This window comes from Cyanistes caeruleus, chromosome 5, assembly GCF_971803275.1.
Source record: "Cyanistes caeruleus chromosome 5, bCyaCae1.hap1.1, whole genome shotgun sequence".
Taxonomy (NCBI): domain Eukaryota; kingdom Metazoa; phylum Chordata; class Aves; order Passeriformes; family Paridae; genus Cyanistes; species Cyanistes caeruleus.
The window spans coordinates 42,820,362-43,973,794 of NC_141705.1; the positions used below are offsets into that span (position 1 = coordinate 42,820,362).

Consider the following 1,153,433-nt stretch of genomic DNA (forward strand, 5'->3'; position numbering starts at 1 on the left):
GTTGCCAAAGCAGTAAAGTCAGTAAGAAACCCTCATCCCCAAAGGTACCAGAGGAAGTCTTGGTGCATGAGCTGCTATGGACCATAAATTACCCGAGGCTACTTGACAAGTAGGTCAGCCACATCAAAGTGATTCTAACAGGCAAAAAACACCTGTTAGCTCATGTGGTCAATGCTCCTTCATACAAACAATCCTGTTGAGTAGTCATTGTCACCTCTACTGTATGGCAGTTACGGGCTCTTGAACACAGATGTGCCAAGGAGCTTCTTGCACCTGTTAAGTGGTACAGAACGGTCACAGAAGGATCCAAACGTTTAGCAAAACAAAAAAAAAGACTCACTTGAGAGATATCTCCTACAAAGAACTAAAAAGCTTGTCTCTGCTGTTCCACAGCACAAAATCCAAGAGCAATCCAACCATCCACGCTAAGGTACATCAGTAGTTTGGTTTGGCAGCAGCAGGAAGCTTTGCTGCACAGCACTCCCTTCCTGGGGCAAAAGGCAGGCCTGGTAAGGAGCACTCCAACGCTGAAGTCAGCTCAGTGCCACCTACTTCCCTTACGCCTTTACCAGTCAGCAGCTGTACTCAGTGTTCAATATTGGACATATTAGGAATAAAGTCCTTCCAAACATATAAAAGGAAACATCTCCATCGCAATTTTAAGCATAATGACATTTTCCTGTGTGCCAGGCATCCCATATATTTTCCTTAGGCAACGGATAGCTTGCTACTCGATGAGAGGAAAATCTTCCACCCGCTATCTTCCCAAGAACTCAGCTGTCTTCACAGACATGAGATGACAATAGCCAGGGGTATATCTGACATCCTTGGATTTTAACATGTGCTGAACTGCTAGGAAACTTTTTAATTGGAAAGGTCACAGGAGACAGATTTCTGGGCACATCTCCAGCTAAATGCCACCTTTTCAGCAATGCTCTCTCATCAGATGTTACATGAATGGCAGACAGACACTTTTCAGTGTCTTGCAGCAGGCCACCAGCCTCCTAAAGGTAAAGCTTAAATCCTCCAGAGCCATAGAGCAGAAATGCCATCTTGCAATACACAGCTGTGGAAGGTGAACATAAATCTCTAATGTCCATTTCTCTTGCTGTAGCCATACACTGATCAGAACTAGAAATCAGAAGCTGATACAAAGTGAGATGCTTCAGAAATTTCACCAAACACAAAATGAGGCGCTCATAATCTGTTACTATTTTGGCTGGCTGCGCTTTTAACCTGAAATTGAAAAATGTGCATAAACCCAAAAATGCTGGTTTTAACAGTAAATTGAATTCATTCTCTTATCCCAGATAAACATCCTAAATCTTGGTGAACAGTGGTGTGAAGGGATGGGTGCTCTTTGATCCTTCTTCTATGCAGATAGACTCTCGACTAGATCAGCTTTCTCAGTGTCAAATCCCAATATATTTTCTGGAACAGATTCAGCTCTGTTGAACTAGTATTTTCCAACAACAAATATAATTTTTTCACTAAGCTTACAAGCAGTTCTAGCAACACAATAAAAAATTACCTGAAACCAGACCTTAGCCTTTCTACTCACCTCCTTACTGTCACACCGTCTTCTATTAATGGATTATGCCTCTTTTCTATTTCATTGGTGAGATGAGAGAAAGATTCATCCTACTCCATATTGTTGCCTGTTATTCCCACTCAACACGTTGAAACAAATCCCTGGAGCTTCTAGATCTTAGTACTTACTACTCCCAGTTAAGCAAAGGAAGAGTTAAATCCAGTCTCAAGATTCTGTAATAATTATTCCCTATAAACTCTGTCCATTCTGTCTCAGAGAAGAAACCAAGAGATTTCCTATCTATAGAGTACAAGAATAAAAACTGCAACATATATTTTTAGTATTTTATTAACCTTAACAAATACAGCAAATTAAAGGGTGGTCACCTGTTTGGAGAAGATTCACATTTTAATGGCAGCTATGAATATTTAACAAACTATGTACAACTGTGACAGCCATCAACTAAACACTAGTCAATGTAATCCAAATCTTCTGGGATTCCAAAACCTTTATCTATTCTGCTCTCTTCAAATCCAAACTTACGCTTGGCCCAGGACTTTATTGAAAAGATGTTATCTGTAAACAGAAGGAAAAACATCCATTTTGAGTATTTCATGAGGAAAGCATGAATTATAGTCTTGGCTACAACAAAATCCTTCCATTTGCAACATCTCTTGTGTGCATGAAAAGGGTACATAGTGGGGAACATTATTACTAAGAAGATTTAGAAAACACAAGGCTTTTGTTAATAACATCCAAAAAAGAGGAAATAATTTACTTAGCACTGAATAAAAATATGTTATCTTTATCTTGCTCCTCTTTTGCAAGGAGACTGAAAGCTACAATTACAGTGTTAGCCTGCTATAGTGATGAGGTAAGTGTGAATATGCATAGTAAGTATTTTATAGGTCCTTTTTCAACTAGACACCTACTATTTGACTGTCTACAGCTATAAAAACTGGATTTAAATTAACTGTAAGGTCCTTTCTAGTCCTGAGTGTTTGTTCAGACACTGTATTTTTTGAGTTTTTTAAAAAAGACATTCAAGAAGCTTTATTTTAGTCAACACTTCTCTTTTAGCATCACATTACTTTAACATATACACTTTGTTCAACTTAACATAATTTTTCACTGCAGCATTTACTGAAACTCATTACCTCATTTTTAACACCCATAAATTGCAGTATTCCTTAAGAGAGGAAGTGTTCCTTGTCTCTGCACAGCTTAGAGATATTTTTCTTTTCTTTAACCGTCACACATTTGGTTTTAAAACTGTCTCTTCAAAAGAAAAATATGCAGCAGCATATAACCAAATTGTCTCATTAAATAGCAAAGTACTTTCTACAGGCTGAGGCACGGTTCCTTTACTTCACTCAAGGCCTTGAGAACAGCCTGTCATCAACAGCAGAAAGCCCCGACAACTCCCAGAAGTTGTTTTTTAAATACATAATTTTATTTCCCAATATGCAGTAAACAACCCAGATATAAACTAATAGTCCAAAGACTAAGACAATGATATCCTGCTGCACTTGGCACAACCAATGACAGCAAGCAGTCCATCAGTAGGAGACCTCTTCTAAACAAAAAATTATAAACAATATAAATAATTTTAAAAAAAACCCATAAGGACATATAAATTGCTTGCTTTGAAAAATGGGAATGAATACAGCAAAGCTAAACAACAGCAGAAAATTGAGTTAAACTTCCATATGAATATCATCGTAGTAACATTACTTAAAACTATGCATCATTTTACTGTACCATTTTACTATTATCATTTTACCACAAAACATTCTAGTCTTTAGAAAGAAATGAACATTCAGAATAGACTTAAACTCTCTGAATACCTGGGCATCACCATTTCCAGTCTCTATTGCTTTCCTGATCTTAAGAGATTTTGACTCATCCAAGGAAACAAGTTGCAAGATTTAACACAGTGTACAAGACAGCACCAGAAGGACAAATCTGTTATGGCATATGAAGTACATTCAGTAACTAAATTGAGAAGATGTATTCTTTTTGTTGAATCATAGTAGTTTTAAAAGTAAAATAAATTTCTCTATGTTTTTATAAATGAGAACTATCCTATGTCAAGTCCTAATCAAATTTAAAGCTCTTAGCACTGAGTAGGTCTTTTACTGAAACTGCTCTAGTGTGAAGCTGTATCACTGCAATACACACCAGTCCATCTGTTGGCTGCCTCCTTGGCCACTTGGTTTGTTTGGCCTGAAACAGAGAAAAACACCAGCAATAAAAGCATACATCACAGTAAAATCATCACATAGTTTCAAGGCACAGAGACTTTATTTTTATTGATGTAATTTTTACAAGAACCAGTCAACGTAAGGAAGTTATTCTACTGCTTCCAAACACTTGTTTTATACTTTTAAGGTTCCAGCAAGCACAAAGCTAGGTTAAAGAAAAAGAGGAGCAAAGAGCATAAAAGATACCATATATATATATATATAACCATAATTTTTGAAGTGTATTTTAAAATAAAATAACCCCATTTTGGCTTGCCTAGGGGCTTAATTGTTTTCACCAAGATTGGAACTAGATACATGGCCTGAAGATACCAGAGGCAACAGAAATGGAAAATATTTCATAATCCTCTCTATGCATAAGTAAACCATCACATGGGTATGCATGACTCTATATAGATAAGGAAAATGACAATTTTCCTATCACATCAATCCAAAAGTTTATCATAAAGCTCTGGAATGTCTCCCAGGCTTTGAGAACCTCCTCAATGAAATTAAGACAAAATAATGTTTCTAGCAATTAAACTTGACTTGTGTCCCTTAACACCATTCCAGAACTGAACACATAATAGTAAATTACCATTACTACAAACAGGTTTTGTATAGTTTCCATTTGACAATACAATCAAGGAGAATTCCTCTTAGATCACCTTGCTCCCATTAAAGTAAGAATGGAATAGAATCAAGCAGGTCAGGTTGTAACGTGGGAATTTATCAGAATCATTCTGGTTCTCACGCCTACACGTAACTCAGTTATTCCCAGTCAGTCTTGTTAGCACTTGCATGATAATACTCATTTGAATGGTCAGCATGAAACTTGTCTCCAGGGTACTGAAATGTGAATACATGATCAGGTATCCATTGCTACCCATATTACAGTTTAAGTAAAATTAAATTATGCTGAAAAATCATCTGCTAGCACACAGGAAGGGAAGTACTCATTATTCCAACCTTAATACTCCTGTAACTGATATAAAAAACATTTACATTGGAGCAATATCAAAACCAATATAGTTTCTAAAACTGGCCTACAATTACAAAGGTTGAGCATAGCACGAAGAAAAGCAAAAAAGATGAGCAAAAAACTGAGTGGGACAGAAAATGGCATTTTTGCTTGCTTGCAAGTATCAGAAATTCAAGTTGTTTCTAGCCTGAGAGAGGTATCTCTTATTTCCTTTGCTAAGTGCTTGCTGCCATCCCCACTTGTTCAGTTCCACAACTGGCAGCACTGACAACATACTTGCAGCTAATGGCACTTGGAACAGTACCTAACCTAACCATACTTAAAGCAAGTCTACAGAGTAAGAGCTTCTGCTCATCAAGGCTTTAAATGTGTGACCTACAATACTTCCCTCACATTTTTCTAAAATTGTACCGTAAAACTTGACAGCTCTATTTGACTCCAGGTAATGAAATTTGAAATGAAGTAGGGGAAAGTGGGATGGCATTAAACTCCACAGATCCAGAGCTGTGAGGTGAAAGCATCCTGGTGATGGGTGAGCCAGCCTATTCCACAGCACCTGTGAGGTCTCAGCAGAAAGCTCAGCTTTGCTGGAAGCAGCTGACCTGCTCAACAGTGGCAGCATAGTGCACTGACATCCTGCAAACACTGCCCGTGTGTGTCAAAATATACACGTGTTCATGTGTTCTGAAAATGTGACTTCACACTTCTGTCAAAGAAATGGCTGAGGTGATGACAGACATAGGCTGGACAAGTCAGAATGGCAGTCACTGCCTATAACCGAGCTGTGGCTAGAAATGAAAACATGGTAGTGAGAGCAGGAAGGCAGACAGACAGACATACTCCCCAGTGTCTCATGGCTACACATGAACATTTAGCTATCTGAAGGCAAGATTTAAGTCCCTTGGGATCAGTCCTAAGTCTTGCCTATGACTCCACTGCATGACCTTGTGTTTCTCTGCTGCAGCCAATGCCATGCCTCTAAGAGGAATGAGACAGGCTTTGATAGTTATGGACTTGCATCTCCTGAAGACACCATCAGCATCATTCCAGAGATTTCCATCACAAGAACTGACAGAAATGAAGAAAGCTGCACCTTCACTGTTTTCTGGAACTCTTTTATAGCTGTTTGTTGGGACTTTCATTGGTTGCATCATCTGTATATATACATGCACAGAGGATAAGGGAAAGCAGGAGTAGTAAAGCAGAAACCCTCCCAGACACACCTACTTTATGTATAGGTGTAACTAACTCAGTCATGCTACTTCTGACTGCCTGTTCTCTAGCTCCAAGGGATCACACAGCCAGGTTGGTTTTCAGACTGCACTGAAAAAGAAAGCTCAAGATCTAAAGACAGCAAGAACATGGGAACTCAGAAATACACACACCAAAGCAGAATCAGGACACAAACTGTGTGAAGCTGTAAAAAGGAGAAACTGAAACACAGCACTAAGGGCAATTGGAAAATTGGCAAAGCCATCACAACCATGAAGTCCCAAACTTGTCTGGAGTTCTTGTGATGCTCCTGCTCACCACAGCTGCTCGAAGTGAACTTGATTTTTGGCAGCTACTAAATAGTGCTCCAACACTGAATCTTCACAAGACAATAAAAGGCCAAATATGCAGTAGAGGTGACAACGTTTTTCAGATGTTCTCATTATCATTAGGCTCTAGTTACAGTCTGTATCTATACATCTGCATATAGGCTGACAATATATGTAATTGCTGTCTGGAAGCTGCAAAACAATACATTTGTTCTGGACTTTACATATTTATTTCACCTATTTGTGTGGCAATGCATCAATAGACTTTCCCACTCCCATGTCTGCAGGATACAAGTAATTTATTTGGCTGAGGCACATACCTGTATCCTCTGCTGACTAATTTCAGGCACATTTGGCATTTTCTAAGAAAGAAAATGGAAGCTTGCATTTTGTCTCCAAAAGCAACCACTGTATGTACAGCAATGCATGGCCCAGGAGCAGCAAGATTTGAAGTGCTGGTCTGTTACATCAGCAAGACACAGCTGGAAATATGCCCAAAACAGTGAAAGGCTACAGGACAGAGTTATTTTGACCAGTCCTCAAGAAAGCTTTTTTTCCCCCCTCAACCCCAAGGATCTCTGGAGAACTGCAGAGAACTCAAAAAGTCCAGATTCTGGGAGCTGAACCATTATCCTAAGTATCTGTGATTGTCCTTATCAGAGGGACAACCCTCTCTAACCCCACAGAGGAAAGCAAAGGTATAGAAAGGAAGGTCCATATGTGGTAAATGTCTAAAAAGAAAACAAAGGTGGGTTGGAAACAGGCTTTTCAATGCAGGTAAGTGCATTGACCTGCAATCAATGCAGTTACCAGTGACCTGCAGATATTTTGGAGCAGGCCAGGAGACAGAGGTGACAAAAGGGCATGTGGACAGCTGTCAGAGGTGCACTAAGAAGCTTCTAAAGCAAATGGACAGCACCTAGTCAGAAATCAAGGCCAGCAGCACAGGACATCAGCACAGCAGTGTTTCTAACAAATCTCAAAAGGCATTATACGTTGACTCAAATCATTGTAAGGCCACAATGTTTCTGATCTGATTCAGGAAGCTCCAATATTCATCCTCAGCATACTGCAGAACTACAGCCTCCTCTTTCCTTCTGCCCCCGGATTCTCTCACTTCTTTCACTGGGAGTGGGAGATGGTTGGAATTATAGAGTCCCATATGCATTCTAAAATTGAATGTCCAAAAGCTGTAGAAGTTTCAAATACTTCCACAGGGCAAAAAACAGTTGTGATAGCAACAACCACCACCATCTCCTCACAAACACTTTCCAAATGTACTTTAGGTTCTTCCTAAATACCTTTTTAAGTCTCATACATATCATTAAGGGAACACTAAGAATACAGTCATGGAACAGTACTCAAATTCAGACTGTAAAGGCAACATATTATAGTTCCAGTAGCTATAGTAAAAGAAACAAAATAACAACAAACCAATGGCCAGAACCACTCACAACCACAAGAGCTGGTAGAAATGGATAAAGAGCTGTAGCTTTTTTTGATCTCCTAGATTCTACTCTGCTATTTTCTGGATAACTTTAAGGACTTCCAAGAACCTCTACTTCCCTAGAGTAACAAAAGTTAATTGTATTTATAAAGCTTACACACTCTGGTGCCAGTTTTGACCTACCACAACTAATGCCATAAGAAAATTGTGTGGACTTCCTCACTTAAAAGGCACATGACTGCAGAGGGAATTATCACCTTACCAAGGAGAGAGTCACCCACCAGTCTGTAGGGTGTTAGATACATGCAAAATACAACTGCAGTCTTCAGCATGTGGGCGAGGGAGTAATTTTACAGCATGGATTGCAACTCCTCTGCATGAAATGCAGGGAACAGCTGCAACTACTCTCAGGGACCTGGGAGGATTATTAGCCCAAAGAGTCCCAATCTCTCTCATGAAATTGGTCAGGGTAAATTAAGTGCATTAAGTGGATTTGAATTCCTGTAATACATATGCATTCACTTAGATTGAATTCAAAGATGAAAAATGGCAACTACCTCAGGAATTGTACATGCACTTGAACCTCCCATGACTCTTATTATCCACTGCCTTCTGCAGAGAGTTATCCCTTTTCCTGCACGTAGCTTGCCCTTACTTTCCAGAAACATTACCTTGCCATCATCACAGTGACAGATTTGTTTTCCTACTTCTCCTGGGGCAGCATCACTATAATATCCTGTGATGTAGTTTCCAAAATTTTTCCCCAGTAGTGGAAAAATTTAATGCAAATAAAGATCCCATCTTTAAGGATCCCATCTTTAAAGGCCAGGGTAGAAGGTGAGCATAGAAATTATATACCTGTCATCCACGGAAAGCAGAAAAGGTTATTTATTGCCTAGTAATTCCTACCCACATGTCCATTCACAAACTGACACCACAGACTCTGATCAAGAGCCTGTGGCTTACCATTGGAGACTATTTATGGCAATGATGTGATGAAGCGGCTTCTTAAGGTCCATATTTGAGTATCCTTGAGAGGAAGTAATCCCCAATGCTGTCAACAGGCTGAATGTGGCAAGAAGAGCTTTACAAGAACATTTTGTAATCCTGTATTAGGCAGATTCCTCCACACTTTTGGAAATCTTTATCCTCCCCCATGCTTCCCAAAGAGGCGTTTCCTCTTATAAACAGAATAAAGAGCTGCCATGTAGAAAAGTGATAGCACATCAGAATTTTGTCAACTCCTTTGAATTCAAAATAACACATCACTCTTCCCCCATACTCCAGTATCCCACATAACACTTCTCATATTAATCAACAGGTCACAATGCTTCGGAATTCATGACTAAATTCAAGTCAATGTGTAAATATGATTTCTCATTTAAAAGGCATCATAAACTCAACACAACTTTTTATACTAACTTATTTTAGACTCTGAATAAAGTTTCAGCACTTCAAGAAAAAGCACTGACAATTATGAATGCTACCTACTGATCTACAAGTATTTTGAAAAGCATAGAACACAACATCATAAAGCTATTTGTGATAGAAAAATACTCAAGAATACTGATATATGAATTAGATGAGTATTTCTGCTGAAATACCTGTGTATATATGCTTGAAAATGAACCTGAGCAAACAGACAGCACAGTACCAGTCTTGTACACCTGGTCAGATGTGGCAGTGCACACTAAAGCTACTAAGAAGCTGATCCACATTGCTGAGAATATGCTTTTAAAGGGTCTGTGATCTCTGTCAGTGTGTCTGAAAAAAGTGTCAAGACTCATCTGCAAAAAAACTCCCTCTGTCCCATATGAAAAGGTCACACTGTCAAATTTTATCTGTAAATACACAGGGTGTCCTTGAAAAATGTCCAACAGAATTTGTCAGAATTGCTACCAAAAAATTCCTCTTTGCAAGACATGCTCCCGCATTTAAGTTTACTATATTCATGTACCTACAGAAAAAGACCATTTACGTTTCAAGTGTTGTACCTGAAAACCTATGCTGAAATCCTAGTTGCATAACTAAAATAGATCCATTTTCATCCAAAGAACAGAGGGAAGAAAAGATCTTGCAAAAAAGAAACAAGCACACCGACTGGATTCAGGGCTTCCTGACAGCACTCTTGTTTTTCTTGCACTGGACAACTCCTCCTTCCCCACTTCATTCACTAATAAACTCCACAACTTCAGCACAGCTAAAGGAACTTACACACTTGTGAATTGCTTAACTGTACTTTGCAAGGCGGCCCATCCCAGGGCATCATGGTTTTTGGTCAGATATGGACTGCAATCTGCTGTCACCTCACGTGTCGCAGATGTTGCACAGAAGAGTCTGGAAAGCATCACAAGAGGTTTTCTGGTCTCTAACCACAACTCAAAGCATGTTCAACTTTACCTATGCCATTTCTGAGGTATTTGTTGCCTGTTTTTAAGGTTTCCAATTTTCTGGCCCTACAATTTAAGGCTATTACTTTTTGCCATCTTCTCCACAAACCTGAGTAAAAGGCTATTCCTTTTTTTTTCCTTGAGGAGATACAGATGTGTAAAACCCACCAGGAACCATCTTTTGAGCCCTATTTTTGTAAACTGTTTCTGTCTCTTAGAATGTGATTGTTCAATGTCCTTTTGCTCTACTCTGAGCACTTAGTTACATGAATATACAAATGTTCTGAAATAAATTAGGTATATCCAGGTAGGATATCCAACACTGACACTGAGCTACAGCTGAAGCCATGCCAAAGCCTTTAGTGACACACTTTCTGCCTTGAACAGAAAGATTATTTCATACATCTCATTGTGGGTTATACTACCACCCTTGTATCTTAGAAAGGGGGTTTATCTTGGCACAACAAAAATTCTTATATTCAACTTGTAAACTACTGTAACTCTGACATCTTTTTTCAAATCCCACCCCCTTAACCAACTGCCTCAGAGCCCTTGTGTAGCACAATACCTTGACTACAGGTAACACACACTTGCCACTACTGAATGCTATCCAGTGTTTATTAGACTATCTTTGCAATGTCATGATTGTTTTGAAATCCCACTTTGTCCATGAAGTCTCTCCTAATATCATCATCTGCAAATAGAACAAAAGAACATCTTCTATTGTATTATCCAGCTCATTAATATAAACACTGAGAAGATGCACATACATGACACACCGTATTACAGAGCTTCATCAATTCCACCTCCCTTTCTGATACTGAATTGCTCACAAATTGTAAAGTAGTTTGAGATTCACACTACTGCTGTTTCATCAGCATCGTATTTCCCTATTTTCCTTTAATTGTATCATTTCCTTTAATGGTATCTTTGGTCAAAACACCAAAGACAAACTTCACCCAATCTATAAAGATCTCTTACAGTGGCAGAGAGAAAACCTCTGTATTGTCCTAGATGTTTCCAAATTGGTTTTCTGTTCTGAATTTTTTTCTGATATTCTGCTCTTTCCAGTAAAACTAGCTCATATGACGTTAAAGTGAGAAGGGAAGAAAAACCATTGGAAATACTGTCAAATGTGCCAAAGTTAGTCTTGCACTTACATAACCTGCCCTGCCAAAACTTCAGGGAAATAACACAGAAGAAGCTATCTATATTAGGAATATGCAGTCATAATCCAGATAAGCCCATAATGAAAACATAACATACCATCCCATAAAACATGGAAGGTACCTTAACATAAAAGATAAGCAATACATTTCTTTAAGCAAGGCCAGGGAAGACCTCAGTTTGACAGTCCTGCATGTCAGCACTGAAGACAATGAATGAAAATCCAGAATGCCTTTCTTGACCAATTTTGCATGTGGAAGTCATGAAAAGATATCGACTTGCACATTTGTTCAAATATCACCCTAACTTTATCAAAATGGTCTGATTGGGTGCTATCATACCCAACTAACCTATCAGGTCTAACACTGGAAGTCAGAAGCAAAATATTTACTCCACAAAAGCCTTTGTTTCATATATAAATGGATCTATAGATTAGTTCAATTTGATGCTTTTATCAGGGCTTTAAAACATGGTCAAATGGATTGCTACCAACTCACTCCTAAATCAGAGAGTGTCATAAATGTAGTCATAAGTAGCCATTTTCCACATTATAAATTTTATCAAGTGTCTACCATTCCTAAGCAGCTCAACAGCTTTTACCATAAAGATTTATTGTCTCAGACAATAAAGCTATTCCTACACACCTCACCTATGAGTCTCTCACTTTACTTATTTTTTTCTGTCATTCCAATATAAAGAACAAAAACTTATCTTGTGAGCATTCTCACTTGACTTCAAGAAAAAGTAACCTGTCAGAGTGGCAAATTCATTTAAGCAGGGTGCTTGTTATATATACTATCTAAAGATATGGTCCTCCAACTGCCTCCTTCCTGAGTGTCCAAGAAAAGCCACACTGACAAAACATAGCTTTTTGCTTAACTAGCTAAAATGAAGCTTCATTTTAAAGCAAGTTGGCTTAAATTGACACTCCCTAAGAATAGTCTGGCTAGAATGTATTTGAGGTATAAAAACACAAGCATGCATGAGTCTAAATATTTAGCACAATTTTTCATTGCAAAGTAACCTCTTATCTGAAGACCAAATTGGGAGACAGAGAAACTCTCTGAAATGCAGAGAATAAGGGCCTTTTACTGAAAGCCAAATGACCCTTCTGGACTTAAACTTTCAGGCTTCAGCCAAAAGATCCACATTTCACTTTAAGCTTTGTGCTTTAGGTATGTATGCACAGACACTTCTTAGGCTGCCCAGTTTGTCCTGGTGGCCCTTCATTCATTTTTCTTCAAGGCTGTTATATTTTCCTTTCCTTCCAAGTGCCAAAAGCTGCTTACCTATTTATGTAGTCCTATTGCTCTCTCATTAATTTTTTTTTCAAATCCATTTTCTAACAGTTCAGTTCATTGCAAAGTTCATGAAAATGCCCATATGAAAACTTGTCACCTATTCCAAGTTGGTCAGAAGATCCCTGTTTGCTCTTCAGGGACACTACCACATAACAGACAATTCTGTGAGGTACATGACAAATGAACACATGTATGAAGCCCTGCGAAGAAGGCAATGAAAGACTACATCAGATTTTCTGGATGGAAAGAGATTTCGAAGACCTCAGGAGAGCCTGTTACAAGACATGGGCACCTACATCAGCTCCTAACTTGAGCTCACAGCTTGCTTTTATCACTGGTGAACTTCAGCACTGGAACAAAGGGCCAAGGTGAGAACTCTTTAACTTGCTTTTATCAGGGAAGGTTGTTAAATCACAGCTCCTGGTAATCAGAGCAAGATTCTGCTTAGCAATTCTTTCCTTTGTCAAAGGATCAGCCTTTTCAATAAGTGAAATGCAAACAAGCCTCCTTTGATTTTCAATTAAAAAAAAAATATATAGAAGGGCTGAAGATAAAAGAGCAGATACTCTGCTTAAACTGGCAATTCCATCCAGTTTCCTAGGATTACCAAAGGAGCTTGGATCAGTAATCCAAGTACACATTTGTAACACCATTCATTAAGTACCCCTTTCCTTTTCTCAACTTTACTTAAGAGCTAAAATTTTACCATTACTGTAGGAAACTGTGTTTATATATGCTTATATACAAGTACATTTATTACTCCTCATTCTTTCTAGAAAGAAAACTTTCAGTTTTCTTAAGTTTGATTATCCTTTAATGTAGTTTTTGAACAGGTAATTTAATTTGTCAACCTTCCAAATGAATGACAAGCCATTCCAAGAACAGTATAGGGAGCAGGGGAAACAAAACGAAATTCCTAGTTTGATGCAATTAGTTGAGAACCAGTAAACGCATCCTTTCATTACTGGTGCACATCTATATATATTCTGGTACTGCATGATGAAGGAGGAAAAAAGACATGGGTGTGTGAGATGTGTAGATTTGTTTTGATTAGAAGCAGATAGCCTGCAAATTACATACATGACCATCCATTGTCTATTTCCTGTCATATCCTCATCCTCTGGAGATGAATATATTAAATATACAATACTCTGTATGATGAGACTAATTAAAAAAAGGAGTTCTTGCTTTTAAAACTATTATTTTTCTATGTACATTTAAGCAAGTGTTTGATTCGCTCCAAAGAAAGCCTAGTTTAATCCACTAAGACTAACATGAGTGTGAGTGAAGACACAAGTCAAACATCAGCAGAATGACTGATTTCCAGCCTTTCCAGACCTTTGCTAATGGCATTGCTGCATAAACTGCAAAAAGCACAGCTAGTCTCTCAGATGCCAGATGCATATTTCATGGTCAGTAGCTGGGAAATATCCTCCTAATTGCAAACTGAACATGCTGCATCTAAAGATGATTAAAAAACATTTTCTCTATAAGCTTCATCTGTACACTATTCATCTTGGTGGCACCTAGACCAAGCTTAAAATTATTTGTAGAGTTCCACTTTTCCAAGTAGAAACATAAAATTTTAAAAAATAGATACTTAATAGTTCATTAGCTGATATTGCTGACAAGGCTTTTTAGTTAAAACCATCTTTCTGATACAATTTCTGAACAACAATTCATCTTTAAACAACAATCCATTAAACTCTTGTAAATTATTGGCATTCTGATGCATTTTGAGTAAAACCAATGCAACTCATTTTAAAGTCTCTCCATCAGCTAGGATCCAATCTTCATTTCATTTCTTCACTACTGTTTCTCTTCTTGAAACAGGAACAATTCCCAGCATTAAGAAAGACTCCCCCAAATAATCTAACACTTGGTACTAAAGTTTTTGTAACATGAAGTACATCTGCATATGTAACGTATTTTCAAATTGATTTCAACGTAAGAGAATAGCTGGGTGTATCAACAAAAAAACACCCCAAAAAACCAACCCCCAAATTATGTGCTCCAAAAAATCCAGTAGGTAAATCAACATTAACTTTTCAGCATTCACCCTTCAGATATTAAGATGAATGAAAAAACTGAACAATACAGAACTACTTCCTCATGTCTCTATACCCTGACAATTCCTCACAACAATTTGTCAAGCTGAAATTTTCATTGTTTAGAAATATGAGAATAAGAAATTTTTTAAGGACTGAAAAGGAAAAAGAAGACGTTTTCAAGTACAAATTACATGTAACATGATGTTTTTATGGTATTCAGTAAAGTCTGGATGTTTTACCAAAATTTATTTTCACACAATCATATGTTAGTTTTAGAAAATCTAACCCTGAACTGGACTGGCAGTGATGCCTCTGAGATCACACATTCAGAGAGTTAAAAAAATAACTATGTGGATATTTGTAGTTTGAAATTGTATCCATTTGAACCACTTGCCTTTCTTGTTACAGGATAGAAACAGAGAGAGCTAAAGTAAAAAGGTTGACACCAAAATTGCTACATGTGTTGTATCTGGTAGTTTGCTAATTTTTGAGAAAACAGTTTGCCTAGACATGTTTAGGTCACTGGCTTAAATGTAAAAGCCTAAGACATAATAGTTAACCAGACATTCTGAAAACTTGCTAAATAAAAAAGGAATGCTGACAGGCAAGATCCCAGGCTCCATAAATATTAGCAATCATACCACACAGAAGTCACTGCAGTCAGTATGTAACTATTTATGAGAGCTCCCCTATCCAAAGGCATACAGTAACAAAGCATAGCTATTGTGAACAAAAAAAGCAAAGGCCCAATAATGTTTTAATAAAGCATAAACCAACATTCCTCTTATTGCAGCGAAAGAACAAGAAGTTTGAAATTCTAGAAATGTTTATTTTACAGTAAGCACTGAAAGTGTTTAGCTGTTTCCAATTACAAGCTGACCAGCAATTCAGAATAAAGACCCTACCGTTTATACACTTATGCTGCCAGGCAAACTTTTCTAGAAAATTAATTATGAGAAAAAATTTATTGGCTCCCTAACACCTCTCTCTTGTGGGCAGAAATAATTAAACATATGTAGCAGGTTACTCTTGATATAAAGTGGAGCTTTTTCTGTTGACCTTATGAAAATCTACATAAATTACAAATTATTGTAAGCTTGCATTCTCCATGTCTTTGTTATCTGCTATAAACTTTAGAGCATCTAGCAGCAGCAAGTCTCCAACTCTGTATACATGCTGCTATGTCACATAAGAGACAAATCTCTTGATGATGGCTGCTCTCCCATACATATTCCAGCCCACATAAGACACACCTCAAAGGTGAGAAACAATGATCCTGTCCTGCACCATCTGAAGCAGGATCATAAATTTAACAGAAAAGTATAAAATCCCACTGTTTGTTTGGATTTTTTTACTTCAAATGAATCTGATCAGTTTTTGCTGCCTTTGTGAATTAATTTATTAATCAATCCTAACTCACAGAAGGTGTCAAACAACATTACCAAGTGGCAAAGACAAGCTTCTGAACTGCAGAGGTCGTTAGAAAAAAATCCACATATTTTGCTGTTCTAGATATATTTTTACAATACTATTCCTGTAAAATGGAATTATCTGGATATATCCACAAGATCAGACTACTACGTAGCTTCCTCTAGTGGTCAGTCCCTAAATCTTGTTGCTTCTGCTATTTACTCTAGTTACTTGTTACACACGAATTCTGTGTTCAAACACTGTAAATTTGAGAAGGCATTAAAATTTATACTGCAATGTACTTCTAACACAAAATCCAAGGAAAGTAAGCCAAAACACAGAGCAAAACATTTGTTAGGGACACTAGAAGGACAAACAGTGAAGTCAGCAAAACCCAGAGTTATTAGTTTTACCATTTGCCCCCTTGTGAATATGCATTATAATATATTTAGTTACATGGTCAAGCTTGACTTTCCCACCATGAGATTCAGGAAGCAAAGACAGATGTTCAGTTTTTAGCTGAGTCTTCAGATATTTGCTATGAATCATTCAAACTTTTGTTTTGACCCTGAAAATGATATATGCGTGTGTGCGCACATGCACATTTTAATGAGGCTTGCTGCTGTGCAATTGGTTTGCTTCTGCAAGACTCCACTGAGGGAGAGGGCAACTAAAAAAGACACAGCAAAGTGTTCACATTTAAAGGCCACTGAAAACAGACAATAATTTGCTACAGCCCTAAAATACCACAAGAAGAATCAAGGCAGGCCTCTGTGATATGGGATGAGAAATTAACAGGATGAAATTTTATGCTGAGCATCAGGAAGATTTCTTTACAAGCTGAAGTCATTAAGGATAAAGAGGGAAAACCCAAAGGTAGAAAGTGACAACTGCCCGTTACAAAATATATTTTACTGAGAAATTCATCTGTTAGAAAGAATCCAATTACACAACATAACAGCCATCTCTGACTCTAAAATAAGGTAGTCAGAAATCTGCTCAGGTGATTTAACTGAAAATAATCCCGAGGGTTATGTTATCTAAATTGTACAGAAGTAGAAAATCGTATCCCCTACATGCAGTTTGAAAATCTGTGAATGCATAACTTTTATTAAAAGTTTTTTTTCTGTGAAACAGCAGCAGTAACTTAAATGTCTAGCTAAATGCATTCCATTGCCTGAGATTCTTTGTTGCCTTCTTACTTTTGCCTTTGCACTTTTCTGCACTCTGGAACCAAAAGAAATGCCCCTCAGCCTTTTTTTTCCCCACCCCCATTCCAATCTCTTCCATAAAGCCCGTCAACTTCCATTCAGTTTTGACAAGAATATTAATTCCCCAAAACTGACATCACCATTTATTCACATACACTGCCAGCAACAATGCCAGTGCAGCAATGCCTGACAAAACATACAATGAAACAAAAACTTTTAAAATTGAGTTCAAGGATGAATTAATTTTGAAACATTACTGCATATTCCACTGGGAAGCCTACAGGTAGTTCAACAGTGCTAACCTCACAAGTCCCTTAAATGCTCCATCACAGAAATTCACATGGAGCGTCCACACGTTTGGACAAAAAACCCCAAACCCATAACATACAGACAAAAGACAAGGGCATGACTGAAGCAACTAAGTATTACATTTCCTTCCCTTTCTCTCTTTCTTTCCAGGATACTAGTCTCCATGTTGCCAGCTCATGCAGCTTGCCCTAGCACCGCAGCTGTGATTTGCTCCCTCGTGCCATATTTAGGAAAGTGTTCACCATGACTGTTTCAAAAGAGAGGCTCTCAAACCATTCTGTACAATGCTGACTGTAAGGGAACCTCAGCAGTTAAAATACCTGACACTACACATCCCTCTGCTGTTGATATCTGCCTAACCTCATTCATTTTTACAGCTGGAATCAGCTGGAATGTGTCTTCTCCTCAGGAGAGCAGGCAGCGAGGGATTTACAGCACAGTAACTAACCTCAGGTTTCAAGTTTGCTTATTCCCTGGCATACCATTACATCCTTTGGGAAAGATAACACAGCTGACAAAAAATGTCACAGCCTCTCAAAGTAAATAATATCTGTCCAAATTTGGTGAGTGCTGCCAACTCTGTTTATGTTCCTGGCTTTCTCTCAGAACAGCTCTAAAGCTGTGGATTTTGTTAGTAAAATAAGGAAGGAGAAAGATTTAGCCACATCTCTTTTCAGAAGAAGTTCTGTGCCTGTTTCTCGTCACTCTGTAACAGCATTTTGGCATTTTACAGCAACCTGAATATGCAGTGGTGCTTGGGTAGCAATGTAAGAGCCTAATAAATAAAACATTAAAGCTGCAGTAGAGAAAATTCAATAAAATTTCATGCATGCTTTTCATTTTTCATGCTAAGGATCAGAATATTAAGTGCATTTCAGTGCCAAATTCTGTATTAGTCACTCATCATTCCTTGTATTCCATTAGAGTTTAGAAACTCCAACCAAAACCCAGCATGACAGTACCCAGTCAAGAGTGTGATAGGTGTGATAACCTACTTTCATGTAAGTGACAATTAAGTGTCTGTAATGAAATGTTTATGTTTTAAACAGGCAAGATGAAGGAAGTAGAAAGATACCCATCTTAGCAGCATGGAACTGAAGGTAAACAGGAGCCAGAGACTCCTCTTCCTACACACATTCTAGGGCACAGCACAAGTTATAGAATTAATATGGTTCTGGAAAGGATGATCCTGATGCTAATTCTGAAGCATCAGAGTATTTTAATTATAGGATTGCTTCTTAACTGCTCAGGTGGTGGCAGAGTAAATATCAATAAACCTTCTCACATATAATAGAGCAGAACATGAAAAGAAATGGTCAGTGTACTTGTTTGTATTGCTCAGCTCTAAAAAGGAAAGCAGCTATTCTCTAACTACCCTCTGAATACCAGATTTTAAGCTAAAGAAGTGCACACCTTTTCAGGCAAAAGATCACTTTAAACAATACACAACTTACGCATCTCTTCAACCACATCTGGATCACATTCCCTGTATTTGTCTATTTCTGTCTTTAGCTGCTCTTTCTTCTGCCGAAGGGCAGCAAGTTCCTTCAGCAGAGCTGCACGTTCCGCCTGAGGATTCAAAGGATGTTGGGAGATACAAAAAAACCCCAAACATTAAAAATAGTAATTATCACACAAAGATTTTTAAAAAATAAAAACATTTAAGCTAAAAAAGTAGTGAAAGCAGCTGCTTTCACTACTACTTTCTGTTTATGAACCACTTAAGCATTTCATTTTATTACACAGAAGTCTCAGTGACACTAAATGATACTGAATACCAACTGTAAGGAAAAAAAATTAAGGCCAAAATGGATCAACAAAAGAACAATTTTCTACAACCTTTGAACCGTGGCTTAACAAACTCCAAAGAGATCTCTTAATTATTGGGCTTAAAGGTTAAGCAGTATTTAGGAGTGCTAGTCTTGTAATTAAAGATGGCATTACAGAAAAACTACCATCCACCCTTCCACAAATTGAGATGCTGTGTATGAACACCCTCTGAATTTATTTGTCTTCTTTCTTTTTCCACACCATTTAAGAGCAATGGTCTCAAAAATAAATTCAGATATTTATGATATGGTAGTCTTTGCTGGGATTGTACATAATATTGACCTCAAAGATGCTATCGATCAGTAAGAATTTGCAGACACTGATTTTACATGAGCTCAGCTCATGTGCCAGCTCAGCACATACTTCTAATTCAGTCTGCAGTTACAGACAAACACGGGAACTGGCTGATATTCAAATAACTCAAGCTAGGGTAGCCTAGAAGAGCCAGACTGCATGAGTTTGTAAGCCATCAAGATTTTACCCATGGCAATCTGTGTGGTAACCCAGCAGTCTGAGGTGTTTGTGGATTTTGGGGTTTTGTTAAGGTTGTTGGGTGTTTTGCCTCCCCAAACTTCTATATTCCTAGTGCTTTTGCCAACAGTTTGGATTTGGCATGTTCTGAAAATGCAGAATGGAAATCTAAAGTTTCCAGATGCTGAGGTATGGAGGTGAGATGCTTGGAGAGCTACACTGCAATCTGGACTTCTTAGGACTTTTTTCTGATGTATAATAAGGAACCAAAATATTGGATATATCAGCCAGAACAGGATTTCCAGACCAATAGCTTTCTGTAGGGCAGGCCACACGCTGCAGAAGCCCAAGGATGAAACAGTTTGTTTGGAAACACAATCAGCACAACTACATGAGAAACCTGCCTGTGATTCCTGATGACAGTTCATTGCAAATGAGTGATTTTAAGACCATTCTATTAAAGATTCAGATACTGCCAAAGCACAGGTTTTAATTGAATTTGTGGAACTACAACTTTAACAGAGTTTGATGGTAAGGTTCACTCTATTCTTTACTAGATAAATGAAACATACATAGGGAAAACTTAGTGTTTCAACAAAACAGTTTGGATTCAAAGATTTGGCACTTTCCTACAAAATTCACTTCTTCCTGAAAGCTTCTGGCTGTCCCTGTTTAATTGGAGGTTTAAGTCACTTTAGACTGAGCATCTCAATGCAAGTCAGCAACTTAGAATACCATATGAAGTGTTTCTAACTAGTATGTTGGTTATGACAAACATGAAGTCTAGATATTTTTTTGCAGTGTTAACAGCTTCAGCATGCGAGAAGCACCGAGCTTACATGGTGGCTCAGAACGGTAATTTAGTAATCTACATTACAAATAACCAAACCAACATCTAAGTGTAGTTACCAGATTTGGCAGTTCAGCAACAATTGGCAACTTTGGTACACACCTCTGGGTAGTTAAAGTTTTAAGATATTTTTAAATCTGAAAATACCTGAAATACTACATTAGTATTTACAAGAAGTACATACTTGTAGCAATATTTCCTTGTAGGATTACCTCCCCCCCAAAAGCAACTTACAGTATCTTCACGTCCAATTTTTGATTTCTCAATGCTTTTTTGTAAAGCCTCTTTTTTCTGACTGCTTTCAGCAAACTGATAAAGAAAACAAAGAACAAAATCATACTTTTTCAGTAACATCAAAAATAGCTATAAAATGTGCATATATAATAATGTATTTAAATTAAAAAGTGGATCTACCTTTTAAAATACATGTATTTTTAAAAAAAATTAAATTTTTAAAATACAGGCATAATTTATGTAATAAGGACAAAAGTGTACAAATATAAATCTGAGGCACTGAATCATAAAGAAGAATTACAGGAAGCAAATTTAAGTCTAAGAAACTTTCATTCCAGTGGCACATAATATTGTTATAGATATGTTCAGCCAGGGACTAAAATCCTATTTCATACCATAATCTGGCATCTCTCTGTAAAGGACCCTGTAACATGGAGGTTTTGGATTTGATGACTTCCTTTGGTCTTTTTCCAGCTGTCCCTATTCAATGGCAGCAGTGACAAAAGCTCTGGCAGGTCCACCTGCTCAGCTGCGGATACCGGTGTTCCCAAAGTCTGGTACACCACTGGCATGGCCCCAATCCCTTTTACATGCTGATGAACAGAAGTCTCTGTTCAAAGGCATGTAAAGCTGTGGCCCCCTTTCACTGTGTGCCCCTTGCACTGCTAGACCTCACAGATATCCCTGCCTTCAGGCCTGAGGCAGAGGAATCTCACAGGGCTGGTGTGAATAATCCTTCCATTTTTCTGTTACATCAGGAGAAATAACTTGCCGAGAGAGACCTCTCTCCATTAACCTGCCACCCCATCTTGAACCAGGCCTTTCCAGTTCAGCTGGCAGTTTTCCAGGGATACTTTGGAAACTCTTAAGCTGAACAGGAGTATGACTCAATCCTCAGGGACACCATACTCAGCATCAGAGAAAGCACCTTAAAATATTAAATCAGATGAATGAGAATGAAAAAAAAATCTAATAAAATACAGTTTGAAAACCAGTTACTGCATTGAAACCAACACAAAAGGGAAAAAAAATAAAAGAAACAATTTAGAAAGTTTAAAAATGCTCTGAGCACCAATCAGTATATCACACTAATTGTGAAAATAACAGCTGTCAAAGCTCAGGTTTTACTCTGCCCTACCCCAAAATCCCCCACATGAATCCTCCACTTCTACATTCCCTTTTTCACTGAGGATCCCACTGAGTGCAAAAGCATTCCCAGATATTTCTTGAAACCCTCAGCCTTGATAATTTAACCATATGGTTTATATAGTGCAGCTGATATAAATGCCTTCACACAACACAAACTGAACTCCTTTGGAGCTATAATCACTTCTCAATTTCAATCTAACATTTAGTCGATATTTTCAGAATATTAAATGTAAATGTATGATAAATACCAGGCAGAGCTTACTGCCCAGTCTTGAAGATCAGTCATAACACTATAAAGAAACTCCATACTGGTAATCCATAAAGATTAGGACACATCCCAACTGCAGCTCACTGGGTTTAGTGGTTCCCTTCACAGATTGATTTTTCAAAATAATTACTTTGTGTTCATGCATGTGTGAGCATGCATACAGACAAGAAAGTCCTTTCTAAAAGAATGTTTTAGTTTTCTTCAATTTATATAGGAATTACACCAACGGCAAGATATAATTAGAGGAAAAATATGTTCATCCATTTACTTGCTACTCTCAGTGCGAGTAACCACAGAGGCACTGTAGGTTTCACTAGGTGGTTTAAAGTGCACCAACATCTTCATTTTAGTGGATAGTAAAAGCCTCCTTCCAGGCTTTTCACAAAACACTTAAAAGAGTAAGTATGTTAGTCCCCACATGATGTCATACTAAACAGAGGTATACAGTTCAGAAGAGGGTAAGTACTTAGGTGCAGTTTGCAGTTCATGAAATCCAAGGAAGACAAAGCCCAGAGCACACCATTTGGCATCTCTGAACACGGGATTTTTCTGGAATAAAATCCACAGAGGAGGTAGAGAAGCCAAGGAGCTTACGCTGCAAGTGCAAAGAAGCCAATGTTCTCTGCAAGAGAGGTCATAAAGGTGTTACTTTCTCAGGTTTTTTTTTCATACGCATTAAGTTTTTAAGGAAAGCTTCTGCTTTCTCTAAAACAGCTGTACAGAAGGAGCTGTCAAGGTAGTGTAAATCATAAAAGCTGGTTTCCATCTTGGAAGTACCCAAGAAGGCCTCTTATAATTTTCTTGATCCTCTATATTCCACAGCATTTAATAATGCAAGAGACACTAATGACAAACTGGGGGAGATAAAGGAATTTCTTAGATTCTGTCCCACACAACATGCAAGGTTGCCATGCCATGAGGTTAGAAGATCTTCCTTTGTCTAAAAGCAATGATTTTTACATAATCTTATTTAAGATATTGTTTTCTCACACATTTAAATTGCTTGGGTATTTTTTGATTTTTAAATTATTCTTTAATCATTATTTCATGTAACAAAAAAAATTACGAAATAAAATGACACCTCAACTCTTCGTGTATTATTTCAAAGTCATGGTGGTTATCCTCTATGACAACAAATAAAAGATGAGGATAAGGAAAGGAATAGCAGGAGGCAAGATACTGAAAAACCCTAACAGAAGACAAGGATTCAAAGGGTAAAGAACAATGGCCAGGGTTTGTATAAAGAATCTATGACTATGGGAGAAGCAGAAAGGCTTGGACAGAGAGGTGGGAACACAGCTGAAAATAACTATAATGAAAGAAGGAAAGGCAGTCAACAAGGATAAAGAAGTCGGAGGAAGATGGGTACACATAATACAATATTTAATTGAAAGGAAAGTGCAAATGGCAAATAACAGGTTATAGAGCATTAAAAGAAAAAAAACAAAATTTGCACACATTGTGTAGGTATGATAGCACAGGACCACATCTGGACAAATACAGTGATTTACTTTCCCACTCACCAGCTGTAGAAAAGCCTGATTGCAAAGAAGCACAGTAGCAGATGGAGTATTTCAATCCCTCGAACAACCTTGGGGACATTTTTCAGGGGGACTGGCAAACAATTTCTCAAGGAACATTAACCACTCTCAGAGAAATCGAACTCCTGCCAACAACAGAGAGACTAGTCCAGAGATAAAGATACTGTGTCCCCTCTATGTTTCTTGAGAGAGATGTCTGGGCTGACACAGGAACAACCTTCTGCCATAAGTGTAACAGACCAGGTGTGGAGAAGAATAGAGATTCTGCTCCACTACAAAGTTTTGTGTCTCTAATCTGACTTCTCTGAATCAGCACATGATTAAGCAAGATGAAAGAAAGCAGTAAAAACATCATCTAGAGGAAAGAAGAAGAGGAGACTAATTAATTCAAAATTAAGAAGTTAAAAATGCTCTCCACAAGAGCATTTTCATGTTTTCAAAACACAGTGGGAGCCTGCAAGAAGACAGTTTAATGAAGAAAGTAACCAGCATGTATAAAACAGGAGAGCTGGTGAACAATTTCTTTAGTTTTACAGACCAGTGTGATAAATTAAATGGCCACTAGTTTTAGACATTAATTCAATCCGAAGTCCCCTAAAGGGATGATTTTTCCTAAAAGGCATCACAATGTTTAGCTATAGATGTGTGCAGTAGTTTGGGTGTGCAAAGTGCTATGTGCTGAAGATAACCACCAGTTCTATCATGGAACCTGGGGTCTGGTTTGTATCAAAGAACACAGATGAAACTTACACACATAATTTATAATCTAGCACAAATGCATTAATACCAGTGCTCCACTTCAGCAAGCCACTATTGTACATAGTGTACACAGAGGAATGTTTAACCCCCAATGAACAAGCACCAGGTTTCAGTTCCACTCCTTCTCAAAACCTGCTTGATAGACTTCTATTCTAGAATAAAAAACTGCTTTTGTTTTTGTTGGTCTTATGCCATCTGATTACTTGTTTTTAACCACTCTAACCACCAGTATCCCACCAAACATGTAGCTTGCCTCAGCAGCATATTAAAATATCTACAAACCTAGTATAAGCCATGCAAACCCAGCCCCTGAGTATGTTCACTGGGCAAGAATCAAACCAAGGTCTCACATGCTAACCACCAAGAGTGCTCACAGCTGTTAGCCCACTATCATTATGGTCTGAAAGAGAAACATCATCCGTTCGGTTTTCTTTCAGCCAAACAACCAAAAATGGTATTAAAAACTACTGCTCTTGTGAACGCCACTCACTGTGGCACTACAGAAGAATTAAAGACACATTTTTAAATTATTTCTAACTTCCAAGTTATTTGCTTTGGGTTTGAAGCTCACTGTGCCTTGTTTCAGGCTGAAGGCAAGGCTAGTTTGCTTTCGGCTTAAACAAAAGCAGTTCAAGAGGTTTAGCATAACATTAAGCAGGAGATAGTTGTATCTCTTTTCTATGTGAAAACTAACTCACTACTGAAAAACTTAAGTGGAATTAACAGAAGGCATGGAGAGAAAGTACTTCAAAGCACTCCTCTAGATTTTAAAGAAAGTTAACAAAAAATTGAAGCTAAAACCAGACTAATAATATATAGAGAGGAAAAATGGAAGGATCAACAGCCGAAGAACAATCTGAAAATGTTGAAAACAGACCTTTGTGTTAAAAGAAAGGCACAGGACATTACTAAAAGAAATCACTTAACAATTACTGTTGACTAAAACTTGCAGGAAGAAAAATCCCAAAGGGCAGCACACTGAAATGCAGAATTGCTTTCTAAAGTGCTACACTAAGCAAACATACAGCTACTCCTTTTACATACACAGTCACAAATCCATGCTTCCAAGGGTTTCCAAATACACACAAGAAAACTTTGCAGCCAGCTAATTATGGTCACAGCAGTGTGGAGAGCCCTCCTGTGACCTGCAGTACTGTGGCTTCTGCTCTGATCTCAAGATGTCACATATCACCCATGAAATGCCATTTCTCCATATAACGCACCCAGTGAACTGAACCACAGTAGGAGAAGCCACGAGGTCTGCTGGGATGGATCCATCAGTCAGGGATGTCTGCAGAAACAGCAAACATGCACTCGCTACATAAATACAATTAAGATCTACTTTTTTAATCTTTTAACAGTTATGAAAGGAAGAGAAAGCAGCATGCAAGGTCCTAGCCTGAGTCACTCTGAGTCATTTCAGCAGTACGAAGTAGGAATTTGTATTTGGTGGGACTTAGAAGGAGCAACTAGGAGACTACAATAGTTCAGGAAATACAGGTAAGAAACAAGAGTAGAGATCAAAGCAAGATAGGGCCCACCGTATTTCTGTATTCTTAAGAACTTTTTTTTTTTACGTACTGCAGTATAGGTATCTTGGAAAAATGTTCAGTTCAAGAACTCTCTTCCCTCTATGCATGATATAAACTATACCACAAAATGATTTTTAATGCAATCTTTGAAAGAGTCAGTTCAAAAACTTGGGAGAGGATAGGGAATAAGCTTGATTTTCTGGAGGAAAAGGATTACAGAATTGGTCAGGTTGGAAGGGACCACAGTGGATCACCTGGTCCAACCTCCCTGCTCAAGCAGGGTTGTCCTAGAGCACATTGCACAGCATTGTGTCCCATGTTCTTGAATATCTCCGGTGGAGGAGACTCCACAACCCCTCTGGACAACCTGTGCTGCTGCTTGGTCCCCTGTACAGTGACCTTCTTCCTCATTTCAGGTAGAACTTCCTGTGCATCAGTTTCTGCCCACCACCTATTGTCCTGTTGCTTTGTACCACCACAAAGAGCCCTTATCCATCCTCTTGATAGCCACCCTTCAGATATTTATACACATTAAGGAGGTCCCCTCTCAGTCACCTCTTCTTGAGGCTGAACAAGCCTGGCTCCCACAGCCTTTCCTCGTAAGAGAGATTTTTCAGACCCATGACCAACTTAGTAGCTCTTCACTGGACCCCTCCAGGAGCTCCATGTCTCTCTTGTCCTGTGGAACCCAGAACTTCAAATATGGCCTCACCAGGACTGAGTAGAGGAGCAGGACCACTGCTCTTTCTAATGCACCCCCAGGATACCACTGGCCTTCTTGGCCACCAGAGCACACTGCTGGCTCAGGGACAGCTGGTTGTCCACCAAGTTCTCTGGGTCTTTCTCTGCTGAGTTGCTTTTCAGCAGGTTGGCCCCTAGCCTGTGCTGGTGCATGGTGTTTTTCCTCCCTGAGTGCAGAACCCTCCTGCATTTGTCCTTGCTGAATTTCAGAAGGTGACCAGATGTGATTTTAGATGGGACTTGGCCTTTCATGTCTCATTTCTACTTCTCCTGACCACCTCCCAATATTCACTCCAAGTGTCCTGGCCTTGCTTCTGTCTCCTGGGAACTTTTTGCTTTTACTTGAGTAATGACAGCAGTTCTTTATTCATCTACGGCAGTTCCTTGTGCCTTTGGCCCAACTTCTTTCTCATTGGAATGTATCATTCTTAACCCTGAAAGAAGTGAGCCTTGATCATCAACCAACTCTCCTTGACCCCTCTTCCCTGCAAAGCCTGCTTTCCCATGAATTCCCGTGGGATTCTTCCAAGAACACCCCTAAAGAGGCTAAATTTAGTTCACCTAAAGTCCATGGCCATCATCTTGCTTGTTGTCCTGCTACCTCTTCATCCAACACTAAACACCAACACAATCTTGTGGTCACTACAGCCAAGGCTGCCCCCAACTTTCACATCCCCAACTAGACTTCCTTGTTGGTTAGTATGAGGTCAATCAGCACACCATTCCTTGTGGGATCCTTTATGACCTGTAGCAGGAAGTTATTGTCAATGTTTTCCAGGAACCTCCTAGATTGCTTGCATATTGCTGTACAGCTTCTCCAGCAGATGTTAGGGTACTTAAAAAATCCCTCCCAAGAACCAAGGCCTGTGACTTTGAGACTTTCTTCTAGTTGCCTGGGAAGGCCTCATCCCCCCACCCATCTTGATCAGGCAGCCTGTAGCACATACCCACAATAGTGTCACTCTATTCTTCCCTTTCATCCTGACCCATAAGCTCTAGACTCCCTCATCATGCTCATCAAGGCAGAGCTGGACACATTCCCTTCCCCCCTGAACACATTATATTTGCTATTTAGAATTAAAGGATGGCACGCTGATTATTTTAAGTAAATAACACTTGCCCCAAAATGTCATATTACTAATCCTGCCGATGTGCAAGTTCTGTCTTTTTAAAAAGGTACCAAGGAGATAACAAGTGTGAATTTTTTAGTTTAGCACTGTAATATGTCAGTGATTAAAAAAAAGTATCAGTCACTCATGCTAAGGAAGTGAAGGTTTTTTTCAGGGGACTAAATTGAAAAAAATATGACTTTCCATACAACAGTTTGACAAAGCACTACAAAGACTCTCAAAAACTAGTAATTCTTAAGTTAGATCTCTGCACTCATAAGCAGTATTTCCATTATTTTGCTAGAGTATCCATGTGGGAAATACTGATTTACTTGCCCCTCCCAAAAACACAATTCATTTTGCATTTCAAGATTAAATTTAGGTCTATAATCTTGATTTATTTAACATGCTAACAGATGAGAGTAAGATGTAATATCATACAGTAAATTAGGCATGGCTCTGTTCTCAAGCCACGCTGAATATGAGAGGAGTCTTTAGTTTTTTTGGCAAATGAAATAAAATGCGGGGTGTTCAGAAGAAACAAATGAGAAATCCCCCCTCCACAGGAACTCTCACCCATCCATGTACAAACCTGATGCTGTTACCTGCAATTATTTAAAAAATATTACTATACAGCAAACCCCTTTACATTAAAAGTATTTTAATTCAATTATTTTCCATCTTTTTAGATTTGCCAGAATAGTTAAGTTAATTTAGAGAAAATGTCTTGCCAAGAGCTTTTGTTTTTGATTCACTCGTTTGCAACACCATTTGATAAGTAGTGGTTACGCAACAAAAAATAACCGCTCGAGGCCAAGCTCCTTCAAACACAAAAGGTGAAAGAAACAGTTGTGCAGGCTCAATGAAAGAACTAAATTTCTGTGGCTGCTTTCAGAGCTGACGTAATTGGCACGACCTGAGGGACAGATGGCTGTCTACTCAAATACAAATATCAAGTATGCCCCAATCAACCTAAGAAAACCCCCAAACCAACAAAAAAACAGCTGAAACACCTCATTCAACACTGTTTCACAAATGCAAGCAATCTAATAAGGAAAGCTGAAAGAACTTCAAAAGACATTCACATGACTGACAGAACTACAGAAAATTTTCATACCTGAACATGAAGGCTATGCTTGCTACTGCATATTAGGGTATTTAATAAACCTACAAAGTCCAAGGTGATAGTTAACAGGTCTGTTCAAGGCAGGAAGAACACAGAAAGGTATTTTCCCTTGGAAAGAAAGGGAGATAATGAAGAGAAGCTTTAATTTTTCCCTAAAGGGTTTTTAAAGATTGCTATCCTAAGCAGCTGGACCATACACTGACAATGCCTTCAGGGACTAAGTAGAGACAGGCACAAGTTAAAACACAATATTCATCCAGCATTCCCCAAGCTCATGTTCTGTTTAAAGACCTTAAAAACCAAGTAAAACTTTATTGCACAGACTTTCAAAAATGCCCAAATTCTACACTGAGATGTTATCAGGAAAATAAAAAATCCTTAGTAAAATACATCTTTCAAACCTCAGAGTTTTGACAGCAGTTTTACATCCTCCCTCTTTATGCCAATTTTGTCATTTTTAAGTAATGCTTAGACAGATCAAGTCATCTCCAATTCCTCATACAAAGAAGAGTCTTTCATGGAACTACCATGTGTTCAAAAATAATGAGCTGTTTGGCTGTGACAAAAAAGACCTTTTCCTCTAAAGCCTCCCTGCATCAAAATAACTTAACACATTTTGGTTTTATACTCTGGGTTTTTTTGTTGGTTTTTTTGTTTTTATAAATTTTATTCCTTTCAGAAGAGGAAAATTGTGAGACTTCTATAATTGCTTGCTAGTAGTTCATATCTGCATACATACTAATTTTCTAAAATGAAATATGCTATATTAACTGAATTACAATATTTTAAGGTGAAAGTCAAAGTTCAAATTAAATAGGACTACAACTCACTGTCTCCATCAAATCCAGTTTTGAATGTAGTACTGGCTGCCTATCACCAGGCTGGGAGCTCCTGGCCTTACAGTACAGGACAACTTCCAGACAGCACAGAACATTTAAACCTCTTAAGTTTCCTGGGATGCTGGTTTTCTGCTGATCTGCTATTCCTACCTGCCATGTGACCATGGGGCACAGGGAGATGTGCAGGGCTCTGTCTCTGCCAGACCTGACTGAGCTACTACAGTGAAAGCCCTGTTTCTACTTCCAGCTTCTTTTCATTTCAGATTAACAATTTCACTGCAATGCCAGAAATGGGAGCCAGCAGCCAGAATGCAAACCTCTTCAAAAAGGTAAACCGTGTGATATTACCTAAAAACTTCAGTGTCACAGACAACCCTGTTTGAAAAACCTAGTGATTTTCCTGCATTATATCAGAATGAATATCAATATATTCTTTTTAGTATAGTAGGAATCTTCCTTCAAATCTACATTAAACTCTTTAGAGTTATTACAGAGACGTTTTGTAAAAAAATTGCTCTTAAATCATGCAAATTTTTCCTTATGCTCATCAAGAAGGAATTAAAGAAAAACCTACACTTCACAGTTGCCATCGAGGCAGTTACAAGTTAACAGCAAGTAAAAGAAAAAGCATGAAATTCAACTAATGAACACCAAATTACGAAGTTGCTTAAATCCAACAGAAGCCTCTAGAGCACTGTATTTTTAGAAATCTGCCATGACAGCAGTAACTAAGCATACTCTCCAGGGCTTTGTAGCATGCCATAAAACATAATTCCAGAAGGCTCTAGTAAGTTGCAGCATTAGAAGAGTCTTCTCTGATGGACATTTTAGGACTTAGTAAATTCAGAATCATTTTAAGATATCACCATTTTTCAAGTGCAAGATGCAGAGATAAAAATTGTGGACTATTCTAAAAAAAATTTATTAGTGTTTTCCAGGAGACTAACAGAGGGAATGAGCCTTACAAGGTCAACAAACAAACAGGGATAGGTATAATCAACACATCCACAATGTTTAAATTGTGAAAATTCTCAGCCTCTTGCCCTTATTGCTACAGCTCCCCCTGGATGGTTCGAAGTGAGTTAGTCATACCATACCAGCTCTGCAGCACTCCATTTCTTCATGAGTCTAGTCCCTCAGTTCAAATAAAATGTACAGGTCAGTGAAAGCCAGAAGGCTGAAGACAGGAGGGGTCACTAATTGTCTCTGTTGGGAGAGTAATTACTACACAAGAGAAAAAAATAAGTGAGCCAGCAGGGAGTGGAATCACCCAGCTCACTGGGGCTATAGACTAGCAAAATGGTCAGGGCAACCCAAGGAAGAATAACTAACTAAGTGGAAAGCTAAATGACATGTCCTCTAATAAGAGGGGAAAAAATAAGGCCCAGCATGCTTATGGGAAGACTGCTCTAACAGCTTAGTCAACACACTGGGATACTGCCTACGTATTACAGAATAATAAAATGGTAAGGGTTGGAAGGGATCTTAATGACCATCAAGTATCAACTCCCTCTGCCATGGGCAGGGACACATCCCACTAGACCACATTGCTCAAGGCCTTATAATGGGCATTAAGACCTCTTTAGCAATCAAAATTTTATTTTTCCTTGAAATGAACAATTTATTACATTTTCTGCAACCTAATAAAATTAACTGCAAGCATACTGAATTAATGAATGAGAAAAATGTCAAATTAAGTAATTCCTAACACAAGTCACTCACATTAGCTGCAAACATTCTGACATACTTCTCTGGTTTAGAGGCCAACTGTTTAACCATGCTATCTACTCCCTAAAATTAATAAAATATACATGAAAAAGATGGTGCCAAGCTTTCTAAATGCATTATAGCAAAGCTTAAGATCATGATAAACCTTAAGACATTTTATGCCTGCAAGTCCTTTCTATTCGATAAATAGACAAAGAATTTTTAAAAACACACTTAATACAGCTTTTTCAATGGATCATCATGTGAAAATATTACACCCCAAACACAAACTGTTCTATCAAAAGCATTAAGCCATGGATTCCAAAGGCGTTTAACATGTACCTCTAGGAATAGCTCATCATTACTGAGGCAAAAAAACCCAAAACAGTGACACCCTGCATTCAGAACCATCAGAGGCTGAAAACTGCAACAGAGATCTGATGTGTGTGAAGAGCTCTGCTAAGAGCTGATACTGTACCATCTGCTGAGAACATTTCTACAAAGCAATGCCAAAAGCTTACTCCACAGAACTAGGTCCCACAGGCTCTCCCTGCTGAGGCAAAACTCCATCCGGGGCACAAAACTTGTCCAGCTCCAAGCACCGTCAGTTCTGCTGCCCCTCACTGCACATCTGTCATCTCCAGGGATTTGTACCTCAGTTCAGGATTGGTTACTTTCAGCTAACCACTGCTGAGCACTTGTACTTAACTGCAGTTCATAGTCAACCTCCAAAGGGTGTGGAAATACCCCAAGAATTGAGTGAGTCAATGGATGAAGGAGGAGGCTGCTCAGACTGGAAGAATGGGGACAGCAGTAGTTTCCCGAGCTTCAGTCAGCGATCTCAAATAGATTTATTGAGCAATTTCCCAGTCACAGTATTTAAGGAGGCAAAATATATCTGAAAGGACAGAAATAAGCCAAGCTGCATCTTGAAAGAACTTGCTGATGGTTAAAACTTTTTTTTTTTTGTGTGCATTCTAAACAAAGAAAGTTCTCTTATTTTACTTATATTGTCAAGTATCTTCAGAAGGACTCAAGCCAGATTACTCACAATATGAATATTTTTTCCATTCAATTTTTCCATTTCCATTTTCAAACAATGTGCATTCCTAACATAAGCATTTCCTAATACAGCATTCCCTTCATTGCTTTTTTACAAAAAACAAATTCTTCCACTTTTCATATTTCAGTGCTCATTAGTACAGACAATTCAATACATATGAAGTCACTTGATTTCAACAAGTTTTTTCCTGGTCTAGGGCAGCTGTTGGGGCTTTTCTCTTTGTTTTTTATTTTAACTAGCTAGCAAATGTGAGCCAGGATGTACCCAGTCCAAATTCTCCCCTTGGTTCAATATACAAGTCATAGGAAGTGAAAATCCCTCATTTTATCGACCCTGGGGCAGGGATTTAAGAAATGAAACATCAACTATCTTTTCTATCTTAACTAACACTGGCCCAATGCAATCCTTAGTGGGAGAAAAAAATTGCCAGAAACTCTCAAGTCTCTTGGTCATGAGTATGTTGAAGCAAGCACAGGGAACAGCACAAAATGTGCATCCGTATCCTGCCCTAAAAAGATTATGTTAAATCTTCATTGCAGTGCAAGGTGACACCATTTTGCTCTCAGTTGGAACAGCAGCTTTAGTAGTTTTGGCTGTTAAAATTTCCCTTGCAAAAGCCTCAGGACATAAAAGATTAACCCACAAGAATGCAACACCATGAGAAATGAGACAAATAACACAGTGAAATGAACACCACCACACTGAGGAATGGAAAGGAAACTAACTGATTGTTTTCCCAAGCCACTGGACTATAGTGCTCATAGTACTGTCATTAGTTACACTAACAACCACAACATCTTTGAAGTGCTTAGTACTTCAGCATAGATGCCAGAGTTTTGCCCAAGACAAATGAAAAAATGAAAGAAAATCTAACCTGAATCTATTTATAGTAAGGCTATATCAGAAAGATTTCTCTTTTCTTCACTCACAAATGTAATGCCAACAATAAACATCTTGTTTTGTCAAACTATAATTGAGCATAGGTAATTCCAGGCTTCTGAATCCAACAGCCAGAAAAATTATTGATAAAGAAGATCATCACATCATTTCACCTTTTCTTAGGGAAGGAAGACGATCCCCTCAGTAAAGCTTCTAAAGTTCCCTTGACAGATGAGGTTGCATTAAAGATTTCTCCATTTATAAACATTGATAAAACATTATTTCTCAGTCCACACCCTTGCTCTTGTTTCACCATCTCATACCTGTACACAATCTAACCAAATGCAACTTCCACATGCAACCAAATCAAATGTGTATATAAACTCATCTCACCAAAATGCAGCTTCCAACATATTTCACTTTTTCGGTGGTCCTCTTCACAGATGTGCAAGTATAACCAAGAGGTGAAGAATAAGCACCTGACAGAAGGCATAAACATGCCACTGCAAAACAAATCAATACAAAACCCAAAGGGACTTAGCAACTCTCACTCTGTGAGTTTGGAGGAAATAGTTCCAGCAGATGCTACACAAAGTAAAGACATTTGCTATCTTTGCTTTTCAGAAAAACAGGAAGAGGCCCAAGCAGTAACTTGGGGTTAGAGGGCATCACCAAGATCCTAATTAGATCAGCACAGGATCTGCCATATTATATAAGTCAGAGATTAGTGCCCCTCTTCAAACATCTGCCTCCACAAAAGCAAGCCAAAAGATGGGGTCATGCAGGGAAGCTGTCAAAGGAAACTTTAGCATTGATTTTAATTGTGATATCTCTGCACATTGATGATACAATAAATCCTTCCTAGAAAAAGTCTACGGTATATAGAACCCCGATGAAGTGCAGCTTTTAACATCCAGACAAAACTGCCATGATCTTCATTATGAATACCAAGTCAGACTTCTTTGCTTCTGGATCTCCAGGATGGGGTGTGGCTTAATAATCACTAAAAATTCTGAAACAAAAAATTGCTTCAAGAACAGCTCCTAAAACAGCCTCCCACAATCACAAGCTCTGTAAAATGCAGAATGCTATGAGCAACCTGGTGTAACATTCTGAAGTACCAACATATGCAGGCAAAAAGGCTCTGTAGCAGGCCCAACTCATCAAACTTAAGCCTCAGTGCTGTGCATTTGTAGGGGAATTTGCATCATTAAGAAGCCTGTTCTGTTCCTCCACATTATTTTCAAATGACAGTTCAGCATTTGAGATTATTCCTTTCGCTTGACTATTTAGCCATGCCCTCAGGAAACAAAGGTAATGCCTCCTGGTAAAAAGCCTTAATTTGAAGCATGAACTGAACTGCCAGATTTTTAAACATGCTTTAAGTAAGGCAGCCTGATTCTGGCTTTTAACTGCTGAACAAAGAGACCGACTCATGTAGTTAACAATCAATCTGGACAAGACACAGAGAGAAAACAGATCTCTCAGCATGTCACAAGCTCTAGATGGGAATGATCAAAGACAAGCAACATGCAACAGAAGTGGTACAATAGCTGACTCTTTTCCTCTGCTTTGTATGTTCTGACAAGATGTTTTATGATAGTCAGTGACTAGATTTAGAAGCCCTTAAGAAAATCTGTATGTGTGCACATCAAGAAGAGTATAAACACCAAAAGAGCTAATTTGAACTCACAGACAGAACCTGTTATCATCTTGTAAAGATGTTCAGAGAGCTTTCCATTGAAAATGCCACCTTTCCACTGTGCCAACTGAGAACTTATTTTCAGATACTGAAAATGCTTTTCCCTGAAATGCTGAAACATTTCCAGTCTCATCACAAAAGCAAAGTAATGAAGAGAAGTAGTTTTAAAGACTCACAGCATCATCTAAAGAGAGCTCTCTGCCCATATGTCAGGGGCAGGGCTTGGCTTTCAAATAAGGTTCTGGTAATAAAACTATTTCTGGAACAGTTTTATATTGCAGAATTGTTCATATCAGAATATTTTTACATAGAAATAACATCACAAATCAGTAACAAAATGTCCATTACACTTTCACAATAATAGATGTGTTTGTGTAAGTAAAAGTACATTTAAAGCCATTCAGCATATTTTTGTAGGCAATTCCTGGATACTTACCATGGAGCACATTAGGCAAATTCTGCAAGACATTCCAAGGAAGGATATTCATCAGGATATGCCAGAGACCTGCTTGACTAATTATGTTCAAAATTCATGATGGGACTAGGCCCAAGGGTAAGGACAGCAAATACCAATGCCTTCTTTCAGCTACTTGGGTGTAACAGGGAGCATGAGCAACAATGAAGAGGATCCAAGAGCAAATCATTTGCATTCGATGAAACAGGGGCACCAGAGAGTTTGGTGAACAAAGCAGAAGTTTTGGAACATATTTATTCAGTTTCTCAGTTGGCAATTTATGTACTGGTGGAGTAAGTAGCCTTGTCTAAAACTTATGTGAATGTACTAATAAGTTGAGTAATTTTACTAGGAAGCTCAGTTCCAAGTCTGTGCAGAGTTAAATTAACCTGTTTCAGACAAATGAAACTCCACTGGAGTAAGAGCCAGTGCATTGTTACTACTGGTCTATAAAAATTCATTTAAGTCCAGTTATGCCAGGTTAAGTCCATGCTTGAAAAGAGTACAACCATAGTGAGCTAAATCAAACTCCTTTTTCAATTCAAGATAGGGAAAAAAAAACATTTTTCTTTTAATTATTTTGATGTAACTGTATAAAGAAATAGCTGAAGCTGACAACACTGTACATAAGACAGTAATGCCTGAGATTAATTTAGAGCTATGCCTGAAGAAAATAATGGCTGTAAAATGTTCAGATGCTACCACTAAATCTGCATTAATTAAAATGATTCTTTGATGAAAGAACATAATGCTGAATAATCATGGGAAGAATTGGCAGTGCTCTAGTACAATCACACCACAGGGTCTCATAAAGCTCATTTGTTCATCTTGTTATCATGTACTCCTATTGCAAATAAACTGATGAATAGATGCTTTCCCACTCCCATCAGAAACAGAAATAAAGACAGTTCCCAAAAAGTAGGAAATAATCAGCTCAATAGAACAGCAATGTTGCAACAAAAGATGCCCTGTTCTTCTGAAGAAAAGCCTCTCCTCCCCCTGTCCTCTGCCCTGGTGAGGCCTCCTCAGGAGTGCTCTGCCCTTCTGTGGGCTCCCCGTTCAAGAAAGACAAGCAGCTACTGGAAAGGGTCCAGCAGAGGGCTATGGAGATGAGGAGGGGACTGGAGTATCTCTCTAATGAGGAAAGGCTCAGGGAGCTGGACCAGTGCAGCCTGAAGAAGAGATGACTTCACAGAAGACAGGGGACCTCATCAGTATAAATACCTCAAGGGCAGGTGTCCAGAGGATGGACCCAGACTCCGTACAGTGAGGCCCAGCAAAAAGACAAGGGACAACTGGCACTAAGTTCTATATAAATAAGAGGAAAACTTCTTTCCTTTGAGGGTGACAGAGCACTGGAACAGGCTGCTCAGGGTTCATCGACTCTCCTTCTCTGGAGATACTCCAGATCCACCTGGATGTGATCATATGCAACATGAACCTGTTTTACCTGGGAATTGGACTAGATCTCCAGAAGTCCCTTCCAACCCCAACCATTCCTTGATTCTGCAATTCATGACCAATTTGCTCTTTTCTCCTGCTAAAAGTGCAGTAAGGGATTACAGAAGTGCTCACAAATTAAGCCACCAATGAAAACTGAAATTGATGAAAACACAATGGCCTAAGTAGAAACCATTCCCTTGTTTACTCAGGTTATGCATTTTGGCTGTCATCACTTTTAGGTTATTACCACATGATGGTCTACATCATACAAAAGACACAAAAACATGCTGCCTTTGAGTCCTTAAATGATGTTTTGCATCATGACAAACATGCTTTCAGCAGCAAGTAGACAAAAAGTTTCCTCAAGCTCCAACAAGAACCTCCAAAGTTTTCCTGATGTAACAGCAAGATAATGACAATGCCTTACCATGAATGACACAGAATTCCTATAGTAAAATCTATGTGTGTGGACATATTTGTACACATGAGAGATATAAACAAGAATGACAAGGGGGTATATAAGAAAAAGCAAACCCATTTAGATAAACAATTAATAATTGTTAAATTACTAATAAACAAATAAACAATATTTTTCATACAACAGATTACCTGAGACTCTAACTCCTCCAATTTACGCTTCCTGGCATGAAGAGCTTTACTTGGAAAAGCCCAGAAATAATTGGAAGTTCCAATTCTATCAGTGTCCACCATGCCATCATCAACAAGGCTTTGCAGAATCTCTTTCACTGACATCGAGGCTAATAAAAGCAAAAATGTAAAATCAGAAGCACATAGCATCTGGACTATGGAGAATTTTGAATACCACAAGCCACCAACAACAATCATCTGTGTTTTCCTCCAGCGTCAGCTAGCTGGAAGATTTCACAAGGACCCACACACCCAAAGCTTTACTTGAAGGGTTGAATCTCTCTGAAACCAGCAATTTGCTCCTAAACACTGCTATTCTGCACATCTGCTACCAGATGTTTGCAAAACACTGCTCATGAGTATTGCACAAAATACATGCATGTTACACTACAATACCATAACACACCCATGGGAGGTACCTGAGAAGTTGTCTTGTGATCTTAATTCTAACTTGGAGTAAGTTTCTTGATTGGGAGTGTAATTACATTTCACTTTGTAATGCTTAACGAAGTATTGCATTGCAGCAGAGGCACTAAAGCCATCTGCCTACAGACTCGGGAAGGACAGATTCTGATTTTGATTATATTCACTTCCAATACAAAACATCATTTACACTCAAAATCATCACCATTTCTGAACACAACGGAACATTTCCTTTCAAACCTGTGGTATAATTCACCATTTTAAAAAAATGCTCCCTGTTCAACAAAGTTAAGTAGTTATGTTATCCTCAGGTGTTGCAGATATAAAAACTTTTGAGCTCAGTTACGGGTTTTGGTACCTGATGTCCAATTTCAAGCCTACAGGGGGTCCCCTATCTTTTGGAAGCTATAGGCTGGATGCCAGGATGGGAGCAGGTTAGTAATTTTTTTCTTTTCAGAGTAACTGGGACTTGGGTTTTGTGGCTAAATGCCTTCATATGCAGAGACAGGATGAATTTGGACTATTGAAAGGTGTTAAAGGCTTTAGAAACTCCAAACTCCAATCTACTGCAAATTACAACTATACATATGCATTGACAAACCAATCAAGATAGCACCACACCTCTTCAGAAGCCCAGAACGCCTCTGTTAGCTGCTGACACAACTGAAAATCTCTACTTTGTGATACTCACATCTGCAGTTCTCTAGCAAATTAATTTCTTTAGTTCATTTACTCTTGCAGTGCCACCAAGACATGCTAGAGAAGGACAGTGGTAACTACATAAACATTATGCTTTGCCTCCCTTTTGTCAATGAGCATAGAATGAAAACAACATACAAAACAATCCAAGAGCATAGAAAAATCTTCTAATCCTAAACCAATGGATCTCATCAGGAAGGCCTTTATAGAAAAGACAAACCCCTTTCATTTATAACTGTCCAGCCATTTTTGGAGGGGAAAAGTTCAAGAGCACACTGCCCATGTATATCTGGACTAGCATTTTAAACATTTGTGATATTACAGGCAGCTATTTAATACCTGAGTGCAAACAATGATTTCATACACTGAAAGTCACTGCAAGTCAGGCAGCTCAGAGCCTAAGCAAGCCCCCATCCCATGCCACTTTTAACACTTGAGCCCTGCCACTGACCAGTCTCCCATTCTAGCTATATTTTCAGTTATTAAAATCACAAACCGAAGATTGTAGCCAGGAATATTTACACTGTTGACCTGTCCCAGAAATGATTACTTGCTCAAGAGAAATAACTTTTATAAACACTTACTAATCCCTTTTTCTTTTGGAGCAATCTTCTCTAGGTCCTTCAACTGGAAGACGTCTTTCTGTGCAAAACATGAAACATGAAAACTTCAATTCCAAATGACAGCATCATCTAAGCCTGAATGCTCTTTACACTAAATCAGTGCCAACAAAAGCAAGTAGGAAATGCATTCTGTGTTTTGGTTTTGCTAGGGAAATAGCCTGCATCTCCCTCAAGAGAACTGGAACATTCAGATTATAAAATAATAAGAAAAACACTATTATTGTAGCGAGCCCTGCTCTTTCCTTTGGTGATCTGAAGTCGTATTTCATCTCAAGTTATATAGCCCTATAAAGCCCTTAAAGACCAGGTTAGACTGTCAGCACAGATGCACCACATTGCTCAAGTACTCAAGTGTCACAGTATTTCTTCTAAAAATTAAAACATGGTGTATTACATGTGCCACCAATAGAACTGTAGCTCAGCTTTTGGACCTCCAGGTTTCTCTTCTCCAAGGGCCCTTTCCAACTCTGCTCTCATATTTTCTGAAGCTCAGATTTCTTCCTCCTCCCATAAAATGCAGTGAGATACTTCCTAATTTCCTGGTGTCCCCTCTTATGGTAACAGACTCAAAATGAGAATATGTGCATGGGTAGCACATGAAGAAGTGCACCACCTGTGCATCATCACTCCCTGGCTCCACCTGGGGATAAGCCACCTGATCAGAAGTTAAACGAATGAAGTTTTGCCCCTGTAATTTACGCCCTGATGTCACAGGGCATCAGTGAAATGCATGCCATATAGAGTTCAGCTACATCTCCACTCAAGCTCCTTTTAGGACCTGTTTTCCCACCAATGTAAATGCAGGACAATTACAAGTTACTTACTGTTTCAAAAAATATCTCCATCATGCGGGCCCTCTTCTCTTCAAAACTCAGACCCTTTTTCTTAGACTAGAACATGGAAAAAAAAGAAAAAAACAAACAAAGACATTCAGCTTTCTGAATAATTAGCATCTGCTCAGAATTCAAATCTATTTACCTGTAAGTTAATAAAAAATAACTTTAAAATACCTTACCACTAAGCCCAGATTTAAGATAAACTCCATCTTTGCAAATAATCTCTGCACTATGCTCATCTATTAAATGGAGGGACCTACCTGTAAGTTTGGAGCCAGCCATTCATACAACCCAACCCCCACTCCAGCCTCAATGCTCCTTGACACATACCAATGTCAAAATATGCATTTATACCAAACTCATAAATATTTAATAACACTTAAAAAGATAAGGAATACCTTCTGTATGGCTTTGTTGGGTTTTTTTTAAGAATTGCTTTCTGTGTTGTGATATACAGACAGTAGTGTGAGTTGTAGGGCATTCAGGTTTTTTTAAGGCAATAAAGAGCATTTTGAGGTATGTCTTTCTTCAAAAGTCCTAACCAACTTGGTAATTTCAAGGTCACATTTTAAAAACTGTGCTGCTTTTATTTCTTTTCTCTCTGGTTGTGTGACCAAGCATTAAATAACTTAGGTTGAACTACAAGCAAAAGGCAGAAATGGCTATTCACGAACAGCTACCAACAATATAAAACTGAGAAACAGTCTCCTCTGGTCACTTTCAGAGACGCAATTTTGATATGCTTCTTATAAAATTGGGATATAAAATATTTCACGGTGAATTGGAGTTTTATTAATAGCATTTAGCATAATCCTCAACAACCCAAAAGCAGCAGCCACAATGTGAATCTGAAGTGTTTCCCCTTGCCCCACTCCCTGATTCACACACCGTGTGTATCTACAAAAAAGGGAAAGAGGGATAGAAAGGGCCAAATAGAATGCTGGCAAAAAAAGGTCTCGTAAAAAAAAAATCAAACCAAAAAAAAGCCCCCATATTGTTGCCCATAAGTAAGTGGAAATGAGTAGTCTAATAACAAGATGGTTGAGAAAGATATGGCTATGTTTCCACATTTCCAACCAAAAGAAGTCAATAACATTTTTACTCTTTAATAGCTGCTTCCTTCTTAAAAAAGGACATGATCAGGCAGCACACAACACTTAAAACATACACCAGGAGCAAAATGGCCAGACTGATTTAATTTTAAAAAACAAATGTAAAAGCTAGCTTATACAGCCGCAGTAATACAGAGACAGAAACAGAAGCAATTCAACATTATATTTACTGAAAAGCACCATTATTATTCTTTTAGGTCCCCTCTCTCCTCTTTTAGCCAGGGATACCCTAGGTCAGCACGGCTGTCTCCTGCGAGGTCAGTACATGGCAGGACTTGAATCTGGAACTGCTAAGAACACTCAAGTAGGAGCATGAACAGAAAGCAGACGGATTTAGTTTTCACCTCCTGCCTTCTCCAAGAGCCCTGACACCGACAGCAGCAGCAGGAACAAAACGCGTAGGCGCACGAGGAGGAATGGAAGTCTATCTGGAAGCATGTGCTTGTAGCTACGCCCCTCGGGCGCCAGATTTCACACCGCCAATCCAGCAGAGCCAAACAACGGAGCCAAGAGCGCTCTCGATGAAGGTTATTGACTTTCACGTTAATTTCTCCCTCCTACCTCACTGGCAGGCGTTCCCCACACAAATATTAACCACACCACGAGCATCCATTTCGCTGCCGCTACCGCAGGCAGACAGAAGAACGAGGTGGTGAGAGCACACCTGCCCGCTCCCACCTCCGCCCAGCCTGGCACGCCGAGCCTCCCCTGTCTCAGGGGCAAGCAGCGGGCACCGTGCGCACCTCGACCCACAGCCACGGGGCTATGGCTACTCCTCCAGCTGCCGGCTCATTTACATCGCTCTTCAACAACCCAGAGGCACAGCCCAAGCCGTGCTGACGCTGCACCCCCAGAATCGGCACCGTGAGGCCTCCCCGGAGCGGGAGCCCCGCTCCCCTCAGAGCCACCGGGGCGGAGGGACAGCGAGGCGCGAGCGGCCGCCACCCGCCATCACTGCGTCCGCGGCTCCCCCTGCAGCCCCGCAACCTTTGCGGGCGCCCGGGAAGGAAAGCGGGAGGAGGCGGAAAGCGGACGGCCCCGCTTACCATGTCGCGGGCGGCCGGCACAGTTTGATTCCGGCGCCGCCGGGCGGGAAGAGGCCGGCGGGAAGGAGACCGCGTGCGCAGCGCCGCCTGCCGCCCGCCACACGGCCCTCACGGCCCTCACCGCCCCCCCCTGCTCCGCCCTCACCACCCGGCACTCACGGCCCGGCCCCCGGCTCTCCCCGCCCGCCCTGGCCCGACCCGGGCCTCACCGCCCTCACGGCACCGGCGGGAGTCGGGCGACCGCTGAAGGCACGGCAGTTTCGACCACCGCGAACGTGCGCGTGGTTTCTGTTTGTTTTTTTTTTTTTTTTTTTATTTGTTCGTTTGTTTTGGTTAGGGTTTTTTCGTTGTTGGTTTTTTGTGAGTTTCTTACCAGCCGGGTGGTGCTGTAGAATTAAACTGAGGGCACAAAAAGCGCACGTTAAGCGTGGTCTAACACGACAAGCATTGTACGACTGGTCTGTCAAAGGAGCCCCGGGACGAGGAAAAATAAAGTCCTCGCTGCCCGTGGAAGGGCCTAGTCACATCTGGTGTTACTTGAAACTGTTGTATTTTGTGATGACTGTTCTAGCAACTTTAATTACTGACAGCTTGTTTTAATTATTATTTGTATTGTATATCACTTTCCTTCAGCTGCAGCTGCAGCAAGTTCTGGGAAATAGCTTTGCAACAGCACTGGCATCATATCTGCCATACTAAATTAAGAGTTTAAATTCAAAAGAAAACGTGCAAGCTGAGATGTTCAGGCAGTTCCTGTGAAGATTTTCAATGCCTTTTGCAAGGTGACCCCTTCCCTGAAACTTGTGGCTCTTTTTCGTGCAGCCCATGAGCCCATTCCTCATTGTGCACACAAGTGTATTACTAAAAATGAAATGAAAATTAGAAAATACATTTTTAATTCAAAGCTTTTTGTTCTTTCTCATGTGCATCACATTTTCAACTTGCTAAATCAGGATGAAATCTGTTGGTGCACCCCCTCATCTGCTGTTGTGGGCTCATATTTTGTCTCCCTGCCTTCCATTTCCTTTGGCCAGCCCTCAAAGCAATTACGGCCCCACGCTCTCTGTGGTAGTTCTTTTCCTCCTGTCACCCTCACCACTGCAGTCCAAGGGTCTGGGCTCCCTCCTGCTCCTTCACAACCTGAAACAAAAGCAAACTCCACCGTTCTTTTTACTTCTACCAAGCAAATGGTTGCTGCAACATTTGCAAAGTCCCCATTGCAGTGTAGGTTTTCTCTGAGCGAGTGTAGGTTTTTTCTCTGAGTGACATGTGAGTGGCAGAGTGGGGTGTCAGAGCTGAATGTGCCACCTGCAATAGAGGAAGAGGAGAGGGAGGAAGGGTTTTCAGTGGAACACTCCCTCTGAAATGGGCTTGGGGCACATACCTTGTGTTTTCTCATGAGGTACTCATGAGGCAGTAGTGCTCCCGTCTACCCATTACTCGTGAAAGTAGACTGGCAGCTGACACCCAGGTGTCACCCCCAGACAAAGCCAGAACACGGCTGGAGCACACACCTGGAACCACAGCTGGAAGGCATTCCTTGTTTCAGAGGCTGAACTTGATCACAGCAACCCAGACAGCCCATCCACCTCCGAAACATTAGGCCATGCTCTTAAGCGATGGTGGGGCAGGTGGCTCAGCAAGTTTTCTCTGCCCATGGCCCCTGTGGCCATGTGGGAACAGCCACGCTCAGCTACCCCAAGTGCACTGGAAGCCCTGAAGCCTTTTCACAGTGTCAGGAAAATCCACAAACACCAGAGGTTTATGTCCAAAAAGGAAGCAGAGGACTCCTGCAACTTTATTCAACTTTATTCTCCCTTTGCAGAGCCCACTGGAGCCCATGCCCATGAGGTTTTCCTCTCTCAAGGTTTCAGAGGGCACAGCCTCCTTTTATCCTCAACTTCCAGCCTCATGTTGCCTCTTCCTTTCCCCACTGGCTGAGGTAATAGGAAGATACAGCCTCCCCAGACTGCCTACCGCATATTCCCCTCCTGAACATACTGTTTTACCCCAAGGTTCAGAAGCTCTGCTCTGTAATAGGAGGTTTCCTAACACTGGGAGATGTTTTGAAAGCACCAGCGTTTTGCAGCACCCAAACAAAATTAATTAGTTGAAAGACCATGGGGTGCAAGAGGTCCCAAACAAAAGGGTAACACATGGTGTATCTCATGCTTTGTCATTTGAGGAGTGGTTTTCCATTACTGCAGGAAGTGTAATGGATGACTTCTAAAATACATAACAGCCCAGCATTTTTAATGGGCTTCAGAATGTCTAAACATGGTATTTCACCGAACTGCTAGTCTTATGCTACGGTTCTAAAAACAAGACAATGGATGGAAATACAGTGGGAGATTCATAACGGTCTTTCTGTTAGAATACTGTTCTCATTTTCTTGTGATTTTCTTAATTTTTAATAATCTGGGTTACATTTTCTTTTCTAGGAGTCTGACTGAGATTTTTAAGTACTGGTCAAAATAGTTTTCCACTGTCCCTGAGTTAGAGAAAATACAGTGCTTTGTCAGTGTAATTATGCTCGGATGAGATGAAATTTGCGCTCTCCTTAATTTTGCTCTTACAATTGACTGTAGCTGAATTACAATCAGAAATTCTGTTTTGAAAGGACAACAAAGCGACAATGGCAGAAAGCTTAGCCAGTAAAGAATGAAAATTGTCCTAGTTTAATTTTGTTCCTTTCATACATATCTGCCACAGCACAGTCTTAATTACATGAGCTATTTTTTCAGATGGGAAGGGTTCAAGTCAAATATGTCAGGAATATTAATCCACAAACACCAGAGATTTATGTCCAAAAAGGAGACAGAGGAGTCCTTCAGCTTTATTCAAATAAAGGGAGAGGCCACGGTGCATTTCCCCTGGGGTCTCTCAGATTTTTAGGGGATGCAGCCTCTTTTTTATTCTGATTTCCTGTCCACATTTCCCTCTCTCTTTCCCCATTGGCTAAGGTACTTGAAAGGTTCAGACTTCCTGAAATGCCTAATACCTAAGACCCCTTCTAATGTATAACCACCCCCCCCCCATTTTTCTTTTTCTTTGTGTCTCTGTTCTTTTTCTCTAAATCTAGAGATTTAGCAAAGTCTTGAGTTACTAACAGTCTGTGTCAATTAGTGGAATTCCTATGGAATTTATGGTTTCCCCCATTGCTTTTTTCACCTCACCTTATCTGGCCTCATTACCATCAGACCCACAGTTTGTTTGTGAAGATACGTTCTTCCCATTCCTTTCAAATAGCAGATCAGTTTATTTCTAGAATAATAGAGCAAGCCCTTTGGGTGCTGTGGCTACCTCCCACAGCACCTGTATGACTGACAGCAGTAGAGATTAAGCATGGAGGGCTTGGAGATGCTCACCTATGGGAGGTGATACCAACTTCTCTGGGATCCAAGAGTGTGCCATGGGCTGTGGCCACACATCAGGAAACAATATGATCCATGAGTATCCCATACAGGCCAGTCTCAGCAGCATCTGCTGCCTCATGTCATCCTTGAATGAGCTTTTGGACTGTAAGCAGATGTTCTCCCTACAAGCATTTAACCCTTGAGTGAAAAACCCTTGGTGATAAATGCTAGCTGGCTCTCCCCCAGAAGTTAGCTGCTAGCTGCTTCCACAGCTTTGCTAGGGAGAGCAAAGTGAGCATTATGGTTATCTTTGAGGTGAGTACCTTAAACACTAGGATTTTGGTCATGTGGCATTTCTCTGAAGGAACAAGGAATTCATATCCCTAGCTCAGAGCAAATCTGAGGGCAGCAGCCTTCAACTGCATGTAGCAATGAACAGCAAGTGCTGGGTATCTCCTCCACCAGCACAGCTGGGGCCTGCCTAGGGAGAACATCTGTCCACAGAAATGACATTGAGTGTTCCACTCCACTGAGATAGTTCAGTCTGGTCCAAATTAGGGAGCATTCACATGAACTGTCAGCAAAACTGTGGGGATAGTTAACTGCAGAGCAACACAGCTGGATGTGAGAGAGAATGTCAGCCTAAGGAACCAGGAAACATTTTTGAACATGCAATGGCATGTTAAGGGGTGCCACTCTAAAGAGAGAGAGCCTGGCTCTCTCCACTTTGGGTGGCTGCCCAAAGTACCTGCTCCTTTGGCCCTTTCTCCCTGACATCGTTTCTCATTGGTGGGACTGGGTTATCTAGTCCTATTTACAGAGCTCCTTAAAGATTCTGCTTCCTTATTTAGGTATTTAAAAAAGTACCACAAATGGAAGTCATCCATTTACTACAGGTTTTTTCTGGTAAACAGCTGTGTTCCCCAGTATTGGTGTTTGGCCTGTCTGATTTTGCTCAGTGGTGAAGGGCCTCTGCTCTAGTAATCCAGGGGACAGAAAACATTTCTAGCCTACCAATAAGATTGGGAATGTGACAAGTGTCACCTACTAAGCCCAGTGATTCAAGGATATTCTGTGCTATTGCTTCTGTTCTTCATGATCTTTCTTTACATAGGAAAGAAGAAGTGCTCTGCAACTCTGAATGTCAAAACAACACTGACCTGCTTCAAGATGTGACGTTCTTTTAGCTGGCAGACAAATAAAGCCTTTTGTAAATATCTGAACTTCAGGGCAGATAGACAAGTACGTTCAGCACCAAGAGTCTATTTGCTGAACTTGTATTCATCTGTAGATTGACAGAAAACCAAAACTGATCCATTATGTTGTACTGAGTTGGTCTGCAGGAGAAAAATGAGGCCTCAAAACATGACTTCTGACACTCACTGTGACTTGCAAGATAGAATAAAACACACTCCTCTAGAGGGTTTTGGGGGAAAGATCCACAAAAAAAGGACACCTGCTCAGTATTTCAGCTGTCTCATTTCTGACTGTCCTGCCACTGAACAAACACTCATCACTGGGGGTTTCACTGACCCTGCTGGTCCCCTCCACTGAGGCTGCATCCAAGGCAAATGATGCATCTGAAGAGTCTGTCTTTCTTAGTGAGGAAGTTCCCAGTCACACTGAGTTCTCAAATGATTCAGATTTGCAGAGTTGACCAGTGACCAAGAAGACATAGGTACTATGTGAAATTGAAGTTAATACAAGCTGGAAATTTGTTCGTACAGGAACAGAGTCAGACTGATCTCCTAAGGCAAATTTCCTGTTTTCCACAGTAATTTAATTTTAGTTTAATTTAGTTTTCTGCAACAGACCCTTGAAAGATTATAGCACACCTCAACTAAAAGGTACAAGCAGAAAAGCTTACAGTTCTTAATCTTACTGCCATCAATGAAAATCTTAATTTTGATTCCTGGACTGAAGAAGAAGGAAGCTCCAACTCTGCACCTTCTTCCCAAGAACAACTCAAGTCCCTCTTTCCTCTGTGTCTACATAAAAGTTTAACACCCATTAAAATATCACAGTTTCCTTGGCTTGTGACCTGTGGTGTCAAGGAAAAAATTGGAAAAAATTACCTGTCTTCCTGCATTATGTGGTTACTTTTAGGGACAGTGAGTATAAGACATATGAAAAATAAATCCTCAACCATGAAAATAACAGAGGAAACAAGCTTTATTTTTATTATTTGAAATTTTTGTGCGTGGTAAAGGTACACATTTGACTCCGGTTTTCCTACATTTTCAAGACAGAGTAATTTTTTTTTTTTGTCAGCTAAAGCGTTATGAATACCATGGCACACAGGAAGCTAAAACTACCGCACACACGCACGCACACACACACACGCACACACACACAAGCACTTTGATGTGCATCTTTCATCCTTGACCTTAAGGAGAAAAAAATCTGTATTTAGCCTCATCGGGATTTTAAAAAAACCAAAACAACAAAAACATCATCATTGACAACAAAAAAACAAGTGAGAATAATATTTCATTATGAGTGCTGAGAGAGTGCAAGGCTTACACTTACACAAAACATATATTGACTTACAAAGATGGAATGTACAAAAACTTTTAAAAAAACATGAGAAAAAGAACTGGAAACACTCTAGAACTGGAAAGCTGCAGCATATCAACTGATAGAGATTTCTATCGGGGCTGCTGCCATACACAACACAACTTAGGGAACATGTCATAAAGCCAAAGGAAAAGTGACAGGGTTAAGGCTGTGTTGCTCACAAACATCAACTGAAGTGCTGTACATTCGTCAGAAATAAAACCACCTTCCTAATGAAGGTTAGGAACCTTCTCACTCCATAGCACAAATACCTTTTGTACACTTTCCACAAACAGGTCAAATAATCACTGCTCACAGTTCTTGAAGAAAAGTTTGACTTTACATCATGATTTCATAACAAGCTGTCTCCCACAACTGAAAGTCATTTCTTTATAACAAACACAACATATTGGGCACTTATAGTTCTCATTATGGCAACACTAGATCCTTATTATAAAAAATATTAACATAAAAGCCCTCTAGCTTTTACAGAACAGATGAGCATTTACTAGTAAATAACACTCCATCTTCATGAGGCAAATGCTTGCCTAAACCATTTTCCTTTTATTTTTCAATTCATTGTTGCTGGTTTAGCCTATGTAAAACTCTCCTGTTGTTTATATTGGATTTATCTGAACAGATCTTTTTTTCCTATTCACAAGAAAATGAAAATACAGTTGGCTGGTTTGTCCTAAAATGCTCCATATGACACAAGATCTAATAACCTTTTGAGATTACTTTTGAGTTGAAGATTAGTTAAATGAAGCACATACTTTCACCATTCATGCTGTGCTGCTAGTCAATTAGCATTCCAGGGAAGTCAAGGGGACATTTGGTTATACCTGAAATCTGGCAGCAGCATGCCTATAAAGCCTTTAATAAATGCTAACAACTCAGCAAATCATGTAGTGCAATTCTGACCTTCCCTTAATTGGATGAGAAAAAAAGTCTGCCAGCTTTTAAATGCAGAATTTCTGCTTTGGTTGCTCTTTGTAAGGTTTATAAGCCAAGCATTTTAGAAAAGTTGGCTTCTGAAGCACACCGTAAAAGCACTGTGTTTCTCAGTTTCCCAGTGCCAGGCAGATAAGGTCAGACCTTGGAAGGGAATGCCCTATGCCACTAAACTTGAAATTGAAGTTGACAGCATTTGCTATCAGAAGTAACTTCAAATTAGTGAAACTCTTTAGGTGCTGCTCTGCTGATAATGTCTGAAAATCCAAAAGAGTACTCAATTTTACGAAAAAGTCCACAAAGCCCCAATAGCTTTGAGCTGGGTTTTGAGGGGGGTTATGTGCAGAATTCACTATTTCATCAGGATGCACTGGGTTCACAAGGGTTATCTAAAATCCTGGTAAACAGTGCTGGACCAAAGGGCTGAAAAGCTTCTGAAGGAAAGTGTACACATGAAATAGCACAGTCTTAAGTATCTTTTTTGATATATGGGTTAGGATCTGATTTTCATGCTTCTCCAAGTTCCTGACAACAGAGGATTTGGCAAAGTTTTCTGAGGGGTAAACGTGCAAGCTTAGTAAAATCGTGTTCTAAAAATCCATATCAGGAATTAAATATGATTAACTGATAGCCACAGCACATTTTTTTAAAAAAATTATCTCAATCTGTGCAACCCCTTCTCTTTATCATTAAATACAGTTCAAATGCCTTTTCTTCACTGATGTGCCATTTATGGATCTTCCAGTGTCAGAAAGTGTTATAAGGACACTTAGAATGAAATTTGATCTACAGCTTTGTTAAATTTTGATAGGACAGTTTATTTGTAATGACTGAGATACCATCTTCAGAATTTTAGGACAAACTCAGTTCAAGCAGAGGGTAGTTTGTTCTCTTAGTAATAACAAACTTGGGTTCTAGTATTCATAAATGTTACCACCAGTTTCTTAGCTTCATTATACAGTCCTTAAATTTCATGCATGAAATATTTATTCCAACGAACTAAGGAAACTTATATTTGCACGAGAAATTGTAAATTGGTTCTATGTGCAAAAAATAAAGGAAAGAAGAGGAAATATCTTTAGGAAACAGTAATTAAAAACCAGACAAACCCCTCATTTAAGAACCTTGGGGTCTGCACTTTTACAAGTCAAATGCAACTTTACAAAAAAACCATTAGTCTTCCTCAAATCCATGGAAACAACCACCTTAACATTTTAGAAATAAGACAAATACTTATAACAATAAATTTTATCAAAGATTTCTTTCCATTTTGCAAACATGCTTAAAATACTCCCTTGTTCCTCACCCAACGCCCTTTTGTTTCAAGGCCCTAAAAATGAGAAAAGAAAGACAGCACTTCCCAGGCTCTTGTAGGCATTGGCAGCAAGCTCACAGCTCCTCACACAACACTTAAAAGGGAGCACCACTCGATCTATATCAGGCTACAGTAGCAATTCAACCTTTGACCACTGGATATAGAAATAAGAATAAAGCCAATGCTACTTTAGAAAGGACAAGTTTGTACTTAAAAAACCCCCAATAAACCAAACATTAAAAACAGAACCATGCCTGTAAGTATTTCCAGTTAAATTAATACTTCAACAAAGAACACAGTAGAGAGATCTGGCAGAGGAAGAAAGGTAATTTTTCGGACTACTGCCATTGTCAAATGTCATACATACGTTCCAGTTTGCTGAAATAACCCACATTTACTTTTTTATTATTTTTATGTCAATCAGTCATACATACATACATACATACATACAAACAAATTGGAACAAATCTCACAGTCCTTGTTTTGTCCTCTAACAAAATTCCCTTTGATGAAGGACTTCAGGAATTGGTTCAAATTCATTTTTATTTGTAACATATTTTTTCTCACATAAAAACAAATAGCTTTGGTAACCCTTGGCTTTCCTATACAACCTCTGTTTACCACAGTTCCTTTGGTTGTATAATGTAGGTCCTCCACAGGGGTACTTCTCTGGCTTTCTGTCCTGTGTGAAGCTGCATTTTATTTTATAGGTTAATACAATGAGTTGCCGTAAGGAAACATGGCAATGAACACGTACGAAAGAGTGGCACACATGAGGTTAATTGACTTGACATTGTAATAACCCTGATCCTAATGAACTAGTTTGGTGTCAAAAGGTCTGTGGTTATACAGAAATTCCGCTCCCACTAATGTATCGCTACAATTAAGTTTTTCCAGCGCTCTAGAAATGTCAGGTCTCTGCAAAGTCCTTCCTGCACATTGAGCAAAAGGAAGAGTGGAAAACGGCCGCACGAAACAATCCTTCATTAACTCCACACGAGTAGGGAATTTGCATTGATTCTCATAGTGCTAAACACTGAGCTGTGTTAGGTCTGACGGTTAGAGCTAGACGGATTTTGTGAGACTTAACCTTATACTAAAAGGACCTACTTGTTATACACAGTAAGACTGAAGAATGTTAAAAGTGTAATACCTACCATGATAATGAGATCTAGAAGATTCCCAGGATCACCTCCGGGTTGAATAACGTGTAAGAATGATACTTCTTTAAATTTGGAAGCTCTGAGCAGGAGCTATCCTTAGCAGTCATCAAAAAGCTTTGGGGATTTTTCCCAAACTTTTCCCATTTTTGCCTTATTAATTAATTCCAGTTTCATAGGTTGCAGTTTGTGTTTAATTTCACATTGTCTTTACGAATTCAGTTACAGAGGGGTTTTTTTTATTAACACTTACAACAAAAAGTTCAGTGAGAAACATAAGAGGTGCAAGTCCTATGTAAACAAGGTAAGTTTGGAAATTATCACACGAAGTCCGTGAGAGACCCCTTTGTTACTAAAAACGAACACAAAGTAGGAGATATCCTGCACTGGATCTCTAGGACGAGTCCTTTCTTAAGGGTGGGTGATTATCCAGCTCCAGAGCTCGTTGCTACTGTAAGTATCGGTAGACTTTGAAGCAGTGATTTCCAGAGTCTGCGACTACAACGTGGCCGTCTGAAGTAAGAGCCAGACCTTGGGGACCATAAAGTGGGTCAGCAGAGGTGTTAATGTAGGATAAAAATGATCCACTTCCATCAAAAACCTTTGAGGGTGAGAAAGCACAGAATAAATGTTACGAATAAAAAAGGAAAGTGGTTCTCATTTCTGAAATAGCTGACATACACTAGACTAAACAAGGGCAAAATCTGATCTGCTATCTCATAATATGCAAGTTTATATATACAAATGTATGTTCTTATTAAAAAGAAATAATTATAGCTGCCAGGATCTTTGGCAAGAATTAACACACAATGAAAATAATAATAATAATAATAATAATAATAATAATAATAATAATAATAATAATAATAATAATAAAATAGCAATAATCTTGGCTGTTCCTTGTTCTAAAAATAGTCAATACAATAAATCAAACTTAATTGGGAACTCAACCAACACCTTGTTTTCCTAACAAATATTACTGTTGTGCCTAGCCTGATTCTTAGGTTCCCACACAGAGAAAACCAAGAATTTGTTTACCCTGTTGTTTCCTGAGAACAACTCATAAGCTCCCTCAGTTTTATATTCAGTGGAAATAATACATACACTCATTTATTAGGTATTCTTTGGCAAACAAGACCTTATGATTAGCACTTAAAAGATAAAAAGAGTGCAACTCTCATAACTTGAAAGCAGAATTATTTCTCAACATTTAAAAAAGATGATAAAAATCTGCTGCATTCACCTCAGGTCATTTGCTTTTTCATATTTTCCACTATGTCTCTTATCTTCTGTTATGGTGATTATAAATGACTATCATCTCAGCAATGCTTGCAAGTCTCATAAGTCATCAAGTAACTTTTGAGAAACTACTTGGCAGCAAAATCCTTGGTCACAGTGGCCATCAGAGCTGCCAGCAGCTCTGTAAAGCTATCTGACACCACCTGGTCTGAAAGTTGACAATGAGGCATATAAGGGATGGTGTGAGAAACCATATCACTTCTAATGCTGATGGTGTTTCTTGGGCAGTCTGAAGGCCAGAGGTACCAACCTATTAGTTTTTTTAATAAAGAACCTTTGAAATACAGAAATTTCTACCTGTATTCGGCTGTTTCCCCAATCTGCTACGATAATATTTCCATTAGAATCTACTGCTACTCCAGTTGGTGCATTAAATTGCCCATTTCCTTCTCCATTTGATCCAAACTTCAGCATGAATTCTCCCTCCTGGTTAAATACCTGTGTGGGTTAAAACAGCAACCTAAATATGGCATGGTATCAAATATTAGTAATCTAGTACTACCAGTTCACCTGCTAATTAAAGGGGGAATTGAAGAGTTCCCAGGAACACACAGCCCCAAGACACACACACCCACACCCCTACACCATGGGAGAAAAGGTCCCCATCTTTCCCTTCACTCCATTACACCATACAGTGTTTCCCTTCTCACTTAATATCTGATTCATCTCAGACATGGAGGCAAAGGGCCCCAGAGCCCTTCTGCAGCTTGTGCATCTTGAACTGAAAAGAGCTGAATTCAGATACAGCACTGGGTTCTTTGTTTCTGTGGAACTAAAACACAATGGAGCAGATGCTCTCTTCTCTACTTCCATAATCTAACACACATAGCAAATCATGGCATGCTGCTCTCTGTAGACAGTTCAGCAACTGAATTCTCTGTGATGATAACAGGTTTAGACAGCAGAAAGATGGAGCTGATCAATGACTATTCTGTCAGTGACCTGGATGCACCAATGGGACCAAACTAGATACAAAATGTGTCATTTTTTACCACAGCCACCTCTAAAATATTTTGGTCCATCTTGCATCCAGGCCCAGCTACAGCACAAGGTCCAACAGTGTTCTTAGAGACTGACTGTGGCTTGCACAAGAAAATGCAAAGACCTGACAAGTGCCAAGTGCACACAGAAGTGCTGATAAGGTGGAGGATGTCAGGAAATTATTGTGTTCTCAAACACCCACAGTGAACAGAGGAAAAACATTTGGGCGAGGAAATTAATGAAGTACCAAGTTAATGCCTCAGATGATTAAAGAAAAGAATTTTTAAAAAAAGCCAACTAATAAAAAACCAGACAAAGATATATTGCTCTCTCCCTGTGCTGAAGTGACCAAATGAGAGAGAAGCATACATTGTGCAGGATTTTCCATAAAAGATGCCTGAGGGAAGGAACATCCTTGAAGGTTAGTGGCAGTGGGAGAAAAATGTTGCTGAGTGAGCTTGTTTAATTCGAGACACTGGTGGCAGGAAGCGGCTTTGGGACTCATAAGAGTGAAATTAATTTATTTAGTTATTTATAAACTAATTTATTATTTAAAAGAAGATGTACTCTCTGCTTGCTCTCAGATTATAAACTCTCCAGAGTGTCAACAGTTAGATGTACCAATTTAGAGAACACTACAGAAGTAAGAATCTTTTCCGGTTACTACTAAATTGTAACAAGTAACATTTGTATCCCATTGAGTCACACCAGACACAGATGGGACACTCTGTTCTCATTAGAAATGTAGTAATTATAAATCCTCCAGGATGCCACACTTCTTACATTTCTTCACTTGCTTTTTTTTTTCATTTCAGTTTGCCCCTTGCTGTTCAGCTGCTCCAGGCAATCCTGTTACCAGGCAAACCTTGCTTGTGGAGAGGTACTTTATGGAGTCATAGGCCTCCTGCTGCTTTAGGGCTCCTGCAGCAGTCTTGGTTTCTGTGCTGTAATCCAAGCCACCAGCTGCTATTTCCTCACAAATTCCAAAAGGACGGGCAAGCAAGGTTGCTATTCCAAACCTAGGTGATTCAGCACTGCTTAGGACACAAAGGTGTCTATGCTCAGGCAGCAACTTCCTATTTCAAGTGAATATATAAAACTTAATTTTTCAGTCAAAAACAGTGAAGAACTAGACTGAAGGTTCATCTTTGTGTTCCATCAAAATAGGCATTAGATGAAAAGCCAGGGTATTTATTTTGTTGGGGTGTGGGACTGACACATATGTCCTGAGAATCCAGGTAGAACAGCATCCTGTCTCTGTGCTCCTGCTGCTGCCTCCTGCCGAGGGAGGGAACAAGAGCACGTGGCTCAGCAAGTGCACAAAAGGGAATGCCTGAGAACAAACACACACAGGTGAGGCATTTCTGAAGTGGCCTGTATTGCCTTCACAGACATTTGCCAACACGTCTCAGCATGTCCCCTTGGTTTGTATTGGGACAAACAAATAAACTTCCTATCATGCCATGACTTTAACAGGCTGTGAATCAGGACTTCCCATGGGTGTAAGGACTAGTGGCCAGTTCTGCCCAGTGCAGGAAGCACTGAATGAAAACCAATAGTTACATGGGTTTTAAGAGAATCAAGTTGTAAAATGGATCCAATAATCTTAAAGCTTATAGGTATGGAATGTAAATGTATCTTTACTTTGTTATAATTTTACAACTAGGAATGTGGAAAGCTTTTACTGGGAAATTCAAGAGCCAGACTTTTAAAACCTTGTTTTGAAAGAAGACAGAACACAGGGTCAATAACAGGTTTGGCAGATGGCTACTAAAAATAAGTAAAGTTGAAATGATTTATTTCAGGTACAACTTATGTTTAAGCAATTGAGTTAGAGAACATTATAGTGACACCAAAGGCAATAGACCTTATCTTCACTAAGCAATGCACTGCATGCAAAGTTCTCTGAAAGTCCTTATAGCAGAACTCATACATATGGAGTGTTATCTCTTTGGTTTTAACAACATGCTATTTTCCCCAAGAAAGTATCATAATAAAATTTAAATGGCAACTTTCCAAGTTGCCATTAATTGACAGTACCTTGACAGAATGGTTATGAAAATCTGTAATGATAATTTCATTGTTGCTGTTTACAGCTGCAAAATGAGGACCTGCAATGTAGAAAAAAGAAGAAGAAAAAAAATAGTAATATCATTAAAATAAAAAGTATGGTTAAATTAAAAAAAAAAATAAATTAGCTTGCCAGCATATTATGTTTGGCTTCTGAGCAATAGCAGTCCAAGTGGAAATACCAATTCAAGTTAAGAGTAATTTTACTTCATGGGTTTTTTTTTTAAAAAGCTCAGCATGCTTTTTGTAAACAAAAATAATTTCCTTTTCAACCAGTTGTCAGCTATTCTTACCAATAACCATTGTTGATTTCTCCTTCTCCTGTATACATATGACTATGCAGAGATTTATGGGCTTATTAACAAGACAAAACATGTAGTGCTTAAGCATAAAGTTGTGTATACACTGAAAATTGTTATAAAAAATGTCCCTGTAAATTCTTAATTGAAATATTTTATGCTCTGTGTGCTCACATCTTACAAGCATTTGAGCTAACAAGTTTTCAGATAAATACAAAAGTTACTTAGAAGACCACTGTTAGGGAAGAAAGGGCATTTTTTGCTTTACATTGTGTATTGAAATATATGTGCAAATTTGAGTAAAAAGCAAATGTTAGCTTGAAAACATGCAAGTACCCAAATTAAAACACTTGGTGATATTTTGAGTTATTAAACACAACAGAACTCAGTTTCAGTTTTCACAGTATATCAGGGTAAACTACAAAAAAGTGGAAAATTTTACAATGAAAACATTCAAGTATTGACAATTTACCTGTTTTCTGTAGCCTATCAGCAAGAGAGGTGATATATTTTTCAAATGCTGTTAGGAAGTATTTGCCTACTTATTTTCTGGAGGTGTTTTTGCAAATTTTCAAATGAAAAGAAATTGAGATACCCAGAAAATTTAGCTGTGTTAGAGCCCAAGCTCTCATAAATTAGATATATATATTATGCCATAAGACATTGCGAGAGATCTCAGGATACAAATACATTGATGCTATTCCTCTCTTTCACTGTGAACCAGTCAAAGCATCACACCATTGAAACTGCATACTGAAAATGGCCAAACACCTGCAAAATGAACTGCATACCTAATTTGGCATCTTAGTTTCAAATTTTGAAAGAACAGCTATTCATTTAAAATATATTAGAGCAGTTGTTCTGTGTTTTAAACTTAACTGCACGCTATACTTGAAAGATGGCATGTGCAAGCAGTCAGTTGAGTATAAAGGGCCATTTCCCCAAACTTACACTGGCTGTTCCATAACCCTGCCCTCCTGATCTCAATCTTAACGCTTTACACTCATTTTCTAAGAGATACCACTTAGGGCATTGGGTTTTGTGTATCTGATGAGCGGAAACACAAAGCACAGCAGCAGAGTTGATTGTGGTGAGCAGCTTAGTGTGGCAATTACAAAGCACTTACAAAACGCCTGTTAAGATCATTCTTTCTTGGGTCACTGATCTGAAATGCTTCCAGGCATGGGGAGGTGGATGAAACAATCTGGTTACAGTTACATTTGCAGAACAGATGTTGCAGTCTGCCCGACCAATCAAGCAAATAGGAGCTGTATGTCTAGCAGAACCTCTCCCCCAGAAGGATAAAGGAGTAGGATACAGCATCTGCAACATGCTCAAACATCATGCAAATGTGAGCAGAAGAGGCAAGAAGAGGGGATTTACATATTACCATCAAGTGTACCTGCAAACTGCTTGTCACCATTTCCTCGGCTCCCGAACCTGGTGACTATTTTCCCATTTGGCTGGAAGATGAAGACACAGCATGCTTTATTGTCCACTACAATGATGTGTCCATTACGATCCACCGAAACACCTTTAGGGCCCATGAGCTTTCCAGACCCAATTTTGGCCTAAAAGGGAAAACACAAAACAGGAAAATACGTTGGCATGATAGAAATTAGTTAGTACAGTTTAAAGATTGTATTATGGGCACAAAGTAGAACGGAGAGGCATTTTTTTCATCAGAAGTTGGAAGTGATAGTTTTTAATCAGCTCTTACCATGTACTTCATAACTTTTTCTTCAGATGAAAATAAAGTCTGCTTTCTGTATGTCTTTTCTAGACTGAAAAACTGCCACCTCAGCAACTGAGTCCAAATACACAGCTCAGAAGAAATACAGTCATCAGATTTGTATGGCTTGATAAACCTGTCAGAAATGTCTGTGTATCCAACAATAGGGTACCAGCAGGACAGGGAGACAAGCAGAAAGGACTTTTGTCTCCTATTGCATGCTGCTCCTGAGTCCAACAACCACCTTGATGGACAGGAGACATCTTTATCACCACCTGTATCAAAGAAGGCAGAATCCTTGGAGCATCAGGGCTGGGTGGGATGTAGGCTATGACGTCTTTTGTTGCCTTTCTTGGGTTAGTAAGACACTAGCACCTTCTGAGTGCCCTCAGAATGAATTTGAGCAGAGCTGAAACTCAGACTAACAGATTCCACACGAGATTGCTTCACTTGCTGCTTAGACACATGAAGTGTCAGCTGAAAACTGCAAAGGGGAGAAGGATCATGTTGCCAAACAGCAAATGAAGCAATCTTTGAAACACTAAACAAATCAAAGCTTGTTCCTGTCTTAGGTAAATAAAATTATTTCCATCATTTTAAATAGGCCTTGTGACTACCAAAACCATCTGCTGGCATAATCAGCAACAGGAGGGGAATTGTATACAGTATTTCACCGGAAAAATGCTCCGTGGAGAGAAGATGGATCTCACAGCAGTAAATTATTTGGAAAGGCTAGATAGTTATCAAATCAAAAGATGTCAGAAGCATGCTTTAGAAGGTTTAAAAAGAAGGGGTTCTAAAAAGAGGATCTAAGCAACAGAGCAAGCAGAAATTGAGACCAAGCCTTCAAAGAATCCATGAGTTACCTGGGCATAAACCCAGGAAGACTCTAGGATCACCTCACAATCCATTGCACATTTTCCACCATTCAGCTCTTTTTTAGACTGAGATTCTAGAAACTGTTTTAATCTATATAAAATCAGTTGAGTTTTGACCTTTCAGTTAAAATAGGTTGTAAATACCCAATTGTTTACAATGGAATGGAGCAACTTGCATCCTGCTTTTAGCCATTTTTTAAAAATTGATGGACAGATTTGAAAACAAATATTCAGGCTGGTTTCAAAAGTCTGTGCTGGACAGATAATCCACCAAAGAGGCTGTGTTGAAATTATGGATTGCAGAACTTTCAGATCCTGTAGTAATTTGTGAGAGACACATCCTACAAACTGAGGTTCATATCTTGGTGAAGAACACACTTTTCTGTTTGCATTGGAGTTCAAATGAATATATATACAATATATATGAATAATATATATATGAATATATATACAATATGCATACTAAGATATTAATCTTATTTATGAAACAAGGCTATCTTTCACCTCACTGCCTTTGAAGAGTGAGACAGATCACCCCCTAGAGCAAGCAACACTGAGAATCATAGAATCCTTTTGGCTGGAAAAGACCTCTAGGATTGAGTCCAAGCATTAGCCTAACACTGTTGTGTTTACCATTAAACCCTGTTCCCAACTACCACATCTACTTCTGACTTCTCTGCCCCTCTCCCCTCCCTCCTGCAACTGGTGAGTAGCAGTGAGACAGATTACAAGGCATTAAGAAAACTGATCGCCCAACTCATTTTTCTCATGTCCTTGATGTTTTCAAAGCAAACAGAAGTCTCCTACCCTTAGTAAGTCCCATGATCCAATTTCATAGTACATTCTCCTAGACAGGTAAAAAATAGGAATGATCCTAAAATAAACCACCTGGGTTCACTGAGGATGGCTGCTACTAAGCCACTACACAACTTTTTTCAGTCTCCAGTAAAGAAAATTCCAAGGAGTAAATCTTGCGGCTTCAAGACTATGCTTAACCAACATGCAATGATCTTGTGTCACTTTTATGTTCATGTACATATACTGTTATAAATTGCAAAATATTTAGGCAAAATCTACCTAATTGAATCATGCTAAAATGTCCCCAGGAAAAAAAAACTATTAAAAATTATTTTATGTTCACCAGGGGAAAGATATCAACAGACCTATGAAATGTATTCAGTTTGCATAACAACAAAGCAGCAAAACCATAAATCAAATGCAAATCTGTAGATGTATTTCCTTTGGGGTGACTAAATCATATTCCCCTCTCCTTTGGGATGCCCACGTGGTTGTCTGCCTCAGAATTGCACCACCTCTTTACCATCTTTCCAGGATTCCTATGGAAAATGACTCAGACTCATGAGTACAGTGTATTCCTGCCCATACAAACACATATGGAAAAATATAACAAATAAATCACATACTACATTAATGGGCACTCAGTGCTGAGAAGGGTAATAAAAATAACTATTCTTGGACCAGGTTTAAAATGTAATTTGCAAGCAGCAATAAAGTATGCCCAGCAAGAGTTTTTGCAATGCTTTTTTACGAAAAATCTGTTCCCAGTTAAGATCAAAATATGCTGATGACACATTACTGGATCTGGCCGAACATATTCTTTGTATATTTTTATTTCAGAAAGTTGCTTAGAATTATAGGTTTGATTATTTAGAACAGAACATTATGAAACCCAGTCACTCCTGTTAAGTGTATGAATGGAAGTATTTTCAGGCCTTTTTTTCCATTAGAAATGAATACAGTATAATGAATCATGTGAACCCTTAATACAAATAATGTGTTTAATTGAATTCAGTCAGTGACATTATGTCCCTTATTTTATAGGCTCTTAGGAATTTAGACTGGTTTTCAAACGTGTTTATAAAGTCACCCTACCAGGTTGGAAAATATTCTACTGTGGGATATTCCTAAAGGTTTAAAAAAAAAAAGAGCTAGCCTACATAAAAATTTATGAAGACTTTTCCACTGTACAAGTGTTAGGGCTAAGTTAAACTTTACCAATCTTGTTGCTGTCTGAAAGGCTCAAGATTTTCAGGGATTAGTTACAAACTTTCAACAAGCCATTTTTTCCTGTTTTTAGAATTTCTCTAATAAGGAGATACAGCTTTGTCACAGATTGCAATATCACTCAATAAGTGGATTTATCATTCATGTGACTGTTAAAATTCAACTGTGACCATTTAACCACACTACCTATTCTTGTCAGAACATACAACCAGCTTCAGACAGCTCTTTCCTTAATTGTACTAGTGAGACAAGGAAGAAATCTGACATATAAAATGTTTCCTTTAATCTTTTCCCATTTATCTACACTTGATCTTGGCTTGCAGAGCCCTGTTTTGTTGATAACAAGCTTGTCATCTTATATACAGCTCTTCAAGACTAGAAAGAAAGCAATTCTCTTCTTGGAGGAACAGGAATAATTTTCTTGGCTCTGTTGTCCAGTTCTTTCACTAGGTTTGAACACCACAGTGGTGAGGAGCTGGTACAGCTGCTTCACCCTGCCCTCTTTCCTAAGCCTAATGTTGTATCTGCTGCAACTGATTTTTTAGCACTTTCAGAGCACGTGACAGAGGAAGTCAGCACTGTCTTTTACAGATGAAGAAAATAAAGCACTTGGAAGTGAAATGGAAGATCACTAGTCACACATGAGATCTGTGGCATAGTCAGGAACAGAAGCCCCAGATCCTAAGACCCAATCTGAGTCTTTACCATTTCTAGGATAATACAGCCTTTCATGTGAAGAAGCTCATGTTTTGGTGCAACTTTAGATTAGAGTTTGTCCACCTCCGCATTTATGTAAGTTCTACAGCCTTGAGAAAACAGAGCTCTTCCTTTGTTGCTGCCAGAACTGAGGAAGGTGACACTTTTCTGCCTAGCACTGGAGGTTGCCAAGGGGTGTCAGTCCAGTGATGTAATCAGGGAGATGCCTGGGCCTCGCTCCAGGGAAATTTGCCTTATGGCTCACATGATTATTAAAATTCCACTAAGCGAGAGTGAGTGTAAGTAAATACAGAAGGAGGGGGACAGCATCAAAAATAGTTAGATTAACCTCAAAACAGCCCCCTGATATTGCTGAGTTAACAACTAGCAGGCCACCTGCATCAGCAGTCTTACACAATGACTTGCAGGCACAGTCCTTTGAAGGCAAATGCCATTATCCCTTTCTCTCTCTCTGTTATTTTAGGAAATGCTGCCCAATTTAATCTGACAAGGCCCCTGTAAGAATTACCACTGCCAACACGCAAGAAATTACAAGGCTTTGCCCAGATTCCCATAGGCTAGATCTGTTATATCTATGTTCTTCCAATATATTTTATTTAACCCCATCATAGAATAACATCCTGAGCTGGAAGGGACCCACAAGGATTATCAAGTCCAACTCCTGGTCCCACACCATCATGCCCAATACAAGCCCCATCCCTTCATGGCATTGACTGTCCCCTATATCACAGCCTCACCCTTGGTGGACATGACCTCCCAACACTGTGTGTGTCCCCTCCCCAGTTCCCCCAGGCCCTGTGCTCATTCCAACCTGCATCCTTCCTCTCCAGCACAGCTCTCCAGCTACCCTGTGCAGTACAGGATCCCCTGAACCAGTGCTGTGCCAATACAGGACCCCCTACTCCCATGACAGCTCCTCAGTGTGTCCCAGTGCCCATCCATGTCTCCATCCCAGTGCTCCCCACTGCCTCACTCCTGCTCTCCCTATGCACATGCTCTGCTACCTGCCCTCTACCCTGCACTAACATGCTTATGCCTACCCTCTGGATAAAAAAATACTTCTACAAACATTTATTTTTCCTCTCATAAATATGGCTTATTGCATTCAATCTAAAAATAGTATCTTATACCATTGATGTTTCATCTCTCATTTCATCAGTCTAGTCACAAGAACTATGAAGTCTAATGCATTAATTTGTATTAACCACACAAACACTGCCTCCATCCCCTTTGCATTTATTTTACAATCCAACAAAAACATTGACTGAAAACAAATCTAGGCTTCACATCAGAGGAACTACATTAATAATTAATTATTTCCAGTATCTGTCTCCCTGCTGGTAGCACTTAAGGTCTCCAGAGCTTTTTCCTCCAGAGCTCACACCATCCAAAATGCTGGATTTACAGCATATCTTAAGAAGGCAGGAAAACAAGCCCTCCATGCTCTGTGTCCAGATCAAGCCAGTTCACATTAAAGATGTTAATAATTATTTAAAATACACTTAGGATACTCAGAATATTTGGATTCTTAACAAAATTACGTATTTCTTTGGGTTTGTTCTGGTGTTTTCATTTCATTTAAGGACTTCAGCCAAAACTAAGGTTTTCCTGTGTAGCTGTATGCTTTCAAAATTACTTGACAAATAAAATCACATTCTCTCTGCAAATGCAAATCATTTGTATTTTTTTAACACTTGCATTACATTTTAGTATTGTTTTATTTTAGCTTGAAGTCTATACATGATCTGGATACCTTTAAAAGCATACACACCTGTTTCTCAGATGGAGGTCACCGAGGACTACGCAAGCACAACTGCCTATTTGCATCTGTCACTTTGCAAAGACTGTTCAGAGAAAGGCCATTTCTTGCTGCAGAACCTGAGCTTTTTGTTCATTAGACTGCCAGAAAATTAGCCAAACAGGCCATATCTGTGCAATGCAGCACTCCAGAATTAAGTAACTATGGTAGAAACTTCCCTGCATGTCCATTATCCCAGTGACCAATGAGTACTGCTAATCTCTGCCAGAGGTGGCTCTCTCTAGTGTGCATCACCAGACTTGGCATCATGCATTCAGAGAACAGCACCAAATGGAGGAAACCTTGAATTCTCTCTGGAACTTCACCTGAACCCAAGCAAAATAAATACTGCAGGTTGGAAATCATCAATGCAGTTTAGTAGCTGCTGTCTTATTTTACTCCCATTAAAGGGATCAGAGATGTTATGAAAATATGAGGCATGCTTTCCTTAGAATTTCTGGTTTCTGAAACCTACAATATCATTACTGTCTTTCAATTTTTTTACACACCACCTAGAACACTCCTGTCTATGCTGTAGCACTGAAACAACACCCTGGTTTACCTTTCCTTGCTTTATTACCAACAGGATCATACATAAATTATACAATTTATTTGCTGAGAAGTATGAACTAAAAGGGGAAGTCATCGTCATCATTCTTTTTCTCCTCCATATGTCACTGAAGGGATTCATGTACTCCTTGTAAGATTTTGTGTTTTTCTTTGTGCATACATATATCTGCACACACCCTTCTGTACAATCAGAGTAATAATGATGTGAAGGTTGTTGAGCTAGTCCAGCTAGCCTTGCTGGCACTTGCTATCCTCACCATAAGTTACAGAAAGGCATCTAAGTCCCCAGTGTGGAACATGTTGTCTCTGCTTGGCGTAACATTAGCATTACTGCCGTGATCTCCTCCTATTAATTATACCATGTGGCTGGGTCAGGGGTTTCCACGTCACAACAATGGAATTTAGACTAAGCTACAGCCAAACTATGTAGTTTCTTGAAAAACAATGTCACTTTGCATTCCTTTGTAAGACAGAGAAAGCTCAGGAGAGTTCATGTGGTAAGTCATACCTTAAATTTTCCATCTGATGAGAATATGCTAACCCATTTGTTATCATAGTCTGCAATAATGATGTCACCACTGGGATGCACAGCCACTCCTGTTGGCCGCTGAAGCTGGCCAGGAGACCTTCCTCGTATGCCAAAACGGCTTTTGAACTGACCATCATTGGAAAATATCTGTAATAGAAAACAGGAATTTTAAAATTATGTCCACATATAACCATCACCTATTTCTTGGAGCATAGATTTTAGCAAGACACTAATGAACTAAGGAGCACTATAGTCAGGAAGAGAGCTGGGAATGTGAACCACTTTTACACAGTCCATATTTGAAAGTGATATACCTAATTTAAGAAGACCCCAATTAAAAAAAACCATAAAATTCTTATTGTGTTGTTTCTTAAGTGATCTTAAAGTACTTCACAAACATTAATGAATTAGCTTCATTAAATCTCTCTCAGCAGGGAGGGAATGGTATTGTTCCCTTACTAGAAATGAGGAAACTGAGGCACTGACTCAGCCACAGTCAAACACTAAGTCTGTAGAAAATATAGGAATATGTCCACTGAGTGTGTCCTCAAGCCAGGTAACTAGACACTGAAGCTCCTCTGAAGAGGCTGCAAATTATGAAGTATGAGGGTGCTGATGAATATTTGATTCTTTCTCTCTTGAAAAGGCCTGGAAACGAGTTCTCATGGCATGTGGCTTGCTGGTTCTCAAGAAAAAACCACAAAAACAAGCCACACGCTGCTGCTGTGTTCATTGCTACCACATGGGCAGCCTGGAGAGTGATGAAAAATTGTTAATGGTAAAAAGGATACATGGAAAGCAAAAGAAAAAATACAGCTTGATTTTCACACAGGTTACAGAAGCCAAGAAATTATGGGTGTCAAGGTGCTACCGCAGAAAAGATTTGATTATGGTATCAGAAAGAAAAGCCAGTTAAATAGAGTAAAAGCCACTTGAAAATGACATCTATGTGCTTATTTTTCTATTTGTACTTCCTGAAAAATTATATTTGTGGCACCTTGCTCTACATTTACATTAAACATGAGAGTGATAAAATTTACCATTTAAAATTATATTTACAAAAAAGCATTTTTCCAGATTATTGCACAACTTATATTTTTCATCCATTGCCAAACATCAGAAAGAGTGGAAGTAAACTCTGATTATATACTAGATATAGTATAGATCTTAAAAAAAGATAGTTGCAGGTCAAGAAGATGGAAAGTTAATGGATCATAACTTGAGCTTCCCTTGTATATTCTATGTCTGCCTGAATTGTACAAAATGTGTCTTTCTGAGATGACAAAAAAGACAGAGGTGTGGGCAAGGAGAAAAACACTGAAAGTGGCATACTCTCATACCTGCACACACTGGTTGTTACTGTCTGCTATTAATATTTTTCCATTTGTAGATGCAGCTACACCTTGAAGATTTGTAAATTCCCCTTTGTTTCTTCCTTTGGTGCCTAAAATTGAACACAAAGCACATAAGAAATCAGGTTAGACAAGACTAATCAGTTAGGACCCAAATGCCAACACATGCAATTATTACATTTCTGATCAAAGGATTTCTATTTTGAAGAGTTCTTCTCACTGCTACAACTTCAAAGAACCCTCTCAGTAACAGATACACAATTCCACTGACGAGAAGGAATTGTTTAGGGGACTGTTCTCACTCTTCAGCATGTGTGTCACCCAAGCCCCCATCAACGTTAATTGCCTCTTTGGCCTTCCTAAATCAGTGTTCACAAACTGCCTCTTGCATGAGGGAAGTAGTAAAAGCTTTTTAAATAAGCAGTGGACTTTTTTAAACTGCAGATTTTTATTCTACTGAAAGGGCAATTAATGGGACAGTACATGGGAACATACAGAGAGAGGCTAAGATAAGAACTTGGACAGATGACGCGGTTTTAGCTAAGTCTCCTCAGTGAAATCACAAAGCTGGGATAAAACATATCACTTTGGATGGGGCCATTTCAAGACAGGGGAAGTTTCCTTTTCCTTCTTATATAGTCTGCAGTCACAGGCTTCAAAAACTCCCTTAGGAGGGAAATTCAGATGAAGATCTAGCTTTGAACAAATGGGACTTGTGGGCCAATGAAGACCAACACCTGAATGCTTCTGGAGAGACCTCGGGCTGTTCTAATAAAGCAGTGTCCACACACACACAAGTCTCATTTTAATCCAGGATAAAGGCACTTGTGAGTTACACAGAACTGTAACTCTTTTTTTACTCAGTGGCTTAAGGTGATAAGGACTTGCAAAATGTCAATTTTTCACGGAAGTTCATTAAGTTTAGATTGTTTATTACTTAGATGTTTGTTCTGAAACATTCCATTCTGTGTCACAGAACAAACTGTCTTTCAAAGATCAGCCCCAAAGTGTCTGGTCCAAATTACACCTGGAACACAGAAACAGGATCCAAATTCCTGATTTGTTTATAAAGGAGGCCCAGGGGTCTTCAGAAATTACTCCAATTATGATCTTGGACTCCAAGGTTATTCATAATAAAGGAAGGAATTCTGAAATAAAACAAAAAAAGCCCACCAAACAACCAGCAACTCTATAAGCTGCTCTTTCCAAGACATGGATGCAGCACTGTTTTTCCTGGTGAAATATTTTTACAAGCATTCACTGGCTGTGTATCTGGCATTAATTGGTTCCGATTTATGGTTTTAACTGAAAAACTTGTATTTCATTTTAGTCAGTCCAAAATACCCTGGAGCTCAGTGATTAAAACTATTCTGACTGTGATGCCTAATATAAGACATATATATCAGCTCTAATTTGTATTTAGCTTTCATCAGGGATGTGCATGCTCGTAATAAACCTTCTTTCTTCTGTGGTGATGGCTGTGGGATGCATATTTCCTGTCACTGGCTAACAAGTAACATTTAATTTCTCTGCACTCAGTGCTGCAAGAATGTCCCTTTGTTTCAAGACTTATTTTCCTCAACTCCGTCTGCTTCATCCTCTAAACAAGGCAAATGCTTCTCAGTTTTTGTACTGCAAGGGAAAAGTACACATTCAGGAAATAGTGAGTTACATACCAATTACATTACCCATACTTGAGCCATTTCTGTTTATTCTTTTAATAAGCAGTGCCTGAGGGATGCATGCAGCAATTTTTTTCCACCATATGCTAATGATAAGTTTCCTTTTTGCTTCTTAGCCAAAGAGAGTGGATGAAAAGAGAGAAACATTCCTTTTAATACTGAGAGTAAAGGGAAAACATTTGTTAGAAAAGAGGAGGCATAAGCTAGAGCATCTGGAACTAACTAGCACGAACTTTATGGAATGTATGCTCTTTAGCTTTAGAAAAATGTTCTTGAAAGTCAAGGAATTTTGTTTCTAAAGATAAGAGAGACCTATATAAAAAGTTACTCAGAGTGTTCATCAGTGGAACCTTGTAAATATACATCAAAGAAAAACTGAAGAGATTACCCAGGAATGTCACAGTCATGTTTCACAGTAAGTTTAAGAAATAGCAATTTATTAGCACAGTGTGTAGATGAAATTCAGCTCCGTGCAATGTCCTTGTATTTAGCACTTTGCAGCTATTAAACCTATCACCTAGCTCCTAATTTGCATTCAGGCCCTTATACAGCCCCCTCTGCAATGGCAGAAATTCCTCTGCAGAAGATAGCTTACTTCCTAACGTACGCTCAAGAGGAAATCTGATAACTTTGAACTTTCCATTTTGAATAATTCACTACACCAGTGAAGATCTGAAGCCAAGCGCAGGCACTTCAGATGATGAGAGGAAAGCCTGCAGGAAAGCATGTCAGCCTCTGGAAAAGCAGGCTTTTGCTACTGACTCTGCAATACCAAAGGATGATAGCTCCCCTCTGTAAGTAGAAATTTCTTCCTTATGAACATACCTGCCTAAGAGAGAGTCTTCAGCAAAATTTTACTGCAAGACACTACCCCTCTGAATCAAGGCATTTCATCTTTTGTCTTCTCTCCATCATGGGCAGTCACCCATCTCTCCTTAGCCTAGGGAGGCACCAACATTTCAATTGCACAAGGCTGGAACCAGTAGGAGCTTCATTCCACTGTTTCCCAAGCATCCTGGTTAACAGATGAAAGCCTGCATCTTTTGTGCCCATCATTGCCCTGCTTTATCTCCCTGCTGTTCTGAGCTACTGCAGGGCACAAAGGAGGAAAAGACAGAGATATTTTACTGCAAGCTTCTGGGGACTGGGAGAAAACAGGAGAGATTTCAGAAGAAGACTGAACAGAGTTATTGAAAAGCAGATCTATGGCCCGTGGAATATATCTTTTTATACAATTTTTGTATGCAGATAATGATCAGATTTGTTTCAGCCCTATCTAATCCCTTCTGGTATTACTGAGCATAGCCTGCACAAACCAATTAATTTAGCTTTCAACAAACAAAGTGTGCATTTTCTGCTCAAGATGATTCTAGCACACATAAAATGCTTCATAATTTCAATCTTTTACTCTTGAGCAATAGATGTAATACTGAGTCTCACCAAAAAGAAGAAAAAAATAATCTAAAAGCCCATTAACAATGACAAGAGATGTTAAAAGTAACATCATATAACTGTAATAAGAATATGTTCTTTAAATCCTGGGAATCTGAACAAATTTGTATAATGTATATTTTTGATGCTCGTAGTAAGAGAAGGAGTGTTTTTTGCTTTCCAAGTTTTACTAATATGACTAACCTGCTTGCTAACCTAGATTCCCTAGCTCCCTAAAACACAAAATAAAAACATGTCAGTGCCTCCAGCAGGAAGGGAATAGATTCAGAGAGACAAAATCAAACTGCAGAAATACTACAGATTATTGGGAAGACTTAAGAGGTTTTGAGTGGCCATAACCTGTTGTGTAGGTGTCATTTCTTTCCTGCCTACAGCACTTCAAGTAATTCTTCTTGGACTCTTTCCTTTGTGGTACAGAAAAAAAAAAAAAAATAGGTAAAACTAAACAGCATGGGAAGGTCTACATACATATTGCATAGACAGGCACCAAGAAGTTTTCTTGTTTCCCATCATCCTTTTTTTTTCCCTCAGAGTGCCAAAGGATATTTAGTCAAATCTTGCACATTACGAGGCCGTGATGCCCCCTCTTATAATAGATGCAGCTGAAACACAAAAGTCTCTGTAGTAAAACTGCACTGAATTGTTAACCCTATGTTCTTACAGTCTTTCTAATACAAGTTCTCACATGACCTTAAGTTCTAAAATCAGTCAGTCTGTTGATTGAAGGCACACTGTAACCTTTAAAGAGGAATGAATAATTCAGTAGGAACTGTGGCAGATATGCCCACACATTGTTGGTAGTGAAAATGGAGTGATTTGTGTTAATTCGCTTTACACAGTATCTGCCCCTAAAAGTTTGGCCAAGACAACCTCCAAGTCCTGCTCGTGCAGCAGTGCCCCTGTCACCACAGACAGGTATGCACACACCAGGGGTAAGTGTAAATCAGAAGTTCTTTACTGCCACAGCAGCCAAACTTCAAATAACAACAGTCAAATCCAGGTCAGGTCTCTGTCGTCAGCACATCAGAACTACGCTGGGGACTTTGCCAGCAATGTGATATCAAGAGTTCTTCCCTCCCTGTCCAATACAGGTATGACTGCAATGCAATGTAGGCCTGGCAAAATGTCACACTGACCATCACAACCCCGTAGAGTTCACAGTAAGCATCAGAGGGATTTGAGCTAATAAACTGGAAAAGGAAATTCTATTTTCCCATTGCTAGGCATTCCTATTTCTACAGTAGGGAGGCTGGACCAGATGACCCAGTGTGGTCCCTTCCAACCTTATTTCTTTTGTGATTCTGTGAAACACCTGATCAAGAATCCCTTTGCTCCCTCTAAGCCTGCTTTTTAAGCTGCACTAAAGCTATCATTACACAGTCCTTGTTTGTGAGTTTTTATGTGGATAAATTCACAGTAAGGCTCCTATTTGCTTTCAGCATTGATAGCAGAGCAGAAGATGACATTCACACTTAGTAAGAAGGCTGACAGAAGTTTTGTTAAAGGCAATTTTTTTTTACACATTAATGTACCGGCTAAACTTAGATGCTCAGTTCCATGACTGAACAGACAACTAAACAGTCTGAGGAAAAGGAAAATTGAACTTTCTAGCAGAGGGCAAACTCTCCATCTGGCTGTATCTGATGCCAATTCCAAATATAAATAAATGAAGAGAAAAAAATCAGTTGAAGTTGGAAATAGCACCACTACTGCTAAATGGTGTCAAAGAACCCAGCCACAAAAAGTGCCAGAAGGGAAAAAATACCAATGCACACAGCACAGCATGGCAGAGCTGGATCACAAGATGGGGTCCTGGACAGAGCAGGACCTGCTCCTGATGACAGCCACATCTCTTAACCCTTCTTTGAAGGGCATGGAAGAGATTTACCAGGGAAGGTGGAAGTGGCTGACACTGTGAACACCCCTCACCTCTGCTCAGCATGGATGTAAGGCACAAAAGCAGGGTAATGAAAGAAAGACTTTCCTCTCACTTTAGTGCTTCCTACCAGTTGTAGAGGTAGCAAAACCTTTGGACAACATTATTTTCTAGAAATCATAAGAACATTCTTGTTGGCATTTATGTAGACTAAGGACATGCTACACAGATCTGCATGGACACACATGTAGAGATTACACCTGTACAAAAAAATAAAAATAAATTGAGAATATAAATTATTTTAGAGAGAAAAAGAGGGTGCTGAAAACACTCTGCTCTAAAAATGAATTACATGAATGTATGAAAGTGCAGTCAATAATTTGACCTTGCAATGTCTGAAGAGAACCACATGCCATTTTAAAAGCCACAAAAAACACAGAATTGGCAGAAGACACAGTGCACACATCCCCATGAACAAAATGCACTAATGGTGTATTAATGCTATCTCTTGTTAATACTAGCAGGAAAACAATCCCCTGCTAGCAGCTGATCAATTTACTTGTGCATAAAAGCCCATACATCAGCATATATACAATAGCACACTCCATAGAGGAGTATGACAGTGTGATTCTCCAGCACAGCTGTACGAGCTTCTGGCAGGCCAAATAGAAGATTTATCTTGCTCAGTTTAAAATACAGATCAAGATTTGGCCAGGGCCATTGGAGAAATTCAACAATGGGTTCAAAACAGAGATACACAATTGTGTTGGAGAACAGTGATAAGCTTTGTATTACCTCATCAACAAATGAACCAAACCTTAACTTTTTAAAGTGAGCTGAAACTGGAAGTAAATGAACTCCATGAATGCAATCCTTGTGAAAATGTCAGAAGTTTTACCTGTCTCAATAATTTTGCATTTTTTTGAGAAGTGTAAAATCCTAGAGCATTACAGCTGTGACCTTTCAGAAAATGCACACATAAGCCCACAGGAACATCTCTACGTACTCATGTGAAATGAGTGCCTAAAAACTGAACACAGAATATGACTCTCAGCTCTATAAAATAGTGATTCATATATCCCAAATGTGGACACTCCAAGAGATTTCATGGAGCAAAAGCTCTGAGACATGCATACCTCCTGTTCTAATGAAATACATCTTCCTGTTTTGAGTGGTGAAGAAGGGGAGAAGATAGAACTCAAAGCATAGTCGCATCACAGCAGAGTAAAGATGGTTGCATCACCACCTTTTAAAAATAAAGATGGTTGCATTACAACAGAACTAAAAGGCTCTGCACTTCTGGGAAAACATTTAAGACTTCTAAAGTTTATTGTGTGTTGTAGAAAGTAGTTTAAAAAAAAAACAAAACAAAACAAAAAAAATTCTAAAAAACAACACCGCTACAAACAAAAGCCAAACCATACCACTGTTTGGTATTCAAGCCAGAAACTATTCACTAGATGGAAGGGATACAGAAGCAGAAATTTCAAGCTGAAATTACTTTAAGTCGTACCAAAATCTTTGTAATATGAATATTAATTTTTTTTAAAAAATCACAGATCAAATATATCCATTTCTCAACTGAAGTCCCAATCAAATATTTACTGTGAACTGTTAAACTGTTAAAGTGTGTACTTCCAAAATGTACACATAAACAGAAGTCAAGAGGCCTAACGGTATTATCAGGTTGTTTGATTTACAGCTTTAGCTTTACAATAACTAAACTTTTTCATTCAGTTTCCCTGAACTATTTTTAATTATGTCAACAGGCAGCCAGGTCACCTACCTATTCTGAAGATCAAATCATCTTCAATGGGATTCTCTTTTCTTTTGCCAGTGCTGTACATGCTCGCAGGTCTTTTTACAGCTTTCTGCTTCACATGACCACTGCCTGGAGATTTAACACGTCTCTTAACCCCTTCAGTGGTAGGAGACACGTCTGCTGACCTGACCACTTTAAGTTTGAACGGGCTGCCCTTGATATGTTGATCGTAAAGTCTCAGCGACAAAGTGAAGTCCCCTTCTTTCTGAACAGTATACAAAAATTCGTAAGTGCCGTTTTTGTTGTCAAGTATTTCTCCATCCGCTACACTGCCATCAGGCGTGCTCAGTTCAGCAGTGAGGTAAGCATTCCCGGATTTACAGAGCTCCCCATCTTTGTCCTTGGTCGTGATAGTAACGGACATGGGCTGCCCGATCACTGTCTGCCTCAGTCCCTCACCGGTGGCAACTGTTTCAGAGGCAACAGCGTTGGTGGTTAAAATAGTCCCCAGGTTGTGAATGGACTTCTTCAGGCCTTCTGTCTCCACTATAAAGTCCAACTGATCGTTCTCACGGGGCTGCAGCGGGAAGTCCCGCTCGGCCAGTTCGTTCAGCTTGTCACTCATCTGCTTCTTCACCAGCAGCACTTCAGTTTCAGTGCCATGGTTGAGGGCCTGGGCTGTAAAGTTGCTGCAGCTTTTAATGCTTTCCTGTCCTTCTAGTAAGGTATCCAGCTGTGCCTGGAGGACCTGTGTGCATTACCAAACACCAGATTAGCATCATGTTACAAGACCTATCCCAGGAAAATGTGGCATCTAAAGGTCCTTCTAAGAAACACATTTATAGTATCTTATCTTTGAGTTTAATTTAAACCTTCATTTTATAAGGAGCACACTGCCAACCTGTATTTGGAATACAATGTTGCAACACAAGAAATTACCCTGGTCTTGGGATTCAAGACTTTACAGACCCACTGTCACACTAGATTGAACTATTGCCACACCTGTCTTGACTTGTTTGGTTTTGGGTGTTTTGTTTCGGGGTTTTTTTGTTTTGTTTTGGGGTTTTGTTGTTGTTGTTTTGTTTTGGGGGTTTTTTTTGAGCAAAAACTCAGCAACAAAAGTAAAAGTTTGAACCCTGTCCCATCTAACTCTCAGCAGTCACAGTTAATGAGACAGTTCCTGGAACTGAGTTGTGTTCACAGATACAAAGATATTTTGGAGTCATGAGATCCATTAATAAGAGAAGCTATAATAAACTTCTTACTACTGTTTCTTCAGAGCCAAGAGAATCTGTGGGTTACTCCTCTATGGATATGGACAAGAAGACCTCAAGACCTGAATGCACACGCATCCTGAGGAAAAGTGCGATTCTTGAATGAAGTAAATGAAGAAAGGAAAAATCTCCCTAGCAGAAGGTAAATTGATTCCCCAGTTTCAGCAGATAGGAAAGCAAAATATACAGAATGGATTGTGGATAGTGGAAAGAGTTGGATTGAGTAGCCAGAAATTTTGGTGAGCAGAAAGTAGCCACTCCATATTTAAGACTATGAAAGAGCTTCTATTATAGGGTCAGTTCTGACCCTCAGTCTAAAATTCTTAAAACAGTATTAACCTCAAAATTGCTAGGTGTGGGCTGGGAACAGGGCTAAATTTGTGGGATTTTTTAAAACCAATTTTGCAATGAATTGGAAAAAGGCTTCCTGAATTATAACAACCTAGCAGAGACATTTATGATAGTTATGAAAACATTGCAGCTTCCCCCCCCAGTCTCCACTGATAAAATCCCCAAACAAAGGTACCAGTCACACACTTGGTATGTTTTTCCTATACAGAAGAGCTACGGCACAGACATGACTGTGGATAAGAGAAGTTATTTTGTTGACCATCACTGTAAAGTAAGTATTTTTGAAACGTTTCAATTGATGTAAAGTAAACTTAGAGCCTGAATGTATTTGTTGCTATGAAATACTCTTCCCTTGCTATGTAATGTAAAGGCATTTTTTTCTGAATTTTCCAAAGCTTTAAGCTTTTCATCCACTGAAGAAAATCCAAGCTCATGCATTACTGATATGGGAAAGTGATAACAACACAAAATCTTCTGCAATTAAAACAGAATGAACAAATTTCAAAACTAAACAGAAATTTCAAGTCATCTACTTTTCTAGGGACACAGAAACTTCTCAACATGCAATACAAGGCATTTCTAATCTGTCTGGTCTTTATTCAAAGACATAAGTAGTTAAAGAGAGAGCACAGCCAATAAGGTCCCAGAGAGACAAAACTCCATATGCTTCAGATAACAGGCCACTAACTAAAAGAAAGGCAATTTGCAGCTATGTTTTAAAATCAATACTTTCTTAAGACAGTTTTCTTTCATTACAAAAATTGAAAATATTAAATCCTAACATAAATAATATTTAAAATGCATGTAGAGTATTTTACATCTTACACTCTTTCAGTCCAGACAACAAACTGAACTGCAAACTTTTTCCTAGTAAAGTGAAGCCCTTTAATTTTTTCATTTTTTAAAAGCATACGATCAGAATGATTGTATTTTGCAGGACTACCCGGCATTCAAAAGTAAAATCAAATTTCAGTTGGGGTTTTTTTATACAAACAGCGTAGATGCCTCTTTTACTGCTTACGTATAACTTCATAAAAATTTGATTCTCTAATGCTCACAGTTATTAAATTATTTTAAATCTCTTTAAACAACAATAAGATAATTTAAAATCATATTCTATTTTGTACACTTTGCAGACTTCAGTATTTGTGGACTTTGTACACATACAGAATATATTTGCTCAATATGGAAGTAAGTGTGACATCTTGAATACATTGTGACATCGTGAATACATTAAGATGAACCTGGGATCTAAGCCGACATTATTGAAGCTCAAACTTCTGTAAGCTGCTGCTTAGCTCTGGAGATGACTAAATTCTGTGCCCCCATGGTTTTGGGCTCCCTGTGTTCCTGAAAGCATGTATCTTGTGCATGTTAGAATTCCTCCATTTCCACAGGCTCAGCAGTTCAGCACCTTTCTAATGATGTTTTCAAGCCTATTCTACATTCAAGAATGCAGCATTTCTCCACTTCAGACATCTGGAGATGCTCAAGCTGCTCAGTAATGGCACTCTTGAAACTCCAGTTATTGATGCTATTTTCTTTTAAAGGCAACTTTCAGGGAGAAATCTTTCTTTATAAAGCAGAGAACTGATGCCCAGAAAAGTAAGGACTAAATTCCTTCATTTTCCTGATTCAGACCTAATAATCCTCAGCAAAATCTCTACCCACCAGGCTACAGTATTTTCTTTGTAAATGCACAGGTTTCTGTTTTCTTCCTCTGAAGCTTGGTCTACAGTACAGGGGGAAAACCTGCAGAATCAATCATCCAGATAGGAAGTGCAAGAGTGAATACAGCTCTGCAGTCTGTTACTCTCCTCACTCCCCTAAGAAAGCGAGATGTCCCTCTAATCTTTTTGTATTCCAACAGGTGACATCTAACATGAAATATGTCACCAAGCACTGGAAAGCAAAACAGTGCTTTGATGCTAAACAGACAGCCTTAGTTCTTCAGGATACATTGTTTGGCCTGTATCTTCATGCTCATAAGGCTGGGCACCCACAAGTGAGGCTCTGCAGCAAACTGTTTCAGGAAAAAGTTCTCTGGATCTCAGACACAACTTGTCAAACTGGCGTCCTGCATAGTTTGTAAAAACTGGCTGATTAAATTAACAGCTTTTCATTGAAACAAAACATGCATCTTACTTTGTGTTTAAGGCCATAATTCACTTCCAGTTCCATGAGCAGCACGCTCTTTCGCACATTTAAAGTCTTCTGGAGTTCATCAAAAGTGGAATGAATGTCATCTACGATGCTAGCCTTTTGGTTGGTTAACTGGTGTATGATTTCAGATATAAAATGAAGTGCTGAGTCAATCTCTGGAAGCCTGAGGGAGGAAATAAATTACAAAGATTGCTGTTTCAAAAGTCATTAAACATTGGCCCTTGCTCTGGTATCTTTTGATTAAACCCTCTCGTCAGCAGGCTGTCTTTAAATTTGATCATTTCCCAGAAGTAAGTTCATTCTTTTTATAACCACCCAGTGGGTCTGGTCTGATAAAATAAGGTTAAGCCACAGTCCTCCCTTGTGCAAATCCATTAGACTTTAGGCATTATCAACAATGAGGCCTTGGATCCTCTGTCCTTTATGCTGTATATCTACTTAAGAAGATATACCTAGATTTATCCCACTTTTTCTCTTTTTTTAAGCCATCTTGCCACTTAACACCCAGCATTATTTATTTAGCTATCATTAAATTCATGACTGACCAGTAGTTTCCTCCTTAGCATTTTATATCCCTTCTTTGGATGACACTCTCATTTCTAATGGCCTCTGTTTTGTGAAAGACACATAGGAATCTTTTGCTCTTTTTGCTAACCCCTCAGTACATTCCACGCAATGGATTTTTTGTTCTTATGCTAGCCTCACTATCCCCATTTCCTAGGAAAATACTCATGGTATTATTTAAACATTAAAACATCTACCCCAGTCAGCACAGGAAGCCAGTGACAAAACTGAAAATGGAAAATAGTCAGTGGAGTCTCCATACCTTTTGTTGACAGCATCCAGTTGGACTTGGAGGGAAGCCTTGTGTTGCTCCACCACATCCTTGAGTGGTACCGTGGGATGCTCTGCGTGTTCTCCCTCTGTGCACTCCCGGCACATGGCTGTCTCACAGGACTGGCAGTAAAACTCCATCACCTGGAAAAGTGCACAACTCTACACTCAAACGTGGCAGCAGTAACGTAACTCAAAGCACATCTTACTGAGTCTTGAACTCGTTTATTAGCCAAGCTCTGAGACAAAGCTTCTGCTTTCTTATGCACCAATAATTTACTGCCTAAAAGATGGTTGTTATTCTTACATATTTTTTTCTATCATAAAGTGTCAGAACAGTAGCCTGTGTACAATGCTGGACTTCACTGCTGGTCCTAACATCATCTTCATAATGTGTAATAGTAAGTTTTGGTGTCTATCTTATGTACCCTGTGAAACAACTCAGAAAACCAGGCATTCAACTACCCTCACTAACTTGATCCTAAGCCTTCCCATAGGGTCTGCTAAAGAAAGTGTAAACTTAGGCTGTTTTTCATAACAGGACCACTCTTGAAACACAAACTCAATGGATATCATCAAACAGCAAGTTTATTTGCTAGAAAAAATGAACTAAATGAACCAACATGCTGCAGGGGTAAATCTCCATATCCCATTACTAATCCCTTAAAACCATTAAAACCTCATATCTGAGACTGTAATAGGAGTGCTGATCTACACTTGAAAGAGGAGATTGTTTCAACCTGTTAAGTACCCAACAAGATGCTCTTTAGAGATAAAAATAGATCTTTACATGTAATAGATACCTCAAATTCTGAATATATTCATGAAGAGAAAGAAACAGAGAAGTGCTGTGCCCAAAATCATATGTTAGTCAAAATAATGCACATATATGTAAATTTGGCATGAGACTTTCTTTTACAGCTAGGAAGTCCTTGGGCACAAAGCATTTTAGGCTTATTAAGAAGGATATAAGGAAGTTCGTAGTAAATGCTTCAAAGCAAGACACTGGCAGCTCTTTTGCATTCAGAGCATAGCATCAGAATATTGAATAATTCAGCTGATGCTTCTGGCACTCAGACATCTTGCATCAACAAAGATGGTTGTGCTGGAGTTGCTGGTTGATGAGGTGGTTGTGTAGAACCAGTTGTTTTCAGGTGAGCAGAGGGATTTGGAACAGCACCATGCAAAATAGCTGTCTGCTCCAAGGCATTTTGAGAATTAAGGAGGGGGAAACAAGAACCATGATTTGCACGTGGCTGTTAGCATTAATAGGATTTTTCTCTGATAAACTCCTTTCCATCTTATTCCCATTCTCGCCTCTTATCTCACTTCACAAGATAGAGGATTCACATGAAGCAAGGGTTTAGTAATTTGTCATCCACTCGCGTAAGCTGAGAAAATTTAAAAGTTGATCCAAATAACCTGTATAACATCAAATAGATCAGCAGCAGGGGGAAAAAAATGTAGACCTTCTAAACAAGTCAACCTTCATGAGCACTACTCCAGTCACTGTGAATTTAGCAGTCTCATTGTAGCAGATCCTCCAAGGCCTGATAGTTACTTTGGTAGGCACTGTGATGTGATGCATTCTTACAGTGCATAGAGGAAATCAGTTAAACAGAGTTTAGGATTTAAGTTCTTTTCAAAGCTTCAAATGTTTGCAATCAGAAGCAGCCAAAAGAAAGAATATTTTATTAGGAAACTCTGAAATCTTCTTATATGGCCAAAAAAAAAGTTTCTTTTGCATGAATGTCCAAAATCCATCTTTCTGCCTCTTAATTTAATGCTTAGGTTCAATATATTTCAAAAAGCTCTTTATTTATTCAGTATTTTCATCTTAAGATACAGTGATTAGAATAATTTAGTATTTATGTTTTCTACTGACCACCCCATAATAAACATCATTATATTTGCAGCCACATATATAAGAAAGGAAGCATCTGATTTGCATAAAGGTTGTTCAGCCTGAACAACTTTCTTCTTGTTTATTCAAGCATCAGGGAAACACAGAAGCTCAAATGATAATAGTAAACAGATCACAAAGATCTAATGTGTATGTCTATATAGAAATAGTTGTCCTTGCCTGAAATTCAAAATATTTGAGAGAAGCAGCTTTCATTTCCCACTATAATTTTTGTGTAGTGCATAGAAGAAGGAGAAGGAAAACCTAATAATAATAATACAATTCAGGCTTCAACTGTCTATATAGGCTGATTTCATAAGATTTTTTTTTTAGCATCTCTTAATCAGGCAAGACTAATTTCTAACTGCAGACAGACAAGTATTACTGGCTTTTTATCTCTCTCCTCCATGCTCAACATGGGCATCACATTTTGTGACACTCCCAGAAAATTTTTCACTATGACAGGTTTGCGTTACAAAATATCTCAGAAAATGACATTTTCCTCTCCTTTCCAAATTCAAGAGAGCTTTTGGGCAGGAAATACTGTAGCATCCAGCACTGGCTTCAGCTGTATTTCCACCAAATTCAATGAGAAATTCCCATCAGATGTAATGAAATGTGAATTAATATCCACTGGTTCTGGAATCCCATCCACTAATTCCCATCTTAAACCAGACCAGCATATTTCACCACAATGATGTAACTAGAAACCCATGTGCATCTTCACCGCTACAATTCAACTGAATTTACAGAAACTTTTAAAATTGCATAATCAAGGATGCAAGTACTTCTGAACTAGGTTTCACAAAGCCAAGACACACGAATTCCAGCCCTTCAAAGTTCAGGTCTTGAGGAAAAAGCTCTCACCAATGAAGCTCCTCTTTAAGGAAGCTCCTCTTCCCTAAAATCACATTTGAATAATCAAAAATCACATTGAAAATCCTCTACTTTCTATTTGTTTGAATTAAAAGAGCAGAAGAAGAATGAGTCATCTCTTTGCCGCCCACCTTCCTCATATCACACACACATGCTTAATTCCTCTGTCCCAGGGCTAGTGTGCACCTTAGTTTTGTATGCTTTGGCTTTCAGAGGAATGTAAGTTTGAATTACCTGAGGGCACCTCTGAGATACCTGATAAAATTTAGCATGTGGGTTTTTCTCCCTCCCTAGTCACAGCTTTTGCCTTACCCACAGATTACACTTTAATGGGATACATGAGTAAGTCACATGGTGGGAAATACAGAGGTGAGGAAAAAAACAAGGGTTTAAAAGGTAAGATATGAAGTCACTTCAACAGAATATCAAGGATAAGTGAATTTTTATTTTTCTAAGAGAAGCATACAGGCAGTAAGCAACGTCTCCACAAGTTCAGGAAGTGTTTTTGTAAGCAAGATCTTATGCCTGTCAAATTGCCAAGCTATGCTATGATCTTTTGAGAAAAAGCTAGTCAGAGATAAGGCATTCTCTCTTACTAAAAGTGTTTAATTTAATACTGTGTATCCTCTGTTATTACACTCTAAAGGCAGAAAATACATTGCCCCACCTTCTACATTGTAAAAACATGGAACCTCCACTCTGAACTGGTTTTCAGTTCAAATTCAAACAAAACCCAAGTATAGACATTTCAGAGGCTACACCACTCATTAGATACAGTGGAGTTAGAATTTAGCAATTAGAAATAGCCTTCCCTGCCCTGGCTTCTGTACTTGCCTCTAAATGATTGTGGATGAATGTTTCCAATCCAGAATGCTTTTATACACAAGAGCTGCAGATGTTTCATAGCTGAGAATAAAGCCAATCTTATTTTAATATATAGGTGGGAGATAAGAATCTTCTAGTAGATTCAAAAGTTCCATATGTTCCCTATTACCCTGATTTAACAAGAACATACACTTGTTCTCACTTTTTTATAGTTCAGGCACAGGTAACCATCTTTTGTATTAAGATACTACAAGTTAAGTTTCATTCTTCGTAAGAACATACAGAACAAAGATACCACAGCAGAGGACTGGGAGGATGTGCACAGAAGGAATAAAGTAAACATACACATATGAAAAACATGAGTGATGGGAATAGGAGACCAGCTGGGGAGTGAAAGTATCTAATCTACATGGCCTGAGGAAGGCTATGTTGCAAGCAGACAAACAAGCAAATGAGAAAGTATCTCTGCATCTTTCTATCTCATGCAAGTTTCTATCTCATTTTAATCACAGAGTTTTAAGTCCAGGATGGCTGAAATGATTGAAAAAACTTGTTTAAACAGAAACTTATTTCCAAGCTAATATGAAGAAAAACTGATCATATTTGAAAGAAATATATTTGATGCAAATAGTAAAAATACAATGGGTCTGACCCTGCCCCAAGCAGTATGTAAAAATTAATTAATGTATTTAATGCAGAATGATTGCTGGTTCTGACATTCTCCTCCAGCTGCCAGCTCAATCCTTTTTCACTTCTTGAAGACCTCAGTAAAGTTACTAGCAGCCAGGCACTTAGAATAATAGAATACCCTGAGCTGGAAGGGACCTACAAGGATCATCAAAGTCCAACTCCTGGCCCTGCCAAGGACCACCCCGTGAGTCACACCATGTGCCTAAAAACATTGTGCAAATGCTTCTTGAACTCTGGCAGGTTTGGTGCTGTGACCACTTCCTTGGTAAGCACATTCCAGGGAAGATATTCCGGATGAAGATTTTTTAGCTATTTTCTAGTATCTAACTTACTTGCCACACAGTGCTCTTGTGTCCTGAACCTGTGAAGCCAGCATAATCCCACTTCCTCAGTGAGGCCTAAGGTGCCCAGCACCTTGTCCTTGACCCAGCTGTCCAGCCTCAAGCAGTTCTCCCCAAGTCTTACCTCAGTTCCTCCCATCACAAGGACTAATGTGTGCACTTAGCTTTTAATTTCTTAACTTCACAAAGCTTTAAATTGGAGTCATCCTCAGGCTATCCCCAACCCTCCCAGATATTTACTGAAGCGAGAGGATGTTCCCATCACACACCACTCAGAGTCCTAAATGGCATGCTATGTTTCAAGGCAATCCAAGTAAGTTTAGAGGATTTACAAATGCACCTTTCCTTATAAAGGAGTTCTCAGAGAGGTATAAGGTGGCATATTCTTGATTGTAGACAAGCCAGGTTTTTTTAAACATACCCAAAGAATAATCAGCTGATAATTTAAAACACAAAATAAATAATACCTTAATTTTGACATTTTTCTGCATTTCGCAATCAAATAGCTCCTATCAGAATGGCTGTCAGAAAACAACTGTGATTCATTTTAAAGACAGCAAATAAAATGCAAACAAAAAATAGGAATGCATTAATCAGTAACCACTACACACACACAGGTACAGTACACATTAAAAAAAGCTACACCAGTTATTCATTAATCAGTGTGCAACATCAGTTCTACAAGTCCACCTAACTCCAACAGAGAAGGAACTGAGCTTTTCCTCTATTACAGTAATCACTACCTATCAGGTGAATTACTCCCATACAACCAAAGTACCTGCACTAAGTATCAAATAACACCGAGTCCCCAGAAAGTTGTCTTAAACTACTGATACATGTTTCTTGGCTTGCACAGAAACACAACATTCAGTTTACAACACAGCATTGCTGAGTTTTGTGGTCTCTATTTACATGTTTGCAATAGCTTAGCTACAAGTCAGGAGCTCATATGCCTATTGGGAAGCTGCACAGGTTAACACTGAAAATTGTGAAGTAAGCAGAGTTAGAGCTGTTCTCGCAGTAATCTGTGAATGTTAGCTCATTAACAACAATATTAACAGTTGGGAGTACTTGCCAATGAATATACTGATATTATTTGAGGACGTGTGTTGGGACATGCTAGGTAAAAAGAGTAGGTGGAGGGAAAAACAAAGCAACCTTCAAGAACTGATATGAGAGATCTACAAAACACTGCAGATAAACAGCAGCTCTCTGTTTCTAGCCTATAATGATCCAAAGCATCCTAAGTTAAAACTCACTTTTATTTGGCTGTGCATTAATATGTTCACATATCTTTTGGTACTGCCCCAGTGCAGTACTAGGTCATTTAAACTCCTAAGGTCCTTGTCACATATTGCCTGACAAACACACACATACCCACAGCAATAGTTGATGCTACAAGCACAAGGGCTAAGGAAACCCAACCCAAAGAAGTAAAGGCACAAGGTTTGGTGAGAATTATTGCAGGACAATAATTCTGACCAAATGTGCCAAAAGACAGCATCATCCCAGATGACTGGTAAGATAAAATAATATCCTGACTACTTCACTACGAGCATTTGAGTTAATTTGAAGAATCACTTGTCTTTTGCTGATGTATTATAAAATCAAAGAAATAGAGTGATTCCACTTGCCCTGCTTTCTCTTTAGGAAAAGACATCCACGAAACCCAGACAAGTCAGCACATATCAATCAATACCTGTACATAGCACAGGAGGCCGTCTCACTTACATTTCCATCATGATTGGGGCAGGAGAGCGGTTTGCCTGCAGCAACAGCAGTGACAGTCTCCAAGATGGAGGACTCCTCAATGCTGTTGTCCGGCGTTCGCTGCAGGACATCCATCAGGTTGGTAATAAAGAAGTTGTTCTGGAGTGCAGAAACCCCCTTCTCTGGCAGAATGGAGGTCTGGCGGCACACAGGGCAAGAAAGGGTTAAGCTATGGGCTGGAATGTAATTCTGTAAACACCTATGGGGAAGGAAGGTGGAAGGAGAAAGAAAGGAAAAGCATCATCAAAGAAGGAAAAAAACCCATTCATCAGTTAAAGAGCTAGTTTGAAATAGTGCTATCCCTACTTATAAAAGGAAAAGTACATCAAACAGACTTCTGAGCTAAAGTCGTTATGGTAATATTTTTTTCTTTTAAACCTTTTTTTTACTCTGCCACCGGAAAAAAAAAAAAAGGTTCAATAAGCAGACTTCATTAAAAGAGTTATAAACTTCACTAAAAAGTTATCTTTTTTTTCAGATATTCATGCAGTTGATCATGCTTTCAGACCCCTACTGCATCCTTCTCACAGGACAGTAAAAATTTTAAACTATCAGATAAAGTCTGACTGACATGAAGTTGCATCAAGTATTTGAGCCTGTGCCTTTAACTGACTAACCAGTGCTTGACCTTTGTCTTTCCAACAGAATCATCTTTAATAACTTGTGTTTGTGGGTTTAGTCTTCAGAGGTAAAACATGGTCTCAATAAAACCAAAGGAAATTTTTTCATTTATTTCAATTTGGAAAGTTATTTGGCAGATAGCCAAAGTCAACAGAGCTTTCTTTACAACACAGAGAACTACCTGCTAGGTTATCACATTTTATGTTAAAGGGAGTTTTGGAGGAAAATTTTGTTTGTGTTTGATTGAGGGGGAGGGGGCAGTGTTGGGGTTTATACAAAAAAATTAATTTCACAGAGAATATATCTGACACAAAAGTTCAGCAATCAACAATACACACAATATGCAGCAGGCTGACCTAGGTGAGACTTAATTCCACTTTTGGCCCTGAAATTGAAGTTAACACCTGGCTGGGCATGCAACTTACAGTTGCATGCAATATACCACATTCAGTATGGTCCTGTAAGCAGAAGAAGCTTTGCAGAACGCAGTTCTTAAGGGGAGCAGTGCTACACCAAATTCCTCATGGGATGCCAGCTGAGAAAGTGTGACCTCACACAACTCTACAGCTCTTATCCTTTTCCAAGGGTTTTGGTTGCACCACTCTTGATCTTCCCCTGGCAGCCCTCTTCCTGACCCCTCAGTAAGGGCTCCATGAAAGGGGAGCTTAGGCTTTGCACATCAGCACTACACTGGAAGAGTTCTTCCAGCCTCTCTCCATAACCAGATCAGCCGAAGAGGATTACAGGGTAACCTTAGGTTTTACACATGAGCAGAAGTCAGGAAACTTAACACACCATGGTGAAAATCTCACCTCACTGACTCCAGTAAGAGTTTCAGTGCTGCCTTTTTCAATGCTGGGATTTCCTATTCTCCCACAAAAGACCAGTTCATCTGACACAGACAGAAATCCATAGTTTTTCTTTCACCCTGTGCCAAGTTAGAGATTCACACCACAATTCTTGCTAAGAGGTGGAAATCTCCTAAATTAAATAAGTGTTCACACCACATACCATTTATAAAAATTCTCCTGCCATTCAATATACAACCCAGAGTTGCATCCCATCATCAGATTAAGCTCTAACCACTAATTCTTCAGCTCACTTTTCTGCAGGTGCTGTATTTTCTCCACAATTTGATAGAAAATGCAACATTAAGGTATCATTATGCATATTCAGTTCATTCAGCCGAATACAGTAAAAGGCAGGTTGCTGGTTTATCATATTTCTTTGCAGAGTTTTCCCACTTCAGTCAACCAAAATGCAGAATAACAAAGACGTTTAATCTCAGGTTATTAATAATGTATATATCATGTCTAACCCTTTAACATTAAAGGATGGGATAATTACTTACTGGCTTAGTAAATCAACTAAGAATTTTTTCATTGTTTCTAATTATATAATAATCAAAATAAATTTGAGACAATTAATTTGAGGTCCAAACTCTGGCTATCATCACCTTTCACACTGTAGTAACCGTATTCATTAGTTTAATTGGATTTACTTTTTGTTTACTCTCGCATAAAGGGAATATATTCCAAATATGCCACTGCTGTCTCTTCCTTCCTGCCTGCCACAAATGTGTTTTTCTACATCCCTGCCTTCCCAGCCTTGCCAGACTTTATCATGCCCTAACATAACATACACAAGTAAAGGGAAAAGTCCCTGTCCACCAAAGGATGCCTTGTCCTGTGCTTGCAGCACGACACAAATGCTAGGTTAGCAGCATGAGGAAAGGACTTACCTCTCACAGAAAGTGTGCAGGCAGGGAAGCACTTTGGGGTTCTTGTAACGGTCCAGGCATATGCTGCAAATCAGAAACTGCTTGTCAATCTGACGGACCACAGGACTTGGGATGTTGGAGCCTTCACTGGCCATCCTAGACCACTGACATATGGGTCCTGTTCCCTTCTACCCTGCACGCTGCTGGAGCGGGGTGGGGAAAAGAAGAAAAGAAGAAAAATGGCTTATAAACTCCATGAAATAACAAAATCATTGACTAATCCACTCATGTTTTATCCTTATGCAGGAATTCATATTTCCATATAAAACCAAAACAAGAAAGAATTAAACTGCTAAAATGGTTTATCACTGATGAGAGCCAGGGAAACAGTCAGCAACATCTACAACACTTCTGTCTGAGCATTCTGGAAAGGCATGCTGCCTCTGGACTGAAAGAGTTACAGGGCTGTCTGGTTTTAAAGAAAACCCATGATAAAAACGTTCTCGCGCCAATAGGTTCAGCCAGTGCTAACAAACATCGGATTTCTTACATCTACAGTACCGCTGGCAAAATGCTCAAACTGGAACTGCACCAGCCAGTCAAATGGCTGCATCACAGACAGAGTTTGAAAATGGTTCATCTAACAATTTTTTTCCCCCTTTTTGGTGCCAGTATTGCCAAAAATAGGGTACATTTTGACTCCAGGAAGCCCCCAAGAAGAAAGCTCTAGAACCAGCCAGCCCCTGGGAAGGGAATGCTTAAATTCTGCATCACTAATAGGGATGAGGTAGGCAAAATGAAAATCCTCATGATAAAAAAAAACAAAGCAAAGAAGAGACAACTGATAGCCACTGAGAATCAGCAACGGTAGGGTGAAGGATACATGAAGCGCATCCAAATAATAAATGCAATTAAAATGTCGTTCTAGGCAGAACTAGTAGTAAGAATCGTGTTTCTAGGATTGAGGATTCTTCACAATCTGGCATATAAAGCATGAAATAAAAGGCTAAGAAAAAAGTCTACTAACTGTTAGAATTAAAATCGCAGGTTAAAGAGATGGCAGCAGGCTTGGAACGCCTCCTGTCCTGGAACAAGGCACAGGAGAGAAAAACGTAGGTTCTTTTCAGCTGGAGATACAGATTATAGCCAACAGAATAAAATGTGAAAAGAGAAGACAGAAGGAAAAGGAAGGAAGCAACCACAGAAAGAAGTAAACTGCCTGCTAAAATAATTTCGGAAAACCTGGCAAGCAGAGTCCCTGGCAGGGTGGCCCAGCAGGAACGCCTCTCCATCAGCATTTCTAGCAGGCTGAAGTGCCAGGAGGCGCAGGCGCGACTGTCGCAGCACTGAATTCTGCCAGACCTCCCACACCCACAGCAGAACCACGAGCTGCCAGCCCAGCTGGGCTTCTTCTCTGCAGGTACACTCCTGAGGGGTCTAACTTCTTCCTAAACAATTTCTACCCCTTTTTAGTTACCCATTTCAGACAATTTGAGGTCTAGCTTGAGGGCGGTTCAGGCTTTCCAAGACAGAAACAACAAGCCTTCTGCTGATCATGCTTAAAGGTCACTCAATTCCATAATTATTTGTGTGACCTGTGTAGCATTTTATTGTCAGTGTTACATTAGGTCTTCTTCCTGTGCTTCAATGAATGGCACACTAGTCTGTCAGAGTTGAACCCATGCTGCTCTCCCTGAGCTGTGCACTTAGCCATACCGGTATGTTTTACTTACTACACTGAGCAAGGGGCTGTTTCTAGGATAATGACAGTGATTATGGACCGTAAGTCAGCTGTGCTGGCTTCCCTGATAACAGGTTCCTGGGGCATCGCCTCTGTGTTAGCAAACAGAGCAGCATAAAGTTATTCACAGTTCAAATACCCAACGGCAGTAACTGACATTTAATTAGATGAAAAACGCTTATGGCAGACCCTTTTGTTTCCTTTTGTCCTAAGGAAGGGGAAACTGCAATGATAAAAAGTGCTCTAATACTCATGTATTATGTATCATGTTTGTTCATGACCCAAAAATGCATGATTTCAGGATTGATGATATTTGTATGTCTTTTTAATATTTTTAAAGATTAAAAAAAAATTTCTTTCCACATCATAAGATAAAATGTATTACATCAACTCAAATTATTTTTTCCTATTTAAATGCCATAAATCACCCAGATTAAACCTTAGGAGATCAATTAGCAAACCATGTTACTTTTAAAAAGCCTGAGTTAAAGGTGGCTTTACAAAAAATGGAACCAAAATATCTGGCTTTTACAAAACAGAGTAGAAAGACAATCAAAAACCCATTAACATATTCATACATTTGGCAGCATAACATGCAGAACATCAGTGACATGTTTCAAAAGGAAAATTCATTTTACCACTTACACAGCTGTGTTTGCCTCCCACTCTCCCTCCCCAAATTTTGGGGCAGGGACCCAAACAGATCAGGGAAGATAATCAGAAGCAGGAAGATTTCTTATCAAAAGCATGGTTTCCAAATTGGACACACAAACATGTGTAATTTTTTTGTTATAAACTGTTACTTTTTTTGTTATACTGGAAAAAGCTGCACTTAAGATATGAAAGAACAGGTCTCCAGTGAATGCTGCCTGTCATTTAACAGAAAAAAGTTCTCTAGCAACCAGGTATTTTCTGTATTTCATTTTTCCCTTATCAAGTAAAGCTACAGCAGCAAATAGTGCTTACAAAAGAAAATCTGCTGCTGTCTGAAAAAATAAATATTGATTTAACCTGTTTCTCATCTTAGTTTTTCACATTCCCCCAATGTCATTGCAAAATCAAGTCATTCCTAGCATTTCATCACAAATCTCATGCCAGCCACTTTATTTTTCAAATGCTCACGCTTTAAGCTTTGTCAATGAAAGAAACCATTAATGATTCAGAAATAAGTGCTTTTAATATTCTGTGTTTTGTCTGAAATGCAGCAGGCCATGACTGTCATTTATCCCCTATGCTCACATAAATCAGATTTAATAATGCACCTGGAAATAGAATTTGAACTGTACGTTTCAAGTTTTGGTCACTACCTGGTACAACAACTTCTTACACAAAAGGTCCCTTTAAAAAAACCTTTTAAGTATGGGATTTGCAGGATTCTGCAGACTCTCTAAGGCAACTCCACCTTTGATGTAATCTCGATGAATGCGATGAAACTATGAGAAGGATGATTTTTCCCATTTACTCAATGAAAGAAACTGTACAATCAATGACTACTTGAAGAAAACCTGGAGATTTTAGACAATGTTTTTTAATTTCACCACACTGTATTTTTTCTGATTTACTAGAATGATTGCAGCAACATAAGTTTTTAATGTATTAGCAGTGGGAGAATTTGCAAAGTAATGGAACTTTTACAAGAAAAATGTTCTTTTTTTTTTTTTTTAGTAGCCTCTTCTGATCTCAAAACCTGCCAGAGCGCTTTTCAAAGGTTCATTTTGTCTCACAATCAAAATAGAGCATCTGAAGCATGAGCTTTGAAAACAGGGCTATCACTTCTCCATATAGTTACACTTGGTAATTCAGACATGCAAAGCTAAAGGACTAGGAACCATTGCACCAAACAAGACATAAACCCCCACCCATTTATCCATAACATACACACTCAAAACCAAATTCAGGTTCGCTAAACCAAGTGCAGTAAAGGGTTCTGAAATGTACTCCCTTTGTCGTCCTTTTGAGGCTCAAGAATCTCTATTTTCGCAGCCACCCCAGAAACAGCAGTAGTCTTTTTCCTCCTGCTTGTAGGTACGATTTTAATTTAAAATATACTAGACAGCAGAGAGGAGAAAACAATGGCTCTCTAAGCTAGTGGAAAGCTTTGCCCCGCTATGCATGCATGCCTTCAGGAAAGCCAGGGTGCGGCCCCACCCATATGAAAGGAACTTCCTATAGCACTGGAAAAGGGGGGAAAGAAAAAAAAAAATCACATTAGGTATAGCAAATAACAGTTCCAGAAGAGTTGTTACAGGTAGACAGAGACATGTAATAGAAAAATGCACCCTTTCTACAGGTATCGTCAAACGAGCTCTGGAACTCCTGAAAATTCTCTATTAGTTTCCCAGCCGAGAAAAGACATTGGGGAATCAAGTAACTGTTCACTTCATAGGCTTTTATTCCTAAAAGAGTAGAATTCCGTGTTACTGATACACTGCTGTCTCTGAAATCCACCCAGCCAGAGCTGCAACTAGCCTGAAAGTACAGCCTGAGGAGAACAAATTGCTTGCAGCTTATTCATCCTCCTCTTATCAATGGTATTCACAACCTAGAGGGTCTATTCATGTACTATGAATGAATAGGTTTCCAATGGCAACCTTTCCAAAGGAACAGTTAGGCCTCCAGAGCCATAAGAAAGGGTGGGGAACCTCAATAATGTTGCTTCAAGGACTGGGAGAGTTGAGGCTTAAAAGTCCGTAAACAGATACATCACCTGTCCACAGTCTGTAGGAATAAAGAACAAATTCAAGCCATTTCTAGCAGCAGCCCCCAGATCAGCCAACACAGAACACACTGAGCAAATCAGAACCGCCACACAGTCCACTTGTGTAAAAGGCTTGATAAGCTAAATTTGCATTCCTTTCTCTCCCACTCTTGCAATCAGCTTACTGCCTTGTTTAAAACACAGCAACCCTCTTCATTCTTACAGCATGCAGAAATGTAATGAACGATCAGGGGCCAAAACAGGAGCAACCCAGCAGCAGTCACCAGGAATAACACTGAGCAAACTTGAGCATTTCAGACCTACCCATCTTTGTAGAAAAATAGCTTAATCAGTGCAGTGCTGAGGATAAAATCCTTGCAGGGACGGAGCTGCAGTTCCGCAGTAATCCAAACGAACAAACCATCATCTGTTAATATTTCAAGCCTCACTCATGAAACTATTAAGGAAACCCTATCACAGCACAATCATTATTAGAGGCACAAGAGATTTTGTGCTCTAAGGAATGACACTCCATTCCATGAGGAGGACAGGTGGAAAGAAAAATGGAAGAATAAGAGGAGGCCCAGTGAAATCGTCATGAATTTTTTTTTTTTTCTCCCTGGGTCATTTACAAGTGGGAGACCCCCTCAGGATTCAAACCAATCAATCTTTATTTAGCACATCCTTTTCTCACTCAGCCTGTGTAGAAAGACTGCAGCAAATGGTGCAAGGGATTGTGGGATGGGGATGCAGCAGAGAGCTGCAACCAGATTCGCTGGGTTATTTTTTTTTCCTCCCTACTCAGCAATCAGCTGTTCCGAGGCTCCGCGCAGGGCCATTGAATTTGGTCACCAGAATGTTATTACAGGATTAGCAGGCGGAGACAGCTACCACTGTGCATCTGGCATGTCAATGCAGCTAAGAAATACATATGCAAATATTACTCACAAATCGGAAAAAGGATTTAACTCCCAAGGAGAGAGTAAATATTACGTAACATCCATTACCAGGACAGCTGCCAGAGATAAAACGAAAGCACTTTCGTTTAAAAAGAAGATAAAGTTTAACATTTAATGATTCCACTCGGATTTTTCTGGGATTCTGGGTATTTCTTGGAACGTAATTCTTCCCTGCTCCAACTTTCAGAAGCAACAAAAGACCCCACAAACGCTCTTTGTTCTCTCTCCAGATGTTTAAAGCAGAAGCAAAGAGCCTCTCTGGAAAACTGTGCTACTGACACACAAACCAGCAGCAGCTTCCTCTACTACAGAGCCATATATCTGACCGGACTCAGTCTCAAGTCAAATATTCAAGGCAGCAATCAGCAAACTCATATTAAAGGAATTTGAGAATCAAGGCTAACAGACTGTTCAACTTTTCCATAAACATTAATGCAAAGGTGAATTATCATAGTTGATCCAATTTTTCTTTTTAAATTCACAAATCAACTCTGATTTTACTAGGCTGTTACCAAAGAAATTTTAAAAAAAATATTGGTGCCTGCTATTTTTCAGCTATGCAAAGAAGATTTTTAAAAAGATGCTTGTGAATACACAGACACCACTGAAGTAAAGCAACATAGAATTAGCTTTGTCTTCCAGTATAACAGCTGGTGGGTTTTGCAGACAAGGTAGTATTTGCATCTCTAAATACAGTGTATCTTTTCTTTTGAAAAAAACAAATCGTATGCAAGTATTTCAGCTGAGGCTAACAAAGCTTCCCACAAATAAAAGAACATAAAGCTCCATTTGCATAAAGAAGAAAACGTGTGGAGCTTAAATACTCTCTTTACTACCCTGACTTAATTAGGACAGATATAGCTATTTTAGAAGTGTAAAATGTTGTCGTAAGCTCTTTAAGCATGGTTTCCAGAATATAATATTCATTTCATTACTGAATTGATGAGTAACATAGTATTATTAATAATTTAGTGTTACTGTAGAAATGTAATCTAAATTCCTGTTAAAAATACAAATTCTGCACACATCCTTTACTTTCCACTTGGTGATCATTTAGCCACATCATTTTATGCATCAGGCAGATCTAGCCTGGTTTCCCTGGACAATGCCCACAGGGTGAAGGCATGTTGTAATCCAGTTTATAACCTGAAATGAAACATCAGGCAGCGTGTGTGCATGTATTAGAGTTTGGGGTGCCTGTGCCAAAATACTGCCCCTCTAACTCCCTTAATGTGTGCTGAACACAATCAAAGAGAGAGCACGAGATATGTTTCATTTTAGCCCCAATGTTCAGGAGCAGCAGGCATCTGTACAGCAAGATTCACAGTTTAAAAGAAGGCCAGAGATTTCAGGCATGTTTTTGGAGAGGTGAGTTTTTTATCTTTGGTTCAGGGAATTTTTTGGTTTTCTATTTAAACTGTCTGGGGAATCCCTATTCAAAGAACAAACAACAGATTTCACTCCCACAAGAAGATCCAAGGCCTTTTGTTTCTGCCAGTGGAACAGGGACACTTAAAACAAAAATCAAGTGAGAAAATTCACAAGTGGCACCCCCAGAATGAAGTGGAAGACTGTCGGACAGAAGCATGCAGACATCAGTTAGTTGCTTGCTTTCCCTTGCTCATTTCAAACACTGTATTTACATACAGTAAAACAGAATGACCAGTATCACTCAAATTACAATTTCCATGTACGGTCAGTAGCAAGGACTACATACCCTTCAGAACTGATCCCATAACATACCTCATGGCCAAAGGAGACTGCTGGAGCCACAGCTGCAGCTACTCTCATAGGGCTGAGAAATACACCTCCAAACAAGAGATTCCTTCAAAATGATGTTATCTTACAATTAACTCTGAGAAGTTGCCTGCTAACAATGAGCTGATACTCCACAAATTATCCTGCTTCTTCAACAAAACAAAAACTTGCTCCTGTGGCAAGAAAAAATGAGACAAAAGGCACAGCATTTCCCTGAGATTTTTCTTGTTACATGTTGGTATGTGGGTTTGTTCTCCTTAGCGAAGAGGAAGAGGATTGAATCTTGCACTTTACCCCCACAGCAGTTACAACCAGACTCTTTCAAATAGGTTTATTGTATGTGTATGTCTTTTGTGCTGGGAGATGGGGGTGGGGGTGGTCATTATATGCTTTGTTTTGTTTGTTTTTCTGTTTTTATTTTAAAAAGAATAGGCTCTTTTCCTCAGAAAATTGCTGCATTTCATTGTTGCTGTTGACTTATCTGTGTCACTGCTGAGTACTGAAGAAAGCTCCAGAGAAGAAAATACATAGTACATGCCATCATCATATTGCCATGGAAGAGTGATCTAAGCTTCTGATGTCATTCCCTGTAAATGTCCTGGGATTTGAATAACTTACTCTTCTCCCCGTTCCAAACACAACCTGAATTCATGTTCTTATGGAGGCCATAAATATTTAGCTACCAAAAAAACCTCACAGTTAGCTTAGAGGTCATAGGTAGATAACTGATATCTTCCCTAATATTAGATAAGTCATCCAAACACTCCAAGTTAAGATTAATGGTCTGCACTAAAGCCTATACTATAAACTGACTGAATGGAGAGTAGTCTAGCTCACCCTTCTGCACAAAAGCAATTTTAAGGTCAGCAGAAAAAAAAATAAAAATTGGGTTAGTTCAAACTAAATGACCAGCTAATACAGTCCTGGCAATTAAGGCTGACACAAAAGTAAGAGATGTGAGAGACCAGAAATCAATTACCCAAAGCCAACATGCTGGAAATGAGGATTAGTTTAGGAACACAACTATAGAATACCATGGGCTGTTACAGCCATCACCCAGCTCCACACATCCCTAATTTGAACCTGGTGACAGGAGAGCAAGTGAAGTGAAACAACCAAGCTTTGTCATTGTGGAGCCATGCCCACACCAGGAATCAAGGTCCTTATGAGTCCTCATGAGCCAGTGGCCTTTACCTTTCCCCACTTTGGCTGTGCACCCATGCAGACCCAGCAGCTTCCAGAGAGTAAGTACAATTTCCAGCCCTCACTCCACATCCTCCAATAGTCCAGGCTGTAGCTCACATCATCTGAGAAGAGCAACAGCTTCCTCCCATTTGGGTTTGTAGCCAGAGGGCATTTACCCCAAAAGGAGCTCTGCTAGGTTCTGGTTCCTTCCCACCAGGCACAGCCGTGAGCCATGGTTACTCCCTCATTTTATGATCCAGCAGAGCAAATGCTTTTTCCCAAAGTTTGTGACCCAATACAAGGGATTTGTCATAGCCTGGGAGGCAAACACCTTGAAAGGTCTGCCTAGGATGTAATGCTGGGTTGCTGGAAACTTTCCCAGCAGCCCAGCACCCATCCTCCTATGACTTTGCCACCATCTTCTATTTCCTTCTGCCTATGCCTGGTTTAGCTTGCCAAGGTTGCAGCTTTTTCAGCACGACTGCAGCATGGCTGGGACAGCCTGGCCTCCCTGCTCAGCCAGCCTGAGCCTTGCTGGCAGGACTGCACTTCCTGTCTCTCTCCACCACTGAAGTTGCAAGTCAGGCAGCACCAGACACAAACTGCTTTTCTCCCCTCCCTGTTATTCCTTCTCTCCCCGCTATTGGGTATCTGCCATTGAGGTGGCACTGCAGTCAACAGAAACAAGCTCAGTATTATGGCATTCTTTCTGCACAGCAATGGGCTCACCTTCAGTATCAGATGTGTGTCAGATGCAGGTATCATTAATTAGATTTTTTTAAAAAAGGTTTCAGATGCTGAAGGCACAGGAATAACAGGAATAGAAGCCACTGCTACAAATTAAAGCCTTGCTTAATAGTGTTACATGTTTAATGATTCATTCTTTTTTCTTCCTCCTTTCTCCAGCGTGTAATCAAAGCTTACAAAAGGGTGAGCCCCTGAAACATGGGTGGACCTCTTAAAACATCAACATACTAATGCTTTATACTCCAGTTTGTACAGGGAAGGTTATGACTGGCATCTAACACCCACATTTATTCTCTTTTCATCCCCAGGACTTGTGCCTCTGCAGTACCCCCTCTCTATTCCCTTCTGGAGGTGAATAGTCCTACTTCTATCCCCAGAGACTCCATCTCCCAGATGTCCTGTGCTTGGATGGAGAAGAGACCTGCTGGTGGCTTCACTGCACACACCAAGGGGCAAGTCTAGCAGGTTAGAGCTTGAATGATCACATAGCCATCACCAACTGAGAGGCTATTTGTCCGTCTGAGGTTTTCAGGACCTCATTTTGAGTCAGGGCCTTGCACAAGAAATTCCAAAACAGCTGGAACACACTAAATTTACTGCACATGCGAGGACAACGCATGAATGGGCATCCGTGAATCCTCAACCAACTACCCCAAATTCTCAAAAATGAAATTTCAAAGAGAAGGGGTAGGATATTAATGAAAAGGACACACCAAGGGAAATAACAGGTTAAAAGTATCAGGTTAAATTACAGCATCAGAACTGTAATTTAGGGCCCTTTCCATATTTTATAAAATATCATATTCTCAGGTGAGCTCCTAAAAAAATCTGCAGTGAGGTATGTTGAAGTAATTATTTCAGGCACTAGATGTTATTCAGCCATAAGTAAAAGAATTTTAAATTGTATATTTGCCATCCAAAGCAACGAGTCAGACATCTCCACTGCAAAAAACCTACCCTGCTGACTTATCACCCTTACAGTTGCACATTTTTGACTCTCCAGGTCTACCTATTTTGTGAACACTGACAGATCTCTGTTCAGCCTTCATAGGTACACAGGCTCAAGTAAAACCAAGCTGAAGTGACAAATAATTAAAACTGCATATCAAAACATTGCTGCTTCCATAAACATCTGCTGTGAAATGCTACTTGAAATAAAAGTACTCCATGAAGATTCCATACTAATTACTGTTAACACTCCCAGGAGCAGGAAAATGGGCAATAGAGCAAAAAGAAGGAGGCTGATCAGGAATCCATTTGGAAAAAGGTCCCTTGTCTTTCCTATGTACTTTTAGATATAAGATATGCTGAAAAATGCTCTAGGCATTTTCTTCAGAGTTGCTGAGCAACAGAGAAAAAAAAAAATGCAAGCAGAAAATGCTCAATGCTTTTGGTACTGAACTGTGTGGTGAAAACTGTAGAGACCATACCCTCCACTCACTCCTGAGACTGGATCTGCCCCACTGCATACCCACTGAGGCTCTTCCTTTAGGAGAGGTAACAGACACCATGCGCTGGAGTTTAGTCACATTCTCTGATGACCACCAAAAAGTTCCTCTATTGTTTCCATTTAATACAGTAGGATTTTGGTGAACTAGCATGGAGTTCAAATCAGCAAGAGAGAAGGCAGCATTCAGCAATCACTACACGCCACGTAACTTCTTCACAAAATTAACTTAAGAGAGTGCCAACCCTTTGGAATGTTTTTCTTGCAGCCTTCAAAACTCCCACTTCCCATCAAATATAACATATGAAACACAAATTAGGAGGTAAAGAAACCCAAACCACCTTAGGTGTCTCACAGCAAGAAACAGGAGTTAAAAGAGTATTTTAAAAAGCAAAAATGGAGGTAGAAAGGAATTACCATCTTCTTATCACAAAAACACATATTGGGATAAGGACTAAGAAGGAGGGAGAAAGCAGAGCCCCTCTCCAGCATGTGAGTAGCCTGAAATCAGGTGCACATCATCTGTAACACTTAGATTGTTTAAAATACAAAATATTGGTTGCTGCACCTCCGTATTTACCTTAGCTGTTGAACAGTACCCACCTCATTTTCTTGTCCACAGCCCAGCAGCGATGTTAACTTTTGTATCTGCCAAGGCTTCCTCTGAACCAAAATATCTTTCAAAAACACAGCAATATGTCTTAACATGTATATTGTCCTTGGGTTCAGAGAAAACCTTGCTCAAGCGTTAAGTGGAAGGCAGAAGTTTACCCAGGCAGGCTCTCTATGTTGGCAAAAGTGCAACGCTGAACTTTCACAGCAAGTAGGTAAACACATAGCTGTGTGCAGCAGGTCGTCTGGCAGCACCAGCAGTAGTGAGAAACAATGTCAGGACAACCTTGGCAAAAGGAGCGCTGTGGGTTTAACAATGGTTGTGGGCACAGGAGCTGAACAGAGCACACAGCCATAGCAAAAAGCCCTCTACAGCTCTTGGTGGGAGCTTAAAGTGCTCAGAGCTCAAGCATGCCAGCTGTGACACTGTGTCCTCCACCTCCACACTCACAGGGACACTCTATTTGACTTCCCAGCAGTCAGCTCCAGCAGTTCAGAACTTGGAAACACAGAGTGGCTGAACTTCACCCAGTAAACATGTCCTTCCAGTCCTCAGCAAGGACACTCATTTGCTGATTGCATGCCAGCACTCCTATTTAAAGAACTGTTGTTATTGGAAGTATCTGAAACCTTTCTACAGCAGGGATTAAGTGCTCCCTGTACCTTGTACCCTGCCTGCAGAAATGCATCAATTCCCAGCAGGTGCTTCCAGCAGAGTTTTACCACAGTCACAGTAACATGCTTTACCTGCTTGCAAACCCCATCAAATCCCTGCGTGGGCAGATCTCCAGATAGTCCTACGAAGTTCTGCTCAGCCCAGGTTCTACTCAAACCTCCTCCCTGAGGTACAAGGTTTTGTGTACCTTCCTCTCCAAAAACAAATCTCCTAAGATTCCTCTTAGACATCTCTTGCAGGTTCAGGCCAGATGCCCAAGGGTTCTTATGGGGCATTGCCAGCCTGCTTATAAGCAAATGCTCAGCTCTGATGTAGGTTAGAATTCTGCAAAAATTACATTCTCAGGAGACCTTGTATATACACTCCTGCATGAATATCAGTCTTTTCAACTGGCAGCACAACTTAGGATGCAACAGCTAATGAAAGAAGAGTAAGGCAGAACCACTCATCTGAACAATTTTAAGACTCTCCCAAGCTGAACTGATTCATTTCTACATGAAAACACATCAATTTTACTTTACAGGAAAAGCAGTACATTCTTGTAAAAAAATGAAAAGCAAATTACAGGACAGAACAGGAAACTGTAATAACTATGTGAATGCATCTGTCTGTTTAAACAACAAAAAAAAAAAAAAGCACTTGGAAAAAAAAACAACCTGGTATCAGGACAAATAACACAACATTGTCTTAAATAAACCACATTATCATTTGGAAGTGATAGCACCTGGAGATCTCTTTCAAGTACCAGAATCCTGCTCTGATAGGCACCTGCTACACAGCACACAAGTTCCTGTGCAAACATAGGTAGCCAGTATCTTAAGGCCAACACAGTTACTGTTGCTATTTAACTGTATCTATGACACTAAGTACTTCCAACACTACAAAATAAGTTTTCATACTCAGCCATCAATTTAGATAAGAAAATCAATTAATATTTTCTTTGTAAAGAAAGAGGTGCAAGACAGTGGCTTATACAGCATGGAACTCTTGCAGTCAGGAATAACAGCAGCTCTTAGCATCCTCCTTCCTTTGCAAACTCTATGAGTGGATATAAGAACTGCCTGAGATTTAAGAAATTATCTTTGTGATGACTGTGACAAAATGCACCATTTTGTTACTGAAACAGATTATACATCATAAGAGATAAAACCCATGAGAGGTGCATGCAAAGTAACCAGATGTAAGCACTGATGTTACAAGTAACTGAGAAATCCTAATGAAAAACAAGTTACAACCAGGGTATGGAGACATCCCTACCTCAGGTACTGAACTTCTCTAACTCAGATTCCAAAGTGAGTGGCACTTAGGATGCATTTCATATAACTTACATTATTTTGGAAGGTTGATGAAACAGTAGTCATTAGGTTTCTGGCAGGCAGAGTCTGCTGTCCTCTTGAGTTACATTTTATTCACAATGTATTGTTTCATCACTATTTCTGTCTATTGCTTTCTACTATTCCTTTTTACTGGCCACAGAGGAGAAGCCTCTTTGCGGATACCAGTAATGTGCTGGATAATTCTTCACCCTGTGAGCTGTGAAACCCATTGTCCAGGATGCTACAGTTGCTAATATTTTACAGACATTCCAGGAGAGTGGGACAAATTCAGGGTGAATAAATGGATTAACAACACCAGCACTATCAGGAGCAGAACTGGAAGCACAAATCACTGGATATAGAAGATCATTCTGAAGAGTACCATGATATCTCTGATCCATTCTTGTGCTCTTCTGCTGGCTTCTACTGTCAGCAACCATCCAAATTATAAGGCTAGGCTAGATTTGCTTTTGATTTGACCCAGACAAACCTTCAAATTACTCAGAGCAGACTTCACAGGAGCCACTCCCTCTTGGCATAGTTAATGGCCATGAATGGCTCTCCAGGGCTGCTTTTACCACTTTGCAAAGCTAGGTCACTTAGGGATGTCAGGTGAAATGAATCCCTCAGACATCTGCCTTATTACTCCACTGTTGCATGAGGAACACCACTCAGGGTCACAGAGCACCTTTAGCAGGTACACCCATTTCAAGTCACACAAACAAGACTCCCAACGATGGTGAATGACCAATCATCACCCCAAGCAGACAACCCTTTTATCATGAATACAGTAATAACCTAGCACTTCTTTTCCTTCTTCCTCTTACCATTTCAAATTCACTTCATCCTTAAGGGAAAAAAAAAAAAAAGAGACTTTCAGTGATATTTCTTTTTCCTGGTTTCTCTGCATAGGTACTCTGTATTATTAATGTATTAAGCAATTCATAGACCTTGGGGAAATTATGCCTTGATCACTGTCCAGGTTCTTCTCATTTAAAAGCTGCCCACCTTCATCATCAGAGGTCCCTTCAGATGGCACACACCTTCAGAGCAAGCCTTCTGCAGGTGCACATCCCAGAGGTGAAACAATGATGGCTGTTCAGAGGATAAAGGCCACCATTAAGGAACACAGATAAAAACCCATCCCAAAAGTTACATATGGGAAGAAATCTTCCTGCTTTTACAATTAATTGTATTCAAGACTGTGTAATATGTCAGCTTCTAATAAGACAAACAAAAATTTTAAACTGTGCCAATAGAAGAAATGGAACTACTCTTTTTTTCTTTTTTTCCAAATCCACCTTAATACACACAAACATTTTTGCATGATCTAATCTAGTCTGGTTTTTTAATAAGTTTTATACGATGGAATAGAAAATCTAATTAGAATGAGGGAGCTAAAGGATGAGGGGATTCTCTGACTCCACAGAACCTGTGCAATTCTTCTAGAACAATCCTCCAATACTTAATGTCTTCTTTTTCTGTGTAATAAAGGGTTGCATTTATCTCCACTGAGAGATTTTAAGTAAAGGATTATTTTTGTAAATGAATGAAAAATTATTTGTCTTTAGTTAGGAACTAAGTATCTCAGAACATGTTTGTATTTTACAATCAAAATTTATTTCCAGCTGTTTTAGATGCAAGACAAGAAGTTATCACTGCTTATTTGATAAATAGAATGAAATCTTCATGGTTCAATACTTAATTTTATCCTTCTTTTGTTTTCTGAGCTGAGGTGCATGAAATCCAGTTTTTCCCAGAACTAATCAGAGCAGACTAAGAATTAAGTAATAAGAGAAGAACCAGTTCTTTGAAGAGCATCCAGTAAAACTTAAAAGCACTTTGGAAAGACCACATATTAACACATATCGTAGTATTGTGTCAGAGTAACACTCAGGATGAAAAAAAAACCTCAGACACTATGAAATTATCTGTATCTCTACCTGACATTTTGGCCCTAGGTTTCCTAACTTCAGTACAGTGCAATTACTTGAATTCTAGATATCAAATTAAATCTGCTTTCAAGATTAAAAAAAAAACCCTAAAAAAAACAACCCAGAAACAAAACAAACCAGCACCTGCAGAAGTTTATCTTGTGGGAGGAGTTAATCCCTGAAGGTTTACATTAACACTTCCACCAATAGAGGGATTACAGGAGAGAAAGTTGTAGAAGGGAATTTCATGAATTCTGTTTCCTCATTGGGAAAAGAACAGAAAAAGCAAAACCATATAAAAAAACTGTGTGAATGTGGAGAAACATGGCAGCTTTTCCTCTTCAGGAGTTTAAGTATGTTGTAAATGGCTTGTTCCTCAGTCCTGCACTTTCATTCCTGGGGGTCATTTTAGTTCCTGAGGAATTTTTAAGTAGAGGGATTTACAGTATTTGAAACTTACAGCTGTTCTCAGAAGAACCAGTGGGCCCTGAAGACATCATGGAAACTGCTGACACCTGTGCTTTTGGAAGTCCCATTTCTCACAGAATATACAAGTTCTCTAATAGTACAGATCATGGGCCAAATATGGCTGGGGCTAAATATGGGACACATACTGTCTCTCCAAGGACCACTACAGAGCTTAACACATTCAGAGGCACACAAAACCCACAATTGTTGGGATCTTTTCAAGAATATTTCAAAGTACAGCAAAATCTTTTTGAGTGCAATTTTGTTTTTTTCTGTAAGTTTTTCAAGCATATTTGCTGAAGATTCTGTCACTACTTTGGAGGGCTTTTGTCCTGCTAAAGGTGCAGAAGCATTTTACACTTTGATGTTTTCGTACTATTCAGAGTCATGTAGGTCAAAATAATTTGGATACTGTTCTTCCCTTGCTAAATCAACTCCTGAGCACTTCACAAAGCACACTGGTAGATATTACACACCTTCAAGCTCACAAATAACTAGGATCTGATGAATTTTGATGTAGAAGGAGGCAGTATAAATACTTCCATGGAATAAAATTTTTTTAAGCCATCAGTCCAGGCATGACAAATTTCCAAATTACACGTTCGCTGAAGGAGTATCCTCAAAACTAGCATTCAAAACCCATTTTAAAAACACAAAACCCAAAAAACTGATTCTCTCTGTCACTCTTTGTTTCCAGGACGACAAGAAAAAAAATCAAGAACAGAAGCTCATGGCAGCACAAAACAAATAGCTTTCCATGACAAAAGAACAGAAAGTCACCCATAAATAAACTGATCATACACATGTTTAGGCAGACTAATAACACTAAGACAAATAAATCCATACTGGATTAGGAGCAAGCAAATTGCTGAACATTCATCTCAAGCATTTAAAATCTGATCAAAAGTAATTGTATCTACTTCAATCCTTGTCTCTTTCACAAAGAGCATCCACCTTAGCATAAGGACTGAAGATCACCATCCACCTAATTAACCACTCCTACAAGTCATCCAAAACTGATAATATTCAGATGGTTTTAAAGTGAGACAGAGTGAAGAATACTTTTACACATGAGCAAAAATACTGATCACAAAAAGCAGAGTTGTTTGGAATTGTTCCAGGGGAACATTAAGTATATACGTTATTACAGTATATTTTCAAGTAATTCCTCTCCTCCTAGTGGCAGGGCATATTCTTAAGTTCCTACCACCTAGATTTAATATTAACAATAAACCATTACGGCCATCTCAGCATGAGTTTCTTTTGACGCTTGTGTTAGCAGGGTCAATATGTAATGTAAGAAGGGCCAGAATACATGCTGCTAACATTTTTCACGTGTCTATGATTAGCCTCTTCTTAATTTAGCTGTGCCTCTTTTAACCCTAGTGCAACTAGACAGTGGCCAGATGGATAGGGCCAGCCAACATCTACCTGGTCAGCACCACAAGAACTCTATTTCATTTGCATTTCCAATTTCAGTTCTTCCTTTTGAATGGGATTTGCCTCTGAGTTTTTGCCCTAAAGTCCAGCTAGCAAATAGGAAGGCTGCTTGGTTGCCAACAGACTTCTCAGCGAACTAGATCCTTGGCTGTCCCCACACAGAACATTAGTGACATGTTATGTCCTTTGTTTCACTATATGGTATTCCAGTTATAAACTGTTATTTCTGATCAATCTAAAGTACTGACTTCCAGCTAAATTCACCTTTCAAAACAAGTAATGCCCAATCCAAATATAACCAGCCACACCAATTATTAGAAGGAGTGACATGCAATATGTCTACAGATTGTGGACAGAAAATGTTTAGACAGTCTGTGGTAGAAAACAAAGGCAAATGCCTTTAATGTCACAATTTATACAAGAAATATTTATCTATTTAAACCACAGAAATAAAACATGTTTTTTATAGAAATAAAACGATTCAGAAAGTTTGACATGAAATGCCATTTTAATTTCTCCAAAGGTCAGCCTGAGTTTTGTTCAGTGGAAGGCAATGTTTATTTCAGTTGATCAAAAACAAAAAGGAAGAAAAAGAGATCTTGTGCACAAAACAAGAATACTTCCAAATTTCACTTGTTAAGTGTTTGCAACCAAGCAGCTCTTTCCTTTACAGGTATGTTAATACAAATCTTACAGCACAGCAAGGGACTGCCTGCAATCCATTCATGTCACATTACAAATAGAAGAGCAAGTCCAATTCTAAGAGAAGGAGCATGTCTTGAAAAGTAACTTATCAAAAATGGAGGTATAAAGAGGTGAAGTCAATTTATGTGACTGCTAAGCCCTGTTCTTTTCTGTTTAGTATTTTAAAAACATCTAAATAGTCATTATTTCATTTCCAATATTGATTTCTTTCAACAAATATTGATTTTTCTCTTCATCTAGTTTTTTTTTAACAGCTCATGCCATGCATTTCACATGGTTAGCTCTCCCCACCTTTGTTTTTCACCAGGAAACATTACAGAAAACACAACCACAACCTGCCATCTCTGGCAATAGCATATAATTATTGATAATTATAATTTTGGTTGAAGGTGTCAGCCAAGTGTAGCATTTGCAACTGTAGATTGCAATCTGCCAGTCACTGAATTTCTTCAATAACTGAAAAAGGCAAGTTCATTTATGTTACCCTGCAAAATATGGATGGGCAGAATTCCACAAGAAAATTTTTAGGGCTTTGGAATTAGTGGCATTTTATAATACAGAATACTGCATTGTCCATAAAGCAACTAATTAAAGTGTTATTCCCTTATACAATGTCATTGTATTAAGGAACATTCTTTATAAACTGAACTTATTATTTGCAGTAATATATGCTTGCTGCTGTGCATAAAAAAAATTGTTCAAACTGGCTACACTTGTATCCTCAGACACATTTAATTCTGATGAGACAAGATGCTTGCCAGCAGATCAAATCTAACGCTTTTACATGTGGCTCAAGGATTTATCATAACCTACTATGCATTGTGCCTTTGTTTTTATAAAAATAGTTCATGTGTCTAGACACAGTATTACATGTTTCTGCAAAAGTATGTATGTTTAATACTTTATGCAGATGACTGAATTTCAGCTTCAGTATAGTAATGTACAGCACTTTGTTCTCTGGATTAGAACACCCAGTACCTTTTCAGTTAATTTAATTCCTCAGTTTTCCTCAAAGGAATCAGGAGCATTTTGTGTTTACATAAGCTGTCCAAATTCTAGTTTTGTTATGAATTAATGAAATTCCATTATCAGGCAAAGACAGGCCCAGAATTGCTTTCATGATAGCTTCAAGCACCAATTATCTGGGATTTTCCAGTAAACAACCTGAACTTCAAGCTAAAACCAGGATTACCAGAGAAAGAATAGTATCATGGGCTAGGGAAATCCCCCAGCAGAATTGTCATCTTTGTCCAGATAGGGTCTAACGTTCCAAACATTGTGCATGCTGCTGGACATAGCAGAATTCAGACCATGGACACTGCTCATTTCAAATCTAGCCTCAAACGCAAGACTTCATCAAAAATCGATGCCGTGAAAAAGACGAACTTTTAAGACATACATACCCCCACTACTCCCCCAAAGTCTTAAATGGATATGTACTTCTAATTTTTATTCTGTGTCTAGAAGGATACATTTACTCTCTTCCTTTACAATTTACATAAATAAATCGAAAGATCTTTTCCAGTTGACTAAAATAATTGTTTCCATGATTTTAATCATTCCTTCTTCCCAGAAACCCTATAATCAAATCTAGAATTGGTTTTGTCATAAAACCCAGTTCATGTTTCCTTCTGGCCCTCAAGCAGCATGTGTTAGAGATGCTCCTTGAACTAAAGTTCTGTTTAGCCTTCTCCCTGAAGAAAGATGTAATTATTCAGGGCCTATCAAAGCCATTTCTCATGAAAAGGATGAATCTCAAGAACTGAAATGAACCCTCCATGAAGAAAACACAAACCTGTTCTTTATAACCAAATTGTGGGCATTGCAGGTCCAGATCAGACATGGGAGTGTCTTCACCACTCAGTTCAGTTTGTCAAATGCTTCACTGAGAAGTTTGAGGACACCTTCAGTTTTATTGTAAGCAGTTCTGGATGAGGGCCAAAACTTAGAAGCCTTATTTCATTTTGTCAGCAGCTAACAGATTGATTCCTCCCCCAAACTCTCTGGAAACAGGGAACAACATCCTCTTTCTGCTGCCTTTGTTTGTAAGCAGGTTGATACAGTCCCTAGAATAGTACAGTATCCTAGTAAGACTAGGTACAGTAGCTTTCTGGTACTTTCTCTCTAAAAGCACTCCATGCTTTAGATATCATCCAGAAAATTATGGGACTAACTTGAAAATAAACAAATTTATACAGATTTGAACAAAACAAACCTTTTAATATGCTTTTCAAGCCCTACAGTTTATATTCCCAAGTTTATTAAAAATATTCACATTGTCTAGAAGCTCTCATTAGTATTGTTAGTCAATGTAATTTGTTTTCACACAAGCAGCAATGTGGAATTTTGAGGAAAAAAACTTATGATTATTAGATAATAGTTGGCCACACACTATTATCTAGATAATTAATCCCTTGCCCACAAAAAGAAAAAATCCAAGGCTAGAACAGAAAGCAACATTTCTTAAGCCACATCCTTATCTAAGAAATATTTATTTAGTCACTGTACTTTCACAACAATTTTCTCACTTGTCCCCCTGTAAATGAACATCTATGTCACTGCTTTGGCCTGAGGAATGTTTGAGTTCAGGTTGATTTTCTTGGTCTATTTCTTGTTTTATTCTTAGTATATTACCTGGTATATTATTTATAATTATACCCCTTGTTTTTACCTAAACCTATCAATCTGCCTGACAGTCTGCCTAGACTGCATTTTGAAAATGGCAAAATTAACTAGAAGGAGAGTAATCAACCTACCTCAGTAAACTATGGAGAGCTAGGAAGGTAATGGCTCAAGTTACACTTCACAAAAGCACAACAGAATATGTTAACTTTAATGCCAACTTTCAGCTTCAAAAAATGAACCACTGTAAAATGTAAACTCTCTTTCCTAATTAGACCATGGTATTGTCCTCTCAGATTTACAGAGTCATTATTTTGCTTTGAATAAACATCACGATTTCTTTCCTAGGCAAACTCCTTGGTTCTGTTTCAATTATTTCCTTTAAATATTAAAGAGCAGGAAACATTTGTTTTCCCTTGTCACATCCTGTCTTCTTTACATAGCATCACACAGTCCCCTTTGAAACGCCTGCATGCACAGTTCAATCAAAACATTTGCTATTGTCTTTTGCCAGCTACAAACAAATTTCTGCACAAACACTGAAAAGGTTTAAAGGTTTCGACAGCCATCTAAAGCCGAGCTAACACGACTGTCAAAGAAAGGCGGTGTCAAACTGCTCGGCTTCCCCGCTACCACCCTGACTTTAAAAAGAAAAAGAACGACAAAGCAATTTACTCATTCACACAGCAGAGCTCCTGGCAAAAGCTCGCTGGCTGTAAAACCACTGCTCTCACAAAATACTCGAAAGCAGAAAAAGCACACAAACATTTAGAGATGAGTGCGAAAGGGTAACTTACATTATTTAGAAAGACAGTGGGAAAGGTCTGCTGCAGTTCCTTCGTTATTTTACACTGCTGTCGGCAGACAACCAAAAAAGTTCACCTAAAGAAATCCCTCCTTTTAATTCTCTCTCCCAGTCCACTTACTCTGGAGTCTCTCAGCTTGAAGAGATCCGACAGTCAAAAGTTTATCCCCTTGTATTTCCGAATGATATGGCCGACTTTGCTTGGACACATACCAATGATGCAGTAAAAATAGACAAAAGTGGGGGGGAGGGAAGAAGCAATCTAGCTTGAGCCTGAATCTTCTTAACTCGATGTTTTCTGTAAAAGCTGCTCTAATGTCAGAGGATCCCGTTCCTACCCTAACTTGCAAAGCACTCGGTCATCCATCTGGTTTTCATAAACTGCAAATTACAGGCAAACCAGGGAACGTACACGGTCCAGTTTTAGCAGAGCTCCCCAAGCATCAGCCTTACAAGTAACCTGAGGTACAAAGGCTTGGAAAATAAGCAGCTGGCCCCATTGCCGGGATGGTCTCCCGGCTGCAGATGCCTGACTGCTCCCCCAGGCAGCGCCCAGCAGCCCAGAGCACCACCCAGGGCTCAGGAAAGCCGCAGCCGGGTCCCCACACTCCCCGCTGGGGAGCACACCGACCTTGCAGCCCTCCCTCGCTCCCAGCACAAACAGCCTCCCTGGAAAGGGACGGGAAAATCCAGTGCATCACATCAAATCGTTCAACAGTTTAGCAAGCCATCTAGAATAACCTGGTTTTTATAAACAAGGAAGTGAATGCTGATCCACTTACATCCTCTAAATGCTTCCAGGTGGGAAGCAAATCTAATGTGTTGGTAAGTTTTGTTTTGTTGGGTTTTTTTTCTACTAAGGAAACTCAAAGCCAGTGGACTGCTGCTGAATAGGGAACTTCTAGGATGGCTCAAGCCATTCATTACCAGAATGAACATTTTACCAAAAGTAGCAGAAGCAAAGTTTAGATATGCACCCCATGAAAGTCCATGACTCAAAGCCCCCAAATCTCCTTCAGCCCCTATTTTCATCTACTTAAAGGTCTAGTGCCCTGATTATTTTCAAGTACCTAAGGCTTAAAGACTCACCTATATTTTTGGATACCTCATGGCTTTTGTGTCAGGACTGAAGCAGATTCTCCCAATATAAAATCAAGAAAAAAAAATTATGGTGGATAAAAAAATGTTTCCCCATTGCTTAAAATTAAAGTTGTTGTTATCTGTATGTTCTTTAAAATAACAAAACAACAAGTTTTACTTAGTTGTTAGTTTTAGCAGAGGACTTTTTCAAGCTTTTCTACTGGGAATAATCTTACTCTGCTTGAACAATCAGACTCTCTGAACAAGGCAGCTTTCACTAAAGCATCGGTGAATCAGTACAGTGAGTCATTAACAAAATAAAAACACCATTGTAAACGTTCTGCCTAAAAGTCCTGGGCCTTGTCACTTGCTCAGTTTTTCATCTTGGCACAATCAGGATTGTGCTGATTGTCTACTCATTTGTACCTGGATCCAGGGCTAAAACAACAGGACTGTTAAAGCCAAAAGCAGATGAATGATTAAAAAAATCCCAACAAACAAACAAGCAAATGACAGCAACAAAAAAACAACACCAAACCCCAAAAACAATGCTCTACTGAATAGAAGTAGAAGCAAAGAAGGAAATTATGAATTAATTTTTAGTGTTTATTTTTGCCTGTGCTGTCACAATTCCTTCCAGCAGTTGTATAACCCATTCAATAATTTCAGTCACACCAGGTAGAGATCCCAAAGGTATTATATTCCTTCAGCTTTTGTGAAAAAACAGCAGCTGTCCAGGTGAGTGAAATACAACCCAATGATCCAATGTAAAAGGCTACACATGAACTCAGCTGTATTATTACACACCAGGGCACCCCACACAAACAAGAAGTCTATGAAAACAGATTCCATGTGCCCTACAGCTCAGCTGCTGCTGAAGTTGGACAACTTTGCCTACATTTTAGTATTTTTCCTCTCTTCTGTTAAGGTAGAAAGCAGCAAAACATGCAAAATACACAGATGTCAGCTGAAGCAAAAAATAGTACGTTTTGAAACAGCAATAATAAGGGATTGGTAACAGTTGAGTTATTCTCCCACTTAGTAAACAAGTGAGGTGAACTGACTACCTCATGTTGTAATGAATTATTTTCCATGATACCAAAGAATCTGATCCTTGTAGAGCAGACTTACAGTTTGGGAACAGAAATTATCTCATGGGCCACAGCAGAGTAGTCCTTGTGTGTAATTTGCTGGGCATGCAGGTCTCTCCCCATGGTACAAGGACAATGAGTGTTATCTTTGGAATAAGAATGATTTTCTTAGCGAGACACATTAATAAAGAGAAGAGTAAGTGGAAATAGCCACTTTCAGTTTGTGATGCTTTTGCTGACTGTGTTTTCCCCCAAAGGAGCAAATGCATTAATTCACACTGATGTCTCAGGTGGTCTTCAATGCATCTGTTCTCTCAAAAAAACCAGTCCATTTACATCAAAGGTAAAAACTTCAAGAAAACCTCAAGAAAATTCAAGATTCAAAAAAAGTAGATCAACTTTAAATAACTTTTCATTTTCCAGGCTCTGGGGATCATTCTTACTCACTAACTTTACCTCTTTTTGTTTTTGTATTTTTCATTTCCTCTTTTTCTCATCCCTATGAGATACCAGTATCCTACTGTCCATACATAGCTCCTGTCTCCAGGCAGACCAGCTGTGTGTCCCCTCACTGATGCCTGGATCTAAGGCATCATTTGATGCTCACATTCTGACACTTTGTCTCTGTGAATTTTGGGGCAGTCAAGCACCATATTCCTACTGAGCACAGGGATCTTGGATTTCTTGAGAAATGGAGATAGAAGATATTCTTCACTTTGATGGTGAGAAAATTTACTCTAGAAAGCTTCATATAGGAAAGACTGCAACAAAGAACAGATCAGATAGAAAAAAAAACAACTTTCTAGGAGCAATTTTCTTCTCAGAAACATGGTTGCTTCCATTTAGGATATTTTCAAATGCCAGCTACATAACTACCCTATTATTTTCCATATAAATTTTTCACCAAGATTAACTATGTTAGCACTATTAGTAGGACAAGAGTGGAGTAGAATGCAGCTTAGATACTGATTATGCAGATTATATATCTTTATATGTAGATGCTTGAAAGGTTTTTTCAAATGCCACTGTATGTTCCTTAAAGCAAGGGAAAAGTGTCCCTCCTCAGTCAGTGATGGACAGGTTGTGATGCACAGGAGGTGGCAGAATATGTATCTCTAGAGATGTCTGAACTCTGCTCCCATCTAGTCTAGTGTGGTTGTGTTGGGAGCACTGCATTGCAAAGGTATAGTTGAAAGCAATCTGTTTTTCAACCAGTTTTTTTGCAGCTTAAATACTGAGAAAGTGCCCAGTGAAAGGTTTGGTGGAGGATTCACCTGCCATTTAATTTGAGTCCATGAAATTATCTAAATGATAGAAGCTCAGGATGGTAGATTAACAGGCCTGGATCTCACCACAGGTATACATTCACCTTTGGTTTTAACACTAGACCACTTGGTGTAGGACTTTAAATATGTTTATGAAGTTTTCTAGTTTGCCATCTAGAACTCAAGTTTTAGATGAGTCTTCTGATGCAAACAAGCTGGCAGGCTTTGTACTGACTGAAAAACCACAGGTGTGATAAACTGAGACAAAACTACCCCTGGAGGAGTTCAAGGTGAAGCTTCAGTTCACTTAATGAAATAAAATAATGTAGATTTTGGCAATGACAATAACTCATTTTTAAAAGACAAATTAGCTGTGACATTATGAATCATTTTATCATCAGCATTTTAAAGCCAACATATGGAACAGCTGCCTTGAGTCTGGGTTCAAATGCTAAACATGCAATCAGTAGGTCTGGCCTCACATATTTTATCATAGCACTTCAGTTTGGTGCCCAGTGACCTGAGTTCAGCAAAAGTCTGTCCCCCTCCAGAAAGGCACATAATTATTAGCTGATCTTCTAAAGAGATATCATGTGATAATCCTTTGCTGCCTGATCCAACTCTCAGATGAGAATGGGGCTGTGTCAGTGCTTTTGGTTGTTTTTTCATGATGTATGTATTTTGCTTTATAATGTATCACTTCTCTTTCACAGAAAGAAAAAATGCAGCTCAGACAAAACCACAATGCATTACAACTTTGATGTCATCATTGGAGAAAGCCCCACAGCTGCTTCTCTTTTCACTGCTGCATGCCGTCACTCCTGGCTGTCCCCAGGAAAAAAAAAATAAATAGAATAAAGAAAAAAAAAAAATAGAAAAAGAGAATAAACATAACGAAACCACTTTTCCCATCAGGTTTCACTTACATCTGTGACTGCAGGGATCTGAGCTTGCCTGGGGCACGTGAGCTCATTCTGAGCACACTGGTGACAGAGACTTACACAGCCTTCTCGCTTCTAAGTGAGATGAAATGATGATTCCTTTTTCCTACCCACATGTCTGCAAAACAGTTAATGGCTGGATACTTCATATTCTTTAAGTAACAAGTCAGCAAACACTATGCAATGCACATGCCCCAGTGGTTTTCATCAGGGAATGTCAAATATTAGAAGAACATAATTTCAAAAGACAAACATTAGACTGTTTTCAAAGGCCCCTGTTCCCCTCTGAGTGCACCCTCACACTTCTTACCTGACACTGGGGAACTTGTTGGACTCCCAGTGAACAGATAGAGTTCATTGCCCGACAGAAAACTGCCCTGTGAAAAAAATGTATCTATTTTATGCTACCAGAGAGAGGTGAATTAGCTCACAGGTGTCCACTGAGTGCTGCAGACATTATGGACTGGAGCAGGGGAAGAAAGACAACTGCTACCAAATGCTCAAGCTTCTTATAGAAATGTACTGTGTAACAGCAGGTAAGCCCCACACTTCTCCTGGCTGTAATACTACTTCAAGGTCTTCAGTCACACTTTTGTGGCAACTACATCCCTTAAATACAGGCATACATTCAGTCTGTGCCAGGCTCACGCTCCTGCTCTGCACTGCTCTGAATCATAGTTTGCTACTCTGAGAAATTAACCAACAGCCCTGACTCCTGTAAAATAGTACTCTCAGTATTAGTTTTTCACAAACTTCCATTCATGTACGCTTCCTTTCAAAAGCAAGTATCCAGGAAACACTGATGTACGACATTTTCATATGTCTGCATTCATGAAAAGTTCTGAACCAAAAGTAATGTGTCCAAATCCCTCTTTTTGTTTGAAAACATCATTCATCCAAGAATCAGAAATGTTACCATGTGACTGGTAACACAAAGAAATGAGCACATGAAGAATCACAGCAAACAGTTCAAAAGCAGCTCTGGGCCTGAGGTTGGTTCACAAGATATTTGTTGAACACTGGACACTTTGTTTGCCAAGAAAAATAGAAAGAGCTACATTTTCTAAGAAAAAAATAAAAATACCATGCTTATATATTTCTTGGCTTTGTTTTTTCTCTGACCTTGCCTGGAGCTATCCCCCTTTATTACAGCACACAAAAAACTAGTACGTGCCTGGTTTACCCTGGACCTGTCCTACTTTCCTGCCACCAAGTGCAATAAAGAGGAGAAAGAAAGTATGTTGAGACCTTTGCACTGAAGAACTTGAGACTCCAGGGGAGAACAAAGAGCCCCCTGTCTCTCAGACTGCAAACACTGGACTGCAGTGAGGAAGACAAAATAAGAAGAGAATACAGCAAGGAGGCAAGAGCTCTGGGAAAGCTCTTAAGGGCTGAGAGGCAGGGAGAACAAACATCTTAAGTGGCACAGAACACAGAGGTTCAGGAGGATGGGACATAGGAGGCCAGGGAAAAAAGGTGCCTCTAGGATAGGAAAAGAGTTGCGGCAGAAATACGAAGAGGCTGTGAACTTTGTGAGTGAGGCAAGGGGCATGGATGACAGGGAAAAGCTACATGCTCTCCCTACATAGGCATGAGCTGGACACTTGGACTAAGGATGAGGGGCCCGAGACACTACAAACCAGAATCAAAGGCTGACAGGCTTGAGAAGCTGAGCAGAACTTTCAGGCAAGTAGGAAACAAGGCTTTCTCTACTGAAACTATCCTTACCTGCATACCTGCATGGGTATAAAAGATGCTGTCCCTGCTCCATCCTCATGAACATCTCTTCCCAATCTTGCATCCCCTCTTTTGCAGCCAGAGCCGCATTAGCCCTGGCTCACATTTTCCCATCCGTTTATTGGAATGTGACAGTGTAACATTTTTCTGTTGACAGTATGATCCAAGGAAATGTTTTGATGTAGCTCTGGATCCCAAAGTGTATATGAGTATAGATTTCAAAGTGATAGAGAAGAGTGGGTATCAGGAGAAAATTACAGGGAGACATTTCATACAGAGAAAAGGACACATTTCTTTAGACCAATGGTCTCATGAAAGCAATGTCTGAAAAGTGCTGAAAGTTCAGCCACTGCAATGCTGGAGTTGATATTAACCTCATCAAATACTTATCAACTTGCTCTTACACATTCGAAAACTAATTGAAAAGAAGGCCAAAGGCATCATGCTAAAATTAAACATCCCAGTCAGAAGCAGAAATTAAACCACACATATGGGAAAAGATAATAATTCTCACAGTCCCATTTCAGTCCTTAAGTAACCAGCCTCTTTATTGCCTTCAGCAACAGTTTTGCCAGTGTAAGACCTGCAGAATTGCATGCCAGGATATTAGTATTAGAAATATTAACTTTTGACAGTACATTAGGTGATTACATTAGAGAGCATTAGGTAAAGTGTCAGCTGAAGATGCTGCATTAGAATAAAGATACCAAGAAGAAAACAAACCACAGTATGATTTCATTTTGTGATAGAAACTGCAACACACTCCTTGAATGTTAACGGATACAATACTTCTCAGTTTCACATGCTGTGAACGAGCAGTGATAAGAGGAAAAGGCTGATGACAGCCGTGATAATTTTTTTAGACAGCAGCAAAGAAGAACACAGAAAGCTACCCTCTTAATTAGGGACATTTTATGCTACAAGCTAAAATTTCTTATTTCTTAAACCTTTGGGCAACTACACAGGCAAAAAGATGGAAACGGAAATATTTAAAAGCATCTTCATGGATGAAGAAACCATGGCATCTATAATATTTCTTGCCCACTTGAGCACATGCTGGGATACAATTTGCTTTCTGAGCCAGAGATGAGCTAGAGAGAGAAATAAGCCATCTGGAGGCTACAATTAATATACCAGTTCCTGTCTGTACTCTAAGAGAAGGTAGTTTGCACAACTGTGCCTTTTACACACTATTAAAGCAAAGCAGCACTGCAGAGAGCCTGTTCTGTAAGCCACTAATTCCAGTAAGAAGGAAGTTTAGGGCTTGCCAATGGAGTCCAAGGAGACATCTTCCCAGCATGAGAGCAGTGCATAGCCAGTGCAAGTGCTGGGATGCCACTGAAGATTGTTTCTTTCGGCGCTGCTGGCTAGCACAGAGGGCAGCTATGTCAGACAGGAGGGAGATGAGTCAAAGGAACCAGTGGAAACTGGTAGATACTGATGATTTGAAAGCAGCATAGACCTGAAGACAACTTAGCCTCTGCCAGTCACTCTCTGTCACAGGCAAGGAAGGTAGGAAGTAATCCCTTTTTTCTGTCTTGACCCAAGTTTTCTATTTTATTTCAGGCAGACCACCCTACAGAACAAGACCTGTGGCAAACACCTGGTTGAGAGACTGCCTATATTCTCCAGGGGTGAATTTTGCACTTATAACCTGACTAGCAATCCTTTTCTTTCCTCAGATTCTTTCCTTTTCTTTACTTCTCCAGGTAACACCATCAAAATAAAATGCACACATTAGAGGAAGACCTTCTGCTCTTAATGTACAAGTGAGATCTGGATAATACAGCTTTGCTGCTTTTTTAATAGAAAAGGTTGCACGCTTAGCATTTTTCATTTTTTAGAACCAAACAGAACGTTCCACTTTAGTGGCAACAACATCCCTTACCTAACATCTAATACCTAGGAAAAGGGATCTGGGAAGGAAAAAACAAACAAACAAAAAGTGAAAGATTTTAAAACCTTCCATAGGCATGGGTGAAAACTGAGGATATCAATCAGAGGGTCCACATTTAAGAGAGAGGACAACTTACTCAAGGAGGCTGAGGAGGCAAATCTCAGCCTTTATCCCTATGGAGACCTGACTTCTGACAGTGAGTGATTTTACAAGGAAATCTATCCAAACCTGACAGAAGGCAGCCATTGCATCTTTTAGACCCTCAGACTTTTTGCTGTTACCTGACAGTTCAGTTTCCTGGTCAGACTCAAACAGCTGATTGGGAGGGAGACATGCAATATTTCACTCACAGGCTCTCCTTTATCATAACCTTAATTGATGTGTGTAAAGCATATAGGACATATCAGCAGAGCAGCTGCTAATAACAAAGCATGAAGTACCCTTAAAGCCTTCTTCTTTCACTAAAAATTCAAATGCCCAGTGTCATTAATTAGAGCTCCAATAACTCAAAATTCTTAGTTATCTACAGAGCTGTTCCTTCCCAAGATATTGATGCATTTTGGGAGCTGGTCTGACATCCCCAAAGACAATGTAAAGGAAATATAGTGGATCTAATAATCTGGTAACCATGAGTATATTTAGGAAATATTGGTAAAAGGTCAGGGTTTCCATCAACCCCAAATAATAACTTTTATTAAGTTCTGAAAAACTGAACAATAGCTATATTACAAGTGTGCCTGCAGACTAAATACTCAGCCACAGGAAAGTGCTGGCAAATGGACCTACAGAACTAGAGGAAGAAAATTAGCCACAGTAAGCAGTTCTATTTCCAGCTTCCTTGCAGATTTTATCTCCTTCTTTTGCAGATAGAGCATGATACGCTTCTCTGCTTCCCAGGCCATCTGAAAGCTTTGTTAATGAGTATTAGTAAATAACTTTGTTTTCACAAACTGCCTACCAGCTCAGAATCAAAAAAGTGCAATTATAGCTTATTCAGTTCAGAGCACTTCTTTTATGAAGGATGTTGATTCAGCGCCTTGTTTTAGCAAGCCCTGTAAATACATCTTCAAAATTATCTCTCTGGGAGGGAAAAAAAAAATCAATTTTAATTTTCTGCCTGTTTACCCTGATGCAAATCAAACAGGCACAGTCTGTCCCTTCAGAGCCAGCCATGTTGTGCTGAGCTCGTGATGTGCAAGGGATTTTTTTCTTTAGTCAAGAGACAGACAATGTGTTGAGCATATTGATTACTCCTAACTATCTACTGTGAGGGCAACAGCAACAATTCCTAGGTGTATGGTGTATCTCATGGCTTTCATTTAAGTACTGAGATCCTGCTTTCTTATTTCACAGACAAAAACCATCTTTACTAATCAAGGCTTAGTATCTATCTGCTGCTTAGTGCAACTGACTGAAACACTCTGGCTTGTATTCACAGCCTGGCACAGAAGCAGCTTATTGCAGTAATTAGCTTTAATTCATACACTACCACACATGCACTGCACTGCTGCAGAGAAAGCTCAGACTCAGAGCTGAACAACCATCAGCATCAAGACCTACTTAAAATGTACTAAGTACAACAGCTGCCTGTAATTTGATTGGTGTTATTAGAAAGTTTCTGTCTAGCTGTCTGTTAGCCACTGCTTTCAAAATATAATATTGCTTGACTGGCCCTCTACAATCCACAACTCACTGAATGATGCAGTCAACATCCCATAGGTAAGTAGGATTGTTGAGCCAAAAGTTTACAGGCTGCAACCAGGGCTGTCTGTAGAAGCCATGCACAGCCCTTAAACACAAGCAGCACAGCAGAGACAAAGGCACAACCCCCAGAGTATTCCCCTATTGCGTACATCCACAGGGAGCAAGCAAAAGAAGCTGAAAGGAACATGGCATCAGACCTTGCTTTGGATTTGCTTTTAATTTTTTTTTGGCATGAGTCAAGGCTAATGAAGATCTGATTGCAACTTACTTCCCTGTGATTTTAAATAGAGGAATAATGAACACACTTATTTACAGTGACAGCCATCTTTCGCCCCCTCAGGTATCTTGGACTCACAGCCTGAGCCTCAGTTACCACATGAAATCTACACCCAGACCTGCCCAAACTTGAGCAGCAGACTAGTTCTGAGATTCTGCATGGTGGCCAGCTCTGACAGTGACATTAGGACTTTCTTTACTGATGTAAATGGTAAAAGAGAAAGTCGAAAAAGTCCATCAGTATATGCAGTGCAGGTGTAAGTTGAATAATACTATCCAAACAGTCAATATTTGTTTTCAAATTCTGAAAATTAGAAAGGGCATACTAAAGATACAAGAAGTCATGCTCATGCCATCTCTACAGTCTTTTGCTCTGTGGAGCTGTGAATAGTTCCTAATAACAATTCCCAGTCAACAAAGAGGACTGAAATCTCTGACCACGACTTTTTACTGCTAGGTATCTATCTTCAAACATTACAGCACCTACCAGCATTTGGGGAGCATTCATTTTATACCATCTCATTTCCAGCCATTTCACACTTTTCCAAACCACACTACTCATGACCTTGCAAAAATTGCTGCTGTTTAAAATGAGACTGGATAATCAAATACTGTAAAATGCATCTAAAAAAAAGACTAGATGCAGATTAAATGAAGAGTATGTATGTATGTATGTATGTATGTATATATATATAAACCCCAACTTAATAAGTTTAAATGGATTGTGTCCTTATTAACTTCTTCCCTTTGCTTTCCAGGAAGGTCTCATTTGACATTGAAATCGTGCGATCCTTGCAGCCATGGCACAGCATACAAAGTAGCTGCTCTTTTTACTTCAGACAGAGGAAAATGCTTTAATACTGCCTCTGTGAATGACAGCACCTACCTGCCTTGCTAAAACATGCTCTCAGTCTTAGGAGAAAAGCCACAACAAGACAGAAGGCTACTTACTAGTGTTCCATAGAGTCCAGGCGGGAGAATGAGAGGCTGAAATCCCCCGTGCCTCTGATGAGAAGATTTAGCTCCCTGCAGCATTCAGACAGTTGGTCCCATTTCGGCCATCGGGCGGCTGAGTTAAAGGGTGGCCGTGCACAAACATAAACAGCTTGTCAGCACAAGCCAAAGAGGCGGGCCTGCCCTGCCAGCCACAATGCGAGCCAATGATTAGCTCCTTCTTCGCATTCTGGGTGTTCAAGATATTGTGTTTCATTCTTAGGCAGGGGAACAAGAGGGACTGATTGGGAAGGGCTCGGGCTTGACGGTTTACTACTAGGCATTAAGGTGGAAGGAAAAACAAAAATCAATAGATCATTTCAGGAAAAGCACGTATTTGCTGTGTATTCACACAAACACTTACAGGGAGCCTGCAGGCATCTCCAATGCACTGTTTCTTTTAGGTCAGTCGAACATACAAGCAAACAAAAGACCTCTAAATTAAGTTTAGTTCATATTCACTTTAGAGAAATTTCACTTGCCAAGTCTCTAATTTTAATTCTCTCCATCCTTTTTCTTATTCTCATCCTTCCTAACATGCTTTATCTGCTTTATTTGCTGACAGTGGCATTTTTCACTTCTCTGTCCCAAATGTCTTACCCTGACCTTCTTGACCTGACCCCTCAACCTTTATTGATCCTCCTATGATTGCTTCTCTTCGCCTTCATCTTAAACTGCTTGCTCTTTGGGTCCCGATCTCCTGGAAAGAGCAGAGTCACAATAGAGGCACCTTAGAGTAAGGTTCTGTGAGACAACCAAGTTGGATATAGCAAGTTACTGCTGTCAAACGTGGAGGTGTTAAAGTCTCCCTTCTCTTCAGCACCACGCTGAGCTCTCCTTGTCTGTCCCCCCACCATTCAAGGAAAGGTAATGCAGCACAGAAGCAAATGCTTCTCCGTCAGTTTACTGATCTTAACACAGACACAAAAGAGTTATTGCATGGAGTGAATACTCCCTGAAATATAAGCTCCTTCTGATCTTGCCTCAGTCATCTATGTTCCCACCTGTCTGCCCAAGTTCCTCTCTCCTTTGTTGTTTGAATTGAATTGTTCCTAGTTAATTGAATACTCTGCTTACAGCTGCTGATCTCATTTCATCCCAGCTCTGTCCTACTTTCTTATGCCTCTAGTTTGGCTGTGAGGCCTGTCTGCCACCAAAATCTGTCTCATCAAGTGTTTTATAATAACTCCCTGCATAAATATCATGCTTTGTGCTTCAAGCCTCAGGCTCTTTGAGCTCTTTTTTGCTTTGGAAATAACTAAATTTCTCCTTAAAAACCATGCCATCTTTCTGGATTTCACTGTTTTTTCTCTGACCTTTCTGATTAATTCTCTCAGCATCTACTCCTCCCTCTCTTGCACTCCCAAAGGCACCCTACTTCTTGTTATATTCTACCCAGCTTTTACTATTTGCTTGTGTGGGATCCTGTACCATTTTATGTCAGTGATTTACAAGCATCCATTTGTGTTTTTCAGCTTTCTGCTTTTCTCCAGTCCTATATTTCACCCTGTGTTTTAGGCATATTGTATTAAATGCTCTGACAGCTCCTAATTTTAAGATCGTTTTCTGGGGTCAAATTAAAGCAATCCAATCACATTACATTCCCCGTAGTCTTGGCACAAGTCGTTTCTCTCCCCTCTGCTCTGATAAAGGAGCTGAACTCCGTGCAGAAGCAGATGCTGGAGTTGGCACCTCGTTCAGGCGTACCGCAGCTCTCCGGCTTGTGCTGACAGGCTGCTCGAGAGTTCTGGCACAAAGCGCTGCACCGCAATGTGCTCCCTTCACGTTTGCAAGTTTTTCTTCACAGTGAGACGTACTAGGCACGTTCTTCAATGACATCTCAGATTCTGATGCAATTGCACAGCTCCATCAGCTGACACCCAGGTACATAACATACACTGCCTTTACTTTTGCCCAGATTTCTTACTCAGTCTGTGCTACTCACACCAAAACCAGTATTTTAGCAGAGCTCTCTTCTAGTATTTTTAATATGTAAATCTCTGCCAAGGTCCACTGTGTGATCACAGTATATGATTACTTTAATTATTTTGATTACTGAGCCTGGACCTTATTTCCAATGCACCTGCATTGTTTACTACAAAAAATTCAGGAGGTAATCTTTTGTTGCATACCACAGCCACATTGCATGCACCTCCATGAAAGCCATGCTTCCATATCCTGAGCTTCAAGGCCTTTTCAGAGTTTCTCCTTTCTTACTGATTCACTCCCACAGCTCTCTTCATCACAAGGCCTGGCTTTTCAGCTTTCTCTCTTCCTCACAAAGCTCTCTTTTCTTACCTTGTATTCTATGCAGAGAATGCCCTGCTTCATCAAATCAAATTACCTATTTTTCTTTCTTTTCTAAGCTACATGCCACAAAATATAGAAAATACGTATCAGAATGAGAGTAGGAAAAGCAGTGAATAGGCGAAAAGTCACAACAGAAAAAGAGATGTTTCATCAATGTATATAAAATATATGTGCTACAAATCTTCTGCCATCAACTATATATTGCATGTTATGCACCTTACACTGTTAGATTTTTTTATGGAACAGGATAGGCATGGAAAGTCCTTGATGGATATGGATCAAGTGCCTAAACACTGTACATGAGATTGTGAAAAGATTGCTATGAAAAGACTGTTTGTAGATGCACAAGAGAAAGCAAGCTAGCTATTGCATCTCTGATTCCCATGGAAATTTATTTAAGATGCTAATTCAGTGTAGCCACAAATAAAGAAACAAAAGAGACAGCAAGAATGAGCTGATTTAGTAGACTTTGTTGAAAAGGCGCACTTCAGACAAAGTCACCCTGGGTACAACTCCTGTGACTTCAATCACAGCATTATGCCAAGGATGAAGCTTCCTCTTTGTCCTTAAGCCTTGTACGACGCAGGAAAATTGTTACCAGCACTGCCAACTATACCAACCCAGGCACCAGCTAAGTGTGATGGCCAAACTAATCTAAAAATTTACTTTTATCAAAAAGGTTGTCATCCCTCTCTTTACCACCATTCCCAGCTGCACAGGCCTGCTGCTCTCTCACAGGTGTTGCAGGAACAGTGTGCAAGCTCACAGACCAAATTTGTCTTGCTGGATATGTCTTTCAGACAGGTTAATGATCTGACACAATATCCCTGCCATGTTAAGCACCCAAAGCACTAGTGGAGGGAAACAGTAAGCACATGTGGCTGAAGATAGAGAGGGAAAAAGGTGGAGACCAGAATCACCTTGTTTTTTCATGTGCAAAATGTGGCTGTCATCCGCCAAGAAGCTACCATCTATTATGGGGTGAAACTTAAAACCATGATCCCCAAACCCATGCCATTCTTAAACACAAGATTCCAAAAGCTGATGAGTCCCTTACAGCTCAGCATATTCTATGATCCTGTAATATGATTCAGCAGAACTTTTCCCACTCCCTCAGCTGCAGGCTCCATGGGTGACATTTTGACTCTGTCCCTTTCATATTACCATACATGCATCTGGCTTCTACTATTTATTATTTGCTTTCCAAAACTGTTTTTTTTTTACCATTTTGTGGCCTCAGCCCACCCTCACTCTGCCCTTTCTTCTCAAAACAAGCTCAACTGGATGCTATTTTGCCTGTTCTTTGTATCTCCCTTTGGGGCCAACAAGGAACCTCAGGTCCCCTGAGGCTCAGGCTGACCAGTTTGTATCTACATTCCTGCTGGGAGGAGACCGCCCTGGTTCTCTGGTACAAGCCACAGATGCTGCAGAATGGAGCAGAGTGAGATTTTTGTCATGTTTTACTGGCCTGCTTTCAGTTATAAAGGGGGTTACAAGTTATTCCCAGAAAACACACAAGCTCAATCAATGGAAGATTTCAGACAGTGACAAAAGTGAAACTGTGTAGCTGAAATATCTAATTTTCCTGTTAAAAAGGAAAACAAATGGCAGAAATGGGAAGGGGGAGAGATCATGTGCAGATGCACCACTCTAACATATGAAACTGCAATCAGTGGGAACTTGGGCTTAGTCCCAGCTCAGACCATGTGCATTTTGAACTTTGAGCTCTTGGACCACTTCCTAATTAGAGAGCAAGCGACACACTGTGGAACTATTTAACCCTTTGGTGATGCCTGCTGAGGTGTAGCAAATGCCAGGAGAGACTCTGGGGAGGTGTCTAACCCCTGGAGGCCACACAGACTATAGACCTGTCCCTATGCTCCAAATGGCTTAAGTGAAACAACAGCTGTCAGCACCTCTTTTCATGGCTCCCTACACAAAAAGGTCAGGCTTACAACTACTTCTTCCTGTGCTGCTGAATGATAGCTGGAATCTCTTCCTACTGTGCCAGCTTTCCATCCAGAATTTGCCTGTCTTCAAGACAGAAGAGTTCCTTCAAACTCATCAGTAATGCTACACCAAGGATCAGATCAAACAGATACCCACCGCAACTTAATAGTGTAAATAACACCACACTGAACCAAGAGACCTGCTTCTCTGCTTCACAGGAGTGGAAAAGCATCAGAGTGTTATCAAATTGTAACTGTAACTAAAAATATAATTATGGCATTAGGAGCTGTGTGGAAAGAAACAAGGGTTATACAGCTGATGTACATCAACAGCCTTCATGACAATCACTGGTTAGATCTGCACTAGTGATTTCATTTTTTATATCCCTTTGTAAAGTGGTAATATTATGTCTTACCTATTTCACAGAAGTTCTGTGTGGATACATTCATAGTTCTTTGAAGCTCTCACTGAAGACGTTTCAGACATACAAACTTTTTATTTTCACTATTGACTTTAAGAAGTGTATCCTTTGAAAGCAAATAAATAGGATAACTACTTTGGCAAGATGTGGTTTTTTTTCATTTCCTGCCTCCTCAAAGGTCACTCATTCCAAACACAACATAGATACACTAATAAAAGGAGATACACCTCCAAAAACATATGCTCTGTTGGTAAAGATTAACTTTGGCACTGTAGAGCCCAGTAAACCTACAAGTTTAAAGTCAATCTAAGCAAGTTTTCTCCCTAGGTTCTTTGTGTCCCATTTCCTGGTGAGAGATGTTTCACAGTCCGCAATTGCCACAGAGTTCATAGAAGGCCTTTCAAGTACAAACTACTCTTTTCACATGCCCTTCATTCCCCATTCAGTTGTGTTCTACCTTATTTGCAGACCAATGGTCTCAGTTCTCTTCTCATCTGGAATTTGATAGTCAGAGTTTTTAAGCCTTAAGGTTTTTCTAGATGGAACTATGACAGCAAGGTAGTAAGAAGTATCAAAGCTACCACCCCTGAAATATCTGTCTAATCTATGTGCCGTTAAAGCAAGAGAAAACTCAATCAAGAAGAAAAGCAAATTAGCCTGTCTTGGGCACCATGCTGTCCTAACTGGCTTCCATATCCAGGCTTGCTATGAGCTTCCTTAAGCCTTGCTATACTACACTACAGGCATTTCTCAGTTCAATTCTGTGAGTTAATCTAGACACAACATTTAAATTCTACTGTTGTTGTCGGTTGATTCATGCACTTCTAGAAGGATTTTACAAATAGTACTGAAGCACTTATCTATATTAGGTTTAGAGTCCAAAAAATTGTTTCAGAAGGACAAATGCTTTGGCTTTGGAGCGGACCTACATTCAGAGTGCTGACAAAGAGAGCCAAAAAAGAGCCACAGACCCAGCAGCACACACAACCATCGTAATTTCAAATTACATTACTTGTCTCCAAGGAATGCTTTCCTATATAATAATGTAAACATTTCCAGTGGTATCTTTGGAACTGAGAAATTCCTTATTAGGTATGGCCTTTGCAATATGTGCTTTGTCACAAGGAAAAAGATATCGCCTCTCCAGTTTCTCTCACTTTTCTGTGGGCTGTGTTCTTGCTCACTCAGAACAACTCAAGGGAAATATCCAAAAGAACTCTTTTGTGCAGACATTGCTGTTATACAACAATCAGACAGCATTAATTAGAAGACTGCCTTCAAGATAGCTGTGGTTCCTGCTCCCATAAGAAACCCTATTCATCATGAACTCAGCAGTAAATATTCCACTTGTTTCCTTGGCACACAACCAAATTCCTGCATCCACTAGAGCAAAGGATGCTCAGAGACCAAGAGGGATTTGCCCATCACAGGAAAAATGCTCAGATTAGCGATGCAGTGACCTTGGTTCAAAGGAAGCACTTTAATGCATGCCTTTCTGTCAAGCATATGAGAACTCCTGCTGATTTCACTGTCACATCAATGAGGTCAGCCATGGATTTATCCAGGAACTAAAAGGAATTAACTCCCTTCATACATACACACCCCTGAATAATGGCCAGAGTGGTCTGTGCCCAATGGTGCAGATGTGACTTGTCCCTCCCCTCTCTCAGTGTGGATCAGGAGTTTACCTCTCCTTGAATAAGATTATTGATGCATTTTATGCCTTCTTGCAGAATAGGAGTGAGTGGGATACCAAAAAAATGCTATACCCAACTTACGTCTACATCCCCTTTCTACCCAGCAAGTCTAGACAAAGTGTGCCAGTTACCATGTGGAAACACCTAAATAATTAAACTGCTTGAAACTGCTGAGGCACAACAAAGGTCAGAATCATTCATTTGGACAAAGAAATCAAAAGAGATGGTGGTGTGTCCTGTATAAGCCTGCATGCAAACACAACAGTCCAAATTTTTGGTATACTCATATAACAGGTTAGTAAGAGGAATTTGAATGAATTCCAGGTGCTCTCAAGTTAAGTTCCTTGTGACTACCTATCCCCCCCAAAAAACAGGGACATGTTAGTAGTCAAGCAAAGCTCTGCTATATGGTATATATAAATATATAAAGATATTCTGAGCAGCAGGAGAGGAAAAGAAGACTGTAACATTAAAGATATTACAAACCTCAGCCATGCAGAAGAACTCAAAATATTAAAGTCCTCTTGATCCAAGTAGCAAAAAGGCTAAACCTGTCATGTAATCCAAACCAAACCACATCTATGTCTGTATTAATTATGCCATGCCATTTTACAGCAGCCTAAGGAAGCAGAACTGGGAGTCAAAATAATCCTAGGATAACTCTTCAGTCAATCACACATATAAGAACCTGGGTAAGAACGGCAAATAGACAACATGAGCAGACTGAGCATACAAAGGTTCTAATTAAAGGCAGAAACAACAACAAAGGAATCCGTAGACAAATGGCTCACTTCAGAGTGGCAGGACCTACCACATAATTTCTGTATGGTCTACAAAATTCAAGCAAACCTACAAAACTAATGCATACTGAAAGTTCTGGTCAATATCTGCTCACTAATTTGAAAAGAAATAGAATCAATGGGATGCCAAAACTCTTCAGAAATACATACTTTCTTGTGAGTTCTACACATATTAAAAACAAGTTCTCCATAAGAAAGTATTTATATGAGATTGTATGTTTATATAGCAAATTATAAATTACAGGGTGAAATCTATACAAGAACGTACTTGTAATTAGTATGAAAGTATAAAGGACATATCATCTAATTATATATTCAATGTGAGCATAAAATCAACCAAAATAGAATTTTTTTTAATTGAGAACAAAAAATTCTAGATACGTTTCTTGCAAATGTTAACTGGGGAGAAGAAACTTAAAGTCTTTTGAAATATTACTTAGCCAGCAGAGAAGCTTGGAGATATTGTATATTGTAGCTCAAGCGAATAAATAAAACTATATATGCAAAAGCAATGCCAGTGCTACACAAATTAGTAAGGGTTTCCTGAAGATATGTAGCATGAAAGAAAATTATAAACTCTATAACCTGCATCCAGGATCACTATGGTATTTTTATAGTAATATGGAATCAGTTCCATATGAGTCTGGAGGTTTTTTTTCATATTTAACAGAGCTTTTTATGAAAAAAAGCACCACTTCTTCCAGCACTCATTCTTCTTATTGCTATACTCTGCCTCATTCCTTAAGCAAGGATCCCCTGATTCTGTTAAAACAGCCAGAGCTGCCCAACTGCAACCCAGTGCTCTGCCAGGGCCTTTGTGCTGACCCAGGCGACAACATGGATTAAATTATAGCTCACACATTGTGATTCGATTTTGCATGCAAGGAATAAAATTTGTGTGTACCAGTACCCAGGGTCTGGATGAACAGCAGTCCTTGAAACTTGGTGTGCATTCACTTGTGCTTTTTTGCATGCTTGTCAAGGTCAGCAATGTGGCACATTTTAAAGAGGCTTCTTGCATTGAAAGGATTGTTGTTTGCTCTTGGTTCCTTTCTGACTCAAGCTCAAGCTGAGAGAGACCTCACAGAAGGAGGCAATGATTATTGCAACGTAATTGCTAAAATTCAGCAATTGCTCAGACAGTTATTGCAGTTAATTTAAAGCTGTATTTCTTGGTCATTTTAAGGTCAGGTGAAAGACAGCAAAAACTACAAGCCAGCCAGAAAGGAAACTTTTCTTCAATTCATCCCACTGGCATCCATAGATATGATACCGAAAACCAAACAAATGCAAACCCCTTGATATTCCAGAGGATTCAAGAGCAGTGGGGTTCACAATACAGAATAACAGGACACATGTGTTTTGAAAGTAAATATTCTACAGAGTCAAAAATCTGTTTAACTTGTGAATGAGGGAAAAAGTTAAACTTTCTCAGTAGCATTTCAAAAAATGAAACTGAAAAAGGTCCATTCTTTTTCCTTTCACTTCCTTTCTCATCGACAGTAATTTCAGACTCTACAGCAAGTTCCACTGTCACTTTTTAGAAGGGGAAGAACCCACAGAGATATTTAATACCAACCTCAACAGAATAAATTACCATTAGGGGTGTTTTTCTAAGAAATCTTGTTACAGCTATACTTAGGAACCTCCCTGCTCCACAGAGGTACTGAATGCCATGATGTTTGCCCAAAGCAGAATTTTGTTGTCAATTGTGCATTTTAATACTATAATCTATAAGCATGGTAATTTTATATTTCTCCATTAAGTGACCCTATTTCAGCTGTTAAGAGATTGACAGCCTTTGCTGGTTAGCATGAAATTTTTCATGCTAGATGCTTGCCCCATTAAAAAAAAAAACAACTCAGCCAAAATAATAGAGTTGTTTCTGGGAAGAGGATTATGAAAAATCAGATTGCTTTGCATAACAAAAATTCAGGTGTCCTTATTTGAGAGCTATGAAAATCCTCAGCTTTTCAGTAGGAGCCTGGATACTAAACAATAGGGAGAGGTTTTCATCCAGACAATGACTTTTTTAACATCACATGAATATGTACATTAACCTCACTGTGACCCAATATATACTCGCTCGGGAGATGATTTTTTTTTTTTTTGTGATGTAGGCAGCCTGGTTTTTGTCCTTTCCTAGTGTTTGTGTAGCATCCTTTAAATACAAGCCTTGCAACAGAGGAAGATATTAAACCACACACATCCTATCCAATCCAAGATGAAATCCATCCATCAATGATGGATTATAGATTCAATGAAAGATGATAGATTAAATTCACAAGGCACTGAAGGAAACTCTGGTATGAGGATAAGTATTCCCATGGGCAGCTCTCTCTGAAGACATACTGTTTTACAAAAACTCCCCAGTATGACTTATTCCTGGTTTTATTACATGCTGTACTATTTCCTCTCTGATCCTTCCTAATTACATCTATGTTAGCCAGCTCAAGACCTCACTGTGCTCAAGGAGCATGCTTTGCAGGTGAGCAATATTGGAAGGTCTTGGTCCAGATAAAGCCAGTGGAATCTATTCAGTGAATGATGTCAAGTGAACAGAACAAAGAGACTGCCCTGTCACTGTATTCCTCCAAGCTGGCTCTTAGTGGGATCATATTTTGGCTATTGCAAATAAAATGGCCAGCAATTGTTAGCAGCAACAATTTAGCCATTCATTGTGCCTTTTGGAGAATGATGGATGGAGTTTCTTGTACCATCCTCACCCCAGCTGCACTCTTTGTCAATTCCTCCTTCACGGAAGTTGTGCGATTTGAGCATCTGTTCTGAATCAGTAGATAAACAAAGTGCTGTGGACTATAGAATGTACACATATCCACTGACAAATAGTCCTGTGAAGAGACAGCGACCCACTGACCTAGAGAATTGCACTGCCAGTGTGATAGGCAGCCCTATACCTACTTTTAATTCCCATACCTGATAAAAGTGATCAGTAGTCATTCTATTAACACCTTTACTTAGATGGTTCACCAGAAGCACAGATGACAGACATAGTGATGTTGTACCACTTGTTGCTCTGACAACACTCAAACTCTCCTCAGTGACAAACAGAGGGAAAGAATATTTACAGGAAAATGCTTTCCAGATGATAGGGTGAGAGTAGTGTGGGGTCTCTGATGCTCAAGGATCTAAGCTATTTTTTCCCAGCTCCATAAATCATAACATCAGCTCTGGTTTCTCCTAGGGTTAGCTGGCTGACGATCAAGGAACATTAAAAAGAAAAAAACTCTTTCTGTTCTCCATAGCAGTTGCACTCAGATGTGTCTATCTGCCTTCACATCTTCAATAATAAAGCAAAGAAAAACCTTTCAGAAAACATTTTAAGGACAGAACCATTTTTAAAAAGCATTACCATAAGCCAATGGTGAGGTCTTTTGTTGCCCCAAAAGGACAAACTCATACTTCTCAAGAAATAGAAGTGTTTTACATGGTGGTCCGCCCCCTACCTATACTACTCTCTGACGCTGAACAAGCTATGAACATTTATGGAAAAGAGGGAATAAACTGCAATTATTACTTCAGTGCATGAACAATCAAGGTCAGAACCAAAGCATATAATCACGTCTCCTGATAATTACAGTGAAAATAATGACTTATTTTCTCATCAATAATTATTGATTCCTAGAAGACCTCAGATGCCATAGCATGTTATTCATTATAAGCATTATACAATGGCATCTGTGCTGCAATCGTCACTATGTTAACTGTTAACATGTTTTTAAAAACAAAAGAAAAGCTGAACATATTCTCCATTTCTCATTTTAAAGCATACATTAATAATTTTATAGATAAAAAGAGTACTTTGGCCATTCCACCTAGTAGTGACCTTGATAGTTGGAAGCCCATTTGTGGTAAAATTTTGCCATGGGAATATGCAATATGAGTTGCATTCACTTTTAGGATGGCTATGTCTTGGCCCAAGGTTAGTAAGTATATTGTCCTGGGAACTCCAAACGTATTAAAGTATTTTGGGTATTAGTTATCTAATTCCTGAATCAATTTTCAGTCTCATTGCTTTACTTTTACATAATAATTACCCTGACTTTTACAGAGCAATTATTACTAACTAATTTAAAATCTGAGGGCCACACATACTGTAACAAAGTTATGGCAGCCTGTGGATTTCAGGTATGTCTGTAGGACAACACTTAGAATGTCTCTTTCAAAAACCTAGCCATGACATCCAGAAGGATCTGCTTTGCATTCTGCTGAAATAACTTTGTTTCAGTCAACCTATTTCCAAATAGGAACAAAAGCTGGTTCATTATTAGGTATTCAACAGAGGTGGCCTAATATCAGTCTGCAAACTCTGATTTCTTAAAAAGGGCCCTTGTGTGAGATAATTCCCACTAAATTGAAGAGTGGGGGGGAAAGAGAATAGAAAAGGTATTAACTTTTTTTTTGACTGCTCCTCTAGATTGGTAAAGAAGACTCAAAAGTACTGAAGCCTTTAAATTAAAACAAACCATGTTTCTAAAAGACAAACAAGCTGTAGTGATTTGGTTATTTCTGATTTACTCTCTTTAAAATTAGGTCATTATATTTAGGAATGCTTTGAAATAATGATGGGACAGGATTTCTGAGTGTTCTTAACAGTAATCCATACCATTCCTGGGGATAAACTGTTTTGTCTTTGACCTTCTAGCTTATCCCTTTGGGAATTACATTATTGTCTCATAATAAAAGAGGCACCCATCTTAATATTCCTGACCTAATGAGTTCTGTAAAATCCTTTCAAAGTACTAGCTAACCAGATTGATATACTACTGTTTTATCCATCCAGATCAAGCTGGATTTATGATTAATTGCATGCTTGCAAATAATCTTTCATACTTTTATTCATCATTCCCTGTATGAAAAGAAACCATGTCTGTTGAGGAGTACAACTGCCCTTCATGTTTGTTAGCTCGCATTTGTGTAGACCCTTTCAACAGCTTTATGGAAGGGACAACAGTGACACTGTCAGAATAAATTTAAATTTCATTTTTAATATGTCACTAAAGTGATACAAGTTGAAGTGTCAATGCAGAAAGCAACATCATAAATAAATAGTTTTAAAGTTAAATTTAAAAATCCTAGGAAATTCAAGGTACAATATCTTTTCAACTGTGATTTGGCTCTCTGGGATCCTTCAGATTTTTTATTCCTGTATATACAACTAGGTTTATCACCTCAAAATAAAAATGACTCTTAGAAATCATAGTAGTTTGTGTGATATACATTTCCAGAAAGAATAAATATGTCTATTGGTTCAGATATGTTGATTACATTGCGTTGTTAAATTATAGCTTGTATTCACACACTGCAGCCTTGCTTTGTGAAAGATGGTCTGAAGAGTGCACAAACTGAACACATGAAATACCTTAAGCATGGAATAGTGTGTTATAACGTGGCTTTGTGAACTAGAGAGTTGTCCTGACTGATTTCAGATGGCAGTTTAGTCCTAGTTTATGAGTATAAAAACTACTGTGCACCTTACACCACATCATTCAAACAAAAGGTAGCAGAAAAGGTGATGTTAACAGATGTGCAACTCCTCCTGAAATTTACTTGTAAGACAGGTAAGCAGCAGAATGATGGGAAAAATTGGTCTTATAGAAAATGAGATGAAGGTTTTCATCTGTGAGACTCTCATCTCACCCATATGGTGATCCACACCGTACACTCCAAATCACAGTACATCATCCATGAGTCAATTAGTGTGTGATGGTCATGTGTCATGCTGCTGCTATTTCATGTCAATAATCAACATTGAAATTTAGATTCTGTAAGTAATCAAAAGTAAACATACTTCATTAAACTTAATAATGAATATTATTACCTTAGTAATTAAGTTTATCATTCATCTTATTAACTTAGTAATTGGCAATAGTGTCTTAACAATTTTAAGGGAAATCTTTGTTGGTGGTCCAGAAATATTTTGTCACTATAGTCACGTTTTGGTCAGTTGAGTTAATTTCAATTACTATACTTCATTAACTTAGTACCTAAACACTAACAGCCTAAGGGAGATGCTTGAAGTGAACCAGTAAGCCTTAAAATAAGGACACAGTAAGTGTATGTCATTCCCTAATTTTATTTATATGCAGTTTCAAGCCCATGTCTAAGCAAAGTCTGGTGTCCTTAAGACCAATTCATATAACACAGTACTGACATCAGTGTTCTGAATTCAGATAAAGAGCCAAACAATAAAGGTAATGAGTGCAAAAAAGGTTTTGATTTACTTGTAATAGAGCTGGTAAGCACACTGGGGACAAGGATTACCTTCTGTTTCTGTACAATACCTAGCTCAGTAACAAAAAAAGATACTCCTAGATGCTACAGAAATAGCAGAGACTAATAATAATATAAATGCAGAATAAAATAATAATGCCACCGGTGCGAGTCAGAATTTCATATGAGGTATACTGACGGATGTTTAATGAACTGCACTGAATCAATCTGACACTGCACAGTTCTTAGGGAACAACCAAGTCCTGTATAATTTGATTTAAAGGAAATTACTGCTGCTGTAGTTATTTTTCTCAGATTTTTTTCTTCAAGCAAAGCTCACAGAAAACAGCAGCATCCCTATTTATTTTTTTTTCTTTAACATTATCAGATGATTAAAAAGATTTGGCCTACATGTGGTTTGTCATTTGAAAATTAAAATCCAAAACTCAGCCTTAGGTATCTGAGCTGTGTTAAGTTACATTAATTGATGCCTTAGTTAACTTTTTATTCCTCAACTGGATGAGCATAATGTTGTTCTTCCAAACAGTTTTTTACATCCTAGTAATTCTTAAATAACAGAAATGTTTGTGTGAAAGCAGATAAAAATTTGAAGCCAAGGGAAAGGAGAAATAAAGGTAAGGATGAGGCATTAATTACTAAAATATGTTTATGGGAATTTGTCCTTACCTAGTTCATTTGCCTCAGAATTCTTCTTGTAGGGAGTTAGGAGAAAAAAGGAGTGATCACAGAATACTAAATGGAAATAAAAGACCAACATGGATATGTAACCTTTCCTATAACTACAGTATAGAGAAGGTGATCATGGAATGCAGTGTTCCCCGTTTTAAAGAGCAGAGCAGACAGGAAACACTTCCTCTACAAGCAGAAGGGAAGAACACTTAAAAAAAAGCAGAAAGCTTCTTGCTTGTAGTAAGAGAAAAAACTTGGAGTGACACAGAACTCCTACCTTGAAAGGGGAGGAAAAAAAGGAAAGAAATACTGGAGAAAAAAACTATTTTCCTTTTCAGCATCTTGGTAAGTAAAGATGGATTTGGCACTATTAACTCTAAATATTTAATGCTTTGCAGGGGTTATCCATGTTGGCAGCTCACCCTGTGCTTTGCAAGGAGAATATTGAAAATTCTCTTGAACTGTGGCCAGCAAACCGGCTGGACAAGACTGGTCAGGTGCCATTACTGGTGTACCCCTTCCTACTCTCCAAGAGAGGTCAACCACAAGGTGAACAGGTTTGCTCCCTGATCAGCCATGCACGCTGCCTGGCTTTCCTACAGGCCAAGTAGTTTCACACCTCCCAGAAATATTTATGCAGCAGGGCTGAAACCAAGGAGGCAGCCTATCAGTGTCACTGATCTGTTACCAGGGGTAAAGGTATCTGAGAATCTGACACACACCAGTGAGCACGGGAATGCTTACACCTCAGTGCCTTCAGAGAAAGTTACAATGCATCGATGCATGTAATAGCTAATGAGATTTCAGCTCAGAGCTGCAGCACTGAGAATTGCAGGGGATTTTTAGTTCTCAGTGAGCATATGCCTAAAAAGTCAGTGCACATGCTGTCAGAATTTTAACATCCTGTGCACATCCATGAACTTTGCTTAAGCTTCATCAGGATCCATTTACATCCTGGGTAAGAAATCTGGGAAGAAAACTGATATATGACGTAAAGAGCAAAATTAAAGGCCAAAATCTTCTTTTTGGGATATCTGTCAGGATGATGCCTGAGCAGATTTTAAATAAGACGCCCCTGAAATTTTCCATCCGTGTCCCAAATCTTCCCAGAAGAACTTCTGAAATTATTCAGGACACATAGGAATAATTTGTCTGTCTTTCAGAGATTTAGGCAGGGGCTTTCAATGCATAATCCAAACAAGCAGTGGATTAACTATTGTCAGCTGAAAGCCTGCCAGATGACTACCCTTGCCCATGCACATGGCATTTGATATCTACCATTTTAATATTTTGACATTTTGGTGAGTGACATTGTCCTGAAAGGTCACCATTTGTCTCAGCAGCCGGCTGGCTGCCGTTCAGGCTTGGGAAGCTTAGCTCCGCAGCTGTCATCAAAAATGACCATTTTCATAGCTAAGTTTCAGGGAAGGTATGAATTTATGTTTATAAGGGGAAAAATGAGAAAGGAGGAAGGAAAGGGAAGCTTCAAAATCAGCTTTTACTTGCTACAGTGAAGACAGGCATTTATGCATATACATCTGTAGATGAGGCTGAAGTATTTCAAAAGCAGCTTATAAACACAACAGAATCATCAAATACCTGTGTTATAGCGCATTATCAAGGGGGTTATACCATGAATACGTTTAGTCCTCTACTGCAGCAAACAACACACATGCTCTCCCTCTTCACTTAATGGCAGTCACCTGTTAACTGTGAAAATTACATTTTCACATGGCTCATGAAAAGCTGACAGTACCAATGGTCCCCAAGAAATAACAAAACCTTCAAATAAAGCAAGAAATGTGACATAGCAACAGAAACAAACTGGCTACAGCCTGCATTTCTTGTGCAGTTATCTGACATTTATAGTTCGTACTGAACACAGGCTGTTTTCAAGAAGCAGATTTCATTCACAGCACAGTAAGAATTCATTAGCCATAAACTCAAAAGGAAAATGGCAATACAGAAGCTTTAAATTAGAAAGTAGAATAAAAACCAATGTATTGCTTCTTCAGTGCTATGAGACCAAAGATACACTGACAAGTATCAATTTTCTTCCTTACAGTACCACCACAACACTGAGAAACCTTCAGCTGCATTACTTCCCAACCACCTTACTATCCTGTCTTGATGCCACTGTAGTAGATAAAGATCCTTTCATGTACAGAGAGAGATGGGTGAAAAACATGCATTGCTCACCGTGCTATGTTCATTGTTCTTATCAGGTCAGATGCAGACTTACTGGTGCCCCTTATGATGACTATTTGTTTGCACTTCTGATAATAAGGTACTGTCGAGTTTCTTAATGAGAAGTCCGGGTCTGCATTTATGGATTTTTAAAAAAAAGGCTCCAGGTGAAAAATACCATGGAAAATTTTTCTTCTATGTGCTCTCAAACAATCTTTTACTGCTGAAGTATCCTTCTTGCTGTATATCTAATATTATCTAATCTAAGCAGAAAAACATCTCTCTGTCAGTCCGTCCCGCATTTGTTGTATTTTTTCCCCTCACAGGCAAAATGGCAAGCAGACATCCCCAGAATCAACAAATAAAACTGCAAACTATTTGTTCTGGAAAGCTTTCATACATCCCTTTCCCTCAGCAGCTCTTTCACTGAAAGCCAGAACAATACTGCAGAGAAGCTTTCCCTGTCAGGATGTTTTCAGCTTTCATCTCTGCTTTTTCAAGCAGAAGACTAAGGTAGAAACCTTAATTAGCAATCTGAAAGCACCACACAGGCAAGGAATACTTACATTTGCAACTGTATTTGTGATATTTGCGCACTGATCCAGCGACTGGTGATTACAAAGAAGAGAAAGAGCTTTTTAGGCTGCCTTTCAAGTCTTGCAGCAGTGAAATGAAGGCTGCTATCTGAAAGCTACTCATTTTCTATATGCTGTGCTCTACTTGCTTCCCATGTGCATACAACACAGCTGCCAGATTTAATAACCATGTCAGCCTGCTTTCCCCAGAAAGCAGCAGAGAGATGACAGGATGAACTAGCCAGCACGTTAATCTGTAGTTATGGCTGCAGTAAGCCTTGAATGAATGTCACAGTTTTGTTGCCCTTGAAAAAAAATAATAAATGAAACAAATCAACTCTGTTCATGAAAAAGTAAGTTAAAAAGGATTTCAGAAATGTTAATCCATACTTGTTTCAGTGATATTAATGTACATTAAAGACATTGCGCCTTTTTTTCTCCCACTCAGTTAACAAATCCTAGGACTTGAGGTGTTTTTTTTTTCCTTTCAAAATACATTTTTCCTAGCGGTGTATGTTTGCACCCCAAAAGAACAAAACCATTAACTGACAAATTAGTTGAGCTTCCCTTCTGTCCTGTTTCTCTCTAGAAGGAAGTATTTCCATACCTGTTTGTCTTTGCTGACTTCTTTCAGGCAAAAAAAAAAAAAAAAAAAGTTATTAAAAAAGAGGGGAAATTCTCTTTTACCATTTAAATTCTCCCACGCACAGTGGTTCCTAGAGCACTGGACTTTAGTGTCTGCTGTGGTCAGTTCACTGCCAAGGTGGAGCATCGCCGTACCTCCAGCTGAAAAACCAGTTCCACGCAAGGGAAGGGTGCCCAGACTTTACATGACAAGAGAAGGTGCCACTCATGCAGTCAAAAACAACAAACTAAAAACAAACCCAGAAACGCTCGGTTGAATCTGCAACAGTGCAGGGATGCCGCAGAGGTCATATGACATCTGTGCGCGTCTTTTTCTCTCACTCATTTATATTCCTTTCACTTCCCTTGGAGGCACCTTCTCAGCAGGGAGTGGTTTCTGTGGAAACTACGGACAGTCAGTTTTCCCCTTGGAGAAACTGTTACTATGGTAACCTTACATAATGTATATGGCCTAGATTCTTTTTAAAAATAATCTAACCCTGAAATCCTCATTATAAAATTAGAGCTGATTTGTCTGGGGGGCAGGAAATACAGTTATTTAAAAATTGCATTAGAAATGTAAGATAAAAAAAATCCAAATGATGTTACAAATTAAATGAGAGTATAGGGGGCATGTCATTGCATCAGTCACAAAGACAAAATAATTTGTAAATGCCAGTAAACAAGGTCTATTATTTACCACTTGTGGGAAGCAAGGAGGAAGGGAAGTATATACTTGACATCATGGCTCACTGCAGCAATCAATATTGCATCTTGCAGAGTCGAAATTTTCTCTGTATGTTTATTCTTCCGGCAACCAGGACCTTATTTAATGATGTAAGCCCAAATACTGCTTACATCTACCCCATTCAAAACTGAAATATCAGCTTCAAAGTCACCTTACACTGTGAAATCAAGCTACGTCAAAACTTGAGGAAGTGCCTGAAAGGAGCTGTGTGAGTCAGTGAGGCACAGCGTGCAGTAGAGCAGAAATAGAGAAGGCACACTGCTGTTTATATGACTTTCAGCACAGAGACATGCAGCCCTGGTGGGGAGGGCAGGGCAGGTCTGTCAGATGGCATCAGGGACAGGGGGATGTTAGGGCCCCAGCAATGGGGCTGGGCAAGGTGAGCCTTCTAAGTCAGCAGCTGAAAACCTGCCTGGTTGGGCATGACATGAAGTAGCAGAGACATCACAGATGTTTTGTGGCCCTGGTGAAACAGGTAGGCAGATGTCTCTCATCCCTCCCCAGTCTGCAGCCACCCTTGCAGATAACCCTTATCCTGGTTATACAAATCAAAAGTCAAGTGATTAAAAAGGCAAAGCTACCTGTTTAACTCAACACAAAAGTGATGATTTCAGTTTGAACAATAATGTTGGGGAAACTTAGCTAAAATCCTACATCTGAGATATTTGTATTGTGACTCAGTGGATTGATATCTCTCCTAACCTGTCAACCTAGCAACGCTTATTAGCATGAATTACATTAATATAACCATGGAAGACTGACTTTTCTTCTCTCCTCCTATTCAGAAGATGAACAAGAGAGAGAACCTGGTCTACAGAACATTTCCCCAAAACTTAAGCAAGGTCCTCCTACATTCTGCAGTGCAAAGGGGGCTCTCTAGGTGGGACAAAGCAGGCATGAAGCATTGCTTCAAAGCCCACAGCATTTATCTATTTTACTTGTGTGGTGGACATACTTTTACAAAAAGAGATGCATGCTGCCTGAAGGTGAAGTGTTGTTTGGTATGTGGGTTCTCCGAACAGGTGTTCAAGACCAGGGTTTCACAAAATACTTGCTGGTGCCACAAGGATTTGGACATATTCTAATATGAAATCCCTCAAAGAGATGTCACTGAAATGGGCAGAAGTCCCTAGATTTTTTAATTAAAGAAGAACACTTCTCCATAAATTGCATTGAATACCCAAACTGACCTATAAAGGAGATTTACTCTGACAATCACACAGAGCAGTATTTTATCAGAGGCAGTGCACACAAACACACCTTTGTGTCTGTGAAACTCAAGGGTTGTATGAAGATCTGAAAGCATTAAACATTCTCTTTTACACAGAAAAATTAAGGAGATTTGAAGCATGGTGCTAACTTCAATTGGGTTTGAGGAAGTTCAGCATCAGCAGGATACAGTCTAAAACTTACATGACTGAAAATTGTATGATTTATCAAGTATCATATTCCTAGACAAACATTACACAGGAGTCAGGCCTCTTTGGCACTTGACTTTTAAACCCCAGGGCTCTCATGTTCTATCTACAGGACATACAACCACAAAGCATCATAATCAATCTTCTCTTTTTTAAAATTAAAAAAAAAAAAAAAAAAAAATTTTCAACAAAATGTCTACATCCATTTTTGAATTAATCTTATATACAAAAGAATAATTAGACAATGTCTAGTGGAACATCAATTTAGTGGCCCTAGGAAAGTCAATATATTAAAAAAGAAAAGCAATAAAATGAAAAGATTCCTTAAGCAGATTAGAACGAGCTAAGCTGTCACTTAAAGTTATGTAGTTCTGACATCTTGCTATGTAAAACCTTGAACTTCAAAGAGTACATTGCACAAAGACAGTAACAAGGACAAATTGAGAAGTGAATATTACAACAAGGTAAAGCAATGAACCTAATAGCTTATTTTTTAAAAAGCAGAAACATCTGACATAGAACAAAAAGGCTCAACTGCTTCTCATAGCTGTGCCAAGTCTCCCAACACAGAAAAGCAAAGCACAGCAAAAGCCAACATGGTTACATGACTTCTGGACTGAGCTAAGTAACATCCAGCCAGCTCAGTGTGGAAGCAGCATGAACTTGGATCCCTCTCCTTTACCCATGTAGATAGTCTGTGTGCATCCAACTCGTGGACACTTGTGGCTTCCTCAGGCAAAGGTCAGGATATTTGGGCACACAGCTTAAAAGTGGCTATTTCACTAGTGCCAGTGTGCTTCGAGTAAGTTAACGTACAGCACTTACACTTCTTACCTCAAACTGATTATGCTGTAAGGGACCTGGCGGAAATGCTGCTGAGAAGGCAGTTAGACTAACAAAAGAAAGATCTGCATCCATAGCAGGACTCAGGCGCACAAAGATGCAGCTGTAACCTGTGAACTTGCAGTTAGTTTCCTTCCAGCAGGGAGTTAGCTCACTCTAGGAGTCCAAGCTTCTCCTGACATCTCAAGATCTGCAAAAATGGCCTCTCAGTGAATAGATTCAGAAAAAAAGATATTATTGAGCTGTTATGATCTGCACATTGTTTGGCACACCTCATGGAACATGATAGCAACCCTACACTCCACCATACAGCTGAGAAAGGCAGACTTTCAATGGTTATTTAAAATGTCTTTCACCCATTCCATTAGTATTTATTATGTTTTCCACATTTTTTCCCATGCCATTACATCAGGTCTATGAAAAAATATATTAAATCTTAACAACACAATGTTACATACGACTTTGGTCAGAGATAGAAGTGTCAATAGAAACTATTTGTACAATATTACATCACTTATTCCAAAGGAAATCTCTTGTCATGCTACCTCAGTTAATTCCATGCCAGGCTTTTACAGACAGGTTACTTATATTTCTAGGGCACTGACTGCTCATCAGATTTGCATTGCTTTTGATACTGCCATCTCTCTTCTCTCATGGTCCTATTATAGTGAAAAAGTCCAGCTTCCCATCTATTTGAATTGACACGCCTTGGATGACAAAAAGAAATCTTAGCAGTAAATAAAGGAAGAGACAGATTCACAATGAGGCACAGGCAGGGGTGTCAGCTCCTAACCACAAGGTGCCTTGCAGTCTGCAGATCCTCCTGCCAAGATTTCTGTGCTTAAGCAATCCACAGGAATGACACCCACAAAGCCAGCACATTAGCACAGAGCTAACTTAGCTACTGTGAATGGTAAGATCTTAAATTCTCTCCATGAACTTGGTATCCTCATCTGGACTGCAGGAAAATGCCCATCTCCAACTGGGATTCATACATACTCATTCTCTTAAGTTCCCTTTCTTAAAAAAGCTGACTGGGAAAGAAATGAGAGCCAATTTACAGTACTCAAGAGATGATAGATTTGGGCTCAAATCTCCTAGCAGACAGATAAAAGCTTAACCAACATTCCCTTATTTAATTGTATCTTTTTAGATTATTGTAATTTTGCAATCCTCCGGAAGCTTCTCTCTTGCTATTAGCAAATAGCAAAGGGAATGCAGGAGGCAACAGAGACCACTGTGTAGCCTCTAGTCAGGCTGTTGTTTAAGGCACTAACCTTGAAAGTCCAATCTCTGCCTCAGTAATTGGCTGCTCATTAGGCGTAGAATCAGGTTTCTGTGCTCCCGATGGCAGGAGCTGTTTTGCTGGGGTTCAACAGGTGCTTTCTGAGCTCTGTCAGACTAACTGCTTCAGAGAGGACAGGCACAGTGTCTTCTGTGCCTAAGTATCAGGGAGATGCCCAGCTTCTCAGCCCTTGCTGCTGCTTAGCATCTCCAGACACCTGGGTTACGTGGCAGGCTTTGAAGGCTGACATTCCTGCCTGAAGGTTAAGGTGGCCATTAGGTATTTAAGGTCATGTCTACAAATGTGGGTGCTGGGCCACCTGAGCTGGCAGGGATCTGCATACTGACTCATAAAACAGAAATGCCAGGGAGTTCAGCACACAAACACACAATCTGACTCTGTGCATGGCCACTAACAAGCTTTTGTGCTGTGCAGAAGCCTGCACTCCATTTTTACTTTCCAGATTGAGGGTTCCTGAACTCTAGTCTACCCCAGAGAGTAGGCAGGCCCTACATCTGGCCTCAGTCCCTGCATGGATCTTGCCTGAGTTCAGCCAAGGAATAGTCATTATGGGGATTAAAACAACTGATTTCATCTACAACACACAGGAAACAGATCAAAGGTGGATTTCTGCCTGGGTTTCTCATGGATTTCAATTTTAGTTAACACTTACAACTGCAGGCCTGCCTATTTCTTTCCTTGTTTTAGAAGCAGAAATCATTGCCAAGGCTCTGGCAGCCAGGCCAGAAAACAGTGACAAATAGTGTAAGCTGATCTGGCAGGCTTCATTAAGGGCAGATTAAACATTGACAGTCCCCAAGGTTTTTGTGATATGATTGCATGACATGGCCAATGAACTAGTCACTCCCTAGGGTGAGAAGCAGAGATGATGTTCAACTGCCTGGAGAGTGGAACACAGACTATTCTGTGAAATTACATGTTACAACAGTGTAAGATACAAAGCACCGTCTCTGAATAAGGTACTTCACCTCAAATAAACCTTGTGACTAGCTAAATAAAAGCCTGTCTATTGCAAAGATGGCAGTGCAATGTAGAAAAAGAATCAACAGACATACAAAAGGCCAACATGGGAATTTAACAGTCTGTCCCAGTCAGGATACCTTGCCTTTTTTTCCTATGCAATGTCCATAGCTCTCATAATTTAAGATTTTTTTTTTCAAGAAATATTTGAGAATGGTCCCTCATTTACTGGATCAAACATTATTATATCAGAATATCAAGAAGTCTCTGAGTTGTCTGTGCTTAAGGCAAGGTTGTCTTGAATCTAAAATAGTCACCTCCTAGTTCTACTATCTTCTAGTAACCTGATGATTTTTCTTGCTCTACCAGGATGGTGGGTTTGGAAGTTTCTAATGACAAAGATTGCATGACTGCATTTCCCTTTTCCATCCGTAATATTCCAAACACCTTCAGATTTTCTTTTATATCACCAGACCAAATAAATTGGTCCTACCTGAAAAGTTACATGAAGATAAGGATACCCATAAGAGTCAAATTTATCACTGAGCATCTGAAATTGAAGAGTTTTAGCAGTACAGAAATCACAGAATCATAAAGTCTGGAAAAGGTCTCCAACATCTGAAGTCCAACCTTTGACCATATAACACCATGCCTGCTAAACCACAGCACTAAGTCTACCTGTTTCTTGAATATTTCTAGAGACAGTGACTCCACCACTTCCCTGGGGAGCCTGTTCCAATTCCTCAATACTTTCAGCGAAGAATTTTTTTCTAATACCCAACCAAACGTCTCATGGCAAATCTTGAGTCTGTTTCCTCTTTTTCTGTCATGGGTTGCCTGAGAGAAGAGACCAGCCCCGACCTCGCTACAGTCTCCTTTCAGGCAGTTGAATAGAGTGATAAGATTCCCCCCTAAGTCTCATTTTCTCCAGGCTAAACATCCCCAGCTCCCCCTCACAGGACTTGTGCTCCAGACCTTTCATCAACCTCATTGCCCTTCTCTAGACATGCTCCAGCACCTCAATGTCCTTCCTGTAGTGAGGGGCCAAAACTCAACATGGGATTTGAGGTGAGGCCTCACTAGTGTCGAGTACAGGAGGACTGCCCTGGTTCAGCTGGCCACACTATCGCTGACACAGGATGTCACTGAACTTCTTAGCCATCTGGGAACACATCTGATGGTGGACCAGCATCTCCAGGTCATTCACCATCAGGCAGCTTTCCAGCCACTCTGCCCATAATCTGTAGCACTGCCTCGGGTTGCTGTGACCAAAGTGCAGACCGAGCAGTTTGCCTTACTGAAACTCTGTTGGCCTCGACAACCACAACCTCAGTTGTGGCTCACAACCTCAGGATCACGTCCAGAGAAGACGCAGGTTTCTGGGGACCAGCATGGAACACCAATGAGATGGGCTTCCATTCATGAAACCATTTATTCAGCATGGGAACAAACTCAGATTCAGAACAGAGAGCCCCGAACAGAGGCACAGCAGGGGTTTTTGAGGGACAGAACTCTTGAGGGTCTCCACCTTTGAGGGTGGAGTTCAGGGTCAGGGGCCACTAGAAACACAACAAGGGAGAACCCCCCAGGGACTCAAACCCAGTCAGAACTCCTGGGCCGCCCTTCACAAGGGGTTTGGGGTGGAGTAACTTCATCCAGGGCTCACATATCCATCCCCCAGTACAGGGGGTCAAAATTCACACACATGGCCTACAGCCTTGCCTCTCCTTTAACAATGCTTATCTGAAACTAACTCTTTGCCTCCCTGAGGCACTTCACAACATCGACCCATCGAAAAGAAAGGTAATAATCTCATCTGTGCCTCACTACTTTATCCAGAAAGGCAGGAAATTCAGATACATAATCACTAGCATTGTAATCAAAAAGTCAAAACAATTCTGCAAGCTCCCACAGAACAGAGGTTTTCTAATTCAGGCAGAAAATTACATGAATTTCCATGTTTCTCTGCTAAGATCTGGATTGCATCTACTGACAAAATTTTCAAAGAGAGAAAAAGTGCTGCTGAATGTGTCTCACGGCCAGAGAACACCACAACTGAGAGGCATAGCATAGCTTCTTAGCTGTCTCATGGATTTAAGACACATGGAAGAGCCTGTTTCTTAGCGCTGCAGGTTCTGCCTTTAACAACCATTAGTGATTTCAACCACATCTGGACAAGTTTTAATGTCATTAGATCTAGCAAAATCCTCTTGAACACAGTACATGCAGTGTCCTGTTTGAAGTGGTCTATCCTGCCTTTATTATTAAATAAAATGGTTTGGTTTGCTTACAGTTACTGCAGGATATAGTAAGAGACAGCAGGTGAAACTGAGGTGCTGGTATACACAGGGGAAGGTGGACCTGTAAAAGGGAAGCCAAACTTAGTTTGTTTGGAAAACAAATGAACAGCTGGTGGCACAATTTAGTCCTTGCCTTGTCCACCGTGCCCATTCTCCCTGCATTTTAGTACGTTGATACCATCACCATGACCAGCATTCACAACTTCTCCACTTATCCCTTCCATACCAGAGAGCCCAAAAAAGAGCAAGAAATAATTACCTTTAGGTCTCCTGCTTCATCAACTCTGCATGGAGACTGTTGTCACTTGCTCTGACACCATTTGTGCCCTAGAAATTCTAAACTGAAATGGATGTCTCCAGACTCCAGGGACATCCAGAGGGAGCTTCCTACAGCACTGCTTACTTGGAATGTCTTTATAATTGTTAAATACAAGGAAACAAAACACACAAACCAAAACTATCTATCAAGACAATTATATTCCAACGTGACTGACACATTCAGCTAGTTAGACTTTTTTATACCTTTACCTCAAATTTAGAATTAATTGAGCAACGTTTTGGGCATGTAGGGGTTCCAAGGGTAATGGAAATGATAAAAGCACTCATTCAAAACACTCATCAGCAATCTTTTCCAGCAGTCCAGTCCAAATCAGCTATTTCAGTGGATTACTTATAATTTAGGAACCACAGACTATGCCATGCCTAAAAAAATAAATTCCTAGAGATAACTAGAATGTTTCAGAAACCACTGTAAATTAAGACAAAGATCTTTGCAAGAGGGAGGAAAGAGTTGCAAGGATGGATGTTAGCAGTATCTTTTTGTCTCTTTTGTCTCTTTCTGGTTTCACAGAAGTCATTCTCCATGCACAGAGTTCCTTGATTTCTAGAGGTGAATGGGCTCTAGCTTGGTGGGAAGGAACCAAAAATATCAGTCTGCTTCTACAGTAATTTTCTAGAGATAGTACAGAGACTTAAGACAATTATTTAGACACATCTCAGATAACCCCAGTGCCTGAAACTAAAATTTCAACTCTTAAAAGTCACAAACTTCTTACTGTTCCCAGGCTGAGCTTGAACTCAGGGAACAGAAAACAAACCCTTTATTTAGCAGCATAATGCTCTCATATCCACTCCAGAGACAGGATTCTGACTTGATCTGCAAGTTTTTTCTGCAATAGCTCTCATTGTATTTTTCACTCTGAAGCCAGAGTACTGAAAAATACCATTACTTGTTTTGCCTTCTCCAAATACAGTCCTGCTGCAGTGGATGACATCCATAAGGGAGCCCTCAGCAGAAAAATGTGATGATGTGTGGCTTTCAATGGTACCTTTCTTTCAATGGTTCCTGAAAGCAAGAAAATTTGAAAAACTCCTGTACTCACTGCTTTCGTTTGGTTACTTCTATGTTGAGCCTGGAGGCTCTTCACTGACCCCATCCAGTGCCTAATACTGGTGTGTGAGCTAAACCTGTTAGGACCAAGCACAGTTTTTACAGGCACTGGCAGAACTGGAATTCCTGAAACAGAGAGTACACACCTAAAAGCAGAGCGCTTGTATTTATATTTGAGGACTTGTCTCAAATTATTAGCCTTACTTGTAAGCAGATTCACAGTACCATTTCAGTATATATGGAAATACTCACCCTACTACTCAAGGATATAAATTTTCCATTACAACCTTTGGATGTGTGTGCAGACATGTTTCTGCTTCCTCAGCTCAGATGTAGCACCATATGCATCTAAATATCTGTGTACAATATTAGATTATTACTGATTCTAGTTTGCTGAAGATCATGTATCCTTTGCATAAAATTGTTTTCCCAGATTCTGCTACAATCAGCAGTTTGCCCAAGAAAACGACTGATCTAACAGGATTAATTATAGACAAAATGAGATTGAAATCCCGTTGCTGATTTGTGGAAAAAAAAAAAGAAAAAAGTTTATTTTATTCAGCATAAGCATCTTATTTGCTCTGTATTCCTAGAAAATAAAATGTGCTTGGAAGAGCACACATTTGTCAGAGAACAGCCTGTCTTAAATCTCTGCTTTAAGTAGTTAGTGGCAACTTCTCTCCTTTTTAAATGAAGGAAACCCTAGTACCAATTTTCCACAGAAGCACCATTTTCTTGCTATGAACTATCTGCACCTCAGTATAAAATTCTTTGAGATTAACGTTCAACTAATCAATAGTTAGGTCTAATTAAACTTGCTACTTTAATTACATAAGTTGTTGCTTTTAGAGACTTTATGAAAACATCAGAGATGATGAGGACACTTTCATTTCCTGCTTTTAACACCCTAAACCTTTCAATAATCTCTTCAGAACAGATGTCCATTCTTGCACCAGGTGGCTCGATGGCTATGCTAGAGTCAATTAAACCTGGCCATCTTGGCCACATTCAGGATTACTGACCATCAGAGAAGGTCATGGTCACAACCAACGCCTGACAAACAACTGGCTGCTGGGACCTCATCTACAGAGCCCCACCTTTCTTTCTTGCCCTATCCCTTCCTGAAGTGCAAACAAAGGATGCGTAGCTATTACTCTACACTGCTGAGCCACTTGGAATAGAAATTGTACTACCATCTTTTGACTGTAAGGAGAACTACACCTTTAGGAAGCCTCCCTTCTGTACTAAGACCCTGGAGGATGTAATCTTTAATTCAGTGAATGAAACATACAGATCCCTTTAAATGTGGACACAAGATGTAGTGTGTGAGAAAAGTCCTTTACAAAAAGCAATCTGGTTTGAACGTATTCTTAAGAAGGCCCATAATTTGGGGCAATCCTTGTCTACCCAAGAAAAACCACTTAAACAGTCTTAAATGTGTCAGCTCTGGTGCATCTATGCCTATTTCACACGTCCTAGCAAACTGTTTGGAAGCAGCCCCATTATGACAGCTCCATATTCCCTTTGGCACTTCCAGCCTGTGACTACAGTGGTGCTCAGTTCTTGGCAGATCAGTATAGATTGAGGCTGGTATTAAATACAGACTCTTTGATTATCATTGAGCAGTTTATATCTACATCAATTCAGAACTGACAGACAGTAGCGCTTATGGAAACGTACAGTTACCTATACAAAATTATTACAGTTCCCAGGGAGGTTTCATACAGAATCAGTTAACTATTCTTTTTGAAAGTCTTAGAATTAAGGATTCTTACATTTCTATGCCTAGAAAAAGTTCTTCTTAAACAAATCAGAAACACTTTGGAGATACTCATAAAAAATCTTCAGAGGCTGGTTATCCTATCATACACAAAACTGGGATATTTTTAAACAAAATTAAAAGAAAATATTGATGTTTTTGGGCAGATGCATTTCATGTATTTATAAAATGCAAATGTATTTATAGAAGGTAAATTCCAAAGCACTGCAAATAAGCAAAGAAGCAAACATATTTAAAATCCAAAGCAACATGTTAAAAGGTACACTCTCCTTTTGACATCAAGAACAGTTTGGGGAGTGGAGTGTTTAAAAACATTCCTCTGCATAGCAACAATGGTTCTGCTGGATATTTGACAACAGAAACATTGGTTTAATACCCTGTGATCTAGCAACAGCATTTTTGCCAGTCCCTGAAAATAAACCACTGGCATTTTGGGTGTGCATTATGGCATGTGTGGTTTAGAAGTGCTTAACCATTTTATAAATTCAGGGAAAATCTTGGTTTCAGTGAGGTCAACAGGATATTTGCTAAAGGTTTCCGTGGAGTTGGACTTCCACATATAATATTTAAGAAAAGGGGCTATGGTCTGAAGAAGAGCAAAGGAGAAAGTAAGAAAGTAGGGTTTTCCCCTTTCAAACAAAAAGGTCACAATAAGCATTAATGGGTAAAATCCAAGTTTTTGGTGAGATTTTTTTTTCCCTTATCAATTATGCCATGATGTACACAGTTTATAAGCAACTCTCAATCGATTTATCTATGTAAAACATAAACAAATAAATTGGAGAGCAGTACATATATGTACATAGGCTAAAAAGTCAAGATACATGTTTTTAATTTACTTCTCTCACTAGCATAATTCCACTAATATTCAATCCTTTGTGAGTAGCTGGAATTACATATGGTAATAAAGAACAGAGTAGAGGTACTAATACATGTGAGAACAAAAAGAGGTCTTTGAAACATTACTGAGCTTTAAAAAAATTGTGGTGAGGGGTCTTCACAGTGACATTTCATTCTAATCTTTGATCTAGAGCCTCTGTAACAGATCATATACTATAGTACTAGAGTACCTATGTTTCTCCCTCACACTGGAAAACCAGGGCACAGACTTAGTGTTTATTCCTGCTGGCTGGAGGGAATGTATCACTGATAAATAATTCAACAAAATCACCTTTTATCCTAAACCACCTTGTATATTTTCTACTCCTCAGCAGCAATAAAAGCACTCCTTCCCTTCCCCATGACTCCCTTAAATTATGTAGAATCTACTTTTATCTTGGGTATTTATAAATAGAGCATGAAAAATAGTTTTTCTGTAACTAGTAACAATGTTTCTTAAGTTGTACACAGAGTCTAAAAAGTTGATCACTATAGTAAATCCTTTCCATCTGCTGGTTCAGAAAATAACTTGTCACTGGATCTCTTGAGGCCTGGGAACCCTTGATCTCAAATAGATTGTCACACCAAAGGTGCTGTTTATTGACATGATGAGCCTCAAGAATTGGAAATGTACCTAACTTTTGATCTCTTACATGCCTGTACCTGGTAGTACTGTTGGTATAAGGATATGGCTTTGTGAAAAGCTACATACTGAGGTTTGTGCATCATCAGTCAGATGATAGAATGCTTATCTCACAATGGGATAATGATTCATTTACAGTCCAGTGAAGGAACCAGCCTGTATTCATCTGGAAAGGAGAATACTATCTAGCTAACATCTGAAATGCATCAGCATTTCTACAGTAAGATGAAATGTTACATGTCCTGTATGAGAATATTGAAATTGACCCTTAAGAAAGTGATGAATTACAGGAAAACGTTCAGGAAAAGAGGCAGAATGCTTGAATCTGAGCAGAATTCCAAGAAAAGTTTGGCCACTTACCACATGCATGTAACCCATAAATATAGGGGTTTTTTCAGTGACATTTAAATCCAAAGAAGTGGGCTTTGTCCAAGAACTAGATCCCAGCCATAAAGCACCAAAGAATTCTGACTGCATACTAGCTGAAGATGAGCTTTAGTAAAGATGGATATCAAGATCTGCTTTTATTTATTTTGGCTTACTTATACACCTACTAACCTTGCTGTCTATGTTTGGCTTATGTAAATATATTATCCTTTGATTTATCTTAAGAGGGATTTAGGTTAACTGGCAATAAATACAACGTTCTCCTCTGATGGGGGTCTGATTATCATTAAGACATGGGTATTGGAACTATTTTCAAGGTGCCCAGTCTCCACTACTATTAATCATACAGAGTCAAGAAAAAGTTACGAAGACTTCCTTTTTCTAAGCTGTTCTGCCTACTGGGAAGCTGGCAATCCCATATTAGTGTGGAGAAAATGTCATCCCCACTGATTAGCACTGGCTGGAGATGATATCCCAGCATGCAAGAGACCTGTAGGGAGAAGGCCAGGACCACGAATCAACCTCGTCAGTGATTCATGACAAATGAGTCCATCTGGGCCAGGCAGCACTGAGCAAGAACCTGATGTGTACATGCATATTTCTAAACTGCATCAGGAATGTCTGGCACATCCCCAGAGACTGAATGTTCCTGTTCCTTGCTGAACAATGGCAAGAGATACTTCTCCCTCTGAAAGAGTAGCTATCAATCCTAACTTCAATGTATGACAAGACTGCAAAGCAGGCAACAATTTCCCATGCATCACCTCTTTAAGGGCATTATTAACTTGCTTATCATCACTGTTCTTTCCTAAGATTTTTCAATACAGTACAAGCATCCATACAAATGGGAAAACAAAGTTGTGTAAGGTTATGTGTTGTAGGGTTCATGAGCTGCAGCTATATACTCCGTATCATGTTTGATTAGAGAGATCTTTTCTAACAATTTTGGACTTTACAGTACTCAGCAGAAATATTTGTGGTGGCATTCAAAAGTGCTCAAAATGAGGATTCCTTCCTATTTCTCTAGGAACTCTGCATTAGACCCCTGTTGAAAAGACCAATACAAGCAAAATAAAAACAATTTGCATAGAAAACCGATCCACAAAATAACAGTGTTCGCTGCATGGACAGCAATATTTCATTATTTTTCATTTTCACAGAAACAATTTTTACATGCTCAATTACTGGCTACAAGTGAATTCTAAGATTTCTCTACATGCCACAGCTTGAAACAGATGATCTACATTTGATCCTAAATGCTCAGCAGGTCTGTGTTCTGATATGCCTTTGTCTCTTGTCCCATTTTTCTTTAAAAACTCAGACTTCTTTTTGAAATGTGCCCACCTTATGTATATGTTTTCAAGCTTCTATTCTATACCAAAAATACCTGGAAAACAAGATGACAGACAGCATAAGAAAAGAAAGCTACAGTTATTTTAAAAAGCCAAGGGTGGCAGCATATTCTGGAAAATGCCAAAGGGTTTGTGGAATAAATTCCATTTGGCAAGTTTAGAGAGAAAATAATCCAGCTGCTTTCAAGCACCAAATGCACCACTAAAAAGTCTCTAAAATTCCCGAAACATCTTGAATCAACAAAACATACCATCCTCCTACACAAAACAAAAACAGCAGCAACAAAAGAACCTCAAAACATTCCTTTTTATATGGACTTCAATGCTAGCTGAAGTATGTCTGTTCCAGGCAATCTGTCAAAGAATACACTTATATGCAACAAAGGGCATAGGGTTGAGGGATTTTATGATGCTTCAGGCTATTACAAAGCTAGGCAAAAAGATGAAAGAAGTCATGCTGATGAGGGACCTGGGATAAGAAATCAGGCTGAGCCATATGATGATTGTTATTCTTTGCAAAAGCGCCTCTATCCAGCTGATTACAGTCTTGCAGTGACTGTATCATTGAACAGGAGTTACTGGGTTAGTGTTCACTGAAGTCAGTCATGACCTTCTACTGCATTTAAAAGGTCTTTGAATCAGATGCTAAAAGAACAGACACCATCTATTTATGCATCCTCTTCCAAATTTAGGTGCAACCCGTTCAACTCTTTCATGACATGCAGGGCACATAGAGCACACTTCTAGTAAAACTGGAACTTGGAATTACCTAAAAGAAGGGACTATCTCCTTCATTGTAATAGGAGAAATCATCCAGAGGACTTTGCAGAAATGGCAAGAATACTATCCTTTGAATTCTAAAGAGAATCTGTATTTTTAGGCTGTTGTTCCTTTTAATTGTTCCTTCAACAGAATATCTGCTGGCACAGGTTCCCATTTCTGCTTCTTACATACACAGCCCCATGGCAGAGGTTTATGCCCTGCACAATACAGAAACTCATGGGACTGCACTCCAAAACATGTCTGCAAAAAGGGTTGGTCCTAGTGAAATGTGAACATATTTTATTTCATTTTTAAATCTAATATTTCAAAGAAGGTTTGAAGTCAGCCACACCAGTACAAGCGAAGATAAGGTAGTTTCCAGTAAAAATAAGACAAGTAAGCCACTGGAAACTACTGACAGAATACTATCCAAGGACAACAGTCCAAAATGCTAGCATAGTGTCCGTATGGAAGGAGTCCTCCTCGTAGGTAAGTAGTCAAAGGTAAGAAGAAAAATGAATAAACATTCTACTGAAAGGTGCTTTCATCTCTCCTTATCTCCTGATAATTCTACAGTATCAGTTGTGAGAAGCTTTGAAACTCACATTTCAAGCTGGTAATTTCCAGCTAGTCTTTAAAAAGATAAGTATCAAATCTAAGCAAAAGCAGTTCAGTAACTCTGCAGTACAAAAAATAAACACAAACTTTTCATTTCTAAACACATACACAAAGAACATTAGACTTGTGCTGAAGTGACTGGAGATAGAAGGCACATATTTGGCAGGCAACATGACTAAATAAGAATAAATGGCTCCACATTTTCCAATTAAAATGGGATTTACTTCGACTGATCTGCAGCAAACTACTTTTTTTATCCTTTTTCAAGTGTTTTCCCTCAGCTCAAAAGGAAGCAGCTAGAGAAAATCATGCTGTGCTTGTGAACAATTAACTTAGCCAAGCAATGAAACATTCAAAGAAGAAACAGAACAGCCTTGTCTGGGATATGCAGATTTTTGTTCCATGCTTACACAGGGCTGAACACCCAGTATGGTAAAAGCACCATAGCTTCCAATATCTGTGTATTTGTTATATCTTATTAATATGTCACCTCCACAATCTCTATAAAAAACCTGAGTGAATTACAAAAAACAAAAATTATAGAAAGTTCAATTTGGTAATGAATTTTGGCACTGGGGTTTCAGTACTCAAATTGATGTCTATGAGTGCCTATGGATAAAGTTGTTCATAATTAGGCAGAGAACCATCCCACTATAGAGGGTCTGTGTAATTTTTTACACATTATCTCAGCCCTATGATTTCACACATCTGGAGAGCTCCAGCATGCTCTATTGGACACTTCATTTTACACCTCGCTGAAAGTGTCTTTTTCCAGTACGCTACTTGGCCTTTAATTTACCAGCAGTTGCATTGTCAGGAATAGAGCAAACAAGAAACATCTTACTTTTCATGTCCAGAGAAGGGCAATGGAGCTGGGGAAGGGTTTAGAGAATAAGTCCTATTAGGAGTGGCTGAGAGAGCTGAGGTTGTTTATTCTGGGGAAAAGGAGGCTCAAGGATGATCTGACTGCTCACTACCTGACTGCCTGGAAGGAGGTTGTAATGAAGTGGGGGTCAGTACCAGTTTGAATTGACAGGATTTATTTTCCTGCATTAGGATAAGATACTCTAAGAAGGTTACTTTAAAAATTTAAAACACCACTTAACATATTCATGAAGGAATAAACTGGAGTTTTACCCTTTTTACTTTAAACAACATCGTTGTATTCCAAGTCTTGTTCTGAAAAGATCTTTTCACAAAAGTTTATGCTAAGACATTTGAGGTACCTGAAAATAAATCTTTTGGTCTTAACAAAAACTTAGCTGAAAAAGCAACTCCTCCTCTAAAGAAATGTAATTCTTCAGCTAGAACTAGGAAGCTATTTCCAAAACCTTTCTTTTTATGGCCTTCACTGCACTGGAGAATAAGATTATCATCTAACTGTAACCTTGTTCCTGCCAACAAAAATTAGACAGCCCAGATTACGAGTTCCATTTAAAATGAATGAAGGCTTTCAGGAGCTCAGGTTTCTCTCAGTAGCCAGCCCTGCTAAAATGGCATGTTTGATTCTGGCACGTAGCTTCCTAGCAGTAACCAGGACAAAGCTGCGTCAGCAGGTGGAAAAGCAGAAGCCAGTACATAGAACATTAAATATTCTTCATTATTAATTAACACATTTCTGTAAGTGTTGACATTGTTTTCACATCTATGAGGTCCAGTCCTGACATATTTGCACTACAGTCATGCACCTGACTGCCATGATGCACACATGAAAGAAGAGCAATAACAAAAGTAGAGGTTTCAGCTCTAACATTACTCAGGCACATGCAGAACAGTCTTGTGCAGCTTCAACCACCGTACAACAATACCTACATTCAGCCTGCCTCAAGTTGTCTGGGGTATCCTTCCTCTATGTTGCAGGCATACCCATATTGAGGAAAATACAAATCTCTGGGTGTCAGGCTCTCTGGATCATTCACCATACCATCCAGTAGAGGTAATGAAAACATGAGACCTTTGCAGAAAAATCATTTTTAAAATGACAGCAAACTTCTCAGTGATTTTGCTTCCCAGGAAAATAAAATAGAAGTATTTTAGTATAATATCCAATCAACCAACTTTCAATAGAATAACACTTGAAATTAACTCTAAATCTATGTCAGTTCTATTCTATTTGAAAATCTACATTTTTCTTCTTCCAAGGAATTCCATTTCCCTTGTTTCCAGAACTTGTCCTTTGCCTCAAGCTAGTCAAAATACCCAATTCTTTATAGTTTTGCATTCTTCTCCTCTAAGCACATTATTCTGTCAGCTCAGCAAGACCTTTTTCATTATATATCCTCTTTTTTTTCTTTCTTTTTCCTCCCAAGCCCTCTCACTTCTGTGCTCATATTTACTAGATATAAGCATATTTTAAATCTCCCCACTATTACTTTCCCAGGGTTTCTTTAATCCCACCTATCCCATTTCATAAAGAATACACCCAGATTGCTTACTTCTCATCTCCATGCAGTCGTCAATTTGTTCCATCTCTTTTTTTCTTTCAGTCTTTTTCCTCCTCAGCCTTAGAACACCTTCCTCTGTTCCTAATACTGTCAAACTGATCAATTATTTCTTGTGTCCACAGACTGTGGACAGCTTGGAAGTACTCGTTTCTTCAAAGTTATCATCCATTCAGGACGTGGGGTAATTGCAACCCAAATTTAAGCTAAGAATTGCTGTCTCACAGCTGTTTGAGACCAAGAAGATGCCACTGTGGATACAACCTGCTATTAGAAGGCTTAAGAAATCAGGGATTACAACATTTCATCAATGTTAACCCTGTACTGATCTTTAGAACAACTGCAGTAAAAAATTTCCATTCTGATTGACAAAACTTGAGACATTACAAATCTCATTTGTTTCAAAAGCCTAACCTCAGTCCTGTGAGGAGTCATTGGCTATGGCAGTATGACAGCAGTCATATCTAGACTCATTTTTAAACAGGTGAAGGAGCAGCAGGTGTAAAATCCAATGGGACTCACTTGGCAGGACAAAATCGAGAGGTCGGTATTCATAAGGAGAAAAACTGCAAAATCATCATCTTCAGATAAAGCTTGCTTAAATATTCATAGAATGTAAGGTATCCATTGGTCCCACAAAATTTCAACAATTAGAAAGCACCATAGGTAAATTTGAACTACTAACCCTAATGACAGGCATACATACACTTGCCTCTACCTATGTTTATCCAATCAAACCAGCACAAAAGCACACATTAGATGGAAAATTAACTCAAGAGCATGAAAGAATGTTTACAAACTCTGACTCTGACTTCCCAGAACAGGACAGGTGCAGAGGGCAGAATCACCATTAGGTGAAAGCTACTGGTCTCAGCTTGGCTGGGCAGGAAAGGAAAAAGAGATGCTATCAAGCAAAGACAGAGCAACACATCAGACAACAGCATCCAGTAGAAGAGGCAGCTTTTAAAAGACAGTTTAGGATCTGCCTGCAGTCTTAACACTTGATCTTAATGAGCTGGACTGAACTTGTTCCAGCAGAGCTGTGCTTAAAGCTGTTTTTCTGGACAGAGGACTGCTGTCCTGGTCTAATTGAAATAATTCCACATTCCCTGGACTCCTGTAATTAACTTGGGTTTGGGGTTTTGCTGCAAAGACCGCTATTAAAAAGCAAGCTGCTTAGTGGTAGCAGCACTGTTTGTATTACAACAGCACCTCTAAAACCTAGTCATGGCTCATGATTCCAGTGTCTTGAGGCTGTACTAACAAGGAAGAAAAATAATGGAGTACACACCACAAGATGGAAGCACTGCATCTTTCTTCAGCTTGAAAATATGGCTCAGCACTTCAAATTTGTCTCTTTGTGGACACATGATTTCCTGTTGCTCACTGAACACAAGCCTGGGAAGCAACCCACAATGCTGAAATATTACTCGTCATCTATCCAAATATGAAGCCACCTTCCTCAAGGTAGGATCTGCTGCAGGGAGAGCAGGTGACTACTGTAGGTACTCACATGGTTCCCATCAGAGCAGCACTGAGGCAGTTGACTGTTCCTCATGTACTCATCATTACAGCGCCTCCTCTGTAAAGAGGTAGCCTAGGTCCTGAGAGACCATATTGACAAAGCACCTTACCCAAGGTGACTAAAAAAAACCAAAAACAAAGCAAGACCTGAATTTAAATTTTCCTAGTGGCCACAGAGGTTAGAGTCAACTTTTCTGTGAACGACTTTTCCTTACATCACGTTAGGCTTGCATACTATATTAAGTTCAGATGAAAATATTTACACAGCACATCTAATTTCTTTCTTTTTAAAAAGAAAAGTGTAAGGTAGTGGTATGCTACCAAAAGGCCCTGAACACTATAGGGTTTCATAGCTTTAAAGGACTGGAAATTATTTTAAGAACTCTCTCTTTTCTTAATCATGTTTCATCTAAAACGGTCACATCATTTCACAAGTAGCTGCTGTATAGTTGTATTTGTACTTGTGCTGCATTTCCTCCACATTTTTTACACAGCAAACAAAATTTCACTACCTCATTTGAGGAGATGCTGAAACCCAAAGAGACCAAATAAAACTTCACATAGTAAATGAGTAAGTGTTCCGAGTCTACAAGAAAGCAACCCAGCATTTGAGAAACGCCACGTGAGCCCTCTGGCTCCTGCATCATGTTTTGTGCTTGGCATGACAACAGTGGGATCCACATGCATGGTCTGCTGAGCTGGAACTCCAATAATCATGGACAGGGAGCAAGTCTGTCAGTGAACACATCATGAAGCAGAGCTTTTAGCAGCCAGGAAAACACTGTTTGAAAAGCAGAGAGAGAAGAAGTGGTTTGAAGGCCAGCAAAATATTCCATGCATAATGATGAGCCCATAATCTGAATTTTCAATGCAGTCTTCTCAACTCAATGAGTTGAGACTGCCCACAGAAGACTAAGTATTAGGTGAGGGTGGAGGACTAAATGATAGCAAGCTGGCCCATTTAAGCCATCATTTAAGGAAGTTCTTGATGTGAATTAAAGTTTGCTTTCAGTCTAGGTGCCTCCCAGATTTTGCTTTTCACATTATTGCTCTCCCTATGCATAGAAAAAAATTAGTTGAGCTGACTGGAAAAGCCTCCTCTTACTTTTTGATTCAATGCTAAAACATTCAACTGCTTTCTTGTCCAGTTGCATTGGTCTTTGCTTTCTCACATTAACCCCCACCCATACTTCCTTGTCCACCATTTCTTTTTGCAGTTTCTAGAAAAGAAACACTATAAACTAAAATTTTTGGTGAATCGAGGAAACAACAGTTCTGAATGAAACAGTCTAACACCTTAAGAATCAGACACAGTGAGCCCTGATCTGAATGCTATCCCATTCCTTTATCATTCACCCCAGAACATAACTATGCTGATCATATCAGAAAGTACAGTGCTGCAAACATACTGTGGCTGCATATTTACTGTGAGGCAACTTGAAGAAGTTACTTGCACAATCATGCATCTTTGGGTTCAAGGTAGAGTTTAAGTGCTGCTTACGCCCTTCAGTTCATATCCTGTTATCTTTGTCTGTATACTAAGAAGATTTTAAATCTCCAGACCATCCTTCATGTCTAGTAACAGGTTATCAAAAAAAATGTACAAGGCTATAAGAAAAATATTTTATAGATATATTAAAATCCTCCATGCAGTAAAACATAATGAAAGTGTAAGAATATTCATTACTAGATAAAATATTTTATTATCTATATATTTCAGGTTTCAAACCCCAAACACATCAAAAACAACTGCTCCTTAAAAATGAAGCACATGATAATTTAAGTGTAATCTTACTTTTTAAATTTTTTTTTGCACATAAAATACTCCAGTGCTTTTGTAAATAAACCCCAGTGATAATGAAACAAATACCATGAAAATAAACACAAAGTAGCTTATGAGGCAAAATAAGGAGTCACTGCTGAGTTAAGCCATTTCATTGGTGAGCATTTCAAAACAAACAAAAAAAGTGCTGTACTATTTTATATGTCCAACATGCAATTTTAACTCTCCTGTTAAACTGCAGACAAGGAGAGGTCACAGACCATGAATTCTCTCATCAATTTATGACCTGTCTCCAGTGCTATTTCTCTGCTCTCAGACCAAGAGGAACAGGCAGGTTTAGAGACCACACTCAGCTGCAGACAAGAGGTAAATAAGCTTAATTAACCAGAAGGAAAGAGTTTAAGTACCTACCTTGCCCTCATTTTCTTTGTTCCAGCTCCTCTGCAGTCTTCAGCCTTGCACAACTCTCCCATTCCGTGTGACCCCACAACAGATTCTTGAGTGATTCATTGTGGCAAACTTCCTTCTGTTCAGACTGGCTGAGGTGGAAAAAATAGAAAGTGGAGGCACTGACAGGAGAAACTACATTCTTCTTAAGAAACAGTTGGTTAAGGCTGTCTGTTCTTCCACCATGACAGAGAGCTAGTTTAGTGACTATTGACTTTGGCTGTAGGTCACTAGGGTGCTAATGCCAGGCAAGGCAAAAGGAATCTTGTCCCTTGATAGGATTTAAAGGTAATCTTCAGGAGAAAGAGTGAGAACAGCTAGAAGCATTTGGGAGTGTGATTGCTAATCCAGTAATAATGCATGATTGATTTATTAACTGCTTCACTTGCAGAAACAAATGAAAATGATTCTGCCAACAATCTGTCATTCTTTGGTGGAGACCACAGCGTCTGAATCCCTTTCTCAGAGCAAAACTGTGGCAAATGCTAAGCCTGTGTATTTCAAAATGAGGGATTAATTTCATCTTAATGCATAATCCTATATGCTCACAAAGGAGAGAGTGCTGCAGAGAACTTTTTAAAATCATGCAGAAATATGTCTATTGTGTTATATACATTTATAGACAAAGAGAAAAAAATATTTCTTCATGCATTTTTTTTCTCTTGTTAATCACATCATCAGTAACTAAAGTAGGTCACATGTACAAAGTTAGCCATTACTGCTTCCCCTACTTCTTCCCCTCTACCACCAAATCCTAGTTCCATGTGTGACATTGCCACAAAAGCAGCCAAACTGCATGTTGCAGGTTACACATTGTAGGTTACTCTTCAACAGGACTATGGAGCCCTGGAGAACACTGGAGCCTCTTACACAAGAAAACATTTGTTTCAAAAAGCTTACAATCCATCCAGTCCCCCCACTGAAAGAGCTGCATTAGCAGCTCAGACAAAAATCATTCATTCACAGCATTCTGTAAACTCCCAACCTATAGGCACCTATTTGCATGTAGCAATGATACATGCAGGGAGAAGACTTGCTGATTTGTACAGTAGCCCAAGTACAAGCATTAGAGTAGAAATTTTCACCCTGAAGGGCCAGGTGTGTAATGTTCAGCTGTCATGTACCCAGATTCTTTACCACAAATAGCATTCAGCCTTTTAAGTTAAATTCACATTATTCCCTGTTATGACTTTAAGGGAGCAGTGCTTCTGAAATAAAATTATGTCTTCATGCCAGGAGAACTTCTCTATTTGAATTGTCAGTTTAATTGTTAATTACTTTATGTAACAGATACCTCATAAAACAATATGTCAATATGTAGGTCTTGGCTCAAACAATCTGCCTTCAGTATTACAAAATAAGTGAGACTTGTTAACTGTCAATAAACAAAATAAATAAGAGACTAAGAAAGAGTGAAGGGTAGAACACAGCCTATAAGAAAACCCTAAATTTCTCTAGGCCCTTACCCAGATCGATACAGCTAGAGGTCTTTGCCTGTATGAATTCTGCAGCAGCTAAAAAACATTGCTGAGCCTTCTACCACATGTTTAACTCTTCAACTCTTCCCTTCAAATATAATAGAACATGTTATTAACACCTAAATACAGCCCACTGCTCTTCACAGAGCAAACCCCCTCCATTCAGTAGTACATTTCCTGGATAATGTGAACAAAGTTGGCTTGAAAGTAGGTAGAGTAGCTGACCTCAGGCCATCAGCTGCACAAGATATGCAGCCAGTGTGACATTATACAAAATCAAAACAGAAACATTGCCTGCAAGCAATCTAAAAAAGCTAAAGATTAAGATCCCCCCAAAACTAGGTCACACTTTTTCTTTTAAATTAATGTCCTAGGGAAGACTTGAGTATGAAGCTGCAAACTGTGTGCAAGAAGAAAAATATTTGCATACGGGTGCTTTCTCAGCAAGTGCTCTGGCTTGCGCTGTAGGCAGTTTCACTGCTGATGTAAGAGTCCTGCTAACTCTGCACCTCTCCTTGCTTTGGCTTGTACTGTGTAATATCATATTGCGCTTCATCTTCACAATTAATCTCAATGATTTTTCAGACAGATTTGGACCTGTCCTCTGATAATTTATGAATCCTGAGAGCTGATCTGGGTGTCAGAACATCTACACAATTCATGTGTTTTCTTACCTTGGTTAATTAGTGACCTTAAAAAGCAGTGTAGAAATACAAAATTGTCTAAAGATGGCCATGTGTCATTAAAAACTGCGATAATGACATAACATCATGAAGTTTTCCCTCCACTTCACAAGCTTGATTTTGTCTAAGGAAGGGAAAGGACTGCAAATAAATAGCCATAGGATATCTTAGCAAGGGAGGTACAAGAGCAGGGCACATTTCAGGTGGAACAAAGATTTCAAGTCAGTGAAGCAGTTCAGCCTGTCACAGTCTAATGATAGGAACCTCACAGGGTAACAGGTTAAGTCAAGTTGAGAAATTATCCAAATAATCTGGTTTCCCACAAAGTATATTACCCCCAAACCCAATTACAATCCCACTGTATTTTCTCTTGTACAACATTATTTGTCAAGAATTAAAGTGATTTAGTAGGTATGCAACTCCTTTGTAGAAATTGACTGAAGTCAAAATTTGATTAAATTTTAAATAAAGACTTGCTTACTTTTCTTCTCTGGTACAGATAATATCTTTTTCCTTACTTAGCTGGTACATGTATTCAGCACCAGACTAATTTAAAACACTGAGTCTGTATCAACTGTGTCTCACTCCAATACTCTAAAAATACTACACTCTTCTTCCCTTTTTTTCCCCCCATGCTTATAGAAAGTAAAATAGCCCTTTATGGTATTACCTTTTACTTGAAGTCTCCACACAAATTGTTCCTTCAAGGTCTTTAATGACTTCAGAGGAGAAAAATCATAAATATCCCTTAGCTCTAGTGCCTGATGTTTGACATTTCATGCTGACTATTCGTCTAGGTCAGTACCAGAGTCCCTGGCAGTGCCACCAATCTCAAACACATAGACACAAAACATTAAATTAACCAACATAAACACTGTAATATCTCAACATCAAAATATTTAAATGTTCTGTTCCAGGACTCTGTTATACATGTACGTGGTGTGTTGTGTACATGGTGACTTTATCTATCTGTATCAGTCTTGTCATAGACTTGGACATGTTATTTCTTAAAAAAAAAAAAAAAAAAAAATCACATAGGAAAAAATAGTCTAGTCCTTTGCACTGAGTACTGTACCACCCAAGAACTGCAGGTGGGTAATTTGCAGTTCATGAAGGATTACACTGACAGGAAGAGAAATTGAAAAGGTTGTCTCTCATGGACCTGTCACATTCTTCCTTACAGAAAACACTGCATCTTCAGGGTTGGACAGTCTTCACATATAAATCTTAACAGCTCTGTAAACATCTGCACTACGGCTCATCAATTACCCTTCCTTGCCTTCTGTCACCAGCAAAGTTTGGGAAGACCTTGTTTCTCTCACTGGAGAGTGACTTTTTCTGGAATAAAAGTCTGTCATCTCTTCGTTCCTCATCTAGAAAAAGAATGAAAGAAACATGGCTAACTGTTAATCTAATTAATTGCCTTACCAGAGACTTTTCTTCCTCCATTTCTAATGCACTTTGCTGAATTTCACTAGCTCCCTGAAGTCTTTAACATTTCTTTTTGCTCAGTGCTTTGAAGCTGTAGCACAATGCAAGACAGAGCAGAGATACTGATGACACCTCAGTATGAACTGATTCCACAACCAGCCATCCAAGGATGCCTTTTTGAAGCAGCTGGGTATACATTATGTCCTAGGGACAAACCTTACTTTTTTTTCCAAAGGGTAGCTTTGAGTCTGATTGTCACCTCAAGACTGTCCACGTAAATGAGAAATTAATTCCTTTAGCACTGAAGAACAACTGAATTGGAGGCTGGGTTTAGTGAGATTCACACAAATTACTCATCACCCTCTCAGGCAGGGCCCTTTTTATCCTGATTCTGTACAGCAGGTAAGCAGCTAGCTCACATCACTCTGACTTGCATCAGGGGTTTCTAGGCATAAGAAAAAAGGTGGGGGAAGAAGAGAGAAGCAGAATTATGCACAGAGAACCCTATCTGCTAGTCAGGAAGCAAAGACAAATCAAACTAAAAAGATCCATGACCCAGAGGAGGTTCTCACATTACCATTCACAAAATGCTGCAGCTTTGATCTCTAATCCATGTTCTCTTATTCCTCCTCCTCCTCTTTTTACATTTATGAGCAATTGTTATTCCTTATCTTACTTGGAGCTAGAACTGTGAGTCTGGGGAGACCGGACCTTTGCAAAGTGCTTTATCCTTTTGTAGCAGCATTAAAAAGACAGATTTCCATAACTGCATTTTTCTGTGGGAGCAGGATTCCTTTCCTGATGTAGCAGGTAGTGCTAGCTCTCTATCATTATGGAGCACTTGGAGACTCTGGACTGGAAACAATTGCAGAGTATCAGTACATACATTTTAAAACCTAAGACAGCCTCTTCCCTCTTCTCCTATTTTAATGTAACTGATAGTTTCCCAGGCTCTTCAAGGATAACTCAAAACCCCTAATCAGTGCTTTTTGGTCTAAAGTCCCCAAAACAAAACAAAACAAAAAACCCCAAAACAACAAACAAACAGACAAACAACCCCTTAACCAATCAACCAAGTGGAAAAACAACCACCTCATACCTGCAACTGAAATGTCATACAAAAATTAACCCCTTTTTCTTTAGGACTTATACTGTCAAATCCTGCTTAATGAGGCAACCCAGGCAAGCCCTAAGAATTAGTGAGTTTGACCCGTGGCATTTTATTTTCTGCAACAAACCAGCTAAAGGTCACGCTTACAAAGATGTGCCTATTTCCTCTGTAATATGGGTGCACAAACAAGCATGGGAGAGAACGGGAAAATGTCAAGAGAAGAAAATTTTTGAGAGTCAAGACAAAATTCAGGAAAAATAATTTATAGTGAGGAGAGATTTTTTCTGAAGAGGGGTTAAACAAGGTCTCATTTCAAATAAGAAGTTGTAAGATATTTGATTTGCCTGCTGATTCCTTACTGTTGTGACTTTGAAAGCAAGACGAAGGGTATACAATGAAAGAAGGCAATGTTTCCTCTCCTATTACATAGAAGCTATTCATGGAAGGACAGAAAGTGAGCTCAAATCTATGCTTCACTGTTCATAGCATTTGCTGACTGGCAGAGATACAGAGTGAAAAGGTTCAGGGTATGACATCCACTGGCAAGGAGGAAGCTCATCATCTGCCTCCCTTGCAGCTGCTGATACTCAGCCAACACACTCCTGCTCTGATGTCAGTGGCCTAAATGAGGGCCATACTCTGATAGCTTAATCTCAGGAAATCTCTGCTGAATTATTAGTGAGGCTCTGACTCCCACAGCAACTGCACACTGTGCACACTCAAGCAGAGGAGATTCACCAGCTTCCGATTCAGGCAGGGAAGAGTCTGCAGCTATTAAACTCTGCTGCAAACTTACTTTCAAGACTTATCTGCTTACATCTGTTCATCACTACCATGAACCCTCACTCAACAGAAGAATATTTTCCAGTCCCTCAAGAGATTAGAGCTGGGCTATGTCAGTAATAATTGCTAAGTGAACAAAATGCCATCTTGGTACTGAATAAAAATACTCAGAATAAATGAAAATACTGTAACAGCATTTCATCTTCCCCTTTGCTGTCTGGAAAGCTAAAATCTCTTCAGCTTTCAGAGTCTCTTGTGAATATAATAATTTTATATATAACTGGAAGACTTGTTCATGACTCATTTGTCTGTATTACCAAGAGGATTTTTTAGTCCAAAAGCCAGACATCCATTATGCGGGCTGCTAAATGATTTACACTGATTGAGCACGCACGGTATGCAGCTCTTGCAAATTTTATATGCTGGGTGTATGGAGAATGAATGCTTGCTGATTATGCTCCAAATAGCAATGAACCCAATTACCTAAGCCACTAACTCCCAGCAAGGAAGCCAGAAATGCAGCTATTGCTTCAGTACCTTAAAGTAGTATTTACTGTTTGGATCTTAACTACTGTAATTTGAAGTAAATGGGAGATTCACATTAATGAAGAACACACCCGTTAGCTCAAAATCACCTCTTTTAATGACCACTGTTAATTCCTTATGCTCTAGAATTTGTGTTCCAGACTAAGGCTTTAACCCACACTTGGGAAAGTAGACAAGAATCCAGCTACTCTGGGAATCTGAGTGACTTCCCAGGCGTAGCCACCAAGATAAGAAGGCTCAAAAAAGGGTAATATTCAGAAAGAAACATAAGAAGACACTTCTTAATCATCTTGTGGTGAAAACATGACTTCCATCATCCAGACAGCCGAAATGAACTCTGGTATTAGGAACGGGTACTAATTACTGCAGAAGAATCATCCAAAAAAATAAAATCTTGGCTGAAAATAATATGTGGAGGTCAGCTAGTCAAAACATTTTTCACACAGGGGTAAGTGGTAGATTTAGAGATCCTGGGTCTTGTCCACTTGAGGTTCAATGAGGATTGGTCACATCTCTGGCTCTGTTTCCAGTGCTCTGCCACCCCCACGGGAATGACTTTTTTTCCATGTCATAATGGAACATTCCTTGTGGCAACATTTCAAAGTTGCCTATTAACCCTTCATTGCGCATAGGCAATGAAGCGGCGGGCATGGGGTATGGGTGCAAGACCAAAGGGACATCACCACCAGAGTAAACAGCTGCAGTTCTACAGATCGGGAGCAGCTACAAATTTAGCCAGGAGCTTCACTTAATAGCTCATATTGCATTTCAGAGCTCTGACACATATGCAATTGACTGATGTCACCACATCCAACATGCTGCTGAGTCTGTGCTTCAGGGAAGGACTTAAAGCTAGGACTGGAATAACAGGAAAATCAGGGGAGGATGTGGAACAAGCTTATTCTTTTAAGTTCACTAAGCACCTGTCATACAAAACACTTCTCTTTTTGATGAGCACAAAAGTCACATATTGTATCACAGAATTACATGAAAAAGCTAAAAATTACCAATATGACTGAAATCAGACCTCCTTCCTCTTGTTCAACAACCACATGATGAAGACCAATGGCTAAGTGACCTTCCATTTCAATCAATAATGAAACTGATGTCCGTAGTCAGTAAGATTTTGGCTCCTGTTCCAAACTTCTAGGTATACCCACAAGTACAGTCACCCCTACAAACCACCCCCCAAAAAACCCTCTCTAATTAACTCTCTATTTTGCATGTGTGAATCTTTGATCTTCCAAAACTCTCAAATTATTTTTATAGATATAAATGGATAGGGCTAAGCCATACTGTGAAATCTAAGATGGCTGCCTGCACCTATCTGTAGGGTTTGGTAATGGCAAACTGTGCTCACCACTGCAACAGAAGTTTCCCAGTTAGCAAGAGGTACAGCTCCAATTGCAGAGAATCCGGCAAAGCAGAACAAAATTAATTATGAAACTCCTGTTTACAAATGCGACTTGAGGATTCAATTCATATCCCTTTCTACTGGAAAAAAAGATAAGATTCTTTGTAGGATCATTCTGGAGATGAATTTATCTGCCCATTCTCTTTCCTGCCCTACATCTACTACTTTGTGCAGTGGCTAAAGGGAGGATATGAACAGATGGCTGTTTGCTCTGATAACTGTGTCTGTTCCTAGTCAGATTAATTGGTTACAACCCAGTTAAAGATTAGAGTCTGGTGAAATGATACACAGTCCCTCAGTTACTCTTCACTGTCCATATGAAGAAAATAAAATACACCAGTAAGAATGAAAGTGGAATTTCAGTACCTGCTAGGGATTATGTAAGGCACATTGCCATAGAAAGAGTACAGTATTTACCCTTCCAGACTACAGTTTTAAAGAGTATAAAATTTACAGGAACATGAAGGTCAAATAGAGGTTTAAAGACACAAGATGTTCTTGTGGATTAACAAATCAGAACAGTATCAGTGTCATGATTACTTTTCATTTATCCAGGCCTTTGGCATCAAGCTGCTCATGAGACTTAGGGGCTGCAGCAGTATCTAATTTCATACCTCTTCTGATTACCCCGAGAAGAGATTCCCCTTCAAACAACTGGGAATATGCCAGGAGACTGAAGCATTGTACTGATACTCACTTTAGAGGAGATTGGGTTGACATCAGTAATTATAACCCTCAGTGCATGGCAAGATAATAGCAAAACCCATGCAATGCAATCAATAAAGAATGAAAGGATGAGAACATAAGTAGGGCTGGCTTGTCCGATTATACAGAAAATAGACACCGGCTCACAAACCTGATTGCATGCTCTGAGACTGCGGGATTGATTACCAGTTATTATCATGGAAGTGCAACAACTTCCGTAGAGCGCTTGACATAGAGCTGCAGGGTACTGCACTTTAAAAGGTAGCTCTTACCCTGCAACAATGAAAGCAGAAAACATGCACACAAAAATAGCTGACTTGGCAAACTCACAAAGATACTGAGGAAACATTATCAGCTAAGCAAATTTCTAGTGAGGTTCTGCAGGATTTCATTCTGGGTACACAGCCCATAAAAAAATATTTTTCCTCCTCCTTCTATGAAATAAAACCATACCTAGCACTCATGTTTGTACATTTGATGCAAACACATGTGTGTTTAACATCCTGAGACTGACAAAGAGTAAAATAAACTTTATAATGAGTAAATTCAGTTCAGTAATACATAGCACTCAAGCACACGCAATACAATAAATGTTAGACTAGCAAGCACAAGGCTTGCAGGACAACAGCATATTCTAGAAAGCAAAGAACTTGAAAAGAATTAAGACAAGATTAAGACACTACAGACACATCTGAAGAAGAAAAATGAGTGTGCAGCATAGTCCCTGTTTTTGCACTGTGCTGCAGGGGAAGGCAGCAGTGGAAGAAGAGCTTGTTTTTCAGATCTTTGATTAAGAACTTGGGAGGAGGTATAAAAGCACCACAAAGAAAAGGTGAGAGCCCAAGAAAATACTTTGTAAGAGAGGCCTGTGGAGCTCCAGCTGTTTGGGCTATCAAAAGGAAGACTAAAGAGATGAATCAGTTACAGTATATAAATCCTTCAAAAGGAGAAAATTAGATTAGAGAGATCTTTAACGCAGTAAAGAAAAACACACGCACACACCAGAAAAACTCTGTAGTTCAAGCCAAGACAACTAATTTGTGAAATCAGACAAAGGTGTAATCTACAAGGTGATTAACCAAAGAAGCAAGGCAACCAGGGAAAGATTTTTCATCTTTGCTTGGTGTTTCCAAATCAAGACTGGATCTCTTCATGGAGAACAGAAGCTTTAGTCTGACTCTTCAGACTAAGGGGAAAAAAATAAATTGAAATTCTGCCAAAAGCACCAGTTCTCAGCCTGTGGTGCTCACATATAGTTTACTTCAGAAGTTGCATGGTCATAGTGCTGGGATCCAAGTCTTGTATCACCAAGAGGCCGCTAAGATTCATCCTCTCCCACCCGCAAGTCTCAAGTTTCTTTGCTTTCCTTTACTCCACGTACTTTTAAGCAGGTTGGTGAGCAGGCATGACCATTTTTTAACGCAAGTCATGAAAGACTAAGTTTCGTTTCTAAGCAGATACCTAAACCCCCAGGGAAATGCACATCGCTCACGCGATGAATAAAGTCTGTAACACAGACTTTAAACGCCTCTCAACCCCAGCCTCATTTCTCTCTGCTACACTGCCTGTGCCATGCCCTGCGTGTGCCTCGGGCTCCCTTCCTCACGTGAAGCCCGGGAATTTACAGGGATTCACACGGCACGGCCGCCGGCCGCCTGGGAACGGGCCCCGGCCGCGCGCCCGCCGCGAAGCCTCTGGCGCCACCCAGCGGCAGCCTGGGCCGGCCGGGCCCTGAGGGGCGAACTCCAGGCCTCCACCCCTGTGCCCTCATAAAACAACGTTTTCTACGTAGCACCCCCCCCAAAGAGCGGCGACATCCCGTTTGGGGGCGTTTATACCCCAGGAGCAAAGCCCCAGAGCCGCCTGGGGCCAGCTGGGATGGAGCTCGGCTGCAGCACGCTGCCGCACCCCCTTGAGTAATTAACCCTTGGCCAGGCACTCCTCTCCCCTTAACGAGCACGAGAAAAAAAAACTCCCGAGTGTTCTCTGAAGAGCTCCGCCAATGCCATCTGCTAGCAGGAAGCCATGGTCGCCTCTGCTGGTTTTTTGTGGCCTCTACGGCCACAAAAATCCTCTAGGTTTTTTTTTTTTTTCCTCTACGCCGAGGCTGCAGCCGCCCATCAGGGCTGGCCAGGGCAGCCGTGGAGGCACAAGCTGCAGGGTTTACATGTCGCTGAACATAAAGCAGCCAAAACGAGCTTTCTCAGCTTTCCCTTCTGTCAGAAATTCATTTGGGGAAATTTCATGTGCTCATTCTGAGCAAAAATTCGTGGGGGGGAAATGTTTTCCTTTTAGTTCTAGCACTCAACCCAACTTAGATAAAAAAGTCTAAGGCAGCCCCTCCTCTGCCCCCAGCTGTGAGAGCTAGGCCTGCAAATTAGATATATAACTTTTAAAAATGCAATATTTTTCTAAGAATTGCTGCCAAAACTTAGTGGTAGGACCACACTGAAGTGAGCACAACAAAAAGATGCAGTAATGTCTTCAGATGTCCTTGGATGCATTGCCTCTTTCAACTACTTAAGTGATATAATGAGTTAAATGAAAGCATGCGTGGGTTTTTTTGTATTACGGAGCTGCTGCTTACAGTAGGTGAACTCAGTGTTTAATGTAATGTGTCAACCTCTTGACTCCCAACATCTGAAAGAACTAAGCTATAAATTCTAATAATGACTAACCTGCAGACTTCAGACTTGATCTGAATTGGCTCCTATTTTCTGTCTTTTCCACCCAAAAACCACACCCCTTGCTCAGTCTCTTCCGGGAGTATCCTAAGTCCCTGTGCTGCTTCCTCACCTGCAGCACCAACAAGCCAAACCCTGCCTTCCTCCTCTCTCTCTACTTCTGTATACTTCCATCATCTCATGGTATAATACCACTTTGGCATAAATTTGTTTATGTCTTGTTTTTATATCAATGAACCGATCATTTTTCTCAGGGAAGACACCATCTCAGTGTTTCACAGTTACTTTGTCTTGTACATCCTGTAATTTTTATTACAGGGGTTTTTTGGTTACTTGTAAAGTGATCTGATAATCTAATTGCATCATTTTCCTCAGGCCTTTGCAAAGCCTTTGGCTTTTTAGAATCCTTTATAAATCCTGAAAATAGCATTTATCTTAGCATTTCTGTTTAATACCTGCCTTTTGCACTCTACAAGCATCTTCCTTCTGGAGAGGGAAATGCACTCATATGCTCCAGAGCAGCCTGGCCTCATCCATGTGACGGGACAACACCTGCTGTAGTATCTAAGGAGCATTTTTTGAAAAGTTATTTTTCTATTGGCTTACGGTGTCAATGACCCAACAACAACTGGCAAAGGAGCTGTTTATCAGGTCTCTCCCTTGCAAATTGCTGTTAATGGGCACACATACCTTGTACCCACATGAAACCTTGCTTGGTGGGCTGTGTGGGTGGACCTGAGCCTGCATTCCTGCAAATACTTGAGGGCACAACTTAGTCGCATCCTTACAGTTAATGCTGTATTAAGACACATTTGAGAAAAGTGTACATTTCAGTTTTACACCCCTTAAAATGTATTGCCCATCTTGTCATCTCTTGTTTGTTTGATTGCCACTTCAGTGTTGCAGACTGATAAAAGATCTGCTGGATACTCTCTCAATACACATTAGGCAAGAGCAAGTCATAAATTAAGTCATGGAAACCATATTGGTAGGATGTCTCTGGAGGCAGGACAAAATATCATATGTCCTACATCCATAAGAGAAGGGCTCAAATAGTAGTTTTTTTATTTTGATTACTTTAGGGAAAACAAAGATAGGTTTGGGTTTCATACATGTCTGACTCTCAGAATTGCCAAGCGTGTAATAATACCCCCACCATGCAGAGGAAGCTGAGATTCCTACATATTTGCAAGCCCATGTGCAAGAGTAGCAGCACTACATTCCAGCGTTGTACTTGTTATTCCTAGTGCTGGTTTAGAGATGGAGATTGGAACCTTGATTACACTTGATAAATGATTGACAGTGCCATTCTAACATCAAAATCCTCCATCTGCATGCTTTTAAGGAATGAAGAGCCAGAGCCTGTCAGCTGGATTAGCCATGTGTCAACTCTGCAGTGCACTACCACAGAGCCATCGTTAATCTGAAAACTTGATCTCAAGCCAAAGGGAACAATTGTATAACCTAGATATCTGAAAGGAGAATAGTACAAAAACAAGAAAGAACAATCATCCTTACTTACACATGTGTACATTTTACTACAACTATTAGGCAATCAAGACTGTCATATAATTGGCTTTTTTAAATTACAGAAATGATGGAAGGGTTGCAGTAATTAAAAAGTGCAGGCAACACGTTGAAAGGTGATAAATTATGTGAAGGCAAAGTGAAGATGAAACAAAATCTTTATAAGCATTTATTTATTTGCTTCTCCACGATTTAGATAATTTGTATATCTGCTGTTTGTCTGTTCCTGGCTGCCATTATCAAGCCAGTATGAAATTGGTCAGAGGGCCAGAGAGCTGTCACAAGAACTTGAGTTACCAGAGTGGAAGATTACTTTAAAAATTGGTGTCAAGTCCCAGAAAAGCCGCAGGAATGAAGCTCTTCACCAAGATAGATTGCATGGGCAAGTTCTGTAGCACATGCCTGAATTGTCATGAACATCCAAAGCAAACTTTGGAAAACTGACAACAGAAGATAAAGGTCCACTAGCATTATTCCTCCCACATGGTTAAAGGAGACAAACGTGCAATTAATTCAGTTTATTTATTAGGACAGTGCCTAGGGCCCCTCAAGGTGGGGCCTTATTATGTCAGGCACATAAAAGCAGAACAAGCCTCTGCCCCAGAAAGACTTATACAAGTATATCTCCTTGTACAAGGCAGGAGAGAGGAGGATAAAATATAAGCTGAATTAAATAGCTGTCAGAGGGATGTTAAGATAATACTCAAAAGCACACTGAAAATTATTCTAGGAAGAAAGTGTCTACCTAGGTAGTTTGAAAGGCCAGCCTTTCCATGCTGCCCTAAAGCCATCCTCCAGAGATCTGCTACAGAGTTTGTAGCCGCCGTCAAATCCCACAGGAAGGTCTTCAGTCCATAATAAATTCTTAGGACCCACCTGATCCTCAGGGCTGATTTCCCACAGAATTATTCTTGTGAAGCTAATGGTCCCTGTGTTTCAAGGGTCCTGGCATCAAGTCTCCAAACCTACATGCAGTTAAATACTTGACATCTGAACATACACTCTTGTACCAATTGACTCCTGAGGAATTATTTGCAACATATAGTTTCCAACCAGTTTATCTGTATTTGCAGCTTCCTTGGACTTTCTTTTCTTTTTTTTGTTTCTTTCTTTTTTGTTTGTTTTATTTCTTTTTTCTTGCCCCCCAGAGATGCCACAGGTTGCACAGACTTCTAGCACTTCACGTGCACATTTCTGAATTTACTTTGGATTCGTGGGACTGCTTCTTACTGGCATGGGCAAATTCTTTATCTTAAGTACTGTTAGCAATAATATTTGCTATTATTCTGTTCATTCACAGTTTCAAAGCACTGAACAAATTAACTACCTGAGCTGCTACAAAAGCTCTTCTACCACCATTTCAGATTTCACAAGCCTATACATTTGTTCTGTGGCCCAGCTGTCAAGACACTGCAGTGCACGTACAGCAGTAGCTGGTAGCTGAGAAATGTCAGACTTGACAGTTCAGCACATGTGTATGCATACACAACCCTGTAAGTTAGATGTGTGAGTTATCCAGCTGAGGTCACAAACAGTGGACACCATAACTGGGGTGGGGGGCAGTTATATATGGTATATAAACAGTGATTTCAATAAGAATAATATTTGGTTTGGGTTAAGGGACAAGAAGAAAAGGACCAAGCAAAAGACTAGTTGAGAGGGTGTTGCATACAATTTTAACTGTATTAGCCTGTTCAGATCTGGAGGTAAAGAGGCTGTCAGGCCTTCTTGCCAACCTTGACATTAACAGGAAGCACGGAAGCCAACCGATTGCATGCTGGCCTCGAACTCGTAAAGCCTGTGGCCTGCAAGCTGCTGCCTGAACGACATGAGGCACTTCCCAGTACTTCTCTCCTTTCCCATCTGTTGTTACTCTTTTAGATCCTGAGCTCATACACAGAGAAGCTGTTTTCTTATTCCATCTATGAACGACAGAGCCCTGAGCTCAATTGGGCCTCTAGGCACCAGGTTAATATATATAATAATAGCATGGTACAAAAAAACAAAGGCATAACAGTTTCATGACGGAACGCATCTCAGATGAGTTAATGTGTGCAAAGCACTTTGAAGTTGAAAGGTTCTGCAGCGTGTAAAAGCTGAGCATTGCTTTCATATGGATTTGTTGATCTTGAGGATTCAGGAAGCCGCTGCAAATGTGCCTCTACTCAGCAGAGTGTGAATCCCAGCTATTCACTCTGATCTCCAAATGGAGTACTATGTCCAAGAAATTCCTATTTGAGGGTGTCATTAAGAAAACCCATGTCATTATAAGCAAATATCTTTAGTTTTCACACCTCTCTATATTAAAAACAAGCATCCCTGGGGAAAAATGCAAATAGGCTTTTCATAATCCTGCTGATTTTGGCATTACCCCTTCTCCATTGCTTTGAGTCACTCTCACTTTCTGGTTCTCCTACATTAAGTTGCCATGGGAAATACAAAAAGAAAAAGTGTTACAACCTGCCAACTGATTGACATGAGTCTTATTCATTCTGGCTCCTGAAGCTGAATTGACTTTCCAAGGTTCTCTGAAGCCTAGCTGATCCCTGGCCAGGAATAAATGGCATTTTGTGACTCCATCCAGGCTTGCTTGGCCAAGCTCTTTCTGGGGCTGAAACTGAGACCCAGCCCAAACGTTCCCCAACAGATTCAAGACCCACACTGCTACTTTGGATCATGCTTGCTGTAGTTGCTGTCATACCTCACCACTCCTTTAGAATATTATATACTACATTTCAGGGAGCAGTTTTGCTCAGGATTGAGGACCTGTGTCATAAAGTGACACACAAGCACACCCAGTGGTGGTCCCAGAGCTCATCTTCTGACTGAGTCAGGGTGCAGTAACTGAGCAAAACATCCCCTAAAGAAAGCAGAAGAGTGATAGGAAAACAGAGCAGCTTTCAGCCTAATTTTGGTGGTTCTGCATAATTTCAACTCTTCTGCCCCTATTGTGTATGTATTACAACAGCGATTCACAGTGATATTCACGCTTATGCATGCATCTACCCGAAGGGAGAAGAGCTGTAATTAAACACACCTGATGGACACTCACCGTCCCCACGGGCCCCCGCCGTCCTCCCGAAGCCGGTGCCACTAGATGGAGCTGAGTAACAAAATTCCTCCCAGGCCATGTTGCACGGCTGCAGCAGCAGCTGCATTGCCTAAATCGCAAGTTGCAACTTGTTTCTTGCTTACTGGGCACTAATGTTGTTTCCCTGGACAGTTGATACAGGGACAAGCTGTGGCGAATTGTCATTAAGAGATTGCAAAACCATATTCCCCAACCAAGCTGATTCACCCTTAGTGGAGGATGATGTCAGTCTGGGTAGATTTGGCAGCCAAAAATGAGTTTGGGAAATGAAAGGAGGGGCTTCTGCACGGTCCACAGTTTACGGGCTGGAAAAGCCATCTCTGTCATAGCTTATTTTGGTTAAGTAGGAAACAAGGAGTTTGGCAGTCTCTGCCAGCTTAGTGAAAACCCTTCTGCTCATCAACAGCCTCCCGAGAGCCTGGAAGACTGCAGGAAAGCATCTCTGCTTTCCCTGTGGTTCCCTTTCCAGCCTTTCAGATGATTCAGTGGCAGAAAACGGGACACAAAACTGCCTGTCGTCCTTGGGGAGGGATTCTGCAGGAAAAGCAATTGTAAAATAAATGCCTATCCTCAAGGTCTGGACGGAGCAAAAAAATCAGGGAACAATCAAAATGCAGGCACACCAGGTAGCAAAGCACCTGTCACGCCCATCCTGCATGGGGAGTGGTGCTGAGAGGCTGAGAACTGGCTCAGTGGAAACACACCGCCCTGGGACAGCCCACTTAAAAGAAGTGACACTACCAGGTCTTGTTTACACAGGGGATTGGCTGTGCTCTGTCTCCATCTCTTTGGAGGCAAACAGGCTTAAGTCTGCCCTGCTCTCTACAGAGGAAGGGTTATCCCACTGTAAAGATGTTAAAACCATCCCGTTTATTTTGTAAAGTACTTTACTTATAAACACTACCAAAACTAAACAAGCGTGGTGGTGGGAAATCTGCTTAGTAATTTTTAAAAGATGTTATAAACAGAGGAGATAAATGAATATGGAAACAAAAGGAGGGAAAGGTTAAATATATATATATATATATAGACATAGATATATTAGCAAATCAGGTAATTGCAACATCTAAAATAAATTTAGGATACAGATTGCCAGGCTAAATTTTCCTTTTTTCTGTTAACAAATATAGTAGTATGTAGTGAGCTAGGAGCGGAATTCAAACACAACCACAGCTCGTAACATTAAACATTATTTAGGTTATGTGTTAAAATGGAAATAGGGATAACCTAAATCTGCATTACAGCGGGCCCAATATAAACCAGAGAAACCAATGTGTAAACAGAACCACATCTTAGAACTTTGCAATGCACTTATACAAATTACAAGGTCATATGAGAAAAAAAAGTATTAGCAAACCATGGGATGAATCTGCAAATATAGTGTTTCTGTCCAAGTCTAACTGTATTATCCAATATAAGCCTATTTTTGTATTTACCTAATCAAGTGCATCTCTCTGCCAAGATAGAATATAAAATCCCTTATTTTCATTATTCCACATGTGCCACATTGTGATAACTTCAGTTTAAGATTACTCTAAAATGAATGCTTTCTGCATCCCAGCTCTTTAAGTGGCAAATGTCTGCAGGCAGACACCACTGAGATGTTTTAACCATATATTATGCAGATCAGGTTGTACAGCAGTAGGTTTCTCTAATGGTAGCCAAGCGGCTAAGCAATCGGAAGACCACTTCTTTCAAGCCAACAATACTAAGGTGCTTTGCAGTCAAGGTGTGTTAAAGCCTGCAGGAAAGGGTGTGGCACAAAAGTGTGTCGGTGGCCAAGGTGTTCTGAGGAACGTGGGGTGAGTCACCAGTGTCACATTGCTTGGTTGCCTGTGACAGGTGACATTTGGTAGCTGCATTATTACTAAACAGGAGTATGAGTGAGCCTTGCTATATGCAGGCACTGAAGTGTGATGTGACCGCCTGATGCTTTACAGAAAGACTCAGAGGACACAGGACTAAAGCTCTAGCATCATAGCCTTATAGAAAAAATGGGCCCTCTGTGCCTGGGGAGCAGCTGTGAGGAGATCACTAAATTTGAAGAGTCTAGCCATATATTACCCCACTGTAATGAACAGAAATAGCTTTTTAATAATTTCTAACCTAATTTGATATTTAATTTCAGAAAGCAAATCAGTATGCTGTAGTTGATATTTGATGTTGGGAAGCTGTAAAATAAAACTTTTTTTTTCCTACCTTTTTGGGGTTTAGGCAAACTTAGATGGCATCCTCCTGCAAGGGTAATTCATCCTTTTGACTTCAGCTGTGCTACCTGACAGGGAAATGGGAGCTGTGGTGTGTCACTGTCACATTAAAGCCTCCTTGGCTGTACAGAGGTGCTCCGTTTCGCAGGTCCCACATTGCACCATTCCCTGTGCTACCAAGGAAGCTTGCCTCCAGACCTGCCAAGGCTCGTCAGCCACCCAACACGCTCACACACCAGCCTCCGGTCAGGACTTCCAGTTCTGTTGCGGTGCCTTTTGGAGAGGGAAAACTCAGGTACCTTTGTGCAAGCCTAGCCCATCACACCTGTGGTGCTGGGGGAGCTGGACACAGATGGGCCTGAGTCTCATGCCCCCTGGCTGGACAGCCCTGGTGAATCTGCAAGAGCAGGCAGGTTGCAGGGCTAAGCATGCCCAAGCCTGCCCCAAGCACAGACATGGCCTGAGAGGGTTTGCAAGATTTGCCTCTGCCCTGTAAGAAATACGTGGTCACCTTGCACTTTTGGGGGTCCTCTCTGGCTCCTGCACTCCCCTGTTTTATGGGGCCTTGGAGCAGCCAGCACATGGAACCTCACTGCCCAAAGCCCTGTTCAGCTGTGGCTTATGGGTTCATACGGAGAGGATCCTCCTTCATCTTCACAGGCACAAGGGGATGGAGGCAGCATGGCAGAGGCAGAGCCGTGTGAGTGTCCTGTCAGAGGATCCCCAGCTCCTGGCCCCTCAAACCTAGTGTTTTCTTCTGCACATTCAGGCTGCAGAGGTGACAAAGAGCACTTCCAGCCACTGCCAGCCTGCTTGCTTTCCAGTACCATGGTACAGTAGGACCCTGTGCCTACTGACATAAATCCAAGCTGAATATAGCCTCAGGCTTCAAGTCACATTAATCCTACAAGTTCATACAGTGTGGTGCAGCCAAGGACCCCATGCAAGAAATGGAAGAAGAAAGAGAGAGAGAAATTAAAAGGGACCAGGGGGCATTGGCACCTGTGCTAGGGATGTGGCAGAGACCCGTTGGAGGGTTTCTGACAGCAAATTTCAGATCAACTTTCATTTCAAAGGCAATCCTGTCTATGACCTTCAGAGCCTTACCCTGAGACACCTACAACAAAAAATAATGAATTAGTCTTGCTTTTCAGGGATCTTGCATCCCTGATAGAAAATGAAAGAGGAGTCACAGCATGCAGGGAGGACAGGTGCAAGGGAACTTCGTGTCTCTGTTTCCACCCAGAGCCCCTCACAGCACAGCACAGCTGCATACAGGGCTTACTGATAGAGTAAACTGAATGGAAAGTACTTTTTTCTCTGAAAGGCAGTGGTTTGTGCTGGGAGCAGAATAGAGAGGGCTTCTTTCAGCTGGGGGAAGACTGTTAACACCACCAAATCCCTGTCATATGGCCATAGTTCACAGCAACTTCCAGTTAGTTACAGAATTGGGCAAATGGCTTTTCCTTGCTAATGAGCAGGCTGAACTTGCCCACTAGGTGATATGAGGAAAAAAATCACCTAATAAATCCCTTGTCCTCTGACAGGTTTGCACTGGTCCAAACTGACGCCTGGGCACAGGTAGCATCTCTTGAGTCCAGCCACTAATAGGGATAACCAGGGCACAGTGACCCTGTAACTACTGCCTATACACAGGCAGATGGGACAGGGAGATGTAAAAGCAGCCTCTGCCCCATGGTAGTAACTGGCCAAAACTGTGAACCCAGCCAGGTACAGGGGTAGCTCTGCTGCCAGTGCCAGACTGCTGCTATGCCAGTCCTCTTGGATACCAGGGTTCAGCTGGGAAAAGCACTGCTTCCTGGCTGGGAGACAGGAAAATTTGGATAAAAACTGCTGGCATATGAGAAGATTCACCAGGATTAAATGGCAAAGCTTTGCTTTGACTCTGCTACTGAGCTTACAGGTGACACAGAGGAGAGTTGAACAATCTGAGACAGAATTACTTATTAGGTCTGTCAGAAATTACAGGTTTTGTCCCAGTTTTTGTCTGCCAAACTCCAAAATCAATTCTTCAGCCAGGAAACATCCAGCCAGTAAAGATGTGAGGTTTCTTTTCCTCTGCCTGTATATTACCATTGACACTGTTTACACAGTTTAGCACAAAACATGGTGTTGTTTTTTCCTCCCTGCCTCTTCTACTCTGCTTTATAATCCCCACAACCAATTCCTGCATTTACCAAGGAGTTGCACATCCTCCTAGGAAAGACAAGAGATTGGTTTTAAGTACAGCATCTGTTAGTTATTGTTTACAGTGAAAGCTTTGACCTGAGACCAATGCAATGAATCTGAGTGTTGGAGGACATTGCATTAACATCAATCTCTGTCATTTCCTCATGTTCATCTGCTGTATATGCAGGCTTCAGGCCACAAGCTCCAGTGAAGCCTTCAGAGACGGACGGCAAAGGGAGACATGAAAGACACACGCACACCCAGTTATGCCAAGCTGCTAAAATGAAAGTTATTAGAGCAGTGTGAGATGCCCTGCAGGTAGCAGGATGGTATCTTTTTCCTAGGACCCTTTTTCTGGGTAACAATGAAAGGACAACAACTGTCAGGAGGCTTCTTGCTGCCCTGCCTTTACTTTGCTTTGCCAAAATAAAGCTGGTGCCTCTCAACAGCAGAAATACTCATGCCTACAAATGGCTTGTCTGGCCTGTCACAAGGTATCTGCTGTGGTCACATCCAAAGACCCCAAATCAAGATTGGAGTGAGGCTGTGGTAGATGCTGTAAAGCAAAACACTGGTGCAGGAAGTCCCACACCCTGCTATAGTTTCCATGCTGGTGTGGAACAAGACAGGGATACCAACAACTGTCTGCAGGTATGATCATGGCTAATGGCAACTCAATCAGCCCAGAAAGCATGTTCTAGGAACAATTTGATCCTTCAAAATCATTCCTAAAGGAAACCAAACAAACCCTTGTACAAATAAAGCCAGTTAGCTTTAAAGCTATCCCAGCCAGCTTTCGACATCTCTCATAGGCTGACACAGACTGTCACAGCCTTCGTGACAGATTAGCCCCATTCTGTGTGGTCAGGGTGGCACAGACTGCTCGGAGCAGCCAGGATGGCTGTGAGAACAGGGCAGGTGACACTGCAGAGCTGCCCCATCCTCTGCCACAGAGCACATGCCTTCTGGTACCTCACAGAGGGCTCCTTTCACCTTCAGTAACTCTGCCCTGCCAAAAATTGGGTGGAGGGAGCCTAACCCCACACAGCTGCAAGGCAGTTACAATGGGAATGCAAATTAAAGCCACCCATTTATGTAAACTACCTCAAAGTACTGAATACAAAAGCAGATCCATAGAAACAGAATTGCAATACCAGTTTCAAGCAGGATCCACTGGAGCACAAGATGAATTATATACATATAGGATTTCAAAGGAGATCATTAGGACAGGCTGAGTTCTGCCCACATCTTAATGACCTGAATAGATCAGCCTCCCCTTCCTCACTACCTTGTGCTATCTGGCTGAGGATTGACACTGCAGAGATTTTCACATTTGCTTCAGGCCTTAAAGCAGAGCTGCAGCCTTGGGGAGAGGGCAGAGGGCAATGGTGTCTTGCTGCATCCCAAGGAGCTCCCACCACCCTGATGGGTGTGGCTTGTTTGTAGAGACAAACCCTGGGACCAGTCTCAAAGTAGGAAACAGGCAAAGTGAAAGGAGAGAGAGGCTAGCTGAATGCACTTGGGGTGGGCAAGCAAGAAAAAGGGGCAGTAGTGTATAAAATTAACCTTTCTCTGGTGTTTCTCAGGCATCAGTAGACGAAAGTGAGAGAAAAGAGAATAAACAAAGGAAAGAAACAATGAAGGAAGAAGTATGATATTAACTGGATGGAGAGTTTAAACCAAAAAGAAAAAAAATAAAACCTCCAAGGAATGCCTGGAGGGCATAGAAGATGCCTCTGCACCTTGCAGGTCCTTCCTTGCAACAGCTTCTCCCAGTTCTGTGAAAGAAGTGCCTGCTGTCCAGTGGGGGTAAGGCTGAACACAGCTCCTCACAGCCTGTGCAGGGTTTCCCTGCAGGGCGCACTGCCCATCCCTGTGCCGAGCAGCTCTGCCCTTCCTGAGCGCAGGTAAATAATCCCACGCGCGCACGCCTTGGGGCGAGTACATTTTTCCTGGGTGAATACAGTTTTTCCAAGTGATTAAGATAGGATAACCAGGAGTAAGAGCTCGCAAATTTCCATGGAAGGCCAGGAATGCCGTGCCACAGGTAAGTACTGCTGTCACCTCTGTTGTTTTGCAAGACCAGTTTCCAAAGGTAATTTTTGGTTTGTGATAAACAGCTTTGGAGTCACTCCAGATTTATTCTCTGTAGATCACATCCACTGACTGTCCCCTTGACAGGGTGGTTGGTGTCCTTATTCACCCCAAGCCTGTAGCCCCTGAGGGAGCCCTCCTGCAACTACAGCAAACACCCCATAAAGCTTCCTGTGTCCTGTATGCAGCACAGAAGGTCTGGATGGCTGCATACAAGAGCCCAGCCCAAAACTATGCCTCCTTGCAAAGCAGCAGAGACCTTTGGTTAGGGAAGACCTAGGGCCAGTGTTAGCATCACTTAACCTAAGCAGGCAGGATCAGATGAGGCAAGCTGACACAATCTGTATTTTACCTCTCTCTATGCCAAAAAAAAAGTGCAGCTGTTTGGGTTCCCATGGCATTTATTTTATACCCTTTTATCCTGAGCTCCGTGTTCTTTCATGTAATAAACAAATCACAAGTCTTGTTTTACATATCTTCGCACATTAAATCTCCTTCCAATTCTTCTTATGTTTGTCTGAAAAGTGCCTAGCAAACTGCTGCATTAAACAAAAATTAAGTCAAGGTTGGGGCTCCTGTACCCAGAGCCCTGAGGTTTTATAGAGCTCTCTTTGTGAAGCTTCTATTTCTGTCTGATTAAGCCATCTAATTCTCAGAGGTTAGGCTATCTAAACTGACTGGGTACTGAAGCATTCAAAATGTAAATGCACTGAGCTTTCGCAGTCTGCAGACTACTCCTCTCTCTCCGTCTGTATATATGTGGGAGCTGTTTCCTTGCAATTTCTTGATGTTACACCTGAATCTAGCAGCATCTCACATGCCACAGTTAACCAGAGTGTGCTGGAGTGAAGGACAGGGTGTCCAGGTGTATGGAAGCGAAGCTAAACGTGGAGCTACAGTAGCTAAATTGACCCTGTTTCCTCTCTGTGTCCTGCTACCCTCACAGCATCTTCTGTGTCAGTACCCACACTGCTGGCTTGTCCTTGGTCAAGAAACACTGCTGCTAGCATGAAAGTCAGGGAGGAGGACAAAGGCAAAGACACAGCTCCCACAGTAATGCACTTCAGACAAGTGAAAGCTGCCAAGTTCCCCTCCCTCCCTCCCAGTACCTCACTGTGATATTCAGAAGTCCTTTGATTTTTACATTTGAGAAAAATCCTTACAGAGGGAGTATTTCCAGTCTGGCATGGTGTGCCCTGGGAAAAGAAGACACACTAGAGCTGTTCTGCAGCTCTGGCCCATAAGGGTTATCGGGGAAGAGTGCAGTGAGCCTGATACAACCTTGCAAATCCCAGCACTAGGCAGCCCAGGGACTTCCCAGGCCACAGGCAGCATCTGCAGCAGCAGCTCCATAGCCTGCTTTCCCATTAATTTGCCTAATTGCTTTTTGAACCAATGTATAGTTTCAGCACCTGAAGCATCCTATGGCAATGAGTTCCACCAATTAATTATGGCTGGGTGAAAAAAAGACTTCCTTCTCTATGCCTTAAAAAAATATCTGCCTGATGATTTCATTTAACATCCTTTGGCTCTTGCCTTACGAGAAACTCCAGCCATTCCTCCTGCTGTTTGTCACGTTGCAGACCTGTTGCAGCCCTGAGTCCTCCTTTTTTTAGGCTAAATCTGACTGATTTGGTCTATTTTCATACAGATAGCATTGTGCATTTCTGATCATTCCTGTCATACGTCTCTCTGCCTTTTCCCATTCAAGTACAGCCTGATTTTCAAGAGTGCCACACACCCACAATCCCAAGGTTGCTCAGTAGGAGCTGAAGGCATTGTGCCCTGCATCCTTTAAAAAATCCTATTTGCTGCTGTGAGTTGTGCTACAAAACTGACTGAAGCCCTCTCAGCAGATGTCCTGGAGGCATTCAGCACTAACCCTGTGTTCTGAATGTGTAGAGGGGCGGTAGCACCATGCCTGGCTCCCTGGGCTTCTGCAGAGATCAGCTCCAAAGTGCCAGCCAGGCCAGCTCTGTCATTTGCTTCTTGGTGCCTCTGTCACTAAGCCCACAAACAGGAGGTGACTGCCACAACATTTGTATTTGAGATCACAGGGACAATGGAGGTAATATGTTCATTGAGCAATTGTGTTACCTCAATGAAACATTTATAGGTGCTTGCAATAGAAATATTGCAGATAGGATGAAGAAATGACCTCAGACAGGATCAAATATGCAAAGCTAACTGTAGCTGTGGACTTCTCCCACAAGATAAACAAGTGGCTAAGGCCTCGAGGCAGATAGCAGGAAGGGGAATCCCGGCATGCTATTCTTGTGCCAGGTATTTTTTTGCAGGGTTTTAGTAGGAACTGTGTCTGGGAGTCCCAGGATGGCCTCGCCCCTGCCTGCCAGCAGGAACCTTGCCTGAGGACAATGCTGCTGGACCCCCACTTCCCCAGAGCCCTTCACCCCAAGCCCTGCACAACACAGGTGGAGCAGGCTTGTGCCTACCTTGTGTCAGCAGTTCTTTGGAAGCTGGACAGGACACAAATATAGGCACAGGTTTTGAAAGGAGAAGGGGAATGTTTACAATGTCACTTGAGATGACTTCCTCTTGCTCCTGAAATGCAGAGGTGATTCCAGTGTTCCATCCCCTTCAAGAAAACCACAGGGGAGAAAGACAATGTGGAGCAGAGAACAAGCTACGATTCAAAGCAGTATGCACACTTCTCTGCATCCCTTGGGGTAACAACCTACCAACCACTTCTGCAGGCACTACAACTCCCAGGGGGCTGCAGTGGGCCAGCTCAGAGATTATCTTTGCCGTCTCTTGGTATTTTACTAGCTCAGTGAACAATCCAGGTTTTTTTTAAGTACTCTGTTTTCCTTAAACAGTGTTGCTATTCCCTTCAAAACATAACTCTGTTTATCCAAAACAAGCAAGGGCAGGTATCACACCCTGCCAAATGGCAACCGTGTTGCTGCTGGGTGGCGCTTGACAGCACTGAGCTACAGGTGACAACTCCTTTTTCCACTCAGTGAAACAGGCAAGGATATGCCCATAACAAACCACCACTTATCTGTTGAGACAGAGATTTTTTTTCCTCTGGTTGCCAGCATGGATTGCAGTCTGAATCTTCCTTTTCTTTGTCAAAAAGCATTCACAGACATTTCCACCATTCCTTCTCTAAAGCTATTCTGCAAAAGATGAGTGAAACAATTAAATTGTTGGCTTAGCAGGAGTGAGACAGCTCTACTTTTAAACAGGGAATTTTGATTGCACCCTGTTACTTCATCTCTTTAGAATATTCACTAGACAAAGTAATTTTCCTGTCTCTGAACAATACTAAGCTGTCAGACGCCTTTTATCTGAGCAAAAGGTAGTGCAGCATCTTCTCCCCACACTAGGGCTTTTTTTGAGAATAATAAAAAAAAAAAGGAAAAAGAACACCCCCACTTCTCCAGTGGTCACTTTGAGGCAAGAAAAAAAACTCTGTCTGATCATGTAAAGCCCCTGCACCCAGGAATCCCTCCTAGCAGGATCATCACCCCAGGAAAGCCAGCCCCACCTGCGAGCATAATATCAGGAGGCTCATTTAGCAGCTAAAATAACCCACCCTGCAAACATTCTTCTATTTAGTGTTAAACAGCAGTGGGGCTGAAATTCAGCCTCAAGCAGGATAGGGGGATGTGGAGGGTGAGGGATTGGGGCAGGGCAAAAAGAGATTGCCCAGACCCCTCCCTTGCAGCCAGCACAGACACTGCCCATGTTGTTTAGTTAATTGGGGAAACAATATCCTCTTTCAGGGGCTGCAGGTGGCTTGGGGCATTGCAGAAAAGGGACATTATGGCTTTCTGTGATAGTGTGGTTGAAAGGTTTGGAGCCCATGTACAAAAAAGTCTTTGCTAAGGATATTGCTGCTGCATCAAGTATCAATGAAAGCTGCATCTCTGCTGTTATGAATCCAATCACCACAGCAAATGAATAGGAAGCATTAAGAGTAGCAAAATAGTATTTCAAGCTGTAATGAACAGCACTCAATTCATCAGTGAATAGCAGGCTTGGGTCAGTGAAAGAATAGCTCTGATTGAAAGAAATATGGAAGAGCTTTGAGCAGTCTGCAGGAACAGATATGTGAAAGAAGTAACCAAAACTACAGGCACATCTGAGGTCTTGTGTGCAGCCAGCTCCGAGCCAGGCAGTCGGGCTGGGCGTAGGGTCTGCAGCTCCCCACGTGAACCAGTTTACAGGGCCTTTAACATCACCACTCCCTTGTCTTTGGAAATAAGCTTCTCTAAAGAAGAAAAACAACCTGTATGTGCAACAGCAATTTAGCCCTGCAGTTTACCTCCAAATGTCATGGTCAATCTTTCAGAAGCCAAACTGGCATGAAAAACATGAAAGCATTATCAGCATTTTTACAGTTAGGCAAAGTAAGGACATGTAGTAAATCCAGAAGCAGAACTTGGATATCCCAGTTTCCCATCCCTAATCCTGACTGGGTTGCTCCACCAGCCCATGCTCATTTCTAGGATGCTGCAGTGATGAGGGCTGCAAAACCCAAAAGCAAGCCCTGCTTTTTCTCCACCTCCGCAGCAGGACATCCCAGCCTCAGGCTGGTATCAGTGAGTGCCAGGGACCCCTTGTAGGACTGGACACCTGCTTGCCAGCAGCCTCAGCCCAACTAGCCCCCTTGCCAGGGCTCAGCAGGGCCTGCACTGTCTTCCTAGGTGACTGGGATGCACCTGATGCTAATTAGACCCTGCTAATGACACCCTGCCCCATACCTACTGCAAACTAAAGGGAGACCACGTAGTTGGCAGGGAATTAACAGGGATTTGGGCTCTTGGTCCAATGGCTGCTGGACTGTGAACTGCTGGGATGCCATGGGGCTGAACTAATGCCAGGGCACGTCCCTCCAGTTTTGCACTGCTTTGGTGTGCACACCAGGCTTTTACGCAGAAAATGCTCTGGCTGACCTCTCTGTGGCAGATGCTGTCTTCAAAGAGTGGTGACACAGGCAGGGCAAGACAGCTGATAAGGTTTGATGGCTCTTTATTTAGGGGAAATCCTCCTAGTGATTGCCCAGGGCAAATAAGACTCAGAGGCTTGAATTCCCAGAGGAGGCATTGATGCACCAGATCAAAGCCTGCTCTCCAGCTGTCACCACGGAGGCATCACCTCCAGCCATAACAGGAGGTTATAAAAACAAGGTCTCTCCCTGACACATCCCAGACTGCTCAAAGAAACCGGCTCCAAAGAGAGAAAGGTGAGAGAGCAAGTGCACTGTGGACTTTGGGTGCAGGGGCAGGCTCCCAGAAACTCTGTGAGGTGGGGGTTCCAGCCCCAGGGATGCACCAGAGCCCCGTGGGAGCTGGGGCAGGGCAGCACATGTTGCTCGGTTCTGCATATTTCTTGCCTTAACTGCTGTAGGCAGGGATGGATCTCTTTGCTTTCATTGGTACACTCTCACACAAGGGAACTTAAATCCAGAGCACTGTGAGACTCGAGTTCTCAGAAGCTCCCAGAGATAGTTTTGAAACCCATGGGGGCATGGGGTCCTGCTGCTGGCAGGATGATTTCTCTCAGGCAGAGGCTTTCCAAAAAGTGTTGCCACTGCTGACACCTCATGAGGAGCCTGACTGCAAGTGGGCACAGGCTACATCAGCCTTATACTTGTTATAACTGACACAGGATTGTCTTGCAGGGCACTGTGTGTTCTCATGACGGTGGCTGCCTCTTGGGGATGGGCTGCCGGCACAGATCATGCCAAGCCACTGTCAGGAACAGCTGGCAGCCCTGTGGAAAACTTGCCTAGTGCAGAAAAGGCCAAAGAGTTGTGTTAGTTGACATTGCTTTAATAATTTATATCCCATTTTGTAGCTGTTGAAGTTGCAACTCCTTCAAGGTACTTCAGCATGAAAGACAGCAAGGTCCCTGCCTTGGAGACCTTACAGTCTAGTACAGACAGGTAGACACAACAAGTAGAAACATTAAACTTTAGGTAGGGAGTGGGGACAGGCTGAGGGAGTATGTACAGAAATTATCTTTGGCACATCAAAGAGCTGGAAGAAGTCCATCAGAGGAACCTTTAGGCTATTTATGTATTTCAAGTAGCAAGATAAAATCATGAATAATTAGTTCCTGCAACATCTTTGCAGAACCAGGACTGAAGCAAGGCTCACAGAGACACTTCCCTGCAAATGTATGGCCTTTGGAAGGGGAAAACACTGAATCCTCCCCAGATTTATTTTACATTGTTGTTTTAACCAGTAACAAGAAAAGAACAGGCAGCAAAAGCACACCAGCATCCTTCCTTCCAGGTGTTGCTCCCTGTCTGTGGCTATCTGATCATGTTGTTTATTAGCCCAGCAATACCTTTCTTTTTTCCTTTCTTTTCACCACAAACTGCATTTTCTGAACTTCCAAGCTACCTACCTCCCCAAAACACCCTATCTTGAAGCCAAAGTTCCCACTCTTTAATCCTGCCCTCCCTCACCATACCCAACCCATGCTGTGTTCACTGAATCATTGCTGAAAGTAGGAAGTTACACATCTAAGACTGGAACAGCTAGACCCACCTTCAACAGAGCTCGCTTTCACCTCAGCTCCTGCAGCTGGACAGTCAACACAGGGGGCATCCCACCAGTGCCTGCCTGCACAGCTTCTTTGGACAGGGCAAAGGACTCAGATCCTTCCCTTACAGGCTATAAAAATTCCAAAATATTGCCGAAACCAGGTTTTCCTGGCTGGAACACAAAGGCAGAGAACCTACCCGTACTACACTGTCAAGCAGTGGGAGACTTGGGCCTCCAAGCACCAGAGACAGCTCAGGCGCAGACCAGGAGGTGTTTCTAGATTTATTCTCATTCCTATGGGCTCCCTCGAGCAGACACAGGACATGAGCTCCTTCCATTCTGATGCAAAAGTATATCACCCAGAAAGCTACAAACATATGTAGCAGCACTGTAGCTGTTCCACTGCCAAATAGATCCAGCCAAGACATTTGATCAAATCAGAGAGGAAACCTGTGGGTCTAGAGCTGGAGACCCTTTTTACCATGCTGATGCAGGTCTGCCAGTCAAAGCCCCATAGCCCTCTCCCCACCAGCCCCAGCACCTATGCAAAGAGCTGAGTGATAAAAAAGTGTTAACTTTTTTTTTTTTTACAAGTGTTAAAAATAAATAAGTGTTAAAAATAAAAGCGTTTTTAAAAAGTGTTAACCAACTGAAAAATAACCTGATGAAAAGCATTATTTCTCAGACAGATAAATCCAGTTCGCCCCATAACAGCTCCTGTAAGCGACTTGTCAGGTTCCATTCTTAATCAGCCCCTGAGCAATTGAGTTAGGTCTCCTACTTACAAGTAATTGCCACTGTTTGGGTTTTTTTTCTCCTGCTGTTTGTTTTCTCTTTCCCACTTTATTGGTCGCCATCTCAGTTGTGGTTGCCATGAGTCTAGGAGCTTGGTGGCATTAAGGTATTTTTGGCTGGAGAAGGCTCTTCCCAGATAACTCTGCTTCCTCACAACCTGATCTCAAGGTGTACAGAGATGTAGGCAGAGCCATGCAACCCACAGGATCTAGCCACAACAAGGCTGGGGTGGTGAAGGGGCAGACAGGGCATTTGCCTTTGCATGGCTGGGGGCACAAAGAGCTACTGAGAGGCTGCCTCTGCCATAGCTGCCTGATAAACTCTGAGATAACTGTCAAGTTTCTTTCCCCCTCCTTTTTCCACTTGTGCTCCCTTCAGTCAGGACTGCTAGAGACCTGCTCTCCTGAATCATCTGGATGGGACCTCCCTGTCCTTGCAGCTGTCCTGACACTGTGGTACCACCCACCAGTTACACAAGCTGGGATACCCTTCCCTCACCTACAGGAAACAACCTCTTGTTTCCCTTCTGTTTTGACGACTTATGGAACTACTGTGGCAAAGCAGAGGCAGCAACACTTCCTCCTCAGGCATATGGATAACAGAGACAGCAGCAGCGATAAGGCACAGCCTCCTCAGCCCCTGCGAGCAGCTGCTGCTATCTACAGAGGGGATCCAGATTACCAGACACAAAGTACTCCACAGTATATCTCACAAGGAGTTACAAAAGGCTTTTAAGTTACCAAATGTTCTCTCTCCCACTTACTTGGCAGTGGACACTATAAATTCATGGTACACTGTAGACTGCTGCTCTCTGAGGATGGGGTCATCTGCTTGCCCTGCTGGGCACTGAGCCCAGTGCTTTATGCACAGGCTGCCCCATCCCTTCCAGGCTCCTCTGCTAATTATAAAAAGAATTTAAGAGCACCATATAAGTGAGAGGAATCACCAGTCTCTTAAAGGCAAAGTAAACAATCAGAGAGTGAAAAAAGTTTGTAAGTGGGTTGGTCGAGAGAAAAGGATGTTTATTGCACAAATAAAGTGAGTGGGAGCAAGACTTTCCAGCCTGACTGGTGAAGAGATCTGTAAATCAAGACTGGAGCTCCTAGCCACGTATATGAATCAATTAAAGCATTCAATGAATCATTTATTTTCAACATAGGCAATCAGAAACAATGGTTTGATGTTCAATTGATTTCTCATTTGTCTTGCTCCCCTGAGTAATGATGAACAACTCACTACTTACATGGTGCATGCCTCAACCCGACTGCTCCCGGAGAAGCTTCTTCTTCAAGGAACCACACTGGGCACCTGCTCCTACCTGCTGACATTTCGTACCTCTCGGTCACTACCTGCTGATACCTTTGACTCCACTTGTCTCACTCATCTCATGCTCTTCCCACCATGTTCCTCCTTCTTTCTCTCTTAAAAAAAAAATAAATAGCAAAGCTTTGTTTCCAACATGCAACAGCAGAGCCAGATTCTTCACTAGGAAGCATCAGGATTCTACTTCTCAAAAGCTCAGAATATCAAAAACTGACAGAAAAGCAGCACAGGTCTGTGATGTAAAACAGAAAGGAGGAAGTCTTGAGTGTATTTCCTATTACGCACATTTCCTTCATCCGAAGTGCTTTTAGATAAAGTAGTTTGTGTAGACCTCTGCCTCGTATTTTGATGCCACATGGCACATTTGACCAGTTAGACCCAGGCGCATCCCAAAAGGAAGCCCTCAGTTCACACGCTGGGCTGTGCTGCATCATCCAGCAGTGAGGAGTCCTGCAGTCACACAGTTCACTTTAGGGTGTGCCAGTCACACGGCCCCAGATGACCATCCTGAAACAAGACATCTTGGCTGCGGCTGTTGACAATTCCTAGTGGATACAAGGCACCTCTGGGACTGGGCCAAAAGGAACACAGGCATAATCCTATTATGACAAATAAACTGATAAAAGACAGGGAAGAAAAAAAATATTGGGGCACACCGAGTTTTCTCACCCGTGAAAACAAGGTGCCCGCATCCAGCTTGCAGAGCTGAGCATGAGCACTGATTTGGGGGTTCTGGGAATAAGTTTCCTGGAGGCCCAATGCACCCACCATTCTCACCAACTTGCTCCTTTGTGGGGAGGCTGGAAGGCAGGGATGGGAACTACACTGTCTTCTGCACTGGCGGGACTGTGGCCTCAGCTTGGTCACTGCTGAATATCAGGGGTATACAAAGTGTGCTTCACCTCTGTCTGCCTACAGTCACCCTGGAGCATCCCAAAGGATCTTCTCCTTGGCATGAGGCTCTGGGGCTCCTTTTCCCCCCAGAAAACCAGGCAACTGACCAAGAGATCTTGCTTCTTTCCCCAGCCCTGTGTAGCTCTTCAAAAATCATTTTTTGCCATATTTGTGCATAGAGCAGGCCTGAGAGAGCTGCAGGATCATAAACAACTTGTTTCCTCTGCTCAGAAGATTTCCAAACACTTTGGCTTTTCAGCCACTTCAGTGAAGAACATCTCAACTCCCCTCTTCCATTTATAGCCACAATGAAAAGATTTTAGTTCCTTTGCCCACCTTCTCATCTCTAAAGCTTTCAGAGAGCAGGGACCACCTCGGGGAACCAGCTGCCAGTGTCACGCTTCCAGCCCCCACAGGAGTGAGATGTGGAAAGCAGCAACCACCTCGCACCTCTTCTGCACACACACTGTGACTTTTTAACGAAAAATATCAGCATTTTCAAGATTACCCAACATTCTTGCAGGGAAAGCTGTTGAGACACCTCTCCCAAAGTGTGAGCCTTGTGTCATTTGCTGCACTTGGGCAGCACCACGTACACTGTGGTTATGACTCAAAAGAGCGAGCATGGCAGCTAAGGAAAGTCCTTTCAAAAGGCTCCAGATTCGCCTCCATGGAGAGGGCACGTTCAGAGTTCACCAAGCCTGAATTTGATGTTAGCTGCCTGATGTCATCACAATTGCAGCTCACTTCCTTAAAACGCTGCAAGCCAGAACAGAGCTGGTATTCACAGAGGCCGTGCAAATTGTGACCTTGGTGCTCTGGCTCTGGCTTGAGCCATGCTCAGATGCACCCTTCCCCAGCAAAGTATCTCTCCTGGGAAAGGTAAAGAGCCTTTTACCTGATAACTGAACAGAAGGGGAAAACATAGCAGGCCAATTTTCACAAGTATTTCAGCTGTGGTGCTTGGTACCATTGGACCAACCTGCTGCTGAGAACCACCACATTTATCCTCAGCTGAGATTTTCACAAGGTTTTTCTATGACACATGACAACATCAGGCCTGGGGAAGGGAAAACTAATGGATGTGAGCTGGGTAGTGCTGTCTGATGGTCAACAGTGAGGGAGTCCCTTCTGGAATCATTTTCTTCAGTCCTCTCAGTGCTCACCCCAATGATTTCATTATCTAACCCATGCCATTGCATGTGGTTAGCCAACAACACACACCTAACAGAGTCAAGGAATGGAAAGCAGCTGCCAAAATATTACTTTGGGGATTGTCAGCACTACCCAATTAGCACCAGCATGTGGGGATGCCTTGCCCAGGAAGAGGGATGATGGCCAACACTCACAGTTCAAGGACTGAATATGTGCAGGAGGTTCAGCCCTGCTGACTGCTCCTTGCTGCAGCCCACTGGCTTCCCACACATGTTTTGGAGCCAGCAGCTGTGGCACCTTATAACCCCAGGGATCTCTGGGAATAAATTTCCTCCACTTTCTCCTGAGATCTGAACTCCAGATGACAGCAATAGAGGCAAGAAGCAGCTTTGAGCTGCCTCATTGTCATAGATGCAAATTCCAACTTCATCAAATCCACCCCACCAACCTTTCTTAACCAAAAAAAAAGAGTTGATTTTAAGTTTTTGTGAAGTTATCAGCCTTTTACAATTTCAAGATGATTTTTAAAAGCTTACCAATTTTCTGTATTGGTTTTGATTTTAGAAGTCCATGCATTTAAAATAATGAGCACTTTTCATAGCATTTAAAGATTTGTCTTACAAGAAGGAGCAAAGGGTTATTATTTTTTATATTTGAAATCAGAAAAGACCACTTGATGCCTGCTCAGAAATTGGCAATTTCTTAGAAATAACTACAAATCCAATTGAAATGGAAAACTGCTACCAATTAATTTTTTAGAATAGGTAAAAGCACTTTATTTCAGCTAGAGAAAAACTCGAGCAAACCCCTCAGCTGAGTTTGGCAAGTGAGTTTGAACCAGTATGGCAGTAACTCAGCTCCATGGGCTGGACACAGCGTGCAAAGATCACATCATCAGACTTCATGTTGTGATCACTCAGAATAGGCAATACCACTTGGAGAACCAAAAAAGGAGACAAAAACAGTCAATGCAAAGAGAATCGCTTAAAGCTAAGTCCTTTGTAGACCCTGTGCCATCATTCCTTCTTGCCTTACAAGTCTTGTTATGAAAGTCATCTCAAATTAATTCTTTGTATATTGCAGTACCTTCCTTCCTTCCTTCCCTGAGAGAAGGATCTTTGCCCTGTTTGGTCCTGTAACACTGAGTCACATGCCCGATTAGGTCACCTGAAAGCTCTTTGCTGGGATGCCATGTTCCTGGCTCCAGGAGCAGAGTTCCACGTGACTTTAACCTTATTCCACTCAGCAGGCAATGAGATCATCCTTCTGGTGGCCCAGGAATTGTTGCAAGTCCTCTCAGGCTGCAGTGATTCATGGGGAGGCTGCTGGAGGTGGCTTTGGTGGAGCATGGCACCCGTGACTCACCGCAGTGCTGGATAAACACCAGCACTGGCAGAGCGCCGGCTGCAGCAGGGCTGGTCCCCAACAGCAGTTGCAGAGTCCTTCATCCCTCCGCCCTGCTCCAGCTCCAGAGGGTGCAACTCCTTTGGTTGCCATAGCACGGGACTCTGCAATAACATCAATAAAGGAGAACGACCTGAGATGAGGCCACCTGTTTTATAGTCACCTTGAGGCACTGCAGCAAACGTGTTGTGCTCAACTGAGAGATGTTTCACTTCCATAGCACAGGGGACAGGAGTGATCAGGGAGCAGCACAGCTCAGGCCTGCTCAAAAAAAAAAGTAAAGAGATTGGGGGGGTAAAAGGAAAATAAAAGAAGAGTCCTCTCTTCTTAAATGCACTCTTAAAATAGAGAAAATTGTCAATGGTCAAAAAATGGTGAATTGAGAAGCAAGTGGCATAGCTGCCAGATAATCCTGTAGGATAGTTCAAGGTTTCTCATCAGCTGTAGTGGAAGGAGGGAAGGAAACCCAGGAGAAGAGGGGACAGAGTCAGAGATCCTCTTTTAAAGGATGTCAGTAAATGAGTCATTAGATGTTATCACTGTCTTCTTAATTATGGAATGCTCAACACAGTCCCAAGGGGAAGAGTGAGAGGTTTACTGAAAAATACAAATTCCTCACTTAGGGACACAAGGATTAGACCAAAGAGCTGCAGGCCAGCTGCAGAAGACAACAGAGGGGGAAGTCAGAGGGTTTATCAGCATCCACATTGCCCCATCAGGGAGAAAGGAACAGCAAGTACAACAGGTCTGGCCAAAGACAGCCCTGGTGATTTCCAGAAGCATGAGGAATCTAATTGGCAGATAGTGGATGCCTTAAATAACCTTTTAAACACAACTATCACGTATTTCTGAAACAAGTCCCTTTTGTTAGACATATTTTTAATGTAACAGAGACTGAACTTGGGTTACCTAGAGTGGTTTTGGGAAACCACTGCAGGAAACACAGATCCAACCTCCTAGAGCTTCCACTTAATTTTGCTGTCAAACTTTGCTGAACAGGTTTCTAAATTCCTCCTGTGGGTCTTCCTGAGGCCAGCAGGCAGGCAGCACCCTGCCAGCCAGAGCTGCTATCCCATGGCAGCCTCTGACAGCATGGAGCTCAGGGAGGAGCAGCCTGAGGCCAAGAGCCAGTGCCTTTGAGTAGCAACAATGCCCCCAGTTCCAAAAGGCACCACAGCCTGCTGGGAACAAGGTTCCCCCATCCCAGCTTGGCAGCAGGAGCACATTGGGACTCCATCTCCCAAGTGTTTCCACACCCTGCACTGTCCATGGAGCATGGGCTGGCCCTAGGGCCACTGTGGACCCTCCGTGGGGGAAATCACAACTCCTTTCAAGAAAAGGCTTAATCAAGCAGAAATGTGATAATAAGAGCTCGCCAGTTTGGCACAAAACATTGTAACAGATCCAGTTACCAGCAATTAGACACTCCACCCCGATTAATTTGTGCTAGAAATTCTATGACAGTTTTAAACAGAGAGCGTGATTCAAACTATATGTTCAAGCTATTTACCAAAGGTTGGGGTGATTTCTCTGTCATTTAAAATGTTGTATATTAAGCCTGGACATTTTATTCAGAGATATTTGCAGTACTTTAAATGAGACTTATTCAGAGAAGTACTTTCATTAAACAAGAGTTTAAACTCGATCATACAATGGACCTCTGTGATTAGTCATGGACCCCACTGCCAATTCATGCTAAATTTTCAAGCTACACATTCTTGCAAATCTGTGCTTTATGGCCTTTTTTAATATTTAATATGGTTGCCTCTACAATTACAAAATATCTCCTGCTGTATTTCCATATGCCCCTTTCCCACGGCTTGCTTATGCCACATGTCACATTATTTCAGATACAGCCTTTGTGCAGGGCTGGGGACACAACCTCTAGGACCTCACAGCCACAGGGCTGTGCCTAGTGACCTTGCTCCTCTGCTTGTTGCACAGATGAGAAACAGACCAAGATTTCGGGGATATTCCTCACAATTGTTCAAAGAGCTTTCTTTGCTAACACCGCACCCACAGCTGCTGTGCCATATCTTCAGTTGGCAGTTCATCTGTAAATTGTCTTGCAGGGTCTGATTTGGTGGTTGTATTGTTTAGTAGATTCAAGTAGTCAGTGAAAATTTGCTACATTCCTAGTGCAAGGTACACACAGATCAGGGGCTAAGATTTGGCTTGTGCAATTCATATTCTCTGTACTGCCATCTCCTTTGCTGCCTTACTCAATATGACATTCTTCAGAGCATGAATTCTGATATGGGACCATCTCCACTGGAGTATGAACCAGTCTCATATTTTGCAGAGGCTACTAAAATCACCATCAGGAGCTGCTAGATGATCCAGCCCATGCTCCATCCAGTTGAGTTTCGAGTCTGGCAACAGATTGCATCAAATCCCTCACGGTAACTCAGAGGCAGTTCTTCACAGCAGTGAAAAAATATTTCCTAGATTTCTAGGCTTCCTGGTTACCTGCTGTTTTGCACACTCCATAAGAGTATTTGTACTACTTGGGATGACCACGGCAACTCTACTGTAAGTGTGAGGGTGCTGGTTTCATTCATAAAGCTGCACTGTAAGAAAGAACAAGCATCAGAAGTACCATGTTTGTCAGGAGACTTTCTGCTTAACAGTGTACGCATAAAGAGGCATCCCATCCTGCAGGACACAAGTTAGTCGTTGGGAACACTTTAACTTACTATTCTATTTGGTCCTTAATTTCTTTAAGAAGAGGGTAAGCAAACCTATGCTAGGAAAGGTTGAGCTGTTGAGCTCACAAGGGTTGTTCCTCAGTTTCCCACAGATTGATTTTGGCACTGCACATCTGTCCACATTCATTTGTGCTCAGGTTAACAGTGCTGGACTAATCCTCAGCCTGGCTAGTGATCATCTCTCACCACTCCTCTTTCTTCATCCAAACCACAAGTGCCCACTGTTCCCACAAGCCTTTGCAGTTTTCAGTGTTCATTTTTTACCTCTAATGTCCCTTTTTTACCTCTGGTGTCCCTTAAACCACAAACTTCTTTGTTTCTTGCATTCAGTTGGTTGCCTGCTGCTTGTGAATTTTGTCTCACATTTCTTGCCAAGATCCTGTCTTTACTTGCTTTACTGACTTCACATCACCATCAGCCACCTCAGACAGGCTAGCATTAAAAATTGCAATATATTCCCAGCTTTCAAGCCACAGCCTACAGAAGACCAGCATTTTCCTTAGGGTTTTCCCATCTTCAGAATCATTCAGTAGTGAAATCATACCCCTCCCTCTTATAACTACTTTGTGCTAAGAACAACACCCTATGGCCCTCAGCAAAGCGACTTATGTGTGAAGTTAGCTCTTCTTGGAGCAGGAGCTGGGCTGAGTGACCTCTACAGATGCCTTCTCAGCTCAGTTATTCAATTGCTTAGGCTATAACCTCCTGGGAGGAAAGACTGTCTTAAACAGGATTCTGTTCTTTTTGGAAAGAACACACGTGAGCACCAAGTACTCGCAGCAATAAGTAGTGCTTATGGTATGAATATACTATTATGTTCCAAGTGCTCTCCCTTTCACATAATGATTAGCTACTTTCAGCAGAAGGAAAACTGAGTATATGTTCTTCAAGAGCTATCTTTGGGCTTTCATGTGCTCCTATAAAAAGGTTGTTGTCCTTACCCTATCAGAGAAACTCAAAATATCCTGGAGCCTTAGTCCATACCATGAAAAGCTACGTGCAAATTTAAGAAACAGTAATACAATTATTTTGCTCTGATGCACAGGGAAGCAGCACCAAACTGACAGCACAAAAGTATTTGCTTTTGGTACCAAAACTATGGGTGGAGTTAGAAATCACTTCACCAAATGGCTTTTGAAGCTGTCGTCGACAGTCTTTCATTAGGGCTTTTTAGACACCGCAAAGCTAAATTAGTCACACCTTTATTTGAACAGGCTTTCCTCACCCACCTCTGCAAAATCACCCCATGTGCTCAGATTCTCAGCTCCCTCATAAGCTGCTCGGCCTAGGGGGTGAGCGACATTCCCACAGAAAAGACGCAAAGATGCACTTCTCAGTACCAGCCTCCCCCAGCGACTCCCTTGCAGTAACAAGGCAAAGCTGCAAAATACAGACATGCAAGCCTTAAAAGCCTGAGTTCATTTGGTTCCTCTATTCCTACACCTAAATGGAAGCTGGCAGCAAAAAGTCTCAGTTTGCAGATTTTGCAGACAGACGTTTGGGAAGGACTCACATTGGCAGAAAGAAGAAAGCGATGGAGCAAAACAGCCACTGGAATCAAGAAACGGAGAGAAAGCAGGATGAAGCAAATGGAAGAGTACAGAAAGCCTGCCACGTGAAAATAAGATTAAGAGAGAGATGAATTATTAATGGATGATGGACAATTTAAGAGGAAGATGGAAGATTATATAGAGGAAACAGGAGTGGGAGGAAGCAGTCATGGGATGTATAGGGGCAAATACAGCTGTAAAAGGGTGGGGAAAAATCAAAACCACATTTACACCCATTTTTCTTCCTAACAGCAGGGATTAAAGATTTGCATAGGGAATACATCTGAATCAGTTTAAAATGCTGCGTGAGAAACACCAGAAACGAAAACATGAAGTTAGCAACGTGTCCTATTTTCAGACCCAGAACTCAAGCGACTCCAGCATTTCTCAGGCAATTGCTTTCTGCAGTGATTCAGTGGGATCAGGCACAGGGGAGTTCTGGTTTCTCCTGGAGACTGTGGTTTAAACCTAGAGTTGCCAGAAACAGCAGACAGGAAGGGACCTGTATGGGTTTTGAACTCTTGTCTCCACTTGTGCCCATTTGTTGTCACTTTCTTCCTTATGCGCTTTTCCCTACGAAGCACACCAGTTACTGGGCTTCAGTAATTCCTAGCACCAATTGAGCACATATCCACCTTACATATATATTTAGTTCCTTCCCACAACTTGTGTTAACCCACCTGAAAGATGGAAAATCAGACTCTTTTGAGGAAACTATCAAAAGTGCACATAGAGGGTCAATTAATCTGTTTCCCCAAACCTACAGAAAAGGACCACGAGGAGCAAGCACCAGGGAAGTGAAGGTGATAATAGCTTTGTATTCCTCGGCTCTGCTTTACTGCTCTCTCTTGAAGGTCACCTTTTTACTTCTAATGACAAAGAAATGGAAGAATAAAGGGAAATAAAATGAATCGCAAACAATTATTTATCAGTGGAATTAAATATTTTCTAGCCGGCTCCTCTTGGGTGCCCAAATGAACACTGTCTGGGTTCAGTTGCTAGGATTTGTTTCCAGAGAGGAGGAAACAATCACTGGGATGTCACTCTAGAGCTAAAAAGAGCTCTTGCTTTTATGCTTTTTTTGCTGCTGGATCACTGCAGCCACTGAAAGTACCTGCTGGCCCAGTGCACAGAGAGTTATCTGAAGCTAACTGCTCCGTCTATGAGTGAAAGTCCTATTGTTTAAAAAAGACAGGAACCAAAGTAGGTAGAGTTTATATCTTTGCTCCACTTGACCCACAAGGAAGCATCAAAGTTGCTTGCTTTTTTTCCCCTCCTCTTCCCAACAAGTAAGGATAGAACAGGACAAACAAGGAGCTATTGTTCAGACCTGATCAAAAACAGAAGAGGCACATCTCTGTTCAAAGGGAGTCTGTCTGCTTCAGATGGTGTGAACGGTCTCAGAAACTCATGTAACTCTCTCCCCTCCATGCACACAAGGCCACCCTTGCTGAGCCTTTGCTCAGCCACTGCCAACCTCACCCTAAACACCACCACTACAACCTGCTCATATTTCATTGTGCTTCAATGCTGAAAGTTAGGACATCAGCAGCTACAGATGGAGAAGTTTTGTTTTCTTTTTTTTTAAATCAGAGCAAGCTGCCTATCCTGCAACCTCAGCCTTCAGGCTGAAAAGACATGGAAACCAATTATATGGCAAGGAACAACCACTGGCTTGAAACAATTTTCTCTGAGTGGAAGTATTTGATGCTGGTGGTGCCGATCACACACCTTGCAGCAAGTACCTTCACGTGTCCTTTGCCTCAGTGCCACTTTCTTTTAGACATGCACAGGTAAGTGCAAGCTAGTCAGCTGCCAGTTGTAACAGCATACGAGATTTCCAGAATGCATCTTTCAACCAGGAGAACACGACAGAGCTTTTAACATCAGCTTACAAGTAATAAAAAAGTAACGTATTTTTGGCTATTTAGATAGTGACGTGGCTAAAACAAACTCCCTTGTTTCCAGCAGCTGTTAACAATACCTGTAGGGAGCTGTTCCCAAGGCAGTTATCTCTGGCACTGGCAGCAGGAGGATGTAAACAGCATGTATCAAGTTAATGGAAAACACTGTGCAGCCAAATCTGAAAGGAGCAGTGTTCAGCTGGGCCTCTCTAACAGGGATTGTGCTCTCCCACGCAGCAGCAGACAAGCCTTGCCAGGGGATGGGCAGCCGGGGCTCTGGGCAGTGCTGGCAGAGCAGCACAGCCGAGCCGGAGGCAGCAAGCCCAGGAGGATGTGCAGTGCCAGCCCTGGGCTGGGGGCTCAGGGTCAGCGCCCAGGGAACACCTCCAGCACGGAGCTGGCTCAGGAGGGGTTAGGCAGGAGCCAGCGTGTGGCTGTCTGCATCCGTCCACACAGACGGACCCTAAGATTAGAAAGATTCTGACAGGTTATTTTGAATGACATAGTCCAGGCTTGTACACTGTGGGAGGTGTGATGGGAACTCTTTATGTCTTTCTTGATAATTTAATGAGCTGTTGTAATGAGGGATCCACTGAGCCCCTCATTTGTATGCAGTTCCCACATGAGATGTGAATATTAAATTCCTCCAAGTATGAATCAGCACCTCTTACTCCCACAGCTCTATCTATCAATCTTCACCAGCTCCACAGCTCCAGATTCCCCTCACGGTTGGTCCCCTGGGGTCCCCCACTTCACTGCCACCTCAGCAGCGACCAGAGGAGATTGATGCATCCCCTGGTCACAGTCAGAAGCATCAGCCACTCAGAACAAAGCAGGAGACATGGACTCAGGGTCCTTTCTTGAAAGCCAACTGCAACCAGGGGAGTGCCATGCCCTGCTAGCCTTCGGGAAAATTGTATGACATGGGAAATTTAACCTACAGGGCATTGCTGTCTCTGACACCTGGCAGTTTAAATAATGAATTGGTAATTATAAACCCTTTTGACATAAAAATGGAGTTTAAAAAACCAAACTTTTGAGACACACCTTTTGATGGTGAAGGGCTTTCCCACGTAGATTCCACCAGCAGCTGTCACTCAGCAGTGGCAGACAGCAGGTGCTTGCCACTCCAAACAGGGAGAGACACTCACCAAACTAGAAAAGTCAGGGGCTAAACAAGTTTGCAAAAAGCAGCAATTCCAGTCCAGAAATCATTTCCATAGCAGAGGAGGAAGTGTTCCCTGAGGACAAGGAGGCTGGCTGGATTTTGCTTTTTTCCTGCTGAATAGATGTTCTTTTGTATGCAATAAAGAAGGAAAAATAATGGGATAATGGGACAAAACTGAAAAAATCACAATTGCAGTGCAAAAGTCACCACCTGCTCCTGCAAAACAGGCTGTTCTGTATTTCCATAGTCCTGGGAGTTGTAGACCAGAATTTCTCAATAAAGTGTGCTAAGCTCAAAGGCATGAAGATAGCGACAGATCCAGACTTGCCAGTGCCATGAACATTTGTCTTGGCCACAACATACAGTGTGTACACAAAGTGCTGCATCTACCATCTAATGCCTTCCATTTATACCCAAACCAGTGCAGAAAGTCCCAACCCTGAAATGTTCAGAAACTGAAGTTCAACATCACGTCTCAATGTAAGAACAAACCCAGGATTCCAAACACCACGATTTCTGCTGCAGAGTCCTTCCCACAGTCACCCACCCAAGCTCAGTTGCTTGAGATCCCCAGGACCAAAGCCAAGAGTGCAGCAGGAAGGAGAAAGTACAAACCTCACACCCAGTAAATGGGAACTTTATTAAACTACCGAGTTACTCCGAAATGTATAAATGTTCCATTAAATACAGTCAGTTTTCTTTTACATGGATTTATAGAAATTTATTTACATGTCCCAAACACATTTAAATTATTTTTCAAGCTTGCTACCAATAAAATTCGTTGGTTTCTTAAAAAAAAAAAACAGGAAAAAAGTCAATCATCTGCTCTTGCAGATGCGCATACATCCACACAGATACAAATAAGAAGGGAGATGTTTTTGTATCTAACCCACAATGGAGGCAGTATCCAAAAAGCTTATCCAAAAAGCAAAATATTTGCCCTTGCATAAAAGTGGGCTCTATAAATTCTCCCTGTGGGACAGACTCAAACAAGAGGCCCTGTGCAATACTTCATGGTGTTTGGGTACAATGTCTGCATCAAGATTGGCTGGTATGTGGGAGGAGCTAAAGGCCCCTTGCCAGATTCAAACCTCAAAGTTAGCTGTCCCTGATGCCAGCCCGTGAGAAGCATGTGAGCTCATTCTCACTGAATTACGCTCTCCCAGCACAGAGGGATGCAGACAAACAGAGAGCAGACAAACAGATCTAGCACTAGTACGTCACTGTCACTTGTCCAAGGAGATTTCCCTTTTGGTTTTTATTTTACTCTTAAATGAGGCTTCATTCATAAGTGAATAAAAGGCAATTCTTTAAATAAAATACTCAGGAGAACAGCGCTTTCCCCACCTAAATACATTTCTTTTGGGAAGATGCACAGCATGCTGAATGAATTTTCTCTCATTCTCTTTACCTTAATCTGACAGAAGTTAAAATTTGTATCTGTGGGAAAAAAAGGGGTGTTTTTACTTTGCAAAAAGCTTATCAAATGCTAGGTTGAATTCCTTTAGAGTCTTTAAACATTAAAAACCACATTTGAAGCAACCAAAGAACTCTACAAAAACATTGTCATGCGTAAGCTCTGTGTTTCATGCTAAATATTCTTGTTGACAAGGAGGAGGAGTGGAGGAGGAGGAGGAGGCAGGGAAACTAATGGCTCAATCAGAGCCATTGCAACATTCAAGTAGTTTGGTAGTATACAAACCAGTGGAAACATGGAATGGTAAGAAAGTGCTCGGCACTACATTGCAGCCTTCAAGAGCTGAACTGCAAACATCCTGATACGTATCATAAATATATGGCACTTCTGTATGACCAAAAGCTGGCAAGTTTGCTTGTGATCAAAGCAAGTCAGGAGTAGTTGTCATGCCAATGGTCCTTCCAACAGGCACAGCCTCCAGCTGTGCTATCCAATGCAGCACCAGCCATATCCACTTGTGCATGCAAGACAATGCTGCCACATTCTTGGAGAATGAGCTTCCTGCCCAGCAGAAAGCCTTCCTCAGACACACATACACATTCATAAAACATGCTATAAATTCTTCAGGGAGGTTAAAGACAGCCACAAACAGCAAACGTCTTGTTTTACAATTTTTTGGTCAGCAGTTCCCAGTCTGTCCAATTGCCAGCAATGGACTTTGCAACAGGAAAGAAGAGCTCCCTAATCCAAGGAATTGAAAACAATGGAAAGCACAATCACCTAAGTTCATTTCAGTACTGTTCCACAGGATTCATTTTGACATCAAATAAGAAACCAACAAGCACAAAGGCTTGAGTCCTAGGAAGAATCTTATGTACACAAAAAAACTGGCCTTAATCCATGTTTTCTGTCACAAAATGTTTCATCTCGTAGTTAAAACTTCTTAAAACTTTTTGGCGTTTAGTAACATTTTTTATCACAAATGTGAAGATTTGCTGTTCTGCTTCCATTCCATCACAGTAGCTTTAAATACATTCAAATTCATAAAAAAAGGATTTAGACCAGAATACAGCTACTTGCCCTTTTCCAACAGTGTGCCATACTTCAATAAGCACATGATGCCATGTATTGGCAAGGTTACTGTTTTAAGGAATTTCACTACACAGATATCCAGTGCTTGGACAAGTGTTCACATTCCAAGGTTAAAAAACCCCCTCTCCCTTATTTCAACAATGGCTTCAGTATTTTACCAATTGTGGTTCGGTTTGCATCCTTCAGTTTAAGAGATGCCTTTTCCACTGTTCCCTGTTCCTTTGGTGCAGGCTCTGCTTTCGTGCTGACAGCTTCTCCCTGCAGGATGCTTCTCCCAACCACTCTGGCACTACTTGCTCTCTTTAAGGTACTCATGCTGTTCTCCTTTGGATTTGGATCATCAGAGGTCGCTGCTGGCTTCACTTTAGGCAGCCTCTGGGACACAGACCTTGTGATGGGTGGAGGTCTGGATGAGCTGGATAGATCCACTTTTGCACGCTTTGAAGAAGAGGCCACTGTATTCCTTGCAAAGTTTGGGACAGCAGGTGGTGCTTTAGGAATACTGACTGTGGCAACCCTGGTTTCATCTGCAGGGGTCTGGGGTTTTACAGTGGAGCGACACATCTTTGTTTCATCTGTCTTTGATTTGACACTACTCCTAATGGGTTTAGAGCTTGGCTTCTTGAGAGCGACTCTGTCCCTCTCAAAATGAGCACTGCTTGAGGTGACAGTGCCCCTTCGTAACTTTGGCTCTTCTACTGACATGCTGTGCCTGTAGGGACTCCTTGGCAGCGTGTCTGTTGTGCCTCGGACAGAGCTGCGATGCGACGGCCGACTTTCCACCGTGCTGCTCTCACGAAGGGCTGGCTTGGCTTCTGGCTTTTTCACGGTGCTGGGTGCCCTGTTTGACCGAGAAATAGGCACCACTTTCCTCATACTTTCGTTCTCAGAGGCATTCAATGTTCTGACAGGTCTGGAAGGAGCCGTGTGGCTAGGGCGAGTGCCACTGGATTTTGTGGAACTTGGAAATCGATCCTTTAGAGAGTTTGTCTTTGGTCCTACTAGATCTTTATTTTTTATGGGTTTTTCTTTAGGAAGGGTGTGCTTGCTGTCAGCATCATCCTTATCATTGGGAGAAGTGTGAAGAGACGGGTCCTTCTCAGAGGTGGAATTCAGGTTTGAGAAGAAAGATCTAGCCTTGTGTTGAGCTTCACTGCCAGAAGAGCATGCTTTGCCAGCCTCACTTCCTATTTCGTTGCCTGCTGATTTAAAATCATTTCCCTCTTCAGAGTCCAATGTCAAAGAACAATCAGTGGTGGTATCTGACATGTAGCACACTGGCCCATCTTCCCTACTTCCTGAAACACTTGTATCCATAGACATAGGGCTGCTGCTGCTGGGCTCTAAAGCTTCATTCTTGCAACCCACCGCCTTGGCTTGATGGTCGTGGGCATCTCTGGAACTTCTGCAAGCTGGAGGCAGCTCATCATCGGCAGTGCTCAGGGAATGAAAACTTAGATCATCTAGAGTCTCCAGGTCTGTCCCACCAGCATCTTCTAAATATATTAAAGGTGCATCTTCTGCAGGCTTTGCTCCTTGGATATCAAACTTACGTAACCCTTTAACAAGTTCACGCTCCTCAATTGCAAGGGCCAGAGCATTTATATCTGTGGACTCCTCGCAGGACACGTTGGAAGTGTGCAAGTTGTAGTTGGTGTTCCTCTGTGAGTAATGGGCACCAGGACCGGCTGAGCCGCTGAGGCGACTGGGCTGAGCTGGAGGCACCTGCACGGGGCCACCGCTTTTCACTTCCATTTCAGACTGCTGCTGCAAGTGCAAGGTATTTAAGTTGAGATCTCTTGTTTCTTTGGATTCCGTCCAGGCTACGTTTGGTCTTGCTTGTCGGGTGTTTGCACGGGGAAGACTGTTAAACTTGTTTGGATCCTCGTCTTTTGAGACTTCCAGGAAACTCTGCAACTCCCTGTCCGCAGTCACCCCCAAAGAAAGTCGAGAGCGTCTGGAATTTGTATTTCTGTACAAAGGGCTTTGAGGCCTCTGCTGCAAGAAGGGAAGAAATTCTCCAAGTCCGTTTTTAGCCAACATCTCGACATCATTTTCACTGCTGCTCCGCCCAAAGCTCCCAAGCTCTCCAGCTGCCCAGGATCGACGCTTCTCCTCCAGCTCCTTTCGCCTCTGCAGACTATGAAGTTCCTGGATCTCTCGTTCCCTATTCTCCTGAAGGAGGAAAATAACAAATACATGTCTCAGAGAACAGTGTCCTATGCGTAACAACAAGCCACACTCCTTTCTCCCTTTATTTCTTCCCATCAAAATTATCTCCTACTGCTGTCACCCTCTCCCAGCCTCCAATACATACACATACATGGAATCACCGTGGCAGCCACAGCCTGCAGCCATTAACCCTACGGAGAGCAGCTCCCTGCGTAACTAATGGCATGACACATCCATCCGGTCAACGTATTCAAAAAAAATGCACCAGACCTTGCAAGGACCAACAAATTGACCCATCAAACCCAAGCAGAAGTCACATCTTAGAACCACAGAACACGCTGAGTTGGAAGGGACCCACAGGGATCACTGAATTCAACCCCTGACCCTGCACAGAACCATCCCCAAGAGTCACACCATGTGCCTGACAGCATAGTCCAAATGATTCCTGAGCTCTGTCAGGCTTGGTGCCTCTTCCCTGGGGAGCCTGTTCCAGAGCCCAAGAGTTCCAGATGTAAGATGGAGAGCATCAGGTCCTCACAAAGTTTAAAGGTGGCAGTCTTATCAGGTGACTAAAACATCACACTCATATTTTAAGACAAACTTGTCTGACCAGCACAAAGCCAATGTGGTTTTTCCTACCTACCTTACTACAAGTGCAATTGCTCCTCAGCAAGTCCAATTTCTATACAGTGATACCTTCCTCTAACATTACAGACTGAAAACTTTGCAAAAAGGCATTGCTTAATTGCACATGAAAGTAAATACAAAAGCTAACACAATGCCTCACAACACTTAGACATCAACTGACACCACTCAAGCACCATCAATCAATGTCTTACTCCAATTTTGGATCTCATAATCACTGTTGGTTTCAAAAACTGGCAACTGTAGTACTGAGATTGCCCAGGGTAGGATGGAGATTTTGGCAGCTAAGCTGAGGGACTTTTGTTCAGGAAGCCATAGAAGAGGTAGTTTGAATTTGAAAGACAACACAGTAAACACCTTTTTACTAAAATAATTAGCAGTGATTTACTGTGAATATCAGCATTTTAGCTGTTACCTCTAGGCTTCAGATTTAATCTAACTACACCTTTGGTTGAACTTTCTGGGTTCCTTTCTGAAATGAAGAACTTGGCCTGCTGCAGCCAGTACAGCTGTAGCAAAAGAAGGAAGAGGCTAGTCTTAACAGAGGATTTCAAAAACGACATTATTTTCCATCATGTTGCTAAACCTGGTCTAATCAATGACACACTGTTTTAAAAATAAAAAAAAATCACACCTTTATTTGTCTAAAGCTCTGTGTAGTTTAATCTTCCCATTGTTTTGACAACAGAAGAGCTGCACCACTAGAAAAAGTCACCTGAAAGCTTTCAGTAAACAAAAGCCTAATGCTTTGTGATTAATGGATTAATCTACACCTCTTAAAGCAGATTTGAGACTACACTGGGCTCTGAAAGACAAGATGCATTAGAGACCTAAGATACCTGAACATCTAAGAAAGGAAAAATTAAAAACATGCATTTCAGTAAATGTCTGGCAGTAAATGTCTTGAAAGCTTTCTTTCAAAGGTATGGAATTACAGAATGAATTCTTGCCAAATGCTAAAGCTGAACTTTAAATATACCATTGTGAAGAGAAATGGTTAAAAATAGTTGCAGATATTAATACCATATTCCATATTAGAAAAAGAGTATTTAAACCTCACCCAGAACATGTTTTAGGAGATTTTACTCAGATGAAAAATCTATTTCAAGCATATAGTTAGACATGTCAAAAAACTGCAAAAAAATGTTTAAGTATTTGAAATAAGTGTAACATGGCCATTGTGGTACACGCCATCTTCTTCGACTGTTGGATGTGCTGTCTACACACCACATTCTTTTGTCAGAACTGCCATTTTTATTCTAAATTGTTCTGCTAATTTTGTAGGAACAACAGTCAATCCACAGTTAGCAAGCAAATCTCAAAATTTGCAAGCAAGAGTCCAATTTGTCATTTTTTAGACATTTGTCATTCTTTTTAACTGCTTACTACAGAGGACCCCAAAAGTCTTAGCTATCCAACAACCACTTGTAATATGTGACTATGAATGAAATCCTCAATCCCCAATATTTGAACATATATGAATGAAGTCACCTCTTGCTAAACAGCTGACTGCAACAGCTATCACCACTTGATTCTATACATTTGTGCAATCTTCACCCTCACGTGTTGTCTTGGGTGGTAAATGTTAGGTAAACTAATGGTACAACAGTCACATTAGCTGAACATCCTGTCAGCTCACCCCAAATTGAGACTGGTCTTTCTGAACGAAAGCTTTTATCCAAAGAGCTGACAAGTGCAGATTGCAAAAGAGCACTGATCCAACTAATTCATGCTCTTTATAAAGACCTAAGAAATAACTGTAACAATAGACAGACTTTGCTGAACCAAAACTGTAACCAACTCCAATAGTGTTCCTCCATCTTAGCACATTTCCTGAATTATACAGGACAAATTCAGGGTACTTGGTGAGTGAATGTTCACACTGGGGATAAAGTATCTTGCGGCCGTAGGCCTGTTTCACTTCTTAAGTTCTCACCCACAAAAATCCTTTGAAAGGACAAAGTAGAATACACAGCCCTTACTTAACTTGCTAAAGTGCCTCCAGCCATGTAAAGGAGGGCAGTGGAGAGCCCAAGCTAGTGTGGATTCAGGCAGGCACATCCAAGGAATGGCGTGCCACACCTCAAGGCCTTTCCAACGATCCAACAGTACCAGGCCAAAACCTGAACAGCAAGCCATAGTCAGGAAGTCTGTGCAATCTGTCTCACAGCTCAGCTTAGCAGTCACCAGCCTGCTCACCGGAAGAAAAGGGAGGTGCCCACTTGCCAATGAACAATTGGCCTGCGGGCCAATGAACAACCCTGATGCATCATCCCACCTGAAACAGAAGATGCAGAGCAGCAGGGCTGCTCACAATGGCCATTTCCCACCTGGCTTCTGGCAAGGAATGCTTACAGGAGCACAGTTTTCTGCAGCCATTTGAGCAAACAGATCAAATACTACAAGATACGAAATGCTCCTTCCCTTAAGTAGGAAAACCGACTTAATTCACGTGAGCCAATATCCACTTCAAAAGTGTGAGAACCTCTTTAAGTGCTCTTACCTTAACAGCCGTGTTGAATCTTATGCAGAAGTCCCTAAATATCTGGAAACATTCATCCAACTTCATAGTTTCTTTGTCTTCACAGAAAAAGTCAATGAGAGCATTTCCCTCCTTTTGCAATTCTCGTTTCTGGTGTTCAAGCTCCTTTAGATGCCTTACAGCAAACTGTAGCAAAAACCATACACACATGAACCAGACAGAAATTAAAGTCACAATAGGTCATGTATATATTAGGAACTTATGAAATTCATGTTCCAACCTATAAGTTCTTACAGAGCCCAGGAAATTAACATTTTGAAGGAGAACTCATACTAACAAAAGGAAACATACCATTTTAGCAAACTGAGTAAAGGAGGTCAGGAAAAATGGATCAATCAAAATGTACATTCTAGCAAGTAGGATGGAAACCAGGAAAAAACTCAAAAGCCCTTGAACAAACTTACAGCTTTAATTTTTTGACGAGTAAAATCAAAGACCACTAGAACACTGACAGACCTCTTGGGAGCTCCTTAAAAGCTCCTCATTCCTTGTTTTTCCATTTCCCCTTCAACAAGCATAAAGGATTAATTCCTTCTCCCCACTTTTCCAAAAGCACATGTGAACTGAGTCAAGGATATACATCACAAAATCGATTCCTTCCAAAGGTGACCCTAGACCACAATAAAAAAACATTTTCATGCTTGAAAGATAAGGAACCACTGAATATACATATATTTTAAGACATCCAGAAAATATTCCCATAAAGCAGCACTTTGAATCATAAGTGTAGAGCAATACAGACAGGATGGGAGTAGTTTAGTGGAAAAAGATTCAGGAGGAAGAGGATAAGGCTGTGATTAAACATTGAGCAGCAGAACTGCTTAAAACACTTTGATCAGGTGCCCTGTCTCCTCTATTTGCATCACCAGCTATCCACTTCTATTCTTGCACAACCCCACATCTGACACCACCTGTAGCTCAAAGTAACCTGAGAAGAAAAGTTAATTTTTCAGACAAATCTCTAACTTGTAGTCACCTAAATATTTTTCATAATGTAGCATTGGGGTGGTAAAATGCAGCTGGAGGCACTGGTGACCACTTAATCCAAACCTGCTTTCAGGAATTACATGGAAATTATACCATTAGGATAGGAACAAATATGACTTGCTAGTCTTAAGAAAAAAAAGAAAACAGAAGGGAAAAAAAGCCCCCCATAAAACCTGGACTGAAGATAAACTGGACAACTGATGAAAGCATACATCAAAATAGTTCCTCCCACATATTTCAGGAATTTATTCACAAGGGTGAAATAATCAAAGCTGACTTTAAGATCAGCTTGGTTATCACCTGTAATTTAGAAACAAAATCCGGAAGTGTTTATGTAAGGCATGCATTTTTAAAATTATTTTTTTCCCAACATTTCTTTTGGAATGTGGCCTAAACAAGGTTGTAGAGTTACATAAAACCACCTACTAAATTTTTAAAAATCCCAAACATGTTAAAACATAACATTAAAGAGTCTGGGTGCAATGGATAAAAGCCAACAATTCAGAGTGAATGAGGACAGGTATTTCTATCTTAACCTGCCCCTTTCTTCATCAGCTTTTCATCTCCTGAAAAACTACAGGGACTATTAACTACATTTGCAAGTTGAAGATCAGGGCAGGTTAAGTTCCAGATCAACACCTGCCTTCTTACTTTTAATAATTACCTGTAGTGTGAAACAGAAAAAAAATAATTTAATTGAAGTGTTTCTCGAGGTATCATCGCATACTTAGAAAATACCAAGAACTCTGCTTCCAGTGTAAGTGCTATATACATCCAGGCCTGTAAAGTCACTGCACTACTTAATAAAATTTTAGAAAAAAGAGAACCCACACAGATAAAATGGTATGGCTCTGAATAAAAGACTGTGTTAGGGGTAAATTAGTAGAGGAAAGAGTCCCTTAACCTTCCACCTTCTAACAATCAGTCATCCAGCAATCAAGATTCATATGCACAGCACACCCTCAGCTAAAACTGACTTGCTCCAGAATAACATAACATGCAGACATTATATTTTGGGCAGCTGCAAAGTACAAAACCAGAGACCACTCCAAATTGTCTTATATTTTAACTACTGATCTTCATCAGCAACTTCGCACGCACTAAACATGCTTGCCTAACAAGCCTTGGGCAATGTACACTCAACTCCCTCCCTGTAAAAACACAGCCCTTCCAACACTCTTACTTGACAAACAGCATGAGGCTGGAACACCTTTGTACCACTGACAGGCTAGGCCTATTGAAACAGTGCTTCTGTTTATTAACAGGTCTGCACAAATGACAGACATTCAGCTGAGGAATGCTGCTGCATTCGGGCGACAGCAACACATTAACACGGATATGCTACAAACCTGGAGAAAGTTTTCCATCTGGTGAAAGAGTTTTGGGTCTCGTCGGATGCTGTCCTTAACAGATCTTGTCTTGACAGACAGTGAGTGGAGCTCTGCTTCTACACTATCAATGGATAACCTAAAAATAGCACATATGGAGAATCTTTATCAAAGGGGAAGGAGTGGCCCACAGATTAGCCACAACATGCTGCAAAAGTGGATGCTTTACATGAGGTGCAAACGGGCTATCAAACAAGACCTGCCTGTTCTGGATATCTTTCCAGAGTAGACACTGAAAATTAGGAGAGAGATAAGCACATTTCTTCTTATTTGCAACCTGAAAAGATTCCCATGGGGTGTGGTTTCATGATTAACTCGAGTCAGTCCTACCCACCAAACCTTAGAAAGGTTAATGCTGCCCTGCCTCTGTGCAGGTGTTCCTCTTCTCTCCTGGTGCCTTAGAACTCATTTTTGAGATGGCCAGCCATCACATCTATGAACTGAAAATTAACCTAGGAAAAGGAAAAAGCCAATTTGTTCCAGATGGATCCTTTGCTTGGTCCAACTGACTACATGACTGAGTGCAGGAGCTACCAAAAAAGGGGGCCACAAGAGACCATCATCTAGGACTACCGATTTTGGCAGTACCATCTGGCATCATGAAACTGCATGTTTCACTCTTCTAAGCAGTCACAGCAATGCAACACACACAGTGTCAACCATGCAGTTGCAATATTTCATCCTTCTAAATATCAGCAGTGAAGCTGCTGCTGTGAAAAGGAACTCAGAAACTGAAGATCACAGGGAAGACCTCTGATCTGGTGTAAACTAAGTGTTCTCCTGGGAGACCCACATTCCATACAACAGGAGTTCCCATCTAAATGTCCCAGTCACTTTGAGGGTAAGTGCTTCTCAACCTATGGCATTTCCTTCACAAGAGAACTAAGCTTTGCCTAGGAATTGAAGCACTACAGTTTGCCAAATGATAAGAACTAACAACTGTACATATGCTCCTCCTAAGGTTGTTCCACCAGCAGCATGGCTTGCAAACACTAAAGCTGAACAACTTGTGGCAGCCTGATTGAAATGCACATGGCAGCAGGTGGTGACACATGTATAAGTTGGTCAGTACACACACAAATGAAGATAATTTGTGCTGGTTTTTCTCTGCATACTTCATCTGCAAGGTTTAGTTCTCTGTTTTGGGAAACACGGTGGTTTTGCAGCTAAGAAAAACAGTAGAAAATACAGGCTATATTTTTCTGCCTGTGAAGGAGGAAGAGGATGGCCTACAAGTAAAGAAGGCAAGACAATAAAAAATAAAGAACATAATGGTAGTTGTTTTAACATGCTCTAATTGGGTGGATTTATGCGCAACATGTACATGACAGTTCTCTCTAAAGCCCTTCCTCATGCCCAATGGTGAGGTACATATTTAATTTTGTTTCATTTTCATGTACAGAGAGCACTCCCTGAATAGACTTCAGCATTGAGTTACAACAGATTTTCAGCATTAACAAATGTGATCAAAGAACAAAGTGGTTAGAAAACCAAATTTGGGATTCTGCCTGTTCCTCTCCTGTTTGCCAGGGGGCTTGGATGCTGAAGAAAACTACATTCCCCAGCAGGCCACATGGCAAACTGCCAAAAAGGTGTGTGGGTTGGATGGCAGAGAGCCACACAGGTGGTCCCTCAAAAATTTTCTGATTAACTCCATGGCCACTCCTTTCCTCAGAAGATTTCAAACTTTTGCAGACATTACTTAACCCTCCATCAGATCTAAGAAACTGGATCCATTTTGCAGCTGGGAAAATAATGTAAATAGATTGCCCTAAGCTCAAGAGTAAGGAAGTAGCAAAACTGGGAACAGAACTTCAGTTCTGCTTGCTTCCACGTTTCAGATTTAGATCACACTGTCTCAACAAAAGTACGTGCAGTTATTGAGATACGAATCAGGTTCAGTTTAAAATTATGACGCTTAAGACTTGAAGCTGAAAAAATACAGAGCCACAAAACCTTCAGATTTTCCACCCAAGACAGCAAATGAAACCTCAAGAAGCATCTAAGCGAAGCCAGGGCCAGCACCTGGTACCAGATTTGTAAAAGTACTGTAGCTTGCTCAGAGACTAATGAAAATTGGTTTAAGGAAAAACAGTAACATTCTTTCAGTTCAATCCCTTAAGAGTAATGAACAGGCACAGGTATTTGACAGAAATAGAATTACTAAAAACCTATGGAGATCATGTAATAAAAAAACCTCATACCTGAAGGCACATTGCAGGCATACTTCTGCTAGTAAATGGAAATGAGGACCTCAAAGCTACAGTAAATATTTGTAAAGATCTGTTTTTGTGCCAAGATTTTCCTGACTAAGCCTCATTGCTTCACAAATGAGAAAATTCCAATTCCAGTCTAACCATAAGTTTTCAATTTTCTTTTAACTCACCTGGCGGCATCATGAACACTCCTAATTTTTTCTGAAAAGTTGAGAAGAGCAGCATCTTTCTTTTGGGCTTCCTGAAACAAACAGAACAAAACCAAAACACACACAATCCATTAACATTCCACCACCATGCCAAAATCCCTAAGTCTGGCAGTTCTAAAGCTTCTGTGAGGGTACTTAAAGGTTTCTCTCCTGCACTGTTTTTCTTCCCATTCAATCCTAACACAACTGAGTGGAGGACACCCCTTAAAGGAAGGCAGGGATCAGAACTGGAGATAAACAACAGCTTCCATTTTGCAGTGTAAAATAATAGCTGCTTCTGCCAGTGAACACAAGCCAGGTGTATTAATAAGGAATGTCAGGGAAAGAACAATTTACTGATGCCATTGTTTGAGCAGATACGATGCTTCCCACACAAACATCAGTTTATACCCAATTGTTTGCTGGCTGGAAATCTGTTAAACTAGTTTGTACAGATAACCAAAGTCATATAGATGCATTTAAATTCTCTACCTTCTAATATCAAAAGGTTTGAAAGGAAGGAAAAATAGCTTGAAAACGTCTGCAACAGCTTTAAAAGACACACATCAGTCATCAAGGGAGGAAAAAAAGCTATCAAGAAGGCTGCTCAAAAGATTAAACGGGAAGATTGAGAGAATTTTTATCAAAATAAACCACTTCCATAGTGTAAGAATTTAGGACAACAGGAGAAAATCAATGATGAGGAAGTTTGATGAAGGAATTTTTCTACATGATATAAAAACTTAAGTTTTCCATAGGGTTCTGGATAAGATGACCAGGGAGAGGTAATTTTTGGTGAATTTTGAAGCAGGAGAAGAAAGGCGAAGATTAGATTAAAGCTGTGAGAAAGCTGCCTTTTTTTGGAGGCACATGGCCCCTTTTATGGTCTATCAATGAACGGACCTATATTTGTAGAAGTTGCTTATATCAGCAAAATAGATTTTCTATACCAGAGCAACAAAATGCAGCAGACTCATCCCAGGTTTGTTTGCTTTTGTGTCCGCCAGCTTGAGCAGTGACGACAGTTTAAATCCAACAGCATTGCCAGCATAACCTCCCTAAAAAGAAACAATTTGCAAAAGAGCAAATGAGAAGCTGAGGCATGACATCAGAGCACTGCAATACTAACAAGGAAGTACGGTCCATCAGCCATCTCTCCCTCTGGGATGTCACTTACCGCATTCATAATATTCCCAGCCTGAAGGACCAAGTGCAATATGGAATGCAGTTCCTCACAAGTCATTAACTCTGTAAGGAACAAGAAAACTGCTGTCTAACAATTGTTTGTTTAGAAATATAGTCAGTTACCAAGCTCCTCTTCATTTGGAGCTTTTTTTTTTTTAAATTTGACAAGAAACTACAATAAACTGAAGAGGTCGTGGGAAAGATAATGGTACTATATAATTGCAATTCACAAGCACAACTGACAAACCTCAAGTGTATGTTCAGACTTTAACTTAGCAAGTGTGGTATTTCCAAGGCAACCTCCAGCAGCTAAGGAAACATTTGGGGCCTAATCCTGCAGTGTGCTAAGTGTCTCATGCAAGTGGTTAAGTATCCTCACCACCTACTAATTATTCCAGTGTGAGGTAAGTGTTCTGCACCCTGCAGGATCCATTTGCCATCTGCCAGGATTGGGCTTTTGAACAATTACTCTTTTTTTAGGAGACTTGGCCATAAGGCCTGAAAAGATAAGAGGCAATGTTTAAATTTTCCTTGCTTATCCCACTCCCACTATGAATCATCATTTTATTTCTGTACGATCACCAACTCAGAGCAACATTTATTTTACTTGTCATATCAAAGATGATTTAGCACAAAGTTATATTCAGTGTGACAAAGAGTCAAATGGAATAAAATGGCATTTTGAAGTTTTCCCATCACACAAGCCTGGTTCGCACATATGTTCATTTCTTTGCAAAATGCACAGTAGTGTTCTATCTCAATTCATACACATTTTCACTCAGCCACATAAGAGCAAAAGAAAAACTTATGTGCAAAAATAATATATGTGGACCAGAGGGATTTCCTTAGAAATAAGATGTGGAAATTCAAAACTGCAGAGTTAATAAATGTGGCGCAGCAAACCAAGTGACTCCAAATTTGCAAGTACCCATACGGCAAGAAAATCACCATGAATTAATGTGAGGTACTATAAGCAACACTAATGAACAAAATAAAAGGTGGAATCCTTTTGATTGCAGTGTAAATACTTCAAAACACTATTTTTCTTCCAACTCCACATTCTATAATTTACCCTGCATTCGGCTCCTCAACACAATACAGTAATCAATCATTTTGGAAGCCCATAGCCCTTGTACATTCGTATTTCAATACTGGCAGCCTGAAAACATATAATGTTTGATCTAACATGCTATAGGTGAGGAAGCAAGTAGGAAGAAAAAGGAGCAAATAAACAAGAGAATAGCAAATTTCACAAGGTCAAGAGGAGGAGACTAAACTAAAGAAGACTAAAGACTTCACACAGTAAGAGCCTGCTCTGCGTCACTGTGACATACACTCATCTGCAGGCTAGATGAGGATCCACCAGGCTGTTTAGACCATCCTAACCCTTAGTGATTATCAGCATTAGAACTGAAGTAGATATTCTCTCAGTTTAATTACAGGAAAGAAACCTAGGAGACAGCAACAGAAAAGGAGACATAATTCCTAAACAACTTCAGGCTATCAACAAACCCTGAAGTGAAAAGACCAAATGATGAACAGCACATGACAAAGTGGACTGAACACAGGGAAGGCCCAGTCAGTCATTTGCATGGCTGGCCTGATGCAGGAGTTGGAGACCAAAGTGTCTCCTCTCTGGAGGGAATGAATTCACAGGTTTTTTTACATATGTCTGGGGTGAAGGACACGAAGGACATTAAGGCGTGGCTGCTTTTATACATAAAATATTCCCTCACATACGGCTGTTGCTCAAAACACAAAGAACAATTATTTGAAAGAGATCCTAATAGAAGGCTAAACTCAGACCTAATTCTAAGGTACTGCACACTTTCCTGAGTCAAGGACAAGTTCAATCCTCACTGGTGGGAAAAGGCTTTTTTTCCTTTTGCTTTCACTTGAAAGGCCTGTTCTAATCACCAGCGCTCCTAGTTGAATATTTTACTTACTGCACCTTTTTATACCACTAGAAGCAGTCTAAGCAGTGATCTAGTAGCCTGTCAAAAACTTCCAACATGAAATAGGAATTTCATATTGAGGAATAGGACCAAGAGGCACTCGAGATACTGTAAAGCATTAATGTTTAACTGAAACCAGGAAGTCAACTATTTTCCTGCAGAGTAGAAGGCAGTACATTATCTTACAAATAAGCAGCTGTAGCAGTTCAAAACTTGTGAAATGTAAAGAACTAAACAGGTATGTAGAGAAACAGAAAAGAAAAAGAGAAAGCAAAGGAATAACAACAGTATTCTCTACAATAAACATTTTAACCTATCAATACTGCCACCTCAAAAGGAAATGGCCTAGAGAAATTTAGAAAATACAGTCATTTTTTTCTATGGATCTCTGAAAGAAGGAGCAGAAAGGTGTAACAACCACATTCCATCAGAGGGAGAGCAGTGCAGGAATGAGCAAACTGTACTCAAAAGCTGACATCCTAATTTAGTCATGGACACCTTTGCTTCTGTCAGTTTAGAATACATTACTTAGAGGCTTTGAACATGAATTTTATGCTAGTGTTTCCAAAGTCTGCAGATTTTTGATTTTGGAAGCAAAGATCCACCAGGCACACCCTGATGGCATTTGTCAGCGGGGAGTTAGCTTCCTTTTAATAGCTAAGGTACCTGAAATTCAAGCTCTGGTCTTCGTAATGCAGACTAATTAACATGCTAACAAAAACAAGAGTATTAGGCATGTCCCAACATATTTAATTACCTTTTGTTGCCCGTCTTATAATTTTCATGTCATCCTGTAGAGAAGCACAGGAGGGTGAGAACTCCCTCTCCAACACCATGGCTTCAATCCTAAGAGCATAGCTGGAGTACACAAACAGGTTTAGAACTGACAGCCAAAAAAGAATACTTATTATAAACAGAACAAACCAACTATCTCCTTACTTTGGCACCTGGATTAGTAAATACATGAAGAAATCAGCTTGAGACAGTTTTGATACATCTCCATCAAAGGCTTTTAATTTCTTTACCTAGAAAAGAGAAAAAAAAACACTAGCAAAGAATTTTATCAAAGATCAAGATTAACTTGACTTTGGAAGGCAACACCTTGAAAAGCAATAAATTTAAATGAAGGCATTGGAAAGTCCACCCAGTGACTGAATAGCTTCAGTCCCAATGTCCCAAGATGCTGTAATTTGCACACACCCCAACCACAAAAAATAATTTTAAAAAGAATGCCACTCTTCTCCGAAAAAACTAGCTACACTGAAATTCAGCAGCAGAAACCATGATGCCACCATTCTGATTGGTGATTCTTACTTCTGACCAATGATTGTTTTCATCACTACGTTTAGGATACTGATGATGATCTGAAAAACGACCCTCAACTCTTCAACAACTGTAAGGTACACCTGGGCATAGTTTCTGTGTCCAAAATATCCAGCATAGGGACTGCCTAGATCTTGTTGACACAACACAACTGAACTTTAGTTATGGGGTTTTTTCAAGATGCTTGAACCATTTACCCTAAAATGCTCCTAAAGGGTAAACTTCATGATCTTGAGTTTATACCTTTTTCACCCATATGAAATATTTTAAAGCTAGATGCAATCTTGCATTTTAAGTAATTTGTTGTCAGTACTCTCAGTACTCTGAGGACACAATTTACATGCCAAGGAAATACCACTGCATTAATTTTTTCGATCTTCCTTCCCAGCTCCACCAAAATCCATATATTTGCATGATCTGAAAGCCACTGATCCACCCACATACTTACTATTTGTTTATACAGAAGAACTGAAAAATACATGCACATATGTTTAAGCGTAACTGGATTTTCTTCCACATCTTCCAACACAACAACTGAGTCCAAAAGCAGAGCTCACTCTCAGTTACCCTATTTCTTCCTTCGACCAACAAGTTCACACCCAGCAGCAGTTGCATGTTTCCACTGATTTATACACTAGCTCATCATCCTTTGTGTGACATCACACTTCAAGCCCATTCACAACCACATTTACACAGATGGTCTTCAGTTTTAGAAAGCTTATTAAGCTATTGGACAGAGGCCACTGCACCAGGGCAGCAATAGTTGCCTCACCACCATGATTTAGCAAGATATCCACAGGGTTTTTTTAAAGAATCAACCTACAAATTAATCACTTCAGTTATTTTTCTGCTTTGACAGTAAAAAAAGCAACTGACCTGTAGCAATAGACAAGTAATATGCTATGCCAAATCAGGATTCTTTTAACAGCTTTTTTTTCTGCTTTATTCCCATTTTTTTTCACACCATAAAATATAGAAATGTTGAGAACACATTAAGAAAGAGAAAAACAAGTTAAACATAGAATGGAAAATAATTCCTTTTTGAATTAAAAAATGCATCAACAAACAAATGAACAGGAAGAAACCTAACAAAAACTTATGATCAAAAAAGAGACCTCTAATCAGAGAGCAATTTTTACTCAGGCTATCTAGCTTCATTTCCTAACACTGCCATCACCCCTCCCCTCCCATTTAACTCAAGACACTCAGACAAAAGCTTCTTCTAAAGATAAACAGCATATCCATTTTTTTTAGGCCTGAGAAAACTCCTAATTTACTGAGTAATTCAAGAAGTCTGCCAACAAAAAAACAGGAAAGACCAGACTTAACATTCCTGATAAATCTAAGGTGTTAAATGAGCAAGAAACAAACCCAAAATAAACACTTTTTCTACACCATTAAGTGGGGAGTGAGAGATAGTATACTATCTCAGTCTTTAAAGGTGTTCTTTAACCTGGCTTCCCAAAAATAGTGGTCTGCAAGCTAAAAAGCAAAAGCCAGCAAATTCTCCAACCTCATTTTAGTATCTTGCAAATATCAGAGTTTGACTGAAAAGGACACAGGCATTCAGATATGGGAGAGAGGGAGGAAAGAAAGAAAAGCAGCCCACCAATAAAACCCACGCCACCTCACCAAAATCAGATCATATAAGCCACAGGTTAATTATAGGAAGATGCAATTTGAAGACTTTAATACACAAAAAGTGAACAACCAGATCCTGAGACACAGAAATATTTACTTATTCATGCTACAAGTACTATATTTAAATATACTTTCAACAGTAAGTAGCAATCAATGTTTTCCATGTGGAATTTCAGTTTTACATGCACTGGGTGAAATCCTCCTTCTATCCCACTAGGAAAAATGCCTGGAGTCATACAATTGAGTACAAAATCCCAGAATTAATTCAGAGGAGCAACATTCCTAAACATGCACAACAGAAGACATTGACAAGGCTGCCTTCTGATGGGTAGGATGGGGTATGAATATCACTATGCAAAAGGCTTTTGGCAATAGTCAACCCAGAAGAAAGTCTGTGTAATCAGACTTGAAACAAAGATGTGCCCACCACCTGATTCCACTTTTCCCACCTTAGCCCCCACTGTCTGCTCCTTAGATATCCCAAACTACCTTTGTAAGAAGCATCAAGGCAGCTCATCCCCAAGAAGCCCAGAACCCAAGGATGGTGGAGAACAGCAACCCATTCCACAAACACACAAAACAGGAACACGACAGAGTTGTAAGGTCCTTTTCACCTGGAATTCAGCAAACACAGTCTGCTTCTCCATACATGTCTTAAGTTTTTCACGCAGAAAACTAAATTGTCTGTTACCTTGGCCTTAGAACTGTAAATAGTTTGGAAAATGACTAAGGTAAAGACAGGACAGCAATTATTCTGTGCTCCCCTTTTTTGTTAAAAAATTCATAATTTAAAAATAATTCTCAGCATGAGGGAAAAAAAAGATGTTACTTGACTTTATCAACACTACCAATAAACTAAAAAAACTTCTGAACCCCAAAGTTAAAAAATTACTGGAACATATTTTGGATGCCTGTCATTAACCATTCCAAGCAAGACTATTCAAAATCCCATGGGACTGCCTCTACTCTCTGCTGCCATGTTGTCCAAGTATTCTGGAAGAAAACTGACATTCTCTGATGGCTCCCAGAAATGGGGGTCAAATTCAAATACCAATTGCATCCAGGAGCTGCAAAGAAACCATGGGGATTGACAACAATGTTCACTATTAATCATGTTAACAGATACAGTAGATAGTAGAACACAAGAGAGCTGAAAATGTGGCTTATTATAAAATCATAATGAATAACCCTACCAGTTCTGGCCTTGACTCCTCTCTTGAAGCACAAAACTTTTCCACAAGAGTAGGCAGCCACATACCAAGATATGGCAATGTAATGTGTATATTCAAGAGAGCTTAATTACATTGTATGCTCAGTTCTATATTACTCAAATTGGGTGCTGAGCAACTAATTTAATTTTTCATTACATTTGTATATGGAATATGCATTTGCACTGTCCATGCATGCCCATGCACACTAAATCTGATTTCAGATACACAAGGTTCTCACATACGTAATTTGCTTAATTTTAAGAACAGTTATGAAACATAGAAAGCATGATCTTTGATTTGACTTGTGAACAATTGCAGTAGAGATGCCCATTGCAAGTATGCCATTATACCTGGCAGACATGAAAGCTACTGTATTCAAGTTCTTAGTAATTTTTAAGCTATCAGTAGCACTTCTAGTAGGATTTTATTTCATGGCATAAAACAGGTACCTTGCTGGATCTTGTAGCTATGCAGGATCTTTGAAGAAGAGGAACAAACATTTTCTCTGTGGGTTTGGTTTTTCTACTATTATTATTATTTAATATCTCCATACAACTGCAAATATTCAAGAAACTAACAAAAATGAGAGTTAAAAAATGCCAATGCCCCAAAAAGCATCACAGTGGAATCCAGCTACAAGGGCATGTGGGAGAGCAGCAGATGTATGTGGCAGTGAGGCAGGATGGGGCACAATCCAGGGCAGCGGCAAACCACTATCAGCAAATGATAAAAAGAAAGGGAGAAAAACCTGCAGGTAATCATAAAAGGGTAAAAAAGGAAAAGGAGATGAAAGCTCTGAAGGATGGTCAGCCCTATAAAGCACTGGCTGAGGAAAGGAGGGGGCATTTAACTAGAGACATGGTTTGAAAAGGGTAGAGATGACAGAAACAGTTCCAATAAAGCAGGTGACAGACGAGTTTGAAATCAGAGTACAAGAGCAAAGGACAGGCTTGAGACACTATAAAGGAAGTTAAGACATTGTGTTGATAACCTGGGCGTGCATGTGTGTGGGTGAGCTGATCACCAGTATGATATGCTCTCTTCTGTATGTATTTAAAGTACAAATTCTGGCTATTCTAGCTCGTTAAACACTGGACTCTCTCAACTTTTACCAGTCTGGGCCTGTTGAAGAGTGCAGTAATATGCACATAAAAGCAGCTAAAAGCTTCTTCTCTGCTCTCATCAGGATGCCAGTAAATAAAAGCTGTCAGGCATTTCAACAGGGTATCATTCAGAAACAAGCCAGTATCTTTTCAGAAGTGATACAGCAGAGAAGACAACTGCTTCAGTCAAGGTTCCCTGGAAAACAAACAAACTGAAAAAAGGGATGAAGGAGAGCAGATTCCAAATAGGTGTTTCTTTCTCCTTACAAAACTGCTAAGCACAGTATGGTACAAAGAGCAGGGCTTCTAAGAAGGGTTAAACAAAATCAGTGATCTTATCCTACTTGTTGATGTGTTGAGAATTTTTACAAATCTGCTTGGCCTTTTTTCTGACCACTCTATAGTGGCCAGGCCACACATCCACAGATAGTCCTGAGCAAAATGTTGAGCAGAGCCTTGCAGCAAGCTCCATCGTGGCCAGCTTCAGGTATTTGTCAAGTTTTTCAAATTAAGCATTTGAAAATACCCAAACATTTTAAGTTGTAGGAAAGACTTCATAGGAGTGCCAGTATTTCAATAATAGTCTTATTCAGTTTGAGAAACAACATTCAGTAAGGTATTTGCCATTTACACGCAAAAATCTCCACAGCTTTGATAGCTGTTGGGATTTTTCATAGAAAATTGCTAGAAAATTAGTAGTAATGACACCTATTTCTGCATGAAAATAGAGTTGCCACATTACAATATGGCAAATAGAATAATTTTAAATACAACAGAGGTTAGATGTATCTTAGCCTAAGTTCCTAGCCTCCATTGTCAAAAAGCTGGATTATCATCAAGTGCCTGAGATACTATGAACTGAAATGATCTAAAATATGTCACAAATGTCAAACAAGCACAATCAGGTAATGTGACTGGATATCACAACACTTCTAGAGAAGATACAATTGGAGTACAAACCTGGTGCTTATTCACACCAGGTAAACCGTACTAAAACTTTTTAGTAAAAAAGAAGACACAAAATAGACCAGAGCTGCCTTTTCTACAGCTATGACCAGAAATGGCACTCCTCTCCCTCCTTTCACTTCAACATACTAAGGATTTGTGGTAAAATAAAAAAGAAAGAACAGAAGACATCTCAAAGCAGTTACTTTCACAGTTAGAGAAGGCACTTGGCCCGCATTCCAACTTGCAAGCAACCTGTGCATAAAGGCAAATGTGTCTGTAAACACCTGAGCTGCTGCAAAGAGCATACAAAGAGGAACTGCAGAAGCCCACCCATGGTTACACCAAGACAGTCTGCCCTGGTAACTGAATAGCTACTAACCTTTCAGGACCTGAGTGCTTAAGTCTTGGCTCAGAGTAATTCTCAACTCTTACAACAACAAAGCAGGTCTTTAGGAGAACAGGAAGTATTGAAAGGGCAATCCCAGGGAATCCTTGCTGAGGATGGGTGCAACATTGTGCAAGGACAGGCCAATGTGATGACAGCTTGCCAAAGTTATCTCATGTGATATGACAGAAATGAAGGAGCATTAAACAGAAGAGGGAACAGCAGAGTAACACCACTTCATCTGGTATTTCTAATGGTTCTGGATTGTTTGCATGTGGGGCTGTAAGTTTCTGATGCCTTTCCCTCAGCAAATGGTGAGTCACTATTCTAGGAGACAGGTATTCAGACTAGCAGGCTGACAATAAACTAAGAACCAGTAAGGCAACATAGGAGGAGAACAATGAACATACATTTATGCGAAAATGGTGAAAAAGAAAAAAAAAAAGCTCTGAGGCTTCTAAAAAGAACGAAGTTTTTAACTGCCTACTCTAAAATTTTAGGAGCTGCTGTAGTAAATTTTAGGAGCCACTGGACCCACGTATTCTTTGACCCCACCAAGTATGATGACATGAAGGCATGGAAACATTTTTCCATACCAGCAGAAGCATCAGTTCCTTACATTCAGGATTTTCTCCCTGTCTTGCCACCATCACCCAGCTCTCAAGGGGAAAAATCCAAAAATGTTAAACAATTATGAGAAGAATAACAAAGAGAAAAGGAGTATTTCCTTTTTCTGATGCATGAAATTAATTCAACACAGACTAACACCTGCACAGTGGAAAGTAGCCTCTCTCCAGCCTTCCCTTGGGAACAGCAATAAATCTCATGTCTGATTTCCCTCATTTTCTAATTCTCTTCTGCATCATAGAATATCTTCTATTAATTTCTCAAGTGACTCTTTAAAATCACTTCTTAAGTTCTCTGGCCCTACTATCCTGATGGACAGGCCTGTCTATCTACGCTCTAGCTGAGCATTGCAGACAAAATTGATAAAATTCAACAGCTTACACTGCAATTGTAGCTCAATGACAACACATAGTTACATCACATAGACTACACTATGACACTTGTCATAAAATAACAGCCAAGACCTAAGACAGAAAGAGTAAAAGAATAAAAAGTACTTTTCTTTCTGTCTAATTTTCTGACTATACACAGAGTTAACTAGAACTCACTCTCTTTCTAGTTACTATTCCACTGTTCTCCTCTGTCTGACTTTCAGAGGAAGGAGATAAATTCTGTTTATATAATGGAACATGTACTAAAATGCAAACAAAGAGGGAAGACGGAATGGTTTTCAGGTCCCAGAACTACTGTCACCTATTTTTTTTATGAATTACTTTTCAACTTGTTGGCATCCCCCAACTCTAAGAGATATATTAATCAAGCATACTAATGTAACACAATTTTTACAAGATTCTCTGCGAAGGCAGCCCAATTTAGAGTCATAAATTTGACAGCAAAAGACTGTAACATGTTCTACTGATGACTGGATCCAAGATTTGCAGCTGCACAGAGGAAACAAAGTGCTTTGACAGTATGACCTTGAAGTGGTAAAGTATGTGAGTTGAGGCTGATCTGTATGTGGACCTTAGCTTAGCAATTTCCCAAGTTTTAGACACTCACTTTGATGTGAAGCACTCAAGCAATTCTAATGCTAATTTTGTCAGGTTTGAGGTTTACATTTCTCTCACGTACATACAAATGGGTCAGTGCCAATAGTGAGCAGGCAAGGAACTCTACATCATTAAGCAGGGCTCCCAGGTCAGTTGATGAAGCTTCACATCTCTAATCATGTGAATAGACTTGAAGTTTGGGACTAGGAGGTGGGAAAGCCGCACTTGGGTGTTGGTCACATGGTGATCACAGGAACATTGAGAAGGTATTGCTGGTGATTCTCTGCCTTCTAACACGTCTCCTTTGAGCACTAAGCCACGTTAACAAATTCCATGGGTGCTGCACATTGGAGCTTCCTTTCTGCCCTACTGAAACCAGGCCCAGGAACAGACCCAGACAAACCAAGCAGGCAGTGAACCAGAAGGCAAAACGGCAGTAGCACAGGGCTACCAATATTCAACTCAGAGGCACAGCAATGGGAAAGCATGAGGCAGCTGCTGAAGTGAAATTTGTTTGCTTAGAATATACTTTGATTCTGAATTTTCTAACCTCCCTAGAGCAATTATCTGCACAAAGAAAGGTTCCAGGCCATGCTGTTTATGGGACAAAAGGGACATCATAAAAACAAAAGAGGTCTTATCAACTCCTTAAAAGCAGGTGAAATTACTTGATGTGAAAGGAATGACTACACTGTGACCTCAATACCACAAGTCAAATGAAAATTTGCACTCAGTGCTTGCCTGTTCCCTGGCCTCAGGAAGGCACTGAGATTCCTCTTTTACAGAGCTTCATGTTGGAATCCCAGTCAGCAGAACTCTACAAAAAGTAAGTTCCACATAAAACCATTATTTACCTCCTCTGCTTCCGGTAATAATTTAAGAAATTCATGGAGCAGTTCAGAACCATAGGGCTGACTTCTTCCATGATAAATATCTTCAATGATGGATTCGGCAGACCTTGAAAAAACAATTGAGCACACATATTTCTAAGACTTGCAGGGCGAACAATTACACAGAAAAAACCATGCCAGGGCTACTCAACAGAGTTACAAAGAGGTTGTATCAGTGGATACAGCAGCGTCCACAGCAGCACCGCTCTGACACCGCTTCCAGTGATGCCTTTACTGAAGGGCACCGTTATCAGTGAATACAGACAGCAATGAAACAGCTAGCTCTTGAAAAAGTTGCTCACATTGCCCCTTCCTAATTGTTTATAACTAGAGGAAGCCAGTGAAAGGCAGCTCACAGGCTGGTACCTGAGGTACCTTTTTACATGAGGTAAAAAGGCTTCCCTTAACTACACCTGAAAACTCATTTCAACTGGTTAACATCAGCAAACTCTAAATGTTTATTGCTAGGCCATGAACGCACTCAAAACTAAACAGATTAGAAAACAAATTATGTCAAATTACTTTTAAGAAAGTAAAAAAACTGCATAAAACTGCAAACTCCTCAAGGAATGGAGCACAATGTATATATTTTATGAGAACTACAAAGAATTCTTACTTTTTGAATTGTTTGAGAAATATCCCAATGTTCATACTTCGTTTTGCATCCAAAATGGAAACCTGAGAGAGAAAGCAAGAGAGATTAATCTAACAACACCTAAAAATGCAGCATATAATGCAGATATCACTTCTTAAATTGCTACAGATAACTGTTTGCACCAAATCCCAGGCCAAATAAATATAGAGACTTCTTATCAACAAAGCTCATATACTACAGAACTAGTTTTTACCAGGGAAATATATAGCACACTCACATCACCTTCCTCCAAGTGAAGCAAAAATTTCCATAGCAACATATAATGAAGGAAGGAATCAATATTTCTATTTCATTACAAAATAAAAACAAAACAAAAACATTCTTCTTGCTTATTTCATTACCCTGCATCTGCAAAAGGTTACTTAACAGGTATTATAACACTGTATTGCATTTGAAGGCCTCAAGGTTAGTGAACACCACACTTCAAAACCCATGTAAATTCAGAGGTTTTGTGACAACTGTGAGGATGTGATTTCTAAGCAGAGGTCAGGTGCATCACTGATTTAATTCATGCCAACTAACAGCCACACTGATTCAGAGGAAGATAAGTAAGTTGATCTTGAATCAAATCCTGAAACACATAAGCTCAAATCTGTTTGCTTACCTTGAAGCAAACAGAAATCCATAATAAAATAACAGTCTCTCCCAGCTTTGTACTTCAAAGTTGGTTTGCTGTATCATCTTATATGTACAATTCTGAAACTAAGCAGAGGGGGAAGGAAAAAAACAGTCCACAATATTTTGCCCGAATTTTGTAAAAAATTTAAAACCAAAGTGTCTCTTTTATACTACTTTTTCTTCCTGTAACAGCATACAAGTTAAAACCTGAGAGGTTTGCCCTGTGTTAGCAAATTGTGTCCTTAAGGTTAAAATTTCACCACAGCTATTTTGGTGATAACAGCTACAAAAGTCATGAGATTTACAAGGACAAGAGAATTGTTTCACCTTAACAGTTCCACCTGACTGCTACAATAAAAGAGCTCAATACACATAGATGTTCAAGACTACTGTTGGACTCGCATGCTGTTTGTGGTTTTGACAACTGGAAAGGCGTTTTGACCTTTGTGACAGTGCTCAGATTAGAAGCAGATACATAAATGCAACATTGGCATTATCACGAAATTGAATTAGCCTACAGTCAGCTGGTGACAGTGAAAATATAGGGATGATTAATGGGCTATCCTCAACATACACCCAGGAGACAGCCTCTTCGTCTGCTGGAAATAGTGAGTCATATTGAAAAGTTTTCTGAAATTCTGGAATTTCCTCTCTTCTAAAAAACAGTGAAGACTAGAAAACACAGGAAATATCAGCATATTAGTCTTAATTAGATGATTGGTAGCCCAAAGCCCTTCAGTTTTAGCATATGCAGAGATAAGGGGACAGACTGTGGTTTATTCTCCTGTTATCTTAAGAGTTGAGAGGCCCCCAACAGATCATTAAGGAAAAGCCCCTTAACGCAGGACAGGTTCACCTATCTCTCCCCCTGCAGTATCTAATCTTTTTCAAATGTTTTACTGCAAGGACCTCTCACTGACCTCTCTAACTGTAGCTCCAGTCTCCAGTTGCTCCAGTCACCCCTAATTCTCAAATTTCTCTGTACTAGTTTCAGCCTATAAGCTTTACCATCATTTGGCTTTTGGTTTGTTTGGGTTTTTAAGGCATATTCAGAGTTAATTGTGTGTACATTTTTTAAATCACAGTCGGTAACTGTTACAAGGAGACTGATCATCAGCTGAGTAAACCTTTGTTTTCCATGGCACAACTCAGATTTCCAGTACAACTTCAAACAAATTACATATTTTATTATTTTTTTTAATATCTTCCCTTGAAGAAAAACAACAAATGGGAACATATACAGCTGCATTTGTCTTATCAGCACAACAAAAAAATGTCACAGCTGCTCTTAAGTACCAGGATTTTACATACACTTCTTGCTCTGCATATGACTGTATCCTATTTTTTCTCTGATTTCTTGATTAACCACAGAATCAGAACAAGTCTCACTTTTTGGTCACTCTTTTTTTGGTGTCTATTCAAGCTTATCAAAAGTGTTTGAAACTGCTGTCATCACATAACTACCTTCACTGAGTTTCCAGATGGGAGCACAAGGAGGAGAAAAGAGGAACCTGGCAGATACTCCATAAATACAAGTTCCTACTCCTTGCACACTAATACACTACCTCCCATCTCACATTCAGTTGCATATTAGATTCATAACCTCAGCCTGAACATCTGTTCACACTGTCTGCTCTTCTCCACCGAGATTTCATTTGATTTTGCTCATGCAGAGCACTCTCTGCTGCTGCTTTTCACCCTTTGAACATTACCACAGCTTTTTCTAAATTCTGCTCAGTCTGCTCCTGTCTTCTGTTCACACACACTGTCAACACTGCTGCCGGCACAGCACGTTTCAGGTCTCTGCTTGCCACCCAAAGAGGGTTTGAAGTGCTGTCCACCAGTAATACCCCTGGAGTTCCGTAACTCGAAAGTTACACTGGACTGTAACTGAGAATAGGGAACCTATTCCTAGTCCCACTGGGATTCTCTGTAGCAAAAAAAAAAATCCCTCTCATATGGTTTCTTATGATTTACTTTAGATTAAATCAGGAGAGTTTTCTCAATTCTCATCCTTTACTCTCTGAAACTGGAAATACTACGAATCTCTCAGATACTTTCCACCATCTCTACACCTGCACTTTTCAAGCCCATGCAAAACATCACAGGTCACACATACTTGCAACCTCTGCTTTATAAACAGTGCAGTCTCTAAGCCAAGGACAGCAATTAATTCATGAATCCACTTTCCATCACCAGAGTATTCAACCCAGCATATTTCCAAAATCTGCAGCAGGCACACAGTAACAGATCACACAGTAACAGGCCTCAGTTTGACAGATGTTAATCCACCACAGAAATATTCAGTTTCAAGGTACTATGGGATGGGGAAAATTAGCCTGAGTACCATGGTGAAGTTGTGTTGATGGTAAGATGATATCTACTCCTGAACCCCAACACAGATTTGCAATCAATACAAAAAGATTCACAGAAGTGTTCTGGGAGACACAAAAAGACCCACATCAAAACTGACTTTGTAGTGACTGGAGGAGCAATGCAACAGGAGCTTCTTGCCATGAAATCATCAACGAGGAAGAGAAACACAACAAAGCAGATTTAAAACAGATTAGTAAAACAAAACATTGTAGGTTTTCTTTGCCTAAGAACAATGGGGTTTCACATGGTGGGATACAGTTTACAAATTATAGAAGCATGGAACAAGCCTGGTGGCTCAGACTTGGTGCTGAAGGTTAGGAAGGATATAAATAACTTCCTGTTCCAACTTCCACTTCACATTACAACACACACTAACCATCACTCCATGCCTGGAGTCACGGTGCAGCAGAGCAAACCTAGCAGCTTACTAAAGGGCTGTCCCCACTCCGTGTCATCCTCCCATGTCATGTTCCTAGCATGCTCTTTCCCTTAGGCAGGCACTGGTACTCATCTCATCTGGTTCTTGCTGTTAGTTCTTCTCTGGATTAACAGGTTGATTCAGCTCTCAAGAAGGTGGAATGAGCGTCAGAGCCAGCATGGGATAAAGAGAGGGTATGTCTAGGAGTGGGGGCAAGAGACATCCTGTTCACTCCTTCCACCTTCCTTCTCTCTCCTCCTCTCACTGTCCCCTTGAACAGGTTTTGGAATTCACTGCATCCTTCTGCAAAGTCATCAAAACTCACTAGAAGAGCAGAAACTATTCCAGTAGGAAACAAATGAAGAACCCCACAGCACTCTGCTGAGCTGCTTCCTTCAAGATGTTTACAGAGGGTGCAATACGTGTACTGCATTATCCAGATTCTGTCAGGTGGGGTGAGGTGAGACAGGAGCAGAGGCACAGTTTGAAGGAGAAAGCAAGACCAGTTCCTTTGGCTGACAAGAAGGTGTTCTGACCACTCCACTGCCAGGCTAACTATAGCCTGGGTGAGTGCCTGCTGTGCCACACTGGGACACCCCTGAAGGATGGGGAAAGTAAATTGGCATGTAAACTTAACCTTGCACCCCCTATTTTTCAGAGCCTCAAATTACATGGAACCATAGGGCAAATGAAGCCTTTAGTCAAGGAAACATGTTAATTAATCTCCTAAGGGCTTGGTGAGGGATTGTTTACAAAAAGGAAAGCATTTGCTGTAGGAGTTTGACTCAAGCCTCAAAAGGGACTTCTGTTATAATGATGATGTTACATCTAAACATATAAATCACTGTATAAATCACTGTCAAATGAGGAATTAAAAGGACATGCAGTGTTGTAAGCTCCTACATGTGTAGAACTTTTAGCAAAACTGCTCATGATTTCATAATCAACAGTGATCTCCGACAAAGGTATGAAACCCCAAATCTCCTCCACAATCTCAGGGCAGTGGCCTCAACTCTGGCTGAAGAGTAACTCTCCACCACTTCCACCAAAGCTACACCATTGCACCAAGAGGGACCCCATAGGGACAGTAGGGCACTCTCTGGCCATGCACTTCTGTACAGCACTTCAGACACACGCTGCTTTTTTCAGGTTTGGATCTCAGTAAAAGTTGAGTTTATGCACTTGAAGTTGTCTTGAAAATTCATTGCCTATATACTATGCCAACTAAGCTAATTCCACTACGTAAACTTCAAAGAACATTTTTGATTGCTAGACCATAAAGCACTGTCTAAAATCAGCTCTGTTTTACACAGAAGGAACAGAGCTACTGAAACACAAAATGTTTTGCCCACCTGCCCCTGGCTGGCCACCAACACGGCCACACACAGAACTAGAGCTCCCTCAGCCCCACGCTGACACGCTCTCCACAAGGTCACACTGATTCTGCACCCCCAGCTCCTGTCAGCCTCCGTAGGTTTTACCAGAGTGAGCTAAGGATAACCACCCACATTGAAACAATGGATGGCAGCCAGCAGAGTCACAACCAAGGCCTCTGCTCCCACCTCCAGCCCCTTGCTGAACCATGCCTACAGCAGGGTGAAGCACGTGAGCTGCTGCGCGTCTGTGCTTCCGCACTTCCAATAACACACGGCTCCTCAGGATTATCTCCTTCCCTCCTTGCTAAGCAGATAGGACTGCAAAGTCCATTAACACATAAGAAATTGCTCACCACTGACACACTGCTGCAGCATGCTTGACAAAGCTTAGCGAGTGAGCGGGACATTTTGTCACTTAAGTGGCATCACTCGGAAGCAAGTCCTGTTGCCTCAGCACCTGCCACGTGCAAAGTCACCATGAACCAGGGAGCACAGGCAGCAAGCAGTGCAAATGCACTGAACCACCATATCGGCTCCAGACAGATGCACAAAACCCACAACTTTCAGCAAGGAAGGGTTTTGTTTCCAAGGCATTGTATCCTGGAGAACCCCTGGTTTTGCAGGCCTCTGATTTTAATCTCTAGCACTGTATGAGTTCTGGAGCACACTGGGATTTTCTCTGACCTAGCTATTGCACACTATGGGCCACATTCAGTTTCCAAAACTTACTGTAATATTTACTAGAACTAGATTTTTATTACACAGCAGTCCTGAAAGGGGGAGCTTCTGAGGAAATGCAGGAGGCCAGAGCTCTGTACACCTGTACTCTGCACAGGAAGTCCACTCACTGCACTCCTGATTCAAAGATGAACATAGCCTGAAAACAGCGCAGAGGTTAATGACTACCTCTGATGATGGCCCCAATTACTACTTCCCAATATCAGGGCTTCAGAGCCTACAATACACATCTCTTTTTCAGCCTTGAATTTCAATATGTACAACATGCATGCTATCAGTGCATTGGCTTCTCATCTTGTCGCTTCTGATCTTATTTTGACATCTCCTGAATCCTGCAAGATATCAGCAACTTCGTGTCCTTATTTTCTCACTAAAAATTGATGTGTTGTTACGTCTCTTAACCCCATGCCCTCTGTATTTTGTTTACAAGCTAACACATATGTAGACACACTAGTGATTAAATCTGCATTTCAGCCCTCCAATTACTTCAGAGAAAGATCACTTGAGACAATTCAATTCAGGCTTCACAAAGAGGCTGTCTATAAATGAGGATTTAAGAACTAGAAAAGCTACTTATCAGTTCCCTGGAGAGCGTCTGAACCTGAGAGCACTCGGTACAAAACACTCCTCACCACCACAACAGAAATCAGTGGCAATCTTGGGACCTTCTTGGAAGGTTATCTTCACATCCAGAAAAAACAGGGAAGGTGAAGTAAAGTTTTTCTTATCATGTTTATGAAAACTTTAAAATTACCAAATAACAAATACTCTTAATCACTATATTATGTTCTATATCCTTGCTGCCCTACTGGCACTTCCCTTCTTGATAGGGACTCTAGGATACTGTGGGCATGTACAGCATTAACCCCTGCAAACAGGGGGTCTCTTCTCTCCTGCCTGGTACATGTTTGCATGTACAACATCTTGTTTGCATCACACACATAGAGGAAGAGTTGAAGAGACAACACAATTGTGTTCCACACTGGAAACTCATGGGCTATCTAACATGAGTAAATCCAGATGCTTTCAGCTCCCTCCACTTATTCATATTTATTTTAACAGGTGATCAAATCACAGCACTTAGCAAGTTAAAATAATAAAACACAGTTAGCTCTTTGAAAAACAAATATGTGCCACTAAGAACAAAGAGTTTATGTTTCCCATCATTCCCCTCTCCTTTGAATCAAGACAAATTTGCCGTAAGGATGAAACATGACAGAGAAAGAGAAAAAGGCGAGGCAGAATTCACATCAACTCCTACAGCATTATGTAAAAAGAGAGGTTTTTACTTTAATTCTTACCTCCTCTTTAGTCTCTTTAAACGAAGACTTTAAAGATCGGTTTCGGGAGTCCTGAGGTTTGGCTTCTTCCTGCTGCCCAAAAAGTTCCTCAATTGTCTTCGTATCAATTTGATACTGTGGTCTTGCAGCAATTGTCCAGATATTGTTCTTACCACGGACTTGTTCTTCGGGGATAGTTTTCCAGAAAAAGCTCCGCATTCGTTTTTTTTTGCCGTGGCTGTCGTGGCCATTTACCAGCTGGGGAGGCAGGGGTATGTTGGGGCCAGGCAGTGGAGGAGGGGGTGGTGGTGGGGGCGGCATTCCCGGGGGGAGCGGAGGGGCTGGGGGAGCCCCTGTGAGGGGACATGGCGCAGGGGGTGGTGATGCTGCAGGCTGAGAAAGGTGAGGCTCTGTCGTCGTATCCTCGCTCATTAATCCCGTTGCAACTGGAATAGCCCCATTTTCCTTATCATTGACCAAGGAGAGACAATTCATAACATGCATTTTACAGCCTCCCCGAAGGGGAGAGTGTTACTTCCTTGGATGGGTTTGAAACATTGAACAGTCAGCGCGGCAGCCGCTGGGATCACGCTGGGATCAAACCCTATCTGCCAGCAGCGGCAGCACGAGAGGGGACTGTACCATCTCCACAACCTGTGACAAAGGACAACAGGGACACTCAGATCACAGACATCAGACATCGTCCCTCACACTGAAAAGACACCAGCGCTAAGGTACAACAACTATTAAGTTTTCAATCCAGAAGGGAAATTCAGTGAATCAAAAGTCTTTCACAGGGCAATTGTTTAACATTTATCCACACCACTCAACATTTCAAACAGCTTTAAGTGCTTAGATTTCAAGAACATATATAAAAACAAGAATACTCTAAATCACCCAAAGTAGATATCAAAACTACCTATTAATCTCCGTTCAGTGCAATTTTGTAAGAGAATATATTTATCTCAAATTATTAAAACAAATATTATTCCACTGCTAATTTCAGATATGCTTTTAAAGCTGACCGCAGACAGTACTAACTATGGTACTGGATTAACTGCACCAAACAGACCCTTTTTGAATCCTCTAAACTCATGGTTCAAATCCAAACTGCATTATAATAGCTAAAAATTTGCTGATGATTTAAGAGTCTAGCCTAGTGTGCTACTTTTTTTGCCTTTGTCTTATCTCACACAATTGTCAATAAGGGCAAAAAGAGTGTGCAGTCCCTAAAGTCTCTGCGTTCACTGAGCATGAACTTCAAAGTATTACTGGTCTGGCTGCACTATCTCCCAAAACACACTCAGAAAAAATGACCACAGTTTGATTAAGCTGTCCTTCATAATTTACTTCAGCATCTAGGTTCACAGTGCCAGCTCAACAACAGAGAGAGAGAAAAGACAGTGAAGCTGGCAGGAACAGGACCCTACACATCTTAAGCATTGCACATATGCAAAGCTTTAAATACTTTGAGAAGTTTTTATCTCTAAATTATCTCATAAAACAACAGGAATCACAATGGGTTTTAGCACTTTTCTTATACTGTCACCTTCTAAATAAAAATGCTGTTATTAGCAGCAAACCTTCAGGTAAGAGCATGACTTCCACAAACCCCACACTTTTGATAAGCCAAATCTATTGAAACAGATTTAATTCATAAGTCTCAGAGAAAACAAATTAAAGTGTTTCAAATACATACCAATGAGGAATCTCATGATTTTATGGAAATTTGGAAGCTATCTCAAAAAAAAAAGATTTGGGAATTTATAAGAAAAAATTTTAAAAATTCAAAGATGCCACACAGTACAAACTTAGATAGGAGACAGCCCCTGAGCAAAACTCCATCTCAGGAAAATGCAACATAAAAAGCTCAAGTCATGCACTGGCACAAGAACAACATCAAATCAGAAATTTGGCACTGACTTAGTGGTATGCCTCCTCAGCAGGTTTCACATGGGGCTTATAGCAACCCAGATCAATTTGACATTGTATATGAGTGATGAAAAAAGGTCACTATTTTTGCCAGAGATCCATCACTAGACTGTACATGAACAAACAGACCCAAGTCACAGAAACAAGCCTCAGGGCAAATTCTCTCTTTGTTTGCAAGGACTCAGCCACTCATAGCTTCCCTGAAATCAATGGAAAACAACACAAAATCATCCACTGTACCTTTTCTTCTCAAAACCTTGCTCAGGTAGCAATGAACTCCCCTCTCCTGCTTCAGATTTTCTAATCTCACACCTTACGTTATCCGGGTGTTTACAGGAATAGAGAACATACATAAAAACCTGTATGAGACTTAAATCACTGGCATGATGGAAAATATTTTAATGGCATGGTAAAAAGGAGAGAAGCTACAAAGAAAGTGGATCAGGATAGAGTGTTTCAAATTTAAGTCAGCATTAATACCCAGCTGCTATTACAGGGCTCTGTATGTTCACGCCTCTCCTCCCAAATTCATGATCATAGAAGCAGAGAGGCATAAAAAAGCAGGTGCAAGGTGGTGGAAAGAGATTAACCACTCAAAGCAATTAAGTGTTGCATTAATTTAAAGAAATACTCAACTAGGAAAAACACTTTTCCTCCCTACTACTTATTTAAAAATGAAAAATGTATTAGCTAGTTTTTCCACCATCACAAAGCAGTATTCAACATTATTATTTTCTAACTTGGGTTCCCACACATTCACAAAAAATAAAAAGAAAAAAAAAAAAGAGACACAGACAGACTGACCGACCATACCCCAGGCAACATTCAAGAACCTAATTTTGAGACTTTCAATAAATCCATATGCTTTTGGAAAAACAGGATCAAATCCTAATGGAACAGAGTTGTAGGAGATGAATCATCAGAGTCCCAGCACTAACACACAGGAGAGGAAAACGACTGATCTCAGACCCGAGCACTTCTGAGCTAGACAAGGGACACTCCTAGTGAAAGGAGTGGAGAAGGCACGGGGAAGAAAACATCCCAACCTAGATGTAAAGATAGATAGAACAGGAAAAACTGTTTTCAATCCAATGAGCCCCGTGCTGCTCTAGATGAGGTAACAGCCAGAACCAGGAAAGGGGAGGAATCAGCATTTGGAAGGAAGGCACGAAAGGAAAGGCACAGCATAAAGGCTGGCATTCAGCTTTGTTTTCTGACAGGTAAGCAAGATCCAGGTGACAGAGGTCACCTGCTTGTAAGAGGATGGCGGTCTCGAGTTACCAAGTACCAGGAGACTGGTCAAAATTCCCTTCTCATGCTGCCTGTCTGGAGGAGCGGCTCAGAGCTGTTCCCAGCGGAGGCTCCCACCACTACCGTGGGTGGGAGAGGAGAGAAGCTGGCAGCCAGGACAGGTTCTGGGCTGCTCGCTGCTATCAGCAGGTGCCTCTGAGCAGGAAGTACAGCAAGAGGAGGTGGGGAACAACGCAGCCGTTCCAACTGCGAGCTACAGATTACCAAGAGACGCTGCGACTGGGATGCATAATAGAAGCCAAGCAAAATGTTAACTCCTAAGGAGCCTTTCCACACTTTTCAAAGGATTAAAGGGGGGAAAAAAAAAAAATGGACCAAAGAACAAACGTTTAAGATGTTGCAATTATACCTCATTGTTGCATGTTTGTTATCCAAAACAGCCGGAGAAGCACCAAAGCTCTAAAGTAACATCTTTACTGCACGTTTTAATTGTGTCCATATTTGGCATAAAAGAAATATTTTATTTCTTTGTCTCATTCATTGTTTTAGCCAAGCTAATCTAACTTGGAAACGTAATTTAATATTAGAGGGTGGGGACAACTTTCTCCCCAGGTAAGAGAAACATTCTAAAGTAATTTGTTTCTTGCAAAAAAGGCAGTTGCCACTGAGACGGACACAGATTGTGTTTGCATACACAAATGAACAGGTGAAGTGCACGACGCACCGAAGGGCATTTCATAATTCATACTGAAAGACATGACTCCCTTTAACTCACACCTTATGCACTCCCCTGCCCACGTTTCTGTATCAGGCACCCGCCAAGTTCTCATGAGAATAACGCCGAGCCCAACCACAGCATTTGGGTGCCTGTGTCTCAACAACAACCCTACAAAGAGGCAAAGGGATCAACTAGTTGCTGACTGCAGACAGAGAGGCTGCAAACGCCGATAACCAGCCCCGGATCCTGCCAAAACCTGCGGGTTACAAAGAACACGCAGCTCACGCTACCCAGCCACTTGGCACTTCCCCGCTGAGCGCATCCCATGAAAGCCCTGCAGGGCCAGCGCCGGGCCAGGCAGCGACTGGCGGGCTCTGCCCGGGGGCTCCAGCCGCCTCTTTTCCGTGCGGGCTCCCAGGTGCGGCTCTGGCCCCGCCGCAGGGAAAGGGAGCAGCCCTCAGCCCCACCACCGTGTCCTCCGCCCGGAGCAGGTGCCTGGCTCAGGTGCCCTGTGGGGGCCCTGCAGCCGGGACCGCCCGAGACCCTTACTCCGTAATTCCCTTCCACCGACACGGCAGGCCACGGGGCACCGCGGAGGGCGCTGGTGGCTCGGCGGCAGCCGGGGTAACACCGCGCCCGCTGCCCTGCGGCTCCCGCCGGACCCCGGAGCCCCGAGACGCGCCCGGCCCGGCGGGAGCGGCCCGGCCCCGCTGTCCCCCGCAGGAGGCGGCGGGGACAGCGCCCGCCCCGCCGGAGAAAGCCGGGGAGCCCGGGACAGCGCCCGCCCCGCCGTGCGAGCGGAGCGGAGCGGAGCGGCGGCAGCGGCTCTCCGGCCGTGGCAGGGGCCGGGCGGGCCCGGGGTCCCGCGACGGGGGGAGCCCGTCTCCCCGGGAGCGCTCTCTCCTCCCGCGCCTCGGGAAGGCGGCGAAGGATCCACGCAGGCGGGCGGCGACCCCCCTGCACCGCCCGGCCGCGCCCCCGGCAGCTCGGAGCCGCCGCCCGGCCCGGGGCTCCCCGCGCCCCCCGCTCACCTCGGCGCCGCGGGAGCACGCGGCACAGCCGGCACAGCCCGCTCCGCCGCCGCTTCCTCCCATCGCGCCCGGCCCGGCCGCGCCGCCGGAGCGCGGGGCGGGGCAGCGCAGGCGCGGCCGGGCGGGGCCGCTGCAGGTGACCGCGGCCGCCCCGGGAGCGGCCCGGGAGAGGGGCAGCGAGCGGGGCTCGGTCCCCCGTGCCCGGCCGGTGCCGCCGAAATGCCCGAGCCGGAGGAGAGCGAGCCGCGACCCAGCGCCGGAGCCGCCGCCGCGGAGAACGGAGATGCGCAGTGGCGCCTCCGGGGGCACTGGGTCTAAGCCAGCTCCGGCCGAGCTGATCCATCCATCCATCCACCCATCCATCACTGCCCGCACCCTGTCACTGCACTCACAGCAACTATTTCTATAGAAACAGGACAGCGGCGCTACCGGCGGCGCGCCCGGCTGGAAGCACCGGGCTCCTCTCCACGAATGAAGCCTTTCGCCCTCTGCCCACGCTCCCGAGCAAGCGCATCCCTCGGTCCGCCCGCATCCCTCGGTCCGCCCGCATCCCTCAGCCGGGCGCTCCCCGCCGGCTCAGCCCCGCAAGCTCGGGGGAAGCAGGCGAGGCGGGCCCCTTGTGACTCCAAAGCGGACGGTGTGAGAGAAGTGCAGACGAATTTAAGATGTGATCGCAGCCCTGGGTTACAGCGCTCCAGGCAGCAGCGCATGTGACTTGTGGATACCCCAAAGCCAACGTACCATCCACTGATAAGACAGCAAACAAATAGTGCTAAAAAAATTAATCAAGATATATTAAAATATTTTATTAAGAAAATATTTTATCAAGAGATTGAATCCTGTTTCTAAAATAAAACCATTTTCCTAGGAAGAGTAAAGGTGAAGAACCTCACTCAAGTCAATGAACAGCTGGCCCACACACTACTTTTTGCAGAAGGCAAATTCCAAAGGCAGAAACAGAAACTCTTCCTTTCCTGAAAAAGGAGGGAGGGACAAAGAAGAAACATCTCTTCCAGTCTCACTTAAGAAGCCACCAGAGCTTCTGAGCTGAGCACAGGAGAGAGAAAATAACACCTTGGCACAAAACCAGGAAGGCAGGGGCAGGAGGACGAAATCATGTCTTACCTGAGTTGTGTAGTGCCTCACCTGTGCTATTTACTCTGCTCAGGTGTTGGAAAGCAGGAACCAGAGGGAGAGTAGGAGATCTGTGGTCTCCTCTGGCCCCAGGCCTGGAGCCCAGACCCACGGTCACTGAGGTTACGCCATTCCTACTCACAGTTCCGCAGGCAGACATCTGACCTACTGGTCTGGCAAAACAGCCTGCTTGAGTCACCTCAATTAAAAAAAGTAATATTAGAACAAAAGGAAAATTTAAGGAATATAATGCCAGAACCCAGTCATTTAAGCTGAAAATTCACTGAGTGAATAGAGTTCAGCTGCAGTAAAAGGCAATTCCCATCACAGCACACATCTCTGCTTGGCAGGGTTAGCAGCAGCTGGAGAGGACACGCTCAGCTTTGAGCCAGCGTGGACATTCCTCGAGAGTGTCAGGTCAGCCCTGAGGTCATTGGCGAGGAAGCGCTTTGCTGCTTGGACTGTAACTGCTTGTGCTGGAGCCAAAGGGACTTGTTTTCATTGCTGCCAGTCATGAGCACAAATGTTCGCTCAAAAAGACGGAAAGAGCAAGCCAAACAAGAGACTTGCATAATGGCATTGTATTGAAAAAGTCAGAACCCAAACAGAGCAGCAGAGGACCTAGGAGCCAGTCCGGATGTGAAGTTAAACTCTTCACTTTTCCTCACCCTGTGGGTTTGTTCTCCCAAACTTTTCCAAAACATGTTAGCAAACTAATTTTAAGCTTTTAGCTGATTTTTTTCACCTAAACCTGTAACACTCAACTGACAAATATTTTGCCCACATGGCTAAAATGAATCTGAGTTATAAACAACTGAAAACAGGTCTTTACAGTAGGAAGTATTAGGCAACTTTAATAATAGGTAGATCAAGCAGCCCCACCTATAATAAACAACAAATGTACCTCCCTAGAACAGATAGCATTTAGATGAGTTGGTATAGTACAAAACTAAATAATACTGTTCATTTTTTAAGATTTCTAATTAATGAAATGCTCAAGACAGTCTTCAGGATGACTTCTTTTAAGGCTTTTTTTTTTTTCCTTATGAGAAGTAAAAAGCCATCTTGTCTTTTGTAAACTCTGCTATTCTTCAGAGCACAGAGCTTCCAGTTCTTTAGGTGGAACACAAATCTAATGACTGAACAGATCTAATGGAAATAAAGCAAGTTATACCACCTGAAAAAAGGTGGTGTATCTTCATTATTCTTCATTACAACCCCTCAATTCTACAGGGTTTGGACAAAGGGAGGAAAAAAGTTAATTGTGACACTCCTGTCACATTAAAACCAAGTTATATTTGGGTTCAAAATTAAGCACTCTATTAGTTAAGCTCTCAAAACAAAACCCCACAATTAATTACAGCCATCACATAAAATTAGCATGATGCATATGCATATGTAAGAAAAGCAAATCAAATCTGAACAGGCAACACCAGTTTTTAGCACTATTTAGCTCTTAAGTGCTTGAATTTACAGCCCTTGGTATTCTTTAAAAGGCATCGAGATGTACAATTGTTTAATTAGCACAGTAAGACAAACTATTTTTTAAGTACTGCTGATAGCTGAACTGCTCCCAGCTGAACCAATGGATTTATGCTGCCATAAACAGCAAGAACAGGGAAAACCTGAACTAAAAAGTCGTTTCAGATTTATTCTGTTCTGTATCTGATCTCTGCACTTAATTAAGAAATGTTATCACACAACCTGTGGGACCCATCTCAGTCCTACCAAGCCATGTTACACAGGAACTCTGCAAAGCTTCTCCTGGTCTCTCTTTCTGCTCCTCCTGCAATATCAAATACTCCCTTTCTTCCAGTAGCTATTCTCTTGAAAACAGATTCTCATCAGGAGATGACACTGAGTGTATTTGCTCAGAAAACAAAGTTCTGTTCACCTACAGCCATTATAAAAACTTGAATGCTCACTTTATGCTGGGAACAAGTACTTTACAGAAATACACTACCAAGAGCAGACAGCACAGAATTGTTGCTGCTCCTGCTCCTTTCTTACACTTTTTCTTTTTTCAGAAAGGCAGCTGAAGTGTAAAAGGCAGTGCTTCTGTGCCAGCACTCTCAGCCGCAGGAAACAAAGGATTTGCAAACCAGAGACTGAGCTTTTCTGTCCAAGGCCACTGCACTGCAAGGTTCATACTCTGCTGCCCTGTGCCTCTGAGTGGGGACCCTGAAGAAAACAGCAACACAACATTTTCCTTTTCCACTGCTTCTCCATCAGTTTATGTCCTTCTTCTCCAAGGCAAGCACAAGCCATCCTACCTGCTACTCCTACACTACAGGGTAAGCTGCTCCTTTCACTCACTTCAAACTATTGCCACAGTGACAAAAACATGTGAACACTCCCCATCTTCCTGGCCTTTTGCTTTCCACACAAGACTTGTAGAAATGATGAGGAAGGATGTTGGTCAAAACAGGTGTAGAGAGGTGAACAAGAGCATTGTCACAGACACAGAACTGTTTTCTATGTATCCCTAGCTTTAACAACAAAGCAACTGGAAAGAACATAAAGACGTCAAAAAGTGACTAACAAGGCCAAATAGTAAGAAGTGAGAGAAATATAAACCAAGCAGCAGTGAATTCCTCTGTCTAATAAAGATCTTCCAATAATAAAAAATACACCTTTCCATTTGACACTGAGCAACGAGTAGTTTGGTAATTTTAGGGTGGGCGTTACCACAAAATATTCTAAGATTCATGACTAATAAATAAATAAAATAAAAACTAACTAACTAACTAACCAACTAAATAAAAACTTTTGTGACTAGTACAACCCTTACACCAAGCATGCAACATAGAAAAAGTAACCAGACTAAAAAAGACCCCAAACCTAAAGATAATTGTAGATGAGGAATTCTAAATAATTGCAATACTTTACACTTGTAACACCACAACAAGGAACAAGAGCAGATAAGCAAAACATAAAAAGCAAATATGCTCCCCATTCAGTTCAAAACAGAGTTAAAGTGAACATTTAGCTTTCCTTTTACATTACTTTGATCATTTTTGAAAGGACAGACAGACTAGAGATAAGGTTTCTGGGAAAACCAGTTGACTGAAGATTGAAAAAAGGCTGTTATTTTAATGATGTTGGTGTGTTACTATACTCTGCTTGTGTAGATCTCTTTCCAAATAAAAATACAAATACATTTTGTAACTAGAAAGGTTCTTTGTAAGGGGCTTGTCAAAGCATGAAGGCCAAAGAGCATTTTTAGAGAAAAAAAGCTGTAGAATTCAGATGAACAAAACAACAGGAGCAACAAATTTCAAACAAGCCAGGAGTATGGATAACTTATCACTGAAAATCAAAACAGCATCCCAAGTCTCTGGTACAGCAGCTGGAACAGCATATCTGAAAATGTTAGTATTTCTTTGAATTCTTCTAAGAAACCTCACACAACACTGTAAGCAATAATGTAACAATTTGTTAACAGAGATGAAATCTTTCACAGACAAGTCTCTACTAGGTGGGTATGGCCTCCTCTACAAACAACAAAAACACCCCATCCTGACAACTGTTCACTTAGATACAGGTCACATTACAACCTCAAGATATTTATAATGCTTTTTTTGTGAGAATCAGAATGCCTGACAACCATAATTACTTCCCATTGGAAATGCTGAAGTGTCTTTTCTATTACAATCTCTTGATACAAATTTCTAAATTTGGTTAGATCTAAAAAGCTAATTTTAAATATAAGTAAGAGCTTGAATTATTTCATAAGCACAGGTATTTGAGCAGTGACAAAGAAAGTTACAGTACTACAGCAGGCTACTATCAGTTTAATAACCTACTGATCACCTGCATAGAGAACCCTCCTCACTGAGGCTACCCATTAGAACAATTGCTTTGCTGAGCAAAATGACAGTAATTTTTCCTTCCCCCTGGTATTAAACAATACAAAGACAGGTTTTAGCAAGTAATCTCTTTGGTCCCACCTTTTCTTCAAGCAATTTTAAGCCATTGCAAAAGTTTGAGGGTTACACAATGCCACATTGGTCAGTCTTTCTTAAGGCAACTGCAGATTCAAGTTCACTCTAACCATTTCTGACAGTTGAGTTCCTTCTGAGCAGCAGCAATCCTAGGCAGGAGACACGTGAATCTGAGGGAGAAACCAAGAGCACATGTTCCTCATGCACCCTTTTCCTACCGTGTTCTGAAAGCCGATACTTCAGTTGTGGTCGGTGGGTTTGCATTTTTCACCCCTGCAATAATGCATTTCCCAGCTCAACTTTCCCTGCACTGTCATACCACACGTGTGCCAGGATTCAGTGGAAGCCAATGGCTTCGTAAGAATTGTAAATGAAATTTTATTTCCTTTAAAAGTTCAAGTTGAAACTCACATTTACTGAAAGATTTGCTTCACTGTGGATTTACTTTCCAGTTGAACTTGCCCACTGTTAAAACAGCATCACTATTAGCACTGCTGTATGAGATATTCTTGGGCAGGGGTGACAACTCACAAAACCAGGACTAAGCTTTCACTGCAGAAACTCCCTTCTACTTTTAACCATCATGAGTCAAGAAAGTTTGACTGCAAACACGTTTAATATGAATACAAAATTCACATAGGATATACATTCTAGGGAACGTAACTGAGCTATTACAAGAGATTCTGACAGAACAAAAACATAAAGAAGGCTCTGTCAGGCCAAGAATTTAATGAGGAATGATTAAAAAGTTTGATTTACTGTTACATTACAGTTGTGTTAAGTACTGAAAACTTTAAGAATGTCAGCTGAGAAGTGTTTGAACGTACAGTACATAAATCATACAATCCACACCATTGTAAATAACATATCTGAAGTATTTCATTTTACTTAACATAACATAAAGCAACATAACATGTGCAAATGAGGACTCCAATATATTGAATTTAAAATGTCTGTGATAAAACTGACATATAATTTTACATTTAAGGACTACAGAAATGATGAAGAAATTAAAAATGTGTCCTCCATTTTACTCCCATTACTGAAGTATGCTTTTCAATTAAACAGAAAAAACATACTGGCTTCATTTCCTCTCACCTGTCCATGAAATTTAACTAAAGTTTTAATTTGCTCTAAGTGTACAATGACACAGCATTTACACAGTCATCTTCCCCTTGTTGGGAACTGACAAACTATTACATGAAAGGGTTCTTAGATTATGTACACTGGTGGAAAATATTATCTTATAAAAAGGCACATACCTGTGATTTAAGGCTAGTACGGCATTTGTTTCATAGAGAAAGAAACATTTTAAATGAAATCAGTACATTTAATGGTTGGCCTCACTCAGCAAACCACTTGGTGCAAAGCAAAAATGTGTGCTCAGAAGCCTCAGACTGACAGTGATTCTTGCTTTAGTGTTTTTGTTTGGTTTTTTTAACCCTTTGATGGAAAGGTACATTTTAGAAAAAGGCATTTGCTGCAATTCCACTTGTCAATGAGCCATCTGCTACTCTTGCCTTAAATGTGGGTATCACATATAGGCCTTATATTATTCATCTGCAAAATATTATTTTAACTTTCTCCTTTTTAAAAGTCATATGAAAATTATTAAAGATGTTTTCTATATTCATCTATAAAATACCAGATGTTGGTACAAATCATGTAAACCTCCATTTGGAAATATTTTGACTAGCCACCAAAATACCAGAAATCACAAGCATCATTTGTCAGTGCAAATCTATAATAGTTTTGTTTCCCCTCCCTCCTTCCCTCCCCTATCCCAGTTACAGAAATAACCGCCAACCTTTACATACAAAAGGAGTGCTCCATATTTGAAATTACAGAAATTATGTTTGGTTACCTTAAGGTCGCCCACTTTCCTATCAAATTCAGTTTTACAGTATTATAAAAGGGGAAAAAAAATAAAGCTGTCCATTCAAGAATCACTACAACAGTCCTTCAACCTCAACCCTTAATTATTCTTAGATTTAAAGAATTTTAGGTTAACATTGGGTCCTCTTCTATGATCTGATTACTGTTCTTCAAGCCAGGACGGGGCATCTGCTCCAGGAGTTTTCAATTTGATGTGGAACTGTTTAAGTGTCTGTTCAAGCTGCTTTTGATTGCCAGCAAAGTACGCCGCAATGGCATTGTGGAACAGAACAAGCTGATTGTGCAATACCTTCACCTGCAGGCAAGGAGAGAGACATAAGATGAGGAGGCTGATGTTAACATCATCACAGGTCAGTTATAACGAAATAGGTGTATTTGAAATTCTCAGACTTCCTATAGATTTATTTAATAAAAGCTTAAAAATACAGATATGAAATGCAAATATGAATTTCTTCAACATTAAAGTGATTCAGAGTTTTCATAAAGTGTGTTTAACAGTCAATACCAACTCAGCATGCACAGAGCAAACATAATTCAGTAAACAGCATAATGTTATCAAATATCAAACACTTGGTTACAAGTACTTGATGCCTTGAAATTAGATGCCAAACCTCTAAGATACGTGCCTGCAGGCCACATGGACCTCCCTGAAATAGTACATGGCAAGGGCATTATCTGAGCGTGCAGTTCATGCCTTTGCCCCCCTTCCCAGCTCACGGACGCCTAAATCAAATTAAACTGATGTTCTTCTCCCAACAATATTTCTTGCCCATCTCCTGTAACACAAGCTTATTTACAACACTTTGTCAATATCTCAACTCCAACTTTTGTGCAAAGTCAAAGTAGTCATGACATACACCTGTCACAGCAGCAACCAAAACCCGGGGAGAAGAGCACAAGGGCACCTGGAGGGCACCACAGTTTTTCTCTTCCAGCCTGGTCTATGATAACGAGCTACAGCCTCACTGATGAAGCCAAAGTTAAGCAAATGTTACATTTCCATCCTAACACACCAGGAGACCTGAAGCTGTGAATGGACAGCAGTGTCGCTGTAGGACATGCAATGACTCACACAGACATGGCTCCTGTATGACAGGGAAAAAACTGGTTTTATTCTTCAGTATTTATAGATTCTTGGCAATGACCAGGGATTGGATAGTTAGGTTACCACCTTTCCAATCACACTGGTCGTGAGAGACATCCATCAAAAGACGTGTATCAGAAAGAATGTATACATATCTATGTTTACAGTCACTGTCCTGGGAAAGTTCTTAGAAATTATGTAAACAAGATCGAAAGTCTGAGTTTTCAGAGTGACACAGCAGTATGCTGAAAGGCATCTGTCCAGTTTCTCCTGCAGCCAAACCCTTTTCTTTTCATTCCTGAGCGTATTCTCAGCCCAGCACCACCTTACTCTTGTGTCAGACCCCAAATCCCCACAGTAGTGGTGGCCCTGTACCTGTTTCCAGCCTACAAGGTTGAGCCCAGCAGCAGCAGCCAACATAGACGGGAACAGAGGAATAATGTGACTGAGTGAGCCCCAAGGGAAGGTGAGGGAGGTAAAAGATTAAGCTTTCTCTACTCAAATTTTACATCACTGTCCCATCTCTCAGCACAATCCACAAGGGACGGTCTACTTCTGTCATGCTGGGAATCAAAACTGTCCTTGGGCCAGGTCTGGCCTATGCCCATCAATACCTGTTTTAACAGGTTATTTCTTATTGCCTACTGTGCTTCTCTGAAATGCATGCAACTCAATACAGAAATTCTTATCATCTTCATTTGATGAAAGATCTCTAATTTACCCTCCACCATTAGATTTGACATGCTATGACACCCGAAGAGTGCAACATGTATTAAGAAATGTAATAAATATATTTTTAAAATTCCTTGAGAAAAAAGAGCTGAGCATTGTGTGTGCGTGTATCCCTGCAGGAATATATAAAAGCTCTGCACCAAGTTAAAATTCCTGATTACATATATACATACAAATTATTTATTTATTATTTTTTAAACTGAATAGCAGGCTCAATTCAAAAATTAGCAGATAACCTGTTCTTTGCTGGCCCAAAAGTTCATCTAAATTACTCTGACAATCTGAAAACAGGAATTCCTATGTTTTCTCCCTATGTTTCCCCTAATAATTCAGGTTAATTTATGCAAATACATGCCGAAGAATAGCCTTTTTGTCTCATTAACAGTGTAAAATGATACTTTATTCCACCAAAAGGCTCTTCAAGAAAATATATGAGAGGTGTGAAAGGAATTCCCATCATACCTTGAGATGAAATTTTTGTTCCACTCACAAAAGAATTTACAAAATTTATCACATACAGACATTTTAACATCTAGGATTTAGCTAACTACACTTGTTCAAACAGAGTTCAAATGAGTCACAAAAGATGGCCTCTTCTTCAGTTTATGTGGGCAGACAGGTATATAAACATATGGATTTTTCATCTATAAAAATGTTAATTACCAAAATATTACACTTTACAAGTGGAAAATGTCATAACAACATTAAGGGTTTGCTTTTAAAAGTTTAGATAGAAATCACAGTGCTTTTCTTGAGCAGATTCTTTCATCACTGACATGCAAGACTTCATGCAATCCAAGCCAGGAATTCTACAGAGAAATACATTCACTGTTATAGCATATTATTAAAATGCTACAAGAGTTTTAGGAACTCAAATAAAACAGGGGTAATGAACCTCCTATCCCAGCTCAAGTTCATCATTCTGAGACTATATTTGGCACTTTGTTAGGGTAGCTTTGAACAGAAACCTGTGAACTGCCCCAAAATCTGATAATTTTAAAAATTCAGTCAGGCTTAGGCTCAAGGATGTGCATGCACACACACACACACAGAGGCAGGAACTGACAGTGTAGAGGCAGATAATTTGGACTGAAAAAATACGGTTTGTTTTGGAGGGTTTTTTTTGAACTACTAAAGCTACCTCACTGTATGAGGTTCTATCCCCTGGATCATTGTGGTATAAATTTTGTGATTGCTATCAAACTGGTTGCAGAGGTTCAAACTGTTACAGCTTCTACTCTCCTCCTTCAGAAGCTAATTGCTAAGTGAATCCCCAAAGTGACGGTGGGATCTTCTTTTCCACAGCTTCATTCAAGAAACTTAAGATAAAGTTTTTCTAGAAAAACACCACTTAAACTGACACTGTACAAACAAGTTCTAGTATGAAGCAGCAGCCAGCAAAGCAAAAAGCTGTAACACCTCAAAACACCCAGTGTCCACAGGAAAGCCACCTGCAACCACTGCTAAAGACTGGACACCAACTATTCATTTCAAACCAAGTTCAAATTTACCCACTTTTCCCATGAAAGAATCTCACTCCAGCTTGGGGAATGGGGAAGTACCTCGCCCACTCCCATATCCAGTCACTGATTCCAACTTCCACACTGTATTTCACCTTAGCCCTCTGTTGGCAAAACAGTCATGCAGATACGTAGTCAGTTGGATCAGAGAACAATCTAGATTAAAATTAAGCAGACAGCAACAGATCTACTTTAACCTGGATCAGTTCCCCAATCTGATTCTCTACACAGCTGCAAAAACACTTTCAAACACTAGAGAGAAGGCAATAGGGGGGAAAGGGGAGGATGAAGGGATCACATTTTTTTGGCAGCAAAGCCTTGAAACAATTGTCAGATTACAGCAGTAAAGGCCAACTCTTGGTCACCAAGCTGTAGCACCAATTCCAGAAAAGGAGTGTTTGAAGATTTGCCTCAATCTAAGAATACTAATGGTATGCTGCTAAAATACAGGTTCCAATGTATGACTAACATAGCTGTCAAAAAGACATTGTGCTTTACAGTTGAACAACAGTTAAAATCTTTGTTCCTATTTAATTAACTACATATTACATAACTACCTATTTGTTCCTAATTATAAGCAGAGTGAGCACTCTGATACAATTGGCAAACATATCTCAAAACAAAACTGAACTTTGTGGATGAAAACATAAAGATGAAAACCAGACACAACCTACACAGGAGACTTAAGTGTCATAAAGGGAAGATAATATAGGTTGGATTTGACTTTCCATATGGATGGTCTTAGCATTTCAGTTCTTTCTAAATAATGTCGTCTTTCCCCACCTCCCTCTGAACACTGCATTTTCTGTGGCACAGTATGGGTGTATTTCTTTATACCCTCCTCATTCAACCTGTTTCAGCCATCTCAATGACCAAAAATACAGCATTTCTTCCAGTCTTTCTATGAGTTTGTACCTCCTCATACCCATCACAATCCTTTCTCCTAGCTATCTTAATTTGAAGGTACTTAGTCTAAACAGTTTCATCATCTGGGTCTCCACTGCACTGCAGACTGTTTTCATTTGTAGATGCAAGCATTTAAGAATCAAACTCCTGAAGAACAACTCAAAGAAGTGCAGTCAATTTCCTTCTCTACATAGAATGGTATTTGACATTTCTCAAGTGCATCCAAGAGTAACAGGGTTTTTTCCTCAAAAGGACAAAACCTTCTAAAACTGTTTTCAGAAATGACAGAAATCTTTGAGCTAAGAATGGGCCATCATCCTTATTTGAAAAAAAATTAACTATTTGTAAGATGCAGATTTTGAATGCAATAATGCTTATAGTCATTAGCAAATGCTAGCAACTTCTGCCAGCTGGGGATAGCAACAATAAAACTTTCTATCAGCATTAAGAAAAATGTGTTCTAACTTCAAGATCAAATGCTGTAATAAAAGTCAATAGAAATCTTGTGTATCTTGGTTTTACAGACAGAAAGTTGCAATTCCAGCTTTACTGTAAATGCAGCTCTCTGAGCCTTTGAGGACTTTTAATTGAAATACTAACATATGAACCGAGGAGAACAGGCACAAAGAGACTGAATCATGTGATGCCTTTTCCCAATATACGAAAACCTAGATAGGGCCATCTAGATTATGGGTTCTTTGGTGACATTTGCAGCAACACAGACCAACTGGAGCCCACCAGCCAGTTAAACTGGCTTCAGAGGTTCTTTGCAGCACCATTTACTAGGAACACACTGCTGATAGCTGAACTGCTCCCAGCTGAACCAATGGATTTATGCTGCCATAAACAGCAAGAACAGGGAAAACCTGAACTAAAAAGTCGTTTCAGATTTATTCTGTTCTGTATCTGATCTCTGCACTTAATTAAGAAATGTTATCACACAACCTGTGAGACCCATCTCAGTCCTACCAAGCCATGTTACACAGGAACTCTGCAAAGCTTCTCTCCAAAGGTCTCTCTTTCTGCTCCTCCTGCAATATCAAATACTCCCTTTCTTCCAGTAGCTATTCTCTTGAAAACAGATTCTCATCAGGAGATGACACTGAGTGTATTTGCTCAGAAAACAAAGTTCTGTTCACCTACAGCCATTATAAAAACTTGAATGCTCACTTTATGCTGGGAACAAGTACTTTACAGAAATACACTACCAAGAGCAGACAGCACAGAATTGTTGCTGCTCCTGCTCCTTTCTTACACTTTTTCTTTTTTCAGAAAGGCAGCTGAAGTGTAAAAGGCAAAAGCTTCTATGCCAGCACTCTCAGCCGCAGGAAACAAAGGATTTGCAAACCAGAGACTGAGCTTTTCTGTCCAAGGCCACTGCACTGCAAGGTTCATACTCTGCTGCCCTGTGCCTCTGAGTGGGGACCCTGAAGAAAACAGCAACACAACATTTTCCTTTTCCACTGCTTCTCCATCAGTTTATGTCCTTCTTCTCCAAGGCAAGCACAAGCCATCCTACCTGCTACTCCTACACTACAGGGTAAGCTGCTCCTTTCACTCACTTCAAACTATTGCCATGATGACAAAATGTCATCTTACACAATAAACAGAAAAAAATAAAGCTTACCTCAGAAAAGCTCTCAGCAGATAATTATATTTAAGCCAGTATTTAAGTGTAAAGGAAGTCCTTTCTATAGCTCATTTGGGGACAAAATTACACACACCCTTTAGTAAATATTTTTACATCACTAGTGTCAAAACTGAGAAATGTCAACCACTGATAAAAAGGCTTAAGCACGTAGATTCCCTACTGTATTAATCTAAAAGGCAGGAAGGAAAAAACAATCTCTTTCAGAAACAATTTGTAGGCTGTGACTGCTAACAGGATGCCTGGTCTAATTCAAGACTGTCACTAAGAAGACAACTTCTTCAGTGTTCCCTAAACTATCTAATTTAGTTTGAAAAAATTACGGAGACATGTTTTGCATAAGATGGAAATAAAATGCTTTTGCTCTGATGCCTTCCCATACATATAAACATAAACTGATAAGTGTGTTATATAGATAATGGAAACCATGAGGAAGCAGGGTAAGTCCTATTTTAAACTAATTTGAGTTTAAGCACCAGAATTTTTGTACAGATATGAGCTGGAAGGATTAAACCATTTTAAGAGAGGTACTTTGCAGTGGTAGTACAAAGAGAAGAAAACAAAGGGGAGAGTAGGAAGATCAGCATACCTGTTTTCAACCTAGCATTGTTTTTAAAACCCAGTTCTCAGCAGCATTTTCTAATTTAAGAATCAGTATCAACATTTAGATTAAATGTCAGCTTCTTCAAGAAAATTGACTTCAATATGTTTTTTATCATCCTTCTATTGTCCAATTTTTCCAGCAAGAACCAGAAATAAAGTCAGGCCAATGCCAGTTTTTTAGTCACCTGATGTTCTGGTCCATCATAAAGCCAATTTTTGATGGCTGTGTGATTCCAGATCAGGAAGTCCTAATGCAGATGTGTGTATAAAGGAACAGTGCTCAGGAGTTATGTTTTAAGTATATATTGTTTTGGAAACCAAAAAGTTTGCTTATTTTCTTGATCTTTTTCTTATTATCTGTTGATGGTTCATGTTTCTTCCGTGACCCCCATCTTTATTCTAAGAAGCCAGTGCAACTGAATATGTGATAATGTATTCAAGAATACAAAATAATAATCCATTTTAATTGGTTTAGCTTGCCCCCATGATTTTTCCATTAAATTTTCCTCCTTCCCTGCAAGAAGCATGGTTTGCTATTGTCATCTGGGGCCAGTCATGTATTCTTTGACAGGCTGCTGTTACCAGTGTTTAAATTTTTAAAATACATTAATCAACCCATGCTGAAAATGTTAATCCACTGATAATGTTAACCCTGGATAAACTGACAACTATCACCTATGTAAGTTTTAATCACCTTTTCTTTCCTCTGAAAACATGGGAAATACAGCCACACATGACTATAACCAACTCATTTACCATGAGTATGAACAAAAATCAGACCTTGAAAGACCATAATTTTCACATCTAATTAGAGACAATTTGAACAGACTTATTTATTAAAGAAAGGACAGTTTAAAAGTTTTGTATGGCAGTTTTATTTTTGTCTGGTAGAATAAGAAGGGTAAGAATCCCATCATTAAGAGGTTATAGATGAAATGGTAGGGTTGAAATAAACACATAAAAAAAACCCCACCCTTCAAACCAACAGTTCAAGAGTCCTGTTTTAAATTAAGAAACTATAAGGGCATTAATTACAGAAAGTAGTACTTCTCATCTCAAATTCTTAAAGAAGGCTTAATTTTGAAGAAACCTCTTCATAGTTCTGTAGCTTTCTTTGTGTATAACCTCTGTGACAATGTTGCCAAATGTATGTATTACTCTGAATATTAAATCAGGAACTATGTGACTCATTTAACCATTAAATGTGGTAAACTGGAAAAGTAGTACTTTTGCAAACTTGAAACCTCCTGTAACAACAAGAAACTTGCTGCCACATTATTTGTCATTTGTAGCTGGAGCAGTTTGAATTGTAAAGCTGTGTGTTCCAAAAGCGTGTCCTCCAGTGATACAGCACGAACTCAGAAAATTCAGCTTATTTTCCTCACTTGTTCTACTTTTAGATGAATACATATTTCAAGACGTAACAACTTGAAATATGTCTAGAAAGCAGTAACTTCTAGAACAAATCTCCTAAACATAACATGAGCTGTAGCTTACCTTATTTTCTTCCAAAAATTTCAATTTGATAGACACGTCATTACGCATTTTGTCGTATTTCTCTTTATGCACTTGAAACAGTTGCTGTGATTGTTCAATCTTTGGCAGAGTGTTTGCATCACGAGGGCCAAGATTCAGCTCTTCCAGGTCTGTTCGATAAGCATCGTATTCAATCCTGATAAGAAAGAGGAGAATGGAAAAAAGAGCCATCTAAGGGCAGTGCCTCAAAATTGACTTCACATATACAACAGAAAATGAACAGAACAGTTAAGTACAGAAAAAAACCTGGGCAAGTTTTTTTCTCCCTCCTTCTATTTATCAAGCAAACCCACACTGAAGCACATTGTATAAATCTGCCTCAACAAGCACCCTCCCTTTTCTGCTCCTGTGTCGGCCAACATGCTCACAGCCTTGTTTTGTACAGGCTTCAGTAGTCAGAGCTTTTCCCGGGACATCTCAACCTACTAACCCAGAAAAAGTATCAAGTATTTTTCAGGTCATTCTTCTGCTGTTGAATCAGTTCACTGGAGAGTTTGTGCTGAGAGTAAGAGGCACACCATGAGCATGACACCCCCTTTAATCTGATGTTTGAGCAACAGGTCACTTACGCCAAACTCTGGCCTAAAGCATTTTCAGCATGCTCCAGGCCTCTCCATATGTGTTAGCTGGACAGTTTCACAGCCCTTCCACAAATACTTTTCTGAGAACTTGTCTGTCCTATGGGAAAACAGACTGCAAAAAGTTGGTGCAGCCTTGCCCAAAGCATCACTCCTCCTTCCCTACTTTTTTGTAGTTGTCAAATAATGGAACCTAGCATATCCAATTTTAATGGGAAAACCCACACTATTTCTGGCCTTTTAAACATGCTTTCTTACAGACATTTCTTAAACTGGAAACAAATCAGGATTAAAAACTGGTAATAATACACAATTTTCAGTTGATGTAACTGCTTAAATGAAAGATACAGCTTTTTCAGAGGTAAAAAGAGTAATATTCACAGGGCTCTTCCTGATTTTCATTGCTGCTATGACTGATGATTTATATGTAATTTATGGCTTAATTACAAAAAGGAAACTGTTAAACTAATAGAGACCTGATAGAAGAGTTGAACAGATGAATGTTAAAGTGCAACTGGGGACAGAAAAAGAGAGGCACAGAAATAAATGCAGCCTACTTTCACTGTGCAAAATTATGAACTGCCATGTCAGTGAAGGAACTTGATATAATTTATTTGACTTATTAAAATGGCAAAATATTTGATTCCTTTAGAGAACAGAAAGGGAAAGCAGTGAAGGTGTTTCAGGAGGGAAGAACCATATATTGAAAATGACTGACAAGAACAATAGTAGCAGATATATTTTGCATAAATTTTCAAGCTGATACCTGTAAAATGTATGAACCAATTATTTTTTTCAAAAAAACATGTGTCAAAAATAAGCAATACCTTATCTACACATTAATTCTGCCTTCCATGCCTTAAAAAGTTTACCTAAATATCAGAAGAATGACTTACTATTTTGTTTAAAAGTAACCATTAGAACACAACAATTAGAGAGGAGGGGGAAAGAAATTCAAAACTCAAGCTGTTTGCAATTTCTGACCTAAAAAATCCCAAATATCACAAAAAAATTTATGCATCAACTACATCCTTTGTCAAATTAAAAGTAACGCACTTAATTCTGGTAAGTGAATGCAAGTCAGAATGTAGCAACTCATGAGAAAAAGCTGCAAGTCCCTGGCAGGAAAAGAGAACCCAGCTTTAGACTACTCCACACCTGGCTTCTCCAGGGTAGGAAAGCTATTATTCACTCACTAAGAAATTTCTGTTTTATCTTCCCCTTTTTGACCAAGCCTGCAACTTCTGCATAAAAACTGAAGTGTAAATTGCAGGCATTGCTCATCAACAGAGGCACAAGACTAAATGTCTTTCAGTCAAAGAGATTATTTTACCTATTGCAATGCAGCTGGATAAAAGTGTTAATCTCCCACTGTCACGCTACTTAGAAAGCCACCTTAATCTAGCACGTGGGAAAAACCAGCTATAATTACTCCTACAGCTAACAAGTAAAATTCAGTCTACAAGGGAACATGTACAAAACATTTGAAGATCTGTGCAATCACAGTTAAACAGAAACCCTCATTAGATGAGAGCTGTGTTACAAGGTTTTTATCTGTTAGTCACTCAAGTACAAGGCCTAAGCTGATACAGAGTCTGCACCCTGAGGATTAATTCACAAGGAAAAGAGCTAGACACAGGATAGCTACCTGGCACTTTCGTACTGTTTCACAGTCAGCAAGGTATCCTCAATTGTTTTATTCACCAATGTATTCACACTGGCAATAAAAAAGTTAATAGCCCCGAGAAGTGTTTCTCCATTTTTAGCAAGAAGTTTCTGTGTATCTGCATTGTAGCCAAACTCCTCCTATAAACAAAGAACAGAGAAAACAAAGCTGTAGATCAATTAAAATCATAGCATTCATCAACAACTATATAAAAATATGCAACCACAGATGTGGCAGATCTTTCACTTGTTTGGGTATGATTATGATTAAATCAATATGATTTCAATACAATAATTAGTTCACAGTTCTTACAAAATCTCTCCAATATCAGTAAAACGTAGTTTACAATTTTGTTACCACACATGATGTAAAACCCTATTTTATAATGTGATTTTTCTGCACTCTGATATCTTGAATGATAATTAAAAGTAAATGGTAATGCAATTTTCACATTGTCATTCAGCAGGGTTTTAATGCAGCATCTCACATGGTTGTCTAGGTAATGCTTTAATACGAACAGAGACACGGCTACATTAAATACAGTAATGTAACTAAATTCACAAGGGCACACAGCATTAATTAGCTGTTAAGTTTTATTCTTACATTCTGGAAAGAAGAGCTGCAAAAAACCCCAACATCTATCACAGTTTAATAGGCTGTAAATAATTGAAGAGCAGAGCATGATAATGAACAGCAAATAAAATTTTTCATGCAGCTCATCCATAAATTTCAAAGGGACAAGGGCAAAATTATTTCCAAGGCATTCTAGTCACATTTAGATACATGTTTGTCCATGTCTCTCTGTTAACAGCAGTGTAAGCTGACCAAGATTGCAAAGATTTTCCTAATGCATGGATGCCAAATGAATCCAATTATTATATCTATGTCATCCATATGGCATCTCTGTATTCTACAGATGGGAGTTCTCACAAAAAAGTACAATCCCTAGTTGTAATGACTGTAAAACACTCTAGGTTCATATTTGGAACTTTGGTCTTTTTAGGCTTGCACGCTGCCAACAACTGACTCAGAAGTGCTGTATTCTCCCAGTTTCCTTTCATGTGCCCAGAAAATGAACACCAGAGCCAAATGATATTTCATGTTAACAAGTTCATGACAGTAAGGGTAATGGGCAATGGTAAGAGAAGAATCCTCTAGAAAAGAAGGTGCAGTGGAAGTGAGCAATTGAAGGAGAAGGAAAAAGAAAAAGAACTTAGGGCAAGTTGTCATGAGCTAAGCCCTGTAAACACTGCTAAAGATCTGTCATCTTTGCTTTGTACAGCTGCTTAGGCAGCAAAAGCAGTTGGCTAAATTGCTACAGATTTTGCTGGAAAAAAAAATCCCAACAACAAATCAAGTATTTTTCAGCTGGCTTTGCACTAACATTGCCAACTACACAGCTAACACAAGTGCTAGCACAGAGAAGAAATAGCAGCATGCTGGCAGAGACAACAGCAGTAGGACTGCCCCTTGCAGCAGCTTAGTCCCATCTATTTTTCCTCCTGCATGTGCAAGACTGCAATTAGTTTTCCAGCTGGTCCTCTCACTCAGATCATCCCAGACCCAAATGAGCAACACTACCAGTTCAAAGGGGGAGTAAGAAGGATGGGACTGCAGTGGCCTGCAGTACTAAGGAATATGCTAACCAACAATCGTCTCCTTCCAATGGCTCATAGTTTCATACAAATGTTTCAGTTTTGTCCATGACCTCTGCAGATACCTCTTAAGAAACACACAGGAAATCCTTTCTTCAGCAGGAGTTTACACTCAGTTCATACTCTGTGCTCAGGTCAATTAAAATTTGGATTAATCTGCCTATATAATTAGAGGCACATGAGCCTGGAACCAGCAGTTATCTTTGTATCCAAAAGAGAAACAGCAACCCGTTCACATGAAGTAACACCTCACCAGATACCACATTAAAATTTTGTTATCATGTATAAAAGAAGAAGTATTACCTTGAGACTTGGGGAGCTTTTTAATTTTATTTAAGCTTATACACTGTTATCATATTAAACATTAAAGACTAACTGCTCAGAAATTTTATTTTTAGTCCTGCACAAATTTTAGAGTAAAAAATCTAAAAATCCAAAAGTAGGCCAGGCTACAGATTACACAGAGGGAAAACACAAAGAGGAAAGAGACAAACACCAGGCAAGCCTCCAAGAAGCAAAGGTTAGATAACTTTTATTACAGCAGCAGAAACTTTTATTTGATTTTCATCAACAACCCCATTCAAGAATCTACACAAGAGATGAATGACGGAAACAAATTCCAAGACCAATAGAAGACGTTGAAAGAACCTGGAAGATCAGTATTCCCATTAGAAGTTACAAGCTAATCATGGGAAAAACCCCAAGATTTATTAAATGAGCATGATGCCAGATTCCATCCAAGTTTTGGAAGAAACATCCAGCTTCAGCACATACTTCATAACAATTACTAAGTTGTGCCACAAACCACATGCCTGTATTTGTGTCAAGAATAAACTGATTATTAAAAGCTTCTTTTAGCAGATCATTTAATTTCTTAGCTGCTAGAAGTGCTCTATGTTCACAGACTTTCATCTGTCAGACTAATATTAAAAATTCCTCCACATTAGTGTAGGAGTTTCACATTTTTTCAGCTAGCTATCATTTAAGGTTCATCTGTGAAAGCATGAACTCCACCTACTCCCTTAAAACTCAATGGGAAAAGACAATTATGAAAAGACAGATGTTTTTAAAATCACAAAGATAATTTGAGCTGTTTCAGCAGCTATGTTTCAGGACATTATTAAACCATTTAATATTGGTTTTCCGAAGGATCCAATTTTATAACTTTGCAAATGCAGAACAAGCAATGTAGAAGCAAGCCCGCTACTATACTCTGTAAGCAACATCCACCTTGTCTCTCTTTACAGCAAACAGCTTTACTACTGGCAACAGAAAGTGCCAGTGTTACATAAACTTCTAAACCATTGAATCATAACAACCCAGATATCTCAAGATTGCCTCTCTTGCTCAGCAACTCCAGACAATGTAAGAATACAGATTAGTCTTATTAGTAGGAAAATTCTGATTAAAAAAGGACTTTGAGATCAAATCTCAATGCTTAAATATGCTACAGAAAAATAATTTACTCACATTCAATGCGCACAAATGAAGTAATGTGCCCTAATCTACTTATTCCCAGGCACATTCCCCAAAGACATCTTGTAATTGAAGTGACGTAACACTCTGGAACACTTTGACGACATTTCATTAGGTGTAAAATTAATATTAAAATGCCTCTTCTCTACAAAGCAAAATTGTCAGTTCTTCATCAACTAGAAACTAACATTTAAGAAACAATAAAGACCTACAGTAATTTCAATAATTTCCTATAGTTTTAAATTCATCACATAAGGTGTCAACACGAAGAGCATGTAATGTGTTGTTAACGACAATGTTTATAAAGGTGGCTGCTAACTAGCAGATACCCTGCACGAGTCAGTTAGGCTTATCTTCATCTCTGCCAGAGTATTTTTTTAACATTATAAAAGTCTTACATGAAGTTCCAATGATTTCAAACTCAGGTCAGCAAATGCATCTCCAAGTTGCCTTTGGGTATGTACCATCTGGAAGAGCTGCGTGGACAGTGTCTGTGCCAGTCTCAAGATATTTTCATATTTTTTTTTGTTATCTCTCAATATATCTATCTGAGCTTCCAGTTCCAGGTCTACTGTTCTTGAGCCACGACCCAGTTTTTCAGAGATGATCTGACGTGTACACTGCAGAAAAAAAAATTAAATTATAAAGATTCAAGTATATTCAAGACAACACAGCATACACCCATTTTCAGCTTCAAGGGACATATAATTACACACAATTCTTTCACAACCACCCCTCCCAATATAAGTTTGCACAACAAACTGAAAAAACAACACAGTCTTCAGAAGTTTATCAGGACTCAGCAAGAACAGTTGGACAAGTCTCAACTCCTACTAAGATGAATATTCAAGTTAGCAAATCAAGAGCATAACTAATTGTTTCTCAAGTAAAAGAACACTTATCTCTTTATAGGTTTGGTGAATCTCATTAAGTTAAAAGAAGCATTTTAGCACATTGCATTCAAGTCAGTTAATAGGAGCATTACTATTCTGCATAAAAATGTCTAATTAGTAATCTTTTGGGCTTTGTCTACCAATCATCCAATTCCAGAGCATACATGTTACATTTTCCAAAAATGTTCTTTTTGAGGTTTTTTTAGGGGGGAAGTAAGAAGGTGATGGTTTCCAGCAAGATTTTTAAAGCTGACTAGGAAACTGGGAACTCCTACTGAGAAATATGCAAAAGAATTATAATGCATTTATTATTTACACGATCTTTAAAATGGAGATGATTGACTCAGAAAGACTATTTCTTTCTGTCATAAGTCAAATTCTTAGTAGGTTGGCAGTTCATTAACACACTGAGCAGGCAACGTGCTCTTACGTGGCTGTAGACACTCTCACCCAGCCTATGGCTGTGACAGAGCAGGCTGCTACCACATTCCACTGATCTGTGACACCTTCTCTGCCAGAGATTCGAGCCCAGCTTGGCAGTGAGCCTCACAAAATGCACAGTGGGGATTCCCTTGACTGAGACATAGGAGAAGCCATTTGCCCAGCAGATGTGCAGCAAAGCTATACAGTTTCTCTACGGAGAGAAGTATTATTTACTGCTGTAGTAAGTTACTTGAAGTTAATCTGTGGTCCCAAAGCGTGAGCAGATAACCAACTTAGACATATGAAAAATTACTGCTAGAAACAAAAGTTGTAAGGAAATTAAGTTAGTAGCCAAGGCCACAACTATTCTGAAAGGACTTAACTTAAGCACAAAGCTGCCATTTTAATTTTTTTTTTGTGAAACAATGCCCAAGCTTATCTTATAACATACACTACAGCCCTGGATTTCCCAGGGTTTCCCAATTCAAGGACTTTAGTTTAATACCATCTTTACTTGTGTACAAAGCACATTCAACCAGCTAGAACTTCCATGTCCTTTATTAATGTAATAGATGAACACAGGAGAGACTCAAGAATGATCAAGGAGATCAAGTTGGTCATGACCCATTAGGTTTATAGAAGATACAGACTATTTGGGCTACTTTGTTAGATTCAAGTAATTCACAAGAAAAAGCACAGCTCATCTAGGTGACGTTTGTCTGTCAAGCATCAGAAACTCGGGAGAGCATAACAAATCATAACATAGAATACAACTTTACTACCAAAGACTCCAAGAGAAATTGAAAAATGCAGCTTAGCTCTGAGTGTGCTCAGAGCATAAATAAACCTTTCATTAGGAAGTATGGACTTGATGGTCAAATTTTGGCTATTTTCCAAAAGAGCTGATGCACACACACAAAAACCCCCATGGAACTCCAAGAGAAAAATCTGAATCATAGAAAACAAATTTTTTGAAAGCAAGGATAAATTACAAATGAAGGAATTATTTTCAGCCAAGGAGTATTTGCATCATAAGTCACAGCAAAACACCTAAAAAACCCCAGCAGTGACAAGTGAGGAAAAACCAGTAATTGGTTACACAGCATACTTTGTTAACTCATATATAGCAAAAGATAAAGAAAATGGCCAAATCTATTTTGATTTACTCCAGTTCTAAGTGGACTAGTACAAGCACACAAGTCGCTCTATATTCTCACTAGCAAAGAAAATTCCATGCATTAATTCCATTGTTCTTTGTTCTAAGAGTATCTATGAAGGAAGCTATCTAAAGGAAGCTATGAAAAAGACCATGCAACTCAAAAAGAAATCATACAACGCAAAGCTTAAGAAAAACTCAGAGAAAAAAAAGGTTTCCTTACATTGCATATGCCAAAGATTAACAGAGGCACTGCTGAACATGTCTCAGAAATAAATATTCTACTAGTAGCCTAGTGTTAGAGAGGTTTGTAAAACAAGTTTGTCTTTTTTGTTCCCCTCAAAGTTTAAGAAGCTGTATGAAAAACAAAAATATAAGCTTGTTAAAATTGCTGAAAGTCAAGAAGAGTCTTGACTTTCTTGAGCCTAAATGCTTTTCCTAGACTGAAAATCTCTTTCTCATCCAAAGGGGAAGGCATAGACAGAAGAAAGAACAGAAAAAGATCTTGTCACTAGACTATGGAAAGAAGGGCTATTTCCCTTCACACTAACTCATGTTTACTAGGGAGCATGCAACTGGAAAATGTCAAGGGCGATGGTAGTTGTAAAGGCATTTACAGATGGGAATGACTTCCGAACATACCCAAAAATTTAGATTTCTCAACCCTGATATGGACACCATGGTATAGGAACTATTCATGTCAGATTCCTAGAGAACTTCCTAACAGCAAATTTCACCACTACCACCCCTTGTATATTAATGTCCGGTACATTGATACCAGAAATTTTCAATTCAGTGGGATTCAAGTGCTGACATTTACTCCTGCCCTTTATTTCTGCATCTTCAAATTAGCTACTATGAGATAAGGAGGACACTTCTTCCCATGATCTTCCTGGTGGGAATCAAAACAAGCCAATAGTTCCACAAATTTAAATACTGTCTTTAACCATGTTAAATACACTTTTTGTATGAAGCCTACAACACAAATGTATGGCATCTCCAAGTACAGAGGCACAACACTCCATCAACTCAAAATGAACTTGTAATTTCTCTGAATGATCTTATACCTTAAAAAAAGAGTGTACATCCAATCAATATGGAACTCTAGAAAGATCGAAACTGACACATCTCCTTAGGCATGTTTTCTGAAAATGTTAGTCTTTCTTTGCTGTGTCATTACTGGTATAATTCTGGATTTCAGCAAGGGGGAGGCTTAAGTCATAAAAAATCTAAAAATCTGGACTTTGCAGACAGTACAGTCATCTTCTAAACAAAGATCCAAGACCCCTTTTTCCAACATATTTCACTAGTCCTCTGGCTGTTGGTTCTTGTCAGTGAGTTTGAGACACTTTGAGTTTTTGTGGGTTTGTTTTCTAAATCAATGTACCAAAAATACAGAATAAAGTCAAGTCCTGTCCTATTTAGTTGTGGTATATTTGATCCCAAGGATCAATGTTTTAAAGAGACAAGAGGATTTTAAAGAACAGCTTCAGATGAATAGCATGTATTCTGATTGGACCACAGCCTACTCCAAAGTAGCTGACAGACAGAATCACAGAATGGGTCAGGCTGGAAAGGACCACAGTGGGTCCTCTGGTTCAACATCTCTGCTTAAGTCAGTCCATCCTAGAGCACATGGCACAGGATTGTGTCTGGAGGGCTCTTGAGTTATCTCTGACGGAGACTCCACAAGCTCTCTGGGCACCCCATTACAGTGCGTGGTCACCTGCACAGTAAAGTTCTTCCACATGTTCAGGTAGAAGTTCCTGTGCATCAGGTTCTGCCCACTGCATCTTGTCCTGTTGCTTGGCACCACTGGGAAGAACCTGGATCCATCCTCTTGACACCCTCCCCTCAGATACTTTACAGGCATTCATGAGGTATCCTCTCAGTCCTCCCTTCTCAATGCTGAACAGGCCCAGCTCCCTCAACCCTTCCTCACATGAAAGCTGCTCCAGTCCCTTCACCATCTTTGCTGCCCTCCACTGGACCTGCTCCAGGAGCTTTTTGTCTCTCATGTCCTGAGGAGCCCAGGACTGAACACAGCACTACAGATGTGCCTCACCAAGGCTGAGTAGAGGGGCAGGATCATCTCCTTCAATCTGCTGGCAATGCTCTTCTAAGCCACCCCAGCATACCACTGGACTGAACTTCTGCAGTTGCTACAATATTTAGATGACAAGAAAAGTAGCAAATCTAAAAGCTATTTAATTAGACATAAAAAATAAAAAAGAAACTTCTGATTCTAATAGAAAGAGAGCATAAGCATCTACTAGGTGTAGAATGTCATCATCCCTGCTTCTCATCCTCACTGAGGAGGACGTTCTTATCTGAACTTAAAGAACACAGGAGGGATTCGGACTTTCCACAGATTGTTAATTTCTTCATGGTTTGATGCAGACCTCACTGATGCACCTGTTCACAGCTCTGTCATTTAAGCTGTAGACATAACAAGAAGCTATTTTTCAAAAGTGGTCTTTGTTTAAAATTTTTGACAGGAATGCATTCCCTGACAATTGTTCCTTACCTTATAGCTTTTTAATGAGAAACACTTCTAGCAAACTGGTGTGCTTTAAACACCTTTCCATTATTCTTATGTTATTCTTTTAATTTCATAAAATCTCAACTGGTCAGGAAGCAGAAGCATATAAAATACACACAAATTGAAGTAACTATTACAACACTAATAAAAAACAATCAGCCAAGAGAAAACAAAGCCATCAGAATAGCAATTAACTAGTTTTCAACTTACAGATGTCTCTGATTTGTTCACATAAACTAAAATCTTATTGTATCAGCAGTCAACTCAAAAAGAACAAAAAGATTTAATCCCAAGCTTTAGTGTTGAAATCTCTACATTCGGAATGACGAAGGAAACATTAGAAATGGAACATTCTTTACCCTGCTAAATCAGTAATACCTATTAAAGATTTCCCACATTATACCAGGGATTTAACAAGGAATGCTTGGAAGAAAACTAAGCCTTTCCTATACATTTTTGCTTGTGCTCACTGCAACAACAGCTTACTTTCATACAGCTCTATTCCTGTCTAGTAGCAAACTCACTTATAGAATACGTACATGCACACACACACATATGCCTGCATACCTTGTAAGTGTTTAGGCTCCACTTCCTCACCAATTCCAGTTTCTCCATTGCTGGATTCTTTACTTCATCTGCTAACACAACAGGTCCACTCTTCTGCTGAGTTCTGCCCCCTGTGTCAGACACAAAGCAAATCTTCAAGGCCTTGGGTCTGGGCTTTTTGTTTGTTAACTTGTTTTAAGGGATTAGTAGCAGGTATGGAAGATTTGTGCAATTGCACATCCAAAAGCAGAGCAAGGTGATAGTAAAAACTTAAGATGAATAAGCAGTTTTTTAAAATCAGTTCCAGAAAGAAAGACTTACTTCAAAACTGATACAAAATGTATATATATATCGCTATTTAATGAAGTAATAGTCTGAATTAAGCATACTGAAAGCTTAAAACAGCTTTTGAGACATGTTTATTACTTAATCTATGTTTAAAAACTCCAACAGTTGAACACACTTTTGCATTTAGTCAATCTAAAAGTCTGTTTACAACCTGAAGACCACTGAACAACCATTACTGGCATACTGTTGTCATGAATTACAAAGGTTTTTAATCTTTTCCTATGAAAATAATTCTTTCCATAATATGTGTTCAGCCAATATTTAATTTATTTATTTCAGTTTTATTAGCTCATTGTATTAGGAACAATTAATTCTACAAACCATGAGTATAAAACCAGCAAAGAAGAGATTTAAAGCAACAAATTAAAATACCTAGGGCAAATCACCACACACAAACTGCCATTACTCAGCATTTTCAAGCTAGTATGGATATCATGTGGATTCCATGTTTCAATTTTGCAAAATTCCTAGTGTCCTCCTAAATATTAAAAACTGCTACGCATCATCACTTTTTAAGCAACATTTTACTTATTAATGTCCATATTAATTGTAACTACTCCTGACTTTGATCCCTACTGCTACTTATGGCCACCTTAGTCTTTCCAAGTTATTTATGCCAGTAAGAGTTTGGAAAAAAGTCTGTACAGATACCTCAAAGATACTCCTTTAGCATCAAGTTCTACTGTGCTCTTTACATCTTCAATATGCTATGCAAACATTAAGTGATTAACCCTCTCAATACCCTTATGAGGTAACTGAGTAAAGTTTTCTCCTTTTATGCAGGAGGAAGCAGACTAAGATGTTACGTAATTTGCCCACAGGCACAAAATGAGTCAAAGTGGCAAAGCTGAGTTCAGGTGTTGTGAATTCCTAATGGCTGCCCCCATAGTCTATTGGAATATGTGATCATTTGGGGGAGAAAGTCAGTTTTAACCTAAATAAAAGATTTTTGTCAGTCCTATTTAACCTACTGTTTGTTATTATTAATATTAGCTATAATTTTTATTTTATGGAGTGAAAGCAGCTTAAAGAGGAAAGCAGAGGTTAATTTGTAAACTATTGAAGTCAGAAGTGAGAGCCACCAAAATCCCACAGAAATTTTATTTCCAATTAATAGTACATCAAATAATTAGAAACATGGAAGGGTTAGTACGGTGTCAGCAGAGACAAGGGAGTTATCCAGTCAGTGCTTTGATACCTGTGGGAATAATTAAATCACAACCTTGTCCAGCCAGTCTGCTAGCTGCTGCACTGCTAGGAGATATAACAGATGATTTGGGTGATGCTGAGGAACCTGAAAAAGGGACATTTAACCATGAAAATCCATCATCTTCCCTTAGAAGTGAATGTGCACTCTGACAGAGAAATGTTTTCAAAACAAAGGAACATTTGCTTCAGCAGCTATAGAAGTGTTCACAGAAAAGTTGTTGGAATTTCTGATGGAAATGCTTTTCAAGAGGTGCATCTCTCCATGTGAACTACTACAAATTTCCTTGATTTAATCTTTTTCTCTATGTCACAATGACATTTTTTTTTTTTTCTGTAAGAACAATCAAAATGCAACTGAAAGGTGAAGTACAGACCATAAACAGAAAATTCCATGGAAGATTATTATATAATGAACCACAGCTGAAACACTCTTTTTCAGGTCTAAGTAGAACTCACTCCACACTCTCACTGAATGGCACTTAAAGCACTAAGGGGTGAAGTAAGCCCTGGAATTTCTGCCAATTTCAGATACACTTTATTGACATCAGCTCTTAAGTCTGTGTAAACATGCAGCAATAAGTTATCCTGAAGATCATACAAGTCATTAGCTGTGAAAGGGTGTAAACTCATTCCCAATAGAAAGATTTTACAGCACTCGCTTTTTCTCTTAAAAAAACAAACAAAAAAACCAAAACAAAAACCCCCAAACCAAAACAAAAGCAACCAACTTTAAATGACCTGCACTGTGTGTGTTCTCTGAGCTGTTTTAGGATTATGCTCATTATGCTTTTCAGAGCTTTGCCTTTGCTTTATATCTTTCATAACAGATAAATCTGAAGTGGCTTCCTTATGGAATTTTCAGGATTTAAAAAACAGTTAAGTTAGCTTTTCCTCTGTAATGATGAACGACCACTGTACTGGGGGGTGGGGAACTTTAACTGCTTTTGCTGAGAAATTCCAATATACCTCAGGGCTAACAGTGTGCTAAGGGGAAAGAAAATCAAACCTGAACTTTGCAGTTTCAACAAAATTTAGTTATCAGTAACACCAAAAACATCACTCAAAGTAATTGGATCGAGAATCAGCTTTAAAACATTCCACAGAGCACTACTAACATGAGATAAATAAATGAAATTATTTGGATCCAACTGCACAGAAGAGATGAGACAAAGACAGCTCACTTGCTGTGTCTTTCTGTAGATATACATTGCATAAGAGCTGCAACTGAATTCATCCAGGCATAAAAGTTTGACTGCAAGATCCTGCCTGAATCATTTCAGCAAGCGAGCCAAGACAAGCAGTTAAAAAAATCCTTATCATTTGACAGAGTATTAACACAGCCTTATGCATGTTTCATCATTCAACATCCCCCAAATCCTAAAAGCCCTTCCCCTCCAATACTGTCTACTTTGCATTCAAAGATGAAGCCCTTATAAGGCCACTCAAACAGAAGACAGAATTTTGAGAAATAGGGCAATCACTCAACTTTTGTCAATGGTTTCATAGGAGGCTCTAGCTTTTACCACTTCTCTCTCCCTGATTTTGTCAGAACATCAGGAAAAATCCAAAGAAAATATCCTTGGAGAAAATCTTTGATACTCAAAGTGTTCAAAGCTCATAATTTGTGTACAGAAATTTCCACAGAACATTTGCATTTCAAACACATTAGTGCAGCTTGAAACATCTTCAGACACTTTTCCCTTACAGGCTAATACACTTAACAGTTGCAACTGTTATCCTGGTAATAGAATACAAAAAGGCAGGAATGGTGAGCAGTTTGCCATCTGCTCCAGTTTTTAGCTAGATATTTTGCTATTTTCAAAGGCAAAAAGAAACACAGCATTCACTTTGTAATATATGTAAAGTACAACATGTAAATCAACTGTTTTCATAAACAAAGAATTTTACCAAACAGGAAATTAAGCAACATGTAAATTAAATTTATGACTACAAAGAGACTTATTTTCACAGCTGCACATCTGAGATAATTTAAAATCTTTCAAATTCAGAAACTGTCAAAGGTATGTAATTAATTAAACACCATTTGCCCATACAATATCATGGTATTCTATTGCTTTTAGATAGGAAATAGTGACATTATTGGCTTGTCTATCACTTTGCATTTCTCATTGTTTAATATCACTTAGATTCTCTAAGTTATACATTAATACCACAAGAAGAACCCCACTTTCTTATCTACTCTCAATAAGTGAAGTGTGTGTAACAAATAAATAATTCTCCAGTTACATTTCAAATCGGAAAAATAACTTGCAAAATCTGAAGAAAACTTCAAAACAATGTACTAGGAAAATTCTTCAGCCTGACACCAGTTCAAGGTGCTCAAGGCCTTCCATTCCTGTAAGTGCAGACCAACTTAACACTAAGTAGTTTCCTCCAGTCCCTTGATAGATATTACAAGTGAAGCATATATTCTCTATTTTAACAACCCAGCTACAAGTGAAGACAAACTGGTTGTCACTAATGCAAATCTCAAATGTGTATGTTTATCCAAACTTCTCAAAGCAACTACAGAACATTGTACTTCTGACCATGTAAGAATATGCCTAAAGATTTTAAATTGAGAAACACAAAAAAAACCCACTTACCTTTACTTGGAAACTGTCCTGCCTCAACAACTCCCTCTTTGGCACCATCAAAGCCATGAGATGTTATTTTGGTTTCAGAAAGTCCAAGTCCAACTGGTAATGAACATTTCAAGTCCTGGAAAATATATGAATAAAAATGGAAAGTTAAAGCATAAAAAGCAATTTAAGTGACTCTAAAGTATTATAATGCAGTTTCAGTAGCTCTCAGACAAGCAATTTTGCCTTTAGTCTGGACAGTCCTTGCTGGTGTCACAGCTTTCTACTGGTATGCACAAATAAAACATAAATGAATGAGAAACACTGTAAGTATAGCCCGAGTATTTATTCTAGATTTTTCTGTTATATTGATGACCAAGTAGAATGCCATGTCTTAGAGAAGCAGTTAATAAAAATGTGGCCAGAAGTATCATGTTATGTGGTCTGAAGCTGGTCCAAGCAACCATGTCAGTTTAATAAGGTTTCCAGTTAAAAATTGGATATAAGATTATCAAGCAGAAAACACCTTACAAACCAAAAAACTGTCATAATGTTGAAAATTACAAAAAAAACACTAAGCAAGGAATAGCCGTAAAATTGATAGCATCCTTATTTCTTACAAATAGCACATGAAATCTTTTTTACTATTTGACAAGGAAGGGACATCCAGAAAGGCATCACTTAAACAGCTTCCTTCAGAGCACCTATTCTGCATCATAAGTGCTTGGACCACAAAGCTTTTGTTTGCTTTTGAAACTCCTTCATTTAAAATTGTCTGAGATCACCTTGTTTAACTTTTGAGGGCTAGATCAACTATTTCAAATCAGCTCTCAAGTAACCAAAGTCTTCACTGAAACCCAGCACAGGCCTAAGAAAGACTCACACACCACAGCTCACATACCATCCTACTGCCCATTTTTGCTGTCTTGCCTACCTCTACAAAAAGCTCCCCACAGGTTTCCTGGACTATACTGCCAGTGATCTAATTGAAGTTTAAGCCTCTGGTGTTACGGAAGTATACATACTACTTTTAAACAGTTTGGGTTTTAAAGCAATTTAAAACCATTAATTCATAGAAGTGAAAAAATACTATGAAAGCAAGTAAAATGCAGTTGCAAGAAATAAAAGCATCACAAAATCAAACAACTGTCAGTGTCTGAAGTCAGGTACTATTTTGCATCCCCACTCTGCTTCCATACAGAAGTAGAAAAGTGGAAGAGCTACAGAAGATCACTAGAGAAAAGCTACACATAGCTTTAAGATGCCAGTGTCTAGACACATTTAGTAACTGTTTATGATCCATGCAATGCTTCTAATTACAAAGAAAACACAACCTTTAAAATCTAATCCATGTTTGACCTATACGTGTAGTCACTCAATCCACAAACCAGAAGCAAGGCAGCGCATAAGAACGATACTAACACTGCCTGAAGGCTCAGATTGCCAGGAAGTAGTTTTGGATCCCATCCCCCCAGATTTATTTAGATGTCTTCACTTTAGGACAAACCCCTGGGAAGAAGAAAAAATTAAGAACTACAAACATATGAATTCCAGCAAATTAATTTTTCCATGTGAATTCCAAAAATCTCGCTGACATAAAAAACCCAACATGTTTCTGCAAAGAGTAACCATTTCCTACAGCCAAACTTTCACTTATGTGAACAGGCTATTTGTAACATATCATGCCATATTTGTGTACATGAAGCATTGTGCAAAAAAAACCATATATATAAAAAATAAATATTAAAAAAAAATAATAAACAGCATGGAAAAGCACACAGTAGTCACATGCAGAACCTGATCTCCCAAATCAAGCATATCAGAACTTTGGATACATACTGTTTTCAGTCTTCACAACTGATTTAACATTGGTGCTTCCATTTAAGTACTTGCAGTTGGTGGCATGCTGGAAAACCTTTGCTTCAACTTAGTTTAGCTAATAGACTAGTTTAACTCGAAATGTAGCAAGTCACTAGAAGCTGAAAAAGCAGAGAGACTTGAAAAAGGATAACCAGATTGCAGAGAAGATGCACTGATTTCACAAAAAGGACATGGCATGGATTATTTTTTTCCTGAAGGCACCCTGGCATGTTGTGTAGTTTTCAGAAATATCTAAGCCTGTAGCCAAACAAATGTAGTCACTAACCTGCTTAAGCACTTTCACAATAGGAATCTAAGCAACGATTTGTATTTTAAGGTTAAAATGCAGAACATCTGCTTTGCTAAGTCAGAAGTTAAACACAAGCTGAACAAACTATAGAATTAAATAAACCAAAACACTATGATTCATCCATCTCTTAAACAAAAACTTGGTATTTGGAATTTGAAAATTTTCAAGATCTACAATTTTGCATATATACATATGTATATCTATATATCTATATATCTCAGAGTTTTTTACATAAATATATATGCATATGTATATGTATACAAACACATATTTGTTCAAAGAGATCTACTTTTTTCCCCACTGTCAAAAAGGCAAAGTTCAATTTAAAGAAAGGCAAAGTTCAATTCAAAACTTTTTGAATTTTAAAAACTAGGGTTTTTAAACCCTAGTTCAAGTACATCTTTATGAAGAATGATATTCTTGCATATGAATTTAAAAGAAAACCATTTGTTGATTGCAGAATTGACAAAAAGTCAGTGATTATCAAAACAATATCTTTTTCTTGTTTACAAACATGCAAGTTACTGTGCAGAGGAGACACACTGCTAAAAGTTTTAATGTCATTCTTGCAACTAATTGTGCTTACTTTTTTTTTCTTAACACTAGTGTAGATAAACAAAAAAGCTAGCAAAAGATCTGTAATCATACTGACAAAACAGTTTATCCCTTCAATAACTTACAAAGAGAGATAACTTAGAAACACTGCACAAAATGTCACTCTTAAGGGAAGGTATGAGTGTACTTAATGTTTGAGTGGTAAGAAAGCAATATAAATAGCTTTTGTTTTTGTTCCCACTAAATGTAAGTTTGGCTCTTACAACATAGGAAGTGAGGACAGATTCCCCTTCTACAATATGATTATTATATTTTGAGAATGTATTGTTCTTCTAGCTAAGTTTAAGATTCCCGCCCCCTCTTCTTGGTAAAAGGTAAATTCAAGTCTTTAGAATTGATCAAAATTTATTGATATACGGCAAGCCCACAAATCTATTGAGGGGTCACCATCACCAAAAAACAAATAGAAAAATGCTTCATTACTAATTTTCATTTGTATGAGGCTGAAACCATATTTATGCAATTACTACCTAGCAGAAGTATTTTAATTTTGTAAGTTCATTGAGACCCAGAGCTAGAGGTATAAAAACCCACAACTCAGAAGATTCCCAAGTTAAAAGGTTGCATTACCTACCTCATTCTCAAACATTTAGCAAGAAGCAAAAGCATGAAATATAGTTAAACAGAATAAGTGCACCAGCTTAATTAGGTCTAGTCAAGACAGTTCATATTTATATGTCATAGAACATTTAAGCCACTTTAACCATTTGTTAAAATCCCATTTTAATGACTTCAAATGACTATGCTAAACTAAACGTATTTTAGTCAGGTTAGCCTTATTTACACAAGTCTATAATACAGTTCATCTGATGAACCAGTACGAATTTTTGACATAGCAATCCTGTTGAGACAGTAGACACAGCAAAGAAGTTGTTCAGAATGCACATCCATGAAGGAATGTTGGCTGAATTACAAGACTATTTCCAAAATGGTACTTCCCAATCATGCTATCCATAATAATCTAAAATGAAGAGGGGAAAGACCAGAACTGGACTGTTTCTCCAACAGCAGAAACCAACCCAGCCAAAACTTAATTTGTAGAAACTTCCTTAACTAAGGAGCAACTAAAGAAACAACACTGTATTAATTTCTTAGTTATACTACTGCATTAGTAATGCATCACTAAGCATAAACCTCTGTTTAGTACCGAAAGGAGGTTTGACAGGTACAGTTTTACTTGCCTTTAATACCTTGAATTAAGGTATTCTTAAAACCTCACACCAATGGCTAGTTCAACAGTGGAGCAACAAATATCAGATATCATATGCTTCTTTTTAATGGTGGATGACATTTTAAATAAAACTACTCAAGTTGACTTCAGAAAAAAATTTACAACATATCTGGTTGTAAAGTTCACAGCTTACAGCGTGATTATAAGTCCTATGGAACAAAAGGTTATGTAGATAGACATAACATCTATCCAGTAAGATACATGGGCTCTGAACTTTAACCTCTTATCAAAATCATGTGCAAGTAGAGCTCCTCAAACATATTCAGCATTTTCTTCTTCTCTTTGCCCCATTACATCACTCAGTTCCTATTCTCCATGAATTAAGCCAATAGATCCTCACATCAGTGTAAATTCAACATAAATAAATGGGAGAAGACCTGAAGGCTTTAATATTTGATGAAGTGGCAAATAACAGACTAACACGTTTCTTCTATTCTCCAATACACTGCTCTTCAATCAGAAGACCCCTTCTACTATATCTCTTTTGATTTACCTGAAGTCATACTACAATCCAATTTTAGTTTCCTTCCCACTCTCATTAACACACAGATTTTTGGTTTTTCAGACTTTATGAAGAACATTTGACTTTTTTATCTCCTCAAATCAGTTTTCTAGAACTGACACAGTTCTCAAGATATATTTTAAATCAGTTCTCCATTAATTAAACTATAATTACCCAAAGTGAAAATCTAACTATGTCAGTCAACATAGCAAAACCTAAGAGATGAACTCAGATGTTTCAAGCAGAATGTGAGTGACAAGGCTGGCATTTTTTTTCAGAAGGCAAGAAATAAAAGAGAATTGACCTTATCTATTTGTGCAGTCTGGCAATAAAATTACAGAACAAGAGAGTGAACACATGCACTCAGATTCATCAGGTCCCAGACCTTATTTCATAATTCAAGTAAGACAAATTGAAGAATCACAAGAAAATTCATTGTCTTTTTGCATCCTAAAGTTTATTACTGGTTTTATATGCATGCTTAACTATGGTTTTGTGCCCATAAATGTACAGTAAGAACCATGAGAAGAGGCAGTATCAAAAATTAAATGGAACAAATTCAGGCTCAAACTGCTAAGAATATCATAAAGATTTTGTGCAATACTTTATGCATAACAAACTGCTTACAGCTACTTCAATTTACAGGCAGATCAAACTTCTTTCTGAAAAATTTGGTTTATTCCTATGCAGCTCTCACACTATCTGGCATGTTCTTGCATATAGGAATAATAGCAATAATATACTTCCCTCACTCTTTCCTATTGTCCCAGCTCCCAATCCCCCCACTCACATTAAAAAAACACTATGTTAATCACATCATTACAATGGCATGGTAGGAAAACTGGGCTCTGGAAGTCAGGGATAGGTGAAGTAAAACCAGACAGACTTTTTTGTAGGTTGGGCTTTCTTATACAAAGTAATAAGTAAAACTTTTGATTAGGAAATGCTGAAGTCTTCTGTCACAAATACCCAAACATTAGAGAACAGTTCCATACATCAATTCCTTAAAGCTCAAGTGAGATCCAACAGAGCCTGGGGAGTTAAAAAGCACTATGTTAAACTTTTTTATACTGAAAGAATGTTAGATATTTGATGCAATGATGACTGAAGCTACAGCTTTTTTTCAGTAAAAGAGTTTCCATCCATCATATGGGCAGGACAAAACTTGTTTGAATTCCATGGGCATGTCTTATTAGAGAATCAGAAGGTAGCAGCATATTTCTATTTGAGATTTTACAGTTAGGAAAACACTTAAGTTATCTTTTAAATATGCATTATACCAATCAGATGCATCAATTAGTGCTATGTCACATTCCCACAAAAATGGAACTAACATGCCTCCTTCTGAAATTACATTATGACAATCTATGCTATCTGATGTTCTGTAAAACTAATGGCATCTTTCTTTAAAGAAGGTGCAACTCTACTTGTCATTTCCAGGTAAATACATTTGCTCTGCACTACCTCACAAAATGAAATACTTCTCATGCTTGAATGCATACTAACACTGCATTTGGTGAAACATAAATGCGCATTTTCATGCCTGAGCACCTTATGGATAAGGTCTGATGGAAGTGCTAAACAGAACACAACTATAGAGGAAAGTGCAGTTTTGTAATTAAGGAATTCTGAAGAAAAGGTTGTACAAATACCTCTTTACTCAAAAATACAGAATCAAAGCAGCTGAAGTCTTGGTGGCAAAGTACTTACAGAAGCCCAAAAATACAGAACAAGTAGTATTTTATTCTTTACATCTGAATTGTATTTCAGCTAGATGAATATTTCCCTGATCATAAAAATAAGGAAGCAGGAAATTAAAATAACCCTGTTCCCCTGCTTCCCAAGAAGGTGCAATCAAAATCAGCATATTGGAGTGTTTTAAACTTTGCTGTGGTCACATACTCTTACTGAGAACTGTGGTAAACAGTACAAATTACAGTGGCAATAGTTTCTTGCCCCTTTCTTAAGTGACCTCATAAAAAAAGTACTTGGCTTGTCATTTCCATAAGTTGTATGAAAAAAGACCCCAGAAATTTTGTGGTGCAATGCATATTGCTTTAGGTTAAAGCAAAAAATTACCTGGCAAGGAAAAAAAGAGAAAGCATGGCATTAAGCATTAGAAATAACAAACATGAAGCAAGATGAATAGAAGCTAAATATTAGAATTTGAGACTAACAGATTAGTAAACAGACCTAGATGTTAATTCCAAGAAGTTTATTTTCTTTGTTTTGTTTATAAGAAACCTTGATTATCACATATTCTGACTTCAGGTCACACATGCAGGTGTGAACTTGTACAAGACAGTTCAAAAAAATAACTGAAGTGCACTTCTTCATTGATCTCAGAATAAGCACTGCGAAAATAATTACAGCAAGTTCAAATATGCTTGCAGAGTTCAGGTTTTTCTGCAATTTGACCAAAGATTTAACCCATTTTTGTTGAAGTAGGTTTAAAATACAGTTGACTCCAAGCCAGCAAACCGATTAGCATGCAGGAAAAAATCTACACCAACTTCCACACATGGCCACAGACAAAAACCACCTTAAAATTCCAGCTTTACATTTTGCTTGAGCAAGGGCCCTAATGCAGTCACCAAGAGTGCAAGTTCCATTTGCTGTACATAAGTGTTGCATGCACTGCACTGCAGAAGCAGTCACTATGTAAGGAAAAAGTAAACTTAGATAGCAGTGAAGTCACAGCAGCAGCAAGGTCATCAAGCTTCAAATTACTAAGTCTGTTTCCCTACTTTGAGGTGAACCCAAATTCCTTATCACTTCAAGATGCATTTCCCAAGCTTGTCTCCCCACATATACATCTGTTTAGAAATGTAGTTTTAACTTTATTTCATTAAACATTCTATTAATTTTTACATTATGCCACTGGTAGATCTTAGTTGACCAACAAATCTTACGAAGGTTCCCCCCTCTAATCAGCATTTTAGTAAAACAGAATCAAATGTTTAAGTTCTGCTGAGTATTTCTTTTAAGAATAATTCTGTACTACAAGTCAGTATGAAACTGCTAAAACTTTAGAGCTTTCCTTCAAATCTAACCCTCAGCAGGTATCAATAAACGTGGACAATTAACTATTTCCAAGCGAAAATCCAAATAAAAGCAGCCCGACCCCAAACTGCAGCCGCTGTGCCCCAGCGCCCTCTGCTGGACACCCGGGCACCAGCAGAACCGAGCGGTGCGGGAAGAACTCGGCTTTTGCCACGCCGAAAAAGCGAAAATAAATACGAAAATAATTTTTTTTTTACAAAAAACAGATCATTGCAGTACGCAACCACACTGTGTTATGTCAACTCTGACAATAATCTATGAGCTTCAAAGCAGTTTTTTCAGTAAGCCCCCCAGAAAATTATGTCAAGTGAGGTCTGCTATGCATCAAATTGTAACTTCAGCATTTCTGATAATGGTACCATGGCAGAAAGAAATTTCTGACCCTGTTAAAGCTGTGTTCATGAGAATCTTCCAGCTGTCCATTGCTAGTCACAGGAATTTCTGCCGCTGAATTTTTGGGAGATTCTTGAGCCATTGCACTTTCCTGTAAAAAGAAACAGGTTAGTGTTTGTCTTACATTTCCAATAAGTAATCCATATGAAAATATTTGATGTACAAGTTTCATAACAGTTTATTTTATTTCAAAGTCCAACTGGAAATATTCTGATATACTCAGTCTTTATATGTTTATTTAATCACATAATTGAATGACAGTAATACTCTAGCACAGCTCAGTCAGAAGTAATTTAAAGTTTCCAGATCTAGGAGAAAAAGAAAACTAAAACTTAACCCATTGGTATTGGGGGAGTAAGATACAAATGAGACATGGGCTTAGACGAATGTTTTACATGCACACTTGAGCCTCAGAGAAGTTCCTGTATCTCAAATTATAATGAGCTTGGCTAAAAAAATTGCATTATCTATTCATAAACAACAAATACTAGAGAAGAGCAGTATGTTTAATCATGTGTTACAAGAAAAGCAATGATTCCAAACTTTAATAGCTCAACCTCTTATTTTACCATAATATAGTGCCACCTTCTGACCAAACTGTTGGTGTGCAACTCTTATGAAGACAACAGCAGCAAACCTGAAGTGAAATGCAGAAGTGCCCAAAGAACTCAAAAGTACCAAGAGAATTCAGGATTCAAAGTTAGTTTCAAATGCAGCTGCATCATGAACAGTAGCAGCAGCTGTGAAACCAAGGCTTTCAAGTATGGCCTAAAGAGAAGAGACATTCCCAGAAGAACTGTACATCGTTTACAAGCACCTGAAGAGAGAATAGTAGCTTAATACCCCAAAATTAAGAGGAAGTGAAAATTTCATCCCTTTCAAAAAGCTATTCCTAACTCTGCAAGGCAGCTTCATCAGTCATCTAAAGTGTAAACAGTAGAAAAATCAACACACAACCAAGGCAGTGTTTGTTCACTTACATAAAAGTTGTCTGAAGTCCTCAAACCAGCCCGTGCACTTGTGCTAGACTGGCAAGACAATGTGTACCATCAACAGGTACTTGAGAATAGGTACCCTTCTTCCCTTAGAGCTCTCAAATCATCAAACTGAATCAGCTCTTTTCACTCCAAGGGTCAAGAAGAGGCCCAGCTGAGATCATCAGAAGCTGAAGTACCATCAGCTTCTCCAACCACACGTGAAGCTTTACAGAGTATCAATATAACACAAAGATTTTATTGATACTTACTGAGCATCACTTGCATCACTCTTACCTGGAACATCTTCTGTCATACCCTATTGCTAATATTTCTTCCACATTCACATGTCACCAGTTCATTAACATTTGTGAGCCTGATTTCCTTTATTAGTTTTGAGGCCTCTGAAGACTTTTTCAAACTAGTCACTGTCTGTGGGCTCCAATAAATGTGCTTCTACTTAAGCACCCCAAAAGGTCTATGCTTATTTTATGAGTACTTTTGAAACGGTAATTTGTTTCATTTCACAGAATATAGAATACCTCAAGTTGTAAGGGATCATCAAATCCAACTCCCTGCTCCTCACAGAGAGTTGCTACACAACATCCATAGACTAAATGTCCTAGTTACCTGCCACATTACATTTTGATTTGGGAAATCTGCCCAAAAGCTCAAGTTTCTTATGCTTGCTCTGAATCTCACATGTGCTTAAGCTCTAAGACTGCTAGGAACTACACTTCTACTTGATATGGTCAAGTGAGGTATTTTTCAAAATGCTTGGCCTGTCACAGCTACTTGCACAATACAGAAGCATTAGCACAGGTCATGTTCTGTTCACAGCTGTTTTTGTTCTTCTTTCTGCAAATTATCAGAGAACACAGTGCAAAGGGGAAGTCCCCTACTGTCAAGGGGCACTTTGCTAGTGATCACAAACTAAACTGCATCTCTAATTAAAGGAAAAACATATACTTGACTTAGGTGCTTTTCAACAAGAATCTCAAATAATTTTGCAAATATTGACATTGATATATTTTTATGCTTTTATTCAGAGATATACATCCTCAATGCATATGCACACATCTCTAATAATTATAGAATTTATATATATACTTTTAATATACTAGTAAACAATTCATCAGCTTCTCTGGACAACTAGAAGCAATTCACCTATTTTTTTGGCATTCCTACTTGAATGAGACCTATGTATCTAGTTCAGAGAAAGCAAAAAATTACTTGCTAATGTCAGTTCCATGCTATGTTTGAACTACAACAATTTCCCATTGCTGAAAAGGGGACATTTCACCACTCTACTTTTTCAGTCTCTATTGTGAACCACACAGTAGCCCACCTCCCCAACACTCACCTGACTACAGTCACCACACACAACTCACTAGCCTGGCAATAGACCTTTTCACAAGGTAGACTTTCTAGCTTCAGTGAGCTGAATCAGTTTGCAATGAGATCAGACAAGCATCAAAGCCATGAAATGAGCAGCTGAAAAGGGGAAGTGGGAAAAACTGCTAATTTAACTCAGACATAACAAGAAACAACCATCTCCATTTCAGTCAACAGTTTAAGCTTGCACTGCTGTCAAGAACCAGTCCTTGCCCTTTTCCCCTAACTCTTCCGCCCAGCAGCTTTCACCATCTCTTCACCTCCTTCCTGAGCCAGAACAATGTATTTGTACAGCAAACACAATTCTGGAAATGCTGCAGATTAAAAGAAAGTGACCTGTGCTCAAAAAGAGGATGGGTAATTTTCCCACTCCCATCAATTCCCCAAAGCAGGCACACCTCCAACACTTGCACCTATGAAACAGAGCAGGTAGCAATGCAGCAAAGAAACAACTGAGAATGAAGGGCTGCCCCCAGCATCAGCTTACTTCAGCAGTGCACTAACTCAAAATACTTACTCTGACTGTAGGCTACTGCCAAATCCAGCAGCCATTTCTCTTTACCTCTGGATGTGTGCTCCTGTAACTTCACACAATCATGGGAAGGTTATTTATCTAAGAGAAAACTAAAGCACCAAACCACAGCGGCACTTCTGTTGAAGCAGGGAGTATGATTGCTGCATCGTCTCTTTGGCAAGTATAGCCCACAGCTGACTTTAAGTATACAAAAAACTGACTCCTCAGAAGAAAATTTATCATATGTATAAACAACCTAATGTAATTCTAAATAAGTTCCTAAAATTGTATTGATGTATTAGGCATGAAAGACATAAGCACTGTAGAAAACACTGCCTTTCAGATGCATGTTTTATTTTGAAAAAACAGACTCATCCTTCAGTAACAATCAGTATGTTCTTTGCACATCTGTGTTTACAAATATCAGATTTGGAAATATGCTAAATAGAATCATTGTTCTGTTTTTAGTGAAAGTTTAAAAACAATTCACTGTCAATGGAAGTCCAATAGTGATCAAGTCAGCATTACCTTTTTTCATTTTTACTCTACAAGAGTCAGGAAAACATTGACTCTAACTTTCTGAAAGAGCATCCCAAACACACCTGATTAGCTAAGTAATATTTGGAACCTTAGGAATTTGTTCATAATTCAGATATGTCATAGAGAAGGTGCAAGCTTTACCTGCTCTCAGGGAAAAAAAGATTCACTCCTTCAGGAGTATACAGAATACCTTGTTATAGTGAGGTTACACAAAGATTGATGCCTTTTAGATACCAACCTTTTCTTCCTGCAATATTCACACATTTCAGATTCTACCATGACTAAATCTATTCAACTCACAAAACAAATACTGCAGCACAGCAACAAGCTACTGGCTGAAGTAATCCTTTGCTATGAATTAACTGGACTGTTCTTAATGGTGTCTCAAAACCAACCCCACCCATTCAAGATGCTGAGCATGAACTTGTACCCCCACATTAACAGCACTGTGCTATGCATAGCAGAATTTTTGGGAATCTGAAACTTGTTAGGATTGGTTGATTTTACATTAAAGTAACTATCACCCAATCACCTCAGAGCCAGACTGGACCTCTTCTGCAGACGGATGAGACTCATCAAGTGTTGTGGATTCACTGTTGTGCTCTGACATACCTGAAAACCAAATAGGTTTGGCATGCATTAATTGAAGTGAAAGGGGCTGGATGTTGCACCTCACAGAAACCAAAGCAGGCTTTCAGAAAACATTTCTTTTATAAGTTCTGCTAAATCAAAACAAAACCTCCTTCTTTTGATGGTGACCAGGTCTTTAGCTCTCCAAAAATCTAAGAGATTAGGAATACTGTCTAGTGTAAACTTCCACTGCCAAAGCAACCTTTCCCCACAGACAACTAAGCTTGCAACATAAAACCCTGGAAGTCAAACAAGGTTCTTCAGCTGATATATGCACTGCCACCTGCAACAATACACTGACTGTATCCTACCATTGCAAAGATCACCATTTTGTTAAGACATGATTTATCCAAACATTGCAAGATTATATTGATGCTAAGCCACTGAAACTTTTTAAGCTGTTAAATCTGTTGTGTTTACTAGAAACAGAATCCCCCTCATTTTGGCCTCCAAAAGATCTCAGCTACAGAGGCAAAGAAAGTTAATGCTGAGCACATGCACCAGAAATCAGCTATGTGAATATAGTCATCATGAAAGATGAAATAGATACACAATTTTAGCTTAAGTAAGGAAAAGCATCTAAATTTGATTCCAAGTAGCTGGTAACTGCAGGTGACACCACAATTCACTCAGCTGTTTGAAAGGAGGAGACAACCAATCATTAAAAATTAATCAATCTGCCAGTATTGTATATAATCACACATGACTTCAGTTCATTAAATCTTGCACCATTTCATACATGTTCAGACATATACCAGATTAGGAAAAATTATCAAGATATTATTATTTGTATTTATATTGTATTTCAAATTCCTGAGCTATAAAACATTCTAATTAAAGCAAATAATTAATAAGGTAAGCAGCTCACATAACAAGGGAAATAAAATAAGGGTACAAAGGCTGAGAAACTGACTCACCTTGATCACCTAGATCATATTACACTGGATAACCTATTACTTTATTTTGGAAAACTAAATACGTAAAGTAAGAGATTTTCTCCAGGAAAACAGTTCATTCAGGGCTATCACTGAATGGAGGTGGATTTATCTAGGATTGATATAAAATTCCTTTTGAAGTAATTAGGAAATAAGTTTAACATCCTTATGCAGCTTTCTTCATTTTTCATATTTCTTTGGGACACGTAAGTCCGTACAGAAGAGATGCTATCTGCCCACATGGTCCTGTCCAAACTCTGCTTGTGGCTGAAAACAACCTCCGTGCTTAACAGCTTATTTCTGACTAGCTAAAACAATTACATTATAGAGGAGGAGAATAAGTGTGATTTCCTTGCTCGAAAAGGAAACAAAAAGCTATATTCATCTTGTAGTAGAGCCTTCACTAAGACAATCTGTTCTTCAGTTCTACCACACCAGAGCTTCCAGACTTACATTTGTATATCACATACAAGCCTATGTACCGTGGTAACACTGTTCTAAACTATTAAATGCTACAGGCAAAAACATTTTTAACAGATTTAAGAACCCAGGGGCAAGAACCATCTCACAAATCCATGTAGAAAACACTACATAAAGGCAAATAATTTTTTAAAAGGCAAATGAATTCACCATTTGTGTTACAACACCCCTCCATGATCAATTTTTTGTAGTGTTCTTTTCCTACAAGTAGTGCTAACAGTTTCAACACAGCTCCACAGGATCACAATGATCAAGTTTAAAACATGAGAAGGAGGAAAAAATGTAGATTAAATGTGGCTTTCATAAAAAGTTCAACTGCACATTCAAATTTAACTACAGAATTTCCTGATTACCGCTTCTACAGAAAAGAAAAGGAATGTAATCATCAAACACTGGATGCAAGGATGAAAACTTTCTACACCTCCACCAAGATTCAGAAATGAAGACACTCCTGTGAAATTGTGGTAATCAAGACATTTACATACACATATCATTTAAGGTTCCACTACAGAAATGCATACAGACTTTTGCATCTCTGTAGTTCTTGCAGAGGCCAGACAATGTTCTTTGTAAGAGGTTGCTAATCCCCAGTACAGGATGGATTGTGCTATCCAGGGCTTAGTTTGTCTCTTCACTAAAGCAGCCACAACTTCAGAACACATCAGGTGACTGGTGTCCCAGGACATTTGCTACCACCTGCTGCAACAGAACAACTCAAAAACATGCTTGATCCATATTCTGACAAGAACTGAAACCCTGTCCATATCACTCCTGTTCTTCTGGGTTCTCTTCTAGCCCACTATACCAGTTGTGCAAATCCACACAAATACTGCATCACAGTAGGACAGAAGGCACAGACTAGACTAAGAATCATTCCCACCATGGTGAAGCTACCTTAAATGCATATTGAATTACAGCCTCAGTAATTTTAAGCTTTGCTCACCATAAATAAAACCACATGATTTTGAGTCCTGAGGATTTATATATCACTTCTTCAACTGGAAAAGTAAAAAGCAAATCAACTTACAAACAACATAGTAAGCTTCCTCTAGGATGAAGACATATAGAGATATTTAACCATTTATAATTAATGGTTTTAAGAGCATACTTATGTACTTTTCATAAAAAAGGCAAATTCATATTTGCTTATTCATGAAACTATGAAGTAAATGTCATCAACAATAAATTAACTTTTATTAAGAAGTATATTCCTCACATATTTACATCACATAAGTAAATGATTTATGGTCTCAGAAAGAAGAACCAAGGGATTCTCAACAATCGGATCTGCTTTTCTAAGCAAGATGCACTGGTTCCTTCAATTACTTTTCTCCTAAATTAATTGCCAACAAGGCAACAGCAAGATATCTTCTGTCTAAAATGAAGTTTATTACACACTTTTATTGCTGTCTTACTGCATAAAGAATGAAAATTTTTGTAATATTGCACAAAATCCAAGTGCTGGTGGAAAAATGATAATTTTATGGATGTCTTCTTAATTTCAATTTATAACTAAGAACACTTTCACTAATTCTTGTCAAGATAGAGATCAACCACTTTTTAAAAAAGATTGTAAAAATCTGTATTAAACACTTCCTGCTGCAATCACACCATAGCTTCCTCTTAATGCTCTTGAATTCCCTGGCTGCTCCACTTGCAAGATCTAATTATGCTTGGGAGTTAGAAAACATGATGGAGACAAAGACTGGAGAACAGGGCTGCTGCTGACTTTCACACTTCCCATGCTACATCAACCCAGCCCTGACCACTTTAATGCTCTGCTCATCTCCAGATTAACTAAACCATGGGCTCCCATTATATTTTAAACTTCTACCAAATCAGAAAAAAACAGCTGATCAAGCTACTGCCTCAGCTTCCAATGTTTTCAATCTAACACTCCTCTGTGCTTCTTATTCCTGATACTTTAACTATGTGTGTACCTACATACGTAAACATACACACGATTCCGAAAGTTTTGGAGTTGCACTGATCAAATAACATCCTTCTCCAGCCCTGCAAAAAGAACCCTTCTGTTATCTTCTCTAGAGAATCAACTCTTAGGTAACAGAGCCACCGAGTGCAAAGCGATAACTCCTTGCTACCTTTTCCACCAAGCATAAAAAGCACACGAGAGAAACTGAAACTACATCCTGGGATGGATGTTCAGAATGATCCCCTCCAAAGGCTTTCATGCAAGATGAAAGGCTATTAGGGGGGTTCGATTAAAAATAACCTATTAGAGAGGTACTATAAGAAATACTGGAAGATCTGTTTAGTTCGGAGACAGTACCACATGCAACACCTGCCTGTCACACAACACCAAAGCGTTTCCACGCTTTAAGAACACTAAGCAAAACACAAATTGGCACACTTAAAACAGTAATTGCCAGGGTGTGGAATAACTCCCAGGGGCACAGAATTTACAAAGCATCTACAGTTTTCTTCCTCCACCAACACACAGCTTCCCTTTCTCTCTCCTGGAACCCGCCCGCCCCCGAGCTCGGGCGATGCCCACCCTGTCCGGCCGCCCAGCACCCCCGGAACGGGGCGTACGAGCCGGGCCGACCCCGACCCGCTGGGCAGCGCCGGTGCCGCGGCGGAGCCCGGGGCAGGGCGGTCGCTCCCGCGGGGTGACACGTCGGACGGGACGGAGCGGGAGGCGCGGCCCGGCCCTCCCCGAACCCGGGCCCAGCGCCTGCCCCGGCCCGGCCCGGCCCGGCCCGTCCCTCACCTGCCGGCGGCGCCGCTGCGGCCCCGGGGGCGTCGTGCTGCGGGGGACGGGAGGGCAGGACGGAGGGTGGGAAGGGGGGACGGAGGAGGCCGGGCGGGGAAGCGCCGGCGGCCCCTCTCAAGCTTTATTTTCTTCCTTCTCCGGCAGCGGCAGGAGCCGGAAGCGCCGGGCCGGAAAGGGGATGACGGCGGCGGCCTCTCTAGGCCGTCATGTCTATGGTAGCAGCCATGGCAACCACCGCGGCACCGCCCGGGAGGCCGCTCCGGCCCCGAGTGCCGTGCCTGGAGATCGGGCCGCCGGCTGGGAGAGCAGCAGGAGCGGCAGAGACGGAGCCTGGCCGGCTGTGGGCGCGGGTGAGCGCGCCTGGGAGACGCTGCTCGGTGCCATGGCAGAGGCTCTGCCCGAGCCCACGGTGAGGAAGAAAAAAAGCATATCCATCGAGGAGAAAATCGACATCATAAGCGCCGTGGAAAGCGGCAAGAAGAAGGCGGACGTTGCAGCCCAGTACGGCATCAAGAGGAACTCCCTGTCTTCGATTATGAAGAATAAGGAAAAAGTTTTGGAAGCCTTTGAAACTTTACGGTTTGATCCTAAAAGGAAAAGACTGAGGACTGCTTTTTATGCCGACCTGGAGGAGGCATTGATGAAGTGGTACAGAATTGCACAGTGCTTGAATATGCCGGTCAATGGCCCTATGTTGCGCCTGAAGGCGAATGATTTTGCCCAGAAACTTGGACACAGTGATTTTAAATGCAGCAATGGTTGGCTCGATCGTTTCAAGTCGAGGTATGGTTTAGTTTTCAAAGCTCAGCCTGTAGAAGCAGCTGCTACTCCTACAGTCGGTGCTCCAACTCCTTGGTGCCAGAATGTGCTTCCTTATTATTTAAATGATTATCGGCCAAAAAATGTGTTTTACATACAGGAGACTGTGTTGTTGTATCAGATGTTACCACATAACACGTTTGCATTTAAAGGGAAAACTTGTTCTGTGGGTAAACAAAGCAAAGAGAGCATCACTGTAGCGGTGGGTACAAATATGGATGGCTCTGAGAAACTCCCACTCCTCATTATAGGAAAAAGTCCATGCTCTTTCAAAGATGTGAAATTGCTGCCAGTGGATTATGAAGCAAATGACAGGGCGTGCATGACTTCAGGAATCTTTGAACAGTGGATGCATAAACTTGATAACAGATTTCAAGCACAGCAGCGCCGTGTGGTTATTCTTGTTGATTCTCTCCCAGCTCACACAGAAGTAAAGAACCTGAAGTCTGTCAAATTAGTGTTCTTTCCTCCAGACTCCTCTTCATATATAGCTGTGAAAGAAAGGATTATCAGAAGTCTGAAGGTTAAATACAGGCACTGTCTTATCAAGAGATTTGTTGACTGTGTAGAAAGTAATAAAGAGTTTATGCTAACCCTTCATGATGCAATTGAGATGCTGTACCTGTGCTGGAGGGAAGTAATACCAGAGACTATTGTAAAAAGTTACAATGGAGCAACTTTCAAATTAGAAACTGAGACAAATGATAATAACAATGAGGTTGAAAGTGATTTTGATTTGATTGCACATGCAAGGGCAGCTGGAGTAGAGTTTCCAGAAGGTTTGTCTTTGGATAAATATGCAGCTCTAGATAATGGCTTGGAAACTTATGAAGTGCCCACAAATAATGAAAGGATGTGTGCCAAAGAAAGTGCATCAGAAAAAGCTGAGACAGTTGTTGGTGATGAAGTTAAGGATGAAGGCAGTCGACTTCAGGGAGCTGAACAGCTTTTACCGTCCAAAAATGAGGCTTTGAGTGCTTTAGATACCCTTCGAAAGTTTCTCAGAAGTCAAGAGACAGATGATTCTCTCTACGATTCCTTATCTGACTTGGAGAATTTTATTCAACATGTAGTATGCGAATAAATATTTTAGCAAAGTGGGAAAGCATGTAATTGAAAAAAAAATAAATTCTATAATCAAAGATAGGAAGTTTAATAACAAGCATTGCTTAATGCTTGCTTAAATGTTCTCTGGTGTGTTTTGCTCAGGTGCCTAGATGAACATAACAAAACTATGAAAAAGGGCTATGAACTGAAATTTTCCACAAAATCAGGAGCAAATAACAAATATTTGAGGTAGAGAAAGGGAGTAAGCTGAACCTTTAAAATACTAACTGTAGTAAGTACAGTGGAGGCAAAAGAAATTCTTTGAGCGGTTTTGGTGCGCTCAGGATAAACTGTTGACCACCTGGAATTCTTTCTTCAAGAAGAAACTAGCACTTTTATGCATCAATAATTTCACTGGCATTTTGGGGGTTTTCACGGTGGAGTAGTAAATATTTATGACCTTGGTGCTTTTGATACATAAACACAAAATTGAATAACACAGAAAATACTTGCTTAAATTCTGAGAAGGCATTTTAAAAAGAAATATTTTTTTCCCTTCATCAAGAATTCTGCCTATCATTTACTTTTGCAGTGGGTGATGAACAGCAGAAAGTTAGCACAGCTTTGAATGTGTTTTTTTGTTTTCTTAAAACCGCTCATATGTGGATACACTTGAATGGCATAATAATTTATCCAAGAGTCAAAAGACAAACAAACCTTTACTTGGTCTTTGAAGAGGTCAAAAAAGGAAGGTCAATCTCTCCTTTTCAGCCTTTTTGGTGCATAGTTTGATGTAGGTCTTCCTGTGCACCTCCATGTATTTCTACAGTAAATTCAGAAAAAACCCCAACAGTATCTGCAGTAAAAACCTCACTGAGCTCTTGTTTAATTTTCAATTCTTGGAGGCTTTGCTGTAGGATTCAATGCACTAATGTGATTTATCACTACAAGCCCTATTAACAAGGGTGCTGTTTGCATGATTTCAGTGTGAAGTTCTGTAAGTCGTGGTACATTTGCATGTCTTTGAGTATGCATTTCAAACAATGTAATCATATCAGAGCCAAAACCCTTAGTGTATCTGACCTTCTGGCTTTTTTCAGAACCTGTTTTAAATCTATTCCATATCTATAAATTAATTTTTTTTTCAGAAGTTGGAGATATTTATTTTTCTAATTTAGATGAAGAAGCAAATATTATATGGACGCCCTTTCAGAAGCCTGTAATAAAAAATCTATTGTGCTGTCTGTAATTAAACCATGAGAAAAAAATTTCATGCATTTGTGAATCTTCAGTTTTAAATAAATAGTTTGGCTACAGCTTTGTTCATTTTTTTTCTGGTATAGGACAGTTTATCCATTTGTGAAATCATTTAAGAAAATGTATCAGATTGTTGAAAGACAGTGAAAATATTAGAGTTGGTGAGAAAAATCTTTTGGCTGTATGAACATTTTACTAGAACCCCTTCCAAAAAAAACCCCACAAACGTCTGGTTTCTTGTTATGAGATATATTATGTGAATTCCATCCAAAGGATATTCTGATTAAATAAGAAATTTCTATTGAAATCCCAATAAATAAAGTCCTACATGGAGATTTATGGATTCCTTGAAAAAAGTACTCCTCTGAATTATCTCTTCAAGGTATTTATTATTTTAAAATACAGATGCAAAATCTTTTAAATTAGCAATCTGTGTCACATTCTGCTTGCTTAAATACTTTAGAACAAGCTTATGAAAAGTACTTTCTATTCTGACTAAGTTTCTTTGAATTTCATCTAAATCCCACAGACATCTGTAGATAATTTCCTTATAGTAATCTTTTGATTTCAAATATATTTCTTTGCAACAACTTTTCCTGCTAAAGGCAAGTTTAAGGAAAATTTTCTCTTATCCATATAGTAAATGTGTAATTTGTTATGATTTGACTCCATGTGGCCCTCACTGGCCTGGTTTCCAGATAAAGAAACTCTGTTTCCTCCTGAGAGAATTCAGAGTGTGAAAGTGTTGGATCTGAATTAGAAAGACTCACATATGTAAGCAGCAAATCTTGGTTTAACAAGGGTTCACTATGCAAGAAGTGTAACTTTTGCAAGAAGAGGCTTAGAAAATCAGGAGATGGGAAATAACATCGTTAGCTGGAAAGGAAGGAAATGAATTGCTGAGTGTTGTCATACTCCCTCATGAAAACAACAGGAAGGATTTACTAATTTGGCCTAGACTTTGAAGGTGAGTTGTGGAACTTGCTTTGAAAAACATAAAGCCCGTCAAAATCCTGTATCTTTAGAGAATATAGGACTTTTTCCTAGAGTCCTAGCTCATTCTGAGAAACCAAGCTAAAATGCACACACTGAAACTGGTTCTGAAAGTCAGACACTTTAAATTCTAACACTATAGCTTTCAAAATTATTTAGGAGCCCAAATATTTCTCCTCTCTTGGATTTTGGTCACATTTATAGTGAGTGAAAATGAAATCCGTTCTGGAGGTGTTGGTGTTTCAGGTGTTTGTCACAGGCAGATGCAGACTCCCAGATCTGAAAAGCTAACAGTGGAAAAGGAAGCAATGTGCTGTGTAAATGTTTGTCAGTTTAGCCTGTGCACACAGTTTGAGCTGGAGATTTCTTTACATTGTCTGGGTAAACTACCAGTACAATGGCCTTTTACATCTTGGTGGGGTATCTTTTGGAGGGAGAGGAAGAATATAGTTTGCATCATATTTAAAATTAATCTTTTCTACAAAAGGCAGGTAACTAAAGCTGTTGTTTGCTTTAATACTTTAATATTAGTATGGACAACAATGTGCTTTTTCTCTGTATCTTTTCTACTTCATGCTATGTTAGATAGTGACTATGTTCTTCTTCAGTGTCAAGTCAGTGAGGTTGCTTTCAGTAACCCAAAAGTGACTTCTAGAAGTGGGAACTGAAAATATGAAGTTTTAAAAACATAACTGATGTCTAGACAAGGCCAAAATAGACAAAAATATTTTGAAAGTATGTTTGCTATAATAAAAAACATCCTCAGATTAATTCTTGAGATAAGTAGTAAGTAAAATAAGTATGCTCTTCAAAAAGACATAGGTTTTTGAAACCTGTAAGAAGTATTACACTGTGATTTTTTGTGTATGTGTGTGTGTGTTACTGTGTGTGCAGTTCTGGGTACCTTTCAGGTCTATAAAACAAAATCTTCTTTTAAAATTGTTACTGAAAGTAAGATTTCTCACCCTTAATGGTAAAAGGAAATAACAATTTTTTGCACCCTTAGGCAAAAATGGAAGAGAGGAGGCAGTCAGACATTTATAGGAGAGTTTGTATATCCAAGATTTGTGACGTTTTGATGGCTAAGCAATCAAGGGAGCAAATGGGTTGATGGTTTCACATTATTATACAAATCTTGAGAATAATACGCTCAAACACACAGGGTCTTTAGTGATTTTAAATTTGATGTGTGGTATTTTTGTAAACTTAAATTATAACATTAGAATATTAGTAAAATACCTTCAAGTTTTTTTGGGGGACTGTGTTTATTGAAATGGTAGAGTAATATTTGCCTACTCAAGACTTAACTGAAATGTATGGTGACTGGGCAACCATAGAATGTAATGACAGTGTTTCATCTTATTATATTCCTTTAATATCAATAAAAGCTGGTGCTTCCTATTTTTGGGAGGCATTTGTTAAATGAAGGGTTTGCAAAGTTCTCATTGGGAACTGAATGCTGCTGTGGCCAGAGTTTTTATATTTATGCAAGGAAGTTGGTATTTGTATCTAGATGTTTTAATATGTCTGTTTTGGGGGACCCCTCCTTGAAAATCAGAACCAAGCCTAGTCAATTAACAAGCAAACAAACCTAACTGAAATTTTTGGAGTGGGATGAGTGACAGTGTGCTTCTGTCAATGCATTCATTAACAACAGAAAAAAAATATTTTCAGCAGATGAAAATATAACAACTTGATGTCTGACAGCCTGATTTTACATGCAACCTTTATGTTAAAGCTGTGTGGTATAGACATGCGATTCCTTTTTCCTGATACAGCTGCACTGTGGTATAACCACATCACTGGTTTATAGAAACAGGAATTCAGGTGTAGCTCATTTCCCTTCTTGGTAGCACAGTTACTCTGAGCTGAATTTTCTTCTTTCAAATGTAGCTGTTTAACTGCATGGGTCTAGTTAAAACCATACTACACCTGAGTTAAAGCAGAGTGGAGAAGCCAGTAGTGTCTTGCCAACTTATTCATAGCTGTGTCGTCTCTGTTCTTCAAGCAGAATTGAAAAGTGCAAACTGCAAATTAGTGTGATCAGTAAAGTGAATAAATAGCACACTGAATTACCAAATCTGTTGAGTGAGAAAGTGCCATATTTGTGACAATTTTTAAAATGGCTTTCTGTCTTTTACAATATTCCAGCTGAAAGTCACATTCTTCCTATGCTTTCATGTCATGCTACCTCTGCCACAACATTCCAGCCTTGTGCATGAGTAGCACCAAGGGGAACAAGTCACTCCCATCAACAGGTAGCTGCAATCCTTGTGAGTTGTCATCCTGCCCACAGGTAATGGCTGAGTCACCGGGGAGGTGAGTTCCAGGGTTGGATTGCATCCTCCCCTTCCACACTTGTGTTGCTCTGCATGCTGTGCCAGCGCTTGGCTGTAATCACCAAGGCAGTGACTCATCTGTCTGAGAAAGTTGTGGTCCGATGGAATGGTGCAACCTCACCCCAAATGCCAAAAGATGGTTTATTGTTTGAAGACTGATGTGAAGACTGATGCACCCAGGATTGTAGAGGATGGCATTAAGATGTCTCAGCTCTCCTGGTCCCTGCTCAGTAGCAAAGCTGAAAGAGAAGATCTTGCTCTGGAGAAGTTCTTACAAAACACTCGCTATTCAAGAATTACTTAGACATGTGGTAACTAGTTGAATTTCTCATCTGAAGGCTCCCACATCTCTTGAGAGATGTGCTGTGGGGCTGCCTCTGTATCATGCATACGAGGATACAACCTAATGAAAGCACTGCTTTTCTTCTAGCAGCATTGGTGCCTCCTATTTCTGACCTGTGTAAATGATGCAATATGATACTTTGCTATTCAAAATTCCACCTGCATTTTCATCCATCGCCCTTATCATTTTATATTTATTGATATCCTGACAAGTCTCATGTTCATATTAGGATTGTTGGCCCAACCTTCTGGCAAGCTGCTTTCCTCCTTACTCTCCCTATTTCTAATATTATCTTTTGCAGGTCATATTTTTGAATTGTCTCATGTATCAGCCAGTATCACCCTCTGGGTACACATCCTCGTGATCATAGGCCCTAATTTCTCCATTGCTGTATTTAGTGGCTTTCCCAAATCCTTGCTTCATTTAGCTGAAAACACTTCATACGCCATTATTTCTTTTTGTTTTTTGCTTTTGTAGAGGAGGGTGAGCAGTGCTTTTTTCCATCAATCCCCCTGGATGTCCAAGAGAACCGGTAACAAAACACATAATCTGTCTCTCTTTCCAGGTGTCTCCCCTTTCTGTCAGTGGTCCCTTCTGACCTGTTCTTTTGAAATTCTCAATCTGACATTTAGTATCTTTGTTTAAATTTGCTCCTATTACTCTTTCAGCTCTTACCCCTACCTGCCTGTGTAGAATCCTTGCTGCATTTCACTTTTACATTTCCATTTCTAAATATCATATCCTTACCCTTAGCTCTTTGGCTCTTTCTTCCCTCCTCTTTTACTGGCCTCATCTAAGATTTAAACTTCATTTCAAACTCCCTTGTCCTCCTTTCTATGATTTCATGACCAGTTCTCTCCTCCAAAAACAAATACTTAACTTTTTCTGGGGACAATCAGCTTTTTTACTTTCTCTCTTACTTGGCATGTCTCCATGATATTCTTCCATCAAAGATTATATAATGATTAAAAGTATATTATCTTCCCTAAATTTACCTCTTTGCATTTTATTTTTTCTTATCCTTTATTCTTAGCCATTTTAAGTCTTGCCTTTTTTTTAACTTTTCTTTTGCACACTTGATCACCAGCATGAATTTTCTTCTCTTTTTTTTTTTAACCTTGTTAAAAATAAACCCACAAACAAAACCTGCACACAGAAGGAGTTTGGAACTGTTTGTTGACATAGTGTTACAATATTGCATTAAAAAGTCCGATTAAAAATGCCAGCTCAAGCATTAGCTAATATCTATCAAAGTTTGAACCTACATCTTTTGTTGTTTATTTTTGCTCTTTGCTATTTCAATAGCTGTTTGTGAGACTTCAGATATTTGTGCCGTGTTCTGCTTTGTAGCGAGCCCATATGGCCTGAGATCATAGAGAAAGGCAAGTAGAACATAAAAAAGGAGGAGTTAAAAGGCAGGGTCCTGGTCTGTTGAGATTCCCCTGCAGGAAATCAAGGAGAATTTGTAAGTCAGGTTAAGCAGAACTTTTTATTAAAAATCAACATTGAGAGTCCTCTGTAAGTCCATTTCCATACATAATTTAGCTCACAGAAATTATTATGAGAGGTAACACCACAAGTTCTCTGAATTCTGGATAGCAAGAAATGGCCACCCACAATTCACCTCCACCTCAAAACTGACACAAGTTTGGGTTTGAATTTTCTTCCCCAGAGCTAAGGACACACGATCTGTGTAAACTGTCTGTCACTGACCTGCCCAGGGCTCATCAATGTTCAGTAAGCAAATAGACATTTGCCTAGAGACAAGGCAAGGCTGAAACAGCATTTCTGTGTAAGAAGAGTTTCTGCAAAGTCTAGACGTTTCAGTACGAGTCAGATGAGCTTGAAAATTGACATGGCTTTTTGTTAACCAAGAGACACTTGGTAATATGAACTTGGGATCTGAATTAGAGATTCTTATTATGTGCTGTTACCAACAACTGCTAAACTATTTTTGAAAAGCTGGCACAGTGGATATCAGTTTTACAGCTCTGAGAAAAAGTGGCTCTGACTGTTACATGTATGCTCAACACATAGCAAAGGCAAACAATTCCATTTTTAATTACAATTCAAATTCTAATAGAGACAAACCCTTAATTCCCCGTGAGAGCTGAGGGTGACCAGATTTGGTGCATTAAACAGTGAGAATCTGCAGAGAAGCATGAGCAGATGTGGCAAATGCTATAGACATGCAACAGCAGGACAGAAATACAAGTACAGACAAACAGAGCTACAGGCTCTTGGCTCTGCTTGTTGAGTGAATACAAACAGCCTTCCAATGCCCCATCAGGAGGCTTCCCCTAAATGTCCTATTACCAACCCAATCCTTTCAAAAAGCAACAGAAATTCTCTTAGGAACACAAAGAAATTTAGAGTTTCATAATTTCTTGCCAAGTTGGCAATGTTGTTCTTCATACCCTTTTATCATGTAGAAGTTGGCAACAGAAATCCAAACTAATGTGTAATAAAACTTGTAGTTTTTTGTGTCCCATTCTCACCTGGCCCTCACTCATCTCATGTAGATTTAGGTGCCCTAAAATATACAACACCTTCAGAGCTTTGTCAAAGTCCAATCTGGTGCCAACAACTTGCCTGCCAGAGCTAACAGAAGAGCGTTTGGCAAACAATGCTTGAGTGGCTAGAAGTCATCTTGCAATTTCATCTTAAGTATTCATGGTTAAATAGCTTTAGTAAAATTACTTGATCATTCCCTAGTGATATCTACACCATTATTTATACCCAGCCGTAATGCACATGTGCAACTCCAAACCTGCATTCCTTGTGAAATGGCTGCATCTGCAGTGATGATCTGTTGAGGACTAATACTGGGATGGCAGACAGTATCCTGGACAATGAGATTATATGAAATTTACATTAATGTAAGCTTCCTAAGGAATTCTTTGGAATGGGGATTAGGTAGTTTAGTGAATTTAAAACTTCCTTCAGATTTCTTTATCCTCTCACCTCATCTCAAAAGGGGAGAGCCCAGTAGCTTGCACTGGTGCAGCCTCACAAAGGGGATAATTTTGAACAGTGTTCTTTGGGGGGAGCTCTGCAAGTGTTCAGAAGGATATTGACCTGCAAGGATTAGGAAGAAATTTTGCAATGTGTGGAAAACAGCCCACAGAATCCAGCCAGAGGGAGGCTTAACTGCTGCTCTGCCTCCCAAGTGGGCTGAGCCAGCCTCTTATTAGGATGCTGACTCCTCAGGCAAGGCACATATTTGTGAGATTACATCCTCCAAAAGCAGTAATGCAGGTACTGGTTTGCTTTTAATTATTCATCCTTCTCTGTTCTTCTTGTCTGCCGTTCCAGTTCCTCAGAGATTAAAAATTCCCTGTCAGCTGCCTGCCTGACCCGATCTATCCCCCAGTTTGGAAACCTGGGATGGTTCTGTGCAATCCACCCTCCTGATTTACAGGCTTTAAATACAGCACCTATATTTGGCAGGCTTTTTTTTGTTTTGTTTTGTTTTGTTTTTGTTTGTTTTGTTGAGTATCAGATACTTGGATTCTCTAAAAGCATTTCCAGCTCTAATGGGAAAAGAATGAGTTGTGAATCTCAAATGAACTCCACGTTTCTCTCTGTGTGGAGATAAAATTATAAGAATTTGAACCGTGCTGCGATCTGCCCTTATTTACATTCAAGAAGGGTGTAGACTCAGATTAGGTGTGGATTGACCTTTGCAGACATGGTAGAAGACATAAAACTTCACAATTAAGTGCTCAGAACCAAAATGGATTAAGAGAGGAATTATATGTTCACTTTTAGGAAGCTTCTGTTTCCTATAGGATCATATCTACAATTCTTTCCATCAGGGGTTTCATTAGCAGCCATTAGTTAGGACTGACCTCTTTCATTCTTGCTGCATCTGCCTGTGACTGGCTGAATTCCAGTTCTCACAGAATTTTAGTATTGCTTGCCTCATACTTAGGATACACCTAAGTATAAAACCTGTACTTCTGACAGAAGATCAAGCCTCAGGATGTAGGCAAGGTAGCAGCCTGTCAGAACCATGATCTCACTTCAGACCACACTTGGTGCACCTACATTTTGGCACAGGGGTGTGACAGCTGCATAGAAAGGGAGCCACAGGAGTTAAGGGGTATCAGTCTCTGTACTGCTATTAGGATGTGTAATTGGGCTGCTAGTATACATACTGAAGTGTATTTCACTGTCACAGCACTCTACAGTGACCAAAAAAATATTTAATTGAAGGTGTGCCATTCTGTACTGCCATCACAGATACTGGTCAAAACACGGATCCACCTGAAAATGTTCTGCAGTACATCCAACCCAGCACTTAGAAAAGGATTTCTCCCTATTCCAGACTCAATTAGAAGGCAAAATTTATGATACATATTTTTTCAGGTAGTCTTGCAGCACTGCAGTCAGCTATACTGAACTGAAAGTTAGATTTAAACATGGGGTGTTGAGAAGCAATGCTTTCTGCCACAAATGCCCTCAGCATATCCCTCCCTGGGTTGTGACTGATGGCATTTTGGATGCATATCACCAAAAAATACTATCACCTGTATGAAGACCTGGTGAGTGATTAAATACACCCTGTGTCGAGACGGGGTTTTCGGAGAAATAAGAATTCATTAAATAAGGCAAGACACTACTCACATTTCCATCTGAAAATGAGGGTGAAGATACATAGTTTTCCATGGTTTCTGATATTAGATTCTAGACAAAAAAGTAAAATTTCTGAAACAGGTTCCTTGGCACTGCAAAGGCTGTTGAAAACTTTTGAGTCAGCAATATGTGTGTTTAGTACAATCACCCTGAAAAAAGGCATGTATCACATATTAGCATCTGTGATGGTCAAACCAGTATTAACAATGTAGTGCCATACAGAAAGTGCTTTAACTGAATATTTTTTTTAAAAATATAAGTGTTCCAATAATATGTTTTCTAATAATCAGCTATTGCTTCAGTCCTAGTTTTCATTTGCATAGAGGAGCAGGCAAAGTGCCTTCAGGACCACTAACAATTTTGACTCAGGGGCCTGAAGTTAAAAAAGCACATGCTCAAAACACATGCTGGGAGGCTTCCAAACAGCCTTAATTTAGCCTCTCGCTTGCATACACATTAAAAATACAGTCCCTCTGCAGACTACCACACTTTTTTTCTTTAATATCTGTCTGGTTTAAAGCTGGATGCTGTTTCTTTAATTCTACAAGGACTATTTATATGCTTAAATATGTCCTCAAAATCTGCAGAGCTGGACTATGACAGGACTGGAGGCTGCTTCCATGATTTTAAATGTTGGTTCATAGCTCTACACTAGAACTGAATACTTGGGTTAGGTCCTTTAAAGGTATTTAAATGACAAACTATGGAAAATAAATTTTCCAAATCACCTAGGAACAAAATTTGCCCCAGACCAGATATCCATACTCTTAAATGTAGTTAGTGGTTATTTGCATTTTTTGGTATCTGAGAAGCTTTAAAAAAACTTTTCTTTAATGTTTCTTTAGAGTCTGGACTCTATATAAACTATTTGTGAAGTAAAGTTCAGTAATTACAGTGAAAATATGCAAAGGAAAATGTTGAGAACATTTAATTCAAGAATAGAAAAAGGGACCTAGGTGGGAGGATCAAATGAGAGCTGCCACAGCCTAAAAAAGTATCAAGCAACATTTAAGCAGCATTATTTTAGGACATCAAAGATTATCTTCAGATGCTTTAGGTGTGGCTGGAAAAATCTCAGTACTCACATTACAGTTTGGATGTGCTGGTGTGTTTTTTTATGGTCTAGTATTCCTGAAGGAATGTGCTTTTGAGATTTTATTCTCTTCTTATGAATTGTTTACAGCTGAGAAAATACCTTTGGACATCCAACTGAAGCACCCTAGAAATGAAAGTAAGGAGGATTTTAAAAAAATCTAGTTTACTTTTCCTCAAGTACCTTGCCTCTCTACTTTTCATTTTACTAAATTCTGCAGTGATTGCACCAGAGACAGACTTCTGTTTGGTTTTCAGTCCTTTACTTCATCAATCTCACTTCTTATTACCCGTTTAAGAGAAACATTTCAATTTCTACAGAGCACTATGGGTTTTTTCAAGCCAGATCTTAAGCTATCACTGACTTGTGACAACCACTGAGTGGGCACCTCCATGTAAGACACGCAGCACTGATGTTTCATGTAAAGATAATTCACCTGCTGACACCTTTTGTCCCCATTTAAGTTGCTGACCATGCATCTATCAAGTGAGCTGGCACATGAGAGCCTGTGACCAGACAGGGCTCTGATCATTGCTTGGGACATCCAGGATATGTTTCTTCTCTCACTTCCAGGATTAGCCACCTAGCCAGTAGATTTCCATTCTCCAAAGTTTTTTTCAAAATTGCACAGATACTCCTTTTAGCATTACAGTTGTACTGTCTGCCACGTGTCTGTCTGTGCTGGGAGGTCTGCTGCTCTCCTATGCCTGCACAGCCATTTCTGTACAAAACAGCTTTATTCCCGGTACCAGAGACTCAGGAGTCAGCTCCTGCTCTGAACAGGCTTTTGAACACGTTTGCATCCCTCTGCAAGGCATCTCAAGCAAATTAATTCTTCCTAGCTTATTACATGGCTCATCTTTTGGGGTCCACTTCTGGTCAGATGTGTTCCTCACTCTCCTGACTGAGAGTGGAAGGGGACCCTCTCCTGATAACAGAGTTGCCGTGCCCAATGACCCATTTGTTCCTTTAACTAGGACTTGGATTATTTACATCAGCTGTATAGTTAATACAAGTTTGAGATACTGCAACCCCGCAGAAAATTTATATTTCCATTTATATAATTTCAGTTTCTAATTCCAGCTTAAACCCTAATACAACATGTGCATAATTATCTTCAAAGAATGAGACAAACTTTCAAAACCTTTAACTAATAAATCCCTGTGCTGTTCCACAAAAAAGTGAAGCCCTGATTTACTCATAAATAAAAGGTCAGGAAGGTGACCCAAGCCTTTCTATAAACTGATGGGTTTTATTTCAGTTTTATTCCAGCACTGGCCTCGGAAGAACAAAATATAAAAGATTAATAAATCGTAGATTTCTCTCACAGTAGACCTAGTTACAATGAATAAAAGTGCCTGAAAATTTGATTCTCAGAATTGCATTGCTCAGGCCTTGACTGCTGCTGTGAGATGCTCGTGGCTTCATCTCTCATGAGGGTGCTCTGCACTGTCTTGAAAATAAGTGGGGCACAGCATCCTGACCCAAGCCCCTGGATTTTCCATGTTAAAACAGACAGTTTTGGGGGCAGAAAAGGGTACAACCACTGGTGGAGCCCAGGAGCACTCTGAAGTTGCAAAGTTAGGATGAAGCACTAATTTAGTTACCAAAAGGAATGTGCAGCTGATAGCATTGAGGTAAAGTGCAGGCTTTAAAAAAAACCAAAAAAAACTAAAATTGTACTTGGGGTGTTCACCCCTTTATCCAGCCTGCATTGAGACAAACATTGGGACCTTATGGAGTCCCACCTATATTCTAAGGATAGGAGTCTAGGAAGGTTGTTGTGTGAAGGATTTTATGGGTGAATCCCCACTAGGCTGGAGGAAAGCTCTGCTGCGGACTAAATACATAAGCTAGTAATTGTGTCTCTCTTGAGGTCAAATAACAAGATGACTTTGCTGACCAGACATTGTCCTTTTGGAAGTGCAGCTTCAGCTGTGGATTTTGCCTGAGGGAAAGCTGAGCTTCCAGGAGGACACATCTTTCAAAACACAGTCAGTACTACAATGGAATGGAGGCATCATCTATTGTAGGAATTGACACAAGTCACAGATAACTTAGGAATCTTTTGGCATGTGCAAAATGTATAATCCGTGTACTGCTTCCCCACAAATGAGTAGAAATGAAATGTCCAGCTACCCTTCAATCTAAATCTGCCAGTGCTCTCGGTGCACCCTGAGGCCTCTTCCATTTCAGAGATTTTTTGATCTTAGAAATCTCTATTTGGACACATTTTTCATTTTGTTAAAGGAAACTTAGGTGCAAACATATGAATATTTTCAAGTTTAGTTTTGCATTTTATTTCTGGTCCTATTGAAGCATATAAAATATTGTCATCATGAAACAGCTTGTGTTATGCATGTGGAACGAAAAAAAAAGGAAAAGACAATAAAAGACAATTACAAGTCCAGTTAAGCAAAGAGATTCTTAAAACTGACAGATACTTGTTTTTATGCTTTTATTGTCATTCTCATTTTAGCTATATTACATTGTCCCACTTAGGGATAATATGTCATTGTTCTAATTTTTGTTCTAATTTATACAGGTGGCATTGGTTTCAGAAAGATCTAAAACTTTTCCTGAAGCACCTTTCTGGCTGAAATAAAATGTAGCTTGTCTTTTCATATAATCTAGATTTGAATTTGTTGGAAAGAGAGCTTTGTCATCTGCAGCTCAGTCAGGCATTGCTGTGCAGCTGTGGATGAGGTTCCAGATCCCCATGAGATTTCTGCACAAGGACGGATTTTAGCCTTGATTCTGCAAATCTTACTTAGCTCAGCAGCCCGCAGAAGTGCCATTGCTGCTGACACTCTGGCTGACTCAAGAAGATCCCTGTGGGCTTTGCGCAAACTCTTTTGCTTTGATGTTTTTGGCTTTTTTAAAATGCTGCAGTGAATTGCAGTACACTGCTATTTTCTGCTATTTTTTCCCAACTTGTGGGAAAAATTTATCCGTCCTTTCTCAACATATGTCAGAGACAGAAACAAGTCATTAAGGGGCAGACAAAACTTGGCTGGCTCTAGCCCCTGCCTGCACTTCAGAGCAGGTGGATTAGGTGCTGAAGACTGCAGCAGACAAGCTGCACTGGCAGGTTTGTAATAAAAGCCCTGTAACTAACCATCAGCTTGCCACATCACTTGAAAAAGTTTAGCTGTTGTTGTTCTCACAGGAAAAAGAAACAAGAAGAGCATCAGCCAAGCGGCTGCAGCATTGCAATGCATTTCTGTTTTTCTAAAAATGTCGCTCTGATGACATCCTGTAATCTCTGTGATGCAAATCCTTCTCTATTAGGGAACAACATTAGCAAACAGCCTAGCTTTGTGGTCAGAAATGCCCTTTATACTCTAAAAAACAATGAAATAGTAACATTGAACATGCACAAATGTTTCCAGATGGGTAACATACATGGTAAGCACCCCAAAAATTTCGTGGTTTTACCTGTAAAAAGACACTTATTTTTGCTAAGGTGCATTGTGGATCCTAGTAAACGCACTAGGGCCTATGAAATTATCAGATACCCTCTACCCCTCTTATAAAATCATCCATGACTGAAACTACATGGGTTTCCAAATGCACAAGTTTGTTTAGCAGTGAAGTTGTCACTACAGCTTTTGGTTTCTGTATTTCAGCTATGAAGAGAGACACATGAGGGAGAAGACAACAACCAACAAAGGTACCAACCTTGCTTCCCAGGCAGGCTAAAGGAAGCCTGCTGGGAGTGCTTCAGGGAAGCACGATCCCAGTGCTGCTTGGGATAACTTGGGATAACCAAGATAACTGCCCTTGCTTGAAAGTTGGATTTGTCAGCATCCAAAAAATACCTCATTCCTCCTTCTCTACAATTTAAAAAAAATATTAGAATAGTCAAATGTGTGCCAAACTGCCATCGTATTCCACTGAAATCTTAATTAAAAGGTACTGTGGCCAAAAGTCACATTTCCTGTACTTTTATTTGCCTTAGAAATCATACTTGTGTACACAGCAGTAGATGGCTATCTTGCTTCCAAGGGGCAGTGATGAGTTGTCAGCCAAACATTTGTCAATAATAGTTGATGGGAACTTGAGGGAAATGCTACAACTTATGTAGAAACACTGAAAGGGAAAAGAAAACGTATATAGTTCTTTACATTCAAAATATGGTGTAAAAATGCAGTGAAAATACAAAACATACATGAATTTTTTCCTGTTTTCCCTTCCAGTTTCTCTGTCTAGGTTTATGTTTTTGTAATGGATGAGTGAGCTGGGCTGGGTATCCGGAATGGGGCAAGACTGGAAATATGCAGGGCAGCATAAATCAGAAGAACCTGTTTGCAGCCCATGTGTTAAACAGTAAGACTTTGCCTACTGTTGACTAAAGTTCAAGGAAAGCTGAGGATGGACAATAGTGACAGCCTTGAGATCTGAGACTCTGCTCCTGAAAACACAGACAGGCTTTGCCTGTGCTGGCCACCAGCCCATTATTAGTTTTCCTATTGCCAGACTAGAGAAAATCACCTTTGAGCACAGATGGGTAGCCTCAGCTTCTGGACTTCCATCATTCAAAAAGTCTGTGTCAATTAGACACTATTACTAATCCTTGGAGTTTCTGTCATTTTTTAATAGAAAAATCTTAAAAGTATTGGCAAATCTCACCTCTGACATTTCTGTCTGATAAGTGTTATTGTGTATAAATATGACATCATATTAAAGAATATCTCCTAGAAATATTTGATTAGTTGGTCAGCGTACTGCTTCCAAAACTCAGAGCTCCTCTTTAGCTACTTGTAGGTGCAAGTGTTGCAACTTTGCTTTTTCTCCCCACTATTTTATGAAGTTCATAAACATACATTGCCAATACTAAGAAACCAGTTCAGATTTTTAGTTAATTATATCATTCAAGTGGCTTAAATCTATCAACAAGCTAGTCATTAATGAATCACTGACCTATTTCTCAGCTACTCAAGCTAAATAACCTATAACTGATGACCTATAAAAGCAACAGTGTGTTAACAAAAATTATTAGCTGGAGAAGCAATTGATCACTTCCCACCAGTCTGAACAGAAAGATTCACCAGCTTTGACAAATTCCAGAACTCAACACATTCTGAGCAGAAATCAGATTTTGACAGACTGATGTCTAGGGGAAGTACTATAAAGCTCCTACACAGTCACCAGTCAACCCTCCTTCCTTAGATTACTACTGGAAAATTTTATACAAGTATTTAAAATGGCTCTAACCTGGGATGCTACAGAGTAAAATCTGGAGTGCAGATGCTCCTCAACTCAGAGAGATTAATTTTAGACCTAGCACTTATTTCTACAGTAGAACAACCCAAGTATACGGTCCAACCACTCTCCCAGCTTGGGTACATACATGGTTTAGATCCAGATCCAAATCCTGGGCCCTGGATAGGTCCATCCTATACAGCAAGAAGATTGAAAATGTGATTGAAAATGTTTGGTTTAATTTTTAAGTTCTCCATTGCTTTTACCCAAAAGGAAATCCGTGGAAGCCCCTGGCCAGCTCTTATATGTTTCTGAGTGAAACAGTGATGGAGTGCTGGGAACAGAGGACAGGGCAGCATTTGAGGTGGGGAGCAAGAGCCAAGGTCTGTATACCCAGACAAAGGCTGCCAAGGGGGAGCAAAAATAAAAGAGTCAGGGAGGGAGGTAGGATTACCTTCCCCTTGCCACCTCAATCAGCTGTGGCACTGTGGGCCCCCATGCCAGGCCCTGCATCCTGGTGGGGATTGAAACCTTCTGTTCCCTGTCATCTGCAGCCATCATCAAACTGGTGTCCCAGCACTTTCTTGCTAAGCCACCTGCTCAAAACTAAAAAGGATGTGTTTTTCTGCTTTTTCCTCTTCCTCTGCATGAACCAGCCCAGAATACTCAGTTATAGGCTCCTAAGAGAGCCAGCCATTCAACCCATTTGCAGAAGACAGCCCTCTTAGGGGGTGCCTTTTGGGACTGTGCATGCGGTCTCCCACTCCGATTACAGCTTTTTTTCACACCCCAATTACAGCTTTAAAACCAAGGCAGGAGGGGAGGCACTATTGAAATTTTCTTGCTTAACCACCCTGAAAAGTGGCATAAAACCTTCCTGCTAACATACATATATGACGTTTTGTGGCTGAATTGTGTTTGTGCGATCTGTGATTTGTGTGATTTGTGTGTGGATGAAGATAGGAGGTAGTAAAGTCAGGACTGAAAGGAGAGGAAGAGACACCTACAGCATAAGGGTGCTTCAGCCAAGTGTGTGCCTGAGGAGCAACTTCTGCTTTTTTTTCCCTTCTTCTTTCTTTTGCAATCATTGCTCGCTTGACAGGCCCAGACGGAATTACATCACTTCCTAAAAACCCATCAAAGAGAGTCCATCTCCTGCAGAAATGCAGCTCAGATGCTCGCCGGCAGGAAGCAGGAAATGTAGATGTCGGGGTGCAGCGGGGAGGCTGCGGGAGCGCCCCGGGCTGGCAGCGCAGGCGGGGCAGCATGCGGAGCGCCGGGCTGACGGCGCTGCTCTCCGGGCTGGCGCTGGCCGCAGCATCTGCCGGCAGCGGTGAGTAAGGGAGCGCCTCTGGCTGCCCGGCTGGGACCGCGGGTCTCGCCCGCAGCAATGGGACCGAATTTGGAGGGCAACACCCTCCAAACTGAGCGCTGGGAGGAGATCTGTGGGGACTTGCTCTCTGCTGCTTTTTGCTGCGTTTACCCTCTCTGTTTTCAGACGACTCTTTTTTTCAAAGCTTTGACTTTTTTTCCCCTTAGACCTATCCCCGAACAGCGGCAAACAAATCCTACGATTCCTACATTTCCTAAATTGCAGGTGTGTAGGGAACCGGAGCTTCCACGTTGACCCATCAGGCATTTTGCTTCTAATTTTAGTTGCTTTCTGAACCTTTTGAAACCCCGCACCACAAAGTTATTTAACTTTGTTTAATAACAAAGTTAAAGGCAAAGCACTGCTTCCATTCAAAAGGTGACTGGCGATTTCCGCAGTCCCGGTGCACTGAAACTGGTTTAACAAAGGAACAGCCGGTTCCGGAGACAAAATGTTTTGAACTCTCAGCTGCAGAACAAAGTGGCTGGCACCGTGGACTGAGGTTCTGACCCTTGGAAGAGAAGACCCATGAGCGGAAAAGCAGCTTGTGGCAAAATGCTGGGGCGGTGGGGTGTCATTGCAGAGACTCGCCTGTTGGCAGGGGTCATTGGTTCCACTGGCATTTTGGCAGCCAGCGATTGAGCATGACAGGCAGCTCTCGTAGTGAGCTGCATTTCTTCAGGAATGCACCTACCAGCTGCCGAGGCAGCGCTTGTGAGCCTTTCGGTGTCAAACAAGTCCCTGCCGAAGTGCCCTGGTAGGACTAGAAGTGTTTGCTGCCTCTGTGCTGCTGCAGCGAGCGGGAGCTCTGCAGAAGGCAGGGAGAGAGGATGGTCACTCTCAGACATCACTGGACTTCTCTTCATGTCCTAAAATGCACTGCTGGAACCGGGGGTTTGCTGTGAGTGCTTTTTCCCTGAAGAACAGTACTATAAGCAGGGTGTAGAGCTGGGCTGCAGGCTCCTGGCGTGCTGCTGCTGAGCCGCTTGCACTGAACTTGCTTAACTGTACGAGCGAGCTAAGTGAGGTATAAAATGTTTTGGGTTTGGCTGTGTTACTACAGCCCTGCTGCACTGCAGCCACGTCAGGAAAATATGCTGCAAGCATTGAGTGTAGCTCAGAATCCAAGTGGTCAGAGGAACAAAAGTCCTGCCATGGGCAGAGCAAAACAGAGATCCCAGGGAAATGGAGGAGTACAGTGAAGGCAATGAGGGCAATGCAGAGTGATCAGGCTCCTGCTTCTCTAGCTCTTGTGCAGGGTACTGAGAACTATTATTTCATCACCACCTCTCCATGGGGAGGGGCTGCCTTAGCCCGGGGCTCCTCAGCTCATGACTGGGTGCCCCCCTTCCCTTCTCTGCAATGGGCACTGGGGGCTGCAGAAGCGCCAGGCAGATGTCACACACCAGGTGTGCCGCACTCCCCACGCTCCCCACTTCCTACCACTAGGTCCACCTTTAAATTCTGGTTTGGAATGGTTCCTCTTTGAGAGTGAGTCAGTCCTGCCGGAGCCCTCCCCAAGCCCTGTGAGCTCTGACTCTATGGAGCCAATCCACAGGGGAAGGGGAGGAGAGCACCCACCTTTGCTACCCACACAAAGGCGATTTTTGCCTGTGGAACCAGCCCCAAAATGCACCTGGGGACTAACTCTGACTGCAAGGGTTGGATGGGGAAGTTGTGAACTTGAGCCTTGGGGGGGAAATTAAACTGGTGGGGGGAAAGTTTATGTAGGGCTCACGTTCCCCACAGGCACTGGTGGGTCAGGAACCCCTCCACTGAGAGCAGCCTCCCAGGGAGATTCTTTGCTCTCACCCTTCCTTGCTCACAGATCAACAGGGCAGGAACTTTAAGGGATATTTTTTTACCTTTTGCCAGACAGAGCCTTCACCTTTTAAGTTGTCTGCTGTCTAGAGAACATTTACAAAATAGGCAAACAGAGTATGATTAAATCTTATAGCACAGACAGATTGAAGTCTTTATAAGTCCTGTTCCCATACCATGCCAGAGCCTCGTAAAAGCCTAGCCTTGCCATTTGGATTATGATTTATGGATGTTTTTCTCCCTGTGATGCTACAATTACTCTAATCCAGTAGCTCTGAGAGCATTCCTGAAGTCTCAGCTCTGAGTGCTGGCCTTCTCCCAGCTACACACTGAGGGGCTGTTTGGATTTGCAGCAGTTCCCTTCCACTTTAATGCAGTCAGGAAGCCCTACAGGTAATAGTGTAGGGCATCATCTCTGCTGCAGGGGATGGTACTCACTGCTCAGCCTTGCAGCAGCCCTGGAGACCTACCTAGGTGTGTGTGCTGACCCTAGTAACAAGCATTAAGACCCTTACTACTCTGACCCTTGAGTCATTTCCCAGGCTAGCCCATCTCCCACTGCGTTCGGTGAAACGCGTTGGAAATTGCAGCATAAATGGTCTGACATGGGGAGCAAGAAAATGTATGAGGGAGAGGAACATTGAAACATGTAAGATGACCAAGTGGAAGAGCTGAAGTGGTTGCAGGTAGTGCTTTATTTTGTCTGTGTCTTTGTGCTATTGTTTTGAATTGTCATTCAAAGAAGCACTGTTATCAAGGATCCAGATGTTCAGCAGCTTGTACCACGAGCACAGGTAGTGGCTCTCTCCTTGGCAGACAAGTGTCTTTTAGGTTGTCTTCCCTGCAAAGCCGAGGTCTCTAAGACAGCAATAGTTTTGACCTGTTCCTCCCCACAGTAATGAACTGAGAATGGGTTTGAACCTATAACAATCACCTCTTAAAATCATCTAGCAAAGTAGCAGCGTAAGAAATGAGGATTTGCTACATTTTCCCTTTCCAAAGTGCAGCACCCTAACATGTAGATCCTTTCTACTGAACATATCAACTTCTCCTCCCTATTTACTACCATTCCTCCATTCTAGCCACACACACAAACATTCACTGTTTTATTCAGGTGCTTCAGGGACACTTCAGAAAAACTCTCATTTACATCAGCAAGACTGTATACTAATTTTCAGTCACTGACACCAGTCTCTTTTCCCTCCAGAGATTTTATGATAGCTTGAAAGCCTCCAGAGCTTTTGAATCTTTAATTTCAGAGTCCTCCTGAGGGCAAGGAGCAGAGATTTGCATCACAGGGAGGTCGCACTGGTATCACAGATGCAGAGCTAGAAGGCCGCCCGATTAAGTAGAAGCAACTAAATCCATAAATTGGTCTGGAAAGCCTTTAGTACTGGGGGTGAGCAATGAGACTACAGGTTTATTCTACAGTTTCATTCTAAGATGTGTGACTGAATTTGCAACACCACCTGTTAATGCAGTACTTCAGCTGGATAGAAATAAAGTGAGGAAAAGCAGTTTCCATCTTGTATAAATGAGCTTAAACAGTTGTTTCCTCTTTCAGGTTATACCTAGATAACGCTTTCTAAGCACCTCCTTTTAATAGGATCTTGTCTACAGATTAGCCACCCTGAAATGCTTGTGCTCCCTCATCAGAAGAGTGTATGCTCCCAACAGCTAGCCTGCAGGCTTTTAAGGATTCTTCTTCCAGCCAGACTGACAGGCAAGGCCTGCCACAACAGGCAGCCGGGCAAGCCCTGGCCACGGCAAGGAGCAGCCCTTCTTACAGCAACCTGAAATGTGGAGAGAGGAGCAGTGCAGGGATGAGCCAAGCAATGCACGAGAGGATCATACAGACCCTGTGGAGTGGTATGACTACACCCTGTGTGTATTGATTCCAGCTTTATAGCCTTTTCTTGTTCTGTCACTTTCTTGTAAGCCGTCCTTTCACTGCATTTTTATAGCTTATGAGAAAGTTTGGAGAAATAGAAATTTTCTTTTCAAACTAGCAAGCCTGGCTATCCCACTGACATAGCTCTTGCTTTTTTTCTTTCTCATTGCTTTTTCTTCTGTCAGTAGACACTATAGTGTAGTTGGATTTTTGTTTATTAATAATGGGATGGGGATGTAGGTAGGTACTTTTGGAGCTTTTTATTCACTATTGGTTTTATTGGCTACATGAGACATGAAAGATGTTGAAAGCTTCTCTTATTACAACAATAGTTAAATTGAATTAGAACTTCCTGACTTCCAGCTTCTTAGCTTCCAGTTCCAGCTATGCCCACCTTCCCATCAGGGTGGGATGCAGCTGCATGTCAGCCCCTCTCCCTTCTTCTCTTGAAAGCATGGAAAGTGGCAATACGGGCTGGGCTGAAGCTGTGGTGTGGCGTGTTCCCATCCACTTCCCTTAACACAGGAGGAAATCACCAGCATTCATGTTCCAGGTGGTCCAGGCAAAGGTGAAGCCCATGTGGTTGTTGAATGAGCATTTGCTCCTTGGACAAGAGGTGCAGAGGGATGAGTATGGATGTTGGAATGTAGCCAACAGCATGAGGCTGAGCTCAACAAGAGAAAGGTCTGCAAAGTCAAGGAGATAGCTATATGGTCACGTGTGACTTGCTCTTTGTTATACTCCACTGACCTTGCTTTTCCATCCTGAATGTCATGCTGCATTGCTGTATGATTCCCATTTGCAGGGAGCTAGTAGATGTCTGCAAGATGAAACCCCAGCACAGTGACAAGACAGTTCATGGTACGAATTATCACTGCATATCTGACTTAGAGAAATATTTGACCAGTATTTCACAAAATCTCCAACTTTCAGATGTTATTCTGCCCTGCTCCAAACCTTGTAAAGCCCAGCTTTCATTCACCCCACCAAACAGCCATCAGGGCCAGCTGCAACACAGCCCACTTCCTATTTTGAGCACTTTAATTGAAACACTATGAAAAATAGCATCTATCTTGAGGTCAGCCATGTATGTCTCATGTGGCATGGGTGGGCGGCTGCGGCAGGCGCTGCAGCTGCACCCGGAGGCCTGAGCCCAACTCTCCCTGTCGGACTGGAGGCACAAATCCTTCCCTGACGTGAGCCACTGGGCCAGCCCAGGTGCAGGTTGTGCTTTCCTACTGTGTAAAAAGGGTGATGTGTGGGTGGCCTGAGAGTGAGAGCAACTGCTGGGTGACATGTGAGGCATCCCTTGAGGCTGAGCTCTGTTCCTCGGAGGTGACAGGGGAGCGGGATGTGTAGAGGCAGCAAGTAAAATGCAGGAAATAAGAGCAATATCCTTGCAAGAACATTGTGCAATTGGCTGCCCTTCTGCTGAAAGATGTATTTAATTCACTCAGAGAAAAGATCTCTGTAAGAGGAAATGGTGTTCCCAGAGAGATGCTGTTTTGTCCCTGGAATTATGCAAAGTGAAAAAAATCCGTGGCAGCAAGGTCACTCCGTGTGATTTGCCATTTTCTTTGCCTAGAGACTAGAAAAGGTAATTCTGTTTCACAGAGACAAATGGTTTGAAGTCTGCTTCATTGTTCAAAACCAGGCAAAGTGGCAGAGATACTGGAAAAATCTCTCTCGGAAATCAAGCACAGCATACTCTGCAGCTGAAAGTTTATCACTGCAGTTAATGAGGTGTGACTGTTTGCTTTGCTTTAAAGCCACACCATGCCTTAGACATTTGAAAAATCTATTTTAGCTCTATGAATAAATGAAAAGTAAGGTATTTTCTCCACACCCTTTTCCTATTTTAAGCAACAGGCTTGTCCCTCTCAATATATCAAATGTGGCAGGCAATGGGTTTCAAGGGCAATGGCTAGAGGAGGAATATGAAGCAAGGTCACCAAAGAGGTTCAGGGAGGCTGCAGTGGGCCATCAGCTCTGCCTGTGGCACAGTCCATCATGCCACAGTCTGCAGCACAGACATCTCTCGTGCTGCCTCGCCGCTCTGCACAACAGCAATTGAAATGGAGTGGCTGCAGGCACTGGGAGCTAAAAACTACCTTGGAAAAGAAAAGTCAAATGGCCAAACTAATAACGGAGAGGAGCTCTCCCTCCTGTCCTCTGCAGTAAGAGTAAGGGCAGCCAGCAGATCGAGGGAAGGGGTGGAGCAGCACACACCTAAAGGGGTCGTTACCTGCAAGGGAGGCAGAGGTTGTGTTTTGCTTTTGACTGAAATACTAAATACAGAAGAGACAGACTGTTGATACAAAGTGATTTGCCACAGAAGAGGTAGCATCTTCATTGCCCTGTTGTGGTGCAGGAGTCTGGTGACCTTCACAGTATTACATTAAGTATTCAAATTCTTTCCTAGCTTTTAGGAAAGGATGAAACAATCAGATGCCTGTGTGATATATGCAGCATAAAAATCTAGATAAAACACTGCTGTCACACTCAAGTAATTTTATTCATCTGAAATTGGGTTTCCTTGAACAAAGTCTCATGAAATACTCATCTCCTCTTTGAGACAAATCTGGTGGGAGAGGAGATGCTGCAGAGTGGATTAAGCATGAGATAGCGCTCTAATCTCAGTTTTTCTCTCTCACTTGGCATCCCTGGGAAGGACAGCATCCCTGTCCTTCTGATTTCGCATTTATAAAATGGAGATGATAACTGCTCATCTCTCAGGGCCATTATGAAGATTAATGTGTTTACGAAAGCATTTAAAATGCTAAGTACTTTTGGTTCCAGTCCTGTGAGATTGGAAATGCCAGCACTAAGGTGCTGAAAACCTTAAGCTCTTGCTAACTCTAGTGGAAACTCTGGCTGCCCAGCACTTTACAAGAACAAGGAGAAACATGTAATTGCAAAAGTCGAGAAATCCCATCCTGCTTTATTGCATGAAATGAGATGTGCACCATTCCAGCATTGTATCTGAAAGGGCAGATAACACAAAAAAAAAGCCCATCATTTAATTTCATGTTGTAATTTATCTAAAGACTGATTCTTGCTCCTCTGGCTACAATAGGATTTTTGGCATCAGTATAGAATACAGTATCAGCCCAGAATTTGCTGTACTTCTTTAAAGCTTTTAAACTCTGTGACAGTCAATAGACTCTAACCTAAACGCACAAAAAGCACCTGTTTCACTATTACTGACACAGCCAATTTTAGCCACTTCTCTTGCACAATGCATGATAAATGAAACCAGAACTGAGATCAAAGTTCAAAACCCCCAGTCTTAGCACTTATGGGGAATGTCCAGCACTGATGCTTTGCTATACACTCCTTCAGCCAGCCTGAAGAATCAGTCAGAAGAACAATTAATTGTATGCAGCATGCTCCCCGTGTCACTACCACCTCTTCTAGTCCATGCAGAAGTGAAAGTCAGCAGCTTTTGCATCCTTCAGACTTTTTTTAACCAATTCTGTTTTTCACAGTGAGATAAATTTGACAAATTTGTGAAAGGCACAGAAACAGGGAGATGAGTGAGCCAAAGGAACTGGTGAACCAGGGATAATGGTCTACCTGAAGGCAGTACCTAACTCCTTGGGTAGGGGGGGTGGTGGGGGGAACATATGGGCCAAGACTGAAAAGCAAAACAGGCTGGTGTGGTTTGCTGAGAAGCAGAATAATTTTGCATGTGAGCAAGACCGGATGCCAACCTGCAGGAAAAGAAGTCTGTTTGTGCAAGGCAGCTGTGTGCAGACAGATGACACATGCTGACATGTCCCAGTAAATGTCAGCTGAAGAACATGGTCATGACTGGTAACATTATGTGACAAAGTTGAGATCTACTTTTACATCCAAAGCCCATGACTTCCAATCTCTGTGTGTATGGGGCATCTGCTGTTGTTTTTTTTAGACATCAAATGGGAAGTAAATACTACAGCTGTACACTTTGACTCACTGATAATGCTAATGAAACCCTTAAAATGTTGTCTTCATATATTTGACAGACCCTGGATTTGATGGATCAGGAGATGGATCGGTGATATTACCCGCTTTTACAGCAACACATCTTCCTGCTACGGGTCCTTCGACTGTGGATGAGCCAGTACTTGTAACTGAAAGCACCACTGAAAGCAGCTTTGAAACACAGAGTTCTCCAAGTACTGAACTGAATGCTGTGAATGATGAGGACAGCCTAGATGCAGCAGAACAGTCTATATTGATATATGTTGTCCCTGTGGCGCTGCTGGTCCTGATGATTCTGTTGATCACATTTTTTATAATGCATCATAAAAGGAAAAAGTCCAAGCAAGGTAAATTTGTCTTCTTGTGAATCAAAAGGCTGTTTCTAGGATGTGTTCAGCATTAACAGAACATTATTTTGAGGCATGGGATGCCACACTTAGGATGCCCTTCTCTGCTTGTAGTTGCATGTTTGACAAGTAAGAGAGGGATCCTCCCCAGCCAGCAGTACCTGGTCACACACCTCTCCTTGGGCAGGAGCTACTTCTGCCCCTTGGCACATCCTGCTCATGCTGCCACACCCATGGAAGCCCTGGCACCAATCTCTGGCTCCTGGAAATGCTGAGAATGCTCAGGGATGCAGCCGTGGCTGCAAATGCATGTTCTGTCTTTATGCTCAACAACTTTAGGCAAGGTGAAGTTAATGCTTCTACTGCCCAGAGTGCCCACAAGGTAAAGCTTGGAGCTTCACTGAAATAAGCACAAGAAAAATAATTTTAAGGAACAGTTTTAAGGAATCCAGATTCCATAGGGTGGAGGCTGTTATGAAGACATCACAGCAAATGAGCTAGGTCAGACTGCCTGGGTACTGCAGTAGGGTGAGCAATGCTTCAGGAAGGTGCTGTGATCTGTTAACAAAGGAATTGGTAACTTGGAGTGTCAAGCCACAGGAGAGCAAACTGAGGTGTCATATTAAAACCACATAGTTGGTAAGTGAAATTCTGAGATGGTCGTGCCAGAGTCTTTACATGGTCAGAGTGCAGCTGTCAGCTCATCAGCCTGCAGACAGTGCAACACATTCAACAGATTTTAAACCAAGTTTTCAGGGCACTTTTAGGTTGCATTTGCCTGATCACTGGGTTTCCCTCTAACAAACTATGAATTTGCAACCAGGCACCCAGTTGCCTGCCTGTTTCTGGATGATTGAAATGCAGGTATACTCTTCAGAGGGTTAGAAAATTTGGTGCCTTTTAGAACACAATCCTAGGACCTCATTCCCTGTGCCAGCCTGGGATTTTGAGCATCTTCAAGGCTGGGGCAGATGGCTCTGTGGTTCTGGGGTGGCTCTGCAGTCTGGGAGTGTGCTGGAACAACCGGGACGTATCACCCACTGCCAACAATGAATTGAAAATTAGGTGATTTAAGACAGGTTTTTCAGTCACTTGATTCCTGGAGGTGAAGATATTTACCAGGATTATGTCTGTGACACCATTCCCCCCCCGCATTTTTACTTTGTCTTGGTAGATTGGATCCCTTTTGACATCTGGCTAGTTCAGCTTCATTTGCCTGAGTGAGATCTAATCTGCAATGCAGTCCAACTGCCCCCCGTCCTTCTCCCCATGAGTGGCTCCCAGAGTCTCCAGACAGAGCTGAATTACCCGAGTGTAATCTGTAGCAAAATGTCCCAGTGCTTCCAGTAAACAATTTTTATGCATAAGTGGCTCCTTTTCAGGATACCATTTCCCTCAGCACATCTGTTTAGCTGAAGGAAGTGTGCATCTGCCCTGTCCTGCCCACTGCAACACCAACACTGGGCTTCCTCCCAGCATGGCTGAGCTAATAATGAGATGCTTTTTGGTTTGAAGTAATGGGTTCCTCTGAAAATTGCAAACAGGAGAAAATGTTTTGTCTTTCATCTGTAATTTAGTTTTTATGCCTTTTGAAAATGCAATCTGTTTTACTTGGCCTTATTCAAGGCTTGCATGCTGTCTGGACCCTGTGAATAAAATGGGTAAATATGCAGAAATATGAACACCAACTTTCTTCTTTTTCAGATGAGCTGGGAAGCGAAAATGTAAAAAGGTAAACTTTATGAATATCATTCTTTTAAAAAAAGGGTTTTTTACTCTAACCTTTGTCTCCTTTGTTGCCTCTTTTAATTCAGCTGTACACTAAACACCATTGCTTTCTGCCATCAATTGAACCAGCAATCTGAACGTGTGGATAAAGTGTGTCTTCAGGTTGTGGCTGAAGTGTAAGACTAGAGCAGGAGAACAAGAGTTAGTGGTGACTGAGGCAAGGGCTGCCCCACAGACACCCACAGCCCTTGCTGAGCCTGCTCTTAGGCACCTCCTGCTGTACAAGAGGTACAAGGTGCCCCATGAGCAAAGGGGATCAGTTCCCAGGCTCATCACAGGCTTTTGCTATTCAGAATAAGCTCTGTGTCTTGCTCCCCTGTTTTTCAAGTTTATCTTCTTACTCAGAGGAGAGGCACAAAGGCTTGCCTGGCTGCCACAGAACAATGCCTTAGATGCTTGCAAAACAAGACAGAAGCTGTGTGGCTCTTATCAGAGTCATAATTTTTATTATTTTATTTTACCTCCATCTTGCTAATCAATGCTGAAAGTTCATGAATTGGCTCTACAAGTAAAAAAAAACAATTTTTTTTTGCTAAAAATAGACTTTCTACCATATGACTGCAGGAATGATAAGCAAAAGGAAGCTAAGCAAAGGCATTTAAATAAATGCAGCTCTCATGACCTTTCCTTTTGAAGTCACTGCAAATGTCAGTCACAGCTACGATGAAACTTTAGGCCTTCACCTTTTAACACTGGAACAGTGGTACTTCTGTCACAGGTTCCAGGAGGGCAGAGACAAACTATCCTATTTATTTTTTTAGTTTTCTATTTACAACAGGGAGAGTTGTCAAGAATCTGCAGTGATCCTATGCCCTGGCATGTCTCTGGCTGCACAGTCTGAGTCCCTCTGCGTGTTATGTCTCAGCTGGCCCTACCTCTGCCCGGGACTGGCATCTCGGTGCCACTCCCTTGTTTCTGTTTGTGGCCCCTTGGTTCACACCCATTGGGCTGATCTCTCTTCAGATTACTGGGCTAGGATGGCTTTCCAGAGTTAATACATGTGTCTGGATTTATAGCAGAGTCATACAAAATCACTACATTGTAAGTTGTTTGAATAAAGCATTTTGTGTAATGCTTTTTTTTTCCCCCCCTCTCTTCTCTCAAGTCCTATTTTTGAAGAAGACACACCTTCTGTTATGGAGATAGAAATGGAGGAGCTTGATAAATGGATGAACAGCATGAACAAAAATGGTACACGGTAACCCCTCTGGTCCATCCTCCTTCTCTTGCCTGCTGACGTAGATCCCATGCATAGGAAGGTGTTTTGTATGTGTATCACTGCTTTTCCTACAACATTTTTAGTTGTGCTCTTGACTCCTTCCTACTAAAATAACTGAACAAATGTCAGAGGTAGATTTTTTTCAGAGGAGTATTTTAGTTTGTGTGGGAGTTTATTTTTAATATGTGATAGAATCTCATAAATGTTTTCAGTTTCCAGTAGACATTTCTATTAAACACACTTATAGCTGTGAATGCTATTTATATTTTTAAATACACATTTTAATGCTATTTACTAGCTTCTCTGAAGCATCTAGTCCTTTCAGTCTCCAGAATTTCTACACTTTTGAGCTCTACATTGAGGTATTGTAGAAGAAACAGCCATTTGCTCATAGTTGAGACCACCATTTATTTAAAATTGCCACCAGGAACCTATGAATACACCCTTCCCCTCCCTTGTATAGCTATCAGCTCATGGAGCAATTAGAACATGCAGTAACTACCAGCAGCAGCATCTTCAGCTGCTTTCTCAGTTACTTATAAGTACCTTGCATTTTTCCCTCCATTTTTCTCCCAGGTGAATTCCCAGTCAAATCCCTCTTGGGGGTCTGCATTGTCCTTCCAGGGTGTCCTCAAAAAATGCAGGTCTTTGGTAAGCCATGAGTTAACCAAGGCCTAATTTTGAACCATGAGCAACTTTCCACTGGCTAGGAAATGCTGAAACACTGATTTTTTTTTTCTCATTCCTGGTCCCTTGCCTTCTATCCAAAAGGCTCATTTGCCTGACCTACTGGGCATGCTTTATTTTTCAGGACATAAAGCTCTTTGGAGCATTTCTTTGCTTTAGCACAGTGCTCCACATGATGGGGTTTTGACCTTCTCGGTCTGTAAGCTCTTGTAGAAAACATGTGCTAAGTGGCAGTAGTGAAAGAGAGGAACTAAGTGTACTACGTGGGAAAAAAAGTGGTGTAAAATATATTTTTAAAATTTTGTGGAGAGAAGGGAGCAAATATTTTACACACTTTCTTTTGTGTGTGTGTGTGTGGAGACAGTCCTCAAAAGCAGCTCATCTGTATAGCTGTACATAAAGAACTGACATATATATAATAAATAAATGGTGGCAACACCTATCAAAGGGAAAGATGTGTAAGATTTATGCTATGGGGACCATGCAGATAAAAGGGTGCAGAAATTCACCTGCAGATCTGTATTCTAGAGTGATTGCTTGATAAAAGTTGATGTGCTTTTGAAATAAATGTAGAACAACTGCCAAGAGTAACTGAAGTCTTGTTTCTTACCTTTTCCAGGTGACTGTGAATGTTTGCCTACTGTAAGAGAAGAAGAAAAAGAATCAATTGCCAACCCAAGGTACTTTAATTCATTATATCATTTGAAGAAATACAGTCAATATATTTCTTCAAATAATACAAAATATTAAATATATAATACTATATAATATACTATATAATATATATAGCAACATATGTAATACATACTAAATATATAATACTATAAAATACTATATAATACTAAATCTGGATTTTTTTATGTAATTATAGAATTATTCTTTGGTCCATTTAAGTTTTAAAATTTTTACATATAGAAACTTTGACTTCAACTTAAAGGCTTGACACCCTTATTTCTGAAAAGGTCTCTTCCTGTAAACTGCACTGCTAAATAATCTTACAGTTGTAAAATGGTGCAAGACAGACAACCAGATGGCACAGATGGAGTTTCACTCACTGATCAGACTTTAATCACAGTTTCCCAAGGTGTTAATACAAGCATTCAGTATAGCTTCCCTGGCACTCTTCACCAAAGGCACCCAGCTCCCCTCTGCCACCTGGTGCCTATAGGTTCCTGGGGAACACTGCCAGAGGTTTTGGCTGGAGCTGTGACCTGACAGACAGGGACTGGTCTGACTCCAAGAAAAAAATGAGAATGAGAGGCACGAAGGATCTTCCCGGTGCCCCCTTGCAGCACTCCCCCAGAGCTGGCACTAGTTGATAGTCCAAGCGGAGATCCCAGTGGGATGCAAAACCGCAATCCTGACAGCTTGTAAGCTTAAAATCTTTCTGCTTGGTTTCCTCAGGATTTTGGCCAGAACTCCTAAACCCCTCGCAATTTTCCCTAATTAAAAATTCTGGTTCTTGTTTCCAGCTGGAAACAAGAGGCTGCACATTGCCCTTGCCTGCACCCTTGTGTTGCAGCTGCATTTTGAGGAGTGGGCAAAGCAGCTTCTCTGTGCCAGGTTATGATAAACAAGACGTCCTGTGTGCCAAGAAATCCCTGGTGCAGTGGAAGCAGTGATGCAGTCAGGCAAGGCCAGGAGCAGGGAGAGGACCTAGGTCCTCTGCTTCCCATGGCATTGGATAATTCCACTGAACATGCCTCTCTGGCAGAATTGTACCTCTATTGTAGACTGTCATAATATTCCAATCCTCTTTTCTGAATTTCCTTGCTTAGGAGTGAAATAGGGATGTTAAATCACCACTGCTGCAGAGGTTTCAGCTCAGTTGCTCCAAAGCTGCAGTTTCAGAGGAACCTTTGGACGAGGCTTGTCCACTACAGCCACTCGTACATAAAAGGTTTCTTTTTACACCTCTTGCAAGTGAAATCATTGTTGTTGTTTTTGTTCAGTTTTGTTTTAAAAAAAAAGGCTTAGATGCTATGTTCCAGATGCAAGCAAGCACATTAATTTTACCCTTAGCAACTGGAAAAGATCCTGGATTTGTTAGCCATCTGTGTCTTCCCTTCCTGCTGCTAAATGATAACTCAGAGGGGGGAAAATTGTTAAGGAGAGGCAGCTGCACAGCAGTACTCTCAAAGCAGATTTGCTGAGCATACCACTCCCTATACCAGGGAGTATAGGACAAAGGATGCTTCAGCCATAAGTTAACAACAGCAGAAGTTATACTGTAAAAGGCTTTTTAAGCACAACACCACCCTCAGCATCAAGTTTACTTTCCAAATCTTTAACAATTCATCTTAAGGAAAAAAAAAAAAATCATCATGGCCTACCAGCTTGAGCTGTCGTTTTACCATCCTTGCTAAAGGAATGTTTTTGTACTGGATTTGCATTAACCTCATCAGAAGAAGGAGGTTTTGCTCCTCGCTATCAAAAGGCATCTTTGGGCTACACCCTACCTCAAGCTCCCCATCTGTAAAACAGAACTGTTTCATAGCACTAAAGTGAGGCTTAAGCCTTACAAAAAAAACCCCTCTTCCAATAAGTACACTTCAGTCAGAGCAAAGGCATGCACATTATTTAAGCAGATTTTCTTGTAAATGGTATCTTAGAATCAGACTAGATTAGAAAAAGTTATGCCCCTAAATTGTAGAAAGGCAAACAAATGCAAGTAAAAATAGGAGATTTATCTCTAAAACATTCAGAGTTGCTTAGACAAGGGATATTAGTTGAACACAAAGTGCAGGAATATTAGATTCAATTTAAGATTCTGAAAGACTGCTTTGTTTGGACAAAATTCTTCTAAAATTAGGGCAATTTATTTTTTAGATTTTATCAGTATTTTAGTATGGAAACATCTCGAGGCCACACTGAACAGAGGTGGTGCTTTCTTGCTTCACAAAGATGCTGAGGGAGACTTCATCATGACAAAAAAGTTTTGAACTATGAATGATTCTGATATAATTTTGAAAACATACAAGACAAAACATTTCAATAAAGACACTTTGAAATTTTCAGAATGAAGGTTGTCCCAAAACTACTCTTTGGAGTAAGTGAATTTTTAATATAAATTTTTTTGAAAGTTTGAAGAACAGAACTATGTGGCAGTAAAATATTTCTGTGTTGAATGTTTTCCTTACCCCAAGGCTACTTCCTCAAATTTAATTTCACACGAAATTTTGAAATATGCTTCATTTCAATGTGGAAAAATATTTGAAGTGGTGGAATTTCTGAGTAATCAGACAAAAAATTGCTTCCTGTTTATTTGCAATTGAACCTTATCAGTCCAAGATCTGCTTTTCCCAACCAAATTCTTAGACAAATAAATAATGTCAGAAAGAGACCTATGTACACATAAATAGATGTGTTCAGCAGCTCTTTCGAGCAGGGAAAGTGAAAGACTAAAATAAAAAAACAAAGCCATTATTATGGCAAAATTTGTACTCATGGGCATCAAGGCTGCACATTTATGCACAGGAGGCAAGATATGGCAACCTGGGATCCCTGATAGGTGGAGGTCACCCACCCTGGCCTTGTAGGCTGTTACAAACCTATAGGTTATAGTATATATTATATTATGCTATTATATTACAGTATGCTATTATTATATACTTATGATATATAGTATAAGTTACAAACCTGTGTGTATACACATTTTTAACATTTATGTTAAATTTTCAAAATTTGTGTATTTGAATTAAAACCTCCTGCCTTAACCTCTTGCCTTTGAAACCTACTGCTGGAATCCTGGTTGTGCCTGAGCACAAAATTGAAAAACCCCCTCAGCTGCCCTGGGCCAGGGCTCCCATCCTGTGCATGCAGGAAGGAGCAGGCAGTGTGTGCAGGGCCAGCAGGCAAGGGCTGATGATCTGTGGAGCACAAGGGGGTAGAGACCAATCTCTGCTCCAAGGACCTTTACTGACCCAGAAAAATAAGTGCAGCCTGTCCCCTTCACAGCATGGGCCATTGTAGGGGGTGGAGTACAAGCAATCCCCCTATGCTTTATCACCTGGGAGGTTTGGTTTGTCTTGGGTGCAGCTGGGCACCCTCCTAGTCCTTCTGTCTGAAAAAGGATGACTCCTTCTTATGGAGAAGTGTTTTGGGTGGATGGTAAGTCAGTGGATGGTAAGAAGTACTGCATTCCCAAAACGGGTCTCAATTTGGCAAGAGACTTAAGAAAACCTGTAAAATATTAAGGTTATGAATGGCTCTTTAAGATTCAGAGGTGATTTAAAACCCTGCTGTTATCCCTGCTGACTGAATTCAAATCAGCTGATAGAAGATGTCACATTTTTTAACATTGGCATGAGCCAAACATTATTAAGACAGTGCTAGGGAGCGAGCCACTTGGGCAGAAACCAGTGGGACAAAGAGAAAATGCACCTGTTATGAGGTCAGACATAAACCAAAAATTCCAAAGTTATCCTCAGCTGCGGAGAGAGAGCCAGGAGCAGGAGAAAGGCTGTGCTGGGCAGACATGAACCATCAGGAATCAGAGCAGCCCTCACTGCCAGTGTCAGTTCATCCATTGCACGGGTGACAGATTTATTTTCTGGTAACCCATTCTCATGAACTCTACAGATACTCTTGCATGTTATTTCCTGCTGAGACAACTAACCCAACAGTGTGACACTGGTGTTTTTTTCTTTTCCATCTCTACACAGTGATGGTGAATCATGAAGTCCTCAGGACAACAAAGAACTGACTAAAGGGATGCAGCACACAAGCTCATCATCCCCCAGATACTGGAAGAACTGGATTTAAATATAATTCATCTCAAAAGGCCAGAGAAGCAAATGCATTTCTTGTGTCCTGCTTTATATGGTCTTCAGAAAGGAAACATCACCAAAGGAAAAGAAGAAAAGAAAAAGGAGAAAAAAAAAAAGACAAAAAGCAAAGTACTGCAGCAAGATTAAGGACTGATTAAAATTATTTTTGCAATGAGTTTCACCACAAATCAAGACAAACCTCTTTTTCACCCCTGCTAAAAGTTCTCAAAGTAGTCCATGTTTCTGTTCTAATTCTGCAGTTGTGTATTGTGCTGCACTTAAAACAAATTCTGTTCTGGGTTTGGTGGGTTTCTTTGTTTTGGTTTGGTTTGGTGGGTATTTGTTTCAGTGTCCATAATTCTGGACCACCCTGGTTTGATGGAGATGAAGCTCGTGCCTATGCAAAATTTGTTTCTCAATTTGCTTTTTTCTCAACAGTGCACTGATTTGCACAGGCCTGCTGTTGGGGAGTACCAGGCTAGGACTGACAGACCAGCTCTGAGGACAGACAGCAGCTGAAAAGCCTCTCAAAGGAATAGCCAGAAGTGACTGCAGCCCAGCGAGGGCACAGACTCTGCACAGTGCTTTTGGTTTTCAGATTAAAGGCACTGTAGTAGTGAAAAGTATTATTTTGAGAATGCCTTTCAGTTCCCCAGATGAGCACCCTGGGCTAGCTCTCCCCATGTTACTCTTCTCCCTGCCCAGGGCTGCTCTCCAACCTCCTACTTCAGGAATATTCAACTTAAAAACATTGCTTTTTTAAAAAAATGAGTGAGGTTGAAAAATTAAGCAATTCAGTACTCACATTAAATGCAGATTTAGATAAGTATGTGTTATGCATAACTACTTGGTCAAGGTTTTCAATTATAGGAGGTTTTCTGCTGCTTCTGTTTTTAAATACTGAGCCTGCAATATCTAAAGGATATGGACTTCTGAGTGTGCCTGGTCACCTTTAGTTGAAAAAAAATCAGACTCCTGGGATACCTCAGGGTGGAAATATGAATGTTTTGACTGTGTCCACTGATTTTAGATACCATGTCTCCTAGGGATTAGTACCTTAAATATGTAACACACATAAAAGTGGATCCTTTTCTGGGCAAAGCTTCTTGTACCTTATTTAAAATAGCAGATTCCTATCCTACCGTATCTTATATCCTACCTATCCTCATATTCTATTTAAATAGAATATGTAATGCCTTCCCACTCAGTACATGTTTAATATGATCAGTTTTGCTTTGCCTGCAAATAATTCACTAATAAGTTACCATGCATAGCTTGATTAAAAAGAGAAAGCAAATGCCCCAAGCCTCTGTGATGGCATCTAAGTATCGCTGACAGAGGATGGTTCAGCTTTGTGAATAATTCAAGACATGTCAAAATACAGAAGGAAAAAAATGTTTAGAGCTAACCATATTAATTCATTACTGAATTTGACTTGATTTGTGATTTCCTCAAAGAATAAAAGATTTCTTCACTGTTCCAAAACAATTTATTGCAAATATCGGATTTAGTAAGTGAGTGATGGTAAATAAATTTTCCCTGTTTGGATGATTTTTAACTTTGAAAGAAGTGTTTTGAGTTCATCTTTCACAACTTCTTTTTTAAACATTTCCACTATTTCCTAACAGTAAAGCCATCATGTAGAATATTGGTTTAAAAGAATGCAGTCGCAAGGGGAAGAAAAAGTGGAAGACTGAAATTTAGAAAATTTTGAAATATTGGAGTAGGTATTTTCCAGTAGCAGTTTTGCTAGCTACTTCTTTCTAACAGACAAAGATGTTTTGCTCAGGTTTCCTACAATTTGTAAAGCAGTAACCTGAAGATGCCCAAAACAGAGATACTGAGGTTTTTTTTTTCTAATGGTACAATATAAAAAGCTGTATTTTAAGACCATTACCAGCTGTGTGGTTGGAGTGCAGTCAGTGGGACCCAGCAGTTCAGGGCACCAGTGTCCAGCAGTGACTCTCACCACATCATGCTCCAGTCCACACAGCTCCCTGTCCAACAGCTGCTGCCTTCTCCTTGGAGAGAGTTGAAGCACAGCTGGACATGGAGGCCTTGCCTTTCATATTTCATTTTCTTTTGCTTTTGAAAATTAACCAGCTCCCGAGGGTGACATTGTATGGCTTAACTCAGTTCTGGCACACTGATGATCCATCACCCTGTCTGAGCCACACATTGATAATAGTGCAATGCACTAACTCAGTTTGCTGTGGCATTTGAAAAGAGCCTGTGTTGTGCATGCTGATGGTTTGGGGTTAATGTTAATTCAGGAAGGTACTTCTGCCAGATAAAAGGCTGCACGGTTCCAAATAAGTTTCTCAGAGATTAGGTTTAATCTATATATTTTGTCAAGTTTACCTTGAGAGAATGTATTTTCTATAAACTTATGTCATTAAGCATTAATTCTTATTCCAGTGTTCATGATTGATCAATCTCTATATAAAGCTTTAAAATCCATTTTTTCCAGAACTAATGCCTAGGTTAGAGGTTTATAATTATTCATGTCACTTACCCTCTCTAAATTCTGGCATGCTAGAAAATTTCTTTGCCTCTTCAGGAAGTTTTCTCAGAACTTCTCTCTCAGGAATTTTTTTTTTATTTTGTATTTAAAAATACAAAACAATGCTTTGGGCACATCCTTGGCCAATTCTGACAGAAATTTTCTCTATCTACTGATTTTTAAAAGTGCAAACTTAATATATGTTGCGTTACTACTGAAAAAATGTACCATTCCATCTAATCTCACCAAATATCATCAGGTCCTGTCCTCCTTGTGTGAAACAGACCAAGGGTCAAGTAATTTGCATTTCAGTATAGTTATGGATATTTCTAAAAGATTCCCTCCCTCCCTACTAGACAAATACAATTTTTATTATTCCTCTTTTCCCTGAACATATATACATTATTGTTATTCTTCCCCTAGCCCTAAACTATGGAGGGGTTCGCTCATTTATCTGATTCCTCAGCCCAGCTCTGCACTGCTCCGTTTCAGCCCGCTGGTCTCTCTCTTTGATCATAACTTTCACACTGAGGGCTGCATTGGCCATGGCCACTGCCCAGAGCCTCACTCACAGCCAAGCCTTTTTGTGCACACCGAGTTCAGGGATGCAGCTTCACCACCACAGGCACTGCTTTGGCCCCTCTCCTCCCTCACCCCATTTGGTATTTCCCTCTTCTGCTTGTCCGCATGGCCCTTGCTCTCCTGTTTTACACTTTTCATCAGTTCCTGGTCATTTCCTTTCTCAGAGTTTTGCCTCAGTATTTTAATTTTGTGGGTGGATTGAATTACAGGGGATTTAGACCATTTTATGCCTGCATTACTACAGCCAAAACATGATAATATTTCAGTTCATGAGTATTAACTGTACACCTTCTGTTGGTGCACCTTCATTTTCCCTAAATCATTCACACAGTCAGGTCCTCTAACCCACAAAATAAAAAGGAGAACAACCAGATAAGCAGATAAGATAGCAGCAAACTCTAAAAAATATTTTATCACTATGCCCTACAGAGTATTTAAGCCTCTGTGGTAATATCCTCATCGTTAGCCTGATCTAAGCAAACCCACTCCACCATCACCTTGCAACATCTACGAGTACTTACTCATAGATGTTATCAGTTATCAGTTGATAACTCAAGTTATCATCCCTCAGTAGAAAATGAAAAAAAGCATGGCAACGGGAAGTGTCTCCCACTGCATATTGTTCTAAAATGTTTCACAAACCTGATGATCCCTAAGGAACTGCTACCTCTTCTTCCGTTTTCTTCAATAATTTCAGTAGTTATCCAGCACTTCAAGACAACTTGACATCTAATTTACAGCATGAGGCCTTCTTGTCCTGCAGAAAAGCTACAGATCCAAAGGATGATTTATTAGAGAAATACATAGGTAATAAGAAGGGTATTTAAGAACCAACACCTCTTCTAGATATGCTAAAGATCAGTATCTTAACAAAATAGAAATAACTCCTCCATAAAGCTACAAACATAAGGTTGCTTATGCACTTGTAAAGCGCATAACCCTAACATTAACCTCAGCAAAAAGGAAGATTCTTTTAGTTTCTAGATAACATAAGTTATAGGTTCATAGATAACTCTTGCTCTGAGATTAAAAAATAACTTTTTTGTAATGCTAAACTCATTGGGGGACCCTAAATTGAGCTTTTGTTACCTTTCTGATGTGAGACTGCTGTATATTCAACTGTTTTATCAAATAGCTGTTCCAAATTATTTTGTAATGTAAATATTTGAAAGACACAATATTACTTAGTTGTATATAGGAGTTTGAAATTTTAAACAACTTGTTCTAATAAAGTTTTTAGTGTCTACAGGTTCTGTTTTTTCCATAGTCCTGCTAATCCACTCAAGTCTATGGATGCTAATTGTTGTGAACTGATGTCACGATTACTCAGGCCTGAGAAGGTGTGCACAGTTGTGTATGGTACATAGATATCTTACTCTCATCAGCTCTCTAAAATTCAGGCAAAGCAAAAAAAAAAAAAAAAAAAAAAGAGCTGCTGCTTTATATTTCATTATATTTTTGTTGGGATATTTCAGATTGTTTATATCAATAGATCAATTCTGGCTCCAGGGAAAGTAGTGAATTTCTTTCATGATTTTTTCCTTGGGTGACTGTTGTCATATTTCTTTAATGATCAATCATTTCTCAGGTTATTTCAGTTAAAACACTAAAATGGGAGTCTCCAAGTTGATAGACCTGATAAAGTAATTTTCAGTAGATTTAAGAGAAAAGAAAGGAAAAAAAAAAAAGATGAAAAAGAGAGATGTATTTCCAACTAGAACTTTAGAAAAGATTCATAAAGTAAAGCATTACTTTCATCTGGTTTTGCAACAGACAATTCAATTAGAGAGGCGTAAAATGGCCTGGGAGTATCCAGAAAGCTTGAGACAGTGTGTATTCTATTTAATGCTCTTAATGTTCTTAAACAACCTCAGTATGAGAGCACCATAGCAATGACCAGGCAGAAGCAATGACCAGGCAGAAGCTAGTCACCTCCTTCTGTTTCTCTCTGTTTCCTAGACAGCACATCAGCAAGACACTTGTCTAAGGTGCAGACCTAGAAATCTGCATTTTGGGGCAATGCTTGTCTAGTTCTCAAGGGAGGTGCAAAAGAGGACTCGACTATGATGTCCCAGAAAGTGTTGTGACACCCTGGGGAGCGACACAACCACTCTCCTGTCCCTGGGCACTCGCTCTTGTCGCACTGTGCCCCTCCTGGTAGCATCATGCTGACCCACAGCCCACGGGCTCCTCAAATGTGCGCTAAAAGAAGGCTGGAAGGGGTCTTGGGAGAGCTGGCTTGGCAGGGGGTTTGGGGGGTGAGCAAAGGACACATCCTGCGCCAGCATTATCAGCAACATGCCTGGTAACACATCCCAAGCTCTTACTCTTTGTTTTTGCCTTAAGAATAGTTAAAGTTGTACTTTCTGTGAATATCAGTGACAAGAAAATAGCAGCAGTGTGGTCTGACACCACAGCAAAGGGCAGCACCGGCTGCAGACTCCCATTCCCTTCCAATGAGGTTGCTCCAGGTCTGGTTTTGTACTGGGGATCAGTTCTCTGGCCACATTTTGGGTAGGATCTCACAATTCCAGTAAACCATTATAAGCTGGTGAATTTTGCACCAAAGCGGCGTATTTCCAGACAGTGGCCAGAATCTCGCCCAGCTCTCAGAAAAGGAGCAATTGTGGGTGCCCGGCTCTCAGTAAAGGAGCATTTTTGGTTTGCTGGGGTCTGTCCCGGGCGTGGCCCGGCTCAGGGCACCCCCTTTGCTGTGCCTCCGTGCATGCAGCGCCGCAGCGAGGCGCCGCAGTGAGTGTCCCCCGCAGGAGGCAGCCCCGAGCTGCAGCGCAGAAATGCAGCTCCTGCACCGGAGCGTGACTCGTGTGACCCACAGAAGGAGCCCGCCGCTGGGGCAGCTCGCAGCCCAGTGAAAATCACAGTTTTCAATGAAAAAGAGAAACACGGTTTGTATTTTGATCGTTTTTCTCAAGCAGCACTTCAGTACAGATTGCAAGGCTGGGCCTGATTCTTTAACTGCAGCATCTACTTCCCCAAAATATTAACTGAAATAATTCCTAATAAGATTTTATAGCAAAATAGGGACACAGTTTAATAAAGATCAAATAGATACAAACCTTTTGCTGCCTGGCATAAATACAAGCATTTTCTTTGGGGAAAAGAAACACTTCTTATCCACTAGGCTGTAGGATGTTCGTATAGGAAGTTAAAGCCGAAGCAATCACAGAGCAACTTCCAGGAGCAGGTTTATATAAGAAGCCTTGTTTCTCTCAGTCACTATACAGCCAGACCTATCAAAGAGGTCCATCTTTACCCAGAGGGAAAACAGGACTCATGGAATACTGAAGTGGAAATCCTTCTGAAGGTGGCTCATCCAGGGTTTGGATGACAATGCTACAGGGGTACGATAGCAATGGTATAGGTGCAATGAGCTTCACTGCCTGGGGAACTGTGAGCAGAGTATGCAGAGAAAAGAGGTAATGAAGGAGAAATTATTAAGTGGATGTATAATAAGGAGTTTATAACCCTAGAGGAGAAACAAGGATTTGTACAGCCATGCATTTGTTGGATTCATGGAAGAGATTTATTTTTAGAAAACACACGAACAATGAAAGGCCTCTTTGTTGCAATTAAAATACTAAGGTTAACTGTACTGCTAACACTTAATTTAACCATAGATAATTCTTTACAGTGTTCAGTCTTGTTAACAGCTTTGTAGGAAAACTCGAAAATATAAGAGCAGAGCTTGTCCACTCATAAAAGACCATAGTCTAAAAAGGCCAGATCCTTGTGTTACCTCACTTGAGCCAAATCACTGAACTGAAAGCGCAAACCAGAAGGAGGCATGAATCGAAGTATTATCCTTGTGCATTCCAGGAGCACAGGAAGAGCTGAGGTCTGGGGGAGGACTCCTAGGTCCAGGCAGGCAGCACACTAAACTAGCTCCTCTCTGTTTTATTTATTTACACACAGAGTGCATCTATTCTGTGAACACAAGATTAGTCACAGGATCCTCAAGTTATTACTGTTTATGGATATACATTTTACCATAAAATGCTACCAGCCCCAAAATCCTCCCTCAGTTTTTGATGAGGAGTTATTTGTCTATTAATAATTAGGTTTAATGCTCCCATATACTAGACTTCAGAACTTGTTTACACCACTTCATGCCAAAGCTTCAAATGCATTAAAGGGGAAGTTCATTATTTTTGATTTATAATTATCTATGACAAGACAGATCTTAGACAAGAGCAGAAGAGAGCGGGAAATTATCTACTCATCCTCTGTTTATGCAGCTACTACAAAGAGGCATGTGATGGCTTTGGCCTCAATCCAGCTACCATACATCTCTATAGGACTCTTTCTATGACTATCATACAAGAATCATAAAGACCTTTTTTATCTTCTACGAACTCAGGTGTAGACAAGCCATTGCCCTCAATCTACAAAAATCCCAAGATGGTGCCTCATGGCCAATGAGCTACCAAGTGACAGAACAAGACATTTTGTTGATATATGGCATTATTGTTCTCCTGAAAATAAATTTTCCTGTAGCCTCGGTGCTTCATTTTCCTCCCATCCCCATATCAGTAACTATCAACTGGGAAAGTCAACTACACTAGTGCAGCTCTGGGAAACCGAAGCCAAAAAAACCCAAAAACCCAGACCAAAAAAAACCAATCAAAAATAACCAAATCAACCAAAACTTGCTTAAAAACAAGTGACACTTGACAATTCAGCTATGCCAGCTCTGGAGCCAATTTGTTCCCTGATGCAACCCCAAGCAGGGGTGCCCCAGCAGCAGCCATCTCGCCCCTTCCTCATGCCCAGGCAGGCTGGTACAAGGGTTCACCAGCCCAGGGGGCTTTGGCAAGTGCCTCCACACCCCAGTCAGTCCCAGACCCCCTCAAGCTCCAACCCTGCAGCTCTGTGGCAAATATGACTTGACAAGCAAGCCTTGGCACAGTCCCTGCCCGGCTCACTGCATCCCATCTCTGCCTGCCCCCATTCATTAAACCTCACAAAGGCATGGAGCAGTGAGGAGTTTGGCCCCACAGGAGACACACTGGTCAGACATCTCCACTTTTATTATTAGGGTCTTTCCCACATTACATTGGAGTGCTGATTCAAAGCAGTTTGTAATTTTATAGTCTTTAGCTCTTTGCCCTACCCAGTATCTATATGGTTCCCCCCCCCCTCAGTCTATTAAAAATTCCATGTACAGAAGCCTAATGATTTCTTCCTCTCTTCTAGAAATCCCTTTTAGAGTTTTGACCTCATCCACACACATAAGAATTTTATTCCCAGTAGCTGCTAGTCTCATTACCCTTGTCTTACTTTGGACCACAAATTTATGGTTTTGTTTGCCGTTTCCTTGCATGCAATTCTGTGCCTTATTTATTTTCCTGATGTTTCTCAGCCTGCTGTCTTAACACAGTCCTTGATCCTAGAGAGACATGGCCTGCATCTTTTTGCTTCAAAAAAATCTCTTCCCCTAGTGATTTTCCAGCAATAAACCTCTAACCTCTTCCAGAGTAATATGAAAATTCACATATATTGTTTTTACTTTCAGTCTGCATGTTCTTGCATTTGTGCATATAAAATATTTTACACTTGAATATAAAGCTGAAATTAAAAATAATAAAACAAATTAATTGCTTGCATCCTCCCATCTATTCTAAACCACATTTATAGAATTTTTTCCATTACTACGTGAGCATCTCACTCCCTGGCTCCTAACCCTGCTGCCTTATAAATATAACAAAGCTTTCCTCCTGGCATAATTTGCTGCTCTGTTTTTCTTCCCCTTTCACCTCACTCTGCAACCAGATTATCCATAGGGAGTGGCACAGGGCTGCAGCAGGGAGGTTTGGCTGTCTCTTCTGGCAGCAGGGGATAATTGAGAGCAGGATGGAGTCTGTGCCAGGTTATACTGGGGCTGGGTTTTCCTTCTCCTAGGTCTGAACTGGGAAGAAACAGAAAAATGTCTTAAAGCCCTGTCACTCCACCCATACAAAGGATACTGAAATCACTACCCAGTTGTGAATTTAATTTGTCATTTTTTCTAAGACAAAGGCAATTGAGGCATTATACCACCCCCTTCCCCTAGGCAGGGTCACCTCCCATAGATCACCACAGGGTGGTGATTTTCCAGCTGCATCCTTTTCCTCCTGGGCAGCCAGGTTGGGTGGTCAGAGTTTCCAGAGTAGGGCTGCACACCTCCTCTCACCCAGCCCAACAGCTTCAGCACCTCATCTGTCAGTGCTGGGAGTTACTGACAGGATTCAGCCTGAGCAGAGCAACTAAGAGTGTCAGAGAGAACATTTCAAATTTGCAGCACCAGCAGAAGGACAGAGCCACAGGATGCCTATAAGAAGATGGGGGAGAAGATTTTTGTATACAGATTGCACAAGCACAGTTAGGCCTGTATTCATTATTAGTTTTAAGATAAAGCAAACAGGGTTGTTACTCTTTTCCAGTTAAATCTACACATTTTCTATTCCAAGATGGTGCCTAAACCAACGTGCTTTAAAAAGTGGCAAATGTGTCCACCTGTACTGTTGAAAGCAGTTGGCAGTTAACCCAAGGGAAATTCTGGGATGGGGATAGGTGGGAAGACAAGGCTGGCTGAGTTCACATCCAAGAGGCAGTGTGAAAGAAAGACCCTGGTGTAACAGCCCAGGAGAAGAGGGAGAGGAAAAGCAAGAGCCAAAGAATCCAACTGCTGTCTCAATAAATTCTTATTCCATAAAAAGGCACCAAAATTAGATGACATCTACACATCATGATAGCTTCCTTTATATACAGGCATGTCGTTTCTAGTGACTGATAGAAAGTAAGCAGAGCAGTTGCTAATTTTATTGTGAAAAAAACCAGAACAACACAGTGATTTCAAGTTGTTCAGTCTGAAAGTGACTAACGCAGAAAGAGAAAAGGGCTTCTGATTACAGCACCTGCAAAAAGCTCTTCAGGCTCCTCACCCCTGTAAATGTTCTTTCAGCATTGAATCTGCCTAGAGCTCTAGAGTGCCTTGATTGGATGCCATTAGAAGATATTTCCAGACAGATGCCTTAAACAAAGCATGCAATTCTCCAAATACAAATGTGCCTTAGTGAAGAACATTTATATATGAAAAAACAGTTCTATTTTTCATATATTGCCTTGTCATGTGAAACATTCCAGTTGAAATTGTAACATTTTATATGTCTCAACACTGGAAGATTTTCACCATAGAGCATTATATACTGAATCTATAGTCAATATTGAAATATGCAATGGATGAAAGCTGGAGCTAGACTAATGCAAAGCAGAAATAAGAAACATTCTGGATAAAAAGAAATAAGTAACCTACAGGATACATTTTTTATTCTAAAACTTCTGAAGAAACTTCACTCTCCCTCCATGACCTAGGAACTCAGAATTACCATCAGCTGGCAAAAGTAGGGACATTTGTTTGCTGAGACATTGTTAGAAGACTTAGTAACATCCCTAAAATCCTGCAGTTATTAAGATGCCTCTTGTGCACCATCTTCTATGCACTTGGAAAAACTGTTTTTCAAAGACATGGGTATGACCAGAGGATGTCAGCACAGATGAAAGTCCAAGATCTGGAAGTTATAGGCCAGACTCGTTCCCTGACCTCCACTCACCTTTATACTATCTAGAAGTCAGAAAATTAAGAGTATTTGAATTTCAAGCCAGGGCTTCTTTAAAATTAGTATTTTTGAGACTTAGGATCCCTCAGCACATATCACACTGCATTAAAGATCACAGTGAGCCTCTTTGCTGAGGCACCCCCCATCACCAACCTCCACCCAGCCCCCTGATGGGTCTTCCTAGAGCACATCCCACCCTAGAGCTTCTTCTCAAACTCACAGCAAGATCCCACTGCACTTTCTACATTCCTGTTACAAGTGCTGTAAAAAGATTTTATCCACTTCCTAGCTGTGCAAAGGTAACTTTCATCTTTACTTCTCTGGCTAGAGACACCTGTCAAAACATGAACCTAAACATTTCTAGAGTTTTCTGTCTTCAGCCTCCTTCCTGTGTAGGCAAGAGAACTGCCCAAATTTGAACCCATAGCCTGCTGCTTGCCAACATGCCTAACTGAACCATCACATTGCTGTTAGGTGTTCCAGCTGTGCTATTCATTTATTGCCACTGGGTTACTTTACCAGAAAAACACACAAAGTTCAGTTTGGAGTGTCTTTCATGTTTGGGGATGGGGGGAGGTTTGTTTTCTTTTTTTACATAAGTGAAATATTTCTTCCACTTACTTTTTAACCTTCAGCAGTTCTGGGTTTTTTTGCTAGCCTGCTACGTGTGGTTGCTCCTTAGTTACCATGACACCCACTAATGTGCAGAAGGTTAGAGCCCAAGAACAGAAAACAGCTGAGTCACATGAGAAGATGGACAAGTTGTCAAGCAGATAACTCTGAAAAGCACACAGAGGCTCCTTGGCTGACGTAAATCAGTGTAGCACCATTGAAGTCAGAGTTATAAATCTCTCCCCCGACTTGGTAAATACCTTCAGGGATCAGAGCTGCACCTGCAATTCTGTTGATGTAGTTGAGCTTTTAGGAACTACAGCTACAGATCTCTGAAATAAGCACAAACACAGGTGTAAGTACATAATTCAGCATTTATCAGAAGATATTCAGTTACTTTCCTGGAAGTATAACAAAAAAAAAGTGTATGGAATATGAACACTGAAAGAAAAGCAGAGGTGAAACTAAATCTCAGATCCAAAGGACATGGAACAGACTTGAATTTCATGGCACAAGCTTCCCTCATCTCCAGCCAGAGACTCAGCCCTGAATATCAAGTGCTTAAAATCCAAGTGACCAATAGGAGTTTCACGTTTTCCTTCTTGTGGGAACATTAAAGTTAAGAAATGTATGGTCTTGCAGCTTCTCCATTAGAAGATCAGGATATATCCAGCCTGGAAGGCTTGGTGGCAGCTGTGGGATGGGTAAGTTGATGGTGACACTGCATGACATATTGGATTGCCTTTTTATTTAAATGGGTAAAGTCCTAGCCCTAGTAAGGTCAATGTGACTTCTGCCAACAGCTTGGGAAACTCTGTGTTGTTTGCTTTAACAACCTTCTAAAGAACCAAATGAAGCTTTTGGGTATGAAACACAACCTGCCCCACACTAGGTTTGACTACAGGCTGGGTTTGGCAAGCTCCTGCTTCCGTGGTCACTGGTTCTCAGGTGGGCTCGGCGCACCAGCCCCCAGCATCACCACATCAGAGAAGAAAAAGGAGCAGTTAGCTGACTGAGCTCCAAAACAAACCTCCTAAGAAAGGGTTATTTCTGATCTGGTTTTTATTAAGGCTGTACAAAATGCTGCTATCGCAGTGAGGGTGGGGACAGGGCTGTGCAGCAGGAGGTGAGAGGGGCCCCCAGGGCTGGCAAGCTCCAAAACAGCAACACAACACTCAGTGCCCTGTCCTCTGCGATGGCACGGGGGAAAGCCCAGCCTGTGTTTCTGCTGCCAAGTCAGGGGGCAAAACTAATATAGACAGGACCTTTTATAAAGAGGTCCCTAACAGAGTCTGAGATCTCAAAGCATTTTTTACTACTCTATCCTTGAGTGAAAAGCCAAACCCCTGAAACTGATTTTGCCTATTTAAATTGTCTAGCCTAGCTGATCAGACAGTGAAGTGATAGGGTTTTTTTATTGGTATCAGCATCCAGAAAGCCATGCCTGTCTAGCAGCAGTTACTAGGGATCATCATGCTTTGTGTACAGCATCATTAACACACCAAATCAGAGGCTGAAGGAAAGGCTCCTGCTGCAGCCTGGGCTCCCAAAGGAAAGCAGCGATGCTGTCTGCTGAGCCTTAGCATGCTGCTTTTCCTCTACAGCCTTGTATGTGTGAGTTTGTGTTTTTTTCTACTCCTGTCCACTGCAAACTCTACTGCTAAAGAGTGCACAGACGTGCTGCAAGCAGTGTCAGGAACTAGCAGGAACTTTTCCTGAGCTGTAGCAAGTGTTTTCAGTTCTGTATCACTGAGACACACTCCCAGGAGAACTGATGAGCACAACACCGAACAGCACTTCCAAAGTTTGAGAACTGTCTATGTTGAGGCACTCAGCACAATTAATATTCATGCAACTGGCTGAGTATTATAACTCCAGGCCTTTTTTCCCCTACAAATAACAAGGCTCTTGAAGTTTCTTGCTGATTTAGAAGTATTATTGTGTGACAGTAGCCTTCTGAGCATCAGTGAAGATGTCAATTGAAAAGATGTTCTGGCTGAGGAATTTTTGTTGTTTTCTAGTAGTGTTTCTGCTAAAGGGTAATTCTACAAAATAACATGGGTAGGTTCATTGCTTTGCTTAATAGAAACAGTGAAGAACCTGAACTGAGCAGAGCTACAGAAGAGATATTATGTTATCTTGCCTTTGTTCAAGCTTATGACGTGGTTCAAACCCATTATACTTGCCAAGCGACAATAAATATTTGACCTGTGAATGCTAGAAGGGAATTAATCCTTATTTCCTCCCCTCAGATTACATAAATCTGAATGACAAGCTATTTAATCTGGGTAATAGTTAACAGTCTCTGATTGCAGCTGTTAATATTACCCAAAGGACTATCAGCTACTAGTCAAGAGAGCCGTGGTAACACCTTGCTAATGAGATCCATATTTGAGGATACTCAGACTAATAGTTTGATTCCCATAAACACATTTCAAAAATAAAAAATAATTGGCATTTATAGTAACAGGGTTAGTAAGAGGGTCCAACTGTATAAGAATCCTTTACATTTTTGGAGACTTATCTGGACTGCCTCTGAACATCATGGCATTGCCTTTGGCTTTCCCTCTCAGGCATCTGAGACTACTTTTTACTTCTGATAAGAAATTGCTTTCAGTCTGGTTTCTATAATTAAAACTTTAAAAGCATTTTACATTGCATAATATAGCCTTCACAGAACCATCACCTCTGAAAGTGCTACTGACCTTCAGAATAACTCGCGCAAAGCACTAGGGAATAAAAAATATGGTTTTGCATTTTCTCTCTCTCATTTTTTTGTTTTGTCTTGTTTTGGATTTTTTGGTTGGTTTTTTTTTTTTTAATTTTTTTTATTTCAAAACTCTTTCCCAGTCATATTTGGAGATCTCTAGTTTTTCCGTTTTGGAAAGAGGCTTTATACTGTACTGCTAATTGTATATGTGAGATAGATGGAACATAATAATCCAAAGAGATCACTCATCACAGCAATTGTCAGGGCAGTAACACCTTCTCTCTTCAGGGTTTCCTTTTTCAGGGGAAAAAGACAGTATTCAACACAAATTTATGGTATCATTTTTTCTCTCCCTCGAACCAATGTCATCCCTAGGAGCCTGTTTAGCTCTCTACACTACTCTCTTCTGGAAAATTTTGTGTCACCTGCCCACAGCAGAGCTATGTTTTGTAGAACAAACCCACAGCTGTCTGTTTGGTTCCGTGGGTAATGTCTGTCGGTTGTGCCTTTGAAATGAAAGTTTGGGAATTCTCACTGTGAAGTTCGGCTCTTGGATGCAGATACTTTCAAACTTTAGCGTTCCTTACGTGCTTAATGTTTCTATTTCCTGATGTGTTTGGTTGCCGTTTAATTTAATGTGATATGGTTTTACCTGATGAGAAAAAGCATTTTTCAGGTAAAAGAGGATGCCTGAGAGTGTAGCACTGGGCTTTAACCCTGCCGTGCAGAATCCACTCTTTATTATAAAATTTAATCACTTTCTGTTAAATTGTTCCAAATTCGTTGAAAAAAAATCCCAAAGAGCACCGAGCTAGTATGAAATGTCAGACCTTTCTATCTTTCCATTTTCCTTATGGCCCTAGCTGAAACTAAATACAAAAAGGTAGCAGGATGACTGGATAGCTAAAACTATCATTAGTTCTAGTTAGCCAGCAGGCGCAGGGCGGGGTTCTCCTCCTGCGAGTGGCGGGCTGATTAAAAGGGGCTCCAGGGAGCGTGGCGACCCAGAGCGGGCAAACAGGGCCATGGTGCAGCAAGCTGCTGCTGGCAGAGTTGCAGGTTTCCTCCTGCTAGTGAGGTCTTTTGTTTGTTGTTTCTGTTGAATGGTTGGTTTTTGGGTTTTTTTAGTTAGTAATGGTTTTTACATGATCAAAAACTTCAGTTAGTAGAAGTGTATGTAGCCAAGTAGTACCCTCCAAAAAGGATCTGTCTGTCCAGACCCAGTGCTGTGCAATGTGTTTGAGCTTATCAGTGGCACCAGGGACATTGCAGAAGAAGCCTGCCTGCAGTGTGAACCACCTTTTGCTGGTGGCTGAGCTTAGGGAGGAGGTTGAAAGACCAAGGAGTATTAGGGAAAGCAAAAGGGAAATAGATTGGTGGAGTTCCACCCTTCCATCCTTGAGGGAGGCCCACCAGGAGCCAGAGGACTCCTGTGCCTCCCACTGTCAGGCAATAGGAGGACACCTGGTGGATGAAGGGGAGTGGAAATGCATCCTTACTCAGGGAGGGAATAAAAATTCCTCCTGACCCCCATCACCTAGCCAGGTGCCACTTCAGAACAGGTATGAGGCCTTGGATTTAGAGGGTGAGCCAGATGACATAAAAGAAAATTATCTACCCAGTGGGCCTCCCAATTACGCTTCATCTGTAGAATGGATCACCACCTCTCACATTAAAAAGGCAAAGAAGGGTAGCTGTAGTGGGTGACTCCCTCCTGAGGGGAACAGAGGGCCCCGTATGTTGACAGGACCCATCCCACAGAGAGGTCTGTGCCTCCCTGGGACCTGGGTACGGGGTATTACTGAGAGACTGCCTGGGCTGATTCAGCCTTCTGATTATTATCCACTGCTCCAGGCTGGCAGTGATGAGATTGAAAAGAGGAGTGTCAGGACAATTAGAAGGGATTTCAGGGCACTGGGTCAAGTGTTTCATAGGGCAGGAGAACAGGTAGTGTTCTGCTCAGCCTCTTTGGTGGCAGAGAAAAACATTGAAAGGAATAGGAGAGCCCACATTATCAACAAGTGGCTCAAGAGCTGGTGTCATCAGCAGAATTTTGGGTTCTTTGATCATGGGGCAAATTTTATGGTACCTGGCCTGCTGGAACTGGATGGCTCCATCTCTCTGTTAAGGGCAGAAGGATTTTAGCTTATGAACTGGTGGAACTCACTGAGAGGACTTTAAACTAGGTTCAAGAGGGAATGGGAAGACTGGGTTCTCTGGAAGCAGGCCCAAGGGTGATAAACTCGAGTTGGGGGTGAAATCAGTAGCCCAGCTGAGGTGCATGTACACCAATGCATGCAGCATGGGTAACAAATGAGAGGAGCTGGAAGCCAAGGTGCACCACCAAAGCTATGATGTAGTCACCATCACGGAAATGTGGTGGGATGACTCACATAGCTGGAGCGCTGCACTGGCTGGCTACAAGCTCTTCAGAAGCGACAGGAAAGGGAAAGGGTGGCCCTTTATATTAGGGATGCCTTTGATGTCATGGGTATTGAAACTAATGACGATGAAGTTGAATGCCTATGGGTAAGAATTCAGGGTAAGGCCAACAAGGCTGACATCCTACTGGGAGTCTGTTATCATCCACCCAACCAGGAAGAAGTGGTGGACAACTTATCCTATAAGCAGCTGGAGAATATTTCAGGATCACCAGCCCTTGTTCTTGTAGGCGACTTCAACATACCAGACATCTGCTGGGAACTTAATACAGCAGAAAAGAGGCAGTCTAGGAAGTTTTTAGAGTGCGTGGAGGACAACTTTTTGTTGCAGCTGATGGGTGAATCCACCAAGGATTAGATGTTAATATATGTTATATGTTAGATCTGTTGTTTACAAATAGAGATGGGCTGGTGGGAGATGTGGCGCTTGGAGGCTGCTTGGGGCATAGTGATCGTGAAATTACAGAGTAATCAATATTTGGTGATATCAGGAGGAACATCAATAAGACTTTTACACTACACTTCTGAGAGAACAGACTTTGGCTTATTTAGGAGACTTATTCAGAGAGTTCCTTGGGAAGCAGCCTTTAAAAACAAAGGAGTCCAAGAAAGGTGGGCGTGCTTCAAGACAGATCTTGAGGGCACAGGAACAGACTGTCCCTGTGTGCCAAAAGATGAGTCAGCGAGGCAAACGTCCAGCCTGGATGGGCAACGAGGTTTCGAAGGAACTTAGGAATAAAAAGAGGGCATATCATCTTTGGAAGGAGGATCAGGTCTTTCAGGAAGTATTTAAGGGTGTTGCTAGGGCATGTAGGAAAAAAATTAGGGAGGCCAAAGCTCAGTTCGAACTTAATTTGGCAACTTTTGTAAAGGATAATAAAAAATGTTTTTACAAATATATTAATGGTAAAAGGAAGGTGAAGACCAACCTTTGTTCCTTTTTGGATGCAGGAGGTAACTTGTAACTGCAGATGAGGAGAAGGCAAAGGTGCTTAGTCTTTAGTCGGAAAACAGCTTGTCCTCAAGTCAAGTGTCCTCCTGGGTTGTTGGTAGATGGTGTCAGGGAGCAGAATGGTCCCCCTGTTATCCAGGAGGAGGCGGTCAGAGAACTGCTGAGCTTGGATGTTCATAAATCTATGGACTCAGATGGTATCCATCCCAGGATGATGAAGGAGTTGGCAGATGAGCTTGCAAAGGTGCTCTCCATCATTTATCAACAGTCCTGGCTCACTGAGGGAGGTTCTAGATGACTGGAAGCTGGCCAATGTGGCCATTCACAAAAAGGGTGGGAAGGAGGATCCTGGTAATTATAGGCCAGTCAGCCTGACCTCAGTACCTGGTAAGGTAATGGAACAGTTTATACTGAGTGTCATCACACAGCACACACAGGATGGCCGGGGTTATCAGACCCAGCCAGCATGGCTTTAGGAGGGACAGGTCTTGTTTGACCAACCTGGTCTCTTTTTATGACCTGGAGACTGGCCTGGTGGCTGCAGGAAGGGCTGTGGATGTTGTCTATTTGGACTTCAGCAAGGCCTTTTGATGGCAGAGGTACAACTGACACCAAAGAAGGTTCCAAGTATCAGCACTTTATTGTTTTTCTGTACAACCTTTTATAGCCTTCATTTGATACCCTTACATGCACCACACCTCGCTCTGCCCTTTTGTGATTGGTTAATATACATCAGCATTCCATGTTTCTATGCCTTCAATACTGTTTGCCAGTCCTACACAGTTGTAGCCCATTAGGGATGAGGCTTGGCCACAGCACCATTCCCAATCACCACAAACTGTGTGCCCACAGCCTTTGACACTGTCTCCCACATCACACTCCTGGAAAATCTGGCAGCCCTCAGCTTGGACAGGAGCACTCTTTGCTGGGTTAAGAACTGGCTGGATAGCCAGGCCCAGAGAGTGGTTGTGAACAGTGCTGCATCCAGCTGGCAGCCAGTCACCAGTGGTGCTCCTCAGGAGCCTGTTCTTTTCAATATATTTATTGGCGACATGGATGCGAGTACTGAGTCTTTAATTAGTAAATTTGCAGACTACACTAAGCTGGGAGCGTGTGTTGATCTGTTGGAAGGTAGGAGGGCTATGCAAAGAGATCTGGAACAACTGGATGGATGGGCAGAGTCCAGTGGGATTAAGTTTATTAAGTCCAAGTGCCAAGTCCCGCATTTTGGTCACAATAACCCCCTGCAGCATTATAGTCTAGGAACAGTGTGGCTGGACAGTGCCCAGGCAGAAAAGGACCTGGGGGTGGTCATGACAGCTGGCTGAACATGAGCCAGCAGTGTGCAAAAAGTCCAACAGCATCCTGGCCTGGATCAGGAATAGTGTGGCCAGCAGAAGCAGGGAGGTCATTCTCCCCCTGTACTGGGGACTGATGAGGACACACCTGGAGTGCTGTGTCCAGTTCTGGGCCCTCAGTTCAGGAAGGATATTGTGACACTTGAGCACATCCAGAGGAGGCAACCAGGCTGGTGAGGGGCTTGGAACACAAGCCCTGTGAGGAATGGCTGAGGGAGCTGGGGTTGTTTAGCCTGGAGAAAAGGATACTCAGAGGTGACCTTAGCACTCTCTACAACTCCCTGAAAGGTGGGTGCAGGCAGGTGGGGCTTGGTCTCTTTCACCAGGCAGCAACCGACAGAACAAGAGGACACAGTCTCAAGCTGCACAAAGGGAAATATAGGTTGGATATTAGGAAAAAGTTTTTTTACAGTAAGGGTGATAAAGTACTAGAATGGTTTGTCTGGGGAGGTGGTGGAGTCACCATCCCTGGATGTGTTTAAGGAAAGACTGGATGTGGCACTTGGTGCCATGGTTTAGTTGTGGTGTTAGGGCTGGGTTGAACTCGATGATCTTGGAGGTCTCTTCCAACCTAGTAATTCTGTGTGATTCTGTGTGTAATTATTTTGGAATACACCATGAAGTGAGGAAGATTATTCCTTTTTCATACAGACTGCCAAATTTGTATAGCCTTCTGATTCTGTTGTACAATTCTGTATAACAGCTACATCTTGATTTTTCTAGTACACAGCCAAGTACTTTGAAAGTTGCTTTTATGCTTTTTCTCCCTTTCTGTATTTATATGTGTAATTAAAATATCATTATTCAAATATAAGTAGTTAAAGTCAGTTTATTTAGGAGCAACACAACTACAGAAACTGACTGTATTTTCTGCAGCCACAGGAAGAGTTTAATTTACCTGGATATAGGAGAAACAAGAATGAACTCCCAAGGAAAAGAAAACAATACAGGAAACATGTTAGTATCTGGAGAGCATAAAAAGTACTGAAAATAAAGTTCTAGTCCTATATCAATTTGCCAGTGTTTTTAGTTGTGAAATGTAATATCAGGAAAGACTCAAAGCCTAGAATGTGATGAGGTACTGTTGCCACTCTGGGGCAGTACTAATAGCGTAATTCAGATAAATTGAGAGATATCTGTCTCAGGTAGGATTTGGGGAAGTTCCTTTAACCCCATTACACTGACATTATTAGTTTGGGGGACCAGGTGGCAGTGGGCTTAAACATCAGTGTCCCATTTTACAGACACATAACCACAATCAAAAGTACAAATGGCTCCAAAAACTTTAGTTGATGAGACTTTATTATCACCTGTTACAGTTAGTAAGTATTCACAGATTTAGCTGAATATGTCCAGTGATTTAGCCAAATATGAGTCCAATGTCTTTTTATCCCTAAGACTGTCTTTTTTCTACTTGTGCAAACCGTTTTGCAGAAACTACTTTCCTGAAAAATTGTTATATGAACTGCAGCATTGGTGGGGAGGGGGGAGTTATTGATGGCCAAAGGAAGGTGGCTGAACAAAAAAATTATACTGAAGGGCAGGACAGTGCCAGATAGTATTTGAAATAAATGTGAAATATAGGTATTCAGATTTATGTCAAGAAATTATTCTTAAATTTTGTAGAACTACCTCTGAAGACACAAACAAGAATTTAATTAAAGTCCTGGGGAAAAAAAAGGGCTTTGCTATGGTGTGGGGACATTCAGCACTAAGATCAATCCGTAGCAGAAAACAGTGATGTTACCACCAGATTTTCACAGTGTTTTCCTATGAACTGTTGTTAAATGGAATTATAAATAGTTTAAATATTGCAGCTGTGACTCAGTTATTTTCAATACCGGGGAATACCTTATTAGGATTTGCTCCCACCAAACCTTCTTTGCTTACCATGACAGTCAGGCTACCATGGCTAAATATAGATTGTAGAAGAAAGTTGCTAACACTTTCAACTTCAAGCACACTTAGACAAATACTATAAATAGACTGATGTTTTGTAAACTAGTACTTGCCAGAGGCACAGACTACATGCTTTCCTGTGTGAATTTTTAACTTGTCTTGCCTTTATGAGACAATTAGCAAGTCTTAGATATCTGAGCTCTCTTTTTATTACAATGAATTTCAAGTCCAATAGCAGCAAGAGACTGACAAAGCTTGTGAGGAAGGCAAGGCTTAATGGGCAGGCAAGCTGCCCAATAGTTTTGCCAATACACTGATCTGCACTACCCTTGCTGTGTCTGCCCTGATTTCACCAGGGTACAATTAATTCTAGCTCTTGTGCTGGCTTAGTCACAGTGTAATCACCGCCTTGATGGACCTGACAAACTGTGTTTTGGTGTGGATTTGGAGAACATTCAGAAATTGGTTCACTTGAGTGCATTATCATGGGTGTTAGTAATGGACTGAAATACCTGCCTGTAAGGTTTTTAAGACTGGAGATCTGAGCCTGCACTCTTGCACAGTTCAGATATAACTGGGGTTCACTTCCAAACAGTTCACCAAACCCCATGTTTTTGCTTAAAATCATGTCCTTTAAAAGTACAATTTTGCATTCAGTGCAAAAAGAAAAACATCACCAGCACTCCTGCATTAAAAGAAAATTAATCTATCAGTATGTGGAACACCTAGGCCAGAGCTGTTTTAAGTCTAGTTGTATTTGCTTTAAGCTACAGCCAGACATACAAAGGTAATTTACTGTATCACTGAAACTAGTAAATTTGTATAGATGGTCTTTTGCCAGTGTTCTCACTGATTGTACTGTTTCTCTTTTATATGTTACTTCTACTAAAACCATTACACTGCCTATAACAGAATGAGCAGAAATGGAGCAATAGAATAAGGGAAGAAAAAGCCCAAAGGTCTTGCATTGTATCATGCCTGTAAGTATCAAAAATGAGGCCTTTTTCCTGAGTCAGGGTAAGAATTCACAAATTCTCTCTGATATGATAGTATTGCCATGGAACTTACATGTCCATAGCAAGGGATGGTGTTGTTACCAAGACCTAGGGGTTGAGATTGAAATTTCCTGTTGATGAGATCATCTGTGCTATCAACTGAGCTGATGCTGCCACAGCATTGTCCTTTATCTTTACATGTAGTCAGATCCAGGGACTGCTGTAGTTATGTCTGGCTAAACTGCCATCAATATTTGTTGCAGAAAATTTACTCTCTTTGTCTCCCAAATGAGAATGAGGCTTGGGAAACAGGGTCCAGTTCTTTGACTGCATCCATGAAAATTTGCCTTCTCTATTTAGAAATTTTGTCTCTTTTCCAGGCTTTTTATCTACAGCTGAGAAGTGTTAGACCTTTACACCTCTTGAAAATGACATCTTGTATAGCTCTTTTTTCTCTTTATCTGTTCATTTTATTGAAGAAAATATTTACATTATAACTCCGCTTGAGCTCAGTATGTCCATGATGACCTGCTCTCTACAGGAATTAAGATGAAAGATAATTTTCATTCTAGTTTTCTTGTTATTACTTCTGTTGTATCCTCTCTGTTTTGTTTGAATGCAATAGGTTCTATCTACAACCTTGATTTTATTGTCTAAGTCTGGTGAAATGTGCTTGCACAGAACTTTACAGTACTCAGTAATGCCATGGGAGAAATGTGAATTATGCCTTACCAGTGACTCTAAAAACATTCTTGAAAAGAACAGCAAGAAAAGAGAGACAAATCAAATGCCTGTCTGCTGGGAAGGAGGCGGTTTCAATTCCATCATGCAGGGTACTTAAAATGACCTTCCCAAGGTCAGCCAGGACAGCGGTTTCATTTGTAGCGAATTAAAGGTAGAACTAACCGTGTCTTTGCTCAGAAGATTGCCTATAAAAGAGAGGAGCTCTTTGCTTCTTTACCTCAAGTCTGTCATAGCTTTACTTGAAACAGAGAGAGAGGATGTTTCATACCGTTTAGGAAGTGGCAGCAGGCAGTCTGAATTGGTAGATTTAGCTTTGAGTAAGGTTTTGACAGCCCCTGTGTAGCCTAAGCACTGCAGCTCAAAGGGTGGGGCTTGAGCCAGATGAATCAATCTGTATTTCACTAACAACAAAAAGTGTGGCTCTACTCCCTTGTGGTTTGCCTATCTTGCCCCTTTTGCTACCTTTTGTCTGCTCCTGAGATTTTTTGCTCACCCAGCAGAACAAGCTGTGATTATGACAGCTGCTAATCCAGTGTCCTCCTCCTACACCAGCAGTGCAACAGCACAGCTTCCCTACACCTCTGGTCTGTGTTTGGCAGGGAGAAATGAAAACATGCTTAAGCACTATGCTGCTAAAGCCAGGACTTTGTATCCAGTGTAACTCCCTCCTCACGGGAGTCCTGCTAAAGGGTCTGTCTGCCTCAGAAACCTTCCCCAGTCTAGGACCCGCACATGTGCATGCCACTGATGACCCCATTACATGGGATGCATGCCTCTGCCATCCCAAACCCTGACACATGCAGCCTCAGGTATGGGCAGGTTAGAGAAGCTGGAGCATCTGCCCGAGGCAGAGCTCAGTTTCCATCCTCATTCCTGCAGGCAGTGGGATGCACAGCACTGCCAGCCATTAGGATATATCTACCTGTAAACAACTGGGGAAAATAATTTCTAAAAACTAAGGATTTAAATTTAAACTGCATTAGTCAAAATGGACTAAACCTTGTACAGAAGACTTCCTTCAGCATTACCGTAACTTGGGTCCATGTTTTCCTACACAAAGAAATCCTTTATTCCTCCCTTTATCTGCAAACAGCTTACAAAATTTATCCTAGGTGCCTGATAAAAGCAGAAATATGGGCAAATTAAGTAGATTTTTAAAATGGTGGTTTAGTATTTGAATGCTCTCCTTCCATTTGATTATTTCCCCTTATTTTTTATGGCATTTTAAAGATGACATAGTATGATCCAGGGTCAGCTTTCCTCTATAATAACAATTCTATAGCAGATTTGTTACACATGCATGTGCCCTCTCTCTCCTGGCTAACTCTCATTTTCAAATCATCATCTAATTTTCTATGCCTTTTAGCATGGAATCTTTTCAGTTACCAAGGTTGTTGATAGATTGCAGTCTTGCCATTAAGCTTAATACCAACCCCTGGTACGAGTGGTAGTCCATCAAGATTAAAAACACCACGGGAAGAAAATGCATCCAGACAGACAGCAAGTATCCCTTCAGCCCCTAGGCAGAGTGCTTAAAAGCCCCAGTGTTTCTCTTCCTCTGTCACGATTTCATGCACAGTAATAACCTCTGGCAAGGTTTTTGCATTCTCACTGGATTGTATGTTGAAAACAATACAGTTCCACTTAAAATTGTTCTGTGTGTTATTTTTAAAATCACTTTTATTGAAACTGTCTGTGTGGTGGCATTCAAGTCTGGCATATGACAGTGTGATTAGTTCTGCCAATGCATTGATCTGCAGTACAATTCCTATTTTTATCCCTACTGTTTGAAGTATAGTCAGTCATGACCACATTTCCATTAAAGACTACACGCTGAACCATTTTAATCTGTGACTAATAAAATAATCGTAACATTTTCATTTAATCCTCAGCCAGTCTGAGCACTATCATTAGTACTGGCAGAGCAGCGATTTTCTGTTTCTTGAGTGATGCATCTGCCATTGTCAGTGATCTACAGTGATTAGACAGCCAACTTTTTCCTTCACTCCTAAGTAATGTGTACTCAGTATTAGTGTCCCAGTTATGTCTGACCTACGTGCAAATTTATTATTCAATTGGCAGAGAGAGAACACTACAATTAACAAAAAGACAGTGGAATAAGCAATAGATCCAAGAAATGGGAATCAGTAACCCCTTGACATGGATAGAGTCTGAGGAGAGACTTGTGTTCTCTTAGCCCATGGGACAGAGATCCATGCTGCAGATATTAAAGTTTTAGCATTGCTCTTTCCTTTGTAGAGGGCAAAAAAAGCATGTGCTTTTATAAACTTGTGGGGAAGAAAACTTGCCAAAATGAAAACATTATTAATGCAAATTTAATTCCTGCTTGCTCCAGGAATAAAAAGTTCAATTACCTGATTATATATTTACCTATACACTTACTGCAGGACTGCTTTGTCATTCTGTGGAAGAGGTGAGTGATGTTCTGTGGGGAAGCAGGGCTCACTAGTGAAGGAGGCTTCTGTCTGCAAAAGCACCCCTTGCCAATTTGTTACAATAAGCATAAGCTAGGCAGGAATGGATGTGTGGAAGTTCAGCTGGTGAGGAAGGTGCCTGCAGCTCTCAAGAGTGAGAGTGCTTCTCTGCTGCATTGTCCCAGTGGGGACACGTGAGAGGTTTGGAGAATCGGATGAGCTCAGACATCTGTTTTTAATACAGGGGAAAAGAAAAATCAGTTAAACAAGGGTTACAGCAAAGGGTAAAGAAACACCAAGAGAAGATGATGGAGAATAAGAGGCAGAATTAAAACAGTTCAGCAGACGAGAAAAAAGCTAGCAGGCAACTGGAAGGCTTTTAGTGCAGTCAGACATCCCATGGCCTGATGCTGGCATGAAGTCTGGGCAGAGCAGCCAATGTCTGCTTGGGCATATCCTGACATGGCAAAGATCAGCCATGATCTTTGGAAAAGGAAGGAAATGCCAGACCTAAGGCACACGAGTAACCTTAATTTTGCTCTTGTTGTGTATGTTTTATGATGGCAACAGAGTCAAACATTGCTGCTTTTTTTTTTTTTTTTTTTTCCTGAGGCCTAAGCTCTTCTCTGTGGCCAGGCTGAGTGCCATTTCAGCCATCCCACACACTTAACGATGGATAACTTTCAGTTTTTACCTTGTTTGTTGAACAGCACTATACAGTCACCATCACAAACCAAAGGAGGCCTAGCGGAGCTCTCGTGTGATAGCCACAACTCTGCAATAAACTGGAACACAAGTCCTGTGATGAGTGGCTGAGTGGTTGTTTAGTTTGGACCAAAGAAGGCTTGTGGTGACCACATCACTCAAAAACCGTATGAAAGGAGGGGGTATCCAGGTGAGGGTGAGTCTCTTCTCCCAGGCAAGCAGCAACAGGGCAAGAGGACAGTCTTAAGTTGCACCAGGAGACATTTAGGTTGGACATTTAGGTAGCAGGAATTTCTTCACAGAAAGGGTAGTTTGGATGGGGATGCCCAGGGAGATCCCTGGAGGTGTTTAAAGAACCACAGGATGTGGCACTCAGTGCTATGGTCTAGTTGACCACGGTGGTGTTTCGTCATCGGCTGGACTCGATGAACCCAGGGGTCTTTTTCCAACCGAATTGATTCCGTGATTCTGTTAGACGCTCTTGTAAATAACCTCGGTTTAGCCTTAGGAGTGCAAGGACAGGGAAGCCATCACTCCCACTACTGGGTTAGCGGCACCTAGTGCTGCTAGGGCCAGGTGAGCCCCGGTTTCTGGAAGCACCGAGGGTGACCAGCACTTCCCACCGTCGGCTCCCGGACGCACGGAGCGGCCGCCGCCGTTCCCGAGGCGGGAAAAGGCGGGGCGGGCGCGGGGCCGCCCCCTTGTCCCGGGCTGAACCGCGCGGCCGCGGCGGGACCTGCGCGGCTCCACCTCGCCCGCCCTCGGCATCATCGCTCCGCGCCAGCACCGGGGCGGGGCGGGCCCCGTTGCCGGGTTACCGCTGTCATCCGCCCGCGCCGCCGCCGCGCTCGCTCCCTCTCCCGCCCGCCCTCCCCGCCCCCTCCCGGCGCCGCAGGAAGCGAGCGGATCCCGGGGCGCTGCTGCCGCCGCTCCCCCCACCGCGCCCGGCGTCCCCGGCCCGGCCCTGCCCCGCCGCCCAGCGCCCCGCGCCGCCGCTCCCCCCACATGCCGCAGAGCGGAGCGGCCGCGGCGCCGAGCCCCGCCGCCCGGCTGCCCCGCCGCGCCGCCCAGCTGGGGCCCTGACGGCCCCCCCGCCGCTGGAGCCGGGGCCCGGCGGCGCCCGCAGTGCATGAGAGGGAGAGCGGGGCGGGGGCCGCGGCCCGAGCCACTCGCCTCCCGGCCGGTGGCGGTGCGGGGACCGGCCCGGGGGGCGCCGAGGGGCGGCGAGGCGGTGGCTCCATGTGAGAGGACGCGGCGGCGCACCTGATCCGCCGCCGGGACAGCCGCAGCCGGGGCGGGGGGGGGATTCCTCGAGGGCCACCGGTCCGCAGCCCGCCCGGGGCGGGGGGTGGGCTGGACCCGCCTGCCCCTTTGCAACCACCCAGCCCCCGGCGGCAGCCCCGGGGCGGGGGGGGCAGCGGACCCCCTCCCGCCGGGGCAGGGGGGCTCCGCCTCGCCGCCCGCATCGCCCCGCCGGCGGGAAGGCGCGCGCGCCGCCAGCGGAGGGAGAGCCCAGCGGAGCCCGTCCCGAAAAGTGAGTGCGAGCGGGAGGAGCCGCCTCGGGAAGGGGCTGGGTGCCCCGGGGCTGCCGGCGGTGCGGGCGGGGGGCCGGGGCGGGGGGCGCGGCGCCGGCCGCCGCCGTTTCCCATGCGGCTCACGTTGCCGGCCGCGCACGGTCTGCTGCCCCGCGGTCCACGCGCCGCTCCCGCCCGCCGCCGAGACGGGGCCGGGGGGCCGGGGTGCTCCGCCGCGGCCCCCGGGGAGGGCCGAGGTCTCCTCCGCAAGTTCTGCCGCCCGCTTTGTGCCGGGAGCGGCGGCCCCCGCGAACAAAGGCGGCGGGCGGAGGGTTCGGAGCCCTCCGTCCCGTCCCCGCCCGGGGAGCCGAGCGGAACTGCCGCGGCGGAAAGTTGTGCAAGGCTGGGAGCGGAGCGCACGGCCGCGGTGCCCTGAGCCCCGAGGGTTTCAAACATCCACCACCCCGCTCCCCCGTTTTCCTTCTTTTCTCTGTAAGCTGAGTGGCTCCTATCAGACCCCGCGGCTGCCTCCTGCCCGCTCATTTACGTAACACTTAGGTGGAAAAAGCAGGTCTTGTCTCGGAAAAACATTATTGAGGAGTTGCTTATTTTCCATGTGAAGTATTTTGAATGTGTCTTAAAAGCCAGGAGTTGTCTCTTCCTGTTTTTTGGAGTAGTTGCTGCTTTGCGAGGCACGAGAGTGCTCTTGCCCTTTACTCCGGACCTTACTCCGGGGCTGGGGAAAGAAGGGTCTCGTTTGGGAACGGGACTGTGTTTGCTTGGGTTCTGTTCTGCTTTGCTTTTCAGCATTTCCGCCCCCGTGCATAATTTCCTGCTGGGCAAAAACTGTATCAAAACTTGAAGTGTTTTAATAGAGTATCTTAACTTTCTCTTTACTGAAGAAAACAGCACCTCAGTGCTTTGTCGGGGAAGAAACAATTGTGTCTGCTAGTGTTAAATTGTACTATTCGGGTGTTAAAATTTATACAGCAATTTGTAACATATGAGGAGGATGTACTGAAAAATGAAGAGAGTAGGTTGAATGTCGTTTATTTGATGAGACAGTGTTCAGACAGAGATCCAGAAATTACAACTCCCGAGTGGAAACTGTTGTCTGCATGAGCCCTCTCCACATCTTCCTGGAAGGAGTCTAGAAAGACTTTGAAGGGGAAGGTTGTAGGTTTTGTCAGGCTTTTCATTAAAAGAAGAGTGTACAGCTTGTGAACATCCTGTGGGCCAGTTGCTAGGCGCCTGCTCTCCTGCGCTTTCTTTACCAGATGCAATTGAAAGCAGAGGAAAACAAAGCGTAGCAGAAATGTACACAGTTGCTGAAGCTCTGGAATACATGGGTGTGAACAGAAGGCCCTACTCCAGCATTCCAGCTACGCATGCTTGCTCTGTGCTTCAGTTTGTGCTACACTTTTGAGAGCCCTTACTGCCTGTTTCCCAGCTGTATACTTGTCCATTCCACTGAGGAGATAGCCTCTGAAAGCTCAGGGGAAGACCTAGACATTGACTGGAATTTTAAGGTAGGCAGGGAACCTGATCTTTCACAGTTTCATTTTGAGACCCAGTTTGCTGAAGATAAAAAGATTAATTTTCTTTAGTTTGAAGTATCTCCATACCTTAAGCTTTCTGTCATTGCTGCTGGTTTAAAAAGGGCTGTAAAGAAGTTGAACTCGACATTTGTTTCACTCCTAGTTTTTCTCGATCACAGAACTCAGTACCTAGGGAAGGAAGTTACGTTCTCTTCAAGCCACAGTATTAAGGAGATGGTCAATTCTATGCTGTATTTAATATCTACAGGAGCAAAATGACACTATGTCCTTTTTTCATGTGGTGATTACACTTGCTTTAAGGCACTTCCTAGCCCCAAACTTAAATCTGCCCTTTCTCCATCATCATCCAATTTTTAACAGCAGCCTGTTTCTGTCTCTTAATGGTAATTATGCATTCTTCTTGGTGTTTCAGGTTCATAAATATCTCAAAAAGATATATCACTTCATGGTTTTAATTTTTTTTTTCAAGGTTTAGATTTTTCCTCCTACTGCAGCTTATATCTAATCAGTGTAGGTCCTTTGTTCAAGCTGAATAATTTACTAATACAACAGTGTCTCTTTGGAAACATAAATTTTTATCAGAAGATATGTGATTTGCATTTGCATTAACTGTTAGAAAAGCTTTTACAACAAATAACTTTCTAGTTTAGGGAGAGAAATCCTTTTTGTCTTTAGACTTAGACTGACAAATTAACTTTACTTCCCCTTATTATGTACGGACGTAAGCAAAAGTTTTGTTCATTACTTCAGTGGAATTTGTTGTCTCTGAACCAGTAAAAGAAAGGAACGGCGTTAATGGTTTAGGTCAGGCAATGTTATTAAAGAGAGAGGAATGCTACTCTTCTGTCTCTTTAAAATAAACAGAATTTTTAAAATTTGGATAGTATTCAATGAACATGCTTGATCTTCTGAATCTTTCTGTGAAGAGCACATGCAATGTCTATATGTACATTACACTTGAAATAAAAGTAGCATAAAGACCTTATCTGCAGAGCTGCTTCAGCCTTGTCATATATGGACTGTGTGTCTCAGGCAATTCTAGAAAGACACGATAAACATTGTGTGTAATTACTCATGAAAATGCTCTTCCACGACAAAGTATTGTGCTTTACTGAATTTGTGGAAAGCCATGGATGGTTCAGTACTGAAATGCTCCATGTATTCACTGGATAGACTGTTTGCAGGGATCACTGCTGTGGATAGTAGTATAGTCTTTCGTGACAGCAAAGGCTACAAAGATTTACATATTTGTCTGATGAAGACCTAGACCCATGTAAGATTGGAAACTGACTTATTGTCAGCAAACATCTTGGTCCTGCTTTGTGGTGGTACATGGTTATTACACAGGATCTTCTGGCTAAATCAAACAAGGACAGTCTAGCCCAGTCTCCTCCATCTCTCAGTGGTCATCAGAGGATGCCTGTGAAAGAATGCAGGCAGCACTAGATGCTTACAGGTCCCTGTTCCAGAACACCCTTCTGGTTGCTATCAATGTGTACTTGAGGGCTGTGTCATTTCTGTGCATTTGGCAGCCCTTAGTGGCTTCCTCTTGGGTGAACATGTTTGGTGGCTTTGAGGGAGGAATGGGCAAGTCCTTCTTTTGAAGTGACTGGTTTTGAATAAACGTGTTGTCAGGCATATTGGGTACCTTCTTGTTCCTATGTTAGGAGAGAGGAAGAATACTAATTCCCTGTCCATTCCTTATCTGTCACAGTTTTGTGTTTAGTATAAAATGAAAGGTGGTTTTCCATCTTTCACTTTGTAAAGATTATTGGTGAAATAATAAAGTAATCAATTTTTGACTCCCTTCTCTGTTCAGCCAAAATCAAGCAATAAATATAACAGCTTGATTAGACTCTTACTTAAATGTTAAACTATACATTTGCTTTTCTTCTTTGAGAGCTTTGCACATGCAAGATGTTTTTTGGTTGTAATAATATGAGGACATTGTGGCTCACTTGTGAGGGGACATTTCTTGGGCAGGAAGAGGGGAATGGGGGTAATTAAACTGTTGCAATGTTGTGAATCCTGCCTGGGTCTTTGCACCAGTGGTTTTGGTTAGCTACTCCAGCATTTGTCCTGTATCAATGCATACACTGCAGTCATGTATTTTCAAATGGATGCTTGCTAGGATTTTTGTCAGTAGTGTGGACATAATTTATGTCTGTAAGGTCAAGTACTTCAAAAGTAAAGAACGTCAGAGTAAAAGGAATTACTGTACTCAGTTTTGTTCATGCTCACTATGGCAAAAAATACTTGTTCATCTCCTCAAGACTGCTCGTTTTTGCTAAATAGACAAATCTGTGTAATTCAGTAGCTCTTCTCTATTTTGTTTTCTCAATGTTCTCTGAAACAATTGCAGTTATTTTTACAAGGGTGAAACAATGCATTTTTTTCTATAATATCATGCCTAATCTACCAGCAGACATCTTTTCCCATTTGCTGGGACAATTGAAGATGTTACCATCAGCTAGGGGATACAACACCCACAGCTGGTTAAGAGGTTGTGTGAAATATTGTCCAAAACTAGCTTGTTTAGTTCACATAAGCTTTGCCTGAGTCTTGAGCTGAGACAGTTGGCTCTGCTTTGTGCTGGAGGATGAAGTGTTGGTGGGTGCTGTTTTGGTGGCACACTTCTGATGTGATGGTTTCAGCAGCTGTGTGCTTGCAGGTAGCTGCTAACAGCAAGATTTGCTCTCAAACAGCTCTTTTTTCCCAATACAAATCCCTTCAACATGATTGGTGGTGGCTGTTGCATTATGAACTAGTAGAATTTGTCTAGTTTTCTGACCAAACACAAATACGGCCATAAAATAGAGAAGTGTGGCATGTTTTAATTAAGATATAAAACAAACAAAGAAAAAAACCCAACCAAACAAAAAGGTATGTGCTGTTTTCAGTTTTGGCTGTAATTTAGAGTTATACCAGTATGATACATTTTGCAATGCTATTTACCTCATCTTATATTGAAAAAAAAACAAAAACAGCTTCCCTTTAATAGTTTCATAAAAGTTGAGTGATACTTGGATTTTTGTAACCCAAATACATTGTCATGAAACTGATTAGCATATTGATGTACCTTAGATGTTTTGTGGGCAGGGGTCATTGGGATGTGGAGAGGAAAGGAATGGGTTTATTGAAATTGCTTGGTCAGTGTGCTTTCTAAGCAGCTCCATCATAGGATAAGCCTGTTACGGGTAGGGCCTGGCTAAGCTGGCCTAGCTGAGTCTAGTTTATCTTGTGACCTGAGACTGGGGGGCTGCTTACAGCCGAGGGACAGCTCTGAGGTAGTTAGGGTTAAGTAATGCTTCCTGTTGAAAGGTTGACTATTCAAAATGTGAATGTTTTGCAATGCTTTTTTGCTTGAAAACCTTTCAGTGATGCGGATGGCGTGACCTGCCTGATACTTCTCTGGAGGAGCAGCACTGGGAAGTCTGAATTCTTCAGCATGGGCAGGCTGAGATGAGGTGTGCTCAAGAGGGCAGGGCAGACTGCTAAACACTTTCTAAGCACAAGTTCTGCCTGCTTACCTAGGCAGGAGGGCTGCCCTAGGGTGGAGCTGAGAGGCATGTGTGTGCTGTGGTGAGACCTGACCTTGTGAGGCTGGAGCTGTGCTGAGTGGGAGGTTAGAGGAGGGTTGCAATAGAGTTGCAATAATTTCCCATTAAGCTCTCCATAAACTTCAATCAATGAGTGTTGCCACTTCAGTATCCTAGGTTATAATAATAAATTAAATCTTTCCCCTTCCAATTCTCCCTCTTTACACATGGGCCTCTTTCTGAAAATAAAATATCTGAACTGATTCTGGGATAATCGTTGTACTTGTTCATATGTTCAGTGATTCTCCTGTTCCTCAGTTTCTTGGTCCAATGTCAGAGCTTGTTGTTCTCCCTCTTCAGCACTTCATCCTTAAGAAATGTTGCTCTGGATGGCTTGGAATGTGGGAGGTGACCTTTACAAGATACAGGTTTCCAGAGACTTCCCCTGTGTGTTTCCTTGGTGGATTTATCAAGGAACTTAAGGGTGGTGGTGGAGACTCGCTTGCACATGAAGTTTTGGTGGGTCCTTTTGATAGATTGAGGTATTCCTTAATTTGGTCATGCAGAGTCAGAGTTTTTCAGCTGTGGCTTTGTGTTCTTGTAGGCTGTGGCAACTGCTGTGTATTTCAGGACAGGAGCTGCAAACCCTGGGTGTGTGTTGTTGACAGTATCTACTTAAACTCTGCCCTCTTTGACCGTCATAATGTCCTTACTGCACACATTAGCTCTGTGTTTTCACAGATGCTGGTGGATACTTTTGGAGCATGTGCTTTTCAGGATAAAGTCTACCATGTTTTCTTAAAGGTAAAACTTTACATTTAGATCTGCTGCAGCATGCAGGACCTGCCTATGCTTATAGGGAGTTTGTCTGCTGTATTGCAAAATTGCGTGTGGAAAGGTTATTACTGTCTTTATGTAAAATATGTGATGTGCTTTATAGGATAGAATGTGTGTCCATATATATCTGCAGGAATGATAATAGTCACAGGGAATTCAGAACTGAACAGGCTACTTCAGGACAAGCTACTTGTCTTACTAAATGACTAACAAGACCAAAGCATCATAAGCCAATGGAGAAGAAAAGGTTTCAAGCTTTTCCCCAAGTTCCCTTTTTAGGAGGGTAAGCTGCTCAGTGTGATCCCTGGCAAGTGCAAGCCTTTTCAGCATTGTGGCATACTTCATGCTTGAGAAGTTGCTCACTAGCTATTGCAGTAGCTGCAAAATCTAGCATTTCTTTGCTAGACCTGACAGTAGTGGGTACATTGCTTTTGTTGACTTCTTCATTGCCTAATAAGGCTTTAGAATATACTGGAGAGTATTTTCTTTAGTGTTCAAGGCTGTAACCATTAAATAATGATAACCAAAACTACAGCTATGGATTCAGACCTCTGAGGAAGTGTTACTCATCTTTTGTGGCAAGTGTGACCCCACACAGCTTGGCGTAGTGCTGAATCTCTGTTGAAAACAGGATGTCTTCACCTTTGTTTCACCATTGTCTATGTCTTTGCTAAGCTGTGTTACTTGTGGCCCTGAGCTTGGTCCAGTAAACCTGCAGTTTGTCAGGAATGTCTACTTCTCCTGCTGTTTATATCTTGTCATTTTGGTTTAATTCATGCAATGATACTCTGAGCAAGAGATGATCTGGCACAACAGAAAAGGGCCCTGAAACTGTGATCCTGGAGATACCCTTGTCTAAGTTATTTTTAACGTTTGTTTCTGAGTTCTGCTGTGGCAGTTTCATCTGCTGTTGCCAGAGCTGATGAGTATGTCTGCAGATCTGTGGCGTTTCTCTGAGTGGGTGGATCACTGCAATGACAGGTAACTCTTTTTTTCTTTACTACAGAGTACATAGTGACAGTTGCTGTGGTTTTCAGTGGTTTTATCTTTTACTTTTATTTTCTTTTCTTTCCTTTTTTTCTTTTTCTTTTTTTCTTTTTTTTTTTTTTTTGCCAGGAAACTTTTGACACTGTTCCTTTCTCCACATGCCTAAATAGCAGTCCCTATTTGATCTTTCAGCAAGAATGAGTTTGAAGTAATTGATTTGTCCGGGGCACTGTGTTTGAGGATTGCTTTTCTCCCAACTTGCTATTTGCTGCAAGAGTTGAGGGGGAGTGAGACAGTGGTCAAACCTGCTGTGCTTCCCCCACCTGGTCCATATTTAAACTTGTCTGTGTAGCCAAGATAGGGCACACACAACCCTTATGACAAGCCTCTGGTGGAAGGGGGCAGTTATATCCCTCTGCTTTCATGGTGTGTTTGCTGTGTTATCTGTGGCAGCAGGTGGATTCTGACCATGCTGTTGGTGGTCTGGGTAGGAGCTAGACCTGGTCACTGCTTGACTCCCAGCTTGCTGGACTTTCTGCTGCCCTGCACTTGCTCCACTCTACCAACTGTGTGATACACGGCCCTGAATAGCCACTTGATGTTCATGGAACATGTCAGGAGTAGCATGCAGGCTTTGGTAGCCCCTTAGTAAGACAGTCGTAATGCTAACTGTGTTCTGATGTTATGTGTCTTCAGGGGAGTGATTATATGTGTGAAAGAGGTCCTACTAATAATACCTTTGGTGGGCTCTAATACACAGGTAGCTGAACTTTACATTTTGAAATATTTTAATATAGAAGTGTTCATGTTAATACCCCAATAATCTCCATAATGGCTTGTTCTTAAGGTTGTCCAGATGTTTAACCTAAATTTGAAAGTTTTACATAGCTGAGTGCACTACAGCTAGAGCAGTTCTTACACATGGCTTGCTGTAGCAAAACAACTTTGACATACGCAGTTACATTTATTTTGTTTCCAGGACATCCTGTATTTTCGTCTCATCTTCAAGGACAGGCTGAATAGGGCTTTGAAAAACCTGGTATAGGGAGAGATATCCCTGCCCATAGCAAAAGGGTTGGAGTTACGTGACCTTTAAGGTCCCTTCCAACCCAAACCATTCTCTGATTCTATGATCTCAGGTTGTGTATTGTATTCCCAGTTTTATAGCTTATTGCCATGGTGAATCTTATTGTTATTTTGTGCTTTGAACACTGTTAGGCTTGACTATTTTGGAATCAAATAATTCCCGATTACTACAGAAAAGAAGTGGGCAGATATGAAATAATTGAGGATCAAACTTCAGCTCTGCCATTAGTGACATTTGGCCTGGTGGGAGCAGTAGGTAACACTCAGAGTGACTCAGGAGCACAGGCAGGAGTTTTGTTTGAAGAGTAGAGGTGGGTGGTGTCCCCTGTCATGGGGGGGGTGTGTGGCTGTCTAGTGAGGGGAGCTGCATGCTGTGGTTGCTGCCTGCCTATGTAGGGGGTACATACAGTCATCTCTCTCAGCTTGTGGTTGTTTACACGGGCTGTGGGAACCTTTCAAAAGGGTGCTGGGAATGACTGGAAAAACAAAAGCTTGTTTAGTGGCACAAAAGAAATGTTAACGTTTTTGGTCCTTCTCATTTCTATTGTTTGTTTACACTGCAGTGTGGTGGGAACAAAATTGATTGCGTAGGTTAGGCACAACCTAGCAAAGATTAAAAGGAGAAACTTATCATTAAACGTTTTACCCTTCCTTCATAAAATAATTTCAAGCATCACAAAAGTTGAAATGTTATATTCACTTGTCCTTTATGGGGTTGTCATTTCATATTTTATTTGACCTGCTTAGTTGCTACTGAAAGGAATGGCTCCCAACAGCTTCTCCTACCCATATCTCTTCCTGTACTAGCTATTGGCTTAATCTAATTTTTTGTCAATATTGTGCTATTGGTTTTCTATCATTTTAGTTCCCTGAATTTAAGTGAGAAGGGAACTAAAAAGCAAATTGAGTTGGCTCAGTGTGACTCGGAATGTGCGTTAAAGCTGGCACAGGGGATGCACAGCTGGCAGTGAATCCTTTGGGCACTGACTGGCCATTAGATCAGCTTAACTGTGCCCTGAAACCTCATGGTTGGGGTTTGACGATCTGCTGAGACAATGTGGAGTATGTGCTATAGCCAAAAGAGCTGATCTTGTTCCCTCTGTCCCTTTGCTTTTGAAGTTGTGCTGTCCACTTCTGAAATCCAGCTACTTGTGGGTCAACATGAGTGCTACTCTTGCCTGACTTCTTAGCCTTTTCAGGAAGGAGAGAGTGGTATTCACCCTTTTAACAGAAAGACAAATTTAAGTAATCTGAAAGTGTTTACGATCCTTATACTAAACTACAGAAGTATTGTTATATGTATCATGCTGTAAACTATATGCATATAAACCACCTTCAGCTACTACTGCCAATTCAGCCTTTAAAATAGAGCATGTGCTTGATCTTCAAAGGTTTTCCCCTCAAGTTCTCTTCATATCACAGTCATAAGTGTGCCAATCTGGACAAACTAATCCTTTTATTCACTAGAGCTACATTTAACACAGTGATCAAAGCTGCAGTGTACAGAAATATTAGTAGTCAAATCTGTAAAACACAAGGGAAACAAATTGTTCTGTGAGCAACAGAGCTAACAAAACCTAGTTTCCTGTGGATTTGTATCCTCTGTCTGCTGCTGTTTCCCATCATTGCAGTAACAGTCCTGATTACTGTCCTCTTATCTCCTGTGACCTCCCTTATCACAGTATGTCAGATCCTGCAGCCTGACTATTACACCACTATCCATATAACCTACCTGCACGCTGGAGTAGAGGCTGCATGTGCTGTGATGGTTGCAGAGCTCTGCTTGGTGGCTGCTGCCAAAGGGAGGAAAAATAAATTACAGTCAAGAATTCTATTGATTGTGGAGCTGAGAGTTTAACTTTTGTTCTATTCTCTCTGCCTATCAGTTGCCATCTCCAGAAAAGCAGTAGGATTTCATTATAAGGTGTGTGTATCTTTCTTTTCAGAATCACTTTCCACAAAGATGTATTGTGGCACTGAAAAGTTTCATGTTTAAAGCTTCAAGTAGTTCAGTTCTTTATGTTATTTGTGATGCTTTAACCCCAGTTTAGTTGAATATATTATTTTTGTTGTAAAAATCCAGTTAAACTCAAAAGTTCTTAGTGGTTTTTTTCTATACCTTTTTCTTTATATTTTTCTGCGTCTGTCAGTTACAATCAACATACCCAAACTTTCTGATGGTTTTTGGCTTCCCTTTTAAGATGCCTGTTACTAAATTTCACCTTTTTATTTTTAATTTAATTACATTTTGAACCATTTTTTATGCCTGCCTTATGGTATATATTCACATATATTTATAGGCATATATTATTATATGTGTATATATATACACACACATATATATATAGGCATGTATTTTCAAAGTGCCTATTTAAAATGCTGTATTGAATTTGTAATGTACGAATTATAATATTATTTGAAATACTTAATGCACATCCTCGTTTTTTCTTTTACTGAGTATTATTCTTCTGTGGACTATCAGGAGACAACATGTTTCTTTCTGAACTTGTTGTTGAGATCCAGGGAGTTGGTGAGTAAAATATTCACCTGGACACACAATATCTTGTTGATTGTTTTCTTTGTCATGTACTTCTCATTTTATCTAACTTGGTTAGACTACATGAAATTCTTAAGGTTCCTTCTCTTATCTTAACCTTAATAGCTTTTATGTGAATGAGTTTTGCCACTTTTTGCTTTCTGGACCATAAGGGAATATGTGTTGCAGTTCTAGTGCAGAACTGTGGCATTCTGATGTTAACCCTTTTCTGCAAATTAACAGACCACTTACTGCTTTTTCCTTTGATGCTTTACTGCTGGCATCTAAAAACAAATGTTTTCCCCTAATGCCAATATTAATTTTACTTAATGGGCTCTTGAGACTTGGAGGGAGGCTTTTTGAAAGCCTTTCTTGCAGCAATTTCTCCCTGGTTCACTGTTGTTATTATAAAATTCTACTAGCCTAAAAAAACATGGTTTCCTTTCCAGAAACCATGCTGTGTAAATTCTCTGGTATCAACCTGCGTATATTTTACAATTGTATTCTCCAAACAATTGTTTCAGCTAGCTTGCTATGCATAAATGGCTTATTTGTTTGTAACACATTAAATCATATTTACTGGCTCTTTCAAATGTAGGTAAGTATTGTGTTTTCTCATGTGGTAATACTAGGTATGTTTAGTAGGAGGGTAATGTAATTTTTTTATTATTTATAAATATTTTTTCTCTTGTTCCTGTGGAATCACTCAGTTCTGATTTCTGCTAATAAAATGAGAAAATGCAAAAGTACCATGTTTTCTCCATAGTATTGATGGTTTAAGTTTGTTAGCTCTGTTCTACTCCCCCAAACTGTGTAGTAGAGTGGTGGCAGCTGAGAAACTTGTGTGCTCAAGGAGTCTTTCTTACACTTTGAATGCAGTGTCTAGGAGATCTTCAATTCAGATGGCAGAAACACTGTGAGATGTGCAGTGGAAAACAGGTTGATACAACCTGCAAATAAACCCAAAGTGAGTCATTTAGCTTTTCTCTGGAAAAAAATGGCAGTTTAGTAGTAGAACCATTCTGTTGCCCAGTAAATGCTTGCACAGACACATTGTCTAGGAGGCAAAGCCATGAAACTGTTGTAGCTGTTTTAGTGGAGAATAATTAGTAATGTTATTCCAGTAGAGATCTAACTTTGTAACTAATATTTTGAATGAAAGGTCAAGCTTATTAAAACATTTGAGTGTAATATCTTTTATCAAGATGGCAGTTTCGGGAGAGGTGTCCAAAAGTTAAAATACTTCTTTTCTATTTTAATTGAAATGTTCTGTTTTAAATTGTGTTTAATAAATAGTTTGAAATGTATTCTAGAAGAATTGGCCCACTGGATCATACTGGCATGTGCTCTTCCTAGCCTAGTATTCTGTGTCTGATAGCCATAAGAGAGAAAACCTTCTCCAGGAACCAAGAAGGTCCCTAATTCTTCACATGACCCATCTCAAAAAATTGTGTAAGTGGATGCATGGGGAACATTGAGAACAAGATAAATTTTAGATGCTTTTCATTTTATGCTTGCTCTCCAGTTATGGAATCTCTGAGCCAGAGGTTGTTTCTGTTTGTTCAGAAATCCTTGAATTATTTCTCTTCTGAGAACTTGTACAATTTCTTCTTGAGCCCTTGTAAATTTTTCATCTCCATTGCATCTTTTTGCAGCAAATCCCACAGATCTGCTGGCTGTTGCCTGAGGAGTTCACTCATATTTTGAAGGTGGTTTCTCCTTGCTTCATTAGCTGCTGCCTTGTGTTTCTGTTGCAGGGGGCAATGAGCAACCACTATTCTTTGCCTTTCATGGCACTTGCCTCTGGCATAGTCCCTTGAAATGGGAATCTCTGTTTCTAAAGAGACCATTTTTTCAGATCCCAGTTCTTCTATATTAAGCACTTTTTGCTGTAAGAGCTCACCTGTAAGACAACAGATGTTCCTTCACTACGTGATTTTTCTTGTAGAAATGTAGAGGTGCTGTTTGGGTACCAGTGCTTACTGATGTTTCATGACTGAAATCAAATGTATGATTGGCAACTGCATCTGAAGTGGAGGCTGTACTGGGGGCATGTCTGCTGAAGAATTGCTTGACCCTGTGAAAATGATGAGTACTCAAGTAAGGATGAAGAATTCTCATTTGTGTCTCCAGGAAATGGCAATTCCTATATAGTTGTTCATGTGGTCATCTTTTAATGTGGTTAGAACATCAGATTAGCAACTCTGAAGTTTTATTCTATTGATGAATCATGAAAAAATTATGAATCAAGAAAAAAAATAAAGAAACACTAGGATCTATCTGAAATGATAAATAGCAAGTTTCCCATGTTAGCATTACAACTGTTGCAGCCAGGCAGAGCAAACAAAAATTCAGCTGTTGTAATTGAAATTTTTTTTTTGGTCCGTGATGTTAAGAGTGCATTGTGAACTTCAATTTTATTAGCATCCCATGTGAGTACTTTTGTGAAGAAAAGTAAATTTAGTCCTTATTGGTTCTCTGTCTGCCTTTAAAGCCTTTATTTAACTGGGTGATTTGTTGATCTACACAAATAGATTGTGTTTAGAAATAAGAATCTTTAAGAATAGACTATAGAGTCTATTTCTCCAACATTCCTATAAATGTATCCATTTAAAGTCTGTATTATTTATAGAAATATATAGAAGGTACATCCAGGTACATCTTGAGGTACATCTGCAAGGTACATCTTGAGTGTTAAGGTGTTAAAGGCATTTGTTTAAAATACTAGTTATTTTTTAAGTTATCTAAATTATTCATATAATCATCATAGGCTGTTAAAATTTTGTTGCAGATTTTTTTTTTTAGTGTTAAATTGATTGCTATCGTGGAGGAGAAATCTAAAGATACTTGTGAAGGATTTTAACTAATGGTTAATTTTCTGTTGCCATTAGTGCTGGGCTATCATATTAGCTCTTCTGGAATACAGGTGAAGATAAATGAAATCTAGGTCTCATCCCACAGTCACTGGAGTATACACTTAGATTTGGCCATAAGGATACCTGTAGAAAGCTATGCACTTGCCTCATGTTTGCTGCATCAGTAGCTACAAATGTAAATTTGTCAAACTTCTTAGTCATGTACTTTTGTTGCCTCAGAAAAGAACTAATTGTCCGTTTTCCATTGATAAAAAAATCATTAGTCTAAGCTTCTGTTTATTTACTTGTAAGAGCAAGAAGTTAATCTCTGAAGAGTGGGACTTTTCAAGTCTGCTTAAGTCATTTAGGAGCATAAATTCCACTGCCTTTGTACTGTGAGAGGAGTAGAATTGAACTGAAGGAGAGGATTAATTTTGGAAGCTAAGTAAACTGAAAAGTGCAGTTGATCACAAATATCAGAGTGTATTGTGTTCTTGATTGATTCTTGTATGAATCTTCTCAGCCTAAATGAATATTAGACTGTAGAATTGTTGGAAGACCTGATCAGATATGGGCAGGGAGAATTAACGGTGTGACTTCAGGACTTAAATAGGGAAATGTTATGTCTAAATTATTTTTAATTGCTGTTTGAAAGCCGAGTGTATTCTCTCCCAAAGAGAATGCAAGAAAAGCATTGTGTAACTCTTTAGAATCCGTGTCTTTGCAATAGTTATTGTCCTGCTGTTTTCTTTGCTAGCACATGCCAGTGGTGCAATAGTAGGCAAAAGGCTCCGAAGTCCAAAAAAGCTTTAAGTGAAAACCTTAAAAGATGGTCAAAATTTTATAATTAAATAAAATGATCTGTCTCTTTTTGCTATCTTGAATTTTAATGGTCATTTGTTTGCCTCTCGACTACTCACTGGTTAACTATTTGTTTGGCAGGAACTAGGAAGTCTGCAAAACTTGTTGTATGACTCGTTTCAGCTATCAGCTGTTTTTCTGTGCCTTATCAGGCTGCTTGACAACTGTTTAATTGAAAAGTTTCACATGCTATTGAAGTGTTATTGTTAGAATAAGCTCTTAATTCCAGAAGGAGGATATAATCTCATGGTTTGATAGTGAGAGTCACAGTGTAGAGGGAGGGATGCTATCTCTGTCCTAGATAGCAGACTTGTTTATTTTATAAATAAAGATTATTTTTTTCTGAATAGCGAAGGATAGAACTTGGGCTGATTGTACATATCTCTGAGTAGGGACAAATATTTTACTGTCATTCAGTTACAAGAACTTTCACTGAGAATTCAAATGCCATATCCAGTGTAACAAATGGGAATCTTGTTCTGGAGAAGTTGCAGTAATAAGTATGAAACTTGCTTTTTTTTGCTTGGGTTGTTGTGCATATAAAAAAATCCAGTAGCTGCAGTGTGCTTGACGATAAGGTGCAGATGAGAAATGGCAGCAAAAGAATGACTTCAGATTTCTTCTAGAAAAGGGGTGTTTCACTGTTAAATGCAGGTAAGAGTACATATACTTTTCCCCCTCATGTACTGTTTTGCTTTATTTTCTGTGTTAACACATTATGCAGTCTCAATACTTGTATATTGCTGCAAGTAAAATAGTCTTTTGCAGGTTCTAAACATAGAAGTTTAGAGGAAATACCTGCCTGGCCTTTTTTGTCTAGCTGATTGTAATTTGATGGAAAATGGCTTTTTTTTGTTTCCTTTTTTGGTGGCCCAGTCTCTAATCACATAAAAATGGAGCTACCTGTTGATGAAGCAAGTCTAGAAATTGTGAGTAAGGGAGAAGACTTCATTTTAATGCTTTCAAGGATTGCTGGTATTGTGCAGCTAAAGTCAAGGTAAAAATACTGATGTTGTTCAGAGGAAGTTTGTGGTCATTTTCATGTTAGTGCTGGTTATTGAGAATAGTTACAAACTCCCTCCAGACAGCAGCACTGAGTGCTGTGGGCTCAGGTTCAGACTTTGTTTCAGTTTAATTGAAAGCCCACAAGTGCTAACAGCATTTTTGATCTTTGCTCACTACAGTTCTTCTCATTTTTTTTGTCAAATCCAAATGAATCTTTGGGTCTAAACTGAGTGTGCCCATTGAGTGATTTTTGTTCTTGTATATAGTTGTGGTGGTCACTAGTACAGGTTGTCAGTGTTGCATAGGAAGCTTTACATAATGCATTAATGTGATGAATTTAAGCTCTTATCAGGGGGATCTCTTAACCAAAAGCCCTAAACATTTCTGATGATGAATAGGCAGGAAACTTTGTGTCACACCTGCTGTGTTTTGAAAAGTCAACACAAAGTTATTTTTCTATCAGTTTAAGGAAGTGGAGAAGTTAACAGATTTTAGAACTTTTGAGTTGGTGATTTTTAAGAAAGCATAGTTAAATGCATTCTATGAGGTTTCTGATGTTTCATAGACTAACAAAAGGTTGCTTTATTAGTAGCTTTAATGAACAAATCGCTTTATTGGCTTAGACATACTGGTTGCTTTGTCGGTCTAAACAGCTATGGGTTCTTGTTTCAATTCACCATTGTGCTGGAGTAGAGAAGTGATAGCCATTGACCTTCTGTTAAAGCACAATAAAAAGTTTTTTGTGAAGAAGGAAAGTGTGCAGGGAAAAGAGCAGTGCAGTGCTCTGTCTTGAGTTCAGCAACGTAGAAGTCAGGAGACCATGTACCTCCGCTGCTTTTCTTACTAGGTGGCTCAGTGTAGGGAACCACCTGAAATAAGAAAAGGCAGGACTGATTTTCTGAAGGCTGTTTTTCATGGAACCTGTGTGTAAAGAAAGAAGGTATTTATGTCATAGCTGTAAGGAAACATATTAAGCAGGCATTCATTCACTTCTGAATGGAAAGTGTATTAGTCTTCAAAAAATTTCTGGTTTTACTATTGATTGTCTGACTTGTTTATTGTTTTATTAAGTGAATAATGCACATAACTTAGCCATAGCCTGTGGCTGAATTAAGTGACTTTATATTATTTCTTGAATTACTTCCTAAGAATTAAAATGAGCAAATAGCTTTTTTTTTTCTCCTCCTGGCTGTATGCTTAATTCACAGAAGAAACATTTTAGATGCTGTAGACTTTTGTTAATGATAATAATCAGCTGTCAAAGTTGATATCTGTGTAATGAAAGGTTGCTATATCAGGTGGGATGACATTGCCATCATTTTTGTAGTTTACCAGGTTGCTTTAAAAACTTTTCATATTGTTTGTTAAAAATGAGCATCCTCCTGTAAATGGAATAATAGTGTTGCACTAGAAGTGGGGGATTCAGATAGATTTGCCAAATGCATTTACATTATATAACACATGAAGTTATAATCATGATTAAAAGGATTAGGGACTTTCTAATGAAAGCACTGTATGAAACCAATTTATCATTCTCTGTAAATACATTTTTATTAGGGATGGGGCAGTACAGTGCAGCATGGATGTTCTGTAGCTGGCTGGTTTCTAGTTTGCAGATTTGTACGTGTTGTTTGGTGGGAGCAGCTGCTGGAATATACATTTTAGTTACACTCTTGACTTTTGTTGTAGGTATCGTGTTGTATGTTTGGTGGTTATGGTGTTGGATCTAGTTTATAGTGGTAACTATTTCTAATACAAATAAAATCTTTGAATTACTTTTATTCTCATGGAGCAGTTTTGTACCCTAATATGTCCCTAATTCCTCAGGAAAAACAAGTTTTCCCTGCAACAATTTGGGGAAAGCTATGAGAAGCAGAGAAACTGCCCATGCATAAGTTTATCTAGATTCCATTTTTGAGATGGTTGTTACTATAAACTTGTTTCTGAGATGAGAAATGAGATTGTGTGAGCTTGTGTGTAAGAGCATGTCGAGGAGAGGCAGCCACACTGAGTGTTCAGACTGCGTTGCTGATCCTGGTCAGAGGGGACCTGGGTTGCCATCATGCTCTGGTTAACAGCTATAGCTCATCAGTCCTATTTAAAGGAAGTACCTTTGGACTTTCTTTAGTTTTCTTCTGAATCCTATAGCATCAAAATGTCATTAATGTAAAATTTGCATGGAAAAAACTTAGAGCAGAAAAATGCACATTTTTTCCTATGAGTAGCTGGCTAGGATATTTGATTGACAGTTTCCTCTTGGCTGTCTCTTCTGGCTACTGCCTTCCCTGCTTTCCCTCTTTCTCTCTGGTCTTTCAGCATGTGCTTGAGGTTTGTTTTGCTCCCTAGCGCAGTCCTGGTGCTATCTCTCTATCTCCTTTTGGCTGCAGTTTTTTTCCTCTACCCCTTTGCTTGTCCAGTTCTGCCCTCCCACCCTTGTTTTACATTTTAATGTTGTTGAAGTAGCTTTGTACCGCCTCAAAATACTCGGTTTTCCTTTGTGAGCTTAAAAATTAGTTGAGTCAGCCCTGATTTTTAAGGGAGTTTGCCCCTTCAGAGGTCATGTTAGCACCCCTTTCTGACAGCTACTCAAATATGTTCCTCAGCAATTCCGTACTTGCCGATGGGTCTGTATCTCAGTTTCCCAATGTGCAAATTTTAAGGGTGCTTATGTCCTCAGTAGTGTTTAGAATCAGTTAAGATATCCAAGGATTTGGACAGTACAGCAGTAACTATAAATGTCACTGTAGGAATAGTCAGCATGGCGGCAGTTGACTAAACACAATTCATATTTGTAAGTATCTTTTTGTCTAAAGTATCCTTATGAGTGATGGAATTGAAGTTGGAATTGTTGTGGAGCGTCAAATAATATGTTTTAACCCTTTGTACTACTTTGTTGAAACTTGTTTTTTAAATGCCCATTGCTGGGGAACTGGTTTTGAGGCTGTGTTGATGTTATGACTGCGCACCCGTCTGTAACTAGAGTATGTGATAGCAAGTGATGCCAGCTGTATGTGTAAAAGAAAACTGGCAATTCTGGTGCAGTTTTCATTGGAAAGATAGCTTAAGTAAAGGTAAAGCAATAAAACAAATTGAAGAGTTTTAGCTGTCTAGAACTGTGCTGCAGTTAACTTTTTCATTATACATTTCTTCATCAATATCAGCTTCCTAAACATCCATCTCAATATCGACTGGCAGCCCACAGACTGCATATATTGAAGAAAGAAGATACAACAAACATCTGTTTGTTTTAAACCCAGCAGCCATCTGTGACATACAATTAAATGTGTACTGTATAGCCCTTAGATATCACTGCATCTGCAGTAAGGAGAGTGCATTTGATGTTCATCTTTGAAAGCATATACCTCAGAACACTATTCCTCAAGAGAAACAGTAAAATTTTTGACTATCAAGTATGAATTGGCTATAATACAGCAAGAAAAATCCCTATAGCAGCTTAATACTGTGGCTTGGAGTCTATATAGAAAATTATTGAACATTACCAGCTATAGAGGGAAATGGGATGTGGAAGAAATTTCAACACTTTTCCTTAATCCACTACCATGATCAGACCCAAACTTTTTTTAGGTGAATTTGCATCAAATAAGTACCAGAGCTTGCAGAGCAAAGAATGCAAAGATTGCCAATGAATCTTCACCTTCCTATGGTAAATATTTGTTCTTCTCCCCAGTAAAATCAACAGATTCTGTGGGTCTTTCATAGTCACACACCAGAATGAAATATATTCAATATTGGTCACCAAATGTTGTTATGGGAGTAAAGAGAGGAAAAACAAATAACTGCTAAGCACCCAAATGAACACACATATAGAAATGAGAAAAGACCTAACCACTCTATTCTTTCAGGCAAGCAAGGTCTCAAGAGAAGATGGGTAGTTGGAGTTTAACCAAGGTGGGCCTAAAGGAACATTCAGAAGACAAGTCTGTGTTTTTAAGTATGGGTTTATGTAGACTACCGTGGCCTCAAGAAAGGGGTTTTATGAAATTGCATTAATTTTCCCACTCCTTTAAATCTTCAGTATATCACATGTAAATTGTAATTGTCTGTTCTTCCCTTCTTAAATGACAAATGCTTTTTAACTTTGGCTATTTTCCTAGAAAAATCTCCATTTCACAAGTTTGCAGCTTCTTCACATTAATTAGCATAGCCCAGATGAAATCAGAACTCATATTCCCAACTTGAAGTTGTTCTAAAGGCTATTCTCTGTCCTTTCAGAATCTGGAGGTTTTCTGTGCCTAGTCTGTTCAGCTATATCAGTTTGAGTAATAGAAGAAACTTTATAGGTGAGAGCCTTTAACACTTCACTGGACCAAAACTGTTGTCTTAGAAAACTCAATTTCACTTAATTTGAGCAAAACATTAACCTGGCCTTAAAATGTTCAGTTTCCCCAGTTTAGGTTCTAGTTCAGCCTTGAGTGAGACTCTGGCTCATTTGGTTTTCATAGGGCTTTTGCCTTGCTAATCAGAAGTTATTTTTAACTCATGTAGCTGCCATTTTCATCAGTCTTTTGGAGGTGGAAATGCAGACAGAGCAGTGGTGTGATAGCTGGAAGAACTGGGGTTTCTATTCCTAGCTACTGCCACTGACTTTGTCTGAAATGCTTTTATTCAAGAGCATACTATTCCATTTTATGCATCATACTCTATAAAATGAGAGTACACATCTGTCAAATATTTTGAGATCTTTGGGTAAAAGCTGTTCTGAGTGTTTGCTTCAGGGAAGCACAGTTTGTGATGTCAATATAATAGTACAGCTTTATTTCTTTGTGGAAAAGAAGCAGCATCTGTAGTTCACCATTCTGCATTGAAAGGGCAGCCTGTAATTTATGTAATAATATTCGATTAATATATTCAATATACATATAACTATTAATTGTTTAATGGGAGCAGTGGTTTAAAATGATTTGCTAGTAGATTTACTGGACATTAGATGCTGTAAGAAAATAAGAAGTTATATTAGTAAAGTGTTTGCAGGACTGTTTTAGGAGGTGCTAGATGTTGTTCAAAATATACTTAATAAAACAAATATTGTTCTCACGTAATGAATGCAATATCCAAGACAGACCCAGAAGTTCCAAGTGAGATGTTACTCTGCTTAGTGGTACACATCTTATGTTTTCTCACTCATGGAAACAGCTTACTGCTATAGTTGCTGCATTAATCCATAATCCAATAAAGTGGATTTATTTGAGGGGTTGAAGGCAGAGAGAAGAAAAGAAATGTCTCTGTAGTGCCCTATAGTGCAACAGTTAAGCTAAAAATAAGATGGAGCTCTTGAATGGCTCTGTTTGCCTTTCTTAGTCTTTGACACATACACATTAAAGCTTCATGGTACTCTGTAAAAACTTTACCAAAATGCTTGATTTTCTGAGAGGAGATTTAGGACCTTCCTCTCTTCTTTTGAATATGGGATGTGCCTTATCTGTATCTGTAAGATGGCCCATTCATGCTTTATCTTAAAATGTTTCTCAATTCAAAATGAATTTCACAAAACAGCCAAGAAGATATTCTAATTTTTTAATGCTTGAAAATTTCTCATGCTAGAATTATCATTTAATGAACTAGTGCTTTACTCCAATTTCCAGTGTACAGTTTAGATAAGAATAATGATACTGAGCTCTTAAAAGATACAAAAACCTGGAAATCATTTGGTACTCAGATACACGTATCTTCCTGTGGGTCAAAATAATTGGAATAAAGTTTTGAAGTTTTGAACAGGATTAAGAGTGTGTGTGTGATGTAGAGGGCTAAATTTTGGTTTTGGCACCTGCCATCATGTGATGCAATCAAAGCCTTGAGCTTTCTACAAGATACTCCAGCCTGTGGGCTGCAAAGAGAAGCCAGCAGACAGCACCAGTGTAACCCACAAAACATTGGCTGCCTGGGACTGGAAATGTGCAAAAAACTGTCAGGAGTGTCCAGGAGATCTTGAAGCAAGTTGAGGAGATGTGGAAAAATGGCTCTAGCAAGTTTTTCTCGGCGGAGTCCATGTTGTAGGCAGTAGCAAAGGGCAGGGGCAGCCTGGCACATCCCCTGGCTCGGATGGAGCAGCAGCAGCCAGTGGGCTGATCAGTACCCTGGTCTCCAGCTCCTCATTCCTCTTAGCTGTTCTAAAAATAGTACCTGTTACAGATGCTCCTGTTACCACTGCATGAAGGAACGGGATCCTTCTGCTCTGTGTGGGTAGAATTACAGTCCCTGAACGTGAGCAGAAGCAGAGCTGCAGGTCTTGGTGGACGCTGGTGTCTGGAGCACCTGAACCTGCTTCTGGTGCTCGTCAGCTGGTTGATGAATTGTTTCTTCAGAGTTTGGAGCTCTTTGAAAACTGTCATGCTAAATTAAACAGCAGGCAGCAGGAGGGTCTAGCATGCAGTATGCCATTAGACAGGATTAGCTTTTTTCCTTTATTTCAGTTTTGGGAACTGGTATAAAGCACGTCCAGATTTTTGGAAGGAAATATTAATCAGATTGTAAAAATAGAATTCTTTTAGCAAAGAAATCTTAGCAAAAAAGTATTTTTTTTAAACAAGATTGGTCAATTTCGAGTCAGTTTCATTTTTTACCCGTTTTATGCTTTGCTGTTGAAGTGGTGCTTACTGGAGGAGAGTACTGTATCCCATTTAAGTTTTAATTCTTTTCTGTTTGTTCATTCTAACTGCTGCTATTTTATAAAGTCAGGCAGAATGTTTTGTTAGCAAACAAATGGGAAGTAAAAAGCAAGCAGCCCTTCCTTTCTTAATAAATGCTTCCATTATTCTTTCTCAGTAGTTAGAATGTTATGTCATGGGCCAAACTTGAGTTGATAACTAAGCTAGAAATGATAATAAAGTCTTGATTGTGGGAAATGGATAAAGTTACGGATAAAATTCTTATTTTAAAAGGCGCCTGGTATCTTCAGAGTTGCCTTTTGTTAGTTTAGACTTACTGGCTTTGCTAACACTTAGAGTAATTAATTTTTTTCCTTATTTTTTGTGAGATTGGAGTTAAACTGATAATACCTGAACTTGAACTATTGTTAATTGTTGGCATGGACTATAAAGAATTGAGTTTTAACCAGTTAAAATAGGATGTAATAAATACAATATTTATTTTCCTGTTTAAATACTAATATCATGAAAATATTTAGATGGCCAGAGAACTGAAAGATCTTGGAGGATGGGTTAACAATACTGGATATAAATCTGAATGCAGACACAGATTTATCTGTTAATCTGAATATCTCCATTTACTAGAGTATGATACAAAATGCTGGGTGTCTGTATGCAAGTTACTGAGAACCTGAGACATGTTCTTCACGAGAGTAGTTTCAAGATTGTCTCAAGAACTGTCTGTTTGTCCCGCACCTTGTGGCAATAAATTCTTAAAATAATGAAGACCTGAATCAGCTGAGTTTATATATGTGAGAAATATATATATATATTTTTTTTTTTTTTTGAAAAAAAAAAATTAAAAAATTCATATGTTTATATGAATGGACCAACTGCTTCCAAGGAGTCCACTGGATTCTGGGTGTACAATAGAATGACAGGTGTGCTGTAGACCAGAGTGCTTATTTTATTTGTCTCTCTCACATTTTTTTCACCTGACATGTCTGTATGAATATAGAAAAAAATGTTAAATGCCTTTGGTAAAAACCCTTATCCAAGACCATGCCGAGGAATTTCTTGATATTTATATACTTCAGTGATATTATAGTTGCTAGAAAGTGAAAGTCATTCTGGCCAAATTTATTCTGGCTGCTGGTACAAGGCAAATAAACAGAATCTCTAATTCTCCATACCTGGTCCTAAAATTAGATTGTTCAAAGAATTTGAAAGACCTTAGGGGACTGTTAGGATTTGCTTTGACACACCGCTCTTTAATCTTATGCAAACTAAACCAAGCAGAAAATAAAATTGCAAACCCTCCTTAGTATCAGGGACTGATTGGTTGTTCTTCAGCTGTTTCAATAGAACACTTGGCACCTTACCTCTTTTGGCATTGCAGATTCCCATTGCTGTAAATTTAGCAGCCTTTCTGCATATATTTACATCTGTGTTGTTCTGTGAGTTTTCTTTTTAAATCCTGATCTGAAAAGAGGCATGGAGAGTATTGCCTTAGAACAATAATGGTGGATAAGTTTGTCTAACTTTATGTTAATTTAATAGCTTGTAAGCCATTAAAGGACTGATGTACAAGGTCAGTAATAAACATTTCCCTATGCAGTAGTTTTTCTTTAGTCTGAGAGAAGATAAGGTTGATTATCTCTACCAGGACAGGTGAGCTTGTGTCTCTGAAGTCATCCTTGAAAAAAATGCCTCGCTGTTTTTGTTTACTCTCTCTTCCAATTACAAACCAGAATTATTGTGTGAGTAGCTTGATTCATGGTGTTGGAACCATTTGGGATTATCATGAATTACTCATGGGAGCTGTTGCATCCTGAAAAGTTGGGTATTCCAATGTCTATGGAAAACTTAAAGAAAAATGAAAATCCTCTACAAACAAGACATTATTGGGGGTAGTTTCAGACATGTTCTAGGAGAATGAGCCCTTGATGGGACTGAAAAATCAGTATTAAATACTTCATTAATGGCCTAGTAATGTTTTGTATTTCTTGATTGGTGTCAGTTTGTATAAAATCTCTTCTTCCTTCTCTCTCAGATGAAAAAGGCACCTCAGGGGTGCTGTTGAAGCTTTCTGAAAGAAAACTGGGAGAATACATGAATTAATGTGTAGGCTGTTTTGTTGCTTAATGTTTCCACCAAAGCTATCCTAATTGCATCCGCATTGTAAGCCTACACAGGCATTCATAGATCTGTTAAATCATCACTTAATTCATTGCCTTACCACTTTATAATTGTCTGTGTAGACAGATGAAAATGCACAAATAACTTTTAATCTTTCACAGTGACCATAGATTAAATTCTTGCACCTTTCTAAACCTGAATTTTTTCTCACTGTAGCTTTGTATGTATGCTATGGCACCTGTTTGGTTTCTTCATGTTACTGCTAAATTGCTAAAATAATTTCCTCCTTGTCCAGAAGTTGCTGACTTTTGTTCAGTTTTGTTTAGTAGAATTGAATTTATATAACCATGAAGATTAAATTCAGATTGCACTGAAAATGTCCTCTAAGTTTTGATTTGAAAGTTTAAGGGCTGCACAGATAGAAGTAATATTGCAGTATATAAAATCAGAAAAGAGCATATCAACATTCCTACTCTATTCTCTGTTACCAGCTCTGATAATTATCTGCTTTGATCCAAAATTTCACTCATCACACACGAGCTATATACTAGTCTCGTTTCCTCCTTCACTACAAAAAGGAAGAGGCAGTACCAATAACTCAAGGATTTAGCTCTGAATCCAAGGCCGTCTTGACAGCCTAAAAGCAGTTTGTTCACTTCCTCTTTTGATGTGCCACTGTACTGTTGAGAAAATAATTTTGGCATACCATGAAGATTTTGAAGATCTCAGAAATAAGAAGCTGAGAGTTTATGTCTATGGCGGGGTGGTAAGGGTACCCTTTTGTTTTGTCTACAAAGGGTTGCACTCAAAAATGAAGGTGTTGGTCAGAGTTGTTAGCAAGATTTTTAGCTTACTTCAGTCCTGATAGGCAAACTTTTTATTGCCAAATTTTCTATGTCAACTGTGATGTTATTAATAGAGGAGTATACGCTAGAGGGGCTCCACTTCTTACATCTACCTTAAGCTTTGCAGTAGTCACCTGTAGTATATTGGTTTTGGATATGGAAAATAAAGCACACTTTAAATAATGATATTGATATTATTAATGATAATGATATTAATGATTATTAATGATAATGATATTATCATTATAAATAATGATATTGTCTTCTGGCATATGCCCATAGTGAAGTAAGTCGATAAGAAGGGAAAAACCCACTTTATCTTTTGTTGCTATTTAGGAAATCTGTGTTCTGAAGGGACTCGCTCTGTTTTGCCTCTTCAGCTTGGAACAGCATTATTTATGTTTACAGAGAATTGTGATTAAAATACAGTTAAAATGAGTTGATTTTCTGTTTAAGGAAGCCAAAATGGGTATGAAGTCTGCAGCATTTCCTCCTTTATCTCCACTAGAGAGCACTATCAGCTGTGCTGCTAAAGCCTCTCCTGTATTTAGTGAGATGATGATTGGGATGTGGCAGTCTGTCCTGAATAAAATGTCACTAGAAATTGTATTAACTTCCTGTTATCTTACCACATGTGCTCATTAAGAGAAATTAGGGGCAGAAGGGACTTTGGACTTCTTCAAGACAAAAATCCAGACCAGCATCTCTCAGACTCATAGAATCACTAAGGTTGGAAAAGACCTCCAAGATCCAGTCCAACCATTAATTCAGGACTGCCTTATTCACCACTAAACCGTGTCCCCAAGTGCCACATCCACCTTTTGAACATTTCCACACATGCCACTGCTTCCCTATTCCACCACCCACCTATTCCAATGCCTGACCACCCTTTCAGGGAAGAAATTTATCCTAATATCCTATCTAAACCTCCCCTGTTGCAACTTGAGGCCAATTTCTCTTGTCCTAATTCTTGTTACTTGGCAGAAGAGTCTGACGCCCACTTTGCTACAACCTCCTTTCAGGTACTTGTAGAAAGCAGTGAATTCCCTACTGAGCCTCCTTTTCCCTGGTTAAACACTCCCAGTTCCTTCAGCTGCTTCTCAGAGGACTTGTGTTCCGGGCTCTTCCCCCGCTCCGTTGCCCTTCTCTGGACACACTCCAGCACCTCAATGTCCTTCTTGTAGTGAGGGGCCCAGAACTGAACACAGGAATCAAGATGAGGCCTCACCTGTGCTGAATAGAGGTGGCAGTCACTGCCCTGCTCCTGCTGGCCACACCATTGCTGACACAGGCCAGGATGCCACTGGCCTTCTTGGCCACCTGGGCACTGCTGGCTCCTGTTCAGCTGCTGTTGACCAGCACCCCCAGGTCCTTTTCTGCTGGACAGCTTTTCAGCCACTCTTACCCCAGCCTGTAGTGCTGCTTTGGACTGTTGTGATCCAAAGGAGTGTTTCAATCTCTTTTTAAGCTGCCAGTGAAGGAAAGTCCATGCTTTTCATAGCCAGTTTCTTCTGTCACTTTGTGATCTATAGACTTACCCTACATTTTTGTCCCCTTCTTCTCAGCATCACTTTTCTTTAAACTCTGTTCCATTTTTAGCTCTCTATTTGCTGTAGACAGGACAAGTAGTAATTAGTTTTTTTCCTCCATACACACATGCTTTTTGCTTTTAAAAGAGTGGTGTTTTCCTTTCCTCACTTTTGTTATTGTGTCAAGAAGTCAGAGTGGCTCTGTAGCATTGCCAGGGGTGATGGATGTGAGCATCCAGTGCTGAGACAGCTGCATCTAAAGCCATTACCAGTGGCAGTTAATGGCTCTGCTGGGTGATACAATGCCCTGAGGGTAACTTACATCTTGCCAAAGAGGGACCATGATGCCGGGAGGACCATGCATAGCTGAGGCCTGTCCTTATCCATCCTGTAGGGATTGGGAACACTCCTGCTGCCAAGGCTGAGGGGGTAAAAGCAGCAGGGGACAGGCGTCTGTGCCCTCTGGGTGTGCTGTGAAGGGAGTCTTGCTGAACCTTGCCAGTTTTCCTATGCTGTGCTAGATGCAGTCACCAAAAAACAAAACAAACAAAGAAAAGGAAGGAAAGCACTGCTTCTAACTAAGCTCCATTTTTTTCAGTCTTTTGTTGTAAGCTGCCATTCCAGGGGTCTGGCCACTGTTGTTCCCTATATTCACAGATAGTGTGGTGAATACTGAAGTGTTTCTGTTGGCTGATTTGTGAAGGTGTGGTCAAAGGGAGAAACATCAATAGGATTTTAAATTTACTTTTTAGTTTGCTATACTTCTATTGTTGAAAGCAGCATTATGGAGAAACTGATTTTCACACTTGTAGATTCAGGGAAGCTGGTTCCTTTTTTATACTTGGATTACTTGTTTCTCTACACTAGTTCAGACAGTGTAGCTTCAGACAAGACTGTGGACTAACCTAGAGAAGATCACAAATGATGGACTGTTTTAATGTGTGGAAGTCTGACCTCTGTTTTGTAGAACACAGAATTACTTCTCTGTGCTTGTTCAGTCGGTGTGGTGTATTGTAACAAGCAGCCTCTGCCTTGCTGGCAGAACCTGGTTTGCAGGAATGGTAACTCCTGGCAGGTTCTCAGTCTTGAGTGGAGGGCAAGGATTTAAAATCGTGTATGGCTACAGCTCCTCCCAGTGGCAGGTCCTTCTCTGCTTCTGCTTGCTGGTGCAGCAGTCCTGACAATCACCACCCCACAGCATTTTTGCAGAGGTGGGAAGGGGTCTTTTTGTGTCTGACCAGTGGGATATATAATAAGGAACAGGCTGAGTATTTATAGCAGCCTTCTGGACAGAAAAGCTGCCAGAAACATAGGTGTGGTCCCCCATGCAGCATCGCTTCATGCTGTCTCACTCAATAAAGGTTTTAGAAACGGTGTGTCTCCACAAAGGACAGAACTGCTGCTGTTGTTTTACACATGAAATCACCTTCATTCTTCCTGCAGAAAAACATGAGATTCATATTCTGTGCACATAGTTAAACTCTCATCATCTGGCATCATGATTGCTGCAGTGTCCTTTTATCAGGCCTTTATAAATGCAGTTTTGCTCTTGCTGTATCAGTCTCAGACTACTGCTGCATGCTGAATTTTATTCTTGTACAACAAGCCATTTCAAAAGTGTTTAGGAAATGCTTCCAGGAGGTAGTGGAGGAGATAGCATGACTGTTGGCACAAATTGTGTTTGGCTCTATGCCAGACCATACTGAAATATTTTCTGTGCTGTTTTTGTATATATAAAACCTCTGTGTGTTCACACAATGTGAATATATAACACTTTATTGTTAAAAACTGGACAGGATTTTCAAAAATCAGTTACTAGACTTCTTTCCATTTCTAATTGCACAGGCATTTACATTTATTGAATTCTGTTCTGCTTACAGTATTCTATTTCTCTTACATCCTTAATTGGTAAGCTTTTATATACATCAACAGATTTGCACTGCAAAGTGCAGACTTTCCACAAGGTCCTTGGAGGTTATCAAGACTTGACTGGCCAAAACCCTGAGCAACTTGATCTGAATTCAGTATTGAACCATCATTTAAACAGAAGGTTGGATTAGAGACCCCCTGAGAATCCCTTAAGTCTAAACTAGTCTAATATTTTTTTCTTTTTCTGAGAAGATTGAAAACCTGGCTCTCTGGTCAGTAGTAGGGGCCAGAGCTTCAGTGCTAAAGGACTAACACAATGCAGTCAAAGAACAGCAGATCAGCTGCTATTGAACTCCTATCAGTATAACTGAGCACCAAACAATACCCTGTGTTTCCTTGTCTCTCTGCTTTGGGTGAAGTGCTGGGTTGTGCTTAAGTTCACTTGCACAGCTGCAGAAGGAAAAGCCTTCTAGCCCTGAGTGTGTACCTAGTGGCCTCATCTCTGCATGGTTGCCTGTCTTCACTTCCATTGCCTCCAAAAAACACTGCTTATACTTTTTATGAATTCTTATGGCTTTTCCCTCCTTTGGCAACCAACTGTAAGTCGTTAAAATATTGAGTACAGTTCATTTGGTAAGATTTAAAAAAGATCTCTGTCTTCTGTTTTAAAAGCAAGTGGTGACTTTTCTATAAGAACTTCAAGATTGAAATTTTTGCTGATTAGATGGTATTGACTACTGTCATTGGAAATTTTGATTATTAGAAGATGGAACAGAAGAACACTGGGGAGACAGAGTAGACTGTCTAAAAAATTATGAATTATTTCTGCAATGATTTTTTTACAGGCAAAAATCAAACAACTTTCTATATGGTGGTATATGTAGGTTAATGTATAGCTCTACAGTGTGGTAGAGTTGACACATCACCACCATCACATCCCCCTGCCCCCCCAGTCCTTTCAGTTTCATGGAGTCATAAGGCGATTTTTTTTCATGGTGCCATAAGACGATTTAGATTAGAAGGGACTTTGGAGGTCATCTAGTCCAGACTCCCACTCAAAGCAGTACCAGCCTAGATAGTTGCTCAGTGTTGCTATCCAGGATATGATTTTATTATCTCCAATGACAGGTATTCCATAGCTTCTCTAGAAAGCCTGCTTCAATATTTGGCTGTGGTGTAAGATTTTTTTTTTCAGAACACATAGTCAGAATTTCTGTTCTTGAAACTTGAATTTGCAGCCTTTGTCCTATCACTGTCTGTCTCCAAGAAGAGTCTGCCAGAGGCTCTCTGCAGGGTAGATTGTCAGTTATGCAGAGAAAAAATATCTTTGTTACTTTTCTATGACAGTAAAAGCCCCATAACACATGAAGGTACCTGAAAATATTTCTAGGCTATTCATTTTAAGACATGAAAATTAATACGTTGGACCTAGAAGCTTATAAGTTTGAGCACTGGTACAGTATAAGCAGTTCTGTCTGGTATAAATTAGTGTAGGAAGATGCTTGTCTTCACAGGAGTTGTAGCTTTCACAAGGAAACTTATTTGGAATTTTTGGTATCTGGAGAGGTTTGTCTTCAGTGAAGCCAAGGGTGGAGTAGGGTATAATTATAGGTAAATACTCTTTGTTCTCTCCATGGTTAAAACTAGTCTTTTATATTTTAGAATCTATGCAAGTTCTTATTTGGTCTGTGCTACCTAATACGAAGCAGGTTGAACTCCAAGACTCTGAATTTTGTTCCCACAGGAGATCCAAGCTGTGGAAGGGAGCACAGACACCTCCCATCCTTTACTTCAACTGGCAGCCAGCGGTGACCAGACTGGCAAAGCTCTTAGCTGCCTTCCTGGAAGACACCGGAATCATTAGCCTTTGGAAGTTAATGAATGAGTTTTTAAAAGGGAGCTGCTCTTGATGGGTTTGGCCAAGGGTCACACTCACTTTGGGAATACCATCCCCTCCTGGCAGCCTCCATGCTTTCATCTGTCCATCAAGACTGATCCTTGTTTGGACCTTTTGTGTGCTTATGTTATTTGGTTTGTGAATTGTGTTCATTGTTAACTTTGTCAGCAATAATACTTTGCAGTAAAAGGAAGGTAGCTTAAAACAATGCTTTAATTATTTCCAAAAGAGTTTTCATAAAAATCAATTCTTGATGTTTTGACATGTTTAATTAAAAAGGTTCAAAGGTGAAGTTGCCCAGCAAGTTGCCAGTTATCTCTGGTTTTATCTTGAGAAGTAGCTTTCTTCTACAAACTTAAAAACTTAATACCCGGATTTTTTCTTCACTCAGTATTCTTTGTGAAAAAGAAACAGCTTTTTGGTTTTGGTTTTTTTTTTTTTTTAAATAGAATCTTCTGGGACAGTTAGTTTTTTTGTTGATGATTAAGTAGTTGTAGTAAGTGCTGATTAATCAGTGTTGTGGTTGGTTTTTTTTTCTTTTAGTTTTTTTCTGCATCCTCTTTGAAACTCCATTTAAAAAAGTATTTTATCTTTTTGTATAATGTTTTCTATTGTTTAGATCTTGAGCTAGATGCATTCTGAGTAATTAAATTAAACTGTGCTTTCACTAAACTATTATACACAGAAAGATCTGAGTGTTTTTTAGCAAATTAATTAGATACCAATTGCAAATTGAATTTAGAATTCCTTTCTTTAACTTAACTCTTCAAACAACACAAATTAGTAACTTCATGTACTTTTTTCCTTTTTTTTCTTTGCAAATGCACAAGTACATATCCAGGGGGGTTCTTCATCCATATTACTCCACTTTGTTCCAGAGCTGAACATCATGCAAAATACTCTTCAGCTGTCAAAGTCTTTTTGGAAAAGAACACTACAGCTAGTGATTGAAAATGATAGCCAGCCCTTTGTTTTTAATGCTCGTGAAGAAAGTGCTGCTGCTTGTAGTCTTTTTTCCTTAAATGGCCTTTGGGGGTGTGACTTGCCTCCAGTGAGGTAAAGCTGAAGAGCATCTGTAATTCCCCTGACACAAAACAACCTGGCTGTTTTGATGGTGGCCACTGCTGTCTGCTTGCAGGAATGACATAAAGAGAACTTTTCCAGGATAGTTCAAGGACTAAGCTCAGCCTAAGTCTGCTGGAGTGGTCTTGACTGAGTGAGAGGTAATGATACAACAGAACACCTCTTCTGTGCTGGGGACTGAGCTGCTTATGAAGCAGTTCCTCAGCTGTTGCAACTTACAGCCAGGCATTTTCAAGGTAAACAAGCACCAATTTAGTTTGGGTCAGAAAGCTACTTTTATAATTCAGTTTCAGTTGCACAAAATTATGAATAATTAATAGCATACTTGCAGTTGTCTCTTTAACTGAAGTTGTGAAGTATATGCTGATTTGCCTGCTACTGGAAGATGATGAAATATTTAGCTGAATATAAACTTCAATAGAAAATTATTCTTATGGGAAAAATTTAAGGGAAATGCTTCCTTAAATTTGTGTGAACTTTTGAACCTTAGGAAATGCTAAAATAAAAATAAAAATTTGCAATTAAAAAGCGTGAGGAGGATGGTTTGGCTTAGTTATGGGCATCATTTATACCTAGATGTGATTATACAATGTTTTCTGCTCCTCAGTGTTACAATATTTTGGCTAATGGGTTCAATATGTGACTGATTTACATTGCACACAAATTGCAAACTTTGCATTAAAAATTTGTGTAGAAAAACTAGTGGCTAGTAATATAAACTCAGTGGCAAGCTGAGAAAATATACATTTCAGGTTCCATGGAAAGTGCCAAAAAAAACTTCAGCTTATCTAACGTGTTCCATAGATTCTGCTACTTAGCTAGGGAGGCTAATATTCAGTGTCTTTGATCACAGAATCCTGGAATAGTTTACGTTGGAAGGGGCCTTAAAATTATCTAGTTTTGACTCCCCCCAGCTATGGGCAGGAAACCTTCCACTATGCCAGATTGCTCAAAGCCTCATCCAGCCTCAGCTTCACCACTTCCTGGAATGGGGCATCTGCAGCTTCTCTGGGTGGCCTGTCCCAGTGCCTCACAACACTTACAGTAAATAATTTTTCCTAATATCTAATCTTAATGTATTCTTCTTCAGTTTGGAGCTATTCTTCCTTGTCTTATCTTTACATGCCCTCATAAAAAAGTCCCTTTTTTATTTCCAGCTTTCTTGTAGGCCCCCTTTAGGTGCTGAAAGGATGCAATAATGCCTCCTCAGAGTCCTCATTTTTTCCAGGCTGAGCAACTTGATCTCTCTCAGCATGTCCTGATAGGAGAGGTGCTTCAGCCCTCTGATCATCTTTCTGGATCTCCACTAACCCTGTTCTAATAGGTCCATAATTCTGTTAACTTGGGGACTCCAGAGCTGCATGCAGCACTCCAGGTGATTCTCACATGGGCAGAGATGCAGAATCCCTTCCCTTGCCCTGCAGCCCACGCTGCTTGTGATGCAGCCTAGGATCCAGTCGGTTTTCTGGGCTGCCAGGTGCACATTGGTGAGTCATGCTGAGCTTCTTCTCAACCAATACCCCCAAGTCTTTCTTCTCAGGGCTGCTCTTAATCTATTCTCTGCCCAGCCTGTATTGGTGCTCGGGGTTGCCTTCACCCAGGTGCTGCACCTTGCGCTTGGCATTTGTTGAACTTTGAGGTTTGGATGGCCCCCACCTCTCAAGCCTGTCCAGATCCCTCTGGAGTGGCAATGTGTTGACCACACCACACAGGTTGGTGTTGTCAGTGAACTTGCTGAGGGAGCACTCAGTCCCGCTGTCCAGGTCAGCAACAAAGCTGTGAAACAGTGCTGGTCCCTGAAGTAGACCACTGATCAGTGGTCTACACTTAGATGTTGAGCTGTTCACTACATCTCTTTGAGTACAACCATCCAGAAAATTCCTTACCCACTGAACAGTCCACCTGTCAAATCAATGTTTCTCCAGTCTTGAGACAAGGATATTGTGCCTTGCACCTGTCCCTGCCCTCCCTTTAGTCCTGACCCACATAAGTTCTTGATTAACTCCTCATCCATCCACAGGCAGGCCTCCATGCACTCCAGTTGGCTGCTAACATGGAGGGTATACATAACAAGGACCCCTCCTTGTCCTTCCTAAAGAGCCTGTATCCTTCCATTCCAACACTCCAGTCATAGGAGCCATCCCACCACATCTGCATGGTGCCAGTAAGATCACAGCTAACTCTTTTTGTTTATTCCCCATGCCTGCGTTTGCACAGAGGCGTTTCACTTGGGCCCACGATGAAGCCAACTTCCTGGCTGAAGTGGCTGGAACTGCCTTGCGGTGCCCTTCAGGTGCCCTCTGACCTGTGGTCCTGCTCCAGGCTCTGGGCTTCTTTTGCTGGCACTTACATCAAACTGGTATGAGTGGGATAAATTGAAATTCCTCACCCCCAGCATGTTTAAAGCCCTCTTCCCTGGCTTGGTGAGGCTGTGACTCAAGACAGTTCCCCTTCTCTGACAGATGGACCACATCAGTCCCTGGTAGAACCAGGTTTCTCAAAGCAAGTCCCACGGTCCAGGTAGCTGAGTCCTGGTGGTGGTACCAGTCCTGCAACCATTTTGTGATTTTCCAGGTTCAACTGGCCCTTTCAACTCCATTTGAGTGGGAGGATTGATTATAAAAAATCTACCTGTGCTGCAGAGCTCCTTACTGTCACTCTTTGTAAGGCTCTGTAATCCTTCATACTCCTCACATGCTCCCGGTTGTATCACTGGTGTCCGTGTGAAACAACATCAGCAGATAATGGTATTTGTGTGTTTTGACAAAATCATTCCTAGCTAATGAAATATGGAAGTTATACTTTTGTAAAACTGAAACACTGAAGATACCTCAATTAGAAGGCTCCAAGGCATATCATTTAAAAAGTTCCAAGAAACCATGTGAGAGAACTTTTCCTGGTATCTTGTTAATTTCTGTTTTAGTCACTGAGAAATGCAATATTTGTGCCCAGATTGTATCTAATTTTTCTCATGCCAGTTTGAAAGTTTACTGCCTAAGAGTTTTGGGATTACTTGAAATTTTTCTGTTGTGGAATGCATGAGACAGGGTGTACTAGCCATCCTGAGGAATGGGTGCAACAAATCATAACAGCATTGCTGCTGTGATGGGATAGAAAAAGGAGAGTAAAACCAGGCTTGTGCAGTGAGGGGCAGGAGAGGAAAGAAGAGTAATATCCCTTATAAGACCAGCTAACAAAAAGGGAGGGAGTGGAATTTTCTAGTGTATGAATTCTTAGGTGTAAATGTAAAATGGTAAATTGGTTACACTGATTAATTAAATAAAGCATTTAATTTACTTGAAGTTGATTTAGTTAGGTTGTGGCAAACAAAACCAGCACAAGCAAACTGTGACTTCATCATGACTGTATCCTTAAGCACTCTATTTACAGTGCTACAACAAATGAAATGAAATGAGGTTTGGTTTCAGTGGTGACTACAGAAATTAATGACAATTGACTTTTTTTATATCCTAGAAGGTCTTGGTGTCATTGTCACCTTTTCACCCACTGCCAGCTAACTAAAAGAGGAAAAAAGTGAATCCCCAAACAATGAAAAATAAACCAGCAATAAAACATCAGCTGGTCTAACAAGATCCAGTACTATGCTGTAGGTTTTATGTCCTTCAGTATCACGTTTAAGAAACTGAACTGGGAATGGGTTGCCTGGGATGCACTGATACAAAATATATCCCAGCAAAGTGTCTTGATCTTGCTTTAGGGAGAAAGTAGTTCCTGAGGTTTGAAAACCAACCAATTAGTCACGTATTCTAAAGATGACTTGTAAATTGGATGTCCTGGGACCAAAGATTTTCAGAACTGTAGAGAAATTGAATACTTTGGCTTAAATATAAGAATACAAACTGTTTAAAGGCATGTAATCAGATGTGAATTTTGCAAGATTTCTGCTTTCAGTTAATTTTAAGTTATTAAACCTTTCATGACTTTGTATGGCTTACTTCATCTGCTCTAGCTGCTTATTGCTAAGTGGTTGCAGGAATGCCTATATGTAAAACAGGGCTCCCAATATGTGCACAGGGAACCTCACTAAATTTCACATCTTGATATTAATTAAATTTTGTTAACATACAAGAAAATAAAGAGCCTTAAAGCCAAAGAACCGGTAGGAATTTAGAAGTAAAACCTGATTTTGGTAGTGTGGAATGAAGTCTGTTTAGGATGTTACATTGATGATTGATTGTTCTGTATCACTAGTGTGCTTGTTCTCACTTAGTTCTCTTCTTTCTCCTGTGATGGTGGGTCCATTTGCTGCTCTAATGCAATGGCAGCTGTGGACAATTAAATGCCTGGAGTGCTTTACGTGGCACATCAGATCACATCCAGCTCAAGCTTCCTCTGAGCAGGGTTTGGAATGCTTATTGCTGTGACTTCACAGTTTTTGAGTTTTCTTTTCCCTGGCAAGCTGTCTGCAGCATGTCAAACCCCTTAACAACTATTTCTATACTTTGGTCACAGGAAAAGGAAGAAAAGCTGCAGCTAGTGTTAGCTGTCTTTTTCTTGTCCTGTCTTCAAGAATTGTATCCTGACTTTTCTATCTGCTCTTTAATAATATATTGAGTAAATAACTTAGTCTTTAACTTCCTTAATTTACCCAAGTGCCCTAAGCATAGTAAACATTAGTCCAGTTTTATTGACAAGGAAGTGAGGAACAGAGCAACAAGTTATTTTATCAGTGTGGAATCCATCGATGGATTTGGTTGTTCTTGATTTCCTGTGGTAAACCTGCTGTCTCAAACAACAATATCCCCAACCTCCTCCCCTGCCTGTATTCTACCCTCCCTGTCACCATTCCCCTGTGTTTTGTGTGATGAAGTCATGTGCACCATAGCACACTCATCTAATTTTCTTATTTTTCTCTAACTAAAGGAACAATTATACCTCTATTTATATATATATATATTATAAATTAATTATCAATTATACCAAATATACAAGTTCCCATCATACCTCTGTATGGGAGGGAAGGAGGTTTGAAATGAGGAATCAATGACTGTAACCTGGCATAAGCAACAAGCTTTCTAAGATTGAAACTAGTGTTAGGCAATGGTTTTTAAGCACATTAAAGTAGGCAGTGACACTGAAATAAATTCTGCTGATCAGCTTCTGACTTTTGACTTGTAGACGTTTTGGAGCATCTGTGCAGTGATCTAGATTTCGGAACTGTTGCAGAATAAAATTAATTATCTCAATAACATCTAAAATGCTTGTGCAATCTACACAGATTCTTGTGCCAGCACAAGGCCAAGGGTGACCTGGGTTGGAAACACTTGAGAGGGGAATGAAGTATGTTTTTGAAGGCAGTATGAGTGGTTCTGCTGCCACTGCCCGTCAGCCTGCAGCAGCCTCAGGTGAACTTCCCTGTCATGAGCAGTGACACTAGGCTGCTCTAGTTCAGTAAAATTCAAGATGTGTCTGTAGTGGAAGTTAATGGTCCCGTGCTGGCGTGTGTTTAGCTACTGTCATTAGGGATGGAGATTTCTTCAGTTTTGTGTTCTGGCACACACTAAAGGCTCTTACTAAAGCATCTGTACTGCTGTTGTTGCTTGTGTTGTCTGTGTTAAGCTCATGCATGATAATACCTTGATTTTTCTGTGTACAAAATAGATGGCATAGCATACGGAGGTAGGGAGAAGCTAACTGTCCTTTTTCTTGGGTCCTGCGAATAAATTGATAAATACATTTGATGGTTTAGGAAAGGTTAACTATTTTCTCAGACCTTTCTTGAATCACTCTCTGTTTTTGGCATAGATGAAAGTAGTAGAAGGTATATGAAGAGATTCAATATATAGCAATCATAAATATGGAATGTCCTCGTAGGTTGTTCCTCATTACTCAACCCGAGTTGAAGAATGGGTATACTATATGCTGTATTTTTGTGAAAAAATTCTGTACTGCATCTAAATGTATGCAGATTTGTTTGTTAGGAGGAGGCTGATGAAAGAGTGTAATTTCTGTTTATCTTGAGTTAAATTGTACTTTGTATTTTTATGTATTTCACTTTTAGAGATGAAGTTCATTTTGTTAAAATGTGGTGTATTCTCTAAGAAGTACAGTTTGCAAAATGCCCACTTTCTCTGACTGATAGCTTTGGATTACCCTAACTTTCTCTTTAGCTGGAGGACATCCCCTTCTAGGATTACCAGATTGATGATCTCATATGAAAAAAGTGAGCAGGCAAAGTGGCTTTTTCTTCCCTCTTGCAGCAACATCTGTTAATGCTTTCTGCTGTTACATGCAGCCCGCTTCTCCTATTGAGAAAGCTGACAAGGGCATAGAACAAAATTGTGTTGTGATGAACTTGAATCTAAAGTAAAAGTAGTTTTTTAAACTTTCATAACCTACTGATGCTAAGCTAGCATTTTCCCATGTGACTCACTCATACAGATTGTATTAACTGCTTATGGGTAAAGCTGTAGGGGAACATCTGGACCATGACTTCCAAAGGGTTAATGCAGATGCACTTGGCAGTGAATAAAGACTTCAAACAGAGTATTGCAAAAGGCAATATCTATTGTAAATGTAACTGCACTTACTGTAAGCCTGCAGGTGAGGCTAGAATTGAGAAATGGGGAAAAAAAATATCTGTTATTTGGTAATGGTTATGTTAATGTTGTTAGCTTTTATTTGAAGTAGCCAGTCTACTCTGAGTTTTTCATGTTTCAAGCATAATAAAGGCCAGTCCAAGTTTCATGCAGCCTGTAGAGAATAGAGGATTAGAATAGCTTCATTGTTCTTGTTGTGGTTCTTGATTAAATGTGAGATATAGTGGAAACACTGATCCTTGTAAGGCTCTTGTCCTTCTCTCTTGAACTTTGACTTGTGAGGTTTCCTTCTTGAAGTATTCCCACTTGTTAACCAAAAAGTGAAGGTCTGCTGTCTTTCATACCCTGATAATTTCCATCTCTCTTGCTTTTGGTGTGTTATTTTTTGCTTGTTTTGGCATTTTCAAAAAATGTTCCTGAAAAACTGAGTTTCATTAAGCTAACCTCTATCTGCAGCTCTATGAAGACCTAGATTATGAATGAAAGTTACATTTTTAGAAGAATCTGGTGATTCTGACTATTGTTTGAAATTACAGTGAACAAAAAGAGTTGCAAGTCTTGCTTTATTGTGTAATTTGACATGCTTTATCAAATGGTTGACTGTTTTGCCACAGATCACTTCTCGTGTTTTGCCTGTTCTTCCTAGAAATACACCTTGCTGGATGATGTGGTATTTTTTCCAGTAACAGGGAAGGAGTGTGGTCACACCTTCCTTGTCACTTAGCATGACCCAGCTGTGAAGGGGCAGTGGAGTCAGTCTGCTGATATTCTGTAAACATCAGGCATTTGTGACACATAACATTATGTCCCTGTTACTTCTCATCCCTCCCCATTTGCCCCAGGGAAACAAAGGGACCAGGGGTCAGATGCAAAGTCTGGATAATGTTACTTCTGGCACTGCTACGTGAAGGGTTGGAAAACAACCATTTAAGATTCATATTTCAGCCTCACCAGAACAAAAGCATTCTCTTCCAGGGGTGTAGCAGGAGTTGCCTGCTGTTTGAGGAAAACTTACCATCGTGACAGAGGTGGCAGTGTGTCTGTATTGAGAAACTGATTGTCCTCCTTGTTTCCATCAGTAGTGATGGAAATGGGTGGCTCTGAAATTTGCAGTTAGATGGCAAGCTACTTGCTTCCTCTTGATATTTATTGCAGGCTAAAGTGTTGTAGCAGCATCCCTCTTTCTATAAGATGTCAGTTTTCTTTTGCAGTATTGTAGGATTTTGTTTCACTGCCATTGCTCGAAAAGGGGTAACTCTCATAAGTAAGTCACCTTAAAAAACAAGTACCAAGCATAAATTGATAGTGTTTCTTTCTTAAATAAGCAGCTAGCCTGAAACAAGATCTCTGAAGGAAAGAAACATTCAGTGCTTGCCCTGAGGGTTACCTCTGAGGAAAATATTAACTATTTCAACACTGGGTCGCAATCTGGAAGTCAGATAAATGCTTATCCCAAGCTCTTTCCCAAAACACTAAAGGAGGAAATCACCACCAGTTAAAAACAGGCATGTGGGGATAAGTTCAATGACTTCTAATACTTATGATCTAATATTTTCAATATACTGAATATGTGCATGTATTATATGGTACTATGAATCTATTCTTTACCAGAAGCACTGCTGAGTTTTTGTATTCAATTAGTTTATAATTTCCAGCTTTTTCCAGTGCTGTGTAGGAAACATGTCTTTTACATGTAGATTTTATGAGAGTGGCAAGAGGAGAAGGGAAAGTAGTGACTGCTCAGTAAAGCTGCAAGTCCATTCCAGAGGAGAGGAACAGCTCCTGTGCAGATGTATTTATTTAGCTGTAAGAGCTCCATACCTAATTGGGTGTGAGGGGTTGCTGCTGCCTGTGTTCATGACTCAAGTGTAGGCTTCCTATCTAGTGCCAGGAACCACATGTCTGTCAGCAGCACCACTCCAGCTAAGTGATTTGAGCTCCCAAGCCAAATTATGAATTCTGTTGTTCTTAAGCCCACTAGAAAAGGCATTCAGAAATCTGCCACTGGATCATCTCCTGCTCTCTCAGGAGACGTCCTCACAAGCCCTGCACTGATTGCCCTCATTAGACTGTACTCACTGTGTGAGCTAAACCTTTTATTGTCTCACATAGACACAATGGAAGATGGTAGAAAGGACTTTCTCATGCTTTTGGAGGTGCTGTGAATTTCTAAAGGGGTGTGATTTTTTTTTTTTTTTTAACGTAGGTAGTCAGACCAGATGAAAAGGTAAATATAATTCCTCTGGAAAACAAAGTTAGGGAAGTTAGCTAGAGAGGCAAGGCCAGGGGCTGGAGGAATCACTCAGTCAAAGTCAAAAAATTTTGGTGATGATGTGAGTTTTGTTTTGCTTTTGGGTTTTTCTCTTGCTTGTTTCCTTGCTTGCCCACAATAAAAGCAGCTGAACACATGGAATGAGAAAGACTGTTAGAAAACTTGTCATCAACAAAGGAGGTCAGGTGTGAGATGGGGGCCATAGCAGGTGCAGCCAGTGTTTGTCCTGCATAAGCTTGTACAAATTGCAGTTCTGGAACAAAGAGTTGTCTTTTTCAGTGCTTTTATTGTTTGGTTTTTGTTTTGTTGTTTTTTTTGTTTTGTTTTGGTTTTTTTTTTGGTGATTCCTCTCTTGCAAGAAAGGAAAGAATGAGTCTGAGTTTGATTACCCATTCATCTGCCCACACCAAAAAGGAGGAAGAGGCCATGAGAAAAGCAGATGAAGCTGAAAACCACCACTTCTGTTACATTGTGTCTTGGGTGAAATTGGACATGCCTTCTTGTATCTTTCCTATAACTGCTTTGAAATCTGTCTGTAGCAGGGGCAGTATACTTGTCTGTTGTGATGGTGTTTTTAAAATTTTTTTGTTTTATTATCTCTGACATGAGAACTCAAATACCCAAAGACCATTTTCAGATCTTTAAGTTGAAATCTAGAGAGCTCAGCAGATGATGTAATTTTTAAAGCAATTTGCTGCTTCTCCCAATGTAGGATTTCAAAGTTTTTATTACCAGGAGCAAACCTTCAATTAGAAGCTATTTTATCTTTTACCTATATACCTATTGTACTGGTGTATGAAAGGAGTCTTAGTTCTTTTATATGTACCAACAAAGCAGCTTTTTGATTATGAAGAAAAATATGACTTAGGTTGAGTTTATAGAGCTACAAGTTCTTCTGTTATCTTAACTAGATTTGTAAAACTTCATTCAGATTGCTGTCATCTCCCTTTCAAGAAGCCTACATTCTGATCTTGTGGTAATTTTTTGCTGTGCACAAACAAATATATTCTGACTGTATTAAAAGCTAGATATGTATTGAAAACAGCTTTTTAAAAAAATTTATTTTTTAAGCAACAATTTGGGCATAACTTTGAGAGGATCCATTCATTTGAAGGAAGCATACAGCCAACCCTTTTCTTGGCCAGGTATTGAAAAGGGGGTTGCTGTGCATCTTGGATTTATTTTCCAAGGCAATGGAACTTTCAGCAGACAGAACAGGGGAGCTGGCCAGGTTGTGTGGCAAGCTCCAGGGTCTCTGATGCTTCCAACTATCTTTTGGAGAGTTGCCTTAAAACTCGTTCGGCTGTTGTGAAAAGTATCTTCCATCCTACTTAACCCATTGAAGTTTTAGCTTCTCTTGCATTCTCTTTTTTTTTCTAAATATGTAACAACTGAACCTGTTGTCTTTTTTCAGCTTGAGCATCTTACTGTGTATCAGGTGTGTTGTATGTTGAGAACTTTGCAATAAGTTTAGACATTTGAACTTTACAGTCTTGTATATAGTATAGTGATTTTATCCTAATTGTTTATTACTAATCAAAGGCTACTTTCCACCAGTTCAAAGCTGTATTTGTTTGATTACTTGTTCACTAACTGTATTTCATAATTTATATATTGTTTCTAGACATATATCTAGTCTGCACTTTTGTTTTAGTTGGTACTTACACTTTTCATAGTCTACTATCTTTTCCACTCTATGTCCAAGTGATATTTCATTGGTGCTTAAGAGCATGTCTGGCTGCTTGCCTGTTGAGATTTTGCATACAGGAGAGCTTAGCCTTAGCTTAGCATAAAGTCATATCTCCTTTGCATTTTTGTATTTTTTTTAAAGAGAAACAGTCTGTTGCTTGTGATGAAGAATATTGCAGGAAAGATTTATTAGCATGATAAATGTTTCTTTAAAACCATAAGCAGCCCTGCTCTGTTTTGAAGTTTGGACTTGATCAGGTTTGTGGAAGTCATGAGAGCTAAGATAATGATGAAAATTGCTGGTATTCTGAAAGGTAACCACAGTTCTGAGGATATTGTGGTCATGACTCTGTCCTGTCAATGAGTATCATGGAGAGCATGATACATTTACTACTGTAGTTAGAAACAGGGATGTAAGAAAAAGATTCATAGCAAGCAATTTTAATTTCAGGTAAAACATAGGGAATAAAGTTTTATTGAAAGTTTTGTTGACCAGGTACAAGAAAAGTAAAATAAATAAAATATAGTGGTAACACCAATGTAAAATTTGAGCAAATCTATCTTCACGCTTTAAGTGGCACTGTAGGATGTTTTTGGAGAGGGGAAAATGTTTATTCTTCCATTAACTATGTCACTATGACTAGGACTTCAATTCTGCTGTCCATAGATAGAAACCACCCTTTCCAGTCCCCCTGTCCCCCCATAAAATTACTTTGATATTCTTAAAAATAGTAATTTATGTTGCAGATACTTCTTCTGTGAAGCCTTGGCTGTCAGTCACTGGCTCTATCTGCATGCACCAGGGGATCAATAGTACATTAAGGAAGCTGACTTGAGGAGGGGAAGGATTCATAAATAATAAATAGCAGGCTGCACTGCTGCCGCTTCATCTCTACACAGAGTAATACAGATTCTAGTGAAGTACCCTTGTATTTCCTAACCCTATTAGGCTTGAAACCATTATCCCAAATATTGATGCTTTCCTTTAGTCTGTTTCTTGTTAAGAAGTATGTCTGTGTAATCCTTAACTACAAGCTGCCAAAGGGAAAAAGCTAGTCTGTATATCAGAAATACAGGTACAGTAGGAACACTTGTGTTAGAACTGATCTGTAGTCTACTGAGAGACCAGGATTTGAAGCAAGGGAATATGGGGGCTGCTTTCAACATTTTCTTAGCCCTATAAACAATAGATGCTTCTGTAAAGAGATTTTTGTGGTATGCAGGACATGTGAAATGTTGAGCATTGGAGCATGATCCTTGCACTTTAAATCTGTGTATTAATTTTTTTCATTAGCTCTCTCTGCTTCCACATCCTGCACATTGCTGGCAAGCATGCATCAGCAATAAGACTTTCTTCAGTAATGTGTCTGTGATATCTCCGAAATGTGGCTGGTCAGAGCTATAGCTGCTTTTCTTGGAAGTTGGCTCCTTTCAAGACATTTAAGTGATTTCATCAGATACTACTTTAAATGTTCTATATGATGTGCTCTTTCGATGAATAGCCATGTAGAATCAGCTCGTGAAGAGCAAAGTCCTTGGCAATGCCAGCTCAATTGCATCTGCAGATGAGGATTTAAAATTCTATGCAGCAGACAGTACCTCCAGCAGGCGAGTAAAAGGTTACTGCATTATTTTGCTTGTTTGCATCTGTAGTCTTTATCTATGGAAGATTTTTTTTTTACCATTCAATTTGTTGTGCATGCTTGTATATAGATACTACTGGAAATCGATTTAATAGGAACATAAATATAAAAAGGGCAGAGCAAGGTGAAGGGAGAGGCTCAGTTCAGCTTTAAACCAAGGAAAGGGAGGGAGGAAGAGAGAGAGAATAAAGGGGAGGGGAGAGAGCAGGAGAGAAATTAAGGTTTCAGTGCATTGTGAAAAGAAGTTTTTTTTCATCTGCTTTCACATCACTTGTATTTTTCTTAACCTTTTGCTAAAAAGGATGCTGTTGAACAAGCACTGATAGCTCTATAAATGTAAGTGACAATTATTTCAAGTCAGATTATCCTGTAATCAGGTTAAGCAGTTGTGTTAATGTGAGACCTTCTACTTTCAGGAATAGTATTGCATACCATACCATCTTAAACCAATTAAAATGATCTTTTTACACTATTTTTTGCATATTTTTTTCCTATAAAAAGGCAAAAGTATATAGTTACTGAATCATATCTCTTGTAAACAAGAAAATGTTTCCAGCAGTAAGTTGTTTTGTGTGTTAAATTGGGGAGGGTATTCAATGTTGTATTTGGAGCAGAGTATACTTCTTTTTAAAGGTTAGGAGACATGTTTGTCTCACTGCTCATTTGAATTAGTTTTGCATTTTTTGTTTTTCTCAGAGCAAAGAGCTCCTTGAAGACTTTGTTATAGCTGCTTGCACGGTCTGCGTCTAACTTGCTTTGAGATTTGCTTGTGGTACCTTTGGACATTCTACTACAAATCCTTTCATGCTTCTTTCTTCCTGGGTTCAAATTTGTGGCTTTTCCTGACGTTGTTCTCACTCTTGTGGCTTTGTAGCAGCCATTCTTATTTCAGGGTCTGGTAGACCTGGATAGCATTTTTCTCATTCATTATGACTTTCCAAGAAGATTTTTTTCCCCATTGCCCAGACGCTTCAGGTAGTCAGTCTGAGAGTGCAGCAGTCAAACGTCGGCATCCCCCCATGTAACTGGAAGGTCCTTTTCCAGCAGAGGTGTTTCAGCAGGTTGGCAGCCCCCAAGGTGTGCAGGCAGGCAGGCACCTGCTGTGTGCCGTGGCCGTGGCGGGTCCGTGGGCGAGCGCGTGGGGCTGTGCAGGGTGGGGCGCGCGGCTCTGGGCTGGCACAGCCTCCTCTGGCCGCGGCCCAGGCTGGATAGGCTGCGCTGCTGGGGAGGGCAAAACACACTGCAAGTGACAACAGCCAGAGAAGAAGTAGTCAGCAAGCAGTTTTGAGAGATTGCCATCCCTGAATTTGCTCCTCTGTTAGACAGCTGTCTGTCTTTTTGAAGCAGCTTGCTTTGCGAAGAGGAGCACAGAGAAAAACGCACCCGTTTTTTAAATGCGAGGTATTACTTGCTGATGAGACTGGCTGACTTTTTTTTGAGAAACATTCTTTTTTTTTTTTTTCCTTTTTCCTTTTTTTTTTCTTCCTTCTCTGTTTAGCAGTCTTAATTTCAGCCAGGGAGCTGCAGAATGAGGCAGCTGGCCAATTTTGAGTGTTTATGGGACAGTACTGGTCCTAATTTCTTTGCGAATAAACTCGTCTGATGAGCAAGTCAATGTGTGGCTGTGGCTGCAGCATTATTTCTTCTTTAATGAAGAGGCTGGGCTGTTCGACCTGCTGCTCCAATCTTCTGTCTTGCAGTCATACATCAGAGCAGTTGCAGAGACTATCCATTGAATGTCTCAATCAGCCAAAGAAGGTAATTATATTTTTAATTTTAACTATACCATTAAAAGGAAGCTGTATAATTCGGATTTACATGATAAAAAGACAAATTTTAGATATTTTTGACAGTTTTCTTGACCTTGAGTAGCTGTCCAATATCATTTTGCCATTATCAGGTTGTGTAGCAATAGAAATGTGCTGCAGTAATTGATTTTGTAATAGGATCAGGTGATTTACTGGATGCACTGACAACCACTTGCTTGCTTGTTCTGAAACGTGGAGCACTCTAATGGATGTTTTGATTGCAGCCTCGAGTTGCTCTGAAACTGCTAGATGCTCAAAGATGTAACATCTCATTTGTCAGTCTATCCCCTTTCCTGATGGCCACTTAGAATACACTAACACATTTGCTTTATGCATTCTCTGAGAGTTTGGTCCGTGCTAAACGTAGTCCAAGTTTGTGCCTAGAGAAGAGTAGAACAGTTCTTTATGGGTTACTATTAAATGTTGGAGGATTTTTTTTTCTGTTCATATGTTATGCTTTGGAAGTAGAAAACTGGCTCTAATTTGAAAACAAACCAAATTGAACTAAACAAATCCCATTCCATATCAGAATATAGATTTTACTGTAGAAAAAGCCATTAGAAGCTGTGATCCAGTGAATTAAATTGGGGAGCTTAATTGGATCTACTTTTTGAATCAATCTGTTTTAGGCTGATAAAATGTTGCTAAACACTAAGAGCTTTTAAGATACATAGTACACCATTTCCTTGCAGATTAATTGGAGTGTAATATAAGTACAAAGTGTGCTACAGTGATTACTAATAGTTTGTATCTAGTTCTTTTCACTTTCAAAAAAGTCCTTAGTCTTTATCCATTATTGTGAAAGGATAAAGATGTGCTTTTGAGTTCACTCTTATTTGCCTTATCATATAATAATGAAAACTTAAATAAAAAAAAAAACAACCCTATTGAGGTATTAAATGGCTTTTCATTGCTGTTTTTCCCATTTTTGAGTGAAAACTGATGGGGAAAATACTACATCATGAAGTAGAAAAGTGTCACATGGTCCTCAAAGTAAGAAACAGTCAAAACACAACTTCAGCAAGCTAAGTATAGAGGAGGACACTTGCTTTGGCTGAAGGACATCAGTATGCAGTGTACAATAAGAGGCTGAATAACTAATAGGTAGGATCAAACACATAACAATTTCTCATCTGACTGGATATGCAGTGATTTCAGTGGCCTGAAGTAAGTCAAGGTGGCTGGATTAGAAATTGTTGAACCTGATTATAATTAAACTAAACTGGAGAGCTCCTTCAGCCAATTCCACTTTCATAAAAAATGGTGAGCAAGAAACATGTGATTTAAACCAGTTGATTTTAATTTTGTTTTCCATTTATACCTCAATGATGGTAACTAAAAGAAAATTGATTCACACTCACTTATTTTATTACATCTATTTATTTATAAGGAGAATATACTACTATTCCCATGCTTGCTTCTGTTGTGTATGGCTTGACATTCATATTTTTCTTGGCCGTTTGATCTGGGTTTGTATTTCTAGTTTTTTTGGGGTTTTTTGGTTTGGTTTTCTTTTCTAACATTGTGAAATAAGCATGAGTCCCTTTGCAGAAATGGATTTGTATCTCAGCAGCTTACACATGTAATTCCTATCCTTACACACCTGGATTACTATTTCTCCAGAGTACAAGATGTTTTTTCAGTCAGAAAAAACTGATCATTGTGGTGGAGTAGCAGAATGAGCCCAAAGTGTGTTTTTTGAACCTGAGGAGGGGTAGTGTTCAAAGGTGTTGATGGTGTTAGGGGTAGCACTTCAGTGAGCTCGGGTTGCAGGATCTACTTAGTGATTATGCAGTTCAGTGATTTGACTTTTAAAAAGGTAGATGTAAAGGCAACATTCTCACAGTGTTTCAGCAACTTGTTTTAAATAGTCTTAACAGGCAGTGGGAAACACAGCTATTAGTTTAAGGAAGAGAATAATAAAAAATCACTTCCATTTAAAGAAGTTAACTTGATGAGAAAAATAAGCTTAAATATATAGCTTTTACTTTGCTTTTATTTTTATACATCTTTTTCAAGGTTAATTTATACTACATGGAAATTTTATGACCATAATGTTGTATACCATAGAAGTATTTGCAAGAAAGTTGATGTGATCTGCTGTGTTTTGAATTATAAACTTGATGATAAATAGGAAGTGGATTGAGTTCTGAAGTTCAAGAGAAAAATCTTTGTGAGTCAATGACAAGAGTAGTTGAAAAGAATTCCATTTTTCAGAGAAGGCAGAAAATAAGCTCTTTTTGTAAAATAGTGTTTAATGTGCAAACTTACACTTGAAAACATACAACTGTGTGAAACTGTAACTAGGGCAGGGAAGAGAAAAGGGCTTTTCTGTGGGGAGTGATGTATTTCTGAAATGGCAGTGAATAAATATGTGATGCAGGTACTGTTCCACTAGTGGAGCAGAAGGAGTCACTGAGCTAATTGAACAGTAATATCAGAAGTGTTGTAGTTGTATTTAGCATTTTGTATTTGAGGGTTCAACTGGAGACTCACCAAAATGCCTCTGGCAGGTGTTGGTGACCCTTGGGTAACACAGTTGAAGGTGTGCCTGCCCGTGGCCACCCACTGTGTCCCCTGTGTTGCCTCCCAGCTCCCACCCCATAGTCGCATCTGGGGCAGCTGGTCCTTATGTGCAGCAGTAGTGTTATTTTGGGTACTGGCACCTCCTGGTACTCTGGTGCTTAAATAACAAAAGCCAGCACTTTGCCAGATTTAAAATTAGTATTTCTGTCTTGTTGTTCAGCCAGAAGATATTTGTAGTGGTAGCCACTACACTAGCCCTGAGCTGGATTTGCTTTCTAAAGAAATTGTTGTAAGATTGAGACTTTGAGCATGTGAAACATCAAGGTAAATATTATAGTAAAATGGTATATTAAAATCACAAAGAAGCTGTATTGTAAATGGTACACTCCATGTTGAAAATTGACCATGGTAATTAGGTCTCAACATTTACTGAAATTGGTTTAATTTTGCATTCCACTTAGTGAGATGATTTGGTAGACGTAAAATGTTGTATGTTTAAAGTGTGTCCCAAAGTGTCTGCAAAAGGAATCTTCTAACAAATTAGATGCCTTTATTGAAAAAAACCCCAAACCAATCAACAAAAAAAAATAAAAATTGAGAGAATTATATCAATTTTATAAATATTGATGCTTCTTACTTTTTACCTGTTTTAATGGAAATCTTGGTGGTGTTTCCCAGAGAAATACTTGACAAAATGATGTCTCCTGGAAGATTTTTCAGCAGTTTAATTTGATTTTCCTGAAATACATAGCACTAAGTTTTTGTGTGCTGTTCTGCATAACCATACCAACTTCTGTGTAATCCAGAACTGTTACTGATTGGTAACAAGCATTCACAATAGAAGAAACTCAATACTTTTATTTACTGACCTCCTTCCAAAAATATAGTGAAAAAGTTTTGCTATTTTTGAACGCCTGTGTAGCTACAGACAAAAGATAAGGATCTTCTAAACTGGTTTTCTTAGTCTGCCTGACCTTCCAGATCAGTTGAGGGCTTCTGCATCTGATTACTTGATGAGGAATTGACCAGATTGATTAATAGCTTCCCCTCTTCCACTCCAGGTGATTTCAGAAGGAACAAATACTAGGTCGCCAGCAATGGCAGATTGTTTTAGGGTCTTACCTAACTTGAATTAGGTCCAGAATAAAATAATGGGACTGTGAAAATGGAAGCATGATATACCTTGCACTTCAAAATTTCTCACACATGCCTATTTTATAAGAGTGTAGATGTCTGTATTCTTGCATTCTAAAGCCCTCATCTTAAACTGGAAAAGTTTAAACTTTTTAAAGTTAAAACTGCATGAAGCTGAATGAGGACTGAGATACAGACTGGATAATAAAAGTAGAAGCAGTAAGTTATAAGGAACTAGAAAGAGTCAGGTGTTTTATTGGAAGGTGGAAAACCTTGCTGTAAGCCACTTTTTTTATTATCTTTGTATGTATGACTCTTGCATAGCTGCTAATCACAGATTTTGCTTTACTTCTGCAGATAACATAACGTGTGTGTGTATTTATACATATGAACAAGTGTTATAGTTGGGATTTCTGTTTTCTTGTTTGTTTCATGCTGCCCTCCAAATTGGTATCATTAGAAATTTATTATGAGATCTGAATGTCAGGCTTCATTCTCTAAGAAATGTAATTTGTGATCATAATTCTGCATTTTAGTTCTAATGTGTCTAAAGGGAACCTGGTAACTCCCACATGGCTAAATTTAGCTCTGCTAAGAATAATGTTTAAAAAAATCCCAAACATAAAAATCAAAATATTCTTTTAGTAGAATGAAAAGAAAATATAAATCTGGCTATATCAAATAAAAAAAAAAAAAGTTAGGTCATTTTTTATCAAATCCTTTAGTAAATTTAAAATTAATTCCTCTTGTAAATACATTTTCATCTTCAGATGTATTGTACAGATGCTGAAGACTGAAAGTCCCTTTTTTTTGTGGAGATACTTTTCCTCTTTTATGTATGGCACAGCAAAAGCAAGGAACAAGTTGCAAAGTATTTCAACTAGGCAAGCAGATACATCTTTTTTGCAGCTTATTTGGTTGTGCCATCTTACAGCTGCTTTATGTGTTAAGAGGTTAGTGTAATTACAACTGGAGAGAGAACACTTTACTGAATTTCAAAGTATGATGGCCTGTGATTTGCATGAATGAATGATGATTTATGGCATGGTTTTTTGTTTGTTTTAAACTCATCATTCTTAGCACAGGTGAGCTGTTCTCTCTGCCAGCAGCTCAACAGTGAAGGAATCTTGCGGGCCTAAGGGGGAGAGACTGAAGGTGTGTTATGTTACATGTTTAAGAAAGAAGTCTTGCTGTAATCAGAAGGGTGGAGATGGTAAAATGGCCTGTGAATACTCCAGAGAATAAATTTAAATTGCAACAGACTTCTTCTGAACAGTTGGGCAAAGAACCTTCCTTGGTGGTCTTTGAATGTGGAGATGGTGGTAAGAACATAGAACCAAGAGGTAGGAAGCCTTCTGTGTGTGGGAGATGACAAACTATATTGAGGAACTGAGCCAGGGGAAAAAGGACATACAGATTTTTAAGTGGTTATCTATGTTATTCTATGGTCTGATCATCTGCATAGCACAGCACAGGAATGTACCCATGCAGTAACCCCAAGAGCAAGGTTCAGTAATAGTATTCAGCATTCAAAACTAAATTGTACTGCTCATTCTTTTGATTCAGACTGTTCTGCCCACAAAGCCCTAATCCAGCACTTGTTACATAGTCATCTATTCACTCTTTAAAGATTCTGTAATACTGTTTTGATATTTCTGGGTTATTATCAAGCTAAAGTGATTCCTTTATTTTCCTTTTCCTTTTTTTTTTTCTTTTTTTTTTTTTTTTTCCCCATAAGAGCAGCACATAATTTTTTCCTGTTGTTGGCAAAACAGGAAAAATGATGACAACCTAGCAAACAGTAACATTCTGTGGTAAAATGCTATTACTGGCATCAATATTGTCATTATCAGAAGAACAGTAATGTAAGAGACAACAAAACCATTGCAATGTCCTCTTGGCTCAAAGCAGAATTTAGAAAAAAAGATCAATTTCAGAAACAAATGAGATTTCCCAAAGGTCATAATTGGGATGGTTTACCGGAATGGTAGAGTTTTTCTTCATCCCAACAGGCCGGCATTACAAGTTTTGATTTGAGTATGATTGCTTTCTTAGAAATGCTATTGCAAGTGCTACAGTGCACAGAATCCTATCAATAGTATCAAAGACTATGAGATTCTGGGGTTCAAATTAAGTATTATCAATTTTAATCAAGCCAACTTTTCATATAAAATCTTAGTAACTCTCCCCCCAGTTCCCTTCTCCAAGGTTGCATTTTACTCATTAACTTCCACAAGACAGCAGTGAGCCATGGAGGGGCAAATGTCATCACAGCAATGGAGACCTTCAGGTTCTTGAGCAGTAATATCACTGGAGCAAAACTGAATTTATGTGCTTGGCTTGGCTGCTTTGAAAGGCACTCCAAGAAACTTCTTATGGTTTCTTGTGAATATTTGTTTTTCTAAGGAGTGTTAAAATTAATTAATTAGTTAATTCTAAGGAATATTTGTTTTTCTTTATTTTTTGTGACATCGTGCTGTGACTTAGTACTTCTTGGGAGATGGTGTTCAGGGACACATCAAAAATAAAATTCATGAAGTATGAGCTGTTCTGGCCATTCTTGCAACACTTTCAGTGGCCTGAAAATATCTTGCATCCTTATAAGCTGAATGCTGTGGTTTGCTCATTGTTTTGGTAAAGGAGTTGCAAAGACTTTGTTTCTCATACATTTTGTTAAAGCTTCTGCTCTGAAGCTTTTAAACAATTGTTTTCTCAGTAGTGTTTTTAGTCTAGTTTTTGTGGTGTTGTATCTCTTACCTTAAATATACTGTAGTGCACAATGGAGAGACAAACATCTCACACATGAGTATGTTATGCTCTGTGTATTAAATATTAGAATTAGACTGTCAGTTTAACAACTACTTCTCCACAGAGTTCAAAAGATTTCTTTTTTAAATAAATACATATAATTTTTCTTAATTCCATAAGAAGCCTATTTTTCCTTTATCATCCCTGTTGAGATGTCACTGATGATATTGTATTGATCCAGGTTTGTGATAAAGCTTTTTACTTGATGTAGGCTGTCTTTTTAATTATAGCTATGCTTGGATGCTGTACAGAACTGTGTAGTTAGGGTTGTGTCAGCACTTACATGTGAAATCTCTCATTTTTATCAGCAACTTAGTGCTGACAATAAAAAATTGCTTTGAGGAAAAGCATGGTAAGATCATAGCCTTCAGGGTGAGTCAGTAAGGGTTCACTATATTCAGATGAATCTGAGTTAATGAAAGGTTACAGCCTTCTCTTTTACACACAAACTCACTATGTGTGCTTGCAATTACTGTTTTAAAATTATTTTTTAAGGCTTCTTTCATTACTTGAGGTACTGCCATTCAGTATCTAAAAAGCAGCAGAATTCAATGCTCTCTTCCTCTGGGCATCTCTAAGGTATCTACAGCAGTTCTTGAACCTGCCTGCCTTTTTGCCTTCTCTTCCCCTTCTCCCAAGCCTGCAGTTGCTCTGAGCAAAGGACATAGCAAGAATGAAGGATGGCTCTCTCACTGGTGTTCTGTTTGTATGCCCACCAAATGTTTGTTCCCACATGAGAAAGAAATGTGTGCAGAGTGGTATTTTCTCCTTATTTTAAAACAAAACATAAAGCAGCTACTGTAAAAGAATGAGTCTCCTACTATGGTCTGATGCTGTTGTATGCTGGCTCACACTCCAGAGCACAGAGCTATTCCCTAATGATGGGAGCCTGAATGAGCAGGATTAATTTGGTTTTTCCCTAATGGTGGTAGTGGGAGTGCCTACCCTTTGTGGGAAAGGGAATGGCTTGAGAACTTAGAGCTGGGTTCAGTTCCTACTTGTTCCTGCAAGGATGGAAGTGCTCATCTCTCCCTTTTTGAGAAGAGTCCTGAGAAATTGTTTGGATAGGAGCATCTTCCATCTCTGTTGTGGTGTTCAGGCCACTGTGTAATTAAGAATAAGTAGGAGAGAAAAGCAAAAGGAATATGATTTTGCAGGCTTAGTATTCTTTGCCCTGAGTTTGGGGAAGAGATGCCCAAGCACCAGAATCTGCTCCCTGTGTTATTTCCAAATTTTCTCTCTCAAAAATTAACAACTATAAGCTGGACTAAAATACAGTTTTCCATAGGAGCTGATATCCTAGAGCAATCATCTCTTCTGTTATTCTGTTCTGTTGTCTTAGAATGCTGTAGTGAGGAGAAAGAAGTGCTGGGTTAAATCTCCCTCATCATATTTTGCTCTGATAATGCACATGTGTGTCTTTCTTCATTTCTCATCTAACTGAGCCTGACATAGAGACCTTATGACATTTTGGGGTTTGCTTTCTTTGTAGTTCATTGATAGGTGTCAGCCTGGTCATCAGGCCTTCCTGGGATGGGAAAATGCTAGAGGAAAAACAAATATATAACCAGCACATTCAACTGTTGATGAGTACAAAAAGTGAAAAGAAGAAGGCAGAGACATAATGCTCTGAAAAACGAATAAATTTAAAGAGTCAGAGTTGTCAGAGTTCAAAGCACAGCTGCACTACATTGCTACAGATAAAAGTTTGGATTTCACAGGAACTTGCTGTCACGGTTAAGTTTATGGAATGTACATACATACCTTTGCATCAAGCAACCTGGAAAACATGTATAAATACACCTTATTTACATTCTGTGGGCATGTTGCTGCACTGTGAGGGCAAAAATTGGAGTGTGAGACTGTTGTAATGAATATGCAGGAAGAAGCTGGGCTGATGAAGTAATGAGATTTTTTATACTTTATTTACCTTTCACTATTCAAAGCCCTTTTCCAGGGAAGCGTATGTAATAAACATCACTTCATAAATGGGATAACAGACTCTGAAAGTGAAAAGGATGAAGGTTTTTCTTCAGGCCTCTGGCTAATCTGAGCATGGAAACTATATCTCCTCAGAATGTATTCAGCAGTTTTCCCACTAGGTCACATTTTCTTCACATATTATTTTCTTTGTGAGAAAAGTGGCTGCAAGATGGCAAAACATTTGTAGGGGTATTCCAAGTACCTTAAAAATGTGATCCCCATTTCATGTAACTGGAGAAATAAGGCACAAGGAAGATAGTGACTTGCTGAACTTCTCTCATCTGTGCTTGGGATAAAAAATCACAACTGTTTCCTACCTTTTTAACACATTTAACAAAATGGTCTCTGTAGCCTCTTGGACCTTATTGCTTCAGTTTCTTTTGTGCCACATCTTCACAAGTACGTGTGCAGTGTCTTTGCCAACCGTCGGGAGCTGTGTGCCAACTAATGCAGCTGTCACTTGATTATTTTTTTTCCCCCAAGCTTTTTGGCTCCATCTGCTTGCCTGGTCACTTCCATTGTTTGCTTTCCATTTCCTACTGTGCTGCCTCCCAGATGCATAGTTGTCGGTAATAGTCAGTTTGTGCATCTCCCTGCCCCCAGTCTCCCCAGAGGATGCAGATTACACCTTTCCTTCCTCTAAATGCCTATACCCATACTCACAATTCAGGATGAAGAGTAGAAGAGACTTCCTGAACATGTCATAACTAATGTACACCAAAGCATTTTCCATCTGCTTTCCACCCACAGCTACAGCTATTTCTCACAGTATCTGCAGTGATAACAAAATATTTTTCTTGAGCAGGTTCTGGTTAAGTGGCATAAATTGAGGAAGAAAGGAAACAGCTAGACAACATGGACTGAAGGATAAGTGCAGGAGCTGGGAAAGGAGTTCTGTAATTTATTTATCTTAAAGGTATAACAACAACTCCTAATTCTGAGTGGTAATTCACTGATGGAAGATTGCTCATTAATTATTTTTTCTACTTAAAAGGATCCCTTGCATATCATGAGCAACTCAAGATGTTAAAGTGTGGAGATCGTGCACATTGCTAAGGTAGTGCAGAGCATCATAATAAGTGTGATGAGCCAGCTGAATTTGAAACAAAATATGAACTGGCAAACCACTTAGCCTAATTCAATTGAATAATATGGATAGATTCTACCTGCTGCTTATGCTTGTTTGATCCTCAATTTTATTTATTTATCTGTTTCATTATCTATATGTGTCTATATATTTATTTTCAGTTGATTTGGTGTCAATTTTTGTTTGGGAGCTCAGGAAAGCAGCGACAACTGACAGTTACAAACTGATTAGGTTTTGCATGTTTTATTGGTTTGAGAAGTTCTTTATTTCATTGCTGTAACCAAGATTTTTTAATCTCACTTATGTGGACATACACTGTGCCTTTTAAATTTATCTTAAAAAAATTCGTAGAATCAGATGGGTATATTGAAGCCTATACATAGGTTGATTTTTAAGTGCTTTGTGTATCTTGGTTAACATTTTGCACATTTCTTCAGAAGAATGAGTAGGTAACATGTATTTGCTATACTTTATCTTTGTGGAATTTCTAAATGCATTGAGTTCCAAGAGAAAACAATAAAACTGCAGTAAGGATAATTATTAGTCTGTGGAGACAAAAAAACTTTCCAGGTTGATTCTTACTAGAAATGTGGAGTTAATCCTTTCCAGACTGAGATGTTTCTGGCCATCTGGTGACCATACCTTCCACTGGGGGCAAACTTACAGAAGACACATCTTTCTTTATGATGAACATAATGAATTTTTGTCTTCCAGTGTCAAAGTCTTCCTCAAAGCTGTTTCATGCAACTGATAACATGAATCTTATCACTATTCTGTCTTGCTAGTATGGTTACATTAATTATTCTTCCATCCCTGGTAGTACTCCACTTTCAAGTTTCTTGTGGACCTTTAATTTTGTGACTAAAGTAAAATAACAGCCTTCTATCTGTAGAAAAGTGTAGGCAAAGAAGTACAGTGGGTTTTGTTGGAAACTATGTTTAATGGTTCTGAGCTGTTGCATTGACTCAGTGACCCCACAAAGGTAGCAACAATCACTTGGATTGTGGAATGTTTCAGATCCTTTTTGAACCCTTGGCATCTAAAAAAATCCCCAAACAAAACTGTGCCACTGCTACCACCAAGGGAAAACAAGCCGTGAATCTTGTTCTGAGAGAGCAAAGATATAAAATGTGTATTAATATATTAGAGATATTAGCTAATTTTATAGCAGGAGGTTTGATTGCTGTAAGCACAGGAAGATAAATCATGGACCTTGGTTGTTGCATTACAGCTAGTTCACAGAGTGGCTGTGGAATAGTGAGTTGCATTACAGCTAGTTCACAGAGTGGCTGTGGAATAGTGAGTTGCAGAAGTGCTAAAATCCAGTGGCATCAGATTCTTGTAACTTTGAGGAACCATCTCTTAATCAGCCTCTCATCTTCTCATGTAGGAATCACACTTCCAAAATTTCCTATGTGTGCTAGATTTCCACATACTCAGTGAAATGGATGCTGTTCCAATGTGCATAGCTGACCTTTGATTCTCTGAATAGAGATTCTAAGTGTAGGAATTATGAAAAATAGTGCATGCTGCCAGTACCTGCTTGTGGGAAGAGCTGAGAAATAAAGAAGTGAGGGTAATTCTTTGGCTCTCTAACTGTTACCGATTTATTTTAGCCATAGTCTGGAAAGATCTTGTATTAGTACGTGTAGGCTTACAGTGATTAGGAATGGCTCCATAAGCAGGAAAATGTCAGGGGCTGACAACTGAAATTTTGTGCCATCACTTGCAGAGGGACGGCTATGGTAAATGTCCTGCTGACATATATTATATAAGATGTAATTAGGTGGCAGATGGTGTCAAACTTCACTTGCAGTTGTAGTTGGCATAGTTTTTTGAGGAGGGAACAGTAAGGACACACTGGTATTTTAGCACTTTTATTTAGCCACTTCTATTCATAAGCCTCCAGATTTTGTACATTTACTCATGTTCTTTGTATGCAATTACATTTTTGGTTTTAATAAGCAAGTTCTCAGATGGCCAGTTAAGATATCCTTGATGCTAAGGAAGGCAGATACTACTGCTGGATAAATTTAGACTACTTTTTAAATGTGTAAGTATACAGTAGCTATTGTATCTTGACAGGCCATCTATCACAATGGCAGGACTGACATTCCTACAACCACGAGTCCACTGTTTTCCACATTTAAAACTTTCTATGACTAAAAATATAGACAAGTGCTGTTCAGATGTGAAGACTTTTCTCTTTATTTTGTTTATATTAGTGATTGTATTGATAGCTGACAAACAGCTTCCAGTATCAGGCAAAATCTGTCACTGATAGAACATTTTATTTCATTTTCATGCAAGGATTGTAGTACAGTCTTTGCATTTTTTTCAGTTAGAATAAAAAATACATTATTTTGGTATTTTCTGGTTTTTTAAATCTATAAAATTGCTGTACAAAGGTAATGTCTTTTTGGCTGCTAGTCACAATGAGAGTGCCTGTTGTTTGTAATCTTCTACATTTCAATTTGCTTTTACTCATTTATTTCATCAATAACTCTCCTTGGATTCTATTGCTGATCTGTTGTGTCAGCTCTAAATAACTTGGCAAAGGGTCCTATACAAAGGTAAATGGACTTCTGCAACTTTCCCATGGTGTGAAACTTGAGTTGGCCTCTAGCAACCAGTACATTTCAGGATCATATACAGATTTACACCAGCCTGTGTTGGGTATGTCAAATAAAAGGGGTTTAGAGAGATGAACACTTTTTGAAAATATATCCTTATAAACTCTCCAGCTACTTTAGACATAAGTTAGTCTGGTTAGTGAACTTCACTGGCTGACTGGTTTACATCTTACTTGTTAGTTTCCTTCATGTATTTCTTGTCCTAACAATATTGATGGTATGCTGCAAGGACAATGCTGGTTGGACTCCATCTCTATTGTTAGAGAAGCTTTAAATATTATTAAATTAAGGAATTGAGTTCTTGGCCTTTATGACAGTTTTCCTCTTCTTGGTGCACAAAGCCAATTTATCTTGAAGCATAAAATAAACAACCAGGTACTAATGTTATGAAGTGTCCATTTCTGCTTGTTTCAGCTGTTACTAAATATAAAAATTGATATGCTGGAACACTTACTCCTGAGTCGTCGTCTTTCTCCAAGCCTTGCATAATACAGTAAATCAATAATGCACTTTCTTGCCTACAGGCACTGAACAGATCTGATCCTGTTTACTCTGTATCTAGTAATGAATTATCTATAATTCCTCTAAGACCTTACACTGTATAATTTATTCTGTGCTTCACATTTTTCCCTTTCTTATCCCCTTATGCTTAGTTCTAGTTTTACAGTACCACATGCACCTGGAATATTTTCTGTTATGATACATAGCTTCTAACTTCACCTTGCAATTTCTTTTCGAAACACAATTTTTCTGTGATCTCATCTACTCCCACTTTCCTCTGTTGCTGCTTCTAATTTTCTAAAACAGTAGTGGGTGAGCTAAAAACCAGCATATAAATCCCATTGCAAGCAGCTCAATTAATATCTTCTGTCCTTGGTGTGAGATTTGTGAATTCTGTTGAGCAAATACTGATCTTTAGACAGTATAAACAATGCACTCCACTGTACCAGAGCCACTTGGCTCATTCCTTCTGGAAAGGAACACATTTACTGATAGTGAGTGATCCTGGTTGATATTTGTCAAACATGTACATGGAGAAAGGACTTTCCCTGTGAAGGACAAACAAAAACACCTGCTTTTGGATTTCATGTTTATGTACTGGGTATGAAGGTTCCTGGTGGCTAATTTGGAGATGACAATGTGCATATAAAAAAAAAATAAAAAAATCTGGGGTTGTTTTACTTCTGCAGATCCAAAAGACTTGAATAGACTTTCAGAAATGCACTGAGGTGGAGCAGCACTGTGCATTTCAGTCACGGAGAAAGTATAGTGAAAAAGGACAGAGGTAATATGTGAACAAGCAGGAGTAGAATCATTTCCTACAGCCTTTTTTTGGATATGTTAGCACTTGGAAAGATATGTCATTCTTTCTTCAGGATTTCTTTCAAGAGGTAAGGTGGAGCTTTTACAGACTACTTCCTTACCATCTTTTACTATCCCTGCTGTTGTTCATTACTACTAAAGCATATAGTCACTGACCATGTAGTCACTGCAGAAGAAAATAATGGAATGCTCAAATCCAGCTGCAGATGCTTTTCAAAACAAAGAAACTTCTCTCCAGGTATTTTGGACTCTCATTGCATCTTGTAAACTTTTATAAGTATTTTATAAAATACAAATGAACACATTATCTGCAAGGGTTGATTTTTGAGGCTTTTGTGTCAATAGCTGCATGATTCCAAGTCACTCTTGAGATAGTGTATGGCACTGCTGTTACCAGAACACAAGAGATTTAGTTGGCATTTTATTTCTTCTACTTCATTACCACATCTGCAAATATTAGAAGTCTGTAGCTCTTTCTACATTCAGCTTTTCATCTGTTTCAACTGTGATGTTTTGCTGCTTATTAATGAGGATTTGGTAAGAGCAGCATGTACTCCTGAACAGTAGCATTGTATTTTATAGATAAAATTTCCTAATTCTTCTACTTTCTTAACACTTCCATGCATTTAAGATCTGTTAAAAAATAACAAAAACAAACCAAGTCCAAGAAAACAAACTAAAAGATAAACACCAAAATCCCCGAACAAACTAAAAAGGTAGGAACGTTTTTGATGACATTCCATTCCTTGTCTAAGTTCTGCCATAAGCCTGAACAGTGGAGCTGTCCTGTCTACATGTCTGCATCATGGGCTCTCCCTGATTGCTTTGCTTTCTTCTTGTAGACAAAAGATATTAGAGCAAGAAGTTTTCACTCAAACCCTCTTGGACACGTGAGTAACAAGAAGTGGCAGCAGAACAGAAGCAGGCACATGTGAACGCAACGTAGTGGTAGAAATGCCATCAAAACATTTACCTTTAGAAAGACCCTTTTTTATAGTTCCAGTTGTGGAATGCATTTGCCCTTGCATGGCACATCTCCTTGAACCCACTGAGGATGGGATTGGTGATACACATGAAAGCATAAGAAAAGGTATTTGCAGACTTGTCTTATATTTTGTTGCATTTCTGAGGTTATTTGAACAACTTAAAGAAATTTAAAAAACCCCACCACCACCAAAATCCTGTTTTAGAATTGAGAGTAAAGTTGGGAGCAAAGCACTCTGTCCAAGTAGTAAATTCTGTGATAAATTTGTCATCTGCATATAGACACGAACTTTTTTTTCTTCTCCTTTGAAATTATCTGTCCTCATGAGCTTTCTTAGGGTGTTCACTTATGAAAGTGACTGCTAAAGAAGCAGGAAGCCCATGAATTGTAGTAGTGAGATAGGATCTTTCTGGCAATTCCAACTGACCAGTACTTTTTTCCTCTTATGTTTATCATGAAAAAAATAACAACAAATTAATTTTGTTGCTTGGAAAATATCAAACATTTTAATTGCATTTACAGCTTGTTCTCTGATTAAATAAGGGAAGTGCTAGCAGTTCATGTCTATGTATCACTTGTAAGGTACTTAGAACTTCTGAGATGCATGTTATGACTAAAACTTTGTAGGCCGTAGATGCTAGCTGTTTTCTAAAACTATGATTGAGATCCTTGGCTGACTTTTGGTGGGTCTTACCAGAATGGGGAAACTGTGGAAAAGAACAGAGCATGGATCTGAAGTGAGCTCTTGCTACTTTCCCAGGTGAATGTGAGTGGGCCGTAGTGGGCATTGCGTTCAGATTCAGCTGGGCTGACTGCAGGTTATGGCTGCATGCTGCCTGCCCTGTGCCCCTGAAGTAGATTGTTCACCTCTAATCTGTGTGTGGAACTGTTCTTGTGAATGCTTCCTAATCTATTTCAGGCAAAATGAATCTGCTTAGCTGAGACTTTAAACTTGTAAGCTAACCTGGCTCATTCTGACTGAAGCGGATTAGTGATGCTTATGTGCGCAGGTACGGCAGGAGATCTGGTTGGATGCAAGGATAAGCAGGTTGGGTGTGGGAGGCTGAGCCTGTGCCTCAGGAAGAGTGTATGCATGTATCTCTACACTCCTATTCTTTCCAGAAGTCCCTTTAAATAGCTTATTTTAATGTGTCAGGAAGTGTGCTTTGAAAGCAAAATAAATCTTGTGCAGAATAAGCATGCTGGGGTGCTTGCTGAGTGCTTTTTTTCTATTAGCTGCTAGTCCTTACCTATTTTAAACTTAATATATGACTGCTTTGTTGCAATTTTATCTAATTCAATGATCTAGGGTTTCCCTATGATGTGGATTTTAGTCCTTGTATATCTCTAAGTATAAAATGTCAACTAATATTTCAGTTTCCACTGGAACTGTATGCACACAACTACAAAGGAGAAAGACCAACTAAATGATTTTTCAAAAATATCTGTTAAAAAACTGTTGTCATACTTCTGAAATTGATTTTTTATATTTTAAAAAAGTCCCACTAAAAGGTCTGCTGAAGCTTTCTTCCACTTTTCTCTGTTGCATAACTAAGAGAATTTCTACGCAAGCTCATAGAAATCTCATGCTTTTTTGAGGTTGGTAATGTGATCTCTTCTAAGTCAACCATTTGTCACTGATGGCTGGTGCCTGCATCTGAGCTGCTTAGTGTTTCCATGCTAGGGTATAGATGATGGAGCACTCATAATCCAATCTCTATTCCTTCACTGGTGACAGAAAGACCTAGGCCAGCCTACTGTCCTGCTACCATGAGCCGAACATTTTCCAGATGTTAGGACTCAGAAGTCTCTGGAATGTTTTCTGGCTTGTAAATTTATCACCTGGGACTGAATGGACTTGGGATCAGACTTTTAAGTCACCTCCTGTCCACTTGTAACAAGTCCTTTAAAACAGGTCCAAATCTGTTGATTTCAGATTTTATTTTCTGGTGAGCCCTGGAGCTGGGAGTGGCAGATGTTGCTCTCTGTGGTAGTTTCAACTCCAAGCCAGATGTGCAGCAGGCTTTCTTTGCTCTTTCCCCCTACCCCTGAGACTCAAAAATCAAGGAATGCAAGACTAATTGGGCAGTCTGTGAAAAGTGGCTTGGGGCCAGAAGTTCCAAGAAGAACCACAATAAATTAAAGCAGATCAGTTATTTAAAAATGGTCATTTCTTCAACAGAGAAGTGAACACTGAGTGCAGGAGCTGCTGCTGAGAACAGCTGTGTTCCTGAAACAGTTGATACTTTCAATGTCAATGTAGTTGTTTAACATATTGAAAAAATATACCAGAAGTGCCTAGAAGAGCTCAGGGGTTTCAGGTCAATGCCCATCTATGATGATGAGATATCTTGGAAACACACTTGATCTCACTAATGTCTGAGGAGGAAGTGCAGATCTGTAGACCTCATTGATGCTGTTACTCCGTGTTGATTGCAATACCTTTGAGAATGGCTATGAGCTCTGTTGGAATGGATTTCAGTACATAAACTCTGCACTATTACAAGTAGAAAATACATTCTTGCTAGGATTTGATAAAAATCTATGAGGAATTCACCAGGAAATGAAAGCATTACTTTGAGCCTAGTTTCTTTCCAGGATTCTTACTGAAGAAAGACAGAAAACTGGCGTGCTAGATATTTCCCAGGTGTTGAGATGATTGGAATGGAAATGTAAATACCTTAAAAAGTTCAGCTGTATTTTTTGTAACATTTTATACTTCATAGCTAATCATTGCTTTAACTGAGCAAGTAGCTGACTCCTACATCTTGGTGACTAAAAAGTGACTTCTGAACTTTGGATTGAGTGGTACCATTTGTTAATCATCCATGCATCTGAGAACACGGAAGCCCATGTGTAGATTTTAAGAAAAATTAAAATACACCCTGACGTGAAGGCTGTGAGGGACAACTTAAATTGCCTACTTTTTTGAGTTGAGTTCTTACTCAACTTTGAGTACTTACTCAACTTGAAGTACTTTTGAGTACTTACATTGCCTGTACTATATTGTTTTCCTCAGTGGAGGACTAGATCTTTTGAAAATTAAGCTATTTAGTGAGAGAGCCTTACAGTTACTAAAAGCCTTTTTGGGCTGCTTCAGTGAGAATGTTACTGTAAGGTACATTTTGCAGGCTTCAAGCTATGTCATAGGACATAACCTAATCAGTCAGGTTTTCCAGTAAGAACAAATCTAAATGCCCTGGTTTTTTCAATGGTGCTATTGCTATCAACAACCAATGTATTATTCAAAAAGTCATCCAATTTGGCGTTCTATCAGTAGAAACAGTTGGAGTGGAATGCAACTGTTTGCAGCTGGATTGTTCCACACTCTTACATAGCAGTGATAAAACAACATTCGGAATTGGATAACGGCCTCAAATTTTGTATTAAATCAGTAATTTTATGAGTTTCGTTTTTTAACAGCTTTTCTTGGTTAGAAAATAAACAGTCAACCCAACAATGTGCTTTGTGTGTGTTCAGTGGATCCAGAGCTCTTTGTTGTCAACAGGATTTGACTTTTCCCTTGTCTGTTGTGTTGTGGGTTCTTGTGGCACTTAGGAGACAAACCCTTTTGTCTCACAGACTGTACCATCTCAGCTGCTTTGGATTTCCACCTATTACCAGCAATCTAGCAAATTTCTCCTTCTGAATATAGGTAATTCACTAGGACCTGAGCAAGTATCTACTTGCTTCCAAAGTATGCTGGTCTCCAATATCCACAAGGCAGCTATGTGGTATGGCAAATGACCTTTGTGAAACACAATACACCTGATGCAGCAGCCAGGGCAGGCACCAGGTATGGATGGGTCTGTGTTTGATCAGTACAGCTGATGCTGTTTTAGCACTGTCTGGGAAAGACAGAGACGGCTCCTCGCCTACAGGAGTCTTGAAAATTCAGGAACATAGATTAGCCTATAGTAAAAGTGGATCAAGGCAGTGATGTGGAGGGGCTGTTCCTCTTTGCAGCTGCTGTTGTGTGGTGGGTTCATTGTTGGAAAGAAACTGTCTTAGCTCTGCACGCCTCTTTCCACATAGGCATGAGAAATGATGCCAGCTGTGGTGAACTGGTGTTGGTGAGACTCCTGACAGTAGTCAAGTTTAGATCCATAATGCTAGCAGTACACATGCCTTGCTTTTACTGAAGAGTACAGCTTCAAGTTTATGGGTAGATGTTTATTTTGCAGTGGTGAAAGATGTTCACTGGTCCCTAATGATTACCTGTCTCTGCTGGAAAGGTGTAAGATCTGCTGTTGTTCAAACAGTTCATATCTGTCATTCTTAACCCAGTGCCAGCAACACCATATACATTAGAGGAAGCTGGTGAGATAAAATTGATTTGAGTATTTTTTTTCTGGAATGGGTAAGGGAGGGACTGTTGATTTTGGTGAAGCTCCACTGAAAACATCCTGTGGCAGAGCAGTAACAGCATCTTTAATGACATTAATCACTGAAAAGAATCTATAACATGCTTTTCATCCACTCAAATTATGATCCTGATTTCTAATTTTAAGATTGTATGTGTCTGCATCAGTATCTCTTTCATTTGGTATTTCAGGTACATCATTTTTTTGTTAACTGTATACATGGTCAGTACTTTGCTGCATTGAACACAGCTCTCTTTACTGCTTGTAGTCACATCCCTTTTCCTACTAGGAAACAGTTGTGGAGGAGAAACTGGGGATATTAGAGTTGATGGCTTAGCAGAATTGGAAAGAAAGTTTAAATGCCTGCCTGACATAAATATTGTAGGTCACCTTACATTCTTATCTACAACTGGTCATGCAAATACAAAAACTTGCTTTCTTGGTCCCAGAAATAGTTTTGAGCAAAGAAATCTATGTTTCTGTAGGTTGTTAGCAGATGCCTTGCTGCTGAATCATACTGCTTAATCAGTTACTGAAATAAGATTCTCAGAGAGCCATTTTAAGGGCATTAAATCAATAACAATAATTGCAACCATTTCCATTTCTCCAGTGGAGCCTGCTAAGAGTCTGTTTGGGCCAGGGCCAGATTCTTTTAGACAGGCTGGGATATCATCTTCCTTCAAACCTGGCACTTACTCATGCTGTTTGTCAGCAAGTGCCTTGTTCTGCAAGGTCAGATTTTAAATCTAGTGCCATAAAGCTTCTCTGTGACACAGAGAACATAACACTTAGGAACCAGTGTGTGCTAGGCAGTGTTCTGGAGATGTGAGGTTAATAAGAAGGCATTTACTGTTTTTTTAATATCATGTAGAGACTGTAATTGGTATGGAATTTTAAATTCTCTTCCTCTTCTCTTCCTCTTCTCTTCCTCTTCTCTTCCTCTTCTCTTCCTCTTCTCTTCCTCTTCTCTTCCTCTTCTCTTCCTCTTCTCTTCCTCTTCTCTTCCTCTTCTCTTCCTCTTCTCTTCCTCTTCTCTTCCTCTTCTCTTCCTCTTCTCTTCCTCTTCTCTTCCTCTTCTCTTCCTCTTCTCTTCCTCTTCTCTTCTCATGTTCTGCTTTGTTCTGGTAGTTTGTGACCTTGTTTTACTTATGTCTTTTTACTGATGAAGATCCTGAAAATGCAGATAAACCAGTGTATTAGCAGATATCAGCAAGTCTGGTAAATGCTGCCTATATGTTTCTCTTTGTATTTTTTGCTTTTATTAAAAGTAGAGAAGTTCAGATCAAAGAATATTCCTTATCAGATGTTGATGCAAAGGCTTTTAACATGTTTATTGACTAGCTCTGGAAGAAAGTACATAATTTGGAGTTCATCTTTGGAAGTATAGCATTCAGAATGCTTGGTGGATACTGCTGAAATCTGACATAATGTTCACAGCTGAACATTTTATAAGATGTGAATTGGGACTGTGGACACATAGGCTTTCTTCATAAAATATATATTGCTCCTTGTTCTTTTAGAGCAACCTCACAGGAATAAGTTCTGAGGAATAAGGCTGAGCTGTAGTTTTTCCCACCAAAATGGTAAAATACACCAGTCTTTATATCTTGTGTTGCTTGCATCTTATCTATCCCAGTCTGACCCCAGCTACCTTTTCTTATCTCAGAAATTTGGGTTATAACTAGTGAATTAAATACAACTAAGAAATGCCTTAGTCTATCTTATGTTACAGCCTTTTGCTCCAATCTGCTTTAACAGTGTTGATAGAATTACTTTTTTTTCCTTTTTTATTTTTTCCTTAGCATGTAGGACTACATGATAGCTGAATCAGAGAATGGGTCAGATTGGAACAGAACACAGCAGGTCAGCTGGTCCAACCTCCCTGCTCAAGCAGGGTCATCCCAGAGCACCTGGCACAGGATTGTGTCCAGAGGGCTCTTGAGTATCTCCAGCGAAGGAGACCCCACAACCTCTCTGGGCCATCCATTCTGGTGCATGGCCACCTGCACAGTAAAGCAGTTCTTCCTCATGTTCAGGCAGAACTTCCTGTGCATCAGGTTCTGCCCACTGCCTCCTGTTCTACTGCTTGGCATCACTGAGCAGAGCCTGGCTCCATCCTCTTGGCACCCTCCCTGCAGATACTGACAGACATTGACATGGTCCCCTCTCAGTCTTCTCTTCTTGAGGCTGAACAGGCTAAGGTCTCTCAGCCTTTCCTGCTAAGAGACATGCTCCAGTCTCTTCATATTCTTTGTTACTCTCCACTGGACCTGCTCTGGGAGCTCCATGTCTCTCTTCTCCTGAGGAGCCCAGAACTGGACACAGCACTCCAGATGTGCCTCACCAGAGCTGAGCAGAGGGGCAGGGTCACCTCCCTTCCCCTGCTGGCAGTGCTTTTCCTAATGCACCCAGGATACTGATGGCCTTGTCCTTCAGGCTAGTTTTAAAGAATAGGCAATTGAAACAAGAAATTAAAATAAAATTTTGGGCAGTAGCCTGGAATAAGCATTGTCAATTGTGGATCTTGAGATAAAATTTGTTGTTGATAACTTGGAAAGACTTATGTCTTTCTCTCATCATCTTGCTTATAGTAATTCAAAATGTGTAAAGTTCAAAAGAAGGGAAGGCTATTTAGTATTAGTAGATAAATTCTTGATTTTTACCATAACCTTATAGTACTTTCTAGGAGGTTAGTCTGATGCAGAAGCTTGCAACTGAACAGAATAGTGAGATTGGACTTCTCATGGCATAACCTGCATTGCTTCTCCTTTAATCATTAGTCATTATTAAGAGGCTCGAAAATTGTTCTGTGTATTGAAGCTTCTTGGGATTTGAGGGAGTTGATTATTCTTGCTTACTAGAAGTGGTATAAGAGCTGCTTGAAAAAGGGATATTTACTTCAACTGTTTTTAATCACTCAGAGAAAAATGTTCTTTAATAGTAGTCACAGCTCTTGATTCTCACTTTTCTTGGCGTAAATTCTGCTGTCATCTTCTTTTTTAACCACTAGAATGCTTTTCAGTGTAAAGGGTATATGTGTTTCCATTTGTTGGTGTGTTGTTCCATATTAGAGGACTCTTCTCAAACAGCTCTGAGGTAGGGAACAATTTGGTACTTGGTGTTAATTTCCTGCCCTTCCTCCTGTTTTCATATAACTACATTAATTTTAAATTTGACTAAATTTAGCTGCTATTTGTTCTCAAGGTCTGCTAGCCCACTTCAGTTAAAGATGACCTTTTTTGGTCCATCTTTTCTGCCCTGTGCTCTAAATCACTTTTTTTGTTCTTTTGATGTCTCTGCTCTTCTGTGTGTCTGCTTGTTTGTGCTGCATTTCAGCAACATTTGAGTTGTCGTTTTTGTCCAAGAAATCATGTTACCATTTTGCCAGAAGCTGACGCCAGCCATCTGGTAAAATTGCAACTCACTATTAACAAAACCTATAATTTCAGGAAATGTACCCAAAATTACTTTTATGATTAGTGGACAGGAAAGAAACTGAGACAGAGAAGTCAGTTGGGTACTTCAGAAATCATTTTGAGGTTTAGAGGCAAACGTCTTAATGGCAGTGGTCTTGCTGCCAAATGCTGTTTTGCTTTTGCCTTCAGAATAGTTTGCATTAATAATGAGCAGCTCTGCTTGGAAGTTATTCATGTATTGCTCTTAGGGTGCAACTTTGCGAAGCAGCACCAGACGAGGTAACAGTCTGTGTGAATGGATATGTAAAGTGGCTCAGCATAACGTGCTGCTAAGGTTTTCCCACTGGAAATGCATCCCAGCCCCAGGGCCCATCAATGTTATGGATGCTGAAGAAAAATTTATGTTTAGGCTGTTTTGGCCATTTAACACTAGCCTTTGTGTTAAGTCTAGTAGTTGTGAAATAAGTCTGTACTGAAAGTAGGCAGGGTTTTTAATCAGCAGTTTGGTTATAATTTGTCTCTGTGTCACTGTGGGAGCAGAGAGGAGGTGACAGCAGCTCTCGTTTGTGTATATTCCCAGGGAGAGGCAGGCAGCTCACCATGCCCTGGTAGCTGCACTTGTGCTTCATGTTCTGCAGTTGTTGAATGTTAAACTAAGATGGAGTATATTTCTAATTTAAGAAGTAAAGTGATAAGGAATTTACTGTCTTCCTAGTGAGCTATTACAGTGAGTAATTATCCTCATAGTTAATTCCATTTGTATTTTTCTCATTTCAGCATTTAGTGATTGGATCTTGCTTCACGTCTATAAGATAAAATCCTTGTTCACCTCGGCAGTTGGGAAGAATGGAATTGTTTCTGCATAGTAATCACACTGTCTGTTTACATAAAATAAATGTTACTGAATGATAGTCCTAGACTGCATGGTTGAGATTTCTGGTTCCATGTGTCGGTACCTATGGCTCAATGTGTGTTAACTCAGCAGTTTTTCCATAACACACTAACAGTAATGCTCCAGCACAGCTTAACCAAAGTCCTCTGCTGGAAAGCCAGAGTGTCATCCCCATTGCTCCTCAGGCTCTTCTCCTATGGGTGAAAGGCCTTGAGCAATATAAAACTATCCTAAGCAGTTTTTTGGTCTGGGCAGCTGGGGCGGTCCTTGTATGCAGTGTTGATGATGCTCTAAAACTGACCCCAAGGACTCCTCTTACAGGGAATATAGATGGTGTAGTCAGGACAGAAAGACATCTGAAAATAGAACAAAATGCATAGTAGTACTGTGGAGATGTCAGGGCCAGCTTTGGAAAGCCCCCACAACTTGCACAGACCCACAAACTTTGCTTACTTTTTGAAGAGAAGGTTGAATTCAAAACCAAAATTATCCAAACCTGTTAAGTTTTAAGGAATACTTAGATGCCTTTTGGACTGTAAGAGGATTTGTGATTCTTTTTTGTAGAGAAATTATTTATTGCACATATATCTATCATGGAAGAGTTTGAATGATTCTGTTGGTACACCTCTAGCCCTTGCCAAGTAGGTATACAACAGCACCTTTGAATTTGAAAGGCGTGTAAGAAACTGCCTGCCTAGTTTTCTAAACTGAGAATTCTTCAGTCCACATGCTTCTCAAGTAACGTAGCTAAAGATACCCTGTTTATGTTGTTTTAAGTATGATCTAATGTTTGCTTTTGGCAAGAAACTTCCTTGTTAGTATGCACAGAAAACGTAGTTTACACGAGGCTGAAATATTAACTTGCTGTTCTAGATTGAGCAAACAAGGATACTTATTCTATATCTCTAGCAGTAGTACTGTAGGCTTCTTGGAGTAATCTAATTAATGGGGAAAACAATAAGCAGGTATTCATTAGTTATTCAAGATAAGAACTTTTCATTTGGAGAGGTAAAAATGTTAATATAAGAACCTATGTAATGGTACACTTATCAAAGTGGAAAGGTTAAGACAGTGCAATTGAAAATTGTGTGCTTAGCTTTTGTACCTCAGAAGTCCTTTCAATGGAAAAATAATCACTGCTTGATACTGAGTGGCAGCATGCAGGATTATATGGAGGATTTGCCTATTTTGTTTTTAATAGTTGCTGAAAAAATTGGCACCCTTTAAATAACTCAAGGCTTTTTTTTCTGCTTTTCCTTTTCTGAGGAAAAGGGGAGAGAACTTTCATTAGTTCCACATGACAGTTAACTTGTCAAATTTTATAGCTTAATCCTTCTTCTTTAAAGAGTTTTTTGTGAAAAGACAAACCAGCCATCTTCTGCATAGCAGTCATTATGAATATAAATACTAAAAATAACATAATTATTTATATGAACACAGTAAGATTACTGATAATACAGATCTCCTCCTACTATGGATTGTTGCCTCCCATGATATCTTCCATGGAATGTGAATTTATTCTACATTATGTACATTCACCATTCTTGATGGAAACATAAGAATGGAAAATTAAAATTAAAGAGTAAATTTTGTACTTTTGCTGTTAATTTTTCCTTTCAGGGAACTAAGAAGTATGACCAGTGTTCCTGAAAAAGTGGCCTGAGTTCCCCACTTCTACAATAACACTTTACTGGTGTGTTAATAACTTGTCAATTGAGATACAGCTTTGAGGAAAAGGACTTCTTCCTTTTAATTTTTTTTCATTTTTTTTGTGTGTGGTTTTTCAATGCAGTTTTCTTATGACTGTATGATGGAGGCTTTCAACAATTTCCTCATGGGTCACTTTCACATTTTCCCCTTATCTCCACCCCATCCTTGCCACAGCATTATACAGTAATTCTCATTTTCTCATGTGTCAAATCAAATTTCAAGGTAAAAGCAGAACTTCTAACTTCTATAAGAGATTATTCTCTGATTATTTGCTATGATACTCTTTTTAAAACAAGGAAAATGCAGGCATGTTTTGAAACACTTCAAATACATGAATTAAACTCATGAATTACTTACAAACAAATATTTGTAGAAAGAAAAAACACCCAGTTTCTTCCTCTTATATGGTGATTGCTTTAATTTGGTCATCAAGTGTCTATTAATACATTCTATAGCATGATTCTTTGTGCTGGAGCAGTAAAAGCCCTTGTGACTTCAACTCAGATTATCCCCTCTTTTAGCCAGAGCAGCCCTTGTTTTGAGAATACACAAAGGGAAGAAAAGGCCTTTGGTTTAAAGCATTAAGGTTTGACGCTCCTCTTGCTATTGCAAAGAGAATCTGTGGAATCCGTATCAGCTATAATACATCCAGGTTCTGTGTTTGTGTGTGCCTGAATCTTGTAGGTGGTTGTATGATCACACATACTTTATCATAATCTAAAGTATGTGGCTGCTAAAACTCTTGCTTATGAAAGGTCTATTCATCTCTCTTCTACCTCTGATATTTGTAGCACTTGTAGCACTTACTCATTTTCTAAACTTCCTTCTGTAGTCTCATTCTCAGGTGGGTTTTGTATGCTATTTCATATTTTATCCTGTGTTAAATACTTTATGTATTTGTGCCAGAAGAGGGTAGGATTATGTGATAGGTCTTTCATTCCCAGAGTTAAAGCAAGTTTTTTTTTAATGGTTTCTGATAGCAAGGGACATGTCTCTTTCCTGCTCTCACTAGCCATGTATTATCAGATATTGTCTCTCTTTTAAATAAATCCCTTTGTTTTCTGTGGGGAATGGATCAGAACAAAGCAAAGTGTCTGAGACTGTAAAGTAGCAGTGGACACTAAAGGGGATTGGGAAATAGAGGCCTGGGATTAGAGAGGGAGCCGTGTTCAGAGGCAGTCCTAGGAGAAAAAGGTTAAGTTGGATGGTGAAATAGGGAGAGAAGGGGTAAAGTCTCTTAAAATAGGATTGTGGGGTTAAATAGAAGCAGGTGAACAGGAGGCAGAGACATCTTAGAGTAGACCATGTGTGGTGGGAAACCTGGAAGTGTCTTTGTTCAGAAATATCCAGGAGGAGAGGTCAGGACACCAGGACTTGGTGAAAAGCTTCAGCAGGTAGATGGAAAGTTGGGCCTGAATTTCAGTAGAGAGGGAGATAATTAAAACTGGCTGCAAAAGAAGAATAAATACAGCTGGACATAATTAAATTTAAACAGGAAATTTTAATTGTGGTATTTTTAAAATTTAATGACCACCGAATCTATTTTTTTGTTTGCTGTCAAATTTATGTTTGACATAAGTAAGTAATTAGAGGAGCGCTTTCATTTAATGTTTGTTCTTTGATCACTTTGCGCTGAATAAACTACATTAATTGATCGTTAAAGTATATTGAGATAATGAAAAAAGACCAGGATAATTTCTGATACAACCAAAACATTGCATGTGCTGCTCTATTAAGTGTTGTCAGAGCTTTGCTGGGACGTTAATAGTAAAGGAGGAGCAGAGAATCTTTTTTGCTTCTATTTTGTTCTGGAGCTTGGAGCTGTAAATAATGGAGTTGACTGAGAGATTTGAGGTGTGTATATGTTTGGAAGAAATAGTTTATCATTCTTAGAAAAAGCTTGTGTTCTTGTAGAATGAATTACATTGTTAATGATATATTTTATTTTAAAGAAAAGCTACTGAAATTTTTTTAATCTCTCACTCTTGCTTTAATCAACATGTGCTGATGAAATACAGAAGGTTTTTTATTTTCTTCAGCTGTGCAATGTAGTCAACACAGTTTTGTGACTCCATTAATATGATCATGTTTGCTGTCCTTTATAGAGGAGCAAATATATTCTGTAGCTTTCATTTAAAGCTCATAACTTTCCTTAAATTTGTGCTTTTACCTGGAGCCAGATAAAGGTCCTTCATTAGGTCCTTGCATGAGAATAATTTTCCACTACCATAACCTATAAAAGAAGGTGGTAGATTATTCATTTGAGTTTTGTATTTCAGTTATTGCATGTTGGCTGCTTTGGTTTGTTACTTAGCTATTATTCAAAATCCTTCCCATATACAAACTGTGTAGCCAGTAATCAGACCAATATATTAAGTGTTTTCTTAAAGACATCATGTATGTGTCTTGCTCATAGTGTTTTACAACGTTAGCTATCATGGCCGTAACTCAAATACATATTTCTCTTTGGTAAAACATGGTTCACAGTCTCAGTATTAACTCTGTTATTTATTTATACCTGCTTGATGCTGCATTTAAATCCCCTTTTCATGCATGTTTTTTCATATGGGCTTAGCAGGCCTTAGATGGTTTTGCTTGTTAGGTGCACTTGCACTTTTTGTGGTAGTTTGGGCTTGGATCAAGTGCACCTTTTGAAGCCTAATTCCTGATTGTCCACGCCTGCTCCCCAGTAGAATGAGTTGAAGCTCAGAGGTGTCCCGGAACACCTTCTAGGTGAAACTAAAGCAGAAGGTATGCTGCAACTGTGAGGGTCATTTTAGGCTTGGGGGGGGAATGGGTTTGGGGAGATCTGGAAATAAATCACTTTCTCTCGCCAGAGCTGGTATCTGTGGGTGCTGTGTGTCAGCTTTTCATCTCTGCCCCAACAGTGATGGGGCACTCACTTGTGAGCACCAATGCCCCAGTGCTGTTCTTGGGCACTGTGTGCTTTAGAAGGGTCTTCTCCTTGGTTTTTCAGAAGGTAGATTTGGATGCTAAAATATTAGGAGATCCTTTGCTTGGTTGGGATGTCCCTATTTTGCTTTTTATTTACCTCAATTCAGTATTGCACAGTTAAATAATGCAGTAAAAAGCTCAGATATGTTCCAGTGTTAAGATTTAGTCAAATGTCTACAGAAGATTTTGTGTTATTTCAGTTGTTTTTGTCCACTAAATCTGTAATCTCAAGAGATTTGTTGTAGGAGCATCCACTGGCCAAAAACCATGTTGTGTCTGTAGCTATACTGTCTTTTCACTAAATGCTGTCATGATACATGATACAGGTCAGTCTAATACATTAATTTCCAAGTTAATTCTTTAAAACCTTTTCACAAAAATCTGTTGTATTTTGTTAAAAAACAAACTCCACCACTCCCCAGTTTCTACTTCTCTACAACTATCTCATTTCATTTTTTCTTTACAGTTTCAAGTGATAATAATAGAAAAAATCAAAACAAACAGTACTGACAGAAATTTCATTTTCCCATAGTTATGTGGGTTCATAGGTTAAAAACACTTAACGACTTCTTATCTGTATTAGCAGGATAGAGATATTTCAGCAATAAAGCAGGAAATGAAGTGGTCATCCTCACAGTACAGAATACAACCTGTTGTGGCAGATAACCCTGAGCAGTTTTCCTTTTAATCGTCTAGCATTGCTTGACATTCCTTGTTTTGAGCAACTGTTGTTCATACTTATTTTTATAATTTATCTTCTGTGAAAATGTAATGGTTTAAGCTGAAGAATTATGCTTAAACAGCATTTAATCTTCAGTAGGGGTGGGGGCTGCATGCAGTCTTCAGTAGACGTGTGGGATGCCTTCATCAGCTCTGTTGGATCAGTCTGGAGGCTTCAGTTTTCCTTAGGGGTTTCTTGCATTTTGTTTTCCCATAAAATACAAGTGTTAGGAAACTTACCTGGGAATTGCCAAGTTAGTTCATTGGCCAAGCTTAATGAGTTTTTCATGTTTATGCAAAGTTTTGCCAGCTGCATTACTATGTTTTGGTGCCTGTCTGAGAAAAAAAAAAAATCTTTGTGGACCTAGGCAGGTAGGAAAAACAACAGCTTTCCTCAGTGTTTCTTCAGGTTTTTAGTTGATTTGAGTAATTATTGGTCTCTGGCTGTATATATGAAAGAGACGCTGTAGTAGCTGAAAGCACATCATTTCAGTTCTCTGGAAGTTGATTTCTAAATACACTTCTTCCTGTAAAATAATAATTCTTTTTCTTTATCTGCCTTATATATGGAAATTATTGTATCTTGTGTATTAGCTGACAGTAGTTAATTCTGAAAGTACTTACATGACAGAAGGCAGCTTTAATGTTTCAAATCTCTCAGATAATGTACATCCATCTGTTCTTTAGCAAATGCATCACCTCTCTGCATACTGATGATTTCTGATGTAGCACTGCTTGTAATTAAATTTTGATAATGCATTTTACAGGCTTCTTGAAAAAACAAGTTGAGTTTATTCATGCAAATGCGGAGTAAAATGGAAACCACTAATGACTGAAGCTAATTTCATGAACTGATGGTCACTCAAAAATGTAGGAAAAATTAAAAATATATACTAGTACTTATGTACATTTTTAATTGGCTAATTTTGTTTAGGTATAATAACAGTAACAACAGAGATATTTTTGTCACTTAAACATTTACCATATTCTTGCATTTGATTACTTTAATGTTTCACAGCTGACCTTTTATGTTGGTTGCTTACAGATACAAATTGGAAGTATGTATTAAATTATTGAAACAAATGCAGCATTTGCAGTTTTATCAAGTACATACTAAACCAGTAATTGCATATATAATGCTGCTGATACTGAAAAAATGCAATTAAACTTTTAAGCTACACTCATGGCTACTTAGAGAAACATTTGTGGTGGAAATTGTAATTTCTAGATTGAGAAGATGTAAACTTCTTGTTCAGCTTTTTCAGCTTTTCTTATTTCCCTACTGATTTCTACTTTTTTTTTTTTTTCCTACTGATTTTTACATGATTTAGTGCTTCAAATTTCCAAGCTGAGAAAATAAGGTGTAATATTATTTCATTCATAATGCTGAATGTAACAAGCCTGATATGTAAGTTGTATTACCATCAGATGATATATGCAACTAAATTTGACTTTTGATGAAATGTTATTAAATGTCACTCCCACATGCTGAGGTTTCTGAGCTTTGGGGGAAGATGTTATATGAAAACATTTCTCTTAGAGCACACTCTTCATGGCATCTTTCTTAAGTGCTCCTTACTGTACACAGAAAAACAAACACATCTGCTTTTGCTACCACTTGAATATAACAACACAGACATTATTAGCTTCTGGTTTGGGTCACGTGCACCCAAGTGTCCTAAAGCTTTTTTTTCCATGGAAAAATCAAGAGTAAGCACAGTGTCTGCTTCCTTCCATTGAATTTGTGGCACTTAATTGTCTTTTAGTGTTAGCTTCTCATTCACTGACTGGAACTTAATGGATACTTGCTTTGAACATGTATTTCAGTGACTGATCTTATAACGTTTTATTTGGAGGAATCATCACCTGGGTAGATACATGGAAATTTGAGAACCCTGTCTTTGGAATGTAAGTAGAGTTGCCCTGAGGCAGAAAGGTGCAGAGAAGTGCAGAATCCCAGCTATGAATCTTTCTCAGAGAAAGAGTGGAAAAACACCTATAAATGTGTTTTTGTGCCTTTTATGGTACCACACTGAAAATTACAGTAGAGCTGTGGTTTCTAGTACTTTGTTCCCTACTAACCAATGAAGTGAATGTTTTTGCAAATGCCATGGAGCAAAGTTAGGGCTTATCTGTTCCTTCTCCATCCATACAAGACCTTAGGTTTTTTGTTTTTTAAAAAATAAAAAAAAAACAAAAAAAAATCTACAAGAGATAGGTGACTTAAGAAAAAGGAAGGAGTGGTGGGGAAGGTTCAAAGATTATTATCCTGTGCTGAAGTACACATGGAAACATCCTTTACTGCTTCTACTCCAAGGAGACTCAGAAGTTATATTCCCATCCAGTATTTGTGGTGTTGTGCTTTCTGAATCTCTCTGTCACAGTGTGGCCTGCAGAGTTTGTGGGGTGGGCTGTGGGCTCCTGAGGACTCGTACACAATGACAAAGCTGATTTCTCTCTGCACACATTTTCATGTACTGCTTCCATAGCCTGTGAATCTGACTACTTGTTGAGATGTGTCTGATTTCATCTACTTAACACATTGCTTGAATCTAGGGAAACCAGTCTGGATGTGCTAGCCTCATATAGCTGGAAATCTGATACCAAATTTAATAATGAATTAGTCTGTGCTATAGCTCCATGTTCTTATTTATTGCTTGGAGGCACATGGGTAGCTGAATGCATGAATAATTTTGACATTGCATTAGAATTTTTCAGTTTCTATTAAAATGCACCTGATTTTGGCCTTTTTTAACCTCTCAGAGACTCATTTAACAATTGTAGCTTCTTAGACTTTGGAGAACTTTACTACTAACAGTCTTTTTTTTTTTTTTTCAGGTGTGCAGTTCAGGTTTTTTCAGATGTGTGGCCATTTCTGGGCCACACAGGTTGGCTGGTGATGTCTGCTTTTGACTTCGGGCATCTCCCTGGCCAACTTGAGACTTGATAGTGATAAGGCTGTATTCTTCAATGGGTGTTCTTTTTATTAATATAAAAGGAAATTAGAGTAACAAGAAATTAAACTTTCAGTTATATCTGAAAATATGCTGCTCTTAATGCATAAGACCAAAAGCTGGTTGTTTTGTTTTTTTTTTTTTTTGGTTTTTTTTTTAATAATATAAAAAGTCTGTAATCAAATGAGAAGGAAAATAAATGCCATTTGAAATGATCTGTGTGCAATTTTTTGCAAGTATCTTCTGTTAATACTTCTTGTGTATTCTCTAGAAAGGCAACTAGTTGTTTGGAATTTTGCAGAATCTGGTGCTTAAAGAGACTATGATCAGACTGTTTGACAGGATAAGCAATTCTCTTGCTAGAAAGTTGTTTGCAGGTTTTTCTTGGTTTTTCTAGTTGTGTGTCAAGTAGAAATTATTCCTTATTTCCTGGAAGTTTTTAGTTGTCATGAAATAGGTTTTTACTGCTTTATCTAATAAAAAAAATGTAACTTTATTAATTTTCCACTTTTTCTTTATCTCCTTAGAATGTGAAAGCATTTGCATCTTCAGATAGCCTAGCCAAGGTCCAAGAAGTAGCAAGCTGGCTTTTGGAAATGAATCAGGAACTGCTCTCTGTGGGCAGCAAGAGGCGACGAACTGGTGGATCTCTTCGAGGTAATGCTTCCTCAAGCCAAGTAGATGAGGAGCAGATGAATCGGGTCGTAGAAGAGGAGGAGCAGCAGCAAAGACGACAACAAGAGGAGCAGCACATTGGGAGGAATGGGGAGATAGGAGGAGAAGAATCTGGATTTGATGACAGGCATGAGTCTCAGCAGGAGCAGTTAGAAGAAAATAATAATAGACTTATTACAGTGGATGAAGATTCCACTTGTAACCAAGAGGAAGATGACGATGAACATGCTGGTGATCAAGAGGAGGAGGTGGAAGAGGAGGAGGAAATGGACCAGGACAGTGATGATTTTGATCAGTCTGATGACAGCAGCAGAGAAGATGAACATGCTAACAGTAATAGTGTCACAAATTCCAATAGCCTCATGGACTTGCCCATTCACCAGTCATCGCCATTCTACATGAAGACAAAGGTGAGAAGCTACATTTTTTTGTGCTCTTAATCTTCATTAACTTGGGATTTTGGAAAAAAAAAGGCATATTTAGCATAAACTAAACTTTTACAATGAAGCAAAGATTTTATTTCCTAAAGAGCTTACAGTGAAGAATTTATGTAGTTCACAAAAACTATGCTCTTTTAGATGTTAATAATAGAAATATTTGCATGCATTTGACATGAACAAATACCCCTATATATTTTAAGGAATAGCATTCTGATGACTATGGTCAAAATACCAAGATGTTTCTTTATAAATATTTTTACGAAAGACCCTCACGGTGTTTTTTATGATATTTTTCTTCTCCAAGTGGGCTAGAAGGGAAGGTAAGCAATCTTACATGTGTTGTGTTCTCAGACAAGATCTGCTTCATTTAGGTGCAAACATTGTAATGAAAAAATAGAGTGGACTGTTAAAGAATCGTGAAGTTCTTCCTTCTGGCCTGCTGAGTTCTTTGACAAAATAGAGGTTTAAAAAAGTGTGATAGCCAGTCATTCAGTTAGGAAGTCATTGCATAATGTCTTATGGTATCCTGCTTGTTAGGACCTTGCAACTGTTGAAAACTTCAGATTTGCAATAAGAATCTGGAAATTAATCTTCATACTTTTATTTCTGTTTATATCACCTAACATTTTAGATTTAAAAGAAGTTATTGAGTGCAGTGTACATTTGTAGTTCATTGTATTCCAAGTTCTTTGGGAAGGAAGATTTCTATTAACTCTTAGGAGCAGCAAAATAATGAATGCAGTGATATGACTAGTAAGAAAGAGGAGCAGGCCAGTGCTCTTCTGGAAGAATGCTCTTCCTAAGTCTATGAACTAATTTATTTTTCTTACTAATTAATTGTTAATAGAAAACCTATCCTCCTCTCACCTTTAAAAAAAAAAAATCAAAAAACGCCTCAAACTTTTAAATTTTACTTCAAAAAAATACTTAAAACCTGATATAAAATAAAACAAACCACAAAAAAGTCAGTTAATATAATTTAACAGGTTGAGTATGAGCATAAATGTATAGAGATGGATAATCAATATTGAAGATGCACCTGAACAAGTAAATAGGGTGAACATTTGCTTCTGGAATCTGCAACAACATTTTTGTTCATGACAACAGTACATGCACTTCCATGTTGAAAGTATCTCAGCCAACATCTTTGATTTTTGAAAAGTTGTAATGTGTTCACATGAGTCTTTTATATAATTTTATATTTACAGTTCTACTCTTCAAGGTACTGAAGTATATGCTTTCTAACTCGGAGTGAAATGCTGTCATATTTCATAGAACTGAATTGGATTTTCAACTGAAATCCTTGGTTTTATTTCAACGCATTGGTTTTCTTGGATTTAGTATGCTTTACTGAGTATAACATATAACAGCTTGCAGCCAGTATGGACAATATTTCATGTAGGAAATTCTTATACTCAAAACTGTGTTTTTAAGTCTCTGAATTGGAAACTTGTTGAAGTGCTTTGTAAGTAACTGTACTCAAATTATGTAAATACAGAGCAGAGCATAATTTTCAGTGGTGGCCATTTCTGAAGCTTTTTTTATTGACTTCAATAATGACTGTAGCTTTTTCTTTCTTTTCTTGAGGCATATTTGACATAAACTGAAACAAACCAGCTTAGCCTGAAGGAAGATGTCTGAAAGATCTTTGTACAGGTGCAAAATTTATGTGTGGTCTCACAGTTGCTCTGTATATTTGATGCTGGGCTGGCCATTTTTGTCTGTGCTCTGTCCCCAGGCTGTGCTTCTGCAAGAATTGTTGGGCAGCCAGGTAGCAAACCGTATGTGGGAATTTTTTCATGGTGCAGCTCTGTTTTGGGAAGTTTCAAGTGTGTACCTGAAGTATCAGCACAGGTTAGAAAGCTGGTTGAGCTGGCACTGCTCAGCACGATGGTTACACATTAGAACCAACAGCATGCAACATTAATGTTACCAATTCATTAATAAACCAATATTTAACCAGAGGAACACATTCTGTGTTACAAAGTGTTATGGAAATACATCTGTGAGAGCATGAATGAATTACCAGAGTAAAAATAAGCATGACTAATTAATAGGCTGTTCTTGAGAAGTAAAGGGAGTGTCATCAGCTATATTTACAAGTGATTTCTGCTTCTACCTGTTGAAGACAAAGTCATCCTAGGAGACTTGAACCTGGTGGACTTATTTTTAGCTTTTCAGACATGTTTCTCAGTGTTTGTAGCAATTGCAGTTCTCATAATAACTCTGTCTGAATTACCTTGCTGTGTGCTGCAACTCTGTGAAACTTGCTTTGTGCCACCATTCTAAGGCAGTGATGGCTGAATGCCCTACCTCATGTTTGTGTGTCAGATGTAAACCTGGCTCCTCAGGAGCATTCCTGATGCAGCACAGTTTGTTCTGCTTGTATGTATGGGCAGAACACTTTCACCACTACCAAACACCAGGAGGTAATAGTGAGTCTGAACAAAATAGCAACTGCTACTATTGTAGGTGTTGTGCAGCTCATCTCTTCTTTATCCTTCTACTTTTTCTTCCTTTCCTCATAAACTACCGAATAAAGTTTTTCTCTAATCTGCCTTTTTGTTTGTTTGTTTGTTGACCTGCAGAATCCTGTGTGGCTAAGGAAGGAAATGTCATATTTCCCCTATAACACCACACAGTAAGCTGCTTGGGTTTCCTGCCTGTCACCTTAGTAGCAGCAAGCATGTTGTGTTCTACCTGATAAACATCATCAGAGGCATAAACCCGCTATATTTATATAAAAATAATTTTTACAGATACTCATGTTTTATATGTTTATATAGTAGATATAAAAATATATAAAATATATAAAATATTTGCCTCATACTAGTGCTCTGTGCAAATAACTGATATAATTGCTGCCATAATGTTGTGAAAATGTTATGAGTAAAGGGCATGGGCACTTGAAATGAGAAGGCCAGTGGTTCAAGAGAGACTTCATTGCATTCACCAACACCACACAGGAATCCAGAAGGATCCTTGTGTTATTTCATGATTTCCTGCATAAAATATTAGGCTGCTTTGTATTGACTTCTGTGCAAACTAAAGCTTATTTTTAGAAAAATGGCACTGTTTGAAAACAGGAAAATGTGCATCAAGGCAAATCTCTCTCAAGCCTAGTTTAATAGTTTGTTAGTTATCATCAGTGTTTAAACATCTCCACTTTTACTCTGCCTTCTTCCTGTTTTCTGACTTTTTCTGACTATTACAGTTTTGTTTTATGTTCATGTTGTATTGAAGAGCTGTTTAAGAAATATGTTTTTTTTCTCCCCATATGTTAAGCAATCAAGTTCTTCCCTGAAAGATCTCTTAAATGTAAATAATAAGGACAATGTGTCCGTTTGGCATGTTTTTCTATTTTTCGTTCTTGTTATGATACTTCTCTGAGCACTCTGGCGCTGAAACATTTGTCTTGAATCACAGATTTCTCTATATCTTGATCAACAATCTGGATGAGGGGACTGAGTGCACCCTCAGTCAGTTTGCAGGTGACGTCAAGTTGGTTGGAAGTGTTGATCTGGAGGGTAGGAAGGCTCCACAGAGGGCTGGACAGTCTGGATTGATGATGGGTCAAGACCAATTGTATGAGGCTCAACAAGGCCAAATGCCAGATCCTGCTCTTGGCTCACATCAGCCACAGACACTGCCACAGGCTTGGGCAGAGTGGCTGGAAAGCTGCCCAGCAGAAAAGGAGCTGGGGGTGCTGCTGGAGAGCAGCTGAACAGGAGCCAGCTCTGCCCAGGTGGCCAAGAAGGCCAATGGCATCCTGGCCTGTGTCAGCAATGGTGTGGCCAGCAGGAGCAGGATCATCCTCCTGTTCTTGGCACTGATGAGGCCACACCTCAAATCCTGTGTTCTGTTCTGGGCCCCTCAGGAAGGACATGGAGGTGCTGGAGAGAGTCCAGAGAAGGGCAATGATATTAGTGAAGGATCTGGAGCATGAGTCCTGTGAGGAGCAGCTGAGGGAGCTGGGGCTGTTTATCCCAGAGGAGGCTCAGGAGAGACCTTATCAGTCTCTACAAATACCTGAAAGGAGGTTGTGGCAGGTGAGGGTTGGCCTCTTCTCCCAGGTAACAAGAGGAATTGGACTAAAGTTTCACTAAGGGAGATTTAGATTGGATATTAGGATACACTCCATCTGGGAAAGGGTTGTCAAACACTGGAATGGGCTCCTCTGGGAGGTGGTTGAGTTACCATCCTTGATGGTGTTTAAAAGACATGTAGATGTAGCACTTAGGGACATGGTTTAGTGTTTGACTTGTGGTAGTGTTAGCTTAATGGTTGGACTTGATGATCTTATGAGACCTTTTCCAACCTAAATGATTCTGTGATATCAGAACTGCAATTTAAACTCAGTAGCAGCTGTGCCAAGGGCAGTTAAATTTCTTTATGCAATATATTTACCTATTTATATATTAAATAACTCCATGCATTGGGATTTCATGTTTGGCTGATTTGTATAATATGATGCAAGACTTTTTCAGAGAGCTTTCTGTTCTGTAAGGTTGGCCTGTGCCCTTTTTACCTAGAGAACTGATGCTCAGTTGTATTAAAGTGGGTGGAGTTTTCTCACATGTCAGATCCTTTTTATCATTTGTTAATTTTTACTCCAGTTGATCTGTGTCTTGTCAAATGTTGTCATATCTGTTTTAAGAATACTAAATAGCACAAGAGGGCTAAGTAAATATATATATGGCGGTCTGACAAGAGCATGTTCTTGAGGCTGATTCTTCACTGATTGCATTGTATTTGTGGCCTCCATTTCCAGTGCTCTGGGATGACTTTGTATTAGTTGAGTTCTGTTGGGTAACAATTAACCACAACATAAGCAAACAAATGCTCTTATATCCCCTATTTCATAGTAGCTGCACTTAAATGCTCTTATCCCTCTGCATGTGGGATTCTGTTGCAATGCAAGGACCAGAATGTATTACTGGCAGTTGCTGTCACTGTGAAATAGCTCATGTAAATTATCATTCTTGCTTACTTGAGAATTAAATTCTTTGTCTACCTGTGCTCATACTCTAGAAATTGTAGTACTGGCAGCTATATCATGCCAGCAATATTTTATTCTTATCAAAATTGGTGTTTATGACACAGGTGATACCAGCATGATTTTGTGGAAGAAAATGTCATCAATGCTATAATCCTATTTTATGTCAACTAGTGCGTTATTTTCTCTGGTACTGACACCTGGGTTTCACCACAGGGTTATCTAGGTTGTAGGCTGTTTGCTTTTCCAAGTTTTTTTCCATTAAATCATTAGGTTTATTTGGTATTTCTGAAATACTTTGACTGTTCTAATTCTTAAAAATATTTTGATCGTAATACATACAGTCTTTAACTTGTTGCAGTTTTTTTGTCTTTGTTTCCATAACTGTTCCTGTACCTCCCAGTTTCATAGTTTTTAAATATTAATGACTTAAATATACTTAAATATTTTGGTTTTAATTGATATTTTTGGTTCCCATTAAGATTAGTTGTTTTTCTTGAACTGCTGCAAGCTTTTCATATTTAGAGAAGCATTGGCTTCTTGATTGTTTTAGAAATTGTTTCTAAACAGCTACAGTAATTTACAGGTTCATTCACGTCTGGTTTGGGTTTGACAGGGAATTGATTTTATGGGGAAAAAAGTCATGATCATTTGTATGCAAGTTCCTACAGATTTAACTTTGTTAATTGCTTTTTATTTATCTAAAATTCAGCATCACATTATACTTTTAATATTAAATGTCTGTAATGTTGAAGCCACCTCAGTTAGGAAATAACCACTTAAAAAAAATTCAACATATAAATTCATGAAAAGCATTAGCTGCGTTATTTCCAACAAATATTGTCCTAGTTTTCTATGGTGTGGGCAAAATAGCTACTTGATATCAGACTAACAGGTGTGAAATGCATTATGTAAGGACCTGTATTTTAAAATCCAAGTGTGCAGGTGGAGCAGGAAGATTGTGAGCTGGTGTGTAGCCATTTTTCTTGCTTGGGGTTTCAGAAAACACTTTTGTCTGGAGGGATTTCTGAAGGAGTGTTTGAGCCCATTTATGTGAGATGCTTTATCCTTCTGGACAACAGGCACTGTTAAACAAGAATCTTAACAACAACCCCCACTTACTTAAACATTTATTTCCTTTTCTTCTATTGAGGCTGTCATAAAACTTAGCAAATTAAGCTATATGAATGCAAAATGTTACTTCTGTGTTAACTATTTGGATTGTAATGGTGACTTCTTATAAGGGGTCAGGCATGCAGACCCCTCTAATAACTTCACTAATTAGTCTCCACTTCAGATGCAGGTTTGCTTGTTGCAAAATTGTGGGTTGTGATTGTTTTGTTGGTTAGCAGAGCTTCCAAGGAAACAGAAAATAGATTAGCTAAAATGAAGATGAAAAATTATTGTACAGTTGCATCCACAACCACAAAAAACACTTTGATACCCTTTCAGAAGTTGTCATATTTTAGCATTTGCTTCATTGCTAAAGGTAATAAGATTTTTTTTTTAATGGATGCTTTTAATATATAACACATATTACAAACAGCAGTGGTAAAAGCTGAGAAGCAGTTTAATTTTCATGTAAAACCAATGTACTTTGATTGCAGCATCCTCCACCATGCTTTATATACCATACTATCCATCTGGCTGTAAGTCACAGGAGAGAGTGTGTGTAAGCAATGGAGCTGTTCAGGAGTGCCTCTTCTTCATTGTTTAGTGTCATGGGAGAGTGGAGGGAGGGAAGATACAACAGATAAACTGGATTGACTTGGGTGGAGCTGGAAGAGGATGTACCACAGGAAAACCTGTTCCCTGGAGCTTAAATACCCATCTCTTCAGTGCTGAAACAAATCTAAAGCCCTGCTCACATACAGAGCTTTCAGCTCTTAAATTAAAGGAGGTTTTGTGCTGCAAGATGTCTGGTCTGAGCTTGTATGTAGAGGCACAGAGATAAGAAGGATGTATTTTTTCAGGGGGTTTTGGCTTTGTGTGGAAGTACAGCATTAACTTTTTAAACTTGGGAAACCTAAGATTGTACTCTGCACTTTGTGCAAATGTGAAGTGAAAAGGACTGTGTGAAAGTCTGCAGTAATTGTCAGAATCCTTGACAGACTAAAAGCAAGATGTGGGAATAGGAGGGAATCAAAGATGATTACAGAAATGCTGATTCCTGGGAGCAGATTTTTGTGTGTGTGTGCAGACAGTACATGGAATTAGGCAAAAGTTGCAGATGGAGGATGGTTTGTGTGTGTTAATAATTTTTCTCCTCTGAGCAGCAGAGGGGGCTGCTATTGCTTTGCTGCAGCCCCATGCAGACTTGTGCAGCGTTCCTTTGCAAAGGTTTTCCTTGCTCCTGCAGCTAAAAGCCCGAAGCGTGTTTTTTAAGTGTAGGGAATAAATGTAACTGGAACAGAAGGACTTAGTGTTTTTTATTTGTCAAGAAATATGTTTTCAGTATAGGAAATGATGTAGGAATATTTCCTTTAAAAGAACAAGTATTTAACTTATTTTCAGATGTCTTGTGTGATGCAAATGCAATGTATAGTTCTATGCTCTGAGTACACAGGAGAAAGAGAAAAAAATTCGTACTACAAAAAGAAGTTAATTTTTTACCTCTTTTTTTTGCAAGGATCACATGCAAGGTATGTAGATTCTTCATGCCTTCCAGTTAATGCTTTCAAGGGTTTTAAACCTAGTAATAACTTGCCTAAAGCTGTGTCAGAACGGCTACACATAAAAATTGCACTGATTGTAAAAAAAAAGGCAACAAAAGAGCAATGACAGAGGTTTTTTTTGCCTCTTGCTTCTTCCTATGATTCTGTTTTTTAATAGAGGGGGACCTTGTCAAGTCATACAAATGCTTTAAGGGCAGATCTTCAGATATTGGGGCCAGAATCTTCAGTGGAGCCCAGTGACAGGATAAGGGGCAATGAGCACAAACAAAAACATTGGAAGAATGAGGAAAAGCTTTCCTTTGAGGGTGACACACTGGAACAGGCTGTCCAGGGAACCTGTGGAATGTCCTCTATGGAAATATTCAAAACTTGCCTGGACACGATCCTGTACAAACTCTGCTCCAGGTGAACCTGCTTTAGCAGAGAATTGGACTGGATGATCTACAGAGGTCCCTTCCAATGATTCTGTGGTTCATAACTGCCAGTCAGAATTACATCTGCATTACCATGACAGTTTAGTTCTTTTCAAGGAAGTTTTGTTTTAGAATAAATTTTTTTTTTACTTTTCTTATATGGAGCCTTGTTTTTTGTATTGGGCGGTAATAACTTTAGAAATATTCATACTTGGAGATTAATATAAATCAACACTTCTAACCTTTGGTTTCTTTCTCATTTATATACTCCACAGTTTAGTGCTAATAATTCCAAGCATGCAGAATCATTTGAAAAGGTTACACAACTGTCATTAGATGTAGTTTGTTAAATATTAAAGCATCCGTGGAAGGAATGCAGATTGTTTGTATCCCTTTAGATAGCAAGTTACTTCTCCAGCTAATCTGCAGCATGCTTTTCTGCAAATACCAGTGTTTTGTTTGAAAAGTATTTTACTTTCTGTGATTTTAGTTGGCTGTGTTAATTTATGATTTCATTTGCTGCTCAAGGCTTGTAGGGGCTTAGCTATACTTTTGCATTTTATAAGTTGAATTTTCCTACAGCTTCACTTGTACATAAAACTAATGTGTTACATAGCTGCTGCTCTGCTAAGTTTTCCTACCCTGTAAGTGGATCTTGAAATTTGCTAATAGATATGTGGGCTCTGTAGTAATGTGATTATTACTAATGGAGTTTGTGGCTTATCTAAGAACTTTGCTGTCTAGTTCAGCTTTCTCACGCAAAGTTCTTGAAATACTTAATAATTAAATTTGACTGTTATGTTAACATGTCACAGTCAAGTTAAAGGAATTTATAAAAAATTCTAGGGTTTTTTCCTTTATGTAGGATGTCTTACCACTTTTCAGTATGATTTTTACAAATATTACAACAATTAAAGGAAAGTAATTCTGTATAGAGAGTAAAATCAAGAATATTAGTGCCTGGGAAGGGAGAAAGGTAGTTTAACAGAAAGCATTGATTCTCACAGTTTGGACCATAGTTTGGACTTTTGTAAAAGTCTATTTTACAAATAGATTTTAATTGATTTTCTCTTCTCCCTTCACTGCAGAAAGTTGTGCTTTTTTTGCTTTTTTTTTTTTAAATGTGGAAAGAGGTAGTGCTGATTTAGTTTCTCATTACAGCAATTGCTTACTAGACTGAAATCCTAGCTGAGTCAGACTCAAGCAATTTTCTACTTCTATGCCAATAATTGAGGTCAGTCTCTAAACTCCAGGCAAGGGATTTGACTTAACTAGCCATACTGGAAAATAAATGTATGGAACTTTGAATTGTTCCAGTTTTCTCTGTAGAGGCATCTGTCAATACACAATTGCCTTTTCTTTGCAGTGAAGCCTCCATCAGAGCATGCACCTTCCACCTCCTGGGGGCTCTTACCAGACATGTCCAGTATGTTCTCCTGAGGATATCTGTAATTCTTTTGTGGCTATGTTGGTTGGTTGTTCAGTTTCCTGAAGTAGGAAAGTTGCTGGCTACCTTGGGCAAGGGGGGTGACCAAATATATGACAACAATATTATGAAGTAGAAACCATGCAAATGTGCTTCAGAATCCTTTCAGTATACTCACTGTTGAGATATGTGACTTGTCTAACAAACACATTTGGGAGCTCTGCCCCACTTAAATATGCCATTTGTTCCTTTTGTAGTTCCTGACTATGTGGCACATGCTATTGCCTGATGTGATCATTAGCCCAAGTATTTCCAGTCTGTAGTGCTACAGCTGTATTTTCTTGAGCATTTATCAGTGAGTGATTTGCCCTGTCTGTTTTAAGCTACTTCTCCTTTTGAAGCTTAACTGAAGTTAGTATTACTAGTTATAAAACTTGATGCAAATGATGAATCAAAGTGTGGAGAAAGTAAAACTTTTGCTGGTTAGTTTTTGGTTTTGTTGACACATCCTTTCCCAAATGGTTGCTAAATATTCCTTTAGCTATGATTTTGAAGTGTATGTTTAAAAAATGCAAGTTATGATTAGTAAACTTCTTCCATTAGGATTTGCTGATGTTTATACTTACAAAATCATGGGATCTGAAATTAGCTTAGGGAGCTGGAGGACTAGAAATTATCTGAAGACCAAAAGTAAGTTTAACACCTGCTGCAGCACTAACATGTTTTCCTGATATGTTTCTCACTCAGAGCTATTTTGCAGATCACAGTATATCCTTTAATTCTGGGAGAGATTTTAATTATCTGCAGAATATGTGGCTATGCAGTAAACTGTGCCCAGTGGAGGAATTTGCATACCTTTATAAATTCTTGAGTAGAAGGAGAGAAACTAGACAATGTCAATCTCTCTTCTAGTTTAATGATTTCTGAACAGGCAGAATGCTTAAAAACAAAATTTCCAAGCTGTCTCAACAAATGTTTGAACAAACAGCATCTAATGTCCATCCACAAAGGATGATTTTTGACACATGAACTGTTCTTCTTTGCTAGTGCGTGGTGTCTGATCAGTGCATGCAGTTATGCTTGTGTAGTAATGACATACTCTGCATTTTGTGTAGACTTATTGATGAGCTGTTTTATTTTGTTTATGTGAATGTTCTACAGTTTGGTTTATTGGTTAAGTTTCCATTATAAAAATCCCTGTAAAACCTGGAACAGGTGTTTCTATAAATTGTTCTTTTTGCCACAAGCATCTTCTCCCTTGTTTCCATGGTGTGGTTAATGAAGATGGTGTCTAAACTTCATGCAAAATTTGTGAGACTTCTGCCCATTTTCTCCATGCCAAAAAAGTTCAGGAATTCACCAAATTATTATAAAATGTGTTTTATGTTAAAAAAACTTCATGTTCCTTGACTCTGTTTGGTACAACTTTTGATGTAATATTACATATAGTTAAGTGGTAATGAGATTTTAAAGGAGAAAATAATGAATTCTTGTGGATAGATAGATAGATAGATAGATAGATAGATAGATATCTTGATAATAATCAGTGAAATACAAGTGGAAAGCATTGCTGTTTGCCATCTTCTGTCTTATTTCTACTTTTTATTCTTCGTGATAATTTCAAATTTTGTTTCTTTAGTTTGTAACAAGAATTGGGAAGAAGGAGAGATCTGAGAAGAACACAATTAATAAAGAAGTACAGAGATTTCTATCCCAAATCAAGGTGGTCCAAACTAACTCTTTCTTTGTAAAACCTTGCTTTTTTTTTTAATCTTTGTTCCTACTAAAAGGTGATATTTTCTACTGACTTTACTACCTGACCATATATTGCATAATATGAAAGGAGTGAATTGTGAATTTTAGTAATATTCAGTGTCATTCTGTCTTGGAAGATACTGGTATACTTTTCTGCTGTGTCATGACATATTACTCAGTTAATGCTTATAAAATTTTAATATGTTTTTTCAATCTCTGGCCTCTCTGTGAAGTGGAGAATGTACTTATCGCCACCACAGATTGCCAGCAGGGATAAATTCCACCTTATTCATCATCAGAAGTCATCACTGCTTTCAAGTAAAGTATTAGCAACATTTCCTGTAAGTGCAAATCTCATTCTTACCAAATCAATGTTTCAAAGGGGACAGGAGACCCTTTGTTCTTCTCATTTAACTCATGGAGTGTCCCTTAAGGATGGCAGCTACTATGGTCATTATTGTCCCAAATAGACTGAGTTAATTTTTAATTTTTTAATTAATTAATTTTAATTATTTTTTAAAAAAATAAAATACAACAGATAATAAACACTCTTTTTGCCAATGTCATGTTTCCTTCAGTTGTGATACCTTGGTATCTAAACATGCAGAAAATAATTGATTTAATTAAAATGGATGTATAAAACCAAAATAAAGTAGAAGTGACACAGTTAAATGGAAGAAATCAGACCAAAAATTATTCCATATGCATCAGTTGTTCTTGCCAAATGTAATAATGTTGTCCCTCAACATTTAAACTGGGCTTAATCCAAAGCGAGGACACTTTCTGTTGGTACTCAGAGGCCCTACCCTTCTACACAATATTTTCTGTGGTGTAAACCACTAATATGCTGTGCCCTGGAGCAAGTGTGCTGCACACTGTGTGTGCAGGTATTCCCATGTATTTGTTTTGGAGGACAGGCTGTTGACAGACTCTTCCCACACTGTGCCAGTCAGAACTTGGTGCTGGTGCACTGCATGTCTTTCTTGGCAGGGTTTAGTATCAGAATGCCAGTGAGCTCAAAGATGGATTTGGTCAACCATACCAATCAAGAATGCCAGCCCTTCTACATACTACCTGCTTTTTTCTGTGCTCTAAGCATTCTTTACTTCACATATCTTGAGCTTTATAAATAGCCTCACACCCCTTTGCAGTATGCTGTTACCAGCTGAAAAGGATTATGTAGCTTAATTTGCTGCTATCAAATGAATGCCATTGTAACAATCAGTTGTTGCATTTGTTAGATTTATGTGTATTTTACAGTACTGGTAAGAAAAAGAGTCTCGAATCAAAAGAGGCCTTGAAAACCATTTTGTTTCAAACATGCAAACTATAATACTTTGCACTGTTCAGCCTTTTATTTAGGCTGTGGTCATGTAGTTAATCTGTGAGGTGTTGTCAGGATTTTTTTAATGCTGAATAAAGAGTGTAGGGGCAGAATTCTGCTACAGAAGAAAAAAGAATGTTTAAGTGTGTAAGGTGGCAAAAATACTTTTAATGCCTTTTTGATATTTTGGGGGTTTTCCTTGTTCCCATTTAATATGTAGAAAGGAAGATCTAAGTCCAAACCTCATTTTTGTCCGTGCTTTTTGTACATCATTCAGAAACTGATAAACATGTTTCAAGTATTTTGGTACTGCTTTGTGCATTTTTGTGGGTGTAGGTATGTCTAAGTAGAGAATTTCTCATTTAAAGTGTTGCATTTTACATGGAAGGATGATATAGTGATAAGAAAAGCTGAGTTTTGCAGTAGGGAAAATAATTTTTCAATTTCTTATCTTCCCTTTTCATAAAAACAACCTCCTTACTAAGAAAACACCTGCTTTCCCTTTCCCCAGCTTATCCTCAGCTGGGAATTTGACTTGCATTTTAATCCAGTGTTAAATATTGTATGACTTCTCTACCTGTTGCAGTTCTTAATACTTGTCTCAGCTTTATTTAAAGGTGCAGAACCAGCATAAATAAGTGGTCAGCAAATAAATTTTCTGCAGAGCAGCTGGAGAAATTCTTTTTAACAGCTGTTGCAACACTGACTAGACTAAAGAGTTAAACTTGCTTATCCAACAAGTCATTTTATAGCCAATGAGATCTGGGCAGACATTTCTGGAATATTTATAAAATACAAGATGATGCAGCTGGATTTCTGTTGCATACCTGGAATGTTTTCTGAAATATTTACTGGAGAAATGAAGATGCATGCTTTAGAGATAATTTGAAATAAAGTGACAATGACAAGAAGACACCATAATATGGTAAATACAGTGATAAAGTTAGGGGACTTGTAGAGTAAGGCCAGAAAATACAGGCCTCCAGTTTCAAATTGTTATGTAAGGTAGGCATTTTTTTTTTTTTAGATGCTCATGGTCAAGTATTTTTTTAATGTTATGATACTAGTATTAGTATTGGTACTATATAATCTTGTCAATATGTATTTTACTAGACAGTCTATGTTGTTTTCATGAACACTTCATGAGACCTTATAAAAAAATCACCTTGTGTGGATGCAAATGTGCTCTGTGGTGATAGTACTGTCGTGATTGAGGGCACATCTCCTGCCTATAGCTGCATGTATCTGCATGTTCCCCCTCCTCACTTTCTTTTGAGATGGAATCCTGCACTTGTTGAGATGCCTGGGAAGCTGTCATCTGTTTGGGAGCAGTATCACATGCTAAGGGATCCACGGACCTAGAGAGGTGATCTAATGCCTCATTCTTGCCCAAAGGTGAGGTCTTGACTGTTCTCCACTTCTAAACACTGTCTCTTCATGCATCTGGCTGCTTTGTGAGCTGCTTACAATTGCTAAACTAGTGGAAAAATGACTTAGCAACTGCAAAAGTTGAGAATTTTCAGGTTTCCTACTTACTGGAGTTATTTCAGAGCTCACAAACCTAACAAATTTTATTGCCAGTTTATTGAAGAGTGGGGAAAAACTGGCCAAAGATAGAAGGGCGGAAGTGCTAATCTTCTCCTTTTTGCTTCTAGAGTCTCCATTGGACATTTTTGTTTTCTTTCAGCTATAAAGAAGATCAGCTGTGGGATTGAACAGATCTAGTAAAGATCTTATTTTGTTACAGAGTGGCATTCAAACTCACTTGAACTGATGGTTGCAATTAGAAACTGAGAGTAGTGAATCCTTGCTATTGGTTAGTCTGACTCACTGCTGGGCTTCCCATACACAAGTATTTAAATTCAGTAGGTCAAATTTGAGTCTCATTTTATTCCTCTGTGCACTCACAGTTAAATGCCAGGGTGCTTAAACAGTTGTGAGCATGCACATAGGCATGAAAAGTATGTAGTAGATATGTTTATCTGATGATCTCCTCTTTGCTGATATACTTGATATTTCATCTTCACTGGCCTCTACTAGTGGACTTCAGGGAATGCTGTCTTGTGTAGTGTGAAGTCTTTTTGCCAGACAGCAGCTTTACCTTTATCATCCTTATCTATATTTTTTTGAAACTTTATATTTTTTTTCAATATAGGAGTGTTATACAAGCTCTACCACCTGCTACCAACAGTTATAAAAGGCGTAGCTCCTTCTTGCTCTTTCAGCAAAAATTGTAAGGTAGCTCTTTATGTATTAGGCGCAGTAGTTTATAACGACCATGCCTTGGTATGATTTCAGAGCCATAATTATAACCAGGAATTATCATTTGAGTTAATCCAAGTTAAGAAAATCTGGATTCTTCTTCACTGTGTTCTTAAGCTTTGTTGCCAAAGAAAACAAGGCTTGTGCAGTTGAGACTTTTATGTGTCATTGTCTCTCATCCTTTCCAGAGTTTATGCATCTCTTGGCTAATTTTCACATGATTTGGAAAAAAAAGAGAGATTAAGATTACACAAGTTTGCAAGATAAATAGAGGGTAGATATGTAGGAAAGGGGAGAGACTGCTAAGGAGGAAGTCTACAAGGTGACCATCACCTATTTAGGCATCTTTGAATCCTTGTGGAATTGGGTTTTGCTGTGATCACGTATACAGGTTCGGTCAACATTTATTCCTTCCTTTATTTATTCCATAGAAGCCTTTTATCAGTCAACACTCATAGTAACATGAAAGCCTGAAATAAAGGGCCATGCTATGGCTGGACTGTTCAGAGAGATGCTTCCGTGTAGGTCCCCTGACACTCTGGGACCATAAGGCCCTGGAGAAAATACAGTATAATTCAAGTGCAATTTGAATTTGTATGGTAATCTAACCTGGAGCCAGACTTTGTTCTTTCTGTTGCTTGTATTACAGCAGGTCTATGCTTGAGGTTTTTTTATGGACTACGGAGAAAGCCATCAGTTTGCGTGTTTTACTAATTGTTTTGCCCCTTTTTCATACTATTCAAGTATACACTTTTTAGGACACTTTGATCTTATAAGATCAAAGTTGTCCTCCCCATTGATCTCCTTCATTGCCTCTTCAGAAGTCTTCATTATGTTTTCTTGTATGTGCAGATTTTTGTATTGGGTAAACTTGGACACAACAGAGTCATTTTAGAACAATAGGGTTTTTTTCTATCCAGCACCAGTAATACAGTTAGTTAGTTAATTACAGTTAGTTAATACAGTTAGTTAATAGTTAACACAGTTAACTTCTATTCAGCAGTGCTTTTTATCTATACAATTTATTTGTTAACCTGTACAAAGCAGGCTAACATGCAATCTGTCATTTGAAAACTACTTGTATACTGGTGTTAGAAATCCCTCACATAAATAAACTTGGGACCAGAGTCGCTGGATAAGTTGTTAATAGTATCATTCATATAGTCTTTGTTGACAAAGTGGTTCTTGGTCTTTCTAGACCTGGGCAGGGACCAGCATGAGTATCAAATAATAAGGCTTATGTGTAATGTAAATTATAGTGCATTCTGTATGCTACAGCTATGCAGAGTTTACTACAGATATTTTTAGGAAATAAATTATCAAATATATTCAAAAGTTTATTATGTTACTACGATTAATTCGAGATGACTTTTGTAATGTTGCAGTTCTCTGCTTTATCCATTTGAGGGCAGCTGTTCACCAATGTTAAGAGCTGTGGAGAACCTGTCTGGGGTTCTGCTATCTGCATTTTGGTTTCTATCCTTGCAAATACTTCATTTAGGTGTCTCTAGGTCTTGTACTGTTCCATCACCATATTGTAATGTAGTGATTTTGTTTGGCTTTTTTCCCCAGTAATGTTAATATGTAAAAAAACTCTAGAAGAAAACTCTGGAAAGTTTGCATGAACTGGTTTTTGGTATTGGGATAAATTCATAGATCCATGTCTTAAAATTATGGCCTTCCCGAATTCAGTATACTGAATGAGCTAGTTTATTTTGTAATGTTTGCTTCCTGGTAAAAAGCTCCTAAAAAGCTGACTTTGAAGTACTCTGACTGGAAGGTATAAAGATTATTGCTGCTTTGTACATGCTTTCATTTTACAGGCATCTGTTCACAGGACTGGCCAAAAAGAAACAGGAGTCTTCTGGATTCTTATGTTTACAGTTGAAAGTCCATGACAGCCTTAACTTCAGTTTAAAAATACTAGTTTTTTAAGCACTTTTATGTGATTTCATTTCAAATGTGATCTTGTGATTAAAAGGACAGGCAGGCACTTAAAAAGAGCACCATTGGAAATCAGCCCAACTGTATTTAGAAACAGAATGTTAGAAAAATGTATTACAAAGCATTAAAGCTCAAATTTTCATAATTTCACATTTGTCAGGTTTATACATGTTCTCCTCCCATATAATGCAAAAGTATACACTTTTAAAGATAGGAGCAACAGAGTGGCTGTTTAAGCTTTACATTTGAAGCTTAAATTAGAATTTTATTTATAATATATGTGTAATATACAAATACAAAAATAAGTGATATCGACCACATGCAATGTATTTCTGACACTTCTGAGATAGTCTTCACTGTTTCTGTCTTCTCTCTTACTGCTTAAATTAGGCTATGTTTTATTTTCTGGCTAAGGACTTACACTTACTAAAAGTTTATAACTATCCAGCATTAGCCTGGGATCTTTAAACATTACTGTAAGGCAACCATACTTATAGTCAGCAATGTGTAGCAAATACAAGACTAAAAGCCTAGGGTGATGGCAAGTGGAAGTAAAATTGTAAAATTTTAAAATAAAGATCTCATCTGCTAATGCAAGTTTTTTGGTTTTTTTTTTTTTGTTTGTTTTTTTTTTTGTTTTCTTGGATACAGTGATAAAAAAGCAGAGGAATATAGACACAGGTGAAAACGAAAGTTTTTTCTTATTGCTAAGGGTGAAGTATGAAATCTAGTTCTGTAATTTCACACTGGACAAAAAAAGTGCCTTATTTTGCCATGGCATTGTCTGCTAAAAGGGGACTACACTAATTATGAACAAGATCCCTTTTTTCCAGCTAGAAGTGTGTCCCTGTGGAATTACTCTAGAACAATTTGGAAGTTCCTGGGGAAAAAACAGGGTACCTAGGACTTTTATCTCAGACCACAAAAGAAGAAGGGCTGACGATCCCGAGTTTTACGTTTTCAGAGGTGTGAGAATAACCTGTGGCTGGAACTGGCTTGCTGAGCAGGGCTTGGAGAATGCTATACTTGCATCTTCCTTATTGTATCTTGCAATTGGAGAATATCTTGCATTGGAGAATGCTATACTTTCATCTTCCCCAATTGTATGTAAATCTGTAAATGGGCCATGTTCCTGTTTTGCTCATGTTCTGACCTAATATTTTTTAAAAACGGGGGGGGGGGAAGTAAGCCTGTAAAGTAGTAAGATGCTAGGCTCTTTTATCAACTAATAACAGCTGGTGGTCTGGCACACATCAAATTCTTTCAGCAATTGTGCAATGAAATACTCTTAAAACTGAGTTTAGTTTAGCAGCTCTTAGTGCATACAGATAATTCTATATGCAACTAAATGAAATATTGAGTATTTATTAAAGGAAAAAGTAAGGTTTGCTTTGTACAGAATGATGTATCTAATCCTGATCTGATCTCAAATTATGTCTGAATAATTACATTATATATTACATTTTGGTAAACTTAGTTGGAACAACTGAGATGGTGACCAGTTCATCAAAAATGGAAAACGGATCTGTTGCTTCTTTTTGAATGATACATCAATAGGGCATGTGAGTTGATCTCTTTTGAGCTTTTGGTTTTGTTCTTCACTTTAGTTATTCAAAGTAAAAGCAAAAAGTTGCTCTTTGCCCTCTTTGGAGTACTTCAGTGAAATTTTCTTACTTGAATAAAACCGAGATTCCGAGACACTTATTCTGAAGCATTCCAGTCAAGTGAAAGCCTAGTATTTGTAGAAAATATAAAATAATTCAGAATGAAGGTATAAAGTAATGTCATTACTGTTGTGTACAGGGTAATAAAACTAAAAAAATATAAATAAACTGTTCCTTGGAACAGGAAGTTTAGCAGGAAGTATAACACAGGAAATATTTATTTTAGATGAAAATGTATGTCTAAATGTGCTTTCGAATAACGTCTGAATGGGATGGTAGAAAAGAAAAAAAACCAGCCATCTGTGCAAGAAAGCACTGTGCTAGCCAGCATTCTGTCACAGCTTTTCAATATGTAACATCTGTAAAGAAATAAAGATTATCTTGTTTGTCTAATAAAAATATTGTGTTGTTAGTAGGTGCTTACTGTAATGTATTAATACTCTCAAATGTTGGGGATTTTTTTATTTGCTTTATTTTTTCTCTTTTTTTCCATAAAAAACTTTCCACATGCAAATGTTTGGTCAGGGAGGCCCTCTATATGCAAATGAGACATACTTACAGCTTGGCTTTTTGAAGGGGAAACAAAGGGCTAAGTGGAAATGCTAATACAGTTATATTTTAATGCTGTCTTTTGTCAAGTTACATTGTTGTGCTCCAAGCATTAAAGCATTACTTCACTCCCTCTTTTGCCCTCACATAATTACACAGTTAATTATTTTTGCTGGTTTGTGCATAAAGAGACTTGTAAGATTTCTTAATGGTCATTTATTCGCTGTGTTTTGGACTGTACTGACTCAGTTCATACAAGAGCTTTGATGGTTTTCTGTATCTCTTATCGGCAGTTTCGTAAGACACAGGCTTTTGTTTCTTGCTTCTTAGTTTTGCTCATACAGGTTTTCAAAATATGAATATGTTTTTAAGAAAGATGTCCAAGTATAGGCACCGGAAGGGGATTGTGGGAACATATGGAGACATTTTAGGAAAGTTAATTTGATCGAGAAATTTTTCAAAATGGAAGTAAACTATGGAAAATCTGAGTAATAGACAATGCTTTGTGGCCAAATGTTCAGTGAAGTAGGACCTTTTTTCCTGAAAAATGGTCCTTGGGTTTGTTGCTGAGGGCAGGCAGACCTCTCCCCACATCCTTCAAGAGATGCTATGTTCTTGGAGGCAGAGACCTACTTTCCACTGGTGTGATGGATAGGCCTGAGTAAACTGGTACCCAAAGTCATGGGAAATGCGTTAGCCAGAAGAGGGAAATCTACTGTACCTTTGCATCCTTAGAGCCAAAGGCACCTAGATGTTGCTCGTCCTACGGTGGCAGGGAGACAGGAGGAGCTGCAACTGGAGCACCTGTATGTAAGTAAGGAAGGCCAGGAGGAAGGAATTAAAAATCACAATGTAGCATCTGCTTATATTAAATGAGCTAGTTTTGTACCAATTTTTCAGAGAATTTTTTTTTTTTTTTAAATTTTTTAAAATCCATTTTTATTTCCTTTTTTAACTTTTGGACAATATATTATGATTTTAGAGTCCATTGTTGAGGAACAGCAAAGTCCAGATCATTTTTTCATTTAATTTTATTGGCAGTCCAGAAGAAATCTGCTCAGGAAGTGATAGAGTTGTTCCTGCAGCAGCACTGTTACCCTCTGAAGGTTGCAATCTCCTTGGATTCTCCTTCTGAAAGCGTAATACCAACTTGTTAAAAACATAACAAAATTAAAAGAAAATTCTTCCTTTAAAGTACAGGCATAAGTGACTGTGCCTATTAAAACTCCAGGCAGTCATGATTTTCTTCTTTTTCAATCTGCAGATCCCTTTTTGGAGAAGGGCTCTTCTGACATTGCAGGGGAGGTCCACCAGCTGTTTGACTGGCAGGAGCAGTCTGCCTGCCTCTTGGTGCTTTAATTCCTGTCTATACTAGGATAGCTTGCACTTCACTGAGCAGCAGACAGGTCAGGACACTTGGCAGGAGAAGGTTGAGAGACAAAGGCAGCAGGCTGTGAGGAGCTGATTCACCAGTCTGAAACTTTAAAAAAAAAAATTTTAAAAAAAAATCATGCAACTTTAAAGTTTTTAGCGATGTTCTTACAGTGTTAGTGGACTTGACAAAGTAAGAACAATAAAATGTCCAAACCTGGGAAAACTGCCATCAGCCATGGCTTGGTTCCTGTTGATCTTAAAAGTGCCAAAGAACCTCTACCACACCAAACCGTGATGAAGATATTTAGCATCAGCATCATTGCACAGGGCTTGCCCTTCTGCCGTAGGCGGGTAAGTGTAAATGTCTTTAAAACCTGGATTTTCATCACTTGGCTTGGAGCTCAGTGCTTTGTCATGGTGCACTCATTCCATGAGGAAGTACTTACATCTGTTATTATCTATTCACTCAGGGTGCCATAGAGGAGCTCTTTGGTAATTTATTTCATCAATTCTTGTGCTTTAATTTAATTAAAATCTGTACGTGTTGTCTTGGCTATTACTCATTTAAAGGAACATGTCAGTGAACCTTTTATAGCTGTAAACCATGTAAGTGAAAACAAGTGCTGTACAAAATAGGTGCACTCATAAATGTGTATTTTGCTGTTATTCAGTCTTTTAAGTCATGAAGATAGTTTGGGGTATAATTCATTGAACTCAGTTTTGAATTGTAGTGGCATATGCAGCTTGTTAGATATTTAAATAGAGAATTTAAAAATGTTAAACTAATTAATATTTAAACATTTTTAGTACGAATTCTTGAAATATGATTTTAATACTTTTGTAACTCAGTAAGGGAGATAACATTTTTCGCTGTTACATAAAATAAAAATAGCGTGTTACTATGTGGAGGTTGCGATATAGTTTATATATAGACAATCCTAGCCTGACAAACTATCACGGGTCTTATACTACAGCTTCAGGAACTGTATGAATTAAGTGGCTCTCTTAAAATACGTTATATGAGTTTTGTCTTGCTGCTGAATATCTACTCTTTCAGTTTATTGATGCAAGTTTTAAAATCTAGCTCACCTTTTGTAAATATGCTGGCTTTCTTTGAAAGTCAACTTAGGAGTTTTCAGCAAACTTAGTTACTATCACAGACTAAATTTAATATTGACAAGATCACCCTGGAAGGTTTGATTTTTTTTTGTACTGTGTTGTCTGGAATATCTTAGAATGTTTCTTATACCTAAAAGGTACATAGCATGCATTGAAGGCAGTGACCTAATGTCAGTCTGCAGCAATGCAAAATTTAGAACACATATATGTATATACACACACAACTGTTTAATATTACATCATGTATATTTCAGAAAAGTATTTTTTCTGAAATTAGGTGTTGTGCATCTGTGTTTGTTGAACATGGAATAGGAACATTTCATAATATTGAAAATGATAAAGTCTCTGTATTTTAATAGAGTGTTTTAATTTTTTTATATGATTTGGGAACTGTTGTTTGAAAATAGGTATTTTGAATATGTTTGGATAGTTTTAGTTACTTGGTCTTGGAAAAGGTATAGTATACTGTGTAGAAGGTAAGTTTAGTAGATATACTTCACAAGTCTTTTTGAGTCTATTAAGTATGGTGTACTGTTGGAACTTTAATGCTGATGTCTTATGTGTGTATTTTCTGTAATGAGAAATATGATCATACATTAACTTGTCACAGATACAAAAAAAACCCAGAACAACCCAACCAGAATCTAAAACAGTTTTCTCATGATTTTGCACTGTTCCAAAATGACCAGAATTATCTCATTTGTCCTGTCCTACACCCTGCTCAATCAGTCAGTTTAATGTTTTAGGTCTAGGAGGGTTTAGAAAGCTGTTCATCACCTGCTTTTCTTTTAGCATTAGGACTAAAGAGAGAATTTAGAAATGCTGTAAATGTATGTTTTACCAGCTAAGCTATCATCAATCTATTTATCTTGTATTCTGAAACTAATAATTCTCAGCATGATGGCTGCTGATGGTGGAAAATATGAGAGCTCCACCTTTAGTCCCATGCCTTGCGACGCTCAAAGCCTGCACGTAACTCCCAGCGATTACCATATTGGGCTCCTTCCATGCTAACGCACAGGGGTTGCATACAAGATCCGTGTGTTGAAAAAATCCTGTTGTAAAACCCAATCTAATTCTTCAAATCAACAGATGAGAGAGCCAACACTTCTGTTTTCTAGATTTATTCTTTTATTAAACATGACAACAACCAAACAAGTATTTTAATGCAAACTGGAGTCTTGACACAAAGTCTTTACTTCATGCAACTTCTAGTTTTATTTTTTAAAAATTCTACTTTTCATATAATAAATAATGCGCTGAATTATTTAGTACTTCATTTTCAGAGCTAAGTTTGATGTGCTTTAGAACAGGAGCAACCATTTTCTTCCAGGTTATTGACTTGGTAATATATTAATGCCACCTCTTTTTGGGCAAGTGTACGATTGGGCCATTCAGACACTGACCCGACTTTAATACTGACCTTCTCCTTGTCTGAACCCATTTCTTCCCCTCCTTAATTGTACATTAGACCTAACAAAACATCTTTAAAATGTGTTCTGTGATCCTTGAGAGCAAAAATACTTCCGTTATGAGAGCTGACAGTTCATAGCTTCTGCATCTTCTGCATTGGTTGTGCTGGGCTTCTATCAAGAAGTGCACTATAAATGGTCACAGGACTTAGCAGTTTGCCCTTTTGCATTTTGTCAGTTTGCTCAAGTAGTTAAAACACTTGTCTGCAATACCACTAATCTGAATCCAGTTAAAAATAGTATTACTTAGCATTCTTTGTGTAGCACTTGAGAATAACTTCAGTGCACAGCTATGAAAGTACTGTAGTTACCCAGTAAACCTATGTATTCCTACAAAGTTGTCAAGGAAAACACTGATGCACTATCACCAAATGCACAGCAAATAGCTGTGGTCTTCTTTAGCCTTTGGCACATCTTTCATAGGCTCTGGAGTAGATTTTGCAGTATAAAGTGAAGAAGCAGTGAAAAGCTTTTAGCTGGTACACACTTGGAGTATCAGGTATCATGTGGCTCTTCAGTGCGATGTAACTGCAGCTGATCATTGAACATACTTACAGCATAGTCACGTAAGTCACACATGTTCCAAAATCAAGTGCTGCATTTTGTTTGCCATGGTAAATACTTCCAGTTGACCAAAAAAAAAATCTTAATTAAGTATGTGATTTTTCCTTTGTAATGCTCTTAAACCGTTAACAGAAGTATTTTTTCTTCTAAAATCTTTTAGTTCTCAACTCTTTGAAAAGCTGTGTTTAACAAATAGATTTCTTCCCTCTTTAGTTTTCCAAGGTTTTTTCCCCTGAAATTTCTCTTGAATTGTCTTGAAATATCCTCTTGAAGTTTGCTGTGTAACAATTTTATCACATTGAATGCATGTTTTTAAGAAGTGCTAATAAGCTAGAGAATTTGTGAGAGTGACTTGTTCACTTGCAGCGTTCCTTCATTTCAAGTGGATTAAAGTAGCACTGAATTGTTATAAAGCAGGGGTTTCAGTGTGCACCCTGTGGTATTCCAAGCTGGAAAAATCAAGGTAATAAATGTATCCATTTTCAGTGTCTGTAATCTCAGGAACACCAAAGATTCTGTTATACTTGGATTTTGTGAGAATAGTTTTCCTGCATGTGTGTATGTTGAACCCTTAAAATACATCCAACCAAATTTTGGCAATTCGTCAGCTTAGTTCATCAGTGAAATGCTTCTCTCTGTAGGATGGATTTGTATGTTAAGTGAACACAAGGTAAAGCATTTAAAGCATTACTTTTCACCAGCCTGTGCTCTTCATATAAAAGAGCATCCACTGGTCTTACACATTTATTACTACAGTAGAACACTTGGAATGAGCCTCCAGTTCCTTTTCCTTCCTCTGGTTGACAAGTATGCTAGTAGTGCATTTAAAATACTGATGTGGCTTTTGCATGAACAGCTTCATTTACTTGGACTTGTTTCTTTATACCTTAATTTCTGTGTTAGAACAACCAAAGCACTCTTTTTCACTGGCAGTCAAATCTCTGTAAATGTTTGTGCCAGCAGTTCCATCGAGTAGTCTGTCCATTCAGTTTTTCAAGGAAATTTTCCTGAATTTTTCTACAATAAATCATATTTCTTTCTTGAATATAGCTCTTGATTTAATGGATGACAGTAAGAAGTTACTTAATGGATAAAAAAACTGTTCAGCTTTCTCTGAAAGTATATGTTCTCCCATGTATACTTCCATCTACTGCAGATGACTTCGGATCAGGTTCTGAATTATGTAAAAAAGAACTAATCTATTTGTCCCTTAAACAAAAAGTAAGTAATTTCCCTTGGAATTTCTCACCATTTGGTAAGAAGAGACTGACAGAAGAGCATAAAGAAAAAAAAAGTGAAAATGTGCATGTGTGTGCTCGTATATATATGTATATGTGTACAGTTTTCTAATGTAAAACTAAAAGTAGTCTTCAGAGTCTGTCACTAGACAAATCAGAGGACTCCCAAATGCTTGTGTCTTCTACAAGAAAAGAAGTTTCTGGACTTTGTGGCAGAGAACTTGCATTATGACCTCTGGTGTTACGATACCTCTTTGAATGGCTGTCAGAAATAGCTTTCTTTCAAAGCTAGTTTAGCCTTTACTTAAATTTCTCTTGATTTTGTCAGAAACTTTGTCAGAGGGGCACAGATCATGGACTGATCAGTTGATACGTAACAGGAAAGGAAATTTGTTCTTGACCTCTGCTTATTTTTCATAAAGGGGTGCTTTGGGTTTCCAAATATTCACAGTAAAGCCTATCTCCTAAATATTTTACTTTTCATTGTTAAATTCATAATTTGTAGTGGAGTTTTTCTCTTGTTTATATTACTTTTGATGTTTCAGTTTTGGAAAATCTTTGGAATGAAACAGAAGTTAATTCAAAATTTTAGTAGAAGGAAGTCGACTGAAAAGGAAGATGGTTTTGAGTGGAAAGAAAGGAATACTGAATAGCTACAGAAATGAGGAAGGCTAAGTCTTCTGTAACATTCTGCCTAGAGGGTCATGCCTTTAGAATATAAATAATCTTGGATAATGAACTTTATCTATTTTTTTTTTTCTTTTCTACATATATGCAGTGTCTCCACTCTGAATCTGCTTTTCCCATGCCTTTCATCTAACTCTCACATGGGAAATAAATGTTTTTCCTGTGTGAATTGGTAGCCTTGAGGATAAAGCAATATGTCACTTATTTTATCAATATGGAACAGTGAAAGTCTAAAAATTATTTTATCTGCACTTTTTTAGCTTCTCTGTGCAGTTCTCTCATTTTGTTTGCAAACAAACTTACTCTGTACCGTACTTGAGAGGGAATAGTACAGGTTTCACAGAAAGTGGAAAGAAGTGTACAGACACTCAATTTTCTGGTCAGCTCAAGGTGGGGTGATTCAACCTGGCTCAGCTGAAGTGTCCTGTGGTCTCCCAGGCAATGCTTGCTAGAATTCTGCCAAGCCTTACTGAAATCCATCTTTTAAACTGCACATACAGATGCACATGGTGCATATGGTGTCAGGTGTAGCCAGTGTTTATGGCTTTGTAGAATGAGATATGGGCAGAAATAAGCTTCTCTCTAGCCCTGCCCTTCTCTGGGCTGCTGGAGAGGCTTAAGATAGCCATTTGCAGGAGGAAGCACTCAGTTGTCTGTTCAAACAGCTGTTCCCTATATCCCCTGGAAAAAATAAAATTGCTAGCTAACCTGTGCATATCTAGTCCAGCCTGTTGTAGTGGGTCAAAAATAATTGGACAACTTGCTTGAGTTTTTGTTGTTGTTTGGTTGGGGGTGGGAGTGTTTGTTTCAAACCTGCACTGCAACACATGTCATAGCACTCCCAAAGATTGCTTTTTCAGAATATTCAGGGATCCTCTGTTACCATACTGGCTCTTTGAGAAACACTATTATTTAAATTGTTCTACCTATTTCTGGCTAAGATAAAAGCAGTAATCGGAAACTCATTTATATTTAACACTAGCTAAAATGTTTTTCTTAGTGGTTTTGATGCATTTAAAACTTCAATTTCCTATTGCAATGAGCAGTGCTGTCTGTTACAGACTTGAGGAGTGCAGATGTTAAAAGTATGTTATGATGATTCTGCAGTCAGTCCCTTCCCTGCAGAAGGTGTCAGAAGAAAGGTTTCCTGTACGATTTTACTCCCTTGTGCCAAATTGTTTAGATGTCTTTAGAAGCCTTTACTGTCATACTCTTTGAGCTATTCAAACATGCTGGGTTGATTTTGTGGAAGGTCTTTACCTGCTTAAAGTCCATCTGTTTTGTTGTCTCAAACCGTGGAGGTTATAGCATCCATCAGAAGAGGGAACGGGAGACAACAATGATGCCATAAACTGACCCAGCTGCCTCTTTGCTGATTGATCATGCCAGAGGGGAACTCATGAAATGTGTAATTAAATACTTAATGTATTGCTTTGAAACCTAATTGCTTTAACTATGAATCTCCCTATTCTCTTTTTGCAGTCCTTTCTGTCACTAGGTAAACACTTTTTGTCCTTCTGCAGCAAATGAAGGCACTTTAATTTCCTGAAGAGATCTTTTTCAGGTATGGGGAGAGAATCCTTTGTGATAAAAATACTGCTCTGCTGTGTAATGACTATCCTTAGTACAGAAACACAAAGAGGGTAAATTAATTTTAACTGGGAATTTTGTTCCGGTGTTCCCCAGATTTTGAGGGGAATTTGAACTGAACTAGAATGACACTCAGACAAGTCATAAGTAGGGTTGTAGCCATAGCATCTTGCTCTTGGATCTCTGCCACTTACCACAACAGATTGGCTGTCGTTCCTTACATGATGGTTCTTTCTGTCAGTGAGTGATGATTTTGCCAGTTTGAATAGCTCCACTCCTCAGAGCAACAATCCCATCTCATTCCTAGATTCACTGTCTGACCTGTGTTTTCCTTTCAAACTCTGTCTGTGGTTCTGGTCTACTCTGTCTCACTCTCCCTTCACCTAGTTTTGGACTGGTAATTCTGCTTTCTCCCCTACAGCTTCTCATTGATATTCATCTTTCGTTCAAAGTGGCCTCTTTTCTGGAAAACTTACCATGTTTGAAAATACGGTTTTGCATAGGAACAACAGCAGTGTCTTTCTAAATGCTGCTCAGGTATTTTATAATGTTACTCTTTTTTTTTTTGAAAAGGCAAGAAAAAAAAAAATCACTGGAATTGACATTACTTTCCCCTTTATTTATTTATTTTTAGTCAAGGAAGCCTGTACTTTTAATTTGTTGTGTTCCTTAAAACATGTTTTGAGCAACCAGTTTGACTGCAAAGTTTCTTGGTAAGAGGTTTGAGATGGTTGCATTTCATTTGTGTGGGTCATGTGTAGTTCGATCACATTTCAGACAAACATCTCTAGTTACTTGCCTCTCACATGGAAATGATTTTAATACTGAAAATACAGTCTGTGGAGTAGGGTAAGGTAATGATTTTTCCTTAAAAATCAGATGATAGTTACAAATTTAGTGGTGCATTTTTGATACACTGCATATATTTATGCTTGTGAAAGAGAAGTGCTTGTTGTATATGTCATATGAAAATATTGATGCTGTGCAAAAGGCAGTACAGTAAACCTGTTTTTAATAATTCTGCTGCTACTGTAACATGTGGAATAGGCAAGTTACATTTGTGTGTGGTGTTTTTCATTTGTTTTGTAGATCATATTCTAGTATACTGAAGGACAACCAAAATTCTGCTGACCCTAAACTAATTGATAAAGCAAGGAGGAAAATAAGTCAAAATACATAAATGATGCTGGAAGTCTAAACACATTCTTCTGTATATGTTCTTCCCTTATGAATTATCTATGTTTAGCAGTACTTCCTTAAACCAGTTTAGTTTATGTTGTACCAAAGCCACTCATAAGACTTTGGTAAATGCTAATGTATTCAACTTCTTTATTAGCTAGGGAAACTTTTTTCTTTGCAGGAAATAGTATAATAATGTAGCAAAGGTAGTAAAATTTTATGTTTTGTATGGTGAAAAATGCTTCTTTCTCTCCTGTCTATTTCAGATGGCTCATTATTTCTGATAGTTTAATAAGTTTGTATGGGTGCATGACTTTGCATATACAAGGTAGTAAATAGTTTTATTTGTAAATTGTGGAAAAGAGGCTACTCGTCTGTAGAAGATGCAGGTAGGTAAAAAGTTAATTTTAGGAATCTGTAATATGTAAACACAAGGAAATTTGAGACCAGATGTTTTAATATACATAACTTCCTGTGGAATTTCTAGATTTGCATTTTTAAGTTTATAATATAGCTAGTGTACAATGATGGTAAGCAGTTGCAGCATGCTGATCCTAGATGGTATCATGTGGGATCTTTCCTTATAGGTGATTCCATACTGGTGTCTTTCTAAGGATACTCTCCCAACAGCATTTTACTTTTTGAAAATTGAAAAAGAACAGCACAGTGACACAGGGGTATATTTGGTGTATTTTCAGTGCCATCTTTTTTTCCTGTTTATCCTGTATTTAGGTACTCTACTAATACCACTATATTTAAACAGTTAAGACTTTGTTTCTCTAAGACAATCTGCATGGTGCAGTGTTCTGTAAGCACAAAAGGCAGTCTCTTCCAAAGCATGCTGCTATTTATAAACCCTAACACAAGATTACTTCTCATGATAACAGCAACAGCTGGCCAGAATGTTTGCAATTTTAACATATTTACAGCATTGCTACATTCCATCTTGCATTTCTCCTATGGTACATTGTTAGTGAAATTTCAGACCGAATTCTTACCATTAATTTCTTCATGGCCTTGAAGTCTTCCCTTCTTTTGCCTTCCTTTGCCTTCCTTTCTCCAAGCTGTTGAACAGGTCCTCTACTGTCTAGTGCCTATTCTGTCCACTTAGTTTTTATAGATCATCTCTCTTTACTTTCCTGTCTCTTTACACCTGCAGTGTTCCTGTCCTTTTCCCCTCTGCTTATCCTGCAAACAGTTCTGAGAAGTCCTTTCTGCCCATGCACCACCTTTAAGAAAACAAAGAATTATCTGTAACTGGCTGTATTTCCTAAGAGAACCAGATAAGCCATCATGCTAAAAAAAAATTTACAACTTCTACATCTATCACTTGATTTTCAAAATTCATGTGTTTAGCTTTAAGTGCAATAAATTCAGTATTAAAATACTGTATGTTAATAAATTTCCACTGCCTACCCTTGTTTTATTATCTCCAGGCAGATGATAAACTCTCATAGTTGGTACTACTCTTCTCTTGAATAGCATTCAGGATAGATGCTTATGCACCTTTCTCCTTTGGGAGGAATGCTTTTGTTTTAAACAATAATAAGCTTCTGTTCATTTAATTTATTAGACATGTATGCTCGCTGCTTATTTGCAGTTTCCGTTCACAGTGATGCAGGAAATGGGTAACAGACAAAAAACCTAATAATACAAATTATAGAAACGAGACTGCATCATCCCTTTAACCTATGGCAGGATCTGTGGTGTCTGTGCTATTTCTGACTGAGATTCATCTAATGGTATAAAATTGCTTCTCATAGAAATGGTTCGTTTTCTCATCATGTTTGAAATGTCGTTATGTGTTGAGGTCACTTTGCACTGTGAAAATTTGACACTAATTGCAATTAATATCCAGATCTATTAAGGGCACATACATAGCAGTGCTTCTTCACTTTAGAAAGAAAATGGGTTAGAATAGCAGTAGCTAATTTGGTCAGTGCCTAATTAGTATGAATATTACATGGATTAAAATTGCAAAAGTAGATTCATTTTGGGGGTTTGTTTCTTGATTTTTTTTAAGACACACCATGCCGCTCCCGTATGGTTTAGAAAATGTTTGTAATAATTTTGTTGGGATTATTCCGTTTAATTGTCAGATTAATTTGCTGCATGTCAATTTCCTTTAGCTTCTTTCCCCTTTTCTTGTTGCATAAAGAGCTGGTCATCATGGGGGAAAACTTCAGTGAGTTGTAGCCATTCTCTCCCAGAAGAAGAAGAGGCAGCTCGAGCCGCTTGGTTCTGAGCTGTGTGAGTGGTCGCGGCTGTCCGTGAGATCTGTTGGCACTGCTCAAGCAGCTTTCCAAAAGGCCTGCGTCTTGTGCTGCCTTACTGAGAGGAATTTCTTTGGAGCATCTGGTTAGCATGGATCACTTTCTGGCACCACCTCCGTTAATTACATCTGCTCAACCTGTCTTCCTTGGTTTGTCTTGTGCATTCCCATGAAGGGTTGTATCCAGATGCAGCTGTCTTGCAGGCGCAGCACTAAGCCCTGTGCCAGTCTTGAGATTTCTGGGAAGGCATCCAAACTTCTGAGTGGGTGAAGAGGAAATAGTTTCCTGTTCTGAAGTACTGGCCCATTTTAATTTGAGCACACAAGTGAATGTTTTAAATGTCCATAAATACTGCATATTTGTCCATTTATGGCCGTGTTTAGCAGGTACAGCCTTACTTTTCTTGATTTAGGAAGAGCTCATATTAGAAGTGACCTGTTCTTTCTGGTGTGTGGAGGAAGTAAATGCTTCAAGACGTCCAAGACATCCTCGGGGAATTAATTAATTCCTGAAAACATGGCAATGAGGAGAGGTGGGTGTGCAAACCTTCATGCCCCCTGCCCTGGCTTTTTTCTTCCTCTCTTCCTGATACAAAGGGAAACCTGCAGTAAGAATTCTCACTAGTCATTGAAGTGTAAAAATATTAAAACCCATAATTTGCAGCTCTGGAGTGTCTTACTGCCTTGTGGGGCCTGATTTATAGAAACAGGTAGCATTGGCAACCCCTTGCTGCAGACTGTACAAATTCATAATTGCTAAAATTTTCAGTTTATTCTTTGGGTTTCAGTAGACAATTTATGCCCCCCCAGGGTTATACATAGTTACCCAGTCTTAATAGGTGCTGCAAGTCTAATAAACTAATCTTTCAAGAAACATCTGTATTTCTTTGCTCTCAGCATATTCTGTCTTTTGTGTATGTATGTTGATAGAAAAATTGAAACATGTAATTCAGTAATTGGCCCTCAGGCCTTGTATTTTCTTGGTGATTTTAAGATTTGTAATTCAAATTTGCATCACTTAAGCATGAACAATGTTAGTGAGCAAAAAAACCTTTAAATTGAACTGTCGTCTCTCTGAAGTAACTAATCTTTGTGATATAAAGGAGTGTCTTTTTTTTTCTTTACCTAGTGTAAGAACTTTGTGCATAATGTACAATATTTGTATATTAATATATTCAGAAAAAGGTAAATAGAATCCTTATTAAAAAGGTGCTTATATTGACACAAATTAAACCTCAGCGGAGTGAAACATGTGACAATTATTGAAAAATAAAGTACATTATGTAGTAGTTTTGAATGTAGTTTAAACTATTGTCCATTTTAATTTCAGATTGCCTGTATCTTAGAGTTTTTCTTCTTTTTGCACAACCATGAAGTCAAGACACCTATTGTGCATTTTCATGCAAGCAGTTCCTTGCTGTGAGGCAACATGGGACATACACTTTTTTTTTGTCCATCTTTTGATCTCTCTTTACTAAGAGTTTTAACTTCTGTACAGGGTTTTGAGAAATAGTTCATGTTTTGATGGTATGAGAACATATGGGGAATGAATTTGGTGTCTTGAGACTAAACTGTTAAAAACTTAACGAATTGCCTTTTTTTTCCCCTTTTTCTTTTTAAGCTTACTAGGAGAGCATTCCAGTAGAGAGGACATAAAACATATGTTGTCTTTGAAGGATCAGTGTGCCAGATATTGGATATGGCATTCCAAAGCATGTAATGACATGGATTGCAAAGATGTTGCCCTATTAAATACCTAATATATGCAACCATCTTTGTATTTCTAAAAGAATGTCAGTTGCTACTAAGAAATATGCTAAAAACCTTTCTGAACTTCTGAATTCCTTTGACAGTGTTTGTGAACTTCAAGGTCTATTTTTAAAATACAAAATACAATGTATAATTTTCATTCTGTGGCACACAATATTATAGCTGGTAGACAATTGTTTCCTTTCTTCTTCCATTCAGAACTGTGGAGTTACAGCATCTCGTTATCTAATACTACTTAATAATAGTCTTCAGAATACATACACAGATACAGATGCTCTTCTTTCAGGGAGAGTTTCAAGATTTCCTTCTAGCTTCTTGCCAATAAGTAGCATCAGTGCTGCTTCATAAGACTCTGTCCTGGATTAGGTGTATCTGTCACAGACATATCAAAAACCATATCAAACACAAAGGTTTTATATGGCCTCTTTTAGGTGTGCCTTCATTAACAGTTTTCACAAAGAGACAATTTGGTAAATTTGCTACTATTATCCAATAGAAAAGGCCTTAAGTTTTTTTTTTTTAATATTATTTTTTTATTTGAATTATCTTCTGGCTTTAAAGTAATCAGATTATTTATTTTTTTTTATAAAGAGCTCATTTTTAATAGGAAAAATACTAAATGGCAAAAAACTTGTCTTGAACATGATGAAATAAAAAATTGTCCCAGCTTATCTTCTGTGTGCATTTTCTGTTGTGTATGCACAAGAGGGGAGACAAGAACCAAGATATAATTGTAAACAGTAGCTTCATAAACAAATCCGGAAACTAAGGTAATTTTGCCTTATGCCCTTCTTTTCCCTGTTTCTTTCACTTTAGGGCTGCTGTCATAGTCTCCAAACTTGGAAACAGCTGCTGCTAAGAAACCCTGTCTTTCCTTGTTTGACTTGGAAAACAGGACTGGATTTTTTCTGTTAAACTGAAATGGAAAAAATACTAGTGTTGAATGCTGGCTACATGTCTGATTGCAGCAAGTTAGAAGTTGGAGGTCTCTAAGGTAATACAGACTGTTTCAAGAACTGGACATGTGGGATGTTCAGACTCATCCCTGCTCCAGAATGTGTCTAGCATCAAGACAAAAGCAGATGAGAGATCGCCACTACATTTAAAGTGTAAAATATGTTTTCTTTCTTCATTTATGAAAAAGAACATTTGTACTTCAATTTACAGCCATGCTTATATTCATAAAAATACAGAAGTCTCTAAATCTGACTCTCACCTGAAAGTAAAATTTAAAATGGTCAGCAGCATTTGATAGATTACTCTAAATAATTGGAGAGTTTCGTCTTCTACAGATGCAACCTGAGCTGCACTTCTGTGGTCTTAGTGCAGTGATTTAGTTTCTTTACAGTGGTTGCTTGAAGGAAATGGCATTTTCTGCTTCTCTGGTGATGCTTCAAATTTCAGAGGCTGTTTAGCAATATTGTGGTTATCACAGGGTGGAGGAAGCCATGCAGTGCCACTCCGGTCCCAGGCTTGTGCTGTAGATGCAGCATTGCTTGGTTGGCTACAAATGACATGAGATATACAGAAAATGAGACTGACAAAAGGTGGAACAGAAAAATGAGTTGCTATAGCACCAAGCAGCCAGAGCTGTACTGCTAAAAATGTGTCTGTTTCTGTATATGCATGTCAGCAGAATAGAATATCTTCATAGTGGTAGAAGGTATCAGAGTATTTTTTTAGTACTCCCAGGGTGATAGTCCCAGTTGACAAGAACTTTACATCAGTTTTAAAAGTGACATTGTGCATTATACAGTGAAGTCTTTCCAACAGGAATACATTCTTGAAAAAGAATATATCATGACTTTAGAATGCATTCATTTCTTATACAGAAAACCTGACACCAAGTGTTGGACAGGCAAACTATGCCACGGTGCCTTTTTTGAATCTTGTTTTATGCCTTGCTTGTAGAGTCAAAGCTGGATTATTTGCACATAGAGAGGTCCAACATCTAGGTTCCATTAGTAGGATAGAAATACAATCCCTGTTATTAATCAAAAAACTTTCCATTAACCCAATACTGAAATTGGCTGGTTGTCACAGCCTCTTTCATAGAGGAGAAACCCATGAAGAGGTCATGGTGGTTCCCTTGAAATCCAGCTTTATTTCATAGCTCAGAATGTGTTTTAAGGGAAAGATGCTGTGGTGAGAGACACTTGTGTAAAAAAATTGTAACCAGAGGAGAAAATAAAGTACATAAAATACATAATGGCCTAGATACTGTCACTAACTGTAGTAACTACTTTTCAAGATTTATTATGAAGCAACTTCAAACTTGCCTTTTAAGTCCCCTTGTTTCTACTTGCATGTAGTCAGAAGAGAAAGCTTGAGTTTTGTTTCCCCACTGTTACTAGAGAATTCTTTGGATATTATCTTTATGGCTATGGGAAAATGTTTTTTTGCTATACCTAGCATCCCATTATTTATCATCTTTTTTTTAATTAGAAACTACTTATTGCAGCAGTTGGTTAGCAAGGGGATGCCATACTCTGACCTTGGTTAAAAAGCGGTGTAAGAAGTCCTTTTAAAGCTGCATGGTATATGTGTAAACTCACAAAGACACAGCAATAATGATGTAGTAAAATCTGATGGGGGATGCTGTAAGTTCAAAAAACAGGAAATCATCTTTAAGCATCATTCTCACCATTTTTTGAAGCATGCAAATTGCTGCATTTTGAATTTATGCAGGTTTGAAATTTCTCTGCATAAATTTCCAAAACACATAATTCAGAGAAATGCTTTACACCCTTTTTCACAACTATTGATTGGCCAACTTAATTTTTCTCTTCCTTCTTGAGAAGGTTTTGCTTGTATGCAGGTAACTTGAATAGCCTGGTCAACATGGGTTTAGTCCATGAGAAAATTAAATTATGATCAGACTCTGTTAAGCAAGGAGAGTTTCTTAGCCTCACCCAGAGAAACATTTGTGATGTTCTTGTGAACTAAAGCATGGTCTAAAATGTCCCATGGTTTTAATAAAGGGCATGTAGAAGTAAGAACTCTGATATATTGTTTATTTAGAGTTACCATACCAATGTAATGGACAGAATACATTTTGGGTATTTTATAAGCTAAAGAGTTCTGATTGCTGATTATATGTACCATATGAACATTTTTGGCACAAAAAAATAATTTGAGCATAATTTTTTTTTTAAATTGCCAATTCTACCACTCTGCTTCTTTAAGAAAAAATATATTTGGCCTCTGAAATGTAATGGTTTGGTTTGTGGTCTCATTGTGTACCCTTTTTCCTTAATAGTGAAAAATATAATTTTGGATCACAGTGGTGTTGAGTAAGGTCCTTGTCATCCTGTACTTCATTTATGCTAATTTGTCATACTGTAGGAGGAACAACAAGTTCTTGTCTTGGCTTGAGAGAGGTTTCAGAATGCATGTGCTAATGAAACACTGAGAGATTTGCCTCATGGAGATATGGGACACCTTTTTTTATTCAATCAAGTTCCTGACTGACATTCTAGTTAATATTACCAAAAATAAAAACCCATACATCTATCAGAACAACACATTTAGCATTAAATGACAAGCAAAATAGCAATTGAATTTTAAATTAGAAGAAACAGGATGCTTGGGGGAAAAAACTGTATTATTTAAAAAGTTGAGGGAATTTATAAGATGTATGAAGTAGCTTAGATACTCATAAATAATTTCTCATGCCATTAAGAGTTGATTCTGGTAAAAGCTTTGTTGTTCCATTCTCAGATAAAACTTCATGTCATGGCTAAGTATATCCATTTTAGTATGTTTTTTTCTTTCCAGAGAAATGTTATCTGAATTGATTTTGTTCATCAATTCTCATCCACTGTGTAATCAAGGTGGAAAATTTATACCTTTTTAAAATGGGAAGGTCTGAGTCTGCATATCAAGGGAAAAACAGGTGGTTTTCCCACTAGAGTAAGAGTTTGATTTTGTATGTATATTTTTATTGGGAGAGAAAGGGGCTATACTATAGAAAAATATAGGAAATGTGTAGTTTAACATAATTGGTGTTAATATTCAGTGATGTTTTTTTAAAATTTTTTTTTACAACATGCAGCTTGTGGTGTTGTTTCTGTAGTGGACGTGAAGGGGCAGTGTAGTGCTGTTGATAAATTTTCTTCTGTGTTCATCTTTTCAATCTTTTGTGGAATATCATGTTTAAAATGTGATTATTTTATCAGTTGTGTACATGTACATTTCTTGTAAGAAAGTATAATAATTCTTTTAAGTTAAAGAAATGTGCTAGAAATGTCAATACAGTTAAGAACATTGTTGTTTAAAATGAGTCACTGTTTTCTCCTTGACACTGTTTATACTCATGAATGTAGATATTATTCAGTATTTTTTTCAAGACTGTTAGTGTTTAAAGGCTTCCACATGGTAAAAGCACATGAAGATTATGGACAAGTGCTGGCAAAGCACAGCTAGACTTCAAATATAAAAGGGTATCAACAAAGCAACTTGGACGTGATTTTTGTTTGGTTGGTTTTTTCACTTTGAGTGCTAAAGTATATTTGAAGTACTTACTCCTCGTGAATGGCACATTCTATATGAATTAATTGACATCCTGCAGAATTGAAATATTGAGGATGCCTGATATTTTATTACCCAGTAGAATAAGGGTATCCAAAGGAGGAATTCTGTCCTTGAAACCACCATTGCAAAGAGAAGGGTCCTAATCTTGGGATGTATTCTCTGCAACAATGAGTATAGGTATAATCCTCAGATACAAGGAAGAAAAGATAAAAAGAAGAAATTCTTCACTATGAGGGTGGTGGGACACTGAAGTAGGTTTTCCAAAGGAGTTTTGAAGGCACCATCCTGAGAAGTGTTCCAGGCTGGTCTGAACAGGGCTTGGGGCACCCTGATCCAGTGGGTGGCACCCTGTCTGTGGCAAGGGTGTTGGAACCAGATGATCTTTGAAGTCTTTTCCACCTCAAACCATTCTGTGAATCTGTGATTATTTCTCATGTCACTGTTTTCTCAACATTCACTTCAGTCTTCTGGATTTTGGTTGTTGTAGTTGGTGTTCTGTCCAAATGCTAGAATAATGAAGATTTTGAGGTTAAACTTTAAAAATGACTGACTGTAGTTTCAGTGCCAGTTTCAGTGACAAACTTTATCTTCCATGTTTTTGAATATTTTCTGTTAGGTTGTTTGGTTTCATAGACAACTTCAGGTTTGTTTCTGTTAATGTTTAGTTTTGTTTCTAAGCCATAAAATACAGAGTTTTAGAAAATTTTATATGAAACATGAAAAAAAAAAAAATCTTTCACAGTTCCAGTTTAAATCTTCTAGAATAAGTGAGGCTTTCCTTGTTCATTGGTGCTGCTTTAATACCCCAGGACCACAGTCTGAAAAGCTTAAATAATGATACTGAGCAGCTCAGGCTCCTTTGAAGATACCAAGGCACACCTGGGTTAGTGACACAGCAAATAGCCCTTCTGTAGTATCATATTCTTTCCTCCTGGAGTGCTGTGAGATGAAGAAATACATGTCTCTGGAAAGAACAAAAGTAATTCTGGCAGTTAATTTCTGTGTTTGATCAAGTATTGTACCTTCTCTCATACTAAACCTCTTTAATTTGCTTAGCGTTTTTAAGCTAACAGCTTTCATCCTGGTGCATATTAAACAATTCAGAGAGCAGAATTAAAATAAGAACTGAGTGATATTTGTGCTAAGTTTTAAGTACAGAAAATTATGGGAATCACTGATAATTATAATGACTAATAATAAGTATATAAAATGAATATGGACACTTTTTTAGCCAGTAAAACATTTATGATTAATTAATCATTAGCTAACATTTTATTCATCTCTGTTGAATATGTCTGTTACCTGTTTTTTCTTTTGATCAGGTTTTTATGAGTTCTTTAAGGTGCTTAAAAGATGAAAAATATTTTTAATGTGTGCTAGAATTCTCCAGGAAAGATCAAAGTACATGTTCTTTAACCTAAATTCAATAGATTTGACTTACATTAAAATTTGAAATTAGGTAGGGACTTCCAGTGAATTTCAATAGTGGGGGTTTTTTTCTTCTATTTATTACAAGGTTATGATAGATATAAGCAATAAAAATATATGTGAATACCATTGTATAGCTGCATGACAAGCTCTTTCATGCCCTGAGAAAATTGCTTTCTCTTTTTGTTTTTGTTTATTCTGTGATCATCAGTGAAAAGAAGCCAGTAACACAGATGATTTGTTCTGTTTAACTTTTGAAAGGTTGTTTGCTTTCTTAGGAGCTTCAGTGTGAAATAAGTATACTTTTTTTGCCCAGATAGAAGATTTCACTCTTCATTACTTTTAGAAACAATATAGTATTTTTATTGCAGTATGTCTTAGTGGATGAATCTTTGAAAAACATCTTACTAGACTTTTTGCTGAAGACAAATTGTTAGGATGTTGAGAGATTGTAACAGTAAGGCTTTTTAATTAGGAATTTAAAACCCCCAAACAGTATGCATCAAACTTTTGATAGAGCACTTGCTTGGACAGTGTCAATACACCATCTTTTCCCATGTTTTCCTTCAAAAGTGTTAGGCTCCAATTCTTCAAAAGCAGCAGTAACACGCTAGATACTGTTGGGAAATTGCAAAAAAAAAAAAAAGTCCTGTATTTTCACATCAGCTTTATGTATCAAAACTGCCTGCATCCTTCACATCTGCCAGTAGATAGATGTGTGTAATTTCAAGTGCAAAAGTGCATGTGCTGTTTTAAGACTTTATGCAAACAGTGTATATCAAATTAGCTAGTTGTATAAACAAATACTCAACTGTGTGCCTTGTATGCATGTCAGCAGAATGCAGTTACACACAAATTTTCTTAAAAGCAAGTGTCTTTTATGCTCAGTGCTTAAAAAGCTTGTCAGTGTCTGGAGGGTAGCGTGAATGTTGTCGGCATTTAAAAAATGTCTTTAAAAAATGGATAGACTGAGAGGGCTATTATGCAAATAGTTAATAGATAATATGTTTCTTGTTGGTCACACATGCTGAAAGTACCAGAGACTGAAGTAGGAGAGTGTGTTCCTGTGTTTAAGGACTTCCCCCACCCCCGGCCAATGAAGAGATTTGTTAATGAATGGAAAACTTTCATTAACAAGTTGCCTCCTTTAAAAACTGACTGAACTTGCAAATGATCAGAATAGCATTTGGCATATCATTAGTACAGGACGAGTAAGCCTTAGAAAATTTGAAGAATTGGTTCATGCACTTTCAACAAAAGTACTTTAGAATTTGGGCTTTTCTTTGGTAGCCTGTGCCCCTTTGGTCTCTTTTCATTTTCTTGCTATCTGTGTAGACCCTTTACATTTTTTCCAAACCTCCCCCCACCTCTGTTCAATAGCTAATCTGCTAAATTCATGCTACAACTGCCTCATTGAGTGGATGCGTTGTTCTGCCCGCTTCGTACCAGCTTTGTTACTGTGCAGTATTTTTCAGCTGTTTGTGCTCATTACCATACAGCTGGTATTTAGAGGAGAGAGGGGAAGCAGGCAGAAGCTTTACTGTCTGCAAGTATAAGAAGCTCTTTTGCAAATGGGGTACTGGCAGATGGGGCATGTGTTTAAACGGGTTTTGCTGATAACAGACTGCATTAAAAATCATTCTGAGAAAGTCTAAGGTCAGCCCCATGAATTCAGAGCTTGAGAGGTATTCAGCTTTTGGAAGACCTTTATAGAATATTAATTAACCCAGGTCCATGAAAGTGACAAATGGATTGTTTGCAAAAATGTTAGATACTATCCTGCTGCCCCTACTTTACGGTTCATTTCCTTCAGCATCTCCTGATTTGGTTTGTGGGTTTTTAAAAAAAAACATAGGATTGTATATACTGTGTTCATTATCAGGGCTGTTGCCAAAACAAATGAGTGAACAAACGGTAAAATCTCAGACCTCATGGAAGGAAAAATAATTTTCCTTTTGATGTTGTGACTGAACTTTGCATTATGTACAATTATATAAACCTTTGCCAGAAGCCAACCCTTTACAAACACATGGAAATTTATTCTCTTGCTAGCAGAATGAGTACCACTGTACTGGCTGAGGTGATCTGAAGAGATAATTGAACAAAGTTTGTGTCTAGAGCCTGTACATCTTCTAGTGGCTCTATTGCTGTGGCTGAGAAGGGAGAACAAGCTTTAGGGCCCTGGGACTGCTCTTCCAGGCCTGCAGTGGAAGCAGGAAATTATGAAGCTAAGTGCAAGCTGGGAACAGGTGTTCTGCATTTAGAATATAAGTTAATCATTTACTGTCTGAAATACAAGGTAATTGGCATGTGCTAGCACAGCTCTGTGTGGGTCTAGTGCATGGTCCTTGTAACAGGATCATCAAATCCTGGCTTCCTTCTGGAATTTGGTGCATTTTGGCATTTCTCTGAGCCCCTTGGGATGCTCAGGGGTGACTAAGCAGTCACCTTACACAGATGGCGTGTTCTGACAGCTGATGAAGGATGGAAACACTGGTGGGTTAACATTTCTCAGAGTGCCCACACAGTCTCTGTCTCGGTCCTAATCCTCCAGGAAAAGCTACAGAATGCTGTCCAAAGCATTGAGCCTGGGACAATAAAACCATAGAGTCAATAGAGCTATTGATTTCATGGGATGCTATAATCTTGGGGTTCTTTCCCCTTGTTTTACCTCTTTATTTCCCATTGGAGACAAACTCCTCCTTAGTTACCAACACTGCCCTTTCTGCTCGGTGGGAGCCAGCAAGTCTCAGATGTATACGTAAAATATATACCACATCAGGTATACCTGTAACCTTATCAGCACAATATTTTGGTCTCCTCCCCTTCCCCCATCCCAGCTGTATTATTTGGGATAGTGAAAGATTCTGCCACTACCCATAAATGTTCCTTTATTGATAATAAAGAGGTGTGCTGTATCTGTAGATGTTGGTCCTGCAGCACAGCAAACAGCTGCAGTGTGTAAAGCCAGTTCCTGGCAGTAAGAAGATGAGCTCTTATTCCAGACCAGTTAACAGATGTATGTACAATTTAGACCACATTTTTATGTTCTTGAGAGAAGAAATTGAGATGCTTCTCACCTACTTAACTATTGACCAGAGTTTTATTTCAAGAATAGTTACAAAACATCAAGAGATTTTAAAGAACAGTGCTGTTCAGCTGCAAAATTCCATTGCTTCTCTATAGTGTAACACTTGGAAAATGTGATATGAAGAGTTCTGTTTTAATGAGTTGGTGATCACATTCAAAATGACATTGAGGACATTGAAGATTTAAGCACAGCTTTATATGAGTTTTGAGTTGCAAGTGAAATACAGTTCACTGGTTAGTTTCCACATCTGAAGCATATTCACTCTGTGTTTGTCAAGAGCAAAGCGGGGAATTCACTAACTGCAACTTGTTCAAGCTCTTTAAATCAAATATAATTTATTAGATTTTTATTTTTTTTTTTAGTTTTTGATGTGGATTGAAGTACAGAAAACAAAAAGTAATGGCCAAAGTAAGACCCTGTTGTGATAGCTGCTGCAGCGGGGATAGTTTCCCTCCCTCCCGAGTTTATAAACTCCAGCACTTTGCTTTCACACATCTGTCTTCATGTGCAGTTATACAAAAGTACAAGAAGAGGTTATGAACAGCTGCCTTCTTCTGAATCCAGCTGTGTTTCCTGGAGGCTTTATTTGCACATCTCTGCCTCCAGCCCACCTTCCTGCTCTCTCCCTCTTTTTCCAGTACTCTCTAGTAGTCTGCCAGAAGTTATTTCCTTCCTTCAGCTTTGCTGGCAAATGGATCCCGTAAATGATCTAACTTGCTTTAGGCAAAGTTAGTTAAGTTTAAAAGGCTATCAAAAGAGATTTAAGCTACCTGGAAAATGTTTTGCATGAGGGAGATGAAAGAGCAGCAGAGCTCTAAGGTCAGTAACCTCTTGCAGAAAGGTGGTGGAATGCCCAGAGGTTAAACGTCTTTAACTGGCCAAATGAACATGTGTCTGTGGTGCATGAAGAGCAGATGTAAGAGCTGCTGTCACTGTAAAGGCCCTCCTGTAACTGCCTGTGCTAGTATCACTACTTTGATTAAAAATCACATGCTGGAGGTTGTAGACAGACGCTTGCTTGGCTAAAATCCATGCTACTGGAAACCTTCATCTCCCCCAGGCGGGTTCCTATTGCCCCTTTGGTGGTAATTATGGCTTCACTGGAACCAGCAGAGCTCCCACACTGGCTGTGGAGCAATCAGCCAGAAAAGCTTAGCCAATTTAAATGGTTGATTTGCACTAACCCAGCTAATTTCACATAAAGTGTATTTATTGTTCCTTTGGTTCTGCAGTGGGGACAGCAGCATCTTCTGCTGGCATAGCTAAACATGGGGGAGCCATGGTACAAATGCTGCGTGGTGACAAATGGGTGTGACAAATGGGCAGTTCTGCAAGTAAGGACCCCACTCAGTGCTGTGCCCAACCTTGTGGCTTCAGTTTAGGTTTCCTGTGAGGTGATTTGATGAGTAGAGATGAACAAAAGGCTGTGTGAGTATATAATTCAGACAGATGACTGTAAATTAATGAGACAGTTTGTTCTTCCATAGAAGAAAGCACCCTGTACTTTTGAGTCTGTGGATAGGTGGTAACATGGAACTTTATCATCTAAATCTGGATGGTTTTAAGTGTCATGCAACTTCAACATTAATTTGAACTAAGTTCATGTGTCAAACTAGTTCAGTGGGAGTATTTGGATGGTAAATAGTTAAGCTTTTGCTGTAAAAGGAGTCAGAATGCATAGATAAGTTTTTCATATTAAATACAAAGTTATTAAATATGTGGTACAAGTTAGAATCTCTCAGATCTATGATTCATCTTTGTGGTAGGGAATCTCAAAAGACTGGGATTTGTGAAAAGCAAATGACATTTTAAAGTCTGAGAGCTACCTCTGAAAACCTTTTGTATGTTTCTACCTTAAATATTTTGGAAAATGTACAGAATTCCTTTCGTTGTAATTTTTATAGGTGCACTGTTTGTATTTTCCACATTATTTAAAAAATAATGCATGAAAAAATGTGTTACTTAGGGGCAAGTAAACGTTTGAACGCTTGGAACAGATGCACAGGTTTGAATGGACTCAGAGATCTCCAGCTCTCTGTCTTTGCCTTTTACGCTGTCTACACGTGAGTTTTGTGATAAAGTTCGTGGTAGAATCTAAAGTGCCCATAAGGTAACAGATGCAGTAAAAGCTACAACAAATTTGCCTAATAAGCAGATGGAAAGCAGACACCACTGTGGATGAAATAGAATTAAGCTCCATCCAAAACCTCATCCTGCTAAAGATATTTTATACTGATTTGTTTCAGGAAAGTTCATGATAAAACCTTCAGTGAACTGGAAACAGTGGAGAAATCAGTGTAATGAGCAATCAACATCTGAAGCAACTGACAGGCAATGAGAGCACATCAAACACAGTTTTCTGAGAAAGGATGGAAATTACTGAAACTTCACAGTGTTCAGAGACATTGTGGTTCTGTCTTTGTCATGATGGGGTCCTGGATCCCCTGTACTGGATGCTTCATTGTGTTTGCAACCCGTGGGCAAAACCTAATTGTCAGTTACTGACAACAGAGAATGTCCTCTTGAAGTTTTTTGCTTTTGTGAAAAGATTTTCTGCTTCCCTAGTAAAAGTCAGGCTTTTAGCTCAGTTTTTCTGTTGGGAATATTTCTGCTTTGTAGGACTTTGCTGACAAGCCTTCAGTGTTGGGTCCTGGACAAATCATCCAAACCAGTGAAGTTATCCAGTTAAAAAAAAAAAAGAAAAAAAAGAGACATCAATCCTGTATCCCTGGAGCCTGTTTTAACAGCTGTACTTTATACTCAAGAGCCCAGTGAAACTTCAAGAGGAAACATTTTTGATGTTTAATATTAATTAGGAAACCTTCCCCAAAAATGAGGCAAATTAAAATAATTAGGAAATTGTTGTGGTGTTGGCCCTTCATGTGTACTGTTGAAACACAAGCATAACAAGGTGTATGGCAGGTGGAAATACCATAAGGCAAGATATACCTGCAGCAGCAGCAAAGTCCTGAAGGAAGGTGGGTAGTGGCTTTTATTCACCAGCCTTGCAGCAATGCTCTTTGCTGACATATGCCCTTCTCTAGTTTTACATTGGTGCCTCTCTCTTCAATTTCACTCATTGAGTCACCAAATGTAAGTTGGTTTAAGTAAAGTTCTTGGATGTTATCCTGTAAATATATTATGTAAAGCTGTGCAGAAGTCGTAAGTGCTGTGTTTTTATCTTGCTTGAGATCTTCAGTGATCGCTGGAGGTATGTTCAGGTTACAAAGGATCTTAGGTAAAAGTTCAGAATGGAATTATACAGCGTGTTGCTATGAAGTCTCTTCAGGAAGTCTTTTAGCTTAATCCCAACCCATCTACTGTTCTTTTACTGTTTGTATGACTAGTGACTGTTGAAGTCACTTCTGTTGCTGCATCCTGCATTTGGTTTTGGGAGGGAAGAAGTCCTGATTCACATTAGTTTTGGACATGTATGAATGGAAAACTGAAGCAAATGGATGCATTTTCTTCAGCATACCATGTTTTCTAGTAAGTAGGGTGAATATACAGTGTCAAAGAAGTCAGCCTGAAGGCCTACTCTCAAAGAGAAAACCATGGGGAATGAGTTGTTCTCTGAGAATAATGTCAGAAAAAGAATTGAAAATGGTCTTAATTCAAAATAGGAATTGCAAAGAAACAAATACCCTATCCCCTCTGAAGACAATATGAGAAATACAAAGATATCCCCCATTTGTGAAACAGACAGACAAATTATTATGATGGATGTCAGCTGTGAATAATAGAAAGCACTTATTCTGGTCCATGTGAGTTTGGGCACTGTGTACCAGGAAGAGAGAGAGTACAGCCTCCATTGGCTGCAACGCAGGGAGACACTGAGGCCTTGAAACTGTGGCTAATAGATTTATTCTGGTTAGCTGAAAACATCATCTGATGAGGAACTTATAATAGCTGTCATGGGTTCAGCTATTTCCAAGACTGAAAGTCACCTTCCTCTTGGTGACAGAAATTTCCTATTGCAGAGTGTGCTCTAAGTCAGATGAGAAATGTACATCAGACAGCTTGGTTTGCCAGGCAGAAATTGAATTCTGGGCTGACACCTGGTCTGTGGGTACCCATCCTCCCTGGTAATCCCTCAATAGGCTGCTGGCCAACCTTTTTATGTTGAGGGAATGGGCAAGGGGCACCAATAAGATGATGATGATGATTATTATTATGTCTCCCTACTTGTCAGGATTTAAGAGAGAATGTCTCACAAAGCTGGCTGTAATCTAGGTGCAATATGTCATTTTTCAGAACTGGACTAACACAGCTTCTATTCAGGCTGATGAAGATGGTGGTGAGCTAGCTTCATGATTCTGCCTCACCAATCAGATTTGTTATTTCAAGGTTCTTTTCAGTACTATCAGATTCAAAATGATTATTAACATATGGACCTGCAAATGCTCTTCTATCTACACTTGGGGAAAGCAAAAAAATGCTCAGTTTATTTGCAGTAAGTTTTTTCAAAAGGGATGTAAGAAGTCAAAATTCATCACTCATGTATTTCTCAACAAAAATCAGGAAGGACACTTTTGGAGATCTTAATGTGAACTGTGTGGGGTTTTTTCCCTCTGTGAGGACCAGTGCAATAGTAGGACTGCATTTTCAGTCCTTCCAGCACAGCACCAGTTGATTCTCTGTGGGAGTTGTCATGTTTCTTATCCATTAAAGCAGACCCCTTAATAGCTCCTATCACTGCCAGGCAAGCTTTAGAAGTTCAGAGTGTCTCTTATGAGACTTGTTATTATACATCTAATTCAGACAAGTATGTCTCACAATCACTATTGCATTGTTTCCAAAGAAAATACAAGAATTATCCTTTCCTCTCTGACGCATCGAAGCCCAGCTCAGAGGAGAGCTAAATCTCCTGGCAAGAAGGTTGTGGTAAGATTTGCTATTCAGCTCTGCAACAGCCACTGTGCAAAAGTGCACTTTTTATTTTTATTGTATTGACTAAATACCATTGGATTGGCTGTCAGCATTTCACTGTGCATTCTTGACAGATGTTTTCTCTTTAGTGTGTTCCCTCTACATGGGTTGTATGCAATCTTTACGATGCTTTTGGTTGTTGAAATTCAAAGAGCGATTCTTTTTTCTACAGTAGATAGGAAGAACTACTTTTGTCACCATCTGTAGGCAGTAGAATGAGTGAAAAAGGAACCTCTTTTGAGTAACAAGTTTTCACATGTGGCCTCATTGTAAAAAGAGGAAATACCTCCAAAATACAGAGAGAAATCAATATTAAAAGTTTGGCTCTGTTTTGTCTGAAGGTAGCTGTGCTATGAAAAATAAGTGGGGGAATTTTAGCCTGCAGGTTAGGATATAGTTAACCTTGACTATAGGAACTTCAACATGATGGGAGTTCCAGAGAACAGGACGAATGTCTCTTTGATGCCAGGTCTGTTTGCCTGTAGTTTCCATCTGGCATTGACAGCACCACCTGAGGCAGGAAGGTGGAAGCAGGACCACCCCAGTCGCATATGGCTGTTTTTTCCATTGGTGTTGAACAGACCTCAGAGCTTGGAGGTGTGAGCTTTGGTCTGTAAAGGGTAGAAGTTTTGAGGCCGAACCAGAGATTCTGCAGCTTCTTTTCCCAAGGGGGAGGTATTTTCTTCTATTTCAGTTTAAGCAGAGTTGAACCCAATCTGCTGTCCCCCTCGTAGTGGTAACACATGATGTTGGCCATAGACTTGTTTGGTGGTGAGACCCACTAAGGTTTTAAAAATCTTTATTCTCTAGAAGTGTATTCAAGATCTGAAGCCATATTTTTAAGAGCAAAAATGCCTTTTTAATGAAAATGTGGGGTTATAGTAAAGACTTTCTGGTTGGCAAATAATGGATTTACATCAAGACTCAACTTAAAACATAATGCTTGGAGCACCATGAATACAAAACTCTATCCTTTCTTATCCCATGTGTAGGAGGAATCCATCACGATTGCAGATACAATGAAGCAGTGGATTTTGACATTTTATTAAAGTTTGGACATGTAATCACTCTTCAATGTTCTGTTCAAAGGAACCTCAGCAGAAAATAGCATAAAATTACCATGCACTGATAATGGAGAGAAGCACTGAACTTCAGATTTACACTCTCATTACTTGTTCCATCACATTCTCAGTTTTTTGTTGTGTTGTCTTTATGGCTTGTGGTGTTCTGAGAGTAAGGTTCCCATTCATTTTTGGAACTCTAAAAGGACATAAATTATAATGGCTGAATTCTGATATGACAAGGGTTAAAATATAGCGATTCTTTACTCTCAACTCTCAAAAGCAAAGCTGATATATTTTCCTACTGTTTTCTTTTGATTTCTTTTCCAAACATACAAGAAAATTTAACTGTCTCTGACAGTTGATGTAGATGTTGTGTTATATTTCTCTGTGGTAAAATTCTTATATATGTTTTAAATACTGGCATTTGATTCTGAACTCTGATTATAAAGAAAGTCAGTTTCATTGGTAAAGTTACTTTTATAGTTTCTCTCATGAGAATTTTACATATAAATATTTGTGTAAGTTGCCTTTTTCAAACATCTTGGCACAAGAAACTCAGGTAAAACGGAAGGAAAATTGTTTATGAGGAGAAACTTTCTAATCTGAAGAGAAGTCTATCATGTTTAAAGAAAAACATGGTTTTACTGATAAAAGAATTATTAAATAAATCCACTAGGTTCACTAAGTAATAACTTTTCGCCTCTTGCAACTGCTGCAACAGACAAAAAAATAATTTACTATTATGACTTTGCTGAAATAGGTGGGAAAGAAATTGCCTGTTCTGTTTATTTACCAGTGAGCAGAAAAAAAAAGGAAAGAAAAATCAGGTATTCAAGCAGAAGTTTAAAAAAAAGCCACAGAGAGAGAGAAAGTTGTAAACTCTTTGTACTGTCTGACTTTGTACTTTTTTGCATATTTGAACTTCCCCTCCCAGGATTTTTTCATATTGCAGATTTCTGTGCATGAGTGGATTTCTTAAAGAGCTTGCAGATACAGGCTTTAAAGGTGTCCTTCAGGTCAGTTAGTAGATGGTCTCAACTTCTGTAAACTGTAAAGATTTCTGTAAAGATTATGCTTTGTCAAAATGTTTTGGGGTTTTCTTTGAAGGGGGTATTGTCATCTGTGATGGCTTACCACTCTTTTCAGGTATTGGATTTCAATTTGGGATTAAAATCCATTAAAATGGATTTCACTCATTGCTTTTAACGTTTAAAGCAGCAGTAATACGGGCTTTTAAGATGTTGGGTCCAATTCTGGCAGTACCATGAGGCCCCAGTGAATTCAGCGCACTTATCCTACTGATAGGGAATCCAATGTATTTTGGCTTCTGTGATTGTGACCAGTTGGTACTGTGAACATGTCATTTCCCAGCTCAGCTAAGTTGGCTGGATAAACTGCCACCCTTTGGGCTACTTGCAGGTATTTGTCATGCATCCTGCCAGCAGTCTTCTGCTGTTTAAGATCTGCCACTTAAGCTGCTCATGTCATCACTTCTTAGCCTGTTTAAAGAGAAAAACGTGCATTTATTGCCAAAGATCTACTACTATATATAGTTGTATAAGCCAGTTTAGCTCACTGACTGAAATCTGTTAAGGAGAGGAGAGTAGTTTCTTCTGGTACAGCTATATCCAGCAGAGAATATGCCCATGGCTTGCCATTTTGAGAGCTGGTTTTGACAAGTTTGCTTATGAAAGGTATGCTGTCTTACAGTGAAGAATGTCTGTAGAGAGGTGTGAGCATTTCCTTAGGACGAGATGGCAGTAGGCATGAGGAATGCTTCTGGAGCAGACAGGACTCTGATCTAGAACTGTTCTTGATGTAAAGCATGTTTGGTTGTCAGTAGTCATCTTCACATATATTTGGAGATGGGATTTGAACTGGTAAAAGCACGGTATCCTCCTCTTCCTAAAGATGTATTTCCTTGTCAACTGCAGTTTTCTACTGATGTTGTCTAAAGTCACTCTCTATGCTCTGCATAGAGGCACTGATGTGGAGAGAGTGTGTGCTTGCACACTTGGTGCTCCCAGCCATGGCCTCCGAGCTTGTTTCCAACCAAAAGGTGGGAATGGCAATGTGAAGAAGCAGTCTTGATTCCTAGCCAGGTTTTTAGTCTGTTTCACCTCTAGGTTAAGCCCTCAGCTTGTGAGCCCCTCGGTCCATTTGGTCCCTTTGAGCTGGGGTCTTTACCGTGTCTCTAAGCAGATCTTTGAAAGGGCAAGTTTATTATGAGGAATATTGATGTTACTTGACAAACCTTTGTTATACACATTGAACTGTCTGTTCCCTTCCTTTCCAGCTTCAAGATCACTCAGAAAAGTGCTAACAAATTAGGAGCTTCTTGAAATTAGCTTAACATGAAGAAGCAAATATACTCAATTCAGTTACTGGTTTAATGCAGATCAAGATAATATTCTCACCTCATTCCCAAAGGCCCCTAAAGGAATAGTGCAATTCCACGATGGCATCCATACAGATAAAAGGTAGTATAACTGCATTATTTGGAAATTACTGCAAGCTACTCCTCTTTTCCCTTTCATTTAAATACATTTTGAAGACACTAATGCTATGGGGAGGGAGGCTTAACATCTGAGCACTGGGAAATTTTTTCTTAGTTGTATGTTCTTCCAGAATATTTCTGAGAACTGTGGTTTTGTTTCAGGGAAATGAAATGTTGGAAGAACTGCTGGAAGGTTTAGAAAGACTTGTCAGGGGCATAAAATAGTTAATTTGCCTTCCTGAAATTCTTGTGTTGTCTGGAAGACATCAGCTGATAATTTCTTTTAGACTGAGGTTTTGGTTGGGCAGGACCAGATTTATCCAGATCTGGGTGTTATTGCTCAGACTTTTGTTAGATAATGGAAGCTGGATATATGATAGTGGCCTGGCTGGACAAACCTGCAGTAGCCTTTGACTCTCTTGTTGATACCATCAGCAGGTTGGTTTGCATGGTGGAATCTTATTTGGAGACCAGTTACACATTCTGTTCCATCGAGGGCTGAGTCAGTACCTCAGCAGTGAGAAAAGATGAAGGGTATATGAACCACTTGGAATCTCTCTAGATGTCACATACCCTTGAGCGCAGATTCTCCTCAGGAGCTGAAGACACTTCGATTGCTTACTTATATATTTAGGTAGATATAAAACCAGAAAAATGTTAACTGCCAGTTGCAGATATAGAAAATACCCTTCCAAAAGATCAAGAGGGTTGAATTTGGTATGCTGGTTGTTTTCACAGCCTTGACTGCTCCTTAGCCTGGTATCCATCCCCATTCTCTTACTTGGATATCTGCTAAGTTTTTAAGTTAAGAGTTCCACTTCCTATTGCAACAAAAAAGTATAGTTTCTGTGGAGGTGAAGGGGGCATTATGATTGTTTTTCACACCTTTTTTTTTAATTCTGAGGTGATTTCTTTTGGTACAGCAGTCTCTTTAACCTCAGCATACACTGCCTCTGCTTAGAAAACAGTGTTAGTATCACAGCTCTTCACAACAGATACCTTTTAGATTGTAATAGATGTCCCCTGGAAATTGGAAATGGGAAATGAATTGCGTTTTCTGGGTCTTGGCACTATTGACCCATGCTTTAGATCAGTGCAGGCTCTGACTGAGTCTTCCTCTTTCTCCTTTTCCCATTTAGCCTGTAATACTGAGCAGCTAACCCAGCTTACTAGTCACATTTCTATATCCTTTCGGAGAGCCACACAAAACTGCCAGCTGTAAAAGCAAAAGCCCACCATTCCTAAAGTAGATGCACATAATATGGTAATGTAACCAGCTATCATGAACAGGAAAGTGAACAAATCCCAGTTAGTGTGAATGTTCTTGCTTCTCAGTATGTACACCCGCTGAGTCACATTTAACTTTCCTCTGTGATATGGCAAATTAAGTACTTAACATTTTTTCCCCAGGTATTTTGCATAAAGAAGCACAAAGCTTGTTCAGGTTTTCTGGTTAAGAGGATACTACTCTGAGAGCACCTATTGTGCTCTTCAGGACTGAGTAGCCCACACATCTTGCTACAGATGTGAGGCTTGTCTGTCTCAAAGGAAGCGAATTTCAGAGGGCTCTTTGAAGGACTGTGCTGATAAGGAGGCTGACATCCCTATCTTAAGTTGAAATGTACCTTATTGTTTTAGCTTTTAACCCAGTAGTCTGCACTACCTAAAATGCCTGAATTACAGGGAAGGTTAGTATCTTCTGCTGTCTTTTCCTTGACAGGTTGATTGCTCAGTCTAAACTTGAGGCTGTTGGATTCCCTTCTTAAACTAGCTGTCCACGAAACTTTCTGTGTATTAATCAGAATCAGTAAATATTATCATGTTGTGCATAAGGCACTTGAGAAGACTGTTGCTGCAGTTCTTTGGAAAACCCCAAGAGCTTTGCCATACGACTGTAGCATTCTCATGCTGACTTGCTTAGGGGGAGCACCTTCATTTTTTTCAGTCTTTCCTAGCAGAGGATGAGGGCTGCTCAGTGCAGTGTTGCATGTGAATCTGGAGACCACCCGCTGTTCCTAAACATAGGGAATTAAAATGATTTGTAACCAGGAGGGACATTGGATAAAGTTTGCCAGAAATCTAGTAGGAACCGAAATAAAAGAGTCCTTAGTAGAGGTCAACCAATTCAGCTTTTGGAATCGTAGTGTAGGAGTTCCTAATCCCTCTGGTGATAGTGGTCTGCCTTCTAATTTTAGTCTCTTTCAGTTTACTTGTAAAGCACAATAGACCAGTGGAAAAAAATCTGCATTTTAAAAAAAGTTTTTAAAGAGCAGGCATGAGTCATACCTGTCCCTGCAGGCTGTTAAAAAGCTGCCAACAGTTAGCTGGGAAGAAGTGTATTTAAACTGTGTTCATGCCAATTTAAATCACTTTATTCAAAAGCATGAATGAGGTTGTAGTATTCCATTAAGACTGTTGTTATCAAATTTTAATGAGGAACTATATTTACACAAGCAGCAAATGAGTTCTTCCCAGAATTTTATTTTTAATCAAATATTCCTAAACATTGTCTATGATTTTACAAGGGACAAAAGTGAACATTGTACAATCTTGTCCCAGAGGGGAAATTCAGCTAACAACTGGGCTGTGTTTAAATAACTGCATAGAAATTGAAATTTAGGTTCATCAGCGAGTGATCTGGTCAGTGGCTCATAGCATATTTTGTTGAAGGTAGGTAGTAAAATGGGGATTTTTTAAATCAGGTCTGGCCAGTTTTCAAGGCACAAGTATGTTCTGCATCTGAAATTAGACTAAAGGGAAGAGTCCACGTGATGTGTGAAGCTTGTGTCGAAGGTTAAATTAAAAGGGACCTAACTAATGCTAGTCTGCACTTTGATTTTTTGCCAACTTTCTGATCAAAAAAATGAGACTTCTGCTAAATACCAGACTGCAGGCTGGTGCTCTCATCCGCCTCCCTCCTGCTTCCCTTTCCCACTTCCATTCAGTCTCTCCCTGTCACATCAGCAGGCCTATGACATACAGCAGGATATTTTTCCATTTCTGTGAGAAAGATTGGCATACATAAACCAGTTTGGCACTGATTGAATATTAGAGATGGAGTATGATAATAAAGGGAAAGTGGGTAAAAAAATCCCTAGAGATTTGTCAGAACATTGCTGGCATTGCTCAAGCAATGTTATAGCTAATAACAAGCTTTAGTAGTTGCTTTCAGCAAAATAAAAGGAATAGGAACTAGGACATATATTTGCACAGGCTTTATTACAGAATCTTAAATCTCTTGTCTAGTGTACTAATTTCAAATAACAGTTTGCAATATTCTGTATTTATTTCCTCTCAATTTTAAAATAATTTAAAGATACTTCCCTGTGCAACCAACCACATTGGTGACAAGGACGATTCCTTGGCATTTTACTTTGTAGCATTTAATTGGTAAATCAGTAACATTAGATGGACTGCATTTCCTTAAATAATTGGATTTTATATTTCCTTAAATAATTGAAATACTGAGTCTCCATAAACTTATGAACTTCAAAACCATGGTTGCCATCTAATTTGGTATTTACATTTGGCATTTACAAGTGAATGGAACAGCAAACAAAAAAAATCTGAAATCTTTAATTTACTCCATCCTGTCTATAAATAAAAAAATTGTAAGCTTCAAAACCCAGGAGTTTAGTTAACTGTCTAGCTGTTTAACCCACAGTGAATGGATTGGTTTAGGGAGCACATCAGTTCCATTACACTGATCTGGCAAGTTTACAGAAGTTTTTAGAGAATGGTTAAATATGTGAAGTCTGAAGTTATGAGAAGTTTGCAGCATGCAGTTTTCCTTGAGGGTAGAAACAGGAGTTTTTGACTTGTAGTTTCTTTAATTCAAATAGAAATGTTACAGCTTTATAAAGGAAGCATAAGCTTTTATTGAACAAAACACTTTCCCAAAAGAAGCTTAGACATGACAGTGGACAGGTATGGTAATTTTCTTTCTTTATGCTGTAGTTCTTAGGTTTTGTATGGGTAGCACTGTTTGAAAGTATCTCTGAAACACTGGAATGTGCCACCTATTTCGTACTTCTTGAATTCTGTGAAACATCTGTTACAAAGAGTTGTGTTGGTAAAGCTAAATTCAGTGTAAAAAAATAATAATAAATTAGCAATTGTCATCCCTCTCATCTGGATGAGGGATTAGTTACCCAAAGTTGTGCAGTGCTGTGTCTCTTGTAGAGGCAGGCAAGCATAACTGTGTGGTTTCTAGACTGGAAGCACCTGTTCGGGGAAGAATGCTTTTAGATGGGGCAGGTTTGCAGGCCTGCTTGCTCTGCCTGTAGCCCATTTTGACATGCAATTGCACAGCATAAGGTTAATGACAGTGGGTTAGCAAGCCTTCAAAGCATCTGGTGTGACTCCGGGATGCCTGGCATTCCTTTCTGCTCTGCAAAGGTTTGGCATCCATCCTCCACTGCAGGAAGAATGCACTCAGGAGAAACCAGCTCACAGGGCTCCCCCAGGCCTCTGGAGAGGGGAGAGTTGTCATGGCAATAAATCATGAGGGTTCATGGCAAAAGAGTAAATCCCCTTCTCTGTGCTCTACTGTAGGCGTGGGTTGGGTGAGAAAAGGAAGCAGGTAGAATGTGCAGTTTTCCCTTTTATAACCACCACTGCCACTTAATGCTAGGGCAGAGTGTCTGTCATGGGAAAGTGACCATTTCCCTGTACCAGAGACACTCTGGGCTGCAAGGAGTCTGTGTCCTACCAGATGTTAGTGCTGATCAGACTGACCTGACTGACCCAGGACTCACCGAGCATTCTGTAGCCAAAGGCAGTGTAGGCAGAACTGAATCTTCCCTGCAGCGGTGGTTTCCTGCTGCTCTGCAGATGTGGGCAAGAATGGCAAAGGAAACATCAAATATCCTCTAGATAACTTGCTGGTGCATGTATTAGACAAAGCAAAGAAGCATTACTGGACCTGGGGCTCACCACTGTGAAGAAGCTTATTAGACAGGTCAAGACTGGAGACAGCCTAGGCTGTAGCCACCATGCCCTGACTGAGTTTCTGATCTTGAGGAACATGGGCCTGACAAAGAGCAAAGTCAGGACTATGAGCTCCAGAAAAGTGAACTTTAAGTCCTTTAAAGAATTAGTGGATGAGATCCCCAGGGAAACTGACATGAGGTACAGAGGAGCTGATGAGAGCTGGCAACTCAGTTGACACAGCAGAAGGATGGGATCCTCCATCCAGAGGGACCTGGGCAAAGTTAGGAAGCGGACCCATTAGAACCTCTCAAGGCTGCGAGTCCAAGTGCAAGGTGCTGCATCTGAGTCAAGGCAATCCAGACATGAGCACAGACTGGGAGACCTCATTGAGAGCAGCCCTACAGAGGAGTACATGGTGGATAGAAAGCTGGATGTGAGCCAGCAATGTGCTTGCATCCCAGAAGGCCAGCTGTGTCCTGGACTGCATCAAAAGCCCCGTGGGCAGCAGGGTGAGGAGGGGATTCTGCCTCTCTACTCCACTTGCAGTGCTGCGTTCAGCTCTAGAAAAGCACAAGAAAGACATGGACATGTTGGAGAAAGTCCAGAGGACACCATGAAGAAGATGATCAGGGGGCCGAAGCACTTCTGTGAAGACAGACTGAGAGAGCTGGGGTTGTTCAGCCTGGAGATGAGAAGGCTCCAGGGAGACTTCACTGTAGCCTTTCAGTTCCTCAAGAAGGTGTATAAAAATATGGGACTCACTTTTTATATAGGCAGGTGGTAACAGGACAAAGGGGAATAGTGTTAAACTGAAAGAGGAGAGATTTAGGTTAGATGTTTGGAAGAAATTCTTTACCCAGAGGCTAGGGAGTCACTTCCAGAGAAGTTATGGATGCCCCATCCCTGGAATTGTTCAAGGCCAAGTTGGATGAGGCCCTGAACAACCTGACCTAATGGGTGGCATTGAAGACCACGGTGGGAGAGGTTGGAACTAAATGAACCTGAAGGTCCCTTCCAACCCTGGCCTTTATATGACTCTGTGAGTCTGTGTCCTGCAGTCCAGATGTCCCCTGCCTTGTAGATGCTTGAACATTGTATGGGAAAAATGCTTACGCTGAATTCCAGGGAAGGAGAAAACATGGTTAAGGATGGAAAAGGAAAGGATTTACAAGGTGGGACAGTAAGACTTGTTAGACTTTGGTGCTGTGGAGAGGGCAGGAGGGAGGAAACTACTGGGGAAATACTGGGCCAGAAGATTGATACAGGAAGCACAGGGCAAGAGAATGGAGGACAATGGGGATGGTGCTTACAGAGAAACAAGGAGGAGGAAAAGATGGAGAGAGCCCAGGAAATTCATACACATTCAACAGAACAATCGCCTCCAAAGCTGAAACTAAAGGACCCTACACTTCTGTTACCAGCGAACTGCATCATGTTTCACCTTCCTCTAGGGCTTTGGCACCAAAGGTGCATCCTGCTGTGTTCCTCACTGCTGGTTACCCGCAGTGGTGGGGCGTCACAGGGGGCTCAGGCTGTGTTCCGTGTCACTGGCACACTGGACAGGGAGTCAATGCATTGCCACATGATGGGTGAATTCCCTTGCTGCTATAAAATGGATGCCAGGATGCCGTGCCTAAAACATTGGAATGTTTGCCTTTGCAAACTTGATGCATGTGCACAGGTGGATAACAATGTATAATAAATCACAACCTCAGACGCTGTTTGTTTCCACAGAATCTCTCTTATTTAGTATGTACCATGCACAGGCTGTCTTGTTAAGCAGCTTTTTGGAGCAAAAGCATCTTATTCCTGTCATTTCAAATTCTTTTGAATGCTTGGTTTTGTAACCTTTATACCCCCTTTAGGTAAAACAGGTAGGAAAAGAGATTTGACATTTTTAATAGATTTTTCTTTACATTCCTCCTAAATCCTTCTGGTTTAATCTGTAATTCCAGGAATTCTTCTTTCTGTAGCCTAAAGACTCACAACTAACCCCTTCTCATTCTCATGTACCACAAATGACAACAGAAACTATTTTGTAAATAAATTTGTATAGATTATGCCAGATAAACAAGCACTTCTCTTGGCAATTAAAATTAAGCTATCTCTAAAAAAAAAAACTTAACAGAAAACAGCAGTAGATACTAGTCCTCCATTTGTATTCAGTGGATACAAAGGACATTTTTGGAAAGCCTTCCAAGTCCAAGCCTTCATTTCTTTTTCTGTACAAAAGTGATTTGCTAACCTACTTATATTTGAGTGAAAACAGTTTGAACATTGGTGTTCAAAAGCAGAAATGCACACTTCTCCAATTTGGAAACATTCTTGTCAATATAAACAAAACAACTCAGCTCTCTGGTTGAAATCTTGAAAAAAAGGAACTGATCCCTATTAATTTTTTTGGGTATTGTGTCTGTCATGCATTGATCAGCAAGAAGGGCTTGTGCTTTGTGTGCCTAAGAACAGTCTGTAGTGCATGGTTTTCTAACTTTATGGACTATTGTCACATGCAGAATCTGTGAAATGACTGTAGTAGGAATATAAGGTAAAATCAATTTAAAACGACCCCAGGCAGTGACTGCTATCTTCATATTGTGCCAGCAGAACACCCTGTGCCCAGGTGGCACTGGTTGCTGCTGTGGTGTGGCAGCTGCTGCCCTCGACTTCAGCGGTGTGTACGGATATCTGGGAGAAGGGTGGGCCGAGGGAGGAAATGTGTGGTTGGACAATGTGAGGATGGGGTGTGTGGTGCCAGCTTCCTCCACGGTGCAGGTGGAGGCTTGCAGGTGCCACGGCTTGCAGGGGCTGCTCTGCGGGGCCACTCGGGCTCGTACAGTGTGTAACGGGCAAGGTCATCGCTCCAGGAAATTTAGGAATGTCCTTTGGTCTCTGAAGCAACTGCTGCTGTGACTCAGAAGCACAGACTGGTTCAATGTGAACTTGAGTGATTAGCACAGCTATTACTGCATCTATAAATAGAATTCATCTTACAATATATTAAGTTTAATGATATAATAAATAGATTACAGTTAACTTTAATAGGAGCACAATGAATGGAGATGCAGTTCTTATGAAGAGCTGCTGCCATTAGAGAATGTTTTGCAAGATGTATTATATGTAATACCTTTTCCTTTGAAAAATGAATAATCTTACAATACCGTGTAAAAACAAAACTCCAAAAAGCAACTCATAATGTTCTTGTTGCACAGAAAGCAGTGAAGGATGTGAAAGTGCAGGTTGCATTATTAACCTTAACTCTGCTCCTTATGAATATGCACTATGAAAAAAATGTTTATTATATGCTAATATTGCTAGTTTTAAAACAAACCATATATTTCTGTGTAGGAAACTTGCATGTGGTTACTGTCACAGGGAATTAAAAGCAACAGGAAGCTTAGCTGCACTGATATTTTATTTTAATTTATCTTTTTCTTTAACAAGAAGAAAAATGCTTTGGGAAGAAAAACGTTCTGTTTTTGTTAGTTTTATTCAGTGAAATAATATAGAGTTCTAATGAGACAAGCTTCCTGGAGTTGCAACATGACATGTTTTAAAGAAGGTTGGCATTACACCCCCTGCCTGTAGCTCACCTTGTTGTGCTTGTTTTGTGGTAAATCTTTGAGTGTCCATTTCCATTTATCACAGACTGAAGTATATTTTTCAATGCAAATAACTTGTTCTGGTGATAATACTGTCCTCTGGGTTGGGAGGACAAAGCCCAAACCCTGCAGTTCTTTGCCTTTTCACCTAGGGCTGTAGTTTTGTAAGGATTCAAGGTAAGGTAGCTTTTCTGGGGGCCTGGGGAGGTTAAAAAGGAGAGAGTGGGCTGTACCTCTTGCCATGCAGGCACGGATTTGTGTGTGTGGCTGTGCAGTGAGGGAGATGAGGAATCTGACCTGGCTGGAAAATAGCCTAGCAAAAAGGTGACCCGAGGTCGGTTGCCACTATAGCTGACCACAGAGCCATACAACGAAGGCTGTGGTGGCACCTGAGAAGGTGATGCAAGCATAGAAATGAATGGCCAAGGGCAGCACAAATGCAGGAACTGTTTGGTTTTTTTCTTCTTCCCAGTGGCTGTGCTGGCTTAAATGCACATGAAGCTATAGCTGAGAAAGTGATGCCTCTAGGTGTAAATAATAGGCTTATCCTCTCTGCATGGGACACTCGGGTCATAGTTCCTCATACCTTTTTCTCAGTGGTGTAGCTGGCTCAAGGAGTTTGTGCCCTGCCTGTGAATTGCTCATTTGCTTCTGCTGGCTCAGTTGTTTGTGAAAGCATGGTGGAAATTTAAACTAGCAACTAGTTCAAAAAGAAAGAAGAAAGAAAACCTCAAGGGTAAAAACTCAAACCCATCTCTCTTCACCCTGCATCAGTTAATGAATCTGGTTCACAGGGTGTTTCTACAGATGTTTGCTTCTGCAGAAATAAGGGCAAGAGCCATTTGGGGACGGGAATGAGCAGGTGAGACCGGGACATCTTTAAGCTGGTGTTATCACCATGCATGGATCTGTTCCTTCCACTAATGGGTGTATGACAGATTTGGCTGTACTTCTTTAAAATAACCTAAGCATCGAAGCATATGCTGCAAGTTCTGTGCCCAGCTACAGGGAACCAGCAAAGAGGACAGGATGTATGACCTTCAGAGGGGAGATCTGCTCTGCTGGAGACACAGTGATGCTGTATTACATTAAGCCTGTCTGTGAAATCTCCCTGCTCTTAAAACATAATTTGAAGTTTATTATAAGCATCCAGTGCTGAAATCTGTTATATACACTTCATGTTTAAATCCTTTTCAAAGCTATTTTTTATAGCCATTGACTAGCACACCTTTTGAATTCTATCACAATCTATTTAGAACTCTATTTTTTTAAAGGCAAGTATTTTAAGGAAGTGGTTTATGGGAAATCTCTGCTATAGATATATACCTTTAAAATGGTATTTGTAATCAAAGTTCACACTATTCTAATAGGATCAGGATTTATAAAGAAATATTAATTGATTTTTTTCAGTTGCTACCGATGACATTTCCTTCCCTGCAGAAACAAAGCTTAAAGTCTTTTTACAATTTTGTTTGACTACAGTACCTTACTTTGCATGGAAATCACGGATAATCATGTGTGGGGAATTTCATTTTGAAAGCAGTCTTCAAAATGCTTTGCCAAGAAGCATTATACAGTTAGTGAAACAGTTCTGTATTACCTATCATACTTCATAATATGTATTCTCCACTCCACTTAAGTGAGCTTTGCAAGGCTTCATGCAACTTAATGTAATGCCTCTCTGTGTCCTTCCTCCCATAATAGAGTTACTGTTGCTTTCACCACTTCCTCCTGAACCTTAAGTTCATCAGTCTTTTAAAATACATCATTTATCATTAAGCTGCTGATCAGTGCACATTGCAGTGTCCAGAATTGCTTGTGCTACACTTGAACTACACACGATCATAAGTGTAAATTTCTTCCTCTAACTGTGTTGAGGCAAACATGCAGGAGTGAACCTTTCTAAGCTTGCTGCACACATTATAAATAAATTGAGCAGAAATTCTTCTATCTGAACTGCTTCCAGGGAGCCAAGTTGCTTTTGTTCTTCCTTCATAGATGTAATGTAGCAGCTGTTGGTCACAAACTAGTGCACCTAAATTCATTTCAGCATCAGTACTAATGGTATCTTCTACACAGTTACACCTGTGTGATAGGTGCATCCTACACTGTACCCTTGAGCTTCCTCACTCAAATACCCATTTTCTTTAACTGGTGAGTGTGCTAAATCTTTTGTCTCACCCTGCCCACAGATCTGGAATTTACCCATAAAATACTTCCAGCTCAACAACTGGGATGTACACTAATAAATCTCAGATCTGTAGCCTGTAATGCTGCTGCCTAGCCCAAACTGAACTGGGAGAAACTGTGAGAACATAGGATTTCTATGATCCTAGTGGCTCACTTGTTTAATTTCATAAGAGTTCAAAAAGAAAAAGATCTGACAACAATAGCAGCGCCTTTTTGTAGTGGAAAGGCCCACCCTGAATTACTTTGAAACATGTTAAACACTTGCTATCCTGTGGAATATTTTTCTCCTTTTCTGAGACCTTACACATGTTGGCCTCAAGCATGTGCCTTTCTCATTAAGTGAATGGGAACTTAGGCTTTTAAATGTAGGTGTCCTAAGCTAAGCTGTAGTTAAGTGTCTAAAGCAGATGGCAGAAGTATCTCTCTGTGGGGCCAGATTCTTGCCTGAATGGGAGCATTTGGCAAATTAAATGAAGTATGTAGTTGGATGAATAGGTCGAATATAGAAGACAAAGTGCTGGCTGCTGCAGCTGCCCAAACTATATTACCAAGCAGAAGGGGAGTGTTTAAAGCCTAAGTGGGTCCAAATTTGAGAAAGGGGAAAACAACTAAGCATGACCGCTCTTCTCAGGTCATCTTCACTGTGTCCAGGGTAAATCTCGCGCAGCTGAGGATTTGGCCCCTCCCGATTAGGATGTTTGATTTCCTGGATAGGAAAAAACCCTGCAATCCTATTAGACAACACACAAAAATCCCTCTGAAATGTTTCTAAAGGAGTCAGTCTGCTAAGCGTCTGCTAAATGTGCAGAGTACACAGAATCCCTTCTGGCACTGTCTTGAATGATGCATTTACCAATATTAATGGAGATACCAAACCATATTGCTCCGCAGTTCCTCCTGCACACATTATGCTCCCGACACACATATGTGTGTATGTGAAATGCCAATTATGGTTTTTGCATTCCCTGGTTTAAGTGCCAGTGTTTTTTTTTCAAAATGCTGACTGGCCATTACCACAGCCAGACCATCCTGTGGTCTCTCCACTCAAAAATGTTTCTCCAACTAAAAAAAAAAAACAACAAAAACACCCAACAAAAAATGTTGTTTCTTTGGTCTGTTGCACTGTAATCTCCGTTCTTCTGGGGATTATATAGCTCTGCGGGTGATTTCTGTAATTCATTCTAGTCTTTCATTAGAAGTAATAGACGGTCTTAATTACAGCATGCCACATGACAAACTGGTAAAGGTGCTAGAAATGTTGCCAACAGGAAAAGAATTGGATGCTGTGAATTTTTTTTAATTAAGAGTTGGCAGTACTGACGGGAAATAAGATTGGACTTGTGTCCACTGAAAACTATGTAATTTTGGTGTAGACATTTTTCTAAATGTCAGGAATTGTATGTTATTTGTGGTTTTAAGAACTTGAAAAATTATTGTCAGCTTAAACAAAGTAAGACAAACCTTTGAAATTAAATATATACCAGACAGGGAAAGAAATGTGGTAACTTTTGATTTTTCTCTTTGCATTGCTTTAAACTGTAGTCTTCCTCAGTGTACCTTAATTTGTGATTAATGTTTGCTTTATACCATTAAGTATTCTTGGTGTGTAAAGTTACTGTAGTAAATATTATTTCAAATGTTGGTAGAGATGTAAGTGAATGCATCTTCTTTGCTACTTGCTGTCAGGCTTTCAAAAGCACCTGCAGGGTCGGGGTCCTATTCCTCCACCTTTGTATTTTCCCACAAGGCACAGAGTGAAGCTGTGTGACCGCACTCTTCCCAGGTTATGCAGTTCCACATTACTTTTGCAAAACATTAATTAATTTCCTACTAGGGAGAGTGTGGTGCATTCATTACATATTTTTTTTCTGAGAACAGGGTGGTTCTCAAAGTCAAGGGAGACTGAGAAAGTCCGTTCTAGACAGGAATTTAGAAGTGGGAGTCTAACAGTAGGTGCCCTCAGCCTTTGGTGGAGCACATTCTTCTCCAATAACTAGGGAAAGCCTAAGCTATGGTTAGGCATTTTGGGGAAGAGCAGACAACCAACTAGAGTAATTTTGCAATTACCCTGAGCCAATCAAACGTAGTTTGAGAAATGGGAATGTTTCTTTATTTGTAGAGAATCAAAATTAGGACTGCTACAGAGAAAAATATAAAAAGGTGAGAGGCAGAGCCATAACCATGTGCAATTTTTGGGTTTTGCTCTGAGAAAGGCAGATTGCTAGATGAAAGATGGTCATTGTTCAAATGTCATGTCTGTCTGTGATATCTGTATCTAAAATTAGGAAAAAACCCAAACCTTTTGTGCAGAATAAGTACCTGACATACCAAGTTTTCTACCATTAGCAAATGATTGTTGGGGTTATTACATGGGTCCTGACTGTGGCAAAGTGATTAGTAGTTAAGTCAGTGGGTTTTTTTACCATGAGAGAATATCTGCCAATCATGATCAAAAGAGAAGTAATCTGCAATAGTAGTACTCTAGAAGAGAGGAAAATAGTAATTTCTAATTATTATTCAACTCATTGACTGCTTAATTCCGAAGCAAATTTTGTTCAAAAGATAAATCTAGCCATGCTGTCAGATTACACTTGCCTTTGGGCTGGAGGAGAGGCTAATCCCTGGGGATTTCCTGCCCGTTCCTGCTTCTGTGCTGGAGCAAGAGTAGCCATCATCCCCTCTCTGCATCGAGTGCATTCACTGGTGGGAGAAGGGGCAGAGATAGCTGCAAGCATCACAGAGCATTAGGCAAGTGCATATATAAAGTACTTCCAAGTCCTCACAGTGATAATGTTCAAATTCTTTCTTACTCTGATGATTTGAGTATTAATTTGCTTCCTGTGATCATTTAATGTGTATATGCAGCCTGTGGTTTTTTTTTTCCCCTTCCCCTTTGCATGTGATGTGCTAGCAAAGGGAAGCAGTAATAGTCTCCCGGGATATGTACAGCTCTGTTCATATCTGAGGTATGAAGTCAACTCAAGACCATTTTGTTCTCATAAAATATACAGCACTGCAGTTTAATGGATAATGGCATAAATGCCAAGATTTGACGGGCAGAACCATTTTCACTGGGAGATGAAAAACACTGTGAGGACTCAGTGCTGGATGGGAGACACATCAGACAGAGGCAGAATCTCTGTGCTGTGGGGGTAGTGATTTCACCTTAGCTGGGTGTGCTAACACCTGCCACACTCAGCTATTGCTAAGTAATAATGCATATGAGATTTTTTAAAAGTACTAATGAGGAAGCTAATGTTTTTTTACAGAAAGTGCTTCCACTCCTTTAGATGTGTGTTCTATAAAGGTAGAACCCTTTTTGTACTGCTTTGGGTGATAAAGAAGAAGATGGTTTCCCCTCAGGTCAGTAGGAAGGGACTACATGCTTCCTTCTGTTTGAGTGTATCAGTCCAGAGGGCTGCTGAGCATCTTCAGTTTCCACGGCACCTGGGGAAAATTATAGGGGAATGCTGCAGCTTCAGATCGTGTTCAGGGTACGCTCTTTCTGAACTTGGGCAGAAAACTTTGCAGGAGGGAGGAAAAAAAAGAAAAAAAGAAAAATTTCCGAAGCTGAAGTCTCTTGAATTGTCCGTATAGAAACTAAAGAAAAATCAAGCTGCCCAGCTGCTGTGCCGGTTCCAGGTATCTGTCGGAGAGCCCAGCCATATGTCAGGAACTTCAATGCCCTTGAATCGAGCCGTAAGGGTGAACTGGACAGATTTGTTGATGTGAACAGTGACCAAAAAAGGAGCGTTCTTTAGCAAGTAATTACCAAGGGTTTTCCTTGTGCTTTCGCTGAAATTCAGGTGAGACTCCTGCGCAGGAAGGGTTTGAAGCCCGAGCTAAGATGGCTTGGTGCCGCCCGAGAGCTGCCTTGTGCGGGAGAGGGGAGCGCGTGTGCGCGCAGGCTGTTCCAGGTGCGCGGGGAAAGCTGCCGGCCTCCCTGCTGGGGAAACCCCGCTCCCGCCTCTGCCAGCTCCGCCGCGCCTCTGCTCTGGGTTAGGATTTCAATGTATATTACATAATTGCTAGGTTCGGCTCTTTCAACTCCTGAATCTTCAAAAGCCGTTTATTCTATTGTTTAGCCAATAGAGGGTATTTCAGCATCTTTTTCCCTGGCAAAAGTGTAGTGCGTTTCAAATTATTCTAAAATTACCCGCACTTTTGAAGGACTAATTTGCGTCTGTCCACGGAATGCAGTCATGGACGAGTCCAGCCAGGCCCGCCGAGGGCGACGGTATAATTATAATTAGTGGAAATGAGCTTGTTTTGCACCCGCTTGGAAAACCGCGGAGAGAGTGGCACTGAGGGAACAGAGCGAGGGCTGGGGGCAGCCCCTGCCTCGGAGGCGGTGCGGGAGAACGGGGCGGGAGGGTGGGGGGAGGGAAGGTGAAAAGGGGAAATAGCCCCAAACCCACTCAGCGCTGGGGCTGGCTTGCTTTTTTTTTTTTTTATTTCCCCCCCCGCCCGCTCCTCTGCGCGGGGCGGGGGCGGTTTCCCGGCGGCGGGGCCCGCGGGTCCCTCCCGGCCGCGCATCCCGCAGTGCCGCGCCGCCGCTGCGGAGGCGGGCGGGGAGGGAGGGACGGGGCGGGCGCGGGGGGCGGGCGGAGGCGGGCGGCGGGCAGGGCGGGCAGGGGGAGCCGCGCTCCGCGCAGGCAGGGCAGGGCAGGGCCGGGCCAGCCGGGCCGAGCAGCGCCGCCGCCGCCGCCCGCCGTGCCCGAGCATGTCGGCGCGGGAGGCGGTGACCTACCTGCCGGAGAAGGGGCTGTACTGCCAGCGCCTGCCCGGCCGCCGGGCCCGCGGGGCGCCGCCGCCGCCGCCGCGCAAGGGGAAGCGCGCCGACACCATGGGCTTCTACGGCACCCTCAAGATGATCTTCTACAAAGTGAGTGGCCGCCCCGTCCCCTCCCCGCGGGTGCGCGGCCGCGGAGGGCGGGGGCGCGGCGAGGGGCGGGCGGGGGCCGCGCGTTCTCCGCGGCGGTGGCGGCGGCGGTGGCGGTCCGCGGGCGCAGACGTGCCGGCGGCGGGGGCTGCCGCCCGGCCGTAGCTGCAGTCAGTGCGCTGCCGGGGAGCGCTGCCAGCGCTTGGTGGCGGGCGGCGATGCGGAATGCAGTTTGCTGCCCCTTCTTTTCATTTATTTTTTTTTTTTCCCCCTATATATATATATATATATATATATATATATATATATATATATATATAATTTTTTTTTTCTTTTAAATTTTTTTGGTATACTGCAGTCTCGGTTAGTTTGATGAATAAACGTTGTCTGAAGGAGTTGTGTTTTCCTAGCGACAGATGAAATGTTGAGAGGGATGTTTGCTCGACGGTTTCTGTGTTTTGGTTACACGGAGACCTTACCGATGTGTGAATCTTGTCACTAGACCTCTCTGCTGTAGAGAAAGTTTTATCTTCTTCCTATGGTAAACGGTATTTTTGACCGTCTATTTACTTAGCACCTTCTGAGGTACTGAAAGTCAGTCTGCGTGGTGGACCTCATGTGAAAGTTGCCTAAAATGTCTGAAAAAAACCCAGCCAAAAGAAACAGGTGAAATCACGATAAGGCAACATAATGCACGTTGTTTTCTTCGCTAACGCAAAAGAATAAGTCACCAGAGCCGATTATTCTGCTGTAGGCTTTCTACTTTTCATTTTTAAGGTGTGCTTTTGCAAAACTGCATCTCCCTCTTATGAGAAGCAGAAGAGGAATACGATGATGATGATAACCTCTCAGAAAGGCAAGCTGGAAATAAAAATTTTCCTTGAACAGGAAAAATCCTTTCTGAAAAGTCTATCGTCAAATACTGAAATTCCTTCTCAAACATCTGACTTACGCTTCCGATAATTTTGATGGCTCACCCGCCTAGCACAGCAATAAAAGATGGTATCCATTATTTTTCAGTGATCCTTGCAACTGGTTTTTTTTGGGGGAGCAGGGGGGGCTGGTCCTCTCGGGGCGTGGGGAAGCAGCGAGGGTGAGGCTGGTGATTCGGCAGCATGCAGGGCGGTTCTGGCTCAGCTCTTGTCTGGTGAAATGCTGTGGAGTGTCCCATGTGAGGCATGGGCAAGAAAACACAGCTACAAGGCAAGCTCTTCTGGTTGTGTTGTAGCTGTTCCTGTAAAAACAAGCCTTAGCTTTCCTGTGTGAGCACTATTAAAGCAGAACACGAGATCTTCGGTGGCTGTTCTTAGCTAAAGCCATGAGGGTATTTTAAAAGTATAAATAACCAAAATCATAACAAAAGTCTATGGACCCTAATCTTTAGAGAATCCTGCTGGGTTTGGGGTGTTTTGTTTTAGGTAGGTAGACTGATTCGATAAATGGTTAAATAACTATGTTATAATACAACATTTAAAAAGATCAAATCAAAGTTGTGTAAGAAAGATGCCAACTTTTAAACTGCATCTTAAACACGAAATTTTGAAAAAAAAGGAAGCAAATGGTTGTACTAGAGTCTGAAACGTAATACAAGTAGTTTATGTATTTTGCAGCTCACAGTTGTAAGCAGCAGTAAACATTCTTCAGCTGGCTAAACTGCTGTGGTGTATCACATCTCAAAATAAAAAAGGAATACCAACAAAAACTCAGAAGCTGCGTTTGGCACGTGTATGTCTCATTTAGTCCAAAAGTCTGTGGTTAAAGATTACCCAAATATGTAGAAAGTAATCTCTATTTGTCTGCCTGGATAAATATGGCTTTCATTGGTTTCCATCTCTTTGGTAATTTTTGCAGTCTGGCTTCCCCTTTTAGCAGCTGCCCTGCTCATTATTTGGTTTTGATCATATCTAATTGCTGGTGACATTTGAGACTGGGGTGTAGCGTTTTTCATCCTTGCCCCTCTTGAAAAAAATACTGGTTAATCTGTCAGTTTTACTGCAGTTTTATAAATTTTTTCAATGTACAGCTTTAAAATAAAAGTAAAAGAAGAAAAGATACAGTAATTTTTTTTATTTTTTTTTTATAAGGCATGAAATAAATATGGTTTATAATGCAGACAGGCTACTTAAATTTAACCATTTGAAGGAGAGACTAAGCAACAAACCTGAACACAAAGAATCCAGGGCTTTGGTTTACTTTCTTCCCTCCTCTCCAGGGAGGACAGCGAGAGAACAGTTTAGCGAATAAACCAACACAAAATAAACTAACACAGTTCTGCACACTTTTTCACAATTTGGGAATTAAAATAATGTAATTCTAATAGATTTTGGACCCTAAAAGAGCAATAACATATACATGCACCCTATAAAACATGTATCAAATATTGTTGAATTTAGAAAATAAAACATTGCATTAAGTAATTTTATGCGTGTCAACTTTTTGAAATTTGGTATAAAACTAGAAGGTAAAAATGTGTTAATTTTACAGAAGTACCCATAAGTAAGGTTGGTTGTGTAACTAAATCCGTGTTGTTACTCTTTTTCCCTCACCTTGCAGATGAAGAGAAAGTTGGACCATGGCTCCGAGGTCCGTTCTTTCTCTCTGGGAAAGAAACCCTGCAAAGTCTCAGAATACACAAGGTAATTAAATGCAATGACAGATCACTGGATCCTGATTCCTGCGTATATCCTGTCTTTCCAATTGCTGAGCCTGATTAATTAAGCTCCTCTTAATGTTAAAACACTGTAAAGCAAAGGAGAGGTGGTATCAGCATTTGTATATTGCTTTGCTGATTTAAATTATGTGAACTGAAGATGAGCTTTAATGAAATAGCCAGACTTGCGTTTCTTCAGATGAGGTTTGTGTTTCGTTCTAAATATAGCATGCCCATTTACTTAAGAGACTTTTTGAGGGTTGGAGCATTCTTGGAAATAAAGTCAATCAGATTTTAAAAAGGGACATAACGATAAACCCTAAGACTATTAAAACTGTGATCAAATGTATCACTTTGCTATGGTAACAGGAATGAGAGAATGGAAATTCATGTAGGCAGAGCAGACCATCTGATCTTGACAGGAACACACGCGTACTTGCTGTCCAAAATGTGGAAGTATTGCGGGTTCTGGTCCACTTCCTTGCTACTCCTGTGTGGTACCAGGAAGGACAAATACCTGCTGCTGTTCCTGTCAGGTGCTTCGTGGGGTAAAGCACTCCTAACCATCAGCAGCAGCAGCAGGGCAGGGCTGTGGATGCACGCCTTACAAGTGTATTCTTACTATGTAGTTGCCATAACAATTGTGCTTGGATGTCACACTGCTTCCAATCCTGTTTGAATTTACAGTGTTTTACGTTTTTCCCCCACTATAAGCATCGTCCCTCCCATGAGTGTTGCATTTGCCTCCCAAGGCTCTCTGGAAATTACATTTCTTTTGAACACACTACAGTAGTGTTCAGTCACTGATGGCTCTTGCAAAGTAGTTTATTTCTCTTCCTTTAAGAAGTTTATTAGGTGATGAGTAAAAAGTTAGGCAGCAGGTCCTAGGGTTGCCTTTCAGATGTGTAAATGCTGCAGTAGAGTAGAGGAGGTGATGTGTTGTTGCCGAGAGGCACTTGTTGCAGCTTCCACATCCCCCCAAGCCTGCAGGTGGTATCTTCTGATTTCTGAGTCAGTCTAATGGAAGGACTCTTGTTGGACACAATTTCTTCAGGTGACACCCTGGGAGTTCTCTGCACTCCCAGAAGACTAAACAGTTCAGCAACAAAGGAAGTACGCTTTTTTATCGAGTGTGTCTGTCAGATTCAGAGGAACTGCTGGATTTGTCAAACTTCCACAGAGACCTGACTCGTTGTTTCAGGGGAATGAAAACCTAGAGGAAAAATGAAGCACGAACAAATATCTTGTGGTTTAATCTCAGGTTAAAGGAAAGAACCTTTTAGATCCTGTTTTGAATAACTGTTTTTGACTGAGAGCCAGTTTACAGCAGAAGAAAGTAAAGTGTAACTGTTCTACTGGGGCAAGTTCAAGGCTACATACTGCTCAGAACCAATAGAAGCTAATTTCAAGTGCTTTATTTTGGACCTTGAATGATAGGCCTTGTGCTGAATCTCTATGCAGGTGATTAGAATGACTAAGCTGTAAAATCACATTTTTATTTTTAAAATATTTTCAACTGACATTGCTTGGATTTTGAGTAGTTATTGGCATAAAAGAATCCTTAAATAACATTTGATTCTCCTCTCTTAAGCTCTTTGATTTGGTTTTATCTAAATATTATATAGGCAAATGCAGTTCTTGTGCCTGCTTGTTTCCATTTTCCCTAGGATCAGGCACTCTAAAATTGACCAGCTGATGAACTTTGTTTGCATATAACAGATAAAGTCAGTAAACAAATGCCATTAAGAGGATCCTTCATCTCTGAAACAGTATTTTCATACCAGCTTCTGTTTCTGTTATTACTCAGCAAAATGAACAGTTAAAAATAGGCCTGCTCAAACCAATCTTTACTTTTCTTGACCAGTTTGGGTAAATGTTAGGACATGCTATGATTGTCCTTCAGAATAAGGAAGAGTAGAGTGAAATATTTGTAGAGTATAATGAGGTAAATATTAAAATGAACTTGCCTTGCATCATTTAAAGCTATTCCTGTAGCCACTGAGAAATCAGTAAACCCTCTAAGCTCATGCCTACTAAAAAGCTGGGTTTATCCTACAAAAAAGCAAAGAGTTTTTTGGAGTCTCACACTGTATTTAAAGTATTGATGCTTGTGCAAATATTACTGGGGTTCCATGTTTCCTGCTAGGGAATAGAGCTTTGATATTCTGTGGACAAAGTACTTTACATTATGTAAAAAAAACCACAAAACAACAAAACAAAAAAAAACCCAAACCCAAAATTGAAAAAAACAACAACCAAACCAAACAAAAAAAAACCCAAACCAGAAAACACAGTCAGCTGTATTTCTTTAGACTCCCACAATAGTAGCTTAATCCCAGCTCTTTTAAAAGCTCCATTCCATATGAATGAGCTGGTTTTTAACATGTCAGAGTGAAAAAATCAAACTGTGATTCAGAGAGCACCTTTGGCTCCTTTTCACTTTACCCCCCCCCCCCCCACCCCTTAATTCCTGTGTCATTCCATCAACACACAAACTTTAAAAGACTGTGTAGAGTGTTTCAAAGCCCAATTCCAGACCACTAAGCCACTAGAACTGCTTGATATTACTAGCTCTTTGTCAACAAAATATATTAAAACCTAAAAATAGGTACCTTTTTTTTTTCCTTTCTGTTTGGAGATGAAGCAGTGCTAGCACATTTCACATACAGGTGGAACTCTGAGATCTGGCTTCCTACATCCCCAGTCAGAAGGCAGCAGCGTAGCCCAGAAGGAAAGGAAATACTCTGGCAAGGAATGTGTAAACCTGTATCTTTACACACAACTTGCAGGCCAGTTAACAGAGTGATAATTTTTCAGCCTTGAAATGTGATCCCTATTTCTCCCACAGTTGGAGGTCTAGCACTGCAGTGGTAGAAGCAGGCAGATTTATCCAAGTGGGAGTCTGACCTCTCGACTGACCAGCAGAAAAATTCTTCACCTTAATGCTTTCGCGCGAAGCTAAAGAGTTGAAGTAATAGTTGCAATTGTTGCAATAATTATGTACTAGATTTTTGGTTCTCTTGTGAACTTTTCCTCGATGTTTTACATATGGCTGTCACTTTTCATTTGTATGGCAGTACCACGGGGCTGGTGCCATGTTCTGCCACACCGACGACGTTTGGGGACCTGCGGGCAGCCAACGGCCAGGGGCAGCAGCGGCGCCGCATTACATCCGTGCAGCCACCATCAGGCCTCCAGGAATGGCTGAAAATGTTTCAGGTAACCATGCTTGCAGAAATAAGCATCTGAAGCAGCTCTGCCTCCATGGTTTATGGAAGGGAGTGCTTCAGTAGAGTTGGTCCTCTTTATACGTCCCAGAATGTCTCTGCCATTGATTTCGTGTTCTCCTGCAATAACAAATGGGCATCAACTTTAAGGAATATTTGTTCCCTATTTCAGCAAAAAATAACAGCTTTAACTGGTTTCTTAATAACATAATCCTTCCCATTTAATGCTTTCACATTTTCTGCAAAGTCTGTCCAACATGTAAGGGCTACCTGCACGGCCTGAAGCTATTTTCACTTGAGACTAGCAAGCTTTGGTGCATAGTTTGCTTCAGTGCTGTTAGAGCACTAGATTCATCACAAGTCTGCTGTCTTCTAAGAATAGAAAGAAAAGTTTATCAAAAATAGATTAAAAGGAAACGCAGTGTGTATTTTTACTGATCTCTGTGTACTGAGCATGTCAGCCAGCACATGTGTACACAGCTGAAGGAAGGAAGGGAGAGAGGGTTTTTGGATCTTTTAAAATGCCTTCAGAAACACCTAAAAATTACTTATCTGGACAAAAGAGAAGATGTGAAGGACAATGCTATGGACCACTTGCACAGGTTGAAACTGAAATCTGCCTGGACACAAGTTAGGGAGCACCTGAGCCAATTTTGTGTATGTTAATACAAGCAAAGTTTGGGGCGGGCTTCTGCTACTGGTCCACAGCCTGTACCATGGAGATCTTAACATCTTGCTCTGTATTTTTAAGAAGCAGGGATGAGTCTTAGTCATTGATTTGAAAAATGGAAATATTATGTCTTTCTATCTTGATTAATAAACTGTTCCTTCTAAAAGCATTTTCAAAAGGAGCAACTAACAAATACAGGCATTGTTTCAATTACTGTAACAGGCAAAGATAAAAGAACAATATTGTAGATACAGGTATCTATCATACAATTTTGCAGGCAGAAGTGTGCTTTTGGCTTGATTCATGCTGCCACATAATACCATTGATCTCAATCACTGTCATTTCTGAACATTAAAATAATAATGTAGAACCTCTTTCCTCTTCATTTTTACACATTTATGATCTACTCAAACCAGTGGAAGCTTGAAATTAAGATTCTTGTACACATCATTCAATTTCTTAAAAATATTCACATTTAATTACTGTGGTGTATCTTTTTTGAGCCTGTTCATAGAAATACGTATTTTTAACCCCTGAGAATCATATTTGAACGGTACTACATATATATATATATATATATATATATATATATATATGGTAATGTAATACTACATTGTATTTTAACATTTTGTTAAAACATTTGTACTAACAAAAGCTGTTTTGTTACTGACAAAATGTAACATCTCTTTATGTAAGACTGATAGTTAGTGATAGTTACATATTTTTGAAAAAGATTAGGAAAGGCTGAAGTGTTTGAGTGGTGCAGACACCCATGACAGTAGGAGCAAGGCTATTGGCTGTTTGGTTAAGCAGTCTGTAAACTCATGAAATTTTGCCTATGTAGACAAATGTGTACAGTGTGTAATGCAGAAAACATGTTTTAATACATCTATATTTAGATACTTTCAACATGTCAAAATACTTAGTTGCAGTACTAAATGCCTAAATGTTGATCTATACTATTGAGAGAGAGAGAGAGGCCTCTCTCTCCTAAGTGGAGATCATTGAGCAGCACTTATTGATCACATCTGTCACTGGTAGTTTTTATTGTATTCACAAAAGGGAGTCCCTTACTTTTGAATGAAAAGCTTTCAGAGCCACGGAGCTCTATCTCAGTGTTATATCTGCTTGCCTCCTCATTTTCTATGTGCTTATTTTTCACATGAGTTTCATGAAAGGGGCAAGTCTTAAACAGCTGAATGATAAAAGCACATTCATAGGGGAGGTAGCTCTGCCCAAAGGGCAGGATTAAATGGCACATGCAGCACATCATTCTTGCAATACAAAGTTTTGCCTCTAGAGAAACAGGAATGGGAGAGCTTTCTTCATCTACTGTGTACTTGCTAGTCCAGCTTAACAGTGCTCTTATTTTATTTGAAATTATGTTTCCAGTTAATTTTAAAGCTAAATTTCTAGAGGCATATTAGGGGGACATATGTACTGTTTCAGGTAAAACTGTTCTTTGGCACAGAAGCTGACAGTGGCCAGTGATACTTAGCTATTTTGAGGACTGTCACCTGAACATTTGCCTTCAGTTCTTCTCCTGTGTTGTCTTTTTAGATAAAATCAAGAACACTCTGCAAATGTTAAGAAAACTTAAGACAGCCTCTAAGGGTTTTTTTAAATTTACTTTTTATATGTACTTCCTGTTCTTACATTTTATGGTTGATCTAAGCCTTTTATTTTGAAAATAACAAAACAATGCTGAAGGGAGAAACAGTTGGGTAGTTGCACTTTCCCTTTAAAAATAAAGTTGTATATGGATTTCAGTGGAGTCTGGAAAGAGTAGAAAGCCATTTTATTAGATTCAAATGACTTAATTTTTTAAAGGCCTATTTATTTTTTTTCTGGTTTGCAGTGGCTCTTGACTTCAGGTCTTTTTAAAATCCACTCTAAGGGTTTTTAAAACCCAGTGCCCAAGTGTGTCTTTACATAATTTCTTCCTTTACAAGAAGTTTTAAGTCACCAAATTGTTTGCCAGATGGTAACAAAGTCAGCTGGATGCTAAGTTCAGTCAGAGTTGGTATTTGCTTTAAAAATTACTAAGCTCTCCATTCTTTCTACTTCATATACTTAGGGCTCTGGATTTTTTAATTTAAGTAATTTATTAAAAAATGGCATTTTCATGGAAAATTGATTTTGAAAAATTGTTCCATACCCAGTAATGCAGGTAATCACATTGAATAACTAGCGAATGCTATCACTTTACCTACAACTGGAAGCGGTTTTTTTTCACAGCAGTTTAGAGAGTGTCCAAAATGCTTTTGCTGTATCTGGCTGACAAGAGCACCATTCCCTTTCTTTTTTTTTTTTAACATAAATAGTTCACTTAGTCACCTAAATTCAAATTGCTTACCATTCTCCATTCCAAAGACGTTCAGGAATGAATACATGTAAAATTGAGTAGTCCACCTCTTATGTGAAGCAGTAAAGATTGTACCATAACCAGCACTGCAGCATTTTCTGCTCTGTGCCTTGTGGTGGGACGAGGTCACGGGTTGGAGTTTGTGTGCAACCCCTACATGCAGCTCTGGAGGGATCTGCACTACAGCTTTGTGCCCCTCTTGGCACCATTAGTGGTTAGTTTCAGAGCAGTCCTGCAGACTTAGAGCCGGTCTCCTGCCCGTCCCTGCTTATTTCCCTTTGGTTTGGCTCTCATGGCAGTTCTGTTACATACAAATTCAACTGGTTTCAGGAGAAAGTCTACCTTATGCAACCTCTAGCAGGGATGTAGGGTCCGAGCCAGTCACGTCTCCTCTAGACAAGGCCCATCATATGTGCTGCAAATGTTCGGCCCCGGGGACCAGACCGGGGACTGGGACTCTGATTTGGGCCGATGAGGGGACTCCAGCACCGGCTGCTCCCGAGTCCCTCCTGGTGTGACAAACTACTTGCTGCTCAGCTCTACAGCTGTAGATGGTGTTTCTTTCAGGGCTTACATGCTATTTTTATCCAGACTGAGATACCCTCGAGTTGGGGGATGGCAGGATTTTCGATAACTGATCCAGGAGCTGGACAGAAACAGGCTCCAAGAAGAGCCCTTCTGCAGGTCTCAGTAATGACAGACCGCCATTAACAGAACTTAGTAATGGACAGCACCCTGAAGTTAAACTCTTTAAAATAGATTGTCTTTAACATACCTATTATAGCAAAAGGATATAATTGCTACAAGCTGTAATTGTACAAATTGAAGGTAGCAGATGAGAGCTGAGCAATAGAAGAGTGCAGGTCATGGAAGAGGAGAGGTGCAGAAACAGATGATGATAAAAAAACAGGTGGCAGGTCAGACAGAAGGTATGGGGTGGAAGTTGTAGAAGCAGCAAAAATGTGGTTTATATTGATAGTAAGCAAGGGGAGACATTTACCCAGAGTAGTGAAGGAGGAAAAGAGGGGATGGTTTTCAGTTAGGTACTGCCATCGTTGCAGCAGCTGCTTTACTAGATGAGGAAACGGTATGAACAGACAAAAGGCTTTGGCTGACAAATCCTGAAATATGGGAGGAAAGAGGGGGTATGTTTCTTTAGGTTTCTGAAGTCATTCAAAGAGCAGTATCAGTGAGCCCTGCTGGCTTCCCAAAGGCTATGTGAATGAATCCTGGAGTTACCTTTTCTAAGGGAACCTCTGCCCATAATAAAAGCTTTAGTTTAATTTTACATTAAACTTCAGTTTTGAAGACTGAAAGGAAAGCAAAGGAAGACAATTAATCAAAAGTATTTTAAAGATATATTCTTTACAAGGATCCTCAATTTGAAAGGGAAGAAATCCTGGTAGAAATCCAAGGTGTCTGGTCTCGACGCCACCTTTCTCAAAAGTCTCTGGTCATCAACAAGATTTGAAACTTTGCAAACTCTTTGGCATACGGTTACTTTTTCTTTCCCTTTTGCAACATTTGTTCACTGTTGTTTGTCATCAAAGCCACAAAATTACCCCTTATCCTTCCTGCCTAATGAGCTACATGCAGTTTTCTTGCAAATGGATCAAGCTACAAGGCCCAGAAACTGATACGAGTCTTGTCTTCATTAATGCAAACAGTTGTGTTCATCTGGCAAGGCTTCCTCCTAGTTTTCCATGCCAGACATTTCCCTCAGAGACCCCTTACCAGCTGTAGCTGGAGGTTTATTTGTTTAAGTGAAAGACTGAGGGGACAATGTCCTAGAGACAACATTTTGTAGCAGTTGATTGCTTAAGAAGATCTGTAGGAAGCTGCCTGTACCCATCCCCTAATGATGATGGACAGATAAAAGAGGGTTCTGCTTTTAGTCATTAGCAACTCTTTCCCATTCTTGAATCTTTTCCCTTTTCTGTCTGGATCAGTATTAAGTTTTAAAAGCCAACTAAGTGTAAGAGAGTTACAGATTAAGATAGCATACAGTGACATTAGTAATCAATAACACATTGGGAACTGCTAGCAACATTTGCCACAGCAGCAAACAATGCTCTTCAGGTAGAGTTGTTCTAATTTAGTAAATGTAGCTGCTTATAAATTAGGGGAAGACTGACCTTGGAATCTTATGTTATAAGGAAGTAGCACAAGTATTACTTTCCCTCTTTTTCAATTCTCCTAAATTCAAACATGGCTGGCAGATGAAATTAAAGACTGCAAATGTTTGTACCTAACATTACACAGCTAAGCTGTGGGTTAATGAAACAAATAGCAGTTGGAAAGTTGGTGAGATAAACAGTTCTTCAGTGCATGATTTATGGAGAACTGCTCTGTGATGCAAATGTTTCTATTGAAAGAAATTTACAATAAAAGCTGTTTACAACAGCACTGCTGCAACTTTGGCTGAGACAATCTTGTTTCTTTGTAATATTCTGAGGTATTGGGTATGAGACGTGGAAACCCTCATCTCCCACGGTGACACTGCATACACCCAGGTGGATGGGGAATGTTTTCTTGCCAGCTTAAACTATTTTACCAGTTGCCCACAGTGTGTGGAAAGGCGCGGGTCAGGAACTTCCTCCTCCATTAGGGTAGTACCTGGCACACATTTGCTGCAGGGCAAGGGCATGGCAGTGGGGTGAGGCAGCTGCTGTGCACGGCTGCTCCCACGGCAGTCCCAGAGAGTGCTCACTCCATAATAGAGCCACCTCCACTGCCCTAAGGGACTCGGGTCACCTGAAAGTTCCCTGGGCCATTGTTTGGGTAAATGACACTTCTACTGGCGTTTAAAATATTTTGATGTTTTAATTAGGGAGAAATGATACAATATGGTGATCTTTCTACATCGAGTAAAGCTGGGTGTTTATCTGCTTTGCATTCACTTTCAGAAATTCCACCTTCTTCTTCACTTGCCTTATTGTTCTGCAGAAACTGCACAGTACACAAACGTTGTAGCGTTCTGGAGACCAGAGTGAATTGTCAGAGTCAAATCCAGGGAACAGAAATTTACAGCATGAGTAGTAAAGGTCCTGAGACACATGGCAGATTAATATAGAAATCTAAATTGTAAGGTATCTTGCCCTTATTTTAAGTTTCAGTTAGCCTCTTATGTTAACTGTAATATCATTTGTATGTGCTAATTTACTTGTAAATGTCACTCTAGAAGACATTTGAGAATAGGAATGTGAATCTGCTCTCAAAAACTGTGATGTCTCATTTTCTCTCTAAGGCTTTATTTGTGCTCTAATTCTGTTGCTACATCAGCTAGCAGTAGCTGTTGTTTTTTCCTGTAAACTTTTTTTTCTTTAAATTGTTTTCACATAATGAATCAAAGCTCTTTGATGAGCACAGCTGAGTTTCAGACATGATTTTTAGGTTCTCTGTATATTAAGTTACTAATTTTTTTCCCCTACAAATGATGCTCCTAATCTGCTGTGCTCCCAATTGAGTGCCTTATTAAAATCTTCAAATCTTATAGCACCCATTAGTAAAAATGTGGAGTAAGAAAATTACCAATCAAAATTCCCTGTTTATTCAAGTGTAAATTGATACTTACAAAATATGCATTGGTTTATAGCCAGGATTCTGAAATTACAATATTGTCACTTAGGGACACACTGTAGTAATGAGCAGACAGTAAGCTAATGTACTTTTCAAGAAAGTTCTTTACTTTCCTCTTATTTCAAGATTTTTGGTCTACCAGCTGAAACATGAAGGTTAAAAGCTATCATCTCACTTGAATGCACAATAAAGAAAGGGAGTTCATTCTGTTGCAACCCCTCCGTTGTCTGTAGCATGTGTGTAGATTTCATCAATTTCAAAAGAAGCTTAATTAATTCAATTATTATTACTAAATATTATTATCTATTTAATTGCCAATCTGTATGTGTGTGTATAACAAATCCTTTCTTAGCTTATGAATTAGTGTAGTAATTTTGAATATTTTGTGTTGATTAACTCCTCATTTTTGTGTCATTAGCATGAGCATTTATCTCCTGGCTTTTTATATGCTTGTATATAGTTCGATGGGGAAACTTAATTTTGCCTTACTGGCACAGCAGTGGCACTTACTGATATAAACCAAAGCAGTTTGTTAAACAAAGCTCACTGCTTCTTTTTCTTCTTCCTTTGCAGAGCTGGAGCGGACCAGAGAAGTTACTTGCTTTAGATGAACTCATTGATAGTTGTGAACCAACACAAGTAAAACACATGATGCAAGTGATAGAGCCCCAGTTTCAAAGAGACTTCATTTCCTTGCTCCCAAAAGAGGTGAGAATTATGGGATGATATTGGATTGTGAAGTGCATTGGCTGCCATCTTTAGAAAACTTCTGTGCTAATTTTGCCAAGGTGGTGATGTAAACTCATGTTAGAGGTTCACAGTTTGGAACACTGCCATAGCATGGCTACTGTAATTTTAGGTTGATATATCTCTATCTCTTGATAGCATTTAGATACTTGGAAATACAGATGACCCCTTTAAACAAAATCCCAATAGCTCTAAAAATATCTATCTTAATTGGGCCAATTGTGCTTTTTTTTTGGGAATTAATTCTGTTAGGGCACACACACACAAAAAAGTTCCTCTGGATGTAAGACCTCTCTGCACATTATTCTGTGAGTGTAAGCACTACTTTTAATGCTGTAAGCGGTGAGTGTTTTGTTAATGTTATTTTTGATTTTACTTTAGACAAATGAAACCCTAAAATCTCTACGAAATAAACAAAAAGCAAACCCAGAAAAGCACTTCTTACTAAGGATTAAGCCAAACTGTAATTAAGCAGACATCTTACAGTAAATCCATCACTGAAAATCAGATCATGTTGTATCCAGTTAAAGAGAAACTGAGCTTTAGATTTCGGTGTGTGTAACTAAATGCCATCCACACAAGAGTAATTTGTGATGTCATCACAACTAGAACATGAGGGTGGATATGCAAGGTTATAAACCCAATTTGCTGCAGTTATTGAATAAATGTATTTTAGTTGACTTTTAAATAGTACTTCTCACCTTGATTGATTTTAGGGAGTTAAGTCTCAGTTCCTAACACTTTGCAAAGCAAATTCTTTTAAGTATTCTGGTGTTTGTATTTGGTTGCTATGTCTGACATGGTTTTATTACCTGGAGACTGTTTCATGTCTCTGTTCTTTGACACTCTTTTCTGGCATATATCCTATTTTTGAATACTTGCATGTACAAAACCCTTCTTTCTTTTACTACACTGTCATATCTTCACAAGTCTGGAAGTGTCACAGCCTTCCCTTGCTGGCTGGCATTTGCAAGGGTTGGAATCAATTTATGCAGCAAGTATTAACTTAGTACACAGGACATGAGGTTACTATTTAGAGGAGTAATTCCTGCAGCAGCTTTCTCAGGGAGTGGAGAGGACATTGGGAGAGGAGAAGAGTTCTGCAGCACCTTTGCATGTTTGCCATATTTCTAGAGATGCTGCCCAAAGCATCAGAGGCAGAGGAAGGCAACAAGACTTTATATTTTGAAGAGACAGAAGAGACTTTATATTTTGAAGAGACAGATAGATGCCACTTCTGCATCTATTCAGTCAGGAAATTTAACAGAGAATTGGTAACTCAAGAGATCAGTTCTCTTTGCATGATTTGGTGGCAATACTCATTGAAGTGCAGCCAGTGATCTAACTAAAGATCACATTACAATTTCAGTTTTCACAATTTCTCCACAGAAAAAATACAGTACTTAGCAGTAAAACTACCTCACCTAGGTTTCTTCACTCTTCTGTAAACTACTAATGTTTAATTTATTTATTTCTAGTAGGTTTCCTGCCTCTTGAAACCAGAATATTGTAATGTGTAGCTTCATGACAGGATGACTTCACCAGTGAAGTTGGCTTGGATAATTTTTTCTTCCTAACCCCGAGTCACTGTCACCAAAATTACCCGAGTTAGAAAAAGCCATTGAGCTGACTCCACCATCTCCTCTGCTGTTCCCTCACCCAGATCTCCTCAGCAGGGCTGTCCCCAGCTGCCGAGCGCTGGCTGCAGTGGGGGGTGCCGCTCTGAGCTGTGGGGGCACGAGCGAGTTGTTGGGGTCAGTAATTCCATGAAGAGGCTTCCCCAGTGAAGCCAGCATCCTGTGAAAGCACGCTCCCTTGGGCTGTCGCTCTGCATTAATGTCTGTGGTTATCTCCAGCGCTGTTGGATGCAATGCACTGATTTTATTACCAAACCAGAGTAGGAAGATGATGTGGACAGGAGTGCTTTGCTTCAAAACCATTGTCCGCAATGCAAAGACAGTAACTTAAAAGCCAAATAACCATGGAAATGTTTGTTTTCCTCCTGAGAAAATGGCAGTCAAACAGTTAATATGAAATAAATACTCTCGTTTTCTGGCTGAGACTTTCGAAATAATTATTCAAATTACTTATTTATGAAAATCAGGTTGAGAAACCAATAGATAAGGAGTTTTGCTGAAATCAGCCATAGAAATGTTGGTTCTGTGTAAGTGAAGAAAAAGGCAAGGGATTGCTTACTGTTGGGTATCATTAACACTTCAACAGAGAGTAGTCCTAAATCCAGTTCAGTTGAAGGTCAGATCTTTGCTACCTGAAATTTTCTTATAACTAGATGCATGAGCTGAGACAAAGGGATGTCATCTTTTATCCACTGCTAATCCTAAAGTCAGCTGTGGGCTGTGTTGACCATTGATGACTGTTTAGATAAATGTAGTCTAAAATAAATGTTACCCATATTTAACCTGGTTTAGAACCAGTTGGCTCATAGGTTTAATTAACACCAGCTTAGCAAATGTCTGTGTCTGTATAGATAGGACAAGTAATATTTATACAAACTGCTGTCAACTGAGGAATATTCAGCAAAAAATGGAAAGGGTCTGTGTCATGTTTGAGTTTTGTCACATGCAGGTCTATGTGATGTGTGTTAGGAAACAACACTTCTTCAATAATTTCATGTACCAGGAGTGAAGACAGAAAGTCTAAAAGAACAAGTACAGCTCCTCCAGTAGAGAACTTTACACCAGATCCCAAATGCTGATTCCCTGAGTAAGGAGAGAAGGTGGTTCTTCAGATTTGTGGCCTGGGGTGCCTTCAGGATCTAACACAGCATTTAAGGCACGTCCTGAAATGTGGAATCCTGTGTGCTCCCCATGAGCTGCAAGTGATGACTTGCAAACAACATGTGTATGCAACCAAAATTCAAACAGTTGTGATGTGCTGAATTTTTATTTCCTGCTCAGTCACTGCCTTGTCTAGATTACCAAAACAAAATGTTTCTTACAAAATAAAAGTCAAAAATCTGCTGAGGTCAACAGCCTGCAGTTATGACTTCCTTAGTAAATGTCAGTCTTTGCTGTTTTAAAGGGCAGATTCTGTTTATAGCTGTCTATCTATCTATCTATCTATCTATCTATCTATCTATCTATCTATCTATCTATCTATCATCTCTCTAATCTCTCTAGTCCACCTATATCATAACTTCAGCTAAAAATTGAATTGCAAATCCTAAACAAAATACATGGCAAACAGAAGTAAAAGTGGGTGATCTGATTTCCTTGACAGCTTCTGCATCCTGTTAATTACTGACAAAGACCCCACTGTGTCAGCATATTAGTAGTTCTCTGCATTAATGTTAATATTGTTCTTTCTGCAGAGTTTTTAGGGACTCTGTGCATTTCCTGTGACTTTCTTGCATCTTACACTTATTTTCCATGACTAGGGAGTTGCATTGTTGCTGTCAAGTAGAAAAGCCACACTTGGTCATCACACCCTTAATGATAGCTGTCCTTGTGTTTTGGATTGTGATTTATATACCTCTGTTTAAGGCTTCGTGGAGATGTGGAGATTTTGGGGGCTTTATCATGGTCACTATATGGCTTAGGTCAGTCAAATTCAGACAAGGTCTGAATTTTTCCCAATAAACTTTAGTTTTGTCATGTGGAAAAGCCCATCTTCTATTTACTTTCTGGTGCTCATTAGGATTTGCCCTGTGGTTTTGGTAACAAGCTGTACTAAAGTTACATGTCTTGATGCTACTGCATCCCAATCCGTAAAGCTCCTTGTAACACCCAGGAGCGTGTTTGAATTCTCATCAGAAAATGAGCAATACTTACACTGCCTTTCCTTCAGCTGCAGAGTGGTTCTGAGCTCTGGAGAATGTAGCATTTGCTTGTTCTGTGTTTGGGCTTTCTGGGTGACGTTACTCATCACAGTGTACATCCTTATTTGCTCACATGGTGAGCGCTGTGCTTCTTAGTTCAACACTCAAAATAACTCTTGGTGCAATTGTTAGCTAAAATAACATAGACATAATTACTTTGGTAATAATTCTTCTAATAATTCAAAGTAATGTGGCTTACTTTTTTTAAAAAATGTAATAATTATTTCAGCTGACATCTATTTTCTTGCAAATGCGAGAATCGTTTTGTGATATGATCTGTAAGGATTTAGTTACTTATGATGATTGTTATATTTCCACATGCCCACAGGAATAAACTGGAGTCTGTTAAGTTTCAGAGATTGTTTAATAATTTATCGTTCCAATTTTCTGTATTTCAGCCCCTGATGTGTGATAGTAAATGGAGTTATTTCACTTTTCTCTTCTAAAGCAGTGCAGAAGATACACTTTCTTCTTATTTTTTACAGCTGGCACTGTATGTGCTGTCATTCCTGGAACCCAGGGACCTTCTGCAGGCAGCCCAGACATGTCGTTACTGGAGAATTCTGGCTGAAGATAATCTTCTCTGGAGAGAGAAATGCAAAGAGGAGGGTAAGGCTGAGCAAAAGGATGGATATAATGGTCGAAGTGTTGCCATCATAAAAAGTGCAGTTCATTTGCATAATAAGCTTAAAGTTTTACGAAGACAATTTGTGTGACTTTAGATTTAGTGCTAGTTATGCTTTGAGCTACACGGTATGTATCTCTGTTGAAAGCAGGAAATAGAAATAATCCATGGAATACTAGAGTTTAGGCTTGAATATCTTATTTATAAAGTATACCAGTTGCATGTTTTTAGGATACAGTTGGGTTTGCTTTTTGAGGATTACATTTATTCAAAATGCAACCTAAAGAAATAACAGCTGAGGTGTAAAAATGATAGAGTGTAGCCTGGCAGTAACATGGAGGAAAAACTGTTGCAGTGGTTGGTAGAAGGGCTGCTGTAATTTCACATCACTTGTAGGGTAATTAAGGCAGAGATGACACATGGTATTGGAAGAAGGTGCTAAAAGGTTTGCCTGGAGAGGGACACACAGTCCATTAGCCACATGGATATTGTCCTACTGATGCCAGTCCGAGAGGATACGGTGCTCCAGCACTGATACCAATGGGCAAAAAAAGGCTCCCATGAAAGTAGTCCTGTATTTGTGCACATGGAGAATGTAAACTTATATTTTTTAGGAGAATTATAGGAACAAGAAGTCTGTTTGGGCCAGGGGGGCGGGGTAGAAGAGCATATACATGTGATCTCAGAGCAGTCTCATCTTGGACACAGGACCTGTCCAGACTGCCTTGGAGTATGGAGACAAGGACTTATGAAGTGTTGATGCTTCAAAGGCTTCAAAAAACATAACAATGTCAATTGTAGCTGGCTATTTGTGAGGACACCTAAACTAATTTGTTTTCTTTTGTGATGGAAAGCAGGTGCCTGACCTCCAAAATCTTCTCTAAAGATTCTCCTCTTAAAAATTTCAGTGAAAATGTATTGAAAGGACAGAGTGAGAAAAAAGGAGGAGGTTGGGAGGTGAATGAGCTTACGTTAGTGAGCTTAAGCAAGAATAATAAATACATCCAGGCAGGAGAGCACAGTCAAGCAGGCCAGTATTGCAGCCTGCTTTAGCCTCAGTGAGCTGCTCAGTAACATGAAGGAGCCCCTAATTCAATATTGCAGGCAGAGATGGGGCTAAAGGAAGAAGAGTGAAATCCACACACTGGCAAGAGACAAGACTCCTGCCCGTAATGAAATGCAGTGGAGAGAGGAGCTGCATAGAAAAGAGTGCAGAGTGAGAGAATTGCAAAAAGAGCTGTATCTGTAGTAGCAAGGCTAAAACAAAGCACTACTGCTTAAGTGTCAAGTCAGAAAGGGCATAGCTATACTTAAATTCCAGCCAAGAGAGGACAATGCCAAAAGCACTCAGCCTTTCAGATCAAGAAAGTAATTAAAAGCTCACTAACAGCAGGAGTCACAATGAGCTTAAAGGTAATGAAGATAGGTGACCAGAGTGGAGAGCCACGGACAGAAAGGTTGACTTCTTGAACTGTTCCAGAATAAGCATATAAGTGGTTAAGGAGGTGTTTTGGACAATACCCGTTTGTAAAAGGCAATGTTCTGCTGCATTGCCTCAGAAAGGGAGACCCAAACCCAAGCTTGGAGGTTGCCAGCAAGGAATGATGAACTAGAGCATTTTCAGTTGTGATTATGGTAATGATTATGCTGAACTGACAAGGACAGACAGAGAATAAATCTCTGAGGAGCAGGGTGGTTTCACTGACACAGAAATGTTGGCATGCAGGAGGTTGTTACATTTCTGCCATATTTTAATGTCAGGGGTCACAGTAAAGGTTTGGGGGGGGAAGGTGTTTCCTGTGGGGTGGCCTCATCTCTTCCCCTCCCCCCCTTTTTTAAAATTCCATTTTAGGGATTGATGAACCATTACATATCAAGAGGAGGAAAGTAATAAAACCAGGCTTTATACACAGTCCGTGGAAAAGCGCCTACATCAGACAGCACAGGATTGATACCAACTGGCGGCGGGGAGAACTGAAATCGCCCAAGGTGAGGTTCTGAGCTCTGTGCACGGGGCCGTGAACAAAGCAGGATCAGCTCGTGGCTCGGGTTCTTTCCTTTGGACAAACAAGACTATCCATGCACAAAAAGCAGTGAATTGCTACAGAAAGAAATACTTTGTGTTTTAGCTTACCCTGGCTTTAAATTATATTCCAACCACCATTTTGGCAGTGTGTTATGCTTCATACTGCAGAATCCTTTCACTGCTCTTCTAAGAATTTCTGTACAATTTTGTGAATTCTAATAAATAAACCAGTCTCTTTGAGACAGGTAATCATGAAAACTTGATTGGAAATTCTTATATTTAAACATACAGACACATATATTGTATATGTGTCAGTGTATATGTATGTATTGGTAGAGCTGGGTCATGTTGCAACATAAAAATACTCTGCAACTGTTCTGTGATCAATTCATGCTTTATTTTTAAATATATTCTTCTAAACTGAGCAGCACAAGACAAAACTTTATTCTGTGTTAAGATTTTAGTGGGGTTTTCTAAATGCTAAAATTATTTTAATGACACTGATATTTATCATTACATCCTTTCTGATATGAAGCAATATTTCAAACCTTTTGTAAATAAAATAGCAACTCTCTAATCAAACCTGATAATGAACAAGCAGTCAAAAATGTGAAGAAAACCCACATTCATGGCTTTTTAAGATTTTAAGGCCATTTACCTGTTTTTTTAATAAAAATAACAACATTAAATAGGAATAAAAGAATTCCCATGGAAAACCTATGGCTATATCCTGCTGTTTATTGGGCCGTGACTTATGTACATCTCTGGCAACAGTTCTGTGTTTCTTGCCTTGATATGCCACATCAAGTTATCTTGGAATTATTATTAAAATTACAGCCTCTGGCATTATCTAAATGCCATTTCATTTCAATGAACATCTTGAAAAATGTTTGGATATTTTAAATAAAAAATTCTTCTTCCTATGTATTCTACTAAGGATTTTTTTTTTTTCCATATTGCAATAAGATATACAGAATTACAGTTTTTCCAAAATCAAGCATTGAAAATCCCACCTCTATAAAGCAGCATTCCAGTCCACATTCCCAGCACATGAAATTGTTGCTTTTGTTTGTATTTAACTGAATTGATGGTTTTCTATTTTTTTTTCCTTTGGTGCTGCCTGGCATTTAACACAATACAATGCTTGGCTGGTAAGGGGAAAAAAATAGATGTGGTCAGCCTTGACCACTGAAATACAATACTCAGCAAATAATCAGCCCATCCTTTTTAGTCAAGATTGGAACAAAAGGTAACAGTAACTCAACTGAAAAATAAAGAGATGGAATAACTGCAGAGGAATAGAGCAGTGTTCGGTGACTAATTCAGCTTTTGTTAGTGATTTTTCCTGGTACTTTTAGGAGGCTTGCAGTAACTGTAGTGTTCCTGCTAAGCAATGCAGCATCACTCCATGGAAGGAGGGAAACACCTTCTTTGGTCCCAGCTGGCGGTAAATTAGACTTGACACACGGGATTAAGGAGCCTTATTATTACTGAAGCAACTCTAGCATTTTGTAATTTATGAATCAGAAGAGCACTTTGTTTCTCCTGCTTCTCTCTAATCTCCTGCATTAAATTGTGACCATTGCCTTTGTGTTTTTTGGTTGCCAGGTGCTCAAGGGCCACGATGACCATGTGATCACATGCCTGCAGTTCTGTGGGAACCGCATCGTGAGCGGCTCCGACGACAACACGCTCAAAGTGTGGTCAGCAGTGACAGGCAAGGTAAGGTGGCTGCTCTGCTGGATTCCTTGGGAAATGAGCCACAGGTAGAGCAGTGGCACAGCAGAAATGCTGCTGTGCCATCAGACCACACTGCAGGGTGGCCTTTGGTGCCTCTGGGGCAGGAATCGGAGGTTGTACTGGATAAACATGTGGGTTGCCTTTTCCCACACAGAAACTGCTCCAGTTCAAAAAAGTCACCTTGATGTGAAATTGCAATGCTGCTCATGTTACCACTGGCATATATCCCTGTTCTCTTGGCAATTCTGCTACTCTTGTGGAGTCGTTTGTGACATGGATTCTAAAGAATTTGGACAGAAACATTACTTTATCTTCCTTAAAGCTTAACTTAGGCTGCATTTACCCCTCTGGATCTCCTTTTCTCACTTGTCTTCTAGCGTTCTTTCTATTGTTTTCAAGTTTTTGCAATGGAGTGTTCATTTTACTGGCTCAGATTTCAAATACAGAGTTTGTTTTTCTTTCCAAGCCACTATATCGCTGAGCCACAAGAAAAAAAAAAAAATTAACTTGCTTTAGGTTTAAATATTTCCTATTAAATTAGATCCAGCTCAGGCAGGAATTTAATAAGCTTCAATAATTTAATTCTGGCTTAGAGGAGCAAAACAATATGTGCAATCAAAAAGACAGTACTGAGCATTTCAGTCATGTTAGAACATCACAGCTGCTCAGCCCACAGGTTTTTTTTTTTGAGGTGACTGACCAACCAAGGATGTAGAAAAGGCCTTGGGGAAACAGTTCTTTTGCCTTTTAGACTGGTATTGTGTGCACTTAGCTTGATTTTAATGGTATAGATAACAACAGGACAGCTGCTGAGGATAACATGTTTAAGATGTAAAAGGTATCCACTTCATAATGTGGAAGCTGAATGTATTCAGCATTTGTCATTGCATGCCCAGAAGATCCTTGAAGGGATTGTTAATCCTACTGTGGGCAAGAATAAAATTAAGAGCCATAGGCAGCCTCACCCTGCTGCTGTTGGCTTCCCTACAACAAACTGTCTAATGAAGGATCCCATAATGAAATTTACATCTATTTTAATTGAAAAGGGCAACTTAAACACAAATGAAAATACTTTCTTTGTACATACCACGCTCCCAAAAGCAAAACGTTCCCTTAAATATATCAAATTAAGCACAGTGGCATGACTCAACAATTGCTGTTCAGTAATTTTTTGAAAGTAATTACAAATCCTAGTGGCCATTTACCCCAAACCTTTAAGAGAGCCAGAAATCGTGTCTGAAAGATGGAAGCGTGCTGTATCAGCCCTCATGCTTACTGATGCTGAAGAATTAATAAAATAAAGAAACCCTAAAGGTTGGTTTGTGCAAATGAACATGACTAAATAATTCCCTTGACAGATGCAAAGCCCAAAATAAGGATTCTGTGTTCTTACTGCTTTAACAGGATGATTTCTTAAAATATGAGCACATTGGATGAAATAAGAAAAAAAAGCAAACTGTAGAAATGAACATCAGCTATGAAGTGAAAAAGATGGATTTGATAGCAGTGAATTAAGCCAGATGCCAGTAATTGCAAAAGACCGGTTAAAAAATTGTTAAAGAACAGGAAATCTATGTAGAACAAAAAAGCAAACAATTTTCAAGGATGCTAGAATGAACAGGATATTAACAACAAGAATTACTATACTGTCACTGATGCAGAAAAAAATACTTTGGAAGAAATTCATGTGATGGAAATACAGCATGCAGTGATAATAGAACATTTTAGCTGAAATTCATGCTAACTACCAAAGTTATGATTTTTTGTTATTAGAGTTGATCTAGATAATCTGTATTTGATTTTTCTTTTCCTCTGAAGTAACCTTTGGCTTAAAATTAGTGCATTTTTCAAAAGGTATGATCACAAGAAGAAGATCCAGGACAGGACAGTTAGAAAGCCAAGATGCATCAATGTTTAAATGGAACAAACTGAAAGACTGGGTATTTAGGATACAGTCTCAGATAAAAAATATTGGACTGCGTCAAGAGGAGTCAACTAACAGTTAAAGGAAGGCCATGGCAATTAATGCCACTTAGCATTAGATTACAGAAAAAGAGATCCTCAAACTGCCTTGACCTCTTTTCTCATGCAGTTACAGGTTTGACTGATAATAGTGCAGAAGTAGATGCCTGTGTGCACTGAAAGGCTCTATCCCCACGACAGAACTGAAGAAAATAGAATAATGCAAAAATCAACATGGCACGTATTTAAATGGGTTAGAAAATAGGTAATTATAGAGATCATGTTGTTAAAGTAAATGCAGAATCTTCATGGAGTATCTTTCTAGAGGAGTCTTGCAAGGATCTTTCCTTGTCTGTGCTAATTAGCATTTATTGCTGCCTGGTGGGAAAGCATATATAGTCATTACTTGTAGGGAAAACAGGCTGGGAGACGGAGACAAGCCATTGTTCCGGGCTGACAGGGGTTTTATAGAAGAAGGTGTGAGCAAACACTGTCTGTACATGGTGAGAAATCATGTCATCCATTTGGGATCAGAGAAGAGAGGCTGTGCTTATGTAGTGTGGGATTCTCTCCTGGGCAACAGTAAAGTCTGAAAAAGGTCTGAAACACGGTTCTGCAGGAGTGATGCTGTAGCTGTGCTTTACAGAGTGCAGTGTTTCTTGGATAAGCAAACAGAAAAACACAACAAATATATATGGTTTATAGATTGGTGGTAAAACTACCAAGTGTGTGCTCTCTCCACTTCTAATACACTTCAAAAAGCTATTGGAATCATGCAGTGACTCAGAAAAATGCCAGGAAAATGACTCAAGGCTGCAAAACATGTCCTTGTATTGAGAAATTTGGAAAGACAGCTTAGTTTGTCAAGGGAAAGAAAAATTCCTTAAAGTAGCACCAATTGAAAGAGAAATTTGATGAGTATTTTTTAAAAAGGGGAATTCTTTTGTTCGATCAGAAAGAAGTCCCCAGGGGTCTTCTGGCTCTTGCTATGAGAGCCGACTCTTACCTCCAAGACTGCTTTTTCTTAAGGTTTCCATTCCCCGGTGTCAAAAGGTTAACTAAGGAAAATGTTTCTTTTCAGTGTTTGAGAACACTGGTTGGGCACACAGGCGGAGTGTGGTCATCACAGATGAGGGACAACATTATCATCAGTGGCTCTACAGACAGAACGTTGAAAGTCTGGAATGCTGAGACCGGGGAATGCATCCACACCTTGTATGGACACACCTCCACCGTGCGCTGCATGCATCTCCACGAGAAAAGGTGAGGCTTTGTGCAGAGCTACAGCCACAGCCTGGCCTGCCATTTCTACCCTTGGTGCTCACAGAAAGTGCTCCTGAAACTTGGGGACCTCATCCAGCACCGAGTGAAACACAAACCAGGCAAAACATAAACCAGCACCAAGTGTTGGAGGAGATGATTAATAGGAGCAGGAGCATAAGAGTACTAAATGAAGAACGGAAAATTGAGTCACGTACTTCAAAAAGTCCGCATTATTTCAAAGCTAATTCTTTGTTAGACATTGATCCAGTCTCCCACACTGAATAATTTCTTCTTTTGTCAATGCTACAAACTTTTACTCATTTTACCAAATAACCTTTTAAATGTTGTCACTGCAGTGTTTTATGTAAATTTTAACTGATTATAACATAATTTTTGCAAAATTGTAAACCATGTCTTGATTCAACAAACATTGGCAGAGCTCTGTTACTTGGCTGTGGTATGGAGCTGTTGACAGAGAGATTGTTGGTTGCATTTCTTCTCTTTTGAAGAATAATGAGGTTTTTCTCTATAAATTTCATTAATGTTCATTCCATCTCATTTCTGTTATTGCCTAAAAAACCTTATAGAAATATAAACTGAAAAAAATATCAAGCAGAATTACTGTTACTTTACTAAAAGTGAAATTTCTAAAGATCTTTGTTTATTTGTTATAATTAGTCAACTCAGTTATTAAAACAGAATGCCCGTAGCACTGGCTGGAGCTCACCATGTTCATAAGCTTTCATGGGTAGATACAACAGTCCACAGAATTTCTCATGGAATGGTTTTGCTGTTCAGGAATGAAGTGCTTTTTTAAATACTGTTTGCTAATTACATCAAATAGACAGATGCTGAGGAGGTGAGTAGAGCGAGGGAGAACACTCCAGTCATTTGAGACCCCATGAAAATGTCACACCAAGCCAGAACTTTGCTGGCTGGTGCACCAGCTCTATTTAATATCCCAAATTAAAACTCAGAGCGCATTTGTAGCCAAGTTTGACTGCTGCAGTACTTTCAGGTCCCATGCTAAGTACAGGAGGGGTTTTCTCGTTGCTGCAGGGTGGTCAGTGGGTCTCGAGACGCTACGCTGCGAGTCTGGGACATAGAGACGGGCCAGTGTTTACACGTTCTGATGGGCCACGTCGCCGCAGTTCGGTGCGTTCAATATGATGGCAGAAGGGTTGTAAGTGGTGCATATGATTTTATGGTCAAAGTGTGGGATCCAGAGACAGAGACTTGTCTGCACACACTGCAAGGGCATACTAACAGAGTCTACTCGTTACAGGTATGTGATTTTTTATCTGCTGCTTTAGTTTCCTTAAGTAACATTTAAAGTCAGTTTATTTCATCTTGTGTATTAAGTTGTGGGTACCTAGTACAGAATTATACAGACCACAAGAATACAGAGGCATCTGTGATAAACCCCTCTTTCATTTTGTTACACTAGTCATATGTTGTCTTAATTTAGAAACTGAAACGTTTTTTAGAGTAGCATTTTTTTTAAAGGACTCAGTACAATAAAGCCCAAATCTCTATACCAGTAAGTTGTTTTGTGGATTGACGGGTTGTTTGGTTGAGATATTTTTTTTGCAAATCTTGCATGTGTTTTGGAGCTATGTTTTTTTTTGCTTTCCTCAAGGAATTCCAAACGTACTGTTTTAAATAAATCAGAGGATAGAGCAATTGATGATGTGCCAAAAACCCTATTGGATTAATGTTCTGATTTATGGAGATCTGTTTATCCTCATTTTCTAGTCCCATCTTCCAATTCTAAACTATAATTCACAGTAAGGCTGAACCTAAAATTTTAATGATCCTATGTAAATCTCTAGCCTTCTACTTCCTCTTCTCTGAGTACAGGCCAGATATACAAGTGTGAGGCTTTTTTACCAGCAACATGTTAATGTAGGTGCAGGTTATCATGGTGCTGCTTTGTGGCATCTCTCTTTTGCCCACCAGTTACCCACAGAGCTGGCAAAGATACACACAGACCTCATGTCTTGGGTCTTCTTACCTTTACTAACCCAAAACATCATCTTGTTCATTCATAGAGTCAAAGCATAACTTCCAGGCATTGAAAGGCAAAAGAAATTAATTTCATGCTTGTGCCTGTTCACACCACAATCTGGCAGGACTTGAAAAAGAAATCAACAAAGACAGTTCAAAACTGGGAAATGGCTTTCAGCATGTAACTGCTCTGGTTTGTGACTCAGAAAGTGAAGCTCAGTGGTAGAGACATTTTTCATAAAGTATTTCATATCTCCCTATAATACATTAAATATGAACAAAGTTCCTAATTGGTTTCCTTTCCCAAAAATATGTAGCAAAACTTATCAAAAACTCCAGCCCTTCTCTTACATTCATATGCTGAGGAGTGTTCTCTAGATAAGCAGCAAGCAAGTTAAAAATGCTGTACTACCTACCTACCTCAAAAATGTTCTGAGAATTTATTTCATGTGGGGCAGTTTGGGAACAGATGTTATTCTACCTTATCTTCACCACTGGCTCCTGTTTTGGCTTACGAATATTTATGTCTTGCTCTGATACTGCAGTAATAATGGATCAAATAACTGGGTTGTGTTACACAATTGATATGTTCTGAAACAATTGGAAAAGGGGTTGGGCATGGCAAGTTGGAGGCTACAGGTGCTTACGGGTTTGGAACGGAAAGATTCTTTAAAATTGCCTGGTGGCTCCTGCCCTTCAACCTGAAGTAGCCCCAAACAGCAGAACTCCCATAAATACAATAATCAGATGGAATAAGCCAGTCCTCCATGGCAGGTTCCCCATATTTCCCCATGTGTAGACCTAGTATTTTCCAGAGATCCTTATGCAGAAGTTGAAGACCTCTAACTGTGCTGAGTTTTCTTACACTTTCTTACCTGCCTTTGCAATAACCCACAGATTCTCAAGGTTCATGGATAACTCACTGGTTCAGTGAGTTTGTTTGTTTTACTGCAGCACCATCAATTTCTCTTGATGCCCAGCCTTAAACCTTTCTTTCTGAATACCTTATGAACAGGGAATACAGTTAGTTTGTGGGAAAGGGGGAAAATAATTCAAGATTTGTTGCATCAATCAGGTTTAGTTCTTTTTAGGATAGAAAAATATTCTCTAATATTCCTGATTCTGTTTGGCTACTTGGCACTCCTTGTCTTTTTATCTGAAGTCAGATTATTTCCCATCCTCTTTTGAAAGCAGGGGACCCAAAACAGGGTCCAATCAAAGTCTTATCAATGCTTGCTAGAAGTGAAAAGCTATTTTTTTTTTTTGCCTTCCATTCAGATACCAGAGGGTCTTTTTTAGTGTATTTTCACCAGGAGTGCAGTGCAGATAAGCAGTCCGTGTGCCAGTCACTCTCCATTCTTTTGAATCTAGGTGCCATGCCCAACCGTGTCTGACTGCAGAGATCTAAGATACTCATTTTCCACAGGTCTTATAAGAAGCAGCAGCCCCAGATAGTCAAGTTTCCTTAACTGGGTTTGTTCCTTGCCTTATCAGGTACCAGTCAGTCCACATGGACAAGCAGTGTGTCAGATTGCCTTAAATATAACCAAGATTCCTGTCCAGCCTTCCTTCTCCCAGGCTGCAGCTGTACCTTCATTCATTCCCTGCCAAGTTCAGATCTTCACACTTTTCACTTCTACACTCTTTGCCTTTGGTCAGTTCTACTGTTTCAAATGTCACTCAAATCCTAATGAAAATAGTAAATGCCGGACCTCTCTGCAGCTCCTTCTGGTATCTCAAATAGTACTCTGAACAAAGTAGTAGCATCCCTGCCTCAAATTTGTCTCCCTCTTTGAAAAAATACAACCAAGACATTTGCTTTTTCCCACAAATCCATGTTTGCTGCTACTTATCACAGTATTAAGGGCTTTAAAGTTCCTTGTGGATATTGAATTTAGGCTAATTGATCCATAATTCCCCTATCCCATCATCTCCTTCAATCAGGGAGGAATTGTATTTGCCATCTGAAACTTCTTTGTCTTCCATAGGTTCTCAAAGATAGCAGCAGATGTCCCTGAGACTGTGTTAAAACAACTTGCCTTATGTGATTTTGTTCCCCCATTCTAGCAAAAGCTTGTACTCATTTGTCATTGGCATTAGTGATGTGAGCCTACGCTCACATGGCTGAGGACTGAGACAAAAAGAAGTTAAATAGCTGGCCTCAATCAGTGTTTCCTTCCCACTGAGGATAAATTAGTGGCTTTTGGCCTTCCTCTTGGTGTGTTTTTTTTTGTGTTTGTTTTGTTATGTTTTTGGTTGGAACTTTTTTACACAATAGTGAAATGGCTTTTGCTAGTTTTATCTTGTGTTGCCCTGCCTTTCTGGTTTTGTCCCAGTGTGCTCTTTTATACACATCTATTGATCTAGTTTCTACTTTTTGTACAATTCCTTGTGGTTCAGCCAAGTGGGTCCCAGTAATTTACAATACTTCCTGTCTTTCTTTCACACAGGATAGTTTGTGTCTTTTAGAAAGTGTCAACTATCCTGAACTCTTCTTCCCCTCAGAGAATAGATCCATAAAATCCTCATGGGAAGGAAGTCTTGGGTTTTTTAAGTATTCCTTCTTGAAGCCCACATGTTTTATTCTACTGCTTTTTCCCTTCTTTGAAAATTCTGGACTCTTATGTCATTGTCACTATAGCTCAAGTTATCTTCCACCTTTCTGTTCTCTACATAGTCAGTCCTCTTGGTCAAAAAATCTCATATCTTAGCCTGTATGCTTTTCCTACTATGACTGGAAAATTACACTTCCTTAGTGTACACAATTAGGTACTGTACAAAATAGCTAAATTCCACATTTAGATTACATTTCCTTCTATTTTCTTATGTTGTGACTTTTGTGTAGATGATTCTGGAAAAATGTTGTTGCCTTTCTCCTGCTTAAAGTCCCTCCGACTTGTAAAAAAGCAAGATTGGCTTTTTAACATCTCATGTAGGAAAAATACTTTCTCTTACTGTTGCACACTGCAGGGTAGTCAGAATCTGCTGTGTTTAAAGGAGATGTTTTCAGTGGCTCAGAGCCTCTTTTCAAACCATGTCCCTCAAGAGCCCACAGGCCTTCAACAGAAAATTGCACTGACCATGAAGCACCTGCTGTGGTATCAAACGTGGCCATCTCTACTGAGTTCCTACTTTGTACTGCAGTTTCTGAATATATATAGTATCTAATCTTGCATTTAGTGAATTAAATGCTTAATAGCCTTCTTTGTCAGGTCCTGATATAATTGTTTGTAATAGATTTACCTTTCTTGTAGTTTGATGGTATCCATGTGGTGAGTGGATCTCTTGACACTTCCATCCGAGTTTGGGATGTGGAGACAGGCAACTGCATTCACACTCTAACGGGCCACCAGTCACTCACAAGTGGAATGGAACTCAAGGACAATATACTTGTGTCTGGGAATGCTGATTCTACAGTCAAAATCTGGGACATTAAAACAGGACAATGTTTACAGACATTGCAAGGTAAGTTTAAACTACCTTCATGTACATAAAGCAGCCTACAGTGATCCGTGTTGCAGATTTTACACAAAAAAAACCCTTTAAAATAATTATGTGCAAAGAAACAAGCACTGACCACTTAAAACTCAAATCTTTTTCTGATGACAGCTGTATGATCTTTTTCTGAAGTAGAAGAACAAAATGTATTTAATCTAATCTATTCAAATCACTTGCCTATTATGAAAGGCAGATGGTCTGGACTGATAGTAATTTGCTATGGGTATATTAGCCTAATAAGCCACACAAATATGTAGGAAATTGCATCTCAAAATAGACAGTCAATGTATTTATTTAGGGGTCACTTGAATGTTTCAAAGCCTACAGTTTAATTGGATCAGGAGGCAAAGTACACTGTCTGTTGCAATAAATCAAGAGATGGGAGTGGAAGATATTTTCTTTATTTCAGTAAGAAGGAAGATTTATTTTTTTTTTTCCTCCATGTTGACAGTTGCCACTCAGGCATCATGCACACAAACACATGGTTGTGTTTCTCCACACAAAAAAGGTCTTGCATCATTCTCATATATCATATGCAGCAGTGCTGGCTAGAGCAGAAAATTAAATTTCCCTGTAAAGCAAACTCTGCTGCTTTAACATATATATTTATATGTCAGCATATAACTGTCAGTATTTCCTGATGGAGCAATCTTGTATAAGAACACTTCAAAGGGACTTGGAGACAAACTCTCACAGTGGTCACCTCACTGTGGATGGTTAAGTTCATTTTCAGGGATGTCCAAGTGCACGTTTGCCCAGCTGCTGACATACAGCACAATGAGATCACTGAAACAAAGTAGAAAGTACTGGGGAATTTTTTTATACCTGCCTTCACTTTTTGAAAGCATGGCAAGGCTTCTCCACCTTTTAATGTACAAACCCAGGAGTTATAACAGATAGTTCTCTAGTAGTTCTAATAGATGGAAAGAGCTGTATGCAAACAGCAAGGTGTTTATTCTAGATGCAGCACTGCCTGACATTGCTTTCTAATTAATTACAAATAGAAATGTTTTTGTTTACTCTTACAGGTCCCAACAAGCATCAGAGTGCTGTGACCTGTTTACAGTTCAACAAGAACTTTGTAATTACCAGCTCAGATGATGGGACTGTAAAACTTTGGGACTTGAAAACGGGTGAATTTATCCGAAATCTAGTCACATTGGAGAGCGGGGGAAGTGGAGGCGTCGTGTGGCGAATCAGAGCTTCTAACACAAAGCTGGTGTGTGCAGTTGGGAGCCGCAACGGGACTGAGGAAACAAAGCTGCTGGTGTTGGACTTTGACGTCGATATGAAGTGAAGGGCAGAAAGATGAATTTGTCCAAACGTGTAGACGATGTTCTCCTTTCCCTCCCCCCTGAAAAAAAAAAAAAAAGAAAAAAGAAAAAAAAGAAAAAGGAAAAAAATCCCTTGTCCTTGGTGGTGCAGGATGTTGCCTTGGGGCAACAGATCCTAAAGACCTACAGACTACGAAGGAGAAGACAAAGATGACAAACTATAACTGACAAGAGAGGCTTTTGCTGTCTCGTCACATAAAAAGGCTACACTTTTGACCGGGGCAGCTTTGCAAAAATCCAATTTTGAAATGAAACCAGGTGCAATTAATTTCTTTACTTTTCTCCAAATGCTCCTTGAACAATTTGGAGTGGGGAAAAAAAAAAAAAAACCAACAAAAAAAAGTTACACTTCTTGTTAGCAAGTTATTTTACCACAAAGATCTTGAAATAAGCTGCACAGGCGAGCCTGCTCGTGCACCCCTGGGTCACCCTGGGTCCCGGCAGCCCCTCCGAGCAACGCGCTGTCCCTTAGCCCCGCTCCGAGCAGGGGGTTGGACCGGACTCCCTCCAAGGTCCCTTCCAACCTCCACGAGCAGTCACTGGTTGACTTTCAAAAACTAGAGAGCATCTGCAATGAGAAAAACAAACAAAAACAAAAACAAAGAGTCCATTCCTGGTGTGGAAAAGCTAAAATATTACTGTGAATTGTTTTGTACAGTTTTATCAGAGCTTTTTCTTTTTTTTCTTTATTCCTCTTTTTTTTTTTATTTTATTTTTTTTTTGCCAACCATTGCCAATGTCAATCACAGTATTAGCCTCTGTTTAATCTATTTACTGTTGCTTCCATCTACACTCTTCAACGCATAAGTTGCTCTGAGGTGGCAAGTTGTCCTGGGTTTTGAGAGTCCTCTGATGGATTTAATTCGCAATGCTGGTGCTAGAAGTAGGTCTTCAATTACGGGATTGTTGTCCCACCCCTGTACTGTATTCCCAGTGGCCAAACTTATTTATGCTGCTAAATGAAAGAAAGAAAAGCAAATTATTTTTTTTTATTTTTTTTTTCTGCTGTGACGTTTTAGTCCCAGACTGAATTCCAAATTTGCTCTAGTTTGGTTACAGAAAAAGACTTTTTGCCACTGAAACTTGAGCCAACTGTGCCTCTAAGAGGCTGAGAGTGGAAGAGTTTCAGACAATTAAGAGTGAAGTTTGCCTGCAAATAAAGAATTGAGTGTGTGTGCAAAGCTTATTTTCTTTTTTCTGGGCAAAAATTAAAACACATTCCTTGGAACAAAGCTATTGCAGCCTGTTCTGTGGGGAAATTTTTCTTTGTGAGGGCTGTGGTGAATGGAATGAACATACATTAAAAAAAAAAACTGACAAAATTTTTAAAAAATATTATAAAATACAAAAATTAAAATAAAGTTGCTGGTCAGTCTTAGTGTTTTACAGTATTTGAGAAAAAAACAACTGTTACAGTTATTGCTGGGAGGAACTGACAGAGCAAAAACTTACGTTTTTGTAAAGATGTCACATGCAAACAAAATGAGAAAAGAAAGAGTCAAATGGTTTGCCTCATTCTCCAAGAGCCACAACTCAAGCTGAACTGTGAAAGTGGTTTAACACTGTATCCTAGGCGATCTTTTTTCCTCCTTTTTTTGTTTTTGTTTTTGTTTTATTTATAGTCTGATTTAAAACAATCAGATTCCAGTTGGTTAATTTTAGTTATGTAACAACCTGACATGATGGAGGAAAACAACCTTTAAAGGGATTGTGTCTATGGTTTGATTCACCTAGAAATTTTATTTTCTTATAACTTAAGTGCAATAAAATGTGTTTTTTCATGTTAGTATGTCTTTTTTTTTATTTTTTATTTTCTAGTTGTTAACATTATGTATCCTGTGAGGGGTAAAGCAGGTCAAGTTGCTCATCTTACTGGTAGATGCTAAAATATGTCTTGGGACTTTTTATATAACCCTTCCACAAACAGGTGTGTGTGTCCTCTCCTTCAGTTGCCATGTAGGATTTGTCACGTGGGTCTTGACAAACATGAGGGAAAGACATTTGCTCCTTCTCACGAAGAACGTGTCAGGACCTTGCTCTGGGGGGAGGCAGCTATAAAAAGCTGCTAAAGTACGTAAAACTTCTTCCGATAGCATCTCGTTACTGCATCTTAAATTGAAACCTGATGTTTATTATTTATGGATTTCAATCAGTTGATTGCAGTTGACAGCAAAGAATAAATTCATAAATACAACTAAAATCAAAGTTGGGATTGTAGGAGAGCCTGAAATAAATCTTGAGAATAGTAAAATAACATCATTCCACGTCAGTCCAACAGCAGTTTTATCAGAGCCCTGAAGCCAAGGTAAGTCATCTTCTGTCTTAGAAACTTTGCTGTTGAGTGCCAGGTTCTGTTTCAAATCTCCTTGACCAAAATCATTGTTTTCTTCTGTGTAAGCTTTTGTTTCAGGGCATAGCATTTGCTTGTTTGTGACAGTTTTCCCCTGTAGAAAGCTGTCATTAAAAAAAAACAAAACAGTAGAAGAGAAAATGCATGGATGGAAAGGAAAAATGTTTATATACTTACACATCTCTGACTATGTGCAAACAAAATTTAATTCCAATCCCTACATTATGCAAAACATGCAATGGTGAAGGATCATGCTCCATCTGGCCTCTAGAGATTAAAAAGCCATCCGAACTGACTGAGCAGCTCCAAATTGTAAAAATCTGTTCCTTGGGTTGGTGCTTAAGGAAAAAAAGCTCGCAGCAAGCACTGACAGTATTGTCAGTGATTGTCTCTTATTTATGCAAAAACAATTAAAGAGTTAATCCTTTCCTAAAATGGCAGTGAGAGACCAGGACGTTGCATGGTTCTGCTGAAGTGCAGGCCAGGACACTGAGCCCCCCGATGGCAGAAGGTGCGCCAGCGTGGGCTGAAGTACTTGTGAGAGGGGATGGAAATAGAAGGGTAGAAATATGAATATTTAATGCAGTGAGCAGAGCAATAGCTTTCAAGATTATGTAATTTTCTTCCATGATTTGTAGAAATTGCAACAAAATGTTTTCAAAGAGCAAAGGCGTTGGCCTGATGGCGCAGGAGGATGAGAGGTTTCTGAGTAACATTGTGCTGGAGGGCAGGAATACAAATCTGGGTGGAAAAGTGAACTGACAGAAGAGGGAAACTAACAAATCAAGGTGTACAGTCAGTTCAAGTACATTTTAAGCAGCCAATATGACCAGGAGAAAAATGTGCTTAACCAGAATTGAGAAGTTTTCGTCTTGACAGTGTAGTTCCAGCAGTATCTAAATGTTCAAACTAATAGAGAATAACTTGAACTTGTTAAGCAAACCATATTTTCAGATTCCTTCATTGCAGATTTAGGTTCAGACAAACTATTGGCTGCAAAGTCAAGATATGATTGTCACAGTAAATACAAAAAAAAAACACAGTACCTTAAATTTTTTTTAGAAAAGCTTTTCCCAGTCAATAAAACAACTTTACAAAGTTAATTGTGTTAGCCCTTTAAAGAGTTCTAATTTTGTCAGGTGTGTTTAGGTTTGTAGGAGTTGCTTATGAGCTATCTGAACAACACAGCTCAATAAGCAGAAATTTTGTGATTTAAGTGACAGAATTTCAAAGATGGGCCTGTAGTAAACACATTACATGTAAGAAACGGAGCAGTTTCTCTTTACACCCCCCTTTTGTTGATGTACTCATCATAATATAACTCAAAATATGAGCTCTTCTTCTTCTTTGGCAGTACATGCTCCAAGTGAGACTGCTTAGGAAACATCTTCATTCACGTAATTAGATTTTGATTTTAAGGTGGGTGGAATGTTTGGGGTTTTTTTAAAATAAAAACATTTAAGAATACTTGAATAAGACTAACATCTTTATGCTCTCAATACACAGGCGCATCTTGAATCCAGTGGCTTAGTCATCATGGGCTATGTCAAAATACTGCAGCTATCCTGGAGATAACTGCAGTGGTGTTTCTGGCATTTCTACTCTCTTCTTTTCATGCTGATTACCCTTCTTTTAGCTTTAGCCCTAGAAAGAGCTTCATTATTTTCTCCTGTATGTGAAACCAAGTCGACAACATTAAGATATTTTTTTTTTAATGTAATATTTTTAATGGACCTTGATTTTATCCAACAGTAAGTTAGAATTAGTATTGTCTCTTCCTCCAAGAGCCTGTTCCTGTGGTCTCAATTTACTTATTCAAGAGATAGGACCAGACATTTAACAGCTGTGCCTACACCAATTTGCAGTTCAGATCAGCAGCTTTCCCAATAGAACACAGTGCTGCCTTGGAGACCACTAACAGGATTCCTTCAGGGTGTAACTAAATCTGGAGCAGCTCTCCAGAAGAACACTCCAGGCACTCAAGCCACTGGAGGAGCATGTGGGACCAAACCAGAAATAGTCCAACACCTCAAAAATATATTCATATGGACATTAGGTCCTCTGGACCAGCTTTTTGTAATTAGCATCACTGTCCTGCTCCTGCTGCGCTGCACTAATTGCTGGCGTGGACATAACCATCAACAGATCCTCTCCCACAGCACCCCTGGCTCCTCACTTGTAATCAGAACCAGCTCCCATCCAGAATCCACCTGATAGCACTTAAAATACTTTTCCAAAGCAAAAACCTCAGATGGCTTCAACTCTTCCAGCATTCCTATGGAGAGGTTCTTAGGATCAGATTATGGAATCCGGTAAAAAGAAACACAAATCTCTTACAATCAGTCTGGTTAAAATCTTCTACGAGTAAATCAACACCTGATCATTCAGAAAAAGAAACAGTGAAGTTGTGCCATTGTACAGAGGAGAGAAATAATTATAATAGTAATAATAATAAAGAAAAACTTGCCAGTAATGAATGGTCACTCTGACAAACTATTACTTAAAGGGTAATATCCAAGCCTTTGAACCACTGAATCTTGATCCCTGTCACTGTGCAGGTACACATGCTGTGGAATGGTGATTAGCATTTTACGATGATACTTGATGTTTATCATTATACACGAAGTATATGGACTATTTGATAAACACCAGGATTTCCAAACTTCATCTAAAAATGGCGTATACAATTTTTCAAACACCTCTTCAAGCATTAGTGCAAGTTTATAAATACAACAGACGTTTTTACATAAAAGCTGTTCCAGGTTCTTTCTGAGACAGAGTCTGACAAACCAGTTATCACCAAATGTCAGCAGCCAGTCCAGGCTCTTGCTCCCTGTTCAAGTTGCCCACTGGCCCAGCAGCTGCAGCGGTACTTCAGGGTGAAGAAATGGTGCATTGTGCTACCAGGAGCACGAGCTGCTGAGGGGGAATGCTGCAGCATTCTGTGAGACTGCAGTTGCCTAAGAACCAATGGCTTTATGCCCATGTACACTGCATTGCTCTAGCCCATCTGGGACAGGAGAGTCCTATAAAATCATAACTGAGCTAGGACAGAATCTCCCCAAGAACTAGAGATGGCAGAAATCATTAATCAGAGCGGTTGCCAATTCAGCAGTGGTTCTAAATTACAGACTGAGTCTTGGCCAAAGACATTCATTCCTCAGCTCTCCTTTGTCCTCACCTCTGCCTCACTTAGATACAGCCTCAACTCCCTGATCTCTGCTGACAAGCTGATTTTGTCCAAACTTAGGTAGTAGCAATACTTTTGGTGAAAGTTAAGCTGAGCTTCTTGTCCTCTGTGCTGCTGGAATCTACCCTGTACATTTTGCCACTTAATGCACAGGAACAGCACAACCTCGAGTCTAACACTGAATGCTCCAAGGTGCAGTGCATGGAGATGAGAAGACATCGTTCATCCCAGAGTGAGAGGTTCACCATCAGTGTCGCTAAAATGATCCCCAGCTAGGGATCATTTGAGTCTAGGCTGAAAAAACTGTTCTAAACCTGGTACAATTAGGAAAATTTCAAGTTGAGATCAACTGCTTAGTTTTCCAGGCATGCCTGAAAAATAGGCACATCCTAAGAAGCTTCACAGTTGAAGCAGGATCGTAAGTGTTGCCTCCTGGAAGTTGGGAGAGGTCATGGTCGAAGGACAGTGAGAAAACATGGAAGGTCTATCCAAGCTGGATCAGAAGTGACCTATGGAATTCAGAGAAAGGCAGATCACAACACCTTGGGGCTTTTGAGGGGCAGGGTGGAGTGGGGAGGCTTTCCAAGAGATCATAATTTTACATCATACAACAGCTACTGTGGGCTATTTCATCGTTGTCACCAACAAAGCACAGGAGTAAGATTTTTAATGAAGCCGTTAGCTGGGCTGCCCTGTAATTGAGGATATGACCAACCCTGTTTGCTCTGCCTCACCTGAACTGCTCTTACCTGGGGCAGATTGTTTGATGGGAAGATGAATGGAATGCCCCCAGACCTCCTCCTTTGTGTCTGGTTCCTCATGTCTGAGATGCAGGTTTCGCAGGCTGCTTGCAGTGCGTTATTTGAGAGTGCTTTGTTCTTTTAATTTAAAACAGGAAACGTGGAATGTAGAAGATCCAAAAACTTCAAAGGCAGTTTCCATTGCCAAAGGAGTTGCATTTAAACTCAAGTTCATTCTCTAGATTGAATATTCAAATCTGACAGTGCGAGAACATACTCACACCTTCAGGAGGATTGATGATTTCTAAGGGACAGAAGGATTCAGATTATGCCTGTAAATATCACTGGTAAACTGAGCAGTACTGCTCTTCCTAAACTGGAATTTCATTTTGAGCTCCTTAGTTTGAAATGAAATTTCTAGCAGTACCACAGCTTTACAGATATACAAAGATTATAAAACTTATTTCCTTTACCCTGATATACAGAAAATTTGATGGCTACGTTCCCCTCTCTTTTCAAACTGCCATTTTAAGTTTCCTGATACATTTCAGAGCTGATTTTAAATGTTCACATTATAGTTTGGAGTAAGGAAGAACTCAAAAGCGGCAGACTAGATAGGGCTCAAAAACTGTTTCTTCAGACAGTTTGCTGCTTTTTGGTATTCCTCCTGTCAGTTCTCAATAGACAGAAGTGAACGTTTCAATTAACTAACATCCACATTTTCCCAAATAAACAAGTTTTATAGAAACGTTTTTCTGCTGGTGTTTCTATTGCCCACTTAGCACACACTGGATGCTCTTTATGATTCTGCTGACTAGTGCAACAATTCAAATACTCCAATTTCATGCAAAACAACACAGTAACATGATGTTCCTTGTATCCATCCTTCAGTCTCACACACAGCTTTAGATTTCAAACCCGGAAACTGGTATGTGTGGATTCACCTGCTTATGGGCAGTCACTTCTGAGCAGAATCAGCTCTTGAGGCCTCACTTTTTATCACTGCTGGCCATATGGCACAATAGGGACAACCTGGAGCAGAGGAGCAATAAGGAGGAGGAGGAGGAATGCTTTATGTGAGATACCACTAATGTCTTCATCTTGTAAATGGGATATGGCTCCACTAAGCCCATAAGTCTCCAATTTGATTAAAAAAATTCAATACTTCAGCCTAAATTTAAAAAGGCTCAAACTACATATTCATTTCTATATATACACATTCTCATCTTGGAATACTCTGAGCTTTACATATTTAAAAAAAGGCTTGACAACTACATAATTTTTCTGTTTTCTGCTATTTACACCTCTTATTTTCTCTTTTTTTTGACAGTCGCACTTCAATTTCCTTATGTTTCCTTTCCTCCTTTGTCCTGTTCCCTATGTTTTTCTTTTCATGTTTTACCATTCATGTCCCTATTTTCCAGATTTTTTATCTTCCTCATCTTTCTCCATTCATGAACATCTCTGCTTTGAACTGTCAGAGACAGCTCTCCTCTCTTCCCTCATTCCAAGATCTGAGTTGGCGAGCTGGAGTCTTTTTCACACCTCTCTGTACATACAAGATATTCAGGAGATACATAAGACAGATAAGAAGCAAATATAGAGCACCCAGAAAAAATAATTTATTTTTCTGCATCTAATGTTTGTCTATCCATGGTCCATAAATAATTCAAATGGTCCAACAGCAGGATCATGCTCTCTTAAAGCATGAGACAGACTGGTCTAACACTAATTTCACAAACAGCTGAGCAACAAGCATTGTCTAATTCAATGCTCATCAAGCATTACCTCTTCTGCAGACAGAATATAATATTTTATTTTAAAATTGTTTTCTTGATCCTAAGGAAATCTAGTGTGTGAAAGTAATTTTGAAAAGGCTCCTTATTATGAATTGTAGGTAATACATGATTTTCTAAATCTGTGCAGTATTTGCAAGTCACTTCTGTTAACAAACTTTTAAAAGATTCACCTCTGGACAGAAACTGATCATCCTGAGAGATGCCCATTTTATAAAGCTCCATATAATAAATAAGAATTTGAGGCTGCAAACAAACTCCAAACTCCACAACGGTGGTGGATATTCCTTCCAGTACTACCAACACAACACAGCTGGGATACCATGGTCTGTCAGGGGATGTTAGGAATAATATAGAAACCATGTCTAAAACAATCTAGTGCACATTGCTCACTAATTCTTAATATGAACTGACAGCGTAAGCAATAAAAGCTCCGGAGCCAGCGTAGGATGTGACTGTGGACCAGGTACAATATCCTGGTGCTGCTGGGATTTTACTGTTCTAGTGACACAATATATCCCACTGGAAAAAAGCCCCAGACATCCAGCAATTATCTGAGATTTGGCTTCTGCATTGTCTTAAACCAACACAACTCAAAAGGATAAGCAGCTATTAAGAAGGACACAATGTCCAGAGCAACAAAGTCATGGATAAGACATCCTCATCTTTGCAGAACAAAAAGCAGCAAAACCAACCAACTAAAACCCACACAACAACAACAACCCAAACCAACGAAACACAAACCCAGATCCCTGAATCATTTATCTCCGCGTTTCATTTTGCTTTAACAATACTATTAATAATCACAGGTAACCTCCTCCCCTTGTAAATGTATTCCTGCTCACTACACAGCCCAAACTGTGTATATCATACTCACAGAGTGTATGGCTGCATTGACTCAGTGAGAAGGGTAAATACGATTTGCTACACACTTGGTTTTTTGGGGGTTTTTTTTTATTTTTGCTTGTTCTATCCAAGCATTTTGCTCTTGCTTGTTGTTTTACAAACAGAGCAGAACAGCAACCACTGTACTTCCCCCATGGCTTGAACCAGGCTGACAACAGATGAGTGTTCCTGCTCATCCTCTCCAGGCTGAAGGATCACTGGATCAGAAAAAATAAGTTAGAATTAGACAGTGGTTCAAAGTTCAAAAAGCAGGACACGTGACAAACATTGTATCTTGAATGCCTGAGGTGCAGAAGCCTTTCCCACTGACAACCAGACGAGTACCTTGCACTAATGGGAGCCACCACATAGCAGGCAAAGGCAGGAAAGGCTGCAGAAGCTCTCCCATGGACACAATGAGTGCACCAGAGAAGAAAAAAAATCCTTGGGTCTAATATTAGCATATTCTGATTTGCTCTTGGAAAATCCAAAAATCCCCGTGACACCCCCATTATGCAATCTGATTTATCAGACAGCACATTGCAGACAAAATTGTTGTGACAGCAAAACAAGAGTTCCTTTAATCTTTGACTTTCCAGACAAATTATCTCTAATTAGTACCTGAGTCCAGTTATTTATGCACACAAACCAGAGCTTAAATTTTCTGCATCACAGTAGCATCCTGTTCCCAAACACCTGGCCAGCAGGAGCACACACAGATGGCCCTCCAGCCACTAACCTTTCCCTCCAGGCTGGCCACAGCCACCACTTACCCAACAGACCCTCTCTATAAAAGGATCTCAATCTCTCTCTCTCTCCATGGCTGTTCTCTAAAAGATCAGGATATTGCCCATAAACATTCTTCTTCTTATCACTTTGGCTTTTGGTAAAAGCAGTAAAGGTGAAACAAAAGACATTGCTTCACAGGCAATGAGTAGCTGTGTGAAAAACAGCAAAAAATTACCCTAGTCATAAAATAAAGTAATAATATCTCATGCTAAACTGAAATTTACCTTGCCTACATTTTAGGACCCTTCTCCTGTCCTTGCTAAGAGGCTGGAGACAACTAACTGTGAAGTTCATGCGGTATTTTTTCCTTTCCAGGGGGGATGGCTATTTCAACCTGTTCTTCTTACAAAACATGGAAAACCTATTTTCAGTGTAACCCCTGCCTCCCTGCCAGCTCAGGATATAAATTTTGCACTACTCTTGGAAAGCAACGTGGTTTTCTGAGAGCCATTCCTGTTTGGAAGCCTGCTGTGGGATGTGGCACATCCTCTGACACCTGTGTTTGGTAGCAAGAGCATCCCACTGCCAAGGTTTCCACCTCACATCTTCTTAGGCATTTCCCAGCATCCCAATGTGCATTGAACAGTGAGCAATTGAGAGTTCAAGCAAATAATATGGAGGAATGGATAATAAGCCCCTAGGAATGCATCCAGCTACAGTTATACTCCATGAAGGTTAGAGGCCCAATTCTTCCTCATTTAAATCTGATGTTGAAGGAATTCACAGTACTTTATCCAAGCTACTAATTTGCAATTTTACTGCAAACAATTTACAATCAAATGAAGTGAAAGCTAGAAGCAAAGAGTACATTAATGACCTAATTTTACTTTTGCATTTCTCTTCATTTTATCTTTCAGTGAAGACCAACCTTAAAAAATTGGATAATTGGCCAGTAAATAAATACAAATTTTTTATTATAATTATTATTGCATAAAAGCTGAATTGTTGGTATGAGCTGCAGCATTGACTTCTGCTGTATGACCAACCTCTGGCAATGGAAATTGGGATAATGACATTATTTTTCAGACTGAAAATTCATACTCTAACAAAGTAGTACAAAAATGCATCACTGTGTCTGAACAAAAAAAAAAAAATGCAGTGTTCTGGGCTAGATATATGCAATTTGTAAATTATACAGCCATGTGCATGCTAAGGTGCTTCTTAAAAATACAGTAACTATTCTGTCAGAAACACAGCAGGAATGTCAAAGCAGCTTTTTTTTGTTTCTGCTGGAGCTTTCTCTACACTAGGTGCAGTTAAATCAGTGAATTATTGTTTTCTTAGGTTTAGAAGCAGTCTAAAGGCAATGGTCAAGCACCAAACCTCAGCCTGAGGGAAGGAGCTAGGGAAGGTGATTGCTTCACAGGACAGTGGTCAGTCTGAGCCTTGCTCCTGCGAGAGACTCCCTGCTGCCCTGTGGAACTGGCTCCAGTGGTGAGTTGATCTGCTGAGACAGCTGGAGAACTCACATTTAAAACCAGTTAATTTTCAGGAGGTTTAGGGAGCTGAGCTGGCTCAAGGGGGTCAGTTAGCTGCCAGCACAGGGGAAGCAAGTGGCCAGGAGCAAGTGGCCAGGAGCAAGTCAGAGCTGCCTCTCCCAGCATCCTGATGAGATGCTAAAACCTCAGGAGGCACTGAGTCAGGCTGGTATCTCAAAAAATGTCAGGGAAAGCAGAGGTGCTGCACTCATCTCAACTCCTGCCATTCCTACATCTCCTGTCCCACTTATTCCCATCCTCACCTGACACCCAGACCTCATTTAGATGATTAAACCCCTCTGGTAACAGGGATCAGTCAGGCCAGTTTATAAGCCACATCCTCTGACCAGGTTAACCATTCCAGTAAACAGCTGGGATGTAACACTGGACCAGACTGGACTGCTTTCCTTAGAGAAGCAATCAGATGTTTTGCCCCAACTTAATTGTTCATGTCTAGGCAATTAGCACACACTGAACCCTCAGCTATGTGCTGCTGGTAGGGAAAGAAAGAAAGAACACTTCAGAGACACCTATGCTCAAGACACCATAGTCTGTGCACCCTCAACACCACCTGCTGCAGAGGAGAAAAATCAAGCATCCATAAACTAAACTTTCAAATCCACCTCTGTGCTCAGCCCTGCTCATTGCCATGATGCTGCAGGGAAAAGCAGGAGGCTGCTGGAGGAGCAGAAGCCCCACATGCAGTTCAGAAGGTGTTCCAACATCTGCCGCGGACCACTCTTGTTTCACCTCCAGGTGTAGCTGCCCCATGTCTGCTCATCATGAGCCCAAAGGAAATGCAGAGCAAGAACCTGCAGTTACAGAACTTGATCCCAGCATGGAGGAACATCTGAGCTCTGCTTCAGATGTGAAACTGAAAGACACTGAGACACATAATTGGGCAGAAAGCTGGGCCTTACTCAACGGAGTAAGGTAAATCTATATGCCATCAAGGAGAGAAATGCAGCTCGGTAAAAGGAAGTTTGGATAGCAGAACACACTCTGTCCAATGGCTTGGAATTGAAATTCTTTCTTCTAGCTAAGCAAACACAGCACAAAGCATTTGAACACAAGCATATGACAAAAAGCCAAGGTGCAACAAGTACTTCCCATGTGCATCCTCCTAGGCTGACAAAAGAGGCAGTGAGAACCTGTACAGCTGAATCAAGCATTAGTACCCAGGAAGAAAACAGTTTTATCCCAGGTCTTGCTGGGCTGAGAAAAAAAGAACTGAATTCAGATAACTTCAGCAGGACATTAAACATTACACCACTGAAGAAAGAACAGACATGACTCTCAACATCCAGATGCCTGTCAAATAGGCCAAATTATATTCAGGACTGAACCATGAAATGATGTGGGTTGGAAAGGACCTTTAAATTTAGTCTTGTCCAACACCCCTGTGATAGGTAGGGACATCTTTCATTAAATCAGGTTGCTCAAAGCCCTATCCAACCTGACTTTGAACATTTCCAACAAAGCTACATCCACAACTTCACTGGGCTACCTGTTTCAGTGTCTGACCACTCCAGTCATAAAAAAATTTCTTCTTTATGTCATATCTAATTCTACTCTTTTTTACTTTAAAACCATTTCTCCTTGTCACTACAAACCTTAGTAAAAAGCCTCTCTCAATCTTTCTTGTAAGTCCCCTTTATATTTTTTCTCACTACTGTTCTTACTGGAAAATGCCTTGAGGACTAGGCTAAGGAAACACAGACTGGCAAAATAACCCTAATGCCTTAGAGTAAAGCAAATCCCACACCAGCACTTAGAGAAGGCAGCAGTCTCAGCTACAGCTATAAAGAAGATACAACTTGAAAACCATAAGCAAATGTATGAGAAAGCTATTAAGAAAAGAGACATATTGTATTGTGCAGGATCATTCACCCTTGTACAGAAGCAGCCAAGTGAACACCAGCTGCAATGAAGATGAGCAGCGCTCCTGCAGTTACAAAGGGGGTGTGAGCTGCTATCGAGCTGAGACCTGTGCCCTCCTAAAGGGGAGCACTCAGGGAGGCAGCAATGCTCATCATTAGCTCTCACCACAAAGTACTTGGCAAAGATGGGGTGGAAAAGGCAGCTGCAGCTTTAAAATAGCTTTTGCACTCTACTACTACTCATCTTGTAGCTGCTTCATGGTGGTCCAGCCTTCCAGGGCAAGGCAGAGGAGCTGAAAGATGCCAGCTGCCAGTGGCCTCAAGGCTCATTACAGCAGTCACAGCTACAATAGGTTTTCCTTAGGTACAGAGATTATTATTATTATTATCCAGATACTCTTCTCTTCCCACCTTCCTTTCCTTGCAATCACCTTTGAATGCAAAACAGTTAACCTGAAAGCTTTCCACTACCCAATAAGCTTTTCAATAATTTCTATGATTTCTATCACATATGCTAATGTGTTTCAAGAGCTTAAATTAGCTAACTTGCATTTTGGCACCAGAGTAAGGCAGAAAACTTTCAGCAATGACCTGCAAAAGGTATTTGTAAAACAAATTTGACAAACACTTTGGCAACAAATTACCAAATGAAAGATTAGGCTGCACAAGCAGAGGCATAAGCAGAAGATGTACATAGGAAAGGATCATTTTAGGACTATGCATTCAGTGCCAATCACCTTGATGTGGGAAAATAAATAAAAGGATTCACAGGGCAGACATCCAAAGAGTCCAACAGACCTAAAATGAAGAAGACATAAGAACAGCTTACAAAAAAACAATCTACTTGTATTTGAAAATATGAAACCAGGAAATCTTGGTTAAAATATTTACAGGAGGAAATCAAGAAAAATCAGATTGTCGGGGAAATGTTGCTTCACAGCAAAATTTAATAGGCAGTGAAATGCTTTCACCCAAGCAAGCAGCTGAATTTTGGAGAACCTTGGCTTGAAAGTACACTAAAAAAAAAACCAACCAACCAAACAAAAAATCAAAACCAAAAAACCACAAAACCAAAAAAAACCAAACAAAAATCCAACCAACCAAAAAAAACCCCAAAAAAACAAAACAAACAAAACCAAACAAATAAACCCCAAAAAACCAAAACACACACACAAAAAAAACCAAACCCAAAACAAAAATAGCAGTCTGAATTCAAAACTTGGAAAACATAAGGTTGTAAATCATTAAGACCAGAAGTGTACGAGCTCTTCAAGGCTTCCGCAAGGAAGGAGAGAGAATAGGCCATGGAATAGAAATATGGGCCTTAAGCTTTTCCTACTTGCATCAAACAATTCCCTTCCCTTTCCCTGCCAAGCCAATATCGACTTTTTCTACCATGTGATGGAGAGGGACGTGTTCTAGTGATGTGCAATTACTCTTTGGAATGCAAACAGCACTTCCAACAAGCTGCTGTAATCTCAGCGGTGGTCTCTAATGGAAGTTGTCTGCTTATTCCCATCTCCATTGGGACAGCAGCCCATGATGCAACTCCACTGTCAAGTCTGGCCTAAACTGTTCCCCTGAGATACCAGAACCATTCAGTGTGTTGAAAAAGTCATTTTAAGAAACACAGAAACATTAAGTGCTTTATTCCTGCTTGACTCCATGCCGAGGGGATTCTCACAGAAACCTTGGGATGTTTCTGTGCTAAATATTATGTAACAGTTACTTCTCTCATTTGAAATCCTTAGCTGTTTAACAAACAAAATACCACCCAACCCCCTCCCCTCCTACAGCCTCCTGATAATTAGAAAATCTTCACTTTCAAAATCTACCAGAAACTGCCACAATGTAACAAGATTTCTCAGATTCTTTATCTTCCTCTCCTACAAATCCAGGACTTTGGGTCTTCAAGCAAACTTGATTTCTTTTCTCCTTGTTTCTTACGTAATGGTGTAGTCAGAGCTGCTCCCTTCTGAACCATTATTCTATGTCATTAAGAACAGCCCTGTGCTATTTTTAAGCACCAACATCCTTTAATCCCTTCATTAATTTAAATACATTCTAAAAGACACTTAGCTCTCTACTGGGACTCCAAAAAGAAAAACGATCTAAGAGGAGAGTCCTATACAGGCTTCCCTTTCCAACTGCAGGAGAACTGTCGCACTTGTTCCCTGCAAGCATCAAAACTGGTGTGTGTTTCTGCTGCAAAGCAAAAATACCAATCTTCTCTAGCTCAGCTGCACGAGCAAGGGCTGCAAAAGAAAAAGCCCATTTCTCATGACTCATTTTTGGGAAAGTCTCACAGCTCTAGCAACATTGAAGTCTGCAAGTGCCAGCAGAAAAAGCTAAATATATATATATATATATATATATTTAATAGAAGCTTGAAAGGCTTTCTGTAAAGAAGTGTCACTTACAGAATATAGCCAAAAATTCTCAGCCAAAGATCTCCAAAGGCTTTAAAGAAATGTCAGTATCATTATGCTCATTTTGTGGATGGAAAAGAGAAAACATGAGAAGGTTATACCAGTGTCAAGGTCATCAATTCAATTCATATTTCCTGAGATTGTTCACTGAGACACAGATCCATTCTTTATCCAGATTTATTTAACATGTAATGAAATAGTTGCAGAGAACTTGGCCTTGTTCCGAAAATATAAAAATTAGCTTGTAACGTTGGTTTTGTCTGTGCAAAATCAAGATTACACACACTGCTTTCCTTATTCTTTACTTAGTTTTGCCTGAAGAGTCATTAGAGAGAACAAGTGAGCTTAGTAAAATGAGAACAATAATTAAGGCTTGCACAGTATGATTGTACTTTAAATTCTAGGCTCAAATTTCTGACCTAACCAAACCTTGTACTGATTTCAGTCAGGCAAGATTTTCACCCATAATGTGTGGTGAAAGGGAAGAAAGATAACTTTGTAAAAGGCACTGTAAAGAAGTGCTACATTCAAAGGGGAGAAAAGTTAAGTGAATGAAGTATTTCATGTAAACTCAGTGAGCTCATTTCCCAGATGAGCCAGATATCTGCTGAGCTTGCCTTGAAGGGCAAAAAGCAAAGATGGCTTCACCTCCTAAATGTGGCCTGGGGCACAGTTAGGATGATTTACCTTAAGACAGTTTAAATGCCCTTGCCTTATTCTGACTGAAGATCACATCTCCTGACAGCCAAAGACACCGAGACATTGAGGTTAGGTCTGAACCCAGCCCCAAGTCTCCAGGATGAAATAGAAAAGGCACGCCACAAACATATGAAAAAAACAACAGTCTCTTCTCAAAAAGCTATTAAAGAGCAGCTTTGCTAAATATGAGGGGGCAGTAACAGTAATTAAAAACAATCTATTAATTGAAAAGCTGACAATTTCTTGTATAGTATCTGACACCTAAGAGCAAGCAATTACAAGAAAGCATAAGTAAGAAGTGTCAGCCTGATATAAGCAATGACAACACCCTTGTAGATAAATTTCCAAGAAAAGTCATCAAGAACTTTAGGAAGAGAGATACTTAGAGACTGGGGAAAGGCAGATACACAATGTAGGAAAAGGAGAACCCAGAGATTCAGATTTCAGGGCAACTAACTCTAATTGCTGGCAAGGATAGAGAACAACAGAGATTTGTTATTCTACTGACATGGAGAAGATAGCAAGATGATCAGTAGCAGTCAACACAAATGACAACAATCCATACTCCTGTGGCATTATTAGAACTATCAATGTTCTAATATCAATGTGCCCTGACCTATGTCATGCAGCCCTCCCATAGTGAACCAAAGGAAATGTGAGTAACATAAAGCATTCACATTCCTAGTTCGAAAACTGCGTTTGAAGGATAATCACTCGTTGTCTTGCTAAAACTCACAGGGAGCAGTCATTTCACTAATGCCTTGGGTGATGTAATACACTTGCTGTGTGTACAGACAAGGAAAGTTGAAAAGGGCAAAAACTGATGGAGATCAGGTAAAAAATTCCCAAACAAATGTAAGAAAATGGAAAAGTGGTCTGAAATAAATAGGAGGGCCTCAGTTAAGACAAACACTAAGTGCTGTACTTCACTAGTCAGTGAGCTGAAGGTCACAACAATCAACTGCACAAATACTGGATGACCAGTCAGGAGACAGAAGACAACCTGGAGGGTTAGAATGGCTCAGAAAACAAATATCAATTAACACTCTCACACTGTAGGACAAGACAGTAAACCTCCTAAACATTACAACATTAAGAGCTAACAAACCTCCCCCAAAGTAGTTTGTTCAGTTTAGTATTCTACATTTCAAAAAATCCACCGACTGTACACCACTTAGAATTAGAAAACAAGGATGAGCAATGTCTGGATAAAAGACTGTTTGAGTAAATGCTGAAAGAATGAGAGATGCTCCATCTGAGAGAGATACTGAAAAATCAGCTAATATATATATAACATGTATATGAGGTGCTGCTGCAAAGAGGAAGAAATAAAATATCTTCTCTGTTTGGGGATAAAACAAACCACCAGCAAATTTAATATGCTTGCTTAATTATCATAACAGAAATCCCTCTGAAAAGGTTAGATAAACATTAGTAGCAATGTTTGAGGTACAGCTGAACTGCCCTGGAGATAGGGATTAAACACAAACTTGAAGTCCCTATTTTTAAACGATTTTTATGATAAATCCTGGTTTTTAGAACACTGCATATGATTCACTCACTAGGCATATGTGTCATTTACAAATGACTATTTTCAATGTGTTTTCTCTCTCTAGAAAACACAGCAATTTTCTTGACTCTGATTTGTGATATTCCCCCCACAGTTTCTATCTACAGAAGCATTTAATTTAGAACTTTGCACATCAGACATGCACATTTGAACAGTATGCAGTATTCATGACACTATCCTGGCTGAGTGAGGCATGGAGCCAGTGATACTCGGAGAGCGTAGGCAAGGGAGAAACAGGAAGGAGCAGAGTCAGCAGTGCTTGTGGAGGGAGTGGAACGTAGGCTAGGAAGAGAAAAATGAAAAGGACCTAGGGCTAGCCAGAAGAGACCAGAGAGTAAAGAATTTCAAAGTCAGGACAACACTTGAAATTTAAAGGAAAACGTGATCTGTGCTGTTGAAACTCCCCACTGAACATGCTGCTTTGCCTTTCCAAGTTTTCTCTACACCTTTCCTCCTCTCTTCCCCCACCCTGGGCCAGGATAACTGGAGCACAGAACCATGTTTATACTTGTTCTGCTTATTGAACAGGATCTTAAAATTGTGTGAGGTGGAGGCGGGACTGGTGATGAGCTGTCAAAGAAACTGGAAACCAGAAATAATCCAATATGAGCTTCACTGGAAACTGATGTGAGAGCAGCTTTTGAGGGTTTTAATTTTTGCAAAAGCCTGCAAACAGGAGCTTCACTTTAAACCAGCGCTTTGTTTAGAACATCTTTCCAAATGGTAGATTTCCCATGCCTTCGACTTTCCTACAAGAAATGTGGGAGAAGACCACAAATGTATTAAAACTTCCACTCCCATCCTAGGCACTTGGCAACCCTGCCTTCCAATATACTGCTTCTTATTTAATTACCACTTCAAACAAGGCTGCATTATATGCACAGCCAATGCTTTGCTTTCCAACAGGTAGAGCAACATTGTAAAGAAGATTTAAGGCACATCACCAACAGCCGTAGGAAGAGAATACAATGTCCTTCTCAGAAAGGCTTAGAAGGAACAATGGAAGTGTGATACCTTGCTCAAAGAGGGAGAGCAGAGAGGAATTAGAGAATTTGTAAGCAAGAACAGTGAAAGGAGGGATACATGGAAGTGAAGGGATGTGGAACTTGTCCCCTCAGCATTTATGATGAACGTTGAAGGTGTATTTTCTAAAACATCCTCCAAATTGATGCTACCATTTTATTCACATGGCCATGAGGCTTGAAGTGCTGCAGTTAGCAAACTGGAAAAACAGTACACAAGGCACTTGCTGTCTTTCCCTATTTTGCTTAGTAAGCAGCAACCTTATCTGGCTGTCATCTCCCCCCTATTTTTTTGCTACTGCATCAATAGTACCACTGTTGCCATTACCCCACCAAATGTTACCATTACTCCAAAGGAACAGAAAGGGCCTTAGGCAGTTCCCACTGCTTGCACCACTGCATTAGTAAAATCAGTGGAGGCTTGTTTGATACACCTCATGCATCAGTAGGCACAAGGGCCTTCTCTGCACTGCACCACCCATCACCCTTGCTTCTTCTGAGGCACTGAACAGATGTACTATGAGTAGACATGAAGTCACCCAAGATAAGCAGAGAGAGAGAACATTTTTTTCCAAGTAAAGTTTCTTATACTGAAAAGTGGCAATTTTTGTCTTGTTGCCAGAATACATGGATTAAGCTGGGATGGTATTTTTCTGCCTATTTATATTTGCATCTCTCCAACAGATGGAATGTAATAGCTGCAGCATTGGCCAAACTGAGAATTATTCTAGTGTAGGCAATAATAATGATCACAAATGGTAAAATGAAGCAAAAGTTCAAATTTAGCTCATCAATACATGATTTTCTCCTTGCCACAGAAAACTTGGCAATAACTGCTTCCTACTTTTGATCCTTTTTGAATGCAGCCGGAGAAATCCACCTATACAAAACTGAGATTTCAGCATGGGATTTCCAAAAGTCATCTATAGGACTCCAGAGCATAGCTGGGCAGCAATTCTCATGTGTCTACTACACAAACAGTACCAACCTTTAGAACATACCTAGGGAACAGTTGTTCCCTAAAGAAATAAAAATTTAAATTAATTGTGTTTCCTACCAAACAGGATTTTCAGGATTTCCTTTCAAGTAAATCAGTGCTGCTAGACTACTCCATAGCTGAGAAGTGTGGGAACTGCAGCACTGAAATTCTGTGAATTCAGGCTCCTGAGGTTTCACAAGTCAGAAAAGCATAAGTTTCAGCTGCCAACCAGCAGGTGCAGAACCAAAGAAGTTGGGATTTGGGGAAAAGGACAACTTGCCACACTGCCTTTAAAAGGCTAAGCAGACATGAAATCAACTCCCCTGAGTGTTTTGAAAGCACAACTGGAATTTTGGGGGTTTTTGGTTGGTTGGGGGTTTTTGTTTCTTTGTTTGCTATTAAGAAAAATTGAGATTTGAAAATTGAGTCTGAATGAAATCTATGATCTTATGTCAGGTCATTTAGAAAAATTTGACTGTCCTGTAACTAATATGAAAAAACACCTGCAGAGAAAGATTAATATAGGAGGGTAAGTTAACTCTGCATTCAACAAAGCTCAATTATACTTTGCAGATTTTAGTAACAATGTATTATAGTACCAAAAGGAATTACAACCCATTGTCAGCTTTTTGGTCCCAAGACAAGCAAGGAAAAGTCAACATCACATTATGACATTATCTAGACCACTAGGTACTTGCCAGTCTGCAAGAGTACAGTACATTTTTGGGTTGCTCAGTGCTAACCCTTCCTTGTACATTAAAATTTTTCCAAAGGTTTACACAAAGGCTGCAAGGTCTACAGACAATTCATCTCCATTTTGCTTATTATTAGATAATAGTATTGTGATTATCCATAAATGAAGCATGAGATCCAGCCAAGAAACAGGTATTGACTGGTCACCTCTGAGGGGCAATAAAATCATCAATATTTGGGGGCTGCCTTCAGAGAATTAGAAATCTTCCAAAAATCTTTTAAAAATAATTTTAAAAAGTTTTACATAATTTTTTAATTTTATTCTTCATCAGGTACAAGACCCAACAGACGAGAAGCTGCATGTTCACATCAACACTTAGCTGCAAAGCCATGCAAATATTTAAACTGAGATGGGGAAAGACAAAACACCTTGTCAAACATTCAAAAATTTTATTAAATGACAGCTTTCTACACTATATGATCTTCATACCTACTATAGAAAATGGTAGGCAATGTACAAAATTAAATGAGCTGCACAGCCACAAGGCATAGTGCAATAAATAATCCATTACCTAAATCATTTTATATCTAAGCAAAGGGAAAACGTAAAGACATTTACATTTGTGTCTGATATGAATGCAAACCCTGCATTACTGATGGGGAAATGATAGTACAGCTGTCCATTCTGTGTGTGATTGCAATACTGGGCCACATATTTATCAAACTGCCCCTTCTATTTAAAAATGTATTAAATATGTGTATGAATTCTGCATTGTTAGCTAGCAACAAAGCCAATAAACTTTTTTCTTTTATTTTTAATTTGCCATCAATGCAAAATTTGGGTCCTAGAAGTTATTACAAATCATAATTTTTTCACTGAATTTCTACACAAAATTTATGTGTTTCTCTTAGATATGTTTGTTATTACAGAGTCAATCACACAATGTAATTTTGATGATAACCATTTTCTTTTCCTACCCTTCTTCAAAGCTCTGAAAAAGGAAAAAGCATCCACATGCTGATCTGGACATTTTTGAAATGTGGAAATTTTCTGGCTGAAGGACAGTTCTACAAGACACAATAAGTTGAAACAAAATGGACCAAATTTTGCTTACTATAATCCACGTGCACAGTTCAGCTGAAATAAGTCTGACTGCCTCTTAAACATACCCCATCATCTGAGAAATCCATATGCAGCAAAATGAAAACAAAAATGGAAGATGGACTGAAACCAAAGAATATTCTTTGGTCCATAGTTGGACCATCTGGCAGTAACTTCCCTGATGTCAGCATATTACTAAACACCTTCACGGATGGACTCCCAGTGACTCAGAACTACACTTCCTCTGTTCCTTGTTTGTTCCTGAGCAGCAATTCCCTACCTAATACCATGGGAAACCAAAGCAGCAGCACTATGAAAAAATTAATGTCATGCAGTGCTCCCCAACACTTATTAGAGAATTTTATTAGAGAATTCACAGGTTTTTCTTAAAAAGAACAGGTCTTGTCTAAATGCTGTGCCTAATCTCAATTCAGAAGATGGCATTCTGCTTTTCTAAGTTAGGTTCATCATCAAGCAATAAAGAAGAACATAAAAGAAAAAAAATAGAATTCCCATCAAAATCATTAAATTAGATTGACATGGGGACTACATTCTGCTGACCACAATTTGTGAATGAATACACAGCTGGCATAATTTATCATCATACACCCTACGTTAATAAAATACTATAAAATGGTTATAACATGTACTGCCATGTCAAGTCACAATCAAGATAGTTGATGAATGCTCAAAAACTGTTAAAGTGCAAGGAAAAAACAACCCTATCAAAATGAGAACAGCCCTTTAAGAACATTATTTCAGTGCTTCTCAATTGCTATTACCAACTCAGCTGGTGAGAAGTGAGATACCAAAGTCATTTTCCTTTCTCGTATAAAATGACAATGTTTGACTTTTTTCTTTTTTAACTGAAACCACTGTATTATTCATTTTGTTTCCATTCTTATTCCAAGAAGATCTGTTTTTGTAAACAGCCAGTGAAATGAAAACTCATGCATACATTATAGAAGACTAAAGGCTAAGTAAAAATAAACAGAAGAGAATTTCTCACATATATTGCACACGACCGAGCTCTCTCACCTTACCACGATTAGAGGTTTCTTTCAGAAAATAAAGCTAGACAGAACTACACCCTTCATTTTCACAGCTCCATTATAATGATACATCATAGAAATAATTGTCTGCTATAGCACTGTAGGAAGTATTTTTAAAATAATCTATACAGGTAGAAGTCACGTCATTTGACTGGAGAACAGCATATGTAATGCCTTCATTAAGAATAGGAAAATAATATTAATTGATACAGTCCTGTAAGTTTTACCTCAGGAGTATGGAAGAATTTGGAACAAATTTTGAAAGGATGGGTAATGAGTGACACAGAACTAAATGCAAAATCGGCTAAAATTTGAAGAGTTCTCTAGATTGACAAAGTAAAATAATCTGTATTTTAGACAATGACAACAGAAATTCAGTCAGTCTTATAGAGGTAGATTTGAGTAAAGCATTTCCAGTGGAAACGATATGTCAGTTTAGAAAGCTAGTGGTTAGGCAGCTATGCAAAGGAAAAACAGCAACAATAAGTACTAAGGTGAAGAATCTCAGACAGCAGGGAGCTTGGCTACCGGAGTTTTTCAAGGATAAACTAGTTTAGTGTTTTCTTTAATAACCTTGGCATGAACAACTGGGCTAATGAGAGTCAGTGATGTGCAGTGTCATTGCCAATATAAGAGGATTGCAATACCTACCCCAAAAGAAATGGATTTCTTTGGTGACAAGAACAATAGAAATTTGACATGAGTCCCGCACAAACAAAAAAATATTGTGATTCTGCCCTTGGGAACTAACTGCAAAAACTGCTGTGAGAAGCCAAGAGCTCATCAATAAGAAATTACTAAGGTGGAGAATGAATGGTCTGTAAGATTCAGCTATGAAAGAGACAAATGTAATGCTAGGAGGCATCAATCAATGTATTTTCTGTAGATAGAAAAGTATTTATGCCATTTTACAAGGGCTTTCTTTCAAAAACCGTACATGATAATGTCTTCAACATTTAAGACACAGATTCACATACCAGAACAGGGCAGAAAAGTGCTGGCACAACCATTCAGAAGTGCACATCTTAAAAGAGAAAGAGATTGAAGATGAGGTGTTTAGACTAATAGACAGCTGGGATGTTATCTGAAGGGAAAAAAATAAAAGCTGATGAAAGAGTGAAAAACAGTATGAACTAGCCATTGGGCTGAACATTAGCAGTGGTTTCTCAGATATTAGGACAATTTGATTGCAGAAGAGCCAATCACTGCTACAGTGACAGAGAGCAAAAGAAGAAACTGTTCAGTGTCTTATCCATTAGAAAACAGTCACTACATTGATGGTGGTGCTTGATATGTTATAGCTTGCAACAGCAAGCGACTGGAGCTGACACTTTCAATTGTGTGTGTGTGAATGTGCTGGCCTGCGTTTATTTATAAAGACAGTAAATAATAACAATATCCATGAAACACAAGAGAAGCAAGAAAAGCCTGCAATTTTATTTACTTTATCACATTTCAGCAATCAAAAGCAGAAAAGAGCAATTTAGAAGAGATTAGTAGGTGCTAATGCTTCCCAATGCATTAGAGGACATTTTCACAGGAATACTGACAGCGTGTCTTGGGGAACGACGCTGATAAATAAAGATAGAGTAGTGAATCAAAAGACATGCAGATCTTCTCTAGAAGAATTCCAGGGTAATGAAGCAAATTACTTCTGTGTTTAATGTCTGAAGTAGGTTGGTGGTTTTTCCACAGTGTTCTTATTCCTAAAAAAATCTGAGGCACTATTGAGAACAGATGTAACAGACCTTCCCCTACAAATACAGCTAACTAAGCACAGAACACACAATGCTGTCTAGCTATGATGTCTGGCTTATAAACTTTAGAGCAAACAAATTCCTAAATTATCACATTCTTAACTTATATTTGTCCATTAACATTAACCATTTTTCTGAGTTAACTTTGTTTAGGAAAGTAGCTTCATGTTATCCAAATTTCAATACTAAATATTAGCAGTAAAATGTCTGTCCCTCCTGTACTCAGTGTTATCAAGAAACATTTAGGAGTCATACAACACCTCTTACTATCAACTGGCATCAAATCTAGGCTGACTCTAATAGCACAATAGTGACTGTGCTGGGCATGGGTGGGTTTGCTTTGTTTCTCCTAGAGGGGAATTTCTGGCAGCTAGTACAGATGCTAGTCTGGCACCTCACACAGATGTAGATTTGCCATATAGGACTGAAAAAAGGTGAAGAAAATTTGAAGGAAAGGAAAATAAGTCAGCTGTTTTCCAGGAAGGACATTTAACACTGACAGCAAATTCCAAGCTGTGTTTAGTTCAGCTTGTCTGGGCCTCACATCATGATCTCACCTATGCAGAGCAGCTTGCTCCCCAAACCCACTCCATGCCTACCCATTCAGCAGTATTACAGCCCTGAGAGTTGAGGGAGTTGGCCTCAAGGAAGTACTATTATTTTCTGAGGTGAAAAACCAGAGATTGACACTCATGCTTATTTTGCACAATAAGTCCATTCAACAGCACTCAGGGACAAACCAAACAAAAATGAGGCTTGGCCTCTTGAGTACACATATAAGGAAGATTACAATGCACACCATTTTGTGCATCAAACACAAATCATACCACACCACGTGAATGTGTTTCTGGGATTATCGGGAGGTCTGAGATTCCCTGGATGCACACAGGGACAGGAGAAGAACAGACTGATGAACAATCGGCCTCCTTCTCATTGAACAGCTTCCATGGCTCACACAAATCAATTTAACATGGCTGTTATGCTGCACAGAAAAAAATTCCCAAACAAAATCCAGCGCTGCTGAAATTTGATGCTTGCACAATACACGCTCTCCTGAGTAATCCACACCAACTAGACACTGCCACTGCACAAGCCCCATCCCTGCAAAGGGAGGTTACTATGCATCAGTGAGAGAAAGATTATTCTTTTCTTTCTCACAGCTTTGGCTGGGACATTTGGCTGGGACACAAAACAACAACTTTCTTACCCTACCTAGAGAATTTCCCCACCTCATTCCGAAAAACTATTCCATGAGCATTTGTTAACTCATTCAGTACCCCTGCACTAGTCCCCCTTTGTAAGTCCTGCCTGAAGAGTGGGATTATGCCATGGTACCACTTATTATAGAGCTAGCAGAGCCATGTGAGGTGTTGGTTGCAGCTTTCTGAAATTCAGTGGGAGCTGCTGTTGCCCTGGGATTCCTGCAGTTCTGCTAAACAGGTGGGTCAAGAGGCCACTGTTTTGGGCAGCTGAAAGATGCAATCACACAGCTGAATTGCAGCATCTCACTTCTACAGCAGAGCTGAACCCTGAGGTCATTGGGAACAGGGAGACTTCCCAACACCAGAGACAAGAATTTGCCTCTGTGACAAGGATGGGATAGTGAGTCAAAGCAACCACACTGAGGGACCAAGCAAGGAAGATCTTTTTTCATCTTGATTTGCCTGAAAGTAGACCAGGATTTACTGAGAGGAGCTCAATTTGGAAGACTTTTCCTAGTCCCTTGAACTGGACTTGAACACTGCTGGAAGCTCCCACAGCCCAAGGTGGTACTCTGCCAAAGTGAAAAGAACAGGGCACGACCAGGTGCAGGGGCAGGCATGTCTTATTCCAGCTGTCTAAATGCCACTGCAGGACATTCCCCCCACAAGAGTTCAACCACCCCACACACCCTTTTTTGTCATTCACCCATTTTATAAAAGCCCAGCCAGAGTGTACCAAGGCTTACTACAAACCTGAACTGAGAGGTTTGAAGAAGATCCTGGAGTCACATTACCCTCCTCATCATGCTATATTTTATTCAATATAAAAACATGTTTTCTTCTTAAAACTATGGCCTGGGGAATCTCTGAATTTTGCAACTTGTAAACAAACATGGAAAAGGTAATTAAAATGAGGAGGAATATAAGGTAATTAAGAGTAAGGTAAAGTGTATCACAGAGCAAGTGGAGGAGCAAGAGCTTTGCAGAAATATTGGATTTACTCAATTTGCACACTTGAAAGTGTTTTTCTTGCTTGTATGTAATGTAATGTTACTCTACTACATCAATAACCACAGAACTGGTTTCCTCTTATTTTTTGTCTTTAAAGCTTGTCTCTGCATCTCATCTTTAAACCACACCAAACTGGTTTGGTTTTTTTTACCCCAAAGTACACAGTCCACTGACTGCAGTGCCTTGGAATCACACCTAATTAATATTTAAAAATGTTTTGTGGACCTATATGGAAGATCAAGAGTAAGGAAATCTGGGATTTGAGATCAAGCCAGCAGAATTTTCCATTTCATCTGCTAGCATAAAAATCTTCATTTATCTTCTGGAAAAACCCCACTAATTTCCCATTGTCAGACAGCATGGCTGCAAATGAACACTGCCTCTGCAGTTGTTGAGTGCAGAGACTGCTGTATCCAGATTTGCAGCTGCACAGCCAGATGGTTCCAAGTGAGACACCTCATTGTCCAACCAATATGGGCTGGAAGAAAGGAGGAGTATTAGAGAAGAAAACCTAAAGGTTTCTTCAGAAGGAATTTCACTTGAGGGGCTGCAGTCCTGTTTCTCAGCTCAGAATGGGAAGTTGGAGTGACAGGACATGACCATGCAAGCCCATGAGGACCAGCCCTGATGATGGAATTTCAGGATGACAGAAGTCTTTTCCAAAGTTTAGGCAGCAGTGTCACCACCACAAGCCCCTTCCTTCACAGGGCAAAGAAGGACTTCCTTACTAACAACAAAATGTCATCACTTTGAGTGAGTATTCGACTGCTGCAGTGCTGGTAGAATTAGAATCTGCTGTAAAGGAGGAGGCAGTGTGCCAGCTCATAAAGCCTGACAACTCAAGGACAATTCCTGCTGGATTCGATCAGCTGAGGTTCAGAGATTGGCCACATGACAACTGCCACTTACCAACCAACAAAACAGTTATTTTTTCATGCTGATTTAAAACCTAGATGATGCCTCCAGAAGATTCATAATCAATAATACTGAAAGAGTATAAAACAAATCTGAACCTCCTTCCTTCAGTGAGAAAGAAATTTTTTTTCTTCTAAGATTGTTATGAAGCTCCACTGTCATTCAGGATACCCAGATTCCCTGGCTTTGACTGGTCAGTTGGCAAGGAGACCTGAGCTGTTTAATTATTTCTTAAGAAGGAACAAAATGACAGTGGAGCACGCATTTGGAAGGCAGAAAGGCAGGACCTAATGACAAGTTTGCAAGCTGCTGAGCAAAATCTGCTTCCTGTGATAACTGCTTGCTGCTTTTTTAATATTATCCATGATGTCAGAGACTGATCTGCACCCACAGAGGCAAAGACAAGAAGGACAGTAATTGCATAAGTTCTGTTGCAGATTCTTCACACTCTGGACTCAGGGAGGGACTTGCTAAAAGGCAATGCACAAACCAAAAGACATGCAGTGCTGTTCTCCATCAAACTAGCTTGTACCCAAGGTCCTGAAGGGCAGCAGCATCAGTGCAAGCAGTTTCAAAGGCCTCTGCTGTTTTGCATTATGAATGACAACCTAAAATGAGGTCAGCTTTTGTCTGCAACAACTATTTTACCAGACTCTCAGATAGCTCCTCTCAGACTACAGGGCTTTATTAGATGGGTGCACAGCAAATGAAATGTACCAAAGCTTACTACAAAGAACGTGGTCTCTGCTTCTGTTACAGCCGAACCCAGGGCACTTTTGTAAGTTTTGGTCTAAATGTCACATACGTACAGTAACAGAACATTCACAGTATTCACTTCTCTAACAGCACCTTGCACTCCAGTGTAGGAATGTAGGAAGTGAAAGAACACTGTGAAAAGTCTTCAGAGACTGCTAAGGTCAAGATTTGCAGGGTGTGGTAATGCTCCAAATCCAATTTTGATCCTTTCAAGGCCACTGCAACGACACAGAAATGTTACAGCATCAGTTCTAGGCATAATCTTCAACTTCCATGTTGTTAAACTTCAGCTTCCATGACTAAGGGTCCCATGTTCAGAATAACAATTGTTACAGGATGAGTCTAGTATCTGCTCTGCCCCACTGAAAGTAATACTTTTAGTTTAACTAAAAGCATTGAACCATCCTGTTATTGATGAAAAATACAATGCATGTGACATCCAAAATGGTGGCACAAGTCTTTGAGTTGCATTGCTGCATCTGCTTAAAGCAGCAAAGGTAAAAGCTATGAATCCAGCAGTAAGGAAGAACACTGTAATTCTCTGAAGGCCAAGTGAAGGGCAGGTTATGGACAACAAGGAGCAATCCAATTTGGTTACACTAGCTAAGGTAAAATTTACAATGGCTATCAATCCTCATGCTTTAAGGCATAAAATGAGCACCATCTGGGGCCAGAAAGAAATTTCCCTCTGTGGTACACTCTAACACAATTGGCTGTGTGTATTTCTACCTCTGAATCATCACATATTGGTTACTGTCAGAGACAAGATACAAGACTGTACAGATCACTGGTCTGTTCCAAAGCAGCAATTTCTGTGTCGTTCGTTTCCTTTGCAATCCTTACAGATTGCAATAATGTTATTAATGCTGCAACAGTCATTTTCCAATATATGGTAATAGACTCTCTGAAACAAACACCGATAGAAACTTAAATGACTCCAAAAACTAATCAAAAGCACTAGTCTACATTTTTATGGAGTCTGAGTGATCTAGCAGTTCTGTTTTGGAAAACAAATATCCCAATCTAATTACCTGTATTTTTGAATTACACATCAAGCACATTATCTTGCATTGAATTCAACAATAACAATGGTATGAAGAAAAAGAGCACCGACGATATTTAAAGAAGTAATTTGGAGTTAGGCTTTGAATTTATTTTAAAGAGAAGAAGTAAATATTGTCTTCCTGACTGAGATTTATTAACACTCCCCCTTTCCATTATCTGAACATTTCACTTGCCCTAAAGCACATCTGTAAAGACAGTGAGAGACTGCATACATTTTCTATATCCATAAATTACAGATGTTGCTCTGAGCTACTCATCTATCAGGACAATTTTGCATAAGAGTAAGACCAACCTGAAAATTATCCATCTAACAGAGAATATAGAAAATAATTAGTAAAAACATGCAGTCTGCAGACGTAAGTTGCCTTACAAGGAACATTCTTTACCCAAAGCTTTATAATAGGGTGTGACAGAACACAGGGAAGGAAATCAAAGCTCAAACAACACTTCTGGGTATCAAAACAAAGAATTTGATTCATCAATAACATTCTGTTGTGTACACACACAGCTATAACAAACTCAGTAAAGAGGATAATTTCAGGACACCTGTGTTGAGTAACTTACACCACCTAATACTTTCCAGCTAATAACAGTATGTCATATATTTTATGGGTTAATGTATCTGCTGTAGTTAGCCTACATCAGTGTTTTGTTTCCATGAACATGCTGTGTGCACCAGTGGAAGAACAGAAGAGTTCTATGTAACACAATATGTGATTATCCTAAAGCTGAAGTGTACAAAACAAAAAGGCAAATGGAGGACAAAATGCAAGCAGGAGTTTTACAAGGAAGGGTTTTGTCATCAGAGAGCCCAGTTACTGTATCTTAACCTTTCCACTTCCATAGGCAACTAAAAAATGAATAAATGCTGAGAGAACAGATAACAAGATTAAGAACACAGAGACTCTTCTAGGTTATATAAAATACACAACATGATTTAGCTGAACAGAAAGAGGGAAAACAGTACTTGTATGAGATAAAAGAGAGACGCACGCTTGAACACTTAATGCCAATCACATGCTCATCCTAAACAGAAGACAAATACTGCATTGCTACATTCAGAGCTGGCTGAATGGAAAAAACACAGAGGTTCCATGCCCAGGAAAATGTTCCTCCTTCTCTGCAATTTACATTTCAGAAATCATAAAATACCCTGGGTTCCCCCAGGTTCTCTCGTACCATCTCTGCAAAAGCCACTGTTTTTCCTTTGTTTCCTTTGTTTTGCAACATGTTTTTGTAAAGATGAAACTACAGGTTTCTAAGCCTATGACACAAGTTGTTGGTTTTCTTTTCCTCCTCACCAAAATAGAAATCTTCTCTGGAAGGAAGAATACTTCAGTTCTGTTCTGACTTATGCAAATAGAAAATGATATGGAAGCAGCTGTAATACATGATACAACAATACTTTAGGTTTGATTTCTCTACAGTCAAATGAAGAATGTCTTATGAATCAAGGGAAGGAAAATGAAACACACTAGAGTAGGAAATTATTAGCCACTTCTTATAAAATTATTTCCAGCTAGAAAATAAGTGGTTTATATCAATGCTTCCATCTCTCAGCTCCAAGGAATCCAATTAAAATTTCTTGGCCACCCACACTGCACCCATTAGGCAAGACTTTCAAAACTGGGTGTCTGCATGTCTACATCTGCATGTAGGTACTTTCATGTTCAGATTTTCTTAAAGTCTGAGCACCTAGTAGTCCTCTACAGACTAGAATAAGAACTGCTGGATAACCAGAGAGACAATTTTAAAAAGAAAAAAAATAAAAAAAGAAGCATTTATATTTTTGTTTGTATCATTGCACTGTTTTGGATCCATCTGTACAACTCTCAGGTGGTTGCAAAACCACCTGCTGAATAGAGACAGGCACTGCCTGTTTCAAGTGTGAGCACATTTTTCCCACCACAGAATTCCTAACCCTTGTGGACATGGGGAACAAGAGACCAGAGTCAGAATCATACTAATTTTCTGTAAATCAGTGGCAGTAAGATGCAGAGCACATTCCCCAAATAAGCACTTTAAAGTTTAGTGGTGCAACAACTTGCATTAAACCTTCTACTTAAAACATCACTATTTCTCACTCAAGTGAATCACTGTTCTTTAGACTTCCATACAATCAGCCTAGCAAGTGGAAAGATTCTGACCACTACATTTTTTCATCATAACAACAAATATTTTTGCTTGATGATGCAATCAGCAAAAACACCCTGAACCTTCTTTTATTTTATCTCTCTCTCCTTTTTATTTTTCTCGCATAGCAAGTAGATTTCACAAGAAGGTTAGTAATGAAACCCTAAAAATAACATTTACAGGAATAAAGTGAGAACCTGGAAAGGTAACAAATCATCTACTGTAAACACAAAGAAATCGAGGGCCATTTAAGTGAAGCAACATCTTTGATCCACTGCCTCTCATCACCATTGAAATCTGAGAAAATACACAGAAACACGTTGTGTGTCCCCTCAGGAAACTGAAATACAGTTAATTAAGAAACAGATTTTTGCCTTTTGATCCTTCTAATAATTCTCCTCTTTCTCACTGACATGTACACAGAGAGATAAGAGAATGAAGGGTTTAGGTCATTGTTGCTAGAGGCATTATTTTCTTCAACCCTACCCTCCCACAGTGCTATGAAGAGCTTTCAGCTCTTGTCTGTCCTCACTACTTATTATCCGTCTCATACGCACACTAATACTTACAAATAAGGAATGTGGTTGACCTGGCAACAGGATTTTCATTTCCTATTTTATCCACCATTTCTTTTAATAACATTAGTCTCGGCTAACTAGAGAACAGTTCTAGCATTGCAGTTTTGCATGTGTATAGTTGTACCAAGTACAAATAACAATCCCCAAACCACTCCATGTTGTGAGAAAGACTTCACTTCAAGAACATATTTCTGCCAAACAGGAGAATAGACCAGCATAATCAAAACCTTTTGTCTAACTTGTATAATTCAGTATTACTTTTGGACATTTTTTCCCCAATATGCTTATCTAGAATTAAAAGGATGGAGAATTATATTCTGCAAAGAAGTCTCTGGGCAGGCAGGGGTATTTAGAGAGGAAGAAAAAAAGGAGTTATTAGACTAGGGAAAGCAAATGACCTATCCAGGACAGACAGATATATGAGAAATCTCTGATCAATGCAAAGGCCCGAGAAAACTGATGTGATAGTTTTGTAAGTAAAGGAAGACCATATCCAGTCTCTCACAACCTTGAAAAATAAGAGGAACATTGGTATCTGAAAGTGTTCATTTGGGGTGTCTAACCTGAGGTAAGTTTACAAGGCCTTGATTTTTCAGAAAGGATGACACACATCACCTGAAAGTGTAAGCTTGTATTTAACAAAGTCCCTGAAAAACACAGCAAAACAGGAAGGTGAACTCATGTTCATGCTAGGATGATTATTTTGCTCATATTCTTTATCAGTCCCTGGAGAAGAGGAAGCTTGATGGGAGATCTCATGGCAGTCTGCAGCTTCCTTGTGAGGGGAAGCAAGGTGGCAAGCATGATCTCTCATCTGTGGTGACCAGTGACAGCACCCAAAGGAAAGGCCTGAAGTTGTGTCAAGGGAAACTTAGGTTGGATATTAGGGAAAGGTTTTTCACAGAGAGGGTGTTTGGGCACTGGAACAGGCTCCCCAGGGAAGTGGTCACAGCACATCTTCAAGAAACATTTGGGAAACACTCAGGAAAATGGTGTGATAATTGGAGTTGTCCTGTGCGGGGCCAGGAGTTGGACTTTGATGATGCTTGTGCATTCGTTCCAACTCAGGACATTCTATGGTTGTATGATGTTGTACAGCTGTAATGACTCAGTTTCAGTTTGCCATATGACTCAGTGGTCTCTGTGAGAAAGACAGCATCAAGATGCAGTTAGTTGTATCACAGGCAGCCTGCGCAACATCTTCAGCTTATTTTCTCCAAATAAGCATCACTATAGATAAGCTCTTATTGCTATCACAAGTGACACCCTGCTCACATTCAAACCCTTCCAGAGTCTCTCTGCAGGATTTATAGACAAAACCACAAAACACATTGCAACTCTCTTCTCCTAAATAAAGATGGTGGCAATCCCCAAGGCTGTTTGTGGAAGCTATTGTGGTGGGTACATAATGCCTACACAATAACACAGCACCTAACTTTGTACAAAATACGTAAGATCATTCAGTCCTTTTTGGCCCAAAGTACTTAGCAATCAGAATAAATATTTTATTTTGTTTGATTAATCCCCCAGCTCTTTCCAGTTAAACCAGGCTGTTACACATGTTTTTGACATATATAGCAAAGAAGTGTAGAACTCAACAACATATATTCCTTTAAACTGAAATTTTGTATCACCGGTTCTTGCAAAAGTGCATTAGAAAACAGCTAATTTGAAGGAAGTGTTTGCCAGTAAAGGCTGGAACACAGCCAGAAAGCTACGCTTTACAAAGATTTTAATAGCTATGAAATGTTTGGTACTTTGTGCTGAAATTAGTGAACAGCCTAATTTTTTCTCTGTAGGAGACTACACTCAAAAACCTGCAGGTGTGAGACCTGAGTGTATGAGCATGCTTGCCTACACCTGAAGCCATTTCCCCACCACGCAGTTTGAGCAGCACTGCACTGTTTAGGAGCTTTGAGGAGTAGCGTGTCTGTAAGTCAGGATTTTGAGTAGTATCAGCATCATACTGTGATGAACTTGCAGCACCACATCAGTTCACACTCCTGCCTGCCTCTAGACTACAGCGTCTGTTCTTCTCAGAGATAATGATTGAATTTGATGGCTATATCCTCCAGAGTCTCCTCCCTCCAGCATTGCTTCACACCTGAACAAACTCAAGTGTGAAATGTTTCCACTCTGATTTGGTAGCAGTTAGAATGCCATCTTTACAGGGCATAAAAAACATTCAAGACAGCAAAAGTTCAATCTCTGTACATAGTGACTCAGTAAGTCCATAGCAACTACATAAAAACACCTTCAATTTTTGCATTAGCAACATTACTTTAAACACAATATCTACCAGACTACCCATGGGCTTCCTTGCTGGATAAAGCTTTCCAAATAAGACACAATGCTAGCAATAAGTCAGCAAAAGTTATCAAAACCAATCCTGAAATAGCTACAATGCATAGTTGATAAGTCCTTACCAACATTTATCAACAGAAATCTCCCATAGGAATTAATCAAAAAATGTACACAAAAACTGTTAATTGATTAGGAAAATCGAACTTGTAATTACAAGCAAATTTTCCCTTAGCATGAAAGTTCATCTCTTACGTAATTGTCAGTGCAGAAGCAAACTGATACAGAAAAAAAACCCCTTGGAGATACCTCACCATCCCATTCTGGACAGAAAAATGTTCTCTGTACATAGGACATAACCACTAATCTGGAATTTTTTCAGGTCCTTATTTATAAAACGCTGCTAAAATGTCAAAAAAGCGCGTTTGACCGAAAAGCGTATCCAGTCCTTTCCCAACGTACTGCTGGTGTCAAGACTGTCTGCTCAGCACCTTTGTGACCATTTTAGCAACATCCAATGTCAGCACACAAATTAAAAAATAATTTTTTATTCAGCTGAGTCAGATATGGAGGCAGGGTTTGTAGAAAAGCCTGGAGGGCCTTCCTTGCAGCCAGAACAGTTGCCTAGCTATAGAATACTTGCCAGTGGCAGTGTCTGGGGGCAGGGTGTAAATCTAGGACAGCACTTTTGGTATCCCCAACAGTGCCAGGTGCATTCTGTCCTTTGACTACTTCATAGGTGCATCCACATGTTGTGCAAATGGCACTGTCACTCTGCACCGCTCCACTTATTCTGTATACACTATCAGACACGTACTTACTTACAGTCTTCTGGGTTTTCTTAAGAACTCCCTGACATTCCTGTTGTATGATGGGATTTGTAGGTTGCCAAAACTCCTGCTGCCTCTCAAGGGACAAAGTGGGCGCCAAATACAGAACTCAGGAATGCCCAATACGCACAGGACCATCCAACCGGATACAACACAGGTACACTCACTGTGAATGTGTCTGAAACACTTCTGACTGATAAGACATGTTCAGTGCTGCCCACGAAAATGTTTTCTCTTGGCTCAGCACACTAAGAAATGGCAGGACTGCTGTTGCCACCCAAGACATTCAGATACTGCTACTGCTACGTATAGGGGAATAGGTGGTGCTGCACTGATATTTCACATTCCAGCAATAGATCCTTCCTCATAGCTCAGCTCATGCCTTTCCAGCCGCCACCCATTAGTAGAACAAGAAAAGGAGGGAGCATGCCACTCCCTCGGCTGCATTTCTTGATGAGGCAGCTCCCTTTCTCCTCCAGGGAAAGTAAAGGAGTAAATGAGGCAAAAAGCATGGGTTCTCTGTGCTGGCCTGTTCATCTTGTTATGGAAGGAGATGATAAAGCTTGTTCCCCCAACACCTGCTTTTATCCAGGTGGGAAAGAAAACTGGTCATCAGAAACATGGATCCCTACTGAGCAAGGGAAATTAATTCACCCATGCTTATACCTGGTTCACCTTTTTCCATACATCCTTAGGAAATCAAAGGAGAATGATTTCTATAGGCTCCAACTGCTTATTACAATACTCTTAAACCACTCTTAAAACACTGAGCAGAAACCTCAGTTTTACCCATGACTGCCCCAAGAGATTCTTAGCTGCATTCTGGAATTTTTGCACCTGGAAAGCAGCAGGACCTGCTGAATGCAGATCATCAATCACAGAAATGTGGCTGCCCAGGTCAGGAGAAAGACCTTCTGAAACACGAGTACTTAGCAACAGACTAGAGAATTCAGAGTTAGTTAACTACCATAGCAGAAGATATTTTTGTTTAGTCAATTACTAGCTTATTACAACTAATCACTTATAACCCTTTAGTATTATCTGTTCTTATAAAATAATTTCTTTAAATGTGGTAGCCATCGCTATCTGTAAATGTAGTACTTAAGCATGGCACTTCTTTTATGATTTTCCTACATAGAGAAGGATTTGTATAGAATTTGTTAGGGTCTCCATCCCTCCTATAATCTCCTCATTCAAAATGCAGGATTGAACAGGATTTGAAGTAAGAATCTCTTTAGCACTCAGCCCTAAAGATGGTCATTTTAATAGTGACAAAATCTGTGGAGGAAACAGGTGAACTAAAATATTTAATGGGCAGGTTGTATTCTACAGAGCTCCACAGGGATCAGGTGATTTTACAATCCTATATCTAAACTTCTGTTGAAGATGGTTTAGAATTTCCATTTCAATAAATGCATAGTTTTTATCAGTGCTCTTTCCAAAGCCACATCCATTATATGGGGAAGCTAGATCATATAAACTTGATTTCAATATGTTAATCATTGTCTGGGAAAGGCAATCTCTATGACGTTATACAGATTATTCTGTAGCATCAGTAACAGACTACTGTGTAATCCTCAGTATCATCTTCTGTCCAAAACTTGTTTTCAAATAAACCACATTTTATAAAGAAGTTGAAACCAGAGATTTAGGGTAGTTTTATGCAACATTTTTGTTAAGGAAATTAAATAGGTGCTTTCTTTGAGGAGCTTTGGATTTGAAATCTCTCTAGAGGGGCAGTTTGGAAGGCTAGTCATTGTTTAATTAGTAGTCATCTCAATCAGTGTCTGGAGTTAAAGATTGACAGGTGGGTATATATTCAAGAAATTCTCAGAGGAATTCACCCAGTAACTGAATATTATATATATCCTACCTCACTTCAGCTTCTTCAGAGATTTTCTTCTTTTAGTTTGGCAAAAAAAAATTCAAAGTAAGCAGGGCTGCATGCTCTTCTTCTGCCTCCACACCTAGAGGAAACAATCCACAGCCAACTATAAAATCACTTCCTTTTTCAGTTCGCAAACTCAACACAAGCACCCCTAAGAACATATGCAGGTAAGGTGTGCTCTGAAAACAGTAATATCATTAACTAGGAAAGTTCAGTAAGGTCCTACTCAGGAATGCATACAGCTGGTCTGGGTATCAAAACTGCTAGGAACCAACCTCTGCTCAGAATCCTGGAAAAATCAGGATCTTGCACACAGATTTGGAAGCAAAGCTTAACTATCAGTTCAGCCATGTGGAGTTTTTCTCAGCTTCTAAGGAAACCACCCTCTCTAGCAGACTATGATTGTTTAGTGAGCCCACAATTACTACTTGTTGGAACAGCATACAGACAACAGGGAGAAGCAAACATTTAGTGAGGAGATTTGGGTGGAAAAAGCAGTTTGCCACTCACCAATTGCTAGTTGTTCTGAACTATTACTACAAGGAAAGACTCCATTAGATAGATTCTTCAGAGTTGTTATGCAAAACTAAGCCAAAACACTACACTAAGAATTACAGGTCACTTATTCTGATTTTCTATTTCTTTACAACAAATTCTTGTTTTTCCTGTAAAAATTGTAGTTTGCTTATGGATGGCTGTTTCAACCCACGGGAAAGCAAGCTATATAGGTTATCATATTGTTGGGATATGAGTAGCAATATGGGGCCAGATCCTACTTCACCTCACCTCTGGCAAGGACAGCTAAGCTGGCAACTACTCCTGCCCTGCTGAGCAAGAAAAGAGCTCAAGCATGTAGGCAGCAGTTATCTGGAGAGGAAAGGAAGGATTGCTCCTCTCCCTGCAACAGCAATGGCATTGCTGTCCTCACCTTCATCCTCAGAGCAGAGAATCAGAACTTTGCCTTCACATCTGAGATGCCTTAAGCTGAGATGTGGCTCACAGCAACACAGCTCAAAGGAAGCATACTGAAAGCAATAATTTTTGTATTTTATATTAATATATACAAGTACACAAACAGACCAACTATTTCTGCTTAAAAATTGTCTATGGCATCTAATAAACTCACTGTTAGGCTCGCAGCAGCCATGATGAGGAATCTTTCTGTTTAATTCATAACAATCCTGAAGAACAAAGTAATCCAACATCTGGGGAAATATAAGCCCCCATATCCTTAGCAAAATTAATTTATGTCAGTTGCAAGTAATTTTATTTTCTGGGAAAATACTTCCATTTTTATCATGCCAAAGACAATGGAAGACCACAGGTATTCCTCAAGTAGACTGGTTCTTTGCCTTCTGAAATGAGATTGGTCAATAAGAAACTAATTAGAACGCCAAGGAGAGTTGCCCAAGTGGGGATACAGACTATAAGCTGTATTTGCACCATCACCTTTTGCTTCCTTAGATGTAAATTCAGTATTCCAAGTCCCAGGCCACCTGCTGCCAAAGGAAATGTTGTTAAATCCTGAGTGACCACAGGAAAACAAAGAAGGGGAGATGGGAATGTCAGTTGCACAGCTTTTAAACAAATCCTTATCAGATCACTCTCAGGGCACAAGGCTTGTTCTCTCTTGCTTTATTAAGTGGAGATAAGGTGAATTTACAGGGAGTTAGCTATGGCTAAGAGGAAAATTTTGATTCCAGAACAAAACATAAAATCCTGGAGAGCCAGCTGGTAGGGGTACCCAATCTACTCTTGTATTCAGCAAGAAGGAAGATTTTTTCTTCTACTCACTCAAACTCCCCTCCCCAAACAACCCTACATGTCAGGTATCTAATTAATAATGCTGGCACTGGTGTGGAGGATGAGCTTGCCTCTAAGTTCAGCTCTGCCCCATGGCAGAGGCATGCTTTATTACTAATGGAACAGTTTGTTGCTGACCATGGTATATGAAGAGACTCCATCTCGATATATATGTATGCCTTGGTTAGTAGAAATAAAACCACCTCTCAAAATCCACTGTTGCAGGTCTACTCAAAGAGCCTCACACCTAAATACCAAAAAATGAATAGGAGAGAAATTCAGTAATACTGTGGTGCAACTAGGAAATGCTAATGATAGTGTATTTATTCTCATGGAATAAAACATTAGTGTTCAAAAAGCATACACAATATTATAGCAATCACAATCAAGCAGAATCAGAGCCCCAAAGATCCTACATTCTAATAGAACCATGTATTTACAAACACATCATTAAACCAAATATTTAACCTGCACTTGAGAGATGTCACTGAAGTTAGCTTTAGTTTTCTTTCATTCTGTAATTTCTACTTGCTGAGAAAAAAATGTATCCCAGGACACAATTCCTGTTGTTCCCCTCTATTTCCATTCATGCCCACCCATGTCAGTGCCTGCCCCTTTTTGTATTCCATCCATCTTGCTTGTTCCTGCTCTCTAATACCCTTGCTTCAATCTCAGCTCTGCTTGTCCCCATCCTGCCTGCTAACTCTTCTCCCATGTACCAGTCATTGGTCCCCCTTCCTCCTGCATCACCCTCCCCTACTTTCTCTTCCACCTACTTTACCTCCACTTTCCAGCTCCTACCCCTCCCTCCTTGCTCTCCCTAGTTCCCCAGGCCTCTCCTGGGGCTGCTGCACCCAACCCCTCCAACTCTGCATGCAGTCATGCCAGCTTCCCTTCAGGCTGCAATGGCAAAAGCTCTGAGAACACAAAGGGAAAATCAGTCCTGCACTGCACAGTGCCGAAATGGGGAAGAGATTAAAAACAGCAAACAACTCAGACCCCAAAGCTCTAAGTGTATTCAGCTGAGCAGGCACCAAAAACACCTGAAGGGATAGAGTTTGCTGTGTGGACAGAGAACCTTCACAGCCCCAGAGCAATGTGCACACACGTACTGAGGCTTACAGCTCCTACTCAAACATGTTCTTCCCTGCTCCCCAAACAGAAGGCAAGTCAGAAAACTTAACTCTTCCATGAATCTTGTACTCAGCCATTAGGTTCTGACAAGTCTGCCTTGCTGTGCAGGCAAGCTTAGATTTTCAAAGGCTCACAAACTGACCAAAAATGGAGAGCTTAACATAGCTGTATGTAGATTTGGATGGATGCCCTGGCAAATATCAAGTCTCTGCTTGAAAACTGGCTAGGGCTTCAAAAGCATAAGAGGTATGCATTAATTTCAAGACAGGCAAAACATCTTTACTCCTTAACCTTGTTCTCATAAATGGACAAACTTCCTTGAAACTCTCCCACAAAGCCACCTAACTGAAGGCAGCTGCTTGGCTTGAAGAAATTAATCCCAAATGCTTATAAATTCAAAAATTTGTATACAATTTAAAATGAGGTCATGAACACAAGCAAGTCAAAAGAAGGAATAAATTCACTACTTCCCATGGGCAGGTAGGCAGGTGCTCACCTCCAGGAGAGCAGGGCTCCTTCACACATAATGGTGACTTGGGCAGACAAATGCCATCACTCCAAATGTGTCTCCTGCTTCCTCCTTCTTTGCCCCACTTTACATACTGGTCATGATGTCACATGGACTGGAATATCTCTTTGGTCAGTTTGGATCACTTTTCCTTGCTTTGTACCCTCCCAACCTCCTATGCACTCCCAACTTCTTCACCAACATGTCCGTACAGAAAGCAGAAAATGCCTTGACTCTGTGCAAGCTCTGTGCGCTCTGTGCAGCAGTAACAAAAACATCTCTGTATTATCAACTCTGTTTTCAGCACAAAGCCAAAACACAGCCCTGTACTAACCAATGTGAAGAAAATTAACACTACCCCAGCTGGAAAGCAGCACAGTGGAATTTACTTTCACTATTAACACTGTCTTTATCTAAACCCATGAGTTTTCTAGCTTTTACCTTCCTGATTTTCTCCAAGCGGCTGCGTGGGGCTTAGTTGATGGCTGGGGTTAATCCATGACATGTCTCTATAACAAAAAGCACCAGATTACACTATCTTCACTCATAATTAGAACATATATACTCATCTTTTTAATTGCTTTTGCCACTTTCTTGTTATTACATCTACTGCAAACCTCACCTTTGAAAATTCAGCTATCGGTTTATGTCAACACTCTTTTGGGCTGCTGGAGGAACAGGCCAGCCCACTAGCTATTTAAACAGATTCAGTGACTAGCTTTTTCAAGAAGGCACAGACTGTGATTCCTACCAAAGATTCTCTATATTTCTTCTCCCAGGTTTCTTCAAAATATTGAAAAGGGTTATTTAGAAGATAAAGCATGTAAAGATATCTATATGTGGTCAAATTTAGCAAACAACTTGAAAGAGCAAGGAGCTAAACTAGGGTTTATTTTCTTCTTGTTCAATGTTCCTGTGACAATTCATTCTGAGGATTCTTGGTTGTCCACATACTAATATCATTAGTGTGATTTGATGGTCTTCAAAACAGTGCACAAATGGCTTGTCCATTTCAAAGCTGAACCTGATTATTTTGCCCATCTCCTCTTCTGAGGTATGAACTTCAGAGAAAAATGCAAAAACAACTTAAGAAATCATCTGTGTAGGTCACATGCGTATCTTTGTCATCCAGGTCTCCACAGAGCAAGAATTCACATCATGATTTACTAGAATTGTGAGGTTATCCACCATAAAGGTTTCTTTGATGGAAAAGGCATGTTACAGTAACCCAAAATTTCTATTGGTATTTATTTTAATGTGAAAAGGTCCATCTTTTAGGTTTCTTTGCAAACAAGCAAAAAAGGTTAGCAGGAATGTTGCTGCTTCCAACCAGTCCTCCAGGACCTTCATATTATCATTGTTATTATTAAAGGTGATTTCCCCTGACAATCAGTAAAACTTGTGGTGCAAGGCAAAGCTGAACTGCCACACAACTTTTTGCATGTGTGCTCTGCCAGATATTCTCAAGAATAGCACTGGAATATTGTTAAAGATGTTACAACCTGGCCAGTATTTTCCTCCTTCAATAATGTCAGCATAAATCTCAAAAATCATGAGTCAACCTCTGAAACAAATTGATATCTTTACCAGAACAGAAAAGATACTTTAAAACGGGTTGTATAGATCAATGCATCCATTAGAATGGGTCACAAGAACCTGTTCATAACTTTCTGTTGTAAAGGATGTCACGAGATTAAATAGCCTAAAACCAAACAAAAATTACCAAAGATTCACCTCATTATCTTTCTGAGACAGTTTCTGTTCAAACAACACAGGATATTTCAGCAACCTCTACAGTACTGTGAAGGTTATGAAGGTTCTGTGAAAGTAGTGCAAATAAAAAAAATAAATGAATAAAACATTTCCAGTAAAATGGAATTCTCTTTACTCAAACTTTCCTTCGTCAAACTTTTTAAAAATAGGTTATAAAGTCTCCTAATTATAGAGTACTGAACCTCATTCAGTCAATCACAGCTCTGGATCCTCTCAGAATAAATACTACACTACTGATAAATGTACAATATTCTTCTTAATATCATTTAGCTCCTTATATGAGCAAGGGCATAACTAAGGTGCTTGATGCTGATCTATGCAGAATACTCATGTTTAAAGAAGTCACTGTCAATATTTCACATTGCTGGGTGAAGCGTAACGAACACTAATGAAGAATTTTGTCATGGTTTTCTAAAGAAGTCTAATAGCCTGGGAATCCTGACACTGAACACATTAGTTCATTCAAATCTTGTTTTCCAGTCCTTCACCTCACCTACTCACCTTTCATTCTAGTCAGAGAAGTTAATCTATTTTTTCCTCTATCAAATATGTAATCGCTCTACTCTCAGGAGTCTGTTTCATGAATCCAGACTATTCATACACTCACAAGTACCTACCTGGAGGAGGCAAAGCAAAACAGACAGCATCCAGTACCATACTTACACAATGCATCAAGAAAACAGGACATTAAAATTACATATTCTCATTTGTTCAACACAGTAATTTTACGTCCAACTATTAGTGTTTTTACATCCTGTAGTATAGTTATATGTGCTTCTGTGATGCACATAATCCTCTTCCCTTTAGGAAGCTCCAGGAAACACACTTGTTGATTCACATCAGAGCAGAACATTATTAAATAAAACAAGTATTTGTGTGTAATGTGCAACAAGAAGCAAGTAAAGTGGATCCCAAAAGAGCATCTTGCTTATTTTTTCATCTCTAGTTTTGCTGAGTTTATTTAAAATGCTTCCCAGATACAAGAGATCTCACAGCACAGCTATTACACTTTGTGCATGCCATTCAAATTAGGTAATAAAACCTACTAAGTAGTAAGATTCTAAGTCTCAGTATTTGGTATTGCACAAGGACTCTAAAATAGCTTTTTTATGATACTTGAATGAGATGAACAGAATAACCCAATAAATATACAAAAGGGGTAGCTCTTGGTAGCTCTGTCCTACTTTTAATACTTTAACAGCAATGCTATTCTCTACCTCCCCTGTAGCAGATTGCAGTTTTCTCCCTTCTTTGTAGCATGGCTAATAGGTTCTGGGTTAGAGCAGCTTAGACCTCAGGCTACTAGTATGTTGAAATCAATTATGCAAAGCCCATTCATTTTGATACAATGTACTAAACTGCTGCTGTCACCGCAGTAGAATGGCTGCTCAGATTGTTGTTTTGGATTTCTCCCCCTTTTCCTTTTTTATCAATACAATGTCTTCAACCTTTGGCAAAGTTGGTGTTCTGTACTGAATATACTGCCTCCTACCTAGGATGCAGTGCCCACTTCAAGATGAATCAAAACCAGCTTGAAATTTAGAAGCAATGAAAGCTTAAAACATGAATTCTGTGCGCAATAAGATTAAGAACACCATTCATTCAGTATATCAAATTACGAATTTGGTTACAAATCACTATTCTAAGATAAAAGAAAGAAAATTCACTGAAAGTGTAAGAACTGCAAAAATTAAGAAGATATCTAACTTTTGTTTTTAAATGGATAGGCAATGTGTGTATTAACAAGGTACTGAGATATAATTATTTCCATACAAATTTAGGATACAAATGGATACCTTATAGTACTTAAAAGTGAAAATGCATTAGCTGTCTCAGATTGTCAAATTCATTTTTCTGACAATTATCCATTTGAATGGCAATCATCATTCTCACGTGAAAATATTATTTGTAATAACAGAAAAAGGAACAATAGTAAAAAAAAAAATTAAAACATTCACAAGAGACATTGTGACTATATACATTACATTTTTAAAAATACAACCAGAACAACCTACTATTTCAAAGGCACTGTAGGTGGACTTCTCAAGGTAATTTTCAACTTGCAACACTGGTAAGAAACTCTTTAATTTTTTTAAAAAAGTGAACCTGTCTCTGTCAGTTTTGTATGCCAAGTCAGCTCAGCATCGGGTGAGATGGGAAGCAGAAAGGAGGAGGGAGCAGGACTACCCTTCTTGGCAATTGCAAACCAGTTCATTGGCACAGCCAACTCACACAACCTTCACATTCTACCTTACTAAAGGCTGTGAAAAATGACATGAAAATACACTAAAGCCACTAATCATAATAAACTTAAAATTCACCATTCAACATTACATTTTACTCATAAAATAACAGACCTTAGAACTCTTTGAGCCCACGAAAGAAGTAAAAAGTTAGTAGCTAAAGAATCCTGAGTGGCTTATATGTTGCCAGGGAGATAAATTCAAAGAGAAACAGGAAACAATGCTTCAGTCTATAAATGTGAGATACTAATGTGGAAGGAGGAGCATAACATTCAACTTGCAGATCCCGAGTTTATACAAAGAACCACAAACAAAGGGTACACAAGAACACCTCAGGAGGGCTGCTGAAAACAAAGTACAAGCACTTCACTACGAAACTGAGTGTGTATTTCCAGGTACATTATTTCTGACAGCAAAGTCAATATCAAAAGTATCTGAGTTCCCTGAGCCGTTCTGCATCTGTTCTTCTTCATGTCTCCATATACAGCCCAGTGTTCCCTGCAAGGTGCCAATGTGACTGAAACGTCCCAGATTAAAATAGAGAAAACCCCCTTCTAATTAGACTCAATAACTGTGACATAAATACTTTCCAATAGTAAGAATGATACAGCACTTGAATACAGAAAAGGGAAATGCTCAAACTAAGTCATGCATCACATAGTGAAAGGCTGCAAAGTTAAAGAGCAGTTTCTCTCTAAATGTACAGTCCGGAGTTTCAAAGATTTTGTTTCTAAATGCCTCTTGGACAGACGAGCACGCAGTGTAATTATTCTGAGCCTAAGTTACTCCTTCACAAGGGTTCTTGTGAGCCAACAAAGAGAAAGCACACCAGCTAGGTGTAAAAGGATCACCCAGCCACACCATGAGCTTGGACACTGCCAGTTGCAACCATCCTAAAAGTTACACAGAGTGTAGGAAAGAAAGAAGGTACAACAGGCCACAGGAGAGCATTGTCCACTGCAAACACTGTGGGAATGTAAACACAGTGCAGCATAAATGCTGTGGGTGTTGGCAGAAAGCAGCTCTGCTGCTGGGGGACCAGCCTGCCAGCACTGCAAAACTTGTTCCTTTCCCATCTCCCAGCCTCCCCCAAACCCTTTCAATTCAATCTCAAACTGCAATGATCATTAAAAACAATGAGTACGTCTGGCGCAAGCAAACGTGCCTTGACTACCAACGATTCATTAAGTACCTGGCACTGGATCCATAATATGGGATTCTGACATGGAAAGAAAAGCTTTAGAGCTCATTCAAAAGTACGAGGTTTACATATAAAAGACTTAGAAGGTGCGTATTTGTATAAGAAGTAAGAGAAGGCTAAGTCCTTTGTTGTGATGTTGATAGTTTCATCCCCTGCATAAGCTGATTTTTCTATTTAGATACCACCTTTTCCAAATCACAGATAAATTAACTCAACTTTAGTTAATGTGGTAATGATTTGTAGTGAGTGGCAGAAATTCCCCTGTAATTATGCATGAATTGATGTGTGATTTTCTAATGAGCTTAAGTGAAGAAATCATCATTTTGTGATAAATGCTTTATTTCTTAAAATGCTTGTAACACATTTCTAATAAATTTAATCAAGCAACTCGCACTCATGTAACATTTACAATTATTAAGTGTGCAGTCTTTTACACTGCCTTATCGCTTTGGCTGATTGCTGTGTGTTAAAGTTTAGCATTTCATAAACATGGTTACACCAACCATTATGTTATTTTTGCTCAGAACCATGAATTATTTCAATTTGAAGTTAATTTACATTCTGTACAAGCTTTGTGCCTCAAAGGCAAAATTCTTTTGCCATTTACAAATAGATGTGTGCATTAGGAAATGAAATTAAGTGCTTCTACCTTTCTGGACACATCTTGTCCTTCAACATGTCATGTAAGGGACAGCAAAGTCTCAGTATAGTAAATTTATTACTGGATTCCAAATTTAAAAGAATTCCCAGAGTACCACTTCTTCATCCCACTGAAGATTAGCTACTCCAATTCTGCCAACTCTCCTGCGCTGAAAACCAGTACATATTCAACCTGGTAGCAGAGCTGAATTTCTGTGGAGGATGGAGAGTCAGAAGGCCTCCTAAGATGACCAGAAATCACCTTATCCTGTGGTCTCTTAGCTAGGTAAATTTTAGCTCAGACCTTTCCTCCTATAGCAAGCTGATACAGTGAATAGATGACCTAAGGGGAGTCACAGTTCTAGAGATTTCTATGAGTTGCCCCATCTTTAAAGACTGGAAATTGGACACTGCCTGCAACTCCACACATCCAGGTGCTGGAAACTCAGCTATCCCAAGTGTACCATATGGGTTAGCAACTTCCTAATAGGAGATCTGCCTGGCCAAGGGGAGCCTCCAGCTCTGCTGTGCTTCCTCACACTCTCTTCAACAACCTCTTATTAGAGCTTCTGAAGAAAAAGGTAAAGAGGAAACTTTTCTCAGCATTCCACATCTGTAACTAATTTTTTTATTCATTTCTCACTACAAATGAAAACCTCATGTAAAAGGAATATTAAACTTGAGATGTTGAAGGAGGCCAGTTTTAAATGCAGAATCAGTGTTAAATGGTACCAGTAGTAAATCTCAAATTCCTTACTCTAGTGCTGTCCCTAGAGCTGGAAAATGTATTTCCAAGAATCAAACATTAGCACCTCAGAAGAGAAGATCTAACATTTCATAGATGCATATACACAAATTTTTATTTTGATGAAAGGGTGGTTTGAAGCCTTTTAAATTTCAGTTGACATGTAGAATATAATCTAAAAATAAATCCATCCTGCTATCTCAAGAACAATAAGAAAGAATCTTGGAATAACTGCTTGAGCACACTGGAACACGTAATTAATGCATAAATATCAGTGAATACACTGATTTTGGTTTGAGCTAACTTATCAGTGTACCCAAGTTGCAATAGTCTACACCCAAAAGGATTTTATTAGATCGATTCCCTTCAAATACATAGAAGAATTGTAGCACAAGCATATCTTAGCAAGTTTCTCTCTTAAGAACCTCTATATTGTAGCTGTGACTAAATCCATCTAGATTATAATCTTTCAATCTTCCCACCTGTTCTCATAAGAGGTCAAAAAGGAAAGTGACAGTGACAAACTGAAATCCTCTTCCTTGAGCAGGTATTCATTACTCCCTCATCCTCACAGGCATTTTTAAAGTTTTTTCCCCCACTGGTATGAAGTTCAGTCACAGAAGTCAGAATCAAGCTTCAGACTACTCTGTTCTGCCAACATGTTATTACTAAATTTTGTCCTCCCACAGCCTGAATGTATCTCACAGCCTAATTCAAATCATTTAATCATCTTCCTTCAAATATCCAAACTCCTCCTCATCTCAGTTATGCTCCCTGATTTTGTATTTCTTAAAGTTTTTGTGTTACAATCAATAAGACTGGACTTTTTTTTTAAAAAAAGGATACTGCGGTCATGTAAGGTTGGAATTTTCAAAAGAGGAACATACTGAACTTCCACTGGATTCCAATGGGAGTTCCATTTGTTTTATATGCCTCTGAATATCTGAATACCTCAGGTTTAAAATACCAAAAACTTAGTGTGGGAAAGGCAGAAGGAAAGAACAGGTTTGAAAAATGCAGGAGCACTGCACTTCTCCTCAGAAGAAGATTAAAATAACTGTTAGTTCACTTAAATGCTCAGGCGTCAGCAAAACCAAACATCTCCTGACTTGACTTACTTTAGGACTCGGTGCTTAGTCTTAATTCCACTGCTTGCTCACAACAAAATACTAGAGTTTTGGTTTAAAGTTAACAAAGCTTCAGTTTATTGAACCTCAAATGTCAAAATTTGCATTATTTTCCTGCAGCCATGTGTGCTATTCCAACTGGGTCACACTTAAATGTTCCTAAAAAAGCCCATCAAAAAAGCAAACATGTGTAGTATTTTATTGAAAGCTGTTAAATCTCACTTTTCTGTTGTAAAATTCTTCTGAATAAAGTTGCATACATTTCCCCCCCGCCCGAAAGACTTATTTAATATAAAAAAAAGTAATCCTTTTGGAAGTATGTGTGGACATAGCAATGCAATTTTCATTTTCAAGGAAGCAAATAAATGTTCAATATTTTTTCACTTATATAAAAAACACACACTATATTTACACATTTTTAAATCCAGGCTAAGTCAGAGATGCTCTCTTCAAAACATTTTGTTTCATTTCTATCTCCAAAAAGGTCCTATCTCTGGAATTGTTTAAATTGTACTTTTCTTTATTAGGATTTTTATTCTCTATAAATCTAGAGGTAATATTTCTCTGATTTTGTATCCTGTATATGGGATCAGTTATGACATTAGTGACCATTTCATATTTCAGTGTAAAAACCCTTTTGAAAGGTAAAATACTCTAAAATCATCAGGAAATTGTAATATTAGCATTGTGCTTTCTTAGTCTATACTCACATTCTGTAGTAAAATGGAAACATTGTATTCATCTAATCTGTATCTCAGGTTAATTCATCAATAATATTTCACAATTTTATCTGGCCATCAACATTTTATGAATGTTATTTGCACTTTTCACCGAGCTGTAAAAATAATGAACAATATAAATTCTAATTTTTATGTTTCACTGAAGCATTGAATAGTCAAGCCAAAACATCTCTACAATGAACGAAAAAAGATGTAAAATAAGATCATTTTTAGATACTACTCTTGAGCTACATACTTTGTTATAAACTTAGATTAGTTTTGCAAGAAGAAAACAATGTTCTTCCTCCTTTCTACACAGTCTGTACTGATACAGGTACACAACCTGTCAGGCAGTAACATACACTTGTATACATTGTTTATTGTTTACCTGGTAACACTGGCTAACTAATTTTGGAATAGTGCAATCCATCCATCATGGCCAGCAGACAGTAACAACAATAGACATTTCACTTGAGCAAAAACCCTTGAAAATTCTGCCAAAATTAGGAGAGCAAAACAAGGAGTAGTGGAGCCATGAAGTGTTCTCTTATTGACTGGCACCATCCCCGCAGTGAACACCTCTCTGAACAGGCATAAGCCACAGACATTTCAGCACACACCTGCTCTCTACAGCTCCAGCTCAAGAAAGTGTTCTGGTACATAATTATATCTCTCAAAACAGGCACCTTTCTCATCAAATGTCTTGTCTGTATTGGCACATTCAATTTTAACTGTAAAATAGGACAAATAGATCAATACTAAAATATTTCAGCAGTAAGCATGACATAAACCCAAATACATTTTAGTATGTTGGTGCCATTACCTGTGGCAGTGAATGTTTTTATTTTAACTGAAAAATTTCACTTTGTCTTGAACAATGATGGCATAAACAAAATGCATGGAATGGATAAAATCGACAGAAAACAGGTAGACTATCCCCAAACCTATTTCCAAGAGTGAGAGATGATTCTTTGGATGAGTTAGTTGAGATTTTATTCAAGTCACAGCTCCTAGAAGGTTAGTGGTATCAAAAGAACAGTAAATAGCACTGTTTACCCCCCAAAATTACAAACCAGCATCTGCCTGTGATATTTAGTTATTGGCACACACTGAAGATTTATGAGCACACTAAAATGTACCTACCCCGCCTGTTTCAGTGCCACTTGTAGTCTAAATTACAGCATTAACTCACAGGCTCTGCATCCCAGGAACCAGCAAGCAATGCCAAAGAATCCTTGTTAAGTTATAATTACAAGATTTCTGTTTTGCCATCCACTTCAGGGGCAGACACATGTGATCTCAACATGCCAGCTCTTTAGTATTAGATGGAAACAGAATGGGATCGCTAATTAAAACTGGTTAAATAATGAAAAATTTAAAATGTTTTCTATGTATTGCTCTCATTTTCCAGTGTACAATATCTGCTGTCTGCCCTGAAAAACATTAAATTGTAATTGCAATTAAAGTTTTTCAGTAAAAGAGGAAAATATTTTTCTAAGAAAATATATTTTCATGTACCAAAAAAATTTAAAAAAGATATATCAGAGTAGGTGCAGTCCAGCATTAGGTGAAGTATCGTTTAGCTAGTTTTTTTATACTTAGTCTTGTTTTTGTCACTTTACTTGCTCTATGTGAAATTTTAAATAAATGCAGAACTATAAGGGGAATAACTTCCCAGCCTCATGCAGTAGTAGAAAGAAGGCTGACGGCAGTAACTTCTTTTTTCTTACATACTATAAAACCCTTGAGACATTCCTATTAATAATCACTGACAAATGCAGAGAAAAATAATTAAATAAAGACCTGAGTAAAGTTTTAGCAAGAAGGGGACTTATCAGTTGTGGAATTCATCTGGGTATGACACAGGTTGCTCAGACATAAAGCCATTGAAAGTCCTTGCTTCAGGGTTCTGGAGTATAAAATATTCATGGTGTATAATTTTGCATAATTTGTTTAGCTACTGAAGCATGGTTTAGTTCCTTGGTGCACAAAGAAAAGAATGAAGGAAAGAACAAAATATTTGACCAAAACTAAAGCTTTGTTAGTATTCTCTTGTGTGATGTATGAAAACATCCACATGCACACAAACTAGTCTTCAGATACTACAAATAAACAAATGTATATGGATATCAATACCAAATCATCCCTAATGTGTTTGGTGTTAGATTCTCAAGCTTTTGTTCATTTACTGAAGACACTGACAACCACACACTGTACTCTCAGAAATATATCTGAGCTGAGCATAGATCAGCTTCAGATTCAGAAAGGATCTTCTGTATTCACCAGCTCTGGGCTGCTTCCTACTTGTTCAAATGCTCTGTATACAAAGAACAAACACAGCTATGAAGAACCCATGAAGTCATGTTGTGGAAAGGGTATCCCAAAGGTACTGGTATTTCATCCTGAATTCCCTTTGAGCTAAATCTAATGCAAAATGAACTCTGCGATTCAGAACACAAGCCATGCACTTTACCCTGGATTTGTGAAATCAAGCACAAATGCAGGGGTGCCTGTGGTACATCCACACCTTCTTGCTGACAGTGACTCTGCACCAATAGTCCCAGTGACTAGATTCAAAAGGATACCACAATATAATTGCAGGTGCCCCTTCCTCTTTAACCAATCTTGTTTGTTTTCACATTTTTACTCAGTTGCGTAATAAAACCAACTGGCCTACACTTCCAGAGCTCACACTTAAAAATACAACAAAGAACAGACAGGGAAGGGAAAGAGTGGAAACTAGGTAATGAGAGTCTATATTAAATTTTCTTTTACTGAATTTGTGTGCTACACTTTCCAAAAATTAATTATTTGAAATATTTAATGGAAAACTGTAACTTTTTTCTATGTACAGAGTCAAAAAGATTACTGACAATATTGCTGTAAATCAGCCTATTAATTGCTATTTCAACATATACATATACACTCCCTTGGGAACACCTAAGTAAATACATCTGGATAGAAAGTATTTAGAGGGACTTTTAAGGTAAATATATTGGGAGATTGATTTTCCTTTGTTACAATATTTTTACAATCGTCTATAAATAGAAACCAAACACATTTCACTGGGATTTTGGCCTAATCAAGAGCTTTTGGATCAGGACACTACAAAATAAAATGTGGAAATAAAGCTACAAACAGCAACATGAATTACATCTTAAGGAAAAAGTGTCAAAAGTTGATAAGGGATCTAGGCTCTCCTTTTCTCCAAAACAATAGATCAAACAGAACATTTAAGTACATGTAGAACTTCTCAGCTATCTCATCTTAGGTCTTATGAAACTCACATGGAAAAGACAGATGAAACACAGATTGCAGATATTGTAGTAAGTATTGAATACTTACTTATACTTACTCTTTTTGAACTTACTATGATTGAATACTTACTTATTGAAGTAAGTGTTGCTCTGCTCTTTCACTTTAGCTACCGATCAGCCATGGAGGCCACAGAGAGCTGCTTTTCCCTGTCACAGCACAACAGACCCAAACACTGGGGAAAAGAAAGGATTAAAATCCTCATGAAGCAGGCTACATGCATTTGATTTTTGAAAGGCACTTTGCTGAATTCTGATACCTTTTTGTATGGAAAATGACTTCTGTATATTTATTTTCAGTCTAAGTTTCCTTACATAAAGAACACCATTTTCACTATACCAGTTTCAAAGTAACTAGTATGTCATAATCCATGAGGCCAGATGAGGAGAAAAAAAATACCAATAATTGAAACATGTTTTGACTTCACTGGGGTGTAAAAAAACGTGAAACAGGAAACATCTAGCAAGTGCAACCCCAAATGAGCTTCTGCCCAGCTATTGCCAGAGGGAACATAATCTTTTCATGCAAAATTACTTTGCTACCATTTTGAATTCCTGTAAAATTCAACCAGTATGTAAATCAGATGGGAAGACAGAAAGAGTAAACACACAATAGAAATTCCTTAACATGTTCTTCATAGCTCCCAAACAGCATTTCCAAGTAACTGCTTGTCAGTGCTGCCGTTGTACCTCAAGAAGTTCTGGGAGCAGGAATTAGTTGGGGTGGGTCCAGCAGCAGCAGCAGCCCCTGCTCTGACTGCATTTAGCGCCCGTTTGCGCAAGCAGAGAACGACAGCACATAACATTATTTAAAGTCCTTTGGAAAATCATGTCATCATTGCTGAGATTTTCCATACCTCAGGCTATATAAAGACATGTTAAGTCTTGCTGATTCTGAACTCTACCATTTTGTTTTATTTTACTGTGATGGGCAGGCTGGGAGTCACCCAAGACAATGAACGTAGCCATAGCCCTTCTTCATGGTAGAAGCATAATTTCCCCAGTGATCCAGTAAGCAATAACAAGAAGTTATGTGTAGTACATATAGTGTTTCTATTCCCCTGGGTTTAATATGGCTCACAGTAAAATTGATTTTCTGGAATCTTGCAATAAACCTCATCAAAGTAAATGAAACCCACGCTGGTTTTTTATAAAGTGATTGGATTTGCTGTGATAAATTAACCCTCACCGTCAGAGAGACTCCCAATAATGCACTTGCTCAATTAAACTCCTCCAGACTCTGTTTAGATTTTAATTTTTCTATAGGACTTATTTAACTCACTCAAAGCTTCCAACTTAATGCTTTGCAGAAAGGATAGCAGCTGAAAACCATTCTCTCTCTTCTCAAACTAAATAGATCAACACAATTTATACTTGCTGAGCACTTGCTTGACACTATCCTCTAATCTATATTTTAAAAAAACACTGATAGCTACTCATATGCTGTGGGAGTGAGCAGTAGGAAAAAAAAAATTACTTTCTGCTTACTATGAGCTCTTAATCGAACACCAGGAACTGAGGAGGATTTAATTCTTTTAAACTTTAGTACACATATGAAATCAACTTTTGTAAGAGATTCTAGGACAAAATCCAATGGATATCCTACAGAAACCTACAGAAGCCTGGCTCACACTGCACTATCCCTTCCCAGTAGATGATGTTCATCTAAAATTTCCACCTAGACTTACCTAGTCTTTTGCCAGTATTTCAGTTATTCCACTGTTCAGCTGCCATTTCAGCAGGAGATAAAATCTGTTAAAAAAAAAATAAAATTCAAAGTGACCTTCCCTAACATTCTTCAACAGCCTCTAGTGACTTCATCAAATAAAAAAGTGTCTGATGTCTATTCACAGCTACTGGGCAATATGTATGAAAACTATTTTTGTTGTCATATTCATTCCTGGTTAAATGAAAAAATTATTCATTTAACCAGGAGTAAAACCTCTGAGATTTTTTTCTCATTTTCCAGACTGTCTGGGGAAAACATGCTGCAGTAAACAATCATGCCCTATTTTATTCCTACTTAAATGAATTATCATAATAATAATTACTAACAAAAACATCTGGTTTCTGCTCAGCACAGACTGCAAATTCTTTGACACATTGCTTGCATTTCCCCTTCTTCTTAGTCTCCAGGCTGAGGGTCTCAGGCTTTTTTTAGACCAGTATACATGCCAAACTCACAGCAAGCCTGATGGTACAGATTTATGGAGAGACTCCTGATGACTATGAAATGCTTCCTCTGTTTTTTTCTGCCTCTGGAAAATTATGCCTTTGTAATAATATCTCCTCTTTAGAGCATCTCCCTGCTTTTTATACAGATGACATTTGCATGTAAACAAGTTCTTTCTGTTTTTCTTCACAACTAAAAAGCAGCCAGGAAAAGTAATGTTCCCTTTGACATCATAATGGTCTGTTACTCTAGAATGATCCTAATAGCACTGTTTAAGGTTTTGAATTAGAAAACGGGACTATGTAATAGAAGCAATTTAACTTTCAATTTAATCAATATTTCTAGTATACAGAGTAGTCTTATTTTTGTGGAAAAGAGAAAGAAAAATTCCAATAAACTAATTTATCAGTATGGGACTTGGAACAGTACTAATATTAAGTACATTAACAGCACCAGATTTTGCATTTCTACAATGTCTTTTATCAGAGGTTCTGCAATTGTGGCTCCTTGAGTTGCTTTGCCTCCACTGAGCAATGCTGAAATGTTGAAATGGAAAGGACAGCTCATACTCAAGAGCAGCCATAGTCCAAGCAGCACAGAAGCATGAAAATGTAGGGGATGGGGAGAGGACCTAATGAAGAGAAATACGACCTGCTGTCACAATCTCTGCACACTTTTTCTCAAGGTACAAGGGATGTTAAGGCCCCTGAGAGTCTCAGTGGGTTTTAAGGGGTGATATGCATGAAGAAGGCCCTTGACAGGGCCCAAAAAAGATGAAGAAACGGTCAAACAAGAAAGAGCTTAACATTTTACCTAGGAGCCACGGGGTTAAAAATACAAATCCCAATTTTGGGGAGTCATTCAGCATCTCTAGCCACTGGTGGTATGCAAGGCTTCTCAAAAGGAGCAGACAGCTCTAGCGAGGGGGACAGGCATTCACTTTCACAGTGTGGCTGCAGCCCGGTCTGCTCCAAACAAACTCTGCACAAAGCATGGCCTTTTCCAAAAGAGTCTGCCTGGGCAGTCACTGGAATTTCACCTTCATTTAATGGCCACATTTCTCACCTTTCATCTTCTCCAAGCCCTCAGCCTGGGGAGGTGCCTTTTCCCGAGCAGAGCAGGTGGGCAGGGTGCCCACAGCCGTGCTGGGGGCACACAGATGACTCTGCCCCTGGGGTGTTAAATGTTGAGCTGCTCTGCCCTGAAGGCTCTGTGCTGGTGGACACATTTCAGCTGCACAGCAGCCCTGGGCTCCCTCAGTAATACCACAGTACACCAGGTCACCCCAACCTCATGTCCTTGCCAGTGGGACTCCTATGCCAGAAGTACAAAGGGGATTTGCCAGAGCTTGGCTTGCAAACAATTTATTAATATCAAGCAATTTTTGGATCTCAAAGTGTTTGAAAATAAATAAATATTAGTCTCATTTCATAAATGGAAATGACAAGCACTAAGACATTCAATAATATGTAAGGAGCCAAGAACAGAGTTCAGGGATCTGGACTCCTCTATCTGACCACTCCTGCAATGGTCCTCTTTATGTTTTTCAAATAATCTGTTTATAGAGGCCATTGGTCTGATGGCCAATTCCTGAATAGCTTGGTCATGTAAATATTTGCTTTGGGTTCCCCATGATCCTGCCTTGCAATCTGTGTGGTGTCACTCACAAAAACCAGCTTAGTCCTGTACACACTGATAAAATCAGTATCATCTGTTTAATGTCCCTGTTTGAACTACAGATGCTTTACCTTTCTATCACCTAAATTTAAGTTAATCACAGCTGCCCATCATATGTTAGATTTGAAAGTTAATAATTATTAGCTCAAGTTTATAAAATCCCCCTTACAGGAAAGAAGCAATTAAAATTAAAAATGTATTCACTTAATAATAAAAGGCCTATGCTAACACATGGGTCAATATATTTAAATGCTTTTAGCAAATGACTATAAATCTTAATATAACATTTTATATTCTTTATATCTTTTTTATAGCCTTCTGTGACCTTTCAAGGTTATTTCCGTGTCACTTTTTCAGATTTCAGAACACTGAAAAGTTATCTTCAACCTACCATTAAACACTTAAGAAACAAACAACCCATACCCTTCTAAACACAAAATACTGCCAGAATTCTACCATGTAAGTACATTTTTACACCCATGAAGGAAATATGAGCGAACTGTTGTCTGTTATTTCTAATGTTACATGGATTTGAATATATTTACAGCTTACAATATGTGAACAAGAAATGAGGTTCTTGTGACAGTGTGTTTTATGTGAATCTTTACCTTTAGGTTTAGAGATAACCTCGGGTCCTGAGTATGAGCCAGCTGATTGATACCTAACTGAAGTTTTGTATTAATAGGGAAAGTATGAAATATTCTTCTATTAAAGAATATGGTACATGTATGAAAATCATATTTTTTTAAAATGATGATTAATTCAGTTCTATTCTGGTTTAAGACCCTAATCTTCAGGACATAGCAATACAAATAACCTCATGGATTCAACTGCATATGAGTATGAAGGCTTTACTATGAAATTATCTATTCCAAGAAGTAATGAAAACCAAGTGGAAATAATCTTCATTATCCTAAAAGAGAAATTAATAAGAGCCAAACATGAATTTCAGAGGGAAACAATTTAGGATTTATCCTTTCCAACACAAGCCTCAGGTTGCTTTAATTTTCCAAGGTAAACAAAAAAAATACCCACTATATTTTTAATTGCTGTTATGGAATATATCCATTTTACTATGTTGTCTTTCACATAGACAGGACAAAGAGTCATCTGCAGAGTGGTTTGATTTTCCTACTGCATTTCATAGATACAATTCCAGTGGCATTAACTTTAAAAAAAAAAAGTAGTCATTTTATAGCATTCCCAGAATGCAGACTCCTCAAGTGACTACACTTTGGGGCCAAAACCTGTGCTCAGGTATATATGTCAATAACACTTGATCTACCTGAGGGTGCATTCACTGCATCATCAGTGCTTAGATCTGGCATTCTGGTCCATTCACCTTCCAGATTATTGCATGGAGTGAACCTGTAAAAATACAGGGTTCCTCACAGCAGCTCGCACACTTCATAAAATTTCTACAGAAAGTCTTCACAGAGGTGACGTTTTCTTCTATCTCCTGATAGCAGAAAATCGGAGAAGACAACTGCTCTACTGTGAAGTCTGCTTAGAATCCATCTGAGAAAAATCAAAAACAAATAAACAAAAGGTCCTTCTGGATGCAGATACTGGTATGCACAGGCCAAGGTTGCAATAACTTCGCCTATATTTCTGTTGCACTCTTGCATTCTCTTAGAAAGGATTGCAGGTTCTTCTGTTGTAAAAACTAGGAACCCTGTGCATCCCACCTTCTGTGAGAGCTGGAGACAACCACAGGATCCATGTGGTATGGCAGCAGATATTCCATCTCTACAAAGCACACAACAGAGAGTGTGATACTAAGAAATTTGCAAAGACCTTCACTTTCTCATTCCAATCCCAAGATAAAATTAGATTCAATTAGTGGACATAAATATCCAATAGCAGCGGACACTACTTTTAAATCATATCATGAATAAAAACATGAAAGATGGAGGCCAGAGATGAGTCAAGCCCAACTGACCCAAAAAAAGATTACTGCAATTGTAGCTTGTTGTATCTAAATAGCAATTCTTGAACCACCGCATTTTCTAGTAATGCACTTCTGTACGCAAAGCATTTTCTTCCTTACTGGCATCACCAGAACACTCAGCACTGCTGAATATCGAACTGCTTCTATTTATATGCCTAAGCATTGACTTAGGAGCCTATTTTAAGCATCTCAGTCTGAAAAGGTTCCCATTTTCTCCATAAGAAAGGACTGAAAGCAGCACTAGGGCACTGTCAAAATGTATAGCTTGAGTAAACAAGTGAGCCCCAGCAAAACTCTATGCAGAAGCCCACTCACTCTCTTTCTATCTTCCCCTCTCCCTCAAAAGTTCCTTTGATTTCCAGGTTCATGTGAAGCATTCAGCATTTACTCTAAGAGCCCAGAACAGAAGGGTTAAAGGGTTGGCAGTGGAGTGACCATCTCCTTCTCATATCACCTCATACCATCTCATGACCATCTCTCTCAGCGGTGAGCCAGGCTGAGTTCCGAGGTGCAGACTGCTGGTTTTGTTTTCTCTCTGCTCAGACATGGGCTGCCTCTTCTGATGAAGCTGAGGCTTCCCACTTACACAAGCAAGGAGGACATACAACTGCTCTGTGAGGAGCTGGGCTATGCAGGGAAGGGTGCTCTTTTCTGCTCCAAGGACTAGTTAAGGCAATAGCCCTGAAGGTAAATAGCAAGTAGATGCTTTAATAAGCCTTGGACATAGTACTTCCTGTGAGGAAATTAAGTGCAACATTTGGGGAAGAATTAAGAAGTGTAAGAAGTGGGAAGTAAAAAAAAAAAAAAAAATTAAAAAAAAAATATATAAAAATAATTAAAAGTAGGAAAGAGGAAAGTTTGGAATACAGGTAACAAATACATGGATGTAGGGAAGTACAAATAATGGAAAGGCCAGTACAGGTGGCATAGGACAGCACAGCTGACTGGCTAATAGACCAATGGATTTCTAACTGAACTATAATGGAGGAAGGTTCCTCAGACAGAAAAAAAAAAAAGAAAAAAAAAGAAAAAAGGAAGCTGAAAGTGACCTCAATTTCACTGGGAGGTGGAGGGAACATCTCTTTAAGAACAGAGACTCAGGAAGGGAAGAGTCCCCTCAGTGGAAAAAATAGATGTTCTTCTGTTCTCAGACAGGGGAAAGATAGGAAACCTGCCCACAGAAGGGGCTTTGCTTCACATGCTGAAGGAAAAGATATCTCTGGGAATGCAGAACAAGCCCAGGATTGTAATGCAGCGCCATGACTCTCCAGTGGAAAGAACCATACCCATCTGGCAGCAATGGTGAAGAGAAGCCCAAGCAATAAATGTCACAACTCATTTGTTAGCAAACCCAAGCACCTATGACTGCAGCACGGGCCTGGTTCTCACCTACAGAGCAAGGGGATAATGGGAACTTTAATCACACTGAAGAATATCTATATTCACCAGGAACCTTATATTATCGCTAGGTAACATGCACAAGTGTAAAAGAGTCTTCTCCTGATGTGATTACAGTGTGGAACAAGATTTTTAGTAACTTTCAGAGCATAACTCCTTGAGATTCTCCCATTCCTTCAAAGAGAGTTGGCAGTACAAAGGGACAAGAAAATAGATTCAAGTGTCTTGCCAGGAGACACCTAGATGGACAAGGAAAATGGTGTTGCCTAATCAAAACCCAAATAATTAACTAGATTAATTAGTTTTTAAAATTCATCGTAAGGCTAATTCTAAAAACAATTTACTGCTTATTCTGAGAGAAGTCTGCCTGATTACATTCTAGGGAAGATACCTGTATTCGAATCATGGGACATACTAACTTTGAATTAAAAAATATCTTTAAATATATAAATAAATCACAAATCTCCTCCCTGCAATTACTCTGACAGAGATCCCAGCAACTTTTCTCAAATGTCTGCGGCAGGGAAAATACGAATTCTTCAGTCTCCCCTTCTTTCTTTCATCTGTAATTTCAGCAGCTCCTGCCCAGGCCAGGTAAGATAATGAAATGGACATTAGACTCTCCTATTTGGCATTCACTGTCCTATCACTGAGTGAGTTCTTTCTTTAGACCTGAATTTCTGGTAATACTTGTCAAGTAATCTTGTCTTATGCATGCCTCATTTTGTCCAACACTAATCTTCTACATCACTGCTTTCCCTTCCTCTGTTTTTCTTCTTTACCCATTATTTCTGTGCTTCCAGAGGGTACCTACCCTTCCACTCATCTAGACTCTTCTACCTCCTACATACACAAATTTTCCCACAATGTCCTTCCCAGACCCATCAAACCATTCTGGTCCTCACTTGTTCTTTTTAACTCAGCTTTATGACCTGGCCTACAGTTCATCAGCTTCTCTGCCCCTCTAAAGCTGCCTCCCTCCCAAGTATATAAACCAAATGTCTGCATCCTCCTCTTTCCCTCAGTATTTTATTGATGTCAGAGTAGGTGTCCATCTCCTGACATTATGTGAAAGCTCTTTACCAAGAGACTAGTGAAGATCCAGATGAGGGTCAAAAAACGTGTGACCCCCTAACCTAAAAGCAAATGCTCAAAGGAAACTGTGCCCAGGCTGATTCAGCAAAGTCCAGCAAAATACTAAGGGGAAATAGTTGATGCCCTGAACGGAAAACATATCCACATTGATCTTGATTATGTCTAACACAGAAAGAGGTTAACAACTAACAGTATCTCTTATCATGGGATTCATTATAATGTCAAAAGAGCTGGCATTTCTGGGACAATGGATGTATTAGTGCTGCACATCTTGCTACATAAAAAAAGGAGGTGGATTGCCAGCACCAAAATGCAGGAGATCCTCTGCATTTTTAGTACACTGAACAATACAGGGGATATGTTTTTTTCACTTTGTAGTGTGGGATTCTCAGCATGAATCTCTAAGAATGAGAACATCTCCTGGAAAGAAGACCTTATCTGTCATCTTGGGAATTGACATAAACTGCCAATGAATTAATTGGCATCTGCTAGAGCATGCTCAAGTCATCACAGGATCAGGATTTTACCTATGTGAAAATAAACAAATACAAATAAAGCATCTACCTGAGCCTCCTGACTTGCTTTATCAAATTCACAGCTGTATGGTTCCAGATAAAGAAGAAGAAATACTAGTTTTCTTATTAATTTTTATATCTCAGAAAATATGGAAGACTGAAAATTGTAATTTATCTGAAGACAGAGGACAAGAGGGAGGAGAAAGTAGAAGGATAACATAGCAAAGAAACATTGACAGTTTTCTATTTTTTGCCAATTTTTGCTAAAATGACAGACTGTGATTTTTATGAAATGTATAATTCACAGCAAAATTTTCTAGGTAACCAAGTTAAAAATGCTTTGTCTTTCCTAACAACATCATGCAGCAATCAGTAAAACCCAAAGTACATAATACAAACTGAAAATGCAAGAAAACAAATCTTTTCCCCTAAGTCAACAAATTTTCCGAGCCCAAATAAAATTCTTGGCTTTCTTTCAAACCTTCACAGCTTCTAATCAATAGTTTAGTCATACGATGAAAAATGATGTATCCATATTCTTCACCATTGACATTTGCTAACTGTCTCCAAGGTCGCATTGATTGTCAGTTGTTCAGTTTACCCAACTTCTGTTTTGAGCCAAATAATATGATCTTTGTTTCATTAATATTTAATAGTAATTCAGATTGTGCCAGATGATCTTAAAGCTCATTTAAATCAGCTTGAAGATAATATTAAGCTTTCTTCTAGTATAATCTATTACCATAAATGATTGTGTCATCTGCATATAAATGGTGAGTTGAATATGATAATGAAGTGCAAAGATTATCAATATAGAATGACAAATGCATCTGACTTAAAATAAATCCTTCAGGGACCCATTTATTCTGTTTTTAGTGGTAAAAGATGCATTGTTTCACTTCAAGTATTCTAGAGAAAACATAAAGGATTTGGATCATGAGTTATAATATTTATCCTGTGTGAAAAAAAATTAAAAATTCCAAATTATACAAGATTCTCGTTTCAAGTGTGGCAATTACAGATTGTATAGATCTGTATAGTTTATATGCTTTCATACATCCGGCTTTGATCAATTTGTAGATTTTTTTGAAAGAGCAATTACAACAAAGAATGTGTTTTTATTTAGACCTGATTTAGTTCATGTTTGTTTTTCACTAGCAGGTCATTTAAATTAGTTCATTTCAATTACTATTAAATGCCTTGCCCATTAAAGAAAAGTACCTGAATGCAGTTTACTGTACGAGACCCAAAACTGTTTCCTCTAAAAACAACAGCTGTGAGGGCTTCAGGGAAACCCTGTTTGGCAATAAGGCTGCGTTTAAAATAATTAAATTGTCAAATTCTCTAGACTCATGGGTTTAATCAAAATGAGTGGACAATTTCAGGGTCAAAAGGAGCTATTTCAACAGTGAGAAATACTAATAAATACATTTTAAAAAGTTAAAAACAGTTGAAGAGAATATAAGTGCATCTACCAGCAGATAATCATCTAAGGACATTATATGAAATAGTCATGACATGAAAATGAGGAAAATACAGCGAGGTGAGAGGGACTACTGAAACTCACACTTGGTGACAGCTGGAAGAACAGATATGCTGGATCTGCAAGCCCTCTCTTTTGCTTTGCAGTCCAAATCTTCCCACACAAAATTTTAGGTTTTGATATCATAGTGACCCTAATATTTGTAAAATTTTATGTATTTGAACTAAGCATTTAGCTTGGATGGAAGTACTTATGGAAAAAGATCCATTTTGGTCTCCTAGCATCTCAGCTCAAAAGCTCTCCAGCTCTTGTTCTGGCAGATTCATCTGTTGCAATAAACTGGTCATAAACAAATCTGGACTAGAAAGTGGAAGTTTTATTTATTCAAGAATAAATTCTGGAAAGGCCTTGTAAATGTGATCATGGGAGTAAGAAATGTGGGAAGCAAGACCCAGTTACAGAAAGGACTGTAAATTAAACTGAGAGAACACCGAAACCCAGAAAATTTATTCTGCAATGTGGTCTCTATGGAATCCAGTCCTCAAGCATATGCAGAGTTTTGAGAGTGAATAGGATTTTTGGGTGTGTGTACCACACTTAGGGAAGGTTTCTGGTCCTTGTGTGGACCAGAAAAGAATTTTCTTTTCCTTCCTTAGTCTATGATTTGCTTCTGGAGATTGGATGACAGAAAAACCAGGATGTAAACAGACTACAGCTGTGTTTCTAGTGATGCAAAATTCTCAGATGAATGGTGTCCTGCTCACACACAAAGGATTAAGCTATTCATCCGATTTAGGATCAGGAGGACATCTGTTCTCCAAGTCAGATTAGCAGGGATCAGCGGGGTTTTATTTGTCCTAACAATAATTTAGAGCATGATCAGCTTCTTGGGATCACACAGAAGTTAATTTTATAAATATTTTGCTGCTGCACAGACCTGGAAGACTAGAAATATCCTCCACTCCTGCTTTCTGTATGTGACGGTAGAGGTGCGGCTTTTAAATTTTTACTGCAATTCTGAATTTCTCTGAAGTGTTGAGAATTATGATATCTGGTGTTACAAGATAATTTTATGGATGTTTCTGAACTAGTATCTACGGTATATTTGTCTGCCAGAACAAGACGGGAAGGGTTCAGTTGCCCAGATGCTGCCTGCTGATCCTGCATTCCTGCTCACCTACGCATACGTACACCGAGTGCAGTGTGCTCAAATAAACTCCCTGTTATGCCAAAGATGTCCCAAGGTGCAGGAAGTAATATCAAGTCACCTTTATAAATCAGATCCTACCGGAAAACTTCCCACACATACGCCCCATAAATTATAAGGCTACGTACATGTCAACAGTAACACTACTGCAGAAATAAAAGCATGAGCACAGACAGATTGTCGCCTTTGTAGGGGACAAAGGGTGCACAATCCAATGTAGAGAGATGGTTTTTCAGTCCATATCACTTTTTCTGTACCAATTTCTTTCTGATTAAAATTTGAATGCAGCTCAACATCAACCGAAGCGCAAAAGAGTGTGAAAATGATGAATGATTATGGAAGCATTCTTATAAAGTTGAGCTATTTATTCTGTGACTTAGATTTGGCATTAATGATTGATTTTTAGTCTTTTTAGCACGTAGAGTTGTAGCATTTTGCTTCATTCAGGTTGTTCCCTTAAGAATCAGCTATGACACTGATGATAACTTTGAGGAAAAAAGTCACCAAACTAAACAACTAGAATTTAAGCTCATCATGTAAAAGATTTTGATTGTACAAAGTGCATAAAGGTCAAACCTTAAATTAGTAAATTTATCTTTCAAATTAAAAAATGTCTCACTTCTGAAATTATATTAGCTCTTAAAAGAGAAAATACAACCAAGCGAGTTTTTAATTTGTTGGTTTCAAGATCAAATCCAGACTACCTGGGTAGATACTAAAATTGTTGTCATCTCATGGATACCTGGTGTCTCCCTAAATTAGTTCAGTAAATCTCACCTCAATGCTTTGCAGTAAATGACAGGATGTACAGGCAACAAAAAACTGTCGTGGATCCTAAAAGTCCACACTACTTACTAACCTTCTTAGTAAGAAGGAAGGACTGTTCCTTTTTGGGAGTTGGTAAGCATGCTTCCTCCACACAGTTAATCCAGGCTCTTGCTCAAGCACCTGTAATACACAAAGGTAACCCACTGACACAAGTTGTAAGAAATTTTTAAGTCCAGACTGACTTTTACAGGCTGGAACTTAGTGTCACAGCTGTCCCCTCAGACTCAGAGGTGAGAAACATACAATGAGAATGAAAAGGGAGATGGAGAGGATGAGAAGGGGAAAGTCTTTGGTGTCCTTGATCTTCCTGCCTCATCTCCTGCAATACTTAAGGGATGAGGTGACACACAATACATACAAAACAGATTTCTACCAGATAGGTAAGAGAACTGCAACATTTTCTAACTCTCATCACCATAGATCCAACTGTGAGGGAAGGATGATTTTAGTAGCTGTGTTTTCTATAGCACCAATAACTATGACCAAGAAGTCAAGGAGGTCAGAGAAGACAGTATTTCATTAATCAAGGTGAGTAAAGAGGAGAACTTGAACAACAGTTTCAGTTCTCTGAACAACATGAAAAAAGTCTGATTCTCATGGTAGTGGTCTGGAGACACATTAAAATTCAGAACCAATCTAGATGGCAAGACAGCAAAAAAGGAAGAGCTGGAGGCAATTTGCAGGCTACAAAAGTTTCAGTGACAAAAGGTTAGGGGTACTGGGACAGTCTACTAATCTGCCCATCAATGTACAGCTTCTATTTAATGTTCTGAATATCTTTTGTACTTTGATACTCAGCAAACCAGTATGGATTAGAACTACTTTGTAGGGGAAAACTTAACCATGGTGGAGAGGGCAAAGTTGGGCCATCAGCTGAAATGGCCTTACTCTAACAGGCCACAGCTTTAGTCACTGACCTCTAGCAACCACCTGGCAGCTCTCTGAAGAGTCAGAACTCACAGCATTTCAGAAACAGTAAAACTCTGCAAAGAGAAGTGAAGGCAGAAGCTCAGCTGCTTAGCCCTGTGCTAAAAATGCCAGGACCGTGGGCTCAATCCCTCCATGGGCCATTCACTTAAAAGTTGGACTTGATAATCCCTGGGGGTCCTTTCCACCTCAGAATATTCTGTGATTCTGTGACGTTCTGGACTCTCTGAAAACGCTGTCCAGAACTTAGAAGACCTTCAGAAGAAAGGAAAGAATATCAAGGAAAGAATTTTTTTCAGGTGAGTATTATTGAATGTCAGTAATTCTCTCATGCTCTCTCTGTGTGACACAGATCTACCTGTCTTGCACCTATCTGAGCAGAGCTGAATAGAAAGCAGTCATCATCAGTGCCCTTTTGCCTCCATTTCCCAGTGGAGAGTGCTTGCAGAGGTGAAACTAGGGATGGTGCTTGAATTCTGCCAAAGCTCAGTTTTACTTTAGAAACAAAGAGGCTCATCTGGGGCTGGGCCTAATGCAACTGTGAAAGAAAAAGGGACAAAAGACTGTGGGAAAAACACCTACAACTTTTCAATTTACTAACCTAGTCCCATTGCTACAAAAACACAGGTCTACCTTGCAAAACAGGGGCATGAAGGAAAGACTTCAGGGCTTAAACTTAAGTGGCTGCTAAACGAAATGCAGCTAGTATCACTGAAAGAAAAGGCAAAATGTGTTCTTGAAGCTCCACTGACTTACTCTATTCCAAATTGTCTACAACAGGTGGCAGAGCCTAGATGCAATGTATTTTGTACCTTGCAACAGCTGTGATGAGGATACTGACTGAAATGTTAAAGAGATACTGCTTGTTGCAACTGTCTCACATGACCAAGAGCAGTTCCAGAATTCAAAATATTTCCTTGTTCTGAAGTTAAATTGGGCTACTGTGACATTCATTCTGAAATTTAATACTCCAGGCTATGAGGGACAAATAGATAAAAAGGAATGGGAGAAGAAACCTGCAAGATTTTCCACATTTTGATAGGTTTCTATACAATATTAGTACAAGACTAGGTAAAGCACTTTTTAATATTTTAGACTTCAGGCATCGGTTCTTCAGCTAGTACAAGGTGTTGTAGTTCTCTTGACTTCAGCTACAATTATTCACATTAGTCAACAGTTGCTATACCTACCCTGTGTAGTCCCATACTTACATCTTCACCCAAACCAAATTATAATGGCCAAATAAGAAATCTAGCTAAAACTCCTGTTAACTGACTTCCAAAGTAGAAGCCAAAACAGCTTAGTAACACCAGTATTGAAAACTACAGGGCTTTTCCCCTAAATAATCAGGGGAAATCAAAAGGAGGAAGCAAGTGAATGAATGCATGATTGAATCAGTGAGCTTCATTTAGAGGTCTTCACAGAACCATCTGTTTTTGTGCAACTTGAATATATATATAATATATATATTTTCTCAGATTAATACTGTAGGCTACCCACAGAAATGCACCAATTCATTATTGTCATCAGGAAACAATGCAACATATATGGCATCTTAGAGAAGACCATAAATATACGTTACAGGAACTCCCTTCTTTGTCTATATAAAGCTCTTCCAAAAGCAAAGACCCAGAACCAGAAGAGTTTTGTGTTGTCCCTTTTTTGTGTGCATGGGTGTGTTAAATAAGCAAGTTAAATTCTAAATCTGGTTTTTGTTATTGGCAATTAAATTGTAAGAATCAATACACACTTTCAAGAATATAAAGTTAATTTAAAATATGGGACTATGTGTATATATAACAGTTTATCTGCCTTCTATATTATAAATAAGTCTGGGCAACTGTCCTAGTACCCATTAATGTTAAATATAACTGTTTTCAGAGATTAGATATCCTACAACTTGATAAATTAAATACACTTATTACATTGTGTATATATAAGATGCATGATATCATGTTCTGTGCATAAAAGATCAATGGATGCTTCTATGTTAAATATAATTTTGAAGACAATTATAATTCATAATTTAATTTAACCCACCTTAAAGTGGAAATGTTTATTCACTACCCAGAAATCAATCTCTTTAAAAAATGTGTGGATTCACATTTTGCTTCTACCATCACTTATTTTCCTACTTCACCCTAATATTGAAATAAATAGATTTTAGAAAGATTTATAGGCAAATATACACATATATCAAGATTTTTGTATACACAGCTTCTACCTGCATATACATTTACTATTTCTTCACTGATACATTCATTCATTAGGTAATATATAAAAATCAATAAATTCATCGATTTTTATCCTTCAAAAAGATACTTTACAGCTTTTCCTCACCAAAAAAATGAGCAAAACTAAAGGAAACCACTGAAATTTAGTCACGTCAGCTGTAGTGCAGTGACAGTCAGAGAATCGGTGGTAAGCAAGGAAAGACTATGGGCTACATTGTGGCCATGTGGTCTTCATGAAACTCAACTCTTTTGAGGAAGACTCCCTGAAATCATTGGAACTACCAGTAACGTCTGTTTGTTGTGTCTCCATTTGATTTAAATAATGTGCTTGTTAGCACAGTTTCCCTGCAGCCTACATTATCCAGGCATCTTTAGACTTCCAGCAAACATTAGCACAAAAGCAGCCAGGAGGACTCCTAAGTTTCAGCTCACAGCCTGTGGACCACAAGTAGTCTTCAATGCACGTGTGCCTGGACCTCCTTCAACAGCATTTCAGTCTGCCATGGAACTGGTGCCTGTCCTTGGGTAGGGTCTGCTCTCTTCTCTTCATTTCAAAGGGATGCCAGCACAGCAGTTCTGACACCACTGCCTTGTTCTGCTATGGTTAAAAGCTCGACCTGACTTGTGGTCTGCTCACAAACACCTTGCTCAGGTACCCTCTCCTGGGGAGAGGGGTCCATGTTCTCTCAGTCACCACAATGAGTGCTCACAAGGGGAAGGCCCATAGCAGAGCTGGGAGAGAACAACATCTTGGGCATATCAAGTTTGCAATAAAAGTGGAAGCAGAACCATGGTAGATGACAGATTAAAGATTATTTGGTTTGATCCTATGTACCTGTACTTCGTATCCAATATGGTCCAGTCAAAAAAGCCACTTGAAGAATCTTGATGTGCAAATGGCCTTCAGGTACTTAATTTCTTGTCCTTTTCCAAACCATCAAACTCCTCACTGATAAGGTCCCCTGACCTCTGCAGCAAAACAGGACGAATTTCAAAATCTGTGAAACACCACTTTGAAGAGACTTTTAAAGTAGGATTGTGGATTTTTTTGTTGGGCTCAGATCTCAAAGTTCCTCCATTTAGTAAGCTTTTCTTCAAAGTACTTCTGTTGCATTCACTGAATTATTTCATTTATGTGTTTAGATAAACTATTAAAATACCAGAGAAAACATACAGCAGTTCCATTAAAATGACACATCAGATTAAATCTTAATGTCTATGAATAACCTCCAACATTTTATCAATAGTGCACCATCAGTTTGGCACTTAGGCTACCATTCAAAAAATCTGAACAGTATCCAGACGTTCCCAAAAATCCCTCAAACCACACAAGGGATCAGACCAAATTAACTCCTTCCTATAGATCATCAGATCAGCTCTCTCCATTTTGTAGCTTCTAAGACATGCAGCTTTCCCTGTGGACAAGGCTGCCCTCTCCACCCTGTTGCTTGCAATGAGAGCTTCACTGGGGCAGGGTGCTTTGGGAAGCGCTCTGCAGAGGTGCTGCGGCCACCACAGCTGTGTCACCAGAACATTCGACCTGACCCAAATTAAGGACCCCATCCTGATGGAGGATCCTTTCACACATCCCTTGTATTTATGTTACTGAAAAATGAGTAATACAGAGCTCTTCCTGTACTGGCAATAAAGAACTCTCAGGGGAATTGAGGCTCCTTGAGCCTACAGGCTTTTTTCCAGTATAATTTACTGAAGGCTAAAAGCTGGCTACCCTAGAAGGTGACTGTGCTTAGCATCTTGAACCTTCAGAACCTCCAGCCATAAAATGAGAACAGAGCTATTACATAGAATAAAGCTATTTCCCTAATTCATGGGAATGCGAAAATCAAAACCGCAAGGCATCCAGCTTACAGGGTAACAGGGATAATAAATATTCTATAGAGGACTGTATGAAAAAATAATTTTGACAAATAAAATATTTTTTTTTTAACATTCCCTGGCTACTCACAAATGTCCACTGAAAACCAAGAACCCCAAAGTTTTAACAGGCCTATTTGTATTTACTTCAGGCTTTTACTCCCCTAGCTGGGGAGCCCATTTAGGATGCCAGTTGATCTTACAGTAAAACATACTCTACAGGACAGTAAGTGGAATTACAGATTAGAGTATCAGCTTCTGAATTCTCTATTGTTGGATTTAAAAGTGAACTTTATTGTTAGGTGGTTTTAATGTGGGTTTTTCTGTGTCTAATTTCTGAACTATTACGCAGATGTACATTTTCTAAAACTGCCAGGTAACTTGGTTCACTTGTAAAACTGAAATGTAACCTTTAATTTTACAGCCTATACTTTAGAAAATTATGCCTTTGAGTGGCTGAGACTTTTGGAAGGTGGGAGTGGTACACTAACCACATAAGAAGTGGAATGCCACAAGAGAATTCTTTTTGCTGTGAATAATGAGTCAGGAATACAGTTACAGCGCATAACTCACTCTTTCATCAACATGCAGACTCTTTCCTAAAGCTATTCTCATCTTCTGCAGCCACTGGTAAAATGCATAGACATAAACTCAGATCCAGTATAAACAAATGAAATGTAAATGTCAGTGTGCTTGTAGCTACCTCCCTGAGAGCTGATTTTGCCACAGGATTAGGCTGAATGTAAATAAGAGGGAAAGTACAGCACTATCAAGAAACATATCAATTTAAATGAAATAAGGCTACTTATTTTATCTCACATATCATGATCCAAATAAGATTATCTGGCTTTCTGGGAAACAAGCCCTGAAGAGAAATGAGTATTTGCCTTTTGTGACACTTAAAAAATCTTGGGACAAATTTGCAGCCCACTATTTGCAACCCAACTCAACGACAGCCTCTACTACTGAGCTCTCATTGCCTGTTCGTTTGGTGTCTGGTTTACCTTGCTAAACAGAGCATCCCCAGAAGTCCATCTCCCTGGGAGCAGAGACAAGTAGATACAGGATGACTGCCAGCCTCCTACGCTCTGGGGATACTTAATCCAGTCTCTGTAAGCATGTACATAGACACTCTCCCCCTCCCCAGACACCACACCCTGGAACAGCTGAAAGAACAGGCCTTAACTCTGCTGTAACTTGTCCAGCATGTTTGCTTTTGTAGCCTCCATTTGACTCAAACAAGGTTTAGTTCTGATTAAACCTGTCACAGCTGGTTTGCTTCCCTAAACAAGACAAAAAATGTATTGAACCACCTCATTGGTGTTAACTTCAAAGACAAACTTGAACAAGCGGAACAAGTTTACACAGCTGTAAGTATTACTGCATTAATATGATCCTTCTATCTTCAGGAACAAAATGTATAAGAACCATTATTTATAGTATGTGGTGGTGCTAGATTTTTTAAATCACAGAAAACTTTGTTCTTAATAGCATGTTTCCCCTGAAATTAGCATAAGCACTTTTTCCCTTTAAAAATCTGGACTAAGTAAGTGCCCTTAAAAATCTCCTTTTAAGTTTGGGTCTCAGCTCTTCAGAAATTTTTATTTGTGATTCTTGAAATTCTTCAGCCTGATGGTTTTTCCTAGAATCTTTTCTGCAAAATATATACATAGAGAGTTTTCCAAATAGACTGTTTTAATTCCATTGTTATATATTGAACACAATACTGTCCAAAATACAGGGTTTTTTCGGAGATGTGGTTACAATGGACATTCTGGGCCATGGCTGGTCTAGCTTGCTTTGACCCACTGATGACAGACCAGGAGCACATCAGTCCCTTTCACAGGTTGACAGTGCAAAGATGGCCTTTGAACAAAGGTTTCTGCAGCATCAGATGAAATAAGACTTGTGATTATTTCTAAGGTAATTGTTTTATACAAGATATTATAAATAGTAATAATATTTAATTTAAATAGCTAAGGTTCCAAATTACAAGGTATCCTTCTGATCAGTATATACTTTGTAACCACACAACCAGACAAGGGATGTTTTCTGAGCACATGTAAGGCTCAATTAGAGCTTCACATTGCAATATTCATATTGAAGTCTATGACAGTTATCAGACAACACATTACCAGGACCTGACATCTCTGACACTGGTAATACTGAGCCATCAGCATCAACGTAACAATATCCTTCTTGTTCAATACTGTTTTAAGGCAAGAGTATGGCAATTATGCAAGGAGAAGCATGCAACAAAAAGAAGGCTCAGTGCAAGCACCAGAGTGAGACAGTGGCTGGGAAGACCCGTGAGGCTGAAGAAACTGGGGGTGGACCTGCAGTACCCAGCTCTCTTCTCTCGGTGTGAGGCAGCACTGGACACGAATGAACCAACACAGACCCATCCAGCCAGCAATAATCAAATAAGGAGTGAGATCAAATCAAAGAAAGAATGCAGACATTTTATCCCATTCCCCTAAGCACTTGATTGTTAAAGCTGCTGTGATTGCCTTAGGCAAAGTTTGACCCACTGACTGTCCTGAAATCAAATACGGTGGTAACATTTTTGAAAAGTACAACCTCATCCACACGTCTCAGGCATTTTTCAGGGACATTTAGTTCAAGTAAACTGCCATGGAATAAGCAAAATTACATTTTCTCCTCCTATATTACCCTGCAAGTCAGTCACATTCTGGTTTAAACTTTTGACTAACTTAATTTTTATGCTGGTTGTTCATTTTATAATCCAGTTGTTATATGTTTCATTCTCTTTACTTATTTCCTTTTGCAATCATCCTAGGATAGGGACTAATTATTTTAATAGCTCTCATTACAACATGTTAGTGCATTAGCGTTTCTTTTTTAAATGGAGTTACATTTATACAACCTCTTTATTTTTCTTTATTCTCACTAAACCACAAGCAGAATGGCAAAATCCCTTATGAGTTACAGAAATAAACAGTGCTTTTAGAAAACTTTTCAACAACAAATCAGGAGAATGGGAGCGAGCATGATCATAGGGTTGGAAAGACTCATGCCCAAGGAATTAAAAGTGTAGAAAATACTGCAACATTGGTGCATCTAAGTATGCTAAGTAGGCTTTAAAATTCACAAATGCTTGAAAACAGGATCACTCTAAAATAACTTTATCAAATATACAAGCTTGAGAAGGACATGTGGACACATCTTGATAACAGTAAATGTTAAAAGGTTAAGTAAAAAAACCCCTGTGTGTATGCATACACATCTGCATGTATAATCATCTTAATTCCTCCTCTCCAAAGTGAGTAATTTTGATGATCAAACAGGTTTTCCCTTACCCACATCTTTGCTGCTTGAACAGCCCTGATTATAATTAGTCCCTTATGCAAATGGCATATGAAGCCTTGGGAGGAGAAGGGCCTTGGAAGCAGGAAGGGAGTTCCTTGAGAAAATATCAAGAGATAAAGAGAGGAGTCCAGATTCTTGGACATAACAGATATTTGCACTGCTGGCAGAGCTTACAGACCTCCTGTGTCATGTGGATCCATTTGTTTATGCCTGTGCCTGCATCTGTCACAGACACACACCTCTCATCCAGAGAGAAAAGATTCACAGGGTTCCCTGTCAGCCTCTCCCCCACATTTGGGGCAAACAAAGCAACCCAAGGCAGACACAAGGAGGAATGCAGACTGGTAGGGACCTCTCCAAGTCTCTGCTCAGCCTCCTGCTCAAAGCAGGGCTATCTCAAAAGCTCAATCAAGTGGCACAGGACCTTTTCCCACAAAGCCTTGAGGGTCTCCAGAGATGGATTTTCTGCAGCCTCAGTTGCAACTGCCTGACTCAGGGCTTATCCACCCTCTTTGGGAAAGCTTTTTGCCCCATTTCCCAGACAACTCTGTCCTTGCTCCAACTTGTTGGCTCCTGTCCTTTTCCTCTATGCACCTCTGCAGAGAGCCTGTCTTCTCTGTGGCTCCTGGCAGGTATTTGAAGGGAAAAAATTCCATTCCCCCTGCGTGCTCTTTCCTATGCTGCACCACCCTTGGGCTCTGCTCTGGATTTTCTCCAGGCTGTCAAGATTGGTCTTGCTCCAGGAGGTTCCACATCTGGACACAAAGAGTTCCAGATGAAGCCTCACCAACTACTGAGCCGAGGGCCACCATCCTTTCCCTGCACTTGGCAGCCACACTCGTGCTCAGGATGTGGTTGGCCTCCAGCACACCAAGGATCCACTGCTGCCTCTGCTCTCCCTGTGACCTGCTGGGCCCCATCCCTGCAGGGCTGTCCCTGGCCTGCAGCCCCAGCCTGTGGAGCCTCCCTGGCAGGAGCCCCCGCAGCCGGCAGGGCCTTTCTGTGTGACAGGCAGGGAGTAGTGCCAGGAGTCCCTCTGCAAGGCTCCTCAGGGCAGGTCCTTTTGTCCTGTTGATCAGGTTGTTGCTGCAGATGGGAAACAATGGCAGGCCCAGAAGTGACTCATACCAGGAATGCCAGGCATAGTGAGCCTGCAGCTAAAGTATGATAGTGCTGCTGGAATTTTAAGCCTGATGCTTCAGCCTTTTTCTTTTTTCCTCCCCATTTTGTAATTCTGTAATTCATATTTTCTGAATTTGACTATGGGGATACTACAAGAGACAGTGCTGAAAGCCTTGTTAAAATAAATCCACTGTTCTTCCCTCATTAACAGAGCCAATCTTTTCAGCACAGGAGGCATTCATGTTGATCACCTTCAGTTTGTCCTTCAAAATCTGCATTGTTTCCAGCCCCCATCTTATCCTCCATGTGCCTAGAAATAGTGTCCATGTCAAAATTTTCAGGGCTTAGGGGATGTAAGACTGTAATTTGCCTTTTTTTGAAAAAGAGTGCACCATTTCATTCTTTCCAGTCAACAGAAACCTCTCCACATTGCCACCTCTCAGGATAAGAACTTAGCTTTACAATGTAATGTGCCAGCTTCATCAGCATCCTTAGATGCCATCTGTCTTATCTGATGGATGTTATACATCCAGTGCACTTAACTTGGTCTTTTCTACCATGGATAGAAACTCTCTTCCCAAAAACCTCCCTTGTTAGGTGCAATCTAGAGACCTGGGAGGCCTGTACATATTTAGATGTAAATACACACTCAAGACACTACATGCAGAGTACTCAATCAAATGACAGATATATATATATATAGATATATATATATATACATATAAATAAACCTGTCTACCTGTCAGTGGTACTATACTAGACAATTAAATACAGCAAGAGATTTAATTAAAATTGCTTACAGTGCATGAGGGGACTTTGCCAGTACAAGGATACTGGCCTAAAGAAGCACTGCTCACCTGAGAGCAGAAAGATATGCCAACAACCTATCTGACACCAAATGACTTTATACATAGCTACTAATAAATGCAACATGATATTTCATAGGGGGCACTGCTTGTGTGCAAGCATTCATAGGGGTGAATGCCTGCAATGATTGAATTATTGTCCAGTCAGTGCATCTCACACTGAGGAAATGAACCCAGATTTGGGCATCCGCCAGTACAAATTTCAGTTTGGATTCTGTGCCTTTTTCTTGTTTTCCAAACTCTGTTACCCTGCATGTGTTCTGTGTTTGAAGCATGTTGACACTCTGTCTTGATGCAGCTGGCACCCCAGATCAGTTCCTGGATGCCCAACTTGAAAACATTTGAAAGGAAAACCACAGGGCAGGCGATATGGTTGGCTCTCAAGCCTGCTGGATTTTGGCTGACCCAGCATAGTTTCATCCCAGCAGAGTTTCTTTATTTTGTATCTCTTCTCTAAAAACCATGGACATTTGCTAATATCCTGCGTACTAATTTGATATTCCAGTAGCTATCACAACATCAACATCATAATTAAAAACATCATTTCCTAAGAAGCACTCTGAACTTTGAAAGCAGCCTTTTTTTTTATTTTTTGATTCCTACAGTTTAGTCCAATCTACCTCTAACACTCAAGTTCCTTTTGATCCTCCCCTGCAAAGATGGCCAGAGTAGCATTACCACATGTTGGTGATTTTGACCAGCAACTGAAAACACTATCTGCACTCAGATTTTATCTGGCTTTTGTTCTAGTTCCTCACTAGGAGGAACAAGAGGAACTAGAACAAAAAACAAGCTAGTTTGGATTAAGGCACAGCCCACTGCATGTACAGAAAGATTAAAAGATTCCCAGTTTTGTACATCTTAGCCAAAAAAACAAACAACCACCACTCCCTGCAGGAGCGATGGCTCTATTGAAGATGTGTTCCCAGCACCAATTCTGCAAACAAACTCTGTGGCAGTCAAATAACTCCTGCTAAAAGCAGTTGATGAGCTTAGGCTGTTGCTATCCCTTACATGCAGCAGCTCTGACGTGGGTGTGCAAAGTAAAGCTCTGCTTTCTACCAGCAAGGGGGACAGACTCCCATACTTCTGATGTGTAAAGACAATAATATCCTGCTCTGTCTCAACACCGAGTACAGCAGTGGCAACAGCACTTCTGAAGCCCACTCTCACTGTTTCTATGCTCTTCAGAGAGCCCCTCTTTAGATGCCTAGGTACACTAAAGCCCTGTGCCTGAAGCTTCATGTCAGTTCACAGTATTAATGAAGCCATTAGGGATTTTCATTTTAGAGAATGCTTTATGATTTTGATACCTGGTCAGCCTCTAATCAGGTAAATCTAATATGAGGAAAAATTTGAAAAGTTGTTCTCTCTCACTGTTCATTTTGTCTGCATGTAGTCATGCAGGGTAGTCTTATCTTTATTTAAATGCTAATAAAAAGAGACTGTTCCACATTATGAATATCTCCTCATTCTTCACGCACAGCCAACATTTTTATGTATTCATAGCCAACTTGAAGGCAAACATAAGGACCTGGCTACTAACATTTTTCATTAAGAGATGAGTGAGCATCCTTCTCCCCTTAGTATTAAGTTTTGCCATGATTTAAAGGACATTGAGTTAAGATGAGCCATTTGTCACTACTGTGTCACTACAGGAGAAAAACCTGCTTGTTACATTGAAATACCTAATGGCACTTTTCATTAATATTGAGTCCTTTGTACTCACTTCTCTCTGGTTCTGGCAGCAATTCCCTATGACCACTGCACAAGGTTTCATTATGATACTTATCCTTGAGAAGCACTTTCATTTGCCATAGAAATGACTGGAAAGATAACGTCGTTGTTCAGTAGTGGGCTCTTCTCTCCCAACCCCTTCCTACTCCTTTTATTTAATTTAAGGAAAACAATAAGAGAGACTTAATTCCACTTCTTTTCCTCTCTTTCAGATACAATGAAAATAAGACAAAAAACCTGTCAGGCCTGTCACTGAAATTTCAGTTTATTTATTATGGAATAATGTTGTTTTTCCAAGGAAGCATACTATTCAGCTTTTCCTGTCATCATTATATACTAAGAGGGAGGGGGGCTTACCAGATTTTGATCAATAAATTCTTTTGTGCCAATAAATGTGAAAATTTCAGGACAGCAATTTGTAAACAACCTACTGACTGACTTATTTTTCCCCTGTAAGAACCTCTGTGCACTACTGCCATTACTGCTCAGAGAATTTTGAGAAGAGATAATAAAGAATCCTGACAACCATTCGGACATCTCTTCTTCCCTCCCCCACCACCCCACATCTCTTTTCCTGTCTAAAAAAAGCATCCTCTTTCCTTTGGCTGTATTTTACATTCTTTCTGTTTACTTATCTGCCCCTTATTCTTCACCCCCGCCCCCACAAGAGCTTGGGGGCCTTCCTCCTTTCCTCATTGTGAATACCATTACCCTAGGGACATCAGGAAATTTTTCAGATGTAAACAAAAGCATAAATCCCTTTTCTTGTCTTTTCCTACTTTATTCTCTTCTCTAGTTCCCTTCCCCCCATTTCATGAGTACTTTTGTGTGTTTAGCCACCTGCAGAGATCGAGGGTGGAAGACATGAAATCAGAAGCAAACAAAACCTCTGCTTAATTCAGCTTAGTCATTAATAGCACCATTAGCTTATTGAACTCCAGGATATATCATGTCACAGTTCATGATTCAGGGTCTCTCAATTGCTCTTGCATTGTTTATATCCTGAGTCAGACTCTTTCAGATAATTTAGGCTTAATCATTCTTCTGCAACAACAGTCTTACGGGTACCATTTAATCAAATCTACCAGTTATGCTCTGAGACATCTTGAGGTTTCAGAGGAATCACCAGACACTGCCTTAGCATTTATTTACTCACAGGAGTAAAAATGCTCTTTGTGCTTCAGCTTAGTGAAAATGCTAAACGACAAGGAAGCTGTGTGAACCAAGGTATCTGTATCTGTTATGTCAGTGTGGGAACAGGGAGCTCGACCAGAGAGCAGAAATATGGGAACGAGGAAAGAACCCTGACCTCAAACAGCAGCCATGAACCAACCACTCTGAGTTAATGCACACATTTTCTTTGGCTTTCTTCTGTGACCAGACCAATGCAGACAGAAAACCAAGTAAATACTTATTAAAACTGTAAACAACAGAAAAAAAATCCTTTCTCCAATGTGTTGCTACAGCATCTGTCATCTGAATGCTTTTGAGAAGTGTTTTACAACATGGATGTGTTTATTCTTACGCTACCCCTTGCTCTTTAATTGAAAACCTCCACAGCTTGAACATGAGTTCATGTATGGTCTACAAGCTTACCTATTGCCACTTCAGTCTTGGAAAATTATTGAAGCAAAATACTGGGGAAATGGTCTAAGACTCTTTGCTGCAGGGAAGAGCTGTGCCCTTAACTTCAGCCTTCTTTTCAAAGAATTAAGAATACAAGGGGAGCTTCCAATCATTCTCTACAAATAGAGTTTTTGAGGCTTTTGTGTTGTTGTTTTGGTTTTTTTCTTTAAACATGCAGTCTTACTGTTGTTTTGTTGTAGGAAACATTACATTTAAGCACAGGTTGGCAAAGAAACCAGGCTCTAATGTGTTGTCTGCCAATTCAGACACACAGTCAACACAGATACACATGTATCCTCTACAGCCCAAAAGAATAACACTGGAGAAAATTTAATCTTCTGTTGTTATTTATGAAAGTGGCACTTAGGCATTTTTTTCCGCTTGTAATTGTATGGAGGAGTACCACATATGACCTGTCAAAACTAGGAAGTCTATTTAATTTAGATGAGAATTAATAGTTTCCCAAATCTAATTCATATCACTCACTTTTTAAAAAATTGCTCAAATTCAATTCCTCCATAGTCTCACCCAACTGACAACTTTTAGAGAAGTACTATTAAGCAAACAACATCCTTTTTTATACTCTCTACATACTACAGCAGGATGAGAAGCTTGTTCCCAAGAAAGAAATTTCTCAAGCTTTGAAGAACAAAATCTTCTAAATCACATAGAACCTACAGACAGCAAAGCAATTGAATTCACTAGTATTTCCAAATTTCTCTAAATCACAGTCTTTGGATTATAGATAGGGAAACCAACACAAAAATAATTGAGTTTCCCAATGTTCTTGCAGCAAAACAAAGAGCAGTATTAATACCTCAAAGATAGTAACTGTGTATCTGGAGCCTATAAACACCCTTTGCTAAAGGGTCTCCATGCTCCTGATTCATGGTGTTAGTAAGCATATGAAATAGTTTATGCAATGTGTTACCCTCTGAGAGACAACTCCCTTTTCACTTCTTAGAGGATCCTGTGGGTGACAGTTTCTTGCTCAATACTGTTGCCAGGTCCTTGGGAGCTTCTCAACAGCTGTCTGCCCTGGGACCTTTACTATCACCCTTTGAATTATAACATTCATCTGATTTGCTTTCAAACCATGTATGATAGGCATATGTATCTGTATCATCCACTTCCTCCTTTAATCCTGCACTAAGCCTCAGGTCTGTTTATCAACCACAGCATCCTGAGGTACCGGACTACATTCAGTGTTCTTTTCCACAGTCCATCAGAGATATGAATAGACAACTCCTTCCAAATATAAAGAACTAAAAGCATGCTGATAGCACAACTCTGTTCTCCAATGTTTGCTGCTTTTCACCTAGGCCATATTTGCCTAGAGTCTGTTAGGTTGTAGCTTCTGTTCAAAAGCTGCTGCATTTTCTTCTGTTCTCATACAGTCCCACCTTGCCAATGGACCTGATCAAAACAGCTGTCCACAATAGTAGCCAGGAGAAATTAAATAGGTGAGAATGCTACCTTTAAGCAGATTTTCTTCAGGCTGAATCTCTGATCCTTTGAAAAAGCAGAGGAAACTGCTAGGGAGGGCGTCTGCTTCATGTACTCTCTAGATGCCTTTGTTCTGCTGCTGTGCACTGAAAGATGTTCTTGGTTTCACGTTCTTTGTGTCCTGGAATGAATGAAAGCTAGCCTGCAATGCTTTTTATCACCCCTAATCTAATTTGCCTTATCCTCACTTTCACTTGCAGGTAGCTGACTATCACACACTAAGATGTTCCTGACATGAGCATCTCAACATTTTTCTGGCATTATTTCACTGCTTTTTTTAAAAACAACAACAACAACAAAAAAAAATCAAACCACTGTTTCTCTCTTCAGTAACTACACTAAGAGAGCAGCACTTCTCAAACAGTAATATGAGCACACCGTGGACCTCACAGATGTTTTCTAGAACAGGGTTCGCCACATTTGCTTCGACCATGTTTTTGCTGCTTGAAAAGAACAAGCTCACCATAATCTGAAGTGATGGAATGAAGTGGTTTTGAAATAATTGGTCTGGGTGGGGGGAAAAAAATGCCATTTAGGAAACAGACAAGACACTACTTGTTTACACATCTGTTTAGGAACAAGCTTGCACTTGCTCATTCACACCACCAACCTTGAACCTTTGCTTAGCAGTGAAGTTGAGCATAAGTAATTCAGCTACCATGTTACTCACCATGAAAACATTCATGGAAGTGCCTGCTGCTTTTGTTGGCCAACAGGGAACACTAGCAAGTAACCAGCACTTGCAATTTCTGGAAGTGGTGCCTTAAATTTCTGTTAATTTCATAGGGTTTCAAGCAATGCTGAAAATCTCATAACCATGAGTTGTGTATGTGTCTATTTAGTGATGTTTTATGGCAAGTATATATATAAATACTCCTTGGTTGTTTAATACTTTAAATTAATAAAATGCATATTTTTTTTCCAAGATTCTAGATGTTCTTGAAAACCTGTAATCTAGCTTTATAAAATGTAATAGTTTGAAAAATTAAGTTCATAGGTTCATTTGTCACAATGCCAGAAACAACTTGGCCCATTAAAATCATGCCCATACACATCAGAAACACTGTCAAAGACTAGAATGACTTGAGTGAGATGCTAAAACATTGCAAACAAAGTGAGAGTATGCTGTGCTCTGACTACCATTACAGAAATAAAACACTTCTTTCAGAAGGCAATGGCACTAACAATAAAAAGGCTGTGGAGAGGCATATCTGAGAAAACTTTATGAATAATAAGGATAGTAAAGTAAGGAATAAGTTGCTTAAACTGTTCTCAAATGCTACTTCTATAGTCAAATGCTTGTCAAGAATACTCAGATAAAGCTGAACCTGTTATGAACAAAACAAGATCCAACCATCTCCAGCCTTTCCTGGGTAAAGTTCCAGGGTAACCAACATGAGCTCCTTGCCAGTTTACTCTGCCTGCCTCATCACTCCTTATCCTCTGCTCCACCAGTCTCCTGTATGTGTGCCTTTTTTTGGTGTTCATGATTCCTCAGTCTCATGCCTAACCCTCAGGCCATGTCTCTCTCTCTCTCTCTCTCTGGCAGAGACACATAGTACCTGTAGGTACCTGCTCCCAGTATTGCCTTGAAACTGGGACTGCATTATGAGGGGAAAAAAAAATGTTAAGAGTTGATGCATGCTGAGGTCTCCTATCTTTGAGATACAGGGAGATACGCTGCTGCTTCCATGTGGTTTTCTTTCAGACTGTGTCCCTTTGTGACCTCCTGGTAGCACTGCCTTCCTCTGACAGTAGAGTAATGGATGCTCAGCCTAAGCTAAAATGGCTTTTACTTAGCTCTGTTGCATATCTTGACTTTAGCTGGTGTTCCTCAGCAGAAAAAACTGATGGACTAGGCAACCTCTTAATATCCCATTCAGCCATATTTCCATTATTCTCCTCTCCTAGCTAACAATAAGCTAGATTTATAAAAATTGAAAAAGAGACCAAATGGAAGGAAAAATCCCTAAAATAATTGCATGGAGGAATTAAAAACAAGAAAAGGAAGAAAATTTTCATTATAAAGAAACATAGTGGCCCAAACATTTAAGCATGCTTGTTGAAAATTTTCCTGGAATCCTGAATTTTCTCAGTGCTGAGTACTTTCACCTGCCAGTAGCCGTTACCTTGGTGCTTGCAAGTCCTGTCATTGAATTAACTGCTCTGAAAAACAAGACCTATTTCTTTTTTCCAGTGCCTGAAGTGACTGATGCGGATGCATGTGTTTAATTTTAGGCACACAGACTTGAAAAATACAAGTGATTAGTTCCAGGGTTAGTTTCAAGATAGATTTACTATAGCTAGACAAAAATCCACAATCCATCTGCCTTACAATTTAGTAGAAAAGTAGACAGGTAAGATAAAGCTGGTTTAGTGAACTACAGGAGAGCCTTCACCCTGCAAACCACCAGACTCTGGAACATCTCCCAGGTAACAGATATCTTGGCTTAAATAACATAATGCTACTCTGGTCTTTCATAGTAATATGAGGCACTTTTTATCATTTTAGTATCACTCATCTACTCTCACATGTGTATGAGAGCCTGGGCAGAATTAGAAGGAGCTGTGACCACTGGATTCCCCTTAAACAAAACTGTGGCTCCAGCTCCGTCTTTGATTGTTTAACAGGAAGGGGAATGGTTGCCGTTGCTTTGGACTATACACCAGGTCTGTGCTACTGGAAAACTCTCTCCTAAAAACTTTATTTCAGCCTTAGATTTAAGAGGTTCCTTTATGTTTTCTAGTTGTCAGTATCTGACACATGCAGACCTTCCTTCTAGAAACAGGCTTCAGGTGCTTTGAGATACAGATTAACTTGGCAAAGTTAACAAGTGTGGTGCATCTTTCATACTGCTGTGCTATATTAATAACCAATAACAATTTACATCCCTTCAGCAGGGAAAACTCTGACAGATCAAGTAACCCTGAAGCATTTGAGTGTGAAACCAACTGAACCTCTCCACGAAAGCAAGAATCCCTAGGGACTTCTCTGATTCATGAAAAAGTTACCTGTTAGAAATAGAAACCCACCTTTTTATTCAGATAAAACTTTACTTTGTACTGCATGTTGTCTGGCTCATGTGCTCAGGAAATGGAAGGTAAAGCCCTGGTGCATACGCCTGTGCTCCATAGGAGAATGTTCTGACTGAAGAATCTCCTCTTGGTGAGCTTCTGTCACTGACTCACTGATTCCAAAGTGCAAGGGGAAGCTCTGGATGCAGTCAAATGCCATCTAGGAAAGATTAGTAGTCTATTTTATGGTGCAATTTTTTCAGGAAAAAAAACAAACAAGGGACATGAACGAGAAAGCATCAATGGCACAGGGAAGAAGCACATTGAACTCTCTCAACCTTGCAGAGAACATTTTTTTAACCCTCTTGAGGGAATGGTTACTTTTCCCATCCCATTTAATAAAACTTATCACAGAGAACTAATTTCTGCTAGGTAAATAGCAACTGGTACATCAATTTCCTGCCAGCAGCTGCAGTTTCAACAGTTTCAGTCTTTCATTCAAATGTGTGAATGCTTTGCTTAAGCTGCACATTTCTCATTTAGTGTACCTTGAAAATACATGCTGTCACTCATTCTGTCTCTGAGAAGACTTTGGCTGTGCTGTGGCTTGCATAAAGCATCACTAGAGAGAATCATTCAAGTGGGTAAGAGGAGACATTAGAACACGCACAGATAGAGTTTGGGAAAATTAAAAAAAGCTTCTGCCTACAGTTCTGCGTAGCAAATGAAGCATCCAAGAGCAGAAGTTCTAAATCAGCTCACCAAATCCATCTGATTTCTCTCAAGGGTTAAAGGCCAACAACTCATGTTAAAAATAAATTATCACACAGACTCAAGGATCTTGAAAAGATAAAAGGTGTCTCTTAAAATAGTCCAAGCTGGAAGTCTTAAATGTAGCAATGAATGCATACAAATCTTCAGAAAATTCTACCTTGCAGGTCTGTTCCTGTAACCTTTCTTTTTGTCCCAAACTGCTCCATTATATTGACAGGAAGAAACTAGAATGCCATTTACTTAACCTAGCTAATATTTCTCATTTGTAATTCCTGGAATACCAGTTCTCTTCCCTCCAGCCTGGGAGCCATGTGAATTTGTGTGTTCTTACCACTGGCTGCTCTGGGGATTCCAGACCTTCCCCTGTACCATGCTGACATTTTGCAATCAGACTTTTTTGGAGCTCAAGAATAAGTTACAAGAGAGAATATCTCTTGGATAAAACTAGGGCTTTTCAAAAATTCCCAAATGAGGATTTGTATGGGTTAGCTGGGTTTTTTTCCCCACTAGATAATGCCTGCTCACAGATATTTAATCTTTTTACAGCAGTAGTCAAATTGGAAAAAATACACAGATTAGGCTGCAAGCCATTCTGTTTTCAAAAAAGTTGCTCAAAACAAAATAAAATTTAGAATTCAATTTACATTTGAGTTAAAATAGGCCTGTTTTTTCTACAATAACACTGTTTTAGGAAGGCATTTCACATGCTTTTCCCCCAAAGTCACCATTCTTATTTTTGATTTGAGACAAGACAGACTTTAAAGACACAAAAGTTCTTACAACATGAACTATCCAGTTTCTGCACTTTCAGAATACATCTATTTATTAAAAATATGTGGTGTTTGCCTGACCTTGTTCTTCTTTGACGTGTAATGTCTACATGTATATCTACGTTATGGCTGCAACATGATGCAAATCCTGGAAGCCAGGCACTTTGTTAACTTACCAGTATTGATAGCTTATCTGAAGTCATGGTTCATTAAGCATGGAGTTTGTGATCCTATGAAAGGGAGTAGCAGTTAAAAAGTGAGCATGTAATTAGACACATCACCATGACAAAACCCTTCAAGTACACATCCTTTTCCTTTTTTTCTTTCTAACATGTTAACTAACATCTAAGTGTTTTTCTAACATGTAGATTTATACTGTGTCTGATTTCAAGCAGTAGCCCAGCATTTACCTACCAGATGGCAGAGTTCCTGGGAAGAAAAAAGACTGAAGATCTGATAATCTGACCTCCCAGAAGCAGCATCACTTCATGTTTCAGCAAGAGCACTGCATGCAACAGAAGTGTGAGTAGAGCTCACATGGCAGCTATGGGTGCACTCCTCAAGGATGTCATCCGTGATGTTTCAGTTCCGGCTGAGTAAAGCAGGATGCTCCTTCCCAGCTACCTCACAATGTCTTTTCACACAATTAGCCATCCAGGGAGAAACCCTCCATATTGGACCAGATGGTTCCTTAATCAGTTGGTAACAAACTCAAAAATACAAGTCTTCCTAAAGCACTTGCACTGCTAGTATGAACCAGACAACCTAAATCTCATGTTTTGAGCAAAGCAGTCATGGAAAGAGATGTGCAGCTCAGAAAACAAATGAAAACACAGCCAAATCAATAGTTTTGCTTAGGAGAAATTACACTTAGTAAGAAATCAGAATTATTTCTGGGTCTGATTTTGTCCTTACAAGAGATTTAAGAGAACATGTGGTTAGTGCTTCAGTTAGGTTCACTTTCCCTGCTAGTACCTACCCAGAAAGAGGTTTTCACAGACTAACAGAAAAGGAAAACGTTTTTACAGATCCAAAGGTTCTTCCCACTAACAACATTAATGCCATGTTCGCTATTAGATCAGATGCGTATGAGATGAGGGGAAATGGAAAGTTAAGCATTCAAAATTCTGTCACTAGTAGGTAGAAATACATTTTTTAAAATGTATTTGGGCATGCTGGACAGAAATACTTGCCAGCTAGTTACTAAACTTCTACAGACACCTAATTTTTGCGAATTAAATTAGTAATTTAGAAGTACCATGGATTAAAAATACCCTTCTGCAAAGATCAATTGCTTAGCCCCATTGCTTAGTCTTTCCAGTCAAATGTTAAGTGCTGCTAACAGCACACTAAACCATAAAAGACCCTAATATGTTCTAACATGTGCATCAGCAAACATCTACACAGGGAAATCAAAAACCCATAAGGCCAAACTAAAAAGGGAAAATATTTCTACAGATTCAAAGATTCTCTCTACTAACAACATTAATATCAAGTTCAATATCATTGCTAAGGCACACATATTTTCTGTCCTGTCTGTGGAGTTTCATTTGTGCATGTCAATAGGAAAGGCCTTAGGAAAAAGTAAAATGCTTTTTTCTTTCCTAACGAATGATGTTTGCTACTTGTGCAATGGGAGATGGGTATTGCAGCACCATGTTACTCTTGGACAGTGGCATTAAGCTCTCTGGAAGGAAATCCTGGGATGACTGCAACAATTGTGCCAGGAACAGCTTCCATCACAAGACATGCATATTGGTACTCAGCTGGAGAAGCAGAAAGGAGATACTGATGCTTACCAAATTCACACTGGCACATTTTTTCCAGTGAAGCTGTGTATTACTAGCGGGTGTCGCAGGACACAGTGAGGAATTTATCTTCAATAAAATTTGTTTTAACAGCAACAATTTGGTGTACAGGTGCCCAAGCAACCCCAATAATTAACTGAAAAATCAGATTCACCTTTTTAATGACCAAAATTAAAAACCCTGAAAAACTTAATTTTCTCATAATATTCTTCATTTGTATGAAACAAAGAACTTCTGAATGTGCAAATGTGTGAAAAGGGGAAAGGGTTTTAATTTTCCAAAATTCCATTGAGAATGGTGCTACAAAAGCATGTAAAGAGCTCTAAAAAACTGGACTGAACCACTCTGAAGAAGAATAAAATGTGGGTATGAGTCTGACAACAAATTTTGGCAGCTGTCACAAACCTAGGTGAAGCCCTCATACTGCCTTCGTAGCTGACATGGCTAAATACATCTTGCTGCATGTAACATAACCAAATCATAAAACAAAAAGTTATATTGTCAGCAAAGAATTCTTTTCCTCTAAAATGACATGCCATCATCAGCATCCATGCTGCTAGCTCTGAATGATGTGCTACCTACTGTTCTAGCTACTAAGCAGAGAGAAAAATGGGAGAGAGAAAAGCTTCCCTACAGTTCTGCTCTGGCACATCGAAGGCAAACATTTTCAGACATGAAAATTGACTCAGGCCTTTCAGTCTTCAGTTTTAACCACAGTATCTGGAAGCCCTTTGGGCTGATCTAGAGGTTGAGGTGGTCATGTCTGCTGGAGATGGTTGCATTAGTCTCTTCAGAATTAAGAATGACTCCTTCCACATCAAGCTTTGTGTCTTGCCAAAGAGCACTGTTGGCAAGAGCAAAGGACTGATTCAAAACCTAGGGGCCTTAAATAAAGTTACAAAATAAAACAAACTTAAATACATACCAAAAACTCATCTGCTCAGGGCACTTAAATAAATTATTCTCTGATGCTACAACACTAAGTTGGAGTGTCAGACTAAACTGATTGTTACAGACCTTTAATTCTCAAACACAGCTGTACTTAGATAAAATAGATCTAACAAAATGAAACAAAATGGAAATTCAGAGTATGCTTAAAAGTAAAGCCAACCCATGTTCTTACAGTTCTTAGAATCATGGTGTTTTGATTTCTTTTTCCACCTACCTTTCTACTAAATCACTTAATGGAAAAATAAAATTTTCTTTATCTCATTTCTTTCTCTGTGACACACCCAGTCATGGCTTGCTGTCATCAGTAAAAAGTTCACGGGCCAGTGGTACCGTTTACTTAATAGGGGAAATAAATACCTGTCATCTGCAAAAGAGTCTCATTCTAGCTTCAAGCCATAAAAAAAACATGCCATTTCTGCACTCTTTCCTCCAAACATAACATTGCCTTTCATATCATCCAGTCATGTGGTTGTCAAGCACAGAAGTCCTTTTCACTCTTCTGTCTTCTCCTACTGTTCACAAAAAGCCAAATATCTTTGCAATGAAAGATCTCACATTTAGTTGTATCCTGAGAGAGCTCTCTAATCTCTCACCAGCATCCTGGATTCAGGATGTCAGTTCTCACTGAACCATGACGGCATCTTAACAGCAAACTAGTTTCTTCAAAATACTGTTTGCATATAAAACTTCCCCAAAAATCAATGGATGGCTTTTCCTCAACAATATATTTCTCTCTTAGGATGCAGTAAGTACTGTCCTGTTCCTGTCTATCTATATAAAAAGTTTTATATACAGTTCAGGCACAATAAATAGAAAAAGTAAGGCAAACTAGTCTCTTCTTCCAATTACCTAATCAAATTATCTTCTTTCTTTACTGGTTATGGTAGAGAGAATCACCTCTGATTCTGAAACCAAAGAATACAGCCAATTGCACAGGGCAACTGTGGGAGACTAGGTAAGAAGGAGCCTCTATTCCCAAGAGACAATTTTTTAGCTCTGTCTATAAAAAAATGAGGTTATAAATAAACTATATAAAACTATATAAACTATATAAAAAAAAAAACCAAAAAAAAACCCTGGAAATTTAAATTATATTTAATTATATAAATTAAATATAATTATATTTGAATAAATATTTTGCTTCTCCTTTGGCAAAAGGTCTCTCAAGAAAAAAAAAGAACATCCATAGAGACAAAGCAGTAGCTTGTGCTGCAGGTCACATTCTGAATTTCTTAGTTTTCAGGCCTCTCTGAAAGATTGCTTTCTCTTTGCCAGCCAGGCCTTTGATATGCTTATCATGCATTTAAAGCTATTTATGGATGGATATATAATCCTGTCTAAACCGATTAGAAAAAATTAAATCAATCCACCAGCATCTACTATATTAAATCATGTACTCATTAGGAAACATTTCTGGAACACCAAACCCACCCATTAACAATTTTAGTTGGGGAGAAAAGGCTGGGGTAGAATCCCAGACAAGTTCTCTTTCTCTCATCTCTCTGAGTGAATTTAACAAGCAACTGTTTTCCAGCAGTTGACCGTGAAATGGATCATGTTTTATTTATTCTGCACAAATGGCAAATCACAGCAAAGTGTAGCCTTGGGATTAATCAGTGGGCTTTTATCACTGGGGCACCGGTTGGACTTTGGTTCCTCTCAGAGTGCCTACAAATCACTCTGATTAGATGCCTGTCTGAAACACACATCGTTTGACTTTGCTAGCTTCGGGCATAATAACTGGAAGACTGTATAAAGGGGATGAGCTTCTACAGGGTGGGTCACTAAGGCTTGATATAAAGGCTGAAAATTAGTGTGTCTGAGAGAAGACTAATGAATAACAGCCAGCAATGCTGTGGAAGTCTAATCAAGAAAAAAAAGCCCAAAGCCCTGAAACACTGAGCTGTCCCAGTTCCTGGATAAAGGCCTAGCACTTTTACAGCTGAGTGCTGGTGGTAGGGCTGGGGGTCACACAAGTTGCAGCTTTCCCATCTCCACTCGGCAGAAGAAAAAAAACTACTATGAAGATGAATCAAAATTCAACACAAGCGTTACTGGAAAGTTGATATTGGTTAAGATAATTTGTAATTCATAATGACACCAGCTCACTTCTGTATGGCAGGCTGGAGCACCTGGCCTAATGAATCCACCCTGGAGATGTCCAAGCTTGCAGGCACTCAAGACCTTGCAGCTTCAATCATATGTCAGTGACTTGGTCTTTCTGGGAATGTAGGCAGAAGAGGACTTTAGCATTTAGCAATCCTGAAAAGAATATGTGTATTTTCTGGGCCTATTAAAATATGCCCAAATTTGGCTCAATTCAAACAAATGAAACATCCTGTTTCAGAGACACTGAAGTTCTTAACAAGGAATTTAGGTTTTTCTACAGTCCATTTCCATTGTCTATTTCCCTCTCCACTGATGATAACATGGGAGGTTCAAATCTCAGTTGCTTGATTTTCCAGTTGCCAAATCCAGAAGCTTCTCCACACTACCTGCAGAATTGATGTCCCTGCTGCTGTGCAGCTCTCCGTTATGACTCTTCACAGAGTAATGATTTACTGCTGCTACTGTCAGCAAAAGCAATACCAGTTGCAATCTGATAGTAACTGCATCAACACAAAATAACAAAGGTTGTAAATCTAGCCCTGAAGCTTTGGATTCAAATCCTACATAGCATGCCATGTGTCAAAATGGTTTATTGAAATAGTATGTACTTAATTATCTGAAATGTGCTTCATTTGATTGCTACATGATACACAAATTTTCGGAGTCCATTTCTGGCATTTGGGTTTCCTGACTTGGCTGCATATATTTTTCCTGCTTACACATACAGATCCTACACTGGCTATGAATTAAAAAAAAAAATACCTTGGGCTCAATCAGGATAGGAGGTATATATTAATGTAAACAATTTTTATTTGGAAAAGTAAGTATTACAGCAATATTACTTATTACCTCCTGCATGAACACGATAGATGTGCTTTCTCTTCCCTCTGCATATTACTCATTTGATTCCGTTAGCCTCTTGTCAATACCCATATTCACAGCAGCTGCTTCTGTTCACTGAGCAGAAAGGAAAAGTATTTTTCTTTGAGGATGATGTGAACACTGTTCAATGAATCATTCAGCAAGTACTACTGCAGTTCAGTCATCTTACAGGCCATATTAGACTCGGGACCCTTGAATCTATAGCCAAAATAAGCCTTAGTATAGAATGTCTTCTGTAGTTAAGATAAGCAGTAGCTCGCAAAGTATTAAGGGAAAATCCTATACTCTGATCTGAGGTATATTATAATAGGATCTACTTAATATTCAATGGAGTGCTTTCAACACACTTTCATTTTAAATACAATTAATGTATTGCAATCTCATATTTATCTCTCTGGATAGCCTGAGAATATTTCCTCCATTGTACTGCAAGTGGAAAAGAATCCTTCGGTGTCCTGACACATTCCTTTGGAGATTTTCAGTGCTTTGAATCAAAGCACCAAAACAAGAGTTTATTGTAGCAACCCAGAGGGAAGCATCATCTCCAATATCCTGATTCTCTGCAGCTGCTCATTCAGAATGGATGTGAGCTGGTTATTAACACTAACAAATGGGGACTTCCTTTGGAAGAAAGACTACACTGAATATTTTGTGTCCACACTGAATATTCTTTGCATGTAGAAGGTATCCATAAAAATTCGTGAGAATTTATATCCAGATGCATACCTATTATATTCTCAAATTTTATATGTATGAAGCTTTTATTACAGGAAAAAAAAAGTATGCAAGGTGAAAAAGGCCATCAAGTTGAAGAGTCAAGGGTTCAGAACAGGCAGTAACAGAAGCCTTACTTCAATTCCACTGTACATAGAGGTTATGATATTGTTATCAATGATATGCATAGAATTTTTCAATTGGACTCCTGTGTTATTTGCACTCAGGATAGATAGAGCTCAAGGAGTGAGCTGTTATAACCCCTTGGTTACTTTTACCCTAATTTTGACCCTTGACCTTACTACTTACACAACAGTCTTTCCTATGCTGTCTATAGAGTTCCTGATTTTCTCCTGGTTTTTTCTACAGTATTCTCCCCCAAACACCTCAACCACTCCAGTCCATTTTGTTACTGTCCCCTTTTTTCAGACAAAGCAATCAAGGTATAGCAGAAGTGAAAACTGCAAGAATTTATAACTTAAATTGATAACAAACTTTTATTTATCTGTTATATAGCCTTTTAAAGAACTTTGTATTTCAAAGCAGAACTCCAATAAGACATCAGCTGTGGTTGTGAGAGCTCAGCACTTTTATAGCACTGAGCTAGGTTTGTAGAAAGATCTATAATAAGTGACACTTATAAAAATTTAAGAAACTTCCCCAAATTATTTTGTGGCAGATGCAGGAAAAGACTACAAGGGATAAGAATGGCATTTATTTGCTTTTTCCATGACATCATTCTCCTAATGAACCCTTCATTCTTTCACCACACACACCTCATTTTGCAACAGTGAATGATACCATTTTTATTCTACGTATTTAATGAGGCTGAAGCATTTTGGAGGAAAGAAGTGTGCAATAAAATAGTGCATTATGGTGTTTATGCACATGAATATCAATTTAAGATTGCAGAGAATACTGACTGTAGTATTTCTTAACTTTTGGCTTCCTAAGTTTTACAACATTACCATTGGTTTAATGTATGAAATCACAGTAAAAGTGCCTAAGCTATTAATATAAATTTCTTTATACAGAGCAATACTTAATAGTGAGAGCTCTAGATATAGTTAGTACAAGCTTCTGCTGCTTGAATTAATGATGCCACAGAGGTAGCAGGCCATTATTTCTCAGGCGACCAAGTAGTAAGTGTGTTTAGAAGACAGACATTTAAAGTAGATTTCATAACCATTTACTAGTACTAGAGGATGCTAAAATTAAAAACTCCAGCATTTTTCAAATGTCTCAGGTTTCAGAAGGAATATGCTCTAATTTATTGCTTCCTTCTGTACTTTTTAATCTTCTTTTCACACTTGGCATGATGCATGATATGTACAAGGGGAAATTGCAGGAGAGGTTCTGATCAATCAGTGTAATCCTGGGACTGCACATATTCAGGGACATTGGGGCAGACTGAATGCATGCTAATTGCAGCTTGAGTAGTGCATCTTTCACAAAATTAAAAATATTAGATCTTTCTACAGAGAACAGAATCACAGATTTTTCCAGCAGTATTACCTGTAAATAATCAAACATTCTACTTAATCTACAAAAATTAAGAAATCCAATGCAGGAAAACAGAGAGGCATATCTTCATGAATCCCCACTTAGTTATTTTGGGATTTCAACAGAGATGACATGAGGTACCTTTGCTCTTCATCCAAGTGATTTAATTCCATTTCCAAAGTAGCACTACATCTTAGATCTTGGAAGAAAACCTAGACAGCAATAACAAAGCACCTTGCAGAAGAATTCCTTTGAGAGAGAGAGAGAACAGGAGAAAGAAAGCAAAAGGGAGAAAGGCTTGTCCATACTTCTGATAAAACATATCAGAATTAATTCAAAATTTCTTCAGGTTATTCATTGGTGTTCAGGATAGATTTATCAAGAGTACAGGCATTCTTAACTCTTGAAAAAAAATGACTTTTCAGGTACGTATCTATGCTGAATGAAGAATATGGATGGTGCCATATTTTAACTCTGGTGCTCAGAAAAACAGATTATCACAACTTAACCGAAATCAGAACAAGCAGGATATATGATGGATTTTTAGAACATAATTCAAATGCTTCTGTTCTGGAAAGCATAGAACTTCATGCAATGAGACGCATGTGCTTTCTAATAAAACCATACATCTCACACAGAAAACAATCTACCTCTACTGCCACGTACATAAAACATCCATCTTAACAGCTGGAGAATGCTGCCAGGCAGTGACGTGGGCCATAAGGAGCTTAGCAGTTGCATTCCTTTCCTGCCTCTCCCCTGCAAATACTCTTGGACCCAGATAAGCAAAGGAAAACAGGCAGATCGTAAGACAAGCCATGAGGCAGTAAGTTATTTCTGATGTAAAAGTATGTCTTTAACAAATGGAAACTAGTGGTGTGATACTCGATACAGCTTTATTTTCCTTTTTAAGTTATGGAAGCATCCAAAATAGGATTACAAAAAAAAAAATCACAAGAATGTGATACTAGCCCTCATCCCAAATAACAGCAGTGGGGAAATTGCCCATTCCACTCAAAGGCACTGAGATACTCTGCCTTGCATTACTATGTTCCCTGAAACCTGTAGTCTGCAGATGTGTTTTAGATGGGGACACAATCCCAAACTCAGCAGGGGCACTGTCTCTTGCAGAGACAAAATACAGCCCACCAGGTCCTCTACTAAGGCAAAAGCTTCCTGCTTACTTAAAGTTATCTGGCTGCTCTGTGCAGGGGCTATTCCTACTCCATACCAGTTTGCTTTTAGCACCCTAAGGAACTGGCTGAAGCAGGAAAGGCTGCCCTGCTTGGAGCAGCTGATCAGTACAAGCTGCTCCTGCCCCAGCAGTAGCAGCTCCTGTAGGTACTTGCAGAGCCACCACCTGCCAGGGGACAGGGGTAGAATAAGGCTTTTCAGTATAGAAGAATGGTGGCCTGGTGTAGAGCCTCCAATGTCCCATTTCAAATGCTACTTACAGCCAAGTTCAGCTGGCCCTGAATCTCCCTCTCTCTCCAGATGGTGATTATTGCCCACATGTTGGCCTCGAGCCATAAGGCAGCACGATCAAGGAAGGCCTGTAGCGAGATGTTCGCAGTTGAAAAGAAGCAGAGCCAATCATTGCAGAAGGAGCAGACAGCTGAGAGAACAGCATGAAGCTGTGCTCCATGGTCTGAGCAGTGCTGCCTGTACAATTAAGCGGCTTCCAACAAACCTGACCTCTGTTCAACCGACCGCAGAAAGCAGACAAAAAGTATCCTCCCCAGGAATAACTGCTCTGTTCTGCAACCACAAAGCAGAAATTGGCTCTACCTTAGGGGTTGTTCCACCACTGAAACCTGTTCACCTTTATAAAGCACAGCAGAAGACTTCACAGTAGTTTTTACTCAAAATCTAACCCAACTGGAAACTTGCTTATTAATAGAATGACCCTCCATGGATAGCTATAATGTGTAAAAAGAACTAATTGTGGTCAGACATTGGACTGGCATGGACAAGGCTAAGGAGTAAGTGAAGCACTGTCACCGTGGCTGATGTCCATATCACAGGAAAGGCAGGCAGAGATGCAGGTTTAAACACACAAGTTTGTAATTACTCTGATCACAGCCCAGAGGACTTCATCCATCTCCCACAAATACCATTTCCACTTCAACGTTTACCATTGTTCAGCTGGCATACCACTGACATCATGATACTGTTCAAGACATTTCTTATAAATCCATTTAATTTTAAATTAAGTGCAGTGCAAAAACTTGAATTTGACCTATGACTGAATATGTGGGGCATTAAGAAGGAAATTAGTCCAGACTGGTTTTTTTTAAAAGTTTGCATCATAGAAAAAGTGCACAGCATTTTGCACTTACAGCCAAGCGCTGATCTCAAGTACTATGGATAACTTGCAGTGCCTGATGGTTGTTCTGGATATAAAAAGAAGTTATATTTTGTCCATCATTGTCATTTTAGTCTATATTGCATCAAAGATGTTGCTCATGGCATGGCAAAGAACCAGGAGAGAAGAGAGATGATGGTGGTGGCTGTGAAGGCTGACGGCAGGTGACAGCTAAGAGAACAGAGCTATGTTACCCTACCGAGACATTAAATGTTACAAGACATGAAGGTCCACCCAAATAAAAAGAAAAAGGAAACAAAAAAAAAACCAAAAACCCAAAGCATGAAAACTTAAAGAGAGAAAAAAAGAAAAGTGTAATGAATCAAAAAGGCACTAAGAATGGCCCAAAATAAATTCTAGCGAAACAAAAGTGGTTTAATTTCCTATTTGAATTCCTAAATCAGGACTAATTTTGAGTACTGATGAAGTGAGTACATTAATACTGTATGCACTCCATGCCTTTGATTATCAGGACATTTTTAATTATACACAAAATTTTAGAGCATCATCTGCCTCTGTTTAAGCAATTAGGACTGGATTCCCATCCGTGTTCAAAGTTCGTTCAGGTCTGACTGTTACACAGGGGGAAAAAAAATGAAACTTCCTAATATCTGTACTTCCTATACTATACTACTTATGCCCTTTCCTCAGGAAACAAGACAGAGAGCTGCTGATAAGCCCTGCCTTCCAATGTCAGGTATATCTGAAGTTGTCTGGTGTTCTATTTAAGGACTCCATCAGCTAACAGCCCCACGCCACCTGCCATCAATCACCAGAAAACAGTTTACAGAGCAAGGATGGCTTAGACATTTTAAAAGTGACTAGAATATTTTCCAGCCTTTAATGTCTTTTATGCCACAATTTATTCTAAGATTCTTGCTGTATTTTGTATCTAAAAAAAGACAAGCACCTCCAATAAAGTTCACTTACTCTAGGAAGACCCTGGTGGGGCTATAAACTTGGTGACCACTGAATACACACCTCCTTACCCAGTGCATTATGTTCAGTATGTGAAGCAGTATGATTCAACAGAAGCTTTTCTCACTGCAAGATGCAGTATCTGTTTCTATGGATTCAGATCCCAGTGTGTGCAGACTTCATTTCAAAATACAGTTTGTGCTTTTCTGAATAAACAGGTTTGAATTAAGTCCGTAACTCAGCCTTTATAAATTGAACTATAGCACATAATAGGATTATTTACTGCTTTTATAAAGTGACAAGTGTCTGCTACACAATATTTGGGGAATTATACAGTTTGAATGCCTTCGGTTAAAAGCCAGCCTCCAGCCTCCATATTTTTATAAGATCAAAGCTAATATTTCTCTGTTTATCCCCCATTCAGAAAGATGATGTCAAATCTCAGCCAGAGTGGTTTTTTTGCATTCAGACTTTAACAGCCACTGATTATCGCCTATCACAGATAAAACTGCTGGAAGCTGTTTGGAAAAATCCTCATGTAGTTTGCATTCCCTGTGCCTTCTTCAAAATGCCATGAAGGATGCCAGAAGGCATCCCAACCCAAAAGGAAGCTCAGGCCAAGGCTGCCCCACAACCTTCAATTCTTATGGCTGTGTTGGAGACCCCCTCAACAATTCATACATCATAACTTTGTACTTGTTTCTGCAAGGATTCTCTGCAAGTACAAATCAAAGGTGTGAAGCAGGTTAAGTGTGATCCCATATTTGCCTCTAAACTACTACCCTTTGCTCTCCCATAGATGCTAGAAACACAGTTGGGTGGACTAACAAAGGATGGGGAGGAGGGCAGGTGATGGAAGGAAATACCTTTTTATCTCCATACTCCATGCAGAATAGGCTCATCTTTTTTCCTTGTACGAGTCTAACGAGAGGCAGTAGAGTTCAGTATCAGGTAAATTTTAGCCAAACAAATCTCCCATAAGGGTGGAAATGATCCCTTAGCCTGCTGAGACTAGAATTTCACAATCATGGGCAATAGATATCTTATTCACAACATCTGTTCCAGACAACACCATAAATAATGTATTTCACACACACAAAAACACCCCCACAGAAATTTAATGTGCGAAAGGAACAGTGTAGAAGAGACTAAGGTCCATGAAATGGCACTGGATTATTTAGATAACACTTAGAGTAAATCTGAAAAAGCTCATGACTTATATTATAGAGCTCTGCAAAAACCAAACCAAACAGCTAAAAACCCAAACAACAAAAAAAAAAAAAATCCACAAAAATCAAACAACAAACAGCTGTACCATTTTCAGAGCAAACTTCTTCCCAAGCCCAAATAAGAGAATGACAGTCTAAACAAAAACACACCAATCAGGTAATAATTCAGTGTCACAAGGAGCAGCCATATACCCTGACTTCAGCTCCTCTCTAGATGAAACCATTCTGATTGACTCAGGAGACAACAGAAGGCAAACAAGCCTCAAAGCAGGCACTCACTGCAACAGCCCTGTGCCTCACTGGGAAAGAGGCAAGAGAAATCACTCCTGACCCACAGAAGAACATCAAGAACCCCTGATCCCCTGATGCACAGGGATAAAAAAACATAAATCATCAAAATTATTCCAGTTATTCATGTTCCTTTCAAGGAAGATAACCCTTCAGTCCAGGAAGATAACCTCTCTTTTCCAAGGGAAAACAAACAAAGTCAGATAAGCAGGGACCCACAGCAAATTTCTTGTGTCAGAAATGTTCTCTTCTGGTTACATGACTGTATTTCCATAATATGATCAAGACTCATTTAAAATATTTGCCTTCACAGTACTCGGTGGAAGTGTTGATTTGCTGGAGAATGGATCTGGAAAGACTGGATCCATGTCCCAAGGCCAATTGCATGAGGTTCCACAAGGTAAAGTGCCAGATCCTGCCCTTGGGTTACAACAACCCCAAGCACCCTGGTTTTTATCAGGAACAGCGTGGCCAGCAGGACCAGGGCAATGATTTTCCCTCTGCGCTCAGCACTGGTAAGGCTGAGCATCTCATATCCTGTCTTCAGTTCTGGGCCCCTCACTACTGAAAGGACTTTGAGGTGCTTGGAACATGTCCAGAGAAGGACAATGGAGCTGGTGAAGGGTCTGGAGCACAAGTCTTGTGAGAAGCAGCTGGGGAATCTGGGGTGTGTTTAGCCTGGAGAAGAGGAGGCTCAGGAGTGACCTTACTGCTCTCCACAACCACCTGAAAGAAAGCTGTAGCCAGGTCAGGATCCACTTCTTCTCCCAGGTAACCAGAGACAGGATGAGAGGAAATGGCCTCAAGCTACACCAGGAAGAATGTTGGATATTAGGAAGAATTCCTTCACTGAAAGGGTGGTCAGGCTTTGAAACAGACTGCCCAGGGAAGCAGTGGAATCACCATGACTGCAAGTGTTATAAAAGGTTTGTGGATGGGCACTACTATATGAGGAACGGCGAGAAGTACGACACTAACTCTCTTAGCTGCATTGTCCAAGAGAGCAAAGTTTATTATTCTTGATCCTCTTTTATACACACATTTGAGAAGGTCCAAGAGGTAAAACTCTCATTGGTCATTAAAGCAACACATCTACCATCATTGGTTAAGTGGAACATCACTCCTTGACTGTTTCCCAAACACCACCTGCAAAGATTGTTGTCCTTTACCAAGGACTGTTTGGATTCTTTCTCATGCTTTCTCAGGCCAGAGTAAGAGGCCAGTGTGAGTTAGTTTCACACAGGCTCTGTTCCCTGCTTGGTTTTTGCATTTAGCATCCACGCTTGGGGACACAGTTTGTTGGTGAACACAGTGATGCCAGGTTAATGGTTGGACTTGATGATCTTAGAGGTCTTTTCCAAACTTAAGAATTCTATTATTCAGAAGGCCAGGACTCAAGTGTCTCCAAATTCTGTTTTTTCAATAGTTTTCAGGATTTTGTCCAGAATCATTATAATTATTTTTACCATGCACTAGCAAATATTTTATCAAATGTCTTGGAACTTGAAACCTGTCTCAGTTCCATTAAGAAAGGTGCGAGGAAACAACAAAAAGGACTACTGAAAGTTAGAGAAAATTAATTCCTTCCTAGAGCTCTGGTGGTAAAATAACCCTGAGATTACCAAGTTATTGATGAAACTGTCATTACATCTCCCTACACACATAAAATATTCTCTGTAAAAAACCCCCAAGTTTCTAAAAATTGGTTACGTACTTGTAGACAGAACAAAAAGTATAAATGTCACTTCATATAGTCATTTTAGCACAGAATATGGTGTATTGATTTTAATGTCTTGAAATATGCAAAGCAAATGGGTTTTTTCCTAACTATACATCACAGACATGTAAGATACTTAACAGTTGTACAAATCAATGAAATGTCAACTAAGATCTGATCTGTGTGCAGTAAAGTTTGTGACAAATATTAAAATAATGGTACTCCTGTCTTTATATGTTGCATTAGGCAGATATGCAGAATATCTGTTTTGGTATAATTTAATGTACAGCATCAAAATGTGAAAAATTAACCACAGTAATGCTGCTGCTGAAAAGATGAGCCTTTACTTTCCCTGCCTGCTTGATCCCCCTGCCTCCTTACTGGCAGCAGTTTGTTTATTCGGGCATGCCATCATCTAGATTGAAAAACAGAACTGACAAAAAAAGTGCAGTTCTGAAGGGGTGGGGAAGGGGGGAAATAAAATAAATGCAACCCTGATCAGTCAAAAATCCATTAGGTTTTGATGAAATGAGCTCCCTGACCCGAGGTGCTATTACCAGGACTGGCAGGGAAGAAAAAGATCACCATCTCCCAGTACCTGTGTGAACCTGGAATATCTTAAACAGATCATAGAAGTCACACTTACTGTGGTGTGTGGAATGAAAATGTTTATTGGTTGTAAGATGGACAATTTATAACATTGTTACAGAACCTAAGTCCCCCACCAATTTATTCAGCCAAGAGTATGTAACGTGTTTGATGAACCTCATACAAGGAAAAAGAAAAAGCTATATTAGCAACAGGGTGTTGCATTATTTAAGTTCCTTTCTTCACTAATATCAGGGTCAGCAACTTAAGAAAAAATGCTACATTCATCACTTAGGGTAGTAGAAGCTGCATTTAGTCTTATTTTCAGATTATTATAGTAAAGTATTAAGAAAACAAAAAAGATCCTCTGTGAAATCACGTCCATTAATCCAATCTCTTGTAAAATGTTCTCTATGTTCTGCACTTGCATATCTTGTTCTTGCTAAAAGCATGGTAGCTGAGAATACAGAATAGTCAGCATTAAACAACTAGGTACTTTTAAATGTTAACTGTACATGGTAGCATAAAATTACAGATGGTCAAAGATCCTGTGTTTTGGCCAGAAGGAAGGAAAATTATACAAATGTTAAAAAGATTTTTTTTTAAGGTCATACTTGTAAAATTATCCAAGTGCATAGAAAATGCAGATAATATTCTTACCTAATGCCCCATTCCCTCATCTCCCTGCTACTTCAGTTGTGTAGATCTTGGCCAAATTTTCAACCTAACTATTTGCGAAGCTCTTTTCTCTCCTCATATTGCTTTTTAAAGGAAGCAAAACAGACTTAAATTAACCTCTGTTGCAACAGCAGCTGAGTCAGTCAAATGACACCATGGATTAATTTGCTTGTGTCTAACCATGAACAGAGATCTTTGGTCTGCTCAGATAAACTTTTGCAGAGTTGTTTTGTGTTTGGGATTTTAAGGTGAAACAGCACGTGCATTTAGGTGTCAAGGTCCACAGGCAGCTGGAACCATCTAAGTGTAAGGTAGATTTAATTGGTTTAAGGGTAGGACACTCCTTGTCTTCACATGCAGAACTCCCTTGGCTACAGAAATCAGAGCTCATTCACCAAGGGGGAACACAAGACTTTCCCTTTGTAAACTCTACTGCTGTGATAGTGTATCATGGGTTGGCATCAACTCCCCTGAGGCAAACAATCAGAAATATTTCAGAACCTCAAATAATTAAGCCAACAAGAAGCAAGCAATGATCCAAATATGCCAACTGTGAAAATACAAGGGACAGGTGGAGATCAGAGCTTTTCAGGTGGGGATCTGTCTATAGAAAAATTAGGAAGACCTGGAATTCAAAAACATGGAACCAGAATCTAGAGAGGAAGGATAAAGAAATAAAAAGTGGATATAATATGCACAAGATTTATTTCTGTTTGTTTGAAACACAGATTTTAACTTGTAAATTGAATTGTCATGCAAGAAACAGCATTCCTACAAAAAAACCCCACCCAGGTGAATTATGTTAGTATTGCTGGCATGTAGCACAGTGAAGAAATGAGCAATGATTCCCACAAGTGCTGGCATATAGAATTCCAAGGCTCAGGGCTGATTTGTTAGGTCTTTTCAATGCTTACTGACAGTAATATACATAAGTTGCATACCATTAGGCTACAAATACCAGGAATTAATTAACTGATCTGAAAATGTTTTTTGGTGGTATCAAACAAGCACAAGTTGGATCCAGGAACCAAATTACACATGGAAAGCAGAAAGGTGATGCCTAAGAAGAACACAAAATACAAGAAGGCTAAAAGAGGAAAAAGGAAAAAAAAAAAGAAAGAGGCAAATCCACTACCTAGACAGTGTGGTGGTAAATTACCTGTCTCACAGTGCTTCCCATAGTCTCATATTCATAAAGTTTCTTTTGTATTCTCACAAGCTCTTTCAGCATATGTCCTTTCAAAATTAATTTCTTTAAAAAGACTTATGCATGAACTATTCTTGTTAAACTGTTTAACACTCCAATTAAAACAGTATGAATAAAGAACATTTTGTAACTCAAGGTGACTGAAATCCCAAATGACTGTGTGATCTTAACTTCTAGTTCTTGCCTCTTTTTTTCATTATTTTTAATAGTTCTTCTTTCTTTTCTGTGATCCCTTCTTGTTCTCATCTTAATTTAAAACCCAGTCTGTCAACCTTCTGTATGATATCAATTGTCAGTAGGGTACTACTTGGTACAAATCAGTGTCAGATGAAACCCTTAAAGAAAAAAGTGCCTGTTTTGAGGAGAGCTCTACATGCCCACAGCCAGGTAAATGAAAAGCATACAGTACTAAAAAGAGGCACCTAGGACTATTTTTGGAGCTTATCTGATTATCAGCTTTAAATCAAGAAATTCTTCCTTTCTGACAATATGTTGCAACAAATCCTATTCAGCACTCACAATCCCTTAATCCAGTGGACTGCATCACTTACAGAATAACTTTAATAGAAAGGACATAAAATTCAATCATGAGATGAATAGATTAAGACTTTTCACAATGGTGTGTGTGCATGAAATAAACCCAGTGAGGATTTGTTGGAGCCAAAACTACTCTCTCATTTTTGAAAAGAAAAACATAATAAATGTTTACCTGAATTAATAGATTATCTACTCAGTCCCTCAGGTCCTTCCAGAGAATCTCATGATAGAAGACACTGTAAAGACTGAAGGGAATTTCATACAGAAGCAGTACATCACCAGAATGACCTTCCTAGAATATTAATGAGATTAAGCAAAAAACCCACCTATAAAGTAAATCCAGACCCATATATGCACTGCTACAATTACAAAAACACTTTCACACTTATTGCAGGAATTAATCACAATTGTCTTTCTCTAATAAATTAATAAATGGAAGGCAGATGCGGCATTTAACTTATTTCCGCATTTCAGCATGACAGGCTACTTATACCTGAGAACTGCCACCTCTATTTTCCTCCTCCATATTGTACAAACTATTTCTCCTTTCCTTTTCTGACCAATACTGCCATCCTATGACCAACCCCTTATTCTCCATAAATGCCTTCTTTCACCTGACTTTAGAACTCCCTGTCTCCTTTGTGCCCTCTAATCCCTGATTCCCATGCAGCACCTGCATCTACAGAAAGTGCAACCTCTTCTTGTTCATTGGATTCATCCTCTCTCTTCCTCCCCTTTTCACTGCCAGACTCCCACCCCATGATCAATACGTCTAAGTTGGGCCATAACTCCTGATCTGCTCTCACCATTCAGAGACCAGTTAAGCAGCTTAACTTTCTAGAAAACAACCCAGATCTGTGGCAGACAGCAGGGCTTAAAAAATACTGGTAATGTCTATGAAGGCTTCACTTTGAATCACTAGACTTGCCAGGCCCCACGCTCCTCCAGGAAACACAATGATTCATCTTCAACCTTTGGAGTAGGTGCGGAGGAAGAAATCTCAGCAATTTCTTGTTCAGCCCCAAAGCTCCATTTGCAAGGCTAATTTTGGAAACAAAATAAGAAGAGGGGAAATGCATGTGGTTTTACAAAACCAGATTAATTCTTAGTTTAATAGTTTGCAAAACGGCCTTCTTAGACTCCAAAGCCTGGCTATGCATCAAACCATAGTGTAATGAATACCAGAGACTTAAAGCAAAGAAAGTAAAACTGAGAAAGACAAGAGGATCCAAGATCTGTGTAAGAATATTAACAGGTTTTAAAGTTGGCATGTACATAAACACCAAAGAAAATCTAAAGCGAGAATAGGAAATTACTTGCTAACCTTTGCCCTGTCTGGGTCTTGCCTTTGTTCCTGCTTTTCTGAAAGGTGGAGTCCATGCTATTAGTGACAGATTTTTGTGGGAAGGAAAAGATTATTATCAACAAGAAATGCCATTATCATGCCAGAACAGGTATAGCTGCGTATCAATCATGGTAAAAGATACAGCTCCCTGCATCTAGACAGTAAAATGGAAAGAAAACATTTAGAATGCATGGGTTCAATACTGATAGGTTGAACTGTCTTGCTGCCAAAAAGTACAAGCAATGCAAGTGAAACATGTCTGCACGTGGCATTTTTCCTGCCAGTGGCTCACCTGAGCCATGGCTCTCCTCCCCTGCAACTACATACCCTGCACATACAATGGAAACAAGTCAGGTCTTGCAACAGTCCAATAATATGACTGTTAGCAGAAACCAGGAGTTCATATAAACAGTAAGTACCTTAAGGTGAACTATTTAATATCAGCTAGTTGGATTTTTTGTCATCTCACTGTTTCCTTTACTGTTCCTCCGTTAACAGAGAAGTCAGTTGTCACTTAAGGCTCCTTAAAGGAACATGAATAAATATTGAAATGTTACTGCTTTCTGCTTTTTCCTAGAATTAACAGCAAAATGTAGCAGCCACTGACTGCCTAGTAGTTCAGCAAGATTTGCTGAAGGGTCAGAAAAGTAACAAGAATTTCTAATCAAAGGCTAGACGAACTGTCTCCCATCCCCAAAGTCCTTCAAAAGCAAACATACTACTGCACTTAGAATTTTCCTTCTGGGAAGGCAATCAGACAGATAACAAACCACATATGTCAGATATTATGCACATCACTTGGCATCCTCTGGAAAGCATTCAGAGAAACTATGGTGATGAGTAAGGTACAAAAGCCTGAATAAACTCTTTCAAAACTGCGAAGAAAGTAGTAGCAAAATCTTGCTTCAAGGGAGCTTTCTTGTGGTTTATTTCCAGAAAGGTTTATTCCAGAACAGAAAAAAAATGTGATAAAACCAAATCAGATTTAAATGAAAATAGCATTTTCTAGGAAGGAAAGATGGTTTTTGCTGATTCTCCTGGACTTAGGCACATCACTCTTTAATAAAGAGCAATTTCTGATAGAATTGCCTGTATTAATCCCCAAGCTCCTGAAAGAGATGCTTTACCCTCAGCTCTTTACAGAGCTGTTTAGGAATGATTGTCTGCAGAAAATGAAGTCCATATACAGAAGGAAACTGTTTGGAACCAAGAAATCTTTCCACAACATGAATGTGTGTCTGGGTATGACAGCTTGAGAAAGCAACATCAACCTAAACTAACCTAACAAGTGAAAAGAGCACCAGTTTTGGTTGGGTTTCTTTAAAAACATCCCAGACTCCCCCAGAGAAAGGCTCTGCTTACAAGTGATGACCATGCATGATATGCAACTACTGGAATTCATGGAATGCAGTTTATTAAACAGCATATGAATTTACTTAAGATGTTAGCAAGATAAAAACAGAGAGAGAACACCATAATGTTAGCAAAGTTACACTAGTATGAAAGGTTGCACTTCCAATAAAGCATCAAATCTAACAGAAATAAATTATTTTATCGGTGACTCTAAAAAGAGTGCAAATGAAATTGTTACATAGATCTCAAAAGACCTTAAATTATATGCTAGTGAAGGTACAGTAAGTTATTTTGTCTCTGCAGTTAACTGTGAGGGTAAATTTCACATAAGTTTTGAAGCCAACTTTTCAAATCGTAAGTAGATCTAGGAATAACTATCAATACATGTACCTTAACTCAAAAAAAGCCCCAAAACACCAGGACATTCAATAGAAGTTTGATTACAGCTGTTTTGTAGGGATTTGAAGATAAGCTGTAATTAGGAGATAGTAGAGCTTCTAGAAGATACCACTAGATGAGGCTTTGAAATTTTAACCAGGAGGGAATTAACAGATGAAACAAAATTAAAATATTTTAGCAAGCAAATCATTAGCCATCAAGGAAGATTCTCCCTGAAGATTGTCTTTTAAAACAGGTCAAACAACCAACAACAGTAACAAAAAAACCCCCCAAAACCAAACCACAAACAAAACTCACAAACAAACAAACAAACAAACAGCAACAAATAGAAGCCTGCAACAAGTCCAGAGATGAAACAATTTTCCTCAGCTGAAATGCTTTTCACAAAATGATGTATACACCCAATGGAGTGTACTGGGAACTATCACTGAGCAAACATCATTTAAAGCCTCTCAAACTGGAAAACATTAACAGGACTACTGAGGCAGGGGACATCCCAGCATCTGTACAGGTAAAACAAGGGTCCCATGAAGGATTCCCAGGCACTGGCCCAGCCAGCTTCTCCCACACAGGAGACAGCAGGGGCAGAACAGAGCGAGGCATTATCCAAAGAGTGGCAGCTGCTCATCAGAAACAACAACATGACCCTGCTCATGCAGGTTATCAAAAAAGGGAACTTAGAGACCTTCACCAACTCATGATTGGGCCTGAGGTCAGGAACACAGTGCAAGGTATTATACTTCATCCATTATACCTCACTCCTGCGTCGGGGCTTAGCCTCAAGCTAGTAAAACAGTAAACTGATCCTGTTCACTTTTAGACAAGTAGTAGCTGTATCTGGCCTTGCCAAAAGGACATATGGTTTTCCAAAACTAGGGAACATAATCTAGCAGAATGGTAAAAAGTGCTCCTTGATAATGACTAAGAAGCAGTAAATCCAAGTGGCTCTCATAAACAGCTCTGTGCTATAAAAAGAAATTGGGGTGGTAATGTGAGTCAAATAGAGGCATTTTAAATTATAAATTTTAATTTCTTTTCTGTTTAGTTATCTCTCCAAGCTTTATAATTGTGTTGAGTTTGCTAAATAAACACTGTGAAATAAACACTTCATCTACCATTGGAAAAGCACAGTAAAGGACAGCAATTGATCGTAATAATATTATTGGCGAGGTGAACCCATAATCAGGATCCTGGTCTAAGTAGAATCCAGTGTATTAGAAAGCTCTTCCCAGAAATCCCTGTGAACACAGTACTAAATCTAAGCACTACAGAGAAAATGGAAGAGTTGAGTGTCCAGATATGGGACCTCCTGGAGCAAGACCAATCTTGACAGCCTGGAGAAAATCCAGAGCAGAGCCCAAGGGTGGTGCAGCATAGGAAAGAGCACGCAGGGGGAATGGAATTTTTTCCCTTCAAATACCTGCCAAGAGCCACAGAGAAGACAGGCTCTCTGCAGAGGTGCATAGGGGAAAAGGACAGGAGCCAACAAGTTGGAGCAAGGACAGAGTTGTCTGGGAAATGGGGCAAAAAGCTTTCCCAAAGAGGGAGGATAAGCCCTGAGTCAGGCAGTTGCAACTGAGGCTGCAGAAAATCCATCTCTGGAGACCCTCAAGGCTTTGTGGGAAAAGGTCCTGTGCCACTTGATTGAGCTTTTGAGATAGCCCTGCTTTGAGCAGGAGGCTGAGCAGAGACTTGGAGAGGTCCCTACCAGTCTGCATTCCTCCTTGTGTCTGCCTTGGGTTGCTTTGTTTGCCCCAAATGTGGGGGAGAGGCTGACAGGGAACCCTGTGAATCTTTTCTCTCTGGATGAGAGGTGTGTGTCTGTGACAGATGCAGGCACAGGCATAAACAAATGGATCCACATGACACAGAAGGTCTGTAAGCTCTGCCAGCAGTGCAAATATCTGTTATGTCCAAGAATCTGGACTCCTCTCTTTATCTCTTGATATTTTCTCAAGGAACTCCCTTCCTGCTTCCAAGGCCCTTCTCCTCCCAAGGCTTCATATGCCATTTGCATAAGGGACTAATTATAATCAGGGCTGTTCAAGCAGCAAAGATGTGGGTAAGGGAAAACCTGTTTGATCATCAAAATTACTCACTTTGGAGAGGAGGAATTAAGATGATTATACATGCAGATGTGTATGCATACATACAGGGGTTATTTAATTTTGCTTTTTAACATTTACTGTTATCATGAGGTGTTTCCACACATCCTTTTCAGGCTTCTGTGCTTACTATAATTATTTGCAGAATGGTCCCATGACTAGACACTTTCAGAGGTTTCTCTCAGTGTAATATTTTCCCCGATGCCATACGACATGAATCCTGTGGCCACTTATAAACACAAGAGAAAAAACCTCTTCCATCATAACAGGGCAGAAGCCAGTGATATAATTGCCAGGGACAAGATTCTAAACCTGTTGATAGCAGAGATAAGGTTTTGGGTAGAATGAAGAAAAGGAAACCTTATCAGAGTACCAATATTCTAGGACCTTCTAGTGGAAATTTTAGAGCAGTAAAGAGGAACGGACAAGTCTTTAGCTTTTGCTTCTTGCTGATAGCCAAAATAGGATCCAGTATACTGTTCTTTTCGAATCCCAGAAATCACAAGAACACATGAAATACTAAAACGTTTACACTGGCAAGGCCAGGAGATTAAACAAGCCCCAGTTACTTCAACAGTATTTTACAATAACAGTATTTTACAAGAACATACAGAGTTTCTCCCTGTAACAGCCTCAACTGACAAGGGCTGACTTTGGAAAATTTCCCTGAATCCTTCTAATCCCACATATAATTCTCATCCCTCTGAGAAAATGAACATGGATACAATTAGTCTGTTCAAGAAGAATTTAGCAGAATATCAGACTCGGTACTATAATAAATAGCTTCTCCCATTTCACTGAGGTCCTATCCTTACATCTCATAAATGCCACGGTAATAGCTGACAAAATTTTTTTCCAGTTTGCAATATCCAAGAAGAAAGCCAGACAATGAAGGGGCAAGTTTCACAACAAAACCCAGGCATGAACTTTATCGTTTACATGGATCAAGCTGCTGAAAGCTATACTTTACCGTTTCAAACAAATGACCTGGTCCAATGATTAAGCCAGACTCAATAGCAGATGCAAAAAAAACCCCATCAGCCACGTCACAAAACCCTATACCAGCAGCTGCTGTTTGCCTTATTTAACAATGGGGATTGCTACCAAAATCCACATGCTTCTCCCTGGTCACATTTCTCTGTAACCACCAAGATGTAACCATCTTAAACCCAGTAAAGTCCAGCTATGACAAGCTGTCCTCAATACCACACCATGCCCTAGATTTAGTATAAAAGATAAAAGATGTGGTGAGGCTGGCCCAAACAAGAGAGCCTGCTAGGAACCAGCCTGATTAGCAGAAACAATACAACACAGTGGCCTAATTGAGGTTTGAAGCATTGCTGTTATTTCATTCAGCAAAACTGTTTTCAAATGTAATAGTTAAATAACTGGGTTAAGTGCATTGCCTATGTTATGAACCTGACAAGAGGAACCAGGTGGAAACTGAGCTGGAGCTGAAGCTCTTTATCATCACAAGTGAAAAAATTTGGATACCATAGGAGACAAACTGTCACAACAACAGAGGGACTAAGAAGATCAGATAGTAAAAATGTTCGCAGGTGTCTTTTGGCTACAATCCAGAAGATTCAATCTGATTCAGCATGGAAAATAAAGTAACTCCACAAACTTACCTGCAACTCTATGCAGTGGAGACATTAGAAACTAAGGATTATCATTGAAAAAGAGGGGAAAAATAATGTTAGTAAGAAGACAAAATTGGAAAACGTTAAAGCTCTCTCCTACTGAACTGGAATGGGGCAACCCTGAATGCACATACAGACTGGGGAACAAGAGGCTGGAGAGCAGCGCTGCAGAAAGGCACCTGGGGGTGCCTTTGGCACCGACCTGCGGGTCGATGGCAATTGAATGTGAGTCGTTGTGCCCCGGCAGCCAGGAGGGCCAACCCTGTCCTGGGGGCATCAGCCAGGGAAGGGTGGGGATTGTCCCGCCCTGCTCTGCACTGGGGCAGCCTCTCCTCCTCCAGTGCTGGGGGCAGTTCTGAGTGCCACAATGTAAAAAAAAACAACATTACTTTGTTAGAAAGTGTCCAGAGGAGGGCAACAAGGATGGCAATGAGCTTTGAGGGGAAGGTGTGAGAAGACTTGAGGTCACTTGGCCTGTTCAGCCTGAAGAAGAAAAGACTGAGGGGAGAGCTCAGGCACTGATCTCTTCTCCCAGGTGAGCAGTGACAGGACACGAGGAATCACCTGAAGTTGTGTCAGGGGAGGTTTAGGTTGGATATCAGGAAGAGGTTCTTCACCCAGAAGGTGTTTGGGCACTGGAACAGGCTCCCCAGGGAAGGGGTCACAGCACCAGCCTGACAGAGGTCAGGAAGTTTTTGGACAACACTCAGGCACAGGGTGTGACTAGGGGTGGTCCTGCTCAGGGCCAGGAGTTGGAGTCAATGATCCTGAGGAGTCCATGGCACATGTTGAAAAGGGCCAAGGGAAAGTTCAATACATAAACCAGTTTATCTCATGTATTGACAGACTGGTTGAAGTGATTCCAAGACTCCAGAATTTTTATCATTCTCAAGGCCTAGGCAAGTTAAATAGGAAGTCATCTGAGCTTCAACCACTTTTAAGAGGATTAATACACCTTTATCTTCAGAGTCTGTATGTTGCTCTATAGTTAAGACAGTGTCAAAATTTATAGTTAATTCACATTCAGTTTTGAGTTCTGTGACATGAACATAAACACCTCCAATATTAAATCCATAATAAACATGTTTAAGTTTAGGACTCCTGTCAGGTGGAAAACAAGTCTTATCTGAGAACAACATATAGCAGAATTAATGGAGATGCACTTTTGCTATTTTGAACAAAGCTGCTGTCTTTAATAAATCTTAAAACTTTACAGAGAGTTACACTGATTTATTACTGTTTTTAAATAGTGCCTGGAAATGAAGACAGATATTTTATTAATTTTTCTTACAGTAAACTGTGTGTGGTCTATATTGCGTTTACAATTTCAAGTCAACATTGCAAAACAGACTACTACATCTCCATATGAATTAGAAATGAAGCCAATCATTGCTGCAAGAAGCTAAAATCTGAAAAACAGTATCAAAACTGAAGAGAGAGACTCCAACATTTTCAGTGCATGCTGTCAAAGCACACAATAGCACATTAGCAATAATGCAAAAATTATATACAAAGGCCTTCCTTAAGTTCATCAGCTCACCCCATGAGAAGAAAAATCAGTAGAAAACAGCAGAAACTAATACTTACAGGAATAAGTTCAAGTACCCAGAATTCAGAGAAGGAACATAAGCCATGTCTGCAAAAGGACAAAAAGTGATTTGGACTTTGAAACAAGCCTCTATGATACAGTGAAGATTTCTATTTTTGTTTAACCCTTTGCAGAAGTCCCTGCAACTAAAATCTTCTCACAGTTGTGCTGAAACATATGAAAACAAAGACTCTTAAAAAAATCACACTGAACAAGAACATGCAATCAGAACCAGAGGCTTGTGTTTGGAGGTATTTTCCAAGCACTTTACAAACCAGCACACTCTCCCTTCATGTCGCTAGTCTGCAGTCTCTGCTGTGATGATCAGCAACTGAAGACTTCATAACTCTATCAACCCAAGAGTCCAAGCATTCCTGATGAGTTGTACACCACCATGCAGCTTGGTGCAACACCTGCAGTACAGAAACTCTTCTCCATCTGATCTTCCACAAGTTATCTGTCTGAATTTACATTACTGAAACATGGCTGACACAGCAAGTGTGTGTTTTGGTATAATTTAATTTCAGGTTTCACTGTTCAACAAAAACTCTGGCAGAGAGGCATTATGTGGAAAGGTGAAAAGAGAAAAGTCTATTTGTATCAAATGGTTAAGAAGTTTATCTCCTTAGTTCAGGTATCTCTATGAAACACCAACTCATTGAAGCACAAAATAACAAATACCTCCCCTTTAAAACCCATTCCTTGAATTAACTCCATGACACGAGACTATGATCTGCAACTCTTGGAGATATCAGTCTTGCATCTCTCACTGTGCCTCAGTCATTAAAAAGAGGCAGGTGGATTGTCTGGGTTTTTTTCAGAGTTTATGCCATCTACTTTTTCACCTCAATTTTTTGCCATAAGCAGAAGTCATAAGAATACTGAACGACTCAGAACTGCTTGTAAATGAATATTCACCTATTTACCAATTAACTTTGTTACATCTGTCTCAATGTTACAGGACAATAACCTGCTAATACACTACAGCCTGAGAGCATAGGAAAAAAAAAACAACAAAGAAAACTCCACAAGTGACATCTATCATCTAGGTATGATTTCTCCCTGTGTAAAGCTAACAGAATCATAAGCTACTACTGACAAGGAGCCAGCTGAAAATGTGAACTGCAGCAAGAGACATAATCCAGATAAATGTCCCTTTTTTGTGCTTTAAAGAGTTCCATAGGCTCTTTCTTCTAAATCCTTTCATTAATTACACTGTCTAGTAGAATCCAGCATTTTTTGCAGAGGCTAAATTTTTCTTGTCGTGCATTGAGCCTGCTTTCCCCTTCCCCTGCCCTTCAGCTTAAAGAGAAAGTGGCTGTTCTGTGAAAGCATAAGGAATCTACATCCAGAAACATGCTCTGGGCAGTAAACAAAATTACTATGGGCTACAAAGTTGTACCTATACTTACAAACAGGGGAATTAGTTCAAACTTCTCAGCACTCAAATACACAATTTAATGTAGCAGTACACTGGTTACAGCTACTCTTTCTAGAGCTAGATTTGCTGCTATTTTAAGGTCTAGTTATGTGATGACATCTTCTGACACAATAAAATCATCATCGCCCTGTTCTTTCATGCATACACATTACAGAAAGGTACAGTAAGTGCAGCTAGGCATCATTTGTAGAATTATTGAGGATTTTTGGCATGGTAGTTTAGATACAGTTTCTAATACCATTGGGAGGAAATACTCCTCCACCATCAAATCTGTTTTTAAATGGGGACAAGTGCAATGCCATGGATACATGCATGCTCATATGCAGAGCCTTGTTCAGTCATAGAAAAACGTGATGACAACTTTTGCAAGCAGAGGTGGCTAATTGTGATTTGAGCAGGGGGTACTACAGCACTGAGTTATAAACAGACTTTGCTGAGGTGAATGTCACTATTGCAGTGGGACAGGACTGACATCATGCTCACTGGAGCAGCAGTTCTTCAGGGAAGGGAACAGAGAATTCTGGAGAACCAATTTGTTAAACATTGCTGAAGGAACACGGCAGAAATGTGGGTGTTCAGTGCTCTGATTTAACAATCATTTGAAATGAGTATGAATAGAAAGCATTACAAATCAGCAGGCTGTGCCTCAACTGAGGAATTAATTAGTGTGTCATGATTTCTGGAAAGCAGCACTTAGTTCAGTGGACAGAGAACTGCCCCAAAACAAAAGGACATGAGAGGAAGGGAAGGGAGAACCTCTGTAGACTAAGGTCTATCTTGTCGGTCATGGAGGAAAATTTATGTTATTTTTATTCCTTTAGAAGTATTTCAAGCAATTATATGCCATTTGCTTTGGTGCCAAACAGTGCTTGCTAGAGTCAGGTCCCCTCTACTGCAAACAGCCTGCAAGTTTCAAGGTCACGCAGTATTAAACTTGCAAACGCATTGGCACGAAGAAGGTAATGGATGTTGTCACCAATACTGACATATCTTCCTGAAATAATCCATCTTTTAATTTTCATATTCATTAGAAAATTCAAATGATTTTTAAATGTGTCGTGACACAAAACAGAGCCTATAAACCTACACGTTTCTCAGTTAGGGAAAAGTTATTCTTATCTGTGAGCTACTTAGAAATCTGATAGCAACTAAAATAAGTACTGTCATTTGACAGAAAAAGGAATCCAAGACATACAAATTAAAAAATCTTCTACCTTAAATAGACAGAAGATATGCTTGAAGTGTACAGTGCTCTGGGATCTGCACAGTATGCACATCCCTCTGTCTCAGAGGGTCCAGCACACAAAGTTCAGTATGGTGCATCAGAACACCAGCCAGTTCAACGCAGTCTTTCTCAATTAGTCATGGTTTAAACACAGATGTACATAAATTTTTAATGTAAATCTTTTAATATACATTCAATACTTCCTTCTTCTGTACTTTCCATGCCCCTTGTGGTACAAGTAAATCTAACTAAACTCATCTTCATTTTTTTGGCATAGTGAGGTCAGAGACTGTACGAACTCAAATCAATGATTAACAAATGTTCTTGAAGTGAAACAAATCAATTTCAATAATTATAACTCACAGGATTCAATATTTTTTTTCCTGTCCCTTTACAGTGCGGTTGATAAAGTTTTGCTTCTGTCTTCATTTTAAAATAAACAGTTTTGATTATACTCTTTTGGGGTTTTTGCCTTTATTAAGTGAATTGTAGCTATTTAGAAATCATTGCATCTTGAACCTGGAAAAACACAAACCAATGGATCCATACTTCAGTGTTTCATTGCTCTTCAGAACCATTAAAAATTACTTCTGTTTTGATTTGAATGTTCAATATATTAAATTAGCCGTTTGTTCAACACAAGTAGAGGACACTAGACAGAGGGAAACTTTTTTTGCTTACACAACTTGTTGGATACCTAAAGCTCATGAAAAGATTTCCTTGCCCAGCAGGTGTAGGATAAAAAGTTACTTCTTATAAATATGTACATTTAACCTTAAAGTATTGTGGATGATAAGAGTATGTAATAGTAAAAGCAGGAAAAAAACAGTTTCCCACTTTTAACCTGGACAAGACAAAATCCCACTCAGTCCCCAAAAGAGTGAAGTTATCCAATTTTTACTTGTACTTGTACATTGTACTCTCAGGGACTTCTGTATCCCAGAACTCACTACTGGGCTGTAGTTTGGGGATAGAATTCCTTCAGAAAAACCTAAAGAATGGAGTGAAAAAGGCAGCAAAATTGTAACCAAATAGAAACACTGAACATTACAAGAAGAATCACAAATGCATATTTGTGTTTTTAATAAATTACGGCTGGCCACTTTGTCTGCTTTGCTCAGTCCCTTTTTTATCCTCTCTCACTGCAGCTTTGGCTCTATTCCTATCTACTCCCCAAACTAAGGCTAAATGCCAGTGGTATTTGATAGCTGAATTGCAGTTCCCAAGGGCAGTCTGGATATAAATTCAGATCCAAAGTTCAACCCAAAATAATGAAAATCTTCCAGAAGTCTCACAAAAATAACTGGCTATTTCAATGTCTTTTCAACACCACTCTTGCCACTTTTTTGTAGATTCATTTATATTTAACACTATTCCACTATTAACACCATCTTTTGTTGAAGTCCCACACAACCTAGGTTCCTCACAGAAAAGAAGGAGCCAGTATTTTCCACACAACATGTGGGTAGTAAGTAAAACAACCATTACTCTGAAATTCTAGAGATGGAAAGGTCATAAAGGTAAGGGCATTCATAAACATTATACACAGGAGAAAAACATGCCATGATTTCTCACTATTTAGCTATAAAGTTGCAACCTAGACTTGTATTTTAAAGCCCTGAGTCTCCACAGACCTTAAAATTCTGACTACAAACACTGTTCTTCCAAATCTGATAGACAAAGGATAGTACAAAGGGCTGAGAAAGGGAAACAGAATCATTCCTAAGAAAGCCCCACCCCTCATAAGGCAGGGAAAATGGTAAGGAGTTTTCCTGCAGTAGCTTTGGGCATTTTTGTTATGTGCACATTCTCTTTGATTCATCTGTTCTAGGAGGATGAGGCACCATACAAGCAATGCCAGTGTTTTGTTTGCCCAATATTGGGTCAAACAAATGTGCCTGTGTGGAATTTTTATTGAAAATCTCATGTAACTAAAATGTTTGCATGGCAGCACTAAGATACAAGGTTGAGTACAGGGACATGCTACAGTTTATTCTGCCTTACTAAACAACCACAACAAATAGATTAAGGAAGAACTGTCATATAAGAATATGCTATGCTCTGTTAATAAAGTAACTGTCCAGAGCTACATTTCAAAATTATTCAACAAATAGTTTACTAAGTATTATGGCATTACAGACTCAGAAAATTGCATAGTTTATCCTAATAGACCAGCTTAATTTTTAACTATAAAAATATAGTAGAAAAAAGAGAAGACAACTGGATCAAAACAATTGATTACTCAATACTTGGTAAAGGACAGAAGAATAGTTTTTGTACTTTGGCATTTTGAGCCTGGGCTAGACAATTCAAGTATTTGGGTTCATATATTACTTGTCCTTCCAAAGGAATTTCCCCCATTTTTAAATTTTCAGCTCCTGTTTCTCAACATTTTCGTCTCTCTCATTACTATTTTTTCTATATAAAAGTATTAAAGCCCATAATAACAGAACAAACCTTGGCAGACTCATTCTTTATCATTGCCTTATAGGTCATCATTTGATGGCTGTTTTCTATAAATACCTTTAATTCATGCACACAGCATCTCCCCTTCTTTCAACTCACTCAAATTACTGAACTTTAAAATCAGAACTGTGATCTGGGACAGTCTAACAGAAAAACCATCATTTCTTCTTGAATAAAGGCATTGGATGACATAAAGAGTTAGATTGCTCTTGATATGTGTTGGAAAGAGAATCCAGTACAAAGTCCATGACTGAGTTCTGCACTGAACTACTAGAAACAGGTAAATTCCAGCCTAAAAATGGTATCACAGTTTTCATTAATGCTTTATCAGAAGAAGAGATTAATTATAAATAGAATGCGCTATAAACAAGCCATGGAATTCCTGTCAAATTTCTCTTAAGGAAAACTATAAGATTTACTAACAAGCATAGACACAGGAAAACCTAAATGAAACTTCCAAATTGAACTATGAACTGATTTTCATTTTGATGAGGACTGAAAATACCAGCCTTACCTCCCACTAGGATGTCAGTCACTATTTTGTCAACAACATAGATGTTCTGCAGAACCCAGAGTACAGTCAGTGATATTAAACCAAGCCCCCAGATTTTTTCAATGAGCTACTGGTTTAATCAGAGAGACTGAGAACTGCAAAATGCAGCAAGAAGCAGATTCCTATTTGTGAATATTCCTGTAAAAGTTTTGACAGCATTCAAAAAACATGGACAAATACCTTGTGCTTTATGTCTGATTCAGGTCATATTATTAGGCTAGTAATTTTGTATGGGAATCCTGAATGGTCTCTTTGTGCATGTCAGGATTGCTTCTTTCATGTTGTACATATAGTGCCTTTGAGGAATGCCTCATTCATCTGAAAACAGTTCCAGAAACAATGTTTTGTCTAATAACTCTGCCCCTTGTCATGCTGCTTTAGAAGTAGAGGAGGAGAGCTGATTCAGATAGGGATAGCTTCCTAGACATTTACTTTTGATTAAAGACAATATTATTCCATTTTATGCGGTAGGCAAAAAATTCTGCTCTATTAACAGTCCATAGCACCCTAATGAAATCTGGCAGAACAAAGAAGGAAAACAGGTTCCCTACTGAGTTCTCTGAAGGAACTGGAGTCAAACAGAGGGAAAACATGGGCAAGATGTTAAGCAGGAGAGCTCAAACACAAACCTGACCACAAAGAAAAATGAAAAGCTTATTCTAAGGGGTAAAAGTTTTCTATTATAAATAATAATATGACACTTTCAGTAGAAGCTTATTAAACATATGTTTTCTGCACCATTTGTGAGTCATATTCCCTTGTCCATTACTATAAACATAGTGTCACCAGTTAGTTTTGCCTAAGTAGCCCCCACTGGCTTGTTTAAACTGGAGCATTCCTTTTTAAAGACTTATTTCTTTTTTAGTTACTTTGCATGCAGTGCGAAACAGTGCACGCTCTGCTAAAACAGAGCTGCACAGGAGGAGGCCAACTGCATAATAATTCTTGAAGAGACTGACAATAGCTGGAATTAAATTATGCTTTCATTTTTCTTATGTGTTTCAATCTGATTTGTCTTAATAGCATGTTTGCAACACGTTAATTATCAGGACTTGACACTGTACAGTTGGTATTTCGTAGGAGAGTGCTTTGACTAGGAAAGTGAAATCTAAATAACTTATATGCACACAAATGCTTGGTAAAAAAATTAGATTTGCAATTAAGCAATCTCTACTGCATTACCTGCCTACAAACTCAGCATTTCTAAAAATGACCATCATAAACCACCATGTCTCAGATATCCTTTCATATGTTTAGGGGGGGTCCTACAAAATCACTAGAGACAACCTATGCTTCACAAAGATCTACCCATCACATAAAAGACAAACTAATAGTTAAATACAAAAAAAATCCACAGAGAAACCTCCAAGCTGAGCTGAGACCTGTTTCTGTGTTGTGTGAGTCCCATCATTGGCCTGTCAATGGGAGAGAGACCACACACCAAAAGCAGCACCAGCATTTCTCTGAAGTCAGAGAAACTGTACCTCTTGCAGCAACTCTGAATTTGGCTCACTAAGGTACAAAATGCACCAAGGAGGAGATAGAAGCCATCTCAAGTGCTGAAAGTAACATTTTCATGTATTCCTCAAGAACTTAGAAATTAGACTAAAATGTTATTTAAAAAAAGAAGTGAGAAAGAACTTGCTAACATCAATTTGTCTTGGAAATATCTTTAAGTAATGTAAAGGGCTTCCCATGATACTTCAATGAATTGTCTCTCTCACCCAGATCCCAGGTGTCAACTAGCCTCAGTTTCAAATATATTCCAGAAATGAAACACTTTGCACATCCTCCCTGCATGTGTTCTTTTTGGGGGTGGGTGTGCTGGACAGTTTGGCAGAAAGCATTTGCTGTAATTAGATAAACACTTCAGGAGAAACAGCCGAACAGATTTTCACTGAACCTAGTACCTAGTTAGATTTGTGCTCCTGATAATAACAACCTCTACCAGTTTCAACCCTAAAGATCTGAGATGCAAAAGACAGCATGAATAATTCAGTGAGCATGGGGTCCTGAACCCACCTTTTCTTTCATAAGGAAAGAAGTAATGCGCCTCAGGTATAAAGTTTTACTCTAACAGGGTTTAATCTTTCTTTCTCTTTCAGTGCTTTGTTACTAAGTGCTGTGTAGGTGTGAAAAGCCGTATTACCATGTAATTTTGTTGGGATCAGACTTCCAACTACCTGCTTCACTTCATGTTCATTTACACAGACTGATCAAATTCTGTTTTATTTCCTAACAATAGCAAATTTTGCTATAATTATTTTAAAATGGCAAATTTAAGGAATAGTGCCCTGGTTAATTCACACATGGCACCTACCCTCACACTAATAAAATACCATATTATTTATTACCTTTCTCATAATGAACTTTGTAATAAACAACTGAAAAACTAATTTGTTTTTTGACAATGGCAAACCTTTGAATAGAGAAAATCACAGAGTCGAACACAGAGTGCAGTCCTGTGTGGTAAGTGGTCTCCATAGCAACCAATAGATTTTATGCTAAGTCTGGCCTTTAAAAACATTTCACGTTTACCACCGAGAAAAAGATGGCCTTGATTTAAAAATGATACAACAAGTATCTTGAATGTGCATGCTTTCTCTTCTCTCTTGCAAATAAAATTAGCAGACGTCCCTTTAACACTAAATCCTCTGAGAGCTGCATGTCATCATTGACGTATGTGTGGGCCTCCTTTAGGCTTGGAAATTTTTTTTCCTTGCATATCATTGCAAGACTTGAAGCCCTTTCCCCCCATTTACCCCTCCTTGTTTTTCTTTATCCAGAACAAAAATAGAACATCAAGTTCTTATCTCAGTCAGTGATCATGGTGACAGTGAAAATATTATTGCATACTTATCTATAGCAGTTTCAATCATACAAGCTTATAATAACTTGCAATAATGGAAGAAGTAGTAACTATAGCTGCAATGCCTGCTACAGCCTAATTTATTTTCACTCCACATTCAAGTGACTGAAGCCCCTAAAAGGAAATGTATTTTTAATAAAGATTCCAACTTAAGAATGTGTGTATGTAATTACTGACAATGATATGCTATGAAGTGTTGTATGATTATAATCATTAGCACTTAATGAGAATTTTGTTTGCAACACTGGAATTTGAGTAACAGGACATGGGGGTAGATGTAGAGAATTATAACTGAATTTATCGTTATGTCATCAATTCTTATAACCTGACAGTATAGGGTACGTTATTTTAACATTTAATCCAAAGCAGAGCTCGCATGCTCAGGTTATTCCTCTTGGCATGGGTGTGGGATGCCTGTTTTTCGTTGATTAGGAATGCAGCCTTGAGAGCTTTGGATGAGTAGGAGGGGAAGATACAGAGATCATTTGTTGCTATTCCTGTAAAGGTAATTTCAACATGCATTCAGTCATCATCGTGACAGTAATAGCACTTCATACATAGCCTTTCACATCAGCCAGTGTTTGGTCTCTGTGTTCCGTTCCATCACAAATGCAGTAAAAGCATCACTCTCCTACCACACTGATTGCTTTCTCCACAATTTCCTTTGTGCCAAGTACACTTTCTTTTCACTCTAACATTAGAAAAGGTCCTGTGTTGAGCCTCAGTGAAGAAGGCATCAAAGAGTCAAGTTCTGTTTGCCATGAAGTAAGACAATATACCAGAATTTATTACCTTTTTTGTTTCTTTCTGCTATGCACCATTAGACTTACGTTTTTCCAAAGATGATCATCAATGCAGCAACAAAAATTAGAGCCTCCCCTGTGAAGAAAACAGGCAACAAAACAGAAGTTAAAAGCTTCTGTATGAAGAAGCATGATCTACATCTCTAGAGAAGACAGAGGTTTGCCCCTGTAGAAAATAAATATGCTACAAATCTAGTGAAGATACAGACAGTGCAGCCACAGCAAGGCCAGAGAATTCCCAGGTACCACGGTAGGGAAAGGCAGGGTAAACAGTGTCACTCCTTTTATTTCTTGCATCAGGATACACTAAGCACACTGAGGGGCATAATTAATCACAATAACAATGTGTGACGGCATGCCAACGAAGTCTCGTTTGCGGTGCATGCCTCGGCTTTAGCGCATCCTCACCACCGCCGCCACCCGCTCCTCCCATGCTCTTCTCTTCCACACAGATGGAGAAACACCGTGCCAGAGTTATGATTAGCATAGGGTTGGAGTTATCAGAAACAACTGAGCAGTTCCTGACAGACCCCTTTTCTTATTTAGAAATTGGAAAGACGCGTACTGCAACTTCATTGCAAAAGGATGAAAGACGCAAGCAGGAGGCTCCAAGAGAGGGTCCTACCTGTCAAACGCTTCCCTTGGCTCCAGATGTGCAGACAGACCTCCACAGAACTAGCAAGAACCACAGTGAGAACCTAAGATCTGCATTGCAGACCAAGCAGTACCACAATTTCCCTGGGAGCTGTGCTCTTACAGCTTGCCTTCATGCCCTGCTTTGAAGAGAAAAAGCGAGTATTAATACTGTGGGATGCAGCAGTATTTCCAACAAGCTTAGAGGGATACCACAGCAAAAACACATCTTATGCAAAATGTAGGATAAAGATGATGGCATTGTATTAGCATGCCTCCTACCCAAAATCTCTTTCCTCCACATACTCCTAGAAGCTAACTCATTTAATTTTATTTTTTTTTAAAGGTACTTACTCTCTTATCATCATATGTACTTTTAGCAACTCTGTTTAGATTGTACAGAACATTAATTTCCCCTAGTTCTCTCAGAGAAAAAGTTTCACATGGCCATCTATAAAACAAAAGATAATTGATGTGTTCTGAATTAAATATCTGCTCTTGTTTTGCGTTATTTAGAGAGACATGCATACCTAGAGAAGTGTTCCCCTAACGTAGGAGTTTCTAATATTGACTCATAGCTGTTCTAGTGAATATGCCTGAAGGTCTGTGTTTGGGGAAAATGAAACAGGTAAAGCACCTGAAACTCTCATGGGGCAGATTCAACAGCCTTTTTTTCTTGTTCTAGCTGGAGATGCAGCAATGAGATCTTTTCTCAAGCATGGCAGCATACTGATCATATTTGAAAGTGGCAACTTGTCATTAAATACCTGTCAAATATTCCAGCTTCCACAGTTAATTACAATATAATATTCACTGCCTTGAGAGAAAAAAATGTCAACATAAATTTGAATTGTGGGGTTAGAGGGAGCAAGACAATAGGCTCAGCCACTAACCATCAAAGTCTACATACTATATAGGCAGACCAAGGGTCCACCAGCTGCTGTCCAGGATAAAAATAGTCACTCAGAATTATTTTGATAGATATTATAAAAACTTGTAAATGGACCCAACTTAAAAGTTCTATTTTATTGTGCCACTGCCTCTTCCACACTGAGAATATGTGGTTGTTCCAATAAAAACAGTTGATTGTTTTACATAATGAAATATCCTAGACCCTATTAACTTTTACATATAAACTGTTTTAATGTAGATGTGTCAGGAATCTGAAAATAATGTCTAGTGACAGCTCTAGGATTAAGCTATTCTCACTTAGTTAGAATTGCTAACTTTGATTGTAAATTGCTCTTACAGAGCAAAGCCTATACTGTAAGTCCTCCCATTGCCTCCTACTAACTGACATCAACAAGGCATTTGGGACAAGTGTATGCTAGTAATTCATCTTAATAATCTGTCAGCAAAGCTGTCCTAATAGGATGTGTCTTTCATTTTGATTAAAATGACCCTCTGAAATGTGGTCCTCATAGAAAGTTGACAAGCAGAGGCAAATTTTGAACAGTCTGGCACTTCTAATTTTATCTCTGGAAAATGAAAGTGCTGTTAAATACTCTTATATAACTACTCCCTCTGTTCAGCTGTCTTTTCTTAGCTTCCACATGAAGAACCTGTCTACAACCCTTTGATGATCAATAATAAATAGTTCTCTTTGGTCCATGAGATATTCTTTTATTTTTCTAGTTTCTGCCTCCATTGCATGATTTCTAGTATTGCTTGGGGGTGTCAGTAATTCAATACTGTAGTTAAATGAACTACATGTTTTCTTAAACATATAGCCATGCTATGAAAACACTTCTCATGCCATCTGGAAGGCTTTAATCTTGAGAATTTTTTTAATCTAAGAGCTGATGGGGTACATCTTGTTGTCCCAATACTCATACACATTAAACTCTTTAAATATTAGATTTTTATTGTGCTGCCATGACATAGTATTTCTTTAGGAATCTCGTTTTTCCTATGTCCTAGGACTAATCATCTTGAATTGGCAACAGAAACAGATCTAACATTTACTGTAAGGATGTAAGACCACAGATTTGATATTAAAGTTGTCAACACAGACTTTCATGAGTTTTCTCATTAGACCATAATACACTTCACTTTATGATTCCTGCCACACATAAAATACAGTTTCAGTGTTACTATTTTAGGTCAAGTTGTGTGTACACTAGAAAACATTGATAGTACCTTTAGAAGCTAGTTTGAGGCATCAGGTAGACCAAAAGTTGCATCAAGAAAAGAGCCCTGACTTGGAAAGGCAGTCAGGGAAAGAAAATTATGCCAGTAGTTTGTCAGTAGGAAGGCAATCTCTGAGTAAATAGTAACACCAGGTGAAATATCTGTTAAAAAAATCCTCCAATTTTTTGTTTTTCAACTACATCTCACCAATTGTTAGAAAACACAGGTTCTAACACTTCAGCTAGCTCAAATGGCAAAAAAATAAGAACAAGATACATGAGTATTTTTGAGAGGTTTATGCAAATATCTTCCTCCACAATTTTGGAAGGGCTAGTTGGTAATTTCATTCATGCTCTACTTAAAATAATGGGAGAGTTTGGGCTCGTTCCAAGACAGTGTGATATAATGCATAGCATATGTTTCATCTTGAACATACACATGCTGTATTCCTTTTTTACTTTTCTAATCCCATACCTAAATCTTGTCAGCATCAGCCTTAAAAATAAAAATGAGGAAACAAAACATTATCCCACAAATTCTGATTTACTGTCTTTGCACATGAAGACCAATGATTAATAAGGTTTTGAATAATAACTCAATACCAGGAGTGTGGAAATACGGGACAGAAAAAGAGAAGATACATGAAAGTTCAGGTAGCAGTTTTAGTACAATTTACCTTCCTAGATAAAGCAGCTAAAGACAGCTTGAAACACTTTTTCTCCCTCTTCCTGTGCTAAAACTTGAGTTGTTCTCTCTGACATGCATGACAATTCCTTGACCATCATTTCATCTTTGGGTCAACTGAAGAGAAAGGGTTTATATGTATCAAACACAAGAAGTTCCAGATTCCCCAACTCTGTGCTGGGTAACGATGTTGTGTCTCAGAATCAGGGTTTGTACACCTCAATCTTATACTACAATAGTTATGTTACCACTCTTCCACTGTGTAACTCCCTAGTTAGGGACTGAGATCTTGGACTGTAGTTCTACATAATTAGGCAGCATAATATGGGATTTTTGTCAGAAAGCAAAGGCAAAAAGTATTTCCTTCCATTTCCTCCAGACTCACCTTCTTGTTGTAGCCTCCGCTCTGCCCCTTCTTCCTTTTGGCCAACCTTTCAGGATACGAGCTGAAATATGCCACAGAGGGGGGGGAGTGTGTGTGTGTGTGTTTGAAGGGATGCTAGTTATAAGGGCAAATATGGATGTTCAGCAGCTTATAGTCAAAGATTAAAATTAATTAATAAATTCAAAGAAAAAAGCTGGGAATGCACAGACAGCATGAAAGGAAAATCAGGGACCACAACCTGTTGTAGGAACATGCACAAAACAGCACCAAAGACAGAATGAGCAAAAGAATGGAGCACAAAAAGGCAGAAAACTTCCTTTTTCTATGTTTTGGGGTTTGTAACAAAGGCAACAGTCTGATAACAAGCTGGATTTTCCTATCTGTTTATAGTCTTCCAATTCTCAATCAGTGCTAGGATCAGATTTTGGCTGAATACCTGGATTATTCAATGGAATGTTCTACCCCTGCATGGATTCCACTTCTTTTGTCTGGCCTAGGATATCAAAACCCACCCTGAACCCCATTTCATGTCATGAATCACACATGGATACTTAAAGCAGTAAATCAATACTGTTCCTACTCTCTGCAAGAGGAAGAGGAGGCTTAGACAACCTGCAGAGTAAAAGGGAAAACCTGCCAGCCTGCCCAGAACAGGACTCCCAAGCATCAGACTCACAATCCCTGCAAATTTCTTCACTTAGCAGAAACAAAAGAATTTTAAAATACTACTTCTACTGACACTTCCCCTCTCCACAGAAATTAATTGTGTTTGCAGTATGCAACTTCCATAGACTGGCATCAACATTCCTGTTCTTCAGAGAATAACACAGGTTGAAGAAATAACTAGATCACTGAAGGAACAAGGGAGAAGCCAAGCATGTCCTGCTCCAAAAGGGAGTTGAAGCAAAAAGAAATTAAAAATTAAAAAATGAGCCACTGATTCTACCTTCACAGATAAACTATAAGTGCTTGTTGTCACAATCACTCCACAAAAGTAAAAAATTTATGAGGGAACAGGCAAAGCAGTAGAATTGATGTTCTCTGAAGTACCCAGTCCTCCAAGCATCTTGCCAGTAAGTTAAGCAGAACTGTGTGAAATTGTACACTCCAGGTGATATTTAGCAACACTTCAGCATTTTTCAATTTAATTTCATCAAATGGCTTTAGGGGGAAAAAAGCACCTTAAAAAAATTGTAAAAGCTTAGCTGTTTGAACAACATTTTCTAAATGTATTTTTAATTATTGTTCTGATTGACTTATTTTGAATTTTTCTTCCATTTATATTAAAGACCTTCAAATATTAAAAACCAATCAAATAATAAAGAAAATAATTTACCAAAGACTCATTTAACTCCCTAAATAAGTGAGATAGATTTAAAAATTGCAAAGAGATTAAATATTTGTCATCATTCCAGCTCCAGCACTGACAGGCTGACACAACTTTTTTCTTTCTTTCTACCACAGAAAATCTAGGAACATTAATCCCTGAGTTGTATTAGCAAGAAGGTGCTTGGTCCCCAACCCCAAAAGCACAGAAACAAATTGTTCTTTACACTTGAGAGGCTGAATCCTAGGAGAAATATTGTCTCTGAGAGCATAGCATGTGAGGGAAGAGACAATTCATGTTTACTCCACAATGAAGCATATAAAGAGGAAAGGAAAACCTTTTCATTAAATAGAATGAGCCATGCTAGAGCTCAGAAATCAGTTTTCTGGATTTGGCTCTACCTTTATGCACCCTGGGAATATCTGCAAGTTCTTCAAATTTTTGTCTGCTTTGATTTACCTCCATTTAAATAAACTAAAATAAAATTTAAAAAAAGATAATTCCTTTACAAAACAAGTCAAGATGTATAGATGAAAAACTCTGTAACAGGTATTAGAAGATTTTCTGCCTTTTGCCTAAGATCCAGAGCCTTAAAACCTTCTTTAATTCACAGTTCAGTGAATTATCCTGAAACATAAAAGTCTTTGGATAAAAACATTTGCATTTAGATACATTTAACCTTACATTAAAACCAAAAGATGAATAATCCTTTAATGCTCCTGTCATATTTATTAGCTCTGCTCAAGGTGAGCAAAAGCTCTTGGGAACAGCTGTGCCAGACATTCTTTCCCTTCCCCCATTCACTATTTTTTCCCTTCTTTAACAGCAGGAGCTCAGTTCTAGCACTGTTTTTTCATACTAGGTTTTTCCCTCCTGGCACAAAAATCAGAATGCAGCAAAGACATAAGGGATGAAGGATAAAAGAAATAAGACATACTCCAAATTAACTGTATACAGAGTGAAAGAGACACTAAGCTCATTGTTCAGAGATACATTCTGACCTATTCTATCATGAATCTCTACATCATTTAAATCCAAAGATTCTCTCCCAAAGCTCAGCCTAATTATTACTTCTATCTGTGTTCTCAGAATCATTTAGGTTGGAAAGGAGCTCTTGAGAGCATGTAGTCCAACCCACTGCTCAAGCAGGGTTACCTAGAGCAGGTTGCTGAGGGAGGTGCCCAGCCAAGTTTTGAGCATCAACAAGGCCAGAGATCCCACAGTCCCTCCAGACAACCTGTTCCAATGCTGGACCACATGTACAATGAAAAGCGTTTTCTTGTGCTCATTGCCACTCATCGTATTCTTGGGTGCTACTGAGAAGTTTGACTCCCTCATCTGTATTCCCTCCCATAAAGGCATTTAAATAGGTTTATGAGATCCCCCAAGCCCTCTGTTCCACAGGCTGAACAGTCCTGATTTTCTCAGGCTCAACTCACAGTAGATATGCTCCAGTCCCTTAAGCATCTTCACAGTTCCTGCTCTACTCACTCCAGGAAATCTGAATCTTGTATGGGCAAGCTCAGAACTGGACACAGCACTCCAGCTCTGCAGAGGGAAAGTGTCACCACCCTTGGCTTGCTGGCAAGCATCTTCCTGACACAGCCCAGGATTCTACTGGCCTTCTTTGCCCCAAGGGTGCATTGCTGGCTGTCACCCCACCATCTGTCAGGACCCCAAGGTCCACTCCACTGCAGAGCTGCTTTTCAGCCATTCAGCCCCCTGCATGTACTGGTGCCTAAGGCTGTTCCTTCTCAGATGTAGGACTTGGCACTTCCCTTTGCTTATCACAGCCCATTTCACCAGCCTACTGAGGCTCATCTGAATGACAGCACCATCATCTGGTCTATCAATCACCCCTCCCAATTTTGTATAACCTGCTAATTTGGAAAGGGTGAAAATTTGTCCTATCATCCAGGTTCTAAAAAAGATGTTAAATAGCATGGACCCCCACACTATATCATAAAAATCTATGGAGAATACATAGACACACAGGTTAACTTTATTTCCTTTCACAGGCCTCACAATATATACTCTATGGAAAAGAGTCTGCCTGCTCCATGATATTTACCTGAATCCCTGCAAAGCTTTATGCTTGTCAGTACAACAGAAGGGTAGGAAACACAGAGTAAAATTAACAATTATGGATTATACTGCATTGACTTATTGGTGGGCAACAGCTCTATTTATAAAAAAAGAAGTAGAAATACTGAGGAAAAACATTATGAAGAGAATGAGAATGGGAAACAAAATGAGCAAAAACTGTGGTGGAAGATGGAAGAATGAGCATGTCACCAGCATGAGAAAGGAACAAGGACAACTTGCCATCAGCACAGACTGTCTTCTGTGGCTGTGATGTGCTAAGGTCTTACAGCTCACTTACTTTCCAAAATCTGATAGTTACAGCTATTTCTTTCTTTTATAGCTCAATGATGACAGCTACAGAGATGACATCTATACCAAAAAGCCCTCAAAATACTCCCCATTCCTTCTCATTTTTCCCTTCTGTTTTGACTATTAGAGATGTGCTCACAGTTTCACAGCACGAATGCCATTGGTAAAGTGGGATCCCACTCCTGATCGCAGAGAACATTCAATCTTCAACTGAAAGTTTTCCATCAGCAACAGTGTACTAACACCCATTATGACCACTTTGTTTCTTTGTATCAGTACTGCCATCAGGGCTAAAATAGCCCACCAGTTTTACTGCTGCTGTTGCAAATCGAGCCAGTAGTTTGGAGCACTAACTTCCATCACAGAAGTCCATCTGCCGTCTATTACCAGAAATAATTGAATGCTTAACACTATCTACCAAGATATGTTAGTTAATTGAACACTGATCATCTTCAGGCTGCTCATCATTGTCCCTACCTCCTTCCCACCATCTGCCTTGGTTGAAAGTACATCCTCCTAAGATCTGTTGGCACAGTTGTACCTAGAGTTGCTTCCTAATAAGGCTGTTCCAGAATTATTTGGGTTAGTATGGATACACCCTAAATTACTTTTTCTATATTGAATAATTTTGACTGAAAAACACAACAGAACATTTACCTGTTCAGTCATGGAAACTGATCACACAGGACTGAATCCTATAAACCTGTCCTGAATTCAGGAAGATCATTATGTCTAACTGTAATCTCACTAGCAGCAGTAAACTTTTACATTACTTCAACCTTGCCATCTGCTAGACAAAATGAAAAAAGGACTTTTCCAGCAGTATTTTGGTATGATGGATAATGGGCATTTAACTTCTGCATTCCTCATAAGAGCTCATCCTCCGTAAAATGAGCCTAATGTCAGCATCTGATTTGCATATTTAGACTTAGTATGAATACTCATCATAACAGATCTGTTTTAGCAGTAACATGATTTCACCTTTAAACTTGAGATGGAGAGAGAGCAACAGGAGGCATACTGGGTGTGCTTACATAGCAAGGTACTCTGTCTTTATCTCAAAACCTTGAGTATTTTCATCCTGCTTCTGAGAATGGGGACAGAGAGCATTTGGGTGAGCAGCTGGATAAGGCCAGCCTGGCACTGAACCAGACTGGTATGGAAAACACAATGATGATGATACCAGAATTTGTAATTCATACCAACAAAACAAAACATTGGCCATAGAGCTCTAACTTGACTATATGCATTCCAAAGTATTAAGTAGTATAAACAATATTTTTCATTGCAACTGTACTGCAGATCTCTTGTTTCACATGGCAGGATTCAGAGCTTGCTCTTTACTAGGCACATTTGTTTGGATAGCATCATGACCCCACCTCGTTGGCAAGCACTTTTGAAAATTCACATTTGATGGGAATTTATTTCCATAAAAACCTTAAGGTTCACTAATGTTCTGGTCAAAGAAGCCAAAAAACTTAAACTGAGCAACGTGACTAAGACCTACTCTAACATCACGCAGGAGGCATAGTCTGCTGCCTCTGCAGGGGCAATCCTAGCAAATGGCTCCAATCATAAAGTTACCTTTCCTCCTACAGAAAATAATATGGGTCCAGAATAATAAGTCTAGAATGGGGTTTCTGGATTTACTTTCAGGAGTTTCTAGGTGCACTATATCTCGAAATATACTAAATGTCTTTGTTCGCTGACAGACCAACACACTTAGGATTTGACAGTCACGCTAAAATCATGTTAATTGTAATAATAAGGTGTTTCAAGTAGGGGCAAGCTGTCACCTGGAAACCTGTCTGCATTCAGTGGTAACCCTGGTGATCCACATGTATATTCAGCTGATCATCAGGATACAGGACACTGGACACAATCCATAAAAGCCCTAGTGAACAGCCATGAAAATTTTACATTTATTTCTACACTCTCTCTAAATACTGCTGAAACTCAGTTACCCTATCATTTAATGAACTCTGCACCTGAAGAGTTTACTGTGCTGTAGGAAATGGTATCTACAAAAACACATGATCATGTCAATCAGCACCCTAACATATTCCAGACCACAAAATTCCAGTATTTTAATAATTATTTCATTGGTATTAAAATTATTATTTCTTTTGACCATATCAACTGAATTTCTAAAGCCATTAATAATATTAATTAGCAAAAAATGGAGACTTCCTATTTCAGGTGACACAATGTAAAAGGTGAAGTATAGAGATTTCCTTTTCTTAGTTTAAATCCAAGAAAAAAATTGTTTACTTTTTTTTTTAAATAGTAACTTTTGAGATAGTAGCATTTTCTAGGGCTTAGTAACATTTTTATGGTGACAGATAAACAAGATTAACTTACTAGGATATTTGGTAACATGGAAATTGAATTAATTTGTCATAATTGATCTTTCACCTAACCATATATTTAGCCGTCAAATCCATTTGTAACCTGATGAAATATTATCCAAACATCGAATGCTGCTTTGGTGGATGTTTTGGCTAAATAGCTGAGGATACTGTAGCAGAGAACTGTATCATATATCCTGTTTACTGCAGCCCAAAGACAAAATTACAGGTTCTGGTATTTCAGTTATCTGGTATTCCTGTGCTCAGGAATTTTCCCATGGCTGCTTCTAATACAGCGAGGTTTAAAAGACAGTCTTTAGCAAGCTGGCCATACATTACTCTGGACTTAACTATTCCAAGTCTACAACTTTGGCACAAGAATTTAGAATCTCTCCATGGCCAAATTTTGGCCAAATTCTGAGGAGCATGATCACATTAATTTACTACAAGCCTGATATAACAACAGAACCCTCACACTTGGATAATTACTCAGCAACCCTGAGCAAATTAATGTAGCTGAGACTAAAATTTGTGTTCTTCTATCACTTCAAGTCCTCACAAACTTACACACAAACACATTAAGTGCTCTGCTTAAAGCTACACATTACAGCAAGAGGAAAAATCATGTTCTGAGACACTTCAGACAGATTAGTATCAATTCTCCCTCATAAACAAAGTGAAATAGAGAATTAGCCTGAGTAGTAGAAGAAGACAGAATTTCTATAATATTTTTGTGCTTCATGTGCTTTTATCATGGATCAGCTGTGGTCTGTGATCTTTCAGAAGTATTTCACACATGCTGTGTGGGTATTAATATTGAGGCCAACAACAGAGAAATACAAACTGGGTGCATACTTCACCCTGTGTGCCAAGCCAATCTAGAACATGCCATGTCAGCAAAACAGCAGTTTCATGAGATTTAAATTGTCTACATTCTGTAATTGCACATACAGTTATTTAATTCTAAAATAAAGTCACACAGAAGAAACCAAGCCTTAGCTGTGACTATAACACATTTGTTTTGAAAACTAATAATGTCATATCTCGCATTATAATTTCTAAATGCAGAGCTGAATTCATCTGTACATGTTAGAATTCATCAGTATCAGAAATTTGCAATATTTACAAATTCAAATAAAAAATGGCAAGAAAATCAGAAATAGTCAGATATGTAAAGACACAGCACCCATACGCCTGCCCACAAAGTAACCATGAATGCAGCACTTATTCAACTCAAGCCTTAGTTATACCAAATGATATAATAAATTACTTTGTTCTTGACAAAACCATCAGGCTCAAAGAGCTATGATGAACTGGTCCCCTTTCTTAACTAACTAGCTATGTGACTTATCACTTTGCATGGCAGGAGTTTGAAATTATGATATCTTGTAGCTTCCAAAGGACTTGTCATTTAGCATATGAGACAAAGCAAGGAACACTGTAGAAGTCTGGATTATTTTAGTCAGTTATACCCTTACACTGCTATAAGACTCTGCTAATAAACCAAGAACCAAGTATGCTACATATTGCACAAAGCTTTCATGTTTAAGAATTGCAATCTGTAAGACAAAAAGCAGATAATAAGGGAATTACAAGATCAGTAAGACACCAGTTTAATAAGCAGTGCTCTTGGTTCTGTGAGAAAATGTTACTTTTTTTTTTACAGGCATCCTGACAGAGAACTTAAGACAGGGTTTGAAATATGATTATAAGGTAGATTTATGGATAATTATATGAAGTACCTTCTAATCATGAGAAACACTCAGAAAAAGCAGAAAGGTGCTTGAGTAGAAATGAATGAGTGACAAGGCAGACCAGCAGCACCAGACAACAGGTGCCTCAAAAACCAAATTAAATACAGTAGATAGGGAAGTGGACAGCCCTGAAGGTCTTGAAAGCAACAACTTTCAGCAACAATCTAGAAAATTATTCTCTAAGTTGGTTCTACCAAGAAAGTAAAGTGTTCTTTTTCAGGGAATTACTACTGCAGCAGTACAAAATTCCATGAGTATCACACATAGCTTTTTCTTTCTACACATCTCTCTTCTTTAAGAGGCTTAGAAAAGAGAGATAGCCACGAGTCAGTCACTCTCTTTATTGGACTCAAATCTTTATGATTTAAAGGCGAGATAAATGGAAGAAGGCAAAAATAAAGAAACCTCTCTTGCCTCTGCCTCTAATGACAGCAGTTAGGACTTAGGAGCAGCTCAGGTTGCTGCAGCCTCCAAAATGCTCCCACAATCATCTGGTTTGACAAGATATAGGTTTAAAAAAAATAAAAAAAAATAAAAAAGTGAGAAAGCTTAGCAAGAGAATTCTCTAAAGTACTCACACCTGTAGCACATCTGCTGCAACAAGAACAACATGTTGTGACAGAACTTAACTGTGTTGAGGTGTAGGGATGCAAAGTCCTCCTTACGAAACAATTGCAATGAGATTTTTACCTATTAATATTTTACTCATATTCTAACTAAGTTAGTCTAAGACTACAGTGGGACAGTATCTAACACAACAAACCTTCCAATATACCAAGTTATTACACTTCAGTAATCAACTAGCTTAGATATGTCTTGAGGAAAGTTTTTGAGAAAAAAAGGATTGGGTTTTTGTGGCTTTGGAGATTTTTGGGGTATTTTGGTTGCTGTTTTTTGCTTGGGTTTTGTTAGTATATTTGTTTTGTGGTTGTTGGGGTTTTTCCATAATTTTGAATTCATTGAAATCATTGTTTCATTTTGTTGCCATTGCTGGTTTTATACTTTGCTTTCTTCAAGAGCAGTGGAACTGGTGCAAGACTCAAGGTACCAACAGCAGCCACAATCCTTATCCAAATGAACAGGAAGCAGGCAGGAAATGTATTTGCAAACACATCATGGGGGATGGCAGTCTGTGCCCACTTCCCACAAAATAATGTCTGAGGAACAACATTTGGAAGCTGAAAGCCCTGCCACTAATGCTCTGCACCCGACACTTGAAAAGAGAGTCATTGCTGAGATTACCTCTGAGGTTTCCTCCCAGTAATTAAACCACGTATTTAAGAACTTTCAAAGGATTAGCAGAAATAATCTATTTTGTTTGGGTCTTATTTTTCTTTACAAAACTTATTTTATTACCCTTAGAAAATAGTCTAGCAGCAATGCCTCCAGATGGGAAGAACAGCAATTCACACACTTTTTTTGTTTGTCAGTAGAACATTCTTTATATTAACGCCAAAAGATTTCAGGACAAAATATATTTCCAAGGAATTAATTATCCCTCAAGTATACAGACTGAATTAAGAACTACCACGAGTTTCAGTACTGTTAGCCTGATGAAAACCAGTGGTCACAATATTCTCCCTTAGTTTATCAGCTCTCAAGGAAGCCCCCATAGCAGTACTCTTCTTTTGTATTAATGGTTTCTTGTTTTCCACTGCTCCTTAATGCAACCGATGTGAGAGCACCTATGCTGGAGTCTTAATTGCTTTGCTTCAAAGCTGAGAACAGATCTGGAAGATTACTGTTCCTAAAATTTTGCCAGAATTTCCTTGGCACAGATAGGCAGGACAAGACATGACTGATGGATCCTTGTTATTGCTAAATAGGAAAGGACTAATTTAATTTTAAAATGCATTATAAACTTCATTACTCTATACTGCAATTCCAAGTTCTTGAGTCATTTAATGGCTAGATCTGTGTGTGTGTGTGTATTATTTGCATTTTACTCCAAACCTCCCAAAAGGAGAAGGACTAAAACAACCCTCAAAAAACCAAAAACAACTAAACAAAAGCCAAAATAGTTTGAAACTCTTTTTTTTAAAAAAAAAAAAAAGGTTTAAATAAATATGCAATTATTAACCTACAAACAAATGTGTATTCAGTTTTGCTGTCCTGATCAGCGGCAATTTTCTAAGTGTAATAAGGACACTCAGAAGTGAAAAGACCGAAATGGAGAAATAAGTCTTAAGACTATTAAGGGAATTAATTACCTTCCAAGGTTCACAGCTAGTTAAAATGCTCACTAAATGTTTAGAGAATAAACCTAAACACCTGAGAAAGCACTAAACCACTCTTTGGAACCGCCTCCATCCCTTAACACTGATTACAGATGCCTACAGAGTGGGATAGGTGACTAATATCCACTTCACCTATTCTTATATAGGTAATTCCTAAGCCATAGGCATTTTTAGGTTGATATTCACATTTCCCTATTTCTATATTGAAGATACGCTTCTATGAATAAAATAATTTTAATTTAATGAGAGAATCTAAATTCACCTTCTATCTTTGCTGGAACTGATTATCTTCAAATACATTTAATAAGCCAGAACTAAACACACAGAGACTGACTTGTGCTTTGTTGACACCTTTTCTTCTATCACTAAAGATGAAGATAAATGCATGTTCATATTTGGCTGTTTCTTTGCACAGTATTTTTACCACTTCTGCGCTGCTCTGACCCTGTGAGACTCAAATCTCCTCACTGTCTCCATTTACAAGTCTCGACAGCTAGATATATAGGGACTACTAAATTACTAAAAAAAATCACCAAACACTTTGGGTCCAGATTATTAGATACATTCCAGCTGCTTTGTATTTTTTGTGACTTCTAACTCCTGGTATCATCTGGCTCCTGGAATTTTGAATTACCTTTTTTATCGCAGATGATTACTGTTAGCAAGATACACCTAGGATTGTGCTTGTAATGTATTTTCCTTTTCACAACCAGTGTGGAAAAAAGCACACACCAAGTACCTATCTACATATTTCACTCATCTAGATTCCATCTGGTTCACATTGAGCACTTGTTTCTGGGAAGCAAGACAAGGTGGGTGACTCCAAATACCTTACTTCATTGTGAGAGCACATTTCCCACGGCATTAAGAGATGATTAAATAGATAGATAGATTAAAACCCCAGGCCTGTTATCTTGATGCATGTTTTATCCTCTGCATTCACAAAAGGCAGCACTGCCACTGGGCACTTTCTCCAAAGACTGGCCACTGAAACTGTTGAGGGATGCAAATAAATAGTCCACCCTGAATGTACAGCTGTACCTACAAGTTAAAAACATGACACTGCCGTAGCATCCTCACATCAAAGAGATAGTAATATGCAAGCAAAAGTAACCCTGAGGATACACTAACGTGAAAACAGAATGAGAAACACAGGAACAAATCCGATGTAACAACAAACAGGGGTACCAGTTTATGGGAATTTTAAACCCTGGCAGAAATTACCTGGGCAATAATATCTGAAATATCAAAGGTGTCAAACCCCATAAAAACCCATAAAAATCAGGACCAATGATATAGGATCAATATTTACTTTGGAGGAGACAAAAGTGATAGGGAGAGAACTGGCGAGTGGAAGAGGGGGAAGATGACTAAGAGAACAAAATCAGCCAGTTATAATTGACCATAATTTACCTGACAAGCAGTCACATGCTTGATCACCACAGTTTGCACAGGTCAATAAAATCACTTCTTCCATCATCCCTGCCTCTGATTTACTTGCAGGCTCAAGAAAACTCACCTATTTTCCTTGGCATCGTGGAAGGAATTCTTGGCATAGAAACACCTCACCTTTTCCTCTCTTACAGGGAATATTTGGAAACAAGTTAGCATATTGTAAACAACTTGAAAAATCTAGGTCAGATTCACCATGTTACAACAATTTTAAACTGTATCTTTAGCAAATCTAGTGTTTAGCAAAAATTTAAAAATTAACTACTCTACATACAGTAGTCCTCTATAATTCTCAGTGCATGAAGCCTTCTACAGAAAATGTGTAAGCTTTTTTATACAGAAAGTTTTGGAAAGCTTTTTTTATTAAAAAATTACCCAATATAAGGATAATATTTATTACATTTCATAAAAAGAGTTGCTTATGATGAGGGAGAGGAAATGGCTTTCTAATTATGCCTAGCAACATTGTTGTCACAGACATGTCACAGATAACAGCACCGGTCTCAAAATATTGACACTGAATCCATCTCAAAAGGAAGTATTTTCTATAGGATAAGAACTCAGAAAAACCCAGGATCCAAAGCTAAATGTGACTTTAACATTCTAAACATCTCAGATTCACAAAAAGCAGGTTTTTAAATCTCAACTTGCTCTTCCCCATGACCTTTTCAGCTTTCTTGGCTGGAGAAAACCTTTAGACTGAATGATTTGATCTTCAGGGATTCTAGACCCTTCTGATTTTAGATAACTGTAATTTTTCCATTTTCTTCCAGGAAGGTAATTTCCAGTTCAATGCACATGTTAGGCACTTTAAAGCTTACATGGGCCTAACACCATCAGCAGAAGGACCATGCCCAGCTTTTTGTGTCACCTTCCTGCACACTGCCTCTCTTCTGGCACATACATTCAGGGAGCAGGATAGGGGAGCTGTCCTAGAGTAATGTAAACAATTTGGGATATTTTTCAAGTTTTTAAATCCCCATCAACCCCCAGATCTCATCTCATCTCATCCCAGTCCCACAAATATTTGTTTATGCAGGGAGAAGGGGCTCATGTTCTTCAAGATCAGCACCAGTTTACGTCAACTTCTAAGGTCTGAGAAGGCAAGAATCAAGAGTTGCCCTAAAAACCCAAATATAAATCCCTCTCTAAAAAAACCCTACAACACCCCCCAAAAAAACCCCACCTCCCTCAAAAAACAAAAAAACCCAAACAAACAAAACCCACCAATACTCCAAAAAAACCTTCAAAACCACACAAAAACCTCAAACTAACAAATCCCTTAAAAATTATTCTCAGATTTGAGAAGAGATTTGAGAACTACTCCTGATGATTAGAGTTTTGCACTAGTTTGAACTACTTAGTCTGCATTCTTTAAGCCTTTTTGGATGTGAATTAGCAAGAACTCAGCAGTAACAAGTTTGCCACTTTACACTAAATTAGTTGAATTTACTCCACTTTAAGGCTGAAATAACCATAACTAGGACAAACATGATCTTCTTGCTTACCTTAAAGGTTTGCAGCAGTAGAGCTCTTACCAATGGCTTCATATCAGTACAGCTACAGCAAATAACAAACCCAGGTAACCTCATGTTCAAGATATACGCCTAAACTTCAACTGAAACCTGTTTTCTCTGTTAATCAAAGGCTTTTCAGGCATTCCTACTTACATCACATCTAAGAATCTTTAAGACCTGATTTTCAAAGGTTTGACACCAAGAGTTTCACAGGGAAAAGGTGAAGAGACTTCAGAAGACAAAACCAATTCTTGGACCCCTGTTTTTTATCCCTAGAGAATTAAGTTTCACCTCAAGCATAAAAGACTCACTTAGGAATACTTTTTAATACTCCTACATCTAAAACTTAAAAAAAAAAAAAAAAATCCATAATCAAATCAGAGTCTAAGCATCTTTTCAGCAAAGACAAGGAATTTTTTATATATAACCTCATCCTATATTTCTTATAACTTTACCATATAGTGTGTAAAACTGAATGCTCACAGAAAAAAATAACAGGCACAGCATAATAAAACCCTGAAAATTCTTAAATACTTTTATATTTTCTGCCATATTGTGGAGAATATCAGATAGAATGGTCATAAATAGCAGATTTCAGTTTATATAAATTTGTTCCAAAAGCCACAGATGAAGTTTTTACTCTAACTTACTACAGAGGAACTGAAGGTCTTTCCATTGAGTTTGTATCAGGAAATGCAGACAGCGTGTACAAGAATCTCTTGTAACATTTCTCTCTGGAAAAAGTGTTTTCTTATATGATTAAAGTGTCATAATAGTAGGGGGGAAAAAAAAAAGTTTAATTCAGTTTGCAGAGTCCTATCCAGAAATCTCTTTCCAAATGTGTGGGTGAAAGCTCCCAGACCAATCCAGGCTTCGTGCAGTTCAGCTCTTGCCATAAATCACAGCAGAACTCAGACCATTCTCACCTTAACAGGAAAAGGACAATTACTCAACAGTGTCAACGGAGGAAAGTGAAAAGTCCCAATCAAATCCTGAGGGAGGAGTTGGGACAGTCCATCTTGTGCATCTCCATACTCACAATCCTTGGCTGACCCCTGCACATTCAGAAGAATAGCCTCTCTCACCCCTGTGCAGAACACACAAACCCAGCCATTTTCATACCAACCTGTATCACCACATCAACAGAAGTTCACATTTCATGGCTCCTTAAGGTAACATTAAAAATACACAAATCTCTAAAATACAATACCCCTTCTGTACCACTACACTGCAATTGTGAAACAAAGCTTATACAACTGAATTTTCGCAATAAACCAACTTCACAGAAACGGATACTACTTCATACACAATGAAAAGGTTTCTTAATGCCTTTAGCAAGGCATCACACCCTCTAAATCAGCAATAGCACTGTGCATTGGTGCAATACCTAAATTTTCGTTGAAAATGGTTACTAAACCTCTATTTTTAAAACAAATACAATTTTTAACTGGTCTCTAGAATTTATTTCTAAGCACTAACCTACAGGAATAAAACTCTCTCACACAAGGCAAATAACTGCAGCCTGTTTGCTAGTGCCAATAGATGCTTTACTGAAGAATGTCAGCCACGACTCGGACTCATTTCTTCCAAACAGGAGATCATGAGTTTTGGCATTTTTCAAGCCCTGCAGTCATTACGCTAAGTATTTTCTACATACATACACACGCACACACCCCTTTTCCCCTGTGTTCTGAAGTGGAAAAAATTTCTCAGCAGCAGCAGTTTTCAGATGAAGCTGAGCCTTAAAAAATGAAATAAATTAAGACACAATAAGACAAAATAAGAAAAAGAAGCAAGAGCTGGCAGAAGACTAGCTACAAGCTAGACAGTCTTGTTTCTGTGACTAATATTTAAACACTGTTAGAGTGTACAAAGGATGTTAACAACCTGCAAGAATCACAGTACCAGTAAACTCAGAGAAGTCATTGTTCATGGTGGGAGCCTCACAGCCAGCTCCAGCCTCCTCAGCAGGAAACTGAGTGAAACAACATGTTGAGTTGAAAGGAATTCCCATATTCTAAAAGACTTAATTATGGAAACCAAAACAGAGTGATGACATGCCCTTTAAACAGCAAACGGACACCTGCACACAGAACAGGTTACAGGTACACAGCAATGAGCAAGTGTCAGGATGAGCACCAGCTGCACCTCTTGGTCAGAGCCTTAAACATGGAAAGACATTCTAAGAACGTGCCTGGAAAAGAACAAGAACCCATCTTCAATCCCAGTGCCCAAGCTGAGGTAAGACAATCAGTAATTTTAACTGCTTGCTTAACATAAATTGCATAAAAGTCAGCTAATTAGATCTAACCAAAATTCAGACATCCTGCAGTTGCAGAAATAAATAGAGAGGAGCCATTTTCCACAGGTTCAGAGTGCTGCCACTGCAGGGAGGCTGAGCTCAGCTCAGCTGACAGCGCTGCTCGGTGCTCCTACAGAGACCTCTTTATTGGAGAAATTTAGGACAACGCTTAGAGTCGTGGCAGCTCTCTTTATTAAGGTCCTCACAGAGAATTGTTTGACACAATATATTTTTACCAGATCAAAGTATTCTATATGTATGTTAGGCAAAGTAGAGAGCGTGCTGTACTTCCCTCTCTTCTCTCAGAGTCTGAAACAAAGCATTAAGAACCAAGGTATGAGCCGTTTATCTGTCAAATAAAGATCAAGGATGGTTAAAAGCCTCTGGCAAATAAAGATCAAGGATCGTTAAGGGCCTCTGACAAAGCTGATGGTGCAGTGTGTCCCCATCCAGCTTTAAAAAGCATTGATACGGAGGCCCTTGCTGCTATTAAAAACTGGAAATTTATGGAAGTTTTTGGAAGTTTGAAGAAATTCCCTTCAAGATCCATGAAGTTCAGTACCTGTTCTTTGTGCCTAAGGTAACTTTGGATTTGTCTTTTCTCTGATATCCTGCACTATATTAATTAAAGTGTCTGTAATGGCTGATGAGTATTAGGCTGACCTTAATAACCATATTGCTACCCTGAAATGTTGTGTTCTTGTTATTAAAACAAAACAAACGAGCAAAAGGCCACCAAAAAAAAATCCTGAATAAAAGAATTTACTTATGTTTACAGTCTGATTCGAACAAATTCCTACTTAGAAGGTGTTTAAGAAATGATGAATCCAGCTCTGTTGATATAAGTAAGTCAAAGAGAAACAAACATAAAACCCATCAACTTTAATTTTTACTGAACACTTGGATTACACTAGAAGATAAACACTACAGAAATGTCTCTGGAGAATGCAGTTTGGGGATGCTTCATTATAGTCTGGGATGCTTTAACAGATGACAATTAGACTGATTAGAAGTTACCCAGTTGAACACTTTGGCTGTCAGAAAATGTGATCAGTGAAAAGAGAAATAGGTTGTAACTGACACTTTTTTCTAAGAGAAAAATATCAAAACAAACAGGGAACAGTGTTTTGTTTCCAAAGTTTTTAAAAGATAGGTCTCTTAGGGGATGCTTGTGGGAATTCTAGGATTCACTGCTGCTTAAGTGCTGTAGCTGTGGTCCACTGAGGAGGGTGGAAGCACAAGAACTTCCAATCCTGACAAGATACCAAGAAGTTCACCTCAGGTTTAAGATTCCAATACTTCAAGGCACTTCTTTAAATGAAAAAAAAATAAAATCCATCAGTATTGAGATCTTTTATCTGAGATATCTTACATCACCACTTACTTCCACTGAATGATATGGAGTGCAACTTCAGCCAAATCCTATTTCTTTGTACAGACTCAAGCACAAAACCCAGGACATCTCCATGTAATTACATTTAGACAATTCTTCATTCCTATAGCAGAAAGTCTCCTTCATTTGAAGGCATTATAGTCACTGCTGCTTAACAAAAAGATAAAGAACCATCCAGTTAACAAGTCTGTATCAAAGTCATGAGCAGCAGTGCTCCTCAAAATGCTGGTTACTCAATGCTAGAGGAGGAGAAAATTTAATTCCTTTAATTAATTTGATTAAAACTGACTGTAGTGTTTACTGCTATTATTAACAGAACATCTGCCATGGCCTCTCACTTCAGAAATTTCTTCTTGTTTAGCACCTCTCATGGGAACTGTGCTCCTGAATCTTGGTTGTCATTCACCAAGGATTCTTTTTTGGAAATCTATCATAGGTGTGACCATACAATGCAAGAAACTTGGGCATCTGAACAATTGCCTTTGTATTTGACCCAATGAACCTTGTTCAAAATTCCCAGAAGGCCACTGAATGATAGTTTCAGACTGAATATAGTGAGAACTGTATTTCTCATCCAAGCAGGTGTTTGCACACAAATAAAGGTCAGAACCATGCTAAAATCAAGCAGTAAGGTTCTTCTTTACACAGATGCAATCTTCACTTGTTCAGGTAGTGACAATCTGAATTAGCACCTCAAGTATATTTTTTATGGAGTGGCTCTGTATTTGTTTGAACTCCTTTTTCCTCTGATTTTGATTGTTTTTGAGTTGTTTTTTTTTCCCCATCTGTCCCACTCTTCATTTTATTTTTACCTCTACTCTCAAGTAGTACTCACAGGAAGAAACACTGAACACGCATGGGAACCTACCTTTAAAAACATTGCTCTGCAAAATCTCTATGGACACAGGTGTGGAAATTAAATTTTGGATTTTTGAATTATGGAATACCAAAGTGAAACATAATTCAAATTATTCATATTGTAACATATTATGCACTAGGATGAAAACTGAATTACAGAACAGATAAAGGTCTTGCAACTGTGGAAAGTAATAGAAGTAAATGGACATTTCATCCATTTTCAAAGAGAATTCAACTGTTTACATAATGTGGACTGCCCTTCAGAAATCTTTTTAACGTAAATACATTTATATCAAACAAGTAAATACAGTAAAAACAAAAAAAAAAACCACTTAAAATCAATTATTGTTAATACTAACCTTTGAGACTTTGTGTACCCTAATTTACCTTAGTTAAGCAAATAGCATAATGTTCAAAAATGCCTGGGGGGGATGTTGGATTTTTTTCACTCTTTTGTTTGGGTTTTTATTTGGTTTTTTTAATGTGGCATTTTGTGCCCGAACTACAAAATTTTCAGGTACCTGAAAACATAATCATCCAATTGAAATTAAAAAAAAAGAAAGAAAATAAAAAATTGAATCTCCAGATTTCCAATTCCTATCCTAAAACCCCTAAAATGCTACTTTTTCTAAACTCTTTGCAATAAAACAAAACTAACTGGCAGGAACCTTTTCATAAAAAAAAAATATTTTTTTTTAGAGAACAGACAGCAAACCACATTTCTTGGAGCTGCTGAGGCAGCTATGCTCTAGAGGAGAGCACAGATTAAGATAAAGTGGAAATAAAGACAGAAGACACCACAGTGGTTTCTATTTGCTCTAGATTGCTCCTTACACTGTATGCAAGTTTCTTTACATTGTCTTTCAGAGATGCTCTTCCTTCCTGTTTTCTGCACCCTTTTTAGGTGACTTCACAAACTCCTAAATTCTGTTTCCTGTGCCAGATGTCTAAAAATTCAGCCTCACAGAACATGATTCAGAAGCTCTTATTCAGACAATCCATATTTTGTAGGAACATCCTTTTAAGTGGCAGTGGTGAAGTTATATTTAGAAAGATGGAGAGGAAGAGAAGAAAGCTGTTTAGTAATAAAGCAGACAGTATACACCAGCAGTTTGTACATTAGAAATGACAATACATCTTTCTTCACCTACAACAAGAACAGTCAGTGATTTAGCTCTTTATCCAGAGGCAAAAATTATTAAAAAACATCTGGACACTCCTTAAGTGAAGTAACATTTCACACAGAGAGCATATATATTTATAATGACTCAGTCAAGTTTCACAAAGGGCATGTACACAACTACCACTGTCAAGCAATGATAAATTTCTACAGTTCTTTTGGTAATTCAACAAAACAAAACAAAATCACCTTAAGACAGCTAAAATACTCTCTCAATAAATACTGAAGGTTGATGTTACACCTCTGAGATGTCATTTTGTGGAATCAAATAAATCTTAAGTTTCAGACGCTAATTTAAACTTGGGAATAAGTGCAGATGCCTGGGACATTCTTAGAATTAAAAGGTTTTGAAGTAATTTAGAAAATCACAAGTGCTTGAATGTAATACTGTTGCAGTGTCCAAACTGAGCTTGAGAGGAAGTGAATCACAGTCTTTCTGTAACATGTTCAGAAGCCTCTCAAAACACCGGCAGTACCCATAAAATTCAAAAGACATTAACTCCTCTTAGAAAATAGGGCTATACAACTGCAGTAAAATCCATCTCCTAATCAGATAATCTAGTTATTGCCACAATGACTCCATTCATCCCAAGATATGAAATTACACTGAACAGAAAGGCTTGTTTCTTTAATTTGCTTCCTGCCTGCAGGCTGCAGTCCTGCACACACACACACACACACACACACACACACACACACACACACAGAGTACCAGTGACCCCTCTTGAGCCAAAGCTTGTGGGCTGCTTTCTGGTGACAGGCCATCTGTGACAGCACTTCTGTAGCTTTCAAGTTGCTCTATGTTGAATGTAACAGTAAAAGAGGATGTTTCTGGTTAGTGCAAATTTAATAAACTAATAGCATTCTGCTTCTGTAAAATTTAGACGCATATAAATAACAAACCATTACAGTGACAACTACTGAATTTCTCTGTCTATAGAAAACTGGCAGTTCATAAATATTAAAGTATGCTGTTAGCAACAAAGTACAACATATAGCTGTTATTTCTCTTAAAGCTAAGGAAACAGTAACCATTGCTGAAACTTTTCATTATTTATAGACCTTTGAATTTTAAAGCCTCATGTCTGCGCTACAATTTTTTCATTAAAATTCAAAAAAGTATCTGTTTGTTATCCCTTTGATGAATGTGCTGAAGGCATGGAAACAAGTAACTATTGCTGACAGATTTCCCAGTGATATAATGGTATTTGCCACTTAATCATCAATACAGTGTTTTAAATGAGCCTTAATGTTGCCAAATAACTATCATGTAGGTTCATTAAAGCTAAAACATAGAAATGCTGTCACAATTGGAGATTGCAATCATGCATCAATAATTTGCATCGGGGAAGTGTTACAGGGGAGAAACACACTCCAGGGCAAACTTCCCTTCGGGCTTACTACGGGGAATTTCTAATGCCTTCAGAGCTAGGAAGGAAAACAAACAAATTTTCTACCTAGACAAAACATGCCTTGGAAGTATTATGATGTTCCCAGAGTCCTTCAGCTAATTTGTAAAACTTCTGTAGTCAGAATATTTTCCCTTTCAAATTCAGTGTGTACTACCCACCTTAATTCTTCCTCAAAATAATTTCCTTTGGTAATGCTATCTGTTGGAAATCTCCTGACAGTAAAGCATGAATGGACTAATAAAAAAAAATACCCAAAGTAGTCAAACTAGCTTATACAGAAGAACCAAACTGGAAAACTAAATATATTTTCCATAGACTATCTTACATTGCTTTCATGGTTTTGGATGTTATAACAGACTCTGGTCATACTGGAGACTTTTCTTCTATTCAAACTGTAGGTGATTCTCAGATGAGTTTTTAAAATAGGAATTCTGGAGGAACCGTATCTTTTACTCGGGTTTATTAAAGCAAGAATTTTCCATCTTATCTCAAAAATTACTTCTCCATCAAACCTCAAGTAAAGTTTTCTTGAGGGATTTAATGATCTTCTGGAGATCAGGACTAATTACAAGACTCTGACAGACAGATTTTAGAAGTTTTATGGGTAGATAAGTCACACTAAGACTACTCCATGAAGCTTAACCAAGTTGAAGCTCTGGATCCAGCACTGTTAGCCATGAGCTGAGGTTACAGGCACAGTTGCCAAACAGTCCAAGCCTGCCAACAACCAGCAGATCCCACGGGCAGTTTTACTGGGTCAGGGTGTGGAACTACAACACTTTGTGAATGAACTGGCAGGCTACCACTTAAAACGTTCTCTGAGGCTCGAGTATCAGAACAGAAGCTGCTCACAATCTCTCCTGTGTGGAAAGCAGAATCTGGACACGGGGTGAGCTGAAGAGGCTGCTTAGTTTTTGGTCACATGTGGCATCCAGAAATCACCCTTGCTACACAGAATGTGTACATGTTCTATGGCTTCCACTGTAGTAACAAAACTCTTTTTTCCCTATGGATACCAGGAGAAGACTGCAGAGGAAGGGAACTCTTTCATGCAAAATAACAGGGAAAATTCCCTCCACCTACAATTAGGATGAAGACAGATGGATAGCCTACTGTCCCTAACAGTTACTCTCCTGTGTTTTCATTTAGTGGGCTTTTTGTTTGTTTTGTTTTAGTAAGAGTATCAGTAATGCTCAGCTAATAAGGGAAATCAATTTGCTTCTAGCAAACAAATATGACAGTAACAAAGGTGGAAATTCTCATTAATCTCTCAACACACAGTTGAGACTTGGAAAATACAGCTTATATAGTCCTTTATGTCAAATATATGAAGTGTGTGCATCTTCAGAAGGGCTTGGAATGTTCTTTTCAAAATATCAAACCTTGTCAAAACTCGCACAATTTCACATTTTACAGTAATCTTGAATCCTAGTCTGGGCTGTCAAGATTCTTTTAACTCAGTTCTGAGAGGATCTATGTTATGTTAAAAACCAAAACTTTTGTTTTTGATTTTTTAAGGTGGGAGTTGGATATTGGTTTTTTGGTTGTTTGGGTTTTTTTTGGCTGGGATGGGGAAGTGGGGGAGAGGGAGGTTTGTCTGGATTTGTTTGTTTGCTTTAATAAAGCAAACTCAACTCCAAATTCTATATATGTTATTCTAAAAAAAAAAAAAAATAAAATCTATATTCAAATCTATATTCAAAAATGCCAGAGAATTCATAACAGGAATCTAGAAGCAAAATCAGCTACTTGCAGTATATTCAAATGCTGCATTTTGGGGAATTTCCTCTAGTGAAATTTCTGAAGTAGTGGATTATTTGAACCTATAAGAATGCATGGTGTCTAAGTCTAGTTGTATGGTCTGGATGTATGGTACAGAGAAGGGCAGAAGAACTATAGCCAACATAGAAATTCTTCCACATCATCCTCCTTCATGTAATGTCCTCAGATTCACAGAAACCTCAGGAGATCACTTTGAGGGTGCACATTTCTTTATCTTTCTGGAGGAAGGGGTGTAAGGCCTCCATGTGTAACCATTTTTATGCTAAAGACAACTGGTGGAGATTCTTTTACTTCTTTATAGGAAATAATGATATTTTCCACTAGCAAGCATGGAAAATTCTGTCAGAATATGGATTTGTGCTGAACTGCAGCCAATATAAGGAAGATTTACTTGTACAAAAGGCAATTCTTAGCTACTATGAGAAAGCATGGTGCCAGTTGTAGTATACATAGCTCTAAAACAGAACAGAGCACATTATCATTTAAATATCTCAAAGGAATTTGCATAATCAAAAGCGAGAATAAACTGCAGAGTGCACTCAGGAGACTGCAGTCACTTAACAAAAGCAAGAAAAACCTCTGAGTTACACTGCAAGACCAAGTTGACAGCCTCAAAACCCCTGAAAAAAAAAAAATAAAAGTGGTGCAACACAAGTACTTCTCCACTTTTCTTGGTGAGAAATATTCAAGATATCGAGTCATATCCATAGTCTGAATTATGAGAGGTATCATTTTAGCAACAGAGATTGTTATTTTTCTATGGATTTATTCTTTTCCACAGTTCAGACTGGAAGCTGATTAACTCATAGGTCTGTTTCCCCTAAATCAGATGCAAAGAAAAACATGAGAACTGCAGTTATTTTTTTCTCTTAGCTGTATGTAACCTCACTTTAAATCTCACAGTATACTGCAGTACACTATGCACTACTGCACAATGTATTTGCAGCACAGAAGTGTTTAACCACCCACAAGCTGAAATAGCATATACCATACAAGGTTTACTTCACCCTGCCCTTATTTCTTGTGGAGGTATGTTTGAGCAAAGTTTCTAAGCCTTGCTCTCTAATTTTCTAAAGTTCAAGAAGATTCAGAACAAGAATATTTGTCGTGAAGACATCTCTGATTCACCTGCTTTGAAATTTCTGCCAAATACTTGGCTTTTTCCTCAACCTCTGCATGTCAACTAAAACCACCAAAAAAAACCATCTGCAACCTGAGTCTTGCAAATCCTTACTGACTCCCACAATACACTGTTGTAAGAGAAGATCGAAAAAGCTCTGAAGCCACAGATTAGTTAATGCCAGCACACGACAAGGAGCAAGATGTCCTCCAATATTTAGGTTGAAGCTGAAGCTGACAGCTATCCCCAGATGAGGAAGGAACACTCACAGAGAGTGTTAAGACCTAGATGATGTTTGCACAGGGACACGAGGAGCCTCCCTTCCTGGAGATACTCAAACACTACTGAACAAAGCCCTTAGCAACCTGGTCCAGCCTTTGCATTGTCTCTGGACTGACCAGGAGGTTTGTCCATTTGACCTTCAGAGATGACTCCCAATCTGCATATTTTAAAGATATATTTAATGGATGTTCATGCATTGAGAAAATGTAAGTGCAAACCTGAATGGTGCTGGATGACTTGAGATGCATTCACACACTCACTAGTTCCATTTCCTGTCAAGATTTTGTGCATTAAGAGCCTTGCCAGGAACTCCATAAATGACAGCTCACAACAGACCACAACGTACAAAGAATATTTCTGTGATTTTAGAGAAGCTACAGGATAACCTATAGCTATGTCTAATAGTGATTATATGAATACTACTAATATCTTACCTCTGCAGAGTCAGAACAGCTTAGAATGCTTACTTGCCAACCCTGATTTCAGAGCAGGACCTTCACTGCCTACAGGAAAATCTGCATTTATGTACCTATGCAAAATTAGCATTCACAAGACACCTGAGGCTCTCCTAGCTATTCACTAGCTAACTACCTTTTCTTGATTCATCATGTTGCAGCAGAGCTTCCCTGACTATGGACAATAACTGGTCTGGGCAAATTGCAGATTTTTTGCTTTTCTCAAGGCCAAGCCTGAGTTCTGCACCATAATCTCAAAACACTATATGGCATAAAAGAAACATGGTTTGAAAATCATCCCTAAGGAGGGGAAAAAAATAATAAATTTAGGTGCATATTTTTTATAGAACTTGTGTAAATTCATGTCAGTTAATGATGCTTAGCTGGTCTAAATCAGATGAGGAGAATCTGGTCCCGAGAGTCTTGTTTTCAGAATGTAATGAACTGTATATTTATCAGAGCAGGACTCCATTTTGCTAATATTTGTTTATTCTGTTACCACAGCATTTACCAAACTATTTTCATGTACAAGACATTTTGTGTTATTGCTTGTTAGGGTGTGTGTATAATGGAGCTGTAAGAGAGCTCAGAGTTCCCTAAAACTAGTTAGGCATGTTCTGTAATTTTATCATGGATCTCTCTCATAAAAGCAGACAAGCTGCAGTCTGTAAGCTTGATTCAAAGAAAGGAATAACTGTATAACATTAAAATACTGTAGAATGCTGGACAGGTGCTGAGAAACTGCAGCTCTACACAGTGTTATAGCCTTGGAAAAACACCCCTGATAGATTTAATGACACTGTCTCTGATTATCTCTTTTTCCTCTAAAGATCTGTCCTAATCGATTTTTCAAGGCTGGGTCTCTCACAAGAGGTCCTTTCAAAGGCCAGCCACAACTTTCCCAAGTCCACTAATTGCAAAACCTGCTGGACAAAGGTCCTTCAGCATGGAGGCACTTTGATTCCACACCACTTCAGATGCCATCTCCCTGTGGCACACATACACACCTCACTTGCTCTCCTAGTAACTTCCACAGTTTGTGATTCCCTTTGGAAGCATCGTCTCCCATTCACCTCCAGGGAAAGATGCTAAAGAATATCTTGCTTTTTCTAAGCATTTACCATCATGTAATGAATGGTACCTGAAACCCCTACTTTTTGTCAGGCTCATACAGAATCCCAAACTCAGAAGGCAGCTAACTACCAGGTTGCAAAATGAGAGAAGAGGGCATGAAAGGCACTAGCTCCTCATTCTTCCCAAACATAAGGGAAGATCAAACACTGTCTACTGGAATTTGGAACACTCTTAAAAAAGCAAAAGTCTACCTATGTGCCCATAGCCCATTTTGTCAACTTCTTGCATCAGCTATTTGTGCTACTTCCCCTTATGGGAGTCTTACACAGTCCTCCATCCCTATTAATATTTTTAAGGTTTACTAAGACTATTATAATGAAAAAAAGAAGAATCATAATTTAAGACATACAAGTTGCTATGTGTTTGGAAACCAAATAGAATTCATTAGAGACATACATTAACCACTAGCTTCTGATCTTCCTGCAATTACCTCTTCTTCAGAAAACCATAAGGAGGGTTTTAATAAAAACTGGTTCCTATATGCTCAGGCATTAATACTTGTGAAATGGAAACTACCTTATCCAAAAGAAGAAGAATAGAGTACAGGACAGCATGAATTACCTTTGGTAGAAAAAGCCTCTTGCAAAAACATCAGGCAACTAAGGTGCCTGATACAGCATCTGCTATACTTTTTTATGAATGGAGTTATTCTGTCGGTTTCCTTTTCTTTTCCCCAGTTTCTCTTATAGCATGGAGCCCAATCCAGGAAAATGACATGTATGCGTCAGGTTTCTGAAATTCCTTGAGATTTTATTCAGCTTTAAGCAAACAGGGGTTAATGGTCCAGCACATCTTAGTGTTCATTTGCATTCTTCCAAGAAAAATCCTATTTATATTTCCAGCATTGTGCCAATCATTACGTGGAACACCAGGAAGTTAAAAACACGAGAGAAGCCTGAATGAAAAATGTAATGCCAGACTTCTCTTAAGTCTGAATATATGTTCAAATTTTTGAAGTCATCATACCTTTCCAATTGATCAAAACAAATCCTACAGTAAATTCATGGCAATTCCAAATTGTTACAGGTGGTCAGTGACTGAGGGGACAACCTCATGTTTGCGTAACACACTTCTTGTTTTCAGAGCACAGTCAGGGCTTTCTGATGGCAAAAAGGACATGTAAAACTCAGGAACAAATTCAAAAACACAGAAAATCAGTTGTGCTATTCTATACCATTATTGGTGTAGATTTCTTCACACCTGTGAAGAAATCAAAACTGAACCCATGCATACAGCAAATTTAAAAGTACATGCAACAAGTGTTTCACACAGAAACCTGCATACTCCCTTAGCCCTTGCGATTTGAAGGTGGTTTACAGTCTGCTGTGGAGCACAAATAACTAGTGAGTACATTGTCTGTTTAGGGTTCAAAGTTATGGGTGTTTAGAAACATAATTTTCAAAGTCACATTGCTTTATGACTGTTCATATGTCTAAAGACTAATTAACTGTGACAAGCTGACCATTAGGGAAAAGCATTCATACACAAGATGGCAGATGTTTTAACACAACTATAATGCCAACTTAGTAATATATTTTAAAAAAAAGAGAAAAGATATGACAGGTTTAAGTTTCAATTCATTAGAGATGTTTCAGACTACAGTAATCATTTTCAAACTGATGAACCCTGTTAAATTAGGAACACAGTATTCCTTATTTAAACAGTGATTCTACTCTCAAAATCAAGTGATTTAATAAGAAACTTTTACTTCTGTGCACTGCAACCTATTCCCTTTCTCCATTCAGCTTTGATAAAACTGAATGAAGGTTTTACTGCTTTTGCTTTCGTTTACCTAGAAAAATGAGAGACAATAGGAAAGCAAAACATAGGATTTAATTTCAAATATCTTTTCAACCAGCCACATACAATAATCCCCAACTTTATAATCCTTAATTCTAATGCTCCACAAAATTGACCTTATATTTCTATTTCAGAAATAAAACCCGGAATATTTGAGGAGAGAAAAAACAAGTATTTTCCTTTCATTTGTATCCTTCATATCAAGGGAATGAAGGTTTTCCATAGTAATCATCTATCCTTACTCTTCCACATTAGGGAAGTTTTGCAACTGTGAGATATTCCTAACTGTGGACTATTCTAGAAGCATGAGAGCTATTGGGACAGCCTAGTGGGTATGTTTTTAAGATGTTTCTGATCTGACTGTCATAGCTTGACATCTGAACTATCAGAAGCCCAGCTCATGCCATAAAATGCAGTAGCTTTCTAAGGAAGTATTACAGCATCCAGCATCTATTGTAAGAAAGCCATAATTGCATATTTTCTTTAAATGAAGCAGCTAAGCTCATGTCCAGAAACTGCAGGCATGGCTGCAAAAATGTCATGAGTAGCCTAGGCAGCATTACACTTTCGTAAAGATGCACAGGGAGGAGTATTTTGTGGCTAATGCTTCTTGCGTGCAGCACATTCTCTTAGAATTTTTTTGTAGATTGAGATTTGTTTGTTTTGTAGTTGTTTTTTTTTAAGATTAAATGTTTTTGTTGCCAACTAAATGGCAGTTTTCCAGTGGGAAAGACTGCCCTCACCTTTTTCCTGGGCAAAGAAAATAAAATATAACAATCAAGTTTCAGCTGTTGAACCTCATGAATAGAAGCTCAGCACTGGTCTGTTACCATGCCTCAGAACATAAACTGAATCTAACAAAATTAAATTCCAAATTAGTATTTATCCATGCAAATTAGTATTCACTCACCTCAAGCCTTGGACATAAAAGCATTCTATAAGATTTCTAGTCACAAGATTGTACCACAAAAATCAAATTTTGTAAAACTCCCCTTCTTACAGCTGTTCAGACTTGACAAGAGCTCATAACATCCCTACAAGTGCAAAAAGAAGAGCTTGGGCTGCCACAGCATTTCTCTTACAGATCCTGAGCCATATCATGTGTAGATTAAATTTCAATACCACTTAATGGTCTGGGGTTTTTTTGTATGTTTGTTTTTAACAAACACCTCTGAGATGCAACCCCAGCACCATCTCCCTTTTGGGTCAATGTGCACAGAGCAGGAGACAATACCTTGCACTGTGGAATACCTGGCACAGTGGAATGTGTTCTTATAGACCACTGGTGGCCAAGAGTAATTCTTTATACTGTTTTCTAGCATTGAGATTACTCTAAGACAAAAGCAAAGTAAATTAGTTTTCTTAATTGCTACATCCTAAATGCACATTTTGTTCAATGTAGTAGCTCATGCTTTTTTCCCCCATTAAGGCTAGGCTCAACCCTAAAACATTTGTGTCCATGGGCATATTACTCAAAATCTAATATATTTGTTCAGGCCTTTAAGCCTATACCTAAAAACATAGGAAAAAAGCTAAAGGACTCAGCCAGTATGAGTTTAACCTGTGGTACTTCACACTGTCATTTTAATCCTTCTGAAAAATGTTACATATTTCAGGGTCTGGAAAAGTCAGCCATATTAACATCAATGTGTAGTTAGTAATACTATTGCCATCTATGATTTTGTTAGTTCCTTAACTACATGTTCCTTCTGTGGAATCTGGCATCTATGTAATAAGCAAGGACTACCTGTACTTATACTGCGCAACAGAAAGTATTAACCAAATTATACAGCAAAAATGACAGTAACAACTGCTTACAAAGGTTTAAACAATTTTTTAAAAGCTGTTTACACTCTCTACTAGTTCCAAACAGTGGAAAGCTGAGGTAACTCGACAACTTCCATATACTGCAGCAGTGCTGAGACTCTGAACTTCCCTAGGAGGGAGAAAGACATTGAGAAGCAGAATACAAAAAGAACAGAAGCAGGGTTTAAGAGCAGCTCTCCTTATTATAACAATACATATTATAAATAGGAGTTAGCTGTGGGACTTCTCTGAGTAGTTTTTTTTTTTCTCCAGATCATCATGTTTAATAGCACTCAATGGACAGTCCTCCATAAAATTCTCTTTTTTTTAACCATTCTATAGCTTTTCTGAATGTTAAGAAATCCTCTGGCAATTGATGGAATCTAAAAATGTAACCAGTCATAGTGCAAGAAAAAGCAAACAAAACCCATTTCGTTTTATTTGTCTTAAGTGCTCAAATCAACAGTTTCCTAATTTGTGTGCCATAGAAAATAGTGCGTGATCTTTCCCTGGCAAGTTTTTATCTTCTAATATTATAATTCTTAGTCATATTCTCCAAGGTTGACTCTTTTCTAGCAGAAGAAACTTCAGTCTCTACTCATGTAAAAGCTATTCCATATGCCTCTTCATCTATTTCTGTTCTACTGCATGTTTTTCAGAGTTAAGCATGGTTAAATACACTTCTACTTCATCCCATTTCCAGCTCATTCAAAAATAAGTTAAATGGCAAGCTCTCAGACTCAAAATGCTAGAAGGAAGATTCTCAGTTACCTCTCCCCATTGTGAAAGTTGACTATTTTTACTGCAGCTTCATTTTCTGTCAAGTAACTATTCATCCACAGGAAGGCCTTTCCACTTACTTCATCAAGCTTAATTTCTTCAAGAGTTGTTTATGAGGGCTCCTTTCAGAAAGCCTTCAAAGAATCTCAGCATACTGCCCTAAGCAGAGCACACACATTCATGCTCATTGACAATTCTAAAACTCTAGGGAAAAAACATCCAGTTGATTAGTGAGGTATAATTTTTCTGCAAGGTGTGCATAGAATAAAACAAATCCCTTTTGTAAGCATCTTTAAGCTGTGATATTAAAACAAAATTTAATTTCTTTTCTGCTAATATGACCAGAGAAGTCAGATCTTCTGGGGAGTTTTTTGCGACAACTGCTTTAAAATTTGCATAAATTTTCAATTCCATATTCTGGGGCCACTTAAAGTAACAGATTTCACCTCTTTGCTCACTAATTTCATGACTGAGAGATCTCTTAAAACTCATGATTGGATTGTGTCCACCCTTGAGATTTGTAAATATTAATTTTACCTTCTCTTAATTTCTTAAAGTACATATTACTGTTAAAATCTCTCTCAATGATAGTTCAGCGGGAGTAGTTCTTCAGACCTGCCTCATGCAGCCAAAAATTCCAGTGTGAGACCATGTCTATACCATCCTAACAATGGAAGTCAATTGTAATGCTCCCCAACTTGACTACAGACACTGGAATGTGATCATTCTGTATCTTAGATTAAAACAGACTGCACCTCTATATTCTGTTACTTATTGGGTTGCAGTTTGTTCTCTTTGATCCAAATGCCAGATTATTTAGATTTGCAGTAGAATTTTTTTGGTATGTACAGGTTTGGATGGGTTTGGGTTCTTTACTGAAAACAGAAATTTGGGTTTTTGATTGGATTTTTTTGGGAAGTTTGGTTGTGGTTTGAGGAGGAGGGATTTGTATGTTTGTTTCTTTTATTATTATTTTTTTTTTATTTCAGACAGCATATTGTACATGCATAATGTGAGCAAAATGACAAGCATAATGTAACCACATCTCCTGACCTCAGTGTCAGGTGCATAGTTTCAGAACAATATTAACTCCAGTAGCGTTTCTATAAATTTTCATTGGTGTAATTAAGACCAACGTTTAGGACCACCAAAATAAAACCAATTTTAAAAAAAGCAGACCCAGAACAACTAACCAAAACCAAACAACAGTCATACAATGAATTCCAAGCTTTACATACTATAATTTATATATTTATATTTATATAAATATTAATATATTTATTAATAAATATTATTATATTATATACTATAATATAATATAAATAATATATAATATATAATATTGTATAAATATTAAATATATTTATATTAATATAAATATAAATATATTTATATATTTATATATTTACTATAATAAATTCTTCTATGTAGTAAGATGATAGTCCTGGCCTTTTGATTTTAAAAGTATAATCCAACCTGGCCTTGAACATTTTGATGGGTGGGACAGCCACAACTTGTCTGGGAAACTTGTGTCAACATCCAAAATTCTGACAGTGCAGAATTTCTTCTTTATATCTTTTCTTCCTTTTCTCTGAGGTTTATATGTATACTTATTTTTTCAGAGCATATATCTTAAGATGATGATCCTTCAGCTACAATTCATTCTATTTTGGACAGAATTAAGGATAAGAAGGAAAGAAGGTCTTGCATACAACCTAATTCTTGAATGCCCAATATAAACAAAAGTTCTAAACCCAATAGTAGTTGCAGGTGATCTCCCTCCTGAGACCAGAACTTTGGCTGTGACAAAAAAATAAGAATTATCCACCATGTAAATTAAGCACTTTCTTCTTCTTCTAATCTATGTTAGCATTTCTTCCAATGCAAGAGTACTGTGCCCTAGGAGCATAATTATTTCAATCCTCTTTTTAAATCGCTACAGTTGTAGATCTTTTACTCCACTGAGCTCCACACAAACACTCAGCTATGCTACCTTTGCATAGACTGCAATAGGAGCAAAATTCTTTGCTAGGAACTTTGTTAAGGAACATCTGAAATTAATGTCGGCATTCAAAAGAGTCTGTTCTACAAATTTCTGAATCACTGCATTTAAAAACAGCATCCTTCTTCTTGTTTCTTACCCATTACTGTTTATATTTCATAATTCTACCAATTACATGTACTTAAAAACATTGTACTTTAAAATACAATTGCTTAAATTCAGTTGCATCAGCAGTTGAATGATCTTTCAAAATTCTGGAGTCAGAGGTGACCAAGTTTAGATATTTTTCAGAAAAATTGGCAAGGGATTAATTAAATTTCCAGCATTTTGATTTGCTTGTTTTGAACCCAGATAAACTTTTGTTCTCTTCCATTGACTTGCCTTCTAGCACTCACAAATGGAAAAAGAGAGATCAACATCATTAGCATTCTTTGCACCTCAATAATATATTAACACACTTTCCTTACTGTGTGTACAGAATTTTTCTGTACATCTTGAGGACTATATAGTAGTACATGATATTTCTGCAAGAGTTTTATGAAGGTAAAAGCAAATAAGGGGGAGTGAACATGACTTATCATTGCACAGCATCTTAGGCAATATTTTTGGTCTTAAATTTTATTACAAAAATTGGTAATAGGCCAGATTCACATCCAATTGTGGCAAAAGCAGTTGCCCCTAATATCAACAGGAATTGAAGTGTTGAATTTTGTTCAAGAATATTTTATGAAAGATCCTTGCTTATAAAAATCCTTTATAAGTTGCTCCTACTGTATTAATGCCCAAGGTTGGATCAGATTTTATCTTTTTTAAAAATTTATTTATTAGAAATTACCTAACTTACGTGGCTTTTCTAGTCTAGAATAACTGGAACTTCTTGTCAAATCAGTACCCAAAGCTCATTTTGCTGCACTAGCTCTAAATTTTTTACTCTGTCCACGACACATATAGGGAAGTTACAGCAACAGGAGGGACAGAAGGAAAGGAGACATTTACAGCTCCCCCCCTACTACTCTTTAGTTAGGAAATGTAGCTTATTCTGCTGTTCCAGAGTTGCCTCTTTCTTTCAACCTCAGGGGATAAGTTCTTGCTTTTCTCAGAAACTAAAACCAGTCCTCAAGACTACAGTACTCTGAATTTCATGATGCTTGTTCCTTCTCAGGACTTTTTCCTCTGTATGTGCAATAGAGAGAAGTTCTTCTCCCCTTTCTCTGACAAGGCAGGCAGAGTTAATAGGCAATTCTGAACAATTCTTCATATTGTATAGCTAAGCTTTTTTAGCAAAAGGAAAGGCATAAGCAGCTCACAAAATAAAATCTGTAAGGCTAGTGTCTCACTGTCTTGGTTTAAAACTGCATAGTGACAAAGGCTGTCACTGCAGAACTTTTTTTACAATAGTGTGTTTATGTATATTAATTCTGAAAAGACAGAAATGAATGCTCTAAAAATAGTGAACTAGGATATTTGGAAAAATAAACTACATGCAGGGTGCACCCTGAGTATCCAAGCACTTCATCATGATGTAAACACAAGGTTAGCTGAAATAAAGACAGTTGTCCTCAGCAGTTTTCCCTACAGACCAATAATTTGTCAGCACAAAAGACATTACTGTTCAGAGGATGCTGAGGCTGATATTTGTCATTCTCCAATGGGCAAAGAAGACAAGGTTAATTCTTGGGATCTGGTCCTCCACATAAGAACTCCTTGCTCCCTCCACAATATACTGCCTTAACCAATGGATTTTATGACCACGTTTGTCATCTGTTTCTGAGCCTGAGCCTTTTAATCTTGAAGCTAAAAGAATTCTCTCTGCCTGCAATATCTGCAGCACATATATTCCCATGCTATAAAAAGCAAAATTTATTGCTAAACTTACTCCAGTGTCTGTGAGGATAAACACTGCTTGGAAGTGGCTGGATCCAGGGACCTGTTGTCTGCCTCTATGAACCTGTTGGAGCAAGTCCAGAGGAGGGCCACAAAGCTGATCAGAGGGCTGGAGCACCTCTCCTGTGAAGGCATACCGAATTTGTTCAGCCTGGAGAAGAGAAGGCTCCAGGGAGACCTTTCTGTTCCTAAAGAAGGCCTACAAGAAAGCCAGAGAGGGACTTTTTATAAGGGCTTTTAGGACTAGGACAAGGGGAGTGGATTTACACTGAGAGAGGGTAGGTTTAGATTAAACATTGGGAAGAAATTCTTCATGGTGAGGATGGTGAGGCATTGGAACAGCTTCTACAGAGAAATGCCTGGAGATGCCCCATCTTTGGAAATGTTCAAAGCCAGGCTGGATAGGGCTTTGTGCAACCCAAAGCACAGTGGAAGGCTCCCTGCCAATAGCAGGGGACACTTTGAACCAGAAGGTTTTTAAGGTCCCTTCCAGCCCAAACCATTTTTATATAATTCTATGATATTATAAATGAACCAATGGATGGAGTTAAGAAGGACATCTGCAAAATAACAGAATCTGAGCATTCAGTCTGAAGCCTCCCCATCACTAGAAAGATTGCAAAGCACAAGGGAATATACTGATGTGGCAGGTGTAGTCCATAAACAATTTCTTATCCAATATTTATAGCATTTAGTATTTACCCTGCTGTCAGTGTTGTACAACTTCTGTGTGTTCATTACAGACAAAAGGTGAATGCTAAACCACAAGCAAAGCAGGATGACTTTCAGGACCACAGAAGGAATCAGTGTTTCAGAAGATGCATACAGGACCCCCTTTTCTGTTTCATGCAAGAATCCTTGAAAGTATTAGTCATAATATTCAGCATATTCCCTAAGGAGTGTCAGCAAAATGAGGATCTCTCCCCTCCTTCACCCTTTACATTAAGAAAAGCCATGATAGACAAAATTCACACACGAATTCTGTCACTCAGGTGCTAAAATACCTCTCCCAAATCTTAGCATGACATGAGTTACAGAAAAGTAACTCCAGGTCACAAACTGGAATGCCTTCTCTAACTGATGAGGAGTGAAAAGGGGCTAAAAAGCAAAATACTATTGCTCAGAGTCACAATGCTTTGTACTTACTCTGAGCTCTTCAAGTATACTTGTGGCTACAGACCATTAAACTAAAGAGCATTTTCCATTGCTGATAGTGCCCTTTTCCAGTGCTGTTCAAATCCTTTAAGTTTTCACAGTTTGGCTAATCCTATTTCTTTTTAAATCACATTAAGCCCTTCCATGTGTCTTATGAATAGTGAAAAGAATGAACACACACCTTGAAAAGACAGCAGAGTAAGTGTCTCACATAAGGAGAAATGAGCTGGCTAAAATTCAAAACTACATTTACCTTCAATAGCCAGCAGTGAAAGACATGGTTAAAGGATTGGGCAGTCTCCAAAATACTTTCCAACTCCATTACTACAGCTCTTGGTTATGCTAGGTCCCATCAACTGCCTAAGCAATAGACTTTGCTCAAGACCGTTTTTCCAGTGTTTTGACATCAGACATAATAATTTCTTTACCAGCCAGAACATAAACCTTTCAAATGCCATTGCTGTTGAAAATTAAAAAGAAAAATAAATTATAAAACACAGGACACTTGTGGGTGTGCTAACAGGATTCAGCTGAAGACAGTTTTGCCCTGCCATTCCATTTCCTATTCCAAAGCCATACATTGTTACAAGCAGACTATCTGTAATTCTTTTTTTCTTACACCTAAGCAAGGTTTTGTGAACAGCAAACACCTGGAGTTTAAAAGACAGAATTGCTAAGACAGAATTTAATTGAGAAGCTGAGCATAATCTGTTTCCAAATTCCTAAACTCTGAAACCTGTCACCCTTTTTGTTTTTGCTGGAGAAAGTAACACCTGTTGTAACTGACACAAGTGACTGAACCCTGTTACACTTTTCCTGCATACAGCCATACCTCCTCAAGTCTGATGCTTCACCATCTGAAAAATACTGGGTTTCTGTACATATCACTTGACTGCATATCCCAGTATGCTATTAGCTTTTCAAATACCACAAAAAACTAATTTTCCTAGTGATGATTTTTTCCCTCCCAGACCATGAGTCTCATTCTTTCTTAGCCACTTAATGAATATGTTTCTCACAGCTCTATTTAAAGCAAAATAATTTTTGTACATTTCAAGATTATAAACTTTTTATACCACAAATCATCTCAGAAAAATTTAGTAGGATATGCTAGGACAGGTTTCTACTACTATATTTTATAACAGTAGAACTCTAGCTTTACTGTATAGTGCTCTGTCTGCTAAATTCCAATGATAATCAGGTATCACTCATAGAAGAAGGATGCTCTGTCACTAACACTGCACTGACTAATGCAAATCAATGTTTCTTAATAATTGCTTGTATTAAAAAACCCACTTACAATCTCTTCTTTTTGGGTTTGTGTGCTTATTTATGTTGTCTATTGTAATTATTGCATAGGAAGATGCTGAGCAAACAGCATTTGAAGCCACACTTCAAGTCTGCCATACTTGCATTTTTTCAATTTTAGAAATTCCTATTCTTAGAATTACAGGGGAAAAAAACCCTAGGAATTGTAACATGGACAGTAGTTCCCTATGGGCCAGACTCCTCTTAGAAAACTCAAACTGAATAATCTAGGCTTGTTCCTTTACATTTAATTAAAGACATTCAACACCTTGCATAAGACATTCCATCTTTACCCTGAAGGGTCAGACATTTATTTGTAAACTGAAACTAAATTTCTCCTAGTAAGAAATCCTAGTTAAGTGTACATACTACAAACTGCTAAGTAAGATGCCTGGTTTTACCTGGAATAAACAATTTAGTCTAGCTAGAATGAAGACAATCCAAAGACTACCAGAAGCAAAGATATATAAGGGTGGCTGGAACTCAGACAGAATGCATCAAAGCAAGCAATTTTATAATTTACACACATGATCAGAGACATGGCACAAACAGACATGAAATAGAAATTGATTTGTTGAATAATACCCTCACCACCAGCATGTTTGAAAAACAGTCATGATTTCAGAGATGCCAAGAAGGGACTGACTATATGGAGTGTGATTTACAAACAGCCATAGAATAAGCTTTTTTGGCCTGGACATTATTTGTTTAGAATTTATGGGACTAGACCTTTCCTTCTAAGAAAAGGAACAAGGAGGTGACAAAAAAAATTCGTAAATAAACCAACCTGTTAATGATCACATTTATTGTCCGGTTATTGTCTGATACTCAGTGTTGGGCTCTTCTATAGATAACACAAAACTTGTGTCCATTATGAGTTTATGCTGTACAGTCACATTTTCTTTTCTTTTGCCAAACTCTACTGTTTTAAAAGACTCCTGCAATGAGAGAAAGCCCTACCCACTAAAGCAAAGACTGAGATATTATCTGTATTTTAAGTATACAGCACCCTATGCATTTCAGTTTTATGTCCTTATTAAATTGCTAGTCTAGAATGATGTGAGACAAATCACAATTAAAACAAGAAAAATCAGAAATAAGGCATTTATTTGAAGCAGAAATCTGTGCGGGAGGAAGATGACAAGAGCTAGGCCACATGTTTTTCTCTGAGCCAAACACTACTGTCTTGAAAAGATTTAGACACTGAAAATACATCCTAAGGAAAAGGAAGGTTAACAGCTGCTGTCCCAAGAGGTTTGGGTTTCTCCTGTCCCCATATTGCTAAGGATTAAAAGAAAGATTAAGGCAAAGGAAGTCAAACTATGTTAAAAACAATGAGAAATAAGGGTTAAATAGTACCAGTCTGTATACCCTCATGTAAAAAAATAAATAAATAAATAAACCATACTTTCTTTTGAAAAAGTTTCAGTCACTCTAATCAGCTACCAGTCTCTGGCTGCCAAAGGAGGAAGTAGAACTGTGGGGCATTTCCCTCAGTACAAAAGGCCAAACTGAAGGGCTGCTCTCTGTGCCTAAATTCAGCCAGAGAGGGATTGCATTGTTTCACCTTGAGATGAGATGTCACCACGTCACCTGATGGTTGTGCTTAGGAGAAGGTGAAAAGGGAAGGGCTCTGCCACTGTCACCACAACCTATGGCAGCCTGAGACCTCTCAGGGAACTGAAGGGACAGACTACAGGTTGGATACGCACCATAACGAGCTCATAAATATAGAAACAGCAAGAATAGCATTCCCAAATTGCTTAAACTTTGAACTTCTTTCTTATTTTAGGGCTTTCAGCAAGTACCCCAAGTCACAGTGCTGAAAATGACCAAAACCAATACTACTCTAGTCAACATGAAATCCAGAGGCAGAATGAAAGGGGAAAAGAAAATAAGGAAAGAAAGAAAAAGAACAACCCAGGAAGAAAGCAATTTGTTCTAGAGACTGAATGCACTTCCAATCAAATGTAAGAGCTCTTCAATCTGAAAATTACTCGGTCTAATAACATAAAAAATGCAGAATCCATTTAATTTTTTACAAGTTATTATGAACAATGCGATATTTACTTTTTTTTTTACTTTGAAATATATGTAGTAGCTTAAGAACATCCCATGCATTAAACAATAAAAAAGTTGAGAATTAAATTTTGGATAAGCAATAAGCTCCATTCAATTACTTGAAAAATTTTCTCCATTAAAGCATAATTTTTTGCAAACATTTTATGATACTGATAGGCAGGCATAACTCCACTATATGGTATACGCTATGTCCAGGCATCACCATTTTCAGCTCCATTTCAACAGCAGCAGCATTGCAAACCTTGTCTCACCTATACAAACCAAGTCTGACACCCCATCAGTTGCCTATAAAAGCACATTTATTACCACAGCGTAAGCGAGAGATTTAAACCACATCTGGCAAAAGACGCTAACAATGCTTCTCCGATTTAGAGTAGCAGATGGTGATAGCAGAGATGAAAACACATTTGGCAGGACAAAGAGGCAGCTGTCCAGCTATTGAAGCCCCACCATTAGTGGCTAGCAAAATTCAGTTTGATTGTGTGAAATGAAATCAAAACAACCAATGCTTGGGAATAGTTTGACTGCTGGACTTACTGATTATACTGATAGCAATTGTGACTGTCTCTGTGATTCTCCATAGTATCCTATAAATCCTTCTTTTCTTCAAGATACTGGTTTTCTTCCTGCAGTTTATTTACTTTATAAGTGATAGGTTTGGATGTTCATTCTTGTCATTTTATTTCCATTGCAGCAACTTACAAAAGCCCAGTTTTACAAGACCAACATTTTTCTACATTGACACTATGTTTATATTAAGCTTCATTGTGCAATTATTTATATAATAATTAAGATTATTATAGAATAGTAATTTACATAAATTATTGTTTATAGAATCAATTGTTTCTAGAATAAAAATCTGCTTCCTGAGCTGTCATGATGACTGGGGCAGCTATAATGTACAAAATTTCTTCTAAGGGATTTAAAGTACCATGAAAACAATGGAAGAGCTTTCCTATTGGACAGTACAGCACAAGTACTACAAAGCTGTAGAGGTATGCAGTTTATTGCATATTGTCTTTGACTTAGCTGTACTTTTTTCCATGTAAAAATCATTATTTCATCAACAGCAGCTGGCATTTAAAATGAAAATTCAAACTTGTTTGCAAGCTCACCCATTTTCTCTGTATTAAAGAGGATGCACAGTTGTCAGCGAGATTATGTGAAGTTCTGTCAATACAAAGTGTGCAGAAGTTTTTAGTATTTCAAAACTGAATAAAATCAAACTTTCAGTGTTATTTACATGCAACTTTGCTCCAAGAATCTCTCTCTTCACAGCACCTCTCACTCTCAATGCCTGTTGTCTCCCTCTCTTCCCTGTCCCTGCAAATAACTTCCTCAGCTCCCCCTTAATCACTTTCTCTGCTTCAGTAGTTTCCCTTCTTTCTGGATTGCTTGAAGATGAAGGTTTTATAATACAGCACTTACATGAAGTATCCTTAAGCACAGCTCTCCTTTAATAAACAGCAACAAAGCTCTCATTAAATAAATGAAAAATCTTTTTCATAGTAAAATAGGATCAAGTCCAAGCCCATTCCTGAAATGCAAAGTATGACAGAGAAATTATAAATTCTCAGATATTAATACAAATCTGAACCTAAAAATTATGTATAATATGTCCAATCTGGACAAGAATACCACTGAAGGATTTACTGTTATAGCTATTACACAGCCAGGCTAGACTGCTGACATTCCTTGTCAACATTTTCCTGGGCATGCTTCATGAAGAAAGAATGTGAAAACATTTGGCAATGCTGTTATGATTATAGTGTAAGTCTCAGTTTTCCTACTTGTTTTAGTGTAACTTTTAAGACAAATGACAGAAAAAATTCTTCTATTAAAATTAGGATAAACACTTGAAAATGTGCGTGTCCTGTTTGATGTGATATGCAATCTGTCCTTAGAAAAAGTATGAAACTCTCCCACTCATAAAAGCATACCTTGGCAGTGACTGGAACACTCCCCTCTTCCCACACATGCACAACTGGACATCAGCTTTCAAAGTCAGGAGCACTCTTTGCAGCAAGGATCAAAGGAACCATGCGAACAAAAAAGCAGGAGATGGAATGAAAAAAATTCTTCATGGATTTCAGTGAGAAATATGAGTGTTCCATCACTGTATTTCTGAAAGCACTTGGGCACTCACAACAAACCACTTTGACCTTCTATAATCCAGAAAACTAATTGTTGGTTTGGTTTTCAAAAAACACTTTGTCCAGCTTGAGCTCATCACTAGCTGTGTGACCCCACTTAAAAGGTAGTCAAAACACACCTACCTCTGATATCTACATCATGGGAAAAGGAGACAAGCAAAGGTGCTGGTCTACAGACCAAGCCCCACAAGGGCAGCTAGAAATAACCTCATCCCTAAGAATCTGTGCCTACATTGCCTTGGAGAAATATTTGGAAAGTGAAAAGGCAGAAAATCCTCAGCAGACATCTGTAAATCTTGGGTGTTCCTATAATCCCAAAACCTGAATCAGAGACCAAATCAAGTGGACCTGAAGGTTTCTAGCCATTTAGGCTTAACCTTATTTATCAGGTTTCCAAATTGTATCCTTCTGCTGTTTTATCTTACACTGTAGAATCTTAAGGTACACAGCTGATTTTAAACACAGACAAAGAATCAAACTACTAATCCACTGTTTACTTCTGCCTTGCTAAAAACTGAAAAATAACTTAGTTGAATGGTCTAGAAACCTCCATGATCTACCTGCTGGACAGTTCATTATTTCATATAGATGTCCTTTCTGGTTTGTTCAGAGCACATGAAACATGCATAAGCCCTTAGTGTCTATATGCACTCATTAGATAACATAATACCAATCAGCCTTCTCACGAGCAACTAGAAACCCAGCTGGATTTCCAGGGCGAACACCCAATACAGCTAAATGAGAAATCAATACAGCTCAAGAGCGTATTTTGCAAGACAAGTGCTGCTTTTACTCCTGACCCCATGCATGTAGCTTAACACAAAGATATCCTACCCGAGCAGAGAATGTCTCACCTACAGTCACAGCAGAGAACATGCTGTACAAGCAGGCTAAAATGTCAACTCAGTCAGATATTTGATTGCATGTACTTGATAGAAAGACAGAGTTTAATTTCCCTGCAGCAAACTAGATATTCTTGAGAAACTTGAATATGCACTTGAGTATCAGTTAGCAAAGATACTGTAGCTTATATGAAATGTATCACAGTACAACAATTTAAAACAGGAATGTTCATAATTTTAAAACAAAAATCAGTATTGTACATAGTAGTTGCTGAAGAAATATTCCTGGAAGATAGTGCAGCCAGAAATAGAAGTATATACATTATATATAAGGCTTGCATTGATCAAAGACTGTTTCTGCACAAAAGGGTTTGTCAGATAGAAGAGAATCATGGTGGTGTAAAGCTACTGATTTTAATCTATCTTCAGAAAAGATAGTTTTTCTCTTTAGTCTATATTATCAATGTGATGTTCTGCTCTTGAGATTCAGTGAGCAATGTACCAGGGGACCCACAAAACACACCCACGTGGCACGTCCAGTCTGTGATGTAAGGCTTTCTCACTGTTTCTACAGCTCCAGCACTGGCAGCTACCTCTTGTTATGCTGTGCTGAGCACCTCAGGCTGCAGCAAAGAGGAAAACACTCACCTCAATACTGATTCCACAGCACGTAGTTTAGGAGGTTTTTCTACCTTTACAGAGGACAGTGCAAAGGGGAGAGACTGGTTTTATTATACACTATAGTCTCTTGAAAATTACTATACTGTTACAAAGTAAAAGGCCTTTAGAAATACCTCCTATTTGTGGCTTGTCTAAAGTTATTTTTAATGCCTCCTCCTCATGCACAGCATATGTAACAAATACAGTACTGGAACCCTCACAGTTAGAGCCTGAGTAATGCAATTTTTTACCCTTGTTGCAACCATCTTGACAGGAATCTCAATGGAGATGACAGCACACGTATTTCTATGAAGAGCATATGTTACCTCTCAGTTTTTTCCCCAAAAATCTTAACTACAGCCTCTCTGCCCTAATATAGTACATGTCTTTGTCCCAGTTCAATAGTAACATGAATATGCCAAGCCCATATAAATTCTGTACTCATCAGTTAAGTTTTGTACCCGCAGCCAATATCTCCAGTCAGGCAACACCAACACTGCCACTTCCCTGCCTTTCATTGCTCATGGTGTGACCTCATGCCTCCCCCCTTGCACTCTGCCCCACATGGGCTCTTAAAACACTTTTCACACACACATCTTGCTTCTCTAAGTCTGGCAAAATGCAATTTCAAGGGATCTTACACTCCCGGGATTTTCATGGGCAAAACATCAACATACTTCCTCTTTTAGTGTTTACTGTTAGGTATCTAGAAGTAGCCTGGGAAAAAACAAGAACTAAGGGACAGACCTGGTTTTAACCCAATAAGTTTTTTTTTCACATGTTTTTGGAAAGCTACTTGAATGTGACTCTAGGGCAAATAACAATGAAAAGTTGGCAGTAAGGAAATGCTTTCACTGTCTTAGCATCACAGTCAAGAAATAGCTACACTGGCATCCTTGCCAACTAGGTTCATATGTCAACTGCTACTTGGATTATTTGGAGGCAGCAGTCCAAAGAAGCTGTCCCAGTGAGGACTGCAAATCAGTGGACCCTTATTCCTCATTTCAAAAACACTTAAGAGTACTGTATGAAGTATCAAACAAAATAAAATTTGGGAAACACCACTGCTATATGGGCCTCAAGCAAGGTAGCGCCTAGACTTAAGAGACAAATTTCTTGAAAGGATTTTATCTGAAAACCATACACAAAACTCCTATAAAAAAAACCTACATTAAGAACAAAAACTACAAGATTTGTGTTTCAGCCTCAGCTCCCCTTCACAGCTCCATCATACATAGGTAGCTCTGTTCATGGTTAAAAACCAAATGTGCAGGTTCTGTTTTTTGAACCTGTTTATAAAAAAAGCATATAGACCTATGTAAACTCTTCCAAAAAGATTAAGAGTGAGGACACCTTAATTTTAAACCAAACCAAGCTCATGTGTGGCCAGCTGTGACAATGAGCAGGGCAAACCTAAGTCCGTTTGTACCTTACATCTGTCCCAGAGGATGGCAGAGAAAGGATCAGAAGAAATGCTGTGCCAGCTCCCCCAGCCTCACTTCACTGCCTTCCTCCTGTCCTTTACAGGATCAAAAAGATGCTATTTCAGATTTGACAAAAAGATATGTATATCCTTCTTTTGATCTCTTTGGATTATAACTTTCAGTTCCTGTCCTCCCACACACTCCATTTCTGCGTGGTGAAACCATGCCAATACCACTCAGAAGACTTTTGCACTCCTACAGACCAGAAACTAGACATGCATTTCATAAAGGTTAAAATACTGATGCTGAACCGATCTTAGTAGTAGCAAGACAAATACAGTATTCCATACCAGATTTACTAAAATTTTTGAGAACAAGTGAAACCCAGTTCCATCCCACTAGGGAAAATAAGAATTGATGATCTGGGACGAAACCCAGCAAGGGCACTCTTCTAAATTAATGGTGTTATGGTATAACATATTAGAAGTGTAGCAAGAAACCCAAATACTCCACCCAACTGAAACACATGCAAAATATTCCAACTGAATTTGTCTCAGTATTTAAAGATCAAAGATAAAATTATTTCAAACAGGATGCTTCTTTTCCAGGCAACATGCTTAAGACTAAAAAAAAAAAAAAAGCCTGTTTTAATTAAGATTTTGGCACTGGCTTTTAAACATCACAAGTTTGTTAATTTTATGTAAAGCAAAATAAAATTATATTCTCAATGGACTTCAGCAAATTAAATGAAAATATTTCCAGCAGCTGACTTGAAAAGGGATATCATTAAAGCACTGAATTCAATCTTATCTGTAGTTACCACTTAAACTTCTAGTCACGACACATTCATTCAAAACAAAATAGCAGATTGTAATGTGGGCTGATATCTGAAGGCATTTCATAAGCATACTCATGCTGAAGTCTAAATTTTACATGATCACTAGAGAGATTACCTTTGAACTACTTACAAAAATGTTTAAATGCCTTTGTTCTGTCTCTGAATTAGCATGTGGCATTGGAAAATTCAGTATTATTTCTTACCATTTACTTCCCTTCACTAGTTAGCTAAAATAATATGCAACACAAAACTGGGGATCATTTTCCCTTCAAATAGGAGTGGTATTAGAGGCAGAAAAAAGATCATTCAGCTATTCAATTTACATAGCTTTCAAATTTACTGTCCAAAATTCCCAGGTTAGGGACATAAAGAATAGATATAATTGTCATTTGCTGCATTAGGATTATGATTTTCCTGTTTGCACCGGGTAATGCTGATACTTCAATATGTTGTTAAATGAAAAAATTGCTTTGACACTTGTCCCTGAATCTTAAGCTAGAAAATATGTGTGGTTCTTAATCAGAACAGACAAAAGTACTGTACTATTTGATGAAAATTACAATTCCTAACTGGCTCTGTGTAAACTGTTCCCACCTAATGCCAAGTCCTTAATGATAAGTGCTGCTAGGAAACACCACTGGGCAGCTCTGAGCATGCAGTCACTTAATTACGACTTCAGTGGAGAACAGTTCATGAGATTATGTACAGTTACAACACAATTAACTTGTTTATCATTTCTTACATACCTCCAATGTTTGTCTATGTGTGGAGCACAGATTGCTTGCATTTAATTCTAACCTTTGCTCAGAGGGGTCCAAATGTATAAGGGTTTGTATGCCTTTTCTTTTAAATAGGAAAACAGACTAAATCACAGTGTTTACAACCAAGCTTTGTCTCTGTCACTTGGTTTTATGATTCCATATATAAAAATTAGCTAGATCTGTGCTTACTATAGCCACCTGCTGAAACTTCAACACCAAAATAAGAACTAAAATTGGATATATAAAAACAGAAGCTCTAAAATTACAGCACAGGCCTAAAATTTGCAGCAGGGGTAGTGAAATTCTGCAGCAGTGTTTATATGTGACTGTCAGTGGTTGTACACCCACAGAATCTACCATTAGCAGTTAAAAAAGGCCAAGAAATAGAAAGATCCCTTGCACACAACCTTCTACTTTTAGCAGTTTTAACTGTCTGTCCTTGCAGGAGCTTTTCCCTGTTCCCTCCACTCATCTAAAAGAAGAGTATGGACCTCATGGTGTACAGGAGAAATGCATGCCATCTTCTCCATACCATGTCTGGGAATCTAGATAAAGGGAATATAGGAACATTTAGCTCTTCAAGACTTCCTCAAAATACAGCTGGAAAATACTCTCTTACAGCATGACAACAACATTATTAGCCAATATATTTTTAAATAGAACCCATTTATATTTACTAGCATGTCATATACTTCTGCAATTATTAAAATACATATACAAGACACAGGTAGAGAAATAGTCTCTTCTTCATGTACAGCCTTAGTTTGTAGTTTTATTTACACAATATCTCAGCATTTCATTTTTTATCTCCCACTGAGTATAACCCCAGAAAAGCTCCTTGTACAGAAATATTGGCAGAAGTGAAGGACAAAGTTTTAGGACTTAAGCTACTGCATCACTTAAATTCAACCAAATTTTGACTCAACAATACTAGTGATTAGAATAATAACAATTACTTATTACTTATTATAGAACAATTACAATTACAATTGGCAGTCTCTAGCTGCTACACACATAGGAGTTCTAAACCCATTGGAGAAAAATAAAATAAAATAAAATAATACCAAGTAATAGCACAGCATGGCTCTGGTATGTCATGGCATAATATATTTGATACTGGAGACATGTCCAAAGCTCAATCATGTTCTAGATCTTAAAGACCCTGCCCCAGGTGGCCTCCAAACTATGAAAGCAAACCTCAAAATTCTCCAACATATACTGGGGATCTGGTCCAAGGTCTCAGAACAAATTTCATCCCCAATGCTGATGGTAAGCAGAGAATTCAGACTGAAACATCTAGAAAACATTATGCTGACCACGTAGAGCTCTGGTATGACTCAGAAAAGGACAAATCTACTGCAGGCTCTTTTGAATTTAAAGCCCTACTGAAAAACACTGTGTATAGATGTTTGTACAGCCTCTCCTTCTGACAGTTCCTTTTCCTTTGGAAGCAGAGAAATCACTCAGAGCTGTTAACAGGGCAAGGTAGAACTGATAAAATTATTAAGGATGTTCTCCTTTCTGCCTGTCCAGATAAGGTGGTGTTGACTGGGGAGCTGCTCACACCATTTCCACAAGAACAGCTTTTGTCTCAGAGAAAATACAGAATGCTGGTGTTCTTGCTTCTCTCTCTGGCCTCCAAGAGAAGCAATGGCCCATAGTTGTCTGTACAAGTTACAATAGTGCAAGGAACATAAAAAAAATCAAAGTAAGCCAGTTAAACCAAGGGGGGGCCTGGGAAATAAAGTTAGTAAACAGAGGCAGGAAAAGAAAATTACAGCCTCAGAACCTAAGTGAAGCTCCAAGCTGCATATGGCAAGGACACACGAATGTGTGAGCTATCACTTAGTTACACAGTCCTGAGAGGGCTCCTATAAGCATCAAAAGCACATCACAGCATCAATCTGACAGCCAATAGCATTAGCTAACTTAGGGGAAGCCAGGAGTTCAAAAATGGAGGAAGTTTCATTTCATATTGTTAGCACAAGTATCAGCTTAAGCACCATGCCAGTCAATGTTGTGCCTGTGAATGCAGGCGACTGACAATCCTATTATTGACAGGTACTTGTGAGTTTCTCCAAATACTCTGGCACTAAACATCACTGACCTTGGGAGTTGTAACACTGCAGGTGTGCCTTAGCATAGGCAAATACTATTAGGAGGTTCATTAGGCCTGCTTGGGGCCCAGAAAAAAGGCTATTTATTTATTACATCCTGTTTCTAAACAATCTGATCTTCTGTTTCATGGACCTGTTTTCTGAATGCTGCAATATTTCCCTCACACCTCAAGCTGAGCATATACAGAAGGGCCAGCTCCACCAAGCTCATTAAGCTACCATTTTGTTTTTTGTTTTTCTGCACTTACTAGCATTTAGGCTTCTCAAAAATCTTCAGTCATGGCAGCTTTTATATCATTTATATGGAAGCTAACGCCTCTGATCCATTTCCTCACCTTTGCATCAGTCAGATGGCACAGCAACTGTCACTTACGAACATTTATAAAAAGTACATTTTAAGCTATAGTAACTGACTGAATAACTTATGAGTCCTAATATTGCAGTAGCAATGCAACTCTAAAAATTACTTTTTTCCATTTCTAGAGAAACTAAAGTATTACCATGGTAAATTAAAGTTGTATATTAGCTTAGAGATTTATTACATTGTATCTTTATTCTTTCTCTCATTTTGGACCTTATTGGACCCATTTTTGTGTTCAGAGGGACAATCAGCACTGTTAAGTGTGCACAGGTTATTAAGGATGGTAAATTTGCTAACAGCACATTTTCCACTGCACACATTCACATTTTTAGCCTATCTCCTTCACTGCTTCCATCCTCCAAACTCACAAACCAGTACTCTCATTCCCTACCACTGTGCCCATCATGGCATTTGTGCTGCCTAGCATCCTGTTACTCATCCTTTTCAACTCTCAGTGGAGCACTGTTCCAGTTGTCCATTTAACCCATGATCCTGTCCCTGAGAATGACTGTAAGGAATGCTATTTAGAAAATACGACAAAGAGTAACACTGCCTGCAACTCATTCCTCTAATATTTTTTCAACATCAGAAAGGGTTGCATAACATAGGTTAAAGGATACATCACTGCCTAACCCTTTGGTATCCATTTATAGACCTGTTGTATCTCATTTAATCTAATCTCTTGCAAATTTGCTGAAATTGTCTGCTTCTGGAACATGCTGAAAGGAGCTTGTATAAGTTCACTGCCTGCTGTGTAAAATGCCAGGCCTTCATATACTGCCAAGATCCTGCCCTGTGTCTTATTCTAATGACCCCATTTTGCTGGTTCTTTTGGCTGCTGCACATTCAGCCAGCAATTTCAGCAATCTCTCAACTGACTCAGATATTCCTCTTACGTTGCAATTGCTCATTCTGCATGGACATTGTGTGGGAATGGTTTGGGTGACTTAAGTAGATCCATTAGATCACTTTAATCTGTTCTGAAGTTTGATCTGCTGCCTTCCTCCCCTACTGCCCCTGCCTCCACCCCTGCACTTCCTGAGGTTCTGCTGGAATTCCTCCCCCTTAGCATACCCCATTTGACTTCTGAAACAAACTTAGTGACCACAGGCTTGGAGACTTCAGTGTTTATCTCCTCTTATTCACTGATAGTGATTCCTGATGATCCCTCTTCTTGCCTCTTTTTCAACCCATGAAGTGATGACTACTATTACACTCAGATGCCATAGCAACTTCGTTTCTTTGATCATTGAGAAACCTCCACCTGAATGTTTGCTGTTCCTTCAATCCTGGAAGAGCAGAGTGGGAAGACACTACAGAATTTTTTTCTCCCCTTGTTGATCATGATACTCAGGTTTCCTTGAGCAAGTAAAGCACAGAGCAGCAACACAACCAACCTGCTGCTTCCAAAGTGAGATTAAAACACTAAGAATAACAAAGACAGAAAACTGACTACTCAGATACCTGCCCCTCCCTGCACCTCAGGAAATATTACTACATTGTTAAGAGAGATCTTCCTCCACATTTCCCCAATAGTGACTTTTATCATTTGCTCTATTTCAGGCCATACAAACGAGGCAGGTAGACAAATTGAAACATTTATTCTCACAATAACTGAAACCTCTTCTATTATACAACTTGCACAGAATCACTAGGTTGGAAAAGACCTTCAAGATCATCCAGTCCAAACCAATCCTAACGCCTCAACTGTACCCATGGCACCAAGATTTTTTTAAACACATCTAGGGATGGTTATTCCAGCACCTCCCTGGGCAGACCATTCCAGTACTTCATCACTCTTTCCATGAAAAACTTTTTCCTAATATCAAACCTATATAGGTTGGATATTATATATCCAGTGTTGTATATCAGTGTTGTGAGGGCACATGTGGTAACCACACACAGTTCAAGGAGTCCTGACAAAAAACTGAGTTCTTACAGGAAGAGAATTTTTGAAAGTCATGCCATGCAGACACAGCTCTGCATTGTATGCAATGGAGCTGAACACTGTAGTGCCTTGTGGGGAACAAAAGGACCCACAGAATCAGGGTGTGAAAGAAGCAATCAGGCTAGCATTTACTGCAAACTAGGAGGAAGAAAACTGTTGACTTGGAAGAGCTAGAAAGATATGGGTCTTTTTCCTCATAGTCCTGTACCTATACAGTCAAATCATACTTGATTCTGAGAGGAGTGAGCATGTCATACAGACACACATATTTCTTTATCAAACAAATTCCTGTATAAAAGACCAAGACCTTTCCTTTAAGATCAGAGAGAGTCATGCAATGCCTGTGTCATTCTTTGACCTTTGGTAAAATAAAACTACAGGTACAATATCCATTGAATGTATCCAAATAATCTCAGCAGTGTTGTTAGAGAGATGATGAAATGGATGAATTCTTTATAAAAGCAGTGCTTGAAGAAAGTGAAAAAGAATGAAGAACAGTGTTCACTTCCTTAATGAAATTGTGGCAGAGCCTTCAGGAGAGTGATTATTTTCTTCAGTGGTGTCTCTTATCAGCAGCTTCATCTGTTTGCTGAGTTTGTTTGACTGTTAGCCTCAATTGGGATGTGCATTTGCTGCTTGACTGGCTTGATGACCTCAGCTACAATAACTATGGGCAGCAAAGGTCAGGAGTTTATAATGCCTTGTTCTCTTCCTAAAATGCCAGATTCAACTTGCCTAGAGCCAGGGATTCATATACGTCACATAATTACATTTTAAAGGGTTATGGTTGAGAGAGAAGGGAATGTGTGCATTTCAAAAGGGGACAGAATTATTCCTGTGAAACAGTCACTGCTTTCAGTTCCCCCTGGGAAACAATAAAAACATCACCTCTGCATCATGCAAAGGCAGATGCTGAGCACCTTGCAAACTAAGTCTTACTTCTTTAGCCCACTTGATATTAAAGCATGTAGTGACCTCAGCTCACCTCATTTTGTACAGCACCTGAAACTTCCCATCACACCACTGCTACAGCACATTTAATTTCCTTTAACTCTTCTTTTTCTTAATGACTGTAATAAGGCTTATCTGTTTGAGTAGGGGTTTGTACTCAAGCAATTAAATGAAATTTAAGATTGCAACAAAACCTACAATGCATCAGAGTTGGCATTCTTAACAAACACTGTTTAACAGGAACATTATTATTTATGGGGAAATGGTTCTGAAAATAAACTCCTACGCATGTTTAATGTCTTCTTTCCTTTATTTTTATTCTATGCAGCAGGAAAGATTTAGAAAAAGAACACAGCCCAAAACAATGAAAAACAACTTTATGTCCAGTAATGAATAACTATATGCAAAATTGCTTAAAAAAAAAAAATCAGTTCAAGAGTTCTTCAATCTACTATATATCAATAGATAAAACATGACAAAAATGTTCATTCAGAAGAACCTTAAATTAAATTTAAATCTAATAAGGGCCATTTGTCTTCTTGATGACTTATATCCAGGAGTGAGGAAAACAATGTAAATTCTCTTCATCACAATCCCTTTTTCATTTCTTATTTGCTGATGTATATCACATTATTGAATTTTAGAAAATGATGAGGAGAAGAACTGGTGAGTGCTTCATCCTCCAGACTTTTATTATTTTTTTAAAATTGGCATATTTGAATATGCTCAAGTTTCAAATAAAGCTGAAGTATTTCTTTAATTGAGCCATTTTAGGTCTTAACAGAAGGTCACCTGAAAAGCCCTATCTAGGCTGTATTTTCTTTCTTTCTTCCATAAATCTGCAGTTATGTACCTACACATCACCCAGAAACTACAAATTGCTCTTCTAGAGAGGAAAAAAAATGAGGAGGGGTATCAAATGCCACACTGCTTTTAAGAGAAGTGCACATCCAGATCATGAGCCATGATCCCTTGTTCTCCCATACACAACAATTCCCTTATATTTCAGTATGCAGTGGAACAATAGAGAATGAGGTCCTTGAATTTGGGGCTGGAAATAGCTCCTTTGGCTGTCAATCAATGCAGAAGCCAGAATCCACTTCACATCACATAGCTAATCATAAGGAACCCCCTGTGGCTAAGAGGCTGTGTTAACAGGGATGCCCAGCACTTCTATTGCACATTTCTGCTTCCTATTTACATGAGAAAAACAGGACTTGTTTGGATATCCCATTTCCAGTCTTCAGAAGCCATCCTATTGAAAAAAACAACTGGTATGAACAGCTACCTTTCCTGTTGTTCAACTTGATAGTGTCACTACATGAAAAATTGTAATATACCCAGAATTATCCTTATGGATCTCTTCCAACTAAGGATATTCTATGATTCAAACTTGTGAGGTACCTTCAGTTAATTTAACTGGCAAAACTGCCAACTGCAGTTAGGTCCATCACAAAATTAATTCTCAAATCAATAATGAGCCATAGATAAAATCACACATTCATCATATGAAAGTTAACCTACTTGACATTTATATTCCTTAAACAGATAGTTGGCATGTGTCTTTTCTGTGAGTATTGACAAGTCAGAGGGAAAGCACTGTTACAAGATTTTATGGTTAATGCTATGACAAATGATTTTGAATGATAAATCAAATTCTTGACATGAGATCTTTATTTTTCTAATACTTTCTACCACATCCTGTGATATGTCACATTTCTCTGCCTCAGTGTCCCCAGAAGGGAAATATCTACTCACCTCACAAAGCACTGTGAAACTGAATCAATTTATAAGCTTTGTGTAATCTATAGAGTATCAATACATGTGGAAGATTTTCAGCACTTAATAATGCTAGTACCTTGCAGGATCACATCTGTTAAGCTCCTTCAAGATCAGATACATAGTGACCAAATGAAATCTGAAGGCAAAGTTTACCTTCAAAGCTGGGAAGTGTTACATATACTTATTAATACTAGTCAAATCATCATGTCACTGGTTTACATAATTGTAATCACAGTAAGATCTCCAGATTTTTAAATTATACTAAAATTAGAGTTAGATTGAATAATGAAGAGTAGCACAATCAGATTTCAAAGGATTTGGACCATTTTGGTAATAAGGTCAGCAGATGGCAAATGCAGTTGAGTATAGAAAAACGTAAAATAATTGGTCTGGGAACATGTGCTGAGAGGAACAATCATGTAAGAAAAAACATTGTTTTTTGGGGGGGAAATAAACCAGAGAAAGAGGCTGTGAGAAAAGTGTGGTTTTGCAGCACCCAGGAACTAAGTACCATGCACTTGCTCACTCCACACCTCACCTGCCCTGGGAGGAGGGATAATGGTGCTGGAGCATGTCCAAAGAAAGGCAAGGAAGCTGGTCAAGAGGCTAAATCACCTGAGGAGCAGCTGAAGGATCTGGGGTGTTCAGCCTAGAGAAAAGAAGCCTTAAGGAGAGACCCTACTGCTCTCTACAACTACATGAAATGAGGTTGTAGCAAATGGGGGTCAGGCTCTTCTCCCACAGGGCAAGAGGAGATGACCTCAAGTTGCACCAGGGGAGGTCAAGACAATTTCTTCTGTGAAGGGTGGTCAGGTGTTGGAATAGGCTGCCCATGGAAGTGATGGAAACACCATCCCTGGAAGTGCTCAGAAAATGCATAGATGTGGTACTGGGGACCTTGTTTAGTGGTCAAGATGCCAGTATTTGTCAGGTTAAGAACTGAACTTAGTGATCTTAGTGGTTTTTCCCAATCTTAACATCTTCATGATTATAAAATGGGTCAATTTAGATCAGATATGAGGGATTTTTTTACAATGAAGGTGGTGAAATACTGGAACAGTTTGCTGAGATGGATGCCCCATCGCTTGAAACATCCAAGGTTAGGTTGGGCAGGGCTCTGAGCAACCTGACATAATTGAAAATGTTCCTGGACATTGCAAAGGCATTGAACTAGGTGATCTTTACATGTCACTTCAAACCCAAACTATTCTAGGAATAACAAGAGTAGTAATGAAGAAAACCTCAAACAAAACGAAAACCCCAAAATAAACAAACAAATTTTAAAAACCAAACCAAACAACAACAAAAAAAACAAAACCCAAAACCAAACCAAAATACCCCATTATCCTCAAAAAAACCCCACAAGTTATACATGATACAATTGCTCACCACCACCTGACCAATGCCCAGCTCATGCCCAGCAGCAATTGGACCCTGTCAGCCAGCTCCTCCCAGATTTATGGGCACAACATTTAACAGTATGGAATAACCCTTTGGCCAGTTTTGATCAGATGTCCTGGCCATGCTACCCTGCTACTTCCTCATCAGCCATCATGGGAAACTGGAAGTCCTTGTCTTAGGAGCAGCACTACTCAGCAACAACCAAAACATCAGCTCATCATGAGCATTATTCTCATACAGAATCCAAAACTTAGCACTGCTTCAGCTACCAAGAGGAAATTAATTTTATCCTAGCTAAAACCAAGACATCAATATATTAGCTAATTAAAAAAAAATGTTAAAAGGATTTGGTAAAAGGAATTTATTAGGAACTACAAGGTATAATGCATGTGAACCATTTTTTACAATCAAGGGATTCAGTGAGGAAATTATTTAATTAGGTAACAGAACCAACTAGTGTGAAAGTGCAAGTATAAGCAGAAGCATTCAACACCTAACAGGACATATTTGGCATCACATAGTATTAAATCTAGAGTCTGTAAAGTTCTTTGAAGATCAAGTGCAGTAGGATATAACTAAGACCTTTTGAAGTTTGAAACCACGAACAAAAACAAGCCAAGATGAAATGAGAAACACTAACGTACCGGATTAATATTCAATATCCCAATGAAGTAATAACTTAGGAGTGTGTTAGTATATGACACCAAAAATGCAGGGTCCTCATCTAAACCAGGCAGATCAAGGACTCTAAACACAGTCCTAATGACTATATCATCAGTTGTTCCAGAGCAAGTTTTCCAATTCTGTTCTAAAGCAAAGGTCCCTTTTCTTAACATAAATGTCATTTGAAAGGTTGTAAATTTAATTTTTTTCAGAAAACCTTGAAAATTTACACCCAGTTTCTTTAGCTATAAACATCAAGGATCACCAAAGTACAAAAATAATTCATGTGGGAATAGATGCTTGGTTACAAGCACTGTCTTGTCCTAAAAAGACAGATCAGGATAGCAAAGAAAGCAGTCAATTCTGTGTTCCAGCACTGTAAAAAGTGCTGCCAGTCCTGGTACAAAGTGGTCCTCTTAAAAATGGATACAATACAAATGTGAAGATGAGAGGCTGAGTTAAAAAGAGGGATTTGTGGTACACTTACAAATAGCTACACCTAAAGGATGTCACTACATATGATCACTGACATCTCAGGACAATGGAACTTATGCAGACAAGTACAGGTAATCATTGCCCATTCTCACTCAAAAAGATGGCATGGATATATGAAAAAAATGCCTATTTAGTCACAACTATGGCCTTTTGTTTGTTATTTTTTTTGCACACTAAGAGGCAAAAATATGTAATTAAAAAAAAGTCAATCTTGTTTGTGCCATCAGGCATATTCACAGGTCTACAGAACTGGAACGGGTTTCAAGTCAAAAGTTGGAATTTACAGAACAGCAGAAAGGCTGTAAAAAGCAGACAGGTGGGATTAAAATTTCAAATACTAAACCCCACATTTCTAATTCCAAATTATTATTATTATTTCTTGTAATAAAATGGCAAAATCCTTCCCTTACACCATTAAATTCCTTCTCACCTGAACCTGCTAACTTTATTTTGTGCTGGCACTATCATATGAAAGTGCATTGAGTGCTTTTCTCTGATTGCACTGGCAGAGTTATATGAACCATTACCTATCATTACTTTTATTTCAAACCTGTCAGTTCCTCCTCTTTGTAGCCAACAAGCTGTAAGAAGGGAAAAAAATGCAGTCTCCGTCAGGGAATAAAACCACACGTACAGAAATGAGCTGAAAGGAGCACCTGAACAAAGGAGAAGGGAAGGTGAAGAGAGAGAGATAAGAGATTGATAAATCTGCTCACCCTCTCTGCAAAGGACATTCTACTCTCCTGCCATTAGAAGTTAATAAATAAATAAACCCACAACACTAACACACAATGTATGCTAGATATGGCTTTTGCCCATGGCTCTTCTTAATTCTGCCATACCATGTACTTAAAATACCTCAAACATTCCATAAATATTATGCAAATAAAAATAACATCGATACCACCTCCTCATGCATGGAAAAACGCACATAAATTGAGCTTGAGTACATGAGAGATGATATGCTTCCCTCAAAGCTGTGTGTATCTTAGGAGGTGCTTTTCAGCAAATCCTTTATGAGCCGCAAAACGAGCGATGAGCAATTAGCGTTAATTAAACAGCCCCCCTAACTATAGTGCTGCCAGGGACAAGTTAATGACCTCAAAACGCACTTGGATTTGAAACTGCTTTCCCTCCGGGTGCATGCCAGGCTGCCTTACCTCTGTAAAGCTGTGGCATGCTCCAGCTGCCACCACACACGTACGGAATGTCATTCCCATTTGCAGTAACATGCACCGTCCGCCAGACACCGGAGCAGCCATTAGAGAAGGGCACTGCAGACACAGCTCAGAGACTAAAACACGCCAGCAAGTTCTCATTTGTCTGCTTGAAACACCCAGGGAAGCCACATGCAATGGCAAAGTGACAGCATAGTGACAGGCAGACCACCACGAAGGCAGCTGACTTAATGCAGCAGAAACACATTCCAGAAGCTTATTTATCACACTCAGTGCCCCAGGTTAGTAGCACACCTGCCTCTTAACATCTCAAAAATAAATCAGGAAATTTCTTAAGAAATTAAAATCTTAAGGAAAAAAAGAGTCAAATCTACCACCACCACCCCCGCTTCCCTCACGTAGTTCATGTAACACCATGGAATCAACAGCAGAAACTGAGGTGTCCTACTACTCAAAAAGTAGGAGACAAAGGAATACAAAAGATCAGTTATCCCCATGCATGTATAGTGGAAGTCACTGAAAATGACCAGAGGAAATAATGTAATGAAGTCAAAAACAGACAGCTAAACCTATAGCTGTTCCTAACATGGGCTTTATTTACAGACCAGACTGCAAACATTCATCAAAGGTACTCAATCAAACTGAATTAATTGTCAATAAAAGTTGAAGCTTAGTGGAGTGTTTGACAACTTTTATCTCCAAGGCAGAAGATGGAAGCATGTGGAATATGTGTTAAAGAATGAAGCTGGAGCACCTGCCATGGCAAGCATGCTGATGGGCAGCTGGAAGAATCCAAAGAGCTGGCTCAAGGAATCTATCAAAGAAATGAAGAAGCGGAAAACTCATGGGACTTCACAAGAAAGGATGTGCAGTGGCAGAACACACAGGGATTGCTGAGCCCAGCTGGTACTCCAGAGGTCATATGATGGCACAGAAAAGGTTTGTATTTCCCATCTTGTTCTGAAAAATACACCCATGCTCTACAGCTAATATATATGCTCCTCCTGGGCTGTGATTTACCTCAAGAAAATAAAGCCTAATCTCTACACAGACAGCAGTCATATTTTTCCTCATGGTTGTTTTTTGCTTGTAGGATCTCTACCTCCATCTGTCTTGAATGATATCGTTCAGCTAAAACACAAGACGTGAATCAGTTTAGACTTGTGATTTTGGTGGGGTTAGGGACAGTAAGGTATTTCCACCACTTTTCGAGGATCTAACTAATGGTAGAGTCAAGAATGTTAAGATGTTGGGAGCTTTTTTCACTGTGATAGCAAGAAGGACAAAATAAAGCTGTTCCAGGAGCACACATGGTGCAAGAAAAAAATCTGAAGAATAAAGTAGTAGCTTAAAGCAGAGAAAAGTTATGATAATAGCAGTATAAATTTCTTGCAGCTAATATGCAGCTTGTCACAGCCCCTAAAAATCACAAGTTAGTAAGTATGAAAACTGGAATGTAATAATGACACTGTGCATTCCAGCCAAAACAGAATTCTGTTTTGAATTTTATTTTCATTTCAATACATGAATAATGTCCACTGAAGGATACAGACTGCGTACAAAAGACCCAGGTAAGTTCAGGTACTTTCATTTGAAATGGAAAAGAAAGAATTTTCATGCTTGGATCCAAAAGTAATCAGTGAGAGAAAGGAAAAAACACCCTTATTCAGAGGAACAAAGGAGAAGACCATGAAGAAAAAAATAAAGAGAATTGGAAATTGCACTGTATTTAAAACATTGTAATTTGTTCACATTAAGCTTTGATACGTGTGAAATTCCAAATACAGCTAAAGCAAAATGCAGCCCACTACAGGAAAAATGAAATCTTTAATTTGCACAAATGTAACAAACATATCAAGCTATTGTCTGCTGCATTACATACAGTCAGAATATATCAAGTCTTCTTATTATTTCCATTATTTCATTTGAATTACAATTGCACCCATTGTCCAGAGGATAATTTCCAGAGATTCTATCAGTGCTTCAGAGGATTCAGAATCTAAAATAGCAAGCAGCATACACAAGAGAAATGGGAAAATATTAAAGCATATCAAGCGTTGGCTTCTTCCACCAGCAATCTATCCAGACAAAAAACTAACACCTGCCTGTGAGGTGTATCTACCTGGTACAAAACTCACATAATCTCAGGCTTGGTGAAAATCTATCATGTTTTCATAAATGCCCCCCTTTAAAGAACTGCATGTGGAGGAAATGAGAACTGCCTCCGATTTTCTATGCATCCAATAAGGCTCTACTGAGTGGCTCTGAGCTCTTACTATGCATCGCCATGAAATCAAGGCATCTGACATATTTAACATGCTGAGCTTTCAGAAGAGCATGAGAAGACAACAACTAAGGAATATCCTTTCTGGAAGTGCTCCATCTTGTAGTGCTTCGTTGAGTGGCACATCTGCCGCACACTTGTATTTTCTCACATGGCCTGCAAAATGGGATAATGCTGACTGACATACCACAACCAAAATCATTAGCTGCTTCTCATTTGGGCTCATATACAGAAGCAGAGATGTTAAAGTTCTGCCTTCCAAATAAAAGACAAAGCCCAAAAGGCAATAGGTACAAGCAAATTGTATTTCTTTCAGTGGGAGTCATTGGAAAAGTGATCTCTAAGTTTTTCCAGCAATCTGACCTGTTTGAAGACAGTGCTGTAGCAAAGCTCCTAATGTGACCAGGGAGCCCAAGTTGTGCACATGCTACAGCCATGAATTTACTGCTGGAATGCTAAGAGAGAAAAAACAGTCAGGTGAACTTCTCTTCTGCAACCTGTGTCCTCTGGGAGGTTTGCAAACTCAGCACACAAAGTGGCAGCTTATGGATGGAAAAGAAAGCTGTAGTTGTAAATACTGTCCCTAACAGCAAAGGTTACCATGGTCTGTGTGCAACTGAGGCCATTCTCTTCAGCATTGTATGAACAAAGATGAAGAAGGAAATATTAGTCCACTATCACAACCTGAACAAGACAGCAGGTAGCAAAAGGGTAAACCCCAAGAAAACAGTGGAATAACAGTGGCCTGTTGCTTACATGGTAGGTAATTTTTGCAGGCACAAGAAATAAAGAAACTTTTTAGAAAGGCTTTGGGGGAGATTTTGCAGACAGTTCTGCATCTGTTTATGAAATTGCAGAATTATAGCATTAAAAAATGTTAAAGACTTAAATGGTTTATGGAGATTACCAACTGAAGGCAGAAATAAATGTTTTAATAATGCAGGACATGAGATATGTAGGAGAGAATAAAGAGCCTTGAAAACAAATGAAAAACATCCTACATTTAATATGACAGGTTAGGTGGAGATAGCTGATGAAGTCAAGGAAAGAAGTGACAGAGGTCAAACTGAGAGCTAAGGAAATTCTCTTTAGAGCAGCAATTATCACTGACAGAAGTGGATCAAACCTGCATTGCCAAAACTAGAAGTGTTGTTGGCATAATCAAGGTATACAAGAGAAAGCTATGAGAACTGCCAGGAAGGCTAAGGGCTCTGTTTCAGCTACACAGAGCTTCAAGAGGTGAACATACAGGCCCAAGCAAAGATCAGACAGGACAAGACTTCAGCTTCATCATGGAAGTTGTAAAACCTGGATGATGACAAGACACAAAAGTGTGTTTCTATTCTGAAAATTCTAGAAGACAGATGACTAATAAGAGGGAACCTTTGGGATATGAATATCCAATTATGAATTATGATGGTTTTGAGGGGCGGACAAAATGAGGATTCAGGAAGTACAAGACAAGAATTCAGTGCATTCTATGTAAGAGCCAAGACAAGACACTTAAAGGAAATATCAGTTATCCTTATTAATTCTCTGTCTGTGTGAGCCTCACTATCACTCTGCATGCTTGTGTGTGCATGTATTAAAAACCAGAGATAAACTGGAATCTCAGCTAACAGACTGCTAACTCTTGACTAAAAAAAGGAACCTGGTAAACAACACAGGGAAAGCAAAAGGACTTTAACAAACCAGACCACAGAGAATGTAACCTGCTTGTCAATACTGAAACTGTTTTCTAAAAATGATTAGTAAAAGAAATTTTTTTTTAAAAAAAGCAAAGTCTCAAATGTCACCAGTTTCCTACATCTTATATCTCTTGTATGTGCTTTACAGAATCACAGTGTGACTTTGCATGAAAGGGCATGGGGCATCCGTCACCTCCAGGCAACGTATTTCCATGTTTTACCACCGTCATTGTAAAAAACAGCTTCATTATATCTAATCTAAATTGATTGTATTTTAGAACCACAGGCAGTTTTTTGGGTTTCGCATCACAAATCCTTTGGAATGTAGCAATGGACAATGCAAGAGCTGCTGAAGATTTGATAGCTTCATCACAGCCTGTGACTACTTAGAGAAGCAGGATTTTTTTCAAGTCCACAAAGTCAGACAGAACCTGAAGCCCTGAGGCAGCTGAGCCAGCCAATCTGATAACAACACTGTTATAATTAAATTATAATTTATGAAAATTTATTGTGATCAGGCCACTGATAAAATAACTGTTTTAAAAGTGTGCTATGCTGATCCCTAAAAAAAGTAAGGAATAGAATCCAAAGAACAATCTCACCTGAAGTCCTTGGAAATCATGGACCACCTCTTCTTTCCAAACACACACATTCCCCAGGAAGGGAAACAAGAAAATCAGCATTAAATTATTAAGCTTAAGCCACACTTAGCCAACCTACAGACTAACTACCTGGAGAGAGTAGTGAAAATAATCTCTAGAGTTTAGTAAAGTTTTTGGAAGCTTAACAAGTATGGGCTGGAAGAACAGACTCTTAGGTAGGCTGAAAATAGGCTGGACTGCTAGGCTCAAAGAAAACTGCTGGGCACCAACTGTTCATGTCTGGCAGTCAAAAGTGAGAAATGTTTGCCAGTGATTGGTACTAAGATCTGTATTGTTTAATAACACCTGGGCAATAACAATGAGCCTCCAGAATAGTGAGTGCAAAGCTTTGTACCTGGGGCAGAGTAAACCCATGCTGGGAAGCAGATGGGTAAGTTTCAGCTCAGTAGAAAAGAATCCATGAGATACAGCAGACACCACCCTGAACACATGCTACAAGCGCTCACTCACAATGACCAAGGCAAACCGAATACTCGACTGTACCAGCAGCATGGTCAGCAAAATAATGGGAGTTAATATCCTCCTGTACATGGTGTTGGCAACGCATCAGGAATCTGTGCCCATTTCCAGGCTGACGTGGAGAATTTGAGAATATGCAGAGGATGATCACCAAGATGGTCATGGCCTTACAGAACATGATTCCTAAGAATCAATTGAGGGAGCTGGGCTTCTCTAGGTAGATGAAGAGGCTAATGATTGCTAGAAGTACAATGCCAATGAAGTCAAATTCTCCTTGATAGCAGCAGATGAAGTAACAGTCTTGACCACAGTCTTCAGCTTTGGAGATTCCAATTGGACATGAGGAAAAGCACATTACAAATTTGTGTCCTAGAGCTCCTAAATTTATGCTAGAGGATCAACAGATTTCCTAGTCAACCACCTTGTACCCAAAGTGCAGACACTGATGCCACCAACCCTTCTGTTAAAACTGAGCTTCTATCTGAGTATTAGATTCAATAGGCCAAACATCTCCAACTGAAATACCTTTCTAAAAAAGGCATTACATAAAGTTCAACCTGCATAAGGCCCCCAAAACCTGTACTGACTTACTCTGAAAATGTTTTTGTGAAGGGGATGACAGGAAAAATGAGTAGAGACTGAACTACATACATAATATCCTGTGAAGTTACCACAAAGAGGGATTTGCAGGCCTGAGCTGTCATTGCATAACATTTCAAAGCCACAGTCTTCTTTCTGTGATTCCCTCCTAGCCCAGATCTGTAAGTTTCCCACTCAGAGAAGGAAAACCCAAGGCCCTCTGTTTGTAACTACACACTATGCCTGCAGTCAAACTGTCAACATCTAAACACTCATGTAAACAGGTACATATTTTAATTCTTTCTCTCACAGGCATAATAAGTATTATTAAGATGAGGGCAGACATCAGATTTTTAAAAGGCTTTAGTTATATCAATAGTAAGTTTGAATGGCTTTTTAGATTGCTGTAGTAAGGCAGTAAAATATAATAGCCTCTTAACTGACACATTGTTATCAGTCTTATTATGGCTTTCTTCATGCCTGTCAGTGGATTATTGTAATTTTTTTAGTCACGGGTCTAATCAAAGGAGAAGACTCTGAGCTACTGACAGCTCAGGGGAGATATAACTGCTTACATAATACTGTCATGAAAGTCTAAAGCAGGCAGAAACTTCAGCATCACTCCAGTCCAACTCTCCTCCTAGTAAAACAAAGTAACTGTTAGAACAACAGGTTCCTTTTTATGCCAGAGGAACAAAGAAAGTTCTATGGTTTCCCTCAAATCACTACAGTATTCATAACAGGAAACACTGTTCTTCTAGGCAGCTGGTGTGATGCAGTCTGGAGACGGCTTTGTGATCAGGATTGTAAACTCATCTTAATATCTACCTGTCCAAAGCAACTCTTCTGCTTAGCTCTGAAAAACTAGTCAAGTTAAACCATTACCCCACACGGGAAAAATTCCTTCAAAAGACTGAAGCACCACCTTCTCATTCAAGCAAGCAAGGTGAACTTAATTTTTTCTTCAAAGAACCAAGGAAGAGCTTGGTGCAAGCATTATACAGTGGCTTAGAAGGACTGTGTCCATGTGCAGGGTGTGCAGTGTGTCTGAGCAAGGGCTGGATGGTATCATGTAGGGATTTCTGTATTCCTCAAGTGGGTATCTACTCAGATACAAGCACTCAGAAGATCCCAATATTAAAAACCTTACGAAGCATAAACCTTTCTAAAGAACAGTATTTCTCATGTAATTTGTACTGAACTTCAGTGCCCCAGATTGAAAGTTGAATTGATGCAGATTTAGAGTGTATACAAAATGCTGCATGAAGGCAGTTCACAGCATCTCTCCAACAGAAGAAAGCAGAGGAGCTTTCACTTCCTTCAGGTGCACCTCACAAGCCAGCAGCAGCAATAGTCAGTGACCCATGGGATTATATACTAGTGCTTGAATCACAGCTGGTGGGAGTGTGAAGCTTGAAGTACTAACCAGCAATCAAAATGAAGAAAAAAGAAACAACCCAACAAAACAAAACAAAAGCAAAAAAGCAAGAAAAAAAAAAGTAAAAGCAAGAGCAAAAAAGTGAAAAAAGAAAAAAGGAGAAATAGCGGAAAAAGGAGAAAAAGGAGAAAAAGGAAAAAGAAAGAGAAAAAGGAAAAAGAAGAAAGAGAAAAAGGAAAAAGAAGAAAGAGAAAAAGGAAAAAGAAGAAAGAGAAAAAGGAAAAAGAAGAAAGAGAAAAAGGAAAAAGAAGAAAGAGAAAAAGGAAAAAGAAAGAACAAAAGCCCACACCAAAACCCACAAAACACCGGACAGTAGACAGGCAGCACATATCAGCATTCTTCACCATTGATATTACAAAAGACAATATGAACAAACAAAAGGAAAGGAACACCTGCTTCTGCTGTGGTAAAAAAGAACAACAAATTCCTGAAGTTAGTAGGAATGTTGCCACAGCCTGGCTTTCATTCATTTGCCCTTTGCATATAAAGTCAGGTTGTTAACATCCTGAAGCTTGATCCGATGGTGAGTGACATTCCTCCCATAAAATAATTTCTTGCTTTCCCCATGAATGTGTTGGATGTCAGAACACTCTCCGGCACAGGAGCCATGCACTACAGACGTGTCTATGAAAGAACCTATGCACAAGATGTAGCCATTCCTGAGCATGACAGAATGGGTCTGAAAAGAGGCCTCAAATACATCTGAGTATTTCCAAAATCTTCTCTTTCTCCTTCAACCATTTTTTATTTTGCTTGACTTACAGTGAGCTAAGAAAAGCCAAAATCAAAAACAAGTCTGGGCAAGCAAGCTAAGGATTTGATCTTCACATAAAATAATTCAGGCAGGTACTGAAGTGCTGCCTTACACTACATTTCTATTATCCACAATGGTACAAATCATGCCCAAAGAACATCTTTATAGAGAAATGCAAAACACTTAGAAAACAATATGGATTTTTTTTATTGTGTGCAAGTTGAGGAGAGTTTTATTTTTTAAAATCTGTTTCAATTCCTGGCTACTTCAATGGCCACAGTATTATCAGCCAAGTATAATAAGAACTCCACAGAGCTTCATGAGTCATAGTATTGGATACAAAGCCGACTGATGTCAAGGTGAAATATTATTTTCTCATTGACTTTAAAGGGTTTTGACTCAAGCTTATAGCAAAAGACATGAAGTGAAGCAACACAAGAACACTTGAAATAAGATAAAACATATCTTAAGATTTAAGACAGATTATTATACAATACAGAATCTCCAGCACTTACTGCTTATCCTTGTAGGATTTAATGCTATTTTCTATAGTTTCTATTCTGCAATGAACTAAGATTATCAGCAATAAAGATTTCTGTAAGACATTTCACCCTGCTTTTGCAAATCCTTAACCTTTTCCAGATTTTGTTCAGAGACTTCAGTCTCATCTATCCTTTTTAACAGCATACTAATTTCAGAAACTACTGCAGCAAGCTTTAGCATAAACAAGTCAAAGTGTAACTTGAGGGCAGAAAGCAGTGACATCCAAAATATTTTCAAAATAAAACTGACACAGGGTTAGCTTTTGTGGCTGAAGAAAAGCTGTTGCAAATAGTACAATGGGGTTCAAATTATACAGGTGAACAAATACCTTCTACTAAAATCCTTCTTTTTTATAGATCTCAGAGTTTACTGTCAGAATGTACAAGGGAAAGAGGAGAGAATCTAGTTCTTCGGTAACCAAGTTCTAACTGACCAGCACTACTCAACATGAATTCTAACCAACGTTAATGAAGCATCTTAAAAGTTGTTTTCAATTGGTTGATGATAGGCTCTGGGCAAATACTACATGAGCTTTTATTTTTTTTTTTAATGCATTCCTTGTGAATTAGAAAACTTATCCAAACTGAAAGTTTTTCAAAGCTCATATCAATACTCCTCTTCTGTTAATTGCTATAAAATTCCACCTCATTAACATATAATAGAAATACTATTGTACAGTTTAGTTAGTGTCCAGCAGTAATAATCAAGGTATCAATAGAAGTAAGCATTGCTTTTTCTAAGTGAAAACCACAGCAAATGCCTAAACTGAAAACTACTGAAATCTGGGGTTATCAGAGATAGTATAGTCACATGCCACACTGTAACATACACTAATTGCAAGTTCTGCTCTGACCACACCGTGGATCTTCTACTCACACTTTCCAGTCTGGTGCTTCAGTGCATGTAAAACAGCGCATTGAAGTACAACAGGGTGCTAGCTTAGTCAGTGCCAAGTCCTGCCACTGCACAGCAACACAGTAAAATTAACATTTTTATTTTGCTTTCCCCATGTGGTAATCTCTGTTTTCCCAGTGATAGGCTTCCCATGGGGGCACATGATAATTTAAGGTGCTGGAAGGTTTAGCTGACAGCAAAATATACCTCTCACTACCACAGCAAGGACAACGACTGATTGCAAAACTCACTCTAAACCATGCCCTTTAAGGATAACTGGACAAATGCTAACAACTCTTCCAAATTCCTTGGAATAGAACTCATTTCCCCCTCTACTCCGGTAGCACCCTTTAAGATTCTGTTTGTAAAAATGGCATAGAGCAGGCAATATAATTTATGCTGATATGGGCCCAATAAAGGAACGACAGCTAGCAGAAGGAGCTGAGAGGAGAAGGGTATACAAATTAAATATGGATTACTTGACATTAACTTTCACTAATGTATTCAGGGGACTCAAGACTTACTCCTAAGGGATTAAGGCTTGGAGGGGTTTTGTTTGTTTTGGGGGTTTAGTGGAGAGGGATGTTATTTGTGTCTGATTACTCTATTGTTGGTTTTTTTGAGTTAAGAGTCAGTGACACAGAGCAGTCAGCTTTGAAGGTCACTAGATAAGGACATGACACTAGAGTGTTTTTCTTCCTGCTGTTTTCCCTGTACAGTGCACCTAAAATAACAACATCATCATATGCTACTTAGTGGAATTGAATCAATTATATCAGATGCTGTGTTGTGCTCAAACACATGAAGCCAAATAATGAGCATTTGGCTTATTGTTCATCCTTTTCAGGAAACTTGGTGTCATGGGAAATTGACAACCAAAACAAAACACCATGTTATAGCCTGTGGGGAGTGCTTCTGCTCCAAAAATATGATAAATACTATTGTCTTTCATTGTGGAGGTATCCCCCACCAACACAGGCCACTGCTGATGGCAGGCAAGCACAGAATGAGCCACCTGTATGCCACACAACAGATTTCTGAACAATACCACTTTTAGAGAGCCAGAAGTATCAGGCCACAGATGGTGCTTTAAAAATCATTACTAGGGCAATTTGTTGCATCTCACCTCAATCTTTATTTTTGCAATTATGCAATAATTTATGCAAATCTGTCACTGAATTTTACAATAGCTAAAGTCCTTTTCCACAAAATCCATGGGATCACAATCATAATAATAAAAGATTAATAATCCACAACATTGTCTCTTGAGCCTGCAACACCTCCTCAGATCAGAGATCAGCTTGGTAGTGCAAGTCAATATGTCAGACATCTTGGTCCCTATGGAGGGCTCAAAATAGCATCTTTTATTGATGAAGTATGCTGATGGAAACACCCAAGTTACTGAGAGAGAAGAAAGTACTTAAGGTTTTGGACAGCTCCTAGACTCCTGGGTCAACTGGGTCCACTTCAGGCTTTTCTCTTCAGTTTTGCTGTTTGCTTGTGGTGCTATTTTGGTTTTTTTTTTAATATCCTGCTTAGAGGATTTAAAAACTTGCTGCTGTTCTATTTAAAGTCAAGCCTCAGAACAAAATCTATGCATGTTATGATCTGAGAGGAGGTTATGTTCTTTCTAGCAAATCAATCAAGTTTGCACTGTACGGGTTTCTCAAGTACTTTGGGCACAGAAGGCCTTACAATCTATTTATCATATGCAGTTCAAATGCCCCAGCCAGGTGAGCTACAAAAACTTGGGTTCACTACAGTCCTCTTTCCTAATCATTTTCATCCCTCTCTTGTTTTCCATAAAAGAATTTATTCTCTCTAAAACTAGCTTTTTAAATACATACATTTTCTAACACTCAAATCTACACTTGTATTTCAATCCTACAAGGGAACATTCTGAAAATGAAACAGCAGGAAAAAAAATTGATTGAAAAGGTCATCATATCACTAAAATTCTATTTGCTTCTGAAATTCTAATAGACAGTTTTGGACCTGACAGGACAACCCATGTTGTGGTTGCTCCAGGAAATTTTGCAGGCACTACTGCTACCTGGGAGTCCATTGTAAGCTTGCACAGATTTTCAAAACAAGTCTCCTCTTTCAACTATTTAAGAGTATGAGGGGGTGGGGGGAAAAGGAAAAAACACTATTCAAAAGAGAAATCCTACTGTGCAGTTGAAAAGTCCTTTCGACTTAAATACCAGGAGAATTCCCTAGAGAAACCTGACTTACCATCTTTTTTTTTTTTTTATTGCCATCATTAAAGTTATATCCGTATTGCAAGTATTTCTCTTACATGGAAATTAATAGAATCTGCCTTCTCTCAAGCAGAACAATTAGTCCATTCAGAAAACCTACATAAATTCCAATAGCAATGGTTTATACACTTAGGCAGGAATAATTAACTGCTCAAAGCACACAGTGGAGGATATCTTACTAGATATCACTTCTGTTGGAAGAATCTGTTAGTTACATCAGATCACAAATATTAATTTAATAATTGTTTCTTTGTTTCAATATCATAAAATAAAAAGCATAGATGTTTATGCCATTTAAAGCCATAAATATAAGCTGAAAGAAAAGTGAAATATCTCTACTCAGCACCAGTTAAGCTAGAATTCCCATAAAGGTATGACATTTCAAGAAAAACCTAGGCCACATGGAGAGAGTTCAGAGAAGAACAGAGATCAGGAACCTAAAAAATACCAGATATGAAGAAAGACACAGGACTATTTAGCTTGAAGAGATCAATGGAAATGTACTAGTGAGAGTCTTACTGGACTATACAGGACTGCTGCAAAGAGGAATGGATTAATATATCTGCTTATCCCATTATGGACAGGACAACAAGAAGTTGTCTTAATTCACAGGGGTTAAAAAAAAAAAAAGAAAGTTGCGGTAAACAAAATTTTGCATTAGTGAATATAGTGAAGGACTAAAAAAAAGTAGGAAATACCTATGCCAGTAACACCATCAGAGTACAGGCCGAGACACAGATGACTTTACATGATTCAACAGAATCTCCTGATTTCCTGCATACTCTTTTTCCTGTTGAAAGTGTTTTGCAGAATGTAGGAGTTATGTATTTTAGCCCATCTCCACTTTTAGGCCTAGGGTAATACAAGCATTCATTCCACTGAAAGCTGTAGCAGGGAGAACCACTAGGTTTGAGGACTGAAAAAACACGCCTAGTTTTAGCTGAAATAAAGCCTATTGGATTAAAAAAATATATATATATATAAAATACCTGAATTTGGGAGGGGAAAAAAGTAATACAAAAAATGAAGTAATAACTCTGGAAGTACAAGCCACTATGAGATTTCTTGAGGGCTAGTAAAGGCCTGAGAATATTCTTGCTAAACCAAACATATGCATACTATGGCAGAGAAACAATACATCAGACTTGTCAACTTATGCAGTATACTGTATTTTATTTATCTTTCAAAAAATTTGAATAGCAATGTGAATTCTAGAAAGACATATACAGCATCTGGCACCTGACACATGCACTTACTAATTTTACTCAATTGACTAAAATAAAGGAAGTTAAGAAAGAGAAATTTTGAAAGTGACAAAGCAAGAACACAACAATATTTGTATGCCCTATCCTTCTCTGGCTTCATTTGTCAAATAAATCACTACATCAAGCAGATAATCTGACTCCCTTCTCAAAGCATTTAAGAATTTTTTCATCCCTTGCACATTATTTACCAGCTCTATCATCTATTTGTGGAAGGAGCTGGTGGCAGAGAAGCAGAAGTTAAAGAAAAGGCTCATCAATGGATAGCACAGTTGCACTAATAAGTGTGGGGCAGATGGTGCAAATACTTTGGTAATAAATAATAATTATTTGAAGCATTGCACACAGGCAAGAAGTCTCTGGGGGTCTCTATAAAAAAAGCTCATGCACCACTGCACTGATTAACCACTTCAATTACGTTTCCATCTTTCAGTAAGAACTAAAAAACAACAGGATTCCTAGAGGCTCCAATAGGATGAACAGTACAAAGTTTCAGGCAGCTAGGTACAACAAACCTTGCAAGAGAATCAATATTATTTTATGTTAAAATCTTGCTACATGTTAAGCATAGTTTTATTTAATGTTTCAAGATACATATGTCCACTTGATTAAATAGTCTCTATGAACGTGAAATCTTATGGGACTCTGTGCAGTCAAAGAATTATCCAGGGTAGAAAAGACTGAAAGTTTCATCCAAAAATATTTTTTCTCCATTTTTGATAAGAACTGTGGAATGAGGTAACAATTCTAGTCCAATACTATTTTGAAATATGAAATTTCATCTACTTTTGTGAAGGACAGGGTCGAATAACATAGTCATAAAGAGTAGTAATTTACGCCTCAGTCTCACCGATTTAAGGGATCAGAGTGAGGCATGGAATAAGTGAATAGCTTAATTCTACTGCTGGAGCAAATGGAGAAGCAGCACAATCGGAATCTGAGACAGGATGGCAGAAGCATGACTGTATCTCAGGCAGCCCTCCAGCACATTAGCACAAACCTACCCTATGCCATGGCATGTGCCAATACGGCACAGCACGGACACGCGCCTCGTTCCCTGCTGCAGGGCAGGTGGTGCCCACACCTGGCACACTGGTGGAGAACAGGGCTGATACAGCAAAAGGTACCTCCCCAGGAGCTGCAGCAGAGGTGACAATGTTTATATTACCAACCAGACACTCATTAGGTGACTGTATTCAGATTGAGTCAGACTGTGGGCCAGACTATTTCTTTTTCTCTTGTGTGTAAAGGGAAGAAGAGACAGGGCACTCACTTCCCTACTCATAAGGAATTTCCCTAAGGGCCTATAGACATATATAAATGTATACACATTTCAATAAACCACATTTCCTCTGCTGACTACATTTTCTCTCTATTTCCATTTCAGCCTAGTTGAATGGGTTGTCAGTCACTGTTTGGCTAACCCTGACTTGTGCCAATATGTAAATTAGACTTCCCCCCTTTAATTCCTTAGAGTGATATTTTTTCTATATTTAAATAATTTTACTACATATTACATTACCCCATACCTGAGTGTTTGCCTATGCTAATAAATACATAACAATGAAACGAAGATTTCTAGTACTAGTGCAGTGACATGAGATAGGAAACACAATGAGAGTTCTAAGGTTTACTAAGGAAGTATTTATGAAATGTGGACAAACTGAAGCTGAAGGTTAAAACATCTTTGAATCTTGACCAAAATAAAAATATGCAAAAATCAAAATATGCAAAAATCAAAACAAAAATAAATACACAACATGCAATACCCAATGACTGCACTGCACCAGTAGTAATTGCTGAGGCAAGTCAGCAGTCCAAGCAGGATCAGCCCAAGCCATAGGACATCAAGCACTGCTTTCACCAGTTTACCTCCAGGCAGCAGAGCAGATGCAGTCCATTCATAAAATCCTCTGCCCAATAAACAAACCTTCTGGACTGAATCTCCACCTTGACTACATTCACCTAGCTCCAACCACACCACAGTTCTGTTCACTGTCACTGATCATGGGAAGCAAACATTCATCCACTTCCACACTTGACTGGCACAAAGAACTGTTGAGAAGCAGCACCAGTTCCATTCTTGCAGTAGGACTTAATCAGTTTTACTGAAGTCCAGGGTTATCAACACTCAAAGGAAGAACAATAATGCTTTATTTCTTCAGTCAAAACCATACCACACCACCCCTCAGCTTTCTCACACCAATTTTGTGACAATCTGCTTACAACTGCAATATCTGAACAGGCTTTTCTAACTGGAAAATCCTCATAGATTGAGTGCTTTTTTGAAGGCCCCACTCCAGGCCCTCAATACATTTCTTTTGCATTGTTAATGCTACTGAAATCTAGGCTACTGGAAACAATGTGAGTCTGAACCCAGACCTAGTGTAACTGTGATGAAAAAACAAAACAAAACATTAGAGACATCTGTGTGGAAGATTTATATTACTATTATCCTCTAGATAATTCCACAGTGGGATATGAAAGCCAATATATAAAGTGAATTTCAGCTATCTCTTACAAAATTAATCTCAGAGAAATAGACCAATACTGAAGGTCAATTTTTTTTTTTTTTTTTTTTTTTAAATAAGCAGGTAGATTAACATTATTAGAAAAACCTTGTTTAGGAAACCTAAGTCAACAGTATTTAAGAAGAAGTGTGGTGTGCTGGATAGACAGACTCAGACATCTTAGAGAAGACAGTATTTCTTGGTCTCCTGAGCCACTTGGTAAGTTATAATGGAGGGTCTTCTCCAGAGTACAGAATTTTTGAGAAAGTGAAGTTACACAGTCTGGGAAAAAGAACTGCTGCTACTTACAGACTTCATTGTTGAGTGGCAGTAATGAAGATTGGTGATGGAAATCTGCTGGGCTCACTCTTCTATCCTAAAAATCCTGGTAGTATTATGAGCTTTCAATTTTCTATCCCAAAGTGTACTTTTCTGGCCTAGCTTGGCCTGCCCTCTATCTCATATTAGTGGCTTCCAGCCATTGCAGAGGAAAGCTGGACTTCTTTCATGTCCAACCAGGTGTCAATGTGAGAGGTATAGAACAGATATGTAATTAACCCAAATAAGTGTGGGATGAGACAGCCTGGTATCTAGACCTCTGTGTGAAACCCACAGTTATAATCCATTTACAGCTGAAGTGTCAACATAGACAAAGAAACTTAAAGAACTCAGAAGTACTCAATTCTGAGTGTCCATGTGAACTTCAGCCGAGGGAGTTTAAGGGGATGTGCATGCGTGTATCACTCAATCAATGCTCTCAGTTTGGGACCGCTGACTTGCAAAAATGGATAAGGAAGGAAGTCTAGTGCAATTATTCCAGGTTTTCATCATTACTACGATGATCATGCCTCCCTATCCCTCCATAGATGAATTTAGGATAGCAACCTACAGACTTCTGTGTAGCTGCAAAGAACTTTAAAGGTTCAGCTATGCTCTGACCTAGTCCAATTACTGCTAGAGGTATTTCTGTGCAAGTGAAAAATGGGATGGATGGCAGAGAGGAAACACTATCTGCCACCACTATCACAAAACTTGTTGAGTTTGCCTCACTGATACCAGGACACACTGTGTAAATTACCTGCCTAGTAAAGTTGGTCCCTGGAGTTTAGAGTTTGGTATAAACTCTAGCTCGATTAATCATGTAGCAGTTCCCTAATCCTGCTCTGTTCACACACAGAACAAGCATTAGATACTAATATTTTAAGATGCTTTTTTTTTTTTTTTTACAAGCTTCTAGAGGCCCAAGTCCATCATTAATGCAGTTTACTAGTTCATTCCTAAAATCCAAACATCTGACTGATTGAAGCAGGTTACTGATGCCCTTGAACCCTTTGAAAAATTACAGTATGCTCTCGACTTGGTTTATTTCCACTTCTATCAAGAGCATTAAATCAACAGCTTCCATTATCAACTGAAAATACCTAGTGCCATCCTGGGATCTCAAATATTCAATTCTCTATACTCTCATCATACTTACTTTGTAACATTCATAAGAGCTAGTTCAGTATCTTATTCTCAGCTACCTTTCGATATTTGGTATTTTACTTTAAAGTCACAGCTTTGAGACTTTAACTGAGAGTTTGGTACCCCTAAAATTGACTTTAAAGTGTGAATTAAAGTGAGTTTAAAGAAAAACTGAGACTATAAATCTTAACAGTTTAAGAAAAATAGAAGCCAAGTAATTAACAAACATTTACTACTACTTCAAAAAGAAAAGAAAAAGAAAAAACATAGCCTTACATCCCTCCTGATTTAAAGTCAGTCTTGTGATGTGATTTGAGGGAGTTCGAACTCTCAACACTAAGAACTGCCCTTTAAATGAATTCACATCCCATGAATTTGGATCCATATTTAAAGGCACAATAGAAATTCAAGCCAGAACAGCTAAGTGAATACAGCCACACTGTGAAGAGATAAGCTATGAATGAATAGCTTAATTGGACACTTGCAAAATTAACTTGTCAAAAGTAATTACTCTATACATGATCCAACTGGAAATGTTTTATATCATCCACAAGTTGAAAGAGTATTTATGCTATTCCTTGGCCTTTAAAAGATACATTTACAATATGCTGATTATTTACTAAGCTGCTATCATGCATTTGAAAACTTGTCAAGCATTTTGGTAAAAGGAGACAAAAAATTCAATTTTGTTCAGTTCTGAAGAGGTTAGCAGATACACTGACTATATTTTTATGAAAATTCTCATTCTTCCTTCTCGTTATGTTAGAGAAAAATCATCCTGGCTACAGGTATATGTTTGTTTTCTGTATGTAACAATAAGAATTGATTTAAAATTAAACAGATGAAGGCTGGGAAAGACCAAGTAAACATAATCACAAGTAAGACACACAAGTAAGTGTCCATATTTCAAAAGAAGAAAAAAACAAACCAAAGCAAAACCAGACATACTGAAAGAAGAGTCCAAGAAGAAGTAAATATCTCTCCCTCTCAGGACCTAAAAGAAGCAGCAATCTTTGCATAACCCACACAGAAGTAAATAAAATGCTTCCTGAACTAGACAGTTTCCATCTAGTACCATGAGACAGGAGGTCATAATTGGAAAAAAAATGTTTTGATACACAGATATATTTCTTTCAGCCAGCTAAGGCAGCTGCATATCTAATCAAAATAAGGTGTTGAATTTCCACCTCAGTAGCACAGGAAGCCTTAATCCAAGTGTGCCTTTGAGGCCAGATACATCTTGTAACCTTCAGATATAGTTGCTACTGCAGGCCTGGCCCAGCAGGAAGATAATTCTTGTGTTTTTACTGCATGTAAAGAAGTCTCATGACTTGGCAGAGTATCCTTTCCCCCACAGATACCACCCTGATGAAAAAGGCTTCCTATGCCATCACTCATGCATTGCCTTAATCTACACTGTAGCAGAAAATGACAGGAGAGAGATCAAAAGCGTTGTTAGAACAAAAGCCAGCAATGTATTCCTATGCCATTACCACTACTTTTGGCCACTACTGTGAGCATCAACAGAAAGCAAACACTTTTAAAGAGAAAGCTATGCTACCATACTATAAATGTTATCATCTAGAAAGGAAAGAGAAGAACACACAGCAAAGCTGGAAAGGGACTCTGAAGTCCCTTTGGCAAAGTTGTTATTGCAGTTATCTAATACATGCTGCCTCCTTTATCAAAGGTTTGGGGAGTCAAACCCAAACTCTTACTCAAATCCCCAGAGTTCTGCTTGAACAAGTCCCGTAGAAGCAGCCCTTTGACACAGTCTGAGTATCCTGTGCTGGTGTTACTTCCCTGCATGTGCTGCTATCCTGGACAAAGCAAGGAGGAAACACAAACTTCAAAGATTATCCAATGTATTAAAACTTAATGAGCCATTGCCCCAATATGTGCAAAGCACATAACACACCTCTTACAGTCTGGCTTCAGACTGCAACTTACTGATCAGCTACTGAAGCTGAAGCACCTCAGTCCCAAAGCAGTTACTGATTGGTTAAAAGAAGCTCCTACAGAGAGAATTTCACTTCCATAACAGAAGAATTTAATCTAATCTGAGATGATGAAATCACTTGCTCAAGCACTTCAGTCCCAAAGTAGTTACTGATTGACCAGTTAATAAAAGTTTCTATAGAGAAAATTTCACTTCCACAATGGAAGAATCTAATCTCATCTAATCTGAGGTGATGTAAAAAAAAGAAAAAAAAGAAAACCCACACACACACAAAAAAAAAAAAAAAAAAAAACCAAAAAAAAAAAAAAAACCTCAACCCCCAAACAAGAAAAAAACAACTCTACATACAGGACAAACTTCACATAAAATCAAAATATCCCAAGCCCCAACTTCTTCCCCACAAAAAAATGCCTGAACAACAAAACCAAACCAAATACCAGCGGTTAATTATTTTCCTTACCTTTAAAATAATATTAAATTAAGTATTCTACTATCAATGTATTTTATACACTGGCACAGGACTTTAAAATGTCTGTTGCCCACAAGACTGCACAATCATTCATACTTTTTTCAAAGAATAAGATGGAAAACAAACTCTGTGATACAATATGTATGAAACACCAAGAGTCTTCAATGGGCCAGGTTATCCCATGAGCAATGAAGAACTCAGGTCAAGTTCAACAGAAGGTACAACTCCCAGGTGAAGTTCATAATAAAATAAAAGGGCTCTGGTTAGTTACCAGCCTATTTCATATTAGCTGTGGTTACTGGTGGGTAGCAATTCACACCAGTCAGCAAGAACTGATGGCACCACAGAAAGCCCAAGGACAGAATAAACGACTCAAGAGGAAACCCTTGATTGAAATTTTTTGGCAGAACTTTCTATTAGGAAACTAGATACACAAGTAACAAAAGGAAAAAAATATGTTTGTAATGCTTTTGTATGTTCTGGCCTGTTTTATACCCAAAGGCTCTCATTTCTCCAGGTTGTCACAATCTGTCTCCACTTGCACACTCTCAGTTATTGCCTGTGACTAACACGCTATCTTTACCAAATCCATGGAGAAATCATAATCTGGATGCAAAAGCAATGAGTCTGCAGGAAAAGAAAAAAAAAAAACCCAAAACCACATCAAATTATGAGATGGATGTTTAATTTCAAGGGTGCTGCCATTCTCCTTTCATTCTCAGGAAGAATCAATGTTTACATTTTTTATTTCGCTCTAAGAAAAGTTACCAAGCACATAGGTATGGCATAAATACAGTACAAGGGGGAAAAAAAGCCAAAGACACATCATAAACATTCTTGTCACTTATTACTAAAAAGCAGAACATAAACCAGATTTTGCTTTGAATGCCAAAGGCACTGTGTTAAGATGAAGACAGCAGTGCAACTATGCAATTAAAGAGAGAAAAATTTATGCTCCAAAGTGAAAACTTTATATCCAGCAGGACAAAGGTTTCAACATGAGTTCTTCAAGCCCACCTGGGTTATATATAACACAATGTATAGTTGTATACATTTGAAGGCAAAGAATATGCAAAAAATTGAAAAGAACTAGCTAACTCGTAAATCAATCCTAAATAAGTAAAACAGAAGTCTGTGTTCCTACAGAGGGAAAAGATAGGGCTGCCTCACTTCAGGATCTGCAACTTTATTCAAAGCATTTGAACACTTATCTGTGGTATTTTCCTTCATTTACATTTCTAGTGTGCTTTCAGTGAAGTAATAAATCACAAAGTTCCATCTGGGCAACAATTTTAGTTTGCATCTTTATTGCTCTAGACAATTAAAATCAATCCTTAGTGTTAAGAACAGTAAAAGCAGCCCTTAGAAGCATCGTGCTTTGTGGAAGCACTGTGGAATAATTTTTTTTTTAAATATCACCTTTTCAAATTGGCTTCAACCTACTTGTAATCTCATGTTTTAAAGAAATCCCTCTCTTACAAGCAGCAGCTTGACAGAATTTAACATTTCAGACTATCTTTAGATTGGTTTTGATTTAAAAAATTAATTTTAGACTAAACTATTGACATTATTATAACCAGCTTACTCCCAGCATTATGTTGCTTGACAATTCCTTCAAACTATTCCTTCACCTTATTCATGACAGAGAAGTCAATAATAATTGAAGGTTTTGTTGATTCCTAATAGTAAGGGCAAATCACTTTGATGTGTATTCCAAATTTGACTGTTCAGCGAAAATTTTTGTTCTTTAACAAATTTAGCATAGATCTTTGTGTCTATTTTTTCCTAGGTTGGGCCGTCAGCTGGAATCTTATAACTGAGAATATGAAAGTTCTTGTTTGAGTATCAGTTATGTGAAACTATATGCTGCTGAAATGTTAGATCCATGACTTTTATATATATATATATATATATAAAGTCACAGACAGCCTGCAACAAGAGTTATGGCTCTTAATTTAGGAAATAACAGGCCTCAGATATAACAGCTCTTTGAAAATTTCAAGCTGAAAATTATAATCAGAAGAAGAACATTACACAGAAATGCAATGCAAATGAAATACAAGAATAAATTAGTCTCACTTCTACTCTCTCTGCTTTTCCCTCTATTCTTTCTTTGGTTCTAAATGGACCAAAGTAAAAAAAAAAAACCAAAAGCTACAAAGACCTTTTAAAGGTTTTCTTGCAGATACCAATATGAATAGAAAGAACATGCTAGCAAAATTTTGATCAGCGGAAATATTATCAATCACTTCCTTCTGCATAATCATTACAGACATTCTGCACAATAAGTTTATTTAACTTTATTATAGATGATCTAGCTTAGCCTCTGCTGTTCCCAAATGCAGTTTCCATTGCTTGGAAAATACACTATAAAAGCAAACCACTATAACATATTCCTTATAGACTGAACTATATCTGAGTATAAACCTGACACAGTTCCAGAATTACAACTCCAACATTTAGAAAACATTGTGCAGTATAGCAGGTCCAAGTCTAATGGAGTGATCAGCCTGTAGGTAGATCATACTGATTTTCAACTAAAAGAAACAAATCTTTAGGCAACTAGGAGTCATACTAAAGGTAGCATAGGCTCATAATGTAGATTTTCCAACTTAATCAAGATGCAATACCAAGACAGCAGTGATATGCTAGGAAATCCTCTTATGCCTATAACAGTGGAACTTCACATTGGAAAAAAAAGGATTTAATTTATTAAATAATAAAATTAGGATAGTACTCACCCTCAGACAAGGTTAGTGGCACTAGACTTCCTCAAACACTGCTTCTGCCAAATGGGTTTACCCAGACCTCAGCTAAAACAAGCCCAGAAACCACTTCACTTCCAGCTCCTAAGCAAGAGTTTTCAGGATTGCCAGCACCTGATTCAAATCACAGATGTAGCCAATGCTCAGTGCAGCACTCCCAGGCAAGGCACACCAGGTGAAACCAGTACAGAAAGGTGGCAACACACAGTTGCTCGTGGCTGAACCAAGGATACTGGTTCTCTTCAACAACACAGCCTCTGAGGAATAATAATTCACCTTCTACACCAGGACTTTGATGTAACTTACATGTTTTCATTACTGTTTATAGAAATTGCTTGTACATACATATTTCTTGTGGTGTTTTATTTCCTAGCCAAGTCTGGCCCTTATTTTTCAACTCTTGAGTTGTTACAATTTTGGTAAATAATGTAAAATGGCACTATGTTCCAATTAGGAAATTGATGGCACTTTGACACAAGAACCCTCAAATCATGAGGCTGTTCATACTACCCAATCTATCACTGCATGCATGCATACACACACAGTCAGCAGATCATACAAGGCAGCTCTATTAAGTCCCTAAATGAATTGGCTTCATTACTCTTCCCTGTAGGCCAATGTGTGATTTTTTGATAGACTATGGATCTGCTCTTCCAAAAGTCACAACTCCTGCTTCAAAAATCTAGCAGAGATTCCTGTCTGTTCCTTATTTCACATGCTGAAACAAGACACTGCAGGCAGCCTGTGAAGTATCTAACAAACACCCCAGTCTGAATAACCCATTCCCTGCTATACCAAAAGGAGACCTCACAGTCCACAAAAGGAGTAAGTATGCCTGCTAAGCATGACTTGCAAAAAATCAGATTTTAGAGCTCAAACCCTAGAAACTAAAATTCAGAGGGATCTTCTTTCAGATAAATGGAATAGACTGATTGTTTATGGATTAAATTATATGCTGTTGGGTTTTTGCTCTCAATAAAATTCCAATTTCCTCTCAGACATTGGTTAAATTCCTACAGTAACAAGAGACTCAGAGCAAACTGCCCCCTGGGTCCACCCTCTCTAAGATATGAGTCTACATAGTACTGAACTATCAGAGCACAAATCTTTATGCAGTGCTATTTTCCTATTCCAAGCCTCAGCATGATCTATAAACACACTGCAATAAGGAATAAATATGTAGCCTTTCCCACCTCAAAGTAAGCTGCTGGGAAAGGCAATTATTCCCAGCTTCCTGTATATGGATGTGGGCTTTCATTTATTACCTACTTGGCTACTGGCAAAAGGCTGCAAAGGTTCTTCTGATGGGATTTTTTCCTGAGAAAGGAGTTAAAATAACATTGAGACAATTTAAATCACAAACAATGACACTTCCCAGTCTTCCTCTCTCTGTAAGACAACACCTAATACAGCTAAAAGTTCCAGAGGAATTGTTTGGGATGGATTTCAATCCTTTTGTGCTGTCTACTCCCTTCTAAATAATATGTGCAAAGGGCAGAAGTCTGTGCAATCAAGGCAGAGTAAGGCTTTAAGTAACATGATTTTAAAATTCATTAGGTTTTAACTTCTTAGCAACTATTTATGAAATCTTCTATTACATCAGGATAACAGGATTAAAAGAAAGTAAAATAATCTGAAATTTACCACTTTTACAGCAGTAGAGACACTTCAGAGCTATATTTAGAACCCATCCTGACAGCTGGGTTGAAATGACCTGCCAATCCCTACACAGGATCAAATAATACCTAAATCCAGAGTTCATGGAGGACAATTGTAAAGAGAATAAATTTGTTTCAGAAATAAAAACCATGTGCTGTAGCTTCACTCTGAAAAACATTTTTCATCACAAGACATTGCACGGGCCCCTGCTAAGTCCAAATGAAAATGGGATTTTCCTCAAATCAGAACTATCAAAATTCTTAAATATTTCATTGGCTTAAAGATTGCTACACAGGCTTTATATTAGTTTACCTCCTATGTGAAGTTTTCTTCAGGAGAGAAGGAAAAAGGCCACTTTAATGTTTTCCATCTCTGCAACATGTACAAGATGACCTGTGGTCAGTTCTTCTCTATTAGAAAGGGATTTTTTTCTTGGTCACTCTTTGTTGTACAAGGGAAGGATATTTCCCAAGAAAAAGAATGTGACAAACTAACTGAAACAAGATATATTGTACAAGTAACTATAGGTCAATGCCTGCTGATGGGATCTCTCAACTGGTTCTTCTTATACAGCACTTCCAGGCAATTCATTTAAAATATTAACATATCAAAAAATTAGTGCTACAAAACGTTGTCTGCAAGACATCTTCTTCCTCGAGTAAATTATCTTGTGCATGATTCAGAGCCATTCAGCATCTCAGACTGGATCTTGGGAAGACAAGAGGCCATAAACGTTCTAAGACAGCTCGAAGTGCCTGTGTGCACCAGTATCCTCTGCTGGAAGAAATCAGCCTCACTGATGTGTGTGTGACGGATCAGCTTCTGTTGGCAGGTGCTGACATAGTGCACAGATGACATAAGCAGCAGCAGCAGCTCATGTTCATTCCCATTTAGGCTCCACACGCCTGCGGCTTGGAACGGAATGTCATTAAATCTGTTATCTGTGCAATCTAGCTATGTACACATTAAAGATGTTTGCATATGCCCTGGACAAGACCCTTTATTACCACAGAACGTCCCCAGGCCCTGCCGAGACTGAACCTTGTTGCTCCACATAGGAGAAGTTAAGCCCCAAGATCTCAGCCGCGTGGTACTGCATCGTTTGATGCCCAAGGCTTGCAAACGGCCGCCAGTAAAACAGCAGACGGTTTTGTGTCAGCGTAAGCCCAGAAGGAAGCCACATACAACCCACTTGGAGGACCTGAGCCACCAAACGCGTTTTAAACAACAGCCAAGCAGCGATCCCCATCTCTCGCTCCAGCATTCCCGGGATAAGGAGAGGACACGCGGACCCAGCGCCACGGCCAGCGGCCTGATGGGAGTTGTAGTCCGCCCGCACAGCCCGCGCTCCGCGCAGCCAGCCCGGACTGCATTTCCCAGGGGGCGCTGCGGGCGCCTGCAGCCGCCAGCAGGGCAATGGCGGCAATGGCGGCCATGGCGGCGCGGGGGTGCAGCGGGGTCTGGCGCCGAGCGCGGCAGCACGGCGCGGGGCGGCCGGCGCCCGGGCCCGGGCCTTTCCCCCGCGGGCAGAGGGCTGTCGCCTATAACGCGAAAGGCGGGGCGGTGCCGGCGGGGAAGAGCGGGTACGGTGCCGGGACGGCGCGGGGAGAGGGGCCGGTGGAGCCAGTTCTGCCCCGGGGCAATCCCGCCTTGGGGCCGCGTCTGGGGCTCGGGGCTTGGGCAGGGCAGCGGCGGTGAGAGCAGCGGGGCCCGGTGTAAATTCCGGCTTCTGAGCGGCGTAAGGCATGCACGGCTTGCTGGCAGCGCCGGCTCAGCACTCGTTTATCTCGCAGTCCTCCCCAAGCTCTGACGGTAATTGCGGGGCTGTGACCCTCTGACACGCTGGGCTGCGATAAGGGCCTGCAGCTCGGGAGGCGTGAGCGCTCACGTGTGCCGAGGATCAACAGCGAGGGCCGCACCAGCTTCCATGAGCGTGTTTCCGAGGGTTAGTCTAGTCCAGAAGAGGCTTTCTCTTCCAGTGGAGTATTGTGAGATTCGGGCGGTGTGCCTGAAACAGAGCATTTTATTTCTGCTGCGACTGAAAGTCACGGGCTGAACAAGTTCTCCTGTTCTCTGGTGTCCCACGAGTTTCTACACAGCTGATCACTTCAAGAAAGTTGTGCAGACACCGGCAGAAGTGCGCTGCTGATTCTTTAGAGGCACAGATAAACATAATCCTTGAACAAACGGCAAGAAGCTCCAGGTGCCTCATCAGTGTTGTTAGTAGGATTGAAGAAGTGACTGGTGCACGTATCTTTCTCTCTGAGTGTAAGCCAATACACTGATTAAGGAAAGCCTGGTGTAATTTTTAATGCCATGATATGACAGAAAGGTATTTCTGAAGAGTACAGGAAACAATGGAATACATTTTCCTCCAAAATGTAAAAGAAAGCCCACATTATTTCTTAAACCTTGAAGCATTTGTATGATCAGTTGAAAACACTGAAGAGTAATACTATTTCAGTGAAAGAAAATGTGTAAACATCTGAATGTTTAAACATCTGAACCTTAATCTTTCATGATAACATTCTTCTTCCTAAAGTATCAATGTCATCTGCATCACTAGTTTGATGTTTGTAGGGATGTCCTCCTGTTGGAGCTGTCGGAGGGCACATGGAGAAGTAAAATCTTGGCAATGTAGAATGTTCACCTTTGGAAGGAACGCTGTACTTGATATATTTATTTGATGTTTTTCCATTGCTTGCTTATCTCCCATAGCTATCTGGGTACTCATACTGCTGAAGTATTCTGCCACAGAAATGTGATTTCATCAGTGAAATATTATTTGTGCCAGTTCATTTGTACAAGGCCAGATAATTACTTACAGAAACTGTCAAGCAATTCATACTGTAAAGGTGACCTTTTTCTCTTGTCCATATAAAGGTTATGGATGTGAGAATTGCAATTACTTTTTAGATGATATGGAGAAGCTTTATTCTGCGGAATACATTCGGAGAACAGTAGCTCTCTAGTTGAAATGATGATTTCTCTATTACCACATTACTAATGTTTATGCTAATATTCTACTAATGCTGCTCTGGAGAGCCACCTTTCCCAGCATGCAAGTGTCTATCTGACAGAGAATACATAATTTATTGTGCCACCTGTCTGTTGGAGATTTATCAAACTACCTGAGAAGTAATTCATATTTATGATGATTTGGGGATTTTCACGAGGCACCAAATTAGGGTTCATCCAGCATGCAAGTGTGCCTCATTAATTTCTCTGAGATTTCTCGTGTAAGGAAAAGTTAAAAGTTTTAAACCATTACATTTTTTTATGACATTCTTTTTTTGCATATAATGAACACTGCCATGTAGTCCCTGTAGCCTCTCCAGTATCACAGCACAGTTTTGCCCATTACAGTGTAGATGTATTTGCAACATTGTTTACAGTGCTTTTACAATTACAGTTTTGGGGTTTTTTAATAAATTAAGCATTCCTAATTCTTCTGTTTCTAAGTTTTCATGGGTTTTAATGTCATCTGTATTTAAATTGTTTCTCCCTTCTTCTCTTTCCTTTTCAGCCTTGCTCCATGGATACCAGTTGTGGGTCTGGAAATTCATGCACAGATCAGTTCCAACTCAAAACTCTTCTCTGGTTCCCAAGTCCAGTTTGCAGCACCTCCCAACTCTTTGGTATCTTTCTTTGATGCTTCTTTACCAGGGACTTTACCAGTAAGTTCAGCTGCAATTTCATTTATGTCAGTATTAATGTCAGACAACTTTTGCATATGTTTCTAATTAATATTTTATTCTTCCCCGGACTTGACGAAATTCATATATATGACTACTTTCCCTTACTTTTCTAATTTCTGATTGTTTCATAACATGAGATGCCTAGAACTGTTTCTTTTCAACTTCCTCACTCCCTAGTTATTGCCTCAGATACTTTATATCCCCTGCAAAGAAGAAAAAATCAGGAGTGTCTCTTCAATGCAGTGAAATGGATTGTGGTATTTCTTTGAGGCTAGAGTGGGTGTGTTTGGTTAGTATGCCACACAGGAAATTCCTTAAATAGGAGAGATGCCTAAAGCCCAGTGAGAGAAGACCATCTTAGATTTCTGAGTGGCTATTTGATGTTATTTTCCCACATGTTTGTTTATGTAGCTGTCATTTGCCATTTGGAATGTCTCACTGAGGAGTTACGTTGCTTCCTGAGTAGAAAGTCTCCAATTTAGGAAAGTGTCAACCATTCCTATTTCCAGAGCAAAGCAATTATTAAAAAAAAGTAATCTGTGTGAGACATTGGGGATTAATAGGTCAGAATAACTAGCTAGCACTTAGCAATAAGGTTTATTAGTGAAAACTTAATAAGTGTTTGAATTCACAGCTTAATTATAACTGTGATGGCTATGACAGTACTGCTGTAGAATTCTCTGAGTATCTAACAAGTTTAATTTAAAAATAAAAGTTAAGAAGTTATAACATAAGCTCTTACAATACAGTGAAAATAAATATTTAATAGGCTTAGCATTGCCACATGCAACAACTCTGCAGAGCCTATAATGGAGACTAATTATTTAAAGTACTGACTATATTCATTAAAGTGCAGATTTGAATTCCAGTTACAGAGATGTATTTAAATCTAATTGAAGCTTTTCATCACCATAAAACAGCCTCAGATAATCTAAAATTGAGAACTAATTAGTGTCTGTATTCCTAGGGTCTTGATATATGTTATGATCCTTAAAAAGAAAAATTATGTTGTTATTATTATTTTATTTTTATTTCTGTATTTGCAAAGGTATCGAAAACTAAGGAAGTGTAGTTCAGATGCTGATAAAACTGGGACTTCTCTCTGGTTCCAGTGGCAGTTCAGAGCTGAGTTTCAGATCTAACTATATGGAAATTCTGAAAATTTTGCAGAGATAATGGGAATCTTATGCAATAATTTGGTTTTAGAAGAGTCTAGCTAGCCTTTAAGACAGAAAATTAGTTCCTTTCATTTGGGGACACAGCTAGGTTAGTCAGAAAATCCAAAAGAGTTCAAGATCCTGGTTTTGGACCTTCTACTTAACCTTCTGTTAATGCACAGAAACTCTCTTTAAATTGTCTAATGCTTATCTTCAGTCAAGTAGAAAAGCTGATCTTGAGTGAACAAAAATGAGCATTTGTGAGGAGTTTAATTTTTCTGTATGTTACTGTGTATCAAGGGTGCAGAGTATGTGTGTGTCTTTTTTCTTTATTAATGAGGCTTTAAGATGAAGCTTGGTATGACCTTTCTAAGAAGACCCCAGTACATGTGGGCTTTGGTAGAGAAAATAACTGTACCGCAGAAGAAAAAAATCCAGAATGGTTAGGTTAATTTTAAAGTAGTGATTCTATGTTAGGTTCTTCTAGCTGCTTTTATCTATACAAAGAAAAGAAAGATTTTTCTTTCTTACTGGTGAAAATAGAGTTGAAAGTGGATGTTACAAAATACATGTTCCTGCATGTTAGAATGTGATGCAAAATCCAGTCAGTAGTCAGAGCTTTATTTTCCCATTGTACCTGCTGCTGCTGAGAGACCAGCATTTGTTCTGGAATCAGATGGGTTTGCTTTCTTTGTGTAAATTTGTACATGGCAATAGTGTCTGAAGCAGAATTGGATTTTGGTAAATTTTGAGAGATTGAAGATTTGAAAATTCAGAGTACTTGTAGAATAAAACCAAACCAACAAAAGCAACTCTAATAAATGTTAAATTATAGCCTAATAAGACTGCTTAGAAGATAAATATTTGGCCTTTCCTTTGGACTCCATTTTGTTGAAAAATGAAAAAAAAAAAGCAGCAAAGTTTTTATACCGTAGTTGTGCTGTCTCTAGAAGAGAATGACTGCTATTTTAACCTGACAACTATGCTGAAATTTCAGTGTCACAGGGATTTAAATTTACTGTGTGACAACAAGATGGTTGTGATAGAGAGCTGTCCTAGTATTTGCTCCTTCACAGTGGGACCAGAAGTGATGGTGCTGAAGGGAGCTTTTCATGTTGCTGTGCATTTCTGGGTCACAGTGTTGGTGAGAGCCTTTGCTGTGCTTTACACAGGAGAGGTGAAACTAGAAGAATGTGTTTCTCCTCCTCTCCTCCTGCTTTCTTTTTTATATTTGCTTCCGGTAAGGTTACAGCTTATTTTATGCTTCTGCTGCAAGTAGGCCTTGGGAGGCTCATCACAGTGGAAGTCACTGTGTTATTCTCATAAAGTGCCTCTGAGAGACAGCTGCAGGCAAGAGGAGCTATGCAGGTGCCCTCCTATTTGGCATGAGAAGGAAAAAAATGATTATAGAATCATGGGATGGTTTGAGTGCCAGGGACCTTACACCTCATCTGGTTCCAGTCCCCCTGCCATGGGCAGGGACACTTTCCACTAGACCAGGCTGCTCAGAGATCCATCCAGCATGGCCTTGAACCCTTCCAGGGATGGGGCAGCCACAGCTTCTCTGGGCAGCCTGTGGTAACAGGCTCACACCCTCACAGTAAAGAATTTATTTGTAACATCTAATCTAAACTTAACCTGTGTCAATTTAAAACTATGTCCTATCATTACAAGCCCTTGTAAAATGTCCCTCTGGCTCTCTTGTAGGCCCTCTTTAGGTACTAGAAGGTGCTGTAAGGTCTTTCTGGAGTTTTCTCAATACTGAAGAACAGCAACTCTCAGCCTATCTTCATAGGAGAGGTGTTCAAGCCCTCTGGTCATCTTCCTCCTCAGGCCCTCTCCAGTAGGTCCATGTCCCTCTTATGTTGGGAGTCCCAGAGGAGGATGTAGCACACCAGGTGGGAGCTCACAAGAGTGGAGCAGAGGGGCAGAATCCTCTCCCTTGACCTGCTGCCTGCATTGCTTTGGATGTAGCCCAGAGAATGGTTTGCTTTCTGGACTACAAGTGTGCTTTGCTGGCTTATGCTGAACATTTCCTCAACCAACCCCCCTAAGTCCTTCTCCTTGGGGCTCTCTGCCCAGCCTGTATTGGTGCTTGGGATTTCCCCAGTTCATGTGCAGGACTGTCATAGTTTAGGGCAAATTAGGGAGGAAAACTCTAAATGGGGATTTCCCCAGGGAAACACAGTCCAGGAGCGAGGACTCCTGGTTTTCACTTAACCTTGTTGAACTTCATGAGGTTTGCACAGCCCCATTTCTCAAGCCTGCCCAGATCTCTCTGGATGGCATCCCTGCCCCCCAGCATGTTGACCACATCACACAGCTTGTTGTCATCAGACAACTTGCTGAGAATACACCTGATCTCACTGTCCCTGTCATTGACAAAGACATTAAACAGCTCCAGTTCCTAAAGTAACTCCTGAGCACCACTCTTCCCTGGTCTCCACTTGGACATTGAACTGTTGACCACAGTTCTTTTAGTGCCACCATCCAGCCAATTCCTTGTTCACTGACAGTTTGAGCTACATCTGACTACATACATTTCATTTCATGTAATGAAATTTGCAAAAGCTTGGGGTTTTTACCTTGTGAATGGACTTAGCAATGATCTTGGTGTGGTATCTTCAGAAAACCTATTCTATACATACTAGCAAATAGTGCATTAGACTGCAGACTGGACTAAAATTCTTCTGAGAATCCATAAAGGTGGTTGCCCTCCCAATATGAAAATTCTGAGAGGCTTTAGAAAGCTTTTTAAAGCTAAAACTGGGCTCACAGAGAAAGAATCCATGATTATCTTTTTTCATGATGAAGGTGGCTGACTAAAAGTTAATTATAGCTCAGCCAGAGAAATAAAATAGTAGATCTAGCAGCTAAAGGCTGAAACCTTTTTGTCAGTGTTTAGTCTTTGTTGCACATTTTACGTTTGTCTCCTGCATGACTGAAGTGAAACTGTGATCCTATTGTAGGCAATCCTTTGTATGCAAGAATATAAAGAAATAATCTAGGATTTACATAACCCAAGTTTAAATTAATAAGATTTGAATGAATATTAGACCTACAGTCTTAAATATTTTGAATTTTTTTGTATCTTCTCATGCATTTGAATTTCATTCTCGTCTTAGTGTGAACAGCATCTGTTTTATCTTTTTTTTTTTTTTTTTTTACAATAGGCTTTTCAGAAACACTTGGGCAATCAGATCACTCCTTTTCATGGAAAAGAGCAATGCTAGAGAAGCTATCAGCCCTTGTTCCTTCTGGCATTGCACCTCTGGTACTTTCAGCTCCAGGCTCGGACTTGTCCAAAGCTGGCGCAGCACTGCACAGTCACTGAGAGCACCTGGATCAGGCTGTTGCCTTGCAGTGCAAGGCTGCTGAGGGGGCTGCCCAGGCATGTCTCAGGATTAATACCCAGTTTGGGATTATAGAGGGTGTTTCCATCTGTTCTTAGCAGCGGCAGGTACCCAGTGTTTTTTCCAGATGTTTTGGGTGATGGATTACCAGACTTAAATAACATCTACAATTCATCAGAATATATCAGATTTATCTGATGCATTTGCTTTCAACGGCTCTGAGAGGTTTGTGAGATTTTGGTGGATCTGTCTGTCAGCTATTCATACTGAAACAGAAACAGCATTTGAGACCAGAATTTATATTTTACAGCTTGAAACTAGATTTATTTTTTTTTTATATATCCTGTGCCTGTTAAATCTGGTGATTGCAACAGCTGCTTTACCAACTTGTGATTTCAGTTTTGTTTTGACATTTCTGCTGGCATGCATGTGAATTTACTCCCTTCTTGTACTACTCTGTTTTGAAAAAAAAAGCCTGCTTCATATCTTGATTTTGATAACTACGGTTTTAATTGCATGCACTTTTCATGGGGAATGGAACAATCTTCTGATCATTGTATGGATGATTTTTAGCTTCCATTACATACATTTTCTTCTTTTCTTTGAAATGATATGATGGCTAGGTTTTTGTATCCATGAGCTCTCCTCTAAAAATAAATTAGTGTCAATGCCTGATGAAAAAAGTAAGTTCATGCTTGTTTTAAGCCATTTACCTATGTCTAGATTCATTTAAACTCCTCATTACTTATTTCACTAAAACTGTGGTAATTGTACTTAGGAGAAAAAAGAGTACTTTTTTTAATAGAATTTGATGGTACCTTTCTGTTGCAGTCCTTTCTTTCCTGATAATATTTGGGTTTGCAACATGCATTGTATGGTCAGTGCTTGAGAGCCTTTTCTCGCTCACACAGTCCCAGCTTGCTGGGCTTTCAGTCCAGAAAGCTTCTATAAAGAAAATCCCAGATAATTTAGAAAGAGACTAGAGGAGTGAATTAGCCTTTTAAACCATTGCTCCCTGAGGATGCCTTTGTGGTTCACAGACCCTTAAATGTCCAAGTTCATGATGAGTTTAAGTCTGCCTACATAATTTCAAACTATTAATCAGTTCAAAGCTGTTGTATTGGTCAGAAGAGGCCTTTGAAAGACCATTAGATGGCTTCAGGTGACTTTCAGGACTGGGTTATGGTGCAGGTTGTTTCTCATTCTATTTCTTTGTGTTTCATAGGATCATTCACAGCCCCAGGTTTACTTCTGAAACCAAACTTCTTCACTGGGGTCTGAGAAATGTTATATTTCCTCCATTGCTGCAGGTGCTTAGCTCAACTTGATATCATACTTAGGCCATTTTTTCTGGAGATGTCTCTGCTGTGCTGTGTATTGAAGTATTTTGTGACATTTGTTTCTTCTCTCTCAAGCTTTGAAGGAGTCTCTTGTAACATTTTCTCTCACTTTTTGCTATGTCTCATATATTTATGAGTATTTCTGACCCTCATTCTGGGTGTTTTAATCTTTTTGTCAAGGCTAACAATTCAGGTTGGGCTGTTTCCTTAGCACCTCAGTAAGTGTTGAGCTCTCTGTTCTTGTTGGCTTTACTGTTCATCCTTAACAGGTCCCTGTGGCTGATGCAAACTTGCCAGTTAGAATGGCATGAAGTTGATACAACATCTTACTATCACCTATTTCAGCAGATCCTTCAGTGCATCAGTGATGTTGCCTGTGTATTTTCTTTTACCTCTTGTGTTGTTTCTTTTGAATTGCTTTACCTTTTGTTTTACACAGGTATTTTTCTACTTCTTCATGTGGGAGCAGGAGTTGGCAGTATCTTGTTTCCTTTATTTCACACAGTCCTATTACTGGAGTTGTTCTGCCATCTTTGACACTTTTGGACAGCACAACCCGTGCATGACATATCAATGTCCCCCCTTTCTGAATTCATTTGGAAATTGCTGCTGAAATGCACATTAGCTTTTTGCAGTAGCTTTTCTCATTGGGCTGGGAATTTCTTTAAGTTGGACCTGAGAGGGGATTTATTTTTGCAAATTTCTATTGCCTCTGTTATCAGTCACTATAGGTGTTCTGGCATCCTTAAGATACTGATTTTATTTCATTTTCTCCCAGTATGTAGACAGTCTGAATCTAGAGATGACTCCATTTGAGGAAACCCAAGGTGCTATGTTGTCTACATGTGTATGTAAACAGCCCTCTCTTAAGCAAAAGTTTTGAGGTTCTACCAATTTCTTAGCATTTTAACTTTGCAAATGGACCTCTTGATACTTCATTCTTTTTCTTAGCAATTATTTCTTTGAAGAGTTTTTCATTAAAAGGTGTTTAGGGAAGCATTGTCCAACAGTAATGACAGATAATTGTAGATTGGGCCTCTGTTATCTTCATGGTTAGCTGTCTGGTGAGTAATGTTGCATAACTGTCAGGTTTTTGTATTTTGTTTGAAACTTATCTTGGCACAATTAGACTGTAATTGGTTCCTGGGGTAAAATTAATTTCTTTGTGTTCTCTCTGATTATCAGTCACCTTGCCACCTTAAATATGACTGTATTTGATTTTGAGAGTATTGTGTAAACTTCTGCAAGTGATGTTTATTAGTTACATATGCAGATTTCACCACAAGGAAGGACTGTTAATTTCTACACAGAAATGCTTGTTATGCAATTTTGCTGCCAAGTTCTGCCAAATTTTCCTCCGAAAATTTTAGGCTTGTAGAGAGTTATTATGAATATTATAGCAAGGATAAAAAGAAAAAATTATCAATTTAGTCTCCCCTGTGATGTCATTTTTTTTTGAGCTGCTGCTCTTCAGGTACTTGTGACACTTTATACTCATTTTGGGATGTTTGATGAAATGAGAAGATGGGGGAGTCACAGGAGAGTTTTGGGGTCACTGCTTAGGTAAAAAAAACTAGGGATATTATTTAAAGGAAATTAATCTCTGTTGGTTCTGCTGTTGCAAAACAAGTTTTGTTAAAAGTAAATAATTACCATTTTATCTGTTACAATTTCTCTCAAATAATTTCTTAATAGCTTTTGGCAAGACTTGTTGCATTATGTTTTCCTGAATTAGTAGAATCTTTTACCTAGGTGTAAAAGACCACTAGTGGTTTATTCCAAATTTGTATATTGTGCTCTCTTAAGAGATCTGGGTCAGCCTGATGGCTGAGAACAAATAAGCATGTTTTGGGAGATAGCTGTTGGAGAAAAAAGGAATGAGAGAGTCAGAGCAAACGGCTGAGAGTTTAATGTGCATTTAGTGTGGGCTCTCAGACACACAAAAATTGCAAGAAGGAGCAGAGGGCAGATAGCCAAGACTTAGAAATAATAGAAAATGACAGTAAATGGGTATCAAAGACCAGAATTTGTTACAACTCAGAAAACTATGGAGCTAGCTCTCACCAAGCCTACGAGCAAAGGACCATCTGCAAGGAGAAACAGGGTAGGAGTTGGTTTACAAGCTATTTTGTCCTAAATGCTCTGTCTTCATTTAAGAAATTAAAAAAAATCTATGTTATGTTGGAGAAGGCAGATGATATGCACATTCAAAAGCCTTTTTTTCCTGAAACTCTGTGTAGGAATTTAAGGTCTGAGATGGTTCTCCTTAAACATCTTCTTCCCTTTGGATTTCTTCATAGTCTGTAATTTAAGTTTTAGCCATTGCTCAGTTTCCTACCTCCAGCAGCAGTGAAATGTTATCACTGGATCTTCCTGCATTAAATGTGCCTTGGATCAGATAGCATTAGCAGTGATTTAAATTCCAGCTGGCATTAGAGAGGGAACATCCTTATGAGCAGTCAGAAAATGCCGTGTGGCAGATGCAGAAGACTAATATCAACAAGGGAGAGCATGGATGTTAGAGAGGTCCTGGACTTCTTTATGGGAACACCACATAAGCACAGCATTTAGTTATGAGTTTCATGAACCACTCTATCACCATTGTCTTGTCCTCTCTGTGGGCTCTCCTTGGAACTGGTTCTGCAGGGTAGAATTTTATTTGTTTTTAGATGTTGCTGATCAGAAAACATCAGAATATGATCTGGATTGGCTGCTACCCAGAAAATAAATATATTCTATTGACACCATTGAGCACTTTGCCTACTCAGTGGTCTGAATGGGCTTTTCCTTCTGTGTTTCTTCTAGCAACTCCTGTTGGGCTGAGAAACCTTAAAGTCTGTCATTATTGAAATATGTTTGTATCTGGTGTTACCTTCTGTTTTCCTTGCTCCCAGGGGTCAGCATTTCTCCCTACTGCTGCTGCATTTTTCTGGTCATCGCTAACACTGGAAGATGCTTCCTTCATCCTAAGCCTTGTGAAACAAGCTTTCAGCCAAGCTCTTCAGCTTTGAGAAAGTGTGCCCTCTTATTCTGTTGAGTACACCTGAAGTAGTGTGTTTGGCAGTTGAGTACTTCTTGATGGCAGAATTGCTTGGTTTTTAGATATGACTGGAATCGTTGTGTGCTGCTTCACCACAAGGCAACTTTGCCACTAGACAAGGTTAGCAATAATATGTTTTGTGTAGCAATATATAGCTTTGGTACTGGATTATGGAAAAGTAGAGTTACAAAGTGCAATAAGTATGTTTAATGCCTCTCCTCACTTTCGTTGTTTCAGCTTCTGAGCTACCATTTTGTTCTCTTAAGCTGGAATCTCTTTTGATAAAGCTAAGATCTCAGTTTAAAATGCCTGGTGCCTCTTCCCCTTCTGTCTTAACCCCTTCCTTGGGGAAAATAACATAATGCTCATACTGGGGCAGCAAACATGCTGTGAAGTAGCATAGTGGACTAAGTGCAGAGGACACTAAACTGAAGCTTTTAAAAATTTCTCTGAAATTTGATTCCTCAAGTTTTGGGATGTAGGTTCTTTGAACACATAATAAATGACAGGACTTAAATTATCTTGATTTTTAATTTTTATTGCGTGCTTTGGGGGAGGGAGTCTGATTGTAATCTATTGAAGTAAATTTGAGAAATAGTCAGCTCTTGTTTTATTTTATGTACATTCTGTACATGCATAGCTCCAGTTGGTCCCTTCTCTGTGTGTGGGAGGATGCCAAGGCAGAATGCTGCAGAGCAGTAAGTACTCATCTACAGTGTCAGACTGAACAGCCACAATTACACTGGGACTAAGTACATATAAGGGTGTTCTATTTTGAAGTTTAACTTATGATTGCACTTCAAAGAACCATATATTGCAGCAATTTGGTACTTTTAACTCAGCTAGAATAGTAAGACTGAGTATATCCATTAGTAGAAGCAAATAAAAATCAAAGTGAGATGAAATAGAAGTACTTGAAAATGTGATTAGATATATCTGTTGAGGTTTCTAAAGATTAGTGTCTGGTCTACAGAGAACTGGCAGAGTACATTGTACTACTTCCTTCTTTCAGATATTATTTTGAATGAAAAGGAGCTAAAATTAAATGTTTCTTAGATAAACAGTCCTGTAGGTAATCTGATTAATGCTGATTTTTTTCATGATTGTAAGTAGGATTGAAGGTCTTAAGATAGCCAGTCGATATTAAATCTACTTTATTAAAATGTGTGACCTAGAATCAAAAACTTCACCAATTTTTTGGGAATTCTTTTGATTTTGTCGTTTTTAGTAGAAGGAATATTTTGTTCTGTAAGATAGGCTTCCTGGGTGCAAATGTTAGTGCAGATATTATTGGGGTTTTTTTTGTAAAAGGTAGCAAAAATAAACTTTTTCCAGGAGAGTAATTTAGATACTTTTTCTTTCTTTTTCCCAGTTATCCTACCTACCCTCTATAAAATCTAAACATGCTAATTTATTAAATATAGAAACATACATCTTTATGTAAAAAGGTGCCAGCTTTCTTTAATATATTTCTATAAGGACTAAACCTGTTGTTAAAGAAAAAGATGTTAGAAAATTGATTTTGGTGGGAATTTGTTCTGCTGAAGGCATTATGTATAGTTTTGAATAGCTATTGAATATTGTGTTTAAAACTAAGGTCTTGACTAAATTGATCTTGAAAGTAAAGATAAATTTTTAAAAGGAGCCTTTCCACTTGTGGTCTAGATGTAAAGAATAGACAAGTAGCAGGAATAGAGAGATCTTGGTTGGACTGTTCTTTCATTCCTTTAGTGCTCAGTTACCATGGTGCTGTGGCAGGAGACCGTAGCTACAAGGGAAATGGTGCTGGTGTTGTAATGCCATTGTTAAGGTTTCTAATGAGTTTCCAATACAAACAATTTACATTTCCTTTTGTAATAGCTCTCTAGGATTTTCTTCAAATACTAGGAGGGATGCTTCCAATTTAGAAGAGCAGAAATTATGAAGAAGTCTTTATAGACTATTGTGTTTTGTCCATAGCTACTGCAGGAACTAAAAAGCTTGCTTTCAAGGCCAGCACTTTGCTAACATAACAGACAGGCAGCTTGTCAGTTCAAGCCAGTAATTTAAATCTTTGGTGCTAGTCAAAGCTGTCAACTTAATAACAGCTTACTGCATAAACAAGCTGGAGGACTTACTCTGGGTCATTAGTATAGGAAGTTTCACGAACTGAATTGATGTTTATCACTGGAGATTATTTGAAAAGCAAGGCTTGTTTGAAGGAAAGGTAGTAGTTTGCTTAAGCAATTCTGCTTTGTGCTTACAGCCTTGGTCATGGCAGTGGGTAGTAAAAGTCACTTCAGACATGAAGCAGTATTAGATAGGTTTTGATTTTTGAAGATGAGGGTCATCTGGTTGGGTTTGGGTTGTTTTTTTAAAGGCAAACAGGGCAGAGGAAGCGGATTGGCAGGGCAGCCATCTCAGTATGCCGTAGCAGGAAAGATCTGCTTTGCAAGGCCTTCTCTCACCACTGACATCAGTGAAGGAATAGCACGGGAAGTTGAATGAGTAATGGTGCATAAACAATGATTTGGCTACTATGATCTGGTACACTGGGGACACATACACATCAGAGTCACCTAAATGCTTAGTAATACTACATAAAAAATAATCAGTACTTCATGTTTTTATGCCAGTTTTTCCCCAGAGCCACCAAAATGTTTCATCTGCAGTAGAGCAAAAGATTCTCTCTGGTTTAAGTAGCATATATGTGGGGATTATTTCTTTTCACCTCAAAACAGTGTTATCCCTTAGGACAATGAATAAGATCCACACTACCCTGTTGGAAGTAAAAATTGAAGAGCAGTGAAGTTCTATGAAGCTTTCACTGATTGTGACTCGGGAGTTGAGTTTTGTCTTGTTTGCTGATTGCAGTCACAACCCCCACACCATCAGGAACTGTAGCAAGATATTTGTTCACTGCTTTGAAGCAGTGGTGTTCTGAGTCTCCCACTCCTTATGGAAGCTTAATGGGTTTCTGGTGGCCAGTTTTTAAAGAACTGACTGGCAAGGGCCTCACTAGTTTGTAAAGCTGAACAGGATTGTGCCATAAGGCTTTAGTAAGAGGAAATTTGCCTGTGTATTTAGAAATATGAAGATATTTTAAACATTGAACAGTTTGACTACCAGTGTTACAGAATTCCTTAAACAGTAAAAAAAAAAAAAAAGTGTCTGTACTGTCTGGAAGCATTTAATTATTGAAAACAGGAGTATCTACTATACAATGAACTGCAGTTATGCTACTAAAATAAATTATTATTTTGTAGTTACCAATTTTCTTTAGATTAGAGTCAGGACTAATTGTGTGCATTTTGCTGTGGATTGGTATTTCAAAGGGAGATTGTTCTTTCTTTTTCCTTGTCTAGAATTTGCTTTATGTATCTCTTAAATTTTTTAATAAGTAAAATATGCCTGAACAGATGATGTGTTCTAGTTAGCCATATATAGCTACACTAAAGATCTGAAAGTTCCCTTGTTAAATGTCTTAAATATTTAATTTCTTTTCTGTATAAGCAATTTTAAATTTTTTGTTACGTGAAGAGTTGCCCATATCCTCTCGTACTATTTTGATTTTTGAAAACTAAATGAGTAAAATAAAGAGATCCGTTTTCTGGCTGAAGATGTGGGATGATGGGAAATGTACAGCTGCTTAATATGTTTTCAGAAATCAGGCTGGAGAATATAAAAAGTAAATACTGTCAGAAACATGGAAGAAAACATTATTTAAGCCTTTTATGTTCTGGTCAATGCAGATGAAGTCATGTACATTCTTTTACATAATGTGCTCCTTTAATGGTCCTGCTGGAAATAGACTTCTTGGCAGCTGTACAGTGCAGAACAAGATGGATAAAGTTCTGTTCCTGTTTCAAAATGCTGTAAGTGTGAGCATGTCAGAATTGTACTAAGACAAATTCAGTCTTTTTTCCTTTTCAGTTTCATCCATTTGATGTTAGTTAAACGAACTGTTAAATTAATGAGAGCACATCTGAAAAAAACATCATTTGTCAGTAGTTTTTGGAGTGAAATTTTCTTTCTCCTCTGGATCCTGACCCTGCTGAGGAGATGGAAGGGTGTAGTGCTGAGAATCATGAGTCCATGGTGAAAAACTGCATTTAACTCTTTATTTCTTTGTGAAAACCTTGCTGGATCTTTAGATCACATGGCATTCTGCAAAAAACCTTAATTACACGGGTTTCTAGGGTGCTGGAAATGTGTATACTTGCAGCCATGCGTCAGTTGCTATCTTTTGGGTTCTGTTTTAGCAAAGGTGTAAGTGTGCATCATTTCATCCTGGTTAAGCAAAGCATTAAAATCTATGCTATGTGTAGATACTCATAAATTCACTGTGGTTCTGTGGTTACAGGTGTTCTGAAGTGTTCTATTGTAACAGCACTGCAGTCCCTAATGCAAATCCCCTGTGTTTCAAATTCCCAGTATGAGCTGACAGCTGGTTACAAGTCAGTTATCAGGGGCTGTGATTTGTCTCCTGTACCCTCAAAGATTCAGAAGCACTGAGTGTTTGCAAAAGTAGCAAGCCAGAACAGTGCACACCTCCATATGTGGTATGACAAAATGACTGAATAGCTTGTTTTTTCATCTTAAAGCTTTGCAGATTTATAGCTACCACAACTTTAATGATGAATAAGAACTACCCACACAAAGAAAGAGATCTAATGATGACTGAAGGCAAGTGAAATTGAATATATGCTCCTTATAAGGCAGTGTGTGGGAGACACATTTGTAACATACTGAGTATCTGAGCAAAACCATGTGTCATGTTTCCTTAGGTTCTCAACAGGAGATGTGTAGAAGCAGCAGTGATGACAGGCCTGGCTCTCAACTGCAGCATAAACAAGAAGTCCTTGTTTGACAGAAAGCACTACTTCTATGCAGATCTGCCTGTAAGTATGCAGCATGGCTGGTCCCTCCTGGGCTGTAGGAGGGACAAGTCTGGAGTAGGGATGGCAGTAGGGGAGGAGTGCAGAGATGCTTTTTCTGTTTTCAGTCAGTGCTCTGCTCATCCCAACAGGATGCTGCACTGTGCCCTGATGGAATAGGCAGCTGTACCCTGGTGCTCACTGATTGAATATGATTGCTCTGATTGCTGACTCCTTGCTTAGCTGCACAATTCCAGTAGCCTAATGTAATTGGATTGGGAGCTGGAACTGCTTTGTGCCTTAAGTTGTCCATTCCTGGTGTTTTGTACTAATAGTCTGTTAGGGTAAAAGCAATCTGATAAAAGTCCTTCATTTAAAGTGAATGTATAAGTAACACAGGCTCCAGTAGAATAAACACAGTAGTGTCTTTTTTGTGTGTGCTTAGGGACCTAAAAATATTTAATTTCCCTTCAAAACTTTCCCGGTCATGATTCCAATAAATGAAAAAACCAAAGCTATTGAGAAGTTGAGTCTTTGTAGTGTGGTTTTTTGGTTGATTTAATATTGTGTAGAAGCTAAGTCAGATGTATTTTGCTGCATTTGATATGGATGCAGAAATATTGAAATAGTTTAAAAACCTGAGTTCAGTCCTTGCAACAGGATGCAGTAGTGTTTGAGCCTTTTTTTCTCTGTAATGGCATTAAACCTTTCTGATTTTTAACTTTTTTTTGCATGAGCTTATTTGTACTGAATGTTCAGTTTAACACTGATCTGTCGAAGGGAGGAAGCTATTTTTAGTTTTGGTGTTTTGGGGGTGAAGATTTGATGGCATTAAAAGAAAAATATGTGGGTTTATTTTATTGAGGAAAAATCAGGCATATTAGCTTGTCCTCTCTTTAGGTGAGGAGTCTCAGACATCCAGAGAAGCAGAATGAGACACCTCTCAGATCCCAGGTGAATCTGTAGAGGTGCTGTATTATTAACCAAATTACTTTCTTTCCCACTCTTGTTCAGGCATTGAAAATATTTTGAGATTACAGAAAACATTTTCAAATACAATTGCTTCCCACCTTAGAAACAGAATTGTATTAGAGTTGTCCACTGGAGACCTGGATCTCAGAAGAGATTTGTTTTATTCTCTTCTGGCTTGGGAACTTTTGGCTCTTCTGTGAAGCTGCTATAATTTTGATTTGGTTTCTGGGGATAATGTTGCAAATATTTGTAAGTCATTTAGAGGCCCTTTTACTGGGAGCTATGCAGTGACCTGCTGGGAATGTGAAAAGAAAACTTACCAGTTTGAATTGCCAATACTTTTTTTTAAGCATATAGAACTATCTTAAAACCCATTTCAAGACCTGAAGGGTAAAAAGGTGAAATAGTGGGAAATAAATATGACTTTCGAAATTCCTTTACACGTCGTAAAGAAACATCAAAAACATCATAGACAAATTGTTTGCAAATTACCTTTAGCGCTTACTCTGTTAAACTGAAATCACTCATATTCTTGTGATATCTGCTGCTATCAACTTACTGATAGCAGCTATATGGGTGAATGTTGTCCTGGGAAAGAATCCACATCCATGTGTCCAAGAGAGCAGTTGAGATGGAAGAAACTGTGGGACTCTGCAGACATGAATTACAGAATCATCTGGTCACATAAGCATGGAGATTTAGTCAGGGAGATGCTGACACATTTTATTAGCTTGAAACATGTTATTCTGGCTTTTTACTGACTGACTTCTGCAGTTTAAGCACTGACAATAAACTGCCCGACCTGCATTTCATAGTGAGCAGTCTAGTCAGGAACCCTGTAATAAGATGCAGGGTTTAGGCTAATGAGCTGAATAGAACCGATAAATCCAGCTCTTAGGGTCATTTGACAATGGGATTATTGTTGCTCCTGAAAACAGGGCTTTGGATGGGAAATGGGATTCGTATTATTTATTGTCACTCAATATATCAGCCTTTTAAAAAATCATTTTAATGAGAACTTTTAGGAGATGAGAAGAGCCTGTGATTAGCATAGGCTGCAGAGTCAGTTATTATTTTTCTTATAGTGATCATGTCTAGTAGGTCATGCACTTCACTGCATATATAAATTGAGGTGTTGACAGGGCCAGACCGCTGTTCTCCATTCCAGTGCCCTGGAATTCACCATCTCTGCATTTTAGAGTAAGCTCATCTTCCCTACAAAATATACAAATACTCCTCCCAATTAATTTGTGTCTGGCAGACTTTTTTTTTAATTTTTTAAATTTTTTTAATTTGCCATAGGTAGGTGAGGAAGGAGGAAGCAAAGGGGGACCCCACCTCAGCTGCCATTGATTCCCTTCTCTATTTTTACGTCATTGCAGTTATTCCAATACCTTGTCACTGGCAGCCAGTGTTTTGGCCAGCAGTTTCCCCTTTGAGTGGAGTCCCAGGCGTGAGGTGGCATTTATCAGCCCACATGTGCCTCATGTGGGCTGGCAGTGTCTTATCTTTTAAATTGCTACATTAATGGAATGGAGCTTTCTCATTTTCTTGATTTCCACACCTCCACCCCTTCCCTCTCTTCCCCTCTAATGAGAACAATTTGGAACAGACAGAGAGGGATATGCAGACTGTTGGGAGGATGAGTGATAGCCCCACATTGGGGATGGAAATACAGTAACTGGCTTCAAACAAGATGTAACAAGATCATGGAACTACAGGCGTGGAAGAACCTCCTCTAGTCCATTTCCTGCTCCAGGGCAGTATCGGAGAATTGGCAAGAGATTGTGGAGTTGATTATTTCAGCATTAGTATGGTGTCCTATATTTGTCTATTATTGAGAAGTCCTTGTATTTTTTCAAGACTTCCAGCTTCTTACAGTTACGTTGAATTCTAGACTCATCTTCTAGCTTGCTTCCTTTCCATCTAAGCAAAGTAACTTTTGAATTTACACGTGCATGTATTCTCTTGTGTAGGCTGCTATGAAAGATGTTGCATTTTCAGTTTTGTTCTTGGTCAATTATATTTGCGCTTGGTCTGCTTTCTGAAAAGTGGATGTTTCAATTGATTATAAAGCTAATTTTGTTGACAGGCTGGCTATCAAATCACGCAGCAAAGAGTTCCTATTGCAGTAAATGGAAGTCTGTCATACAGTCTCTGCATAGACAACAAGATGAGCCAGATGGTGACCAAAACTGTGAGGATTAAACAAATTCAGTTGGAGCAAGACAGTGGAAAAAGTCTCCATGATGACACAAGGAGTCAAACACTTGTGGACTTGAACAGGGCTGGTAGGCTTGGATTACTTCCCTATTTTTCTCTTCCTTTTGGGTTAAGATGGGTCTTTAAAGGTAAATAGATGACAGGAAACAGGCAAAAAATAAAAACAGCTTTATGGCTCTCTCCTTGAAAAAATCATTTATGAAAATTACTGTTACGCTTGAAACAGATGAATACTTGGTTTTTTTAATGGTCAGTAAACCTTTCCCATTTGCTGTTGGTTGTTGGCAATTGGCAGTAGCAAGTTAGAAATCTCTTGGCTTCAGTTTGCTCAAAACTGTCAGTCATAGAGCCACTCAGCTATTTAAGCTCTGTACTTATGTATTGTTACAAAAAATAAGATGTAACAGATCAAGTGAATCAAGTTTGTATATAGAAAGACCAGCTGTTGGAATCTCTTGGTGCATGAGTCAGACATTTCTTTTAATTATTAGCTGTGAAGAAATGTAGATTTTTCTCTTTTAACTTGGAAATTGTAGATGGAGTGATCCAAAGGAGTGTACAGCATGGCTGGCCTAGACTGATTGGGAAGTACTCTGGTGTCTATTGAGGCTGAGGGCTGTGGCTGCTCAGATTCCTTGAAAGCTATGTCCTGAAGCTAAAAACTAAATCACATCTGTTGACAGTTCTGCTGCTCCAAAATTAGTTTAAGATAAAGTAAATTTGCATCTGGAACCCCACTGGCTTTAAATGAAAGTCCTTCTAGAGAAAGGCAGAAGAGGAATGGGTCCTTCTGATCTGCATGTCCTCAAAGGGTGGAGGGTTGTGAGCAATTCGTTACTTTAAAAAAATACACAAAAATTTTTTATAGCATCTAGGCCCTTTGTGACAGTTACTAAATAATATATGGGGGTTTATGTTTTTTTGGTTTTTTTTTAAGAAGCCCAAGTTCTTTCATGTGTTAGCCAGTTGCACTCTCATGTGCCAAGATCAAAAGCTATTTTTGAATCCTGTCTCTTTCTTTCATAGGAGTCGGTCTCATGGAGGTTGTCATGGAGCCTGATATGTGCTGTGGGGAAGAAGCAGCTGCAGCAGTCAGAGAGCTTCAGCTCATTCTGCAAACACTTGGGAGCAGCCAAGCAGTCATGGCAGGTACTGAGGGGAGAAAGGCATGTTCCCTTGTCACCAGTAATTCTCTGCATTTGCAGGAGTTTTACAGCTTCTGGTTATTTTGCTCTGTGGTTGCTTATAATGCATAGCCCTTTCTAGCTGTTGTTTTTACAATCCTCAGAGTCTGTCCTGATGCCTGCCATGATTATAGGCCTGCCTTTGTCTGCAGAACTTTGCTGTGCTAGATGTTATGTTTCCTCACACAATAATTTTACAGGATAAAGCTAGGCAGGAAGAAATGTCCCCAGGGTTCTTGTGGTGCTTCTCCCCATCTCTTTCCATCTTGCTTGCTACAGCACTGCAGTACAGAAGATCTGTAGCAAGGATTAATTGCAGAGTATCAAAGGGACAAAGTAGTGGGAGCATGGATCATCTTCTAAATGTCAGGACTCAGTCATAAAATTGATGTAGGCAGTAAACTTGTGCTGGTGTCATGGATGAGATGGAGTAAACAACAGCATGTACAGAAATGGGTGCTGGGGTTGATTTTAGCCAAGATTACCTATCTTTCTGAGACCACTTCCTCTTGCAGGAATCATTGCTTCTGGCACCAGCTCTTTCTGTAATTTCAAGGCCCTGATTTTCACACTAGGTGGTGTGCAGAAGCATAGACTACATTCAGCCTCCTAACTGGGGATTGTGTCTCATTAATTTTAAGATTCAGATCATGCCCTTTTTCCTCAGTCTTAATGTTACCAAAATTTACAGCCAGCCCATGGTTACAGGTAGCATATAGCAGACATCTGCTTAAGAATTTAAAAGTGGTTTCAGGCATTCATTCCGTCCATACATATCCACAATTATCAGCTGCTTATTAATGTTCACAGTGTAAAATATATTTTTGCCTGTGACAGTTGGCCTCAGTGTCTGGCAACAAATTCAGTCCATTATACAAGTGGATGTCTCCTGGAAAACTGAGTCAGAGTGCTCCATGCATCACACAATAAATGGGATCCAATAAATGTTGGCTACTGATGCAGCTTTAATTTAATGTAGCGGGAAATAATAATAGCTAGACATTATCTGTTTCTCTGAATCTTTTCTCACAGAAGTGTCCCACATGTCAAATAAGGCACACTTGTCAATATTAAGCAGCCAGTTTGGATGCTTCTTCAAGGGCCTTTGTGGGCATACCTCTCTACAATAATTTTTCACTACTGAATTTGGCCCTAAGATTGCCATTGGAATTACATTGTGGTATCTTTTACTGCAGGGACATTTCTGACTTTATATGAGAATCCCAGTATTGGAAATATTTTTCTTCCAGGATAGTTAGCTATAAAAGTATTTGGATTTTTTTTTTTTTCCTAAGTGAAGGTTTTTGGGGCTTTTGCATGTACACTGAAGACTTGTGCCCAGTTTTGTCAGATGTTATTTCATTAACAACAAATACATGAAAAGATGCTTTTATTGTAAAGTGTAAGAAAAGTAAGCTGGGTTCAAAGAAAAAAAAGCCCTTTTTTGTTTATTTTTTTTGTTTGTTTGGTTTTGGGTTTTTTTGTTGTTGCTTTTTTTGTTTTGTTTGGCTTGGTTTTTTTGTTTCTTTTAGGAACTTTTGCAGCCTGGGTCTTTTGCTTATGCCTGATTAAATTCATTGTCTGGTCACCGTGACACCTACATCCAAGTAGAAACAGGTCACATCTCAAATGAAGCAAGGGCAGGACAAGACTATTCCTCATTTGGAACAAGTGCAAGTTTCACCCCAAAGAGGGTGCACATGCAAAACACTTCCCTTGAAAGAGATACTGGGTCATTCCAGCATTTTTGTCTCATTTGCATGTCTGGCAAGGCTCTATGAAGACAGAGGAAATTAGTGTGCTGTCATCCAGCCTGCTTTTACAAATTGTACCAAGGCCTTGCCGGTCAATTCAAATCCATTGACCGGAATGGGTTCTGAAGCCCTAGCGTCTTCAGTTTTAACCCTGAGCCATTTTGCACTCTCATTTATAATTCCATAATATTATAATGTATGCAATCAATAGGCATTTGTTTCTTTTCATCTGTATCTGAAATAAAAAATGAATTAAAAAAAAATACAGGGAAAGGCTACAGATGTTCACTGTGTAATATGGGGAAAATAATGTTTCTTAACATTCCAGGATGTAATACAACCTCTCCTCTTTGTGTATTCCCAGCAGCTGATAACTGTGGCCTTTTCCTATTGGAAGAGATGTCTTTAGATGGATAATACTTAGAAAGATACAATTATGATTTCCTTGTGGTTGAGTAATTAAAAATTTTTAAGGACATTAGTCCATTTTGGACTGAGAGTGCATGATGCTTTTATATAAAACTTTGTACAGTTTTTGGCAGCCAGGGACGTTTTGGGGCGTAAGATTGCAATTTCTTGAAGGAGAGGAAGAAAATTACCAAAAAAATCCACTGCTTCTCACATTTTGTCCTTGAGCTGTAAATTTCCAAGAACACCTTAGTAAATCTGTTCAACATAACCTTAAGCTCTTGTGTTCCATGCTAGGGTAGCATATATCCATCAAATTGTAATTCCAAAAGGTATTTTTGTGCTGCTTTGAGAGGAATGGAAGCTCACAATCCACCAGTTTGCTTGTCTAATTCTGCCCTTTATTAAAGAGCTGTGAATCAGAAGCTCTTTTCACTGTATGGCTTAGAGGATCTGTGCTGCACTGCACCACGCAGTTCTGAGAGGAATTATGAGCAATGATTTAAAAGTTTTTTGAATGATTCAAGGCAGTGCCTTGAGATGGAATCACAAACAGAAAGCTATGATGAAATGGTTGTTACTCCTTTCTGAACGTAGAGAAGTCTACTATTAAGGCTCTGCACATAACATGCAGTTTATTAATGCATGACATGGTTTTTAACTCTAGTGTACTGGGCAGGCTATTCTGTTAATAAAATTTCCTTTTACAGAGGGTCAGCTGAGAGTGGATGCCAATGTTTCTGTGCATCACCCTGGAGAGCCTTACGGAGTGAGGACTGAAGTGAAGAATATCAATAGTATACGATTTCTGGCAAAAGCAGTAGGTAAACAGTTGCTTCATTACAAGAGCATTGTAGGTATTTTATGTGGTCTGAGCTGAAAGATGGCAGGCTCCTGAGTGCAGTAATTGGCCTTAAATGGCCTGATCTTCACCTGAGTGTGCAGGAGCCCCATTTAGGCTCAGGCTGGGACCTTCAGACCCTGCCTGAACGGCTGTGTCACAGGTGTGCCAGTTTTAGTCCTGTCTCCTGAAGGACCTTGGACCTGTTCTGTAGCCTTGTTCCCAGTCCCGTCTCAGGACTTAGCTTCTTCTGCTTCTCCCTGAGCTCCCTGAATGGACTCTGGACTCAGCTCATCCCCTCACCTCAACTGGTACTGTCAGAGGACTCTTAGTAGCACCTGCCCCTGCCCACTCAGACTAGTGGGACTGCACCAGAACATCAGGGCATGGCCTTGGTTCTAGCCACCCTTCACTCCTGGCTTATCCCTCTTTATGGAGCAGCCCCACTCGTGTTGCTCTCTGACAGAATAAATCTTAGTGTGAAAAGCTCTGGAAAGAGCAGGTATGTTAGTTTGCGGGTTTTTTGCAGTAAAGCCTCTGCCTATAAGAAGGACGAAGCAGGTGGTTAAGTGCCTAGCATGTACTAAAATATGGTAGCAGCGGTTTTGTGTCCTCCAGTGGAGATGATTGCTTTCCACTGAGCATGGTGTGTGATGTGTGTGAAGTTCAGATGCCGCTTGGGTATGAGGAAAAAAATGCTGATTGTTACAACTCCAAAAGAAAACTGAACTGGATGACTACAAGGTCACCAGGAATGTATGGCTTGACTGCAGTGCCTGGGAGAAAATGGTTTCCACTTAAGGGAAATGAAAGCAGATGAGGAAAACACACAAAGAAAGAAACCATGCTGGAGAAAGACAGTGACTGATAATTCTGCCTATAACTACTGCTGTTGATTTCATTAAGGTTAAAACAACAAAGTCTTCCATTATGGCATGGCAGTGAAAAATGAAATAGTGGAGTGCAGTAAAGCTAATAGTGTAGTCTAACAAGCTTACTCTTTTTTCTTTTATTACTGTTAGACTATGAAATACAGAGGCAAATTGAAGAACTTGAAAATGGAGGGACAATTTTGAATGAAACAAGAGCCTTTGATTCCAAGCTTGGGTGAGTTTTTATTTTGGAGGAACGTAGGAATAGCTGCTTTAGAGTGCTCACGTATACATAGTGACATGATGAGGAACTGTAATACGATGTTGCTCAACTTGTGTCTTCTAAAGCTAATGTTCACAAGTATAGTCTTCTCATAGGGAGTAATTGACGACTGAGGCTTTTTCACAACAGATTGTGCGCTGCATCAAGCAGTGTCTGTGAAAATGACTGCCCTCTTACATGCACTTACTCTTTGAAGTGGTTTTAAGAGGCTCTCCTAACCTTCATGAGGCAGAGGTTCTGGGTTGTGGTTTTGCCATAAAACTGATTCTGTGGCGTCTCTCTTACCACATCTTGTTTTGTTTTTATTTTAGGTGCACAGTACCAATGAGAGACAAAGAAGGAAAACAAGATTACCGGTACGTTTTTTAAATAGACTTAACGTTTCACAAACTGAGAATTTATTAAATTTCTGAAGTGTATCCAATGTAATAAGGATGTAAAGTTAGTCAGAACAGTGAGTCTGTGTTGGAAGTTTACCTTCTACTGGAAGGGGCAGAGACCTATCAAAATCACTGCTCGTCTGCACAGTTGAGATCTGGATTTGTCTCTCATTTCTGGTGAAACCCTTGGACCTTTCACACCTAGGCTGTGAGTATTTCAGCTCAAAGTGGGAAAGTTGAAGGTTTACTGTGTGGCCAGTATAAGTGTATTCTTAAGAATGCCTGACATAAAACATCAGAATATTCTGAGTTCAGCACTGCACCTGCTTTAAGTAAATACAGAGGGAAATGGTTTTCAGCTACCAGGCCCTGCCTCTTCATGCTTAGATTCTGTGATCACAGATCACAAATGCTGTTTGAAAATCCTAGCTGCTATTGAAAGGTGTCAGCATTTCATGGGCAGATTTCTACCTTGAAGTTCTTCACAGACCTAGTGAAGGAGTTACCTTGCTAAGTACTTTGCTTCCCTAAGTGTAAGATGACAGTCAAAGAACCATAAAGTCACCCAGGAAGGATTTAGCTGTAGGGCTGAGGGGACAAGGCATGAGCCTTGTTGGGAAGAAGTGCTGCTGGGAATGAGTTCTGAGGGAATACTGCAAGGCAGCAGCACAGCTGCTTAGGGCCATCATAGTGCCAATCCTCCCAGTAGTTCCGAGCTTTGCATCCCAGAGAGAGCTTCCTGGTACTCCAGAATTCACTTTCCAGCAGGAGACTTGTAGTTCTGCAGGACAACATTCAGAGCCACTTAGGTTGGTCAGCTCTGTGCTCCTGTTAGATCTTCTTTTCTACCACTTGCTACAGCAGAGCAACGATTTTGAAAACATCCCCCAAACTTTGAATTCAAATCTGCTTTTTAGATTATGTTTTTGTAGAAATGCAGCAGTGATCATTTTGTGAATTCCTTGTTATGGTAGGGGCGGGCATGACGCTTATTTAAAAAAACTACCTTGAAAAAATGCAAAAGAACCTTAATTAAAACCTAGACAAAACTGACGAGTCTAAGATATTTCAAAAAAAGACTGTAAAGATTATTACTGGTGCTACGATTATGAACAGTATTGAACTGTAAACTGGTTTTTAGGTTCTTTTGTAACTTAGTGCTGCACATTATGCATTAATCTTAAAATCTGTGTTTAGGTAGATTTTAAATAGAAATCATTATAGCCTAATGCCCTTTATTCTGGTGGTTTTGAACCCCTTGTTTGATCATGTAGGAGTGAAGTTTCTGCTTCAATCACAGTTATTTGAGTCATTTGAATTGGCCTTCTCTTTAAGGGAGCCTTTTGTTCTGTGATAGCACCCTGCTGAGCACAGTAACTTTGCTTTTAGCCCAGCATGAGATTTCATCAAGATTTTTTAAGTTTGGCTGGAAAAGGTTACAACCTGCCCAGATCATTCCTGGCAGTTGGCTGTCAATCCGAGTTCTTCCCTGCCAGCCCACTCCCATTTTTGTCCAGATCTGTAATTCATGCTTGATGTCAAAAAGGGTGGGCTGTTTCAGTATCTTTTACTGGTGCTATTGGGACTTATTATTATTTTTGGTGCAGAATTGTTTGAATTACCCCTTTTGTATTACGAACTCTTTAACAATTGGTGGAAAATTCCTGAAGAAAAAGGAGGCTTTGCAACAGTTTGGGGCCTGATCTTTTACTACTTACCAGTGATATAGCAAGTCATTAATTATTAATATTATGTTTAGTTGAAAGGGTGATGGAATTTTCAGGGAAGTATAAACTTGTGATATAAATTTCATTCCTTGTTTAGCTTCTGAGTGAAAATAATTATAAAGGAGTTTTTCTTCATTTTTTACTAGGTTCATGCCAGAGCCAAACCTTCCCCCATTGATTCTGTATGATGCAAAATCTTTGCCAGCTAATATGAACCATCAGCAAGTGATAAATATTGATTGGATTCATGAGAGACTGCCTGACCTCCCCAGTGTGAAGAGAGAAAAGCTTGTTGAACAGTATGGGATTCTTCCTGAACACAGCTTCACCTTATTGGTAGGTCTATTGATCAAGTGCTAAAATAAGCCTAGAAACTTCAAAGTTGCACAGTTCTTGAAAAGATTTACAAATGTCATATTAACCAGCTGTCAGTCCTTATAAATATTCTAACTTGGAAGTGTGTCCAATTCATACTTCGTACCATGGAGACATACACATAAATTGTGGAATGGTGGAAAAAATGAACCAGACACAGTGTGCCAAGAAGTGTTTCTCATGCAAAGTGCAGTCAAATAACTGGTACTTAATATTGATCTTGTCTGTCTAGACATTGAGGCACCCCTGACTGACTGCAACAAATGTACAGCTTGTGGATGCAGACCCTTGTGTGCAAGTGTCTGCTCTTCAGCTCTGGGCCTGCTGCAGGGCTGGGCACATTGACTGTATTTAATGAATGCGAATCAAAATCCAAAGTTTAAATCTTTCAGCTTCATGTGCTCCTTGACCTACCTTCCACGTTATTGGAAACACTCCCCCTTCTTCCCCCCAGGTTTATTTTTAGGGAAATATACCAAATGGTGTACAGTGTCATCTTGGACCTCATAGTGCAGTTTACCAGGGATGGGGTAAACTATCCCGTCAGAAGAGGGGATGAGAAGGGAAATGATGTGGCAAATGCGCTTATAAATAGGGAAGTGACAGCAAAATCTCGTAACTCCCAAAATTATTCTAGAGGACTACAAGCTTCTTAAATGCAAAGTGTCATCTCTCTTTGCCAGTGGTAAATCTGGGGAGGGACTTAGTATACTCAGATTAGACATTTCACGTACCCAGTGAAGCTAGGAGAATGTCCTGCTTTGGTTACCACTGTCATTAGTGGAGACAGAAGGAAAAGGACTTTTTCAGAGTGAAATTCAGAGCAGAACTGTAAGTACTTTAAATTGTCCTCTGGAGGAGATCCTTTCCTTTGACTATAAATTAAGGGAAAGCAGTGCAGATAACTACCTCATATCCCTTCTTTGTATGTCTGTAATTTAATACACTTGTACAGAGGCTGATTCTACAGGAAGAAAATGATTCTGTGTTCTGAGGAAAGCTGTTAGGAAAACTGCTTTTATGCTGCTGTGCCATTTTAGTGAGTTGCAGACTGTTTGGTGGGCAGGTGAGTCATAATTCTCATCAAAATCACAAGACTGCAGTCATAGTATTGAGAGGTGTCAGCAGTTCTTACTTTCCTGTTTCATTGTATAAGCTGCAAAATATGCTTTTACAGCCAGTATTCCTGTTCATGCATTCATTTGTTCACGTATTTATAACATATTAAAATAAAAATAATAGTAGAAAGGGTAGATAGGTCCTGCATCCTTTTTTTCTGAATTTTTCTAGTTCTTCTCTGTAGTACATTGGTCCTACCAGCTGCTAAATACTACAGCTGCTTGCTCATTTTTGAAGCCAGTAGTACAGGGAGGAGATTAGGGAAAGCAAAAGTAAGGCTGGTGGTTTGAGAGAAACACTTAAGTGAAGGAACAGAGTAGGGGAAACCCTAAGAATGATGCAAATACAATCACTCACCACTGTTACAAGTAGACTGATGTGCTGCCAGTCTGCAGCCAGTGACACTGACTACATCCTCCAAAATGCCCTTGTCTTGGTTTTCCTTGTTGAGCAGGGCATGGAATATAACCAGTTTGGGTTGGCTGTTAGACTGTGTCCACACCTGGTTTTGTGCTCATCCTTGGCCTGTTTGCTCTGGGGGACAGAGTGGAGAAAGAAAAGTGCTGCTCAGCATCAGCCAAAACACCTGTGTGTTGTCAGCATTGCTGTGGTCACAAATCCAAACCACAGCACCGTCTTTAGAACATAAACTCTGTGGCAGCCACACCCAGGGCATCCACTCCTTTCACTTGGCATCAGCCCACCTTTAGTGTGTATCAAGTTGCTGGCACAGGTGACTTCTGTCATCTGTGCCAACTAGCTCTATATATTTTCCTCATCTGACCTTTCTTTCAGCTGTTCTCTCAAATCTTTTGTTGCCTTTGCTTTTCCCCTTTTCCTTATTTTCCTTTTTGCGACGTGTAAGCAATTAACGAGCTCCAAGCTGAAATTTGGGATTCAGCTTGTAATAAGCTAATGCATCCATTTGAATGCATGAAGCAAACACGCTCTTCGTTGCGGGTCTCCTTTTATCGTGCATTAGAATGTCAGCCTGCACACTCTCCACCAGAGCTGCTTGCCTGTGCACTGGGACACCCGTTAACCTTAATTCATGGGGAAGTGCTGTGTCCGTGGCTGCGTTCAGCTTGCATCGGAGGCTGCACAGGATTGCTGATAGGGCCAGATGCACACATCTAATGAGCATTCTTTCAGGTTAGAGTGCCCAGGAGTGCTCGTTAAATAAATGGCAGTTGTAGCGGAATGGCTCTAAAATGCAAAGTCTGTTCTGCACCAACTTGATAGAGAAAGCATTTTGTGCCAAAGTTACAACCAAATTTACATACTCCAGCATGCAGGGTACCTCCTGAGCTTGCTTCCAGAGCTTTGTCCTCATACACAGGAGCTGCTTGTGCATACTGTGGTGTTGAGAAACTGAGATTTCTCCTTTGCCTCATTACAGGATGTACTGAAAGGGAAGAAGTACTCTATTAATATCTTGGTATCCGAAATGCCTTAAGTGTAAACGGCTTCATTTTTGGCAGTTTTATATAAATTGCAGAAATAAATGAAGTTTCTGATTTTTCTTCATGCAGAACTACTCTTCTCATAAGAATATAATTCTTTGAGCCTTGTAGACTCCATGGTATTTGAGTACTCAATTTCTTCATGTAATTTCTGCTTTGCTCTGTAAACTGGTAAGCTGGCAAATATATCAGTCAAGAAGGATCTCTGACAACTTTGCCAGTTATGGTACTACAGTATTTTCATTTTGCTATCTGTTGAGTAAAAAAATAAGATATATTGGCATAGACATTAATGTGTTAATGCAACACTTCATTTTCAAAAAGCATGCTGACACCCAGGGATGTTCAATCAGAAAATACATTGATTGTCACAGTACAGCATGAGAAAAAACCAGTCTGATCACTTCCTTTGTCATGTGAATTCTGAGTCTTCCCATGCATCTACTGTTCTTCTGCTTACTAAGATAAAAGTGGCTGTTCCACTTGGGCTGATTGCCCTAGTAGAACAATCACATTGGCAACTCCTTCCAACAGTAAAAGTGGGTTGCTGGAGAGGTCGGTTTTGACCATTTTGTTTTATGCCATGCCATTGTCATACATGTTAGTGTGCAGGTGAACTTCTGCTTATTTTTAGAATTAAAATAATTTTACAAGAAGCTTTAGGAAAAAGTTTGAAAGAACTTTCTTTGACTGATCTTCTTGTCTACTGGATGTTCTGAGTTTTTTTCCCCTGACAGTTTTGTACATTTTTGCAGCACTTATTACCTCACAGTTGGTTATTGTAGGAGTTGTGATGGTAAAAACAGGAATAACAAAGCAGCAAATGACATTTTATTTGTGAACATTGAAGCAGTTTTCTTCCTTAGTTCTTTGGGAAACGTTTCAGATCTTTTAAAAAATAAGTTTGCATTACATTCCCAATGTCCCTAAAGATTGTACCCATGGTATTCTGTAAAATAAAGTATTGTTTTAAACTTGTTTAAAAGGTACCTGAAATCAGTACGCCACTGGGGTTTTTTATATCTCAGTGCTATGAAATGATCATTTTAAACCATGTTTAAGGAAGAAATTTGCATCTGATTGAAATATTGGTATGTCAGGTTTCATGCCAGTGAGACTTGCATGAATAAATTACAGCATATTTGGTGTGCAATGGGAGCACGGTGTGGCCTGGATCACAAACATGGTGCTACTATTCCAGATTTCTGGTTTTATTTCAATGAAGTTTAGAGTAGAGTATTCAGAATGAAGCGAGAACAGGCAGTCAGCATTCCTGTAAATCCAGCATGTTGGAGCATGGGGTGGTTTTCAGCTCAGATTTGCCGCAAGGGACAGGTCTGTGAGTGTGTTGGTAGTTGGAGTGAATTTGGCAGGAAAAGAGTTTACCAAAATGTAAACCTAATTAAAGTCAAGTAGTACAGTATCTAGAAATTGAAACTAATCAAGTTATGCCTACATTTTTTTTAATATGACAAGAAAATAAGGAAAATGTTTAATTTCTGTCAGTCATTCTGATGTTTTGACACACTGCCTTATTCATTTCAGTCTAGCATTACTGGGTTTTCCTTCTCTTTGGCTACAGAAAATGACAGTCACTTTAAAAAACCCAAAACGAAGTACAAAGGAATTTTGGGGAATGTGTCTGGTTATGTGTGCACAAGTAGTGAGTATGGGGTTCAGAGACTTGGTAGCATATGTAAGTCTGTCTCCCTGAGTTTTCCTGGGCTGTACTGCACTTGCTGCCTGGAAATCATCTGATTAAAATGCGAAGGCTGCGTATGTTTGTCCTTGATTTTTCAAAGGTCTGGCAGCAGGATCAGAACTGTAACTCCAGCCAGGCTGTAAGTATCCGGAAATCTGGATGTACCCACTGCTAGAGATATGCTCTGTAGCCTGTACATGATGGAAGTGCTGGATGTGCTGCATCTGAGCTGTGTAGCTGCATTCAGACATGTGGCATCTGCAGATATTATTTGCCTGTGCATAATGTTGTAGCTAGACCTACTCTGCCTGGAATGTTTGTAAAACCTTCTGCAGCATGTGTAGAGAAACCAGCATTCAGAGATGCTCACTTTTTCCTACCTAGGTTGGACAATCGTTGCTGTGTAAAGGAACCCACCATTTAAATAATGAGTGTTTGTTTGTGCTATTGAATCCTGAGGTGAATTAGAAAGAGTACAGTACTTGGCAATACATCATTCCAGGAATTCTGCTTAACACACACGGTTTTTAATCAAGTTTACTGTACTTTGGTAATCATGTCATTCCTTTATTTATTTTTTTTAAGTCGAATTTATTCCTTTAGTCTATTTAGCCTTAGTTTTGCATAATTTGATTAGAGAGTAACTGCTAGTTAAAACAGAACACTGGAGAAGAAGAGAATGATGTCTATGTGTATGAGATAGATAACTAGTGGGAGTTAAAAGGTTTACCTTGGTTCACAAAAGTGGTTTCCCAGGCTGAGAACTTGGTTTCTTTGGTCATGGTCTCAAGGTAAAGGGAATGGGTCTGATTTTTGTCACACCAGTTTTACAGCACAGACATTAATCTAGGTACATTTTGTTCTGTTTCACAGAACAGAGATCAGTAGTTTGCAGTCTTCTCAAAAGCCATACATCATTATCAATGAAAAATGTGGTATCCGGAGCTTTTGGAAGTTTGTGCTATGAAACTGCAGAGAAGGAAAGTCTAAAATTCTGTATGGCTATGGCAGAAAATGGCTTTTAAAAAAAGGACAAATGAGACTGTTTTGATGGGATCTGAGTGGAGAACTCAGGCTTTGTTTTTTAGTTACCCTGCTCTCTTTTTGTTCATAACTGTTCAGAGATCTGGCTGCAGGCGGTATCTGCTTGAGAAATGTTTTTGCTGTGATGACTGTATACTTAGAATAGCTCCTTGGCTATCTCTAAGCTGTTACCTCCTGACTTCTGTGAGCTGGCTTGTCCTCCTGTGTGTTTATGGCACATACTGCAGAAGTCCAGTGGCATGCTGGATTTTGATGCGTCCTTTAAAAGGTAGGAGCTGTCACTTCATACCTCTTCAGCCTTCAGTAAACCTAATGAGTTCTGTGCTGCATTTAAAGGTCCATCAATGCCTTGATGACAAACACCACAGCATTCAACAGACTGTGCAGTATCTGTTCTTCTAAAAACAATCTCAGATTTCACTTAGGCTATAAATTGAATCTCCCACTGTCATATCTTCTGAGCTTTTAGTGTGCTGTGTAAAAGTTTACCATAGCTTCTCAGAAAAAAAAAAAAGGAAAAATAAAACTCTGCTTCTTACATATGACCTTTCTATATCACTGAAGGGTAAATGCAAGCTAAACTTACTAATTCAATCCAAAATAAATAGAAGTGATTTCAAGATCAAGAGGCAAGTAGCTGCAGACAATTTCAGGAAAAGGCTGTTCTTGGTAAAAGGTAGCATGACAGTTGTGAGATGGCAGCATTGTATTTTATTTTATAGCATTATACATAATACACGTGCAAAGATGAGAAAGCTTCTGTCCAAATGCTAATTTAGGGAGGCATTAAGAGAAAAATGATCGCTCGTTTGTTGGAAGTTCCACTGAAACAGGCAGGATGACAGATAAACTGTATGTTCCTGCTCTAGGTGTAAGATTGTTTGCTGTTATGTTAATAAAATTGCTCCAAAGTCTCGTGACTTTGCAATGAATTCACAACTGATGTTTACTTTAGAACTGAGCATTTATATGCTGAGTGTAATTGTATAATTAATTGTAACCTGTAACCCATGTCACCTCTTCCAGGTGACCCTGCCTTGGCAGAGGGGTTGGACTGGATGATCTCCAGAGGTCCCTTCCAACCCTAACGATTCTGTGATTCTGTAATCATGTTTGCACTCCAGAATTGATACATTTAACTTTTCTTAAACAGAATGAAGACGGACTAGCAGAATTCTTTGAAAGTGTGGTAAAACACACCCAGATGAAGCCAAAGAAGGTGATTGGCTGGATCCTAAATGACCTGCTTAGTTACTTGAAACAAGATTCCCTTACAGTAAAGGAAAGGTAAGTCTTCTTCATTGCTACAGTGGTGACACAAAGTTTGTCATGATTGGCACCCTGTCACTCTATTGCTCAGGGCTGCTTTAGTTGCTACCTGTGAAGCTTGTTACTCCAGGCAGTCGTGCACAGGCCTTGGCTCTGTCCTGCTGAAAGAAGTTAGTCAAATATGTGGCAGAGAAGAGGATCATGTAGTTAAGAGTAGCAGTCAGTCTTTAGAGTGTGATGATGGTAAGGCATGGTCAGGCCATTTGTACTGAACATGAGGAAAAATAGCTTGTCATACTGAGCTGTGTGATCTTTATGCAAGCAGCAGTAGCACAGATACATTACACCACCTTATTCTCTGAGGTAACTTCTGCACACTTTTCCCTTAGCCCAGTCAGTTCTTCTCTCCTGGCTGACCTCTTGAACCTTCTAGAAAAAAAAGAAATTTCTTCTACAGCAGCAAAGCGGGTAAGTACCTTTTTGATTTTGCTGTACTCTGCATCTGTGTCTGCTTACTTCAGGTGTGTAGGGATTTTATAATCATTGTGTACCAGAAGTTGTCCTTTATCAACACTAAATAATTGGTACCAGGTTGCTTTAAAGGGAAATTATTTAGTGTTGATAAAGGACAACTTCTGTATCTATACTATATAATTATAATAGATGCAAATGCCTTATGTTTGTATATAATCTTAAAGATATATCTGCATATTCACTTTTAGAAGAGGGCTGAAGCCAAATAGTAGACTTAAACAATGTGAACTTAACTCAAATAAATCCTGCTTCTGAACAGAGCAGACAGTAGATCTCAATTTCACTATTCCAGTCAGGCCTGCGTGAAAGGTCAGTGGGAGCTAATCCATGGCTTGCAGTTAAGATCAGAGTATCAGTTACTAGATTCCTAGGGACAGTAAGGTCTACATTCCCAAGCATTAGCACATAGGAAAGGATAGAATTCATCCAAGTGTAGTCACAAAAAGAGTTCTGCATTGGTGTACCTGACTCAAAACGGGGAGAGGTCTGGCCTTTCTTTTAACCTTGCTTCTTTGAGCAAGTGCTGTCATGAAGCTCTCAAGCAAGTAAAGCTGGGGTTTATTTTTCATCTTGCCTAGGACAGTCTGAAAAATCAGCTCTTGATGATTTATATCTGTGAACTGGTTATGATGGGAACAGTACTGATTTGTTTGTAAACAAAATTTAGAGGCTTTTTTGTGATAGGCCATAATCAGTCATTCACCTTAAATTGCTGCAAGCTTATTTATATGGAATGATTTGTCTTTTCAGACTAATTATTATACTCTAGATAAGTGCATTAGGTGACTGTTTCAGTGTTTATCAGTGAAACTGTTAATGAACCGTGAATGAACTTTCTGGTTGGTTTTCTTTTTTTGGATATGCATGTGGTTCTTAATTAATTTGGTCTGTGTCTGTGGATAGCCAGCTGCATAAGACAGGCATCATAAATAGGGATTTAAGTGCCTGGTTTCAGGCATGTGTATTTGGAAATTTTGTATTGGGAAAGTAAAAGCTTCAAAAAGGAGATAAAGTATTAATAGGAAAAGCACTGGAATGCAGAGCAGCTCTGTGCCTGCAGGGCTGTGGCACACCCATCAGTTTGGTGTTTGCGTTTGAAAAGGAAGCTTCAGAACTCCAGTCTGAAGTCTCTTCCTTGTGGAGGTAGGGACAGGGTAGTAATGCTCTTCTATGGGATTTTCTGCTTTGTGATATATTTGTGTGCCAGGCACTTCTGACAGGTTGTGAAGCGTCAAGAATTTCAGAAATGCATTTGTTGTTTAATTACTTACTCCTTGTAACGTGCATGTTGTCCTCAGTGATCTGAAACTGGACCCAGAAATCGCAGTACTGTTTGCCCTCACCGAGTGATGATGCTATCAAACTGCAGAGACCTTGCCACATTTAGAAAAGTATTTTGGTTGCCTGGATGTCAGAAGAGTAACAAATGTTTATAACAATTCTCAGCAGTAGGCAGAGGAGCTGGATGGCCCGAGGGCAGAAAGGGCTATATATACACAGCAGCAGATGAATTGCAGCTCTTGGGGAGGGGAACATGATCTGCAGTGGCAGACACTGATCCAATGTGGAGGGACGGAAGGGTTCGATGGGGTAAGCACACAGACATGTGTACACATACGTGCTCGCTGCGGGAAGCTGTTAACCACTTAAATTATTTAAAAGGTTTTGTGTTTGGGCTCTGCTGTCTAAGGCAGTAAAACAGGCAGATAAAAGCCGTGAGCACTGGCTGTACACACCGAGCATTGCGTGGTGGGATGCAGTGCCAAGCTAAGGGCACTGTGTGCTCACATAATTACCATGTAGGTAATTACAGAGCTCATGCCCAACTTGCCATCAAACATAGCGTCCCACTCCAGAGGTGTCCGAAGCAGTTCCAGGCTGGAGTGCCTGTGCAAAGGAGGGAGAAGCTTCCAGCTCTGCTGGCGTGCAGAGCTGTGGGCAAACACATCCTGGATCACACACACTGCCTGTGGCCTAGCCCAGAGGCACCGTTTTGAAGCCCATAGTGCAAGGAGTCAGTGCTGCTCATCCAGGGCTGAAATCAGTCTGATGGGGAGTGTGCCTGCAATGGGGCCTTGCTCCTCAAGTTGCCAGGCTGGCAGCAGGTCTATGTCAGGCATAACAGACCTGCCTGTGAGTTTTATGGGAGTGAGCATTATGGGAGGAGACTGGTTCCTGGGCCAGGGAAGTGGAAACTCGTCCCTGCTGCCATGAGCCATGCTGGAGCAACTCCGTGTGGACATCTTGGTCACTGGTTCATGGGGGATCCATGCCCAGCAGGCCATGGAACAGAGCAGACCTTGGGTATTGCTGGCTGCTGCAGTTGCTTAGGTCGTCCACATAAGAATAACTTCAACAGACCTGCTTGGCATCCCTGTTTTAAAGTAGGTAGCAGGAAATTTAGTACAGTACCCATATCTAAACAGAACCATCTGCTTTGACAATTATGACTTATACACCATCTGGGGGACTGGACCCAACCTGTCCCCCACTTCTCTGAGAGGCTGAGGGACACCTGCCAGACACGAAGGCTTCCGTCACTGGAAAGGAGAGGTGCCCACAGGACTTGCTGGAGTGGTGCTGCCTGCTGCTTTCATCCTGCCCTTGGCAGCAAATCACTGCAGATAGGGTTTCCAGTTGGAGCATTCTTAGGCACGGCAGTCAGCTGGCATGGTCACCAGCTGCAAAATGTTTGATATGATGCCCACAACAGCCAGACGTGTAAGTCCTGATTAATTCATCTTGACCAATGCTGCTATGCCTGCATAGGTGAAGATCACAGAACATCATTAAAATCTAATCACGCTCAGGCAAGAATGAATAGTAGAAGCTACTGAGATTTCAGTAATGGAAATGAGGCTTGAGATTCCCTTTTTGGCTCTGGAGACTTCATAATTTGATCCTCCTGTGCTGGTACAGGCAGTTTGTGTAAATGAGTTGAAATCGTTTTTTAAACTGCTTTCTTTAGATTTGTACTCCTTGCCAAGTGGAGAAACACATTTTTTAAAAGTGCATCTTTGACAGGTCTTGGCCACATTTCTTTCTGCTTTCCTACATACCTGTAAACAAGCAAGGGCCTTGATAACATTGTTGCTCTACTAAGTGGAGATGCTTGTTACCAAATGGGAAGGGATACATGATGCAGCTGTCACAGAGAAAATCTGGTGCCTTCAAGGTTTCTAATGGGCAAGCTTTCCTCGGTGCCAGGAAATATTTGGCATACGCATAACAGGGAATCAGAGCTGGATCTCTGACTGTAAAGCTGTCCTGCCCCTGATCTAAGTCAGCCTGATGTACATGTTGCTCCTGGGTAACTCTGCCATGGTTGGCTGCATAGATTTTGCTCATTACAGATTTCCCCTTCCTCCAGCCTATGGCATCCTGCTTGAATACGTACCAGTCCTAAAAATCCCATATGTCTTTTTCCAGGAGAGTTAAAGGGCTTATTCTTTGTCCACTGTAGACTGTCCAGGGTGTTTGCTAGAGGCTGTGCTGTGCCTGGTGAGGACAGGGCTCATTCTGAGGGGTGACATACAGTATGGGTGCCTCAGGAGGCCTCCAGGACAGAAACTTCCCTGCTTCATCCCTCAGGGAAGAAAAGCAGAAGGGCTGCCTGGAGTAGCAATGGAGTGCAACAACAACAACAAAAACCAAACAAAAAAACCAAAAACACCACCACAAAAAAAGGCAAGCAGCTGCAGACAGGCTGAATCTCTGTAGGATGTGATGTATTTATTTCTAGGCTTATTCCAGGTAGCGCTGTCATGATGATTCTTAAATATCACACTAGAACGAAGATCTTGTAGAAGACATCATATGCAGCACTGATTTATTCAGTGTAAAGATCTGAAAGATTTACTTACAGCTATTGTAACTTTGTCTGATTATCAGTAACTTCAATATTGTGATCTGCCTTTGGCCCTCTCACAGAGAAGAATTAAGATGTAGCTGCCACAATACAGCCGTGTGTCATTACCCTCTCACAAGATCTCCAGAAGAGTTGATAAGATCTCATAAAGAGCTTCAGGGTGCCACTGGCAAACAAATATCCTCTTGCAGCAACAGTATGAATGCACAGTTCTTAAATACTTGCTGTGACTAAAGACCTTTAACCAAACTTCTTTTGTACCCAAAAATTTGTCATGCTGAAGCAAATTGCTGGGGTAGTTTAAATCCCATCCCATGTGCTTCATTCTGTGTCCTCTGGCTGCCCTACAAATTATTTAACATGCAGTTTGAATGCCCCTCCTTGCCTTCCCATCCCAGCCTCTTCTTCATCCTACAGGGAATATTTAATGCTGAAACTTTGACATGACATTCATTTCCATATTGGGACACAGCAATGGCCCAAACATACAATTATATCTTCAGCTCAGGATGGAGCACAATGAGCTGTTTTAATAAGGGTTTTCTTACTCTCCTCCCACGGCCCTGAAATAAAAGCAAAGGGAATACAGAAAATGACTGCCCAAGGAAATTGGTTTTTTATAAATGTTCTCTCCTCTCAAGTGTATTCCAGGGCAATAGCCCTTCTGCAGTGTAGGAAAACACTAGCATTAACAAGTGATTATTCCACAGGCCTGGGTTTGCCCAGCAGTCCAGTTACTTGGAGATGATGCATAGGTGGGCTGGGGCTGCTGCATTCATTCTGCTTGGCACCATTTTTCTTCTGCTTTGTCATACGTACCCTCATTACAGCCTGCTGGCGAGGACTGGTAATGGGATGAGTTACCTGGGATTGGACCTGGTACAATAGTCAGCTAATCGTCAGTTCCCGGGCAGAGCCATTGCTCATGGAGATGCATTTCCTTGCTGCTCCCCGGCAGTTCTGTGAATGATGTGAGAAGAGCAGCAGTACTGGCAGAGGAGCAGCCTTGCAGCCATCCCTGCTGTGGAGACTCCTCTCCCGGTCAGGGAGTGGCAGCTCTGGGCATGAGGAACAGGGGGCTGTGCTCAGCAAACCCCTCTGGAGAGCTCCTGGCATGGGGGAGTGGGCAGGGCCAGGGCTGCAGGAGGCTGCACGGCACCTGCTGCAAACCATTAACCTGGACTTGTGCAGGAACTGGCAATGCTTTGTCTCAGTACAGGTGGCAGAAAAGGAAAGAGGTACAAGGGCACTTTCAGAGAGGCACATGATTAAATCTCTGGCTTGTTCATGTTTAGGCAATCTGCGCTTAGTGAAAATAGGGCTTCTTGGATCCATAACTGAAATATTGCACGTAAACAATGTTGGTAAGTCAAGCCACTGACCTTTGATGCCTTTTATTGTGATTTTCAGGTGCTTGCGGAATTGTGGAAGGGAGAAGGGAAGACTCCCCTTGAAATCGTTAAAGAACAGAAACTTGAACTGTTACAGGATCAAAAAGAGCTTGAACAGATCTGTCAGGCAGTGATTGATGGACAAGAAAATGAGGTGATTATGATGGTGCTGGGAACCTTCTGCACTGTGGCACTGAAAGGGGGTTAAAATAGCCTCTCTTTTTTTCCCTTTCCATAGCATTTGAGCTCTAGGGCCAGAGCAGTAAAGCTGCTGCCAAGATATTATCAGGCTTTTCTTCTCCTTTCTTATTTTACTAAGTGGGTTTTTTGAAACTGAAGCTTATGCAAAATGATCTGCAAAACAAATTACCAGTCTGGCTGATGTGCTAAGTCATTCTGAGAGCCTATAAAACTTTAATGCAGGAAAGCAAAACTGCAGGGCCCTGTCCCTCTCCAGCTGTACTGCCATTAACCTGACCCTGCCACCCAGCCACATAATTCTGATTTTTATGTCATCTGTTGTGATATTGGGGCAACACTGTTAAACTGTTCTGAAGCTGGAGATTGAAGTTACCTGCCAGCAAGGCATATATTAGTTATGGAATTAGAGACTGTATCAGAGCTGGCAAGGCAGAAATTCTACTTGCATCTGACTTTTTGCCATGTCCCTGTCTCCATCCACTGCCAAAGAGAGGAGCCTCACTGGCTGCTGCCTGACGGTGGCTGTGGGGTGGGGAGGAGCCAGAGCCCTCTGGCAGCAGCAGCAGCTCCACAGCTGCTGCCCACTCTGCTGTTCTGCTGGGCTGTGGCAGCAACACAAACGCTTTCCGGTGGGGGATGATTGGCTCTTCCCCATCTCCTTGGAAAGACACACAGCAACCAGTGTGGCTCAGTCTAACAAGGTCTGAGCTGGAAAAAAAGGGAAAAACCCTTGTTGATCATGAAAGGGAGGAGTGGGAAGGGATCTTGACAGAGTCTATATAATCTGCTTTATAAAAAGCAAAATGAAAACAAGTGCTTATATGTTCTCTGGAGCAAAAATGTAAAAGCAGAAGTGAATAGCTTACTTCTAATATAAACAATGTCTAGCTCCATTTGCCATTTGGAAAAAAACATTAACATCTTTTGAGAACAATACCACCCACTCCAGATCTCATTGGGGGATGCTAACAGCTCTGCAAGAGCTTTTGATAAAATGAGCTTGCAGTAGGTCGGCGTGACCTCCATCCGACTTGACTCATTTGCAGAGCCTGATAAAAGCGCTGCTGTATTTCCAGGCTGGTATGAAAGCAAAGGCAGGGAGGGGAAGAACATTAGAACTGACTGGGAAGTACAACAGCTGAAGGTCCATAACCACACTCCCATTTCAATGTGTTTTGAGAGTAACTTTTTTCAGAATGAAATAGCTTCTAAACAGCTGCTCAAACCAACACTGAGCACTTCATGACAATGCAGGACCAGGACTGTACTGCACTCTGCCCCACATCGGTAATTTCTAGCAGATCCAGAGTAATGAGTCCTTTCCACTGTGCAACGTAACAGAGAAGACTTTAGACTGACAATAATTTAGATACTGTAATGAGAAGCAGTATTTGTATATGGATTTGGTATTGGCAGTGCACAGATCCTATGTTTGCAACCCTTCCCTGAATATCTGCAACTCTGTCATCCTGTTGCATTGCATTGCATTTATTGTGTTCTGCCCAGTAACTCTGACAAGGTAGAGAATGCCTTCCCTGCCACACAGACAGTAGGACAGCCAGATGCTTGTCTTTCAACAGTAGCATCTCCTTTAGGAAGGCCCAAAGGTGAAATTTCTGATCTTTTCAGCTTTTAAACATGGCCCTTACAATGTACCAGGAGATTGTGCATCAAAGGCTGTCTGATAGGAGGTCATATTTGACCAGTTAATTAATCATCATGTTGCAAAGATTTTGCACTTAAAGAAAGAAACACCTACATCTGTGCAGGACCTCACCAATATTATCAAATAGATTTTGATTTGATTCAAATTATCTGTTATAACAGGACATTATTCAGTGAAATGGTAGATCCTATTAGCAAGGAAAGTCCATCTCATTTCTCTGGCTCTTTTCCATGAAGTTGCTGTTCAAGCTGCAGACACTGCAAAATCCAAAAGTGTTTTCTGACTCTTTCAATAAGAGGAGCTCTTCCTATTAGTTGTAAGGCCTTGCTGCTGTAGTGACTTGCTGTTCTCTCATGGGAGCAGAGCAGGAGCTTATTGCAAGGCTGAAGGCAGTTTTTATAAATAACACTTTAGCCCAAAATGCAGTCTTTTATCACAATAGTCCAAAGAGCAAAAATATTCATACCTTGGTTGGGAATAAGTGAAGATGTTCGGTTTTCCTGTAACAAATGTGTCTGTTGCATTTTTTTTTTTCTTTAAAGGTTATGGCAATAAAGACAGGAAATCGAAAAGTTCTAAATAAGTTAATTGGTCTGGTACAAAGAAAAACACAAGGACGGTCCAATCCTGTTCTGGTGAAGCAGTTATTAGAGAAGAAGCTATCAGAGTAGCCACAAGAGAAAAAGCACACAAAGAAGCGTGAAGCACATAAAGAAACATGTGCTTCGTTCTGTCTGCAAATGAACTTCGGTGTCTCCTTGTGCAGCATTGTGCTTGTTGGTTATACTTCAAGCAGTTTGAAGTCCCAGTCTTCCCTGAATACATCAGCCAAAGGCAGATGGGCCAGAGAAAAGCAGGATACAGCCATTTGCATCTCCCACGCTTTGATGTGGCACTAGGAAATGTGATTTCCACACAGCCCTGGGAAACAAGCTCCCAGAGGTGTCTGTGAGTATGCAGAGAGCTGAAACTGCATGGGTTCGTTTTCTAATAAAGCGGGTACAAACTCAGCTTTTCTGTCTGCCTGTTTGTGAGAAGGGACACTCACAATCTCAAACACTCAGTCTGGGTGTACACTCTGTAACTCACTGTCAGTGTGAGCACAACAGTGACAATGATTAAAACACCCAGAAGTAACTGAGGAGACCGTGTGTGCCTCGATGCCTAACAGGAGGGAAAAAAAAGTTCACTGCTACCATTCTTCCTGTTTTCTGAGGAAAGGGGAAAGGATGAAAACACGAGCTGCATAACTGTGTGCCTAGGAGTAGTGCCATAGACAGAAGTGCTGGCATGTCACCCTGTCAGATTGTTTGCTCGCCTTCTCCCAGTTCTGCACCCACATACCTGCTGTGCCTGCTCTTAGTTCTGAGGAATGCCTGAGGGGTGTGGGCCTGAGCCCTTCTGAGGGTCACATCCTATTATGGCCTCAGAAGTTCAAAACACAGCAGATGTGCTTCTGCCAGCCCTGTACAATCTACAGCAGAACAAGTAGAATCATAGAATAGCTGGAGTTGGAAGGGACCCAAAAAGATCTATGGAGTTCAGCTGCTGGCCCTGCAGCTGGACAGCCCCAGCTCCAGTTTGGTTTTTTTTTCTCTGCAGGCAAGAACTTGGCCCCGTGTTACGAATGCCCAATACCCAGGGCTTCTGCTTCTCTGGTATGTGGTTTTCTCCTGTCACCTGTAACTTCACTGCTTTGAGGAAGGAATGGAACATGCAGTTGGTTTATCAAAACTAAGCTGGATTCAGCTGGGGTTCAGTCCTTCTCCACTAGTTGATTCTAAGGGGTGTTTTGTGCTGGTAGTTTTTATTTTTGTTTTTCAGTTCCTGGCATTCAGTATTCACTGAAATGCAGGGATCTGAAATAAACTTCCCCATCCCAACCAGCTTTAGTTGATCGAGCCATTAACAGGAAATGCAACAAGAAGGAGCCTGTCAAATTGTCATGTAATAGGGAGATAAATCCCATTTAGTACCAGATGCTTGAAGTTTTTAAATCCCTCCTAGAGACTGCTAAGCCATACTTTTTAAAGATCACACCTACCTCAGGCCTCATAGCTACTTCTTCAGAATTGTTCTTTAGGATGTGCCTGCAGGGCAACATTGTCACAGGAGTGCAGCAGGTATGGCCCTGGGACTTAGGTCATCTTTGGCAAATGTAATGCTTGCAGCAGAAGTTCAAAGCAGGCTGATGGCAGTTCCTCCCCCTGAGTGGCAGCTGATGTTATGTCTTGAGGAGGACACTGCTGTACAAACTGGCTGAGGTTCAATTGCAAACTCCTTCATTAGAAGGAAAAAAACCCTTTGGTTTTCAATACATTTAATGAATAAAATGTATAGCCATTATTCAAAAAAAAGTACCTTTACAATTCAAACATCATCATACAGCTTACAAAAAGCAGTAAAAGCAACTCCAGAGGAGGCAATGAAGGTGATCACAGGGCTGGAACGTCTCACCTGTGAGTACAGGCTGGAACAGTTGAGGTTGTTCAGCTTGGAGAAGGCTCTGGAGAGACCTTCCAGTACCTCAAGGGGGCCAGCAAGAGAGCTGGAAAAGAACAAGGGCATGTAGTGGTAGGGTGAGGGGGAATAGCTTTAAGATGAGAGAGGGCAGGTTTAGATTGGATATTAGGGAAAAAGTCTCTACTACGAAACACTGGAACAGGTTGCCCATGAAAACTGCATATGCATCACTAGAAGTGTTCAAGGCCAGGTTGGATGGGGCTTTGGGCAACCTGGCCTAGTGGAAGATGTCCCTGCCCATGGTGGGCAGTGGGGAGAGGTTAGAACTAGATTAAGGTCCCTTCCAACCCAAATCATTCTGTGATTTACTTTAGGTCTCAATCTATTTTCATCTCCACCTGCCAGACACAATGGATAGCAAGATTAAAAAGGGATAATTGTAATGTTCTTCCAGGGAAGGGAAGAGCAGCCATAATCTATAAATTTTGCACTATAATATGAAACAGTCACTTATAAAATTTTTAAAGAACTCTTTTGCAGACACACACAAAATGTAAATTTCTTTTTGATAGGGAAAAAAAGTGGTTTGAGTCAATTGAGATCAAGATAATGAAGCTTTTTAACATTTGTGGAGATAACCAGCTACCAACTTCAAAGCACTGGTAGCTGGCAGTGCTCAGACCTAGTGATGGGAAAGCTCAGTAGGGCCAGCTCACATTGCTCCCACTATCCCAGCCTGCATTAAGGGGTTCATCAGTCACCCCAGACCCTTTTGACTGAACCAATACAGCCAAAACATGGGATCCTTTTTGCCTGCCAAGAGCCTGAGACAGCAACCTAAATACGACCACCACCTTCCCATTTCCCTAAATGGAGCTCAAGGAAAATTCTAAATACTCAAGTGGAGCACTGTACTGAGCAAAACAAAGACCTTTGGTTTCTATGTGCTTAGTAGTAGTTGATGAGCATATAAAAAAAGCAGAAGCAGCAGCTTCAAGGAATTTAGTGTCTGCTATTGTAAAGACAAATAAAACAACCCTACAGGAAAGGTGGGTCTGCAGGATAGAAAGCAGAGCCTGACTCTGAAGTGTTGGGACATAGAACATCCTGCAGACATCCTGCTGTTCCAAGTGTGGCTGTATCGAGGCTGGAACTCCAGAATTAAGATTGAGGCTTTGACCCCAACTTGGAAGTCTCATTTAGCTTCTCTAGTGCTCTCTGATCTAATGATTGTAGATGCCATCTGTGCAACAGCATCAGGCAGGGTGAATTAAGGACAGTTTCATGCAGATTTTCAGCAGTTACTATCCACGAACAGAGGACCAAGGAAAATGCTCACAAATTAAAAGCTGACACCAGACACTGACACAACCGTCTCATCTACTCATTGCTGAAAGTCTTTTAGGAGGTCAGGCCTGAGGGTGGAGAGCTGATACTTACTATCTCATATAGCTGAAGTATCCTGTATCTGAGGCTGCAGAAGAAGAGAAGAAAGTTGTCTGAAAAGATGCTGGCAATGCTCTAAGTAGTGAAGAAAGAATTTCTAACACTCAGCCTTGGCTGCAGAGTTTAATTTTAACTTTGTTAAAAATAGAAGCACACGATAGGAACCTTAACTACAAAATTACAGCAGAGCATTCAGCTGTGATTTCAGTGCGGCCCCTTCCACCCTGCTTTGCGGTGTGGCGCCGGGGTTCTGGGATGCTCTCGTGTCTCTTCTGAGCACCCTCTACCTACACCTACACAACCACTGACCTCAGCAGCACCCTCCCAGGGATTTATGCCCTTGTGTGCATGCTCAACCTGGAGAGTGTTTGTTTTTTCACACAAAGGAAAACAAATTGGGTTTTCAGTCAGCTCTCTGTTCTCTAACTGCACAAGGCAGAAGAAGGAATAGCACACTCCTGGGTTGGTTCACCCTCGTTGCTGGCATCTTCTTAAAATGCTATTTACACATACTCATACACACACATTAGATTCTGAATGAGGCAGTGGTCACTTAAAACCAAGTTGCAGCAGACAGGAGGTCTACATTTATCAACCCAAACTGACATAAGCTTGCCTGCATTGGGTTGGCTTCAAGTGCAAGTTTTCCCATCCCCGCAGAAGCTGCAAATGTGTAGGTAGTACACAAGACAGAGAGGATTCGAGAGGATTCTATTGCTAAACAGTATGAGGAATGCAGTAAAATACAAAATCCCAAGCTGTCATGATCTGTAATTTGCTGCACATTTTTCTGCCCATTGTGATGGCAAATTTAGACTCCATCTTCAAGAGCCCCTGGGCCAAGCCACATCAGTAACTAGGGATGATTGCAGTGGGAACACAAAACCACTGGGAACCACTTCTCTCCTGACAGTACTTGAGCCCACATCCCACATTAGGCTAGACAGACTGAATTTTAACTGCAATTAAGCACACTATAGAAATTTTCAGGTGCCACCATGAGGGAACAAAGCTGCAGAAAGAAGGTAGTTTAGTGAGCAACACAGCTGAGCATGCTCCCAGTGCAACTGAGCCTTCCCTCTAGGACCATCCTAGTCCAGATCCTTAAGATCTCTGGTAGGTCGTATAGGCATTTCACAGCTGTCTGCAGCACTTGCTGACCAGAAATATGTGGTGAGGGGTCTTGGCCTTTGGTTTCTCCCCTTTATCTGTGGGGGTTCCAACTCATGACCCTGTGAACAGTTCCCATCTTGCCTGCTGGCTTTGCCCAAGAAAAAGATTGGTGACTGTGGCAGATCCCACATGATCCCACCTCATACACAGGCAGCAAAGTAACCCATGCAACATTCCCTGCCTTGTCACTGCAGCTGTTGGAGAAAGGCCTCCATCTGAGTCCAGTACTTGGAGCTGCAGAGCTGTACTGCTGTGATCTTCAAAAGAGCCAACAGCTTCACTGTAGGGAATGTTCCCTCCATGCACAGCCTTTTGTGAAAGCACAAAGCAAAAGTTCTCCCAATGTATGGCTGCATCAGCCACAGCTGTAATTGTCTGACCCACTAAGCAGGCATAACCATCAGTAAGTTGTATTTTAGCTGCTCAAGAGGCCACACTTTCAGGCTGGGCTTAGAGGCTGCTAGATTTTTTTACACTGAAGCTCAGAAACCAATGCTATGACCCCACAGATTTACAAAAGGCACTGATCAGTGCTTCTAAACACCAAGCTGTGCTTGGACACCACGAGACATGAGTTGTTGGCTCAAGCTGCAGCAAGGAATACTGAGACTCAGAGCCACTCCCTCTCCTTTGAGGACGAGCTGGCATTTCGTCTGAGCTCTGGCCAAACTGACACAGCAGCACTGAGCTGGACATGGTTTAGTCGTCTCGGATTTGAATCGCCCACGTTATTTTTTGGTCTAAATCCAAGCTAGTTATTTTTAAAGTAGACTGCAATAAAATACAGCTGCTGTGGAATTGGCTTCATCAGAGACGTAGGTTTGCAGGTATTTAGTCCACAATACGTTAATTGTATGCGGGCAGTCTGCTGAAGTGCCAAAGTTGAGAAATGCAGCCTTTGCACAAAAGTTCCATCAGGGCTTTTAGCCCAGAGACTTCAGTCTTAATTTAATCCAGCTGCCACACAAGAACCATTATAATGAATGAACAAAAAGAAGATTTGCACAGTCAGCAACAAAACGCCACTTAAAGCACCTACATATTTGAGACTCCAAGTAATGCTCCTTTTCATAAATAAGAGGCTTCCAACTGAGCATATAACAAATAAAATACATTGATGCTGGGCCACAACATGTTTAGAAAAGCTGGAGGTCACTGAAAATTAAAGTGCATTTAGTCAGAGCAGGGCTTTGACCACCAACATAGTCACAGAAATAGTGCAGCATTCTGTGGCTGTCTGCGGTCAGACAGCTGGCACCATCATCTTACCCAAGATTACACCTATTTATGCAAGTCTGACACCACCTTCACAAGAAGCAATTTTTACTCTCCTCTGCACATTTCTGTCCCAAAACATCATCCCAAAACTGCTGTCCACTTTGACAGGTACTGTAGGACATGGTCATATTCATTTTTCAAGTTTGAGCTTTTTCTTTCTGGTACCTGATAAATCAGAGCAACACAAATGTAAATTCTGCAGTTCACACAGAGGGAAGTGCCCCCTGCTAATCTGTGGTGTTTTACCTTTGGTTTGCTCATTAATGTAACCAGCCCAAGTGCCATGTATCCTCCATTTCTGCTGATAATGCTCAAAGAGTGCAAGGAGGAACATACTCTAATTATCTAAATCGGATCTGGACACAGCAGTATCGTTACTGTACAGTGCCAGAGCTGAATTAAAAGAAAAGGAAGAGGAAAATCCCTGCATTCTACACATAAACACAGATGCAATTTAAATGTTACAAATGTAATGGAAGCTGTCATAAGAACTGCAGGCATGACATAGCAATTTCAGTAAATACGGCAGAGTAAATTGCTTATTAAATCAAGTCATCCTCAAACAGTAGCTGTGGCTACAAATTCAAATGATACAATGACATAATTTAACTGCAACAAATAACACTGCTCCCATCCTTTTCTTTCCAACCCAGAGATTTTAGAGCATCTTAGGGGAGCTAAAAAAACTTCCTGAAGCACAAAACCTTCTGAGAGGCTTAAGCAGAGTGCACAAAAGGGTAGTGAGTGTGTACACGCTGTGCTGGATGGTGAACTTCTCTTGGTAAATAGAACTTAACCTCTTGAACTTAAACCCTTGGACTCTGCAGGATGCTGCAAGTTTGTTTGCAAATGTTTTTCTCTGAAGAACTGAACAGACCACTTGGGCTTTATGCACGGGCCAATGAGTGGTGTTGGTGGCAGGAATGCTGCTCAGGCTTCCTGTCTATCCAGTCCTGCTGCCATTCCAAATCATGGACCCCTACTGATGTCCAAGGTCCACTCAATCATACTTTGTTTTCTCCCATCCTAGGAAATTTACCAATCTTACTAAAAATACCAAATCACACCTGAAAGGCAAGTGCTCTGTACCGCAGCATGACACCACTGAATTCAGACTTTGCAAACTGACAAAGCCCAAAGAAAGAGGAAACAAGTAATTTATGAACTAGATGCTTGGAAGCATGTACCTGGGCCTGCTGGTGGGAGGGACAGTCCATGCCTGATACTGGAATTTTCTCATCTCCACAGAATACATCTGAAAACAGAAGTTCTCATTTCTGTTCTTCCAAACCAAGGTCAAAAGTTACCAGGACAAAAAAAGACGATGCATTTTTCACACCCAGAACTGCAACACTTAACAACTTGATCTCATTCAAAATTCCATAATATTCTTTAGGGCACACATGGAAAAGATCAAATTTAAGAAAAATGCCTAGAATACAATAATAAAGGTAGTAAGCACAGCCAGCAACACAAGGGACTGCACCTGACTATACATGTCCAAAGATCCAGTGTGCTGGTGCACAAGCGTCAATGAAACTGCTGAGTGCTTCAGTCCAATTAACACAAACCATGTGTATGTTTACTGAGACTAACCCAGAAAGCATCCAAAAATGGTCAAAGGTAAAAGAGAATGACTACAAATTTTTTAAGACAAAGTGCTCACTTTATAGGTAGGTTGCAAAAACAAAATAAACAAAAACCAAACCAAACACACACACACAAAAAAAACCAAGTTTAAAATGTTGGAAAGATTCCTTGCTATAGCAGAACAGCTTATAAACACACTCCAAGGCTACATAATTGGAAATGTGGCATTCACAGTTTGAAACATATAGTAGGAGGCTGAAAATTCACTTTGGTATCACTGAGCCACCACCTGCAGTCTTTGGAAGAGATCTGCCAAGGCACTTCATTTGGGACTGATGCTGAGCCAATGTACCAAAGAAGGACTGCTCCAGTCACACACCCACCCGAGTGTGGGGAAAACCAGATCATAAAGCACTTCCTTGATCTTGGTAAGAGCAGCATAAAGCTGTTAACCTCCAGGGACCTACAGGCAGGACCACAGCTTGGACCACAGGCACAGTCTTTTTTTGGGAAAGGATGTGTCATTGGTGAGAGACAGGATAACACATTATCTAACTAGAGGGAAGAAGCTTATCAGAGAAGCATTTGGCTGAAGAGCTTATGCACACAGATGTGATTCATCTGAAAAGATCAACATTTTCAAGCTAAATCACAGGTTCTGCATTTTGAAGGCAGGAAGAGGCAATTCCCATCAATAGTTTTTTGTGCTGGCTGCCAGACATTATACTGCTATTATATCTGAGACACAGCTGCAAATCTGATCCCACTCAGAAACCAAGCAGTGTAAAGGTACATGTATGATCTGCATTTTTACACTCTAAGCCAGGGTCACTGCACTCACTGCACTCATCCACCTTTTGGGGAGCTGACAGACATTTCCTGTTTGAAAATGTTTGTTTGTGAGGGGACACTGAGCACAAACACAGCTCTGACCTTTCAGCAAGAAGCCTTCTGCACAACTCCAGATTTCAAAGGCTGACTTTATCCTACTGGATGTAGAACGTAAGCTGTACCAAAACTTATGAGGAAAATCCTCTCCTTCCTCAAATTTACAGATGCTTTTATGAGCAGTCCACATTTTGAAATCCTCATGTAGCTTAACAGACCTGCCAAAATGAAACTGCAGTGATTTTTTTATGTTTTTTGAAAACACCAGTTAACAATCTCAAAAGGAATCCCTTCTACCCAGCAAATAAAGATTCTTAGTTTAGAATACAAAGAAAGGAAAGGAGTGTTCAGGTAGTAATTTACTGCCTTGAGCACTGGTCTGCAGAGTTCTTTATTTTTAAAAAAGTGAAATAATATAATTCCTTTCCTCAAAAAAGAAAAAAAAGGATTAGATTGCTTCTGCATTTTAGCACTAGTTTCTGAACCACTAAAATCAGTGATCAGTCTAAAAACTAAAATTTGATCAGTCAGCTGATCAAACTTTCCTTTGGCTCACATGCAGTTCTTGCAGAAGAGGTGAGAAGCAGAGCAAGCACTGACCCTACAACCATAATGCTAAAACCCTTCTAACACACACACACTGAATCCCCTCAGGCCAGGCCTATGAGCACAGCATGGAAGGCAGCAGAAATGGGAGAGCTGGGAATGACCCATGGTGCTGTAGGACAAGTTTAAAAAAGAAAATTTTTTAAAAAATAAATCACTCCATCTCATTACCCATTTACAACAACAATGCAGGGGTGGGTGAAACTGAAAAAGAAAGAGCTCTCTTCGACCTGGACAACTAATACTTAAGGAAAAATCCCACAACTTTGGCTTCAGCTTCCAAGAAAGCTGGTGAGGTGAGAGAGGGCCATGTGGAGGTCAGTAGGTGATTTACACAATAGTGATGCAGTGGCACCTGACAAACTAAACAGGTCACAAATGTAAGCAAGCCAGAGAGTCAGCTAGAAAGCAGCAGGGTGCTCAGCCATCATGGAAGTGAAGACTGTGCAGTAAACAAATAAAGACGGACCCAGAGAAGTTCTGGAAGTGATTTTGTTGAAGGTAGACTTGGGGATTTTTATATTTTTTTCTTGGAATAGCCTACAGCAAGCTGACACAATGAATGCAGACACTTCAATCTATACCTTGTAGATTAAAGGCCGAACTTTTCAGAACTATCTCAAGGATTTAGGAGCTTAAACTGCATTGCACATTCCAGAGGAATTTGACGTGCAATTAATTAGACTGTTCTGGAGTGTCTTTGGTTTTTATTTTTAAACTGTTTTTTTTCCTTGAAATCTCTGAGAAAGTGTGTTTCAAATTCAGGATGTGACTAACCAGAATTCCACATTATGGAATTACAATGAGCAGGAGAACTAATGTATGCAAGTGTTATTTCTGATTTCTGTTTCTTCACATTTTTTGGAGTCACTGTTAGTTTGTATCCTGGACAAAAGGGTTTATGGCTTTCTTGAACTAATCACCTCTTTATGTAGCCAACTACAACACACTGGAATCACAATTATGCAGCTAAGATAAGACAAAATGCAGTGGTGATGCGCCAATTCATCATGTTTGGGTTCTTCTAATGAAGCCCATTACTCACAGAAGAGAATTTTCTCAAGCAGTTAGTCACCAGCAGACAGATTTCCCCATTACTCCTTCCTTTTCTGCAGCTGGTGAATAGCCTGGTCCTCCCCTCACCATCCCAGAAGTGCAATATTAGGAAAAGCCAACACCTAAACTAAAAGTAAACAAAGAGTAACTTAACTTTCCCTTAACCAAAATTAATTAACAATAAAACAGTACACCTTTCATAAGCAAGCAAACATTTTTCATTTAATTAAAAAAACAGACAAAAAGACAAAAACAGCCTGCTGTCCATTTAACACTACAGAAAGATACTGAGTATCTTTCTTTAGCTTATTAAAACAAGCATACAAATAAACTAGACTCTAATAACAGCTTGCATAGAAACATTTTGTTTTGTACTTTGTGCAAATCTTACTAAATAAGGCATGCTTGTAGGCTTAGGTAGCAATGCAAGAGTTATCAAGGAATGCTGAGGAACCGCAAGGAAAATTCCAGGCAGTCTGCAACCCACATCCACTTACACACTTCATTGGACTTCAAAGCCCAACAGCTGATAGCTGCAGATCTGTCTTCGACATAAGGCAATATGGTATGTGTAGGGCCCAGCACCTGCTTTCAGCTACTCATGGGTTTACTACACATAAGATCACTTGAATTCAGAAAACCTGAGCCAATATTTAAAAAAGGGCTTTTGGATGTGGATTGGTAAGAATCTGGCTTCAGGGTGAAGCAAGGGAAGAGGCAAAGAGGACAATGACATCGAGAATGATAGTCCTTCACATAAAAGGGTATTCTGCAGATTCTGCATATCTTTTTATACTGTGAACTTTTCCCATGGGGCAATGTTTCTTCAAGCAAACTTGTCTCCTAACAAGTTACCCAGAAGAGTATTTCTGGAACAGAAAAAGCCAACATGTTTGTGTCTCTCAGCCAGCCAACAAGTGTCTATTGCAGAAATTCAACAGGAATTAGTGACACTGAAGAAGGGTGGCTCTTTAAAGAGGAAGGGATGAAGAAGGAAGCTGCAGTATGAGCAGTATCAGAAATCTCAAATAAGTTACGTAGCACTGAGGGAAATTATAAGGCCTAACTGGAATAATATTTTGCCTCCTTTTTCCCCCTCCAAATCAAGTATTTTCAGGAAATATTGAAGTACAACCTTCTTTTGAAAGCAGCTTTGCATTAAAAATCTGTTTAAACTCCAAAAGCTTTTTCAAAACACATTTAAAAAACCCATTAATAATAATCTTCAAAATCCCCCAGTATTTTGTAACATAAAATGGAATGCTCCTGGGCTAGAGCTGCCAGCTCCTTCAGGAACTCTGGGAAAAGGGCAGCTGCAAGTACGGCGTTCCTCACGTGCGCAGGAAGGCTGGGATGAGCCAGGCCTTTCTTTCCTTTCTGTGCCAGGAAGGGCTGCAGTACAGCCGGGTAAGCTTCCGGGAGATTCCTTCCTTTCCCTGTGTTGCTGCTGTGCTGGACATTACCTAAAAACAATAGGAGAGGGAGAGGAAAGAGAAAAGACTCTCTATATTAAGCACACAGAGTATTTGTACAGTATCCAAACCCAGTTTATAAGGATTGTGTTCAGAGCTGTAATTTGCAGTACCCAGATTGTGCAGGCAGATACTCCACTAATCCAGCATTTTAAAGTTCTTTGTGACCTGGTTCTATTGCATTTTTTATTACCTGTCTTTCCCCAGGTTATATATCATTCAGTTCCAGCTCTGATGAGAGAAATATGTGGGCAGAAGAGGACTCAAGGGAAAGAGTCATATGGATTTACCTTCTGAAACAGCAGATAATATCTACCCATCTAGAGCCAGCATGGTTGTCTCCATTTCAACAATATTATGCACTATCCCTCCTCCAGATCACACTGCTGTTTTCATTTTACTTCTCTTTCTCTATCTTCACCCTGTGAATCACCATGTCAATGGGTTCAAGGCCGAACTATGACCTCACCGCGTGAGTTAGAAGCAAGTTGAAAACTAAGGGAAAAAAATTTTAAAAATCAGATTTTTCTGCAGCCATAGGCCCCACTAACTACACTTACTTCCCTGTAAAGCAACTAACCATTAAAAGAGAGCAAGTGAAAGCCCCTGTGTGCTCTGCTATATGATCTCTGCTGCCAGAGTTCAGAGGATCAGAGCTCAAGTATCAGAATGCATGGAATTACAGTGACAGAGCACTTAAATTTCAATCAATTGCTCCTTGTTTCAACCTGAAGCAGAACTGCCCTTTAATTAGATGATAATTAATTTAGTGAAACTAAAAAGGTGACAAAATTTAATGCTGATGGAACTAAATACTCTACAAAGAAAAATTAACCTGTAGAACTCTCTGCTACAAGGTATCATTGAGGCCAACAGCAGAGACAGATAAAATCCTGTCTAACTTAGAAGTAGGATGTTCTCCTGAGATGTATAAGTAAATCATTAAAAAGAAATAAAAGGGCTGTTATGTTAACTCAGATACTTGCAGACAAGCCCAAAACAGCATCTCTGCCTTCAGAAGGGGTTTCCCCTACAGCACACACAGTTTATGTTAAAGTAAGTCTCAAATGATGCCAGACTTGCTCTGAAACCTCTCCAAGTAGCAAACAGGGGGAGCTGTAGATGAAGGCCTCACTCGATGCTGCACAGCAATCCCTCTGTTCAACAGCTCTGCACTTTTATTCCTTGCCTGTACTTCACCCAAGGCACAGTGGAACTACTCTACTCTTCCAAACATTTGAAAAAAGAAAATTTCATCTCAATCATTTAACAGACTTGTACTTTTCTTGAGTTTAAAACTCCCTTCCAACTCCAGACTTATCAATCATTCATGTTGTTATTCTACAAATTTCTACCTACTAGAGACAGAGTACAGGAATTTCTGTTCTGTGGGAAAATCTGACTGTGGGAGGAAAAACAACTTAAATTATAGATTACAATGAAAAAATAAAGTTTTAAGCTTCCCCTGAAGATTTTTTCCAGATTTTCTAATGTCAATACGTTTCATAATTAATATTTTAAGTTTTTTAAATAGTTTAGGCAATATAACCAGAATGCTAGTATACTGTTAAAGCTTTGCTTTTGTTTATACTCTTACTTTTAAAAAAATCAAAACTGATACATTTCTAAAAATAATTTTGGTTTTGATTCAACTGGTTGTTTGGGAGAAAAAAAACCCCAAAATACCAGAAAAGCATAGAAAGTTGATCTAGGAACCAGAGATTTGATTTTATTTTCTTTGATCATGATTGTTCACTTCTCTCTAGGGTCAGGATGCAATCTGAGTCATACAATTGAAAACCGAGCAAATGAGTACTCTGAAGATTGTTACCAACACACTGAAAGAGGGGCAGCTTGCACATGGAACTACATCGTGACAGCTCAAGATGTGTAACCAGAGCCCAAGCTGCTGTGGAACAAACCACACACTACTGCAAGCAAAAAAGAACAAATTGTACCATTTCTGTTCAAAAACCTTCAGGACCTACCCTGTAAAGAGAGAGAAAACACTCTATAATGTTTTGGTTTTACATTTGCCTTCCTCACTAACTCTGGCTTCAGGTTTTCATATGTGAATTCTGTAGGAGGCTGTCTATGCTCAGATCTGCAGAGAACTCTGGGGTTTATTCACCACTTCTGTTCAGGGGAAAAATCCCTCAGAGAGCAACCAATATGTCTGACAGTCAGAGGTGGTGGTCAAGCTAATGCAAAAAAGTCCATGGGGAGTTCCTAATTTGTTGTTTGGTTTTGTATTTTTGTTGGTTTTTTTTTCATTTACCATTACTGCAGCAGTTCCTACCTTGCAACTTCTTAATCAATATAATGAATGGTTGATGGGCTACTGAGCCAACACTCCCCCAGGATTACAGCTTGATGACTTGCATCACTAGTCCTGTAGGGAATCAAGTCTGCATTTTATCCTGACATTTACTTACTCCCCACTTACTCGTCAAGAGAAGCTTTCTTTGCAGGAGTTGCCACTATGCGGAAGAAAGTGTACTAACAGGGTGACTAAGCAGCCTTGTTTCAAATTCCTAAATAATGACCAGCATGAGTCAACCTGGCAAATTTTGAAGCCCACAGAAGAAAACTGACGTAAAACAGGAAGTATAAATAAATGTCATTGGGAATGCATTATGTAAAAGTTCTTATTGCCAGCACCTGAGAAAAAAAGGACTCTGAATGTTGCCTCCTAATCTCATCTCCCACATGCTAGCTACAAAGCCATTTAATTGCAAGGCTTTCTACTCTATGGCACCAAAATGCAGAGCCTAAAACACTACTGACATGTGCAATACACAGCTTGTTTCCAGCAGGCACCTTCCACAGACCAATTCTTTGGGAAGCAGCCTTAGCAAGATTATAATTTTATGGACTAGATGTACTGCAAACCTTAGAAACACATACTATGCTGACTAGAAACTAGGTAGATTATTCTTCAGAGCCTTGAAAAATGAAAACACAATTAAAATGGCACATAAAGAGTCCCGATTTACACACCTCTGGAAATCGAAGAAAAGCATCAACATCTTCACAGAAGTGTGGGCAGAGTGGGTGATTATTAATGATTCTCAAAGAGTAAGCATACACCTGTAAATGCAGCCTCTCTTGAACCCTCTTGCAGAGTCAGCTCTTCATGACTCACCAAATTTGACACATTCCCATCATGTGGCAAGTTGGCTTTTAAGAGAAGTCTGCATCCAACATTGCCCAATTAGCAGCAAGCTGAGAACAAGCACGTCCTCAGGACAGGGCTTCAGTTCTACCCATTGCCTGCCTGTGTCTGGAAGGTTCTTAATTGGCAGCTAAGATTTCATTTTGTTTATTTTTACTAGCTTGACCCACAGTGGTACAAATAAGTACAGGTAACTGTAAAGACAGCTGCAGTGTGCACTGTGCTTGAGAGGCAGCAGATGTTACAGAGTCCCCTGCAAAGCTGGCTTGGTGGGATGATACCTGTCTAACTCCCCCCTGCTCTTAGACACACACCTTTTGTTTTTTTCTGTTTCTTTTGCTTTATTTGTCATACAAGAAAGACACTAGCCAGAAAACTTTCAGTGTCTTATCTCCCTCAGTGGTAGCCCAAGCCACGATACCAAGCCTTATTCAACTGTTGCAGAAACCAATTCATCCTGGACTTCTGTCCTCTCTAACATTTATCAAAAAAGAACCAATGACTGGCTGAAGGTCAGGCTAAAAACAAAATGAAAATCATGCACATATGCCACCTCACCTCATGCTTTGAAAGCGAGTTTGTTTACTGATAGCAAGCCAAGAACTGATTTTGTTACTTCTTCAAACAGATGTTTTATATACCAAATAAAAATTTCTAAACAGCAAAGAATATCCAAATAGACACATATACTGTGGTCTACACAGTGAGCATCATCACTTTAAAGTCAGAAGGATACAGCTGGCTAATGACATTCACAACATACCACACCTTTTAATAACCTGGAGAAAAGGACAGGGGTAACTGGCTCTCCTCTGAGCATGGTTATCATTTACCTTTGGTGAGCAATTCTTCTGCAGCATCAGACATGTCCACACGAAAAAGCAGGTACTGTTGGGCCTCCAGGAGAAGACCTGGGAAGTCTTTTTCAATGGAAGCAAAGTGTTCAATCTTATTTTTCACAGATGCCAGCACCTGCCAAAACAACAGTAACAATTACTTCTTTCTCCTTTGTTCCCAGTGTAGCCACAGACTGAATATTCAAGTTTCTCTACTTGCATTAGAGTTCTGACAAAAGCTATGGTCACACAGTTTCCAGTTCTTTGCACAAATGTAATTAAAATGTGGAAATTAAATAAGAAGATCTCAGACAGGTAAGAAAGCTTCATGTGAAACTGAAAGGAGCTAATGTAAGGCTTATGGGGACACTAGAGACACTGCTCCAGTAGGCATGGCTAACTCCTGTGATAAATACCTGATAGAGTGAGCGCACACTAGGCTGAAACACCATGTTGGTGTTGAGCAGAAAGGAGCGAAGAAGTGGCTGTGGATAACTTGCCAGCTGAGTAATAATCCCAATAAGCAGCAAATTTACATGCAAGGAATTCTCCAGCATGTTCTCCAGCTTCGACAACACTACGCTGATGAATGGTCCTGCAGAAAAATAAGAAGGAATCAATGTTTTTGCTTACACAGAAGAAAAACACTAAGATCCAGGAAAAAAGCATTTAAAGGGAATTTTGACCATCATAACCAAGCAAATTAGCCCTCCCACACACCAATTAAAGACAGCAGGGAGAAAACCCAAACTGTAGATGAACAGAGAAAGCAGACTTAACAGAGGTGTTGAAAGCTTTTTTGGTTAGCAGCACATTTGCTACCTAGCCAATCAGTTTACATTAACAGCATATTTAACATGCGTGACTATTCCACTTGCATGTGCCAATAAGGATTTAGCGTAGGACATTACTGTCTACCACTCTATTCCCCTTGAATAAACTGGAAGGATACTACTAGCTTTAATGCAAATAGAATCTGTTCTTTTTACTCTTCCTGTGCTTTATTTCTATGTAAGGACTGGACAAAGTGAATTATTGCTAGCTTTCTTGTTCTATCAAAAAACTGGTGTTCTACAGAAAATATGAAAATGCTATTCTAAACATAAAAATCAAGCTGTGATAGTCCCCATCACAAGAAAAGGCATCTTCAGTACACCAAACAGTCACACAAAGCAGGGAAGACATTAAAATAGATTTATAAGCATAATTGTGGGTAGACATAGGCATCATCATACAAATGTCACCAATAAATAATAGCTTTAGTTTGTGTATTCATGCAGAAGGACAGCCACTGAAATACAGAAGCATTTACCATGAAGTACATAAACCCTTAGTGCTCAAGCTTAAGAAACCTTTTCAAGGCTGAAAATGACTTCATCCAAATACTACACTGTTAGACTACACAGCTGGGGAGACACTCGAGGCAGCCACTACAAGGGACCTACTCACAAGTAAAGTCTTAGAAATGTCCCTTGTCCCACCCACAGTCCTACCACACTATTCCGGTTGCATAAGAGCTAGGAAAACCATGCAGAAGAATCCCTGGATGATTAGCACTGCTATCTTTGAATATCCCACCCTCAAATCTGGCAAAAGATGAATGCCATGGGCATTTCTAGGGTCAAGCAGGTGGCCATAATCCCACACCATTCCAGCTCCCCTCAGCTTGCACATGGCTGCCATCCAAGCTGGCTGGGTACAGTGCAGCCCAGTTCAATGTGCCTACTGGAAACTGTGGCAGAGGCTAAGGCACTTCTGGGCCAGAGCAACAGGAAGGATCAAATGAGGAGTGCCCCTGTTGCCATTCCACTTAATAGAGCTCCTCTGAAGGCTGGAATCTATCATGCTTTACAGCAACTGTGAGCACAAAGCAAGCGCTCCTTCCAGACTCATCTCTCAGGGCTAATACTGGCACAGCTCTGCTCACAAGAGGAAAGGTGGGAGGGCCACTGTTGACAAGGCTTTATGTGGCTGCTGCCTTTCAACCACCACAACAGCCATCAGAACCCCTGTCCCCAGTGGAGCAGCCCCAAACACTTTGGCTGAGATACTGAGTTTCTTCTGTCCCAACATAACCTATCCTGTTCAGGGTGACATTTTCACATAGCTCCCGACGGGAGCCTTATTGTATCAAAACGGATGGCAGAAGGAGCTCAGATGTGTCACTGTTTCTTTTCTCTAGGTAACACTTCAAAGCTCAGTAGGTAAAGCTGCAGCTAGGTATGTGAAACAACTGCTGCTTGCCACTGCAAGAAAGGTTACCAAATACATAATTTTTTTTTTTTTAAAGTGATAGTATGACTTTTACCCCCAAGAATTTATTGAAAAGGGAATCAGATTATGTAAGCAGAACTTAGGAGCCTTGTAAGAAACAGGGTAACTGGATGAGAAGTCAAAAAATTACTCTTTTCATGGCCATAAAGTCAAGTACTGATAAATGGAGAGAAAGGAAGCAAAATATAAACTCCTGTTCCTGAACACCACAGGTGAAAATAGGAATGAGAGCATTTAATGCTGTTACAGTAGATATAAGACACTGAGAGTTCATTTTTCTTAACAGATCCATAGACCTGAAGGGAGCATCTTCGCATTGCTGACACTTACTAGCTGTGGGAAACTTCTGTCAGAGAGAGGCCCCATCCCTTGATGCCCTCCCAAAACAGTAAAAGCAACCTAAAAACTTTTAAAAACACATCTACAAGCATAATACAGCACCTCAAATTAGATACAGAATCACAGAGTGGTTTGGGTTGGAAGGGACCTCAAAGACCATCTAGTTCCAAGCTCCTTGCCCTGGGCAGGAACACCTTCCATTAGACAAGGTTGCTATCTTTGAAAGGCCCTGCAATTTAAACATTTTCAAGGTGTTGTTGCAAGTACCTCCTTACATGCAATCACTAAGATCTCCATTACAGCAAGGTAAGGATTCTAAGAATAAAACACACTGTAGACAGGTAGCAAACATCTAGGCTTACTGTGTTTAGCTTTTTATCTTCATTTTCCTCAGTTTTGCGGTTTTCATGGGTTTGGGTGAGGGGTGGGTTTTTGAAAATGAGCAAATGGAGAGAGTGACTACATAAAGAATGAGAGACAAAGAGAACATTTTTGAGCTACATCTGACAGCAGATAATGGGAAACAGAGATTTGGATACAATTAGATTCCGGTACAAGGAAATTGCCACCACAGCAAAAATAGCAAATTAGTTGAAAAACAGACTGGATTTTTCAATTAAGAAACAGTGCCAAGCATTCTGGCCACAGCTGACCTAAAAGGGCTGCTTTTCAATAAACATGTTTTCCTCCTCCAAATGAATATGAAGCCATCTTACAGAGGTTTTGCATTGGGTGAGGAAACCTAGTACATGATTATTTTTTATTATTTGCATTACTCCTGTATCTAGGAGACCTAATTAAAGACCAGGAGCCTGCAGTGCAAGGAGCTGCACAAATACAGATCAAAAGCCCACTATGACCTCCAGTAGTAATGCCATTCCTGAATAGCTTGAACAGTCAGCAGAGATCAATCTTAAATTGCTGCCTGGCACTAGACAGAAAAGCATGCCAACAGCGAGGGCAGACCTGACACTGGAGAACAAGATGCCCGGGCAGAGCAGGGAGACAGGCACGTACAGACAGGGCGCCAGTGCTGACACCTTCTGCTACAATGTGGAATAGCAGAGAGAGAAAAAATGGCACCTTGATGCTGCATCCATCCCATCAAAGTTACCAGAAAAACAAATTATTTACCCGGGCTCTGTATATTAAAACAGCTACTCTCAACACCTTTCAACTGAAAAAGCTTCCTCTGGAGTGACAGAGCTTTCACATACAAACAACATAAACCCTGCTCAATGCTTTAAACAATTACCAAGAAAAAAAACCTGAAACACTACCATTTGCTTTCACCACAGTGATGACTTTGCTGTATTTTCACACTGTACTTCACTCTCCTTGGAGTGGTTTCAGCTATATTTAGGCTATACCCTGTTTAGTGCCAGGACTCTTCCTTGCTCTGTGCTTGTGTGCCACACAGTGTGATCTCATTTGACCACCTTTAATCACCATGCCTTCCTATATTTGTTATGTACATAATTAACAGGACATTCCACCTGTAAATGGAGCACTCTGGCTTCTTGGAGAGTGCTTGGGAGAGACATCCTCTTTTGGTCCAAAGGGAGATGATATGTTCTCTGCAGAAGGGGTATCTGCTGAGAAATTCTCAAAGTCCTCCTCTTCTTCTGCTGGAGAGACAGGATCAGGAGCATCCAAATTCTGCTCCTCCAAGCTCGCACTGTTTGGATCCAGTTCCTTAATAATTCTATCATACTGTGCAATGAAATCCTCACCATCTGTGCTCAGCAGTTTTACACTTAAGTTACAATCTGCCTCCTGAGAAGAAATCTTTAACTCTAAGTCTGGCTGTGGATCAATCTCAGTCATTTTCTGGTTTATTTGTTCTCTCATTACACCTTTAGCTGAGCTTGAATTTCTCTTACTGTGCTCATCCAAGTCCATTTCCAGATTAGTCTTTGCCAGAGACCCATTGACTATGGTCTGGCTCTGCACCTTGTGTTCTCTGGCTACATTTAAAGCTTTCTCCTTGGAGCTGTCATCATCTTGAGTATCCTTCTGGGCACATAACCTGTAAACCATAACATCATCCTGAAAGTCTGACTCCTCTATGTAAGAGCCTTTGATGAGCATAATGGCATTTTTTTTCATTTCTTGAATGTGTTTCGGTGGCTCTGCAGGTGGCTGCATTTCTGTGCTTCCCAGATCATCATACGGTTGTGGTGGGCTCACATTAGAACCAGGAGAAATCCCTGTGTCATAGCTATCGTCCCATTCTAGCTCTAGCTGCATCTTCTCACTGAAAGGAGTTGCTTGAGCAGAACTACATGAGCTAGGTGTCCTTTGCTGGAGCTGAAACATGGGGTGTTCCACATCTGTACTGTTCTCCTCTGCAAGCGTCTGGATAAAGGTGTCTGGATCAGGATTTACTCCATCATACAAGGCAGACCAAACCTTACAATCTTTCATGCACTGGATGATGGCTTCTTGAGCTTCTGCCAGGTACTGTAAGTAGCTGATGTCCACAGCCCTTCCATATTCCACAATGCAAGCAGATTCAGAAGAGCGTCTACCAGGATCTGGAAGTAAAGAAGATGACTTGTATCAAGAGTAGCATATCAAATTTTCTCCAGCAAAGCATCCACAACAACATTGCAGGGAGAGTCTTTAATCCTAACCAACCAAAAATGCAGACCAAAGCACAACAACTGAGATTTGCTCATAAGCACACTTTCCACTATCGCAAAGACAGAGCTGTAACTCAGGATTCCTGACAGCAGCCTGCATTCAAAACTTAATGCAGCAACCACTCTGAAGTAGCCAGAGTTGCTGCCATGTATCAGTACATATTGTCATGAATGCATATTCAGGCTGGATAGCTGTTAAAATAAGGTTTTGATAGACCTGGACATACAGAAGGAATTAAACAAACTTTCTAGTCCAGGCTTGCCTGGTTTATTGCTGCCCACCACATTTCCTTCCCCTTCTATTTTTATCCAGTTCCTCCCATAAGGTGCTACCAGGTCAAACTCAATTAATGATTTGGTCTTCCCCTGAGCACCAATTACCTTTAGATTGTGCTGTTTTTGTCCAGAGAATATAGTCTTTCCCTTGGCTTTCAAGTGTCAAAGTGATTCCAGTGGAGCAGCAGAGAGGTGTCAGGGCCAGCAGTTTTGCAGCAGATACAGAGTAACAGTCTCTCTCTTTCACAGCACGCCGCTGGCTCAGCATCATGTGGTTGCAGGGGATCAGATACCTGAAACAGCAGTGACAAGCATCACTCACCATTCTTTCATGTTAGAGAAAGCAACAACACACAGAATTCCTTTCCCACCTTCTTGCTTTCTCAAATGAAAAGAAACAGCAATAATATTCCCCCTGATCCATTTTCTAAACCTCTCGAGAGCATGAAACCATGACTCTTTATATTGTGATACTTGTATTGATGAGGAACTGTCCAGATGCACAGAGATAGGAGACAGCTGCATCAGAACAGGGAATCCTTTGCAGGTCAGAGCAAATCGGTTGTAAAAAAGTATGGAGGGAGTGCGGGACAGGCAGATGTCAAAGGCCAGCAGAATGGTTTGGTCTGACTATGAATGCATTCTGTCTCAGAATCTTCAATTTATTTGTTTTCCTAGGAAATCCAGAGAGAGGCAGTTTGTCAGGCAAGCAGCCAGAAAAAAAAAGGCGGGAAGGGTCATCCAATCATTTTACTGCAGTAGATCAACACTGAGCTCTTAGGCAGAGGAGAGAAGAAGCTAGAGGAAGCTAAGGAACAGAGAAAGCACAGTCTCATGCTGAACTTCTTTTGAGCACTTTTGTTTTACTTTTTAAAAGCACTTTTATAAGAGCCTCAGTGTTAATTGCAGCAATGATCTGCCACTTAAAATGCAAATAAATTCTAAAGGATTCCCTAAATAAACAAAAAAGATCAATCACAGCACTCTAATGCCAGAGTGGTGATGTACTTGTGTTCACAAGGTCCTAGCAGTATTTCCAGGCACCACTGCCAGATCTATGGGGAATTTCACCTTAATGCCTGTGTGGGGAGGAACAGACAGTATCTGGAATAGTCATGTGATCTGCAATGCTAAAAGCTAAAGTCAGTTACAGCAGTATTTCCAAATAAATAACCAGTTCTCATCTAATAAACATACCCAAATTATAAGTATTTTGAAGCAATGTATAGAATCACAAATTAAAACCAAAGATTATCACTGCATTTAGTATATCACCTAATCTCCATACAACAGTGCAGGAACCTGAAGTGTTCTCACTGAGTGAGGAATCAAAGAGGTGGAAAACAACAAGAAGGGTGGAAGCTGCAAACAGTATATAGGTCTGGATCACAGTGCATAATACACTAGAGAAAACATGCAGGAGGGAAGAATTATGCATTTAGAAGCAGGGAATAAGGACTTCGGAGGTGATAAATATATTCTTAGCTTCTCTCACTTTTATAGAAATAAATCATAAGAAAAATCTCTTGCTCTGAAGATCTCAGGATGTAAATCTACTTTGTCGGTCTGGTAGACTTTTGTCGGGACCATAAATATTCTTATCTCTGTAGTTACTTGGACTTCTGCTCTCTTGAAGAACTCCCACCCAGCTCTGCATCCACAGACAGAGGACATATGTCCCAGGGTTAGGATGGAGAATGGGAAGAGTTTGGGCTTTACCTTAAAACTAGCTGCAACATCACATCTTCACAATGCAAGCCAATGAGTGTTCTGAACAACGCCAAGGAGACCACACAGAGCTGGAAAATGATAAACATTGTTAGCTTTTGATCTGGAAGTTGTATCTTTCCAATCTTCCCTGAATACTACATTACAACAGGGCTCTTCCAGAACATCATGATTTATAAGACACTCTTAGAATGATATTTCATTTAGTCAGCACCCTATGAGATTTTTTTCAAGTTGTCTAGGGCTATACATGTGATATGTTACATTTTAACAAAACACAATCCTAAACAGAATTTTCCTTCAAATAAGCTATTAAAAAAGGCAGTCTTAAATATTATTCAAATGTATTCATTTGACTTAGCATGAACTGAACCCTGTAACTTCCAATACAGTGTTTTAGTTTTTACCTCTGACACAGAATTTGAACCAACTAAAGGTCTTTTCTGAAAGGAAAATTATAAATCACTTTAGGTTTCTGTTGCTTTAGGTATAAGGAATTATTCGTGTTCTGCACATTAAGAACCTGAATGGTTGAAGAGCCTCCCAACAAGTCTTTGGAAGAAGTCAGATTCTTGCATGAAAGGTGTGTTTTAACTGGGGGAGGGACATATGAGAAAACCAGGAAACTTCCTTTCCTCTGTAAAATTTACAGGGAGTCAAGTATAACTTCTTCATTATGTGAAACTTCAAAAACACATGCTGCTGCCTCAAATTATCCTGTATTTAAGAAATTTCAGTTACAGGGAATTTCCAATTACAGGGATATAGTAATCATTAGTCTTTGCAACCACTTTCAAATCTGGAATCTTCTGAATAACTAAATCCAAGTCTATTTTTTGTACTCTGTAAAAATAGAAGATTTAAAATACACTCTAGAAACAAAGAGGATAGTATTTCTACAAGTTCTTTCAAGCACCTGTCTCTAAATAAGTTTAACTCTGTGAATTATTAATCAGTATTTTCATCAATAGTAATGTACACAGCTTTCGTGCTATGTTTGCACTTGGCTGAGCTATACTGCAGAAAACTCCTCCAGCATCAGAGAACCACTCTGGCAGGGATCCTGAGTTGCTCAGGGCTGCAGAATTTTTTACAATTCCCATCTCGTTTGCCTATGGAACAGTAATTAATGATTAGCAGAGACAACAGCATTTGCATTTTTGTTGACAGAACTGTTTCAGTTTTCAGAGGTAATCCATCTTAGAAATGCACTAACAGCAGCATACGTTGGTATTTGCATGCACCTACATTTCAGAACAATTTTCAGATGAAGCTACTGTCCCTAATACACAAATTTAATGCACATGCTGGTGTTCTGCCTTGTCTAAAATATTACTGCACATTCTAAGCACTAAAACAGTATTCTTGACTTCATCCATGAAGCTCTGCATCACCCAAGAGTCAGCCAAGGCTGCTAGTCAAGCAAGGCTCACTCAAGTAGTCCAGTGCAACAAGCAGTCATTTTCTCATCCAGAAGATCCAACTGCTGGCAAAGGTAACTACTCTCTCTGGCAGGCAGCTCTCCAGCCACCATGCTGCACTGTGCCTAGACTGAGAAGGGGCTCAGCACAAACCTGAGATAAACCCTACTGTACAAGGGAGTGAAGGCAAAGAGAAGGAGGCAGCAGTCTCATCACCTGAGCAAGAAAGCATGTTCTTTTAATCAAATAAAGCAGGCAACATCATAGTTAAGTAAACATGCTACAGTAATACAGACTACAGATTCCTGAGAAATACATCAGCAAGATTGCAGTTAACAACTGGGATTCATTTGGAGACATCCTTAGAGGGCTCCCATTGTTTCCCCAGATGGACCATTTGAAAATGCTTGTTGCTTGGCAAAATTCTAAAGATCAAAAATGCTCCTCACCACAAGTATATTTGTAAGTCCCAGGGAGAGTTATCTATGGTAGCACTAATCCAGCATTGTTCAGAATAAAAATACTTCCAAATTCACGTTTTATCTTCCAATAGGATTCAGACTTACAGAAGCTCTCATTACCTCTATCCCATTTCCTACATATGTGAAACTACCTCATAGGTTTATTATCTTCGTATAGCAGTTGCTAAATGTCAAAACATGCACACAAAAAATTAAGAGGGTGGAGAAATCACACCATTGTGCGTGGAGGGGAGAAAATTCCTAGTTAAACAAGAACTTGACTGTAATATATGAAATCTCCCACTTAAACACTGAACCTACATCCATGCTGAGTACCTGGACCTCCTTTCTGCTTGTCTTACCCGGAATGGTGTGTTGATTCTGCTGGTAAGTGTATCCAGGATATGAACATTCTCATGTCGGTGCAGCAAAATAAAGCGGAGGAAAATCTTGAGGAGGGCTGGCTCTGAAACGCTGCGCAAGAAGAGATCCAGGTATGCAGTTGTAGTCATCACTTCCTCCACAGTCACCTGTAGGCAAAAGTAACATAAATACTGCAAACACAAACATACTGCATACACAAAATACCCACCCACCTATCCTCTGCAATGGTATATCCAGCAAAGCTCTCCATCCATAACACTGCCACAAAAACACTGAGTATTCACTCTTAAATTTGCCTCACAAGCATTTTGAACATATTTCCTACCTGTCTTGCATCCCCAGAAAAAAACATCCTCCCTCAAACCGACACCCCAGATCTCACACATAGTGAAAAGCAAAGGACCAAATCAAGCTAGAAGATCCCCTTTCTGCCCATGTCATCTCCTTTGCATCACACTTCCGCTGTCCCTCAGAAGCATTTTCAGATGTTGTGAATGCCTGCATCTACCACTTAATTAAAAATAAACATCAGAGCAGAATCAAAGCACAGTACAAAGTCATGGTCATGAAGCTTTAAAGAGAAAATTCCCACAGATGTCCAGAATTTTGTCGTGATTTTCCTACTCTTTATTTTGCCACAGCACAATTTCTCATTTTACTCAATTTTTAAAAGGAGTATATATACAGAAATATTCACACATAAAACCCAACCGAAGTAGATCAAAATAGAATTCACGATCCATGTGACATTTGCATACCATAACCCACGCTGCTCTGCTTATTGCAATCCCTTGGAGATTATCTATTCACAGAACACACTGGCAAAGCACAGAAAATTCCAAAGCCCACCTCTGCACCACGTACTGCTCTTGCAAAGTCAGCATTTTTTAAATAGTTACCCAGGAATCTAATAAGCTTAAGTGCACAAAGATAAACCCTTAAATACAAGAATCTGTCCATATGAAAGGAAGTATTAAGCATCTTTTGTTTACCAAACTTGGCTGGATAAATGAAAAGACTGATTTTATTAAAAAAAAAAAAATAAAAAAATCAAAGCTGTCACTTAAGACCTAAGAGGATTTAGAAAATACTCAGAAGGGCAACATTTACGTAACATGCTGTAAATATTAAAATCCCTGTTCCATTATGCTGTATGTTAGACATGTACACAGTAATGTCATGATGCAAACATTCTCTTTAAAGCATTTAAGATCACAAGCTGCTTCTGGGTGGTTACACAGAGCATAGGAATGGGGTACGCAGCCTGCAGAACTTACGGAGAGAGACGCTCTAAAGCTAAGGTCATTGAATCACTCACAGTTCGAGGCTTTATTCTAATACTCAGCTACACCACCATTAATACAGTGGGATACTAACTCATTTTGGCGTTAGAAACAAATCACCAGTGAAGTAGCAACAGTCAAATTTTTCATCAGGAAATAGAAACAGCCCAGCTCCAATCAGAAACTTTTTTTTTCTTGGAATAGGTTTTGGGAACTAAGAACTATTTTCTTGTGCTTTTTCCCCCCCCTACTTTATAGCAGTGAGTGGTAAAAAGCAAAGCCCAAGAAATCCATCATGTGACATCATTATGACACCATACAGTTCATGGACAAGTTTAAACTCTTTGCCAAGGAAAGGCCAGACAGCAGTAATACATCGTTACGTCTCCACGTCACTTCTTCATCTTTTATGGAGAAAAGGGAACGTGCTCCTGGCTGCCAGTTTCACCAATGTTTGCTGACAGAATGTACATGTATCAAATACTGCAGCTGGATATGAAAGCAAGAAAAGCCAGCAGATTCACAAGGGCAGCGACCTTTTTCTAAAACCCACACTCTTTGGACAATTCACCCTACAATTTCTATCAGTGAGAGAAACCCACATGCTTTTCAAAGTGTGTATCATGAATGAAACACAGAACAGCAGCAGAAGAAATCCAGACAGAGAGCTGCTTAGAAAAGAAATGTTAAATTCTGTGTGTGTCCAGTGCTCCTAACAGTTTGGGCACTAGACAAAAAATGAAATCATATTTAATAGACAACACTCCACTTCACTGGTACCGCTAGGCAGAGCTAGAAGCACCAACCGATGATTAATGAAGTCCTAATAGTTTGCAAAGAGGTTACTTGTAATCTTGTTAAAACCTGATTTTTTGAAATGAGGCAGTTTTGTGAAGGGTACCATGTTACACTTAATTTTTATTTTTTCTTGGGAAAAAAGTTGGTGAATCTGATTAGCCATTTTCCAAGAAAGAGACAAGATGACTAACTTTTGTCAAGATTTAAATGGATTTGTCAGAATCTTTTTCAATTTTCAGTGAAAACCTTATCCACAACACAACATAACACTCCTTCAAATTTCCTCAATAAATGAACTTAGGGTCTATTTTGCAGGGTCACTGTGCAACACTCAAAGCAGGCATGTTAAAGTTGCACAAGCAATTTTTATGCTATCATGTTCTAGAAGTTCTAGTGTTCTCTCAGCGTGCCTTTGTGTGTAACTTGTCCCTACAAACCAGCAAGGAGAAGAAACTGCTTCATTGCCAGGTCAAATCAAACAAAAATACTGCTGTTGGGCACTTAAATGCAAGCCAGGTATGCAGCTTAGAAAGAAGATCGATTAACCTGGCAAGCAGATGTCTGTACTTTTACAATTACTGTATCTTATTTTTCCATCTTGCATTCTGTGTTTGCTTCTCCCTTTTAATATATCTGATGGAAAGTGTAACTTCTGAAGATTCAAGGCACCTAGAGAAGTATTCAGAAAGCCAATTTTAACTCCACAAGGCTAATTTTCCTTTTACTCTATGGGATACATTAGTCTGCTCTGATTGAGCCTCTGGAGAACTGACTCTTTTTGCAATTAACTAGAGAAGGACACTGGAGAAATCAGTTAGACGAGGCTAAACCCAGCCCTGGCAAAAATCCTTTTAACTCTGCACACCTTCTCTACAGACTGCATCATACATAAAACATGGAGTGTTGAAAGTAAGACTGATTCAATTTGTGCAGTTATTATTGAAGGTCTCTGTTTTCTATGATACCAAAGCCATGCTATTAAGCTTCATTCAGACTACCTGCTGGCTGTCTCTTCTTAAACAAATGTCTCGTGAGACAGATTTGGGGGAAGAGGGAAATCATTTCTAATAAATTCAAATCAGTACTTAGATAAACAACAAAAGAACAAATCTTCCCAGAGAACTAAACAGGTGCTACCCATGTCAAGCATGTCCACAACAGTCAAATCCTGAGGCAGTTCTACAAAAACTGTTCTTGTAAACATTGATTACAGTATCATTTCTCCAAGTAAGCTCTTAGCTACTAGCCCTCAGAATTGAACATCTTTGAAAAGATTATAAATAGCAAGCCAAAACTTACAAAAATCTGATATTTAATTTGAAAATTCTTCACCTTTGATAATTCAAATGTCAAGAAAAATACTGTAACAAAGGGAGACTAATAAACTCAAGACATGATAGTTTTCTAGAAAAACCCTTTTTTAATTAATTAAATTTCAAGTTTGTTTTTGATAAAATTTTGATAAAATGTTGATTAAATTTCAAGCTATGTTCTGATAATACCTTTTTGATAAAGGCATTTCAGCAATACTAAATTCCACCACTTCCTCAACAGCAAAAATAGAAACCCACCAGTAGCATCCCTTGCGTTAGATCCTTTCTGTTAATGGCAGAGACCAGGGATATCTCTGCTCTTAAAATAAAACTATAGGATTTGCTGAAAAACAGGAAAAAAAAAATTATGTCTATTGTATTAATCACACCACTACTCCACCATTTTTAGTTTGATTACCCACCAATTTAACAATTAAAAGCCACTGGATTTTTTTCAATATGTATATAAAGTGTCTATCTAAAAATAAAATTTAAAAAGCCTCATCCCATGTTTTTCTGTTCAAAATCAGCTGTTACAGATATTTTTTGAGATGTAAACTGCAATAAAAAGGACTAGCTGATAGTTTTCATGGCCAGACAGATACTTGTCTGGAGACTATTGAAAAAAGAAGGCCACTTTTAGCCATGTAATACCCTTCTATAGTTATGTAATAATTTTCAGCAAATCTTTTCTTGCTTCCTCTGATGACTGATTGGATGGTGAGGCAGAACACAGTAAAGAGATCCAGCTTTTATAAGTTACTCTGCCAAGTAATAGCAAAGAGCTAGAAATTACTGTCATTGAAAGTTCAGTTTAATGTATTATACTCACTGTGTTAGACCAATCACATGGATCCTTTACTACTGGCCATTTTCCCTTGGGAATCACACAATGTATTTTCTAATTTACAGCTTTATACCCACTTATAGGAATATGCCTACATGATTCCTCCTTTCCATCACATATCCCTTCTTACAAGGACTTCATACTGCCCATGAAAAGACCACAAATGTTCTTATTTGAACTTATTCTCTAGGTTCATCCACAAACAGTTTTAACCTAAGTTCACCTCACTGATAAAAAAAATCCAACCATTTCCAGCCTCTTCTATTAATTTTCAACTTCTTGCCCCCTGCTTATATAGGCAGAAGGGTTCATGCTGCATGATGAATTGGATCAAGAAACTGATTCAGATTAAAACTACTCACAAGTAAAGGTGAGTTTTAACCTCAATCAGTTTAAATTATGAACAACTGTCCCAGCAAAAGAGAGGGACAAGCAGGATCAGAGACAGAGGATGTTTGCCCACTGGGAAAAAAAATAAAAAAGCCCAAAACCCAAAAAACCCAAACTGTTTCAGCTTCCTTAAGCTTTCATTTATAAACTGCTTCAGTTTATACCAGGTTAAAATTCAATTGAACTGCATGGCTGAAGCAAGAAGTGAGAAGCATCTTTACATACATCCACCTCACAACTGATAAAATTAAGTTTTGTAGCTATTAATGGGCTTCTGCAAAGCACAAGGCTATTCAAAGTTTTCCATTGACACTTGGTTTACACGTTTTTACAGCAGCTGTCCAAATGCTTTTCAGTAAGGTGAAGGATGGTATTATTCCTAAATGGGAACTGACAGTCTTGTAGGATATTTATAAAGATGCTCATTCTAATCTGCAGAGTATAATTTACAGGTCATTTCCCCCTAGCTGGGCTGTGTAATCATCAAGCAAGTATTATTGAATTATCACAGTAGTACACCATGTCAGAGGCTTTTTTTTGGATGGGTTAGTGTGCAGTAGACTTGAGGTCCATTTGATAGAGCTTATTTGACAGGACCATGCCAGCACCTCTGCAGAGCAATTCTGTTCACTTGGCCAACAGCAACATTTTACACTAAAAAGCTGGTACAATTTTCCATTATTCAGACTAAACCAAGCCTATTCAGATTAAAACAAGCTTTCCAAGTATAAAAATAATTAGATCATAGTAACCAATTAATTACCATGTAGTAGAGGAGTAAATGCTGACATTAAAAATTTCCTTTTATCGTATAATTTGTCAAATTTTAGTGCTTTCTTCAATAAATTGAAGTACCGCAAACTGCATAAACATACAAAATGGTCTGAATAGCTGCCTTTGTCAACCAAATTCTCTGAATGCCAAACTAAATGAAATCACAAGTGTTTACAGTGAAAGGATGTATATAACCAATCTGAATTGTATCAAAGGAAACAAAATATTTATAAATACCAAAGTGTGGCTCCTAATTATCTAGCACATGGTTTTGACTGCAAAATAAATACATATTCAAGACCTTCTGAAAAGGCTTTCACTTAGATTTCTACAGAAGTGCTGTAACTACGTAAAAGAATAAGGTAAATAAACACAGTCTACTAACAAAAACATTGAGACCAAAAAGACAATACAGCCTCTAACGGACCAGTAAAAATTACTTCAACAGGGTTATTCTGGATTCACTCTGGGATTTCAATGAGGTTTCAACCGAGGAGAAAATTAGTCTTATTCGATTACTTAGACCCTTGTATAATCTGGGCCCAGAAGACCTTATATTTTATTGATAGAGCTCAATGTTAGTTTTGAAAGTGCAGCAGGAAATAGCCAGTGAAATATCACAGAATCCAATGGCTCTGTACCATTCTCTGAACAGAACTATACCTTCTCATGAGTAATTTTTCTTACATGTCATAGGGGAGAACATACAGAGCTGCATAATTTCAAGTTGTAACTGACATGCCATCAAAAGTTACTAGTCTCAATTAAAGAACAGTTTCTGTCAGATAGTCCTAATTTTTCTAAATCCCAGACACTCACACCAGAAAGAATAAAAGATGGTTTGGGCAAAAATTTAAATAATGGAAAAAGCCTACCAAAGTAACATTTTCTTTAGCTCTGTATCTTTACAGACAAACCATTTTATCCTGTTTTCAGATGAATTTGTGACCTTGCACAAAGACATGCTCTCCCCCCTGCTCCACAAACAGTTTCATTGAATCACTCTTTTTGATGGCTCAAACAACTCCTGTGTCGGAAGCAAGGGAGGTGACTCTTCTGTAAAAAGTACAATAACATCCAGATAACTGAAAAACAAGGCAGGGCTCACCAGCACAATCAGTTAACGCACATCCCCAGCTACATAATACAAATCTGGGCTACCCATTCAGCAATGTGCAGCTTTGGAGATAGGAACACACTTGTCAATCGCTCATTACACGTGTAGGTGGGATAACCCACACAAAGTGACAAGACTAGGACAGATAAGGTATAAATTAGGCTACAAGAACATGCTATATTTAGGATACTTATCTTTGAGAAATGAAGTTAGGGAGTCATAAGCTTGAGAATGTTTGGGTTATTTAAGCACATCACAGTTAATCTGCTCCAAAAATAACCTTCACAGAGCTCACTGCGAAAAACAGGTTATTTCAAGCTAGCTAGCCTGCCCAATCAATTTGAAACTTCCTTAACTGGAAAAAAGCCTGAACTAGAGAACTCTTTCTTTCAACTCCATACTAGCTTCCCAAGATAAAACCAGAAAGATCACACCAAGAAAAATATATCAGTCTCCCCACCCCCTGACTTTTTCATAGAAACACATCTCCATCCTCAAGTCTTGTACTGTTTCATTCACACAGTGAACTGTGTACATAGTAAGTATTTATAGGGAGACAATCTGCAAAAATTTTTAAAAGTCAGAGCTTACTACACAGTTCCATAAATGTTACAAACATTTCACGATCACATATAAACGTATCTTAAAGTTTTGAACCACATATTGAAACTCTAAACAATTTTTAATTAAATTCTACTTACTGAAATTCTTATGCTACTTTAACCAAAAGTTTTTTTTGATAGTCAGATGTTTTAAGTTGGGAGATGAGAAGAAAATCAAAGAAAGTAGGTAAGAGGTCTGTGTGGATGAATTAAGAGATCCTAAAAGGTCTGAAACATTAAGAGACAGAAGCATAGAAAGATGACCCAAGAGGAATAAGGAAAAAGTGCCCGAGTATGCAGGGAAAGGATTAGGAAAGCCAAACCCCAGCTGGAGCTGAAGAGCTTCAACAGTAAAAGAAAGACCATGAAAAATGCATGCTCACTGCTGAACGGGGATGGGCACCTGGTGACAAAGCACATTAAAGACATCACAGTACTCAATCACAGAATAGCTAGGATTGGAAGGAACCTTTGAGATACTTAGTCCCATCCCATTCTTGACTGGAACTGTCTTTGCAAAAACAATTAATGCTAGTCTGTGCCTTGCTGCACAGCAATTTTTTTTTCCTCAGAACATACTTCTTATAGAAAAACTAGAATATAGTACAAAAAGAACAGGTTTGTAAGTAGTCTGTGTGACCAAGCCGTTCAAAGGCAGAGCCAGGAGCTCATCTCCCTCCCAATTTTTACATTAAGATTGAATCATGAGTGAGATTGGATGTGAGATGTTAAGACTAGTATGCCACATGAGGTCTACACTGACTGACTGACTTCCTTCCTATCACCATGAATTATCAGAAGCAGCTGTTCCACACCAGTTAAATTCTAGAAACAAGATTTATAGAAAAACCTTAGGAAAATGTACCAGTAATTATCATCATCTCTTCTTAGCATCCTTTAACCTTGCACTGATCTCTCTTCCTGATCAGGTATTTATACCATGCTCCATTACACACTGCATTTGAACTCAAGCCAGAATGAAGCAGAACAATCTGAACTGAATGACTGAATTAAAACTAAAATCTGCAGCCACAAGTAGACTTTATGACACCAAACTAACTACAGTGAGTTTAAAAGAAAAGAAAAAAAAAAAATCAAGATCCATTTAGTATTGTGCTAAATGAAAGAATTTCTGTTTTAAAAACAGTCATGATACATCTGGCCTCTCATTTCGGCCCTTTCCAATTTTTTATTAACCTCAAGGTTAATTACAATATTAAGTCCCCAAATGGGAGATACAGTTTTCAAAGCCCACTCTTCCCCTTAGCATCAATGCTTTCAATGGCAACTAGAAATTATTTCAATGTGTGAAAGAGGTGTTGCAGCATAATTATCATAGTGCATAGACATATGTTCCAAAAGCAAAAAGGCAAAATATTTATTTTCTATTATTAATATGAAGCACAGGATAGAAAGACTGAAGAGGTCAAATGTGCCTCAACTTACTTAATTCCTTTTTCTATAGAGTTTTGGTCTCACAGATGTGAGAGCCTTGTATCAGATCCACTAGATGGTGCAATCCATCTTCTCCATTAAAATCATTTGAAGGTTATACACAAGAAGTTCATTTTTAATGAGGAAGAAGTCAATTTTAATGCTAATCAAGGAAAGGTTTACTATTGGAAGAACAAGGCACCAAACAGAATATCAGGGTTCAAGAAAGATCTAGGCTTTGAAAGTCACCTATGTTACCAGCCAACATCCCCATTTTCAAGAGAAATATGATTTTACGTACTTTCAGAGCATAGAAACAGAATTTTCATCAAAGGAAAAAAAGGAATCACAACAGCCATCTTTAAATTATTTAATATCAACAGGGAAGTAATCAACCCAATAGGACATCAGGAGATTTACTGACTGATAAGAATGGCTTTCAGAGGCATGAAAGTATTCAAAACAATCTAAGATTAGTCTTGAATACTTCAGAGATAAAATAGTACTCACTAAGACTAGAATCCATTCTGATATCTCCCTCATTATCCATAACCTTGACCTAAAACTGGTAAGGCTTTTCACTTCTAATTCCTAGTCTTGGTAAGGGATTAAGTCCAGATACAGAAATAGAAAAAATTACTGCCAGGTAAAGAGGTGAACTACCTCAGGACAGACTACAGCCTTGATCTGGATCACAGTCAAATCTTACTTCAACCCTCACCCAACTGCCAAGTGTTTGAGGTCTGCTAAATAATTGAAAAAAAGTCTACATTGCTGATGACTTTCTTGGTGACTATTTACCATGAAGAATTCCGTGTGCTACCAAAACAAATGGTGAACAAGAAAGCAGGGCACGCTGTTTCACTGTCCTCCAGAAAATGGAACAGCTGCAATGCTTTGTGCTTGGTAGGTTTTGTGAGATTTAGGAAACCTTACAAAAGTAATTGTTTAGTTTGCTTCTGCAAGTCTTTTGTGGATTTTTACACTCAGCTGTTCCTTCATATCTCCTTAAAAGAGGTGTTCTTTTACAGAGCAATGAAGACTGTCAACTCATAAAATCACAGGACCATGTGATGACCTGGGTTGGAAGGGACCTTAAAAATCATTTAGTTCTAACTCCCCTACTGATGGTAGGAACACATACCATCACACCAGGTTGCTCAAAGTCCCATCCAACTTAGCATTGAACACTTTCAGGGATAGAGAATTGACATAATTGACATATTCTGCAACAGTTAGAAATGCAGCTTTTTGCAGCCTAACCAAAAAAAAAAAAAGACAAACCATATTTCACTAACATTGGTGACACATTTTGCAAGGGATAAGCCCTAAAATTCAATTAAAAAATGGATTTTTTTCTTCAAAGTAACATAAATTGCACTCTAATATATCAGAAAACTGATACCAAACTCTGCTTTAGGAAAATAACTCTACACAAAATGATAAGGAACTACAGATCAATAACATCTTTGCTAATACTAGCATAATATTTCTTGACTAAAAATTTTCCTTGTAGATATCTTCCTTTAGAAAAATTCACACTTAGGAAAAAATTGCTCATGGAAACATGTCTGCCATGATGAAATGTCTAAAATGTCACTACTTTGTTGATGATATGTGCATCTAGAACAACAGAAACATTCAATTTTTCATTACACTTAAGGATTTTAAACATTTTCAGAAATACCTATATGTTGCTTAAGAAAGCATATAGAATGAAAAGAAGGAAAGTTAGTCTAGAAACATATTGAATTGCATGGAACTCACTACTGACAATATGTCTGATAGTATCTTTACACAGAAATTTCCATAATACTTTTTCCTCATTATTCTTTTGTGCCAAGTTTGCAGACATCACTGACCTTATGGAGTGCAGGAGCCATTACTGGCACCAAAAATCCATTGTAAATGTAATTCACAAGCTGGTTGCGTATCAAGGGATGTGCCACCTAAGAGGGTGAGGGAGAGAAAGACACAGAACAGTTCCAGTGAGATTTCAAAGACAGGGCACAGAATGCCGCTACCAAAACCCTTTCCCATTTAACAAGACATTGGTTTGTCCTTCTCACCAGCGTTTGATATGATTTGGGTTCTTAACAACTGTTTCTTCTACAAAGAAATACACACAGCATGTTTAATTACATTACAGTAAGTCTGCCAAACTTAGAGACATGGCTTTTCAATCTTCCTGCATGCTGACAAAGATGAATGGATGGATGGATAAGTGTACACAGCCACATATCAAAGCAAGAACTGAAATTCTAAATTCAGCTCCTGCAACCTTGTTGGGCTAGCTTGAAGGTGGATTTGTTAACTTGTCCTTCTACAATAAAGAAAAGCAGAACAGCTGCTTTCCTATAGTTCAAGAGTAGGTTAACCAAAGCACTCTCTAGCTATGGGGTAAGAATACACTATTTACATGCCCTTCTCCCAGCCACTGTAAGACAAACAGAAATTAAAACAAAACCTGTACAATTTATTGAATGGGATGGTTAAGAGCTTTAAAACAAACAAACAAACAAATACCCCCAAAATATTATTAGAAGCCAAAAACTTACTTTTATAATTAAATATTCATTTTGTCTTTGCAATGAAAACACATCAATTCATGTATATAAAAGCAAAATAAAATTCCATTCAGAAGCTTTCAAAGCCAATATACTATGTTTGAAATTCACAGAGACTGGAGTGTCACAGCCTATATGTGGCCTCCAATATTCTCCAACCTGCAATTCTTATCAGACTTCATTTAACTTGTAACTCTTAATTTGGTAAGAGGAAGAAAAAGAGTGGCCCTTCCTACACTGTGGTCCAGGGAAAAAGTAGTAAATGGAAAGAGATCTTGGCTACACTGTTCCTTTTTAATCTCTGGCCAAAATCTTTGGGTGAACACGGACCAGTCCACGTGCAAAGCAAAAATTCCTACAGTAACTGATCTTTCAAGTTAGTTGAAAACTATACAGACACAATCAAGCAGCAGTCAGAAACTACTCTTTCTGCATGTCAGCTGATATGGTTAACCATTTTGCATCTATTTGAACAGTATTTTTAAAATAATTCATTCTTTAATTTTTCTGCAGTGTCCTTTATATAATTCTTTTACAATAAAGGTATCAATTATGATCTCCTGCAAATGTAGATCTGTATAATAACTGTGGTTAGACACCAAAATTAATATTGTCTCCTCTTCATGTTTAAACATGCGTGCTAAAAATCTTGTATAGTGCATTTGAACAATGACAGCTACTATTATTTTTGCTTGTTCAAGACTTTAATAGTCAATCAGTTCTTTTACTGTACTTAGCACGCATTGCACTGAAACATATCTTTTATTTAACAGTAAATGTGACTAAATTTTCAATCCTATCCAGCACAATTCAGTACAAATAATAAAAATCCACAGTTTCTGTAGAATTTTTATCCTGTTTTAATGAAATACTGGATTTGGGTTCTACTGAGCATTGAAGAAAAACAATATATAAAGACAAGAATTTTATTTTACATTTAAATCGGAAAAAAACAATAAGGGAGCAAAGCACTAAAAATGAGCCTTGGATGAACGGAATAGACTCAAAACAAGCCAATCCAAAATGGATTTACACTTCTAAGAGGAGACCTAAATAATTCTGCTTGGAAGGCTTTTTTTATGTTGTACTCACCAAAAGGCAAAACAGACTATTCTTGCTATTTTCTTTTGGACGCCATTACAAGAGCTTACCCAGATAGAGATATAAACCCTGCATTTTTCCACATGTAAAAGCATTCAATTTACTTCTAGGATCAACAGTGGTAATAAAATGCAATAAACATTTTTTTTCCCTCCTAAATGGAAATGGTTCAAATAACATAATGTAATATAAAGCTTTCATTTGAAACATTTGGCACCTGAAAACCACAAATATATTAGTTCATCCTTATAACCAGCACAAGGTTGTGTTTACAAGCAGCTAGTTTTAGTCTAACTTTAATAGTTTATGCTATTAACAAAAATAAATAAACTCTGTAGCTTACAAACTTCTGCAGGAGATGTAACTTACTACTACTTCTAAAAAACAGTCTAACTCCATTCAATTACCTGTATCACAGCATTGCAAAATTCAAGGGAATTCATGAATTGTACAAGGGCTGGTGACAAAAGCCAGTCATCTTTCATCAGACAATGCCATTCTTCTCCTTTTTCTTCCAGCTTTGTAGGCAAAGAGGAATAGAGGCCACTTAGTCCTGTTGCTAGCACCTGTATTTCAGAAACAGAAGAGGAAATAAGTCAACTTTCCAACTGTCCATCTGCCTGAATGGCAGTACCCCAAATGGTTTCTCCTATTAGTTTTAGTAATAAAAGAGAATGTAAAGATTAATTTAAATTCCTTTCAAAAAAGTCCTGTGGCAGAAAGACAAATATTTTAAAAAGCCTACCATATAATATGCTTCTTTCAAGATCTGGTATTTAGAAGAAGGTGATGAAGAAAATAAGGTTATTGTGATTTTTTGCTTGTAATCCAAAGTTTTTATTTCTTTTTAAATTTTTCTAAACTTATTTTGTGCTTTCCTTCAGTCCCATTTAGAAACAGGCATCAGTGAGATTATCTGCAGCTTGTCTTGTGCTGCTGATTCAAACGTCACTGCTCCAACATGTATGAAGTCACTTCACTCAGAAACATGAAACATCAGAAATGGAGGGGGAAACTGCCCCATCAACAAAAATGAAGTTCAGCCCCACTTAGACCACAGATACATGTTGTCTTTGATTGCCAGGCACTTAAACTCAGCTGAATCCACTTTAAAAAAAGTAAATTTAACTGTTCATAATTTCCCTTTTTCGTTCCTTATTTATCTGAAGAAGGGAAGCAAAAAAAATTTAAAAAGTCTGAAATTGGTTATTATTTAAACAATGTTTCCAGTAATTTTAAGCCTCACAGATGATTCATGTAGAATGTATCACTGAAGAATGAGAGCATTTTTAGTTACAATTTAGAAAGCATATTTCCAAAAAGGTTTTTAAATTTCGCTGAGTGTATCTAGAGTATTGTATTTTCAGCTGTACTTTTTAATTATTAAAGTTATTCAAAGCCAGAAACTTTTTAAGTATTACTCAGGACTCTTATCTTTCTGAGATAATTTCATAGAACTTCACAATAACTTTTTAAGATGATTCTCATTTTAACGGGAACATTATAACTCAGCCTGATGGAAATCTTTTTAGTTTTCATTCATCAGATTCTTCTTAGAATATTTCCTCTTACAAATGGCTACTTGACATCTACAGGGCTAGACTGCCAAAGCTCAGATGAAACTGCTCTTATCTGCTAGAAAACACTGGAAAACAAACAGCTGAAAATGTCCGGATCAAAGACCGAGGGTTCACAGAAGGTGATCAGGTTTAGATCATGCACAAGCAATTGTAACTGTTAACCCATACAATCAAAGGCTGTCTTTCTGAATACCTTTTATTCCTAATTCACACATTTTTGAATATGGATTTGTTCCGGCATAGTTAAGCAAGCCAAATATTAAAGGGGAGGGAGAAAACTGTGGAAATTGACTGCTTTGGTACAGTGATATATGCACAATTTTATATACATAGATAGATAAAGGACAAAGCTGGACATACATTAAAAAATTGAGAAGTTAAAGCAATTGAGCAAAGCTTTATTCATACAATCTTTCTTCTCCAACCAGAATCTCTTTGGGATTTTTTCCTTCTCACAGTAGAAGAGCTCAGAAAAAAGCTCTTATAGAACTACCTGTACATAACCCACACAAACACTTATTCTCACAAACCCAAGGTTACAATAGTGAGAGGATTTGACATTTGTTTGTCTTGTGAACTTTTAATTAATGCACACTCAATTTTCCATTGTCTGCTTAAAATTTAAATGCTATTCATAAACACAAATGCACCCTCTCAGTATGCCATCTGATTCTCAGAGCTGTCCCATCCACACTTCTCCTTCATATGGGTATTAGCCCTTGAGCACAAGAAGCTGACCTTGAACAAAACATACTACTCTCCACTAAAATGAGCCGTGAACACACAATCAATCAATGTCTGAATTCTTGAGTTTGTCAGACTTACTGAAGTAAGAAGTGACACATGCAGATGCTAAAATCCGTAAAGTTTAGGAAGCTCTTATTTTTGCTATGAAGTACAACAGAAATGGCTGAATGGAATTATGTTTCTTAAGCACAGAGACAGAGTAGCCACAGGAAGCAAGTTCATCTCTTGAGATAAAAAGTATTTTCAAATGTTCATGAAGTATAAGGTACAAATAAGGCTACCATCTGAAATTACCAACAAAACAGATTTTTATCAGTAATGAAACATTAATGAAAAAAGTAATCTGAAAGGGAAGGAAAAAAAGCAAGATTTATTTTATTTTTTGTTTTACACAAAGCAGTGTCCTTTTAAACTTCATCAAGAATTTATCATGTCAGCCCTACATTCTCACATACTTTTACAAGTTTCTTTCTGACCACTGAATCATGAGTTTCTCTACAAACCAGTTTCTTTGATTTATTTACTTTCTCTTGACTCAGAGAAGACACTGACTACATGATTTGCAATCCCAGGCAGATTATGATTATAATGCACTGTTAATGCATAATCAATTTCTACCTGGGCAATTACTTCCTTTTAATAATTTGCTCTCCTCCCACACCGGTAGTCTGTCTTTCTATCTCTATGCAGCCGCAATCTTTTAAGGGCACTGCAGAGCCATTGCTCCTCCTGCTGTAACAGTTGCTTTCCTAAGCTGCAACATATTTACAAAGTTTTGTGGGGGACTTTGAGATGTTACCCTGCTCAAAATTCGTTTGAAACATTTTTTTTTCCTATTCCGATGCTGAACAGATAATATCTTCAATCATATCCAGAAAACTTTCATGTCAAAACATGATAAAAATTATTTAGTGTAAAATAAGAAAACTTTACCAAATAGTTTGCCCACACATTTAGTGTTAAAAACATTTATTAGTGATGTATCCCACTGCAAACGGCCTCCTTCTTTCCTTTCAGTTTTTTCATCCAAAGTTTTGAATACTGCGGATCTATGGACAATCCAGTTTTTAAAAAGCTGTTAACCAAAGACAAAAAACAGTAACAAGAAAACCTTCAAGTTCACCTTGGGACAGATCTAACACTGATCTGGGTACAAGAGGCAGCTGAGACTTATGGCCAGACCTCACCCTAGGGGCTGCCTATATTATGCAATAAGGCATGGCAAAGAAAATCCTACATGCCAATCTGCCCCCAGAAACAGAGATCACATCACATCAACACAGTGCCACCTAAAATGTCTTTGCAATCAACACAGGACTGCATTAGCTGTTTTGCAGAGTACCTGAGGCAACATTTGCACTGATTTCAGTGATACACAGCAATGTCACTGACACCTACAAAATACTCATTCAGAACAAAATCTGTTTTTCAGCTCATCAGAACTCAAATTCAAAAAAGATATTGCGCTAGTAAGCTAAATATATGGCATTACATTGAAGGCTTATTATAGACTTAGGCCAACCTCATTACTGTTCAGAAAAGTCTGATTTTAGCACATTTTGACAAGAAGCCCTCCTAATTGGAATGATTGTCGATCATGGCTCCCTGCTGTTGAAAGCTGGCTTTTATCTTCAATGTAATAAGGCTGGTTATTTTTTTCCTTTTTAACTAATTGGAAAATGTAATTACGGAAGTTATAGCATAGATCCAATAATGGTATCTGTCCTGGGGACAGTTTGAGAATCAATATCATATTCTTTGGCAGCACCTATTAAACAAGGTCAAACTGGAGCCTCAAATTGATGCAATATTTACAACTGACAAAAGAAATCATTTAAAAGTTTTGTTGTGGAATTTCTAGGCCTCACCTACCCTGCAAATGTGCCCTACTGTTCAAAGCAATGTCAGAATACACGGAAACCTAAGGCTGGAGTAGCTGTTGAGCAGCGTCAAGGATTCTAGTGCACTCTCTTCTACAGCTGTCTGCTTTAGTAGCCATATAAGACTCTCCTCCACTTCATTTTTCCAGGATTTATTAAATTAAAATGCAAGTCATGCAGAATATAAAAGAATCCATTCAAAAACTGACCCACAAGAAAACTTCTGTACAGAATGATACTTGGGTTTGAACACACCCACTGCAGATCTCAGACTGATAAGACATAAAGGAGCAGGTGTTGTTATTCCAGTCTGCTTTAACTTTAAAACTGCAGTAGCACAGCTTTGTTAGTTAAATCAGATTACTTACTTAACAGTAAGGTAAGTAAAGGTTTTCTATTCATGTAGTAAGATCAATTTGCCAGGTGCAACAATGCAACAGTGCTACCAAATTTCATAACAGAGAAAACCATAGCAAGATGGTGGTTAGCCTGAGACAGCCATAGAAATACCCAATTTTGTGGCAACAAGCAAATCTCCCTTTAAGCTTGCAAAATTTACATTTCTGTAACGCTCTCACTATTCCTACACTACTTTTTTCAACTGTTGAACTGATGTCAGCATGGGAAGCACAGACAGCTTAAGCTTGTGCTGTCACCTGAAACAATCACCTCAGGACACCTTACCCCCCCTTTCTCACTCCCTTCAGCCCCAGAATCTTAACGGTGCCTCACAGTGAGACAGAACTGATTTCCCTCCCACTGTATTCTGCTACAACTTCCATCAGTTTTCCAATCCAATTCGCTGTGTGACTGCGAAAACACTTGTGCTGGCCCAAAAGCACAAGACACTGGTCTGGAAACAGGAAGCAAGACTATGTTTGGCACCAGGGATTGTTTAAAACAGCATTACCATTTGTGAAATAGGTGTTAGCAGAAACAAATGTGTTACAACTCTTCTTTACCAGAAATGACAGAAAAGGAGGAAAGAATGCAGGAAAGACAGTTAGTTTAGTGCTGAAGATCATGTAAAATAAGAACAACTTACTGGGCAAAAATAGGTGTTTTCTGCTATGTGGTTTGCAACAAGGTTGTTTTCTGCAGACAAAGACATTATGAAAAGCAGTGCATCCCGGGCCTGTTGGCCTACTGTTCCTTCTCGATGGATGAAAGGGATGAGCAGGGAAAAAATGAGGAAATTGGCAGCTCCTTGGTCCTCACTAGTGTGGAAAAACAGTTCTAAAATAGAGGGATCTTTGGCTATTATAGAGCAGAGCTGGTTCAAGAGGACAACCAACTCTGTTTCCACTGTTGGAGTGGTTGTTCCTGAGCAGGAACTCAACAGCATCATCAAAGGCTTCAAAATGGGCTTATGATGCAGCAAAGGCTGATGAGACTGGGTTACAAGCATTTCATACATTTTGAGTTGCTCAATTTTTGTTTCATCAGTGAACTCTCGCCGTAGACTCCAAAGGAAAAGCTTCTCCATTATGTTTTCTGAGACCACAAACTCCAGAATAGGTCCCATCGAGGCATCTTTTGCTTGCTCCTCAATTAATAAGAAAAGCATGTGCTCCACATAATTCTGGACAGTGCTGGCCTCATCAGGTGAGATTGCTCCATACTTTGCCTGAGTATTTTTCAAAGGATCATGCTTCTCTAAGATTTTCAGAACCTAAGGAGAAAGAAACAAAGACAGATCAGTTTTAATGCACTTGAATGCATCATAAAAAGCAGGCTATACCTATCACTACAAGGAAAACAAATTAACAAAATTATTTAACACAAAAAGCATTAAGTCTTTTCATGTTTTCAAATTCAGGAAGTTTGACAGACAAAATCTGAAAGTTTCACATTTGGCATGTACAAGGCAAAAATATACTGCTGTTGTTTACCTTTTTTAGTAAGCACCTAAATTTGTTGTATCTCCTACTCCTGATAACCAGGAGTTCTCTCAAATAGGGATAAACTAGGTTTCCTTAGTGTTCAGAAGTTGAGTTTTCACAATGTTTAAAACAAGTTTGTCACAGAGGACTGAAATCCAAGGGCCTGTTCTCCAGCCAGAGCAACTGTGCTCAGGAGTAACAATATCATGGGATGATTTCCAGTAGTAAGAATAGCAGCAGCCCACAGTGCTGCTCTTTACCTGACACCTTTTACACGATACCCAATGCCCACTGATGCCCACATACTCTTGCAATTTTCAATATAGTAATAATAGTTATATCAGCACTTCTAACCCTGAATTACATTCTGTTGTGCATGCAAACAATAAAGCTCACTGTCTGCAAAAAACACATTGTCTTTAGCCTTTTTGTGGAAGATAATTGCCACAAAACCATAAAGGAACAGTGGCTCCCCTAACACAACACATCACTAGTTAGGTGAGAAAAGGTGACTCTTGAATGACAGCTCCTGTGACTCAGGAAACATCTTACAAACACCACCATTTGTCTGGGAGGCTTCTTGGGAAAGCCAAAGAACAGGAACAGCAGTACAGAAATCAATTTTATCTAAATTGTTAGGTTATTTATATTACTGCAGAAAACAAGACCTTATATTATGGTGCTCACAGCAAAACATCTTTGCTCAGAAGCAATTACAATCCTGATGACATGCAAACATTTTTTAGAATATGCTGAAGTATATAATCTACATCTATCCATAGTAAACAAGAGTGCATACAGCTTTGCACTGTGCATCTAATTTACTTTCCAAAGGATAGACAAGACTTATACAGCACAAGGAAAAGAAGCACAGAAATCTGCAACAGAGTGCAAGTCACAATGAATCAATAGGAAAGCCAGTAAGAAGATCTAGGCCTTCAATAAGATATTACCATGTCCTACCACTTCCCATTTAGATGCAAATCCAGAGTTCTAAGTGTGATTAGGAAAGGCTAACCATACCTTCAAAGGTCAATTGCGTTTTAGAAATAGTTCAGCGTCATCTACTACATTCTACATGAAAGACATTTGTTCCTGAGCAATTCAGGACTATCCAAAAAAAAAACCACAAAAAAACGAATGAAGCAAATTTGTATCAATGCAGCTTACTTCAATCAATAAAACTAATTAACTTTACCTGTGCCCAGTGTGTTCTAAACACTATCATACATGTTTCTGGGTCAACACCCTGCAGGCTGGGAGCCTGCCTATTTCTGCTGATACTTGTTCCAGAGGACATTATAAAATTTCCACAGGTCAAGCCAACTAGGTCATGCTGAATTTCTTTTTTAAATCCTCCAGTGAGCTACAGATGTTCAAGCATCATTATGAGATTGATACTGTGTCCTGAGCTTTCATATCCACAGATATCTGTTAAAAAGAAAAACCAAAAAGAAACATAAATATACCAGTGCACATCAAATTAGTGTTAAACAGAAAAGAACATACTTAAAGAGAACACAAACTTTTCTTCTTTTAATTCACTTTGAGGACAGACTTTCTAAAGCATGTTTTATGTAATCCCCTTAGAATTTTGCTCGCAATAATAGCTTATAATGCTCAAACTTTTGAGACCAGTGACTGAAATAAGGTGCTGCTGAAATAAACAAGCCCAACAAAAGCTTATGCAATAAACATTTTATGCATATCACTGCATTTTTAGTTTCTTATTATGACACTTTTGCCATCTGACCATGTCTCTTCAGAGTTGCTTAGTAACTAATGTTGCATAGACTGAACAGGTAAAAAAAATAGCAGTTCTGTATTTTTTTTCATATCTTCTAGTAATAGATATAATTACAAGTTCTTAGAAGTGTTCTGCCAGAAAACATATCAGAAACAGTTGAAAACATCTTTAGAGCACCATATTCACATGGAAGAGTGCATCTGTATCAATACCAAAGGGGGGAAAAAAACCAAAAAGAACAACATAAAAGATAAAATCTTTATGTATCCAAAGCTAAATAAATTGAGATGTCATATTAAAGGACTATGAGAATAGGATCCAGCATTGAAACATTCCTCTCATCCATTATTTAATATCCTAGATATATGAGTATCAAAGTAGTTGCACACCTGCAGGGGAAAGTTAAAATGAAATAATGATTGATATCCTGCAGATATTTGAGAGACTTAAGAGAACATATTACTCCTCATGCACTACCCCCCTCCCCCTTTTTTCTTTTTATAAAGTTTTAATTTTTATTCTCTTTTTTTCAAACCAACTAGGCATTTTAATTCATTTTGGTTTGGGACCATAGTGAAAAAAGCCCAACCAAAAGCACCCAACAACAAAGAGAATTTTTTTGTAGCATAAGCTGCCAAATCCCATACAGCAATTCTTTGCCAGTATAGAAGGGATTTCTCTGTGCATATCTTAAAAGATGAAAATTTTCTCTGTAGTGAACATCTCTGCTCCCTGTATCTGTGCTCTGTTGATATTCTTGAAACTGCTAGCACAGGAAAACATCCAGCCTGTCTCAAAAGTAGCAGCGACTTTTGCCATTTTAAGAGTCCAAAAATATACAGGGTACAACAGGTTAAGATTTCTGAGGCAAGCAAAGAGGTTATGCACGCCACTGTACATATATACACACACATATTCACATGTTCAAGATTCAATCGCATGATCAGCCTCCCCCCTCCATCCTAGCCCTACTTCTTTCAGCATTTATAATGCATTGCCTATGCATTTGCTAAGCACTCTCACACAATACAAGTAACACAATCTAGCCCATCCTTTTTGTAGATAACATATTCCATGTGTGGAGAAGCCAGCATAACCAGCATAAATCCTGCACACTTTATCTGTTCCACTTCCAGAATGAAGCTGGCAGTCCATACAATCTACTCTCCAGGTTATAAACCACCTGGAACCAGATGCAGTGGAGAAGATTGCACACAACCAGTAAGAACTAGCTCATCTACTCGTTTACTTGAAGGTATTTGCCAGTACACTACTGTTTCTTAAACAGCCCTGTGAAAATGAATTGTATGTCCTAGTTCTACATCACTGATGTTCCTGCAGAAGAAAATAAAAATTATTAATAAAAATAATAATAATAATAAAAAAAACCCAAACCCAACAAAAAAACCCCAAAAAACCCACAAAAACAATCAGAGTAGCAAGTGGATTTGAGAAGCCAACTTGAGAGACCCAGGATCTGGGTGCTTTTATCATTACTTACTTAAGTAGATACCACTATTCTGAGTACTCAACATTTCCACCAAGAAACACTGAAAAAATGCAACCCATGCTTACACACCATGTAGAAAAAGACTGCTTTAAGTACTTTGCCTATTACCATAGCTAATAATCCAAGGAATATTTATACTTCAGATCACCTGCCCTCTTCCTGGTAGTTCCTCTTTGCCAGCATTCTCCTGGCAAACAGAATCTTTCCATGTTAGTAGAAGTCCAGCAGACTCCTCCAGGCAAAAGTGTCCTTCACTTTACAACCCTAATTCACCCTTTTAGCAGATCTCTCCTGTGCATGAAGCAAGCAGCTTTGGAAAAACTAATATGATCATGTAATTAAAGATGGTATCAGAAGGTGCAGTAAGAGAACTTAATTAACCAAGCAGAGGCAAGCTCCATTCTGGAATTTTTAAGTGCCTTAATTTGAAAACTGAGAGGTTGTTTCAATGTAGCCATTGCATGTTGTTTAAGAATTTAACTAAAAGAAACTGATATTCCACATCAGGTGACAAATCAGAAACTTCAGATCAGCCTCCAGTACTTAAGAAAATAAACAACAAGGGAGACTATAGCTTTCTTCACAAATTATGATAAAAATCAGTGAAGATGATGCACTCTCCAGACACATGCAAAGCTCTAGGATGCTACCACACAAATGCAACCCAAACCTATTTAACCCATTACCCTCTCTTCTAATCCCTTTTAATTCTCTGTCCTTCTTACCTTTGCAATTTTCTTCATGCATTTTCATGCATGTCTTCATCTTTTTTTCTTCATGCATCTTTCCTATCATGGTCTCAGGTGCTGCTCCACAAACATTAAGACAGGATTCTGTCTCTCACTGCCAGACAAACTCTGCCCCCCTATCTTTTATCTCTCTAAGCAGACTGCTTTGGGATAGTTCCATATTGGTGCTTCAGATTAATGAAATATTACCTGGTTCTCTGCAGCTATGAAAAGACCTCAAGTGAGGACACCCATTCAAAATCCACCAAGATCCAAGAGGTCCAGTGATAGAACCACTGTTATGTTTTTGTGTGTCCAGTAGGAAAGCTCACTTTCCACAACAATGCTATTTAATTATCAATGTTTGTGTAAGAATTTATGACCATCAGGGTGGGACTGAACATTCATTCAAGTCCTGCCTCTGCTAACAGCTTACTGCCTAGAGAGATGACTGCTACAGCCTGCACTTGGAGAATGGACATTTATCCTACACAAGGATATCCTAAGTCCAGCTTCCACATAGGAAGAACAGATAGAGCCCCAAGGAAAGAAGCCTGCAAGACAAGCAAATTTCCCGTCATCTCCAGCATACCAACCCCTAAGGTCCTATTTATCCAAGATACTTAAGAGCTTCTTACAAATTCCAAGGCCCAGTTTGGGCACACTCAAATGACAACACAGCAAATTCTCAGATGCACAGGTCACCAAAAACTGCCAGCATTCTAGTTCAAATTGCATCTTTGTCAGATCATCTAGATCAGAACAGCAAGGGCTTTCAGTGTTGCCAGCTCTAGAAATGTCTATGCTATCAGTCACAAAAACCTTTTAGGAAGGTCCCCTCAAGCTGATGTTTCATGCATCCTGCCTGGTCTATTTACTGTATTTGTTACTATAGACACAAACACCACCTCATTGCTTGATAAAGATCTTTGAGAATATCTGACCAACAAACAGCAAAATAGCAAATTCATCTCCAGAATTTATGTTCTATAACTAAAACCTGCACCTAGCAATATCCTACATATACATGCAATCCCAACATTAAAGCCACTTACCTCTTTAATAAATAATTATCAAAAAAAAATTGTCCTGTAGTGACAAACAATAACATCTCTAATGTTTCACTCTGAATGTTTACTCCTACTTCACAAAAACCATTATAAACAGACTATACAGAGCATCAAATGAAGAACAAAAATAGCAAATTTAAATAATTAGTGGAAAACAACTTGTCTGCAGCAAACATTGTTGACAAGGGCATAGTTCACTTGCCTCTATCCCAGCTTCTGGATCTGAAATCTCAGAGCAGTTGAAGAACACAGACATTATCCTCACAGCTGCCCAACTATGGCTTTTTAATCATCTCTAATCTAAAAGTAACAAGACAGCATTGCAGACTGCAATGTGCAATAATATTTCTAAGTTCAAATCAATTCCCCTAAGGAAGCAAATATTTCCAGTTTCAAAAGCGTCTTGGGATGCTGGGATTTCCTTAGTAATACAAAACACTAATAGATTGTGTAGGCTTCAAAGACTTCAAACTCTGTAATAGTGTTTCAAAAAGCTTTTGACAACTTAAGTGGTCACAGAATAGATCCTAAAAACAGAGTCCCTATTTAAAAAAAAGGTAATTGCATTGGAAGAGAGTCTATCTTGTAAAATACATTTCAATCTAACTGCATGCTGTAGCTATAGCAGTAGCAGACAGACTACATTCATTGTAAGCAGATTTTGTTACTGGATTAGGTTTTCTTGATTATTTTGCAAGACCAAATGTGCAACACTAAATGTAACATCACATCATTCCCTGTGAATTAAATCTCACTCCAATTAAACAAGACAAATAACCTGAACATAATGAGTCCAAAGGTGAGGAAGTAAATTAATTTATGAAACACCAATTCATGGAGGAAACAGTAGAAGTGAACTCAGGGGCCACTAAGAACAAGAGTAACCATTTATTTTAATCAGTTCATGATTAAAATTTTACAGTAATTTAGCCTTTTGTCTCTGCTAAGTCCTGATCAAGTTATTACTCCACCATTTGATAACCCTGAGAAGTGTGAATATACCTCTTATGCAGTCCATTCAAAATTCTATTTGCAAAAGCCACTTCTCAGTTTAATACTTTGCTTCTGCCATACAGTAACAGAACCTTCTTAGCAGGTAAGTCTTTCATATCTTATCTATCAGTTGTTTAAACCCATCACAAGGTCAGGCCCACTTACATATGCCTTCTAGAGGTATTTCAGAAAGCTTTAGTACAACTCAGCTTATTTTCAGCTGAAGAAAAGCAGCAGTCCGCAAGACTCAGTCATTGGGCTGATGGGAGGATATCTGCATTTAGTTTTCCTTCAGAAGCCTGGAAGCCATCAGCTCCTTTCACACAGCTGATTACAGTGCTAAACACCTCAATCAAAAGAAGTTCTGATTTTACTGCAAAGTACCCCAGGAAGAACAGCCTAGCAGAGAATACTTTGTAAAATCTTCTCACACTAGAGTGTCTCTTCTTAAAAATTTCACTTTTGCATTAAAAACAAAAACATACCAGCACAAAAGTTTGCAGGATTGGGGTTTCCCAGGCAATGCATAACAAAGACAAAAGATATGCAGCCTAATACAGTAACACAGTAAAGAAGGCATAAAATATGCTGCAAGGCTGTGCAATTTATCAAGGTTGTCTTCTGTAGGGACATTAAGATGCCATGCTAAACAATTCACAAACACAAGCAAACCTCTGTTACCAGATACTGCAGAGTTTTGCTCTCTACAGGCCAAAGCTTTCAGCCCTGTCAGTCCAGGTACACAGAGGCAACAGAGAAGCCTCGAATGCAGTGAAAGAAACAGCACATATCAAAACCTTTTCATGGATCAGTGTAGCATAAAGGGGCTTGAAATTAGACCACTTCAAAGAAGCACAGGGAAATTATACGGTCTTGCTCATAGCTATGCAATCACACCTCTGCAGTGTCTGATAAGTGGATAAGGGAAGGTAAGAGAAAAAATGAGTGGCAAATTTTTGCATGCCTCAACTTAGTTTCAACTTAAAAGGGACCTTGTTCAGGATTTGCTCACTTTAGATTGAAAAGAAAGCCTTCTGCATGAATTTGTCAGATTTTCTTTAGGGACTATGATCAGGGAGAGGGTTTAAATCTTATTAACAATAGTGTTTCAAAGGAAGACATCAATCCTTCCAAAGAAAAGGATTCATAGTGCTTGTGGCAAAGTTTTGCTGCAAAAGCAAAGCCTATGAGGAACAGCCACATCCCCACCCTTAATGATCCTATACAATCACCACAAGAGTGTAGAAGGATTGCAGCTTGTTCACTGGAGAGCAGTAGATCTGTCTAGACAACTAAAACTGTCAGTAGTTAAAAGTCACTGCATCAAGGAATCCTCATTTTCATTAAGTCCTACTCACCTTCAGAAGCTCTACTAGCAAGAAAGCTGAAGCAGATTACTAGAGGAATCATTTAAACTAGGTGAACAATTATCTTACTTTTTTTTTGTCCTTTCAGATCTCACTGCCACAGTCCCAATTTCTCCTGTCCTTTGTCTGCCTCAAGCAAGCATTTCACATTTAGGCAGCTTTCTTCAATCCAGCTTTTCTACCCAGTATTTGCAACGATGCTAAGCTTTCCATGTGTAGGTAGGATGTGTAGATGTGCTTCACACTGATAAAGCTATCTGCCTAAAAGCCTAACAGAGAGCAAGTCACCACAAACTGTAATGTAGTTAACCAAAGTATCAATCTGTTCTCATCGAGCACAATTTAATCCAACCCGCTAACATGAAGGTAAGAATGTCTTGTGCCTTGTCCCCACAGAGACTGCCTAACGATCTCTCTCATGAGAGAAACTACACACAGTATGTTTTATAATGAGACAAAAAAATCTTCCTGTCCCATCTACAGTCAGTCTGCTTCAGTTAAAAACCACAACTCATCTTTTATCAAATGTCTGGGGAGCTAAACTACTCACATATTTATTGTAGATTCACATTAACTCAATCGGGCTACCACTAAGCTCTTCATGTGATCTGTATAATCCTATGGTATTATACATTAGGAGGCCCAGGTTCCAGCATTAAATAACTCCGTGGTTCTCCAGACACATGAACAGGCAATTCTCCCACAGCAGCAAGCAGCAGTCAAATCCCAAGGCCTAGCTGACAGCCTCAGCCCAGCAGTGCTACACCGGCATAAACAGGCTTGCTTCAAGGGCAAGAAACAGCATCAACTCCTGTACTGGGACTGTGCAGCAACTATGCACTGGGACACAGGCCAAGCTACATCCCAGGCCCTCAGAGACTCCTGCCACATGGGTCAGCCAAAATGAAAAAACAGAGATGCCAGTTAGTATGGTCCAAAATGCATTGATGGGTTAGGCTAAAATTACACACAGTGTACCAAGGAAGGTAAACAGCTAATCAGCAAAGATGGTCCATCAAAGGTCACATTACCAAAGCTGGGAAATGGCATTGACTGCTCAAGAAAACAGGAATTAAGCAACATAAAATACTTGACAGAAACCTTGATCTGCTCAGGAAAGGCCTGATTTCCCTGTTACACCTCAGGCTATGTTCATCTACCACACTCATTTGCACATAGGCAACTTCACTGGAACTTGAGAGCATACAATTACTGAAGCCATGTTTGCAAAGTCCCAGGAGGAATGAACTACACGTTCATATCCCTAGGTCATAATTCTAGCTACAGAAAGAAAAAAAATATGGTTGTTATTCTAATGGTATGACTTGATCCTTTTTATGGGAGATAAGGAATATAATAAACCTGTTTCTCTGCTGTATTTTATGTCCTCTTAGCCAAATACAGAAAGGCAACAATGCAGTAACAATTAGTGGTTCAAAACACAGATTACATTGGTTAAAAACATAATAATAAAATACCAGCTAGGGTTCTTAAAATCCAAGATAGATACCTCTCTATTCCCAATAGCATTCTGGCACAGTATGACTGAGGTATCCAGTCTGCTACTAGACAAAAGGATATTAAAACTGAACTTTGAAAAAAGGCCATAAAAATAGCAGTTCAGGAAAGCTCTTTTTTACCTACACACTAAAGAATGCAGGTGTCATTGAACTGAAATCAGCTCAAAGGCTTTAGCTTTGCTGGTTCATTCCCACATCACTAACAAAACTGATGACCCCAGAAAAGACAGCTTCCACAGAAAACCAAGTCATAAAAATGTCCAAGGCCCACAGATGAAAGCATTTGGTGTTGTACTGCGTGAGACAGATATTACAAACAAAACAAACCTCAGTTTAAGACTTTGTACTGCAAATGTTTCCACACCAAGTTTCAAAGAGAAACATAACAACCCCAGAGGGCACAGCACACCTCACTGAGTGAAAGAATCTATTTTCTATTACTTCACATCTAGTGAATTACAAATATCCCATGCTATGTCTAGACTAGTAACATTTTTCCATAACTGAAGTGAATTATTGCTAAAAAGTTGTAGCCAAAGTCCTCATCTTTACTGAGAATCTGTACAGGGTTTATTTCAAAATTCATTGCTATCCAGGAGTGGGAGGGAGCAACACATCAGAAAGCAGACATTTGACTAAACCTACTTTATGTTCTGACTATGCTAGAGGAAGAAAGAAGTCAAAGTGACTCTGCACATCAATTTTGCTTTCCAAGATAATTCTGACACCTGTGTGATGCACAAACCCAGCCCCAACTCGTAATTTAGAGAAACCACAGGCTTCCTGAAGTTGTGATGCTGAAGTGATGGAACATTTTTTGCTGTTTAGATTGTTTTTGAGAAAGGTAAAACAGTTTCTGTAGCTAAAAGTATAAAATAAATTCATAGGAAATTACTAAGTTTCCTTTCTAGAAAGCCTTCCTGACAGGAAGATGAATGAGACCAGCAAAGTGTTAGAAGACACCATACTCTGAAGATTTAAAACTATTTTCAGAACACTAGCAGACAGAACAGGAAATACTACCTTCCCAAGAGAAAGATGGTCTAGAAAAATGTTATCAATATACCTGTAATTATCATATGTAGATTACAGAAAACAAGATTAAGCTATATATTTTATGGCTACAGCAGTAATATGTAAGACAATTTTTCAAGTGATTTGTACAACATGTCAAATTACTCATTATAATAAGCGTAAGAAGTCCAAGAATAATGTTCTCAAGCGTACAGAGTAACATTGAAGAAGACATGTGTGCTTTCAGCACTAATCACAATAAACTACAAATACACATGTATTCTAAATATTATGTTCCTTGATAGAAAAGCCACAAACTTTTTTTTTTTTAATTTCCACACTCTGAGTTGATTCTGTGGGTTCTAAACATAGTTCAAACACAAGAATCAGCAGTAAAACACCATTAAGATACCCTGATTATTTGACCAATAAACAAAGAAACCAAACAACAAGATTCCCAAGAGGATTGTTGCCAAGTTTGCACTGAGAAAAGAACTTCCACTCTGCAGATGGAATTGCTGTCACATGCACATGATGCTTCTCTTTATGTTTCTCTTTCAAACTAAAAGCCCCAGAAAAGGACAGAATATTCCATAAAATCAGAACTGTTATGTATAGAATGGTTATTGCATAGTTGTTAACATAATAATGTTATAATGTTAACTTATAACTTATAACTTATAATAATGTTAACTTAATCTATAAGCATATTTATTTCTCCTCCCAAAACTTCATTCACAATATAAAGTTCTCTTTTTCCTGGAAAAAATCAGTTTATAACTCTATCTAAATTTAAGTCACTAACACAGTAAAACCCTTCTATACCTCTCAATATGTTCATTATAGTACATGGACTATAATAATTGACTAGATATCTTGAATCTGTCATTTATCTTCTGTACACAGTTACTGAAACTACTCATTTTAGAGATAATTACCACCGCAAGCTGATTATCCACCAAGTCAACATTATTTCCTACACTCAGAAAAAATAGCATGTTAGTGACATGATGAACTAATGAACAAAGAGAATGAGCAAAAGCATCTTGTTACAGAGCTTCAGGACAACTGTTTCAGTGCACTGTAGGATGGCAAAAGCCCATCACAAATTACTCCTCAAACCTAGTCAACTTAATGAGCTACTAAAATCTGAAAGGTTATTTTCCTACCTCTCCCTGTGTAGCTCTACTGCCTCATATTAGGTAGGCCTTGTGGCAAAATGTTATATTTAGTGGATTGATACTTCTAAACACAAATGTATTTTTGTCGGTTTTCTTTCCTTCCTTAAAAGAATTAAAAGAAAGATAGAAACAACAGAACTCTGTGAACCAGTATTGTTTGCATCAGATATTTCCAATTTAGCTTGGAGAAAGCTCCAGAAACTGGTGAACCTCCTTTGTCCTAAATTATGTTCAAGTCTGACAAAGAGAAAGCCCCTTGCAAAATTATTTTTATGATTTGCAATTGTCAAACTTGGAAAAAAAAATGGCAAAATGAACACTTTCTTACAAAATTCTGTCCTACTTCTCCAGCTCCCCATTCTCAAGGCACAAAACCCCACGTTTTGGGAAACTGCACAGAAAACACTGCTTTCCCTCTTCTCCCTTTCTATTCCAACTCAGAGCAGACAAGCAGAAGTTGAAGATTCATGTTATATTAATTCCTACAACAAAGTCAAGAACCTCAATAAAATAACACATCTGTGAGCAGAGTTCCTTGAAAAAACAACCTCACCTCCTGCAGTGACACTCTTATTTAAAAGTATTGGTACAGATTTGCATGTTGGGTGGACTTTGGCAGATTATAGCTTTCTATATGTAGGTTAAATTTTTTGCTTCTAATACATATGCTATTAAACAAGAAAATCCAAAACTGAGTGTTGGCATTTTTATGATGTTTACTGCATAAAAAGTCAGATCAAAGAAAAATCTATATGTTATTTATATTTCCATTTCTATTTAGTTACATTGCATTTTATACAGGTGGCAGATGTTTTTCCCTTGAAGCTTCTCCAGCTTTCCTAGGAATAAAATTATTTATATCATGTATACAGTGTTAAGTTTTCCATTACACAGAGTGCAAATTAATTCGGCATCTCTGATCTCCGAACATAAGGCTACTCTACTATGAAAATATTTTACACTCTTACACCACCTAGTCTTCTGCAACTGAAAACTGAATATCATTACAGCATCTCCCATTCCTGTGAATGCCTTTCCCTGGATAATGAAACATATGAATGCATTGGCCAAAAACGCAACACATATAGTCTATACAACACCTGTCTCAGACATGTTGCCAACATGCAAAAAAAAATAAACTGATAAACAATCAGAGGAACAATTTAAAAAAAAAAAATCCATGTAATCTGGCACTTTGATAATAATTCTGTCTAATATTTTTTTCAGTCTTGCCTTTGAACCTTTGAGAAACCATGAACAGAAACACAGGTGTCTTTCTAGTCTAGGAAGGAATGCAGATAAACTAGCAACTGTCACACCCTGGAGAGTAAAAGATGTCAAATAACCTAACAAATTGCAAGGGAAAATAATTCATCTTATAAAAGGCATGCTCAAAAACACAGAACTGCACAAATGTATCTACTAAAAGGTGAAGCAAGTATCAGATTCAAGTGAAAATAAAATCTAATTACTATTTAAACTTTTTTAACACTTGGAATCACCACTACTGAAAGCCTAGTAAATCAGAGAGATGGATGTCAGCCCTGGCAGGAATGCTTCTTGGCATCGGTAACCAAAAGCCAAACCACAGCCTCTCCCATCTAATTTTGTAACACCTATGGAGGCTTCTACTGGCGTGGGAAAGCACAGGTTCCACCCATCACCAGGTTGTTCATTCCTGCCTGCACAGTTCTGAAAGTGGGGAGTGTCTGTGTATGCCTGGGAGAGCCCTGTGGCTTCTCACCTCCTCTTCTGTCCTACCAGGTAAGGCTGTCAGAGCTGCAGAAGCTACAGTATCCCACAGTCAGGTCTGACACAACAGTCCTCAGAGAGCTTCCAAGCTGAAGACAGAAGGAGTTCAAAGAGACACAAGAAAGTCCGTCTGTATGCACAGACCTTGAACAGCTGTCAGCTGCAACCACAGCACATTTGGAAGTGAAACCTCCAACTTTATTCCTGAGGACATGGTTCTTGACACTGAATTAAAAAATTTATGATTGTTTTTCCAACCTCTGAATTGTAGAAAGCATATGTCAAACCAATTTTTTGTTTTAATGCATCAGGTATGAAACTATTGTAGAATATGCAAAGCTGTTACATCATTTACCAGCTATCCCTCTGCTAAAACAAAACTCACAGTATTTCTACTATCACCACTTATTCTGCCATCTCCTTTCTGTTTTATCTTCACCTCGCCCCACAGATAACATTATTCTTGCACAGAATGCCCAAGCCACTGCAATAATAAAGCCCTTCCCTGCTGTTTCAGAACTGTCAGGCAGTTCAGACATTCCTGCTGATCTCAAGCAGACTTTTACTCTGAAATATATTACCCTCAGTCCTGAGAGTCACAGAATGTCTCAGGAAGCCCTCCGGTGACTTTATGAAGCATTTGCATACAACCAAGTGTCTGTGCTGAAAAAACTAACTGAAAATAAATGGTGTTACTAAGTCAGCACAAAACCAAATATACATGACTAATGATAAATTAATGAAGGATAGAAGAAAACCCTGCCCTTGTGAGACCACACCTGGAATACTGCACCCAGGTCAACAGTCCTCAGCACAAGAAAGACATGGACCTGTTAGGGCAGGTCCAGAGGAGGGCCACAGAGATGACCTGAAGGCTGGAGCACCTCTCCTACAAAGACAGGCTTAGAGAGCTGGGGTTGTTCAGCATGGAGAAGGCTCCAGGGAGACCGCACTAAAGCTTTCCAGTATTTTAAGGGAGCGTACAAAAAGGAGGGAGAGCAATTTTTTTTACATGGACAGACAGGGATAGGACAAGGGGAAATGTTTTTGAACTACAAGAGGAGGGGTTTAGATTAGGCAGTAGGAAGTTTTTTACTCAGAGGGTAGTGAGACAGTGGAATATGTTTCACAGACAAGCTGTGCATACCCAGTCCCTGAAGTATTCAAGGCCAAGTTAGATGTGGCCCTGAGTAACCTTGTCTAGTGAAAGATGTCCCTGCCCATGGTGGCAGGACTGAAACTGGAAAATCTTTCATGTTCCTTCGAACCCAAGCCATTCTATGATCCTATGAAAGCCTCTCTTCAGGAGTGCCAGTACCAAAGGCACATACAGCTGCAATTATGGATACCACAATAATCAGTCTAATTAGAAAGAGTCAGTCCTCAAAGTTGCCAACACTTTAAAATGAAAACCACTGGATTCCATTTGTACATATGGGGTTGTGCCAATGCCCCTCCATCCTCTAACTCAGTAGGACTGGGAGACAAATCCGTGGTTTTCTCTAAATAGGGAAAAAACTTGAGTTTTCTCTGTGACAATGTATTCTACAAAACCATCAGTAAGATCAACATAGAAAATACAACCCAGTACTGTGAAGGATGAGTACTAGAATAGTCCATCTATCCCCAAAAGCAGTCAACAGCCTCTGTGCCCCTGTGAGGGCAACATCTGTTGCTATTACAACACACTGCTAACATCCCTCAGAACACTAGAAAGAAGTTTAAATATCAGTTTAACACACTATGGTATGAAAAGAGATTCCCCCTTGTACCCCTAGCAACCATTTAAACAGATTCTGTCATGACAGACTATATGTATCTGAAATACTGCTTTAATGTTACTCTAGAAAGAGATGCAAACATTAGAAAATTCAACCTGAGAATGCTAGTATGAATTTTTCAAAATAAAAGATCACATGGAAGCAAACCCAAACCAAATCAGTTTACAAGTGGAATGTCTGAGTTTTGCTGCCTCAGACACCAGAATCATCCCTGCTCACTCACAGTTAGTGCATCTTGCCAACATTTATTGAGAAACCTTCAAAGCTTCAAAGTCTCCAGAAGAACTGAACAACTTTCTTTAGACATAGACAATGCTATACTTTCTGGGGAAAGTATACTTTCCCCAGAAAGTTGCTTTCTGGGGAAAAGCATCAAACCTGGACTTGATAGAACAATTACTTCAAATGTGTTCATCTTCCACTTACTTGCTCTGAATAACACACAGGGCACACAGCAATCATCATCACAAGTTGCAATGGCAATTCCTTGCATACAAGTGCTCAAGCCATGAGATTTTACTTTCTCCTCCAGTTCTGTTCCCTTTCACATGGGCCTGAGGCAAATCACTTGGGTCCGTTTCTCCTTTAATACAAGAGCCACACATTTCTGGAGAGTTCTGATTATTAGTAAAGCAGCAAGTCAACATTATTCAGTTGGCTGTCTGGCCATTTACCTGTCCCAAAACCCCTCAGAATCCCAATTCACCACACTCTTAGACTTACAGACTACACACTTACACTTATAGACCCTCATAAACTCCTATTTGGCAAACACTTTTAAATCCAGGGCCTACAAGTAATGACTTCTCATCTTACCTTTATTTTTATATTTTGGCACTGTGCAGAAGAGATAAGACACAATCAAGGCCCCCTAAATGAAAAAAAATAGATACATGAAGCATTTCAGAACACCAGTGGGAGAATTTCATGCAATGTATGGCTATTATTAGATTGCTATTTTGCTTAGCAGATCAGAGGGTATAATCAGCAGATGATGCAGCCATGATTTGCGAAGCACAGCCTTATTAAAGACTAATGAGATAAATGAGTTAAAATTTACATTTTGCTCCACTGATAAGGTTCATTGGCACACTTAACTCCAACACCATGGTTTGAATATTAAACCCACTTATTAATGTCTAGTAAAGCTAATTATAATGCTGAGTGGCATTAAACTATAATACCCAAGCACGATGTTAGAATCACATCCTTTAGAATTACTGTAGCTCTGAAGTTAAGTGTTCTGCACCTGGAAATAAACACCTGTTGAGGTCATGCTGTGAGAAAGCACAAGCCTTCTGTGCCTTCTTCCTCATCCTTCTGAGAACCCAAAGCCATGTTCTTCTAAAAATGCTACATCAACATAAACATTGCTCATTACTATGATTTCAACGGTATCTGTCTGTCTTATTGCAGTAACATCAAGCATTAACTGACAAATACTTTTGTATCTACAATATATTAAATCACACTTGACATATACTCTTTAATTCTTAACATAAAAAGAAAGCACTTGCTCAAAAACAGAAACTGAGATACTAACAAAATTAACAACAAAACCCTGGAAACCATACCTGTTGGTTTTTTCTCACCTATTTCGCCATCTTCTGTCAAAATTATAAATATAACTATAAAAACACCTCCATTTACTGGAAAAGGTACTGGAAATACACTTTAGCCTATGTATTTTTATGCCACATCTATGCAAGCACTTAAACTGACAAAAAATATTTTTAAGGATAACGTAAGAGGACTAAGGCCATAATATTTTTTCCATTTTAATCTCCACAATGTATTTGTCCTGTGACAGCAATGGAAAGAAAATGAGATAGGATAATTAAGTGCCGGCTATCCATGGATCAACAGTACCCAATGTGACGACTCACATGTGCCAGTCCAAAAACAATTTATAGTCCACACAAGCTTGAAATACACAGTTCCTCTGGGAATCCCCCCATCCCAACACAACAGTGGTGCCAGCTCTCCTTCCTGTAGGAGAGTCATACACAGGACTGCATAAAAACCATCATTACCTTTTCGATGTAGAATATACAGAATGACAACAAAAAGCATAAAAACACTATAGATAAAATATCCACTTTTTATTTGTAAGGTAATACTCAAAAGCAGACATTCATTACATGTGTAAAAAAGGCACTGCAGAACAATTAGATTTTTTTCTTCTGTGGGGAAAAGTGAAAAAGCACTTGCACTGTGACAGTAAAAGAAACTAGCTGAGCAAATCATGTGTGAAACATTAAATGCAACTGCTTTTTTGAACACACTTCTGTTCCTTTCAATTTATCACCCAGTTTAAACATTTAGCTTGTAACGCAATCCATTCCACTTTCTTCAGCCCAGCTTTAAAATACAGGCATGCCATGTTTCAGCAATAGGAGCAACGAAATTCTGTGGAGGTCAAAAAGAAAAGATTTGGTACACTGTGGAGCAGTATAAAAAAAGATTTGGCTTTCTGTGGAGCATTCCACTGCATCCCTGCTTACAGGAAGCTGTGAGTACCGCCCAGCATCCCCAAGCCTGTGCTGCAGCTGAGCAAAAACAAACAAACAAACAAACAAACCAACCAGCAATTAACTTCAGTAGCAGATTCTAGATGCCACACACTCATCAAGCCAGCCACAAGCTCACCAGGCCAGCTGAGCCTCTCCACCAGAGTCCTTTAGTATGAGTTATACCAAGGGAACACAGACCATGTCCTTCAGTCCCTCCCTCCCTCTCTACCATGCTCTTCACATGGATCCTGTGGCACACATCAGGTCCTGAAGCCAAACCTAGAAAAGAATGTTTGTTGAGGGCTCAAAGTATCCCTCAACAAATGTGTACTGAAAATTGATACTTGTGACTTTGAAAAGGCTGAGCCATCAAGTCTCTTTCCCTAAGGGAAAAAACCCTGCCAGCCTGATTCCACAGGAACAACTCTTTTAAACAGGCTCTTCCCACAGAGAAGAAAGTGTCTCTGCAGTCTTTTTCCTGCAATACATTGTGCTGGATGTGGCTTTTCCCAAGCCATTTTATGAGTATGGTTTGTTTACTAAAAGCATAATCAGAGAAGCTCCTCCAATTACTATTTCAACTACACTAATATTTGGTATGCATTCTGAATCTAAATGTTTCAATACTTCACTGCATCTACTATCAACAGATACACCTAAAGCATACTGTATTTTTAAAGAAGAGACAGACAACAGCAGGGTATTCCCACAGGCAGGGTTGTCAGGAAAAGGTATGTGGTAAATAATTAATTTTCCTAGGTTAACTTGAGTTGCAGACTAGCATTTGTGAACATCAGTGCCATGGAAAGGCAACTAACAACTCTAATTTGTATTCCTGTCCAGCACACAGCTTTGCCTTACGTGCAAACACTGACAGTGAAAGTTTTATCATCTCAGAGACAGAAAAAGTAAAGAACACTTATACACGTCCAGCAAAATCTCTTCTGTGAAATTCAAAGAAATCAGAAGTCTTTGCTTGGCTACTATTGGTTTTTTAATTATTTCCTTCCTTGACATATAATGGGCCAAACACAGATAGATGCTGAGCTCTGATGTCAGTCTGCAGCACACAGAAACCTCCAGTATAATCCACCCTACAAATAATTAAAGGCATAGTTCGCTGCTTACTATGCTTTCTTTTTTTCTGCATTACAGATGTTTGGTGGGGACAATTCTAAACACAGGGAAAGGGCAACACATACCTGACAAATCTTTTAAAAATTGATCTTAAGCTTAGCAGTTTAACACATCAAGGTTTCAAAAAGTTCATAAAATGTTACAAATACTGCCAGTGTATATTCAGTATTCATGGCTTGAAGTGACTGAGCTTTTACGTAGTCTAACAACTGTGATCTAATTATTTTTCCACTTCTGTTTGTTGCCTCAAAGGTGCTAGCAGATCATAACAAAAAATAGTTCATACAATCAAGAATAAGTCAGCAATAAAGAGAAGATTTCGTAGAAGGTAATTCATTTTCCCTGGAAATGGTTCCAAAAATTGACTAAAAAATATAAAAAAAGAAAGCTTTTATTATCATTTTATTATCATTTAAGAAACAAACTTTATTAACATATTGCTTCTACATTAATTTTCAGACAAACTGGGTGTTTCTTAAGCAATTCTAGACCTGCTGGTACCCACAGAGAGAATGAAAAACCCTCATAGGCTTAGCTTCCTCTTCAAGTCAGGGAACTCAGTATAATACCCCTGAAATTTTTCTTCCAAATTTGATTTTACTTCTTGTGTTCCTAAACTGCTTTGACTGTGTGATCAGGAGCAAAGTTGATGGACCTCAAGATCTTATTTCCTATCACTTCGGTCAGCTGAACTTTTGGAGGATCAGAATACAGTTATACATTCCTTTATAACAGAGCTGCATTACAACCACGATAAAGAAATGGGAGAAATGTTCTGCTCTGCTCATTACAATCAATAGATTATTCAGCTCGGTCACAAAGCAGAAGGAATTATGAAAAAGAAAGTAATCTTTAAACTATTAATATTGCCAGAACTACTTTTCTTTTAGATATGCAGACTCCCACCTCCCAGGCACAGCTAATAATGTCAGAAACTCTGAGATTCATATGGTCAGAATGACTAATATTTACATTAAGCAAATGTATTGCCATAGTAACATAGACACCACAGAGCTATCTACCTGCCACAGCTCTGTAAATTATTTAGCATGCCAGTACTACAGTGACACTGTGTAAATGATCACATTCATTAAGAGCAGAGTATGTGCTGAAAAACTGAATGTTAGACAGTCATATTTATTGCTAGGAAAAAAACAACAGCACCAATATTCAGAAAAAAAAAACCAAACAAAAAAACCAGAGCGGTATAGAGAAAGGCTCCAGCCTGAAGCAGAACAACACACCTTGAAAATCTTCCTCTAAAAAACACATTCACATCTGCATCCCTGTGCAAAGAAGCACAAACAATAATCTCACAGGACATAAGGTGACCAGAACAAACTGAGATTTGAGTTACATCCCAAACCACATTTTTGGTATAGTCATTAAACTTGTTTAATTTGCATTTTGTATCACCAAAATATTTTTCTGCATTGTGGGGTTGCAAGAACTAATGCACAGAAAATAGAAATAACTATGACACATCTTCAGAACATGGTTGTTCTTCAACAGTTGGCAGATTTATGATGAGGAGAAAGGTGCAATACTTTGGATGATGGTGTGCCACTCCCTCAAGCAGTAGATGATGGCAAGGATCTTTGTGTAAGCCACTATTCTCATCCTGAATTAAAGCTTTTGGAATACTCAAGCACTTCCTGTACTGAAGATATTTTCTCCTCATCATATGCAATAGCAGAATCAATGACAGTGAAAACAAATGACAGCTCAGGTCAACTCTTGCAACCAGATGGATTTCTTCCTAATTTTTATCAGCTATTGTCCCTTATTTTGTTGGACACAAATAATGCTTTTTTCACATTTTTCTTTGAATTCAAAATAATAAAGAAACCACCTAAGAAGCATAACACAAAGATCCAGGCACAAAATTAACCCAGCCCAGCTCTAACCAATTCCTGTTCTCTCTGATTTTTTTAGTTCTTCATAGTCTCAATTTACAGCATGTCAATGCAAGAGAAAGCTTTAAGTAATTTCTTCTACTACATTTTTATGAAAGTAAGCCTGGCATACACCCATATCTTATTATTCATTTGCACTGAAATGCCACTAAGTCCTACCTAAAGACATTTTCATGGTACTAGCAATAATCAAATCAAATCTCAAACCCATAGATTACTGTAACAGGGACTCATGTAGAATTTGATCTTCAGAGACAGAATTCTCAAAATAATGAAGTGTTTGGAACATACCCTTCTTCAGATAGAATACTGCTTAAATAATAAGAGTCTGCTTTCCTTAAGCAATTTACTTTAATTAAGAATTGTTCAAGAAATTACTTCATCCTCCACAGAATGTCCAGAAAGTATAAAGAATGGGACTTTGCTTTGAAAGCCGTTTTAGAAAGCAGCCTCATGGAACCCAACAGCCAGATCAGTGAGGGTACCTCAAATATAGGTGCTGGAGAGCACAGGGGTGATGAAGAATACCAAAAGGTTTACTGCTTACAGAGGTCAGGTCATCTACCAAAAGTATTTAGGCTGTGAACCTCTGTTTGGAGTCCTCACTCAGTACCCCACTTGAGACTGTGAATTTACCAGAACATCTGCTGGTTTTAGAGAAATGTCTGTGAAAGATGAATACTGCTTCTTAGGACTGTCAAAATATAAAGGATCATATGAAAAGCAACTGACTAGTGGACTAATTAGCAGTAAGGAATAGAATTATGCAAAGCCTCCAGATTCCAGGCAGAGCTATCAATTACATTTACATGTTACAAATCACCTTGCTGATGAAGTGCAAGCTGGAAATAGGAAGTCACCTTCAAGTATTCAGCACCTTAAAGCACATTTGTAATGGAGCCAGGGGGGATATCTGCTTAGTTGCTGGAACAATTTAAAATGTGCACTAATACTTGAAATGATTCTATGACAATTGAGCATTCAGCTAAAGTGGCTGAGATAAGCCTTGACAATTCTAGATAAGAAACGCTAAGCAATTAATAGAGGTATCCAAACGCTAACCTTTAAATCCACTTAGGCTGAATTTTCTCTCACAACTTGTATCTTACAAGCTTATAACTGAGAGCACTAGGAAAGTCAGTCCTGCTACATAAACCACAATTAATCCTGAACACAAACCCTGGGTTTTGTTTTCAAGCCAACAGTGAGTAGATGAACCCAAAAGGCTTTCATTAGGTTTGGCTCAGCATCACTACAATTGAATCCAAACTGTTTTCTACAGAACAATTCAAGTAGCAGAAACACAAAGCACTCAGCTCCACAGGAATCTTTCATGCATCAGATGTGGTACCATTCACAAACCAAGTCTGTATTTCTGCATGTTGCTAGATAATGTCCCCTCACCAAGGCAGTCCAAAAAACAGAAAAGGCCTTGGCTCTAAGTCCTGCTCAACAATAACAAAAACATCTCTACTATCATCCAGCACAAATCCAAAACACAACCTCATACTTGTCACTAACCATACCTGAGCCCAAACCAGCACAGTATGGAAATCCTAGATCTGCAGAGCACTTTGTCAAAGAACCAAGTAACTTCATACAAATCAGAGTTAAGTGCTGATACTGAGGTTTTGGGGTTTTTTTGAGGTGTTGCACTATCTGGGTAAATACAACTTGCAAAAACATCCCATGTGTTCAAATGACTCTTCAAAATCCACAGGAAACAACCAGAGCAAACACTCTAACTTTAGCTGGGGTCTGAGACCTGTTTTTACTAGAAACCCAAAAATCCTACTTCCACATTCTCCTGTCCTTCTCAGACAGGATGGGAATGGAAACCTTTGTCAGGCTTAGCTCAGTCAGTGGCCTCTCTCACCCTGGCAACTGCTTTTATACACAGCAGGGATACTGAAGAGGTAGAGCAAAGCTTAGTATTAGTCCCTCAAGCTCAGTACTCTGCACAGAATACAGTCTTTTCCCACTTTGCATACCACAACAATTCAAACAACTCCCTAGTGCAATGAACTATGTCCTTTTCCCCTTCCCTCCAGCCTCCACAATGAAGAAGTATCATTGCTGTGTCCTCTGACAGAAACTTCCCATCCAGACTCAGCGAACAGAATTAATGCAGAAAACAAAACCAACCTTATTTTTTTTCCCCAGGCAAAAAGTGATAGGAAAAAGTAAAGAAAAAGAAAACCAGAAACCAGAATATAGACTTACATGACTTATAGTGATTAAAACACTAATCAGCCTCTTCTGTATTGTATAGCAGTGTTAAAGCCCACCCCCCCACCCCCCCCCACACACACACAGAGCAATACACACCCAAGCCAATGCATCTTGCTGTTAGGAGTTGACCTGCTGCATACTTAATATGGAGGCAGATTTATTGAACAGGTATTTCAAAATCCACGTTCAAACTCTCTAAGTGCCATACCCAAAAAGAATATCAAGTCCTGCATATCTACACCTTGAACATAAAAAACTGCAATTTGAGATGCAGACATCTTTCTACTAAAAAAAAAAAAAAAAATTAACAATTACATATGCATCAAATAAACCTTACACCATAAATGTCCTTCATTCTTTGTGTGCCAAAACATTAAATAAGAAATCCAACAAATCCCCCACAGAATAAAAAGCAAATAAACTAACAAAACCCCCAGACATGGGGCCAGCTTACTATACATTATTAAAATGCCAAGCACATTAGGTTGTTAATTTTTCACTTGAAGTAACTGCATAACTTGGTTGGGGAATTATGCAGCTCTAAAAACCTCTGTAGCCATTTCATTTCACCTTTCATTTTCTATCATCCACAAGTCAAAATCACGTATGCAGTTTAATGAAAAGTGCATAAGTCCTTGAATACCAGATACAGACAGAATGAGCTCTGAGTGATTCTCACCAAATAAGCAAGAAACCAAAATAAAAATTGAAATATACAGAGATACTAGTATAAGCATAGTAAATCAGTGGTATTTTTATCAAAATGAAAAACTAATTCCTTCTTTCTATAAACCCAAGATACACTTTCAATCTTTTTGTCATCTATCCATGCTATGCATCATGAAGATAAATGGTGATAAGTGAATGGAAATAGAATGGTGATAGATTAAAAGTAGTGACACTTAGGAGTACAAGCAGCTTCAAGATTACTTTGAATATACATGTAAGTGTATGAGCAAGAAAATAATTACCTATATTCCACAGACAAACATAGCACAGCCCCAGGGACAGATTCCTTTTCAGTGAACACCCTCGTGCTAATAACTGTGCAGGAGTCAGGGTCTGGAAAAGATGCAGAGTCAACTTGTGGCAACTAAAATATTTAACCATAACAGACGTGCATTTACCTGACAAACCTAAGTGGGAATCCCACTTGCAGGGATCAGTTGTTCCAACCACTTCCCTATAGATAATTTGAAGACAATTATTCTGAGCATCATAAGCATCATGAGATGCTTACTACTTTTGTATGCTACTACAGCAAATTTTATTAAGAGACTCAACTAAGATGTTATACCATACATGTTTAAAAGGTAAGATCTGGAGTACATATTTGTAAGATAATCATGCAAACACCAAAAAAATTTCCATAATAATAGAAAAAAACAAAGCATTCGTAAAAGAGAATAGGCAATTCTGCTCCAGATTTGTTGGTTTTGGTTTGATTTTGATTTTTGTTTAAGGTGGTTTTTTTATTGTTTGGTTGAGATTTTTTGTTTTCTTCCCTGCTCCACACTCAGGAAGTGTTTCAGAAAAAGCCACAAGTTCTGAGCAGGGTCATTCATGATACTGATTCAGCTGCTGCCTTGCCTTTCAGAAGTGCTAGACCAGTTTTACCTCATTTCTTTTAGGAAAGTAATGCAATGGGACAGTAATTTCAGATCCCAAATTAACTATCGTTGGATACCCAGCTCTAGGTACTTGGCTTACTCAGTGCACGCACTTTATTCCTACCCTCCTACTTGTTTGTATTTCTCAAAATGCAGCATATTACTCACTTTGACTGTAGTTGCATCATACATGTTCATTCATCTTAGTTTGACTCACTGGATTTCTTTAACTGCATCTCATTAAACAGCCTGAATTTTTCTTTCCAGCTGCATGCTAGGCTGACTTTCAGTGAAATGAAGGTAGATTTACACCAATGAAAGGAAAACAGAATGCAGTTGCATGGTCTTAAACTTTAAGAGGCAACAAAGATTTCTAGGCTATGAATATTAATACTCAGAGATTAGCAATTCATCTTAGTTTTCAGCTGTGTCCTTCTAAGACAAAATGGTTTAGAGAAACCCTGATAGGTTTTTACTAAAAGCATTGCTTCAACAGCTGTGGTGAAACAGCAGAACAGTTCATGGCTCACACAAGAAAGAGGTCCTGTCTCATGCCCCACACCTCTGGCACATTCACGCTGTAGCTCCTGCTTAGTTCACAAACAAGTCAGTTCAGCAGCAGCTCCATGAAGAGTAAAACAGAAGGGAGTGAGCCCACTGCAAACTGGGAACAGAGGCTGGGGAGGCTGTGCAGCTCCCACCCTGGACAGAGACCCCATCAGCTCTGCCGCTCCTAGAATTATTTCCTGATTTTTATTACTGTAACTGCATATTTAGAGTCAGCAAGCCAGACTCTGAAGACTTAGAGACAGTAATTAATGCTGTGTTAGTTCTTCTGCAATAATATTAGAATAATTCGAACTTATTAGCAGCAAACATGTTCAACATGTCACAAGAAGCACCAGACTCCAGGTCTCATCTAACTCTGAACTGACTAATGCAAGAGCAATATTCTCTGCCCCAGTAGCCACTGGTCAGGGACACAAACTGATAAAGGAGATGTAAGGAAACATTATATTAAACACTTGCAGAACTGGACAAAAATTCATTTGCTATACTGAATATGACCACTAAGGGACACATTCCCAGAGATTCATCTCTTTTTGCAAATAAATCAATAAAAAATCATGATTTTTCTAGAGTAAACTTTTCACATCCTTTCCTCTGGAATTGGAAGTGTTCTAGTTTCTCAAAGATTGCTTTCCTGTTTCATTTCTCCAAAATTAAACCTTCAACTCTGCATTGAGCCAATTCCAAGCTAAATGTGACCCTTGGAGGCCAGCAGATCATCTTGCATCTCTTCTTCCATATTTTAGTATCTCTGCAGCTAAAAGGTAGGACTGTGCCTCTCCCTACCTGGCCAAAAAGAAAAATAATCTTGGAGAAAGCAACTCTTTATCTATTCTATCCCACCCTCAAAGGTCCTTGGCATGGAGGGAACCAATTCCAAAACACATCTACTGTGGCACCAGTAAATAGACTAGCTCCCATCTTAAAATGCACTTTGGTCTACAGCTGACACAGATTTGAAAAGGAAAACACTGATAATCTTGAAGCCTTAAAATAAGTGGAGAAACAGAAAAGTAAGTTGTTCCTCTGAGGCATAATAATTTTCTGACTTGCTCCTGGAATGATGCCTAGCATTACTTCCTTAATCCCAGCAAAATTAAGTTTCTGTCTTCCAATTCATAAATAGCAAAAATTTATGCTGAAGTTTCTAAGGTGTTTTCAGAAGAGAAATACTACTTCTACTACAACTACTCTGGTTTTTGAAAGATTTTCCCTGTGTCGTGACCTTCATTAGGACTTGGAACTGAAAGATTTCCTTGGTTATCAAGTACTCCTCATGTGTTATCATAATTCATAATCCTTCAGAAATTGATGAGGCTCCAGCTTTTTAATATTCTCCTGCATTCACTGAATATAGTATGACATTTCCAAAGCTGTGAACTATTAGTCCACACACTTTTTGCCCAGTATCACATTGTAGCCTACTTACTCACTGCATCACCCATAGAATGAGACTATAGTCAGTGTTTTAGGAGTACGTTTTTCAAATTAGAAGGTAAGTAATTAGATATTTAATGACTGTACTGCAACTTAAATGTTAGAGTTACTGAATTTACATGTAAAAACTTTACTACCAAAGCCTCTTTAAAAGATTCTCCTTTTCAGTTCCAAATGGTTGCTCAAGGGTGCACCTGAACAATTTCATCATGAGGCTGAAATGAAGGTCCCTCTCTCCAGCACTTCCTACAACAGTAATACTCTGCTGCTGATGTGTAGAAGGTATATTTTGCATAGGTCGCTTGAGAGTCCAAAACATTTTATAGATCAGCAAGGTAATTTCAACAGAGAGAACAAACTCTCAACTCAAGCAAAGTTCATTAGGAGGTAAAAACAATCAGCAAAACAGATTAAATATCAACATCCTGAGATAGGATTGGGAGGTAAGGTTTTTTGAAATGATGTTGTTATATGTCTTTTCAGTATAAGTGAGTAGCCATTAAGTGTATAGCTATAATGTGAAAAAAATGCTGTTGAACAAAATCAATATTAAGTGGTACTTAGGCCAAGTTAGTTTCTAGTATCCCTTTTTATATCTGAAGGATCACAAACTTCTTCAGAAAGCACTCAGATTTTAATTGATATAGTGATCAAACTAACACCAACAGCTCTTCACTGAAACAAAATATTGATGTTGGTGAACTAAACCCCAGCGTAGAGCCAATCAAGTCAACGAGTTACAGGAATTTTATCTAGAAGAACACCTTTGGTCAAAGTTTCAATATAATTTCAGATTAGCCTCCTTCTGTGGTAGGGTAGTTACCAAAGATTTCCCCGTAGTAAAAGATTCAAAGACATTCACATATTGTCATACACACTGACTCTGTGACACACCTAGAATACAGTGAGACTCTCCCTTCCTCTTGAATATTATGTTCCTACTAGGAGAGAGGCAAAAATCCCCTATGTTCCATAAAGCAGTTTCTGTGCAAGCTGCAAAACAAAAAAATCTTCAAATGAGACTAGCAGTCAGCTGCACACCTTTGGAATACATGAAACAGCCTACAACAGAACACCCTGTGTATAAAATGCACTGTAGCACTTCACTGGAAGAAATGGGAAGCTTTCATATTGAATGGACATTAAAAGAATAGTACAATAAATCATACTGCCAACTAGATGCTAGTTTCAAGAAGCAATATCCTTCAAGAATGCATTATATTTTAAAAATCACTTCAATCTTTTGTTGGTTAAGATAAGCTACAGTTTATTTTAGTTAATAGAGCCACAAAGTAGGATGAAACAATTATTCTGCTTAGCTCTCATTTTTCAAACGTAAGCATGCATACTGCAATGGAATCAATTACTTTACTCCCACCCAATTTCTTTACTTTAAATCTCAAGCACTGCCAGAAAATTTCCTTTATCTGATTTGAATAGCAAAAGGGTTTTTCCAAATTTCTTTTTCAATAATGTTATACTTACAGTGTACAAATCCTTGTTTTAAAAGACTTTCAACAGAAATACTCAATGTGCATTTCACAACATTGAATTTAATATGAAACAAAGGCCACAAACACTGCTTCAAAAAGTCCAACACTACACTTGCAGTAGGCGACAGAAAAGTTTTTCATTAATCCAATTCTATTTCAAGTAAACCAGAGTTTTAAAAAATTGCTGTGACTCCAGAAAGTTAAATGACAATACACACTCATAGCTCTGAAACATACAATAGGCAGAGTCCTTAAAAAAATTCAAATTAGTATGTAATACATGATTTAGACACCCAGAACTTGGATCTTGTATTCTCCTCCCACTGCATAGCTCTTCTTCCCATCTCTGTTCCTGCACAAGTGATAATTTGTGACAAATTATGGGACTCATTGTTACAGGCCATAAGAGTTACCAAAAGCAGTGATGATTTTTTAAACAATTTTGAAAGCAAAAGACAAAACCCACTGAATTTATGGAATGGAAAGACTACTACGTAATACCATAGACTGCACATGGCCAGGGACACTGCCATACGCTTGGACTATGCACATGTTGTCCTGCCCCCTTCTGTCCCATCAAGTCCTACTCTGAGGACAGCTCAACTTCAAAATCCTCAGTGATCCCCACTGCTCCATACACAATAAATACATTGAACATCTCCATTGCTTGGCTCATGAACAAGCAGCTTGTCTAACAAGAGCTACAGAGGGGTTTCTAAGATATGTTTCTGTTCAACCAAACAGATTCTAGCATTGCAAAACCAAATCAAAATCTAATGAACACTTAGTCTTCCAATTCAATCCGTTCTTGCAGGCCTAATCTCTTCTTCTCTTTTGTTTATTCCAAGTTTATATTTTGAAATAATAATGCATACTTTAAAATTATTTAACTAATCCCTACTAGTTTTACCTCAAAATCCTCTTTTTCTTAGAAAATATTGGGATCTAAAGAACAATGATGCACAGGAAAACGTGTAAACACATGAGAATTTGATCTTTCAAGGTTTTGTTGTACATTCTTTTTTTGTATTAATCTTTCTCCTTCTAAGATAGCTGTCACCACAATGATGGCCATTAACACTATGTTGATAATAATCAGTTTTACTATGAAAAACATTATCACTTTTTTTCCTGGTTTGCTCTTTGCGGTTTCCTTATGTCTACCATAAAATATCTGAATTTCTAACATCACATTAACCAAATCTCCTTTATTCAGAATGCTTACATATTCCCTTAGGTTTTATAGAGCCACTACCAAGGACAATTTACCCAGATTTAGGGCTAAGGTGTAGCCAGTTTTGGAACAATACCTACTTACCTAACTTACATGTTATTTCCATGAGACCAAAGTTAAGAAAAACACTTGTCCCTATGATCAGAAAACCAGTCATACTTTCCCATTTCCTCATGCCAGTGGCCTCTGTCTACCATTACACATTGCTAACTCCCTGCACTGTGCTTAGTTCTTCAGGGCAAAATACACACCTAATTAAACTCAAGACACATGCAATGACAAGTAAATCAAGATGGTTGGACAAAACATTCTTTATGACATACCCTGGACCTTTACAATGAATAGCTCACATTGTGTCATACATACACAAGTTCTTTCCTTGTTTATCTTGAGCTGAGAAAGAAAAAAAACAACTTATGCATTATGAAAGCCATGTATACATCTTTATATTCTGTGAATTGTCAGGTAGATGTGTTCTTTACAGACCTCTCCCTCAGCATCACAGGGAGAGCAAATTTGTATGCTAGTGTATAGTGAGGAAAGATTAGAAATCAGAACCACTTAAATTATTTATAGAACATCACTGATTCCTCAAGAAGGCCATGTAAAGTAGCCTGCAACTGGACCAAGGAATCCTATGAAAGAGTAAAATCATGTAATAGCTATTTTCTATTAACATTTTGTGAAATTCAAGGCAGTTTAAAAATTACCTACCTCAGTAAAATGGGATCTTTCTCTAAAATATTTATTTCAGATAACTGTCAGTAACCAAGATTTTATTGGCTTGCTCCTAAGATCAAACTCCCTGCTGAATGAAGAAGACGTTTTCCTCCTCACAAGTCTGAGTTTTCACAATTTTTATAATGAGAACAAACTCAAGACTCTACAAACTGACACCAGGACGAAAAAAAAGCAACAAAAGCCACTAACACAAAATCAAACAACCTCAGACCACAATGCAGGAAGAATACAGCTGAAAGGAAGCATGATCCTAAGGTACTGCATATAAACTAATGGAATTTTTTGACTTTGCATCTTTTGTCATTCTAACATTCCAACTTGAATCTATTAAAGTCTTACTTTGAAAATTTTTATTGAAAACAAAAATATATGGGAACACATTTGTTCCAGATGCATTAATATTTTCCAATAAAAAACTCTAAGGATTTAATACCAGTTGAGACTAGAGTTGGTAATCACAGATACTTAACAATCTTAGACTAGATACTAAAGCTCTTGTGTTAAGGAATTAGGGGTTCCTTTCATTACTGCTGTTAGCTAAACCAACATTTCAAACATACTAGTAGAACTAAGGAGTTACACAAACAGAGAACAGGAAGACATGAGAACTATAGAAAGACTCCACATTATTGTGTTGGTTCATGTTACTTCCTGCCATCGGTGACTGTACTGCCTTTCCATGAACATAACTAGATTTTAAGTCAGGGAAAGAAGAAACAGCCAACTGAAAGCTTTACACTGCTAGAAATAAAGTTACAGAATAAGACCAGACTCTAGTTTAAATGAAGAATTGTTCTTTAGTTTTCTCTCTGGAGAAGGAAATACACATGTCTTTATTGTGCAAGATATTATATTCTAATGTTAGAAACCATCTCAAGAACTCTTACCTACAGCAACTGTGACTAATAGTCACTGTGGCAACCAAAGCTACTTCCATATAGCCACAGAATCATGGATTAGCTGTAGGTCAGTACATGTAAAAGCTTACACTCTAAATTTTGGGAAAGGTGTCATTAGTCTTGGGAATATGTAGTCCTTCCAAACACCCTGTTATGTGAGCTTTTACACAAGGCTTGATACTCTGAAATATTCTAAGGAGCTGGGTTTAATAAAACAGGTTTGTAACATTGTCAGAGTTGCCAATTCATTCAGAGAGTGGAAACAGTAACATACTGAACATTTGGCAAGCATCAGACTATCTATCTACAACCCCTCAGTTTCCTAAAAATACTTTGATATGATACTTTGGAACCTTTTACAAGCTATTATAGAGAAACCAGACCCCTCCCTAACCTTTACAGAGCAGCACAGGTTAGGATAAGAAGAAGAAGATCCTTGCTTCTCCCTTGACTAAACAGCCTCCTATCACTATCAAGAATTGCAACAAACTGCATCAAAAAAGAGGTGGAAGCACCGCAGCGTGCTTCATAAGACCAGACACATGCTGTATGAAAGGCTGCTGAGAGATGGTGCTCATTTTCATAAAGCAAGTGTTTGGTGGTTCAAAAATAACAAAGAAGGCACAAGAGTTTACCAGAAAACTAATATTAATTATAATCTACCAGCTATTTGTACTTTTTCTAATCAATTTGAAAGAAAATCTGGTTATATAAAAACCAGGAACTAGTGGTATTATAAAGTATAATTTCATATTTCTTTCCCTTTCTAATGCTGTTTGATTGATATAAATACTCCACCTGATACAACAAACACATCTTGGGAAACCAAACACACTGTCAGGTTTCCTGTGATTTTAAGCTTGTCTGTACTAATCCCAGTCTCATTTCACACCCACATATCAGGCTCCCTCCCTAGCTAGCTTGGGCTTCTCTTCTGTACACAGCTTCCTTATGACAGTATTGCAATTAACACCCACATCTCCTCCCCAAATGAAGCCAACTCTTCTATGAAACATTCAGGCTATGAAAACCACACCCCCTTTCATGCTCTTTCATCAGCCCTTTTTCCAAACTGAGAATAAGCATCTCTTGGGGAGGTGACTCATAAGTGTTCAGCCCTTTTCACGTTGTAAAACAGCTCATCTAATAAAACAAAACACATGTATAATGCTGCATCAAGAACCAAATTATATTCATGCTTGTAGATCAGGGTGGGGAAAGACTTATCTGAATTTTCATCTGTCAGCTAACTAGTTCCACTGCAGAGTAAGATAAAGTAAGATGATCCAATGACAAGCCAAAGCCTAGGACCTCTGCCCCTTATTCAGCTTTTGTTGTAAAAGGTTTTCTAAAGTTTCTGTTCAATTTTTAAGCTCAGATAGAGAATACTAGCATTTCCTCTATCAACTCTTTTTGTATCCTACATTGTACCTGTTAGAAACAGGAGTAAAAAAGAAAACATACATTCTTCAGATGACAAGCATTTAAATTACTTCCTATCCCATAAGCCAAATAATGTGGAGATATTCTGAAACAAACAAACAAAAAAAAGAGGAGTCTTGGCAACTCAAGAAAATCCTGGTGCACAAGCTGCTGGATTCTCATCCAGGTTACACTGGTAACCTACTTTTGACATACAGGCTATGTAGATATATCATATATAACAATATATTTATTGTTCTCCAGAGGTTACAGGGCACTAAAAGACAGCTAAAGCACCTTTGATAATTGCTGTGTATTCTTTTCACATGTAAGCAATTTCTGTGATTGCCACAGGAATACTGCACAACAGTTACACTGTACAAGTGAACAGAAGTGAAACACAACAGAAGTGAAGTGATTCACAGAAGTGAATCACAAACAGAAGTGAAACACAAAACACTGGCAGGATGCTCCAGAGCCCATCGTGTCTAAATGTAGCTGAGTGCTACTGGAGACTCCATCAGTCATCTGAAATAAGACTGAAGTCTCAAACTCACTTTTCATTGTCCATACCACAAAAACTGATTGTGACACCCAGCACTGCAAAGTTCATGGCTCAGCAAACAGACTTCTCTGAACTACCTATTACACACACACAGACACACACGTATCTTACCTGCAATTAAAGCAATGTCAACAGGTCAGCAAGGAAAAATTGGCTCTGGCAGCCCTTCCATTTGAAGGAAGATTCCAAGAATCTAGACTTAGTTTCTTCAGCTTTCAGCAGCATTCAGCTTTCCACTAGAGAAAAGGAAAGGCAGAGAAAGTAGAAAAGTAAAAATTATCATTCTCTATTAACAGAAATCTGGCAGCTTAAAAACTGAAAAGGAAAAAAAGCTCCATCTTAAAGAGAACAAGATAATAAACTCTCCAATACACAGGAGTAGCAGTAAGAGAGCTTATGTCACAGCAAGAGACACATCCACACAAACAAGGTCAGAGTTTCCAGGCCTTTCACCAATACCTTAGTGAGAAGCCCTTGAAAAGACCCTTGACTAAGAGCCCACACCACAGCAGAAACAATCCATATTTGCCTTCCTTGCTGCCTTCTGTTCACTGCTGCAACTCAAAAACAATCGTGCATAACACACTGAATAAGTCTGAAGCAATTAAGAAACTGTTCTGGCTAAAAAATAACCGCTGGGGAAAAAAAATAAAACACAGAAGTAGAAAAAAGTGGTATTACACTGAATTCTAAAGCTGGCTACACTGACAAAAAACTGATTACAAAACTCACTTTTCAGACAAGAAATGCATCATAACAGCATCTTGTTAAACAAGCTAAACACATGCAAGGGAGAAAGAGAAACCCACACCTTTCTGTCAACACTGAAGTAATTCATATTAAATTTATATTTGACATGTAACAAGGCTGCACACATACAGAAAAATGCAAGTATGAAAAGGGTGTCTATTCATTTACGCAGTGCTTAGCATTCCAAATTGATTTTACAGACATCCTGCTAACCTGTCTGACAGAAATTCCTCCAGACTACACAAATTAACTCAAAATAAGGAGAGTGTCATTTTTCTGTGTCTTATAAGCAAGCAGGCAAAACTCTGAAAGCTTTCAATTTGCTGAAAGAAAGCCTGCAAAAGTTTAAAAAGTATATACATCAAGACAAAAAAAAAAATTAAGAAACATAATTTTTGACCAAGAAGTCATAGTTTAAAAGAGGTTCCTAAACAGCTTTCCCATCAGGAGAGCATGAACAAAACAGCCAAAAACTAAGGGCGTATGGGAAGACACTGTTTTTATATTGCAAATACAACATAGTTTCAGTATATGCTAGACTAGATGACCCCAGAGATTCCTTCACATTTCATGCTCCTGAATTTTAGGGAAGATTATATCAAGTTCCTCCACAGATGTTACCAGAAATTTCATATGAGACTTTTAGCATCATTTTCCCCCTCAATTACAACAAAGACATTTGTCCTAAAAATTAGCCAGTTTCCAAGTGAAATGGAAACAGGACAATCTCTCTGTCTTCCAGATCATCTCGAAAATGTTTCCTGTAGTAAAATACCGTTCATAAAATTCTACCTCACTAAACCATGCTATTTTTAATATATTTTCTTGTTACTCAAAAAAATTGCAAGTGAGGTCCCTAAAGAAAGGAGATTTCTCCATAATTTGTTATTAATACTAACTTTCCTCCTGTCTGCTTTATATATCCATTGCATCTGGTCATAAAAATAAGGTTCCAAGTTTAATTTGTTAAATACATTCTCTCTATTTTTGTTTTTCTGTACCATTTATCAGGGTATTTTTTCAAGTGGAGCCTGTAATTATGTTCTTGACCGGACTGGCTTTTAGCTTAAACAATTATTTTCTCCCTGGGATTTTAATTCTTTAATTTGCAGCACAGCTTAAAAACTATTGTCATATACATAACAAAATAGGTGTCGTGTAAATTACATCCTCATGTTTGAGGTTTGCAAGTTTATCAGCCTGGTATTTTTATTTCCTTTTACTACCCATGAAATAATTCATCAGAGGGAACAGAAAAGAGGAATAGAAAAAATATACTTAAAAGAGAAATTGCCCCTACCCAGAGTCCAAACTAAAGTCCTAAAGGTAACCCACAGCCTCTCTAGAAATCATTCTTTCCAGTAGATGTGGGAAAGGACTATGCCATAAGCACCTGTGGAGGGGCTTCAAGTGATCATAATGAAGAGGGCATTGGGGGAGGGAAAAAACCTCTCAGCACATTTGTTTTAAAGATTCCAGCATGCTTCCATCTAAATATCATCTTTTATCTAGAACCACAAGCCTGAAACTGAAAATTAGTACAAGAGACTGAAACCAGAGCAAATGAAGAACAGTCACATGAGGGACAATCCCATTTCTGATATGGCTAGTGCATGTTTTCAAATATATGCTTAATAAAATATTATAGTGGTGCCATATTATCCAAATTTATTCAGTGTTTCAGCTTCAAAGTCCTGCAAGACTCACTCAATGAATCTTTGTTACTACTATAGAGGCAGTAAAGAAAATCACAAAGGTCTGTTCTTTTGTAGGCTACAAAAAATTTCTCTATGATATGCAGTTAATGTTCAAGTTTTAGAGAGAAGGCATTCAGAACATAGAACAATTCCCTGATCAAACATATGTAAAAAAATCTGAATCTGAAACCTCACCACCAAGCTATGGAAAATGTCCAGAACCTAAGTGCCTTTAGCTTCCCAAATAATTTGGGGAAAAAAAGCCAAACAAACAAAGCAAAAACCCACATAAAACCAAACCTACACAGACACCCCTTAGGTTAGAGTGCAAAAGAAGACTATGAAAAAACAAAAATTTGAATAATTTAGAAAGTTCCAATTTTGAATCATCCTTTTTAATATTATTTTTAAAGGCTGTAATTAAATAAAAGCAGCATGGTGATAATTGAACAGAGAGCTTCCTGTAGTTGTGGCCCAGGAGAGTCATATTAATCACACAGTATCATCAGTTCAGTATTGCCAGATAGGAAATAATACATCCTTATCTCCAGAGAGCACTGACACTGGGATCTCTCTGTAGGCACTGACAAACCATTACTGCCAAGCACAGTCTTGCCTTATGTAACATTCTTGGAAGAGCAAATATTTTGCTTTTGCATCAAATACACCACTTTTTAAAAGCGGGCAACACCAAGTACCAGGTAAAAAAAAATACATGCTTGCATTCTGTATCCTAGAAGGTAAGGAGGTAAAACAGAGGGAGAGAGAAGAGATAAAAAAGCTTCTGCCTTCTCATTTCTGAAAAGTGAGACAGGTGAGGAAACCATGAAATGGTAGAAGAACTGCTTAAAAACTTTGAATCAGATACAAAAATGTTATATTTTATCCAATATTTTCTGTCTCATATGATTGATATTAATTTTATGTATTTTATGGATCACAGTATTCATACAAGTCATATGATTCATAATTATAGGAATATAAGAAAAAATATTATATTTCAGCTCACATTGCTTGGATAGCCTGAAATTCTGTCCTAAAATGGGTGTGGTGAGGCATGCATATTAAAAAGCTTTAGAACATAATCAATTCTTAGTAATACCCTTCATGAATTGGGATGCTCTACTTTGTATCTTGAGATCATCAAATCATAACAGACAGCAGTTTTCAATGTTTCTTCAGTTCACAGAAGAGCAGACTGTCAAACTTTCTTTTAACAGGCAGGTCACCAGGACATTCTCAGAATGGCAAAACCCTTTTCAAGGATTTATACATTCTCTCTCTCTCCTCTTTTTTTTTTTTTTTTTTTAAACACAATTAATTTTGAGCTCAGGGCTATGCTGCATGTTATTTGAGAGGAAAGTTGTCCTTAGAGACTGTATCGCATCCCATGCATCTTAACCTACACCACTACCCAAGCTGGATATTATGAAAGATGCATAGCTTTGTGGTTTGGGAAATTCAAATTGCTTTCCTTATCTTTCCCCTTCATGTGAGAGCCCAAGAAAATAATCCTAGAAACCACAGTACACAGATATATGAATCAATACAAACTCCCAGTACCAGCAGATGCCATTCAAAAAAGCAGATGGACTTTAAAACATTAAGAGGTAAGTACGTTCCGGTTTCATATGTGCATGAATTAAGATAACAAACACATCATAGAGGTGATACCTCTTGGGAAATCTCCCTCTGTGAATAAAAAAACCAGAAATCTTCTAAACTGCTAATTTTACATAAAAATGTGCCTATTTTCTTTTGATTTAAAGATCAGTTGACACTGCAGGACTTCCTCAAATCTTTGCTTTCCTTCTGCTGTTCACAGTTTTGCCCAATAACATGCAGCTGAAATTAAAACCTTTGTTTAATGTCCCTGTTGTTATCCCTATCATTTGGACAAGAAATATGAAGAGCCTCTATCTGTTTTGGGCTGTTACTGGACAAATAATTAAAGAAGAATTAGTTTATTCAAGAAAACACAGGCTACAAGGGAAGCACAATAGAGGGTTGTTTACAACATACAGCAGATTACATGAAAGAGTTTTCCAAATTTTCACTAGTACAAGCTGATTAAGTCTGTGTGGCAGAGAGCAGACTTGCACAGGTCTGGAAGCAGTAAAACCCCAGTGGCTTGGATGCAACACCACACAAATATGACAAAATTGTTTCCAAAGCTAATCCAGCCATCTTCACACCACATTTCCTTGCACTCCCTGTTCTAGGATTTGCTCCTGCAGAGCCAGTCTGGGTATGGCCATGCTCACAGTCATTTCTTAGAGATTGCTACCTCTAACAGGGAGTTCTACCTACTCTTCAACAGCCACAGCACTGTGAAGTTACAAGTGTCCCTCAACTCCTCCAGGTGAAAAAAAAAAAAAAAAAAACAGAGAAAGACGCATAATGTTTTGATATATTCTGGATCCTCCTTGTGAGTTGTAAGAGTAGCGGTACCAAGAAAATTAATTCTCAGTACTGTGCTCTCCCTGGATTTTACACATCGTGCTGTACCACAGTACCCATCTCCTTTTTGCCCTCAAAGGATAAAAAAAATCACCTCAAAATCATCTAGTCCTTCCCCCTGTGCCATGATAACATCATGTTCCTGTCACAACTCACAACTGCTTTCCTTACTTGTTCTTAAAATCATACACAACTTTTCCTGGTAATATATTCTAATGCAACAATGTCTTACCAAGTAACAAAAAAACCAGATCACTTTGAAAAACATATTTATCTCATACACTTAGACAAACCCTCACTTTCTCAGTTTTCCACTATCTTCTTCACTTCTTTGAAGCTAAAATAATAGCTCCCAGTTCATTCAGTCATTCCTCCAGACATCCAGGTATTCTTACTGCTCTTCTCCAGACTCCCTACAGTGGGTTCATATTACCTTCTTTTTTTCCTTTTAAATTAATTTTAATGAATTCCATCTTCAAAACATAACACTACATCAATATTGGCTGGAAAGATTACTTCATGTAACTTGTAGAACATAATTCTATTTACACATATGTGATGCAGACACAGGATACCACAATAAGAACTGGAAAGGTCCTTAAGGTTAACTGAAGCAGGCCTCAGGGAGAAGCATTTGGTCCTTCTGGCCTTCTCCAATTGCTCCCATCAACCAGGAATTACTTTAAAGAAGCCTTGCTGTGTTTGAAATAAGGAACTGTGCTATAGGGTTTTGCAATGCAAACTTCAATCCCAACCTAAGAACCAGCTCTATTTAAAATAACCCAAAACCTTCTAAGAGCAGAATTCAATCATTTTTGGACAGTATCTTCATATGACATTCTCTAATTTTACAGTTCCATAGCAATGTTGACTTCTGTTATTTTTGTTGCCTACTAAAATATATAAATCCTTTATGTATATATCTAAAACAAACCTCTCACCCCTAACAAGAACAATACTTCATGACTCCATTTCTAGGGAAAACAATGTTTTTCAAGCAGTTTAGAACTTGCCCACAGTCAATTTCCCCAGACATTCTTTAATAAGAATGAAATGTTGACAGTTTCTATCACAGAGTCAAGCTACCAGAGATCTACTACTCCTCTTCTGTTAGCATTTTGGAAAGATAAATTTTATCAGCCTAGCAGTGTTAATATTAAAAATAGAATCACATGGACTACTGTTTTTGGGGGTTTTTTTTGTCATCTTCTACTGCTTTGGGAGGGTTTAATTCCTAAGAAACATACTAGAACAAATAAAGATAAACAACTGAGTCTACAGTTGCTCATTTCCACTTGCCCCTTGCCCCTGACACCCGTACAGACAGACACTACAACCCCTCTTCTCAGTGGCACAGTATTACACATACCCTCCATGCGTTAAGTAACTGCAGCAGCTCAAGGATTACATCAGCCAGCCCTTACCCTTTCAACAGTGTTTTTGTAAACACTTGAAACTTAAACTTACCTAACTGCTCTAAAACTCACTCTTTCCTCACACCAGCTTAGGGTTTTAGCACTTGCCTTGGACATCATGTTCACCTCCAAGTCTCAGTATCTTTTATTAGACCTGAGGTGAAGAAAGAAACAAAAAAATACCTCAGCCTGCTATATATTATCTGTCCACAGCTCCATTTGTCAAACAGGAGTAAAACTCCTCTTTCTTTTTACTAACTTTATATTTCTATAATGATTTCTCATGCTTTGAGTTGGGTCATTCTGAATTTTGCAACTTAATTATATTTGTGTGTGTTTTATTTTTACACTTGTTCTTGGCAATCTGGGTATTCCTTTCCCTCCTTGTGTTTGATGTTGAAGAGCTCACTATTAGCCAAGCCAGCCTCTCACTACTTTTGATATTCTCCCCCTATGGAAGAATAGTTTCAATTTCTGCATTAGCATATGCCACAAACTCCAATATTCCTGCTTCTGAATAAATCATATTTTTATCTCAGAATATTTAAATGTACTTTGAATTATAACTGATTAGACCACATTGTCTCCTGACACTGAGCCCAATGCCAAGTGCTCCTGAAATGCTGCTGTTGATTTGATGCCTCTTTTAAATCTGAACTGTTGTTACTTTAAATGTTTGCAAAACAAATGCACACTAGTAAGAGAATATGCTTTTCTGCCAATACAATGAAATTTTATTCTCATCACTTGCTGCTACTTTAAAATCAAGCAGTAGCATTTCAGCTATTGAATGTAAGTTGCTAAAAACACTACTAGCAGAAGATATAATTTGTAAATAAGCATGGATTACAAATGCAGAGTCTTCTAAACTGCCTTAGTTGTTGCTCTCTGAACATTTAATTTTATTTTTCCCAACAGTAAAGGTTCTTGCAAGAAGAAAAAAAAAGTTCTCCGAGTCCAAGGATTCCAATGGCATCCAAGCAAAACAAACTACCTAGCTGAAGGAAATTTTTAAAAATAATCTCAATTCTACTTTTGTGTTCTGCTTTTATCAACACTATCAAGTCAGGAACCCATAAGCACTGAGCTGCTGCTGGCAAACATCACATCTGTAAAAATCATGCCAACAAAATATGCTGAAAGTGGATGCAACCCCTGACAGCCATAAAAACCTCAGTCTTATCTGGCAGCAAGTTTAGGGAAATATCTTTTAGCGTTGTTCACACTACTGGGACCAAAATATTAAGAATAGAATCATTGCAAAGGCAAATCAGTTTCTGCCCTCCATGCTTTTCTTCCATTCAAAATGTACTCTCACTTCACAGGCTTCTCATCCTATGAATATGTTTCAAGAAGCTGATAAAGAACTTTATAATTGTTTACCTGAAACCACTCCAAGCAGGCAAGCATAATTAATCTTAATGCAAGTCAGCAATTCAGAAAGGAAATTATCCTGTTACACCTATTGCTGACTATGTGTTCTTATGTGTTCTCTGCTTCCGTGTACTGAATGGCAAAATTGCCAATTAAAAGAAAAAAAAAAAAATCCCAATCCATACTAAAGGCACTCCAAGGACTTTGGGTGATTTGAGAACAACATCAGAGACAAAAAAAAAAAAAAAAAAAAAAAAAGGAGAAACATACACTTTTCTGAAGTTCTTTATGGTTTGCTGTAAAATTTTTGGCTGCTTAGAACCTGTTGTCACTTTTACCTTAGTAGGGCACACAAGGCAGAGAAACCAGCACAATTCTAATCCCACTCACAGAGAGGAACAGAGCCCTCGCTTCCAAAACAAATCCACATCACGCTGTGGTTCGGGGTATGAACTTCTTGCGAAGTGCAGCACTGGAAATCAGTGAGTTCCTCAGAAGGGGAGATAAACTTTTGACTTCTGTAACTTTTCTTACAGGAATGCAGAATTCATAATACTGAACTAAAACCTATTTATGCCACAAGTGAAGTGTAAAAACGCTACAAACGTGCAAAGAGGAAGCAGCACAGCTGTGTTTACTAAGATCCATGGGCCTAGTGTAGCAACTTACTGATGTTCCACCTCCAACTTGCAATTATGAAAGGCACACCTCCCTACTCCCTTGTATGTTTAAGCTATACATACTTATGGTATGCTTACAAAAGCACTCATCAATGTAATGCCAGTACAGTGATGAAGCAGAAACCCAAGTTATCTCTCCCTCTCAGATTTGCTGCACTAGGGCAGGAGCCTGCCACAGCAAAATGAGTTAACACAATTCAGTAACAGCCTATGCTATTTTTTGGACTTGGCCGCACAGTAACAACTTTTTAACCACAGCTCGCTGACTAGTGTGTAAAAAACGTAAACATCTGAAAATAATTTAGTTATTACAATAATATTAACTGTTAATTGTTAATAAAACTAACTCAAAAGTGTAATATTCTCTTCCCTCCTGCTCAGGGGCATCTGAGGTTTAACAAAAGATTTTGTGAATGCGAATGGGATTGATTCTTCATCAATCTACCTCTTCAACTGTTAGCCAACAGCTAAATTTAAGTCACAATCCAAAGATTTACTGGAATATAAAGACTATCAATACTTTAAAAGTTTTATTTTTTTCACATACACTAGGAAATCCTTCCAACTGTGAGCTTGTTCAAGGCCATCATTTGATCAGTTCTGCAGGCAAACTCCACTACTGCTAGAATAGTCTTCTTATATAAAAATTTTCACAGAAAGAAATCCTGCCCTTCACCAATGTACAATACAGGTAACTTGCAAAAATGAGCTAGAATCAGAAGGACAATGGGCACAATTGTCTTTCAGTAATAGTTACTAACACAAAGAATCTAGCTCGTTTTTATTACCACACAGCTTTCCTGTCTAAAAATTAAAAAAAAAGACAAGTTCTTCAAAAGCATACAAATGTTTAAATAAACAAAACCATGTCTGTCATATGCTTGAAGACTACAGTAGAGGTACAAGGGGAGAAAATAATTGACTCTGCTTCTAAAGCTAAATGGCAAAAACTATATGATAAGAATTTGCATTGTACTTTTAGCACTAATCTAGCTATGCTATGTATGTTCTCACACATACATAGCATACATACAAAAAGTAGGTAAAACCATGCTCATTATGTTTAGATCAGAATTAACTGTCACAGTCAAACATTACTGTACACATAGGCAATTCAGTACTGCATCAAAATTTGACCTTTTTCTTTGTAAAGAAAAGAAAAAGATAAAGAAGTCATTGATTTCCCAGTAACTCACCACCCATGGGAAGGCACCACAATTTGAAACAGAAAAAATTTCAGGGCAATTTTCCAATTTCTAGAAAAAGGTGCTACATGAGTCAAAATCCCAGCTAGATGCTGGGCCTCCTGCATGCAGACAGCTATGCTTGTGTCATATTTCCAAACTTTTCTTTGCAAATTAAAAGTAATCCCACTTGACATCATAGGTAACACAGATTAGGTCTTCACATGCCTTAAGCCTCTCACCAGTCTCACCAGCTCTTATCTTACCTGCTCTGTTTCAATTCCACATGGAATTGCCTCACCTGGATATGCCCTTCAGGATCTCCTTAGACCAGAATTTTTTGGCCACATGGTTTAACACACAAAGCATTCTTAACATACCATCACTGAGTCCTTGACTGAGAGATACCCACCTGTACTAATAGGAAGTCTCATGATCAATGCCTACAACAGAAAGTAAGGGAAGATGCATTCCCAAAGCTTCTCAATGTTCAAAACATTAACTTCAGCTGGTGAGTGCTTCCTTACCATCACAGCAACTCCACAGTTAAAGCTGACTCTTTAAAATGTACTGGTGTGTGTACACATCTATTACAATGGAGTGATATTAAGCCAGAAGCACTTATTGTACACATTCACAAGGGCATTCAAAATTGTTTTTTTAATTCAACAGAATCACAGAATTATTAAGGCTGGAAAAGACCTTCAAGATCAGCAAGTCCAACCTGTGACTGAACACCACCATGGCAACTAAACCATAGCATCAAATGCCACATGCTCTCACTTCCTGAACACTCACAGGGATGGTGGTTCCATCCCTTCCCTGCGCAGCCCATGCCAATGCTTAACCACATCTAAAGAGAAGAAATTCTTCCTGATGTCCAGTCGGAACCTCCTCTGGCACAGCTTGAAGCCATGTCTTCTGTTACTGGTTGCCTGGGAGAAGGGATCAACACCCACCTGGTTACAAGCTCCTTTCAGGCAGTTGTAGAGAGAGTTGAGGTCTCCCCTGAGCCTTCTTTTCTCCAGGTTACACACTGCCTGATCCCTCAGCCACCCCTCCCAGGACTCACTCTCTAAACTCCTCACAAGCTTCACTGTCCTTCTCTGGACACGCTCCAGAACCTCAATGTCCTTGTGAGGGGCCAAGAACTGGACCCAGGACCTGAGATGCAGCCTCAGGAGCTTGATCCAGGTCTAGCTGACCTGCTACCCATGACACAATGAAGTCCTAGCTCTATTTTCTAAATAAATTAATCAGATCAGAAAAATGAACTATTTCTTCACCAGTTTTACTCTACAGAAAGCTCAGGCTTTCTAATGAAATTCCAGAAAGCTGTTTGCATGAGTTTTTAAAAATGCAGACATTCTTACAGAGCAGCCATACCTTCATCTACTTACAAGTCTTTATTTGGCCACTACAATGTATTGCAAAAACAACTGAAAAAAAAATCAGAACCCCTAGGTCATTCATACCCCAACTTTTGACTAGTGTAGACCTTTGTAGTCTCTTCTGGAAGCACCCCAAGGTTTCTTGTCTCTACTTAATATTATCAGAGCATTAAAAGTGCAACCACAACATACCAAAAATACAGGCATCTGCTGTTGTGCACTGCATTACCTGAAACGCATCCAAAAGCACTATTCTGCTAAGAGCCTTCCTTGATGTCCTCTTTCCTGGTGCTTATTCTGATGCAGATACAGCACATGACTATTTTGTTGGGGTGGAAGCTATTTAATATAAAACTGACCTATCCCATTAGGCTGAGAAGTGACCATAAGTAAGGTAACAATGCCAAGCCAGCATGTCTGAGTAGAACAGCCTGAGTGTTTGTCTGTAAACCAAAATAAAAATTTGTTAACAAAAATGATGACTGGAACAAGAGGTCAAAAAAGTCTTGTGCTCAGCAGCACATAAACACCATGAACATACCAACTACACTAAACATGCTATGGGACAGAGAGAGAGAACACATCTCTCTCATGTCTGAGGGAAACTACTGCTCACATCAGTAACATCAGATCAGGATGTGGAGAACTGCATCTTTGGAGTCAAGTGTGCTACTCAAACATTATAGATCTAAACAAGATTCCCACCAGACTAATTAAAATTTGGAGATCTTTGCAATGAAACCCTCTGCAGGCATCAAAAAGCAGCATCTATATATAATAAATAAAGATATGCAAGGAACAACAGCAGCACTTATGAATAAATTCTTTGTTAAAAAGAAGTCTTAAAACGATGCATATCAAAGTAATCTTAATCCTACAATGTACAATTTAACAGAGAAACTGATGCTTCAGATGGTACTGAGAGTCTGTAAATATCAAGATTCAAGCTTGACAGGTATCAATACATCATTATGATCTTTTTGAAGAGAAAATATAGCTATAAATTTCTAAAACTCAGTTTCATGCCAGGATCTAGTAAAACCACATTAGCAGCAGTTTCTCCAGTTTTGATTGTCTTGGCTTCATATTCTATGAAGGTTTGTATCCTATTTAGGGGAATAAAACCACAAAAATAAAACAAGAAAAACAACTCAAAGCCAAAACCCTTACAGAGGACAATCCAGTTTTTACCAGCACCACCATATAGTTTACACCCAGTAAAGTTTAAAGAAGAAAAAAGGGGAATATGAACATAAAGCTAAGTTTCTTCCACGCACTTTGCCCACACATTTTTCATTGTTCTAATAGGATTTGCTTCCTTTTCAAAGCACATATTGTCAACCACCATGGGTCAATAAACAGACTAAAACAACTGTTAGCAAAAGTCAATTGAAAACATTTGTTTTGATTGAGACAGAGGAAAAGGTATCTGGATGTTCCATGAGTTTCACCAGTGCCATCCTCACATCAGTATCTCACTGGTACAATCCTGCCCTCTACAATTATTTATACTTCACCTTACAGATTGTAAATTTTTCTGTCTTTTTTCTTGTCCTTCTCCCTTTGCCTTCCATGTTCATTAAAGCAGAGCCAGAGAGGAAGAAATGAATTACAGTATTAGGTCCTAATTCTTCGATTAATTTCAAATCAGGTAGACTCTTGTACACATATACCCCAGCAGAAGTAAAGCACCACGGATAATGTGAAAATTTTAATTTGACATCACTCATTCAGGTATAATAAATCTTTCCAATCAACACTTCTTCTAAAATGTTTACTTCTAGTAATTACAATATAAATAAAGCACATGGGCAGAGACATGGGTCTATATTGCACAACCTAACACTACTTATTACCTTTTTGGTCTATGAGAGAGCTCTTTGAATGGACAATTTATTATCACTACCTCTTCTCTCCGAAAATGAAAACAAAATTAAAACCTCATGCTTCCCCACTAGGATGAGGCCCTAGATCCTTCTTACTGCTATATGGGAGAATAAATGCACTGTTGTACTAAAGGAAAAGGCAACTATGAACTCTTGCACAGTATCAGTTTCATATTGATCAACAGAAAATACCTAGACAGAGAGGGCACTGGCAGATTCTGAAGTCACATTTAGTTCAGCCACAAGTATTAGGGTGGCATACAAAATTACACAATCATTTTTATGCATTTTTTCTTCTTATCGTCATTGTATGAGATATGTTAATGCTAATCATAAAACCAATCAAACAGCCAAGGGAAGAGAAAAATAAGACTGAAATAAAAATCTCCAAATACCATCAAGTATGCCTCAGCCTTTCTCAGTTACAAGAAACCACATGCCCCAACCTGGCAAACTCCTATACTGGCAAGGCTAGCCTTATGTACGACATCTCAGCAGACAGTGGTCATCTGCCAGCACCTATGTATTTATCCACATGGAGCAATTCAACCATGCCCAGCTGCTACCTACACCCTTGTGCAACAGAAAGGTTCTCATGACCTTGCTAATAGTTCCTTAAAGGTCAGAGAGAGCAACACAGCAATCACTTTGTCAGGGAACACTGCCTTCTCCCGTTACCCGGGCCCCGAAGTTGCCGGGACCTCTACTTTCCTTTGGCATTCACAGCAAACGCCAAAACAGCCTTCGGTGATTCGGCGAGTGACGCAAGGAGAAAGAAATAATCAGTGTTAACTAACCTGTTAAAACAGAAGTCCGAACCCAAAGTGAGCACACATGCAGAGGGTCACGCGGGTGACAGCCCTACGCAGGAATACCTGGCACTCCGTCAGGCGTCGCACTTGGGAGGAAAAGCCTTCCGGAAAATAAAAGCACGTATCCCATGCTCTCACCTCGGCACTTGCCCGCTCACACAGCCCTGCGCGAAGCCTGGGTCCTCTCTCCCCCTGAAGAAGTTTGCGACCAACGCTGCCCAAGGGTCGCCCTACAAACCAGCAGCGGAAAAGCCGAGCCAAAAAAGATAAAGGGGATTAGGCGGGCATTACTTCCACTGACCTATATACTGCCCTCAGCCCGCGGTGGCCCATGCGGCAGACGGCAGCTGCTCGGCCGGGGGTGACACTGTCACGTCCTGACAGCCCGCCCCGCCCGCCGATGAGGCCGAGCGGCGGCGCGACACCCCCGAAAGCCGGTGCGGGGCCCGTCCCAGCCGCCGCCGTCCCCTCACGGCTCCCGCCCCAGCGGGACCAGCCCCTACCTGGCGCGGGTGGCGGCGGAAAGTTTCTCCGGGGAGGGGCCAGGCGGACTCCACTCCCTCTCCGCCGAAACCACCGGCTCCGGGAAGGAAGGAAGAAAGAAAACAAGGAAGGAAAGAGGGAGGGAGGTGGGCACCCAGGTAAATCGCCGTCCGCGATGGGACGGCGGGGCCGTCGTTACTCCCTCGGACGGGAGCGCTCTCACGGCCGCCCGCCCCGAAGGCTCCGTCCCTTCAGGGCGGGCATCTTGCCCCGCGCCCCCCCCCGCTCCCTCACAGCGGGCGGCCCCAGCTCGGCACCGGCCGCCGGGTTTGTGCAAGTGGGGCCGGGCCGTGAGTCAGAGCGGCGGGGAGGAGCCGCGACCTGCCGGGGGAGGCCCGGCCCAAGGCGGCCCCTGCCGGGCGGGCGCCCGCCGGGAGACGGTGCGGGGGATAGAGCCCGACTTTGGAAATAATTACCCTGCAATGAAGAAAGCTTCCTCCCATCTCTGCCTGCCTACATGGAAAACCCGCGAGCCAGAAGTACCACTTTAAATCTATCCCGATCTTACAAATGAAAATTAGAGGTAGTTCCCTAATGAAGCAAGCTGCAAGGTGGGCTGGAGCACCTCTCCTCTGAAGAGAAGCTGGGAAAGCTGAGGTTGTTCAGCCTGGAGAAGAGAACAAGGTCTGGGGAAACCTTGTTGTGGCCTTCCAGTATTTGGGAGCATCTCTCATGAGGAAAGACTGCAGGAGCTGGGCCTGTTAAGTCCAGAGAAGAAAAGACTGGGAGAAAATCTCATTAATACATAAGAATATGTCAAAGGCAGATGCCAAGGGGATGGTGCCAGACTCTTTTCAGTGGTGCACAGCAACAGGATGAGGAGCAATGGACATAAACTAAGACACATGAAGTTTCACCTCAGCATGAGGAAGCACTTGTTGAGTGTGGTAGAGCGCTAGAACAGAGGTGGTGGAGTCTCTCTCTCTGGAGACCTTCAAAACCCATTTGGAGGAATTCCTGTATCATCTGCTGGAGGTGAACCTGCCTTGGCATGAGAGTTTGACTAGATGATTTCCAGAGGCCCCTTCCAACCCTGTCAATTCTGTGATACTTGAAGTAGGCTCATAAAAGAGAGTGAGAGGAACCTTTTGGATGGGCACATAGTGATAGGACAAGTCATAATGGTTTTAAACTAAGAGAGCTTTAAATGAGATATTAGTAAAAATTAGTAAAAAATATCACCATATTCAGAGGGTGGTAAGGCACTGAAACAGGTTAGTCTCAGCTCTAGATATTCCATCTATGGAAGTGTTCAAGGCTAAGTTGGATGTGGCTTTGATCAACCTGATCTAGTGAGTGGCATCCTTACCCATGGCAAGAGGTTGGAACTGGATAGTCTTTAAGGTCTCTTCCAGCCTAAACCTTTCTGTGGTTCTGTGATACTATATAGTTCTTCTTTTTAAATACCTCACTGTAACTGTGATACTATATACTTCTTATTTTTAAATACGTCACTTAACTGTGATAGATTGCTGTGGTGAACAGTTAAGCATAGTTCAATATGCCGCTATGTTTTTGTCTCTTTTTTTTTTTTTTAAGCTTCAGATAAATTAAATAGATTGTAAGTGTTCTTCTTATGGTTTCACTAAAGACTCAAAATAGGAATAGATGCTGGCCTATTAGAGAAACAGCTCATTTAAAGAAATGTATAGTATAATCTACCAAGTGTAACGGTGTTGTCTCTGAGCTCAGGAAGCGTTCTTTCCAAAGCTCTATGTAATTAAAGAATAATTTACTGAGATTTCTAACTAACTAGACTCACACAAACTAACTCACACCTAGGTATGCCAGAGTTAAGTTTTCCCAACCCAGGATAAAACCGTGATCCAAAAATCCACTAAGAAATAAAACTGATCTAACATAACTGAGGTTCCTGTGCTCCTCCACTTAGGAAGACTGGAAGAATCATTGGTTCTTGTACTATATTTTGGCACACATTGAAACCAAATCTAAACTTTAAAGAGCAGGGAGTACTGCCATTTCTAGGGAATATAATTCCTCCCTCACATGCTGTTGTTTATTGGTTTTGGAACTGCAAGATGAAATAGTAAGGCCATATAATTCTTTATTGAAAATGCTATGGCAAAGGTGCTTGGTGCTCAGCAGAGCTAGTAACATCATTCCCTCATAGTCTGAATCCAGAATCTATTGCCTAGATGTCTGAGCATGCATGTCTCTCTTTGGAGAGCTGTTTTCTAGCATTAGATCTGGTATTTCATTACATAAATTCAGGAAGCAGCTTCCAAGTGCTGCTATTGAGCCTGGGTGCAGAGATGGATGGCATTTGTCTGCTGTCTAGGACAGCAGAGCAGAAGCCAGCTTAGGAATTTGGTAGACTTGTCTAGAGGACTTAGGAGAAACTGAGAGGATACTTCTGTTTAAATTGTTTGCTCTCAGAAGCACGGGAACCGTGAGGCAGCACATGGAGCACTGCCTCTCACGGATGCCGACAGAATCTATTTTGCTTCTTTCTATTGCTGCTCTAAGCATTTTTAAAGCACTCCATAATTATTTTTGCTGTGATAATTAGGTTGAATCCAAGATTGCCATCCTTTTACATCCCTATCTCTTAATCGTTTGATAAGCTGTTCTATCACAGAGAGTTAGAAGAGATGGAAGTGTAAAGATGGCTTATCACAAGCTCACACTAATCCTCCTACTCACCCTCTTTGTTCTGAAGGCATTCTTAGCTACTGAGAAATACTTCACCCAAGTGTAAGAGTTAGAGGCATAACACGTGAACCCAAACACAACTGACAGACAGCATAATTGCAAGTAGTAAAGGTAACATGAGATTTCATGACCAGCAATTGCCAGTCTTCAATGTTGTGTCGTTGATATAATTGTGCAGTACCTCTAGTGAAGTTACTAATAATTACAACTAATTTGTAGCTTGTGTTTACAGTAGTTAAAGAACACAGCAACATGTATGCTCATACTTTTGGTCACCAGTTTTACTGTACGGAAACTCTAGAAACTTTACTCTTCACATTTCTAATGAAATTCCAGAAAGTTTCTGCTTTCTGTGACCTAGGGCATGCCTGCAGCATAAGAAAGATATCTATTGTTGCAGACAAAAAAAACCCACCAAGTGTACCTATTTAGGTAAACCAGATAGCTTTTAGAAGAACTCTCTTACAATAGATTTCTAGGCCATTCTTTCATGTTACATATTTTACCCATTTGTCCATAAAGAAGTTTACTTTATGCAAAGAATTAAATTACACTCTCCAATTACTAGTCACAGTTGTACTACAAAGAGAAGATCCCTGAGATTGAAATAGTTACGATTAAAGAAACCCAAGTTACTGACAACAAACCAGAATGCTCACTGTAAATCAAGTGACCCCTGAACTGCCCCATTTAACACAGATTTTTCTTAGATTTTATCTAGATATCACCTCTTTAAAACAAATCTATACCACATTTACTTCTTAGCAAGAGATCTGATTTCCAGGAAAGGTGTTACAAGATAAACATTTCCCATTTAAGAGTAAAGAGAAATACAGGCATTTTCCAAATCATGTTATGTGCTTTGCTACAGCCATTGTTCCTTATCTTCTCTGAGCAACAGTAAAAAAGAAAGGTTGCTTTAAATCTTCAGAAAGGTACTTCAGAATTTTCTCTATGCATACCTTAAAACCTTCCTTCATACTAAGAAAGGAAAGCACTCTAAATGCCTATGAAAAACCTTTAGTCACTTCTACCTAAATAATATTTCATCTGAATGGTATAGGCCACATTCATCCCTTAATGTTAAAAGATGTTCCCAAGCTTTTTTTGAGATATGGTCTTGCAGATATTTTGCTGCAACACACAATTTACAATGTAGTAAAGTACACTTTAAGTGTTTGTACTTTGATGAACAATAAAAATGTTAAAGATTTCATAATCTATCTTAATTAGTATGTATTGATTTACCTGTTTGAAGACAACTCTTTAAATAAAGGAAGATTTGTTTAAAAAGTTATATAACAGGATTTAGTTGAAGGGATTTACCTATGACTATTGTAAATTAGTGATTTATGAGACAAACCAAAGTAAGTTCACTGCCCCTTTAATAAAATTATTTTTCCTCTTTAAAACCAGATTTAGTTATCTATGATACATTGTAAGGGCCTGACAGTAATTTTGAGAATACGTTAATTCACTGTGCTCCAAAAGTCAGTCCACTCACAGTCTGTAATTTCTCATGCTCTGTAAAATGTCACAGGTCAGCACTGCTATCAAAAGAAGTAATCTTGCCTTCCTCCACCCATTCTGTTCCTCCCTACATTTCCATCTTCCCTGATCTATACAGCTGTTTAATAAATGAGATCAGTTCCACGATCCAGATTAAAATTACACCCCCCCCCTTTCTTTTTTTTGTGCTTAAATTTAACATGGATCAGTTTTTTGATCTGCTTCACCTGCCACCACATAAATCCTTACTCTGGCACAAGAGAGGGAGCAGCGTGAGGGCAAGAATGAACTGGGGCACCATAAATTAGCGCAGAGAATATATAAGGCTGAAAATGTGATTTAAAAAATAGCTTTTAACAGATAGGCATCTAGAAACAATTGTACTCTATTCTATTGCTTGTGAGGTTTTGTGGGTTTTTTTTGTTTGAGATTATGTGCCCAAAGCATACAATGCAATATTGCCACTCCATTATCTGAGAATTTGCCTATGTCCTCTTTAGGTGCTCACCTTTTCTCTTCGTGCTTTAAAGACACAGAGATGAACCCTGGGCTTGTGCTGTAAATCCTTCAAGCTGTGTCTTTGGGGAAGAGGAAAGCAACTGACAACTTAGGAAAAAATCTTCCCTTCTGGCAGAAACAAGACAAGACATCCTTCCTTCTCCACAGGCTGCTAGTTTTGCAGGATAGAAAATTTTTCTGTCTCTTACAGATTTCTTTGAAATTTGCTAAATCATCTTTGCCAGGGAAGATTCATGTCTGGACCATAGCAAATCCCTTACTTTAAGAATACAGCTGGAGGATATTTAACAAAAATATATCCCTAGAGGCTGAGTAGCAGTAGACAAATACGGCTCGGTCCTCCTTTTCTAATTACAAGTTGTACTCCAAGGTCCAGGGGGAGAATTGTCCACAGAACTACATAACACATTTCTTAGTGAAAATTAGGGTATCAGCATTATTCTGTTGTTCTGGTTATAAAAACTGTGATTATAGTAAACATTATAGCAAAGGTATTTGAGCAAAGAGAGCCAAAGCTACTTCTCTATAACTATCTGTGTCAAAATCAATAGTGAAAAAGATCCATGTTTTCTAATACTACCCCCTCAAAAGCCATCTTTAAAAACCTGAATTAAATAATAATAAAAAAAAAGGAATCTTGATGGTTCACCAGTGGGAAAACTTTAGTAGACCACGACAGCAGTGCTGCACATTGGGGCAAATACAAAGCCTCTTCCTAGCTAATTACAATGCAATCTATGGAGATTGCCTAGAGAAGCACTTGCTTATTAATACCTACACAGTGTTCTCTGTTTCCATAACATCTCCCTTAGTATTCACCATTATATTGCCCTTTCAAAATCACACCTCTCTCTGCTTTCATAAAACCTTCTAGTTTGTCCTCCTGATAGACCTTTTGGTAGACTCTAATTACTGAGCTACTGCCAATGGGGAATTAGTTACCTGTGATATGGGAAAATGCCAAATCCCACTCCAGTCTGAATTACACAAAGCCTATCTACCAAGTGTGAAATCAGACATACTGGAATCTTGGAATTTTATTTTTTTAATTTTTTTTTTCCCGAGCTAATATAGTTTTTCATCTCCTGGAAACTGAGGAGGATAATATAAAATATACTGTTGTACCAGCCCCCTGCTCTCTGAATATAATGACTGTGCAGCTGCATGCCTGGGAAGATGCAGAGACAAACAGGCAATGGAAGTTCATATAAGCTGGCATGTCTCTCTTACATTACTTGAAATACAATGAAATATTATTAAGTAGCATTCTTCTGTGAGTATATGAATGCTGATTTTCTCTATGAATAGGCTAATGCTAGACAGGAGATGAACCATTCAGCTGCAGGGCAAAAAAAATCTAAAAATCAGAGAGCAGTTGTTAGTAATGCTTTGTTTCTCTGCAAGGACTTTTTCGTTCCTTGCTTTGGTCTGGAATAAAGTGATTCTTCACCATTTTCAGATACTTTGCATAGCCAGTAGCTGTTACTTTCTACAGACAAAATAAGAGACAGAAGTAAGACTTGCCAAGAAAGAAAGCTTTGCTTTGCATTTCTTGCATAGGATGTACAAAAAATAGAAGTTTATTTCCTTGAAACTGAGTTGTTTGTAATGTTTTGCATTGTAGCTTAAGTTGTCTTCAGAGTTTGTAGGTGACTGTTAAGAGTCTTAAGTATAAAGTACTTAATTGATAATAGTTTTTACTTAATCTTTTGAAAAATTGTTTTCAACTTTTTTCCAATAATTTGATTTATGCCAAATAAATGTTTAGTTCAAGAGAAAAGATGAGCACCTATCTTGGTGTGTGATTAGACACTTTAGAGTCTCAGAGTAGACAGCTGGAGAGAAACAAAACCTCCAGAATGACTACCAGCCAAATCATACATGTAACACCCACATTTTAAGGTCTTTCCTTGTTCTGCAAGGTATTCAATAGGAAGTTTTACTGAAATTCTCATAAATTTGCTGAATTAGAGGTCAGTGGCTGTTGGAAATTTGGGGGTCAAATATCTGCATTGGTAGGTGCCTAAATTATTTGAAATGAAATCCTGCTGGGATTTTCAAAAGCCTCTAGCAGGTAAGAAGCACTCACAACCCTTTGCATTTTAAAATCACTGGATAAATTTCAAAGACCAAGCTCCAAGTCTCTTTCTCACACTTTGAGAGTTAGTTCCTAGTTGCCAGCTGGTACAATCATCCTCCTCTTGCTTGCTCTTCCAGGCTTGTGCTCTTTGCAATATAGTACTCCAGCTCTAAAAGACTCCCTAATTTCCCTCTTTGCATAAATTGATGGGTAAGAAATACTGATGCAAAGAAGGAAAGGTGAGGTTTTTTTTGTCTGAATTAAAATTAAGTTCCAATCTTTTCTATTGCAGGCAAAGGATCTATTAATGTACTATATCTAGAGCCAACAGCAGCTCCTCAGCAGATATGTTTTGAAGGAAGTTCCCCTCTTTCCTTTCTGAGAGCAGTTTCTAGACTCTGGGTGCTCTCTAAATAAAAAAAAAAAAATAATTCTCAGCCCTAATTTGTACCCTTAATCTCCATGGAGTACAGAATTGCAGTTCCACTGCTCTGTATGACACAGCCTTTTAGCTGGCCCAGAGCAGCTCCCTGCTCAGTGGCACTTGTTGGATGGCCTGTGTAAGGGCTTGGTTCTCCCCACACCCTCCACAAGGGACACATAGCTCAGGGGTGAATCTCACTCCAGCACCTGAAAGTTAGGCACTGTTACTGCTGGTGGAAATCTGGTCTGGCCATTAACCATCTTGCTGAGGGCAAAATAGAGCCAGAAATATGCACAATTCGAGGGAATTTGTCTTACAGCTACCTTTTTGAGTATTTCTGTTGATTTTTTTTCTCCTTTTGCTGTTTCCCTTACATTTCTCTCCCCAAGATGAGATTCTGTAGTATTTTACTTGCATTAAGGGAAACTTGCATATTGTTGCCATTTCCCAATACAAATGAAAACAATGCATAGTTACTATCCTAAATAATTTGGGTGATATATTAAGATGTTATTAATTTTGAACTTGGACTATTACAATTCAAGAAATGTGCCCTAAATGTACAGCATGAGTTGTATACACTTGTTTCTGAGAAATAAAATTGCATGACCAAGAACTCATATATTTAGAATGTGAGTTGCCAGATACCAGTATCTTGAGATTGGTAATCAAAATAATTATTTAATTTCAAGTTTGACACACTTGTTTAAAAAAAACAACAATTTTAGGGACTCTGTCCTTTAAGATGTAGTCACTGGAAATCACAGTCCTGATGGAATTAAACGTTTTTTCTTTGTTGGCCCTGGCAGCTGTGTATTAGTAAAATAAATAAATTAAATAAACAGAAACATCTGTTCCAGTCACTAGAGGCTTATTGCTGGAGTTATCTGCATCACATGGGAGGAGACGCTTTAGTACAGGAGCTTGGCTTTCCAGAGCAGAGATTAGTGAAATCAGTAGGAATAAATATGTAGAATTGTGTGACCTGTGGGAAATATCTCACCTGCCAAATGATGACACTAACAAGTGTTAAAGTTTGAAGTCCTCTAGCATCTATTCTGCATTATTCATATGAGTAGAAATCCCATTATATTCAAAGAGCTAGCACAGTCTCAGTCTGTATCTTATTAAAAGAAAAATCTGTGGCATAGTTGAGAACCTAAGCTTGTAAGTTTTTTCTTTTAGTTCATTATTATTGGATCCAGGATACCTTACTCCATACATGTGTGAGAAGAGTATAAATGTGTGTGTGTATATATATACATACATATATACATATATATATATATGACTATACACATAATTTTTTGTGTCTGAGTGCACTGGATAGTTGTCATGCACAGAAAGTAAGAAAAGGCAGCCTAATAATGCCTCAGAATTCCAATTCCATGAATATCTCAATAAATCTGGGAGAGCAGACAAAATAGGTATTCCTCTGCAAGTATTCTTATACTGGTATTCCTACATAAATTAATCAAAGATCTGGTACAATTTTCAAGAGGATGCAAAATAAATTCTTCATCAGCTGGACACATGTAACTTGACAATTTCATGAAAATAATCTGGGAAAGCTGTATATAACTGTAGGAAAAAAGTGTCAGAATGAACTAGAATGTTTCACTTTTTGATTGTAATCTGGAAAGTCAAATGGAAGTTGCTTACTGGGTTTGCAACTTTATCCAGGAATACATGATAATAATAAATAATAAAATAGGAATGAAAACAGAATTTAAGTTTATAGACTTCTTCTGAAGATGATTGGGCTGCTAAAGGGCTAAAGTTGTATAGTACATGGTTATTTCAAATGGCAAAACCAGATTTATTTTAAACTAGTTCTGTACTGAATTTGAAGCACTTCAAAGTAAAATAATTTCTGGTAGTTAATTTGTTCTTACCTGGAACTCACAAGCAGGCTTCTTTTGATAGAAATTGCTCTCTTCTGGGCATCATGGAACCATAGAGTGCACCGTGTGGGAAGGGACCTTAAAAGTCATCCAGTTCCAGCCCCTCTGCCATGGGCAGGAATGCCTTCCACTAGACCAGGTTTCTCAGAGCCACATCCAACAGTCTTCTGTCACCCTGAAAATGAAGCTTTCTGACATTGTTTTCATAGTTTCTAAACACTTTCCCAGAAAAGTAACTACAAACATAGATGTTTATACGTTCCATTAAAGATACTTCTTTTGATGGATGTTTCTTACGACCAGTGTGGTTAGGAAAGTGACCTAACTATCCAATCCCTGGTTGTTGTCAAGAATCTATAAATACTGAAACGACAGAATAAAGCTTCTTCTTCCTCTACCACCCATCGAGCTGTGTCTGTGTAAATCATTTTGTGTGTGACAGTGACAATCTTGAACGCTTCTGGTGGGTAGTGCAGCCACAGCTGCTCTGGGCAACCTGTTCCATTGCCTCACCACCCTCACAGTAAAGAATTTCTTGCTAATGTCTAATCTAATCTAATCTCAATCTACCTTCTTTCAGTTTAAAGTCTTTTCCCCTTGTCCTGTAGACGCCCAGATAAAAAGTTCCTCTCCAGCTCTCTTGCAGGCCTTCCTTAGGTACTGGAAGGCTGCTAGAAAGTCTCCATGGAGCCTTCTCCACTTCTCCAAGTCAAAGAACCCATACTTTTTCTCAGCCTTTCTTCCTAGAAGTAGTGGTCCAGCCATCTGATCATTCCATGGCATTCCTCTGGACTCGTTCCAACAGGTCCACCCACATCCTTCTTGTGTTCCCCACTTTATTTGTCACCTTCTTCTGGTTGAATTGTAACAACCAGACTCATGGAAACACTTTCAGAATCTTTCATGTTGGAAGAGATCTCTGGAAGCCACCTTGGTCAAGACCTTGCTCTAGAGCAGGACCAATTAAACCAGATTGCTCAGGGTTTTTTCCAGACCAGATTCAAATGCTTCAAAAGTTTCTAAGCATGGAGATTCCACAAGCTCTCTGGGCCATTGTTCGAGTATTGCACTGCCCTCATAGTAACAAAGTTGTTTCTGATACCCTGTGGGAATTTCTGTTTTCTAACCTATTCCCATTGCCTCTTGCTCTATCACTCTGCACCTTTAGTAAAAGGTAAGGGCATGCTGCCAGCTCACACTCAACTCAGTTTCAAACAAACTCCAGCAGTATCTCCAAATCCTTTTATGCAGAGCTGCTCTTTACCATCTGGCTTCTAGCCTGTCCAATAGTATGAAGTTATTCCACCACTGACACAGGACTTTGCATTTGCCCTACTTAAATTTTATGAGGGCACCATCAGCCCATTCATCCAGGATACAGAGGTCCTTCTGAGTAGCAGCACTGCTCTTTAGCTATGCCCTCCAGTTTGGTATCACTTACAAACATGCTGTACATACAATGCATCCCATCACCTTGGTCTTTATTAAAGATGTTATACAATATTGACCCTAGTATCCAGCTCTACCTGAAGGCCCTGCTAGTAAGTCACAGCTATCTGGATTTTGTACCATTGATCCTAGAGAGTTTCCTGAGGCCTTTTGATTTCATTCCCTTAACTTCAGTCAGTAGAGTCTGTGGCACCATTATTATTGTAATATAAGCACTAGAGTGCTACCAATGAAGAGATCTGGTTGCAGGTTTAAAGCAAGTGAGTGAGCAGCAGGCAGTGGTAGTGTGGGGGATAGTAACCAAAGCCTAGAAGGAGGTCTCAGGATCAAAGGGGAGGAGATAAAATGGAGGACAAGTCTCACTGATTAAAATTCATATGGAAAAAAGTACTTCTGGCACTTTGTCGGTTCAGAAAGTTTCTGAACACCATACTGCCAAAGAGAGAGGTTACTCAAGCTATTTTCATGCTTTTCCTGGAAGTATGGACTAATAGCTATTGCAGAAGATGGGATATCAGGCTGGACAGACTCACCTGTGGCTCACTTTGTGAGCCATTATTGCTTACTTGACTTTCATCTCTTTTCACATTAAAAACATGAAAGTATCAAGAGGCTAAGAGGTAGTGATGTAGAAGCTGGAGAAAAGAGGACGTTTGCTTTGTGTTGATAACTAGAAGAATATTGAGAGAGTTGGGGGTTTCCACTATCTTTTTAATTCTTTAGAAACATCAATTTATTGCAAATAGCTGTTACAGTTCTAGGAAGTATTGTATTTAGCAGTTCTTTGAACTTTAATCATTGAATGTCAGCCAAGTAAGTCAGATGGATGTGTGTGGGTAAAAGGGATATGTGGTAATTTGAAGGAACATGAGTTTGCCAGCAAAGGCTGCCTCAAATTTGTGTGAGGGTACTCTTTAGTTTTCAATTTGTATCTCAGTCTACTAGGTAATCTTCAGTCTTGCTGAAGTCAAAGTTGTTAACTTTAAAGTATAGTGCAACCAATATTTGATTACTAATTGGTTGGCATTTATCTCTCCACTTTTGTCAATTTTGTATTACTCCTGGTGTCCAGAGGTCATAAGTAATACCTGTGGGCATCACAGATTCAAATATCAGGAATAGTAGCATGGAGATATTTATTGTGTAACAACTAAATTTGATAATTGCAGCTATTTGAAGTAAAATTATAAATGGTTCATATAAAATAATTTCGGTTTTAAGGATAATGAGCTGTATAATTTAGTAGCACTGGGAACTAACTTCTTTAAAAGTAGCTGTGGCTAATGCTTTTCTCACACTAATTTCATGCTGTTGAAACTCCACCAGCATTAATGGAGTTAACCCTAGTTTTCATTTACATAAATGCAAATAAAGCTCAGCCTCAATGATTTTTTACATACTGTTTCAAGGGTGCTTGAAATTGCTAAACCCACTTAATTCCACATAAAAATAAAGCTCAATGCAGAGAGATGTAATTGTTCTTATTTCACACATAAAACTCTATGTCAAATAACAGAACAATGAAATACTGTTCTTTGACATTTTAGATTTGCAATGCTGGGTGAATATTCAGAGGCTTTTCGAGCTGTATTTTTTTCAATGAAGTCTGTGAAACTGCTTAACTAAAAATTAGCTTGTGTTAATGCTAGCTTGTCCACTAGTTTCCATGGATGATGGAAGTGCTTAACTACCGGTTAACCAAAGGGAAGAAAAAGCATTTGATTTTTAAGACCTAAATCAAATACTTAGTTTCTTACTCTTTGATCACCTTTACTTATACGGGCAGGTAATTTGACCCCCTTTGCTATCCAATTTTCAACCTTTCCCCTCCCTCCCCTTAGTACTGAGCTTTCATCAAGGCCAGATTTCCCCCTCCCCTTCCCCACTGCTCCCCCCTCCAGGAAGTAGTCATACCTCCTGCATTTTTCTCTCTAGTGTTTAGAAACCCCTCTGAAATGTTAAACCGTTAGGAAAACACCCACTTCTTGCTACTTCAAGTGCATTTTTTTTTATTTTTTTTGTTACTAGGCTGCCACTCTATGGCCGTGCACATAAACTACAGCTTTAGTTCCACTGGAGCAAGTTGTACTGGAGTTTCTGGGAATGAGAGAGAGAACATCTGGGCTTCATGTCCTACAACTCGAGTATGAGTACCTTAAAAGGGGATGAAGGAAATATCTACCATATCATGTTTAGGCATCTACCATCTTAAATACTTTACACAGAATTTTTTGATCATTAATAATGCACATACTGTAGTGCACTAACGTGGGCCCTGCTTGTCCAGGCTTGTCTAAAATAATGCAAATTTGAGTTGGATTTTCAAAGGAAAGCGAAAGGATAATGCTTTCAAAATATTCTGGCCAGGAAATCATGTAAACACTTAGACTGACTCATGCCTGGTATCTTTCATAAGTGTGAAGTTTTGATGATTTTGAGTCTGTGCAGTAACTAAGTCACAAAGTGAATCAAGTGTTTTAAGAGTAGACATTTCTGTGTCGCCATACACAGTGGTTTATAAACGGGTTAAAGGGGCATTAAACTTTTCTTAAGAGTGTTTTCACTTACACAAGGTTAGAATATGCTGCCTAGTAACTTATTATATAAGTCAGTGTTTTCATATCTGCATCTGAAAATTGAAAGGATTGAAATTTACCAGCTCTGCCTTCTGGAGTACTGTTAGAAAGCTGTAGATTTGTCTGCCTGTAAGCACCTTTACTTGAGTCCTTATAGAGTGAAGACCTTTCATAGCCAAAAGTCATGTTTAGGAGAGTGGGAGTGGCACTCTATATGTGTGTACTATTATTCCCCATCCTTAGGCAATTTTTCGTGTTTCCATTCAGAAAGTGGAACAAAAGCAAACTTGAGATGTGTTCCTGCCTTCATTTTTAGCACACCCAAGTTAAGAGGAAAACTCCAAGGTTGATGGAGATCTTATTTCTTGGAGATGTTAACTTCTAAAGAACAGAGTCCCTGGCTACAACTTATTGGTGACCATCAGTTTCTACCTAAAATATTGTAAGGGCTTCAAAATTATACTATTTTCTGTATAAATAATACCTACTGTTTGAAAGTGACCTGAAAAATTGAGCCCAAAGCAAATTCATTCATGTGAATGAATAAAAGAGGTCTTATTGGCCAGAGAAACCCAGTAGATGGAAAAGCAGCTCAGAAGTTTTAATATGTGTTTTGCTTTGAATATTCTCCTATATGCACTCCTAGATTTGCTGGAGGGCAGACAGGAAGAAGGATTGTTAAAAATTAAACAGCTTGCTCTTACTAAAATAAAAATCCATTGTACAATTTTCATTGATTTAAACTAAAACAGGTGCTGACCTTTGCCCATGTTAGTAACATTGTTCCAGACACTCTCTTCAGCATTTTAATATATTTTTTTAATGTAGGTTAATATTATAAGAAGGGAAAAATCTTCTTAGAATAATATTTTCCAGGATCTTCAGCCATAATGCAACTTTGGTTTCTGAACAGAGCCAGCTGTTAAAAGTGCTAATTAGATCTGCCAAGAAGGTAATAGTGCCTATGTCCTAACAATCCAAACGGTTATATATATTAAGAGGCTCTCAATTCTCATTTAGGAATATTACAAGAAAATTTTACTATGAATAGGAGATTAAGAAATAAGGGAAGATAATATATATATATATATAAATTAGGAGTTCAGGAAAAAGTTGGACAAGAAACATAATGGATATAGGAAATAAATGAGCTTAAAAGGACATACAAGATTACTTCATTTTCTAAAGTATTTCTACGGCAGTCAGTGCAAGCAAGAGCAACATAAGTGGTGTGACTTAAAACCATATGCTGACGGTTCAAGTGACAATATTGAAAGATAATTAAAGCATTTTCAAAGAACAGGGATGTTGACCAAATAGCTAGAGGCTGGAATGCAAAAGAAAGTGAGTTTGCCTGAAGCACGATGCAGGCAGCACAAGATCTCTCTCTGTAGTTTATTTGTTGCAGCAGAAGCACCAAGGTCCCCAGCTACCATTGGTACCACATAAAAATCTACAAAGTGCTGCAGTGCTGCAGTATCTAACACTTAACACATGCAGCTGAAATGCTCAAATCTACCAGCCAGGCTAAAGAGTGAGAATTAGAGCAGTAGACAGTGAAAAAATATCAACACATTTTCTGTTGGCACTCTGTCAGGCAGATGCACATCAAAATACATATGCAGAGACACAGAGCTAGCAAAAGCCAGGTTAACTTGTCATTTGCAATAATTAATTTAACTGTTGGTTCATGAAGGTGAATTGAACTGCAAACCAAACCTGGTCCTGTAACAGTCAACACTGTTTTTGAGCTTCTGTAATAAACTGAACTATTTCCTGCACATGGAGCTCCTAAAATGTCCATCTTGTACAAAGTGTTGTATCTTTACCCCTGAAACTTTTGGAAAACTTTGTCACCAATTACCATCATTTTTCTCCCGCATTATTCCTAAATGGTTGGAAATGCCATTGCACTGTATTCCAGATACGGCTGCAATAGGGCTGCAATAGGACTCTGTAGAAGATTATTTATTCTTCTGAATTCCAAATAGGAGCCGTGCCTATTCTCAAAATGCCAGTTTCTATGGTTATACAATGGCATCGCATAACAGACCTGTATTTAATTGCATACTTTTCACCTGTCTGGTTTGGCTCTGCTTCTGAGACCATAGGTGGCCCGCACTGATAGGTCTTTTTAAAACAAAATAATATGCCCTCAATATTTTGAAAATGTAAAAATGTCTTAGAAAGGGACTTTGTCTTCCCAGTGCATCAAAATTAATCAAAAGGAGAAAGGGCCTGTAAAACCAAATTAACATTATTGTCAAGACATGAAAATATAAATAACAGCTTTTAACTTCCATTTTTTTTCTCTTGTTCGGTTTACTAGAAATTAGTCTGTTGAACAGATTCAGTGTATTTATCTTATCACAGTGTCCAGGTGATTTAGTTATATCCAGAATCTTGTTGTGGCAACACAGAAAGTGCCTAGAGGATGCAAAAGTAGATTTCCCAGTCTTCCTGACCTTTGCCACTAAAGTTGTTGGATAGCATCATTGAACTAGCAAGGGGTACAGCCCTGGGGAGGCTGAGTTAATTACCTGCTTCTCCCATTCCTGGTGAAATGCTGTTTCACTTTTCTGTATTTCAATTTCCTCATCCATTATATTTCCTTCTTCTTGTCTTTTTTCTTATTAGTTTGTTTGTTTATTTGTTTGCTTTTTGGTGTTGTTGCTTAGGATTTTGTTGGGTTTTTTTTACATATTTGTTTGTATAATAAGCTATTCAATGTAGGAACAGTGCTAAACTGTCCAATCTAAACTGTCCAGTATGAGTTGGAAGCTCTTTGTGTCAGAATAATCACACTAATAAATTCTTCACTCAGCTACTCTAGCTCACTTTATTTCACTGGACATAGTTCCTCACAGCACTTCCTTCTTACTAATACTCTGTTTTAGTGGGGATGATCAGATTAAAATGAGCCTGCTGGACACCTGCTACCACCCTTGCAAAACAGTGGAAGTTACTGTCCTATCCAATCAAGAACACAACCCTAAGAGATACCAAAGGTAGTATCCCCTCCAGCTGCCCAGTGCTCTGCTCTCTCTCTCACCTCAGATCAAGTTTTGCATTGAAATAATCTTCAGCCCTGATTCTCCTGATTTGTTTAATTATCTGTACTGTTTGTACTATTTGTTTTCATGTTATGTCTATAAGGCTACCATTTCTTTTCCTGTTGGCTTGATTGCAAAACTCTTATCCTGAATATGCATAGAGTCTAGCACAATTTGCAGGCAGTGGTGAATCTCCTATACTATTATTTATAAAAGATATTTTGGGGATACTGTACACACAGTAGTAAATTTATTGAAGTATAAAGAGAAAAATGGCTCAATACAATGCAACACTTCAGGAACACATTTTGATATAGCTCTCAATCACACACAAACATGAAGTTATACTGGCTGTCATAAAAGAATTGGATGTGATAAATTCTGTGAGCTGTATATTAAATATAAACCTCAAAAAGCTAGCCAGTGCCAGCTTCAAGAAACTGGTTGGACTTTTCCTCAGACTTATATTTTAAAAATTGCTACAAAATTATGTGGGTGTTTTTTTCTCTTTCTGTTAAAAATACAGCTTTTTGAAGCACCACCCTTTATTACTCTCATTTCACATCCCAACGGATAAATATTCATATCACAGAATTTCCCATAGCTGGCAGAAATTGCCAGCCCTGTTGTTTGCTAGAAGAGAGGCAAAGGACTGAAATAGAATGGCCCTTTTGCCCCACAGCTGTGGTCACAACAAATCAATCTGCAGGTCTGGAAAATACCAGTAGTTTTCCATTGAGTTACTTCAACATTGTATATGTTTTGTGGATAATATGAGGATTCACATGCCTGACCAAAAAACAGCTGAAGTTTTTAGAAAGACTAATTGTAACTCTTTGGAGTATGTGTCCTCTTTTGCTGACAAGATTAAAATACATGTACAGAAATACCTGTGCCAAGCTCCTGTGCCTGTTTACAACACAGAGAAAGCATTCCTATTTGTACTGTTTTTTTAAGTGAGGAAACCCAATTCTGATGTAGAAAAGATCCTGACAAATTAAGTAAACAATAAAGCAGGGCTACAGAGAAATTTTACACTGCATATGTAGGAGAACTGAATTCACAGCCTTAGGGGAGGATAAGCAAGACTGCCTTTAAACCATCTTTGTACTCCTCAGAGTCTGGGTTGCTCAGCAGTCTGAACTGGCTTCCCACTGGTGCTGAGATTCTGGGTCTGACAGCTCTTGTTTTCCATGAAGCCTTTGGATAAACAGCCTTTCTATTCCTTATACCTCCTCCCATTGCAGAACACTCCAGCTATCATAATGAGCATAAAGTGCTCATTAAAAAAGTTGAAGATATTTAAAGTGCAGAAGAATTACTTCAATATTATTGCAATGCCCTAAAATATTTCAGTGAGGCTCACTCACCTGGAAGCACTGTCCTGATACATCTCTGTTGTCGCTGTGCCCGTTCATCACTGAACTTGCTCCCAAGAACAACAGGAGAAATGGAGAAAACATGAAACTGGAGGCTGTGGTAAAACCTACACAGAGCTTCTTAAGATCAGAGTCTGGGTTATTGTGGACCGTGTGGGTTCATCATAAATGTGCAAGAATATTTATTATACAAAGAACAAATACACAAACACAACTTTTTATTGTAGACAACAAAAAAAGGTAATGTAACCAGGAGAACAGTAAGAAATTATTCAAATACATGGTTGGTGGCACAGAGAACTATGATATCAAATATAAGGCCAGAATTTCTGTGAAGTAGCATTTTGGAGTGTCTTTTTCATTATTTTAATTTCCTGAATTAACATGTGAATGATCAGGAGATGCTTGGGGCATTTAGAAGCCTGAAATAAACTAAAATGTATAGCTTTATATAGTTTGTTCTGATCCTCACTTTTCTACTGCCACTCCTTGCCTTCTGTCTCTCTCCCTTCCAACTCATTGTTCCTTAAAACTGCTTTTCCTCATTGTGATCATGTCATAGCCCTTCACTGATTATACAAGACAGTTCCGCTAGATGGTTTCTGATTCTATAATTTTTCCTGAATCCTCATTTCTGATTCTACCATTTCTCCTGATTTCTCACTAGCCTTTAATGAAAGTAATACTTCTGCTAGCCTCAGAATTTCCTGATTGAAATAAACTCTCAAACAGCATGTGTGTATTAGCCAGACAGAGGAACTATGTCAACTGGGAGGCCTTTCAATGAATATTTTCAATATAAAAGAATTCATTTTACAGGATTCTGGAACCAAGACATTGGAAAAATCAAAAATGAAATCCAATAGACATAATTTTTAAAGGTTTTTACTTTGTTCAATAGAATCTCTTTGGTTTTCTTTCTTAGGAGTGCTCTGATCTTTTGTTTTTCCTGTTTCTTCTTGGCTGTTTGTATTCTGATATCACTTTGCACAGAAAAAGGTTGCTTCTTGCAGAGTTCAGTTACATGTGCTGTTCAAGTGACCCTGACAAAGATTAATTGTAATAAAAATGGTTCATCCTTTGAATGTGATTTGGATTACACTGCAGAAATTGTATATCAATATTGGATAGAGCCGTAAGGGGGCCATACACAAGAAATATAGGGTTGTATCTGAACATGATTTGTCATTCCCTTCTTGACACCACTCATTCTATGTGCCTGTTCTTTATTTATAGCCAAGAAGCATGCTGACATTTCAATATTCCTTCAACTCAACAGTTCAGAGTACAGTCACAACAAGAAAAGCAACATGTGTACCCATGAATAGCCAGAGATTAATTTCACTGGATTTTCCAAGAATTGAAAGCCACAATGCTAATTTTACAGACTTTTGATAAGGAGCAGTCAAACTTTCGGACTAAAAAAAGAAAATACATATGAATAGCATTCATAAGATAATGAAGAGATTGGGAAAATAGGATACAAAATTCCCTTTACATATTAGTAGTAACTACAGGAGAAAACAGATGCTGTCCTGTCATGCAACATAATGTTTTATTTCATTTAGTTCTGGGCTTTAATTGCATTACTAGAGACAAAAGTCAATCTTAGTTCATTTCTATAAATTATGTCTTCATTACTGACAGAAACAGGAATGACTATGTGTACACAAAGAGATGCAAAAGACACAAATAAAAATCATGCTATTGTAATTAGAAGGATGAAAAAAAGCTTAATTATTGAATTAAGCTTCAGTTAATTTAATTAACATGCCAGGGTATTGTGATCATGAGCACATTAGAGTGATGATTTCCATCACTCATGCCTTCTTCAAATATATATTTTGCCATACATTAGGAAAATATGAAAATTCATAGTTGTTCCCTGAAAGTCTTGACCAAGTAATGATGCAGAATGAGTATAATACTTCTGGTAGAAGACTAAGAATGTCAAAGTATTTCAGAGTATCTAAGACAAAGATTACATCTTGCAAAAGCAAGATATTTTTGTATTTTAAGTTAATAAGAACCTTTGCACTCATGAAAAAATTCACTTCCCAGGGAGAACAGGAAGTGTAATCAGGCCAGTAAATTTTCAGAAGCGTTGAACAAATTCCAAAAAAAGACTCAGAATAGAAACATTCAGGCATATAATGTTTCCTGTTTTTAACATACCATTTATAATGTTGGCATATGTGAACCTGCATAGTGCTAAGCAGTCACACTTTTTTTCCAACAAGATATTTTTCATCAAGAAACAAAAATAAAGATCCTACTAGATTCAGAAATCTTTGTTTCAGCCAACATTATGTCAATATTATTTGGCTTCTGTTGCTAACAACTTGCAAGTTGGAGAATTAATAACTAGACTTCAGTTCCTACCATTCGCTAATGAGGCTGGAACGTGACCTGTACACCTAACCAGCTGTGAATAAAAAAGAAAAAGCACAAGACTCACTTAAAACTGTCAAACTAAGGCATTTTCTTTAGTGCTAATCCAAAGATGGATGAGCCCTAGTGCTGCAGCAGTATATCAACATTCAGCCAGTGTAAGCACCAGAGTAAAATGAGACACAGTTTGCTTCAGAAGTTCTTAATATGTTTTTTCTTTTTGTCTTGGATATTTCCTATGTTTTGCCCTGTGACTGGATGATAAACTCATATTAATCCCTTTGGAAGGTTGTATTTACCGTAATTGTGTGAGATGGGACCAAGGTTTTATCTGCATATTTTACATTATGCTTTAGCAAATTTTTGCATTCCTTTCTCAGTTTTATATCATTGCTTTGCCAATAGTAATTGTGTATGCCAGAGCTATCAACAGTAGAAAATTCCATATGTTGTTGCACAGATAAAGTACAGACAAGAGAATAATTCAAATCTACCTTCTTTATATGCATCCCTCCAAACTGAGCAAGAGAGTGGTCTGTGTAGATTTCATAGCTGAATTCTAAATCAAAAACTCTGTTTTAATTATATGTTCAGTTCAATCAGAACATGTCACTTGTTTTCTCTCATCTTGAAGGAAGTCTGAAATTGTTTGTCCAGGTACAAATTTGGGGCATGACCACATCACAGACTTTCAGAATACAAAGGCTTTGTTAGAATCCTGAAGGTTTTGTGGAATAAAGTTGTGTCTGAAAAAGCTGCTTCAGGACTGATAGGTTGCTCCTGGCTTCTGCACAGTGCTGAACACATGGCTTTTGTAAAAGCATCCCAGAAACTCCTTCTGACACTCTTTTCCTTATTTTCCAGACCATTGAACTCTTACTGATCGGGAATTGAACACTGTAGAGATCCTTTAAACAACTTCTGGCATTTAGACAGCACTGGGAGGAGGGGAGTTCACAGTAGACATAAAAGATTTTTTTCTGTGAAACAGTTCCTGAATTGATAAAGTTATCCTGAGATAAGTATTTAGGGTATTCTGTCAATAAAGACGATCTGGTTAGTCAATGGGAACAACCATAAAGAGTGCAGAAAGCACAGGTGAATGTGTCTGGAATTCATTTTGCCCTGCTAATTCCTGGATACCATTTCCTGACTCTAGAAACAAGAAAAAACTCATGTAAATTGGAGTGAGGCCTTTTTTGGAGAGAGGAATAGCCAATGCCTGCTTCCATGGTGTAAAACCCCAAGAAATTCTTCTCAGGCTTTTCTCTGCCTTTCATGCATTCCACACCTAAAGCTTTCTGCTCAGCAGCCCCTTGAAGAATGTGGCATTTCACAGAATTCACAGAATGACTAGGTTGGAAGAGACCTTCAAGATCATTGAGTCCAACCCAGCCCTAACACCTCAACTAGATCATGGAACCAAGTGCCACATCCAGTCTTTCCTTAAACACATCCAGGGATGGTGACTTCACCACCTCCTGGGGCAGAACATTCCAGTACTTTATCACTCTTGGTAAAATTTTTTTCCTAATATCCTACTTATATTTCCCTTGACACAGCTTGAGACTGTGTCCTCTCATTCTGTCAGTTGCTATCTAGTGAAAGATACCAAGCCCCACCTGACCACAATCACCTTTCAGGGAGCTGTAGAGAGTGATAAGGTCACCTCTGAGTCTCCTTTACTCCAGGCTAAACAACCCTGCTCCCTCAGTCGTTCTTCGTAGGGCTTGTGGTCCAAACCCCTCACCCTCACTTCCTTTGAGCTAATGAAATTGCAACAAGCACCTGTAAGATTTGGACTGTATAAGCTGTTTTTCTGTGAGGAAAGAGTGCATTTTCTTTATGGTTAAAGAATAAACATTGTGAAGAATAAACAGTATGAGTAGCTGTAGCTGAGGAAAACAGAGGTTTGGGACAGACTAGAGGAATTACAATATATGCACATTGGGGAAGAGTAAGAGAGATGTCAAATGCCACAGAAAAGAAGACGTAAGGGAAGTTTAAAAGGTTTGAAAATTATGTCTTAGGGAAACCAAGTTGCTTCAGTTTTCTGTTGCATACAGATCTCACCCAGAAACCAGCTACTGTGAAGCTCTGAGTCAAGGTGTGAGTTTGCTGTGAGAAATTTTCCTTCCTTGTCAGGGTTTTGCCAACAGCATCTTGCAAAAATGCTGCTTCATCAATCAAGACCTCACTGAGAGCTCCAGACATCTGGCAGATATTTGGATTTCACTTCACTGAATCACAGAAGGATTAGGAGAGACTTCTGGACATCATCTAGTCCTGACGCCCTAGGGCCACCTAGAACAGATGACACAGGAACATTTCCAAGTGGGTTTTGAGTGTCTCCAGAGAGGGAGACTCCATGGCCTCCCTGGGCAGCCTGTTCCAGTGCTCTGCCACCCTCAACATAAAGAAGTTCTTCCTCACGTGGAGGTGGAACTTCTTGTGTTTTAATTTATGTCCATTGCTCCTTGTTCTATTGCTGGGGACCACTGAAAAGAGTCTGGCACCATCCACATCCATGACTAAACAAGGAAATTTGGTTACTGTTCTTCTTATCACATTATAAACTTTAGCTTTGTATTTTTTTAATCATATGAACCCTTTTCTTTTGAATGATGCAATCCTATATACTTTTTATACGGAAAAAATCACTGAATCCAGTGAATGTGTGTATGTATAGACAAAGTAATTAAGAGATAGTAAAGAACAGGTATAGGCTTCCTTTCTTGCTATACTGCTACAAAAACTCAACATTGAAGAACTCAGCAAGAGGTCATTGGTACTAAAAACACCAAACTGCTTTGTAGCAATGTATGAATAACATGAAACTGCTTCTGGGAGTCAGAAGAAGGAATAGTTCTGGAGCTCAGTTTTTCATCTTTCTAAATAGTATGGATATGCCTTTGGGAGTTGCCAGCTCAGAAACTACAGTTTTTTAATAACTGGAGTGAAGCACCCCTAAAAGCCTAGCAAAATAGATTATTGCAAGCATGAGTCTGAAACACATAAACCCTTTAGTTGATGTCAAGTCTTAAGCCTCTTTAAAGCTACTATGGAGGCCCTGATGATGAGGATTCTTCTCATCATTTATTCCTCTAGTGATATTTGGTGATTAGAGTAAGAGTTGTGGTATAAAATTGAAAAAGACAGGAGTGACACTATCTTGTGGGATTATTTTTCTTTTCCCTTTAATTGCTACCGAGGTATGCAGGTCCTTCCTTCTTACCAAAGAAATTGAAAAATAAACACTATTATATCTTACATCATGTTTGGCTGTCTGGCTTAAAAAAAGCATGTGTCATCTACAATTTGTCAGGGGTCCTAGCCAAGTACTCAATCAAACCTGTCAAACTGGTTTTTTATTCAGTTTTTAATAAAACAAAATTGTCCTAAGACGTTGTTGAATGAATGAGTGAAACATAGTGTCTGGAACAGATCAAAGTAATTTATTTTTAAAATTGGAAACTCATAATATTCTATTTGTCATAGTGTATTTGAATTGTTTTAAAACTTCCACATTAGACAAGTGGTTTTCCATTAGTAAACACACATTAATGCATCTAGACTTTTACAACCTCATTAATATTAAACACCTGAGCACTGAATTAGTAATTATCATACAAATATTTAATTACAAAGTTATTCTGTTGCTGTATATTAATGTCGTTTTGTGAACACTTCTGTTAAGTGTGAATTCTGTCAGTGTTCACCACAAGAAAAACATGAGAGAATACTTAAGTGCTCATAGGTGGTACTGTGGAGGGGAGAAAAACCTCAACCCAACCAACTAAACACACGTACCTCCAAATAAAGATAAACAACCAAAACCAGGAGACTGTAAGTTTTTGTGTTGAACTGAAAAGATTCTCTACCTGTATGGTAGAGATATATATACATATTTCCAGTGAAAGTCAGTTTAAATACATTTAATGACAGAAGAATAGAAGAAAACAAACTCAGAGCTACTCATACGTTTAGCCCATTTCAGTACTGTTAGAAACTCCTAAATTTACTTCAAATGACAAATTATTGCAAGAAACTCCAAAATTTACTGCAAATGACAGATTTATGACCCCATTTCACCTTTTGAAATTTTTTTTAGTACTCTGTTTGCTCTCTCCTTTAAGTTTTTCCCTTGTCAGCTCTTTGCACTGAAGTGCAAGCTGCAGCAGGAAAGCTGCTGGATTCTCTCCTGGGGCTAGCATTGTATATTCTTAGGCATTAGACTCACGTGTGTCCAATGTGGTAATACTTCTTACATCATGTCAGCTTGCTTAGCACAACATCAACTTTGTCCTCTGATAACTCTGTGGTTATAGAGCAAACATGAGCATACTTCAGCACTCAAACTATTAATCAATTTGGCTTTGACAGGCTCTCATTCTAAGAAGTATTGACTTCTGAACCAGCTCTTTTCCCGACCATATTTTCTCCCTTTTTTCTACTTCTTTTTCTTAGTCTCTCTAATCATGAAGGCAGTAGAAACAAATTTATTTATTACCCCACAAATGATAAAAATAATAAGGGAGAATTATACTTTAGAAAGATGTTTGTTAACAGGACAGGAAAGGAAAGGGTTCTTTTAGCCTACAAAATTAGGAAAGCAGCAAAAGTAAAAAAAAGTATTTGTAAAAGTAATATTAAAAACTTAAAACTGTAAGAATCTCTGTCTGAACAGGTTTTCCCCCCTTGACTTCCAAGTTTTGGTCTTTTGAAATGATTTGATTTTCTGCTTTCATGCAGAGAAATCTTTCCCATTTTTTTGAGAGGAGTCTCAAAATTCCTAGTTTTGCATCAAGGTGATTTTCTAGGGTTTCAGTAAGAAAGATTCTTATTCAAGGAAACCAATGCACTTCTATTTTAATTATCTTCATTCATCACAAAACCACTTACCTTTAGACTGTCGTCATGCTGATATGCTAGGAGCCACAAGTAGTTGTAAAAATGCAAGGAGAACCTGCATTTAGCTGGACATGTTTCAGGAAGCCTGCAAGCTTCTGATATGTCATTCTCCAGCTACACTAGAACTCATTGGATCAGCTGAACACAAATGGAGATCAAATTATCAGATCTTGGCCCTCACCAATGTCAGCTTCCTATACTGGCTGTATTGCTAACGTCATTTGCCTATTGAATGAGAACATTGCTATTTTTACTCAGAACAAAAATATTGTTGTCGTGTCCAAAGGTTACATTTTCTCCTTTGAAAATACTCTTTTTCATCCTTTGCATTTTTTAAAAATCCTTTGTCTGCTTTCTTTTGTGGTCTGAGGCTCCTGTATCTCAGCCAAACACTGATACATTCATTGCAGGCTTCAGCTGCTTTGCAGAGCCTAAATAGACATTGAGGCTACACGGGCAACTTCAATTAAGCAGTTCTATAGAACTGACATTTTTTGTTGAAAAACAGTGTCTTTTTGCAGGGCCAAACAAAGTGGCAATTCCAAAGATGCAAATCAGAACAAAATACTTATAAAACAATAACTGCCAAAGCAACTAATTGTAAGCATTCAGCAGAGAGTACAAAGATCCATTTACCCAGTTATTTCCTTCTTTTACTCTACCATTGTGAAATTACAAGTATGTACATTACAGCAAAGATGCATATGATAAAGTAAAATTTCAGTGAGAAATTTCCAGATCTTAATAATCAAATTGCAGATTTTTTGAGACAATAAAGTTCTTTTTCTTGGAGAAGTGTAGCTATGAAAATATACAAAAGCCTTTTATTCCTACGCACATGTATGGAGCAGAGATTCTCACTGAAGTAGAAGAATGCAATTATTTTTCCTTTATCCTGCCTGTAAGACACAAAAACATTATACTTCATGAAAGGCCTTAGAGCAACATATGCTACATGCTGATGCTTTCCTCTCAACCACCTTAGACTACAGCAAGTGTTTTCCTTCTTTTCCAGTTCTTTTTTTTAAATTCAACTTCTGCAACTTGCATCTATATGTACCTTTTCTTCCCATTTTGTTTCTTTTTATAATTTCAATTGGTTTATTAGCTGAAAAGTAAAAGAGGAGCTTGGTTCCTTGACTTTCTGAAGAGAATTTCCCACATGGCTTTAATTCCTTCTGCACTTCAAATCATTTGGTCCAATTCATTCTCTTTGTTTCCTTCTTCCCTTGGGCCCATCAAGCAAGCAGCAAAAGTCTCTGTGTGTGTGTATATTCTGATCTGAGCCAAATGATCGTGAATTACTCTGTCTGGCCTAGGTTATTATTAGACTTGCCAGCAACTGTGGCTCTTTTGATTATTTCAACAGCTGGTTTTGTTGCTTGTCTAAAGACTCAAAAGCACAGCTCTCTCCTCCCTGCAGAAACTGCTTACCCAGATAAAGGGCTGTATCAGGATCCAGTCCAAGACTGCTAAGGTAGATCTGCCGTTGCTGCTCAATCTACCTCCTGCAGACTTGTTAAAGCCTACCTCCCTTCCTAGGTACCTCTGTTATTTACACACCTTTATCAGGTATCAAGCCAGTGATGTGTGGCATTTGACAAAGAAACCCTAAAGCTGTTTATCACTTGAAAATACCAACATAAACTAGAAGTAAGTCAAAGCTCACAGACAGAGCATGGATGAATGCATCTGGCAAGCACTCACTATGAAAGAATTACTTGCAAGAAATTGAGGCATTTAAAACCTAAAAGCCAATTCCAAGCTTGGATGCTTGTGGTGCTCCTCAGGGGTCCAAATTGGGACTCGTGCTGTTTAACATCACTGATGTGGACAGTGGCATTGAGTGCACCCAGTGAGTTTAGCAATGACACCAAGTTCTGCAGTGTGGTTGACAAGCTGGAGGACAAGTATGCCATCCAGAGGCACCTGGAGAGACTTGGGAGGTGGGCCTGTGCAAATCTCCTGAAGTTCAACAAGGCCCAATGGGAGGTCCCACTCCTGTGTTGGGACAATCCCAAGTGCAAGTACAGGATGGACAGGGAATGGAATGGATCAAACTACCCCTTGGGAGAAGGACTTGGGAGTGTTAGTGGATGAGAAGCCTGACATGTCTCAGCAACATGTGCTTGCAACTCAGAATCCCAACCATATTCTGGGATACATCAAAAGACAAATGACCAACAGGTTGAGGAAGGTGATTCTCCCCCAATACCTTGCTCAGGTGAGATGCCACCCAGAGTGCTGCATCTGGCTCTGGGGTCCTCAGCAAAAGAAAGGCATGGACTTGTTAGAGAGAGTTCAGAGGAAGGCCACAAACATAACCTGAAGGCTGAAACACCCTTACAAAGGGCAGACAAAAGCCCTGAAAGGATTGTTCAGCCTGACAAAGAGCAGACTTTGAGTGAAGGGAGACCTCACTGTGGCCTTCCAGTACTTTAAAGAGGCATAAAGAAAGAAGGGAGAAGGACTTTTACCATGGGCACATAGCAATAGGACAAGGGGAAATGTCTTTAAGCTAAAAGAAGGTGGGTTTCAATTAGATACTAGAAATAAATTATTTTATGAGAGGGTGGTGAGGCACCACAACAGGTTGTCCGGAGAGGCTGTGAATGCTCTATCTCTGGAATGCTCAATGCTTCCATCTCTGGAAGTGTTCAAGGCCAGGCTGGATGAGGCTCTGAATAATCTGGTCCAGGGGAGCAAAGGCATCCTTGCCCGTGGCAGCTGGGTTGGAATTGGATGATTTTTAAGCCCCCTTCCAACCCAAACTGTTCTATTACCAGTACACTGGCAGTGTGATCATGCCTACAGATAATTATCCTGAAGAATTCTATCTACTAGGAACCAACCTTCTTTTAGGGAGATTGAGCATTATTGTATATTTTTTGCAAAAAATTCAGAAATATGATTCAAATATTTCATTGAACGCTGCCTCACATTTTAATTTTGTTTAAATGTTGTGAAATTTTCTTGTTTCCAGGAGTACTGATTGGGAATTGTTTCCAGTACTGTTTACAGTACTATGTTGGTTATTGCTACCTGAATGTTGTATCCACATATTAATTTTATCTTAGTTAGATCTCTTAATTTCTGGTGAAATCCATCTTCAAACAATTACAGGCATTTTTTGAATGGCTCCTCTAGCCCTAAATACAGTCGCTGTCCCATGTACATTTCCAGCTGGCAGAGCTTGATACATGGCCAATTGGTTGCTTCAGGGACTTTATAAATTTCTATATTTTGGTAATTGCACTTCCATTTTTAAATTGGATTTTCACAGTAATCACTGACAAACTCTTGATGATTGTCAATGTTAAACACCCATGATCATTCTATACTGTATTATGTGATATTTTGGGGAATGTTTTCTTAGTAATAGCTGGAGCTACTCTGTTCAGCATGATTTTCTTAGGCCTAAGTTTTGTCCAAATGTATTTTTCAATTTTATATGCTTGGAATATTGGTCAATTTCATCAGCAGCAACAAATGAAGGTTTAATCCAGTTTTGGAGGGCTCTTTGAACTTGTTATGTTCTATGGTTTATTTCTGTTTTTTCCTTCCTCAGTAGTTTTACATCATACCAAGTTTCCTTTCTGCCAAACAGCAGTTAAACACAAAGTATAAAAACGAGATATTCAGGAATTGGAAAGTGGATGGTCCTTGTTGTTCTTTGTGGTTAGTGGATTTAAGGAGCTGATACAGGTGCTGCATTTTGGCTTCACAGCAGAGAACCAGAACACAAACAACACACAGTTAGTTTTACATGGGAGAGTCTCTTCTGTCTCTCACACATGCTCATACCAACAGCATGTACCTGTGACAGCAGTGCTCCACTGAAGAGTTTTGTATCCACTCTAGATCACATACAAGGCATGTTGATCTTGCACTGAAATTTGTAAGGTATTTCCTTGGACTACCGTGCAATCTATCCATGCAGAGGTCATCCAAAGCACGAGGCTTTTGAGAACACATACCTGTAGGGGAAGGTTTCATTTGTCTGTTACACAGTCCTGCTGTACATTCAATTTTATTCCTGGCCTCACATCTTTTTACGGTATAAAGCTTTATGTCCTTCAAAGCCTAACTATTATACCACTTGAACACTAAGAGCTGAAGTGGAAAAAAGCCTCTCTTAAGGAACAATGATTGTAAAGTCAAGCACTGAAAAATGCACAATCATTTGTATTCATGCATTATATATTTTTCAGTTTTGTGACGACTTTTTTTCCAACCTGTACAATATACTGTATTCACTGGGAGCATAGAAAGTGCTCAGTGTGTCAGCATAGATATAGCTCAACATTAGGATTACTCACTGTTTAGTTACATCTTCATGCTCTAATTTGTGATCATATACTTTATCGGTTTACTGTCCCTTATTCACTTGCTCTGAAGCTGAATTTATCTTCCTTACAGCCTGTTTAGTAGTACCTACAATGGAATAATATGTTAAAAGATTTATGATTTGGTTTTGCAGCTAACATGTGAAGTGAAGAAGTAATACAATTTCTATTTAGATATGGGCAACAGAGGCACAGGGGAAAAAAAAGAAAAACAGAAGTAAAACCACACAGGTGTCGACTTAAAACGTGGCAATCTTTTTCATATCACTTCAGCGCTGGTAAGTGCGTACCTCACTGGTTTCAAGTAGATAACTTCTTAAGTACTTCAAACCACAGTAATGAACTCAGGCCAAGACACACATCCTCCTAGCCGTGAACAACTGCTGCCGGTCAAAAGCCTGCTGCCCCCAGCCCTCAGCCAGTATCAGGGCCAAAATCTGCTGCACCTACAGTTCCTACAGCTCCCGGGGCTCCCGACTTTCCGGCCACGCACAGCCACTGCCCTTCTCACCTCACAGAATCACAGAATTGCTAGGAGCCCATCTAGTCCAACCCCTCTCCAAGGCAGGGTCACCGAAAGCAGGTGACACAGGGACGTGTCCAGGCGGGTTTTGAGTGTCTCCAGAGAGGGAGACTCCACGACCTCCCTGGGCAACCTGTTCCAGTGCTCTGCCACCCTAAACATAAAGAAGTTCTTCCTCGCGTGGAGGTGGAACTTTCTGTGGTTTAGTTTATGGCCATTGCTCCTTGCTCTGTCTCTGGGTACCACTGAAGAGTCTGGCACCATCCTCCTCTTGGCATCTTCTTGCCCTCGTCATGAGGCGAGGCAGACCTCTCGCCGTCCCGCCGCAAGCCCCTTCTCCCCTTCGGCAGGAGCCGCCCGGGTTCGCACACCGCGCTCGCTGCCGGGCGGCGCCGCCCCGGGCCCCGCTCGCCGGCCCATCCCCGCGCGGTGCCCGGCGGAGCGCGGCTGCCCAGCGGCGGCAGCCAGGTACCTCCCCCCGCCGCCGCCTCCTCCGCCCCCTTTTGTGGCGGTGCCAGGCGGCCGCCGGGTTTCCTGCTGACGCCGGAGAGCCGCGGATGGGCAGGAAAGGCCGCCTCTCCTCCCGCCTCGGCCCGCCGGCAGCAGCGCAGAGCGGTCTCCGGGAGGAGCGCGGCGGAGAGGGCGCAGGTGCGGGGCGGGCCCGGCGGCCGCGAGGGCCGGGCGGCCGCGCCGAGGAGAGGGCGCCGGCCATGGCAGCCCCCGCTTCTTGAATGCTGCCGGCCGCCCCTCCGCCGCCGATGGCCGAAGCCTGGAGGCTGGAGGAGGACGAGGAGGAGCTGCGGGAGCTCGGCAGGAGGCACCGGAGGGTCGCGCTGAGCTCGGCGGCAGGTGAGCGGCGAGGGCGCGGCGGGCCGTGGCGTCGCTTCCTCTGGGCTGGCCCTGGCCCGCTCCCCGTGTCTGGATTCCTATCGGGGGCAGGGCGGCATTGGCGGTGCCTCCCCGAGGTGTCCCGGCCCGGGCGGCCTCGCCCTAGGGCAGCTCGGTTCAGCTCAGGTGCATCCGAGCCGCAGGCGTGTGCCCGCGGGCCGTCCCCAGAGCCTGCTCCTGCTCCGAACTGATCATAGTCATACAGTGGTTTAAATTAGAAGGGGACCTAAAGATCACCTGGTTCCAGCAGCCCTGCTGTGAGCAAGGGCGCCTTCAACTAGACTAGGTTGCTCAGAGTCCCATCCAACCTGTCCTTGAGCACGTTCGGGGGTAGGGCATCCACAACTTCTCTGGGCAACCTGTTCCACTGTTTCAGCACCCTGAAGCTAACACGGGCACGTGTAGACCAGCACAGACATGTCCTAGTGCATAGCATGTCCTGTCAGGAAATTAAATGCCCCTTTTTTTCAAATTGCCACGGTAGAGAAACATCTAGATAGCAAAGTTTTTCACATTTAGCTGTTTCTCTGTAGGTATGGACAGCAGGCCCTGGTGAACAGGCAAGAACCAGTGCATGTGGGAAGGAATGGAGCTAGGGAGTGAGCAGACCTGGACAACAGCAAGCTTTTGTTTGAAATTATGAACTCGAGTGGACCCTGGCAGCAGCTGAAATTATTTAATTCACACATCATTGTTAACTGGGGGCCAACGGGCATGTCACTGTCCTGTAGTCCCTGAGATGTGAATGCAGCATTTCTTTTTCTATCACTGTAAAATCCCTTCCAGAATGAATAATTTTCATAACGTCTGTTTCCAGGTAAAATCTCAGCCATGCTACATAGTGGAATTCCAAATATTCTGATATTTAATAATTATGATACAGCTGTAACAATATAGCACCTACAATTCATATGAGTTTGCATCCATTTGAGCAACAAGAAATTGAGTGTCCCTTTGTAGTTGACAAAAACACAGCAGCATGAGGGATCTTAGAAGAAAACTTTCTACAGTCAGGCCTTGTGGCCTTCAGTGGCTCAAGTTATGTCAATGACTATCTGTGCAGGTGCAGGATTAGCAGGGCCTTATTGAAACCACTGTGGTTTGGCTTGTCTGCAGGGTTTTGCCTTGTCTGGGGTAGAGTGCAAAAAACCAGTGTTGGTTCCCATATGGTTTCCTCAACAGTAGAAAGTTCGTGCTGCTGGTTATGATGTCTGTTTTCTAAAGGTGTTTCTTCTAGAGGTTTTTATTAGCAGAAAACAAAGAATTGGTTCTACAGTTTATATATGTATATAACCTTTGCCACCTTCTTGTGAAACAAAGCTTGTTCACAGAATTTGTATTTGGCACAATGCTATTAACCAGTAACGAAAGGTGTTTTTTTCAATTTTACTAGTATTTTTTCCTGACAGACACCGTTTGAAATCGGGCCAGCACTGTTTGTTTTCCTTACTGGTGTAAAGTGTGTGTGAATGAACAGCATTCTGCTTGAGCTGTCTCGCCTTCTTTCCATCTGTTTGCACATCTCTAGCCTGGAAAACACCACCAAGACTCCCAGTGGAATATTCTTAAGGCATCAGTGAAGAATATCATCTGAAGTAGACGAGTTTACTGCTGTTGCCTCACCTGACCTTTATTTATGTACTTTTATTTACAAATGTATTGAAAATGAGTGGGGCTTTTTTGCATGTAATGTGCGGTTACATTGCCAAAATGGTAATATAAATAGGTGTTAAATAAGCCTGTGAGGTATTTTGTTGTATGGTTTAAAAAATGTAGTGGCACCTTAGCAGGCTGTCAACTTGAGTATTTCAGTCTGTTAAACTAATTGTGAGTGCAAGCAGCTTAAATTTCTGCTATGTTCAGTCTGTGCATGGAAGTGCATAAGGGCAGTTGATCACCTTTGTCCTGCTGGTGCAAGGTCTGTGTGCAAAGTGGGAGCTGAAAGGTGAAAGTTCACAAGTGCTTCTGGCTTACTGAATGCTCAGGCTTTTTTAGTGTTTTATTGGGGAAGCAGCGCGCAGGAGGCTCTGGAATGAATGAGTAGTATTTTCCCTTGAAGCCAGTCACAGTTGTGCTGTGCCATGTACTGTAGGATGAAGCCATCTAGACTGAACTAACAGCTTGCTGCTGCTCTACAGGTGTGATCTCCTTTGGGGATGTGCACTTCTGCTCTCTCTTGTGTGTCAGCTCTGCTGCTTGTCCAACCTGTTGGTGAGTGAAGTCACTCGAGTTGTGGTTTGGTGGTAGCCTGGGCTGATGTACTGGGTGGCTGCCTCACTTGCAGCCCTTGTGCTTGCTAGAACCTGCACCGACCTGTTCTGGTGCATTGTCCAAGCAGAGATATTTTTCTAGTTCTCTTCAGTGGTTGAGAGTCTTTTGATTCAGCTCACTGAAATGGTTTTGGGTGAATGTTGAAGCTGGCACAAGGGAAAGAGCAGGAATATGCAGCCAGAGGGAGGTAAGAGCCTATGCCAGTCAGAAGTTAGTTTGGCTTAGATTGCTGTGAAACTGCAGCCTGAGAGCTGTTAGAGACCTACTCATGGTTTGTTTGGTTTTTTTAAATTTGATTCACTGGAGGGTTCATTTGTTTGGTTTTTTGCTGTGTTGGGTTGGGGGCTTTTTTGCTGGTTTAATGAGCTGAAAATTCTTGCTTAAGCACTAGACTGCCAGAGCAGATGTTGAAGCAGGGAAACTTGGAGGAATGAGATAGGCAGAATCATTTATGTCCATGGGGTACTTGTAGATAGCTCAAGTGACTTGTCTGACTGCCTGTGTCTACCACACAGCATTTCATGATCCCATGTCATAGCATTATTTTCTCTGAATTCAAGAAAGTTTTGGTTTTTTTTTCCATTTTCTGGAAAACCTGTGAGAAGATATTAAATAGAGCAATTTGAAACTTCAAAAGAAATTATTTTCCCTTTGAGAAAATGCTGATTGAATTTTATATATATAGGTTTTTTAGGTTACAGGGAGGAGAACTACAACACATTCTTTAAAAACTGAGAACAATGAAAGTTGCTGCATAGGTTCATTAAAACTGAATCATCTGGTAACCTGCTCTGGGAAAGGAAGCCACTTCTGTTGGAAATTTTAAAGCTTTTTTACTGCAATATAAATAATGTGATCGATTTCTACCTCCCTTGTTGCTTATTTCTGTCACACACATTATTGTTCTGGAAAGTTATAGAGACCACAGGATCTTTACTGGATTTTTTTGTTTAGAATGTTAGTATTTTTACTTAGTTCATTTTCAATAACGTGGAAACAAAAAAATTCCAAACAAACCAGAACAGCCTCACTAAAATGCTGTTTCTCCATAGGCTTACAGGTTCTCTCCAGTCTAACTCTGGGCCTTAATCTGCTGTACTTTATTACTTTCACTACCTTTTTATTCTGTGACTGTTAACTAAAGTGGACTCGCAGGAAAGTTTATAGTGAATATAGTAAACTTTAGTTATGAACTGCATTGGTTGATATCTGTCCTTGCTGTCACATTAGGGCTGATTACTACAGTATTCTGATATTATCAAAAGCACGCAAGAAATTTTTAAAATATTCAGTATCTGCATTATTTCACTTTGAATTCTGGCCAGTGTTCCCCAAGAAAGAAAAGCCCATTATGGATGTGGCAGAAATTTCCTTACTTAAAAATAAAATGAAATTACCAAATATGGAAGCCAATAATGAAATTTATTTGAGTTGATAATGAAGACCTATGTGATTTTTACTTTAACATGTGCTTAAAAGTACAGGTGGTCAAGGCTTTGGTTTAATTTAATATTACTCTGTTTTACTTATCACAAATGCATCTGTGGTTTGTTCTCTTACAGTATCTGTAAATTTTGTGCATGAGTTTTGCTATGCTGATTGGAACATCTCTGGCTTGAGTTTTGTTGGGGTTTTTTCCCCTTCCCCTATTTCTGTTTCTCCATAGTAGTTCAGATGCTTCCTGGAACATTTTTTAACTCTAGTGAGCAGTTTTAGATTATGGATGAAATCATCTATTTTTGTTCAGTTGATTGACTGAGTGCTTTGGGATTTTTTATGCCAAAACAAGATTTAGTTCAGAGTTGGATCAATTCATTACACTCCCACAACTCCCACATCAAACTGGCGCTGACTTGTTTTTGAAGCTGAGAACAATGAGCTGTATCCAGTATAACAAATTAAGGTTGAATATTTCACTGCTCAACATGCTGAGAGGTTATGGGGGTACATTTCTGTGGTGTGTCTGACAAAGTTCAGTGAAAATTAATTTGCAGGCATCATGGACTTCTTACAGATAAATGAAGAATTTAATACAACAGTGATCAGCAGTTGTTCCCATGTTAATGCAAAACTATGTATTTGGCCTTAAGAAGTAAAGAATAAGATGGTCTGATATTCTTCATTAAATTCTTGGGTCTAAGACTGTTTTGGTGGCGATGTCCTTTAGGGTTCAGTGGATCATAACAAGAATAGCTCAAGCTTAGCACCCAAGAGGTGCCAGTGACCCTGGAGCTGGGAGAAAGCATGGTTAGGAAAAGGGTAATTTGAAGACTTAGTTGCTTAACTGACTCTTTTGTTTAAGAAATATTGGCATCTTGCAGAAGAGGCGTCAGCATAGGTTGGCTGGAAACTTCTTTGTGTGCATGCCTGTGTACTTCAGTGCTGATCTGGAAATTGTTCTGCTTGTCCATACCAAGTGTAACCATTTATTCTCTTTTATTAAGGAAAGAGAAAAAAAAGTTCCTATCAGGTAGATCCCTTGTTTTAAATAAAATCATAAATCTACCTATGATCTCCTAGTCTGCCCCTGTGTACACAGGAAGCCCTTAAAAAGAAGACTAAGAGGAGGATTCAGGATACGGGAGTGGGCAACACTATTTTATTTTTTATTTTGTTTAGTCAGCTGACAAATTCAAGAAGAGGTGGAGTTGATGGCCAGCTGACCATTGCTTCCCTCTTTTCTCTGGGATTCAGGCTGTTTTATTTTGATAGTCCCAATGCAGATTTAGGAGCTTCAGTTTTAATAACTGCTTCAGGCACCGCCACAGTAAAACTCTTAAGATCCAAAGAGCACAAATAATGTAATTCTCCTGTTATAATCTCTGACTTATACTGGTATATTGTATCTTGTAAGTATTAAGAAGATTACCTGATTAGGCATTTTTCATAGCCCATTGAAGTTACTGCACACATTCCTACTGTATTTCATAGTCTTTGACTGTAGCTTGCTTGAGGTAAATATAAATACTAACTGAAGCTTTTCTGGAAATTAAATAATAGAGCCTATAAATAGGAATTCTCCAACATATCTTGAAATTCAAGTTAGTGGTAAGAGAAAACCCACTTGCAGTTACTTAGCCAGGAGTGTAGACTGAACCCTAAAGAATGTTGTGCCCTCTGAAGAAACAATGCTTTTAAAAATAAAGGCTGGTCTTAGGAAAATAATTAAATAATTTCTGGTAGTCAGTGGGGTGATTTCCTATCCAAGGAAACTGTGGAAGGACCAATAATAATAAGTTTCATTATTAAGTGATTAAATGGACCGTCTTCATTTAGGTTACAGCCAAAGCAAGCCACAGAAATACATAATTGCTTAAGGAGAGGTGAGTTTGTAGCCAGAGAATGACGCACAGAGCTAAGATTGCCCAAAGACCTTGCTGTTACCTGTGTTGTAAGCAATCATTTCCTGTCAGGGCAACAAATGATAACTCTGGGTTGCTGTGTAAAGAATGGGGATAGACAACAAAGCGTAAAATGAATCATAACCTCATTGCAAGAAGCTTTTACCAAAGTGGTTGTTGTTTACAGATTGGAAAAAATGTAATATTTGTAAATAAATTTGTTAATATTTACTTTTGAGAGCATACCCTTTGTTGTCCCAAAATGGGTTCCTTCACCCAGTGTGCAGGAGGCCAATCCACACAGAATCAAGGTATTTGATTTATTTAGTTCAGCTCAGAAAGTCCTAGCTGGCAAATTCACAAAACCAGTACACCAATTATCAAAACTTTGCGTTATTTATACATTTTGACAAACAAAGGCATTAATGTTTATTTGCTATAATTTATACAGTTATTTTATTAATTAGTATTTTATTTCTGTTAGTTGAATTACTTTCTTCTTTACTTTCTTCTGCTAATCAGCCCACATGCTCAGTCTTCTTTTGAGTATGTGGGTTTTTTGAGTTGGTGGCTGTGAGTCAGTGGTTGTGGTCTTCCCCTGTCAGAGTTGCATTTTACCTAGTTAGTGCATTAGTTTGATGAGTTGGCTTTGCTTATTCCTCCTAATCTGGTTCCTGCTGGCCTTATCTTGGACATTCTGCCCAGTGTCCTTGTAGTCTATCAGTTCAGCATTCTGTTGTGATTCTGTTTCTCAAATTTTGTACTCTGAAGTTCTCCCTTTTTTTCCTTTCTCTATAGCTGCAGTCACTGAGGCATGTTAAGCTGCAATTACTGAGATGTTAAATATAATTTATCTATTTGGAAGCCATGCATCACATTGATTTAAAATCTGGAAACAATAGGAATAGTGGTCTTGATGCTCTCCATTAAAATTTGATGTAGTTCTGTGTGTTTTGTTTCAATGAGCATCTTCCACAATATGTGCCATATGAAATTTTACGTTGATAGCACTAAGATAATTTGCCGTGAGCTGCTTTTCTTGATGCTAATTATCTATAGTTAAACACAGTGCTTTAGCATTCTTTAGTTTCTTTGCTTTGCTGACTTAGTGTTTGTGGCCACAGAAGTGTTGTCTGGATGGGATCTCTGGGGTCACTTAGTCCAGCCTCTTTCTTGAAGCAGGCCTTTTGCCAAGGCTAGATCAGTCCAGCCAAGGCTTTGTCTAGCAGTGTCTTGAGGTCTCCCAAAAGAGAGGGATTTACATCCTCTGCAGGAAACCTGTTTGTGCTTTACTAATTCCTAATGGAAGAACTTTTGCTCATCTACAGCCTGAACCTCCCAAACTACATTTATTAACCATTTCCCCATTCAGAATTGTCCACTAACACCAGAAAGAGGTTGCATTTGTGATCTTTGTTGCTACCCTACAAGTAGCAGTGTGCTGTAGTTAAATAGCTTCTTTGCCTTTTCTGGGTTAAAGGAGTCTGGCCCCATCAGCCTTCTCATTGCACAGTCCTGCCTTGCTTATTCAGATCCTCAGACTGTACAAAAAATGTAGTGGAAGTGTTGTTTTCATTGATGGCCAAGATTTTTTACTCTGCTCTTGAAAAACAGTATGCACAAAAGGCACTGAAGCATTCCAACAGCAGATTTGGGAACACAGTATATCATCTGTTGATCTGTGGTTTATACTTGGCAAGCATCCTTCCCTGTTAGAGGATGAAAATAAGTTTTGTGGGAAAGCATAGATTTTAATGGTTGATGGCACATACCAAGAAAAAATCCCATTTTTCCCCTCAACGTTGTATAAATTTTGACAGACACAGGATCTTATGTATATCAATATTTTTAAATTGACCACTTGATGTAGTGCTGTTACACTAATTGCTTCAGGTGGTTTTAAATCTGTAGAAATTTGTATGGATTTTATGTATTATTCTAAAAACATCAATTTGACATTGCTACTTGAGAATTTAGAATCTTCTGACAGAAGTTAATAGAATAACTTCTAAATAAGCTAAATAAGACGCTTCAAAGATGAAACTAATTGGTTTAGAAATTCTTACACGTGTTACAAAACAAATCTATCCCTGCTTTCCAGCTTTCTATGGCTGTATTCGGGTCCAGCCTGAAGGGCTGGATGACAGCAAGGCTGAAAAGGTTCACATTGGAGTAGAAGCTGAATGCAACAAATGTTGCTATTCTTTTTTTTTTTCCTTTCCCTAACCTTTTAAAGAGATGATGGCATTTATTTTGTGTGTGTTGCTACCCCCGCCAGCTTGTTCAGGCTTTTGAAGAAAATATGATTGGATCAAAATATGCTAAAGATTTCAAATGATTGACATCCTTATTCCTGTGGTTAATAGTGGGCACACTCTCAGCCTTTCAAAGCTGTGCTAGTAGCTTGTATGCCCCAGCACACAAACTGAGAAAACAAATGTCGTCAGGAAAGTATGCAAGAAACACCTCCTAGGAATAAATTTTTGTTTCCAAGAGAGATTCCTTCCCCTCTGCAGTCAATTTCTTAGTAGCTTCTGGGAGGCTCCATATGAAAGGCCCTGCTAGATTGCTGCCAGTGGACTTTCTTTCAGGAATTCAATTTATTTTTTGAATCCACTTAGACTTTTAGTCTTCAAATCTTCCATGGTAGTGAGGAACATGATCATTCAATACATTAAATCAGTTACTGCTCTTTACATCCTAGTTGGTATTTCTGTTGGGTATTTACTGGTTCTTGAATTATGATGATACATTTCTTATCTATATTCTGCTTTTTAATGTGGTCTTGATTATGGTGATTTACTTCCTTAAAAACTTAGGTAAATTTTCAAACAATGTGTTTCCTGCAAAAGGGTTTCTGATCCATTCTCCTAGACAGAATACTGTATGCATAAAAGAAGCCATTTGACTTTTTTCTTTGGTTATAGCATTTAGATTATATTTATAAGAGATAAGCTAAAATTAATATAATTTGTTTTCACAAGGCGATAATTTTGTATTCATCATGAATTCCTTCTTACATTAAAACCTGAGTGCTTTGTATCACAGATCTATGCATGAAAATTGGTTCAGGTTGTCCACATCTGTGCTAAATCATTTACAAGTAATTTTTAGTGTACAGTGTGCTGTGATCTTATTTGTTATTAAAATACTGTTGGCTCATCCTGTTGGAGAGGTACAGCATAAATGTCTGGAAACAAGCTTAGCATTTCAATAACTTTCTCATAATGTGCTCATTGAGATGCTGTATTCATTTTATAACTGTCTGCACTGTAAATGTAGGGTACAAACTAATAGAAATGTGAGACTTGGCATCAAAGAAGAAGTTTTATAAGAAGTCTCTCTCCTTCCACCTAGTACTTGAAGAACAGCATTGCCAGAGGCCACAGTTCAACTGATGGCAAATGCTGTACACTTTGTCATTTGTCTTAAGCTTGCCATTCTTCCCAAGTATGTCTGACACAACACCCAGTGAACTCCAAACTGGGATGATGAAGTTCACCTGGAAATGGAGTTCTTGAGGCTGGGCACCTGCTACATCCTACCTGGACAGTCTTCCACATCCATTTTTTCAAGCAGGTCAGGTCCATGCTTGGATGGGTGTCACAGTGGAACAAGTATCACTGAATGATGAGGTGGGATTATGCTGCAGACATCATGTATTCAGCACTTATCAGCCTAACTTTATGAAAAAAAATTAGTTTTTTCTGTTCTAGTGTGCAAAGCTTACTGCAGATCACCAGTATCATCTCTGATATAATGCATGGAAATGCATAGTAGTAGCTGCCATGTCATCAGGTACATTTCATTTCTGTAATTGCTGTCCACTAGCTTGATGTTTGTGGATCCATTATCAAGAACTATTTGAAGTATGTCATTATAGTATTTTGGTACCATAGCAATGTAGAGGTACTTATTAGTGTATTTACAGACACTGAATGCCTCTGACAGGATCTCTAGGTCTTTTTGGTGTGTGCACAAAATTGTGTAGAGGTCTAGGAGTACATGGGAGGGTAGTTATTTCCTCCAAGGTACAAAACAATTGGAACTGCTTCTGCCAGCAACAGAGTGTCCAGAAAACCTGTGGTTATTTATCTGTGGTAAGCACAGGATTCTTTGTTTTGAGGGTTTCTGAATGCTTAATAGCTTTGCCATCCTTTTGCTTGATCATTTTAAGTTGTCATATGATTTTTGAAGCCTCTCACTGAACTGTAGGCGAGACTGCTTTGTGTTACCTTGAGTAGCAACTGAATGGATGAAATTTGCATTTAGAAGACTGAGAACAAGTTGCAATAGCCTCATGTCAATCGTAGAATCGAGTAGAGAATTACTTTTATAATAGCTGCTTTTTCTACTGTGTTTTTGAGAGTCTGGGAGGAGGAGAAGGTACATTGTACATTGTCAAACATTTGGAAAAAACAGGTGAGGAGGCTTTGTGAAATACTGTAATGTTCCCAGAAATAAATACAGCTTTGTCTATAGTACGAGGGCCATATGTGAAATATGGAAGGAGTTTATATCTGAGTGGTTGTTCAAAATGTGTTTGTTAGAATTATGACTTACAGCTTTCATTTAGTACACAGTATTTGAATATGTTTTGTAAATTTTACCATGTTTTCATTTTTTAAATAAAAAAATAATGTACTAAACGCTGTGTTGTGAGCCATACTTACTTTTGCTGAGCATGCTTGAACTTGAAACCAAGTGGTGTAAAAGCCCTGTGCTTTTATAAAACCCCAGGAACGGTTGGCTACCTCTGTTTCATCACAGCTGGTGGTATTTCTATTCTGTGAGTTGCTGTCTTCTGTATTCCCTCTTCATAAAATATCATTATCTTCTGTTTTGGAGTTTTGGGGGGGGGGGGGGGAGGGGAGAATGTTTCACATTGGTTAGGCAAGTGGGCCTGTCTAAAGAAGGTTATGGCAATGGTGTCCAGTGACTGCATCTTTCTATCCTTATCAAAGACACTGAGGACCTGGGGGCTTCCTCGGTAATCCTCTCCTCTTTGGCTCTCTTACCAATTAGTCGTGACTCCCAGTGTGCTCCCACTGCTGGAATTGACTTTCCATTTCTAAGTTGTAGTAAGATCCTAATTTAGTGTTGTTCAGATAAGTCTGCACCCCTTCATTTTCCCATGGACACAAAAAAATGTGGCTACAGAGGGATCAGCTGGACAGAACACATGGGCCTTCTGCACAAGGTGACATCGTGGTGCAAGGAATCCAGCTGTACATAGTGACTGGTCAGGATGGTCTTCCAGGACCAAAGGGCACATGTAAGCAGATTTACATGCACACGTTAGGGCATGTAATGAAGGACTCTGAGGTACCTTAAAGAGGATTTGGTAGATGTTTAACACTTAGATTGGAGTAGATGTGGATAAATTCAGAGCACACCTCAGTAAAATGTCTTCAGAATGCCAGGTGATTCAAATCTTTAAAAATGTAATGCCAATTACTACATTATTAAATAATATGCATTAAAACATTACTTTCTTTAATACTAGCAAAGTGCTTGGCTTCCTGTTCTGTGGAATAGTGGTGGAGAGTTGCACAACTTTAAGCGTGTGCTCAAAGCTGATAGATGAGGGTTATCCCAGGGTACAACAATTTATTCGTATATGCCACCATCATTAAATAAATCCATTTTTTGAACCTTCACATTAATCCCTTTTATGGCCTAGGCCTGTAATCTTTGTTTGATGATAAAGTGCAAGAATCCTTTTTGGGAATAATCCATTTTATGGTACTTCAGAAGAATCCAGTGCTTGTGAGAAGCAATTGTTACATTCAGTTTCACAGATATTTTTATTTCTGTGTTGGGCAGAATTTCCAATGTCACTGGAGGGAAAATATTTTGTTAGCAGGCTAATTTCAAATGCACATAACTAGAAAATTAGTACTTGTAAAAAAGTCGGTGAGATTTAAGACTGTTCTCATTAGGTGAACTGGGTAAACAGCTTGTGGATTCTTTAATCATAAATGATGACAAAGGACCACAAAATATTCCAAGAACAAGCTACTGAGTATTTCAGTGGTATCTTAAGAGAAATAAATACTTTCATTTGCCTGGTACATTTCTTCTATTTTTAGAGATACTGCTTTTTTTTCTGGTTGAGTGTATTACACTTTCTTTTCATACATTATTTTCTTTCTCTCTGTGTCATTTCATCTTCCCATTCACCAAGTTCCTCCCGCAGTGCAGACCTGTGCACTTTCTTGCACTCGGTATCATATCTGATATCGAAATTGGGAGCAATGTCACCTTTATTCTCTTGGTGGTTTCACAGGATGAAATAGTCAAGAAATAAATTTTCTTGCTTGTTTTAAAGCAAGATTAGTTTCCTAATATACAGAAGGGGGAATATCTTCTGTATTGCTATTCAGCACTTTACTGTGATTCCATGTCTTGCCCCACATTGAATACGATTTCACTTCCAAGTGCTTAATCTGTAAGATGACACTGGGAACTTTTGTTGTTGAGGTTTGCCACCTCAACAGTAGGTGAACACAGGTGTTCAAAGCTGGAGGTGCTTTTGGTGCTGGATGTTCTGGTTCTCAAGCAGGGCAAACCCCTGAGGAGGAAAATAATGGAATAAATCTGGATATTGCATATAGTGTATGAATGTTTATAAGCTACTCTGTTAATACAGTGTTAGAAGGACAAGTTTATTCACATGTCTAACTGCTGCGTTTATTGCATGTTGTGTATCAGCATCTTGTGACAGGCAGACATAGGAAGGACTGAGCGAACTCTGTGGTCTAGCTGAGGAATATGCAGAATCTCTGCAGGCATGCTCAATCTCTGATTTGGGAACAAAAAGGTAGTATGGTGCTCTTGAAAGATAATTTCCTTTTAATGGCAACATCAGAGAATTATTTTTCAGAAATGTAGATTTAATATATCTGAAATGCCTAGAGAGGAATGTGTTTTGTGATTATAAATCTTCCATTCATCAAAATGTTGAGTCAACTGATACTTTCCTTATGAAAATATTAAAAAAATTAACTAGTAGGACTCATCTAGAATAGCTCCCACTGTGATTCTGGTGGTGTGCTGATACCTGTGTCTAGTTATACCTGAAGTATGTAATCTATGAATTACATGGCATTGATCAGCTGGGATGTCTTTTATGAAGGTACGGGGATTTGTACTTTCAGGAGTTGCTAATTTTTTGAAAAAACAGCTTTAGAAGCAGCTGTATCTTAAATTTCCTTCTTAAACAACTGTGGTAGAAGGCAAAAGTGTGGTAACATATGTATGTAGTGGGTGTATTTGATTGCTTATATACTTTGTTTATCATTTATGGCTTAAGAACAAGCCCAGTTTCACTGCTGAATTCAGTCTAGGTTCTTACAGCACAAACGGTTTAGAGAAATGGTGAGAGCTTACACAGTCTGTTTCCTTTCTCTTTTGTTTTCTGTGTCAGCCCCCTCTTTTGCTGGCACATATGCTCGCAGTGATGCACACACACTTTCACTGTTGCAGTGCAGGAGAAATATAGGAGCAAGAATGAGGGGGTGGAACTTCAGAGTCACAAAAACAAATCAACAGCAAATGTAGCATTGGCAAATGTGGCCTCTGCTGTCCAGTAAAATCCTTTTTCACTTATATGTTGTGCACTTAGAAGTGCACTAAAGGCTTTAAAGATTATTATAGTTTATTTTTAACATTTTTAGCAAGGTAAGGATACTATAACTTAAAGTCTTGGGATAATTACACGCTTTATGGTGGTCAGGTTTCAAAATTAAGTACTGGACTGCAGAGGTTTAGTGTGTTCTCAGCTATATGTTGATGTCTGTCCCCAGCCATCTATCAGTTGTTTTTAAGAGTGGGGGAAAAACCATTTCTCCAGGTATAAAAAAACTGCAGGAATGCTTTGTGCTTAGAGACTCAGTTACTGTTTAGCACTAAAACTGACAGACTACTATAATTTCACTGGAGGGGGGTGTTATAATGTTGTTTTCTTCCTGGCAGTGTACTGCTCTGGAAGTCAACATCACACTGTAGAATTTAAAGTAAATATAAAAGCTGTCTGCCTTTACAATTAAAAATGCTGAGCGTGTCCTGATTTTGTAGCCTTTTGCAGTAAAGGGAAAGCTGTGCATAAAGTAAATTTTTAAAGTTTCTTCCGAGCCTCTCATTAATCTCTGCTTGAGCCTTCTGCCTTTGAAACAACTGATGAGGGACTCTGCTGTTAAAATATTAAAAATACATAAACAAATGTTCAGTTTAATGGGTTTTGTTTTATGGGTGTTCCTAACAAAATTGCCCAAAATTTATAGTAGATTCTATACTGTGGAATCAATTTGCATTGTTCTGATTCCTTACCTGAGGGAAGTGCTGAAAAGAAGGAAGTGGCTTTGAGCCACAATATGCCTTAACAGAGACAAAAAGGTGGCAGTATCAGTGGCAGTTATTGCTTGTCTCAGTGTAAATAAAGCAACTAGTGTTGAAAATCACACACAAATAAATGATGATCTTTTTCCCAGAAAATGTGCAATTTGTTTGAGGGCCCCGTGTACACTGGCAGTTAGAAATGAAAATTTGGGATTCTTAATGCAGTTGGCTGGCAGGGACTGGTGCACCATTTAGCTAAGGTCACCTGGGTCTAGATGTATATGACTAAAATAGTGGTAGGAGCCAACATTTCTGCACAATGCCTTGTAAAGCTGCTGTATGGGTCTTAGCATTGGGGTTTGTTAAGGCCTGACAACCTCCAAAGCTCCTTGGGGATTGATGCATTCAGATGCATCATCAGATGAAAGTTGTACAGCCTCTTCCAATAATTAGATTATCCTCTTATTCTCTCTGTGTTTTGGTGTTACCACCATTGCTTAAAAGCCCCTGTCTGCTGGGCCCTTGGGAGGTAAGAACTATTGGGATGGAGACTGGCTGGTTGGTCTTACTATGTGTTTTCCTGAAGAGTGTTAGTGTGCCACCTCTTTTGCTGACTGGTCAGTTCAACAGGCATAGTGAAACTCAAAGATAAAATATTTCCCAGAAATGGGAATGGTATGTGCCCCGCTTTCCTCCCTTCAGCTTCTAAGAGATCAAGCTGTGGAATGGGTTAAAAGTGGGAAGTTAACTAGCCTCAGGAGGTAATTGCATTGGGGATGCCCATCTGCAGTCTGATGTGGCAGAATGTGTGTTAACTTTCCACTCATTTTGCAACAACATTTTATGTTTATACTTGAATTTTTTTCTAGTGAGAGCAAACTTTTCAGTTGAAGTCACTCTTAGCAACAAGATGCTTTGAAGAAGCTTGCAAAATAAACAGAGGAAAATAATGGCTCTACTTAGTGTGAGTTACCTTTTCCTTTTCTTTGCTTGTCTTCTAGAAACAAGAGTGCCTTAAAAGATACTGTTTTCTGCATTGGTGGTCTTTTGGCAAAAGCTTAAGCTGCTCTGGGTTTGTGGAGCAACTGAAATGATGTAGACCCAGTTATTTTTCTCCTGATGGTTATGTTTATATTTTTCTTGAGAAGAAAAACTTTCTATCGTATTAAAAGCAAACAACAAAAGAAGATAATTTTCCCAAACTTGGAGTGTAAAAGAATCACCTTTTTCTTCTGAAAATAATTGGAACATGGCATTTCTGTCTGTCACTCAACCTTTGAATGCTGAAAAAAGGCATAAGGTGTCCATGCCACTGCTGAAATACTAAGAGCACATTTTCATAAGTAAACACTAGATTTGCCAAACAGTCTGAAGAGCAGATCTTTTGTGCACTGATGTTTTCCTTGATTCTTCTGCTGTGCTCAGAACTGGGAAGCAATCTTCCCAGATTCAGCCAGGGAAGAGCCAGGAGTCTCTGACTTCGTCCACCTCATCTGCTCCACCTGCTAGCTGCTTGGCTTCTCGCATTATATTCTGCTGCTGAAGGCTAATATATTTCTCAGTCTCTCTTGTATGGCTGTAATTTTGAGGGCAACAAAGGTTTGTAAATAGAGGATGTGAGTCTGAGGTGGAGAAAATCTTCGAGTATGGTCTGCAGGAGGTTGGGGCATGGTCAGTTCTTATGGATTGAGAGACTGCAGATCTCTAGCTGTGCAAATTGTGGATTGGAGAAGAGGCAGAAAGAACTTCACTAACTAAAATAAACTTAGGATCCTGCAATCCAGTTCTGTAGTTTGTAATACTAGCTGCTTATGAATTCCTAGCATATTTTACTACAGCTACATACAGTGTAAGGAATTCTATTCGTTTTTAGCAACAGAAGGATAGGGAGGACAGTACTGGTGTCTCATGTCTGGAAGGTAGTATCTGTCACTGGAAGTGGCATTTTTTCCTGTGCATTTCCCATGCCACAGTGCAGACTGGACTGTTTGTTCCCTGTAAGTGCTAGTCCAGCAGCATTCAGTGTTTGCTCTGATCTGACATGTAGTTTTGGCTTCCAGAGTTTAGAATTGAAGAATGTACCGTTTTCTGCTAGAAGGACATAATGTCCTGTAATGTTTTATAACAATTTATATCTTTCATATAGAGGAAATTCTGTAGTGCAGGATTTAATTTTCAGATCTTTGTAACTATACAGTCTTGTTGCTTATTACAAATAGATCTCTCTCTGCTGTTGAGGTAACATATATAGAGAAAAGAGAATCAGTTGTGGGGATGCACTTTTGAGACTCAGCTTTTTCAAGTCAAGGATTTGCCGGTAGAATGGAGAGATAAATCTGCGTGTGTGTTTGTGTATTTTAAAAAAAAAAAAGCCTGTTTTTTTCTAGGCTTTCAAATTCTAGTGTTTCTAGAGGTGTGTCATTATTTGAATTGATGCTTATGCCTAATGCCAAAACAGCATTTAGAATTGCAAAATTTACAGAATCACAGAATCAATTAGGTTGGAAAAGACTTCTGAGATTGAGTCCAACCTATGACCACACCACCTTGTCAATCAGATCATGGCCTTGTCCAGTCTTTCCTTAAACACCTCCAGGGACAGTGACTTCATCACCTAATTGACTCCAAGCACCTAACTGAAAGATTGAGCTCTTTGAGTCTCTCATTACGCTTGAAACTAAAACAAATTTAAAAGGTTAAGGTCACAGCAAACTTAATGAGGTGGAGGTTTTAGTTCTATTTTAAAATGCTGGCTCTTGCTTGTAGGATTACATCTTGTTCTTTTCAAGAAGATCAAGTATGCATGTGGATGGTGTGCTCTGACTAAGTTTATCAGAAAATAAAATGTGCAAAACCTAATGTAGTTTTGAAATGTTGAAACAGGAATGAAAATAAAAGGGGAAAGGGAATCTCATAGTTTTCCTGAATGAGCAGGTTGCAGCAGTGTGGGCGGGCTGTGGTGGATCTGCTGACTGGACAAGGGCTATGTGGGAGAGCTCCCAGATACTGTGCTTACATGTGCTCTGACTCGGTTTGTTCCTTCTCACTGGTTTATTCACACCATCGTTTTAGCAGCGGGAGGGCTTTGTCTGAATATGGTTAGCTTGTGGCTGTACACAGAGCAGGAGACACTGATAACAAGCAACAGATGGCAAGCAGATTTCAGTAGGAATTCCAGTCTCATTTTTTTCAGTGCTCAAGGTAAGGAGGTTACATGGTAAGGATGGAGGGAGTGTGTGTTCGAAGAACTACTGCTGCAACTCTGGTTTGAGCTATTCCAGAGCTATACCATACTGCTGCTGCTAGCAGAGTTGCAGACAGTGTGATGAAATGGAGATCACTGCGAGTCAGGAAGACAATAAATTATAACTGTGCGGCTGTGACAGCTCAGTGGGAGCACCTATGGATGGAAAAAGGATTACATGCTTTTAAGCACTGTTGACATGAGATAATTTTTTATCATGTTAATGAAAGCTTAATCAAATGAGCACATAAAGCTTGGAGAGAAAAATATTTATTTTTTACAGAAGATAAAACTGCACAAAAAATGTGTACTGTCAACAAATTTTATTTCAAATGCAGAGCTTTAAGATTGAAAATACAGTCTATGAGTGTGAAAATTTTTTTAGGAAGACTCTTGTGTGTAGACAAGCTTTTCAGTAAAGTGTTTATTAACACACGAAAGATAGCTTTCTGTTTTAAAATACACACAAATCAAATTAGAAGCAAAATGACCATGGTCAGTGGAGATTATATGTAGCTGTAAAAATTGCCTTCTACTTATAGAGTGGATCTTTCTGCATTAAAAGATTAAACCCCTCTCTAATTTTAGAATATATGCATTTTAGGTCGACAACAGTCTCAGTTTTTCAGGTAGTTCAAGAGTTATACAATAAAAGATACTCTGGACTTAAAATATAAATGGTAATACATGAATTCTAATATCATAGCACTGTGGTTATTTTGTAATGTTTAAATAATAATCATAACCCTTGAGAGAAGTATTTTATACTTTCTTTGCATACTGGAACTTTATGTGTAGATTTTTGTGGGTCAATCTCATTAATCCAAATAAGCTACTTGAAATACTTACAGGATAAACAAAACCCTTTCTAAAAACACAGAAAAATTCAGTATTTGGAACCCTCAGAAGCTGAAGAGTTAATGGTGGGGTTGCACTGGATTCAGTGTATTTGCAGATGTTGCTGCAACCAACTGCTGATTTTTCTCCCATCCTGTCAGGGAAGTCTGCCAGCCATGATTCATGGAATGATTTTTTTGCGCTGAGTAATCTGTGGTTTTTCTTTTTTCCTCTTCCCTCTCCCTTATTTTTATCCTGAACTAAAGCACTATTCATTTCAGCTAAAGGGAGGAGAGGCTTCCAAAGCATTAATACAAAACATTAAATACACTGTGTTTTGAGTGGAGGAACTGTAACAAATGTGAAACTTGCAGTAATTTTTCTTGGTCTTAAGTAGTCTAGTCCAGTGTGTGAAAACAGTTTCAGAACAGAATCAGCTTTTGGTTTTGCTAGTCTTATGGTTTTACAGTTCTCCTAAGACTTCTGTACTAGTATTGCTAAAGAACATCCAACTTCTGTGCTGATACTATGCCTCCTTTCTCACAGATCGCTCAGAAAGAAATAAACCAGACTGCCGCTCTTCAGGGTAAGAACTGTATTTCTCTATTTATTCTTCCCTTTGCTTTTTTAAATTTTTTTCTTATTTTTTTCTTTTATTGGATAAGCTAGGAAATTGGCCAGAAATATAAAAATGTCATTCTTTCTGCCTCTCTGTTTTGGTAACAGTAATGTAACACCAAAATAATTTTGTGTTAAAAATAATTGGTTTATATTCCTTATGGGCAAGGTTTTTTCCAAAAATTAATAGAACTTGTTACATTGTAATTGTGTACACTTAAACTCCAAATGCTTGTTTATGTATCATGCTATGGGTTGTTTGGTAAAACTGCTTAAAACAAGAATCCCCTTATGACTTTTACTACTTTGTTTCTATAGCAAGGAAAATAATTATTGGTTAAGTCAAAAATAGCAACACTTTATTATTTATTCCACTAACACTGATCCCATCATACCTAAGGTTTCACAAGAAGCAAATGAAAGTGTTTCAAACAAAACACAAGCACAGACACCAACATGTGTTTATTTAGAATTTCCTTTAGGACTTGTCATGAACTTCTAGGCTATTGATTTGCAAGGCCGTATTTTCCCTTAAGCTTCTGAATATTGTGTAGTTCTTCTTATCCTCTGGCTTTTAAATAATCTCTTTTTCTATTGCCTCATTTTCAAACTCTCTCTCTTTCAATTTTCCACTTGGGAATAGGATTTTGTCCATGTCATGTGATAGATAGTGGAATTTTAATGAACTAAAGTAATAGAGCAAACCAGTGAACACTGGCTCTCCCATTCCTTTATGAAAAGTCTTTCCAAAAAATGCCCCTGGTGTCCAGGCTTTGGGCATGACCTGACCTTTTCATTTGATTTTCACAGTCTACATTTTTTTCCTTTTTGGCACATTTTTACAGTACAGTGGGCTAGCATTTATAGCTGGAAGAACAGAGTAGCATTTTCTTACAACACACTTGATCTGCTGTATCTGTTGTGTGAAGTGATGGGAGAGGATGTTTTTCCCTTCCCCATCTGCCACAGCACTGTAGCTGATTCCAGAAGCATGTTTAAGTTGCAGGGGAGTATTGCATTTGTCTTTGAATACTTTTATCTGCTTAAAAGCCCAGTCACTGCATGTGCTGATTTCCTTTAATACTTAAAAATACGAAACTTTTTTCTTTTCTTAAAATGAGGTGGTTATAGTCTTAATATTAGAACTTTTATTAAATCATATCATATTACAGTAATGTCAAATCCAAATCATTATCAAAAGGAAATCTAGTTTTATCAAAATGTTTAGTTTAAGGTTGAAACAGCTTCAATCTCTTCCCCTTTCTTCTCTCTAGTTGTTTCCACCTTTTTGCTCTGGAGTGTGTTCTAAAAGTTTGAATTTGGACCAAAAGCAAAGTAAAACTTTGGGTTTTTTTCCATGGGATTGAAAAGTCAAATGTGGACCAGCCTTGGCAATAAAACACTTCCCTATGTTGCCTGATCTACAGTCTCCAAATTCTCGTGTGGAAAGCACAGAATAATTAACGGTACAATGTAGATTGCTCATAATGTTGAGAGAAATGCAGCTTTCAGTAGGCTTTCATTCCTGTCAGTAGTGCATATGCTTCCTGACCATATCTACGTATCTTCTACCCCCATCTCCATCTCTGGCCATTGTGTCATGAGCTGTGAGGAAGAAAACCCACCATTTAAAGGGTAGTGTTGTTTTGTGCACGTCTCACTGCTGTTTCTAGACTGAACAGGAGCAGCCTACCTTACTTAAGTGATGTACTCTGCTAATTGATATTGCTACACTCGGTGTTTCATCTCTCATTGTAATTGGAAGCATTATTCTGTGGTGACAAATTGCTGGGCGAGATTCTTATCCCAAGTCTGGCCATATCATGCCCAGGAAAAGAGCTGCAGTTGCATCAAGGCCAGAGCCCCTTGATAGAAGACCTGAGGGAAAAATAAATCATGAAGTACGCATGGCTGAAATATAAGTTCTAAGCACACTTCTCTTGTAACATGGGCAGTATTTCCGAGCTGTTTGAATTCTGCTGGGGACAGTTTTATGCCATTTTATGGTAAGCTGCCTCACTTAGGTCACTGTCCCTCTGGGAGCAGTTCATGACAAGGGAAGAAGAAAATACAGTGGTCCAGAGGCATCTTGGCTACTTATTCCTTAAACTACATGTTGAGGGATGCGTATCTTAAAAACACAATTAGACAAGACATTATTCCTCTCATAAGCTCAAGTGGAACAAAAATGACACTTCAGTTCTTGAACTTAAGGTCTAGAAACCAGAGTTTCTGCGCTAGAATTCCTATGAAATACTGGAGGTTGACATGGGGAGACCAGATGACAAGATGGGGAATAAGCAGTGAGCCTTAAGAAAGATAGATAGCCTAAGATGAAATAGCAGGTGTAGATGTTTCCAAGAGGAAGCCAGAGAAGTAGTTTATTGTTTCATGCAAAACTATGGTGAGATCTTGCCCAAAAGTCTGTCAAGTGCAAACATGGAACACTAGGATAAGAAGAGACCAAAAAAAGCACAGATATCTACCACCAACTCTTCCTCATGCATTGTAAGGTTAGGTTTTGGTCTGGAACATGATCATTGTTATAGGTTTTGGTCTGGAACATGATCATTGTTATAAAAAGATCAGATAACAGTATTTCTTATGATTTCAAGGGTCTAAAGCTTGCCCTTTCCAACCTCCTGTTATATATTTTTTTGCCTGTGTACTTCTACATGTATTTCAAGCTTGTGCTTGTGTCTTTGCAGTATAAGGGATGAAGAGTTTGTATACACTGAGACAGGATCAGTTTTAAAACGTACCTTGGACATAACTCATTTGCAATGAACGACATACTAAAAAACCTGTTCTAGGTAGAACAGTATATAAATGGTCATTAATATAGTTACTTTATTATAGGGTGGTGCCATTTAGAAGAATTTTTGCAGCAGTATCAGGAAGTCTGACAAATGTTCTGGTTTTGTTATTAGCCTATCAGATGTTTAGCATGGGAGAAATGCTACAGGAAGAGGGAGCCTTCTGAGGGTGATACAGGGATCTAGCACAGCATGGGGAAGACATCTGAAGAGTGGATGAACCAAACACCACAGATAATGATTGAATGGGTGGGAAACAGATATTAAGTAACATTTACAAAATGTGCATTATTACATTATCTTTTGCCTCTTTTGGTAATTAGCAACCGTCTGACACTCAGGAGAGTTTAGATAAAGCAAGGAGTAGCAGAACAGGCCCTGTGTATCTATTTCATGTACTGCTCTGCACGGATTTTTTTGTTAAATATATCACATTAGTAAGATCAAAACTATTTTGATCAAAAAATGTTTGCTAAATCCAAATAATACCTATTGCTATGTTAAATTTTTATCAAGAGACATTTAGTTTCATTACCTAGTAGCCATCCTTCAATTGTTACATTTTAGACAGTATTAAAATATGTCTCTACTGGTAACAGTGGTCTGTAATTATAATTCTTGATTTTACTGTCAGGTCATGCTTGTACTGTTGCCTCCGATAGTTTCAGGTCATACACTGTTGTAACACAGGTCAATTAGGTCAAAAGAAGTAGGTCTTTATTCCTCTAAATGTTTTCAAACTGAAAATTATATTATAGTAATAGAATAGAAGAGTTCAGGCATCTACATATTTGCAGTTAGTCCCTGAACATGAGTAAAGCTTGCAGAAGGAGCTGGAACTTTTTTTCTTCTTTTGGTTAAGAATTATGGATCAAAAAGTCCTGAAACACTGTCCTATAATTTGATATACCTCATTTTAGTTGCCTTGACCTTGGAGATGAGAGGAGGTAGGTAGCTAAGAATTGCAGCAACTTATTGAAAGATTTAGTAGGGTATCAATCACTTGAAGTCAAGTAAGAAATTTTTATTTTTAGAATATCAGTGTCTACTGTGAAAAATGGGGAGGGTGATAAAAATAATTTGTTTCTAGAAACAGATCCTGGGTTTTACTGTGTATAGTCTGCCTGCTGACTGTAATGTGCTTAAGTTCTTTTACAGCTGGTTGCCTTCATTTAATTGCAGTAAATTGAGCTTTTTTTATTTAAAATGCATCAAGTCAACAATACAAATAGACAAAAGTCGTCTTTTGTTCCTTTATAAACAAGCACTTGTAGTGGCTGATAAAAGGGGCTACTGATCCCTTTAGTGAAGCTCTGTGGTAAATCAAGTGATCATTTTTATGAATGGTATTTTGTATCCAACTTCGGTTTTAGTTGTTTGGGGTTTTTTTCATGCACCAGAATTCCACTAGTGAAAACTTCTCTGCATTTCCTCTGCTCTATAATGTTGATTTTCTGAAACTGTGTTTAAGAAATACTGCAGTATCAGTCTGACTATATCTTAAGAATGTGTTTTCCCAGATCATCTGGGAAGCCTAAAAAGACACCCTTTAATGAAGATCTTGAGTGTTTAACAGAGCATGAAGGGAATCTTAAGGCACTGACTTGAGAATATGGTGGAAGTGTCCCCACTTTATAATTAAAATAAGGTGGTTTTACAAATCAGTGTGCTTTTGAGGTCTTGAGAAAACAGACAATAATAGGTTTTTCAATGTTGTAACCATTAGAGTCAGTTATTTAATTGTTTCACAGGATCATAGAATATCCTGAGTTGCAAAGTACAAGGATCATTGAAATCCAGCTCTGGGCCCTGCACAGAACTATCCCCAAGAATTACACCATGCCTGAGAGCATTGTCCAAATGATTTTTGAACTCTGTCAGGCTGGTGCTGTGACCACTTCCTTGGGCCTGTTCCAGTGCCCAACCACCCTCTGGGTGAAGAACCTTTTCCTAATACCCAACCTAAACCTCCCCATCACAATTTCAGGCCATTTCCTTGGGTCCTGTCACTGCTCACTGCAGAGAAGAGATCAGATTCCCCTCATGAGGAAGTTTTAACTGTGATGAGGTCTCCTCTCAGTTTCCTCTTCTCCAGGCTGAACAGACTAAGTGACCTCAACCATTCCTCACACAGCTTCTTCTCAAGGCCCTTTGCCATCCTTGTTGCCCTCCTCTGGACACTCCAATAGCTCAATGTATTTTTTTATGTTGTGGCACCCAAAACTGTGAGGCTGCCCCAGTGCAGAGCAGGGCGGGACAATCCCCTCCCTTCCCTGGCTGATGCCCCCAGGACAGGCTTGGCCCTCCTGGCTGCCGGGGCACAATGACTCACATTCAATTGCCATTGACCAGGACCCCCAGGTGCCTTTCTGCAGCGCTGCTCTCCAGCCTCTTGTTCCCCAGTCTGTATGGACATCCAAGGTTGCCGTATCTGAGGTATAGAATCTGGCATTTGTCTTTGTTAAACTTTATATTGTTGGTGATTGCTGTGTGTTAGTCAAAGGGACAGTGTGGAGAGACTTCTGCTGCTTCTGTATTGAGAAATCACAGCATGGTGGGAAGGTCTTGCAGGTCATATAATTAAGCATTGTGCTTATAGTGGAAAGATGCTGATGCTAGATCAGGCCCATGATGTTTTTTTATACCCAAGATTTGAAAATCTCCTAGGAGCAAGAGATGGAGCCTACTTACTTTCATCCTACTCAGAGTCTTCTTGTCTGTTATTTACTGACTTTATTTCCAAATGATAGTGCTGTGCGAAGCACTACCAAAAGAAGCAGTCTAAACACTGGACTTCTTAATATCCAGGAGGACTGAATTCATTCACACAAACATCCTGAAGTACAGGTTTTCATCACTGTTGTTTAAAACCCTTGTGTTGTCTACTAGTGATGTCTGGACAGCCTTGTCAATGTTTCTGTTATAGGAAGGAAAATTTCATGTTTTTGCCCATCTAGCCAGTGTTACAGACTGTAATACAGATCTGAAGTTTAAGACTTTGAACCTTGCTGGCAATCCATCAGAATGGGAAGGGTTGTGTGTAGAGGAAAAAATGAATGTTGGGGGATGTTTTACTGTGATGTTCTTATTCATTACATTTAGCTTTTGCAATATTTAAGGCTAGGGAGTATCAGGTTACATCTAAGTATGCTTTTAGGCTATGAAAATAAAAATGCTTTTGTACCTTCCCAGTAGGTCAGAAGTTGGGGTAGTTCTAAAAAGTATCTAGTCTTCTTTCCAAATCCTTGGGCTGCAGTTTCACAATTGCCCTGAGCTGAGCTAAGCTTATGTCACTCCAAGAAGGAAAGGTTCATTCTCTCCTTTGGGCTGCTGTCAGTGCTCATGTGGTTAGTTGGATCAGAAGGCTGATCTCCAGGGGAAAAAAATAGCTGTGTCTCCACAAATGAAGCAGGTTCAGCATAGTGGGGGCAGAGTGATTTCTTGCCAGTTCCACAATCAATGGCAGAACTGGAAGCAGGGGCTCTGAGTTGTGACTTTTCTTGTTGTTGTCTTAAAAGTAGGGTCATGTGACTCCTTTTTTTTCATTCTGAGAGGTAAATTTTGGATTCACTCATTCAATGCAATCCCAGAGGTTAAATATAGATTTGAACTGGTGCAATGTGAGATTGGAATCTAATTATGCATCTTTCTTTTGTTTATCACGTGTTTCTCATCAGTGCATGCTTTCACATCAGAGCTGTTGCTTCTGGGAGTAAAAGTAAGCTGGAGAAATTTTGTGCAGCATGTTTCTTTGGTAGTTTCTTTGCTGCAATAAATGGTTATGCTTAATTTTTAATTTGCACTGTTAATTTTTACTCTGCTCAGTTTAGACTTAGGTGTAAATGAGGAAAAAAAAGAATCACAGGTAGAACTGAAGAGTAAATAGCAGATGGGTTCAGCTTAGGTTTTGGCAGTTAGGGATCACAAGAGTATCTAGAGCCTGTTCCTGGGGGTGTTTTAATGTTACCAATTCATCACTGTTGTGTTGGGGATTTTTGCCTATTCATCTCACAGATAGCAGTAAAGTTTATTGTGAAGGGTATATCCTAGCCAGCCTCCTAGTTGCCTTATTCCTAAACAGAGAAGAGGGATTTGTTTTAATCAAAGGAGTGCTCTGTTTTTGGTTTCTGCAGAGAGAATTCTGAAGGACTGTTTGCTCTGGTGCCCTGAACAACTCCTTCCATTGTCTGGGCTGCTCTCCAGTGCTTATTCTAATTCATAATGGAAAATAACGCTGCAAATGAGATGGTTGTTGAAGGAATAAAGAGAAAAAGGCTTACCCTCTGTCTTCACTGAAAGAATTTCCCTGCTTCTTTGGGCATCTTGTGTACATGACCAAGTTTCACCATCCCATCATCTTTCAGAATAGACTCCTATAGGAAGTACTGAGGACCATCCAGACACATGGCCACACTCCTTGTGCATTAGGAGAATTACCTGGGGCATGAACAACCATAATAGACATTAGTTCTAAAAAAATTGGTTTCAGGAAGGATGCAATTGCAGATTTTTTTCAAGGCAAATTAATCAATCATGGTTATAATTCTGCTTCTTTATAATTTTTTTCTCTCCAAGACATCTCAGTGAAGAACAGCAGATAAGATTTGTGGTAGCTGGGAAGGAGGGCTGGGATAGAATTTTTTCCAAAGGTATTTGTAATATTCTCAAAGAAAACAGAAAAGGAGGAGGAGCTGCTAAGGGAAGCCTATAGGATATGTGTCAGGGTTGAGGAGACAGACTCAGCAGGTTGTAAACTTACAATGCAGAAGTAGTAATTGTTAGGTTGTCTCTGAAAGAATTTCATGTTGATATTTTAAGAGTGTTGGAGCTTTCATTTATTTCCCTAAGGATTTATGTAGGTTTCTGTCTAGGCTCAGTATCTACATTTTCCTTTGCCTCTGGAATTTGAGTGGGAGAGCTCAGTTTGCAGTTATATTGTATTCGTTTCCATGGCCTCTTACTCTGATGTGCGCAAAAGAGGAGATTGTTATTTCATTCTTTTTTTTTTTGTTCTCTTTTTCTGTACTGCTCACCTACTTTATAATTTCATTGTAAGTTATTTCTTTGGTGTCTTTGTTCTTTATTGAAGTATAGGGAATCAGTTACTTTAAGTAGCAGCGTCTGATTTGGCAGGTTGAACATTGAAATGATTGATCAAGTACTCTTTTAAAGCATGTTACAGTTGCATTCTTACTATATCATGGAGCTAAAGTATTCCTAGTGAGGCCAGTCATATTGATAATTTCTTTCTCTTAAATGTATTTTAGTATAATGTACAGTATAATGTTCAGTTTGCACAGCTGTACTTTAGACTCTGATCCTGTCATATGTGAGAAATTGTATTTCTGATTTTGCTACAAAATTTTTCAGTTCAAAAGTGGTATTTTTCTCAGTGCAGACATCACCATTTGAATTTAAGCCATGTTTGCATACTGAGTTTGTCCTAGTTTTGGCCATCTGTGACAAATCACAGGCTCAACTGAGCTAGTATTAGCCAAGTATTAGCTAGCATAGACAAAGATGAGCTGCTTTTTCATCCGTTCCAGCTGCTTCAACTTCAAGAAGAGAACCAAGATCCAGTGATATAAAAAGTCATGTTGGCTTCTCCCTTGGAGGCTTACAACCAAGGCAGGTCACAGCAGGTCTCATACCACAGGAGGGTCCCCTGCTACAGAGGACTGAAGCTAGACCATGCAACCCTAAATGTGGAACGTATTCATAGCAGTATGGTCTTTATAAGTATGCATAGTTGCATGTTAATCTTGGGAGCATTGTTACAAGAGGCTTGTCATCTGACTGTGGTGGACATTGCCATCTCCTGAGGCTTGAGGCAAAGGTTAACTTCTAATTAAAGAGAAGGTCCAAATCTAATCAGGGTGTTCCAACCACAAGCAAAAATTACTTTGTTAAATCTCTCTCTTGATCTGCTGCATAATATCTGGTTAAAGCAAAAGAAGTACTGTGAATCAGTGATACCATGTTTTTATTAGGCAATACTTTTGCTTGGAATAAATGCTTAGTAAAAAGAAACAGCTTTGGTTTTACTATTATAATTTTTCTATTTCATGTCATTTGACTTCTGCTTCCCCATCCACTTACCAGTATATATGAGATACCTTATACCAGTATCCAGTATCTTTATTAGAACCTGAAAGGAGATTGTAGAAGTGAGAGGACTAGAGAAAATGGCCGTAAGATGAGACAGGGGAGATTCAGATTAGATACTATAAAAAAATTGTTCACTGTTATGGAGGTCAGACATTGGAATAGGTTGCTCAGGGAGGTAGTGGAGTCACCATCCCTGGAGGTGGTCAAGAGGTGTCTGGATCTGGTGCTGGATGATACAGTTTGATGGTTTAGTGGTTCAGGGTTTATAGTGGTAGTGCTGGGTTGACAGTTGAACTTGATGATCTTAAAGGTTTCTTCCAACCTTGATGATTTTATGATTCTATGAATACAGTATTAGTTCAGACAATCCTGATACTGTTTTGTGATTGGACCAGGTCAGGAAGTTTCTTTCCTCTCCCAAAAGCACAATTTCTTTGGACAACTGTTTTTAAAACCATTGTGTTGTTTTATTGCCTTGTTTCCACACCCTCTTCTAAAATAATAGGTCCACGAATAGCTAAAAAAACATGTTGTGCTCCTGACAGGTGAAGGTTGGACAACTAGGAAGAAAGAGAACAATATGATGGGACAAGTAAATTAGTGACAGCTGTAGGAGAGGCTTTCTTACCACACCTTACTGGTATATAGGACAAAAGATTATTTGCTTTACTATTCAATCTATCTTCTTCCTTCTAAGCCTTGTCTAAGGCTGTTGACAAGGAAATGAGTTCTGTTAAATGAACTTTTTACAGTGTGAACTGGCTAGAAATGCTTTCTGTTAATAACACCATTTATTTTTTTCCGTCAAAGATCTGAAATGACAACACAGTTCTCTGGTGCAACTCGAAGCCATTTCCTCTTGTCCTTTTGCTTGTTATTTGGTAGAAGTGACAGACCCTCACCTTGATATAACCTATTTTCACGTAGTTGTAGAGAGCAGTAAGGTTTCTCATGAGCCTCTTTTCCTCCAGGCTAAACACCCCCAACTCCCTCAGCTGCTTGTCACAGGATTTGTACTTCAGACCCTTCACCAGTTTTGTTGCCCTTCTCTGGACACTCCCAGCACCTCAATGTTCATCTTGTAGTGAGGGGCCCAAAACAACACAGAATTCAAGGTATGGCCTCACTAGTGCTGAGTGCATAGGGATGATCACTGTGCTGGTCCTGCTGGCCACACTATTTCTGATACAAGCCTAGAAGGCCACCTGGACTTATGCTGGCTCATGTTCAGACACTATCAACCAACATCCCCAGGCCCTTTTCCACCAGGCAGTTTTCCAACCACTCTTCCCTCAGCCTGTGGCTATGCCTGGGGTTGTTGTGACCCAGTTGAAGAACCATACTCAAGCAGGGTGATGCTAGAGCGCATTGGAGGGATTGTGTCCAGGCGGTTCTTGAGTACCTCCAGTGAGGGAGACTCCACAGCCTCTCTGGACTATTTATCACAGTCACCTGCACAGTAAAAATGTTCCTTCCCATGTTCAGGTGGAACTTCCTGTACATCAGGTTTTGTCCCTTCCCTCTTGTCCTGTTGTTTGGCACCACTGAGCAGAGCCTGGCTCCATCCTTTTGTCAACTTTCCTGCAGATAGTGAGACATTGATGAAGTGCCATCTCTGTTTTCTGAAGGCTGAACAGGCCCGACTCTCAGTTATTTTAAGGTAGATTCTTCAGTCTTATCATCATCTTTACTATCCTCCTCTGGACCTACTCCAGGAGCTCCATGTCTCTCTTGCACTGAGGAGCCCAGAACTGGACACAGCACTCCAGATGTGCCTCACCAGAGCTGATCAGAAGGGCACGGTCACCTCCCTTGCCCTTCTGGTATTGCTCTCTGAGAGAAGCGATACTTTGGATTTGTTAGCCAACAGTGGGTTTTCATTAGGGTTTTTTTGAATTCATATACACTTTTAGCACCTACAGTGAGTGTATTGTGGCAAGCAGTGCCAAAGATGAACCTTACATTGCATGTTGAAAAGTCTCTTTGGCTTTTTTGAGTTTGGTGTCTGCTGGTTTTATATAATGCTTTCTACGTTCTGTAGTGTAAGAGACTGAGCTGTCATTCCCTATAGCTTTGCTGCTTCTTGAGAAAGTTAAAATGGTGTTGTTCTGCTTTTAAATAGATCATGTCAGTCAATTAGGTAGTCTTAAGGAAAAGGTCACTATTTGGAGGCCCAGAGGCATTTTAGCAAGCGGCAAGAAGGTTGACTAATACGAGAAAAAGGATGGGAATGATTTACTGCCATTGGAATTAAGGGCATCACTGAGAGTGGAGATTACAGAAATTACCTGCTTATGTTATGTGAATCCAGGGCCTTTAAGTTGAACTGGAGATTGAAAAAAAGTAATTTCTATGCCTGTCCCTGTAAAAATTGTGGATCAAGGGTTAGAGGTCAGAGATGAAGTGGTTGTTCTAAGAGAAGGGTAACCCTGCTGGTCCCTGATTATTCTGGGTTTTTTTTAGTTGCTGGAATAAGCTGATAGTTTGTGGCTCTTTTTAATTTCCTCTGCCTAATTTACCTGATGACGTGTGGCACGTTGATTGAAGTGCATGGAGGAGCATATGATAGAGTTATGTGTTTGAGTGGTACTTAAAGGCAAGGGAAGCACGCTGATACCTGTGGCTGTGAAATGTTTTGGAGAGGTATTTCTTATGGCTGTTGCTCCGACAAGGTCCGGTTCAATCTGTTCTACTAGGTGTTTGTTTCTGAAGCTAAATTTAGTTGAGTGGCAGAAAATGATAGTGATTATTTCTTCCAAGTTGTAATCATCCATTAGAGAATGCAGTATTTACTGACTTGCCGTATAATTTGAGGTCCATGATGTTGTAAGACAGCCAGGATATATGATTGAGGGGGGAGGAAGTTCCTTTTGTCCTGTAGTATGTTTGCATGGTGACTTACTCAAAGATGAGATCTCTGGAGAAATGTCCCCGGAGGTTAAAGGCCTTCTCTTGGTTATTGAGGTAGGTATTTTGTTCTTACAGCAAATTCAGTGCTATTCCCATCTATCAGGATTTTGCAGTGGGATAGGTGCAGGTTTTGTAGGCATCAGAATGATTTTAAAGATTTCTTTGGCTCTATGGGTTGATGCTTCTATTTCACTCTTGGAAAACAATTTGAGTATGTGTAAACTTGAATGCTTTTCTCTAGCCTGGGCTAGCAAAAGTGTTAGCTTTACCTATACACTATACCTTACCAACATTCTTGTAGAATCAGAATTAAAAGACTTGAAAAATAATCTTTGCATGTATTTATGAAGTGGTTGACCTTGATCTCAGAGTTGCTGGATCACTGTGAATGTATAAAAAGGACTGAAGTTTAAGGTCATGTTTAAACTCAGAGGTAAACACTGCAGACCTACAGATATGTGAATTTCTGGTGAATAATTTTCTGTATTTTGTAACCAAAAACTTTGTCAATATCTGTAGCATAGAAGAAAAGGAAGCATTTCAATAAGGGCAAGGGAAGACTGTTCAGGAAAACATGCCATTTCACTGACTGAGCTGTGTGCAGGGTACCTTCTGGAAAGATGGGTCCAATGAAGGGTGTGGTTAGGAGATTTTATTTGACAATTTCTGTGCACTGTGCATTCTGTAAGGGCCAGTGTTACAAGTTCACGGATCGCACATACTGTAGGGTGTAACTGGGTGAGTCAGCGGTACATTGCAACAAGATGTGATCATGCATGAAGATAGTTTTACTTTCGTGAGATTTTAATGTGAGAGGGTTGAAAATTTGTATTTCTGCTGCTTGTTACATTATTTGTTTATAAGTACAAATTACTTATACTTGTTTGAAACCAGTATTTTTCTTTATATGGATGATCTTGTAGTACATCTTTTGGCTGTTTGTTCACATTTATGTTGTAGAAGGGGTTTTGGATTTGTTTCTCATTTTTAAGTGCTCATTTAAAGCTTCACTATGTTTGGTGTATATATATTAATATTTCTGTCATGTAGGCTGTCACTTCACAACAAATGCCTTTGCTCTCAACACACATCTATAATTAAAACAATGAGGAAATTCCTTTTGATTCCTCACTCAGCTAAAGGTTAAACTCCAGCACATTTCATTGCTGCTTGTTTTACTTGGCTGGCCCATAAAGAAGTTGAATTAGGCTGAAGGAGCACAGAAATCCTATGGCATGGGACTTGTCAAAGAACTTAGCATTGGCAGTTGTTGTACTTTGAAATTCTCAAAGGTGCTCAACTGATTTTTTGGCACTGAGGTCACACCAGTACTGAACACTTCTCATAATCCCAGTTCTGTGGGTTAGGTTGAACTTTACATTTGAGATCCCAGACATCTGTCTTTTGTATTACAGTGCTGGAATCGTGCTGTTAATCTTTGACTAGGCAAGATCCAGATATTATTTCAACTGCTGAGTGTAGAACCTATTTAGTAGTGTTCCTGGGAAGTGAGACTCAATAATTCACCAGTCAGAGGCCTCGGTTGCCTCAAGATTCCCCAGGAACTCCTTCCTTATTACTCTAGTTTCCTCTCAAAGGATGCACAGTAATTGAAGCAAATGGACATATATTTTACAGATTTTTACACAGGAAACAAGCATATCTAGGCAAAATAAGAAGCACCTTTACCTTGTTGCCTTGGACTGATTACTGCTGTGATATCTTTGAAGTCTGTATACTTGCAAGCACCTGAGCTTTCTCCACTGGATTTCTCACCTCCAGCATATGCATCATCTGGGTCCTGCTGCGTTCTTGCCCTTGCAGTCAACACTCTTTTGTTCTTGCTTCTTCTCTGGAGCAATCCTTTTTTGTGTTTGTATTCTGAAGCTTCTCTGTTTTCAAAAGCCCGTCTGAAATATACCCATCTTTTCATTTCTTTGGGTGATTTCCCCATGCATTCCCTATTGTTTTCTCTTTGCTGATCTGCAGATAAGTGATTTAGTAAGGATTTAAGATACTCACTGCCAAAAAAGTAACGTTATCTATTTTGTTACAGTCATTATTAATGTCTCTAGTCAGATGAGAACATTGACATACCACTTTATCCCTTTATAATACTTTAAAGATAATCTTACCACTGTATTCATATGTTCTATGAAATATATAAACTATTTGAAGAAAATCTAATATTCATACTTTATAACAGTTAAAGCCCTGTAAAGACATCTTGAATCCTGTGGATCCAGATATACTGCTTTTCTTTATGCCTTTGTCCTGCTTATCCTTCATGATTAAACCAGGTTTTATTCAACTGTGATGTCAATTAGGTTCTGGAGCTCATTTAGCCACCAGGTTATATTTGATGTACAGAGATGTATGAAGCAAGCAGAATGTCCCATCAGTGGCTAGAGAAGGCTTTGATTTACTGACTGAAATGCAACTGCAAATAGTTGAATCAAAAAACCATTCTTCAGAAATACACTGTTTTGTACTCTTTCTTTAACAGTAAAAGTAGGGCAGTGTCATCTTTCCCCATGTGCAAATGCAGAAACTCTGTAGACTTTAATGGTAAAATATTCCCATCAGCAGAAGCTGCACTTTACAGCTAAATTGTTGTATTTGAAAGCACTGGTTCTTCCCTTCTGTTTTTTAACTGTTAATTTTGTGTCTGAATATAATGCTGGCTGGGCCCAAATATCCTGTCCCTATCACTATAACAATTCAGAGATACTTTCATTTACATTTACAGTGCTACATTGCTATTATGCTATTATTAAAATTACAGGTGTTTTCTATGCCTAGAATTATTTACTACCAAGAGTAAATTGCCATTAATCATAAAAACTATTTGCTGATTTTAATCAAAACATACTAGCAGGCTTATCATAACAGTGAGTGTGATATGTTGATAGATGGCATAGCAGGGAGCCTTTTTAGCTGTTACAGGAGGGCCAAAGTCTTCTTGTAGCATACATTTTCTTGGGAGTTGAAATCAGTCAATATGCAATGAAGAGTGACAATGACTTGAATCAAGCTCTAAGGATTTGCCTTTCTGGAGTGGCTGTGTTTATAGAGCCATCTTGGGGTTAGGGGCAGTCAGCTCAGACTGTTGATTGAAGGAAAATGCTGTAGGAAAGTTGTCTAGAATATCTGTAGCTCAGGAAGGAGTTAGTTCGGGGTGCACACAAGCCAAGTGACTCAGATTCACAAAAAATGCAGGTGGTGTTTCATCTTCAGGGTCTAAGCTGGACATTATTAAATATGGAAGCCATTGTAACCTCATGACTTGTACGTTGCTGTGAGAATTGAAGTGTGAAATGTTATCATCTGCTGCCATGATTTGCTTTGACTTCCTGCCTGTGTTCTGCTTTAAAATTGAAGGTTTGGTTGCTAAAATACGATCCCAAAGTATGACAGTGACAAGCACATGAATATGTAATAAGTGGTTGAAGAAACAGCTAGAGAGCGATTCCTGAAAGGATTTCCCTATGCTGATCAATGTGAGCTGTTTTAATTAGTGGAGCAGCTGGATTTTAGCTGCTGCTTAACTACATCTTCACTTGTCCAGACAGTGGGAAGTCGCGGTTGTGGCATTCATTAAGTGATGCAGAAGCAGACATCCTCAGCATATTGATGAGGATTGAATTGTCACTGGACTTAATTACTGGTTCAGTATTTCTTGCTTATGGGGCTGAACCCAAGAGAGAAGTGAAGTTGTGCAGGGGTAAGTCTTAATTTTTAGATGACCTATCTGTACTATTGAGCATGTGACTAGATCTTTTTTAGCCTGCTGTACCCGCAGGGCCAGGACAATACCCCATGATCTAGCAGAGAACATGTAAGTGTTCATTTTACAGAAAGACTGTGGGGATAGGCTGCTGCCAGCCGTGTTTTTTTCTGGTGCTTGTCTGATCTCCTAGTGAGCCAATATGGATGATCAGCACTAATAGGAAAAAAAAAAAAAAAACAAAGAGTGGATCAGCTGGTACTGAAGGATGAGAAGAACAGCTGACATGAGGTATAGCCAGCATTTGGTGATTCACCATGAGATTAGTGGCAGAGTCATGGACTTAAGGTTTGTTTTGTCAGTGGAGGCTGAGCTGCTTACCCCAAGGACTGCTGCTGGCCTCCCTGTCCGCTCGCATCGCTTCTGTGGTGCCACCCTGATGCTCATGTGGCTCTGCAGCCAGCTGGAGCAGTTGGCCTGTCTGGCTGGAAACTAATCAGGGTATTTGGGATGGGATTCTTTGTTGTTAACAAAATCACGTGGCTGATCCAGCAGACTTGCGACCATGCCAGCACCAACACAAGAGTGCTGTTGGAAACATGGGGAAGGCGGGAGTACTGTCTGTGCACTGTCTGCTTCCCTGACATTGATGGGGAAGGTCACAACCTGGACTCCATGTGCCATGTCAGCTCACTTACACTATCAGCTAGAGCACTGGGGCTCCTCAGCAGCGGAGGCATTGAAGTGGCTGACCATTGTGGGTACATTTTCAGTGTAAGTTGACTTCCACAGGATTAATACAATTTTGTCTACTGCATCACATCATGAATTTGGGATAGCTGTGAGTCTTCTGTTTTTAGCTTCAGGAGCTTTTTAGGTAGAAATAGGAAGGCTGTCTTTGGCCTGCAGGTGGTGGTAAATCTAATCTTTTGCTCCATCCCTAATTTAGCTATAAAGTTCTTACCATCCTTATGTAATTCAGTCTGCAGTGAAATAATTTAGGTGACATTTAAAACATTTTGTGGTTGGAGTAATGTCTTCTAATAAGTTTGTAGAATGCTGCACTGTAGTACACTGGCTGTTATAAAGATGGCATGATTTCTAAAGTAACTGAGAGGAATATATGATGCTTTTTATTGAACTAGTGTTTTGCCTTTCAGTAATTTCAGTGTGAGCTATTTTAAAATTCTTGGCTCACATTCCAAGAAGTCACAAGACATTAAAAATAGCAACATTTTAATTATTTTTACTCTGTGTGTGAGTATAAAGCAGGGTCAATAACCATCACAATTAGACATACGTTCAACTTTTACATGGGTATGTGAACCTAAGGACTGATACTTTATGAAAAGCTTTCTGTAACTTGACATAAAGGATAAATTTTGAGACCTTGGAATAGATGCTTCAGAATATTAATTTTTTTAGAAGTAGTGATCATTCTTTTTCATTATTTTTGTTGGCTTTTTTTCCCCTTTAGGCTTTTATTTATGTCTAGAGAGATGTATGAAAAAAATGCAGTCAGTTTTCCTATAGAATATTCATTGTTATGTCACTTTAGATAAATAAACTAAAGGTCCTGGTTCTGATAAAGGGAGCAGGCAATGTGAAGGGCTGCTCAACTCCTGCTGAGAATCCCATGCAAGCCAGTAGGAGGTTGTGGAAGTACATGATGAAGAGATGCTGAGACAGGCTAGTAGCTTGGGATGTCTTTTGTATCCCAAGCAGTAGTACAACCTGTAGAGCAGAGGACTGTAGATAGCTGGAGAGACCTTCCCTAGATGGCTAAGGGTAGGCTCACAGGCAGGAAAAGGACAGTCACAAGCCTGCCTGTGATCTCCAGAAGCAAATAAAATCCATCAATCTGTGCCTGTTTGCACTCAACAGTCAAGCTGCTTCACCATCAGCCAGCTTGTGAGAATGTGCCCATGAGGTGCCCTCCACTGGGCTGGGATTCTGCTGCTCCTGAACCAGCTAAAGGATCAGGTGGGTGAAAAGATAGCCCAGAACACCCAGGCCTCATGGCTTAGGTAGCTGTCCTGCCCTGGGCAGACACAACTCCCTGCGTGCTGCCTTGGAGATGGCTGTGTGATTTGAGCTTTATTCCACTTAAACAGCACCTCCCCTTCTCTGGTCTGTGGGGCCTGCTGAGGTGAGTGATGCTCACACAGCCGCTGTGTTGGGTCAGGAGTCACCCTGCAGGAGCAGCCTTTTGAGAAACCTGGTAGCTACACTGAAATTGTTTGAAGAGAAACAGTGCTCAGTCAAGGAAGTGTCGAAGCAGAGCTCCTGATGAGGGAGAAACCATGGTTTATGCACAGCAAGTGCACTTTATCCACTGAACAGTTTACAGCTCTTTACCCAGTCTACCTTGTGGCAATTTTATTTTCCTAAAGCACAGATCTGAAATATGCTTTTGAAGCATTTTCCTCAAGTATTTATATTTAGAAAACCTGTCCTTGAAACCCAGAGTAGAGCCTGCCAGAAAGAGTGAGTAGGTGTTTAACAACTTGAAACACACCACTCCAGGTTCTTTATCTTTCAGAAATGGTGACCCATGGGACCCTTTTCATATTGCTGCCGACTTGAAGTACCCAACTGCTTTCAGCACAGCAGGCACAGCAACTTACAGATCTCCTCTGAACTTATTGAGTGGCTTTTTCTGGGTGCAAAGTCGGTTTTGAGGAGCTGGCAGGGGAAGCTCATCAAAGCCATTGCCTTAGCTGGAAATGAAGCAAAGTTTGTGGTTTAAATTAACAGCAGGGTCTAGGATAAATGTGTAGATGTCAGAGGAGTTGCTCTAGTTGCCCACTCCTGCATGCTATAAAAAGGTGGGGGGGTTGTGGGTGACTACTTTGCATCTTTACTTATTCCATATTAGTTATGACTCTGGTGTTGCTAGTATTTATAAGATTCTTTAATACTTTGAAACTTCCTGCTGTCTGCATCGTTTTCTTCCAGCAATATGAGTTTGGACTTCACTTGTGTGCATTGCAGGGTGGCACAGGAGCTGCTGTCTCCCATCCCCACAGCTAGTTATTGTCACACTGTCGCCTCAGGTATTCTCATGTAATTGTAGGGGGAGTCACATTTTGGATGAATTAATTTTCCCTTGGCATGTGCATTTGTGAGGATTTTTTTTCCCCTGGCTTCTGGTTCATTGCTGTGCCTTATGAACAGGAGGAGGAGGTGGGAAAGAGGCAAGGACCATGCAGTACAGTAATTGCTGCAGCTCCTACCTCATCAAATAGGAGAATTAAATTTGATTTGGTTATGTTAATTATTTGGATGGCTTCAGAGAAAACATGCCATTAACTGTGGAGCAGAGGAGGTTATTAGTAACCTTATCACTTCTCTCTTTGCAACACAGAATAAGAGACTAGGATTTGCTTCCTATGGAGCAGGGATGGGTAGGCTCAGCATAAGGTATGGGTAAAATCAGCTACCCCAAGAAGAGCATCTTATTGAAATTACTGGGGTTTAGTATATAACGAAGTTATGAAGTTTGCAGTTCCATTACAGGGCTTTACAGGGAGGGGGGGAGGGAAAAAAAGCATCTACTGTCATGTCCATGTTTTTAAAGGGCTTAAATGATTGTAAGCTAGATGTGACTCAAACTCTCCTGGGGGTAGGAAATGTAGTGCTTTGCCAAAAGGTTGTTGATGAGAGACCTGTTAATGGAAAGTGGAAAATAAAAACTGTCCTCTAACAGCTTGTTTTGCCTGCAAGCTCGTAAATTTTCTAATAGAACCATGTTACTCTGGGTTCTAAATTACAGATAGTTGCATATTTGAGCTGCCTTGCTGCCCTTGATATATCCATTCTTCAGCTTCACTAGATTGGTTTCATGAGAGGCTTTACTTCTTTGTTTTATGCATTTTGGTTTAAAAAATGTTGTCTGTGTATCCTTTTAGTCCTCCTGCTGCATGGAAAGCTTGAACTTGTGTCTACATGATGATTCCTATGATTTCCAGCCAAAAATACTTGCTTTTATATGAAAATGTTTATCAGATTCTGAGGCAAATTGCAATGGGCCAAAGGGATTTTGCCAGTGAAAGAAAGAATTTGTTCCTTTTTGTTCTTAGTGATACTTGAATGTGCATACTTGATAGATTTCCTAATTTCTGCCTATATGTCTTAAGTAAATCCTGAATTCTTAGTATAGAAAGTTATCGCTGCTCCAAGATTTCAGATTGATGTTACCAGACTTGGGTCTCCTTCCTGTCTGATAATAAATACAGTTAAAGCCCTAAAGATTGTAATTATTCAGAGAAATGAAAGCAAAAGAATAAAACTTCAAAAACGAACATCCAAGAGAAAGAGACTTGAGATACAAGGAGCTAAGAGAAGAGTCCAGGGTGCATCTGTGAGGAACACACAACTAAAAGCGTTTCTTAAAGATAAGGCTGTATTATGATGGGACACTCTGAAGAGTACTCTGAAGACACTCTGAAGTTAGAACTCCTTTCTGCTGAAAATGCACAGTGAAATATGACTGATAGAAATGTTTTCTAAAGCAGCCTTGCGAGCAGTGTGGATTGGGGCCAAGCCACATTTGAACTGTTTCTGAAACCAGACAGATAGGCATTGTTTATCCTAGACTAGCCAGACTGTTTCAGAAAACAGTTCCGTCAGAGCAACATGCATTTCTAGTCTTAATTAGTTTCCAGAATGACTGTAGAGGGAGGACGTTTTTCATCCACATCCTTTTTGACTGTTTCTTTCCTCTCTCCTCCAAATCCCCCAACTCTTCATCGCACTGGAATAATTGCAGCCGTTGTGTGCATGTGGAGCTAAACTGAGCCCTGACAGAGTTGGTGTGCTGCACACCAGCAGAGCAAGAGCAGACATAAAATGCTAATGCACTCCCTGTACTAACATTCCTACTGATGAAGCCTGGTGCTGGAAGGTTTCTGGAAAAGGCTTGATTAGTATAACCTTGTTTTTTTGTTAAGATACTGTATTCATTTGAACCAGATGCGGTCTATTTATTTTCAGCTTTTAAAAACTCCATTCAACACTGACAGAAGCTTGTCACCAATAAATATTCTTTATCTCTTGCATTTAAAACAGAAAAAAGAGAGAAAACCCTTCTTTTCTGAACTCGTTTGTTTGTTTGTGTTGCTTTAATTCCTCTGTAGCTTAGAACAAAGTGGAAGAATATTAATACCATGTTCTTCAAATTGCAGCATTTCTGAAAGTGATAGTCCCAAATTAGATTTGATTTTTACCTGCATAAATAGTAGGGACTGCTGTATCTGTTAAATAGGGCATTCAGAGGAGAGGCATCAAAAACCTTAGTCTTACTAAGAAAACAGATGAGTTGGCAAAAGGAAACATTTTTCTGTCCTTGTGTATCAACAAATATTTGGTCATGTTGTCTTCCTAACCCCACCCACCAAGTTATAACTTAAAAATGTTATCTCAGCTGGAAGGGAAGACAAGTTGTGAAGTAATTGTTAAAAATATTTAGCAAAAGGGTTATAAGTTTTTATTTCACTGTGTTTTATTTATTTATGAGAATGTTAAATCATAAAATGCTTATAATCTGTGAATATGCACACCCACATGAGGCAGAATGTGAACTTCAAGACAGAAGTATGAGAGAAATAATGGATTTAATAACTTGCTTTCCATCTTTGGTGAGTCTTGAAGCCAATCTGCAACCTGGTTTTCATTAAAAGGGGTTGCATATGTTTGTACAGTCCAGGAGTTTTGGACAAATTTCTGTAAGATAACAATGTTGGGGGAAAAAACAGGCTTGGCAAACCCTTTACAATATATGGGGATTTTTTGTTACTTAATATTACTTAATTATTTTCTCTTTGAGACATTAACCATGTTTTAATTTTTTTTTTCTTCAATAAGCCAAGGACCCTTGTCATCCATAAGAGCAGCAATCAAGAGATGTAAGTTTACTTTTCCTTTTTGAGAACTATAATGTTGTGAGATTGCTACATCTTTATTTTTAGTAACTGTTTAACTTGGTATGCAAAAACAAAGTAGCTGTAAGTAAGTAAGCAGTAAACTGAGTGGCTGTAATTTCTTTCTCTTTCTTTTTAGACCCATTTTTTTGTTCCTTCTTTCCAGTTGCTAACATTTTCTTATTTTTGCACTAATGCATCTGTGCACAGATGTGATCCGTCTCTGAAGAGCTTGGGTTAGATGTGCCCAGTTTTTAGTTCATTTGGCAAAATAGAAGATTGTTTTATTTTAGTAGAAATTTGCAGCAACTGCTTATTCACTGTACTGGGACAGAATTAAACTCATGTACTAGGCTTGTTTTGGAAAATAAAAATCTTGTTTCTTTGGAAATTATAAATCTTGAATGAAAGTCCAAACTCTTCTTCCCTGATTTAATTCCTTTTCCCCTTTCCCTGCTCATGTTGTTTCCAGGCAGAGTTTCTTTAGATGCATCTTTCAAAGCATTTTATGCTGTTACTTTCTTCCCCTTTTCAGTTTTACTTCCTTTCTGTCCATGGCTTTAATTTTATATTAATGAAACAACCTTCAGGATTCTGCTATGGGGAAAAATAAATTAGTGTATGTAGTACTGATTTGTTTCTCCTGGACCTATTAGTCAGGGATTCATTAGTGTGGATTAGATTTGAGGTAGTGAAAGGGCATCATGAAAGCTTTACTAGAGCGAGTCTGCATGATGCTGTCATTTAAATGCAGCACTTAATTTGGGCTGTTGCTGCCACAGATGGAAACTGGAAAACAGAGCACCAGATCACAGAGGGCCTTTTGTGGTGGAGTCAGAAATTGATTCAGACCGCCTAAGCCCCAGTACCTTGCCAAACTGAGAAATCATCTAAGAGATCATGAAGCATTTCATATTTATGTTTTTGAAAATGTAGTAGCAAGTGAGTCTTTATTCTGAGGCATAATCACATCAAAATCCACCTGTGGCTCATGTTATTTACTTATTAACATATTAATAACTATGATGAAATATACCATGTGAATTGTTGAGATAATAAGCTAGGAAAATAATATCCATGTACATAGCAAAGCATTTTATATGAAACTGTAGTTCTTTGTACACCAGTACACAATGCTGTTAGGATGGACTTATATTACAATGGACACTGAATAATTCCTAACTCCTCTTGCTATTAATCTGGAAAAGTATGGTAGTTTCTGGACAAGTGTATTTTTCTAACAGAGTTAGAAATCTGTCTTTTTTAATTCCTGATTCTTTGGGCTCTTTTTCTCAAATTTTCAAGAAACATGGTAAGTATGTACAGGCTTTCAACTTACCCAACTGTGGACAACACTGTGTATCACTTTTTTTTGGTAAGTCTCTCTGTTTCTTGTGGCCAGGGAGAAAGAGGTGCCCTGACCACAACTCCAGGTAGAAAGACACTAATGAAAGACAGAAGGTGTCATTTTCAGTCCTGTGACTGCTCCATAGGCTTCAGAAAAGTGAGCCCAACATAACTTGGAGGAAGCAAGCATGTGAACACAAGATCTGCTCAGGAGTAATCTTTTGATCTCAGCTCTTAAAAAGTTACCCCAGGATCTTTAATGATGGTCTCAGGCCTGGACACACCACTCTTAAAGAACTCCCGCTGAAATCACTGAAACTGTTTCCACCAATGCCAGCACAGCAACCTGCACAAGAATGCCAAAGAAAGTAGAAAGAGGCAAGCCAAATGCTGCAGCAGTGAAACAAAGGGGAACAGTGTTTTCACTTGCTTCTCCGCTCTTCCAGACACGGGTGTCATTAGGATGCAGGGCTACAGAAGCGAGTCTCTTATCCTAAAATGTTGGAAGAACCTGTGGGCTTGTTCTATTCTCATTTTGTCCTAAGTAAATACGTGGCTGAATGAAAGATGTGTAACAGCTTGTATGCACTCTGAGGCTGTGGATTTCCATTTGGCAGTTTTGCAGCCGTTTTTGGCTGTAGGTTTTGTTTGTTTTTCATTTTGTTTGTTTTGCTTGGGGGCTTCCTAGGTACTTCTGGCTCCCACTTTTTCCCAACTAGATCAATTCCATGACCTCATCCTCTTCCCCATCTGCACAAACATTTGGACTACCATAATGCAGGGAATGGTGCAGAGGCAAGAACATACAGCCCAAGGAAAGGTGTAGGAAGGAGTGAAATGCCTTCATAAATCATGATTGTCAAATATGAGTAAAACTACATGCTTGCTGTAAGGGTGTAGTTATGAAGATTTTATTCAATGGCAATGCCAGCCTCTATGGTGCCTAACAGTTAAATCAGCTGTGAAATGGGTATAGAGGACTACCCTGGGGGTGGGAAGAGGAATCCCTGTTACCCCCATAGGTTATTTTTTTATCAGTTCTCTCCCTGAAGTTGCAGAAAGAAGCACTGGAGCCAGGAAACAGAGGCAGGATAGAGAATGCTGTTGGGGGTGGCATGTTCCTTCCCCTGTGCTGCTGGTGGTCTGAGCCCAAGGTGAGCAGGTTCAGGGAGGTAAAGTGAGACAAAATCTGTACAGACAGTGGTTATTCTTTTAGCACTGTGAACTCGCTATGGGGTCACATGGGAGCTAATGTTCATTCATGGGGAATCAAAAATCCAGGTTTGGAAGGGGAATTGGGCGTCACCATCTCTTCAGCTATATTCAGGCATTAAATCAACCCAGCTGTAATGTGAGACAATCTAATGTTTCCCTGAGATGCCTGGAAACAGAACCAGAAAAGGAGCAAGACCTCCCCCTTGTGCCAAGAAACAGTTTGGGAGAAAACTCTCTTATTGCAGAGATGCATGAAAAATTCCAATTACTTTGAACCTGCATGTCTTCACAACCTTTCCTTACAGTAATAGTCTAATCATATGTTGGGTGAAAATCAAGGCTGATGATATTGGCTTGAGGATTATCTGCTTGTTTTAGTGTTCCCTGATGAAGGATCTCTGCAGTCATGTAAGACCTTTGATATTTCAAAGATTGCAAATGTGGCATCTTTCATGGGAACATCCTGTCAGTTCTTCAAACTGCATTACTTTGTAGGTAAGGGTGGGAGTGTTTGTCCACCCTTGAGGCTTTCCTTGAGATACTGTAATGAATAAGCTTTATTCCTAGACATCTATATAGTGAAATTACTTCTTAGTCTAATAGTCTCCATATTTCATAGGTTTGGAAGAAATGTCTATCCTGGTTTTAGAAAGCATTGAAAGAAGGTGTGTTTTTAAATATTAGTGCATGTCCTTGTTGTAGAAAGGCTTGGCCTATTTGAGGCTACCTTTCCAGTCTTTAATGCAAAATTAAACTTGCTTTTAAAACACTCTGCAATGACAGAACTGTTCAGTATTTCATACAGGTTTGCTAATGGAAGCACACAAATATTGTTAAGCAGTATGTACATTGTGGAAGCATTCAGTGCTCACAAGAGAACCTTATCTCTGAGCAGATCCTTGATAACTTCAATTGTCTTTGTATTGCCTTAAAAGGTTGCCTGAAAGACTGTGATTTCTAGTGCAGCTCTCTTCCAAAGGCTGAAATCTGCATGTCAGACTTCTTACAGCTTGTCTGTAGCATCGAAGTCTATTGGTTTGTGGTATAGTGGTGGCTGTATTCATACAGCCATTTTGATCCCATAGTTTAAAATACCCCCTGCACCATAATCTGTATGTATTTCAAATACAAATGACATATTAAGTACACTTGAAAAGTAGGACCCTGAGAAGAAACAGTAGAGGAAAAAAATCTGAAACGTAAGTATGCAGCACAAATATAATGTCCTTTGCCTCCACACATTTAAAAGTAATTGGAAAAAGCCCACTAAATAGTTCTTCTAAGAAATATGTACAAAAGAGGAATCTATAAGTCTCTGATCTGCCTTCTGTTTACAGTATTACCATTAATCCTTTATGCTGTATAAGGTTAAACACATTTAGATGCCTCATTGACATTAGCTAATAAAGTGCCTCATTGACACTAACAGAAATAAATAGCAGCAATGGTATGAGTTGATTTGATCCCCCCCCCCCCCCCAGACCAATAAAGTTATAAGATGAATAAGTGAGGTTTTTATGCACTGAGGTTTCCCTCTCCTTCCCCTTCTGAAGCTACTTTGCTTGTTGCTTGTTTTACATAAATACCCCTAAGCATAAGCTTTTGGAAATGTTAGTGATTCTCATCCTGAGCATTTCTTATTGTTAAAGTTGAGAAACCAACTGTTTGTACAGTTGTCACTGTATAAACCAGTGCTGAAATACATTTCCATTGACTCCTCTGATGGAAGAGAGGTTTTTAAATCTTAAAACTGTCATAATATGAAATCTGAGGTAAAAATTAATAGTATGCTTTTTCAAGACAATCCACAAAAGGAAAGAAGAATGGATTTAAAGGATCGAAAGACCACAAGCCAGAAAAATGGCTACAGGTTTCTTTCTTGTGTTCTTTTTAAGTCAGATGTGTACTATATTTTAACAATTCATGTCTTCTTTCATGCACTTTTTAATTTAAATTCATTTCTTTGAAATAGTGAAGGAATAAAAGCTGTGTAAGTCTGGGGACAAGGATCATTTAAAAAGTTTGTATTTTCTTTTCCCCAGCATTTGTGGAATACCTGAGAGCAAAGATGCAGTAGCTTTCATCTCTGTTTCTACTGTGGATTTAAATCCTCTTAAGAGCTTCCAAAACAAAATATATTCTAAAAGTGTGGTTGTAAAATATTGAGACAGCAAAAGTAGAGGAGATGTTGACAGAAGGGAAGACCTTTGTCAGTGTCATTAAAAAATAAATGTTTATATGAAATGTTTATACACATGGAAGTAACTTGATTCCATTAATGCTTGAGAGATATTTTTTCCTAGAAAAATGAGTACATTCTGAAAATATACATGATGGCTTGGGCATTAGTCCTTTTAAATAGATGTGTTTATATATATATTGACTAGTAAAGTTATTTTTATATAAATATTTTAAATGTGCTGTTTTCAAGAGAGTTTATTTGTTTACTTGAATTTTGGAGCTTGATGGATTGCATAATACCACACTGGATTTTTTTTTTTTTCTTTTTGCCTATGTTAAGAAAGGAAAAAAGTCTTTCAGGCTGTTTTTTGGTTTTTACTGTTTAATAACTGTGATAAATAGAAGCACATTTAGAGTCTCACAGGAAGAAAGAGCTTATAGAATTTATCCAGAAATTTAGAAAAAATGAAGTAAGGTGACAGGTTTATCAATTCTGTTTTACATTCCTCATTAATTAGCTTTTATTTCTCCTGCCTTTACCATTGGAACTGGGCTATAACCCCAAGCAATTGTATGGACTACATTTACCAAAAGAGCACTTTCTTCCATCATCTTTGCAAAAGTAGTGTTGGATTTGATTAGTTTGAGTCAGTTAGGGTTTTTTTTGGTCTAACGTGTGTGTTAGATCAGTGCTGTGTTGACATCTCTGAAGAAGAAAGTGAAGGCGAGGTGTTTATTTACTTAGTCAAACAATTTTTACAGAACTGATTTAGATGTGAAATCATTTGAGGTATGCCTCTTGCTAGGATCAACCAGCCTTGCCCATTCCTCTGTGGTAGGTGAGAGTATAAATGATGGGATCCTAACTTCTTTGCACCTGTATCAAGTCCTCAGTGTAAATTATTATTTTTGGAAGGGAGAAAAGGCAGACCCAAATAAACCAAAATTTTAAACTAGAAAAAGTATTCAAAGATACTTGATTTCCCTCTCCTCATTCCCACTGTGTTTCTTTGTTGAGCCATACAGTGGACATTTCCGTGTTCAGTTATATCCTTCATGGTTAATTTATTTCAAGGTAAACTTCTAAATAGCCATTGTTAAAATTGGTATGCAACTAGAAATAAAATGTGCTTTTATTTTCATTTTTATGGACACTATGTGGTGAATAGACATTACAGTTATCTCCTTGCAACACTGGCACATGCACTGTCCTTGCATGACTAACCCATTTGATCATGGCTTCTGGCACTCTGAAGCCTTGGTTTGTTCTCCTTCACCTCCTCTTTGTCTCCTGTAACCCCTTCTTTTTTTCCTCTAGCACTCATGAATAGTGCACATCCAAAATGCCCTGTCGAAGAGGTATGTCTGACACAACACTCTGCAGCTCTTCAATCAAGTATGCTTTGCTGATTTTGGCTAATGATGCTGTGATGTTGCACAATAAGATGCTACCACTTCCTTAAATTGCACTTGCTATGCAAAAAATTTTTCCCTTGGATAATTTGTTTTTCACTCTAAAGAAATCCAAATGAAAATGCAATGTGGCCATTGAAAAAAAATTTTTTGAATGTAAATATGGCAAAACCAGAAAAATAAAGAGGTCAGGATTTGCTTATTTTATGTAACTTAAAACACGTGGTTTGAAAAAAAAAAGTTTCTGACTCTTAATCCACAAGTGATTTAAACTTTATCAAATAATCTAGCTGGGAACATTTAATATTTTATTTTTACATGGAGGAGGGTGAAATATCTTTTTAGGTTCTGAGCCTTACCTTTCCCTTCTATAAAACAAACAGAAAGAGACATTAAATAAGATTAAAGAGCACATCTCAGAAATTATCCATCAAAAGGAAAAGCCTGATATGTTTAACACTTCTTTTGTTTAATTCATGTATCATTTTAATGAAAGGAAAGTAAGTTTCAACTCTAGAGTCCCCACAATGCAGAGTATAGGAAGATGTGGGAAGGAAGAAGACAGGGGACAGGATCTGGTGGTAACTTGGACATAGGCTTAAAATGATTATGAAACCCCACTCTGAATATTTTAAAATCTTCTCACATTTAATACAAATATTTTTTTTAAACTTGGCCAGTCTTAAAATCTGGGATTTATGATCAGATGCTCTATGTTCTGCATTTCATTGATACTGGACTGGTAAGGGCTCTGCTATTATCCTCATATTGCTGTGGCAGTATATTTTAACCTCTTCAATACTTTTGTTTCTTTTCTTTAAATAGCTTCTCGGACCTCTAGCCATAGTGATCAACAGAGGGATAGAAGGTATGGTGCTGTTATTTATATTGCAATTCGGTGCTACTATAAAACTTGTTAGATTGTGTCACAGTATTACTTTTTATGGCTTTCTCCTCTAGTTTATTTTATTCCTTCTCTCTATCCTTAGGGTGTTTAGAGTAGACTTGGAAAAAAGTAGAAAGACTTTGATTTTTAAGCATGATAGGTTAAGAGTTTGAGGAATTCTCTCATCAACTTTTGTATGTGTCCTCAAAAAGGGAATGCAACCAGCCATCAAACCTCTGCAGAACTGTTTTATTTTTCTGACATCTATGTACTGGATCACTTCACAATGAAAATAAGCACACTTTCAAGCCTCCTTTCAGCTTCTCAAAGGGTATTGAGAAAGGAGGTCACCAACCTGGATGGCTGGTGAACTGAGTCTGCCATTATTTTAGATGTGAAGGAACTGTACCCTTCTTTTTTTTAAATTGTTTTTTAAATAGTTTTATAAGTTATGCTTCTGCAGCTTTATTTCTGTCTGCAGACAAAAGCTTCTGTAAGCAGATGCTTTATCTATTCACAAAAGTCCCTTTAGACAGTGGAAGTTTTGTGAGATTCTGGATGGATCAGTGGTGCTGCAGGGACCATGGCCTGGCAGCACAGGCCACCCCTGCAGCTGATGCTCTGAAAGAGCAGTGACAAACCAGGGGTGCTACCTGTGGGTCCTTCACTGTCATGGAAGTCTCTGTAATACTGGGTGAGGGAAGCAAATAGGCCCCAAAGGCCTTGTGAGGCTTGCTCTGCCCCACTTTAGCACCCTGGAAGGTTTCCCTTGGGATCTGAGGATACAAAAGTTTTTAGGTATCCAGCCAAGAAACAGTTTTAACTACCCTACTGTTTTCAGATTGTAGCAGACTGAGGGCAAACACATGATTAGTTCTCATTATCCTGTGAAGAACTAAGACTTCTGCCATCTAATTGAGTTACACTTGTGTTTAAGTGCTTCAAGCATTTAAATTATTTCACTGAAGCAAATAAACCTACTTTTTGGCTAAGGCATTTAATTAGGGGCTTTGAATGGAAGCATAAGTGTTTGTTAGAAAGGTCAGGTAAGCTGCTTTGAAATGATAGAAAGATACCTTTAGTTAAATCAGAAAGACCTGAGCTGTTTTTATTTCCCATTCTGTGAAATCTTTGGACTGTTATACTTAAAAGAACTATTTGTAAGTATTTTAGGTAATTATTCCCCCTTGCCTTCATTTCCAGGCGTCCTGAAATTACAATAGTTGCTGCTGAACCCCTCCGGCCATCCTCCTGGTTTCCAGGTGCAAGTCCTGTCACTCCTCAAGGATTAGGATTCCCTTCTGCTTCATCTCATGCTCAGTGGAGGAGAAATGAGCATCTTCCAGCTGAGGTGAGTGTGAATTTACATGAGGCATGGTTTGATTTACAAAGGTAAAAAGCTCATTAGGTTAGAGAGGAGCAGTTTTTGCTAGCTCAGACTTTCATCACATTGAATAGAAGACTATGACAGTGTTCTTTTCCTCTGTATATGTTAATTAAGTATTCTTTCATTCACATGCCAGTTTTTATTTTTTAAAGTATCTTGTCTGGATGTACCTTAATATTTATCTATTTTGTAGCTTCCGCCATCGTACGAGCAGGTGATAAAAGAAATCAATCAAGTGCAAGTCAATACAACAAATAACAATAATGCTGCTGCTCCTAGACATACCACTACTTCTGCAACACAAACTGACTTTCCAGAGGAACTAATCAGTCATTTGCCAGGAAATAATGTAAAAACTAGTGTGCCTACACACTGGGAATCTACAGGCTGTCGAGGTGAGGTATTTTGAATTTCTCTGTGATGAAAACCTTACTCTGTCTCCTGAAGATGCACTTTATTGTTGGTCTGTGCACCATTTAATATGAATAACAGTTAAATTTCTATAAAAATCCTTTCTTCTGAAAAGCTACTATTGCATTCAGAGTATCATTAGATCTTGAAAGTTATATTCAATTAATCTAAAATGAGTCAGAACTTTGGGGCCAGAGGAGCTCAGACATCTTATCAAAATAGAAATACTTCATACATTCAGACTGAAAAGTGCAAAACAAGCTTGGGAAGCTGCTGTACTCCTCTTTGGTCTGGATTTTGTCTGCATGCCCCTCAATGCTACAAGTTAACAGGAGGTTTTGAACTCAACTTGTAGATACCATGCATTTCAGCAATCTTCAGCTTATTCCTAAAGTTTATATATTTTTCTATTCATCTTTTTAGGAACAGACTTTATTTTTACAAGCACCAGTAGAGTTCTCAATGAAAGCCATCATGTTTACTATTCTGATGGCTGTCAAAAAACAACACAAATTAAATGTTCTGGAATAGATAAGTAAAACCTTTTATTTTCTGTTAGCAGGGCAGAGTCCTCTTAAACCTCCTAGACCTCCTGTATCTCTTCTGAGTAAGTCTTCTGCAGAAAATGAGAATCCCTTAATAGTCTTTGAAAATCCTGAAGGTCAGAGGTGCCAAGAAAAACCCAGTGCTGTGATATGTCCTGTGCCAAAGCCAAGATCAAGAAGCAATCTCAGACCTGTGGTCAAAAGTACTGAAAGTAAGATAGACGGTGAAGAAGAAGTGAACCAGTCTACTGCAAAACAGCAGCAGCCTCCAATTCAGCAGTCACCTCTTTTAGATGAAGACAGTTTACTAGACAATCACCTGGTGATGGACAGCATGAGTACAGAAAGAAGCCAAAATAGTATTGTTTCAAGGATCAAAGTTTTTGAATCCCAAGGCACTAATGATACCTCAGGATTATCAAAAAAGCCAGAAATTGCCCCTCGTTCGTTTGTCCCAAGATCTGTTACTACAAAGAAGCCAGTGATTGCTCCAAAGCCAGGGGTGGGCAGAATTTCAGAAGAGTGGGATGCATGGACCGAAAACAAATCAACACCTTCCAAGGAATTGCAGCCTCAGCCTGAAATAGTTGGGAGCAGTGTTGTAACCAAACCTGAACTGCCAAAGAAGCCAAAACCTGGCCTTGTTAAAAGTAGCAGTAGTGATTTTCTCGATGCAGGGAGGGGATCAGTTGCAGAAAGCAGTGATGGACAAAAGAGATTTCCTGTTCCTGCTCCAAGGCCTCTTGTTCCTAAGAAGTCATGTTATTCAGAAAATCCTGCTCTTTCTTTGGCCTCACTAAAACCAGTTGCTGCTCCTCCACGGCCTTCTGTATCTGCCCAAGAAAAAGTTTTTACGTCTCTGGGGGAATTGTCCCCTGCAGCCAATTCCTCAGCACCTGCTTTGCAAAATAAACTAGATGTGGAAGGAGATCTGATCAGTTTTGATGATGATGATGATGTTTTACCCCTAAGTCCAGCTGGTGGAGTTAAAAATAGCATCAGTTCTGAAGCAGCAGCAGGTAAGAAGAAATTTTTTTTCAACTGTCACCATGGTTCTTCTTTGCAGGTATATCCTGTGTGTTACATCTGCCTGTCTTGTTGGGGTTTATGTGTGTAAGAAACTTCTGGTTTTCTGTTATGTCAAGATCCCTGTGAAATTACATGGATTTTGAGACTCAGTAGGTTTCAAGGCTGTATAAATCTCAGAACTTGTCGGCTGGATATATTATGTGATTGCTAAAATGATGATAAAAGATGATCGTATATACTAGATGTCACTTCCAGATTGTGTCACAGTTCTCTCTGGGGAACTTGAGACAGCTTATCTCTCACCATCTAATGTGACTAATTTATCTGAGTGCCTTAAGCTCTGTAGTGGAAACCTAGTCATCTGAAGAAGGAGCAGTGTTTGTGGTATATGGGAACACTCATGATCAAATATTCTAGGGTGGTCTGTCCATCTCACCAATGCCTACTTATTTTCTCTGTCCTCTCTGTCTTGTCTTGTCATATGACTGTTTTGTAACACAACTACAGCTTCAGGAGTTTCTTAATAACTGAAAATAATTATTTCATGTGGACAGATCAATTACTAGAACGACATTCCTTTCATTAACCTTGTTTGATACTATTAGGCACTTGGGGGTCAATTTTTTTACTGCTGTTTTAGGTAGTTTAAGACACAAGTGGGTGTTGGGCTGTCATTACATTTTATAGCAATAGGTTTTGCCATCTTAATATTCAATATGTCTGGTTTAGTTCACCAGTCCCACTGCAGGGACTCTCCAGGGTTCTGTTTTAAAACAAAGGGTGAGTCATACAAAATGCTTGTTTAAGGAATTAGCTATGATTTTAATTTTTTTTTAACCTCATCTATTGGGTTTTTGTGGCCAGGTTTTGCTATTGTGGGGTCTACAGGCGTGGTTTTTCTGAGAAGCTGCCAGAAACTTCCCCCATGTCCAACAGGGGGAAGTGTGCTGAAGTAGGGGAAGTGTGGGAAGTTCTCTGCCGATAAGGAAGGAGCAGCAGAGACAACATGTGATGAACTGACCACAGCCCCCATTTTCATCCTCCTGTGCTGCTTCAGGCAGGAGGTGAGAAAATTGCAAGTGAAGTTGAGACTGGAAAGAAGGGAGGGGTGAGAGTACTGTTTTTAAGATTTGGATTTATTTCTCATTACCCTTCTCTGATTTGATTGCTAATAAAGTCAAGTAATGTTTCCTCAAGTCAGGTCTGTTTTGCCATGATGGCAGTTGGTGAATGATCTCTCCGTGCTCTTAGCTTGACCCAAGAGCATTTTGTTACATTTTCTCTCCCTATTCATTGGAGGAGTGGAGTGATAGAGTAGCTTTGGGGGGCACCTGACATCCAACCAGGGTTAACCCACCACACATCATTTATCATCTTAACTTTCACAAAAGAGCAGTGTAGATGCTATGTAGTTGTTGTGGTAAATCAATATTAATGATCGTTAACAAATGCAATTTCTTCACAGTTCGTGAATTATATTATCAGATGAAGTTCCAATTTGCAATTGTTTCTCCTCTGTATTGTCATAAAAGCCCCAAGGCAGATGTAGAAAGTTCCCTTAAAGTTTTAAATTGCTAAGATTGGTGTGTACAGACATACAGTTCTCAGGGGAGCTTATGAAAGCAGTGAAAATAAGGCAACAAAAGATCCTGCAGGAGAGTTGAGTATTTCAACATGGATACAAGACCAATTTTTTTGGGGGCTGACAGATTCCAGGAACCAAAACCAAATATCACCGAAACTGAAATGAGGCAGGAGTACAAGATGACTGGAGAGGTGTTTTGCACTTATGTCAAGGAAATGTATGGCTGATGGTGTTTATGTAGGAACAGCGGCATGATCGTTGTGTCTGGAGACTGGAGTCGTGGAGTACATGTGGATGGTTTTAGAAGAAAAGTCATTTAGGATAAAACTTCTGTAGTTTCAGTCATTTTATTTTGATTAATAGATGTAACAAATAGAAGAAAAATGTACCTTTTCTAAGTAGTAGGCAAGGAAAGACAATATTTACATTTTGAAAATGGCTAAAAAGGAAGATCACGTTTTAGCTATGTACACTAAAGGACAGACTTACCCCCAACCTCCAAAAATTATTTAACACTAATTCATCCCTTAAATCAGAGGTTGAGTGATCACAGATGAAAATCACCTGAGAAATACAGTTTTCACGATGAGGTGATAAGAGTGTCGTTCTTACTCTTTCTGGTTGGTGCCCTAGGTGTTATTGGTCATTTAATTAAGAAGAAAATGCTTTCCATCCTCATGGTTAACAGAGGAATTATGCATACAATAGTTTCCTGACTTCCTAAGTTACCTGGCCATGATTTTATTTATTCAATAAAACGTCATCTGTGCTGCAATCACTTCTAGCCTACTGAAGAGAAAAACTTATGGCAGTTACCACTTTATCACACTGTAAAATTAGGACTAATTCCTGATTTTTGCTGGCATTTTTGAACTCAAGACCATACCCTGTACCCTGGATAACTAACACTGCAGTGTCTTGACAGAGCATCTACAAGAACAACACTGGCTCTCTGAAAATGAGGCAGCACAGAACACTAGCACTAGCTATTTCTCATGTTCCCATAGGAACAGCTTAGGATGTGCAAGATGAATCCATGGTAAAATGTTTCGTGAAGGCAGGAAGAGAAGCTCTAATCTTGCCCCCAGTTCCCCAGACCTTTGCATTTCTTACATATTTGTCATTGTCATTGCTTAGCAAAATGACAATGCTCTGCTTGTTGTTATGGCAACCCTAGGAAAGGAAGAAGGCTTTTATGCAGGGGCATTGGAAACCAAGCACCAACATCTTGTTTGTCAGAGAGCAGCGTTATGTCGGATATTGCAGTGTTACCAGAGCTGCTTTTTGTCTGGTACAGCACAAGTGTGATAGGCCAATGTAAACAGAACTGGAGGGATCAATCCCTGCTGCTGCTGACTCCTGCTGTGAAAGGAGGAAGGGCAGGTGTTCAGTGGATGATGAGGAGGGCACAGAAGGCAGAAGATGAAGTGAGCATATGAATGAAAAGGTGAAAGAGGCAAGACGAAGTTCAGAGTCTCCACAGCAATTTAGTTGACTGATGTAAGACATCAGCTTCCTCTAACAGAAAGCCCCCACCTCCACAGTAAGTGGAAGATATTTGAATACTATAAATGTGCTAAGATTAACAGTGTTGGCAACAAACCAGTTTAGTTTCACCAGTCTACATGTCAGTGTTTAACTGGTAGTTCAACTACCAAAACTAGCTGAATGATTCAAGTTTTTGTCAGTGTTTCACAGCATCTCCAGCAGCACAGCTGTTACCTGAGTGATTTTACTCTTATCCAAACATAATAATTTTATCCTTGTCCAGTCTGTATGAAGAGGGGGACCATTCTGATGCAGATAGGGACTCCGGATCCTGAGATTTGTTATAAAGCTTTCAGCAGCCACTCAGAGAGTTGAAGTCTGTGGGGCCTTTGGAAGCTGCAAAGTTCAGAGGTGAATTGTGACAGAATCTTGCAGCCAACTCATGATGCTGGCCCAAGGGAAGAGCCAGGAAGGAAAAGTCAGTCAGATCTGTAGAACTGCTTTGTTGTCATCCAGAACAGTTTTAAGTGCCATAATTTTGGACTCAAAGGCTAATGTTCAAAGCCATTTGTATCCTAATGAAATTACTATTTGAGTCAGTCATTTAAAAATGTGGAGGCATCTGTTTGGAACTCTACACCTTTTGGTTTTAATGCTTTAATGATAGTTGTGATATTTTGGATCATCTGTGTTATTTTTGCTTTTCTTTTATGTCTGATAACAGTTGTACAGTTCCTGGTGGTTAGAAGTTTTGGTAATCTATCAGGTGGGCTCACTTCTCTCTTACCCATTTTTGCAAGGGCTTGGAAATTAAATCCTAGTGCAAGTTTAACTGTGTACATTTCACAGCTTCAGAAGATCCATGATTTTACCTCTATCTTGTATTAGTTGTTATCTCAAAGCATGTAGTGTACCTGCTTGCTAAAAATTATGAGAATGTACTTTTTGAACAAAGATCAGGTAATGATGCATTTAGAGCACACATTTAAATTAAAACTTGGAGGTGATATTTCTGAAATGTTTTTATTTCTTTTCACATTTAGGGAGCTCTTCTTCCTTCTCTTCTCTTCTTTCTCTCTGAAACAGCATATAATTCACTGATTGCTCTGTGCCTGACATAGCAGAACTCAATTTGAACCAGATGCTTTGAAAAGTAGTTCAGAGAGTGCCTTACCTTACCAGCAGGAGACAGCTCTACATTTTGATATCTTCATTACGTTCAGGTCGAACAGAACTACTGCATTTCTTAATTGTCTTACCTGTCTGTCTAACTACTTTATTGTGCTATAAAGGTCCATTTCTGTCTCTGCTGAGAAAAAATCCTACCACACCAATGCTTCTATCCATTTATATGTATTGTTGCTTCTTGTGGCATGAATGGTGGCATTTGTGTGACATTATAGACCATTCAGAAAAACTGCTGCTTGAGTAACTCTAGATTTGTCTGCTGTGGGGGTATTGCCCAGATGCTTGATTTTAATTGCTTCCTCAGGACGCAAAGGAAAGGGAAATGAAAAAAAAAAGGAAATATTTCTAACTGATAGATTAGTCCAGACATATCATTAAACTAATGCAGCTTTTCTTAAGGTTCAGCTGTGTTTCTGATGACTCTTATTGTGGCTATTTTCAAGACACCTGTCTCCTTTTTTACTTACTGACAAATTATCACCCCAGAAAAGAATGAGCTGTCTCATCCATTTTAATCTGCTCTTTGGCATAAAACCCTGTAAAAACAGTTTTTACCTGAGGACATGCTGCTCTTGGAGACAGAGGGCTGTGCTGTGTCCTGTTGGTTCTGCTGCAAGGTTCACAGTCTCCAGGAAAAGTGATAACAAGCATCCATTAACTCTTCAGTCACTTCAGATGCTTGCTTAGTAGATATAAATTTGTCTTTGAGGACCTTGAAAACTGGCACAGGAGAGGGCCTTATATCTAGACTCAGGAAACAAATAAGGTTTTTAAATCATAGCTACGCAATAGTTGAGTGGCCCTTTAGGTTGTCAAATGCAAATTAATTCGGTGTGAGTTCCAGGTCCATAGATGCTGTGAAGTAACACACAAGTAATAATGTTCTTAAGATCTGTCTTCTCTGATAATTGAACCTGTTTATTTTACTGTATTTAAAATGGAGATATCCTTTGTTCACAGTTTGTCAAAGAACAACAGTATGATTATTTAAAGGAAAATGTTTATTAAAAAAACTTTTTTTTTTTCTGAAAGCATGTGAGATTATTGCAAGAGAGTAGATAGGTATTTTAAACAATGCTATAAGCTACCTTGTCCTTCACATTTTCAATGATAAAAAGTATTTTGTATGTCCAACTGTTTTCCATTACCTGCTTTGGAAATTTCCAACTTGCCTGTTTTGGGGCATTTGAATCTCTTGGCAATAAAAAGTCATTCATTTACCTGGCAAGAATAGACAAGGCCATGTTTCTTAATCTTCTGGGTAATTTGGGGGTATATTTTCTTGGTCACCTACTGTATGTCCAAATACCTTTCAGCATCTAATTTTTGAAGTCAGACCAGGTTATTGCAACCAATTTCTAGCAACATGCCCTCACAGCTGACCTGTTCTGTGCAGGAGGTTTGATCAGAGACCTCCTGAAGACTCTTGCAATCTGAACTATCCTAGTCTTACTTCAACTAGAAAATTAGATCAGTGATAGAGGAGTAGCCTCCAAACTCTCCCATAATAGCTCATGCTGATATGTGCAGTATTTTTGTGCCAAAGGCAGTGTAATTTCCATCACTTTACTAGTGCAGATGAACGATGAACCAAATGGTTATACTTTTAGATGCACACAGGTGCGAAGTGTGGGCATTCCCACACTTAGAGAGAAGCGCTGAAAGCTTGGAAAAGGTCCATCTGTATCTCTCTATATGTACAAGTAGATTGTGTGTAGTTTTCTACCCCATGAATGCTTTTATTGCCATTAAGTGTTACAAAAGTCTGAGAAGTTTTGCTATTCTAGTAGTAGATTTTATTTTATCTGCTCTCCAGCTTTCTGACTACATGGATGAGATTTCATTCATTGCTCAGTTAAGGATAGCTTGCATTTTCAACAAGTGCATTTAAGTCAAATCTTCTGTGGCATGTCTTGGCACTTTTTTCCTATAATTTACAGAGAACACAAAACTGTACAATTCTTTGTGCGTTTCTGCTGCACTGATGGCTAGGCTCTTTCGGCAGAGCAGATTTGCTTGCCTCTCCTCCAGTTTTAAGTCTGAAGCAGTACTGAGTCTCCTCCCAAATGATGCTGCATTCCTTTTATTTGAATGAGCTGGTCTAATCTCCTAGCATTAGGAGAATACCAAGAAGCCTGGGTGTCACCTGAACTTACTTTCAGGTTATGCACAGATGAGATGCTGAAAGAGCCTGCATCCCATTGTCTCTCTTTTTTTCTTTTTTTTTTTTAATTTTCTGGTCTCCTAAAAGTTACAGTCATGAGTAGAACATGACAATGTTCCATGCAGAGGGAGCTGAAAATTTCATAATTTATGAAAGGTGGTGTAGTCCATACAGTTTTCTCTGTGTCAGAAATCCATTTCTGAAAACAGTGAACTGTTAATTTTCTTGATGGAAAGTTCTGTGGAAAGCAGATTGGTAAAAACACTGATGCTGAAATTTAGATACCATACCTGTCTAATATATCTCTTTATCGTTGTAAATAGGTTGAGATTTAAAATGTCTGAGTGAACATCAGACTTCTGATTGTGACATTTCACAGTGTTTCTTGAGCATGAACCCCTTTCTTTGAGGTGTTACCTGTCAGGTTTCCATTGAATCTCTAGCTATACTATTAGGAGGGGCCTGTTGTTGATAATCTCCCCCAAGTATGGGTTGATTATGCTTCCATAAACACCAGAGTGCTTCTATGGGGCTAGGTTTTAATAAAACTATTAAACCTAATAAAATTTGATGAGGTCTGTTCCTGGAAGACTCTGGTAATAATACTGTTCTGTGTGAAGGGAATGTGGGAGTTTTGCCTATAACAGCTGGTTTAAGTTTTTAAATTAAAGCCCAAAAGTAGACACAGTTGCATGCTTCTGTAGTGACAAGTGTTGTAATATCAGCATCCACACCTTTGTACTCCATTGTTCTCATGTGTGCTGAGTACTTCTTGCAGGACTGAGTATCTTCACAACAGATAGTCCTGTCTGGGCTTTGTACCTTTCCACTTACTGTTTGCTTGAAGATTCCCCTTATTGCTGTAACCATCTTTCTACCTCTCACTTAAAGACTAACAATAAATATTTCAGGAAGATACCCATCTGTCCTTCTTGCATGGGGAAACCTACTGCTTCTTCTGTAACCTCATTTTTCATTTTAAACAAGGGTGGTCTATGTCAATGGAGGGATAAAAGATTGTTTCTCCAAAACCCTTGAAAGAAAGGAGATTATGTATGGTTTATTTGAATACATAGCTTGTGTTTGTCTTTCCTGCAAACAAGCACAGTAATATATGTTATCACATAACCCTTTGAAACAGAAGCTCTAAAAAATTAGACTAAGGAAGCCACAGACTTTAAGTATTATTATAAAACTTTAATAAAAAAAAAAATCAATAGAAGTCTGTTGATATGTCTTATGAAAAATTACTTGCAGATTAATTTCCTTGAGCTGAGAAGCTTTAAATGACTACATTAACAATTCTGTTTTCACACCTCCATGAATTATGCTCAAACTATGCCCAGTTGTTGTTAAACAACATAAAAATTTGATATGTTGTCAGTCTCATTGCACAAAGCAGCACAGTCATTTTCTCAGCCAATTTCTGCTGCAAGCCCAGCACTGGGGAATGGAATAACACAAACAAGGTAATGAGTTTTAAACTAATTATGAGGTGACAACAGTATAATTGAACATAAGATAATGAGTGGAAAACTAACGTTCATCAAATGGTTTTCTCAGCCTTAGAAATTGCTTTTCTCAGACTTAAAAATTGTCAGATGTATTGATGTAGAGACCTCTGCCAACTGCTGAATGGTCAAGAAAACTGTTTCTATACATAGCAGTGATTAACAGCTGACAAACAGTAATTTTGTACAGTTTTTAAATCTCCTTTAAATTTATGAGACTACAGAACTGTGATTGTTTGGGATATTTAGAACATTTCCACTTTGTCTCTGTATTTTCATAAGATGGAGGCTTTGGAAAATTGTCTCCTCGTTTTTCATGCAGAACTTGCAGAACCTTACCCTGAGAGGTGCTCTGTGTGCCAGAGTGCTCCTTATGGCCATACTGTGTCAAGGAGCCTGTGACTTAGCCCAGCTCACCTTTCCTCTGCTCATCCTGCATCTCCAGCTTCCCAGTAGGCAAATGCAGCTTTGAGGCCACGCTGCCTCACCAGGGTCACTCCTCAAATCTGATGTAGATTTGCCAGATAAAAGAGAACAAAGCTCAGTTTCAGGGTTTGTTTTTTTTTCAGCTGTACTTAAAGTTGCTCTGAACACCAGGACAAAACTTAAGGTTTGATAAATCATCAGTTTTTTTTTAATGCAATTCAAGTGTCAGCATTGTAGCTAGCAGATGGAGGTATAAAAGGAGTAGAATAATATTGCAGGCATGCTCCAATGGTCCAACCTCATGTGCTAATCCATAACTTGAACAAAATGTTGTTTCACCCTTACATTCTAAAGCATTGTGGATTGCCTGTACATCTTTGGGCACAATATGATGGAGCTATCTTTTGTCTAGATGTTAGTTACTTTTAACTGTAGCCTGTGTACCTTTATCTGTAGACAACTTGTTGACCTGACCTGCCATGATCCTTTGTACCTGAAGTGTACATTCACAGCTGTTGTACAAGCAACCTGACAGAAGGAATTGATTTGCTCGATTCCTGATTAAAATGTGATCTGAAGGTACCTGGGTGGGTTTCTGGGGAACCTGTAGGCAGGTTGGCTTTAAGAGAGGCCATGGCACAAATCCACACAGCACACCTGTGCGGAATGTATCTGCCTGTGAAGAAAGCCTTAAGCAAGGGGCTAGTGGGAGGTGGACATCTGAGCAGGGTGAACATGCACGGGCCCTGTGGCATGTTGTCCCTGCTGTTGTGACAGCTGCACGCTGGCAGCAGGAGCTGGGGGCACTGCCAGAGGGGGCTGATGGCAGATACACCGGCAAGGGGGAGCTGTGGCCATGGAGTCATGTGCATGTGGGAGGTTCATAAATAAATACTGCATTTCTGGACTTTCTTAAATCTTACATGAATTGCCAGGCACAGATATACAGTGTCTTGCTTGGATTGGATTGGATTGGATTGGATTGGATTGGATTGTGACATAACTGCTTTTTCTAAGTGTCAAAGATAAAATTTCATCAAATACAGATTCTTCCAACTTTGTCAGGAAGTCTGGTAGTAGTTTTGGGAAAGGGTATGCTTATATTAAAGTCATGAGGAATTCAAAGAGATGCCCTGCATACTTTCTCTCTTAGACTATGACACTCCATAAATAACATCTCGTTAAACTACACATCTGAAAAGGCCAGCAGAAGAGATCAGACTCGGTTGTTGTGGCTGTGAATATGTGTCAGATTTATCATCCAGAGTCCTTCTCCAGTTTCTACTGTACACTTTTATGATACTGTTAAGCATTGCCATTTTACTGCAGAATTTGATAATGTCAGTGTAAAAAGTAGCAGTTATTAAGAAGAGAGAAGTATTGCTCTTTGACATGAAGGTGTATTTGAGAAAGAACACATTCATTTGGTCTTTATTTATGTACTAGTATTTTTGTAGCTGCCTTCTGCAGGTAGAGATACAGGCCTCTGTTGCCATGCCTGTTAATAAGAGATCAGTGTTTAGGGTAATGAAGCATGGGAAACATTGCTTCTGTCTGACCAGTGGAATGCTTGGGCAGGCTTGTAGAGGAATGAGTGATATAGGCAGGGGCAGAGCTCAGGCACAACTGCCAGACCTTGGTCTGAACCAATTTCCTCCATGTCACCGGTTTTTATTGGTTTATAACCAATAAAATGATGCAGAATCTTCAAAAGAATTAGTTGTTCTACAGCAAGGACGTTTTGTAATCAGTAGTATTTAAATGGTTTGTATGTTTCAGTAGGTATGTTATCTGCTGTAGTGCTGATTGTTTAGCTTTGACAAGATTGTATTGATTAAAACTTTTCAGTGAATGTGTTCACAGCTATGTCAGTGCATTAGATCAAGTGCTTTGTAAACATTTCCCTAAAGTCATTCTGATTTCAGCTTCCTATTACCAAGCAATGCAGTTCCTCTTGTTCAATGGCTCATATAATCCCAGAAGGTACTGGAGCATGTTTATGTTAAGTCATGTATGAAAGCAGATGTACAAAGAAGACCTGTTACTTACAAAGAGCTGGGTATGCTAGTTGCATCAGCTTGATCTATCTTTTTTTATTACTGTATTGGGTGTGAAATGTAAATATCCTTAATAATGAAAGCAATATTTGGTAAGATTTGTGTTCAACAAGTATTAAAGATGTTGGGTTTTTTTCCTCCTTTTAGATCCATTTCAGTTCCTTACCAAAAATGAACCTGCCAAGGAACAGATGGCTCAACCAGCTTTAGCTCGGAAACCCACTGTGATCCGAATCCCAGCTAAACCCGGGAAATGTAAGTTCTTCTCCCAAATGTCTGAGGAATGTGTTAGAAAACTGTTTCAATTGGGACATAACATTTAGTAATTGATTTGCTGTTTAGTAGCTAATATCAGCTGCCAAAGGAGTCCCATGGTACGGTTTGACAAGACAGAGGAGCCAACCTAAGGGCTGTGTTGAGTGGGAGGTGTAGATGAGTGTCTTTTTTTCACTCTCCCTGCTGCCCAGCTGCCTTATTGGGATCCCTCCCTTGAGTTTGATGTCTCTCAGACCTGATGGAGCTGATGCATCTCAGAGGTGAAACTGTATGTAAGGGGCAGATCTAAAGGCTGAAAAAGAAGCAAGCTTGTTTTGTCTGCTAAACCATATTCTGAAGCTGAATCTTTGGCCAAATTGACTTTGGTGCTCACCTTAGCTGAGGTTTAGTGCTGCTTCCAAGCTTTCTTGTTAAAAGAAAAACATTGGTGCATTAAACTTTCCTTCAAATACAGCTTGGTTGGGATGTTTAGTATAGTTTTCATAGTTTAAATCAAAAATTTCCCTTGATCCTTGCTAGTTTTGAAATCTGCGGCCATTCAAGCAAAAATGTTCAGGTAGCAGTTTGAGGGAATAAAAAAAGGCATCTGAGAGCTGCGATGCAAAAACCTTATGTGTTCAATTTTATGTCAGGATCTTGTAGTTTTCTGAGAGTTACTATATTGCTAAAACCTGCCACCTCTAATCCTTTACAGCTTTACAAATTACACTGACAGTGTCTGAGTGGAAATTTATCAGAGAGCCACAAGGTCTTTGTGTTGGTCTTTGTATGCTGGAGTGCGTACTTGCAGAATTCTGTTTGGCCTTATCTTTGATCCTCAGAGCTTAGGGAAAAATGTCAAAAGATAGTTCTTAAAACTTACATTTCAAAATCATGTTTTGCCACATTTAGTAGGTGTGTAGTCAACTTATAGTAACTATATGTCCAGGTGGTTTTTCTCCTAAGAGTTTCACTCATTATTTTCAATCTGCCCCTGTCACCGACCCACTGTTAAAACACTAAATTTTCTTTTCCCCTGCATATGTGAGAAATGCAATGGAAATTATTAAAAATGTAGTGAAGACTGAAGATAAAGCTGTGAGGAAAAGTCTTTCTGTTAATACCTGTTTAAAAAGAAAATGTTTTTTCAATTGGAAGAATATGTTTATGAACTACTGTAATGAAACTATGACATATTTATTCTCTATAAAGGAAATTTTAATTACAATTAAAAGTAAAATGAAGCAGAAAGCCAGCCAGCTACCTGACATTTTTCTCTTATCCTTTTTTTTTTTTTTTTTCTGAGATGGATTCCCTTTTGAACTTGTAGATAATTGGTCCCTTGCTGCTCTCTAGTGGTAATTGAAATTTCCACAAAGGACTGCCAGTCCTGTATTTAGCTACTAGCAGCAGGAGGTTGTGAAGGGCTGCCTGCCTTATGGGAATCAGTGGCTGGAAGATTAATGGAATAGGGAGGAACAGAAGCAGATTCCAAGAAAGCAGAGTAGCCTTTTGTCAATCAGGAGCTGCTGCAGAAATGTAACCTGTTAAAAGTTGAAAGAGAACAGTACAACTGGGCCAAGGTATAAATGGATATAGTAGGATTTACATTGTAAAGGGGCCACATAATCTCAGTACAGGGGAGTCTTTTGCCATCTTGTTTATGGAGGAGATAAATTCTGTCAGGAACCAGCAAAAATGAAAATAAAAACCCCTGTAAACAAACAAACCAAAATAACACAAATTTTTAAAACCCTCCAAGAACAGCCCACCCAGCACTACCAAAAAGGGGGCAGAACTGCTTAAGAATTTGAACTCCAGTGAAGTTTTCAATTAGGATTATCATTTTTGTCGAGATGGGGTTAGAAAGGAAGCATTAAAATTCCACTTCAGTTATTATACTTAGAAATCACTGGAAATAACACCTGCCTTCTTGTTTTTTGGGATTTTTTTTGTTTGGTTTTGTTCCTCTAGTTCCTTTAATTCTGACCTTAAAAAGAGTAAGGGAGAGAAAATTAGGCTGTCTATAGCAAGATTTGAAGTGGTAAATAAATGTCTCATTGCTTTTTATATCAGTAAGACACAATAAAGGAAGATTTCTTTTGGAATTACTGCCAGGTATTGTTTTTCACTTTTCATTTGTCACAGTACCTTAGAAAAGCGATGAACTTCCCAACTTTTTTCCCCATACCTGGTTACTGCCAACACAGTAACTATGAGCTGCTTCTAAGAATTTAACTGATCCATTTTTAAACATTACAGCAGTGTTTTACATAACAGTAATGCAACAAAGGTGTTGAAAATATATAACACTTATTTATGTTCTTTGTTGAGAGTAATTTTCATGAAATGAGCGACTGGAGGTTTTGTTTTGGATAGCATCTCTGCTCCTTTTTTTTTTTGGGTTTTTTTTCATCAGTCTATAAATGTCCAGGCTGTCTTCACCTATTTTTATGTAACTCCAAGTCCAGCTGGCAGAAGAGCTTAAGTGTCTGTAGTTCTTTCTATGAAATTAATTTTCTTGATATACAAACAGATTGTAAAATAGATGACATGGTTCCAATATATAAAGACAAAATGTTTGGTAAATATGCTGGCAAAACCTGTACAAGTACTTCCCAGGTTTCAGTGGCAGAGACATTGAAAGCAAATGTCATCTATTTAGAAGGGTCTTCTTTATTGAGCATGAAGACATCATCACTCTTCCCTAGTATGATCTGTAGTGCTTCCTCTTCCATGTCTTAAACTTGCTTTGTGCCTTAAAGACTACCTGGGAAATTCCATCTCTGTTTTCTGTCATCCTGAATTTCGTAGCAGGCAATAATTTATTTTCTTGTCTTTACCTTTCTGGAGATTCTTCCTTCCAAGTCTCCTGATCTTTCAGGGTTACTTGAAATAACCCTCAGCTGTTTTCCAGCCTAAAGGATATTCCAGGAGCTGACAGCTGAAAAAAAAAGTGAGCCAGTTTAGAAATGTGGTGATGGTGTTTCAGGGTATCCAGTAATGAATCTGACATTCCAAGGGGTAGAAACTCTTTCTACTCATCTAATACCGTATCACCAAATATTGCAGCTGAAACCCTGAAACTCTGAAATGACTTGATGGTGTCCTGAGAGTAGAGTGAAGATCCATTATACAGGATGGGAAGTACTCCTGAATTCCCCTCATGTCCTTTTTCTCTTCGCTATTTTTTAATTGGTTCTTCCCTTTGGCTGCTCTGGATTTGAGGAAGTTAGTTGTATTCACACCAAAAATGCCCCAAACCATCGTGTATTCCTTTACCTATTGTTGATCCACTTAAGGAAGGTATTAATTAGACTTTAATTTGGGATTTTTTGGGTTTTTTACAGCTTTAAATGACATCCCACATAGCCCTCCACCACTTCCTGCTGAAAAGCCTATTGGGAATACATCCAATATCACAGTGGGGAAACCCAACAGTGGTGACCTAGTGAAAAAAGGGGTAAGTTAGAACTGTTTCCCTGTATTACAGCTTTGTCTGCTTTGGTTAAAAAATCTCTTGTGATCTTCAAGTTATTTGTAAAGTAAGTCGTTTGAAGGAGCAGAGGATGAAAACAACTACTCAAAAAAATATAAGGCTTTTTTCCTTTAATTCTGTTCTCTAATTAATTAGGTAATTTAGACTGCTGTCAGTTTTGAAAAGCACTCTGGTGATTTTACTAAACTTTGATCACATCTATCTTCAATTTTCTGTATTCACCACCTGGAATCAGAATATTCTACAACTTAGTGTTAAAAGCATTGAAAAGTGGCTCAAATTCCAGTGGGATTTACATGGTGAAATGTTGTCAGAGTGCTTTAGAAATGTATTTCTTACCTTCATCCACACAATTCCTCTTGGTGTCTGTGCTAATTTGCAGGCAGAGAAAACTTTTCTGTAGAATAATGAAGCTTGCTTTTTTTCATCTCTTTCTTGTTGTTTCTGCTGAGTAGAACCATCTATTTAGGGAAGTAAGGCTCTGCTGCTTGCTCCAGAGCACATACACAGTAATGATAGGTGTTGTAGCTAAATGACATTTGACACAGATTTTCAAAGGGAATTAATATAAACTGGAAAATTACAGTAAAATTTCCAAATACTGAGTTTTCTGATGGCAAGAATGGCAGACAATCTTGTAAAAGCAACAGGCAGTTAAAAGGTCAAATCAAATTAAAAGCCCTTACTAGATGGACATTGCCAACAAATGCAACAATAGCTACCTCTGCCATTAAGATAAAGGGTATTAAAATGTTGTGATTAAAAAGGCTTCAGAGAGGTCCCACCTTTTCTGGATAAAGAAAAAGAAAATTTACTGAGAAAGAAAATTTATGAAACAGGACATTAGATGACATTTTATGCAGTGGAACTCCAAAACTTTTACAGTGTCGTCCAGGTTATTGTGACAGACATGTATAAGCTTCAGGAGATATTTTTTTCAAAAAGATAGGATTTCAGTGTTCCAGTGGATTCAATACAATCTTTGGAAGGGTAAGAAAAAACCCTGTGCTTCTAAAACTAGTATTGCTTGCTAGTGGAAGTGTTTAAACAGCAACAGCAAAAATTGTTGACCATAAGCAGTAGTTGGCATAGATTTCCTCCTTTTTACACAAAAGAGGAAAATTTTTGATATGAGGATAACATCTTCATCTGAAAGTGGCAGGTTGTTTTCTTTCTAGTAGGGTCATTTAATCAGAACATTAATTTGGGGACTCAATCAAGGGTCAGGTTTTGTCACAAAATATATCTGTTGTTTTCTAGGTGGGAAAAGTCACAGAAATTGTTTGAGTTTCGAGCACATTCAAGCACCTAATTAAGTAAACAAGGCTGTTCAGACCTATTTAGAAGTACTGGTTCAGAAAGGGTTCTTTTGAACTCAGATTCAGCACTCTGATTTACAATGCTGTTCCAGAAGCAGCTGTGCTTGTTCTGCAGAGCTGGCAGAACTTTCTGGCACTGGGATGAAAACGAACAGCAGGAGGCAGTAAGGATGGTCACTTGTTAATCCATCACTGTGGTCCAAGCCCTTCAGACATGGCACATGTCCTCCTCTCTGACTGCTGTACTTTGTTAATCTCTGGCAGGGCCAGCATGGGCACCTGGGAGGAGTGATGCCTTCATCTGCCAAAGCAAGATTCACTGGGATTTGTCTGTTAAATCTCTAGAAAACATATCTAGATGCCTTCTTTAGTGGGAGTTAATGTTATTTGCAAGAGATGCTGTCCTGTGTGAGTTGCATTAATGTAATGTTTTCTGGTTTAAGCCTGTTCAGAGTGTTCCTGTGTAGAAGTTAGATCAAAGTTGATAGTGTGAATTCCTGTGGGCAGTGTAAATGTATATTTGTATGACTCTCCTGAAATTTGCTCTTAAATCCTTGCTGCCATGTAGTAGGAAAGGAGGAGTTGGGTCATACTTAATGCACAATTTAAGCTGTGTTTCAGGTAGTAAATCAGGTTATTTACCCTCCATATTTCCCTCCATGTTCAACACTTTTAAATTGCAGAATCACACCATAATACTTACTACTTTACTCCCAGACCTTCATAAACTCTTATTTTCATATCCTTAGGATATAATTTAATATAAGAATCATATAATTTAAACAAGATCTTTTATTTTCCTTAGGCTTAAAGAAATATCTTTTTTCTTTTGAATGGTTGTAGGAGTTGGATCACTCAGAACAGGGTGGAGCGCCTCAGCTAGAACCTCTACTACCCCCAAGGTGAGTGGTTTCTTCAAAAATCCTTAAAAGTGGTGTTTCTGAGTTAATTTGCATAGTAAGTCTCACAGTAAGTAGTGCAGACACTACTGACTCCAGCCATAGCTCAATAGTCTTGGCTGGGCTCTATGCGCACTTAATAAACAGGCAGGACCAAGTTGGAAGCTGTTTAATACTTGTTTGTACATTATGGTATGAGCAAGGAGATTATAGAAGAGCAGCTGTTTGACTTTTCAGCTAATGTACAGTGGCTGCTGACAGTCATTCCTTTCTTAATCTTTAACCTTTTCACCCACAGCACTTGCACTTGTGGGGTTTGGGTGGTGAAGGAATGGAGGTGGCAGATGCTGCCACCCTGAAAAGGGCAGATGCTGGGCCAGCAGCTTCTCAGAAGCACTGGCTAGTTTAAACACTTCAGATCTAAAATGCAGGTGCAGGATCACTGATAACCTTGGGGTTTCTTCTTATTGTGAACCAAAAGGAAAGAATGTCTGCAACAGCAAAAGTTGCTGGACCTTGCTTTAACTCATGTCCATCAATGCCAGAGACAGTGGATGGAGAGCTGGCATTGACTAGCCAGCCCACTGTGGGTATCTCAGTGTTTGCATTCTAAATCTGCAAGTTTAATCACAAGAGTTTGCTCTGTTGTTAGGACAAGAGACTCTTTCTGTTACTGAAATTAGTCTATCAATAATAATAAGTGTTAATTAACAGGAAAGAATGTGAATGTGCCACAAGGAAACACCTCATTATTGCTCCTCATTGACTTGTTCCTTCCCCACATTCAGTTTAGCATAACATTCCTGATTCTTATGAGGGTCTCTGAGACTGCAGTAAATATTTTGTCCTTTCACTCTGCTGCTCAAATGGATTTTTAGGTTTTGAGTTTGGTTTGTTTTTTTTTAAGTAAGCAGTAATAATTCACTGAATTGCTTGTTTGGGTCTTCTTGTTTAGTTGAGTTGCTTTAAAAATGTTTGGGTTGGTCTGTTTACAGATTTAAAGCAGTTTAACTTGGAATATACCCTTCTGTCAATATTAAAAATGCTTGGTTTAAGATGAGGCCAAGAAAAGGGAGAGATGGATGATGAAGAGAAATGGAAAATTTTTTTTTAATTTAAAAATAGTAATAGAGAACTCTTATCAGGAGCATTAGCAGAGCACTAGTATCTTCTCAAGCGATGGGTGACACAAAATGTGCTAGAATGATACTTCAAAGATCCACCAATGCACATTTGTTGGAGTTGATAATTTTTGGAGACCCGTGAGGATTGCACATGAACAAGTAATTGTGCTGAATTATATTATATGAAAAAAAGAGTAACAGTTGTAGCAGAAATTTGCAGTAACTGGTTGAAGATATCCCAATAGCAATCAAATGGTAATGTATTTTTTAAATATTACTAGCAATATTAATTGCTAGTAAATATTACTACTATGACTTGCTAGTCTCTGATTTTGGTTTCTAAACTGCTGGTCCTCTAATAGGAGTGTGGGACCTCCAGCCTTGCCAGAGAACTTGAGTATTTTCACCAGTGTTTTCTTTCCATGGTCAAGATCTGTTACATAAAAATGGTAAATTCTGGTGTTGATGGCAGTGTGCAAAGTGGTGTGATATGTTATGAGTTTCATCAGAGTCAGCTGAGGTAAGTGACATCTCAAGGAATGAGCTAGGTTGATTCCTGAAGACCAGCTTTCACAAAAGCTCTCCAATAGCAGAACTTCATCCTGCAGCAGCTACAAAGAGAGCTCTTTCTAGAGGATTGCTGAAACAAATCCTGCTTATTTAGCTGGCTCCCCGGAAAGCTGGCAGGCTTGGTGAGCAGACTTGGAAATATGTAGTCAAAGAATCTGTCAAAGGACTTGATCATCTGGTCTCAGTGAGTATCTAAAGAGTTCGTGTATTCCTGGAAAGGTTCAGATACTACACACAGCCCAGGTCATAACAAATCTTGTTTCCTTACTGCACACTCTGTTTCTAGGATGAGGTGGCCGGCTTATTAATATGCATATTTCTCTGATGGTTTGCACAATTTTTAGGCCTGTGGATGGAAAAATTATACCTGCTCGACCTCCCCCACCTAAAAGTGTTCCTGGAAGGCCACCTCCACCAAAATTCTCTGCAGCCAAGACCTCCTCCCAGAAGGATGTTCTTTCGCGATCTAGTTCTGACAGCGCTTCTGATAAAAAAAACAAGTTCAGGTTGGGACCTAAGAGAGCAAAAAGTGCAGTCTTTAAAAGTCCAGATCCAGCATTACCTCCTAGACCTAAACCGGGTCATCCTCTCTACAATAAATACATGGTGAGAGTTGAGATATGCTATCTGAGTACATTGTTTTTATAAAACAGTGCTGGTTCATATAGTAGAGAAAAAGGTAGTTAAAGCTACTAAAGTTGGTTAGTGTTATGTGGCTTTCAAAGTGCATCTGTCAGCATAATTTTCCCTAGAAAATGGTACTAGGTAAATAGTATTAAGTCCTATAAGGCAATACTGGAAAAAGCAATAAATACATGTAAAGTATAGATCTATGTGATGTATTTTTGTGTATATATGTAATTATATTATATATATCTTTAATACATAGCTCTTTGGGTTTGGGGGTTCTTTTTCCAGTCACTGCTTCTGAATTCTTTTTCAGAAATGATGCTGAATAATTGGATTTGTATATTGATTTACCCATACATATCAAAGTGCTTAGGGAAATTGGGAAAGCATTGGAACTTATAAATTAACCTTACTTAATCAAGCTTGCAAAGAGTGAGGAATGGAACATTGTTAATCTTACATTTTCATCCTATTGATGCCATCCCTTTCCATTACAAAAATGGTTTTGGTATTGTATGTGTTATTAGAGAATTTTACATACAAATGGATCAACACTGCAAATAAAAACAAGGTCTTTACCCAGAAATTTGAAATTGGTCAGTGATAGAGCTGGTGGCTACTTGAACCAGTGTTGTCAAAAAAAGCAGCCATAGCATGAACAACATCAGCGTTCCATCAGCATGAAGTGGAAACTTTCTGTTGCCCCCTTTTTGATCTTTCACTTTTGCATTTAGAGTTTTGTGTATGAGATTTTTTTCTGTAGAAGATTAGTAGTAATTCCCTGCTCCAAAGTCTTACTGTCAATGAAAATTTCCTCCCAGGATGTTTTCCTAGTGGCCACCATGACAAATGAATATGTTTCTGCATCAGAGTGTCTTTCTGAATATCATGTACTGTATGGTGTGATTACTAGTTAGGTGTCTAAGACACTTTTAAAGGGGGTGACACCACCTGAGTTTCTCAGAGTGGCAGTTGGTATCACCAGCACTCTGTTCTGAATGCCTTCCAAAGGAGCCTGTCCTCTTCCACTGGACTCCTAATTACCTGTAGTAGGTGGTTTGAATAATTCCAACATCTGACTGTTATCACTTGCAGTGAGAATTGGAGGTGCTTAGAAGTAAAAAAAAAAACTTTTCCATTTGCCTCTGTTTCTCTTCAAGCTGCTTGTGTCTCATGGAGTTGCTAAGGAAGATTGTCTTCCCAGGAACGCTGGAGAACTGCCCTGTAAGGTAAGGTGCTTTTTTCTGCTGGCTTAAATATTCAATGAACAAGACTCCTGTTGCAGTAAAGTATCAAATGTTTTCTTCCTCAGAGGTTACATTGAGAAATGTAATAGTGATTTATTAAATCCTTGTGTTTCTGTAATCAAAACAGCTGCCAAAACAAAACCCAATAATGGTGATTTGCCTCATAGCACAGGGACATTCAGCTTATGGAACAGAGCAAGAGTAATTACTTGGAGTGCCAGAAGGGAGAGGAAACTGGTAAAGTTCCTCCATCTCATAGGAAAATAATCACTCCCTTGGCTGAGTATCTGAAAATTTAGCAAAAGATAAGCGAGTACTTTATGAAGTGCTGTGCATGATACATCAGCAAATTGGCTTTGACATATGGACTTGAAAGTATTTTCTTCTCTCTGCTTCTACAGATTCTGACTTGGTTTTAGAGCATGACCCTATTAATATTAAATAGCTAGTGGAAATTATAGCAATGAAAAGCCTTTTTGACTACTACCAGAAGCCCACAAAGCTGAAATAGATTTCTGTGCAGTATGTTGTTGTCTCTCATACTACTCTGGGCCTTTTTGGTTGGGTTTTGTTTTTTAGTTAGTTAGTTAGTTAGTTTTTGTTGGGTTTTTTGTTTTGTTTAGTTTTGGGTTTTTTGTACACAGTGAATTACTTTGAGTGTAATTCACACACTATCATTGTCAGTACAGCCTAAAAATTCCTAGTGGGTGGGATAGAGAAGTTGGCTCAGCATTTTGAATATAATTTCTCTTTATGAAGATGCCACAACAATACTGTCAGCTCCCCTCAGTGTTACTTTGTGTAAGCAAAGGCATAGTGGCTTCCTTGCTCCTCTTGGAATGTTTGTTGGCATGTGTGCTGGCCCTGCTGAGTGTGCTGGGTGAGAGTTGGTTTGGGTGTTCCCTGGGCAAGGAAGAGTGATGGTGGCACACACTAACAAGCACCTGTGCAAAATTTGTCCACAGCCCTTGCAATGAGTGTTGCTATCAGTGCTACAGATTTCTGGCCCACAGAGATAGCTGAGGCTTTTTCTATACTTGGAAAAATTGCATGTCTTCCCTTCCAAAAGTAGATTTTGGTGAAATGTATTCTTGTTTACACTGGCAAAAGGCATACAGAATTCAGACCCATAGTTGTGTGAGCAATAACCATTTCCTTCTGCAATACCAGCACAATTCCGTGTCCAAAGCCAGAAAATTAATTAAGGAGTACATAACAGAGAATCTGTTAGTATCTTCTATGATTTATAAACTACTTGCATTTATTTGTTTTTGTCAGGATTCAAACCACCCTCCAAAAGCTTCTGACACAAGTGCACCTCATGCTGTAGTCCTGCATGATTTTCCTGCAGGTAAGTAAATGTGAATATTCTGGAAGCATGTTTTACTCCAAGACTTTCAAATGGATATTTCCTTAGAAATTAGAGCTTAAAAATGGTGTGGAAGCTCAGTCTGCAAGGTCTGCGCATAGAGTTGTTCAAATCAGTGGGTTTAGCTGTAGATGGGCCAGTCTTTCAGTTAAAGCTGATTGATTTATTTATCAAGTAAAATTAAGACTTTTTAAAAACTGATTCTGGTTTTGTCTGTGCTATTTGTATTTAAGAAGTTTTTACTTAGAGGAAATTAGTGAGTGTGACAAGTACTGCTAACTGAAATAACGTTGTCTTCCAGAGCATGCTGACGACTTGGACCTTCATTCTGGAGACACTGTTTGTCTTTTGGAGAAAATTGATACTGAGTGGTACAGAGGAAAATGTGGGAATCGCACAGGGATATTTCCTGCCAGCTTTGTTAAAGTGGTTGTATGTAGGCTTTGTGTACATTGCTACATAAGATCCTGTTGCATTTGTTTTCTGGTTCTATTTTAGTAAGGCTCCTGTGTTGTGTGTTTAATTCCATTATGTGTTTAGATAATCTCTTATCCCACTGGCAGCACAGAAGACTCATCAACTTGTTTGTGTGGTATTAGAAAGATGCTTGATTTGGCACAACCAGCTTGTGTTATGGGGAATAATTTGCTATCAATTTAAAGCCAAGTGAGAAAATCATTGCCCCTACCAGATTCTCTTTGGAAACATCTGTAGTTTCTCAGGGTCCTCAAAGCAGATTTTGTTTTGACAGCAGCATGTCAGAATCAACACTTGGTAAAAGAAGGTTGATTTTTTTGCCTCCCTCCAGCTCCTCATCTTCTGTTCTTTTCTTATCCCTTGAACTTTGCTGGAATCACCACTTTTTTAGCCATGTAGCAAACTAGGTCAGAGTAGCAATTTGGCCCAAAAAAACATGTTGGGTTTTTTTTCATCCTAGAGTACTGTTTTTTCCAACAGGGTCAATTTACCTAAGTGGTTTTCTAAGTGGCTGCACAAATGGTTGTACTGGCACAGTGCAAGGAGATTGTGTTGTTGCAAATGAGCAGCTTAAAGCAATCCTGTTCCTGAATGTGACACTTGACAGTGAGCGGAAGGCAAGAGACAGGTGCTCTTTTGAAGCCCGGTGATAATTAATTTAAAAGGGATACAATATGGTTCCCTGCAGACAAATGCTGGGTCAAACCTATTGCAACCCTGAGTCTGAAGTCCATTTTGTGACAGTGGAAAGGGCACTGGGCTGTCCACACCAGCCATATGGACATGGAGGAATGCCAGAGTGTCACCAGGATGCTGGGTGCATGGTTTAGTGCATGGCTTGGCACTAAAGACAGGAAGTGTCTGTAGCAACATTTCCTGGGCCAGCACAGCTGGCAGAGTGAGCCCTGCTGCTAAATAGGCAATACCAAGGATTTGGTAGGCATTAGAGAAGGTAGGGTGCCTGTTGAGTTTGTAATTAGTATTGGAGAAAAATTTTAAGATCTGAGAAGTGCTGAAGAATAAAGCTAAGCTCATAGTAGTAATGGAACAATGCTCGATTCACTTTCACAAGAAAGATTTGTTAGCTAAAGTGATTGGCTGCTTCTACACAGACCAACAATTCAATTTAAATGCTCTTGCTTCTACTGATAGCTAATGAAGAAAATATTTTATGTTAAAGCAGTGGAGTGAGTCTTTGGGGCTCAAACTCATCATTGATGCAGACAGATACAACTTCATAAAAGCTGGAAGATGTGTATCTATTTTAGTTATAAAAGATGATTACCCTTTGAGGACAAAAATCTTTTGTTTCAGAATTTGTGTTTTTTAAAAAAGAAAAAAGAGTGCAGTACATGAGGCTAATTTACTTGAGTGAATTCTCCTGCTAATTCATGTCAGATTTCATCTTGATACAAGGTCTCCATACACTACACTACACTACAGAGTGTTTTACAGTATTGAGCTGGGTAGTAGCTTGGATCTGGACACCTAACAATAATACATACTTATGACTTCCCATAGAACCTTCAGAGCACCACAGACACCAGCTCCTTCAGCAAGAGCAACTCAGAGACTACTTGTCCTATAAGGCATTGTGGTGTCCTCCAGTGCTTCACACAAGCTAATGAAACATTCCTGTTGATTTTATGGGAACTGGCTGACACAATAGTGAGCTGTAACCCAAAGCTCCTCACCAGGGCCTCTCAGCTCATAGTCCCGTTAATCTCCTGTGTATCCTTCATGTCACACCAAAAATACAATTGAAATCCTCCTGTGATAAAGGACTTGAATGTTGTCTCTTTGATATATCTGTGTATTGATTTTTTAAGTTGTATTACTCCAATTCAAGTGAGATTTGTGAGATGTGTTTTTGTTTGGAGAGCAGTTGGCTACCAAAGCACAGAAGGAATAAGCATAAACAGTAGTTTCATCTGTTGTGGTATACTGTGCTAGTAAATAATTAAGAGCAATTACCAGTTGAGAATTGGGATCTAAATTCAACAACATGTAGTAGAATCTAGTTACATATTCTGTCAATCAACCATTCCACCAGTAGAAACAATAAAACAGCTTCATAAAACAAAACATTAAATATTTCTCCTTGTTTGCACAAGATTAAAAAATGAGAAAACAGGCATAAATTTACATTAATGTAGTCATGTATCAGAGTATGCCAACGATTACAGAGTGTCACACATCTGAAAAACATTATTTTAACCAGTTTCAGGCTTATTGTGGTTAGTTGCCATGAGGTTGCAATGGAACATACAATTTGTTTTATTGTCTTATTAGATTGATGTTCCAGAAGAAGCCAACAGGAAAAAAATACCCTCTTCATCAAGATGTATCAAGTGAGTCAGATGAATCTTATTTGCTTTCTCATGTTGATTTATGAGGAATGAAGAAGAAATAATAAATTTGAAGCAGAGGCTCTCAGCAGTGAGGTTAATAGGGCTAACAATTTATTCACCAAAATATATTGTAAAAATGAAATTAAATTACATGTTTTAAAACCCTGGATGTTTATGATGTTTTATTAAGACTCATATTTAGGTAAAAAAAGCCTAAAACAGTACTGTCATAAAAACTGGCTCCAGGGGCCATGAACCAATCTCATTAACTTCAGCAGCACTGTACACTCCTCTCTTTGCTCCTGGCCTTGCTGCTTTCTTCCAGTGTTCTTACAAGATGGAACATGGTAGGGCTCCTACTTATGTGAAAGAACAAGATATGGGACAGAACAGAGGTACTTTAAGCAGAGAAATCTGTCTGTCCTTAAGGTGTGCAGCTGTACAGGTAAATCTAAAGCTCCCCCCAAAATTATCAAATGAATTGCCAGCACTTTCATTAATGATTTTCAAACAATTTGTACTAATATTTGTGGGCAAGAAACGATTCTTCATGCTATTTATTTCTCAGTGGTATTGGATTTCATAATCATTCATTCCAGGAATTAAAGCAAATTCAGGCAGGAGCAACTAATGTCAGTGGGATCATTCAGTTGTTCTTTAGATGAAGCTTGGTTTGTCAGAAACAAAACTTTATTTTAAAAAGCTGCTTCTGCAGCTGTGAAAGAAACAGAAAATCTCTGTCCTGAAAGACAGATCTTTGCAAAGTTACTGAGTGGGGGACAGGGGTGGGAATCAAGCTTCTTACTTTGTGTGCTATGAATATACAGAAAGAATTTAAGCCTATTACTGCTTTTTTCCAACATGGCATTTCCGATAAAAAAAATTTTCTTTGGTTAATTTCTTTAATTTTTAGGTTCTTAAATAATGAAATTTATATAAGTCGGGGGAAAAATAATTAGGTTTTTTTTTTCAGTACTGTACCAAAGTATATAAAATATATCAGATGCATTGATGTTTTTCTTTGATAGATAAGCTTTTTCCCCTATAAGATTATAGGGATGGATTTTACAAAATAAAGTATTTTAAAGTAAATAAAAACTAGCTTCTTCCTATGAAACCTTCATATATTTGGGGCAAATACACAACACTCGCCCTCTCCCCCATGTTTGATTGCATCTAAATGGGGTGCTAGCTCGAAAAATAATCAAACTCTTAACGAAAGGGTATCAGGACACTTGCTTGGATATAGGCAAAGATAAGAAATTGGACTGGTGACCCAAAACCAAGGGGATTTATTGTTGCTTGGAAGGGAAATAGGGACTTCTGCAAAATACAGCCAGCACCTGGGATGCAGAAATTGCATCTGGCTCCTCCAGACTCTGTACTCATCCTCCTCAGAAAGCAGAGATGAGAACCAGGGCTGGCCCCCAGTTTTCCACCTGTTTTATCTTCAGTGCATTTTTTATCATTTTAATTAAAATATCAATCCATATATTTCACACAATGCTGTCTTATTATTAAGTGAACAGTAATAATAAAGAAGCAAAGTAAATTTCTCTTTTGTTTGTGCAGAGGTCCAAAATGTGTAGCACGATTTGAATACATTGGAGATCAGAAAGATGAGCTCAGTTTTTCAGAAGGTGAAACTATTATCCTGAAAGAATATGTAAATGAAGAGTGGGCCAAAGGAGAGCTCAGAGGCACATCTGGAATTTTCCCTTTGAACTTTGTGGAAGTAATTGAAGATCTGCCTGGAACAGGTATGAATATGCTTACAAAAATCTTCAAGAGCATGGTTTTGTACCTAAAGCAAGTAGGCAGCATATAGGAGAAAATTCCAAAGGGACAATGATTCCAGAAAGGAGGTGAAAAGAGGGGGAAGACTGATAAAAAAAAGCCCTCAAAATTAACAGTAGAACTTCATAAGAAGCTATTCTTAAAAATGACTTCAAATATCTAAAATCTCTGTCATTAGTAACATTCTGAATAGACATTGCTCCTCTTCTTAAGTTGTGCTTTATTTATGTAGGTACAGAAGCAGCACTGAAGAATAAGGAGGTTTCGTCTTCCCTTCCTCAGGTAATAAAACTTTCTAGGTGAGAGCCAAAATTTATGTACAGATTTAGAGAGACTCTATTATTGTGAGAGGAACAGCAGAACCCGACACCACTCCCACAGCACACAATGCTGCATTGTCACGGCTCAGTTCTGACACTTGGCCTAAGCTGATTTAATTCAGAGCTTCTGACAAATTACCATTGGTAAATTTTTATCCTTTGTGCTGAAGAAAATTCTTTTTAGCTCTATTTTAAGTATTTCTGCAGTGATCTAATTTGGAATTTATTAATCCTTTCCCCTGCCACCAGAGATAAAAGGAATGTGGCTGAGCCTAGATGAAATTCTGTGGTGGTAATTGCTGAAATGCCATTCTAGTCTACATCTGCAGCAGCACTGTTGTATTGGGAGGGTGTTGGGACACCCATGTGCTGTACAGCTGCTTTCAGCAGCAGCCACCAGTTTTTGGGCTTTATTCACACATCTAAAATTAATTCATCTCTTCTGTTAACTTGAATAGAACAACAGATGCTCAGTAGAGTGGTGTGAAGCGCTTCACGATTTTACAGCAGAAACCAAAGATGATTTATCCTTCAAAAAGGGAGACTACATCCAAATACTGGAACAAGTAGATTTGGAGTGGTATAGAGGAAGACTGAATGGAAAGGAAGGGATTTTCCCAGCAGTTTTTGTTCAGACCTGCTCAGGTACAGTACTCCTACTAGATGGCAATTCATTATTCCTTGGGTTATGTCAGTCATGACTTCTGTGGGAGAACACAACAGCATCAACAAGTCACACACCACCAGAGCTTTTAGTATTCTAAAGCTAAACTTAAATTTGAACCAGCTTCTCTAATAATGGCAATATAATGTTCTAGTCAATAAGTAACCTGTGAGGTGACACAGACTCTGGGATATTTTCCAGTGTGGTTAGGGCATAGGCAAAACAAGGCCTTTAGGAATAATTCAGGAGTATTGATGCTGCTTCATCTTAGAGCAGAAAGAGAGAAAGTCAGCATTTATTATGTATCACCATTGGGATGTTCAAGTTAAGCGAGTTTCAAATTTAGTCTGCTTAGAAGCAGAACTGTGAGACTCTTTAATACTATAAAATGGACTGGTGGCAGTAGAGTTGGTTTTTTTAATTCTGGTAGGACAGTGAATTTGTTACATCAGTAGCAATAACATTTGGAGAACCTCTAGCACAGTAGCGGGGAGAAAACATGAGAATGACAGGAAACTTCTCCAGAAACAGAGATTTATTTCACTCCAGTGCAAGTAACTTCTCTTGTCCATGTTCTGTAGCCAGGGTAGAGCTGTCACAGCCTGGAGGAGGGAAGAAAGGAAAAGCCAAAGCTCTTTATGATTTTCATGGAGAAAATGAAGATGAGCTTTCCTTCAAAGTAAGTACCTCTCTTAGACCAATTTCCAAGAGGTCTCGTGCTCCTAAGGAGTGCTAAAAAATAAGGTTCATCCACTGTGAAAATAGGCTTTAGACAAGAAGGATGAAGTGCATAGATATTAACATAGATACTAATATGCATAAATATTAATACATTTAATAAGTGGTCTCTAGAAAATATTTTTTCCTTATCACTCCTATTTCCTATCAGCAAAAATCTTCATTAGAGACACTGAAGAGGTCAGGAGTTGCAGAATTCTTGACTTCTCTGATCTAGTTAATATGACAAGATAAACAAACCTTATTTTGCAGTGCATTCAGTTCCTGATTGGTTGATATGGTCAAGGGAGCCTCTCTTTGGACTAAAAAGAAAACTCTGAGCAGGAGGTAATGGTGAGAGTGACAGTGCTACAGCAGCCAGGCCTCTAAGGGAAACCTAGTACAGCAAAATCTTGAACTGGCAACACAAGACAGAGTTGCCATGGGAATGGGGGGAAAAATTAAATACATGCTGAATGCCCAGATCATATTAAGCATGAACAAGAAACAGAGTGCCCTTGATTTAGATAACCAAGTTCTCAAAAGCAAATTTCTGAGAAATGGTAGACTTTCACAGGAGCTGAAACACACAGTATTTTCTCTTCAAAAACTAGCGAAATAGTTTTAGCATTAGCAGCTTGCAGTGCTGAAAGGATAGATGATTCTTTAAAGCAGAAAAGGGGAATAGAGGTACTGAAAGAAAGGCCAGTACTTCAGATGAAGGGCGTGGTATGGGACAGTGAGAACAAAAGCCAGGACCAAACACAGGAACTGCAATTTAAATGGTCATACTGAGCTCTTAGATTGCATTTCTTTTTTTGGAGGGGGGAAAGTTTCCAAGTGCTAGAAAATACCAGGACTAAATTTTAAAAAAAAATAATCTTTACAGTGTTTTAAGAAAACAAACCCTGGAAACACACACAAATAAACAGTAAAGCAAGGACCCCATGAGCCAGCTCTTAACATACATGGAAAGCCAAACCAATGTGAGAAGTTATCCAGCAGTGCTCTTCTGTCTCTCCAAAGGTGGTGATTTTTCAGCATAGACAAGTATTTAGCCTAAGAGAAGCTTCAGCTGGTTTTGGCAGTCTCCAAGAGATGTAACCAATGGAAGAGACTAGCCATGTCTTACTCCTCTACTCCTTGATATTAATTGCTTCTAAATGGGATCAGCTCTGCACGCATTGACATTGCTCAGTAACATTGCACAGTAAGCTGTACTGACTCACATTTACTCCTTCTCTTACAGGCAGGTGACATGATAACAGAGCTGGAATCTGTAGACGAGGACTGGATGAGTGGAGAGATACTAGGAAAGTCTGGGATATTTCCCAAGAACTTTGTTCAGATTTTAAAAACACCGTGAAGTGTTGCCTTTGTAATACTCCCTGCGTGTGGGAGAGAATGTTTTCTACCCTAAAGGCACAGCAAAGACATCAACGAGTGTTGATTATCAATGTTTTGCACTACTTTTTCTAGACAGTCATAGTAGTATCTTGAAGTCAGATAAGAAAATTTGAGTCTTTTGTGACAGTGTATGTAGTCATGTTTCATGAATGCTCAGAGAGCAAAACAAGCAGGCTCTTAGCCATTTCCAACTAGGGAAATACTGTGGTGCAACACCATTTTAACTTATATAGCATTCTAGTATGTTTACTCTCTGGTATTACATTTATCATGCACAAAGTCTGCATAACACAAGCTGCTTTGGCCTTCTTTGAACTTCTTAAGATCCAAACTTTAAAAATTGTTTTAATATATAATTACAGCACTCAGTATGTAGATGAAGTTTGATATTCAGGTTTCATTACTGCTTGAGTTCCACATTAGCAGTAGAATCCACTTGTTTTATGACTTAGAGGATAAGAAAAATAACTGGTATTTCATAGTAGAAAAGTATCAAATCTAATACTGGTAAGAGGGGAAATGGAGAAATAAATCCTTGTGTAGTATCCTTCTATTCTTAGCCCAAGCTGCTCATACAGCAAGATCACAGAAGTAAAATTTTTAAGTGTTTTGCCTTTTAATGAATTCTGTTTAAATTGGTATGAATCATCTTAGACCTTCCTCACTTTCCCCAAAATACTTTGCAAGTACAGGTTCAGTTTTTTCCTACTGCCCACTGATCTTTGAGCACCATCCTACCCTTCTTTCCCAGCTGAAGTTGGTGACAGTGCTTTTTGAGCTTTCTCAGATCCAAGCCATGGAGTAGCTGCACTATTCCAACTATTTGCCCCTCCACTCCCCTCTTGGAAGTGGAAAGCCAGTGTTCACTCAGTCTGCATTTTATTTGTCACTCAAGCACTGGAACATACTTCAGTAACACTATTCCTATCCTTAACATGAAGGATATTATACAGCCTTGGGTTTAGTTTTCAGCAGACATGGGATTACTTTCCAGTTTGTTGCCACATACCAAATACTCTGAGCATCTTTATAAATGGTCTGTCAAGGCCTTAAGGAAAACATGGCTGGCAAGAGGTTACTCCCAGCAGCTCTAACCAAGGCACTTGGTAAAAAGCAGCAGTGTAGCTTGACTGACCAACTAAAATGGTTGAGGTAGTTTCACATTATAGAAACTTCCAATAGTCAATTCCTTTCTGTAAATCTGGTTTCTGACAAAATAGTTAAATAGAATCCTGATTAACTGCTAATTCCATCAGACTGGGATAGAAGAAATTACGCTGCAATTGCTTCTTTCACTGCTGCCAGTATTCCACCCCTTCTGCACTGTTATCACAAAAAGGAACCTATAGGCTGATGAATCATTGCTCCAGAGAACTGCAGGTCACTGGGTGTCGAGATACCTTCAACAAGACTTTCCTTCATGGGCTTGGCAGAGGGGCCAACAGCTGGAGATGGATAGACTGGAAACCAGAATCATGATGAGAGACCTTGAGTTAACTTAGTCATATCCCTGCTGACAACTTCACTGGTGTGAGCTCTAAGCATCACAGCAACAACTATCTGCTGCTACGAGGGACTCAGGTGCACCTGAACTGGGGCCTAAGCAGGTTGGAGAGGGTGCATTGTCCTCCCTGTGCACTGGTTACCATCACAGCAGGCAGGAATAGGCATAGCCAGAACTGCAGGCCTCCCCCAGCAAGGAATGGGCATCCATTCCCAGTGGGAGACTGGAGCGAGCCTGAAGGACCTGCAGTGCAGACATGGCACCATTCACTCAGCAGGCACTGCTGGGCCACAGAACCTGCAAAGACAGACCCAGCCCCCCAGCTTTGTGTTCTGTTGTGTTTAAACTACACCAAAACCCTTCACACAACAGGGCGATGAAGACCACACAAAGTTTTAATGAGCTGAGGATCTGGACTTCTACTTCCATTAGGGACTAATACAGTAAATAAAATGCTGAATTAGGTGCTGTTCTAGAAGGTTGGAAATGCAACCATGGGTACCAGCTGTTATTTAGTTTTAGCAGCCCCAGCAAGCCTGTCAGGAACTCCTGTGGAATCACATGGAAGTCCACAGCCAAGGACAATCCTTCCCACTCTCCCAAGTTTTCCTGTTAATAGATTCTAAAGGTTCTTGTTTATTCAAAAAAAAAACCAGTCATCTCCTAGGGAAATCCAAGGAATAGCCAGGTCCTTCAAAGACATACCGCACCAGTGTGGTGGTAGATGAGGCTAAAGTGTATGATGTTTACTTACTGTTTGTCTGGCAGTTTTCTAAGGTTTTGATACAAATCTCAAAAATAGAACTGATTTTTTTATATTTTTTTTCAATTTCCTCTTTCCCATTTTTATAGCTGTGTCTTGACCAGTTGTTTTTGTAACTTCACTGAATGTTTAAGTCAGTGCCTGTTCATTGACAAGACCACTCTGCTGTATGTAATCTCCTCCTCCCTGTGGGGCAGGGTAGGAGTAGCAGCAAGGCCTTTTACTCAGAGCACCGAGTGCCATCTACGGGCTGCTCGCATGGCTGCAGGCAGCTGAAACGGCGTCTGTGTGAACGCTGAAGCAAGGGAGATGCTCGGCTTTTACAGGACAGGATTTTCCTAAGACAGTGCCCAACACCACCGTGAGACCACATACAGATCACAGTGTAAAATTCCTAAGGTGTACAAAAAAGCCGAGACCGAGGTGGAGTGCAAATTTTAACTGCAATGTAGTAGCAAATTTCAGCTGTTAACCTTGAAATCCAGCTAGATCTCCATGCATTAGAATAAGAGCCTCACCTACCAAAATATTTTGTTTGACCCATCCTCTGGAAATATCTTCAGGAAGATGTCTTTGTTCTCTGTACAATGAACAGTGTCCTAAATAAACCTTTGTTAAGTCCAGTAAGTTTGTTATGGTACCTCTGTAAATTAAGAATGTATTTAACCAATAAAGTTTTTATAATTAATGAGGGCATTTAAATTCTTATGCTGTGGAGAGCTGAGCTTTCTACTTGACAGAGAGATCTTATTCTGCTTATATATTTAGCCCAGCTGGAGAGTAACACTCCACCCCCAGACAAGTAGTCCAAACCCCTCAAGAGAATCTGGATCGTTTGAACAGGTTATTCAAGCCTTTAGACTTGGGTATGCCTCACACTCACCACCTACAGCATTCTCCTACCTGCAGCAAGCAGCTGTCAGCACCGGCTGTCACACACACTGTGGTTCTCACTGTGATAACGTTGTGAGGAAGACATGGCCTGATCCTGCACGTAATTTAGGTGTGCTGTGCTGATGGCTGCTTTCATACTCCACTGTTTTTCAGCTAATACTCACTGAGAGAATACAGGATGCATGGTATTTCTTTTCCTGCTTTCCCCCCACCAGAAATCACATTACAAAGCCTACATTTACCCAGAATGCCTACATGGCAATGCACTGTTCCAAACAATACATCTAAAAGCCCAAAAAAAAAAACCCAAGTCCTTGTTCTTTCCCCAAATCTTCTTGGACTAATTTTTTGGCACCATACAGTCCTCAGATATGCAAGTAACAAAACCCCTTCAATTATGTGCCTGTCTGGGACTCCTGGAGGCAGGTGACACCTGCCTCAGCAGTACAGATGGAAAGAACACAGCAACATGATTCCTTCCCCGTTCCAAAGTTCTGAGTATTGAGCACTCACTACTCCTCCTTCCAGTACACAAAGTGGAAAAACCAGAACATACTAAAACTGTAACTTGGAATCACAAAATCACATCACCTGTGGCACTCTGAAGTAAGTTCAAAACCATTCTCAAACCACTTTGCCTATTATTTGGTCCAAACCAGAATAATCAACTAGGAAAATATGAAAATCCCTGACAGGGAACAGTACTGCCCTCATGGATAGCAGGGCCCCTTCTCCTTTTCCCCAGTAGCTTTGTTGTAACAGTAACATTTTCACTATTTTCCTTTATTGTCCTAAGCTCTGTGACAACCAACTGCAAGGGCCAGCAGTTTCAGTGAACTCTGCGTTTTGTTCTCAAGTTTAAATGACTAACTTACCAACAATTTAACAGCACTAAGTTTGTTGCCCTGTTCTAACAAATAAAACACATTGATAGCACACAAAACTCATTTTAGCCAGGAAAATCACTCTTTTAGCCAACATAAGTTGAACAAGAAGCAAAAATGCTGTTAGATAATGGAAAACAGTCTTAAAATTACTCAGCAAAAACAAGTGCTTTGTTTTCAGAATGCACAGCATTGCCTTTTTACAGAATTTTTTTCCTCCCTGAAGTACCACAGGTTCTCCCTTACGGTCATCCCTCAGTTCTGACAAGTTAAAATCCAACACCCAACCCCACTGCTCAAGCACGTTCTGGATTTCTGCACTGCTCGAAATTAACACTGCTCCCATCATCGTAATTACAACTTTAACACCTTCAAACACCTTCTGACCACCAGAGACCACACCAATCCCATGAAAGGTTGCATAAAATTACCAAATTTAAACATAGGCACATTATTCTGAAGCAAGTCATATGGATAAAACGGCAAGACTTCCCAATAATACCAAATTCTGACACAGGTTCCCCTGTGCAACTTCTGCCTTCCCTGTACTCTCTGAGGCACCTCTCACCAATACAACCTCTGCACACATACACAAGGTTTTTTGGGTGAGGACTAAAATTACTGGGAAAAAACCAACACAGAGAATCCACAAAAAGGACAACCCACCTTCTTCCACCCATCTCCACAACACAACTGGAGAAGTATATGAGTACTTTAATTTTTTTTTTAAACCAAGACCGTAAGTTTACCTTATTGAAAACTCATCCACACATCCAGTACCAATATTGTCCAGTAGTAATACAGGCAACCAAGCATTAGTTCTGTATATTAAAACCTTTTATTTTTCCACCAATTTTTAGTTTCACACAGACTCTTGCACGGGCGGCTCATATCCATCAGCGCGCTCTACCTTAGTGCCTGCCTCATCCCCAGAGGGCTTTCCAGCACCACCACCTTCACCATGCAGCTCCATCAGCTTGCCCACTGAAAAGAAGCAGTGACAGAAACAGTGAGAGATGGACCTGTTAAAACCATTTTAAATTACTCAATTACTCCTCATACACAAGTGAAACCACCATTTCAGAATGGAAAGCAGAACGTTTTCTGTAGGTAGGACTAAGTCCACTGCAGACAGCTCCTGCAGATATGCTGCTGCAATGACAGTCAGACAGAAACAAGCAGTGAAGTAAGGCTATGCAATCAAACTACAAACCACACCTTTTTTCTAAAAGGATCTGAACTCAGGAACCTACTGCTGCATTACATGGGAATGTCAGAAAAAGGTGAAATGGAATCATTCCACATCATCTGGGACCGAAACATTTTGTCATCATTCATTCCCAAAGCAGAGCTCTTCAACACTCAGTAGCATTCCAGGCGAGAATTCAAGCAGCTTCAAACTGAATGCTCACTGCTTGGCTTTCAATCCTGCGAGGCACACGTGGCAACAAGGACACGCTATCTCCCTTCTACAACTACTTAAGCTCATTGATGCTGCTGTAACATCTTTATCCAAAAGCAAATCAATTTAACTCCTTTCCACACCCTCCTCCAAATGTCTGCAGTAACACACTTACATTCAAACTTGGGCTTCTTGAGCATCTTCACCTTGCGGACATAGACGTCGTGCAGAGGGTAAATGGACTGGCAGGCCTTCTCGATGTCCTTGCCAATGCTGTCTGGGATCCTGGGAAATCACAGAGCACCACAATGCTAAAAACTCCACCTGCTTCTGCAGCACTAACACAGGCTTTAAAAAAACCCCTTAAGAATACTAAATACTCTACAGAAGTTTACGCCATCGCTTTGACAATTTTCTTCAAGTACAGTTAGGTTCTAAGACACCACCCTTCAATGTTAGAAGGGACGTAGTGCAAGTGTGCTCATTTTGAGAGCAAATCTGCAAACTTTTGGAAGCAATCAGCACACTTTGAAAAACTCTTCTATCAGAAGAGCTCGGAACATTCACAGTCCCAACAGATCAGAATTACAATTTCAGTTTGCAGAAATGTGAACCACTAATCTTCTGCAGTGTGATTTACATTTATGCAAACATGACAGCAGACTGAGGTCAGACACAATGCAGAGACTAAGAGGAAACACTTGCAGAAAAGGGTAATTTGCTTTTCCACACGAGGGGCTCCTTGCCTGGTCTCTGACAAACAGCTTGGGATGCCCCAGCATTCCCCAGGCACTCAGCAACAACCAACCCCCAAGTAACAATTTAAACTGCAGGGGAGAAAAAAATAACAGGGCCAAAGCTTACAGCTTATTGACAACTTCCTTCAGGTCATTGGTCTGCACCTCCCGGGTCATGATTTCCATCATTTTCTTGCGGATCTGCCGGACCTGCTGGTGCTGGGCATAGGAAGTTTTGCGGATTTGGTTATTGCGCTTCTTGGTGAAGCCCACGCAGAAGAGGCGCAGCAGGTACCCATCCGTAGTTTTGACATCCACGTGGGCTTCAATCATTGTCTGAAAGAGGAAGCACTGAACCTTTACCACCCACACAGCAGACAGGCTGCCCAGCCCCACACCCCCAACGCCGTCTGATGCCGCTTCAAACGCGGCTTTGCCAGGCACCAGCGCTTCCCTCCCTCCCTGAAGGCACAGGCAGCGACACAGACCTTGTTTCTTACACACCTGCCATTTTTTGACCATGGAGCACATTTTGTCCCGTGTGAGGTCCATCCCATGGAAGTTGGTCAGACAATTTTTGCCCTGAACGTCCTCAGTGATCAGTTTAAATTTGCGGAAGGCAACCTCATCATTCTGCAGATCAGCCAGGCTCACTTCAAACACGCGGCCCTTCAGCCCGTCAGAGGCAATTTCTGGGTGATGGAACAGAATAAAACCCCTTAGATTAACATTAGAAGCACATCCTTCATATCAGACACTGAATTCCCACTGGAATCCCGGTCTCAGAGAACCAGCAAGGGTGCAAATTCCTCCCTTTGGGAGCAATCTTTTTAAGGTGATAGTATCAGGTGTGGGATATGAACAGCAGCATACAGCAGATTCCACCACGTGTAATAATTTGGTTTGTTTCAAGCATAAAGGGGTTACAGAGTATTTGGAAATTATGAACAGTAATGAAAAAACTAAACATAAAATGGCACAAGTGCTCAGCAGAGATGATGCAGCCATGAACAGGCCAGCACAATAATTTCACAGCTCCTCCTCCAACAAGGAACCATTTTAACAAAACTGGCTGGTTCACACTTCGTTTGGCAGTGACCCTCATTTTATTTGTTTCACATGTTACAAGTCAAACAATCATCATCCTAACAGTGAGTGCAACCAGCAGAGTATCATAAAGCTACTTGACCATTCTGCATGGCTAAGCTTCCAAAAATACAATTACCTCTATCCAGACACCATATATCCAGATCACATAAAACCAAAGTTGCTCTCCAGTGATACAGCAGTGCTCACATTAAGTCAGCAATTCCACCTCTTACCTTCACCCAAAATCTTTCAATCTCAGATTTTAGTGTTTTGACGTTACAATCTCATTAAGACTAAGGTCTCCTGTGGCACTGTCACACATCTCCCTGTGACAATCAGAACTACTGCTTACTTCTTCAACTTTTCCTAACTGGCCAGGTTACCACAAGAGAAGCTCATTAGAAACTTCAGGCCCTTCCTTCCATGGTTTGGCTTTCTTGTACAAACAAGGGCCCAGTGTATGAATTTCCCTGCAGCTAAGCTCATTTATTCAAACAACTTGGTCAATTAAAAAAAAAAAAAAAAAATAAAAACACTCAAATCATCCAACTTTTTTAGCTTCCAAGTTCATATCAGTACAAGCAAAAGCCATTTTCAGCAGTTTATTGTCCAAAAAGTTCTTTAACCGCTTGGAGGCAGCACACGGAGCAAACACAATCCCCTGTACTGCAGCAACCCCAAGTACTCACTAGTTCCTTGAGTCCTGGTGACAAGCGTCTTCCCGATGTTTCGGATATTGAACATCGCCGGTGCTTTGACATCGTACCAGTCCTTCTTGGAGAAAGGGTCGACCCTTAAATCAAATGAAGACTTTTTTTAAACGACTTTCTCAGGCCGGGCTGCAGTAAAACCTTCCTCTCCGAATGCCCGCCGCTGCTCCCGCCCCGCCGGGCCCACACCCGCTGACGCCATGACAGCATCTGCCCTGCTCCGGCCGGGCCGCCGCCGCCATCCGCCCCGCATCCCCGGCATCCCGCCGCCGCGGCGCCCCGCCCGGCGCCCCCGGACACCGCCCGCCCGTGCCCCGGCGGCCCTCACACTTTCTTCTTGGCGCCCTTCTTGCCGCCCTTGGTGAGGCGCTTGTTCTTCCCGACCGCCATCGTCCGGCCCGCGCCGCGGAAAGGGCGGGGCGTGCGCGCTCCCGCGAGATTATACGAGACCGGCGCTCGCGCGAGACCTGCGAGAACGGGGCCGCCTCCAGCGCCGGGAGCGGGGGCGGCCGCCCGGGATGTACCACGGCGGGACGGAACCAACGGTACGGGGGGGGGGGGGGAGCCCGTGCCCGTGAGCGCCCCCGCCTGGAGCCCTGCGGAGCGCCCGGCCCGGGACGCCCGATCCCTGTGCCCCGGCCCGGGACGCCCGATCCCTGTGCCCCGGCCCGGGACTCCCGATCCCTGTGCCCCGGCCCGGGACTCCCGATCCCTGTGCCCCGGCCCGGGACTCCCGATCCCTGTGCCCCGGCCCGGGACGCCCGATCCCTGTGCCCCGGCCCGGGACTCCTGGCCAGAGCGCGGCGCAGCGCTGCAAATAGGGATGCCCTAGTGGGGCCGCTGTGCGGGCGGGCAGAACCACAGGGACGAGGTTCGCTACACCGACTGTGCCCGGGCGAAAGGCAGGTGTCACCTCCTGCCCATTCTGATGTCTTCAAGCTGAATTATTTGTCCCCAGACTGAATCTTGTCACCTTTTGTAAAGGTAAGTGACGTCGTCTGGTATTTTCTGCAATTGAAGTTGTTTGATGAACTTTGTATTTCAAGCATCCCGTAAGAGTACGTCATACAAATAAATATGGACCGATCGATGAGGAATACGCATTAGACAGGCGGGCTCATGTAAATTTTACTGTGTAAAAGATGTAACTTTTTACCCCGTGGTGTGTTTGATTTGTCAAACCTCCACCTTGCATCCCGTGCAGAATAAACCGTGTCTCCTTCCTAAACTAGACTCTGTGTTTAGAGAGCTGCTAAAATCGGCAGCTCTCCCAGGCCTTGGGGCACCGAGAGGACAACCAGAAGCTGGTGGTCTGGGCTGCCCCAAATGCCTCGGCCGATGGCTCCTCTCCCCACCGCACAGGGCAGGAGGAGGCTCCGCTCAGCACCTCCTGCGTGGGCAGGGATGGGACATGGAGAAGCGGTGCCCAGGACAGCGCCAGGCAGCTGGGAGTCCCCTGGGACAAGAGGTGACCACAGGCTGTGGTTCACCAATGCGTCTCACAGCAACCTCTGTTCACGATATGCCTGAGCTCTGCCGGGTAGGATGGGATCCAGCACAGGTACCTGCACCATGCCAGCTAGAGACAGCCCACTGCCAAGCATCCAGGCTTGTTCCTGCTCCTGTGGACATCATCGCTTTTCCACCCACACCAGGACAGTGGAAAGCAGAGTGTGTCTGAGGGGTCATGATTACAGACCCCATCCTCCTTCCATGCCCAGGAGCAGGCAGGGGGCTGTGCTAACTTTCCATGTCTGTGAGGTTTTGACCAGATGCCTGAGCTGTTCCCACTGTAGGGACTGTGCACCTTTGAGGAGGATTTCTTCAGAAGAAATGTAGAAATTCCACCAGAGCCAGGGCAGAACCCTCTGCACCTTCACTGTGGCAAGTCTTGGAAGTGTTACAACTCTTTTGGGAAAGGTGCTCATTCTCTCTTTGCCACTTCCCATCAGAGTCTCTCTGATGTCAGAAGAGGAGGATGGAGACCACTAGCACCCATTCAGGAGAGCCTCTCCTGGGCACTGCGTGCCTCTCCCTCTGGAGGGGACGTGCTTTCCTTGGGGCTCCATTATGATGGTCAAGGGAAAGGAGTTGGAGTTTTGATGGACTCAGGCTGGCTCCTGGCTCTTTGCTTTGTCTCTGCATCAATGGAGCAGCTGGGAGCATGGGAGGTAGCAGTGAGGAAAAATGCATCCAGGCACTTCCCAGGAGTATGAATTTGCCTGCAAGGGGACACAGTGAAAAGGAACAAATACCCTTAGCACTGCAGAACAGCCACAGATGTGCCACATCTTTCAAGAGTTGTAGTAACATCTGCCAGCTGCCCCAGAGGCGATGGTGACATCCTGCTGCCCACCAGGGAACCACGTATCTCGCTCTGCAACCCAAAAGGTCCCAGGTATCCTGCCTTTCATGGGACCACTGGCCAAGGCCAGAGTGGGCAGGGGCCACCTAAGGGGATGCACGCAGACAGTCACGTGGTTTGTTAATGACTGCCTAATGACCTTGGAGGCCATGAGAGCGAATGGGGCCTCCTGGATACCTGGTTTTCCCCAGACATCCACTGGACCTTGCCCTTTACCCTGCCCCTCCTCCTGGATCCTTGCCCATTGGGCACAGCTGGGGCCAGTATAAAAGAGGTGCAGAGGAGTGGGAGGGATCCTGGAGACCTTGAGGACATAAGGGAAACCGAGGCGCACACACAGGTGCGGGTGAGGGGTGCATCGGGACCAGAATGTCTGTGGGAGGGGTCTGTGAGGAACCCAAGCATGCAGTGGGGAAGGGAGGCTGAGTATGGCATCTGGGTATTGGGGCATGGGCTAGATCTATAGGGGAACCAGGGGTCTGAGGAGCAGGTAGGGGGTGTTCCATGCAGGGCTGAGGCTTCTGGGGAGTGCAAAACTTTAGGGGACCCATGCATCCAGGTGAGATCCACAGAGAGCTCAGCTCTCCAGAGATGGGCCCCCACACATTGGGAGGGGAATTGTATGGGACCCAGGGATTTCAGAGGGGGAATTTGTAGAATAACCAAGCCCCCAGGGTGGGATTTCCAGCTAGGGGCCCAGGGGTCCAGATGGCCCTAACCTCACCTTCCCCAGGTTTCCATGGCGGGCTGGGTGCTGTGCATGACCCTGGTGCTGGCAGCGCTGGCAGGGGCGGCGGGCGAGACCCGCTACGAGAAGTTCCTGCGGCAGCACGTGGACAACCCCCGGACATCCACGTTGGCGGCGCATCGCTACTGCGAGACCATGCTGGCACGGCGGCGGGTGACGGCCCCGGGCAGGCCCTGCAAGCCCTCCAACACCTTCGTGCACGCCCCAGCTGAGGACCTGGTGGCCGCCTGCTCCCGGACGCCCGACGCCGACACAGGGTTCCACAGCACCCCGGGTGCCTTGAGCCTCACGGCCTGTCGCCTGCGCGGCGGGGACACGCGGCCGCCCTGCGCCTACCGCGCCCGCCAGGTGCAGCACCACGTGCGCGTGGCCTGCCGCGACGGGCTGCCCGTGCACCTGGCCGGCACCTACGCGGCCCCGCAGTGAGGCCCACCACGGCGGTGCCATGGGCACATGGTGCGGATTTGCCCTCCCATCGGGGGCTCTGTTAGTGCTGGCAATAAAGGAGGTGTCAGAGGCCTGGGCTCCGGCATCAGCTTCCTGGGGGACCCTGCGATCATACACCTCCCTGGGTGCCCCTTGGGTGACCCCAGCCCTGTCCAAGCTGTATTTGGCACCCATGTGCTTTATAAATCCCGGGGTTTTTCCAGCCTTCTGGGCGTCCCATTGCCTCCTGGGGTGTCTCTGCCCTCTCCTGTGTTGTCTCCCCTTTCTTGGGTGTCTCACAATTCCCGTGGGTGCCTCATAACCACCACTTCCCTCCCAGCCCTAGGCCCCTGGGTGTGCACCCAGCCCTCTCCTCAATATCCTGAGCCTTTGGGTGTCACATTGCTTTCCTGGATAACTCTCACGGTGTTTCCCAACCTCCCACATGCCTTATAATCCCCCTGGGTACCCCCAAATTCCCCCATCTCTGCCCCATAAACTGCCAGATGCCCCATCTCCCACAGGCCTCTCACCCCATCTGTGACCTCTCTGGGGCTGAAGCTGCTCCCCCTGGGGCCCCCACAGGACCGAGCCCCAGCTGGGGCCACACAGAGCCCTGAACCACCATCCCACACACGCTGAACACAACACACACACACACACACACAAAATGCACACAAAACCTGCACTGTGCACACAAATTGCAGCCACACTTACAACACAAAGCATTCAATACGCACAGCACAGTGTTAGCACACACAGGACACATGCACCAGCACATACACACGGTATGCACACACACACACAGGAGTTGTATTCCTGAGTCTCAATGGGATTTCACACATTTCAGCTTGTTTTCATCACCTTTTGTCTTTCGTTCTCCCTGTCAGTACTTACCAGTACATTTACAAGCTCCCCCTGTCTGATCCTTTTCTTCTCCAGGCTGAACAGTCCCTGCTCTCTCAGCTTCTCCTCTGATCAGACATGCTCCAGTCCCTTCATCATCATCATCCATTCCTTGCTGGACTCTCTCCAGTATGTCCATGTCTCATGTGCTGGGGAGTCCACCACTGGATCCAGCACTCCAGGTGTGTCTCAGTGGTGCTGAGCAGAGGAGCAGGATCACCCCTCTGTATGTGCTGGCAGCACTCTGCCTAATGCAGCCCAGTAGGCTCGGGGACCCCTTTGCTCTGCTCCTGTTGCTGTGGGAGCACTGAGAAGTCCCGTGGGACTGCTGACATCCAGCTGCTGTGCTGCCGCGAAAAGGCTGCCTAAATGCATCTAGAAAGTATAGCTGAGGAGGAAAAGGAGTGCAGAATATGGTCTTCCCCATCCTTTTCCTCTCTCCCCAAGATACCTCTTGCTTATGTGCCTCAGGCACTCCTTTTCTGAAATTCAGGTGAAAGACATTTTGAGGGAGATCCATGGATTGGAGAGCTCCAACTCTCAGCACTGGCCCAGTAAGGGGAGCACTACTCTTTGTGCACTGGGAAGGAATTGGGGTATTTCAAATGTATTTGGGGCATTTCTGGACCAGCAACTTACAGCAGACTCACTTCTCCACCCTGCTCACTCCTGGCCATGGGAGGAGCTGACTGGCTCAAGAGGGGAATACCCAGGATCTCTGCAAGTACAAGGGTTTGATCCTTGCTTCTTGCTACCTTGGCTCTTCAGGGCTTGTGGAGGGAACATCTCCACTTGTTCTGTGGTAGCTGAGATCATCCTGGCAGTGACAGAGAAAAATATGATCACTGTGATTTACCCCACAAGCTTTGTACTCTGAAGTGCATGGGAGAGGTGACACCCATCCTGGGGAGACAGCTCTGAGCTGCAGCCCCAAAACAGCAATGCTATTTCTGGGATGCCCAGCATGCTGAGGCTACCTGAGTCTGCTGGAAAGTCTAGATGATTCCTGGTATCTCCCATTTGATGGCAGGGCAGCTCCACCACTTCAGCACATCCCATCCCACTATTGCACTGTTGGTTCACTCCCCTGCTGTGTTTTCCCCTAAGACGCAGCTCTGTTTCTACAGCATATATATTTGTGTCTGTTCTTTGTGAAGGCTAAAGGGGAAAAAATAGCCACAAAAGAATCAGGATCATCCAGAGGGTGTTGTGGCCTTTGCCACAAGCAGCAGTGGGCCATTTACAGGCAGTGGTCAGCAAATTTGTACTGGCAGCAAGTAGCAAAAATCCAGGGAGTGACTGGTGAAATGACTGAAAATAAAGGAATTTTGCAATATCATGTTTAAATAAATCACTGCATTTATTTCTTAATTTCTTCCTCATTTAGGTACTTTCATGTCCTGCCTAGCACAGTCAAATGTAAAGTTGTGAGGTTTGTGGTTGATTCTGCTTTGTAACACAGAAACTGATCATCTCTGCTTTGTGGGTGGGAATTAAGCAGCTTTCCCAAGGTCACAAGAAAGTCTGAGACAGGAGCTCAGTTCAGACCTCCTCAGCTCTCCTTCCCATTTATGTGCTTTCTTTTTCTGGAGAAAAGAAAAAGATGCAATGAAAAATGTTTAAGAACAGCACTACATGCCTGAAACTTGTCTCTGAGTCATATCTGCTTGACTTTCATGCCCAGAGTTTGCTTTAACAGTGGTCAGCCTGCTCTGCTCACTCACTCTATTGTCAAACAATCAATTCCTTCACAAGAAACTGGCTGTTGCTTGTTTAGCACAGGGAAATGAAACAAATAATGCTGACTCACACCCTTCATTATGGCTCATAAGCTTCCACCGCCCAGCCTTTGATGGTGTAAGATGAGAGGCATGAGCGGTGTGTCAATATTTCCAGTGCTACTGTGGAAATTTGTTCCTGCTCCTTGAAAAGCATGGGCATTTTTTTCAGAACCATAGCAGAGATTTGCTTAAGCAGGCAAAGACCTTCAGAAATATTTACTCAGAAAAGTCAAATATCAGCTCCGTGGATTTGGCAGAACGAGTAATGTGAAACCAGGCTGTTGCTGCATGCCATACATGCCAAAATTGACAAGGAAAAGGCTCTTTCCAGTGTATCGCTTGCCCTTAAAATATGCCCTGCACAAATACAGCAAAATACAAGACAGTTTCTGTGCAGCACATCCACCTTTCTTGTGTGTTTGGACCACTGGGAAAGGGGCTGCCAGGCTGCCTGGGGGCAGCACGAGACAAGAAAACACCTCTTTCCCTCTCCACAGTACCTCTGAGATCCTGGGGTCTGTGGTGCTCCTCCGGTCACTGCTCCTCAGCACTATCCCTGCGGCACACGGACCTCGAGCTGCGTTCCCAATTGGACATATCCTTTAATCCTCCTTCCCCCTGAGTGGGGGACACACTTGGCCCCCAGGGTACAGGGTCATCTGTGTCCCCTGCTACACAGGGAACGATCCATTCCCTCCACCATTCCTGCAGAGGTTCCTGGGCATGGGGACAAGAATGCCTGCTAGGAAAAGGGGAGCTGCTGCTCATGGCATGGTGGGGACAAGAGAGGCATATGAAAGCAAAGCCCTCAAATTCAGTTGTGGCACCCAGCTGAGGCTTAGGTGTCACTTTCCCCACAACAGCTACACATCAGAAATCCTAATGCACTTCTCCAGTTCAAGTATTGACCCTAAGACCTAGAACCTGGGACTGTTCAGGCTGGAGAAGAAGCATGAGCTACCACAGTATCAGGAAAGTATCAAGTGCCAGGAAAGCCAGGAGCTAAGAAATTCTGTTTATATGAGGCCAAGAGGCCACTCACCCAATCTAAAAAAAAATATAGCTGAAAAATACTATTGCTGGCCTCTGGTCTGCTGGGAATGCTGCTGCAAGGTGCCAGGACCAACACCAGAACCAGACTCAAGTGCCCAAACTCAAGGGAAATAGTTTTGATCAAGTTAACATCCCATACCACGCAGGCCCTGTGCCATACCTGTAACAGTGTTTGTCTCTAAGTTGAAACGCAGCATGCAAAATCGATCCAGTCTCGTGTGTTGTGGGGTGGTTTAACGTTTGGCTACCTCTTGAATCCCACTGAGTACCCAGCAAAAGCTTTGGAAGCCACTTGCAGATTATCTCCCCCTTGCCAGCACAACATGGATCTGTCATGGCCAGTCCCTGTCTCCTTCAGCACTCTCCTGCAGAGCTGCCACCAACCTCTTCCTTCATGCTTAGAAACTGAGTCATCTCTTCCTCTTATCTCAAAAAACATGCTGGGCTCCTTCAGACATGCTCTCCAGCACTTTCATCACTCTGCTGGCCCATGTGAGACCAAATGCAGCAAGTCAGAGCTAGACCTTCCAGAGTGTTGTGTCCAGGATGATCCATGGGATGGACAGTGATTCCCAAGCCACAAAGCTCCTGCTACCTGTACCAGAGGCAAGTGGACCCGAAAGCCAGATGCAAGAAAGCCAGTAAAAAATTCCCAGCGGTCACAGCTGGAGCCATCCCACATTCTTCCAGCAGGCAGGGACGTGCACAGCCTCCTCCCTAAGGGGATCAGGGGAAATTCATTGCAAATGGGTGCCCAGCCAAGGAACTATCCCCTCCCATCAGCAGCAACCATAGCCAAAAAGATTAAAAAAAAGAAAAATCCGTGTGAGAAGCCTGGAAAAGATTCACAGAAAGTACACAAAGTGTCAAGAAGCAAAGTGTCAAAATTCCCCTAAAGACCAGGCTGTGTCTGGAGGTGAATCAAGGCTGGGGGAAGGTGCTCATGAATTTCCCTGTTAGAGCTGGGAGGTGGGTAGCTCAGCTAGTGACATCCTGTCTCAGATAAACTGATGCTGGGCCCTCTCCAAATGTCCCAAACTTGGTGCTTCTCCAAGGGCTGCAGAACTGATGTCAGGTGCAGGGCAGCTCATCTCTGCCTCATGATGGTGTGGAATAGTAAAAGAAGCCTCGCAACCTTTGAAAAATCTTTTCTTCTCAGCAGCACCGCCTCTCTCCCAATCTGAATGGCTGCTCTAGGTTTGGATGGAGAGGAAGGGGCTGAAGGGAGCCAGGCCAGTTTCTCCACCTTTCATTGTGCTGCTCCTGCATCCCATCTGTTGGAGAAATGTGTTTGCTGTGCACCCAGCCCTATGAATTTCTAATTCAAACACCAGCAGCAATAAGACCCTGCTGGCCTGCAGTGGGGGCCACGTGCCAGCTCATCTCTCGATAAAGGAGTTAAATAAATGTTAGACACAAGGGACAGGTGACTTACCAGGCGAAGAGAGGGAGCTGGAGGGATGGAGAAAGCAAAACAACCCGGCCCTGATTTTCCCCTCAAGGCCTTGGAGGTGAATTGGGGATTTTCCATTTCATTAGCTTTACAAGGGGTAATTCCCAGCATCATCCTCATGAACAGACCCACCCTGAGCTTGCTCTCACCCCTTCATATCCAACAGTGGTGCTCCACTACAGCTGCACCACTAGACAGGAAAGCCAGGCTCTATTAATATCTAAAGGAGGTAACAGGCAGCTGATACTGAACTGCCCACAGAGAAAAAAAGAACTGATACACAGAAACAGGCAGTAATTTTTGTTCTGAAATGGAGAAACAAAATGGATGCCCAAACCCAAAAATTATGTGAATTTGAAAGCCCAGGGTTCTCCCTTGCAAAGGAGCAGTATGTGAACTGCCCTTGCTCCTGAAGAGAACCAGTCACCTGTTCATTCCTGCTTCTTACTCTAGAGCGTGGTGCTGTTCCCAGGCAAAAAGGCTCTGATGCTTTGGGAGAGGTGGGGATGGGAGGACTGTCCCACAGGCACAGAAATCAACTCGGTACAGTGAGGTCATTAGAAACATGCACACACGCAGGCAGGAGTTTATTAGTCCACATTTACCATACCAAAAAACAAAAACCCCCCAAAATAGGGGTAGGTTCCCAGTTTTGCCTGCTCGCAAACTAACAGTGCTGAGGATACTAAACATGCCTTGTGCCCTCTGACTGGAGTGCGGGGCAGGAGCTGAACGTGCATTCACAGCTGAGATTCAAACCTCTCACGTGTGAAAGGGCTGTGCACCTTTAGCCGCAAGGCGGTCAGGAGCCCTCAGCTGCCTGCAAGACACTTCCAAGGTCAGAGCAGCTGCAGCAGTTTTAATGTGTGCAAGAGGGAGGCTGGCTCAGCAGATGCTAGGTACTGGCAGCACAGCCAGTCCTCCAGTTCAACGCTCCGCTCCGTGTCCACGGCCCTCTCCGCAAACTTCATCATGAGCAGGGCACGCTTCATGTCCACCCAGTTCTGCAGCACCTGGCGCAGGCTTTCCTCGTGGCTGAGGGGCTGCTCCATGAGGTCTTTCCGGGGCCCCCAAAGCAGACACTGCAGCATCCGCTTGGCCTCGGTGATCCGCACACGCTTGATGGGATCTGCTTCCAGCAGGAGGTGGGCCAGCTGCTGGAGACCCCGGGAGTAGATGGACAGGCTGGGTAGAGCAGGGAGGTCCTCAGGGCTGTAGTCCTGCTCCCTGAGGTGCACCTTCTCCTCGAAGGGGTTGGGCTGGTGCAGCAGTTCATAGATGAGAATACCAGTCTGAAATTCATCAAACTTCTTGTACTGAGAAGCCGACACAATCTCCGGGGCCAGCCGGGCCTGACTCTTCTTCAGCTTGGAGTCTCCAGTTCCAGTCTTCTGTTTAGCTTTCAAAAAATTGCTGATGATGAGGCGGGGTAAGTGTTTGTCATCTTTGGCTTTCACACAGCTCATGGGGGGCTTGCAGGGCACAAGCAGGAGGTTCTCCAGGCACAGGTCACGATGGATGATGCCATGCTCTTTGAGATGCTCCAAGCCATTGCAGAGCTGGAGGAGCAGGAAGCACACGCGACGTTCATACAGCTCTGGCTTGGCTTGGTGGAGCATCACCGAGTCCCTCACGAAGTCGGCAGTGGTCTGGCTCGGCACCTCGCGGGTGATGACCACCACACAGTCATGCTCACTGGCAGTGCGGGAGGGATGGAAGCCATCTCCAGGCATGCTTTTCCCCACATCTGAGGCCAGCAGCATGCTGGAGGGGACGGAGGCCACGAAATGCCCACAGTCCTGCTGGATGTTGAAGTGAACTGGCACCGCAGGGCTGCAGTAGGAAGCAGCTACCTTGGACTCCTGGGTTTTACAAATCTGTGAAGAGACACCAAAAGAAAAGTCTCATCAGCCAGTGAAAGAGACAGGACAGAGACCAGAAGTTGAGAAGTGGGATGCTAAGCTTTGATTTGCAGATGCTCTGGAAGACAATAGCAGAAGCAGGATGTGCATTGGTCCCTTAAGCACTTTAAATTATCTGCTGGCTTGAGGATTGTTTTTGTCCTGCAACAGCCCAACCTTAGCCACCAGATGTCTGGGTTGCATTTCTGGGCATGCTTCCTTTGCCAGGCAATGCCCAGTAATTGGAGGAAAGGAAGACAGCAGTCCTACCGTGAATAACTTCTGAAGATTCTGTTTCACTGCCAACAGAAGCAACATAGCTTTTACATCACAGATATCATTGAGATAAACTCCTGCAACCCAAGAGACATTCCTGGAGGGAAAAGAGCAAAGCCTGTGGCAGAAGACATGCTGTCGCCATCTCTGGAGATGGTTAACACTCCTGGAGGAGGCCTTATGTAATGTGAAGTGACTGTGAGCAATAGTGCTGTTTGTGGTGAAGGGTGGACAGAGGCCTCCAGCACTTTCTTCCCACCTGATCCTTCTCTGGTCCCAAGCCCTGGAGCCACTTGCACATCCTCCTCAACCATTCTGCTTCCTTGTGTCAGCAAATACTCTCAAGCCCCTGATCAATGGCTAAGGGAAACCAGCAACAAGCTGTACTCCTCAGCACAGGCAAAAAAGCCTTCAAAGAGAAAACACGAGCTTACAACAGGCCTAGAAAGAAGTAAGAGTGCAGCAAACTCTAGGGAGAAAAATGTGTTTTATAATATGGATTCTCTTTAACCTACATGACTTCTTATCTTCATTTTCTTGGGTATTTCAGCTTTATACTGCATTAGAGACTCAAACCCAGGTTTATTATAGGAGTATCCATTAGCTCATGGGGCCTTCTGGCATTTCTATTATACTTTTTTTCCCCTTTATTTAGCGATGTGTTTATATGTCATCCACAGGAATAAGCAACAGGCTGAAACTCAGCATAAGAGGTTTCAAAGCCTGGAGCGTGCCAGTGCCAGTCACAGCATGCGTGCAAAATTGTAAGAGAAATCAGTTTTGCCTCCCAGTTAAAATATACACAAGAATAGAGAGGAGCTGAAGAAGAGGGGTGCTTTTGTATTCCTCTAGCAAGGGTTTGAATCAAGGCATTTTCAGATAATTCACTCAGATGAGACAATACTTCGGAGATGGGGCATTTCAAATCCCTACTGTCTTCTCTTTTGCAAACAAAAATACCCTGCCCTGGCTTATTTGTGGAAAGACAAGCTTTGGAGAGCTAGGCAGAATGCAGATGAATGCAGTGGGACCCAGGATGACGCCAGAGGTCCCCAAATGCAGAGCAGACCTTTCAGCCCTCTGGCTAACAAACCTGCTTGTTCCTCCTCCCAGAGGAAAGATGTGTAAGGCATAGGGAAAGGGGGGGAATTCCTGGCAAGAGAGAAGTCTCTGGAAGAACATCTACAGCCAGATGAATACAGGGAAATCTTCCCCATCCAACCATTCTTCTTGACTTTGGCTGCACCAGAGGCATCCTCCCCACTTAAAGCTCCAAAAAGGAGCCTGGGCTTAGTCACACACCTCTAGTGGAGAAAGAAGCCAAGGCATGGAGCGTATCTTGGCTTTATTCCTCTAAAGCCATTTCCAAACTGTTTCATACATAGCCATGTGTGTCTGTGCACAGCTCAGACTCTGGCTCCTGTTTCTCAACAGGCTCCTTGGCTCAAGTCTGATCCTCTGCCCATTTTGAGCTCTCCAAGTCTAATTTTAACTACAGGTCTGTGATCTCTTTCATGTCAAAAAAATCTATAGCAGAAGCCAGGAGGGGCAGCTAGGGATCAGCCAGTTGTAATGTTTCACAATTACTCATTCCCTGCTTTGGCTGCCATAGGGATGGTGGCACACAGGAATCGTATCCATGCACATGGATAAACACATACACAACATCACGGTGCTGGCACAGAGTATGGCCTTGTTGCAGTGGCTTTGGCTTTGTTTAGACGCTCTGCAGTGGACCTAGGGCACAGAGTAAGCCCACTTCACACACAGGGACACGAATGCAGTCCTGTTGAGAGGCTGAAACATGCTGTTTCTGCCTTGGCAAGAATTCATGCACTACAGCCACAGAGCTGAGCTACTGAACCCCACATAACACAGCAGGCAAAAGCAAAGGTGGGGCTGTGCCACAGGGAACTGCAGATTGAAAAGGAGCACAGCAGCTCACTACATAGTTCTTAGGCTTCAGGAAGAACATTGTGATTTAGGTATAATGCACAAGAAAAGCTGCAGCTCTGAGTGCTGGACTAAGGGTAGTGGTGCAAGATCTCATCTGATTCAATTTTGGTTATTTACAGCCCCCCTGTTGGGTTGACTGTACTTCCTTTAGGATATGAACTGGCTTTTAAGCTACCACTTAACTAGAACATCCCTTAGGATAATAAGGGCATATTGGTGGAAACAATTCAGCAGAGATTCTTTTTATTTTTTCCCCTTCCTTAATGCCTCTCTGACAGTGCTTTTTTGGGAATTACTTTAGGCTTTGAAAACAACCTGAGGAATAAGCAGCAGCGAGATGTCCCCAATGTTCAGTCAGAACGGAAATGAAAATCTCTGTATTCAAGTAGTAACATCCATCAAGAACCCAAAATCCACAGGATGTCCATGGAACTGGTTAGATAAGCTTACTTATCCAGGTTTCAAAGAGCTGAACTATTGCACCTCGAGTTTCCATTTCAAAACATGTATTCCGTGGAGTTATAGAAAATATTTCAGACCTGACCTTACACAGCATGTCTGGGTCAGCCTTGCATTGTTTAATTGGGATCTGCAATATCTTATTGTCTGTAGTTTCAAGATCATACAAGCACTCAGTATCTGGGTCAGAGCTTCCACTTAAAAGGCAGGCAGAGGCAAAAATGCTGTCTTTTGAGCAGCCTTTCATCAGCTTGTGTCATCAGAGGCGAATGCCTCTGAGTTTACAACAGAGTATTTGCACAAAGATGTTCTCAGAAAGAGAAAATGGTTGGGTTTCATACCTCTTAGCAATAAGCTAAATCTGACTGGCATTTGTTACAATGAAAACTCCTTCTCCAAATTAACCTTCACAAGCAGTAGGGGGAAAATGGCAATTTTGGAAGGGGTTTTGCTTGCCTAACTTCACCTGTGAGAAATACAAGCAGAGAAAACGAGACACCGTGTGCTGCTAGGGCGCACATCTCCACCTGGGAGATAGAGATAAGCCTGGGTATCTCCTGGCTGTGGTCTTACCTTCACAGCATAGGTAGTAGAAGGGTCCTTGGAGCAAGTGGCACAGTAATAAATCGCGTCCCCCGAGTCGCAGCAGGGCTTGTTGCACGTCAGCTTGAAGAGTGACCAGTTGTTCTCGCTGAAGTGCAGCTCGTTCTTCTGCTCCCGCATGAAGCAGTCCTCGCACTTGGCGACCAGGCGGCGCAGGGACTCGGCGTACAGGGCCCCCAGCTTGCTGTACACCCCCTCCTTGTTGTCAATATTGCTCAGGAGGTTGTGGAGGCTGGAGGCCGAGGACACCTGGCTGGACACACTGAGCTGCGAGGAGGAGAGGGACTGGGGGTTTCTGCTGGGGCCGCAAGCCCCTGTGCTCTTACCAGTGCTTGAGCCCCAGTAGCTGTTTCCTTTGGAACTTTTCTCCAGGGACTCAGAGGAGGAGAAGGCACCAGGGCGGCCCCCCAGGCTGGCTGGGTGGATGAAGGGAGGCTCCTCTCGGAGGCACATATTGCTCTCAGAATGGCTGACATTCAGCCTGGGGCTGGCAGCACCAGCTGCTTTGCCTGAAGATGCCTGTCCCCCAAAAAAGCCGTCTGGAGAAGACACAGTTCTGATCACTGTCTTCTTCTGGGGCAGAGGGGGCGGGCAGCTGGGGCCAGAGGAGGGACCATCCTCAGTGGAGACAGGACGGAAAGGTACAGGGGGAAACACTCGGCTCTCAGCTGGAGGGGGCGAGTGGTTCGGCTCAGATGAGTGTCCTAGGAGATAGCAACACACAAGAAGATGTTATGAGTGGCTCCTTCTCCATATCCTTGCCAGCCCCAGGGACCTGACTGGGAAGAAGGCAGCAAGCCAAGTTACATCTGAATCCAGTGCACAGTCTTCAGCTACTCACAACTGCAAAGTTTCACTGGAGGGGTTAGGGATTTAATCCAGTTTAACAGAGCAGGTTTGCAAAGCAGGCTGCAACCAGCCATCCAGAGAAATGCCATCCAGAGAAACTTCCCCACCCTTGAAACCACTCCCCTATGAACTGCATATACAGTAGTAAAAAGGTAGTACAGGGTAAATATTTAAGCTGTGATGTCATCCACAGGGAGGCAAGAATGAAGCACTTGATACAAGGACAATCTTTTAAACACAGCCTCTCTCACCTGGGAACTGCCACCCAGTACTTCAGCAGCAGGGCATGATAAGGAGAGAGTGACTCACGGCACACAGCTCCAGACCTCTGGCTGCACTAGAGCACTCCAAGTATATCAAGCCTTTCTCTCTGCTTCACACTGGGGAAGGGTCGCTGAGCAAGCCTGGGATTTTGGCAATTTCCATCTTGCTGAAAAAAAATCTGGCCTTCCCCCCACCGCCTCTTTTTCTGCTTATTGCCAGACTTTGCTCAGAGGGCAGGCTGGCCCCACTACATACCACAAACTCCAAGCAGCTCCACATGCCAGCTGCACGTGGATTGGGTTGGGATGGCTGGCTCATTCTGGGCAGCCATAGCAGCTGCTTTCCTACCTGGGCCAGACCAAGGCGGGTAATACACTTACATGCCATGAAAGGAGTGGGACATTAAAAACAAAGGACAAAAAGATGATCTGACATTGCAATGAAGAGCAGTAATTTCAGGTCATAGAGACAGAACAAGTGAGGAGTGGTGGGGAAATTAAAGAAAAAGAATAATCTAAGGGAATTTATCTGTGCCACTTCAATGACAAACGGGACTCTGCTAACAACTTGCATGCTAGTGTAAACCTGGAAAGGTGAACAGTGGGGTTTTGCTCCAAGCAAATAGTTTAGCAAACAGCAGGATCTATTGCTTTCTTTAAATCTATTTTCCAAAGCTGCAGAGCAAATGATCCTTCCTCCTCACAAAGCTGCTGCTGAGGGTTCAGCTGCCAGCAGGCACTTTCTGCCTGCTCCAGAGGAATGCCCTGGGGCACTTTCCGTGTCAGCCCGCAGAAGGCACTTGTCTCCCCACAGCCCAAGTGACTCACCAGCAATCACGTACAACCTCCAAGTGCAGGGGCTCAGGTCCCTGAGTTCCCAGCCTGTCCTGGCATGTCACTTGCAGGTTTGCACCAGCTGTGCCACACCAGCAATCCCTGTTGGCTGCTCCACCACCTGAGACCACATGAGGTGAGGGCAGATCCCCTGGTTCTCAGCTACCAGAATGGATGCTGGCACCATCTGGCCCTATCCCTCCTCACCAGATTTTGGTAGAACTGGTCAATTTTCATTTGTCTCCTCCACTGCCAAGTCTCTCTGGATGCACCCCCTGTAATCTATCCCATCACACCCATACCACCGAGAGATACCTCAGAGCATTGATTTTGGCTTCTGCAGGTTTGTCTCCCATGCAAGGCTGTTTCAGCAGTCCATTTCTGACAATATGCTCAGAAACAGCTCTGTAGGAAATGTGAATCACCACATGTCTCTTTTGCCCCAGTGCTTGGGTGCCAAGCTATCTGACTCCTGCTGGACCCTTGCCCCAGGTGTGTGCCTGCATTATACACCCAGCTGCCCAGCAAGCGACTTCTCTCCAGTTTCAGCTGAGAAATATCTGCCTTAACAATTGAGATTCATGCTCCTAGCTTTAGTGAAAACCCATACATCTGCATCATACTCAAATAGGTCCACAGGAAAGATTCTCTCCATTAAAACCCTGTCAAAAGCCACAGGCAGGGATCATTCAGCATGGAACCATTTGCCACTTGCATCCACAGGACTTTGACAGAGGATAGAGCCAAGAGAAATTCTTCAGTGTGCAGTCTACAAGTACCTCACCAGAGGCATCTCTGCCAGGACATGCAGCTGAATCCCTGTTTCAAGAGACAAGATTTACTTGAGAGAGTCTTAGGAAACAAACGTCAGCACTGGAATCTTTGGCAACCGGTCCAGGTGCCTAGCCCACAAATGCCAAACTGCTCTTAAGTTGTTTTTTTTTTTATATGCTGCTGGGCTTTGCCCCAGGCAGAGGGTAATGAATTAAACTCTTTCACAACTCTCCTAACAGTGCTCTGCACCTTCAGCATGCAGTCCTTCTGCGTGTCAAGGGCTTAAAAGCTCCCCTCCACTTCATATTTTAACATCTGACAGCACAGCCAATTAATTTGAGCTCACCTCACTCAGTGACTGACTGCACAGCTTCTTGCTTGCATCAGCAAGACAAACTGCATTTGAGTGTTCATTTAAAAACTCATCTTTCCTATGATGAGTTTAAACAGTTGCTTCTGTTAGTGAAGGCAGAGAGATCCTCATGTCCCTATCATTTTTGACAGCAAATTGCTTCTGTGCCTAGCAAGTAAAGATCCAACATAGGCGAGTGCCTCTTACCCTTGTACAATTTCCTGGCAAGGTCTCACTCTCAGACTCCAAGTTAGAGGTGGAAAAATGGAGTTTCCAGAGCTCTGGCTCTTAATTTTATTGCTGCACATTGTTGCTCTTGGAAAGACAGAACTTCCACTACATGAAGGTTGCTCTTGCTAAGGAAATGCTTTCTGAGCTGCTGAACACGTTAGTGCATGTCTAAGTTACGCACTGATGAAAAAAAGTGACTTCATAGTAAGTATTTTTTAATCTCAGTTAAACGAGTGCAGGCAGATTTTTTCCCCTTAAGAAATAACTGGGAACACAATGAGAAGGAGAGATCACCTCTAGTACAAAACTCTTTCTGGTACTCCTCAAATCTATCTATGCTACTTTCTGTAGCAGGGGTACTTGTGACATTGTGAAATGCATGAAGCACAAGCAGGACTGTTTTCGTATGGAGATTTTATCCGGACCAGAGGAGATCTACAGGGTGAGTGATATTGGCACGTGCTGAACGACGGAGGAAAAAGCCTGTGATGTTGGTCTGACACTGCCACATTCATCTAAAGTGCATCAAGAGGCAGAAGGGTAGGAGAAGAGGAAAGAAGAAGGGTCACTGGGGACTGATCCCTGCTGCAAGGATGCTGTCCCAGCAGTGGGCCTAAGGTTCAGTGCTACCTCTCCCAGAGGCAGTGGTCACTTACTGCCATCGCTGCCGGTCTGTGTGTCCGAGTCGAGGCTGTCGCTGGAGCCAGCCGTGAAGCTGACGTGGCCGCTCCTGAAGGGTGGGCTGAGGCTCTCTGCAGAGCTGTTGCTGACTCTCTCCAACTCAGTGTTACTTGGGTTCATTTTCAGTGCGTGCCTAGAGAGAGTGAAAGAGAAGTCAGGAGACAGATGGCAAAAGGATGGGTATCCTTTGCATGCACTTTTGCATGGAGACTCAAGCTGAGAGCAGCCTTAGTTCACTCTTTGCCTATCCACACACTGCAGAATCTCTTATCACAACAGACTACCTCATTCCTGTGCACTTTTCTTCTTTCTCCAGTACCTGGGGAATTGCATCCCACAGACTCTGAGAAGGTTAAAGGCTTGTAGTCCCCCTGCCAAACTAAGCTGAAAGCTGGGCTTGAGCAGAGAAGGAAAGCCAGAGAGCCACAAACATTCACCCTCAGTCTGCATCTCCTTTGCCTAGAACATGTGAGGTCCAGGACCACATCCCATTTTTGCCACTGCCACTCACAAGTGAGGACCCACCAGTGTTTGCCTCCAACAAAGTTCTCAAGGGAAGGAAGCAGCATCACTCCTCCTCCCATTTTACAGGAGGAAGGTTGAGGCTGGGTGTGTGAGCCCCACTGCTCCGTGACAGAGGCACAGGTAGCGGAAGAGTCCATCATCTCCAAACATGCATCACAGTAACAACCAACACCTTACAAAAGAAGAAGCATCTCTGCAAAAAACATGAGTCTGCCAAACTCAGGACCTACTACACAGTTTTTAATGTAAGACCTACAGTTTTCCGTGCAGCTTCCATCTAAAAAAATAAATAAACCAACCATAAACTGGGATTATAACCTGCTAGGTCATGGCTTAAGTGACCAATTTAGGCAAGCAGGATTTCTTGCGAAGATAAAGAATTTTCCCTGCATTTTCTTCATGTTTCTGCCTTGGAAAACAACAGAAACTGTTGCAATCAGGCAGCACAGAAGAGCATAAACACTCCTAGCCTTGTTACAGTTCTCACTCTGTCAGCCAGAAAACAAAGGTTATCAGTCCACATTTTTTAAGTAAAACTGCCAATCTGCTGATTAAGTTCAACACATTGATTAAGAATGTGAAAAGGTTAGTGGCAGACTTGTACAGAGGTAAAAGGACTTGCACCAGCTATCTTGCTGGAAGGTATCTGGCGTTTCCTAATCAGACGGCTGAATGGCTGCTGAGAAAGACAAACAAAGACATGCACGGCCGTTTTCTTGTGGCACCCCGGTCACATGCACGGGACCCCTCCTCATCCAAAGCTCCCGAGCACAGCAGACACAGATTTTTATTTGAAGATTGAGAAATGTTTCATTCCCAATCCAGACAAAGCACTTACTCTTGTGTCCACACCACCACATGGAGAGCAGAGTGTATGAGAAGCCCGGAAGAAACTTCTGCCAGACTTCCTCATTTGCCTGAGCAGCCTTGGTCTAAAAATACTCAATGGCTGATGAAAATAAGGCTCTAAAAACTAGTTCAGGTATACTTCAGCAGAGACACTGATCTTCCACCAGTGATGAATTTATCACAGCAAGCTTCTTGGGGACAATTTACAAAACTTCACAATGCACCACACAAGTCACAGTTTAAAAAATGAGAGGAGAAAAAGAGAGACAGAGAGTTTGAGGGGTTTAGGTCTGTTATGACTAATGCTGTTGAAAGAAAACAACTGCACTTAAATATTTTTTGTTTTACTATAAAGATAAAACTTTATCCTATAACTTTCTCAGATGTTTAACATTTAGTAATTTGGGTGGAAAAAACACAAAGGGTGCACACCCATGCCAGTACACTGTCTGACCCAGCAAGAATCAAATAAGCATTTGAATCCACCAGAAAAGAAGATTTAGCAAGATATCTGGTCTTGATTCAGATGAGATGTTTTCTAACACATTCCCTCCCTCAGCCACCCCCCCCTCCAAAAACTGGGTGCATTTCTGTTTCTTTCCCATCACTAAACACAAACTCACGGAGCTGCCTTACCATTCCCGCACTCAGGGAGAGATGAGACTTTGCTCGGCGCGGTCCAAGGTCCGCCGAGCGCAGCCACACCTATTCCTCCAAGCAACCTGGGCGCAGCACGGCGCTGGCCAGAGCCTTGCTGTGCCGGCTGCTGCCCTTGCTGCACTCAGTGTTGGTGAAGTCAGATGCAGAGAGAGCCCCGTTTCCTCCCCGCACCGCCGTGACTGATGGAAAGCGCAGTTCCTGAATAGGCGCACCGAAATAGAAATTGTTTGCCGCTTAAACGACATCCTGCTCTTGTTTCAGATGTTACAGCCGGGCCAGCTAATCCCTCCTGGAAATACCTCTGCCTCACATCTCCCTCTTTCCCTGTGAGCTGCTTGAAGCACAGGGTGCACATCAAAATACTACCCTCTCTACCAAAGAATTACTGCTGAAAACTTGCTAGGGTCAAACTCTCCCATTTCAGTGAAATTCCACCCCAAGAGCTGAACAGCTCATTGCTGCAACAGCCTGTGGGACCCTGATCTACAGCTAACCCAAACATCCCCTGCTTTGCTAGTGTTCCTTCTACCTCACCTGACTGCAAGGGCACAGGTGGCTATTTTCTGTCTTGCCCTTTTCACCCCCAAAGGATGGTGGAAATCACCAAAGAGTGCTGGAAATAAAGAGCACAGCCCATCTTAAACCCAAAGAAAACACTGGGTTTGTACCCTGCACCACTGACCTGTAAACATCTGTGGGCTGCACTCCTCTTCAGAAATATATAGCAGTACTTAATTTACATAAATTTAAGAATGCCTTCTCAGCACCTAAAACATAACCAGCAACTTCAAGAGCAGCACCAGAGCCAACATCGTGTGCCTGTGCATAAAGAACAGGTCACCAGAGTAAGCTCTCCCAATCTAATAATGTAAAGCCACAGGATTTCACTGATTTTCAGCTCTCCAGCTATTATGGTAGCTTTAAATACACTTCAGTTACTCAACATCCTCCACGCAACAGCCTGGCATATTCAAGCAACCCTTCCAGTTCCCTATTTCCAAGTTTTCCCATCATAAACAATTTCATTCAGCTGACTTTCCACATGATTCTCACAGTCCTGCCTAAAACAAGTCAAGACTGGAAAGAGTGGTCTTGTAAAAAAGCACACCAAAACAAAACAAATCCCCCCAAACCCAGTCTGGAGTTCTCTTAACATTGAAAAAGGACCCGTCTCATTTCCCTTGTCTCAGGTTGCAACTCTGGCCAGGGCGTGCTTCATCTTTCCTGTGTCTCAGTTTGACTGGTAGCCATGTGTACAATTTCACATTTCTTCACAGATCAGGGTCCCACCTAATGCTGCTGTGGGACTCCAGCATCACCAACTGCATGCTTTGCACTTCTCAGAGAGACAGTGGAGATGGGCACCAAAGCTTGGCTCTCCTCACCACAGAAGACACACGTGCCTTCCTGGGGATACTGCCCCAGGAATCCCTGGACCTTGGACATACCTTCGGCTTGAATTTCCTGTCTGAGATTTGACACGGAGATCTGGTTACTTTCCACAAGTGCAAGGGGCAGGTTTTGAGAGCAGGAGGCCCCTCAGACTAAAAAGCTGCCCGCTTTCTCCCTTCCCGCAGCCATCCCACGGGCAGCCTGCTGGCAGCACTGGAGGATGCGTGAGGCACCTCTGCCTGGCACAGAGCCCTGATCACTCTGCAGTGCCATCAGGGGGTTCCCCCAGCCTTGCTGTGCCAGCAGGAGGAGGACACTCCTTCTCAGCCCAGATGACAGAACTGAACAGATAACAGAGATGCTGAGCTTTACAAGTCATGTGACAGAGGAACGAGGAGAGGAGAATAGAGAGCACACAGATCACGACACAGCAAACTGCATTCCAGGAGGGGTTTGGTTATAATGTCAACAAGACATCCCCTCCCAGTATAAAATAATGGAACTAGTGCATAGAAGAGAGAAAAGCCAGACTGCATTACAGCATCAAACATAACATATGGCTAGGCATAATTATTACACAAGAGGAAGCACCATTGTACCATATGCTTGTCTATCATGAAACGTGAATAATTATATCTTCCTCCTGTTGCCACTTACTGCTTCTTCCAGCATCTTCCCCTGGTTGCAGAGGGATATTAAAACCCAGCATACAAAAGCTTGCAATATTTGAAGCTTAGATTTGTAGTCTTCCTTCTGCTATCAGCTGGGAAATGTGGAGAAACCGAAACTGAGGTAAGGGAAAGGATTTTGAAGAACTCCTAGCTTTGTTCAGAGGGATACACCGTTCCTCCCTGTACTAAAGGGGTTCACGTAGCATGGGTTAAGTTGAAACAAGGGTTTGGAATCTGGAGATGCACAGGAAAATTCAGATAGGGTACAGAATTAAGATGGGAGTTGGCTCAAAAATTAAATCACTGCATACTCTAATGTGGTGAAGAAGGTAAAGAATCTCATTTAAATTTCTAACTCTGTGCTTTTTTTAGTGGTAAGACAGGAAACACATAAAAGAGTGAATGACCTTAATTTTAAAAGAAACAAACTCTCCTAAAAGTTAAGCTGATAGATCACAAGCTTTTAAACCAGTATGTTTTGTCACAGGGATAGACCCTGACACGGAGCTCCAAGGAGAAACGGGTGCCTCAGGAACGGTGAGAAAAGAGGAATATTCTGCCTCAGGTACAGTTGCTGCTCCATCACAGACTGATTCCCAGCAAGAAACACACAGCACAGCCCCACCAGCCAGCACCACCTCCCCAGCGAGGAACAAACCTGGCTCTTTTCCTGACGATCCGATTCCCAGCATTGCAGTTTTTCTGCAACACTCCTGTGCTCTGTGTCCTCCGGCAGCAAGCGGTGGCAGCAGCACCGGAACAGGCAACCTTGGCACCCCTCAGGCTCTTTCTCCCTGGCTGTATTCAGCAATGACAGGTGTGGGGAAGTGTTGTGCTGCACCTTTGCTACCCCACACCGGCACACTCAGCAAATTTCAGAAGCTTTTTTTGGCACTGCCTTTTGAAGGTGGCACTAATTGTGATGAAAACAGTTCAAGATGCAAAACAGCATCACCTTTTTCTTTTTTTAAGAGGCACACGAAATAAATTAGCCATCAAGGTTTTGGAGGCTAGAAGAAACCAGAAGGATCATTTAAGCCTGATTCTCTGCATAAGAGAAACATAAATTTCAGAAAAGATTCAAACCTTGTGCCAAGAAACTGAAGGCCATACTAGAGCATTTTACACCAAAGAGCTTTTAAATCATCATTGCATATACATGTCCTGGGGATCCTAGTTTCCCTGGTAAGCTCCTTCCCTAGCCAGCTACCTTTTCCAGCTTTTGGAAGAAGATCAGCAGCCAACATCTTCCCTTTCCAGCCTTTTTCCCCTTGTAATTATACTTATTTATCATTCTGTTTCAGACCAAGCAAACATCAAGTATCTATAATATTTCAAACAAGCAGAAAAATAGGATTGTATGAAGAAACGGTTGCAAGAGATCCAGAGTAGGTTTATATAAGACAAAACAGGCACAAATTAATTATTTTCCTTTTTTTGTGACAACTTTTAAATTCCCCTGAAATAGCTCCTTCTGCCATCCTAAGAGACAGCTTACTTCCAAACCAGAGCTTCCTCAGTCTCTGGAAGGAATTTACCCTGTAAAAATTTTTTCCCTTTTAATTGTTAAAGCCAAGATGGACAAAACAAAATCCACAGACTCACTTTTTCTTTCTCTGCTTTATAACTATTCAAACACACATGCAAGTTTTCCCTAAAATAAGCAATTAAATTTCATTAGGAAAGTCAAGCAGGGGAACATAATTTTCCAGCATGAAATCAAATGCCTTGCTGCAGCTTGAGATCTACAAGGAAAAAGGATGGTTACATGCCTTTCCAGCAGCTGAGATGGACCCTGATTTGCTGAGCCCCCAGCTCCAAGCCTGTGCCACAACCAGGTCTACACTGGCTTCACCTCCATCAGCCAAAGGAGAACATAAGCCTCACAGAAGGATCAGTGGTTCTTCCATCGGGGACAAGCACATGTTCACAGGCTGCTCGGCACTAGGAGAGTATGGACGTGCCTCAGAGTTATTTTTGTGATTCTGCTCCTTCAGGTATTTGGCTGCAGCCCAGGATGAACAGAGGGGATGTTCCTCCAGCACCAGGCCATGGCCCCAAGCTGCAACAACTGCCCAGGGTGACACAATGCCACTGTGGTGGTGTTACCAGCTGTGCGTGCAGCCATCCCTCCCACCGCCCTGGTTCCTGCGTTGACACGCTCGGAGCAGCCACAGTGCTGCTTGAGACAGAAACAAAAGCGCCCTCAAAGCGAAGAAACAAAGCAGGGCTTGCAAAACCTGAGTCTGATCAGATCACTCCTTACTGCTCCTCAGCTGTCTGGGCTTTGGCTTTGGTAGCTGGAGGCAGGACTAAGCTCCTTTGAGTAAGGCGCCCCACGGCTCAGCTACGGGCAACAAGGCCCTTGGGAGACAAATACCTCTAGCACAACCTGCCCTGCAGCCACAGGCGGTAACCAACACCTACCTCAAGCACCTGGCAGGGTTTACAGCTCTGCCAGAGCTCCCAGTCATGGATGCCACGTGTTCCCTGACCTCAGTTTCCCTGCCTGCTTTCATACAGGCTTTCTAGCACACAGATGCTTTCATCAGGATGACTCAAGAGCAACTGCTAGAACTGGCACAGCCCAACAGCACCAGGAGCATCAAATAGCCCCTCAAAGGGGCAGAAAATGCTCCATGCTCCTCTGGTGTCATAACAGCACACAGAGGACAAGAGCAAATACATCTGTCTGCTCATTTGCCTGTGGACCTTTTGTTTCCTCTGACTCCAGCAGGCACATGGCATTACAGCAAGGAAGCCCAGCATAAAGGAGAACTAAAGCCACTTGTTCATCTCTTCCCTTCCCTTGAGAAACCTCATTTGTTCACCTCTTGGCCAATTTAAAAGACTAGATCCCTGGGCTAAACAATCTCAAAACACACTGAAAATTCACAGACTCAACCTGGAGGTCATTGATACCTACACATAAGTTTGACCATGGATCCCAAGGCCAAGTTCTGCTCCAAACACCCATCCCTTCTTCTCTTGACTTTTAAATCAAGGAGCTGGAGTCAAATCTCTTGTGCAATGCACAGTTTCAGGTAGTAAAACTGCCACACACAATAAAGCAAATATGGGATGCTTGCACAAGGCAAAAGTACCCTTCCTCACTATGTTCAGACAACATACTTGATGGAGAGAAAAACAAATTTTCTTCCCCCATTTGACCTTCATTTTATTTCTTTTTTTCCTTTTTTCTTTCTTGTTTTTTTTCTTTTTTTTTTTTTTTTTTTGGTGATGCACACAGCTGCAGATAAATGCACCAAAGTATTGTAAGCCTGAAGTTTTTTTTTAATTGCTTAGCAGGGCTATTTCCTTCCCAGATGGACAGCTCTCCCTCCCTCACTTCTGTTTTCTGGGGCCCGCAGCTGCCCTGCCTGCAAACCTGACTTCCAGGAAAGCGGACAGCAGAAGGTTGCCTGAAGCCAGGTGGCTCCCATACGTAACAAGCCCACATCAGGCAAGCTCCAATTACCTGCTTGCAGGCAAGGAGCCCTCCCTGGGAAACTGCAGCTTTGAGAGCTCGCCTTGAAAGCAGAAAGTCATTAGAGCCGAACTGAAAATGTTGATTTTGGAGGCCCTTGTGACTAGCATCAAGAAAAGCTGCCCAGTCCCACCTACAAGAGAAGATTGCAACCCCGGGTTTTCTATGCTATTCCACATTAAGGAACTGCCAAGACAGAACAAAGCTGACCTGGGAAACACTAGCCATCCAGGGCATGGACCTTTTTCTCACTTGAATATTGGGACTTAAGGCCATATCTTGCATCCCTGAAGGGCTTTTGCAAGTGCACATGACATTCAAACCAAGACTCGCAAAGATCAGACAGCTTTTCAGAGTAAAAAGACAAACAGCTTTTCAGCTGAGCAGTCACCTCCCATAAAAGCCACCTTTGGACAGAAAAGGAGGAAAAAAAGAATGGGAAGCACCTCCTAGTCAGTGAAGTCCTGCAGCAACCATCCCAATTGCAAAGGGTTAACAGACCACCATGCACACACTCACGGAGCTGTACCTAGACTGCTTTTTTGGCGGCGGCGGCGGTGGTGGCGCGAACTCCACACCATTGCTCTTGTCCTTCGGGAAATCAAAGGAGAAGGAAGAAGATTTGGTCATTCCAGTCTGGCTCTCCAGTATTGGACCATCATCCACAAAGTCAGCACCAGCTCTTCCACTCTCAGCTCCCACTGTCCATGAGTGGTTTAAGACCTCCTGCTCCTCCTCCTGCTCCTCCTCCTCCTCTATTCGGCACTGTTTGGTCCATGTTGGGTTATAGTATTTCTGCCTCCTATCATAGGATGAGCCTGCCAGGCCTTTACTGGACTCCTCCACAGAGACCCCATTCACAAGAGTGCAGGGAGAAGGGGTCACCCCAAAGGCACCTGTATCAGTACAGCTCCTCGGCAGCAGCTGAGCACCAGCTCCATCATGGCTGCTGTCATCACCAAACCTTCCCACGTGGGAGCTGACTGCGGGCACACGGCTCCCCTCACTGCCTGGCTGGCTGTTTTTGGACATCTTTGGGGGGATGGCTGGACTCTCAGTAAGTGAGGTCTTGACAGGAGCTGCCAGATGAAATCTTGTGCTGTTTTCACATCCAGACGCTTGAAAAATCTGTCCAGACTCAATAGCAGGTGATGAAGTCCCAAAATCGGGGTGGGAAGTGGGGCTGACACATGGCCACTGAACTCCTACTGCTGAGTCAGGGCTGCTGAGGAATATTGTCTTGTGATCATCCTCAGCGTGTGCTGTCATTATAGTTATCTTCGCTGCCACCTGGCCAGTGGAGTCCTGGTGTTCCTTCTCACCTCCCAAAGCCCAGCCACCATCCCTCCACAACCCATCAGCTTTCTCCTTGGCAGTGCCATGGCCCAGCTTCTCCGGTTTCGTCTGGCTGCCAACAGCCTTCAGCTGTGCCTTCCTCCTCTTGGTGCTCTCGGCATAGATGGGATCACCGCGGGCTGGCTCGGTGAGGCGAGGGCGCTGCGGCTCCACCAGAGCCTGCTGAGGGGTGCTGGAACCCTCAGTGCAGAGGCCTCCAGTGACAGAGGGCTCCCCAGGGAGAGGTAAGTCCTCATCCTCCCGGGATGTCTTGCAGCTCCCCGTGCTCTCAGGGACGGTGGCAGGCTCCGTGTGGAGAGCCGGGTTTTTCCTGTCTGAACACAGGGCATAGGGAAGGGGATCACCCTGGTCTTTCGTGATGCAGAAGGCCACGTTCACAGCTCTGCGCTCTTCTTCGCTGAACTTGACTGCCCGGCCACTTGGCCTTGGAATCTCGGGAGCATCCCGCTGCCTCCATCCGCTGGGAGTGTGGCTGTCCTTCTCACACTGTGCAGCCTTTTCCTCTGTGCAACAGGGCTCCCACGGGGCAGGGTGCTCCTTGTGGCACTTTGTGATTGAACAGTACTCACCCCCTTCGCTTTCCAAGATGGAGGAGATGTGACCACAGTCACCCCCCGAAGGGAGTGCAACTCCTTCTCTGGCTTGGGAAGAAGCGTTTCTGCTGGAGTTAGTGGTGCTTCTGTCCCCCAAGGCAGATGGATTAGGGCAGGGGACCTGATGAGGCAGGGCAAACTTGTCTTTAACTCTGTCCTCCTGCTTGCCCATCTCACCCACAAGTACCAGGCTGTGGATGGAGACGTTTCTCTCCACTCGACTCTCCAGGCCACGCAGACCCACCATGGAGTAGCTGGGAGGACAGCAAGACAAGCGGTCGCTGGGCTGGCTGTGAAGGAAAGGCTTTCTCACACCACCATTGCCAAAATTGTCAAGGCAGATGCGCTGTGCATCTCCTGATTTCAGGAGGAGCTGCTTGCCAGAAACCATGCCCCAGCTGACCTGCATGGGTCAAAAGAGACAAATGCCCTGTCAGAACACGCATATGCAAAATGAAATACTAATAAAATTTAAATAAACCCACAAACTGCAAAAACAAAAACCCAGGTCTGCAGAACAGTCCTCTGGAATACACCATCTGTTTTGCTGTGCTCACTCCACCACTAATTTCCACAAACCTTTCCTGGTAAAACTACACTTGTCGTATTTCCTGGACCATTTGTAATCCTTGCATTACCAACAATGGCAATGCACTGGAATAAGACATTCTCCTTTCTCTTCCTATGGGTTTGCTGCCAGAAATATGTCCAACCTGTCATCCTGTCTGTGAATCACTGTGCAATTAAAGATTCAGAGAGCGAAGGAATATTTGCACCTCTCTCTGCTTATTTTCATTTCATTTCACACTGCTCCAGAGTGTGTGACTCCAGAACACAGACACAGAGCATCACAGGTTATCCCGGGATAGCAGCTTGGCCGTGCTCAGAAGCAGGGACTGGGGAGCAGGCATGCCAAATCTGCATGCACAGATCAAACACCACCAACAATGGCAGCTTACACTCGTGTGCCCTTCACCCTTTAGAAGAAAAGAAAGGGACAGCAGTGGGAGGCGAGCCGGGGAGCCCTGACTCTCCTCTGAGGCATGGGGAAATAGGAGCACACCTATGCCACAGGCAGTGGGGCAGCAGCCTGTGCGTCACTCTGCTGAGGTATCTGCTGGTATCAACTGGTCAGGGCGAGGAGCTACACCCACAGGCCATTCCTGCTCTGGCAAAGATCGGTAGGAAGGAGGAGGAAGGTAGGGCACTTTCTTCCTCACCCACAAAGACCGTGGATCCAGTCAGCACGGACTGCAACCAGACAAGACATCTTTTCAGTAAAACTTCCCAGGAAAATAACCCACATCCTCATTTGAAAACTGGAAGTTCCTAAATAAACAATGTATTTTTAAGCTCCTCTGCACATGGCTTGTGAGAAACAGCTCATTCAGCTTCACTCAAAGATACACCAAGAAACCAATATAGGGCTTAAAAACCTGAAGTCAAGACCAGAAGGAAAAGCAAAGGGAAGGAAACATTTGTAACACATTCCTAGCACTCCCAGGATAGGTAAGTAACGGGAAGTCATGCTTTGACTGGATTAATCATTACCTGTGACAGATCTGCATTCATATTCACATCCGCCCACGCGTCAGAAACATCCGAGTTTATCATTGTTGGCTTCACAGCAATTGTTGGCTTTGAGAAGGGGGAAGTATTTACACCTTCGTCTTCCAACACCAGGCTCTCGGGCTTGGTCCTAGCTCCATCCGGGAGCGCGCCACAAGCTCCCGCGCCTGGGGGTGTTTGCAGCCGGTGGGAACTCTTTGGGTTGAAGCAGTTTTTGCAGGAGCCGGGCTTCCAAACGTGTTCCACAAAGTCACTGCACGCAGACATCTTCAAATCCTCGTGGGTCAGACTGAGAGCCCACTGCGTCTTCTGCACTGCCCTCCGCTGCTCATTTTGCATTTGCTCCCGAGCCACTCGAAAGGATCACCTAGTCATCTGGAAAAGCACAACACTGTCTGATTAGCTTGATTATGCCTCCAAATGGGAAGATTTTTAATAGGACAGGTGATAATTACACTTACTCTGCCTTCATCACAAAGGCATATTGTTTACGAGGCTTTTTTTCACAGCTTAGCTAAAGCCCACACAATCACTTGAAAAGCCTCAACTTCTAAGCATAGCTCTGTAATAGAGAAGACATCAAGTGAGCAGCATTCCTCTGTGATTTAATTCCCTGCTTAATCAGCATGTATAACCAGCCTCATGCAAGGTTTAGATCAAGGGTAAAGAAAAGGGGTCTTGGGAAAAAACTGTTCACAGCCCCACAAGCAGCGCCAGGCAGGAAGAATTTCTTCTCCAAAGTGGCATCCTCTCTCTGGAAAATAAAAAGGCCTGGAGACACAAGGACCAGAATCAGAGACTGTGTAACCAAGGGGACCAGCAACAACCTTCCTTCACCCAGAAGCACCACCGTGATTACTGCCGTGGTACACAAAGGCTTCTCTCCCACCCAGTGAAAGGCAATCAGCAAGGCTGGGGCTGGCACTGATTTGAGCAAGTGTCTGGCAGAATGCTCTTATCTGGTTTGCCAAGAGCCACAAATAACAGTGTCAGCTCGCTGAAACGATTCATTGTCTGCAAGGGGAGAAACGTTTTGCTCTTGGATTACTTACAGACAAGGATTCCTTCCCATCTTCCTTCCCCAGGAGGGAAATGCCCCAGGAACAAGACATTCCTGCATTCTTGTGTCTCCATCCCCACCACCCCCCTCCTGGCCAGGTCTGATTGCACTTTAGCCAGTAGCTAGATACCTGGAACTAACAACTTCGGAGATACTTCCGAGGAGGACTCCCACAAAGCTCAGAGTTTTAGGAAAGATCAGACAGAGAATGCAGCCGGCTGCTCTGGGTGTCCGGATGCGCAATTCCCCCACGTGTCTCCATCCTCATCTAACCAAGTAGAAGGCATCATCCCCATGCCAGCTGGTCCCCAGGCAAACTGAGGCCCCTTTCCTGAGGGTCTCCAAGTGAACAGGCACTTTTCCACTCCAATCACGGAGGCACACGAGCAAAATTTACCAGCCTGATCCTTAAGCAGGCATACTAGAACACCGTCAGAGCTATGGACACTTTTGCAATTGCATGCACCTCTAAAGTAGCTTGCACTGCAGTAAAGATTCTTGTCTCTGGGCTCAGAGATGCTCCGGGCAGCCTCTCCAACAGCCACGCACACTGCATAGCATAAAGAAAGACAACTAATAAGAGCCTGGGAAGGACAAAGTGAAGGGGAAGAGAGCCACTGACCCACAAGCATCACCGAATTCAAGTGCCACCTAGGGGAAGGGTGTCTTTGATCGGCTAAACCATTAGCACCTGCAGACTCTTCTGCTGGCAGGCTAATAAATTAAGATCTGTTTCTTGAAAAAGCAGGGGAAAAAAAGTGAATATCGTTAGGATTCACCAATCAGATTGCCGTGTGTCTCTTTTTAGGGGAGACACTGTTTTAGACATTGTTTTTTTTGTGCATTGAGTCTGAATTAACCAAAAAGCAGCGAATCACTCTCAGGCATATTCCAACACCTTCAAAGAGGTTAACAGTATTAGCAGGGGAAAAAAAAAAAGCTTTAAAAATATTTTATCCTTTGTTTCCTTTCAGATCTAGCACGCAGTGTCCAGCATCACCCCAAGCTGAACAAGCGTCCTGATGAGAGGCAGCAAATTAAAAAGAAAAATCGAAGGGAGGGAAGCAGGCACCGGAGCCAGAAAAAACTCTTCACTTCTGGTTTAATATTCGGCGCTGCCAAATACCTGTTAAAAACCATGGTTTCCCTGTCTCCAGCCGTCATTTCTCGCTGCCCAGACCCCGGGGCGGGCCCGTGTCCCCACGCCGGGACCCACCCGCACCAACCCACGCGGCGCCGCGCGGGGAAACAGGCGGGGACCGCCGGCGGTAAGGGACCGAAAGCCAGGACCCGGGTCTGTCCCCGGACAAGCCGAAAGCCGGACCAGGGTCTGAGGCATGCCCGGAGCCCCCGCGCGTCCCGGGGCACCGGCGAGGACCCGATGAAAGGACCCGGCTACCTGTTCCCTAGGACAGAGACTCCAGGCTGCGGCGCAAGGATGCTCCGGGGCAGAGAAAAGCCCCAGACCCCAAACCCAAGTAGCTCCGGGGCGCCGGGCGCCCACCGGGACCGGGAAAAGTTTACCGGGCAGAGCCCGCCGGGGCTCCCGGGGCGGGCGGCGGTGCCGGTCGGGACCGGGGCGCGCCCGAGCCGGCTACAGACCCCCGCCCCGGCCCTCCTCCCGCATGCTCGGCGGGCAGCGGCACAGCCCCGCCGCCCCGGCCCCCGGGCAGCCCCGCCCCGGCCCCGAGCGGCGGCGCCGGGGTCCCTCCCAGCCGGGCTTTGTCCCGGGAGGCGGAGGCCCGGTGCCCGCCCCGGCAGCAGCTCCCCGCTCACCAGGCTCCCGCGGCGGCGCCGGGCTCCGCTCGGCTCCGCGCTGCGCCCGCCACGGCCGCCGCCGCCACCGGGCGAGTGGCGAGCGGGGCCCCGCGTGGGCCGGGGGGCAGCGGCCGCCCCGCCCCGTCCCGCCCCGGTCCCGCCCCTCGGGCACGGCGTGGGCACGGCCCGGGCGGGAGCGGCGCCCCCCGCGCGTCCCCGCTCCGCACAAAGCGCGCAGCCACAGCCCCGATCCCCGCTGCGCCCCCGCCCCGGCAGCGCTCCCGCAGACGGCCTCCGACCCACCGACATCCCGGCGGGCATCGGCCCCCGCGGCGTGCGGAGCCCACGAACGCGGCAGCCCCGCGCCCATCCCCTGGGGTCCTACGCGCGAACACGCCCCGCACCCCGACACCGACCTTGAGGACGGTGTCTTCCACTGGAAGGCGCGGGGAGCCAGAGGGTTCACAGGCTTCACTCATCTTCGTCGAGCTTGCCGGACAACGACATGGTGAAGTTCATCCCGAAGGGATGCTGTGGAAGGGAGAGAGAAGTTTGCTGCAACTGAAGTCAGAATTTGACCCCACTGTGTAAAAACTGCAGACAGCATCTCAGGAAAATCTCCAGCCTCTGCTGGTGTGGGAGGCTGGGCTTCACGAAAAGGGAACAGGATGAGATTTTGTTCATTGTAGTGGCTGAGCTATGCTTTAGGGCAAGCTGGAAAAGACTACCAGGATAGTCTTCGCTTACCCTGGTACTTGTGCTATGGTGTGTAGTTTTGAGCATCTAAATTCTTTGAAACTAGGAAAAAACAAAGCAGTTCTCCCCCTGCCCTGGTCAGGGCCTTAGTTCAGTTCCTTGCTGAAGTCGCCGCTGCTTTAACGCAACAAAGCGTTCCTAGTCTCATACATAATAGTGGATTAAAAAGGCAAATAGGCTTGCATAATGGAGAATCCAAGCCCCAAATAACAAAACAGAAACTGGAGATATGCACAGCACTTATAGAAAAAAAAATATCTTTCTCAGGAACCAATCATCCCAGTAAATTCTTCCCCTTCAGGGAATTTTGGCAGTAGCACAGTTTGCAAACATCCTGGCTGGCTGGTCTTTTGCAGTTGTGTCTGTCTGCTCATGTTCTCTCTTCCTTTTTGATCAGTTATTAAAGCAGTCCAGAGACCCCAGAACTCCCCCACTCAGCTTGTTGCATTGCTGTGAAGACATCTGCCTAACAGCCTCCTGCTTCCTTTTTGAAGCAAACCACTCACAATCAATTTGCTGCATCTTTTTGTATGTGGGATCCCAGTGCCAGCATACCCAGTCGTACAAGTAAATGATCTCTCAGAAATGCCCTGGCTGTGACAGAAACCTCTCTCCTAGCACAGATCAGCTCATCTGTGGGAGGGAAAAATGAGCAGGGAAAACGAATGGCCCGAATTTCTGATATTTTCTCTGTTTTAGAAAGTTTGAAGGAAAGAGCACAGCTCTAACCAGCCCAGGTGAGGTTGTGGCTGCATGCCTGGCAAATCCTGGAGGATGGTAAACTTCCTCAAATTCAAGTATCTGAATTACATACCCGAAACTTTAAAAAGGGCCTTCACTCTTTTCAATAGGAGCACTATCATTTTCTCAGCAAGCCTTCTTAGTGAAGAATCAAGGATAGCTTTGAGAAGAAAAGTCAGATTTAAAATTCATGCTTTGTTCACACTGGAACAGCACTGGAGTGAATTCTCCTGAGATGTTTATCCCAAGTAGGAAAACTCTTCCCATGCCAGAGGCCTTGGGATTACAGGATAATTAAAATTTCTTTTTTTCTAATGAAGCCAGCCTGTTAATGGCTAGAGATTTCAGTAGAAAATTGAACACCCTCTAGTTTTTATAAAACGCTTATTCTGTAAGGTCTGAGACCAAGCATGATGGATTTTATGTGCCTCTAAAGTCACGTGGTTTCCCCAATACAGTATTCACCATTGTCCAGTTTTGGTATTTTCTCAATGTCCAAGAAAACTGGCAGAAAAGAAGCTCTCTCAAGTGGAAAGCAGCACACAATGCTTGCTAAGACATAACTACATATCCTGGCCAGCCATATGTCTCCCAATGTATTGTTTTCCAGAATACTGTCACAGCAACGAGGCACATGGCTCAGAGCAACCCTGACAGCACAGAGAAACTTTAGGACGACTGGAGCTTCAAGCACCTTCCCTCACTGGCAGAAGGGAGACCATCACTGAGTCTTGTTTTCAAAGTGTCATCTGTAAGAGTAACCCCTTGGGAACAGGCAGACAAACAGGCACAAACCCACACTGAGCGTCTCTGCAGGCAGACAAATAAAACAAAGCTCTCTGGAGATGGGTTCAGCATCACTCATGACCAGCAAAGTTGCCCAGTTACCAAGACTGCTGGTGCTAATAGTGTTTTTTACTCCAAGAGACTTAAAAAATACCCAGCAACAGGAAAATTGTGATACCTTTTATCAGTTATGGTCTACGCTGTGTGGTTGAGCAAATCTGAGTTTCCACTTGTGGTGCACTGATCTCCTCCTGGTCCCTGATGTGCTGGGGTGTCTGGCTATCTCTGTTGGGACTCCAGCCTTGTCCATGGTGTCCATGGTAGATCTTGTCTGTGGAAGTGAGGTGCCACTCTCTGTGCTGCCACCAGCTTGCTTGTTCATATGCAGCAAGAAAAATGCCCCTGTGATGGAGCCAGGGGCAACTATGCCAGCACCTGCTGCCCGTGGGGTGAAAGGGCAAAGGGGCACCCTCCAGCAGGCTCCTGGGGCTGTTAGCACCTGGAGCCAGTCACAAGTTGCTTGAGTCAATGTGCACTACTCTGGAAGCTGCCTCTCCATGCACTACAGACCCTTTGCCCACTCCAGGGGTTAGTGGCTTTGTTTCTGTGCCCTTTTTCTCCTCCAGTCCAGGAAGAGCAGATTAAAAGCATCAGCCATAAAGAATGAAGGATGTGGTCTCTTAACCACCCTCCATGGGAGTTCCCCTCACTGCTAACATCTGGAGGCCAAAAGTATGAACTCCATAGGACCTGTCTACCTTGTAGGACTGGAGGGAAGGCCTAAATTGCTAAAGCAAGCCCGAGTGCAGGCAGCAGCCCCCATCCCAGTCTGGCTGCCGTGATGATCTGCAGATCAGAATGCCAACCAGCGACAGGCACCGCTAGTCCTTTGCTCGGGGCAGTGTCAAAGGGGGAGCTTGGTTCTCCATACCCAAGAGCAACAGTGACTGTTAAGAAATCATGGGATAATAGCCCTTTTGATGGATGCTCGGCTTGCGCTGTTGGGATGCAGCGGTTGTGGTGGAGCTGGGAAGGGGGAGGGGGCAGAGAGGCATATGACAGTGCTGATAACAAGTGGGCTTTGTATGCTGTGGCCAGGGACTCCCACAGCTGCTCCAGTCCCTGCTCTCTTGAGGTAGTTTGGGTGGGAGAAAAGGCTACAAAAAGCTCAAGCAAACGAAGATGACATAGATAAGATTTTAATGACTCAGTCCCTGCTTCTCTTTAAAAGACAAAACTGCAGCAGAGCACCTCCTCCTTCTATTCAAGCTAGGTCTCTAGAGGAGAGGTTTCTCTGGGCTGGTGGTCTGTCTGCTGTGGTTCCTCCTGGACAGGGAATGCTCTCAAGTGGGTCTGTCCAGCTTGTTTCCTTTCCCTGTGTAGCTGGGGAATACTTGGAGCCCGTGCTGGCCAGGGGCCTCATCTGCTTCTTGCCATCACTTGAAGGGTCTTGGTGATGTTGATGCAGAGTCTGGTGGTAACCTGGAGCAGGAAAAGGGCAGGGCAGGTCATTGCCTCCAAATTAGCTGTCCCAGAGATCTGTGTAAGAAAAGGAACTAACCTGGGGGTGGGCACCATGACAGAGGTGGGAGCACACAGCATCTGACTGACATTAACTCTGGGTATCCCTGGCTCTACATCACCTGTAGACACTTGATGACAGTGTCTTTTTTCTTATGATGCATATTCTCTGTGGCATGGGAGATAGTGGCTATAGCATTTGGCTATAGATTGCCAAGCAATCTATACCCTCTATACAATCTATACAATTTATACTCCCTCCTTCCCCAGCCCCCACCCCCACAAAAAAAAAGGCTGAAAAACCCCACTCCGAAACTCCAAAACTCCAAAGCTACACAAAACTACACAAAACTACACAAAACTACACACACTTTGTTACAGTAATCCCTGTCCCTACAGGAGACAATCACAAACTCCCAGCCGGCGTGTGTGGTTGCTCTCAGTAAGCTTTGGACAGCTGGGGGATTTGGGGATGGGATTAGCTAATACAATTCAGGCTCAATTAGCAAAGGAAACATGGAGATTCCAGCTCCCACTGGGACAGATCTGGGCAGGATCCCTCCAGAGGGTTAATCACAGAGCAACTCGTGCTTCATTCACAAATAACCAAGCTGCCTGCGTGTGCCATCCCACCTACCGCTGGGCTGCCACTGGAGTGGGAATGCCTGCCATTGCCAAATACTCCCTTAGCCCTTGGACCCGGCTAAAACCCGCTTTCCTGCCCCTGGGCTGGGAGAGGGAAGGGCTAACCACAGCGGGGAGGGGGAGCAGGCATGCACGCAGGTGCAGAGAGCTGGCAGCCAAACAAAGGGAGATCGCAGGAGCAGATAGGGGCGCTTGCAGGATACAGTCACGGATTTCTATGAGCAGGACCGAAGGCAAGGGGAGGGGGGCAAAGACGGCTTCTGGTTGATGAGAAGGTGCCGAGATGCACCAGCAATCGGATGCCAGTGCTGTGTTTAAAACTGGGACCCCTGGGCAGGCCTTTTTTGTCAGAAATGCTCTTTACTTGGCCATCTGGGAAAAGCAGCAGGCTCCCAAAGGCTGCTGGGTCATTTATCAGGACAGACTGCCAAGCAGCCCTGAGCACCTTGGGATGAAGCAGGGCCCACATCTCTAAACAGCTTAGTGAGCACCAGCTTCCAGACTTCCCCTGACATAAGTCTCCTTGAAAAGCTGAACCAAATCCTCATGGATGCCTGCTGAGCATCCCCAGCCTCAGCTGTCCTCAAATCTCTCATGCTCGGGGTGTTTTAAAGACACACAGCTCCTCAAGAGCCGAGACACAGACTCCCTCAGCAGACAGGCCTCTGCTTGCAGAGCTGGTGAACCGGTTCCCAGGGTGCGAGTTGCATGGGCACGCTCTCCCACGCATGGATGGGTTTTGCACGGCCCTGCTGGAGACTGGCTGCTAAACACCGGCTTTCTGTGGAAAGCACATGGACTTGGAGAGGATGGGGGGAGGTCCCAAAGCACTTGGTGCTCTGGGAAAGGTTGATCATGGAGACTGGGCTGATGACTGGCAAAGGGCAAGATGTTAATTGATTTTTCAGATCAGTTTTCAGACAATTCTCGACTCTGAAACAGGTGTCAGGAATCCACCAAAGAAGGGTGGCGAGGGACAGGGCTTGAGCCATGCAAAGACCTGAGAGATGGAGAGAACCAGGCTTGTTTTCCCAGCCTTCCTTAGATAGAGTAGCAAAAGTCTCACAGAGTAAGGTAATAGTCCTTGACCAGTGCCAAGCAAACACAAAAAAATGTCACACAGCTCCGCAGGTGTCAGCTTGGGAAACAAACCCACCAGCCTATTCCCAGTTCAGCATCTGGGACTCTCACAGAAGAAGCAGCAGCCTTTGGCATCGTGGAGCAGCTTTGTGGAAGGCAGCAAACACCACCTGTCCTCATGCCAGAGTACTCCAGAGTCTGACACTCCCACCACAGCCAGAAAACACAGCTAGGCCTGGAAAAGCCATTGGCATGGAAGGAGCAGACACACAGGCACGAGGCACTGCGGGAGTGCACGCCGCTGATTTCTGCCTCTCTCCAATGAGACTGGCTTTTTCCCTTGCTCCTCAGCAGTGTTTGGGGTTTGCAGGCACTGGGAAACATTTGCTCCTTGCACTCCTTCCAATGGAGCGTGGGAAAAGCTCTCACCCAAAGCAAAAAAAAAACCATGGGAATTTGCTTTCAAGTCTATTCTTCTCACTCTCTTTCTCTCCAAGTGAAAAGCCCTGAGCTGGCTTTTTTTCTTTGCAAGGCAAGTTTTCTGGCCAAGGCAAACTGGTGTTTGTGTCTCATGCTGTCAGCAGAGTGACAGGCATCAGTATGACGAGGGGCAGTGGCAAATCAACCAGGACAGAGGGAGTGGCAGCAGGCTGAACTAGGCCTGTGTGCATCTTCTTTATCCCCCATCCCACGCTTTTAGATAAGGGAGACAGCACATTTCAGCTTCAGTAGAAAGAAATAGGCCTCATTTTGAGGGGCATTTTACCCCCAGAGGACATATCAAGCCCTTGGTTTGATGCTTGGCTCACTGAGGCAGGCAAAGAAGAATGGAAATTTAGCATTGAGAAAAAACAAAAAACAGAGGCTTCCCTCTCTGCTTCCTCGATCTGGAGTGAACGGGTAGTGAGCAGAAATAGAAAAGCATCCTCCCCTGTCAGGAGCAGGACTAGGGTTTCTCCCATCCACACACAGGCAGCAAGTGCTGTCAGCCCTGTGTGCCAAAATCTCCAGAGGGCCGGGTTGGAAACACACACTAGTCCAGTTGCTCTCTCCTTGCCAGCACCTCAGCCTCCAGAGGGCTGGAAGGAGTCGCTTCCCACCCCACCAGCAAATGTCTGACTCCTCTCCTGGCCTCTCCACCTGCCCAGGAGACCTGGCTCTGTGAGTCTGCAGGAGGGCAAGTGGCTTCAGGCAGCCTATTTGCAGGGAGGCTGGGATGATGCAGGGAGTCAGGGAATTTTCAAGCAAGAGGAAGAGGCAAAGACATGCACTTCCTTGCCTTGGGGACTGGAACACGCCTTCTCCAGAAAACAAGGCTAAAGGACCCAGCAGGTGTCTGCAGAACTCAGGAGACCATGTCAAACCTGAAGAAAACAAAGCCCTGGGGTAATCCTGAGGAAATGTGCTCAGGACTACCTGAGCACTGCAAGAAATGTGCTCCCTGTGCCCAAGGATGCTGCTGGGAGGGGAATAAAGGCTGCCCTCTCTCCACTATTACAGGGCAACCCTGGGGAATGCCAGAAGGACAAGTGCAAACCCTGAAACGACCCAAGAGACCCACTCTATGCCCGTGTAAAAGAGTGAGGAATACCCATTTATACCCTGAGGTTCGAGGCAGACCTCTTAGTCTTTCAAAGGCCATCCTGAAGGTAACCTGATGCCCCCAGCTATTTTTCTTGTGTGAAACTCCCTCCGCAAGAGGTGCCTTAGGTGAGCAGCTGCAAAGACAGCCAGATCCCAGAGGAGGTGTTTGCTTTCTCCATCTTCCACACTCACACACCCTCTTTTTAATTGTTTGCACATCAAGAAACGACTTGCCGTATTGCAGCCTCCCAAAGGGAGGCAGGCATTGAACTCGTAACCTGAAACTGCCTCTCAGTGAGACAGCCAGCACCCACCTCCCTCTGTTCCCACGTCCTCTCCCCTGCTCATCCCCGCCTGAGCAGCAGCCATGGCCTCCCCTCGCTCTGTTCAGCCCTTCAGCAGCTACACCCTTCACTGATAATGAGCACAGAGGAAGAAAGCACAAGAGCTGCCATTCAGGGCCTTTCTCAGACACCGAAACATCTCCGTGCATTAATAATCCCTTTCAAAAGCCACTTCCTTGCACACATCCCACCCTCCCCCTCTAGCCCCCGATGCTTTTCAGGAGTGACTGATTCATCTGAGGTGCGAAACAGCACGGTAAAATTTTAATACAGCCTGAACATGATGTGAGAGCGCTCGAGTGCCTTTTAAGCAGGCTGCCTCTTTCCGGCAACTGCTTTGAAGGCAAGATCGCTTCAGCGCTGTGTGAAGAGCTTCAAAGAGAATATTTGGGACTGATTTTGACATGACTCAGAGAAGGCAGGAAGCCTTCTAACACAGTTCCCTCAAAGGATGAGCACCAGCAGGAGAACGTGCAGGCTCTCACCATCCCTCCCTGCCGGGGGTTGGCCCAGCTGGACCATGTGGGAAGGTGTGGGAGGACCAGAGCTGCGTGTGCCTATAGGACACCCACCGAGTACGGTGACCATGTCCCCATCTCCACAGACTGCTGTGGCAGAAACGTCCCTGACCATTGGTTTTATTGCTGATAGCCCTGGGACCAATGCTCTGCCTCCAGCTGTGACTCCAAAGATTGGAAAAGCAGACTCCTCCATGCCCCTGGGTAGGTGTGATGATAGGAAAAGTATGAAAATAAGGCAAAACAATTGGACAGGTCCAAATGGAAAGAGATTCTGATAATACCCAAGGACTTCTCTACAGCCTGTACACAAAAGGGAAACAAAACCAGTGTGCCAAAAAGTGGGAATCGGAGGTGAGTGAACACAAGGCAACAGCAGAGGCGGGTAATTCCCAGGAGAGGTTCTGGAAACTTCCATGAGCCAGCAAACATCTCTCAGCTTTGCTGCTGTTCAGTGTTGCTTGGGTCCCTGGGCCTCTCCAGACCTGCAAACAGCAAAGGGCTGTTCTCCTGCAGTGAAATGCTCTGGCCTTGGGGACTCTCATACTCAGCCAGGGGACACCAAGGCCAAAGCAAGAGGCTGAGCTCCACATCTCCAGGTGTCCTGCCAGCTGGTGTCCAGCTGGCAGCTCTGGTGATCTTGAATTGTCTCTGCCTCCACACCACAAGCAGAACATCGACCAAAACCACCTTGTCTCAAGTAGGAGGGATCTGTGTTGGTGCTGAAGAGCTCTCACAGCTCCTTCCCAGGCCATCCATTCCCATTTACTTGACAAACCAGGCCCCGTAGTACATGCCACCCAGGGCTGCATCTGTGTTGACATATCCCGAGTGTGGTTACTGAGAGAAGAGTGGCTGGAGCACTTGGCCTGGCTGTCAGGGAGCAAGTGCAGGGAGCATCCCACCCTAGGCTGTACCTAGCCTGGGAAATCCCCAAAGGGGCTGTTTTAGAAGAAAATCAGTGGATTTCAGAGCTAAACTGTATTTGCCAGAGATTTGTCAGGCATGCCTCATAGGACATTTTCAAAATGGAGCTCTCCAAGTCAACTGGGAAGTGACTAAGGCATGTGTATCCACAGCATCAACCTTTGACCAGAGTTTGCTCTGAGAGCGAACAGAGGCACCATCTCACCTGCAGCAGGTGACATCAATGAAGTCATCAACCACTTAGCCTTCAACAGGACTGGGCCAGCCCTAGAACAACATCAGCAAAGTGCCTGGGCTGAGGATGAATCTTCTTATGCCCAGTTTGTGCTCTCACAGCTGCAGGAAGACACCAGACAGAGATCTATCTGCTTTCTGGAAGTCTGCTGCTCCTAAAAGGTTGCAGTCACAATGGAATGCAAACTGTCTTCGGTGCAATTAAAGCGAAACTCAATGAGCTCAATTAGCTAATGGGCACACTGACTGTCAGCTGACACACCCATGAGCATGGGCACGGCTGCAAGGAAACGTCAGTGCGTCTGTGAGCTCAAAGCCACCGTCTGAACTGGGAAGGACAGGGAGAGAAAGCAGTCAGCAGCCCCGGGAGGGAGTGGCACATGGGGTGGCTGAGCAAAGGGTGGTGTGACAGGAGGGCATCGCAAAATCACCCACCAAGCTTAAGCAAGGACCTGTGGGACTACATGGAGAAGTCCCCCAAAGCCTCTCCAGGGACCCTCTATCACATCTGTACACTCGTGTGTGCAGGATGGGGAGTCAGAGACATGTGTGCAGCTGCTAGGCTGCAGTCTTGTGGTAGGATAAATCCCATGGGTGTGGCTACAGAGGGATACAGGCTTTTAGGAAGGACAGAATGGGCAGATGAGGACGGGGAGTTGCTCTTCATGTGCGTGAGCAGCTGGAATTCATGGAGCTCTGCCTGGGGATGGATAAGGAGCCAGCCATGACTTTATGGACTAGAACTATAGGAAGAATGGGCAAAGGTAAAGTTATCGCAATGGGTGTCTGCTAGGGACCACCTGACTAGGAGGAACAACTGGATGAGGCCCTCTACAGAATGGAGTAATGGCATGTCATGTTCACAGGTCCTGGTGTCCTTATGGGGGACCTCAACCAGCCTGATATATGCTGGAGGGACAACATAGCAGGACATGAGGAATCCAGGAGGTTCCCAGAGTGCACCTATCCACCTGTCATAAATTCCTCTTCCAAGTGACAAAGGAGGCAACAAGGAGAGTTGCTGTGCTGAACCTCATACTTTTCAACAAGAAGGGGCTCAGAAGTGAAGTTCAAATCAGCCTTTGATTCATTGACCATGAGATGGTGGAGTTGAGGATCCCAAGGGGAGGGAGGAGGATGAGAAGCAAGCTTCAGGAGAGTAGACTTCGTCTTCTTCCAAGATCTGCTTGGAAGAGTCCCAGGAGATAAGGCCCTGGATGGAAGAGGTTGGGAGGTGAGGGGGAGGGCTGGTAAAAAAATCTGGTTAATATTCCAAGTTCATGAGACCTCCATTCCAGCAAATGTACAACCAGGTAAAATTGCCAGGAGGCCCATGTGGATGAATAAGGAGCTCCTGGCCAAACCCAGATACAGATACAGAAAGGGAACCCCCAGAGGGTGGAAACCTGGGGGAACACAGAAACATTGTTTGAGCATCCCTGTCCAAATTCAATTCCAGTTGGACTTTAGCTTTCCTAAATCCAGAGGGTGAGGTGGATTGAAAATAGGATGAATGGCCTGAGCCAGAAGGTGTCAGTTGAGGGTAGGGAGTCTTCTTGGATGCAGTTCAGTAGTGGTGTACCCCAGTGTTGAGACTGGGTCTGATCCTGTCCTATGTCTTCATTGATGGATGATGGGGCAGGCTGTGCCCTCTGCAAGTTTACTGGTGACACAAAACTGGGAGGAGTGGCTGCCATTCAGAGGGACAGGCTGGAGAAATGGGTTGACAGCAAATGAACTTCAATGACTTCATGAAGTTCAACAAAGAGAAGTGGAAAGTAAATGCAACTGGAAGGAAACAATGCCAGGTGTCAGTACACCCCATGGACCACCCATTTGGAAGGCAGCTTGTCAGAAAAGGGCCTCAGGGACCTGGTGGACACCAGGTTGAACGTGAGCCAGCAGTGCATCCTTGAAGAAAAGGCTAACACTGTTCTGGGCTGCACTGGCAGGAATGCTGCCAGGAGGTGGAGGGAGGTAATCCTTCACTCTGCTCAGCACTGGTGAGGCCACTCTGGGTCTATTGTTTCTGTGGAGCTCTGGGCTCCACAGTACAAGAAAGACATGGCCATGAAGATGATGAAGGGACTGGAACATCTTCCCTGTGAGGAAAGACTGTGAGAGATGGGGTTGTTCAGACTGGAGAAGGGGAGACTCAGATGGTACCTTATTCATCTACATAAATACCTGAAGGGAGGGGGCAAAGGTGAAGCCAGGCTCCTTTCAATGGTGCCCAGTGACAGGACTGGAGGCAATGGGCACAAACTGAGGAGGTTCCATCTGAACATAAGGAAATACTTTTTTAATGTGAGAATGACTAATCACCAGCACAGATTGCCCAGAGAAGTTGCACAGTCTCCATCTAATTTCTCATACATGATGGAGGCTGACCATCTGTAAGGCAGCTTTGTTATAAGGGTGGCTGAGCACTGGCACAATTGTCCAGAGAGAGGCTGTGGAACCTCCATCCTTGAAGGTATTCCAAAGCTGACTGGACATTGCCCTGGGCAGTCTACTCTAGGTGGCTGTGCTTGACAAAGGCAATTGGACTAGATGACCTCCAGAGATCCCTTCCAGCCCCAGCTGTGATGGGATTCATTCCCCCTGCGATGGAGTGAAGCAATAGCCCCTCACAGGAGGACACACTTATGCCATGGGGCTGTGCAAAGCCAGTTGATGCTGCTGGACAGCCACGGAGGAGAGGGTCAGTACCCCTCATGAGGTGACAGACTGAACTGGTTGAATGTTGTCCACCTACAAAAAAGCCACTGCAGACCTGAGTTCTGCAACACCTTGTAGGCTTTCTGGCACAGAGGGTGTGGTGGCTAAGAATACAAAGGGAACACAGAGGTACAAAAAGGTACAGCAATACTGAACAGATCTTCCCCTGAAACCCACACAGGATTCCTAAATGTTTATGCTACAAACCAAGATGAAATCTTCCTATTTCTTGGAACAGAACCATTTGATAGTACTGTTGTGCTTCATCCAGGGCCCACAATAACATTCCTACCTAAGTGCACCCAAGGTGCACAAAGGCCATAAAATCATGGAATTGTTTAGGTTGAAAAAGACCTTTAAGATCATCAGGTCCCAGGGGCTGTGTTTACTAAGATAAAATCTGACTTCTCAAGAGTAGAATCAGGCAAACCCAGCCCCCCTTGGTATTTTATCACTGGACAATGATTTATGGAGCAGTCTAGGAGCCAATCCAGCCAAGGTAGAAAAAAAAAGCAGGATCAGAACTGGATCCTCTTTGGTTTTGCAGCTGTAGCCGACATCAAGTTGAACATCTCTCTGAAAGGTCAGCCCTGTCAAGACAAGTCTGCTGGCACATTATTGCACTAGAGGCACCAGCCACCAAGTGGAATTCTCTGCCTGGTGCTATAGCAAAAAACTCGGAACCAAAGGGAACATCTACCTTGAAAAAAAATAAATCTAAAAACAAGCCTCAGGGATGGATACCAGTCTCTTCCTGAGGAGAAGGGAAACCCTTGGTCCCGCTGTGAGATTTGCAGCTGCCCACCTTCTCTTCAAGCTATGTGGGCCTGTGTCCCTCACTGAGATGGCAAAAATGTGACCGGGAGTGGCTGCATATGTTGTGGGTAAAAAATTTTCAGCGCAGCTGAGAGTTGGAATTTATGCTATGAGTAAGACGAGCTCCTACAGAATGAGTTAGCAGATGTTTTAGGTGATTCATTGTCTTCTGATAACTGCCCAGCTCCGGAGGCATTGCTGGTATGTGAAAATGAGGTAGGTCTGGGTGAATCAGAGGGCCAGGGGAATAGTACTGGTGGTAGTTTGCAAAAACATGCACAAGTTTATTCAGGGACCAAGCTGTAAACTGCCATACTTTCCAAGGTCTGCAGTGAACTTCCTGGAAAAGAATGGGTCTTTGCCGTCAAATTTGGGGTGTGCCTTGGGAGCAAGCCCATTACTCTGGTCTCCAAAGTCAGGCACTGGTGTGAAAGGCTGGAAGAGCCAAGCTGAACCATCTTTGCTGATACCTTCTGCCCACCCTCGAAAAACTTGTCCAGTGAGTCTCTGTGCCAGGTAGCACTGGTGCTGCCTGGAAGATCCGGGGTGTTTCTAAGAGATGGGGATACCTTTTCTTTCATCTCTTGCTGACCTCCAGGACACATCTCCAGATTTTTTGGCCATGATTTCTCCACCAAGCACCTAAACTACAATAATTTGTTTGCATCTACAGTTGCCATATTTGACATCTTGAGTACCCATAGGCTGCTTTAGAGAGGACAGATGAAGGGTGTGTAGGAAGAAGAAGGGAGCATGGAACTTAGTGCCAGCTCATACCTACATTGCCACTAGCTTCCCACTTTAAACCAAAGGGTCTGCATTTGTCACGGAGCTAAAAGGAGCAGAAAACACAGGAGACTTGGCAATGCAGCTCAATGGCCTTGCATTTGTCCCAGAGCAAACCTTGTAATTATACCTTATCCTAATTACTGCTGCAGTAGCAAAGACAGCTAAATAATGGAACAGGCACCAGCTCCCAGGGCATCCAGGCAGTCTAGGCCATGGGAAAACATGGAAGCATTCCCAGCCCTACTACTGAATCCCAAATTCTGGTGCTCAGGAAGCTCAGCAACAGGCTTGCAAGCTCAGACATTTCAGTAAGGCTATTCCAAATGCAGTGACAGGCCTGAGGGAGGAATGCAAGGCCAGCTCCCCTGAATGTGCTGCATTGCCACTGTATCCACAAGTTACATGGGGCCACCTTGCAGAAAGAGAGGGCTGCTGTCTCCATGTGCAGTGCAGATGTGCTCCTGATGTGAGAGAATAACCCAGCTTTAGTATGGGCTGAATATTTTCTTTTGCAGACCCATGGCAGCATTGTCTGGAGGAGCCCTCCCCAGTCTCTGGTCCAGCCTGCCTCTGGGAGCAAGACTGTTGCCAGTGCTGGTGCAAGCCAGGTGGTTTTGTCTAACCAACATTACCAAAATCCCAAAGGTGACAGGCCATCTCTGCTCTGAGGAGCTGTCCCAGGGCTGCCTCTCCTCTTAGGGGAGATTTTTTTTCCTAAAATCCCAGTGCTACAGTAGTAGAGGGGGAAAACAGAGCAGAGGAAAGATCTGAGAATTAACAAAGCTCAAACATTTGCAGATGGCTTTAGACTGAACCAGGTAGCTCTGCACCCAGTGTTGGCTTCCAGTGAGGAGACAGTTTAAGTGATGGAAAGATAGTGATGGACATGAGAAGCAAGACTGGGAGAGTGAAGAGGAAGGACCAAGACGTGGGTAAAATTATCACTCTTATTCATTTGAGGAAGGCACATGGAAGAAACTGATGGCTCTGCTGTCTTTCGTGCATTTAGCTTCCACATAAAAGTTGAATCTAGAGGTGAATACCTCACTGAAGAGATCCATTACCCTCCACAAACCACCAAGATAAAATGATGACTGCAGTCTTGTCTCTCTCTTAGGCACCCACAACCGAACTCTTGCCACAGCATTCAGCCTTAATGATGAACAGAAAGGGGTCAGGAAATGAGCCAAGATTGTGAAAGAAGAGGTTCATGAACTTTCAGCCAGGTGAAATGTGTATAATCTACAGCAACACTAATTATCAGAGGAGGAGGAGCTGTCTCCAGTTCCCAAGATCTGGAGGGGAAACAAGGAAATGGCACAGAATGAGCACAGCATCCTGTTTAAAAGGCTTGAAGTCAAGTTAGAGATCCATAATTCAGTGTCTAGAAAATTGACACAAAGGATTAGTTCAGAGGGACCAAGGGGCTAGTATGGAGACTGAGAAGCAAATAACTGCAATTTCTTAAGAACTATTTTATACCAAACCATTTAAATTTTCTCTCTCAAAGATCTGGCAGATAAAGGATAAGCAGCAGATGTGAAAGTTTTGACCTCTATAAAGGACTTTGTGTTATCCCATTCAGGCTTCTTGTCAGAAAGGGAAATACCATGCAGATGAAAGATGGATGTAAAATTAGAGCAAATAAAGCACCTTGATCTGGTGACAAGAGCTATTCCTGGCTTACAGTCAGACTAGAAAGACATATACAGAAGGGAACCACATGGAAATGGTCCTGGCTTTCATACTATCCATTGCTTCCATACTCTGGGTTAGAAGTCATGACATACTGTCTTAGAAATATTGTGGATAAAGTTAAAGAAAACAAGGCCAGAGGAATGCCAGAAAGTAGGTCCATCAGACAACCCTAAAGACCTGGCAAAGACAGAATTTTACGTAATCCAGATGAAATTCAACACAAGTCAGGTATAAAACACTTTGAAATTGGATCAATCCACCCCAAGGAGAGAATGGGATGTGGGATCTGCTGGTAGGAAGGCTCTGGAAATATGAGAAATATTCTGAAGTATGAGAAGGCCAAATACCGGGTCCTATGTCTTGGCCACAACAGACTTTGGCCTCTTCAGGAATCTGCTTTGTAGAGGCCTGAAGGGAAGAGGGACAGAAAGATGTCTAGTATTCAAGGATGACCTCCTACAAGCTCCAGAGCAATGTATCCCAGTGAAGAGAAAGACTGGCAAAAACACCAGGAGGCCCATGTGAATGAACATGGAGCTCCTGGACCAATTCAAACCTTCATGTAGGGAGGCCACATAGGGTGGCAGCAAGGCCAAGTAGCCTGGAAGGAATACAGATAAATTGCAGCCACAGATCAGGTTAGGAGCTGCCCATCCTGACAGAATTAAACCTGACCAGGGCATCAAGAGCAACAAGAAGAGCTTGCACAAATACATCAGTAATGAAAGGAAGGAGACTTGATTACCCAGGAGATAAGAAGGTTGAAGTGCTCAATGATTTTTTTGCCTCAGTCTTCACTGCCAAGTGCTCCAGCCACATCAACCTACTTGCAAAAGGCAAAGGCAGGGATTGGGAGAATGAGGAACTTTTTGTTGTAGGAGAAATGGTTTGAGATCATCTCAGAAACCTGAAGTTGCACAAGTCCGTGGGACCTGATGAGATACATCTGTGGGCCCAGAGGGAACTGGCAGAAGAAGTGGCTAAGTCTCTATCTATCTATATTTGAGAAGTCATGGCAGTCTGGTGAAGCACCCACTGACTGGGAACAGGGAAGCATTTTTTAAAAAGGAACTAAGAAAGACACAGGTAACTACAAGCCTCTCAGTGTCACCTTGGTGCCAGCAAGCTCATGAAGCAGATCCTCCTGGAAACTGTGCTAAGGCACATGGAAAATAATTAGGTGATTGATGACAGTCAACATATCTTATGGCTTCAATAAGGGCAAATTGTGCCTGACAAATTTGGAAGTCTTCTATGGGAGCGTTACAGCACTGGTATAAGGGAAGAGCAACTGACATCATCTGCTCAGACTTGTGCAAAGCATTTGACGCTGTCCCATGAAACATAGTTGTCTCTAAACTGGAGAGATGGGGATTTGGCAGATGAACAACTCAGTGGAGCAGGAATTGGCTGGATGGTGACACTAAAAGACCTATGGTCATCTGTTCAATGTGCAAGTGGAGACCGGTGAGGAGTGCTGTTAAGTGGTCTTGGCTGGGGCCAGAGCTGTTTAATGTCTTTGTCAATGACAGGGACAGTGAGATCAGGTGTATTCTCAGCAAGTTGTCTGATGACAACAAGCTGTGTGATGTGGTCAACATTCTGGGGGGCAGGGATGCCATCCAGAGAGATCTGGGCAGGCCTGAGATGTTCAGCTAGGCTAAGTGCAAGATCCAGCAGTTGAGTTGGGGCAATCCCAAACACAGATACAGGCTGGGTAGAGAATAGATTGAGAGGAGACAGGCTTAGGGATTTTGGTGGACAAAGAGCTGAACATGATCTTCAATGTGTCCTTGCAGCCCAGAAAGCCAATCTGTCCTGGACTATATTTGAAGCAGTGTGGGCAGCAGGGGAAGGGAGGGGGTTCTGTGCCTCTACTCCTCTTTGGTGAGACCCTACCTGGAGTGCTGCATCCTGCTCTGGGACCTCCAGCATGACAGGGACATGGACCTGTTGGAGCAAGTCCAGAGGAAGCTCACAAAGATGATCAGAGGGCTGCAGCATCTCTCTTTTGAAGACAGGTGAAGAGAGCTGGGGTTGCTCAGCCTGGAGAAGAGAAGACTCTGGGGAGACCTTACAGCAGCTTCCACTATCTAAAGGGGTCTACAGGAAAGCTGTCAAGGAATATTTTACAAGAGAATGTAGCAGTAGAAGGTGTTAATGATTTTACACTGAAAGAGAATAGATTTCAATTACATATTAGGAAGAAATCCTTTACAGGGAAGGGGTCAAAGCACCAAGCCTGCCAAAGTTCAAGAAGTGTTTGGACAATGCTCTCAGGCACCTGGTATGATTCTTGGGGCTGTCCTGTGCAGGGGCAGTAACTGAACTGGATAATCCTTGTGGTTGCCTTTCAGCTCAGGATATTCTATGATTCTATGCTGTGAGGGTGGTGAGTCACTGAAGCAGTTTGCCCAGAGAACTGGTGAATACCTCATCCCTGAAAGTGTTGAAATTAGATGGGGTTTTGGGCAACCTGGTCTAGTGTAAAAGGTTCCTACCTGAGGTGGGGAAGATTGAAAGTAGATGATCTTTAAGGTTTCTTCCAACCCAAAACATTCTGTAACTCCATGCAATAACATGGGAGCAAGATGCAGCTATCTCTCCATCCACAACTATTAGAGTAAATTGCCATAGACTAGAAGTTTCACCATTTCTCAGCCTCCAGAACAGGCACAGGGCACAGCTGTCTCCCACCCAGGGCTTTCTCAAGAGGAAAGGTTTAAGCAGGTCTTTTCTACTGTGGCCTTGGCCATATGTCCAGTGCTTTGGCTCACAAAGCTGACCAAACTCCCAGCAAATACGTAAAGGCACATGCATAAGCCATCTGCGCTTTGGTTTTGGGCGTTTCAGCCCTATGGGAGATCAAAGTCCGTGCAGATGAGTCACATTTACAGTGTAACAAGATGAACCTCCATCATGGAGCACACTGCTTTTGCCTTGCCAGTTGCAACATGCTGTGCACCCACAAGCATTAGCTTTGCCCTTTAGCTTGCAAGATCTGTGGCCCAGAAGCTGGACAAACATGCAGCTTCCACAGGCAGACACAGCTTTAACTGCTCTCTTATTCCTGTCTGCACCTCCAAAACAGCACATGTCTAAGCTACTCTCAACCATTTCAGGACTGAGTTAGAAAAAAATAGATATAGCTGAAAAAATTCATTTAGTATCATCCTTCTCAGAACTGAAAGCAGCACTGGGCAATCTGGCAAGTCCAAGTGCGGCAGTTTAGAAAGTGAGGGAGATTAATGGATGAGTGAGTAACTGGGGGGCATCTAATAAAGCTTTCAACAACTCATTCCCAGGATCCAGTCTGAATAGTGCTCAGACTCACAGCTGGGCTGCAGAAAGAGAGCAGGAACAGTCTCAGTGCTCACTGATGGATTTACTGGTCCCTGCAGGCATTACAGGATGCTGACCCCAAATTGCAGCTCCCTCACATTTTGAGCAGGGGAACCAGCCGAAACTGCAATGGTCACAGGTATGTTAAGCCACTACTGGGTCCCAGTGACTCAGTGGGAGTGAGACCTGCCAGTATGGGTGCTTGCAAGGCCTTTAATGCCCAACACATCCCTGCTTTCTGATAACCCCTCTAGAGTGCATCCTCAGGGCTGCTGTACCACCATGGTCAGCCCGGGAGGGGGGGCAGGTCAATGGGCAAGTGGAAGGAAAATAAATCTGTTTGTGGAAGTGCCACCACAAAGGCTGGGTAGCTGGGGCATGGAGCTGCCTGATGGTGCTGACCACTGCTGTCTGCGCTCTGGGCAGCACACACAGATCTCTCTTCCCCATTCGATCAGCCAGGGGGATCACAGACCCTGTCCTGCCTGAGGCTCATCCTTGGCTTCCCAGCAGGCACAAAGACAGCAGTGTGTGTGTCCAGGGAGGAAGCTGGGAGCTGGGCCCATTGCAACTGCAGCTGTTTGCACAATGCAGAGCGTGTTCCAGTTGCACTCACATGCTGCAGGGGCCATGGCTTGAGAGCAAGGAGAACCCTCACTTTGCACTCTTAGAAATTGCACCATGTGAAATGCTAGAAGAAAAGGCAGCAAAATTGAATGGCCAGAACAAAATCATTCAGCCTGGACACCTGGCTAAGGAAGTTTTCCTTTGGGATGCAGACTGAGGGGAGGCTTAGACAGCCAGGTCTAATGCTAAAAAGCACAGCATGGGCTGTTTGAGCCATCGTGCTTTGCTCCCAGCCTGCAGGGCTTTAGGGTTTCAACTGAAAGGCAAATGCAGATGGATAGTGGAGCTACTTAAGTGTCTAGACCAGAGGAAGTTGCAGCCCCCTAAGTGCAGGTCCTGCCTGCACGGGCATGGTTCTCAGCCAGTTCCCATCTCCTACATCAGGCAAGACACAGGGGACTGCCACACTCTGCAAAGTGAATTCTCCTCAGGTGAGAGAGAGGACGAATTGTACACAGACAGGGTCAAGTACCGTGCCTGCTGGCTCCTGCCAGTCACAGGGCAACCCAGGGTGGCACAGCACATGTGCTGCCATTTGCCACGTCCACAGACATGGCAGCCTTGTGGCTTGGTGTCCAGCATGGCCCGAGCCCACTCTGAATCCAAGAAGGAATCAGGTACAGTATAACTTGCAGGCACCATGGTGGTATGGGGGCACAGTGCCATATGTGACACAGGCAAAGCCACAGGGTCAGTGGGATGTAAACAGGAATTACCAGCTGCTAAACAGCCCTGGCCTCAACTGTTCCCCACACAGCAAACAGGATGCTGAGAGATCCTGCTGCTGCTGAGGATCCTGCTCCCACAGCTGTGAAGGGAAGGGAGCCAGAGCAACCTCCTCGTAAAGGACCCCCCTGCCCCCAAGTCTCAGTGCCATGATCTCAGCTGATGACAGAGGGGCAGAGCTAGCTTTCATGCAGGGAAGCTTTTCTCTCCAGAGACACATTTTGAAAGCTCACTTGGGCCTAGAAGTCTGATCAGACTATGGATCACATAGGAAGCTGTGGAGATTGTTGTGTGTATGTGCTCTTTGGCAATTGCTGGCATCAGGCAAACTCTGCTCAACTGAGGTGACAATGGGGTAACCCAAAAGCTACTGCTCCTATCCACACTGACCTCACTCTGTCACCTAAGAGACAATAGCACTTGTCCAGTCTAGGGTGACATCACCACCAGTGGCTGAAAGCAGACAGCTAGACGGGCAGGGAACAGGTTGAACACAGGAATATTGCCTCAAATTCATTCTCAGCCTTCAGTGATTCAGGGTATCTGAGTCTGGAAGAAGCAACTCAACTAAATACCTCATCACGTTTTGGTTTTTTTTTAATTCTTCCTTGGAATCAGTCTCAAGTTCTGACTATCCTGCCCTAGATCTTTTCCAGGTCCAATTAGCTCAAGGCCTTCTGCTGCTCCTCCAATTTACAATGGGGTGTTAAAAAATAGTAATAAAATGCAAGCCAACTCAGCCAGACCTGGATTAAGTTTCCATCACATTCTTAGAGAGATGACTATGACAATGTAGGGAAAACTAAGTCACAGCCTTGGAAAAGTAGGAAACACCAAGTAAGGTGGCTTTTCCCGCTCAGTAGCTAGGGCAATGTGGGAAGGAAGGCAGTTTCAGCCAGACCATTTTATCTCTGATACCAGATGGCTTTAAATGCTTCCCCAGAGCTTGAAAAGGGCCAGGCACTTCTTTGAATTGCTTTTCATACCACCTCATTAGAAAGTAAAAGGGAAGAAATGAACAATCTATAACTTTGTGGCAACGGGAAACAGCTCTGTTAATCCCATTTCCTTCCCCAAGTTTACTCAGGGAAGGTCATCCAGCATCAGGGCCACATCACCTAATCTGCTTATCATTGTCCCACAGTCAGGAGCCTGGGCACCAGCCCAAAATGCAATGCATCCTCCTGGGCATTATTGATAAATTGGAAAGGCACAGGTTTTTAAACCTACCCTGGTACACAACTGTGATACTCCTGGCACCCAGCTTCTACTGCAGCTGAAGATCCAAGGAGTGGCCACCTCCCAGACTCAAGCCTGCATGAGCAAGGGCAAGAAGGGCACAGCACTGCTGGAGGAACAGATGAGAGAAAAAGGAAAGTGCTGCAGATAGAGAGATCCTAGGGCAGGCACTGCAAAGCCCAGGGTAGGCATTACCCTCAGGTTTCCTAGCCTTTCTGGGTAAAATGTGGGCAAATCCAAAAAAATTGAGAGTTTCTCCCTTTCCATCAGGGTTGGCACACGCCCCACCCACACATCCGGGATAGGGAGAAAAGCCCTGGCCAGCCATGCAGGACTCAGGGCTTGCTATCACCTGCTCACAGCTTGGCTTGGCTGGTCCATGGGCAACCTAACAGCTCTGCCACCAAGCTGTGATTTGTCACCTTAGTAAAAGCCTCCTGAGCTGGGGGGAGGCAAAGGGCAGGCCCTCATCCATGGCACTGTGCCACCCAGCTTGCTACAGCCCTTTCTCTCTGCCCCACTCTCCCCCAGGAGCACTCCATCTCACAGCCAACCTCCACGTGGTGTCCAGATGGAAAGGTGTCCAGACACAGCCTCAGGAGAGAGTCGGGACTGTAAGGTTTCAGGGTTGCAGCACCTGCTGCTGTGCAGGGATCCCATGGCAGAAGGCAGACTCGGGAAACACATCAGTCCAGCAGTGTTTGGTGTGTTGGTTGGACACAGAGCTCCCAGGGCAGTAGTGAGTGTCTTGGCACAGAGTCAGTGGCTGGAGTAGGGTAAAAGTTACAGAAGTTAATTGTACAGGAAAGGAATCAGCAACACCTAGCTTAGATTCCCAGACGAGGAGTGCCAAGTTTTAGCAAGCTACAGTCTGCGGACAATAAAGCCAGGTGTTCCTGTTCTGGAGCTGTGCTCATCTGGCTGCTCTGCAGACGTGGCTGGGGACATGAGCCTTTGCCTGAGTCCAACCCACCCCTGCCTTCCAGCTGGACTAAGATCCAGTCTTCAACAACTTCAAAATCCCTCCCCAGAATTATCTGGCACCCATAGAGCTGAAGGGCTTCAGGACTTGGGGAAATAGCTGTGGGACGGAGGAGCGGGGAAGGGAGCCGGGAGCAGCTGGTCCAGCACAGACCCTCCCAGCCCTCCGGGAGCCAGCAGTGCAAAGGTGCCCTGGGGCACACACAGCCAGCCAGCCTTCCAGCTCAGCCGGCGCTGCTCATCCCAAATGGATCCAGAGAGGATGCTGCCCTCTCCTGGGCTCAGTGTGACTGGCAGAAATTCAGGGGAACGTGGTGAGGCCCAAGACGAGTGCTTTGCCGGGCTCAAAATCTCACTCTGGGGCTCTCAAACGTGGTGCTTTCCCGTTCCTGTCCCAGTGGACATCTCAGGGACTCTGCCCACCGAGGCTGCTGCGTCTGCGGGTGCCCTTTAAGGGCAGCCTGGGACGGGAGGAGCAGGGCCAAGCTCAGCAGCTCTCCCTGAAGGACAGGGAGATGGGGAGTTCTCTTGAGCCAGTTACCAACTCTGAGATCTGCCAGACCCTCATCTTAATTATTCTCATTAATTAGTTAATTAATTTGATAGAAAAATAAGCTCGCATGCAGTTAATGAAGGAGGGTCCCATGCCGCCCCAGCAACCCGGGCACGGTCCCCATCCCTCCACCTGCGAGGGGCAGCGGAGGCCGGAGCTCCGGCGCCCCTGGAAGGCGCTGTCCCTCCGGCAGAGCCGGCCAGCCCTGCCCGGGCCGGCTCCGCCTGCCGGCACCGCCTCCTGCCCGCACCTCCCCACGGCCGGGCCGGGCCGGGCCGGGGCGGCTCCGCCGGGGGAGCTCCGGGACTGTCGGGGCTCCGGGACTGCCGGGGGACCCCTCGCCCTGCCTGCACCGGTGCCGCAGCTCCTGTCCAGCGAGCCCCTCGGGCCAGCGGGAGCCCTCTGGAGCCCGCCTCACCCACCGGCCCAGCATGCGGACGCCGACGGAGATGATCGTGGGGCTGGTGCTGTGCCCCTGCGGGCTCCTGCTGACACTCACGGGCACGCTGGCACCCGGCTGGAGGCAGGTGAGCCTCGTACCTGACCAGCCCATGGACGTCGTGTGGGAGCAGGGCATCTGGGACATATGCAGGGAGCGGCAGAGCACCCATGACCGCCTCTGCGGACAGGCTGACGAGCTGGGCTACTTTGAGCAGGTGCCCGTGCGGGTGGCCCAAGGGCTGATGCCCTCCTCGCTGGTGGTCACCCTGGTGGGCTTGGTGGTGGCTACCCTGGGTGTTCGCTGCTGGCAGCCGGAGCCCCGGCACCTGGTGGCCGGCGTGGCAGGGCTGGTGCTGCTCCTCTCTGGGCTGATGAGCCTCGTGCCCAGCTCCTGGTACACGCAGGAGCTGTGGGCGCTGCCTGCACCGCCTGGCAGCACGCTGAGCGTAGGCTACAGCTTGGTACTGAGCTATTTGGGAAGCTGTCTGGAGATCCTGGGAGGGCTGGCCCTCGCCCTCAGCTTCCATCACTGCTGCAAGGAGCGCAGGGCTCCCAAATTGCCCCCCACCCCTGTGACAGAGGCTGGGTCGTGCACCAGTAGAGCTTACAGCAATCCCTGGGATGTGCTGGAGGATGAGCAAGACGGACGGCGCTGGGGGAGCAGACCACCTTGTGACTCTGACTTGTAGCCCCAGCACTGGGACAGCAGTCACCTCCCTGGCATCAAGAGCAGTGCTGGCCCCTGCCACTGCAAGCCGTGCCCTTCTGCTGGGGCCCCTCTGAACAGGCTGGAAACAAGACCAAGGACCTGTTCTGAATATTTGTAATGTAACTTCATCAAAAGCCTGCTGTGCTCCAGGATCTACAACTGTGCCAAAGCCATGCTGGATTGAGGACCAGAGGTGGCTCCAGTCCCTCCACACCACGTTTACCTCATCTTCCTGTACCGTGCACAGCAGCTTGGGCAGAGACAGCTTTGGTGCTCCCATGTGCTTACATGGGAACAGACAGGTCAGAAGCGTCTAACCTTCAGAGCTGGCAGTAGGGGAGGGGAGCACCTGTCTCATGTCTCTGCTCAGCTCAGGACCGTGCAAACAGCGAAATAAATGCAAAGCCATGGGTTTGTGCTGTGGGATGGTTATGGGCTTTCTGCCAGGCAGATTGGGCTGAGAGCCAGTGGGCACGGCTCACTCAACTTCCCTGTGTTTTGCCTTAAGCAGGGAGGAAAGGTTTTTTAAAAGGGCAGAGCTAGCTTTTATAGCATTTTCCCAAAGGACTTTCCCCACCATGGTCAAAATCAGATCTAGAAGAGATTTCTGCTTCCTTGAGCACAGCCACTTCAGGGTGCAGTAGGGAGGGTGGGGGGAGGAAGATCACAGAGAAAAAAATAGCATTTATTTCCCCTTTCAAAAGTAGCTTGGTGTGAGGCGGTAAAACTGGTCTCACTGGTTTGTAAGGGACACTCAGGAGGTCAGAACTGCACTATGAAATCTTTCTCAGCCCCCTGCATTACAAGGTAAGAGCCAAGTGAGCTTCCTTGTAGAGTTATTTGGCCAGATCCTTATACCAGGCGAGCCCAAAGCACTCTGGTCAGCAAGCTAAGCCTTGCTACAGAGGGACAGTACTCAAGGGACAGTCCCAGAGACTTACTGATAAACCTCCCAAACGTTTTTTGTCTGTATTCTTATGTTCCCTAGGTCTTAAACATCTAGAAAGAGCAAACCAATCTCCCCTTCCCAGCCCACACACAAACCACAATAGCACAAGAGATGCTGCACAATGTTCCTTTATGAAAATACGGTGTTCTTGTGAGATGGTCCTTTCCTCAGCAGGGCTGGCAGCTCCTGCAGAAATCAGAGATGGGTGTATCAGGGGTGAGCTTGATACCTCTAAGCCCACCCCACACCTTAGCACAGAGGGTCCAGCCACAGCCAGAGTGGGACAGCCCTCTCAGACTCTAGGCACCCCTGGTCTTGCCCCTCTCCTTCAGCAGGAGGGCAGAGCTTGCCTCAGGAGTGGGCACCATGGGGCACTGCAGGGTGGCTGAGGGGTCCCTAGCAGGGCCTGCTCCAGATGCTACTCACTTCTTTCCCTTCATAAGCTTCATTCACAAATGTATCACTCTTGGGGGGAAGCTCTTCCTCCTCCTCCTCATCCTCTTCCTCTGGATCACTTTCACGGTGGTACAAGGTCAGCACCCGAGTGGAAGCAGTGCTCGAAGTCCTGGGAAGGGAGAAATGTACACTGAGAATGGCATGGCCAACTTCTAGAGATGGGGCAGATCCCAAAGTCCTGCCACAACCCCTGGTAATAACTTGCTGGGGTGACTGGAGCTTTCCATATAACTTAGGAGTGCATCAGGACTCCACACTGTCCCTGGGCAAGGAGACTGTGCCTCTCTGTTCCCACTTGTACCTGGCCCAGCTCAGCCCCAGAGCTCACCTCCTCCGCCTGTCCCGCCTCCGCATGTAGGCCAGGGCCCCCACAGCAGCAGCAGCGAGCAGCAGGAGCACAGCCACCCCCAGGACAATGGGTCCTGCCAGGGGCTGCACCTCGGCCTCCTCGCAGTAGTCACCACGATAGCCCAGGGCGCAGTGGCACGTCACTCGGCCAGCCTCGATGGCACAGTCCCCGCGCAGGTTGCATGTCTCGCTGCTGCAGGGCACAGCCCCCAGCACCTCCTCTGTGCTGGGGGGTACCACGAAGGGCTCTCCATGCTCCTGCGGGCCAGGGGCTGCAGATAGGCTGGGGAGGGGCTGCTGAGGCTGGGGTGCCGCTATGGATGAGACTGGTTTCTGTTCTACATGGGACATTTCTGATGGTGCCACTGCAGGGACCTGCGTCCCCACCTTCACTGAGGCGCCTGGAGGGATGGGCATAGATCAGCATAGGCTCAGGTAAGATCCCCTTCCCAAACTGGGGGCAATTGGGCAGGCTGCCCTGTGCCCAGGATGCCCTGGCTGTGGGCAGGCACTCACAGTCAGACTCGTCGGAGCCGTCGGCACAGTCAGGGCGCCCATCACAGACCTGCTCTCTGGAGATGCAGCTCTGGAGGTCGGAGCAGGCCTGAAGCGGGGCAGGGCAAGGCGGTGCCAGCGCACACGCTGCCCCGTGCACCAGGTGGTACCCGGGAGAGCAGCGGCACTGCCGCCCTGCAGGGTTGGGCAGGCAGAGCTGGGCACAGCCCCCATTGCTCTTTGCACAGCCATTGGTGCCTGCCAAAACAGTGCTGGTTAGCACGGCCACCACAAGGCACAGCTGAACCCCACAAACACCCTGGGCTGGGGCAGTCCCAGACCCACCTTCCTGTGAGAATTGGCTGTAAATCCTCATGGCTACCAGCTCCTGCTCCATCGGGAACCACCAGTTCTCAGCCTGCTCCAGCCGGCTGTGCCAGACCTTGCTGGAGCCTGGAGACACACAGGGTCAGCACCACTCCACCTCCTCCCACAAGGGTGCCTGAGATGGGAGGTGGGGGTCCCCTAGTTTGCTCTTCACCCCACAGAAAGGCAAGCCTGCACCCTACAGGGACTGTCGGAACCTCGTGTCCTAGTGCAGTAGGAGAAGCTGGGCAAAGCACAGCAAACAGACCTACCATTGGCAGAGGTTGTGCTCCAGAGCAGAAAGCCTTCTCCTATGGCAAAGAGCGAGAGACCATGCAGCCCTTCCCGCACCACCTGGAACCGGGATCCATCCAGCTCAACGCTGCTGATGGTACCTCTCTCTGCAAGGCACAGATGGAGAGGCTTCAGTGTGGCGACAGAGAGGGCTCCGGGCTGCCCCTCAGGGCTGTGCCAGGCCATGCTTTGCAGACTGAGTGCCTGCACCACGGCAGTGCCCTGGCTCAGTCCTCACTCACCGTGGTCTGCCCAGTACAGCCTGGTGCCAGCACCCCCAAAGGCAAGGCCAGTGGGAACCCGGGCTCTCCTCCAGACCGCTCTGCGGCCGGTGCCGTCCATGGCCGCACACTCCACCACGGCACCACGCCCACGGCTGCCAGCTGCCGTGACAAAGCACATGGTGGAAGCACGAGGACACAGCGCCAGCCAGGCAGCGCCCTGCAGCCCCTCGCTGAGTAGTGCCAGGGCCCACCGCCCCCTGGGAGCTGCCACATGGATGCTGGGCGGCTGGCCCCCGATCCAGTAAAGGTTCCCACTCAGCCAGTCCAAGGCTAGGGATGTCACCGTGCCCTCCACAGCTACTGCCTTCTTCCAGGACAGCCGTCCCCAGTCCTTCAGGCGCAGCAGTCCGATGGAATTACCTCCCACTTCTGCAAAATACAAACTCTTGTCTTTCACTGCATAGTCGACGGCTGTCAGGCGGCTCACCTTGGCCAAAGGCAGGGCCCGGTGCGGGGGAGGCCCTTGGGATCCAGCGGATGCAGGCAAGTCCCTCAGGTAGACCTGGAGGAAGGAGGCAGCACTAAGATGGGAACCCCTCTTCCCTGACAGCTGTGACAACAGCAGCCCCCAGGGCTGGCTCCAGAGGATGGTACCTGTGTAACAGCTGCCGGTGACACCAGGAGGGCAAAGGCCGAATTGCGCACAGGCAGGCAGGTGGTCTCGTTGGCGGCCAGCATCAGCCCGGTGGGGCAGCGGCACTGCCCAGTGTGCCTGGAGCTCAGCAGGCACAGGTGGGAGCAGCCACGCGTCTCACAGGGGTTGGGGGCTGTGGGGCGCAGGGCTGGGTGCATCACCTGTGGGACAGCAGGCTCAGCCTCAGCTCTGTCAGCACGCGCCGGCAGAGCTGAGCACGACCGACACCACACCTTGCTCCCACGGCCCACACGCAGCCCAGCTCAGGGCAGGATGGTGAGGCAGAGATGCTCCAAGAGGACCAGAGACACTTGGCCACAGAGACTGGGATGGGGGTACAGCTCCCAGTGCCTCCACACTCAGAGAACAACGGGGCTGTGCAGGATGGGAGATCAGCAGAGCTTGTACAGCAGGGTTTGGGGCTCCCCAAGAAGGTACCTGGAGTCCATGGGGCTGCCCGTGCCGTTTGAGCAGCACAGTCCTGTTCTTGCCGCTGGCCTTGTCCACCTGCTGCACAGACCACATCTTCCTCTCCGACCAGTAGAGCTGCCCCTCGCACACAGCTGCCGCAAAGGGGCTCCGGACCCAGCGCAGCTTCAGGACCTGTCAGAGAAGCTGTCAGTGCTCGCCCTGGTCCCCATCAGGGCCCCATCACCAGTGCCCCACCACACCTTCACGCTGCTGCCATCCAGATGTGCAGAACCAACGCTGCCCAGCTTCTCATCCAGCCAGAAGATCCTCTGGGTGGGGAGGTCGAGGGCCAGTGCTGTGGGCCAGCCCAGTCCCTGGGCCAGCAGCACGCGCCGCCAACTCCCATCCATACTGGCCTCCATCAGCCGTGAGTGGCTCCCCACCTCTGACCAGTACATCAGCCTAGTGGGAAGAGAGGTGAGGGCCTATGGACCTAACACAGCACCATCCCAGCACCAAGGCAGCCCAGAAGAGCAGCCTGGAGCTTCCCCTCTCATCATGGGTGTATTGAGAGCTCCATGCAAGGGTAGGGGCAGGTGTCTGGGCTCTTTCTTCCTCTGTCATGCAGTCCCCACAGCACCAATGTGAGGGCCATTCCACCTCTTCCCCTGCTTCTCCCATCCTTTCCTCCTTCATGGAGGAAAATGGGGCAGGGCAGGGATGGCAAGGGGATGGCCATGTCCTCTTGTCCCAGAGACTTACCCTGCCAGAGGCTGGAGCACCAGAGAGTGAGGCTGGTCCAGGTCTCCATCCAACACCACAGTGTACTCTGGTATCCCTTGCCAGGCAGCCCCCAAGCGAGTGGCCAGCACCTGCCCTGCTACCCCGTCTGTCCAGTACAGGTTCCTCCCAAGCCAGTCCACTGCTATACAGTCTGATCTCACACCTGAAATGTATCCGAGAGGCAGCATCTGTGTGGGGTGACAGCTGTACACAGCCCTTTGGCATAATGCTCCCAGCCCAGGTCCCTCCATCCCAGGAGCTCTGGGTCCTCCTGACCTTACTCCCACTAGCACTTCTCCACCTAAGGGATCACAGCTTGGCACCCCACTGCAGCCTGGATACTGCTCAGTGCGGGAGACAGCCCTGCTAACTGCATGTTGTCACAACCCACCTTTCACCAGTGTGCCTTTCTTTCCCGAGTTCCCAAGGTCCTGCCAGCGGATGCTCTCTGTGGCCAGATCCATCCAGAAGACTTTCCTCTCCACCAAGTCATAGTCAAGTGAGAAGACAACGCGATCCTTGTCAGTGGCCAGCACCACCTCCTCATGCCCACTCCGCAGGCCATAGGACAACACCTCGGATTGCACGGCCACCAGCAACTTGGGCTCTGGTCCTGGGGCAACACAGAGCCATACAGACCCTGCTCAGCACTAGTGGTCCCATGGTCCCAGCACATGCAAGCAAGGAACACACAGCACTCGCAGGCATTGGAGCTTGCTGAGACTCAGCCCTACCACACAGGATGTTCTCAGATGGATTTTCTGACCAGCCATTCACAGGACTACAAGGCTTCCCATGGGCACCAGACACAGGAGGACAAGTACTCACCAGCCCCTGGTGTATCTTAGAGGGCCAGGGATCCTTAGCGCAGCTTGGCTACCCCAGGACTTACCAGTGAGTTTGCAGAAGTGGCCGTCGGGCTCCAGCAGGTAGCCAGGGAGACAGCCACAGCTGTAGGACCCTGGGGCATTGAGGCATGTCTGGCTGCAGGCTCCCTTGCCCCACTCCATGCACTCGTCTATGTCCTGGCAGGACAGACCATCCTCAGCAAGCTGATAGCCTGGGCCACACCAGCACCGCTGTGGGGAAAGGGACCATCAGCTGCCTGCCCTGGGGACACAAGGCTCCCTTCTGCAGCTGAAGCAGGGCATCATGGCATGATAAGCCCCTGCCCCAGGGCTGCTGGCACTCACAGGGCCCTGGGGCGAGGGGTAGCAGAGATGAGTGCAGGACCGCTGGCAGGGCACAGAGCAGTTCCCCCCCTCGTCTGAGCCATCCGCGCAGTCCTGCCGGCCGTTGCACACCAGGGATGCATTCAGGCAGGACCCCAGCCCACAGGGGTACTCGTGACTCTGGCAAGGAGCAGGATGGCCTGCAGGGACATGTGGGGAAGGCTGCCCTGAGCCTCGTCCACCAGCTCCTTTTGCTCATTTGGGGCAGATTTAGCTGCTCCCAGAGGCTGCCCAGAGCTCACTGCAGCCACATTCAGAGCTGTGCCAGTAGCCTGACTTCAAGCTATATTAAAGGCCACTGGCTTCTGCAGGGAGAACAGATACTCAGGACCTGGAGCCACCACAGCTGCTGGGAATAGGCAACCAGCATATGGGGCCCTTCGCCTCAGCACAGACACCCATCTCCCTCTGTGCTGGGCACCCACCGACCTCCCCTGGGTGAGAAATAAAATAAAGGTGTTGCTCACAGCCAGCCTCATCACTGCCATCTGTGCAGTCAGTCTCTCCATCACAGCGCCAGACATCAGGGATGCACTCATGGCCACGGGAGCAGCCCCACTGCCGGTCCTCACACAGCTCTTCCTCCCAGGGGCAGCCCTGCAAGGCAGAGGGTCAAAAAGGCTATCCCTGCCCTCCTGGGCATGAGTAGGGACAGGCTGTGTCCCCACTGCTCCACTCACCTGCTCGTCTGAGCCATCCCCACAGTCAGCAGCACCATCACAGCGCCAGGCCTCTGGCACACACTCCCCACTGTGGGAGCACGTCACCTCACCCTCACGGCAGAGCAGCGGCCGGGGCACGGCACAGCCCTCCTCATCCGAGCCGTCCCGGCAGTCGTGGTCACCATCACAGCGCAGAGCCAGGGCCACGCACTGCCCACTCCGACAGGAAAACTCAGCTGGACCACACTCCTTCAGCACTGTGGGCAAAGGCCAGGGCTGAGCAGGAGCACTGTCCCCATCCTCTCAGCAGGGACACTGTCCCCCATCCTCTGCCCTGGGCAGTGCCTGCTCCTGGACCCACAAGAAACCTGGTGGGTCCACCTGTAGGGCAGGCAACCACAGCAGTCCATCCCATCCAGCCCCAGGGTCTTACCACAGCCCTGCTCATCGGTGTGGTCCAGGCAGTCAGCATGGCCATCACACAGCCAGCTCCTGGGGATGCAGCGGGTGGCAGCGTCACAGCGCAGGGCACACTCCTGCGTGGGGGTCCAGCAGCCCATCTCATCTGAGCCATCGGGGCACTGTGGCACCCCATCGCAACGCTCTCCCGCCCCGACGCACACGGCTCCGCTCGCACAGTGGAAGGCCCCTGGGGAGACAAGGGGCTTTGCACTGCCTGCAGAAGGCAGCCAGGGTGCCCAGACCCTCTGCTAGCTCTCCAGCAACCAAGGAAGGCCCCACAAGTGACAAGGCTTGGTCCCTCCTAGACAGTGCATCTCCAGAATCCTAGATCCTGAGCAAGGCGATTGCAGCAGTCTCAACTCAGCCACATCTAGGCCACTATGAGCAGTGAAATCAACTCCATCCCTTTTCCAACAGCACTTCAAGCCCAGTGCCAAGCTCAGAAGGAACTCAGTAAGTTGCATCACAAGCATCAGAGCCCAGGACACAGACTTTACCCAAACCTCCCCACTAGGAAGCAGCCGGAAGCCCTGGCACAGGGTGACCCAGCTGCACAGGAGACAGAAGAATCGCTCCTACCTGGAGTGTTGCAGAGCTGGGCACACCCATCCTCATCAGAGCCATCTGCACAGTCCTTCTCCCCATCACACAGGTACTCCTGGGCCACACACCCAGTGCCATCACGGCAGGGCACATGCGTGCGAGAACAGGACAGATGGAGAACCGGGGTCAGGGGGTGTGCAGGTCTGGACCAGAGGGGTGGGGTAGGTGTCACTACCCATGCAGAACCGTTTGAGCGTGAGGTGGTAGTGGTTGGCTGTGGGACAGTGATCTTAGTTGTAAAAGGTGGAGTGGTGCTGGTGGCTGGCTGCACGGTGGTAGCCTTGGTCCGTGTGGTCCGGGCAGTGGTTGGTGCAGGAGTGGTCTTCTTTGATGTAGACTGTCTGGTGGTGGTTTGTGATGTGGTAGCCTTGCTGGTTGGTGCAGGAGTAGTGAGTGCAGCAGTGGTCTGCCTTGGTGGTGCTGTGGTGGAGGTGGTAGGCTGAGCAGTTGTGGTTGTGGTTGTCCTCGTAGTGGTGGTCACAGGTGGAAGGAGTGGTACGACAGACCCTTTGCTTGGCGGCACTGGCAGAGGATTTGGGATTTATTTGGGCCATGCCGTTCCCACACTCCAGACACTTCCCAGAGCACCCCCCACGACCACCAGTAGCCAGGTACCCTGCCACATCTCAGAGTAGCACGGGCCACCCAGCCCCATCAGGTATAGCAGCAGTGCCAGGCACAAGGCCACGGCCACTCTCACCTGCCTGCAGCTCTGAGCCCACGAAGGCCACCACTCCCTGCACGCCTGCTGCTGGCATGGACAGCACGAGGGACAGTGTCCTCCGGTCCCACAGCAGCAGAGCTGTCCCATTTGCTGACAACAGGTATGGCTCAAAGGCAGCCACGAGGCCATGGGACCAGCTGGGTGCCAGCGTGACTGCTTGCCGCTTGGTCAGACTCAGCGCCTGCAGACCTGTGAGGTAGAGGCATGGTAGGACCTGGAGCCTGCCTGCACCCCTCATGGCTCACCCTGCGCCCCACAACCCACAGCTATGGCAGGGACCTCATGGCTGAGAGCAAGATCTCAGCCACTGGACAGAGTCTGCCCCATGGGCATCCCGCTGCCCAGGCAGGGACCTGCTGCCTGTAAGGGCATGGCTAATCACTCCTGCCTACATCCACCACCTCCACTCCCTGCTCCAGATTCCACCAGGTCTCACCCAGGGCTGAGCTCCAGATCACACTGAAGGCTTTGCTGTCCATGGCCGCAGGCAGGTCTCCAGGCCACGTCTCATTCCAGGCATCCCATGGAGCACCCCCCACCAGGCTCAGCGCCTGCAGGGGCTGCCCTCGGGCCAGCCAGTACAGAGCACCACGCTGCCAATCCAAGAAGAGGTGCTGGATGCTGCTGCGGGCACGGTGCAGGATGCGCGGGGACATGTCAGATGTCTGGGTCACGCCGATGTCCCTCCGGTTACACGCGAGCCAGTACAGGTCCCCCGAGCGGATGTCCACACGGGCAGAGCAGACTTGACAAGAGCAGGCAGGCGAGCAGTTACGAGGCTGTCCTGTGACCCTGCACCTCTGCCTGGGTGCCCCTAGACCCTAAACCCGGGGCACAGCTGCCCACCGCCTCAACATGGCCTCCCTGTGGGCACAACCAGACCACTGTGCTCTGCACCCAGGAGATCCTCAGGCTTCAGAGAATATCAGGAAGGGGAGAGGGCTCTCCATCGCCCCATAGGGTCTCACCTGGCAGCCCAGTCACAATGGCCTCTCTCCTGCCAGGGTGGCCCACGACACGCAGCAGAGTCCCATGGTCATCTGTCCCATAGAGCACTGACCTCTGCCAGTCCACATCTTGCAGGTGGAAGGGCTCCTGCCACTCCTGCACCTGTTTGGTGTGTGCTCCAGGGCCCACATGCACCAGGGAGATGGCCTTTCCTGATGCATACACAATGGACAGCTCTGCAGAGCATAAGGGCAGTGTGTGAGCACAGCCCCAGGGACACTGGTCTTGGTCACCAGAATGAACCAAGACAGAAATGTCACAGCACTGGTGTGTGCTGGGAATCTCATCCCACCAAAGTCACAGCCCCCTTATGGCCCTCCTCCAACTCCCATACGGATGTGTACCATCCCAGAGAGTGGTATACACCCTACCCACCTGCACACTTCCCCGAGGGCAGGAGGAAGAGGCCCTCTGGACATGCACACTTGTAGCCCTGAGTATGCACAGGGGACAGGAGGCAAAGATGACTGCACAGGCCCAGAGCACATGCAGCAGTGTCCCCTGGAAGCAAGAGGGTGTTAAAAGCTCAGGCAGTCATGACCCCAGTATCTCTCCCAAACCCCAAAAACCACAGACTGTCCTGGGGCTAGAAGCAGGATAGCAGTGTCACATGAGTTAAGGGGGCTCAGATCTAACCAAAGCCATGGGCCTTGGTAGCTTTCCTACAGTTTTATAGGTCCCTTCTGTACCAGCCCCTCATCACAGAACCAGGCAAACCATTGGGCACGACCTGGTGAGCTCCGGGACCAGTGAGCCTTCCCTAGCATCCAGGGATGTAGTGAGGGCTGCTGCCATACTGCCAGCCCTGCAGCAGTGCAGCACCTGCAGGGTACTCACTGGGAGGCTGCTGCAGTGCATGCAGCACAGTGAAAGCTGAGATCGAGGCATGGAGCAGCACTGCATGCTCCTGGGGAGAGGCCCAGGTGGCTGACACCAGTTCTGTGCCATCGGTCCAGAAGAACCGGCTCTCAAACACGGCCAGGCCCAGCGGTTCCGCGTGGCTCCGCAAAACAGCGTGGAAAGAGTGGCGCCCGCTGCCATCCACCCGCAGCGTCTCGATGGACTGGGGACAAGGCAAGGCACGGTGGCCATGTGGCATCCCCACACTGGCCCTTCTCCTCCCAGACCTAGGCTCTTCAGCCATGGACACAGGGGAACCAGAGCCATGCTCCCAGCTCCCACCTCATCATCTCCCTGGGCAGGAGAGAGCCCTGCTGTCCCTCATCCCTACCTCCTTGTACTCGCTGATCCAGTATAGCCTTCCAGCCACATGGTCCAGGCTCAGCCCCACAGGCTCCTCCATGGACACAACCGTGAGCTCCCGCCGGTTTGAGCCATCCATGCCGGCTGCAGCAATGACTGTCCGGCCCCTCTGTCCACGGTTGATCCAGTACAGGGACCTGGGGGCAGGCACTCAGCACTCATTTCACAGCATAATACCAGTGGTGCCATAGCCCCGCAGCAGGCATCACATGGTCAGCACCAGCATCGCAATCCCAGAAGCCTGGGCCAACCCTGGCTCATTCACTGCTCACCTTGCAGCTGGATGTACTGTCAGCTGCTCTGGTGCAATGTCCTTGCCCAGCACTGTCACGTAACCCCGGCCATCACCCAGCCCTGCACAGATGGCTGGAGGATGGCTGCTGGCCCAGTACAGCTGCCCTGTGAACCAGTCCACAGAGATGCTGTTCACCTCTTTGGCATCTGTAGAGACAAAGCAGTTTTAAGGCACACCTGCCCAGGCTGTGTGGCAAACTCGGGCTGCCCCTTCCTCTGTATAGGAAAAGCAGTACTGGGGTTGGTAGGTCAGCTCTCAGCACCCATCTCAGCCCTGCTACAGCACCCAGCACACTCGGTCCTCCCCACCTGCATAGAGAGGCTGTGTGCCTTTCCCTGGGTGGTGAACACGGAGCTCTCCATCCTCTGTCAGCCAGTAGTAGGTTTCTCGGAGCAGGTCATACACCAGGGCACGGGGTTCGGTCTCAGTGGAGAGCAGGGGCCGGTAGGCTTGGGTCCGTACATCCAGAAGGGCCAGGTCCTGCCCCACAGCCACCAGGATCTGTGTTGCATTGTCTGTCAGGGTGAGAGGAAAGTCATTCATTAACTGGGGACATGGCTAGCTAGGGGCACAGCCCAGCCCTCAGCCGGCCTGGGCTCCTCTCTCTCCCTACCTGCCACTTCACAGGTGGTGCCATGCCGCAGGGTGTAGCCCTGGAGACAGGCACAGCTGAAAGCGCCTGGGGCGTTGGTGCACAGCTGGCTGCAGGGGCTGTACTCCAGGGAGCACTCGTCCACATCTGCACAGAGAGGTGGGGTTGGCAGCCTGCCACAGAGCTGCTCCAGACAGCATTGCCCCTGCTCCCCTGGGACTACAGGAAAGCTCTCTAGATACCCTCAGCCCCAAAATGCACCAGCTGCTGCTGGGATATTATCTAGACACAATCTTTATGGGACCAGGTGTGACACACAGGCAGGAGCAGGGCAGAGGCAGGTGCTCCCCCAGAAGGACAGGCACCATGGAGACACTATCAGTGGCCAAGGCCACACGTGATGGAAGCACATGCACCCTGACCTCTCCTTACCAGCACAGCTTTGCCCATCTGCCTGCAGCACCCAGCCAGCCCCGCAGGAGCACTGCACTCCCCAGTGCGTGTCAGTACACGTCTCTGCACAGCCCCCGTTGCGTACAAAGCAGCTCCGACCTGTGGGGACACAGCAAAGGGTGACAAGGCAGGACAGCTCTGTGGCTCCCCTACCCCTGGCCCCACCCAGATGGGCAGCAGCCAGCAGCTGCTTGTAACTTACCACACGTGCTGGGCTCATCCGTGCCATCCAGGCAGTCATCCTTGTCATCGCACATCAGGGACTCCAGGATACACTTGCCCTCATCACACCGCACCATGCCAGGCGTACAGGGGGCTATGGCACACACGGATCATGGGTCCCAGACTCATGGGGAGGCCCCACAAAGCAGCAACAACTTCCTGGGAAGCTTGCCACCATCCCAAGGGAAGGTGGGGCCCAGGAAAACAAAGTACTCCCTAATTCACACATGGCCCAGACAGGTCTCGCCCCACTGAGGGGCATCCAGTGCTCTTGCTTACCGCAGACATCTTCATCCGAGGAATCACCACAGTCGTCAATCCCATTGCACTTCCACTCAGCCATGATGCACACCCTGTTCCTGCACTGCCACTGCCCAGGCAGACAGGGCTGCTGGGGACACCCCTCCTCGTCCCAGCCATCCTCACAGTCTTGGTGCCGATCACACAGCTCCCAGTGCGGGATGCAGTGGTGGGTGCCAGGACACTGCACCTTCTTTGTCCCACACACTGAGGAAACAGTGCTGCACTCACCAGCCTGCCCTGCATCCCCAGCCTCCCCCGCTCAAACCCCCTCAGCAGAGAGTACACACCACAGTCCTGCTCATCAGAGCCATCCAAGCAGTCAGCAGCACCATCGCAGCGCCAGCTGCTAGAAACACACCGGCCATCATCACACTGCCAGACATGGGGATCCCCGCCACAGGCAACATCTGCAGGGACAACAAACAGTCACTGGGACCTACTGCTATGGCAGAGCAACGAGGGTCCACTTCATCCTGGCACAGGACAGGCGCCGGCAGTGCCCAAGGAGCATATGTGCCAGGATGTGTTCTCTTGCCACAGATATTCCCAAGAATCTCTGGAGCACATATGTCCTTGCAGGACACAGGCAGAGCCAGCAAAGACTGAGATGCCTCTGGCCTGTCCTGCCCCACCGCTCCCCAGAGCACCAGGGCCCCGTGATGCCCGTGCAGCACAGCTCCCCAGGCCAGCCCATGACACCGGCTGGGCGCCACTCACCGCACAGCTCGTCCGTGCCGTCAGGACACTGCTGCTCGCCATCGCAGAGCCAGGGAACGGGGATGCAGCCGGAAACGCAGGCGGCCTGGCGTGAGGCCGCACACGTGGGGCTGGCAGTCGCTGCGGGCAAGAGGGAGCCGGGCCCGGGATCAGGCGGGGCTGCCGCACCGGGGGCACCTGCACAGCCCCGCTGCAGCTCCCTGCCTGGGGGTCCCGGCATAGCCCGGCGCGGGGAGGGACCGGTCCCATCCAGGGGCACCTCTGGATCTCCTCTGGGGCTAGAGGGAGAACTGCACCTCTCGTCCCCGCTCAGGGAAGGCAGGGACCGCCCCCCCAAACCCGCTCAGCAGCGGTACAGGGTGACAAGTATGCCACAGGATACAGCACCGGGAGATGAGTAGAACGGGGACAATCCTCAGTGGCGGCCCCTCCTCAGTGCCCATCACGGGGGGATGAGCAAGCTTCCCTGACGCCCACCGCAGCCCCTCGGGATGAGGATGAGGCAGGGATTCCCCCCCCACCGGCCCGCCCCCCTCGGTCCCGGCTCACGGGCGCGGCGTGTCCCGGCGCCAGCGGCGCTCCCGGCCAGCGGCAGCAGCGGCGGCAGGAGGATGCCGAGGAAGACGAGCACCCGGCGGAGCGGCGGCGGGGGGCGGCCCATGGCGGCGGCAGGGAGGGGCGGCTCCGGGGGCCCGGCCGGCGGAGGGAGCGCGGAGCCGCGGCCGCCGCTTTTATGTCCGGGCGCGGGCGGGCATTGGGCACGGCGGGCACCGCCCGCCGCCTGCAGAGACCCCCGCCCGCCCCGCCACCGCCGCGGGGGCCGCGCCGCGCTGCCCCGGGAGCCCCCGGCCGGGACACGGGGCTCGCCGCCTCGGGCCGGGCAGCTGCGGTGCCGGGCCGGGAGCTCTCGGGACCCGCCGAGAGCCGAGGGGCACGGGGGGACCCCTGGCCCTCGCTCCGCCTCGTCCCGCCGGGCGGGGGTTGTTGTGAGAGCCGGCCGTGAGAACCGGGCCCGCAGCACCTGCGCCGGGCGTGGGAAGGCAGCGGCAGCCTTGAACGTGGGGGCGCCCCCGAAAACAGAGGGCTGCGCGCACCCCCCAGCCGGCCGGCCTCGACCTTGAGCGCTGTGAAAGAGCCGCTGGAGCACAACAGGGAGAGGGAGAGCAGCGGCCGGGGGAGGAAAACAGCCCGGCGAGAGGATAAGGCACCTGCCGCTGCCTGGGAAAGGATTCCCGTCCACCAGGCAAAGCGGGGGAGTTGCCCAAACCGCGGAGATGGCCCCGGGGCACGGGAGTTTGCAGACCTCTCGCCACACACCTGAGGGAAACTGCCGGTGTGCTGCCCCTCCATCCCTGTTGGCTTGTCTCCTGGCCAGCTGCGTGTGGTGGCATGAGTGTCTATCAACCCCCAAGACTGGTCCGTACTCCAAGCACATCCGTGGCCTGTGGGTGCTGTGTGCTCATCCTCTCCAGCCTCCCCATCAAACTTCCCTTGCACGAGAGCCGAGTCTAGAAAGCTGCTGCAGTGGGTGCACACTGACACCACTGTCTTTCTGCGAGACGTTCTGGCATGTACACGTTTTCTGGCTTGCTCAGAAAGGGGAAGCTCCAGGATGATCTCCTGCGTGCTGCGGAAGAGATGGTACCAGCCACAGGGCTGGCACAGGAAAGGCTCTGACATAGCCAAGTAAGCTGGAAGCTCAGGGCAAAGACATCCTCAGGCTGATGGAAAGACCAGGGTGTTGCACAGCTCTGGGTCAGGAGGCCCAGAGCGCTGGCACAAGGGAGATACCTCAGGCCACTGGCATGGCATTTGTCCTGAGGTGCGGTGCCCGTACCCAGCCATTCACTCTCTCTGGGCAGCATCCCAGTAACTCTGGGCAATTGACTTCCTCAGGCACTCCCCAGGAAACACAAGTGTGCTGATCCCAGGGATGATGAGCACCCTTGTGGCAGGAACACCAGGCAAAGTGGTTCTAGTGGTCAGGGGAGAGAGTAGAAATGACAGAGCAGTACCCAGGCAGCCCCAGGACTATCCAGAAAGCTCCCATGCCCTCCTCACACCTGTAGGCCGATGCTGAGATTTGTGTTAGGTCCCTGGGAATCTGCCCTGTACCCTAGCTCTGCCACCCCACACTGGCTGTCTGGAAAGGGAAAGTGGCAGAAGAGGGACTGTGAAAAAGTGCAGAAGTTAGTGAGTACAGTAGAAATGCCCAGTGCACCTGAGCATTAGCTTGGGAAGCTGGGGCAGCAGTGAGGGAGAGGACACCTAGTGTGACCAGCCTCTTAAAATGCAGGAGATTTTTTTAGAAGAATGATGTAAAGTCAAAGTATTTTAAACACATGTGTACAGATAAAAAAAATACAGATTATATGTATGTATAGATAATAGCCCACTGTACATAATTAAATTTATATGTACCTACAGTGACTTCTTCTCTATGAGGTGTTGGTTATTTTTTTTCCTGGACTTCTGGAGAGATTTTTTTGATATTTGCTGTTTTTTGTTTACAGTTGCATAAATAGGGAAGTCTCCTTTTATCACTGACATTTAGATTCTCCCTCCTCTGCCTGCAAAATTTAAGGGGGGGCTTAATGATAAGAGAAGGCTGACACCAAAATGAGAGGGAGCAAATCTGTGCTCGTGTGAATGGCAGCATGAAAAATGCTATAAAAAAAGTCCAGGACCATGTCCCAATAACACCTTTAACTATTCCAAGTACAGCAAAAACTCTTTTTTCCCAAACATTCAAAGGCAGTTTCACATTAAATTGTATGATTGATTATATAATGTTCATAGAAAATTATATGTATCCTTTCTGCTATATGATTGATCACATTCTCTTCTTGTTATTGGTGTACTCCTGTTCCTTTCCAGTCACTTTTAAGCAGCCTTATCCTAAAGATTAGAGACATCATTCTGCAAAAAAAAAAATCTGTGTGACACTGCCTCATATCAGTAGTCAAGCTTCTGCAATCTTGTTTCCATAAAGAAAGGACAACTCTACTTGCTTCTGTGCTGTGTGGCCTGAGTCTCCTCAAAATAAAAACTGTCTACAATCTATTGACTAAAATTTATGCCAGTGGGAAAACCGGATTTCATGAAACACCTATTTCTTCCTAAGAAATCATCTTATTAAGTGCTTAAATTAAAAAAGAAATAAATTTGGAGAGCATTACAAACTATTTTTCAAAAATTGAAGCTTTTTCCAGGTAACAAAAACCTTTTTCAATCCTGTGCCCCCAAGAACTACAACTTCTATTTCAGGGACTGGCCCACAGCCACACTGACAGCAACACTTTCATGAGACTTGCAGAGTGGTGCCCTGGTCTGGTGTCCAGACTCCTTGACAGATCAGGTAATCTCAGTAACTGTCCCAGGACAGCCTTGCAAAGTGGGTGACAGATGCTCTCCTAGAGGGATAGGAAATGGCTGAAGACACTGTCATTTATTTGCCATTTTTCTACTTTTCCCTCTTAGCAGCATTGTCTTTTGCTTAAATGTCCCTCCAACCTACCTCCTCATGGCCAGCTCAGTGCCCAGCAAAGTCAAACAGAACCTGCCTCAGGGGGCATTTTAATGAGCAACAGAGTGGTCTCACAAGTGGGACCTCAAGCCTCCAAGAGCCTCAGCATAGGCAGGAGGAGCACAAACATTGAGATCTCTGTGTGGGTAAATCCTCCCACATCCCTAACGCCAAACAGCCTTGAAAAATCCAAGTTTACAAACTCAAGGCACCACTGGGAAGATCTGGGAAATAAAAGCACCTGCTGTGATACAGCCTGGCAAGATGCTTAAAGAAACAGCATTGTTTACCACAGTATTCTTTCCCTTAATTACAAGGGGTTTGAGAGGAACAACATTCAGGCAATTTGGAGGACTAATTTTATGAATACACTAAGGAAATTATTGTTCTCTGCAGTAACAAGAGCTTCACTGCTTTCAACACCCTAGGCAGGTTGGAAATTTGATGTGTTTGCCTTCACACTTTTTATTTCAGAACACAACCGGAGATGAAGATCATTTTAAGAAGCAAGTGAATTATCAGGATAAGGAAATCGAGACAGTTTTATGCTTTCACTGATTTGGAGAAATAAACCCACAAAGTATTGCCTGCTGTCCTCAAAGGTTCCAAAAGTGTTTGCTTCTTTTTAAAAAACTCTAGGCTTGGGATTATATCTCCCCCACATCCTTGTCACCCTACTGTTCCCCTGCCCGCTGAGAATTAACTGTGAGATCTGGGGAAGATGGAGAAAGAAATCACGACCTCCACTTAGAGATGCGACAGTTCCCCCACCGTCTCCCGTTCGGGCTTCCCCCTTCAGGATCCGCCTGTGGTGCCTCTCCACGCCGCCACTGGGGAGCAGCAGAAGGCTGCAGGAAAGTCCTGCCTTGTTCTGCTCTCCCAGGCTCTGCCAGTTATCCGTGAGTCCTGGAGGGAATGGAGAAGGAATTCAGGATCTCCCCGCCTGCAGATGCCCATGCTCAGCCTAAAAGCAGCCCTGTCACACATCCCAACTTTCAGCCTCACAGCTTGTCACCAAACCCTGCTCAAAACTTCCTTGCACCCTTGCTGGGGAGGTGGGACAAGGTTGCTGCAAGAAGGCCAAGCCCAGGTTTAGCCAAGGACAAGATGGTGGGGGGTGAGTCTCCTTGCCTGGAGCTCTCTCCAGCTCTCACCTGGCTCTGGGGTTCTGATCTTTCCACACTGAGAGCAGGAAGGAAAAATCACTGCCAGCCTGCACCAACAAGCATCTCCCCAGGACTGCAGGCACCCAGGGCTCTGTGAGACAGCTGTGCTAAGAGGGCATGAGGGACCTGTCACTTGGTGACACACACATTCATCTCTGTGCATACACACATACTTATTTAGACAGTCACCTATACAGATTCACACACACCTACATGGATGTTGAAGGACTATTTCCAGTCCTTTGATACCTTTCTTCACTGAGGTGTCTCCTGCCAGGCAGGTCCATGAGGTCAGCGTATCCTGGACATGATATTTAGAGCAGTGTGGTGTGCTACTGTTCCCCACTGCTGCAGGGCAGGGCCAAGGAAGGTAAGCAACCCATCCCTGAGCAGCTGAGTGTCTCCTGCACAGGAGAGATGGGGGAGATTGCCTGCAAAGATTGAACATGTGGCTGGAAAAAGGGCAGCATTCACTGCTGCTTTTAATGATTGGGATTGAATTAATCATTATGGAAGCCTTGTCAGCTGTCATGAGCAGTCCTGCTTTCAGGCAAGATGCCACCTTGGACCAATATGTTTGTAACTTTTGTGACCAGGATCTGGCAGTTTTTTCCTTTTTCCAAGGAAACAAACAGCTGGGCATACCTTCCTCTAATCCAAAGAAAATAAAACTCTTCAGAAACAAAAGGGGGGGGGGGGGGGGGAAAGAAAGCAACACTTCTCCTTCCTGTTCTGTTTTCCATTCTCTCTTTATTAAGTCCGAGTTCTTTTTTGTCCATACCCTGTCTCAGGTTCTGCACATATCCCTTCAACACAAGAGTGAGCAGCAGCCCAGGTAAAGATGCTTTCTCACTGTATCCCCTGGCTTATCTATCAGAGTTAAAACTCAAATAATGGGAAAAGGTCTTCCTCTTCCAGTAGTACCTAGCCCACAATTGTTTTGTCATCAAAGATCCCTGTTAGCATCACTCATCTGTTTTCAGCTGCTTAGTAAAGCATACCAAGAAAATAATTGTCTTTGTAATTTCTCTCTAGATGCATATAACTTCTCAAGAAAACATCTGATTCCTCATTGCTTGGAAAACTAGCCTGGCTTTAACCTGCCCCCAGAACAGTTCCTCCGCACCCACTTTTGATCAGATCTCTTCAGGTTTGTTTAGAAGGGAATTTGGCTCTCTCATTTCTATCTGCCTGCAGATTTTTCCTCATTCTCTGTATAATGAAGGCTGCATCTGCACTTGGCCACTGATGCAAGGCTCAGCTGGAGCAGGTAGCAAGTATATCATGGCTTCTCATCCAACCCACCCGTCATGTTCCCTCCATGAACATCATGGAGCAGGTTGGGATCCAGGTGCATTTGGTCCTCACTCCCAGGACCACAGTTGGTGTCCTGGACCATTATTCCCCTTGTCTCAAGATGTTGCCCTGGAGCCACTGATTGCTGCTCTCAGTGTTTGCATTAAAGCCTCACCTACTTTGCTGCAGGCCTGGGGCGGCAGTGCAGCCCACTGTGATGTGAAGCACATGCTGAAGCCACTCGTGCAGGAAGCAACAGCAAACCTCATACTCAGCCAACACTTTTCAGGGTCACTTCTTTAATGACTGAGCAGTACCGAGAGCTGAAGGGAGACAAAGGAGGCTATAAAACAGGCCAATCTGCCCTCCTCTCAGGCTGTCACAGGTCATCTTACTTACTGCCAGTGAGCAGTAAAGCATTATAACCCTGGGACAGCCTGTGCTCCACATATTATCTGTTTTCTTGTTCCCCAAGGAGCTTTGAACAAAATTAAGGGGGAAAAAAAAGCCACAATGAAGAAGAAATTGTGCTTAAGGGAGAGAGAACTGGGAAAAGGTGCAGTTCTCTCTGAAACCTCGCCCAGGTTTCAGTGATCAGCGTTCCTTGAGCCAGACATGGTGTCTCCATCTAATAGCCCTTGATGGCTTTTTCTTCAAGGTATTCCTTTTTGAACTCTTGCAAACCTCAATATCCTGCAGTGGAGACTTCCTCCTCTCAGTTCGGCTCTGTGGAAACCAGCTCCCCTTGCTTCCTTTCTAACAGGACACCCAAGAGCTTAACTGAGTGAAAAACAGTTCCTCCTTGCCTATTCACATCTGCCCTCTCAAGGTCGAATATACCTACCCTGTTCACAGTGTAGAAACCATCCCAGATCTTTGAAAATCCTTGGTGCTCTTTGGCTCTGGAGAACCCACTGTTGTGTAGAGCATCTGAGACATGGACACACCCTGGGCTGCAGATAAACTGCAGCATTTTCATTTTGCCCTTTTCCTGGACATTCCAAAGGCCTGTCTCAGACAGGACAGGGGTTAATCCATGCTTTGACATCCCGAGAGCTGCAGCTAGCAGCCAGGTACCTGTGAAACAGGGCATCCCTGCTGCAGCTGGCACATACTTGCACAGCTTCCTGTGGACATCCTGCTGGGACATGCTGTGGCCAGCCCTGACTCTTCAGGCAGAAGTGGTGCTTCTCACCTTGCACCATCAGCCTGGCTCTGAGCCCAAGCCCAGTGCAAATGCCAGATGAAGGATTTCATGTGTAGGAGTACCCCTTGCATCTCTATCTGTGTGTTCCTCTTACCTAGCAGATGGCAGGAAGGCGGGCAGTTGGAGCAAGATGGGCACCGGCTGAGGCAACTGCAGCTGTTTGTTACTGTAGGGTCAACCTTTTGTGATGGGCTTTGGTGTGTGCTGCATTTAGTCTTTATTGTTGAGTGTCTGTTTGCCTTGAGCCTAGAACCAGCAGAGAAATCCCAGTATTCGAGCAAAGGGGAGGAGCACTCCATGAAAATTTGATGGGAGAGACATAAATAGAGAGGGTTTGTATGCCTCCCTGGAAAAACACTGCATAAATCCTTTTAACAAGATTCCAAAAGTCTCATTCAGGATGGGCATTTTGGCTTTATTTCATGATTTATGGCATCTTTGCTCTCTGCCAGATTCAACTGCACTACACACAGCTTCACACTGACTCGGCTTTTAGCCCCATGGAAAACACTGCTGCTGCAGTACTGCCCAAAAACAGGCACCCAGGGAGCTGGGGCTGCGTCCAGAGCATCTTGCTTAATCTCATGAATACCAGTCCCTACAAAAATAGAAACAATTGCCTTCTCACAGAGGAGCTTGCTGTATCAAGTTCCTACTGCTCACAGCAACCCAGTTAAATTAGTGTTATCTTTGTGGCTGGTAGATTAAATTGTTTCTTTCCTGTAACATTAAATAAATAAGGGACTGCTTTTGTGTTTTAGTGAGGTAGGAGGTTTGGGTTATCTCCTTACCTTTATGACATACTGTACCCGCTTAATTTTTTGCATTGATGACATGGAAATTGTGCTTGAAGCCAAAAATGGAGTGTGTTTGTCATACATAGCAAGTGTGTTGGCAGAGAGGTTGGTTCAGCTAATTAAGCAGCCCACATTATTTAAAACAATTCTAAAGTCCCCAGAGCTTAACATCTGGGGCAACTCTGCCACTGCCATATCAAACTCACTGGGAGAAGACTGGAAAGCAAGTGGAGCAGAGAGCCCTGTAGCCATGACTCTGACACTGCCTCAACTTTCTCATAAGAAGTATTCAAATGAGCTTTCTGCTTTAGAGGCTAATTCCCCATCCAAGGGCAGGGCTTTCATTTCCAAGATGTAGTCTTTCTTTCATTTAACTGCCAGAATTTTAATTTAATCAACTTTTAATGAATAAATGCAAAAGATTTTGCCTACACTACTGCTCACTGTAACTTAACTTTGTCTCAGGTGGCTGTTGGTAAGATGCCCCACCAGATCTCCCTGGAAAACCTGAGGGAAGATTTTTGAATCTGTAACCTGGCCTGTCTGTTCCAATGGGATGCCCAGAAGCTACCAAGGTCCTGATTTTTAAAGTGTGCAAGGCTTTTCTCAGAGACTGGCAGTCTCCCAGGAGGTGCCCAAATGCATGGGGAAGTACTGACATCCACCCTCCAGGGCACAGCCACCTTTCTGGAAGTGGTCTGTCTTTGCATTTTTCCTTCAGAGCAATGTAGGAGTGTCAGCATTGAACATTTGGTTGTTCCTTGCAGGGACTGTGCCACTAAATCCTGGGCATGAAAGCACTGCACTCATTTTCTCCTTTCCGGGTGGTACCATCTTCCATTCTGCCCAGCTCACTCTGGTTTAACCCCTTTTCCTACAAGCAGGAGTTTGATACTGGCCAGTAAGTCTGTGAGTCCCCTTTCTCAAAACCTTTTAACCCACAGGTCAACAGCCAGCCATAAGCCAGCATTAGACCCAAGCACAGGGTCTCCAAAATATCCTGGTTCCAGGAAGATCAAGCCCAGTAGAGGCAGCAGATCTCCTGGCAGGACCTCACCTCATCTCTACAGTGCCATCAAACAAAGAAATGGAGCATCAAGGCAATGGGTTGCTGGCTCTGCTTTCCAGGGGACTACTTGCTCCGAGCACCCTTGGAATGTGCTCTTGCCATTGCAAAGGAAGAGCTTTGCAGGGAACAGTAGCTTGTGACCTTCAGCACGCCTCTCCTGCAGTGAGTGGATGCTGCTAGTCCCTTTGGAAAGCCCTGGGGTTGGCAGTAGCAATATATCTACTGCAAACTAGAGCTCTGGGCAGCCACAGATTGCAGCATCTAGCACAAATACCTGGCCTAGCTATGTTCTTTTTCTGGGAAACAAAGATGTGTGATCTTTAGGACTAGCTTCATAGGGGTGTAGCTGTGCAGATCCAGCCAAATATGTTCTCTGTAGCCTTGTGGCTTTTTGGGAAGTACCAAGGGGCAGATGACACTACCAAAAGCAAACAACACTGCCTGAACTGTTTGGGAGGGAGATGGAGATGGCACATGGGATGCTCTCATACAGGAGATTCTGGGTGTGATAGTCATTGCTTCCCTCGTGGTTGGGGTGAGAATCTGTCCTGAGCAGGCTGTATGGTATGAATATATCAGGAAAAAAGAGAGGGCAGACCAAAATTTCAGCATGTGTGAACTGCCCACATATCTAAGGTATGCCTCACCACAGTCTACAGCTTCCTCACATGGGGAGGAGAAGGAGCTGGCATTGATCTCTTCTCTCTAGTGACCAGTGGACAGAGCCAGCGGGAACAGCATGAAGTTGTGTCAGGGGAGGTTTAGGTTGGATATCAGGGAAAGGTTCTTCACCCAGAAGGTGTTTGGGCACTAGAACAGGCTCCCCAGAGAAGAGGTCACAGCACCAGCCTGACGGAGTTCACGAAGCGTTTGGACAACACTCTCAGGCACATGCTGTGATTCTTGGATCCTTGATTCTCCTGTGCAGGGCAAGGAGATGGACTAGATAACCCTTTGTCATTGCCTTCCAACTCAGTATATTCTATGACTCTGTGATTTTAGGCCAGGATATAAATTGCCTTATTCATGAAGAAAAAGCACATATTTAACTTTGCACACACCATCAGGGCCCCCCATCTCCAATTAAGGCTTTTCCAGGCCTTTTTGGGGATTATAAAAGCAATAAAGGAAGCAGAAAGTAATTGGGAAAAGCTCAAGGGCTGTGAAACCTTCCCCCTATTAGCTGCACTTGCATACAATCTTCCAGGCTCTTTGGTCTTTAAGAGATAACCCTGGGGTTACACACTCAGGAGCTCAGTCTGTCTGAGCCTTCCAGCACCTCCCAGCCACAATGAGAGCCCCAAACCCAGGCAACCTCCAGGGCAGAGCACAGCCCAGGAGGAGTTCCAGAGGCCATGGTAAATAACTGTGGTTTATTAAAACAGCCCCAGCCTGGCAGCAAAAAGTAAAACAGCAGGAGTGAGACTTTGGTCTTGAAGGACTACCATGAAACCAGCTGCCAGATGTTTCCTTGAGTGTATCTGCTGAGATCTGGAGGAAGGGATGAAGTAAGATGCTCTGTCTCAGTGCAGACACCTGGAGTTTGGTGTTATGTAGCTGCTGCTGAGCCATACCAGCCCAGCAGGGTACAAACATTTCATCCTGAGGGTACCTGAGAGACAATCAAGTACCTGCCAAGGCCTGGTCCCATCCCAGCAGGATGCCAGGGAAAAACTTCTTCACAGAGAGGAGACTGACCCCATCCACCCAAGAGGGACATGGGACCCTGGTGGCTCCTCTCTCCAGCTGCAGCTGAAGGTCTGGTAGGGGTCTGTGCCCACTTTGTGCTCTAGGGCTGCACAGGTACAAGGCTCACCACACTCTCCAGCAGCCTTGTTCAGCATAAATCCAGTACTTGTTTCCATTGGAGGCCTAGATATAAACTTGGAAAGTGGAGGGGCTCTTCCAATCACTCTGCTTGACTTCAAAACATTGACAAATAATTTACGTCATCAGTGCAGTATGGACTGGATTAAAACATTGTAATATATGATATTTCTGTGGATATTGGAAATAATGGCATTTATTGAAAGTTTCATGTACTATCTAACAATTCAATACTTAAAAATCAAGTGAAAATTGAACATTATAGAACACAAGAGAATAGTAAATTCTGGAAAGAAATACCAGCCACATGGGGCCAGAGCTGCTAAAGAGTACAATCACATGTTCACCATCTCTATGTGGTCAGCAGCCAGCACAGACTTCCTGCAAAGAGGGAAGGGGATGCTCCAAACCGCCCCCGCTGGGTCTGTACCATCTACCATAGGGGAGCCTCAACACCTTTCTGCAGAACCCCTGTTTCACTATACCAATCCCACCACTGGGCAAAGCAGAGTGACTTCTTCCATCAGATCAGCACTGGGAAGAGTTAAGGTGATTTTGTCTGAAATTCCTTAATACTTCATCTCTGGATTTTGGCCACAGTCAATTTCCTGCACATCTGTGAAGGTAGAAAAGCATTCCACTGCTGCATTCAGCCCTTGTTTCACTTTGCTCTTGAACACCACTATGTGGGGAAGAGAGAATGGAAGCAAAGTGGGCCAGGAGCAGATAAATATGCCAGGATACTGTTTGCAGTTGGTTTTCCAAAAATTTGAGTTTGTGGATAGGATTGATGGCAGGGAATTTTTGGCATGTTTACATTGCATCTCCACTGGATATAAAACAGGCAATTTACTCAATTGGATTATTTGCCAGCCTTTCAGCCTCTGCTGGGGCTCCCATGTTCCTCATGCATTTGCAAGAAGGGAAATATGGGTTTCTGCTTCCATCCTCCAGGCCTGCCTAGAGGAAAAGTCTGGGTTAGACTAAACTCTGCAGTGACAGAGAGCCCAAGGAAAGGGCTGCACAGAGGCACTTGATTAAGGTACAGGTGCTTGTGCCTGAGGTGGATCAGCAGCGACCTCCCAGGAAGCCCAGACATCCAGGAAAAAGGAAATCTTGCAGTCCCCAGAGGGATGACAGGGAAGCCACAATGCTGCTTGCTGGAGGCACCTTCTGGAAGGCATTTGCTCACCACATTTGTTTGAAGCCTGGAGCTAAGACTGAACTAATCAGACATGAGCCCTGTGCACTCCAAAGAGCACCCACCACCAGTGCAGGGGACTTGGCAACAATGCCCATGGGGCACACATCTTTGTTGGCTACAACTGCTCAACATGAGCACCCAGTTGCTTTTTCCTCCAAGATGAGTTCAGGCTGAGACTGAAAGGCATTAAACAACTAAAAAAAATTAGAGAGAACTTGAATATCCTTTTTCACAAGATGAAAGGAAGAGATAGGATGATATTTATTTAAAGGTTAAACAATAGTCTTCAATACTCACATGGCACACAGTAGCCGGCTGCCACATTGTTTGGTGCTGGGCTTATCTAGCATGCTGCTCCCGGATGCCAGCTCATGCCTGTCCCTTGCAGTCACTAGCTCATCAAAAAAGGAGTTTGCCTTACCTTGTACTGGGACCCATGGATCAAGATATCTCAGACAACCCAGTAAAAGAACACAGGAGAGCTCAGGAGCTTCTTTTGGAAGATCTTTGGTCACTGTCAGACTTGGTCACTGAAACAAATTGGGTCACAACCTCTAGTAAAAGCAAAACCTATCCAGCATAGGAAAGACAAACCATGACAGAGCCTCCAGGCACTGCTCCATGCTTTGGAGCTAAAATCTGACTTTGATCTGCCCCTGAATTTACACCTTGCTCTGATGGCAATGTCTGGACTGGCTTTGGGTCAGACGCTTCAGCCCCAGTTTTGGATTGCCTGTGGACAGGACAATTATAAATACCACCACAGAGGTCTGTGAGACACAGAAATGTAGGAAAACCATCTTTTCACCTCTGCCTGTGATGTTCCCCAAACTAGGCCAACAGAATAGCAACTCATGATGAGAATGCTATGACTGGCTGTATCTCCAAAACCTCACCCAAGGAGGCAAAGATTGAGGCTGGGGAACTTGGAAGGGCAGTGCCTCATCACAATCCTGGGACATTCCAGGGGGAGATCAGGGAGGGCTGCACATCTGCTGGGGCCCTACCATGGTGGCCAGGCTTGGGCACCTCTTAGATGACAGTGACAGCAATGTTTTTGCATTTGACACACAATTCTAAGGGCTGTGTGGTGTGCATGGCTGGGCAGGCAAGGGCCATTCTTCTTCACTTGAAGTTCCAAGGAGGCTTGCTCAAGCTCTGGGAACTGCTGGGGAAAATTACCCCACTGCTGCTGCAGCTCTGTGTAGGGCAGGCCAAGGGTGGTCTACACAGTGCCTTTGAGACACAGCACATGTCACTTGCCCCATGTGAGTCTCCTCGGGAGTGAAATGTGACACTGAGTGTGTGGGGCAGGTGTCATCTCCTTGCATACCAAGCCCCATTGCCCTAGCCCATGTATCCATATGAGGCATTCCCCAGCTGCCCTTATCCCTATTTCAGGACCACTTGCATTCCTGGCTCTTATCAGGCTTTTTCTAGACGCATGAGCCCTCGAGCTCAAATGTCACTAGCCCACATCTGGGCCCTTCCCTGTCCAGGCACTGAGCCAGCTGCACAGAAGTTGAGGTGCCAGTGTTTACAAAAGGGCAGCTTTTGGATGATAATTTGGGTTTTTTCTTGGAGAGTCACAGAACTCAAAGACTTTTAGGCTGTTAGTTTTCATGGTCCTGTGTATTATCAAGCAGAGACTCATTTCACCTGCCACACAGCAGGCATCTTTGAGTTTTATGCCAGTGGTGCTCACCAGTGCCTTTGCTGCTGGTCCCAGCTGTCCCAGTACAAGGTGGTTGGAGTTACCAGAGCTTCCTCAGTTCTCCAGCTGAATCATGTAGGGGGGGAAGCACTAAGATGCTGTCACTATTTGTCTCCACAGGTGATTTCAACTATTTGAAAACCCCAAGGGTTCACTGAAAAACTGCCAGTTCAGCTTATGGCTAAATTTACCTGAATGGTGCTATTAATTTATTGGCTTCCTAGGAGCCTTGGTACTTTTAACACAAAATGTCTTGTTTGTGATCATCTGACCATCAAAATCAGAGAATATGGCTTTCACCTGCTGAGTGTAACATCTAGAGGATATTAAAAGTCATGTAGATATGGTTCTTAGGGACATGATATAGTGCTGGATTTGGCACTGCTGGCTTAAGGGCTGGACTTGAAGATCTTAAAGATCTTTTCCAACCTCAACAATTTCATGATTCTACACAGTAACCCTCAGTTCGGGAGGAGTTGGGATGTCTTGCTCTTTGCTCTGCACCTGTCCCTCTCTCCCCATAGAATTTTGCCTTCTGTGAAGATTTCTAGGGAGAAATTCCAGTATACCTCTGCCACTGAGTAAGCTTTTTTGTGAAACCTTGAGCTCTAGTGTTGTCCATCTTTCCCCTCACCCTGTCTGGGAGAGAGCTACAGCAGATGCCTGAGGAAAAGAAATGCTGGGCAAGCCTGTAATGATTTCTCTTCTGATTACTTTCCCAGCCAGGTTGATTTGCAAATCAAGGATTTCCTGGAAAGGTGGGATGGTCTTTGCAGGTAACAGTGGCACTTTTAATTCTGTGAATATATCTGGTCCCTTTTTGATCTCACATTGGTTTTTATTAACTACAAGGTCCTGTGACAGGGAGTGGCACATTTTACATACACCTCCTTTACAAGTGGAAAAAATAAGAGCGGGCTCTTGATAGCAGCTGATGAGTTGACAGGATCCCTGATATGATTTTCATTCATGTAGAATTAACTTCATTCAGAGTGAGTAGTGAAACAAACCAGCCAAACTTATTTAAGACTGCAGTGCAGATAGCAGATGAGTATGTTGTGGGGAACAGTGGTACCCAGCAGGAGCCCATCTGGTCTGCAGTGGGAGCTAAGGCAGGCAGGAATCTTCAGAAGCGCAAGAGTCACATTGTGAGCTGTGGGCAAAGGTCTGTGAGCCACTTCACTTTTGCACAGCTGGCAGAGAGGTTTTATTGCTTCATGCAGAATAAGATATCTCTGTATTAGTAAGGGATGAATGTGTTTACCTTAGACCAGGATATCTTGCTGGATATTAAATGACATTGAATATTAAATGTGACATCTTGCTGGATATTAAATGTTACATTAAATGCCATGCTGATACATGAGTTCTCCATGTCCTGTCTGCCTCTCATCATTCTGTATTTGCTCACTGTAGCACATACTCTTAATTTTAAGCACTGTGGAGTTTTTTCTGCTCCTATGAGAGCATTGGTCCACTGAAATGGGTCTGTGAGCTACCACAGACCACATCAGGGGACTCAGTAGCCATCAGTGCTTTCAGGAGGCAGCAGTTTCCAGTGTGGGAATATAATCATACAATGATGAACGGCTATGTGTGGAATGGTGCTCTGGAGGCATCTGTCTCATCCTCACTCCTTGTTTGAGTGACACTCACAGTCAGCTCAGGTTGTTTGGGCCAAGGCAAGATTGGTTCCCAAGAATGGAGGTGCCACCACCTCTCTGGGCCATGCACTGCCATCCCATTGTTCTGGAGCAGTGGTTTCCACCTGTCTCATCCGAGGTCTCTGTGTTGCAGAAGTGCCTGTTTGCTCTTGTTCTTTCACTGGGAACCTCTGAGAAGGTTTGGCTCTGCATTCACTGCCTCCCTCTCACACAGTGAAAGATGCACCTGGGGCACTATTTGTTGTTTCTCCCCTGGGCTGAAGAAGAAGCCCATCTCCCCTGGTGTCGCCTTACACACCACATGCTCCACTCTGGTGGCAGCCACTGGGCTGAAGCCTGTCACTGTTTATCTCACACTGGGGGCACAAACTGGGCACAGTGTTCCATGTACAGCCTTGGCAGTTCTTGGCAGCAGGGAACACAGCCTTGACAATGATTTAAGAGGCTCACACTTTGGAATGACATGGAGAAAGCAATTAAACCTGGAGTGGTGTGCATATTACAACCACAATGTCTGATCATAAGACAACAACACACTCATAAGGGAGAGTGAGCTACAAAACAAAGGAAGTCAGCTCAATGAATAGGACGTGTGCTCATGCAGATAAGAAATGCTGGGGGCCAACAGCACCGTGGTAGGCAGTGATCAAACCCATGACAGACTATGCACTGCAGCACCCATACCAGGTGGGGACATTGCTGGCTTTGCAATGTTGGTGTCAAGCATCCTCCCCTCCCCAAGGCAGCTGCTTCCAACCCTTTATCAAGAGATTTATTTGAATTATATTATTCAACTTTAGAAATTACAGATTGCTTTGCACTTAAGTCTTAATTTGAAATTTTTGCTTTATATTTTCTCTTATGAACTGTATGTTGTAATTATGTACAAGCATTTTTATTGCCATATAATAGATAAATATATATTTTCATATTTGGAGGTATCAAATGGAACACATTCCCACTCCTCCATTACCCACACTACAAGGCAGCAATAAACCAGGAGTACTAATGAACTTGGCCCTCAGTCAATGTGAGAGCTGAGGCTGTGGGCAGCCAATCACTCACACACTGAGCCAGTTCCACGATCAAAGCACTGGGTTAACCAGGGGCCACTGGTTGCTATTTATAGCTGCTCTAGCTCATGTTTAAGCAGAGGATTTAAAAATCTTGGAGGCAGGTTGGGTGCCAGGGTAGCTCCATCCTGCACACGGTTCCCTGGACAGGAATGGTGCAAAGCCCCAGTCGTGCTGTTGCACAGGCTGGATCAGCCCTGGCTGCCAGGGAAGCCACAAGTAGCTTGGATTAAGCTGTTAATCAAACAGTATTTGGTTATTTAATTTGATTGAGCTAACTCTGCCTACCTCTTGGAGAACCTAAGCAAATTCCTTGAGCAAATAACTTGAGCAAACCCCACCACAGGCACAGTTCTAGAAGCTGTGGGACCAAGGGCTCTGAAGATTGTCCCAAAGCTGTCAAACAGCTCAAAACCAGCTCACATCAGCCACAACCTGAGGTGCATTAGGCATTGTAAAGACTCCCAAGGAGAATCCCCCCAACAGAGGGAGGGGAACCAACCACACCTTGTGGGAGAAAAAGTCAGAGGATTGGACTTAAGTAATTTCAAGACTAAGCAACCAAAGAGAGCTGAGAAACTTGGCAGGGTTTGAGGTGGGTTATTGCTCTGTGGGTCAGCCAGCTTAGATATACAGCCCATCTCCAGGATGTGACAGCAACTTCCTGTTTCTGGAATGTGCTCTTGAGGAAATCCAAAGTGCTCTATGAGTCTCAGATGATAAGGTTACAGCCACCAGCCTCAGAAAATAGTGTTTGGTCTTTCCCTGGTTGTTGTCTTACTGGAAGCCTGAATATCACAGAAGACCTTGTATTCTGAAGTAACCCTTAGATGAATGGAAATAATTAGTGCTGAGTGTTTGGTAGTGTCTGCAGTTTTCCAGCACTGCACTATGAGTTTTGATGGAGTGGTACTGCACAAAATTGGACTAATGCAGTGGGGGTCAAAGTATTTTTGAAAAATTAGGAAAGATGGCCTATTGTGGCATTTGGCTTTCAGGCAAAAGTACCTAAGTTATCACTGCAGTTCTGGAGGTGAAAAAAAATCAGAACCCAAGGTGTTTAGCTGCTATGCACTATTTCACCTCTTCAAGATTTCTTTCTCCTTCATTAGGAGTAGATAAGTCAGTAAATTCAATTCCCAGCCTATTTGTGGAGACTTTCAGAACCATAATATTTATTTCAACCTTGTGATTTTTCTGCAGCCCCCAGCTATTGCTGTTTTTAACAGGTTTGCTGGTGTCACTGGATTCAAATCACAGTAAGCTGGTCTCCTTTTTACAAAGTCAAAGACTTTCTCTTTCACCACCTGCTGTGTCTGCACCATCTTGACTTGCTTTAACTTCTCCTCAGGAATCAGTAGCATTCAGAGAAACCTGAGGGACACCATGCAGCTTGTCTTAGTTTTGGGAGGAGGTTTTCAGCCACACCAGGGTCCCTGTAAGCTGCTGCTGAAGGGAAGCTTGGTAGATCAGTAATATGAGATGAGCAAAGACTAGAGGAGGAGGAGAGCTGAAAGAGACATATAAAAATGCTCACAGGCTCTGTGGGCTTGGGACTTGAGCTATTCCCAGCTGTCTGCACTGTAACGCTGCTTACCGTACCATTCGATGGCCTGACTCCCTCCTCCCCAACCAGAGACAGAGGCAGCCTTCCTATGAATAGCTAGCCTGTTTTCCAGATCCCGTTAGAGTTATTCCTGCCCTGGGTGTGCCTCTTGTCTGCAGGCACATTTCCTAAATTCTGCTTCATCCAATCCAAGTTTAGAAGTCCTTGCTGTGGTGCAAAGTCACTGTGCATAATCCTGTGAGGTGGAGATGAGATTAGCTGGATCTTGTAAAATCAGGCAGGGAGAGAGCTGTCCCTTCATGATCCTAAGTACTCAGGAGATGAGGCAATACCAAGGTACCTGCAAACATTGGAGGCATTTGTTATGCTCCAAAGCTGGGATCTCAAGTGATCTACTTAGTGGCATTTATTGTGCAGCTTCAGAAGTACATAATCCCCAGAGAGGGGTAATTTTGCTAGCAGTTAGCTTCTGCAAGGAGGATACTTCAAGATTCTGGTTAATTGGGTAAAAATCCTTTAATAATTTCTGCCCACATGGGATACTTCCAAATAAAAAGGCCAGGTTACACTTGAAAAACATTTTCAAGAAATGCAAAGGCTGATGACTGGAGTAGCTTCAGCTGACCTTCCCCATCACCCTAAGTTTTTACCTTTACTGCTGACATTGCCTTTGGCACTTGCTCAGGATACTGTTTAAAAGTCAGGCATCTTGTTCCTGCTGATTGTCAGATTCTTTCTATAGTGAACGCACAAAGATAGGCAGATCCAGAAAGCAACAGATCTCATCTTTCAGTGACACTAATCTTCAGATGAGGCAAAATGCTTCATGGAGAGATGGACCAGCAGAGGGCCTGGATATTCAGAGAGGCTCAGCTGAAGGGCATGAACCCCTGAAAGGAGCTTAGGTTCATATTTATCATCAATACACGCACTCATCAGTCTGGCTTTTTCTCTCCCAGTCTTCATCAGCATGCAAGTGGCTTTCAGGCAAAGCCCAGCCTCTTGCGCAAAGACAAGCCCTCTGAGTCCCTAAGCCTGGATACATACAAGTTCCCAAGACAACTGCTCCACCAAACAAGGTTTGCAAACTTTGTAGGGCACCAAAGTTAAAATATATATTGCTTCACCATAACTTATGCATCTAGGGCAGGTTCAAGTTCAGCCAGTTGGATACCTGTATGGTATAAAAAAGGCAAGCTGTCAATGCAGCTGGGCTGATTCAGCCTGCTTGAAAGGAGCTGAGCATCCCTCTGGATTTGCAATCACACCAGTGTACCCACTGAAACAGAGTGCAAATTCCTTTGCATACTCTTGCCACTCCAGCCCAGTCCTTGCTGTCTCTCTCCTGCAGGAGCACATGGGAAATTCAGAGGATTTGAGGTTTTAGTCCAAGCTGTGTCTTCATGCTCCTTTCTTCCATCCTGTTTACAGCCTTTTTTTTTTTTTTTTTCTTTTTACACATAGTAACTGCACAACCAGGTACTCCTGGGTTCAAACAGCAGAAGGGATGGAAAACCAACATGTTTCTCTGCAACAGCTGAAGCATAACAAAGAAAAGTTTCTGGGAGGTGAAGCCAGGCATGTTCGCTAGAGGAAGGGAGGCTCTCATGAAAAAAGAAGGATGGGTACACAGTTGTTACACTGTTTTATGCAATCTTAGCACAGACAACCAGCCCCCTTTCTATTGCTGTGATTTTTCCAGAATCTTGCTGATGGGAATGAATTCTGTAGACTGCAGGAAGGCAAGGTCCTTGAGCAGCTCTCTGAAAAGAACATTATATATGTTGAAAAAGCAGGAGGTACCATTCTCTTCCTGCAGGGACTCACCCCCTCTTGTGTCCCAGTCTCTGGAGAAAAGATTTTTTAACTTGGTACCCAGCCTCACCTTAGCACTGATACAACATTTTCAACAAGCATGTTGTATGCCAGGCCACAGACTCCTCTCTTTTTTTTTCCTGTCTGCCTGTCATTTGGTTTCTCTACTGTCATTTGTCTCCTTGTGCTGCTCTTTGAGCTCTTCCTTTGCTGAAAGCCCATTCCCCTTTTTCTCTCTAAGTAGCAGCTTTCCTTAAAGCATTTGTTGTGGCTAATTTGTCTTCATTCATTCCTCCATAATTTCCCTTTCTTTGCAACAATTTTTAAGGTCTCTCTTGTTGGGAATTTTGGATATTAAGAACCACAGTTTTGTAATACCCAGTCTTTCTCTACAGCACACAGTACCAGGCCAGGCTTTGTATCTGGCCCCACACCATCTTTGCTGTGCATGTTGGCCTGGAAGGGCAGGTGCCGTGTTCTTCAGTGGGCACAGTACACATTCCTCGGGGTGTTTGACCATGGGTGCACACGAGATCCAAAGGGAGCCATGCCAAGATAAATACCTCACCTCGGGCCTGCAGCCTGTAAATTGAAGCAACTCCTCATTTCTGGACAGGAGAAGCAGTGGGCCCTCTGCTCTGAAGCACAGCTCCCCAAAGTACAGTCAAGAGCCTGAGCCAAGAGTTGGACTTCCTGTGATACTGTGGCACATTGAATGCTCTTTGCTTAATTTCCTGGGAGAGACACAGGAGTTCAAGATCCATGGAAAATAAAAGAGGAATTCCGTTTCCCAACAGGACCTCTCAAGTCTGTCCTTTGGTGATGCTGTGTTTGCTGTGACACTGGAGAAGCCAGACTGGGGCCTGGGAGCACAAGGAGCTCCCAAGCCACACATCAGGCTTCAGCACTCACAGATGATGGTGAGAGCTACCAAGCTGACTGCAGTTACCAAGCTGATGGTGAGGGAATCCATGTTTCCTACAGCTTTCTCTCACATTAGCCATAGCCGGCCAAGGGGCAGTCAGCGCTGGCTGGCCAGCAAGTGCAGACATTGATCAGTGGCCATTGGCCAGCTGGCCTCTGCAGCCAAGCCCTACTCTGCTTCTGGTGGGCAAAGATGTCCCTGGGTCTCTCCCCATCAGCTGTTGAGTCTCATGAAACCTAAAAGGGGTGGGCAGGGACAGCTGATTTGAGAGAGGGCATGAGATATGGGATAGGCTGCCCCATGGCAGTAGCCCCTGCACAGCTCCCTATTACATCAGCCACTCCACTGGTTTACAGCCCTTGCCCTTGAGCCTTGGCCCTGCAGCTTGATGTGGTGTGGACACATTGCACAACACTCTTGGCCCTCTCCCCTTTTCCTGCTGGGGCTGCCCACTGGCTGGCTGCTGGGAAGCTGAGTTGTTGCAGCAGCCTGCAGATTCTCAACATGGAGGAGAAGATGCTCCATCCACCCATGTCTCCAGCAGGGCACGGAGGAGGTGGCAGGACCAGGAAGGGTCCCCGAGGACCTACTCAAGCCTGCTGGTAGAGTGGCTCCTGAGGGAGCATGGCAGGGGAAGGAGGGCCCCTCTGGAGGGTTGGAGAAACTCAGCCTCCCCTCAGGCAGCAAACCAGCAGGGCTGCATCCAAGAGGTGCAGGAGCCACCATGTCCTGTACCAGGATGTGCTGGGATAAATACCCATTGAATGAGGAAGAAAAACCAATTGAGACATGATGGGAGAGTGGGACCCTCCTTCCAGAGCTGTCTGTCGTGGATGGGACCAGTTCTACAACACTCCCCCAGAGAGAAGCAATGTGCAGCCTCTTCCTCATGCCAGGGAGCGAGCTCTCCTCATCCCTCTGCAAAGCAGAAGGGGTGTGGGGAAAGCTGTGGGGAAATCACAAAGATCACCACACAAGGCCGAAGCACTGAGCTAAATATAGCCACTATCTCAGCTTCCCAGAGATAAGAGCTTGTGTCCACAGTCTGCCACGATGCCCTGCCCAGACTTCCACCTACCTTTGCTTCAGGGGCGAACACTGAGCCAGTTGTGCAACACCCTGCCCCGCTCACAGCAAACAGGGGCAGAAATGCACCTTGAGCCACCTCATATGCATTCTGTGCCAGGGGCTGCGGGCTGCATGCAGCTGTGCAAAGCCCACACAGCGCAGAGGTGAACCCAGCACAGAGTATCTCCCTTGGCACCTCCATGGTTCTGAGCTGCCAGCAATGAGCAGGAGAAACTTGTGGTGGACCAGAGACAAGTGTAAGTCAGGGTGGGGCTTCCACCAGTTTTGAGGCTCACCCCATCAAGTCCACCACTTCCATCCAAACCTCTCTGCACCAGTGATGCCTGAGCTAGGGTGCAGTGGCTCTGCCTGGAGAAGGGGAAGCAACACTGGAGGGGGTCCATGGGCCATGACCGCCTCATCCCATGACATGTCTTCTGGGGAAATCTGAACATGGGTCCCTTCTTTTCTTCTGTAAACCCTGCCATTAAGTAATTCATGCTAAAATCCCACCATATGCTCAGCACATGAAATATTACTGTAAATCTGCAATGGGTACATCTTTCAGCTCTCTCTCCCCAACTTTAAATACTACAATTGCTTTTATTAAAAAATAGTTTATTAAACAAAAAGAATATTTTTTTCCCCCAAAAAACCCCTTTTGCCTTGCAGAGTAGTAAGTTTATTAAATGGCAGCTTCCAGCAGGAAGTCTCCAGCTTTAACAATAGCTGTCTGTGTTTCCACAAGTTAATGGAAAACAAATGTTGTCACTTCAATCCTGCTTTTCTGCTTTGTAAGGAAGGTGAGAGAGAGCAGCATTGCTTGTAGCTGTGCAGTTAGAAGCCAGATATGGCACAAAAAGTATCCCTACTGCTACCATGGGAAGAAGGTAAATGCACCATCCCTACCTTCCAGCAGGCTTTACAGCCTCTGCTGCTTTCCCATGGAAGTGACATTTGTCCTCAGAGCCACCCCCCTAACAGGGAGGCCAGCTCCATGCACACTTTCCAAATGATTGAGGACACTGTGCTCTGTGCTGGCACTGACACAGGAGCAGCCCAAAGGAGCAGAAATGGGAACTGGATGCAGGAGGACACTTGGGAAGACCCCTTGGCCTAGCTGGTCCTGTAAAGAAATGGGGTCTATGACAGAGCATCAACTCACCTGGCATGATGTTTTCAGGATTTTGAAAACACCTTTTCAGCTCTGCACATGTGCTGGATAGGGATTCCCATGGAGTTGATCTCTTTGCCAGCCAGAAACACCCTGTTGGTGTTTTTTCCTCATAGATAGAAAGCACCTCTACAAAAAAAGGCATTTTTTTCCACTGCACATTGTAAATTGTCTGGAAAACAGATTTTTTGATTATCCTCTGGAGATTTCTATTCAGGGCCTGTGGCCCTGGCACTGTGGCCACAAGATACGAGTGTGAGCGCTACCTCCTCCCCACCTGGCCCTGAGCACCCAAGCACCCTGGGCCAGCTCAGACAGGAAGACTGGTGCCCCAAAAAGGCTTTCCTGTCTCAAGAGCACATTCCCGTGGGTTTAGCTGCTTACTTGCGGCACCTGGAAAGCCTATTCTGCCCTTCTCAGTTTTGGCCCCTCAATTCAGGAAGGACACTGAGGGGCTGGAGCGGGTCCAGAGAAGGGCAGCAAGGCAACTGATGGGTCTGGAACACAAGTTCTTTGAGGAGCGGCTGAGGGAGCTGGGGATGTTTAGTCTGGAGGAAAGAAGGCTCAGGAGAGATCTTAATCACTGTCTACAAGTACCTAAAAGGAGCCTCTCCTCCCATGTAACCAGGGACAGGAAAAAAGGACATAGTCTTAAGCTGCAGCAGGAGAGGTTTAGGTTGGACATTAGAAGGAATTTCTTCACAAAAAGGGTAGTTAGACATTGGAATGGGCTGCCCAGGGAGTTGGTGGAGTCACCCTCCCCAAGGTATTTAAGGAAAGACTGGACCTGGCATTTAGTGCTATGGTTTAGTCGACATTGTGGTGTTCGGTCATAGGTTGGACTCAATGATCTCAGAGGTCTTTTCCAGCCAAACTGATTCTGTGATTCTGGACACACAGGGACAGCAACGTGGCGAAGGAACCGACGGATAGTGAGGGACTGGGGGCAGCCGACGCCTGACACAGAGCTTGCCACTCCTACCACAACGAGCTTGCCCTGCCGCGGAGGGAGTGGTGGCGTTGGCTCAGGGAGGTTCCCCCACACGGGAGCTCGGCGCTGCTCAGGGAGGTTCCCCCACACGGGACCTCGGCGCTGCTCAGGGAGGTTCCCCCGACTGGCGGGCCCCCAGCCCCGGCGCGGCCCCTCAGGACCCGTTGGCCACCGCGGCCCCGCCCACCGTGCCGGTCCCGCCCCCTCCCGTGCCGGGTTCCCGCGCTCGGAGCACGCTGATTGGCTGTCGCCCAGCGGGGCGGGGCCGGGCGCCCTTAAGAGGCCGGCGCGGGGTCCCGGCGCGAGGCGGTGCTGCCGGGCGGGCCCCATGCAGTGCACCAGGTACGGGCGCGCCGCTCCCGCCCGCCGCGACCCCCGGCGCTGACACCGCTCCTCCCCTCTGCCTTCCCCGCCTGCCTCCTGCTCGGTATCGCAGCCTTCTCGTGTGCGCGGGAGCGGGTCTGGCGCTCCCCGCCGGGGTCCCGTTCCTGAGGGAAAACGGGATCCTGCGGCTTGGCTCCTGCAGCCTCCCGGCTGAGGCGGAGCAGTAGCCCCGGGGTGGCGGGGCTGCCCCTCCGCGGGGCTCGCTCCTGCCTCTCCCGGGTCTGGGCGGCGCGGCTTGGCTGGTGTTGAGCGGGGGGCGGGCTGTAGCGAGTGAACACCGGCCGGGCAGACGCCTGTGGGGAGCGGGCTGTGCCCGCGGGGCGGCCCGGCCCGCCCTGGAGCGGGGAGCGCGGAGCGTCCGAGCGCCGCTTCAGCCGTGTCGCGGCTGCGAACTTTGACTCGGCAAGTGCTGCACGCCCAGCCCTGGGCACGGGGTCACCTGGCCCCAGGTAGCGTGGGGAAGAGAGCGGAGGCAGCCGAAGGGGTTCGATAATGGAGGTGTAAGTAATTCCTTGGCTCTGGCTTAATTGTCCTTCGTCGAATGACAGGAGGGAGGAATGAGTGGCGGCGGACATCCTTTTCTGGAGAGGGTAAAGCTACAAGAAGGAGTCCTGGCAGAGTCCAGTTTGCTCCCCTTTTGAGGGGTGAGGGAAAGGAATTGGCCCCTGTACCTGCAAAGGGCTCCCTGCTTTGCACTTCTTGCTTCCTGAAGCTTTATTTCCTGAATGAGCTCTCAAAGCTATATTCCTGCTCTCACCTTCAAAGCATTCAACCCTCCTCAGCCCTAAAAGGGGAAACCTGCCTCTGGCTGAGAGCTGGGCATCAGCAGACTCTCCGGTGCAGAAAAAAGTTGTCTGGGATATCAAATGAACTGGCAGCTCATAAAAGCACAGGGCTCACACTCATAGTTGGTTATGAAAAGCTCTTGCTATAGTTTTTAGCCTGGAAAAAAGCTCCAAGTTATGCAGCTGGGCTGGGTATTTTATGTCTCTTCATTCTAAAACTCTGAATAACCAAGGCTTACTATGAAACCTGACTTCTGAGAAGTTACAGGAATTCAGCTGAATAAATTTCCCTGGGAAAAGATGCAATGCAGATGAAACTGACCCAAGTAAGAGAAGAAGCATTGGAAGCTGCATTAATTTAAAAGAGGAAATGACCTATATAAAGTGTGTGTGAGCAAAAACTTGGCAAAACCAGGTAGAGATGAGGAGAATAGTGTTTGCAGGCAGGTGGATCTGAGGTGTCTGTCTTGTGCAGCTGCCCTTGAGCTGAAAGGAGGCACTGCAGAAGGAGTTGGCTGGTGGGTGTGTTGGGATGCAAGCCTTGGCACATGTGCTCTGAATAAACAGATACCCTTGCTGAGTAGATGCTGTGAAAGCCTGCTCAGAGCTGCTGTGTTGGTGTTAGAGGGTGGGGAGTTAAAGGAGAGTGTGGCTCTTGCTTTTTCTTGGCACGGGAGCAGCAATCAAGTCCTAGAGCTGGCTGTGCATGGCTTTGGCAGCCAGAACTCTGCTGCATCACAAGGCCAGTGGTTCTGCTACTGTTGCTGCCTCATCTCTGTGTGGTGGGAGCAGCTTTGGAGCTTGGCCTGCAGCCAAGCAGGATTTTTATTAAGGGAATACTCTGTGTTTAAAGTCAGCTGCAATACAGTTGACTTAAGGGGGATGTGTGTGATAAATCCATCCAGCGATTTATCCAGAGCCAGGCCAAAGAGAGTCTGCCAAAAGCATCCATCTGAACAGCAGTGTAAGGGCAGGAGTGATAGGTGCAGTGTTCCAGGAGCTGCCTGGCTGCAGAGGCAATTCCAGGGCTACATCTGGCAAAGTGCCCTACAATGGATGCATGGAGGGAGAGATAGTGCTGCATCCCTGGAGGAACAGGCTGGGTGCTAGAGGAGAGGCTGCAGTGGAGGGGCACGCGGCCTGTGCCTTCTGGGAGAAGGACTTGCTTCCAAAGTCTCAGTGAACCTCGAGCAGGTGAGTTGTGTTTGGCAGAGCCCTGTGGCTGTATGGATGTTTTCCAGGGGCTTAGCACAAGCCCTGTGGAGGCTGGAGGTGCAGACTCTGTGCTGGAGGTAAAACTAGCTGATGTGCCTGCTGAGCTGATGTTTGTTTTAAAGTGGAGGGAAGAAAGCTCCAGAGCAGTCTTGGCTAAGCCTGTGTCCTGCTTCTATGTCATACTGTTGCTATCTTTACAATACTACTTGGAGGTACTTTGGATGGAGCAGTTCTGGGGGACAGTGATGAGCGAAGCGTGTAGTTCAACTGAGCGAGTGTTTTTTGGCTGCCATCTGGGGTTCTGTGAGAGGTGAAGTCAGTTGTGTATGGCAGCTTGTGACAAACTGAGTTCTTACTCCTACAAAAGCTTGTGAAGCCCTGGGAAGAATCTGTCCTGTGAGTGAGGAAAGCACAGCAGGAATACTGCTTTACGTGGCATTGAAATTTGATAATCTGGGCGTTTTGTGAGCATTGGCAGGACTGAGCCATGGGCTTTGCTTTGGATTGCAAATGCTCTGGAGCCTGCTATTGCTAGCCTGATAGGACAGTGCCTGCGTGTGTGCCTTCAAAGGGGGGACTCTGTCCCTGTAGAGTTGGAAGAGCTGTTCAAGGGCACAATAGGCTCTGGTCCTGCCAATTCTGCTGTAGTGTGTTTATCACTGTCTGTAAATCACACCATGCAAGTACCTGCCTTTAATTAAGATCCAAGCTTACTTGGGATGGCTGGGGGAAAGTGATATATCAACTGTCTGACAAAATTTGTATTAAAGTGCTTTTCTGGCATCAACTGACCCTTCTTCTTGTCTTCCAGAGTATTAGACTATTTCCCTCACAAGCAAGCAATGGCTGTGGACGTTGCAATGCAGCTGTACCTGTGCTCCTCACCCATGCGAAGAGAGAAGTGTGCCTGCAAAATTGCTCCAAAGCCAAGCAAGCCGCTGCGGCCCTGCATCCAGCTGAGCAGCAAGACTGCACTGAGTGGACCAGAAGAGGCAGCCAGCTCCTTCACACACATCAAAGCAAAGAAGAAGGTGTCGTTTGCAGATAGCAGAGGCTTCTCTCTGACAATGGTGAAGGTGTTCTCAGAGTTTGAAGATCCACTAGATATTCCTTTCAACATCACAGAGCTGATAGACAACATCGTGGGTTTGACAACAGTGGAGAAGGACAGCTTTGTCCTGGATTTTGTTCAGCCCTCTGTAGACTACCTGGACTTCAGAAACCGCCTCCAGACAGACTGTGTCTGTCTGGAAAACTGTATGCTAAAGGAGAAATCTATTGTGGGAACAGTGAAGGTGAAGAACCTCGCTTTTGAAAAGATGGTGAAGATCCGGATGACGTTTGACACGTGGAAAAGCTTTGCAGACCACCCATGCCAGTATGTCAAGGATATGTACGGAGGGTCAGATCAGGACACGTTTTCCTTTGACATCAGCTTGCCTGAGGGAATTCAGTCACACGAAAGAGTCGAGTTTGCCATTTCCTTTGAGTGCAATGGGAAGGTGTACTGGGACAACAACCGGGGCACAAATTACAGGATCATACGGTCAGAACTGAAGTCTGCCCAGGAAGCTGTCCGTCCCCCACAGGCTCCTGACTTTGGCAGTGCATTTGACCGGTTTGGGAGCCCTCGGTGCTCCTATGGCCTCTTTCCTGAGTGGCCCAGTTATTCAGGCTACGAGAAGCTCGGGCCCTACTACTGACCCAAGGACAAAGGCCAGGCTGACTAACTTGCTGGTGTGTCTGCAGGCCTTGGGGCTGGTCTGAACACAGGTGTATGAATAGGTGGAAGAAGTATGGCTCTCTGTAGCTTAGCACAAGCCTCCCAGCAAAACCAGATGTGTAGTGCTCTGCTGGCAAGGGGTTTGTAGTCAGAGAAGCAAATCTGGCTCTCCCAGATGATCAGAGTACCAGGGACTGTTCACATCTCTTCAGCACTTCTTCTTCCTCTTCAGTAAAGATGCCAGTGTCCAAGGAAACACTTCAGTGCTTATATTGCCTGTTCAAGCTGTGTAGTGATGGCTGCTTTGTATTGCCTGCCTAGTATTAAAAGGCTCTTTCAAAATATGTCCTAGTATTATACTGTTAGTGGGCTCTATTACAGCTGCAGGTTTCTCCTTGCAAAGCCAGCCTGTGCCTGTCAGAAAATAGTGTGGTTGGATTGCTGGGAATGGAGACCTCTTTGCACATATCCTTGTAGTGAGGCCCTTCCTACTGGAGGCAGAAAGCATGTTTTGGAAGTGAAAATGCAATGTGATGACAGGAAGTATGGCCCTACAGCCTGCCATATTAGGAGATGTGCCTGTGGGAGAGGATCTGATATGCTTAGTCACTGGTTGTTATATCAGATGATCTTGAAAATCTCTCATACCATTGGTGTTACCAAAAATAGAGATTAGCTGTAGCTCTGTGGTGCTTGTAACAGCTGTGGGTTGACATCCTTGGCTGCCTTCTTCAAAACCTTCCTATTTCTTTAATCACAAGTGATCAATGATGCTTTTTCCCCTTGATGGACATCTGAAGTTGGCTGTGGTGGACCCTGAAAATGTATTTCACCCTCCTGTGGACTGTAAACCAGGGTTTTGTCCAGCTGGGGCCCAGGGTCCTGTGTAGGAGACTCTGCTGAGGTGTTACAGGAGCTAAACACAAACAGACCCCATGGCTGTCTGTGTTGTGTCCTGGACAGGAAGGTGACTGGTGTGTACCTACCATGGTGGAAGTGCCTTGACTGAGAAAGGGGTGGTATGTGCAATCCCAGCAATGCTTTGGGATGAACAGGCTTTGGAATTGGTGCTGCTTTTAAGATCTGGTGATGGTTTGCTACTCTGTGCCATGGACTGCCTGGCAGATGAAGTTGTAGCACTGCTCGCGTCTGAGGGTGCTGTGGCTGTCCTGGATGAACAGGTCCTGGTGCTTGGGCGTCCCTTGCTGCTGGAGCAGTATCTGCCAGTTTGACCTGCAAATGCCCAGACTTTGCATTTCTGACCATAAAAAGTAGCTCACCCCACCTATGCAAAGAACTAGCCGTGAGGAGAATGAGATGTGGGGTTATCCTGACAGCACCCCTGCATGTGAGACAAATCACAGATGTGAACCATCCTGATTAAAGAGGTGTCTCGTCTTCTGGATGTGTGCTGAGGTGGTGAGCTCAGCAGTGCCAAACAGCCTCACAGAGCTTCTTGGGTGCTAACTGAGCAGCATAACTTAATCTCTCAGCTCAAAGAGAGAGTGCTGAGCAATTGGTAGAAATAGAGGTCAAGGGAATACTACTTTTTCTAGTGTATAAGCTTTATATAATTTTGTGTGCCTCTAGTAGCCTGTGGATGTGCTGGAGACAAGCAACAGGCTAGACTACTTAACTTTGGTAGCATAGCTTTTAATTCTGGAGACTACTGTATAAATACTTAGCTGTTTTACTCTAACCTAGAACGGATACTGGGATCACGGTTGGATATCAAAAGGGACAGGAGCTTGCAGGAAGAACAGCTGGCCTTCAGTTGCTGCTTTTCCAAAATACAGAATCAGTATGTGTCTTCACTGTGCCTGATCACTTAGTCGAGGTGGTGAATCTACCTGCTAGCCCAGAGCTCATCAGGTTTGGTTCCTCTATTTAAACATCTTCCCAAGTCAGCCCTTAGAGCCTGCATCTGGTCTCTCTGTAAGGGACTGTTGCCTAGCTTGGCTTGGTTTTAAACTGAAGGCAAGTTTGAGTGACACTGATACTTTTTATTTATTTAGTGTATGGTGTTGATGTTGTAAGACACTAACTGTAGAAAAGTCCTGTTCTCCTGGCACCTTCTTGTGCCTATGGAGCGCTGTTTGGGAGCTAAAACAAGGCATGTGGGTCTGGGGTGCTGTGGATGGTGGTATCTCCTTGCAGGCTTGTTTTCAGGCTGGGCATCGGGTGTGCTTAGGGAGGAACATGGAAGATAAGCTAGAAGAGCAGTGCCATAAGTAAATTTAGGTTGGGAACTGACTATTTGATCAATAGCAGTTTAAAAATACTACTTGTGGCCTTTCCCCTTTTCCCTTTTTCCATTGCCAATGTGAACATAGAAGTGAGGGGGTTGCTCTCCTTGCTCTATGCCTGGAAGTGCCTTGTAGGATGTTTTGCATGTTTGTTTTTAAAAGATATTTTTGTACACAACATTCAAGTGGAAAATGCACTTTATAATTGCCATGTAATGACTTTTAAAAATATGGCTCTGTTTTTATCTGATTGTTAAAATAAAGGTGGAACAAAATGTTGGCTGTGTATCTTACTTAAGCACCCATGGGGCTGGGGAGGCGATTTGGACACGGGTCCAGCTTCCTGCAAGTGGCGATGGGCAGGGAGGAGCACACATCCACTCTGAGTTCTGCTGCCCGAAACAGGAAAGAGCTGCCTATTCCTGCTGCCTTCCTGCCGGCACAAATGGCTCCACTGCTTCTGCAGCCCTGGGATGGGAGGAGCCCCGACCCTTTTCTCTGTGCTCCGAGCTTTCCCCCATTAATCACTCTGTTCCCCAAGTACTCTTCACCATTCCTCTGCTTTGCAGTGCTGGGAACAGCCTTTTCGGGTTTCTCTGCTTTTGTCTGGAGTCTGTCTCCGTCCTCCCTCTTGTCCCCTTCCCCCATCCCGGCTTGATCTGGGATCAGTGCTTTACCCTCTCTGTGTGTGCTGGGCTGTGCTGGATGCTGGGAGAGGTGTTGCAGAAGGGGGACAGGCTCTTTTCTTAATACCGGGGTCAAATGAAAGTTAGACCCTTCTTTACGTCCAAGTAATTATCCCTGTTGTCACTACAGTAAGAAGCACTGGCAGGAACCGTGCCCCTTAGCAGAGAGGGGCCAGCTGCAGTAAATGCCAGCCAGGGCCAGTTTCGGCATTTGACCTGGCTTTCACCACAACGACTGAGCCTCGGCGATGCTCTGAAGGTGTTGTATTTCAAACAATCAAGTGCTGAGCTGGGTGGGATTTGCTGCTTACAGATAAGGTAGGACGGAAAGCTGTGGGGGAAGGGAAGGAAGGTGTGTGTTGCTGTGTGCTGGTTTGGGCAGCTCTGCAGGCTGTGCTTCCCATCCTACTGCAGAGCCTTGCACAGAGTGAGCTTGGCCTTGGCTCTATACAGCGATAAAACCAAACACCTTCTGATTGTGGCTCTTTTCAGGTCTCCTGCTGTCATAAGATGACTTTTTTAACCCCGGCAGTTCTTTCAATCAAACATACAACACAGGTCTCTTTTAAAAGGTAATTGGATTGTTTTTCTGGCTGCATGAAAAAAAATAAAATTAAAAGGTGTTTGTGCCCCTGCCTCAGGTGATTGGGGTGGCTTGGCCAGGGCTGTTTTCACGTCTGAATGCTGGCCCAAGCTCATGAATGAGAAAACTGCAGCAGACATTTCCTGTAACAGCTTTGTGGCTGAAAGCCCCGTGTGAGGACAGTTTCAGTTTAGGACATAAGGGAAGTCCAAGGCATCCAGCACAGCTGAGGAGATGGTGCAACGCTAGAAGGGCCAAGAGAGCTCAGCTCTGGGGTTTCTTACCTAAACCAGGTGTTATATGCTAGGTGATACAGATATTGCAATTGCTGCGTTCATAAAGCCTTTAGTGACAGGTGGCATTTTGTATTTGCTGGTTAATATACGAAGATTTCTTAGAATGCTCGTGCCATTGCACCCCCTCCCACTTTTCTCTGAAGTTCCCAAGCCTCTGTAGCCTGAGGGATTTCAGTGCTGCCTCTGGGTAGAGATAACTAAGCTGTGGTATCATGTAGATGTTGGATGTGTTTGGAGGTTCAGGTTTCCAAAGTTTGTGTTTCGGGGACAGTTTGGTAAAAGGAGAGGAGGGCAAGTATTTCCCTGCTCCACATCCACCTCCCTTTGCCAATCTCCCATCAGCCTGGGGATGCTGTCCTACAGGGGAGCAGCTCTGCTGAACCACTGCTGTCACAGCAGCCTCTAGAGCACGCTGGATTGCAGGTCCTGGGTACAGTGATGAAGGCAGGACGCTGGCTCCCTGCACCTGCAGCCTGGCAGAGCAGGGTCCACAATGTTGTATGAGCACCCCACATTTCTTGCCTTAGGTGTTTGCCAGGGGGACCCATGTGGGGATGCTCTGGGGAAAAACTGCCCAGAATGAGATCATATGCAGATGCATGTGTCTCTTCCAAATCATGAGGAAGTAAATGTGTCCAGATAGTACTTTTCTGCTGGACCAGATTTTTCCTTAGTTTTAAATGTAGCTCTTAGAGTCACTTGCAGTGAAGAGTGACCTGTGGGAGATGTGTCTGCCTTGCATCTGGAGGGCAGCTTAAGAGGGGAGAAAACTAGAGCATGTCATTTCCCAACAGCAGTCAACTGTTCTTCCTCAGTTTCCTCTCCACAAAGTAGCAGCAAATGAGCCTCTCTAAGAGACTTGGTCTTTGGGGGGAAGTCTCTTGACCACAAGGCAAGGGATAAAGGGGGCTTTCAGCATGTCCCATGGAGTTTTCTGTTGCTCTGTAGTGTCTCCCTTGCTTGGGCACTGCCCTTTTCTCTCTTACACACCATGATGCTGTTTCCAGTGTAACCATCACCAGACTCAAGCATCGGTTTGATTTCACAGTGTCTTCCACAAGCTTGTGTGTGGTCACAGGGGGCAGGAAGGGCACTTGTATAGTGGGAGGAGGCTGTGCAGAGGACACAGCTCTCAGCAGCACCAAGAGCACCCTGTACCCTTGGGAACAGCACAGAGTTTTGCCAAAAAGCCAGCAGCATGGGTCTGGGTTGTGATGCTCCCAAACTCCCCTGGTGTTTCCACAGACTTGTTCCTACTGGGCAGTTCAGCTGGCTCTGAACTATTGCAATAAACCATATTTATGTCCTTGGGGTTTTTTTTTTTTTTATGGAACTAAGCTTCAAACCAGCTTCTCTGGCTCAGCAAGGTTCTGCTGCTCTGCAGCCAGAGAAGCTGCCTAGCCCGTCTTTATCCTCCCCCTTGGAGGGGTACCCTGCCAAACAGTTAGCTGTCTTTAAAGACTGGTTATTGACATTTACACAAGGCTTAAAGAAAGAAAAAGGGTGTCTTTGTGGAAAAATAATTGCAGCTGGCCTGTTCCTTTGGCACAGATAAGTCAGACCAGTCACCAGTTTAAGTACTTTGGCTCCTGGAATGGGATATGGGCAAGCCCCTCCAGCCAATGCATTAGTCACAGATCTCTTCTCCACTCTGATGCTGCTATGCAGTCTCAGGAGAAGGGAAGGCTCAAACTCTGTAACTCAGGAGAAATATGTTTCAAAGGCATAAGAAGAGGGTGAAACATGCTTAAATGCTTTTATAGTTCTCACTGTTTCTGGTGTGGGAGTCTTGTTGAGACCATGGTCATGTCTTCTACCTAATGAATCCTTGACAGGCTCAAGTGGGAGGAAGTCTCTAAGATGTCTGCTCCGAACAAAACCACAGCTAACTGCAGTCACTCAAGGCCTCATCCATGTGGATGAATTCAGTGATGTTGTAGTCTTGACAAAACACCTGGTTTCTTTCAGCTCCTGGACAGATTCAGGACATGCAGATGTGGGGATACAAGGTAAGAAGCCACAGGACAAAAATATTTCAGGGCTGGTCAAGTCCTGATTTGTGTAGTTTGGAGCAAGGGAGCAGCTGCTATGTGCATGCAGCAAGGCACTTGCCATCCTTCAAGGCATCCTGCAGTAAAAGGTAGAGCAGTATTCCCAGTATAGTATCTGGAAAACCCCACTGTCAAGAGTCAAAGGCCTAAATTGACCTACAGCCCACCTTCCAGTCTGAGCAAAACAGAGCCCAGTTCCCTTCCCAACACTCAATATTTAGCAGTTGGGAACTCATCATCTCCTGCACCTGCCTTCCATCATTATGGCCCCTGCCAAAACAAAACTGGAGCATTATCAGCAGGAGTTAAATTCCATGGTGTTTGTGTGGTGACACTCCAGTGCTAGAGAGACAGTCACTTTCATAGGAAGAAATACAATAGCCCTCTCCAGTCCACTGAGGGTTTTATCCCCCTTTCACATGGTGTTCCCATGGACACCTGGCAGGTGCTGCTTCTCCTTCATTTCCCTACTTGCTATGATTTATTGGCATCTGAGTGGCCATCAGAATTGCAGTGTTTCTTTATCCATGAGCTCGGCAGAATGTGTCCCTGATGGTGTTGCAGGCCAGGGTTCAGGGCAGCTATGGGTGGTGTGACACCTTCCACCCCTCGTGCAATAGCACACTAGGTCACTGGGATAGGAGTTATTGGAACAGGTCTCTCTTGGGCTGAGGACTGTCACAGTCCAGCTTTATTTTCTCCAAGAAGCTGTCTCTGAGCAGATCAAGTCACAAAAAGAGGCAAACTAAAACCATATAAATCTACCAAACCCTCTACTCCTCCACAGTGGCTTTGGCAGGAGAAGAATTTCACTTCAGAAACCAGAACAATTATCTCTTTAATGTTTTATAGCCATGCAAGCAATCATAGCAGACACACACTAACTTTTAAGTTGGTGATCAACAAGATCTCTTAGACAACCAATGAATCTACGCACAAATCTTTCAATGCTTCTAAATGCCCTGCAACAGCAGCCCAGTGCTGATAAACAGTGAGCCATAAAGCCAGCAGGGATGCACTCCTGGGGGGTTAATAGCAGGATGACTGAGCATTTTAATAATTTTCCCTTTTTTTACAGGACAGCAATGCAGAAGCAAGGCAAGTTACAACAAGCACTCAGAGATAATGCCTGGTCTGGTGGACATCTGCAGGTGAGTGATCCAGGCTGCAGGCCTCTCCTGGAGTGGAGAATATGGTTTCTCAGTGTAGGGCCTGGGACAAGCTCCTAATGCTGGGTTACACAACCTGGCATCAGAAACACTCACTGCTCTTGCTTTCTATGTGCTGGAAGGGCTAAATCTATCAAAGCTGCAGCTGGAAACAGCTTGGGAAAATCCTGCATCACATTTGAATGTCTGGGATGAAAGGGTGCCAGCATGCTTGCACATCATGCCAATCTGAGCCAGCAGAGGCTCTCAAGTTTCTTCTGTCTTTGTACAATTAAGGTCATGCTCAGCATTAAAGCACTGCTCAGATCCCCAGACTTTGCAGCTGCACGGCCACACTGAAGAAGGTGCAGCTCCTTTGAACACCTCTAAGCCAGCTGTCAACTTAAGCCATGCTTTTCAAGGGGCTGGGAACTGGCTGCAGGTCACTGCTGACTGATCCCCTTGGTCTTCTGTGTCTCAGTGGTCCCTTTGCTGAGTGGAGTCATGCCAGCATTCTAGCCTAGCACATGCAGTTATTCCTCTCTTCTTGCCATCAGCCAGCTCCCTACAGCAAAGGCCCCCAGTGATGACAAGCATCTTCCCCCATCCTGCAGAAAGAGCGAGGGAGAAAGACAATTAACAAAATGAGAGACCTGCCAGAGTCTGGAAAAAGCACCCATCTGGCAGGATCTAGCAGCTCCACCCTCAGGGAATCTGCATTTCTGACATTCAATCTGCCTGCTTGAGGGAATACCCTCCTAGAATCAGCCACAAGCAGAGAGACTTGTGAGCCAGTTCTGTACAACTTGGTCTAAGTAAGGGTCCTCCCAGCTCTATCTCCAGCCAAACAAAAACAAAGGCTCTTTTCTTCTGAAATATACAGGAGGTCATGAGCTAACCTGCAGCTGTATTTTCAGCTCTGACACTGCTTTTCGGCTCTGCTGCTTGTGTTTGTGCTTGGCTGCTTCCTCCTTTCCAAATTCAGAGGTGGGTTGCCTTTGTTTCCTTAAGAAAGAAGGAAGATATTTGGATATGGTCTTACAGGAAAAGATCAGATGCAGTTTATAGCATCTTGCACCAAAGGAGCACTGAGAACAACTAGAATCATCAAACTCATCTGAGCTTGAGTCAGTAGCCAGATTTTTCCAAGGTGCAGGTGACCCAGTAAGAGGGATAGGTGAGCAGTCACCAAGGCAGGTTCCCAGCTGCAGTATAGACCCTGAGAACAGAAAATTTTCAATCCTGGAGACATCTCTATAACTAAGACTTTTTCCACTGATTGGAGAGAATGATCTCTTCTTTGGTATGGAGCAGCTCTGCAGACTAGCAGACCAAGCTGTAAATGGAGCCCCAGGGAACCAGACTACTCCAAACTGGTGCAGTTTTTGAACTGTGGGGATGAATCATCCAAATAACTTTCTTCAGGCAATACAGGGAACAAATGTCACTAACCATGTGAAAATTGAGACCATATGCTTCTAGGATGTTTTTAGAAAGGAGTACCCTTGACAGAGCTAGAGTGACTTCAAGGCTGGTTCCCAGGCCAGACCCCAGCAGAGCAGTCCCTCCTCTGCTGGTTCCAGGGAGTCTCTCTTGACTCTGGCCATTATTTTCACTGCAGCCAGTATCTATTTTTCTCCACTACCTGGTGAAAGGCTGCAAGTCCTTCAAGGCCAAGACAGAGCTTGTGTTTTGTTTGTTTGGAAAAAAATAAATGCCAGGAAAAAAAACAGATGTCTGAGAACTGCCTCTGGCATCTCCCATCTGTGCATGAAGGCAACTCCTCCACAGCAGCAGCAGCCTCTCCTTCCACTTGGCAGGTGTTGTCTGGACCAGAGCCATAGGTACAGGATCTATTATCTGTTGAATACGCAAAGGAGAGGTGGTTGCCTGGCACAGCCTTGTACTTCAACAGCTGATCTGATAACAAAGAAGTGTTGACCTCTGTTCTCTGTGCTTCCTTCCCTGAAGAAGCAGGGCTATCATTACTTTTTCTTTCCATGAGGAAGCTGTTGGATATAACCTGGCACCTGAAAGGGTTTTTTTTCACTGTGCAATTAGGAATTTGGGGTACCTTCACATTCTGAAAGGTGGCATTTTGCCCCTCTTGGGAGGCCTGTCCCTCATCATGCAGCTCTCTGCGTGCCACTAGTGCAACCACATGTGCGTGTGCCAGAGCCTCCCCAATGCTTTGACCTGGTTACCCCACCCTGAACAACCTTGGCTACAGCACCCAGAGTTCCTGAGGGCATGCACCAATGGCTGGGAATCCGGGAGAAGTCAAAGTGAGCCCTAATAAGGCTAGGCAGCTAGTTATTACTAAGCTGCTATTTCTACTGCAAGAAGCCCTGGAGCAGCAAAACTGCTCACTTCATGTATGTTCATTAGCAGCATGGATAAGAGCAGCATTGATTGCAGGCTATAATTAGATCTCTGGGACCTTTTTGGGCCGGCTTTCTCTGGCATTGTGCTACTTTGAAAGGACTTCCAGTTTCTTTTCTGAATGGTTGGGATGGCATTTCCCTATTCAGCAGATTTGGGACCGTTTCTGTTTTCTCCATTGTGGCTCACAGAGCGCTCCCAACTTGGTGCCACAAGCCCCACTCCACAGAATTAGCAAAAGCTCCATTGTTTGACCACTCCTGGTCCCTTGAGTTGTAGAGTTGGCCCAGCTGCAGCTCTCTTCTTAGAACTGCATGGCCTACCTGCCAGGCAGCCCTCCCTGCTTCGCTTAGCTAGCCAAGATGTAGTTTTGTGAGTACCTTCCTTGTAGTGATGACTGATTCTCCTGGAGCCACTTTCTTAGAGTGTTCTGTGCAGCCAGCCTAGAGCTTTCCCAGAAGAAATGGATGCACTAAGCCAGCACTAAGCACGTACTCGGGGCATGGTGGCCTACATGGAAATTATTACTCCTCTCTTGGAATGCTGGAAAACAGCCTCAGCATCCACTCTGTGAAAATCAGGGCAGGAAGAGTCAAGGGAAAGATGCACAGCATGAAGGACTGGAGTTGAGATATCAACAGTCCACGTGGCAAACGGGACCCAAGGGTGTCTCTGCTTGTGGTTTCCCCTTCCAAATGCTGGTGTGCTGGAGACAACCATTAAGCACGGCCCTGTGGTGGGCATCTTTCCTTGCCATGTTCACAGACCGTGCCTAGATCTTCTCCTCTCGATCTGCCCACTCGCAGCTGGCAGGCAGGGGCAGAGGTGCTGGCAGCCCATCTGGGATTAGGAAACCAGAGGCAAACATGCACACAACTGATCTTGGCTGAGCTATGTGCTGAAGGAGGCTATCTGAGGAGGGAAGTTTGCACCTCTGGTTTTGAACCCAATACACCTGGTCCAGGTAGCTCGGTTTGCAAACTGCAGTTTGAGATGCAAATTGAGCCCTGGATGGGAGCCCAGGGAGACAAGAGGCTGCGAACTGCCAACCTTTGGGATAACAAAAGGCACAAAGACGGGTGGTGCCAGCCAGGTGAATGGACACTTGGGAGACACAGCAGGAGCCGGGAATTGCTGACCTTTTTGATAACAGAGCAGATGAAGAGGGGTGATGCCAGCAGAGAGGAGGCTAGGAGCAGGGGCTCGGGAGGAAGAGCGATGATGCTTGTGTGTGGGTAGATTTTGAGGCTATAAAAGGCCAGAGGTTCCATTGTTGGGAGTCCTCCTCGAAGGCACCAGCTCCAGGTGTTTCTGTGTTACTGTGCCATGAGTAAATGGTTGTATGGAAAGAGACATCTGAGAGTGCTATGGGAAAGCTGGGGTCAGACTGGGAAGGATCCTGGTCTGACAGTGTGTGAGTGGGGTGTGCAGGAAGTCAAGTGGGGCACCTGCTGGGTCACTGGAGCCACTGCCATGAAGGGGCTTCGGTCCCAGCAGTCTGGCCTTGGGAGCGTGGCTGCCAGAGTCTCCTGGAAGGTCTGACTGGGAGCTCTCCTTAACACCCAAGGCCAAACCGACTGAGATTAAAGCATATTTTTGAGTGGCACTCTCTTTGAGGACAGAAATTCACCCAGGACCAAACGTTTTGGAGACGAGCCTCTTTAGTGTTCCTGCCTTCATGTCGGAGATTTGTTGACCTCATGCTGATGTGTGACCTGAACCAGAAATGAGTGCCTGCCTCTTTGCAATACCTTCATGCAGCAGTACAAACTCTGACCCACCCAATGCAAGTTAACCGTGCTATTTTCTGCAACGTCAACATGAATTTTATCTATTGTTTATCCTTCAAAGCTATGCAAATAATTTGAAATAAGTTTATCTTTATGCCATAGCCTCCCCTTCCTTTCTCTATTCCCTGATCTTAAACTGCTGCTCTACCAGCTTAAAGCTAAAGCAGTTTAATGTTAAAGCTCTGCTCTAGCAAACGACTTTGTGAAACTATTTGCTTACGTTTTATATTTGTTCTCTGTGTGAGATCTAAGCCAGATCTGCTGAGGTTAGTGACTCTCACAGGGGTTTATTGCCTGTTACTCCTCTGAACCCAGGAAGAACCAGTCCAGCAAAGGGAGCAGGTGTTTTATTCTGATGGTTTTTTTAATTACCTATATCAGCTGTTCACGTGCAAACCACACTGTCTAGCCACAAGGTCATCATTGGTAGAGCATGGCTTGGCTGGACCTGAGAAACTTTATGATAAGCAAGGGGTGAAAAAGAAATTCCAAGCCTGAGTTTCGGAGGCCAGCACAGGTTCTGACCCAGCTCATGCTGATCAGCTGCCAAAAATTTAACCAGCAGAGAATGAGCTTCTCCCTGCCAAGACAACCGTGGGTTTTTGGCAAATTGGTCTGGCAGGATGAAGGGATGGCCACAATCATTTTGTTCCAAGGCATTTGATACGGCAATGCTTAGTTTGCACTGGAGCCAAAGTCCTTTAGTTTAGCAACAAAAAGCCGGCAGACTTTCTAATGTAACCTGATACCACTATTTAATGTCTGCTCTGTCAATTATTAACAGAATTCCACCCAATGCCTTATCACTGGGATGCTGAAAAAATTTACTTCCAAGGGCAGGATCGATACCCTTTGCCTAACCTAGATTTTATAATTCCCCCAATACCTTAGTCTTACTGACACTTTTAAATTGTCAAGCACAATGTAACTTACTGCCCTTCCATGAAAACTAGAACAAGGGGAAGAAGGTCACTGCTCTGTGTCTGCTGGAAGAGAAAAGGCTGGTGGGGAGGCAGAGAGGGCAGTTCCATTTTCTGTTGGTGTAGTTTGCACTGAAAATGCACACACCTAAAAAGAAATTGAATGTTTAAGGGACACTCAGGCATGTTTACAAGGTAAAGACAAATCCTTTTCTGGCTGGACAGTAACTCAGGCTGTCTCTGCCTTTTCCAGGCCACTCTCTCATACTATCTCCTCCTTGCCCTGCACTCCTGTGGGAAATTCCCTGATAGAAATCCCAATTTCAAGTCTTCCATTCCCCTCCTGGTCTCCTCTCCCTGCCTTGGTTTCTCTCTGGAAACCTACATCTACTAAAGGAGCACATCATACCCTCCTCACTTCTACTGGGGCAAGCCATGCCCTAGGTTGCTCCCAAGATGTCCACAGCTAAGTGGTACCCAGACATCTGGGTGCTCCTGCTGCCATGCAGGCTGAGCAGCAAACCCTGCCCTGACGTGAGAAACGTGACAGCCATGCTGCTCAAGGGCCTGGCTTCTCACCCAATAATTGACTTGAAGAAGGAGAAAAAATTGTTTGCAAGAGTATCATGGAGAGACATCAGGACAGGGTTATTAATAACAGGCAAGACATAACCTGCAGGCCACATGTCACAGGGCTGCGTGGTGAGGCCATCGTGTGGGATGTGCAACTCAAAGTGACTTCATGGCAGGAGAGAGAGGCAGACCTAACCCTTACTCCTGTGGACCTGCACCTACTCAGCCTTTACACTGAATATCCTGCTGCTTTGTGATGCTGTTAGGCTGGCAGCCTGCCTGCCTGACCCCTGTATCTGCTAACTGTCGGGGAAGTCCCTCTGTCCTCAGGACTGCAGATCCAGGTGCTTTTTCCCCAGAGTATACTGCATTTATTTGTGGCACCTCAAGAATTTTCCTTTCCCTGTTTTCTGGCCAGCTTCCCAACTTTTCCAGGGCAGCTTGGATTATTATTTTGCACCATGTTCAAAACCCTAAAAAGTTACTTGAAGTGAGTACACTCACTTGCCATTGAGACATGCCATCTCAAACTCCCCTTTACACAGCCCTCACTTTTGCACACAAACCACAGCTTTCTTTCCATGGGATCTGCTGTCCAGCACCTCACATGTCTCTGGGGATAATCCACCATTCCTCACAAATCGCTTCCCCATGGAGTTCAAATGTGTCCCTTTACTGCCAGCACTATGCTGACTCCCGCTTTACTGCAGTGAAAACAGATTTCTTAATTTCATTATATCACCAAAAAGTGAAATTATTTCACAGTATTTACAAACTACCCTTCTTCCCAGACATCACCATGACCAGGAAAGGGAGGAAGATGCTACCCTAGTTTCATTTACTTGAGGAAGTGTTTGGCATGAGGCTAAAGAGCAGAATATGGGACAGTTAAACAAGAACAGTGTGTATCTATAGCCAGGCTGCCAACAGGACCAAACAAATCTGCCTAGACAAACAGCCTCTTACTTTCCATGGGGTAGCTCCCAGGAAAGACCCAACTGCCCATGTGGGAATCACCTTCCATGTGGACAGCTTCCCGTGCTAGGGACGGTCTCGGGGGTGACTCCATCCAGATATCCACCCTGCTGAGACAAGATGCCCTGCACAGGGGCCCAGCTGAACACCTTGGGCCCAGCTAAACATCTACTCCTTTATGAAGAGGACATGGAAAGGGGCCAGTGATCTGTGAGGGACTGGCAGCCATGCTGAGGGACAAAAAAGACAGCCTAGGAGAGGCTGGAGAAGGCTGAGAAGGGAAGGATTCTCCTTGGTGGCTTTGCTCTCACCTCATGCAGCTTCCAGTGCACAGCCACCAGGAGAGCAGTGGTGGATTGGTGAGAGGATGTTCTTGTGGGCTGGGGGAGTAAAGAGGGACCTGGAGAAGGAGCTCCAAGGCTCCTGCCAAGAAGGCAGGTAGAGATGCCCCAGCACCACAGAATGGAAATTACGGGAGATTAAGGCTGAAGAAGGAAATAGTAGTGAGAGGCCTTTTCTGTTTCCAATGTGTGCCTTCACAAGTCTGAGGAAGGACAGCCGAGTTCCTCAGGCTCACCAAGGTTATCCTACTCCACCACAGTGTTCCACATTAGAGGAGAGTGAGGAACTAGGGAGAGGTCACTCCTCTCCCCAAGACACAGCAGCAGCCACAGACAAGGATGCCTCAAGGTGAGGCAAGCTGCACATTTCTCACCTAACCAGCAAGCAGCACCGTCCACCAGATTCCCCCAAGGAAAGGAGGAGAAAAATGTGTGTCACACCCTGACCAGAAGCCAGCCAGCAGCTCTCAATCACAGCAGCTGTCATAGAACTGCAAAGTAACCCCGGGGTTTAGCTGAGCCAAACCCTGTTGCACCAAAATTACTTTAGTAAAGTTGCTTGTAGGGTGGGTTAAGAAGCCTTTCCTTAGGTGGCCATGAATAGCCATCTAAACACAGGGCAGCAGAATCAGCTGTGGTTTTGCTGAAGTCAGCTTTTGCCTTTTTGGAGGCAAAAAGTTCTCCCCATGAATTAATATTAAGTCTCTTAGGACTAGGGTTTTCATGAAAATAGTCTGGGCCAAGGAATGGGCTGGTTAAGAGGAAAATTAAGATATTTAAAAGGCCAAACATCAAGTGTTTGAAAACTGCATGATGAAACATGTGGAAAAATCCAAACCAAAGTATCCCCTGAGCCTTGATTCATATTCTCTTTGACCCTCCATCCTGGTCTGGGGTGAGGAAAGAATGAAAACATTGTCATTTTCATGGCACAGGCAAACCCCTCCCTACAAGAGTGTTTGAATTCAGCACGGGAGAGGCCTGATGGCTTGCAGGGAGCAGTGTCTGTCTATGGCACAGCTATGTCTTTCTTCCCACTGAAACAAACCCAGGCACTTCACTTAGGCTTTTCATTCGCTCTTCAGTGAGTTTGTTTAACCAAAAAGAAAGATTAGAATGGAGAAAAAATGTTTCTGTGGGTGCTGCATTGGAGTCCGGGGCTTCCTTGACTCATAGTGTTGGCAGAGCAAACCCTGGGCTTCAAAGTTGGACCCATGCCTTGGAGTCTTTAAAATCCCATTGGAACTCAGGCCCCTCTGTCTGGAAAGGCTCTGAGCCAGGCTCTAAGCCTGATGCTTCTTACCCAGGGCAAGGTTGTTGCTGCCTGTTGGCTCCAAACCTTTTCCCTGGTGAGAGCAGTCATATTTTCCCTGGCTGCTGCAAGTTTCCTTTCCTCAGTTAACCCTCACACCAGAGGCAGCTGTGGACTCACAGGATACCTATCCTCTCCCTTGGTGTGAATCCCCCGGAGGGAGATGGGGAGAAGACAGCCTTCCTTCTCACTGCCTCCACAGCACAGGGTAACATGAGCATGTGCCAGTATTCCCCTCTCTGAGGTAAAATGGACATTTTATTTGCAGACACAGAATGCATGAGCCAGCCTTCCCACCATTCTCCTGCCTCCAGCAGTGTTGGGTCAGTGATGCTGTTGAAGCACGGAAACAACTGTCTTGCGTGGAACTAACACAGATTCACAGGCCTTCACTGCGAGGACTGAGCCCAAGAAGTCCAGCAGCAGTCAGTGCTGAGACCCAGAGATGGGAGGAGCCTGGAAAGGTAAAGCAGGTGAGGTTTCCCAAGAGGCAAGGAAGGAATGGCATCTTTCTTCAGTGAATTCATGAGGCTGAGATGGCAGCCTGCAAAGATGGGCAAGGACGTGCAGTGCTGGGCCTTGCTGTGGAGGATCTGTTCCATGATCTTCCCAGGCACAGGGGTGAGGCTGACAGGTCAGTGATTCCCAGGGTCCCCCTTTCTACCTTTTCTAAAGATGGGTGCAGTATTCCCCTTTTCCAGTCACCTGGGGCTTCAGCTGCCTGCCGTGCCTCGTGGCAGGCGGATCCAGGGGTCGGTGCGGCTCTCAGCAGCCTTTGCACAAATGGTTTAATACAGAGAGGGTGAAGGTCAGACAGGACACAGAGAAGAGGGAAGCCTGGACAGCTGCCCAAGACCACTGAGGAGCAGTCTGACTGGGAAAGATCAGCCCTACAAAGCTCTAAGACCCAGCACTGCTTCTCTGGGTTTGCTCTTGCAGCAAGAGATGTGTGACAGTCTCCCCGCCCAGCTCTCGCTGATGAATGTGACCGCAGAGGAATGCTGCAAAGAAAAGGCATTCATAAGACATGAAGGCTATGGTGGACTTTTTGGTGATGATCACCACGTTTTAAGCCTGTTGGCAATGTTTTCAGATTTGGCATTGTCCCCATCAACTTGTCTAATGAGCCTGTGCTGGAGTGAGAACCTCACCATCTTCCATATAGGGAATCAAACCTTGTGTCACTCCCTGCTCCCCTGCCCTTGTGTTTCTAAATCCTATTTAAAAACAAGATGTTTCTGAGTTCAGACTCCCTTAGTGAAAGCCATATGAACTGCTGCTATCCAAAACAGTTTGATTGAATTGTGTACACTGAAAGACTGTAAAACTGGAATCAGAAGGCCAGTCACCTCAGGAGTGGTTAAAATGGCTGCAAAACTATTCCCTCTTCATTTCTGTTGCTTTCTCAACTAGTGCCTGCCAAAGGAGACAAATGCTTTTTAATTATTAATTCCTCTCAGTTGCTAAGTAGACTAGTACCAAGCTAGCTGAAGTCTGACATATTTGCCTTTTTAAAATATGTTTTTAAATAAGCACACTACATTTCCTTCAAAAAACATCTTTGCTGTGCAAAAGAGCAAAAGCCAGCAGTCTGTGTTTAATTGAGTCCCTCTGTGTTTGGCTTACGTGCACTTTAGGAGACTGACAGAAGTATGCAAACATGGGAACAGAGCCAGCTTTTGCAAAGTTAATGAGGAAAAAACCCACAGTCACTGCTTCCGCAGAAGCACTGCCTCCCATGAACTGATACTTACACAAGCAACAAAGAGAAGACAAGAGAAAAGCACACAGCACGGTCACTTGTGCTGAGTTCTCCTTCTCTTCTCCCTCCAGCAGCACAGGGACATCGGGTCTGGGTAATTTTTTAGCCCATGATGATGTGAGATGGTTTGTTCAACTCTCTGTACCTATCTGTAGTCTTTCTGTCAGATCTGCCTTGGTCAAACATTGCTCCTGGGAAAGGTCAGAAGTCTGCAGGAAGGTGAGAGCTGCTGCAGTAGGCTGTCAGTCTGCTGTAGCAGAAAGCACCTGTGAAACTTCTTCTCCAAGCAGAAATCAAGGCTGAGCATACCAGTAGTTGGAATTCTCCTCCAGGGACATCACACTCCATGAGACTTGGTGCAGGACCATTGGTGGTGAGAGATTCCCTGTGGCTCCTGGGACCAGAAAAGCCAGACTGGAAGTGTAGAGATCAAGGGTGTTGGTGTTGCTCCAAACACTTGACACTTGGCAAATCTGATGGCCCATTACAACAGTTTTCAGCTCTTTTCCCAGGAAGAGGGCAGGGGAGGAAATCTCAGTGCCAAATCTGAGATTACATGACCAAAAGCCAGAGCCTCCACAGTGACTAGAGGTGAGAACTAGCTATTAACTCCTCAGGCAAGCATGGCAAGTGTGGGCTGCTCTGGTCAGGCCCTTGTCCACCTCAAGGCACCAGGGTTGCACAGGAGACCCCCGAGAAGGAGTCACTGTGCAGCTGACAGCATGTCCAAGCTGTAAAACCAGTGTCAGTGCTCTCCACTCTCAGCTCTGAGCTCTTGAGCAAGGGGACCTTGCTGTGTTTCCCCACTCAGAGACCTTTTCTGTGTTGCTCTGAGGATGAGCTAAGGACAGACCACCTTGCAGTCAAACACATGGCCATGGGCTTTCCATGTAAAGCATAAATCAGTATGAGCACAGCTTTCCAGCAACTGGAAGCCCTTCTCAAGCAGAAAAAGGCTCTCAAAAGTGTTCAGAAATATCCAGAGCCCTACAGCCTGGTGTGGTAACACCAAGAAGAGAAGATTTACTTCTGGACAAATACAGAAAAGGGACTGGCCCTGAATTTCTTAACAACTCTGAAACTCAAAGCTTCCTTCTCAGATGTTGTTTTCTGTTGTGCACAATCCTTAAACAGAGAGTTTTCATCAGTACAAGCAGAAACTATTACAGCTGGCTTAAGTGATTGCCAGCATGTTGAAAATGGCTGCAGTGGCACAAGCATCCAGTGGGATCTATTTTCTGGAGCTTACTGACCTCAGATATACCAGTGCTTTTCAACTCCTACTGCTAGTTGTGCTTGCCTCTTTGTGAAAGATTGCCTGAACTTACTTGGCCAACATTTTGCTCCAGTTAGATCTGGAAAAAAGGACACCTGAATAAGCAATGACCTTTCTCAAGGTGAGACCCTTATTGCCCCAGTGACATTTCCAGTTATTTGACATCTTGAGCAATGCATGAATTTATCCCCTAGCTGATTCTTACAAAGTAAACAAGCCAGAACACAATGCTTCTACAAAATTGCTACATCACGGGACTGCAAATATCTAAAAATTGAAATAAAGAGCAAGGTAAACATGATTTCAATACTTTTTGATATTTTCCTTCCTAGGGACAAAAATACTTTCTGTATATTAATAAAGCAAGAATTCTCTGTTTCAGGAGTCCACAGACAAATCAAGAATCTGTGGTATCAAATATCAGCAAGTTTAAAGAAGAACCTAGGGATGGGAGAAAAGAGCACTAGCAACTTCAGAAAAAATGCTGATACTTTTTTAGGAATTTCAGGAAAGGCTAAAACTTGAAATTGGCCTGAGCATTTTGAGTAATGCTTATGGCTACACTCACCTTCCTGCTCTTTCTGGAGAATTGGCTACTAGCATTTCCATGACTTGGAAGCCATTGGTCCTTCTCACCTCCAAGTCCTTGTTGGTTAACCTTGGAAATGTACTCAGAGTCATCTTGGACACCTAAGAAAGGGCCAGATATAGGCAGTGAACAAAACTATGAAGTTCTATGTCCTGCCTTGACTTTTTCCTCAGTCCTGCCTCTGTCTGAGCACATTCAGACCCTTCCTGCCTGACAGGACACTTCCCCCAGTGTCAAGAGCTCAGAGGCACATTGAGCAAAAGATGAGAGAAACATTATTTCCCCACACCCTGCCTCTCCCCTAGTCATGGCTCAGAAGAAAGGCATGTCTCTCCATCACACATGCACCATTTATAACAAAAACCACCCTGTCCAAGGAGTGTTCCTGCCTTACCAGTAAGGACTGTGGTTTTCTGCCAACTTGTATTTTTGGAGGCTGTTTACATATAATGACTGCTCAGATCACTCCGGTTTGTTGACATCTTTTTTCTGGAGGTCCTCAAACTGGACACTGTTCTTCTGAAACAAAACTACAAACACCAAGCAGATGGAAACCAAAATGTAAATATCCTTTGCTCCCATCAAGTGGGTGGGAGCTTATCAGGAGAAATCACCTCTGAGGGCAAACAAAATCTAGCTCTAGAACATCAAGGGTACTTTCTGTCCCGTCCAAAACCCAGAGTGAAGCTGGATAAGCACCACCAGGAATTGTCCTTAGAGGTGTGACAAGCTCTGCAGAAATCAGGGCAGCAGCTGGGAGAGAGGGTGTACTTTTGGACACCGAATCCATGGTAACATGGACTGCAAGAAAGGCTTAGTCACTGGCAAATATGCATCTGGGTTTAAGGTTTATGCTACAATTACATTTGCATACTATTTATTCAGAAGTCCTTTTCTTTTCCATCTTGTGCAATTCTGAGTCCCTCAGCATTCACTGAAGACCCCTTCTTATATTGACCCTGCCAGTTTTGGGGTTAAGATGAACTGGAATGAATCCTATAGTGTTATATACAGAGGGTGTCCTACAGTCATCAGAAAATGCAAAGAGAAAGGAGATGCCACCTGGAGAAACCTTGAGATGATCCAGAATCCAGAAGTAGATGCCAGCTGAGATCTCAGGGGACCCTGAGCAAATACCACCACCAGTGGCAAGGTGGCATTGGGAAGAAAAATTACTGAACTCCAGGAAGGTGTTTCAGATGCCCACCTGCAGCCAACATCCATCCCCCCACCTCCAGTCTCCTCTAAAACATCACCTGCTTTACTAGTCTGGTATTAGCAACCTGGTGAAAGAATTTGTGCCTGATTTGCCAGGTAAAAAGGAACCAGTTTGCAGCGATGCTGTCACACAAGGTCAAAGCCACCTGTGAAATAGTGCAGGCCCCAGGCCAAACATGGAGACAAGTCCATAATAACATTAGCTGCCAAATTTGGAAAGCCCTTTGACTGCAGCATTACTACCTAAATTTAAGGGTAGCAGGACTGGTTGAATTATTCACTGCAAGCAAACTCTCTGGCAAACCTTAGCCCTGTTACCTGTTCACAGGTCTGTTTACAGATGTCTGTTACACAGAACAGTACAAACTGTTCATGCAAAACACATTTCAGCCCAGGAGCTGTCTGCCAGTCCTTTACTTCTGTAACTCCCTGCCCCATGGGTTGTGCCAAGGGTGGTATCCCTGCTCCCTCCAGTACCTGTAAATCCTACCTATGGGCAGAACTGAGATACAGCCCATAGGGAGGAGCAGGATTCTGCCTGTAGAACATGGCTAGGTTTCACCACCATTTTTGCAGATGCTTATGCATGTATTTGCTGGTATCCACTTTCTTGTTCTCCTCTGTGGGACCATCCTCTTTCTCTGGTGGAGTATTTTTGCCTGTCTGAGGGACCAGACTGAAGACAGTGCAGAGAGTCTATCATGAGATGCACTTCTCTTACTGCTGTCCCTCTACTTGCAGCCAGCCCTCTGTCTCCTTCTGCCTTCAACAGTCTCACAGTCATTTCCAATTCTCCTGGCTAAAGAATTAAAACAAAGCACTCCCATGCTTGTGGAGGAGGCTAGTGCTGTGCTGCCAGTGTCACACACACATCTCTCTGAGGCCTTGCACTACCTTTCCCAGAGGCAGGACTGTTACCAGGAACAGTCTCTAGTGCAGGAAAACTGCTTTTTGAGAAGAAGGAGAGATGGAGCTGAAGGCAGCCCAGAAAGATTGGCTGCTCCAAGATTACAAAAGGAAAAATAAATTCCAGGAATATTCTTTTTTTTTTCCTTCCATTTTTAGAGGGCATTCTTTCTTCAGTGGAGGGACAGTTCTCTTGACAACCCCTTTCACCTATAATGAGCTGTGTCTCAGTGTCTTGCAAGACTGGGTTCACTGCCCAGTGCTCTGGTTTGCTTCGCTTGTTTTCACACAGTTGCACAGAAATTAGCTCTGCCCTGCCCATGCAGGATGTACCTTTTCATGTTCCACCAGGAAGGACAATAGTCTCAGTTTTTGTGGTTTGTGCAGACAACCACAGAGGTACTTTAGCAACCAAAAGTTGCCCTGAGAGGGAGTGACACCTAACCCTGAAAGTACGAAGACCAGGCATCCCAAATGGGATTGAAGAAGAACCTTCAATCTAAGAATCTGAAAAGCTGAATTCTCTTCATCCCAGCTTAAACAAAAACCACTATCAAAAAATAAGCACCACACTTCCCTTACTTCAGCGAGTGCTTCAGAATCTTCTCAACTCTGAGTCAGTTCAAGACTTTCTAAAGGCCAAAGGCTAAGCACCCTGACCTGCAATTGAGGACCTTGGCAAGTAATTGAACTCCAGATCAGCTCCTCCACCACCCCTGTGCAAAGTACAAAGTATAATAGAACATGATCCCAACCTCAGCAATCGAAGAGCAGTTGTCACTATTAATTTTCATTGAAGTGCAGAAACAAAACACCTAAAATCCAGATCTAGCTGTCTTCCTCCCATACTTTTTGGGAAGGCTAGTGAGTGCGCTGAAGAGAAAGAACATCCCCATTTTCCAAAGCCTTTGATGTCTGGGAGATCATGTCTGGGCCTCACAATCCCTCTCCTGGCTACCTGAAATCCCCATCTCTCTAGGGAAGCTTGGATGCTGCACGGCACCAGCAGCAGCACAGTTCCCACCTCCCAGCTAGGTCATATAAAGAGGCAGCAAAGACCAGGGGTACAGTTCATCCTCTGGCAGTACCTGCCTCTTCCTGTTAAGCTGTCTGGGCCATGGGATTGCTCCAGGGACACCATTCCAGTGCCCACACACAGGTATGAGCAGCAGTGCTACTGGAAATGTCTCAGGCCTCCAGGCTGGCTTCCAGCTGCTGCTTCAGAAGACAGGAGGTCCTGCAGGTCCCACATGCTTTGTGCAGACAGCTCAGATACCACAGGGCACCAGACACCTATGTTTAGGTAGCTAAATCTTTCCCCTAGCAGGCCCTACAGGTCTAATTCTTAAGGAGCTTAAGATAGAGGGACTTACGTGTTGTTTGTGCCAAGCTGTTCTGAGATGGGAAGAAATAAAGTGGAATTGGAACAGGACTAGATTGACAGCTGTTACTCTATGGCAAATCCAGCAAGTGACAACCATTTCTAATCAACAGGCATCCTTCTATCTTCTTGAGAAAACAACTTCCTAGTTGGTCTCCATTCACCATTAAATCTCTGCTGAAAATGTATGTTTCATCATGCTTCAGTACACTACATCTGGAAAGAATCACAGACTCCTCTTCCATTTCAAAGTCTGTCATTGTAGGCTGTACCCTTCGGAGTGGATCAACAAAATTGTTTTGTAGTAGGACACTACGGTCCCCTGCCATCTTTTGAGTTTTCTCTCATGTTGGTAGATTCTGGAAGGATGGCTCCAAGCACAGCCAGATTGCCCTCTGTACTGTGTGGGATCCGTACAATCCGGTAAGTCATCGGTGCCTTTTCAGCATCTCAAATAGTCCACAGACACCCTGCAACCTGAGGATTTGTCTGCATATATGCTCCCAAGACCAATTTTCATGCTTTCATGAAGCCAAAATAAATCAACATGGATCAGTAGAAGATCCTGGCATAACTATAATCCTAGGATTATCTTGTTTTAGCTCTGTGAATCACTAGGGTATACTCACTGTCTTTTGTCTCTTTATCTCAACAACTAATTATACCAATCCCATTCCTTTATTATCCAATCACCTTATTTTTATGCCTTGGGATTTCAGATTTGTCTTGTCAGGGTCTAGGCTGTCCATTGTTCATTCCATGTAGGTATTCCTGGGAGTGTTCAAGGCCAGGTTGGATGGGTCTTTAAGGAACTTGATCTAGTGGAAAGCATCCATGCCCATGGCAGGGCTGAAACTAGATGATCTTTAAGGCCTCTTCCAATCCAAACCATTCTAGGATTCTATGAGCTGTAGGTGTGCTAATTTTGGTGACCTGTTAACACATGTGCCATCAGCACCCGTCATTTTCAGACACCTCTCATTATTTCTTTCTGATGCTTCTGGACATTGCTTTTCCATTCATGCTAGTCTGTCTTCCATAGTCTTTACAACTCCTGACAGCATAAGAGAGTTGAAGAGAAATTGCTCATGTTCTTTGCAGTCAGCACAAACACAGTCCAGAGGGTTTTATGCTGTCAGCTGAAGTGACTGCATGCACTCAGAGCTCTTAGAAGTCTCAGTGCTAGAGCCAGGGCAGACTGCAATGCTCCATTGCTCAGGAAAGCATTTGCAGAAGACACATCCTGCCTGTCCAGAGAGGACATGCAGAGCCAGCTGCTTTGGAGACCAGGAGCTTGCATGGAATTCCCTCAGGCAAAAGCTGGTCTTCAACAGTTCAGTCAGAATTACAACAGCAGTGGCACAGCTTCTTCCTCTGGTGGCAACCTACACTAAAATGTTGTCTACTGAAAAGAAACAGTAGAGGGTTTAGGGAAGAGAGCAGCTGAGGAGACAAGGCAGCTAGTTTCCACTTCTAGCACTTTCCTTAGTCATTGCATAAACTTGAACAGCAATTTAATTCTATGCCTGGATTTCCTCTTTAGAACAGGGCTAGTAGCTCCTAAGCCACAGGGTCAGTGTCAAAAAGTCACTACACTTGTCCATTTCTTTAAAGCAACCACAGGGCTCAGCACATGCTTCAGGAGGTTATATGTCTGACAGTGAGGAGCTGCTTAACTATGGTAAGATGCCATGGTCAGGACCACAGCATAGGGAAGCAGAGGAAGGAGGTAAAACAAAAGGGAAGCTGTATCCCAGACATGCAGAGCAGAGCTGGTGCAGGACAGAGTGGAAAGCTTGACTAGAAAAGCAAAAGGGGGACAGAAAGCAGGCAGTTATACATCAAGGTATGTATGTTACAGACACTTTGTCCTGCCAAAAAAAGGGAAGTTTTTTAACATAAGAGCAGTGGTTGTCTGCCAGATTGAAAGTTAGGTGGTGTGGATAGAGGAACAGAGGTCAGCTAGAGTCCATCAAGATCATTCAGTCCATTTACACATGCTCCAAAACACAAAGATTAGCGGTGGGGGGAGCACTTCAAAGATTACAACTGCATATATGGCTCTAGAGCACAAGGAACTGGCTGAACTGCAGGATGTGCTAAATTAAAATATTCTGCAGCTGGCAGAAGAGGAGGAACAGATGGAAAGCTCCCCACAGCAGTGGCCATGTGGCTGCAGCCACCAGCTCAGTTAAGACGTGAAGACATTTCATATCCAGTATGAACACAGTGGGACAAGCTTCCTTTATACCCAGTGGCACACAAGCCAAGATCTATGCTCTTCACCTCTCAGACACAAAAGCTGATGTTTCCACCTCAGAGCATTTTGCTCATTGCCACAGCTACCAAGAGGGTCTGTGGCCTCCTGACTCAGAAAAGCAGCTCTACAGCCTCGAGCATGACTACCTTGGTTCAAGACAGAAATTTCATCCAGTATGACACATCTGCTGCAACATCTACGGAAATGTTTCACGCACAGGACTCTACGAGCCAAGCACAGAGGAGGTCATTCACTCTCTGCCAAGCCATCTCCCTGAACAACAAAACCTCCCGTGTCTATGTCAGTCAGTATCCACCGAGGTGAGGCAGGTCTCATGGCTGGAGGACAGCATGGCAGCATTTCTTTTTCCTTTGCCTGAAACTGAGCTAAATCATAGGCTTTTACAATTATATTTTCATAGTGAAAGAGCATTGTCTGGGGATCATTCATTTTGGAAGCCTTGATCCAACACTTGCAGGGACATCACCATCTCCCAGACTAGCCTGGAAGAAAATTTCCAGGCTACATATATTAAAATCATATGTAGATCTCTTCATCTTCCCAATCCCACAAATACATGGTTTTAAAGATTTTACTAAGTTTAAAAATACCATTTTCCTCTTTCAAGGCCAACACAAAGTTTTCCATGCTTGAAGACTAATGACAATGATCAGAAAAATCAAAGGCCTTTGAATAGGTTAACTTTTAGAATCTAGTAAAGTGTCATGCTACCTCCTCCAATGCAGCTCTAGTGTGGAAACAAATACCAATCAGACAAATACCCATCACACATCTAATTTAATTGTCATTTAATTTCAAAATTACCCTGTCCTTCCCATAATTTTTAATCTCTAACAGTGGCAGCACCTGCAGCGATGTGAACATGATAGAATGCATGAATGAAAGCACCATTAAGCCATGAGAATTGGCCACAAGCTGTTTGCCATGACATGTGAAGGAAGCCAATAAATTCTCCATTTACTTATACTGTCTTCCCTACTGTTGGTGTCTGCTAAATGGCTGCAGCAGCATTCAGGAGCTCCAACACCGCACTCCACAAGGCAGCAGTCCCTGATCTGATAAAGGTTCTGTAAGATCTGTTCATAACAGCGGGGCCAGCAGTGCAGACAGGATTACAGCAGAGAGTACAGCTGCTTCCAGACATGGCTTGTTAGAAAATCAGTACAGGCAGGGTCAGAGAAGGACTATTTCATGTATCCAAAGCAAACAAGAAAAAGGAGTGAACCAGCACATTTCAGAGAAGCCAGCCCCCAAAACCAGCAAACGTGAAGTTTTGAGAAGGGTCCAAAGAAGAAATGCCCATACGGCTCTGCAGATTAACAGGGGGAAAACAAAGCATCAGTATAGCTGAAGAAAACGGCTCCCAGAGATCTGCAGCACACTAACAGATAGGCTTTGCAGGCACCACTGCAATTCCCTCCAATGCAGGAAGCCTGATTTCTGTTTCAGCTGTGCCCCTCCCAGGCTTCTCAGCTCAAATTAATGCTCCTTGTCTTTAGGTCTGTCTGTTTACTGAAGTCTGCCGAGTGGTGTGACCCAGATTGTGCTTAAATACAGCCAAGCTCAGCACAGTAGCAGCCACTCACGCTCTCTGGACATGGTGCTTAGCATCTCAAAGAGCCTGTTGTCAAAGTTCAGCTGCCTCAAATGTTCAGACTATATGGACAGTTAATATCTGGCCTAGACTGCCTAGATCAACTGGTAAAATGTCACTTCTCCCTTCTTTTTACTCTTCTGTCATCTTAGTCCCTGTATGCATGAATGGAAATGAATCACAAACTAGGAGTGTTTTCAAGTGAGCAAAGAGGGCACACTGACTCTCACAGCTGGCTGCTACACCTGCCTCTAAATTACATATAAAGCACTTTCACGCTGCACAGAGTGTAAGTATTCAACTACTTATCAATTCAAGCCAGGAATTAATATGAAATACATCTTGCTCATCATGGGATTCTCTGGGAAGGAGTGTCATGCTTCACAGCCCAGGTCCTGCATGCCACTCCAAACCTGAACACAACCACAATGAAGCAATTCCTGCTTATTGGGACATCTCTGGCTCATAGAGATCCATTTGGCTACATGTGCTTTTTAAAAACTAACATTGCTGAAATAGGGCACATAAACAAAGGAGGTCAGAATCACCTGCAAGTACTTTACCAATGCAAGACCATTACTACCATTCACTTCAATCAGCAAAACCTCATAATTAGCACTAATTTAGCCAGGAAAGTAGGCAAACTCCCCCGCCATGATATATCTGCAAGAGGCATCACAAGATTTACAATTAAGATGTGCAGTCATGACCACACCAAGTTAAGATCACAGGAGAAGGACATGGTGCTACCCATGGGCGCTCCTGAACTGAGTGGCCACAGAGGAGACAGATGCCTGAGCCATGGAATCACATCCCTAATCAGAACACACCTAGAGGTCACCTCTGCCATAAAGAGGTGTTCAAGGCTTTGGTCATTCACTTGAAAAAGACTTTTTTCCATATGGGGCCACCTTAGTGCAAAGCAGTTACACTTCCTTAGTTTAAAGAGCACATCCCCTATGCTGCTTCAGGTTTTCCTCACACAACACCAAGTCCTCCAATTTAAAAAGGGCAAAAGCCAGTCAGCATTGGAGGCTGTTGAAGGTGAAAGGACTGAACTACAAGGAACCCAAGAGAAAAGCAACAGCTCGACCTCCAAAGCCTTGTCAGCATGCATACTTGCAGATCAGCACCCCATTTTCTTTTGGAGGAAGGTGTTCTAGAACGAAGTGTTAGCCCACTCCTAACCATGGCCCGGAGGCCAGAGCTCAGTACAAGGCAGAGCAGAAGTCTGTACTGACCACACCCATATCTCCGCTTGGGGAGTCCTCCTGGTGAGCTGTCACTGCCACCCCATGGGGCTGCCAAACATCAAGTCCTTGAAAGGAGGCTGGAATGGTCTTGGTTGCAGCAGAATGATTTCTATACATTTAGCCCATTTCAAAAGACTGCAGTCAGTAACTGGGTCTCCTCTACCCTCCACATGTAAGACTTTCAATTTCTTTATAAAGGGCCTGTTGGTTACTATTAGAACACACACAGATCTTACCTGGCACAAACTTCTCTCCAGAAGAGACAAATGTTCACTAGTGAAAGAAAAGGAAAAGGAGGAATTACAAACAGCCATGGGAAGTGTAGGGTGAGAGAAATGAGTGAAAAAAACACTGCTTTCTGAAGATTACTGAAGAACCGTCAAGTCCTGCAGTGAAACACTGAGAACTCTCCAAAGGCATGAGAACGTAAGGTGAACTGAGATTTTTACTTACTTCCACTGCTGAGAACAGCCCCCTCCTCATTGCAATGTTAATTTCCAACAAAATATGGAAACAACAAATACCTTGTTAGACCAAATTATTAAATTACCTTACTATCAGACAAGCCCAAAAAAGCAAAAGCAGTTTCTTTGGACAGCTGACCTGCTGTGAGTGGCCCCTGCAGCCACACATCACAAGGGGTTAATGGGAGGCTATGAACTGTTGTGACCTCTCTTTCCCATTTGCTCAGAGGCTGTTGCTCTTTAACCTGAGGAACCTTTTTTCCTAACATAACCCCAAGACTATGTGAATCCCTCTCACGTTCATATAAATGTATATATTAAGAAATCTACTTGAAAGCACTCATGTTGAAATTAGTCTGCAATGCCTTTGTTTAAAGTTGCTACTATTCCACAAATGCTGTCTGCAGTAGTAGTAGAATTGCTCAACTACAGCTCCTGAAATGTGAAATAAAAAGCAACAACAGAACAAAGCCTCTAACTCAATAAACAAGGCAATAAATGTCTGCATGCTTTTTTTCTGCATAAAAAAGACTGGATTGTTTTTTACATAGTTGTCAATTAATTTTTCCAATGTAGGAAGACTCCTCTAATAAATTAAAATATTCATTACAGCAGATGCTCTCAGCAAGCTTCTTTGGATGAATAAATGAAATAAACCTGAAAAAACAGTTTGGCTGAACATCAGCATCACTATTAAAATCACCAAACCATTTTCTTTTTTTCCTCAAGTGCCTCCTTCCCCCGTGGCATGAAGTATCCAGGAAAATTTATCTCATTACTGAATGTTGTGAACTAGTCACATGCATGGGATTTAAGCCATCCAGCCATGGCAATGTTGCTGGTCCACTAGAGAAGACAAATCATGAGCTGAGCTGATGCCAAGACCCCCAAGACTGCTGAAATAATCTTGTGCTTTACAGACCAAATTCAGTACCTGACATGTTTAAAAATATGAAATTATTTTAATAAGTTTTTTTACATTTCAAACAAATCAGCAAACATTGTTAAAATTCACTTCATCTCAAAATCACAGAATCAAATATTCTGTGAAAATACAGCTTACAGTTGGACATTAATTCAAGAGATAAAAGAGTATCTGGAATGATTCCACTGATTTCTGCAGCTTATACATAAAATCATGTCAACCTACTCAAGCAGTAAACAGAAAACAATTATTATTTAACCCTTCTCTCAAAATATCTTTTTGAGGTTATTTAGCAAAAATAAACAACTCTGTACGTACAATTACAACAGCTCTTATGCAACCTATAGTATAATCTGTAACAAATAAAAGTTTCTCATTTGACTGTGAGCCTGGTTCCAGACCTGTAAATAAAGACCAGTGATAAAGTCTCTGGCTACCACCATGCCCAGGGGAGATCTGCTGAACTAGACTCAATTTTGTCACAGAAACTTGCACAACAGTAATTCAGACACAAAAAGAAAAAAAATAGATTAGCGTGGTACTTCAGAACAAGAGGATACTACAGTTGCTACACTGAAAAGGAGGTATTATAAAAATTTGTACAAAATATAGGCTGACAGATAAATGGTATTTTAGGAGAAAGCATTTAGAGATTTGTATTTTACCTTGTGAAAATTCATCAAGTGGATGGCTACAAAAGGAAAAACAACAGTAAAGTTCAACAATACTCTACAAGAGAACAACTAGCTGCTTTCAGGGAAAAAAAACAACCAACCAAAAACATAAAACAACATTCTGAAGCAGTTATGGCTGTCCAAATCTGTGACTCAAAAAGGAAATCATATGAAGCAATTGACTAATACTTCTCCCTTCTGCATCAATTTAAAATGGAAGTTTTCACAGTTCCATTGATGCCATTTAACAGTCAGAAGAGCAAAGTGGGGCTTGGAGGAGTTTGATTAGTCAGTGTTCTTAACGAAGTTTATGAATTGTTTGTGTCCTGAATGTAGGAGGTAAAAAGGGTGAATTGCAATATAGGGATAGCAATTTCTTTTTCTTAACTTAGAGCCATCAAAATACATTATTCCACTTTTCAGAACAAGCCATTCTAATGCAAAGTTAATCATGTTAATGGTGCACTTTGTAACATGGAGACAAAGCAAATTAATACTTTGGCCTCTTTTGAATATGATCTTATCTGAGGCCTGGGGAGAAAGCAGAAGTTCCTAGTAATTAGCTGTGGCCTTTAACAATAAAATTATATTAATCTTCCAATGTTAGATTTTGTAATAAAGACATAGCTTCATGGTGGCAGAAGCACAAGAAGTTACCAAAAATAGCTGAACACGTCTTTAGTCATGAATGAGAAGCTTCTTGTTTGTTTTATGTAATAATCACAGAGCATGAAATTTTGACCAGGGATGTTTTGAACTTACTTTTACTTCACTCATTTTTAAGACCAAATGGCAGACGGTGTCTAAAAACAACATTAAACGAAGGGCAGCTATGCAGGAATAGGAGATGGGATCCTTAAAGTGAAAATCTGCAGAACCTTCTCTTTTGAAACACAGGTTAGGAAAAATACCATCATAATACATTAATGAAATTTTTATTCAATACCAGCTCTTCCATTAGAAGCAGCAAAACATATCCCTTTAAAGAAGAACCCCCAACAACAGTATTCCTCTACTGCTTTAGAGCTGATGAATGCACACCCATTTCTCCTGAACTTTGTAAAAAACCAAAAAAATTGGTAGGAACCCTTAGCAGAGTGCCTTATCAGGAAGGGCCAGCCCAACCACTGCTCTTTCAGTTCTTCCAGGAATGGCTTATTTGTGTGCAATGAATAAGCAGATGCTAGGTATCATTGGAATACATCAGTGAACAAATACTGCTCACAGGCTGAGGTGGAACAGCAGCACACAGACCCAATCCCTCTTAGCAGGTGTTCAAATGACACGTTCTTAAAAGCTTAGCACTTTGTCTGGATTCCAGATATCAACCTCACTGCTAGCAAAGCTGGAAACAACAGAAGTCATCAGTACAAAAAGAAATTGCTGTAACAGGCTTCAAAGAACAAACAGCTTCCACGCTCCTCTTTATTTCAACTGAGATGATTAGTTAAGGTGCTTTAGGATTCTGCATGGCAGACAAGCTGGCAGAGGTGGCCATTTAATAAGCTCTGGAGTCTTTAGCGGGTATCTGAGGGCAGCTCCCGAGGCAGAACCCTGAACTGCTAGTTTCTGTAGCGGGGCATCTGTGGAGCAGGGGCTCCCTCTAAGGGGACTGAGGAGGAGACTGTCATCAGCTGTCCACCGTGAATTCTCTCATTCACCCGCAGGTCACAGCCATCCTGCAGCATCCTTATAGCTATCCTTGCAATGTTTTTAGAGTCATCAAGTCCACTGTGAGGTCTCCCATCATAATTCATGCCCAGATTTTCAAGCATGATTGCCAACTTGGTCTGGTTCCTAGGAACCTGATGGGAGAAAGCAAGTAACATTCAAGGATTAGGTTCAGTACAAAGTCTTTTTAATCTAACACGGGCAATAGAAACACATGCAGATTTTAAGCCAACTTAAGTCACTTATTACTTTCATGTTGCCTTCTGTCAGATCACTAACCACTGAACTTCAAAGCACCTTGGTGAGACAGACACTCTCATTTTTACAGAGGAGACATAGTCAACAGGAGTTTGTCTAGACCTGGGATCATGTCAAGAGCCTCTTACCAGCACCAGCTTGAGATACGCTTGTGCTGGCAAGAGTGGAAGCCGTGGGCTAGGTAAGTTTAACAACCTTTATAAAAAACAATTTACCATCCCCAGTGGCATTGCAGAGGGAATCCAAGTTTGGTTTTTCCTTTTAAATTCTAAGTGATTAAAGAAGAATCAGGCTCCTCATTCTCACTGACATCAAACTCCCAAATGCCTTCAACCTTCACAGGACCTGATCAGAAACACCTACAGCAACCCTGTAATATTTGCCCAACACAAAGTAAAGATCTTCCTGTATTAAATGTCAATCTCTCTTTTATCTAGAGGTTACATTTAGTATGAAAAAGCCCTTCAAAAGAAGACCATTAGCTAGGCTGAAATCCCTTTCAAAAAAAGTATTTTAGTGTAGACTGATTGGGAATTTGTTAGAATCTCCAATAACTCATTTTAGGGTAGTCTGACAGAAAGCAACTATAAGGTTCAGCACTGAACTCGGTATTACCTTTCTCTTGACAATTTGATTCCACTGTAGATACATCCTAATCTTTCTCTGTCCCCATTACACTGTCAAAAGTCAAGATTATATGAGGGTAGTGGTGAAAATTAATTTTTGTAGTGTATTGCATGAAAACAGGAAAAAAATATTGAAAAATCAAGACAGTCTTTTCAGCTGAACTACTTCAAGATACACTTGATCTAAGAAGACTAGTATAACATTTTTAGATAATCCTTCAAGGAACACAACCTGACTTTTAAAAACAAGATTAAAATCAAAATGCAGTAGATTATATGATCTTCAATTAATGAAGTGAGATCTGCACATGAAACACACTTGAAAACCAGGCACCAGGCAACTAGTTGTACTGTAATTTTACACTACACAAGTGGAGATGACAAGCACAACAGGACATTCTAGACTTTTAAACCAAATTTTCCCATAAAGAAACAGCAATCTGTACAAACCTTGTAGAAATTCCCATATGATTTGCGAATATTGATCCACTTTTTGGCAAAAGAAGGGTATTTGATACGGCTAATACGGCACTGGATGTTCAAAAATTTACTCATATCCCAAGATCTTAGAAAGTCAAAAGAGGAAAACATTAGTCATATATAATCCTGTGTTCTACATACTGCACAGCTGTGGAACTAAAAGCTGTCTTGTCTCTGGTGATCAGCAGAAGGAAAACAATTTAGGAAAAGCTTGTTTGCTATAGTCACGGTAAAGAATTTGTTTATATGAATTTCTTAATATTGGGGAAAAAAAACAGCACACCAACTACTCTACCTACCACATCAACATTGAAAACTGCCAATAAACTAGATGCTTACATGATCCTTGGGGAAGAAAGCAACACCTTAAATCTTCCTGTTTATTTGGGTATGCATTTATCTCTCTACTTCAGACAGGTTATTGAAACTAGACTGCACCTAGTTTTATGAGAAACCAGATCTCTATGAAAATATGAAGAAATTATAATCTTATTTATTTAGCAGCCTGCCTTCCTGAAGGAAACCACCCCAATAGGTTTGTAAGCTGCAAGCTAAAGTAAAGCTTTTTTCCCCCATCTCTTCTAGCTATCTATGCAGTCTCATCTATACAACAGAGATTTCAGTGCCCCTATTTTCCTTAAGGAATTCACTGAGGGGATTCCTCTCAAGGGGAATTCCAGAGACATTTAAGCCCAGTAATATAACCAGTCTTGCATCAGCTTTCCTTCAGCATTTTCTTTTTTTTAAATTCACTGTTGCTTCCAAAGATAGCAATGTAATTACAGGCTAAAAATTAAAAATTGCAGAGTGTTATTTTCAGGTATTGTGTGCTAGATATAAATGGAGGATTACAGCAACAACGAAGTCTTCAGCATCACTTTGTTGCATACAGACCACTAGGAAAGAAACGGCGCCATCTGATGGATTTAAGCTTCATTTTGAATAGTTCAGTTCAGCTTTACCAATTTTACAAAAAGCTTCAATTAAAATAAAACCAGCAAAATGGCAATGTCCTGATCCATCTTAGCAATGCTCTCACAAATATTAAACATGGTTTTGCAGTTTTAGATTGTGCTGAAGGCTGCATAAGGACATACCCGTCGGTCAACATGCAATAGCTGTACTTTGTTCCCAGCTCTCGTTGTCTCATCCACTCTATGACATTCTGCAGAACTTGAGGAAAAATATCAGCTTTATCAACAATGTCCTTAGAGGAAAAACAAAACAAAACAAAACAAAACAAAAACCAACAAAGTAAGGAAAACTTTTTCAGAAAAAAACCCCTCAGCATTAAATGTATAAATTGTATTGGTATATGAGCAATTAAAAAGTTTGCTTCATCAAAATCTCCTTTACAAAAGCAGATTACATGTTAACAGATGACTGGACAGGTTCTTCAATACTGAAAAAATAGCACCACAAAAGCACCACTACAAGAGCCAACCTCCTAATAGCTTCTGTAAAGGTAACAAGGTTAGACAGCATTTGAACTTGGATTAAAACCTTTGAGGTTGTTTCCCAGGCTCCATCTTAAGTCACTTATCACAAGCCATTGCCATCCTAAGACTCTAAACTCTTCAGAATAAAGATCTTAGGAGAGGAACTGATGCAATTCAAAAGGTGCTTTGCTCTACTAAAGATTAAATTTCTCCACATGAATTAAAAAGAGAATACTTTTCCCCACAAAATGACCAATTTAGTGAAATCAGCTCTGTGATAATTGGAAGAGGGGAAAAAACAAGGATTAAGAGAATAGGCCTTACAGAAAAATAACCATGAAGGACTACCATTTAAGGTTACCAGTCTGAAAACATCAACACCACATCCCTTTTTTACCTATTTCTCCTTGAAGAAACGAAAGTGCAAATTACCTGGGTTATTCCTGTCAGACTGATGCAGAAGTCTGAAAGCTTGGGATTAATCTCTGGCTTCACGTATTGCTGAAAGGTATCCTCCTGTAACAGGAGAATCGATCACTCAGCTGCAGCACACTATGCAGCCTGCAAGGCAACTTCTCTGGCTCACCTGCAGCCCAAAGGCAACAGCAGCTACTTGTCCTGCTGCAGGCAAAAAGGAGTGTGCACCTCCTGAGCCAGTATGAGCCTCCTGACTGGCCATCATCAGATTCCTAACGGGACAGAGAGCTTCCCAACCAGAAGATGGCCTTCCTCTCAGCCACTAGGCACCAAAGAGTGGGAATGTGGATTTAAGAGGGAAAAAGGACAGACTGCAAAAAAGCAAAGAATTTGGGAAGAGCGAGGGGCAGGTAAGAAGAAGTGAAAGGCATGAGAAAAGCCTTATGTTTTTTAGGTGGTATCTCTAAAGGTTCACCTGCAGTTCAAAGAAAGCAACCAGCCGCACACCTCAGAAGCTTTAGGCAAGTCCTACACCTCTGGATGCCAGCCAGGCAAACAAAATCTCACTCTGGAAAGCTGAGCAACACAAGAGTGAAGACTGAAGGCAATTTCATGGAAAAAAGAAAGCCCCAAATCCCTGCTGTTACACAAAACCTCTTGGACAGACAAAAAAGACACTCTAAGAGCAATAAAAACAATCCTGGTAATCTGCACAATCCTTTTTCTGCAGTTAAGTCATACATGCAGCTACACTTTATTGTAGCGTCACAATGATTACTGAAAATCCTCTTCACATTAAGAGGTTTTCGTACATGAACCATTAGTCAGAGGTGTCTGCACATCCTCTGTTTCAATGGGTCACTCAATTTCAGTTAAGCAGCAGGTAGTTTATCCTAAAAGAAAGCTGTACTGGAACAGAGCACTCGAGACTACCAAATGCCTGCTATATATGTCTAAAATTGGGTTACACAGCTGTCAGTCTGTTGGGTACAATGTGGAAACAGCTGAGCCTGACAAGAAGTGGAGTTCACTCAATCTCACTTTCTAGACTTCTGCATTAGTGTCTTCTACACTGCCTCACACACCACTACAGAAATTGATCATTTTTTGATTGTGATGAATCCCTTGAGTCCTAGAAATAGATTTGTGGGCCTTAAAGCAGGGAAAGAGAGGGCAGGTGGGAACACACATGGACAACTGAGAAACTCTTATCAATACAGGGAGTTGACTGCAGGAGAATGATCTACTTGGATGATCATCTGGAAAACGCTTTCAGAGGAGAAAGTTTTGTTTGTACTTAAGGGGCAGAGAGGGTAAGCCCTTATGAAAAAAAAGTATGCTATTTTTAATGAAGTTCAACATCTGCTTAAAAACTAATCTAGACTTTCTGATGCAAACAAGTTACTTCAAAGAACAGCATACCAACACAGCCATTAGATCACTTACTATTTCCAGGGTACGCGTGTTTACTAAGACAACAGGAAATTCAATTATTTCATGTACAAATTCAGGTGGGTTTCCTTCTTCACACGTTGCTTCAAAGTCAACAACACAGATGTAGTCATAGCAGCTGTCTCCACTAATGTGCTCCTTCTGCATCAGCTTCTGTTTCTTATAATAGTTTTTCAATCTCTTTTTCAGTACATCTTTCACTCCTCTAAAGAAATAGGAAAAGGGACAAAGATCACACTCTTGTTTAATTATTTCATTGTTAGAAACTGAAGCTATATTTAACATCTGGAAGTTCAATATTTAACAACCTCATTTTGAACACCAGCACCTGTGAAATCTGAATTCCATTTTATCATAGAGGAGCATTATCCCCATTATCTACCCTAAATTATATCCCATTTACTGGGATATCACAGAGGCTGTGATACCCCCCACAATACAATACCAGGGACAGACTGGGAAGCACGGCACAGAGACACTCTGCAGTCACTGCTACATCAGCAAGACTTGGTATCCAAAGCCTTTCCAAAGCTCCAGTCTTTGTAGGTTACTCCTGGTTGACCTCTGGCCCTGGAAGATGTACTGCTTCACCTTATTCCCCTGTGCCCTCTATATGAAGTGATTCATGCCTGAAGCCTTTCTGCATCAGTGGCATAGATAACACAGAATCCATCTTAAATGTCCACATTTTACATTTTTCTCAATTTAAATTTAAAATTGAGCTTGATTCACTCAAAGTATTTGAGATTTCAGTTGTCAGAAAAACCTCTTGGTCAAGATCCTGCTTTTCAGGAGGTTTGTGGCTACAAATAAATTCACATAGCAAGCAATTAAAGTAACTTACTCTATCCTTTTAATACAAACATTATAATGTATAAGTGCATACGCCAGTACTGCCATGTGCCAAAACCAGAGCTGAATAAATGAGGATATTTTCCCCTTCCAAGGAAGTTATTTTCAAAATTATTCACTGCAAATGAAATCAGAGAAGCTGTAAGAGATACGTGTAGCAAATTGTATTATCAGAAAAGCAGCCCACTGATCCACAAAGAAGAACTAAAATCAAACTAGTAAACATGCATTTGAGAATATCAGCTGCTTCTGCAGAGGTAACTCATCTTCACTCTGGTTTATCGATCTAGTTTAAGTCAATGACCAGTTCACTAAAAGCTGAGACAGTATGGGAGCTGATGAAGGGGGAAATTACCTCTTTTTTCACCAAACTTATAAAAAAATTTGAAAATAGGAAAGGACATTCTGTGATAATCTGCTCAATTCTCTACATTAGAACTGATGCACCATTTATTTACAGGTAAGACATATTCTGACTTGACTTATTTGAATATATTGACAAAAAAAGCCCAGCTTGGGTAAAAGAGAAATTTTAAGCTTTCAGCATTTACAACTAAAATAAAAAACTCATATAGAAAACTTACAGCTTAAGAGAATGCCACATATCATAACATCATAAACTGTTTGAATTCTGCTTTCAATTTCTAAATCAGAGCAACTGCTAAACAGCTATAGAAATCTAATGTTTTACCAAAAATTTTCTCAAGTAATGATGTTTTCCTCATGAGGCACTAAATTAATTTAACCAACAAACTCCCCACCACTACTTCCTCATTCCTGCTGCCTACAGAAACACAGTTTATTTTTCTCAGCTGACCTTCTTCACAATAGCTCAAGTTTGCCTGGTCACAGAATTATTAGTCTTGCAGGTCATTTCCAGTACAGCAGGAACTACACTATACCCCCTTGCCTCTGCCCCAGTGAGCACAAATCCAGTTTATAATAGATAAATTTTTCACATTTTCCTAACACGTGTATTCAAAGTAGTAAACTCTTCATCTAAAGGTAATTATCCTCTGCATTGATTAAATCCTGAACACCATCACCAGAGTCTGTAGCAAGTATCAAATCTGTACTAGTACAGTAAATAAAAATATGGATATTCCTAAGCAAGTTGCTATAGGATGAAAGTCTGCAGCACCACCTGAGAACCACTGCAGTTCTTCTTTCCCCCTTGACCAAAAAGTGATAAGAAGTACCTTACATTTATGTATTCTTTCATTTCTTTGGGTTGCCAGTTGAGCCAGCACACATTAAGCAGTATGCATTAATCCTGAAACAAAAGCTGCAACAAGATTGCACATAAAACAATTGGTGTCTGGTGCTGTGTCTGCTTTTCACTTTGTGCTGAGTTTTTAGAATTTAAAATAATCATCCCTCCTGACTCTACTGCTCTCAAAGATAAATCAACATGTTTCCAAATAACCTGGTTTCAAGCTTGAACTCTGCGAGTTTACTTCTGAGCTCTTCTCTGGTCATTCTGTTGATATAACCATTAGTTATAGCAATTTCTTTGTAAATCGGATCACTGAAGTCATTTGAACTGGCAGCAGAAGTTTTGTCATTAGCTTCTTGATCACTGATCCTACAATGTTGCCTACCCTAGAAGAAAGAGAAATCAGGAAGTCGGTTAAGAAGGTCAAAACAAGATGCTTGAGCATTGCACAGATCATTTCGGCACCAGAACGCAGTAAAGCATCACACTGTTACACTTGTGATAAAACTGAGTGAACTAGTTTATAGACAGGTAAGAGAATCAATACTGAAGCCTGCTCTGAAACACTGTTTTCCTAAACAGCAACAAACAGAATAAAGGGATGCTAATGTACGTGTCTTGAGCCATGTCGAACAGCAGCTCTCGGTGACAAAACTTGGATACGCATCCTAATCTCAACAGAAAGAGTTCTCTGGTGCAAACGGGCAGAGCCTTCACGAGCAGCGAGATTACTCTCGATGCTTGAATTAACCAGAACCCACACGGACTGGGACAGGCGGGCCGGTGCCCAGTAAGTGCAAGATAAACAAAGCAATAAACCAGCAGGGAGAACTACGGGCACTTCGGCTCCCCACTGCTACTTGCGGCCTTCATGGGGCGCGCACACGGCGCGGCCTCGGGCGGGCCTGCGGCACCGGCGGCGCCACTCGTGAGGGCGAGCCCCGGCAGGGCCGGGCAGGACCGAGGCCCGAGGCGGGCGCGCAGCCGAGCAGCCCAGGACGAGCGGGAGCGGGGCCCCGGCCTCGGGCCGGCACTGCCCGGCCGCACCGCCCCGCGCACTCACCGGCGGGCAGGCTGCGGGAGCGGCCGCCGCCTCATCCCGGGCGGTCTGCGGGCGGTTCTCTTTCTGCTCCTCCATGGCGGCGGCGGCGGCGGCGGGAACGGCGGCGGGGACGGCGGCCCGTCGGGGGCGGGAGAGCGCGGAGCCCGCCCCTGGGCGGAGCTGCGGCCCTGACAGCGCCGCCGCCGCGCTGCTGCCGCTCCGTGAGACACGGGCAGCTCCGGCTGCGGCTCCCGGGCTCGCCTTCCCTAGCATCAAACGCTGCGGTGGGCATGTGCCACGCCTGCCCGGAGCGCCTCACCCCCGGCTGTCCCGGCAGCCCTCGGCCCTGCCCCTCTGCAGCGGCACCGCCGCCTCCTGCGCCTGCCTCAGCCCTCCCGGGCTTCTGCCCTGCAGGCCCCCCGCGCTTTGGGTCACGGCAGCTCTCCGGAAACTCTCTCCGTGTTACGGGAAACACACACTGGGCAGGCACCTCATTGATGCCTCCGTCCTCCTTCTTATGGCACTGACTTTGCTCAGAGCACCCGAAACACGGATCTGGGACACCCGGGCCTTGTTGGGTGCCCGGTCACAGCCACGAGCCCCTTCCTGCCAGGGAATCTGCCGTGCCTGCTTTTCCCCATACCCCTCAATCCACAGCCAACAAACAGGGTGAGGTGGGTGGCACGAGACATGTAAAGCTCTCTGGATCTTCTTAGCCAGGAGGTGAAGGCAAAGTGATGAAGCCTCTGTCCATCAGTTTATTTTCCACTGGTGCTTCCCACAGTCCTGAAATGCAGTCCAGTATCCCTCAGTGATGGACCTGGATATGTACTGGCAAATAATGCAACCATACCAATACTTCCACATCTGCCAGACACTAAACAGCCCAGAATCTTCTCTCTGCTCTGTTGTGCCTCAGCCCCTGCACCCACCCCCAGTCGGGCCTCCCATCTCACTCTGGCACACCAGCACCTCCTTGCAGATGCTGACATCCCTAGACCTGCTGTGCAGCATTTGCCATCTTCAGTGGGTCTGCCACAGAGGTCCATCTCGTCTTCTACACACTGAGTGATGACACAAGTGAGATCATGCACAAGTGCTTGGGGCTATGTGCACGTCCTGGTTTTGGCTGGGATAGTTTGCTTTCTTAGGGGCTGCTGCAGAGCTGTGTTTTTTTTAATTTAATATGAGGATATTGTGGATAATACACTGATGATTCAGTTTTTGCTCAGAAGTGGTCACTCTAAGTCAAGTCCTTTCTCATACTTGGCCAGTGAGAAAGTGCACATGCTGGAAGGAAGCAGTCAGGAAAGCTGACCTGAACTGGGCAAAGGATATTCCATACCATGGAATATTGTCCCCAGTATACAAATAGAGGGAGGAGGAGGAGGAGTTGGCTGGGATTTGCTGATGCTCATCCCCCATCACTGGGGGAGGGGCTAGGCATCAGTGAATGGTCAGCAACTGTATTGTGCGTCACTCATCTTTTTTGGGTTTTATTCCTCTCTCTTTCATTGCAATTACTATCATTAGTATTATTATATTTACTTTACTTCCATTATTAAACTGCTTTTAACCCATGGGTTTTACTTTTTTTCCTATTTTCCTTCCCACCTGGAGGTGGTGGTGAGTGAGCAGCTGTGATGATGCTTAGTTTCCAGAGGAGGTTAAACTGCAGCAGTGGGAAGGGATTTGCTCCCATTTTTAATTCATCCTCCTGGTGCTGCCACAAATGCCCCTGCTGCCAAGCTGAGGACTACCTACCTTACAACTCTGCCTCCAAAACCTGCTCTGAACATGAGCAGGGAACCAAGCTTTCCATGAATGCAAACATTACCAATGAGAACCACTGAGCTGGCCTCCCAAACCCACAAAATACCTTAAAAGGCAGTGGTGAAAAAAGCTGTTTCCCAGAAATCACCTGCCTTGCTAGAATGGGCAGTGGTTCACAGGTACTAAATAAGGGTCCCCATACTCATATTCACTCAGTGGCAAATCTCTTTGTGACTTTGCTACAGCACAGATCTACAACTAGGTGCAGACCCTTCCAGAGCTAGAGGCCAAGGAGGCACTGCAAGAGGAAAAACAAATCACACAGCCAGGACTCTCCTGGAGATTGAGATCACTTTTATTTTCAGTTATTTTGGCGAGGATGTGTGGGCGAGTGTGGGTGTGGTGCATGTATGTCTGGGCATGCATGTGTGTGTGCGCAGAGTCCTGCCCAGTGATGTAGATTATATGAATACCTGCAATTACAGTCCATGAACTGAGCCATGAAGCGTGTGATGAGTGCTACACTGAGGCCCACTTGCTCGCCTCTTCTTGTGCTTACTGCAGTGCAGCATCTCCACTTCCCGGCACTGCTGTTCCAAGGATGCCAGCCCAAGATCCCATCCAAAGGGCACGAGAGGAACTGAGCTCCGGGATCTGGCTCTGCATGAGTGAGCCAGTGGATTTTCATCTCACTTAGTGAGTTCCTAAGTAACATTTGCAGTTCCCTTTGACACAACCGTTATCTAACTCCTCACAGTGAGGAGCCTCAACTGCTTTGACAAATTTTAACTGCCTCAGGGGTACAATGGGGAAGAGAACAGGGACCCCACATAAGCTCCAGTGCTACAGCACAGCCAAGCACATCTTGAGTTCCTGGGAAAGCAGCACCTAAATACATACTGAGTTTTTACAGCCACCATGAAACTGTGGCACGGGGGATGCTGCAAGGGAGATGACCCATGCTTCTGCAGCCCCCAGTCTCTTCCATCTGATCTGAAAGACCATAAGGCAGGGTAAATCCCAAACTAGGCTCTATTTCAGTTTAACCTTTTAAAGCTGAATTCCCCAAGCTCAGAGCAGAGACAATGCAGAAAAAACAGCACTGCCATGAAAGGAGACTAGTCAAAGGCACCCTGGCCTTGTGGCAGACTGGAAACAATTTTCTCTGATGTTTTTGCTTATAGCACAGTTAAAACAGAGGTGTCCCATCACCCAGGACCCTCTGCAGCTGCCAGAAGTCTCCAAGTACTCCTGTAAGCCCTAAAATTACCTAGATGTGCAGTATCACCCTTTGGGCTTACTCCCACTCACCTCTACATATTTGTATGCTGCTTAGGGACATGCAATTCCTTACATTACACAGACCCAGAAGAAGGCAAAGCTGCTATCCTGGGAGTTTCACTTGGACGGATGCAGGTTTGAATCCCAGGTTTTGCTTCAGAGCATTACACAAGGTACTCCAGGACATCTTCCATCTGCTGAAAGTCCTGGAGTTCAAAGCTCACTAGGCTCTGCTTCCAAATCTGTCTGAACCAGTTTCAGCAAGAAATCAAAAACCGGTCAAGCAAGGGGTCTGCAAACCAATAAGCAAAACCAGTACAATCATCTTGAGTGAAGTAGGCATCTAGGAGATAGAGTAACCAGGAGATTCTCCTCCTATTCCAAAGGAGTTAAATTCCTTGTCAGCTCCACAGGGAGACAGCTGATGCCCCAGTCCTTTCTCACCTCTTTATAATACATCTTCAGTAAAGGCTGCAGAGTGCTCCACAGAGGCCTTAGTGATTTCTAACAGTTTGGTAACTGTCCAAGCAGGGACAAGAACAGGAACATAATACACACTCTGAACTCAGGTATCTGCTGTTAGGGCACTGCATTCAAGCCCTCTTTCCTTGTGGCTTGATTCATGAAAAATGACAGATCCTTCAGAAATACAGGGCCATCATCCCTGGGGCTCAGGGATATTAAGTGGGGTCTGAGGCAGGAGCTCAGCAAAGGGACACTGTATGAGGATCCCAGGGTGCATCCTTAAAAGACAGTGACAGCAAAATCAAAAGTACTATGAGCCGCTTGGTTTGGTTCTCCTGCATTAATCTCCCACCTGGCAACTGCAAAGGGGAGATGTTTCTGAACTGCATAGAAAATTAAATGGCTTTTGCATATTAAAAGAATTTGGATGAAAACACAGTTACACCAGTTACTAAACAGTGGGTGGATGAGCAATCACCGTTTCATATTAAATAGACCCAACTAGATTGATCTCCATACTGCCACGCTCCCAGCATTACGGCTTCAGTGCACAGCAGCAGCCTGAGTGCCTGCAAAGGCCAGGGAATGCTCCCATGGAGGTGGCACACCCCAGCAGGAGGGCTGCAGTCCCAAGGAGCAGGCTGTATGATGTCTGCTCTGTCCTCTCACTCCTTCAAAGCTCACGCATCCCAGACCAGATGGGCACACTGGGAAACAGGCCTCCGGCTGGAAAAGGATTCCAGTTTGTGGTTTCTTTACAATGTGGTTTCCACGCAACTTCACAGCAACAAATCGCTAGTTTCTTCCTATGGAGAACGGAAAGAGAGGTGAGTAGCAGCGAAACAGGAGGAGAAGACTGCCCAGCACAGGAGGTGACAGTAGGGAATGCTCTAACACAAGTTCTGCCTGCACCAGGCATGTTTCATGAGCAGCAGGACTCAGGACAAGGGAGTTTCCTAGCATTATTCCTGAGCACCATTCAAAGATCTCATCTCCCTTTCACCTCCTCCAGCCACCACAATTTTGAGTCTCCAGTTTATCCACAGCAACACAGAATCAGAATCAATTAATGATTCCCACTGACCTAAGAAGGTTCATTGCCAGAGGCAGCAGGTCAACACATGAAATCTGAGCCCAAGCTACCCTCCCCAAGCTGGAACAGTACCCCGAAGAGACAGGAAGCTGACTGAGCTGCCAGCTTTTATTTGGCAGCTTTTCCCCTTGAAGTAAGGTACATGGCTTGATTTCTTCTACCTGGCCTCTGGATCTCCTGCTGGAGAGGATTCTGCCCTGCCTTCCCAGCACTAAGTTCTTGCCAAAGGGAAGATTTACTGCCTTGCATATGAGACTGGCATTTGAAGGATCAGAAACCAAGGGAATATCATCTGTGCAACAGCAGCAGGTCCCAGCAGGACACATCACTGTCTTGCAATGGTTGCAGGCCTGGCCAGCTCACATCCTGGTGGCCACTGCCTGCTGACTTGTACCACCAGTCGCAGGTCTGCCATCACAGCCCAAAGAATTAAGAGCTGTACATTAACACAAGCATTTTAAGTCACTCATCTTGAAGCCCTCCCCCAGCATCTGATGAAAGGAACCTGGCTCTGGAAATGCCTGCCTCCTATTGATTTACACTTAATAAATATTTGCATGGAGCAGGACTCACACAGTGCAGTTACCAGGGCTCAGCTGCAGGGCACAAACTAACAGCAACATCTTAGAAGTCCTCAAAGCCACATAGCTGGGAGAGAAACCAGAACTTTGGTACCAGTGCTCAGCCTGCCCTTTCCCACATCTGGAGAGGGAAAATGGCTGCTCATGAAGCATGGCTGCCAGGGTCATCCCAAGGGGATCAGGATCAGTTTGTACCTCTCAGCCACACACTGCTTCACCAGATCTCTGCACAAAGATGTCTGGGTAGCTTTCTAGAAGGATGACCAAGAACTAAATTTTTAGTGCTCTAGTGGACACAATACATGGAGAGTACCACAACGGCAGTACCAGAGCATCCAGACATGGCAAACCAGCAGGTGTTCAGGGATGATTGTAACACTAGGGATAAAAAATAGCACGTGCCAGAGGCACACTGACTGCCCTGCTTTTGTCCCTGCATGATTAGAGCACATCCTCACCACTTCATGGCACAACATATGTGAACACACAGGGCAGGAAACGTTTCCCAGCCTGCTTCTCTGCCAGCCTCCGCTCAAGATTGCTGCATGGGACACAGCCAACTGTTTTGTGGTGGAGCAATTTTAAAGGCTTCACAGTACCAACCCACTCCCCGGCAAAGCCTTGGCCAACTGCCATAAAACTCACTTGTCCAGGAACAAATCCAGGGAATCCCGCTACAGCTCATTTCAAGAGACTTTCCTCCAAGCAGGTCTGAATTAAATGGGATACCAAGAACATTTTTACATTCATCATGAGATCCAAATGGGTTTTCAACACGTGATCAATGGGTCCACAGAAACCTATCCCCAGTGCTTTCCCTCCGGCCAGCGGCCCTGCTGTCTGCAGCAATCATTTTCCTTCATGCCTTGTCACCCCCAACCTCCAGATGACTTCATCCACTCCAGCCATGAGGCCCCCACCTGGGAGCTGCCCCTGCCCCACAGCATTTCTTTCAGGGTCCAAAGTCCAAAGTCCCATTGATCCCCGTCAGCATCAACTCCACAACTGGAAAGATGGGAGCACTGCAGAGCATCAGTCATATTCTGCCCGGTGGAAAACCTTTGGCACCAGCACTGATGGTTTATCTGGAAGAGGAAAGATAAAGAAAAAAATAATATAGCAAGGTTCATAGTGCTTGTGATGAATAACCTAAGACACATGATTTTCTCTAGGTTTCTAAATAGGGAGTGTGAAGTAAAGTAAAAGTAACACAAGCCTTTTTGAGAACACAAGTTTCCTGCCAGCAGAGTGACTGTGAAACTGGGACACAATTAACAGACATTGTGGAAGGCAGGCTAGAGGACAAGGAGGATAGGTGGTGTAGCCTCCTTGTGCTCCACAGAGCAGACAGCACAGGACAACAAAAATGACACCTGCAGGTTAGAAATGTGCTGTGCCAACTAGACACACACAGGAGAACCAAATGAACGTGCAGCAGTGACCTGTGGCTCAGTACCAGAGCAGATTTGTTTTCTGCCCAAGGTGGACACTTCAACCTCACCTTCACACACAGCTCAACAACCACCCATCACTGAAACTATTCTCTACCAGGAATGATATTTTGGAATGGGAGGGGACTGAACAGAGAGAACAGCATCTAAAGCTACTGTCAAGATGTTAAAGTGAAAGTAATAAGTGTTCACATACAGCACAGCAGGAGACACCAGCAAGACACTCAGCTGCTCGTCTAAACTCCCTATCAAATTCCCTTGTGCTGCTCCAATTACAACAGACCAGAATTTCTGTTTTTCTGGGAAACCCATGCATCAAAAAGCCAAGGCACTGGCTGCTTTTGTGAGTGTTGTTCCACATTTTTCCCCACCACAATACAGCTCTATTTTTCAGGCACATTCCCACTCTGTGAAGTACATATAGGCTATAGGTACACAAGAGGGCAGGGCTGCTGTCCAGGGGGACCTCACCAACTGGAGGACTGGACCAACAACAGTGCTGGAAAATTCAACAAGGACAATTGTAACTGTACTCCTACAACAGGACAACCCCATGCACCACCATAGCCTGGAGTCCTGCTGGCTTGGGATGTGGTGGAAAACACAAGGCAGTAGTAGGGAAAGGGAAAGGGAAAGGGAAAGGGAAAGGGAAAGGGAAAGGGAAAGGGAAAGGGAAAGGGAAAGGGAAAGGGAAAGGGAAAGGGAAAGGGAAAGGGAAAGGGAAAGGGAAAGGGAAAGGGAAAGGGAAAGGGAAAGGGAAAGGGAAAGGGAAAGGCTCAGATGGAACAAAAGGAAAGAAGTTCTGTCCCAGATTAAAGTCTAGAGAGGTGGTAGCACCTCCATCGTTGTCATCCAAGGATGACACCCTCACATATATAAGGTCCCAAGGAACCTGACCTGCCTGTGAGAGTGGTCCTGCTTGAAAAGGGGGTGTACAGAAATCTCCTGAGGTCCCATCCCTACCAAAACCCACCTATGACTGCATTATCTCCCGATCTGTCCTGCCCAATGTGTGTCTTGCATCTGCCACAACACAGCTCAAAGAACATCTCAGCCCATTTCACTGTACTTCTTATCCTCTGAGTGGGCTGTCTATAGCCACAAATAATTAGAACAGTCCCCACGCTGCCAGGCTGACACCTTCCAGAGACAAGTGCTTAGTGAGGGCATGTTTTACGTAGGCTTTCTGGTGTCTACTGACAAGGGAATAGGTCTGCTTTCTGGTCTCACTTGGAACAAGGGCTGATCACAGTAGGAGTGGGGGGGTAAACCAAGGCAACATTAACTCGCTCGCTGCCATTCTTGGGACAGATGATCTCCGTCAGTCCCTCTGGTCTCGGCTGACTCAGCAGTTCTCCTGTGAATAAAGGAAAACAATGAAAACTTTTAAGCATCAGCAAGGCAATTTTTGCTTCCCCCATGCCCTTCCTCTTCTCCTCACCAGGTAAGCATCCATGAGTGACACAGGCAAGCACTGCAAGAGGGCTTACTGGACCTGCAATGCGAGCAGGTCTCATACATGTAACCATGTTGAGTGTCCTGAGTGCAGCTTGGAGACATGCTGCTCCCCACACACAAAACATCTGCCATCTTTCCAGTCTCTGCTTTGAATCACTGCACACAGCCTCAAGAGCTCCTTAGGGATTCATAGCATCTAGATGAAAGACTCCCTAATGCCTCTCTCCCTGGGTGCTTTTGCCACAACTGCCATGGGTCTGCTGCTGCATCCTGTCAGGACCCTTGGCTATGCTATACTCTGCTGAGCATGCAAATCCCAGCTCCCAGCTGTCAGCTCTTCTATAATGAAGGCAATACCAGCTCTGTATTGAGTCAGTAGAAGTGGGGGGCTCTCACACTGCCTGGTATCCCTCTGTGAAATGAGTTGCGTCAGCTCCGCTGTTCAAGAGCCAAGTTGGCAGCTCCTCACTGCTGGCAGCCTTGCAGAATGTAGTTCAGGGCAAGACACAGGTCAGCACAGTGAGAGGGGAAAGCCAGTTGCTGAGATGTGCCCAGCCCTGGGGATCACTTCCCCAACAGCTTGCTCAGAGCAAATCAAGTTTCCTCCTGGCTCCATTCCAAACATGACTGGCCCCAGCAAGGCAGATCCCCCAGCCATCAACATGCCATCTCCTCAGAGTAGTCCAGCTACAGCTTAGACACCCAACAGCACCAGAATCACCTCTTGATACCTGTCTGGGAGGTAGGGTGTGCTCTCAAAGGCAATATGGGATGACCAGCATGGGCTCAATTCTTCTGAGTGCACCTGCATAGGTGCCAAACAGACCTACTGAAGGCAGAGGCACCAGGTCACAACTGGCTTGATCAGTGACATTCTTTACAGAGGCGGGCCAGCTCTAAGTGGGTTGCAGTCACAGGTCCACACAAAACCCTCTGGACCTGTCAATCATGCAGCCACTGTGAGCTGTCCCCACTTCCACTAAAGACAAGACAATGGTCCTTGGACTCCTCTATTTTTAAATGCACTTGCAATAAATGCCTCTACTGTTAATGAACATCAGAAAATGTCTCCTCTGTCTAGTGGCTAATGCTGGGCACCCCAGGAAAAACAGAAAAGAAATCACACTTCAAAGTACTGCTCAGCCTGTGCAGTAATAGCACAACAGGCAGCCCCCATCACAGGGAATGAAGCCCTACAAATGCTGCTTCCCTCTTCTTCTCACACTGCTTTTCTTCTCACTTTCAGGAAACAGCACATCATTTCATACAGTAAAAACAGAGGGGAGGGCTTGTCAAGGACTATGCACAGTTCCCCTTGAGAGACACCCCACTGCTGGGGCCAGCAATCCAGTTTGCTCCTATGGTCTGCAGTCTGAATTCACATTTGGTTTGAGTATCTCCCCTCACCTCACACCTACACTCAAACCTGAACTGGCAGAGCAGCTTTTAAGAAAGGAAGATGCATCTTCCAAACCAGAAGAAATGTGATAGTATTTGCAATTCAAAGTTAAGTCTGCAAGGTGGAGTCTTCAATTACATGAGCTGTCTTACTTTGAAAGTAGCATTGCACCCCATCAAGTATGTACACCACAGGGCTCCATCTCCCAACAATTCCCAGGTTGTCAAACCCAGGTTGACTTCCAAACTGCAGTATTGATAGCTATACTGAAAGCACCATCTCTGAAAGATGAGTGAGAAAATCAGTGCACCATTATGCACTTTAATGACAGGGCTAATATCCATTAGATCTTAAATCAGAGGAGTGCAATAAGACTGGTCTGTCTGCTTGAGCCTTCATTCCGATTTCCATCTTCCCACTTCAGAAAACTTAGATGGTGATTTCTCACACAGAGGAGATTGCTGTAGGGTAAAACAGATGTCTGATTTGCAGGCAAAACCCTTGCCATGGCTCTTCAGTCACCCTCCTTTTCTTCATGGCTTTACCTTCCCCTCTAGGCTGTCTCTGGGATAAAGCTCACCTTACCTTGTACACAGCCCCAACCAAATCTCTTCCAGCCCTGTTCCCATTTCCTGCTGACATACATGCTGCTCCCCAGAAGAAAGACTTCTTACAATTTCTCCGTAAGACACATCATGCACCAAGTGGACAGAAGGTCACCTATGTGTCCTTATCATTCTTCCCCCTTTCAACTAAAAGATGTCCTGTTGCTTTACTATACTGTTCTCATCCCCTTCTCATTGCAAACCGATCATCTTTTCTGCACAAACTCATCACAGTACTAAATTAGGTATAGCTACCCAAATCACACCTCTTATCACTACTCAATAAAGACAGTGCAAATCCCATTTCAATATGCAATGTAATGTATGCTGTAACAAACTAGCACTGACACATCCTGCTTGGATACAACTCTCCAGGCCCAGAATCTCTTGGAGGTTTCAGAAACCTCATACTTCTATTCAGAAATTATTCAAACTGTAGGAGATTAGCAATAAAAGGCTTCAGGGTCACAGCAGAGTGGGAAAGAGTCAATCCAATGAGGTATTGGACTGATTGATACAAAAGAAAAATCTAAGTGCCCAGCATGGGGAGGTGTTTGCTTGGTTTAATTGTTAAGTTTAACTGCAGTTTAGATGTAGCACCTTGTGTCTGCAGTACTTGTTCTGCTCCTATATACAGGCTGTATTTTGCACATTCCTCTGTGAGCACGTCTCAAATTTTACTAGAAACCTCAGTTCTGCCTACCATCTCTGAAAGGTTGCCTGCAATAGCACACACACAACCACAAAGCTTATCCTAGTCTCAACATAGACTTTGTTTTAATGTTAACTTCCACAGAAGCCAATAAGGTTTTAAGCAAAACTCCAACTACTTTATCTTAAGGCTAAAGACTATAACAGTCAAGTGTGTGAAGAACAACTTCATTTTTCAGTAGACAAATCTACGTGACTAAGATTATTCATGTGATTTAAGAGTATGAGCCTTATTTTTAAAGGCACTTTAATGTTAGGTACTTGAGGATCAAGGCCTGATATTTAGATGCATCTAAATCCCAGATCAGTTGATAGTAGGGAGGCACCTGCCAAGCCTGGTTAAAAGCACCTGCAAACAGAGAGCAAATGCTTGAGAAGATGCTCCTTTGCTGCTCCATTGCCCTGTAATGGCACAAATGGTGCAGAAACGTTGTATCTGTCCCATGGCCACCCTCCTGGTGTTTTGGCACAGAAATTGGTCTCCGAAACTTGGTAAAACGCACTGCACAGCAAGTTAAGGTTTAGACACAAACCAAAACTGTGTCATGAAACTAACATGGTCAGTTTGGCTGCTGCCATAAGTTGGTTTGTAAACTCACCCAGACAGATGGGCTGAGTGAATTGTGCTGCCCATATAATTTAAAATAAATGTGCTACACATGGGCAGTCCCAGGGAAAGGCAGGAACAAACCTTCACCCTTTCATAGCACTCTACCAGAAAGGCCTGTTTCCTTTCAGCATTAGCTAGCTCACCTGCAGCAGTTACTTCTGTCAGCAAGATGTTCTTCACTGCCACTGTTTTATCCCAGAACAGACAACAAGACACACTCAAAGCTCATGCCAGTGATCAGACCCATGCATGCTGCAAAGCACACTTCACTGGCCTTTAGAAAATACCCGTGAAATGCCAGATACCCGTGACAAATCAGAGAGCTCGGAGAGAGGCTGACAGCAAGAAAATCGAGTACTTGTAGAAGTGTTTGGTTACTCCATGCTGGCAGCCAGACAATGCCAGCTGTAAGCCTACTTGGCTGCCTAACAGAGAGGAAGGTTTTGCATACAGGAAGAAAATCCCACCTAGACCACTTGCCTTCACGCAACTCCCACTGTAGTAGATGTGCTCAGAGCCCCCAAAGTTCCCCATTAATGTATCAAGAATCTGCTACAAGGGCAGAGGGATGAGATACTCTAGTCCAGCCTGTCATGCCTCTCATCTCCACTCCCTCAGAGCTCTCAGGACAACACATTTGCACAGTATCAGCCTGATGATGTTTATCATTGTCATGCTGTTTTTCCTGCTGTGAGGATCTGGGCCCCATTGGGACAAACAGGCAGCAGTGGATGAGCAGGACCTGGCCCCAGCTCTGTGGTGTTGCTTCTTTCTCTTCAGTGTGCCAGGAGCCTTGAGGATATACAAGGGCATGAGAGCCAAAAACAAGATGGCTCTTACATCTTGCCCTGCTTCAGCACTGACCCACTTACTCCATCACATATATCCTAGAGCTGCTCCAACCAAAGACCCACTGGTTTTTGCAGCCTCAGTGCTCATATGTTCTCTTACTCCAAATCCCTTCTCACTCTTCCTCCTTGCTGAAGGCCTTACAATACAAACCACTGCAAGTGGGGTTGATTTGAGATCCTTCACATCTCAGCCTCAACTGCTTCTCTATCAAGCCTCCTTTGACTAATCTTTGCTTGTGACACCTCTCAGCATAGCACTCAGCAGTCATACCTTCATTAGAATAGAGAACAGAACACTTCAACACTGCCTGCATACCCAAAGCACCAAACACCAAAGTGTTCCATGCTTGGTTTCCAACAGCAGTTGGAAAACAGGGCTCACACGAGAGCCCTGGGTCTCAGAACACCCCTCTGTGTTACATGCAGTCCCATCTTCTTTCATCCATACAACTGCAAAGAAATATGGGCTGGAGAAGCTACAGCTTCTGTGCCTGGCTGTCTGTTGTTTTAAGGTTCAATAGCTGGAGCACTTACACAAGTACATCAAAGCTGTCACAGAGGCAGGCTGAGGTGAATACCCATATGCACAGATTTCCCCTTCTGCTTTAAGCACAGGAAATGCCCTCACACACTGGGACTTTGCAGCCAGCTCTACAAGAAATCTTCCAGGAGTTGTGGCAGAGGGAAAAGGAAGGACATGGTGTCTCACAACAAGCCTGCTTCTACTCCACACCATCTAAATCTTCTCTGCCACTCTCTGCTTAGATGAAACTAATTACTTGCTTCATACAAATGTTGCTGTGCATGACACACAAGCTTATTCTCAAGCACTGTGCACAGAAAATACTGCTCTGTACTGGTATGAATTTTTAATATGCTCCTTGCAGCACTGCCTGCATGTCACGCACAAAAATATTCCCCAGAAAGATAGACCACTGCACTTGATTTATTTCTGGAGTCCTGAGCAACCTGACCTACCCAGCCTGCTTGAGGCAGAGGCCTGGATAGAGATCTCCAAGTTAGGATTTAAATTTTTTCCTCACTGAAGGTCATTCTCCTGACTACAAATATAGAAAAAAAAAAAAGAAAAAAAAAAGCTGAAAGCAGAGACATCACAAAAGGGAGCAGGGCAGGCTGAAATGCACATTATGAACTGAAGTTTCATAAGCTTCATGTTGCAGTCCCCAGTCAGAGGAGCTTAGAACTAGCAAACAAAAACATCTACAAAACTCCCAGCCTGTCCAAGAGCCCTACTGGGAGAGACTGCTGTGCAGAGAAGAAAAGAGAGAGAAGAACAGAGACAAAAAATTCTGTTGGTGAGTAATGATCACAACAGCATGCTGGTGAGCAGAACCACCCATCAGGTAGAACACATGCCCAGGAGCAAATGAGCTTGGGATTTGATATTGTTTAAATAGAAAGGAAAGGCTTGAAAACAAAAAGAAAGTTTGTTCTGGAGATGGGGAGTGGGAAAGGCAGCCAGTTGAAAGGCAAAGGACTAGTCTACAGAGGTGAGTCCCCAATATCAGAAGCTGATAGCACAGAGAAAAGGGTGCAGAGAGCAAGGGTCAGAGCTTTCCAAAATGCGCAACAGGAACCAATTTCTCCTTTGACAGGTTCAAGACCAAGAACACCAACAGCTTCCTTGAGCACAGAGCAGTCTCCTGTGTCTGCCCAGCTCCAATCTAGAGCATCCCAACTGCTCGAGGGGCAGGCTCAGCCTTGGGGCTGCTGGCTGATTGAAGCATTAAACAACTTTCCAGCTCCTGCATTCACAACATCAGCTCTCTCTCGAGCCAGCACCTCATCTGTAGGCCTCACAGCTCTGACTGTGGACATATATATGGCTCACCTTGCATACTTCCCCCAGATGGCTGTACAGGAAATTGTTTTCTCGAGGTTCTTAAGTCATGTGAGGTGAAAGAAACACAAAACAACCTCTGGAAACACAGCAGTGCTTTTCAGCTTGGAGCTGACAGGTCACGATTCAGAACCTAGAGCTTCAGTTCTCCAGGCCAGGAGCCCCAGAGATGCTGCAGAAGCTGGGCTCTCTTCAGCTCAAACCTAGGCAGCTTTTCCCCCAGCAGCTGTGATCACCTTGCACTTTACCTCCTACCTGAGGAGCTACCAGGCTAATTACCCTGGCAGGAAGCCCAGGGCTGTGCCAAAGGCTGAGGTGCTCTGCAAGGCCTGTCCAGGAAACACAGGCAGATAGATGCTGTACGTGGCAATCACTAACTCTATTTTCTGCTGCTCAGGGAATGGGAGAGTCACACAAACACCAGCTATGGTCTGAAAGACTTAAGAGGGTTAAATACCCTCCCTCTTCCCCAAGTCATTATAGGGTCAGCTAGCTCTTAAAGCATCACTGTCACAGCAGAAGAAGACATTGACGCACCTGAGCATTTGCAAAAGCTCTGGGGAAGCCCTTGGCACTGCATGGAGCACACCTCTGGGTGGAGAACTTGAGTGGAAAGTGTTCTGGATGTTTGACTCAACAGCTACAGGGGGTTAATTATTCAAATTCAAAATACCAAATTACAACTCATACACTAGTTTTCCCCTCACTTTTTGTTATTTGAGGTCATCCCTTACCAGTGTGGCAGTATAAGGCTTCCAAGTACAAAACTTGGAAAACTCTATGTTTTCCCAAAACATTAGTTAATTATATTTTTCTCAGGCACATAGAAATTAACTATAGATAGAAATGGAATTCAATTAAAAGCAAATTTAAAAAAACCCTTACATTCCCCAAATCACACAATTTAGTACTTCCCACTTGCAGACTCACAAATACAAATGCAGAGAGCAGTAAATGATCAAAACAGCTCTATCAAAATAACTCCAGGAGCAGTTGTGAAAATTCCCTTCTGTCTCCTGCTGGCAGTACAAAATAAGCAGTTCTGAGAAATAAAAGATGGTTGCCATTTAACCTATTCCTAAGCCAGCGTGGGTAAGTGATCAACCATCAATGTCACTGTACAATGAACGCAACCTCCCTCTCCTCCTTCTGCAGTCCATGAGATACCAAGGGCAGCCAGCACGTATGCCAGGTAACACTGACATCTCAAATTTGCCATGAGAGAGGGCTGCGACTTTTGACACTACTGCTCCTGCCAAAAAGATGAGGAAAGGGGATGAACAAGATTTTCTCCACTCTGTTCCATCAAACTCAATTTATTTCAAATAGTATTTCAGCATGAGTAGCCTCCCTTGCCCAGCTTCACCTCTACCTATTCTGTTGGGTACTCCATCTTTCTTCTCCCTGTGCAGCAGGGAATATGGGAACAAGTCAGCTCTTCCCATTAGAGACCAGAGCAGACAATGGAGAAAGGACGTGACCAAAGGGGACAAGCAAACAGCAAAACATAAAGTCTTACAAAAAAATGAGAGGGGGCACTGGGGAAAGATCGAGAAAATAAAACATCCTTCAAATTGCTGAATGTTTTGCTGTCCTTCTAATAGCTGAAAAGCTTTTTGAATTGACAGGCTGCAACACAGCACTTTCTGACAACTGCAATACAAAGCCATGAAAAATTGATTTGTTTCATTAACATTTTAGGACCTTATTAGCAGGAACGAAATTGACTGTCAAGGCATTTTAAGGGAGAGTCATGGTGTAATGAGCTCAGTGCGAATTATCCTCATCCCAGAATAGAAACAGGCCTGTCACTGAGTAACCAAGCCCAGAGTCTACCTTTTGGTTATTTTTAATTCTACCCCTTCAGCCGTATCTGCCACAAGCACTTTTTCAGTTTGCCAAGGCAAGGCACCAGCTGGAGAGAAAGCTGCAGCCAGCCCCAACCTCTCTGTTCTCACCCAGTGACAGCAAGAGACAACTGCACACAGAGCATCCACCTGAACACTAGACACCACTGGCTGCAGACAGCCCAGACAGCAACAATTCCCACCAGTCTCAGCCCATCTTTCCAAAAAGTAATTTCAAAGCTATTACTCCTCCATCACAAAGGAGGTGCTGACCCTTTTTTTGTTCAGACGATTAGCACACTGCAGGTCCAACTAAACAGGAAAAAAAAAAAAGCAGTTTAGAGAAGTTCTCCAAGTCATTATTACAATAAACAGTTAACAGGCAGGGTCCACTGAAGTCTGCAGGGAATACCAGGACTGGTTACCATCCTGCTACCTCTGTCTCTCTGTGTTTAGGTCACAACACATTAATAGGTGGCCATGTGAAAAGCCAGCCCCCAGAGCAGGCCATAAAAGACCCACTCATAAAAGTCCCACTGACTTCCAGCCTTATGCAACTGATGAGACAGAGCCAAGACTCCGCCTGCCCTTTTGCTAAATTCAGAGAATTAGTCAAGTCTGTGAGACATTTTTCCTCACAATAGTCTAGCTACTAATATTGAACACAGAACTGGCTGATTGTTTTCTGCCTGCTCCAACACAAAAACTAGAAAGCCTCAATGCAGGTACTACATGGTGCACTTGAGGAAAAGCAAAAGGAAGCACCTGATGCAGACTGCTGCAATACAAGGGTTCACAAGCAGATCAGACCATTAACTGGAAAAGTGTCCTTAAGCATTACTAAAGAGACAAATCCATGTGCTGATGTCATCTGTTGATGACAGACTAAGGCTGGGGGAGCGCTTGGGACAAGTTTTTTCCCCTGATGGCTTACTTTTTTTCCCCACAAGATGTTCATGCATGCCGTGGTTGAAGGTAGGATTCTGGCTATGAAGCCACTCTTCTAGAATTTGACAGATTTCCAGCTGGGAAGTGAAAAATCTGGAGTTTTCCCTTGTACAACCTTTTACACTCTGTCACAGCATCCTTTCTTGTCTTCTTTTATTTTTTCCTAATTTTTATTTTTTTTAAATTTACTTGCCTTTTGCCAGCCAAGAAAAAGGAGAACAAACCAAAACACAAATACAAGAATTGCATCTACATTTTCTGCCCAACAGTTTTCTCTGAGATTAAATAAACTCCTTTCTGGGTAGAAGTAACTGGACTCCATGAGTTGCTGTTGCCTTAGGGCCATTCCAAGATTTCAGTGTGTTTTGCAAACTGAACTGGACGGAGCTGTATTTTCAAACCTGTGGTGGTAAGTATTCTCTCCCAGATCACTTAAGGTGAGATGCACGCGCAATATTCCTCTGTAAAGCTATTTTGGTCACCCTAAAACACTCGCTGTTCATTAGGACAACCACAGAGCCCGCTTAAACACAGGAACCTTTCTTTTTTTACCCTTCAACATCGACTGGTCTAAGGAGAGAAATCTTTACACCAAAGGTCCTGCATATATTCAAATGTTAAATCAAGTGTTTTACCTGGTTATTGAACCAACTTGAACTCACCCCTGCTCTAATCTATCAACATGACTTTGTATTGAAGTCACTTTACTGGTGAATTTGGTCTATGCACATACATCACTAAATTTATTCTAGGCTCGTGCTTAATGGGAACAAAATGCCTCCTTGGCTTTTTTTCTTCAAAGCTATCCACTTTATACATAGTAATAACTAACCTCACACTGCATGCTGTCCACAAGTATGGCTTTAGCTGACCAGGAAGCTGCAGGATCAGAGAAGTTTCCCTAATTATAAGGACATCAGATGTAACTTCCTTCTTTGCATATATTTGTTTCATTTGCACTCTAGTTTGTTAAGTACATCCTTAGTCAAGTGTTTTTTCCTTGTGAAACAGAATGTGATGTAGATTTGCATAAAGCTATATGGCTAAAATCAGAGGGAGCAGAGCATTGAGACCAGTGGGCAATTCTCCTCTTGGTCTCATGCATAAGTCCACTATAAAAGCATTGCTGATGCACATGGAAGTGCCCAAGCAGCACTCCACAGAGCTCAGAGCCTGAGTCTCCCTATGCCAGCAGAAGTGGAAACCTGATTTTTGTTTTGAATCTGCTCTATTTGTTTGGCTTGAAGTATCTTTTGTTATTACGAAAATTGCTGTCTTTGAAGTTTGAGTGGCCTGCTGGCTTTCTCTTGCTCAATGGTAGAATAAAGCTCCATCTGTCCTTTTACTATTAACAGCTTTCACTTGCTCCCTTTTCCAAAGGGAATGAGAACTTACCTTTTAACTTTTCTTTTTGTGTTGATTTGTGATTCCTTAACATTTTAAATAATTTAACCACTGTTTTCTGAACCCTCTCATTCCCCAATATCAAAACAGACGACAGACAACTAATTGCTGTAATTCAATGCAATAGCTAGCTTTTTCTTACAAATATCTTTTTCCCAATGAAAAGTGCTTATTTATGAGCTTAATACTATAGACTGTTTCATTATCTCTGCTGAGACCAATGCTTATTGCTTTTTATTTTACCATTGGAATGCCTTCCAGTGAGAAATCATGCAAATATAGAAACAATAGCATTGCAACTTAACTCTTATGAAGTTCATTGCCTGCTAAATGCCATCTGGTCTGGGTTCTCAGTGCCCAAAAGTCAATTGCAGCATCCATCTTTGCTGTTTAAAAATCACTTCTATGGTAGTCACGTTTCTTACTGGACAGGAAGGAGCTCTGGGGCCCAGAAAGAACTCATCAGCCTCCAAGTGCTGCCAGGAGAACATTGATCTGCTCCACCATTTCCTCTACTCCCCTGGACCTTTCCCTCATAGGAAATTCTGTCCTAGAGTCCCAGAGCTCTCTCCTGGTCCCGTCTGTGCTGTAAACCAGTATTACTTGTAGATTTCTACCAGGTGGATAATTCTGGGTACTTATTCACCAGTGTCCTTGTAACAGAGCCCTGACCCCCTCCTCCTTCAGGTGTTTTATCAACTCACCTGAACTGCAAGCTTACTGGCTCTCCTCTGCATGCCATCTGTCTTGGGGAGAAACCACCTTAAAACTTCCAAGTCATCAACTTACACTGATCAAAGAGGAGACTCAGGGACATCTTAAGCATACATCGGATGTATCCCAAGAGTGAGGACTATTAGGATTGAAAAAGAACAGGAAGCAGCAGGATTCTTGTTCTCAAATGCCAAGTGCCAGAGTTCAGGTCCCCAATTATGCTTGCTCTGAGGGGAGGTGAAGCAGGTGTAGTAGCTCAAGAGGTGGCTACTGCTAGAAAAGTGGGGAAAATGCTGGCATACTGAAGAAGAGGATACATTTCAGAGCTACTTAAAGAGTTCACATGCTGTTTTAATCAGTGCACTTTCCACAAAACAATGGCAGAGCAACAGCCAAAGAAATAAGGTCAATCACACACATGGTATGCCACTGCCATTCCAAAAGAAATAAATGCTGCACTTTGTCCAGGTCGACAGTTTGTTCTGAGATGCAGAAGGCCCTAGAGGACTACCAGTGTTTTGGACACAGAGGGTTAAAAGACAAGGCAGAAGCCAGACTGTCCAGACTTCCTTCTCTCCAACACCAGAATCTTGCTCTATGAGTGAAAAATTCTGAGAAAGCACAGACCTACAAGCTGCTTCTATCTGTGCATGTAAGGATTTTACATGCTTGGTGCTAGTGGAAATGAGTCTCACAGTTCTGGACTTCACCAGCAACCACCTGGGAGCCAGACAGAGGCACCTGCCTCCCTCCTCCCTGAGCTGATCCCCCCCACCTCCCTCAGTCTCCTGCATTTTGTTCTTAAATGCTCAAGCCACTAGAACAGCCCTCCAAGCAAGGCAAAGCTTTATTAAAAATGACTTCTGATTAAAAAGGGGTTTAAATCCTTTTGTAATGATGACCGGATTATCCGCATCACGCAGCATTATGCAACCGAGAATAAAGCAAGCACTGAGCAAGGGGTAAAACAGCTGTCTCCAGCAGAACCATAACTTTGTGGGTAGTTCTTAGTTCCAGTGCTCACCTGCAAGATTGAGATGGAATCAGGTGCTCTTGGTACATGCCAAAGAAGCAGGATCATGCACAAAACTTGTATGATGCAGCAGCTGCAGAGCAGAGGCTGATTTGTGACACAGCTTTCAAACAAAGGTGCTATTTCAGGGAAATACTGATGCTAAATGCTTCAGAAAGCACAGCAAAAAGTAATAAACTCTGACCTGAAGCCTGGGCATGGGTCTGCCATAAAACATGACAACTTGTGTTGGCACACTGGTGATAAACCAGAGGCTGGTCAAAAACTGCCTTCCAGCTGCCCAACCTCACTACAAGGACCAGGCTTCCAGCATCCACCCTGGTGTCCAGGGGCAGGAGCAGCCATGCAATAAGCACCTCCTCTCATCACATCCTCTCCAGCCCAATAGTTGGTAGGGGTGGGGTTCTTTATTTAACTTTTTTTTCTTTTTTAAAAATGTGATCCCTGTCTGAATCACTAACCTGAACATGATCTTGTGATATTTGGCAACATTTTCTTAACACTGTGTTAAACCTCACTGTAGGCACTCAAAAATGTGCATGTGCGTATGTACATAACATGCTAAACACTTCTGTCAGACAAGTAAGATGTGATTTATTTCAAAGAAGGACAAAGAACAAGTTAAAACTAAAAGCTTCAAAAGCTTTATGGTAGCTTTCCATTACAAAAGACACAGAGAAAGGTAATTGTTTTTTTCTGATCCCAAGGGAAGGTTCCCAAACTTTTCTTTCATCCAAGGAAGTCTTTAGTTTGGCTGAGCCTTTGAGGCACAAACACATTGCTTAGGAAAAGACGCACACAAGACTCAACTCTTGTTTATTTCAGCACCTCACCCTAGGAAGGCTCCAAGCTGACCACAGCAGCCACTTGCTGAGCTGAATTATTTGCCTATGCAAGCATCAGTTAAGATCTTGCCAAAATCCAGTAATCATCACCTCAGAGGCTTAGAGCTCCCTCTGGGCACACACATGCTCCTTTGAGAAACTACAAACTTCTTGCTTACTCAAGCTGCCATGAAAACGTCACCAATGCTGGGTCACAGCATAATCCTTCACATGACAGCATGAGTGACAGCATACCTGCCCAAAACTCCTGACAGTACAGGTTCAGGTATGCAGAACTGGCTGGACCTTTTAGTGAGGACAAAACACACTGGAGTTTCACTCCCTACATAGCCCTCTGGCACCATCGTGAACCCGACAAAATCCCTTGGAGGTGACCAAAGTTCCAGAGTGAGGCTCATGTTGCCTCCATTTTCACCCATTGAAGATTTCTACACAATTGTCCACCAGAAGCTTAAAATTATGATAAAGTAAGAAATAAATTCTAGCTCAGCAGATTTCTAGGATATTGAGGTCAGCAAAAAAAAGGCATCTCTCCCAACATCCCAGTTGTCTTCCTTCATCTCAATATGAAAGCAGGCGTGGGATGTTCGGAAACAAGTCAGAATGCTGTTGAAGGAGAGCAGTTAGCTATAATAAAATATGAGCTTGAACCTCCACAGAGAAAGTTTTAGCAAAGGAGATAGCTTTAAAAACACCCAAACAGAAACCCCAAACCAAAATTAGTAAGAAAGTTTGAAAGCTTGAATTACATATTCCCGACACCAAGAGCTAAAGGTGCTCAGCAGGGCATGATTGCACCAGTGCTTTTTCCAGGCAGGGATGGCTCAGTCCTGGTCCTAATGGTGTACAGTGAAAGATCCATGTACTAAAGAGACCTATTAAACCAAAGTCATGACTAGTTTTCACATAAACTCCGATTGTGTCTTCTACTTTGCTGCCAGTCAAGCATCTTTCCTATACTGTCCTTGAATGTGGAGGATGAGTGAAGTAATGGGGGGTGTGTGTTAAAATCGATCACCACTCACTACATTTACACTACATCTACAGAATGTTGAAGAAGTTCAGAGCCATCAATGCTCTGAGCCCCAGAGACCCGCTACTGAGCGGGCAGGGCTCAAGAGAGCTGAGCAGGGCTGTAAGGGGGCCCCAACATAGCACTGGCACATGCTCAGCATGAGCAGGCTGCCCTCAGAGCCCTGAAGCTGCAGCACAGCCGCCTGACTTCACAGAAACAAATTTCTTTCACACTGTAGCCATCACTTAGTGCCCAACCAAAATAGATTTAAGCTGTTCCATAGTAAAAATAACAGCGACCAAGAAACATTATGTCAGATCACAGGAAGGGGAAGCTCTTTTTTGTTAGATTTTCTAAATTTAGCCACTTTGATATACCAGAGTCATATGCATATGAGAATTTTCCAAATCTAGTGCATGCATCACTGTCTGAAATAAGAGCATGAAAATCTCTCGGACAAAGAAAGAGGCTGTTCAAAAGGAAGATTTAGAGAAATGCACAGGGAGCTGAAAACCCATCTGATTATGCAACGAGTGTAAGTAGGCCTGGTGCTTGCTGCTGACTCCCTGGTTTGGAAGCCTGCCACCAAGCACCCTCTGCTTCAACACATTCAACCCCATCCAGCAGTTCTGCCTATAAACTTGGGGTGGGTTAACCCTGGCTGGATGCCACATGCCCACCAAAGCCACTCTATCACTCCCTTCCTCAATGGGACAGAGGAGAGAAAATACAATGAAAGGCTCACTGAGATAAGAGCAGGGAGAGAACACTCACCAGTTGCTGTCATGGGCAAAATAGACTCAACCTTGGAAAATTACTTTAATTTTTTTACCAATCAAATCAGAGAATGATAATGAAAAATAAACCTAAATCTTAAAACACCTCTGCCCTACCTAGTCCTTCTTCCTGGGCTCAACTTCACTCCTGACTTTTTTTCCTCCTAATTTTGTCCACCTCCTCCCTCTCCAGTGGCACAGAAGGTCAGGAATGGGGTCTGCAGTCAGTTCATCATAGATTGCCTCTGCTGCTCCCTCCTCCTAAGAGAAGGACTCCTCACACTTTCCCCCTCTCTAGTGTGGGGCCCCTCCCACAGACTGCAGTTCTTCATGGACTTGGGTCCCCCATGGGGTTATAAGTCCTACCTACTCTAGTGTGGGCTCCTCTCTCCATGGGTCCACAAGTCCTGACTGTAGCCTGCTGCAGCACAGGCTTCTCAAAATGATCACAGCCTCCTTTGGCCATCTACCTGCTCCAGCTGCATTAGCTGCTGCAAAGGGTTTTGGTTTTTTTCCCCTTCTTATATGTTATCCCAAAGGTACTACCACCATTGCTGATGGGCTTGGCCTTGGCCAGTGGTCAGTCTGTCTTGGAGCCACCTGGCATTGGCTCTGTTAGAGAGATGGGAAAGCTTCCAGCAGCTTCTCGCAGGAGCAAACTTTGTAGGGCTCTACTCCTGCTACCAAAAACCTTGCCATGCAAACCCAGTGCAAAAATAGTCACACAGCAAGAGCATAGGAAGCACCATGTAGACCAGCAGAAGAAACACAAAATTCTCTATCTCTTTCCCTCACTGCAATAGCACAGACATATAAAAAGGATAAGTTTGTCCATCTTCCCCAGCCTGGAATATCCTGGAAATGTGGAGAGGTCCACCTGCTTGTTTCTCTCTGAACACAGCATTCTGACTTCCTGAAGATAAAGTCCAGATGAGACTTCTCCAAGAAAGCCAACCCATGCAAAGGTCTACCCTTTGAATACGTTGAGCCAGAACTGACTATTCCAGCTCTCACTGCTTGCTCCCAGTTGGGCTGCTCAGCAATAAGATGGTGCAAGATGGAGTGACTCAAGGAGTGGGACAGAGACTGGCTGGCTCAAAGCCCACATTAAGGCAGTGGAGGCCAAGCCAGCAACTGTTCTCTCAACAACCTACAGCACACTTTAAAAAAACATTTTAGACCCAGAAACAGCTCCCTATCATTAAGTGAGAGTTTGGCACTACACAGCTGTTGCTCAGTCAGACACCAGTTTGTCTGGATTTGCAATTTCCCATGCCCCTTGGCTACTCCCGGGTGCGTCTGCAATTTGCAAGACGCCTTCTGTAGAGCAGATCTCTCAAAGGCTTGCAGAGAAGTCCGGTTGCCACCCTACTGTCACTTCTCCTCCTGCTCTTGTGCGTCCCATCATGGCTAAATTCCTCTGCTAAGGAAGGTCATTGCTCCTGTGAGCCACTCACAGCTTCACAGATGAAGAATTTCAAAAGTAAGGGGACAACTCAGTTACGTAGCTGTCTCAAGTCCCCCTCTAGTCCCACATACACAAGGTCACAGCTGTTCATCTTTTTTTGGGGAAAAACAAACAAAAATTATACATAAACAACTTGAACTATTCCCTATCACACATCACAATAAATACAGCTGCATATTATTATACATTTGAGAATGTAATCCTGAAAAGTGCAAAGATCAGCAATTTGACAGACAATCATGCTATTTTCCCCATAATGTAGTAAAAGAGAACATGTGTACAGACTGGTGAGTTAGATAAAATATAAATATAGAGAGAGGGTGGAAAGATAGAAACTCAAGTGTCGGGAAGGTCAAGATGACTGCTTATCAGAATGGATTTCTATCACCATCCTTTGGTACTTCATTCTTTATTGATCTCAGTTTATCTGAGAATTTAAATGAGAGATGGAAATGCAACTGTTCAGACATGGCCAGCAGGAATATTTAGAGTACGAGACTGATGTCAGGCAGCCATCCTCAGATAGAGGTCCCTGCCTCCTCATCCTCCACACTGTACAGCCTGTGCATTTCAGCCCTGCACATTGCTAACTTCTTGCTTTCTAACACTATGTGTTCAGACAAAAACTGCTTGCCATCCATACCTGACTGCTGCTTTAAGGAAAGAGGCCACAGGGAGTGGAGAGAGGTACTAAATAGCCAGCAACAGAGTTCCACAACAGCTAGAGATGCAGCAGTGAGCTGCTGCACCATGCAGACTTGTGGTCTGTACTGCAGGACAATTTTGCAGTTCTGCTGTGTCCATCATAAACTTTCAGAAACAGCATGATAAAGATGCCTTTTTCCTCTGCTGCAAGAAGCTCACCTCTGTATATTGCCCATGTAGCAAGGGGGCGGGGGGGTCATCTCCCTAAATGTGAGAACACTTGTTTTGGGATAGCTTTGGAACAAATCAGCCCTTCTAGCAGTCCTCTGCTGCCAACCTTGCACTGATACAGAAGAACCAAATGCACTGCACACATCTTTCAAAGTCAAGCAGGGACAAATCACTGTACACCTTCAATATTTTTCCACTGTGTGGTTTCATGGGGCAGAAAGCACTAGATGCACTGTAAGTAAATTAGGTCATGCACCTCTGTCTCAAATCAAACCCTGCAGATTTTGATGCTGTGGAAACCACAGCCAATTAATTTTTCAGGAAGTTCATAAACAACCCTACCCTGCTGCATGGCAAGATCTGTCCCTTATCAGATACCACTGCTCACTGGGTATTGCTGGAGAAAAAAACAGCTGCTAAAAATGTAAAGAATATGCTCCAAGAGGAGTTCAGCACACAGACTGGAAAGTTACTATGTACAGATCATTCAAGAAACAAGTAAAGTGTGCCATAATCTTGTATTCTGTTAGAACAAAAGCCTACATATTAATATTAATTTTATCACCAGTAATTTGTGGGCATGAGGCACTTAAATCCCTGTCCTACCACTGTTGTACCTTTGTTTTGTTCCTCACACATTGTAACAGGAAGAGACTGAAAACTCTACAGAAAGTGAAGGGTACTGTGAATGAAGGAGGAAGGAGCTTTACCAGAACAGTGCCAGTTCCTTCAGATAACACAAATAAAAATGCTTCTCTGAACTGGACTCTTGGCAAACATCACCCTAAAACTGGGTAAAAGAGATATCCCGGTATTGCTTTCATAAAGAGTCTTGCAGAAATGCACTTAGACCAGCTTGCAAAATGCCACTAATAAAAGCCCAGCAGAAGTCTCGCATCATCTTATCAGCACAATTCAATGTATCCTAGATCAACAATAATACAGCTGCTTCCTGGAGTGTTCAAGCACCAAATCTGAGTCAGCACTTGGCAATACAAGGCAGGTCTGAACAGGATTTGAGATGGAACTTTATTTTGTGCTGAAGGTTACTTGCCCTCAGAGTTCAGTTTAGTCTGACCTTCACAAAGTACTCAGTTTAATGGACTTAACTCCACAAGCTCCAAAGCACCTTGCTCATCTCAAAACTGTTGTTTGGTTCATGCAGAGCTTGCCATGGTTCAACTGCCAGTTCAAAATTAATGCTACCTTATAAAGTCTGTAGGTCCTAGGCCATTTCCACACTCATCCCCCAGGAATCCACAGCTAATTCTAGTAATGAGTGTACTCAGTACACCTTTGGGTAAAGCTCAGAGCTCTTGAAAATGACCACTGGGAAAACAAAAAAACAAATCTGAAATTAAGGTCTTGCTTTAAACCACAACCAACTCCAGCAGGCAAGCACTCCAGCACTCACAGCTCAGTCTTGAGCACAGCCTCCATCCACTGGGCACAGACAAGTCACCCCTAACCACAGAACCTGCACAAGTCTGAAACCACGGTACCACTGATCATGTTGGCAGCCCAATCAGCCTTACCACCAAGCTTCAGCCAGGAAAATACTACAAGTGCAAGTCTTTAGTCCAGCAGCCTCCTGAAGAAGAACCATAAGCACTCAAAGGTGGGGATGTTCAACCCATCTGAACATCCCAAATTAAATTTCTAACAAAGCCAACCAGACATTTTCTTTCACAGGTCTTGTAACTCCTGATCTCAGTTCTTACATCTGGTTCCCCAGAAAGAAACTGCTAGAGGACAGAACTCTCCCAGCTGGTCTAGCTGGAACAAAGGTCACATTCACACAGGTGACCTTGCCATTCAAGACTGTAAACTTCATCCATGCAACAGCTTCTAAAAACACCACATCTTCCTCATCCTCTGAGTAAGACAGCTCCTTCATGGTCACCAAAATCCCATCATCTCTCCTGATGTAGGCAAGACCACCATGTAACACACCATGGAGGCAGGCTGAGACTCCTGTAACCCAACTGTAATACTTTCTCAGACACAGGTAAGCTCTTAGCTAGTCAAAAGCACTGACATATTTTGTTTGCAGCAGAGGAATTTGGTGGTTATAATTTACATAGTACTTTAGGCACTCCCTTCCCACTCCTTGTTCCTACAAGGAGCTCCCTGAAATAGGCATCCCACAAGCTCCAAAACACCTGAGAAGAGGTGATCTTATTTGGCACCAGCCTCACAGTTGTCCACATCTGTGTAACAAGTACAGGTACCATAAATAAGGAGAGGGAGATAAAAGGACATAAAGGATAAAAGGACATCAACCCCCAGAACACAATTTTGTTTACATATCAACAGATGTTATTCCTCTATTCATAATGGGGGTGGGGGGGAGGTAGAAAAAAAAATTGTACACTGATGACTTCCAAGAATTCAAACCCCACAGAGGACTTTCCACTAAAGAATTTTTTCCTCTAGAGCATGCTAGGCTACCACAGTTGCCTGCTAAATACTTCAAAAGCAATGGACACCATAGCATACAGGAGAATTACCTACCAGAGGCACTCTTATTTTGTTTTTAAACTGATACTGTTTTTTCACATCTTTATCCCAATGTCAAGTAACATCTTCACATCCCCAAATGACAACAATGATTCAGCACCGTTGGTGATTTTCCACCACCCTCTCCTGAGATGCATAAGGAGTAGGCCCCTGTAATAAACCTGCATGTGGATCATTCACGTGCTAAATCTCAACTAAATTTACATGGGAAAACTTTTCCCACTTCAGTGTTTGTAGAAGCAGGTCTCATATCACCAGATGTGTGAGCACACAAGACAGTGTAAAACATGTTCCATGACACCTGTGTCCTCATCATCTAAAGCAGCAAACAAATCAGTCCTCAGGTAATCAACTGACTCCAGAGAGGGAAAAACCTCCTTCAACAGCTTACCTCACCCTCACAGTCAGTAGCTTTTAAACAGATCTCATACAATGAAACAAAGAATCATTTCATACCCAGCAACTCTTTTATAGGCCATTTCCTGCAGAGACAAATTTCAGCTACTGTAATAAAAAACACAAACCAAAAACACAAAATAAAACAAAAAAAGTAACACACTGAAGGCCAAGAACTCTGCCTTGCCTCACTAACCAAACCAAAAAGATCCACTCAACCAAATCTAGCATCTCCCTGGTTCAGATCAAAGTCCAAAGGCTCAATGCCCAGAGATGACTCCCATGGGGAACAGGTCATGGCAAGACAAACCAGAAGAGCTTCCCTGTACCACAGCTGACAAACCAGGAAAACTTTCTTTCAGCAGAAATGAATAGGAACTTTTTGTGTAAGGAAGAGGATTCCTTCAAGCAAGAAAGAGGATTTCTTCAAGCAGTGTTAAGTGTGCATGTTGCCATTCTAATTTCAAGTAATTTCAGCAAGTTCTATATTAAGAGCTTTAAAATAAAGCCCCCAAACACACACAATACAAGGTAACCAGACATTGCCAGACAGCTTTAAGAAGCATTCCCTCCTGTTCCTGCATCCTTCCAAGCCAGACTGCCAGGCACAAACCCAGGTCTGCACTGACTATTTCAGTTCTCTCTGAAGACTGATTCCCACATCTGTACCCCACCAGGGACAGTCCCATAGCAGCCACCAACTCTGCATACCACACTCTTCCTCTGGCAATTTCTCAGCTTCCTCCAAGACCACAGAAACATCTGTTGTCCCTTTCAACATGTTGTTTAAATTAGAGGATGCCACAGCCACCAAACTAGAGGACTTCAAATAATGACCTTGCAGCACACAGGTTAATATGAAGGAAATCCCTAAAAATCTGTGGTGCCACATTAAGATACTCCTGTGTTTCTACACTGTTGCCTACAGCAAGTCACACCAGTCAAGGCTGTCACTTCAACAGCACAGAAATCAGCTCCAGTCAGTAAACTATCCATGCTAGAGCCACAGAATGACAGTAGTTTCCCTAAGTCCAGCAACCAATCTACGCTCTTCTTCTCCCAAATCCTGGGCCCTGGTCAGCTTCATCCTGCCACCCAGAACATCCACGTCCAAAGCTCACATGGTGCTGAAGTCTTGTCCCACTGTCTCCAATTATGCCACAGTACTCTGCTGAAACCACAGCCTTCAGGATAGTGTGACAACAGTCGCAAACCAGCCATAGCATCTACTTTGAAAGTCAAACAAAAAAGACTCCACCTGCAATCAGAGAAAATAGAAGGCTACCTAATGCTAATGTTAGGCTCTGTAACAAGCAGGTGTTACTCTACTGCAATTGTGTATGAAAAGAACCCCAGCTACTTAAAGCATGACTACAAAGTGGAATTAGACACCTGACGTGAGCCTTCCACTGAGCAGCAGCTCAGATTTTAAAACAACTTTCGAGTCCTTCTGAAAAAACCAGTCTCACCTGCTCTCACCTCACCTTGCATGGGGTGACTCGACAGCATGACACACCATAGTATCTTCCACCTCTCTGTCTCCTGACTCCATCCCAGCCACCAAGCAAGGTCATGGTAGCTTTTGACTCCAACGCAGAGCTGATGAGCATGCTTCATTTTGAATCGTGCATAAGGTGGCCTAGTTAACCCTGCTTTAGTCATGAAAGAGAGACTTGCAGGGGAACTCCACTATGACACCTCCATCTGTACCTCTTAAGGTGACTGGCAGTATAATCCCTGCTTCTGTTCACCCTCAGTGTGGGAGACAGGCAGAGCAGAGGCTTGTGATCTCCCTCCTCCCTGCTCTGATACTTCAAGAAGGGATAACAAGGCAGGTGGCAGATGCACACTTTCTCTCCACAGGAGACCTCTTGCTAGTCCTCCAGAGCCTTTCAAAGGTCCTCAATAGCTCTGGAGCATCCTTTTGGACAGGGGCTGCTAGGCTCACACATTACCTTTGCCCATGGCTTTCTATTTGTTGTCACACATCACCTCATCTTGTGACAGCATTTTGTCCACCTTCTGCAATGGACACAGACCCTGGCTTTCTTATGTCTACACTCACACAGCCCTTTCACAAAGCAGGAATAAAGGAAAACCACTGGTCAAACATGATCCCTCCCAGGCCAAACACCAGAAGAATCACGGACAGGACATCAGGACACTGTGTACAAAAGATGGTCTGGAAGAGCCTGGGGTGGCCCAGACCCAGCCTAGTACAGGGCAAGGAGAAACAGCAGCAGGCAGTAAAGCAGGTGCCTATGAATGCAAGCTTAGAAAATCCAATCACACTTGTCCAAACAAAGCACACGTGTCTACTATCAGACAGATGGCAAACCACCTCCACCCCCCAATCCCAAGTCACTTAATAGCTTACAGGACATGAATAACCTAAAAGCTCTCCAGTCTGGGGGCTAAAAGAACATCACATAAAAATGAGAGCATTTCACAATGCCTGTGATGACCCAACTGAGGCCTTACTGTCTTGGAGAGGTGAACCATTCCTGTTGGTCACTGAAAGATGGATATGACTTTCTTAGCCTGGCAGGGACACTTTTATTTCTATATAGTGCAAATGTAAAAGAAAAAAAAAAAAAAAAAATTAACGCACTGAATTGTTACCAGCCAAATGGATGACTGCAGCTTCAAAGCACACTGAGATTCCAGCTCAGATGCCAATTCAGTTACTGTTTCACACAGCTACAAAACTGTTTCAAACACAAAAACTTCCTTAAAAGGACCCTAACAAGGCATTTTTATATCACTTTCATTCACTGTTTGCAATAAGCCCTCAGAAAACTGAATCCAGAATCTCAATTTTTATTAACCATCTCTACACACAGTAGCCCTATTCCTAGATTATTTCTGTGCATATTATCAATGGAAGCTATAGTGTGCAGGACAGAGGAAAGGGAAGGAGAGGAAAAGCAAAGATTAATCCTTAACTTGTGAACACCCTTTTTGAAGGGGATTCTAATAAAAATTTTGGATGACCAAAGAATGCACCATCAGTTTCATGAATGACGACACAGATTGCACAACCACACAGAGAGCCAGACTGCACTTCCATTTTTGAGCACAAATTTGGCAGTGTCTACACAGAAATATTTCCCTTATTAAGGTCAACTGACTGCAAAGCACTTCTTCAGTGCAGTCCTAAAAAGCCCACAGACCTATTTAAGTATTAGGAGCATTGTAATTGCCAGGGATTTCCACTAAAAAGAGCTTGGAAAGAAACACAGACATCTCCCATACTACATATTTTCGAAACATTAGACCCCTCTCTTTCCTACACCTTGTCAAAAATGACACCAACCATGACTCACTTGCATGACAGCAAGCTTGGCAGCATGACTTAAACATGCACGCCTCCTGATCAACAAAATCGGGAGGAAAATAGTCTTGAGCTTCACGATTACCATTTAGGGGCTCCTAAACAGTCTTTTATTCATAGGGCAGATACACAGCAAGGAATATTTTAGATTAGATGCAGACATACAGGCCTTCCAAGTCAAATCACAGTTCACATTTTTCATATAGTCCAGATCAAACATGGTCTAGATTTAAGCATCATCCATGACAACAAGCAGGTTTCTCAGTAAATTAATTTAATCACTCTTTGGCATTTCCACAGATCAGCCTTGCCTTTTAAATATGTTTGTCTAGTGTCCTCCCAGCTGGAGTCACACAGTATCCATGTTTAAGAGAGCCATTCCCTGCCCCAAGGCAGGGTCACACCTGGGATACTATCCTGTGCCCCAGATAGCAAGGCCTGAATTCCTTGCTGGAGTGCCTCAAAAATGCTGCAACCCCCTTTCCACAGGCAGCATCACCCAGGTGCCATGTGGAGACCTGGCACACAAGCCCCAGCTCCTCCTGTGCTCATCACACTGCTTACCTGTGCCTTCCCTTCCAGCACACTTGGCCTGGCTCCCAGGTGAGAGCAATCCTTTCCCACCTCTAAGGAAACATATGTGACACAGCCAAGTCCAAAGGAAAAGGCCCTTCAACGCCCCTCTCAGGCTTCTGAACCCACTCTGACCATCACTGGGGTGAGCAGCAACACCAACAGCCTGTGGACGGTCTGACTCCTCTGCAAATTTCCCATTTAAAGCATCATCTCCTCACAGGGAGAAAAGGGACAGCCACAAAGCATTCACCAGTTAAAAATAAATAAAGGAGATGTGTGATTGGAGACTGTAATTCACAAGTTAAATCTTCAATAGGTGCTGATCACACCGTCACACTGCACATCCACTGTGCAGCAGTCAAGTCTGCTGTCTTGACTAATTTTGGCAGGTTTTTGGGGACGGTTGTTGGAGTTTTTTTCATGGGTTCTGTGGCAGGTTTGGCTTTTATAGTTTCCTGGGGTTTTCTTTTTGGAATGCAGATCACACTGCCTTACACATGAGCAGCAAGTTATCACACAGCATGTCTCACAGCATGAGACCCCCCCAGTCCCATGGCTCTTACATAAGTGAGCAGTTAGAGGGAGATACGGCTGATGGAGCCAGGACTCAGGCTGAGGAGCAAACTGCATCTCCTTATTCTAAACATCCAGAGGGAGAAAAACCCAATAAAAAACCCAAGAAACCAAACCCCAAAACAACCCCAAAAACCTCACACCTTATTAATCACATTTGCTTAAGAACAAATTCAGCACCACTGCTTGCTTTAAGTCAAATAATGCTACAGTTCCCTGCACAATTTCAGGCTACCTCTTAATGGTCCTGTGGTATTCCAACACACCTCCAACATGGTTGTTAAAATGCAGATTTCTGGAGCATTGCTCACAGTCCAGAGTGTGTTTTGATTTCATGCAGATTTACACATCAAAGCACCTTTCCCATGGCACCCTGCAAGCCGCAGAGCAAACCCAAGTGGAGCAGGGAGGACACTAGTTAGGAGGCAGTACCTGCATACACAAAGTAAAACAGATGCTGCTGGGAAACATCACCGATAAAAATCACAGCTTTAGAGGTGACAGCTTTTTAAAGCAACATGACCAGTCACGTTCCAGGGGAGAGAGGTTATGCTTTTTTCGTTTGAGGAAGGGAGAGAGTGGAAGGGAAATAAAATGCTCTTGAGAACAGCTCCAAAAGGCAGAGTCTGGGAATCACTTCTAGGTGAGACACTTAAACAAAGAAGATGGAGTATTTTCTCTTCAGGGAAGAATGCCTCCTGCTAGAGACAGGGCTCAGAGAAAGCTCTTTTTACACAGGGCTATGGAGACCAACACACCCATTGTCTACCAGGAGGAGCTTTCCTGCATTCAGAGAGACTGCAGCATAGGCCAGGTTTTGGGGGTGGAGGGTTGAAGGGGGGGTCAGGGAACACCTGCAATGTTTTATGCATCTCTATTCATGTTTACAAATAGCTCCAAGGAAGTGGGAGCTGCAGGGTAAAAGGAACTAGGGGGAAAAAAATCCCCCAACACCACAATCCCATTCAAACGAATCAAAACAAGGAGGACAGGTCAGAGACTTTTCAACAATAGCACCGCCAACCCTCAGGGCCAAAACCCAAAAAGCAGAGAGAAAAGGCGCAGACAAAGGGGAATGTAACACCCCCTTCTCAGAATAGTATTATTTTAAGCCTGTCTCCTTGGAGCTACCCTAATATTTTCTCTCATGACTCAAACCACCAGGGAAAGGAGAGCAGAGAAGGAAAAAAAAAAAAAGAAAAGAAAAGAAACAGAGCTAGGGCTGACCTCATAAGACACCTTTCTAGAAGGGGCAAAGCTCCAGAAGAGATGAAAAGAGAGCTGGGCTGTGCCTTACCTGGAAAAGTGTGTGGGTTGGGTGACCCTCTTTTAAGGCACTTTGAACAGAGGACATGCACAGTGTAGTACAGGCCCGGCCATTCCTGGAGCAGGACATTCAGTTCTTCCACTAAAGGCGTAATAGCTTGCCAAGCTGTCCAGATATTTGGTAGGGACGCATGACTAGCGATAGACAGAGTGTCTGGCTGCAGAGCTCCCCTGGCAGGCCGGTAACTCACCACCACAGGCACCTTTCCCCGGTAGGCATAAATCTGGTATTTGCCATCTGACCGCTGAACCACGTGGCTGTTAATCTGGACACTGTAGCGTGCAAACAAGCCGGGTGGGAAAATGAATGGAAAGCTATATTCAATCTGCAGCTGCTCGACCACGAAGGACTGTCCGCTCAGATTGGTGCCGTTGATCCACGCCTCTGCGTGGGGCACCTCGTTTTTCACGTAGCAGGGAAACTTGTACCAAGCAGCCGCCCCATTTAAGGGCTTGCATTTGGGTTTGTTGACACAGTAACATAGCCCCATCTTCTCCAGCAGCTCCAGAATGAGCTGCAGATCCTCCCGACTCTGGACGTGGGGCTTAAGAAGGAGACGGATAACATGGGCAGGAAGGAGGCCATGCAGCAAGAAGCCCTCCACGTAATGATGGAGCTGAGTGGTCCTCAGTTCATCAATCTGGGTGTCACTGAGCAGTTTCTGGAGCAGCACAGTGGCATCCCGCTGGCAAAAGACATTGAGGATGTCTATGAGCCGCGGCAGGTTGTGGAACACATACTCCCGCAAGGTGAGATGCTCCTCAAAGTAGAGCAGCTTTCCACTCTCGTGCAGGTAGGACAGGGCACTCTGCAGCCGATCCTCCGTCAGGCCTGCCTGCAAGCCTAGCCGGGCAGAGTCCCACCAGCTAAGCCACAACTGCTGAGCTTGAGGTTGGAAGTGCAGCTCCTCCAGCACTTGCCAGGACTTGGGCAACACCCGGTGCAGGTTTGGGAAGATATCTCGATGCTCAGCCACCGAGAGGAGCTTGTCCCGCAGGCGACGCACCTGGCAACGGTCCTGGCAGCTGAAAGGCAGCACCGGAGAGAGGATCTGTGGGCGGTGGTTGAGAAGATACTGAAACTGGGCTTTCTTTCGCCGCAAGTTCTTGTCTGAGACCCCGTAAAAGGCAGCATGCGGGCTGGAGCAGCGCAGGTCAAAGTCCTGTCCCAGAGCCTCATCCACCTGCTGGACTAAGCTCAGGAGTCCCTCAGCATCCCTCTTCTCCTGCTGAGCGATCTGGTGATGGATGTCCAGGCACTTCTCTTCCAACTCCCGCTCCGCACAGAGGTCAGCATGGGTTCCCACCATGCACACTACAGCATGGGGCACCTTGGAACTGAGCCAGTGTAAGAAATAGCCCACAGAAGGGTAGAAGTGCTGAGGGACGTAGGCACTCAAATTCACCACCAGCACATACAAGGCTCCAGGGGAGAGGAAGAAAGACTGGATCACATCATAGCTTGGGTCCCCCGCCAGCTCATACACAATGAATGTCAGGCCCCGCTCTGCATCTGCTGTCCAGTCCATCACCTCGATGCCCTTACTGCCTCCTGACAGTCCTAGTCCCAGTGGTACTCGGGGGGCATTGGGTGGCAGTGATGGTGCAGGGGATGTTTTGTCCCCTTTTGTTTGGTGAGAGGGCACACGAGAAGGGATATCCTGCCGCTCAACAGGGAGATATTCCACCTGCTGCATGACAGGTACCCGAGCTGAGGAATTGTCTTGAGGCTCCGGAAAGGGGCAACACCCAACTGTCACCCTCCCAACGTCCTGCTGTTGCCCAGAAAACCCTCTGTGCTGGGTGTTCCCTGCCTCCAGGCTTCCCATGTCCTCCCTCTGGTCATTTTCCTCCATGAGGCACCTTCTCAGCAGGGTCTTTCCTGCATCCTTTCGGCCCATAAGGACTAGTTTGAGGCGGGGTTTGAGGGCAGGCTGAGAGTGAGCCAGCTCCTGCTGGTAAGCTGCAATGTAGGGGATGCCTTTCATGCACACCTCATAAGGGGGCTGGATGAGGGGGTTGTCTTTTATCTTCCATAGGGTGACGCGGGAAAGCTGCCCGAAGCCCTCTGGCAAGATGGCGATCTGGTTGCCTTGCAGGACCAGCTCCTCTAGGCTGTGGAGGAGCACGATGGAGTCAGGCAGGTAGCGGATGCAGTTGTTGTCCAGCCAGAGAGTGCGGAGTTGGTGGAGCTGACAGAGGTGAGGGGGCAGCACGGTAAGCTGGTTGCGGCTCAGGTAGAGCTCCTCCAGACTGGGCAGCGCCAAGATGGCAGAGGGGAACTCCCCCAGCAGGTTGGATGAGAGGTTCAGCATCTTGAGCCGCTGTAGTCTGCCGAAGCCAGCGGGCAGCGCCTGCAGCCGGTTGCCGTCCAGCATGAGGCTCTCGAGGGCACTCAGCTGGCAGAGACCCTCGGGCAGGGACGCCAGCCCGGTGCCGCTGAGCCAGAGGATTTTGAGGCGGCGGAGGGCAGCGATGCCCTCGGGCAGGGCCCCGAGGTGGCGGTTGCCGGAACAGTCGAGCTCCTCCAGGGCGGCCAGCTCCAGCAGCGGGGCAGGGAAGGAGGGCAGCAGGTTGTGGTCGACGTCGAGGGTGCGGAGGTGCCGCAGACGGCCCATGCCCTCGGGCAGGCGGCGCAGGCGGTTGAAGCTGAGGTCGAGCTCCTCGAGGCAGCCCAGCTCGGTGAGGCGCGGGGGGAGCCCCGGGCCCTCGGCGCCCAGTTCGTTGTGGCTGAGGCTGAGCTTGCGCAGGCCCCGCAGCCCCGCCAGAGCCCCGCCGTCCCCCAGGCCCCGCAGCCGGTTGTGGCTGAGGTCGAGCTCGGCCAGGCGGCCCAGGTGGCGCAGGGCGGCGGCGGGCAGACGGCTCAGCCGGTTGCGCCGCAGGCTGAGCACCCGCAGCCCGCTCAGGGCGGCGCCCACCTCCTCGGGCAGCTCCTCCAGCCCCCTCCCGCTCAGGTTCAGCGCTTCCAGCTCCCCCAGCGCCGCCGCCGCCAGGGACGGGCGGCGAGAAGCGGCGGCCCCGGGGGGCGGCGGCGGCCCCCCCGGCGGCCCCGCGTCCGGCTCGGGCTCGGGCTCGGGCTCGCCGGGGCCGCCCCGCAGCTTCCGTGCGCGCAGGGCGGCGTCGCGCCACAGCCGCACCGCCTTCGGGGGCTCCGTCTGAGCCATGGCCGGGGGAGCGGGCCCCCGCCCCGCCCGACCCTACCTGCCGCCGCCGCCGCTGCTCGCCATGGGCGCGGCCGCGCTGCGCCTCGCCGCCGCCGCGACGGGCACGGGGCTCCCCGCGGCTCCGCGCCGGCACTGCCGCCGCGCCGCCCCGCGCACGTACCGCCGCCGCCGCCGCTGCCACCGCCCCGCCGGGGGCGGGACGCGGTCACGGCCCGGCCCCGGCAGCGCCGCGCCGCCCCCGCGCCGGGGAGAGCCGGCCCTGCCTCTGTGGGGACACCCCGCCCTTGCCGGCCGGGTACCGGCCCCTGCTCCCCGGGCAGGGAGGGTCCGTGTGAGACTCCCGGCCTGCGGCTCCTACCCCGGCGACGCCCGAGAGAGCGCGGCCCTCCGTGTGTCCCGGTGGGGTGAGCCCGCCTGGCCCTGGAGGCGGTGGGGCAGCAGCGGTGGCGGTGGCGGCGCTTCGCCGGGACCCCGGTGTGTGACAGCCGCCGCCCCGGGTCTCGCCCTGCGCCTCGGCTCCCGCCCGACTCACCACGGAGTTACGGCAAAAGCTGTTGTGTTGCCCCGTGTCATTTTTTCTCGAAGCAGGGGCTGATTTTTCATCCAGCCCTGCAAGAAACCGAGGTTAACCTTTCTTCCCATTCAGTAAATGTTCTTCCGTGTTGAGAGAGTGCGAAAGCCTGCAGCCTTCTGGTTAATCGGAGCAACTCTGCCACCTTCCTGCCGTGCTTTGTTTCCTGTGCTGCATCCATCTGGCCAGACCCTAAACACTGCCTTCTTCAGGTTCCTCAGACAAGCTTTGCTCCCGGGGGTCGGAGAAATAGGCGTGGAAATTTCCACCTCTGCTACCGAGGGGGAATAGAGCCCCTTTACAGCAGAGCCGCGAATCAGGCTGATGGAGGCTGTGGGCGCCCAGCTTTCCCGAGATGTGTGACCTTACTCTTAAAAATGTCAGCGATGCACCGTGGCCAAAGGTTCAGAGATTTTAAAACGCTATTGTCTTTGTTCAGCACTGGACACTCTCGCATGCCTTGGGGGCTTTGTTGCTTCCTCTCACGGTGGAAGCAACCTTTCACCTTGTAACAGCTACCATTAAAGCGTGCTGTAAGCTATTACTTCAGACCCATGAAAAGGGGGGAAAAAAAAAAAAATTGAAATAAAAAGTAGTCCATAGGGCAAACAGGTTCACAGTCTTTACTGTCTTCCTTATTGTGGAAAGCCCTCACAAGAATGACACCTTTCCTTTTGGGTGATCCTGTGCATCTAACTGTGTCTGGAGAGAAGGAGAGAGCTCCAACTTCATGTGGAGCAACAATCACTGCACTAAATTATTAAATTTACAAATTACTAAAACTACAAGATTGAAAAGGCTCAGATTTAGTTTTTGTCTTTCCCATCATTGGCAGACAAACCAGGATAAAATAATTCTTCATGCCCTCTGAGTTCTAGCAAACCTTCACCTGGTTTCTGCTAAATGCCTGAGAGTGACATCACCCTATGTAGGGAAAATCTTCCTGTGTTGGCTGGTAAAGCCAGACAAAGGACACAAAGGACAGGGAGGAAGGTCCACACTGAGAGAAAGCATGGCTGTATGAGGGTAAAATTCATCTCCAGGTAGAATTCAGGAGCTGCCCAAAGCCAGCAGAGGCAGTCCTGGGGGCTGGGCTCATGTTTTGGCTCTAGGGCCACTGCTTGACTTCAGCAGGAGAAGAGGTATGTAGGGATACTCACAAGGGCTCATGACTCACAAGGGCTCTGCTGAGCGGGCCTAAACCTGGGGGATAAAATTCTTCCAGATCCTGACCCTGGGAAACAGAAATACTTCATGGCCTCTTGCTAAACTGTGCCCATCTAATACTAGTTTCCAAGCTTGTACTCATTTATTTTCAGAGCATCCCTGCAGTGGGTCAGTACATCTTTTATTTGGGCTAACCCGGTTTTTGTTTCTTTGCTTTTCTGTAGATCACGTGGGAAGTAACCCTTGTCTCTCCAAAAGGAGTACTCTCCTTCTCCTTTTCTAAAGTGGCACATTCAATTCCTACCAGGGAAAGAGTCATTCTCTTCTCCCATCCTCTTGCCCAATAGCTGTTGTTGAAACCAAGTTGATGGTTTAATTTCCAGCCCTGTACATGCAAAACCGCCCAACCCGCTGCTATCAAAATCACATTTTAAAATCAAGACAGTATTTCTAGAATGAAAAGATCTCTGCAGTGAAAGTTGACTCTGGCTTCAAATATGCAGCAAATTTTCTTCTTTCCAATGCCGTGTGCAGGTAAAGACAGCAAAAGCAGCATCATTATTGAGGGCCACCCACCCCATGATTCCTGTGGGCACTGCAGATCCTCTCTGAGGCCAGGGCAGGATCCAGTTGCTATATGACCTGCAGCAAGTGTAACTCAAAAGGCTGCCACTGCATCATCCTCTCGTTTCCCATGGGAAAACTGGAGGAGCTCCTCCACTGGGGATGCTCCAAGCAGCTGCTTGGATCAGCCAGCTGAAAAACACCAGGGAGAGAAGTGCTTATCTCCATCTGCCTGCTATTAGAGGTCATAGCCTGTATTAAACATATCTTTCTGGCAGCATGCAAGGACAGACAGGGTAAGTTTTTTCACAAAGCAGGGAAAGTTTTGACTGCCAACCTTCCTATCAAAATATGCAAAATAGCAGGAACTGAATGCCTCCCCATCATAGTGAAGAGAATTCATGCAGCATTATTCAAACTTTAATAAGCTCCTGCAGGCGATGAATGAAACTAAGGCAGAAGAAAAAATGAATAGCATGGTGACATAAAGACATCCCCAGTGCTGCTTGAAGGTTGTCCAAAGAGGAAAGCTCTGGTGCTTTCCTATGAACCTTACACCTTATCCCACTATGCTTGCATGAGTATGCAAATCTATGATGATGTCAGCCAGGGATGTTTTTTCTTTGCTTTTTCAACACCTTCACCACAGTTAAAGCTGCCAATAGGGAATGACATAGGTAGTTTCTGGGGAAAAGGAAGATTTTATTTCTTGTAAATAAATATATATTTATTGGAAAATGTGGCTTTTGGTACAGATCCCTTATCTTCCCATCTTCTTAGGCAGAGAAGACTTATTTTTCCAAACACGACTTCCTCATTTCCTCTCATTTTGCTCATCAGCTTACTAGAGGTCCATTAAACATGAGCATCAGCATGCTGGATGATGGTTTTGGAGCCATTTCCTAATTTTTGGAGGTTAAAAATATTCAGAAACCACACCAAACCCCTCTCTTGATGCTCAGGATCAGCTGGGACTTACAGCCAGGTGGCTGTGAAATTGCCAGGAAAGATATAAAGCATTTTATTAAAAAAAAAATCAAAAAAAAAAATCCCATTTCAGTGGGTTCCATTATATGTCAGAATTGCATTTGCAGTTATTAATTTTAAATAGTAGTCCTGCAAAGTCGTATTGATGGAATTTAATTATTCAGATGAAATCTGAAGTGGTTCCACTCTACTGAGCCCTGCACCTGCATCATTAATAAGATTTCTATGTAAAGATGTAAAGCACCTTCCTCCTGGGTCAGGCAAAAGGCACTGAGTAATCAACAGTATTTTGGAGCCTGACTCTGGCCCTTGCAGGAAAAGAGGTGCAAATGTAACCAGCTGCTTGTGACAGGAGATGAACTTAAATCAGCTCAACAGAAGCGCCAAGCTGCTGTGGCAAGCGGGTGCAGGGCGTGCTGCAGGCCAGTGCAAAGCTCACAGGCTCTGGCACTGGCAGCAAGCGAGGCTGGCAGGGTTTTGGGAGACTGAGTGCCCTCTGCACCACCAGACACATAGCCCAAGTTGCTGAAAACCCCAGAGTCCTGCTTTGGCACCAATTCAAGAAGTCCTGTTTCCAAGGGCTCAGTGGCTGGCTGGGGAACAAGTAATGGGTTGACTGACTGCTTTCAATGATCCTCCACATGTTCTTCTTCAACCTTAAGTACAAATCCCATGAGAATAAAATTTTCCCAGAACTGCATTCTCCACGCTATTTTGCCCACCATTTCTGCAGGAGTGCTGTGAATCTACCCCAAGGCTTAGCAAGCCATATACAAATGGTGATGGCAGCACTTGAAGAGATCCTGGACATGAGGGGGAGAAAGAGAAGGGCTAGAGTGAACAGCACTACTGTTTGCCTCAGCTCTCTGTAGGGGAACAGTGGGGCTGTACATGTGGGGCAGGAAGACTAAGGAGAAATTATACCCATATGGGTATATGTGGGAGTCTGAAGAGGAGGCACATCCCCAGAGCCACTTTGCTTCAGCCCCTATGTAGCCCATGACCAGGCCCCACTTCCCCCTAGGTAGGTCTCATACTATGAATCTAACTGCTTTGCTTGTTTCTTCCTAGCCACAGGAATTCCTTTCATAGAATCACGGGAAGGTTTGTGTTGGAAGGATTTTAAGATTATCTTTACAGATTATCAAATTCAACCACCTTGCCTTGGGCAGGGATATCTTCCATTAGATCAGGTTGCTCAAAGCCCCATCTCACCTGGCCTTGAACAGTTCTGGAGGCAGGGCATCCACAATGACTCTGGGCAACCTGTTCCAGTGCCTCAGCACCCTCATGGTAAAGAATTTCTTCCTAACATCTAATCTAAATCTCTCCTCCTTTAGTTTAAAACTGTTCTCCCTTGTTCTGTCACTACCTGCCAGTGTAAAAGTCCTTCTCTTTATCCTATAAGCCCATTTTAAGTACTGGAAGGATGCAATAAGGAGTCCTGGCAGGCTTCTCATCTCCAAGCTAAACAACCCAGCTATCTCAGTCTGTCTTAATAGGAGAGGTGCTTCAGCCCTCTGTTTATCTTTGTAGCCCTTGTCTGGACCTGCTTCAACAGGTCTAGAGGACCCCAGAGCTGGATATAGTAGTCCAGGTGGGGTGTCACAGAGAGGATTAGAAGGGCAGGATCTCCCTTGACCTGCTGGCTGTGCTTCTGCAGCCCAGTACAGCCTAGGCTTTCTAGGCTGCGAGTGCACATTGCTGGCTCATGTCCATTTTTTCATCCACCAATACCCGTCTGCCCTTCTTATCAAGGTTGACCCAGAGTATAGCATTCCTTACTCAATCCTACAATTAAATTTTAAGGCCACCATGGATCCCCAATGTTAAAAAATATTACTCATATTTTTAAAATTCTTTCAGGAAGTAGAACAAATGATTGCATATCAATACATCTAATAAAAGTGATGCTATCTATTGCCTTGGTTTATGAGAAATACAGAGAAATCAAAGGAATATGATTTTTTTGCCACTGGTGCCACAAAAGCAACTAGAGGGTGGGTGACATATAAACTGCGGAAAGCCAGTGGTGAATTGAACAAGTGCATGCTGATGCTCTGACCTCTTAAATGTCTTACAAAGCTTGGTTCTGACAAAGGGGGATGTCTCAACTAGCTTGCAAAGCCCTTTTGGAATTTTGAAATTAAAGGCAGCCGTGAAAGCAGCAGCTGTCCAGATTCAGGTGCCAGGGAGGTCTTGCTGAGCTCTCTCAGTGCCTGGTCAAGGCCCATGCCTTCTAAGTCAGGGCATGAACAAGAACTGAGCTGGGCACATTCAAATGGATCTTCATTTACTTCTCCACTAGCCATGGGGATTGATTTCATGCCTCCCTTCTCATCACCAGCAGAAAGGTACTTGGTAGCACTAGACCAGATCCTAATTTCTTCTGAATTCCTCTTTTCTGATTTTCTATGCTCCCAACACTAGACCTGGTCAGTGCTTCCTCAGCACATCACATGGTGCTATGCAAATGCTTCCTAAAGCCCTTTTGCTACCAAAGAGCTAAAGGCAGATGTATTTGCTAGGATGAGGCTGGCTGGCCTTAGCCACATTCACTCCTTTTAACAGGAATTCCTCATCACTCTCTCCATTCTCTGACCTGTGGCTGCTGCCCCACCAGGTGTACTGAGAATTTTCCAGAAATTGTTGGTATTGATATTATTCTTGTCAATGGAATTTCCCTTTTCTCACAGATTAAAATTAAGTGATCTCTTAGTAACAGCTATTGGAGCTTTCTGACTTAAACGATAATTGGTGTTTGTATCTTCCCTAGATATCAGAAAGCCAGGAGAACTGTGATCTGAGCTTTCTTCTGCTTTCCAAATCCAAACCAAAATCCTTATTTGAATGTTTCTGCTTATGCCCATGTTGTTCAGATCTGTTCGTTCTGCAGAGGGCCTTAAGGGCATGTTTTGGTCCTTGATATCCCTAGATTTCTCTTTCTTACCTTTAAGTACT

The 1,153,433-nt window shown here is 40.9% G+C and overlaps 18 protein-coding genes, 3 long non-coding RNA genes and 1 other non-coding gene across 180 annotated transcripts; 8 read left to right on the plus strand and 14 right to left on the minus strand.

Annotated features, from left to right (window-relative positions):
• Window positions 1-1,861: 1,861 nt before the first annotated feature.
• On the minus strand, window positions 1,862-42,766 carry MND1 (meiotic nuclear divisions 1). Its single transcript, XM_023924844.2, has 8 exons — window positions 42,365-42,766; window positions 40,498-40,563; window positions 39,635-39,692; window positions 37,890-38,038; window positions 20,969-21,043; window positions 19,038-19,152; window positions 3,713-3,757; window positions 1,862-2,107 (listed from the first exon to the last, which is right to left on the minus strand). Exons 1-8 carry the CDS (start codon window positions 42,668-42,670, stop codon window positions 2,001-2,003), a joined length of 921 nt encoding a protein of 306 aa, XP_023780612.2. The 5' UTR covers window positions 42,671-42,766; the 3' UTR covers window positions 1,862-2,000.
• Window positions 42,767-48,177: 5,411 nt separating this feature from the next.
• TRIM2 (tripartite motif containing 2) lies at window positions 48,178-167,418 on the minus strand. Of its 48 annotated transcripts, XM_086891328.1 has the most exons (16): window positions 167,094-167,408; window positions 161,731-162,008; window positions 160,393-161,095; window positions 159,028-159,127; window positions 157,526-157,653; window positions 86,417-86,598; window positions 84,016-84,253; window positions 77,642-77,793; window positions 76,798-76,978; window positions 73,052-73,775; window positions 66,244-66,347; window positions 64,883-65,050; window positions 58,057-58,225; window positions 56,326-56,396; window positions 53,602-53,742; window positions 48,178-52,606 (listed from the first exon to the last, which is right to left on the minus strand). In XM_086891328.1, exons 6-16 carry the CDS (start codon window positions 86,548-86,550, stop codon window positions 52,454-52,456), a joined length of 2,235 nt encoding a protein of 744 aa, XP_086747454.1. In that variant the 5' UTR covers window positions 86,551-86,598; window positions 157,526-157,653; window positions 159,028-159,127; window positions 160,393-161,095; window positions 161,731-162,008; window positions 167,094-167,408; the 3' UTR covers window positions 48,178-52,453. The 48 variants fall into 48 exon arrangements, with proteins under 48 accessions (XP_086747454.1, XP_086747466.1, XP_086747455.1 ...); XM_086891340.1 differs by lacking the exon at window positions 159,028-159,127 and having other exon boundaries at window positions 160,992-161,095; window positions 167,094-167,418; XM_086891329.1 differs by lacking the exon at window positions 159,028-159,127 and having other exon boundaries at window positions 167,338-167,408.
• Window positions 167,419-199,548: 32,130 nt separating this feature from the next.
• FHDC1 (FH2 domain containing 1) lies at window positions 199,549-236,333 on the minus strand. The gene is made up of 12 exons (XM_086891353.1): window positions 236,225-236,333; window positions 231,314-231,946; window positions 224,448-224,509; window positions 223,796-223,898; window positions 215,654-215,739; window positions 215,472-215,572; window positions 212,752-212,822; window positions 212,525-212,632; window positions 211,557-211,627; window positions 209,132-209,249; window positions 206,757-206,921; window positions 199,549-203,611 (listed from the first exon to the last, which is right to left on the minus strand). Exons 2-12 carry the CDS (start codon window positions 231,794-231,796, stop codon window positions 201,566-201,568), a joined length of 3,414 nt encoding a protein of 1,137 aa, XP_086747479.1. The 5' UTR covers window positions 231,797-231,946; window positions 236,225-236,333; the 3' UTR covers window positions 199,549-201,565.
• Window positions 236,334-241,899: 5,566 nt separating this feature from the next.
• On the minus strand, window positions 241,900-282,873 carry ARFIP1 (ARF interacting protein 1). 9 transcript variants are annotated; one of them, XM_086891355.1, is made up of 10 exons: window positions 282,475-282,670; window positions 278,231-278,310; window positions 274,265-274,366; window positions 266,326-266,440; window positions 263,709-263,804; window positions 262,184-262,293; window positions 257,001-257,222; window positions 253,454-253,611; window positions 251,189-251,363; window positions 241,900-243,493 (listed from the first exon to the last, which is right to left on the minus strand). In XM_086891355.1, exons 2-10 carry the CDS (start codon window positions 278,306-278,308, stop codon window positions 243,338-243,340), a joined length of 1,212 nt encoding a protein of 403 aa, XP_086747481.1. In that variant the 5' UTR covers window positions 278,309-278,310; window positions 282,475-282,670; the 3' UTR covers window positions 241,900-243,337. The 9 variants fall into 9 exon arrangements, with proteins under 9 accessions (XP_086747481.1, XP_086747482.1, XP_023780582.1 ...); XM_086891356.1 differs by having other exon boundaries at window positions 263,733-263,804; window positions 282,475-282,660; XM_023924814.2 differs by lacking the exon at window positions 282,475-282,670 and adding an exon at window positions 282,259-282,421.
• Window positions 282,656-285,659, plus strand: TIGD4 (tigger transposable element derived 4). The gene has a single exon (XM_023924811.2). The coding sequence runs from the start codon at window positions 282,656-282,658 to the stop codon at window positions 284,378-284,380; it is 1,725 nt and encodes a 574-aa protein (XP_023780579.2). The 3' UTR covers window positions 284,381-285,659.
• A 15,724-nt stretch (window positions 285,660-301,383) lies between these two features.
• On the plus strand, window positions 301,384-322,404 carry TMEM154 (transmembrane protein 154). 2 transcript variants are annotated; one of them, XM_086891454.1, is made up of 6 exons: window positions 301,384-305,273; window positions 309,303-309,608; window positions 311,313-311,340; window positions 312,502-312,587; window positions 313,922-313,982; window positions 317,967-322,404. In XM_086891454.1, the coding sequence occupies exons 1-6, from the start codon at window positions 305,069-305,071 to the stop codon at window positions 317,980-317,982; spliced, it is 702 nt and encodes a 233-aa protein (XP_086747580.1). In that variant the 5' UTR covers window positions 301,384-305,068; the 3' UTR covers window positions 317,983-322,404. The 2 variants fall into 2 exon arrangements, with proteins under 2 accessions (XP_086747580.1, XP_086747582.1); XM_086891456.1 differs by having other exon boundaries at window positions 301,389-301,544.
• A 22,598-nt stretch (window positions 322,405-345,002) lies between these two features.
• FBXW7 (F-box and WD repeat domain containing 7) lies at window positions 345,003-521,681 on the plus strand. 2 transcript variants are annotated; one of them, XM_086891491.1, is made up of 12 exons: window positions 345,003-345,157; window positions 422,359-422,916; window positions 490,918-491,000; window positions 494,092-494,233; window positions 501,429-501,563; window positions 505,926-506,049; window positions 507,918-508,054; window positions 509,700-509,813; window positions 512,875-513,056; window positions 514,116-514,341; window positions 518,318-518,528; window positions 519,590-521,681. In XM_086891491.1, the coding sequence occupies exons 2-12, from the start codon at window positions 422,428-422,430 to the stop codon at window positions 519,856-519,858; spliced, it is 2,112 nt and encodes a 703-aa protein (XP_086747617.1). In that variant the 5' UTR covers window positions 345,003-345,157; window positions 422,359-422,427; the 3' UTR covers window positions 519,859-521,681. The 2 variants fall into 2 exon arrangements, with proteins under 2 accessions (XP_086747617.1, XP_086747618.1); XM_086891492.1 differs by lacking the exons at window positions 345,003-345,157; window positions 422,359-422,916 and adding an exon at window positions 488,146-488,367.
• LOC147653068 (uncharacterized) lies at window positions 490,419-494,119 on the minus strand. Its single transcript, XR_015287555.1, has 2 exons — window positions 493,627-494,119; window positions 490,419-492,227 (listed from the first exon to the last, which is right to left on the minus strand). It is a non-coding gene; the product is annotated as an uncharacterized LOC147653068 (long non-coding RNA).
• Window positions 518,947-720,852, minus strand: LOC111927824 (uncharacterized). 23 transcript variants are annotated; one of them, XR_015287533.1, is made up of 9 exons: window positions 720,723-720,852; window positions 640,210-640,357; window positions 639,612-639,660; window positions 633,807-633,872; window positions 630,227-630,275; window positions 584,550-584,638; window positions 573,880-573,943; window positions 572,248-572,367; window positions 548,284-548,408 (listed from the first exon to the last, which is right to left on the minus strand). It is a non-coding gene; the product is annotated as an uncharacterized LOC111927824 (long non-coding RNA). The 23 variants fall into 23 exon arrangements; XR_015287539.1 differs by lacking the exons at window positions 548,284-548,408; window positions 630,227-630,275; window positions 633,807-633,872 and adding exons at window positions 518,947-519,915; window positions 520,268-520,463; XR_015287540.1 differs by lacking the exons at window positions 584,550-584,638; window positions 630,227-630,275 and adding an exon at window positions 556,971-557,064 and having other exon boundaries at window positions 572,265-572,367.
• Window positions 720,853-723,806: 2,954 nt separating this feature from the next.
• Window positions 723,807-766,135, plus strand: GATB (glutamyl-tRNA amidotransferase subunit B). 2 transcript variants are annotated; one of them, XM_086891494.1, is made up of 13 exons: window positions 723,807-723,988; window positions 725,932-726,082; window positions 739,760-739,873; window positions 742,914-743,112; window positions 744,071-744,193; window positions 747,101-747,214; window positions 748,254-748,338; window positions 748,698-748,742; window positions 750,640-750,829; window positions 757,350-757,483; window positions 757,855-757,933; window positions 763,278-763,412; window positions 765,668-766,135. In XM_086891494.1, the coding sequence occupies exons 1-13, from the start codon at window positions 723,822-723,824 to the stop codon at window positions 765,794-765,796; spliced, it is 1,665 nt and encodes a 554-aa protein (XP_086747620.1). In that variant the 5' UTR covers window positions 723,807-723,821; the 3' UTR covers window positions 765,797-766,135. The 2 variants fall into 2 exon arrangements, with proteins under 2 accessions (XP_086747620.1, XP_086747619.1); XM_086891493.1 differs by lacking the exon at window positions 747,101-747,214 and having other exon boundaries at window positions 723,811-723,988.
• Window positions 766,136-775,825: 9,690 nt separating this feature from the next.
• FHIP1A (FHF complex subunit HOOK interacting protein 1A) lies at window positions 775,826-856,000 on the minus strand. 50 transcript variants are annotated; one of them, XR_015287524.1, is made up of 17 exons: window positions 855,537-855,955; window positions 855,172-855,263; window positions 841,496-841,620; window positions 832,385-832,475; window positions 824,432-824,486; window positions 810,151-810,383; window positions 808,115-808,741; window positions 803,270-803,428; window positions 801,057-801,143; window positions 790,615-790,782; window positions 788,362-788,441; window positions 786,748-786,935; window positions 785,218-786,258; window positions 781,525-781,703; window positions 781,106-781,244; window positions 777,388-777,519; window positions 775,826-777,088 (listed from the first exon to the last, which is right to left on the minus strand). XR_015287524.1 is itself a non-coding variant. In XM_086891488.1 (17 exons), exons 7-17 carry the CDS (start codon window positions 810,250-810,252, stop codon window positions 776,838-776,840), a joined length of 3,021 nt encoding a protein of 1,006 aa, XP_086747614.1. In that variant the 5' UTR covers window positions 810,253-810,383; window positions 832,385-832,475; window positions 841,496-841,620; window positions 847,759-847,860; window positions 852,565-852,778; window positions 855,172-855,263; window positions 855,537-855,958; the 3' UTR covers window positions 775,826-776,837. The 50 variants fall into 50 exon arrangements, 31 of the variants coding, with proteins under 31 accessions (XP_086747614.1, XP_086747604.1, XP_086747593.1 ...); XR_015287523.1 differs by lacking the exon at window positions 832,385-832,475 and adding an exon at window positions 847,759-847,860; XM_086891488.1 differs by lacking the exons at window positions 777,388-777,519; window positions 824,432-824,486 and adding exons at window positions 847,759-847,860; window positions 852,565-852,778 and having other exon boundaries at window positions 855,537-855,958.
• Window positions 856,001-885,953: 29,953 nt separating this feature from the next.
• Window positions 885,954-968,767, plus strand: SH3D19 (SH3 domain containing 19). Of its 18 annotated transcripts, none has more exons than XM_086891511.1 (22): window positions 885,960-886,162; window positions 904,781-904,820; window positions 926,279-926,319; window positions 928,734-928,835; window positions 932,396-932,436; window positions 933,316-933,358; window positions 934,580-934,727; window positions 934,957-935,158; window positions 935,737-936,738; window positions 947,315-947,422; window positions 950,773-950,885; window positions 953,084-953,142; window positions 955,178-955,439; window positions 956,624-956,692; window positions 957,989-958,061; window positions 958,381-958,511; window positions 960,849-960,907; window positions 962,480-962,667; window positions 962,937-962,986; window positions 963,483-963,669; window positions 964,270-964,367; window positions 965,655-968,767. In XM_086891511.1, exons 5-22 carry the CDS (start codon window positions 932,421-932,423, stop codon window positions 965,769-965,771), a joined length of 2,925 nt encoding a protein of 974 aa, XP_086747637.1. In that variant the 5' UTR covers window positions 885,960-886,162; window positions 904,781-904,820; window positions 926,279-926,319; window positions 928,734-928,835; window positions 932,396-932,420; the 3' UTR covers window positions 965,772-968,767. The 18 variants fall into 18 exon arrangements, with proteins under 18 accessions (XP_086747622.1, XP_086747623.1, XP_086747630.1 ...); XM_086891509.1 differs by lacking the exon at window positions 928,734-928,835 and adding an exon at window positions 901,023-901,117 and having other exon boundaries at window positions 885,986-886,162; XM_086891515.1 differs by lacking the exon at window positions 965,655-968,767 and adding an exon at window positions 964,679-964,976 and having other exon boundaries at window positions 885,986-886,162.
• A 1,909-nt stretch (window positions 968,768-970,676) lies between these two features.
• RPS3A (ribosomal protein S3A) lies at window positions 970,677-974,338 on the minus strand. Its single transcript, XM_086891516.1, has 6 exons — window positions 974,124-974,338; window positions 973,775-973,878; window positions 972,501-972,688; window positions 972,124-972,332; window positions 971,435-971,544; window positions 970,677-970,841 (listed from the first exon to the last, which is right to left on the minus strand). Exons 1-6 carry the CDS (start codon window positions 974,183-974,185, stop codon window positions 970,720-970,722), a joined length of 795 nt encoding a protein of 264 aa, XP_086747642.1. The 5' UTR covers window positions 974,186-974,338; the 3' UTR covers window positions 970,677-970,719.
• LOC111928478 (small nucleolar RNA SNORD73) lies at window positions 971,127-971,196 on the minus strand. The gene has a single exon (XR_002864114.1). It is a non-coding gene; the product is annotated as a small nucleolar RNA SNORD73 (small nucleolar RNA).
• A 12-nt stretch (window positions 974,339-974,350) lies between the features above and the next one.
• Window positions 974,351-977,426, plus strand: LOC147653069 (ribonuclease CL2-like). The gene is made up of 2 exons (XM_086891524.1): window positions 974,351-974,779; window positions 976,894-977,426. The coding sequence occupies exon 2, from the start codon at window positions 976,900-976,902 to the stop codon at window positions 977,332-977,334; it is 435 nt and encodes a 144-aa protein (XP_086747650.1). The 5' UTR covers window positions 974,351-974,779; window positions 976,894-976,899; the 3' UTR covers window positions 977,335-977,426.
• LOC111927820 (uncharacterized) lies at window positions 974,899-976,966 on the minus strand. The gene is made up of 2 exons (XR_002863770.2): window positions 976,885-976,966; window positions 974,899-976,017 (listed from the first exon to the last, which is right to left on the minus strand). It is a non-coding gene; the product is annotated as an uncharacterized LOC111927820 (long non-coding RNA).
• Window positions 977,427-983,081: 5,655 nt separating the features above from the next.
• On the minus strand, window positions 983,082-1,005,972 carry PRAG1 (PEAK1 related, kinase-activating pseudokinase 1). 7 transcript variants are annotated; one of them, XM_086891522.1, is made up of 8 exons: window positions 1,005,645-1,005,710; window positions 1,004,335-1,004,418; window positions 1,003,270-1,003,370; window positions 1,002,791-1,003,183; window positions 999,820-1,001,642; window positions 991,682-991,839; window positions 987,693-988,426; window positions 983,082-984,404 (listed from the first exon to the last, which is right to left on the minus strand). In XM_086891522.1, the coding sequence occupies exons 4-8, from the start codon at window positions 1,003,145-1,003,147 to the stop codon at window positions 983,367-983,369; spliced, it is 4,110 nt and encodes a 1,369-aa protein (XP_086747648.1). In that variant the 5' UTR covers window positions 1,003,148-1,003,183; window positions 1,003,270-1,003,370; window positions 1,004,335-1,004,418; window positions 1,005,645-1,005,710; the 3' UTR covers window positions 983,082-983,366. The 7 variants fall into 7 exon arrangements, with proteins under 7 accessions (XP_086747648.1, XP_086747647.1, XP_086747649.1 ...); XM_086891521.1 differs by having other exon boundaries at window positions 1,003,999-1,004,418; XM_086891523.1 differs by lacking the exons at window positions 1,004,335-1,004,418; window positions 1,005,645-1,005,710 and adding an exon at window positions 1,005,930-1,005,972.
• Window positions 1,005,973-1,028,537: 22,565 nt separating this feature from the next.
• CLDN23 (claudin 23) lies at window positions 1,028,538-1,029,816 on the plus strand. Its single transcript, XM_023945210.2, has one exon. The coding sequence runs from the start codon at window positions 1,028,686-1,028,688 to the stop codon at window positions 1,029,382-1,029,384; it is 699 nt and encodes a 232-aa protein (XP_023800978.1). The 5' UTR covers window positions 1,028,538-1,028,685; the 3' UTR covers window positions 1,029,385-1,029,816.
• Window positions 1,029,817-1,030,465: 649 nt separating this feature from the next.
• LOC111942023 (uncharacterized) lies at window positions 1,030,466-1,043,699 on the minus strand. The gene is made up of 33 exons (XM_086891526.1): window positions 1,043,510-1,043,699; window positions 1,042,961-1,043,080; window positions 1,042,531-1,042,650; window positions 1,042,220-1,042,447; window positions 1,041,921-1,042,034; window positions 1,041,698-1,041,817; window positions 1,041,287-1,041,412; window positions 1,040,982-1,041,188; window positions 1,040,651-1,040,819; window positions 1,040,347-1,040,515; window positions 1,039,953-1,040,178; window positions 1,039,491-1,039,616; window positions 1,039,076-1,039,291; window positions 1,038,544-1,038,852; window positions 1,038,084-1,038,296; window positions 1,037,360-1,037,905; window positions 1,036,752-1,036,967; window positions 1,036,337-1,036,575; window positions 1,036,124-1,036,253; window positions 1,035,618-1,035,796; window positions 1,035,317-1,035,503; window positions 1,034,816-1,035,037; window positions 1,034,404-1,034,587; window positions 1,033,902-1,034,103; window positions 1,033,669-1,033,833; window positions 1,033,191-1,033,391; window positions 1,032,555-1,033,098; window positions 1,032,291-1,032,419; window positions 1,031,998-1,032,105; window positions 1,031,674-1,031,910; window positions 1,031,138-1,031,558; window positions 1,030,780-1,030,918; window positions 1,030,466-1,030,539 (listed from the first exon to the last, which is right to left on the minus strand). Exons 1-33 carry the CDS (start codon window positions 1,043,619-1,043,621, stop codon window positions 1,030,483-1,030,485), a joined length of 6,681 nt encoding a protein of 2,226 aa, XP_086747652.1. The 5' UTR covers window positions 1,043,622-1,043,699; the 3' UTR covers window positions 1,030,466-1,030,482.
• A 23,596-nt stretch (window positions 1,043,700-1,067,295) lies between these two features.
• Window positions 1,067,296-1,073,671, plus strand: PPP1R3B (protein phosphatase 1 regulatory subunit 3B). 3 transcript variants are annotated; one of them, XM_086891528.1, is made up of 2 exons: window positions 1,067,296-1,067,385; window positions 1,070,239-1,073,671. In XM_086891528.1, exons 1-2 carry the CDS (start codon window positions 1,067,372-1,067,374, stop codon window positions 1,071,128-1,071,130), a joined length of 906 nt encoding a protein of 301 aa, XP_086747654.1. In that variant the 5' UTR covers window positions 1,067,296-1,067,371; the 3' UTR covers window positions 1,071,131-1,073,671. The 3 variants fall into 3 exon arrangements, with proteins under 3 accessions (XP_086747654.1, XP_023780558.1, XP_086747655.1); XM_023924790.2 differs by having other exon boundaries at window positions 1,067,322-1,067,927; XM_086891529.1 differs by having other exon boundaries at window positions 1,067,353-1,067,470.
• A 26,448-nt stretch (window positions 1,073,672-1,100,119) lies between these two features.
• On the minus strand, window positions 1,100,120-1,112,300 carry ERI1 (exoribonuclease 1). 3 transcript variants are annotated; one of them, XM_086891532.1, is made up of 8 exons: window positions 1,110,251-1,112,300; window positions 1,109,398-1,109,573; window positions 1,107,114-1,107,324; window positions 1,105,683-1,105,766; window positions 1,104,909-1,105,018; window positions 1,103,782-1,103,896; window positions 1,103,321-1,103,382; window positions 1,100,120-1,102,581 (listed from the first exon to the last, which is right to left on the minus strand). In XM_086891532.1, the coding sequence occupies exons 1-8, from the start codon at window positions 1,110,500-1,110,502 to the stop codon at window positions 1,102,530-1,102,532; spliced, it is 1,062 nt and encodes a 353-aa protein (XP_086747658.1). In that variant the 5' UTR covers window positions 1,110,503-1,112,300; the 3' UTR covers window positions 1,100,120-1,102,529. The 3 variants fall into 3 exon arrangements, with proteins under 3 accessions (XP_086747658.1, XP_086747657.1, XP_023780555.2); XM_086891531.1 differs by lacking the exon at window positions 1,103,321-1,103,382; XM_023924787.2 differs by lacking the exons at window positions 1,103,321-1,103,382; window positions 1,110,251-1,112,300 and adding an exon at window positions 1,109,801-1,110,149.
• Window positions 1,112,301-1,112,339: 39 nt separating this feature from the next.
• MFHAS1 (multifunctional ROCO family signaling regulator 1) lies at window positions 1,112,340-1,147,222 on the minus strand. 3 transcript variants are annotated; one of them, XR_015287557.1, is made up of 4 exons: window positions 1,143,991-1,147,222; window positions 1,118,075-1,118,230; window positions 1,116,068-1,116,507; window positions 1,112,340-1,114,554 (listed from the first exon to the last, which is right to left on the minus strand). XR_015287557.1 is itself a non-coding variant. In XM_086891530.1 (3 exons), exons 1-2 carry the CDS (start codon window positions 1,147,181-1,147,183, stop codon window positions 1,118,100-1,118,102), a joined length of 3,324 nt encoding a protein of 1,107 aa, XP_086747656.1. In that variant the 5' UTR covers window positions 1,147,184-1,147,222; the 3' UTR covers window positions 1,112,340-1,116,507; window positions 1,118,075-1,118,099. The 3 variants fall into 3 exon arrangements, 1 of the variants encoding a protein (XP_086747656.1); XR_015287556.1 differs by having other exon boundaries at window positions 1,118,104-1,118,230; window positions 1,143,991-1,147,220; XM_086891530.1 differs by having other exon boundaries at window positions 1,112,340-1,116,507.
• Between the last annotated feature and the right edge of the window lie 6,211 nt (window positions 1,147,223-1,153,433).

Coding starts and splice junctions, on each gene's coding strand:
- GATB (XM_086891494.1), top strand. CDS start 723,822: ATGGCGGCAATGGCGGCCATGGCGGCGCGGGGGTGCAGCGGGGTCTGG. Junction 744,194..747,100: donor CAGCCAAGCAGTCATGGCAG/GTACTGAGGGGA, acceptor TTCCTTTTACAG/AGGGTCAGCTGAGAGTGGAT. Junction 757,484..757,854: donor TCCCTTACAGTAAAGGAAAG/GTAAGTCTTCTT, acceptor CTTTTCCCTTAG/CCCAGTCAGTTCTTCTCTCC.
- LOC111942023 (XM_086891526.1), bottom strand. CDS start 1,043,621: ATGGGCCGCCCCCCGCCGCCGCTCCGCCGGGTGCTCGTCTTCCTCGGC. Junction 1,042,651..1,042,960: donor CGGCACGGACGAGCTGTGCG/GTGAGTGGCGCC, acceptor TTGTCCCTGCAG/ATGTTGCCTGTGGCGGGGAT. Junction 1,041,818..1,041,920: donor GGATGAGCCCAGCACGTGTG/GTAAGTTACAAG, acceptor GTGTCCCCACAG/GTCGGAGCTGCTTTGTACGC.
- TIGD4 (XM_023924811.2), top strand. CDS start 282,656: ATGACGGCGGCGGCCTCTCTAGGCCGTCATGTCTATGGTAGCAGCCAT.
- FHDC1 (XM_086891353.1), bottom strand. CDS start 231,796: ATGCATGTTATGAATTGTCTCTCCTTGGTCAATGATAAGGAAAATGGG. Junction 209,250..211,556: donor AGTGTTCATGATGCCGCCAG/GTGAGTTAAAAG, acceptor TGCTATTTTTAG/GTTATCCATTGATAGTGTAG. Junction 206,922..209,131: donor AGATGGAAAACTTTCTCCAG/GTTTGTAGCATA, acceptor TTTTTGCTACAG/TTTGCTGTAAGGCATCTAAA.
- TMEM154 (XM_086891454.1), top strand. CDS start 305,069: ATGCTCCCAACAGCTAGCCTGCAGGCTTTTAAGGATTCTTCTTCCAGC. Junction 305,274..309,302: donor CATACAGACCCTGTGGAGTG/GTATGACTACAC, acceptor TATATTTGACAG/ACCCTGGATTTGATGGATCA. Junction 311,341..312,501: donor GGAAGCGAAAATGTAAAAAG/GTAAACTTTATG, acceptor TCTTCTCTCAAG/TCCTATTTTTGAAGAAGACA.
- MFHAS1 (XM_086891530.1), bottom strand. CDS start 1,147,183: ATGGCTCAGACGGAGCCCCCGAAGGCGGTGCGGCTGTGGCGCGACGCC. Junction 1,118,231..1,143,990: donor CAACCCACACACTTTTCCAG/GTAAGGCACAGC, acceptor CTTTATTCACAG/GAGAACTGCTGAGTCAGCCG.
- CLDN23 (XM_023945210.2), top strand. CDS start 1,028,686: ATGCGGACGCCGACGGAGATGATCGTGGGGCTGGTGCTGTGCCCCTGC.
- FBXW7 (XM_086891491.1), top strand. CDS start 422,428: ATGAATCAGGAACTGCTCTCTGTGGGCAGCAAGAGGCGACGAACTGGT. Junction 501,564..505,925: donor TTTCCTTGCTCCCAAAAGAG/GTGAGAATTATG, acceptor TATTTTTTACAG/CTGGCACTGTATGTGCTGTC. Junction 518,529..519,589: donor ATGTTTACAGACATTGCAAG/GTAAGTTTAAAC, acceptor TTACTCTTACAG/GTCCCAACAAGCATCAGAGT.
- ERI1 (XM_086891531.1), bottom strand. CDS start 1,110,502: ATGCTAGGGAAGGCGAGCCCGGGAGCCGCAGCCGGAGCTGCCCGTGTC. Junction 1,105,767..1,107,113: donor ACACGCGTACCCTGGAAATA/GTAAGTGATCTA, acceptor CTCCTGTTACAG/GAGGATACCTTTCAGCAATA. Junction 1,102,582..1,103,781: donor CATATGGGAATTTCTACAAG/GTTTGTACAGAT, acceptor TTCTCCCATCAG/GTTCCTAGGAACCAGACCAA.
- PRAG1 (XM_086891523.1), bottom strand. CDS start 1,003,147: ATGCAAAATGAGCAGCGGAGGGCAGTGCAGAAGACGCAGTGGGCTCTC. Junction 991,840..999,819: donor CCGCCAAAAAAGCAGTCTAG/GTACAGCTCCGT, acceptor CACTCTCTCTAG/GCACGCACTGAAAATGAACC. Junction 988,427..991,681: donor ACAGACCGGCAGCGATGGCA/GTAAGTGACCAC, acceptor GCTATCTCCTAG/GACACTCATCTGAGCCGAAC.
- RPS3A (XM_086891516.1), bottom strand. CDS start 974,185: ATGGCGGTCGGGAAGAACAAGCGCCTCACCAAGGGCGGCAAGAAGGGC. Junction 972,333..972,500: donor CCATGGTCAAAAAATGGCAG/GTGTGTAAGAAA, acceptor TTCCTCTTTCAG/ACAATGATTGAAGCCCACGT. Junction 970,842..971,434: donor CAAGAAGCCCAAGTTTGAAT/GTAAGTGTGTTA, acceptor GCTTCTTTTCAG/TGGGCAAGCTGATGGAGCTG.
- ARFIP1 (XM_023924812.2), bottom strand. CDS start 278,338: ATGCATGCCAAACCTATTTGGTTTTCAGGTATGTCAGAGCACAACAGT. Junction 257,223..262,183: donor GGAGCCTAAACACTTACAAG/GTATGCAGGCAT, acceptor TTTTTTCTGCAG/TGTACACGTCAGATCATCTC. Junction 253,612..257,000: donor TGAAATCATTGGAACTTCAT/GTAAGACTTTTA, acceptor CTTTGTTTATAG/GAGGAGTTTGGCTACAATGC.
- FHIP1A (XM_086891459.1), bottom strand. CDS start 810,252: ATGTCCTCTGGAACAAGTATCAGCAGAAATAGGCAGGCTCCCAGCCTG. Junction 788,442..790,614: donor GAATCAACACACCATTCCGG/GTAAGACAAGCA, acceptor ATCATTTTCCAG/CTCTGTGTGGTCTCCTTGGC. Junction 786,936..788,361: donor ATGTTGCAGCTAGTTTTAAG/GTAAAGCCCAAA, acceptor CTGCTGTTTCAG/GTATCTGATCCCCTGCAACC.
- SH3D19 (XM_086891496.1), top strand. CDS start 886,045: ATGCTGCCGGCCGCCCCTCCGCCGCCGATGGCCGAAGCCTGGAGGCTG. Junction 956,693..957,988: donor CTGGAGAACTGCCCTGTAAG/GTAAGGTGCTTT, acceptor TGTTTTTGTCAG/GATTCAAACCACCCTCCAAA. Junction 962,668..962,936: donor TGAAGATCTGCCTGGAACAG/GTATGAATATGC, acceptor TTATTTATGTAG/GTACAGAAGCAGCACTGAAG.
- LOC147653069 (XM_086891524.1), top strand. CDS start 976,900: ATGGCGGGCTGGGTGCTGTGCATGACCCTGGTGCTGGCAGCGCTGGCA.
- MND1 (XM_023924844.2), bottom strand. CDS start 42,670: ATGGTAAGCGGGGCCGTCCGCTTTCCGCCTCCTCCCGCTTTCCTTCCC. Junction 38,039..39,634: donor TCCAAAAGAAAAAGGGATTA/GTAAGTGTTTAT, acceptor TGCTTTTATTAG/CCTCGATGTCAGTGAAAGAG. Junction 21,044..37,889: donor TGGAGGAGTTAGAGTCTCAG/GTAATCTGTTGT, acceptor TTTCTTTATCAG/TTTGCTGAAAGCAGTCAGAA.
- TRIM2 (XM_086891321.1), bottom strand. CDS start 86,550: ATGGCCAGTGAAGGCTCCAACATCCCAAGTCCTGTGGTCCGTCAGATT. Junction 65,051..66,243: donor GTAACAACCAGTGTGTGCAG/GTATGAGAGTAT, acceptor TTTCTATTACAG/ATATTTTCCAATGATGGTCA. Junction 53,743..56,325: donor TTCATAACCATTCTGTCAAG/GTACTGTCAATT, acceptor TAACCCACACAG/GTATTTAACCAGGAGGGAGA.